Here is a 1,153,433-nt window from a genome sequence, read left to right as displayed (position 1 = left end):
AACAAAATGTACAAAGATTTATCATGTACCCCCTGCTCCCAAACATACATAATTTCCCCCCATTATTAACATATCCCCCCTAAAAGGTACATTTGTTATGATTTGAATCTACATTGACTCACATTATCACCTAAAGTTCACAGTTAAGGGTTCACTCATGGTGTTGTACATCCTATACTGACTAATGTGTTCTGGTTGATAGTTTTCTTTTTCCCTAGCACTTTGAATATCATTTCACTCCCTTCTAGCCTGCAAGGTTTCTGCTAAAAATGTTTTGAGGGTCTTATAGGGTTCTCTTGCATGTGACAAATCACTTTTTTCTTGCTGTTCTCAAAATTATCTTTTGACTTTTGTCAACTTGATTATAATTTGTCTCTGTGTGGATTTCTTTGGGTATATATTATTTATTGCCTTTTAGGCTTATTGGACCTGATATTTATTTTCTTCCCTAGATTTGGAAAGTTTTTAGCTTTTTTTTTTTTTTTTTTTGACAGAGTCTCACTGTGTTGCCATTCTGGAGTGCAGTGGCACAATCTCGGCTCACTGCAACCTGTGCCTCCTGGGTTCAAGTGATTCTCCTGCCTCAGACTCCTGAGTAGCTGGGACTACAGGCACATGCCACCACACCTGGCTAATTTTTGTATTTTTGCTAGAGACGGGGTTTCACCATGTTGGCCAGGATGGTCTCGATCTCTTGACCATGTGATCCACCCACCTTTGCCTCCCAAAGTGCTGGGATTAGCCATTTTTTAAATGGGCATTCAGGTCTTCTCTCTCTCTTCTCCTTCTGACTTCCATAATGCATATATTGGTCAGCATCTTCTAAAAGGAATTATGTACATGAAATTTGTTTCCTGAAAATTAGTTCTATTGATTAAAAATAGCTAAGAAGATATTTACATAAAAGATGAATATATAGAAGGAAGATCTGTGACTAATAAATTTTTTTCAGATGTAAGAATACCTATACATGATTACCTTTTATTGTTTTTCTGGGGGAAAGGTGAGCAAAGCATTATTACCCTAATTATATAAAGGGAACTTATAATTTAACAAGGAGTAGTCTTTTAGTAGTATAAAAATCAGAAATATATTAACAAGGAATTCGTGCACACATGTACACACAAACACAAAAAAAATACAATTTGAAAACAGAGGTAAAAAATGTTTAATCTCAATAGTAATCAAATAAACCCCAAATAAACAATAAAATATCATTGTGTATCAAAAAGTTGGCAAAGATTTAAAATAATATGAAGCTTTGCCATGGTTTTAGAAAATGGATATTTTTATACATTGCTAGTGGAACAGTGATTATATTATTTCGTGGACTCAATTTGGCATTATGCCTTAAAAGCCTTAATATATTTCTAACACCCTATAAACCTGAAATTTATTTATAGAAGTTTATTTTACTCAACCAGAAAAACTCACATATATGTGTATATATGTACATATACATGTTAATCACATATTGTCATTAACAGTGTACATTCAAAATAATATAAATATCTATCAATAAGATATAAAATATATTTATTATGTTACCAACTAACTGCTTCTTCCTTGGCTTTTCCTATTTAAGTTTGGGGGGATTTGCTCAGGTAAAAATGTGAAGTTATTCTTACTCCTTCTCCTTTTCTTGTCCTCCACATGTGGAAAATTCCAAGTCTATATCTTGATATCCCAGGCTGAGATCCTTTCTTTAGTAATGTACTTTAGGGAGACATTGTAGTTTAGTAAAAGAACTCTAAATTTTGTATTATCTGACTTCACTGATTACTAGCTCTCAGTAATTGAGCAATCTACTTGACTACTTTAGACCTCCCTTGTTAAATGTGTAAAATGGAGATGTTACGTATATCCTACCCACTTTGCAGAGTTGCTTTCTGGCTGAAACAAGGTAATGAACAGGAAAGTGCTTTCTATTCTGTACATGTGTCTTCACTTACTCTTGCTTCTGACTACACTCACTGAAAGCCAGAGCAGGAAGCCATGTGTTGGGGGAAGTCAGGGACCCCGAATGGAAGGACCGGCTGAAGCCATGGCAGAAGAACATAAACTGTGAAGATTTCATGGACATTTATTAGTTCCCCAAATTAATACTTTTATCATTTCTTACGCCTGTCTTTACTGCAATCTCGGAACATAAATTGTGAATATTTCATGGAAACTTATCACTTCCCCAGTCAATACTCTTGTGATTTCCTATGCCTGTCTTTACTTTAATCTCTTAACCTGTCATCTTCATAAGCTGAGGAGGATGCATGCCACCTCAGGACCCTGTGATGATTGCATCAACTGCACAAATTGTAGAGGATGTGTGTTTGAACAATATGAAATCTGGACACCTTGAAAAAAGAACAGGATAACAGCATTGTTCAGGGAAAAAGGGAGATAACCTTACACTCTGACTGCCAGTGAGTCAGGCAGAACAGATCCATATTTCTCTTCTTTCAAAAGCAAATAGGAGAAATATTGCTGAATTCTTTTTCTCAGCAAGGAACATCACTGAGAAAGAGAATGCACCCCTGAGGGTAGGCCTCTAAAATGGCTGCTTCGGGGGTGGCTGTCTTTTACGGTCAAAGACAAAGGGATGAAATAAGCCCCAGACTCCTGTAGCATTCCCAGGCTTATTAGGATGAGGAAATTCCCACCTAATAAATTTTGGTCAGACTGGTTGTCTGCTTTCAAACCCTGTCTCCTGATAAGATGTTATCAATGACAACGTGTGCCTGAAACTTCATTAGCAACTTTAATTTTACTCCATCCTGTGGTCCTGTGATCTCGTCCTGCCTCCATTTGCTGTGTGATATTTTATTACCTTGTGAAGCATATTTTATTACCTTGTGATCTCTGTGACCCACACCCTATTTGTACACTCACTCCCCTTTTGAGAATTGCTAATAAAAACTTGCTGGTTTTATGGCTCAAGGAGCATCACAGAACCTGCCGACATATGATGTGTCTCCTGGACACACAGCTTTAAAATTTCTCTCTTTTGTACTCTTTCCCTTTATTTCTCAGACCAGCTGATGCTTAGGGAAATAGAAAAGAACCCATGTTGAATATCAGAGGTGAATTTCCCCTGATAGCCATGAGCAGTACTGGGTGGTCTGTGCCACCATGAATTGCCTTGAGCCTTCTGTATTCTGTCAGGAATTGAGATTCACTTCCATGGTGGAGGAATTTTACAAGGGAAAGGGAGAAAAGATAAAATATAGAGAATAAACAAAGGACATAATGCATAACCTTATTTAAAATGATAAAATGTCTAAAGTCATTAAAGGGGTTAATAGCATCAGAAAAGTTAAAATAAGGAACATATATGACTGCATGTGTGTGCACAAATGGTGAGAGTCAGACATTGGCTCAGAGAGAAGAAATACAGAGCAGAGAGGCTGGATATAAATAACTTCATTTCAGATGCTCAACTATTATACTATAAAGAGTTCTCTTTTCAGGATTGCAGAATTTTCCAAATACTAAGTTTGTATTTTGGGTGATAGCCTTATTCCTTGAAAGTAGCATCAGAGAAACTTTTCTATAAGGAATAAAAACAAGAAAGAAGAAGCTGTATTTAATACACTTATTGACTTTCTGAAATAGTTAAAATAATACTCAGATTGTTTTCATTACTTGCATTTACTTCCTGTTGTAATATTTGAATTTGAACACATTTTGAGCCATCAGCTAAGACCTGCTCTTTAATGGCAATTGCAAGACATGTGGCCCTCTTTCTTTCTATTGGTGTATGCTATCTAGATAAAGTTTCCTTTGAGAAGTTTGGGAGTATTTTTTTTTTTTATGTTAACAGAATCTTCATTATCTTGTGAAACATTACATGCTATCATTAACTATCTACATTTTTCAAATTCAAAAGATATGGTCCAATGTGGTCAAGTGAATGAGTTAAGTAAATTTATGTAGCAAGAAAATCAATATACGAAAAAATTAAACTTCAGATGTATTGAATATACTGTGGTATTTGTCCAACTGGGTTTCCCTTAAGTCCATATTCCCATTTCACTAAGCTCAGCTAAAATGGAAGCTAGAAGTAAAAACACAATGTTGTTGTATAAATGTAGTTGTCACCCTGGCCTAACAAGTTTGATTAGCTCCATTAACAGGAATGCTCTGCAGGGTTCGTTAAATCAAAAACATAAAAAACCTTGATTTTCAACAAACTCTTAGTCCTAGCTGAGCCTGATAGCCAATTTGGAAATTGATTGTCCCAAGTAATTGGATTTACTCGGGCTACTATATCAGTGTCATATCTGAACTCTGCTTCTTTCTCTTCAGCTATGTGTAACAGACTTCCACTGCCTACTTCATTCTGTCTCAGTGGAATAATCTGAGTTTCCATTGACAGAACCATTTGGCAATGTGAAGTCATTAAAAGGCACTGAAAATAGCTAGTGGGATTCCTTTTTATTTTTGTTATTAGCTGTATTAATGAAAAGTTCACAAAGAAAAGAGGGAATAAAATATTTCTGCTCATAGTTAGTGCCATATTCTGATTCTGATATTGTTTATATTCTTTAAAAGTCAATGCTTTATGGGTTAATGCTCTTATTATAAAAGTCAAAAAGAACCAGATTGAATTAGTAGAAGCAGCATTGTCTATGTGTCCTTCTGAGGAAAATAGATTCCTGAGATTTTACAGGTCATAATCTCAGATTTATAAGTGATTTTTAAGAATCACCTTATCATAAAACTTCTCTTTGATTTATAAAGTTAATGCGATCCTTTCAAAGATTCAATTAGAGATATTTTCTTGGTCTTTCAGCATTTAGATTTCTCATCACATTACTGGCAATAAGAATAATAATAGAGGTTCCATAGGATTTCTGAATGGACAAAATTAAATGAATACATGTGAATCACCTCAATATTTTAAAAAAGTTTGCCCATTTATCACTGTCCCTTTTCCCCTGACATTGAACCAGTTCCCCATTGATGACAAAGCATCTTTTATACCATAAATCTATATTAATTTAAATTCTCAAAGCAGTCTTTATTGAACAGTGCTGTCAAAGACTTCTGAATAGTCCAAATAAATTCTATAGATTCTCCTATTTTATGAATAATGCTTATTTATTTATTAATTCACTTGTTTGTTTCTCTCTCTCTTCTTCCTTCCTTCTTTCATTCCTTCCAAGAATAATGGCAGATTAGTTAGACATGAGTATCCATTCTAAAAGCTTTATATGTCTTCCAAGTTCAATTGTTCCTGCTTTAAGTATTCATATTCACTAACATACTTCTTTATGATAGACACCATCAAACTGCCAGATAGGAGGACTTGTCTTATTTTAAGAAAACAGTTAGGCAAAATACAGTGAACTTGGCCCTATGCTATTCATGCTGAATGTAATAATCCAGAGGAGAGAAATAGAGTTGCTTATTGCTTTCCCTCAGTATTTTGTGTATTCTGAATATATCTGCTATTAAAACACAGATCTTTACTAATTTCTACCAGCTTGCTAAGTACCACAATCTCATCATGAGTCTGTGTGGCAGCAGTTTTATGAAGGTTCTTTGGCTTCTGTGACTTAGCTGATGATGTTTCCTTACCATTAATGTCCTTATTCTTTCTCTCTATCTATTGACCTCCTTCCTGATTTTAGAGGTGCAAGACAAATCTCTGTTCCTCCCAAGGACATTTCTGCCCACACAAGACTCAGGGAGTCTGCCTTTCCTCTGAATCCTTATGGCACTCACTATAACTATGCCCCTTCTTTACCAAGTGTCATTTACAGCCTTGCACTGTTCATGTCCTTCTCACAGTTTGAATTCATCATCTTCCATGCCAAATCATCCTTTGTTAAGGTTCCTATTATGGTGAGTGTCTTCATCATCTAAACAGGTGTTCAATCACAAATAGGGTCATTATCTGTGACTCTCCCTTCATACTTACCAACTACCTCCTTAACATGCAAATATGAAGTCCTGTACCATCTTAATATCTCTTTCTTCTACCTCTTCATGGCATATTCAACTCCTGAGCTTAGGGGATGATCATCTTCTTCCTGGATTACTGCTAGCTTTCTACAACTGGTCAGATTTGAAAATTGCTCACACTTAATCCATTCTCCCTCATGCAGTCAGAATGCATGCTAAAATGCAAATGTAACCTTTTCATGTTCCTGCTCAAAACTTTTCAATAGTTCTGAAATGCTTTTAAAATGAGGCAAAATTTTCCAGCAAGGCATACAAAATCCTTTATGATCTAGCCACTACTTAGCTATTCAGCTTTGTATATGGGAACTCTCCAGTTTATACCTTAAGCTCCTGGCACACTGAGCTGAACATACATATTGCCCATGTTAGTGAATGTACAATGGAAATTTTCTTGTTGTCTTAGAATTTCTGCTAAAGTTTGAAGGTGGTGATCAGTACTTACAACTTCTAAAGAGAGCTGATAAACATTTATAAAGACATTTCTAATAGCAAAATGGGTTTGTAACTATCATTTTCCATAATCCACCTCCAGCCTATACAACAGAAAATTAGAAATTGAAAAAAAAAAAAAACAGTTGATTGGAAATTAGGAGAATTGCTAGTGGTAAACGATGCTATGGCATTTCCCCTCTCTCTGTGGAAATCAGAGGGACCACATCCTCTTCCCCAAGTCATGTGAGGAGTCATCAGGAGTATTCGTCATAGAGATCAGAGGTGTCTAAAAGAGGGAAACCCCAAATCTTAAAACCTTGCTGGTTGTTCAGTGTACTATGGAGTTGCTGGCTTGGGCTCTGGAATGTACTGAAGCAGAGAATTGGATTCCTAGGGAAAAGATCCTTTGGGGACTAGAAACATAAGTGAACACAGAGCCTGGCAATTTTTATCCCCCATTGAATTTGAATGGCAGTAGGCTGATGGAAGTACTAATAAGAAGGCAACAAGGCAATAGTGGATAGAAGCACCATTGTTAGGGCAAGGTTGTGAGAATTTCCTATGGGCCAAGTGGATGGTGTGGAGGAGGGAACTAACTCCCGCAGAGGTGAGGGGGATCCAGTTGTATTCTCTCTATGAGAGTGTACATTCAGGGACAGGAGCTTGATGGGGTTTGCCAAATATTGGAGGCAGAGGAGGGAATTGTCTTCTTGAAACAAATACACTGCAGACATCTCTGGAGCAATCAGGGAGGTCTCTAAAGAATTCCCTAGTATTTCATGAAACAACAAGCATTTGAACATTCTCCATAAAGAGCATGCTGTCCAGCTGGAGTCAGCCAAGAGAGAACCACAAACATACTGGACAAATAAGACCTCTGTCCTCTGTCTTCTGAATCCTCTTCTTTTTATTCCTTACCTTGGGGAAGCTTGGAAGGATGGGGAAAAGATAGAATAGGAGAAATGAGAAAACCAACCAAGCTCCCTACCTACTGCAGGTCTGGGAGTCATGAGCTGGGGAGAAGAGGGAGATTGCAAATGAGGTGTGATTAATTCAGTTCTTCAATGAACTTTTATTGAGCATTTCTTTTACACCTGAAACAGTTTGAGACCAGATTAGACTAAATTTTGATTAGACTAAAATTTTGATTTGTGTGGCCTGTAATTTTTAATATCTGAAATTGAAACTATTTTTATAGCTGAAAATAACTGAAAAGTGATGGGTTTTGCCCATTATGGCAATAAGGGGCTAGAGTTTCTTGGTGAGCTCAATAAATTTTTACCATGCGTCATTACATGGGAGCATTTCCTTACTCTCATATGACTGATCAGTTCCTTTTCTATGAATTCTAAGGCCCTTCCTTTTCAAAATACTGTTTATTTCCTTCTAAATTGTAGGTTCCTTGAGTGCAGAAAATTCCTCTTATAAACCTTTCTGTCTGTAGTGTCTAGTATATATCCATGCATCATGGATACCCAGCACATAATTAAATGTAAGTAAGCAGATTAAGGGATGAGACCATGCTTTACACTTTGCATTGTTTTCTGTGGTGACTGAGTAACGTGTCATACTTAGGAATAAGTCTGTAAATGTCAGTGTTGTAGATCTAACCACTAGTTAGTGGTCCAGCTTTATATATTTATATAAACAGTGCTGCTGATGTGTGTTTTAGCTCCCTATAGGCACCAGATAGCTCACTATAGGCACCAGATACTTGATCATATAAGACAGAGTCCCAGTCCCTATAACTACTGGTGAGTTTCTTTATCTCTAAACTTTATGAAGATGACAAAAGGATTTTTTGAGAATGAGGGAACTTATACTCTGGAATAAAAACTATATGATTTTCTATAAACGTATTTTATGTCTAAATGTACGAGGGCTTTGAATCCTATACTTAGATATTTCTCAATAACAACAGTATATACCCAAGTTAACAGTTTCCTTACTGGTCTGTCCTCTTCCTTGATTTGTGCTGATGTTCACTTGTGTGCCTTCTGGGAATTACTGTCCTGCAGATTCTATACCGTAGGACAGTGATGCCAGAAGTTATTATATCACTTAGGAATAGGTATAGCCAAATATTACAGAAAACTTAAAATCATAGTTACTTAAATATAAAAACTGATGTTTATTTTTTTCTATTGCAAAAGAAATCCAGAGACAGAATAGTGCAAAGTGAATTTGGTAGCTCCATAGTCATCAGGGAGTCGGGCTTTTTCTCAGATTTAGCTTCTGCATCCCAGCATATGCTGCCATCTTCAAGGTCACCTCATAGTCTTAGTAGGTTATTGATCTTCCAGCTATCATGTCCAAGTCACAGACCACAGGAAGAAAAAAGGAAGGACAACAGTGACTTATAAAGAGGTATATAGCTTCAATCAGCCTTCCCAAGAGTCCCACCAAGTGTTTCTGCTTACATTTCATTGGCCACAATTTACCCACTTAGCAACTGTCTGCTCTAACAGAGGCTAGGAAATGCTGTCTTTTAGTTATAATTGGAGCTTATTGTTTACAAAAATGAAGATCAGTGGCAACTAGAGAATATAATCTCTGCCATGGCTGCGTTCTTGTACTATTTATCACTTTGTCTCTTATTTTACTCCATATTTCCCTTCAACACAAAATCTTTACATATTCATTTTTCACAAAATCCCACACTTCACTCCAATCTGCTCTGAAAATCCTGGCTGCCTGCTGTGTTTGTTCACAAATAAATCACTTTTGTATGTTTGCATGGCCTTGCTGCTCTCCATCTAACTTAAATGCTCAGTCCTGCATTTGCACTCTCACAGCCAGGAGCGTTCTCTCTGGAGGGCTGAGACCATGGGCAGGATTTTATTTTGTTCCTTCCAGTTAAAGTAGTCACTTTTGGGGGGTCAGAATATAAGCTGAAAATCAGGTCTGGCTTTGTGGCATTTTGATACTTCCTGGCCAAATGATGGGTGGGTAGAGGGTCTCACTTGTGCTCCGAGGTGTTACGCAGCTGGTACTCATTGGTATCGAGTGTTCTCCCTTGCTGCTTCTGTTTCCTAGGTGGGCCACCTTCTTCTTTGCTGATCTCTTCCTGGGACTTCCAGACACAGAGCCCTCAGTAGGAGCTGCTGCTTCCAAGAAGGTACATTGAGAAAGGCAAGTGCTTCATGTTCTACATGAATATCATATAATGCTCTATGAGGCTTTATGCAAAGATTTGGGTAACTATGGAATTACAGTGTAGATGGTGGAAGACGTAAACTATATGAAAAACAGTACTTTTCCATGGTCAAGAGAGAACCATTTGAGATGCTCCATCTTTCAGAGGGTGTCCTTCTTTGTTGCTCCTGCACATTGGGTTCTTTCTATGTGATAGCTACTTTTATTCTGTAGCCATAGGAACTCGTTTTACATGAAAAACTATTTCCATCCTGATTCTGCCAGTAGTTTAGTTCTCCAGGTTTGCATTACTAGAAGGATAACACTCAAGAGAGTTAGTTCATAGTCACTTATGATATTCCAATTTCCAAAGAAGGATCTAGAGTAGATATTCCACATTTCTCTTATTTTTCCTATAGGTTATTGGAGTACAGATGGTATTTGGGTACATGAGTAAGTTCTTTAGTGGTGGTTTCTGAGATTTTGGTGCACCCTCACTTAAGCAGTGTACACTATACCTAGTGTATAGTATTTTAATCCTCACCCCACTCCCACCCTTCTCCCCAAGTCCCCAAAGTCCACTGCATCATTCTTATGCCTTTGCATCCTCATAGCTTAACTCCCATATATCAGTGACAACATATGTTTGGTTTTCCATTCCTGAGTTACTTCACTTAGAATAATAGTCTGCAGTCTCATTCAGGTTGCTTCAAATGCCGTTAATTCAGTCCTCCCTATGGCTGAGTAGTATTCCACTGTATACATATGTACCCCAGTTTCTTTATCCACTTGTTGATTAATGGTGTTTGGGTTGGTTCCATGATTTTGCAGTTGTGAATTATGCTGTTATAAACGTGCGTGTGGAAGTATCTTTTTTGTATAATGACTTCTTTTCCTCTGGGTAGATATCTAGTAGTGGCATGGCTGGCTCAAATGGTAGTTCTAATTTAGTTATTTGAAAACTGTTTTCCATAGTAGCTGTACTAGTTTACATTCCCATCAGCTGTGTAAAAATGTTCCCTGATCACTTCATCCATGCCAACATCTGTTTTTTGATTATTTGATTATGGCCATTCTTGCAGGAGTAAGGTGGTATTGCATTGTGGTTTTGATTTGCATTTCCCTGATCATTAGTGATGCAGAACATTTTTCATAAGTTTGTTGGCCATTTGTATATCTTTTTTGGAAAATTGTCTATTCATGTCCTTAGCCCACTTTTTGATGGGACTGTTTGTTTTTTTCTTACTAATTTGTTTGAGTACACTGTAGATTCTAGATACTAGTCCTTTGTCAGATGTATAGATTGCGAACATCTTTTCTCACTCTGTGGGTTGTCTGTTTACTGTTCCTTTTGCCATATAAAAGCTCTTTGGTTTAATTAAGTTCAGCTATTTAGCTTGTTTTTATTACATTTGCGTTTGGGTTCTTGATCATGAAATCCTTGCCTAAGCCAATGTCTAGAAGGGTTTTTCCAATGCTATCTTCTAGAATTTTTATAGTTTCAGGTTTTAGATTTAAGTCCTTCATCCATTTTGAGTTGATTTTTGCATAAGGTGAGAGATGAGGATACAGTTTTATTCTCCTACGTATGGATAGCCAATTATCCCAGCATCATTTATTGAAAGGGGTGTCCTTTCCCCACTTTGTTTTTGTTTGCCTTCTCCAATGTCAGTTGGCTGTATTTGGGTTTATTTCTGGGTTCTCTATTCTGTCCTATTCATCTATGTGCCTATTTTTATACCAGCACCATGCTGTTTTGGTGACTATGGCCTTATATTATAGTTTGAACTCAGGTAGTGTGATGCCTCTAGATATTTTCTCTTTGCTTAGTCTTGCTTTGGCTATGCCATGTATTTTTTGGTTCCATATGAATTTTATCTTTTTTTTTTCTAATTCTGTGAAGAATAATGGTGGTATTTTGATGGGGATTGCATTGAAATTGTAGATTGCTTTTGGCAGTATGGTCATTTTCATAGTATTTGTTATACCCATCCATGGGCATGGGATGTTTTTCCATTTATTTGTGTCACCTAGATTTTATTTCAGCAGTAGTTTGTAGTTTTCCTTGTAGAGGTCTTTCACCTCATTGGTTAGGTATGTTCCTAAGTGTGTGTGTGTATGTGTGTATGTGTGTGTGTGTGTGTTATGCTATTGTAAAAGGGGTTGATTTTTTATTTGATTCTCTGCTTGTTTGCTGTTGGTGTATAGAAGACCTACTGATTTCTATACATTAATCTTGTATCAGGAAACTTTGCTGAATTCTGTTATCAGTTCTAGGAGCTTTCTAGAGGAGTCTTGAAGATTTTTGAGGTAAACAATCATATCGCCAGCAAACAGTGACAGTTTGTTCTTTGAAACCTATGAGAACAAAGACATATTGTACCAGAATCTTTGGGACACAGCTAAAGTAGTGTTTAAAGGAAAATTTACAGCACTAAATGCTCACAGGAAAAAGCAGGAGATATCTAAAATGGACACCCTAACATCAAAATTAAAAGAACTAGAGAAACAAGAGCAAAAAAATTCAAAAGCTAGCAGAAGACAAGAAATAACTAAGATCAGAGGAGAACTGAAGAAGATAGAGACACAAAAAACCCTTCAAAAAAAATCAATGAATCCTGGAACTGGTTTTTTGAAAATATTAACAAAATAGATAGATCACTAGCCAGACTAATGAAGAAGAAAAGAGAGAAGAATCATATAGACACAATAAAAATGATAAAGGGATATCCCCACTGATCCCACAGAAATACAAACTACCATCAGAAAATACTATAAACACCTCTACACAAATACACTAGAAACTCTAGAAGAAATGAATAAATTTCTAGACACATACACCCTCCCAAGACTAAAAAAGGAAGAAGTCGAATCCTTGAATAGACTAATAACAAGTTCTGAAATTGAGGCAGTAATTAATAGCCTACAAACCAAAAAAAGCCCAGGATCAGAGAGATTCAGTCAAATTCTACCAGAGGTACAAAGAGGAGCTGGTACCATTTCTTCTGAAACTATTCCAAACAATAGAAAAAGAGGAACTCCTCCCTAACTCATTTTATGAGGCCAGCATCATTCTGATACCAAAACCTGGCAGAGACACAACATAAAAAGAAAATTTCAGGCCAATATCCCTAATGAACATCGATGCAAAAATCCTCAACAAAATACTGGCAAACCGACTCCAGTGGCACATCATAAAGCTTATCCACCATGATCAAGTTGCCTTCATACCTGGGATGCAAGGCTAGTTCAACATGCACAAATCAATAAACATAATCCATCACGTAAACAGAACCAATGACAAAAACCAATGATTATCTCCAAATAGATACAGAAAAGCCCTTCAATAAAATTCAACACCCCTTCATGCTAAAAACTCTCAATAGACTAGGTATTGATGCAACGTATCTCAAAATAAGAAGAGCTATTTATGACGAACCCACAGCCAGTATCATACTGAATGGGCAAAAGCTGGAAGTGTTCCCTTTGAAAACTGGCACAAGACAAGGATGTCCTCTCTCACCACTCCTATTCAACATAGTATTGACTTCCTCTTTACCAATTTGGATGCCTTTTTTTCTTTCTCTTGTCTGATTACTCTGGCTAGGATTTCCAGTACTATGTTGAAGAGGAGTGATGATAGTAGGTTTCCTTGTCTTGTTCTAGTCCTCAGAGGGAATGCCTTCAACTTTTCCCCTTTCGGTATTTTGTTGGCTGTGGGTTTATCATAGATGGCTTTTATTACATTGAGGTATGTCCCTTGTATGCTGATTTTGCTGAGAGTTTTAAACATAAAGCAACAGTAGATTTTGTCAAATGCTTTTTCTGCATCTATTGAGATGATCATGAGATTTTTGTTTTTAATTCTCTTTATATGGTGTATCATGTTTATTGACTTGCATATGTTAAACCATCCCTGCATCCCTGGTGTGAAACTTGCTTGATCTTGGTGGATTATCTTTTGATATGCTGTTGGATTCAGTTAGCTATTATTTTGTTAGGGATTTTAGTGTCTGTGTTCATCAGGGATATTGGTCTGTAGTTTCCTTTTTTGGTAATGTCCTTTCCGGTTTTGGTATTAGGTTGATGCTGGCTTCATAGAATGAATTAAGAGGGTTCCCTCTTTATCTTGTGGAATAGTGTCAAAAGAATTGGTACCAATCTTTTTTGAATATCTGGTAGAATTCTGCTGTGAATCCATCTGGTCCTGGACTTTTTTTGGTTGGAAATTTTATTAACATTTCAGTCTCCCTGCTTGTTATTGGTCTGCTCAAGGTATCTAATTTTTCCTGATTTAAGCTAGGGCGGTTGTATTTTTCCAGGAATTTATCCATCTCTTTTAGGATTCCTAGTTTATGTGCATAAAGATTTTCACAGTAGCCTTGAATGATCTTTTTTATTTCAGTGATGTCAGTTGTAGTATCTTACGTTTCATGTCATAATGAGGTTGTTTGGAATTTCTCTCTTCTTGGTTAATTTTGCTAATGGTGACTCATGCCTGTAATCCCAGCAGTTTGGAAGGACAGGGCAGGTAGATCATGAGGTCAGGAGATCTAGACCATTCTGGCCAACATGGTGAAACTCCATCTCTACTAAAAACACAAAAATTAGCTGGGCGTGTGTGCTACTCAGGAGTCTGAGGCAGGAGAATTGCTTGAACCCGGGAGGCAGAGACTGCAGTGAGCTGAGATCGCATCACTGCACTCCAGACTGGGTGACAGAGTGAGACTCTGTATCAAAAAAAAAAAAAAAAAAAAGTGTATTCTACGGTTGTTGGATGAAATGTGCTGTGTACATCTGTTAAGTCATACACTGTTGGTAGGAATGTAAATTAGAACAACAGTCTATATATGGAAACTGAAGCTGTTGGTGCCAATAGAAAACAAGACCTTTGGGAAATCTTGACATTTATGAGATGTGTGGAAGATAAACTCATGTAAGTCATTGAAAACAAATGGTCTTTAGCACATATTTTTGTCATTCACACTATCTTTGAACACTTATTGCATAAATGGCAAGCTCTTAATGGTTTATTTCAATTTTTAAATTGTGGTAAAATACACATGACATGAAATTTACCATCCTAGCCACTTTTAGCTGTACGGTTTAGTGGTATTAAATACATTCATAATGTTTTGCAACCATCACCATCATCCATGTCCATAATTCTCCCTTCTTTTTGTCTTGTCAAACTGAAACCCTATGCCCATTAAGCAAAAAGTTCCTGTTTCACCTCCCCTGAAGCCCCTGGCAAGCACCATTTTACTTTTTGTTTCTCTGATTTTGTTTCTCTGATTAGGTACTATTGTAAGTACCTAAAATAAGTGGAGACATATAGTATTTGTCTTTTTGTGATAGGCTTATTTAGCATAATATCCTCAAGTTTCATCCATGTTGTAGCATATTGTAGAATTTTCTTTCTTTTAAAAGCTGAATAATATTCCATTGTGTGTGTGTGTGTGTGTGTGTGTCCATCTATATATCATATTTTGCTTATCCATCATCTGTTAATGGACACTTTGGGGTTGCTTTTACATTTTAGGTATTGTGAATACTGCTATGAACATGGGCAAGACTCTGCTTTTAATTCTTTAGGATGTATACATAAAAGTGGAATTGCTGTATCATATGGTAATTCTGTTTTTAATTTTTTGAGGGACCATCATATTGTTTTCTATGCTATTTTCCCATGGTTGTACCATTTTACACACAATGATTCCAGTTTCTTCACATCCTTGCCAACACTTGTTATTTTCTATCTTTTTGATAGTAGTCATTCTAATGGGAATGAGGTGATTACCTCATTGTGGTTTTGATTTGCATTTCCTAAACGATTAGTAATGTTGAACACCTTTTCAAGTACTTATTGGCCATTCATGTATCTTCTTTGAATAAATGACTATTTAACTCCTTTGTTTATTTATAAATTGTTTGTTTTTATGTTGAGTATTAGGAGTTCTTTATATACTCTGGAGACCAACTGTTTGTCGGCTATGATTTGCAAGTATTTTCTCTCATTCTGTGGGTTATCTTTTTACTTTTTTGATAATAAACTTTGATGCACAAATTTAAAACATTTTGAATGAAGTTTAATTTATCTAGTTTTGTTTGTTTTGTTGCCTGTGTCCTTTTTGTTACATCTAAGAAATATTTGCTAAATCCAGAGTTGTGAAGCTTTTGCCCTATGTTTTTTCCTTAAGAGTTTTATTGTTTTAAGTCTTGCATTTAGGTGTTTAATCCATTTGGGGTTAATTTTTGTGCAAGGTATTTGGTAAGAGTTCAACTTATACTCTTCCATATTAAAAAAGTATACTTCCAATCTCGCTATTTAACACTTGTTCTTCAATAGACAAGACAAGCTATCTTCTTGATAAAGCAAAAATATGAATTTATGTGTTTAGCTCAAATAGCCCACTCTCTCTGCCTTTCACCAGCTCCTTTTACTTTACAAATCTATCCTCAGCTGTCAGCCAAACCTCTGTTACTTGGCTTGTAAATCCCTCTTATGATTATTCTTTATGTCCTTAAAGATGTGCGATCTGCTTGCAATTTTTACTTTCTTATAAGTGGGAAATTTTTATAATCTTTACAAATGGAGTCATATTGGGCATAATCTAGATCCCTTCCAAATATTGTGTAGATCTAGCTATCTAGTTTGTTTTATGTTTTTTGGTTGTTGTCGCTCACATTTATAAATAAGTTTGTAAAAATTTCTAGTCATTTCTCTTAGCAAAATGACAAGAAGGAATCATTAGCTATATACAGCTAAAATAGATTGTCTTAATAGGAAATATCCAAGAAAGGAGCCAATTAAAGTATTAATCATGTCTTTGGACAAGACAATTGAGAGAAGATATACAGGAGGTGGAAATGGTTCAGTGCCGGAAAAAGCTCAAGGCTAGTAAGTGGAAAGTGGCACTTACTTTTGCTCCTAAATTTAATTCCATTGGATACTCCTGTGCAGAATTGTCCAGCAAACTGTCAGCCACGAACTTCATGCCTTCTCTCTCACTGTGTTTTGTTTGCTTTTTTAAATGATTAGCAGATGGAATGTTCAATTCACTGTAGAGCTAATATTACAGAAAACAATTGTCCAAAAAGTAGAGGACTCCCTTGAGCCCTAATAAGAAAGAAAAGATAAATAGCCAGGCTGCACACACATCCCAAGTTCTTTGGAATTGTGTTTATTAACAGAAACTGAAATATACAGAAGCAGTACCAAGAGTGTGTACCTCTGTTCCTCTTACACTTTAGAGCAACACATAGAGATCTGGCAACACCGGACATCCACTTCCATTAGAGGGAGCCTGGCTGTGTGGTTAGAAAGTTGCCAGCTTGGGGAAAATCAGATCCTGTGCTGGCTTAATCAAGGGCACAGTAAAGGATCAGTAGGTAGATCTTTGGCCCTGGTCCTGTTTTGCCACCTCAGCACCAGGTTAGGAGAGCGCCAGTCATTCCATAGGCCTGGTCAGGGGTGGCAACTCTGTGCATTGATGATTCATTGGTCTGATCCACCACCTCAGCATTCTATTGGGATGGATTGTCTTTAGCACTCAGTTCCAGTTATTTCTTTGTTGCTCTACAATTTTCTCTCTGAGCAGCCGACCTGTAAAATCAGGCTATGTATATCAATCAGCAACTTTCTTGGAGGGACAAATTAACTCTTCTCTTTATGACTCCTCTTACAATTTCTGTAAGTACTCAAGCAATTGTACAGCAGGGACTGAGAGAAAAGAATTCATGGAACATTGCAGTCCCTTCCTTGGGGTACGGAGGGTCATAGTAGGACTGCTTTACAACACAAGAGAGACTTGATTTTCAAGTAAATTTCATGCTGGTTTAAAGGATGCTTCTTTAATAAAGTGTTTGCATTTTTCACTTTGTAGCAGTAGCTCTTCAAGAGCCCCAGCTCTTAGTAAACCCATTTGCCTAGCACGTTAAAGTTTACATAGCTAAAATTAACAGGTGCTTACTAAGCTCTAGGCACACAACGGGGGCACTGCCATTGTGTTTTTGTTACAGATAAGAAATGAAGTCTCTGAAAAATTAGCTTACTCAAGGTAACGTTGCTAATAAAGTGGTTGAACTGCAATTCAAGGCCTGGTAGATATACCTGGACCTCAAGCTTGCTAAAACCATAGATTGTGAAAATACAAAGCCTCGCACCTAGAATTATGCTCATTTTCAGGAGACTTACATTGCAATGGCTTTTTAGCTCCTTCTGAATTCTTATAATATGTTATCGTATGTTGACCCAGATATGAAATTCATGTCTCTTTAATTTTACTCCAAATCATCCATAGAAAGCATGGATTTATTGAGGGCTGCACAGCAGAGTCTGAGGAGAAGTTTACGATACTGTGACACAGATGACTTAATTCTCAAAATAGGTGCTACCCATTTGAAAATATCCACCGTTTGCTTTGCCACTGATAACTTCTACCCATCTCAGCCTTTCTTGCTTTATTGGCCTCTCCTTTCTTCTCTTCCTTTCTCTCCTTTCTGTAACTCCCTTTAAGGAGCAGGGAAGCAAGCAAGAAAAACAACAAAACAACTTACCTTCTTTTTTATATTTTTTAAACCGAGCAACTTTTCTTTCTCTGAAGCTTTAGTGTCAAAGCCAAGACCCTCAATAGCTCACCTTGTATCTCAAGTACTTATGAGTGTATTCACCCACTTCCTTTCTTCCTCAAAAAGCAGTCACACGATGAGATGAATTCAAACATTCTTATGTCCATGATCAGTAGATGGAATACTCAATTAACCATAGAGTTTGAGAACTCATGCCCTACACCAAACCTCTCCTCTGCATGGACAGTGACCTTGTTCTGTCCCATCTAAAAGCCTTTCAGGATGGAAAATTCAGGAGGGAAATGAGGAAGAAACTGGGAAAGAGAAGAGAAGGGGAATGTATATAGAAGGGGTCTGTTTTTTATTCTTCATGTTTTGGGGGCTTGCTTTGCATGTGAACTTCTGAAATGCAAATTAAAGGTTTATTTTTTCTTAAAAATACCTGTCTTCTTTCACTACCTGTTAAACTCCTTCTCTCCACTTGTTTTTCTTTTACCTTAATTCAGATAATGACCTCAAAAACACAAAGAACAAAAATATTTGTGAAAGGAGGGGATTTGGGGATAGGAGAGCAGGAAATCTTTCCTTTAACCATCCTGTATGCTACAACTGATAGGACTATAAAATAAAAGTTTTCTTACATCTTTTTTGAGAGTAGAGGAGAATGAGTTGAAATGTCTAGTGCTCATATGTTGCCAATCTTTCTCTAAAGAAAAATAATTGTTTTAAGTACTAGAAAAAAAGGGTTCAGATTATTCTGTAAATCAAGGGCATTGTTTTGTAGGGCTGTACAGTCCCTTTCTTACTACTCATTAACTATTGTGGACCATGATCTGAGACTGTTAATGTCTGCAGATAAATTTGGTGTTATTGTAAGTTTATCCATGTTCACTTCTCACATTCAATTTATTTGTCAGTTTAGAAATGGGCTAATTTTGGTTTGATTTGGGCCCATTTCCTTTACAATGTGTTATTGTTGATACGCTAAAAATCTTTTTGAATGCCCTGTATCAGCAAATTCTGTTATTAAACCTAATTAGGTAATGAAGAATTTGTAATTCAGCAAATACGTTAAGTAATCATTACAATACATAAAACACAGATAACTGATTATCCCAGAAATATAGTTTTTGAAAACTAAATTTCAACTTAGTTTCTTTTTTTTTCCTCCTCCCCCCACCCTGCTCTCCCCCCACCCACCAAGATGGAGTTTTGCTCTGTCACCAGGCTGGAGTGCAGTGGCATGATCTCAGCTCACTGCAACCTCCAACTCCCGGGTTCAAGTGATTCTCCTGCCTCAGCCTCCTGAGTAACTGGGACTACAGGCACGCACCACTACATCCAGCTAATTTTTGTATATTTAGTAGAAATGGGGTTTCACCATGTTGGCAGAATGGTCTCGATCTCTTGACCTCATGATCCGCCTGCCTCGGCCTCCCAAAGTGCTGGGATTATAGGTGTGAGCCACTGTGCCCCGCCCTTAGTTTCCATAATAACAAATGGAGTGCTTACTATTATATCTACTATAGATCCTTAAGAGATAGTAAAATGTATCAACATTTCCCTTGCCCACAAGTCACTTATAGTGATGAGGGAAGCACAGAGTTTATCTCACCTGCATGCACACTGTTGCACAAAGATACTCTTACAGCATTGAGTCGTAAGACTTGAATGGTTTTGAGGGGAGATGATTTTGATCTGGGAAGATGAGTAGGGCTTGTTAGCAGAGATAACAAAATAGGTATAGTGGGTAGAGTGGTACAGTATAGAGGTGAGCAATTGAGGAGTATGCTTCAAAAATGGCTAGTAGTCAAGTATGGCTGGAGTATAATTATGCCAGGCTGGTAGAGGGAGATAGGCAGGAAAGGTAAACCAAGGCCTAATTGCAAGGTAATGAGGCTTTGAATACAATGCTAAATAGCTGGCACTTTATTCTGAAAGCCAATTTTTCACTGAATGCTGCTATTTGGTAGACCTTGACAATTTTCTCCAAAACATTATGGACAAACAAGTTTGGGAAATGTTGCATATTTCCTCCTCCCAGGCATTCATAGGACACAGTGGTACATTAAAGGGTAAAAAAGTCCTGCAGTAAAGACCCATTTTGTCATGTTTAACATGGTGTTTCTCAAATGTACTTAACCACAGAATCTTTGCTTCCAGAACTTTTATCAACATGTCAAGGGAAACTTGTGCTTCATAGAACATAGTGTGGGAAAAACTTCAGCCATTGCTGTAGGCAATGGATTAAAATAAAAAACATTTAAGTGAGTCAGTGGCATGATCAGATCTATACTTTAGGAAAGAAAAATATGTAAACTTTCTTTGATTCAGATTATTAATATATTTTGAGATGTTATAGCACATCGGAACCATCAAGAACAAAATTTTGTTTTGGATATATGCAGAAGTATGGATCACTAAATATTTCTGATTAATAGTATGAAGGATCATAGAATCAGTATCCCAATAAATGGGACTTCTCTGGAGGAGCTCACCCTATTCATGAGAAAATTAAATGCCTACCTATCACTGCCAAGTTGGTTTCTTTTTTAAGCTGACAATCAAATTTTCTGACATACTCATTAACCATAGACAACGGCACAACAGAATTTGCTTAAAGAAATGCAAACAGATCTCATTGTCCTTAAGAGAGAAGGTAACACAGAATAAAGAGGACATTCTGGCAGTTTTAAACAGATTTTCTTTTTCTGTACAGGACGATGTCTTTTTCTAGTGAATTGTACTGAGGTTTCTTTTTTGCATAAATCTTACTTTTGTAGTATATATTGTTTAGTTCTGGTCAAGATGGGGACATTCCTTAAAGTCTCATTTGAAACACATACAAATCTTGTTTTTTTGTTGTTTGGTTTAGAATGACTTCTATAAAATGTCGGATCAGGATATTATGATATCTAGTATTCTAATAATTACTACTTTAAAAATAAGGGCACTTCTATTGAGTAGCCCTCTATTTCAGTAAGTATTAAGAATTGTACATGATATTGGTAAAAAAGGGTGAACTAAAATTTAGCAATTACATATAGCAAGATCCTGAAATAACATGGTTATAACGTAATCATTTCCTAATTTCCAGTACTTACATTTTGAGGGATCCGTTGTGCCTTTTTACATGTTCTTTTGAGAAGGCTCTTTCCTTTATTCTTCCCATGGCTGGCTTTTTCCCCTTCCTCAAATATTTAAGAGCAGATAATCCACTTTGCTTGGGTGAGAATACTCACGAGCTGAATCCTCAAGGATAAGTAGGAATGTATCAAGGGTCAAAGGCGGGAAGGAGCAAAATGTCCTATGCTTAGAATGTCTTGTGTGTAGACAGGTGAGTTAAATATTAAATCAAGGAGGTAGGCAAGCATCAATCAGGGAGGATTTTGTATGTGATTCTATAGTGTTGGGAACAATAGGCTGCGGAAAGTGATTTGAATTTCACAAAGATTACTCTGATAGCAGTATGGAAGATTGCCGATGGGGGAGGGTGGGGTGAGACTAAAAGCAGGGGAAATTGTTAATATGTTACACTAATGTTATGAACAAGAGATTATAGGAAACTACAGCATAACAATAAAAGTGGAGAAAGTGGGATGGGGTGGCAGACAATATATATACAAATAATTTCACTCAGATAAATTTACAGGATGAATATGGGTATTAGTGGGAGAGAGTGGTAGACCAAAGAGATTATTTTCTAGTGTTATTGCTGATGTTATTTGTATTTTTGATATTATTCAAGAATTTAGTGACTGACTAGTCTATGATGCCATCACTCAAAGGAAGAAATGCAGAATGACTGAATTTTAGGGGAAGAATTTTCAACAGAGAGATGTAGTAAAACAATTTGAGCTTGAGGTGCTGTGAAAAATTGAGCTAGTGATGCTCAAAACATAGTCTTCCAATGCCTAGGGTCTCCAAAATCCTTTCAAGGGGTTTGTGAGGCCAAAAGCATATTTATAGTAATAAGGCATTATTGTCTTTTAACTGTGTTTATATTTGCACTAACAGTGGAAAAGCCATGGTGAGTAAAATTGCTCATGCCATAGCATGAATAAGGTCATAGCATGAATAAGGTGGCAAATGATGTGACTAGTTATTATTGTAGTCTTTACTGCTGTGCACTTACAGTTTAAAAATGCCCAGTTTCACTAAGCATGTATTTGATGAAGCAATAAAAATCATGAATTTCATTAAATTTTCACCCTTTAATGCATATCTTTTCATATTCCATTCGGTGATATAGGAAGTATGAGCACTGAGTTACGTATTTGTCTGGAGGAGAATCCCTTGTGTTTGAGTTACAAGCTTAATTGGCTACTTTTTTTTCATAGAGTATCATTTTTACATGAAAACTATTGTTATTCAGAATTGGGCTTTCGGCAGTTATATTGTTGAAAACCAATGAAGTGAGCTGACACATTGAGGAAACAAATATTTTCTGCTAATTGTAAAATTTCAGTTTTCAAGCATAAATTAGAATTTTTAAAAGCTTATATCTACCACCATGAGCTTGATGGCTTTTCAGTAATTGGAGGCTTTTCTGATGAGATTGGTGGTAATATTAAAAATATAGTTAGAATTATCATATCATAAAATGTGTTAACATTTAGAAGATCTGTATAACAAAATGAACCTATATTTTTAAATGATCGATCTATAAATTTACAAAATCAGATAAGATAGACCAATGGATTTTCAATTCACTGGTTATTTCATTAGCTCTGTCAAGTCTACTTATGACCTATCAGTGGAAGTCTTTATCTCTGATATTGTGTTTAAAATATTCCAACATTTCCATTTGATTTTTTTCTTAGTTTCCATATTTCTGATAAATTTTATGTATTTATACATGCTTTTTACCTTTTTATTTGATCCTTTAGCATATTGATTGCAGTTACTTTATAGTCCTTGTCTGATAGTTGCAATATCTGGGACATCAGACTTTGGGCTTCTTGTTTTACCTCTTTAAAATTATAGTAAAATATGCATTATGAAATCCACCTTCTTAACACATTTTTATAGTATGCAGTACAGTATTAATTAAAAGTACAATGTTGGACAGCAAATCTCTAGAACTTTTTATCTTGCATGACTAAAACTTCATACCCATTGAACAGCAACTTCCATTTTCCCCTCCCCTAGACACTTGCAAACACCATTCTACTCTCAGTTTCTATGAATTTAACTTCTTCAGATAACTCATAAGTGGAGTTATGCAGTATTTGTCCTTCTGACACTGTCTTATCCCACTTCTCATAATTTCCCCAAGGTTTACCCATGTCGTAACATATAATGAGATTTTCTTCTTTTCATGGGCAAACAAAATTGTATCTATATGCCACATTTTCTTTATCCTTTAACATCATTGGACATTTAGGATGGTTCTACTTCTTGGCTACTGTGAATAATGCTGCAATAAACATAGGAGTGCACAAGTTCAAGTTCCTGATTTCAATTCTTTTGGATAAATACTCAGAAGTGGCATTGCTGGATCATGTGGTAAATCTATTTTGAATTTTGAGAAACCTCCATACTGTTTTTCATGGTGGCTCTACCATTTTGTTTGCACTAAGAATGCACAGGGGTTCCAATTTCTTAACATCCTCACGAACTCTTGTCATTTTTCATTTTTTTTATATTGGCCATTCTAACATAGATGATATCTCATTGTGGTGATTTGCATTTCCCTGGCGATTAGTGATGTTGATCACTTTTTAATGTACCTGTAGGCCATTTAAATGTCTTTTTCTGAGAAATGTCTATTCCTTTGTCTATTTTAAAAATCAAGTTACATTTTTTTTGCTGTTAAGTTGTAAAAAATTCTTTATATAATGTGGATATTAATCCCTTATCAGATATATGGTTTGCAAATATTTTCTTCCAATCCATAGGTTACCTTTTCACTCTGTTGATTATTTCTTTTGCTATGTAAAAGCTTTTCAGTTTGGTGTGATCCACTTGTCAAGTGATTTTGTATGTGCTTTTGGTATATATCTAAGATGTCATTGCCAAGAGCAATGTCATAAAGCATTTTCTGTTTTTATTCTTGGAGTTTGCCAGTTTTGAGTCTTATGTTTAAATCTTTAACCCATTTTGACCTGATTTTTTAATGTATGGTGTAAGGTGAGGGTCCAATTTCATTCTTTTGGATATCCAGTTTTTCCAACACCATTTTTTGAAGATACCATTCTATCCCTATTGTGTATTCTTTCCATCTTTGTTGTAGATGAATTGACTGCACATAGCTGGCTTTGTTTCTGACCTCTTTATTTTGTTTTATTGGCCTGTATATCTGACTTTATGCCAGTATGATACCATACTGTTTTGATTACTATAGTTTTACAATATGTTTTAAAATCAGTGTGTAATGCCTCTGATTTTGATCTTTTTCTCTAAAATGGTTTTGGCTTATAGGGGTTCTTTGTGTTTCAAAATAAAATTTAAGTTTGTTTTGCTATTTCTGTAAAAAATGCCATTGGGATTTTGATAGTGATTGCATTGAATATGTGGATTGCTTTGGATAGTGCAGACATTTTAACAATATGTCTTCAAATTCATAAGCACTAGATATATTTCCATGTACTTGCACCTTAATTTTTTTCTTTTAAAAAATATTTTATTGAAACATAAAATTTTACATATTTATAGAGTACATGAAAGTATTTTTGACAGGCATACAGTGTGTATTTATCAACTTAGGGTACTTAGGATCAAATTTTCATTGTTTACTGTCTGTTTTGTAGCTATTTTGGTTTTTCTCTCTTGGTATCTTCCTTTGTATTTCCTTGATTTTTTTCATGCTTTGGTTCCTTTCTTATTTTCTTTGTGTTTATCATGGGACTTACATGAAACATACATACTTTGACAGTGTTTTTCTTTCTTTCTTTCTTTGAAATGAAGTCTCGCTCTGTCGCCAGGCTGGAGTGCAGTGGCATGATCTCGGCTCACTGCAACTTCCACCTCTCTGGTTCAAATGATTCTCCTGCCTCACCCTCCTGAATAGCTGGGAGTACAGGTGTGCGTCACCACGCCTAGCTAATTTTTGTATTTTTAGTAGAGATGGGGTTTCACCATGTTGGCCAGGATGGTCTTGATTTCTTGACCTTGTGATCCATCCGGCCTCACAAAGTGCTGGGATTACAGGCGTGAGCCACCGCACCCTGCTGACAGTATTTTTCTTTCAGAACTTTGAAAATATCATTTCACTCCTTGCCTGCAAGGTTTCTGCAGAGAAATCTGCTGATAGTCTTACAAAGCTTCCCTTGTTCACGTTGAGTTGCTTTTATGTTGTTGCTTTCACAATTCTTTTTCTCTTTAACTTTTGACCAGTTGATTATAATATGTCTCAGTGTGGACTTCTTTAGGTCCATCTTATTTGGGATTCATTGGGCTTCTTGAACATGGATGTCCATTTCTTTCCCAGAGTTGGGGAATTTGGGGTCATTATTTATTTAAATAAACTTTCTGCCCTTTTTTCTTACACTCTCATAATGCATATAGTAGTCTGTTTGGCTCTCTCATGAGTCTCTTAGCTTTTCTTTACAAATTTAAATTATTTTTTTCTTTTTACTCCTCTGACTGGATAATTTCAAGTGACGTGTCTTTGAATTTGCTATATCTTCTGCTTGGTCAAGTCTACTGTTGAACTAACTCCTTTAGCAAATTTTCAGTTTACTTATTGCATTCTTCAGCTCTAAAATTTCTGTTTTGTTCTTTTTACATTTTCTATCTCTTTGTTGAAATTCTCATTTTACTCATGCATTTTTTTTTCTGAGCTCATTGAGCATCTTTATGACAGTTATTTCTAGTGTTTTGTCAGGTAGTTCTTATTTCTTATTATGTTTCTTCAGGGTCAGTTTCTGGAGATTTATTTTCTTCTTTTGGGACATTTTCTCTGTGTGTTTTTTCCCCTATAACTTTGTAATGGTATTTATGCATATGAAAACAAGAGCCACCTTTCCCAGACTTTATGGACTTGTTTCATATAGGAAAAGAACTTTACCAATTACCCTGGCAAGAGATTCTGAGGCCTCTCAAACGTTTTCTATGTAGATGTCCTCCCTGGACTTGTGTGGAGATTCCTAATTGGAAAATTTTTCCAGTTCCTTTTTTGTAAAGTTCAGAATCACTTTTTTCCTTTGGCATTTGTCTGTTGTACCATGGTTCCTCTGAGGTAGCAGTGTGCTGCCTAGTTCTTTTCTGCTTTCAATGACACTGAGCATCTAGACAATGTCAGGTCCTATCCTTGTCTCAAGACAGCTGTGACAGAAACCAGTTCCTCAGTCAGCCCTCTGAAAAACTGCAATGTTGGATGCATGTTCTACCTTACTTTTTCTCCTCGAGAGAGAGACCACTGACATTTATTGGCCTCCTCCTTTGGAGTAACAGCAAAGCACCCATCTCTCTTTTGTTCTCAGAGGCCTTCTGCATTTGGAGCAGGTTCCCCAACCTTTTTTGGCACCAGGGACTAGTTTCATAGAAGATAATTTTTTCCACAGATTGAAGAGGGAATGGTGGGCCATGCGACCTAGATACCTCACATGCGCAGTTCACAATAGGGTTCATGCTTCTCTGAGAATCTAATGCTGTGGCTGATCTGACAGGAGATGGAGCTCAGGCAGTAACGCTCAGTTGCCCACTGCTCACCTGCTGCTGGGCAACCGGATTCCTAATAGGCCACGGACCAGTAGCAGTCCATGGCCAGTCCATGGCCTGGGAGTTTAGAGTATTCTGGGTCCTCTTATTGCTCCATGACAGGTGAGACAGAAGCCAGTCTCTTGGGCAGTCCTCCAGAGAAGTCAGAATGTTGTATTCACAGTCCAGCTTTCTCTTTCTGTCTCCAGGGAGAAGATGAGAAATGAGAATTTCCTCCCAATAATGTGGTGCTGTGGGGCGGGGAGGTTCTACGTTGTGAGGATGTCACACATTTTCCTGCTGGTTTTGATGTGGCTACTAAATAGTTTCATACACCTGCAATGCAGGAGCCTTTAAACTTCTGGATTCCTCACAAAAGAATTGGTCGTGTATGGTTGCTGAACCAGTGTCTTCAAGGGAAAAAGAAGGGTCTGGGGCTTTCTATTCACCACCTTGCTGATGCAACTTCATGTCTCTTTTTTTCCCCTTGTGTTTTGGTGTCTTAATATTATTTTCTATTAAATGTTTGGCGTTATGTATAGAACAGTAGAGACTGAAATAAGTAGTATAGACAGAGATAAATAAATGACATGTGACTGGAAATATGCATGTCATTTTGACCCAAGACTCTCAACATAAGGGTTGAATCAATTTATTTAGGAGTCGAGCTGGATTAGTGTTTGTCATTACCATTCTTATCTTCATAGCACCACAGGCTTTGAATTTCTGTAGTACCAGGTTGCTTTTCTTTTCAGCTTAGTGTGGAAGCTAGGGTGCTAATGGATTTTTCTCAGTATTTGTGCTTCACCTTCAGTTTTTAGACATCCCTGCATATCTGTACCACAGGAGGTTTCTCTCCATGCTCTTACTGGTTACACAGTACTAGACTTGTGGTGGTTATGATGAAGTTTCTGTTTTCCTAGTTCAGCTTCAGTCTTATCCAGGGTTTGCATACCTGGATCTTAGAGGTAGAGCTTTCTCAGCATTTGTGCCCCTCCTGTCTGTGACAACTAGCCACAGTCTTGGATCTGTGGTTCATATTGGCTAGGAGATTCCTCCCTGGACTCCAGCAGTGGCAGACCTCCACCTGGTATCCATATAGATTCCTGGAACCAGGAGGATTTCTGCCCTTCACCAGCAGAAAGGGCTTTTCTTTTTACTTTTCATCCAGATGCAATGAGTTGTTAACTGTGCTCTGGAACTTACATGATTGCTGCCCTATCTCCAGCTTAAGGCTTTAAAAAGCTTAGAAAAGAAGGGTCCAAGGACACAAGAAGGAACTTACATTTTCTCCCAGCAACGTCTGACCATACCCTACAGTCTTGCATCATTGAGGCTGATTGTTTTTCATCCCCTGCCTTGCTCCATGTTTTCTTGTAAGCACCCAGAGGAAAAGTCCAAGGAAAAGGGCTTACAAGTGAGGGCAAAGTTCCCAGGTGTTTCATACTGACATGCTAAACCACACTTAACTTTTAATAATTAAATAGTTGATTTCTTCCAATCCATGTGTTTAGTGGCCACCTCTTCTTCCCATCCTGTGCCACAGATAAGATACTTTGTGTATTCTGCCTCGGACGGACTAGTCTTTACTTGGAATTCAGCTTACTTGGCTGTCTTGTGAGACTAGCTATCTAATAGGATCAAAAAAGTTACCATTTGTAGTTTATCTGACCTTTTCTCATTATTAAGTTGAGAGTAACTTTCTCTCAAGTTTTCTACATTCTGAGATGAATAAATTTTAATGTAACAGATTGTGAAATGTTATTGATATGATTTCAGATGTCACATTGCAGTTTACCTTTATAAATTTACCCTCGTTTAATTTTGATATAGTATTGAAGAATATTAATTATATGAAATGGCTGTTCAAATACTTCTCCCTTTTCCAAACACTTATCTGTGTGAGGTTGAATTTTCTAAACGTATTTCAATCAAAACAACATATTACAACAAATTGAATTAAGAAGATATGGTAATCCATTTGTCTTCTATTAAGAAAATTTGCAAAAAAAGAAAGCAATACAATTCTTCTCACTGTTTTTATTCTGGAAAATACAGTTTTAAAAAATAAAAACATGTTATTTATGCTAGTATACAATAGATTCATTATTTTTTTGAATGATTTAATCTTGCTAAATATAATAAAATTAATATTTTAAGATAATTTTTTAAAAAAATTCTTCATTTTAATTCTCTATTATGAGAAATATGTACAGATACAATGCACATAAACAACAGCTCTTTGGGATTCTCAGTAATTCTTAAGAGTAAAAATAATTCCTGGGATGAAAATATTTAAGAACTACTGAGATAGATATGAGGCAGAGATATTGCTTAGAAGTCAATAACATGTGATTTGTAGAGAAGACTGTGGATATGGATAATATCCAGAGAAAGGTTATAGAATGAAAACAAAAGAGAACCAAAACTAGGCCCTTGAAAACTCCAATACTATGGCAGAGTGGAGAAAGAGAAACAAAGAATACCAGGAAGAATAATCAGGAGAATACAGTGTCATAGTGGTAAAAGGAGTAAAGTGGGAGAAGAAAGGGATGGATTAATTGTGTCTGTAAATGCCTTAGTGAGGGAAATATCCTTTGGATCCCCATTGTGACATATTTAGGGGATGGTGATGTCATAGGTAATAACTCCTTCCAACATCCTTTAAGCTATTGAATTCCTTCCCTTACACTAAACAATGAAGTTCTCACATCTTAGTTTCGTTTAATGTAGACCAGTGTTGAATCTATGTTTAGATGAACTAAGTGACCTGTAAGAAAACACTTTTTAGCCAATTGAATTAACACATTGAATCTAGATTTTTTATTCAGAGTACCCAGATCAATATATCTGTGTTCCCCAAACTCTGACATTTTAATGCACTAGATCCCAGGCAGTAAGACTTCATATTTTAAACATGCATGCCATGAGCTGGTTTTGTTTTTTTTTTCCACTGGCAATGAGATGATTTCTGTCTTTTAATCTAATTAGTTTACAGAATCAATTCCAGATCCTGTCTTTTGAGGCTTTGTTTCCCTAATATTAAATGCAAAAGCTATTCTCCCTAGCCCATGTTTGAAAGATTTTAGTATGTGTTAGTTTTAGGATAAGGAACTTGAGGCTGATACAGCTGTTGGAAGAGCTGGAGGAGCAAAGTCTGGGGAAGCTGCCACTGACAATCTTAGCATGAAGCATGGAAGTGAGTACTTCTCAAGATCTTACCAGGGACCTGCTCACAGCATCTGACTGAACCTGCCCCTGGAGAAGAATGACTTGTCCTTTCTTAAGTCTCAGTGAATGACAGATCTAATGGGGAACATGGAGGGAAGGGTGTTCAGGGAAATGCGGTTTCTAGCTTTCCCTCTGAAATGCAGAGAAAATTTTAGAAAAGAGTGGTGGTAATGTTGAGTTGGCCATAAATAGTTCAGCGCAGGGCCTGAAATACTGAGTCACAATGGGAGACCTAGTAAGGTTGGGAGCCTGAGAAGATGCAATGGGGTCAATAGTTAGAGATTGAAAGCAAGCAAAAATACTTGGGGAATATTAGAGCCTAAAGGCATGGCTACACATTAAGGTTCAAGCCAAGCAGAAGGTAAAACAAGTAATTATTGGCCAGGCAGGCCCTCCATGATATATTCTAGAGCTATCTTTCCATTGTTAGCTTCCTGATCTACCCCAAACACTGTGTTCAGATTTTCTTTTGTTCTTCCTAATGTGCAGCTTGTGTTTCCTGTGTTCTCTTCTGCCTGGGATGCTTTCCTTCCTCTTGTCTCATGGTAACCTCCATCTTACTGTTCTTAGATCTTAGCTCAGAAGACTTCTCCTCAGAGAGATATTCGTATACTACTGTATCTGAAGTGTTTCTATACCCAATCACAGTGCCTCAATTATTTCCTCCAGTGTTTTTAGCATGATGTATAATAGCCTTCTTTGCACTATTTGTTTAAATGAGTTTCTAATTAAACCTAAAACAAAAAAAAACCTTTAAGAAAGAAATTCATTAGGGTCATTTTTTGTTAGCAGGCCATTAGGAAAGCTATTTTAGTCCTGTGACTTTTCACTATCCAGCAAATCACGATATCTGGTGGCTGTTGTTCTCCTTATTAAACACAGATATCCATATAGATAAGCATAATCTTCCCTTTAACCAGACTTTTCCTTTCCTTCATTCATCCCTTATTGTGTTCTTAGTATTGAGCTTCAGTTAATTGCCATAATGTCTGCTATACTCAGGCATTATGGCAATGACTATGTGGTCAAAGTTCTTAAATTGCTAATTTGATTATTTGCTCGTCTCACAAATATTTACATATATCTACTAACTCTCTAAATTTTCCAGCACCCAGGTATCAATGGTATTGGATTGGCATGGCAATAAGATAATAGCTGCCATCTTCCTTTTATACCTCTGCCTATTAGACAACATTGGTAAGATTATAGCTTTGATATAATACTTCATTTTATTTACATCCCATTTTATGAAAACAGGCACAAATAAAAACAAAGGAAACTCTTAACCTTTAAATAGAAATCATTTCCTATTTATCATTATATATATTATACTGCTTAGGTTGGTGGGAATTTGGTTTACAACATTGTTAATGATGAAGGCAGAACTTTCATCTATGTTATAGTCCAGGAGTATAATGAGCTTTTATTATATGTATTTACTTTTAGAGACATTCAGTACATGATAAAGCTGATTCATGGAATACAAATTCTTCTTTTATAGAGACTAAATTCCTTTTTTTCCTTATTAGGTGGCGCTCTATAGATTATTTGCAGAATTGTGGTGTGTGTGTGTTTATGTGTATGTTTATGTTTATGTGCATGCACGCAGTATGATTTGAAAATCTCAATCTTGTTAGCTACCAACTCTCCTTTATTTTATTTTGCTTACCATCTCCATTTCTTCATCTAATCAGTCACCAAGCTCTACACATTCTGCTTTGCTAAGTCTCCCAGACAAATATTTCACATTTGCACCTCTAAAGTATTAACTCAAGCCTTCCCTAATGATGTATTTCTTGGATGATTGCAGTAGGTTTCAAACTTTCTTCCTTAATTTGTTTCTTTTCTTGGATTTGTGTCTGAACTCACTCCTTACCAGATGGGTAACCTGGGGTGAGTTACATAGTCTCTCTGAGATTGAGTTTGCACTTTGCAAAATGGGCACAATCATATGAGTTATTTATACTTGTTGTGAAGATTAAATTAGTTAATGTATGTAAACACTTAGCATATATTAACAGCATGGGGGAACCACCCCCATGATCCAATCACCTCCCAACAGGTCCCTCCCTTAAGACATGGAGTTTACAATTTGAAATGAGATTTGCGTGGGGACACAGAGCCAAACCGTATCAACGGTGTTTTATTTTAAAATATTAACTAATACCTAAGTATCACTAGATATTGAAGAAATAGAAACAATACAAAAGGAAATCACCAAGATAAAGAAAAATAGAAAGCTGAAACCAGGAAGAAGAACAAGTAACACAGGGAGCCGAGTTCTCAAAAAGTAGAAGAGGAAGAAAATGTTCCCTATAAAATGATCACTTCATCTCTTTCCACTTTCTCAAAGTGACCCTGCTGGAGTCAATAAAACTCCTCATTGCTCCTCAAATATGCTCTATGTTTACCTGTTACCATTTCCCCTTCTGCTTGTGAAATCCAACTCAGGCTTTAAGGTCCAGCTCAAATGCCCCCTAAACTTACAGCATTCACTGATGCTATTAATTGGAAGTAAATTTTCCCATCTCTGCACACTCCCAGAGGCATTCCTTGTCTTTGCCCTAGCCTATCCTTATCTTTGCTATTTCAAATGTCCCCTAAGTCATCAGCATACTCTCTTCTCCCAGAAAATTAGATGGTAACAGAGGGGTGCATTTAGAGCCTTCATCTTGAGATCCAGCAGACTGAATAAATAGATACCTTCTTTTGTTTAAGAGTAAAGAGGCTATACACTTCTAAGACATCATTCTTGCCTCACCTACCATACCAGACGTAGCAGCCAGTCAGCCTGTTGTCTAAAGATTTTTCTTTCCATGTTCAGTTTCACACAATACTTCACCTTTGTATCAAATAGTCTTTCAGCAGCTACTTAGGTTGCTTTCCATTCTCAGTCCTTAAACGATGCTGTATTTCTTCTTTGTTCCTGTTACTCCTATTTTGACCGAACTATGGGGTTGGTAATTAATTACCTATAGTAATGGTACCTTCTATTGCACTTTTTTGACTTTATAACAGAATTTCCATCTAAGAAAATAATGTGCTTAACGCTGAGCATATAGGTGAATCTTTAATACTGTTAGTGCCTTTTTCTTGCCTTTGAGCTGTGTAATTTTGTCCCAAGAGCTTACCTTTCTTCTGATTTCATGAATTCCTCTTTATTAGGACTAGCCTTTTTCTGTCTCTAGGTCTCATTCACTCCCATTATTCCCACCCACCCAGGAAATCTACACCAAACTTTGATAATAACAAATCTTCATACATAGCCTTTTTCATGTACCTGATATTCACCACATGCAGTCCCTATTTATGGGTAGGAATGACTTTTATTTTATAACTTCTATTTATTATAAACTTTTTGAGGATAGGAACAGTATATTAATCACCTTCACACCCTCCATGCCTTCCCTAGTGCTTTGCAAATAATAGGTGTTAAATAAATGTCTAAAGAATGAGTAGAATTGATTAGGATTATGGCTTGGATTTGAAGATATTCACTTTGTACAATATGGAATTGTGTAATATGTTGCCATTCTTTCCTTTGCTTTTTTCCCAGTTAAACACTTGGTTTTGAGCAACAGCTTTTCAATATAGATACACAGACTTTCAGAGCTGAGAGAGATTTCTCTGTGCCTCATCTTTCAAGCACCGGATAGAAAAAAAATCTGTGCCTGGAATGGTCAATTCATTTCTGCACCTTACATGCTCAGACTGAGGCAGGTGGTGACAAGCTGCCCTGGAAAGTTCACTGGGGCTATAAGACATTACGTAAGGAAAATATCAGGCAAGTTAAAGTCCTCTTCAAAGCCTGCAGACCCATGCCTAATGCAGATATTGCTTGTCCTTGCTGCTCCTCTAGTCAAGCTGTATGTGCTCAGTTTGGTAACACTGAGTACTTCTCTGAAGGGGCTGACATTGTCAATTTATCAGTTTTCAGAATAAAAATGTTTGAAGTTTATGCTGATTTTGCCTAGTTTTTCATCTCAGTCATGCTATCTGTACCAACAATAATAAAAACTAGTAAAGTGACTTACTGTTTTCATGCTGGCAAGGAAACAATTTTTTGATACTGCTTTCAGCTTAAAACAAAATTATGGACTAGTGTGCATGGGTTTTTCTCTTAATTTGGTTTTGTATTTTTTTTTCTAAAGATCTTTTACTTTCTGTGTGTGTGTGTGTGTGTGTGTGTGTGTGTGTGTGTGTAATCTTTACCTTTCTAAAGATTTTTGAGGATTTAGGGTTTGTAAGTATTTTGAATAGTTCCGTAACATACAAGTTAAGAATTGCATTCTTGGCCAGAAGCAGTGGCTCATACCTGTAATCCAAGCACTTTAGGAGGCCAAGGCATGTGGATCACCTGAGGTCAGGAGTTTGAGACTACCCTGGCCAATATGGTGAAACGCCGTCTCTACTAAAAATACAAAAAATTAGCCAGGCATGGTGGGGGGTGCCTGTGTTCCTAGCTACTTGGGAGACTGAGGCAGGAGAATTTCTTGAACCCAGTGGGCAGAGGTTGCGATTGCAGTTGCAGTGAGCCGTGATCATGCTATTACACTCCAGCCTGGGTGACAAAGTGACATTCCATCTCAAAAAATAAAAATAAAAAAAAAAGAATTGCATTCTTGACAGATATGAATTAGTAGGAAACTAGGTCATGTTTCTTTGAATTTATAATTAAAATCCTTTGTGTACTTGTATGTGCATGTACCAGTTTAAATCTGTGGGCCCTGTGTATATACCCAAGGAAAGGGGAACCTGTAAAAGAGAAAGAATAGGCATATTTGGAATCATAACAATGTAAATATTTAAGTGAATAGAAGACTTTTAAACCAAAGTGTTACATTATATCATATATTTTAGTTTAACATAGTACGAGGTTGAGAGGAAAAGACAGAGGTTATATAAAAAAAAGACTGCTCTCCAAAGAAATTGAGTGATCTGCCTGGGCACAGCCAGAGCTCTAAGTATTGAAATTGCTGTCACAAGAGTAAAATATTTTCTATTTTCACCTTTTAGGGGAATCCTAGTCAATATGTCTGCTCCCAAATCTTAGAACCTAGTATGAATTATCTAGCTGACATGTCAGCTTACAAAGTAGTGAGTGCAGTTAACTTTCATTAGGTGAGAGTGATGTTTGGGAAAAATAAATTTGCAGGAAAGCAGAAGAGACCTATGTTATCTACATATATTAATCAATATGGTTGTATTAGTCTGTTTTCACACTACTATAAAAACTACCTGAGACTGGGTAATTTATAAAGAAAAGGTCTAGGTAGAGCACAGTGGCTCACACCCGTAATCCCAGCACTTTGGGAGGCAAGGAGGGCGGATCACAAGGTCAGGAGTTTGAGACCAGTAGTTCGAGACCAGTCTGGTCAATATGGTGAAACCCTGTCTCTACTAAAAATACAAAAATTAGCCAGGCGTGGTGGTGGGCGCCTGTAGTCCCAGCTACTCAGGAGGCTGAGGCAGGAGAATTGCTTGAACCTGGGAGGTGGAGGTTGCAGTGAGCTGAGATCACACCACTGCACTCCAGCCTGGGAGACAAAGTGAGACTCTGTCTCTGCCCGCACCCCTCCAAAAAAAAAAAAAAAAAGATTTAATTGGCTCACAGTTCTGTATGGCTGAAGAGGCCTCAAGAAGCTTACAATCATGGTGGAAGGTGAAGGGAAAGCAAGGCATGTCTTACTTGGCAGCAGGAGAGAGCGAGCGAGCAAGGGGGAAATGCCACACTTTAAAACCATCAGCTCTCAATGAGAACTCACTATCATGAGAACAGCATGGGGGAAACCACCCCCCATGATCCAATCACCTCCCACCAGGTCCCTCCCTCAACACATGGAGATTACAATTTGAGATGACATTTGTGTGGGGACAGAGCCAAAACATATCAATGGTGTTTTATTTTAAAATATGAACCATACCTAGGTATCGCTAGATATTTAAGAAATACAACACAAAGGGCAATGACCAAGATAAAGAAAAGTAGAAAGCTGAAACCAGGAAGAAGCACAAATAACACAGGGAGTTGAAAACCAACCAACCAAAGACAAAGCTACTTCTTGAATTATAATTTATATCTTTAGAGATGTTTGTGATGCTGACATACCCATAAAGCCAAAACAATTTTGTAAAAAAGGATTAGAGACTAACAAAAAATGTGACTATGAAAAATCAATAGAAATTTTCAAAAATAAAATCAAGGTATTTTTCAGGAGATAAAGAAAAGATAGAAAATATAATAACAGGTTCCAGAGACAATAAGTATTAATCTGGGAAGTTTAACATGAATCTAAAAAGAGGAAACAGTAGAAGAGAAGAAATAAGAAATACAAGAATATTTGTTAAATTTGAGGAAAGACACATCTTTTCAGATCGAAAGTGTCTACCGAGGTCAATAAGATTGAATATATTTTAAAAACACAGATATATTTCTGTGACATTTCTCAACAAGAAGGATAAATAAAAATTAAAACTTCCAGGCATAAAAGCAAGTATATACTAAAAATAATAACCAGATTAACATCAGATCTTTTTTATCAATGATATAATATGCTGAAAGTTCTGATGGATTGATTTTGCGTCTAAAATTCAATACAGAGCCAAAAATCAAAGATAAGAGGATAATAAAAATGTTCCATGATGTAACAAATTCAGAAATTCTTTCTACTTTTAACTTTTCCTCAGGTACGGGCAGGAAGAAATTCAGTGTTATTCCAGGAGCAGGAAAAAAAGAAAAGAATTCTAAGAAAAGGGAAGAGTATGTAGGTAGTACCAGGAAACAAAGGAATTACTCTAGTATAATAAAAAGAAATCTCAGGATGACAGATGTATAGGCAATTTTAGAGTACAATCAGTCCAATTTAGAACAGGAAATCAGAAGCTTCCTTTAAGAATACCTTTCAAGGCTATGCATAGGGGCTCATGCCTGTAATCCCAGCACTCTATGAGGCCAAGGAGGGCAGATTGGTTGAGTCCAGGAGTTCGATATCAGCCTAGGTAACATAGCAAAACTCCATCTCTACTAAAAATACAGAAAATTAGCTGGGCATGGTGGCATGAACCTGTAGTCCCATCTACTCAGGAGGCTGAGGTGGGAGGATGGCTTGAGCCTGGGAACTAGAGGCTGCAGTGAGCCAAGATGGCAACACTGCACTCCAGCCTGAGCTACCAGAATGAGACCCAGTCTCCAAAACAAACAAACAAACAAACAAACCAAACCACCTTTCAGAAACTAGAATATAATATGCCCAATAGATAATGTGATTAAAAAACTGGAAGTTCTTAATAATATAGTGACTTTCTTACAGGTGAAGAGTAAATAGAAATTCTATTTAAAGAAACAAATATATAAGAAACTCATGGCCAAAATACGTAACAAATAAAAATTGTGGATGATTTGGGCACTTCAAGAAGTAAAAAGAAAAAGAATCCATTTAATCTTGATGCGTATAATGTCCTAATAGCAGTAGGGGCTTAGTGAATGTTATCTTTTCTATAGGTCTATCCAATTAATTAGTTTTATAATTAAGAGTAATTATATAATTATAATGATGTAAATGCTGTTTCTTGGTTTCAAATTTTACAAGTGAAGCACTGAAATTTTAATTATACTTCCAGAATAAGATGTAAATGTTGTAAACCTTGACCATGTAATTGATGATATAGCTGATGTGTCAGGAGGTACAGAGAAAGGATTATTGTAGTGGTGCATAGTAGGATGTTAACAAAAAGTAGCTAATATTGAAAGAGCAAGAAAAAATTGAAGTATGCAACTTTATAGGGTTAATTACTCAAAGAACTAAAAGTTAAAAATGTAATCGATATACCTAAGTAGTGAGAGGAAAGGGAGGAACACAGGAGCTATATATGGGAATTGATTCTTTCTTAGTAGGGTCAATAGTTATCATTACTGGTACATAGAAAAAGTAAATGGATAAAGTTGATAAACTAAGTGCGACGGTTAATTTTTTGTGTTGACTTGACTAGGCCATGCGATGTCCAAATACTTGGTCGAACATTATTCTGGGTGTTTCTGTGAGGGTGTCACTGGATGACATTAACATGTACATCTGTAGGCTGAGGAAAGCGGGTTGCTCTCCCTAATGTATCTAGGCATTATCCAATCAGTTAAAAGTCTAAATAGAACAAAAAGATTGACACTCCTCTGAGTAAAAGAGAATTCCTTCTACCCGATTGCTTTTGATTGGGACATTATCTTTTTTCTGCTTTGGACTCACTGAAACACTGGATAGTACTGGGTTTCGAGGGTACTGGCCTTAGACTGGAACTACACCATCAGCACTTCTGGGGCCCCAGCTTGCCAACTCTGCACATCTTGGGACTTGTCCGCCTTCATAATTGTATGAGCCAGTTCCCTGCAATAAATCTCTTTATATATATAGCCGATTGGCTCTTTCTCTGGGGAAGCCTGCTCAATACACCAAGGAATTTAGTTATAAACATATCCTTTAGAATTATGGTGATATCTGCAGAAGATGTAAAAACCAACATAACTTCTAAAGAATGAGACTCAGAGAAAAGGATTTGGGTGAAAAGACTTGATTTTTGTGCTATTATATTTCGTTATAAATATGTATTAGATTATAAAAATATTAAAATACAAACCTAAAGAAATATCTTTTAAATTATGAATTATATTTTATTCCTAGCTTTCTTGAAATGTTTTCTTTCAAAGTCTTAAAAAATATATCACATATATTGTGAAAGTGATAAAAACTTACAATTCAAAGTAGTAAACTTGAATTTATAAGGCATGTCATAATTAGATCTTATAACAAGCCTGGACAAGTAAGCATCTTTAAAGGTGTTAATTGTTCATCTATCACAAGCAAATTGACTATTCTGTAGTTGGAGACTGAGTTTGATTAAGTTACTTATGTTATTAAATTACATGGTATGAAAGTGCTATAAAGCAATGGCTATGTAGGGCTGGAAGGTTGCAAGATAGTTGAACCTAAGGCAATATGCTTTCAGACTTTTTGCTGTGTCATGAACTGCTATGAGTCATATTTAGCACAGTACTATAACAGATTTGAATAAAAGGCTCAGTATAAAACTATCTGGAAAAATATGAGTTAGCAATATATGAGTAAGCATCAGACTAGGTGCATGAATGGAAACTGAAAACCCATAAAAATGAGCAGTGGACTGTTGACATACATATTTCTGATGTGATACGTCTGTGATCAAGTCCAGAATGATTGTGTTTGACCTCCCAAAGATCATGGAAAAGCTGGGAGAACTAAATTCCTTGTGAATCTAGAAGTCTTTGAGCAATGGATTGCTGTTACTACCTGCCTCAAGCTATAATATCTAGTGGACAGACACAGTTACACAAATTGCAAATAATGTGGGGACTTCTCACTCACTTTAGGCACTCATGAACCACACAATGGATTTCAGTAAAAACAAACAAATGAACGAAACCTCAGGGGAATCTCAGTGCCATTTCAGCCTTAGGAAATTGAATTTATAAGCCATATATATGATTAGATCCTGTAACAAGCCTGAGCAAGAAAATTCCTCTAAAACAGTTAACTGTTCATCCTTCCAAAGTAAATGGACTATTCTGCAGTTGGAGACTGGTTTTGAATAAGTTGCTTCTCCTATTAAATCACATTGAATGCAAGTGCTATAAAGTCATGTTTATATGGGACTGGGAAAGGTGTGAAAATTGCTATAACAGTGAGAGAATACCTGTTAGAAATGTCCCACATAGACCTTAGTACTTGCTGTTTAGGAACATGCCAAGTTACACAGGAAAGATATTTTTTATGACCTTACCTTATATGCTGGACTCTGCCTGCCCTAAGCTTGCATCATCTCACCTTCCATCTCTCATGCATATAATCCATTTAGGACAAAGCAGACACCATCCAGTTTTCTTGCATCCAGCCACCATTCTATTAGCCATAATCCCAGAGAGTCAAGTGTTAGCAAACCCCAGGTGAGTTCAAAAACATTTTCCAGATGTTATTAAATCCCTTATAGCAAAAGACCATGAGATTTAGGGTAAAAAGACTATTACATGATAAACAGTTTAATTCAACAAGAAGATTTAACTATCCTATATATACATGCATCCAACATTGTAGTACACAGATTCATAAAACAAATACTTCTAGACCTACAAACAAACTTAGACAGCCAGACTAGATAATAACAGTGGGAGTCTTCAACATCCCATTGACAGTGTGAGACAGATTATTGAGAAAGAAAACTGACAAATTCTGAACTTAAATTCAACATATTGGAACTAATAGACATATACAGAATACTCCATCAACCACAGAATATACATTCTTATCTGCACATGGAACATACTCTAAGACCAACCACATGCTTGGCCACAAAGTAATCTCAATAAGTTTAAAAATTGAAATCATACCAATCACATGCTTGGACCACAGTAGAACAAAAATAGAAATCAATGCAAAGAAGATCTCTCAAATCAATACAAGTACATGGAAATTAAACAACTTGCTTCTGAATGACTTTTGAGTAAACAATGAAATTAAGGCAGAAATAAAAAATCTTTGAAATAAATGAAAAAAGGAACACAACATACCAAAATCTCTAGAATGCAGCAAAAAGAGTGTTAGAAGGAAAATTTATATTGCTAAATGCCTATTTCAAAAAGTTAGAAAGATCTTAAATTAATGATCTAACACCACACATAAGAACAAACAAATTCCAAAGCTAGCAGAAGAAAATAAGTAACTAAAATCACAGCAGAGCTGAAAGAAATTGAGACCCGAAAATCCATACAAAGAATTAATGAAACCAAATTTTGTTCTTGGAAAGGATGAACAAGATTGATGGACCACTAGCTAGATTAACAAGGAAAAAAAGATCCAAATAAACACAACTAGAAACAAGAAAAGTGACACTACAACTGATCCCACAGAAATAAAATAGATCCTCAGAGACTATAACGAATACCACTGTGCACATAAACTAGAAAATCTAGAGGAAATAAATTCCTAGAAACACACAACCTTTCAAGATTGAATCAGGAAGAAATTGAGACCCTGAACAGACTAATATTGAGTTCCTAAATTGAATCAGTTATAAAAAACCTACCAACCAAAAAAAGTCCTGGATCAGATGCATTCAAAGCCAAATTCTACCAGACATACAAAGAAGAGCTAGTATTGATTCTACTGAAACAATGCCAAAAAATTGAGGAGGAAGGACTCCTCCTTAACTCACTCTACAAATCAAGCATCACTCTGATACTAAAACCTGGTTAAGACACAAAAAAAGAAAACTGCAGGCCCATGGGAACAAAAAATGCAGGCCAATATTCCTGATCAATATAGACACAAACATTCTCAACAAAATACTAGCAAAGTGAATCCAGCAATGCTTCAAAAGTTAATTCACCATTATCATGATTATCAAATAGGCTTCATTCCTGAAATGCAAGTTTGGCTCCTCATGTACAAATCAGTAATTGTGATTCACCACATAAACAGAATTCAATAAAAAAACACAATAATCTCAATAGATGTGGATAAAGCTTTTGGTAAAATCCCACATCTCTTCATGATAAAAACCTCAATAAACTAAGAGTAGAAGAAATATGTTTCCAAATAATAACCATCTATGACAAACCCACAGCCACCATTATAGTGAACGGGCAAAACCTGGAAGTGTTCCCATTTAAAAAGGGAACAAAACAAGGATGCCTACTCTCACCACTTCTATTTAACATAGTACTGGAAGTTCTAGCCAGAGCAAGGCAAGAAAAAGAAATAAAAAGACATCCAAATAGGAAAAGAATTCAAACTCTCATCACTGATGGTGTAATTATGTCCCTAGAAAACCTAAGATTCCACCAAATGGCTCCTAACACTGATAAATGACTTCAGTAAAGTTTCAGGACACAAAACCAATGTACAAAATTCAGTATAATTTCTATACACCAATAATGTTCAAACTGAGGGCCAAATCAAGAATGCAATCCCATTTACAATAGCTGCAAAAAAAAAAAAAAAAAATCTAGGATTACATCTAACCAAGGAAGGGAAAGATCTTTGCAAACAGAACTACAAAACACTGCAGAAAGAAATCAAAGATGACACAAACAAATGGAAAAGCATTCCATGCTCATGGAGTGGAGGAATCAATATTATTAAAATGGCCATACTATCTAAAACCATTTATAGATTCAATGCCATTCCTATCAAACTACCAACATAATTTTTCACAGAATTAGAAAAATATATTCTAAAATTTGTGTGGGACTAATAAAGAGTCCAAATAGCCAAAGCAATCCTAAGCAAAAAGAACAAAGCTGGAGGCATTACATTTTTCAACTTCAAACTATACTATAAGAATATAGTAACCAAAACAGCATGGTATTGGTACAAAAACAGATACATAGACCAATGGGACAGAATAGAGAACCCAGAAATAAAGCCACACACCCACAGCAATCTAATCATCAACAAAACTGACAATAATCAAGGAGAAAGGACTCCCTTTTCAATAAATCGTGCTGGAAAAACTGGTTAGCCATATGCAAAAGGAGGAAATTGGACCTCTACCTTTCATCATATACAAAATTAACATGAATTAAAAATTTAAATATAAGGCTTCAAACTTACAGGAATGCTAGAAGAAAACCTAGGAAAAACGTTCTGGACATCAACCTTGGGTAAGAATTTATGACAAATTCCTCAAAAGCAATTGCAACAGAAACAGAAATTGACAAGTAGAACCTAGCTAAACTAAGGAACTTCTGCACAGCAAAAGGAGCTATCATCAGTGTAAACAGACAATCTATCAAATGGGGCAAAATATTCACAAACTATGCATCCAAAAGAGGTCTAATACCAAGAATCTATAAGAAACCCAAACAATTCAAAAGCAATAAACAAACAACTTCATTTGAAAATGGGCAAAAGACATGAACAGACATGTCTCAAAAGAAGATATACAAGTGGCCAACAATATAAAAACATGCTTAACTTCATTAATCATCAGAGGGATGCAAATCAAAAGACACAATGAGATACCACTCATACCAGTCAAAATGGCCAAAATGGCTATTACTAAAAAATAAATAAATAAATAAAAAAGATACTGATGAGGCTGCAGAGAAAATGAATATTTACACTGTTGGTGGGAATGTAAATGAGTTCAGCCACTGTAGAAAACAATTTGGAGATTTCTCAAATAAATCAGAAGTACCATTTGTCCCAGCAATTCCATTTCTGGGTACATGTCCAAAGAAAATAAATTGTTCTTTCCAAGGGACAAATGCACTTGTATGTGCATCACAGCACTGTTCATGATAACAAAGACATGGAATTAACCTAGGTGTCTATCAATGGTGGATTGGATAAAGGAAAATGGTACATATACACTATGGAATAGTATGTAGCCATGAAAAAGAATGAAATACTGTCCTTTGCAGCAACATAGTTACAGTTGAATGCCATTATCTTAAGCAAATTAATGCCGGAACAGAAAAGTAAATACTGCATGTTCTCACTGATAAGTGAAAGCTAAGCTTTGGGTACTGCTGGTCATAAAGATGGCCACAATAGACACCAGGGACTACTAGAGGCAGAGGGGAAGGAGGGGGCCAAGAATTGGAAAAACTATTGGATACTATGCCCCCTACCTGGGCGGAAGTTAATTCATGAGATTTAAGGAAAGAAGCCATCACTATAGCATAAAAGTGCAAGGTGAGTGAGCAAGTGTTGCTGTAGAAGCTGCAGCAAATTCTCTAGAGGATTGATTTAAGATAATTGGTGAAGGTGGCTACACCAAACGGATTTTCAATATAGACAAAACAACCTTTCGTTGGAAGAAGATGCCTTCTAGTACTTTTATTGATAGACAGGAAAAGTCAACACCTGCCTTCAAAGTTTCAAAGGAGAGGCTGAATCTCTCATTAGGGGTTAATGCACCCGGTAAATTTAAGTTGCAAACCAATGCTCATTTATCATTTTGAATTCTCATGCCCTTAAGAATTATGCCAAATTTACTCTGCCCATGCTCTATATATGAAACAAAAAAGCCTAAATTATAGCGTTTCTGTTTATAGCATGGTTTACTGAATATTTTAAGCCCACTGTTGAGACCTGCTCAGAAAAAAATTCTTTCTAAATATTACTGCTCATTGACAATTCACCTGGTCACTCAAAACCTCCCATGAAGATGTACAGGAGATAAATTTCTTTTTCATGCATGCTAACACAACATACATTCTTTATTCCATGGATCTAAGAGTAATTTTGACTTTCAAGTCTTAATTTTTAATATGTACCTTTTGTAATGTCATAGCTGCCATAGATAGTGATTCCTCTGATTGATCTGGGCAAAGTAAATTAAAAGCCTTCTGGAAAGGGTTCCTATTTTAGATACCACTAAGAACATCCATGATTAATAGGAAGAGGTCAAAGTATCATTAACAGAAGATTGGTTGATTTCAACCTTCATGGATGACTTTGATGGGCTTCAAAACTTCAGTGGAAGAAGTAACAACAGAGATGGCAAAAAGACCAAGTGAATTAGAATCAGAACTAGAATTAGAAGTGCAGCCTGAAGATGTGACTCAATTGTTACAATCTCATGATAAAACTTGAACAGATGAGAAGTTACTTTTTATAAATAAGCAAAGAAGTGGTTTTTGATGGAATAGACTCCTAATGAAGATGTTGTCAATATTGCTGAAATAACAAATAATTTAGAGTATTTTATAAAATCATGTCATTAACATTGTTGAAATAATAAGAATTTAGAATATTTTATAAATTTAGTCAATAAAGCAGTGGCAGGATTTGAGGGGACTGACTTTAGATTTGAAGGAAGGTCTACAGTGGGTACAATGCTTTCAAACAGCATCGCATGCTACAGAGAAATCTGCTGTGAAAGAGTCAGTTGATGTGACAAACTTCACTGTTGTCTCATTTTAAGAAATTGCCATAGACACCCCAACTTTCGACAGTCATCACCCTGATCAATCAGTATCCATCAACATGAGGCAATACCCTACACCAGCAAAAGGATTGTGACTTGCTGAAGGATCAGGTGATTGCTAGCATTTTTAATCAATAAAGTATTTTTAATTAAGGTATGGACATTGTTTCAGACATAATGCTATTGCACAGTGAATAGACTATAGTATAGTGTAAATATAGCTTTTATTGCACTGGGAAACCAAAAAACTTGTGACTCACTTTACAGTGATATTTGCTTTATCGTGATGGTCTGGAACTGAACCTGCAATATCTATAATCTATGCCTGCATCACTATTTTTTCCATATGGCTTTCACATGTTAGAAAAAAACAGAATATTTAAGAAATGAGAGTCAGTAGTGTGAAAGTTTTGTAAGTGGATCTGTTTGAGAAACCAATGTATTTTTTTTTTTTTTGATACTACAGTAGTTCTCCAGCAGACCCCCCAGTCACCTCCTCTTTCATTAACGATGTCTTCTCATCTAGGCTGAAGACATCCGTGACTCTCATGCTAACTCTAGGTGCCCAACTTCTCTGATACACTCTGAATTTTTCTCTTACCCACCAAATAAGTCTCTTTTCCTTTCTTCATCTTTTTAACCTTCTTTACTGGCATGCCATAGCCTGTCTTACTTTATTCATGGCAAGGGTACCCAGGCCTGAAATAAAAAATATTTCATTGACATCAGCTAATTATGTAATTCGTAGTAATTGTGCAATTCCTGGCAATCTATTAGTACCTACCTCTAAAACAGTGATTCCCAAACTTGAGTCCTGGAGTTACATGTAACCACAAAAGTAGCATTGTTCATTAAATAGCTATCTGTAATTCAGAGTCTTCCTCCGAAAGAGCACACTTTTCTATTATAAGATTGTACAGACTAAGTAAGGCATAATTTGGTTTTGGCTGCAGATATGTTAATTTTTGGGGTAACAGAAATTATCTCAGATAATTTATGGTGGATCAGAAACTTCCACTGTATGTATTTTGGGGATATAAATTTATTACATATTAACATTTAATCAATTATGTTTTTGCATAATATAATTAGGAGAATGCATTAATTATTACATGGTACAATTTGGTTTGGTACACACTATGTTTTAAAACATGGAGTTTGATATGAAGGGAATAGTAAAAAGTGAAAATGTGGTTAAATATTAAATAACAGTTTTCAAATATTGTAGAGACTGAAATGGAGCATACTGACAGATCTGTGGGATCTCTCAGCCTTATTTTAACCAAAGTAACTCCAAATGTGTCACTTTTACATGCAAAGGGAATGCATAGTGTTTGGAAACATAGAAATATATTTTTTTTACATATTTCTGATATTCTTGGGGACATTGTATTCATCTATGTTTCCAGACTTTGTCAACACCTGTGGTATAATGCTTCTGCATAAGCATTGACTAAACAGAGTACAATCTTCCCTTGGTATCCATTGGGGATGGTTCCAGGAACCCCCTAGAATACCAAAATCCACAGATGCTCAAGTCTCTTACAAAACATAGGGTAACATAGGGTAGTATTTGCATATAAGCTATATACATCGTCCTGTGTACTTAAAAATCTCTAGATTACTTATACTACCTAATACAATGTAAGTGCTATGTTAAAAAGTTGTTGGTTTGTATTGTTTTTTAATTTATATTTTTAATTGTTGTATTTTTTGTTTTTTTCCTGAATATATTTTAGAATGTGTGCTTGGTTGAGTTCACATATGTGCAACCTGCAGATAGGGAGGGCCGACTGTACTTAGAAGTTATAAAACATTGGAAACCACTTATTTGTCTTTGGCTCCCAGAAGCAAGATCAGTGTCTTTGGGTGTGGGCTTTACTCCTACATGTTCTTTACCTAAATGCTCATGGGCAGATGGTCTTGTGATGTCTCAATATCACTATGGTCAATTCCAGTTCAAAACTATAAGTGGATTTAAAGAAAAAGTGAAATGGTAAAAGTGGTTTATTATTTTGAAGAAAAGCTGTCTTTTCACAGAAGCCTGCTTTAGACAAAACAGAATCAGAGTTCATCAGATATTGATTGAGGAAACTAATCTCACTTGTTGAGAGCCAAACAATTACAGAGAGAATGTTCTGCCTCCACTTTATTCTAGAATAGGAGCTGAAATGTGAAAATGTAAAATAATTCCTTCTGTTCAAGGAACTTCTTGTATCTTTGTACAGTCTTGATGCCCTTGCTAAGATACTTCTATTTTTCTTCTTTTTCATTAACTAAGGGAGATGGCCTATTAATGTAAAACAAATATTTTGAAAAAAAATCACATTTCTTTATATAATATAAACACTGGAGAAACAATGTCACAGCTGAGTCTCCTTATATACCTGTTTTCTTTAATCAGGGCTCTTTGAAACAGTGGCTGTTTAATTAAACTTAACTCTAAGCTTATTTTAAAAATAGGAAATACTGCTTAAAAAGGAAGTACTAATGAAAACAAAAAGCCTCAAAATAACTGAACTGTAATTCCAAAGTACATAATCATTAACTATATATCACCTAGCAATATTTAAAAGTATTCTTTATTTCCTGTGTGAAAATAAAAATGTTGGTAGTCTTACATTTTTGTTTGTAAACTTTTTATTTTATTGATTTTATATTTACAGAGAAGTTGCAAAGACAGTTCAGAGAGTTCCATATACCCTTCTCCCAGTTGCCTCTAATGTTAATATATTACATAACTATGCTTCATTTGTCAAGATTAAGAGGTTAATATCATTATATAAATATTACTATGAACTAAACTGCAGTATTTCTTTGGATCACCACAATTTTACCACTAATGTCCTTTTTATTTTCCAGAATCTATCCAAAGATACTACACTGCAGTTAGTAGCTATGTTGCCTCAGTCTCCTCTTGTCTGTGACAGTTTTGTAATATTGTTTTTCATGACATTGACAGTTTTGCAGAATATTCAAGTGACCCTTGTTATCTTTGTTTTATGTAAACAAAGCTCATTGTAATTTATGATTCCTGGCTCATAACTCCCTTGGCCCTTTTTACAGCATTTTGTTATGATGTTGGGGTCCTTAGAGCTCAGAAACAGACCTTAGAAAACAGAATTTCTCTGACCATCTCCTGCCTTCTTCTCACAGGCTCCTTTTTCTTCCCAAGGAAGGACTCTAATGTTTCCCCATCTTTCCAAAAAGAAATTCTCTGACCTCTTTTGTCTGGTCATTATATAGGTCATAAGACCGCCATTTCAGAAAGGGTCCTGCCGCATATTCTAAAGGGAGAAATGCTGCACAGAGAAGCCAAGAAAAATCTGAACAGATGGACCTTGCTGGGTTTGAATCATACTCCTTTGTCCAATAACATTTCTACACCGCTGTCAATCATACCTATCCAATGAAGCCTTCATAAAAGGCCCAAGGGGGTTCAGAGAGCTTATGGATAGGTGAACATGTGGAGTTATTGGAGAGTGGTGAGTCCAGAGAGGGCATGGAAGTGCCATGCTCCTTCCCCCATGCCTCACCCTATGCATGATTTCATTTGTATCCTTTGTAATATCCTTTATAATAAACCAGTAAATGTATTTCTCTGAGTGCTGTGAGCTGCTCTAGCAAGTTCTGTGAGTTCTCCAAGGAGGAGATCATAGGAATCCTGATTTACAGCCTGTCAGTCAGAATCACAGGCAAAATCACCTTGAGGTTGCAATTGGCACCAGAAGTATGGGAGCAGTCTTAGAGATTGGACCTTCAACTTATGGAATTTGATGCTACATCCAGGTCGAGATGAATAAAAGGACACCCAGGTGGTGTCAGCCACAGAATTGCTTGCTTGGTGTGTGGAGTCATTTAGTCACAGAGGTCTTCTGTGTTGATCGTCATAGTGTGAGAGTAGAGGTAAAATTTCCCTCCCTTACTCAGAGCACAGTGTCTAACTGAATAGTTAAGATTCTGTAATGTTCTCTAGATGATGTTCTAAACTACAGATGTCAATTAATTCAGGCAAAAAGATTTCACACCCAAACAAAAGCAACTTAGTGGAGGATCTAAAGTGAGTATAAGGTGATCCATGAAATGCTGGGATACAAGTCAGAAGTTTTGTGTTTCATTGCTAAAAAGAAATGAGTTAATCTTGAGTATTCCTTGAGATACACTAAAATTTATCTCTTGTTACAAGAAAACTTGTCACCAGTTAACTAATTTAGAGATAAGAAGTGATGGGGAAGCACGTAGATCTTTAAGAATCTCTAATGAAATTTATGTATAATATTTTGTTGGTCTACAAGAATTTTATTTATCAGATATTCAAATACTTTTTTGGTGTTTTTAATTTTCAAGCACTTCTTTCTCCTTTTGTAGACATAAGTTCCTTTGTACTAACTAAGATCAATGTAGTTTTGTTTTGGGGTTTTGTTTGTTTGGCTTTTTTTTTTTTTTTTGATGTAAAAACACCAACAGTTGTGGCCATTATTTTATTCCCAGCTATGCACATTTTTTAAATTCTAAGAATGCTTATTTTCACAACTGTACAAAGAGTGGGAGACTGTCTTATGCTTAAGGTTATAAACCAAAGGAAATGTAATTCATAGAGAAAAAAAGCAGTCTCCTGAAACAAATAAAAATGATTTGACAATTGTTAAATTCCAGCCCCCAAAAATAGTAAATAAAAAAAACTGTAGAATGCTGTCAAAAGGAAATTGAAGAGATAAATTCCTGTTACTAATCAAAGGTAGTTGCTAATCAGTTTGAAATCATTCAGATATCTGCTGAGGCCTTAGGTGACTCCAGACAGCATAGCATTAAGGGAACATGTGGTAATATTCATGCATAGAACTGGTGTGTTTTTATGAATGGCTTCAACAAACTCTTTTGTGCATGGCCTATAGTTGGCATATTTATATTTCAATACAGACTTTAACATTTTTCTTTTTATTTCCTCAGTTAAAATGTCATTTGTTCACCAGAAATTGCTAAACTTCGCTTGTCAGGATAGGCCAGTCACCATGGACCACAAATGACATGCCAGACCGGAGCTTTAGCCAGTGACTCTTTCTTTCAAGAGGAAGTATTTAATAAAACATTGAGGATACCTAAGGTTTTAAGACTATCACTCTTTCATAAATTATAGTATCCAAAAGTATGACATTTTTTATGAAATCGAGCAGCGAGCAATTAGTTTCCTTCCCCATCCCCACTCAGTGAGAGATGGACAACAGTATAATTAACATGAAAACCAGCCATTGATTAAGACACACTGTATTGATAATAACGTGGCATTTTCCCTTGGCAAAGGCACTATCGATTTCCTTAATGGTATCAAGGATTGGGTAAAATAAATATCTGGGTCAAAGTCAGTCAATAGGTCATAATTCGTTCACATGCAATCCAGAGCAAGATTCAATTCAATTTACCATTAATCAGGAAACAAGAGTGTAATGATGTTGCATATACTAAAGATGAGTAAACTCATGTTTCATTTTTTCTTAATAATTGTCCTACAATGGGTAAATCTACTTTATATTTTCATAAAAAGATTAATAAAAAGAAACTTAGGAAATCGTGTCTTCAAATACAGTTATTTCAATGCCTTCAAGTCATTTTGTTTTCAATTCATTGAGTGCACATGTTCAATAACTTTGATTTTCTCCTTGTTCAAGTTTACTATTAAGGAGGGTTATTCACTCTTCTCTATGCATTCTTCATCCATTTTTTAGGTCAGGGTTTTATATTTACCCAGTGAATATCCATTTAAAAATTTTAACTTAATACCCACTATTATATCCTGAGATTTGGAGAGATGTAGATAGAGCAGGATTTAGTACTACTTAATCTACTCACTGAAGTTGGACAAGCACTGGGGTAGTTGATAACCTACAAAGATCACTGACTAGGAGATCAATTTGGCAAGATATGGGAATGTCCAAGGTTTTCAGGCATTTCTGGTTACAATCCAATTGGCAGCAAGGGAATTACATGAAGTAGTGTATTGTAACAACAGGATCCAGTTCAATCACAGAGAATTTTGTGGAAAGGGAGCTATGCTTACACTGAAGATGAGCTTAGTAGATGGTTATTTCTGGAATGTCTTTACCTGGATGTACCAGCCCCAGTAAGGGCAATTGATTCTATAATTGATTCTGTAAGGGGGAATCACGTGATCCACATGGGACGAGAAAAATGGGTGTGAAGGCTAGGAACCACTTTGAGTTTGGCTGCTATTGAGGAACATCAAGAATTTCTTCAATTCAGTTATTTGTATATCATAGACAGCTTCCATGTTATTATATACAAAGAATAAATAATAATGTTTTTCTATTTCGCAACTCATCATCCAGTGTTATTTAAGAAGAACCAAAGCCTCCTTTCTTGTTTCTTTTTGAACAGTTTTCACCTCAGTGCCAGCAAATTCTGTGTGGTATTTTTGCATATGCTCACTTCTTTTCATGTATCCCCCTCATAAATGAATTTTCTGGGCTTATTTTTACTATAAAGGCAGACTCAGCTTTCTCAATACACAGTGAGAGTAAAGTACTCTATTCTATGCAGCTGACCCTTATTCCAAATATTTCATAATCACTGTATAACAGTTACTTCAATTAATTCTCACATCATTCTGATGGCTATTATAATAAAGTATGTGTGCAAGTTATTTAAATATTAATAAAGAAAACCACAGTATCAAAAGAGAAGTTTCCAATTAATTTATTTTAAAGCATGTCAGCTTTTCTGGATTTTTCTCTTTTTATCACATTACATGGGAAGAATAATAGGAAAAGGCAGTTTCTCAAAAATGAAGTAGTCAAACTGGCACAATAATATTCAAAATTATCTAGAGTAATAGTGAGAGCAAATAGCTTCTACTGGTTGTAATTTACAAATTCCAATGCTTTAATATTAACAGCCATAAACTGTATATGGGATGAAGCCTTGTGAGGCCTTGAGGTTTGGAAAACATGTCATTCTTGCATTAATGTTCCCACTGACACTCTTAATGCTAAATTTAACTTCTTAATATATTAATGTATTTTCCTATTATACAATTTCCTATTTAAAAATTTGTGTGGTTTATTCTCTGTGTGTGTGTGCTTAAAGCTAATATAATTTGGATAAATCACCCCAAAATAAAATTTACCTGCCTAGTCTTCAGAATGAGTAATGTCAGGGATTTATTGACGTAGCTGCAGCCAAGGGGCCAAGATAGAAGGGTTTGTGAGGAAAGACATGAAATCTAGTGTTGGTGAATTTTAGCTGACCATATTCTTTACTGAAGGCTGTTCTCCAGGTTGCTTTCTAAGGCAAGGGCTGACTATCCACGTACTCCTTACTTTCACAGCTGCTCTGGTACACTCTGTCTCTTGTCATTTTTCTTCTTTTAAGTCTGATTACACAGTGATAATGTTTAATATAATAATATCATTACTTAATGATAATAGTCTGCTACCCATGCCTTTCTTTCTCTTTCTACAAAAGTACACCAAAGATGATTTTTTTTTACTTCTAATAAATTTTGGGAAACAAAGAATAAAAAATAGTTTAGATTGGAAGTTTTACATGTTTCATAAACTTTAAAATTTCTATAGATTATGATATTGTTTTTTCTGATTTGGTATTCATTAGAGTTAGGGTTTGTGTCTTCTACTTATACTCTTTTCAGGGAATAGCTTAGTAACTGCCCACATTCTTTCTGATTTTGCCTTAATTGGAGGCAATATCTTTGCTAGACCAAAAAATCTTTCTTCTGTCAGCCACACCTCAAACAAGGTGATAATACAATCAAGCTTTAAGGGCCAAATAAATTGGTGTTATTTTTACTTAAGTGAATGGTTTTCATTTCTGAGGCCTTGTGAAGTGATGAGTCTACTTAACTCATTGAAATATTCCTGTGGGAAATTGGTAGTATAATGACTGTGGTGAATCGCTCTTCTCTGTATCCATGCACCTTGGCATTGTGACCCTGCTGCCCCTCTATTCAAGAGGTAAGATTTACTTCTACACCTGTTGTAACTGGGGAGGCCTTGTGACTTGCTTTTACTAATAGAATGTGGTAGAAATGACATAGTTTAAATACTTAGAACTTAAGAGGTCTTGTGGCACCTATTCTTAACTTATTGGAGCCTTGAAACCACCATTCTGTGAGAAACCCAGCCAAGTCTATTGGAGGATGAGAAGCCAAATAGAAGAGAACTAGTTGACAGTGTGCACCAACTGCCAGACATGTTTAAGTTGAGCCGTCAGATGACTGTAGGTACATGAGTGATCCCAAGTAAGACTGAAAAAATTGCTCAAATTGACAACTTATAGGGCTGTGAGAATTAATATATCATTATTTTAAACTACTAAGTTTTGGAGTGTTTTTTACATAGCAGTAGATAACCAAAACAATGCCAAAGTAAAGAACTGTCAAGAGGAATGGCCCTCACCTGCAGAAAGCCCAAGACTGAGATGTAATGAAATTACTACTCCATAATTGTAAAATTTGTCTCATGTTTCCTTAAAAATTTATATAAAAGTCAGGAAACAACAGATGCTGGAGAAGATGTGGAGAAATAGGAATGCTTTTAAACTGTTGGTGGGAGCATAAATTAGTTCAACCATTATGGAAGACAGTGTGGCGATTCCTCAATGATCTAGAACCAGAAATACCATTTGACCCAGCAACTCCATTACTGAGTATATACCCAAAGGATTATAAAGCATTCTACTCTAAAGACACATTCACATGTATATTTATTGCAGCAGTGTTCACAATAGCAAAGACTTGGAACCAACCCAAATGCCCATCAATGATACTGGATAAAGAAAATCCAGCACATATACACCACGGAATACTACGCATCCATAAAAAAGGAAGAGTTCATGTCCTTTGCAGGGACATGGATGAACCTGGAAACCATCATTCTCAGCAAGCTAACACAGGAACAGAAAACCGAACATGAGAACACATGGACACAGGGAGTAAAACATCACACACCAGGGCCTGTCAGGGGGTGGGGGCCGGGGAGGGATAGCAGTAGGAGAAATACCTAATGTAGGTGACGGGTTGATGGGTACAGCAAACCACCATGGCACACGTATGTAACAAACCTGCACATTCTTCACATGTATCCCAGAAATTAAAGTATAATTAAAAAATTAAAAAATTAAAAAACAAAAAAATTGTGTGTGTATATATATGTATACATATATATACATATATATACACACACACATGTATATATACATATTTTTTTTCTGAGATGGAGTCTCGCTGTGTCACCCAGGCTAGGGTGCAGTAGCGTGATCTCTGCTCACTGCAAGCTCCGCCTCCTGGCTTCACATCATTCTGCCTCAGCCTCTGGAGTAGCTGGGACTAGAGGCACCTGCCACCATGCTTGGCTAATTTTTTGCATTTTTTAGTAGAGACAGGGTTTCACCATGTTAGCCAGGATGGTCTTGATCTCCTGATCTCGTGACCTGCCCGCCTTGGCCTCCCAAACTGCTAGGATTACAGGCATGAGCCACCACTCCCAGCCATAAAAAATTGTATAATTTTTATATGCATATGTTATTCCATCAGGTATTTATTTTTATAATCCAAATATATTTGCTATTTTGTATTCTGCTGATTGCTATTTCTATGTTTGTTTTGATCAGAAATACATTTTCTTACCATTAAATGCTCAAGCAAGATGTGTTTTATTTATCCTGTGGAAGCACAACCTCTGGCATATCACTCTGTACCCCAACTTGAATAGTAGTTTTTCTAACACATAGTTATTGAAATGTAAAGTGTTGAAAAATAAGGCAGTTTTAATTGTCCATCCCTTGTAGTTTTGCCTGAATGCTGTTTCTTTCATCATTTGTCATGAGCTCTTCTGCAGTTTCTCCTCTGTATCCTTGAAGAAGAATAAAAGTCATAGTTATCTGATTATAAGCAGTATTCATAAGAGACCCAAGTGAGAGCCTCTGGACTTGGTTTTGGTCAGTTCTCTACAGACCTAAGGTTTTGTTTTTTGTTGAGAAAAATGTGATCTGTTCATTTTTTTGTTGTTGTTGCTAGAAAAAAATTAGTGGTTGCCTGGCAACCAGTTGCCCATCAGCTTCCTAAAGCAGGAGAAGTTGCTAGGTAAATCATTTTACTTTTTTTTTTTTTTCCAGAAAAGACTGTACTTAACAGATTCTAGTGTCTGAAAAATTATCCTGGAAGCATCAGAAAGACAAAGAAAATAAGGAAATGACCTGATGTAACATTAAGTCAGTTTTGCTATAGTTCTGCTATTAAAATATGGGAATACTTCCATGTATTTCCATACATAGCTATTGGAAAATAGTCACTTCTTTGATCCAGATAGGTGTTTTCTGTCCCCAGCTATCTTATTTTCTCCCCTTGCCTCACCCATACCCTCTACATACAAAAGGCTAAAATCTGGAATTGCAGGTCTCTCCTCTAAGACTCTGCTTCAGCAATTCTGATTGTTAAACATCTTTAGTCTGACCCCTGGAAATGACTATGACTTATAGCTCAATTTAGTTTTCATCAAAGTAATTGGGAGAATGGATAAAACAAAGTATAAAATAATAAAAAGGGCATGAGAGTATGAATAAAAGGGCTTGTTGTGTTATAACTTTATGACTCACTAGCTCAGGGACATTGATCTTGTCCATCATGTCCACATCTGGATCATGAAGGAATTGAATTGTATAATCTCTAGAGCCATGGTCAGTGCTAAGTTTTAAAATAATTTTAGGTAATGATTTCCATCTTTCAAGTTAAATTACATCTTAACTTAGAAAACATATACTATTTAGATAACATATAACTTAAAATGCAATGCCCATAGGTGATAGAAAAGACAACAAAATAAGCAGAAGGACCCTGCTAGCAAAGGCTAACTATAAACCTTTGAGAGAAAATGGCAAAACTGGGCAGTAAGATAGAAATGAGAGTGTTACTTGTTGTAGATTGTTTAAATATTTTAGGCATGCAACTCTCAGGTGATTTTATAATTGGATTTATTAAGAACTTATAAAATTATAAACTTTATCAATAAGAGTTTAATCTGGGACTAGCATAGTAAATGGCTCTCTTCCAGAAGAGTAGCATATTGTATTCAATGGTTTTCACATCCTGATGAGCTTTAGAAACAAAAGAGTGTATCTTGCTCACTATAAATGTTTCTGTTTACATAAAGTAATAATTTACATAAGTCTCAATTTACATAAAGTAATAATGCTTAAATAAAGTTATATTTAAAAAGACAGGCTGGACATTAGCAAAAATGATAAACTAGGAAGCTCTATGTTTCCCCCATGGAAGCGTCAAGAAATACCCAGAAATTGGTTGATTCAATCTTAGAGGAGCTTGAGAAAATAGTCAAAAGTTCATAGCAACCAAATATATGTCCAGTGAAGAAAAAGCTGCCTTCAAAGTAGAATGAGATTTTGTGGAGTTTTTATTTTCACTTGCTCCATCTTCTCCTCAGTCCAGTGTGGTCTTGGTCTGAAGGAGGCAGCAGCCCAGCTCCCAGTTTTCTGCCTAGAATTGGAGGGAGCAGAGAAGATCTTATCTGCAACCTTTTCATCTTCCTGGGGACTTCCTGAAAGACTGGTGACTCTCTTCTTAACTCAGATCGCAATGGAGAAAAGCAGCAGCAATACTTGTTAAACTGCAGAAATACTACAGACTTACCAATGCCTGGGATAAGAGATTATAGGTGGAGATCATCCAGAACCCTGAGAAGAATCTAGGGTGAAGTTCTTTGGGAAATCAAGACAGTCAAAAGCAGCCATAGTGTGGGAAGTTGAGAAACTATATGTGACCCAAGATAAGAATGCATGGTCAGAAAAGACCTGAGAAAAATTTAGTCTTTCACCTGCGACTGATACCTAAGCTCAGAGCAAGACTAGCTGATAAATGAAGGACTTCCCTGGTATAGAGGCAGTCTGCCAAATCAGAGAAAGGTGGCTGTTTTTTCAAATGCCCTATTTTAAAAAACCATAAGGCATAAGGAAAAACAGAAAAACAGCCCACTCCAAGGAGCAAAATAAATAGGCAGAAACTGTCCCTAAGGAAGATATTGGACTTACTAGACAAAGACTTTAAAACATGTATCTTAAATATGCTCAAAGATGTAAAGGAAAACATGGACAAAAAAAATAGAAAATTCTGAAGCTGAAAAATAGAGCTTTATTAAAAAATTCACTAGAGGAATTCAACAGCAGATTTGAGCAGGGGAAAAAGAATCAGTGAACTTGAAAACAGCAATTGAAATCATCGAGTCTGAAAAATGAAATTTTTTAAAATGGAAAACAGTGAATGGAGCTTGGACACCATCAAAACTGACTAATGTATCTATTGTAGGAGTCACAGAATTAGAAGAGAGAAAGGAAAGAGATATTATTTGAAAAGATAATGGATGAAAACTTCCCAAATATTACAAAAACATGGATGTACAAATTTAAGAAGCTCAAAGCACTCCAAATAAGATAAATCCCAAAGGACCCAAACTGAAACACCTTATAATCAAACTATCAAAAGTCAAATATTTCAGTTCTTTTATGATGAATCACTTTTATTGATTTGCATACTTGTATCCCAGGAATAAAGCCTACTTGGTTGTGATGAATTCACTCTTTGATGTGCTGCTGGTTTTGGTTTGCTAGTATTTTGTTGAGAATTTTTGCATGTATGTTCATCAGGTAGATGGGCCTGTAGTTTTCTGTTTTCATTGTGTCTTTGCCAGATTTTAGTATCCGAGTGATGCTGGCTTCATGGAATGAGATAGGGAGGAGTCCTTCCTCCTTGATTTTTTGGAAGAGTTTCAGTAGAAGGGGTACCAGCTCTTCTTTGTACGTCAGGTAGAATCTGGCTGTGAATTCGTCTAGTCCAGGGCTTTTATTTGTTGCCTGGTTATTTTTATTACTGACTCAATTTCAGAACTCATTATTGGTCTGCTCAGGATCTCAGTTTCTTTCTGATTCAATCTTGGAAGCTATAAAGTCATTTGGTCATCTCAATAGATGCAGAAAAATCTTTTCATAAAATCCAGTATCCTTTCATGGTAAAAATCCTCAACAAACTAGGCACTGAAGAAATATATCTCAAAATAATAACAGTCATCTATAACAAACGCATAGCCAGAATTATACTGAATAGGCAAAAGCTGGAAGCATTCACTTTGAGAATTAAAACAAGACAAAGTTGCCCACTTTCACCACTACTTTTCAAAACAGTACTGGAAGCCCTAGCCAAAGCAATCGGGCATTCAAACAGGAAAAGATATAAGAGGCATTCAAATAGGAAAAGAAGAAGTAAAACTGTCTTCATTGATGATATGATTCTATACTTAGAAAACCTTAAAGCCTCCATTAAAAAGGGTCCTAGAATTGATAAATGACTTAAGGAAAGTTTCAGGACACAAAAGTAATGTATAAAAATAGTAGCATTTCTATACACCAATAGCATTCAATCCGAGAGCCAAATAAAGAGAGCAGTCCCATTTACAATAGCCACAAAAATAAAATACCTAGAAATACGTTTAACCAAGGAAGTGCAAGATCTCTACAAAGAGAAAACAAAACACTGCTATCAGAAATTATAGATGACACAAACAAATGGAATTCCATGCTTATGAAACAGAGGAATCAGTATTGATAAAATGGCCATACTGCCTAAAACCATCTACAGATTCAATGCTATTTCTATTAAACCACCAAAATCATTTTTCACGGAATTAGAAAATTATATTCTAAAATTCATATGGAACCAAATCAGAGCCTGAATAGCAAAAGCAATCCTAAACATAAAGAACAAAGCTGGAAGCATTATATTGCCCAACTTTGCACTATACTACAAGGCCACAGTAACCAAAGCAGCATAGTACTGGTACAAAAACAGACACACAGAACAATGGAACAGAAAGGAGAACCCAGAAATTAAATTCCACACCTACAACCAACTGATCTTTGACAAACTCAACCAAAAAAGCAATGAAGAGAGACTCTCTATTTAATAAATGGTGCTGGGATAACCAGCTTAGCCATATGCAAAAGTTAACTCAGAATGGATTTAAGGTTTAAATGTAAGGCTTCAAAATATAAGAATTCTGGAAGAAAACCTAGGAAACACCATTCTGGACATCAGCCTTGAAACAAATTTATTATGAATTCTTCCAAAGCAATTGCAACAAAAACAAAAATTGACAAGTGAGACCAAATTAAGCTGAGGAGCTTCTGCACAGCAAAAGAAACTGTCAACAGAGTAAACAGACAGCCTACAGAATTGGAGAAAATATTCACAAGCTATGCATTTGACACAGGTGTACTATCCAGAATCTATAAGGAACATACATAATTCAACAGCAAAAATAACTCCATTAAAAATGGGCAAATGACATGCATACTTCTCAAAGGAAGAAATACAAGTAGCCAAAAAAAAACAAAACAACAACAAAAAAAAAAAAACGAGAAAATGTTCATTATCACTAATAAAAAATGCAAATCAAAACCACAATGAGACATTATCTCACACCAGTCAGAATGGCTATTATTAAAATGTTAAGAAAAAGATATTGGTGAGGCTGCAGAGAAAAAGGAATATTTATACACTGCTGGTGGGAATGTAAATTAGTTCAGCCACTGTGGAATGTAGTTTGGAGATTTCTCAAATAACTAAAAATAGAACTACCATTTCACCCAGCAATCCCATTACTGGGTATATACCCAAAGGAAAATAAATCATTCTACCAAAGAGAAACATACACTCATATGTTCAGTGCAGCACTATTCATAACAACAAAGACACAGAATCAACCTAGGTGCCTATCAATGGTGAATTAGATAAAGAAAATGTAGTACATACACACCATGTAATACTATGAGCCATAAAAAAGAATAAAATAATGTCCTTTGCAGCAAAATGGGTTCAGCCAGAGACCACTATCCTAAGTGAATTAATGCAGAAATAGAAAACTAAATACTCTATATACCTACTTATAATGGGGAGCTAAGCAATGGTTACACATGGACATAAAGAGGGGAAAATAGATACTGGGGACCACTAGGAAAGCAGGAAGGGAAGGCGAAAAGAGCTGATAAACTACATATTGGGTACTACCTGGATGATGGGATTAGTCATACCCCAAAGCTCCATATCACATAATATTCATATGTAAGAAATATGTGCATCTATGCCTTGAATTTAAAATAATAGTGGCAATTTTTAAAAAGTCAAAGATTAAGAGAAAATTTTGAAAGTAGCAAGAGAGAAGTGTCATCAATTTTAAGGAATGCTCCATAAATTACAGTTTGAGCCTCCAAAATTCTTAGTTCAAAGTCTGAAATGCTCCCAAATCAGAAACTTTTTGATTGCCATTTTGCTCAAAGGAAATGCTAATTGGAGCAATTTGGATTTGGGATTTTAAAATTTTGGATACTTAACCAGGAAGTGTAATGCAAATATTCCAAAATAAAACATCAAAAATCTGAAACACTTCTCGTTTTAAACATTTTGGATAAGGGATATTCAACTTGCATCCATGAATTTCTCAGCAGAAACGTCGCAAACCAGTAGGGTGCATTGTATATTTAAAATGCTAAAAGAATAACTACCTATCAACTGAGAATTCTGTATCTGGCAAAAATGACCTTCAGAAATGAAGAAGAAATTAAGACATCCCAAGATCAAAGCTGAGGGAAATCATTGCCACTAGAGATACAAGAAACACTAAAGAGTCCTTCAGATTGGTGGAATTTATTTTATTTTATTTTGTATGTATATAAAATTAACTATTACACATATTTAACTGATTTATTTATTTAACTGATTCAATACTCTTTCTTATTATTGGTCTGTTCAGATTTTCTATTTCTTCATGATTCAGTCTTGATAGGTTGTATGTATCTAGGAATTCACCAATTTCTGCTAGGTTAACCAATTGCTTGGCATGTAATTTTCCATAATAACCTCTTGTGATCCTTTGTATTTTTGTGATATCAATTACAATGTCTCCTATTTCATTTACAATTTTATTTATTTGAGTCTATTCTCTTTTTTCCAGTTAATTTAGCTAAAGGTTTATCTATTTTGTTTATCTTTTTAAAAAACCAACTTAGTCTCACTGAGAGAGTCTTTCAGGTTGAAATTAAAGGATGTTATTAACTTGAAACCATACAAAGATATAAAGATCTCTAGTTAGGATGAATACACAGACCATATAAAAAACAGTTTTATTGTAATTTTGATTTATAATTCTACTTTTCATTTTCTACAGAATTCAAAAGACAAATGCATAAAAATAATTTTAAATCTGTTACTGTGCATCCAATACGTAAAGAGGTAATTTATGATATCAGTAATCTGGAGTGATGGCAACAGAGCTGTATAGGGGTAGAGTTTTTGTATGCCATTGAAGTTAAATTAGTATCAATTCAAATCATATTGTTTTAACTTTAGGGTGTTGTAGGTAGTGTGCTTGGTAATCACAAAGAAAATATATATAATATATACATAAAAGGCAATGAGTGAAGAATAAAAACTTGTCATGATTCCATGTATATGAGAAATCTAGAATAGTCAAATTTATCAAGACAGAAGGTAGAACAGTGGTGATCAGAGCCTGGGAGGAAAAGGCAACAGAATATTATTGTTTAATAGGTTCAGAGTTTCAATTTGGGATGACAAAGTTCTGGAGATGGATCGTGGTGAATGTAGCACAGCAATGTGAATGTACTTTAGCGCCACTGAATTGTGCACTCAAAATGGTTAAGATAGTAAATTTTATGTTATTTATATTTTACCACAACTTAAATAACAAAAACAGGCAAAAGACATGTAATTATGAAGAATATAAATTAAGAGCCATTATTTCTAGGACATATATCATAAATGCCACTGAGTTGAATATTTTGCATATAAATGACTCATTTACTCAATTCGGTAACTTCATCAAAGTAAACAGATAAGCAAATCAACGCTCAGAAAGTAAAATATTTTGCCTAAAAAAGAATACAAGGCAGTGAAAAAGACAGAATTTAAATTTTCATTGGTCTGAGTAAAAACTCATTTCCTCTAATTTCATAGAAAAGAGAAAGAAATTAAAGGGAGTATTCAGGAAAGTTATAATAAAATATGAAGTTAATATTTATTGGAATATGTATAGAAACAAAGTAACATCCTGTCATTAGAAATTCTGTGTTTTTATATGGAATAATTATTATGAAATATTCTAGTTTGTTTTCAAAAGTAAGAAAAATTATTTTAAAAATTGACTTTAGTGAAGGCAACTCTAATTCACTATTTGATTTTTAGGGAATTAATCTCCTTTTTACTCTGGCAGAAGATCTTAGATATTCACCCAAATACATGTTCTCTTCTTCCTGAGTTCACAGCTAGAGGATACTTTCCAGCCTCTTTGTGATTATGAGTTGTCATGTAAGTGAGTTCTGGCTACTGGATTGTGAAAAGTAATATGTATTCACCTGGCTTTTAAAATCATTCCACCAGTACCCTCCATCTCTTTTCCATTCTTTATTTTTTCCATTCCAGTCAAAAATAAAGATGACATCCTATGTGACCTTGGAAGCTGCCAAGATGGTGGAGCTGTGTCACAATACGTTCTTAAAACGATGAAGAATAAGAATGTCCTATTTTCTTGTTCACTTATCTAATATTGTTCATGATCAAGAAATACACTTCTATTGTATTCGAGTCAGTATAAATGCGTGGTCTTTTCTGAGTAGGAGTTAGCCTACTCTAACTTATAAAGTTATTATAATACCAGTAATAATTACTAGCTTGCTACCCATTATTAGGTTATATTCTGTCTTCTACTTATAATCAGTTAGAATGAGAAGGGTTGGGACATCAGCAAGATGGCAGAATAGGCACTTCCAGCATTCATCCCGCTTTGGAAACATCAGCTTGAATAACTATCTATGCCTGAAAATACCTTCACAAAAGCTAAGAAATTTAAGTGAGAGATTAAAGTACCTGAGTGGAGCACAGAAATAAGAAAAGACACTTTACAGAGCATGGAAGGAACGATTTCACCTTAGCCACATTACCCTTTCCCCACACCTGTGCAGCACAGCAGGGAGAGAAAACCCCTTTGTATGGGATAAGGAGAGTGAAACGAGTACCCAGCTTTGCCATTGACCCAAGCACCAGGTCAGTCTTAGTGATCCCTCACACCAGATCAGCCTCCATGGCCCCAAGCTCCACATTATCACCTGTGTACTCAGGTTCTGACCTTGCCTCAGACCCAGGCTAGACTTGCCTTAGTGCCAGGCTGACTCCCATGGATTTAAGCTATAGGTAACAACAAAGTTGAAAACACTGTAAACCAGATGGATCTAAAAGACATACACAGAACATTCCATCCAACAGCAGAATACACATTCTTCTCAAGCAACATGGAACATTCTTCAGGATCAATCACATGTAACATCACAAAACAAGTCTTAATACTTTAAAGAAGATCAAAATCATATAAAGTATCTGTTTCAGCCATAATCGGGTGAAACTAAAAATCAGTAACAGCAAGCAACTACAACGAAACTGAAAAACAAACAGTAACCCAAAACACCCCACAGACACACTGAAAATAAGCACCACAATCTGAAAAAGCATTGAGTTACAAAGGAGATCAAAATGGAATTTGAAAAGTATCTAGAGACAAATGAAAATGAAAACACAACATACCAAAAGTTAGGAGACGCAGCAAAAGCAGCACAAAGCAGGACATTTATAGTGATAAATCCCTACATTACAAAAGAAGATCTCAAACAACTTAATGTTATACCTCAAGGAACTAGAAAAAGTACAAAAGCCCAAAGCTAGCAGAAGGAAGGACATAATAAATGTCAGAGCAGGAATAAATGAAAAAGACACTAACAAAGCAATAGAAAAAATCAACAAAATTATGAGTCAGTACTTGAAAAGATAAAATAAACAAACCCATAACTACACTAAGTAAAAAAAGAGAAAATTCTCAAGTAAATAAAATCAGAAATAAAAGAGGAGACCTTACAACAGATGCCTCAGAAATAAAAAAGGATCATAAGGGACTATTAATCTTTCTAATAGTGTTGGGAAAACTGGGTATTTGCCTGCAAAAACTTAAAATTGGAACCTTATACACAAAAACAAACTTAAATGGATTAAAGACTTGAATATAAGACATGAAACTGTAAAACTTCTAGAAGAAAAAATAGAGAACATCTCCCTGATATTGGCCTTGGCAATAATTTTTTGAATGTTGCACCTAAAGGCCAGGCAACAAAAGTAAAAACAAACAAGCGAGACTACACCAAAGTAAAAAGCTTTAGCACAGCAAAGGAAACAATGAACAAAATGAAAAGACAACCTATAGATTAACAGAAAATATTTGCCAACCATATGTCTACATTATAAATATTCAAATATATAAGGAACTCATAGCTCAATAACACAAAACAAATAACCTAATTAAAAATATAAAGACACATGCACATGTATGCTTATTGCAACACTGTTTACAATAGCAAAGACTTGGAACCAGCCCGAATGCCCATCACTAATAGACTGGATAAAGAAAATGTGGCACATATACACCATGGAATAGTATGCAGCCATGAAAAGGATGAGCTCATGTCCTTTGCAGGGACATGGGTTAAGCTGGAAACCATCATTCTCAGCAAACTAACACAGAAATAGAAAACCAAACACTGCATGTTCTCACTCATAAGTGGGAGTTGAACAATGAGAACACATGGACACAGGGAGGGGAACATCACACACAGGGGCCTGTCAGGGGGTGGGGGTCTAGGGGAGGGATAGCGGTAGGAGAAATACCGAATGTAGATGACGGGTTGATGGGTGCAGCAAACCACCATGGCACATGTATACCTATGTAACAAACCTGCATGTTCTGCACGTGTATCCCAGAACTTAAAGTATAATTTTAAAAATAGGCAAAACACCTGAGTAGACTTTTTTTTTCCAAGGAAGACACATAAGTGATCAACAGGTAATATAAAAAGGTTCTCAACAGTCATTAGGAAGATGCAAATCAAAACCACAATAAGATATCATATTATACCTGTTAGGATGGCTGTTATCAAAAAGAGGTAAGAAGTGTTGATGAGAGTGTGAGAAAAGGGAACCTTTGCTCTCTGTTGGTGGGAATGTGAATTGGTACAACCAGAAAATGTCATGGATATTTCTTTAAAAATTAAGAATAGAACTACTATATGACCCAGCAAATCTTCTGCCGGGTATACACCCAAAGGGAATGATATCAGAACCTTGTAGAGATATCTACACTCCCATAGTCATTGCAGCATTATTTACAGTAATGAAGATGTGGAAACAACCTAAGAATCTATGATGGATTAATGAGCAAAGAATTGTGATCTCTCTCTCTCTCTCTTTCTCTCTCTCTCTCTCTCTCTCTCTCTCTCTCTCTCTCTCTCTGCTACAGATACACACACACACACACAGAGAAATATTTAGACTTAAAAAAGGAGATATTGTTATTTATAACAACATAGATAAACCTGGAAGACATTATGCTAAGTGAAATAAGGCAGAAACAGAGAGAAATATGCCATGTGATCTCACTTATATGTGGACTATATATTTCAAACCTGTAGAAACAGAGAGTAGATCAGTGGTTACCAGAAATGGGTAGGGGAGGAAATGGGAAGTGGGTAAAAGGGTACTGTAGTTATGTAGGAAATGTTAAGTCCAGAGATCTAACATCCAGTATGAGGACTATAATAATATGATATTATACAGCTGACCCTTGGACAACCCAGGTTTGAACTGTGCAGGTCCACTTATACATGGACTTTTTTCAAGCAAACACAGATTGAAAATTCAATTATTTGTGGGATGTGAAACATGCATACACCAAGGGGAAACTGTATAACGAAAATTTGCTAAGAGAGTAGATTTTATGTGCTTATATCACACAAAAAGAATGGGTAACTATGGAAGGTAATTGATGGTTTAGCTTGCTTAACTATAGTAATCATTTAACTGTGTAATATGTGTACCAAAATAGCATGTTGTACACCATATATATATTTTAATGTTAGAAAACAAACTAACCACAATGAGCTATTACCTCATACTTGTTAGGCTGGTTACTATCAGAGATAAAAGTTAAGTGTTGGCAAGGATGTAGAGAAAAGGGAACCTTTGTATACTGTTGATGGGAATGTAAATTGGCACAGCTATTATAGAAAACAGTATAGAAATTCATGAAAAATTAGAACTAGAACTACCATATGATCTAGCAATTCCACTTTTGAGTATTCAGTAACATGTCACATAACAATGGGACTATGTTCTGAGAAACGTGTCATTGGTGATTTTGTCATCATGTGAACATAATAAAGTGAACTCACACAAATCTAGGTGGTATAGCTTACTACACATCTAGGCTATATGGTATAGCCTACTGCTTCTAGGCTGCAAACCCACAAAGCATGTACTTAATACTATAGGCAATAGTAACACATTGGTTAGCATTTGTATATCTAAGCACACCTAAACATAGATACAATAAAAATATGGTATAAAAGATTTTTTAAAAATGGGGGCTGGGGACAGTGGCTCATACTTGTAGTACCAGTGCTTTGGGAGTCCAAGCTGGGAAAATCCTGAGGCAAGGAGTTCGAGACAACCTGGGCAATGGCAAGGTCCCAGCTCTACAAAACAAAACAAAAAATAAACAGAAAACCAAAACATAGCCAGGTGTGGTGGCACAGACCTGTAAGTCCCAGCTACTTGGGAGGCTGAGGTAGGTGAGTCACTTGAGCCCAGGAGTTTGAAGCCACAGTGAGCTATACTCATGCCACTGGCATTGCACTCCGGCCTGGGTGACAACGACTCTGTCTCTAAAATACATGAGAATACCTGAACTACAACTGTATGCCTTAATATGGATGGCTCTCACAGACATAATGTTAAGTAAGAGAAGCGAGACCCAAAACAATAGATACAGGTATCATATGTATGATTCCATATGTATGAAACACAAAAAGACACAAACAAATTCATGTTGTTAGAAGTCAGGAAGAGTGGCTTAGGGGTTAGGATAGTGACTGGCAGACTTCTGGATGCTGGTAGCACTCTGTTGATCCTGGTTACACATGTGTTCATTTTGTGAAAATTCACAGAGCTGGCACTTAGGCACATTTTTCTGTGTGTATACTAAACTTCAATAAAAATTTAAAAAGTTTAAAAATAAAAAATGTACACTTGTATAGGGCACTTACCATGAATGGAGTTTTCAGGACTGGAAGTTGCTGAGGGTGAGTCAGTGAGTGATGGTTGAATGTGAAGGCCTAGGACATTACTATATATTACTATAGACTATATAAACACTGTACACTTAAGTTACACTAAATTTATAACAAAATATTCTCCTTCAATAATAAATCAACCTTAGCTTAATGTAACTTTATCACTTTATAAACTTTTAAGTTCATTTAAAACTTCTTGACTTTCATAACAACACTTAGCTTAAAACACAAACACATTGTACTGTTGTACAAAAATATTCTTTATATCCTTATTCTATAAACATTTTTAATTTTTTGTTTACATTTTTTCTTTTTAAACTTTTGTTAAAAACTAGGAGACAAGTTCACACACTATCCCAGGCCTACACGGTGTCAGGATCATCAATATCACTGCCTTTCACCTCCACGTTTTGTCCCAGTGGAAGGTCTTCAGGGACAATAACTCACATGAGCTTTGTCTCCTATAAAACAATGCCTTCTTCTTCAATATGTCCTGAAGGACCTGCCTGAGGCTGCTGTACAGGTAACTAAAAAAAAATAAGTGGGGGTATACTGTAAAATAGCAATAAAAAGTATAGTAAAGAAATAAACCAATAGTTTAGCCATTTATTATCAAGACTTATGTACCATACATAATTGTATGTGCTATATTTTATATGACTGTCAGTGCAGTATGCTGTTTACACCAGTATCACCATAAACATGTGAGTAATGCATTGCACTGTAACATGACAATGGCTATGACATTAGGTGATAGGAATTTTTTACTCCATTATATTATAGGACCACTGTCATATATGTTGTGCATCATTGATTGAAACATCCTGTTGTGGTGCATGACTATATAACCAAAGGAAATGAAATCAGTATTTCCAACAGATATTTGCTCTCAAATGTTCATGCAGCATTATTCACAATAGCCAAGACACAGAAACAACCCAAAGGTTGATCGATAGATGAATAGGTAGAGAAAGTGTGACATACACACACACAGTGGAATACTATTTGGCCTTAAGAAAGGGAAAAATCCAGTCGTTAATGACAACATGACTAAACACAGAGGACATTATGCTAATTGAAATATTCTAGACAGAGGAAGACAAATACTGCATGATCTTATTTATATATAGGATCTAAAAACTTCGAATCCACAGATGCAGAGAGTAGAATGGTGTTTGCCAGGGACTAGGGTACAGAAAAAATTGAGAAATATGTCAATTTTACAATGAACACATTTGTCAAAACATCACATTGTACACCTTAAATATTGCTATGGTCTGAATGTTTGTGTCCCTTCCAAAATTCATGTGTTGAAACCCAGTCACCAATGTAATGTTATTCAGAGGTGTGTCTTTGGAAGCTGATTAGGAGTTAGTTTCCTTGTAAAAGATGTTTCAAAGGGCTGGTTTGCCCTCCCACTGCATGAAGACACATCTAGAAGGTGCTATGCATGAATCAGAAAATGTGTCCTCACCAGACACAGTCCTCTGGTGTCTTGATCTTGGGTTTCTTAGCCTCCAGAGCTGTGAAAATAGATTTCTGTTGTTTGTAGGCCACCCAGTCTATGGTACTTTGTTATAGCAGCCCAAACATACATATAAAGTTTTTGTCAGTTATACCTTAATAAAGCTGGCAAATAAAAGAACATCCTTCATTGGAATCTAAACATTAAAAATTAAATCTTTGATTAAAAAAAGAATAACAAGGTTTGGATATGATTGTCAGTGGAGACAATAAAATTCCTTTTTTTTTTGTATGAAGGTGATATAAAGGAAGATGAAAATGATAAAGGTAAACAAAAGACTAATATATAAAAGTCCATGAGATTGAATTTTTATTTATCTCGAATGTAACCACTAGTAGGTCAACTGTGTTTTATTTAACTATTTATCTAGTTCTTAACACCATTCTTTGGATTCAGTGGTCTTTAATAAATGTTTGAATGACTGAATGACAGAATAAACGAAAGAACCAGTTAACTTTTCATGGGACCTTGAACCAAGGGTTTAATCTAGTGTTACCACAGGTTCTTTGTTTTAAAAGTTACTGAAACACCTCAAAATGGTGGTGATTATAGTGAGAAAATATTATTCAAGTCCCTTTTTGAAAGCATTTTGTATACAGCTAAAAACCTTCTAAAGAAACACATTTAGAAATAGTAAATTGTATGTAATTATATTCATGCTTTTAAATTATAATATTATGTCCATCTGTCATCCTAATTCTGTATAAATATTTGATCTTATCTTACACTATCTTTTTTATAAGCTTGAATATTTCTTGTTGAAGAGATTAATGTGTTTTTCTTTACGATGACTTTAATATCTTTGTCTATCTAATAATTTGTAGTTGAATAGTTTAGATTATGTGTATCAATATACTTTGCATAAAAATTACAAATCAAGGTTGGTAAACAGTGAAACATCTAGTTTTACACAATGTTTATGGATAATAAAGTGAAACTGATTTACTTGTGTATGTTAAGTTCAGAAAGCATCTATCAAAATGTCATACTAGTTGTATTTCTGAATAGATATTTGGTTTTTTAGCGTTACTCAATTCTCTCATTGAAAGTTTTCACTGGATGCTGACAGATGCCTCATTTGCTGATCTATCACAAAGCAAAGAACGCTAGGATTATGAGATGATGAATTTCCTCCATTGTTTCATTGCTTTTCACTGAAAATAAATATTAGAAGTAAAAACCTATTACTTTGTGAAATTTTAAGAGTTATACCCTTTTAAAGAAATTATTATCTAAGGCAATAATGTGTGTATATATATGTGTGTGTATATATACATATATGTGTGTATATATGTGTGTGTATATATACATATATATGGCACAATGTGATGTTTCAACACATGTAAACTTGTGGAATAATTAAATCAAGTGAATTTGTATAACCGTCACCTCAAACATTTATCATTTTTTATGGAAAGAATATTTAAAATCTTCTTTTTGCTATTTTGAAGTATAGCAAAATTTTTTATTATTATTAACTATAGTCATGTGCAATTGAACAACAGAACTTATTCCTCCTATCTGACTGAAACTTGGCTATTGACCAACATCTCTTCTTTCTCTGTCCACCTCTCCACCTTCAGCCTCTGATAACCACCATCCTACTTTCTACTTCTGAGTTTGATGTTTTTAGATTCCACATTTAAGTGAGATCATATGGTATTTTTCTGTTTGTGCCTCGTTTATTTCATTTAACGTAATGTCCTCTAGGTTCATCCTTGTAGCCACAAATGACAGAATTTCTTGTTTGATGGAGGATGAATAGTATTGCATTGTAAATGTACACATTTTTAGAGTCCATTCATCCACCGATTAACACTTGGATTGTTTCTATATCTTGGCTATTGTGAATAATGTTGCAATGAACATGGGAGTGCAGATATCTCTTTAACATACTGAAATTAGTTCCTTTCAGTGTATACCCAGTAGTGAGGTTTCTGGATCATATAATAGCTCTATTTTTAGTTTTTTGAGGCAACTCCATACTTTTTTCCAAAATGGCTATACTAATTCACAATACCACCAACAGTGTGTGTTCCCTTTTCTCTACATCCTTGCCAACACTTGTTATCTTTCTTCTTTTTGATAAGAGTGTAACAGGTGTAAGATAGTATCTCACTGTGGTCGGTCTTTTTATTTTTGATACATTTGTGTCTTTATATTTACAGTGGTTTTGTATTTTTCATCACAGTAGTTTTCATCTCTAGAAGTTTGATTGAGTGGATTTTTATATCTTCCATGTCCCCAATTAATACAGTCAGTTCTTTCTCTAGTTTCTTGAACATATGGAATGCAGTTATAACAATTGTTTTGTTGTTCTCATCTACTGATCCTATCGTGTTTGTAATTTTTAGGTCAATTTCAACTGACTTTTTTGAGAATTATGGATGAAATTTACTACTGTACATGCTTGTTAATTTTTTATTGGATACCATACATTGCAAATTTTACCTTTTTGGGTGCTGGATATATCTGTATTTATAAAAGTATCATTGAGGTTTACTGTGGAACACAGTTTTGGTTACTTGCAAACAGTTTGGTTCTTTTGAGTCTTACTCTTAAGCTTTCTTATGTAGACTTAGAGCCATACTTATTCTAGGATTAATGTTCCCTAGCCTTAGGTAGATTCCTCATGTTCATGCTCCAATCAATACTTAGCTGATGATGTGAGGGGCACTCTCCTCAGACCTTAGTATCCCCCGTCTTTTGGCAGCTCTGTCCTCTCTTCTCCTCTCTGTGACCACTAACTGCCTTGGTCTGCCTGGATTCCTACCATTATCTTACCTGTAAGTCTCCCTGGTGTAAGTTCTCCCTCCCTGAATCATAGCCTATGAAACTCTCTTTAGGCACTAACCTGGGGCAATTGTAGGGCTCACTTTGTTCCCTGTCTCTTAGGAATCACTGTTTTTCACATATGTATCGAGAACTACCATATCATATACTTTGTCTATTTAAAGCTTTTTCAGAAAGGATGGTAAATCCATTCTCTGCTAATCTATTTCTTTTCCTAGAAAAGGAAGTTTCTTCTGATATTAGCAAAAATACTAGAATCATGTAATTTTGAGTAAAACATGTTGAAGAGGCCAAATATTTTAAAAGAGCTCAAATTTGGAGAGAGAAAACCCAAGTATTGGGGATCTGGGCTTTGTTGTCCCTGAAACCTTTGGCAAATATGCTCATGGGACAATGAGAGCCTAAAAAAGAGGTATCTCATTCAACCTAATTAGAAACCGACCTTTCAAAGTGACCTTAATGAAACATAAATCTGTTCATGCTATTTCTCTGTTTAAACCTCTTAAATGTCTCCTCATTATAAGTAAACGTAGACATGAGAGCGTGGAGAACGAGGAGGGATTCTTATTTATAATACGTGACTGAGAACAGGCTGGTTATACATGTGGTAGTCACTGTGGAAGGGCTTGGAGGATGATAGGAAATAAGCAGGAGATATTTGTGAGCGATATATCATAGGACTTGTCTAAAATTCCCAAATCACAAATACTTACAAAGTAATTAATTCAAAGATGGCTATATGAAAACAAAATAGCTACGTTTGAGAGCTCAGCAGTCAGAAGATCTGCCACAGTTTCAAACAAATTAAATTTGTGATTTATACAAATTACAAATCAGTGTATGGTAGACCTTCAGGGTAACTCTCCAATAGCTCAGAATAAGACAGTAAATTTACAAATGTCTCTATTCTATTATTTATTTAACAGAAAGATGAGTGTTAAGATCAAGTTCTAGAAGGATGACTAGGCTAACTTCTGAACAACTCTTACCTGAGATCATTGGACCCTTCCAATCACTTGAACTTCATGAGACTGATTATGAACTTACTTTTAAATTAGAAAAGTTTAAGCAGTAGACTATTTTTTTAATTGATGCATTATATTTGTACGTATTAATGGGGTACATGTGAGTATTTGCTACATGCATAGAATGTGTAATGATCAAGTCAGGGTATTTAGGATATTCATCACGTTGAGCACTGATCATTTCTTTGTGTTGGGAACAACTCAAATACTCTCCTCTAGCTATTTTGAAATGTAAAATATACTGTTGTTAGCTATAGTCATTCCACTCCACTATCAAACATGAGAACTTATTTCTTCTAATTGTATGTTTGTTCCCATTTACCTACCTCTTTATCATCCTTCTTCCCCCAACACTTTCCAGCCTCCAGTAATTGTCATTCTACTCTCTCTCAGCATGAAAACAAAACAAGTTTTGAGCTCCCACTTATGAGTAAGAACACAGAATTTGTGTCTTTCTTTGCCTGGCTTATTTCACTTACCACAACTTGAATTTCATCCATGTTGCTACAAATTACAATATTTTATTCATTTTTATTGCCTAATAGTATTCCATTGTGTATATATGCCACATTTTCTTTATCCATTCATCCACTGATGGACACTTAGGTTGATTCCATATCTTGGCTATTGTGAATAGCACTAATAAGCATGGATGTGAAGGACTCCCTTTCCCATACTGATTTCCTTTCCTTTGGATAAACAGCCAGTAGTGGGATTACTGGATATTATGGTAATCCTATTTTTAGTTTTTTGAGAAATGCCATGCTGTTTTTAATAATGGCTGGACTAATTTACATTCCCACCAACAGGGTTCTCTTTTTTGCACAGTTTTGCCAGCATGCTATTTTCTGTCTTTTTGATAATAGCCATTCTAACTGGGGTAAGATTCTATCTCTTGTGGTTTTGACTGCTGGGGTGATCAGTGGGGCTGGGATCCCCAAATAGGGGGCAGGAATTGGGGGACACAATTTGGGCTCTGGTGGGGGCCTGATACCATGCAGTAAGAGTCTGTCTTCAGGACCCTATGATGTTGTGCAAGGGTGCAGGCTGTGGTGAGGGGGCTGAGGCAATACCTAGGCTCCTGGGTGGGGGTGGCTAAAGGAGAGAACCTGTCCTCAGGGTACATGCAACTGTGTGCTTGCTCTGCTGCTAAGGACGGCATAGGGTTGCTGTCAGTGATAGCAGCCCGAGGCAGGTGGCTCTCAGACTCTGCAAAAAGCATGCTTTATCTCCTGTTGTCTCAGAGACAGCCTGGAAGGTGTGCAGCACTGCCTATTCTCTTGCATGTTGGACTGTGGGCTGGAGTGGGAATCCGACTGTACTGCTGGGTGCTACTGGCATCATTGAAGCCTTCCATGTGTATACAGGAGGACTTCAGTGGGGTCTCCAGGGACGTGGATATGAAGGGGCTGTGGACCCCAAGGCATTATGAAGTCTTGAAAGGGCCAGGCTTTCAAAATGGCATCATACTGCAGCTGCTTGGGTCTTTGGGGTGGGGAGTGGAACTCAATGTGAACTCTCTCTCAAGAATAATGCCTTCACTCGGATTCTGGGCAGCTGTCTATACTAGTCTTAGGGTGCATAATGATCGAGGGGCTCTCCTGTGACTGGGGTTGCAGGAATTTGTGATGGGAATGTGGACTGCTGGGGATCCCTCTTAACACTTTCTCCACATTGAGGGCCTCTCTGGGCTCCCAGACAATCCTAATCAGGCTGAGTGCCTCTCTTTCTTCTTTTTCAGTTCCGTAAGTGTTTCCTGTCACTTCTCTGCTGAATACCAGTGTTCTCTCCTAGAGGCTTTGTTCTAAGTGTGATTATTTACTAGCTCTTTGGTTCTTGTTTGTGTAGGAGATGTGTGCCCCATGCCTTTAGTCAGCCATCTTGAAGCCTCCTCCCAAAGGACTATTAATGGTTATAGATTATTTGCTTCTTGCAGAACATTGCACCAGGTGCTATAGGGCATTACAAAGAAGACAGAACCGTGGTCTTTTTTCAGCATTCTTTTCTATGGTCATGACTTGTAGACAGAATTTAGTGAAAAGGTTAATTTTTCACCATATGCCTAACCTTTTTTATAAAAAATTTATTTGCAGCATATTCTTTGACTCAGGCCAATGTAAACAAATAATTTTTATAGTGCTTTAGGCTATTAATATGAAAACATATTTGGCATTTAGAGTAATATTAGATTCTATGGTAAAGTTTGTCTCTATAAGGTGACAAATAGTGAATACTTGCATGTTGAAAATAAATATGCAAAGTTGACATGACAAACATGCTCAGAATATGCATTTTAAAATGTGATGAGGCAACTGCAGGATCGGTTTGTTCATCTTATTGTTGAAAAGCAAATTGACATTTCATGGGTATGATTTGTAGGTCAAAGGGAATCTACCAATATTGGGAGTTGGGAACGTCCCATATAAACATATCTTTTTTTGAGACTAAAATTTGTTACTAAGTGCAAATGGTGATTTCTCAGAGATGTGGGAAAATGTCAAACTTTACTAACATGATTCTTCATCTAATAAACACAATGTCTATTGCCTCTGAGATGTTAAAACCCTTATATTGATTTAGTGTTTAATGAAGGCTGATGCTCTGAGTCTAAAATGCCTCTAGAATATAAAATATAATAAGCATATAAAGCCCAAGTTACCGAATATAAAAAACACTTAGTCAAAGTGGGTCTGTGTTTTAATATAGGAACTTTTCATATTTAAGGAAAGAACATTGTTTTAAATTAGGAATGCCAATTGATGTATTTTTGGAATTCTTTTGGAGAATATTCTTGTGCTTTTTACCACATGTCCAATTCTCTTCTCTTGTGGTTTACATTTCAATAGCCTCTTCATTCTTAATCTGGCAGCTGCTAGGTTCCTGTTAATGAGTTCATTTGGATGCATATTCCTTTTTTAGTTAACATACTCCAAGCTTTACTCTCTGTGAAGTAAATCTTCTAATTTTGCTAACCTATATTGGTTGTTGGTGGTTGCTGATACCACTTCTTAAAATATGCCAACTGACAATTTTGGATTAATAAAAATTGATTTGCATGTGGGGACATTTTTCAGTCAGTGTTCTAGCAGCTCATATTTACAATTTTAAGATGGTGAGGGAATAATCTGTTGGGTTTCAGAAAAACTGTGCTTCATTGTAAGGCTTCCTTGTTAATATCAACAAGGCAGATTTTCAAATAGTTCATTAGCATCTCATCCAGAAGGCAGTTCTTTATTTAGGCAGCACCCTGCAAATGTCTGCTTAAATAGCTCTTTCCTTGCATCCAGGCTTAGCTAACTCCTACTCACGAAAGGACTCAGTTCAGGTACTATCTTGACCCTAGAGATTTCCTCACACTTATTCTCAGGGGCTCCTATACCACTCTCTAGTGTCTTCCTCTATACAACATGTTAACCTCTACTGTAATTATCTGTCTGACAGTTTTAACCTCTAGGAAGTGGATTCTCTGTGGACAATGTTATGTCTTTCTAGTCTAGGGTCCCTAAAACTTGGTACTGGTACAAATAAATAAATAAAAGTTTGTTGAATGAAGAATGACATGATTCTATAATTTTATAAGATTGTTAATATGCTTATTTCTTTTCAATATCTATAAATTGTATTTTGATTATTGAGTGTGTTTTAGCAGAGTTCATTGCCAGAAAACCTTTATAAAATGTTTTTTCTGGCTTCTGGTTAATCAATTATGGTCTTTATTTCACTACAATATGAAAATCTCTGAATGTTCAGAGTGCTACTTCTCAGCATTAATTCTGTAAAATTATTTCTGTAAGGTTTCAGTGTGTTCAAATGATCTTGAATGGTTTTCTGGGTCATAGAAGCTTTATCAAATAGAAATGACAACTTATAACTTAAGAGGTGCATTTTTAAACATAAAATTACATTATATAGATAGTATGGAACAGCTATTCCAAGTTATTGAATGCAAAACTCTAGATCTCATAATGGCCCATTAAATCAAACTAATTTGGTAAACCTGAACATTAGCAGAAAGGGAAGTGTCAATGCCTTCATTTCTAAAACTACTGGCTAAGATAAGTGCTGCTTATAACTCTGAAGGGCAAGGTAAGAACAGTAGTTGGTTACCTACTGTCTACCAGCACCTCACATATATCATTTTATTTAAACCTTACAATAAGTCCATTTTTATGAACTACTGTCTCAATTTTATGGGTGAAAAATTTGAGCATCATAGATATTATATTTCTTGTTCAATGTTACAGACTTAATCAGTAATAAAGACTGGATTTGAAATCAGATATGTCAGAATAATTGGTAATAGATTTGGTATAATAATGGCTCTCAGGACTTTAGCCATTGACCATTTTAATTTGTATTCTAAGGGTCTTTTTGATGACCGTGTAGATAAAGTTAATATATTGCTATTAAAGAGAGTTTACAGATACCATAAAGATTATAACTTTGTTACATATAAAATTTGATGTGTACAGGTTTGTAAAGAATAATTTATACATATATCTTTCACGTTCTTTCCCTTTCTTTTTTAAAAACAAGATGACTAACTTAAACACAGGTACTGCTTTTCCTGTGGTGCTTGCACTAGGGTAAACTAAGAGTCTAATTAAGTAGTTTCTTTTTTTTTCTCCACTAGAATTTATCAGGAGATATACAAAAATGTTTATACCATTCTTCCTTTGGTATAGCTAAATAATTGAAAGTAAGAGGTATCTAATCTGATAATGGATGTCTGCTGACATTTTGGAGGCTTTTAAAAAGAGGATGAAAAGTTACTAAATTACTAAATGACAAAGGAAAGTATCTTTCAATGACAGTCCTGAAGATTGCTAACAGTGCACATTTTGTTTCATTACGGAAAGCAGTTAACATTAACGCTGTATACGATAAATATTTTAAAAAGATGCCAAGTGAATGTAAATTAGCCACAACTATATAAAAATAAATATATTTCTCAAGTTACAGATGAAAAAACCAATATATTGGATCAACCCATGTTTCTACAATCTATTATGGCCTGTGGACAATGGGGGTTTGGGGGGTAGAGGATTGTCACAGGGTTGTCAGCCACCATTCTGCAATGATCATTGCAAGTAATGCACCAGTTTATTATGTCAAATAGAATAGGTAGACACAGTAGCATATATATATATATCTGTGTATGTATATGTGTGTGTGTATATATATCTGCGTGTGCGTGTGTGTATCACTATATATGTCTATATAATTACTATAATTTGTCTATATATAGATTATATATTGCTATACACCTATATATAGACATAGATAGTGATGTCTATCTATCTACATATAATTATTTTGATCTGAAGAGAGGAGCCCTACTAGCAGATTCATTCCTGAAGATTGACCTGGGACAAGCATTTCAGTGATAGAGTTGTGCTGCATCTTAAAATTTTTATTTAGTTTTCTCATAAAAATGTAACTTCTGCACATGACAACAACTTCCAAGAATATACAAAAAAAAATGCCAAAAAATAAATCTTTCTTTCCTCTTCATTCCTCACCTCTTAGTTCTATTCCTTAAAAGTAACACCATTACAATTTTTAGTCTCCTCCTGTTACGTATTTATTTTAAACTGGGGAATTTCCTGAATGCTCTGTAATGTATATTTCCCTGTGGAACACATTAAGTGCATTTTCTTTTTCTATCCTACACCTTTGGAATATATTTGGAATAAAAATTAAAGTTGCCAAGCAATTCTGTCATCACATGCTTAATATGATGTGTAAATTATTGGCATCTTTGCCCTCTGTGGCCCCGGCTGCTGAGAACTCCCATAATAGCAGCAGGATGAATGACAGGCCAGAACCAGTAGCTTGTGTTTAATTTTTAGTGAGCTAATATGAGAAAAATGAATAAATCTTTGTACTTAATGAAGACCCGGTATGCTTAACCGAGCATTATTTTACCTGTCTAACTGCCAGGTGATTCAAAAAGTAAATTTTACATATTTGTGTGTCTCCTTATATTGTTGTCATATATGTAAAATGATTAAGGGTCTCTCTCTTGTAAATGTAGAAAAATTCTCGTACTTAGGTTCCCTATGAAACATAAGTCTGTCTCTACCCTGCCTTTCTTTCTTTTCCTTCCCTTCCCTTCCCTTCCCTTCCCTTCCCCCTTCCCTTCCCCCTTCCCTTCCCCCTTCCCTTCCCCCTTCCCTTCCCCCTTCCCTTCCCCCTTCCCTTCCCCCTTCCCTTCCCCTTCCCTTCCCCCTTCCCTTCTTCCTTCCCTTCTTCCTTCCCTTTCCTTTCCTTCCCTTCCCTTCCCTTCCCTTTCCTTCCCTTCCCTTCCCTTCCCTTCCCTTTCCTTTCCTTCCCTTTCCTTTCCTTTCCTTTCCTTTCCTTTCCTTTCCTTTCCTTTCCTTTCCTTTCCTTTCCTTTCCTTTCCTTTCCTTTCCTTTTCTTTTCTTTTCTTTTGTTTTCTTTTCTTTTCTTTTCTTTTCTTTTCTTTTTTTTGAGACAGAGTCTCGCTCCGTCGCCCAGGCTGGAGCGCAGTGGCCGGTTCTCAGCTCACTGCAAGCTCCGCCTCCTGTCTACCCTGCTTTTCTAAGCCATCATGATCAGGTTGTATATTTTAACAAGAATGGTGTTTGACCTGCTATAAATTCTTATTTTTAAAAATAGCTTTATTGCGGTACAATTGACATGTCATAAACTACACATATGTAAAGTGCATCATTTGTTACATGTTGGCGTAGGTATACACTGGGATACCATCAACACAATCAATATAATGAACATACGTGTTACCCACCAAAGGTTTCTTCATGCCCCTTTGTCATGCCTGCCTCCTCCCCTGCCCGGCTTGTACCCAACCACTAATCTGTTTTCCTTCACTGTAAATTAGTTGGCATTTTCTAAAATTTTATGTAAGTGGAATCATATAGAGTGTACTCTTTTCTCTTCCGGCGTCTTTCACTCGGCACAGTTATTCTGAGATTCATTCACCTTGTTGCATGTATCGGTAGTTCATATCTTTTTATTGCTGAGTAGTAGTCCAATATTTAAATGCACTAAAATTTGCTTATTCATTCACTTGTTTAGGCATATTTGAGTCAGCTCCAGTTTGGGGCTCATACAAATAAAGCTTTTTTGAAAATTTTGTGTTCAAGTCTTTGTATGGATGTGAGCTTTTATTTTTGGGGGGGAGTAAATACCAAGGAAAAGGAAGGGTGAGTCATATGGTAGATGTGTATTTAATTTTTTAAGAGATTGCAAAACTGTTTCCCAAAGTGATTGTAACATTTTACATTCCCACCAACAGGGTATGAGGATTCTAGTTGCATTTCGTCTTGCTAACCTTTGATATGTCCAATGTTTTTAATTTTAATTATTGTAAAAGGTGTGTGGTGGTACTTTATTGGTTTTTTTTTCATTTTTATTCATTTTCATAATTTTCAATAGTTTTTTGGGGTACAGGTGGCTTTTGGTTACATGGATATGTTCTTTAGTGGTTATTTTCTGCGATTTTAGTGCACCTGTCACCCGAACGGTGTACACTGTACCCAATACGTAGTCTATTGTCTCTCGCTCCCTCCCAGCCTTTCCCCCATAGTCCCCAATATCCATTATTATCTTTCTTATGCATGTGTGTGCTCAAAGTTTAGCTCCCACTTACACATGAGAACGTATGATATTTGGTTTTCCATTTCTGAATTACTTCACTTAGAATAATGGCCTGTAGCTCCATTTATGTTGCTGCAAAAGACATTATTTCATCCCTTTTTATGGCTGAGTAGTATTCTATGTTGTATATATACCACATTTTCTTTATCCACTCACTGGTCAATGGGCACTTGGGTTAGTTCCATCTTTTTGCAGTTGCTCATTGTGGTGCTATAAACATATGTGTGCATGTATCTATTTCCTCATAATGACTTATTTTCCTTTTGGGAGATACCCAGTGGTGGGATTGCTGGATCACACGGTAGTTCTACTTTTAATTCTTTAAGGAATCTCCATACTGTTTTCCTTAGTGGTTGTACTAACTTATATTCCCACCAGCAGTGTCAAAGCATTCCATTCCCTTTTCACAACATCCATGCCAACATCTGTTGTTTTCTTGACTTTTTAATTATGGCCATTCTTTCAGGAGTAAGGTGGTATCTCATTACGGTTTTAATTTGCATTTCCCGGATGATGAGTTGAACATTTTTTGTATGTTTGATGGCTGTTTGCATATCTTCTTTTGAGAAATCTCTATTCAAGTCATTTTCTCACTTTTTTTTAAATTTATTTTTTATTATTATTATACTTTAAGTTCTAGGGTACATGTGCATAACGTGCAGGTTTGTTACATATGTATACTTGTGCCATGTTGCTGTGCTGCACCCATCAACTCGTCAGCACCTATCAACTCGTCATTTACATCAGGTATAACTCCCAGTGCAATCCCTCCCCCCTCCCCCCTCCCCATGATAGGCCCCAGTGTGTGATGTTCCCCTTCCCAAGTCCGAGTGATCTCGTTCAGTTCCCACCTATGAGTGAGAACATGCGGTGTTTGGTTTCCTGTTCTTGTGATAGTTTGCTAAGAATGATGGTTTCCAGCTGCATCCATGTCCCTACAAAGGACACAAACTCATCCTTTTTTATGGCTGCATAGTATTCCATGGTGTATATGTGCCACATTTTCTTAATCCAGTCTGTGACTGATGGACATTTGGGTTGATTCCAAGTCTTTGCTATTGTGAATAGTGCCGCAATAAACATACGTGTGCATGTGTCTTTATAGCAGCATGATTTATAATCCTTTGGGTATATCCCCAGTAACGGGATGGCTGGGTCATATGGTACATCTAGTTCTAGATCCTTGAGGAATCGCCATACTGTTTTCCATAATGGTTGAACTAGTTTACAATCCCACCAACAGTGTAAAAGTGTTCCTATTTCTCCACATCCTCTCCAGCACCTGTTGTTTCCTGACTTTTTAATGATTGCCATTCTAACTGGTGGGAGATGGTATCTCATTGTGGTTTTGATTTGCATTTCTCTGATGGCCAGTGATGATGAGCATTTTTTCATGTGTCTGTTGGCAGTATGAATGTCTTCTTTTGAGAAATGTCTGTTCATATCCTTTGCCCATTTTTTGATGGGGTTGTTTGTTTTTTTCTAGTAAATTTGTTTGAGTTCTTTGTAGGTTCTGGATATTAGCCCTTTTACCATAAAAACCCTAGAGGAAAACCTAGGTAGTACCATTCAGGACATAGGCATGGGCAAAGACTTCATATCTAAAACACCAAAAGTAATGGCAGCAAAAGCCAAAATTGACAAATGGGATCTAATTAAACTAAAGAGCTTCTGCACAGCAAAAGAAACTACCATCAGAGTGAACAGGCAACCTAGAGAATGGGAGAAAATTTTTGCAATCTACTCATTTTCCCACTTTTGATGGGATTATTTGTTTTTTTCTTGCTGATGAGTTCCTTGTAGATGCTGCATTCTAACTCTTTGTCTGATGCATAGAAAGTGAATATTTTCTCTCACTCTGTGGGTTGTCTGCTTACACTACCGATTATTTTATTTGCTGTGAAAATGCTTTTTAGTTAAATTAGGTCCTGTTTATTTATTTTTCTTTTTGTGAATATGGTTGTGGGGTCTTAGCCATGAATTATTTGCCTAAGCCAATATCCAGAAGAGCCTTTCTGATGTTATCATGTAGGATTTGTATGGTTTCATGTCTTAGGTATAAGTCTTTGATTCATCTTGAGTTGATTTTTGCATGAGATGAGAGATGAGGATCCAGTTTTATTATTCTACATGTGGCTTTCCAGTTATCCCAGAACCATTTATTGAATAGGGTGTTTTTCCCCACTTTATGTTTTTGTATGCTTTGTCAAATATCTGTTGGCTGTAAGTATTTAGCATTAATTCTGAGTTCTATATTCTATTCCATTTATCCATATGCCTATTTTTATACCAGTAGCAAGCTGTTTTGGTAACTATAGCCTTGGAGTATAATTTGAAGTCAGATAGAGTGATGTCTCCATATCTGTTGTTTTTGCTTAGCATTATTTTGGCTATGCAAGCTCTTTTTAGTTTCCATATGAGTTTTAGGATTGTTTTTTCTAGTTCTGTGAAGAATGATGGTGGCATTTTGATGGAAATTGCATTGAATTTTTAGATTGCATTTGGCAGAATGGTCATTTTCACATATTGATTCTTTCTAAGCATGGGCATGAGATGTGTTGTTTGTGTCCTCTGTGATTTCTTTCAGCAGTCCTTGTAGAGATTTTTCATCTCATTGGGTAAATGCATTCCTAAGTTTTTTTGTTTGTTTGTTTTGTGTTTTTTTTTTGTTTGTTTTTTGCAGCTGTTGTAAAAGGTATTGAATTATTTATTGATTCTCAATTTGGTTGTTGTTGGTGTATAGCAGTGCTATTAATTTGTGAACATTGATTTTTGCATCCTGAAACTAATGAATTAGTTTATCAAATCTAGGTGCTTTTTTGATGACTCTTTAGGGTTTTCTAGGTATATAATCATATCATTTATGAACAGTGACAGTTTGACTCCCTCTTTTCCAGTTTGGATGTGCTTTATTTCTTTCTCTTGTCTGATTTCTCTGATTAAGGCTTCCAGTACTACATTGAATACAAGTGGTGAAAGTGGGCATCCTTGTCATGTTCTAGTTCTCATGAGTAATGCTTTCAATTTTCCCCCATTTGGCATGATGTTGGCTGTGGGTTAGTCATATATAGCTATTATTACTTTGAAGTAAGTCCATTCTATGCTTATTTTGTTGAGGGTTTTACATCATAAAGAGATCCTGCATTTTATCAAATGCTTTTTATGTGTCTATTGAGATGATCTTATGGTTGGTTTTAATTCTGTTTATGTGATGTATCACATTTATTGACTTGCATATATTAAACTATCTCTGCATCCCTGGGATGAAACCTGTTTGATCACAATGTATTATCTTTTTAGTTTGCTGTTGAATTTGGTTAGCTAATATTTTCTTAGGATTTTTGCATTTATGTTCATCAGGGATATTGATCTGCAGTTTTCTTTTTCTGTTATGTCCATTCTTTGTTTCGGTATTGGGGTAATATTGGCTTCATATAATGATTTAGGGAGGATTTCCTCTTTCTCAATCTTTTGGAATAATTTCAGTAGGATTGGTATCAATTCTTCTTCTTCTTCTTCTTTTTTTTTTTTTTTTTTTTTTGATACAGAATTTCACTCTTGTTGTCCAGGCTGGAGTGCAATGGCACCATCTCGGTTCACTGCAACCTCCGCCTCCTGGGTTCAAGCGATTCTCTTGCTTCAGCCTCCCAAGTAGCTGGGATTACAGGCATGCACCACCACACCCAGCTAATTTTTTGTATTTTTAGTAGAGACAGGGTTTCTCCATGTTGGTCAGGCTGGTCTCGAACTCCCAACCTCAGGTGATTGGCCTGCCTTGGCCTCCCAAAGTGCTGAGATTACAGGCATGAACCACCATACCCAGCCAGTACCAATTATTCTTTGAATGTCTGATAGAATTCAGCTGTGAATCCATATGATTGGCAATTTTGCTGACAAGTTTTAAATATGGATTTGATCTCACTGCTTGTCATTGGTCTATTCAGAGTTTCTATTTCTTTCTAATTTAATCTAGGAGGATTGTATATTTCCAGGAACTTATCCATGTCCTCTACATTTTCTAGTTTGTGCATGTAGAGATATTCATAGTAGCTTTGAATGATCTTTAGTATCTCTGTGGTGTCAGTTGTAATGTCTCAAGTGTCATTTCTAATTGAGCTTATATTGATCTTCTACTTTTCTTGGCTAATCTCATTAATCATCTATCAATTTTGTTTATTCTTTCAAAGAACCAACTTTTTGTTTCATTTATCTTTTGTATATATGTATCAATTTCAGTTAGTTTTGCTCTGATCTTTGTTATTTCTTTTCTTCTGCTGGGTTTAGATTTGGTTTGTTCTTGTTTCTCTAGTTCATTGAGGTGAAATTAGATAGTCAATCTGTGAGTTTTCAGATTTTTCGATGTAGACATTTAACACTATTAACTTTCCTCTTAGCACTGCTTTTGCTGTAGTCCAGAGATTTTAATAAGTTGTGTCACTGTTATTCATTCCAAAGAATTTTCTAATTTCCATCTTGGTTTCATTGTTAACTCAAATATTTAAGAGGAGATTATTTAATTTCCATGTATTTGTATAGTTTTAAGGATTTCTTTTGGAGTTGATTTCTGGTTTTATTCCACTGTCCGGGAAGATACTTGATAGGATTTTGACTTTCTTAAATTTATTGAGACTTGTTTTGTGGCCTATTATATAAACTATCTTGCAGAATGTTTCATGTACTGATGAGAAGAATGTATATTCTATTGTTGTTGGGTAAAACATTTTGTAAATACCTGTTAATCCCATTTGTTCTAAGGTATAGTTTAAGTCCGTTGTTTCCTTGTTGATATTCTGTCTTGATGATCTGTCTAGTGCTATCAGTGGAGTATTGAAGAACCCCACTATTATTGTGTTGCCATCTATCACATTTCTCAGGTTTAGTAGTAATTGTTTAATAAACCTTGGATCTCCAGTGTTAGTTGCATATAAACTTAGGATAGACTAGTCTTTTTGTCATTATACAATGTCCTTCTTTGTCTTTTTTTACTATGGTTGCTTTAAAGTCTCTTTTGTTTAATATAAGAATAGCTATTCCTGCTTGCTTTTGATTTTCATTTGCATGGAGTATCTTTTTTCACCCCTTTATCTTGAGTTTATTTCAGTCCTTAGTGTTAAGTGTGTCTCCTGAAGACAGCAGATATTGGTTGGTGGTTTTTATTCATTCTGCCATTTTGCATCTTTTAAGTGAAGCTTTTAGGTCATTTACATTCTACATTAATGTTGAAATGTGAGGTACTATTCTAGTTATCATAATAGTTGTTACTTAGATACTCTGATGTTATTTTCATTGTAATATTGTTTTAAAGGACCTGTGAGATTTATGCTTTAAGGAGCTTCTATTTTGGTGTATTTTACTAGATTTGGAGCTTTTGTTTCAAGATTTTAGAACTCCTTTTAGCATTTCTTATAGTGCTGGTTTGATAGTGGCAAATTCCCTCAGCATTTGTTTGTCCGAAAAAGAATTTATCTTTCCTTCATTTATAAAACTTAGTTTTGCTGGATACAAAATTCTTGCCTGATAATTATTTTATCTGAGGAGGCTAAAGATAGGACCCAAATTCCTTCTTGTCTGTAATGTTTCTGCTGAGAAATCTGCTATTAGTCTGATAGGTTTTCCTATATAGGTTATCTGATGCTTTTGTCTTACATCTCTTAAAATTTTTTCCTTCATGTTGACTTTGGATAGCCTGATGACCATCTGCCTTAGTGATTATCTTTTTACATTGAATTTCCCAGGCATTCTTTGAACTTGTATTTGGATATGTAGATCTCTAGCAAGGCCAGGGAAGTTTTCTTCAATTATTTCCACAAATATGTTTTCCAAACTTTTAGACGACTCTTCTCCCTCAGGAACACCAATTACTCTTAGGTTTGACCGTCTTACATAATCTTATATTTCTTGGAGACTCTGTTCATTTCTTTTGATTCTCTCTTTCTTTATCTTTGTCTCATTTGGTTAATTCAAAAGCCTTGTGTTTGACTTCCAAAATTCTTTCTTCTACTTATTCTAGTTTATTGCTGAAACTTTCTGTTGCATTTTGTATTTCCCTAAGTGTGTCTTTTATTTCCAAAAGATCTGATTGGTTTTTCTCTATGATATCTCTCCAGAAAATTTTTCATTCATACTCTGGATTGCTTTTTAAATTTCTTTATGTTGGTGTATTAGTCCATTTTCATGCTGCTGATAAAGACATATGTGAGATGGGGAGAAAAATATGTTTAATGGACTCACAGTTGCACGTGGCTGGGGAAGCCTCACAATAATAGTGAAAGGTATTTCTTACATGGAGGTGGTAAGAAAGAACGAGACAGAAACAAAAGCAGATCAGATCTTGTGAGACTTATTCACTACCATGAGAACAATATGGGGGAAACCGTCCCCATGATTTAATTATCTCTCACTGAGTCCCACCCACAACACATGGGAATTATGGGAGTACAATTCAAGAGGAGATTTGGGTGTGGACACAGCCAAACCATATTATTCTGCCCCTGCCCCCATCCCCACAAATATCATGTCCTCACATTTCAAAACAAATCATGCCTCTCAACAGTCCCCCAAAGTCTTAATTCATTTCAGCATTAACTCAAAAGTCCACAGTCCACAGTCTCATCTGAGACAAGGCAAGTCCCTTCTGCCTATGAGCCTGTAAAATCAAAAGCAAGTTAGTTACTTCCTAGATACAATGGAGGTACAGGCATTGGATAAATATACCCATTCCAAATGGGAGAAATTGGCCAAAACAGAGTGAAAGGCCCCATGCAAGTCCAAAATCCAGCAAGGCAGTCAAATCTTAAAGCTCGAAAATGATCTCCTTTGGCGGCATGTCTCACATCCAGGTCATGCTGATGCAAATGGTAGGCTCCCACGGCCTTGGGCAGATCGTCCCTGTGACTTTGCAGAGTATACCCCCCTCCTGGCTTTCATGGATGGCATTGTCTGCAGCTTTTCCAGGTGCACATTGCAAGGTGTCAGTGGATCTACCATTCTGGGGTCTGGAGAACAGTGACCTTCTTCTCACAACTCCACTCAGCAGTGGCCCAGTAGCGACTCTCTGTGGAGGCTCCAACACCACATTTCCCTTCTGCACTACCCTAACAGAGGTTCTCCTTAAGGATCACACCCCTGCAGCAAAATTCTACCTGGGCATTCAGGCATTTCCATACATCCTCTGAAATCTAGGTGGAGGTTCCCAAACCTCAATTCTTGACTTCCATGCACCCAAAGGCTCAGCACCACATGGAAGCTGGGCCTTGCACCTTCTGAAGCTACAGCCTGAGCTATACCTTGGCTCCTTTTAGCCATGGATAGAGCAGCTGGGAAGCAGGGCACCAAGTCCTTAGGCTGCTCACAGAATGGGGACCCTGGGCCTGGCCCACAAAATAATATTTTCCTCCTAGGCCTCTGGGCCTGTGATGGGAGGGGCTGCTGCAAAGGTCTCTGACATACCCTGGAGACATTTTCCCCATTGGCTTGGCAATTAGCATTTGGCTTGTGACTTATGCAAATTTCTGCAGGTGGCTTAAATTTCTCTTCAGAAAAAATAGGCTTTTCTTTTCTATTGCATCATCGGGCTGCAAATTTTCTGAACTTTTGTGTTCTATTTCCCTTTTAAAACTGAATGCTTTTAACAACACCGAAGTCACCTCTTGAATGCCTTGTTGCTTAGAAATTTCTTCCACCAGATACCTTAAATCATCTTTCTCACAGTCAAAGTTCCACAAATCTCTAGGGCAGGGACAAAATGCTGCCAGTCTCTTTGCTAAAACATAGCAAAAGTCACCTTTGCTACAGTTCCCAACAAGTTTCTCATCTTCATCTGAGACCACCTTAGCCTGGACCTTATTTTTCATTTCACTATCAGCATTTTTGTCAAAGCCATTCAACAATTCTCTAGGAAGTTCCAAACTTTCTCACATTTTCCTGTCTTCTTCGGAGTCCTCCAAACTGTTCCAACCTCCACATATTACCCAGTTCCACAGTGGTGTCCACATTTTTGAATATCTTTACAGCAGTGACCCACTCTACTAGTACCAATTTACTGTATTAGTCCATTTTCACACTGCTGATAAAGACATATTTGAGACTGGATAATTTATAAAAAGTAAAGAAAAGAGGTTTAATGGACTTACAGTCCCATGTGGTTGGGGAGGCCTCAGAATCATGGAAGAAGATAAAGCATGTCTTACATGGTGGTGGGCAAGAGAGAATTAGAGACCCAAGCAAAAGAGGAAACCTCTTTTAAAACCAGCAGGTCTCATGAGACTTATTCAGTTCCATGAGAAAAGTATGGGGGAACTGCCCCTGTGATTCAATTATGTCCTACTGGTTTCCTTCCAAAACACATAGGAATTATGGGAGCTACAATTCAAGATGAGATTTGGGTGGGGACACAGTGAAACCGTATCATTCTGCAAAGCCCAATTCATTGATTATCTTATTGGATGCGTTTTTCATCCTAGACATGATAGCTTTCGTCATTACAAGTTTGATTTGCATGTTTTTTATATGTCTTATGTAGTTAGATTTTATGAATGAGAAAACTAAGGCACACAGAGGACATGAAACTTGCCTAACATTTCAGAACTATTAAGAAGTGAATGCCAGAATACAAATCTAGGTAACCCAGCCCCAGAGATTGCACTTTTAATTACTACTTGTCCCCTTCTCTTTAAGGCCATGTTATTATTTCATACTATTCTTTTCCAAAACATTTAGAACAATGCTCGACACATAAAAAGGTTATAACAATTGTTAATTACAGAATTGAATGCTGGCAAGCTGCGAAACTTTATCAAAATTGAAAATTCAATTCAGATGACAATTCTTTTTAAAATTTCCCTGATCTTTCCACAATTTGTCTTAAAAATTCTCCTAATCTCTTATCAGTAACACAAGGTAAAGTTCCTTCCTATGCATTTTTATCCATCTTGTTCTTAATTCTATAACAGCATTACAAAATTGTACAGCTGTATGTGTCTTTGAATGTTGAATTCAAATTAAATTGGATGATGGCTCAAGTAGTCAATAAAGTTTTAGGGCACAGACGACCTGGTACATGGTCAAAGGATGAGGTGTTTCTGGTTGCCAACAAAGAAAAAGCTCACCAGATGCCACCTGAAAGGACACATAACATGATTTTTAACCATAGGCAATGTGCCATGGATAGAAACTGGGCAATCTTCAAGGGCTACATTAGCACCCATGAGACTAGCAGAGTTGTTGTGTGTAGTGACAAACCTCAGGGAGTGGCATTCATATTGTAATTTATTTGAATAGTAACTTCCCAGAATTGTGGAGTCCACAGCCCTCACAATGATAGGCAGCTACCCAGTAAGTCTATCAGACGTATTGTAGAATAGGGTGATCTAAATTAAACCTGAGCTGGAGGCAAGGTGGCTGGAGGCAAGGAGGTTGATACGACTCCTCCCAGCAGAACCCCTGGAGATCTGGTTACCCCATGTTAAGCTCTACATATCTTTCATCCCTGCCAACCCCAACTGCTTCCTCCCTTCCTGTTCAGTCAAGTTTCCCTCTTTGAAACCTAGGGAATTTATATTCTGTCTTGAAGGCAGGAAATTTAACTCTAACTCATTGGATTTCTTTTCCCTGAGTTTCCTCACAGGCTAGGCTTTTGAAAGCATTTACATACTCTACAGCAATAAATCTTCCTTGAAGCTTGTATGTTACAAGATCATATTATTGCACAAATGGAGGGGAGAGTTAGAAACACTAGAAAAGGAAGAAAACATCCATTACTAATTCAAATCCATTAGTCTCCCAACTAGACTATGAGCTCCTTAATGGTAAAGAACGTGTTTTTATAAACAGAAGAAATGCATTTGAATACGATTCAGATTTGCTCAAGCTAAATTGTCAATTCTTTGTAGTTCTCATTTACGCTACCACCCCAGAGGAAATTGTGTTTTACTATTGTATTCTGCACAATTTTATCCTGAAAATGTGTTGTGTGCTTGACAGATAATTCACATCTGTGCTCCAGAGATTGTTTATTGTTGTTTATTTTATAAGATTACTATTTGTCTCCCTAATTTTAGGAACTGTTGTATTGATTTTCTCCTTTAACCCTGATTATAGCTTATAGCTATACTGAGTCCCACCAGAATTCATAGCTCTGAATTCTGAGAAGTGGGTAAAAGAGCCTTGCTCTTTACTATTAAATTGTCACACTTTTCTTGTGATAAAATTATCTGTTGCATATTTTCAGAGGTGTCTAGACAATTATATTTAAAATTCTACTGGAGAAGATTTAATGAAAATATTTATTTTACATTGTATGCTTGAATTTAGTTTGTATCTGAAATATAATTGAATGCAAATAATGTGTAAATTAAAATATGTAAAATTATAATTAGCAGCCATCATCTGCTGGCAATAGACACAAAGCAACACTTTAAAAAAATCTCATTTGAGCTTAGTATTTTCAGTAATTAGAACTGTGGATTCACATTCTAGAGTTTCAGTTGTATTACTTCATTTTGTGATTTGAGAGAACATTTCACTTCTGTTTTTTCTCTTTAAAATGAGAGAATTGGGTCAGCTGTAGGGGGTTGCTACTTTTCATAAATGTAAATGAAAGAAAAATTATTTGGCTAAAAAATAAAACAAATTTTATTAATTGTGTATTTTATCAGGAAATGAAATATTTGTGAGTATATGTAAGATTTCTTTTATTTCTCTTTTAATAAAGAGTTTCCTTTTTAAATTTAATTTCAGAGTATATAATAAAGTATTATCATAATGAAATTTTGAGACTGAATAAAATAAGTTTCTGAAATTGGTACATTTTGCCTCCCTACTAGTCTTCTAAACCACTTAATTGAAAATGTGATTTAGGGCCTCTTAATGTATTCCTTAAAACAAGATTTTTTCCACTGCAAATGGAAAAAAATAAACAAAGTTTTAAATCTAAAAATATTATTCCCCAGGCCCATTGTGTTGGAATGTATGATTTTCATCAGCTACTTTTCTCTTGGGAGTAGCCTTAGAAATGGTTTCTATTTTATTTAGAAAACAGCTTTCACACACACTGCCACCTGCTGATCTTTTTCTCTTGTATCTCACAGTAAGCCAATCATTTTTCACATTCTTGCCCAGCAATTTTAATCAATTTCTTATTCTCTAACAGCTAGACCTAATGAGCAGAGCAGCAAAACTATTGATCAACAAATGTTTTCTAAGGACTGGACATCAGTCAATAGAATTTGGCCCTCTCCAGGCCTCCTTCCTGATATTAAATTGTGAGTCGGAAAGACCAAATGTGGTCTGTGAATTCCAGAATGTACATCTACACTTTACTATCTCTAGGATTCCTTTGAGCTTGAAAACATCTTTTTTTCTCCATGGGATGTCAAAAGCAGAGTTTTTGCTGTTATTGTTTGGTTTTTAGATGTAGGTCATTTATTTCCACTAGAATCTTCTGAAGCCCATTCATGGGGATCATCTGACCCTGGAATTTACTGTTACTGAATACCATGTTGTTGATTCTGAAAAATTCGGTGGAATTTTTGAGAAAGTTGAGATATGATATTTTGGAGTATCCAGAAGTCTGTTGACTGTTTTGATAGTCCTGACTAGTCCTAGAAATAGTATATCAAGCAAGTATCCCCATTGTAATTAAATTTGGAGACCGAAGTTGAGCTAGAACTATACAGACTATAGTCTATATAGAACTATATAAACTAGCTTCCTTAGAAGTTAGTCCTTGATTTATAGAAGGTATAAACTTCAGAGAACTCATATAGAAAAATACAACAAAAATAAACATGTATACTCTTTATACCATAAGTGTCATAACTGTAATAAAACTGTAAGCCAAAATTTTCTAATAGCAATTTTCTAATAATTTCTAATTATTAATACAAACAATAATAGTATCTGTATAACAGTGGACAGTCTTATACAGATTTAGCAATATTTAGAAATACTGATGCAGGATTTTTTCTCCTTAGTTCAGCTAGGTCCAAGTTCTTATCTCATGAGCAGGAAGAATCAGTCATGTGAACCACAGAAAGTGGGTGGAGTAGGATTTATTAAGCAAATGGAAAACTCTCAGCAAAGAGAGAGGTCCTGAAAAGCAGTTTGCTGGTTGCCCCCTTCACAGTTCAATAGCCAGGCTTAAGGCATGAATTCCTGGTGAGTCCACCAACCTTTCCAGTGCACATGTGCCTCTTAGACTGAGTCACTCTATATTGATTTATTCCCCTTACTGCGCATGTGTTAAGGAATAGAATTTTCCACTGTGGGCACATGCAGGCAAGCCCCCTGTGCAAGTTCTCTTATCTGCACAAAACATCTGGTGTAAGCACTTATAGCTGGGTCAGATATTCTCCAGGGACCCTTCCCTTACTGTCTGCCTTAAAGCAAGCTGGCTAATCCCTTTAATTCCCCCCTCAGAAGTAGAGACCCCAACTGCTGTTGGGGAAAGTGGACAATGACCACTCTTAACTCCTTCCTGCTGACAGTGGGCACTGTTTTAGGAATGCAGCTATGCTTACCACCAACACCAGGGCACTGTTTTAGGAAAGTAGCAGTTAGGGCTCCTCCTGAGGTCAGTTTCAGTGTCTCCAGAAGGATGGCATGTCTATGTATGTTCCCATTTGCATCACCATTTGAAGTTTAAGTGAGAAGAAACAATTTGGCTTATTAGAAGACTTATGTCAAAACAAAACAAGGGGGTAAGAACAGCTCAAAAATCCCAAGACTGTGAACACACCCAGATAACTGGTGGCTATAGTTATGCCTGTTAACATTTGGGTGCATGGGTTTTGACTTTGGTTAGCCCCCTTGGCCTTCTTTTCCCAAAGAAACCTCTGGGTTATGGGCCCACACTCACTCTCATTACCTCGCAGGATTTGCAGGATAATTGGTCAGTATTAAAATATTGATCCAGATTTTCACATTACCCAACCCTTTTGTTTCTTCCAAGTTGCAGCCAGAGGTTGCTGGTTGATTCACAGGAATAAGCAGGGATAGTCTAAAATGTAGGCAAAAAATTAAAAACAACTAATGAGATTATAAATGAATAAGTATGTGATATGTTTTGAAACATAATTTTCCCCTCTCCAGTCATCTTTTTTGTCAAATACAAATCATGATGGGACTGAGTCATTTGCAAAATAAGCTTTAGTCTTATATTGGCCTGATTATTTTCATAAAGTGAGGCAAAGATAATTATTGTTTTACATAAGCTTTTAAATTGGCATTGATAGAAATCTGTTCCACAAGAAATCCCAGATAAGACATTTTGAATCTGAGCCCAGCCACAGGTTTGTATCTTCAAATACCCATGAGTTTGATAAATTCCTCTTTTCTTGAGGTCCCAAAAACAAGGGGCTCCTGGGCCTGTTAGAAAGTGACATTCTTTACTCACCACAGGTTAGGAACCCTGTACAGGAACTCTGTAGACACGGTATGAGGCCAATTTTATCAAGGGACTTTTATTGGCTCTGCATGTCAAGCTTGATTCCTTGAAGGGAGGCACATTCTTCCAGTGAAAGCCTTGCTAAAACAATGAGTTTCTCCAACTGTGTCTTGTTGCAAAAGAAAATGGATTCTTATTGCACTGATACAAATAATTGTATTGACATAAGCTAAGAATACTCACAAATAATTTCCAAATTCTGGAGAAGCCAGGCAGAGAGAAACAAATATGCTCCAAATCTTGTTCACAGTATATGACTTAATTATTAGACTATAAATAACTTAAAATAAATTTCCTTAACTTTGAAAGAAAAAGGATCAGCAACATTTTGAGGAAAAAGTTAAAAAGATTACTTCAGTTTTCAATTAGTTCAGACCATTCCATTAACTCTTGTTCTGCTTGATATTCATGAACATTTCAGCTCTTCATGATTCCTGTACATTGCCCTCTATTCCAATGTCATGATCTTCAAAAATATCAGAAACCTGCATTTAAGAGTACCTGTCAAAGTCCATAGCTGATTATAAATCATTTTCTGAAAAAGATCAAAGGAAGACAATTATCTGTGAATGACAGAATATTCAGGGTAGTCACAGCCAAAAACATGATTATTTCTGTGGTTTACAATAACTTAACATAACCTTAATTATAATTGGTAGTGTATACTGAGCCATTAGAGTTTTAGAAATTCCATATAATTTTAGAGATTAAACATTATTTTGACAATCTCATGTAAATAAACATGTCAGATAATCCTGTTTATCTCTCTTTTGGACACTCCAGGGACCCTCTGTAGCATCCAAAAGCCAGGGATCAGAAAAGACAATTTTTGAAGCTGAAGTTTGATTTAGGGAAGCCTATTAAACAGGTTAAAAATTCTAAACACTTGATATTATGAAATAGAATTCCAGATTACTAAAAGCTATTTATTTGGCCAAAATGATGACTCGAAAACTTTAAAATAAGGTAAAAACCTTTACTAATTAAGAGAGAAGGCTTAGCTTTCCAAACAATCTGTCTTTAACATTACATGAAACTCCTGTTCAAGAGAGAGAAAATCCAATTTCAACCTTGGATTAGTCTACTATTAAGGTCAACCACATTTTTTTTTTTTTTTTTTTTCAGGAAAGCTGAGGCAGGAGAATCACTTGAACCTGGGAGGTGGAGGTTGCAGTAAGCCAAGATCATGCCTGCAACTCCAGCCCAGGCAACATAACAAGACTCTGTCTCAAACAAAAAATTTTAAATGAAACTTTATGGATAATTCTATCCAATTATAACCAGTTTGACCATGAAGTGAGATTCTTAGAAACATTATATAACCCTTTATAAATTTATGTTAAAGAGCAGATCAGTATCTTAAAAAACACCTTGCTGCACTTATATTTCAATGCTGAGTTTACAGAAAAACTAATACCCTTTTGAATTTAGTTATTATGTTCACACACAGTTTCTTTTGCAAGATTAAGTTTTGCAAACCTTCCACCACTTGTTTAAGTCTTTGGCTTTATCTTATTTAATTTAAAAGAATCTTTTAACCCTCTAAGCTAGGCAAAAATCCACATTTACATGTCCTCTTGTAATCTTTTACCAAAATACAGATTTTACTTTCCTTACACACTTTGCATGTAAATCTATTTTCAGTAGTCTCAATTACATGTTATAATGGCAACCCTTAGCAATTTTTAATTTTAGTGTAAAACCTGGTAAGTTATTTTAATTATGTACTAGATTCAGGTAAGGTCCAACTCTTTCCAGCATATTTAAGGGTGTGGTTAATTCTATATGTCCCCAGACCTTACCAAATTGTAAAGCAGGCAGGTCAAATAGTTCTCAAAAGCCAAAGAAGCAGTTTATAACCTTGAAACATTTAGCAAACCTAGTATGTGACCCACATAATTTAGATGACATATTTACATTGTGAAAATATTTATATTTTCCCAATTATCTTTAAAACTGTTTTTATTTTTCAAAGATCAAAGTCACGTGAACTAAAAGGCTTTACAGCTTTTATTTTTCCTTCAAAAATATTTGATCTAAGTACTTTTTTTAGGCCAATAAATTAGAGATCCTTTAAAAATAACCATCACATGTATAACATATATGATTACACAGGCAGACATAAGAAGATCAAATAGTTGTAAGATTATTTATTTGCCAATCTCCTAATTGGATTATTAGCTTCAGGGTGGGGCCCTTCAAGAAGCAGGGTTGGGTAAGCAGGCCGTTTCCAGGGCCCTACAAACAAACATAGTTGGAAGACAAAAGCAGATTTTGAGAGGGATCTATCCACTTTTAATTCCTGGGGTTCCATCAAGGAAACAAGTTTTTTCCCGAAATGGGGTCTGTGGCACCTTCTCTGTCCCAAGGAGTCCCAGGCTATCAGATGTTATCTTAAGGCCTCTCATGCACGTATTAAGAGTGGCAAGACAAAATGAAGAAAAGTAATTCTGTTGACTGGGAAAAAAAAAAAAAAAAAAAAAAAAAAAAAACCTTTTCCAGAAAAACAAGATCCAAGAAGAGAACAATATAAAGACCTTTTAAATATATGTATAGCTTAGACATCAAGTTTTAATTAGGTTGAGTGCTGTTTAAGAAAATCCTTTCAAATTCATTGTTATTCAACCTTAGCCATGCCACATGGCCAATATTTCTGGCTTTTGAGCTTTATCAAAAGTAACCTCACAGGTGAAACCAACAAGTCTCAGCTAAGTCTATGACTTAACAGCAAGTGTACAAGGTACTTTCAAAGAGGTGGTAAGCAGCTTTTCCAAAATCCAGAATCTTTAAAGGTAGTTCAGAGAAAGGAAGATTTAAGAAAGGAAGCTATAAGTTGTTCATGCAGGGGAAGAGAATCAGCAAATGACAAAAGTAACACAGATATTAACCAAAAAGTACTCATTCTGTAAGCCAGAATTGAACCCAGGTCACCATTGTAAAATGGTAGAGACCAAAACAAAGTACTGCCATGTTGTTACAGGTTATGCTCCCAAAGACGTAAAACAAGATGGAGACCTGCAGCAAAGTTTGTTACTGACCAGTTTGCTGGGCTGGCTTGAATAGAGGGCTTATTAGTTTCTAGGGATACATTCTATCCTAAGGTACTCCTCTTTCTGATAGAAAGATAGAGAAATACAAATTCTTAGCACAAAGTATAATAGATTCACCACAGCTTAAGACTAGCCTCATAAATCCTTTATTTCATTAATTAAAATTTTACAAAGGATATAAACAGTGATTATATTATTCATTCAACTGATTTGCACAGGGAGAGGGAGACCAGAAGTCTGACTGGTAAGAACTTTTACACTTTTGCTGGCATGTCAGGCTTCTGCATTCCCTTCCCCTGAGTTCAATTTTAAGCCAAGTAGTTTAAGGTTTAAAGAAATTAACTTTTCCCAATATGGGTATGCAACTGAGGAGGAGTGTCCTGTGGTGCAGAGACACAATTACTCATCTGCAGAAGGAAAACGAGGAGAAAAAAGGTGTTTTATCCAAAGGAGTCCAAGGGGTTCATGAGGTATTTGAGAAAAATACAAACTGAAGGTGATTGGTTACCCATCTAGAAAGAGAGGAACATGGAATCCCTAGTTCCTTTATCTTCCTAGCAAATACCCAGAGTATGTGAGGGAGAGAACAAGAGGCGTCCCCCTTCTTTCTTCCATTTTATATCCCCAAGTCCTGGTGAATTCAGTAGGGTGCTTCCCATGGATGCCAACACAGCTTTCACCCATGTTAACAGTGAGGCCTAAGGGATTGGAATTATCCATATTTGCCCATGCAGTGCCTCTTCCCTGCTGTCAGTAACCTTTGAGTTCCTAGATCTTGTCTATGCCATGGATGCAAGTATAACCTTCATCCACGAAATGGGAGGACCTTACCAGTAGGAATTAGTCATGCTCACCTGCTTTGTGCCCCCATCTTCTGTTATTGCCTGCCTCTGCATCCCTTAGATCCAGTTTTCCCTCCTACAGTTTCAACCCAAAGCCTGGAATTGAGTTTGGGACAAAAGGGTGCCTCAGGGGGTAGACAAATTAATTTAGATTATGTCACAGATGGCTTTCACCAAATTTGCAGCCAGCAGCCCATGGGGTCACTCCTCCATTGCTTTCCTATAATAAGCAGAGTGTTAAAGTAGGAAACAAAACAAAACAAAACAAAACAAAAACCTCTCTCATAGAAAAGCTCCCTGTATTCACAGGGCTATGTGCTAACTCCTGGTATAGTGGAGAAAAGAGGAAAACAAAACAAAACAAAACAAAACAAAACAGAAAAACAGCTTAAGTGTGGGGAAGATGCCTGGGGGGAAAAAGCCTCTTGCTTTATGCAAATGGGATCCTCCAACAGGTAGAGAAACTCTTAATTGTTTTATTCTCTTCTTGGCTCGGCCAGGGAAGGAAAGCCTCTGTGGGCACATGGTGGGAGGGGATGGTGAGCAGGAAAAACTGGCCAGCTGGCTGCATGGAGCCTTTGGCCCCCAAGACAACCCTGGGGATGAGTAGTGGCTGTGTCTCATTCCTGCCCCATGTGGTCATTGGATGCAGCATATGCATGTGGCAGAGATGGCCATGCACCCCACCTGGGGGGTGGGGAGCCACTGCTCACCTGTCTGTCCTGCATGCATACCCATGGATGTTGGGGTGTGGGTGGGGGATGCCTTTAGGAACAGACGGAAATCACATTTTTCTGAATTGCATATCTGGTGACTGGGCCAAATGCTCATTCTACCTAGTAATATCTCTGCAGTTTGCAGCAACACTTTTAACATTATGAAAGAAGAGATAGGGCCGTTTTCAACCATGAAGAAAGGGAGGAAAAATTCATAGAAAAGTCTGAGGGCCTTGGCCAGCTTCAGAAAAAAGGTTGAGGATGAAAAGGCTCAGGGACGAAAGTGAAAGGTTTGGGGTCTGTATTTACTCACCCTCCAGGTATCTCCATATGGGCCACCAAAATAATGCAGGATTTCTACTCCTTAGTTAAGCTAGGTCCAAGTTCTTATCTCATGACCAGAAAGAATTAGGCATGCAGACCCCAGAGAATGGGTGGAGTAGAATTTATTAAGTGAAAGGAAAACTCAGCAAAGGGAGGGGAACTGAAAAGCAGGTTACCAGTTGTCCCCTTTATAATTCAATACCCAGGCTTACGGTGTGAGTTCCTGGTGGCTCCACCCCATCCTTCAAGTGTGCACGTGCGTCCTTAGACTGAGCTACTCCATATGGATTCATTTCTCTTCCTGCGCATGTGTTAAGGAACTGAATTTTCCACTTGGGGCATGTTTAGTCAAGCCCTTTGTGCAAGTTCTCTTATCTGCATAAAACACCTGGTATAAGTACTTTTGAAGTGGGTTGAAAGTTCTCCAGGGGCCCTTCCTTTACTGTTTGCCTAAAGCACGCTGGCTAACTCCTTTCAATACTGTTATTAATGCTGAATTCAATGTATTATTAACTGACTGGGTGCTATAAGCTAAAAATTATTTATTGGTAGTAAATGAAGTTCACATTGACATAATATATCATAATCTTACCTCTGCTTGAGGCTGATGTGGTAGAGTCATGCCATGTATTCCTCAAATCTCATTTCATTTCTTTCTTGGGCACATAGACAAATTGTATTTCTTAGCATTCCTTGCATTGGGAAGCATGAGCATATGATTGAGTTCTGACCAATGGAATGCAGGCAAAAATAAAATATGCCACCTACAGGCCTGAAACTTAAAAAGCTCTCTTGCCAGTTTTTATACTCTTCTTTCCCCATTCCCATAGCTCTTGAAGGGAGATTCAGTGGAAGACTTCAAGGCCACAGGGAATGGTGACCTTGGGAAAAAACCAAAAAACCAAAAAAACAAAAAAAAACTGTTTCCCTGAGTAACTGCATGGAGTAGAGCCCTGTCACACACCCCCAGTCCTCTGGCAAGCTGCTTATGAAGTGAATAAAAAATTAATCTGCATTTTATTAAGCCAAGAAGATTTTAGAACTGTTATTTATAGTAGTTAGGTTACCTTCAGTAATACAGTTGGTTCATAAATTTATCATTCTTCCTAAATATTATGCCTACCATTCAGAGATCAACTGTGGGCTTTGAATTCTAGGCTTAGCAAAAAATGACAATTTGGTTTTACCTTATTAGCCAACTATAGGATTTATTGTAGAAGGCTGAAGGGTTAACCTTAGCAGATTTTTGCCAGGCTATCTTTAATTTCAGAGGGTAAAGGAGATCAAATCCATTAGTGTCCTTTATCAGGGACAAAGGAAAGAAAAATAGTGTTGTAACTGTCACATATTGGCAATCCCTGGATGGGACAATTAAACCTCTTGAAGGCATTGATAAGACAGAACTGTGAGATAAGGCAGAACTGTGAGATAAGCCCTAGGATGCGGTCAAAGTTACTTTTCTTACAGTAATAATATAATTTACTATCACAACTGTATAATTACAAAGTAAATTCTAAATTTTAAGATCCAGAACTTGTTTTTGTTGAATGAATAAATGAATAAATAGAGATTCCCAGTGTTTGCCTGCTAAGAAAACCTTCTTTTAAAATTAGTAGTTTCCCTGGTGATCTAGTGGTTAGGATTCAGTGCTCTCTCATAAAATAAGTAGTAAAGAAAGATTACAAATTTACACATGGGTGTCAGCTTCATGATTATTTTTTGTGCTATCCATTGTTAGATTTTGAGCTCCATGAGGACAGAAATCTTTGTCTGTTTTGGTCCCACCCATATTCCCAGCACCTAGAAGAATGCCTGATACGTTGGAGGGACTTAATTAAATATTTGTTGATCAACAAATACAGTTTAAATTCACTTTATTCTGACTTTGATTTGTTTCTGGAAGCAAAGATCTTTCTATGGTGTGTTTATAGTTGACAGTACTTCCACGCTCAATACCACAGGTTTTGTAGGTAGGTTGTTTGTTTAATCAGCTAATTTATTCATATCAGAGAAAGATATCATTCTTAATGTGGAATGAACCCTAGAATCAAATTATACAGACCACCATTTGTGCTTCTTTATCTCTGAAGCATTTAGTTCTGTAAGCAAAAAAAAAAAAAAAAAAAAAAGACAATTTTGTATAATGGCATTACACAAAAGCATCACTGACCCTTCCTGGAAACATTTGCTTCTGAATTAAATAAATGATGTATACATAAATATAAACATACACACTATTAGAAAAGGATGTGGTTGTCCTTTGCTGTTATTCCATAGTTTTAAAAAAATTCTAAGCAGACATAAATCATGAAATTTTTTTCACACTGAAGAAAGCTCAATGCTAAAATCATCTGCAGGCCTGGCTTGATGGGTATGTACAATTGCCCTAGCCTTGGTTCATGTTCTTAAAAAAATCTCAATAATTTTTGTTCAATGGACCTCATGTTTTCAGTTTGCACTGCACTTGCAAATTAGGTAGCCGGTGCTGATCCTGTAGCACCTTCTAAAATAAACCTTACAGATAAGCAGGGCATTTCCTGTCACAGAACAGTTGCCCAATAACAAAAACAGATTTTTGAGTGAATAAATTGATAAATAAGAATGTTTTAATAGCATATCATAAAAACACAAACACTTGTATCTAACACTCAAGCAGAAGAGGCTCTTATTCAAATTAAGAAGTGGAGGCAGAAAGAGTGAGGGGTGAGAAAAGGGCACTCAAAAGTTCTTTTCTTTCCAAATCCTTAACAGCACAAAGTTGACCATAAGTTCATTGCCTATGAAGCCAAGTAAAAGAAAATAAACTCTTACTTGTAAAAGCAAATCAATATCTTTTAACTTTTGCTATTGTTAATGAATAGCTGCAATATACTCAAACACACTCAAGAGTTTATAAGACATTCCATTGAAAATCATTTTCTCTTATCAAATTTAGACAGGTTCTTTTAATTTGAATGAACACTACTTCTCTTGTGTAAAAAGTATATTATAAATTGTAATACTGTTATTTGAGGCTTTTATAGAATCTTATTTTCTGTGAAGCTTAACATTGGAAAAATATCATCTTCTTAACCTGCCTGATATTTGGCAACATATTGGCAGAAAATAAACTTGAAACTCAGGAAGGCTGGCATTAGATCAATAACAGGAATGAAAAGAAATCTCAGTCCAACCTCAGAAATTTAGATCTACCACGTAGATGTGTTGTTTTCAGCACAATATCATACTTGTTTTGTGCAAATTATAGTCATACCAAATAAGCTAAAAGTTAGCATATCATCATCAAGCAGCTTTTGCACAGCTACTGAGAATAGCACTGATTGAAGTGTCATAGATTTGCTTCGCTTGGGATGTAGTCTATTTGATGTCTATCCAGCCATGTTGAGAGACTAATAGTTCTGCAATTGCCTGCCTTTACCTCTGCATTCCTGACCATCTGCTGAGAGGAGTCAGGTAATGGATTTGGTCACATTTCAGGTCTATTATTTCTGCCTGGAATAGAAGTATTTTCTACAAAAGCAATAATGTCTGCATGTGTTTAGACATTAAGGTTAGATTTCATATTTAACTTCTTAGCAATTTGACTAAGGCCAAGAATCTGATGACTTTTCATACTAAAAGTATCTGATTACTGTGGGTAGATGCTAATTTATAAATTGTATTTTCACTAGAGAGATATCATTTCTTTTGGAAGAAATAAATGATCTCTTCAATCTCTGACTTGATGACTAATCTAATAGAAAGTTCCCAGTCCACTCTGCTACTGCCTTGATATTCTACTCTCAGAAAGTGACACTTTCAGATTAAGTTGAAATATTGGCTTGATGGCTGACAATTGCTACTAATTTCCATTTTAATGGAAAAAATTAACTAAAATAAGATATTCAATTTTGAAACTATATTTCCTTGGAAAAGGTTTGTCTCACTTGTTACAAATTAGAAGTTATTTGGCTGTCTGCTGTGCCTATACATTTTCTCTCTGAATGTTTTAAACAAAATTAATGAAATAAGAATGCTAAGTTTCTGATTTGTAATATACTTTAACAGAGTAATTAAACATAGATTTTTAATATGAGGTTTTTACTATTGTAAGAAATAAAAAAATCTCTTACACATCCAATTATCTTAAAATATTAATACACTTTTAATGTTTTATTTTTTAAAATACCTATATGTAGTTTTCCTCTTATTTCTTATTTATTATGCTATAGATTAATATTAAATATTACTTCAAATATGGAAGAGCAGTAAAAATAACTTTATTCTTACTTGAGTCTATTTTTATTGCTCTATAAATATATTTATTAATGGCATTTTTCTCTTCAGCAATTATAGAAGAATGTAATTTTTATCATGAACCCTGTATCAGAAACATAACAGAAAACAAATAGGACTTAGAATCCGAAAAGAAGGGCAATATGATGTTATATGAGATTCTGGAGAACTCCTACATTGAACTGAATATTCAGGCGCTCATCATGTAATGATGCAATAACATGTCCTTTCATGGGAACAAAGGGTAGTAAAAATAATATAGGACAATTATTCTTAAGCAAGGTCACCCAACATAACTCTTCCTTTCCCCATAATCTGCTTGCAAATATATGCTAAAGGATAACAAATAATAAGTAAAACCTTCTATGAAACTCCTTTTTTTAAGGAATCACACTAGTTTACTCTTTTGATAAGCATATTTCTCTAATTTATTTAGGGAGACATTATGTCCTTTGTCTGCAAAAACAATTAAAAAGAAACATATAATGTTATTTTACCAGGGGTCAAGTTCTAATTGGATTTTACTACAATAATAAATATAATTCATGGCCAGGCATGGTGATTGAGGCCTGTAATCCCAGCACTTTGGGAGGCTGAGGCAGGCAGATCACAAGGTCAGGAGATCAAGACCATTCTGGCCAACATGGTGAAACCCCATCTCTACTAAAAATACAAAAATTAGCTGGGAGTGGTGGCACTTGCCTGTAATCCCAGCTACTCAGGAGGCTGAGGAGGGAGAATCTCTTGAACCTGGGAGGCAGAGGTTGCAGTGAGCCAATATCCTACTACGGCACTCCAGCCTGGGGACAGAGCCAGACTCTGTTTCTCTCTCTCTCTCTCTCTATGTAATATGTATATATATGTAATATGTATATACACGTATATATGTAATATGTATATATACACACATATTTTCATTAAATTCATTTTCACCGAAGCCCTAAAATTGCATACCAGGGAAAAATCTAAAGACTAGATGTGTTCTTTTGTTTCCAAGAAGGAACTCTGGATTAAAAATTCCCCGGAGTAGCTCAGTTATAGTCAGGAAATCCCTTTCTTCTCATCCTGTCCTCAACCACCATGCTAGAAACATTAGCTTCAGGGTCCAGAGCCACTTGCTTCACTGAATATTTAAACATTTGGGCCAAAAGTTTTAAAAAGTGTTTATGATAACCAAATATTGTTTGAACTTTACACTTCATAGGAAATCAGCATATGTGACCACTTCACAAGTTCTATTTCTTGATTTACCTAAAATTTTTATTTTATGGCCGGTTACGGTGGCTCACGCCTGTAATCCCAGCACTTTGGGAAGCCAAGGCAGGTGGATCACGGCGTCAGGAGATCGAGACCATCCTGGCTAACAAGGTGAAACCTGTTTCTACTAAAAATACAAAAAATTACCCGGGCGTGGTGGTGGGCGCCTGTAGTCCCAGCTACTCGGAAGGCTGAGGCAGGAGAATGGCGTGAACCCAGGAGGGGGAGCTCGCAGTGAGCCAAGATCGCACCACTGCACTCCAGCCTGGGCGACAAGTAAGACTCCGTCTCAAAAAAAAAAAAAAAAAAAAAAAAATATATATATATATATATATATATGTGTGTATATATATATATAATTAATTTGCAAAATAAAATATGGAATCTTCCCTTCCCTTTGTACCTAGGAGGAGATGACATGGAGGTTGAGGATATGGGGTGGTGAGAGACGTTGAGGAACCTGCGGAGGCAAGGGCCCAGAGGAGGAAGTTGTGTAGAGATGGAGAGCTGTCATAACTCAGTGATACAACCCATACTACAGCACTCAGCAATGCAGTCTTTGACCAAATGTAATTCCCTCCATAAAATGTGAGATTTTACTGGGGTTTTTGGAGGAGGCATTCAGAGCACAGCACCCTTCTTTTCCACCTGGATTCTTAAAAAGTAGTTGAGAAATAAATAAAAAGTGGCAAATGGGGGGAAAATATTTTTTGTTTGTTTGTTTTCTACTAATAGGGGCCACACTGAGCATGTGGTTTTAGGTTTGGTAGCCAAATAAATTTGGCAATTCTGAAGCCCAGAATGGATTCGATTCCTTGGCCCAGTGAAAGAAGGACGGGACCATGGCAAACAAAGACCCAGAGGAGGGGTAGAAGTCATGGTGCTCAGGAGCAGCTTGCTCCCCAGATCAAGAAGAAATGATGCTCGCCATACATATTCTAGTTTATTCTCCCCAAATTTACTAATCACATCTTTACCTCTCACAGGACTATGTAAAGGGTGGAGAGAGGCTAGGCCTATGCTGAAGAATGATCCTTCCTCATGTCCACTCCAAGTGGGAAAACATTATTCCCCTCTAAAATTGATTTACAGGAAGCAGGAGCCAGGTCATAATGAACTTTCTATAATGTAGCAGAATTTAGCTTGTAAAGGAAAGGCAATGGGTACTCATTAAATAATTTTTTTAAGAATAGAGGTAAGAGAAACAGATTTAACTTTCAGAAAATTTATTCTGGAATGGTATGCTGTAGAGGATCAGTGGGAATGGGACTTGGGGAAGAGAACAGAGAATTAAAAACAAGAGGGTCATTTAGAAGATTCCCCTCATCTTAGCTAGGACTGTGAGAATCCCAATTAAGATAATTGCTAAAGGATTAAGAAAAGTATTCTGATTTGGGCATGTGCAGTGTAACTATAGGATCGTGGCAATCATCAAAAATCAACTCACACAATTCACGGATTTTCTGTAACCTGTGCACTGAGTCTTTTGCTGTAAATATAGATTGATATTAAAGTGTGACTATTACTAGGGTAGCTTCAGTTTCCTGAATAGAAATAGATAAAGATAAAAAATTATGCAGTGTGCCTCAGAGTATTGTATAAATTAGTAACAGAAAGGGACATAATAAAACACACTGATGTTGGAAATATTTTTAATCCTTGACAGTTACAGAGGATTGACACTTGAGTTGCCTGTGTTGTCACATCTTCCATCTGATGTGATTCTTAGGGTGACCTTTTTGAGTATAGACCCCATAGTTTAATTAATGCTTGTGATCACGACACCTGTCAGCAGACATTGATGAGACCCTCATAATGGACACACTAAATACATGCAAATTATTTCTTATTTGCAGAAAAAGCATTTCAAATGTCATATCTATCATTAAAACAGGTAGTTAGAGATTAAGACAAGATAGTCAGGTCCATTACTATTTATTTCCTAATACACAACTATAATTTTCATAAAAACAATCTATGTAAAAACTACAAAATACAGAAAAGAATGAAAACATAAAGAAGAAAATATAAAGAATTAAAAAAAAAACATGCTTACATTTCACAACAAAGGAATTACCAAAATTTGATAACATTTCAAACATCGTTCTATTCTTGTGTACAGATAGGTTTTAAAGGTATTTTTTTGAAAAATAAAGGCATTAGAATATACACTCAATTTATAAGCATTAAATTTAATTTTAATCCCATTTAACAGAAGTAAAATTCTCTGAAATTTAAAGTAATTGCTGAATTACCTGAAGCAAAAGACTTCAGATAAATGTTTTTCTAAAACAAGAGAAAGTGCTTACATTTTAATATGTCTCCCTAAAGCTAAATAAATGCATGAAGCTTAGAGCACTCTTTATTTATTTGTTCATTTACATTTAAATACGGGTTTCTACATTAGACTGTGCTATAAATGTGAATGAATTAATTGGCAGGTTCACAGTTTTGTCTACTTCCTTGCTTGGGATTATATGTATCCTGCCTTTTCTGCCAATCCCTTCTAATTTTTTAAATCCTTGTAGTTTTGCAACTTTTTCTAAATATATCTTAAAATTGTTCATTTTTTGTCAAATTTGTGTATCAAATATTCCAGGGATCTATTCTAACTTTGATAATTGTCTACTTTTTTATTGTTTGTACATGATGATCAATTTCAATCTTTCAGTTCCATGTTTTTTCCATATTTTTTCTTCTATATTTTTGAATTTTTCCCCATTCCATTTGTTTTGCTGTCTGCACTATGAACATCAATTATATATGAGATAACTCTTTTGCATATCTATCATTTTCTCAATAATTATTTTATTTTGTGTGACATTTTTATGCCTAGTTTTTTTTTGTCCATAGTTTCTTCTATTCTTTCTGAGCTCTTTCAGCTTGATATTTCATTTTAAAAGATATATTATGCTGTTTGAATTATTATTCATAATAATAGTGAATGATTTGTCTAAACTCTTCATTTCTGTATGAGTTTTTTTTCCTCTCTCTCACAGTCATTTTTGAAGTCTTATGCTTAAGCCCTACAATGATTCCTTTCTGTTTCTTTCTCATTTTTGATGAGACCAGTTATCTGCTGCAAAATAATGAAAAGACGTATGGAGGAAGCGGGTACTGAAGGGACTCATGCATTTAGACATGAGACTTTTGTGTTGTTCTTTTGACTAAAAAGAAGAATTTGGGAGCAGATTGCTACTGCAGGCTCCAGGAGACAGCTGAAAAACTGTGAGTGCCTAAAGTGTGAAAGGGGGGTCATCTACCCCTAAAGACACACCCTCATCTACCCCTGAACACACACCGTCACAAGATCCAGATCGCAGGAGGTGGATTTGACTTTACTTGGACCTGAGATAAATTTAGAGAGCCGGGCAAAATATAGAGGTAGAGGAAGCAGCGAGAAGGACCTTGTGGGCACTCTAGACCTCCAGGGAAGCCATTTCTTACTTTATCTCACAGGAGTCCTTGGGGAGGGCTGCCAATGGAATTGGGAAAAGAATAAATGCAAAGTTTCCTGGACAGAACCTGGGGGAGGAGGTGAACCGGGAGTGTAGACATGAGCACAAAAGCCATGGCAGGCAGAGAGGTACAAAACCTGAAAGTACTGCTTGCCTTCTCAATGAGGAGGCTTATAGCCTGGGGCAAGTTCTCAGCCCTGCTTACCTGCTGCCTGGAAATAAACTTGGTGCTGTTGGGGGCACACGCTGGGGTGAGACCGGCCTTTTGGGCTGCATGGGAGCTGGGTGAGGCCTGTAACTGCCAGCTTTCCCTCCACAGATTCTTAGTGGTTCTTGCTATATTGTACCACCTTTCCAGCAGCCCACTCTCACCTTTTCATTCCAGAAAGAAAAGGAAAATGTAGGATTGAGTATCTACTAATAGTGTGATAAAAAGGAAAAGTGGGATTTAGTGAGTATCTAGTCTGGGGTGGCAGATGTTCTGGGACATTTGCAAGCCACATGCAAAGATATTTTTCAGAGACATTCAGGCACTGGATCCATTTTCTATGCCAGTTAGCATTGCTAGTTCTGAGGTAGGTTCATGATGCAGGGGAATCTGACATACTTAAACAATTCCTTAAATAGAAGCATATAGATTATTCATGTTAATAATGAGATGTAAGCTTAAGTAGAAAAGAGCAGGCAAGTAGCAAGAATTCAGCATCTCTCCCAATCTTAGCAAGATCCTAACTGTACAGGAATGAAATAAGTATATAGAATCCAGGACAAGAGAAAAACTTTGTTTAAAATACTCTGCCTATTTCTGCTCTAGAAAGAGAGAGAGAGAAAAACGTGTGTATGCGTGGTGGGTGTGCGTGCATGTGTGTTGGTCTCTCCTTGTCGATTCATAACCCAACCTGCTTCACTGCACATAACACCTATTTAGCTATACACTGACTGATGTTTTTGTTGGCAAGTCTCCATGTTTTGTGTCCACTCTGCAAAACTCATAGGAAATATGATTTTACCATGTGTGGATTAACATATAGGTATTCAGAATGCAGGTAGATTCTTATTTCCAGAAGAAAACTTGACTATATTATCCAATTAATTATGACATGAATTCAATCAATTCATTAATTCAACATGTGCAGAATTCCTTCCCTCCACTTTATCCTGAGGGCTAGGATGAAGTAAAGCAAACACTGGAATAGCTGAGTTCAGATTTCTGTCACCTGACAGGGTATGACAAGAGCTACATGACTAAATTACCCTGTGTCTAAATCCCATATACACTGTGCAATTTAAACAGAAAATAGCCAACAGAACAAAATAACCATATTCACAGATGATAAGAAAATGTAATGTCTGCAACACAAAGTCTCTAGTACATGTAGTCATTTTAACTACTATACTCATGAGAAATAGCATATTGTATTTTGGGTTTAAAACAGAGCTTGTGAAAAGGGTACGTGTTACATTTATTTAAATCTGTGGCAGTAGAGTAAAGTACTCTTGGTTTTGTGGTTACTTTTATAAGCATTTCTATAAAATGACCCTTTCTGAATTTTTAACATAACAGGGATTGAAAGGGTGTGATACAAGGTAATAATGGAGAGGGAAAACTCTGTATGGAACAAAATCTGCTGTAAGGGGAACTTGCTGAATCAAAAGAGATGAAAGGCAATTATGAACAGAAAGGAACTAGAGTTAGATTACATTGTTAAGCTATGCACCAGATACTGAACTCAGTGTCTTCTAAGTTATTTCATTTAACCCTACAAAATGATGTAATTTGGGTATTATTATCCACATTTTCACAGAAGAGGAAATGGATTCAAAGAGTAGAGGTCACTTGTCCAAGTTCACACAGTAAGTGGCAGACAAGTTTTGAACTCATATTTTTACATGCTTTTTACAATGCATACTTGACTTAGTCTAACATATTGGGAATTTGAGGGCCATTCCTGCTATCTGTGAATTTCCTTTTATCCTCTCCATTGCTTCAAATTGTTTCATGATGCATCTAAAGAACCACACCCTTGATGAACATTTCTTTGATGTTCCCAGGCTCCAGTTCCCTGTTCCTTTTATGAATTCCTGCAGCAATCATTTACTCCATCACTTACACATCCTACATCATATGGTACCTGACTGACTAGTCAACATTTATACATGATTTATCTTCTTGATAAAATTATGCACCTGAGAGCAGAAACCATATCTTAAAAATCTTTGGGTTCCTCATTGTATAGGAGGGCAAAATCAATTTCTTCTTACCTACCAACTTGATTGCTGCCCAGGTTGCCATTTTGACAAACTAGTAAAGCCTGTTTCTTGTCTGAGTGAAAAACAACCCTTTGAGTGGTTAGCCATGGTACTGTGAGTGCCAACGTGGGATGAGAAGAACATAGGACAGAGGAGCAGCAGAAAATAAGAGCACTCTTACATGCATCGACTGAGTTATGCATGCATGTATTGCCATAGTATTTCAAACAGTACTTGGTATATTTTAGGTTTATATCTTTAATGAAACTAATGCAGATAAAGATAAATAATTTGTCTAAAGTTTACAATAAAATCATAAGCCATTAATTGATTTCTTTTGATTCAGATTAAACATGCAGAGGACATTAAGCTTTTTTCATTTTGTCCCAACAAACTCCTGTCCTCAAATAATCTCTGTGTTTTCCACTCTAGTGAGTAATGGGAAAAATTAATTAGCTGTCTAGTCCAGATGAAAGCTTAGTCCAATCTATATAGGGTTCATTTTCTCTTGATAAAAATGTTCAGTGTCTCTAACATTTTCCTGTTCCCTCTAACTTCTTTAAGGAGTTTGCATGAATAGAGAAGTGCAGAGTGTGTGGCACAGATTTCCTTGTGGGCGTGGCTATCCTCATGCCATTGGTGGAAATAGCTTCATGCTAATCCTCAGATATGTGCAACCTGTTGTCCACTATTCTACAAAATAATGGCTTTTGTGGACCTGCTCACTGTAAGCTCTACTGACCTCCTTTGCTGCAGTTTAGAGCCAGTGATTCATGATTCAGGCTTTTGGTTCTAGAGGCACTCATAGGAAGTATCAGCCATCTCTTTGCTACCAGTTCAGCCTACTTTCAGCTCTTGCTGGCTACAGACTCCTGAGACTGAGTCCTCTTCCACCTGGCCCCTCATTGACATGCCTACTTCCACATGTGCTGTTGGGATCCGCTTGCCCTTTGCAATGTCTCCTGACTTTTAGCTCAGAAAATGTAAATTTCAAGGTATTCGTCTGAGCAGTGGTCCCCTACCAACGTTAATGTGGGTAGTCTTCTCCCAAAGACCCAAACAAATACTACATGCAGAGCCCTATCCTTAGCAACCCCCCTAAATTCATGCCTCAGCAAGTTTAACCCTGACCAAAGCCCCAAAAGGAAATGGGAACACAGGTATCTACATATTCTGGTATTTTTTTCTCTCTCTACGCTTCTTCATGCAAATCCTAGGGCTAGCCTTTTGGGGGAGAAGGCCTGTCTTAGAAGGGGTCTCTTCATTACACTGTTGGGGAAAACTATATACAGAGTCCTTAAAAACTAGCTTTACTATGCTAAAGAAGGGAATAAGGGAATATCAACAGCCCTCTTTCAGGGCTATGGTAAGATCTGTAAGACTAATGTATGACACAATTTTCTTTTCATGTCAGATGCTGAATATTAACTGTGTCTTTCTTTTTGTATTCTATACTGTGAGCTCCTAATATAGTCACAGGCAATGTTTACTTTTTGGGAACTAGTGCAAATGTCTTATACTCAAAAAGGCAAAAGGGAAAAGCACAGTAATAGTTTTCAAACTGTATACCTATTATACATCAATGCCAGGAATATACAAAATTATTTGTGGTTGGTATACTCTGTTGATTAGAGGCCAAAGTCAACAGTCTGATACCCTAAGGGGCCAGTTTGTTTCAGTAATTTGTGTTTACAGGCTAAACTCTAACTTCAAGCAATTGTTCTATAATTGCTTGTTATAGTTATAAAAGGAAATAGACAAAATGGTATGGGTGAGTAATACAAATTTTCATCATGATTCAAAATCATGATTCTGAAATACATGCCCTCATGGTGTTCATCATCAGTGTTATCTTTGTAATATTTGATGGAACCAAATTAAATGCTGAAATTCTGAGCCAATAAAATAAAATGGCAATATTCATTTTTTATGGCATACTGGCCTTAGTTATCCTCTCCATTGCTAACTTAAGCCTACTGCTAAAATTATATAAAATTTTGCTGCATATATTCAAATAAATTAGGAGTTTTTTTTCTGGTTTTAATTCATGTACTATTTTTGAGGATGGAAAAAAACTGTGGTTAAATAAGCCCAATTAGATTTTTTTAATGAGCCAAAAGTACTTTCACCACTTTGTAAATAATATTTGAATTGTTAGAAAAACAAATAGGTAGCTCTTAAGGGATCCTAGTCATGTTCCTAAGTCTTGTCATTCGATCAACATGGTTTCGGATTCAGTGACTATCCAATTGATGAATGAATGTTTATTTATGGCTTCTTTCAAATAAGATGGCACATGTTGCCCCTCAATTAGAAAAAACACCCAGTGCTTTATTCATTCATGCAGTGTTTTATTCACTCTATCCAAAGAGTGCAGGATCAGACACTGTGCCTAACTTAATTGGTTTTAAACAACAACAAAAAGTAGGGCACTGAAATTCTACCTCTGACTATAATAAAGAACTTGCCCTCTCACAGTAAAAAAAAAAAAAAAAAAAAAAAAAAAAAGAAAACAAAAAACCCAGAAAGAGGGACAAAATATATTTTAAAACTATGATCAGATATTAGACAACAGGTGACACAGGACACTGATCCATACAGAAAGGGAAACAAGTAAAGTGGTTCCTAAAATCTTCCCAACTTTCTACTCAAGGTGCTATGCAGGCCATGGTGCAGGGAGGGGATCCAAAACAGAGCATGAATGTCTTGCTGAGTTAAGAAAACAAAGATCTGAGTGCAGTGAAGCTAGGTGGCTGGGTTGAAGGGCAAAGTTCTAGAAAAAAAAAAAAAAAAAAGCATTTGAGAGAAAAAGGTATAGGAATACACACAGGGGCCTTCTTCACTCTTTTGCTTAATGCAAATTCACAATATATAGGGTAGAACTCCACAAGCCTGGGCAAATCAACTGGGAGCTGAAATCTGAACAAGAGTTCGCATGGGGCTAGGAAACATTTGAGTTTTGAGTAGCCAAAAAGCAGAGTCCTCACTGGACACCCGAGCATTCAGCTGAAACTCCAGAAGGGATGTGCCATAAGAGTAGATCTTAACTAGGCATACATTAAAGGCTACTCTAAATCCCAAAGCCAGAATTAATACAGTAATAAAATCTTCACTATTTGGATAACGGTACACTAGAAGTCCAATTCCCACCAGTATGCAATATACCCAAGTAACATGTACATGTACCCCCTGAATCCAAAATAAAATAAAAAGAATTAATAAATAGCAATACCCAAACCAGACAATATAAAGATGAAAATTTCAGATTATGTCTTATAATCATAGATTATTTTAAAAATATATGCAATTTTTAAAATATATGCAAATAAAACTGTAATAATAAAAAGAATAAAATCATGACTAAGAGGTTAATTCCAGAAATGTAAAGTTAGGTTAGCATTGGTAAATCAATTGTTGTAATTCAATATATTAGCATGAAAAAAATATACATTGTAAAACAGGCAAACATGAATGACCAATAAGCGTCCGAAAATATGATCAATATGATTTACTATCAGAGAAATGCAAATTAAAAGCCCAATAAATTATCACTATATATTAGAAAGACAAGCATTAAAAATATTGATAACTGCAAATATCACGAAGACTATAGAACAACTGGAAGCCTCACAAATTGCTGAAAGTATAAAATGGTACAACTTCTTTAGAAAACAATTCATAGTTTCTCAAAAAAAAATTAAACACTTACCAGAACCAGATGATTTAGCAATTTCACTTCTATATTTTCACCCAGGAAAAATGAAACCATGTGTGTACACAGAAGTATACATGCACATACACAGTGGCTTTATTTAAAAGACTAAATTTGAAATAACCCAAGTACCCAAAAGTAGGTAAATGGGTAAACGAATTCTAGTATATCCGTAAAGTGAAATACTAGCTAACACTAAATAGGGACAAACTATTGTCATATGACATAGATGAATCTCAGAAACATTATGCTGAGTGAAAAAGCTACACAGGAAAAAGTATGAATTCTATGATTCCATTGAAAAGGAATTCTATAAAAATTTAATCCAATGTATAGTGATTATTTCTTAGTGGTTGCCGAGAGCCGAAGATAGGAGTGTGATTGAAAAGAAACATGAAAGAATGCTTTAGGGTGATACAAATGTTCTCTAAATTGATTTTCGTGGTGGTTACACAAATACATACATTTTAAACTGACCCAACTATGAACTTAAAATGAGTGCATTTTATTGTGCATGTAATTATGCCTTGAAAAATTTGATAAAAAAGGAGGAAAAAAAGGAATTCACTAATTACCTTTCCTGTTGCATTTTTCTAACTCATATTCTACATCCAAATCATGAGACAGTTACTCAACCTTCAATATGACACCCTGATAGTCTATAATTAATGGATGTCTACACATGGCACTATTATCCCAAAAAGGTAGTTTCTTTAAATCTTTGCTCTATAAACTCTAGCTATTCAGGTGACATCTTCTAAAAGGGTCACCATCTTCCAGATTGCTTTGGAACTGCTTTAAAATGATGACATAGGGATCATCAAATGAAAGAGGCAGATCAGAAAAGATCTAAGACTTAGCTATGTGCTCTGTTGCACAGCAATGGAGAAAAAATTACTTAGGATACAATCAAGGACAGTGATTTGCCATAAGTAAAATTCAGAAAAATGGAGACAGAATGAAAACATAACAAGTCTAATTCCCTACTCTTGAAATCAACGAAAACATAACTGCATCTTGGCAAAGAAGTCTGTGGGATTCATATTGATCATGGATTGCTAGAACCAAATGATGCAAGCAGAAGTCTCAGGTTTTTAGTACAACAGTCAGTAGGAAGGAGATGAATCATCATGTTTCTTGGGTTACAATTTTAAAAGATTTGACAAAGGTGGATAAATAGTACTTTCTCTTTTAAGGGGGGAATAAAACCCAAATGTTTTAAAGTTTAAAAAAGTAGATCATTTCCTTTGAATGTATCTGAACTTTTTCACTCAATATTAGTCTTTAAGTCAGAAAACTAGCAAAATCATTTTTCTTAGTATTGAGAAGAGGAAAAAAGTAAGTATTTGAAAAAATGGGTAAAAATCAACTCAAGTGATCTTTTTAAAAGGCAGTCTACAAAAATACCCTATAATTCTTTCTGGCAATTTAAATACGAAAAATACTTTACAAACATGGGTACCTTTAATGGCTGAGATACATTATAGGGAAAATACCAATTAATTCTCTACATCTAGAGTTTTTTTCCTAAAACATAAATTCTTATGTGATAAAAAACAAACAAACAAAACTTCTGTGGCATTCCCACTGCCTAAAGACGTTTCAAATTCCTTGGTATAGCAAAACATGTCCATTTGTACTCTTACCCCGTCCTATCTTACCAGACACAATTTCCATTACACCCCTAGACTCTCCTGCCCTAAAATCTAAACCAATCTTTATTTCACAAATAGCCAGTACTTTTTGTTTCCCCTATTGTTTGTACATATCCTTCCCTCTGTTCTTGACAAATGTCACTCTGTCAGGCCCAGCCCAACTGCGTCTCCGCTGTAACACCTGGATTTGGTCATCTGTGTTTTCACAAGACCTAGTATATATAGCTCATTTACAGTATGTATCTCAACACTTTTTTTTTTTTTTTTTTTTTTGAGGTGGAGTTTTGCTGTGTCACCCAGGCTGGAATGCAGTGGTGCGATCTCAGCTCACTGCAACCTCTGCCTCCCAAGTTCAAGCAATTCTCCTGCCTCAGCCTCCTGAGTTGCTGGGATTACAGGTGCATGCCAAGACGGACAGCTAGTTTTTGTATTTTTGGTAAAGACAGGGTTTTGCCATGTTGGTCAGGCTGGTCTTGAACTTGGCTTGGCCTCCCAAAGTGCTGGGATTAGGCATGAGCCACCATGCCCGGCACACAACACACTATTAATTTTGTATGCCAGTCTCCTTGATTGCACTAGAAGATATTTTTTTCCAGGGCCAGAGCTATATTCTATTAATTCTTGTTAGCTTGTTTCTTAGTTATTACATTTCCCATTCCTTGTAGGATCATTGTGAATAGTAGAAACACAATAAATGTCTACTGAATTGAATTTTATTGGTCTTCAGATTGTATTTGCTTTGTTTTGCGTGTTGGTAAAAATCTTTTGGTTTTGTTTCTTTTTCTTTTTTCTTTCTGATATCACTTATTCTTCTTGAGAGTAGGGTTCTAATAAAATATGCTTGATTCTTGGTGGAGTTATTTAGAGCTTCTGAGGAGAAAAAAAATTCTTTATTTGCGAAGTAGTAATAGAGAAGGTTAGATCATTACTGCTGTTGGAAAACTTCTCAAAGTACATGAACTTCTGAGAGACGGTCAATACAATTTAACACATATTATGTAAAAAATGCTAAGTGCACAAGGTATCCAATAGCTTTTCATTATGCTTCAGACTTGCTATACCAACTTCCCCCCGGATTCTATCTATATCTTTTTGAAAGATTATATTGATATTTTTATTGTTGATCAAAATAATTATAAATTCCAAAACTCTGAAGTGGAAATCACTACTCTAGAAATTCAAGACAGGATTTTATTTCAGAACTTCTTAAATCTACTTTTCACACTGTTATTGGATTGATTAGGATTCATTTTCTGAGATTAGTTCTCTATAAACCAAATAAGTCAATTTAGTTACTTAATTTAGCCATATAATCAGTTAAAAAATAATCAAATTAGATATTATCACTGTAAAATATCCTTGTCCCCAAACATACTCACTAGACATTAAATTATTCTTTAAGTTTCAAGTACATAAGCTGATGCCTCTAGGCCAAACTGAAAGCATCAGCACAGTACATGAAATCCTTCTGTGTCAGTTTCTTCCTACCAGTAATGATGAGACCTGGAGAGGAACTTTGTCCCAGAGGATGTAACTTAGTGATAAAGAGCAAAGTTGTAATACAAAAGTCACACCTGGCAATTTATATCCAAAGCTAGAGAAAAAATCTTTCCAACAGCACATGGAAGCCGCAGGTCATCACACTCAAGGCTGAGATTCTCGTGATTCTCTTTTATTTTAACAAATGCCTATATGGTACTAAATATGGGAAATACTCCAAGTGATTTACAAATATTAATTCATCTACTTCTCATACCAAAACCTGAGAGAGAGAGAGAGATTATTATTAGTTTTATTTTATTGATGGATGCAAGGCTAAGTTAGTTGCCCAAAGATTTGCAGCTAGTAAGTGACTGAACTAGGATTGGAATGAGAGCAGTCTAGCTCCATGGTCCTTGGTCCTAGTCTCTTTTCAACACTACCCTCCCATGGTTCCCAGAATTCTGGGAGCAAGTTTGAGGTATCTTGAGGACTTTTTCCACACTTCCCATGCGTGAGAAGAATTCAGTACCACTAAGACTGTATATCCAAGAGTTGGTGAGGAAGTCCCACTGTTGATGCTGCGAGGTTGCTACATCATCATGCAAGTATATCTATTTAAGTTAGAGCACATATTCGGCCCTACTCATTTCTGGTATATAAGAGTAACTTGTAAGATTACAGTGATAATTACAATCCCATGAAATTGACTCAAATACAATTGACTCTTTAAATTCCATTTCTAAGAATGTAGATGTGTCTTTTCTTAGTAAATTCTTAATCATTTTAAATTCACAGGTGTTTGAGCTATCACTGACCTCTACTTCTGACTTCAAATGACCTTTTACCTATTGAATATTAACACATACATTATTTAAAAACGATCTCTGTGCCTTACATGTATTATTTAATTTCCAAGAGTAGTTAGGAGATAAAATGTTCCTTAACTGCCACCTGTCCTAAAAATCAGCATGGGTTGCAGCCTTAAGCAGTTCACACATGTCTGAAATATGTAAATAGGTTTAATACAATAGAAGTGAAGCTGTGAGTGGATGAGAGAGGACTTGAGCTCTGTTTAATGGGGCTGGTCTTCACAAATGTAATCAGGAGTTTTTGTCTGAGTCTGGAAACTGAACTGTCCATATCTATAGGGAGACTTGTGAAGACACATGCCTTGCAACTTGTCTCTAACTTGGGTATTCAGACATTTCTAAAAATAGGTAAGCTCAATTTAGGTGATAATTTGCTGCTGTTAGTCTTTAAATTCCAAAAAAGGACTTCAGTGATCCAGTAAGTCTCTCAGATCTGGGGTGGGGGATTTAGGGTTTGGGTTCTGGGGGTCATCAGAAAGCTCAGGGCCTTCAGGAGAAAGCTTATTCCTGACTCCTGTAACTTCACCTTGTCTCAGAAATCGGTGGAAACACATGCGTATCCGTCCATTTTCACACTGCTGTAACGAAATACCTGAGACTGGGTAAGTTATAAAGATAAGAGGTTTAATTGACCTTAGCTCCACACGCTATACAGCAGGGGTCCCCAGCCACTGGGTTGTGGACCAGTACTGGTCCATGACCTGTTAGGAACCAGGGCACACAGCAGGAGGAGAGTTGTGGCAGATGAGGGAGCATTACCACCTGAGCTCTGCCTCCTCTTAGATCAGTGGTGGCATTAGATTCTCATAGAAGCGTGAACCCTATCATGAAAGGCACATGCTAGAGATCTAGGTTGTGCACTCTTTATGACACCATCCCTCCCACCTCCCCGCCACCTTCCTGGCATCCATCAAAAACATTTCCTCCAGGAAACTAGTCTCTGGTGCCTAAAAGGTTGGGGACTGCTGCTGTATAGGAAGCATGGCTGGGGAGGTCTCAGGAAACTTACAATCATGACAGAAGGCAAAGGAGAAATACGCACACCTTCACATGGCCTGAGACAGAGGAATACAGAGAGAGGGGAGTTGCTACACACTTTTAAACAACTAGATCTTGCCATAACTCACTCACTCACTATCATGAGAACAGCACCAAAGGGGAAATCTGCCCTCATGATCCAATCACCTCCCCTCAGGCTCCACCATTAACATTACGGATTACAATTTGACATGAGATTTGGGTGGGGACACAGATCCAAACCATGTCAACATGTAAATACATCTATGTTCTCTCAATTATTAAGAAGGGCTAAAAAGGAAGATTTGACTGAGGCCTAAAAATTATTTCCAACAATAATTATCTAAAATGGTATTACTTGTTGCCATGGCTCAGATATGGTTTATTTGGCCCCACCAAGTCTCAGGTTGAAATTTGATGCCCAGTGTTGGAGGTGGGCCTAATGGGAAGTTTTCGTGGAGATGCATCCATCATTAGTGGTTTGGTGCCATCCTCACAGTAAGGAATGTGTTCCTCCTCTATTAGTACATGCAAGAGTTCCTCCGAGACCTGGTTGTTAAAGAGAGTGTGGCACTTTACCCTGATCTCTCTTACTTCCACTCTCACCATGTGATCTTTGCACACACCAGCTCCCCTTCTTGCCTTCCACCATGAGTGGAAGCAGCCTGAGTTCTTCACCAGAAGCAGATGCTGATGCCATACTTCTTGTACAGCCTGTAGAACCATAAGCCAAATAAACCACTTTTCTTTATAAATTACCCAGACTTAGGTATTCCTTTACAGAAACATAAAAATGAACAAAGAGAATTGTCTAATAGCGTGAAGTGCTAAAAATGCATATAAATATAAATATACATGACAAATTGTATTGATGTGTGTGCATGGTATTAGAGTAAGCATTTTGGAAAAAAATGCGAATGGGAAACATTATATACTCTTAGGGAAAATGATGGTTATTCTCAAATAGAGGAAATACTATTATTGAGAGAAGAATTAGACCTAAGAGTGGAAATTAAGGAGAAATAAATCTCGTCGCTGTAAAGAACCTTCTAAAATATTGAACATAATTCCCTTATCTATACTTTTTCTCTGAGAAGTTTTCATCATTTCTATAACAGTTTTTCTTTTTATGATACATCTAATTAACCTTCTTGTTATTTCCTAATGCTTGAACATCCTGGAAACTAACTTGGCAATAAAAAAAAAGATGTTTCAATTTCTATAGTTAATACAAATGTATCGTAAATATGTAAGAACTGTTTCTGGTTAAAACAAATGTCTGATTAATTTTTTGGTGGTTTGTAAAATGGGTGTTCACTGAATTATTTAATTATTCTTTTTCTGAGAAAGTATAAAACAGCATATATCACAGGTGTTTAATAGGTTTTCATGACAAATAATGAAATAATGATGCCCTTCATTTCTTGTCTGCTACCATCAATGTAGGATTTTTATAAAATAAACAAAAACTATTCCTGCAATTGGTCCACTGAGAAAAGAAGCAAGAACGTCATATCTGTCAACAGCTAACTTTTCTTACCATTTTAGTATAATTGTGATACAATACACAAAATACACAAAAATGCATTATTACAGAAAACTAAACAGAAGTGGAAGTATTACCAAATTAGAGAAAACTTTTTAAAATAGCAAACAACATTCTTGATCTTCTCTCCAGCCCACTTGGGATACAGAAATCTCTTCTATGACATAGAAAAATGGGAAAACATCAGTGTGAAACACTGATTCGTGTTTTTCTTTTGTTTCTTAAGATGAAGTCTTCCTCTGTCACACAGGCTGGAATGCAGTGGTGCAATCATGGCTCACCGCAACCTCAACCTCCTAGGTCCAAGTGATCCTTCTGCCTCAGCCTCCCAAATACCTGGGACTACAGGCACACACCACCAGGATCACGCCAGGCAATTTTTTTTTTAAGAGACAAGATCTTGCTGTGTTGCCTGGCATGGTGTCGAACTCTTGGGGTTAAGTGATCTCCCCAACCGGGCCTTCCAAAGTGTTGAGATTACAGGGGTAAATTTTTTTTTTTTTTTTTTTTTAGGTGGAATTGTGTGGTTCCCTCCAAGTTAATATGTAAAAAAGACCATGAAGAAGACACACTGACAGTTCATGCATCTCAGTATGAGCCCCCAGGCCCTTGAGACTTGATCCAATCAAGCTCAGTGGGCACATTCTCTGTGACCTGAAAGATTAAGAACAGCCTTCAAGCATACCTGTCCTCACCTCATTTCTGTCCACGCAAGATGCATTAGTAAGCATCAAAACTTTTGTTTGCCATCAGACTTCCTATAGACTCTGAAAAGAATACCCCATTTGAAAGAGCAATATGTCAGGCTGCCATGCCGTGGCGCAGTTACTTGCATGTAATGAAACAGAGAACTTGATTATTTCAGTGGCATACTATTCACTGCTGCTCTTACCATGTTAACCATGAGTAAGTAGTTAGGTGAGGCACATGTAACAGCATTTAGGCCAATATTCCCTACATTTATTGAACATAAGCCATTTTTGACTCTCAGCACATGCTTTAACACAACTACTGTTCCATGAACAAAATTTTGACAAACTGTTTAGTCATTAAAGAAACACACACTTAAATCCACATATGTGCACACTCACATGCACACATACACACACACACCCCCCTCTCCAAATAGTATGAATAAACTACCTGATATGTGGGAGTCTAATGACATTTTAGGGACACATAAATCTTTCAAATAACAAATGCTAAATCATAAGGACAAGTGAGAACATTAGAATAAATATATGTCAAGTCCGCATAATAAATATTTGTCAGAATGGTATAAAATATTTATATTCCTTGAACTAGTAAGTCAGAGATCTTTCTTAAGAAAAAAAAAGTAAAATTCTAGCAAATATTTATGCCCCCCAACTTTTTATTGCAGTGTTATTTATAATACGAAAGTAGAGGCAACATAAATATCCAACAATAAAGAAATCAAATAAATTATGCTATATCTATTTATTCACATTGTAACTCAATGATTTAAAATTGTTTTCTATGAACATATAATATGTAAAGGTGTTTATGATATAATGTTTAGCAAAGAAAAAAAAAGCCAACAGAATCAAGAATTGCACAGGCAGAATAATCTCTTATACACATAGAAAAACGCTAAAAAGGCCAGGCATGGTTGCTCACACCTGTAATCCCAGCACTTTGGTAGGCCGAGACAGGTGGATGACCTGAGGTCAGGAGTTCAAGATCATCCTGTCCAACATGTTGAAACCCCGTCTCTACTAAAAATACAAAAATTAGCCAGGTATAGTGGTGGGTGCCTGTAATCCCAGCTACTCAGGTGGCTGAGATAGGAGAATCACTTGAATCCGGGAGGCGGAGGTTGCAGTGAGCAGAGATTGCATCATTGCACTCCAGCCTGGGTGACAAAAGCAAGACTACAACTCAAAAAAAAAAAAAAGAAAAAAGCTGAAAAGAAATATACCAAAATGTTGAAGTGTTTCTGAGAGTGAGATAATGGATGAATGTTATTTTCTTCCTTATATACTCTGGTATTTACAAAATTTTCCCTAACCCTAACACTATATTGCTGGCAAGCGTATTAACACATATTACTTTTATTAGGAGGAAACAAATGCAAATTTATCTTCCTTACAAAGCTGTCAGTAACAGTTTCCTGGAGAAGTCACTCTAGGCTTTTTATCCCATAACATACTACTTTTCTAATGACACTTTTCCAAAATTTAGTTGATAATTGTGGAAATGTAACAAAAGGAAGTTAAACAGAGGAACGTGACATCCCAAAGCACTTTTCTTTTCAAAGGCATTTTGATTGTCATGGCAACTCTATGGCACTGGACCATTCAGGAGGAGGAACTTTCACTCTAGAGCAGTGAAAGGCAAACAGGTCTTTCCCTCTTAGGATCTCTGGCTTCCTCTCACCCCCTTCAATATGTCAATCAAGTTCAGACAAACTTGATAAAACTGAAGCTAAGGCAGGCCATTATTAGTTTGTCTTCCCAGCCTGGGAAAGTTAGCCTCTCTGACAATTAAGAGCAATGTGTGTTGCTAGGCACTGAAGGTATCAGATGTGTGACTGCATTAACTCCAAGTTACATGTAGCTAGAAATCAAACTCTGGAATGCAGGAGGACTCATTGGAAGTGAAATCACTTTTCGCTCTGACTCTATGCAACAATTTGGATAAATATGCATTTATACATATTAGAACAATTTGGAAATATTTTGAGACATCCTCCAACTGCCGCTATTTCTTCTATCCAACCTTGCCATGAACTGTAATACTATTGTGTGATTGTGTGCATATGTTGAAATTAAGAGTTAAGAGCAACTTATGCTGGTTTACCAATTCCAAAAAAAAGTTTATTTAAACAACTATTTTAGGGTCTACTATGTGGACAACACTGCATAGAAGCAAGGAGACAGTAAAAAAGACATATGAACCATGGTTCACATTCACACGGTGGGATAGATAACCAAATTTTTCTTTTTATTATTATTATTGTTATTTATTCAATAGGTTTTTGGAGAACTGGTGGTGTTTGGTTACATGAGTAAGTTCTTTACTGATGATTTCTGAGATTTTGGTACACCCATCACTCAAGCAGTGTACACTGTACCAGATGTGTAGTCTTTTAACCCTCACTCCCTGCCGCCACCATTTCTCCCCAGTCCCCAAATTCCTTTGTGTGATTCTCATGCCTTTGTGTCCTCATAGTTTAGCCCCCACTTATGAATGAGGACATACAATGTTTGATTTTCTATTCCTGAGTTATTTCAGTTAGAATGATGGTTTTCAAATTTATCTAGCATGCTGTGATTGCCATTATTTCCTTCCTTTTTATGGCTGAGTAGTACTCTATGATACGCATATACCACATTATCTTCATCCATTCATGAATTGGTAGGCATTTGAGCTGGTTCCATATTTTTGCAATTGCAAATTGTGCTGCTATAAACATACATGTGAAAGTATCTTTTTTGTATAATTCTTTTCCTTTGGGTAGATACCTAGTAGTGGAATTGCTGGATCAAATTGTAGATCATTTTTAGTTTTTTAAGGAATCTCCACACTGTTTTCCATAGTGGTACTAGTTTTCATTCCTGCCAGCAGTGTAAAAGTGTTCCCTTTTCACCGCATCCATGCCAACATCTATTATTTTTTGATTCCTTGATTATGGCCACTCTTGGAGGAGGAAGGTGGTATCACATTGTGGTTTTCATTTGCATTTCCCTGATCATTAGTGATGTTGAGCATTTTTTCATGTGTTTGTTGGCCATTTGTATATCTTCTTTTGAGAAATGTCTATTTATGTCCTTAGCTCACTTTTTTATGGCATGATTTGTTTTTTGTTTTTTTTTTTTCTTTTTTTTTTCTTGCTGATTTGTTTGAGTTGCTTGTAGATTCTGGATGTTAGTCCTTTGTCAGATGTATCGATTGCAAAGATTTTCTCCCACTCTGTGGGTTGTCTATTTACTCTGCTGATTATTTCTTTTGCTGTGCAGAAGATTTTTCATTTAATTAAGTTCTGTCGATTTACCTTTGTTTCTGTTGTGCGTGTTTGTGGGTTCTTGGTCATGAAGTCTTTGCCTAAGCCAATCTCTAGAAGGTTTTTTCCAATGTTATCTTCTAGAATTGTTATGGTTTCAGGCCTTAGATTTAAGTCCTTGATCCATCTTGAGTTGATTTTTGTATAAGGTGAGAGATGAGGATCCAGTTACCTTCTCCTACATGTGGCTTGCCAATTATCCCAGCACTATTTGTTGAATAGGGTGTCCTTTCCCTACTTTACGTTTTGGTTTGCTTTGTTGAAGATCAGTTGGCTGTAAGCATTTGGCTTTATTTCTGTGTTCTCTATTCTGTTTCATCGGTCTATGTGCCAATTTTTATGCCAACACCATGCTGTTTTGGTGACTGTGGCCTTATAGTGTAACTTGAAGTTGGGTAATGTGATGCCTCCAGATTAATTATTTTTGCTTAGCATTGCTTTGGCTATGTGAGCTGTTTTTTGGTTCCACATGAACTTTAGGATTGCTTTTTTCTCCTTCTGTGAATAATGATAGTGGTATTTTTATGGAAATTGCAGTGAATTTGTAGATTGCTTTTGGCAGTATGGTCATTTTCACAATGCTGATCCTACTCATCCATGAGCATGGGATTTGTTTCCATTTGTTTGTGTCATCTATGATTTCTTTCAGCAGTGTTTTCTAATTTTCCTTGTAGAGGTCCTTCACCTCCTTGGTTAGGTATATTTTCAAGTTTTCTGTGTGTGTGTGTTTTTTTTTTTTTTTTTTTTTTTTGCAGTTATTGAAAAAGGGGTTGAGTTCTTGATTTGATTCTCAACTTGGTCGCTGTTAATGTATAGCAGAGCAACTAATTTGTGTACATTAATTTTGTATCCTGAAACTTTGCTGAATTCATGTATAAATTCTAGGAACTTTTTGATGAGTTTTAAGGGTTTTCTAGGTATACAATCATATCATCAGCAAACAGTGACAGTTTGACTTCCTTTTTGTCAATTTGGATGCCATTTTTTCTCATCTGATTGCTCTGGGTAGGACTTCCAGTTCTATGTTGAATAGATATGATGAGAGTGGACATCCTTGTCTTGTCCCATTTCTCAGGGGGAATGCTTTCAACTTTCACCATTCCATATAATGTTGGCTGTGGGTTTGTCATAAATGACTCAATTACCTTCAGGTATGTCCCTTCTATGCCAATTTTGCTGAGGGTTTTAATCATAAAGTGTTGCTGGATTTTGTCAAACGCTTTTTCTGCATCTATTGAGATGATCATATGATTTTTGTTTTTAATTCTTTTTTATGTGGTGTGTCAAATTCATTGACTTGCCTATGTTAAACCATCCCTACAACTCTGGTATGAAACCCACTCAATCATGGTGGATTATCTTTTTGATATGTTGTTGGATTCGGTTAACTAGTATTTTGTTAAGAAATTTTGAATCCATGCTTATCAGGGATATTAGTCTGTAGTTTTCTTTTTTGGTTATTTCCTTTCCTGGTTTTAATATTAGGTTGATATGGGCTTCATAGAATGATTTAGGGAGGACTCTCTCTTTCTCTATCTTGTGGAATAGTGTCAATAGGATTGGTACCAAATCGTCTTTGAATGTCTGATAGAACTCAGCTGTGAATCCATCTGGTCCTGGCTGAGCTTTTTGTTGTTGTTGTTGTTGTTTGTTTTTGCCTGTCAATGTTTTCTTTTTTTCTTTCTTTTTCTTTTTCTTTTTTTTTCTTTTCTTTTCTTTTTTTTTTTTTTTTTTTTTTTGTGTGTGTGTGTGTGTGTGTGCAGCTGCAAGATAGAGTGAAAACAGAGTTCCAATAAAATGGGAGGGGATCCAAAGGGGGTTGCTGTTTCCAGCTTGAATGCCTGGGTTTATATCCCGGTCATTGTCCCTCCCCCTGTGCTCTCAGATGATAGATGATTGGCTATTTCTTTACCTCCTGTTTTTGCCTAATTAGAATTTTAGTGAGCTCTCTTTACTACCTAATTGGTCGGGTGTGAGCAAAGTTGCAAGCCCTGTGTTTAAAGGAGGATGCAGTGACCTGCCCAGCTAGGCTTAGGGATTCTTAGTTGGCCTAGGAAACCCAGCCAGTCCTGTCTCTCAGTCCCCGCCTCTCAATAGGAAAACCCAAGTGCTGCTGGGAAGGTTGGCCGACGACTGCTCTAACTGCTTCCTGCTGAATTGGGATGTAGTAGGGGTTGTGCAGTTGCGATTTCCTCAGGAGGGGGGCCTTCGATGTCATCAACATTGGAGCATGGACTAGCATGCCAGTCCAGGGGTCCACAGTAGATCTTAGTCATGGACTGCATGGACTGCATTTGAAGAACGGTTTGTACGTTTACAGCTTCAATTCTGGAAGAGACAAACTCAACAAGGAGGTTAAAGATACAGGGATTGAAATGTATGGCCTGCAGTGCAGGGGATTATTTCTTTAGCACACTTCACAGGCTCTATCTGTTTGATAGTTTTGAAAAGGACTGGTCCAGTAAATAATAATTTGGCCATCTGATGGGTGCTATCAATGCCTAATTGAAAGGTTTGGTGAAAGGTTTTAAGTAATTTCCATTGGTTAGCTGCAGGCAAAAGTATTTTTCCTTCTTTGGTGGCTAGCCATCCTAAGGGAAGGAAACTATGTCTTCATGAGGTTCCCCATTCTATTTCTCCTGCTGAGCACTGAGCTTGGTTTCCTGGAGGGGATTACCCCATACTAGGGGTCCTTCTATAAGCATTTCTAATGGATGGTCCTGCCTTGCAGCTCTTTTGGCTTCAATATCCGCTTGGCAGTTCTCTTCTCTTTCCCTTTCATTTCCTTTCTGTTGACCCTGGCAGTATAAGACTGCCACATCTTTAGGTTTCTGTACAGCCAATAATAATCTCCTAATGGCTTCCTGATGTTTGATACGTGTTCCCTTAGAAGTTAGGAATTCCCTTTCTCTCCATATTGCTGCGTGGGCATGGAGGACGAGGTAAGCATACTTAGAGTCTATATATATATTTACCCTTTTTCCTTCTCCTAATTCTAGTGCCCGAGTGAAGGCTATTAGTTCTGTCAGCTGAGCACTAGTTCCTGGAGTGAGGGGATAACTTTCAAGTATTCCATTATCACTGACCACTGCATAGGCCACTTTTCGAAGTCCTTTTTCTACAAAGGAACTTCCATCAGTATACAAGTCAGGATCAGTCAAGGAAACCTCTAGAAGGTCCCCTTGAGTGGAGTAGGTTTGAGCAATCACCTGTTGACAGTTATGTTCTATCTTTTCTTTGCTGTCTGGAAGAAATGTGGCTGAGTTAAGAGTTGCACAAGTGCACGGTCACAGCACTGGCTCTTCAAGTAATGGAGACTGATATTTAAGCAAATGGTTGTCTGAGAACCACAAGTTTCCTTTAGCAGTGAGCATGCCGTTTACATCACGAGATGTCCACACAGTAAGATCTCTTCCCTGTATTATGTTAACTGCTTCAGATACTAAGACTGCTACTGCTGCCACTATCCATAAACAATGAGGACAGCCTCATTGTTTCCTACATCAGTTTCCTTATGCAGGTATACCACAGGTTGCAAACTGGTCCCTCAGACCTGTGTAAGTACTCCTAGAGCTATTCCTGTTTTTTCTGTGACATATAAAGAAAAGTCTTGCCCCACTGGCAAGCTTAACACTGGGGCTTGAGTGAGGGCCTTCTTTAGGGCCTGGAAAGCCGCTTCTGCTTCAAATGTACATCTTACTAAATTGGCATTGGCTTTCTGAGTTTCCTTAATTAGTGTATATAATGGCCTGACCATTTTGCCATACCTGGGAATCCATATTTGGCAGAAGCCTGCTATGCCAAGGAAAACCCTTCATTGTTCTAGGGTTTCTAAGTTTTGCTCTGGGCCTAAGGCGGACTTTTGAAGTTTTTTTCTAATGTCTGCAGCTGACTGATAAACTTATCCTTTAAGATTAGCTGGCCTTCAATAGAGTCAGGTGACAGAGAGGTGTGTCTCCTCAGTGCCTCCCTTAGTCTCTCCAGAAAAGCAGTAGGATTTTCTTCTTTTCCTTTTGTTATAGTGGACATCATTTAGTAATTTATAGGTTTCTTCCTAGTTTTCCTTAGTCCTTCTAGCATGTATGTTGTAAATGCCTGGGGCACCAATCTCCATTATTCTGATTCTTCATCCCAGTGAGGGTCTACACTGGGAACTGCCTGCTGGCCTGTGGGGAATTATTCTCTTTACTTTATTGTCATCCTATCATTGACCTGACTGAGATACGAGAGATCGCCAAACTCTCGGGCTGCAGTTATGGTGGCACTTCTCTCATTTGGGGTTAGTGTCTGATCTAGCAGTAACACTATATCTCTCCATGTCAGATCAAAGGATTATCTTAACCCTTGTAAAGCATCAATATAGCCATCAGGCTTATCTGAGAATTTACCTAGGTCTATTTTAATTTGCTTCAAGTCTGACAGGGAAAAAGGTACATACACTCTGACTGGGCTGAATTCTCCAGAATACATCTTAGGGGCATTTTTGCCTTGGGGGGAATGTTTCCCATCTCTTTGGAGGTCCCTTCATGGTCGCCAAAATGTTATCAGGGGGTCCTTGTTCTTAGAGCTCCCAAGAGGGTGGTGGGCTGCTTCCAAGGTGGTGGCAAGCCTCTTGTTCTCTGACCTGGGGTTCTTGGCCTCACAGATTCCAAGCAATGGAATCTTGGGCTATGCGGTGAGTGTTATAGCTCTATTCAGCTTGATTAGGATGAACCCTGGGCACTTAGCCTGTGCAGGAAGAATGGCAAGCCTCTAGCCCAATTGGGAGCGGCAATGGGCACTGCCTCGCTGGATCAGAAGTGCAGCAGATACCCTGTGGGATCCAGAGGTGTGGAAGTCAGCGGCGTGTCTGCGATGGTGGCAAACAGCAGTGGTAGACAGCAAGCGAAAGCTCAGTTCAAGTCATAACAAACACGGACCAGAAAAGTGTGCAGTTGCAAGATTTAATAGAGAGAAAACAGAGCTCCCATAAAATGGGAGGGGACCCAAAGGGGGTTGCCCTTTGCTGGCAATTTTTTCAATTACCATTTCAATATCATTGTGTGTTATTGGTCTGTTAAGAGTTTCTATTTCTTCCTGATTTAATCTGGGAAGTTTGTATATTTCCAGGAATTTATCCATCTCCTCTAGGTTTTCTAGTTTATGCGTGTAAGGGTATTCATAGTAGCTTTGAATAATCTTTTGTATTTCTGTGGTATCAGTTGTCGCATCTCCCATTTCTTTTCCAATTGAGCTTATTTGGATCTCTCTTCTTGTCTCACTAATGTTCTATCAATTTTATTTATCTTTTCAAACAACCAGATTTTCATTTCATTTATTATTTGTATTTTTTGTTGTTGTTTCAATTTCATTTAGTTCTGCTTTGATCTTGGTTATTTCCTTTCTTTTGCTGGGTTAGGGTTTGGTTAGGGTTCTCATTTCTCTAGTTCCTTGAGGTGCGACCTTAGATTGTCTATTTGTGCTCTTTCGGGCTTTTTGACATAGGCATTTAAGGCTATAAATTTTCCTCTGAGCATCACCTTTGCTGTATCCCAGAGGTTTTGACAGGCTGTGTCACTATTATCATTCAGTTCAAATAATTTTTAAATTTCCATCTTGATGTCACTCTTGGCTCAATGATTATTCAGGAGCAGCATATTTAATTTCCACGTATTTGCATGGTCTTCAGGTTTCCTTTTGGAGTTGATTTCAGATTTTATTCCACTGTGGTCTGAAAGAATACTTGATATAATTTTGATTTATTTAAATTTATCAAGACTTATTTTGTGACCTATTGTATGGTCTGTCTTGGAAAATGTTGCATGTGCTGAAGAATAGAATGTATATTCTGCAGTTGTTGGGTAGAATGTTCTATAAATATCTGATAAGTCCATTTGTTCTAGGGTATAGTTTAAGTCTATTGTTTCTTTGTTGACTTTCTGTCTTGACCTGTCTAGTGCTGTCAGTGGCATATTAAAGTCCCCCACTATTACTGTGTTGCATCTATCTCATTCCTTAGGTCTAGTAGTAATTGTTTCATTAATTTGGGACCTCCAGTGATAGGTAACTATATCTTTAGAATTGTGATATTTTCCTGTTGGAATAGTCTTTTTATCATTATATAATATTTCTTTTTGTCTTTTTTAACCACTGTTAAAGTTTGTTTTGTCTAAAATAGGAATAGCCACTCCTGCTTGCTTTTGGTGTCCATTTTCATGGAATATCTTTTTTCACCCCTTTACCTTAGGTTTATCTGAGTTCTTATGTGTTAGGTGAATCTCTTGACAGCAGATGTTTGGTGAATTATTATCCATTCTGCCATTCTGCATCTTTTAAATTGAGTATTTAGGCCATTTAATAATTCAATATTAGTATTGAGTTGTGGGGTGCAATTCTATTCATTGTGCTGTTTGTTGCCTGAATACCTTGTTTTTGTTTTCATTGTGTTATTTTTTTTATAGGTCCTGTGAGATTTACACTTTAAGAAGGTTCTGTTTTGTGTATTTTGAAGATTTGTTTCCAGATTTAGAGCTCCTTTTAGTGGTCCCTGCAGTGCTGTCTTGGTAGTGGCAAATTCAGCATTTGTTTGTTTGAAAAAGTATTTGTTTGTTCCTTCACTTGTGAGGCTTAGTTTCACTGAATACAAAATTCTTAGCTGGTAATTATTTTCTTTAAGGAGGATAATGATAGGACCCCAATCCCTTCTAACCTGTAGGGTTTCTGCTGATAAATCTGCTGTTAATCTGATAGGTTTCCCTCTTTATAGGTTACCTGATGCTTTTGCCTCACAGCTCTTAAGAGTCTGTCCTTCATCTTGATTTTGATAACCTAATGACTATGTGCCTAGGCAATGATCTTTCCACAATGAGTTTTTCAGGTGTTCTTTGAGCTGCTTTTATTTGGATATCTAGATCTCCAGCAAGGCCATGGACGTCTTCCTCGATTATTCCCTCAAATATGTTTTCGAAATTTTTAGATTTATCTTCTTCCCCAGGAACATCAATTGTTCTTAGGTTGGTTGTTTAAAATAACCCCAAACTTCTTGGAGACTTTGTTCATTTTTTAAAATTATTTTTTCTTTGTCTTTGTTGGAGCGGGGTAATTTGAAAGCCTTGTATTTGAGCTCTAAAGTTCTTTCTTCTACTTGTTTGATTCTATTCTGAGAATTTCCAGTGTATTTTGCATTTATCTAAGTGTGTCCTTCAACACAATTTCCAGAAGTTGTGTTTGTTTTTTTTATTTATGCTATCTATTTCTCTGGAGATTTTTCCATCCATATCCTGTAACATTTTTAAATTTCTTTAAGTTGGTATTCACCTTTCTCTGGTGCCTCCGTAAGTAGCTTAATCATTCATCTTCTGAATTCTTTTTCTGGCAATTCAGAGACTTCTTCTTGGTTTGGATCCATTGTTGGTGTGCTTGTGCTATTTTTGGGGGTGTTAAAGAATTTTGTTTTGTCATATTACCAGAATTGTTTTTCTGATTCTTTCTAATTTGGGCAGACTGTGTCAGAGGGAAGATCTGGGATTCAAGAGCTGATGTTTAGATGTTTTGGTCCCATGAGGTGCTCCCTTGATGTGCTGCCTTCCCCATTCCCATCAGGGATGGGGCTTCCTGAGAGCCACACTGCTGTAATTGTTATTTCTCTTCTGGATCTAGCCACCCAGCAAAGCTTCCGGGTTTCAGGCTGGTACTGTGGAGTGTCTGCAAAGAGTCCTGTGATGTGATCCGTCTTCAATTGTCTTGGCCATGGGTCCCAGCACCTGCTCTGGTGGAGGTAGCAGGGGAGTGAAGTGGACTCTACGAGGGTCCTTGGTTGTATCTTTGTTTAGTGTACTTGTTTTGTGTTTGTCGGTCTCCAGCCGGGAGATGGCACTTTCAAGACATCACCAGCTATGGTATTAGGGAGGATACGAGCTTGCCCTAGGGTCCCCTGGGTAAGTATTAGAGTTTCTTAGGAGACAGACAGGGTCACAGAACTCCCAAGAGATTATGTCCTTTGTCTTAACATTAATTGACAAACCACAAATAGTTAGGGTTCTGGTGGTTTAAGGTAAAATTGGAAAATATTGGTCTCTCGAATTTATGGGTACACAATTTTAGGGGTTTATGAAATCCCAAATTCAGGAAATTATTGCCCCGTAGTATACTATGACAAATGAATAAAAAGATCCAACAACATTTTAACTCATGTCTTACAGTAGCTTAAAGGCAACTGGGCAAATCTAGAATCAGCAGTTTCTCTCTCCTCTTAGTACAGAGCAAGCAAGATATTCTTTAAGTATTAAGATTTTTAATACTGGCCAGCAACGGTCACTGTGAGCTAGAGAATATGACGGAATGCAAATTAGATAACAGGTTAGACTTTGTTTATGTAAAAATCAAGATAGGCCATGGCTAACTCTATTTTCAGAAATTGTTTAGAAAGTTTACCTAGGGGATGTGAATGCTGGAGAGAGTTTTACAACAGTAATTAAGTGGTAGACTCAGATGCTATCTCTGACATGATTGGCTCATCAATCAACATGCATAGCATTTACTCAGAATTCTATCAGCTTTTATATTGCTTTTGATTTGCTTACTTCACTACGCATCCTCTGGTGTGTGACTCTTCCTTGTTATTTCCCAAGTGTGACAAACCTGGACATGCCCACTGGACATGACTGCCAGATAATCTATGATTTTCTATTTGGCACAGGCTGTGATTCTGAACTCCAGAGTCTCAAGTGAAAGTTACTTAACTTTTTTTTTCTCAAAGGCTATCATACACATCCAGACAACAATCACTTATTGCCTAGTTTCAAGGCCTTTACAAATAATGCAATTCAAGACTTCAGATATCATTTATCAAAATATTGCTTAGTTAAGTCTCCTGAGCTGGGGGCTTTAATAATGATGTCATTGGCCCCAGTGACAACCCTAGAAAAAAATACCCACGAGAGCTGTCTCTTAAGCAATTATTTGGCTTGATATTTTCTGTTCTTTAATGACTGATATCAGGTGGAACTTTTAGAGAGCTGGAGGTTTATGAAGCACAGTGGCTACATCTCAACGAATATAGCAACAAGAATGATAACTATGCTGTGTTTACTATGGACTATTGTATTTGCTAGTCACTAAATGCATTATATATTTTATTTCATGTAAACCTTATAAAGACACTATGAAGTAGCTGCTATTGTTACTATGATGTCTGTTTTACTTAACCTCTCTTATGCCTCAGGTTCCACTGGAGCAGATTTGTGATTGGTGGCCATTACATTTCTCAGCTACAATAAAACAAAACGTAAAAATGTTGTATATTATTTGCATGTTGTTTCAATTGTTTTGCCTCTACTTAACTTCATTCATTACCTACTAATAGATATTACACACTAAATATAGACTTTATTCAGAGGTTTTGTGAAGGACCTAACCTAATAAGAAAAAAACAGAAAACTTGAAGAAACAAGACTTTTGTAATGCAGAAACAAGTTACTCAATAGGCATATGTGTAGTTCTTCCATTATATAATAATCATCATCATTCCATGGTTTTGATGACCACATGGAGAATTTTCTCCACAGAATAAACATCTTGTTATTCATTAAAGACTTCTTCCATCCTCTTACATTTCAGTTCCATCACTTTTCTTTTAAATGAAATTTTATTACTTGGTATTGGATAAAAAAGAGTATTTCCTCCAAATTTTATACAATTTTTCCTAATTTAAGTTCTAAAATGTATTAAAATGTAGTAACACTTTATTGAAAATTTTTACTAAATTTCAACAAAATCATTAAAACCTGGAAAAGAAAAATGCTTCTGCTGTTAAAGCTCCTGCTGCTTCTCTTATTTTAAAAATTCAGACATCGTTTTCTCTAGATGGTATTTAGTTGAAGAGTGGATTTTGGAGTCCAGCTACTTTCATTTTACCTTGATTCACTTCTATTGGCTTCCAGAACACAGTGCCTTATGACCCAGGATTCTTCTTCCCCTTGATTTTGGGAAAGTGGCTTTCTTAATATATAATTATTAGATTTTTTTATTGACCACTAAAGATTGATGAATGCTATAGGTAAATTTAACCCAAATTGATTTTTAAAAAAGCAAGTTTAATTTTCTTGCTTCAAATAAGCTTTGTTTAACTTCAGTATTAGAAGAATTTTTAAAGTACAGGCATATCTTGAAGATACTGCAGGTTCAGTTCTAGACCACAGAAATAAAGTGAATATTACAATAAAACCAGTCTAACAAATTTTTTCATTTCTTGATGCACACAAAAGCTATGTTTACATTGTGCTATAGTCTAGTAAGTGTGCAATAGCATTATGTCTAAATAATGTTCATACCTTAATTTAAAAATACTTTATTGATAAAAATGCTAACAATCATCTGAGCCTTCAGTGAGTCATAATCTTTTTACTGGTGGAGGGGCTTCCTACAATGTTAGTGGCCGTTGACTGAGCAGGGTGGTGGTTGCTCAATGTTGGAGTGGCTGTGGCAATTTCTAACAATAAAATAACAATAATACGTGTCACACTGGTTTGACTCTTACACAAAAGATATCATGGAGGCATGAGTTGCTGTTTTACTCACATTGAAACTTCTTTCAAAATTAGTCGGTCTTCTCAAACTCTTGTGGCTACTTCATTTATCAACCATGCTTATGTAATATTCTAAATCCTTTGTTGACATTTCAGCAATGTTTGTAGCATCTTTACGAGCAGTAGATTCCATCTCAAGAAACCACTCTTTGCTCATCCGAAGAAGCAACTTCTCATCCATTCAAGCTTTATGAGCTTGTGGCAATTTGCCACATCTTCAGGCTTTATTTCAATTTCTAGTTTTCTTGCTATTTCCACCACATCTGTGGTGACTTCCTACACTGAATCTTTAAACCCTCAAAGTTATCCATTAGGGTTGGAATTGATTCTTTCCAATTTCCTGTTAATGCTGATATTTTGACCTCCTCCCATGATTCATGAATGTTTAATGGCATCTCAAATGGTAAATATTTTTTAGAAGGTTTTCAATTTACTTTGGCCACATTCACGAGAGGAATCACTATCTATGGCATCTATAACTTTAAAAATGTGTTTCTTAAATAGTAAGGCTTGAAAGTCAAAATTACTCCTTGATCCCTGGGCTACAGATTGGATATTGTGTTAGCAGGCATGAAAATAGCATCAATATTCTTGTACCTTTCCATCAGAGATTATGGGATACAGGGTGCATTTTCCATGAGCAGTCATATTTTGAAAGCATTCTTTCTTTTGAGCAGTAGATCTCAACACTGGGCTTAAAATATTCAGAAAATCATATTGTAAACAGACATGCTGTCATCCAGACTTATTGTTGCATTTCTAGAGCATAGGCAGAGTATATTTAGCATAATTCTTAAGGGTACTTGAATTTTCAGAATGGTAAATGAGCATTGGCTTCAACTTGAAGTCACCGGCTGCATTATCCAGTCCTTTGAAACCAGACACAGACTTTTCTCTAGTTATGATAGTTCTAGATGGCATCTTCCATTAGAAGGCTGTTTCATCTACATTGAAAATCTGTTGTGCAATGTAGCTACCTTCATCAATGATTGCATGATATCTTTTGGATAACTCAGCCACAGCTTATCCATCAGCATTTGTTGCTTCATCTTGCAATTTTATGTTCGGAGATGGCTTGTTTCTTTAAACCTCAGAAAACAACCTTTCTAGCTTTCAACTTTTCTTCTGCAGTTTCCTCGCCTCTCTCAGGTATCACAGAATTGAAAAGAATTAGGTCCTCATTGCGAATTAGGCTTTGATTTAAGAGAATATTGTGGCTAGTTTGATCTTCCATTCAGGCCACCAAAGCTTTCTCACTATCTACAATAAAGCTGTTTCACTCTTTTGTCATTCCTGTGAAATGAAGGAATTTAATTTCCTTCAAGAATTTTTAATTTCCTTCAATAACTTTTTCTTTGTATTCTCAGCTTGGCTAAATGGCACAAGATGCCTAGTTTTCAGCCTGTTGTGGCTTTGGATGTGACTTCTTCACTAAGCTGAATCAATTTCTAGTTTTTGATTTAAAGTGAGAGACGTGAGATTTTTTTCTTTCATTAAAACAGAGAAGATTGTGAAGCAGCATTGTTCATCTGGGGTAATTCAGAGGTTCATTGCCTCATGCCAAGGAAATCAAGGACGTGAATACATGTGGAGTGAGGTTAAGAGTGGAGGTTTAATTGGCCAAAGAGAGAGAAAAGAGAATAGCTGTCTCCCCTGCAGAGAGAGAGGGGCTCCGGAGTGGGTGTTCCAGTTTTGTGGTGAAGTGCACCAGGTTTTATAGACTGACTTGAGGAAGTGCTGTCTGATTTACATAGGGCCGAAAGGTTGGTTGGGCCAAGTGTGACGTTTACATAGCGTGCGAAGAAGCTGGCTACTCCACCCTTATCTTATTATGCAAATGGATTTTCTTCTTGGCTAGTGCCACGTTATCTGCTCCTTACTGCACAGGTGGTTGGCAACAAAAAGGGAAGATGGAGCCGTGATGTTGAACATGCCTAGCCCGTAGGTAGCCTTTTCTGATTGGCACAGCTGCCAGCATTCACCCGTGCAAGCTTCTAGCTTGCTTATCTATGTCTGCAGCATGCTTTTACAGGCTGCTCTTTGTTAGAAAAGAAATAATTTGGGGGCTGCTTTTCATTAAAAGGAAAACCTTACGGAGGACTTCTTTATCCTCACTATATGCCTAAATAATTTCTTTTTAACTCCGAAATCAAGTGCAGGATTATTAATAGGCCTACTATCAATATTGTTGTGTCTCAGGCAATAAGCAGGACTGAGGAGAGGAGAGAGTCAGAGGAATACCTGGTTGGTTAAGCAGTCAGAAGACAACATCATGGATTAAGTTCGCTGTCTTATATGGATGTGGTGTCTGGCACCCAAAACAATTACAATAGTAACATCAAAGATCTCTGATCACAGATCACCGTAAGGGGTGTAATAATAATGAAAAAGTTTGAACTATTGTGAGACTTCCCAAAATGTGACAAAGACATGAAGTGAGTGCATGCTGTTGGAAAAATGGTGCCAACAGGCTTATTTAATGCACAATTGCCAGAGACCTTCTGTTTGTAAAACAACACGCTATCTATGAATCACAATAAAGTGAGGCACAATAAAATGAGGTGTGACTGCAGTTAGGTGCTGGGTAAGTTATAACACTCCATTTCCTGCAACTTTATTCTGCCTAAATAGCAAAACATTTTAATTGTAGGCCTATAATTACCACCTTCTCCCTAGGGTAAACATTCCTGCCCAATTGCAAGAGAATAATCACTTTCAGCAGCTGAGTAGCCACAATGAACCAAAAGTGCTAATTCTACTTCAAAAGATGAACAATTTATTTCACTTTCATTAACAGTAACAGAGTCAAGAAACATAAGTTTCATTACACTAATTCAATAAGACTAGAGAATTGCTTAATATTATGCCATTTAATTGGTATGACTTGTCCCAGAACATAGTTCTCATTTAAGTCTTCATTTCAATCTGTCATATCTCTTCTTTCATCTCTTCTGGCAGTACTTGAAACCAAGTTAATTCTTCTAACTTGAACTATTGTACAAACAAAACTATTAACTCATTTAAGAAAAAACCATCCAGCAACAAAAGTTCCCTTATCCTGTAGTTGTCTGAAAAAAATGTCCATCCAGGGGCTATATATCCAAGCTCCTCTTGCATCTCTGTGGGTTTTAAGAGATTGGTTCTCATCAATGGAACCTGAGGAAGAATGAAATCTGCCACTTTCCCATTTTGATGGCTTGATGCATATGAGCACAACCAATATACCACTACCTTGAAAATCAGGTGTTGAAGATGGCAGAGACATGAGATTAAAAGAGTTTGAGTTCTGAACCAATGCTTCACAGAGAAAAATAAATCAGGAAAATACATTTTGGGTTTTGCGTGAGGGAGAAGGAAACTTCTATTGTTTTGACATTATAACTTTTAAAGTGAATTTTTATCTTTAGTTAGCTCCTACATTTGGATTGTGCTTTAGCTGAGATATCCAATTTAACATCCATAGTTACGGAGACCTCCCCAATGTTCTGACACACATACACATGGAAAAAATATTTACAGAGAAATGACTGTACCAGGCACTGAGGATATATGGAAAATAAATACTTTTTGAACTCAATGACAATGGACTGCCTTGTTCTCCAAATATCTTCGTCATGGTAAATTTCTCTTTTCCTGGCTTTTCATTCTTTTTTCTTTTCTGTCAACAGCAAATGTCTTCCAAGGCTCTGCCTTCTCATTCTCTAGAATGAATCTTTTTACTAAACTATTAACTGCTGTAAACAACTTCTTTATTATTATTATTATTATTATTATCATTATTATTATACTTTAAGTTCTAGGGTACATGTGCATAACGTGCAGGTTTGTTACATATGTATACTTGTGCCATGTTGATGTGCTGCACCCATCAACTCGTCAGCACCCATCAACTCGTCATTTACATCAGGTATAACTCCCAATGCAATCCCTCCCCCCTCCCCCTTCCCCATGATAGGCCCCGGTGTGTGATGTTCTCCTTCTCTAGTCCAAGTGATCTCATTGTTCAGTTCCCACCTATGAGTGAGAACATGCGGTGTTTGGTTTTCTGTTCTTGTGATAGTTTGCTAAGAATGATTGTTTCCAGCTGCATCCATGTCCCTACAAAGGACACAAACTCATCCTTTTTTATGGCTGCATAGGATTCCATGGTGTATATGTGCCACATTTTCTTAATCCAGTCTGTGACTGATGGACATTTGGGTTGATTCCAAGTCTTTGCTATTGTGAATAGTGCCGCAATAAACATACATGTGCATGTGTCTTTATAGCAGCATGATTTATAATCCTTTGGGTATATACCCAGTAATGGGATGGCTGGGTCATATGGTACATCTAGTTCTAGATCCTTGAGGAATCGCCATACTGTTTTCCATAATGGTTGAACTAGTTTACAATCCCACCAACAGTGTAAAAGTGTTCCTATTTCTCCACATCCTCTCCAGCACCTGGTGTTCCCTGACTTTTTAATGATCGCCATTCTAACTGGTGGGAGATGGTATCTCATTGTGGTTTTGATTTGCATTTCTCTGATGGCCAGTGATGATGAGCATTTTTTCATGTGTCTGTTGGCTGTATGAATGTCTTCTTTTGAGAAATGTCTGTTCATATCCTTTGCCCACTTTTTGATGGGGTTGTTTGTTTTTTTCTTGTAAATGTGTTTGAGTTCTTTGTAGGTTCTGGATATTAGCCCTTTGTCAGATGAGTAGATTGCAAAAATGTTCTCCCATTCTGTAGGTTGCCTGTTCACTCTGATGGTAGTTTCTTTTGCTGTGCAGAAGCTCTTTAGTTTAATGAGATCCCATTTGTGAATTTTGGCTTTTGCTGCCGTTGCTTTTGGTGTTTTAGACATGAAGTCTTTGCCCATGCCTATGTCCTGAATGGTATTACCTAGGTTTTCTTCTAGGGTTTTTATGGTATTAGGTCTAACATTTAAGTCTCTTATCCATCTTGAATTAATTTTCGTATAAGGAGTAAGGAAAGGATCCAGTTTCAGCTTTCTACTTATGGCTAGCCAATTTTCCCAGCACCATTTATTAAATAGGGAATCCTTTCCCCATTTCTTGTTTCTCTCAGGTTTGTCAAAGATCAGATGGCTGTAGATGTGTGGTATTATTTCTGAGGACTCTGTTCTGTTCCCTTGGTCTATATCTCTGTTTTGGTACCAGTACCATGCTGTTTTGGTTACAGTAGCCTTGTAGTATAGTTTGAAGTCAGGTAGCGTGATGCCTCCAGCTTTGTTCTTTTGACTTAGGATTGTCTTGGCAATGCGGGCTCTTTTTTGGTTCCATATGAACTTTAAAGCAGTTTTTTCCAATTCTGTGAAGAAACTCATTGGTAGCTTGATGGGGATGGCATTGAATCTATAAATTACCTTGGGCAGTATGGCCATTTTCACGATATTGATTCTTCCTATCCATGAGCATGGTATGTTCTTCCATTTGTTTGTGTCCTCTTTTATTTCACTGAGCAGTGGTTTGTAGTTCTCCTTGAAGAGGTCCTTTACATCCCTTGTAAGTTGGATTCCTAGGTATTTTATTCTCTTTGAAGCAATTGTGAATGGAAGTTCTTTCATGACTTGGCTCTCTGTTTGTCTGTTACTGGTGTATACGAATGCTTGTGATTATTGCACATTAATTTTGTATCCTGAGACTTTGCTGAAGTTGCTTATCAGCTTAAGGAGATTTTTGGGCTGAGACAATGGGGTTTTCTAAATATACAATCATGTCATCTGCAAAGAGGGACAATTTGACTTCTTCTTTTCCTAACTGAATACCCTTGATTTCTTTCTCTTGCCTGATTGCCCTAGCCAGAACTTCCAACACTATGGTGAATAGGAGTGGTGAGAGAGGGCATCCCTGTCTTGTGCCAGTTTTCAAAGGGAATTTTTCCAGTTTTTGCCCATTCAGTATGATATTGGCTGTGGGTTTGTCATAAATAGCTCTTATTATTTTGAGGTACGTTCCATCAATACCGAATTTATTGAGCGTTTTTAGCATGAAGGGTTGTTGAATTTTGTCAAAAGCCTTTTCTGCATCTATTGAGATAATCGTGTGGTTCTTGTCTTTGGTTCTGTTTATATGCTGGATTACGTTTATTGATTTGCGAATGTTGAACCAGCCTTGCATCCCAGGGATGAAGCCCACTTGATCATGGTGGATAAGCTTTTTGATGTGCTGCTGAATCCGGTTTGCCAGTATTTTATTGAGGATTTTTGCATCGATGTTCATCAGGGATATTGGTCTAAAATTCTCTTTTTTTTGTTGTGTCTCTACCAGGCTTTGGTATCAGGATGATGTTGGCCTCATCAAATGAGTTAGGGAGGATTCCCTCTTTTTCTATTGATTGGAATAGTTTCAGAAGGAATGGTACCAGCTCCTCCTTGTACCTCTGGTAGAATTCAGCTGTGAATCCGTATGGTCCTGGACTTTTTTTGGTTGGTAGGCTATTAATTATTGCCTCAATTTCAGAGCCTGCTATTGGTCTATTCAGAGATTCAACTTCTTCCTGGTTTAGTCTTGGAAGAGTGTAAGTGTCCAGGAAATTATCCATTTCTTCTAGATTTTCTAGTTTATTTGCGTAGAGATGTTTATAGTATTCTCTGATGGTAGTTTGTATTTCTGTGGGGTCGGTGGTGATATCCCCTTTATCATTTTTTATTGCGTCTATTTGATTCTTCTCTCTTTTCTTCTTTATTAGTCTTGCTAGCAGTCTGTCAATTTTATTGATCTTTTCAAAAAACCACCTCCTGGATTCATTGATTTTTTTGGAGGGTTTTTTTGTGTCTCTATCTCCTTCAGTTCTGCTCTGATCTTAGTTATTTCTTGCCTTCTGCTAGCTTTTGAATGTGTTTGCTCTTGCTTCTCTAGTCCTTTTAATTGTGATGTTAGAGTGTCAATTTTAGATCTTTCCTGCTTTCTCTTGTGGGCATTTAGTGCTATAAATTTCCCTCTACACACTGCTTTAAATGTGTCCCAGAGATTCTGGTATGTTGTATCTTTGTTCTCATTGGTTTCAAAGAACATCTTTATTTCTGCCTTCATTTCGTTATGTACCCAGTAGTCAATCAGGAGCAGGTTGTTCAGTTTCCATGTGAACAGCTTCTAAATCCATTTTTCTGTTCAGGACCTCTTAACTCTGTTCTAATTTTTCATTCCAGTTATTTACAGGACATCTTCACTTGAATGCCCACCATCATTAGCTTAGAGGCAGTATAGAATTATGAGTAATCACATAACAAATAGAAGTTGAAATTATGATTAAAGTTAAATTTTCTACAGTGCAACAACTATTAATTGAACAACCGCTAAACTAATTTTCTTGTTTCCATCAATTTTTTTTTTTCCTGAAAGGAAAGGCAGTGAATCTTAGTTGAAATGAACTTGTGTGCTTGTTTCACATAAATAAGGTAACAATGAACTCCTACATACCCTAAGAAGAGTTGCAGATACAGCAGTTTGAAGGCTTATAACCTTCATCTTTTATTTTGACATGAAAACTTCAAACACATTTTCACCAAGGAGACCTTTATAAAGTGTTTGCTGACCTAAATCTCTTTCCAAGTTTTTAATAGAACAAGGGCACAAGAAGCAAATATCTAAGCTTGAAAACAAGCATGTCGTACTTGTTGGAGGAGCTGATGACCTAGTTATCAGGAGTTCTATTTGTATGTGGGTTCCATAAGATTGAGAAGATTGTGTGAAAGAGAAGGACTGGACACACAGAAACCTGACAGCTATTGCCTCCACTGTCCCTGTGCTAAGTTTCCTAAGTGATCATATAGTAGGAGCCACCCCTTAAGTTGTGTAGCGGTGTCAGGACTACATTGATAGAAAACAGTCAAGTCACTCAAGTTTTGGGGGAATTCTAATTAGGAATCAATGAAGAGAGATAATTTTAGGTATAGCAATGAAGTATCACTCAAATTAATCTCTTGCTCAGACCCAGGGAATCAGTACCCAGATTCACACAGAGAGGCAAGGTGAGGCAAACTAAAAGAGTTCAATGAAAGTGGTATATAACTACAGGCATATTAGAAAAAGAGAGCACAGGCTTCCAGGTTTTACGGTTTTGTATATTGCATCCTCCAGCAAGTTGTTCTTTGGAGCATAGCAGAGGAGAAACTGGGACTATAGCAATGTCGATGTAACTGGAAGGCATATATGGATAGGAGATTTGGCAGCAAATTGAGAAGTAGGGGGTGGTGTTTAGGACAGGCTTAAAATGAGTTCTTCCAGAGTCTGTCTTCTGAGAAATTTTCTAGCTGCCTTTATAATGCTTGCCTGCCTGCCTTCCTTCCTTCCTTCCTTCCTTCCTTCCTTCCTTCCTTCCTTCCTTCATTCCTTCCTTCTTTCCTTGTAGGTGCCAGGCACTGTAGTAGGTATTAGCATTGCCTTTCAGGGACTTACAGTGTATTATGGAATTCAGAAATATAAATCACAAATTATAGAACAGCATGGAAAGTGTTATGACAAGTGTATTCATAGTCTGTCATGTAAATCCAGAGGCAAGGGATCTACCATGGATGGAGAAGTCTAGCAAAACTTCTTTGTAAGTAGGGACTACATTGACTCCTAAGGCCAAGAATATTAGATGAAAACTGGGTGTTCAAGAGCTATCCAGGCAAATATGCCAAATAAGTCTAATAATGACTAGAGTTGGAATGCCATGAATTAATAAAATATCTGTTTTTCTGTCACTGGAAAAAGACAACTGCTGCAGAGTTTGATTCATATTTCACTAATCACAAAACTATGGTCTTGCTAGTGCTTAAGAAAATGGATATGAAGTAGAGAAGTTAAATCCTTAGATTTGTCCAGAGCTGGGGTTTTTCACAGGCATTAACAATGGAAAGAGAATACATATAGAGAGACAGAGGGACAATGATAAAATCAGAGGATTTAGACTAAATAGAGAAGGAACAAAGTCAGAATCCTGTGAATTTATGATTTATTTTTACTACTTCCCTTCATCTAATAGAAAAAACAAGCCTTTTTTTTTCACTAAACATCAATTAAGTGATGATTATGTGTCAGAATAAGAGTTAGGACGTGAGGACACCAAAATGAATAAGAAATTGTTCCTTCCTCAAAAGGTACAATTTAGTGAAAGGAGACTTTAAAAAATTATTAAACTTTAATTTCTGGGATACATGTGCAGAATGTGCAGGTTTGTTACATAGGTATACACGTGCCATGGTGGTTTGCTGCACCCATCAACCCGTCATCTACGTTAGTTATTTCAAGGAGACATATATTTAAGCTGGAAGTCAGGAAGCTGGCACTCACCTCTCTTGGTTCTGATGAGGACACAAATTTCGTGACTGGGCTAGAGGAAGGGAAGACCGCAGGGGCGGAGACTGGCTAGGTAGAGCTCCTACCCTATGCTTTAACCTTTGAACTAGCTTCCCATTTGCTCACCTTCCCAACACTGTGATAGCTTTTGTTAACTGTGTTTGACCGATTAATCTGTTAACTTGCTTCTTTTAATTGAGAGTTCAATATAAAAAAATTATTTTTGAGAAACTTTAGATTTATGGAAAAATTACAAAGATAGTAAACAGAGGTTTCATAAACCCTTGACCCAAATTTCCCGATGTTAACATTGGACATAACCATGGCACATTTGTCAAAATGAAGACAATAATGTTGGTACAATATAGACTTTATTTGGATTCATCAGTTTTGCCACTAATGTCATTTTCTGTCCCAAGATCGAGGCAGGACGCCACTTTACATTAGTGGTCATGTCTCCTTAGTCTCCTCAAAGTGTGTTAGTTTCTTAGTCTCATCTTATTTTTCTTGCCCTTGACAGCTTGGTAAGAGTTGTAGGTGTGTTTCCATCATAATTTATGATTATCCATGCCTTTTTTCCCTGTTATTATCTTGGTATTGTAGAGGAAAGTGGGGGAAAGCTTCCTTTTTATCCTTTGAAGGCTTGCTGAAAATGACCTGACAAAAGGCAGATTAATAAAAGAAAAAGGCATACAAAATTTATTTAATGTGCAGAGGGTGAGAATTCATAGCACTGTGATTACCAACAACTTAATGGGATACAGATGCTTATTTACCCTGCACAGGGAATGAGGGAGATGGGGAACATTGGCAATTCTTTAGAGGGGTAATAAATGGTTATTAAGTAGAATAAATGGACTTAGAAGACAGAAAATAACTTGTAAGTGTTTCTCTTTGGAATCTGAATGATCCTGAGAGTCAGGCATTATCTTGTGAGAAAGTCCATTGAGGTGTGGTTGCATTCTTCAGTCTTCTTTCCTGTGAGAGACAATGAGATTTCAGGGAGGCAATAGAATGCAATTTTCTCTTTGGCTGGTCCAGTCTTAAGATAAATAAGGAGACTATCAGAGATAAGCCTCTTTCAGCATTTGCTGACCTTCACAGGCCATTAATTTTAAATTATCAGCATACCATGGTGTCTTGGGGTGAAATTCCCTGGGCTCCTTCAGTATAAGTTATAAGTAGGTTCAGTGTACATAACAGAAACTCCCTAATAACAGTTAACGGAAACATGCATAAAGGGTCAGCAGTTGTGAACTGATATGATTCTGTAGTTTTCAGAAACCCAGGCTTTTACTTTGGGTTTGCCTTTTCACCTTTAACACTGGCTTCTAACCCTCAAGGTCGCTGATTGTCTAAATTGCTTTTGGAGCCATAAGAAACAGGAAGGAGGAAGTAGCTACCTGTCCTGTCTTTTCCTGTCTTAAAGGGCTTTCCTGGAACTCCTACCTAACATGATTATAGCTCATTGGCCAGGACCAGGTCACATGGTCACATTGACTACAAGGGATACTGGGAAATACTATCTTTCAGCTGAGTTTCTAGCCACCCCAAACAAAATTGGGATTGTTTTTCTAAGGAAGTCGGGAAGGGACATTGCATGGGAAGTGAACAGAATATGTGTCATGCAGATAAGAGTAAGTAAGGAGATAACTAAATGATTTGGTCAATGTCTGCATGAAGAAACAAACAAAAAACAGCTATTTGGAAGCCCTGTTTAAGAAGGGGGATATTTACAGACTATTGTGATTCTGGGGGCTGAGAAAGACACTATTCTTGTTTTTATACCCCTAGAGCCTTTGATTGAACTCAAAAGCTCCTGTCTGCTTTTGTTTTCATTCAGAGTAGTAAATACCTTTGTTTCCCTTTATGAATAAGAGAATAGGGTGAGGGGCAAAAGAAATAGAAATTTTCTATCTATCTAAGTTTTTAAGATGTCAAGGATTTTCCTGACATTAGGAGAAACTTCCACCCTGTATGGCAAACACCTGTCAATGATGGCACTAGCAGGGAGGACCAGGGTGAATAAAATTCTAAGATTTGCAATGCTGGTTGTTAGGGTTACTTTCTCCAGCAGAACTACAAGGAATTAGAGAGAAGCTGAAGTTGCTTTAAAAAATAAGCTTCTTTGTCAGGTGGTTGCTAAGGCCTTGTCTCATTAAAGAAGAGGAAATAAGTGCCTTATGGGAGTTCCCATTTTCTTGTTGTTGACAAGAAAGAAACATACAGCCTTTCAGTGACAAATAAAAAGCTTTGCCTATTTAGGAGATTTTGACTAATTGTCCTTGAGGATAAAAGTGAGAACAGAAAGACCAATTTCTTAGAAAGAAATAAAGGCATCTGTGTTTAGGAATTAGTTTTTCAGTGTAACTGGTTGGTTTTGGCCACTGAGCTCATGAGATATAAACATGAGATGGTTTATTTTCTCCAAAATTGTTAAGAACAGTGTTCTACCAGAACCTTTTCCTCTGGGTGGCAGGCTCCCCAATGGCATCTTATTCTAACTACCATTTTCAGTTACATTTAACTATTAAAACAATCTTATCCTTGCTTTGAAATGTAATCCTGTTTATTTAAAATTGATATTTTATGTTTAATTTAAAATGCTTTCTAGCTTGAGCACAGGTGGACTTATGGTTCTAGTATCTTGCAGTGGAGGGGCCCTCTTATTCCCTATATACGAAATCTTTAGTTCGGGGGCAGGGAAGAGATAGAAGAAGATAATTTCTTATAAGACTGTGTATGTTGAGTTGACTGTCGGTGATAAGGTTTCTATCCCATTTTTCTCTGCTAACGATTTGTTAGTTCTTCCATTAGTTCCGGTTGGGGGGTTTCACCCCTAATAATTCTCTCTATGCTAAATCCTTTCATTCAGCTCCACTTTATTCCAGTCAGTTCATCACACAGCCTCTAGCTGCAGGACTCCCAATGCCCAGCAGGTGACCCATATGTAGGGTGACTGTACCTGAATTTGACTTTGCCAAGGAGACCACTGGGTCCATGGTGTCATCCATGCCAAATGGTGGTAGTGTTGACATTCCCCTGGAATCCCCATTTCTCACTTCCTCTCCTTGCTCATCGTTTGACTATGTCCCAGTAGCACTACTAATCTAAATTATGCCTTTAGATATCAGGAAAGTCCTTGAGGGATATATCACTGTGCCAGGTCTCAAACCTTGACTTTGGAGTGAAGGTTTTATTTCAGTCCTTGTTTGCAACCTCAGCTAGATGCTCCTGTGCATGACAGTCAGTCCTGAGTTTTGGTGCTCAGCCTGCTAGCCCAGTGGCTCAAGCTCAGCACTCTGAGATTCAAGATGATTCCTCTCACAGACAACGTACATTGGGTGATGACTGCGTATCAACAACCTTATAGTAAGGGATGTTGAATTTCTTGCGCCTGATGAGAGGAAAAGGCTGAAAGGAAGACTGGTGCTTCAAAAACTTTTTGTTATGCCTAAAGGCAATCTCCTCAGATCCTCATATGCTGTAAGTGGTAAACGTCTCCAAGCCAGTTGGCTTCCTTGGCTACTGAGAGCAGGGGAGTCATGTAACTTCTTTGAAGTTGTTTCCAGTTTAATGGTTCTCAACTGAGGGAAGTTTTGTCCCCCAGAGGACATTTGGCAATGTCTGGAGACATTTACATTTATGGTTGTCACAACTGACAGGGGTGCTACTGCCATCTACTGGGTAGACAGAGATGCTGCTAAACATCCTACAGTACATAGGACAGCCCCCACAAAGCAAAGAATTATGCAGCCCAAAATGTCAATGGTGCTGAGGTTGAGAAATTCTGCCCCAGAGTACTAACCACATTGGTCCTCACATTGCTAGGAGTTACAAAATGACCTTACGCCAATCTCTCACATCAAGGGACCAAGAGAGTTAATATTGCTCTTGACAAATCTTTGCCTCAATTTCTCCTACCACATGTAATGAAAGTAACTGTTGTGCTGACTTCATAGTACGGTGGTGAGAATAAAAGGTGATAATATATATGAATATGCTTTGAAAACATTTCAAAAAGCCATGAAACTCATCATTTCTGCCGTGTTGAGAGCTTTCTAGTGGACTAGAAAAGCATTCTACCTGACTATGGCTGAATTACTCTCTGCTTTATCCCCTTGCTTAACTGTAACATCAAACAATCCATCAAACAGTACAAATATGTCACTTGTCTAAACACGTGATAAGTTACGTAAATGCAAGAATTTCCTTGAAGTGATTGTCTTTGGTATTTATTTTTTCAAACATTCTATTACTTCCCTTGGCATCACTTTTTTGGTCCTTGTTAACATATTATATACAGCCATGAAAAAAAGTTAATCTAAACTCGAGCTAGTTTATGAACTAGTAGCACCATTCAAAATGCCATCATTTAAGTATGATCAAGAGTCTCAATGGGAGCTACATAATTTTGAACTTGATATAAATAAAATATACAAATTGACCTTGAGCATGCACAATTAATAGTCATTTAATCCAAACACATGTTAAAGAGAATTAAACATTATAGAAAAATCTAGGTGTACATATAAATGTTTTCGTAGTTTTCTCCACCAAAGCAGCACAGAATGCAATGCGAATGGGGCTCAGTGTAAATTTATTGTCAGTAGTTGGCCACTTACCAAAACCTTGTGTTACCTTTCTGTAGTGATTTTTTAGAAATCCAACTGCAAAATTTCATCTTAAGAATTTAGAAGGATCAACTAGAAAATACTAGTAAAATCATGCATCAAAAATAATGTATTTCAGATACAGAAGAGTATAATGGATGAAAGGCTTTTATTTTGCTTCTTTTGAAACACTGTTTAAAAGGGGCATACCAGAACTCTTCACAATAACGAAGACATGGAATCAACCTAGATGCCCATCAACAGTGGATTGGAAAAAGAAAATGTGGTACATATACACCATGGAATACTACACAGCATAAAAAAAGAATAAAATCATTTCCCTTGCAGCAACATGGGTACAGCTGGAAGCCATTATTCTAAATGAACTAATGCAGAAGCAGAGAACTAAATACCACATGACCTCACTTATAAGGAGCTAAACATTGTGTACTTATGGACATAAGGATGGCAACAATAGACACTGGGGACTACTAGAGTGGGGAGGGAGGGTTGAAGAAATAACTGTTGAGTACTCTGCTAGGTACCTGGGTGATGGGATCTGTTGTACTCTCAAGCTCAGCATCACACAATATACCATGGTTAAGAAGCCTGTACATGTGCTCCCTGAACCTAAAGTGAAAGTTGAAATTTAAAAAATAAAATAAAAAAGGAAAAGGGGTATACTTGTCTGGATTGTGTTAGGGTGTCATATACGGCTATATTTTGGCTGAGACATGCTAGTTCTGGAGAAAGATGTAGCATGAATGAAAGAAGATTCCCCACCTCCCACTTGAGGACTTCATTATCACACAGGACATGATCACACAGAAATTACACATCTGGAATTATCTGTGTTTCTCTGGAATTCTAGAAGGGATTCTTAAGCATACACCATTTCGCGCTCTCTGTTTCTCTCTCTCTCTCTGTTTCTCTCTCTCTCATTAAAGGGTGCTCTCTTTCCCTCATTAGCATCGTTATGCTTAAATACATCATTTCCTTTATTCTTAATGCTCTGTTATTTCATCTTCCTTGTGCTAAGCTCTCTACATTGTGCTTTACCATCCACACATTTGCTGAGTCTTGTTGCATAGAAACAAGGAGTACAAATGCCTGATACCACTATTCTTGACTTTTCCAGGGAAAGAAGAGCCAGCATTGCATGGCATATCTGGGGTACAGATGAGTGTAAGGGATGAAAATTTAATAAGGGTAAATATTCTGTGACTTATTCACCCACATTTATGTATCTGCTCTTCTGACAGCTCTTTTAGTAAAATAAATAACTTTTTTACACTCCTTCAAAATACTGCAGTTTGAATGGAGTAGGGTGTGATGGGGAAGAGGAGGCAATACACTGACTTGTAAATTTGTAAATTGTGACTTGAGCTCTTCTTCCTCCAGTGCACAGAATGCATGTTTCATCAATCAAAGTGAAGATATCCTTAATGGGCAAGTAATCAATCAAGCATTTTTGATCGCTAGGTTTGCTTTCTGGCAGTAGTGTAGTGGTGAAATGGTGTAGCAGAGCATTCCTAAACAATCACCAGAATTTAAACTGCTATTGAATCCAGATTGACAGATAGCATTACTGATGAAATTTAAGGACTCCTGCTCACCACAGCAGCTGACACGGCTTTGGCATGTGACTGCATTGTTGTGGATGATGCCCTGCTCACTTCTGGCCGTCACTGGGTGTTAAATAATACCAGACCCATCAAGTGCTTCTTATTTTTTACCCAGGGACATTTATAATTCTCTGCCTCATGTACTTTCTAATTCTTCATGCTCAATGGTGGGAATGAAAATTAATTACTCTGGGAATGTGAATGTTACTTTGACAAATCATTCCTATTCTGCTAAATAACGTTTGCATCAGTGAAACCAGGGCATCCCTGCACTCTGTTCTATTGTCCTGTTCCCCTACTTCTCTTATGCCCTAATATCTTTTTTGAAATGCCAAAAATGAAAAAGGGTAATTACCTTTTAATTTAAGTCTGGGATTTAGATGTGATTTACTTGAAACCCTTCCTAAGTATGGCATTTAAGTCTACTTGAAATCCCAATTTTCTATCTCTGTAGCTCAGCCAAAGATGTTGCTTTGATTTCTGATCTGCACATTCCTGGGAGTATGAGGTCTCACTTGTCTGAAAAAGAGAGATGTATGTTCATTTGAAGTTTCGGTTGACTTATAGTTCTTTTTTGACCTTTGCTACTAATAGCTGGCAGATAATAAAACCAGACATGTCAATCACTGTCCAGATTTTATAAACTATTGGCTGCTTCTTGAAGGATTGTGATGCCTATTTCATTGGTCTGTTGTACCATAGGAAAGGATTTATAGTGTCCAATAAATGAAAACCATGGCTAGCTAGCATCATCTAGATCTGTTGGTAATAAAGTCATTGCGATTAATTACTATCCATTAGCTAGAAATGAGAAGAAATCACACCAAGGAGAGACTCAAAGCATTTCAATCATTAGAATTATTTTGGCATTATCATATTTAATGCTCTGTAAAGAGGTTAGTTAACTAGTTTTTCTGATTTTTTAAAATTAAGCTGAACTCTTCTCCTTAATGATTTTTTCAAATTTTAAAACTTCCAGAGGAAGACTCTGCAACTTACTGCTCCTGAAACACAAGATGAACCCCTTTACCTTTGACCTCCACCCATCATATCCTGAAGATTGCTAGCTCTTCGCATACTGCCATTCTCCCTAGCACAATTCCTGCCATAGGTATTGGTGACCTCCACTCTGGACTCTCAGTTTCTTGAACTTCTCTCCTCCAATACACTTGTCCTACATTCTGCCTTAGGCACTCATTCTATTGTCTGTACCCTAGATCAGCAGTTCTCAAGAAGTAGTCCAATGTATCCTAGGTCTCCAAGATACTTTCAGGGGTCGAGGGGTAAAACCATTTTTATACTACTACCAATATGTTACTTACCTTTTTATTTTTATCGTCTCACATATGAACAGTGTTTTCCAGAGGTTACATGACCTGTATTGCCAGAACAGACTGACTACAGAAGCAGGTAGGATAATCCAGTTATCTTCTATTCAGCTACACGTTAAAGAGATATGCGAAAACATGAAAAAGTACCACTCCTCTCACTAATTTTTTTTTTCGTTTAGAAAGACATTGTTATCTTTCTTAAAATTGCTGTGTTACTATTTAATGGATTTATTATTTTAATGAATAAATATTTTTAACATTCTCAGTTTTGATTTCTAATGCAGTAAGTATCAACAGATATAATCTACATTAAAAAGATGTTTGCAATAATCTTTAAGACTGTAAAAGGGTCCAGAAACAAAAAGTTGGTAACTGGTGCCATTTACCAAATTTCTTAAATTGTCTGGAAAGATGAAACCTTCTTTTAATATTGTTTTTGTTGCTTTGTAATTTTTAATTCATCATAGATTGATGCCTTTGGAAAGTGAAATAAAAATAAGCTAGTAATAAAAATGTAGATCTAAAGAAATGTCAGCTCACTTATCAGATGCTTGGGTATCATGGCATTGTCAAATTGTTCTAAAGTTTTGTACTTGTTTAGTCCCCATTTTTGCAGTTATCTCATCATGCACCATTTTGAGCTTCGCAGACTGACTCTGTTTCATCATTGTACTTTGGGTAACACGGCTCTAGACCTTGTCATTGTCAGTGTTGGCCACTCTCCCATCAAAGCAACATACCGTGCTCTGACCACAACCTCCTGTCTTTTCAGTTCACTCCCTCTGGTATCTCAATTCCAAAAATCCTTCTGTTCTCACCAAGACCTTCAATCTGTTTCTCCAACATCTTTTGACTTTTCCTCAGTGCCCTCAGTTTCTTATTTCTCTCTGAAATTTCACAAGCACTTTTCAAATCTCAACTCTCAAATCTCAATTCTAGAATCTCAAATCTCAACTCTCAAATGTCTTGCCCATTTCTCACTTTCTTATAATCACAGCCCTGGTTAAATCCAACTCTACACTCATACCATGTCTGCCTTCATGCAGATGAATGTAGCTAGGAAAAAAATATCCACGGTCATTCCAATATGGCTTAGTTATACTCATGACAATAACTTCAAATGGGCCCTTAGTTCTGCCTATAGTGGGCAATGTTGTCTGGTGGTTATACTGTGATACCAAATAATCCCCAAAGTCTCAGTAGCAAATGCAATAAAGGTTTGTTTCTTATTTACTTTATGTGTGCTCTGTGGGTCAGCTTCAACTCTTTACTCTGGGACTTGGACTAACGGAGCAGCTTCTTCTGGGGGTTGTTGCTATTCTTATGGAAAGGAAATGAAGAGACAGCAGAACGACAGATATTTCTTAAATCTTGTCTTCCAGTGTAGTATATTCCTCTTCCACTTCTATTTCATTGACTAAAAAGTCACTTTATCAAGTCTAACATCAAGAGAATGGGAAACTTAATCTTCTTACAGCGACAAGCATGGTAAAGAGAAACCTCTAGCATGGGGCAGCGAATATTTTCATGTTAGCACAACCTAACACCCGGTCCAATACTACAATTTCTCACCCAATCGCTCTTCCATTCTTACAAGTGTGTAATGCTTTCTCCACTCCCCTAAACCTCATTCACCTCCTCTCTCATCCTTACCACTGTCGATGATGTTGCTTTAAATTCATGGAAAACATCAAAACAATCAAAAGAGAAAAGTCACATGCTCCCACCTACCCACCTACCTGCATTTGCGACCACATATGCTACCTTCCCTTAGATTCACTTTCCATATTCCTGCTTAGGGCTTCATTTGTCTCTGAAGTTATATCGTCTCTCACCTCCTTGAAGTAATTGCCGCAGCACCTCTTTTCTCACTTCTACATTGTCAGTTTCTGTCTTGTACTAAATCATTCCCATCAGTATGCCAAAATGTTATGTTTCCAATATAAGCAAAAAACCTTTCCTGACCTCATTCCACCTCATACTTCTCTACTTATATTTCTCGTTTTTGAAAAAGCTATTGATGCATTCTATCACTAAGTTCTCTCTTCCCATTCTCTCCCCAAACCACTCCCCTTATGAATGCTTCAATGGCCTCTATGTTGTTAAGGACAGTAGTTGATTCTCAGCCATCATATTCCTTCACCTTGTATTCCATATCAGCAGCATGGAAATAATTTCTCCACTTGCCATGCAGGATACTATTCTATCCTGGTCTTTCTTCAACCTCTCTGACTATTTCTTCTCAATCTTTGTGTGGTTTCCTCCCCATTTCTCTAACTCCTTCATGTTGGAATACTGGAAGAAAGAGTAACGGGCTTCCTTTTCTCTGTCTGTATTCTCTTCCTTGGTAAGCTCAGCTAGTCTTGACTTCAAGGAAATCTTACTTTTGCCATCTCTCAAGTTTATAACTTAAGCTTAGGCCCCTCCTGTGAACTACATACTGATAGATCCAATGCCTATTTTATACCCTCAATTGGATTTCTGTTTGGCATTTCTGACCCAATATGTTCTAAAATAATCTCAAACCTCTCTAAAACCTTCTCTTCTCATAGTCTTCCCCATCTCAGTAAGTTGGAATTCTATTTGTCCATGTTTCCAAATAAAAAACCTTGTGACTAGTATTGATTATCTTATTTCTTCCCCTCTGAATATCTGATCATCAGCACATTTAGGTAGCTATACCTTCAACACAAATAGAATAGTTGACTGCTTCCCACGAAATCCACTCTTACCACCAAAGTCCAAGTCACCATCTTCTTTCTTGTGGATCATTGCAATAGCCTCCTACTTAGTCTTCCTGTATGTGAAACTGCCCCATTCCATCTGTTTTCAGTAAAGTAACAAAAATGTCTTCCCATTTTCATAGTGAAAGCGAAGTTACTGCAATAACTGTAAGTGGAAGGATGATATATTTATTTTCTATACTTGGACACTTTTGGTGGTAAAAGGAGAACGGATAACATTTATCCTGAAATAATAGTCATAAAGCAGGATTTTCCTGGGAAAAGCGGGAAGGTATAGTAACCCATCAATAGGTTTCTACAGTAACTGTCCCTTATTTTTTCCTCTACCTTATTTACTTCTATATTTCCACTTTTACTTGAGTATCTTATTTATTGTCTGTCTCTCATATTAGAAGATTCATGAAGATAACTTTTTTTCTGTCTTTACACCACATATAGTGCCTAGAATGTGCTCAATAAATATTTGAATAAGTGATTTAGAGACATACTTCTAATAATTCAATTCAACAATTATTTACTATTTTTCAAGGCACATGTTTCATCAAGACCAAAAATAAGACATGCTTATGAGTTCCTCAAGGAATATGTAGACTAGTCAGGGGATATTTTGCCATTTTCCAATACAAAACTTTTACCAAGACATTTAAAAATTAAAAGTGTAGTTCTATCCATTCAAAAGAACTTATTGCACATCAGACATTGGAATGGTTATAAGATACAGGAGGTAACAAAGCACACATGGTCTCAATCCTGTGGAGTTTTAGACACTCATGGGAGAAGTAGACAGGTAAACACATCAATACTGTGCAGCATGCAACACCCCTGGAGTGGTCAAATGTTATAAGGCTGGGGTACTCAATGTGCCTCACTTGAAGTGGGAGATATCTCTGTATAGGTAGTTAGAGAATATTTACTGAGTCTTCACTGCAGCAGCCATTGGTCTGTGTGTGTTATCTATATTAGGTAATGAAATCCTTATATAATATCTATAAGGTAGGCACAATTATTATGTCCATTTTATAGAACTAAGCCACAGAAGTGTTAACAAAGTGGGCCAATTTATACAATTAGTAATGCATAGAGCTTGAATCTGAGCCATGGCAGGGCTGACCTCAGATCCTTTGCATATGACTATTAAGCTGTATTGGCTCATGAGAAGGTTTGTCTGAGACAATCCTAGTTTACACATGTCGCCCCCAAAAAATCTATTATTGTAACCTACGTTTACTCTGTCAAATGTCTCAGTTTGGATAAAAACCCATATGGCTCCCCTTCTTATAGGCCATGCAGCAGTAGATGGTTGAGGATGTGTAGTCTGCACACTTGATGGTTGAGGATGTGTAGTCTGCACACTTTCTGACCACCATTCATGTCGTATTCTAGAGAGGGTCCTTGTAGAGCAAATTTGCCTTCCCACCTGTAACTTGCCTTGTTTAGAATTAAATCATTTTAGTTTATATTAAGTATTGAAAATCAAAACTGAATATACAGTCTGTGCACACAAGATTTATGTTTTGTGCATATGTGTGTGTTTGTGTGTGCGTACATGCACATGTGTCTTTGGAGGAGCTCAAAGTGAGTAAGGAGCCAGGTAAATATGAGAGATGAACATCACCTTCATGATGTAGATGCTGCTGTAGCAACAAGAGATACCAGCAGTTAGCTGTCCATAAGATAGATCTGTGATCTCTAAATCTGGAGATTGCATACCCTGTCTGAAAAACATTGAGCATGGGCCACCAATATTTTCAAGTAAAAAACATGCATTTGAAAACATACACAGAATTAGAAATGAAAATGGATGTGTTGAAAATTAAATATAATTATTAGAAACTACTTTTTATTTGTCGTTTATTAATGGAATGATTATAGAGAACCCTTTCTTCTCACTAGTGTAATAATTTAATGTAAGCAAGGTGATGGAATAGCTCATTATTTTCAAACTCTTGGATTACAGTTTTTCATGTAGAGATTTGAGGATCAGGTTCACCGTATTTGGATACTTGTTTGTACTTTCTGTCACAGGTTAAAGAGATACTTCACAAAGATAACTGGATGCAAATAGAAGGAAGGCAGTGTTAGTTGTACTTACCAAATTGTGACTTTCATTTTCATTTCAGGTGCTAATCATGTAAATGTTTTAATTAAAGTTCGGCTAGTATGTTCTCTGATATTCATTATTAAATTTTCTTTTTAAATGATCATAAAAAAGAAACTTTATTCTTATATTTTCAAATGACTTAGAAGATATTGCATTTTTATATATTTAATAGATGAGTCCAAAACCTACTGCAACCCTTTGTTTGAAAGATTTATAAACAGGTTGGAAAATTCTTTTTACAAGTTTATTTTTTAAGTAAGTTTTTAACATTAGAATGGTTTTGGATTTACAGAAATGTTGTACAGATACTACAGAGAGTTCCCAATTAGCCCATATCATTTCTCCTATTGATCACATCTTACACTAATATGGACATTTCCCACACAGCTAACAAACCGATACATATTAACTATAGTCCATACTTCTTTCAGATTCCCCTAATTTTTTTGCCACCTCTCTCATTTTACACTATCCTGTTCCCAAATAGGACATTACATTTAATCCTCACATCTTTATGGGCTCTATAGACTGTGACAGTTTCTCACACTTTCCTAACTTTTGATGCCTTTCAAGTATTTTATAGACTCTTCTCAATTTCTTTTTCTTTCTTTTTTTTTTTTTTTTGTTGTTGTTTTTTTGAGAAGGAATCTGGCTCTGTCGCCCAGGCTGGAGTACAGTGGTGCGATCTCTGCTCACTACAACCTAGGCCTCCCAGGTTCACACTGTTCTCCTGCCTCAGCCTCCAGAGTAGCTGGGACTACAGGTGTCTGCCACCACACCCAGATGATTTTTTGTATTTTTAAGAGATGGAGTTTCACCGTGTTAGCCAGGATGGTCTCGATCTCCTGACCTTGTGATCCACCCACCTCGGCCTCCCAAAGTGCTGGGATTACAGACGTGAGACACCGCGCCCGGCCTCTTCTCAAGTTCTTAAAATGTACAGGTATGAGAGCTTTTATAGATGACCCAAACTACGTTGTATTGCTTTTTGTAACATGTATAAATATGGAAAGATTTCAAAGCAGTCATTTTTAACAGTTATCTTCTTAACACTTTAAAAATGCAGCTCATCTATTGTTCATTATTAAAACTTCACCTTTACATCACATGGACATATTTTGCATAGTTATTCCTTTTTAAAATTATTTGTTAGGTGGCATATTACCAAACGCCACATGTTCCAGGGAACAAGTCAGCAAATTTGAAACATATGTCTTCCTATAAAAGAAAAATGCACCACTCACCTTTAGTTCAACAAGTGTTTTAAAACTTTGACGCAGGATAACAGATGCATCCCTGGGTTGTGCAATAGATTCTCTTGCTCACTTCCCACATCATTACTGAGCTATTGTAAGGGCTCGATTATATTTTAAAAATCTTCTTAAAAATGAATTACATCAATGACTTCCAGCAGTACTTTGCATACTCCTAGCTTTGATTTTGCTGCAATAGCTTGCCTGTGAACAATGAAGTGAATAGAGTGAAAGTGTGTCGGTAATTTTTTCTCAAAATGTTTTCTGTATTCCTGTGAAAATAGTTGCTCCATTAATGTAGTAATGTAAATTTTGTGGGGAAAAAACATTAAAAAATTACAGAATGTCAACAACGTATCTTGTATAATACATCTTTATTTCTGTGGTGCACAAAAAATAGCTTCAAAGTATTTTATTTTTGAAATGGAATCTAGCAGGTACTATATGGTGTCATATTAGAAATATCTCTACTTTCATATAACTTTATAGAAAATATCTGACAATGTGTAGATTATTGTCCCAAGTTCTGGTTTCGTCAAATTTTTAGCTCTCTGTTTACTGTTTACTCACAGGGTGGGCATATTCCGTCTCTATGTTGTATGTGTTTCAGCTAATTTTTACCAAGGAGGAAAAAATAAAAGTTTCATAGATAGTATGTGGCTTTTATAATTTTTCTCACAGTCAGGAACCTTCAAAAGGCGATTTTATGTCTGCCATGAAATTGAGCTAATTTTGTAAAATTAAAGTGACTCTGAAACATGGCTAAAACATTTATGGAGCAGTACCTTCATGTTCTGAGTGCTTGGTTTTAATATGTCTTACTAATTGTGATGACTTCATACTATCATTAAAAAAATCTCAAGGCACACTATATAAGATGTATTATTAATGGTAGTAAATGTAAGTCCATATTTCAAATGAACTTCTTGATCATTTTAAACATTTTAGTCTACTTCTCATTAGGTATGATTATGTTATTATGGCAGTTTTCAGTGGCTGACACAGAGCTTATACAGAGCATGGGAGAAGGGTCAGCCTTTCCATTTCCCTATTCTCCTGGGCTTGTGCAATTGCTGTGTTTAATATGTGGGGTGTTTTGCCTTAAATTTTTTGATCCACTTGTCTATTCTGTGAAGACTAATTTGGTTAAAACTAAGTAATATGATCTATAAATCCACCTAACCGTATACATGCATACTGAAACATGTTTCAGCATTCTGGAAACAAGGTAATACTTTAGGGCCCTGCAGCAAGTTGAATGGCATTCCCCCTGCCCCCAAAGATATGTTCACCTGAACTTCAGATTGTGACCTTACTTAGAAAAGCTTATTTGTAGACGGAATTAAGATAAAGATCTTGAGATCATCATGGATTAGATGGGCCTTAAATCTAATGACAGATGTCTTATAAGAGACAGGAAAGAAGACAGAGAGACATAGGGAAGACGGCCATGGGAAGACAGAAGCAGAAATTCGGGTGATGTGTCCATAAGCCAAGGAACATCAAGAATGGCCAGTAGCCACCAGAAGCTGAAAGAGACAAAGGAAGAGTCTTCCTTGGAATCTTCAGAAGGAGTGTGGCCCTGCTGACATGTTGACTTTGGACTTCTAGCCTCCAGGACTGTGAAAGAATAAATTTCTGTGGTTGTAAGCCACCAAGTTTGTGATAATTTTTAATGACAGCCCTGGGAAACTAACACAGGCCCAATTGTCCCCTCTTTTGCCCTGTGACTCTTACTCTGCAACCTTCTCACTCTTCCCAGAGGGTACCTGAATACTGTAATACTGTACCTGACTGATGGCCACCTGACATGTGCTCTGAGCAAGGTAAGAGTTCCAACCTATGTATTAAATACCAATATCTAAATACATATTAAGAGAAGTCTTCATATTTTCCTCACACCCTAAGTGAGTGATCTTGCACAACACCTGGTGTGTAATCACCCCACTTTTAAAACCACCAGGGAGACGCTGCTAAAATTTCAAGATGTATCTGTTTGAGCCTTTCCTCAAAAGTCCTATCAGATAACATACTAAGGCCACACAGCAGCAAGTTGTTGTTCTTTGAAGAGATGAGAACAATAGGATGTGGGGAAAAACATGGGACCAAAACATGGTGTTTGCAGGATGTTGAGCAGGGGACATGGACACTTAAGTTAAAATCATGGCCCAGGATATGGCCTACCCTGTGTATACAAATCACTAACATAGCTCTTCAGCGCTACACAATCTAATCTTAATCAATTTGAAAAAAATGTTTCTACTTCTTTTCAGATATAATTATGTCATTACTGCATTTTATTTTATTTTTATTTTTTTCAGAGACAGGATCTCACTCTATTTCCTGGGCCAGAATGCCATGGTGTCATCATAGCTCAGTCTCAAACTCCTAGCCTCAAGCAATCCTCCCACCTCAGCCTCACAAATAGTTGAGATTACAGGCATAAGTCACTGTACCCAGTTCATTATTGTTTTAAATGATTGCAATAGTATCGAGTGCTTATTGTAAGATACAAATGATAATAAAGAAGAATGTAAGACCTATGATACTATAACTTGGTATATTTTCCTTCTCTTCCCAATGTGTTTATTTTTAAATGGAGATCAGTGTTTGTGTGTGTGTGTGTATTTATTTATATCTATTTTCTGCTCTTGTTCATTTATTATTTTGTAGTGAGAATATTAACATGGTTGGAAACTATGTTATGGACTGATCAGTGTCCTACTAAAATTCATATGTTGAAGTCCTAACCCTCAGTACCTCAGAATGTGACCCTTTTTTTCAATAATAGGGTCCTTACAGAGGTCATTAGTTAACATGAGATTATACTAGTGTAGGGTGAGCCCCTAATGCAATATGACTGGTGTTCTTACAAGAAGATAAAATGTGGACACGGATATGCACACAGGGAGAATGCCACATAAAAATGAAGACAGAGGTCAGGACGATGCTTCTGCAAGCTAAGGAATTCCAAAGATTGTCAGGAAACCACCAGAAACTAGGGGAAAGGCTTGGTACAGATGCCTTATTCTCTTTTACAGCCTCAGGAGGAACCAACTCTGGCAACACTTCACTGTGATTTCAGGCCTCAGCATTCAGAGACAATAAAGTTTTATTTAAACTATCCAGTTTGTGGCACTCTTATGATAACTTTAGCAAACTAAGGCCTGTGATGTGGTGGTTGTATGTATGGATAATAGTGCCAGGAGGCCTGGGTTCAAATCTCAGCTCTACTCCAACAAACTGTGTCATTTTGGGCATATTAACCTTTCTGTGTCTCAGTTAACGTATATAAAGGGAAATGGCAATGGTTCAGACCTCGTAGCGTTGTTATAAGAATTGAGTCCATAGATGCAAAACACTGAAATAGTACCTGACAGCTAGTGACCATTAAGTTGTTCTTATTTATTATTCTACAAAAACATGATTGAATATGATATTTTGTATATGACCTTTAACTTATTAATCATTCTCCATTTCTAAAAAATACTGTAAATATCACTGTGATGAACACAGTTGTAAACAGACATTTTTTCCATTAGACCAGATTCCTAGAAGTGCAATCTTAGGTCAAAGAGTATAGGTATTTTTAAATCTCAATATATGTTGAAAACTTCCTGCTTTCAACAGCTATATTTTAAAGGGATCTCCTCACTGTACCTTGACATCATTAGATACTACAATTAATTAACAACTTTTGCTTATTTCACAGAATTATCCAATGCATTTTTCTTTATTACTTACAATGGTAGTAAGACTGAACAAAATCTATTTTTTTTAATGCTGACAGTCAAGTGACATGTATTCAAATGCTGAAAAAGAAATTTGGTTATCATGAGAAACACAACAGAGCTTGTCTTTAGAGAGGAGTCAAAGATCTTTGAAAGTATTTACTCCAACCTACTCCTTTCTCCTATGAGAGGCTGGATTTCATCAACTCTTTGCTAATAGAACTTACTTTTCTTTTCAGTTTAATCACTGGTAGCCTGCAGAGCTCCTTCTTACTGTAGATAAATTCCTAAGATGATCTACAAATATTTTGAAGTGACACATTTTCCATTCACGGAGCAACAAAGGCAGGTGATTAGTACAAACTTGCAGAGGCTGAAATAACATTGCAGTTAGTAGGTCTTTGGGATAGGCGATGTGCCAGGACTTCTCAGGTGAAAAGAGGCTAAGAAAAGAGGTGGGGAGAAATGGGCTGGTGTGTAGAGTCTGCCAGGAGCAAAAGCATATTAATCAGTGCTTCTATGAATAACAACCTTCTAATATAGTATCACGGCTTAAAATCAACCATCTCACAGACAGTTTGTCTCAAAGCAATGCTTTGTCCTCAGTGCTAGTTTGCTGAGTAAAATTTGTCTTGAAAGGTACTGACTGGCTCACGCCTGCAATCCCAGCACTTTGGGAGGCCGAGGCGGGCGGATCACGAGGTCAGGAGATCAAGACCATCCTGGCTAACATGGTGAAACCCGTCTCAACTAAAAATACAAAAAATTAGCCGGGCTTGGTGGCGGGCGCCTGTAGTCCCAGCTACTCGGGAGGCTGAGGCAGGAGAATGGCGTGAACCCGGGAGGCAGAGCTTGCAGTGAGCGGAGATCATGCCCCTGCACTCCAGCCTGGGCGACAGAGCGAGACTCCGTCTCAAAAAAAAAAAAAAAAAGAGGTACTGACAATTCAGTGATAAAAGGAACTGTATTTTTTTCTACTCAGCAAACAATTAACTGAAATAAAAATTAAAGAAGTATCTTGTGAAGATTCTTGCCGCCATGAGGGGCTCTTGAGATTTTCCAGGAGATTCATCCCCTCAGAACCCAGGGTTGCAATTCCTACCCCATGAGGATGACATGAGCACTATCTCTTTTTTGTCCTTTAGCTGACCACTTGCTACACCCTTTCACACCCCCAAGATTCCCCGAAATCCTCCCCTCTTCCGAATTATTTTAGCCCTTTTGGATGGAGACCTTTCCAAAGTGTCTCCAGAAAAACTTCCTCTTGTCTGGTCCATGTGTGTATTCATTCACTTTCAGCCCCATGTTCAGCCAACATGCAGGTCACTCCCAGGACAGTACCCTCACCCTAGCTCACTCTAACATTCTCTTACACATACAAACACACACACACATGCTTCTCTCTCCCTCCTCTAACTTGGGCTGATCTAACTTTAGCATCTCATACTAGTCCTTAAGCTCTACAAACCCTAGAGTCATCTGTCAAGCTATCTGATGTGTTTCCTTAATGCACCTCTCAATTGGCTCAAGTACAGGGAAACACCTCCCCGTGGATGGAGGCGACTCCACAGCACTCTTCAAACTCCAAATGAATTTCAGCCTTTCTATAACTGGACATGAGTTATCTCTAATTCTTAACGAATAGGTTTTTACCATCTCTTAGCGCATACTTATAAGTTATGTAGCTGCTTTCTGAGGGATCTAGATATGGGTTTACTTTTACAGTGTTTCTCAGTCTTTGGAGCTGAAAGGAAATAAAGACAATCACATTTATTACTCTGTTAAAGCAAGAATTAAATTAAGGTATAGTAATATTTAATACATTGATAAAAATTCTAAATATATATAAACATATCTATATTTATTGAGGGTACATTCTCAGAAATGAGACTTTATCAAAAATTTTCAGCAACACACTGGTCTATAAAACCCTGTGGATATGTGTAAGACCAGATGTGAGAAGACTGTTATACTGAGTGGGCAGGATGTGTTGATGACCTACACAAGGGAGCAAAAATGCCTATGAAGAGGAAAGGACGACAAAATGTCCTGGACTTGGAGATCGATTAGATGCTGTTATGACTGGGTTGTATCCCCTGGCTCCAATTAATATGTTGAAGCCCTAACCTTTAGTACCTCATTGAGAAATACCTGTTTTGAGTACCTATATTGAGAAATAGAACCTTTAAAGAGGTAATGAAGTTAAAATGAGGCTGTTAGGGTGGGCACTGATCCCATGGGAGTAAGTTTTTCTAAGAAGAGAAGATTGGACCCCACAAGAGCCACTAAGGATGCATGTTGCATAGAGGAAAGGCCATGTGAGGACAGAGTGAAAGGTGGCTACTTCCAAGCCAAGGAGAGTCAGTCCTCAGGAGAAATCAAGCCTGCTGATACCTTGATCTTGGACTTCCAGTCTCTAGAACTATGAGAAAATAAATTTCTGTTGGCTAAGCCTCCCAATATATGTTGTTTGTTATGAGGCCCTGGAGAAGGTGCTTGGACATTGATTAATATAAGAATTGTATAGTGGCATCATATGTATGTATGACAGTCTTGTTAGGGAAATTCTTGCCTTCCCTTTCTCTGCTTATTTGTCTTCTATATCATTCACTTATCAGTCAAAGTTCAAATAAACTAATCCACAGTTCTATACTGATGGAAGATAAGGTCAGAATGTATTAAACATAGTATTTCAGAGCAAGTGTCTTTGAATCAGAAAAACCTGTTTGGATCCCAGCTATGCCATTTTGGGCAAGTTCTGTAACCAGTCTTGCAGACTGACTAAAACCAACCTACGATTCTTTGGTTAATGCTAATATCTTCCATTATATTAATTAACACAAAACCCTGGTTTTGTTCAGAGATAAAGATAATTGAAGAATTTCAAGTATCAGCTTCTGAACTGTGAATTTTGATTAGTCTCTCAAAATGCTGACTACATTTGGCATTTGTTTTCCCAATTGAATACTTCAGATGTTACTAATTACTTTAAGGAATAAAATAAAAGTAAATATCAGATATTTGCAGCAAGTCCTTGAATAATGTTGTTTATTTCAACAGTATAACGTTGATGAGAAAAAAAAATAGATCTCCAGCCAGGGCCACTGTCTGTGTGGAGTTTCCACGTCCTCCCCATGTCTGCATGGGTTTTCTCTGAGTACTCTAGTTTCCCTCCCACCATACCCTCAGAGATAGACATATTTGGTTAATTGCCATGTCTAAATGGTCCAGTCTGAGCAACTGTGTGTGTGTGTGTGTGTGTGTGTGTGTGTGTGTGTGTGTACACCCTGTAATGGGATGATGCGCTATCCAGGGTCAGTTCTCACCTTGTGCCCTAAGCTGCCAGGATAGGCTCTGGTCACCTGCAACCCTGCAATGGAATAAGCAGGTTGGAAATAAATGAATGAAGAGACATTACCGCCTAGTAAAAATTCGTAAAGTAGAGGATAATCTTACAGATGCACAACAATAAACAATGCAGTGTGAAAGCACTCAGAGACCTTCCATATTTGTTACTGTTTGGTTTTGAACTCATAGTGGAAGGAGGGACCCCTGATCATTTTCATTTTGCAAACACTTATTCCTTGATTAAACCCACCATCACCGATTCACCAAAAAATGAGTAAATAATTCTCTTATTCGTTTTCATTAATCTTTTATATGTAGATATAGTTCACATTTATTTCAATGTACAATGTTGGAAGTATGTTTAATCTTTATATAGAAGTTCACTGATGGTTTTGTGACCAGAAATATGCTGTACAAACTTAATTCTTGTTTATATCAATTAGCCTATGGTAAAATTGTTTTCATTATACATCATTTAGCTTAAAGTCTGTTTCCAAGAACCTATTGCCGTTAAGTGAGAACTTGCTGTATATCACAGTGTCTGTGCTGAAGAATTTTAAGATAAATGACAGATAATATAAAACTGTCTGAGTTCACTAGCCTGTTTTTAAAATGAAGTAATTTCAGCAAGGCCATATGCATAATGCAAAGATTAAGGTAAATCATGTCTGGAAAGCATTGAGCTCCATTTCTGGCCAACACTAGGAACTTAAAAGTAGTTATTTTCACTGAATAAGATGGCTCAACAAAGAAAATAGCCTACAAAGAAAATAGCCTCCATTTTGCTGCCAAACCAAAAACTAGTAAATTTGATGTGGAAATTTTCTGATTGGTTGCAAACATTTTGGTGACCTACATATTATATCAATTAGGTGGCCATATAGAACTGTCATCTTGCTCTGGTTTTACCAGGGGTGAGGGCTTGCCACATAGATTCTTTATTGTTGAATCTTTAAATATTTTATTAATCAATGATTTGTATAGCTTTTGTTATAATTCATCTTTTTTAATTCAGGGAAGCAATTTTCAAGTTTCAGCTATTTCTGCTAAGAAGTATGTCTCTATCAAAAAATGTCAGACGAATACTTTTATAGATTCAATTTCGAATTGTGGACAAAGTGCATATGAGTGTTTTGTCACTTTTGTGCAGCAAAACTGAGAGTTAAGAGAGAATTTGACATTTGACACAGTCCTGTGTCCACTGGACCAAGAGAGACTGGTTCAGGGTGTTAAATTCCATTTTACCCCTGAGGGCATATACAGTATAATTTAGGATATTGTTTGAACTCTGAACATACATTTTCGATTTGTTAAATTGCTTCTTTTCTCCTTCATCATTAACATTTGTTGATGTCTTGCCATATAAAACTGAAAAATTGGAAGAAAATACAGTGTAGTATAGTAAATTCGAGAAGACCTGTGCCTACTATAAGATAGCAATTATTTAAATGTAAACTCAGAAAGTCATTCAAAATGTGAACATTTGGGCGGCGTGATAATCCTCTCAATCTTTGGAAACATTCTAAGTGGACTAAGTTGAAAGAAGGGAACTGATACTATTACAACTTGATCTATAAACAATGATTGATGTTTCTCTTTTCCAAAACTGTAATTTAAGCAGGAAAACATGTTGCCTTAGCCATTGCCATATCCTTCAGAAATAAGAACAGCTGTTTTGCCAACAGTGTGGATTTCTTTTTCTACAGTGTTAGTAGCATTTTCTTTTCTAATTTTGAAAAGACCAGCTGTTCCGTTGTTTTGGGACTATTCCCATATGTTCTGAATGGGAAAAAATAAACGAAGCCAAACCAAAGACTTTTGACTTCATAAAAGAGACAAAGCTTTTCAAGACTTTCTCAACCAGAAGGTTTATAATTAGAGTATTAATTTCCTGGGGACAATTTTTGCTTCTTTGTGTAACTTAAAGGACAAAATTTTTTACCCTTTCTTTCATAAGACTTTGTTTTGTACTTAGAATTAATAGTCCAACAAGCCAAAAATAATTCCCAATGGTTGGCTGAAAAGCTAATTTGAGAGCCACTATAAATGTATTAAAATATGAATTATATGAATTAGTACTCAAAATCAGAATCTTACAGCCCATCAGAGAAATATGTAAATCTGCTTTACAAATGACTAATTTCATATTTGTATTTAAGCTCACAGGCACCGCTTTGGAGACATCTGTCTTATGAATACTAATATCTAGTCTATCTAAAGGAGAACAAACAGAAACTTATTTCCTAAGAAAGCCCTCCTGAGACACTGCATGGCCTACAACTTGTGAATCAGCTGGAAGAGTCTGGCACATAAATCAACCATGATTTCTCACGCCTATAGTGACATCTTCCATTAACCTGTAGAGTCTCTCGAGGTTATTTGTGGCAAGAGAGAAGTTGTAACCCCTTTTTTTTCAGTCCTGGACCATTTACAAAGTAGGCTGGGAAACGGATCCATGTGGGTGAACATGTGTCAGAACTTTCCAGGAGTGCTGGGACTGCAGGTGACCTCCCCACTTGGGAACTGCACATGATTTGGATCTAATGTGTGTTTTTAAAAATTGGATGAATGCTTAACCTAAACTTAAGGAGGAAACTTAGCACAGAAAAAATAGGTGATTTAGATGTTTTTATCAAGACAGTAGAAATGAAGGACTTCTGGTTTCTAGTTCTGACTCATAGTGTCCTCTGAGCTGTCATTTTTAACCTACAATGTTTCTGCATCCCCTCTATCTTTTGCAGACTTTCAACCTTCAAGAGTCATACTTTAATTTATATTGTTTGTGTTGTAAAAATAATAGGTATATGAAACACATGTAAAATACATACACATTCCTCTCCTTCTCTCCAGTATTTATATATGCACAGAGGAATTTTATTCACCATTGCTTTGCTTTGACTGTGTGAGAATCAACATCCAAGTGTAAAAGATCTGTTTATATAGTCAGATACATCACTTTAATCTGATTTAATTTGGGAAAACATATCTATTTGTAGACAGATATCTATTTATATTTATAGATAGATATCTATTTGTATCTATTTATAGATATCTGTTTTCTCTGGGTATGCTAGTTTCCTCCCACACCTTCAGAGGTGGGCATGTTTGGTTAATTGCAGTGTCTAAATGGTCCAGTCTGTGCAACTGTGAGTGTGTGTGAGTACACCATGTGATGGAATTAAATAATATAGTATAATGGTTAATGATATAATAATAAATAATAATGACATCAGATGACACAGAATACTATGTTACAGGTGCTAATGAATTGTAACATTTTATGTTGTCAGTAAACTTTCATAAGGGGTTTTTGTTTTGAGTTTTGCATAGATCAGGCGACTAGAGTCCAAACAGGTTATCTTGCTTAAGGTCACACAGCTAATGAGAGAGAAGCTAGTATTGGAAGCCTGCTTTGCTTAACTTCAAATCCAAAGTCTTTATTATTTTCATTGCATTATGCTGCTTTCTTGGCTAGGACCTAGGCAAGATGGGGAAGCACAATGGGGAGGGATATAGCATTTTTATTTCAAAGATGGTTAAGTTTTCAGTACAATGATTTTTTTCTTCATTTGTACATTCATATCTTTTAAATCTCCCTCCCTTCTACCACAGGTGTCTAATTCCTTTATGCTACCACAGGTCCTGCCATGTATAAAGTTATTAGTGGCCGGGCGCGGTGGCTCAAGCCTGTAATCCCAGCACTTTGGGAGGCCGAGATGGGCGGATCACAAGGTCAGGAGATCGAGACCATCCTGGCTAACACGGTGAAACCCCGTCTCTACTAAAAAAATACAAAAAACTAGCCAGGCGAGGTGGTGGGCGCCTGTAGTCCCAGCTACTCAGGAGGCTGAGGCAGGAGAATGTCGTAAACCCGGGAGGCGGAGCTTGCAGTGAGCTGAGATCCGGCCACTGCACTCCAGCCTGGGCGACAGAGCGAGACTGTCTCAAAAAATAATTAAATAAATAAATAAAGTTATTAGTTTGTTTTCTTTTTTTTTAAGATGGAAACATTTATGACAATTTTATAAGAATATAGGGAATGGGCAAGGCTTATGCAAATCAGTGAAGCATAAGTTTCAGAATTTTCATTATTGCTTTAGGTTTTAGGGGAATTGGATATTTGCATGAAACACTCTAAATATTATCTCTTGACTAATTCCCTTCATACAAGGATGAATGTGAGGGCATGGGCTCACCTGGAAAGCTGAAGCTAAACTATCATTCCTCACCACACCCACACACCCACTACCCCAATATCAGGCTGAAGCTTTGCTGAATCTGATTTCAGTTCAAGTCCCAGAAAGTCCTATGCTTGTAAGTATTTATATAGAGTACAAAGCATTGGTTTTATTGCAAATGCTCCTGAAAAGGTGATGTGAGTCAGAAGAATAAAAGGATGGTAGCACTGTGAGAATTAAGTGTTCTGGATGCAATGAGACCATTCTTTGGATAAATATGACATTTACAGCTTGTGTTTCCTATTAGGCCTTCTCACAGCTAGGCTTTCTCATAGCTTTGCTCTTTTTAAAAAGCAAAGTTGAGGCTACTTTGCTTTTTAAACATACTTCATATTCTTAGATAACTGGTTTCAGAACATAATCCAGTCTTATGGACTATGTGTGTATGTGTGCATATGTGTTTGTGTGATACATGTATTTGTATATGCATGTGCGTATATATGTATATGTCTCAGGGATAGGGCTTTTCCTCAGCCTACCAGAAATGTTACAATGTGTAAAACTGACATGCTATTATTCAATGGTGAAACAACCTGCATATTTTGTATGGGCTTTTACACCATTTAAGTAAAAATATTTTGTGTCTTTAAAAAAATTTTGAATTTATTTGAGAGTGAGAACTGGTAAAAAGTTGGAAATGGCCAACCGTGTCTCTTACACTAGACAGTGCCTATCATTAGCATGACTCCCAAATAAGTCATTATCTAAAGAAGTCCATATTATTAAAGGAAGTAGAAGTATATGTCAACAATTGTCAAGAGTTTGAGATTTTATTCTACTTACAACCTGACAAGTTATCTGCCACAGTTTTATGGATGCCCTAAGTTGTCTGGGGTTGCTATAACAAAATACCATAGACCAGGTGGCTTAAACAACAGAAATTTATTTATCACAGTTCTAAAGGCTGGGAAGTCCAAGATCACAGTACCAGTAGATTCAGTTCCTGGTGAGGGCCCACTTCTTAGTTTGCAGTTTGATGTCTCCTTGCTGTACCTTCACATAGTAGGGAGAGAAGGAGCTCTGGTCTCTTTGTCACCTTATATGGAAACTGTCTTAGTCAGTTTTGAGCTGCTATAACAGAATATCACAGATTGGGTAATTTATAATAAGCAGAAATTTATTGGCTCATGGTTCTGGAGACTGGGAAGTCTAAGGTTGAGGGATCAACAACTGGAGAGGGACTTCTTGCAGTCATCACATGGCAGAAGGACAGACAGAAAGAGTAAGAGATTGAATTCATAGCCTCAAGCCCTTTTATAATCAACATTAATTCATTAATGAGGGTGGATCTCTTATGACCTAAACACCTCCCGTTAGGCCCCACCTACCAATACTGTTGCATTGGAGGTGAACTTTCAAACACATGCTTTTTGGAGGACACATTCAAACTGTGAAAGGTGACTATCCTACCATGGCCGGGGGCACAAACATTCAGCCTATAGCATGTTGGTAGCATACACAAGTCTCTTGGGTTAGAGACAGAGCATAGTTTCATACTCAGTTTATTACACAGTTTATCACAGCCAAAATCTGTGACAGATAATTGACAAGTATGCCATTCCCTGAGTCTTAGTTCCCACAGGTAACATGAAGTGAGCCAGATGACACACCCACACACATAGGGGACTGAGTTACAAAAGAGGAATGCTGAATTTAGGGGCCAGGAATATTTTATAATGGGCAGTAAGCAAACATACCCTCTACTTTGGAGGAAAACTTTATCTCTATTTTCCAAGGCTGCTCACTATACAAAGATTCTTGAAAATATACTCTGTATCAAAAAGGAATAAGTGCCTATGCTTTTAAGACATGCAGCAATGCAAGAGACTGATGGAGAATTATCCCTCAATAGTTCATTTTCCTATTTTCCATTTCTCAACATTTATTTTTTCCCTTTCCACACTATCTCTCTGCACTTATGACCAAAAGCAACTGAGAATAAAATGTTCACTCTGTTATTTTAAGTCTTAATGATAAATTTGGAACAGCTTTACAGCTGACATGATAATTTGTACAGGAATGGGCCATTAAGGCTGTCAAAAACAATAATCATGCAAAAAACAGTCTTCTGGAAAAAGTTCTCCATTAGAACCAAGGTTTGAGGATCAAAGAGCAAAACCTGACTTGGTTAAAGTCTGACAAAGGTAGTCAGGAACTAGAGAACTTAGGGCTCAATTCCAGGAGAACATATTCAGAGTCAAGAGAGGTAGCTGAGCATCTGTAAGTGTGGCAGCTGTAACTCTAAAGTAAGGAACTGGATTATACAAAAAACTGCTTAAGGACTGACATCCTGGATATTTTCTGCCTGGCATTTCCCTGAGATCCATTTTTCCTCCTTTTGGCCTCTCTATCTGCCCTGATAAGTCTATCACTATGAACTTCATTTCCCAAGAATTTCTTGCCAGCTGACTTCCACTGGGAGGCACCGGTAGTGATTGAATGTGGGAAGAGAGAAAGGTAGGGAATTTCTTTCCCATGTTTTATTTGGGCCATGTTTCTGGAAGTGACCCCATTTCTTCATAAGAGCAGCTCTAGTTCCTATTAGATAGCTCCTCCCCTACAGCTTTAGTTGTCATTAGATTCCAGGGTTTCAAGACTACAGTGGTAATGGCTTCCCACTGTTGCTAGCGTTCAGGTGCCTCAAAACCCCTTACCCTTCTAGCCCTTCCTACACCTCTATATGTTCCTTGAATCTTTCAAGTCTTCTGAATCTTTTGAGTTGTATTCTGTCTCTTGCTGGGATTCTGACTGATATAGGTAAAAAAGTACAGAACCCTAGTCTCAAAGGACCTAAGATAATAAATGGTTACCGAGTGATTAATATGTGTTATTTTAAACCTTATAGCAACCTGATGAGGTAGAAATGATTACTAGCTCCATTAGACAAGTAAGAAAACTGGGACACAGAAATCTAGCAATTAGGGGAGCAGGAACTTAACCCCAAACATTTGGACTTTAGAGCCTTCGCCTTTTCTGTGATTATATTCTAATAAATACTCCCTTGTAAGACAGAGGCTTAGTCATTGCAATCGGAGGAGGAGGCAGGCATCCTTTCAGGAAGAATAAGGCAAGAGAAAAATTATAACTTCTGGTGTTCAGGATGAGTTTTTTGGCTTAAGACTGGTCCTGCAAGTAGGCCTAGATTGAATCACTTTTGAGGTTAAGACTTCCTAGCTATGGGAATTAAGAAATATGTGGGCAAGGAGTCAGGTGGTCTTTACAGTGTCTAGGTTTTAAGCTATAAAGTTGCTTTTTTTGTAAATGTATTTATTCAAGAATGCAAAAATTAACCATTGAATGCTGAGAGCATTTAGTACTATTTAAAACTACTTAGAGGGTCAACATATTTTGACAGTGAGTTGTACATTAGTAAAATGAACTGAATTGAGTCAAACAAAATGAGCAAAATAAATAGCGTGTACAGTTGGGAGGTTATCTGACTTTCAGATGTCTGGCATTATTAAGTTTCTGAAACAACAACACAAAAATAAGAAAAAGGCTAATATTTCAAAATATTTAACATGGCCCATAATATATTTAATATCGTTTAGTGATTAAACAGAAAGCAGTATCTCACTGACTTATAATCACAGAACTCAGTTCTCATTGACATCAATGCCTTGAAGCCCTGGAAAAATAATACGGTAAACAGTGAAAAGGTTGATGAAAGAATATTTTGAAATATCTGTAGGCTAGTTCATTTCAGAAAGACAACTGGATAGTCTCATTGCAAATACAACGTGGCCAGAAGACAGAAGAAAGTAATGAAATAGTTGTGAGAGACTGTGATGAGAAGTGACAGCCAGTAACAGAAATCCTCACTAGGGAGGAGGTGGAAGAAATACCAATGAGCTGAATCCAGCAGCCAGAGATCATCACTGTGTTGGCAGGATTACCTCAGCCTCCCTGACACTGCCCAGTGTCCTATTTAAGATGTTCCAACCAGCCCAGGATAGGAGCCTGTGGTTACTGGCAGCCTTGGCTCCCATCAAATCCTTCTATGTTAACTCCTTTAGGTAAAGGTAAAAAAAAAAATTCCACCTTGATTCTGCCCTTATAGTCCTAGAAGCTGCTCTGGGGGAAAAATAAAATTTAGAAAATGCTGCTCACCATTTCCTTCTCTTGTAGAGTCTCAGCAAGTATTTATATCCACCAAAGTATGAGATTCAAAAGTAAAAACATTTAATTTTGCTTAACCTAGTCTTTGAAGCTAATTTAACACTGGAGTCTTTTTATTTCGATCTCAAGAACAGTCTTTTGAAAATGCCGTCTCTGCAGAGCAGATACAGGCATATCAGGTAGTCATTTGGATTAATCAGAGTTGAGTGATATAAGGAGAGTTTAATAAAGGTGATATTTGTAAAAGTGTGGGCTAAACTTTAGTAAAAGAACAAGGGAGAGTGAGGTAGAGTCAGACCTCATTTTATTGTGGTTTATTTCATAGCACTTTGCAGATACTGCAGTTTTTGCAAATTAAAAGTTGTGGCAACCTTACATTGAAGAGTAAGTCTATTGATGCCAAAATTCCAACAGTGTATTCTCACTTTGTGTCTCTGTAACTCTCATAATATTTCAAACTTTTTCATTATTATTACATCTGTTATGGTGATTCGTGATCTGTGATCTTTGATTTTACCATTGTAATTTGGGGAGGGAAGCCACAAACCACCTCCATAGAAGACAGCAAACTTAATCGCTAAAAGTTGTGTGTGTGCTGACTGCTCCACTGACTGACCATTCAACAGTCTCTCTCCTTCTCCTCAGGCCTTCTTATTCCCTCAGTACAGCAATATTGAAATTAGACCAACTAATAATCCTGAAATATTCTCTAAGTGTTCAAGTAGAAGGAAAATTTGCATGTCTCTCATATGAAATCAAAAGTTAGAAATGACTAAGTTTAGTGAGAAAGGCACGTCAAAAGCCAAGATAAGCCAAGAACTATGACTCTTGCATCAAACAGTCAATTTGGGAATCCAGAGAAAATGTTCTTGAAGGAAATTAAAAGTGTAACTCCAGTGAACACACGAATGATAACAAGTTGAAACAGCCTTATTGCTGATAGGAAGATAGTTTTAGTGATCTAAATGAAAGATCAAACCAGCCACAACATTTTCTTAAACCAAAGCCCAATCCAAGGCAAGGCCCTCTCTTCAATTCTATGAAGGCTGAGATCAGGGAGGAAGCTGCAGAAAAAAATCTGGACAATAGCAGAGCTTGATTTATGGGGTTTAAGGAGAGAAGTTGTCTCCATAACATAAAAGTGCAAGGTGAAGCATAAAGTGTGTTGTAGAAGCTAAAACAAGTTATCCAGATCTAGCTACGATCATGGATGAAGGTGGTTATATAGACAACAGATTTTCAATGTAAATGAAACAGCTTTCTGTCAAAAGAATTTGCCATCTAGGACTTTCATAGCTAGAAAAGAGAAGTCAGCACTTTGCTTTGAAGCTTCAAAGAACCGGCTGACTCTCTTATTAGGGAAAAATGCAGCTGGTGACTTTAATTTGAAGCCAATGCTCATTTACCATTCCCAAATTCCCAGGGCCACTAAGAATTACACTAAATCTAATCTGTTCATTCTCTCTATATATAAAACAACCAAGTTAGAATGACAGCACATCTGTTTACAGCATGGCTTACTAAATATTGTAAGCCCACTGTTGAGACCTTCTGCTCAAAAAGAAAAATAATTTCTTTCAAAATATTGCTGCTCATTGACAATGCACCTGGTCACCTAAAAGTTCTAATGGATATATACAAGAAGATTGATGTTGTTTTCCTGCCTGCTAACACAGCATTCATCCCACAGCCCATGAATCAAGGAGTAATTTTGACTTTCAAGTCTTATTATATAAGAAATACATTTTTGTAGATTATAGCTGCCATACATGTGGTTCATCTGATAGATCTGGCCAAAAAAATCGAACATCTTTTGGAAAGGATTCACCATCCTAGATGCCATTAAAACAATTGCAATTCATGGCAGGGGGTCAAAATATCAATATTAACAGGAGATTGGAAGAAGTTTATTCTGACCCTCATGGATGACTTTGAAAGGTTCAATACTTCAGGGGAGGAAATATCTACAGATGTGGTATAAACAAGAAAAGGGCTAGAATTCAAATTGGAGACCGAAGATGTGACAGAATTATTGCAATCTTGTGATAAAACTTGAACAGATGAAGGGTTGCTTCTTATGGATGAGCAAAGAAAGATGAGATGAAATCTACTCCTGGTGAAGATGCTGGGAACATAGTTTAAGTGACAACAAAATATTTAGAATATTACATAAACTTAGTTGATAAGGCAGAGGCAAGGTTTAAGATAATTAATTTTGAAAGAAGTTCTGCTGTGGTTAAAATGCTATCAAACAGCATTGCATGATACAGAGAAATTTTTTTGTAGAAGGAAGAGTCAATTAGCATGGCAAATGTCACTGTTGTCTTATACTTAAAAATAGCCAAAGCCACCCCTGCCTTCAGCAGCCACCATCCTGATCAATGAGCAGCCATCAACATTGAGACAAGATTTCACCAGCAAAAAGATTACAGCTCTCTGATGATTCACATGATCTTTAGTATTTTTTGGCAATAAAATGTTTTTAATTAGGGTATGTACACTGCCTTTTTAGACATAATGCTATTGCACACTTAATAGACCACAGTACCATGTAAATATAAGTTTTATATGCACTAGGAAACCAAAAATTTTATGTGGTTTGCTTAATTGCAATATTCACTTAATTGAGGTGATCTGAAATGGAACCTGCAGTATCTCTGAGGTATGCTTATATCTGAGCAGTAATATCAGAGTCATTACTTCTCCAAGGCTATGACAACTGCAGTGAGAGAGGTGTATAAAGAGAGCTGGCTTCTGAAAAATGCAGCTCACCTGAGGTGACACAGCAGGGAGCAGAGAAGGAAATAAGTGTATGATCTTACTCTTCTCCCTCCCTTTGGTCCTGCTGTTGCCTCCACTCTATTCCAGTGGCTGCCTTGCTGGAGAGCAGAGGAGGCAAGGTAACTCCCAATGCAATCTATGTAGGGCAGTGTCCCAGGGTGGTGAAGGGTGGAGAGTGGCTGTGAGGGGCAGAGAAGATATTCAACACAACATCCTATATTTTCAAGTCAAAACTTCCTATGTCAAAAGCAAACAATCTGTGGAAGTAGTGTTATATTTTAAAAGATGATCACAGAGATTGGTATGCTTTGGATATTTATCCCCTCCAAATCTCATGTTGAAATATAATTGCCAGTGTTAGAGGTGGGGCCTGGTGGGAGGTGACTGGACCGTGGTGGTGGATCCCTCATGAATGGTTTAGTGCCATCCCCTTGGTGATAAGTGAGTTCTTGTTCAGTTAGTTCATGGGAGATCTGGCTGTTTAAAAGTGTGTGGCACCTACCCCTTCACCCTTCTGCTCCCACTCTTGCAGTGTGAAATGCCTCCTTCTCTTTCTGCCATGATTGTAAGCTTCCTAAGTCCCTCACCAGAAGCAGATGCTGGCACCATGCTTGTACTATCTGCTGAACCGTGAGCCAAACAAACATTATTATTATTATTATTATTATTTATTATTATTATTATTGTTAGAGATGGGGTCTTACTCTCTCACCTAGGCAGGAGCAGTGTGGCATGATTATGGCTAACTGCAGTCTCAAATTCCTGGGCTCAAGCAATCCTCCAGCCTCAGCCTCCCAAGTAGCTGGTATTGTAGGCCTGTGCCACCATGCCCAGCTAATTTTTTTCCTAGAGATGGGGGTCTCCCTTGTTGCTCAGGCTGGTCTTGAACTTGTGACCTCAAGCCATAAACCTCTTTCTTTATAAGTTACCTAAACTCAGATATGTCTTTATAGCAATTCAAGAACAATGTAACACAGAAACCTTCTCTGGACTCAAGGAACAGAGACATCTTGATGAATCAGTGTAATGTTATTCATACTTGCTGTGTAAAACAACTCAGAAAGGACAGTTCCTGGCAGACCTTGAATCAAATAAAGCTGTTGACTAGCTTTGTTCATCCATGAAGTGAAATGAGTCTCATGCTGTGTTGCATATGAGATCAGAAAATGTTGCTATCCTTGACTCACTGCTTGCTGAAAAGTATGCAAAAGTCACTTGCCTGAACTTGCAGAGCAAATCATGGCACTAGAATATAAAAATACAATGAGTGTACTTGATGCTATAGGCAAATATTTTGATAAAACTAATGGATCTATTGAGATACATAATGCATAATTACAGTTTGTCTTTCGAGTTGTAAAGCACATGTTTCATCATTTCAGGGAAGCAGTGATTTAGAGTCGTTAAACACAAGAATTTAGAGTCAGAAAGACTTGTGTCAGTCCTAACTCTCCTACTTACATAGGAGCCATCACCTGTAAGTTCACCAATTTCTGCAAGCAGTGGTTCCTTTACCTTTAAAGTGGGCATTGTCACTTTGTTTAAATTACAACCTAGTGATAATAGGAGCTAGTGTTTTCCAAGTTCTTATTTTATGCTAGACACAGTGCTGAGGACTTTGTGTGCATTTTACCAATAATCTTCACAATAAACCTAGCAAAGTTGCAATTATACTTCTAATTTTCAAATGTAGATGTTGAGTCACATGCCCAGGTTTCACTATTAAAATGTGTAAGCCCTTGATGTGTTGCCTGGTAATGATAAGAGCTCAGAAAAATATTAGCTACTGAAATTGTTTGTTACTATTATTGTTAATATTACTTGTCAGCCTCTACCCTAGAAATCAGAAGTAGAAAAAGTGCCTTTGGAATTAAGCAAATGTGGTTAGCTTGATCTCATACCTGTGAGAATATTATAGGCCCCCATTAAAATGGTAATTATTCTTTTTAAAATGTAATTGTTCTAAAATTTGGGAGATGTCATATATTTAGTTGTTTATGGTAATTTAACATATGAAGGGATAAGTTATCTATGTTTTTCTGATTTGTTCCCTAAATTTTATATCCTTAAAAGAGGAATATTTCAGTACTCACCTAGATTCCAGAGTAAAATAAACACTGTCAAAGTATTGACCTTTAAGATACAGGTTTTAAAGGTCTGAGAAAACACTGAAGATCATTTATTCATTTACTTAGCCATGCAGTTATTAAGCTACTGGTATGTTCTAGGTAGATCAGAGACTATGAAAACATATTACTGGTCATTGGTCTGTTATACAGAAACTCTATTTTAAGACTTACTGTGCTGCTGGCTCCTTTGTAGGTAAGCCCCTTAATAAAAAAGAGAACACACTGTTTATTCTAGAAGTTTCAGAATAGGTAAAAGTAAACTATGATGAAAAGCATGAAGAAATCTTCTGCAGTAGTTAAAATGTCCTGTGTCTGGATATAGGTGTGGGTAACACGCAGGACCTGCTACATAATCGGTAGGCCCATGCAAAATGAAAACATGGGACTGCCTGTTCAAAAGTTACTAAGAATTTCAAAGTGGCAATAGCAAAGCATTAAACCAAGAACAAGGTCCTACTACGCATGGGTCCCTTTGCAACTGCACAGGTCTTACATGCATGAAGCCAGGCATGGTCACGTGGTGGCATTTGTTAAGTCAATGAACTAAATCCTTCAGATCCATATGTAAATTATATCTCAATATTAAAAAGTTAAAATAGAGTAAAATGAAATATAAAATTAAGTGGAAGATTGGGAGTTGAGGTCTAGTTCTCAAGTAAACCATTGGTGCAAATTATTTATTCTTTATCAAACATTAATTGAATGACCCCCGCAGACAGGGATATGTGTCTGAGGTATATATGTATGTTATGTTTATGGTCTAGTCATAGCTCTTACACTCAAGGGGCTTACAATTGGAGGAGGTTTCTCTTTAAGCCCTGGTTTAAAAAATACTTTTGGCCAGCAGTGGTGGCTCACACCTGAAAAAAGGTTGGGCACAGTAGCTCATGCCTGTAATCCCAGCACTTTGGGAGGCCAAGGTGGGAGGATCACCTGAGGTCATGAGTTTGAGACCAGCTTGGCCAACATGGTGAAATGCCATCTCTACTAAAAATACAAAAAATTAGCTGTGTGTTGAGGCACACGCCTGTAATCTCAGCTACTAGGGAGGCTGAGGCAGGAGAATCACTTGAACTGGGGAGGCAGAGGTTGTAGTAAGCTGAGATTGTGCCACTGCATGCCAGCCTGGGTGACAGAGTGAGACTCCATCTCAAAAAAATAAAAATAAAAATAAATAACCCTTTTATTTCTGCTTATATACTTGGTCTGTGCTTTGATCTACTCCTCTTTCTTGCTACTCCTCAGTCAGACCTCAGCCATCCTGATATTACCTTGTTCCTCCACCAAAGCAGCAATTGCTTGGTCAGCGTTTCTGGGTTTTCAGCATCTGGCTGCAGTCCCGTATCCAAGAGATTGGTGTCCTTGTTTTACTCAGTCTCATCTGGCCAGGAGTCTGCTGTTTCCTGCTGTCACCTGGAACCTCATCTCCCTGCTGAGATTTTAAAATCATTTAATACTTCTAATACCACATTAAAACTTAGGTTGCATTTTCAATAATATATTTTATGTCTACAATTCTGTTAAAAGTCAAATATTAAGGATGACGTGGGAAAACCCAGCTTGCTTGTGTTTGTAAGGTATATCTTCTAGTAATGTCATTTGATGAAGAGGAATAACAACACATAGTCTTTATGACAATATACACCATCATAAATGAGATGTGGCTGAAATATGGGTGATAACATCTTCATTTAATTAACACTGGAAGCCAAGATTTCACCACTGTGCAATTCATCCATGTAACCAAAACCCACTTGTACCCCTAAAGCTAGTGAATAATAATAATAATAATAATAATAAATTGAACAAAAGGATAGTGAATTGAGGGTGACAAAGTGTCTACAAGAGGTACGTTTACTGCCAATGGCCATGGAAATGGATGCTGGCAATAACAGAGCGGGGAAGAGACAACCAGGAGTTCAGCCTGCCCTGGTGTCCTATGAATTCTCCATCACAGAGGGACCAACCAGAGGCTGAAGAGACAAACATTTTCTAAAAACAACATATAGAAAGTTTGACTTTTAAGTGGATGCTTGAAGTAAATAACTTTATCTTTTTCTCTAATCCAGAAGTTTAATTGGTTTATGATTTCTTGAGGAGCAAACCAATCATTTGGGGAAAAGTTATTTCATTCTTTTAATTCAACAACTGATTGTGCCCATGTATATATGTATATACACATAACCAAAGTTATTCGCCAGTTCTCAGTTACCTACAAGACAGCAGCCTTATTTTGAAATATACTACCTAATTTTCCATTTCCTCTTTCTGGACTCTCTTTTTCTATGAATACATTTTTACTAACTTTATGATATGTGGCCTTCAAGAAGATCATGGGCCCATTATTGAATTTGAACTAAGACAGTCAGCAAGTGTGAAAGTATTTGTTCAAAATGGATTCTTCCTCCATCATAGGCACTGTTTACATCAATTATCTATTTATCTTTTTTATATTCCTGTGCATATTGAACAATTCTTTCAAAAATACTCACATGATACTGTGTGAAAATAAAGTATTTATGGGATTACATACATATTCCACAGAAAGGGCAAAACATGATTCTGGAAATTATAATCTTGATTTCTTTCATTTTGTGTCATTTAGCTTCCCAGTCAAACTTTAGATTTTCAAAGAATTAGGTGGTGTCTTTTTAGCACTGTTTTTTTCCATAACAATGCTTACTGTCAAATGCCAAAAGTGCCTGAGGCAGTACTGAATTCAATACATTCTCATTAACTGAAGGACTAAGTCTGGAATTGATATTTTACAGGAACTGAGAAATTAAATTCATTTTGAGGTTTACAAGGTAAATGTTTTAAGATTAATAAATGCTAATTTTGCTTAAATTTTTTGAAAGCACACAGAAAAGTTAATTGAGATAATTGATTATTTCCACCCCTCTTAAGTATAGAGAAAATTCCAACTCTTATTGAATAAACTATAAGCTATTGTGCTTTTTTTCACTCTCAGAAGAATTTGAGTTAGATAGATCAGGAGATATTTGTGAGCACCTAAGTCTAAATGGTGAATTTCTGTTCACCTTCCAATACCTTGCATAGTACAGTATACTTTATAAATGATTGATAAATATCACCTGCCTGATGGGCCACCCTGTTGTTACTGTTCCTAATAATTGTTTGTTCTGTGAATATGGTTTCTTTGCAATTACTCTGCTGGCAAAGATAAACCATGAATGTTTAAAAGCCTTGTTTCAGAAATGGCTTTGTGATTTGGGATTGTTTAAAATAAAATTACTCCTTTTTAAATACAATACAAATATCTATAGGCCTCACTAGTTTGTAACAGTGTCCATCAGTTGAATCCAAATTTCACTGGCTAAAGTTTTGTACTATATTATCAGGCATTCCAGCCCTACAAAGTTCTACCCAGATATATCTGAGATTCTTCAGGGATATTTTCCATGTACCCCTAAATGAGTCCTGCTTTTTGCTGCTGCCTCCGTTGTCACTGCTGGAGGCCTGCTATGGCTAGTCTCAGCAACAGAGACACACAACCCATTGATTTAGGATTCAGTAGCACCACTGTCCTTGCTTCTACTCCCAGGTCGAGGGATCTTCAGTCACTGATACCATCTAACTGAAGGTACACATTTACTGCTGTGGATGCTAGGCAGGGCTATAACCGTTACCTCTACTGAACAGGACCCACTGCCAGAGAAGGCAGCCAGCCTGATGGTTCAGGTCATCAGTGCTCTCATCCTACCCAATTCTTCTGCTACAAAGTGGGCATGGGAATGGCATTCCTCCTGTAGAATATGTTTGGTTATGGAGATTCTTTAGCAAGGTAACTTAGACTCCTAGGCGTTAAGTAGTGGGATAGCTCCTTTAGTTAGCAAAAATGGCCCCTTTCTCTTTCTGGTTCGTCTAAACCAACCCAGAGGCTAGGTGGGAGAGATTACAGTATTAGTTGTGTATCTGAAACTACGTTTCCTTTCCAACTCTGTGTAAATTCTCCTCAACCTTCCTATATTTTTTCCTTGAGAATAAATCTCTCTCAAGCCCCTGCTGACTCTACTTGGAATTTGACTTCTATTAGTCAGTCTTTCCTGTGTCCTCAGTTTGCCAGATACATTTACATTTGATCACACTTCACACTTCAGAAGTTCCCTGGCATCTGTGTAAATCAATTACATATTGTGGGGGAGGGAAGTGTTTTGCAAAGGTGTCACATAACTAAACAATTCTACTCATAATTATGCACTACTGGGTTGACCTTTAGATGTGGAAAGATGTGAAAATGTGAGTGCATGTACTCTTTGATTCTTAGAATTTCTGGGTGTACAGAGGTAACTGAAAAGTTCCCTCACATGATCCTGATACAATTTTCTGTGATGATAGATAGAATGGAAGTGAAGGGGAAGGGTGGTACCTCTTGCCGCATGCACACTGTGCCGAAAAAGCACTATCACTAAAAGAATGTCTTATAAATCTCAAGTTGCAAAATAATGTCCCTGATTTAATTGTTCTTGGAGATTAAAGTAGGTTCAGCAGTATTCTCAGAATAGATATGAGGAATTTGAAGAGTAAGAGGCTGGGAAACTCTGCTGATGGTTTCTCTAGGGTTTTAGTTTATCCTGGTTTTATTATGCTCTCTATTCCAGCTCCTCTAAACATCATGGTTTAATTAAATTATATACTTTCTGAGATAATGTCTCAGGTGGGCTTTTATACTTTTCTCATTCTATAGTTTGGCATGATGACTTTTTTACCTCATTAAAAAAACATTTTTTTCTCATTTTACACAAAATAGTTGTAGCTATGTAGTCAAGTTTTATCTTAGCTCTATTGGTCAGCGAAAAATACCAGAATCAGCTCATAAGAGAAGAAGAGGCCAGAAGAGGCCACAGGAGATTGGGCTGTGACCTTCTGGAAGCATAAACATTCTTTAGAATATGCTGATAATGGACACATCTGGTGCTTGACTCTGTAGCAAAGCAAAACAAATTTGGATTTGTTAGTATCATATGGTAATTTACAAGGTCAATAACAGGTGAGGTGAAATCACAGAATTAGAGAAACTTAGAGCTGAAAGATCTTCTAAATCAGTGACTTTCCAACTGTGTTGGCAAAATCTACAATAAGAAATACATTTTCATGACTCAGTATCTACATAGGTATATCTAGAACAAAAATATACACAAAATACATACAAAATAAAAATTTATAGTTATTATAAACAAGAATGTTCTCGTTCTCTATTTGATTCTTGAATCACTATATTAATTTCATATTCCACATAGGTTTGTAAATAAAAATTAGAAATATTATTGTATATCAACTTGACCAGCCTCTCATTTTATAGAGTAATTGGATACCCCTAGCAATTAAGTGAATTTTACAACCTCTATGGCGAGTCAGGTCTGTAAAACCCAGATCTTCTGGTTCTTCTGGCAATGGTCTCTCCTCGACACCGGTGTATAATCAGTGTTCTAGGGCGTTAGTTTTTAATGTTTCTGTTGGACAATATACTTTATAAGGATTCTAATTTTAATTATATAGTAGTTTTAAAATTAATGGATATTGAATTTTTATTATTTAGATAACGATACATGCAAAATCTTTGGTTGTCATTCATATTTGATATCCAGGTAAACAGGGACCAGGCAAAATCTCAATGTGGGGAATGAAAATAGGAACTACCACTAAGAACTAAAATTTTGAGTTTCTCATCCTCCACGGCAGTCAGATTTTCTTGATTCTCAGTCAGGCCATTCCACAATGAGTCAAGGCCCTGCATGACCTCTAGAAGAATTAACTAGGAAATAGCTTTTACGTGAGTAGCAAAAGGCTTCCTGCTGGAAAGGGGCTTTGAGTATTCTTTACTCCCAACTGGTCTCTTATTAGGAGTAAATGCCAATCAGATAACCTTTCTTGTTTAAATGCTACTCTGACATTCTCCCTGCCCTCAATGCGTCAATTGTCTAGTATGTAGCATATATTTCAAATTGCTTTCCCAGTGATGAGTATTGAGTTGTAATGAACTCATGTGGTCCCATTTCAACCCAGTAGCACACACTACAGAACCAACGATTGACCAGTTGTTCTGCAAAGTATTGTCATCAGACCATCTGCATCAGACACTTGGTATACATATTAGAAATTCAGAATCCTGAGCCCTGCTACAGATAAACCAAACTGGACTCTCAGAGATAAGTCTGGGAATTCACATTATTTACAAGCTTTTCTTTTGTGCCTACTAACTGATGTTGTAAGTTCCATGTGGGCAGGTGCCATATCTGTTTTACTCATTGCTATGATTTGAAGGTACATGTATACCTTGTTTTATTGCACTTCACTTTGTTGCACTTCACAGATGTTGCATTGTTTTCTTTGCTTTTCTTTTCTTTTTCTTTTTTTTTTTTGTACAAACTGAAGGTTTGTAGCAACCCTGCATCAAGCAAGTCTTTTGGCGCTATTTTTTCATTTCATCAGCATGTGCTTACTTTGTGTCTCTGTGTCAGATGATCGTTAATATTGTTAGCAATAAAGTATTTTAAAATTAAGATATGTACATTGCTTTTTAGAAATAATGCTATTGCACACTTAATAGACTACAGTATAGTAAAAACTAACTTTTACATGCACCGGGAAATAAAAAAATTTTTGAGACTTATTTTATTGTCACATTCTCTTTATTGAGAATGAAGAAGCAGTCTGAACTGAACCTGCCATATCTCCAGTGCATGTCTGTATCTTCTCCAAAATTCAGGTGTTGCAACTTAAAGTCCAATGTGATTGTATTAAGAGGTAGAGCCTTTAAGGGGTGATTAAGTTATGAGGGTTCCTTCCCTTGAAACCAAGATGAAGGCCCTTATAAAAGGCTTTGCACAGTGTTGGGTTAGCTTGCCCTTTTGTTTCCCACCAAGTGAAGACACGGCATTCTGTCCCTCCAGAGGATGCAGCAATAAAGCACCATAATGGAAGCGGAGAGTGGCCCTCTTCAGACAACCAAACCCGCTAGCACCCTGATTGTGGACTTCTCAGCCTCCAGAACTGTGAGAAAATAAATCTCTGTTCTTAATAAATTATCCAATTTCAGGTATTTTGTTAGAGCAGCATAGACTAAGATACTCATTACCTCATCTCTAGTGACTAGCACACAGTAGATACTTAAGAATAATTTGTTGACCAAACACTCCACCTCCTACTTAATTATCTTTAATGTCTGAGGCAATTGATCAACCAACACTTCTGAAAAACTTAGAATGTATGGGATCTGTCCTTCAATCTTAAGAGAGTCATTTAATACCTCTATGCCTAGATTTGCCTATCTGATAAAATGGAGAAGATACTACTACCTAACCCATCTTTGATTATGAGACTGAAAGAGTTAATACATACAAAATGCTTAGAACAATGCCAAACAGTAAGAGCCTCAGTAAGCCATGTAGTTTTTGGTATGTGCCAGACACATTCTTGGATGTTATCTGTTCTATTACCCTATTAGATTACTTTCATAGTTGAGAAAACTAGGTTAGTGACATTTTTAGTGACTTGTCCAAGTCACCAGTACTTGTAAATGTGAGGCTGGATTCAAACCAGGTATGTGAGGATGTGAGGCTGGATTCAAACCCAGGTATCAGAGGAGCAAGCAGCCCAGTGCCTTTTACAAGACATCACTGCTGTCTCTCTCCCTTTCTCTCTAGTTCCCTTGCTACGTTGTTTGTATGAAAAGAATTTTGTTGTTTCCTAAACATTGACAGAATGTTATCAGGACTTGTCTTCCTATAGAACATAGGCCTACCTGTACCATTTATGAATTGCTATCTGATCATCACTGCCATGGTATGCAATGAAAGAAAGAAAATTCATACTCATTCCTTTAAATCAGAGTTTCTCCAATTGCAACAATATTGACATTTTGGGCTGGATAATTTTGTCATGGGGGCTGTCGTGTGCATGGCAGGACGTTTAACAGCATTCTTGCCCTCTGCTCACTGGATGCTATTAGCACCACCTGGCCTGTGTGACAACCAGACATGTCTCCAAATATTGCCAAATGTCTCTTGGGAAACAAAATCAGCCATGATTGAAATCCTGCTTTCACCAGTTCTACCTCATTCTGTCTCCCCCTTTTCAATCACCTCTACTTTGCTGTCTACTGTTGCCTCTTCTCTAGCTTCCCATTCAATCCCAGCACAGACAGAGGCTGTCCCTTTCAAAACAGATTTCTTCCTGGTGTCTGAATTGTACCACTAGAAGTTAAAGCATAGTTTTGAAAAGCCTGAAAACATGCAAATCTCTGGAAGAAATTACATGTAATCAATTATTATAATGATTTAATCTTATTGAATCACTTTTCTATGGAAAGTAGATGATCTGATAAACATGGGACATGATCATTTATATATATTTTTTTCCAACAGCACTTACTGCAATGTTTTATATATAGTACATACTTAAAAATAGTTATTGAATTAATGAATAGATTAATAAGTGGGTAGTTTAAAGAATTATAAGTGAAGACACTAAGAATAAACTGTTTTCAAAAAGAAGTGAAGGAAAGCATTGTTAAAAATAATTTTACTTTTTTAAACAAAAGACGACATCTGGATATGTTCAAATGAGTTAAAAATATATAAACCAGTAGAGAGGAAGATACTATAGATACAGAAAACAGTGATGTACTTGAAGGAGTCAGGTCCCAGAGAAAATATCAGAGTTGGATAAAGTTCCCAATCAGAAGAGTTACCTTTGCAAAGTTGTATTTTCGGTCCTTTTCCTCTTTTAGAACAAAAATTATCTGCATTTTGCAAATAAATGCAGATTCCAGAAGAAATGTCATGCATACCTTTCTCTATTTTATTTATGTATTTTAAGCTTGGAATGGCTTAAGTTTATTTATCCTCTTACACATGCCACTTGTAATTAAGGACTATTCAGCATCAGCCATCAACACCTACTATTTGTCTTAGATTTTTACCTGCAACTATTTTCAAAGGTTCTATTTGTAAATTACAGATTTCCCTTTAGAAAGGATACAACCTTAATTTGCAAAAATAGATTATGTGTAGTCTATAAAGCAAAATTCACTGGCTTGTGAATTTATGTTTTAGTTTTTAAATTCTGTTCATGAAAGTAAGTATATGTGGAATGGCTCCTGGTTTCTGTATTAGATGATGACATGTTGCATTGCAAACAAAAAAAAATAGCCCTTTGTTGGGTGGAAATCTGAAAATTTTGAAAGCTATTTATGCATTTGTCTGAGATCAGCTAAATTTAATCTGTTTGACAAGTTACAAATGACTTGTTTAATAGATCAACTGTATGAGATGAAATGCAAATTAGAAAATTATGAGTGCAGGGGTAAATCTTCTGTTCTTTGCCAATAAAAAAAAAATGGCTAAGCAGATTTTGATTTATACTTGCTGGACCAATTCAGGATGAGATTAATAATGCTAACAGCAAAAAAGGATAATCCTTTTTTGTTGCTGTTGTTTTTTAATTGACAAGGCATTGCTAGGGTGCAAGTGTAGCTTGAAAGTGGGTGCTGGGATGGTAGAAAAGGGAACCATTATTTTCCTACAGCTGCAGGATTGAAAGGGCTACAAAATATTAGTTTAGTGGCAAGGTGCAAACTGAATTGGAAGTGGCTACAGTGGCTGTGTCCACTCTTTTATGGAAGTACCTCAAGAATGCCACTCTGAAGTCTACTGCTGGCTACTTCCACCAATCCAGTCACATCTAATGGCTAGTTATTTGATCTGCAATGCATGGCTAATAATAGAATCTAATTTGTGGAATTTCTGCGAGTGTGACATAAGGTAACCCATGTAAAGACACAGTGCCTTAGAATAAGCACTTAGTAAATGTTAACTGTCATTATTTTTTCTTTTGATGATTAAAAGTAGAAAACAAGAAAAGTACAACCCATGCAATGGAAGGAAACTCAGAAATTATTTTTGGCTCTAATTTTATTTCAGAAAACCTGTCTTGATCAATCTCTGAGATTTAAAAATCAGCAAACAAATAAACAAAAAAATGAGTAGCAGCAACAACAGTGATTTAAAAGCTGAACGCTGAGACAGGGTACACCCCAACCACCTGCAAGCCAAGCTCTCTAATTGTAGGGGAATTTGTCTGCTGCAGGACTTCCTGTACTCCCAAAATGTATGTTCTAGGTTTGTCACTAGCTCTGAATCTCATTTATACCATGATTCCATTCCTTATACTTCAGAGCACTCTAGACAGGAATGGTCCTGTGACTAGAAGATGACATGGACAATTGTCTCTGGGACTAGACACAGCAACATGTGGGAGTGGTGAGAGAAGAGGAGGCACTAGGGGTGCATTCTGGGTGACTTATTATTTGATTTTTATTAGGAGCAGGAGCAGAAATATACTGGACTTGCATTATGTTCAAAGCTGAGCAACATCACACTTATTTGTCAATAAATAGGTGTTGTCATTAGAATAATGGAAGAAAGCCACCATTCAGGGGCTGACAATTCTGTTAGCCATTGTGGGCAAAGACCGAGCTGTGTTTCCAGAATTCTACCTTCTGGTTCTGAGTCCAGGCACAAGCCGGGTGATATTGGGAAATTCACAATCTCTCTGGACCTCAGCTGCCTCATCTGTAAAATAAATGCTTCTGACTAGATGGTCACTAAGATTCCTTTAAAGCCATAATCTGATTATTTGAATGAAAATAATCAGTACACAGGCACATGTAGAGGTAGAGTAGAAATGGGAAAAAGAAAGAAAATGTGAGTATCTAAAAATAATGGAGGGTATGGAGATGACAGAGAGAAAAACAGAAAGCAAGCAAAGGCAGGAACAGATCAGCAACAGGAAAGAATATAAGATAAAACAGGCAAATGGTGGAAAGAGATGTGGTAAACAAGCACTATAGCTATTTTGTTGGTCAATAGAAGAATTGATTTAAGAAAAATCAAGATTCTTGTACCACAAAATATCTTTCTTTAAAGGCTGCACAAATCTGTTAGCAAACCAGATGCTTGCTGTTAGAGGACAAGTTAAGAAATTGAGAGAATTTCAGTAGGAAATGTGGACACCGAGGAACAGAGGGAGGTTTAGGGTAGAGGGAGTGATGCCAAAGAAATGGGCAAAGAAATTAATAGTGAGGGATGAGGCATTCCTCCTCTCCTGCACAGCTTGGCTTATCGAAGGCTCTGTAGGTCCAGGGGCCCTTCTGTGTCAAATGTTTCCTACCTCTGCTATACGCAGTTCCTGCTACACAGATGCTTCTTGACTTATGAGGGGGTTATGACTCAGCAAGCCTATCATAAGGTGAAAATATCATCAAGTCAAAAATGCATTTAATACATCTAACCTACTAAACATCATAGCTGAGCCTACTTTAAACATGCTCAAAACACTTACATTAGTCTGCCATTGGGCAAATCATCTAAGAGAAAGTCTATTTTATAATAAAGTGTCAAATATATCATGTAATTTATTGAATACTGTACTTGAAGTAAAAAACAGAATGGGTGTATCGTACTCACCATTACTGTGCACAGCTGAAGGTACTATCATAAAGTCAAACAAATGTTAAGTTGAACCATCATAAGTCGGGGACTGTCTGTATCTACACGTGATGAAAAAAATGGAGGTTCTTTTCTCTGATATTTTTGACTCTGTGAATATAGCAAGTCTTCAAAATTTTGTTTATCCTAGTGGAGATCGGGATTCCTAGAAATCACTATCCAGGCATGCCATATTCAGATTTCAACTACAGTCTGCCTCAGCTGCTTTTAACTCAGGATTCTCAGGAAGAAAATGAAAGACACATATTTTGTATTTATGTCTGGATGTGCATCATAATGGATAAATCTGTTAATTAAGGGACTTTCAGTGAGGCAGGGTTTTATGGTTCCAAAAAAACTCTATGGAATATCCCGGCGGAAGTCTCTACATTATGCAACAACAGGAACTACAAAGAAACAAAGACAGTACCAAGTCCTCAGAAGGAATAAGACCAGTACTATTGAGCCAACGTTTATACAATATCAGAAATGATTGCTGAAAACCTTGCCTTCCTGTGAGGCGCAGGTGTCCGTGTTCCTGGACAGTTGCTGATGCTCATCATTCAAATGTACGAATTACAAACACCCTAACTTCTAGAATCTTAAGCAGTTTCTAGCATTTTTCATTTTTATTTTTATTTTTCTAATATATTCTAATACATTAGTTTTCATTAATCTATCGTGAAAATGTAGTCTTGCTTCAAATGGCATGCGTTAGAGAACTGGTCCACGTGTGAAGACCTGCAATGAGAATGACTATTCAGACATGGTTCAAGGTTACTTTCACATTCAATAACCACTAAACTGGACAACTGGTTAGGCAAAGGTTATCTAGCAGAGAAGATTACCAACGAGTGAACAGAATGCTCTGATACCTTCTACCTCCTCACAAAAGAGTATCCAGATTTCAGTGGTCAGTGCTGCTTGAATTAACGAGAGGTTTTCATTAGAAGGACTTCAGAACCTGGTTTTTAACACAGCACCATATCAGTACCCAAGGTCCTATCTGTACCATCTAAGCCTTAGATGCTTTGCTGTGCTACTGCTTCTATGTCTGTGATCTCTTTTTACTGATCACTTGTCAAAGTAAATTTCACCATGGTCTACTGTATGGTAATAGGCCTTAAAGATAGTTTTGTGAATTTCTGTAATATGTAATGTTGGCTGACTGGATGATATCTTAATGGTCCAGCTGACAAAGATGATTGCTTTTATCAACTCAATAGAAACTCTTATAAAAGTCAAAGTTATAATTTTATATTATTTGTCAATCACCTGAAAGATAATTAAGACATATTCCCTTTGAATTATATACCTCATTATAAAGATAGAAATGACTAGCAGGCACAAATCCATGTTTGTAGATGCCACCTATTGTCAAAGTTCCTAGAAATTGGGGCATCAAGGCAGGAAATTCACCTCTACTCCCAAGTACTCTAGAAGATGTCATAGCCACACCTACCAACAAACTATTCTGATAAATTATATTATTGTTCCCCAACTTCACTCTCACCCTGTACTTGGCAATACATTTACAGCCTTTGTATTACTTCCCAGTAGAGTAGGTGGGGTATACATCCTGCCCCACTGACTTCAGATTTGGTGATGAGCCTTAGTTTGGCTTATGAAATGTTAGCAGATGTCACATGAACTGAGGTTCCAAATGTGTGAGCATGGTTAGGTGTGGTTTCTTGTCCTTCTGCCATCTAGATGATAAGACTGTGCTTTTGGGAGCCACTAGATCCAAGACTAGAGGCATGCAGAGCTGACCTGAACCTGAACTTGACCCACAGCCTGAGGTAGACCTATCCTGGCCAACCTGCATACCACTGCCCTCCCCCCGCCCCCGAGAGAGAAATAAACGTCTGTTGTTGTGAGCTACTGAGATTTGAGGATTGTGTATTAGATGGCATTATCATACCAGAACTTTGGCCAGTATATCAGAACAACATTTTCTTTTCTAAATTCAGTTTTCAATGAGGTTTATAAGTTCTTCAATCCTTCTAATGAATGGACATATCTAAAGAGATGTGGGGAGGTTACCTCTGCCACATGTCAATAAACATCAAGGCTTTCTATTACTTTTGCACCAGCCTAATAAAATGAGCTTTAGAAAGAAAGCAGAAAACCTATTTGGTTTGCTCCTTCTTTTCCCTCACACACACAATTTTTTTTAATGGCATACTCGGTCCCAAGGTAAGACCTGACATATTGATTTGGAAATACAGTTGGATACTGCCGCTTTAGACACCTAAGTACTAAGAATGCAGAAATGTGGAGTAATAGTTTAAATCCCTCTTCAGGGTGTAAAAAGGACAATTTGGAGAGTTTCATGCAATTTCTCATCCTGGAATATCTTGTTGTTTCTGTGTTGTCTGCATCTCTCCAGCAGACATTTCTTACAACCTTTTTCTTTTTTTTTTTTTTTCAGACAGAGTCTCACTCTGTCTCCAGGCAAGAGTGCAGTGGCGCCATCTCAGCTCACTGAAAGCTCCATATCCCGAGTTCAAGTGATTCTCCTGCCTCAGCCTCCTGAGTAGCTGGGAATACAGGCACGCCCAGCTAATTTTTGTATTTTTAGTAGAGACGGGGTTTCACCACGTTTGTCAGGATGGTCTTGATCTCTTGACTTCGTGATCCGCCCGCCTCGGCCTCCCAAAGTGCTGGGATTACCCGTGTGAGCCACCGCGCCCGACCGTTGCAATAATTTTAACTATGGACATTGACAATTCCTGCCACTGGCTGGCTCAGCTCAATCCAGGTCTTGGAACAGCCCTGGCAAATACAGGCAGTAGGTTAACTACCCCCTACCTATGCCAGAAGATGGAGCTATAGAGTTAGCCATGTTTCAATCAGTCAATCAGTTTATGCTTCTTGCCACAACGCTGTCTTCCCATAAGCACCTTTCCAGCTGGCCTAACTCAGCTGATCCAGTGATTAAACTGTGTGTGTGGCTGAGCCTTCTGGTTTCTATATAGGATTTGACTACTTACCTACCCTGACACTGATCAGTTTCACTGGAACTCTGCTATCCTCCCTTACTTTTCACATCCTCTCCCCTCAGGGAACCAGATTCTTCTTCATACCTACAGATAGATACGGTTCACTCTGTATAAATTTAGCATCCCAGAAAGGACCCCATCCACCTGACTCTCGGCATCATCCCAAGATTGTGCGCGTGCATACACTGAGGTTCCTTGCATTTCAGAGCGGATCTCATCACACCTACAGTGAGTCTGTTGGCCACACATTTGGATATCCTACACTGTCCTATAAGGGAATCAGTCATATTGTATTAGGACCCACCCTCATGACCCTATCTTAACATAATTACTTCTTTAAAGACTTTATCTCCAAATACAGCCACATTCTGAGATACTAGGGGTTAGGGCCTTAATACATGAATTTTAGGAGGGCAAAATTCAGCCCCCTAACATTCAATTTTTCTAAATCAAAATAATTTTTAGTTTTAGAATTTGACTGAATCAGATTTATTTTGAAGCATTTTAGTTGAACTTCAAATACTGGTCATGGGACATGCGATGCTGAGAAAGGAAAGGGACCCTAATAGTCTATATTTCCAGTGATGGATGTCATCTCTTGCTTACTTATTTTGAAGAATTTGCAGGAATGTTTCAATTGGATTCTCATTTCATAGCAATAAGTAGGTGAAAATCATCTAGTAAGTAGTAAACCATGTGTAGTATTTCTTGCTAGGTAATTCAGAAATGGATGAAAAGGAAAGAGTGTGGTGATAAATGAAGTGTGACTGAACACAGGTCTCTTAGCAACAGCATTATTTAAGAGGGAATCAATCAAAAATTGGCGCTCTCTTCAGTCTTCTGACTGATCTCCAGATTATGAATGTGAGTCTTCAGGCCATGAATTCCCTTCTTAAATACCTCACCCTCTAACCTATACATTTATTCCATCGACATCTATTTCTCCGTACTTTCTTAAAATCTCAATCTTTAATATTTTCTTACATGCCTTGCTTTCTTATTCCCTTTTCCAAATTCTAAGACTTTTTCTCTTCCTTAACTCCCCTTATCTATTTTTATACATGATTTATACAATAGACTTTGCTGCATTAAAAATCTTCTCAACGTTCAGTGACCTAAACCAAAATCATTCATTTAGGTCATGAATCTGTGGGTGGAGGTGAATTTAGGCTGGGTTCAGTCGAGCAGTTCTTCTGGTCTCAGATGGGTTCACTCACAAACATCTGGTGGTTGGGTAGGGAAACTACATCCTTATCCCTTTTGCCTCAACTCATTACCATCTGGCCTAGGTTCCACCCTCCACCAATTTCACAGAAACAGATCCTACTAAGAATGCAATGACCTGCTTAATTGCTAAAACCAATGGAGTATTTTCAGATCTAATTTTGTTTGACTGTGCATGAACATTTGAAAATAATGATGGCCACTATCTTCTTGACTTACTTTTTCCATCTTGACTTCCAAGAGTTATTTTCTTCTCTAATTTTATCTTTTTAGTTTCCCCTCACTTATTCTATCTTTTCTCATCTCTTAAATTCTACTACTTGCCAGGGTACCATGCTCAGAATTTGTCTCAATCTATCCTGTCTCCCCAAGCAGTTGTATTTATTCCCATGGTGCCAATTGCCTGCTCTATTTCAGAAGCAGAGAGTTGAGAGTACAAAGCATAATGGAGGTTCTGTCATGAGGACTGATGGAAACACCATGCCTAAGATAGTTTACAGAACCATATTTTAAAAGGAAGGCAAGATGGAGAAGCTGAGGGAGGAAGTATGAAGGGGTCACTCTGAGAAAGAAAACCAAATGCAGATCTTGAACAAATGAGAATAGTGCATAGGATGAGAGAGGTCGGGATGAGAAGAGAGAGAATAGGCAAGCAGAGAAATGAGAGGGAGTGGAGACTCTAGCATGTGTGTGAATGACAGGGACAGGCATTGTTGCATATGGCGGGCACTTACAGAGTTGTTCTCTAGTGCAAGAAGGGTCAGTTTCACTTAAAAGGCAAGATATTTATTTGTGTAGAACAGAGTTATCAAGCATTAACTATAGTCCAGTATCTGTTCTAGACACTTGGCATATGGCAGTAAAAAAGAGAAAAACAAACTCTGTGTTATTATATAGCTTACAATGGCTAGGAGGATGAGGACAGACCATAAACAACATGATGAAAAAGTGAAAATATGTTAAAGATAACTACTATGGAAAAAAATAGTAAGAAAAAAATAGTAAAGGAAATCAAGATTACAAGAATGTGTTAAAATTTAAAGGATGATCAGTATTGCCTTATTAAGAAGGCAATATTTTAACAGAGTGATATGAAACACAGGACAGAGGGAAGAAGCAGTACAAATGTGTTAAGCCTAAGGGCCTTAAGAGTTTAGAAGATAAGGCCGGGTGCAGTGGCTCACACCTGTAATCCCAGCACTTTGGGAGGCTGAGACGGGTGGATCAGGAGTTCAAGATCAGCCTGATCAACATGGTGAAACCCTGTCTCTACTAAAAATACAAAAAATTAGCCGGGCGTGGTGGTGCGTGCCTAATCCCAGCTACTCAGGAGGCTGAGTAGGAGGCTGACGCAGGAGAATTTCTTGGACCCGGGAGGCAGAGGTTGCAGTGGGCCGAGATCACGCCACTGCACTCCAGTCTGGGTGACAGTGCAAGACTCCGTCTCAAAAAAAAAAAAAAAAAAAAAAAAGAGTTTAGAAGACAAAACTGCAGACAGTATCACAGGAGCCAGAGCTCCCATGCATAGCACAGGAAAGCGTCTGAAACCCCCCATGTACTCCAAAAAGATACAAAGTAAGCTGACAGTGGGCAGGTGTACCAGAGGAGAGCTTGAGGTTGGAAACAAGAGACCACAGCAGTGCACACAAATCAGCCTGAGGCCTGGGCAAAGCTAGGGATGCAAAGGCAGAGAGAATAGACTGTGACTACTGGTGCAGGTGAAGGCAAAGGCCAGCCAGCGCCCAGACAAAACCCTCCTTCACAGGGCCAGGATGACATGTAAGCCCTTTAGTAACTCATATTACCTTGAGGCAGTAAAGGGGTGGTGGACTGAATTTAATTATTCACCCCAGGAGACCAAAGTTTAAATGAAAGGGAAACAGTTATCTCAAATTGGAAACATTATGTTGGTTTGCATTTCCATTCCTGAACAGAAATAGCTCATAATCCACCTTAAATTTATTTTTAGACACATGAAAAATATACTTGACATGTGAATAGTGTATAGATAAAGAGAGGGGAAACCAAGGGCTAATTGAAAAAAAAAAAGTTATTTCAACTTTGAATGATTGAAGGCTACACATCAGCTTGTTAAAAATATAATATTCCTTCATCCATCTGCTATTTATTGAATATTTATTGGGTACCTCCAACATATAAACACTCTTAGATTCTAAGTGAATTGTGAAGCTTTGGAAGACCCTGTCTTCAAGGGGCCTATAATGTATATTATAAAAATTTTTGTTATTGGCAACCTATTAAATGGTCTTTGAAAATTTGAAGAAGGGCAGAGATAGATTTGAAGGTGAAAATTATTATTACTATTTTTGAACAGCTTTAGGCTTACAGAAAAAATTGAGTAAAAATTACAATTCCCATAACCCCCCTTAACAAACCCCCCATGTCTCCATTAGTAACATCTTGTATTGGCGCAGTACAGTTTTTAAAACTGATCAGCCAATATTAATACATTATGATGAATTAAAGCCAAAAGGTTTGGGTTTGGACAAATTTATAATGACTCATTATCCAGTATTACTGTATAATAGAGAGTAGTATAGCTGCCCTAAAAATCCTCTGTTCTCTACCTATTTACCCTTCCTTTCCCCTAACGCCTGGCAACTGCTGATCTCTTTACTGTCTTTACCTTTTTCAAAATGTCATATAGTTGGAATCACACAGTATGTAGCCTTTCTTTTCAGATTGGCTTTTTTCACTGAGCAATATGCCTTTAGGATTGCTTCATGGCTTTTTGTGACCTGATATCTCACTTCTTCTTATTCCTGAATAATATTCTAATATATGTATGTACCACAGTCTGTTTATCCATCAACCTGTTGAAAGACATATTGATTGATTTGACAATTATTTTTTAACTTAGTCTTTCTTCTGCTCTATAGCTGAATCTTACTGTTTTCTCATTTAAATTTGTTCATCCCATGTTCTAATTGGAAAATCACTGATATAATATTATATTAAAACTCATTTGATTGCAAGTGACAGAAACCCAAATTGAATTAATTTAAGCAAATTGCTTAATTTACTCCAAGGGTGCATGGAGTCTGAAGGCAGGAACAAGTCCCAGCCTTGGGAATAAGTGAAATTTACTCAGACATCGCATCTTGATTATGACAGTAGATTGCATATGTGTAGCTATTAATCATTTATCTACATATACAGTATAATGTATATATACACAAATGTATATAACAGATTCTTTTCAGATTGTCTTTTTTAACAATCTACTGCTTTAGGCAATGGGGAACAAAAAAACTGGTCTGATTTTCTCTTTTGGTACCAAATCCAGATTCCTTTGAAGACCCCCATAGACCCAGTCCTGGTGCCCTCCCTGGGCCAATGAACCATGCCATTGAAGCAGCATCAAGAGAAGATCACAGCCTGAGGCTGTGACCATGCAGGAGGGTTGGACGAGGTTGAGTGAATGGTACATGGTATGTGGTCAGAAGAAAATAATGCATCAAAACAACTATGAAGTTTTGTAAAGCAGAATTCATATTTTAAACATAAATTGACTAGAACTAAACAAAATAACAATATGGGAAAAGAACAAAGATACAAATAGCAAAGCATTTTAAGGATTGCTTTATTTTTTGCTTTTCTAGATTTTACAAAATTTTGTTGCTATTTATTTTCATCAGGAAATAATATATTATAATTAGATTCATTCTTAGGCATTAGAATTGTTTCTATTGCAGAAAGTAACTTTACTCAATGCATTTTTGAGATCAATAATTCAGAGCACCATGCTTGCTCTTTTTTTTAGCTTGCTACTGAAAACAGAAGGGTAATTAAGACAATCTATTTTCTCTGAACAAATTTAACTCCCTCCAGTATAAACACCTGCCTTGGTTTTCTTGCACTTAGTTTATGAACTTGTCATTACAGTCATTTTGGGATGAATGAAGCACAATAACAATAACTTGCTCATATGGCATCACAATTGATGAATAGCATTCGCTGGCTGATTGATTTAGCAGTTATGGGTAGAAGTATCAAAGAAAAAGAGTACAAATATGTTGTGGTTTTGTGTTTCAATACTGAATGTAATTAGACAGGAAGCAATGATGTAACAGTAACTAGTCATTTGCCATTATTCATCTATCAATTCAACCAGCATTTGCAGAGTGTTCACTATGAACAATTGTCACTGTCTGTGAGTCTTTTACCAGTTTGAACTCCCTGAGGAATTGTCCCTCTCATGTGTCATTTCTATCTTTGTATACTCAGTATATAATACTGTACTGGCTTCTGAGTAAGGATATAATGAGCAAGCATCGAGTTGACTCAAATTGGGTTGTCTGGTTCTGGCAAATGGGGGGTAACTAAAAAGTTCTTGGGTTAAGTAACCTCTGCCTAATAGGGCAGGAATTATTGGCAGCAAATAAGCAACATATTACAGCAATGTACTCCCTTTAACTGAGTTGCTACTATATGCTAAGTACTTTTATTTATAGCAATTTTGACCTCAACAACCCTGTGTGTGTGGAAGGGGGGACAGAAGAACCTTTTATTATTTTAGACTCAGAGGGTACATGTGCAGGTATTTTTTACATGTTTATATTGTGTAATATCGGGCTTTCGACTTCTGTTGAACTCATCACTTAAGCAGTAAATGTACTATTCAATAGGTAGTTTTTCAACTCTTGCCCCTCTCTCATTTTGGAGTCCTAGTGTCTATTGTTTCCATCATTTATGCCAATATGTACTCATTGTTTATCTCCCACTTATAAGGGAGAACATGCAGTGTTTGATTTTCTGTTTCTACATTAATTCACTTAGGATAATGGTCTCCAGCTGCATCCATATTGCTGCAAAGAACATTTTATTCTTTTTTTTATAGCTGTGTAGTATCCCATGATGTATATGTACCACATTTTCTTTTTCCAGTCCAGTGTTGATGGATACTCAGGTTGATTCCATGACTTTGGTATTGTGAATAGTGATTCAATAAACATAGGAATACAGGTATCTATTTGATAGAATGATTTCTTTTCCTTTGGGCAGATAGAAGTAAGATTGCTGGGTGAAATGATAGTTCTATTTTTAGTCCTTTGATACATCTTCATGCTGTTTTTTGTTTTTTGAGACAGGGTCTCACTTTGTCACCCAGGCTGGAATGCAGTGATGTGATCTCAACTCACTGCAACCTCTGCTTCCAGAGTTCAAGTGACTCTCTTGCCTCAGTCACCTGAGTAACTGGGACTACAAGCACATACTACCACGCCTGGCTAATTTTTATATTTTTTGGTAGAGATGGGGTTACACCATGTTAGCCAGACAGGTCTTAAACTCCTGTCCTCAAGTGATCCACCCGCCTCAGCCTCCCAAAGTGCTGGGATTACAGGTATGAGTCATCATGCCTGGCCTTCATACTGTTTTTCCACAAGGATTGAACCAATTTACATTCCCATCAATGGTGTATTAGTGTTCCCTTTTCTCTGCATCCTCACCGACATCTATTATTTTTTGACTTTTTAAATTATAGGTATTCTGACTGGTGTGAGATGAGATGGTATCTCATTTTGGTTTTGATTTGCATTTCTCTGACTAGTGATGTTATTCATGTTCTTTGACCACGTTTTTTATTTATTTATTTATTTTTTGTTTTTTTTTAAAGACAAGGTCTCACTGTGCCACCCAAGCTGACTGCAGTAGCACAATCATAGCTTACTGCAGTCTCAACCTCCTGGGTTCAAGAAATCCTCCCACCTCAGCCTCCTGAGTAGCTGTGACTACAGGCATGCACCACCACACCCAGCTAATTTTTAATTGTTTTGTGGAGATGGAGTCTCACTATATTTCCCAGGCTGGTCTTGAACTTGTTGGCTCAAGCCATTCTCCTGCCTCAGTGTCCCAAAATGCTGAGATTACAGGCATAAGCCACTGCACCAAGTCTGCAGGTTTTTGTTTTCTTTTCAACTTTCATTTTAGGTTCAGGGGCATGAGTACAGGTTTGTTATATAGGTAAATTTCATGTCATGGGGGTTTGGTGGACAGATTATTTCATCACCCAGGTAATAAGCATAGTACCTGACAGGTAGTTTTTCAGTCCTCACTCTCCTTCCACCCTCTACCCTCAAGTGGGCCCCATGTCTGTTTCCGTTTTTGTGTCCATGTATACTCAATGTTTAGCTCCTGCTTGTAAGTGAGAACATGAGGTATTTGGTTTTCTGTTTCTGCATTAGTTCACTTAGGATGATTCTGCCCACTTTTTAATGGGGTTATTTGTGTTTTTCTTGTTAAGTTTGTCAGATGCATAGTTTGCAAATATTTTCTACCCTTCTCTAGGTTGTCTCTTTACCCTGGTGATTCTTTTGCTATGCAGAAGCTCTTTAATTAAGTCCCATTTGTCAATTTTTATTTTTGGCTGTTGCTTTCGAGGTTTTAGTCATAAATTATTTGCCTACACTAATGTCCAGAAGAGTTTTTCCTGGGTTTTCTTGTAGGATTTTTATAGTTTGAGGTCTTACATTTAAGTCTTCAATGTATCTTGAGTTTACTTTTGTATGTGCTGAGAGGTAGGGATCTAGTTTCATTCTTCTGCATATGGATAGGCAGTTTTCCCAGCACCATTTATTGAATAGGGTGCCCTTTCCCCATTGTTTATTTTTGTCAACTTTGTTGAAGATCAGTTGGTTGTAGGTGTGTGGCTTTATTTCTGAGTAAGACTAAGAACATTTTAAATAACTTGTACAATGGTGCTAGCTAATAAATGTCATAACTTGGATTCAAAACCATGCTCTTTAAGAATTTGTGTTTACATGCACATGTATATTTATTGTGGCACTATTCACAATAGCAAAGACTTGGAACCAACCCAAATGTCCATCAATGACAGACTGGATTAAGAAAATGTGTCACATATACACCATGGAATACTATGCAGCCATAAAAAAGGATGAGTTTGTGTCCTTTGTAGGGACATGGATGCAGCTGGAAACCACCATTCTCAGCAAACTATCATAAGAACAGAAAACCAAACACCACATGTTCTCACTCACTCATAGGTGGGAATTGAACAATGAGATCACTTGGACACAGGAAGGGGAATATCACACACCAGGGCCTGTTGTGGGGTTGGGGGGGAGGGATAGCATTAGGAGATATACCTAATGTAAATGACGAGTTAATGGGTACAGCACACCAACTTGGCACATGGATACATACATAACAAACCTGCATGTTGTACACATGTACCCTAGAACATAAAGTAAAATTTTAAAAAAAAGAAAAAAAGAATTTGTGTTTAATTCATTACTGGCTCTTATGGTGAGCTTGGTTGGCTTATTTATGTTGTCTATATAAAGCAGCTCCCCTACCTTTGTATACTATCAGAAAAATAATACTATTGATTTTCAGTAATGCATTTGAATTATTTTTCTAGTTGGGATTATGAGACTCATTAAAATGTTCATGCTATCTCATTTGTGACCAATTGTAGACATTTCAATGTCAGGGCCAAGGGTTCCTTAATTAGCAACTTCTTTCTCTGTGTGACACTAAATAGCTCTATAGGGGTGGGGCCAATGACCTTGGCATTGTTAATGCTATGCCTTAGTCAACAGAGGTTTAGTACACTATAAACTCATTATTTCCTACAGCATCTCTTTAATTTGTATAACCATTAGCTTCTAGATTTTAGTAATCCTTCCTACTAGGAATTAGATTCTGAAAACTCACATGTCAAGAAAAGAAAGAGATATATTTTAATATTATACACAAATTAAATACTAAAGATACGTAGTTACTATATTTTTCTGTTGCCCAGGCTGGAGTGCAGTGGTGCGATCTTGGCTCACTGCAACGTTTGCCTCCCAGTCTTAAGTTATCCTCCCACCTCAGCCTCCTGAGTAGCTGGGACTGCAGGTGTGCACCACCAAGCCAGGTAATCTTTGTATTTTTTGTAGAGACAGGGTTCATCATGTTGGCCTTGAACTCCTGAGCTTGAGCCATCCACTTTCCTTGGCCTCCAAAAGTACTGGAGTTACAGGTGTGTACTGCATGTAAGGCGCCCAGCCCATATGCTATAGGAGTATGTGTACTCATATAGGAATATGTGCACAAGAGTACGCGTACTCCTATAGAAGCATATTTAGTCAGCAAAACAGTAACATTTTTAGAAATGTGATTTTGCAGTTAAGAAGAAGGGCATTCTTAACACAAGAAGGGCTTCAGATCAGTTAATTCTACAGACAACAAGAACCTGAGGCATCTGTGACAGATCATGCAGGATTTTAAACATCCTCTTTTGTCAAAATATCTCTTTATCACTCAATAATGTGATCACTAACAGGACTTGCTGTAGTGAATAATCTTTCCTTTTGTTCCTGCAATCACCATTATTCATTGACACACTATTTAGCAATGACAGATTTTTCTTAACAGAAAAGCCTGAAGCTAAATTTATCCCCAATCTATTGCCTCAAGTGTGTTGAAAATCAAAAGCTGAAATGAGGTGGTACGAGTTAAGAGAAAAAATGGGTATCCTTATAATTCAGCATCTTGGAAAATAAATATCTTCAGACATCAACCAATATCCCTTAAAATGACATTGACACAAAGCACCACTCAGTCTGCCAAATGAAAACCACATTTCTGGAATCCAGTATATAATTCATGATGTCAAGAGATTAAGTGTCATTTTCATTCTTGGAAAATTAAGATTACTTAGTATCTTAATTGTATCTGCTTTGGTAAACATTTTGAATTGTTGGATCTTTAACCTGACAGAGGCATTGCAATCCTAGTGTAATTACCAAATTGTATTGTGTAAATTCAAGTGCTGGGATGAGTCTGAAAAAAAATTTAATCTCCAGATTTTTATTAAAATTGGTATATCCATGTTAATGTTTGAGACAGTTTAAACATTTTCTAAAAGAGAATAGAAAAATTATTACAAGTTGAAGAATTTTTCTGAACCAAAATGAATGGAAATGAAGTTAAAGAAACAGCATCGTCCAAATAGCTGGAAATAAACTGTGGAAGTTTAATAAAGGGATACAACAACTCAATAAATACTCAATTTCCTTTACACTTATGTTTATATTCTTCTAGTCTTTAAAATGAAAAGTAAATACGTGAAGAGTTAGAAATGGCTAAATATATATTTCCCATATGTAAATACAACTGATTTTCATTTTAAAACAATCCTTTAATATATCCTCATATGATGCGTACATGTAAGAAGGACTCCATGTTTTATCACTTGGGGAATTTTTCAACAAAGAGACACTACAATCTTTGCCTCATCACTGTCTTGTACTAATGCCTTCTCAGTGCCCTTGATCATCATCGTTCTTCTCCCACCTTCCACCATGACTGTCCTTCAGTCCCCTTTCCAAGTGTTCCTGGCATCAGGGTTGAAATATTCTGTAGGCCAGGCTGAAAATTTGCTGAGGACATCCACTTAACTTTTCATAGATGGCAAGGTAGTGCCACCCTGAAGAGGGCTGAACATTAAGTAACTGCTCAAGAAATATTTGATTCCAATTACTGTTCCCTTACATAGGCATGGAAAGTCACTGCACACACTCACTAACCCTGTCTCCCAAATAAAAGCCAGATACCAGTGGGCAAGTGCCCATGTACTTTCTTAGATAATCCTGCAAACTGCAGCAAGTCAACATTGCTGTACATCCTCTGAGTGGGAGGAATCCAAAAATTTTTCATATGAAGCCTCAATTCATAAACATTTGTAATCTGAAGTATAAATATATTTATTGTTCATTCCTTCATTCAACAACCACACATTGAATGTTTCAGGTACAATAACCAATGCTGGGATCATAAAGACAAATCTTGAATAAAACATGTTTTCTTTCCATTAGGAGCCATCAGTCTAGGAAAATGTAAGACATTATCAAGGAAAGAAATCTCATATGTCACAGCCATTCTGGGATTAAATGCACCAAATTATTTATAGCCTTACTGTTAGGATTCTTTTGGGCTGTAGCTCCTTTACACGTGCTGATCTATGGGTCTTTGATTAATAAAAGCACTGAAGCAAAGGGAACCAGAGAGAATAACTTAAAGAGGAATTTCTAGGGAATATGCATTGTCGACAGACCCTTCTTTATCTGAGTCATTCACTTATTCAATAAATATTTTTTGAACACATTATGTGACAGACACTATTGAATTTACATAATCGTGAACTAGATAGACATGGTTTCTCTCATGGGGAAGTCAAGCAAAATAACAAAAACAAAATTCCCAAACAAAAATCCAAAGAGTAAGCAAAATATCGTACATAAACCCCCAAATTATGGGGAAGAAACCAAATAAAGGGCCTATATAGTAGCTTGAAAGCAAAATGAGGGAAGGTGTTTTTGCCTATTTCGTTCACTGGGTATATCTACAGAAGCAAGAATGGCGTTTGATACATGGGAGCTACCCAATAAGGATTTATTGAATAAATCTGGCAAATAACAGGAAGAGGCTGTATTAGTAAGAAGGTCTACATCAGTTTCCTATTACTTCTGTAACAAATTGCTAGAAACTTAGAGGCTTAATTAAAAGAACACAAACTCATTATCTTAGAGTTCTATTGTCAGAATTACAAAATGGGTCTCACTGAGCTAGAATCAAGGTGCCAGCAGCACTGCCTGTCTTCTCGAGGCCCTAGTGAAGGAGTAAACCACATTTACTTGCCTTTTCCTGCTTCCAAGCAACCACATTTCTTGACTACTGTCTTAAAGGATGTGGAGTCCTTCTTATGCTGCCATCTCTCTTGTTCTCTCTTCCATAGTGGTTTCTTTCTCTTCCTCTGTTAAGGACTCTTGTGATTGTACTGGGAACACCGGTGGAACACAGGATACTCTCCTTATTGAAAGTAAGCTGATGAGCAATCCGAATCTCTCTGCAGCTGTAATTCTCCTTTGCCACTTAACCAAATACATTCTCAAGTTCTGGAGATGAGGATGTAGATACCTAAGGGAGGTTATTATTCTACCCACCTCAGTTTTCTCTCTGCATAGTGATGTTAAGAAGCTAAGATCTGAAAGGTGGAAGACGCCAGTCATGTAACGGGTGTGTGTGTGCACATGCGTTGCCATACATAAGTGTGCACATACACTAGTAGTGAGACAGTGGTCGGCACAACAGAGGGGAGACAGCCCTGTAATATAGGCCATGGGAAGGAATCTAGATTCTACTCTAGGTACACTTGGAAGCAACTGTTTGGGTTTTGCGTGTGTGTGCGCTTTGTTGTTTTATTTTGTTTTTGAGACAGGGTCCCTGTCACCCAGGCTGAAGTGCAGTGGTGCAATGACAGGATCACAGCTCACTGCAACCTGGAACTCCTGGACTGAAATAATCCTCAGACTCGGCCTCCTGAGTAGCTGGGATTACAGGCGTGCACTACCACACTCTGCTAATTATTGGTTTTTAGTTTTTGTTTGTTTGGTAGAGATGGGAGTTCACCATGTGGTCCAGGCTGTTCTTGAACTTCTGGGCTCAAGTGATCCACCTGCCTCGACCTCCCACACATCTGGGATTGCAGACTTCAGCCACCATGCCAGTTGGAAACTGGTTTTAAGCAAGAAAATGGTCTGATTTATATTTTAATAGGGTTACTCCCAGGAGAAGTTGGAGGAAAAGAGATTACATAAAAAACAAAACAAAACAAAACAAAAAACAGATTTTTCTTTAACTGCAGGGACATGTGATATAGGGTTTATGAGGGACGAGAGCTGGGAGCAAGTTACAGACATGGCAGGGCTAAATAATTTGTTTGGGTCAGTCTGGGTAAGAGGTGACAATATGCTAGCAGCCCTCACTCTGGGCACCTCCTTGGCCTTGGCGTCCACTCTGGCAGTGCTTGAGGAGCCCTTCAGCCCACCACTGCACTGTGGGAGCCCCTCTCTGGGCTGGTTGAGGCCGCAGCCAGCTCCTTCTGGTTGCAGGGAGGTGTGAAGTGAGAGGCGTAGGCGGGAACCAGGGCTGCGCCCGGCACTCGCCCAGCATTCACAGGCCAGCGCCAGCTGTGGTACGCAGGCGTGGGCACAGGCTCCGCAGGCCCACACTCAGAGCAGCCAGTTGGGAGCCACCGGCCCAGGGCAGTGAGGGGCTTAGCACCAGGGCCAGCAGCTGCCAAGGCTGCACTGGGTACCCCAGCACTGCTGGCCCACGTGCAGTGCGTTAGAATTCTCGCCAGGCCTCAGCTGCCTCCCCATAGGGCAGGGGTCGGGATCTACAGCTCACCATGCCCAAACCTGGACCCTTGGCGGTGGGCTCCTGCTGCAGCCCCAGCCTCCCCGATGAGCACCGCCCCCTGCTCCATGGTGCCCGGCCCCATCAACTGCCCAAGGGCTGAGGAGTGCAGGCACAGGGCAGGGGACTGGCGGGCAAATCCGCCTGCAGCACTGGAGTGGGATCCACTGTGTGAAGCCAGCTGGGCTCCTGAGTCTAGTGGGGATTTGGAGAACCTTTATGTTTAGCCAAGGGATTGTAAACGCACCAATCAGCACCCTGTGTCTAGCTCAGGGTTTGTAAATACACCAATCAGTACTCTGTATCTAGCTAACCTAGTGGGGACTTGGAGAACTTTCCTGTCTAGCATGCTGTGTCTAGCTAAAGGATTGTAAATGCACCAATCAGCACTCTGTGTCTAGCTCAGGGTTTGTAAATACACCAATCAGTACTCTGTCTCTAGCTCAAGGTTTGTAAATACACCAATCACTACTCTGTGTCTAGCTAATCTAGTGGGGACTTGGAGAACTTTTATATCTGGCTAGAGGATTGTAAATGCATCAATCAGCACCCTGTCAAAACGGACCAATCAGCTCTCTGTAAAATAGACCAATCAGCTCTCTTTAAAATGGACCAATCAGCAGGATGTGGGTGGGGCAAGATAAGGGACAAAAAGCAGGCTGTCAGAGACCAGCCAGCCGCAATCTGATGGGGTCCGCTTCGAGATTGTGGAAGTTTTATTTTTTTTGCTCTTTACAATAAGTTTTGCTGCTGCTCACTCCTTGGGTCAACGCTGGGTTTAAGAGCTGTGATACTCACCGCGACAGTCTGCAGCTTCATCTCGGAAGCCCGCGAGACCACGAACCCACTGGGAAGAAGGAACAACTCTGGACACTTTCAAGAGCTATAACACTCACCGCGAAGATCTGCAGCATCATTTCTGCCAGTGAGACCACGAACCCACCAGAAGGAAGAAGCTCCAGCCACGTTTGAACGTCTGAAGGAACAAACTCCGGACACACCATCTGCAAGAACTGTAACACTTCACTGCGAGGGTCCGTGGCTTCATTCTTGAAGTCAGCGAGACCCAGAGCCCACCAATTTCGAACACATGGGTATCATTTTCCCTGTTAAATCGTAGATCTTGTAAACACAGTTGAGGATTTGAAGTGGGGTGGGGAAAGGAAGAGCCCCATGTAAGGGGCAGTTGTTTCCTCCGTAAACACATTCTTCACAGGTGAATCCTTTCCAGGTTCCAGTCTGCAGGCAACTAAATATTGATAGCGGGACCTGGATCTGGGTCTGTTCTTGGGTTATAGATTGCAAAGCAGGTAAGTGAGGAATTAGGTCATGAGAGTGAAGATTCCAGGATCTGAGAAGCTGATAACGTTGTGGCCATTTAGAAGTAGCCGTATTTCTCAAGTATATGATTTTTTGGAGTATGTGTTTCAAAGGCGGGTATGAGTCGGGAGAATTGAAATGAGAAAATGAGCCTTGAAGTTTCTATGTTAAGAACTGTTGTTTTTTTTTTTTTTTAAGCACAGAAAGAGGGAACCACATTTTGTTTCATTTTATTCAGGAACATTAGAAGAAAGGTTGGTGGGGGTGGCTTTTGTCATCACTTACTAATCATGACAGGGAGAAATCGTGGAGAACAGGGAGCAGTATCTCTGGTGTGTCCTGAGGTGTCTAGAGCAGCCCAGGCCGTGGGGTTGCTCAGTCGGTGCCAGAGCTCTAGGTGGCATCGGTATTTGTTTCATACATTTGAACTGTCATCATATTCATCCTGCATTGTTTATTAAAATGCCTGTAGGTAAAGCAGTTTATCAACGAGGGAGTACCTATGGTGCTCTGTGCTGTGTTGGCGATATTAAGGGGTTACTCATCAGACTGAGGATAAAGAGAAGCCCCCAATATCTTTTGTTATTAAGATACCCAAACTTGTTCACCACTCCAGGTGTGAACTGGGACAGGTTACTTGGCAGAATCTCAGCCACAAACAGCTGCTCATTTGGATAATGATTAAAATTTATAAACCATGTGCCATTTTTTGTTACACATTTTGGTAAGTCATTTTTTGAATATCTTACAAGTACATCCATTAGTAACAGATCAAAACTCTGAAAAGAACTTTTTATCTTAAAAGGAATATATTGTTTTGTATGTGTCAAAAGGAGATTAAGAATGTCTCTTGCACAGAGATATTAGGCATGGGATAACTAAAAGCAAAATATAAATAACAAAAATAAACACAAATAAGTGGAGGGATATGTCAGATGTTTGGTGTTGAGAGGTCCAAATAGCACACCAGTGTAAGAACCTGTAATTCTTCCCACTCTCTGAAGGTCTTTAAGTGCCACCACCAGTGGGACTCTGCTCTGTGTGACAGAGGAGTTAAGTGATTCATTTTCCTGATGTCCTCCTAGCTTCTCTCCAGTCATTCGTCGTTCTCAGAGGAAGATCAAAGGCAGAGAAATGCCGGGATTGTTTTAGGAGAGGGAACAAATCATTGGCCACAGCAGACAATGCACACAGCAGAGTTAGTTGGAATTTCTGTGGAAGGAACTGTTGAGAGCATGTATGTAGCACATGGTTAGGATCTGTAGATGGAGGGAAGAGAACTTTGGAGCAACTTGAACTTCTTTACACTGCCTAGGCCTATAGGGGATTAGAGAATGCAAGTAGAGAGAGGAGGACCAAATGTACCTTGGAATGTTTGGCTCAACTGACGATGGGCTGGAATTGGCAACAGATGAGCACATACTTTCTTTTTTACTTTCGTTGATCCATTTCCTTTTCTCTCAATATTTTTCTGTAATTTTTATTTTAAAATAAGCAGTACATTCCAATCTCAGTAATGCTTAGAGGCAAAGATAGAGACAATTTATTGTGGTTAAAAATAATGAACTTAATTGGGATTTTCATACAATTAAAGAAATAGAGAAATAATAGGTTAGTTGTGACTGCCAAGGAGGAAATTCTGCTTAGAAAAGTTTATGGGGGTAATAAAGACCTAAAAACAATAACATCCTTAGAATTCTCTCTCTCTAATCTTGCATGAAGGCAACTGATAGAATTATTTATTAAATCAACAGTATTTGAGTATCAGTCACTGGATTTGGTGCTATGTGTATAGTGAAAAAATGATACATGAGCCCACCTCTCACAGATGTCATTTCTTAACCTCAAGGAGAAGACTTGGCTCTGAAGTTTCATCTTACACAGAAGGGTTTCATTATGCCAACTTTGAGAACATATTGATTTTACTGACCCCAATAACTAATCATTCATGGTCTCACAATTATTATTAGAACTGGAAATGCCCTCATCCAGTGCAACTCAGAAACAATGTTAAATGAACATCCATGATTGTAGAGTAAATGTTCAATGCTTGCAGGTCATGGCAAAAAAAGTATTTATGTAAATGTGCTATGAAACTGGTGTATTTTTTACTTAAGAGATGTTTTTATTTTAGAACTATAGTTCAAAGCTTTTTAAGAATCTACCATTTTTACAGAAAGAAAGATCTCTTTTTTCAGCATTTTATTGATAATTGAAACAATAACATCTTTCGATGTGTAAGAATACATTAAAGAAACAATAATAAGACTACTGGCAAGATTTATAATTATATAAGTATATGCTAACTGGAAAAATTTTATGGTCTTACAAGAAAATTAAATTATGTATTCATTAATGCATTCAATAACTCTGATAAAGTACTGGACTATATACGAGGTAGTGAGAATCTACCAATGAAAAAACACAGTCCTTATCCTCAGGGAACTCACACACTAGTTGGAGTTAGATTTACAATGAAACAATTGCAGTATATAATACATGTCACAATAAAGATTTCATGGGATTTTCAAAGAAAGGGTCCAGATCCCAATTGAAGAGAAGGCTTTGCAGAAGAGGTGATGATAGATCTAAAACTTTTAAGAATAAGCAAACATTTACCTGCTAAATAATTAGGGGAAGAAGCCTCAGAGCAGAGATCACAGATTTGGGAAAGAGAATGAAATACTGGGAAATCAAGAATAATGTGCTAAATAGACAGAAAAGTACTCTTAGAGAGAGTGGTGGCCATAAGTCTAGAGAGAGAGAGGGACTGAGAGGGAGGGGCTTTATGTAACATGGCAGAGTTTTGATTTAATACTGGAGAAAACGTTCAAGCAAGGTATTGAGGAAAACCAACTTTCAAGTCAAAATGATCTTTCTGGTGGCAGAAAGAATGAATTGGACAGATTGGGAGAGTGTAAGTTAGTTTTCTATTGCTGCTGTAACAAACTTGTGGCTTAAAAAAACACAAATGTATTTTCTTTCAGTTCTTCAGGTCAGAGTCCTAAAATCAAAGTGTGGTCAGGATTACTTTCTGTCTGAAAGCTCTAGGGCAGAATTGAAATTGGTTCCTTGCTCCTTCCAGCTTCTAGATGCCAGCATTCCTTAACTTGTGGCCCCTTCTGCTATCCTCAAAGCCAGCAGCATGACATCTTCCAGTCACTCCCAATGTCTCTGACCCTTATGCTTGCTTCTTTTGAGGACCCACATGAATAATCCAGAATAAGGATTAAGATTCTTAATCACATCTGCAAAGTCCCTTTTTCCATTTCAGGTTCCAGAGATTAGGGCATGGACATCTTTAGGGGGACGATATTCTCTCCACTACAGAGTAGGAGGAGATAAATGAAATAGTGATATCATTTAGGATATCTCTAATCCAGGTTAGCAATTATAAGGACTTAAAGTCATGGCCAAGCAGTTTAACTCAGATATTTGTCTAAGAGAAGTAAAAACACATGTTCACAGAAAGACATGTACAAAAACACTTATAGCAGCTTTACTTATCATAGCTCCAAACTAAATCTAAGTGTCTGTCAGCAGGAGAATGGATAAATAATGGATGATATTTACATACAATGGAAAACCATCTAGCAATATAAAGGAATAAATTTCTAATACTCAGACCTCAAAAACATTATGCCAAATGAAACAAATCAAGAGAAATAAATACTATGTAGTTGCATTTGTTTGACGTTCTAGAATAGGTGAAACTAATCTATAGAGAGAAATATATGAACAGTGGTTGCCTCAGCATGAGGTCAAGGGTAAGATTACCCAGAAAGGGGCATGAGGGAACCTCATGGGATGATAGAAATCTTTCGATCTTGATTGGGTTAGAGATTACTCAGGGCGGCTGTGCATGGTGGCTCACACCTGTAATCCCAGCACTTTTGGAGGCCGAGGTGGGCGGATCATGAGGTCAAGAGATTGAGACCATCCTGGTCAACATGGTGAAACCCCATCTCTACTAAAAATATAAAAATTAGCTGGGGGTGGTGGTGTGTGTCTGTAATCCCAGCTATTCGGGAGGCTGAGGTAGGAGAATCACTTGAACCCAGGAGGCGGAGATTGCAGTGAGCAGAGATAGCACCACTGCACTCCAGCCTGGGCAACAGAGCGAGACTCCATCTCAAAAAAAAAAAAAAAAAGATTACTCAGGTGTTCACATATATCACATTCATCAAACTATACCCTCAGGAACTGAGAATTTTATTATTTATGATTTATACATCAATTAAATGTAAAAATGTATTTTAAAAATAAGATCACAGCAATAAGGACAAAAAGGACAAGAAGGATCAAGAGGTATTTTGAATCTAAAGTTGACAATAATTTTTGAGTCATTGAATGCTAGTGGAAGAATAAAGGAGAAAAAGAGACAGGGACAGGAAAATAGTAAAAATAAAAGGCATTTAAGAATTCATTTCTTATTTTTCTCTCTGTGCTTTAATTCACAGGATTAAATGTTAGTTATTAACCTCAGTTGGGAGCAGTGGCTGAGTTTAGATTTGTGGTGTAGAAGGTAGGACTGATAAGATTCAAGCTTATTGTTAAATGGAAAAAATATACATAATTAACACTAACTCTGCTGTTTTCCAGAACCAGTCTAGGAGGCAAATAAATTAAACAATTAGTGTGTTTATTTGGAACATGAACTGAAACTATTTCATGTACTTCCCAGGGCTTTTGCCTGCTGTGAACACCATCATGGGCATGAAAGCATTCAAAACCATTTGAAGAATATTCAATTCAGTAAAACAGCCAATTACTTGGAAACTACGTTATACCCAGTATCTTCACTTTAAAATAAATTGCTTTAGAGGATCTGAATAATTATTTTTGCCATATATATATTTTTTTCTTTTCTTTTCTTTTTTTTTTTCTGAGACGTTGTCTCACTCTGTCACCCAGGCTGGAGTGCAGCAGCTGCGATCTTGGCTCACTGCAAACTCCGCCTCCCGGGTTGACGCCATTCTCCCGCCTCAGCCTCCGGAGTAGCTGGGACTACAGGCGCCCGCCACCATGCCTGGCTAATTTTTTGTATTTTAGTAGAGATGGGGTTTCATCGTGTTGCCCAGGCTGGTTGCAAACTCCTGAGCTCAGGCAATCCACCCACCTCGGCCTCCCAAAGTGCTGGAATTACAGGAATGAGCCACCGCACTAGGCCAGAACTGTATTTCATATTAACAGACATCATCTGAATTTCTGTTATAATTCCATTGGTTGTCTAACTCCAACACTCATTCCTCTGCCCTCTCCTCTCCTCCGTTCAAGCTCCTTTTCTCCCCGTCTCTCTTTGTACGTGTTCTTAGCCGGTTCCCATGCTATCAATTCCCAGGTTTCTACCTACAGTCCAGACCCCTCCACCAAGCCTGAGACTTACATATCACATATTATCCAGAAACTTTAGCAATTCAGGAATTTGCAGGTTCTAGCTCAAGGAAACTATAACTGCTCCAATTATCAAGAGCCCAAGTTTCACAGGGAGAAAAGCTATACACACTGGGGCCAGTCAGGGTCGGGGAAGGGACAAGGGAGGGAGAGCCTCAGGATAAAGAACTAATGTATGTGGAGTTTAATACCTTGGTGATGGGTTGATGGGTGCAGCAAACCACCATGGCACATGTTTACCTATGTAACAAACATACATGTCTTTCACATGTATCGCAGAACTTAGAAAAAGAGGGTGGGCGCCATGGCTCACACCTGTAATCCCAACACTTTGGGAGGCCCAGGCGGGTGGATCATCTGAGGTCGGGAGTTGGAGACCAGCCTGGTCAACATGGAGGAACCCCATCTCTACTAAAAATACAAAATTAGCCGAGTGTGGTGGTGGGTGCCTGTAATCCCAGCTACTTGGGAGGCTGAGACAAGAGAATCGCTTGAACCCGGGAGGCTGAGGTTGCGGCAAGCAGAGGCTGCGGCAAGCAGAGATCGCACCATTGCACTCCAGCCTGTGCAAAAAGAGTGAAACTCCGTCTCAAAAAAACAAACAAGCAAAAAAGAATCGAAGTTTGTCTTCAAATTAAACAGAAATTCATGCCATTCAGTGAAAATGTCTGGGGCTTCTATTTGTATAATGCACTCCTATTTCTCCCTATCTTTTCATACCTCCTCCAGTAATTTTTTTGGAGGAAAGCTGGAGTCAAAATTTCTAACAAAAAATTGTTTTTCCCTTCTGACCAATAGAGCCTAGCTTCGAGCCCCTGATTTCCTAGCTGCCTACGTTTTATAATCAGTGTAACTACCCAGTCTTTATTTATGACCTAAGTCATTTACTATTTTAATTAATGAAATTTTATGTGTATCTGCACCCTGAGGCAACTTCAAGCAAGGGGTATAATTTCTGAGCCTTTGCAAAGTAAATTCATAAACAGAAAAGCCATTTTCAGCCAGGCTAATAAAAACACACTGATTTTAATTGACCATGAGCCATAGTGCAAGCTGAAGACCTTCATCATATCGACCTTGTGGAGTCTCTGGTGAAACAATTCAAACTAAGAGCCAAACAAAGTTTTATACAATTTTGTTGAATGTTGTAATTGAGTTCAGTCTTTTAAGCATGTGGAGACATGAATGTGGATTTATATGAAAGGAGTGAAACGTATACCTTGTGTATCCGTAGAGTTCCTCTGGTGCTTCCATGAGGAACCATGATTCCTGCATTAGTATTTTCACAAAGCCATTTGTAACAGGAAGAACCATGGCTTCTGTGAATTTTTCATCATAAACTGGAAGAAACAGTTCATTTTTTGGTGTCAGCTTTAGAGCCAACGATTTTGAGAACTCAGAAAGGAAAATTCCTTTGTGTCATGTTTTGAACTTTAACGGCAGAGTCTGGTTAAAATGGGTAAAAATGTTGAGAAGTTTTTAATTTCTCCCTACTTTTCTAAAATTTAAATGACATTTAATGTTTTATTAATAAGAAGGCAGTTAAGTTGCCCAGAGGTTAAGATTTATTGTTTCAAATATAATGTCACATGACTGGAGGCCTTATTATGCTGAGAACAAGGTAAAGACCGAGAAATGAGATGTTATCACTCAAAAGTAAACTCTCCTTTGAACTTGCAAAGAATTTCTGTTGTTGGCCTTCAGTCACGTACATGGTATGGAACTGGCACATTTCTTAACCTCTGTTTTCTTCACCTGTAAAACGAAATTAATAATAACAATAGCGCCTGCTTTATGGGGTTTTGGGGAAGATTAAATGAGATAAAACCAGTAAAATACTTGAAACTGAGTCTGACATGTGATAAGGGTCAAAAAAATGTTAGATTTATTCACATTTACAACTTCTCTTTAGTGTCCACTTTGAAACTAAAGATTCCTTAAAATAGTCTATTGCTAAGGGATATTGGCTTAGTTTTTTTCCTTTTATTTTTACTTGACACAACCATTGTACATATTTATGGAATACAGAGTGTTATTTTGATACATATATACAATGTGTAATGATCAAATCAGGGTAATTAGCATACCCATCACCTCAAACATTTACCATTTCTTTGTGTTGTGAGCATTCAGAGTCCTCTCTTCTAGTTTTTGGAAGATATATAATAAATTCTGTATCTGTAGCACTGTAGAGTGAATAGGGTTAATTTTCATACAATAAGTTTTAGGTGCAGCAAGCTACCATGGCACATGTTCATACAATAAGTTATAGGAAAATTAACCATATTCACCCTACAGTGCTACAGAACACCAAAACTCATTCCGCCTGCCTAGCTGTAGTTTTGTATTTGTTAACTAACCTCTCCTAATCCTCCCTTCTCTCTTAGCCTTCTCAGCCTATGTTACTTATAATTCTGTTCTCTACTTCTATGAACTCAAAATGTTTTTTTAGCTCCCACATATACATGAGAACATGTGGTATTTATCTTTCTGTGCCTGTCTTATTTCACTTAAGATAATTTCCTCTAGGCTCATCCATGTTGCCTCAAATGCAAGATTTCATTCTTTTTATGGCTGAGTCATATTCCATTGTGAATGTATACTGTATTTTCTTTTTCTGTTCAGCTATCGATGGATATTTGGGTTGATTTCATATGTGAACTATTGTGAATAGTGCTACAATAAACATAGGGGTAGGTATTCCTTTGATATACTTATTTTCTTTCCCTAGGATTAGTACCCAGTAGAGGAACTGATCATATGAATTGGTCATATGATAGCTGTATTTTTTAGTTTTTTGAGAAACCTCCATACTATTTTTTATAATGGGTGTACTAGTTTACATTCCTACCATGAGTGTATAAGAATCCCTTTTCCTCCATATCCTTGCCATCATTTGTTGTTTATTATTTTTTTGTTAGTAGCCATTCTAATTTGAGATGTGATAATATCTCATTGTGGTTTTGATTTGCATTTCTCTGATTAGTGATATTGAGAATTTTTTCATAAGTTTCTTGGCCATTTGTATGTCGAAAAATGTCTATTCAGTTTCTTTGCCCACTTCTAATTGAATTATTTGAGATTTTTGCTATTGAATTGTTTGAGATCCTTGTATATTCTGGATATTAGTCCCTTGTAGGATGAATAGTTCGCAAATATTTTCTCCCATTCTATGGGTCATATCTTCACTCTGTTGATTGTTTCCTTTGTTGTGCAGAAGCTTTTTAGTTTAATGTAGTCCCATGTGTCTAGGCAAAGATTTATGGCTAAGATTTCAAAAGCACAGGCAACAGAAACAAAAAGAGACAACTGATTTTTGACAAAGGCACCAAAAACACATCTAGGAGTGTATCGGTCAGTTCTCACACTGCTGATAAAGACATACCTGAGACTGGGAAATTTACAAAAGAAAGTGATTTATTGGACTTACAGTTCCATGTGACGGGGGAGGTCTCACAATCATGGCGGAAGGTGAAAGGCATGTCTCACATGGTGGCAGACAAAAGAAGAGAGCTTGTGCAGGGAAAACTCTCATTTTTGAAATCATCAGATCTTGTGAGATTCATTCACTGTTACGAGAACAGCTCAGGAAAGACCAGGCCCTGTAATTCCATCGTCTCCCACTGGATTCCTCCCATGACACGTAGGAATTGTGGGAGTTACAATTCAAGATGAGATTTGGTTGGGGACACAGCCAAACAATATCAGGGGGAAAGGACACCCTCTTCGATAAATGGTACTGGGAAAACCAGATATCCTTACGCAGAATGATGAAACTAGACCCCCTATCTCTTACCATATACAAAAATCCACTCAAAATGGATAAAAAACTTAAACACAAGACTCCAAACTATGAAACTACTAGAAGAAAACATCCTATCCAAGGTCTGCCATGCATCAAACAGGGTTATAGACCATGAGAATACAGCCTGAGTAAAGCCAATGAATCCTTGCCCCCATGGAGCTTTCCTTCTAGTGAATGAGATAGATAATAAATAAGTTACTATCTCGCATAGTTTCACGTAATAAGTGCTATGAAGACAAATAAGGCAAAGTAAAGAAGCAGGCATGTACACTGATATCCTAAAATAATTATTTTGGCATTCTCCTGACTCTCAAGCCAATATACATACTGAACTTGATGATGTCAATTAAAAAGTTTTCTCATGTACTTGTAACCAGTGAAGGCATTAGCCCCCAAGAAGATATAGTCTTATAGCATTATAGCAACTAAAGACTTTTTAAGTTGCCTTAGACTGACATTTGCTGCAATTCTGAAGCACAGAAGTCATGAGGAACATGCAATCATATTCTTTAAGATACTGTTTTCCAAGTCCAACTGACGCAGAGAGCAAAAATGAGTTAGCATGGAGTTGGAGATTTTGATCCAGTCTTCCCACTATCCTTTCTATAAAGGTGAAAATGACTTTTAAGAAAGCTACTTAGCCAAAGCTCAAAGCAGGGCTGTTTGTCTGTATTTGGGAGGCCTTAGTTTACAAGAAAGTGGGAGTGACTGTGTTTGGCAAAGTAGTAGAGAGAGAAAGGTCATCTTTCATCTCGATTGTGAGGACATATCACTTGGAAGGCCATCTCGGTACTCCTTGCAGGATCCCATATCAATCTTTTGAATCACATGTGGACTGAGATCTCAATGTGCTACCCAGCTGAGAGAAGATGGAATGGCCTTAAAACCTAAAGCAAATCAACAGACAACTAAAAAACTGAGATGATTTCTGTAGCCATGTCCTTGACAGAATAGAAAGTGGAGCAAGAAAAACACTTTGAGTTGCAGTTTTCTTTATTTTTTTTTCTACCGTGTACTTTTGCATTGTTAAAGTAAAATTATTCTATAGCAAATCACATACAAGGAACTTCTTGTGTAATTATTAACATTTACTTTCTAAAACTGTCAAAATTCACAGATTCAGCATTGTGAGACCAGGCTCGCTTATTCTAACAAATGGAAGATGCCCCTCTTGACAGTCACAACGTGGCAACAATAAAATAAGGTTTAATTTTAATTGTGTTGCAGCATAAAAGAGAGAGAGAGGGTTAAACATGTATAGACTTGTAAATATTTTTCCAATTTTTTGACATCTTAAATAATTTTACAAATATATCAATTTAATTCACTAATACAAGTTTTGTTTTTTTTTTTCAAAGAATATAGCTATAGTAATCCTCTCCCAGAAAGGAACATTTAAAAGGAGTTCCTTGAACGCATTGAATCTTTTTTCTCCTTGACAAGACCACTTTAGCTTGCAGAGAGGCATGATGAGTAGTGGTTATCAGCCTAGGTTGGTGCTATATTGTGGGTTTGAAACCATTCCACCCCTTAACAACAGTGAGACCATGGACAAATTTCTTAATGTCTCTGTGCTTCATTCTTTCCATATGCAAGATGGGGATAAAAATACCTACCTATAGGTTCTATAATAGAGTTGTTATAAAAATAATAAGAATTAGACAAAATATACCTAGAAAACTGATGAACAAGTTATTACTACAACTACTAATCATTATTATTAGCTTTATCAATCAAGTGGTATGACAGAGTGACCATTCTCCTGAAATCATAGGACTCAACAGTATAAAGAAAAGAAATCCAGAGACAAACATAAAGAAATCTAGTATATTATTAGCATTAATGAATAAAGACAATTTAGAGAAGGAATTTCATAAATCTTCGAGTGTTATTAAACATAAGGAATAATCACAAAGGGGCCAAAAGACCAATTAGGTTAGTATGTGACATTGGATGACTCTTTGGGAGAGACAAGCACACTTGTTTATTCCCAGCTTTCTCCTTGAGGTACAAGTAATTAACATATTTTGCACATACTGAATTCAGTACGTAAAAAAAACTTCTTGTGTTTGGCTTCAAATTGGCTTCTCCAATACCCTTAATCTTTATAATTTAGTAGCACTATTTAATTAATATTATTCCTTTGGAGACCTCCATTTTCTATTCTGTTTCTATTTCTAAATGTAGATGGAAATGTAGTTCTCTAAAGCCACATCTATTCAGATTTAAAGAGAAGGGGCTCAAAATTATTAAGTGAACACCTACTCTGATCAAGTTTGTTGCATGCACTTTACATAAATTAATTTTATTTAAGTGTTACAATAACGCCTGGACATGCTTATTATTATTTTTGGAATACTGGAAAATTAAGTAGCTTACTCAAGATCACTCAAATAGAAGACGATGGTCATTCTGTTGATTGACCCAAGTTGGTTGACTGTAAATGCAGTGCAACTTCAATTCAACAACAATTGTATTAAAAAAGCATGGATTTTTAGACTCAGAAACTCTTAGTTTGTTACCTACTGTGTTTCTTTGGCAAGTTACTTAAACTTTCTATCTTTACTTTTATATTCTATTAACTGAAACAAAGACCAGCCACCTACTTTAAAGGATTGTTATGGGGATTAAATGAGACAATAAATAGAAAATGCTTTAGAAACAGACAGAGTTAGTTTCAAATCCCTACTTTACCACTTAGCAAATTGGCCAAGTTATCTAAACTCTGTACCTACGTGTCTTGATCTGCAAAACTGGATGAATTGTGCCTGCTTTGAAAGGTATAGAGACAATAATGTATGTTTCAAATCCAAACACTAGACCACAAGCACTTAACTATAGTGGTGATTAGTATATTTTAATAATCTAAAACATGTAATACATGTAATTCTAAGGGCCCAATCCACTCATAACTCTGTATACTTTTTGAAAATGAAAATTTGCAAATGTAGGCACATTTCTGAACAGATGACAAAAATTAAAGTCTAAACTTCTCCCTGTATTTTGTATATAAATTGTCATACTAGTTTTTTTCAAAGTCTAAAGACTAAAAACCATAATTTACATATAATACTTCAATTAAACCCAGCAAATGGAAAGGATGATCTACTGTATTTGATAAAAGCTACTCATGCATCTTTCTCTAAGTAGAAAATAGAATATGAAACAGAAATGCTGGTGTTAGATTATCAGTTGTCTTTCAAATCCATTTATTCTCCTTTCTTTCCTTATTAGAGAAGTTTTAGCTGGGTGGCTTGGCACAACCATGTGACAATGTGCCTGCCAATGGGATATGAGCAAAAGTGAGTGTGTCCCTTCAGGTCTTGTCCTTAAAGCATGGTACTTGTACTCCATCTAACTCTCTCACCTGTACCCCCAGGTTTTGGTGACCATCACACCACACTTGGAAGCTTTGTACTAAGGACAGCAGAATTGTCACTCCAGTCCGGGTTCTTGGAAAGCCTTTTGGAGTGATGCTGTTCCACATTCCTGGATCACATATACTATTGCATTGAAGAGACCTAAAAATCTGTCATTTAAACTTTGGCATTGGAAATATCTTTGTTACAGCAGTTTAAACTTTATCCTAATATACACTTAAAGTCAAAATATGGGCAGTATAGGTTTGGCCAGCTATGCCTTTTTCTTTCTCTGAGAGGCGTGACTCCCATCAAAGAGAAACTTACAAAGAAGAAGAAATTATAATAGAAATAAAGCACAAACTTACTGAAGATAAGTTTAATTTACACTAACAAAGCTAAAATAAAGGCTTTTGTTGAATTCTTTAATAGTCTAAAATTTCTTCATGTGAACATGAAGATCTAAACATTGCTGTGAACAAGAAATGATACATGACTTTTCCATTACCGAAATGTGACTTTTATCTTAAATTATTTAGTCCAAGGTGGGTTTTAAGAGCATGATTCTGGTAATTTTCACTTCAGTGGCTGGGAGAACTTACAGGAAATGATTGAAGAAGTTACTTCCTTAAATGTTTTACAGATTTGAGACTTATCTTCTAAAAGATCGTGGCTATTTCAGCCTCTGGGAAAAAGTCTTTACTCAATAAGTGTTTTGAGAAAGAGTGAATAAGTGATGCAGTAGTGTTATCAACACAATAGTGACTACAGCATAGTCAGTGAATTCAATGAGGAGATAAAATTATACTTTCTACCCTAAAAAATATTTTTTAAAAATACTTTCCTTTTTTGCCATTCTTTTCCAAAATGATTCAAGAAATCTACTTCACAGTTTTTAAGACCAGTTGAGAACAATTTTGGGGCAAAATACATAATGAAATAAACAAATACATAGTCTAATATAACTCCGTGATCCCAAATAAGGATCTAAATCATGGGGACCTAGCAGTCTAATCAAAAACCACTGTGTGCCTTTCTGCCTAAGTCAACTGTGTGATACCTTCAATAGTGAGGGAGGTCACCAAGCAATAATATGCATATCCATAAGAGAAAGGAAACATGAAATATTAAGTTCTATTTCAAATCTGAAGTTTTTTTCAAAGAGCTACTCTAGAATTCCTCTTAAGAATCCATCACACAGGCAAATCTTTGAAGCAAATCTCTAATTTGATCAATTCATTGGCATGCAAATCATAATATTATCCAATCCTGCCTCCATATGGCCAGCTGCATCAAAAGCCACATGGCCCCAGCTCTGGGGATTGACTTGGAATCTGCAGTTCTCTGGTACAGTAAAGAAAATGCTGCCGAAACCAGAAAGTTGGGAATGGGAAATATCTGAGCCAAAGTGGGGGCTGCTTTCCCTCTTTGAGGCTACAGCAATTCACATTATGAGCTCACAGCATTATAAACCTAAGAAATGACTTCTAGATTTTGGTGGTTGCCAATGCAATGAACATCATGGTTATATTTCCTGGATGATTTTTTGTAGTGAGAACCTTGAGTTAGAACTGTTTCTCAGCATAATTGGTTTCCTTTATAATCCTGAAGAACCTGGTAGTAAGTATATCCTGAGAAGGAATCCACAGTCTTCACCACACTGCCAAGGAGCTCAAAGCATAAAAATATTTAACAAACTCTGATCTTAAGCACTGGGGACTAGTAGGTATTGGCTGAGGCTCAGCACTCCATTCGAGCATGTGCAAGATCAGAGAGGAATTCTACTTCTAGCAAGAAACCAGCCTTGCAAGAGGTAAATAAGACATTGAAGTGCAGTGTGCTCTTAGGCTTCAAGAGCTCAATTGAATACCTTCTTCTCTCTTTCTCTAACCAGCATATACATTCACTGTGGCTGGTAGACCACACTTAATTACACACCTAGCTTTAAAAGCATTCTTTTTCAATGCTGTGTGCAGTTGCTTACGCCTGTAATCCCAGTACTTTGAGAGGCAGAGGCGGGTGGATCACCTGAGGTCAGGAGTTCGAGACCAGACTGGCCAACATGATGAAACCCCATCTCTACTAAAAATACAAAAAATTATCTGGGAGTAGTAGTGAGTGCCTGTATTCCCAGCTACTCGGGAGGCTAAGGCAGGAGAATCGCTTGAACCTGGGAGGCAGAGGTTGCAGTGAGCCAAGATCAAGCCATTGCACTCCAGCCTGGGCAACAAGAGCAAAACTCTATATCAAAAAAAAAAAACATTGATTTTCCACACTGATATTCTCACCATTGACTTCTCAGTGATCAGTGAAAATGTCTCTATAAACTAAGCTTGATATAAATATATATATATAAGAAAGTATTATTTCACAGGAATAAAAGATCAAATTCTAATCTGTGACAATACGAATGAGATAAAATCTTTGTCAATTATTAGACATTCTTCCCTATTTTCCTGTTCTGAAAATTCAATGCTATTCTTGTGGGTTATATTGATGGGAACCCTTTTTAGGCTAAACAAACTCAACTACTGTGTTTTACAAACACTTAGGGAACAGCCAAACTTTGATTATCCTCTGCCAAAAACTTGGTCACTTCTAAACTCATTTATACTTGAAAAATAAATTTTCCTTACACATACTTAAATGGTTTATCCACCCCAAACCTGAAAACTCATTCAAAGCCAAATCTGTTTTATTTATTGATATATCTCAAAATATATGTGATATATTTTGTCTTCCGGTGGAATGCACAGTCCACATTCATATTTTTCCCTCTAAATACCAATTAAAATTCAGAACTTCTGGTGAAATGGAAGGAAGTCCAATGTGGCTGAGAAATTCTGGATTCAGATGTGGTTCTAGGACTCAGCAGCTGGAAAAATTGGCCATGTTACTTAATCTGGTGTTTCTCAACCTGGTGACAGATTAGAAACATCTAGAAGCTTTAAAACATGATTATACAGGACTCACCCTTCTCCTAGGCATGGTTTAAATAGTTTGGTATGGAATCTAGGCCCTTATAGCTCTTAAAAGCCTCTCTTGTAATGGTCAAGCAGGGTTGATAGAATCTGAGGCAGGGTTAATAACCCCTTCTGTGGGAGAAAAAAAAAAAATCGATTTTTTTGTGCCCTGGGGTCATTTTGAGAATCAGTGGAAATAATGCATTTTAACATTTAAAAATGTTAAAACACTATAAAGTTAATGATGATGAGGTAATATAACAGAAGACCAATAAGACCAAAAAACATTGCCTGATTTTCAGTTTCAGTTTACATAATGAGTAAAACCACTTTGAAATATTTAATGGGCAAAGGTTTATATTATCACTGTTATGGTTTTGTTACTTCATTGATTTGTCCAAGAAGTCTTGGCTTATTTATTATTTCTCACAGGATATGTGACAAAAATAATTTTTTAATATTGCTAATATAAAAGATTGTTTTATTATTTATTTAGACATGAAATGACTAGACAGAGCTTTATCCTAATTATGAAATTGGCATTTTTATTACCATGTAAATACTTTCTTTACTTGTGTATCTTAGATTTATTAAACAATTGGATAATCTTACTCAAGACTTACATGCTATTATTTTTGTTTTTGCTTTTCTTTTTCTTTTGAGATAGAGTCTTGTTCTGTAACCCAGGCTGGAGTGCAGTGGTGTGATCTCGGCTCACTGCAGATATTGCCTCCTGGCTTCAAGCGATTCTCCTGCCTCAGCCTCCTGAGTAGCTGGGATTACAGTTGCCTGCCACCATGCCTGGCTAATGTTTGTATTTTTAGTAGAGATGGGGTTTCACCATGTTGGCCAAACTGGTCTCAAACTCCTGACCTCAGGTGATCCTCCCACCTTGGCCTCCCAATGTGCTGGGATTTCAGGCATGAGTCACTGCACCCAGCCTGTTTTCACTTATTTTTAAGCAAGAACATGCATATCCTGTAGGTTACTGGCTCCCTATGATTGAGATGTCTTGGGTTGGATTCCCTAGAAGCAGAGCCTGAGATAGGGATTCAGATGTATGTGACTTATTGAAGGAGTGCTGCTAGGAGAAAGGGAGGAAGGAAAGTCAGCTTGGGCAGGGGAAGAAACTAAGCAAGGATGGAACCTCAGGAGAACTCCAGCTTTAATCTGGTCCCGCAGAAAGCGGGAGAGCACCGAATTTGTCCCACTTTGAGGCAAGGGGGCTGGGCTTTTGTACCCCTGTGACAGTCAGATTTGGGCTGAGGACAATCCTCTGGAAAAGAAGGGTGGTTGTAGCCCAGCCGCCAGACACTGCAGCTGGAGAGTGGGTACACTGGTGGAGAAAGGGATCTGGGAGAAGCACTGATGGCATTTAATTTAGGGACTGTTGCCCCCTTTAAAATATTGTCCTCCTCATTTGCCATTCCATGTTAATAGTTTCATTCCTTTGGTTACAATAAAAATGAGCCACGCCATAGGTTGACAACTATCAAAGGAGATAAGACAGATTTTTATTGAGCACCTACTAGCACGCAATATTCAGTCAGATGATGATGTGCTGATGTCCCATTATCATTCATCAGTATTTTCTCCTGTAATTCAAGAGGTACTTGAGTGAGAAGCATGTAGTAGTCTGAGAGAAAAAAAATGTAACATGGGTATTTCAAGAAAAGGAGTAATTTCGGAAGAGATAATATTATATACTTCTTGAGGACATGAAGCAAATGTTAAAAATTTTTGTGTATTCCCAGTGCAACATAAAAGCTATTCAGGAAATCTGTGGTAAACACATGAATTTGTAAATGGTACTGGAAAATAGAATGATTACAGAGAAGAACTGTAAACAGAATTTTATCTATTCACAATTTTTCCTAGAAGTCAAACCTGCTAAAAAAATTTAATAGTGGGGGCAGGGAACCAAAAGGCATGAATTATATTTAGACTTAATGAAACACAGAGGCTCCTATTAAATAAAAGAAACTCATATTACATGAGGACAATATATCTTTCAGGATAGCTTTCTTTTATTCAATGAAAGAGAGTCAGTGTTATCCTGAGGAATTTTTCTTGAAAGATGATTGATTTAATGCAATATTCTACAATTTACCAATCGTGTCAATATTCTTTGGATTCCTTCTCTGTTAACCAAAGTTAGAACTTTGTTGATTTGATAATCATAGTGGAAAACATTTGTTTATTTCCTTACATTCTTCCTAGGCAGAATGCCCATCAGATTTTCATCAGACTTGCAAACACACTCTTCTGGCATGGAACGTGATTTCATTAAATTGTGCTGAAACTTTCTTCCAGGGTCACACGAAACAAACTGCAGGTGTGAGTCAGGGTGTACGGACTCTCTCCTCCACTGCGGCCTGCATCTTTCTAAACTCTCATCAGCTGCTACCTGATCAAAGGCCTTCAGAAAGCCCTCCTTTTCCCTGTCATCCACAACTCCCTTTAACAATAAAGAATGCTGGTCTGCACATGGGAATACTGGTATTTTGATCTTTTTTCATCCTCGAACCTTAGTACCAGAAATATCACACATTTGCAAGAATAAACACACCCACTTACTTCACTTCCTCATCTTTACTATATTGCAGCTGTCTGAAACCTGTGATTTTCTCCTATGGCTCACTCAACTATTTGAGGTTTGCACTATTTTCTAGTCAAAATGCTAGCATATGTGCAAATGCAAATGTTTTATTAAAATTTAGTAAGATGCCAAGCAGCTGAATACATCTTGAGCTCGGAAATACAGATATAAATATGCTGGCCTTCATCTAGGAATAAAGCACTGTGATAAGCCAGGGTTCTCCTTTATGGGTGACAGATTTGTAGTAGTCTGTTTCTAGTCCCTACATAGATGTTTTGGGGCTCTTAGGAGGATGCTAGAACAGCTTGGATTGATGAGGTCTCTAGTCATGGAAGAGTATAAAGCTATTTCACTTAAGTGTAGTGCTGTTACCTACTAGTTTTCTATTTTTACCTTTACTGTCCGAAGTGGGAGATGAATTTGACATGCCAAACACTACCCCATGTGGGATATCCAGAGTGAAACAAAGTCTTGTCTGAGCAGCTGTAACTCCAGTACACTTTTAAACTCTATCCCTTTCTCCTTTTTTCTTTCTTTTTTTGGGGGGGGGTTGGGAGACAGGGTCTCACTCTGTCACCTAGACTGGAGTACAGTGGCATGATCTTGGCTCACAGCAACCTCTGCCTCCCAGGTTCAAGTGATTCTCCTGCCTGAGACTCCCTAGTAGCTGGGATTACAGGCATATGCCTCTACTGCCCAGCTAATTTTTGTATTTTTAGTTGAGACGGGGTTTCACCATGTTGACCAGGCTGGTCTTGAACTCCTGACCTCAAATTATCCACCTGCCTTGGCTCCCAAAGTGCTTGGATTACAGGCATGAGCCACAGCACCCAGCCAATTCTATACCTTTCTTTCTCACTAAAGAAGCAGATCACAATGAAAGACAAGGCAATTGGAAATCTTACAAAGAAGTATAATCTTGAATCCATTGTGATACTATTAATTTTAAAATGTTGCTTCTTTAATTGTTATAAGTACCACACAACCTGTGGTATATACTCTAATGCATCATAACTCGGCAGATGCTGAGACCAATACAACAGGCTACTTCTATGAAGTGGTCAAGGGTTTACTGCTGATTCCTAACCACAGTCACAAGAGGTAATGGAGTATCAGTGAGGACATGACTAGAGAGCATCTGAACTAGTTCTACCTGTGCAGACATGAATAAATCTTTCCAAGTTTTACTTCAACACCATGAGACCAGATTCGAAGATTTTCTAAAAATCTCTGAACAGATCTTAAAATCATGAATCTTAAATATGCAATAATCAACTAGTTATTCCTTAGTGACCAAAACTCTCTTTTTCATAAAAATACAGGCCTAGAGAGGTAAGGTCAGTGGGGATTCACACAGTGTTACTTGGTGAACACACGTTCTATGTCCAGTGCCCAGTGAGGAACTTTGCTTGGATTATGTCTAATTCTTTTGACAATTGGGAAGGGTAAATGACAATCTCATTTTACAGATGAAGGAACAGGTTTTAAAAGGTTAAGTGACTTAACCAGGTTCTCACATCAAGCTAGACATTGAATCCATCTGTCAAAAAACATATATTTTCAAGTACATCCCAGGTCTTGGCAGACAGTCTCCTCCTCTTTTGAGCCTGAAAAATTCCATGAGTATCCTAAATGTCCAAAATAGGCTACCTTAAGAACATGACTTAAAATGATGTGATTAAAAATGATGTGAACCGTTCAACCATATTATTGAGTGGAAGGCAGATAATATAACAAGTTGTCCTATAAATGTACATTTGTAGATAAATAAATGCATCACAATGTTCACACTGGTTGAGTTTAGGAGGTGGGATATCAGGTGAATTCCATTTTTCTTCTTTTTCTTTTTGGGAATTTCTAGTATTCTACAAGAACAACCGTGACCTTGGGAAAGTTGCTTAACCATGTTGAGTCTCAGTTTGCTCATATTTAATATCAGAATAGTAATGGAGCCTACCTTGGTTGTTGTGAAGGTTATGTGACAAAAATCTCAATCTGGTGCCTGGTTTGTTTTATGCATTAAATGTCAGTCACTTGGAGAAGAGGGAACTTTGTTTTAAAATGAGCTCCATTTTCTCTTTAATTGCTATATAATATGTATTTACTTTAAAAGTCAATTAAATTTAAAATAATGTTTAAATTCTTTGAGAGATTACCATCTTTCTGGAAGATAATTGCAGTCCTTGGGAGGTACAGACTAACCAAAGCTGGACCATAGCCTACTTTTATTGAGGCCAAGGCTTTAAGTAGTGATGTATTTAATGCCATATAATTAATACATAAAAGTTCAGAAGCTCCAGCTGGAGGCTAAACTGTGTTGTTTACCCTGTGATTTAGGTTACGTCTCTGCATGTCCAGGAGACTAGTAAAGACTACATCTCATGCATCTATTTGCCTGAAGGACTGTAGATTCTTTTTGGAAACCCCTGGGGGAACACTATAAAGACACTCCAGTTTGAAAAAAAGGAAATGAGCAGGTTTACAGGACAGGGTTGATTTTGAGGTGTTTTTACTATGCTTTGGCAAAGCAACTACAGTGTCTCACTGATCATAATTCAAGGGGGTATGGTCCAGAGACAGCTTTAGAGAAGGCTATGCAAATTTAACAAGACTATAAGGACTCTCCCTGAAGCAACAGTGTTCATGGATCACTGAGTCTGTGGGTCTGCTGGTTCAAAATATTTTGGAGAAGAAAATATGCTTTCTTGTTAGGTAAATTTCAGAACCAGCTAATGTGACCCCTAAGATCAAGAAGATGCTGTTAGAATCTCAGAGAATGTGTTAGATCAGCAACCCCTTTCCCTGGCTAACCTACCTGAAAAACAGAGTGCGGCGCAAATCCTCTGCTCATGTTTTAAATTTTCTCAGTGTCTTTATAGGATGAGCCCTGACAGATAGTTGAATGACTGCCCTTTGGACGGTGAATGCAGACAGCTGAGCAAAGGGCCTGGGAATTTTGCAATACGGATCAGATGACATTCTTATAACTTAATTATCTTGAGTTCTCTAACATTCTTTTATCTGTCAACATTACCATATTAAAATTTTATCATGCCTGAAATGTTTATTACTGCAGTCAAAATCACTCCAAGTTGCATTTTTCCCCCTCTCAAATATATTGCTATTTCACTAGATGGTTGCTTTTATTTTATCATCCATCATGATAAAAGCTGGCATAACCTCCAGCTCAAATGTTTACTACCAACGGATTAGCGTGTCTTACAGTGACACAACCACTCCATCGAATGCAATTCAGAGCCTCAGCAGGCTGGAAGCTGTGACTGCCAGCATACAGAAAGGAGAAATATAAATGGCTGTGATGCTCAAACAGTCAGTTGTCAGGGCCTTCCTGGTCCCAGTAAGAAAAGACATTTGCCATAAACATCACAGGGATGTATCATCCTTGTTTCATAAGCAAATTATGCACCTCCAGGTATGCCACTCTTTTACAATGGTCAGCATCTTTCAGAGGAGAGGTCCCAGTCTTCCTCTCCCTCCCTCATGTTCCTGGAAGGGCCTAATACCTTGAACATCTGCAGTGTGTCTCATTTTTATTCCTAAAGAGAGGAGATGTGTTAATAGCTATATAGAAAGAAAATTGTTTTCAGGAGGAGATGAGAACAGAGCAGGAAAACTGTAATGTCTTCCAGACCAGACCAACTTTTTGTCATTCAGGCAATGAGAACAGACATTTAGGATTAATGAGACAAGAGAGCTTTTCTCCACCTGCCCCCTCCCCTCCCGCCCAAATTTCTTATTCCCCTCTAGAGGCTGACTTCTTTTAATAACATGTCTTCATACTTGAATTCCCAAGCAAGAGACCCATCTTAATATTTTTAAAAGTGAGCTTTCTCTATCAATCGGCTTATCTCACAATTTCTGACATCTCTTCCATCTATGATAATTTTAGATTGCTTGAACTCTTTTTCTTCTCACGACTCTTTGTCCTCATTTGCAGCTATCTAAAATATCCTTCTTAATACCTAATACCTACATGAATTCTCCATTGTTGAAATGGGATTCTGAATCCACTTAGTTGTATAAATACCGTTCTACCTTCTTGACTGTCTGCAGAACCCAGTCATTTGAACCTGTTTACAAATCCCTTGTCTTTGTTTCTATTTTTTCTTGTCAAGTAAATTTCCCTTTGTTTTACAAGTTTCAACTCTTTGCTGACTTTGGAGAGAAAATATGTGCCTATCATTCAGATCCAACCTGCATCATTCATGGTTGTGAAGTTATTCTGATTTCACTGAGTTAGTCTCACTTTACTCACCTTGTTATGTTCTCTTGCTGACATTTTAAGGGATTTGGGGGTAGTTTTTTTCCTGGCTATTTTAAAGTTTTAAGTTCTTGCCTTCTACATGGGACCAAACCCTCATTCTTAAGAAGAGCCTTCTGTAATATTTTATGGTCACAGTAACTCACAAGGGTAGCTGATTCTACCACAGATCTTTGCTATTGCTAATAACTACACATCTTCATTTATCAGATACATATAGCTAGTCTGTCTTCCTCCACCTGAGAAAAAAAGAATCAGTGGGATCCCAAAGAATAACCTAACAACATGATCGTGCCACAGAATCTCCAGATACACAGTGTCTTCATCTTTCTATTTCTCCTTTGAAGTGGTTTTTGCCTTTTTTCCCTCTCATCCTTTAATTTTTTAAGACTTTTCTAAAATCTGTCCTTTTAGCAATCTTTTTTATTTTCTCCTTCCTTGATAATGTTATGTATATCTTTGGGGGCTATTTTTAGGATGTCTACATATATTTGGTGTCAGATGAAGAACTGTTTGACTGGAAATGTCAGTTGAAAGAATTAGCCAGGATTCTTCCGTAGAGAGACAGTATTATACTAGAACTCAGATGGGTTTTTGTTCTACACAAAACTGGCCTGCTCAACTCAAAGTTGAAGTGTATTAAGAAGTAACTTCGGGAAGGGCACAGTGGTTCATGCCTGTAATCCCAGCACTTTGGGAGGCTGAGAGGCAGGTGGATCACCTGAGGTCAGGAGTTTGTGACCAGCCTGACCAACATGGTGAAACCCTGTCTCGACTAAAAATACAAAAATTATCTGGGCATGGTGGCAAGTGCCACAAATCCCAAATACTCAGGAGGCTGAGGCAGGAGAATTGCTTGAACCCGGGAGGTGGAGGTTGCAGTGAGCCAAGATCGTGCCATTGCACTCCGGCCTGGGCAACAAGAGTGAAACTCCTTCTCAAAAAAAAAAAAAAAAAAAAAAGAAAGAAAGAAAGAAAGAAAAAGAAAAAAGAAGTAACTTCATAGTGAAATTGGCTATCAGAAATAAAATCATGCACTGAAAAGGGTTTAGAACCAAAAGGAACCTGAGTAGTCTAATTCTGTAATTTTAGGATGAGGAAGCCAAAGTGCAAAGGGGATGCTTGTCCAGGCTTACAAAAAAACAGGCGTAACAGATTGAACATTGCCCTGTTAGGTTTAAATGACCCCTTGTTTATTCAGTATTCATACGCTTAACATCAGATAATTTTCTGAATAGTTGGGGTTTATTTTTCCCTCGCTCGGTGCCCACTTTGTCCATTTTGAGGAAAGCTTTCTGACTTCTTGAAGGAAAATACTGGATTTTTTTTTCCCTTTGATACCTATGTTTGTAATATTACAAACATAAATTGCTATCTGGTACAGTAATACTATTCAGCATAGATTTTATTTTTTAGGCACAGCAATAAAATAAGGCCCTGAGCTTATGTGCCTTTTGCTTTTTATCTTCCTTACTAGGATTTCTCAAACTTTCTCTAATCTGCTTATCCCTCCTTCCTTTCCCTTTTCTCACATAGCTTGCTACTTCTAATCTTCTGTAGGTGGAGAAATAGTCAGGTAAATATTACATGTTAAATCATATTTACTAAGGTTCTTAGTGAGTGATCAGGAATGTAAATATAAGCTTTCATGCTAGAGTCGCCCCTTTTCTGTTTATCTTTGAAGTCTGGGCGATGATCTTGAGATCTCCAAGACAGTAGAAAATAAGGCATTTATCTCACCTAAACCTGCCAAGAGAGCATTTATATTAACCTATAGTGGTTAAAGGGGTCTCCTATCCATGCATTTTGAATAAATCCCCAAACTATTAGTGATATGGACAGGAGGCATGGAAAGACTGGGTAGAAGAGGGCCATCCCCAGTGAGGCCCACACCCTGAAGCCTGGGACTGTGGCCCAAAGTGAGAACATATATTGCTATTTTCCTGCTCAAATGTTGCTTTTTGGCACCCCCACCCTACTCCCTACTCCCATACCCATAAAATGGGTTCACTGGTAGAGGGGTGGCAGAGATGCAGAGCAGCTGAGTGGCAGAACAGAGCAGCAGAGGAGAGAAGAGAAGCAACTGGACGTCAGAGAGAAGCAGCTTGACTTCAGAGGGACGGCTTGATGGCGGGGCTTCGGAGAACAGTTTGGCTAGGGATGGACAAACTCCAGGGGGAGACCACCTCCCAACTCCATCTCCTTTCTAGCTCCCCATCCCACTGAGAGCCACTTTTACCGCTCAATAAAATCCTCCACATTCATCACCCTTCCATTCATTCATGCAACCTAATTCTTCCTAGATGCTGGACAAGAACTTGGGTACCAAGAGGGCAGCTGCAAAAGATTGTTACCCTGACCCTCCACTGAGCTGTTAAGCATTTAAGCCATCCATGGACAGCAAAGCTAAAATAATACACTGTAACACATGCCCTCTGGGGCTCTGGGGGTCATGGGTACCCGCCCCCCTCAGATGCTGCCATGGAGCCACATGGAGTTCTACTCCTGACAGTGCCCAGAAGCACTCGTCTTGGCTCCTGCACCCACCCACCTGTGTGCTCCCCCTTCCATGAGGGGTTGAGAGCTCTGGCCTGAGTAAATGAGGCAAACCTTTTGCAAGTCCCACGAAGGGGTGAAGGGGACTATACCGTTTCATTAGTATTCCTGTAGGCCTGGGAGAAAACTGAAATCCCACTCTTTCAAACATATTTTCATTTATAATTTTGGAGTGCCTCCTATGTTCTATTATTTTCCTCAGTCCAGTCAGCTGCTCCATTTAGAAAGGAATGGACAAAGTACACTCATTTGTGAGCCATTGGGTGAGGTGTGTTCATAACTCCTGCACCCTTGATTTAGGTGATGAACAAAGCACTTTCTCAGAGAGACTGGCTTCCGAGGCCTTCCCTTTGCTGAGCAGGTAAATGGAAATATTAGAGAATGGCTGACAGAACAGTAACACCACTGGGAAGATCTTTCTTGGTGAGTAATGAAGCACTATTCTTTCTCAATGTCAAGGTTCCCCAAGCAGGTTGAATCAGAGTGAATGCTTTCAATGATCCTTTTCACATCCTGGCTTTTCTCCTTAGAAATAAAAAGTTATATATATATATATATATATATATATATATATATATATATATATATATATGTGTGTGTGTGTGTGTGTGTGTGTGTGTGTGTGTGTATATATACACATATATACTCTATATGTGTGTGTATATACACATATAGAGTATATATGTGTGTATATACATATATACATATATAGACATATATATACACACAGTGATTGCTAAGCAAAGTCAAAAGGAGGAAGATGTGAGCCACAGTGGACTCAGAGGTGGTGAAGTATTAGTGGCATTAGTTCCAAAAGTTCAAAATAGCAACAGCACAGACAGAGCCCTCCTGAATCTGTAAATTCCAACCATCACAGAGAACTGAGTTTAGGAAACACATATCTTTTCCCTCACATCTCTCTGACTCAGTGTGTGCAAATATTCTCCTTCTCTGTTTACTCAGATATTAAAATGTTAATTTAAAAATGGAAGGTCACACTGGTTTTGATGTTAGTTTTTCTAAAGGAGAATCATGGTTTTTAATATCATTCCTTCCTTACATTGCACCTTTTTTTGTTATTAATTGGCATCAAGTGCTATGAGGTTCAGTGATTATCAAAATTCCTCATTTTATTAATTGTGTGTAGTATTTTTATCTGCTTATTTTGCCATTAATGTAGAAGTAACTTGGTTCTGTTTTGTTTTAATGTGATCAGTTGCTATCTTTGATGCCTGAACAATCACCAGCTGGATTAAAATACTGCATTTAGACACTGCTCCACACAGGCAACTGAAAGCACAGCCCAAGCCTTACATGCTCATCAATATGACTGATAGTGAAGAGAGCAAGTTATTGTGATATTTTCAACATGCATCACTTATAAACAATAACTACTGTTTCATTAATTTAAAACATACAAACCAAAATTCTTTGCCATCCTATTTGGTGGACTGTTTTTGGTATTTCCACAGATTTTGTCTTAGAATGAGTGATCTTATCTGTATTAAACATTTTTAAATACATGCTATGATATCAAGTAATGATCTTTGAAGTTTTCAGACTATTTGGGTCCCTAGTCATGGCATAAAATTATAGCAGAGAATTTCAGAGCCATCTTTTTAGGAAAAACAAAAGGCTTAGGCTTTTTAAGACATTATGAATCTATGTTTTTGACATAGAAGCTAAAAGAATTGTATGCTTTGCAGACTCCCCCACTAGTTTGGGCTCATTGAGAGTAATGTTGGTATCAGGAGTAGGAGCAGAGACATAGTCAAAATAAAAATAAGTGGGGATCAGAAGGTGAACAAATAATTTTCTATCATTAGCTGGTGAAGTTCTTGGGGAACTTGTCAGGCCTAACCTACAGCTAGTCTTTAGGAAACTATGACCACCGTGGAAAATAGGAAAATGACTAAGTTGTTGTTTGAAAACATATTAGTCACTAACAACTTTGTATTTATAGTTAAGATTTCACAAATGAAATTACTTCACTCAGCCGTATGACATTGTTTACTCTCTATTGGCTTTTGGCTTTCTCCTTGCTTCTCATTATTCAACTTTGATCCTCTATCTTTGCCAAATTCCCAGTAGTCTGACTTGCTCCACTATTATCTCAACCCTGCCCCAGCTCTCCAGCGTGAGTCTGTGTTATTAGTTCACCCATTCCTGGCTTCCTCACCATCTGACTTCTTGGCCTGGACTCCTGAACTCTGAACCTTGTATTCTTCCAAATGGCCTCCTTCCCCAAGAGGGAAGATGGTCTTAATTCCTAGAGAGAAAGTAAATGTTTGACTCTGGTCTTTCCTTTCTGCTTTCTTTTCTTCTAAGGGTCACCAGCTGGAATACTTAGTGACTCACTCCTACCTGCATTTCTGTGCTGCCGTGTTTTGGTCAAACTGCCCGCTGCGGTATGCATTAACTCTTCAGATCCTACGTATTTCACACCAGTGTCATAAGAGTTCTACACCCCTCTCTTCCATGAACAAGCTCTGCTACACTCATGCATGATCTCAGTCAGCCAACAAATTCATGTTGGAAAGCCAGTTAAGCACTTATAGCTGTGTGGAAGGCATTTGGGGGCTCACAGGACAAATATTAATATATTGATGTTGCTGGATTCAAGGGTACTTACTTTATTCTTGTTGAGACAAAAGTTAAATTTGTGTGAATGGACTTTCCTTTTTGTAAATAAACACACCCTGCACCACTCCAGCACATGAATAGAGAAAAGTTTCCAGAAGAAGTTCTCACAAAGAGACTACAATTTTGTCAGACTCTGACATTTTCTTAAAGTTGTCCTCTTGTCTATTGCTTCTACCACTTTATCCTATGTCATGTTTCATTTTCTCCAGGCCAAACATACAACAAAAATTCACTTCAGAACAGTACACATAGGTTTTTAATCTCAAAATGTGTTATTAAATAGTAGGTAAAATAAAACGTTAATGAACGATAACCACAACTCCTAGCATCTCACTGCCTAGTTTGTCAATGGCGGAATGGGAGAAAGGGCAGATAGGTTTTCAGGATATGTGCATGTCAAGGAGGTTGTAAGTAATGAATGACATTGGCTCAAGGCTAATTCTTGTTTTGCTTTTATAGGCCCTAGTGAGAAAACTAAAATTTTTCAATTCAAAGGACGCTAGCAAAAGGAAAAAAAAAAAAAAAAAAAAAAAAAAGACATAATCCAAGCTAAAATTCATTGTAGAGCCACCTTTACTAAATAATCTTCTTAGGCTGGAACTTGTGTGCAGCCACCTTTACTAGTCCCTTCTCCTCTGGCTTCCTACCTGCCTTTTGGCCATGTGGTAGTCCTTGCTGATTTCTAGCTTTCTGCAACCTATCAATGTGAACAACATTCTCCTTCAAAGTACAGACAACAACTGGTAAAATCAAGCCTTTTCCTATGTTAAGCCTTCCTAGCATATCTCAGGTACATAGGGAACTTCACTTCAAATTGCTCTTCAGAAGGTCTTGCCTAACTTTAGTTTTATATATAACTGATTTATATATGACAAGTATTAATTATTATAATACTTTATCACTTCCTGGATTAGGTTTCAGTCCTATCTCTCCAAAAACTTACCAAAAACATTTTTTTTGGATGAGTCTAGAATTCACCACAAAAATATGCAATATACAGTGTTAATGACTGTTTATTGAAGTCTACAGATGCAGATAATGATGCTGGAATATTGTGAAAGGTAGTCTAGCCTTCATTGGCATCCCTTTTATTGGCTATTCACAAAATCAGCAGCTACTAAGGCATTTCTTTTATAGGCTGCTTGATCATTATCCCCATCCTAGTCAAAAAATATCTCTGCCATAATGGTCTTCTACCCTCAAGGACTCAATCTCTAGCAAGTGTTTCTAGGCTAACACTGAGAGTTTCCGAATAAAAGTTGCGGAGAAAACTGTCCCTTTCTCAGTTCATGGCAGGGACTAGACATCAGTTCTGCCTGCTTGCTCCTCACTCCTACAATTCACATACCCCTTGGTGGTTTACCCTTTCTTGGTCCTTTGACTGCATGCACCTAGCTGCCTAGTCAACTTGTAAGCATCTCCTGGGTGCTTTTTGTTTGCATGGACTTTGAGCTTCTTGCTGCTGCCTGCTGTTGGATGTTTACCTACCTGAATTTGGACTCACTAGCTACCCACATTTCTTGTCCACGTGGAGACTGCTTCCTGCTCTGAAAGCCCTAGTCCTTGATCTACTGTTACTCATGAGTGAAGAGAGTAACTTGCTTTTCAGGAGATTAAATGTCAGAATTGTTTGTCTGCAATTACCGTATCCTCTCCAAGAGCATCCTTGTAAAATCCAGTCTCTTCTTAGTGTAGCTTCCTTGCTTCGGTTTTCTCTGTGGTACTTCAACAGGTTCATCATGTCAGTTTCAGACTTTATATGCCTATTTCAAAAATCTTGAAATGAGGTGTACTTTATTTTGGCATGAAAAGACTGATTGTCATTCAATAACTCACTATTGATTGGGTCATTATTGGTAATGAGGAGTAGTGCTTAAGAGTTTTCTGAAAAAACTGGAAATAAAGTACAGTGCAGTTGATATCCATGACAGCCAGGTCCCAATTTGGGAGAAGCTTGATGGCCATTTCTAAATCAATTTGGAGAAGTTGGAAGAGAATGTAGACTAGAGGAAAAAATACTGCAGTGGATATTAGACAGATACAGATCCCCATCCCAGAACTGTTGTTCACTCCCTAGGAAACTCTGGACATGTCATTTAATATGACATCTCTGAATTTCAGTTTCTTCTAAATTTCATACTATTAAGAATCAAGTGAAACAGTGTATATAAAGGGTGTAGCACAATACTTTGATAAAAGTAGGTCCTTAATAAATGCTAGTAACCCACGTCCTCTCCAATGAGATGCACCGTTCTTTACACTGCCATTGCTTTACACACACATTTGATTACATTAGCCTCTTAAACAGTTCAGTATCTTGGAATGAAGTAAACTTCTTAGCATGGCTGCAATATCTGATTTTACCCACTAAGGTTCCTAAGATACGATGGTGTACATGTTCAGGAGAGTATTTCCTTCTACCCGCTACGTAGCTTTAGCTTTTCGGAAGAACACTTTTTGTCTTTTAGTGTTGTCTCTACTGCCTATTTACAAGTTTAGGGTTGAATGGAGGTTTTCCATGTAGATGGTAGAATAAGGTCACATAATAACTGAGCAAAATCTTGAGCAGTTGGTCTATTCTTCTGCTGGACGGATAAAAGTTGGGGGCTGTAAAAAGAAGGCCATCACTAGATCTCAAAGGGAGGGCCCAAAAAGAATTCTCTGAACACACAGTGTACATTGTTTATTGGGATGGAGACTGCGCTATCAGTGTCCTCAGTTCCCATGCAGTTCCCGTGTGGGATGCTCCCTTAGTGCAGGCCTGGCCATCTCTAGATAATGACCTTGCCCAAGTCTGTGTGTTGCTCTAGTTCTCACCCCTTTCTCATTCTCTCTTGTACCACATCCCCTTTATCTGCTGTATTTCTCCGCATTGAGAAATTCTTTCCGGATCAGAATTAAAAGCTATCTCTAAATGACAAGTGATTGTTCCCCAGTCTATTGTCTATGTTTACTAGTCTTTTTTTTTTTTTTTTTTTTCTTTGAGATGGAGTTTTGTCTTGTTGCCCAGGCTGGAGTGCAGTGGCATGATCTCGGCTCACTGCAACCTCCGCCTTCCGGTTTCAAGTGATTCTCCTGCCTCAGCCTCCTGAGTAGCTGGGATTACAGGCGACTGCCACCACACCTGGCTAATTTTTGTATTTTTAGCAGAGACAAGGTTTTACTATGTTGACCAGGCTGGTCTCAAACTCCTGACCTCGTTATCCACCCACTTCGGCCTCCCAAAGTGTTGGGATTACAGGCGTGAGCCACCGTGTCCGGCCCTATGTTTACTAGACTTTCTATTACCATTGATGGTACAATCTCCATCCTAGTAAACAATATATCCTGTCATTCAGAGTCATAGGTTTTCGAACATATTTTTTGGTGGTAGTTGTTTCTTTTTTTCCCTGGACCACCCTCGACCTGATGCAAATGAACTCAAAGATTAAAGACACAGGAAGAATGGAACACGAGAAAAAAAGAATACATTGGTTAATATTTTGAGGACAATATTCCTCCATGTAAGTATAATTCTATCACACGGAAATGTTCTAGGGCCTATCCACCATTTGAACAGTATCTGTATGTGAAAATATTGTTAGGAAGGTATGACCAGCTGCTGTAGGGAACCACCAGGGGAGACTGCTTCCCATCATCCTATTCATAACCACTAAGCAATTGAACCAAGGATTCCTCCAGCTATGAGCTAGGCAGCTGAGAATCTGGAGCCACCTAGGGCAGTGCAAATCTTCAGATATCCTGCTCCATTCTGGGCTTGCTTCCTACCTTGTTTGCCTATTGTCTCTTGAGCTTTTCTTTGTATTTGGAACCACTAATAGCCCTTTCCTTTGAGCAAGGATTTATCTTCTTCCATGTTGACTGTGACTAAACAAAGTCTCTGCAGCTTTGGCTGTTATCTCCTGTCTCTGAAACTAGCCTATAGCTTCTTTTTAAGAAAAAAAAAATGGGGACAGACAAGGGAAAATCACTTTTCAGGTCTAATTCTGAAATTTGCCACTATTTGGTCTCAGGAAAGAATCTGTGCTTTAGTCTTAAATCATTGGAACTCACTTCTGAAATTAGACACTTGAGTTGAGAATTACATTCCTCACACAAGGATTTAGGCACATAACAGACTCCACTGACATGTGCCCTCATTTAGGAGAGAATATACAGTCAGTTTATATCAGGAAAGTCATCCTAGGCATTCTGTCCCAGAAGCCAGAGCAGGCATTCTGATGTGGAGACAGGGAGCCTCTGAGGGAGGCACAAAAAGGAGGAGAGAAGATAGGACAAGGCCTATGTAAGAGGGAACTGCCATCCCTTTTCCTCTGTCCTCAGCAACCCTTGCCTAGCTCTACAAATCTTACCATGAGTTATTTCTAGACTGTTGCTAAAACAGGGAAGACTGGTGGGGAGAAGATAAAATGGAAGAGTAGAGGAATTCCAGGGATGGGATGGGAAATTCAATCACCATTTCATTAGTTAGGTTTTGCATGAGTCAGTTGTATATATATTAGGAACTACCTGGAAGATTGGACAACATTTTGCACTCTTGAATAAGAGAACTGATACCTGAGTGAATTTGCCAGCTTCCTAAAGAACATCTTCCTAATTTTTGGGTTTGAAATCTCTGTCTTTCTCAGCATTTTCCACAAGTGTTCATACTGACTGTGTTAACCACTTTGGTGTTTATGGGATCAATGCTATTTTGGTTCTATAACGTCTTTTCTGGAGCCTCATGAAGGTCAAGGTCCCAGAGAGCATTTAGAGAATGAATGAAATGGTTATTTTCTATAAGTTAAGGTAGCAAGACTTTGTGGAAAATTTCCTGGGATTGAATGGTTGGAATAATAAGAGCCCCTATTTATCGAGTATGTTCCATGTGTCAGGCACTGTGCTTGCTTCTCAGTTCACATGTAATAATTCATTCTATGTTCAAAATAATCCCATGAGGTAGCATCATGACACCAATAACTGCCAGCTGCAGAAGACATCTATGAAATGAATGGGGAGACAGTGGGCGACATCTGAAAAGAAAATCTCTGGTGGGAAGAATGCCAATTAAAAAGAACAAGCCTGAATTCATTATTAGAATACCTACATGTAGAATAGGGTATATATACAAATATGCACATATGTGTGTGTGTGTGTGTATATATATATACACACACACACATATATATATATATATATATATATATATAGAGAGAGAGAGAGAGAGAGAGAGAGAGAGAGAGACAGACAGACAGACAGAGAGGTCGGGGGTGTTCAGCCAGCAAGTGAAAAATATAATTTGAAGAAACTGGTGCCAAACAACCAAAAAATAAGAACAAAAGACAAATCACCAGTGCACATCTCTAGATCTTATGGAATAGGTGGATCTGATTCCAATAGAAATTGGGAGTTTCTAGGAAGTTGATTAGCATTGATGACATTTTTGCAGTGTTTTATACCAGCGTCTTGGTCTCATCCTTTACAACTCCATTGAGTGGAGCAGATTCTGGTATGTGTAGTTTTCCAGGACTCATGAAATCATAATCTTAATAGTAATATCCAAATTGTGTTGTATATTGAACTTTGAGATTTGAGCACTTCTGTTTTTAAACAACCCTCAGTATCTGCAAAGGATGTAAAATGCCTGGCAGTTTTATGAATATATTATAAAGTACTTGAACCTCTGTGTTTATAATATGCAGACATCAATGTACACATTATTCATGCCATAGCCCTTGTGTGCTATGATATGAAGCTTGTGGTCAGGCAGGAGGGCAGTTGAAATCCTCTTGGAACATAAAATATTGAACGTTGCTAATGGACGACTAATTGATTAAAAGGGAAATGTGTTGATTTTAATAATGTAATTTGCTGAGTATCACTATAGAAATTTTTAAAAGAAAGAAAAAGGTTTAAATCTCTAAATCTGTGCTAAAAGAGCCAAGGTTAGGATAAGGGTGTAACATAGCTTGTTAGCATTGTTAAAAATAATGATCAAGTTAATTAAAATTGAATTATAGCGGAACCATCTAAACAGACTCATGACAACCATTATAATGAGTTCTATCAAAGGTGGCAATAGTGATTAAACTATTTGGAAACAAACTCAACAATTTTTATAAGAAATCAATAGTGCACACTTCTCTCATGTCCCCATTAGTAAAACTGTAGTAGCAGAATATTTAGACTATGGACTCTAAAAATTGCTGTGACCCTGACTGCTCTGCAGAGAATTCTGTAATGTATTAGTGCTGTGGATGCTATCAGAGAAGAGTTGTAGCCAACTGTAACCCACATCTGTCCTCCCTCCCTGCAGCACTCTTCCACCTTCGAAGCACAAGGGCAACACTGCAGGAGAGGGGAGGCCCTAAAGCAGAGGTTTCAGTCTTTTCCCACCTCTTGGGAACTCTTTTAATGTCAAAATATTTAAAAGTCCTTTCACATATAAGTAGTTGTATTTTTAGTATCCTATTGATGAATAAAAGATACATGACACAAAAACTGTGAAATCAGTAGTAATTTACATTTTATTACTTACAACTTCTACATACACACAAAGGGCAATTTTAGTGAGTTTTTGTTCAGACCTACAATGTTTTGGTTCTCAGACAAAGGCAGAGCTTCTGTGTTGTTCTTCCCTTTCCCTGTCACCCCAGGATAGGGCCATTAGTATAGGGAATTTGGAGGGGAAAAGCACAGGTCGCTTTCCACAAGGGCTGTCTCCTTGGGAATGTCTCCTTTGGAATGTCTACTTGGGCAAGTAGTTGAGAGACAGGAGAGTGGATTATTATGGTGTAGATGTCAACACATCTGACATCTACGTGCTGTTTCCATGAGAATGTTTTCTTATAACTTAATGCAAACTTTTATTTTATATTTGTATTTGCAATTGAAGTGCAGTAAAATTAAAAGAAGAATGAAGCTTGATTTTGATTTTCTTCCCCTGTATTCTGAGTATTGAGGTTTTAGGTAATGAATAATTAAAAGGCATTTCCTATGGTAAATAAACATTTATTGAGCTCGGAAATGACCAATGATGTTAGTAAACATCATTCAATGTGGATCACATATTGATCTTTTGATTGTAGCCTTTTAAATAAAGAATTCATTTTTTATGTTAAAGTCTCATGACTGCTCAAAACCTATACAAAGTTCTGATAAACACCCATAAGTTGACTTACTGAAGCACATTAGCAGTATAAGAAGTTATTACATAAATTTGTCACAGTTTCCTAGGTTGTTACAAAGCTATGTGTTCACAGACTATTAGTTTACATTTGAGAACAGTGTGCTTACCTTGCAAAAGTCAATTTTCAGTGGGGAATCCCTGTTAGTTATTAAATAAAAAATGCAATCATAGGCCACTAACCTACCTTGATGAAATGCAAATGCAAACTTTTACTATTAATGGGTTTATCTGTGTAGATTATATACAACGATAGTTCCTAGGAAATGTAACCAGTAAAAATCAACATGAGTATAACACAGTTTAATTAATAACATACTCACATTAACAATATTTAATTTTTGGCCTTTTGGACTTTATGTTTAGAGATTATTTTAAATAACCTCTGAATATGATAATCTTTTAAAAGAAACTGAACGTAGACAAGGTTAAATTTAGATAAGCATGTTAGTTCTACAGTTGGCATTTTTCATTATAAAGAACAACTGTATTATCACTGTATTTTTCTCTACATGTAAAAATTAACATAAATCCTTATTCTCAAAAATTTTAAATTAATAGATTCTTCATGTGCAAAATTTATTATTTAAATAGCCATTTGATTCTAAATATTTTTTAAAAATCCAATGGGGCACTCCTTATAAGGGGTTAATAAATCAATTTATACATTATAAGGAGCTTAACTATTTGATTTATAAAATTAATTTTATTAAGACCCAATGAAATTGAAGTGTTTACAACAATCCCCCCCCCCAAAACAAAGGAGAAGTAGAAAAAAATAAACACAACTTCTGAATCACTTCTAAGCCTACAAATTATATTTCTATATATCTTGTCACCTTTTGGCTGAAATAAGTGTGGCAATATAAGCAATTAAAACTCAGTGTTAAAAGTGTTTTTTTGTTGTTGTTGTGTTAGGCTTTCTTAGTGGAATGCTCAATCCGGAAATTATTTTAAGGTTTGTAAACCGATTTTTGGAAGATTTGATACTATCATTAGATTTCTGTCTTTACTGATAAAGAGTGTTTTTTTTTTTTTTTTTTAATTGCACAGTTCAAAACCAGAGATTCTGTGCAAGGGATGCCAAGAAAAACTCACATGGAAAATTTTCATATTAAATATGCCATCGTCTTCTGGTTTTCATAGTAATGTGTTGATAACTGAAACAACAAATGAGCAAAAATGTAAAATATGTCAAAATATCTTCACATACTGTTTAAAGTATTGGCTGGAGTCTGTCTAAAATAATGATATAACATTACCACATAAAAAGTAAGTCTTTTGTTTGCTGTGAAAATGATGCTAGTAACTTTCAGAGGCTAGATATTAGCCAAGAATAAATGTTCATATTGCAATATCATTTCTGCATTAACTTAGAGGAAAACAGAAAATTCACTTTAAATCATTTTTGTTCACTCATTCTAAATGATTGAATGTAAATTGCTTGAAAACACAAACAAATCTGAATTGACTTTGCATCTAGCACTGGGCCTCACATTTGGGAGGTATTACACACTTTTGTGTCTGTTGAAGGGAGGCATCCCTGTGTATGACAATCAGTTACTTTCTTGAATTTGCTCATTTCTCCCAATATGCTTCTGCTTTATGATATTACCATTATTGGGCTTAACTAATTCGTTGTGATAGTACTTGAGTATTGACAGCAGTTTAAGAACCTTAGACAGGAATATGGGAGAACTTTACATTAATAATGAATGTTTATGAACTGCTTATAAAGTCTAGGCTTTAGACTTTAAGCTCCGAGTCGCCAACTAGCAGGAATGATGGAAATCCCCAACCAATTAAGCTTTCTCTCACAGAGTACTGAGTAGCTTATGTCTTCTCCCTGGAAGTCATCACAGATCTCAGTGCTGCTGTCTGCTCCCTTACCTGGTGGCCCTCTCCTGCAGCAGGATTGAACCTGAAGGTACAGCTGGGATTGATCTTGCTGTATATGCTGACTTCTTCTGCAGATGCTGAGCACTGCCATGCCCCAACCCAGGTTAGAGAAGCTTTCTCTACATCGCTATTAAAATTATTTGGTTACCCAAAAGGTGGTCTCATTCTCTGTTCTTTGATTTTTCAATCCCTTTTCTTTCTTTCTTTTTTTTAAGAGACAAGGTCTCACTCTGTCACCCAGGCTGGAGTGCAGTAGTACAATCATAGCTCACTGCAGCCTCAAACTCTTGGCATTCCAGCGATCCTCCCACCTCAGTCTCCCAAGTAGTGGGGACTACAGCAACAAGCCACTACACTCAGCCACGGTTCCCTTTCTTGAATTTGGAATCATTTTCCCCCAGTTTGAGTCAGAGAACATTTGAATGGAATCATCTAATGTCCTATCCAAAATGATCATTTTTCTTTAAAATGCATCAGTGTCTTAGGCTGAAGTTCTGGTGTCTCCATTTCCAACTCTTGGGACTATTCCACATGATCATCATTTAGAAGCCTCTTTTACTCACCTGTCTATCCTTGAGTAAAGCACACAAGATTGAAGAAAGTTGTCCATTGAAGACATCAAGAAAAATTGCTCAGCATTTAGAAAGGCTACCATTTGCCCTCCCCAGCCTGAGCCCCAGTTGAGTCTCATCTTACAATCCAGCCTAAGCTCGCCATTCTTGCAAAGTAAGCCTTCACAAAGCTTGCTTGCTCTCATTTTCAAACACAAACTCGGGAAAAGAAAAGCAAAGAAAAGAAAAGAAAAGGAGAGGACAATAATTTTGTAGTCCTATTTTTGTCTGCTTAATAGCCCACATCTTGAACTTCCCTTTAATATTTATCTTCTTGGAATATCCTCCTAGTTTATTTTGAAAATCTTTCAAAAGTCCCATTTTTAAATTGATTTTCCAGGAAGTTTATGTTTGGTCATTTCTCAAATATTAAGGAACTAGTTATCCCCAACACTACTTCTTACATAATCAGCCTCAGCCTATCTTTACAATGTCTTAAAAAAACAAGCTTATAATTTCAAAAATTTTTTTAGTTTCACTTCAAGATCTTAGTTTTAAGATTTTGAATACTACACTCAGTATTGAGGGACTAACTTTCCAGTTATTGAATTATCTGAACCATTTACTATTCCACTTGCTGATACTCCCCTTGGCTTTTTGGCCAATTCACTGTCCATTAGCACCTCTCATAGACAGTGAGCACGAAGAAAAAAACAGTTAATTTTGCTATTGGTTGGTAACTTGAATAAAAGATCTGATAGTGTAGGACATTAAAATTAATACTTTAAGTGGGATTTAAAATTGGTCTGTAGGAGAACAACAATCTTCCTCCTCACAAAATAATGTAATAACAGTTATTTTCAAACACTTGGCCAATATAAGTGATATATGAAAGGGAAATTGTGCTGTCCCTATTTGCATAGGGAGATGCTGTTGTTGATACATCAGTGAAAAGAATCCAGACTTTGTACTTGAATAGCCTAAATTCAAATCTTTTCTCCATCGTTTATTAGCTTATGTGATTGTGAATAAGATATATACAATGTTTCTCTTTGTTCTCTCTTCTGCAAAGTGAAAATAAGGATAAATTTTTCATAGCTGCTACAATAAAGACTTCACATATGGGAAAGGCACATTAATAACTATAAGGAATATTCTTATTTTATCATTATCATTATTAATGTGTTTGGATTAGTTATATTGATTCATTTACACTCTCTTATCTAGTTTTTATGGAAGATAATTTAGTAAGCTGATGGTCCCGTCTGCACTCTATAACAATAAAACATTTTAGTCTTCTTGACAATCTAGTTGGTTTTAGATGACTTAAAACAATGACCTCAGCTCCAATTTTCTAGTTAGCAATCCAAACGTTGATCAAATCTAACATTTGATCAACAATGGGATCAGTTATGCCTAGTATCTGAGTTCTCTAACAGTTTTAACAGCTTAGATTTGTATCTCGACTGTGTATTCTTTTATCAGTGGGGTAAGAACGTACAATGAGGTAAATGTTCTCTTTAAATTTCAAATTATCTGAGATGAGATAAAGCAGGCAATGCAGAGAGGGAAAGAACAGAATTGATGCAAAAAAGTCCATTATTTAAAGAGCTTGGGATATGATGAAAATAGGAAGAAATGAAGATTTCCTAGACAGATGATAAGATTTGGAATATACATGACAATGCAATTAAAAACATGAATTATGAATGTAAAGAACTTATTGATAACTTGATTTCTATTATCCTGAGTATAAGGGAATAGGAAACCATTTTAAAAGTCACACATGTAACTTAGGAATACTATATAATGATTCCTGGGAGAAGAATGGTGTTATTTCAATGGCAGTATTTAATTTTCTAAAAAACTTAAAAGAGAAGATTCCAAAATGTGAATATTCTTGAAATCTACAAAATGGCATGTGTAGTCACAGTAAGCCCATTCTGTTGTTGCTCAGGTACAATTAGATTTCTAAATATTTTAAATGTCATTTAGTATTACACTAAGAGTTGAGCCCACAAGTGAACAGTTGCATGTCTGGAGAACTATTTCACTTTATGAGTATGCATATGTGATATTAAATGTTCCTGGGGTGTGTGTGTGTGTGTGTGCGTGCATGCACACACATATGCCTGTACTCATAAGCGAGTAGAGAAAGGATAGAGAATGTGTTGAGCTAAAATGTGAATGACTGCATATTAAAGGTTGTCTTAGAGAAATTGTGAGTCAACAAAGCACAAGGAAATTCTAGACTAGTAAGGGATTTAGAAATGACCAGAGTAGGTATAAAGCAGAAACTTTCTCTGGGAGCTGATTGGAGAAAATCTGCACATCATGGAAGGCAGAAATTAATTCTTTTTTCTTTTTCTTTCTTTTGAGACCGAGTCTCGTTCTGTCGCCTAGACTGGAGTGCAGTGGTGCAATCTCTGCCTCCCGGGTTCACGCCATTCTGTTGCCTCAGCCTCCCAAGCAGCTGGGACTACAGGTGCCCGCCACGACGCCTGGCTAATTTTTTGTATTTTTAGTAGACAGGGGGTTTCACCATGTTAGCCAGGATGGTCTCAACCTCTTGACCTTGTGATCCGCCTGTCTCGGCCTCCCAAAGTGCTGGGATTACAGGCATGAGCCACCATGCCGAGCCGAGATTAATTCTTTAACAGAATCCAGTAAATTCCTGAATTTAGGTTTAAACAGCATAAAAAGAAGCATTCTGAGACTGGGAGCAGTGGCTCACGCCTGTAAGCCCAGCACTTTGGGAGACTGAGACAGGAGGACGCTTGAGCCCAGAAGTTTGAGACCAGCCTGGGTAACTTGTAGAGACTTCATCTCTACAAAATAAATAAAAAATTAGGGCCGGGCACGGTGGCTCACGCCTGTAATCCCAGCACTTTGGGAGGCCAAGGCCGGCGGATCACGAGGTCAGGAGACTGAGACCATCCTGGTTAACAAGGTGAAACCCCGTCTCTACTAAAAACACAAAAATTAGCTGGGCGAGGTGGCAGGCGCCTGTAGTCCCAGCTACTCGAGAGACTGAGGCAGGAGAATGGCGTGAACCCGGGAGGCAGAGCCTGCAGTGAGCTGAGATCATGCCACTGCACTCCAGTCTGGGGGACAGAGCTAGACTCCGTCAAAAAAAAAAAAAAAAAATTAAGTAGGCTTTGTGATGCATGCCTGTGGTCCCAGCTACTCAGGAAGCTGAGTGGGGAGGATCCCTTGAGCCTGGGAGGTCGAGGCTGCATTGAACTGAGATGGAGCCATTGCACTTCAGCCCATGGGACACAGTGAGACACTGTCTCAAAAAGGAACATCTTGATTGGAAACCAAGGTTTGACTCTGGGCCCAGGCCAAAAGGATCTTGCTTTGGTTAATAATATGATCCAAATCGTTATACAAAATAGGCACATACACAGAGGTAAAAAACAATTGGATATACTGGACATATTCAAAATGTTATTACTTATCTCTAAGTAGGGAGATCATGGGCAATTTTAAATTTCTTCTTTTAAGATTCTCTGTAGCTTCCAAGTTTCATGAGTTGAGCTAATTAATTTTGTAATTAGACAAAAACCAATAGACAGTACTTTGAAAGTAAATTTAATCATTGATATTTTTGGAACCATCTACTTTGGGGGTCTGGTGGATGAGAGAGTGTGACCCAAAAATATGTGAATTCAAAGAAAGTGTGGTGATGGTTGATACCAGGCTCCTCTCAGGATCTGAATGGGCACATAATGTGCTTCATTTTTAAAGCTGTTGACTGTTAGAAGGCATGTGGTGGAATTATAGAGGCCATGGATGACCCATGGACACTGCAGATTTTTCTATCATGCTCTTTCTCTCCTTTGTTATCTTACTTACAGGCAGATTTAGCTGGATTGATCTTTCCCCACCATTTTAACAACAGTAGTACATCTTTCCCTGAGTCATGTGATCCAAAGTGTTGGAGAGGGTAGGCACGAAGCTCCCTTAATCTCTTTCCACCTTACGTAGCTCAGACAAAGCTGGACTTTGTAGAAAAGAAACTTCTACCAGGAAATAAAAAGAAAAAACAAGAACAGATGTTTAGAAACAGACATGCTTTAAAAGGCATAGCCTTCTATCTGAATCCTGAAATCAGATCTTGGCAAATCCCAGTACCCACACAAATTCTGCATTGTTGGTGAGAGCTTGTTGAAAATGTTAGGATTTTGGCAATTCTTGACTATTCAGTTTTGTTACTGTGTTTTTTGCCCTCTTAGGAATTTATGTTTTCTTAAAAGAAAACATAATTAAAAAGCTCCAGTATCTGATATTAATGGACAATTGGGTAATATGACAATGAATTACTCTATGCTAAGGTTTTCAAAGAATCTGACATGGAATCTGGTGAAAAACTTTGCAATTTTTAAGTTAGCGAAGTACATTAAAATACATTTTAGTCCATACTCATTTAATAGTAACATTTGAGCCATATACTTTAAATATTAGACAAAGTAATTGTAGAAACACTGGCTAAGCTTTCCCTAACTAAATTCCATTGAAAGAATGGCTTGATAGAATCAGTGTCCAGGGGGCTTTGTCTGTGGAGGGGGTTTCTTTCCTTGACTCTGGCAATACCAACACTCAAACAACTTGTCCAAATGTAGTATGTCCATTATCTTCCTTCTCTCCTCCTCCGCTTTCATTTCTAGATCTCTGGAATCCCCCTGGTCCTAGAGTATTATACATCCTCCCTGTAAATACTGAAGTCCTTCAAACTCTGCCTGCCATTATACTGACCTTTCATAGACTTTTTTCCTAAAGGTGTCTAGGACTTGAAGATCCTGGAAAGTTAGCCCTCACCCTTGAATCATTTCTGAGTTTTGTAGAGTTGGTTTGAGGCACACCTTTAACTCATAATTGAGGTTGACTGATAAAACTCAGCTTTAAGTAACCCTCTGGGCAAGTTCTGAGCAGGGGACTCAGGGAGTTGAATGTCGGACACCACCTCCCTGGAGTCTGTATCAGTCACATCAGCATTCTCTGACTAGAATCAGGTTTCAAGTGTCTTGTTCAAGAGTTTACTCTCTCCTTTAAAGATGCTACAATACATATAAGGGACGTCCCCTGGTCCCAATTAATCTACAATAAGAGTCGAATAGTATAGTCAGAGGCCAGAGAACACCACGCAGTTTCTAGTTCAGGTTGTATTCTCTTGTAACAGACTCCTTGCTGAGGGGCTTCTAGAAAAGGAATGCAATGGTCCATCTCTTTCTAAGTAGGAGGGGAAGAAGGCGTTTGTATTGGTGGATATAACTCCTTTCCTATCCTCTCAACTGTCTAATCCCCAAGTGACAATCATCCTCTCCTTCTGTTGTACTTTCTAGCTTAAGATAATCACATATATCACACACACCAATGAAGTACTATCAATTGGAAAGGGTGGAGACAGAACCAGAAGATGGGAAGGAAAAGGCCTTGAACATAGCGAGTGTGTGTGTTAGAGGTGTGTCTTAATCTTTTGGACTAGAGACTACCCAGTAACCACCCTGAGTTCAGTTTTGTATTACTTTGAGACTAAATTGCTGTGGTAATATTTGTTAGATCCTAAAATAAGTTATTGATGTGACAGTTTCCTTGGTTTTTTTAAATGTCCCAATCTTGAATCATAATTATTGGCACTTGTCTTCCTGAGGTGTTTGAGTCCATCAAATGTGTGCAAATTGCATTTGTGTTAATGTTATCATTTTCCAGCTTTCATCTGAAACTGCCCCTCAGCATTCACCTGCCGGGGTGTTGCTAGAACATGTAAGGCCATGTGGGTTGATGAAGGTCAATTATTCCCACCAATTAGATAATAAGTTACATTACTTCTATCTTAGGAATTCCATACATACTTTTTAAATGAAATATGAAACACAATTTTTTCCCCACACAAATTAATTTGATTCATTAAAGGGCTGAGAATTCTCCCGCCAGAAAATCAAGTTTATAGTAGGACCTCAGCATGGGAAGGGGTAGATTGGTTTCTCCAAGAACTTGGAGAAAGAGGATAAAAAGGAAAAACATATCAGAGTCCACTCAGCTTTTTATTTTTGGTGTTTCTAAAACTGAACATGTGCTCTTCTTCTATATCCTTCTCTCACTGGAGCTCCCTAGTGAGAACACCCCCATTATGTGTCTTCAGGATATCTGGTGATGATTTCTAAAAGATAGATTTTATTATTATTAGTAGTAGTAGTAATTGTTTGAGATGGGGTCTCACTCTGTCACCCAGTCTGGAGTGCAGTGGCACAATTATAGCTCATGGTAGCCTTGACCTCCTGGGCTCAAGAGATCTTCCCACTTCAGCCTCCCGAGTAGCTGGGACTACAGGCATGCGCTGCCACGCCGAACTTTTTTTTTTTTTTTAATTGTTTCGTAAAGACAGGAGTCTCATTATGTTGCCGATTTTGGTCTGAAACCCCTGGGCTCAAGTGATCCTCCTGCCTTGGCCTTCCAAAGTGCCACTGTAAGTGGCCTTCTAAAACAGAGATGTTTACAAAGCTTTTTGAAATAATTTTACTCAGCATGCCAGGTAACCACAACTGTAAGATCACAATTTGAAACAGACATTTTGGTGATGGTGGGAAGAGATGGCCTGCATCAAAACAATGTTTACTAGTTTGTCTTTTTGCCTCATATTGTGTAATTCCGAGAGTTCTTACACCACAGTAAGAAAGTAATTATACTTTGAACTTCTCTAAGGCTCTAACTAGAGGGCATCCATCTAAATGTGCATTTCCAGGAATACTGGTTTAATGGCCCAGGTAATTCTGATTGGAGAAATAAAATTTTAGCGAGACAGAGAGTTGGTAGAAGGAAGTAAAACCGGCGTGTGAGGTTTGGCCAATGAAATGCAGAGCTCCCTGAGGTCAGGAGACTTGTATTCACCAACCTTCTCGCGCCCACAGCCCCAGATCTGTGACCAACACATATCTATGATGCACTTGAAAGGAACGAGCAATGCCAGATGCGGAGGAACCAGGCAGGGAGCATTCTGTCGGTGGAGCCCGGCGGTGTAGCTCAGGCTCTCAGATAACCCAGGCGTTGGGAGGGCGGGGCTCCTGCCGGTCTCCCCTCTAGTGCGGCTCGAGTCCTGTGAAGCTACCAGTTGCCAAATGAAATCTGAAACCTCGGGCTGTATCTGAGGGTTGGCCCCACTCAGTTGTTCCAGCCTCTTGTACTGTATATTTACACATTCACACACAATCACCCTTTCTAACTTCTGGGACTCTTTGCGCAACTGCTAGGATTTCTCAAGTGCATGTGGCAACACAGCCCAGCTCCGGGTGGAAACCAGCAGGGCTCTGGAGGGGCTCGGAGACCAGGGGAGCTGTCAAGGCTGCGGCGGGGACCAGAAAGGAGCCTGGCGCGGGTGGCTGGGGGAATCCCCCCAACTTTCTACCGCAGGCGCAGCTCTCTCGGCCGTCAATTTCCTCCGAAACCCGCGCTGCGGAGCAGCCTAGTGCATGGGGTTCAACACTTCCCCTTGTTGTGGAAAGTAAAGGAGCCTCACTACCACCTTTTTTTCTTTGCATTTTCTTACTGCTGGTCCTGGGAGGCTTTTCCTTCGGAGCAGCAGCCAGTCCCGCGTCTGTCTTGAAGTCCCAGCAGGGTAGGTGATGCGGTCGTGAGGGAGTGCGCGGAGCCACCGCGGGAGGGACCGACGAGGCTGCCTGCGCCGGGGGAGGGGGCTGCTGGGGGCGGGGGCTGCTGGGGGCGGGGAGGGATAGCAGGAATCCCAAGCTGATGTAGCGTGCGTGTGTGTGTGTGTGTGTGCGCGCGTGTGTGTGTGTGTGTGCGCGCGCGCCGGGAGACAGCAAGCTGGTAGTATGTCCTGGCTTTAAAAATAGATGGAATTAATAAAAACCCTTTGCACAATTCAATTTCCTCTCGGTATCCATCCTCCCCTTCCCCCTGTTTGTTTCCTCTAGTATCTTATAGGAGTTCCCTATATAACAGGCACACAAAGATAGGTTTTAATATTAAACATATATATTTGTAAAAATATTTATTTTATAAGCATAAAATATGTTTTAAAAATATAAATATATATTTTATATATTAGAAATATATATTATAAAATATATACATATATTTGTAAACACAAAGCGTTAGGGAATATTTGGTGAATTTCAAGCCACTCAAAATATTTTGTCTAAATTTTTTTAAAAGTAACATTTAATGATAAACATGTAATGTGTTCTCGTTTTTAGAAAATACTTGACTGCATTTCTTTTATAAGTACCCAAATAGAAGGGAGATAACGTTACTCTGAATTCCTTAGATAGGTTTTCAATATCAACCAGTAACAGGGAGCCCAGACTTCTTTGTAGACTGTATCTCGTTTAATTCATTTGAATTAAACATTAACTCCAAGTAATTTCTGTTTCCAGCACATTTTACGTTACTCTTTTTTTAACCTTACACAGCATCATTGTTTCAGCTCTTTCTAAAAAGAGGAAATAAATAAATCGTGCTGAGCATTTGGAATATAAAAGTTGTTAAGGCTTTGCTTATCCATAAATAAAACAATATGTGTTGCTATGTCTACTAAGTAAGACAAATTCATTGGAATCCAGGGATATTTGCAGTAGAGTTTAAGAGCTTTACTCAGTTACTGAGTAGAAGATGTACAGACAGATTAAATACAAACAATCTGTCCCCAGTTCCAATTAGAGCTCCAAACCAATCCTTCAGGGCAAAAATGGATGATGCTATTGAACTGGGCATTGTAAAACAAAACACACAGAATGAATATATTAGAAAAAGCCAGAAAACAACAATAAAGTCACATCAGACTTGTGAAGATCTCACTCCCCCTTTTAAATTTCTTAATACTTCCTCTTCTCTGGGCATATTTCAACTTCTAAGAGAGCTCAGTAATAAAACTTACCCTTTTATCTTCCCTGACTGCCTGACCTTCAGGTAGCAAGTCCAGAAATCTGTTCTCTCTAGAGTCATTACTGAGTGGTCAGAGACTTCCCCTTTACATCTCGGAGGACAGAAGTATTGACAAAACTCTGAAATAAATAACATCCTACCATTCACAGGAGGTATATTCTTGGTGGAAGACCTTTAAGTGGGAATAAGGTATAAACTGAGTTTTTCAGATCTGGAATTTAGTTTGAGGTATGTGGAAGGAATATAAAAGAGGTATGGTACTAGGAAAAATCTGTAATTCTTTCTGCATGTGGAGGGGCTGTTGAAACTCGGACCGTCCTTGGCTTTCAACTATATTGCTTGGTTTTATTACTTCATCTCAGGGGGTTTGGATTTGAGATGAGGGTGGTTTCTCTGTAGTAGTCTTCTGCGCCTTACATACCGTGAATCTGAACTATTTTGAAAATATAAGCCTGATAGTAAGTGGGAAAGAAGTTATCTAGAAGAAAATCCACTGCAGAACAAATGACAATGCACTCTTCCAGACTAGAGCATAGATTTAAGTGTAAAAGTGTTTTTGGCTGAAATCCCCAGGGAAATCCTTTCAGCTTTTGCTGGAGATAGTAATGGCCAAAGCTCTGAGAGCTTTCACGGATCATGGTTTTATTTACTGTGTGATCTTGGACTCTCCAGGGTGAAGGGTAGGGAGGGGCAGGAAGGGTGAGGAATGTGCAACAGGTGGTGATGAGTAGTCTGAGTCTGATTATTTTGCTGTCTTAGCCAAAGCCCTGTTGGTGTTTACCAACAGTTCCTTTAATATTTTCACTGTGACCTACTGGCCCATTGACGAGTGTTTTCTTTCTGGCTCGATAAGAGTCTGGGTTGGTTTCTCAGGGCTGAATGCAGGCGGTGCTACTGTACAGTTCAGGCCATGCATTTGTTTCCTGTTCTTAGTGTGTGCGGTGCTGTAGCACTGTCTTAGTTGCTTGTAGTTATTTTCTTGTGAATATTCTGGCCAGGGTTCTTTTCCCATGAATTGAGCTATGTCATGCTGATTCCTTCTTTCTGCCATATTTCAGTTTCTGGTACAAATGGGTGCTTTGGAAAAACAAGATGGGGAAGGCAGGTAGAGCCTCAGTCTGGAGCCCAGTCACAAGGGACAGCCACCCAACTGGTTACATGTGGGTGTGGAGGAGGTTGGTAATAACAAGAGCCTGAGACATCTATTCTTCATTGATCACATTTTATAGAGGAAAAAGCAGAAGATATTTAAAATGGAACGATGCCTATTTGCTCTTAAAGCCATGGCTAAAGGACTAAGATCTCTCCCAGAAACAGAAAGATATTTAAAAATACAATTGTTAAATGGTCAGCTTAGCCATGAAGTTAATGTTCTTCATGCGAAGAGTGGGAGCCTCACATCGAGTCTCGCATTGGTAACCCGTCTGTCTTTGCTACACAAACTCAAACTTTACGAGGTTCTGATGGCTTCAGCAGCTAAGTACAAGCACATTTGGAAGTGGAGGGATTATTGTGATGAAGAATCAAAGAATATTCTGTTTTCAGTGGTTATTGTGTACATGTGTGCAAAAAAGCAGTATCTACACTCCATGGTGGCATTGCTACAATTAATCTTTACAAAGTCAGATCTAACTGTGTAAGTCTCTTTTTCTAAAACCTTTGTTGGATCCCAACGACTTACAATATTTAAACTCTCTAGTATAGCTTCTGAAAACTCTTCCAAGCGCTTTCTTTTTAGCTCCCCCTTCTGTATAAGGTCTCCTCAGTGTTCAGACTTCTGATCTCTGGTTCATGGATTCATTCTCCTGGAATGCCCTCTGCCTGAAAGTCCCTCTTGATTCTTGGTGGCTCACTTCCAGTGGAACTTCCTTTGGGAAAACTTACCCAATTCTATGAAGAATTAATCATTTCATCTTGTCTGCTTCTATAGCATTTTGAATATACTTTGAATAATTGTTGCAATAATTTTTTATGTATTTCCCTGTCCTCTCTCACAACTGCTGTGAGTTCCTCACTGGGTAAATTGGTGGTGGGGGAGCCACCCGAATCCAAGCCCCCAGCCCAGTATTTGAAACATAGTAGATATCTGTTAATGTTTCCCCAATAAATGGGCTAGTAAAGTCATAAATACATGAAATACTGGTATACTCCAACTTATGAAGATAGTTACATCCCAGAAGTCCATTTGAAAAATGTCTATTTGGTCTCAGAGTTCATTTTCCAAATATAACAATGCTACAAAACATAATTTACTTTTCAGACCAGCCCTCACATGCCTATTTAATCTCTATAATAGATGAAATATTGTGCTTTTGCATATCTAAAGCAAAAGCAAAACAAACAAAAACTACTGTGAAATCATCTTTTTCTTTTAGAAATCACAAAATACACTTGAGTTTAAAGAAAACAGAAACAATTATAATAGATATACATTTTCCACAATTGTTTTTTATATTGTACTATAAAATCTGTAATCTATGAAATCCCAGTGGGAGGTCCTGAATTTGGCTGTGAGGACTAATAATGAAGTTAAATTCGGAGATCCTGCTTATGGAATGGGCAATAGTCTTAATTAATCAAACAAAATAGAAACACTAATTTTGGCTATTTAATAATTATCTGGAGTGCTAGTGCTTGAGGGAAATCAAGTTTAATTAAAGGAGAATGTGGAACTGGATGGAGAAGAGGAAATTTAGAGGGACACCATCTTTCATGTTACTGTTTTCTTATTATATTGATTTTCTTTTCATCTCATTTGAGCACTGAGGCAAATCCAAAGTTTCCTCCTGAAAAAAAATTGTCTTTGTCTGTAGTTATTTTTGCTGACTAATATGTAGAAAGGGACTTACACACTGTTTAGACTAAAATACATATGGGTTTATTTTATTTTCAGAGCAATGTTACCTTTGTCATGTGCATACCTGCCAGTTGGCACGTGGATAATACATATTTTGATCAAGAATTCATACGTGTGGTTCAGGGTATAGCCAGGGATTGAAAGCGCAAATTCTTCCTTATTCAGCATCTCCGAAAAGCCTGGAACTACCATCACTGATATTTAAGAGTAGTAGTCCAGTTGCTAATTGCTCTATGTTTTCTAAACTCTCTATGTATATCAAACTACATAACCAGAAATGTACTTACTATAATCACATTAAAATACTTTTTTGTTAAAATGTCAAAATGTCTTTATTATACTATGCTTTAATATGATACCCCCCATTTTTTTAACTACTGAGAGCCAATATAAAAGAGATGAGCTGAAATGGAAAGAAATATCTTGGCACCTTGTGTTATGCATTTCAAATTCTTTATATAAGGATTTCCATGATAAATTCCTTTTTGCATTGACTGCTGGGAATTTTTAAAAGTATTTCTCTTCTGATTAACTACTGGGGTTTTTTCATTAGAAAAAGGACAGGCTAAAAATTCACCATGCTTCTCATTTTGACTTGTCACCCAAAAAGCTCCAAACTAAATTTGATGCTCAATTGTACGCTAGTCAAAGTTTTCGTATGACATGTTTCACATCATCTTAATGTAACTTTTAATACCCTTATGATACCCATAAGTGTACTAAGCTAATTAAGTTAAATCCATGATGAAAATAGATTGAATAGTTACATCACTTTTTTTTCTTGATGCAATTAAATATTTATAAATCTATATGGTATGGCTTTAGTGTTTTGGAACCAATCTTTTTTTTCTAAGTCATTTTTTGTAGTTCCTTGAAACATTCTCTGTAGTGCTTTTATACTCCCTGATAGATAAAATGACCTTTCTTCCAAATTCTACATTAAAAAAAAAAAAACTTAGAAAAAAAATCACGTTTTAGTAACTTTGAAAGTAGATACTAAGGTCAAACGTGAGTTCTTTTCAATATGTGTATCACAGATGTATAGAAGAATTCCCTTAGGGATATTGCTGAGAAATATAAGAGAAAACCTTTTGTTTTTTTTCTTACAAATTGAATCTATCAATAAATTGAGGCTGATGGAGCTGTAATTAGGGCTGTTTTCAAACCATCAAATTGAGCCTTCAAAAAACAAAGTAATTTTTCAAATTCTCCAAAGGGAGAATATAACTTTCATTTTGTCTTGAGTTTTTTTTCTCTCTCTTTGAATCTAAGACTCTCATAGTAATAATCATCCTAAAGAATTAAATATTTCCTCTACATACCAAGTATTTCATGAGATATTTTTACATACATTACTTCTGATTCTAGTAGTAATTAGAATTAGTAATTCTAGATGTAATCTATGTTATATTTAATCTAGATTTTTTATTACTATTGTATGGGTTTGTTTAGGTTCAAAGAGGTAAATAAAGTTACCCAAGGTAATGTAGACTTGAACATCAAAACCACATCTGCATAAGTCCAAATCCCTTGCCATATTTACTATGTCCCCTTCCTCGCAGTGCTTTTCACTTTTGAATTTTAGAATAATAAACTGCATATTTCATGGGTTTCGTCACCCTGATCTCAATATGATGAACTGGCCTTGGAGCTCTCTAGTAATAGTTCCTTTAAGTTACTAGTTTCTTGATGACAGCCATATTTTTAATGAAATGGCTTACGGAAGTTTCCATTTATATTTTAGATAACATAATTCTAGTGCTGATGAGTTGGGACCTGTGGGATGGGTTACCACTACCAAGGTTGGCTAGTGAGAAAAGAGGCTCCATCTACCATAGGCTAGTAACTGAATCAATCTATAGTGATTAGCCTAACCAGACTATTTTCTGGTGAGAAGTGAACAGGAAAGGTGTGGTTCACAGAGATCCAGTAATCTATATCCATTACTTCATTCCATGAAATGCGGACATAGGTCCTGGGAGCACTGTGAGCAACAGGTGGAGGCAAAGAGGAGGCAAGTGGTCCCCAGTTTAAGAATAGAGGCCCAGCTTGGGACAGCTGAAATAAAACAAAAAGGGATGATTTCTGTGGGGAGATAGCAACTGAGAAAAGAAGAAAAGTTGGGTTAGTAGTGTTAGTACTTACTGGGCACACAGAAGTAAAATGAGCTACAGAGAATGGGATTTCAAAGTCAGTCTTTCTCAGAGAAGGGGCATTTATTAGAGGAATTATTGGAGTGCATCTCACTCCTGTTTAAGGAGATACCTAGAGAAGAGAATTCTATAGCTACCTTGAAGAGTCATCTTCGATTGTTTCATTTTGTTGGAAATATCAGGTTTAAAATTTTCTTATATGGAGAAGCTTCCAGCAAGAAAAGATGATCCGGGGTAGTCAAAAGAGCCTGATGTTATCTTCTTGCAACCTAACTGTGTAAATCCAGGATTAGCCACACAAATACTACCTTCAGTGTCATTTTGGTTTTCACATCCCGTTATGGTATGTCATTGTGAAATGGTCAAGTGAAATGTTGATGATTTTATATAATGTCATATATGGGTTATACAGCAGATCTCTGCTTTCTCACATTTCTAAATAATTTGTTGATTAGAGACTTCATTTGTTGGTGACAACTTATGCTTTCATTGTGGAATAACTTTGTGGTACCTATAAGGTTAGGTAAGGTTGGTGGGTTCCAAGGAGGAGCTGGGGTCTTTATGCCTGGAGACAGGTAGAAGCCATGGGAACTGCCTCATGAGGAGGTCTGAGAACCCCTGCACAACAGGTCAAGCTACTGAGGGAGGATGAAAGGGGGAAGGGCAGAAGCAAGGTCACAGGATAACAAGTGCCAGAAGCCAAGAAATCAGGAGAAAAGGCAAATCCAGAGACAGTACCGGGAACTAAAAGCCAAGGGAAAGGGAAAGGAGACAATGTTTGATGTGGCAATTAAGAATGCCATTTCTATGTAAGAATAGATAACAATGATTGAAGCCTTACTATGTGCTAGTTTGGCCCTGTGCTTGTCCTAGGTTATCTCATTTAATCCTCACAGTTCCTACATGAGCCCTATGTCTCTTTTATAGATGGGAAAACCAAAACCTAGAGAGGCTTAGTAGCTCACCAAAAGTCACACACCCAGTACATGGTAGATCTGGGATTCAAATTAAAGTATCTTACTCCAAAAGAGCAACCTGTACTGTTATACTCTGGAATTAGACCTACATTCTAATCTGGCTCTGATATGCTTAAGCCCTGCAACCTTGGGGAGGTTGCATTCACCGATTTTAACTATAGTTTTCCTCTCCATATATATGGGCATTTAATGACACCTACTTCATAGTGTTAATATGAGTTCTTAATTTATGAAGTGAACAATGTATGAAAAGACTGGAGGGGTGTCTGGCACCTGATAAATATCAATACAAGTTAATAGTTATGATTAAATTCAGTGATTAACAGAGGGAATCATGAGCAGTATTTTCCAATTGTAGGTCTTAATCTAGCAGTGGTCATAAAATCAAATTACTGGATTATGACCAACATTTCTTTTTGAATGGAAAGGAATAGAATAAGACAGAATAGATGGAAAAAACTTAGTGTTCATTATATGTAGTAAAATTAGGCCAGGCACTGTGACTCACATCTATAATCCCAGCACTTTGGGAGGCTGAGGTGGGTGGATCACCTGAGGTCAACATGGTGAAACTCTGTCTCTAAGTACAAAAATTAGCCAGATGTGGTAGGGGGCACCTGTAATCCCAGCTACTCAGTAGTCTGAGGCAGGAGAATTGCTTGATCCCAGGAGGCAGAGGTTGCAGTGCGCCGAGATCGCACAACTGCACTCCAGCCTGGGCAACGAGGGTGAGACTCCATCTCAAAAATAAATAAATAAATAAATAAATAAAATAAAACATAAATAAATAAAAATTGTTTCATATGTTTTAATTTGTGTGTGTGTGTGTGTGTGTGTGTGTGCATTTCATACACTGGGTAGAAATGAAAAATGTGCTTCTGATTATTTATAACTGTCAAAAAATAAATATTTTTAAAAACCTTTAAGGGTGCAGTTCTCAAGTGTGGTACCGGGACCAGCAGCATCACTTCCACCTGTGAAATGCAAATTACCATGTCCCACCCAGGACCAGCCATTGCCTTAAATAAGGTCTCCAGGTGACTCTGATGTACACTAAAGCTTGAGGACCACTTATTATTGTGGCATTTGGAAATCATGAAAAAGCTAGATACTTAAGATACATCTAAATGCTTAAGAGTGATTAAAAGTACACATTGATATTGTATTGATTGAAGATCTTAACTGGCCACAGGATGCTGTCCAGTGTTTGTGTGACTTCGATTTTGTGTAGGTTTTTTCCCTATTTTCCTATGGCATCTACTCATTGTGCAGCTGGGTAAGTCCCACAGACTTAGTTTATATGTAAAAGGATGCAGACTAGCTAGATTCTGTACCTTCTTCTAGAACTATACATTCTTTGTATGTTGCCCCGAGCCCAGGCAATCTAAAGTATATTCAATTTGAAATATTTTAATGATAATAGTTCAGATGCCTAAATGGCTGTACAGTTAGAAATTATTAAAAACTCATAAAAGCAACACTGGATATTTTATTAATTGACATATTTATTTTGAAAAGCACAGGCAGATGGGAAATTGGCAATGGAGTTAATGCAGTAATAACACTGATGACAAAAATTTGATAAAAATAGAAATATAAATTTGTACACTGAGAATTTTTTTCCCTCAAAGAAAACAGTGAGTATATTTAAGGTATTTGATGATTGTACATCATTATTTAAAAGGGCAAGCAGATTATATTTTACTTACCCGCCTTTGTTCGTTGTGTGTAATGTCATTTACTGTTTCTGTTTCTGTTTTTCTTTGAGACATGGTCTCAGTTGCTGTCCAGGCTGGAGTGCAGTGGTGCCATCTCTGCTCACTGCAACTTCTAACTCCTGGGTTCAAGTGATTCTTCTGCCTTAGCCTCCCAAGTAGCTGGGACTATAGGCGCACTCGACCATGCCAGGCCGATTTTTGTATGTTTAGTGGAGATAGGGTTTCACCGTGTTGGCCAGGCTGGTCTCGAACTCCTGACCTCAAGTGATCTGCCTGCCTCAGCCTCCCAAAGTGCTAGGATTATAGACATGAGCCACCGGCCGTCATTTACTGTTGTATTTGGTTTATGGTTGGTAGACTGTATTTCCTTTAAGACTTAAAAGTATCCTATTTGAAAACACTGCATCCAGATTCGCTAGAAAAGACTTGAAGGTATTCTTTTTCATTTTTTTCCTTAAAAAAATATTGCCTTGGGGCCGGGCGCGGTGGCTCCTGCTTGTAAACCCAGCACTTTGGGAGTCTGAGGTGGGCGGATCACGAGGTCAGGATACTGAGATCATCCTGGCTAACACGGTGAAACCCCGTCTCTACTAAAAAAAAAATACAAAAAATTAGCCCGGCGTAGTGGTGGGCGCCTGTAGTCCCAGCTACTCGGGAGGCTGAGGTAGGAGAATGACGTGAACCCGGGAGGCGGAGCTTGCAGAGAGCCCAGATCGCACTGCTGCACTCCAGCCTGGGCGACACAGTGAGACTCCATCTCAAAAACAAAACAAACAAACAAACAAACAAACAAAATTGCCTTGGATATTTAAAAAGTAGGCTTTCAGTAGGTATGTATATTAACTGTATGTTTCGAAAGGTTCTCCTTTATTTTTTGTTTAAATAAATGCTATGGTTGGAGAAAAGTGAGATGGACATTGAGAAAAGATTTAGGAAGATGTGGACTCTAATCCTACCTCTGGTATTAATTAGTGCCTAAGAACTTAGGCAAATCACTTACTTTTTCTAGACTTCAGTCTCCTTACCTGTAAAATAAGAGGGTTAGAGTAAATTCTTTCTAAGGTTGTTCCAACATTGAAAAGTTTATGCTGCCAAATGGCAGTGTGCTCCTTTTGAAGATTTTTTTTTTTTTTCTTTTTTGAGACAGTTTCACTTTGTCACCGTGTCTGGAGTGTAGTGGTGATCTCGGCTCACTGGAACTTCTGCCTCCCCTGTTCAAATGATTCTCTTGCCTCAGCCTCCTGAGTAGCTGGTATTACAAGCATGAGTCACCATGCCTGACTACTTTTATTTTTGCATTTTCAGTAGAGATGGGGTTTCACCATGTTGGCCGGGCTGGTCTCCAACTCCTCACCTCAAGTGCTCTGTTCACGTCGGCCTCCCAAAGTGCTGGGATTACAGGCTACCGCACCCGGTCATTTAGAATAATTTTGATAAGACTGTGGCTATGTGTATGCATTTGGCAGGACTCTGAAAAATGGGTATTTGATTTTATAGAGGAGTGAGGATCTGGAAGGGATTTCTATAACCTGATAAAGTTTGGTGTGACCATTCCTTGACGGATTTCAGCTACCATTGGGCTAGTTTTCATCAGCTGTGGTTTTGGGGGGGATATGTGACACACTAACAAGGAGGAATTTGAAAATGTATGAGGGTGTTTTTTTTTTTTATCATGACAATTACTAGATGAAACTACTGGCATTTAATACAAGGGTCAAGATACCAAATGTCCTGCAATATGTGTGTGATGGCCCGTCACTACAATGAATCTTTCTTCCTCAAATATAAAAGATCTCCCCATTGAGAAACTGGCTAATTAAGTTAAAAGATTGAGTTTTAACTTCATATTTTGTAAAATCATTTGGGAAATTGGAAATAAAATCATACTTTCTGCCATTTCAGTAAAACAAATTCAAACAATATCTATTCTTAGATGACAACTGGTGTTTATGATGCATGAGAGAGAACAACCTCCAGCTTTCTGCACTATGTATTGACGACGCAGTAAGAAAAGCAGTGAAAATCTTGGCTCTGTTAGTACAGTGAGCAAATATAACTTAAGGACATACTAGTAATAGTTCCTTTAAATTACTAGTTTCTTGATGACAACCATATTTTTAATGAAGTGGCTTATGGAAATTTCCATTCAATGTAACTAAACATTTCTTGAGTTCAAATAAATGCTATGACAAAAGCATTGCATGCACAGATTTCACTCCCTGTGATAAGAAATGCTACTAGATTAACGGTGCTATACAATATACTGAGTACTTCCTGTCCCTTCTCTTGAACTGCATTTGTACTGGCCTCCTCCTGCATTTGTACTGGCTTTGTAAATTCTGGGTCAGGCTAAGGATAAAGCTCCTTCAGCAGGAGTGACTCATCCAGGGCCTTGTCAAGAACCTTTGTAACGTTTTCAAATTTAAGGTGAACTTTGCTTTGGAAACAAATTACAGGATCATTTTCTTAAAATTCATTTCCCTCTTTCATCTTACTTCTTGCATTTGTGAAGTCCTTGGTTTGCTTGGTTGCTGTGTATATTTTTTAAACTACTGCTTCTATTCAGCTGTGAGATACTATAGGTATGAAAGGTGTTGTATGGATAAAATTGTTGCCTAGCAAGCCAAAGCCACCTTGATATTTTCCACGAAAGAAACTCCTGCTCCCCGTGACATTTTTTGGTAAACCTGAGTCTTTCTGTTTTTTTTTTTTTTTTTTTTGAGACGGAGTCTTGCTCTGTCCCCCAGGCTGGAGTGCAGTGGCGCCATCTCGGCTCACTGCAAGCTCCGTCTCCCGGGTTCATGCCATTCTCCTGTCTCAGCCTCCCAAGTAGCTGGGACTATATGTGCCCACCACCACGCCTGGGTAATTTTTTGTATTTTTAGTAGAGACGGGGTTTCACCATATTACCCAGCATGGTCTCGATCTCCTGACCTCGTGATCCACCTTCCTCGGCCTCCCAAAGTGCTGGGATTGCAGGCCTGAGCCACCTTACCAGGCCGGTAAACCTGAGTCTTAACACCTCCACAGGAGAGGGGGAAAAGGGAGGTGTAATTTAAATGTATAACCTCACCTTTCCTGTACGTTTGGTGAAAGTTTAGATTAGAGGAGAAGAATAAAATTACAGAAATATAAATAAAAACTCTTTTGGATAATCTTTCATGTTCATTATCTAGCTAGGCCTCCACAATAGTCCAATAACAAATTATAATTTATTCTAAATGAAATATAGCATTGTAGGTCCTCTTAGAATAAATTCATAGGACTTCAGAACAAAAGCCTACTTAGAAAACAGCTATTACCATCTCTCCTCCAATCTTTCCATTGGAAAATGAGTCCAAAGTGACTGAGGTGATTTGCCCCAGGACACATGGTGAGGAACAAGCAGACCAGTCTCTTGAATTTTGGCAACTGGCCTGTTTCTCAGGAACCTTTCTCACCTGGGATTTTCTGAGAGCATTGAACCTAAATGCTCTCCTAAGACATCTGATACATATAATGAATTGCCTCTTCTGCTTTGCAGCTAGAAGGGTACTAGTTAAGTACCAACTTTGGCAAAATTGAGAAAAGAGTCACTAGTATGATTTTCTGTGTTCCATTTCTGTGTTTAGATGAGAAATTTTGGCTGAAAAAAGAGAAAGAGAATGTGTAATTAACATCTTTAAAAGCATTTTTATGGATCTTAGATTAACAACTAAAGGCAACTGAAAATTGTACCCTGTTGATATCAAGGTGTAACTTGTAACTTGTTTTTAGTTACAATTTAAAGCTAATTCGTTCTACATTCATTGTAATAATATTAATTATGTTTGAACCCATTTAATGTAAATTGAATATTCTCCACACTGTAGATTTTCAATTAATTCAGCCTTCAAACCACATCAGAATTGTTCATTATTTTATGCTCTTCATGTGCCTGAAAAACAACAAAAAAGTAAGTTTGATGGTGTCTAACACTTCAGAGGTTTCATGCAGAAAGTAAAAATAAAAACAAAAAATAACGGGTTAATCTCTTTAAGCACTGCCTTGACCAGTCAAATAATCATTGAAGGTGAGTGAGAGAATGGATGAGGAGAGAAAAAGATGATTCAGCTCATGGTGACTGCTGTGCAAATGCGAGAAACAGGGAGAGTTGTTTCTGTGCAGGGCTTTTATTTTCTCTGTTTGCGGTCCCATCCTTGACTGTTTAATTTGTGAAACATTCCAGGGAGTATCCTTAGCTTCTCTGACATGAGCATGAGACTAGGGCTTGACGACTCAGAAGGACTCCTTTCTAAAACAGGAGAGGTCAAATAGAGCAAGTTGGCCCTGCAGCTCATGGCTCAGCTGGGTGAGACAGACTCTTCATCTGGAGCGAGGTGAGCTCTTTGTGCATCTGAGCTGTGGGGTGCCAGAGGATGCTGCTCCACATACCTTTGCAGGAAGCTTTGAAAAATATAGGATGTGGTCTCAGAAACACTGGGTTACTTCTGTAGCTCGAAAGAAAGAATCCTAAATACTTAGATTTCCTTCCAACATTTGCTCATGGCTCAATGGTGTCCCTTCTGGGACTGTGCTTCTGATATATATTTCCAAGCAAGAATAGGACCCTAGTGTCTTGTGAGGGTTAGAACTTGTTTGTTTAGCAAATAACACTTGGACCAAATATAGAGCCATAATAATAGTGGCCTGTTTTTACTGCTGTTTTCTATTAGTTTGATGTAATGAAGATTTCCTTAATCTCTTAGAAATAGCCATTATGTAAAATAAAATTATATTGAACTATTTGATGGAAATGCCAAACAATTAGTGTATGACATCATTTACGAGCTGTATTATTAATGTGAAATGCTAGAATTATTCAGCAAGAGTAAATGACATGCAAAGGTCATATTGCCATGGTCCTGGAGAGGGCAGAAATGGGAGGGAGAGGGAGAATAAATATATATGTCATGTTAAGGTAGAATGTGATAAAATTACTGGTGATATTTTGTATTAGCCTGAGGTGTGCTGAATTACAGTTGGTGATGCTTTTTGTCAAGGTAGTCAGGGAACAGGCCTAGTGATTGTTTACAAGATTAGAGATTGATTCCTGATACCAATGTTGACCCATAAATTGTAGCTAGAACAATTAAAACTGTGTTTACAGTCTTGGAGGAAGTCAGCAGAGGCCTCTGGTTCATAGGAACCAGGTTATATTTTGCGTTAAATCTGAGCTTTGCTTTGAAATAAAGATATTAGATGTTTTTTCTTGAGTTGGTAGTTCTTTGCTTTGCAATTTCCTGGCATTCCATTGTTAAATTACAGACAATTCTCTTTAGAATTCATTCACACATGAACCAGTTTACCCCTGCTGAGAGACTGAATTTTATGCCATAATTGATTTTAATAAGAGGCAGGGAAGCATCATTATTGTCTGACCGTTAAGAGCTATAGTTAAACAGTCGAGTCATAGAACATTTGTTTGGGAGCTTTGGGGAAGGTTTTAATTAGCCCCAGCTCTTGTTAGAATGATGCATTTACCTCTTGCAGGTCTATGAATTTAGCACTTTTTGTTTGTGGTAAATTAGTGGCCACCAACTGGTATTTGATAGAATCAAAAAGATTTGTTTATTTTTCCCCAAAACAGAGCTTGTATGACCGGACATTATAAAAGCCTTGATATTTGTAGAATTTATTAATAAAAATTTTCCCCACAGGGACCACTCCATATAGTTCCCAAAATCTCAGATTTTTCTCATCTTCATATGTTTATTCCAACACAAATGCTTCTTTCTGCAAACTCCCATTTGCCTTTGCTTAATATAATAGATTTGTTTAGTTTTACACTCCTGTTAAGCAAGATCGAATCTTTTTTTCTACCTGCAATTGGTATTTATAAGTGTTCATACAAAACTTGTTACTTTAGGTTGATCGATTATTTTATTATCTTTTTTTGTCCCCTTGGAAGTTATGACAAAATGGTGCATAATACCGAATGTCTTGTAATTCATCACATAAAAATAATGCTTGCTTAGACTCATTTTAAGTTGATAACTTTTTCATAATTAATGATTGGTTTTAGTTCATAATTTTTTAGCTTATTGATGACTAAGTGGTACATTCTTCCATTTAAAGTAAGCCCTTAAGAAAATAATAGTTTTGTTCTCTCTCATTTCCTCTGCTAATTTTTGTGTTTAACTTTAAATACCAATTCAGAAATATGATTATAAAAATAAGTAACAGAAACTATTCCATTCTGGTATTAATTGCCAGTTACTGTTCTTGTACTTTTTCAGTTATTTTTATTAGTAAATCAGCTAGGCTCTATTTCAACTTAGACATTATCCAGAAATCACCTTGGGTCTGTTTAAAACACACACACACACACACACACACACACTCACAAACACACACGGCTGTGTGGAACGAGGCTGGAGGGAGCAATTATGCTGAGTAGGAGTCCCAAGAGGGGTTCTGTGTGCACTAGGTACTTCCTGGGGACTTGGAATGACGGTTTTTAATCTAGGTTGTTGCTCTGAATCTATACTTGTTTCTTAGTCCAAGGAAGGCTCTGGCCAGAGTACTGTCAACCAAGTGTCTTGTGACGAGAACCTCTAATGCCTCTGGGTGTCTGGAGTGCTATCTCATAGAATTAGCTTCAAGTTCCCTTAGAAGTTTCAGCTGCTTCATGTTCTGAATTCTAATGAATTTGAAACTATACTGAGCAGGTGACAGCTGTGAGTGAGGGACCACATCACCAACTTATTTACTTTTATTCTAATTCAAAGTGATAGGTCCATTACTTTTTGAAGTTGAATGTCTTGTTTCTATTCTTTTTCTAACCACTGTTTTGTCTTTTCTCTTTCTTCCATTTTGGTTCTTTTTATTTCCTCTCTCTCTTCCTTGCCATTCTCTCCTCCCTCCCATATTTCCTTACTCTTCCCTCCTCTCTTCTTCCCTCCCTTCCTTCCTTCTTCTGTTCTTTGCCTTTTCTCTTTATTACCCTAGAACCTTGTCATATCAGTTTCCTTTAAGGACCAAACTTTCTTATGATCTTTTTCTTCCTCTATTCCTTCTTCTTATTATTACTGGTCATGGTGTTTATTGGCCCTCATTCTTCTTCAGTTACACGTTTCTAGGATATGCTACACTGGTCAGTATCTTTGTTTCTTTTGGATTCCAAAGCCATGAACTAAATATTTCACTTTAATTGTTCAAAACTGCTTAACTGAACTGTTGTATAATTATTATTAGCTCCTCCTTTCTACTCCTATCCTCATAAAGCTTGAATAGAAATGTAAAACTAGATAAGCAGCTAGTTTGATAAATATTACTTTGATAATGGATTCAAAACAGCCTATATTTAAAGAGTCAGTCTGCTCTAACATTCAGTAACAGCGCCAGGTCCCTTAAAATATTTTTTTTAAGTGAGGATAATTGCCAAAGTAGGTAACATAGCTGAAAACATTTCATGATACAAATGATACTTATTGCTACTGAGATTTACTATCAAAGAGAGTCACTATTCAGTGTCACAGGACATTTCAAAATCCATATTTTACTTTTTAACTTTTTATTTCAAAATAATTTGAAACATAAAAAATTGCAAACTGTATTCCCATATAACCTTTTCTAAATGTTAGCATTTTAGAGTTATCAAACCAGAAAATTAACACTGATAAAATACTATTAACTAATCTATAGTTGTTATTCAAATTTCATCAATTATCCCACCAATGTCCTTTTTCTAGAGCAAGAGACAAACGGAAATTATATACAACATTTACCTGTCATGTCTCTTAGTTTCCTCCAGTCTGGGTAGTCTTTTCGTGTCTTACGAGATCTTGACACTTTTGAAGTCTAGTGACCAGGTATTTTGGAGAATGTCTCTCACTTTGTGTTTTGGTAATAAAAGTCAGGTTGTGCGTTTTTGGCAAGAGTACCATAGAATTAGTATTATCCCCTTCTCAGTGCATCATATCAGGAAGTGCATGATGTCAATTTGTCTAAATACTACTGATATTAACTCCAATTCTTCATTCCAGGCTGGCCAGGTTTCTCTACTGTAAAGTTGCTAGTTTACTTTCTGTAACTAATAAGCATTATGTGGAGAGATGCTATGTAAATGACCAGTTTTTTCTATCATACTTCCAGCTATGAATTTTGTACTCATTGATCATTCTTGCTGAAACAGTTGTCACTATGGTGTTTGCCAAATAGCGATTTTCGATCTTCATCATTCCTTCTACCATTATTAGTTAAAATTCTTCTACAAGAAAGTTTTTCCTTACCCACCACTTATTTACCTTCAGTTATTTATGTATATCAGTATGGACTCATGGGTATCTGTTTCGTTCTATGTGTTATACACCATTACAATTGATATTTATTTTGTTGCTCAAATTGTCCGCATTTGACCATTGGAAGCCCTTTAAGTTGGCTCCTGTGTCCTTCATATCACCATCATTTTTGAATATTCGTATTTTCTGGTACTACAAACAAAACGTTCATGCTCTTCTTGTACTCCATTTGATCCAGCCCATGAGTCAATGATTTTCTAAGGACACCAGATTTCTGTTATTAAAGAATGGAATTTAGAAACCAAAAATCTGGATTTACTTGTGCTCATTCGCAAAAGAATGTATCTCCTTTTTCCTACAGTCTATTTACTTAGTTGCTTAAATCTTCCATACACATAAAGTACTTTTAGAATTGTTAATCCATACCTCTGTGAAAAATATTTACTAACAAAAGTACAATATTTAGCCTTAGAAGATAGAGTCAAAATGCTTTGTTTCCAAAGTTACTTTTCTTCTCTTCCTCATCATGAAAGAGTTTTATGCTTTCACCTACAAAGAAAACTATGATGAGTTCATGTTGACCTGAATATTTACATACTTAAGTGAGTCGTCTACAAATCAAGGTTGTATTTTTTAATAGACTGATTTTGATACTTGCTTTGTTATTGAGATGAAAATGAAGCTTCATATTTCTATCATGTTTTCTTTTTTTTCTTTATTTCTTCTAAAAAAATGGTATGCATGTGCAGAACGTGCAGGTTTGTTGCATAGGTATACATGTACCATGGTGATTTGCTGCACCTGCTGACCCATCCTCTAAATTCCTTCCCCTCACATCCCATACCCCAACAGTGTGTGTTGTTCCCCTCTCTGTGTCCATGTGTTCTCATTGTTCAACACCCACTTATGAGTGAGAACATACAGGGTTTGGTTTTCTGTTCCTGTGTTGTATGTAACATTATTATACATTTTTTTTTTTTTTTACTCTTTTAATATCTTTAATATTGGCCAAGGCAGGTGGATCACGAGGTAAAGAGATCCAGAGCATCCTGGCCAACATGTTGAAACCCTGTCTCTACTGAAAATACAAAAATCAGCTAGGCATGGTGGCGCCTGTAGTCTCAGCTACTTGGAGGCTGAGGCAGGAGAATCGCTTGAACCCAGGAGGTGGAGGTTGCAGTGAGCTGAGATCGCGCCATTGCACTCCAGCCTGGTCACAGAGCGGGACTCCGTCTCAAAAAAAAAAAAAAAAAAAAAAAAAAAAGTCTTGTCATGTAGGAAGTAAAATAACAGAAAATAGCCTTCTTTCAAGTTTCTGTAACTGAGTAAAAGACAAAACTGCATGAAAAGTCTCAAGAAAAAGAGTGAACTGGCCGGGCGTGGTGGCTCATGCCTGTAATCCCAGCACTTTCGGAGGCCCAGGCGGGCAGATCACAATGTCAGGAGTTCCAGGCCAGTCTGGCCAACACAGTGAAACTCCGTCTCTACTAAAAATACAAAAAAAAAATTAGCCAGGTGTGGTGGTATGCGTCTGTAATCCCAGCTCAAGAGGCTGAGGCAGGAGAATGGCATGAACCCGGGAGGAAGAGGTTGCAGTGAACCGAGGTCCAGCCCAGGGGCTAGTGTGAGACTCCATCTCAAAAACAAAACAAAACAAAACAAAACCAAAACCAAACAAACAACAAAGAGTGACCTGAGCCAAAAATGACCCTCCACTTTTACAAACCATTTTGTCTTCCTGAAAGACATGACCTATAAATGACCGAGTATGAACAGTATCTTTACACTTCTTTCTTTCCTTGATTTGTTTCCGGGTTTCAGGTAAGAGGTAAAGGGTCAGAAGGAAGACAGCGGCTAGTAGATGCTGAAAAGGAGAGCAGTAGGCCAAGTCAAGTAAGTACAGAAGTACAGCATTTTTTTTTTGTTTTTTTATTTTTTTCTGAGACGGAGTCTGGCTCTGACCCCCAGGCTGGAATGCAGTGGTGCGACCTCGGCTCACTGCAAGCTCCGCCTCCCGGGTTCACGCGATTCTCCTGTCTCAGCCTCTAGCTGGGACTACAGGCGGCCTCCACCACGCCCGGCTAATTTTTTTGTATTTTTAGTAGGGACGGGGTTTCACCGTGTGAGCCAGGATGAGTCTCAATCTCCTGACCTCGTGATCCGCCCGTCTTGGCCTCCCAAAGTGCTGGGATTACAGGCATGAGCCACTGGGCCTGGCCCACAAAAAAATTATTATTATAAATCAGAAATTACAGGATATAGGGGAGATTGGTTAATAGTAGTGTGTCTATTTTTAACAATGTATCAGAATGTAATACTCTATAGCATGGCAGGCGTTAAAAGCTTTTTCTGATGCCTAGATAGAAGTAGACAGAGGCATGAGAATGATTCAGTGCTCAGCTGTTTCTCCTTAGCTGTAATTTATGACTGACAGCATTATTTCTCTTGGATAGTGAAAGAAAATTTTAATCTTTTTATAGTACCACATATTGTATAGAATTTGTTTGTGTCTAATTTTGACTCTGTAGCTCCCCAAACCCTAGAGAACATGTGAAGTAGTTAGCCTACTCTTATCCTTGTCATGAGATTTTCATCTTTTATCTTAAATAGAATAGCGAACTCTTTCTTTCAGTGAAGGACTTTTCCTCTATTAGTCACACTTAGTGGTTACAAAGTTCTCTTTTCTTTTATACAAATGCCAACATTTTTGTAACTTCTTGGCTTATGAAGAGTGCGTGTTTAGAGTTACCAGGAACCATGAAAGGGAAGATACCATTGGTGTTTATTTACTGAGATTTAATAGGAGAGTCATTAATATGGCATTTTCACCCTTTTCCTGCCGAAATCTGGGAGAGCTTTTGGTTGCATATGCCTTTCAGGCTTAGCATTTGTAAAACAGGAACAGCTTGTGACTTTTACCATAGGACAGGGCTTTCAGCAGAAATAGGTCTATCACAATTACTGTGAATATGTGCACAGGAATCCTTGCTATGGTGGGAATGTTTATTTGTTTACTTTTCATAACCAACAGCAAACAACCCTTCTCTTGAAGAAGTATATTTCTCCTCTGGATTTTGAGAAAATTTTAACCTTTTGCATGATGTATATAGATCACCTTTTGACCACAAATATATGTCACATCACATTGGACAGGTTTCAAATCACAACCATGAAGTTCAACAACATACTGATAAAAATGGCCATGCAACAATGTGAAGATTAACATGTAGCAAGATCCAGGGTATATTAAGTTGTAATAATAAAAAAGGCACAGCCTTAGGTGCCCCATAGTTCATGGTTTGCACCACATTTTCACACAAGTTTTGTAGATGTCTAACTACAGACACTAGCACACATACTTTGGTGACAAGTCAAAAACCTTTTGGGAAATTAATATTACCCAAATGTGTTTTGGTGAAAGTCTATCCTTCCTGAGAAAAGTCCTGCCAACAAAATGTAGAGAAATGAGTATGAAATTTAGGAATGAACATAAAAAGAAGTCATTTTGTGACATTTACAAGTGGACAAGGAAGGACGTCATTTTGGGCAAAGGGAACCCACATGCAAAACCGTGTTATGAGAATATTAGATATTTGGCAAATGTCCCAGAGTTTCATGTGAATTTGTACGCTGTTGATAAAGAGGAAGGAATGGAATCAGGAAATATGAAACGGTTAGAATGATTAAACTTGGTGACTAACAGAAGTAGTAAGGAAGAAAGGATTGGACATATCCTAACCAACGGAGCTTATTAGTCACAGATGTTGGTGAATAAATCCCACCATGCCCCATCTATTCCTGACAAGCGCAATCAAGGTACGAAATCATGTGCTTTGGTGAGACCTAGAGATAAGGTTTCATGTTTCAGTTCTGTCAAAATGCTCTGTGTAACACTGGGAAAACAACTGCTGTGAGCTTTAAATTCAGTATCTAGAAAATAATATTTATTTCTCAGAAATTTTGTAAAGATTAATTGTGAGAGAAGTCGCTTTGAAATAATTATGTAAATGCAAAATATGTTATCTTGTTGTCCACTGCTACTAATTGTTAACATTAAAAATGTATATCTGCAAAATCAGTTCTTCTATGTTAAATTAAGAAACTCAGCACCGGCCAGGCATAGTGGCTCCTGCCTGTAATCCCAGCACTTTGGGAGGCTGAGGTAGGTGGATCACCTGAGGTCAGGAGTTCAAGACCAGCCTGACCAACCTGGTAAAATCACCTTTGTACTAAAAATGCAAAACATGGTGGTACATGCCTGTAATCCTAGCTACATGGGAGAATGAGGCAGAAGAATTGCTTGAATCCGGGAGGCAGAGGTTGCAGTGAGCCAAGATCACGCCCATTACACTCCAGTCTAGGCGACAAGAGCAAAACTCAGTCTGGAAAAAAAAAAAAAAGAAAAAGAAGTGCAACATCATGTCCCTAATTTTTTAGTTATACTGTTGCAACAGCCTTTGAACACATGGCAGTTTTGCCAGGTTTGGGTCTCCCTCAGTGTTCAATTTCCTTCTCCATCTTTTAAGTTTCTATTCTAAATAAAATAAGAGGTAATTATGGTTGAGTTCCCTTTTCTCTTAAGTTGGCGAATAAAAAGTGTAGAGTCCTTTATGCAAGTAAAATAAATGCACAGGCTAATAGTTTATTTTCTTTTCTTTGGTAACAAGAACAAGGAGATTTTTGTGAGGAAACAAAATACTTGTTTGCGAAGAATTTGTGATACTGTGTCAAAGGTGACTAATATCTTGAATCTCATCCAGACACCTACTACAGGGGAATTAAGGACACAGTAAAATAATGGCCATCTTTTATACCTGGGTTGGCTCCTAACATCAAATTGTGATGTGGCTGTGTAGTAGTGGGCTGCGCTTGGCCACACTAGTTTTGTGTGTGCTTTCTTTGCTCCTTTAAGCCAACACTAGAGAGAAAGCAGACTGAATAGTTGTGTTGCTATCTTCTCTGTGACCTACTTACTTTGGTATTCTAAATTTTTCAATTATGTTAATGGAAAAAGGAAGAGAGCCCTAGAAGAGAGTGACCTGTGCCCTGTTTGTGAGCTCAGCCTCATGCCGAGCAGCCCTAACTCGCCACCCCAAATGGGGAAATCCATAAGCCTGTGTAGTTGTCTTAGCCACAAGGAAGTGAAGAGACCAAAGACAGTCTTTCTCTCCCAAAACCTAGAGAAGAATTAGAATTGTGGGGAATTGATCCCAGGAATCTACATTCTAACAGATTGCTCAAGTAAGCCTTCTCTACACTAAACTTCAAGAATATTTTTGAAAAATTTCACCATCTTTTATGATCCTTGTATTAGTAAATTAAATGTAGCCTTAATAATCAATAAGCACTTATCCACACTTATAAGAAAATGAAAGTTCCCTCTAAAAGCAAAGGAACAAATTAAGAACGTATTTTCAAATATCGTCATACATTTATTTTTTCTTTTATTTGCTTCAGACAACTTAGAATTTCACTATATAAACTAGTGCCATCCATGAGATCAGAGAAGAAACCTTACAGTTAAGCTCCTCACACTTATTCCACAGCTTATTCTTATTTATAATGAGCTTGTTGTTGTTTGCTTAGTAGTTATTACTAAGGGGTTATTACTTTCATTAGACCTTGCTTAGAATGTCTTCAAACTTAAATTATATATATTGTTTTAGAGTGAGAACATATACCAACATTTGAAAGAATATATAAATATGTATTTGGTAATGGCAACATTGCTAAAATAAATGTATGACCTTCTAAGTGACTGGTCTAAAAAGGGCATTGATGATAGGTTTAGTTCATATTGGAATTTCAAGCCTCTAGTTTTGTAAACAATCTTCCTATTTGATTTCAATGTTAATGAAATTCTCCACTTTAAAATCATTCAGAAGATAGCATATACTGTCACTAGCAAGCATTCACATGGCTTTAAGTGGGAGAGAAATACTAGACGAAAACTAGAAAGCCTTTATCGCCACTTCATTTCCTGTTTTCCACTTGTCTTTGGTGATGATTCAAGGTCTAAATATTTGAAGCTATGAAAAATTAAGAATATTCTCCAGAGGTTCAAATGAAGAGAGCTCCTACCTAGCCTGCAGCTTTGGTTGAGGCCAGGATTGGCTCCTAGAATATTAGCTACTATGACTATCTTTCATTATTACCTCTTAGAGAAGGGAACCATTAAACAACGAAGAACAAACCAGAATAAGACAAAGAAACAGTTGGCTTAAAGATGACTGCTGAAGAAGAAATGTGTATAGAGATTCATCTAGGTCTATGCTGTTCCCTGTGGTAGTCACAGCTAATGATCATATGCATTGAGGTTAGTACGAATGAGGAACAGAGCTTTTAATTTAAGTTTCTAACTTTAATTTTAATGAATGTATATTTAAGTTTAATAATTGGTACTATTTTTAATTGTTGGAAAAAAATTTAAGCTTTTTTGGGGAACAACTCACCTCTGGAGATCTACTTTTTAAACTGTAAATTTTATGAAGCCTAATACCAATTAAGTATTTGTGATAAAATTTAGCATCCAAATTGAGATGTACTGGAAATGTAAAATACACACTAGATTTTTAAGACATAGTATGAAAAAAACAATATAAAAATTTCCCTAATATTTTAAAGTATGTTTACATGTTGAAATGATATATTTTGAGTGTGTTGGGTTTAAAATATGTTATTAAGATTAATTTCACCCATTTCTTTTTACTTTTTTAATGTAGATACTAGAAAATTTTAAATGTGGTTTCTATTATATTCCTGTGGGACAGTAGTCATCCAGATGCTTATGAAAGCCCAGATTTCTATAGTGCTGGAAACCGAGAAGTCTGGTGTTCCCTGGTATTCATTTCAATGCCATGGCTCTACAAGGGAATAAATATGTATTAATCAGTGGTGAAATATATCCTTGGAAAATAATTTGAAAACTTTATTACTGAGAATACAGATTATTAACTAAATGGTAATAGTACTATCCTAATAAGTGCCAACTCATCAAAACAACTAGGGATATTCAGAGTGAGGACTGTATAAATGTTTACCAAAATGTTTTTCTTGTTCCAGATTTCCTTCTTATAACTTTTAAGGTAATTTATTTTAGTCAGGATTAACTAAGCAAAATATGTGGTTATAATTATATCACATGATGCATATAAATTAAGCAATAACTATGAATCATCTCAGATGTGGAATGTTCATGGCCTCAGAGTGGAATATGGGAACTCATAAGACTTTTTTATTATTATGATACTTTAAGTTCTAGGTATATGTGCACAACGTGCAGGTTTGTTACATAGGTATACATGTGCCATGTTGGTTTGCTGCACCCATCCACTCGTCATTTACATTAGGTATTTCTCCTAATGCTATCCCTCCCCCAGCCTCCCACCCCCACAGGCCCTGGTGTGTGATGTTCCCCACCCTGTGTCCAAGTGTTCTCATTGTTCAGTTCCCACCTATTAGTGAGAACATGTGGTGTTTGGTTTTCTCTCCTTGTGATAGTTTGCTGAGAATGATGGTCTTCAGCTTCATCCATGTTGCTGCAAAGATATGAACTCATCCTTTTTTATGTCTGCATAGTATTCCATGGTGTGTATTTACGACATTTTCTTAATCCAGTCTATCACTGATGGGCATTTGAGTTGGTTCCAAGTCTTTGCTATTGTGAATAGTGCCGCAATAAACATATGTGTGCATGTGTCATTATAGTAGCATGATTTATAATCCTTTGGATATATACCCAGTAATGGGATGGCTGGGTCAAATGGTATTGCTAGTTCTAGATCTTTGAGGAATCGCCACACTGTCTTCCACAATGGTTGAACTAATTTACACTCCCACCAACAGTGTAAATGCACTCATATTTCTCCACATACTCTGCAGCATCTGTTGTTTCCTGACTTTTTGATGATCACCATTCTAACTGGTGTGAGATGGTATCTCATTGTGGTTTTGATTTGCATTTCTGTGATGACCAGTGATGATGAGCATTTTTTCATGTGTCTATTGCCTGCATAAATATCTTCTTTTGAGAAGTGTCTGTTCATATTCTTTGCCCACTTTTTGATGGGGTTGCTTGTTTTTTTCTTGTAAATTTGTTTAGGTTCTTTGTAGAATTTGGATGTTAGCCCTTTGTCAGATGGGTAGAGTGCAAAACTTTTCTCCCATTCTGTAGGTTGCCTGTTCACTCTGATGGTAGTTTCTTTTGCCATGCAGAAGCTCTTTGTCTAATTAGATCTCATTTGTCTATTTTGGCTTTTGTTGCTATTGCTTTTGGTGTTTTAGTCATGAAGTCTTTGCCCATGTCTATGTCCTGAATGATATTGCCTAGGGTTTTTCTTCGGTTTTAGGTCTAACATTTAAGTCTTTAATCCATCTTGAATTAATTTTTGTGTAAGGTGTAAGGAAAGGATCCAGTTTCAGCTTTCTACATATGGCTAGCCAGTTTTCCCAGCACCATTTATTAAATAGGGAATCCTTTCCCCATTTCTTGTTTTTGTCAGGTGTGTCAAAGATCAGATGGTTGTAGATGTATGGTGTTATTTCTGAGGCCTCTGTTCTGTTCTATTGGTCTATATATCTGTTTTGGTGCCAATACCATGTTATTTTGGTTACAGTAGCCTTGTAGCATAGTTTGAAGTCAGATAGTGTGATGCTTCCACCTTTGTTCTTTTTGCTTAAGATTGTCCTGGCAATGCAGGCTCTTTTTTGGTTCCATATGAACTTTAAGGTAGTTTTTTCCAGTTCTGTGAAGAAAGTCATTGGTAGCTTGATGGGGATGGCATTGAATCTATAAATTACCTTGGGCAGTATGCCCATTTTCATGATATTAATTCTTCCTATCCATGAGCATGGAGTGTTCTTCCATTTGTTTGTGTCCTCTTTTATTTCTTTGGACAGTGGTTTGTAATTCTCCTTGAAGAGGTCCTTCACATCCCTTGTAAGTTGGATTCCTAGGTATTTTATTCTCTTTGTAGTAATTGTGAATAGGAATTCACTCATGATTTGGCTCTCTGTTTGTCTGTTATTGGTGTATAGGAATGCTTGTGATTTTTACACATAGATTTTGTACCCTGAGACGTTGCTGAAGTTCCTTATCAGCTTAAGGAGATTTTGGGCTTAGAAGATGGGGTTTTCTAAACATAGAATCATGTCATCTGCATACAGCGACAATTTGACTTCCTCTTTTCCTAATTGAATACCCCTTATTTCTTTATCTTGCCTGATTTTCCTGATCAGAACTTCCAACACTGTGTTGAATTGGAGTGGTGAGAGAGGCCATCCTTGTCTTGTGCCGATTTTCAAAGGGAATGCTTCAAATTTTTGCCCATTCAGTATGATATTGGCTTTGGGTTTGTCATAAGTAGCTCTTATTATTTTGAGATACTTCTCATCAATACCTAATTTATTGATAGTTTTAGCATGAAGTGCTGTTGAATTTTGTTGAAGGCCTTTTCTGTATCTATTGAGATAATCATGTGGTTTTTGTCATTGGTTCTGTTTATGTGATGGATTATGTTTATTGATTTGCATATGTTGAACCAGCCTTGCATCCCAGGGATGAAGCCGACTTGATTGTAGTGGATAAGCTTTTTGATGTTCTGCTGGATTCAGTTTGCCAGTTTTTTACTAAGGATTTTCGCATCAATGTTCATCAGGGATATTGGTCTAAAATTCTTTTGTTGTTGTGTCTTTGCCAGGCTTTGGTATCAGGATGATGTTGGCCTCATAAAATGAGTTAGGGAGGATTCCCTCTTTTTCTATTGATTGGAATAGTTTCAGAAGGAATGGTACCAGGTCCTCTTTGTACCTCTGGTAGAATTTGGCTATGAATCTGTCTGGTCCTGGACTTTTTTTGGTTGGTAGGCTATTAATTATTGCCTCAATTTCAGAGCCTGTTATTGGTCTATTCAGAGATTCAACTTCTTCCTGGTTTAGTCTTGGGAGGGTGTATATGTCCAGGAATTTATCAATTTCTTCTAGGTTTTCAAGTTTATTTGCATAGCGGTGTTTATAGTATTTTCTGATGGTAGTTTGTATTTCTGTGGGATCGGTGGTGATATGCCCTTTATCATTTTTTATTGCATCCATTTGATTCTTCTCTCTTTTCTTCTTTATTAGTCTTGCTAGTGGTCTATCAATTTTGTTGATCTTTTGAAAAACCAGCTCCTGAATTCATAGATTTTTTGAAGGGTTTTTTTTTGTGTGTCTCTATCTCCTTCAGTTCTGCTCTGATCTTAGTTATTTCTTGCCTTCTGCTAACTTTTGAATTTGTTTGCTCTTGCCTCTCTAATTCTTTTAATTGTGATGTTAGCGTGTTGATTTTAGATCTTTCCTGCTTTCTCATGTGAGCAGTTAGTGCTATAAATTTCCCTCTACACACTGCCTTAAATATGCCCCAGAGATTCTGGTACGTTGTGTCTTTGTTCTCATTGGTTTCAAAGAACATCTTTATTTCTGCTTTCATTTAGTTATTTACCCAGTAGCCATTCAGGATCAGGTTGTTCAGTTTCCACGTAGTTGTGCGGTTTTGAGTGAGTTTCTTAATCCTGAGTTATCTGATTGCACTGTGGTCTGAGAGACAGTTTCTTGTGATTTCTGTTCTTTTACATTTGCTGAGGAGTGCTTTACTTCCAATTATGTGGTCAGTTTTAGAATAAGTGTGATGTGGTGCTGAGAAGAATGTGTATTCTATTGATTTGGGGTGGAGAGTTCTGTAGATGTCTATTAGGTCTGCTTGGTACAGAGCTGAGTTCCAGTCCTGGATATCCTTGTTAACCTTCTGTCTCATTGCTCTAATATTGACAGTGGAGTGTTAAAGTCTCCCATTATTATTGTGTGGGAGTCTAAGTCTCTAAGGACTTGCTTTATGAATCTGGGTGCTCCTGTATTGGGTGCATATATATTTAAGATAGATAGCTCTTCTTGTTGAATTGATCCGTTTACCATTATGTAATGGCCTTCTTGGTTTCTTTTGATCTTTGTTGGTTTAAAGTCTGTTTTATCAGAGACTAGGATTGCAACCCCTGTTTTTTTTTTTTTTTTTGTTTTGTTTTGTTTTGTTTTTGGTTTCCATTTGCTTGGTAGATCTTCCTCCATCTCATTATTTTGAGCCTATGTGTGACACTGCATGTGAGATGGATCTTCTGAATACAGCACACGGATGGGTCTTGACTCTTTATCCTATTTACCTGTCAGTGTCTTTTAATTGGTGCATTCAGTCCATTTACATTTAAGGTGAATATTGTGATGTGTCTATCTGATCCTGTCATTATGATGTTAGCTGGTTATTTTGCCTGTTAATTGATGCGGTTTCTTCATAGCATTGATGGTCTTTACAATTTAGCATGTTTTTGCAGTGACTGGTACCAGTTGTTCCTTTCCATGTTTAGTGCTTCTTTCAGGAGCTCTTGTAAGGCAGGCCAGGTGGTGACAAAATCTCTCAGAATTTGCTTGTCTATAAAGGATTTTATTTCCCCGTCACTTATGAAGCTTAGTTTGGCTGGATATGAAATTCTGGGTTGAAAATTCTTTTCTTTAAGAATGTTGAATATCAGCCCCCACTCTCCTCTGGCTTGTAGGGTTTCTGCTGAGAGATCTGATGTTAGTCTGATGGGCTTCCCTTCATGAGTAACCAGACCTTTCTCTCTGGCCGCCCTTAACATTTTTTCCTTCATTTCAACCTTGGTGAATCTGACGATTATGTTTCTTAGGGTCGCTCTTCTTGAGGAGTATCTTTGTGGTGTTCTCTGTATTTCCTGAATTTGAATGTTGGCCTGCCTTGCTAGGTTGGGGAAGTTCTCCTGGATAATATTCTGAAGAGTGTTTTGCAACTTGGTTCCATTCTCCCTGTCACTTTCAGGTATGCCAATCAAATGTAGATGTAGTCTTTTCACATAGTCCCATATTTCTTGGAGGCCTTGTTTCTCTTTACTGTTTTTTCTCTAAACTTGTCTTCTCACTTTAGTTTATTAATTTGATCTTCAATCACTGATACACTTTCTTCCACTTGATCAAATTGGCTACTGAAGCTTGTGCATGCATCACAAAGTTCTCATGCCATGGTTTTCAGCTCCATCAGGTCATTTAAGGTCTTCTCTACACTGTTTGTTCTAGTTAGCCCTTTGTCAGGCCTTCTTTCAAGGTTTTTAGCTTCTGCTTGTGATGGGTTAGAATATGCTCCTTTAGCTGAGAGAAGATTGTTATTACCGATCTTCTAAAGCCTAGTTCTGTTAACCCGTCAAAGTCATTCTCCATCCAACTTTGTTCCATTGCTGGCAAGGAGCTGCAATCCTTTGGAGGAGAAGAGGCACTCTGGTTTTTAGAATTTTCAGCTTTTTGCCCTGGTTTCTCCCTATCTTTGTGGTTTTATCTACCTTTGGTCTTAGATATTGGTACCTACAGATAAGGTTTTGGTGTAGATGTCCTTTTCATTGATGTTGATTCTATTCTGTTTGTTCATTTTCTGCCTAGCAGACAGGTCCCTCAGCTGCAGGTCTGTTGGAGTTTGCTGGAGGTCCACTCCAGACCCTGTTTGCCTGAGTATCACCAGTGGAGACTGCAGAACAGCAAATATTGCATAAAAGCAAAGTTTTCTGCCTGATCCTTCCTCTGGAACTTTATCTCAGAGGGGCACCCACTTGTATGAGGTGTCAGTTGGCCCCTACTGGGAGGTGTCTCCCAGTTAGGATACACGAGGATCAGGGACCCACTGGGGGAGGCAGTCTGTCCGTTCTCAGAGCTCAAACGCTGTGCTGGAAGAACTACTGCTTTCTTCAGAGCTGTCAGACAGGGACATTTACGTCTGCAGAAGTTTCTGCTGCCTTTTGTTCAGCTATGGCCTGCCCACAAAGGTGGAGTCTATAGACACAGTACACCTTGCTGAGCTGTGGTGGGCTCCGCCCAGTTTGAGCTTCCTGGCCACTTTTTTTTACCTACTCAAGCCTCAGCAATGGCAGATGCTTCTCCTCCAACCAGGCTGCAGCCTTGCAGGTTGATCTCATACTGCTGTGCTAGCAATGAGCAAGGTTCCGTGGGTTTGGGACCCACCAAGCCAGGCACGGGAGAAGATCTTCTGGTCTGCCAGTTGTGAAGGCCATGGGAAAAGCACATTATTTGGGCAGAAGTGTCCCATTTTTCCAGGTATGGTCTGTCACGGCTTCCCTTGGCTAGGAAAGGGAAATCCTCCAACCCCTTGCACTTCCCGGGTGAGGCAATGCCCCACCCTGCTTCGGCTTGCCCTCTGTGGGCTGCACCCACTGTCCAACCAGTCCCAGTGAGATGAACCGGGTACCTTAGTTGGAAATGAAGAAATCACCCGTCTTCTGCATCAGTCATGCTGGGAGCTTCAGACTGGAGCTGTTCCTATTCAGCTATCTTGGAATGGGATCCAAGCCTTTTTTTTTTTTTTTTTTTTTAACCCATATGGAACTTAGAAATGTGATAAAATAGGTAAAACAAACGGTTAGAAAACTGGATATATAAACAGCACATTTAATAAAAGACTAATTTGGTAGATTCTAATTGTTCAGGAAATTAATGGAAAGCTAAATCAATATGAACTGAGATTTTAAAATGAAGCTGTACAGCAGAAGTGGGACTTGAGCTTGGATGGTTGAATTTGCATGAACTGAGGGAGAATGCTTCCAGAGATCTGCATATAGACACATTGGACCTTCTGTTGGATCACTGATCACTTTCCTCTATTTACTTGTCTTTTAAAAATATTTTATTATTTTATTTTATTTTTTTTAGAGACAGGGTTTTACTCTGTCACCGAAGCTGAAGTGCAGTGGTGTGATCATGGCTCACTGCAGTCTTAACATACTGGGCACAAGTGATCCTCCTGTCTCAGCCTCTTGAATAGCTAGAACTATAGGTGTGCACTATTATTTACCTTTTTATTTACTGGTATGTGGTCTCTTTGAGGACAATGATTCTGTTTGTTTCATCTTATCCATCTCAAAGCTTTTGGTGCCTAGCTTATGGTAGCTATTTTGTGTGTATTTGTGAATGTCATCAGTGATAAGTGTCTGTGTAAATAACTGACAACATTTCCATCAGCAGAAAGAGAATAAGCAATGAAATGGTGATGAGCATGAGTGTTATAAGTTGTGGGTAGCAAAAGACCCTCTATGGCTGGATAGTTCTGTTTTCTGACCTAAAAATAGTGAAAATGACTCCTCACTTCTTCACCGGGTTATGGAAGGTGTTTGCATGGTAAGTGAAAGGACTTGATAAAATATAAGGGACTATGTAAATCCAAGATTTCATTATTACCTGTAGGGACAGGTTCTTATTCATCTTTGTAATTATTGCCTTGAATAGAAGTGATATTCAATAAATAGTTATTTAATAAATAAATCAACAAATGAATGGGCATTTCCTACCCTTGTCACCTTCTTTGTTTTTCTCCCTGATAGACAGTCATTCTTATTAGAAAAGTATCTAAAATATTATTAAATAAACTTAGATGAGAAGCTTTGATGTCTTTTCTTATGAATAAAGTTGATGTGCATAAATCCATGGACATTTTTATATCTCTTTTGCATTTTCAGCACCATATTTTTTTTTCTAATTCTTAGGTAATTAACAGATTCAGATTTTTGAAGTTTCCAGATATATGACCTCAGGATTGAATTTTTCCTCTGGAGAGAAAACATATCTCAATTGAAATATACCTTACATTGCTCTTGTAGTTTTTCCAATGTAAAGCAGATAGAGAAAACATAAAAACATTTTCTGAAATACTGATTCAAAAATACACTAAGGAAATAATTTGGGGGAAATGAGGGCAAGATTTTTATTAGGGAAGATACTGCATTATTTTATGCTAATTTTCAACTTTTAAAAATACTAACTTTAACAAGGGAAGATACCACCTGAAAATAAAAATTTGCAGAATTGAGTGGGTTATTTTGAAAGTTACAGGAGTGATCTTCCGTTCCTAAATTATAGCTTTAAATGAAGTGTTTCTCTGCCTGATGCCTAAGCATTTGACCTAAGGCAAAAAGACTGAGTTTTGTCATCTCCAGCCAAAAGAGAAACACAATACAGATCTTAAAGATAGAACTCCAGCACCCTGTCTCTAAGCTCTGATAAATCTTGTGTAATATTTTTCCCTTCCATTCCCATGCTATCGCCTTTCCCCACACTCTTGCCATTTGATGCCTGGACTATTGGTGTTTTGCACAAAGGTTTCATCTATTTGCATATCTTAATAAACCACAGCTTTCATCATCTTTCTCCCCTCTCCACGGATCTCCCCTCTCCACGGATCCCCTGTCCTCTTGCTGTGACTTGACAGCCAAACTGGCCGGGTCAGCCTGATTTCTCCATATGTTCTAACCCATAGTCCCAGTCTTCCTATTGTCCTCCCACATTCCAAGGTCTCTCTTATCTCTAGGCCTTTCCCTCTGTGACATTTCCTCCTCTCTCCCTGTGTGAGTCTTGCTTGTCGGGTCTGGTTCCTTCTGCCCTTCCATGAAGCCTTCCCTCAGTCCGTTTCTGCATAAACTATCACTGCATTGTCTGAAGTTTTAGAGAACTTTCTAGCTATGCAATAGCTTATAAAATTCTAATTTTTAGTATTATCTTTTATGCATGGGTCTTAACTGGAAATGTCTTAAGTGAATTTAAGAATTCTAAAATACAAGGAAAAGGGATGGCTAGATTATTAAAAAACACATTTGAAAATGTGTGTCATGTGTTACGAAAACAAAATTCTTAGTATATTAAATATATAAATATTTTTCTAGCACAGAAAGTTGAAATGATACCTAATGAACAGTTTCTCTCTACAGAACTCTTTCTTTATTCTTGTGTTTTGAAATGCTCATCTGCTATAACCTGGTAGCATGTTTATTTTTGTTTATTTTTATTTATTTATTTATTTATTTATTTGAGACAGAGTCTCACTCTGTTGCCCAGGCTGGAGTGCAGTGGCGCAATCTCTGCTCACTGCAAGCTCCACCTCCCGGGTTCACACCATTCTCCTGCCTCAGCCTCCTGAGTAGCTGGGACTCAGGCACCCACCACCACATTCGGCTGATTTTTTGGTATTTTTAGTAGAGACGGGGTTTCACTGTGTTAGCCAGGATGGGCTCGATCTCCTGACCTCATGATCTGCCCGCCTCTGCCTCCCAAAGTACTGGGATTACAGGCATGAGCCATCGCGCCCGGCCTGTTCTTGAAGCACAATGAAGATCTGGTCTGGCATCTGTTCTTTTAATGCTCCTGACTTTCATTTTATTTATTTATGATGCTTTTCCTGGTTTGATTATATTAAAGAATGATTTTACTTTCTTTGAACCCAGAAGCTTTTCATGTGATGTTTAATTATGTTCACATTTATATTTATAATATGTAATATATACTTATAAGTGGAATATATTACATTTAAAATGCCCCTTTTGTATTATGGACTGCTGTGATTGTGTTTATTACTAGGAAGTCCTGCTCCTAATAAATACAATATTTGAACAGCACAAAAATAGAGTGGTGGCAAGATGCGCCTCCATATGGATGGCCCTTGATCTTTACTATCCAGAAATGTTTCTCAAAGATCAAGCCAAACCACATTTGGCTCTTGGCACTAAAGAACTTGGACTTTGATAGTGATCAAGTATTGCATGTGATGTGGCGGCTCTTAAAAGGGACTCTTCAAAATAAAGTGATGGTAATATACACTGCTCTTTTGTTTCAGAGTAAAGACTTTGCCAAGATGAGAAAAATAAAAAATGAGAGTTTTATAAGAGTATTTTCCTCCGTTGGGTTTTTGACCAGATACTTATCACTGTGAAAGTGCCATGGAATGTGCCTTATTTCATTCTGTGTCAGCTGGCACTAAGACCCTGAGGAAAATATTTGCTATGCATGCCAGTGAACAGAAAGACCAAATTTCCCACCTTCACACATATTCAGCATATTTTCTCTCCTAATGTACCACTCCCTTTTTCTTTCACTCCTTCTTTTCCCCCTCTCTCCCTCTCCTTTTCTCCCTCTCTCTACCCCTTTTCCTTCTTCCCTTCTTTTTCCTTCTCTCCCTCCCCTCTCCCCCTTACTCTTCCAACCCCTTTCCCTCTCTTGCCTTCCTTTTTATCTCTTTTCTTCTCCTTCTTCCCTCCCCTCTCTCTCCCTTGTCTCCCTGTCTTCCCCTCCCTCCCCTGTCCTTCCCAGGTTTTCCAGGAGCCTCCACTTCTCTGTCCAGGCTCATTTTTTCCCCCACTGCTCTATGTACCCTGCTTTTCCTCTGTGGTCATTTATTTCCTTATCACCTTCATGGCAATAGGTCTTCAATACATTCCTCTTCCCCCTCCCCCTCCCACCCCCTCCCCCTCCTTCCCCCTCCCTCCTCCTCTCCCTCCCTCCTCCTCTCCCTCCCTCCTCCCTCCTCCTCCTCCTCCTCCTCCTCCTCCTCCTCCTCCTCCTCCTCCTCCTCCTCCTCCTCCTCCTCCTCCTCCTCCTCCTCCTCCTCCTCCTCCTCCTCCTTCTTCTTCTTCTTCTTCTTCTTCTTCTTCTTCTTCTTCTTCTTCTTCTTCTTCTTCTTCCTCTTCTCTCTCTCTCTCTCTCTCTTCCTCTGAGTCTCTATTCTCACTGCCATTTCTTTCTTTGGAAAGGAGAATCCATGACTCTGCTCTGATAAAATGCTGGCTGCATAGTAACGGTATATGATGTAAACTTGTCTTGTTTACCCACCCTAGTATTAGTCTGTTTCTTCTAAAGGAGTTCTTGTAGTATGGTAATTCAAATAAAGCCATCTGACAGCCACCCAGAAAATACAAAGAATCCTTTCTGAAGATGATAATTGCTTCAGAATAAATATTGGTTATTCCAGTAATTCAAAAGGATAGAATTAAGCTATTTTAGAAAACATTTTAAAATAATTACAAAAATTGTGCTTACCACAGCTGAGGCAGAAAATAAGAATTCTGATTTTTTAAAAATCTGTCTTCTGGAGATATTTGTGTAAGTTGGAATCTAATAAAATTGAAAAATTATATATCTTCTATGTGTAATTAAATGTTTCTTTAATGATCTAGGAAAGACTTTCAACTGATGTGCCCTCCAAAGGCTTTGGAGTTAGGCACTACATTAGTTTTCCAGGGTTGCTGTATCAAAGTACCACAAACTGGGTGGTTTTAAACAAAAGAAATTCACTGTCTTTTTATTTTATTTTATTTTATTATTTTATTTTATTGAGATGGAATTTTGCTCTTGCTGCCCAGCTGGAGTGCAATGGCATGATCTCGGCTCACTGCAACCTCTTCCTCAGGGGATCAAGCAATTCTCCTGACTCAGCCTCCCAAGTAGCTCGGATTACAGGCATGTGCCACCATGCCTGGCTAATTTTTTTGTATTTTTAGTAGAGACGGAGTTTCTCAACGTTGGTCAGGTTGGTCTCAGACTCCCGACCTCAGGTAATCCACCCACCTTAGTCTCCCAAAGTGCTGGGATTATAGGCGTGAGCCACCACACCCGGCCAAAATTCACTGTCTAATGGTTTTGGAGGTTAGATGTGCAGAATCAAAGTGTCAGGAGGGCCATGCTCCCTCTGAAGCCTGTAGGGGAATCCTTCCTTTCCTCTTCCTAGTTTCTGGTGGTTTGCTGGAAATCCTTGACTTGCAACTGTATAACTCTAATCTTCATCAGAACATGATGCTTTCCCTGTGCGTCTCTTTGCCATCACACAGCCTTCTGCTTACGAGGACATCAGTCATGTTGCATTAGAGGCCATTCTTCTCCCTTATGGCATCCTCTTAACTATGTTTGCCACAAACCTGTTTCCCAAATAAGGCCACATTCTGAGGTAGTGAGGGTGAGGACCTCACTGTATCTTTTTTCGAGGGCGTACAATTCAACCCATGCCCCATTCTGAGTTCAAGTCTCATTTCCTCCACGAAGTAACTATGTGACCTTTGTCAAATTACTTATCCCCACTGAGCCTCAACTGTAATGTAGGTAATTCTAGTTCTCACCTCATAATGCTGTGAGGATTAAATGAGGTAATGCGTAGGAAAATGCCTGGCACATAGTAAGCACAAGTATAGATTAGCCGTTTGTTTAGTCATTATTATTTAGGTGGTTATTTTTATTGCCGCTCTAGTTAGACACCCCAGCTTAGTACCTGGCTTAGTGTAGTTGCACATTAGATATTAAATTTCAGTCACTCAGGGCCGTTATAATTTGTGCACTGTAGATGTTGAAAATGCTCTCAGAGAGTACTCAACTATGATTGAGGTTACTATATTTTATTAGAAGTTTACCAGCTGTATGCCAAGAAATACTGAATTTACCAGGCCTTTTGGGAAATTTAGGGGCTCCCTAGAATAACTCAGAGCTGTGAGTCATGGATAATAAGTGGAATTGATATTTATAGAGCCAGAATCCTGGTCAAATTTCTCCATAACTTGTCACAAAAATGTTTTCTAAGCTCATTTAATTTACATGTAACAAACACAAATTTAGGATACTTAGTATTATCTGATAATGACAAGGCATTCTTTGATACTTGAGAAATGGAGACACAGAAAGGTTAAATTATTTCCCATTGTTAAAAAGAAGTTCAAGTGAATTCCAGGCAAATTAAACTCAGTACTCCTACCAATTATTCACACCACAGAGGACAGAGAACCCTAAAAGGATTTGAGTGTGTTCTCCAGAGTAGGTGTGTGGTCTCTTTTGACAAATGTGCTTGGCCATGGGAGACATGCCCTCTCCGTTAGATTAATTGACATTTGTTTGTGCCTCGAGAATCTCAGGTGCTCCATCTGTGGCACAACTGTCATTTCTTTGGCTAAACGCACAGAAGGATAGCAATAATAGCTGCTGGACATCCAATTATCCACAGAAATATCTCCATCAGGAGGCGATTCCAATGGGGAATTTACCATCTACTGCCAAAAGAGAGTTGGGGAAGAAGTTTGTTTGGTACAGTCACCTCAGCAGTGGCGGCCAGACCTTCAGTGGACACCTGGGGTGAGGAAGAAACAGAATCCAGAATTCCTGAGCCCCATTTCAGGCACTGGAGGAGACAGAAATCCTTTCGCTTTTGTTGCCATGTTTGTCCACATGGGGATTCCTGTTTCAGTGTCCTTTTTGGCACCTGGGAGCACTAGTACTCCATTACCTAACGGTTAACCATAATTTTTATCCCACTTAAAAAAAATGAGAAATTTAGGAAGAAATATTTTCTTTGTGTGTAATTTTCAGTTCTCCTGTGTCCTGCTGCCTAAACACTCTCCACTTAGAACGGTTGCCTTTTTTTTTTTAATCTTCCTTGCTTTTTAAAAACTTTATTTATTTATTTATTTATTTATTTATTTGAGGCGGAGTCTTGCTCTGTCCCCCAGGCGGGAGTGCAGTGGCGCGATCTCCGCTCACTGCAAGCTCCGCCTCCCGGGTTCACGCCATTCTCCTGCCTCAGCCTCCCGAGTAGCTGGGGCTACAGGAGCCCACCACCACGCCTGGCTAATTTTTTGTATTTTTAGTAGAGACGGGGGTTTCACCATATTAGCCAGGATGGTCTCGATCTCCTGACCTCCTGATCCACCTGCCTCGGCCTCCCAAAGTGCTGGGATTACAGGCGTGAGCCACTGTGCCGGGCCGCTTCCTTGCATTTTTAAATGACCTGGTCTCTTGGTCAGGATTCTTTGACTACTAAAAACAGAAAACAAATTTGAAATAGTTTTAACACCAAGAGAAATTTATTAGCTCATGTGAGCAAACTATGGGAAGGATTGGCAGGTAGCTTAATTGTCCATTGTATCTGATACTGCGAAAAGTTTTCTTATGTACTTCTTTGTAGTTTCTCTACGATTTCTTTTTCCCTTGTGATGAATTCTCTTCTCCACTCTTCAGATTGCCTGGTTCTGGTTTGCCTGTAGTTTTGTTTTTTGTCCCAGGGGTTTTATCTAAGTCACAGTTGCAGTATTTTCACTTGCTCTACTTGAGGACTGTCATGACAGGCGTCCTAATGTGTGTATGTTGTCATTACCTGCAGTTTGTTCTCTTATGAAAAGTCTGCATTCCTATTTTCTGTCCCTGGAAATTATCTCCTCGTCAATCCTTTTGAAAGTCTTTGTGGAATGACCCCCTTTAAAGATAATTCCTGAAACTTTTATTTTATGATGAAGCAAATTTTTCTTTTTTAGTGTAGCCTGGGGGCTACAACCCTAGGCTCCATCTTTCTATTCTAAGGATGATTCGTCTAAGGATGAATTAGATCTGAAGAATATTCTACATACTCTCTCAGAAGATCCCCAGTAGGATGGTGTCCCAGCTGCCCAGAGCAGTCCCCCTCTCCGTGAGCACCTTTCGTTGGCATTATTTCTTCCCTATCTGGCTTCATTGCACACCTTCTCTGTGGATCCTTGAATCATTTCTGCCAAAACTACTTTCACTTTCCTGTAATTATGTTTCCTTCTAGTACTTTTATGACCTTATTTATACACAGTGTATAATTTTTCCTTTTTGCGTGTTAATTATTTGTTACATATTGCTTACATTTTGTATATTTAATGAATAATCATATCCCCAGCAGTTCTATTATATATAATACATGTCCCACTGGAGAAAAGGCGCCACAGAGATTTATTCTCATGTCCTAACCACTTGCAGACCCAGTAGCTCTTTGAATCAGGAGTGGCAGAGTGAAAAGGTTTAGTAGTGGAGGGGAAGGGAGCCACCTTTGTTCTGACTTTCCAAGAAGCCCTTGATGAAGCTTATCTGAAGTCCATCCAGGGATCTATTCATCATAAACTTCCACTTGTCCCACTTGCCCAACTGGATCATGTGTTGCCTTTGCAATAAGATATAGAAATTACTCTAAATTTTTTTAAAAAAAAGTGATATTGTCTCTCTTGGTACAGAGGCTTCCAAGAGCATACCCTGAGACAAGGATTAAAGTCAAAGTAGTTTTGGCAGAAGGGATTCAAGGATCCATAGAGAAGACACGCAGAAGCCAGCTAGGGAAGGAATAACGCTGGTGAAAGGTGTTTACGGAGCGGGGGACTGCTCTGGGCAGCTGGGACAGCGTCCTGCTGGGAATCTTCTGAGAGAGTAGGTAGATTATTCTTCAGATCTAATTCATCCTTAGGTGAATCATCCTTAGAATAAAAAGCTGGAGCCTGTGGCTGTAGCTCCCAGAAATTTCAGTCACCCTGCATGCATGGGCAAAGCATGTTTCTGTAATCTGAGAATTCCTCCAAGCAGAGAAACATTTTTGTTTTCATTCTTTTGGATTTAACTTTATTTGCTGAATGATATGTCATTTACATGGGATAAAAGTAAAAACCGTATAAAAGGGGTATATGCAGAGAAGTCTCCCTTCTATCTATAACTTCTCCATCCTATACCCACTCTATGCAGGTAATCATTGTTTTCTTTTTTTGGCATGGGGGGAGGTTTGGGTTGTGCAAAATAAACAACACCCACTCTATACAGGTGATCATTGTTTTTGGGATAGAGTTTTGGTTGTACAACATAAACCAGGACATATATATATATATTGCATTGTGTGATGTATCCTAGTTTTCTTCTGCCAGTCTCCTATGGATGGGCATTTATGCTACTTTCATATATTACTAGTACAAAATAATGGCAGAATTAATCATGAACGTATGTTGTTGTATAATTTTAGAGGTGAATCTTTAAGGTAAAATATCAGAAGTGTCATTGCTTAGTCAAAGGATAAATGCATGTAGTTTCTGTCAATATTGACATATTCTTTTTTTTTTTTTTTTTTTTTTTTTTTAATTTATTTATTATTATTATACTTTAAGTTGTAGGGTACATGTGCATAACGTGCAGTTTTGTTACATATGTATACTTGTGCCATGTTGCTGTGCTGCACCCATCAACTCGTCATTTACATCAGGTATAACTCCCAATGCAATCCCTCCCCCCTCCCCCCTCCCCATGATAGGCCCCGGTGTGTGATGTTCCCCTTCCTGAGTCCGAGTGATCTCATTGTTCAGTTCCCACCTATGAGTGAGAACATGCGGTGTTTGGTTTTCTGTTCTTGTGATAGTTTGCTAAGAATGATGGATTCCAGCTGCATCCAAGTCCCTACAAAGGAGTCAAACTCATCCTTTTTTATGGCTGCATAGTATTCCATGGTGTATATGTGCCACATTTTCTTAATCCAATCTGTCACTGATGGACATTCTTAACTCTAGGGTTATACAATATTGTACTTCCCCATCAATACATAACAGTGTTTCTGCTCAGCCCTGCCAATAGAGTATGCTGTCAAACTTGAACATTTTTGCCTATCTCATATGTGTACAGCAGGTCCTGGAATAACATCCTTTTTTACAAGGCTAATGAGAAAAAAAAAAAAAAATTCCCAGCCAGAGCCATTGTCTATGTGAGGTTTGTGTGCTCTTCCCAGGTCTACTGGTTTTCTCCAGATACTCTGGTTTCCTCCAGCACCCCAGGTATGTGCACATTAGGTGAATGGGCATGTTGACACGGTCCCAGTCTGAATGAGTGTGGGTGTGTGAGTGCGCCTGTGAAGGAAGGTCTCTTATCCAGGGCTAGTCCCTTCCTTGAGTGCTGAGCTGTCTGGATAAGCTCTGGCCACTTGCATCCCTGAACTAGAATAATTGAGTAAATAATTATCTCACTTGCTTTTATCAATATTTCTTAAATGTATGTCTAACTCATATTTATTTCAATGTTTTTTGTGACCAGAAATATGCCATAGAAATTCAACTCTTATCTGTATCAATTAACCTACAGTAAAATTGGTTTTAGTGTATGTTGTTTCACTTAAAGTTGCAGTTTCTAAAAACTTATGGAAGATGTTAAGTGAGGACTTCCTGTAGTCATGATGTTAATTTCTCTTATTCTGAGAATTTCATATTTTCTTATGTTTAAGGGCCAAGAAATTTGTATGTATTTTTTTAAAAAACTTCATATTTCATCTTTTTTTCTGTTGCGATTTTGTGGGAGTTTTTTCCTTCATTTTATAAGAGCTTTTATGTATTAAAGTGTTAAAGATTTAATCTTATGTTTGGGATATATGTTGCAGGTATTTTCTTCGTCGTTAGTCTTTTGACTTTTCTTTAGCGATACAGGAGTTTCTGCCTCCCTGCCTCCAACTTTTAATTTTATGGTATGCAATTTGTTGGTCTTTCCTTGGATCTGGATTATAAGTCATAGTTGTAAGGGCTTTCCTGTAATTATGTCTCCTAGTAGTTTTATGATTTTATTTTTTTAAATTTAGATATATAATTCATTTGTAGTTTACTCTGGTATGTAGTATGAGATATGGATCCACTTTTATGTTTTCCCAAATACCTTCCCGGTTTCCCCAACCTCAGCTTTCCATCTCTCCTTTTCCTTCAGTGAGTTGAGCCGACACTTTTGTCATGTAACAAGTTTCCACAGTACTTGGTCCATTTCTGGATTTTCTCTTTTGTTCTATTGGTCTATCTGCCTATACCTGTGTCAGTGGCTCACTGTTTTAAACATACAAATTTCACAGTACATTTAAATCTGTGTATAGGGCAGTGTTAGCTCATTCACTACCACAATTATATGTGAGTTAATAAAACATAATTCTCTTCACCTATCCCTTATTTTTAAACAAATAGCTCCCTCCATTTTAAACAAATAGCCCCCCCTTATTTTAAGGAAATAGAATTATCATATTTTTTCCAAACACTATAAAATTGTGGACATTTTTATGACTCCTTGCCAAAAATAGTGATTGCCAAATTGTTTTAAAAAATGGAGCAACTGATATAACAGTTTTCACAAAATTTAAAAATTTAAAATATTTTTAAAATTTAAATTTCAAAAATTATTAATAGCCAAAAAGCTAACCAGTTTACATTTCTTTAGTTGTTCAAAAGATTACATGTTTTCTTATATGCTTGTTAACTAGTTTCTTCTTTTATGACTTGCTTTTCATGTTGCCTTGACGTTTTAGTGTTTTCTTATTAATTTATATGAACGTGCATATAAAAATACCAATCCTCCATCAATCATGCTTACTGCAATGCTTACCCGGTGTATTAAATATTTAATGTTATTTGTACATTTTGTTGACAGGCTAATATTTTGACTTTTAGGTTGAAAAACTCTGACTCTGCTTTTATTATTTCATTAGGCGTTTCTAAAATTATTTCTCACTTAGAGGGTCGATACATAATTTTATGTGAATACATAATATTTCTTTAAAACATAAGAAGAATTCTAAATTACCTAGTGATCTAATGTAGGTTTGCAGCAGTAAATTAGAAGGCAGAGGGGGTGTCACAAGCAAGCACACTGACAGCTTTAAGAAGTGACATCTAGTGAAAGGACAAGAGACTTTCTAAAAATATCACATGGAAATCCTCAAAGTTACAGCAATCTAAGGCCATTGAAGTTAGGACAGACGAAACTCAAAGTTCTCAAAACTAATATCCATAAAGCAATTGCAGAGTTATTATGAAAATATTAAATGACAATCAGTATATCATGAGGCAGAAGCAAAATAATATGTAAGGTGTTTTTAGAGGCATTTCCAACTCAGATAATTAAATATGAAAACGAATTGGTGCTTAGAGGCATAAAATCCTTAGCTAACTAGGAAAATTGACTATGAAGAATGATTTGTTCCCAGGGGTTTTCTAGTTAGATGACATTTTATAAAAATTATTTATTTCTTTTTTTAAAAAAATATTTATTTATATTTTCGTGCGTTATTTGGGGTTCAGGTAGTATTTGTTTACAAGAGTAAGGTCTTTAGTGGTGATTTGTGAGATTTTGGTGCACCCATCACCCAAGCAGTGTATACTGCACCATATTTGTAGTCTTTTATCCCCCATCCCCCTCCCAATCTCCCCCCCCAAGTCTCCAAAGTTTATTGTATTATTCTTATGCCTTTGCATCCTCATAGCTTAGCTCCCACATATCAGTGAGAACATACGATGTTTGGTTTTCCATTCCTGAGTTACTTCACTTAGAATAATAGTCACCAATCTCATCCAGGTCACTGCAAATACTGTTAATTCATTCCTTTTCATGGCTGTGTAGTATTGCATCATCTATATTTACCACAGTTTCTTTATCCACTCATTGATTGATGGACATTTGGGTTGGTTCCACAATTTTGCTATTGTGAATTGTGCTGCTATAAACATGTGTGTGCAAGTATGTTTTTAGAATAATGACTTATTTTCCTCTGGGTAGATACCCAGTAGTGGGATTGCTGGATCAAATGGTAGTTCTACTTTTAGTTTATTAAGGAATTTCCACACTATTTTCCATAGCAGCGGCACTAGTTTACATTCCCACCAGCAGTGTAGACGTGTTCCCTGTTCACCACATCCACGCCAACATACAAATGGCTAACAAACATATGAAAAAAATGCTCAACATCACTAATGATCATGGAAATGCAAATCATATCCACAATGCGATACCACCTTACTCCTGCAAGAATAGCCATAATCAAAAAATCAAAAAACAGTAGATGTTATTTATTTTCTGTGGCTTCCTAGATTACAGTGACCTTGGGAATAATGATCATGTTTTATTCCTCAATTCCTCTTTGGTGCCACACATTAATAGATACTGAATATCATCCAGGTACCATTGCTTTATATATTTACTTTTTAACCCACTTATTATACCACTATCTAAGTGAAGAAACTGAGGCTCACAGAGGTTAAACTCCTTCCCAAAGTTGATTTTGAACCCAGGACTACCTGGTTGTCTCCACATAGCTAATCTCCTCATGAGTCCTGAGTCTAGTGTCATGCGTAGACTCAGCTCATTGTTTACCAAGTAAGCCAGCAATTAAATAACCTATTATTAATTATTATTAATGAGAGCTTGAAAGTGGGGGAGATCATTTATGATTTTATTGGAAAGACAGGTTTTATACACATAAAATTAGATCTCAACAAAATTATAAAGTACACTATGTTAATTGATTTTCTCAGACCAACTGAGTTAGCCTTGAAGCCCTTACAAAGCAGCAATTCGATTTTTCTAGAATCTGAAAATATTTGTTTCTGAAGGGAATAAAACTCGTGTCAGCTTGCTGTAGGATTAAGGCACCATGCCATGTGTTAAATGGTCCTCTAGTTCTCCCTCTACTGAAATCTTCACCGGGACTGGCTCCTTCTTAATCTTTTTCATTATAAAAGAGAAACATCAAAGAAAGCTCTTTGTCTTCAAGGCCATCCCTACTGTGGTGTGGATATCTCGTGTGTCCCTGCATCATTTTCCATATGCCATCTTGCAAAAATATTACTGTGCAGATGAGGTTTTCGAAGTCACTTTTGTACTTGTCTTATCCCTTATTCCTCTTACCTTTTGTTTTTACTTTAGTGACTATTTAAAAACATACTTACCTAGCAAAATGAAGCAATTTGTACACCTTTTAAAAAATAATTGATGAATTGTTGTTTCAGAAACATCCTTGGCTTCCTTTCTCATCATAAACCAGCTATACATGAAAAATAGTGTGTATAAAAGAGGTTTTAATGTCCATATATGGTGTGGGAAGGCATATAAGATTTATGCTGCTTTATGATGCAAAAGTGTAAAGGTTGTCGGGGAGTTTTCAAATGGCCCATACATCCAAGTGCCCAGGTGTTGGGGAGAGCTGCAGGTAAGTCGTGAGAGACACTGATGGACATCACAGACTACGATTCCATTTTCTCCATGGAACACAGAAAATGCCACAACTGAGGTATATTATCTAACTCTTCTGACTTCATCTAATGTAGGAGATCTCTTAAAGAAGATATTGGGCATATGACATGTTTCCTCTAAGATTACCAGTCCTGTCGTGTGGCCCTCAGTAATGCCTAATGTAGTACCAATAACTCAGTGCATATTCAATCAATAATAAATATTTACAAATGTGGGCAATGATGAGGGGAAGGAAGCTTCCTAACTATCTCTCTGCATTCTACCTTCTTACTTATGCTACAATAAGTCCTTGTATTTTCTTGTACCTGTAATTTATTGACCCTTAATTTGGCTGCCATCTATGCAGAGCACGGTTCTACCAGTGCTGATTCAGAGGATATTCACTTGAACATATACAGTGCATGATGCAGAGAGTCTTGAGGATGCTGACATGAATTAGCATTTATTGGACTTTGATGGGTGAATATGTGAAAAAGAGGATTTTCTACTAAAAAGAATGATTTGACCAATGAAGACAGAGAGGCACAGTATGGTGTACTGAAGAAACACTGAGGTAGATGAGAATCACTGAAATGGAGAGTATATTGGAGGAGTAAGAAAGAGATTGGGGGGGATGTGAGAGCAGAGAAGTTGACTGAAAAAGTCTATGCCAAATTTATAGTTTAGAAGTTATTTTGTATACATCAGGGATTCAACTAAAGTTTTCAGGCTGGGCAGTGACATGATCAGAGCTTTTTTTCAGCAGAGTAGCTCATGCAAGTCATAGGATGAATTGGAGGCACAAGCCTCATTCAATGATACCCAGTTAAATGGTCTTTTTCCCAAACCCTTTACTAATGGCCCCAATACACTGACTCTTGAAATAGCATGTTATTTCACTGATAAGCAACAATGCTATTATTCCATCTTCTGGGCGGATGAACTGCTCATCCATCCCCCATCCCAGCACTAACCTTGGAAGTCTTCTAATGTTGTTGAAAGGAGGCACTGAAAGTTACATAGTGACTAAGAGTGGAAATCAGGAGAATAGAAGGCAAGGTGCTGCCAGATGATCTTAAGAGCCACTTGAAAAAGTGGTATATATATTACACCATATCATCTATCCCCCTCCCTTTTTATCGCCTCCATCCGGTCATTGCCACACTCATCCACTTCCACTGTAGTTCACATCTTTCTGTTCTCATTCCCAAGGCAGCCCAGACAGCCCTCCAACTAGAAACTTTGCAACAACACCTCACCATTGTCATCACAGCTAATCCCCAGCCTGCGTGCTGTGACATTTCCCACCTTTGAGTCACTTCTCTCCTTTTAGCATCCCTACATACTGCTGAGTCTAGTGTAGTCTATTTAGTAAATCACAACTTACTTTGATGTTAATTTTAACTAGTTTTTATCTGTTTAAAATTCTGGTACAAGCATAGTACATATTCTTTCCGAGTCTCACAGTCTCATAGGAAACTTCACAGGAACTACCTTGCTAGAGATATTTCTACCCATTGAAGAGGCTAATATAGTTATTTATTGTTGACAATCAAGAGCACTAACCATAGTTAACGATAAGCAGGTATGTTAGAAAGAATTTCAGTGGAAAAGCTAAAGATCAAATTATTAAGATCTCATTCTTTAAATTTTTTAAAATGCTTGTTGCCTGTTTTGTAGAATTTCTGAGAAATTTTAAAAAACAGGAAGTAATATATATTGCAATGTGAAACAGTTTTGATTTTCAGTTGTTTCCATTTGGATTCTAGAAAAATAAAGCTTTTGGTAAATGTTCCATTAAAAATTCATTAAAACAAATAGAAAAATGCAAGACCATCTATTTTCCTGGTACTTGAGTGTAGGTAAGCCTGGAAAATAAAATAAAGATGTTTTATTGAACTTTGGTTTATTCAAGACCATTGTGAAGACAAATATACTTTAAATGAACACATTAATAAAATAAACAAATTTCACAAATTTAGTCTAGCCCAACCACACATCCCAAAGTTTTTTGTTTTGCTTTGTTTTTGATTTTTAACTTAGGTGATACTCAGCTGGTGAAACAGCGTACATAATTGCTACAAATAATTATTTTCATAACATACTCCCCACACATTGTACAATAAGTACTGGTGTTAGTAGTGGTTGTAGTAGCAGTAGCAGAAGTGAAAGCAATGGTGATGATAGATATAAGCAAAGTGTTGTTATTGCTAATTTTACTATCCAACCATCACCATTTGTTAGGCTTCTTATTTGGTCAGATATTTTGCTGGGTACCTATAAAGCATTATCTATAAATATCACAACTATCTAACTAGGTTGTTAGTCCTATCCCAACTTTTCCAAAGTAGAGAGTGATGCTCAAAGAGTTTAAGTAATTTACCTCATGTTTTATATTTCATAACTGATAGAGCCAAGATTTGAACTCAGATATCTGGCTGTAAAACTCCTGCCTGTTTTGCTATCACGTACTGCGATGTTATCCTGTCTCAGTTTATCCACATGATGTAAAGTAAGTGAACTGTACAATAACATGATTTCCTCCCACATCAAGGCCTGCTTAGAGGTATGTAGAACTATAGTCCCTCACTTTGACTTTGTTTTTTTTGCCTTTTCCCCTGTTAATTCAAACAATTCCTTTTTGTCTGGTGTGTGTATGTAAATAGCTTGCTTATCACATGACCACATGCCAGACTGGCTGGTCATTCAGCTCTTTGGTGGCTGACACACTCCCAGGTGGCTCTGCCAGTCTTTGACGTGGTAGAGTGGTATCCCACAAATTCAGATAATGTTAGCTATTTGCTGCTGGGAACAAAAAACCCATACAGAAATGGAGACCACATTCTTTTGTCAGATAATAAGGAAGGCTTCCACTATTTAAGGATGCTTACTACATGTCTAGTACTTTCCCTTGTGTCACCTAATTTTATCATAACACTAAAATGAAAAGAATATATTGTCACTTAAATTTTCTTTTGATGAGAACTGAAGTACTTCAGTAGTGTACATGACTCTTAGATTTCCTATTTTAAAGAGTAACTTGCAGTTATAGCTTGCAAACATCTATGACTCAGAGCACCTCCTTATTTCCATCTATTGGTAAGTCTCTTTTTTATTTTTTATTTTTTATTATTATTATACTTTAAGTTCTAGGGTACATGTGCATAACGTGCAGGTTTGTTACATATGTATACTTGTGCCATGTTGGTGTGCTGCACCCATCAACTCGTCAGCACCCATCAACTCATCATTTATATCAGGTATAACTCCCAATGCAATCCCTCCCCCCTCCCCCCTCCCCATGATAGGCCCCGGTGTGTGACGTCCCCCTTCCCGAGTCCAAGTGATCTCATTGTTCAGTTCCCACCTATGAGTGAGAACATGCGGTGTTTGGTTTTCTGTTCTTGTGATATTTTGCTAAGAATGATGGTTTCCAGCTGCATCCATGTCCCTACAAAGGACACAAACTCATCCTTTTTTATGCCTGCATAGTATTCCATGGTGTATATGTGCCAGATTTTCTTAATCCAGTCTGTCACTGATGGACATTTGGGTTGATTCCAAGTCTTTGCTATTGTGAATAGTGCCACAATAAACATACGTGTGCATGTGTCTTTATAGCAGCATGATTTATAATCCTTTGGGTATATACCCAGTAATGGGATGGCTGGGTCATATGGTACTTCTAGTTCTAGATCCTTGAGGAATTGCCATACTGTTTTCCATAATGGTTGAACTAGTTTACAATCCCACCAACAGTGTAAAAGTGTTCCTATTTCTCCACATCCTCTCCAGCACCTGGTGTTTCCTGACTTTTGAATGATAGCCATTCTAACTGGTGTGAGATGGTATCTCATTGTGGTTTTGATTTGCATTTCTCTGATGGCCAGTGATGATGAGCATTTTTTCATGTGTCTGTTGGCTGTATGAATGTCTTCTTTTGAGAAATGTCTGTTCATATCCTTTGCCCACTTTTTGATGGGGTTGTTTGTTTTTTTCTTGTAAATGTGTTTGAGTTCTTTGTAGGTTCTGGATATTAGCCCTTTGTCAGATGAGTAGATTGCAAAAATGTTCTCCCATTCTGTAGGTTGCCTGTTCACTCTGATGGTAGTTTCTTTTGCTGTGCAGAAGCTTTTTAGTTTAATGAGATCCCATTTGTGAATTTTGGCTTTTGCTGTCGTTGCTTTTGGTGTTTTAGACATGAAGTCTTTGCCCATGCCTATGTCCTGAATGGTACTACCTAGGTTTTCCTCTAGGGTTTTCATGGTATTAGGTCTAACATTTAAGTCTCTAATCCACTTTGAATTAATTTTCATATAAGGAGTAAGGAAAGGATCCAGTTTCAGCTTTCTACTTATGGCTAGCCAATTTTCCCAGCACCATTTATTAAATAGGGAATCCTTTCCCCATTTCTTGTTTCTCTCAGTTTTGTCAAAGATCAGATGGCTGTAGATGTGTGGTATTATTTCTGAGGACTCTGTTCTGGTCCGTTGGTCTGTATCTCTGTTTTGGTACCAGTACCATGCTGTTTTGGTTACCGTAGCCTTGTAGTATAGTTTGAAGTCAGGTAGCGTGATGCCTCCAGCTTTGTTCTTTTGACTTATGATTGTCTTGGAGATGTGGGCTCTTTTTTGGTTCCATATGAACTTTAAAGCAGTTTTTTCCAATTCTGTGAAGAAACTCATTGGTAGCTTGATGGGGATGGCATTGAATCTATAAATAACCTTGGGCAAGTCTCAAAGAACGTAGATCAATTTTAGATAGGATTTGATCAAAGTATAATAAGGATAATGGCTCTGGAGAAGAGAAACATAAGCACTCGTTAAAGAAATATAAATGGTTATTATTTGTACAGTTGTCAGACAAATTAGCATAAATGAGACTTTTCCTAATGACTCTCAACTTTAGTTATTCCTTTGCTTTCTTTAAGTTTATAAGCAAATATGGCCCAAGACTACTTAGTGGAGTCACAAATTGCTCTGTAGACATTGCATGTTTACAGGAACATGTTAAATTTCTAAGTGTACACATCACCTATAATATGTAAATATAGTTAGCAACAGGGTCACTTAGCTTACAAATAAATGCCGTATAGACAAGTTGTAAGGAAGAAAGATTATTTTTCTACCTTGTGGAGGAAAGTTCCTTGGTAAAAATAAAAGACAAAATATTAAAAGAATAGATTCTATTGGCTTCTTTACAACAGAGTTAAAATTTTGTAGGAAACAGGCAAAAAACACATTTCTTGCTGACTCTAAAATCTTGACATGATTATACTGTGATGGGATTAATCCTTACATGAGTTGGTCATTTTCATATAGAGGTGGTGGTGCGCAGCCCAATTGTGTATCCATGGTGTACATTTGCATATCTAGATAGTGTTTGGGAGACTGAATAATTTTGCACCTATTGCTCACAGGCTCATTTGCAGATAGCAATATTCTCTACATGTAACAGAGTTTTCAGTGTGTGATTCACCTATGTCCATATTACCTGGAGAATTCTGCTACAGAGTTCTGATACCCCTCCTCCAACCCCACCGTTCTGTACCACTGAGTCAGAACTTGGGCTAATTTTTTTACCAAATTCTTCAGGTGTCCTTAAGCATTCAATATTTAATAACCATATTCTTGGTATAACTACTTTTTAAAATATTCCTTCTACTATTGATCTATAACTTATATGCACCGAGTACACATTATGTAAAATTTCTACCACTTAATTGTTAGGAATTGACTGAAATAAAGTTGATATCACAGAACTACAGAGATAATAATAGTAACAGTTATCACATATTAAACATGTGAACGTATGATGACCCATGGCCATTCAAGATCTCTGATTCTCACACAGCCCTGCATGATTGATGAGGTTATTCCCATTTTACATTTGGGGAGATAGGTTAGAGAGGATAAGTAACTTGCATAAAGCCACACAGCAAGAGATGCAGTTAGGATTTAAATCCAAATGTGTCTTAGTCCAAAGCCTATACCGGAATCACTCTGGCAGTGACCCTTAGTTAATTTGCAGCCCATGTTGAAAACAGGAGCAGAGGATGGGATCGATTTCATATCTCCCCTCTGTGTCCATCGGGTGCCTCTGTGCAGTGAGCAACCTGAATTACTTTAACTGGTGGCCTAGATGATGCTTTCAGTGTGCAAATTCTCAGGCTCTATAATATAGAACTAATATCTTATAAAAATATAAAACATATTAGACAGCAGACTAAAACCCAATAAATGGAAGAGGGATGAAGGGAGGGGAAAGCTAGGAGATGTCTTATGGATTTGCCCCAACATTATTGATTTGTTTTGACTACCTTTGGGTTCTTGTAAGATGGCTTTACACTCTTATTTTGTGATGGAGGATGCTTATATGATCTCTTAACCTTTTAGCTAGAGTCTAACATAGTTTAGTTGGGTTTCATCTACATCTATATTGTATCAACCATCTTATTAATATCCAAACTGTATCTTTGATACCAAATTGCAGTATTATTGATATGATATTCTAAACCTAATTGGGCTTTTCTGTATAGCTATATTTTTGCTAATAGTTTCACATGCCATGTGCTTATGTGTTGTCAGCATTTTTTTTTTAACTGTAGCTCATGTTTGTGGCTCCTGCTATGCATTTACATCCTTTTCACACCTTTTCTAGCTCTACTTTTACAAATTTTTACTTTATTTGATTCAGAATTCCTTTTTGCATTCTTTAAGCTCTCCACTAGGACTCATCACTGAAAACTAGGAGAGTTTAAACCATCACATTAAAAAAAAAAAAAAGTTAGTTTATGCAGTTCTGATGAATTTTCTAAAAAAAAAAGTCAGCATAGGAAGACACTAATTTTTCAGACAAAAGCCATGGCTAAATCTTCAGAACATCATGCTATTTGAGGCAAGAACATTTTATAAATTAGCCTTGCAATTATTGAGCACTCACTGTGTGTCATCTACTGTACTAGATCTCTTGCATATTTGTAGCTCATTAAGTTTAATCACCACAGTCAATCTTTTGGAGACTGCATTCCAGAAGAAGAGATGATATGGCATGGCTGTCTCATTACATACCTGTCACAAATCCTAGAAAAGAGCGTCCTAGTAAATATTTTATTACTAGTGTTTCAGCCATGGATGTTGCCTACAAAATGAGCCACAATGTAGAGTTCTTGAAGACTTGTAGTGAATGTTCTCCTCGTTGCTATTTTCTTAGAAGGTCACCTTTTACTTTGTTCTCACCCTTTATGTCAGAAACATAGCATTATATATCTTTAGAGGCTTTTTACACCCCCAAGGGCATGTTCTCAGAGCTGTATATTTTTTAATTCTGTTTTTCCATTTCGCTCCTTTAAAACTGAGATAATGGACCTAATAAATTCAGTTTGTCCAGATACCTGTATTAATAAACACTAACTTGACTGGACAGAGCATGAAATATGTTTTAAAGACTTATTTTTGTCCAGGCATGGTGACTCACACCTGTAATCCTAGGACTTTAGGAGGCCAAGGTGGGTGGATGACCTGAGCCCAGGTGTTCGAGACTAGCCTGAGCAACATGGTGAAACCCCATCTCTACAAAAATTATCTGGGCATGGTAGTGTGCACCTGTAGTCCCGGCTACTCAGGAGGCTGTGTGGCAGGAAGGCTTGACCCCAGGAGGTTGAGACTGCAGTAAGCTGTGTTTGTGTCTCTGTACTCAAGCCAGGGCGACAGAGCAAGACCCTGTAAAAAAAAAAAAAAAAAAAAAAGGAAGAAACAGATTTTTTTTTTTACACTTCAATAGAGCTTTCTTAAATTCAGATTATAAGATAAAAAGTAGTCGCTTGCAGAAAACTAAGTGATTTTAGTTGTTATATACTAACGGTATGGGGCCTATCTCAAAGCTGCTATTGAAGACCACGGGGTTTCTGCCTGTATTAAGGGAGAAGGATAGTTCATAGGATCATTTTCCCTACTTATATAATGATAAATAGTTGTTACTGTTGTTACTATTTATCGAACTAACTTTTATCCCATCTCTTTCTTGGATGTAGGATTCTGCTGGAGATTGCTTTAGTTTAAAGCCACTGAAATTCTGAAAGCAAATACATCTTCAATTATTGAATACCTGAGTATCAGTGATAAATTTATGAATATCTTATAGAGAATACATACATGAGGAAAACATTATATCATCTCCAAAAAGAAATAGCGTTCAGCTTTTTAATAATAGATGCATACATATAATGCAGTCCTATTGTGTTGTATTAATATTTTACTTTTAGGAATATTACACATGATCTGTACATTTGTTACGTAACTTATTTCTTATGAGCGCAAACAAAACCTTTTTTTCGATCTTAAAGTTTACTCACTGCTTTGTTTATCGTGGATCAGCAGTATCCTGCACACTTGATTCTCTCAGAACATGTGTAATAGGTCAGTGTAATGTGTATAGGCACTTTAAGCTCCAGAGAAAAGTGTGATGGAAATACCAAGTTACATTATTCTAGGGAAAGTTGAAGAGGGAATAGTTCAAGGGACAATGCTGTCTTTTCTGAGGCTGTATCTCATTAATATTGCATTATAATTTAGAATAAAATGTAATATTGCATTTCTTACATTCAGTATAACTCTAGTGTGTTTTCACGACCTCTTCATAAGCTTAATGCATGATTTTTATTTGATTATCAGACTGTTTTTGATGTCATTTATGTCAAACACATAGATAGAGTAGGGTATATGATGATAAATGGCATATTTTCTGTTTCAGAAGATAGTCACGCGTATTAATAATTGAAAGGCAAAACTGAAAGTTTTGAGCCATATTATTTTTATATAAGAGTTACAGAAATTTAGATACAATGAGATCACTATCAACCTAGGGAAGCTATTCCTCTTACTGTCTCTCTATTCCCATTCACTTAGCAACCTTATCTTGCATGTGGAAATTTTTACCTGAGTGTGTTGAACTGTTTCACGCATCTCTTCTTTTATACCTTAGTTCTCTTCCTCTATATGTTCAAGGGAGGACAACTTAATGTTTTGTTTTTATTTTTGTTTTTTGTATACTCATTCTCATCCTGTTTCCCAAGCATCATTTTGAACATAGAAATACTGCCTCTCAAACCTGGCAAGTCTTGCTTTCCTTCTGTATTTTAAATGACTCTTGACGTTTCACCTCATGTGCAGAATCTCCTCATTTGATCCAAGAGGTAGGTATGGATTTTTCTGCCACTCAACATTGATAACAAACAATTAATTTCTTCCTCTGATTTCCTGAGACTTATATTCGATGTTTGATTAGTACATTTTATGTGTCAGGAACATAAGTGAGTATGGAGTGAATTTTTCAAACACTGACAAAGGAGACAGGCATATAAACAATAGATTACAAAATGACATAGTGAGTGCTACCATAGCAGTGTTATGTTTGTGCTGCATTGTAAAGACAATGAATGGAACACCTAACACTGGGAGAGCTGAAGAGTAAGACTGAAATAAAAAGGGAAGAGAATCACTGAAAGAGAAGACCAATCCATACAAAGAGGCATGGAAAAAGATAGAGATTGGGTCAGATTGTAGCAGACACTGTGTTCCACACCATATCCGTTGGGTTTATACATGATAATAACACATTGTACTTAATACAGGGCTGCATAGAAGGCAAGAAAGAAATATTAGCTATGATTGCTAAAAATATTATTGCTTATTTTCAATCATAATAGCCCAATAAGAAATCAGGAGCCACTGGAGTTTTTTAAGAAGAAAAATTATGAGTAGGCATGTACAGAAAAAATATTTCTGATGTTAGCGTAGAATATGGATTGGAGGGAGAAAAACGGGGATGGAAGATCAGATGGCAATTGTAACAACAATATAGGAAAGATGTAATTCGGTTCTGAAGGCAGGTGTGAGAATTAACCTTTCTGTATCTCAGTTTCCTCATCTGTAAATATGGGGATTAGAATAGCATCTAATTTATTGGATTGACATGAGGATTAAGTGAGTTAATATTTCAAAGTTCTTATAACAGTTCCTTGCACTAATAAGCACTATGTGTTGTTAAGTTCAAACGGATTAATATTGCATGTCTGTCTTTTGCATATACATGAATCCTAGATTATTATAATTGGACATGAACTATCTCAATGTCATGTCCTCTTCATAGGCAGTAACAAAGAACTACTTGTTTCTGTTGATTATAATTATGATAATATTTCATTGATGCTTGTCTATTCAATACTATCAATGATAGAGGTCAGTGTTGGTGTCTGAGACAAATATGTAATATTATCTTGACTAGTCTTGAGCTGATCATGTTTACTGGTAGCAAAATCCTTCTCATGTATATCCAGTAATAGTCATTGTGGTACATCAGAGTACAAATAATTTGAAGGTATGTGCACATATAGTAAAAACTAATTTTGTTGTTGTCATCAGGGATTCTATTGAACTTGAATTTGTTCCCAGAAAGAATCTATGACTATTCTAGGCTCACCAGTCATAAATCAAATTATAGCTTTTGACAAGTACTTTGTGATAATGTTGTGGCATGCTACTCCTCAGTCAGATTAAATAAAGCACCTGTTCTTTATAAATGAATTTTGCCAAATTTTGGACTATGAAAATACTGGCTTAACTTGGTCTAACATTCTAATTTTCAATGTAAGATTATTGCTGATTAAGAATAAAATATTGCTGAAACCTGTCGGAGAACCTACTGAAGTTCAACTGACCAGAAATTCTTTGCATCAGCCTTTCTTTGGCTTTTCAACACCATTTAGACATTCTGAATAAAAGTTTCTCAATCTCAGCATTACTGATATTTTTGGCAGATCATTCTTTGTTGTTGGAACCAAACTGTTGGGTATTGCAGGATGTTGAACAACATCCTTAGCCTCTACTCACTAGATGCCAGTAGAAACTCCCTTCCCAGTGTGACAACCAAAAATATCTTCAGATATTGCCAAATGTCCCCTGGGGAGTGGGAGGTATGACAAAATCACTCCTAATTGAACCATTATTCTAAATGGTGATTAACAGACCATAAAAATATGTCATGCTCCTGAGTTGTGTATCCCATTTGAATGGTCAGCAAAACCTGATGTGACACCTGGTTGACTATGAGCCCAATCCCTTTATTTCTGTATTCAACCATGTAAATATTGTGCTACTTTTTAAAAAATAATCTCTTTTCATTTTATTTCTTTTGAGAGTTGGTTAAGTCCATTCCTTTTTTATTCATAATGTCAGATACTAGAGTGGCATTCAATTAATATTTATGAGATTTACGAATATATGGAAAAAATGGAGCTCACTCTCAGGTATATATATCTATGGTGAAAGTATTACTTTTCAATTCTTTTACAAAACAGTTGTGCTCTTAATTAAAAAAAATTGAAGTCCCATATACTCCTCCAAACCTGGTCAACAAGTAAATATTTTCAAGCTACTTTTCATTTTTGTTTTAAAAATAGGAGACTAGTGGGTATAAAATAGTAAAAGAGCATTAGGTGAGAAACCTATGAGGTCACAAATGTATACTTCATTTTCCAGATGAATGAGAATCATGATAAACTGTTAATTCACCCACATAGAGTGGTACTACCTTATCATCAGAACTTCCCCTGTGTGGATATTTGGTCTTGACTGTTTCACTGCGATATTTAGCTATTGCAAGAGTATTTTCTTCACCTCTTTCACTGGTTCAAAGGGCTTCTTACTTTGGAGGTCTTCAAGAACAGCATGCCTCAGTGCTCTCTACTGTATGTTTTTAATACCCTCATTTTTCAAGACAAAGGTATTCAGAAAGCATTTGTAGACTGTTTTTCCAATAAACAAATAATTCACTGGGAAATATTATATTTATATATTTAATGCTTGCCTTTCTAATTGTTCCATATGTAATATTTCAGTGCCCAAGTGGATTATAAACTTTATAACCGGAAATTATGTCTCACATTTTTCAATATTCCTTAGTGCAAGAGTAGAGCCAGGAATCACTCAGCATATCCAGTTTTTTCTGTCTGAATAGTATTGTTTTATGCATTTAATTATTCAAGAATCCCTAGGAAATTCATTCTCAGAATAAAGACAGAGAGTAGGCACTTAACACATTTTGTCCAAAGAAATCACTAATAAGTATATAAATGTTAGGCTTTAGGTTTTTCATTTGCAGAATGTACAGGGACTGTTTTCCATAATCAAGGGACTATGAGATTTGAAGAATTGCCCTTATGCAGTTTAGTACTATTAAGTAATTTTCTAGAAACACAAATGACATAAGCCAGATGGCTGATTTTCTGTTTTTGTGTGTGTGCATAAAATCATGTTTTCCTTTCTTATGGTATGTGTTAAGTGTAGCTATGGGACTTTGTCTGTCAGTTCTTTGAATCGGGGCCCACTAGTCCAGCAATTGGCCTGACCTACAGGGTCGTGAATATCGGACCAAGAGAAAAGATAAAAATGAAGATTCAACAAAAGAAATGTACATCAACTTATGGGAGAGGACATTATTGTTGCCAAGATACATTGATGGTCTATTTTGTTCACTGCTCTGTCCTCAACACTTAGAACAGTGTCTGGAGTATAGGAAACCCTCCATGAATATTTATTTAATGAAGGAATAAGTGAGCGATATAGAAAAATGAGTTATCTAATCACAGGACTTTGACATATTGAGTGTGTGGAAGGGATGAGGAGTGTATTCCTACTCACAAATAACTTTCTAGGAACAACCTTATTTTCAGTTTCTCCAAACCATTCTGACTTACGGCTGATCATTGTAGGAAAACAAAAGCGTTTAAATACCTAGTGTTTTATTACTGGCCTTGCAACTTATTTTTGTTTTATTAAATCCTTAATACTGATATTTTAGTGATCTGTGCTTTAAATGTAAAGTAACTATGCAGAGTTTATCACTTTGTATTTTCATTTAATTCCCATATTAATGGTTTATTTTTGCTCTCGCGGCAATCCTATTAAATGGGTTTTCACTTCCTCCCTTGATAACTGAAGAAACAAAAGCTAAGTGAGCAAAAGTGTACAAGATGACTTATATAAGCTAAGAAAGACCAGCCCTGGGACTTCACCTCCAGGCTTCATATTTCAAAGTCCATCATCTTTTCACAGCATATTATATCAATGATCAATTCCCATGGGTCTGTGTTTTATTTTTACATATTTATTACTGACTAATACCTAGTAGAGTCCTAAGCCTTACGGGGCTCCTCAGGGTAAACTGTCTATAGAGTACATTTGAAGGTAAGATAAAACTTATGAATAGTAGATAGTGATACAAACAAATGCAAAGCACAAATGTTTATCAAGTTTTAGCAACAACTCAGTCATGTGCAGTGACTGTGAAGATAATGAATGCTGTTGTTCTCAGGAACCAGTTTTAAAGTCGTAGTGTGACATAAACTGTGATCTAAAAATTCAGAAGTATGCAGTAGGACATTTCATTTGTTCCTGTTTTGTCTCTTTGTGATTGATGGTGTTTTACTTAGACTCCTGGTGGGAAAATAGAATCACTCTAGATGGCTTAAATGTAGTGACTTTAAGGAATGAATTCCTTATCAGGACAGAGAAAAGCAGAGAATGATCCTATGGGAGTGAGGGCTGTGGATGGCGAATGGAGAATAATTAACACAAATACTCATAGTGAGAATTGTATAATTAATTTCTGAACATTATTTTTAATCTCTGTAATTATGTCTCTGTCTATATAATGCTCTTCAGATAAGGAGTACATGGTACAATTGGAGATTAAAATAGGTATTGTACAGCCATCATTCTTTTTCAACAATTTGACCATACAGAATTTAGTCTCCCCATGTAAGATTATATAATATTTGATACCAAGTATTATGTTTTGTGATCTTTGAAAGAGGAAACCACAAATGTTATGATCATACTGTGAACATTCGAGCAGTTATCATCTGACAATAGTTATTTTTACCAGTTTATTATTTACTATGCACATTCTGCCATTTCATGATCTTGCAGCATGAAATTTGTGACCATTCTAATCCTGTCACTGCTAGGAAGTCACAGCAAATCCTTAGTGTATAAACTGCTTTTATACTGTCCGCTGCTTTTTGTCAGTGATGGAAAACTTCTGAGTTCCTTAGTTCATTCTATTCACTGATCAATGGCAGCTCTCAATAGGCAAAAGCCAATTCTGTCAACAAACTGTGCTGACTTGGGAGAAGAAACCTGTCCGCTAAGGCCATGGGGTGACACCTGGAACAAAGTCACCGTGAAGGACATGGCTGTTAGTTTTACTTTCAACATATGAGAGGTCATAAAAGCCTAAATAGAATGTTGTAGGGGACATTCTGAAATACAGTATATAGTGGGAATATTTGGTGGAGAGTTTAAAAAGACAAGTGGCTACTCATTGTGTAGTCTGCAGGCTTATTGTGATAAACCTCAAGGGAAATGTTTCCAATCAATTGAAAAACCTCTGTATAAACTTTGGGACATCATCTTGAAGGAGGGGACAGTTTTAACTTTCTGCAATTGTTGTTAATTTTGTCCATAAAGAAATCTCCTAGTTTTCAAGCTAGATAAGTATACTTTAGTGAAATGCATCCAATATTTTTTAGACATTTGCCTTTTTATTATTTTTACTTTTGATCTTAAACTTACATTATTCTATCAGTCAAATTATATTGTCTTTATAGTCTGTTTTATTTGGTATGTATTCAGCAATCAAAGTATGGATGAAAATACTGTATAATGTGAACTCTCTCATATTCCATGCCTTTGGGAATGTGGTTTAAAGTGTTTCATTAGCTTTAGAGGCTGAAGCATTCTGCATGCTTTATAGCATACAGCAAGGGGTGTTCTCCCTCACAACTTGGAATGTAACTTTGGATTATAGGGTACTCTTTATATAATCTGAAATATATCTTTCAGTCTCTGTGTCAGTTGGCAAACACAGAAAAAAAAAGATGCTACCACTAACATTTTTGTTATTGTGAATACGATTATTATACAATTATATATTTTTGTAATTGTCAAATTTGTATATATTCAAATGTAATAAGAACCCGACTAAATATATTAAAATATATTATGGTAATCACTAATTTAAAACTCCTAGAAAGATGCTAACAAAGTAGCCTATGTTAAGTCATTCTCTTCTAAAAGATGACTTATAGGAACATTATAAGTTTATCTTCTAAAAGATGACTTATAGGAACATTATAAGTTTATCCCCCAGGATAACATTGATCTTAGCTGAATCTGCGCATGAGAGCTCAGTAGTTAGGGAATAAGAAATCCACAAGTCCTGGATGAGGAAATGAGTAGCGTAATGATCAGATGCCTATGGGCCCAGTCTAGAGAAACTGGTGAAGCAGCTACACTAGAAGGGAGGATATCACAGAGGAGATGCCTAAGTTTATATCTCTATCTGTATCTATTCCTCTCTATTATCAGCTATAAAAATGAGAAGTATTCCCAGTAAGGAAAGGCAAGTTTTCAGTAACTTGAAAAAGATCTCAAAGAAATAAAGAAAAGTGGAGGGGGGAGGGATTGCATTGGGAGTTATACCTGATGTAAATGACGAGTTGATGGGTGCAGCACACCAACATGGCACAAGTATACATATGTAACAAACCTGCACGTTATGCACATGTACCCTACAACTTAAAGTATAATAATAATAAATAAATTTTTTTAAAAAAAGAAAAGAAACAACATTTCGTTTTAATGAAAAAAAAAAAAAGACATAAAAGTAAGGATTATTGAGTGCTGTCTGTTCCTTTGACATGTGATCCACTCTGTTCCTGCAAAGCACATGACAATGAGCAAGTTTGGTTTTACTAACTGAAAGATTGTAAATAACTTCTGTACGACTTCAGGAGGAAGGTAGAAAGTGGCTGGGCTGGGATTCTCACAAGATCTCCCCTCTCACCGCCTCCTCCAGCAGAAGTAATGTGGTGGCAATAACCAATGGAGCCTGTGAGTGACAGGTTTGCCTGGCCACAGTGAGGCTGTTGGCCTGTTGGTTGGGGGAGAAGGTGGTTGGAGAAGATGAAGTGGGGTGGAAATAAGCGTGGGTTAAAAGAAGGAAAAATTGATAGAGAGTCTTAGAACTCAGGAGCAGCTGAGTGAAATATGAAATAGGGTATAGCAAGCTAGTCCCCATATTGTCATATTGTCCTAATTCTTACCTGTGCATAATATTATTTGTTCAAAGCCTCTAGTTGCCTATTTCAGACAGATGCTTCATCATCAGGATATTCCTTATGACTTATCTAACCTAATGGAAGTCACTAACAGTGGGCTCAAGGCAGTCGGTGAAAGTGACTGAATGGGTGAATATGCTTGCTCTATCTCCAATTCAAAACACACCTGGCTAAGGTCCACTGGGCTTCTGTTGACCATATTTACAGTAAAAAAATTAACCTATAACCTTCCTAAAACTGTGTATTTAATTAAGTGGGCTTGAATGTCCCTCAAGATAAAGAGTTGAAGTATATGAAACATACATAGTCCAACTCAAACTCTAAATATGTTATTTCCTTGATTCAAATGTAAAAGTTCAGTTTTAGATACTGATAGATTTTCCAATGCACAAAGATGCATTTTTGTACCCCCACTTATTTCTTTATAGTTTTAATAGAAAGTAAATAAATTACACCTTTTTGTTAAAGAAAAGAAAGTTTCTTAAAAAGCTGGAGTGAAAGTGGTCATTATGCCTGAAATTACTCCTCACTATTTCAAGCTAGACACAAAGTGTCCTACTTATATATTAAGACCATACATTCAATTGGATAATATACAACTACGAATTGAAATGTGGGAATCAGATATGTATGGTAAAAATTGAAGAATGTAGAAGCTGGCAGTTACGATATTATTGGCAGTACACAAATTAAAGTTATGAAGGGCTCAGGGAGGTCTAGAGATAGAAAAGGTACCCAGGTCATCCTATTTGACGATTCTGGTGATGAATAAAACAAAGGCACCCATAAAAACTCAGAAGAAGGGATGTGATTTGGTTATGGTGAATAATCATTTCCAAAGCAAATGTTGTCCCATCTGAATCACATAGCCCTTCCTATTGTCCATCAAATTCTTCTCAACCTTCTTTCTCTCTTATGCACCCTAACAAAGAGACTAAGGTGGAGTTTACAGAAGCTTCTACAACATGGTTTTATTGTATATAGATGTGTATTATGCCTATGAATATGTCTCCCCCTTATGCAGTTTTAGAAACCGGCATTCCTAGGTTATGGCTTTATTTTCTTCACTGTTGATGTTTTTGGAAGAGTAAACTTGCTAGTTCATACTCATTAGTCACTATTTTTTCATTTCTCTTTCAATTCTCTGAAGCTCTTCTGAACGTCAAAAACACGAGGGCTCCATTTTAGTATCCCTAGTTGGTGATTGCCTGTGTCTTGTGACATTTATTGTGACAGGTATACCATGACTTCGTTTACATCACTGGTGTCTAATTTCCACCTGTGTTCCATTCATTCAACAAATTTGACAGCAGTATTTATTGACTGCCTTTTATGTGTTAGACGCTGTTGCAATTGAGTGATATAATCACAATCCTTACTCCAATACAAAAAAAAAAAAAAAAAAAAGGACATACAAATTACTCTCAGAGAGCCTAGGATCGACTTACATGACTAGACACTAATAAAGAACCACACAAATGAATGTAAAACTATATTTGTGGCAAGTGCCACAAAAGAGAAGAATGTGGTGCTATGAGCACTAAACCCTTCTTCTTAGGGAGGTCAAAAACCACTTCTGTGGGGAAGGTAATGTTTCAGCCTTGTTTGCTTCTCAGTTATTTGATAAACTTGTGAATCACTTTATCACCTATAAATGATTTTCTTTTCAGATGACTATTGGAATAGCAAGTAATATATACTATTTTTACCATCTTTACCACTTGTCTTTGACTTTGTTTTCAAGTCTTTTCCAAAAAGCTTATACACTTTTTTATCATTCACTCAACCTCTAATTAATACGTCTACCTAATTTTAATAAATGGCTGTTTGAGTGATTTAACTGGTAAACAAAAGGTATAGAGGCTTTTGATCAGAATGGAAGCAGTGTTCAGATGCCAAAAATTACAGGGATTTTGCTAAATAAGTAATAGCATATATGACAAGCAGTATTTATAATAGATACATTTTATGAACTTAATTATACATCTTACAGGAAGATAGAGAAAAGTGAGGAAGAATTGCCTTTTGCTAAAACTCTCGATATAAAGCATTCTGCATGCTTTATAGCATACAGCAAGGGGTGTTCTCCCTCACAACTTGGAATGTAACTTTGGATTATAGGGTACTCTTTATATAATCTGAAATATATCTTTCAGTCTCTGTGTCAGTTGCCAAACACAGAAAAAAAAAGATGCTACCACTAACATTTTTGTTATTGTGAATACGATTATTATACAATTATATATTTTTGTAATTGTCAAATTTGTATATATTCAAATGTAATAAGAACCGATAAGTTCTCATCAGGTAAGTTAGGTGATTTGAAGAATGGTAACTTTGTGTGTGAGAGTATTTATAGATATGTAGCAATAAAAGCATATCAACATTTTAGGTCATAGGTGATTTTATACAGTGCTTTATCAAAGACCAATATTCAAAGACACAACAATTTATTGCATTTCTACTGTGGACAGTATGGGAGACCTTGGTATTCCAAGCACATGTTGTGAGAAAAATCCTCATTATTTTTCTCAATTTATTCAAGAGAATATTAAATCAGAGAAAGAAAATCATCATTACTGAGGACTATACTATGTTAGATGCTCTACATTCTACTGGTGATTTTTTTCCATAGTCTCCTTATCATTCACATTTCAATCAATGGAAAAACACCTATTGAGCACCTGCTTTATGTTCAATTCTGGGCTGTACATGAGGGGATTATAAGACACAGTTCTTGACCTTGGGAAGTTTTCCATCTGGTTGGTAAGATAAGGCTTAGACCTAAGACACAATTAGAGAAAAACACATTGACTATTGATGCAAGGTCTCTCCTCTTGTGATCAGCCATTTGTACTCCAACATTCTTTCTTTTCCTTTTTAAATTATTGACTGTAGTCCCAGGTGGAAGGTCTATATTTTGAGCAGTAGAAATGCAGGATTCTAGTATGATAGAATGTTAGCAAAAACAATGCAGCTGTAAAAATCCGTATAAAGCTAGCAGATTCCTGTAGGGAAAAATAATTTCTTCTTGCTAAATTTTGAAAATGTTCTCTAGGGTAAGGTATGTTCTCATACCAAAAAAAGAGTTTTGCTTATTTGAGTTTTAAATTTTTCTTTTGCCTGTTGGCATTTGAAATTATAGAAAACTTTCTTGAGGATTGGAATGAATTCCTGGCGTCACTAAGTAAGCTTTGCTACAAACTGCAATGCTATCTGCCAATTAGTGGCCAGCATATCACTAAGAGAAAATATTTTAATTATTGCAGATTGCCCCTAGAGACTGATTTACGTTTTGGGAATTCGAAAGCTTAAACTCAGTCATTCAAATGTATTCAGAGAAAGCCCAGATTTGGTGTGTACAAGTCACTGAACATACTCTCAACCTTTCACTTGTATTGTGGTGTCAGAGTTTTTCTGACTTTGATGGAAAGCTACTTCTTTAAAGGTACAGATATGTATACCTAGCCTGAAATATGCCTTGATAATTTAGGGAAGATGTACAGTTAGTGAACAAATTTAGCAATCCAAGAAAAAAAAAAACAATCATTGGTACCACTTTGGGAGAAAGGCACTTATGCTTTACCCTGGTAATCATTAATAATTAGGGAAAGTTAACCAAATAACATCTTCATAGGTTTCTCCTTTCTAGGATTTTGAGGTATGAAGTGAGATAAGAAATGGGGTAATTTGAACACTCAAATCTGAAATATTTGCTCAATAGTTTTATTATCAGGGCTCAAGAAAGGAAGCAGAAAATTATTACTTCCTTTGTGCAAATAAACCTGCCTATAAAAGACTCTTAAATGAACAATGTATTTTGAGTTTACCATAGTTATATGTAGATTATTTTTATTTTACTATTTTGACCTTATATTAGGTTAAATTATATGACATTGCAATTTTTGCATGTAAAACTCTATCATATAATGGCAATTTGGTGGGGTTCAACCTCATCAGTAAATGGTGGGGGAAAGGCAACTATACTTACTATGATGTGCAATGGCCTCCAAGTACCCCTCTGTAAGATACAGGATGGTTAGTAAAGCCCCATCCACTGAACTGTGTATTCTCTACTGGTATAATTGTGTCTCCACGCACCTATTTGATTTGTAATTGAACTACTACCTAAAAATATTTTGAACTCTCTTATGACTCATTGACTTTGAGAATTCTATCAAAAAAGAGTAAATATTTGATTTTATATTTGAGGGTATAAACATGTTATAGTTACCATGACAATAAAAAAGACTTTTGAGATCTTGGTATCAGTATAGAGATGTGTATACCTATTCAGTTATTGGAAATAATCAAACTCAACAAATTTTGATTTCTATCAGTCATTAGTAGCTTCTGAGCTTATAATAGAAAGTTGATTTTATTATACAATGATAAAGGACCAATATTGTAAATATTGGCACTCCAATTTACTTTATATTACTAATGACCTCTGGGTCCTGATGGATTTTGCAAAGAATTCTGTTTCCACTTTTCTGCTAATGTATATTTAATCAATACTGTCATTGAATTCATAGACAATTGTGGGAATGTGTAAATGGTAAATATATTATGGAATATGAGAGTTTTTTTTACACAATGAGAAAGTCTCTACTCCCGAATATAGAGCTTTACACAGTCTCTAAGTTCTGAACCAAAACGATTTGGTTTATCTATATAGCAAAGCTACAAACACAAAGCTACAAGATGGTATTTTTGTAAGGAATTAAGATAAAATGGTTTCCTATATGTTCCATTTAGCAAATGAAAGAATTGCTTTCCTTCTTTCCAGGTCTTTATTAGAGAAATAAAAGGTAACATAAAGAAATGTATGAGTAAGGCAAATTTTTTAAACTTGCAATTTTTTTGTACTAAGCTGACAAATCATTTTACTGCTTAATTTAGATCCACTGTCTTACTTTTTCAAGTTAAGGGAATTCTTTAACTCACATTAAAATGTTGTTTGAAGAAATAAATGGCCACAACCTATAAAACAAATTAGAGAAATAATATCAAAGTACATACTAAGAAGAAAGTGTTTGAAATTCTGTTACTATAGAAAATAAACTTGTCAATTTTTCTCTTTAGGCTTTGCTAGGCTAAATTACCATCTAGTAGATACGAGATAGTTTTACCAAATGTAAATTGCTTAAGTGAAAGGAAAATTGAAAAAAGCCTTTGCAACTTTCACATCTGAAACACTTTTTCTGATGTCTTTATTCTGAAGATTAGAAAAGTATTATGTTTCTAAAGGAGTGACAGAACTAGGTTTATAATATGGTAATAATGACTTTTAAAATAACCTTACTTTCTAGCACTTTGGGAGGCTGAGGTGGGCGGATCACCTGAGGTCAGGAGTTTGCCACCAGCCTGCCAACATTGTGAGCCCGTCTCTACAAAAATTAGCTGGGTGTGTTGGCGGGCGCCAGTAGTCCCAGCGATTCGGGAGGATGAGGTAGGAGAATTGCTTTAACCTGGGAGGCAGAGGTTGCAGTGAGCGGAGATTGTGCCACTACACTCCAGCCTGGGCAATGGAGCAAGATTCTGTCTAAAAATAAATAAATAAATAAATAAAAATAAAAACAAACACCTTATTTTTACTAGCATGAATTTTTATTTTTAAACCACTCATCACATTATTAAAATTAATCTACATCAAAATAATTTAGAGTTTAGAGGATTTATTTTTAAAAATAAAAATTTGTTATGGCTCCTTGAAATATCATATCGATATTTATAAATAAACACCAACAAAAATTTTAAAAAGCTAATGTAATGGTATTTCAAATCAATATTCAGTAAGGAAGAATACCCAGAGGCCTATTTTAAATGTTGCCAATAATTCAGTGTGACAAATCTTTATGATGCACCTACTAAGAATACTCAGTTGGCTAATTTCTTCTCAGTAGTTAGCAAGATAGATGAATACAATAAAATCCTTGCCCTCGAGGTGATACCAGTCTAGAATTTATAAACAGCTATAAGCAGCATATGTTTCTATCAATTTTATTGGAGCATAGTTTACTACAACATATATATACGTAATTTACATACAATTTATACATTTAAGTGTACAGTTTGATGCGTTTTGACAAATATACCCTTGTAACAATCACCTCGTACAAAATATAAAATATTTTCTTCATGCCAGAAATTTTCTTTGTATTTATAATCACATCTGGCTCCACGTAATAACTCTTCTGATTTTTTTCCCCACCATAGCCTAGTGTTGCCTATTTCAGAATGCTATATGAATGAAAATATATAGTTATTAGCAAACAATTCTCCATGAGTCTTACAAAATTCTGCTTGTCTTGTGAGAAGAGGCACTGCTTTTGCTCAGAAGTATTTTTTTACAGGTGTTTGTATAGTAAACAGCCTTGGAAGCTAAAGATGTCTTACTCCTTACAAAAGGGAAGGTTTGTTACTGTGCAGTTTGCTAAAGGTAATGTGTCCCTCTGGGGCAAAGCTCAGGCAGGCTTAATATCTATTATAATAGATTTAGGTTCCCAAAACTGTAGCTTTTTCGCTTGTAACACAATCCAGTATTTGTGCAGGTGTGGTACTTTCGCCAATCCTATAGCTGTGAATAATAAAGTCCTCTGTTTTTGACCCAGGAGTCTTGTGTCTTGTGCCAGCATCCATGAACTTTAGTAGTTGCACATTGGATAAAATCCCAGATCCTTTACAATTCTTGGCAACAATATATATATTTTTTGTGCCTAGCTTCTTTAGCTTAACATAATGTTTTTGAAAATAATCTATATTGTTTCAAAAACTAGTAATTAGTTCCTTTTCATTGCTGAATTGTACCAATTGCATGATTATATCATAGTTTATTCATTCAATTCTTGATAGATATTTGGGTTGATAACAGGCTAGAAGTCAAGATCAGCACACTTCCTAAGTAGTAATTATATCATGTAACCACTGAAACAATAGAGATTCTTATAAAATGCCATTAAAAAGCAGAAGACAGAGTGATTAATTATGCAGAAGAAAACTTCACAGATGGGTTGACGTTTGAGTTAGAACTCAAACAATGAGCTTTTATTCTTCACAATAGTGTGGAAGGTCAGACCTAGTATACTATTAGAAATAAATTAGAATTTTACCCAGATTTCTAGAGTTAGAGTTTTATATATGTATTCCTATGCATAAGTATTTTAAAATATTGCTTCTCCTTCAAAAAGCTTAAGGGAGTTATGCTTTATTTGAAAGTAAAGAGGTGATCCTTCCATGAGCATCTTAAAACATTTAACTCATTCTTCATCAGGTCATCAGCATGTGTCAGTCACCAGTGGCTCAATAAAATTTTGAGATGTTAGTGGGGTGCAGTCCACTCTCCCCATGCTTAATTTAATGAATAATTCATTAATTTAATTAATATGGCTTATGTATGCTTTCCTAATCTTGTGTAGAATATAAGTAAGAATATCTTTGGGAAATGCTGCTACTTTTATTGCTATACAACCTATAATTGCAGTAAGCGTACTTGTTTGTTATCTGTAGCTTCAGAGTGAGTTTTTTGAATCTCTGGTCCACCTCGCAAGCAGAAAGCTGTCCTGCAGAGCGTGCGATGTCGGAATTCTCTCGCAGCTACTGCCTAGGGCATGCTCCCGTCTTTCTCCTCTCAGTCCCCTTGCCACAGGCCAGCCCTGTTTCTGATGACTCTGTTGGTGGTAGGAAATCTATTTCTGTGCAGTTTGACTAATCAGAATGCATGAATCTATGCCTTTCATATGTATGCTTTTCAGATAAAATCTTTGAATAAAATGGTCTCCCTTAGGGACAGTCGTGCATAGAGCTAACTATATGTTCAATATTAAAGGGAGAAATAAAACAAAAGAAATAAAGTTGGTATAGCTGGGAAAGGGGAAATGATGATGGAATCTGGGTTATTTAGCATTCTGTGAATAAAACTAATACCAATCAATTTTATAGTATTACAAGATTCTGAATGGCTTCTGAATATTAAATCAAGCCTGAATTGTGTTTATGATAGTGTTAATAATATGATTATTTTTTCTAATTAGTTGGAAACTGGATACTTGTTTATGTTATGTAAGATGACATCTCTAGGCTTTATATTTGATTGATCTAAATGTTACATTCCATAGCCATGTTGGGAAGCAGAATTTTTTTCCTATAATCCTTAAAATATGTTTTATTTTTCTTTTCACTTGAAGGTTGTGATTTAAGTTAGTAGTAGTTAGTAGTAGTTTTAGTAGTAGTCGTGGTAGAAGTAGTAGTTAGTAGCAGTTCATAGTAGTTTCATCATTCATAGAAAGCTAAATAACCCAGATTCAATCATCATCCTCCTTGTCCCAACTATACCGACAGTTGATGACGTAATTTTTCCTGTTGCCACAGCCAAAACATTCCTTTACTCTACCCTCCTCATTCCCTCCATGCTAACCAGCTTTGTCCTCCTCCCACTGCGAGCCCTTTGCCTCTCATCTGAATGATGACTTCATTGTCTTCCCAGTTTCAGAGCCTGTAAGGGGCCCACCTGTCAGTACTACTGCCAGGCTGATACTTCTCAATATGTAAATTTTTGTAAATGACCATTAATTTAATGTCTCCATTTTATGTTTAAATTCTTGAAATTCTAAAGTATCACTAGAAAAAGCAAATACTATTAGAGTATTTCCTCAATGATTCGTTACTTTTGTCTTACACATTTTTGTAACTATGTTAAGCTGTAATCTATTAAATATTCAAGTGCCTACTTTCTGTTTAATTATTCCTTTATTCATTTCTTTACATTTTGGAAATCCTAGTTAGTATAAGGTACTGGACTGTATAAGCTGATGATCTAAATGTGAAGTGGTATTGTTCAATACGAACAAAAGGAAGGGAAAAACTTCAGCATCTAGATAAAAAAATGTGCATTCATATTCTTTCTCAGATACTTGCTGGGTTTATGCCTTGAGAAAGTTACTTTAGCCTCTTGGATCCTATATATAGCAGGGACATCAGCTCTAATTTTAAGGGCTTTTTCAGGAGTATTTGGAGTTTATGTGAAGCCATTTATATACACACATACATATATATATATATATGTAATTTTTTTTGCATGACAATGAGTCAGACATGTTAAAATATGATGGATTCCAGTTAGTTCTCACTATTGTTACGACTCCCTGCCTTTCATCTTAATCAGATAATTCTACTGGCATTTAAAAGCATCTTTTCTTAACAGTTGTTCAGCTTTTCTTTTTTTCCCCAGTCCAGGTCTCATGAAAGTTGAGCTTGGGATTTGCATGAGTAACTCACTAGCATCTAGGGAGGCCTGACTGCGCTACACAGGTGACTGCGGATTGTGTCACACAGACTGAATGAACACTCACTAGCCATGCTATCATGAAATTCTTAGGACTTATACCCTTGTACTTTCCCGACTAAAATGATCCAGGGCTCTACAGTTTATTTTTTATTTTTTATTTTTTTTTCGAGATGGAGTTTTACTTGTTGCCCAGGCTGTAGTGCAATGGTGCAATCTCTGCTCACTGCAACCTCCGCCTCCTGGATTCAAGCAATTCACCTGCCTCAGCCTTCTAAGTAGCTGGGATTACAGGCACCCACGACCATGCCAGGCTAATTTTTGTATTTTTAGTAGACTTGGGATTTCGCCAAGTTGGCCAGGTTGGTCGCAAACTCCTGACCTCAGGTGATCCACCCGCCTTAGCCCCCAAAAGTGCTGGGATTACAGGTATGAGCCACTGTGCCCGGCCCAGTTTCCCTTTTTTAAAGGCAGAAGGCACTATGTCACCTTCACTGCTAATTTTCTCTTCATGAAGGACCTAGTGCATGAGCCTTATTCTTTCCCCTTGGGCTGAGACTATCAGGTATGCTGCAGCGGGGCTGTGCTTCATTTGCTGCTTCCTGCAAAGGATGAGCAAAAAACAGCTTCTGAGCTCTTTCACCTGACTGCTTCCAAGCTGCTGAAGGAGAAAGAGCGAAGTCAATGTGGCAGAAAGTTCACGTGGAAGGATGTGCCAAGTCTCAGCACTTTAAATGTAAAAACTCAAAATGAAATATATATGCATAAATATCAAGATGAGAAAATATTAGTGATAGATCTGGAACATGAGGCTAGGCGTATACAACATGTATATGATATGTATTAATATATGGGTCAAAATCCAAGTATCAAATTTTGGCAAAAACATAAATAGTTTTATAACAAAGCCTACTTTTTCTCATGGAATTTTTGAATGTCTGGGGCTATTCTACACTAGAAATTACATTTTCATAATATTTGAGAGGCAATATGAAGTAGTAGTTAAGAATATAATCTCTGTAGCCATGCTACCTAGGTTCAGATGTCTGATTGTTTTAAAATGGCCACTTACTGGCAATAGCACTGTAGGCACCTTTTTGTGCCTTAGTTTCCCTGCCTATAACATGGAAAGAATAATAGTACATACTTCATAGGGTTACTATGATAGTTAAATGAGTTTACACACATGTATATGCATAAGCATATACACACATGTATTTACATATGCACACCACTTAGAACAGTGAGCGTATGGTAAATGCTATATTATTTATTAAATAAATAAAAATCGTGTTTCTAACTGAAAGCAAAGAGAACTACATATACAGATGCAGTGGTAGTTAATGTTTTCTAAACTGAGGCATGAAATTAAAAAGAAAAAGATAAGATGCTAAAATGGCATAGTAATTAAATAAAGAGAATTGAGAATAGAAAAACACTTCTACTCTACTTACTGCCCTTTTACCTCTATGAGTTTTAACTGTAACTGAACTAGAAAATCTGTCCTACTAATCATATTACCTGTAGAAGCACAATGCTGTTAAAAGATCATTTCTAATAATTACAACATTTTAGAATTAAGAGAAATCTTAGATGTCAAATAGTTGATTCAGCCTCTTTATTTGGGGGCTCAAAGCACTAAGGCCAAGAAAATTCAGTGACTTTCTCAAGATCAAGTTAATTCCAAAGGCATGTTTGCTATCTTCTAGCATAGTACCCTTTCAATTATAATAGCACTACTTGAAACCTATTGGTGGTAGTCTAAAGAACATAATTTGCATCTCATTAGTATCTTCTTACAGGAAGCCATGTGTGTTGTTTGTTTTTACTTATTATTTTCACATACTTTTGCACTTATAAAAAAGTTAGAGGAATAGTACTAGGAACTTCTGAACACCTTTCAACTAGATATATCAATTATTTACATTCTTTTTCATATGCTTTATTATTCTATTAATATATCTCTATGTATTTATTTTTTTTCTGAAGTGTTTGAAAGTAATTTGGAAGCATCTCATCCCTTTACCCATAAATTCTTGAGTTTGTATTTCCAAAGAACAAGTACAATCGCTGTCATAACTGCAGTTATGAAATGATCAAAAAAAGAAAATTTTACATGAATGCAATATTATCTATTCCACAGTTCATATTCAAATTTCATCTATTTGCCCTATATTGTCTCCTTTCTCTATTTGTTTTCTGGCTGAAGATCCAAGCCCAAATCAAGCATTGAGATTAGTTGTCCTGTCTCTTTAGTGTACTTTAGTGTACTGTACCTGGGACAGTTCCTCACCTTTCTTTGTCTTTCTTGACCTTGAGAGTTTTGAAAACACGGCTAGATATTTTGTATTATGTCCCTCAATTTTATTTGTGTGTTCATCCATAATTGGATTCAGAATATATGTTTTTGGCAAGAATACTACAGAAGTGATGTTGTGTTCTCAGCGCATGATTTCAGGAGGCACATGACAGTGTATTCAATACTGGCAATGTAATTTTTTTTTTCAGACAGAATCTCACTCTGTCACCTGGACTGGAGAGTAGTGGTGTGATCATGAGTCACTGCAGCCTCGACCTCCCAGGATCAGATGATTTTCATACCTCAGCCTCTTGAGTAGCTGAGACTACAGGCACGCACCACCATGCCCAGCTAAATTTTGTAATTTTGTGGAGTTGGGTTTTCGTCATGTTTCCCCAGGCTGGTCTCAAATACCTGAGCTCAAGCAACCTGCCCGCCTCAGCCTGCCAAAGTGCTGGGTTTACAGGCTTGAGCCACTGTGCCTGGCTGACAATGTAAACTTTGATTACTGTATCTGCCAGGTTTCTCCACAGTAAAACTACTGTTTCGCCCTTTCCAAATAATAATTAATTTGTAAGAAGAAACTTTGACACTATTTAAGTATCTTTTTTTTCCATCAAACTTCTACCTACTAGTTTTTGCATCCATCGTTACTTTGTAATTACATTAATTCCTTTCAAACTGAATAATTGACATTCTGCTGAAAGGAGCTTTCCCATGTCTCTGATTTATTTATTTGTTTATTTATGATATCAGTGGGATTCAGGTATTCTTGTTTTATTCTATGCCTATAATCCATTATATCCATCAATATTTAAATACTATTATTATTTATTCAGATGCTCAAATTTTCCCAGATTTATCCATTTAAAGCCACTTAATATTAGTTTTTGTGCCTTTTGATATCTCCCCATCATTGTTGAGGATTTCCTTACTTTCTGGCACATGTTATTCTAGGCTCATTGTGTATTTTCCTTGTCCACACCCTGGAATCAGCCTTTCGTCCACATAGCTTTGCTTCCATTGAGAAGTGAATGGCATTTAGAGTCAAGATCTGGACACTAGGTGTACTCATTGGTACTGATATGTTAATACTTCTAGGCCCTATCAGCAAGAAGCATTAGTGAATATATGTTGGTTTTTATTTCTATATCTATGTGTCTATCTTTGAAAAACCATGAGTTCATACAGATACCTTTGATTCCAGTCTCAAACTACAGGATGCATTCTGGTGTCCCTGTTTTCTCATTTGTAACTCTTTTCCAAAAGTGAGAAACCTAGCTTCACATTCGTTATATTCAATATATGTGTCTGTTTGCTCAACTTGGAATACAAGAAAGCAATTTCAGAATTGCTAACCTATACCACAGCAAAAAAAGCAAATCTACTAACTAGCATTCAACTTTTTAACAGCTTTTTAGAATAAAATTTACTAGAGCAAAATAATTCATGCACAGATCTCAAGTGCATAGTTGGTGAAATTAGACAAATGTCTAGACCCATGTTTCTCCTGTCTCATCAAGATGTAAAACATTTCCATCACCTTAGTCCCTTGTGCTGCTTTCCAGTCAGTATATATTCCTCAAGAGTAGCTAGTTTCCCGATTTCTATCACTATAGGCTAGTTTTGCCTCATCTAGAACTGCATATTAATGGAATCATGCAGTGACTCTTCTGTATCTGGCTTCTTTCACTCATTATAATGACTTGGATTTATGCATGCTGTTATATGTATATATCTTACAGTTTGTTTCTTTTGGTTGCTAAAAGAAACCAAGCCATGCTCTTTGTTTCTCTGTTCTACCTTGATAGGTAGCATTTGAGTTCCAGTTTGTGGCTAATATAAATAAAACTACAATGAACAGTTTCATGTAAATCTTGAGAACAGGAGGATTTCATTTCTCTTGGTTAAACGTCTGAATTGGAATCACTAAGTCATAAGTACAGGTATATTTAATTTTATAAGAACTTGCCAAACACTTTGTTAAAGTGGTTGCACCATTTACACTTTCACCAGCAATATATGAAAATTCTAGTTATTTCATCAACATTTGGTATTGTCAGTCTTTTTAAAATTTAACCATTCAAATGGGCATGTAATGATATCTGATTGTGTTTATAATGTGCATTTCTCTAATATCTAATGATGCTGGGACTTTTTCATGAGATTATTGGGCATTTCTGTATGTTCCTTTGTGAAGTGCCTATTTGAATCTTTTCTCATTCTCTTAATTAGATTGAGTTGTAGGAGTCATTTATATATTATGGATATAAGTTTTTTGACAGATATATGCTTTGCAAATATTTTCTGACAGTCTGTGGTTTGCCTATACACTGTTTTCCTTTTTAACTTTTATTTCAGGTTCATGTGGAAATGCGCAGGTGTGTTATATAGGTAAATTGTATGTTGCAGGAGTTTGGTGTACAGATTATTTCTCTACCCCAGGTAATAAGCACAGTGCTCGACAGGTGGTTTTTTAATTCTTATACTGCTCCCTCTCTCTACCCTCCAGTAGGCCCTGGCGTCTCTCGCTCCCTTCTTTGTGCCAATGTGTACTCAATGTTTAGCTCCCACGTATAAGTGAGAACATGTGGTATTTGGTTTTCTGTTCCTGTGTCAGTTCTCTTAGCATAATGGTCTCCAGCTCTATCTATGTTGTCGCAAAGGACATTATCTCATTTTTTATGGCTACATAGTATTCCATAGTACATATGTACCACATTTTCTCTATCCAGTCTAACATCGATTGGCACTTAGGCTGATTCCACATCTTTGCTATTGTGAATAATGCAGTGATGAACATACATATGCATGTGTTTTTATGGTAAAATGATTTATGTTCCTTTGGGTATATACTCAGTAATGGATTGCTGCATTGAGTAGTAATTCTGCTTTGAGTTCTTTGAAAAATCACCAAACTGCTTTTCACAATGACTGAATTAATTTACATACCCACCATATATATGGTATAAGGGAAGGGTCCAGTTTCAATCTTCTGCATATGGCTAGCCAGTAATCCCAGCAGCATTTATTGAATAGGGAATTCTTTCCCCATTGCTTGTTTTTGTCAACTTTCTGGAAGATCAGATGGTTGCAGGTGTGTGGCATTATTTTTGGGCTCTCTATTCTGCTCCACTAGTCTGTGTATCTGTTTTTGTAACAATATCATGCTGTTTGGTTACTGTAGGCTTGGAGTATAATGTAAAGCTGGGTAACATAATGCCTCCAGCTTTGTTCTTTTTGCTTAAGGTTGGGTTGTCTTGGCTATTAAATCTCTTATTTGGTTCAACTTGAGTTTTAAAAGTTTTTTTTCCTAGTTCTGTGATGAATGCCATTGGTAGTTTGATAGGAATAGCATTGAATCTGTAAATTGCTTTCGGCAGTATGTCCATTATTGGTTCCAATATTGATTCTGGGATTCTTCAATATGTCAATATTGGTACCAATATTGATTCTTCTTATCCCTGAGCATGGAATGTTTTTCCACTTATTTCTGTCATTTCTCATGTCTTTGAGTGGTGTTTTATAATTCTTGTTATGGAGATATTTCACCTTCCTTGTTAGCTGTATTTCTAGGTATTTTATTCTTTTTGTGGCTGTTGTAAATGGGATTGCAGTCTTGATTTGGCTCTCAGCTTAAATGTTGTTGTATAGGAATGCTACTGAATTTTGTGCCCTGAAACTTTGCTGAAGTTGTTTATTAGATTAAGGAATTTTGGGGCTGATACAATGAGATTTTCTAGGAATAGAATCATATCATCTGCAAACATCAATACTTTGATGTCCTCTCTTACTATCCAGATGCTTTTATTTCTTTCTTTTGCCTGATTTCTCTGACCAAGATTTCCATTACTGTGTTGAATAGGAGTGGTGAAAGAGGACATCCTTGTCTTATGCTGGCTTTCAAGGGGAATGCTTCTAGCTTTTGTCCATTCAGTATGATGTTTGTTGTGGGTTTGTCATAGATGGCCTTTATTATTTTAAAGTATGTTTGTTCAATACCTAGTTTGTTGAGGGTTTTAACCTGAAGTGATGTTGAATTTTATCAAAAGCCTTTTCTGAATCTATTGAGATATATGTGGTTTTTGTTTTTAGTTATGCTTACATGATGGATCACATTTATTGATTTGCATACATTGAACCAAACTTGCATCCCAGGGATAAAGCCTACTTGATCATGGTGGATTAGCTGTTCAATGTGCTGCTGGATTCAGTTGGCTAGTATTCTGTTGAGGAATTTTGCATCTATGTTCATCAAGGATATCAGCCTGACATTTTCTTTTTTGTTGTTGTTGTTGTACATCTCCCAGGTTTTGGTATCAGAATGATGCTGGCCTCATAGAGTGAGTTGCAGAGGAGTTCCTTCTCCTCAATTTTTTGGAATAGTTTCAATAGGAATGGTAACAGCTCTTCTTTATACATCTGGTAGAATTTGGCTGTGGTCCTGGGGTCTTTCTTATTTGTAGCCTTTTTATTACTGATTCAATTTTGGAATTCATTATTGGTCTGTTCAGGGATTCAATTTCTTCCTAGTTCAATCTTGGGAGGTTGTATGTTTTCAGGAATTTGTCCATTTCTTGTAGGTTTTTAAGTTTGTGTGCACAGAATTTTGTATAGTAGTCTCTGAGGGTTTTTTTGTATTTCTGTGGTGCATTGGTCATGTCGCCTTTGTCATTTCTTATTGTGCTTATCTGAACCTTCTTTCTTTTATCCTTTATTATGCTAGCTAATGGTCTATCTTATTTATTATTTTAAAAAACTCATGGATTCATTGATCTTTATCTTTTGTATGTTTTTTTTTTTCAGTCTTGATTTCCTTAAGTTCAGCTCCAATTTTGGTTATTTCATGTCTTCTGGTAGCTTTTGGGTTGGTTTGCTCTTGTTTCTCTAGTTCCCCTAGGTGATGATGTCAGGTTGTTAATTTGAGATCTTTCAGACTTTTCGATGTGGGCATTTAGCACTATAAACTTTCCTTTTAACACTGCTTTAGCTATTTCCTAGAAATTCTGGCATGTTGTATCTTTGTTCTCATTAGAGTCAAGGAATTTCATGATTTTTGCCTTAATTTCATTGATTAGCCAAAGGTCATTCAGGAGCAAGTTGTTGAAATTCCATGTAATTATATGGTTTTGAGTGATTTTCTTAGTATTGATTTATATTTTTATTGAGCTGTGATCCAAGAGAATGGTTGATATGATTTCAAATTTTTTGAATTTGTTGAGGATTGTTTTATGTTCAATTATGTGGTTGATTGTAGAGTATGTACCATGTTGTGATGAGAAGAATGTATATTCTGTTGTTTTTGAGTGGAGAGTTCTGTAGATTTCTGTAAGGTCCATTTGGTCAAGTGTTGAGTTCAAGTCCTGAATATTTTTGTTAATTTTGTGCCTCTGTGATCTGTCTAATACCATCAGTGGGGTATTGAAGTCTCCCATGATTATTGTGTAGAAATCTTACTCTCTTTGTAGGTCTCTAAGAACTTTCTCTGTGAGTCATGGTGCTCCTTTGTCAAGTGTATATATATTTAGAATAGTCAGGTCTTGTTGAATTGAATACTTTACTATTATGTCAGTCCCTTCTTTGTCTTTTTAAAAAATCTTTGTTGGTTTAAAGTCTGTTTTACTAAAATTAGGATAGCAACCATTGCTTTTTTCTGTTTTTCATTTGCTTGGTAGATTTTTCTCTATCCCTTTACTTTGAGCCTATGGATGTCACTGCATGTGAGATGAGTCTCTTGAAGACAGCATATAATTGGGTCTTGCTTCTTTATCCAGCTTGCTACTCTGTGCCTTTTAACTGCGGACATTGAGCCTATTTACATTCAACATTAATAATGATATTTGGAGATTCGATCCTGTCATGGTGATGGTGGATGGTTATTATGCAGACTTGTTTTTGTGGTTACCTTATATTCTCAATGGTCAGTTTACTTAAGTGTGTTTTTGTAGTGGTGCATAACATTCTTTCTTTTCCATATTTAGCACTCCTTACAGAACCTTTTGTAAGGCATGTCCAGGTGTAATGGATTCCATCACCATTTGCTAGTCTTCTCCTTTGCTTGTAATGCTTATTTGGCTAAATATAAAATATTGGCTGCAAATTCTTTTCTTTAAAAATGCTGAATATAAGCCTTCAATCTATTCTGGTTTGTGGAGTTTCTGCTGAAAGGTTTGCTGTTAGTTTGATGGGTTTCACTTTTTCGGTCACTTATGCCTTCTCTCTAACTGCCTTTAACATTTTTTTCTTTCATTTTGACCTGGAAGACTCTGATGATTCTGTATCTTGAGGATGGTCTTCTGGTGTAATATCTCATAGAAATTCTCTGCATTTCCTGATTTTGAACATTGGCATCTCTAGCGAGGTTAGGGAAGTTTTCATGGATAATATCGTAAAGTACGTTTTCCAAATTGCCTGCTCTCTCCTCATAGCTTTCAAGGACACGAGTGAATTATATATTTGGTCTCTTTACATAATCCCGTATTTCTCAGAGGTTTTGTTCATTCATTTTTATTCTTTATTTTTTATTTTTGTTTGAGTTAGTTTAGAAAACCAGTCTTTCAGCTCTGAGATTTTTCCTCAGCTTGATTTATTCTGCTGTTAATGCTTGTGATTGCATTATGAAATTATTGTAGTGTGTTTTTCAGCTCTATCAGATCAATTTGGTTCTTTCTTTCTTTTTTTTTTTTTTTTTTTTTTAGATGGAGTCTCACTCTGTCACCCAGGCTGGAGTGTTTGGAGTGCAGTGGTATGATCTTGGCTCACTACAACCTCTGTCTCCTGGGTTCATGCCATTCTCCTGCCTCAGCCTCCCAAGTAGCTGGGACTACAGGTGCCCATGCCCAGCTAATTTTTTTTTTTTTTTTGTATTTTTAGTAGAGAGAGGGGTTTCACTGTGTTAGCCAGTATGTTCTCAATCTCCTGACCTCGTGATCTGCCCACCTCGGCCTCCCAAAGTGCTGGGATTACAGGCGTGAGTCACCACACCTGGCCGGTTGTTTCTTATAATGGCCATTTTGTCTATCTGCTCCTGTATCATATTTTAATGTAATCCTTGGAGATTGGATTTTGACTTTCTCCTGAATCTTGATGCTTTTCATTCCTATCCATATTCTGATTTGTATTTCTGTCATTTCAGCCTTTTCATTCTGGTTAAGAATCCTTGCTGGAGAACTAGTGCAGTTGTTGAGGAAAGCAGACAGTCCGGCTTTTTGAGTTGCCAGAGTTCTTGTGCTGGTTCTTTCTCATCTGTGTGGGGTGATTCAATGCAGCTGCCACACCCCACCATGTGCTGTACTTTGAGTTCAGTCAGTTGACTTCTTTTCAGGATGTTTTCAGAGGGCTGAGGCTTTGTTCAGGAACTTTATTTGTGGCTGAGTTCTTGTCCTTGGTTTCACAGTGTGGGCAGGAGGTGGCATATATTAGCAAAGTATTTTTGTTGTTGAAGTTTGGGTTGTGATCGAGTAGATGGTGCTTAAGCATAATGGCCAGTAGGTAAGCTGTTGCTTAGCCATTTCACTCCTTTGTATTTCCTCATGACTGCAATATACTCCCTCTTAGTGCCTCTCAGTGCTGTAAGAGTGTAGGATCCTCTCCCACTCAAGTCTTGGCTGTAGCTCTTGGCTTGAAACTTCTTGGCTGCACACTGCAGCCCTGGGGTGATCTCAGGCTTTATGTTCCTTTGTAGCTGAGAGGCAGCAGAAGAAGGGACCTTGCCATGGGTAGAGACATGTGGAAGAGGGCCTTTCACTTGTCTCTCAGGGCTCCATCTCAGAAAAAAGCAGAGCCACTCCCAGTTGGGGTGGGGTAGCTGCACTGTGGACTCAATCCAGGGGGTCCTGCCTGTTGATGAGCAGAGAGGCCAGGCAGCTCATGGGGGAAACTGACTGGCTTCTTCTTTTTAGGACAGCAGTGGCTTGCTGGAGGTGTGGTTAAATCACTCAGAGTCTTTGCTCCTTTTCCAATCTGAGGGCACTAAGGACAGTACCACTGCAGTGGCAGTGGCAGAGGGGCTTTTGGTTTCCTCTGGGAGCTTCATCTCAAGAGAAACACAAAGCCACTGCTACTGGGAATGTTCAGCTCATGGGTGGGGGTGACTGCAACTGCTGGCCCAAGCTTGGGGCCCCACTTGGTAAAGAGTGGGGGATTGAGGACTCACAGAAAAGAGAGCCTGAGCTCCTCTCTGTATAATAACTGTGGTGTGCTAGAAGTATGAGTGAAACCCTCAGGTTCTTTATTTCTTCCCCAGACTGAGGGCATCAGGTGCAGTGGGGCTGTTGCTTGCCTCTGGGATCACCTCCCCAGGGAAGCACAGAGCCATTAGCAATGGGAATGCTCAGTTGGGGGTGGAGGAACTGTTCAGTGGTCTTGAGCCAAGGACCCTGTCTGGTGAAGAGTGGGGTGTGGGAACTCGCTGGAGAGACTGGGCTCCTCTTCATATGAAGGCTGCAGCTTGCTGGAGGTTTCAGCATAGCAACCAGGCCCTTTGTTCCTTCCCCAGGCCAAGGAGAGTCAGGACAGTATCACTGCAATGCAATGTCATACATGCTGTGGGTTGTCTCTAGGATTTCCTCCTCAGAGAAATGCAGAGCCACCACTGACTAAAGTGTTCAGGTGGGGGCAGGTTAATCGTATTGGGGGCCCAGGTCAACAGGCACTGCCGAGTTAGAAGGGTAGGGTAGGTGGGGACCCATGTGGAAAACAGTCTGGCTGCTTTTCTGTAAGGTGGCTGCACTGTGCTGGGCATCTACATAGGTCCCCAACCACTACACTCCCTCCTGAGCCTGAGGACAATATGAGCAAGGGCTGCAGGACAGAAAAAATGGTGCCCTGCCTCCTTCTAGGAGACCTATCCCCAGGAAAGTGCAGAGCTGCTACCATTCTGAGAGCCCAGACGGGGGTCACTGAAGTCCCAGGTTTGGAGGCCCTGCCCGGTGAGGAGTAGCAGAGGTGGAGACCTACATGGAACACGGTCTTCTTCCTTTTCCATAAGGTGCTCTGCTGGAGGTCTGGGAGAGTCCCCAATCACTGCACACCCTCTGGAGCCTGAGAACAACAGGAGGGTGGATTGTAGAGAAGCAAAAACGGCAGGCTACCTCTCCCTCTGGGAGCTCTGTCCCAGGGAAGTGCAGAGCTGCTCCCTGCCCAAGAACTCAGGTGGGGCTGGAGTGGCCTCACCAGCACCCTAGGCCAATGGGCCTTCTCTTGCAAGATGCAGTGGAGGCAAGGCTTGCAGTCCATCACTGCTCAGCTCTGTGGATTTGGTTCCTTTCCTGCAGGCAGGTGAGGGAGACTGGCCTTCCCCATTGCTGAACCTGCAGCCACTGGTGCCAGGGTGCCCGAGGATCCAAGGCTCCCAGGACTCCATGTGCACCTGAATGGGGCTGTGCCCAGACTCCCATGTAGCTCTCTGTGTTGGTCTGGATACCCCAGCAGGGGAGTTTGCTGGGATCTCCTGAGCAGAAGTGGCAGAAGTGTGGGTCCCTGAGGACTCTCACTTACTGTTTCCCCAGTGTGGTGACTCCCCTGGCTCTGTGCCACTCCAGGTGGGCAGTTTTCCTGTCTTACTCTTCTCTGTTTTCTGTGAGTCATACTGTTTCCCTGATGAATCCCAATGTGTTCACCTGGGATGTTGCGGTTGAAGAGCTAGTGTCCACCCATCACTCTTTATTCTCTCCGTGAGAGCAGTGCACACTGGCTGCTGCTAGTCAGCCATCTTGGCCTCCATGTAGCAATATTTCTGTAATCATTTCCTAGCTGCCAGGTATCCTGGCATTTTCCCTGTGGATCTCCCAATTCCTCTGGTTGCAGAAGACTACATTTTCTTAGTGACGTCTTTTGTTGAGCACACATTTTTTATCTTTAATGAAGTCTGCATTATAATTTTTTATGTTATTACTTTCTTTGTTCTTTCTAAGCAAATCACTCCCTTTCCTCAGGTTACAAATTTATTTGGGTTCTCTCTCCATTCCTTTCTCACATCAGCTCGTCTCTGCATAGCTTCATTTTACAAATGGCTTTGCTAAAAAGGAAGATGAATGCCGCCAACCTCAGATGCTCATCCTTTCAGTGTCTTCCCTATCCTGAGGGAAGACTCTATTTGGCACTGTCTGAGTCACATGTCCATTTCCTGGGCCAGTCCCTGTTGCTAGGGAGCTCAAGTTCTATGAGTAACTAAGTTCAAGCCCATCTCTTTAGCAAAGGGATGGTGGCACCAACGAGAACAACATAGCATGAGGAAGAAGGGAGTCCTCAGAGACAGGCTTTTGGATACTTCAAATAACATATGTGCCACCAAACTTCTTAATTTAAATTTTTTTTTTATGTAGAAGATTTATTTTTCTTTCTCTAAACTGCTGGTTAAATGTATTCAGGTACAGTAAAGTTAGATTTCTATTTAACATATCTAAAACTAAAGTGTGAAATAATCAGATATTTTGAAGTGCTAAAATATGTTCAAATTATATGTGAATAGCAGTACTTCATCAAAGATCACAGTTTAACACATCAAAGTCTACCATAATGTGAATGATGCTATTATTTTCACTTGACAAAAATTTTTCCCTACCTTCCTCAGATTCTAATAAAAAAAAAAAAAGTCGTATTGTCCATACCTCCATATAATAAACCACTGGGAGAGCAACTGTGGCTTAGTGATTAGGACAAGATTTATATACTTAGAAAGCCTAGTCATTTTGCTGTGCTTTAGAGCAAGCCTGATGATGCTCCACCCACAGGATTAATTGACAAAAATGAGTGGTCTTTATTGGAAATCATTAAGTACCTTGGGGCTTTCATTTGAAGGAGAAAATTGGAGAGTTCATTGAAGACAAATGACTATCTCCATCAAAGTTACCCACTTGTAAAGTATTTTCTTTGAAGTGTAGTTGAATAAAAAGCTGGCCCCACTGAGGGGCTTGAAATGATAATGCAATCGACAACATTTGATTCTCCTAGGTCAGACTCACTAAAGGAACCTGATATTAAAAGTAGTGTTTCAGGAAAGCTTTCATCTTAGCTTAAAAATTATGGGCATCAGGGAAAGTGCTGGAGGGGTCTATAAATTATAGGCACAGAGGTTATTTCCCCATAATGAGGAAAGGACCCAGCTGACTTTCTCAGTATCACACGGGCTATAGCTTTCCTCTCCCAGTTCTCTCTGCTATGTGCATAAAGCTCTCCTTCATGACTGCTGTTGCTCTCCCATACCTTAGGTGCTATAATCCCATTACTTTTCCGATTTAGGTGTGGAAAACCTCTTTTAAAAATTAATGAATGAGTTAATTTTAATTGACAAACATTATATACATTGGTCATGTACAACATCATGTTTGGAAATACACATACATTCTGGAATGGCTAAATTGAACAAATTGACATAAACATTACCTCACATCCTTATTTTTTGTGATGAGAACATTTGAGATCTACTCTTAGCAATTTTCAAGAAAACAATACATTGTTATAGTCATGTTATACAATAGACCTTTTAAACATTTCCTCCTGTCTAATTGTCATTTTGTATATTTTGACCAACATCTTCACAACCCTTCTGGGCCTCCCCAATTTTTTTTTCTTTGTGACAGTTTTTCAAAACAAAATAATATTAATAAACTATGGGTGAGGGAGTAGAGTACACACAAAAGCTTAAAAATTGAGATGTTTATAACGTCATGTTTCTGATCCTATTTTGAAGGATCTAGTCACAGATTCAATTAATAAATATAAAATAAGAGACATCCAACTCCTTTTCATCTTTCCTGCTTCAGGCTTGTTTTCTTTGTTTCTCTGTGGCCATATGATGAAATGATAGTTGCCATCTTCAAGCTTTCCATTAAAATAAGTTGAATTTCTCATCGTTTCCTGTTTCAAATGTCATTGCTTTTGGAGGAGCACCGGAGTTTCCATTTGATATTTGAGGGATATCTTCAGTTCTTAGTTTGTTTACAGAATTGAATTAACAAAGAGTCTTTCTTACCTTTCCGTATATATGATTAATTGGTTGTGACTTCCTAGAGCGCTGGATTGAGATGGCATCTGGGGGTGAATATAGGTGATTAATTAATAATGTCTGCCTTGGGCTTGACAAGCAGCAGTTCTTTCTTAATCCCCATCAATAGTAAAGTATATCTTTTGATTTGATTTCTGTTTTTACTCAGGTTATCACCATGGGGAATTCCAATGGTTGTCTTTTTTATTTGTCCTTCAGATATCACTGTGGTGGTGAAGGGCAGTTCTAAGTATATATTAAAGTATTATACATATATTAAAATTAATATATATCTGATTTTTTCTCTAGTTGAATTAAAACCATCTTAAGAGGGAAAAGATTCTCTCTACAATGTATGAGGCATTCAATAGACCACAAAAACTAAATTCTTAGGAGAAAGTTCCTTTTTTATGGTTCATTTCAGTAAGTCATTTTGATTTCTTAGCAAATTAATATGGAAACATTGAAGCTTAAAATATAACATGTAGATTGATGTTCCTGATCAATCCCAACATACACATCATTTTTTGCTATTGTCTATTCTCTTGATGTCTGAACAATTTAATCAAACAACAGGATTTTGTAGTGTTTCTTCAGGAAAATAACTGCATACGTTCCCCCAGGTATGCCCTTCTGGTGACTATTTTTGACTTTGTATTCGTGGCTGTTTTGCTTCATTTAATTCCCATTGTTCTTTTCATGCTTATACTTTTCATTTTCAAGAAGAAATGTTTCTTTGTTTTTAACTCAAATCATGATTAAGACTAGCATCCAGTGAGACAAATGGCAATCCACTTGACTCAATTGTTTTTGGTGTTCAGTTTAGCTTTAAGCCACTAAATTTGGGTTAGGTTTAAATGACAGAATTTGGCATGATGTCCTTGCATTTGTGTCTAGTAATGGCAAATGTTTTATGATTTTTTTGTACAGTACTAGGAATTTTTGAGGGTTTTGGTGTCAATATTAATATAAACCCCGAAGACTGACTGAAACACAAAGATGGATTGAAGCATTCATTCATTTATTCATCAGTTTGCCATTTATTTAACAATTATTTGAGCATTCACTATATTCTGGTTCATCTGGTGGGTTCCAGGGAGTCTGTTGTGGTGTAGAACACTGAGAAGTAATAAAAACATGGTCTATATGTGATAAGGGTCATGTCCAGGATGGTATCATGCAAGGGGAACTTTCAGAGTGGAGTGGGGGTGGCACCAGGGAAGCCTTTGTGGAATACCTGAAGGATAAATAGAAGTTAACCATGATGTCCAGGCAGTGGGAAAACCCACATGTGAAAGTGCTAAGCCCTTCCAGCTACTTTAAGAAATTCAATTGCTTCCCATAAACATATTTAGGTTCCTGGAATTTATATCAGTGCTAAAACAATCTCTATAACATCCTTTGTTATTTTGGACCTGGACGACTGATTCCCTTGTAGGCACCACATTTTGATTTATTCTTCAAGAAAAAGATGGTATGGTGGAGAGTGAGGGGACAGAAACGGAACTGAGAAAACTCATCTGTTTTCTTTAGTTAGCAGTTACTTTTTTCCCCCTTACTGTAAGTCACTAAGATCTAATTATTTAAATATTTTTCCGTTATGTACTTTTTGGTAAATGCATATGTTTGCAAAACCTTCTATAGGTCCTTCTCTGTATCCTTGCTCTTGTATGAATCTTTAGCTATCTGGTATATTTTTAAACCATTTTGTAGTTTTATGCTTTTTGGTAGTTTTATGCCTTAGGAGGTGTTCATGCATTTGACACAGAACTGTGTATTTAATGGCCACTCTCTGCTACCTCTGCTCAATACACTGGTTAAAAGGCCTCCATCCTCAAGGTGCTCTTGTGCCAAAGGGGAGACAGAGAAATGACAAGGAAAACCGAATACAAAAGGAATTCTTGTGTGCTGTGGAAAAAATAAAATAAGGAAATATGATAGAATATGGCGAGGGATGAGGGATGCTTCTAGTAAGGGAGCCCGAGGGGGGCATCTATAATAAGGCAACGTTTGAACTGAGAATTGAATGGTGATAAATTAGCCATCCAAAGATGTGAGGGAAACATTCAAGGAAAGGTAGGCAGGGATTGTTTGGGGCTGTATAGGTTGTGACAAATAATTTGGATTTAACTCTGAGTGGAAATGTTTAATTATTAGATAGTTTTAGAATGGTGGTAACATGACTTGATTCGCTTTCTAAAGAAAATGGTAATGCTATGGAAAGAATCCATCATATCAGTGTGCTAGGAATGAAATCAGTGTTTAGATTAAATAGAAGGCTATGATAGTAATCAAGGAAAGTGATATGATGGGTCTGGATTTGCACAGTGTCTTGTACACAGTAGGCACTCCATGAGTTCTAAAAGTATTGCTCGTTCTCAGTACACTTAGTTTTATGTGAATTTGTGTGCATGTGTGTGTGTGCGTGTGTCTGTCTCTGTGTATGAACAAGATTTTATTCAAGGTTGAGCCACATAGCTATATAATTTTATGTCTGACACAGGGTAGAACATGGAGATTTAAACTTGTGATGGAAATGAAAATGTTCGTCCTTGACTCTTGCCCCTTCTCTCTACCACCGCCTGTGCTTCCATCTTCCACTTGCATTCCTCCCTTTTATACTTGTACTCCCTAATAGTATCCTTGTACCACACTCTTACTTTCAGCCAACCATCCATAAACTAGGAGGTGGTACTGACAAATTCATCCTCATTGTGTTCTTGGCTTCCCCAGACCTGAGATGCAGAGTATCAGGAATGGCATGATGAGACGAGGAAAGTGGGCAGAAATTGAAGGCAACAATAGGCTTTGCCACATTTGGCAAGAAAGAAAGACATTAAGTTCAATGTTGAACTACTATTGTTACCATGGGTGAAGATAGGAAGAGAAGTGAGGGTGACAAAAGTTGAAGCATCTGCAGCTTGGAAGAGTCTAAGGCCAGATTTCCTACAGCAGAGCTCGAGGTGAGAATTACTGCTGAAGTAATTTATTATGGAGTGCTCTCAGGAGAAGGGAAGTGAGGGAAGCAGGATGGGGCAGGGGAATCAAGTTCAGTATAAACTGGCTTTGACCTAATCTCATGCAGAAGCTCTGGAGCACAGACTGAAACACAAAGTTAGTTCCCTATGAGGCAAGAAGACTGCCTTTGTTACTCCCTTTCTAGTTAGTCATTGGCTAAGGTTTCTGGTGACCAGCCAACGTGCAGACCCTGTGGTGGAGTGGGTACAATGGCAGGTATCTTATTCTTCTCAGGCTTACATAGCAAGATACCACAGACTGAGTGGCTTAAACAAGAGAAGTTTATTTCTAACAGTTCTGGAGGCAGGGAAGTCTAAGATCAAGGTGCTTGTAAGGTGGGTTTTGTTCTGAAGCCTCTTTTCTTGGCTTGTAGGTGACCACCGTACTGCTGTGTGCTCACATGAGCTCTTCTTTGTGTGGGTGCAGAAAAAGAGACCACAAATTCTCTGGTGTCTCTTCTTATAAGGGCACTAATCCCATTGGATCAGCACCCCATCCTCATGACCTCATCAAATCCTAATCACCTCCCAAGGGCCCTATATCCAAATACCATCACACTGAGTGTTGGGACTTCGACATACGAATTAGGAGGGCACAAAACATTCAGTCCATAACAACAAGAAAGAGGATTCTCTGTGGGGCACTAACTTCTGCTATAGGTAGTGAGGGTTAGGAGAGATGGCATTTATTGCATCCGGGGAAAATCTAAATGGAATTGGAAAATGGACAAAGGAGAGATTTGGTAGGATTCAACTTTCACATTCAACATTCACAGCTGAGCCAAAGTAGAGAGCTGAACACGTTAAATCAAGTAAGGGGTGACTGACTTACATGAAAAATATGCTTGCTACATCATTTTATCCTGAAATTATTTAAATATTTAGGATACTAAAAGAGTTCCAGCTTCTAAATCAGGTACACAGTTACAGTTATTGAGGAAATGTTCTGAGAAATAATAAAAATAAATCTATCACTTCACTGGTTGACTTTAATAATAGCACAATCAGGTTTTTTATTGAACACTGGATGGCAACACTCTTTTATGTACTTTGCTTCATCAAAGAATGTCAGATCTGCAGGCATATGCTTACATGGCTTCCAGAGCCATGGCACTGAGTATTTAAAAAATGAGAAAAGAGTATCAATAAATATTTTGTCTTTAAAGATTTTGTTCTCTAGAGCAGTGGTCTACAACCTTTTTAACACCAGGGACCAGTTTAATGGGGCGAAGGGGAGATGGTTTGGGGATGAAACTGTTCCACTTCAGATCATTAGACATTAGTTAGATTCTCATAAGGAGTGCACAACCTAGATCCCCTGCTGGGCAGCTCACAATAGGGTTTGAGCTCCTATGAGAATCTAATGCCACTGCTGATCTGACAGGAGATGAGGCTCAGGCAGTAATGCTCGCTTGCCTACAGCTCACCTCCTGTGTGGCCCAATTCCTTACCGGCCATGGACTGGTACTGGTCTGCAGCCCAGGGGGTTGGGGACTCCTGCTCTAGACAGAACATACATAGTATATATATATACCCACACCCACCATACACCCATACATACACACACCCATACACATATGTGCACTTTCATGTATGCCTGTAAACACATGCACATACCATCTAATTCCTTTTGTAAGTTTTTGTAGTGTGAACAGTTATGCATAGAAAGGGTGTGTCTAGTATGTAGACATATAGCTCAATACAATGTCCTGCCACTTGACAAACCAGCCTATTGGCAATACCTATAAAATAAACTATTTTGTTTAAAATAAGAAAAAGTAGAATTTAGGTAAATATTGGTTCTCTGTAGTTATATACTGCATACCGTGGAATCACATCTTAAAAATGATTTATGTTCTAAAGTCAGTGCAAATGGTGACAATTGAGAGTGATCAAAATTTCTTCTTAAAGTCCCACAAATCTCTCATAGGTTGTAATATTTTACCAACATTGCCAGTTTTGTTTTGTTTTCTTCCCCCAGCAATAGGACAGATCACTGTGTCTTTGACTGATTGAGGGGACATGAGGTATGAAATCATGTGCACTCAAATTCTGAGAACACATTTATACAGTGAAATACCCCACCAGATGCCAAGGAAACTGATATTGATTGAAAGCATGGAGATGTATTTGTTCCCCTTCACCCTCGCCATGGGAGCATGCATTCATTGAGTGGATGCATTGTGGTGGAATTGCCTGTGTTTTCTAAGTTGCTCCCTCTCCCTTTTTCCTTTTCTCTAGCTCTCTCCTACTAGCTCATTCTCTCATGTTTGCTGAACATGTATAGTAAGGTATTGTAATCAAATACATTGCAACTCTGTGATATATGGCATCCTCTTTATTTACATCCTTGTTTATATGCATGCTTATATATTCTTTGTTGAAGTCACACAGCTACATATCTATGTGTGTACTGTTTGATTCTTAGAAGAGTTTGTTAGGAGCATGAGTTTCATCTCTGATTGCACCATGTTATACTGTTGTGTTCTTGGCCCATCTGGTTGCAAAAGAAAACCATACAAACAGATGTAGAAACCAGTTTCCTCCTCTGGAAAACAATTCAAAAGCTACAAGCCCATCAAATGCTGAGAACTGTCTAGCTATGGCATGGTACAGTAGCCATCATTAAGGTTTTTATCTTAAGATTGATACAGACACAGGTTAATTTCTCAGTTCTGTTTTTGTTTTAGCTTGGAATAACTGTTTATTTAGATGAGTACTTTGTTCATCATTATGTTGGTTTTCTAACCAAGGCGATAGTTCTATTTTGTAATCTCACATACCACCCAGCTACCATGGCCTGACTTCAGTGAAAGTATTTTCCCAGCAGAGATTCAGTGAAATCAGTGAAATTTGAGTGAATAAACTGTACTTAGTGTTAAACCACAATTGGTTATGCGTATTTCTTGCCAAAACTAAAAGGTATAAATTTTGAATGTTTTTTTCATAAGGACAGTTTCAGGTTCTTTCAAGTGTAATGATTTTGACATTGTGTTTAAGAAGAATTTTCATGCTAATTGAAGTCTCCTATGTAAAAGGAAAAAGTCAAGTTCTTAACGTACACAGTTTTCTTTAAGGCATTAAATGCAATGAAAAAGAACCTTCTAGAATATTCTTTGTAGAGATTATGTTGTGATTATTGCAGAGCTCCATCTGTAGATTCAACAGATTTATTGAGTACCAGGTAAGCACTATTAAAGGCATTGGGTATGCTTAGTAAGGAAAGCCATGTCCTTGACTTCATGAAGCATATGGTCTCCTGGCGGGGCAATAGACAATAAAGAACTAAATAAATAGCAATTTAGAGAAGTATCAGGGAGACAAAGGACACAGTTCAGTGACAGAGAATAAAAAGAGGTGACCTAATTCACAGGGTGATTAGTGAAGGTTTTTTGGAAGAGAGATTTTAAGCCAAAACTTAGATAAAAAGGAGTTGAGCATGAAAACAGCTCAAGGCAGTTTTGTAGGCAGAAAGCAGCAAGGCATAAAGAAGCTTGGGTGTTTCCAGAACTGAAAGGAAATAAGAGTGGTTAAGTATGTATGTGTCTGGTATGGGGAGGGATGGGGAGAAGGTGGCATGAAATTAGGTTAGAGAGGTAAACAGGTGCCAGATGATTCAGAGCCTTATTGGCCATGGTAAGACTCTGGATTTTGAAATAAGTACAGTGGGAAGCCAACAGCATTTTCAAATGCTGAGAGTCCTTATCTGATTTGAATTTTTAAAAGCTCACTTTGGCTGCGTTTTGGAGAATGAAATATGTGTGAGCATGTACCTGTGTGTTTGTGTTTATGGCTAAAAATGGAAGCAGTGAGACTCCTCGGAAGGCTATTAGAATCATCTCCTCAAAAGATAATAGTGGACTGCACCATAAGGTGGCAATAGAGATGAAGCCAAAAGGAAGGATTTGAACTATTTTTAGAGGCATTCTGAATTTACTGATTGATTTGATATCCGGGGTGAGGAAGAGTCAGGAGTCAAATGATTAGTTTTCTATATACTTATCTTTGAAACTGGGTGTACCATGGTGTCATTTACTAAGGTCAGGTTTGGGGGAAGATCACATTTCAGAGGGAGATCATGTTCACTTTCAGACACTTAGCATGAAACCTATTGCAAAATTGATTACTTCATCAAACATTGATTGAGCTTCACTGCATGCCAGACATTCTACTGAGTAGTAAGGATATCTGATGTCCCTACACTTATGGAATTACAGAGATGATAGATTTCAGAGTGCTAGAAGAGACCATAGTTGGAAATAATCCAGTCCAGCATCCTCATTTTAAAGATGAAGTGTAGAATTTTAATCATTTTATTTTTCCAGAAATATTAAGACCTCTGTAAAAATTGTGGTTATTTTAGTAAAACTTAATTTTCCTCATCCAACAATAGTTGTGGCATTTTTTTCCCTTAGGAGTATAAGTCTGTTTTCATTTCTGTTTTAATGAATTGTTATAATTAGTCTTCAGTTAGCATTAGTAAAGCATTCTGATGCATTCTGAAATCATAAAAGTATATGCATTTTAGTCAGTTCAGTGGGCAATATAGTCATTGACTTCAGTCAGACTTATAAACAATATATGCAAAAGGAATCAGAAACCATGTTCTAGTGTACACACATTTCTCACTAAGGCATTAATGTACACAAAAGGGAAATTATCTACTTGTATTTTTTATGTTATCAATGGTAGGTTGCTAATAACCTTGAAGCATGTTAGAGGGAATTTTTCAAACTTAATAGAAAGCATGAATTTGAGAGGAAAGAAAAAAATACATAAGGGCCCTAAATAATTTGTTGTGCAATGAATTCTAGATTTGTGTGTGCATGTTTGTGGGGTGCGTGTGTGTGTGTGTGTTGGAATGTTTGTTTTAAGGTCCCATTTAACTTTATAAGTTAAGGTGTTTGGTCAAAGAATAAGTAGGCAGTGATGAAACAGCAAGTTGTGTAGATTTAAAGTTTAAATACCAGGAGATGAAAAAGATTATTTAGGGTGGTCTAACTAAGCATACTTACTATCTAAATTACAGCATTAATTGTTCATTTAGAATGGAGTTCTTGGCTCGTCATAGTAGGTCAGATACTGTGAAGGAAAGGAGATGAAAGTTCCTGCCCTGCGGGCATAGCCAATTGGAAGCATCAGGTATGGTCCAGTCTGCACACACATGGGCACACACCTGAGGGGAGAATGTTTTCTCCAATAAGTGGTTATGGTCATGGAATGCCCCATAGGGCAAAGGAGGTGTCCAGATGTATTGTAGAGACAGGGGCCTTTTTTTTAAGAAAGGAAAAAAGTGCATATTGAATGAGACAGATAATAGTCAAGTGACTTCCTTGAAGTTTAAAAGTAGTTTAAGAGGTGAAGATTAAGGTAAGCATAGTGATAGATTGAAATATATGCCAATGAAAGAGGCAAATCTTCTGCAAAGATGGTTGAAGTTATTAAAATAGGTAATTAGAACGAAGGTTCTGCTTCATCCCTGCAACAGGAATGGCAGGACTAAATTGAGAGAACTTGAATCACAATAATGGAAGAATTGACCCTGAGACTTCAAGGAAGAAACATAAATGACCAAGGACTGACAATAGAAACTTCATGGAATTTATAAGTAGAAATGTATACATGCAAATTGATTAAAAAATTAGCGGTGAATATAAAGATCAGACAGAAAGACAGCTTGTCTTCCAGAATCAATCAGAAATGATAAAACAGGGACTTTGTTTATATGCCTGGACAGGAATAATTTATGCTTTATCAGATAATCATTATATTTATAACCTCATCAGAGACACAAGAGATAGAGAGGGCTTCCCAATTCCTGAATAAATGTTTAGAAATAAACATTAGCAAGAATTTGGAAGAAGCTTTCAGAACAGGAAAATCTCTTTTAACCACTTGTGCCTGGCTCCCCTAGAATGTCCACCTTCTCTGTTTTTACTGGGGCAGTTTTAGCATCTCAGCTGTTGGTTAATATTTTTCCAATGAAGAACTCATTTTCTTGCTTATGTGTAGGTAGTATGGCCTTATACTACTTCACACATAATCTTAAAATATTCCTCATCATGTCACATACTGGAAGACACCACACCCTCCTGAAGCTTCAGAATGGCTGTAGGGGAAAGGAAAAAACTATAGGAAAAACAGGCAAAAGCAGGTACTTCGTTTTTTTTGTTTTGTTTTGTTTTGTTTTTGGTTTCCTCTTAAAGTTTTTCAGCTGTACGAATCCCTGACCAGCCAAAGAAATTTTCGAGGGAATAATCTGGGAAACAGAGGGTAGAAACATCTTGAGATATGTTCCCCTATGTAAGACAAATGTTTTCCATTAAAGTTTTCTAAATAGTCTCTTGAAATGGGGACACACGTCAGGCTAGCTCTTGCCCAGGTAAACCTAAGCCTGCAGGGGCCTGCCCTAGGCTCTGCCCAACAGACACAGAGGCCATAATCTTGAGAGTTATGTTTTAGTTTGTTTTTAGAAATTCCTTCTTCACACATTACCTCTAGAACTTTCTCATTTTTCAGTTCTTCTTAGGTTATTTTTAGAAATTCTTTCTTCACACATTACCTCTAGAACTTTCTCATTTTTCAGTTCTACTTAGGGACAAAGAGCAACCACTCAGCTGCTGAATTCATTTAAGAAGGCAGGACGGCAAAACAAGCTCTCTGCATGTTTCCTCTGGGCATATTGTTGCCAGGTCTGTGGTTTGTGTCTAGAAATTTGACCAATGAGTTGAGGAACATTTTTCACCCCTTTTCCCACTCCTTTCCTCTTCCCTTTTCCTTCCCTTCACTTCTCTTGCTCTCTCTCTCTCTCTTTCTCTCCCTCTTTCTTTCTCTCTTTCCTTCTCTCTTTCTCTCTCTTTCTTTTCTTTTCTTTCTCTCCTCTCCCTCTCTTTCTTTTCTTTCTTCTCTCCTCTCCCTCTTTCTTTTTCTTTCTTTCTTTTTTTTTTTTCCTGGAGAAGAGTGGTTTAAAAGGGAGTTGAATATAACAGAGCACCTCATTATTTTCCTTTCTTTCTGTTTGCTAACTAGGAAAGTCCATAAGCTTGATAATGGAGGAGAACAATGACGCCACGGAGAACCCCCAACAAGGCCAAGGGCGGCAGAATGCCATCAAGTGTGGGTGGCTGAGGAAGCAAGGAGGCTTTGTCAAGACTTGGCATACTCGCTGGTTTGTGCTCAAGGGGGATCAGCTCTACTATTTCAAAGATGAAGATGAAACCAAGCCCTTGGTGAGTAGGAGAAAATGTAAAGCATTAAGGGCCTAAGAAAGCCAAGAAATAGAGGGATTTGCTGGAAACTGATTGGGACTGAGACCACCCAAAGTCCCCTGGTCTCCTTCAGTTCATTGTCATCTTTCACCCTTTTACCCATTGTTTGCTTTGAGTTGGAGATAATAAATTTGCTAATTCAGGCCAAGAGGCAAATTATACTTGTCTAATATTAATTTCAGTTTTTACCAGAGGAGAATGTCTCAGTTCCTCTGGCAAACTTAGTTCATGAGAAAATTTTAATAGACATCTGCTAAAAGATATATTGTAGCCAAAACATCTTTCTTTTTCTCAGGAGTAAATGGAAAGCACAGGTTTGAAGGAAGAACTGTAGGCACAACTTTCAGTAATTTCTGAGACATTTTCAGTATCAATTCTCAGAGGCTTCCCTGCATACTTTAACTTACATTAAATATGGATGTGGTGCTGAACCAAATGACATTGATGCATTCAACCAGCATACATAATATACCCATTCCTCTGTGAATAGTCTCTCTGTTGCTCTGTAGTTCCTTAGTGGTTCTTTATTTGCTTATTTACTTATTTTCTCAACCAAAAGTCTCAAGACTGCAATGAGAGAGAAGAATCATCTTCACCTGCATTTCTGTAGTTGCAACAGTTTTCTCAGATTGATCATGGCTTATCAGTTGATGAGAGGATATGCAAACTAAGGCATCACTTCTGTGTGTTTTTCATCTACATCTATAGGATACATACATGAGAGAAGAATCATTTTAGATTCATTTATATAAACAACCCTAACAGTATGTTCTTGAGGCTATTTCCTCTTGTGTTAAAGTTAAGGAACTTAATTAAGAATTTGAACCAGGTCTCTGCTTTAGTATTTTAAATTCCTAAGGCATTATAATTTCATGATGTTCTTATTCCTCTAATTGAATTCCCTAAAAATAGCAATAAAAATACATGCTGCAAACCTTGGTCATTTTTTTGAAATTGCTACTACTTTTTAGGCATTTACCAGAGCTGGACATCAGGCTAAAAGTTTACATATATTATCTTATGAAATATTTAAAATAATCCTATGAGGTAGGTATTATTAACCCTATTTATGCATGAACACCAAGGTTTATGTGTAATGCAGATTACCCAAAGTCAAACAAACAGTAGTTTAATAATTTGTCTCAAGTAAGTCTGAGTTCATATGGCTTTAGCCCAAGACATTATAAGTAAATTTAGAGGGTCCCATATTGGTTTCATGACACTTATAGTACTTTCCGTATCTGTTATTTCATCTGTTATTGCAACCCGGTGGGGAATATGGGGACTATTTTTACAGAGGAGGAAACTGTGACTTAGAGATATGAAGTGATGTAATCAAGATCATATAATCATTCAAAGATCAGAAGCAAATTGATGGAGTCTTCTGTCTCCTATCTTACCCTCCATGGTTCTTTTCTAATTGCACCTTGTTTTATAATTATCTAATAATCAGATTAAGGTATTACCTTGAATATAAAATTATTTTTACCAAACTCAGAGAAAGGAATCAGGTTAATGTGAAAAGACAGAATTTAAGGGGTCCAGTGTGGGGACTTCGTTATGGAGGAGCACAGTGAATACCGTCTGTGAGAAAATACATAGAGGGCCATATCCCAGGCAATATGATAATATCCTTTTTGAATAATTTAGGGCAGAATTCCTCAAACTAGAGTTCATGTGCACATTCTCTGACATTTGCACATTCTCAAATTTGAGAAACATGGACCACAGGCTTGGATCCACTCTATCATGACTAGTTAGATTGATTAAAAAATTGGAAATATAACTTTTAAAATGTAAAAACTCCAGATTAATTCAAATGAAAATCTACTCAAAATGAAAATTACATTAATTCATAGTATTTCCAAGATAAATAATATTTTTATATTAGCATGTTACTAGTATTACTAGTATTTGTAGACTTACTGTAAATAAAATTAACAAAATAGACTTGTATTGACCAAAAAGTACTAATTCTTTTACAAACCAAACATAGACCATCACCATCCCCTCTAAAAAAGTTTTTAAATTTTTCATTCTATATATTATTTGTTAAAGATTTGTGATTAATAAAGAAGTTAAAATGTAGCATAAATAACTTTATTTTTATTTATTTATTTATTTATTTATTTATTTATTTTGAGACAGAGTCTCACTCTGTAGCCCAGGCTGGAGCGCGGTGGTGCGATCTCAGCTCACTGCAACCTCCGCCTCCCGAGTTCAAGTGATTCTCCTGTCTCAGGCCCCCAAGTAGCTGGGACTACATGAGTGTGCCACCATACTCAGCTAATTTTTTTGTATTTTTAGTAGAGACAGGGGTTTCACCATGTTGGCCATGCTGGTCTTGAAAGTGCTAGGATTACAGGCGTGAGTCACTGCGCCCAGCCTTGGGATAAATAACTTTGAATTATCTTTTTTAACTAACTTCCATACAATTCAAGCACTGATAATTTTAACATTGAGCTTTTTAATGTTTTGCCCTGATGTTTAAACACATGCATACAAATTCAGATTAAGAACTGACAATTTCTATATCAGAGGGAACTTTGTAATATGCAAACATTCTATGTTGTTCTATGAATGGGCTAATTTCTTCCCTTAAAATAGACCAAGTGAGGGTAGATGCCTGGCACATGGTAACTGTTAATAGCATATTTTTGAATGTGTTAATGAGTCAATGGAATGTATCTAGGGCCATGCAGCAGCAGGGCCAGGACTAAGGTACCGTGAGTAATATTGACTGTTTTCAACTCCATCTATCAAAATCATACTATTTAAAACAACAAAGTTTAAGCCACATTAAATAAGCCCTGCAGTGATATATTGTAAAATATATTTAAAAGAATCAGAACATCTAAATGGAGAATAATTGAGCACCTTGAAAAATGTTGAAAGAGGAAAAAAATTTGTCTTAAACCTGTCATTCTGTAGTTGTGGGTTTATGATTGCATGTATGTAGTTGTGTGTATATCTGTGTGTAACAGCCAAAAGGACGTTATTAATGAGTGACAGATGAAGAACTAGGAGTCACTTTCTTGCTCCTACATGCAGTGCTTCTTCTGCTTCATCCTTGCCTTCTCATTAGTCCTCAACTTTTCTTTACCTTTGCTTTTAGTCAGAGGTATTTCTTGTTTTTTTCTTTTCACTTCAATGCTTCCAACATAAGAATGCCCTTGGCCTTCATGTATTTTGATGAGGGCTATTTCAATAATATGGAGAAAATATCATGAGTAAAGTTTCAAAAATTCATCCTTTTAAACATTCCTAACCAGCTGGAAAGATTCAATAAACTTAACTTGCTTTTTGTTTTTTTTTTACTTTCTTAGAAGGCACTTTTTTAAAAAAATTAATTTATTATTATTATTATACTTTAAGTTCTAGGGTACATGTGCATAACGTGCAGGTTTGTTACATATGTATACTTGTGCCATGTTGCTGTGCTGCACCCATCAACTCGTCAGCACCCATCAACTCGTCATTTACATCAGGTATAACTCCCAATGCAATCCCTCCCCCTTCCCCCCTCCCCATGATAGGCTCCGGTGTGTGATGTTCCCCTTCCCGAGTCCAAGTGATCTCATTGTTCAGTTCCCACCTATGAGTGAGAACACGCGGTGTTTGGTTTTCTGTTCTTGCGATAGTTTGCTGAGAATGATGGTTTCCAGCTGCATCCATGTCCCTACAAAGGACACAAACTCATTCTTTTTTATGGCTGCATAGTATTCCATGGTGTATATGTGCCAGATTTTCTTAATCCAATCTGTCACTGATGGACATTTGGGTTGATTCCAAGTCTTTGCTATTGTGAATAGCACCGCAATAAACATACGTGTGCATGTGTCTTTATAGCAGCATGATTTATAATCCTTTGGGTATATACCCAGTAATGGGATGGCTGGGTCATATGGTACATCTAGTTCTAGATCCTTGCGGAATTGCCATACTGTTTTCCATATTAATTCAAGATGGATTAGAGACTTAAATGTTAGACCTAATACCATAAAAACCCTAGAGGAAAACCTAGGTAGTACCATTCAGGACATAGGCATGGGCAAAGACTTCATGTCTAAAACACCAAAAGCAATGGCAGCAAAAGCCAAAATTGACAAATGGGATCTCGTTAAACTAAAGAGCTTCTGCACAGCAAAAGAAACTACCATCAGAGTGAACAGGCAACCTACAGAATGGGAGAACATTTTTGCAATCTACTCATCTGACAAAGGGCTAATATCCAGAACCTACAAAGAACTCAAACACATTTACAAGAAAAAAACAAACAACCCCATCAAAAAGTGGGCAAAGGATATGAACAGACATTTCTCAAAAGAAGACATTCATACAGCCAACAGACACATGAAAAAATGCTCATCATCACTGGCCATCAGAGAAATGCAAATCAAAACCACAATGAGATACCATCTCCCACCAGTTAGAATGGCGATCATTAAAAAGTCAGGGAACACCAGGTGCTGGAGAGGATGTGGAGAAATAGGAACACTTTTACACTGTTGGTGGGATTGTAAACTAGTTCAACCATTATAGAAGGCACTTCTAAAATGAGAGTAAAAAACCCTTGAAATTTATGTCCTCCTTGTCCTTGGTTTAAGTTCTCAATTTATTATAATAAATTTTCACTGAGTTGTTTTACTCAATAAAAAGAGTCAAATCAAACTCCATCATTATCCTTATTATGAAAAACTGCTCATCTGTTGAGGGAAAGTAAAATTATAATCATAACAGGCTACCCTGAAAATGCTGAATGCTATGAATACATGGGTACAATTAGTAGCAAGGAGTGAATGAGGACTGTCTAGAGGGCTTGGGAAAGGCTGCATAAGGCAAGAGGTGACCCTGACCTGGGATTTGAAGGTCGATGTGAGTTTTACAGGTAGATAAATTGGGGAAAGGAATTCAGAGCAGAGGAAAGACATGGAGTTGTAAAATAGGTATCTATAGCTAGCTCCATATTGCAAGGGTGAATATATGGCAAGAATGCAGTTAGAGAGAAACAGGGGACCCCGATGGAAAAGGGATTCCTTAGTAGGCAATGAGAAGCTATTTCCAGAGCACCTGTGATGCTCAAACTACACAACTATGTTAATCTCAGAAAGGAATCATGACAGTTGTTTCCTAATACATTGAAAACTTAAGTTAATAAATAAGAGTTTCTCAATTAGATTTTCCTTACATCTCTGTCTTCAATTTTTATTGCTATGAGAACACACGATATCTGATTTAGTGCATTTTGTACTTAAATATTTGAACTTACTATGAATGTTTCATGTTCTTATTCAACTTGCACTTTGCCTTCCAAATATTCAACAACCTGCACAAATTTGAGAACTTAGAAAGTTTCACTGCCACTTTTCTTATATTTTCTTTTTGAGCAGAAGGCAAAGGTACCTCAAGGCTATCCTCTCTCTGGAGACGGCACCTGATTTGTAAACAGTGACTTTCCAGCACTTAGCCAACAGTACCTGGCAATATATGAGAGACTTACCTCATAATATAGCTATTTAATATTTAATATAAATCAAACTAAACATCCTCAGTATCTTGTAATTTTTTAATAGAAAAAAAGCAGCTTTAGTTCATCTAGGACAAAACTGTCTCCAGAATCCATTATCTACAAGTATTTGCACTTATATAGATTTTATTCAGAGCATATTTTAAAAATAAAGTTGATTTTGATTGTTTCTATAAAAACAGGAAGGTGATGCATGTAGGCCATTTTTGAAAGTACATTAATACATCTATAATTATTGTCACTCACAGGCCACTACTATAAACATTTTATAGTGCTGAATTTTTCCAGTTTTTAAAGTAATATCTTTTCTATTTTAATTTATCTTACAAATTTCATTATATTTACATGCAGAGGAAAAACTGTAAGATCATATTGTACAGAAGAATCTATAAAAAAGAATCTTCCCCCTACACCGCACACCCCCAAGGACTTTGGATATCTATTAGAAAGGGCTTAAAACACATGTGAACTGAATTCATGACAATATCTGTTCTTGCATGCTTCATTAATCATGACAAATGACCATGGCCTTGTCAATACAATAACATGGGGGGAGCAGCCGAGTCAGAGATGAAGTATGATTATAGTTATCTTAAAAATAAGGAAATCGTGCAGGTTTTGTTAAGTGAATCCAGTGATAAATTTTCCTAATGACTTTTTTATTTGCCTATTAAATAGAAGTAAAATTCCTATTTTACTTCTATTATGTAGCATATTACTACTTAAATAAAAGCTAAGGCTCAAGCTTGGCCATACTAGAGAAAGCCTCTGACATAGGCTTGTGCTAGAGTTTGACACAGCGGGGCATCGATTTTCAGAAGCCAGTCTGAAACTCCTGATAAAATGACTAAAATCCAAACAGGCACCAACCCAATTAATCTGGTCTAGACTTTCTACAACAGATTGATCCAATTATGTGAGGAAGGTTTTTTCTGTACATGATGAAGATGATACTATATTAGATCACAGTGGATTTTCTTAACTTAGAGAACAAAGTGATTTTGAGTGAATTATAACCTGAGGGTTGACCTCTAAATGTGCAAGGATTGACTGCTGATTTAAGAGTAAGCTCTCATTTTATATTTAATCAAACTCGTGTGTTAATGAAATCCAGAAATCTCTAAGACAATTGCTGTCCTGTTAACATTTATGAAGCCAAAGCCTCGATGAAGTATTTAAAATAATACTAGAAGCATTGAAACTTAGATATCATCCTCAAATTTAAAACTAACTTTCTGGGTAGCATCTGAGTCTTTTGGTGTTGAAAATGACACTAAGATGGTACAATGCATCATCATAAATTCTTAAGAACTCTTAGCACTTTCCTAGAAATTATTATATAAAGTTATAGAAAGTATTATTTATATAAAATATTATTTTATTCCACTGTTATTTAAAATTTTATTGCTTTCCTCCTCTACACAGCAATATAGGAATAACTCTTTTAAGAGTAAAGACATAGAATGCAGAATAAAATTATTCGAATTGAATCTTAGCTCGTACAGTTACTAATTTGGATACATTGGGCAAATGAATTAGCTGGTATAAGCTTCAATTTACTAATCTGTATATGAGATTATGATAGTAAATAACTCATTATATTATTTTGGGGATTAAATAAGACATTTTATGTATCTGATTTTGGAAAGCATTGGTACATGGTAAGCATGAAAGCAACATTAGTATTTTTATAAATTAGTATGAGAAAAATAGAATTTATTGTTTAAGATATTAATACTACTCATTCATTTGATTTATTTAAGTGAACACATATTTATAGATTTCTGATGTACCTACAGGTATTATTCTAGATTCTAGCAAATATATATATATATATTTATATTTATAAAATGTATATATTTATAATATATAATAGGAAAACTGTATATTTATATAAATAGATCCCTCAAAATAAGGATTTAGAAAGAAGCAGCTCAGGTGAAAGTCCAAAATGATTCTAGGTAAGTAATGAAAGTTTACTTCAAACAACTATTTAGAAACCTAGGCTGCCAGTGATTTTGCAATTTTAACTTTTGGCTTCCAAATTCACCATGGGGATATAAAATAGAGTATTGCCTAAAAGGATCGAATGGACCAGGCATGGTAGTGGCCCTTGCCACTTCTGTTCACATTTGGTTAAATGGTACTGAGTCACATGAGCACATCTAACTGCAAAGGAGGCTGGACATGGCGCCTAGATTGATCCTGGGAGCAGAGGAGCGTGACAGTGAGAATTCTGCTATAAGTGACTAAAGTAATACCAGGCATTTGTGAAGAAGGAGTTACATTCCAGTGGATATTAGGCATAATTATAGTTATTATACAATGTAATAAGTATTTTAATAAAGATAAAATAGGGAACCATTGGAAGTCATAGGAGGAACCCCTACCACCACTTCAAAGTTCAGAGAGAACTTCTCAAAGGAATAATTTAACCTGAGAATTGAAGGATGGTATCTGTAGCTGCTGGAGTGGTATTTATGGCAAAGAAAAGGTGTAGGCCATGGCACTTTGGTAAATTGTTAGAAATCGATAATGGTCAAGTATTCCCATACCTAAGAAAGAGGACAAGAAGAGAGAGAGATTTGGAGAAGAAAGCAGAGGCAAGTTTGTTGCAAGTTTGTTAAGAGTCCAGGAAGCAGTGGTAAATATCTCAGATTTTATCTTGAGACCTTACATTTTCCCTGCCTTTATATGCCCATTTTTCTTGGTTTATTAGACTTAAAGCTAAACAGTTAAAATAGAACTCATTCTATATACAGTTCACTGTGAAGGAATCCAACATGCCTGCCTATCCAAAAAGGCCTTCCATGACAGTCCTGCAACTCCTATAATTGACTATTTTATATTATTATATAATCCCTGGAAAAATTATGAAAAGCAACTATGCTATAGATAAATACTTGACCTGCCATCATTCCATTAGCATGTAAGTAGGAATTACAGGAATACTTCTTAGGTCGCTTTTGACTGTAAGAGGAAGAACTAAGAAAATCTGTCGCTGCTGGAGAGGGCACCTGAGATGGAAAAACACAAAGGATATCTTGCACAAAAGGAGATTGATGGGCAGAGGGATCACAGCATGTGAGACCATTTTCATGCTCATAATTTTCTCCAGAATTAATTTGTCTGGTATAGGCACTTCCCTGGGAAGCAGTTGAGTTCACTTGTTTTTTGTGCAGTTTCTAGAATCAGATTGCCTGGGTTCAGTCTAGACTCACTGCTAGCTATAGGGCTTGGCTAAGTTCATAAAATTCATTATTCTCATTTGTAAAATATACATCATAAAATACCTATCTCAGAATAGTTGCTAACAATACATGAAATAATGTTTCTAGAACGCTTACACAGTACCTGGCCATATATAAAGCAGTTAATAAATAATAACTATTGATGTTACTATCATCATCATCATTTCTACCACCTTTGTCCATCAGGATATATTAACACAGCAGTTTAGAAACTAAGATCTATAATATATACTTTATTAATTGTATAATGAATGGAATAATAGATGATCAGCCCATGTAAGATTTACAAGGAGGTGCTTTTCATTGGTCATGCTAACTTCAGAGCAGAAAATAACTTGTTTTCACTTGTCACCTATGCTGTCAAACATTGAACTTACATGGAAAGATTTCAGAACAATACTATCCTTTGTAGTACGCCTTTTCTCTTTGTTTAAATTACTTTTTTGGGCTCCTTCAAAGTTTATCAAAATGGTTATGATGACAGCCAAGGAGACTTGAAGAATTCTCTTTGCAAAACCGGCTACCCCAGAGAGAGGCAGCACTGGTTTTCTGGTTTCTCAGCACCAGTTTGAAGGGACAACTACTGGAGTTGAATCCCTTCAGTTCTATTCTCACATTCACTCTTATTAACTGAAGGCTTTTCTATTTATGATGCAATTCAATATATGGAACCAGGTGGTCCGTATTCAGACTATCTCATGTACACAAACTCAGGAAAATTTCCATTATACCAATTAGAGAAGAAACTTTAGGGGAAAAAACCAAATGAGTAAAGATATAATTTGAATATTTACATTTTTGGTGTTTACAGCAATGTGTTTTAAAAACCTATTTTTTTGCCCTTGATATATTAAATATTTCATAGCCATTTGTTACTTGTTCTCTTCAGGTTTTTTTTCTTTTATTTTTGCTGTTCAATTTTTGTGTCTTCTCTTCTTTAGCTTTATCTTGCCTAAATCCAGCTGCTTCTCATTTTTTAGAGCTATCACCATATGTTCATTCATTTGGTGACTATTTATCAGTTATAAACTCTGAATTACAATTTTAGAATGTTGAGATCACTTTTTATGTACAAGGAAGCTACCAGGATACAAGATTTATTGTTCTCACTTTCTGAAATTTGGCTTTTCTTCTTTTAGCATAATGTTTTCCAGGTTCATTCATGTTGTAACATGCTATCAGTACTTTATTTCTTGTTTTGTTGAAAAAATATTCCATTGTATTAATATAACAGTTTTTTAATCCATTTGTCGGTTGATGGACATATGGGTTGTTTACACTTTTTAGTTATTATAAATAATGCTGCTCTGAATATTCATTTACAAGTGTTCGTGTAGCCATAGGTTTTCATTTCTCTTGAGTATACACCTAGGAGTGGAATGACTGGATCATATGGTAACTGTATGTTTAACCTTTTGAGGAACTATGTTGATGATTTTTATTCAATTTCAATCTAATTTAAAACTCAAGCCTCAAACTTGATTTAAATCTCATCTGTGTCCCTTCACACCCTGTGTGTGTGTTTATGTGTGTGTGTGAAAGACAGAGAGAGAGAGAGAGAGAGAGACTGAGGCAGAGAAACTGTGGGCTGGATAATCCTTCCTTGTCTTTGAAGTCTCTGTTACTGCGAACTGGTGAGAACAGGTGAACAAAGACGAACGAATCTCTGTCTAACAGCCCTTTGATGTTGGCGGACTACATGTCCATACTGGTTGCTTATGCGTTTCTGGCTAATTTGTTGCTGTTGATGACCGTCTCGACTTCCCAGGTTCCTGATGTTGTCTTCACCTTTCAGCTCTCAGAATTGGCAGTACACCCCACAGCTTCTTGCTGAAGTCCCATCACCTGGGGACCCACTTTTCATTATTTCACATGAACTCACTGGAAATGCATACATGGTTGCCATGACAAATATGATGTTGCAGGCCCCTCCACATGGCCCCCAAATTTTCTTTGCTCTACACATTTTTTCCAATTCTTTTGTCTATTACTCAAGGATAAGTGCAAAGCAGCCTCAGCACGTAATAAACTGAGGGGCGAACTCCCAGTCTCTCCAGTCGCCAGTGACTGCTGGAGTTTTATCTTCCTTGACTCAAGGGTGTTATGGACTCCCCTTTCAGATGTTTTGCCTGTAGCAGGAAGCGGAGGACAGATAGTGGTTCTGGCCACAGTGATCGCGTCTAACTGGGTTTGATTCTGTTCTGTTGTTCTGTTGTCTCATAGAAGAGTAAGGCACTTAGTACCTCTTCATTTCAGTTTTTAGATTCCAGAAACCTGTCAGAGACAATAGAATAATTCCTATTTAACATCTCATTACAAAAACCCATGTTATACTCTTATATATTTGAAACTACCTCTTATAAATCAAATGTACATACTTTTTATTCTCCCAGATAAGTGGAACTAATATTTTCTCATCAATGAATTATTCCACAATTGTAAAAATCCTTCCTGTTTCTGACTTATGATTATTAACTTGAAATAATATTCTATTCTGCTTATGAACCAGGTACCTTGCCATATACACAAATATGCTTTTAATATTTTAAAATATTAAAGTATTAAAATAGAGCATAAGCATTACATATATTTTAACTTATGATAAATTATTTCTCTTCTGACTTATTGTTTATGTTTGTGTCATGGTGATTAGAAAAGATTAGTAGAATCAATTCTATTTATTAGCAGAATCCTTAACTCATCTTTGTGAACCTGACTTTCTACTTAAACTTGTTTTTCTAGATATGGCATTACAGATGCTTACATAATATGTAATTCTTCACTCATGTTTAGAAATAAAATAGTACAGATAAACTTATTCTACTTTGTGGCCAATCTTGAGAACATTTAAGGTAAAGAATTGAATCTATGGGTAAGAGCTCACTGACTTAGATATGAATTGTAAATGCCATAGTACTGGCCTTGCTTGAAGGATGCGCTGATTATTTGAATAAACCAAAGTAGCTCTAACTTAACTGTTTTTTTTTGTTTTTGTTTTTGTTTTAACATTCATAACCTTCTCCAGGGGAGGGAGAAAACATTAGCAGTAAGATTCTAATACAACTTTTGGACAGCTTTTCAGTGCTAAATTTCTGTCTATTTTGAAACGTTTTCTAGTTTATTTTTAAATGCCAATATTTAATAGTTACATTTTCTCTAGATTTTAAAGGAGATTTTCTACCTGTCAATTTTTGTTTTATACATATATAAAATGCATGTGGTGGTAAATAAGCTAAAGGTACTTTTGGATTATGGACTTTATTCTTCTATTAATGAGTTACGTTACCTTGTATTAGTCCCTTCTTTCTGTACTTCCTTTATCAAATGAAGAGATGAGCTGATGGCTTCAGAGTTGCTATTCAATCCCAGGTTTCTAGAAGTTTTGTGTAGCCCCACAAAAGTTCCTGCTTTTAAAAAACCAAGTTATCATAATTCCTTCAATGAGCTAATACTTTGTTTCCCAAATCATTGAATTTGCCTATGAAATTTGCATTGCAATATCCAAAGATATTTTGGAAATGAGACAGTCTGCCTTTAGAGTATCCTACGGAAAAATGAGCAGTAATTCCATTTTCAGCCTGTGAGAAGATGTGTAAATATTCTGTTTTCTATCTTAGACTGAATTTTGAATATTGAAGTAAATATCTTGAAGCCAGTTTTAGTCATTACCACAAATAGTGACACTATGGCTTATCTAAAATATATAGTGTTTTCAAAAATGCCTCTTTAAGGAATCATCATTTTACATGCAATTTTGATAAATACAGTGTTTATTTAAAATGTTGTCTCTGTTTTTGATTCTTTAAACTGCTTGAGAATATTTTAAAGATATGGACAATCAGACTGTCCCATTTGAAGCCCTTTCCATCCAAAATTATGAGATGCAAAACTCATGAGATAGAAAATTGACTGGATTTTTAAAACATTAGACTGTAGTTTACTGCTTGAAATTGTATCGTTAATTCATTTTTCAATGAATTATAGGTACAAAGGAATGCCTACAGAGACTGTAACACTCTTTATGTCAATATCCAAAAAGTTTACAATGGGATTGATTTAAATGTCAGCTACTTCAATCTTTCAACTCTTACTAATCATACATCTTAGTATTACTCAGGGAGAAAAACCTGCAAAACATTTATGGATCTCAGGTAATGGTCTGAACTGAAAAGTTTCAACATATTTTCACTAAGCTCTTTTAAGTATATAATTTAATTTTATCTTAGAAATAATAATTTAAGAAGCATTATTTGTTATCTTTCCAAGTTTATATGTCTCTGATTATTTTATGTGGCTGGTTGGAAACTACTCTTTTGTTTCTGACCTGTTGTTTCCTTTAATATTCTGGATTGAGAAACAGGAGTTGTACAATGCTCCTCCGGGGCCTTACGTTATGTGGCATTCCACACAGTTGATACTCTTGTAACTTTCTTATTTTGATGCCTGTCTAAAAATTTGACATGTTCTGATTTTTTCTTGTAAAATGCATTAACAATACTACTGAACTCAGAAATTAAAACAACAACTAATTTTCCTGTTTTAGAGTATAACTAACTCAAACTATTCCTCATTTTCAAATATTTTCTTAGAGTGACAATTAAAGATGGTTTAATGAAGATGCATTTTAATATGTAACCCTTCACTCTACTGTGGCTTTCCAGGAAGATGAAAAAGGGTAAATGTTTATTATGAACTGTTATGTCCTATGTGTTCAGTACTCTATTTATATTATTGTTCCTTTAATTCTCACAACACTTTATTCATTAGATGTTTTTTAATAGATCAAGAGCCTGAACTTCAGAAGGATTAAAAAAATCTGTATCCCAAGGCTAGCAATTGGCAAAACCAGGCATACAGTGAAAAATATATGTATAAGAAGAAGTCCAAGAAGGAAAAACATAAATGTTCTGTAGATATGGGCAGGATCCAAACTAGTGGCAAAATGTGTTTTTAGTAGATTTATTTATCAGAGAGAAAAAAGAAGGAATTTCATACCTACTTTAATAAATAAGAATACAGCTTGTCATATCCCTGCTGAGGAACCCTATCCTCTTTGAAATGATGACAATTTAGAGGCATCCTGGGGGTTCTAGTAGTTATGTTAATACCCCTTAAGCTTTGTTTAGAGGTCCTAGGAGAAGGGATATTGGCCTTCTATAGACCATGCTTGGCTGTTTAAGAAGTATACTGAAAGATTGTGTATGCAAGATGAATTGTAGAGCTAAAACTCATCTACTTATATCTAATCCTCTTTTTTTTTTTTGCAATAATACATGAAATAACCTCTTTTAGCTCTATAGGCATTTGCAGGTGGTTCCCACTTTTATTTATTTCACATTACACCACTCTGATCCATCAATGCCATGCAATATAAACCTGAGTTTTGTTTCTACGTGCCTTTATAAACTCATATAATGAAAAAGATTGGTTAACAAAAGCAGATGTATTCCTTCTGTTTTTGACACAAGACAAAAGTGAGACAGAGCAGTGGCTGATGATTGTGACTAAATTATTGTACATAAAATGGAAATGGCTAATCAGCAAATGTGCCGTGGACTGTCTTCTTGGGCATGGGACAGAGAACTGAGAAGAGTGTGGCTATCAAACCTGCCTCTGCCACTCACCACTCATTTTTGTGGATTCCTGTTGAATCCACCTCTGGTGTTTTAAGTCCTAGAGAGAAACCTGGAGGAATCTGTGGCAGAGGTACTCTTCTTAACTCTATTTCCATTTAAGGGTTATAACAAAACGGCTATGGGACTTGAACCTCTGCTGATGTGATGATGTTGAAGAATACATTTTGGACATTTCTGACAAAGAATAAAATAAGTTTTATGATTTCATGGAATTGAGTAGATGGAAGATGTTCATTCTCACTTTCATTTCCCTTATTCCATCTCCAATAAAAGGAAAGTCTGCTTTGATAGGTTAGGCCTCAGAGCTTTTTCACTAGTCACTGTTCTACTGGTGGCTTACAGTAATGTATTAAAAGTCCAGTCTGGAGCATGCTGACACATTAGTCTCTTTTTCCTACCTTTGGTTCCCCAGGGACTACTATCCAGAAGGGAGAAGTGCCAATTATCTCTTTATCCTTTGCATCTAGTTGGTTAGTGGTCACATGTATAAAATACTTGATCCAGATCCTCCATTGGAGCAACAATTTCTGACCCCTAGAATCCCTCTAATTTTCTAGTCTTTTTTTGTATATCAGCATCTCCCTTGATTTTAACTATTTTTCTCCATTCTCTCTCTCAGAAACTGATTGCAGGAGTATTTGCCCCACTCTGGGAAGATCAAGTGGATGCCTCTTGTTATCGCTCTTTCTTTTTTTCCCTCTCTCTTTCTTGTTCTTGCTCATATTCTTTTAGCCAATTGCTGGGGTGAGATATTACATCCCAGTGGAGTGGTAAGAATGGAGACTTGGATTTGGGATTTGGGTTGAAATAGAGTAAGAAAGATTCTGTATTCAAGACCACATACACTTACCACACATAGGGAAAAGGAATCTTTATTCACACTTAATTATCAGAGATCTATAAAGCAGCTTTGGCCCAAAGCCTGCATCAATAATAAAGTGTTTGGAAGCTTGTTTTACTACCTGTGAATACAGTTTCATGGTGACATGTGATTGGTTGAACAAGAGACTCAGATATTCAATCATAATACTATTTTGGTGTTAATGACAATCCCTATATCTCAAACAGAATGAAGCTTGAATATCTGCCATGTTACATCTATCATTTGATAGAAAAGGAAGCTGAGGGTCAGAGAAGACTATAATTTGTATAGAGGGATTCTTAGGCTTACCATTGAGAATTGGGCCGGACATGGCAGCTCATGCCCGTAATCCCAGCACTTTGGGAGGCTGAGGCGGGTGGATCACAAGGTCAGGAGTTTGAGACCAGCCTGGCCAATATGGTGAAACCCTGTCTGCACTAAAAGTACAAAAATTAGCTGGGCATGGTGGCACGTGCCTGTAGTCCCAGCTACTTGGGAGGCTGAGGCCCGAGAATCGCTTGAACCTGGGAGACGGGATGTTGCGGTGAACCAAGACTGTGCCACTGTACTCCAGCCTGGGCAATGAAGCGAGACTCCCTCTCAAAAAAAATAAAATAAATAAAAATAAAGTTGAGAATTGCTTAATTCACATAATACCTTAAAATTGCTTATATTTTTAGCAGAGTTTCAAATCTAGGTCTTCTGCTATAAGCACTAAAACTAAGGAATAGGCCACAATCCAATATGTCTTCTTTTCTCAAAATGGGAGATTGATGAATTCTTTATTGGAATTTTAAGAAGTACTCATAGAAATTTTCGTATCTATGTTACTATTATGTAGTCAAACAGTGCCTTGTGTTATTAATAGTCATGTTTAGTCTGTCTTTCTAATCACATTGACCCCAGATGGTATTCCTTAGTTGACCCAACACAACAGAGGTAAATTAATACAGAAAAATGTTACATTCTCATAAAGAGAAGGCCAAATGATGTCACCATACAGTACTGTCTGAACAAAAGTTCCCCAGTAGTTGGAGTAGAGATAAGTTGTGGCTTCAATTGCCCCTGTGCTGTAATAATTAGTAGTTATTTAATGTTGTGTGTGATTATCCTTTTTAAAGAAAAAAAGCATCATCTAGCAGATCACATGAATATTGATTTTAACATGTAATGATATTTAAATTTTATTAGCTTTTTAGTTTGTTCAGTATAGGCTTGTGAATTTGGGTTGGGGGGTTTATGTTGATATATTATTTATTACCATAAAAATACTTAACTTGACTTTTACAGCCAGTGAGTTTTTTTTCTTTAGAAGTATACACATTAGTCAAATTGACAAATGGTGATCTAATCATGCAGTATTTTCATAAATGAAATAAGTGCAGTTCCATCAATCCCTTGGACTTGATAGAATAGGACTCTTGGCTTCCTTTCCTCTTCATTCCTCCCATCCTTCTTTCCTTCTGCATTTATTCATGAATAGATTTATGCATGTAATATATGCCAGGTATGCTTGATCTAAAACAAGTCACTGCTCTTGTGAAGCTCGATTATAATGGTGGAGACAGCCATTTAACAAGTAAGGAAAGTAACATACTATGAGGAAAATAGAGAGCTAGACAGATAATACTGGTGCAGTGGTGGTCATGATAGTAGGGCCTACTTAGAAAGGAAGGGAAGGTCACATTTAAATTTAAATCTGAAGAAGAAAGAAGACTGTCATGCAAACAGAAGAAGGAAGGATATGCTGGGCTGAGAGGATAACATGCAGAGGGAAAATAGGCCTGTGTGCTGGTAACTTCATCACCAAGGGATTTCTCAGTAATCCCTTCCTTTATCTTGAACACACTGTCAGCCTCACCAAGAGGCAGAGTTGCTTTTCTTGATCAGCCAGTCACTAAATGCTATGCATGCACATGATTGGGTTCTTCACAGAAGCCTCCTGTTGCTTTTTAATTGATGATGTTTTGTGCTTGCTAAGTGCCTCTTGCTGCCTTTTAATGTAATAGTTTTCATTTGTTGTTTTAAGAGAAAATAAAAGCATGTTTCATGCCTTTCTACCCTTCCATGATTCCCTTCTTCGTTCTCTGCCCAGCCTGAAGGATGGGGGTGGAAATTAGTGTCTTTCTCTTGTGAATTCTCAGAGTCCTGTAAATATCTGTTTGATAGCACTTTTCATGTAAGATTACTATTAACGCTCCCATCTTATTGTGACCCCTTGAGCCCAGGGACCCTTTCATATAGGGCAGTGTCTGCACACAGTATGCACTCAGTTAATGTCTGTTGACTGAAGAAGTACCATAAATTCATTTTGGACGTGGGCATTTGATTCTTTAAAGTGCAATGATGATAAGAAATTCACTATGGAAAAGTATACATCAGTTGACTTCTACTTTGGTTTCTGAGATAGTTTTAAATGAATAATTAAGAGCTTAAAATAAACTAAATTTTTATTTCATTTATAAGATTTCAACAATTTTAGTATTTTCTTATCAATACGAAGTTTCTAATGTGCATAGGAAGGAGTATGAAGACAGTTATTGTTGACGACTTTGTACCCTGAATACTAAACCACTCTTTCTGACCCATGAAGTTTCTAATTTAATGTTGAACTGATTTGAAATCGGGAAATATAAAAAGTTGGCTTCTCTCTAAAGGCCATCAGATGATATTCTCAGAGGTAAATTACCTGCAAGGTGAAACTTGTAGGTGATGACAACTTTGTAAAATAAATTGCATTGGGCCTCAGAGATGTGAGCATATAATGAATAGAGATCTGTAAACTTCACTACCTCCTTATAGTTTTGCAGAGTGAAGCTTCTGTGGGTATTTGCATGTAGGTGAATTATGTCTGATAACAAACAGAATTGTGACCTGGCCGATGTCAGAGTCCTAGCAGTGGATTTTAGTCCTAACTCTGCCACCTAAAGCCTGGCCAGTTAATGACTCTGGATCCTCATTTTCTCATCTTAAAACAATAGAAGATTGCATTGGATTGACACCTAATATTTCTTTTAGCTTGAACCTTTGAAAGTCCTTGAAATGTACATTTTATTCATATTTCATTCATTCTTTTAGCCTTTTAACAAAACAAAAACAAACAAAAAACACAGCATGCCAGAGGATAGGAGATGGTAGGACTGATCAACTTGACTAGGGACAGGAATTTTTATTTGTTACAATTAATATTTGAATAAGTTCTTTTTATCATGTAATCATGGTAGTGACCATTTTGGGACCATGCCTGAAAACTTACTACATGATGAGTCTGGTTCCTGCTATTATCTTCTACATCTCTGGCCAGAGATACATTTTTCATTTCCTTTGCTTCCCAATATCAAACTATCCTTTGAGTCCTGTCTTTTGAGACTAATAATTCCTCTTGGGATATAGCTAGAGACATCTCTTTGGCTGGAGCATCTACCATTAAGTCAAAATACTTTGATAAACATATGCAGTACATACTAATCCTATGTGTTAAAGAATGCTTTCAAAATAGATTCAAGAGTTTAAAAATAAAATATGGATCTTTATTTTACAAAATAATTCCTTTTTAATTATAAGTCTGGAAGTTAGATCTGGTATTTTTCAAAGCCATTGCTGCACATTGCAGATTTTCATACCATCCACATGTTTGTTTGACTAATTATTATGATGTGCATTCACGCTAATTCAGATTATCCCTCTTCTAGAAGAAAAGGAAATTTTTCTTAGAGCAACACTTAATGTGTAATCACAAGACAGTGAATTGGTAACACAAAGATGCTAATGTTTAGCAAATTATTGTTTAATGTAAATTAAATTTTAATTTGTTTGGAATGAGAAAACTTTCTTCCTTCCTTCCGTCCTTCCTTCTTACCTTCCTCCTACCTCCCTCCATCCCTCCCACCCTTTCTTCCTTCCTTCTTTCCTTCCCTTCCTTTCCTTTTTTTCTGCCTTTCTTCTTTCCTCTTTTTCTTATTTTATTTTATTTTACTTTTTGAGATGGAGTCTCGCTCTGTTGCCCAGGCTGGAATACAGTGGTGAGATCTCGGCTTATTGCAACATTTGCCTCCTGGGTTCAAGCAATTCTCCTGCCCCAGCATCCCGAGTAGCTGGAACTACAAGTGCATGCCACCATGCTCAGTTAATTTTTGTATTTTTAGTAGAGACGGCATTTCACCATGTTGGCCAGGCTGGTCTGGAACTCCTGACCTCAGGTGATCTACCCACCTCGACCTCCCAAAGTGCTGGGTTTGCAGGTGTGAGCCACCACGCCCAGCCCTTTCCTTCTTTTTCTAATTAAATAAACACTCATTGAGTAAATTTTGTCTGCCATGGTTTTCCTCCAAAAGAACATACTTTATAGTAAAACTAATTTTACTACTGGAAACTTCCTAAAACTTTCATCAAAATTATTATTGTACTTTTAAATGGACTGAAATATATGTTTATTTAAAATTTAACTTAAGAATCTTCACTTTTTAAAAGAAATTTGTCATGACTTTTAAAAATATGTACAGAAAAAAATAAAGAGTAGTCAAATATAAATGAAAACTATCAGTCTTAGTTTTCGTATTTGCAAAATTAAAGGCTGGACAAAAATTATTTATAATGCCTTTCCCATGCAGCACTAACCTGTAAAATCTGCTGGGTTTTTTTATTTTTTATTTTCTTAGATGGAGTTTTACTCTTGTAGCCCAGGCTGGAGTGCGATGGCACAATTTCAGCTCACTGCAACCTCTGCCTCCCAGGTTCAAGCAATTCTCCTGCCTCAGGCACCCGAGTATCTGGGATTACAGGCATATGCCACCATGCCTGGCTAATTGTATTTTTAGTAGAGACGGGGCTTCACCACATTGGCCAGGCTGCTCTGGAACTTTTGATCTCAGGTGATCCACCCGCCTCAGCCTCCCAAAGTGCAGGGATTACAGGCGTGAGCCACTGTGCCTAACTAGATTTGCCTTTTTAACAGATTTTTTGCAGGGTTAGGGGATTGGTAATCACATATCTATCAATGCTCATCTACTTTCCACTTTTATCAAAAACACACATTTCTATCACATTTAGTTTGGAATTAGGGAGTGAGTCTGGGAAACAAGAATAGCAAAGTGTAATACTGCAGTGCTCAGCTCTAATGTCAACGTACTCTTGTGTTAGACTTAGTCATTAGTTACAAGTCACAGTCATTGGTTACAAGTCACAAGTCATTAGTCACAAGTCACATAAATTCACAAGTCATTAGTTAAAATATTAGCTTGAGAAAGATTTACTTTTTATAAATTGCAGTGGCTCAAGATCATCCCTGTAATACTCACGTGCACTCTGACATTTTCTTCATTGCAAGGGAAAAGGAGGGAAGCGCATCTAGAGTTTTGGGAAGTGAGTATAAATCAAAACTATGTCAAAGGATTCTTGTGAGGATTAAATGAGCTGCTACATATGAAGCACTTAGCATGGTACCTGCCATACAGAAAATATGCTGTAAATGTTTGTTAATAGTATTACTATACCACAGCCAACCAACCACACTCCCCACACCACCAAAATAACAAATTGTTATTATTATTAGGCATACTACCAATTATGTGTATCATGGCAGCAGGGAAAGTACTTTTGAAAACCTCTGGCTCTATAATCTGACCCGTGACCTTGGGCTGGATTTGTCAGATGTGACTCCCACTGTTCCGTCCCTCTTAAAGCAGACTAGCCTATTTTGTCCTAGCACTCCTTCCCCACTGGTCTGACAAAGAACTTTGTTTTTTCTAACTTTTAATTTTTGTGGGTGCATAGTAGAAATATAGATTTATAGGGCATGAGCTATTTTGATACAAGTATACAATGTGTAATAATTATTACATCAGCGTAAATGGCGTATCCATCACCTCAAGAATTTAGCCGTCTTTGTGTTACAAACAATCTAATTATACTCTTTTAGTTATTTTAAAATTTACAGTTAACTGATTATTGACAATAGTCACCCTCTTGTTTTATCAAATACTATATACCTTATTCATTCTATCGGACTATATTTTTGGACACATTAACCATCTCCACTTGCCTGACTCCAACCCTCCCCAGCCTCTAGTAATCAGTAATTCTACTGTCTATCTCCATGAGTGCAATTGTTTTAATTTTTAACTCCCACACATAAGAGAGAACATGCAAGAAAAGTTTGTGTTTCCGTTCCTGGCTTATTTCACTTAACATAATGAACTCCAGTTCCATCCATGTTGCTCCAAATGAAAGGATGTCATTCTCTTTAAAGGCTGAATAGTACTCCATTGTGTACCACATTTTCTTTATCTATTCAACTGTTGATGGGCACTTAGGTTCCTTCCAGTTCTTGGCTATTGTGAACAGTGCAATAAACATGGGGGTGCAGATATCTCCTTGATATACTGTATACCTAGCAATGGGATTGATGGATCATATAGTGGCTTTATTTCTAGTTTTTTAGGAACCTCCAAACTCTTCTCCATAGTGGTTGTACTAATTTACATTCCCATCAACAGTGTATGAGGGTTCCTTTTGCTCCACATTCTCACCACCATTTGTTATTGCCTGTCTTTTGGATAAAAACCATTTTATCTGGTGAGATGATATCTCATTGCAGTTTTGATTTGTTCTTCTCTGAAGATCAGTGATGTTGAGCACATTTTCATATAACTGTCAGCCATTTGTATGTCTTTTTTTTTTTTTTTTTTTTTTTTTTTTTTTTTGAGACGGAGTCTCGCTCTGTCGCCCAGGCTGGAGTGCAGTGGCGCAATCTTGGGTCACTGTAAGCTCCGCCTCCCGGGCTCACGCCATTCTCCTGCCTCAGCCTGCGGAGTAGATGGGACTGCAGGCACCCGCCACCAAGCCCGGCTAATTTTTTGGTATTTTTCATAGAGACGAGGTTTCACCATGTTAGCCAGGATGGTCTCAATTTCCTGACCTCTTGATCCACCTGCCTTGGCCTCCCAAAGTGCTGGGATTACAGGCGTGAGCCACAGCGCCCGGCCTGTATGTCTTCTTTTGGGAAATGCCTATTCAGAATTTTTTGGTCTGCATTTTAATTGGATTATTAGATTCTTCTCTATTGAGTTATTTGAGCTCCTTATATATTCTGGTTATTAATCCCTTGACAGATGAGTGGTTTGCAAATATTTCCCCCCATTCGGTGGGTTGTCTCTTCACTTTGTTGATTGTATTCTCTGCTGTGCAGAAGCCTTTTAACTTGATGTGACCCCGTTTGTCCATTGTTGTTTTGGTTGCCTATCCTTGTGGGATAGTAATCAAGAATTCCCTGCCCAGTCCAATGTCCCAGAGAGTTTCCCGAATACTTTTAGTAGTTTCATAGTTTGAGGTCTTAGACTTAAATCTTTAATCCATTTTGATTTGATTTGTATATGGCGAGATATGGGGGTCCAGTTTCATTATTTTGCATACGAATATCCAGTTTTCCCAGACGATTTATTGAAGAAACTGTCCTTTCTATAATGTATGTTCTTGACACCTTTGTCAAAAATGAGCTCACTGTTGATGTGTGGATTAATTTATGGGTTCTTTATTCTGTTACACTAGTCTATATGTCTGGTTTTATGCCAGTACTATGCACTTTTAGTTACAATAGCTTTGTGGTATAATTTGAAGTCAGGTTATGCGATTCTTCCAGTTTTGTTCTTTGTGCTCAGAATAGCTTTGTCTATTCTGGGTCTTTTGTGATTCTATATAAATTTGGGGATTGATTTTTCTGTTTCTGTGAAGAATGTCATTGGTATTTTGATAGGGATTGCATTTAATCTGTAGATTGCTTTGTGTAGTAAGGACATTTTAGCAATTTTGATTCTTCCATTCCATGAATATGGGATATCTTTCCTTTTTTTAATGTCCTCTTTCATTTCTTTCATCAGTCTTTTATAGTTTTTATTGTAGAAATCTTTCACTTTTTTGCTTAATTCATAGGTATTTTATTTATAACTATTGTAAATAGGCTCAGTTTATTGATTTATTTCTCTGATTTTTCACTATTGGTATACAGAAACAGTACTGATTTTTGTTTGTTGATTTTGTGTCCTGCGCCTTTACTGAATTTATTAGTTCTAATAGTTTTTTGGTGGAGTCTTTGTTTCTCCAAACATAAGAGCATATCATCTATAAACAAGGATAATTTGACTTCTTCTTTCCAATTTGGTCGCCCCTTATTTCTTTCTCTTGTCTGATTGCTATAGCTAGGACTTCCAGAACTTTGAAATCCTTCACAACATAGCACTCTATTTGACTACAAAAACTTGGTCAAAGTTAGAATGAGAGATGATACCTATCTGCCATCATAACATTATGTTCAATAGCCATTGAATTGCCTTCTAATTAGTATAAAAGGAAGGGAATCTTACTTTTCTGTCCATCTCTTTTGAATCGAAGAATAAAAACACTAAGAGTGCCTCAGAAAGCAATAGTGACTTATTCTTTGTACATTATGTGGCACAAGGAGTCTTTTGTAGCCCCACAAAAATCCCCTACATTATTTTGCTAGCTCATTCACAATTGTCTTTAAATTTAAAAACAAAAATAAATAAAATATTGTTTAAAATTTATCTAACTACATATTAGGTGAAAAAGAGACTAGACAAAACTCAATTTTTTTTTGTAACAGTCTTGCTCTTTTCCCTTCACCATATTGCTATTCTACATCCATGCTCACCCCAGCCTACTTTCCCTTTTCTCCCAGGCTTAGATGAATAATGTAACCTATGAATTGGACAGACTTTTCACAATGTGAGAACTTCCCTGTAATCCAATAACTCAGTATATATTGAACCAATAATCCAATCATGGCAAGAGAACAACCTTTTTCTCAGGTAATGGAACATATCAGGCATTGGAAAATTCCTTTCCATGCAAAGACCCAATAGAAGTTCCCATTGGAAATGAATATCTTTTGGCAGACCAAGGGTACATTCTGTTTGTTTTTTGCACTCAGTTCATTTTGTTCCTAGAAAGTGATAACATAAAGCACTCAACTATAAACAAGTCAGGTGGTATTTATAGTTATCTGGTAGGCATGAGGCAAAGTGGCAAACTTCCTCTAAAGAACCAAGCCAAGCTTACCTATGTTGAAACTCATGGTTTAATTTCTCACTGAACCTCAGTGTGTAGCATTTGCTCATAAATGCAAAATATCCCTACTGAATTACAAAATCAGTTCCTTCTTTTCCTTTGAGAATTATGTTACAGACGTTAGAAAGCATAATGGAAAGATGCTGTTAGATAACCAAGATGGGTGAAGAAATACAAACAAGACTTATGAGAGAAGTATAAGATAAGAAGGGGGAAAATGAAAGTAAGCTTCCCAGGATGATTTCAGGGAGACTGACATAATGACCAAAAGATCCCAAAGGTAGGCGTAGCGTGTGAATTATATGAATTATATAAACTATATTCACTTCCCAAGGAGTCTGATAACTAATGTTAGGTATAGTTATTACCACATGACTGGCTCTATTTGATTGGTCTTACTACAGTAATTAGCAAAATGTTAGGGTTGACTTTGTAATGATGATCTAAAAGATAACATAAAAGGTCCCTTGGTCTGATTTATTGCTAAGAACTAACTCTGCTTCAATCTCCAGCTCCTCTCTGCATGCCAGTGCCTAGGATGTACGTAGTTACATTCATCAGGGAGCTGATGGCATGTCTCTTAAAAGGAAATATTTTGCACATGAAAAAAATTTTTCTTACCTATCTATTATCGTCACTGGTAACCCAGCAAAGCTTTTTGGTATAAACATAATGGAATATGACAAGTAGAAACCAAATAATGCTTGGAAATGTGCTTTAGTTTTCTTTGAAGGAAATAGCAATGCCATTTTATGAGTCCAGTTTTATCTCAAGGATTTCTACATGCTTTGCTGTCTTTTATGCTTTGGGGAATGGAGCCAGAATTGTGCCAGCACTGAAGGTCAAACATGAAGTAGAGAGTGGGCAGCCAAAGAGATCAGCAGTCAAGGTCTGAGCTTTATAATATAGCTGTTGTTCAAAAACAACTCATGTGTGACATTTCCCAGTTTTTGCTTTGTGTGCCATAAAAAGTGTTGTTGTTCCAGTGATGTTTGTATAAATGCTGGACGAGGTAAGAGAAGAGAAAAGAGATGGAGCCTTCTCAGGGGTTCAAGGAATTCTTTTATGGTTTAGCTTGAGATGCCAGTGGTTATGAGAAGGCAGTTAAAATCCTGTATGTGTTTTCTTCCCATAATCTTAGTTGTCTCCCAGTTATAAGACCAGCTTTTCTGAAACACAAAATGGCAAATCCAAGGGACTGAAATCCTGCATACCCTTCTGAAATACAAATGGAATAATATTTATATGTAAAACAGTTCAACATAATATCAATAATTTTCCTTAGGTGTTCTAAAAAAGAAGCTATTACATCATTTAATAACTAGATATTTTTTACTACACAATTAGGAGTATGGGATCCAATTTCAAGTTTACCATTACTGTTTCTCAGTGGTATTCAAAATGCCCATATTTTGTTTCATTATTTAACTAGATATCATAATATTTTAAGTCCAAATATATTTTTAAATAAAATTACTTTAAAAACATATAAATCCATCATTTATTAAAAAAAAGAAGATATCCACATTAAGGGAACAATAAGTAACAGATTCATGCAGTGTACTCAGCCTGCCACTGAAAAATGCTGTTTCTTCAAAAGCAAACATTTCAGTTTTCATTATTGTCCTTAGTATTTCAACATATACTTTCTGTAGATATGTGTTACTTTCATGGATAAATTACATGTTAGAAATCAAGCTTAGAAAGTATTCTTTAACCAATCTTAAGACATAAGGTTTGATTTTATTGGTATGAATTGGTTGTCAGGAACATAAAAGATAAATTTATTGATTTTGCTTTCTTCATTTATAGGAAACTAAACAAAGTCTCCTCTTTTCCATCAAATATCACCCATACCTTTCCACTGTGTCTGAAGGCTGACAACTAAATGCTTATTTCGAGTTATGTGGTTACTTGAGAAAACCAGGTCCTTATTGGAGAAGAGCAAAGTGATGCCTAGAGGGATGGATGGGGAAGTGGGGTAGGAATTTCTGAAAAGGGCTAGGGGCAAGGTGCAAAAAAAGAACATTACCTCTCCCTCAAGTCTGTCTGTGTTTGGGACCTTTTTTTAAAATATATATATATTCTTTTATTATACTATATGTTCTAGAGTACCTTTATCCTCAGTCATATGGCTACTGGAAAGATCTTAGAATCTATTTTGCATAGAATCTCTTTGAAAATATAACATTTATACTCCTTTAGGGCAGCAACTATGTTTTTTTTTTTTTTTTTTTTTTTTTTTTTGCTGAGTAGACACTGGTGTTTGGGAGACATTAAATAAATGTTTGCTTAATGAGAATGTTACATATTTAAATACGTGGTAATTTTATTATCGCCATTATCATAAATACCTTGATATTTCCATTTGGAATGGTTGCTTCAACAGGTTGAAAAGTGGAGAATCTTAAAGAGTATGTGAAATTAACTTTCAGAATACTCTGTCAGTTGAGCCTAGAGTAAGTCCGATGTAACAGATGTAATTAAACGAGCGAATTTCCCAGTTAAAATATCAGTGAAGATATCTGAAGACTTGCAAATCTGAAATGACAACATGCAATGGTAATGTTACAATTCAGATGACACATTTTCAAATGCACCTTTCAGCCTTCACTTTAACTTGGAGAATTATTTCAAACTATTCTAAGGGATGGATACGTTAAAGTTTAGTATATCATAAGAAGACTTATTATTCATTATGCAGCCACACTATAAAGCAAAAAAAATAGAAACATCATGACTTCTCAAAAGATGAACTTGATATCTTCTTTTGAATTTTAGAAACTCATTTAATTCTTTTTAAAAGAAGTAAAATTTTAGTTGTCTTCCCTTTAATTAATAAATAGATTCAAGGCCTGGAAATATGAAGAGTTCAAATAGTCCAAATATGTTGCTATTCTCATATTTTATGGTTACATCCCATTCTAATTACTCATTATATTTAGATATACCAGATTTATGATGATTAATTTACATTTCTCTTAACACCCTCTTTCATTTTATTTATGAAAACGAAGGCTTAAATGGGTAAATTTCTCTTCCCAAATCACAATAATGTTGTGTGGCAGAGCTGAAAGTGCGTGTGTGTTTGTGAACTTTTTACTCTTTCTTAGTAGCTGATCATTGCACGATGATTCCTTGAGAATTCTGGATCTTGAAATTATTATTTGAAAATAATAAAATGAATAGGATAAATAAAGGAATTGAATAGTAGTGTTGGATCTCATATAGTGTTAATGATGACCCAAAATAATAATCCTATTTGGTTATATGATCCTAGAACTTATTAGGAACTTGGATATTAATATTTGAAGGAATTTTAGAAATCACTGTTTTGTTTTTGTTTTTATTTTTTACAATATTCCTCAAGTCAAATAAGTAATAGCAGACTGAAAAAAACTATCTAACTCAAGTTGCCTAATAGAAATACAGTGCAAGTCATAACTTTGAGCCCTATATTAAATTTTCCAGGAGCCTAATTAAGAATAAAATAAATAGTTAAAATTAATTGTATTCATATATTTTACTTAATGGAATATATCTCAAATAATAATTTTAATATGTTATTAATATAAAACTATTAATAATATATTTTACATTTACTTTTTGTACTGACTTCAAAATCTATGTGTATTTTACACTTAAAGCACATTTGAATTCAACGAGCCACATTTCAAGTACTCAATAACCACTTGTGGCTAGTGGCTACCTCTTTGAACAACACAGGTCTAAATAGTTTGCTCTGATACAGCAGTGAGGGAGAGGAGGGGTTAGAAGGAGTTAATTAGCAGCTTACTGTGGAGAGATGCTTAGAAGAAGGAGTTGGCATGGGGTATTAAAACATGTGAAAGGCTGACACTTCATTGCATAAATGAGGACAGTGGGGTGCAGAGGTATTGAGCAGCCTGCCTAAGAGGCCAGAACTATAGAAGTGGCCGACCTGGAAACAGAGCTCAGTTCATCTTGTAATTTCAGTCCTTTTTCCGTTATACTATATGTCTTCTCTGGGATAATAAAAATCAGTAACTAATGTTAGGAAAATCATCCTTCTACATAAAGGCTCCATAGAGTAGAAGCCTCTTTACTTTATAGGAATATTCATGATTATTGGAAGAAAAACCTCTATTTGATTTGTTTACCCAGGTGACTTCCTTTTGATAGATGTGTTATGTTAATAACCACACTTCGGTGTTGATGTAACAGCATGGCACCTCATGATTTTACTGAATGAAAACATTTCCCCTGAGAAATACACATGGATTACTATTAAACTAAATTGTTATTTTTTGGTATTACGTGTAACGCAAATTCTAAATATAAAATTTAAGTGTAAGTGAAAGTGACTCTACTATTTATAGTTAGTATTTCATAATATCTCCTTAATAAATTCTATAATTACAGAAATTATAGATGTTTTGCATATTGTGGACTGCAAAAGTAACTTTTTTAAAACAAAATAAATTTATTTGTTCATTCACATAACCTGTGTTTAAACCTAAATGTATGCTAAATAACTTGTTTCATAACAAGAGTAAAATTAGGATAAGGTAGCATGCTTTCAGCCTCATAGAGCTAACATTTTATTTGGGAAAACCAGTAATAAATAACTAAAAATGAATAATATAGTTATAAACCATGTTAAGTGTTATAAAGAGAAATAAAATTATGTGCTGAAATCGACAATTAAAAGATGGGTTGGCAAATTTCCTCTAGGTAGAGAGATCCAGAGTGAGAGAAGGGAACAGTAGATGCAAAGACGCCGGGGTAGCAAAGAGCTTAGTGGGTTATGGGCACTGAAAGGAGGTCAGTTTGGCTGAAGCAGATTAACTGCAGTGGGAAGGGTTGGAGAAGAGTCTGTGGCTAGAGGCAGGGGCCAGGTAATTCAGATGCTTGTTAAGGATATGTTTCTTTTCCCAGCATGTAATGGAAAAACCTATTGAAGAGTTTTAAGAAAGGGAGTGACATGATCTGAGTTATGTTTAAATAATTCACTGTGCACATTGTGGAGAGAATGGATTTCAGTAGAGCATGAAAGGAGCAGGAATACTAGTTATGAAAGCCATTGTGTTCTCCACGTGAGGAGAGGGAGATGGGGCATTCACCTTTCAAAGAAAAAGATCTAGAAGACACAGCACATTCAAATTTTTCTATAGAATAAAGTTTGTATTAACGTGCCTTAGAGAAATCATATATCTTCCATTGGAAGGCTAAAAGCCCACAAAATATTTTAGTTCACACATGGCAAAGTATTTTCATACTCCAGGAATTTCTGTGCTAAGCTACTCACTTGAAGAACTTGTGCTGCTTCTCTTTCATGATGTGGTTTTCATAAATATGCTTTTCATGCAAGGAATATGTAATATGCTACAGTTATTCAACTCTTATAGCAACTCCCACGAAGACAAAACAAAACAAAAAATTCCCAGGGCAATGTATTCAAATTGATGCATGCCTTGAAAAACCTTTTTAGTTTTGCATTTTTCATTGAAAGAATGTAAAAATGCGTGCTCAAATTAGACTTTCTTTTCCAGAAAGCTCATTGGCAAGTGATGGCTAAAATGGATGAATATGATCTTAGAGTGGCTTTTACAGCACAAAAGAATATACTCATTTTTGTCAAAACACTGCAGTATTTTAATGACTTGTTACATATTTTTACTTTATTCATTTTTGATTAATTCTTCTTAACATTCTAAAGAGGCTTTTATTTCATTCTTTTGTTTCATTCACCAGTCTGTATTTTTAATTTATTGCATTGCTTTCCATTTGTCAACTGGAATGTAACTACCATGGAAGTGAAATTATAACTGTTCTGTGCAAGGTTGTAATCTTAGGAACTTAGAGGTCTTTCTGTGTAATAGGTGTTCAATAAATATTTGTTAAATAAGAAAATGAATGAATGAATGAATGAATGAACACCTGGAAATAACTGTGGTATTTGGAATACATCAAAAGCCGTGTAGTAGAGAACTATTTTCCTGGTATTATATGCAGCAACTTCTTCTTCTTCCCTTTAATTCACTTTATATTAAAATAGGGTTTTTCAACTCAGCACTATTGAAATTAGAGACTGGGCAATTATTTGCTGTTGGTGTGTCCTGTGCATTGTAGGGTGTCTGGCAGCATCCCTGGCTTCTACACAGTAGATGCTTGGCAACCCCCAAGTTGTAACAACCAAAAATCTCTCCAGATGTTGCCAAATTCTCCCAGTTGAGAACCACTGTATTAAATATTTTCACAGCATGCAATTAATGTTGTTAAAAATACCTAGATTCTGGGCTATTGTATACTGAATTTTGGCATTTTACTCTATGTAATGTTTCATTCGAATATTTTAAATTCATTAAATATATTATAGTATATTTTATCAAGTAGGTAAACATAAATGGAAATAACTTTTCCCTGTGATGATTTTTCCACTTGGAAAAGCTATTTCGAGCATTCGCAGGTCCTCCAAAACTATTTTCAATAAGACTCTCCTTTGCTAGACGCAAAATATTAGCATATGAATCCAATTTCCTGCAATGGAAGCCTAGAAATTTCCTAGGAGGCAAAACTGGTTCAACTGAAGTCATTATGCAGAACTATTACTTGCATAGGAAAAAGGAAAGAGAGCAGAGATTAGTTAACAACCCACAAAGGCCCAGTATTTTTCTAGGACTTAGGGAAGATGGCCAGAGACTTTCTGTGTGATAGAGCTTTTAGGGAGATGTTTACATTGCTATTTCAGAATTTTATCTTTTTTATTGATCAAAGGAAACCATACTATGTAGATAAAACTCTGCATGGAACATGAAAAAGAAAGCAGTATGTGAAGGGAAAAATTTGTCATATCTCACATAATTTCCCAAGCTAGATCTGATAATCAAAGCTAATGACCACTCAGATTGCAATTAATCTCAGCATTCTGATGAAAATGCAAAAATTTAAGAGCAGATTTGGGTGGCAATTGAAAGAAGGTTATTTCAAAGCTCATAGAGTGATTATTCACTCCTCCACCAACTATTTTGTTGTACCCAGACAAGTGTGCTGATTGGATAAATCAATAAAGCACAATTCTGTTTTTGGGAGGAAGCTGTAGAGATATCATTGGTGCTCCATAGACCCATTTTCACAATAAAAGTGTAATGATTTTGATATTCCCTCCTCTTCACCTATTGCAACACCACTTTTTAAACTCAGGTAATGCGTATATTAGTCTATATTCAAATTATTTTATTAATCTGATTCCAAATTAAGAGATTAAGAATGACAGGAAATAGAATAGTGATGGATACATAAGTCCAGAATTATGTAATGTATTGTCTCATACTTAATTCTCAGTGGTTTTAATTCAGCTGAGTTGGAGAATCAAACAGAGGCCTATCTCTTCTTGCTACGGCAATTTCTGAATGTTTTTCTCTTGGTGTCCTATTCTAAATTCCTCAGTTCTTGAAGAAAAGTGAGTTTGGATTTTAGAGAAAAATCTTGCAATGTGCATTTTAAAGTGACACTGAGAGATTTATTTTTGATTAATCATTATCACCTCACTGCATTAACTTGCTCTATTTTAATGTCTAATATGTTAGGGATTATTTTATATTTCAAGTTAATAAAAATGCACCCTCAGTAACATGAGCAAAGTGCTGCTTTTTCAAATGTACCAGCCAATTTATTTTGTTCCACCTTTTGGTACTGTGAGGAAACAAACTGCTCAATCATAGTAAGCAAATTAATATGTTTCATTTTTAGAAGAAAATAAGGTTAGATTTTTACATAATTAACATAGCCTTTTGTCCTCTATTAATTTGGGGGATAAGAAAATCACATAATAAATTGTCTTTGGCAAAAGTTATTTATTTAAAGTGCTGACTATTTAGAAGCATATGGAGGCGGTTGACCACCTCGAAAATTCACCTGTAGTGGGACTGTTCTTCTTTTTCCTATCTGCTGCTGACAGTTGCAGCTTAGCTGTGACTCGCTTACCATCCTTGATACCTCCCTCCATATAAGAGCTTACTAACTTTATTATTTAATGACATTATAGGTAAAAAAAAGTGTTTGTTAGGTTTTTCAAAGCATCCTTATGAAGATAATTTAAATACTTAATGTCCTTATTTTTAATACATAGACATTAGGTGTGTTTTGGAATAAGAAAAGAAAACTAGTTAAGGCCTAATTTAACGGCATCAGAATGTTCCCAGGCTTCTCACTTCTCAGCTGACAGTCAAACTGAAACCAAAATTGTCATCAGTAGTACAATGTAGGTGACATATATTAGAAAACTTGATGTAAATAGAGCAGAATATTTATTTATTCATTCATTCTCTCATTTCATATTTCAGTTTCTCATATGTTTCTGGTACTGTGCTAAGTGCTAGTGATACATTTATGAGATTGCATTAATGGTTCATTAATGTGTCTGCACAGAGTCAGGTAATTAGGTTACTGAAGAATGATGGACTAGGCTCTGTGAATCAATTAAGCATTGATATGTTTTATCTTCAAAGTTTTTATTAGTTTTTATAAGTTTTTATTAGTACAGCAGCATATCTTATTATTTGACTAAGTTGCTGCCTGGTAATGAGCAAAAAGGATACTCATTCACCTTCCTCAGTATTTTGAGAATTGTTAAAAATGTGGTATGCGTGTTTGCAAGTCCTGGAAAGGTAGGTCAGTAATTATCATGTCTTTCGGGCAGAATGCAGTCTGTAGAACAAGATGTTGCCCTAGACTACAAAAACTGATGACGTCAAAACTGGACTGGAATTTGAGATTTCCTGTTTTTGAGTAACAGGCTTACATAACTCATTAGGCTTGAATGAAATGCTTTGAACTGTGGTGACTAGATGTTCCCCTCTGCATGTCGAAGTGAGAAGTGCCTCCTTGATCTATTGCTGATCCTGCCTGCTGTAGAAATCTCCAGCTGTCCAATATTTGGAAGAAAACTATGACTATATCTTTAAGAAAATCTAAATGAGACAAATCACTAAAGAATTATCCATGCTCAATAAACATATGAAAAATCCCTTTATTAAATAGTAAATAAACTTGAAATTACATGATTGAACTTAACCTTGGTAACCAGCCATAGGGCACTTGGTGAGATAAATTCTATTTGTTTACTGAAACACTAAACAGCAGTCATTAAAATGTTGTTCTACATGAATAACTAATAAGGAAAAATGTTCATGATGTCTGTAGTTTAAAAGGTATATGTATCATCTCACTTTAGAATTTTCATTTTTTTGAGATGGGGTCTCACTCTGTCACCCAGGCTGAAGTGCAGTGGCATGATCCCAGCTCACTGTAACCCCCACCTCCTGCGTTCAAGCTATTCTCCTGCCTCAACCTACCAAGTTGCTCGGATTACAGGTGTGCACCACCACACCCAGCTAATTTTTTGTATTTTTAGTAGAAACGGGGTTTCACCATGTTGGTCAGGCTGGTCTCGAACTCCTGATCTGCCCACCTTGGCCTCCCTAAGTGCTGGGATTACAGGCGTGAGCCACAGCACCAGGCCTCACTTTAGGATTTTAATTGTATTTAGATCTATGGCTATGAACATTTACATATACCCACAAAGAACCAAAGCTTTACAGAGAATGTATTCACTCTAAAGTGTTAGCGGTGCTTAATTATGTATATTAGAATATAAGTAATTTTTCTTTTTTGTGTCTAGATTTTTTATGTTTTTTGTAATGAACACATTATTTTTGTCATAAAGTTACAGAAAATGAGAGATGACTTTTGTCCTTCAAATTGGAAAATTTAGTTTTAATCATAATATATTGACATAGCTTTAGGGAAATATATATAGTTAGAGTTTAATCTAATATACGTTTTCCAGATGGGAGGTCCACAGTGTACCTCAAAACTGGAGTGTCTGTTCTCTTTGACCTAGAAATTCCACAAAAGGGGATTTATTCTAAGGAAATAACCAGAGAGGGATACAAATATGTTCTTACATGATGTTAACATGATTTTGTTTATAAATAAATAGGAATAATAAAATATCTTCATATATGGGAATGATTAAATAGATTATCTTGCATTCATACAACAAGAGCTATTATGCAGTCCTTTAAACTTCTGTAAGAATGCTCAATGAAAAGGAAAATGCTTATGAGTCATTGTTACATTTTTAAAAAAGCTGGTACTATACATTGTGTACAGTAAACTCTCACCTATTTAAAATATACACATGTGTATCGTGGAAATGAAAAGATATACAGGGGAATGTTTATAGATTTTTTTCTGTTCAATGAGATTACATATAGGAGATTTAAATTTTCTTCTGTATGTTTTTCTGTGCATTTCTAAATTTCTACAAAGAATATGTATTGTTTAGCAACAACAAAAAATACATCTCAGTCTGAAAAGGTTACAGGGAACAGTAGGGTTGGAGTTGTGTACAGTAATCAGTGTTTATGGAGATTGCGATGAATTCCTGCAATAATTATACTTATTTATAGTAGCTGACCTTTTCTGATTCTCTTGGGAACCCCTCAGGAGCCATCTTCATCTCCCTTCTTCTCACTGGAGTTATTTCAAAGACTTTCCACAAGTGGAAAATCACAACATTTATGTCGTGGGTGGTATTCTCAGTTATTCAGATTCAGATGCAAAAAAATGTTTTGAGTACCTACTATGTGCCAAACACCTTACGAAATATCTTCAGTCTTTGGGGCATCAGACCTCAAAGGGGCACTCAGGATTTCCATAGATAAAGGATAAGATAGGCAGGGCACAGTGGCTCATGCCTGTAATCCCAGCACTTTGGAAGGCCAAGGTAGGTGGATCATGAGGTCAGGAGATAGAGGCCATCCTGGCTAACACGGTGAAACCCTGTCTCTACTAAAAATACACAAAAAATTAGCCAGACGTGGTGGCAGGCGCCTGTAGTCCCAGCTACTTGGGAGGCTGAGGCAGGAGAATGCGTGAACCCAAGAGGAGGTGCTTGCAGTGAGCCGAGATCGGGCCACTGCACTGCGGCCTGGGTGACAGAGCGAGACTCTGTCTCAAAAAAAAAAAAAAAAAAAAAAAAAAGGAAAAGAAAAAGTATGAGATAAAGATTTTTTAATATCAAAATATAGTCTAGAATCTACTACCAATTAGCTTTGTAACTTACTTGAACAAGTTACATTCTTCTGAGCCCTTTTCACTCATTTATTCAATATTTATTCATTCAGCAAATATTAGCTAAGTATGAACTGACAGGCACTATTCCAAGCCCCAGGGATAGACCAGTGAACAACACAAAGCCACTCTTCTCACTGTAGTGAAGTGAGACTGACATTATATAAATACATAAATGTGTAATGTTCTAGATAGAGTTAAGTGCTATGGTGAAAACTTAAACCAGCAAGGGAATAAGAAGGGCTGGAGGGCAGGGAAGAAAATAATTGCTGTTTTATGAAGAATTGCCAGAGAAAGACTGATTAGACGACATTTAAGAAAAGACTTGAAGAGTATGAGAAACAATAATAATACAGACCTTACTTCCTTCATGGATTGCTAGAACTTTATGAAAGGGCTTTGCAAATGTGGAAGGATATCTGCAGTTCTCCAAAGTTTGATTTGTCTTTGTTGAGAGAGGGCCTGAGTTTACTTCTCTCCATCTAAAGACATTCTCCCTTTGGAGATGGAGTAGGTGTTATCAATAGAAACGCATGGATGAGAATAACAGTCTGTCTCAGGGCCAGAATAGTCAGATGATTTCCATTCTGCCTAAATTGGATTAATGAGATATAGAGATCAACATTCGCTATAGAGAGCTGTCTATTCTGCATCAAATGTCCTTTAAGTTTCTTTTATTTTAGCCACAAACATTTTCCAAAATACTAAGAATTGGCAAAAAGGAAAAAAAAAAAAGAAAGAAAAGAAAAAGAGAGAAAGAAAACAAACCACAATCTTACATTTCGCTGGTATCAGGTCACAAGTTGTCACTAAAAAAATATCATGCAGGAATCATCTCCATACCCCTTCTCTAATATCATTAATACATTTCATTCATTTGAATCTCTCCCAGATACTTCTCTGTGCATTTAGTTATATTTACATACATCACAGCTACCCTGGGGTGAATTTTAAATCATAAGGAAGGAAATGTTTCTGAAAACTGTCAAGCATTATTTTCGATACTTCCTCATTTAGCCCAGGTGTTAGAGCCATAGCTATGCTGTGCCAAGTTTCTCAGGGTTTAGCCCTCGGTCTTGGGCTTTCCCTCAGGTGTTGATGGGGCTCAAGTGAGACAGAATATGAAAGTGCATGATGCTTGGTGCTGGCCGCAGACCAACCAAAATCTCTGGGTCTTGGTGTTTATACAGGTGTGCCTCTTACTGTCTGTGGGTCTGCAGTTATAAAATAGAAGCCACAAAATGTGCCAGAGGTAGGGGAAAGCTAAGGAGGAAATGAAAATTTCTAAACTCTTTAAAGATTTCTTCTATTTAAGACCCTTCTTTGTCTTTAACATAAATTCTAATATGTTGTTTATAATGAATGAGCAGAAAGTGGCTTGTTCAAGTGCATGCTCAAAAATATGCATTGAATTGAAAAAGGAAGGAAGAAAGGAGAGAAAAGAGGAAAAGAATAAAACAGGGAGACAAGGGACTGTTGTAATATATAAGACTTTCAGACATAAATAAGGTATACTAATATGGAATTTTTTAAGGATCTAATTACCTAATGCATCTCTATTTTTGTCAATAAAGACAACAAGTTGAATTTTTTAATTTTTTTTAAATTTTTTATTATACTTTAAGTTCTAGGATACATGTGTACAATGTGCAGGTTTGTTACATATGTATACATGTGCCATGTTGGTATGATGCACCCATTAACTCGTCATTTACGTCAGGTATTTCTCCTAATGCTATCCCACCTCTCTCCTCCCACCCCATGACAGGCCCTGGTGTGTGATGTTCCCCACCCTGTGTCCAAGTGTTCTCATTGTTAATTCCTACCTATGAGTGAGAACATGCAGTGTTTGGTTTTCTGTCTTTGCCATAGTTTGCTCAGAATGATGGTGTCCAGCTTCAACCATGTCCCTACAAGGACATGAACTCATCCATTTTTATGGCTGCATGGTATTCCATGGTGTATATGTGCCACATTTCTTAATCCAGTCTATCATTGATGGACATTTGGGTTGGTTCCAAGTCTTTGCTACTGTGAACAGTGCTGCAATAAATATACATGTGCATGTGTCTTCATAGCAGCATGATTTATAATCAACAAGTTGAATGTTAACCATTAGGGCAACCAGCCAAACAGTTTCCATGCTGACCACTACTTCCTTGTGGTACACTGACATTATAAATATAGCCTAGTCTCTGTGAGACTTTATTGTATTTATTACTTACATATAAACAAATGAACAATAGTGTTCATTTCTGTGGCCCTTTGCTTCATATAGTACCTGGTTGATAGTACTCAATGTTTTTTTTTGTTTGTTTGGTTGTTTTTTTGTTTTGTTTTGTTTTGTTTTTTTGAGATGGAGACTCACTCTGTCACCAGTCTGGAGTACAGTGGCAGGATCTCTGCTCACTGCAACCTCCACTTCCCTGCCTCCCTGGTTCAAGCAATTCCCCTGCCTCAGACTCCCGAGTAGCAGGGATTACAGGCACACACCACCATGCCCAGCTAATTTTTTTTTTGTATTTTTAGTAGAGACAGGCTTTCAACTGGTCAGACTGGTCTTGAACTCCTGACCTCAGGCAATCTGCCCGCCTCAGCCTCCCAAAGTGTTGGGATTACAGGCATAAGCCACCGCCCCCAGCCAGTACTCAATGTTTTTAAATATGAATTTAAAACCGAATTTGAATTTAAAATAAAAATTAAACCTGAGGACTTTCTTTAGTTAGAGAGATGGCACAGGCTGCTTAGGTTTGAATCTCGGCCCTCTACCTACTCCCTGTATGACCTGCAACTTCTTAACCTTTTTGTGACTCTGATTCCTCATCTGTAAAACAAGAGTAAGAATATTACCTCTAGCAAAGGATGGTTGTGATGATTCAATACATTATGTTTCTAAAATGCTTAGCATCTAGTAAGTGTTAGGATAAATTTGCTATTATCTAATTAGGATTGAATAAATATACTCTGAAATGGGACCCCTATACAATTCTCTATTTTGCTAAACGTAAACTGAACAATAGAAGTAGAATATATTGGGTATTGCCATCAACTGAGTTTTGTCTTCATTGAGAAATTAGTGAACATCATTAGCCAGGAGGAGCAATAGTGCTGTTTCTGTTTTATTCTGGAATGTATGCCTCCATTACACTGTCCTCATCCAATTGATCCTCCTTTGTGTGCCCCCAGAATATTCTTGGATAGGAGTGTTACTTTGTTTCAGAAGTGAGTTTTTAATCACTTCTTTTGAAAATGTTTCAGTTTCACTATCAGTTGAGTATTTGCTGATTTTTAAGACAATTTTATTTTCCTTTAATATGTTTTACATAATACATACAACATTTTTATTAATTGATCTGGAATGACTTCAGTTCTTTTCTAACACAAGGGCTTCTTTGTTTTTTGTGCCTTCTCTGCTGTTCCCATTATCACAATTGGGAAGACAACTCCATGCATTCCCTTCATGACTAAGTTAGATTTTTTTTATAGTTTTAGATCATTTTTTAATTGACACACCATAATTGCACATATTAATGGGACACAGTGTGATGTTTTAATGGATATGTACATTGTATAATGATCAAATCAGCAGGGTAGCTTGCATATCCATCATGTCAAGCATTTATCATTTCTTTGTTGTAAAAATGTTCAAAATTCTCTCTCATAGTTACTTTGAAATATACAATGAAATACTTTGAAGACCTGAAAAAGAGATCCTTACTGCTTAGCATTATGGCACTTCCAGTTTAAATGCTATTAAACTGCACCTCATTAGCTTACCCTATTTTTAACTATTGTCCAACTGATATTTCTAGATTATGTGATGATTGGGCTTAGACAATTTAATGAACTTGTTTATTTGTGTGAGGTCCCTGAGGGTGTAGACTAAGTCTGAGCCAACTTCTTATTGCTCAGGTCTAGCGGAGCATTTGGCATTAGTATGTTGAAATGAAGAGGTAATGTAGAAATCCGTGGTATGAAGCACGTATTCCTTAGAAAGCACCCTTATTGAGCCAAATGAATACATTTTAATGGATTTGATTCAGAATCACCAACAGAAATAGACAAAATGCAAAGGGTCTGAAATGAGTGAAGCTGAGTTGAAAATATATCAGAAATTATCTCAAGGTGGTTTCTAGCCTCGTGGGGAAAAAGTGTCATACTTATTTCTGACTTGTGGTGATTTTTGCATCATGGTGAACAAGTGTTCCTAGTTTCAAAGGTCTTGTGTTTGCTAGTAACTCAAAAAGTTTCCATTCATGTTCTCCAAGAGCCTTTTACTGCCTCTTCATTGTCTTTACAGGCCTCCTACAGTAGTGTCTCAATTTTGGTGGCTCTTACATTTTTGCTGGAAGAGTTAGGCTGCATTATGGTTAAAAGCATAATCTTGAAGTAAGTTAGACCTGGATTTGTCCAGGCTCTTGGTGTGGTTTTCTACAGACATGAAAGAAATAAAGAAAAACTACCTTTTGGTATCAATTTGTTCATCTAAAAATCATGAGCATAATAGAAGAGAGGATGTTTACTGTTAAAGAAAATTGGAAATAGAAAAACATGAATCCATTTTGAAAGAGAACCTGATTTCATGGTAAATAATAAAAAATAAGTTTAATTAGGATTTTTATCTTAAAAATATAGAGTTATACAAATAACTATTTCATCTGATATGAAAGAAGTTATAATTGCAAGTATGTGCTACTGCTACATGTGAAACTGGGAAGCATCTTGGAAGGGGATCTAATGTTATAGTTTAGTGGATGAGTGAATATTTTATATTATAAAAAAAGCCTTTGCTTCCGAATGTGACCTTGTAAATGTTGGGAGTTGAACAATAAACTTCCAAATAAATAGACCAACCTGAAGTTATTGTGTGGATAAACTAATATGCATGGAACACCTTTGTCATAGTGTTGGATCAATGACAGGCACTGCATAATATTAAATCATGTATCTCCACTGGATCCCATGACAATTATCCACTTAAGAAAAATGACAGCTTTGTCAAAGATCAGATGGCTGTAGATGTGTGGTATTATTTCTGAGGACTCTGTTCTGTTCCATTGGTCTATATCTCTGTTTTGGTACCAGTACCATGCTGTTTTGGTTACTGTAGCCTTGTAGTATAGTTTGAAGTCAGGTAGCGTGATGCCTCCAGGTTTGTTCTTTTGACTTAGGATTGTCTTGGAGATGCGGGCTCTTTTTTGGTTCCATATGAACTTTAAAACAGTTTTTTCCAATTCTGTGAAGAAACTCATTGGTAGCTTGATGGGGATGGCATTGAATCTATAAATTACCTTGGGCAGTATGGCCATTTTCACAATATTGATTCTTCCTATCCATGACCATGGTATGTTCTTCCATTTGTTTGTGTCCTCTTTTATTTCACTGGGCAGTGGTTTGTAGTTCTCCTTGAAGAGGTCCTTTACATCCCTTGTAAGTTGGATTCCTAGGTATTTGATTCTCTTTGAAGCAATTGTGAATGGAAGTTCATTCCTGATTTGGCTCTCTGTTTGTCTGTTACTGGTGTGTAAGAATGCTTGTGATTTTTGCACATTAATTTTGTATCCTGAGACTCTGCTGAAGTTGCTTATCAGCTTAAGGAGATTTTGGGCTGAGACAATGGGGTTTTCTAAATATACAATCATGTCATCTGCAAACAGGGACAATTTGACAAACCTGAGAGAAACAAGAAATGGGGAAAGGATTCCCTAGTTAATAAATGGTGCTGGGAAAATTGGGTAGCCATAAGTAGAAAGCTGAAACTGGATCCTTTCCTTACTCCTTATACGAAAATTAATTCAAGATGGATTAGAGACTTAAATGTTAGACCTAATACCATAAAAATCCTAGAGGAAAACCTAGGTAGTACCATTCAGGACATAGGCATGGGCAAAGACTTCATGTCTAAAACACCAAAAGCAACGGCAGCAAAAGCCAAAATTGACAAATGGGATCTCATTAAACTAAAGAGCTTCTGCACAGCAAAAGAAACTACCATCAGAGTGAACAGGCAACCTACAGAATGGGAGAACATTTTTGCAATCTACTCATCTGACAAAGGGCTAATATCCAGAACCTACAAAGAACTCAAACACATTTACAAGAAAAAAACAAACAACCCCATCAAAAAGTGGGCAAAGGATATGAACAGACATTTCTCAAAAGAAGACATTCATACAGCCAACAGACACATGAAAAAATGCTCATCATCACTGGCCATCAGAGAAATACAAATCAAAACCACAATGAGATACCATCTCACACCAGTTAGAATGGCGATCATTAAAAAGTCAGGAAACAACAGGTGCTGGAGAGGATGTGGAGAAATAGGAACACTTTTACACTGTTGGTGGGATTGTAAACTAGTTCAACCATTATGGAAAACAGTATGGCAATTCCTCAAGGATCTAGAACTAGATGTACCATATGACCCAGCCATCCCATTACTGGGTATATACCCAAAGGATTATAAATTATGCTGCTATAAAGACACATGCACACGTATGTTTATTGCAGCACCATTCACAATAGCAAAGACTTGGAATCAACCCAAATGTCCATCAGTGACAGATTGGATTAAGAAAATGTGGCACATATACACCATGGAATACTATGCAGCCATCAAAAAGGATGAGTTTGAGTCCTTTGTAGGGACTTGGATGCAGCTGGAATCCATCATTCTTAGCAAACTATCACAAGAACAGAAAACCAAACACCGCATGTTCTCACTCATAGGTGGGAAGTGAACAATGAGATCACTCGGACTCAGGAAGGGGAACATCACACACCGGGGCCTATCATGGGGAGGGGGGAGGGGGGAGGGATTGCATTGGGAGTTATACCTGATGTAAATGACGAGTTGATGGGTGCAGCACAGCAACATGGCACAAGTATACATATATAACAAACCTGAACGTTATGCACATGTACCCTACAACTTAAAGTATAATAATAATAAATAAATTAAAAAAAAAAAGAAAAGAAAAATGACAGCTTTAAAAAAGTGTCTGAATTTTTTAGGGCTTTAGAAATTGTGTTTAGCACTTTCTGTTTTTAAAAAAATTTCAGCTTATGGAAAAGTTTGGATTTATTAGTCAACGCTACAAAAATCACTAACTCTTTAGCTGCACTGTCTGACAGTAGTCCCTGTCCCCACCACTTCCCCTCCATCCATGATCCTGATCCCTTCCTTTCATGAGGCAAATGATTCAGGTACATAAGCCTTTGTTAGAAAACATGGAGAAAGACTGGAAATTAAGATGATCCTTTGAATCTATGGCAAACGTCTGATGAAAATATGTACTGCTTACTTGTTGAAACTTGATGAACTAGGCAAGAAAAATCTGAGTACATCTTGCTTGTTTTTAAACTCTAACCTGTCTTTCTGTGGCAAACACATTGTTTCTTTCTTCATTCAGATATTTAATTATAACCCCCTACTTGACCTGTGCTTTTCTCCAGGTTCTGTATAGTACGGGTGGGTATGTTGTAACTGATTGCATACACTGGCAAGGAAGGAATCCTTTAAAAATAACTGGTGCAAATTATTAGGGTAATATTTCTTCTTTGGTGGTTAGTCAGGCAAATATGTGGATAAATTGGGTTCTCTTTCATTACATTACACACACACACACTTAAGACCAGTGTATAGCAAAAGCATCCAAGTAGCAAAATGCATAATTTCATATTTAAATATTATCTTATTCTTCACCCATGAATAACCAGTCTAAAGCTGTATACTAAAAGGAATGCTTTTTGTTTCCATTTAAAATTATTTTTAGTTTTTATTATGAAATGTTTCAAAAACTCAGAAGAATAAACCAATTTAGAAGATAGAGGATACCCATATACCCACCACTCACATTTAATGAATTAACATTTTGCCATATTTTTCATACAGTATTTTTATAAAGAAATAAAATGTTACAGATACACAGATAATAGCTAAAGCCCTAAGCCCTATTGTTTCCATTCCTTTTGTTGTTGTTGTTGTTGTTTTTGGCAATCTCACTGTGTTGTTGCCCAGGCTGCTGGTGCAGTGGTAGAATCATGACTCACTGCAGCCACAACCTCCTGGACTCAAGCAATTGGCCCATCTCAGCTTCCCGAGCAGCTGGGACCACAGATGCACTACCATGCCCAGCTAATTTTTGTATTTTTTGTAGAAGCAGGGTTTTGCCATGTTGCCCAGGCTGGTCTTGAACTCTGGGGCTCAGGCAATCTGCCCACCTCAACCTCCCAAAGTGCTGGGATTACATGTGTGAGCCACCGCTCTCAGTCTCCCTTCCTTTTTAAGTTACAGTTTACTATTCTGAAGTTGGTATGTGCAAATGTATAACTTTGCACAGATTTGCATATATGTATATCCATAAACAACTCAACACTAAGCTTATGCTTTAAAAGTTTAATAGATATCACAGTTTATGACTTCTTTTGTTGTTTGCTTTCATCATTCAGCATTATATTTTTGAATTTTATCCATGTTGATTAATTTAGGATGTAGTTCATTCATTTTAACTGCTATGTAATATTCCATTGCATGAAACCTGCCTTGTTATAAAGGAAAGTCTTAAATTTATTAAATGCCTCCTAGGTGTCAGACATTATTATATATACACATATGTACATCATATATATGCTTTGATTTTTGCCTGCAGGTTATCCATTAATTTGATGTTTTGCTGACTGGCAATGCTAAGAATGAGAAACAATTTTATTTTCCTGCACAGCAAAGCCCAACATTTCTGGGATCGCCATATGTCCTCTAAATTCTGTTTGCAGACCAGTCAGTTCTTTGCTGGGTTTGTCCATTTCTTGGGGAATCTTACCAAACACCTAGCAGAAACCTACTCATATTTTTAATATACTAGCCAGAAACTTGCTTGCCTGAGTTTAGAAGTTTATTAAGTGTATTTTCTATCTCCAGATTATCACAGGCAGCATTTTTTTTAACCATACGTATTGCTAATACATTAAATGGATATTCATTTTTCTAGCCTCCTAGAAAGGAGCTTCATGGTCACCACCTGATCCCAAAGCCAGTGATACATATATTAGGTTTTTGGCATAGTAGTACCTCAAGTCTCAGTACCAGTTCTCAGAACTAGTTATCCTCAGTGTTTTTCTTGTGAGAAATTGAGGAGATACCCATTTGGAGCAAAAGGGAATGAAGACAGAAAAGACAAATGGGCCAAGCTTAGAATAAGAAGTCTGAATTTTCATTTTCTTTTTATTGTGTTTTTAAGCATGCAATCCTTTTCTTTAGAAAACTTTATGGGCAAAAAATAATGATCAAATTGACACAAATTAGTACATGAAGAACTCTGTCATCACTGTTCATAAAATAGTCTCCAAGAAGAAAATAGAAATTAATCTTATGCCCCGAAATGTCTTCTTTATTCCACTGAAATAGAGTGATAGAAACTATGGAGATGGCATCTCATCTCTATCATTTACTAGTTGTATGACATTGGGCATCTGTGTAATTTCTCTGGGCTCAGTTTCTTTATTTGTACAATAGGGGAAATGATACCTACTTCTTGAAGTTATTGTGAGAATTAAATTGTAATAAATATTTATATATATTTAGTGCTTAGTAGGGAAAGAAGTCAGAGATTGCATCTAGAGGAATTGTCTTGGGTATTCACGTGTACCTCCCATACAGAAAAGAACATAATTTCCCACTTATTATAATAGCTGCTTTAAGGTCTACATTTGTTGACTCTTAAAATTTTTTATGAATATTTGTTGTTAGAATTTAGAGTCTGAAAGAAAGCTATTGAAAAAATATTTTAATTATTGATCATATTTCCTATCGTTGATTAGGTTGGATCTAAATGGGTCTGGTGAACCCAGCCTAATGATTTTAGCCATCTTAATTAGTAATCAGTTGGAATGAATAAATGATTTATATAATGGCCCGGGGTGAATTTTCAATGCCTTAAAAATACTTAAATATCACATTAATTCCCTTTGATAATATCATGTATTAGGATATTAATCATCCTATATAACCCTGACATTATTAAAATTGCTCATAGATCCTGTGATTAAACTAGGCCATCAGAGTCACATGAATATTTATTCATAAATTGTCCTCCTTCCTCATCATTACGTTGTTTTTATTGAAATGTAATTTGACTTGGTTTCATGTGCCTTGTCACTGTATTTAATATAAATATAATGTCTGTGACATTACAGTTTTTCTCAAGATGACCCACAGAAGAAATTTCTCTTCAATTTCATTTTAAAAGGATGTGTTTTTCCTTTACATCAGGTGTATATTTGCTGTATAAATACAATAAATTTTCCAAACATTTATTTCTTGATTTGAGTTGAACACAGAAGATTTTGTGCATGCAATTTGTATACTAACTTCCTTCCATCTTCCTTTTTGTTTCTCTACCCTACTTTTCTTTCACCTAAGATTTATTATATATATTGTATTTATTTTACTTTGCTATATTCTTTATCTGTAAGTCATGTCTTAGTTTAAACCCTTCCTAAAACAACAAAAGATAAAATTAATTTTATCAGTGATTAAAGTCATTGAGAGAATTCACTGATATTCAGCTATAATGAATTTAATTTAATAAGCTTACCTGTGCAGAAATAAATAAGTCTCACCAGGCTACCATTTTGTAAGGGTTGCTGCTCACCTGGTTTATATGTCCTGTGTGCCAGAATGTTTTCCACAATTCTCAGTTGACTTGAGACATGTATAGTAGCTCATATATCTTTAAAATTACTGGATGTTGTTTATGGTAAGAAAAATATTAATTGAGAATATATAACCCTATGTTATATCATTAATTATGTTGTAATCAGGAAATTATTAAGCAAATATAAGCTCACAGACAGCAGACCAGTGGTTATACAGATTGTAGTATGATTTCTGAATCCTTCCCACAAGGGATAAGTGAAAATCTTAGTTTAAGAAACCTAGTTTTCAATCAACAAACATTTTTAACTCATGTAAACATGGGGGAAGTGGGTGTAAACTGCAAAAGCCTGTGGTCACTAGGGTATTGTTTATATTATTTATGCTGAAAAAATAATTAGTATTGAGTCTATTCCAAGACAGCATCTTTGGCTGGTTTTGAACAAAGGCCGGCTTGTTTGTGTATTTATATTTCTCTGATGCTGGAAGAGGGCATATTTTAATTATATGCCTCAAAGCAGATCAGACACTGGAGACCTTAGAGTTTTAATAAGCACAAGCTGCTACCTTTATGGGAAGAGAAACCTTTATGCCTTTTCCACATCATTGGTTTCTTCATTTCATTTCCAGCCTGAAAACCAAAGGCATAAAACTATATTAATCCAGCAGCTGAGAGGCATATTTGAAATAAAAGATTTGAAGTTATCTGAGCAATAGCTTTCCTGGAATTTCCAAGTAGTTAATATTGTGATGAGAATGACTGACAGGCAGTTAAGTCTACAAAGAATTTGTCAATTATAGCTTTACTAAAATTATTTTTTTTCAGTGTCTGACATTTGAAGGAAAACATTAATTTTAATAATTTATGATGATCTTACGACTCTCCTATTTATAATATTTTAGACACTTCTAGTATTTAAAGCCTTCCAATATTCTAATATTATCTTGTTTGCCTTCATTTTGTATAAACTATAAGGTGTAGAAAAATAGAGGTTACACAAGGTATTATTTTTATTTATGTGTATGTGTATTTTTATTTCTTATTCCTAGTTTTACAAAGTCTCTCTCCTTCGCCTATTTGTATTTTTGCTTTATTTTATTTATTTTTATTTTTTTTGAGATGGAGTCTCACTCTGTCACTCAGGCTGCAGTGCAGTGGCACGATCTCAGCTGACTGGAACCTCTGCCTCCCAGGTTCAAACGATTCTTGTGCGTCAGCCTCCTGAGTAGCTGGGATTACAAGGGTGCACCACCACGCTTGACTAATTTTTGTATTTTTAGTAGAAATGGGGTTTCACCATGTTGGCCAGGCTGGTCTTGAACTCCTGACCTTGAGTGATCTGCCCACCTTGGCCTCCCAAAGTCCTGGGAGTACAGATGTGAGCCACCATGTCCAGCGGCTTCCTTTTAGAAACAGTTTTTTCTCTAAATCTCAGATTATAAGAAATAAACCTTTGCATTTATTTACATAACCAAAGAGTAGTAGGAAAGCATAACAGTTTTGTATCTATATATTTAATATAGATATATTAAATATACATACTTGTATAGCTTTGTGGTAAAAAAATATTTAAATGTTAAATATATCTATAATTCATAAATATGTATATGGATTGCAGATATGTTGAATATATCTATATATTTATATTTAAATACCTATATATTATATCTATATTATATACAGATATATTGATATACTTAACATTTTTAGGTGGAATTATAATGTTCAAAAGAGTGTACATTGAAATATGTCCTTCCTACTCCTTAGTCAGCCATCAGTTGCCCTCCCAGCAAAAATACCTGTTACTACTTACTTTTGTATCCTTCCAGAGATGTTCAATGCACACACAATCATGCACATATATTGTTTCTCTTTGTTATAAAGAAGCTACACACTATATATTTCATTCTTTAGTTTGTTTTTATTTCCAGTAAAAAATGTTTTGAATTTGTATATAGTTATTGATGGCGACATGCAGTTATATACCAATTTAATTAGCCTCTATTCATGGGCATTTAGATTTCCAATCTTCTGTTACTCTTTGATTAGCCCCTATTGATGGGCATTTAGATTTCCAATATTCTGCTACTACAAATGATATTTATGCAAAATGTTGTACATATATAACATATCAGTGAGATAAATTCCTGAGAGTGGAAAATAAATTTTAATTATGGTAGATATTTGTAAATTGTTTCCTATGGAAATTTTATCAATTTACACTGCCACTGGCAATGTATAAGAGTATCTTTTTTGCTTCCAGTTTTATTGATGTATGGTTGACAAATAAAAATTGTATATATTATACTTAAGGTGTACAATGTGATCTTTTGATATCTGTATACACTGTGAAATGACTACCACTACATCCATCACCTCACATAGACTTTGTGTGTGTATATGTGGTGAGAACATTTAAGATCTCCTCTCTGCAAATTTCAAATGTGTAATACATTATTATTTACTATAGTATCCATGCTGTACGTTAAATCTCCGGGACTTATTCATCCTGCCTTAGTGAAACTTTGTACCCATTGACCAACATCTCCCCATTTCCTGTGTCACCCAGCCCCTGGCAATCACCCTTCTATTCTCTACTTCTGTGACTTCAACGTCTTTGGATTTTTCACATATAGATGAGATCATGTAGTATTGTGTTACTGTTCCTAGAGTATTTCACTTAGGGTCAGGTTCATTCTTGTTGTGGCAAATTACATTATTTCTCTCTTTTTAAAGGCTGGGTAATACTGCATTGTATATATTTACTACATTTTCTTTATTCATTCATCTGTTGATGGTCACAAGTTGATTCCATATCCTGGCTATTGTGAATAATGCTGCAGTGAACATGAGAGTGCAGATATTTATTCGAGATTACTCATTTCATTTCCATTGGATATGTACCCCAAAGTGAGTTGCTGGATCATACAGTAGTTCTAATTTTTAGTTTTTTGAGGAACCCCCATACTGTTTCCCATAATGGCTGTAATTTACATTCTCACCAACAGTGTGTAAGTGTTCCTTTTTCTTCACATCCTCGCCAACACTAGTAATTTTCTGTCTTTTTGATAAAAGCCATTCTAACAGGGGTGAGATGATATCTCATTGTGGCTTTAATTTGCATTTCCCTGATAATCAGTGATGTTGAGCACCTTTCATATATTTGTTGGCCATTTTGTTTGTCTTCCTATGTGAAATGTCTATTTGAGTTTTTACCCACTTTTAATGGAGTAATTTGTTTTCTTTCTGTGAGTTGTTTGAATTTTTATGTTTTTGATATTAACACCTTATCAGTTATATAGTTTACAAATATTTTCTCCCATTCTGTAGATTGTCTTGTTGATTGTTTCCTTTGCAGTGCAGAAGCTTTTTGATTTGATGTAATCACATTTGTCTATTTTAGCTTCCATTGCCTGTGCTTTTGGGATCATATCTAAAAAGTTTTTGTCAAACCAATGTCATGGAGCTTTTCCCCTATGTTTTCTTCTAGTAGTTTTACAGTTTCAGGTCTTCCATTTAAGCCTTTAATCATTTTGAGTTAATTTTTGTATATAGTGTAAGATGCGAGTATGATTAAATTCCTCTGCTTTCAGATATCTGCTTTTCCAAAAAACATTTATTTAAGAGACTGTCCTTTTCCCATTGTGTATGCTTGGCATCTTTGTCAAATACCAATTGACTATAAATGCATCCATTTATTTCTGGGCTCCCTATTTTGTTCCATTGGTCTATATGTCTGTTTTTATGCTGATACCATGCTGTTTTGATTGCTCTATATTTGTAGTTTATTTTGTGATTAGGTAGTATGCTACCTCTAGCTTCGTTCTTTTTGCTCAAGATTGCTTTGGCTATTTGGGGTCTTTCATTATTCCTTATAAATTTTAGGATTTTTTTTTTTCTATTTCTGTAAAAACATAGTCGTTGAAATTTTGATAGGAATTGCTTTGGCTCTGTGGATTGCTTTGGTAGTAAGGACATTTAATTCTGCCAATCCACACAGAATATCTTTCCATTTATTCATGTCATCTTCAACTTATTTCATCAGTGTTTTATAGTTTTCAGGATACAGATATTTCACCTCCTTGATTAAATTTATTCCTAAGTATTTTTTATGCAATTGTAAATGGGATTGCTTCCTTGATTTCTTTTTTCTGGTAATTTATCGTTAGTGTATAGAAACACTATTGATTTTTGTAGGTTGATTTTGTATCCTGCAACTTACTAAATTCATTTATTAATTGTAATACCTAATTTGTTGAGAGTTTTTATTATCATGAAGTGATCTTAATTTTTTTCAAATGTCTTCTCTGCATCTATTGAAGTGATCATATAATTTTAATACTTCATTTTGTTAATGTGTGTATTACATTTATTGTTTTGCATATTTCAGACCATCCTTGCATGCCAGGTAGAAATTCCACTTGACCTGATGTATGATCTTTTTAATGTACTATTGAACTTCACTTAATAGTACTTTGTTTTGAATTTTTGCATCTATGTTCATCAGGAATATTGGATTTTTATTCTTTACATGTATCCTTTTCTGGCTTTGTTATCAGGATAAATATGGCCTCATAATATGATTTTGGAAGTACTGTCTCCTCTTCAATTTTTTTGAAAGAGTTTCAGGATTGGCATTAGTTTGTCTTTAAACGTTTGATAGAATTTTGCAGTGAAGCCATCAGGTCCTGGGATTTTCTTTAATGGAAGACTCTCTTACTGATTCAGTCTCTTTACTCATTATTGATCTGTTCAGATTTTCTGTTTCTTCATGATTCAGTCTTGGTAGGTTCTATGTTTCTGGCAATTCATCCATTTCTTCTAGGTTATCCATTTTTTTTATGTATAATTGTTCATAGTTGTCTTTTATGATCCTTTGTAGTTCTGTGGTTTCAGTTGTAATGTATTTTCTTTTATTTATACCTTTGAGTGTTTGCCCTTTTTTCTCAATCAAATCTTTCTAGCTGAAGATTTGTCAATTTTGCTGATTTTTCATTGATCTTTTCTACTTTTTTCTTATCTCTATTTCATTTATTTCTTTTTAATAACAGCCATTTTGACTGATGGGAGATGGTATCTCATTGTAGTTTTAATTAACATTTCTCTGATGATTAATAACACTGAGCATTTTTCATATGTTTTTCATATGTTTCTTGGTCACTTGTATGTTTTCTTTTGAGAAATGTCCATGTCTTTTGCCTACTTTTTAATGGAGTTATATTTTTCTTGTTGATTTATTTAAGTTTCTTATAGATTATGGATATTAGTCCTTTATCAGATGTGTAGTTTGCAAATATTTTCTCCCATTCTGTAGGTTATCTTTCTACTCTGTTGACAGTTTATTCTGCTGTGCAGGAGCTCTTTAGTTGAATTAGGTTCTAATTGTCAATTTTCATTTTTGTTGCATTTGCTTTTCAGGACTTAGTCATAAATTCTTTGCCTAGGCCAATGTCCAAAAGAGTTTTTCCTAGGTTTTCTTTAAGGATTTTTATAATTTAAGGTCTTACATTTTAGTCATTAATCAATCTTGAGTTAATTTTTGTATATTGTTAGATATAGGAGTCCAGTTTCATTTGTAGGTGGTTATTGCTCCTTGCTTAGAACTTTTTTTGCTGTATCCCGTAAATTTTGGTTTGTTGTTTCTCCTTTTTTGTCTTAAGATATTTTTAAATTTCCATTTTAATTTCTTCTTTGACTATTGATTTTTCAGGAGCATGTTGTTTAGTTTTTCTGTATCTGAATTTTCTGAAATTCCTCCTGTTATTGGTTTCTAATTTCATATTATCGCAGTTGGAAAACATACTTGATATGATTTCAGTCTTCTTAAATTTGTTGTCTCAATTTGTGGGCTAATGTATTCTATTATGGATAATGTTCCATGCATGCTTGAAAAAAAAATGTGTTGGTATTGGATGGAAGGAATACGGCTACTGTTGGATGAAATATTCTATATCTATCTGATAGGTTCATTTTATCTGTAGTGTTTTTCACATCCACTGTTTCCTTACTGATTTTCAGTCTGTATAATCTGCCCGTTATTGATAGTGGGGTACTGAAATCCTCTGTGATTATTGAATGGCTGTCTATTTATCTCTTCAGTTCTCTTACCATTTGCTTTATTTATTTAGGTGCTCTGATGTTGGCTTTACATATATTTACAATTATTATGTAATAATTATAAATTATTGTCTTCCTTGTCTCTCTGACAGTTTTTGAGTTACATTCTATCTTATCTAATGTAAGTATAGACACTTCTGCTCTCTTTTAATACATCTGCATGAAATATCTTTTCCGTCTTTAATTTTGATCTATATATGTCTTTAAAATAAAAGTGAGTTTCTTATAGGCAGAGTATGCTTGGATGTTGTTATTTTTCCGTTCAGTTATTCTGTGTATTTTGAATGGAGAATTTAATTCATTTATGTTTGAATTTATTATTAATAGGTAATTTTAAAGTTTTTCCACTTTATAACTCCTTTGTTCCTTTCTTGCTTGCTGACTTCCTTTGTGATGCGATGATTCTTTTTGTAGTGGTACGTTTTGATTCCGTTGTCTTTATCTTTTGTGATACACTGCAGGTTTTTTCTTTGTGGTTACCACAAGGCTTACAAAGAACCTCTTATAATTATAACAGTCTATTGTTAGCTTATAACAAGGGAACTTCAACCACATACAAAAATCTTTATACTTTAATTTCTCCTCCCCTCATGTAGAATGTTATTGGTATCACAGTTTATATCTTTAATATATTGTGTATCCATTAACAAATTAGGTAGCTATACTTAATACTTTTGACTTTCAACATTTACACTAAAATCAAGTTATTTTCATACCATCTTTATAATAATAGAGTTCTGAATTTAACTGTATTCATAAATTCATAGTGAGTTTTATACTTACATATGTTTTCACATTGTTAGCATCATTTTGTTTCAACTTGAAGAACTTCCTTTAGCATTTCTTGTGAGACTGGTCTAGTAAAAATTAACTTCCATAGTTTTTATTTGTGTGGGAAATTATGTCTCTCCTTTGTTTCTGATGGACAGCCTTGACAGGTATCTTATTCTTGGTCAGCAGTTTTTTTTCTTTGAGCAGTTTGACCATATCATCCTATTCTTTCTTAGCCTGCAATGGTTCTGCTGAGAAATCATCTGATCAAGTTTCCTTGAATGTGATGAGTTACTTCTCTCTTGCTGCTTTCCAAATTCTATCTTTGTCTTTGACTTTTAAGAATTTGATTATAGTGTGTCTCAGTGAATATCTCTTTATATTTAATCTATTAGGTGTTGTTTGTACTTCATGTATCTGAATGTTAATCTACCTTGACAAATTTGGAGTTTTCTATCTATTTATTCAAATGAGCTTTCTCACCCTTTTTCTTCCTCTGATCCTTCTTTGATTCCCATAATGTATACTTTGGTTCCACTGATAGTGATTCGTAAGTCTCATAGGCTTTCTTCTCTCTTTTTTATTCTTTACTCTTCTTTCTTTCTTTCTTTTTCTGCTGACTAATTTTAAATGGCCTGTTCTTGAGCTTGCTAGTTATTTATTCTTCTTGACTGAGTCTGCTGTTGAATATTTCTATAGAATTATTCAGTTCAGATATTGGAGTTTTCAGCCATAGAATATCTGTTTGGTCCTTCTTTGTGATTTCTATTCTTTGTTGATGTTCTCATTTTGTTCATATGTTGTTTTCCTGGTATCATTTAGTTGTCTATTTTTTCTCCTGTAGCTCACTGAGGTTCTTTAAGACTATTTTTTGAATTCTTTATCAGACAACTTGTAGATTTCCATTTCTTTAGGGTTGGTGACTGTTGCTTCATTTTGTTCTTTTGATGCTGTCACATTTCTATGATTATTCATGATCCTTGTGGCTATTCATTGGTGTGTGCACATTTGAAGTAGTAGTACCTCCTGTAGTCTTTACAGATTGGCTTTAGCAGGATAAACCTTTACTAGTCAGCTCATCCAGAGATACTGAGCAGGCCAACTGTTGGGGTCTATGACGGGCTTGCAGCTGGAGTCTTCAAATGGGCTGGCATGGAGCCTAGGTCTGCAGAGGGATGCCTAGAGACTGTGTCCACAGGAGCCAATCAGCAAGCTAAGTTCATGGGTGCCAATCATAAGAGTATCTTTTTTTAATACCCCATCTAACATTGTACAGTATCTAACTTTTTGATTTTTGGTAATCTGGTGCAAGAATAATTTAAAATATTTTATTTGCTTTTTCTATTATAGACAGAATTAAGTGTCTTTTTCTATGTTTCTATGCTGGGTTTCCTTTTCTAAAGAATGTTAGCCCATACTTTTAGATTTATAGGAGCTTTTGATATATTAAATAGTTAGTCTTTGTCTGTGACACATACTGCTAATATTTTCCCCAGTTGTTCTTTAACAGTGCTTATACTATTCGCTGCCATACACACACATATATATACACACACATACAAGTGTATACACACACACATACACACACACATATATAGAGAGAGAGAAAGAGAAAAAGATGTGTATGGTTCAGTTTATAGAGTTGAAATTGTCTGGGTTCTGCATCATACTTTGGAAGGTCTTCCATACTCTGAGATAATTAAAACACCTTGCTCTTAGTTTCTTTTAGTACGTTCGTTTTCTTTTTTCACTTTTGCTTTTGATCCATCATGCATTTATCTTGGTATAAAGCATGAGGTATAGATCCTTGTTTTAGCTGCATGATGATATTTCTGATTAATATTTAGAATTAGCTTGTCCAGGTGGAAAAAAATCTATTACACATTTTATTGGAAATAAATTAAAATTCTAGATTAATTTAGTAGAAATTAATATCTTCATAGTTTAGGTATTCCAATCAAGAAATGATATATCTCAGACTCTTTTGGAATCTAGAAATAATGGTTTAATTTTTTTTTCAAATAGATCTTCCTCACTTTATTTTAAATTTACGGTGGGTATTCGTCAGTTTTGTTGCAATTTCATGGGGGAAGGGTCTTTTTTTCTTAATCATAAGTTCAAAGTATTTGCTATCTAATTCTTTAGAGAAATTTTTGCCAACACCTACTCAGTGCTGTTGGTTGTTTATATATATAAACATATATATATATATGCTATTAATTTTTATAATTTTTTTTTACTCAGCTGCCTTAATATAGTCTCCTTTCATTTTTTACAAGTTTTCCATTGGTCCCCTTGAATATTAATGGTAATCAATCATATCTGCTCATAATTTTACCTTTCTAATGTAATTAGTACTAGCTAACTGATGAAATATACACCAAATCTCAGTGGCTTACAAAAAAAAAGTTTTACTTTACAGTATAGTTCAATGCAATATGATAGGATGAGAGGCCTCTTCTCAAGGAAAAATTCAGGGACATAGGCTTCTTTTGTCTCCTATTTTCATCATCTTGGGACAGAGGTTGTCAAACTTTTTTCTGTATAGGACTAGATACTGAATATTTTTAAGCTTTGCCCAGCATAGTCTTTACTGCAACTACGAGCCATTGTAATTCAAAAGCAATCAAAAACAATATGCCAGTGAATAAGCATAGCTATCGATATGGTTTGGCTGTATCCACATCCCGATCCCGTCTTGGGTTGTATCTCCCATAATTCCCATTGTTGTGGGAGGACTTGGTGGGAGATAGTTGAATCATGGTGGCAGTTTCCCCCATGCTGTTCTCATGGTAGTGAATAGGTCTCATGAGAGCTGATGGTTTTATGGGGAGAAAGCCCTTTCTCTTGGCTTTCACTCTCTCTTTGCCTGCCACCATCCATGTAAGATGTGACCTGCTCCTCTTTGCCTTCTACCGTGAGACTTCCCCAGCCACGTAGAACTTTAAGTCCAATTAATTCTCTTTGTTTTGTAAATTGCCCAGTATTGTGTATGTCTTTACAGCAGTGTGAAAACAGACTAATACAGCTCTGTGCAATAAAACCTAATTTACAACAATAGGCAGTGGGTTGGCCCATGAGCCATAGTTTGCCAATTCTTGTTCTATGGCCTCAGCCTTCTCCACTCGATCCTCTGTATCCATATGGCATGTGTGGGAAAAAGGAACTAGGATAACTTTGAATATTTTTAATAGACAGACTTCAAATTAGTGTACCTCACTTCTGCTCTCATTCTACTTGTGGAACTCAGTTATATGGCCCTGCCTATTGGAAATTTTGTTTATATATGTGCTCAAGAAAAGTAAAAAATAGATATGGTCATCTAGCTAGTTTTCTGCTACACTTATGCTTGACAACCTTGAGATTATTTCTTTTGTAGAATTGTATTGGCTATCATTGCTAGAAAGTGTGAACCAATAAGGGTGATAGTGAACATTGTTCTATGGTTCCTGATGTTAATTACCTTCTAAAATTTGTTATTAATTTTGATGATTAATTTTAAGACTAAGATAGATGTATTTTATCTTGTTGTGGAAGAATTTGTATTCTTGTATTTTTATTCCAAAACTTATTTGTATTGCTATTATTTACCACAGGCCCTGTTTTGGTAAAGCTATAAGCTAAGAACAGTTTGTGTATTTTTAGACAGTTGTGAAAAAAAAAGAAGAATGTCGAACAAGGACTAAATGTGTCCCATAAGTTCAAAATATTTGCTATCTAAATATTTAGAGAAAATTTTTGACAACACCATCTCAGTGCCACACAAATTACAATCTATACACCAGCAGAATTAGTATTACTTAGAACTTCAACACTATTAACACTTTGGGTCACATAATTCTTTGTTGTGGGGGGGCTGTTGTGTGCATTGTAGGATGTTTAACAACATATTTGGCCTCTGCAAATTAGATGCTATTAGCACTCTCCCACACAGAATGCAGTTGCTACAATAAAAAATGTCTCCAATCATTGACAAATGTCCCCTGATGGGCAACATTGCCACTTGTTGAGAACTACTGCTCTAGAAACTAGTTTGAAATACAAATTTATGGCCTCATCCCAGACCTATGAATCATAATTTCTGGAGTTGGGATCATTTGTCTGTATCTTAAGCTCTTTAGATGATTCTTATTTACACTAAAATTTGAAAACAACTGCTCCAGAATAATTTCAAGAACATTGGAATCATCTGTTCCTTGAAGGCTTAGTAGAATTCCCTGTATAACCAGAAGGTGCTCTGTCTAGGGTAGCATTCTGAAAACATTCTTTATGTTTTTATAAATTGAGTGGTTTAGATTTTCTATCTTTTCTGGTGATATTTAATAAATTATATTATCTAGAGTATTAATCACTTAATTTAGGTATAGAAATGTATTTTTATAGAGAGAACTAAGTAATTTCTTGTGAATCTTTTCATTTTGACTTTAGCTAATGCTTTATTATTTTACTGCTGTTTTAATAGTGATTTCTAATAGTTTCATTTTTTCATTTTTCTAAATTTATTTATTCCATCTTATATTTTTATTAATTCCTCAATTTGGCTTTCCCTGGGTACTTGTGTTATTTTTAAAATGCTTATATGTATTTGTTAATTTTAACTTAGTGAGCTTAATGTAGCTATTTAAGGTTGTATTATCCTTCTAGTCTCTGTTCAGTATCTCCCATGAGTTATGCTGGGTAATGATTTTAATACTAATATTTTTCTATATTTTCTAAAATTTTAAGTTTTCATTTCATCCTTGAAACATGAATTTTTTAAAAAAGAAATTGGGAATCTGAAAATGCTGTGAGAGCATATAGTAGCATGTTCAACACTGACAGTTTGTTTATGCTGGGATTTGTATACGGGGTAAGATTCATCCAGTTATAAGGCTGAATTATATTAGGAGGGACCAGAAATTCAGATAAGGTTGTATAACTCTATGTTGGAATAAGCTATTGATTGATGACTAAATAAATCTTTTTGTATATTAAACAAACAAACAAAAAGAAACCTGAATTTTTGAAGAGAAAGTTAATTTATATGTTTGATTTTTAACTTCCTATTCCTTGGCTCTTTTTAACTCATTTTCTTGTAAATTTCTAGTTTTATCACATGGTTTTCCAAAAATACTGTCCATGCTGATTCTACTCTTTTGAAATATATTTCGGTTTCATGTAGTTGATTTTTGAAGGTTTAAGTCTATATCTATCGTGAGTTCAGCATATAACTGAGTTCCATTTTATTTTCTCATTTGTTAGTTTAAAAAATATTTAATAGTTGAGTTTAGCCCATTTACAATATATTGATATGATTGATGTGAGAAGTCTTTCATGTTCTTTTATGTTATGCTTTAAGTTTATGTAGAATAGTTTCTTTCAATGTTTTGCTCTTTGCACTTGTGTTTCTTTTATTTTGTGTGTACTTTTTCTGATAAGATAAAAAAGTTTCACTTGAGTAGATATCTTTAAGCTATAAATTTATATATAATTCTTAATTCTCTATGTTTTACAATATCTGTTTACTATTTAAAAGAGGCAATGATTATGTTAACATATTTATCTCACTACCTTTCTTTTTCCACACTCAATGTAGTTGATAACATTATGTTTCTTAATATATACATCAATGTTGTTAAATAAATGGAAACTTCTCCAATTAGTCTTTGGATGATATAGTTTTTCAACTAGCTGTAAGAAAAAAGTAATTTCACATTTTAAAACCTTTCCAGCCTTTTCTCTTTATTTCAATGTCTATTTTATTAGCATTTTCAGAATGTATAACATTTATAAAAAATTATACAACCTTAATCCCCACATATGTTTTAGTTAAATAGATTCAATGTTCACTTCTTATTATTTTGCTATAGATTTCCTATTCTTTCCCCTGTTACAAAATTATTACTCAGTTTACTTTTTCAACTTGAGATCATAGCAATATTCCTTGGTTTTGCTTGTTCAAACAAAAGTGTCTATTGAACAACAGTTTGGGTGAGTGAAAAAATTTTGTGTCACATTTTATGCCTGAGGTCTTTGTCACCATGCATTCTGCTATCATCTAATGTTGAATATTGTGATAGAGAAAACTGAGGTCAGACTGATTTTTATCCTCTTAAAAATGATTTGATCTTTTTACCTAGGTATTCAAAATATTTTTCTTTACAAATACTCTAATGTAACTAGGATACATCTATGTGTGAAATAGTTCTGAGTGTATCTTTTGTATCCATAGATCCAATTCTTCCTTTATTTATGAAAAGTTTCCATGAACTTATATTTTAACATTTTGTTTGTTCCTTTGATTTCCATATTTATTATTTTACAGATCATTTAACTCTTTCTAATTTGTTTTTATCTGGTGTATTCATTTTTTTCTTCTACTCTTTTTCTGAACTTTATTACCTCATGATTCATCTATTTTTGTTTTCTTACCATTTGTTCTCTCATCTCTATATAGCCTCAAACCCATATAAAAACTTGGCTTATATTACTGTTTAAAATAATGAAAAAATATGTATTGATAGACAACTAGCAGCTTCTGCCGTAAGTAAAATCTGACCTTCTTTTTCTCATCCTAAGTTATGTGTCATGTAACTGGAGAACTGCGAACATGTGTTGCCCCAACCTTTCTTTTCTTTTATTGGTAAAAGAATAGAGAGAGATGCTTGGGGCAGTAGGCATTTTTTTTTTTTATTTTATTGGGGAAAGGCCTCAGAACTCCATTTCATTGGATTTTATATAATAACAAGAACCTAAGGTAGCTTAAACATAACTGTTAAAGGTAATATAAAAGAAAAACATCCCTGTAGACTCATTGTGTTTTCAGCCTTTTATATCATATATATATATATATATATATATATATATATATATATATATATATACACAATGGTGATTTAGAATTTGATTTTCAGTTAAGAAGTGTGCAGTCTAGCTGCTGAGTCTGCATTAATTAATAGCAAATTAATGTCTAACAGCAGTGTCCAATAAAATGTTTGCCTCTCCAAGCTCCATTTTGCTTTGCAATTGCAATTATTGCTATATGTTTCTTCACACATAAAGGTGTCATTTATAGATTTATATGTAAATTTTTTAAAATAACAGGAATCAAAATTATATTTTGTTTTCCCTAATGAGATAACAGATGTTCTAGGATGCTAATTACCCCAGGAACAGTATTATTTACTTAGACTATCAGGCTCATTGATTTTTTTTTTCTTTTTGGTTTTGTTCCAATGGATAACATTATTTTTTCTTTTATATGTATGCTTGGCTCAAGGGAAACATAATAACATTGTTGTCTAGCACCTACTGTTTTTAGCTTTTAGTGAAACCTGGCTATTAAAATGCTTAGTGTATATGTACTTATAGTGTTACTAGACTGTCCACATGAAAATCTTGGCACCGCTCATATTAGCACTTCATCTGAATGGCTATGTTTTCCTTTGCTCTTCTCACTAGCTGGCATTTTTTTTTTTTGGCTGTCTCTCTGACTCTCTTGCCCTCTTGATGTGTATCTTATGGGTTATTTGTCAATCTGATTGTCAATCACGCATGGGATGGCATGTGTTTTGTATGGCATTTTGCTTTCTTGAATTGTTTCAGAATGTTTAGAAAGTTACCCAGTACAAATGATTTTTGACAAATTAGCATATAGTCTGCTCTTTCCTCATCAAGTATTTATGTGGTATCTTCCATTAGTATAGATCTGTGCTGCCATGTATTTAAATTGGGCAATTTCTTTTAACTCTAGGCATCTGCAAGGTCCTAAAATTTTAATGAAGATTACTCCTTGAACTGACCTGTCAAATTTATTTTGCTATATGTAAAATACACAATTTCTTGCCAAGAAAGTTCTTCTAGCAGAGTGATATTTACAATCATTAAATATCTTACCTTTTTACCTTACACCCAGAAGGTGAGTGAGAAGCCCACCCACCAAGATCCAGGAAAATTAAAATTCATTTTGAGATTAAGACTTTAGCTTTTATTCACTTTTAATTAACTATTGTAAATTAATAGTTCAAAAGACGTACTTTTAGGATAAGTATAGCTCTTACATGCTTCCTAAAATATTTCAGGAGCCTGATTTCTCCTCTCCAAAGTTTAGTTCTGGGTTTTGCAGATTGGCTCTGTAACCAGCTTCTTCTGAGAGTGGAACCCTGTGAGTCATATAATTTTCTTTTCCCAAGGAAATTTTTCTTTGATTTTTGTCATTGATAAGTCTTTAGTTGTGTCCACAGCCACGTTCTGCAGGAACACTCCCCCTTCAGGAGATATTGATTACTGTTTTCACAATTCTTCCTACGTAAATGACTTGACGTTACACTTGCAATTATGCAACTGATGTTTCGCATGTAGTAATTAGCAGTCTCATTCAACTAAAGGATAAAAAAATCTCACAAATTATTTAGTCCCCTTTCAATCAATGAATATTACATATTGATGCATATAATATGCAAAAGTGAAATAAAAAGATAACTTGTCTCAGTATTAAAAGTTTTGCTTCCAGAATTTATGAGCTCTATATACTTAATATTCCATAGTTACTCAATTCAGTAAATTTGTTCTGCCTCCGTTATAGCTAATATTCCTTCATTACTCTATTTTTAATCTCAGCCTGGAGGAAAATTAAGATCATGATAATAACAAACATAGGAGTCCTCTGGCTCAGCTTTCTCTCAATTTTCAGGAACTTACACATTTTCAAATATATCCAAATCCTGGTGGCCATTTTCAGAAGATGTCTACTGTATATTGAATGAGTTATTCTCTTTTGCTCCCAAATAGTAACTGTCAGTTTCTTCCACTCTTGCATTCCTCTTTGCTTCCTCTCTGACATTTCATTCTTACAGGTGCACAAATAAAACACTGTTGTTCATTCTTGCATAAGCAAAAATATCACTTGTGATATCCAGCAGTGTTGGATTGGACCTCTGTTCCTAAGTTACTGCCATCTTTGATGAAACTACCACTGATGCCAGTTCATTTAAGTTTTATTCTTTTCCATTGCTGCCTTTGCCCTATGTCTCAGATTTCAATGCATGGACCAAAAGACCTTTCCAGTAATAAACTCTTGAGATGCTTATAACTATTACCACCCTTTGATGCTTTTCTACTTTCCTTAAAAAGAATATTCTCTTTTCCTATGATTAATTATTTCTCATTTCTCATTTTTTCCTTATCCTTCAAATAAACATATCCACACCTTATTCATCCTCAAGGCCTAGCCAGACATTCCTGAATTCTTAGATGTATACATCTTCAGATCAGGTGAGGAACCCCATCTGTACTTAGTTATAAAGGAACACGTCAAATCATCCTTGATTGTCAGCTATTTGTTTCTGCTACCAAGACCAATATATGATTTTTATTTCATAAAGATTTTTCATAGTGAGTATAAAAACTACTTTGTTATTAATGTCCTTCGGAATCACCAGTTCTTCCTCCCTTTCTGCATTCTGAGTTCAAAACTTTGTTGGGGAAAATGGAGAAACATGAAGACTTTACCAGCCAAAAAGCATGGTGCCAAACCATTGATGTGTACCTGCCATAGTTACCCATTTCTTTTTTAATCAGGAAAGACCTCACTAACACATTAATCCCCAACCTCTCCATTATCTGGTGATCTAGTTTGTGAATGAAGATGTTCAAAGGTGTTGATTGCTTTTTAGTTTTTGTTACAGGTCTCTCATTTGTTGCACCATACCAAGATTTCCAGACCAATGGCTTGTTCTTATTGTCTCTATTATTTATAGCTTACTTTCTCTTCATTTCACTGAGAAATGCCTTCAAATTCTGTCGAATTCCCTGAAATTCTATGAAGTCTATAGATTTTTCTTAACTTATTCTCCTGATATTTTTTGCATCTGAAAGAAACCAAAGTACTTAGTTAACTGCTACACTACAAGGTGAAGTGGCCTTTATTTCATATCCCAGAAAGAATCCAAAGCAGGTAGTTTGATTGTACAAAGGATTTTAATTTTGCTTTAAATCTATTTTTTTTAATTTTTTTAAAAAATCTTACCAACGGAGTTTCTAGGACCATATCTATTTTGTATCTTTTCATAGGTACCAATAATATAGCTGTTTAAGACAAGAGCTCTCTAAAAATTTTGTTTTAAACATAGCCAATTATTTACTCTATAAGTGAACTAACTCACATTATCAAAATTTCCCTACGCATTTCCTTTTAAGTACGTTCCATAACTTTGTCTTGCCTTATTCTCCTTGATTTCCTGCATAATGTGATATGATTGACCTTCACTCTTCCTTCTTTAGACTCCACAATATTGCACTTTCCTTGTTTTTTTTTTAATGCATCATCTCTCTTTATTGCCTTCTCAGATTTCTTTCCTATCTTTGAGTATTTCCCAAAGCGTTAGTTATTGACTTTACATTTCTTCTCTTCAGATGTTTTCTTACAGTAAATTAGTAATATAAGCTTCACTCACAGATAATATCTGAAGTCTCAACCTTATGGGTGTTCTAGTTGCAGTGTCCTCTGACACTTGAGTGGTCTACTGTTGGTTTGAATTCAAAGTGCCAAACCTCAAGTCATCATGTATCTTCTTGCTCAGCAGACATTAGTTATTTAAACTCTCTGTGTTTCAGCTTCCTCATCTGTAAAATGGAAACATTAATAGTACCTATCTCATAGACTTGTTGGGAATATTACACACACACACACACATACACACACACACACACACTCTCAGTGCTAGCCATCACTGTTACTCCTTGACACTACGTTGCTAATTAAATTAGACTGTACTTATCCTCGCCCTCTGAAAATGTGGTGGAAATACCACAATTTGGAATTATTATCAATCCAAATTCATCAGCCTTGTGACCCATTTCAAGTCTGAATTTCTCCACGAAATCTCACCTGACAAGTTCAAGGCCAATTAATTTCTCTTTTTTAATGCCAGTTTTTGCATTAGTCATGTACAGTAACTTGATACGTATTTTTCTCCAAACCAAACTGTAGGCTCTTAGTGGCATGAATTTGCACTCCTGCTGTCTTACCCTCAGTGTTTTGCTATCTATAGACATGATAAGCACTTAGTAGATAATTTTTCAAAGGAAGGAGTGAGCTTGTGTTCTTAGAATGTCCCCAAAGGTGTTGCATTCATGGATATATAATCATTTTCCTGCATAGATAGATGTGTAAGAAATATTAAATCTAGAGCCAAGTGCAACTGAATAAAATTAATTAAATACATGTGTGGCATAGATTGCCAGTGTTACCTACAAGTACATGCATTTTTCATTTACTCTTAAGGGTGTAATTGTGAACTGATGCATACTCATAAGGTGTCTGAAACTGGGATAGGTTGCCCTGGATCATCTTCCTGGGTAGCGTAGCTATAACTAAAATCATAGTTCAGATCCACTAACAAAAAAGCTGACATGAGGCAAGGTTGTTAATAGTCCAAAGATTTTTCATATCAAATTTTTGGTCTCTATAATCCCAAATTTTGACAACAAATAAAGGGTGTAGTGGAGAACATGAAGAATAGGTGTTTTAAGTTTATTGACATATATTTAGGTATTCACTCAACTGCACTGTTTTTTGAACATATATGTACCTTCTAAGTATTCCTCAATAATAGATTACAACATCTAAATGTATGTTATCAATAGCCATACATTGTAACCACTGACCACACGGGGCTAACTGAGCACTTGAAATGTGTCTGCATAGTCCAAATTTAGACATGTTGTATATTGGTAAAAGATACTTGATTTCAAAAACTTCATACAAAACAGGAATGTAAAAATCCCATTAATATTTTCAATACATAATGATGTTGAAATAAAAATGTTTTGAATCTATTAGATTAAATAAAATGTATTATTAAAATTAATTTCGCTTTTTTTACTCTTATTGATGCAGCTACTAGATAATTTTAAATTACATATTTGGCTCACATCAGTATTTCTCTTATATAGGCTAAATTAAATCAAAGAGATACTTGAGGTTTTTATTTTTAAAAGGAACAGGTATTAACACAGGAGATAATTGCACAGAACTAGGCCTGTGGTTTGCATTCCTATTCCTAGGCTTTATTCAAAATCTACTTTCCCTTTGCCTTGTCTCCTGAGCAGAAGCTTCTGCTATGCCACAAACCATCTCAGTCATACCACATTCTCGTCCCAGTCTGTATCCTTAGTAATCAGCACCAGGGCAGGCCAGGAATGTGGCAAAGCCTTGTAATAACTTGTCTCATCTCCACCTCCATCTTACCTATCATGATGGTCTTGTATGTTCATGACTGTACCTCAGCCCTGATTTAAGAATTGCTGTGATGATTTTGCTAGAGAAATAATTTTGTGCTAGTCTTCAAATACTTTATTTAGATCCAAATACCACATTTAATGATACTTAATAGACTTGTACATGTTATATGATACAACTTTCTCTAAGTAAGATTCTGCCTGACTTAGTGGTTTTAGTTCAGCTGTTCCAATGAATTTAGAGACAAGCCTTTTGCAATTTAATATTCTTCTTGCTTAACACCTTTGGCATCACTTGAAAAACTAAAGGGATACATTCTTCCACTGACATGTGACTTCTCCAAAACTGTCCAATGGTTATGGGAAGAGAGATTCTAGGACTGATAGCAACTTATTTTAAACCTAAAGGAAACCCTCTTCCTGTCCATTGTAATAACAGGACTGTATGTTCTTGCCTTTTTTCCTTTCCTCTCTAATAGTAACGTCAACTTTGATTTTGTGTGTGTGGATGTGTGTGGATGCCCACAGTATGTGGGGCAGCTTATCAGGCTGGATCAGTGAGAACGAAGAGTCTCCAGAAGCTTGTTTCAGTTTACACTTAATTAGCAGAGTATACTATCATGGGTAGATATGGGATATCCTCTGCCCATTTACTCTTTACTACTGAACACCCTCTTCTTCAAATAAAACTTCCAAGATAAATAATTCTCTTAAGGAGATACTAGTGAGCAAAACATACTGGAGAATTAAAGCCAAGAACCTAATGCTCTTGGTTTACTTCTTTAGGTATTAACTTAGTCACTGACATAATCTCCTGGTGCTAACTTTCAGAATCTTATTACCACTGTTTACAGAGGCCTTCTGTTATTTTGCATGGGCCTGGAGCTGACAAATGGAGGTCGAGTACATTTTAGATAGTTGCTGCTAATGTTTATCTAAAGAAATGTACATCTCTTTTATGATACAGTAGTGTGCATTTCTATTCTTGTTTCTTATTCCCCAAATTGTCCTCAGATTGCCCAAAAGAAGAGAATGTAGCCCATGGAATTGAGAATCAGATATGACCACTATTTCTTTAATCATACTCTTAGATATAACTTCTCACTCAGCAGCTTTGATACAGATTAACTACTAATAGTTCAGTGTTATTATCTACTTCAGTAATTTTTTGTATTATTATCTATTTCAATAAATTTTAGAATCTCAATGCATTTTTTTAGCCTCTGTTCATGTAGAAAGTGTTATCCTGAGTATTACATTTATAAAAATTCATCTAGGGGCTATTGAAGCAAAGGCACCCAGTCTAAATCTCAGGCAAAGAAAAGAGGAAGAATAGGATTTGGATCTCTTTGTACCCTGTCCAGTGTTCATTAAGCCTAAATAGATAACACATTCTCAAAGTTGGCTCTAAGATGTTTACATGTGGGAAAAAATAATTGCTGAATGTCCTTTGAATCAATGAATAATCAATAACATTAAAAAGATTCTATGATTTATTATTGTTTTACTTCTTTGCACAAAATAGTTATTTATTTAAAAGCAAGTCATATTAAATATCTGTATCTATTTATTGGAGGGAATAACTGGTAAAAAAAAAAAAAAGGAGTGTGGAAAGTTTGCCTTTTTTTCATTAAGTACTCCTAAAATTATGAAAGATTTTCTAAGATTCAGCTTCTAGTACAGTTTTGTCACAGCTTCAAGGCAAAAGGTAAGACTAGGCTAATATGCCATGATGGGAGGTTGAAAGAAGTGAGAAATATTGTTCAGTCCTTTAATAAATAATACAATGGCAAATTCCTGTGTGTTATAAATAAAGCAATTCCTGTGTGTTAACCATGTCTTCTTATTGTCTGTATCCTGATGCTTTGACATTAAGGGCCTTGTGAATCTTGGAGCTATTGCCTCTTCCTCCTCTCTGAGTTAGCTAATCCCTGAAGACAGAAATGGACTGGCCCTGGAGCATGTTTTTCAAATACAAATAATCCATTCCAGAGCCCACACCCTCAACAACCTCCTTTATCAGATGCTTATACTATGAGTCCATTAGCAACCTGCCTTATCACTCCAGGGCCAGGTACCAGACAACCATTAATAGGAGATCTCCAATGTCCTGTAACCCACTGAAAGTATTCAAACGAGCCAATTCTAAACCTACTTACCTTGTCCCTCTCATTTCTTCCTGTGAAAATCATAATAAAGACTTTCACCCACCTTTCCACCTGCTCTCTCCATCCCATTCCCTTTGCCTCCTGACCAACCCTGGTCTTCCCTATGTGGCCCCTTGTGGTGTGGCATGCCCCCCATTCTGGGATCTGTGGTATAACAATCTGTCTTTCCAATGGCAGTCATCATCTTATCTGTTGGCCTTGCCATACCTAAATAATACCTACATTTTAAAACATGCTACTTTAATATTTTAATATTGACTGTAAGAGTTTTCATGACACTTTAGAGTTTATTAAACAAACATATTATTGAAACTCTACCAGGTCTAAGAATACCCTAGGTTTCATATTGCTTTTCAAAATCAACAGGTCAGCCTTTGCCCTCAAAGGATTTATAATCTGGTTGTGACCATTTCTTCAACTGAATAAAAGGGTAACAACTATTTAATATGTAATTATCTCCTCTTGTTACACTCGCTACCTCTTTAAGTGCATTTGTGTCTTTGCATTTGCATAAATATAGTCAGGATTTGATTATTTGGCACAAACAAAAGCCACATAATAACTTATGTTTATTGAAGGATAATTCAAAAAATATTTATATTGATAAAATTATAAAACAATTTTTGGCTCCTATACTTGGACACAAGATAAATCAGGAATGCAACACTCAAGCAAATACAGAATTCATTTGACAAATCCAAACTCAGAGAAATTTAATTAAGCTATTAATTAAAATAACTAAAAGAAATTTACTTAAGTTATTAAAGAAATAACTAAAATAACTGAATAAATTTCTTAAGTTATTAAAGAAATTTAATAACTTGCTCTGGAGGCATCTTCTTTTCTTGTCTCTACAGCATCTCACGCTATCACTCGGGCTAGAGTGCAGTAGAACAATAATAGCTCATTGTGGCCTCAAACTCCTGGTATCAAATGATCCTTCCAGCTCAGCCTTGTGCATAGTGGGACTCAGGTGTGCAACACCATTCTTGGCCTGAATGTTTCACTTTTTTCTACATCATTCTTTTGCATATGAATGCAAAAGATGAGCTATTTTAGCTTTACATTCTGTATTGGTTTGCTAAGGTTGCCATAACAAAGTACCACAGACAGGGTAGTTTAAACAGCAGAAATTAATTTCCTCCCAGTACTGAAGGTGAGAAATCTGAGATCAAGGTATTGTCAGGGTTGATTATTTCTGAGAGCTGCAGGGGAAAATCTGTTCTACACCTCTTTCCTTGCCTTGTGCATGGCCGTCTTCTCTCTGAGTCTTCATAATGTTTTCCCTCTGAGTCTGTGTCCAGATTTCCTCTAGAATCACCCTGAATTAGGGCCTACCCTAATGACTTTGCAATACCTTAATCCATTGGTTTCAAGGTGGGGTTCCCACAAATCTCTCTTTGGATTTGATTAATTTGCTAAACCATCTAGGGAAACTCAGGGAAGCATGTTTACTGGTTTATTAGAAAGGATATTAGAGGGGGCGGAGCAAGATGGCCGAATAGGAACAGCTCCAGTCTCCAACTCCCAGCGCGAGGGACACAGAAGACCAGTGATTTCTGCATTTTCAACTGAGGTACTGGGTTCATCTCACTGGGGAGTGCCGGATGATCGGTGCTGGTCAGCTGCTGCAGCCCGACCAGCGAGAGCTTAAGCAGGGCGAGGCATTGCCTCACCTGGGAAGTGCAAGGGGGAAGGGAATCCCTTTTCCTAGCCAGGGGAACTGAGACACACAACACCTGGAAAATTGGGTAACTCCCACCCCAATACTGCGCTTTAAGCAAACAGGCACACCAGGAGATCATATCCCACACCTGGCCGGGAGGGTCCCACACCCACGGAGCCTCCCTCATTGCTAGCACAGCAGTCTGTGATCTACCGGCAAGGCAGCAGCGAGGCTGGGGGAGGGGCGCCCGCCATTGCTGAGGCTTAAGTAGGTAAACAAAGCTGCTGGGAAGCTCGAACTGGGTGGAGCTCACAGCAGCTCAAGGAAACCTGCCTGTCTCTGTAGACTCCACCTCTGGGGACAGGGCAATAACAAACACAGCCGAAACCTCTGCAGACGCAAACGACTCTGTCTGACAGCTTTGAAGAGAGCAGTGGATCTCCCAACACGGAGGTTGAGATCTGAGAAGGGACAGACTCCCTGCTCAAGTGGGTCCCTGACCCCTGAGTAGCCTAACTGGGAGACATCCCCCCCTAGGGGCAGTCTGACACCCCACACCTCACAGGGTGGAGTACACCCCTGAGAGGAAGCTTCCAAAGCAAGAATCAGACAGGTACACACGCTGTTCAGAAATATTCTATCTTCTGCAGCCTCTGCTGCTGATACCCAGGCAAACAGGATCTGGAGTGGACCTCAAGCAATCTCCAACAGACCTACAGCTGAGGGTCCTGACTGTTAGAAGGAAAACTATCAAACAGGAAGGACACCTACACCAAAACCCCATCAGTACATCACCATCATCAAAGACCAGAGGCAGATAAAACCACAAAGATGGGGAAAAAGCAGGGCAGAAAAGCTGGAAATTCAAAAAATAAGAGCGCATCTCCCCCGGCAAAGGAGCGCAGCTCATCGCCAGCAACGGATCAAAGCTGGACGGAGAATGACTTTGACGAGATGAGAGAAGAAGGCTTCAGTCCATCAAATTTCTCAGAGCTAAAGGAGGAATTACGTACCCAGTGCAAAGAAACTAAAAATCTTGAAAAAAAAGTGGAAGAATTGATGGCTAGAGTAATTAATGCAGAGAAGGTCCTAAACGAAATGAAAGAGATGAAAACCATGACACGAGAAATGCGTGACAAATGCACAAGCTTCAGTAACCGACTCGATCAACTGGAAGAAAGAGTATCTGCAATTGAGGATCAAATGAATGAAATGAAGCGAGAAGAGAAACCAAAAGAAAAAAGAAGAAAAAGAAATGAACAAAGCCTGCAAGAAGTATGGGATTATGTAAAAAGACCAAATCTACGTCGGATTGGGGTGCCTGAAAGTGAGGGGGAAAATGGAACCAAGTTGGAAAACACTCTTCAGGATATCATCCAGGAGAACTTCCCCAACCTAGTAGGGCAGGCCAACATTCAAATCCAGGAAATACAGAGAACGCCACAAAGATACTCCTCGAGAAGAGCAACTCCAAGACACATAATTGCCAGATTCACCAAAGTTGAAATGAAGGAAAAAAATCTTAAGGGCAGCCAGAGAGAAAGGTCGGGTTACCCACAAAGGGAAGCCCATCAGACTAACAGCGGGTCTCTCGGCAGAAACTCTCCAAGCCAGAAGAGAGTGGGGGCCAATATTCAACATTCTTAAAGAAAAGAAGTTTCAACCCAGAATTTCATATCCAGCCAAACTAAGTTTCATAAGTGAAGGAGAAATAAAATCCTTTACAGATAAGCAAATGCTTAGAGATTTTGTCACCACTAGGCCTGCCTTACAAGAGACCCTGAAGGAAGCACTAAACATGGAAAGGAACAACCGGTACCAGCCATTGCAAAAACATGCCAAAATGTAAAGACCATCGAGGCTAGGAAGAAACTGCATCAACTAACGAGCAAAATAACCAGTTAATATCATAATGGCAGGATCAAGTTCACACATAACAATCTTAACCTTAAATGTAAATGGACTAAATGCTCCAATTAAAAGACACAGACTGGCAAACTGGATAAAGAGTCAAGACCCATCAGTCTGCTGTATTCAGGAGACCCATCTCACACGCAGAGGCATACATAGGCTCAAAATAAAGGGATGGAGGAAGATTTACCAAGCAAATGGAGAACAAAAAAAAGCGGGGGTTGCAATACTAGTCTCTGATAAAACAGACTTTAAACCATCAAAGATCAAAAGAGACAAAGAAGGCCATTACATAATGGTTAAGGGATCAATTCAACAGGAGCACCCAATACAGGAGCACCCAGATTCATAATATATATATATATATGATATGCACCCAATACAGGAGCACCCAGATTCATAAAGCAAGTCCTTAGAGACTTACAAAGAGACTTAGACTCCCATACAATAATAATGGGAGACTTCAACACTCCACTGTCAACATTAGACAGATCAACGAGACAGAAAGTTAACAAGGATATCCAGGAATTGAACTCATCTCTGCAGCAAGCAGACCTAATAGACATCTATAGAACTCTCCACCCCAAATCAACAGAATATACATTCTTCTCAGCACCACATTGTACTTACTCCAAAATCGACCACGTAATTGGAAGTAAAGCACTCCTCAGCAAATGTACAAGAAGAGAAATTATAACAAACTGTCTCTCAGACCACAGTGCAATCAAACTAGAACTCAGGACTAAGAAACTCAATCAAAACCGCTCAACTACATGGAAACTGAACAACCTGCTCCTGAATGACTACTGGGTACATCACGAAATGAAGGCAGAAATAAAGATGTTCTTTGAAACCAATGAGAACAAAGATACAACATACCAGAATCTCTGGGACACATTTAAAGCAGTGTGTAGAGGGAAATTTATAGCACTAAATGCCCACAAGAGAAAGCAGGAAAGATCTAAAATTGACACTCTAACATCGCAATTAAAAGAACTAGAGAAGCAAGAGCAAACACATTCAAAAGGTAGCAGAAGGCAAGAAATAACTAAGATCAGAGCAGAACTGAAGGAGATAGAGACACAAAAAACCCTCCAAAAAATCAATGAATCCAGGAGTTGGTTTTTTGAAACGATCAACAAAATTGACAGACCACTAGCAAGACTAATAAAGAAGAAAAGAGAGAAGAATCAAATCGACGCAATTAAAAATGATAAAGGGGATATCACCACCGACCCCACAGAAATACAAACTACCATCAGAGAATACTATAAACACCTCTACGCAAATAAACTGGAAAATCTAGAAGAAATGGATAATTTCCTGGACACTTACACTCTTCCAAGACTAAACCAGGAAGAAGTTGAATCCCTGAATAGACCAATAGCAGGCTCTGAAATTGAGGCAATAATTAATAGCCTACCAACCAAAAAAAGTCCAGGACCAGATGGATTCACAGCTGAATTCTACCAGAGATACAAGGAGGAGTTGGTACCATTCCTTCTGAAACTATTCCAATCAATAGAAAAAGAGGGAATCCTCCCTAACTCATTTTATGAGGCCAACATCATCCTGATACCAAAGCCTGGCAGAGACACAACAAAAAAAGAGAATTTTAGACCAATATCCCTGATGAACATCGATGCAAAAATCCTCAATAAAATACTGGCAAACCGGATTCAGCAACACATCAAAAAGCTTATCCACCATGATCAAGTGGGCTTCATCCCTGGGATGCAAGGCTGGTTCAACATTCGCAAATCAATAAACATAATCCAGCATATAAACAGAACCAAAGACAAGAACCACATGATTATCTCAATAGATGCAGAAAAGGCTTTTGACAAAATTCAACAGCCCTTCATGCTAAAAACGCTCAATAAATTCGGTATTGATGGAACGTACCTCAAAATAATAAGAGCTATTTATGACAAACCCACAGCCAATATCATACTGAATGGGCAAAAACTGGAAAAATTCCCTTTGAAAACTGGCACAAGACAGGGATGCCCTCTCTCACCACTCCTATTCACCATAGTGTTGGAAGTTCTGGCTAGGGCAATCAGGCAAGAGAAAGAAATCAAGGGTATTCAGTTAGGAAAAGAAGAAGTCAAACTATCCCTGTTTGCAGATGACATGATTGTATATTTAGAAAACCCCATTGTCTCAGCCCAAAATCTCCTTAAGCTGATAAGCAACTTCATCAAAGTCTCAGGATACAAAATTAATGTGCAAAAATCACAAGCATTCTTATACACCAGTAACAGACAAACAGAGAGCCAAATCAGGAATGAACTTCCATTCACAATTGCTTCAAAGAGAATCAAATACCTAGGAATCCAACTTAAAAGGGATGTAAAGGACCTCTTCAAGGAGAACTACAAACCACTGCTCAGTGAAATAAAAGAGGACACAAACAAATGGAAGAACATACCATGCTCAGGGATAGGAAGAATCAATATCGTGAAAATGGCCATACTGCCCAAGGTAATTTATAGATTCAATGCCATCCCCATCAAGCTACCAATGAGTTTCTTCACAGAATTGGAAAAAACTGCTTTAAAGTTCATATGGAACCAAAAAAGAGCCCGCATCTCCAAGACAATCCTAAGTCAAAAGAACAAAGCTGGAGGCATCACGCTACCTGACTTCAAACTATACTACAAGGCTACAGTAACCAAAACAGCATGGTACTGGTACCAAAACAGAGATATAGACCAATGGAACAGAACAGAGTCCTCAGAAATAATACCACACATCTACAGCCATCTGATCTTTGACAAACCTGAGAGAAACAAGAAATGGGGAAAGGATTCCCTATTTAATAAATGGTGCTGGGAAAATTGGCTAGCCATAAGTAGAAAGCTGAAACTGGATCCTTTCCTTACTCCTTATACGAAAATTAATTCAAGATGGATTAGAGACTTAAATGTTAGACCTAATACCATAAAAATCCTAGAGGAAAACCTAGGTAGTACCATTCAGGACATAGGCATGGGCAAAGACTTCATGTCTAAAACACCAAAAGCAACGGCAGCAAAAGCCAAAATTGACAAATGGGATCTCATTAAACTAAAGAGCTTCTGCACAGCAAAAGAAACTACCATCAGAGTGAACAGGCAACCTACAGAATGGGAGAACATGTTTGCAATCTACTCATCTGACAAAGGGCTAATATCCAGAACCTACAAAGAACTCAAACACATTTACAAGAAAAAAACAAACAACCCCATCAAAAAGTGGGCAAAGGATATGAACAGACATTTCTCAAAAGAAGACATTCATACAGCCAACAGACACATGAAAAAATGCTCATCATCACTGGCCATCAGAGAAATGCAAATCAAAACCACAATGAGATACCATCTCCCACCAGTTAGAATGGCGATCATTAAAAAGTCAGGAAACACCAGGTGCTGGAGAGGATGTGGAGAAATAGGAACACTTTTACACTGTTGGTGGGATTGTAAACTAGTTCAACCATTATGGAAAACAGTATGGCAATTCCTCAAGGATCTAGAACTAGATGTACCATATGACCCAGCCATCCCATTACTGGGTATATACCCAAAGGATTATAAATTATGCTGCTATAAAGACACATGCACACGTATGTTTATTGCAGCACCATTCACAATAGCAAAGACTTGGAATCAACCCAAATGTCCATCAGTGACAGATTGGATTAAGAAAATGTGGCACATATACACCATGGAATACTATGCAGCCATCAAAAAGGATGAGTTTGTGTCCTTTGTAGGGACATGGATGCAGCTGGAAACCATCATTCTTAGCAAACTATCACAAGAACAGAAAACCAAACACCGCATGTTCTCACTCATAGGTGGGAAGTGAACAATGAGATCACTCGGACTCAGGAAGGGGAACATCACACACCGGGGCCTATCATGGGGAGGGGGGAGGGGGGAGGGATTGCATTGGGAGTTATACCTGATGTAAATGACGAGTTGATGAGTGCAGCACACCAACATGGCACAAGTATACATATGTAACAAACCTGCACGTTATGCACATGTACCCTACAACTTAAAGTATAATAATAATAAATAAATTTTAAAAAAAAGGATATTAGAAAGGATACAGATAAAGACATACACAGGGTGAGCTATGGGGGAAGGGATATGAAGCTTCCACACCCTCCCTGGCACATTCAACCCTCCAGGAGCCTCCATGAGTTCAGCTATCCAGAAGCTATAGGGACCCCGTCCTCTTGGGCCTTTTATGGAGACTTCATTAGAGAGGCATGATTGATAACCATGTAGAAATTTGATTGGACAAAAAGGGTATGATGTAATACTAATAGACTGGGAAAACCCAGCAAGGCCTGTCCATTGAGATTCTTCTTGACGTCTCTGTGCAGCCTTCCTTCATCATAGGTGTGGGGTAGGGCTCTTTCCTAAATGAGGGTCTTGTGACTTACAATCAGATAAGGCAGGCTGTAGAATTTCTTTACAGCCAGCTCCCAAGACAGAAAAACAGGGGAAGACTCCAGCCTCGGAAAGAAAAAGAGCAGGTTAAAGGAGGACAGGAGAAGTTTAGACAGGTTCTGTTTTCCAAGGCCTGTTTTTAAGGCCTAAAATGCCTCAACATCATAACAAGGGCTGTAGAATCATGGATGAAAACCAATAGGTAGATACATAAATATATATATTACAATCTCACACACCAGAATGTACATTTCCAGTCCATCTCTTACTCCTAGACTTCCAGACTTACTCAACTTCTTTCAAATGTCTACTGAGTGACTATTAGATGTCTCAAGCTCAGCATGCTCCAAACTTCCTCTCATCCCAAACCCGCTTGATCCATAGCCTTCCTCACCTTTTTAAATGCAGTTTCATCTTTCTTATTCAGACCAAAAACTTGAGAGTCACGCTTGAGTCTTCTTTCTCTCATATCTCACAATAGCTCACATTCATTTGATTAAAATGAAAACCTTGCAGGCTTCACTTTCAAAATATATCCAAAACTTTAACACTTCTTTTTTTTTTTCTTGTTTTTAATTTTTATTTTAAGTACTGGGATACATGTGCAGAACGTGCGGGTTTGTTACATAGGTATACATGTGCCATGGTGGTTTGCTGTACCCGTCATCTAGGTTTTAAGCCCCCCTACATTAGGTATGTGTCCTAATGCTTTTCATCCCCTTGCCTCCACCCCCCAACAGGCCCCAGGTGTGTGATGTTCCCCTCCCTGTGTGTTCTCATTGTTCAACTCTCACTTATGAGTGAGAACATGCGGTGTTTAGTTTTCTGTTCCAGTGTTTGCTGAGGATGATGGCTTCCTGCTTCATCCATGTCCCTGCAAAGGACATGAACTCATCCTTTTCTATGGCTACATAGTATTCCATGGTGTGTATGTGCCACATTTTCTTTATCCAGTCTATTACTGATGGGCATTTGGGTTGGTTCCAAGTCTTTGCTATTGTAAATAGTGCTGCAATAAACATACGTGCACATGTGTCTTTATAGTAGAATGATTTATAATCCTTTGGGTATATACGCAGTAATGAGATTGCTGGGTCAAACCCTTCTGCTGCTACCACCCTTGAGAGTGTCTGAGTCACTATCATTTCTTACCTAGATTACTTCAAAAGTCCTTCGCTCATCTCCCTGCTTCTGTTCTTGTCCCACAAAAGTCCATTTTTAACATAATGGACAGAATGATTCTTGTAAAACTTAAGTCAGATCACGTCACTGCTTTGCTGAGAACCCTGCAATAGTCCCGTCATTCTCAGAACAGAAGCCGAAGAGTCCCTGCAGTGGCCTTCAAGGCACTTCACTTTCTGGCTCCACGTATCTCTCTGACTGTGACTCCTGTGTCTCCCTCCCTTGATGGCTCTCCTCAGCCGTGTATCAAAACCCTAGTCATAATCCCACTTGGGGACTTTGCAGTAGTTCTCATCTTCCTCAAATGCCTTTCCTCCAGGTGGCTCCAAGGTTAACTCTTTTTCCTTCATTTCGTTTTTGTGCACATGTCACTTTCTTAAGGAAAATGACATTTATTAGGATCTCACCACTAAAACTGCAAACTGGACTCTCCTCCATCTTCAAATATCCCTTAACCTGGTTCTACTTTTCTTTTTTATTTTCTGTTTTTTTTTCTGTGTTTTGTTCATAGTACTTATCACCTTCTAGCATACTATAAAATTCACTTTTATTATGCACATTATTTACTATTTCTCCCACAGGGGGAATAAAATAAAACACTTTGGATGTGTTTTTTTTTTTTTTTTCCAGTCAGGGGAGTGCAAGTTTACAAGAAGAGAAATCTTTGTTTTATTCCCCAAAAGAGTATCTGTTTGATATTGGTTTTCAGCAAAAATTTCCTGAAGGAATAGACAAGTGAATGAATCAATCAGTGGAAACTCTCATTGTTATTTATAGGGGCATATGCAAAGTGTCACTGACAGCTGTGTGTTTGAGTCTCCCAAGTTAAGTCCAGGGAAGATTAGCCTGAAGTCTGATTTAATTACCTTTAATTGTGTTATTATTAAGTGTTTAGACTGGAAGACTGTCTAAGTGAAAGATGATGCCTTTGACTTCATTTTTGGTGAAGAGTTTAGTCTTTTTAAAGTCCATGCAATCATACAGTATGGTTTTGAGCAAGGGCTCTGGAGCCATTGTTCTTAGGTCAAAAAGAGATCAATTTCTTACTAGTTATGTGAAGGGCAAGTGACTTAAACTTTGCTGTTTCAGTTGAAACTAAGAGTACTTAACGTTGAAACTAAGAGTGCTTACCCGACATATTGTGAAGAAGAAATGGGCAAAGAGCTTAGAATGGAGCTTGGCACATAAGAACTGCTGGATAATGATCAGATATTAGCATGATTAGTACCTTGGAGGGAGGTAGCTTTGTTTCATGAAAAGAACACCACATTGGTTTTAAGACTGAGATCTAAGTCTGTCTTTATTACTAATTAGTTGCATGGAATTGAGCAAGTCATTTAATGACTCTGCTTTTATTTGAAAGTAAAAGAGTATAATACTCTATTACATCTAAGACCTCTTCTTGCTCTAAAAGTCTATAATCCTCTTATAATGATGATGATTGCGTGTTTCTTAAAGGGCTATTTATCAAATACATATGTAATTTCTACAGAAAATTTATTCTTTAGATAAGATAAAGATAACTAAACTGATAGAGTGCATCATGTTAATCTTTATTTGATATTAAAATAATTACTGAGATTACAAAGATAAGATGGAGCTTCAAGAAATACTAATTAATGATAATGACATGTACGTGTGGAATCTCATAAACAGTGTAAGCTTTTAAATAATATATACAAATACTTATTCTTGCCATTTTGTAGTTTACTTTTCTGAACTGTTTCAAGAAACAGTGTAGTCATTTGTGTAGTATTCATTTTAGTTATATGACAATTATATATAGATGTTGCAAGATCTGGTAAAATCTCATTAAATTGTCATAGTTCAGTCTGACGGATATGTGCTTCTAAACTGTAGATGATGGCAAGAGAAACGAGTAACTCATTTTCTACACTTTTTGTCAAGACTGGGCTTCATGATTAGAGTCTGAACATGCTCTGTTACTTTAAAAAAAAATGACTATTGGAAGCAAAAGAGTAGCCTAGATAATAAAATTACATTTCAACATTTTCTCTTGGATAAATTCTGGTTATAATCAGTGGACATCTGTTCATTTTTAAACTTTAGTGTTTGTTTACTTTGAGTTTGTAGCTTAAGATAAAAATTCCAGACAGTTTAATAACAAAGAATAAGTTTGTCATTTAAAACAAATGCCTTAATCAAAATTTCCATATAACAAAGTTATTTTCACGCTCTGATTATTGGCACATTTAATTCAAACACCATTTCACAGAGTAAATTTTCAGGATAAATTGGACTTCATCATGATGGTTTGGTAATAGAATTTGGTCCTAGATCTCTTTTCTTTTCTTCAGGCTCTGATTTTTTAAAAATCTTGATTGGATGCATTGCTTATATTATTGCTTTATAACTAAAAATGAGAGAATCTGCATGATAATCAAGAGGAACAGCAGAGAACAGTTTTTGGTTAGAAAGAAACTATACCATAGATAGAACAATATGAAGAGATATCTTATCTTTGTACTAGGTCATCTTCTCTGAGCATGAATATAGTATTTGTGTAAGGTAAAATCAACTTTTTAAAATAAGGCACATATGCTGCATGGCACTGGGAAATGGACATCAAACCTGCGTGTCCATCTTGTGCCGAATGTCCTTGCTTAGTAAATTTCATTTTAACTGTGAAAAACAAGCACATATTGGAAGGAAAACTGACTTCCAAAAAGCATTTATCATAAAAAATGTTTTTCTATAGTGTGCATTTAGAGAACTTCCAGAAGAGACTGATAATCCAGGAGAGAGCTTATGAAGAATGTACATATATGATAGCTTTTAAATGGTTTTCCAATTACCAGCCTAATTCTATGGTGATTTCAAAATATACCATGAATCAATATCACAGAATAATGTCTTAATGTTTGATTGTTGATACAATATGTATCAAATCATAGATGTTAGTTCTATTTCATTATACAAATATTTTCAAAGACTGCCATTTAGTTTATGCAAAGTCATTAAGTGTGAAAAATGACATACTGCAATTATCTACCTTTTGTTGAAAATTTAACTACAAAATAACAAGAGCGTTTGTATATGTTATTTAAAGCTTACATTGTGAGATACCATGCACATATGTCATTATCATTTATTGTTATTTCTTGAAGCTCCATATCATCTTTGTAGCCTCAACAATTATTTTAACATCAAATAAAGATTAAGAATGAATTATATTAACTAAGTCATCTCTAATTTACCTAGAAAATACATTTCCTATAAAAATTATATATGCATTTGATAAATGACCCGTTAAAGAAATATGCCGTCATCATCATTATAAAAGAATTACAGGCTTTTAGAGCAAAAAGAAGTGTTAAATGTAATGTGGTATTACTCTTTTGTCTTCAAATAAAATCAATTAATTAAATGACTTTCTCAATCCCGTTGCATCTAATTAGTTCAATTTCCCATTCTTTTTGATAATATAAATTTGGAAGAAGTCTATACTATTATTTTCTACATTAGTTCAACTTAGAGCCACAATCTATATTCCTTTTTAGTTCAAAAGTCATTTTTCAAAGATGCACTACCTTAGGATTACATTGTATTCATAGACTCTCATTGTATAAATTATATCCAGTTAACTATATTTATTTAACTAGTTTATGATTTTTAAATATCGTGACTTTTTAAAAACTCTAATTTATTTGCCTTCTACGTGTACTAGGTTAGTTTCTGCAAAAATATAAGGGAACCAAGTATTGTGATCTGGCCATAGTGCTGTTCAGAGGCTAGTTGGAAAATTGAGGGTGCTTGCTGTATTTTTGAAAGTGTACTCCTTAATATGTGATTTGATTTTAATTCAACCAACATTTGTTCAGAATATACTATTAGTAAAGCCTTGTATTCACATTTATGTGGTATGTAATCATGAAAAAGACATTGACTCTGCCATATAAATATTCATAACTTAGAAGAGGAGATATACATGAAAATCTGATAAGTCAAGCAACTAAGTTGAGAATGTAAGAATAGTAGAGATTAATTCTAACTAGAATTGAGGAATTGGGAAGAAATCATGTGATAGTATCATAAAAGCTAAGAGCTAAATTTGAAGGACATTTTCTAGTAGCTGAAATGGGGAGATATGCAATGTAGTTAGGCCCAAGGTTGGTTTGCATGGGAAGAAATTGAATTTGATTATAATTATTATTAGTAGTAGTAGTCATCGTCATAGTTGTAGTCATAGTCATATTTTATGAAGGGTATTTACTTTGCATAATTCTATAATTAATTATTGAGACACATTTTGTGAAAACAAAGAGAAATCAATCATAGCAAAATAGCAAATTGGGAAAAATTGTCTAACATTCCTCTGCCTTTCCTTCTGGTGTTCTTTTGCTTGGTTTGGTGTCCTGAGACATTTGCCTGTGGTGATCTACCCCCATGGTCACCATGCTGTAGTAATAAGTGTGCAAGTTTGAAAATCAGATGACCTGGCCTGGAGTCCTAACTCTACCCCTAACAAGTGAGTGATGTGGAACAAGTTACTCTAACACTTACTTGTTGTATCATTATTTTCACATATAAAATCAATACGAAATTATACTCTCCTCAAAGAATAAATTACAATAATGAGTGTAGAATTGACTTTTCATCTTAACAATTCTACAGTAGTTAATCAGGAGGGTGCTGTCCCCTTTGGCAGTGGTGCTGGCATGATAATGAAGCACCGAGTATTCAAATGTCAAACATCAGTGGTCTTTGCTGGAACATCATCTTCTTAGTGAACATTATAAGACCAGTCTTTTAAAAATTGGAACCGTCTCCCTGTAACCATACCCTATGTCCATTTTTGCTTTATTTTTTCCTTGGAACTTATTACCATCTGTTGTACTAAACATTTTACTATTCATTTTGTGTCTGTTTTCCCTAACTAGAATGTAACCTTTATGTGGAAAGGTATTTTTTTCTAGAGTTATTGCTGTATCAGCATCCTTAGAAAAGTTGCCATAGTTTGGAAAATTTTTATTGAGGAAGTACACAAATGTGTCTAAGTAAGTCAGCTAATAAAGTTAGATAAATACAGTTCATGCTGACTTATTCACACCTGTTGTAGGAAATGTGTATGCCCTTACAGATTATCTGTAGAACCAAATCTTGACTCAATTATCTAAAGGTAGAAACTCCTGATCCTATGCCAGGTTGGAGTGGGGGCTAGGTAGTTTTCATCAGTTATATCTTATAGAAGTCCTGACAAGATGTCCTGAGATGAGGTACTTTTTTCTCTTTGCTACTCCAACATCTTACTGAATAATGCATATTATTCTTAGGTACTCAATTATAGCTACAACAATTAGTTTACTATATTTTGCACTGAGTTTGAGGTGCATATGTATATCATTACTTAAAACTAGTTTGAAAACAAATCAAAAGATTCACAGAGATAAAAAGAATTGTGATACATGTTCATTGAGAATACAGATGATAGGGATACTTACATATAAATTATACACTGGCATTTTGAAAATAGATACATGAACTGCACCCCACCCAACACCCATGACAGAACAGACGACTCTAAAGCAATCGAGTCAAAGATGTAATATTGCCATTTATTATCATAAATCATAAACCAAATATGTCATAGAAGTAGAAACTGTTATTTCCTCTGAGTTTTTAATAGGAAGATTTAGGTCAGGAGATAGCTTTTGATTTATGTCAAATAAAATAAAAAATGTCTCCGTTTGTAAAATTCCTGCTCGTCTATTATCTTTTAATTGTTTCGTTTCAAAAATAGCTTTATTTTTCTTTCTGGAAATGTGATCACACTCCCTTGCCTACTGGAACTTAATTATTATGTCCTTGAGGAGCTTCCCAGTGTCGGCCATTCAATTTCCCTATATAAAGCACAGTACTCCTAGTTAAATATCCTAAAATAGAACATTTTAAAAATTTGCATTTAACAACATTGCCAAACAGAAATTAACCTTCCTGAAAGGAGTTTAGAACTATGTCACATATGTGCATTCAGAACTTTGGGTTAAATTGCATTTGTAAATATGTGTGTGTGTGTTTATATTCTGTTTCTGAGAGCAAAATGCTACAGATGGCTACAAATGAACTAAGTATTTGGCAGATATCTTGGAAAGGCCTTTCTGTTTGATGCACTTTAATTTCACAGTATTTACCAAACATTTAATCTGTGACTGGCACTCTGCATACAGAGCAATTCCCCAGCACAAAATGGCTTCAGTTCAGTAGCGATTCTCTGTTCTTGACTGTCATTTCGCATGTCTTAATCAGCATATTAAATCAGGCATTGTGTTTTTAAAGACACTATTCTATTTAATATTTGTTAACAGTCCTGTGGGGATTTTTATATCCATCTTAGTGCTGAGGAAACAATGTCGGGGTGTTCAATATTTAAATGAAATTCTCACAGCTATAAATGGCACAACCAGAACTGAAACCCAGGCATTCTTAACTATTCCCCTACACCACAGCCCCTTTCATTAACAGCTTGATATTCTTCTTTGCATTTAATGTATTATAAAGTATTTGTTTGCCACTGGATAAACAGATTGATTTAATTCCTCATTAGAAAGTCCTTGACTCATTTAATGATCTGTCAGTATGTCCGATCCATAGAGTTGGCTGTTGGGACTTACTCTCAAAATTTGATGTCTTCTAACTGTGAAACTAGACCAGTCCAATAAAATCAAAACAAATTTCATGATGGAGTCTTCATCTTTCTTCATTCATTCACATTCACTGGAGAAGCAATAAAGTAACCGTGGACTATATCTTGGCACTGTGTGATGCCTTGCATATATTCAGTAGCTGCAACATTGTTATTTAATAATGTTCTTGTATTTTTTGATATGCATTTGGCTTCATATGACTTTAATTATTAGACACTATTTTCCTCTTTTTACAGGCAAGAAAATTATTGAGGCTTAGAGATATCAAGGTAGTCATAAGGTCATATGGGTAGCAATGGAGAAATAAGGACAAAAGCCTAGAGTTTCTGCATCCAAATCCTGAATTCCTTGCACTAGACCAACTCCCATTTCTGACTTAAAGGAAGTACATTGTATTTTTCCAATATATAATGTACATTTAAGAAGTACATTCCATAAATGCTGTCCAGCAGTGATTTCAGAACTACCTAGCATGTATTCCTTTCAAAGGTAGTGCCATGAAAGATGTTACTACCAATGAAGCAAAAGTTATCATAGATTTTAGAAGTGAGAAGCCAGGTCTTAGGCAAAACTTTAGAAAAAAAGTCCAACGATTTTTACACAAAATTATCCAAAGACAAGATTATTGCCTGAAATGAGTTATTATCAACTATTTCATTCTTTCAATATTGAATGTGTATGTAACATTGTTGTAAACAGAAGACTGCTTGAGTTTGAGCCCTAGATTCATCACTAGCCTAATGAACTTGGCCAACAACGTCTCTGAGCTTCCAGTTTTTTTAAATCTGTAAAATGAGGATAACGAAAATACCTGTCTTATTGTCAATTTGTCTAATCATCATATCACTTAATGAGTTACTATGCATCAAAAACTTAGAACAGTTTCTGATTCCTGTAGTAAGCCCTATATAAACCCTTGCCATTATTATATTTGAATAATATAATAATTATTATTAATACTATGTAGAATGCATTATGCAAATATAAAAATGAATAAGCAGTAGTCCCTATACTCTATATATTTACAGGCTAGCTAAGGAGGTAAGCTGTGTGTCAGAGAAGACTACAGGAAGGATATAGGATTCAAACTGAATATGAGTACTGAGAATATTAAGGGAACCTGTGAAAGTATTGATCCTGAAGGAGGTCATTTCTGCTAACAGACACACATACTCCTAGGAAAGCCTCTTTATTCAAGTGCAAATTGGGCATTAGCAATTAGTCTTGAAGCAATTAATTGCCTTTAAAAATCTGCAAAAGAAATATAAGGTCCCAGGATAACCGAGTTCTTTGGACTGAGTTTAGATTGGGTGGCTATGGACAACCTGAAGGATACGCGGAAGTTGGCCTTGAAGAAGGGTCTGCGTGGGAAAATGTACCGGGTGGAAGCAACAGCGTATGCAAAGGCCTGAGGTGAAAACAAGTTCAGTGACGTTGGAGCTTAGTGAACAAGACGGGGGAGAGACAGGAGAGGAGAGCAGAGACAGGCCTGAGATCATGTAGGGGTTGTATGTCTCTGGAAGAAGTTTGGGTATGTTCTAAATGTAATGGAAAGATATTAAAGAGTTTTAAGCAAATAAGTGGCTTGATGTTGTATAGCATAGATTTTGGAGTGTTGTAAGGAAAAGATCAATAAGGAGACTAGTTCATCAGTCAAGGGATGGAAAATGTGAATAGATTTATGAATTATTTTTGTAGGAGGAATGGCAGGACCTACTGATGGTTTGGATTGGAGATGAGACATGAAGGACACACAGGAATTAGAGAAACTCCCAGGTTTTTCCCAAGTTTTTCCTTTGCTGTACCACCTGAATGGAAAATTCATTCCATATGAAATTCAGTTTACTTACTAATAATTATAAATATAATATTTAATAATTTTAAAAGTAATTTTTAAAAATTCCTCATAATTACTAATGTTTTATTATTAATACTCACTTCTAGTCTTTATCCAAACTGTGAACATAGTAACATGTTGAGTTTTTCCTCTTTTTGTCTAATAATAGGTCATAAGTGCTCTTAAATTATTTGCATCTGTATAATTTTATAATCTGTTGACTGCCTGCATACATATTCCTTCAAGGTCATATATTTAATTAAATTAATGATTTCCTGTTATTAGACATGTCATTAAGATTAATGAAAAACTATCATTTACTAAAGTGAGTCTGATTTTATTTAAATGGTTTTTATCTTTCAAAATTAGATACAGTAAGAACAGATGGGCTTAGAATTATAAAAATTATTCAAAAAGTTTTGATAGTGAACAATTTAAAGTCTTTCTCAGAAAATTCATTTCTTAGCACAGCTTATATTTTGATAATTTTAAAATAGTGATGAAAATGATCTATTGTTTTGTTTGCCTACTTCAACACACATATTTTAGTGTTACAGCGAAGCATGACTTTATGCTGCATGCTTACAATACAAAATATTGATGCCAAATATTCATATTAGAGATTTTTAAAGTTCTCTACATTTATTTCACGTTTAACAATAAGATAATGGGTGATTAGATGATTTTGACTTCTGTATTTTGTGATGCCATAAGTGAAGTGACACTTCAGCAAAAGTGATAATAATTTTCGTAAATAATATATTAGTGATTAGGAATATTTCTACTCTCTTATTGTCCCACAATGTTACATTACTGCCTCCGCCTATGAAATGGAGTACAATTCAGAAGATGAAATTCTCTTTGTTAATGAAATTTTCATGATAATTCAATCCATCATTAGAATATAAGTTCGGGCTTTCAAGATCATTAAGACTAGCATTGACAATTTGTGTGTGACTTATGCCTAGAGTTCTGACCAAGACAAACATTTTTAAAAGGTTAGCAAAATTGACTTGTTCTCATATCTGCAGCATTTAATAATGATGAAAATGGAGAAATTTTAAGCTTTGTATTAAGAAGTGCCTAAATCGTCTACAGCCAGTTCTTACAGACATGAGAGATAATTTTCCTTTCCTCTAATCAATGATATAATACAAGTGAAAGAGAGGAGTGGAAATAAGATGCACAAATTTTTGAGGGATGCAGAAACTGTGAATTAAGGGTTGGCAAGTTGGGGTGGTATGTGATGTGCTTCCATGACAGAGGCAATTGTTACACTAGCAGCCAGTCTGTCTAGGCTGGTTGAGTAAAGAAGAAACTTAAAAATCCAAATATTTATATGATTATTGTACAAAAGATTTTCTGAGTGTTTTGTTTGTTTGTTTTAGAGTTGGGCATAATGGTTTTCTTTCTTACTACTTTTTGTTTCAGTGTTGACTTTCCTTGAATTTGTGTTTTTCTTCAACATGTTAAGAACTCTTGAGGCACATTTATATGTATTAGTAAATGTATGTTAATAAAATGCTTTTTTTCTTAAAAAAATTCATATTGATGAACCTGGACTTTCAAGACGCGGCTAAATTATGCCCAAAACAGGGAACAGTCAGATACAATTTTCAACCATAAATGATAATATACAATGAAAAATTACTATGATCTTGGGGATCTTCTATTACACAAAAACTGAATAAAACAAGAATGTATCATTGTTCTAGCTGGCAAGGTTATTTTGTATTTTCTGAATATGAATAATGTTAGAGTCATTGGAAAACTCTCTAGACTAATTTCTGGTAATTTGGTAAAAGGGCCTAAAGAAGTCTTTATTGTATTATGCAGTAGAGAAAAAGTGAACCATGATGAAAACAGCATAAGTAAATTGTAGATGCTCTAGATGTGCACTGTTCAGTATAGTAATCATTTACCAAATGTGATTATGTTAATGTAAATTATTTAATTAATTTATATATTTACTTGAGAAGGAGGCTTACTTTGCCGCCCAGGCCGGGGTGCAGTGTCATGATCTCAGCTCTCTGCAATCTCCGCCTCCCAGATTCAAGTGGTTCTCCTTTCTCAGCCTCCCGAGTAACTGGGGTTAGAGGTGGCTGTCACTCTCCCCAGCTAATTTTTGTATTGTTTTGTATTTTTTGTTTGTTTGTTTTTTAGCAGAGAGGGGGTTTCACCATGTTGGCCAGACTGGTCTCTTAACTCCTTACCTCAAGTGACCCATCCATCTCAGCCTCCCAAAGTGCTGGAATTACAATTGTAAACTAATTTAAATTAAATTAAGAATTCAGTTCTCCAGTTACACTAGCCACGTTTCAGATGCTCAATATGCTGAATAGCCACATGTGCCCAGTGGCTAATATACTGGGCAGCACAAATTAAAGAATATTTCCATCATGGAAGAATGTTCTATTGAACTCTACTGCTCTAAATATACCATGTACATGGCCTCTCATTTCTTATTTTATTTATTTTTTATTATTATTACTATAGAGGTAGACATAGCATTTTTGGTACTAGAGTATGTTTCACAAAAATATACTAGTCATTTAAACACACTGTGTTAGTCTCCTATAACTGCCATTACAAAATGCTACAGACTGGGTGGCTTAAGCAACAGAAATTTATTTCCCATAGTTGTGGATGCTGGAAGTTGAAAATCAAGGTGCTGGCAGAGTTGGGTTCCTCTGAGGCCTCTCACCTTGGCTTGCAGATGGTTGCCTTCTCACTGTGTTCTCACCAGGCCTTTCCTCTTTGTGTACAGCCTGGCATCTCTTCTTCTAAGAACACAGTCCATTTGGATTTTGGCCCTACCCTTATGACCCTATGCAACCTTAAATGCCTCCTTAAAAGTTCTATCTGCAAATATAGTCACATTGGGAGTTAAGGTTTCAACATGAATTTTGGGGGCGAAATTTAGTTCATAACACATACTTTTTTATGAGTAGTTAGAAGAATCCTACAATGTAGATTTTATATCCTGTTTTACGTATGAGAAAGCCATGACCCCAGTGAAAAGATCAGTAGTTGTTAGAGATGAGATTCAAACCCAGGCCTCTCTCATGCTACATACCATGACCTTTCTTATACACAGACTTCTAATATACATGGATTCATGAATAAAAACAAATATTTTAATCTACATTTTGAAATTGAAAATCTGAAACTATTTGTGTCACTGATGGAAGCCTGTATCCTACAGAATGGAAGTGGGAAGATTGAGAAGCAATTGGCTACAGCTCCTTATCCTAGTTACTAACATTTTAAAAGTGAATGTTGTTATATAGTCAGATTTATAACATTCATATTATATAACATGATATAAATGTGTACATGTGTATGTGTGTACTTTGTATGCTTCTTAGAAATAGGAACAGGACTGGCAGACACAAGTTTTGGATATTAGAAAAATTTACATACACTATAACTCATACAAAGTAAGTAGTGAATAAATTGAATATATACAGAATTAGCTACAGTTTTATAAGACATTCTGTTTTTAATTGTTTTCCTCCCTTATAGTGGCATAAAAGAATTTGTAAATTAAAATTCCTTTTCTTAGAAATTTTTAAATATTAGATGTTTTTCACTAATGATGAAATATAGCTTATTTGGGTATCTTTTTAAACCTTATTTGGATATCTAACATTTTTTGCTACAGCACAGTATTCCAACTGGATTAGTTAGTCACATTGCAAGAGCCAATTACATTTGAGCATAGGACGATAAATGCCCTCAAAATTACATAACTGTTTTACATGATATTTACCCTGGAATCTGATAAACATTTAACTAGATGTATTATGCAATCATATTAATTTAGTACTATTATTGAATAATGTTCTTTAGGGACTTGCTACTGAAAAATAATTTTATACAAAAAGAACTGAATAGGAATTTTAATTCTTATTCATTTAATATTTGGTTTAATAGCTGCCAGAGAAAATACTTATGTAAAACTCTCAATCGTGGACATCAGAGCTTTAAAATGGAAGTTTGGGGCCAGGCACAGTGGCTCATGCCTGTAACCCCAGCACTTTGGGAAGCCAAAGCTGGTGGATCACTTGAGGCCAGGAGTTCAAGACCAGACTGGCCAACATGGTGAAACTCCGTCTCTACTAAAAATACAAAAATTAACCAGTGTGATGGCACATGCCTGCTACTCAGAAGGCTGAGATGGGAGAATAGCTTGAACCTGAAATGCAGAGGTTGCACTGAGTCGAAGTTGCAGCACTACACTCTAGCCTGGGTGACAGAGTGAGACTCCATGTATATATATATTATTGACTCCGTGTGTGTATATATATTTATATAATATTATATTATATATAATATATTATATAATATATTATATTTATTTTTATAATATATTATATAATATATATAACATATTATATATTATATGTATTATATGTGTTATGTTATATTTATATATTATATATATTTATTATATATATGAAGTTTGGTTAGACTGTGCCTTGAAAGAGTAAGTATATTGTACACTTGAATAAAATATGTAAAGTTTTCTATGAGAATAAAATAAAGCAGTTTCATTCAGCAACTGATAAGTCACCTTTTTATTGGGTTGCTTCCAATAGAATTAATATGCTGTTTCCTTAACTGACAAATAAATTAAAGTTGCAAATTGCAACTTTAAAATTTGCCTACAGCTATTGCAACTTGCATGGCCACTTATCATGCTATATTCTTGGATCAAAGTATATTTTGTAAATTATTTACTTTTAGTAACAGAAGGTGGTAGCCATAAACACAGAACTATTTAGTTTTCTTTAGAGACAATTTAAAATGTATTTAAAAACACTGGCTTCTATAAAATGAAAAGATAAAACAATTTGTGGAACCACTGAATTTGAAATTAAAATTTGACAATGCAAATAACATTTTATGAAAGTGAGATTCGTATTTTACCAACATTAAGCTGAAATGTTTCAGCTTAAAAGTATTTTGACACATGTAAGAGCAGAAAGACAAAGTAATGTAATTTTAATTCTAATATGATAGACAGGACTTTAGAATCAATTAGTGTATCTTATATGAGTGATTTAATAAAGCTTTGTTTGTTTGGTTTTTGAGACAGAGTCTCACTCTGTCACCAGACTGGAATACAGTGGCGCAATCTTGGCTTACTGCAAACTCCGCCTCCTGAGTTCAAGTGATTCTCCTGCCTCAGTCTCCCAAGTAGCTGGGATTACAAGTGTGCACCACCATGACCAGCTAATTTTTATATTTTTTGGTAGAGACAGGGTTTTACCATGTTGGCCAGGATGGTCTCGATCTCCTGACCTCGTGATCCGCCCGCCTCGGCCTCTCAAAGTGCTAGGGTTACAGGAGTGAGCCACCACGCGGGGCCAATAAAGCTTATTTTTAAGTACTCAGCTTTAAAAAAAAAATGCAAGCATGATAATAATGATTTTTGGCCATTTTTAACCATGGCTAACATGGGTCACACTGTAGTGGCTTTACTAACAGTGTTGTTTAACAAACTTTGCTCCTTTCAGAGTTCCTTGAAACTATTCTTGGCTGGGGTATAAGCTGCCTTAAAAAAAAGTTTACAGCAAATTATGTAGAATAGTGAAAAATGGAGTCAAAATCAAAAAGTAAATAAATTATAAAAATGTAACATTGCAATGGTGTTTTGGAACAATTTTCTATTGACTAAAACAAGGAAATAATTTTTGTCTCCTTTTTTTTAATTCTCATTGTTTTCAAACATAAGAATTGATGGATTTTGTTTTCTGCTTAGCCTAATTATTTTATTTTTTCTGGGCTATAAATTTCTTCATCTCCCCAAACCTTAACTTTTGTGGCTGTACAATTGGGAGAAGAATTTCTTGGAACTTATTCAGAATTATGTTTTAATAATGTGCTATCTGCCAAGCACACTGAAACCTTTGGATGAAAGGTAATGTATTCTAAATGGTCTACTTTGTTCTTTTAGTTTCATAAGATTTAAGAAGGATTTTTTTTTTTTCAAATACAAGATAAAAATTTTCTTCCTCTTTTAACCCTTCTCAGAATTAGCTGAAATTAACCAAAAATCTTTAAAATCTAGCCAGCAATGACACTTTACTGTGTTTCTAAAGGAATAGAGAGGGAAAATGGTCAAAACAGAGTAGTTTCTAGAAAACTTTGGGTCAGCTTGCTGTCCCATGGAGACAGAGTATTAGGCAAATTAATAACTTTGTCCTTCATGCACTTTTGCAAGGGAATAAGATTTTCATTTGGTTGGCAAAGTGCAAACATCGCCGGGGTAGATGATAACTACAAAGTAAAAATTTTATGAAATGCCACAACTCCAATTATTATTATTATTTTGAGACAGAGTCTCGCTCTGTCAGCCAGGCTGGAGTGCAGCGGCACCATCTCAGCTCACTGCAAACTCTGCCTCCCGGGTTCAAGCGATTTTTTCACCTCAGCCTCCCGAAACCTGGGGCCACGGCTGCGTGCCACCATGCCTAGCTGATTTTTGCATTTTTAGTGGAAATGAAATTTCGCCATGTTGGCCAGCCTGGTCTCAAATTCCTGGCTTCAAGTGATCCGCCCACCTGGGCTTCCCAAAGTGCTGGGATTACAGGAGTCAGCCATTGTGCCCGGCCTCCAGTTATTTAATTATTCTTCATTTACAATTGCATTCTTATTGGTCAATTTGTTAAGCCTTTTTTTCAGTCTGACAAAAGAAGGAACAAACTCTTTTTCTCTCCATTAATGTTGAGTAAAATGTCTATGAACTACATTTGCAATAATTAGAAGAGCTAAAATCGTCACAGTTGGGACCCTGGGATCTGCCTCCCCACTTCCTTTTTTCTCTGTAATCAATGCAAAATTATTCAATTTAAAGGAACATGTAGCAGATAATTTTGGAAATTTATTACTTGAGACCCTGAGACAAACTTTTTTCATAAAAACCATTTAAAAGAGCTTCTCAGAATTTTTTTAACCTTTTGCTAAAAAAATTGCTCTAGTACAATGTGCTGTTTTTAACCTTGTTGTTCGTGGAACGAAGTAGAAACATTTCCATAAATATTTGATCTCCAACTTCTTATACTGAAATTCTGCTCTGACTGTAGGATTAAATACACAGTAAGCACTCAATAAATACTTGCTTTGCATTCATCATCTGAATGTGAAAGTATCTTTTATGTGGGGCTGAATTAGGTCTAGCCAACATTTAGACTAATTTTACCATGACTGTCTTGATAGTAATTAATATTAGCATGTTTTCACACAGTGCAGTCATGAATATGGACCATGGGGAATTACTCAAGCCATTTTTTCTCACTTCTAGAGAAATTTATAATGTGTTGATAGTCTGTCTGGCTGGTGTGTTGGGAATAGTATGTACATGGCCAAAGGTGGGAGCAAGGAGACAGGCTAGGGGTCCTTGGAATAATCCAGGATTTGAATCAAGCAGCTTGGGTCTAGGTGAGAGCAGCAGAGATATAAGAAGTGCTTGTATTTTCAGTATGTTCTGAAGCAAAGCCGATAGGATTTGCAAAGAGATTTATGTGGGATGTGAGCGAGAGAGCCAAGTTTGTAGTAACTCTGAGACAGTGCCTCTTAACTGGAGGTGATTTTTCTCTCCCAGGAATATTTGACAATGTCTGGAGACAGTGTCTGGCTGTCACAGTTGGGGAAGATACCACAGATATCTCGTGGGTAGAAGCCGGGGTGCTGTTAAATATCCTATGAAGCATACAGTGCTGTTCTCTACAACAAAGAATTGTCTGATGTTGCTGAAGTCTGAACCAAGGTTTTTGGCCTGAACAGAGGAAAGAATGATGCTACCAGTAACAGAATGAGGATGCTGCTAGTGCAGTATAGTTTGCAAAAAGGAAACCAAGAGTTCTGTCGTTTTGAAGTGCCTATCAGATTTTTAAGGCCAATGTCAAATGTTACAATATCATAAAGTAAAAATAAGATTAAAGTTTATCTGTTGTTAAATTAATGTTTAAATAATTCCTTTAGAAATTAAATTTCTAAATTTAATTTCTAAAATGGAAATTGTATCTCAGAATATTCCTGTGTTATCTACAAGGCCTAACATAGGTTCTGGTATTTCAACATATAAAAAAATATGAATATAGCGGCCATATTAATGTTCTCCTCCCTAGTTCTATTACACTATTTGAAATGATGTAATTTTACTCTTGGAAATAGAAAATTATCTCCCTTCATTTTGATGAACACATTATATAATTAAAGTACACATAAGGGTTATAATTACTATGTTTCCTAATATATTATAGTTCTTTCATCTCTTCACTCAGTCTGGTTTTTATGAAGAGCACATTTTCAGGGTAGAAGAATGACTCAGTAATGTGAAAAAGGGGAGATGATGTGAAGTCTTTCTTTTTTTCATTCCTCCCCTATTTTGGATCTAAGGATAGTACCACACACCTCCCCAAGAAGCATTTCTGGTAACTTAGAATATCCTTATGAAACTGTCTCTAAAAAGATAATAGGTTTCTTTCTATTAGTTCTCTGAAATAGCTTCCTTTAGTCTAGAGTGCTTGCAGCTGAACAAGCAGCTACCAGGGCAGTAGGACTTGCTGCTAGAGGGAGTTGCCCTTATACTTCTGATCCAAGCTCGGGTGGGTTATGTGGAAAAAACGGAACGTGATTAACTTCACATCTGAAAGTCTTTTAACTTTGCAGTTGAGTGTCTTCAACTGAATTTCTTAATTAACTTTTAAGTTATGACTGTCTCTTATTCCCTCCTTACATACATTGAAGGAGCCAATCAGTAAATACCTAAGTCCTGCCTGCCAGCCATGAAGCAAGGAAAATGTACTTGCTAATGATTGAATTAATTCTCACACTTTAGTTAATATTGCTCAATATTTCTTGGATTTTATTTCCAAAATGACTTTCTTTTTTTCCTGAAATACTGTTTTAAAAGTAGCTTTAAATTGTATCCTCCATGTAAGTGTAACAAAACAGTCAGAGTAATTTATTCACAGCTACTTGTTTCAATAATGCAGATGTTCAGGGCTACAGTAGTCAAATAGTGAGACTCAGGGAAGGGAGAGGACTTGGCTGAATTAATTTAAAAGAAAATCTGGCTGGGTGCAGTGGATCACACCTGTAATCCCAGCACTTTGGGAGGCTGAGGTGGGTGAATCACAAGGTCAGGAGATCGAGACCATCCTGGACAACATGGTGAAACCCCATCTGTACTAAAAATACAGAAATTAGCTGGGCATAGTGGCACATGCCTGTAATCCCAGCTACTCGGGAGGCTGAGGCAGGAGAATCCCTTGACCCAGGGAGTTGGAGGTTGCAGTGAGCTGAGATAGTGCCACAGCACTCTAGCCTGGTGACAGAGCGAGACTGTCTCAAAAAAAAAAAAAAAAAAAAAAAAAAAAAAAAATCTGTAGATGGGGATTCTTTAGAGAACTGCTGGTAGACATAACCTTTTGTTATTTTTAGAGTTTCAATTTGTAGCCCATTTGGTATTTCGAGAGTTTCAGTTCATCTTCACTTATACCACTTTTGTTAAAACTTCAGAAACAGAAATAGCTATAGGCAAATGCTATGAAGCATGTGTCTTCCTTTTCTTGTTTCTTACTAAGATATCTAAATTCAGACATTTGACCAGAAACATTGCAAAGATGATTGATATGTGTTACAAACCTAGAAAAGTCATTAGGAACATACTCAGATTTTGCTATAAGCATGTTTTGTTATAAAAGTGATGTGGGTGATTTTCCTTCTGCAATTGAATGAAGTGAGTGGTTACTGTCAGAATATAAAATACAGATTGTGAATGGTTAATAATCAGCCAAGAAAAAAAAAGTAGCGCAGTTAACTGAAATTACATAATTGGAGAATGAATCTGAGAAACTATGGAAGGAGCAGGGCAACCCAATTTCCAGCATTCTTTTGGTTTATCTTTTTCTCTGGGTTGTGAAAACAAAATACTTCATAGACTCAATTCTATTATAGCTTGTTTACTGTCAAGTCATCATATGGTCCTCAATTATTTTGTTACTCCAGGCTTGTAAATTTTCAAAAACTATAAGGTATGTGAAAGTTTGATTTAAGTTAACCAATGTATAGGTTCTGCCTAACTTTTTTGTTTATCCTCTGTTCTTCCCTAATGTTCATAAGTTGTTTTACTGAGCAGTTAGCTAAATGAATATTTGTGTTTTTCTGTATCCAATGTCATAAAGAATTAAAGGTTTCATGAAAGCCAAATAAAAATCTACTGGATAGAAGAGTTTCTTAAATTACCCACTGACTTGTCTGATTCTCTTGAGGTTTACAATTGTTTAATTGCTGTTTTTTTCTCATTGATGTCAAGAAACAAGGAAAAGGAAATACACTTAAATTGAGGGTAAAGAGTCTGGTGACAGCTAAAAATTATTTATGGAAAGGGTAAATAAACAAATACGATGTTTTGCTTAAGTGGTCGAGTAATATAAACCCTAAAAGTCTTGTAAATATAGAAAAGTTAGACATCTCAAGGCTTATTTAAATGCTATTTGAGATTATCTCTTGTTATCCCCTTCAGTTTAGTGGCACTTTTTGATAGCCTGAAAAACAAGAAACAGAAGAAGTCAGTGTATAATGAGTTCCTTATTAAACTACACTTGCCCTGACTTCTATTCAGTGTTTTAGTTGGTTTACTCTAATACTATGTTCATACAATTTCAGCAGACTTATAATTCGTAATTTTCTTTGTTGTCATGTTAAGGACAATTAAAGCAAAACAGAAAATACTAAACAGCTTTATTTCATTCATTCATCTATCTATTCAACAACTAGAAATTGAGAATTTACCGTGTGCAGGCACTTAGCTAGTTGCAGGGGCTACTAGGAGAATAAAATAAATTCTATCCACAAGGATCTGTTGGTAAAAATGAAAGAGAGCGAAGGGTGCTGATACACAATTAGAGTACATTTTCAAAGTGTTATATAAATACTGACAAGTATAGGTTACTATAGTAGCACAGAGAAGAGGCTAGTGGCATCTTAGTAGAAGAAGTAACCTTTACTCTGGGATCAAAAGATGAGAGGGAGTTAGGCAGAGAGGGAGAGAAGATGCGACTGTGTTTGAAAAGAGCCTGGGGTTTTTAACATCTTACTCTGAGTTTGAGAGGGGAAGCTTAGGAGATAAAGGGGTATGGAGGGGGTTCTTCATGATGGGCCTCATGATCCAATCCATGTTAAAGAGTTGGAACTTGACCCAGACAACAATGAGGGATCATGGAGGAGTTTTAAGTTGTAAACTAAAATGTTGGATATGTACTTTAGAGGGATTGCTCTGGCTCTAGCTTTGGAGAAAAGAAAGGAGATGGAAAGATAAGACTAAGGAAGGTCAGTTACAAACCTGGTGAAGTAACAAAGACAGGGGAGTCTGAACTAAGACAAATGTTGAAAGTGGGTAGATTTAGGTGCTAGGTTCAGTGATAGAATTTCTAATATTCTCATTTTGTGCCTTTGTGTGTGTGTATGTGTGACCCTCTGAGTTGCTATCTCATCACTAAGTGACAGAAATTGCTCTAGTATCTTTGGGGTCGCAGCTTTTAGCATAGTGACCACACTATTCATTGTTGGGTAGACAAAACTCAGAATGCTGAGCTCTCAGAATTCACCTTTTATACTGGTGTCCATGCAGAAATTGCCTCAAAATTCAATCTTCACTCCTGAGGCAAGTTGTCTAGAGAAACAACAAGATGTTATGTAATTGAGGAAGTTTGATACTTATTTGACTTTGTGCTACCCTACAAACCTGATTTAGGTTTCAGGGTCATACTTTCAACACACTGTGGCAACATACCTGGGCAAAAACTCATAACACACATTGTTTGATGAATGGAGGATAGCAGCAGCTCAATAGGCCCATTCTAATATTTCTGGTGCAGTCACAATTTACAATAGTCTAGACATCACATAAGGAAGAGGAAGTCTGGAAGCAAAGTACAGAGATAGTGTTTGATGGCAGGAAGTGCTGTTAAAAAGAAGAAATGGCCCATAAAGAGGTACATATGTTTGTATGTATGTAGGTGTGCACACACATATGTAGACACAAAAATATGCTTACATGTATATTAAAAATCTGAATTAAAAGGTAAAAGAGTAGACTGCATTGACCCTGTACTTTCAAATATATATGATATATATATTTATATATGATATATATATTTATATCTATATATGATATATATATTTATATATATGTGAAGCATCAGAAGTTTTAATCTAATATTATAGTGTAATGAACTCTTCTATATATGATAATGATAGGAAAATAATTTAGTGAATAATTTAGTGAATCTTCTAAAAAGAAAAGTACAATAAAAGATGTAGGTATTTGCAGCAGTTCAGAAAAAATAAACCCAGCATATTGGTGACTAAATTATCCACTTGGGTAGGAACATGTGTCAACACCTCTATTGGGGTTTTAGTGCAGGTCCCCAGAGCACTGATCCTCAGAAGGAGACTAGAAAAGTGGGAGGAGGAGAGAAGGGGTGTGAACTATAGAAAGGAATTTTTGTTCAGTTGGGAAGGGGTGGCCGCAAACCTTATTTTACCCCAGGAATATTTTTTCCTACTTCAATAATATTTAACTCAGCCATTTTCCTGTCCAATAAACTGCCAAGCTTGTTTGGCTGCATAAATAAGCTGAACATGGACCACGGTGCCTGATGGTGCCAACAAAGACAGAAAAGGAGATTAGGATGTGAGAAAAATTCTCTTAGGTTGCCTACTTCATATCCTCTCAACCTTCAGGGTAGGATAGAGTGATACTGTTTGCCATTTATTTGACATAAGTTAGAATTACAGCTTGCCCATAGTGTTTGGAGCTGTGAAATCTTAATAAGTGCTATGTTAGCCAATTCAAATAAAGCCACTCTTGAATCACCAATACTGAAAACAGAGAAGAAAGGTCTAGGGCATTTCAATTAATACGTTCTCAATCTCCTACATAATTTATATTCTGAATCCAATCAACTGAACAGTTGAGAACTTGAGCTCACTTTTTTCTGTCCTCTATCTTCCCTTTGTGTCCCTTTTCTTGGAGAATGGTGTCACCACACCAGAAAGGAGGGAGGGGGTATAGTTTTAGTTCATTAATTATTTGTGACTGAATTACTATTATTTATCTCAAACTCTCTTGCCTTGCCTCTTGCCATCCTTTAACTTAGGACTACATTCGTTCTTGTTGGAAAGTTTGCATTGCCTTTAAGCCATTCCCTGTGCTTAGATCATTTGCAAAATTTTCTTCACATTATCCACAAAAGGATCAACTATTAGTCAAGCTGATCATGGGTTTCCCATGTTTAGAATACTTCAGTGGTCCCTATGAGCCTCAGGCAGTTCTTAAACAGGGACATGTACCATGAATGTTTAAGAAAATGTATATAAAAGTCTCTACCCAAGACCTACCACATTGGAGTGTCTTGGATCGGGGTCTGAGTGTGTGTTTGAAAAAAGGATTCGTAGGTCATTCTAATGGTCACACTCAATTGAACACAACTGACCTACAAGCTAAAATCTAAATTACTTTGTATGACATATAAAACCCTATGTTATTGGGCCCCTTTCTTGAATATTCTTAGATGGCACCTTGTATTTTTGCTTCATCAATACTGAACTCTGTTTAGTTTGCAAAACATGATTTTTTTTAATGCTTCGGTGCCTTTGCACTTGCCTTCCCTCGATTCATCCACCTGCAGAAAGCCTAACTATCTTTCTAGCTTTGCTTTCTCTAAGCCTTTCTGCACTTCTTAGCAAGCATTATATGATATTTTTTTCCCTGTGTTTCCTCTATATTTTAACCATAGGTCCATTATAATAATTATCATATATTTGTTGGCATCTTTCCTCCTAAGAAATCAAATGGATATTTAGATTTTTATATTCCAGTGACTTGGGTCAAAGTATGTAGTGAAATAAATATTTGTCAAATGAAAATGCAAGTAAAGTAAAAGATGTGTGGATGAACAGAAGTGATTCAACAAAGCTTGTGGATGAGGAAGACAGGAGGTATATATAAAGAGATGTTTTAGCTGTAGACTTTTGTGTTGGAGCTATGAGCACAGGCCTTCCATTTCTGTTAAGAATATGCTTCTTTTTCTTCTGGAACCTCCAAAAATACTTTTTATGTGCCCAGTATATTTATGTGATTGAGAGCAGAGCTTTCTGTAGAACTTTCCTTACACTGACTTCTGAAGCTAGGAAATTATAGTTGAAGGGTAGAATTGCCTATAAAAATGGATACCTCCTAATAATGCTTCTACTAAAAAGAAGAATGTGCTACAAATATACTATTGGACACATGCAGAACTATTCCTAAGAACAGGCACTGAGAAACCTCAAAGGCCCAGGGTCTGAAGTAAGTAGGTGCTTTTCTTTCCGTTTGCGGAGCTGAGTTCACAACCTTCAATACATTCCATCGTTTGGGGCCCCAAGGTTTTGAGTGAAATGTTAACCCAAGAAAAAAAGAATGAGTTTAATGTGAACACAACACAGTTTTCTGTTCCCAAGGAGGAAACAGGCTCAGAGAACGTTTTGCTTACCAGGAATCATTCTGTTGAGTTTTATGTGTGTAAATGAATCAGAAACCATATGGATTAAATTTATCTTAAAAATACTTAGCCTTGTACATAAAGAAAAAAGAACATGAAGAGAAAATCTGAGTTGAGTTGGAATGAACTAGGGAGAGGCGATGTTTAATTAAGCCATGTTGTGGCCAGATGAGGCCCTTTCAATTCCTGCCTATAAACCACTCTTGTTTATGAATTACTTTTAATTTCTGCTTCCTTTTAGTCGAGATTTCCTTTCAGAGTGAGCAAGTAGTTTCTCAACTCTCAGACTTCCTAACTTTGTTTCAGTTAAGGCATAGCATACACACAGATGTCACAATGAAGACACCAGTAAGAATGATTATATTTCAGTATCCTGCTCTTACCATCCCTCCCATCCCACCATTGGTTGGAGTTGCACAGGCTGATCTTGGCAGTTGAGTTAAGGCAGAATCTTCCCATTACCGGCGTGATTATTACTCTTTATCAGCAGGCAAAGCTTGGCTACTCATCTGTTTTAGCACAAACGAAAAAGAGAGGTATTCCTGGTTCCAGCTGGGCTCTGGTGGTACAGGAAGAAGCTGGTTGTGTGGATTTCTCCATGGTGGGGAAACATTTGATGCTAAGTATCAATCCGGATGAGGACTGGAGAAAAAACTTTATTTGAAAAAACTTGGAAAGGAGAAATGGGAAATGTTGAATTCTTGCATTCTCAAAGGCTAGCTGCCCTTCTTCTTATAATTAAATATCTCCCCTGCTGAGTGCTTATTTTCTTTATGTCTGTTAATTTGATGTTCTGCAACCATAGTGGTGTAATAGCACACTATCTTTAACAATACGTTGAATATATGCAACTCTTTCTCTGCGGGTGCTGGATTTCTTGTAGTTATTCAACTTAGTTCTCTTTTCTGAACTTGGAAGAATGTGATAGATGGCTTTGATAGATCGAGCTGGAGAGAAGGCTTTTCCTTAATAAGGTAAGCATGAGCTTGCACAAAGAAAATGTTCAGTCTATAGCAGCTGTGCTACCCTCTTGCCCTTCCTTTTGTTCAACTGCAGTTCCCTTTAGTGGCTCGGATTCAAAGATTCTCTATTGCAGCTCTGCACTTGGGCTGTCCTTACTTGGGACAGCTCTTTATCTTCCTTTATAATTGTACAGAAAGCTTTCAAGGTGTCCCCACTCACCTACATGCAGGTTGCTTTTAAAAGGTGCACAGAGTTTATTGTATAATACTTAAATTTTGATACTCTTCCATACTCACTTGACTGAATTTTATGATATCTTTCAACCACTCCATGGTTTGGAAAATATGAAATCTCTGTGAACTCTCTTTTCTTTCTCTGATTCTCAGTCAGTGTTTCTCTCTGTCCTTTCCTTTATGCCTTCTGTTCTATTCTGTGCATGCAGTTTTCAAGATGTGAGTGAAAGAGAAAGCGAGAAGAAAAGAGTCTCAAATTTAGACCTGGAGAGCTAGAAAAGAGCTTGGAGATCATTTTAATACAGAATCACTCAAGGGAAAGTCATCCTCTCAATGCTTAGATCTCCCCACTGGTGAAATACTGGGGAGATCTAAGCATTGAGAGGATGACTTTCCTTTGAGTTATTCTGAAAGTTGATGGCTAAATTCTGGCTAGTGTACTTAATCACTTAAAGTTAGAGTCTTTTTTCTTATAACTGCCATATTTTTAGAACCCCAAAATCTGGTTCCTTTGTCTGGCAAAGCACTTTTTCTGAAACCTGTGAATTTGCCTACAAAGGTTTGTAAAATCCCATTTTCTTGCATAGCTTGTATTTAATGGAAATAATAACATTACAAGAAACCTGCACTGGTAGAAAATCTGGAATAATGTGCCATTAATAATGCACAGATTCTCATGATGTCTTACGCTAGCCTGGGCTCTCAACTTACCCAACAAGATAGTGGCATCTGGGACTAAACCCCAGGGTACCGGTTCAGGCAGTGGTTCCCAATCTTTAGCATTCATCAGAACCACCTGGAGGGCTGATTCAGTAGATCTGGGGTGGACCCAACAATTTTCCTTTCCAACAGTTTTCCTGGATGCTGTTGATGCTGCAGGATCAGTGATCACACTTTAAGAACCACTGCCACAGCAGAAATAATGGTGTTTATTTCTCTCCTGCCAGCCTAGTTAAAAAGGAAAAATGTAGGCAAATTCAAGCAGTGTTGCTGAACAGTCCTCTTACTCTCAAACTCAGACTGTTTATCTTCCCTGTCAAAGATGCACTCATCTTTTAGGGAGATTATATGAATTGTTTTATTTTATTATCTACCCCAAAATAATACAAAATCTTTTTGATATATGGTGGAAACATCAATCTTTAAATCAATAAATCACCCTTTATACTTTCATAAATGCATGTATAACTTATCTAAGTCAATTTGCCTTTGCAGTTGCCACAGCATGCTTACCATCACATAGTTAGTAAGCAGAGAGATAGCAAGGATTAGAACTCAGTCATTTTGACTCCAAGTCCTATGTCCTTTGGATATAAGATTAATTGTGAAAATCAGTGAGTTAATGGCACCTTTCATTGTCATGTAAGGATGTGCCAATCTGTGTAATGTTGTTATGCAGGATATACCAGGATTAACCTTGTAAACCTTGAACTAATTATTCACATTTCATGACTCCTATAACATCTTGAATTGACCTGATGGATTTGCCTGAGGTAAGCTTTTTGTTACTATTTGTCTGAGAGTTCCTTATGGATTATGGGGACAAAAACAAAGCTCAAAATAGCCACAAACAAATGTACGTCTAGCCAATTAGAGTTGCACAGATCTCGTCACAAGCATGGAACAGCTGTAACAATTTGTAATCAGAGGGTTCCACTGAAAACTTGTCATGGAGCTTATTCTTGAGCAGTATTTCGAAGAAAGATAACTGATCTGGTTTACAATATAGGAGGAGAGGACACCTCTGGTGAGGAAAACACAAGCAAGTAAAGATTGGTAAACATTGTCCTTTGGCAGGAGTGAAAACCTAAAGGCTGAATGTAGCAAAAAGGGGAGGCCAATTATGTAAATAAGAAGCCAGTTGAAAAAAACCAAGAGACATGTGTCCCTGAGATACTTAGCTAAGACAATACTGAACATAATCAGGGTTTCCCCCATGGAAATCAGGCAAGAGTCCAAATAAGAAATGCACGATGTATCATCTGCCCTTTTTAGAGCTCTCTGAATGTTTTCTATGGGAAAGTATGCTTCCAAGGAGATTCAGCATGTATTCTGCAGCTGTGGGAAGTGGCATTAGCAGGACAGAATAAAAAGAAATCTAGTAGAATGGCAGAATGGTTAATGTGCATAAAGCCCTGGATACTCCAGTGGCCAAAAGAACCTGGAAAGTTCTGTGAGACACTGGATTTTAGGGTAACAATTTATGGATAACCTTCTAGCAAAAGATTTCCTGTAACATTTAAAGTTGGTGAGACCTGCCTTCCCAAGATGGTGGACACTGCCAGTAGAAAGTCCCAGCTCCTGGAAAAGTGATTACATTGAGTCTATGGAGTCATTCCAACCATGTAAGGTCACCACGGTGACTGAAGTGTGTGCACTTTGCTTTGCTTGACATTATGTTGAGCTTCAGTTGGCTTGTGGCTCATCTCATTTGACAAAGCAAAGCTGCCTTATTGTTTGAACATTCCTCTGATGTTTACATGATCCTATCCACTCAAAGTCATCAAGCAGGATGATTCCAGCCAATGCTGTTCGTATGTAATTATGTTTGCTTTGAAATGCATATCTGACTCCTGCCCTGGACCTCAGCAACTGAAGTGACATCCTGTATACAGATACCCTATTTTATAGGGTCTCCCACTGTGAGGTAAAATTTCCCTGGAAGATACCAAAATTAAAATGGAGAAGAAATGAAAAGCATTTCCTAAGTTATAAATAATTGATAATGATGATAAAATTGATGGTAAATTTTCATTGCATAATTTGATTGATATGGCATTTATCATAGCAGCCTTGAACAGAATGCTCTTGCGAACATGATAATTTATCTCACTGAGTCTGTTTCTGCACAAATATTTTAAAATGAAAGGCGTAATAAATCTGTCCATAGAATACACACACTGGGCTGCCAAACCTGCCACCTGTTTAAGCTTTTAATGAACAGTCCTGCTTGCAACAAAAAGCCATATCATATTAATGCTGACATTTTTCTTTGCTGCTGCTGTGCATATTCCACGGACTCAGATCATTTTGCAAAATCCTCTAAACGGGGCAAACTCTGATTTTTTTTCATTAGAATTTAACAACTGTTAAGCAAGCTCCCCCAAAAATTGTATTTACATCTGCAGCTCAGTTGGGGCTTGGGGTTTGGGTTTAGAGGTGGAGTTGGTAGTGTTGGGTAAGTGGAGGGTCCAAACTCTAATAAAGTGGGAAAAGAATGCTGGACAAGGAGTTAAGGAACCTAAATGTTTGTCTTGTTTCTCCTATTGTTACCATTGGTCTTTTTGCCTCCCAAGAACCTGTTGTAGGTATTCACAGTGCACATTTTAGGTCTGGAGTTGGGAAGAGCAAGGAAAAGAGTTATGAAAAGATCAGTGTAGTGCCTGAGGGGGCAAAGCAGTACCCATTCATCTTTTGAAAGACTTGCAGAGAAAAAGAGAGCAATGTTAGCTCATTCCCTAAATATACCGCACTTTAATTCTGTCAAAAGAAGTAGTTGTTTTGAAGTACAATAGCATGGTAAGGAAAGGATTCCCGTATTTCCTCTTCCAGTGTCATGAAAAGAAACAGGTGACAGCAGGACTTGAGAGGTTGCAGCACATGAAACAAGCAAGCAGAGCCACTGCCTTCCTGAGGCTACCAGAAGGGAGATTCCAGTCACACAGGGTGGAAGAACCCAACGGGGGCAGAGCAGAGCACTCACTTTGGTGGAAAACGATTTCGTACAGGCTTTTATACAAGAAGCATTACTCTTGAGCAACATGGATATCCTCTGAATCAAGTAGCTTTGATTAAATAAAGGTCATTAGCAACAGACACACGTGCAAGCCATTGCTTTTCCTTTTGCTCTGCTCTTCTCTCTTTATCCTCCTCATAACATCTTAATGAGCTTTTAATTCTCCATTTATATGTTATGTATATGTACAGAAATTTATCTTGTGGTCCTGACCTTGGCAGGCAACCCACATTTTACGTGCACATTCATGGGTGGAAAGGATTCAAGTTTGGTAGCCAACCTAGTAAGGCATACAGCTGGTACCTCCCCGCTGTCCCTTAGAGTGACAGTCAGGGAACAATGGGCTTAATTAGCCTATTTCATATTCAGAATATATTTCCAGATAGCCTTTGGACCTGGCAGACCATCAAGGATATACTCATTCCTGCTGCTACTGCTGCTGTTAATGATGATGTGAGTTTTTAACCATGAACAGTTATGAGTCCTCTGATAACATTTCAGTGGTAAAATTCCTTTGATCTTTTCGTTTATTTTAATAGTGATTCTGTAAAAGGAATAAAGTCCAGGTTTGCTGGCCAAAAACAAGTGATGTCATGTGTATACATAGTCTGTTTAGGTCAGAGATACACTTAACATCAAATGTCAGAAAAATGAACACCAGCCAACTATTTGTTGGTATTAGGTATTAACTTTCCATCTTGTAGGCTCTTGTTTCTCACTAATTTTAATGTGTTAATTAATTTACTAGTTTATCAATTTTTAAAGGGCTGTTTCAGCCTGAACAACATTGCAAGACCCTATCTCTATACAAAATTAGCCAGACATGGGGCCGTGTGCCTGTAGTCCCAGTTACTGGGAAAACTGAGGCAAGACCATCGCTTGAGCCCAGGAGTTGGAGGTTGTAGTGAGCTGTGATTGCACTACTGCACTCCAGCCTGGGCTACAGAGTGAGGCTCTGTCAAAAAAAAAAAGAAAAAAAATGTTTAAAGGGCTATTTCTGGCTGCCACGATCACTCATGCCTGAATTCCAACACTTTGGGAAGCTGACGCAGGAGGATAACATTAGACCAGGAATTCAGGACCGCTCTGGGCACCATAGCAAGACCCCCATCTCTACAAAAAGTAAAAAAATTAGCATAGCATAGTGGTGACCTGCCTGTAGTCCCAGCTACTCAGGAGGCTGAGACAGGAGGATCGTTTGAGCCCAGGAGTTTGAGGCTGCACTGAGCTATGATTGTGCCACTGCACTCCAGCCTAGGTGACAGATCAAGAATCTGTCCCTAAAACAAACAAACAAAAGGGCTATTTTCTTCTGAAAAACAGTATCGAAGTTCAACACAATCAAGAATTCTGGGTTCAATGCCCAAATTTGTTTTCATTTATAGTACTTTCAAAAAGAATTTAAAGAGATTACATAATGAAAGACACAAGCAAAACATTAAAACAAGAGCCAAATAATAAAGGCATTTGGAGAAGTACGATTAATACCAGGAAGCTTCTGATTGTTCAGACTGTAATTCTAGACTGTCAGGTTGAAAAAGTGAACTGTAAAGTCAGTATCAATGTATCAGACTACAAACAGTACAAAATAAAGTATAACTACATTTTTATATAGCTCATATTCATCTGAATTTCAAATTCCTATTCTGACTGACAATAAAAACATGACTCAAACAATTCTTAGTCATTTTTAGATTTACAATCAGTTGAAACAGGATCTTTCCTTTCTTGTCTTCAAAATGGACATTTCATTATAGGAAGTACAAGGCTATAGCATCCAGAGAGGTATCCGATCCATGCTGGCAATGTAGGGGCCAAGGGAAAATTTCCCTTTATCCTCTGAAGCTTTGCTAAAAGAAATCCACTGCAAAAGGCAGATTAACAGGAGAAAAGATACTCAAATTTATTGACAGGTTCAGGAGTCATACAAAATATAAGAACTCAAAGAAAGGCAAGATGGTTGACACTTCTATACCATCTTGAGGTTACAGAAAGAATAGGGGAGCTTAGAGCATGGCCAGACAAGTGATGGGAGAGGAAGAAGAGGAGAAACCTGGCTAGCAAAGGTGGTTTTGTGGTGTAGATGAAAGCTTGCAGGTAGCAGCCCTCAGAGAGAATAGATGGTGAATATTTCTCTCAGATCTTTAAAGGTTCAGACTCTCAGTTAATCTTTCCTAGACCTGGACAAGGGGGTCTTCAGAGAAAGCTTGTTTGCATCTTTTGTTTACTTCACTTTATTTCTCTACAGATGCAAATCTGCCCCACAAAAGACAGATTTGCAGGGCTACTTCTGTTTGGGCCCTCTGAACAGCCATCTCAAAATGTATCGAGGAAGTGTACTTTGGGGTGAAATATTTTGGTTTCCTTTGGCATCCACTGTGATGAACATCATTTCTTCAGAGAAGCCACCTCTGCATACTTGTATGTGTTAAGATGATGTCCCTAGTTTTACTGGTCTCTGGCCCTCAGTCCATTAATTTTTTGTCTTATGCACCCACACACCACACACTTTCTACTCACAGCTAATTCCAGTGTCCTCCTTTGAGGCACATGAAGATTTGACTGCTCTTCATCTTCCCCGGAATCCTATACTCTGCAGGTACTACACTATGTTGGGATGGAGTGGGAAATGCTGCCACTTGTCTTCGTGACGTGTTAACCTGAGGAGACTAAGCTCAAGGGTGGCTGGATACAGGCATTTTCCTCTGAGAGTCTCGATAGAGTCTGTCTCTTGCTTCTCTCCTTTAATTCTCCTCACCCATTACAGTTCAAAATTACATTCTTTTGAAAAACCAATTGAAAGTGGAAATAAAGGGTAGATAAGAGGAAATATATTGGTTCTACCTAACTGGACTTTCTATCATATTTTTAGTCTGAAGCTTTTAGAGATTGCCATTAATTTGATTTTTTTCCTCTCTGCTTCTACCTCCCTTCGAGGAGATGAGAAGATTCTTCTAGAGCCAAAACGTAACATGGTCTTGAGACAGTAAGGAAGCCCAAGAAAAGTGCATCATCAACACCACAGTTGATATCATCCAATCACAGTCATCTCTAATAGTATGAATCTGATTGGCATGAGAAGTACCAGGGAACTTTCTGGCCTCTGTGTAAATTGTCCCATTGATAGGAAACTACCAAATTCCAGAGGTTTACCTTTATATCCTTGAACAACTCTCATTTCAAAACAAAACTAAATTTAATTTAACTGAAACTGAAAAGTATAAGAAAGGTTTTTATAAAACCCTGCCTACCCAGTGCATAATCAACCTTTCATTGAATGCCATCCTGCTAAAGAAAACTGCAGATGTGAAAACAACTTGTAAAATTGAAACCACTTAATACTGAGAGCCAAAAAAAGTATCAAAGAAGTTTCACTTATCTTCTCTTATTTAAATTTTGATGATATTAAACTGTGAGATCACAGACCCAGGAGTTATATCTTCTTCATTCCAACTTATAGTATCCTTTTCATATTATGTACTCACATAGCACCTGTAGTGTGTGAGATAATGCTGTCTTTACATGTCTCAGAGTAAAATTGGTATTTAGAGGACTCAAGTGACTAATCCAGGGTCTCACAGGTATTAAGTGGCAGAAATGAAATAAAAATGAAAATATTCTGAAAGCAAGCCCATGTACCTGGATGTCTTTGCATTATTCCCCATTTTAATGGATATAGCACTCTATATATCATGAGTTAAGACCTATATTTTGTGTATCACAGGCTTCCTGAAGCTTAACAGTCCCCTCTAACAAGAATGAAAAATCTCAGTGATGAGCCTTTTTTTTAAATATTTTCCTGATTATTTCCTAAAGTGACGAATTTATAGAGAGAATTCTTAGAACACATATGTTTAAAGGATAGTCCTGGCATCCAGAAGTGTGTCTTGAGGATACATCTGAGCGTTTATACTGTAGAATGTTCTCAAAATTCAACAGAGCCTTAAAACATAAAGAAAAACTCCCAGTATAATTTGAAGACTTGAAACTAAAATGGTGTTTTAACTCATCAAGTCTTGCTTTCTGAACATGTCTTTTCTCAATTTTTTTTGTGAGACAGTAGGATTAAATAAGAATTGTCTATTGCATTATAAGAAACCAACCAGCCCAGCTGACTCCAGCATGAGCAACTTGACAATCCTATGACTCAAGTCTAATTTGAGGTCCCAAATAAACAGAGATTTCTGGTTTTGTTTCAGATGCCAGTAATTTTTCTCCTTGTTCCTTCATCCAAGAAGCACCACGAGCCTAACCACACAATGAACAGCATTTGATACAATTAAACATGATGTAAGTTCAAGAAAGCCTTTGCTAACTCATGTGACATTCAACTCTCCACTTCCCTCCCAGGGCTCCTTCCTGTTTAGCACAGTGGAGCCAGTGCTGGCTGGTCAATAGGAGATAGCAGCCGCATTGAGTTCTCTGAATCCATCTGGAAATCACAAGATCACCGCAGGAGAGTACCCGATTTTTCTAGGAAAGAGGCCAAAATATTTATACGTATGCAACTTTATATATAATGATTCAGAATAATCTATGTATTCAGATCCTGCATGCGAAACACAACAGGTAACAATTCTTCATGGAGGATCCTCTACAGGATCTTCATGGAGAAAACTGACCTGGCTAAGTTGGAGAGAAGTCATACCTTTTACTTAGCTCTTCATGTCACTTTCAATTCAATAATCCAATGCCTTTTTGTAAAGGGTAGGGACAAATAAAATAAATATCACAGGCTAAAATGTATTGAGCACTTAGTATTTGGGTTCTATTCAAAATAATTTATATGGAGCATACATTTAATCCTTAAAATACTCCTAGAATGTAGATGCTACTATTATCCTCATTTTACAGATGAAGAAACAAGGGCAAGGTTAAGACATTTGCCCAAGATCAGGACCTAGTTAGAGCATAATTTAAATCAGTCCATCTGACTCAAGTCTGGGCTCCTAAACACTGTGTTATATTCTCCGCTAATGGAGGATCCGTTTCTGGAAGCATTGACCGAGCTCAGCTGGACAGTGTCCTTTAAGTGTTAGTGTCAGTAATCCACTGTCATTGCATTAAAAGCGAAGATGTAAAGAAACCATAAGCCACAGATAGAACAGAATTCTTGATTATTTATATTGTGTGATTTTACAAGTATGCCAACAGAGTGCTCTAATTTGAAAATAGTATGCTACTTTGCTTTATTACCAGAAAACAATTAAAGAATCGTATTTGAATGAGAATAGCCAGTGGTTTGTGTTGTTTCAGACTTGTGCATTTTTACAAAGCAGCAACAGTCAGGCTTCCATGTAGCCCTATAGAATTACCCAAGAGAAATCAAAGGCAGCCATCCTGACTCTTCCAGCTCCATGGCCTTCTCATATGGCCACATGCAGACCAAACAGCATTGTTCTGGGAGCCAGCAAGAAGAGAGATGATATGGAAATGCAGAATCATCAGTTTCGCCTCCAGAGAGATAATTCAAATAATTGCCTCCAAGGAATGCAAAAGATCATAAAGTTGAATAATCAAGAGCAAAATATTCTTGCCACTTTATGCGGTTCTTTGAACCTTGCTTGCAAAGCATATTGCAAGCTTCTCCTCTTGACAGACACTCAGAAGCAGACACTATGAAAACTGCATTAATTAGCTTAAGAGTATTGGACTCTCTGTAAAGGATACAATGTAGAGGGAACTTTCTTTGGAGAAGTAGAATTATTCCTGTGTCTCACTAAGGTAGCCAATATACCTCGTGTGTCTTCAATGTATTATGCACTTTCAAAGACACATAGTATGTCTTTCCTCATGAATCTCCCATACCAAAAATTATCTTTCTTTTGACTTTGCCTGGTACATTATAAGAAATGAGGGAAAATTATAGATTTCCATACCTATACTGATCCTGAGATTAGGGTTCCAAGCATGAACTGAGGTAAACCTTCTATTCCTCACCTCCCTCAGTGTGTGTGTGCGTGTGTATGGCTGGGGTTGGGCGGAGGGGGATAGAAGGAAGCTGGTAAAAAAGTGGCAATGAGATTTAATAAGTATTGATAATAACAAAAACACAGCCGTTCTTATAAATATGAAAAACAGGGTTTGTTGAGGAGCGTGGTAGGGAAGGGGAATGTATTATTTCTATTATCAACCTTTCCATCTGTCAGCACAGGCTTACATAAATTTTCTCACACGTTGTAATGGTGTGGTATGATTAAATTCTATCCTAGCCCCTGAAGGGGAGCACAGCTATTGATACAGAGAAAACTGCTCTTAAAAGCCCCACTTTGTATATGGGTCTATAAACAGACCATAAACTTTGAATTGTTTGATTGCTCATTTAACTCTTAACTCACCTAGTTATTTAAAAAAGTATTTGAACTAATTTATGATAAAAACATGCCTTCCATTAGATTAGCTGCCCTTGATTATTTTAATGTATTTTGAGGTTGTAATACTTGGTGATTTTAAAACATATTAGATTTTTATTATTTATTTTATTGTGATAACAGACACATAACATGAGATCTACCCTCTTAAATTTAAAAATATATCATACATTGTTATACAGCAGATAAAGCTGTACAAAAACTTTCTTATCTTGCATGACTAAAACTTATACTCATTGAATAGCAACTTGCCATTCCTTCCCCAACCTCCAACCCCCAGCTTCTGGCAACTATCTCTCTACCTCTGCTTCTCTGAGTTTGACTATTTTTGATACTTCCTATTAGTGGAAATAATGCAGTGTTGTCCTCTGTGACTGGCTTGTTTAACTTAGCATAGTGTCCTCCAGGTTGATTTATATTGTAGTATCTAACAGAATTTCCTTTCAGGTTGAGTGATATTCCATTGTATATATATACTGCATTTTCTTAATTCTTATGTTGATGGACATTTAGGTTGTTTCTACCTCTTGGCTATTGTGAATAGCACTGCAATAAACATATTGCTTCAAGATTCTACTTTCAATTATTTGAGATAAGTACCCAGAAGTGGGATCATTGAATTATACAGCAGTTCTGTTTTTAATCTTTCAAGGAAGCTACAAACTGTTTCCTATAATGGCTTCCATTTTACACTTCCACCAACAGTGCACAAGAGTTCCATTTTCTCCACATCTTTGCCAATACTTGTTATTTTCTGTTTTATAAATTACTATTTTTATAATGCTCATCCTAATGAATTATGAGGTGATATTTCATTGTGGTTTTGATTTCTATTTCTCTGATGATTAATGATGAAACATATTACATTTTAATTTTTTAATTTTGATTTCTTCCAGAGAAAAAATGCTATATGGTATAATATCTATACATTGCTGCTCCTGAGTCATTCATTCTTTGAAATAAGAAATGGCCTGTGCTTAAAACTGAATAGCCCTCTCAGTCTGCTTCCTGTGATGTAGAAGGTTGAGAATTATAGGTCTCATTTCATTTTGTGCTGTCACCATCTGTTTCAGTCCAAGCTGATAATTTCTTTTAAAATTTTGTGGATCTCCAGTGTATCATATTATAAATCTACCCTATCAAACAAAAGCTATACCCATGTTTCTTTCAGAGAGAGGCTCTTCTGTACACTTGATTGAGAGTCAGGGTGCTATAGAACAATGCCCTTAAGCTTCTTGAAAGCCTTTTTATTTAGCTGTTAGTGTCTAATAAAGGCAAATCCTTAAGATTCTTAGTGCCTTTTCTAATTGTGAGAGAGAGACTGAGAGTCATGTCCTTGAGATTCTCACAAGCTCTACTGGGCATACCCTTAAAACTTTCTGAGGTCTCAATAAAGTGTCCTACAGTAACACTCTGTAGATGTTTACTGCTTAACCAGCAGTGTTTTGGATATGCTATTTGCCCAGAGGCAATTTTGTATTTTGTGATCTTTTGTTTTCTGGAGAAATTAGGAATAAGATAATGGTTTCATTATTAGATTCAGTAAGTCTTGCCTCCTTCATATTTTCTCTAAATTTTTCTTTATAGCAGTTTTTTAAGCTTATCTTTTTCTACCCAAACATTCTTATATTCAGATAAAAGAAACCAGTTGCTACTTTTTTAATGTTCTGCTAAAAATCTTAGCCAAATCCACCAGTTCATTAGGTATATTTTTCAACCTTATCACTCCTGCCTTGCTGCCAAACACTAATCATTGAGATTACCTTTCCTCTGGCCTCTAATTTCCTTGCAGTCTTTCATGCCCTCAACAGAAGGCTCCACAAAGTGCTTCTGGCTTCTGCCTACCTCCTGGTCCCAAAATCAATGCTATATATTTTAGGTTTTTGTTGCAATAGCAGGTACTGCTTTATGTTTCTGTTATGTATCGGTGCATAGCAAACTATCCCAAAACTCAGAGGCTTAAAACAACAACCATTGTATTACATTTCACAATTTTATAGGTCAGAAATTTGTACAAAGTTTGACAGGACAATTTCTCTACTCCAATTGGCAGTAGCTGAGGTAACAGGGTGGATTGGTAGTGGATTCACAGGAGAATGGGCTGGTCTTAGAGGATCCAAGAGAGCTTCAATCACATGTCTGGCACTTTGGTGCAGGCAGCTATGCTTGGTATTAATTGCTGTTTGGAGTACCTACATAAGGGTTCTCTAGCATGACTGTCTCAGGGTAGTTGGTAGTTTTCCCTGGAGGATCAGCTCTCTCAGAGAAGGTCCCAAAAGACTGGCCTGGGCACAGAAATTGTCACAGATTCAAAGCAATCACAAAGCCTACTTATTTTTAAAGGTAAAGTCAAGTACCCAACTCTTAATGGAAAGAGTGTCAGAGAATTGGCACACATATTTAATATGTCACATGATACTATAAGGAAAAATAAGCCAATATGAAAATAAAGGAAATGGAGCAAGTATTTACTAGAGAAAATGGCACCTAGAGTTTAGAATGTAAAAGCTTATTTCCTTTATATACGTAGTGTGTGAAGTGAGTATCCTGTATTACAAAACATTCTCAAGAACTTTATTTGTATTCTTTCCAGGGTAAATCATGACAAAGAGGTATTTAACAGGAAAACTAAGTCTCAGGTGACTTGTATTAATGAGACTTTTAATGAAATATTCCAAATTAAATTCTGGAGAGGTATATATAGTATTGAATAGGTTGTTCCAAAATGCTTGCAATAATATTTATGTCCTACAGGGCTGTGTGTGTAGTAGAGATGCTCTCTCTTTGTGAAGAAGGCCCTGCATATATTAAACAAGTCCCTAAGTTCAAATGCTCATTGAAAAAGGAAAGTATAACTTGTGAAATACAAATACACCTGTGAAACATGAACACATTTATTCCTTAGCATTATTAATCAAAAGCCTTCATTAGAGGAAAAAAAGTACTTTTAAAAAATTGTAAGATCTTTAGCCACAATTATTACATTGTATTAGTAAATTAGTCTTCTCTGCTTTTAAGTTTGATCAATAACTATGGTCATTACAAATATTTTCAGAAAGGCTTTCATTAGAAACTGAGTAAAGGAGCCCTTGCCCAATGTGGTAATGTTACCATTAACTGCTTCGCATCCCTACCAGGTGTCGCCCCTTGTCAATATTGACATGGGATGGAGGGGGGAAGAAAACGTACCTGTATCAACTTCAAGAAAAATTGCCCAACCTCTAATTAGATAATGGTGATGATGATGATGATGATGATGATGATGATGATGGATGGATGGATGGATAGACAGATAATTTTAATTAAAATTTTTGTTGAGGGAGAAATTAGAAGTTGTGAAGATACTTAGTTTGGGAAACAGATAAGACTGAGGTGGTACTTGGTTTATTTATCTGTTTATTTATACATAGGGTTGAATTGTCTTTTTTACAATTTCAGCTTTTAGTTTAGATACAGGGGGTACATGTGCAGGTTTGCTCCACGGGTATATTACATGATGCTGGGGTTTGAGGCATGGATCCCATCACCCAGGTAATAACCATAGTACACAATAGGTAGTTGTTAAATCCACAGCCCCTACTCTTTCCCCGCTTTAGTAGTTCACATTGTCCATTGTTCCCATGTATTTGTCCACCTGTGCTCAATATTTATAAGTGGGAATATGTGGTATTTATTTTTTCTCTTCCTGTATTAATTCACTCGGGATTTTGGACACCAGCTACATTCATATTGCTGCAAAGGAAATGATTTTGTTCTTTCTGGCTATGTTGTATTCTGTGGTGTATATGTACCATATATTCTTTATCCAATTCATCATTAATGGACACCTAGATTTATTCCATGTCTTTGTATTGTGAACAGCGATGAACATGCAATTGCATGTGAGTGTTGTTTTTTTTTTTTTTTCTTTCTTTTTTCAGTAGAGTTATTTCTTTTCCTTTAGGTATATACCCAGTAATGGAACTCCTGGGTCAAATGGTAGTTCTATCTTTTTTTTTTTTAAGACAGAGTTTTGCTCTTATTGCCCAGGCTGGAGTGCAGTGATACGATACCGGCTAACTGCAACCTCCACCTCCCAGGTTCCAGCAATTCTCCTGCTTCAGCCTCCCAAGTAGTTGGGATTACAGGTGCCTGACACCATGCCCAGCTAATTTTTTGTATTTTTAGTAGAGATGGGGTTTCACCATGTTGGCCAGGTTGGTCTTGAACTCCTGACTTCAGATGATCCGCCTGCCTCCGCCTCCCAAAGTGCTGGAATTACAGGCATGAGCCACTGTACCTGGCCAATAGTTCTATTTTAAGTTCTTTGAGAGATCTCCAAACTCCTTTCGACAGTAGTTGAAGTAATTTACATTTGCACCAACAATGTGTAAGTGTTCCCTTCTCTCCACAGCCTCGTGAGCGTCTGTTATTTTTTGACTTTTTAGTAATAGCCATTCTGACTGGTGTGAGATAACATCTTGTGGTTTTGATTTGCATTTCTCTGATGATTAGTGATAATGAGCATTTTTTCATGTTTGTTGGCCACTTATATGTCTTCTTTTAGAAGCTGCTTTTCACATTCTTTGCCCATTTTTTTAAATGGGATTATTTGTTTTCTGTGTGTTGATTTGTTTGAGTTCCTTACAGATTCTGGATATTACTCCTTTGTCAGATGCATGCTTTGTGACTATTTTCTCCCATTCAGTAAAGTGTCTGTTTACTCTGTTGATAGTTTCTTTTGGTGTGCAGAGGGTCTTTCATTTAATTAGATCCTACTTGTCAATTTTTGTTTCTGTTGTCATTGCTTTTGAGGACTTAGCCAAAAATTATTTGCTAAGGCCAAGGCTAATGTCAAGAAGAGTATTTTCTAGGTTTTCTTTTAGGATTTTTATAGATTGAGATCTTACATTTAAATCTTTAATCTATTTTGAGTTAATATTTTTTAGGTGAGAGGAAGGGGTCCAGTTTCAGTCTTCTACATATGGTTAGTCAGTTACTGAATAGTGTGTCCTTTCTCCATTGATTGTTTTTGTGACCTTGTTGAAGATCATGTTATTGTAGGTGTGCAGCTTTATTTCTGAGTGTTCTATGCTGTTCCATTGGTCTATGTGTCTGTTTTTGTACCAGAACCATGCTTTTTTGGTTACTGTAGCTTTACAGTACAGTTTGAAGTTGGGTAGTGTGATGCCTTTGGCTTTGTTACTTTTACTTAGGATTGCTTTGGCTATTTGGACTCTTTTTTGGTTCCATATAAATTTTAGAATAGATTTTTTCTAATTCTGTGAAAAATAACATTGGTAGTTTGATACGAAATGCACTGAATCTGTAGATCGCTTTGGTCAGTATGGCCATTTGAATGATAATGATGCTTCCAATCCATCACCATGGTTTATTTTTTCATTTATTCATGTCATATGTGATTTCATTTAGCAGTGTTTTGTAGTTCTCTTTGTAGAGATCTTTCACCTCCTTGGTTAGCTATATTACTAGGCATTTCATTTTATTTGTGGCTATGTAAATGGGATTGCATTCTTGATTTGACGCTCAGCCTGGATGTTATTGCTGGATAGAAATGCTAGTGATGTTTTTTTTGTTTTTATTTTTTATTTTTTTTTGAAACAGAGTCTTGCTCTGTCACCAGGCTGCAGTGCAGTGGTGCAATCTCAGCTCACTACAATCTCCACTTCCTGGGTTCAAGTGATTATTGGGCCTTAGCCTCCCAAGTATCTGGGACTACAGGTGCACACCACCACATCTGGCTACATTTTTGTATTTTTTTAGCAAAAACGAGGTTTTGCCATGTTGCCCAGGCTAGTCTCAAACTTCTGAGCTCAAGTGATTTGCCCTTCTCAGCCTCCGAAAGTGCCAGGATTACAGATGTGAGCCACCGTGCCCAGCTGCTACTGATTTTAGTACATTGATGATGTATCCTGAAACTTTACTAAAGTCATTTATTAGTTCTAGGAGGCTTTTGTCAGAGTCTTTAAGGTTTATAGGTATAGAATCACACAGTCCACAAAGAGAGATAGTTTGACTTCATCTTTTCCTATCTGGATACCTTTTATTTCTTTCTTTTGCCTGAGTAGTCTGTTTAGGACTTATAGTACTATGTTGAATAGGAATGGTGAGAATGGTCATCTCTGTCTTGTTCCAGTTCTCAGGGGGAATGGTTCCAGCTTTTGTCCATTCAGTACAATGTTGACCATGAGTTTGTCATAAATAACTTTTACTATTTTGAGGTGTTCCTTCAGTGCCTAGTTTGTAGAGAGTTTTTATCATGAAGGGATGTTGTTTTTTTTTTTTTTTTTTTTTGGAAGTTTTCTCTGTTTATTTAGATGATTATATGGTTTTAAAAATTCTGTTTATGTGGTAAATCACATTTATTGATTTGTTTATGTTGAACCAGTCTTTGTTGAGGATTTGTGCATTGATATTCATCAGAGATATGGCCTGAAATTTTCTTTTTTTATTGTGTCTGCCAGGTTTTGGTATTGGGCTGATTCCAGCTCATAGAATGAGTTAGGGAGGAATCCCTCCTCCTTGATATTTGTGAATAGTTTCGGTAGGATTGGTACTAGTTCTTTCTTGTATGCCTGGTAGAATTCAGCTGTGACTTCAGGGTCCAGGGCTTTTTGTGTATGTGTTGGTATATTTTTTATTACAGATTCAATTTCAGAACTTGATGTTGGTCTATTTGGGTTTCCATTTCTTCCTCATTCAACTTTGGAAGATTGTGTGTTTCCAGGAATTTATCCCTTTCATTTAGATATTCTAAAGTGTGCATAGATTGGCCCATAGTAGTCTTTGAGGATCTGTTTTATTTCTATAGAGTTAGTTGTAACGTCATCTTTGTCATTTCTAATTTTGTTTGGATGTTCTCCCCCCTACTCTTTTTTTTTTTCTCTCTCTCTTAATCTAGCTAGTGGTCTATCAATCTTGTTTTTTTCTTTCACAGAACCAACTCTTGGTTTCATTGATCTTTTGTATGGACTTTTGCATCTCAGTTTTGCTCAGTTCTTCTCTAATTTTAGTTATTTCTTTTCTTCTAATAGCTTTGGGATTGGATGTTCTTTTGTTGTTGTTATTCTGGTTCTTTTAGGTGCAAGGTAAGGTTGCTAATTTGAGATCTTTCTACCTTGCTGGTGAAGGTGTTTGGTGCCATAAATTGTCCTCTTAATGCAGTTTTCATTGCATCCCAGAGATTTTGGTAAGTTGCATCTCTATTTTCATTAGCTTCAAATAATTTTTTGGTTTATGCCTTAATTTTGATGTTCACCCAGGAGTTATTCAGGAGCAAGTTGTTTACTTTCCATGTAATTGTGTAGTTTTGAGATATCTTCTTGATTTTGATTTCTATATTTGTTGTACTATAGCCTGAGAGTATGCTTGGTATGATTTTGATTTTTTAAAAATTGTGTTGAGACTTTCTTTATGACCAAGCATTTGATCAGTCGTAGAATATCTTCCATATGCAGATGAGAAGAATGTATATTCTATGGTTGTTGAGTGTAGTGTTCTGTAGATTTCTTATTAAGTCCAATTGGTAAAGTGCCAAGTTTAAGTCTAAAATGTCTTTGTTAGGTTGCTGCCACAATGATCTATCTAATGATATCAGTAGGGTGTCGAAGTCTCCCACTATTATTGTGTGACTGTCTATGTCTTTTCATAGGTCAAGAAGGATTTGTTTTATTAATCTTGGTGCTCCAATGTTGGGTGCAGATATATTTAAGATAGTTAAATCTTATTGGATTATACCCTTTATCATTATGCGATGCCCTTCTTTGTCCTTCTTAATTGTTATGGGTTTATAGTCTGTTTCATCTGATATAAGAATAGTGACCCTTGCTTTTTTTGTTTTCCATTGGCATGATACATCTTTCTCCATCCCTTTACTTTAAGTGTGTGGGTGTCATTACATATAGGGTGAATCTTTTGAAGACAGAAAATGGTTGGGTGCTATCTTTTTTATCCAGTTTGCCACTTTGTGCCTTTTAAGTGGGGCGTTTTGGCCATTTACTTTCAGGGTTAGTATTTATATGTAAAGTTTTGATCCTGTCATCATGTTCTTAGCTGGTTGATTGTACAGTTGTTGCATTATACTGTCTGCGGGCTATGTACTTAAGTGTGTTTGTGTGGTAGCAGGTGCTGTTCTATTGATTCCACATTTATCATTCTCTTAAGGACTTCTTGTAAGGCTAGTCTAGTTGAAATGAATTCCCTCAGGATTTGCTTGTCTGAAAAGGATTTAGTTCTGCTTCCCTTATGAAGCTTAGTTTGGTGGGATATAAATTCTTGGTTGAAATTTCTTTTCTTTAAGGATGCTGAAAATGGACCCCCAATCTCTTTTGGCTTGTAAAGTTTTTGATGAAGAGTCCATGGCTAGCCTGATAGGGTTCCCTCTATATCTGATCTGACCCTTCTTTCTACTGCCTTTAAGATTTTTTTATTTGACATTGAGCTTAGGGAATCTGATGACTGTGTGCCTTGGGAATGGTCATCTTGTATAGTATCTAGCCTGTGTTTTCTGAATTTCTTGAATTTGCAACCACTCTAACAAGATTAGGGAAATTTTTGTGCACTATATCCTCAAATATATTTTCCAAATTGCTTATTCTCTGTCCTTCTCTCTCAGGAATGCCAATGAGCCATAGATTTCCTCCTTTTATATAACTCCATATTTCTCAGAAGTTTTGTTCATTTAAAATTTTTTTTTTTCTTTATTTTCGTCTGAGTTGATTCAAAGAACCAGTCTTCGGGCTCTGAGATTCTTTCTACAGGTTGATCTATTCTGCTGATAATATTTTGATTGTGTTATGAAATTCTTGTGAATTTTCAGCTCCAAAGTTTAGTGTGGGTCTTTCTTAAAACAGCTATTTCATCTTGCAACTCTTGGATTATTTTACTGGATTTTTTGGATTGGTTTTCAACTTTCTTCTGAATGTCAGTATCTTCCTTACCATCCAGATTCTAAACTCTGTGTCTGTCATTTCAGTCATTTTACTCTTTCAGAATGGTTAAGAACTATTGCCAGAGAGCTAGTGGAATCATTTGGAAGTGAGGGGACACTCTTGCTTTTTGAATTGTCAGAGTTCTGGTGCTGATTCTTTCTCACCTGGGAGGGTTAGTGTTTCTTTAACTGTGGCAAGATTGAATGTAGTCAATTGTATTCATTTCTGGATATTTTCAGGTGGCCAACCCCTCTGCACAGGGTCTTTATTTGTGGCTGAATTCTTGCCCATTGTTTCACAGGGGAATATATCAGCAAAGTATTTTTGGTGTTGTAGCTTGGGCTGTGATCCAGTAGATGGTAATTAAGAGTAATGGCCAGTAAATAGGCTCAAACTTGGCAGCTGGGCTGCTCCTTTTTACTTCCTCACATTTATAGCTCTGCTTTTCAGTGCCGGGGGTAGAGAAGTGACCCCCATTTCCATGTCCACGCCTGGGCCTTGGGGGAGCACCCTTCAATCACTAGCACTGCATCAACATTTCTTTTGTTAGGTGTTCTGGGCTGCAGGGCTTCCCTGGGCAGAGGCTACAGCAAAGAAATAGGCCACATCCTTTCCCAACTGGCCTGGTAAAGGAGTCATGCCTCACTCTCCTGCCATCCCACAGGCCCCCATGCCTCACCGCCTCAGTCTCTGAGACCGTGGGCTCCTCCCCTGCTCAAGTGTCAGCCACACATCTCAGCTGGGCAGTCTCAAGCTGCATGCTACAGCCTTGGGGCACAGGGACCTGCTGGTGGCTCCATCCTGTATACCCTGGGTTGGGCATCAGGTGTGCTGGGCCATAGTGCTCCCAGGAGTGCTGGTGTGCTGGGCCATCCTGCTCCCAGGCCACCAGAAACATATTCAGGTGGAGCAAAACACCAGCCTGGGCAACAACAGATGCTCCATGAACACACTCCTGTTGAGTAGCCAGGCAAGGGCCCTGGGATAGGCTGGCGAGCAGGAGGGACTGCAGAACAGATATGCCCTAGTCCCACAGGGAAGCTGGCCCCACTTTCTCCTGGCCTGGCATCTAGCTGGGGCTAGAGATTCTTAGAGAGAGATGGAAAGCCCAGGGGCCATGGATGCCTATGGCTGCCAGGTGCATCAAGGCCCCTGGCTCCATGCCTGCTGAAGCCCTGTCTCCGCCTACTCTCCAGGCAGATTTGCCTCCCAACTCAAATGTATATGGGGTGCTTGGGGTGCCCTGTGGCTAGAATCCCAGAGGACCATGGTGAGAGTCATACAGTTCCTTCACCCACTCCTTCCCCAGGTGCCTTTCAGGCCCAGGAACTAGCCCTAGCATTTGAGCACCCCACGGATGGTTCACAGCTTCCTACCTCTTCAGCTTCAGTGTCCGCATTGCATCTCCATCTACTCCTAGCATTTTCTCTATGAAAATCTATTCAAATTATGTTGGTTTACTCAAAATTTTGGTCTTTCTGGTGGGAGCAGCACTTTTTTGTACATCTAGTCCACCATCTTGTCCCTCCTCTTCGACTCTTCTTTAATTTCAGAGAAACTACAGGATTGTTCAAGTGGGAAAGAACCACTGTGTGTTAAGGCAGGAGAAACTTGTAAATCAACCAGGTGGTGCTGGAAGAACACGGGATTAGGAATCAGTCTGCCAGTGGCATATATCAAAAACTTATTCATCAACCAAACATAAGCTCCAGTGGAGTAGGACCTTTATCTGTCTTATTCACCATGGTATGCCAGGCATCTAGAGCAGCACAATCACTTTTTGAATGAATGGATCAAAGCTTTAGTATTGTTATTAACAATTATTAATAGTACTAGTAGCATTAATTTTTATAATCTCTAAACGACTAGAAAATGTTTCTATTGTTTGCAAACATGGTGGAAAAAAGGCTTCTCATCCTTGAAGACACTGTCCCTGACTTTCCCTCAGCCTCTCACTCTCTCTCTGTGTGTGTGTGTGTGTGTGTGTGTGTGTGTGTTTTACATAACAAATGTATACATGCATACATATATTTATTTATACATAACTGTGTTTTTTCAGGTTAAGTTTTGGCTACAAAGAAAGAGTGTGTTGGGCAAGTATATTAAAGAGTTTCCTTTCCTAATCATATAAATGGATCTTCATCTTGATATTGTTTTTTAGTTATGACTCTTGTCTTAAATAAAACTTCTCAAATAACAAGTCAGCCCCACATGTCATACCTGAGTTATCAGTTTCATACAAGATATTAATGGTAATAACTAAATGTAAGTGCAACTGTTAGCTCAGTTAGGACAACAACAATTAAAGTGGAGGTAAAATGATATGCATAGCACTCCAAGGCATATTTTAGGCAAAATCTTCAGGTTTTTATTTGGGATTTTAGTAGAAGAATTAAAATCCCCAGACTTCATCTCAACTGGAAGATCTTAATATGGTATATGCATATTTTAGCTTATCTATTCTGAATTATTTCTGTGAAAAGTAAAGCAAAATAATGGTTTGGTTCCTGCATTTAGCCATCTCTACATAAAAAATTAAGTGATGCTGACTTAATTTTAGATAGCTTAACTTACAGGTATGTAAGTTCTCTGCTACTTTCTAAAAACCATGGTTCATATTCGCATAGATCATGGCATGTGCCCAATAAAGACAGGGTTTGCCTTCACCTAACATGTTTGTCTATTACACGGGTGTGGGGAAGGTTTAGCTAACTCCTGGTTCATTTAGCTCAGTGAAAGAGGTTAAAAATAAAAATATATTCCATCATAATAAGAATGCTCAATCATATCATAGATGTAAAAAAAATTCTTGTGTGGGGTCTCTTTGTAAACTAGCAACCTTCTATTTTGAGCTGACAACCCCATTGTCATAGCAAATGTGATTATCAATGAAGAATTTGTACTCAATTTGATTGTCACTGACCCTGAAATATTGAGATTAATATGTTAAAAGTCTGAAGCTAAATAAATCACACCTACATCACTTGCTGAATTATAACAGCAGGAAGTCAAATAAATTAGAGATGAATGTTTTCAAATTAACTACTATGAGTTAATATTCATTAGAGTAAATTCATTTAATTTCCTCTTAATCAGTTGAATTTGAATAAAAGCAAATTAATTAGTGTAATATACTATGCAGTGTTTACTACTTCCTATCTCCCATCCTCAGTACGTATGGTACCCAACAGCAAATACAATTCCATAATTTATTTTCCTAAAGGAAATATATTGACAATGTTGCAAATAATTTAAGGCAGCCAGAGGTATGAGCAGATTCCTTTCATCTATGTTTAGCCATACACAGATAAATGAGAATATCGTATTTCGTAGATAGACTAACTTTTCCATGATTTTAATCTTTCAGAATATATGAACTAGGTTGGGAGTGCTGGGTCTCATTTAGGATCCAACAGCTTTTATTTTTATTAAAAGTGAATTCTAAAATGTCCTATTTTTAAATTCCTAAAATTAAATACATATTGAATGTATTTATTTCTTCCTGCTTCATCATCAGCTTTTACTAGTGATTTATTAGGATCCAACAGCTTTTATTTTTATTAAAAGTGAGTTGTAAAATGCCCTATTTTTAAATTCCTAAAAGTAAATACATATTGAATATATTTATTTCTTCCTGCTTCACCATCAGCTTTTATTAGTGTCTAACATTCAGATTGGTAACTTGAATAATGGGAAGAAAAGATATTTACACAATATTTTACCATCAGAATAAGGAAAAGGTAGATATTTATTTGGGAAATATACAATCCTATCTAGAATTCAATAAGCAGAATGATTTACCTGAGTCATTTCAGCTTCGTGGATTGTTTCCTTCCTTTTGTTAGTGTATTTCCATTTTCATTTTTAATGCCTGTAATGCTTTTGTATTATTTTAATATAAGTTGAATGCCCTGTTATACATCTTAAGTTTTACATCAAATGGCAATTTAGTTTGCTGAAGATGTCTGACTGACATAACATTCTTTCTACTTAACTCACAACGGGATTGTGCTTATTGTGAATAAAAGTACCCAACTAATCATGTTCATAGCTAAATCTGGGGCGGCACTTTCAACTGAGTAGAGGGAGAAGATGCCAGAGTTCCTTGCACTCTTATATGAAAGGACACCATGCAGAAATGGTGAGATAAATGGAACATTGATCAACTGGTTGAGGATGGCCCCATCTTTTCAGTGGAAAAAGAGGCATTGAAAGGGATGAATAATGACAGAAGCTTTTTTCCTAGTAGGATGCATATGGAGTGATAGTGGGATCTAATCGAGAGCAATAACATCGGAGGATAATGAATGTGCCACAGTTGAAACTATAAGAAAAATCCCCTTTTAGTTGTAGAAAATTGTTGGACCAATGGTCAGCTAGTGAGGAAAGGGTCTCATAGTTTTGTGTTGTTTTCCAATGCGTTTAGTCAACTGGCATGCATTTATGCTGTCAACAAAATTATTTATGTTATTATATATAGAGAGAATTACTTTGTCCTTAGCACTGGACTACATTCTAAAGAAGTTATAAAGAATAATGTAATGCTGTTTTGATACACAAGGAACTTATCTAGTTGTGCACAGAAAATATGTATGCATAAAACCAGTGAACATACTTAGAATAACATAACATACTGCTGGCAGTAAGCTCAGCTGTGTAGCAGATAGTGGATAGGGTAGTATAATTCTATTAATGTGTTCTAGAAGAGAGGTTAACATACTAAATGAAATGGAAGTCAAGTGGGCTGTTTCTGAGAACAAGAGTGAAGAAGGTAGAGGCTGAACTTTTAGAAAATAGAACACACTGGGAATAAGAAAAGCACAGGAAATGGAAATGGATGTCCCTGTGTGAGGTGGAGGAGGGGAGACAAGCAGGAAAAGGAAGGCTGCCTTGACCAGAGGTGAAGGGAGGTGTCAGAGAACCATTAAAATTAAAGTTAGGGAAACCCAATTCGAAAAAGTTACAAAAACTTGATAGAAATACTGAGTCCATTTTCATTTTATGTTCATTGTTTTAATCTTGGAATATTTTCTTAGTCAAACATATACTATTATTTGTAAAGCAAGATTAAGCAATAAGTGTGTGTTTGAAGGGAGTGTGAGTGAGGAAGGGAGAAGTGGGAAGGAAGACTAGCCAGCAGTATCTACTTACACAAGCACTCACTAAAACTTTGTTAAGGCTTTGCCCATTGTGACAATTTATGACAAAATTAAATTAGTTCAGGTATACAGATATTTCACCATTGTTATCAGTTTGGAGCTTGGCTTCTTACCAGAGCAGCTTCATTTTTAGTCATTTGATGGACTGCTGGACCCATGGAAGATTGGGAGGGTTTCTGTGACTGTCTGCCTGGGGAGGAAAGAGTGGGAGCTGGGGGACTAAGTGTAAGTAAACTGTACAAATGTATCTATAGAATATAGAAAGTGGACAGACCCAGAAATTCTTCAGAGGGATCATTAACATGATTTTGTGGGATTCATTGAATGTTAAATGCCTCAACATTTGGGAGGTGCTATAAATTATATTTGAACATGGCACTTCTCTATATAACACCTTTCCTGGCTTTGTTCGCTCACATTTGTAATGTTTCAACACTTAACATTGTAATGGTCTCTGAGTGTGTTCCTGCTGCCTTAGCAAAAAATCATAGTCCAGGTGACTCAAACAACAGACTTTTATTTTCTCACAGTTCTGGAAGCTAAAAGTCTGAAACCAGGGTGCCAACATGGTTGGGTTCTGGTGAGGGCTTCTTCCTGGCTTCCACACAGCACGTTCATAGTTTGTCCTCCCATGACAAATAGAGACATAGCAAGGACACTCTTTGATACAGTTTGGATATTTGTCCTCACCCAAATCTCATGTTAAGTTGTAATCCCCAATGCTGGAGGTGGGGCTGGGCGGGAAGTGTTTGGGTCATGAGGGTAGGTTCCTCATGGCTGGTGCTGTCTTTGTGATAGCGAGTTCTACTGTGATCTGGTCATTGAAATGTGTGTGGTACCACCACCCCCGACTTGCTCCTCCTTTTACCATGTGACATGCCTGTTCCCCTTTTGCCTTCTGCCATGATTGTAAGCTTCCTGAGGCCTCCACAGAAGCAGATGCTGGCATTATGCTCCCTGTATAGCCTGCAGAACCATGAGCCAATTGAACCTATTTTCTTAAAAATTACCCAGTCTCAAGTATTTCTTTATAGCACTGCAAGAATAAGGGCTGTAATCCCATCATGAAGGTCACACCCGTATGACCTTATCTAAAAGTACCTCCTAAAGACTCCATCTCCAATTACCATTACTTTGGGGATTACGACTTCAACATATGAATTCTGGGGAGACACAAATATTCAGCCTATAAGTGGATATTTTTGGTTGCATCCTTGTCCCATCTATTATTTGCTTTTTCCCTTTCAAACATGATCCTTTGATGAATATAGAGAAAGATTTGAATCAGAGACTACAGCAGTATATGTTATTTTATTATTGGCACCTCCTTGTTAATCTTCTTCCTAGATATGCAGAAGGAAATCAAACTGACAAGTGTCCATTAAAAATTTTCATTTTTCAAACTGGGCAGTGGCTCACGCCTGTAATCCCAACACTATGGGAGGCTGAGGTGGAAGGATCACTTGAGCCCAGGCGTTTGAGACCAGCCTGGTCGATGTAATGATATCCTGTCTCTACAAAAAATAATTTTTCAAAAAAGTTAGCCAGATGTGGTGGTGCATGCCTGTAGTCTCAGCTAGTTGGGAGGCTGATGTGGGAGCATCACTTGAACCTGGGAGGTCGAGGCTGCAGTAAGCTATGATCATGCCACTGCACTCCAGCCTAGGCAACAGAGCAAGACCCTGTCTCACTAATTTTTTTTTAATTTACTTTTCAGAAAGATATCCTGACCACCCTATTTAATACTGTTAACCAACACCCTCCCCGCCCTGCTATAACTCCTGACTTCACTTCCTCTACTGTTTTTTCTTTTCCCAATAGTCATTATCATCTTCTAAGATAGTATATAATGTATTCATTTTGTGTATTGTTTATTGTCTGTCTCCCATTAAGTATACGATCCACTAGGACTGATATCTTTATTTCGTTCACTGATATATCCAAAGTACCTAGAATAGTGCCTGGTCCATAGTAGGCATTTAATATGTATTATTGAGTGAATAAAAGCACAGCTACAAAGTTATCTATAGGAAAATGTTACATTTATCCATTAAAAATTAATAATATTAAGGAAACACTATGTTAAACAAACTAAATTGAGATTTTAAAGCTCATACTTCGCAGTGATTTTTACTTTCCTGAGGAGATCACACAGTAGAGGTAATAAGTAACCAATACATCTGTTTTGAAGATAGAGCCAGGCCGGGCGTGGTGCCTCACACCTGTAATCCCAGCAGTTTGGGAGGCAGAGGTGGGTAGATCACCTGAGGTCAGGAGTTTGAGACTAGCCTGGCCAACCTAAAAATATAAAAATTAGCTGGGTGTAAGGATAGGTGCCTTACCTATCCAGCTACCGGGGAGGCTGAGGCAGGGAGAATTGCTTGAACCCGGGAGGCATAAGTTGCAGTGAACCAAGATCATGCCACTGCACGCCTCCCTGGGGAAAAGAGTGAGATTCTGTCTCAAAAAAAAAAAAGAAGGAGAAGGAGAAGGAAAAGGAGAAGGAGAAGGAGAAGGAGAAAGGAGGAAGGAAGAGAGAGGAAGGAAGAAGGAGGAAGGAAGAAGAAGCCAAAAGGAGTTGCTAATGCACCTGACATGGTGTAAAAGAGGAAGGTCAAAGGCAACTTCAAGATTTTTGGCTGCATACCCTGAAAGATATTTTTTTTTTTGCCATCAATGGAGATGGGAAGGATTACAGGGGGAGCAGGCTGATGGTGGTAATGGTGGTTGGGAAGGTGGCGGTTAAAGAGCTTAGTTCTGTTTGTGTCCACTTAATGTTGTGTGTTAGATATCCAAGTAGAGAAAGAGCAGTATATATAAATAACAAATCAAGGTTAGAAGTCTGAGCTTGAAACGTAAACTTATACTGAGTCCACTAAAAAGACCCTTTTATTTTTAAGAGTTTGATGTAAAGTAGACATGGTGAATGTAAGATATCACTAGAGAAAAAAATGGAAAATCACTCTATTTTTTAAATGTATCTGGTATACTTTCCTTTTTATAATATCTTCCAGCAGGCAAAACAAAAATAAAATATTTCCCTTTGTTTGTTTCATGCTGTTGTATTTTTTAGGTAGACATAATTTGCAATATTTATTCCTTGAGAAATTTTTCTCCTTGGAAATTCATGAATTAAGATGATCTTGAATTGGAAGAAATATTTCATTATAAGAAATAAAATGAATAACTTTTGGGTATTTCATTAGTTTCTCTGTCATAATAATTACATGATTTTTAAAGAAAAGTTTTATAGAAAAGGAGATGCAATAGTGACCACTTGCTATTATCTCTCCCTCCATCAACTACTTGTATTTCTTCTTGCGTATGGCCACACTAGATTAAAACACATTTTATCTTCTTAATCGCACTATCTGTTTATTATATTCCTTGCCTCATAGCCTTTTGTTTTGTTTTAGTTTTTTATTTCAATAATTTTTGCATACAGGAGGGTTTTGGTTACATGGGTAAGTTCTTTAGTGGTGACTGCTGTGATTTTAGTGCACCCATCACCTGAACACTGTACACTGTGCCCAATATGTAGTCTTTTTTCCCTCACCCCTCTCCCATCTTTTCCCACCCTGAGTCCCCAATGTCATCTTGTTTTGTTTTCGTTGTCAATTTTGTTGTTTGCATCTTTTCAAAAAAAAACTATACCTTATGCATCTTAAGATGGCAATTGTTTCACAGTGATTGCATCCTACTGTAAAATAAATACATCAATCAATGAAGAATTTGGGACAGCTGTCACAAATACAAAAGCCTGTCCTGATATTTCATGTCTTATCTGGTCAGATTTTGGTTGATTGAAATTTTTTCTTTTTACAATTCAGAATTTCTTGGGTGGTCCTGACAGATGTTCAGGAACACAGTAAGCTCTTACATTAGCACAAAGTATAGAGTTAGTGACATGAAGATTCATATATAGATATGTGTGTACTATGTGTGTTTGTATAATACAATAGAGGCTCCAGCTTAATGGAAACATATGGTAAATGGATTTAATAAAAATTCTTTTTTGAATGCTGATTATCCAAACCATCTGCAATGTGGTCAGATCATACTTCCTTCATGTCTTGTTTGAGAGAACAAAATAACCAGAGATTTGGACTCAGTTCCTGAGTCTAAGGAAGACTGTCCAAAAGTCCATCAACCCATGGTACATATTTTTCTTCTGAAAGGTTGTTTCATCTCCCCTGCATTCCAGTCAGCCTGTGAATGTGTGTCTCTCTTTTTCCTTTCTCTCTAGTTATAAGATGTATGTATATAATATATACACCGACACATGTAATAAAGCTTCTCTCTTTATGACTCTAGCATATGTAAATATATAGACAAAGGAAGAGAAGTAACTTAAAAGGGGAAGTACATTCTATTATGTTTTGGTGAAAAGGCAGAACAAAACAGAGAAGTGAAACAAGTTTTCAAAAAATATCTACTTTTCTTCTTCTGCCTAGAGAAACAGATGTACATTGTATTTATACAGATGCAACGTTCTTAAAATTAGAATAATGCATACCTTGAAATGATTGTTTTAGGTTATTAGCAGCATAGCAAACATATCAATTTAATTAATAATTAACATTTTTGACAGCTATTTTATAAAATTTATTTCTTAAATGTATTTTTGAAATCTTTTCATATACATTAACATATGTTCATATTTTGTAGTCTCTAAAGTATTATAAAATACACACTTGAAACAATAAAAAATTAGTCTCCAATTTGATAAACTTTTTTACACAAATTGTCAATAAGTTATTCAATGAAATACAAGAAACAAAAATATAAATGTTGTCTTCTGTTTCGCATTTGTTTACCCTGGGGTTTGTGAGTTTTGATGTCCTGTGATGAGGTTGTCTGCAGAATATATGACTAGATTGTCAAGATTTAAATGCATATTTAATTTACAGCATCATTTGTACTCAGTTTTGAATATTTCACTTCAGCTTTCATTATTGTGAAAATGTAGATGATGCTTAGTTTTACATGACTTTGGTTGTTGTATGTGTATATTGAAGCTCTAGTATCTACAGTCCCCCAGCTTCATTAACAACCTGCAAGTAAGCATAAACAGAAATTTTAACTTGTTATAAATGACCCATGAAGAGGTCTGAGAAATACAAAATATACTCAGAACAGTGACAGGGAAGGCTCTTTGTGGCCAGCTATGATGGACAGAGGTGGGCAGAGGTGGAGGTCAGAAGTGAGACCACCACCGAGAAGCATGTGAAAGGAGAATTTACTTAGGGGAAAGAATAGAGAAGAGAAGCCCACTTATTGGGAGGGTGAAGGGGAAAAATGAATATAAAAGAAACTAAGGATCCTACCAAGATTATGACTGAAACAAGTGGGTCATTGTTGATAAAAATGAGACTATGAAAGAAGTAAATTTTATCCTTTAAGTCAGTGGAAATAGAATAATTACAAGTTGCCTGGTCACCAAGACCATAGACATATAAGAAATTCATTCACATGGTTTTATTCATTTATTAAACTTCTCATTCTACACATATTTTTAGTACGTGTCATGTGAGAGACACTACTGTTTTCTCTGCATTGAGTGTGGTAGATGTTCAGGGTAGGTGAGATGAGATGACAGATGGTCCTAGACACCCAGTAAGGATGAAGTACTGTTTTGCGTTGACTTGGCTGGTAGCAGTGGGCAACCCTCTTGTATGTTCTGAATGTTTGTAGTTAGTGTCCCCTACTACATTCACACATCGAAATACCCCCAAGATAATGATATGAGAAGGTGGGAACTTGGGGGAGTTGATGACATCATGAGGGTAGTGCCCTCAAGAATGAGATTTGTGTCCTTATAAAAGAGCCCCCAGAGAGATCCTTGCCCTTTCTCCCATGTGAGGTAACAGCAAAAAGACTGCCATCTAGAAAGCTGACCCTGACTAGACACCAAATCTGCTGGCACCTTGATATTGGACTTCTCAACCTCCAGAACTGTGAGAAAGACATTTATCTTTTTTACAAGTCATTCAGTCTGTGGTATGTTGTTATAGCAACCCAAATAGACTAAGGCACTTTCCGACACCCCAGAGCATCAACAACACTGCATTTTAAAAGTCAGGTTTATTGAGGTATAATTTACATACAGTTATGTAATCACTACCACAATCATGCTATAGGACTGTTTTGCTACCCCCCAAAAAAATCCCCTATGCCCCTTCATAGTCAACCCCTCCCCCACCCTCAGCCCCTGGTAATGACTGGTATATTTTCTGTCCCTGCAGTTTTATCTTTGCCAGAACGTTTATATTATGTAATCTATAACATGTAACCTTTGAGCCTGTCATCTTTCATTGAACATAATGCACCTGAAATTCTTTCATGCTGTTGTGCGTTACCAGTAGTTACTTTTCAATACAGAGCAGTAGTCAATTCAATTGTATGGATATATCACAGTTTTTTTGTCCAGTCACCTGCCGAAAAATATTTAGGTTGTACCCCATTTGTCAGATTTATTAGTAGATCCACTATGGACATTTGCATACACGTTTTTAATGCTGCACTTCAGTATATCTTCTTTCTACCGTTGTAGCTTCCAGCCTTTTAGTCAAAGAAACCATTTCTTCTTCAACTTCAGGTTTCTAAAAATGCTTAGGAGAATGTGTTGAAGTGTTAGCTTCAAACCCCTTATTTATGAGTTAAAATTTATTGACCATGATGAGAAAATTATTTTATAAGATGGTTTTGGAATGGAGGCCATCGAAAAATAAAAGAAAATATGGTAGTGATAGGAGAAGTTGGGCAGTATCTAAATGTAGCTTTTGCCAAAGGACCTTCACGAAGTACTGAATGTATTATCCATTTACAGTATATAAGCCAATGTGCTGTGACCTGTAGAGGGATTAAAAACTATGACACCCAGTTCTTGGTCTTCATTTATTTAAAAATATTTTGAACAACTTTAAGTAATATGTGGCATCATATGGCATATATTTCTCTTTGTTCATTACAAAGGAAACCCCGAGGACAAGATCTACATTTTGTTTTTGTTAACTTATATTTTGTTCTTTGTTTTTAAGTACTATATCCTCAATAACTTATCAGCAGATAGTAGGGCTTATTAAAGATTTTTGAATGTATTAGCAACCAGATAGAATTTTTTTTAAATGAAAAGTGAGAAAACATCATAAGGTACTTTGATTGACCAAGGGTCAATAAGTTTTAAAAGTTTGGAGTGGATAAATCTAAGTAGAATGGAATCACTTAGGAAAGTAGAAAAGATAAGAGTTTCCTTTAGATTTTGTTGCTTTTTGTGATTAATATACCTATTCTTCACATTTAAACCATAGTTCAGTTAATGTCAGACCAAATCAAATGTAAGACATACCATCATTTTAGGTGTTACTAAGAATAATAACACACTATAATTTGAATTATGATCTACTATTGTCTATAAGATGTATCCCAAATTAAAAAATATAAAATGAGAAAATACAAATTAAAAGTTAATGAAATATGAGATTTTTACTAAGTTTAAGATATATTTAAAAATTCTTTGTAAAGTATTAAAATTTACACAAATGACAGATACTAAACTTTAAAATTTAATTTTTTGACTCAAACCAGCAAGAAAATTTAAACAAGATGTACAAATATACATATAAAAATAAGACACATACATATTTAAGTTCAATAATTACTTGAATGAATACAGTATCACTTGCATGTGTGTAAATATTCCTGTGGAAAGTGACTAGACACTGACTGTGAGCAACAACAATGTCATCAGAACACCTGTAGAGTTAGCAAAATTTCAGAACCTTTTGATTGAATTCCATTGTGTAGATAGGGAAGGTTATAGTCCAACATTTTTAGAAATGAGCATTTTTTCGTGTGCTCACCACATGCAGGCATTGTGTTCAGCTATCAACGGTCATGAGTTAATTACTAGTATTATTTATATTTTATAGATGAAGAGAATGAGGCACAGAGAGGGTCAGGAACTTGCTCAAAGTTTTACCTAACAAGGAAGAAAGTTTCTATGTGAAAAAACACAGTTTGACTCCAGAATTCATGTTTTTATTCTCTCTTCTGTGGCTTCTCATGTTGGGCACTGTTTCAGAGCACCATGCTGTAACAGTTACAGTGACAAATAAGCATGGATTTAGATGGAATATCTGGGTCATGAGGGGTCTGGAGGTTAATTTTTCTTAACAGATGAATAAAATATCAAGAGGGGAAAGGAAGACAATGTAGGCATGGCAGGTGTCTTTAAAGATGTCAAGAACCAGAGGATATTCTCAGCCAATGGTTGCAGGGGAGAGGGCACAGATATTCACAAGAGCCAGATTTCAGCTGGGTATGAAGTAGAACTTCAAAAAGATCGAGGTGACCACTATGAAGAGATCTTCCTCCAGCTAGTTGAAGACAGAATTCAGGCATTGGTAGGAGGATGAACTGAGTAACTAAACTACTTTATGTGATGTGTAGATGTAAAATTGTTAGAGAAATTCTTTTTGAAATTCTTTTTTTTTTTTTTTTGGATGGACTTCCAATCTGTTAAATACTACATCCATTCGATCACTGGATATGCCATATTTTAAAGTAATTTAATAAAAATATATTTTGCTTGATTATTAAATAAAAATGCTTAATATACTGTGAAAACTACTAGTTAAGAAGAACTGATAACATAAAATTTCAACTTGCTTACTAAAACTCATCTGTTGTAATAAGAAATTTTAATATAGAGTCCACTTTTATATCAACATTTTTCTATAACTAACCATCATTAATATAGTTTAAAAATCTAGTGAAACAGATTTCCACTAGACACAAAACACATTTCCCTGAAACACATGCTTTTCAAAAAGATGTTCTTTTTGTTTTTGTTTTTGTTTTGAGACGGAGTCTCACTCTGTCATCCAGACTGGAGTGCAGTGGTGTGATCTCAACTCACTACAAGCTCCGCCTCCTGGGTTCAAGCGGTTCTCCTGCCTCAGCCTCCTGAGTAGCTGGGGTTATATGCAGCGACCACCACGCCTGTCTAATTTTTGTATTTTTAGCAGAGTTGGGATTTCACCATGCTGGTCAGACTGGTCTCACACTCCTGACCTCGTGATCCGCCCGCCTCGGCCTCCCAAAGTGCTGGGATTACAGGCGTGAGCCACTGCACCCAGCCAAAAAGATGTATTTTTGAGATATATTAAATGAACACCTTATTTTATTTATAGGGGTTTTTGCTGTTGTTTTGAGACAGGGTCTTGCTCTGTCACCCAGCTAAAGTGCAGTGGTGTGATCATAGCTCACTGTAGCCTTGAACTCCTGGGTTAAAGTTATCCTCCTGCCTCAACCTCCTGAGTAACTAGAGCTATAGGAGCATATTACCAAGCCTGGTTAATTTTAAAAAATTTTTCGTAGAGACAGAGTCTTGCTATATTGCCCTTGCTGTTACCTCCTGGGGCCAAAAAATCCTCCCACCTTGCCCTCCCAAACTGATTGATAGGATTACAGGCATCAGCCACCATACCCAGCCTTTATAGTATTTTAAATTCAGATTTCTTTGCTAATATCACTGCTATACACTCATGCAAGGAAATATTTTTACCAGATTTTGTGGGTAAAGAGAATGCTGATATATAGATGATCTGTTTGTGCTTTTTTTCCCCCTCACCAGAGAAATGTTTGAACTCTTCCTTGTGCTTCTTGAATTAGTATTTTGTTTTGATGGAGATAAGAACCATTAACTTTTATTTTCACCACATCTAGCAAAATATTTCCAATAATATGCACCATTGATACTTTGGTGGTTATAATAATCATAAAATACAAGCTGATTTTAAATTCAGACTTTAGATCCTCAGAAACTTCTGGATAAACACATAGGTAATAACATGTAGGGATCCCTTATAGATTTTTTTATTTTTTGTTAGAAATAGAAATAGTTGAAAAGAGTTTCTGCCCTTTGGACATATGTGCAGGACCCAATATGTGCTATTTTCTTGAAAAAAGGAATGGACCACTAATGAACATTATTAACGTTGGACCGTTTATTGTCCTAGGCAAAAATTAGGTCACTGATGTCTCTGGCACAAGAATGAAAGTTGATTACCTCAACCTGGAATGAAAAGGAGACCAGCATGACTATTGCATCTTGAGTTCTGAGTATTCACAAAGCAGCTGGTTTAGGTCATAAATTACTTGTTAATTGTATATTTCTTTTTTAGAAAAGAAAGGAAATAATAGGCTTCTTATTTTCCAATCTCCACCTGCCTGTCATTGGTAGGTGGCATAATGATCTGAGAGAGCTGAGGAAATTGCTGTTCAGAACTTGGACTAGTTCTAGGTCAGAGGATTGCTGGTCTTCATTTCCTAATTTGCCAAAGAAAATCTCCCTGCAAAATGAACCTGAAAACTCACAGACACATCAAATACTTTCTTGTTCAGGCCTTGTTTATTCTTCAGCATATATTACTGTCAGTAATATATGTATATTTGTGATCACTTTTCAATATGTATGGTAATATTAGACCATAAATATAAATAATAATAATAGATGTTTATGGAGTATGAAAACTCTGTTCTAGTAATTACCAAATTAGTTACCAAACACGACTTAAAAGAAAAATGATGTTAATATAATGGCTGTTATTTACTAATCCCTAACCATGTATCAGCACTATGCTATGCACTTCACATCTATTACTTTATTTAAACCTCAAAACAGCCCTCTGTGTTAGACTGGTTTTTTTTAAAGGTCCATTTACTAATGAGAAAACAGAGGTACAGATATTTATAACAATTTTCCCAAAGTCATATATTTAGGACATGGAAGTTGGAATTTAAAATGAATTTGTCAGAATCTCAAGCCTATCCTCTTATCCACTTTACTGTCTTCCCCTACTAAAAAATAACCCTGATGAATGCATATCTTACTCACCTTCCTGCTCTATTCCATCACTGTGCAATTCAGTTGGAAAGGACAGCTGATGTCAAGTCAGAGGGCGCATTCTGTTGGCATCCCCTTCCTGACAACCCCACCAAGGGGATTTTTAGATCATATTTAAATTCTTCTGATAAAACAGAGCTCAAATCACCTAAGAAAGCAATTTTACCTTCATATCTATTATCATTTGACAGATTCTCCTGGGAGAATAAAAGAACAAAATAAAACTATATTTTCTCTTGAGTCTTACAGTTTACAAATTTCACATGCCTTATTTAATCTCCAAGTTATCCTCTATGTTCGTTTAAGTATGCATTGTTAAAATTATCCCTATTTTACACATACTGAAACTCTCCAAAAAATTAGGTGGCTTCATTTAATCAGCCATTCAGTAAACTTTTTTCTGTGCCTTCTATATTCCCAGTACCCTTTAAACTATTGAGGATAGATAAATACATATAATGTAGGTCTATTCTTGAGGTCTTTATAAAGCATGGCATTTTAGGGCTACATACCATTAGCACTATCCTTCTACCTTTCTTAGTAGTTGTCAGAACTCAGTCACATGATCTCACCTAATGCAAAGGTGCCTGGGAAGTAAAATTTTGCTGGTTGCCCAGGAGAGAAATGAAATGGTTATATGCATATAGTATCTCCTCTGCTTCACTTAAAATTTAATAATTATGAATATTATAACAGGTTACAAGATACAATATCATATTATTATCTCCACAGATAAAAATAATAATAATAAAATGTAACACCCATTCCTGATATTAAAATGAAAACAAAACAATTCTTAGTAAATTAGGAATAGAGAGGAACCCCTTGAAAATGTTAAAGAGCACAGTATCTTGTAAAAAAAACTTCCAGTCATCATTGTAACCAGTGATGACATATTAAAAGCATCCATTTTAATACTAGGGCTAAGTTAAGAACATTTACTATTATCACTTCAGTTTAACATTTTATTAATGACCCCTTGTCAGCACACAAATAAAGAAATCTCCTTCACCTGATATACAACTTCAGCAAAGTTTCAGGATACAAAATGTACAAAAATCACTACAATTCCTGTATACCAACAATCAAGCCACAAACCAAATCAGGAACACAGTCCCTTTCACAATTGCCCCTAAAAGAATAAAGTACCTAGGAATACAGCTAGCCAGGGAAGTGAAAGATCTCTACAAGGAGAACTACAAACCACTGCTCAGAAAAATCAGAGATGATACAAACAAATGGAAAAACATTCCATGCTCATTGATAGGAAGAACTAATATCATTAAAATGGCCATACTTCCCAAATCAATTTATAGATTCAAAGCTTTTTCTATCAAGTTACCAATGGCGTTCTTCTCCGAACTAGAAAAAAATATTTAAACATTTATATGGAACTAAAAAAAAACAGCCCAAATAGCCAAGGCAGTCCTAAGCAAAAAGAACAAAGCTGGAGGCGTCACACTATCCAACTTCAAATTATACTACCAAAATAGCACAGTACTGGTACAAAAACAGACAGATAGACCAATGGGACAGAATAGAACCCAGAAATAAGGTTGCACACGTACAACCATCTGATTTTCAACAAAGCTGACAAAAACAGGCAGTGGGGAAATAACTGGCTAGCCATATGCAGGAGATTGAAACTGGACCCTTTCCTTATAACATATACAAAAATCAACTCAAAATGGATCAAATGTAAAACCCCAAACTGTAAAAACCCTGGAAGACAACCTAGGCAATATCATTCTGGACATAAGAACAGGCAAATGTTTCATGACAAAGACACCAAAACCAACAAAAGCAAAAATTGACAAATGGGATCTAATTAAACTAAACAGTTTCTGCACAGCAAAAGAAACTATCAACAGAGTAAAGAGAAGACTTACAGAATGGGAGAAAAATTTGCAAACTATGCATCTGACAAAGGTCCAACATCTAGCATCTATAAGGAACTTCAAAAAATTTACAACAAAAAACAAGCCCCATTCGAATGTGGACAAAGGGCATGACCACTTTTCAAAGGAAGACACACATGCAGCAAAAAAGCATATGAAAAAAGAGTTCAACATCACTGATCATTAGAGAAATGCAAATCAAAATCACAGTGGGACACCGTCTCATACCAGTCAGAATTGCTGTTATTAAAACATCAAAAAATAACAGTTGCTGACGAGGTTGCTGAGAAAAAGGAATGCTTATACGCTCTTGGTGGGACAGAACTACCATTTGACCCAGCAATCCTATTACTGTGTATGTACCCAAAGGAAGATTAATCATTCTGCCATAAAGACAATATACGTGTATGTTCATTGAAACACTATTCACAATAGCAAAGACCTAAATACTCATGTAGATTAAATAAAGAACATGTGGTACACATATACCATGGAATGCTATGCAGCTATAAAAGAAGAACAAGATCATGTCCTTTAGCAGTACATGGATGGAGCTGGAGATCATTATCCTTAGAAAACTAATGCAGGAACAGAAAACCAAATATCAGATGTTCTCACTTAAAAGTGGGAGCTAAATGATGAGAACACATGGACACATAGAGGGGAACAACAGACACTGAGGCCTATTGGAGGGTAGAGGGTGGAAGGAGGGAGAGGAGTGGGAAAAATAACTATTGGGTACTAGGCTTAGTACCTGGGTGACAAAATAATCTATATAACAAACCCCCATGACAAACCCAGACATGTACCCCTGAACTTAAAACTTAAAAAAAAAAAAATCAACCATATAGAAAAAGTATTAACGTTTTTGTGAAATACATTTTTTCTCTGCATATTACTTTTATATTTTATTGTAATCTATGAATAGATAAAATATTATCTTCGTTTAAAAATGAAAACTGTATTAAAAGTTTACATCAAATTGATTTTTAAAAAATCAAATTCAGAATGTCAAAAGCATCTGTGTGATTAAGTTCTAAATTGCTTTCTTCCTGCTGAGACATTGTTCTCCCTATGAAACTTTCTAAATTTAAGATTCAAATATGTGGAAAATTATTAACCTGGCTATAAAACAATTTTACTTGGTGGTTAAAAAATTAGCAAGGTCATTATACGCAGCATATCAGGTTATTCTGGTACTCCAGACTTAAAGATTGCATAGTTTCTTCCAAAGCTAATCCTAAGTCCTTTCCACTTCATTTTTTAAACACACAGATGGTTTATTAGTTAATTAAAACAAGATCTCAAATGAGGCTATTTTATCATCAATTTTCTGGTCCACAGATAATGGCGTATTGGGCCCTTCTCTTTAGAGTCCTAGAGTTTCCCATAGTAAATATGGTACAGCTATGACTAGTTTTCGCTCTTCACATTTCTGTTTCGTAATGAGACACAAACTTCGAAACCCTACCTATTCTTTTTCTTTTTGTCTATTGCCGTAGACTTTGCTTCAGACATGTGTCATTTACCACCCCCTGAAGAGTTCATATTTCTTTTCCTAGTTGAGAAATAATAAGAGTTGTAAAATGACATTTAGTAACTGAATTCAGTTTCTTACCACAGATATTCTGCCTTGGGGTTCCAAGGACATTAACGTGCCATTGGTTTAACAGTTTCCTCCTATTAAACAGAGGAGAGGGTGGCGTGAGAAAGGATTTTCTTTGGTTACCACCTCTCTGAATGCCTTGCACACTCTGAATTCTCCCCAAAACTGATTGGTTAATTAAAAGTTAGGACTATTTGCCAGTATTTAAGGATTTAGGGTAGACTCATTTAAAAACCCCAGCTGTTTACAGGCTCCTTTCTAGGTCATTGGAAGTGTTGTCGCCACCTCTTTTGTATTAGTTTCCCTTGGCTGTTGTAGCAGATTGTCACAAATTTGGTGGATTTAAACAAAAGACATTTATGGACTGTCTTCTGAGGGTTTGGGGGGAAATCTGTTCCTTTTCATTTCCAGCTTCTGGTGACTGTCAGCAATCCTTGGATTGTGGCTGTGTCATACCCATCTCCACCTCCATGTTCATGTAGCCTCTCCTCTGTGTGTGAACCAAATCTCCCTGTTTCTCTTATAGGGACACTTTCTACTAGATTTAGGGCCCACCCAGACAATCCTGGATAATCTCTCTGTCATGCTCTTTAATCACATGTACAAAGGCCCTCTTTTCTAATAAAGTAACATTTCCAGGTTTCAGGGATTAGGACCTGACATCTTTGGGTGGCCATTATTCAGTAAGTGATATATATTTACACAATTTCTAGGACTGCCTTCCACAGTCCTTACTGCAAGGCAGAAACCTAGGTTTAAGGTTCCCAAATGCCCTTGTGCAACCCTGCCATCTCCTGTCATTTTTATTTGCTTTTAAAATATATTTCTAGGCTGGGCATGGTGGCTTGCACCTGTAATCCCAGCACTTGAAGAGTATGAGATGGGCAGATCGTTTGAGCTTAGGAGTTCGAGACCAGCCTGGACATCATGGCAAAACCCCATCTCCACAAAAAATAAAAAAATTAGCCAGGCATGGTGGCATGCACCTGGAGTCCCGGGAGTCCCAGCTCCTCAGGAGGCTAAGACGGGAAGTGGCTTGAGCCTGGGAGTCTGAAGTTGCAGTGAGCTGTGATTTCACCACTGTACTCCAGCCTGGATGACAGAGTCAGACCCTACCTCAAACAAATAAGTTCATGAATTAATAAAAACATATTTCTATGTTTTTCTTAGTGCACAAGTAATATGTAGTCATTATTTAAAAACAAAATTTAAATAGAAAAATTTAGCAAAATAAAAATCATCTATAACCTGACTATCCAAAAATAACCTATATTAACAGTTTCATTTTTTTCTAAGCATGTTGGCATTTTCAATGTCCTACATCTATGTTTGATGAATAAATGAATAAGTGAAGGAGTCATTAAATCACAGGACGTCTCCCTTCACAGATGATCTGGTTAAGGAAGTGGAGCTTGGACTCCTCAAGATCAATTGTGTCTCTGACTTTATCAGCTGCATGCTCCTCAACTTACTGGTGCTTTACCATTCCTTCTGTAAGATGACAATAGTTCTGGCACACAGTAAACCTCTGTAGATGTTACTTATTACAATTCAGGGTGGGAAAAGGCACTCCAAGTGGAGGAACTTGGAATGGAAATTGTTGGCGGGTAGTTTTGTGTCAACATTTGCATTAGTTTTTGTCTCAATTAAAATTTTTTGAAAATAACAAAGAGCACCTCAAGAAAGGTAGTGGGATGTTCCAGAGAATGTCTCTATTCTCCAATGAATCAAAACATGTTAAAAAACAGAAGTGACCCCAGGGTAGCTAGACTGGTGATGGCTATGCTCCCAAGAAGAATGGCCATGCAGGAAAACTCTATCTGAGAAGAAATTCATGTTCCTGTGTTCTGTCCAGTGTGGAGATTTACATGGGGTAAAGGATCCTTGCCTAAAAAAGAAAGGGTTAAATGTTTTAAAATGAGTTATATCAGGAACACTCAAAATACTACATATATTTTTCTCTATCAAAATTAATGCACTCCTGTTAGTCTCCTAGGATCTGAATACCTGTAATATTAAATAATATAATGAAAATGCTTTAAAATTAAATGAGCCCAGAATGATAATGCTTCTCAAGTGTAGATCTGCAGTTTACAATATAAAACAGCAAGATGAGACATCTGTATAAATAATTGGTTTCTATTTATTTGCTAATTATAAAATAGTCTCATACAATTATGTGTGTCATTTTTAATTTAAATAATGATTTGGAAATATTACATGTTTTCCTTGCTTTTGTGTTTTTATTAACTGAGAATATTGTACATTCTACAGTGTGTACACCTTTATTGGTAGTATGCTATAGTTTTCTATAAGGAAATTTATAACAATGCTTAGGTCAGTGTTCCCCCCAAAAAATTATGCATCAGAATTACTAGGGTAGATTCCAAAATGGTTACCAATTTGCAAGTCTTCCCATCTCTTTTCTTCCCTTGGCAGTACCCCAGGAATCTATGTAACTAATTTCAGAGGCTAAGAAGAAACTTGAGAACTATTTATAAAACTTCCCCAAACTGCTTTAATAGCAGTCATTGATTAGAAAGAGGAACATAAATTGGTTTAACAGCTAAAGGTAAATCCTTAAAGCAGTTTGCATTTATTCCATTACTTTTTATTCACACAAATATGTGTTAAGAATTTATCATGCCAGAGTCTGCCTGTTGTTCCCTGAGCTTTATTTTTCTCATTTATAAAAAGAGAAATACCTATGTTACAGAGTAATTTGGTGAATCAATGACATAAATTACCTGCAAAGTGTTTAGCAAAGTAATAGTCAAGAAATATCACTAATCATCCTTGTCAACATCAAATGCTATAGTATTTATTATTAGATTGCTAATTAGAGGTTTGTTTTACTAACCAGTCTAGCCTTGCAAACATGATAGTAAAAACTGACTTCAAAGTTTCTAGTTAGTTTATCTCTCTGTTTACTCACCTAGGTAATAATACCAGCAGATATATATTGAAACTTTACTACAATCATTTCATTATTTGGGGATTAGCAAAATATGGGCCCCAAATAGCTTAAAGGTCTGGTATATTAGATTTTTAAATATTAAAATAATAAATACTGTGTACCAAGCATTTTTCTACAAACTTCGCATGTATTAGCTAACAATGATGCCATGAAGTAGGATCTATTTTTATCCCGTTTTACGGATGAAGAACCTGAGGAAGGGCAAGAAATATTTTGCCTGAAGTCGTGTGACTAAAAGGTATTATGGGAACCTGAACCTAGGTAGTTTGACTCTAGAATAGATTTACTTAATCACAAAATTTATTGTTATCAGGAAATTATTATATAGTCAGAACAGTTATGGTTATAATTTAATATTTTTCATAAGTGTACAGTATCCTGTTTTCTTTTCATAACAGGGCCTTAATATGTAATATCTTTTTTTCAATTTTCTGCCTTCCCTGAGTAATTTTTGGATATAGGAGTGCAAAGACTTTATTGGCCTTTCTCGCCTTTATGTTCTCTGTGCCAGGGACAGGGCCTGGGACTTGCTACATGTTGTTTAATTAATGTTAATATTTATTTAATAAGTGAATGAAATTACTTGCTATAAAGAAAAAAATTGAACCAACATATTGTTTTAATAAAACCTGTTGAATAATATTTATTTCATCTTGATCTCACTTTCAAACCTCTGTCTAATCTTATTAAAAATAGACATATATTTTCAAGCTGAGATTTTTCTAGTTCATTGTGATGCTCATAGTCATTGTTTATGCTGGAAAAAAATCTCAAGATTGTGCTTATTAAACTAACAGAGCTATTGCACATGCATGTTTTTTTCCAATCCAAATTCTAAAGAATAAGATCCCTGTGTCTATTTTCAACAGCATCTAGCCTTACCCCAATCTTATGTGGTTTTGGCTTAGTGATCTGGTATTAACTAGATATGAGCTTTCTTTTTAATAGTAATTTTAGCTGACAGCAAACTACTAGTATGGTTATGAATTATGTCGCTTTTGCCAACTCTTAGCTGTCAAACTATAAAAGATTTTGTTTATCATATTTCATTTTAAAGTTGTAAAGTTTCGTTATAAAAGGAATATTTCTTATCAGGAATAAAAATATGTATAATTCCGTTTTGAATGTGCTGGTTAATTATTGTCACGAAATTATTGCCATATGTGCTGAACTCTTATCAAAAAGGTTACATTTCCTTGTTGTACTTGAGCCTCTTCTCTCTGATCATCCAAAGTTTGCCATGAGCCATATTGAACATCAGCGATGACATGCCCTTACTTAGAAAACTCAAGACACTTGCACCCTGGTTCTTTTGTCACTCAGTATTCCAGCAAGTAATTGATAGCTTTATCCCAAAAGGGATAATTGAAGAGCGTGTGATTAAAAAAAATTTTTTTACCAAGTGTTGGAAAGGCTAATGAAAACCAATGGATGGGTAAAACACCCTGAGGTGAAAAACAGAGAGGAACCTCTGACCACTCTTAGCTCTACTGGAATTTGGGGAAGCCTGTGACTTTAAGATTTACCCCAATACAAGTAGGACCATGTTGCAACTAGCATGGAAGGAAACAGGTGAATAAATATCTTGACCTGTCTCTTTTGTGCTCTTCTGACATCCCGATGTAGCCTCTCTAACGCAACCTGAAGCCAGAGATCAGGAGAGCTTGGTTTATAGAATTTACGGAGATTAATCTCTTAGAGCATGGAATAGAGTGAGGAGTGGATAGAATATCTGGGGGAACAAACAGAGAATATCCATCATATCTACTAAGAGAGAATTTTAAAATATCACATGGTTTTGACTCAAGTGCATGGGCTGTATGGAGCTTAAATATTCCTAATTCCCATTTCTAACATGGGAAATATTCTTCTAGATACAGAGAAAAATTGAAGTCATCTTTTACTCTTCCTTCTTTGTTTCCTGCTTAAGCTATGGCTAGTTTCTATACATGTTTCTTAACAATATATAATAATGCATCTGTAATGCAAATGTATGCCATTTCTACTGCCAACACCTTTCCTGACCTTACCCCCTTATGTCAAATTAGTTGCTTTATGATAACAAACTTTTAAGAGTGTGGTATCATTAAATCTCCATCTGCTTTGCTCAAGAACCTACCCTGGCTCTCAGCTGCTACAGATATCAAGTGTAACATCCTCTGCCTAGGCTTAGAATTTCTACAACACATCCTCAGCACATGTAACCAACAATCTTCACTTCCTAATTATTCCTCCACATGGGTCTTTTGCTTATTCTAATGTACTCTGCACATATGGTTCTAATTTCTGCTTTGGTTGATGTTATTTCCTCTACTTTGAAAGATTACCCCTTGGCCACTAAATCTTAAAACCCTATCTTCCTCTTGAAACCATTTCCTTTATATACTGTTTCCTAACTAATCAGCCTGCCCTTATGACACTCTCTTCTTAAACTTTTATTATATTTACTTGATTTTCTAAATAGTGTCACACTCATTTGTTTTAAAATTATGTACTGTGTTATTCTTATACTGAGAGTACTTGTATTTCTTTCACACACTTCACAGCACCTGAGATATTTAAAGAAATAATATCTGAGACATGGTAGTCTGTCAACATATTACTTTTTGAGTTAGATTGGGCACCTGAGTTGTACTTGTTTATTAGTTCGTTGCTTCTTTGGTTAATTTAGAGCAGCTATGGAAGAATTGACCAACTCACACAAACAAGCAGTACATACTTTTTAATGGCTAATTTCTCTCTTAGGTATTTGCCCTAAAGGAATACATTAGGGAAAAGCTCAAAGACTTAGCTTCATGGATGTTCTTCGTGTTCTTTATAACATAAAATGTTCCTTATAAGACAAAAATTATAAACATATTACAGCAGTAGAGGACATAAAAGTATGTATACTCAAGCAAGTACTATAGAATTCAGCTTTTTAAAATGCTGTAGATGACTACATTTGGCATAATAACAATACATGACTTTTAAGTTTTGAAGCAGATAATAAATATCTTTTTATTTTGATTACTGTTTTGTGAAAATTGCTCTGTATGTTTATACACACATGCACAAATAAATAAAAGTATGGGAGAATTTATATGGTGTTAACATTGTTTATCTGTAGTGGGTAAATTAGACATTTTTGTTTGTTTACCTGTGTTTTCAACACTGTAAACATTGCTAAACGCTTTGAAAATAACTATCACAATTAAGACATTTCCCTTAGTTATGGACTTTACAGAATGGACTCTATACAATGTGATCAAGTTAACAATTGCGGTTAAAGGACTTTATTTTATTTACTGAATGACTTAGTAAATTAACCACAGTAAATGTTTGTCAGTTACAGCATATCTTGCCCTAAACCTTGTCTGTTGATATTTAAACTACTATTTTTATGTTATAATTTGTTTGAAAAACTTGTCAAAATATAAAATTTATATAATGTCAAATAAGAAAATGTTAATAAAAATTTCAGCCAGAAGTAGCTGTTTCACATGTACAAAAAAGACAACAAAGTATAGCATCACTTGGAGTTTTTAAATTACCAAATGTGATAGCTTAAGATTTCATGGAGGTAGCATTTATGCCAGAGTGTTGCTTGAATTCAACTTATATGGCACAAGTACAATTCAAGATCTTAAGTAGAGCTTGAAGATATAGAATTAAACAGGAGCTATACATACACACACAAACACACATGTGGATAAAATGAATATTAGATGCTATGTTCTAAAACTGAGATAAATCACAAAATGAATTACTTTGCAAAGTCATTTCAGTAAGTAGAATAAATTCTTAATTGAAACAATTATTTTTACACATTATGTAGAAACCATATAGATTAAATTTATGTAATAAAAGGTCTTTATTAAATGAGTATCTTCAAAGTATTTAGCAATTTTTAAAAATTGGGTCAAAGATAGGGAAACAAAATGGGAAATGGGATCTATAGGCCAGAGAAAACTAGACATGATAAAAAAAAAAAAAAGCAGGAAAATGTACTTCCTAGAGAAGAACAAAGGCAATTCCTCCAACACCTCACCTTGTAAGGCATGGAGGGAGAGGGATCCTTTAACGTACGATTTCTTGGGTTTTGGTTGGAGAGTGCTATGCTTTATCAGTCTAAGCCCAGAAAGAGAGAAATGGCTGAGGACTATAATTTTCTGTGCCAAACCAAGTAGGTTGAAAATTGAGTAAAATACTACTTTAGCTAAACAGTACTATTTTTTGAGCTGGGAAAAATGGACAATATGATACAGTGGACAAGAGCATGGGCTTTTGAGTTCAGCACACTTAGTTTTTAACACTGGCTTCATTATGTTAACAGTTTCCATTCACTCAACAATACACATTTTTAGACATTAACTATATGCCAGGTAAAATGCTTAGCATTGGTAGTAAATTAGGGAGCAAAACACATATTATTTTTCCCTTACAGTTTAATGAGGGAGATGGACTTCAATCAATTCATCTTACAAATAACATAACTACATACAATGGTAAATCAGTCCAGGAAAAATTCAAGAATCCATGCAAGTATATTTTAAATGTAGGCAATCTTTTTTTTTTTTTTTTTTTTTTTTTTCGAGACAGAGTCTCGCTCTGTCACCCAAGCTGGAGTGCAGTGGCTGGATCTCAGCTCACTGCAAGCTCCACCTCCCGGGTTCACGCCATTCTCCTGCCTCAGCCTCCCGAGTAGCTGGGACTACAGACGCCCTCCACCTCGCCCGGCTAGTTTTTTGTATTTTTTTAGTAGAGACGGGGTTTCACCATGTTAGCCAGGATGGTCTCAATCTCCTGACCTTGTGATCCGCCCGTCTCGGCCTCCCAAAGTGCTGGGATTACAGGCTTGAGCCACCGCGCCCGGCCGGCAATCTTAAAAATAGTATAAAATTACCAGGGAGAGAATGTTGTCCTAGGGTAGATGGGAGCATGCTGCCATTTATAGAAGGGTAGTTTCTGGATGATAGAAAGCCATAGAAAGCAAAAAAGTTTAAGAGCAGAAACATTAACTCAGAGATGTGGGTGGAGCCAGACCACCTCGACCTTTTTCCTAAAGCAAATGAAAGCCGTGGAAGATTTTTAAGCAGGAAAGTAGCAACATCAAAGTGGTTTTTTTTTTTTTTTTTTTTTTTTTTTTTTTTTTTTTTTTCTGAGACGGAATCTCGCTCTGTCGCTCTGTCGCTCTGTCGCCCAGGCTGGAGGGCAGTGGCGAGATCTCGGCTCACTGCAAGCTCCGCCTCCCGGCTTCACGCCCTTCTCCTGCCTCAGCCTCCAAAGTAGCTGGGGCTACACGCGCCTGCCAGCCACTACGCCAGGCTAATTTTTTGTATTTTTTAGTAGAGACGGGGTTTCACCGTGTTAGCCAGGATGGTCTCGGCCTCCCAAAGTGCTGGGATTACAGGCGTGAGCCACCGTGCCTGGCCAAAGTTTTATTTCTAAAAACACTCCAGGTGCAATAAGAAAAATAAAAATGGATTGAAAGATGTTAGAATATTGTGGAGAATTCAGTGAAGGGGCATTTGAAAATTCAAGACGAGAGATAATAGTTGCCTGAAATTAGAGAGTGGTAGTAGTAGAGATACATAGTAGAGATAATGATTTATACATTTCTGGCTTTTGCAACTGAATAGAAGAGGGTGTCAGTCACTGAGCTGGGGGATACATAATGAGAGCCAGATTTACTCGCATTTTAATTTGACTAAGTTAAGTTTGATATGACTTTGAAATACCCAAGTGGAAATGTCAAATAAGCTTTTGAATGTATCTGAAGCTCAACGTGTCCTAGGTTAGAAATATTACTCTGATATTCATTGGCTTACAGTTGGTTATTGAAGTCATAGGCATGGATGAGATAGCCTGGAGAAAGAGAGTACTAGAGTCAGAAGAGAAGAAATTATTGGATAAATCTTTTTAAAAACTCTAATATTTAAAGGTCAATTAGAGTCAGCAAAAGAGATTCAGACAACAGAGAAATTAGGGAAAAACCTAGAGAAAACCAAGAAACGAGGAAAGAAGGTGCTTCAGGGAAAAAGTGGTCAATAGTGATGAACACTACTGGAAAGTCAAGTCACTGAAAAGTGAACATTATCAAACATGTAGGTTGTGAGAGTCATGTAAGTGGAATGCTGGGTGCATCAACCAGGCTGCAGTGGATACAGTGAGGAAATAGATTCAGTATAGACAATAGGCAAAGAAAAAGAAATAGAATGATAGCAGGAAGTCAAAAGTAATTTTTTTAAATGGCACGGAATTTTAAATATATCTCAGCACTGAATGAAATGATCCACTAAAGAGAGAAATATAAAGATAGAGAAAGGATAGCTGGGCGTGGTGGCTCATGCCTGTAATCTCAGCACTTTGGGAAGCCAAGGCGGGTGGATCACCTGAGGTCAGGAGTTCAAGACTAGCCTGGCCAACATGTTGAAACCCCGTCTCTACTAAAAATACAAAATTTAGCTGGGTGTGGTGGTGGGTGCCTGTAATCCCAGCTACTTAGGAGGCTGAGGCAGTGGAATTGCTTGAACCCAGGGGGCGGAGGTTGCAGTGAGCTGAGATTGCGCCATTACACTCCCACCTGGGTGACAAGAGCAAAACTCCATTTCAAAAAACAAACAAAAAAAAAAAAAAAAGAGAGAGAGAGAGAGAAAAGAGAAGAGTGAAGAGATAAGAGAAGGCTTATCACAACTTTGTCTAAGTCTCCCTTGTTTTCACAGCTATAAAATGGGGAAAAGAATAACTACATCGTAAGATTATACTAACAATTAAATAATATGGTGTGGGTAGAATGCTTGGCAAAATTTCTGGCACACAGAATGTGTTTAATAAATTGGTACTTAAGATGAATCTAGCAGCTAACAGATATATTAGTCTTATACATATTAGATGCTCAACAAGTGTTCGTTAAATCTGGAGTGAATATTATTCTGGCACATAATTTTTGATTATTTGAAATATAAGAGTCTGATGCATCTTACTGTATTACTGGGTTATAGATACACCTTGGATATTCACTGATTATAATGATGATATATAATGTTTGCTATCCGATGATGTTGATGTGTTGAGTATTTGTGTTCACAGGGTGCTATTTTTCTGTCTGGAAATAAAGTTTTTGAGCATCCCTGCAATGAAGAGAACCCAGGGAAGTTCCTTTTTGAAGTAGTTCCAGGTAAGATATTTTCCTAGTCTGATTAAATTATTGTCATCCTGTGTTGGTAAAGGTGAAGATAGGTCAGACAGGTTTCTTTCTTTTTTGAATCATGACTGAGAACCTTAATTTGAGGTTTGGTTAGTGTTGACACAGATAATAACTGCAGGTTTATATACTAGTACAAATGAATGCACTCACACACACATACTCTGACCATGTAACTACTGGATTTTCCTTTGTCCATGAGACTCCATAGTTGACCACAAGTCATGACACAGTATTTGTTCAGGACTCTTGAAGTGAATTTGATTTTATAGTGCTCTTGTGATATGAAATTTGACAAGGTGTTAGAGGTTGAATGCTTTGCCCAGCAGAGTCACTGACATATTTCCTCACAAAATTGCATCTTAAAGGAGATTTTGCTAAAAGCAAAGCAAAATAAAACAAAACAAAAACTCTTACTCCTTAATACTTGTAATACTGACCAAGTATTACAGTTCTGTACCTCAGCTTTGCTCCCAACCAGCCACTTCCACGTGTTTCGCTGGTAAAGCTGAAGACAGCTCTGCCAAGACATCAAATCCTGCAGTTAAACTTTTGAAACATCCGTTCGTTTTTCCTAGTCATCTGTATTCATTTCTCTTAGTGTATCTGATCTTCACTAAAATCTTTGACTCACCCAGCAGCAATTCCTCCAAGGCCGTGATACCTACCTTTTTGATCAGTTCTTCAACCTTTCCTTGTCCCTCAATGTAAGAAAAAGGGAGGTAGGAATCTGGTTTTTATAGTATTGGCTCCAGCTGACCCAGTTTATGTAATATTGATATTGATTTGATCACGGTCTAGGGTTGGTGGGAATTTATTTGGGTAAGTAATATGGAGTTCTTATCAATAACGCTACCACAAAGCAGTCAATAAAATGTCTTTTTCCCATATTTATAAATGCTGGGAATCTAAAATGGAAAGGCGTATTTTCCCCTCGATGAAAACAGCTGTAGCACTAAGTTCATCTGGCTCATGATGGAATCCATGACTAAATGTTAATTAATGCCGCTGAAGTGCAGAAAGGTTAGTCAGATGCAATGTGTTATTTGTTTCCCTCCAGGGAGAACATATTGTAAGAAACCTGAATCTTATTTGCCTTATTAAAATCCTTTTATTCTTACTTCTTAGTGGAATACCCTGTATAGAACCAGATTCCAGATGTTACAAAGTCTTTGAAGTATCAGTAGAGGAAATTTCTTTTCCGATTTATTCTCAGACAATAGCTCATGTTGGCTTTTAAATCAGCATGGTATTGAACTGATGGTTGACTCTTTATCTCCAGTAATGCTAGAGGTCTACTTTTCCATTCAGTCTGCTAGCTGCAAGTTTCATCTTTTGGTGAAGAACTTCTCAAGTAATATAGATGGATATTTTCAATACTGTTTTAGAGAGAGCCATGTCTTCAAGACCAGGAAGTAATGGATAAAACCTCTTCTCCAACATTGCTATTCTAAATCATCCGTTTCACATGCAGTGCGTATGACATAATGGCTTTTGAAGAACAAAGCCTAAGAAGTTTAAGACTGTGTAATATGGAATCTGAAGGTTGTCCTTTCAAAAAAATTATAGGAAATTCAAGCTTGCTTCTGTAATTATGGAGATAAATATAGTATGCAACTAGATCATTTGAAAAGATGCTTCCTGAATTATTAATACAGTATGTAATAGCTGCTAAATTAGGTTTTATAATTCTAAATCATCTTATGGAGTGTGAAGAGAAGTGTTCCAAATGTGTCTTTGAAGACAGAGCTGGAAACACAAAGCACTACATTGAGAATCCAGTGTCTGTGCCATTCATCCTGGTCACCGGGGCTTTGTTGGTGTGCCTTTGACATCAGGATGGCGTTTCCAGGCAAACGCTTCTGTACTTCTGTGATAACATGGGATCTGCATCAGATTACTTTCATCAATATTTGCATTATTGGGGTTATTCAGGGGTAGCATAACAATTAATTTATCTTTGCAAATGGGAATGAGAAGATAATATTTTTCAGTTTTTCAGTTGTGTAATTGTTTAACATGATAATTTGGGATGTTACAACAGAGTGTTTTTATTTGTCGGAATGCATAGGAGGCAGCAAGGATTGCAGAAATGTGGTTGGTAACGTGTATAGAACCCTCGGCAGGCTGTGGGCCTACCTGGCAGAAGATCCTCATAAAGCATATTTATTCTAGATTGGCTTTCTCTATAAAATTATTTCAATTGCCACTTCTGAAAATCTGTTATAAAGATGATGCTTACAAACCCAACAAGTGTCTGTCTTTATGGATAGCTAACTCAAGTCTAACTATTCTGAGTTTATCAGTGAGTAGGAGGAGATTACATGTTTTAACATATTTTAATCTCATCTGCCCGTAATGATTTCCAACAGAACTCACAAAAGTCTCTAGCAAGCTCTTTGCCATTATTCTAGCACTACATGCATACATACACATTTGTGTGTGTGTTACGAATATAGTTTATCCATATGTGCGCTGTATGTCTTGATAATTTTCCCATACGTATCTATATATATGTAGAAATTTTTATTTTGTTTTATTTTTGCTTTTGCTTTATACTGAAATATCCTATGAAACCAAGCAAAATCATATAAAAATAATAAAACACAAGAATTTTCAATAAAATTGAGTGTCTCAGGTCTTTGTGTATTACTTACTTATATTTGCTTACAAACTATATTTGTATGCATATTTTAGGCTTTTGTAAAACCCTATCTGAAAATAAATCCACTGTGTTTTAGGGTTGATTTCCTATAGATTCATTATCCTATGAAATGAATTATCTCTCTGAATAATGCCATGAGTTACAGATTTTTCGCTCCAAATTTGTCCTATTTCTCTACTTGTTATTCAAAGGGATATCAGCCAAATTGGCAAATTTGAAGTCTTCTCTGTCAGACATGCCAAATTTTAGACTGAAGTGAACTTCTATGGCCAAAGTCCAAACTTTTGGGAAATGTGGTTGAGAAGGAAAGATTGGCAAATCTTTAACGAACGGTTCTTGAAGAAAGAACTTGCAGTTGGTTTCTGCTTCTCTAAATGTGTTCTAGTTGAGTTTTCCTTGAAATGTTTTAAAAAATAAAGAGTAATTATTGGAATAATGATGTAATAGCTTTCTTAGGAGAGAAGTTTCTCAGAGAAAAAAATAAAATGACAAAGAGACAAGAAATTGGCAAAATAAGACAAAGGAGGACTATATGTACCTTCATATATTTAGAAACCACATCTTTCTTGCTTATTACTGTATACCGAACACCTGGGAATAGCATAATATAACACATGGTGCTAAACAAATATTTATTGAAGTGCATATATTTACCAGGCTTATGGAGAAATCTCAATCATATGAAACTGCCCCCACTCTGCTATGCTGAACTATTTCCTGTTGCATAAGACCTTTTCTCCCCTGTTGCAGCAAAGACCTCTTTGTCACTCTAGTGGCTAAAGTGGAGAGAAACTCCTTACATACTTCCTTTCCTACTTTTCTGCCTTCCTTTCTGATGATGAGACCTAGAGATGGATGGAAGAAGGTAGAGATCTTCCTACACAGTTGATATTGCTGACTGATCATTGACTGATCATTACAGACATTCCTCTCTAAAGGCTGAATCTTTCACAGGTGCATGTGTGGATTTTTCAGGGTCTCTGGAATTAGAAATCCACTTCACATGCTAGTATTCTCCCAGCATTGGGATTGTCCTGTTGGATGGGATACAGCAAAAGGGCTCAAAGGCCAGCTGCTTGCTTTGTGTTTATTCAGCAACTAGGAAACTCATGTACCCTGGCCTGCAATGTAAGGGAAATGCAGGCTGTTCCACTGTTGCTGCCTCCTTTGTCTTGTCATTTTCTCCACGGGTTATCAGCTTCAGTGCCCAGCAAGGTCAGTGACTTGCCAAGCTTCAGAGGCCATCATGAGTCCTTGACTTAGAGAAGGAGTGGGTCACTGTTCTAACACACATCAAAATTTACCAGCAATACTCTTGTTCCGATAGTTGGGAGAATTCCTAGTCCTCCCCCTCAAAAAACAGTGTTGATTTTGAAAACTGCTTTCTCCAAGTAGCACTTCCTCATTTCTAGTTTCTCCTTCAAAGCAGTCAAGGCCATTTGGGTTCTCAGAAATGCAATGCTTTCTCTCAGTAAACCTGGCAGAGAAGTGGCTAGGCACAATTTCCATTGGTCTTTTCAACTTAGAATGTGGGGTTTTAGCCTCTTTTGGGGAGCAGGGGGTGGGACTTAGCTGCAATTCCAGGATAATGGGGATAAAATGTTTTATTTACATCTATCTATGATCTTAGATTGGATTCCAGGAAACACACGCTGATGGAGAATGACATTAGATTGTCATGGGAAAGGTTCTGTGAAGATACTTTTTCTGTGAGGAAGTGAGGAAAGCAGGATGTGACAGGAGCACCTGCCCTGCAATGCCATAGCAACTGAGGTCTTAGCTGATCCAGTGGGGTCCCCTGAGACTGTGATCCCTCTCAAGATTTCTTCAAACTGAGGGGCTGGGGCTTTGTTTCCTGGTGCCAGCTAGTCATTGATTGGGAGCAGGGAGACAGATAAACTTGGGTGAAGCTGTTTCCTGCTCCATTGTAGAACAATTCCCATGAGAATCTTTGTGCCTTCAGCAACCAATATACCAGTCTTTGGGATCTAGACAGAATACTACAGTATCCATTATAATGTCTGTAGCCTTGTCAGTATCTAGACGTCTGAATTCCAGGGAATGTTCCAGGCTGTTCGCATATATCGCTTTATTTAATCCTTACTACAACTCAATAAGGCAGGTAATATCAGTATCTTTATTCTACAAATGACAGATGTGAGGCACAGAGAAGTAATTTGATCCAGGTTAGAAAGCTAACACTAGGCTGGGTGCGGTGGCTCATGTCTATAATCCCAGAATTTTGGGAGGCTGAGGCGGGTGGATCACCTGAGCTCGAGACTTGGACACCAGCCTGACCAACATGAAGAAACCCCGTCTCTACTAAAAATACAAAATTAGCCGGGCGTGGTGGTGTGTGCCTGTAATCCCAGCTACTCAGGAGGCTGAGGCAGGAGAATCGCTTGAACCTGGCAGGCGGAGGTTGTTGTGAGCAGAGATCTTGCCATTGCACTCCAGCCTGGGTGACAGAGTAAGACTCCATCTCAATAAATAAAATAAAATAAAAAAGGTCTGGAGTCTATTTTCTAAAATATGAGCATGTGAAGTTATTTTTTGAACTGGAATGGATACACTGGTATCTTTCTAGACTCATTCATTAAGAATGAGAATTTTGGCACTTGATAAGGTAGGCATTTTGGTTTTTTAGCAGCTATTTATAATACAATATATAATACAAATAGGCACTAGACAGAGATGCCCACTTACAGTTCTTTTGAAAGCATGTTCTAAGGCCACAACAATCCCACCATGAAAAAGTGGGGAGAAACAGACATTTTCCTGCAGTGATCTTCCTTATTATGAATAAAGGTAACAAAGGTGGATTCTACGGATGGAGTGCTCTCTTATAGACAACTGTTACGCTCTAGGATCCAATTCTCTTTCATTACCGAGCACACATTGCTGAAATTGTTCAGCTTCTGCAAAAACTCCCCTCATATACTGGCCAAGTTATCACTCACTGTCTAACAACCAACCAAGACACCTGATATTAATCATAGGCTGGGACTCAGTCCACCGACCAAGCAAAGATTCATCATGTCTTTCAAGGGCAATTGTCAATATTCCAGACCCTAAAAGGCCCATCTGACCCAGAGCCTAAAATCAATAATAACTAAAACTAGGAGGTATACTTTCCTCTGCCTTCCTCCAGGTAAAGAAAAGAAGAGGTGAACACAAAAGTAGCCACAACTGTACTAATTATTTCCAATACCCTCAGACAATTACATGTTACTTTCGTACATTTCAATTTTTAAAAACTTTCCATTCTAATTATTTTTCCAGAAGGATTTCTTAGGAGATAGGTGAAAAGTTAGAGGACATGGGTGCCTAAAGAATCTAATAAATGCATTGATCCTTTTGCAAAAAAAAAAAAAAAAGGCACATACCTACCAAAACTGCACACACTTTTGAGGGCTTCAGAGATTCCCTAAAATGCAATCATTGACTGTAGGTTAAGAATAATCGTTTATACTGGGGACCAAATACTTTATTATCTCTATCTCTCTCACTCTTTATCTATCTCTATTTTAACTAATGTGTCTATGTTCCTATGCATTTATCTATGTATATGTATGCATAAACCATTATTTATAATTATCTGGTATACCAATCAGTTTTAGACTTTTACCTCTCTGATTCAGTTGTTCTTTCTCCTGTTTCTATGATTGTGTAACTCCACAGACCTATTTTGCACATTTGCAAAATAACTTTTCCTGGATGGAACATTTCATAGGTCTGGAGGCTGTAAAATTTTTAATTTAGTAAAACTTCAACCTACTTAGATGGTTACTGCAGCTGTGTTACATAATAGGCCAGCTGAGAAATAAATAGTTATGAGATAGATTCATGGATGTCTCTTTGAAAGAAAAAGTTTGGCCAATTTTTGAGTTTTTGGGATAATAATGTAACAACAGCAATAAAAGTTTACCATACATGTCTGCATTTGTGACTCCTTCTGGGTTGAATAAATAATGTCATTGGCTACATTAAGTTGCTATCATTTGAAAATGTAAGCCAATATTTGACATATACTTTATATGAAAATGTAGGAATATTTTAATTGTGTTGTAGCATAAAGTTTGGTCATTTTCTTGTTCACCAGTTAAATATGCTGCTTAGGCATTTAATGTTACAACACTCGCTTATCTTAACTTTTTTTCCTTTTTGTGTTCTGTAAGTTAAAATCCATGCAATTACATTTGTTACCCTAAAGCAGTTGTGACAATCTCTTTTTTTGTCTGCCTAAGTCTGTAGGCAGCCCTGAAGCTTGTATATATTTTTTTTTTGGCTTAGTTTTAATATGTGCAAATCATTTAGAGAATGTGAGTAGGAGTTGCTTATGGTATGAAAACATAATTCTATATACACAAGTAACTCTACATGAACTAAATAAAGGCATTGGTGAAAACAGCATGTATTAACTAACTACTATGTGTTCTTTTACTTAAAAAAAAATTTTTGAGATTTTTGTTTCAAAATTCCCTTCCTACTTAAAATACATTAGAATATACACTTGAAAGAAACTATTAACATGGTACAAAGAACCATGTTAAAAAATGATTTAAATGTTTTTAATCCTTTGAAATTCTGGCGAATGTCATTTCGACCAACAGACATTTGGGGCATTTAGGAACTGATGGACAGCGTGATCATATGATCCTCTCCTGTGAAGTGTCCCTATGAGGAGTGTTCTCTCACAGTGTTGTTAGATGTGTTGATCCAGTCACCATCACTATTTGCTAGACCAGGGGCCAGCAAGCCTTTTCTGGAAAGATCCAGAGAGTAAATATTTTAGGCTTTTGTGACCATAAGGTTTCCACTACCATTGTTCAACTCTGCCATGGTAACATGACCAAATGGATGTGGCTGTATGTCAATAAAGGTTATTTATGGACACTGAAATGTGAATTGTATGTACTTCACAAATATCAGAAATATTATTCTTTTTTTTTCCAACCACTTAAAAATGTTAAAAATAAACAGTGAACCAGATTTGGCCCGTGGGCATAGTTTGCTGACCCCTGGACTAGATAAAAAAAGCAAACCTATGAAAAGGAAGCTGAAATACTGATATAAATCACTAATCCCCACTGGTGCCACCAGAGCCAGAATTAGAACTCTGAGACAGCCTGTCTCCCCAGGCCATGGCATTACCCATTGCCTCAAAATCATGATTCAGGAACTATTTGCCAATATTTTTATGTCGAAGTTCCATCTCTGAATAATATCTATTCTTTAAATCACGTTGAACTTTAAAAGTGTTAGTGACCAAACTGAAATATTCTCTTTTAAACACTGTCTCAGTTCATTTGGGATTCTAGATTCTGACCAGAACTGAAATCTCTTATGTGACTTTACAAATACCATTAATAGGAGATGGGATTTGCCTAGCATGAAAAACATTTCCCGTATTTTGTTCAGTCCACACAAATTCAGGGAACTATTTACAAATATTCTGAGATGGAAGCAATTCTGGCAAGATCAAAAAAGCTTGAAGTGTCTTCTAAGTTTTCCTTTATATTGATGTACATTAGCTGTTTTGTTTTGTTTTGTTTTGTTTTTTGAGACAGGGTCTTACTCTGTCACCCAGGCTGGAGTGCAGTGGTGCAATCACGGCTCACTGCAGCCTCAACCTCTCCTGGGCTCAAGTGATCCTCCTGCCTCAGCCTCCCGAGTAGTAGCTGGGACCACAAGTTCACATCACCATGCTCGGCTAATTTTTTTGTTTTTGTAGAGATGAGGTCTTACTATGTTGCCCAGGCTGGTCTCAAACTCCTGAGTACAAGCAGTCCTCCTGCCTCAGCCTCCCAAAGTGCTGGGATTATAGGCGTGAGCCACCCCACCCAGCTTGCGTTAGTATCTTAACCCTCTAAGTATCTCACAGAAAATAACAATACATTATTTGTGAGTAAAACAAACCTAAGCTTATCTTCTTAGAGGGGTAGTTTATTTCCTTACCACCCATTTATTAACATCTCCCGGCCCCAAACTCACCGGTTTTCTTTTACCATCAGTATAAGAAATGCTCCCATAATACTCATATTTAATGTTTACTGAAATATGTGTCAGGCCCTGTACTGATATATGTCAGGCATTATATACAATAACTCATGTAATATAACTACACACACACACACACACACACAGAGAGAGAGAGAGAGAGAGAGAGAGGGCCTGGGCATATATATATATATATATGAATGTGAATATATATATGAATGTGAATATATATAGGTATATATAGGTAAAGATATACCTACCACAAATGGGATTATGAGAAAAAAATATATATATATATAAATAAATGTAAAACAGTCGTACAAATTCACATTTTTGACAAGTGCTAAAGCCAGGCTTCACACCCATCTGAGCCCACAAAACCACCACATGTTACAACTTTCTTATACCAATAAGAATATGGATAGGTTTATTATCTACCCCACACTGATGCCAAATATCTAAGAATTAAGAGAAATAAGGATGACAAGAAGAAATGGGGTTATGGGTTTAAGAGTCAGTATACTCGGCACTTCATTCCTCTCTCCTCCATACTCACAGTCCTTGCATCGTCTGTGTTCTCTTCCTTCCCTATTAGATTGGAAGCTCTTGAGAAGAGACACCATCTATCCCTACTGCCTAGCAGAGTGCTGTCATGTAGTATATGCTTAATGCATGTTTGTTGAATTAATGAATAAATGAGACTGCAGTTTTATCATCTATGGATTGATCACATTGGATTAGTCAAAATTAGAGTTGTCTAGGTCTGAGTTATTTAACTTGATTATTGACCTTTTACCCAGTGCCTCCTGAGACTAGATCTTAGAGAAGTTCATTAACTTCTCAGATTCTACACTATTTTAAAAGTAGACAACATTATAGCTAGATAGTAGGAAAAAATTCTAGTGTTCTATACTACTGTAGGGTGACCATAGTTTGCAATAATGTATTATAGTGTCAAATAGCCAGATGGAGGATATTGGATGTTCCAAACACAAAGTAATGATAAATATTTGAGATGGTGGATATGCAAATTATCCTGATTAACCGCTATTATATATATTTTACAACATCAGTAACTACCCCATAAATATGTACAATTATTATGTGTCAATTTTTTAAATAAAAGAGAGTAGTACTCTCCTCATCCTTGAGTCCTTCATTAATACACCAATAGTGTCTTTCATTACTCTGAAAACAGAAACATTTATAAAGAAGTTGTTGCTGAAATAAATGTGATCTTTCCCATTGTTCTTTGTGACATGGCTTTAATTATGCATTCTCAGGCCATTTGTGTTCACCTGCTTCTTTTATCCAATAATTGAAAAGGGCTTTGCAATCTGATCATGCTATGAAAATAGCAAAGTACTAAACAAATGTTGGCTGCTGTTATTACAAAGAGTTTGTCCAGGCAGGTCTGTGGTAGGACTTCTTTGAGCCACAGAACGAGTGTGTTTGGGTGACTCGATGGCCACTGGAGAGAACAACCAATAGGTTAGGAATGATGTCAGAATGAGAAAGGGGAATCATACTTCATAGGAAAAGAAATAGATGAGGAAAAGGAAAATGAGTGTGCAGCAGAACAGCTGCTGATAATTAAGAGTGAGAGATAAGCTTGTAGCCAGCAGAGCAATGGCATATCACTGAGACCTGTGCCAACTCTCAGGGAACCAAGGAAGGTTTTTTCTTTTCTTTTTTAATAGAAAACTGAGATGAAGTGGTCCTGAATGTTTCAAAAGATAAAACCTCAAGGACCATCTGCAGGCCAATAATGCATCCCTGAGACTGTCAGGCTTCCTGGCTTTAAAATGGACCTTATCTTTATTTGCCTATTCATTTGTGGGTTCATTTAGGCCATGCTAATCAAATACTTATATTTCAAACATAGGATTAATAAGCAAAAATTCAAACTTTTTTTTTTTTTTGAGACGGAGTTTCACTCTTGTTGCCCAGACTGGAGTGCAATGGCGTGATCTTGGCTCACCACAACCTCTGCCTCCCGGGTTCAAGTGATTCTCCTACCTCAACCTCCCGAGTAGCTGGGATTACAGGCATGTGCCACCATGCCTGACTAATTTTGTATTTTTTTTTTTTTAGTAGAGTATTTATTTTTCTCCATGTTGGTCAGGCTGGTCTCGAACTCCCAACCTCAGATGATGCACCCGCCTTGGCTGCCCAAAGTGCTGGAATTACAGGCATGAGCCACCGTGCCTAACCTCAAACTTCTGTATTACATTTAAATTGCATCAACCAGCTATGATCTTATAGGCCTCACCAACTTTTTTTGTTTGTTTTTGTTTGTTTGTTTGGTTGGTTTTCTGAGACAGAGTCTCGCTCTGTCACCCAGGCTGGAGTGCAGTGGCACGATCACTGCTCACTTTAAGCTCCGTCTCCCGGGTTCATGCCATTCTCCTGCCTCAGCCTCCCAAGTAGCTGGGACTACAGGCGCCCGCCACGACACCCGGCTAATTTTTTATTAGCAGACACAGGGTCTCACCATGTTAGCCAGGGTGGTCTCGATCTCCTGACCTTGTGATCCGCCCGCCTCATGATCCACCCGCCTCGGCCTCCCAAAGTGCTGTGATGACAGGCGTGAGCCACCGTGCCCAGCCTAAGCCTCACCAACTTTGTAGGACAGTCCCTACACTGTTAATATGAAGGGGCAATGGTTTAAGGACTCTCTGGTCGCATATGGAAAGTTTCTCTATGAACTTCTGCTTCATCAGCACTGTTTTTAAAATAAAATTTTCTGTGCCTTTCACAAGAAAGGGGAGTGAGTAGAAAGAATCTTTAGTGTGTTTATTGGCTGTCTAGGGTTTCCACAACAAGTACTACAGCTGGGTGACATAAGCAACAGCAATGTATTTTCTCAGAATTCTAGAGGCTAGAAGTTCAAGCTCAAGGTGTCAGCTGGGTTGGTTTCTTCTGAGGCCTCTCTCCTTGGATCATCTCTTTCTCCCTGTGTCTTCACACGGTCTTCCCTCAGTGCCCTTCTGTGTCCTAATTTCTTCTTCTTGTAAGGACATCAGTTATATAGGATTAGGGCAACCCTCATCAGCTCATTTTAAAGTAATTACCTCTTTACAGACCCTGTCTCCAAATGGGGTCACATTCTGAGGTATTGGGGGTTCAGAGCTCCTTGTCTGTATTTTGGGGAAACACAAGTAAGCCCATATCAGAATAAAAAAGGAAATGAGACTTTACTGTTCTTCTAAAGGCTTCTCTATTTTAGGGGACAAACTTGCCCTCATGTTTCTGACTGACTGCTGGAGCTCCACCCTACTCCTCAAAGAAGCAGAAATCCAGACCTTGCTATATGTTCACCACACTATAATCCAGAACTCTACTTATTCCTTCCACAAATATTTAAAAAGCTGAGTGATTTAGCAACCAAAGCATTAACTAAAAACACAGGAAATAAAAATGAAGGCTGTCCAGGGAAAGAACAAATATTGTATATCTAGCTATTTTCCTGAAAATTGACCTTGGATTTAAAACTCTCCTTAATTTTACTCTTAGCGTTTTGTTGTTTTGCTTTTATCACTTTGCCCAAAGGATATAGATTAGACATCTAGCCTTAGTGCTGTTGTTATTGTCTTTATTTGTCTATTTTTTTTTAAGTGAAGGCTAATTTTATTTGAGGACAAACTTCTCTCTAAAAGTGGTACACTAATGCTTTAAATACTACTGTCATGCGTCTAGACAGAGGCAGAAAGCCAAAGGCAGCACTTGATACATCTTACCCAGTTGTCCAAGCTTTCTGTAGTGAATTACCAACTTGTCATTTAGGACACACAGGAGCAAGGGGTGTCAAGACAGGCAATTAAGGCTTCTGGAAAACGATTAGTGCAGGGGCATGATATAATTCAGGGATTTTTTTTTTTTTTCAACAATCACATTGTCCTTCTCATGACTCATTATTTCTGATGTGTCACTTGCTTACCGGAATCACAGTGGAGATAATGACAGAACTGTGCTTAGGGGCTATTTGGCTCTAATCTCTGGGCTGTGATTTGTCATAATGGGTTCTTTGATTGAAAGACAAGTAACTCATTCCACTTCAGATATAATTGATGCAAATCAGTTATTATTTAAGTAGTTGGTTTGTTTTGCATTTTATTTTTGATCATCCTGTCTCCCACACATAGCCTTCCTTACCGCCAACTTAATTTAATGGATATTCCCCTAATTTCCTAATACCAAGTATACAAAATTACTACAGAGTAACTGCCCCCTTTCCTTCCTAAATCCAGTTTTTCATCTGTCTTTGAATTCCTTCCACTCCCACCTTTTCAGGAACCATAATCTATTGATTGTACTGTTTTTTATCTTGTTATATAACTTTGGCTCCTATAGTGTATTCTCATAGGATTACAGATGTGAGTACATTGATATTTTTATTTAAAAAGCAAATTAGTCTCATGCATACTAAAGTTTTAAAAATATGAACATACAATCATGCTATTAGTTCTCTGCATTAAAAAAATAATAATAATCTCTTAACCACACTTCTCCCATCACCCAGCACCTCATGTGTTTTGCTTCTTTTTGCAACAAAACTATACCACACTCATTCCAATTTCTATCTTTGTTCAAATCAACTTTTGTCCCCTCATTCCACCAGATTTTTTCTTACTAATGATATTGATGACAGCTGATTTTTCTTTATCCATTGATTTCATTTTAATCCTCATAATAATTGCCCACTCAGAATCATTTGACCCAGTTGATTACTCCTTTTTTCTGGGTACACATTCTTCATTTGGCTTTTAGGACACTAACTTTCCTACTTTCCATCCTACTCTATTATCCCTGTGTCTTAGTCACCATTACTTGTTTCTCTTCTTCTCCCTTACCTCATCATGGCAGAGGGCCCTTGGACTCAGTCTTGGTCCTCTTTGTCCTGGAGCATTGCCATATTCTATTAGCTTGTCTTCAGACTCTAGTCTTCCCCCACTCTATTCTCTCCCATTCACTGTAGCCAGAGTGATATTTTTAATAGACTTAATTTTTAGAGAAGTTTTAGGTTTATAAAGCATTACATTAAAAAGTACATAGAGCTCCCATATACAGTGATTTTTTTAAATATTCAAGTCTGATCAAGTCACCTCCTATTAAAAAAAAAAAAATCTATCACAGTCTACAGGGCTATATCCTGTAACTACCCCTGATGTATTTTATTTTTCTCTCTTGCTCTCTGAACTCTACCATGTTGACTTTCTTTGAGTTTCTCAAATGTGCAGTGCATCACACTAGCCACAGAACCTTTATATATGCTGTTCCCTGTTTTTAGAATGGCTCCGCCTCATCATTCCAAGATTCATAAGATAACTACTACTCATCTCTCAAATGGTACGTCAATTGCTGCTTCTTTAGAAAAGAAACTTGATCCTCCCTTATATTCAAAGGATGTCTTAACCCACTTTGAAGGCCCATGATCTGTACTTCTTGCCATTTTTCTTATATAAATAATGTCTGTCTCTCACTCAAGAAGGTAAGTTCCATGAGAGCTAGAACTTTGTTTTGCTCATCATCTTATGTCTAGTGTACAGCAAACTGCCTGACATGTCATAACCATTTGTAAATATTTGTTGAACAAAAGAAGGAAGGAAGGAAGGAAGGAAGGAAGGAAGGAAGGAAGGAAGGAAGGAAGGAAGGAAGGAAGGAAGGCAGACACAGGAAGTTAGTGTAATGTAGAAATGGGTAGCTTCTGGGGTTACTAATCGGAAATCCTTGAGTGCTACACTGATTCTGTGATTCAATTCGGACTCAAAGTTTGGTTAAGTTAATCAAACATTTAGTAAGAATCAGCAATGAGCAAGATACTATGTGCCAAATTTTCATCATCAAGAAACTATTGTTTATCATTCCAATAAACATCCCGTAGAGGTGGAATTCCATTGAACACTCTAGGAAACGCTGATCAAGTCCATTTTAGAAGCAATCGAGCACTTACAAAACTAGTAAGTAGGTAGAGGAGAAGAGATTTTTGTTTCTGCTGTATCTCTTGGGCAATTTCTCTAATTCTTGTGGCATCCACTTCCTCAACAGTTAAGTGAATGTTACACTGTGGAACTAACAGATGGGACAATGTATGTGAATGTCTGTAAACTAGTGTCACCCAAATGAGGATGGTGATCTGTGTAAATTAGTATAAACTATCCCACTAGTCTACCATCATATGTGTCTAACTTGTCCTAAACTCACCTTTCTTTAATGAAACCTCATTATTTCTAAAGTGTTCAAATTCAATGATATGTTTAGTAACATCTTCTCTGTCATCTTTCCCCTACTTGATGTGTGAAATTCAATTGATGTGAAGGTACTCAATGGAAAAAGAATGAGATGATCTGTGTGCTGGTGCAAAAATATGGTTTTGTTTGTTTGTTTGTTTGTTTTTTGCATGATGGTATAACCTTCCTTCTTTAAATGCTGGAAGTCCAGACCTGAGTCATAAGTGACCCCTTTCCCCAGTGCATATGAACTGGTGCCCAAATGAAAAATTCACTTATTCTGTTCAGCCCTTTGCTAACCTGTAGACTCTAGTGGATTTCATTTCTGCTTCCTTTGACATGAATATCTCCTGTACTTCCTTGAAGCCAGCAGTGCCATTTCATTAGCAGCCTGAAACACAAAGCCTCAAAGCCATTACTATACTACTGATGTGATGACTCTTAATGGAACTAATTGTGCATGGGGAACTCTAGGCAGCAAACTGGTTGTGGGCTCAGTCTAATGGTCACTGACTTAATTACACAGAAGGAGCCAAGCACAATGGCTCAGTATGTTAATTGTGGCTGAAAATATCATCTCCATGCAAAGTGCAATATTGTCATGTTCTTGCTGCTCAAAATAATTGGGAGCAACAAGGAGATGATAATATTGCACTTTTTCAACTATTTGAACACTGGAGCTGTTACATGTACTCACTTTCATGGCATTTGCAAATTTGCTCTTTCTTTCAGGTCACTTATTGGAAAATACGAAAAGGATAGAATCCTAACACCAACCCATAATGTAAATAAATTGTATTGAAAGGGTCAATGTAAAGGGATTATAGTGAAAGGAAGGAAGCTGGCTCATACTTAGCAACATTCTACTTAGCTGTCTTTCCACTCTTCCATATTCTCTTTGATTATATTAGTATTAAATTTTCTTGATTTTGTCAGTATAAGTAGGAATACCACTGTCATTTCTAGTGTGCTTGGTTTATGTAGGCTGGAGTACAGTGGTATGATCTCGGCTCACTGCAACCTCCACCTCCCAGGTTCAAGCGATTCTCATGCCTCAGCCTCCCGAGTAGCTGAGATTAAAGGTGCCTGCCACCATGCCTGGCTAATTTTTGTATTTCTAGTAGAGACAGAGTTTCACCATGTTGGCCAGGCTGGTCTCGAACTCCTGACCTCAGGTGATCCACCCACCTCGGCCTCCCAGAGTGCATCTATCTTTTTTATTATGGCCACCCTAGTGGATAGGAAGTGGTATCTCATTGTGGTTTATTTGCATTTCCTTAATGCTAATTAATATTGACTATCTTTTCATGTGCCTTTGACCATTTGCATATATCTGCTTTGGAGAAATGTCTTTTCAAAACCTAGTTTTCATTTGGATTTTTTTTTTCTATTATTATTATTGTTAGGTTGTAAGAGTTCTTTATATATTCTGGGTACAAACCTCTTGTCGGATATAAGACCTATGAATATTTTCTCCTATCCCATGAGTTGTTCTTTTACTTTACTGATGGTGTCCTTGAACCACGGAATTTTTTAATTTTGATAAAATCCAATGTATCTCTTTTGTCTTTGATCACCTTCTGTCATGTCTAAGCAGGCTTTGCCTACATCAAGGTCCTGAAGGGTTATCCCCATGTTTTCTTTTAAGAGTTTTATAATTTAGCTCTTACACTTATGTCTATTATTCACTTTGAATTAATTTTTTGTGTATGGTATAAGAAAGGAATCTAACTTCATTTTTTGCATGTAGATTGTCTAGTTTTTCCAGCACCATTTGTTGAACACAGTATTTTTTTTTCCCCATTGGATTGTCTTGGTATCATTTTCATTTTTAAAATTATGAGTTTTTCTCTCTCTGGTTGAGTCAGCTGCAGATGGCATAAGACCAGACATGTTTCTTAAAAAGTCTCATTCTTTAATTTTCAATAATTCTCTTGTCTGCCGCCTGCTGTCTATTTTAGCCGGAGGGAGGATCCCCAAGTTCTAGCCTGAGAACATCATGGATTGCCTTTTGATGTTATTAAAACCTTGAAAATAAAAGAAGCGTTTAGAGACCATGCCACACCTGACTCCTCTGTTGACTGATTTTCTTGCCATGGCCTTGCCCCTTTCCTAGCTTCAGGCCAGGACTGCTTGGGCTCCCCCACCCAGCTCTCTTCTTGCTTGCCTCCCTCTCCCCTGCCTCCCTGGTGCAGTAGGCTTTGTAATTTGAGTCTAGTCAGAACTCTTCTATGCATTTCCATCTTCAGGTTGTCAATATGCATTTAACTGACCGAAAAGCTTCGGACTTGCCATAAGTCAGGGCATTATCCTTGCATCCTCTCTGTTTCTCACACTTGACATCCAGTCATCAACCAGTTGTGCTGATTCTGCTTCCAAAATATATCTCTGCTCAGTTTTCTTCTATCTCCTGTTTCTTCATTGTCATGTATACCAAATCATCTTTCCGTCAGATTTGTGCACTTAATCCTTCTAGAGCCCATTTTCTTCCAAATTCCAGAAAGATCATTTTAAAATATGCTAACTGGTTGTGTAAAGCCTTCAAAAGCTTCCCATCACACTCTCCATATAGTGAAAACTCCAAGTTCAGTCTTATAGCCTACAGGATCCCATCCCCCATCGCCCTTTGCTCCCATGCTCCAGCCACACAGACTTGCCACACAGTTCACGAATGTCTGAAGATTTTTCAGATCGAAGGCCTTTCATGCATGCTGGACCCCCTCCTTATAGACTACATGCCTTTGGGTTTTGTTTTGTTCGTTTGTTTGGCTATTATCATTCAAACCTCTATTTAAATGCTTTCTTCGCAGAGGCGAACTTCTATTGAAAGTACCTACCCCCGATCTGGGATATTCTTTTTGTTGTTGTTGTTGTGTTTTTTTCTTTTTTGGAGAGTGGGGGTTGTTTGTCTGTTTGTTTATTTTTGAGACAGAGTCTTCCTCTGTCACCCAGACTGGAGTGCTGGAGTCCAGTGATCTCGGCTCATTGCAACCTCCCCATCCTGGGTTCAGGCAATTCTCCTGCCTTAGCCTCCTGAGTAGCCTGGATTATAGGTGCCCACCACCATGCTTTGCTAATTTTTGTATTTTTGGTAGAGATGGGGTTTCACCATGTTGGCCAGGCTGCTCTCGAACTCCTGACCTCAAGTGATCTGCCTGCTTCCACCTCCCAAAGTGCTGGGATTATAGGGGGTGAGTCACCTCACCCAGCCGATGTTCTTTATTAGTCATCTTTTTCATATCTATTACAGAGCTTTCTATTCTGAATTTAATAGTTTGTTTAGCTGCCTTTTACCTGTTTTTTATTTACCATTTATTTACTGTGTGCTTGCTTGTGGTTGGCACTCAATAAAAATGAATAAAATATGAGGACTATTATATTTCTTATCATCATTTCTCTTCTTGTCCTTCTTTCCTTCATGTGAGTGGAAGATGATGTCCTTCTTTGCATATTTTTGTAACACATGGCTTATTTTACCATGAAACAAGCTCCTAGAAGCTCCTCCTTGCCATCATCCTCACTTCAGAGAATATTTAACAATATATTGTTGTCTTATAGATGCATCTCAATAGTCCTACACTATCCCAGAAACACAGATTCCCTGTGCTTAAAAGAGTAGTAATGAAAGCTAACTTTTTTGAGTATTCATTCTGTTCATTATTATATTCTTTAATTTAACAATGCTCGTATTATTTAATTTGATTTAACAATGCTATGAGTTAAGGACATTATTCTCTTCATTTTACAAAGAAATTGAAGCTTCAAGTTAAAGTAACTTGCCCTAGGTCACCGGCCAGTGAAATAGCAAACACAGGGTCCCTTTCACATAATCATTTAGCTGTTCTTTCAGAAAAATCTTAAAAAGCTCGACACTTAGAGGAGATTTTCCTCCCTTCAGCACCAGAGAGGTGGTTGTTTCCCATTAGGCACAAGAGAGAAGAAAAAGATAACAGAAAACAATATTAAGATCATCCTAGAGATGGGGCTAGAATGGCTTTTGCTGTTAGGAAAAGGATGGGAACATCCTATAGATGGTGCTATCTTATTAAATTACCCAGAAGTAAAGAAAAGGGGGGGGGTTTAAAAAAATAAATAAATAAATAGGGTTTTTGTTTTCATTTTCAGAAATATCTCTGAATACAAATCATTTTACAGCAATATCATTATATGTGTTAAACTTCCAGCTCTGAGTATGACTTCTGCATTTTTATTTTTATTTTTAGATTCAGTTTTGTTCACTTGGGCATGTGTACGGCTTGGGGACAGGCAGGAATGCCAAAAAGCTGGTAGATGATGGCAACTGTGATGAGCAGAACTCACTGCCTCAGTTACCTGAATGTGGGCCATTTTCTTTCCCTGGAGTTGGAGGGAGGGCAACCATGTTGAAACTGGCTGAAAGGTGAGAGAGAAACTGAATTCGTTTCAGGGCCTAGTGAAATTTTAGTGCATAATTTTATAAAATCACAGCTCCATTCCATGAATAGAGGAGAGAAAAAGATTATTAGGCAAATATTTGTTTTACAGACACTGGTAATTTTTTTTCATGTTTCATGTTGTAGTTGCATGTTACTAGAGCATCTGACACTATTCTATGTGGTATGATTATGTAGTTCAAAGACCAAAACCAAATAAAAAGATCTACTCTTTAAAAACTCTCTTTTCCAGTGAGGAGATTATGGAAAAAGTGACAGTGATTAAAAGTCTATGTTCTATTTGCCAGAGTCGGGGAGGGAGTGGAAAGGCGGGCAGACTGGGATAGACCAGCCACAAAGGAGCTGGAACATTCACCCAGGCCAATGGCCATGTGACTTGTAGAAGGTCTGTGGGGAAGACACCATCTGCTGCTGTTTGGCAGGATTTGGCCACCGGGGCACAGAGTGAGCAATTGTCCTCAACCTCAGAGGCAGAGGCTGGCAGCTGGCCAAAAGTCTGCTTTCTCCCAGAAGAGATAGGCAGTCACTGGACTGAGATATTGATGATGTCTCGCTCTTATCATGCAACCTGGAGAGCGGGAGAAAATGAGGGAGCACAGAAGAGAGGAGAAGGAGGAGGAAAATAAGCAAAGGAATACTAATTTATTCAGCCTGTCTATCCAGCTAAGCTTGAGCTTGATTTTGCTCACTACTTGAATGGAACATGCAACCTGAATTTCTGAATAACAAAATTAGCAAATTACTGTTTAAGTGTTTGAGAAAAAAAAGTGAAAAGTGTGTGCACTACATGTATAGATGTATAGACTGATATAGATATATATTGAATTGGTTAATCGAATGTCTGCATCAGATAAGAAGGTGTTAGGTCAATTTTCATAATAATACCATGAAAATAGGTTATTTGATTAAATCAAATTAACAGATGTGGAAACTGAGGTTTGTGACATGTTTCAATCCCTGATTTTTGTGACTCCAAAGTATGTGCTGTTATTTAATGTTTATGTGTTCTCTATTATGAATTATTTTCAAGTTTTTTAAATATCACTAGCTAGCCTGTACATTTCTTAGGAGGCGAAAACAATTGTCTTAAATTGTTATATTTTAGTGCCATTTTGCACATAGGTTATAAGCAACAGATAATTTCTGTAATCTTTAGCATATCGATTTAACTTGTTAAAATTTAGATATTTTGAAATTTCACACAGGACACCTAAATTATGTAAAATTGTATAAACCTCATGGTTTATAGGGGGCCTGGAGATGGAAGTTCTGAAACATTGTTGCCTTTATACAGAATTAGTGCATTATCAGGGATTCCAGATCTCAGTTAAAATTAGAGAATCTGAATCTCTAGGCAATGATAAATGTTTTTGAAATTCATATTCACCAGAAAGAAATTGAAAGCAAAGGGAAGACAGTGTTGTCAAATTATCATATAATTCAGCTAAAAAAAAAATCATCATGCACTGCCTTTAAGAAGATATTTAGGGGAATAAAAGAGGTCTGGGACCTTGGAGGTGAAACTGAGAGAAAGACAAAGGGACTTCAGATCAAGCATTTGAAAGAACCAGTGAGGGGACCAGATGTGGTGACTCACTCCTGTAATCCCAGCACTTTGGGGAGCCAAGGCGAGATCCCATCTCAAAAAAAAAAAAAAAAAAAAAATGGCTGAGCATGTTAGTCCCAGATGCTTGGGAGGACAAGGCAGGAGGATCACTTGAACCCAGAAGGCTGAACCAGCAGTGAGCCATGATTGTACCACTGTACTCTAGCCTAGGTGACAGAGTGAGATCCTGTCTCAAAAACAAAACAAAAGAAAACAAACAGAAAAGAAAGAGTCGATGAAACAAAACCCACAGAGAAGAGAAGCGGAACTGTTGTACCGGAGGAACAGTTCTGAAATCTTTTTTTTTTTTTTTTCTTTTGCGATAAGACGCACAGACCAAATAAGACTGACTGCAAGTTAGCACAAGAGTGCAATGACTCTAATGTCATCCTGGCTCCCTCATTCAAGGAAACATGCCAAAACTTAAGTAAAAATAAACTTAAATCAACTTTAATTATAAATAAGCAAATCTCTTACAAATGACACTACTTTATCATTAATTAGCAACTATTAAGTTGTAGCATATAACACAGCAGTATGGTATCAAGACTGATAACTAACAGATTATTTAATTCCTAGCATCTTTTCAAGTTCTCAAATCCCAAGATTTGCCTATGGTTGCTACTAAGAGCTACGGAATTGTTGTTTGGTAGGTGATTTTCTTTTTTTTTTTTTTCTTATTTATTTATTTATTTATTTATTTATTTATTTATTATACTTTAAGTTGTAGGGTACATGTGCATAACGTGCAGGTTTGTTACATATGTATACTTGTGCCATGTTGCTGTGCTGCATTGGGAGTTATACCTGATGTAAATGACGAGTTGATGGTAGGTGATTTTCATCCTCCATATTAAAACACACACACACACACACATTCTTTTTAAGGAATTCATCCATTTGTAGATGCATCTGTTTCCAGTGTGTTTGTTTTGATTATCACATATGAATTCAGCTTTGTCCAAATATTTGTAGAAAAACATGGAAGCCATTTTCTACTTGAAAAGTGCTTTTCATTTTGTAAGACCCCAGAGTACTTTACTTGTAATACCACAATTCAAACATATTTGGCATTAAGCTTCAGTCCTGGAGAGGCAAAGAGTCTGGCTTATGTTCCTTGGAATGGTTATTTGCTTGATTTTGAATCCCCTAGTCCCAGAATCTATGAATTTTTAGGATTCTGTTTTTAATCTCAGTCACATACTCACTCTACATGTGTGAGAAAGGTATAAGACCCAAGTCACAAAATAAGTGAATAGAATTTCCTAAATGAGAGCACAAAATTAGTACTCTTGGAGCAGAAATTCAAGGAGAATGGGTCTTTAGCATATTGATATTGGTTGTTAAATGCTACCCCAGTATTTAAGGAGAGAGGAAAGACACGCGCGCGCGCACACACATACACACACACACACACACACAGAGAGAGGTTGAGCTAGGAAGCAGATGACTGAACTCTCTCCTAAACCCTCCATCCTCCACCCCTAACCCCTCTATCCTTCACCCTCCACATGTTAGAGGCAAACCAACAAGTTACTTGTAGCTATGACAATCCTGACTGACAGGACTCCAGAACAACTTGTAACAAAAGAGCCTTGAATCATCTTTCATATTGGTTTGGGATATTTTTCATTATGTATTGCTGCTTTTTCAAATGGTTCTTTAGTCTTTTAAAAATACATCTTTCCTCATGCATGCCATTTGTTTGTTAAGTCCCTATTTCAGAGAATTCTTAATAGGTTTTCCAGTCATTAGAGGGAATTAGCCAGGTGGTACAGAATATCATATGCCAGCCTCCATTACACAGCTAGACAAGTCTAAATGTGCCCTCCATTTTCAGAAGCCTTCTTTAATCCAGTCCCAATGCTCTCCACTATTAATTCCAAACAATTTTTAAATACGAGTGTGAGGTTAGAGAAAGGTGCTTTCATCCTTAAAGTGGTTGTCATTGTCAGATATCAGTAAATTTGTGCCCAGGAAAACGTGAAAAGGAGAGAAGCTTGTAAATTTAACCAGTGGCTGGGCATGATGACTCATGCCTATAATCCCAGTACTTCAAGAGACCGAGGCAGAAGAATCACTTAAGACCAGGAATTTGAGACCAGCCTGGGCAAGATGACGAGAGACCCCAGTAACTACTATACACACACACACACACACACACACACACACGCACTAGTTTTATATATACACATATATAATATGTATATATGTATATATAATATATAGTGGTATATATACATTTATGTGTATATAATACATAGTAGTATATATACATATACAATATAAAGTCATATATGTATATATACGTGTGTATATGTATTATATAGTAGTATATGTATTATATATACATATATACATATATGTGGATACATAATATATATTACTATATATACATATTTTATATATATATATATATATATATAAAAGCTGGGCATGGTGCTGTGTGCCTGTGGTTCCCAGTTACTCAGGAGGCTGAGGCAAGAGAATCCCTTCAGTCCAGGAGTTCAAGGCTGCAATGAGCTGTGCTCACACAACTGTACTCCACCCTGGGTGACAGAGTGAGACCTTATCTCTAAAAAAAAAACACCTAAAAAAGTACATCCCGTGTACCTGCTTTCTTATTACACAGTATGAAAGACATAAAAAGTGAATAAAACATAGCCCTTGAACTTGTGAATAATCTCATAATAATCTAATTGAATACAGAGTACCAAACTAAGTGTAATACATAGAAGAATGTTCTTCATGCTAAACAAAGTCCTGGAGAAGTTTGTTGGAGGGAAAATTTCTATCAGGTGGCAAGAATCTATATGTTTCCAAGTTCTGCAGTTTATTCTAATGCCTAGCCTGGCTCTGCAGTATGAGGCTAGGTACTATGATTCCAAAACCCAGTCCCTTCCCCTGTAGCCTGACAGTCCAGTTGGCTAAGAAAATAGGCATGTCAGCAATTGAACGCATTTACTGTTAAAGGCAATTTGATGTAAATTAAAGTCAAGTCAGGGGTAGGTTTTTATTTGTTTTGTTTTGTTCTCATATAATTCTGTAGATTTCCTAGGAGTGGTGAAGGAGGAGGTAGTGAACACAGTAATAGAGATACCTGCTTTTTTCACTGTGTACTTTTCCCAAGTGGGAAAGAAAGGGCAAGCTAGGGAATCAGGGCTAAATTCCTCCTCAGCGACATGATACCCAGTTTCCAGGAATGGATAGGCAGGATTGGGAATCTGCCTCCTTGTTAAGAATCATTTAGTGTTGCAAATATTAAAACTGTGCTATGCAGCCCTTTTTCTTCTGAGTATCTGACTGATTTTTCATGAGTTCTCATGCTCCTCATTTTCTATTTTTCTACAAACTTATCCATCCTGTAAGCCCAGCTCCTCCACCAGCAAACCTTAAAATAACCAATGCCAAAAATACTTAATTTCAAGAGAAGCATTTTTCTTATACTAGTTCTTGTATTTGTTATATTTCCTTTGTATAATTTCAATTTTTTTGTTTGTTTGTTTGTTTACATTCATGTCATACCCTAACCTCTATTGTGATTTCCTTGGAGGCAGGGGCTGTATTTTGTGCCTCCATGTGTCTTTTAACCACATGCCTGAACAGGAGAGGCACTCAGGTTGTTTGATTGGCTTGTTTGTTTTGTTTTGTTTTGTTTTGTTTTGTTTTGTTTAGATGGAATCTTGCACTATCGCCCAGGCTGTAGTGCAGCGGTGCAATCTCGGCTCACTGCAACCTTCACCTCCCAGGTTCGAGTGATTCTCCTTGCCTCAGCCTCCCAAGTAGCTGGGATTACAGGTGACTGCCACCATGCCTGGCTAATTATTTTTCTATTTTTAGTAGAGACGAGGTTTCACTATGTTGACTAGGCTGGGCTAGTACTCCTGACCTCGTGATCTGCCCGTCTCGGCCTCCCAAAGCGCTGGGATTACAGGAGTGAGCCACCGCACCCAGCCTGATTGGCCTGTTTTAATGGGAAACCTTTTATATAGGACTTCAGGGACCTTATTTGTATATAACTAAACCGTGACTGGGACATCATTGCCAGTTAGTACAAATGCTTATGAGAGTAGCTGCTTCTTTCCTTCTTTTAAAACCATTATAAACAACGCTAGAAACATTTTTTTTCTACTTTTAAGGAAATGCCTGGAGCAACATGAGCAAAGCTCACTTTTAAAATAAGCTCTTTCATTTTTTGCTTTTTAAATCTCCTATTATCAGTTTATGTTTCGCTTATGTTTTAAAATGTGATCATATTAAAATATCTTTAGAGTAGAAAGTATCTTATATAGCTTTTGAAAAAAAAATCCGTTTTAGAGAGGTAATTTTGTTAGATATCTTTTGTATTTTCTTTAGCAAAAAAAAGCACCAAACACAAATAAAAACAAAATAGAACCACCTACAATATGGCATTAAAATAGCTGAAAATTGAATATCTGTTATTTACCTTTAGATTCTGAAATAGAATAATTTGTAATTTTTAAAATATATTTTAAAGTCATTAAGGACAGAACCTAAATCATTAGGACAGAACGTTCTATAAAAATGGTGCTGTGAATAAGTAAAGAAGATTTGGAGGAGACAACGTTTTAAAATTTTGTGAGTGACTTTAAAAATAAGAGCGATAAACCAGGTATCCTTTAAAACCAATTAGACTTTTAATCTAGCAGCTTTTGTCTATCTGTTCATGCCTAGGTTGTTTGGTGTGTGGACATAGTTTTTTAGTCTACAGATACAAAATACACTGCAATACTGCCCTCTACAGGTTCCCTGTAAGACAGGCACTTGTCTTCAAGTTTGCAAATGGCTAGTTTTAAATGAACCCTAATCTAGAAGAGGAAAGACTTCAAGTGCTTTTGGCTTTGATGTCTTTAACACCAGTGAGCAACCTGGGCCATCCCCTACCTCTATGCATGTTGACCACCTACTCCAAACAAATTACACAATCGTCCTTGTTTCTCCGAGCATATGGTATTAACGGCTCTTAAAAGATTTTTACTCTGCGGTCCAGTAGAAATCCATAACTCCCTTTCTCATACATATGCCATGCTGGGGTTAAGAAAATATTCTGATAGTTAAATATACAAAATCTGGTGAATTTGTTCAAGATTGAAAGCAGCGATACTGCTTAATAGTCACATCTTTTATTTATAGTACAGAAAGTAATTTTAGATTAAACTCAGTTGTTCCTGCTAACAAAAACTTAAACTTAGAAACAATATATGATCCAGACAAAATTAATGGCCAAGTATTTGGAAGTTTAAATAAAAGGGGAATATTTTTGAATTGTAGATGTATGAGAGAGACAGTAAGAACCTGATATATGCTGTAATATATGCAAGCTTTGAAAAAAGATTTACATAAAAATAAAAACGCCAAGATAAAAAAAAATATGTTTTCTCTCCCACGTATGATTCAGAAAGACAGTATTTCCTGTGCATAAGAGCAAAATCAGAATGGGTTCAAGCCTCATTGTTGTTCCATACTGTGGAACTGTGGCAGGTACTCAAATAAAACTTGCCACAAAGCCTCAGGATCAGCCTGAACACTTTACTTGACAGTCTGTGACACAGTGTTTCCCTCCAGCTCTTGTCCTCATGTATCCTGGCACATGTGCATCATTGTCTCTCCTGGCACACCTGTCTCTCCTTCAACGTGGCAGAATACGGTCACCAACAGCTCTAAAGATGTTATACCTCTAGTCACACAGACATACTGGATGGCTTCTTCTTAGCTCTTATGCCAAATTTCTGGGAACAGGAATCCAGCCCAACATGAAATTGAGCATGAAGTGCTCTATTGTGACTAATCAGCTATGGTATCAGGATAGGGACTTGCAGAAGACACATAGATCTAATATGTCGTCTTTTTGTCTTTGCTGAAGATAGATTCTAGGAGTTCCTTCAACTCCTGCTCTACAAGCAGTCTCCAGTTTACTAAGCTTTACATTCAAATAGTTGCTTCTTAGTTGTTGATTGGAATTCAGAAAACATTTCCTGTGCCAACTATGTTATTCCATATTGTTATGTCCTTAGGAGAGTCTCACTCCATTGCGAACAAAAAAAAAAATTAAAAAGCTAGACTACTATGTGTCTGAAAAATTATTACCAGTTGATATAGAAGTCATGTAAACCACCCACCAAAGATTTTTCAAGACTGCTCTATTCTCGATCTTGTCAGATTGTGAAACTAGGCATTCCTCTTTATTGTTTGAAAACTATAACCCCCATAAATACAGTTTTTGTTGTTGTTGTTGTTGTTGTTTGTTTTGTTTTTTGAGATGGAGTTTCACTCTTGTTGCCCAGGCTGCAATGCAATGGTGCAATCTTGGCTCACTGCAACCACCCAGATTCAAGCGATTCTCCTCCCTCAGCCCCCCAAGTAGCTGGGATTACAGTTATCTGCCACTTTGCCTGGCTAGCTTTTTGTATTTTTAGTAGGGACAGGGTTTCCCCATGTTGGTCAGGCTGGTCTTGAACTCCTGACCTCAGGTGATTCACCCACCTCGGCCTCCCAAAGTGCTGGGATTACAGGTGCGAGCCACCATGCCCGGCCTCCACAAATACGGTTTTAACCATAGGTTGTAGTGTTAGTTTTAAAGAATAGTGAGTTCAGAACTTCCTCTCTGTGGTCTCAGCAGCAGCAGCAACCCTCTCTCTTAGTCATGCATCCATCCATGACTGCATGCAAACAGACATCCATCCACCTGCCCCTCACATACTGTACCTGGCACTGTTCTAGACTCTAGGGAAATACTATTAAACATGATGAAATGTCAACTCTTCCAGAATTTATTTTTTGGTAGGAGAAAATTTTAAAATAAGCAAATACATAAATAACTGTCAGTTAATGTGTAAGTGTCAGTTAGTGATAAGTGCTATGTTTTTCTTTGAGTAAAATAAACCAGGGGATTGTGATACGGAGCGATTTGGGAGTCTATTTGGATAGTGAGATCAGAGATTTCTAAACGCCTGTTCAGCAGCTATGGTTCTATAGCCAGGACAAGGGACTCCAGCAGGGAGCATTAGGAACCTGGGAGATTGGGAGGGTCAGGATGACTTATTATCTTGCCCCATGACAGATACTTCTTAATCCCAGAATGGCTTTATCTCACCCTTTTTCTAGAGCCAAGGGGATTAACATGGGTCTTTTCATTTCATTTCATTTTTTTTTTTTTTTTTTGAGACAGAGTCTCTCTCTGTGACCCAGGCTGGAGTGCAATGGCACAATCTCGGCTCACTGCAGCCTCCGCCTCCCATACTCAAGCAATTCTCTTGCCTCAGTCTCCCGAGTAGCTGGGATTACAGACACACACCACCTCACCCAGCTAATGTTTGTATTTTTAGTAGAGACAGGGTTTCACCATGTTGCCCAGACTGGTCTTGAACTCCTGACCTCAGGTGATCCACCCACCTCAGCCTCCCAAAGGGCTGGGATTACAGATGTGAGCCACTAGGCCCAGCCCCTTTCATTCCTTTCTATCTGTAGTCATTGTTTTTCCACTAAGAAATGTTCCTCTTCTCTGTTTCACTGTAGGGCAGAAGTCTCAGAGATCTCTCTTCTCTTCTACATAGTTTTGTTGTGGCTATCAGAGTGTTTTCTTTGCCTATCGTAATAATTTTTAAAATACTATACAAAGAGTAAAAAAAAAAAAATTAAATGCCACAAAAGAATACACATAAAAATGAGTTTTTCCTGAGTTATTGCCTTCAAATAATCAATCTCTCTGCCCAGATTTATAGACATATATGTGTGTACAAATTATTTATCTGCTTATTTATAAATCAATATGATTCATATATGTGCATTCACTTGTCAATTTATAGAATATATTGTTCTTGTTATGCATCTTGTTTTTCATTTAATTGATTTTAGATATCTTTTTACGTTGGCGAATATAATTTACTTATTCTTTTTAATAGCTGCATAGTATTCCATTTCATGGGTGCAAAATAATTAGATTTTTTAATCTAGCTCTTAATAGGCATTTAGGCATTATGCAGTCTTTGTTATTAGAAAAAAACCCTGCAATATCTTATAAATGTATGTTGATATGCTAGCTGACTCAAATATTATGAGTGTGTATATTAAATTTATGTATTAGGATGACCATAAGAAATTCTGGGGTTTATAGGCCAAAATCAGTCAAAATTGGCAGTGTTATATGGTTTAACCTAAGATACATTGCCAAATTCCTTTCCAACGCTCTCAGCCCAATTTTGTTTATTGGTTTGTTTTTAATTTCTAACAGCTGTTGAAACAGACAAGTAAATATCTTGGATGCTAAGCTCTGCTGGATAAAATAAGAAAACAGTATGGATTGTAAGCACTACAAAAGCACAGTTTCCTGTTAACTAAATCCACATTTCCCTTCAGGATTATTCCCAGGAAACTGCCTTCCCAATCCCTCAAGTTTTGGTGAAAGCACCATTATAGGAATTAGGTAGTTGAATAGGGGAGAGGAAGAATATGGACCTGGACTCCCAGTGGGCTCTAGAATGACATTAGGTAAGTCATTTAATCTCTCCAGTTTGATTCAAATAATGAATACAGATACTACCTTAAAAAATACACGAGACAATGCCTATGGCACTGCCTAGCACAGTATTAAGCACTGAATTCTAACTTGAATAAATCAAACTTCCCTCCCTCTCCCTTCCTCCCTTGCTGCTGTGCTCTGAATATTCAAACTATGGGGATGTGGCAAGAAAGAGTGTGCCACTCCTGGCCACATGCTTGTGTAGCCATACAAGCATTAACATGCATCTGGAACCCATTTCTGCCCTGAAGATATAAGCATTGAGCCGTTTCAGTCATCCAACAGGTGCTCACTCTGCCTTACAGGTGAGTGTATGGAGAATGTCCTCAAAGTCTGGCATCTGGATGAGCCATAATTCAGGCCCATTTGGTGTGTGCAGTTACTGGGGAGCCCAGTGGATAAGAACAGCTTGTGTCAGTATTACCGTCTGCCACTTGCAAAACATTCTGTGCCCACTAGGAAGCATCACTTCCCTTTTTCAAACTCTTCACTCAGAACATGTCACCAGAGAGAATCCCCCAGCTCCATGAAGCACACATTCTTGCCTCAGTGTTAGTTATCTTTGCGGAATGCCTTTGTGGTTATTTTCTCATTAAATTAAAACAAAAACAAAAACAAAAACAAAAACTCAAATGCTGTTCCATATTCTGATGTGGGTCTTAGTAAATGTTAATCAATCAGTATTAAATATTAAGGCACAGCACTCTTTTTACAAATGAGAAAAGCGACAATGTGCTTACATGTTTTGGAATAGTGAAGGGAGCACCACAGGAGCTGGAAAGAGACAGGCCTGAGTTTAAAACCTGACATTGGTACTTAATACCATCATTTCTGTCAGCAAATTGCTTCACTTCACTGACCATCAGATTTCCTCTCTGTAAAATTGTGCTAATAACACTCATTAAAAATGCTGGGTTGGATTTCTTGTGTGTTACAAGAGAAGATAGATGTAATGTGCCTAACACCTTGCTTGGCACAAAGGAGGTCCTAAATAAGCGTTAACTTTAATTTATGATTCTCTATATTGATCTGGCACTAGAGATACTTACTTCTGAATACTACCAGAATTTCATTATTGTAGAGGATTTGTATTGCCAGGGAATATTTTTCACAGCACTGATTAAAATATTATTTTCAGGAGTAGGAACTGAACTTTTATTCAGTTATCTGGTTGATGTTTAATTTGGGAGAAGTTTTTCGATGGATATAAGAGGATGTGAGAGTGAAGAGATAAGGTATCTTCTGACACCTTCTTGTGACTGGTGTAAAAGAAAAGAAAGAATGTGTCTTTTTGAAGCTATTGTTATACTGATTAGAAAGCCCATTTGAGAATGAAAACTATGGATCTAAATTGTATGGAGATGTTCTAATGGTAGGAAGTTTGTAAGGTTTTTTTTTCCTTCCTTCTATTTTTCTTCTTTTTCTGGGTTATGGGCATAGTAGACTTGGTACCATTAGAAATGTCACTCCTTTCTTAGGAATTAAGCCTATACAGAGGAGGAAACTCAAATACATATATTTATAATTTTCAGACAGTTAGGTAGTCCTTCTTTAAGACTTTCATTTCAAAGCCTCATGTACACATCAAACTATAATAAGACCTGCCTTTACGTTGTTTGCTAAAAAGTCTCTCTCTTAACGTGAGGGTATCATCCTAGCCTTTGAACTAGCACATGTTTCACAGAGTAATATTTGGAAGTCAACATTTCAGTAGAGCAAATTATGCGCCCCACACATGAGTCTTTCTGCACTGGCTAATGGCTTCCTCAAATCCTTTTCTGTTAAATTGGTTTTGAAAGGAGGAATGCTCCCTTTTCTGGCCTCTTTGCAGATCAGCAATCATTCTTCTGTTTTGCAATAGTTTTTTTCTAGAACTGTGCTTATTAAGCAATGGCTTTCATTGAATTTTTTATTGATATATCATAATTGTGCATATTTTGGGGGTACATGGGATATTTCAATATCTATATATAATGTGTTATGATCAAATCAGGGAAATCAGGAGAACCATCATTTCCAACATTTATCTTTTCTTTGTATTAGAAACATTACAATTATTCTGTTCTGGCTATTTTGTAATATACAATAAATTGTTGTTAGCTATAATTTTTCTGTTGCCCACTATTGAATACTAGAACTTATTTTTTCTATCTAACTCTGTTTTTGTACCCCTTAACCAACTTCTCTTCATCCGCCTCTCCCTACTTTCCTTCCTGGCCTCTGGTAACCACCCAGCCTCTGGGAACCTCCTGATCCCTGGTAGAGATCCACTTCTTTGGCTTCCACATATGAGTGAAAACAAGTGATATTTGTCTTTCTGTGCCTGGCTCATTTGGCTTAACATAATGACCTCCAGTTCCATTCATGTTGCTGTAAATGACAGGATTTCATTCTTTTTCATGGCTGAATAATATTCCATTGTGTACAGATATCACATTTTCTTTATGCATTGATTTGCTGTGACTCCATATCTTGGCTATTGAGAATAGTGCTGCAGTAAACATGGAAGTGCAGATGTTTTTTCAAAGTACCAAACTTTCAAGTAGTAACTCCCATTGACAATACACAGCAGATTTTTCTCATGCGTTGTCCTTACGAGAATAACTTTAGTGATGTTTAAGTTCTCAGAATCTTCTCTTGAAATGCACAGATTGAAACAGTCCTCAGAGAAGAGATAAAGATACACACGACAGACAACACAATTTTAAAGGTCCTACTTACAATTCTGGGAATTCATGGAGAATTCAATACTTCTTATTTGGATAGACACAGAATTTTAAATTCCAGTGAGTGAGGAATGTCTAAGTTTGACTCTTGACAATTTATAAGGACCAGGAAGAGCAATTGGTAAAAGGTTTGAACGTCTGCCCAATACTACAAGCAGTCAGAAATACTGGAAAGGACATGAACTTAGATCAGAAGAACTGAATTTAGTCCTGGCTGAAACTGTCATTATCATGCGACACTGAGCAAGTCCCTTAATTTTTTGGTTCCTCTGTTTACAAGTTTATAAAATAGGGATGATTATTTATTTACTGTCTACCTCCCCAGGTTGTTACAAAATCAGATTAGGGGAAGCATGTGAAAGATCTCTGTAGCTCTAAAGTGCTATTCAGATGCAAGGCCTCGGTATGGATTGCCTCTACAAGTTCTGCAAGCTTTCTGAGGATAAAGAGTGTGTCTGTGTCACAAATCCTGTATTAGGCCCTGAAAGAAATAAGTGAAGGAACCTGTTGCATAAATTTGGACAGAAAAATACTGGGAAGTGATTCTTCCGTTTCAATTTTCTGTGAGGTTACTTGACATTTTTTCTCGAATCATAAAATGTAACTCTTTTTCCTTATTTACCATCCCAATGTACTTATGGGGACAATTCTCCCTTCATGCTAACTAATTTGCCTACATGCTCTAGGTGAAGGTCTATTGTAGAGGAGAAGTCCATTCCTTATCTCAGTGAAATGTATTTCTAAGTGTGCATGAGGTTAGACACCAGAATTTAGACACCCCTACACTTGTAGAAAATAGATGGCAGGTAAGGAGGTGCTCATCTCCAGCACATGAGTGTCACAACACATCAAATAACAGTCACACACTGATTTCACAACCCCAAATTCTTCAATGACTGAAGAGCAAGTTTTCTTCCTTAATTTTATTGGAAAGTGAAAAAATTTCCTCAGCTGTTACCACTGCTTCAGCTACTGACCTAAGGATGGGGGGAATCTTATTCTATGCGAAGCTTCTATTTTATTTTTTATTGATTCATTTTTTTAGACAGAGTCTTGCTCTGTCGCCCGCGCTGGAATGCAATGGCACGATCTTGGCTCACTGCAACCTCTACCTCCCAGCTTCAAGCAATTCTCCTGCCTGAGCCTCCCGAGTAGCTGGGATTACAGGTGTCCACCACTATGCCTGGCTAATTTTTGTATTTTTAGTAGAGACGGGGTTTCACTATGTTAGTCAGGCTGGTCTCGAACTCCCGACCTCAGGTGATCAGCCTGCCTGGGCCTCTCAAAGTGCTGTGATTACAGGCATGAGCCACCGCGCCTGGTCTGGGAAGTTTCTATTCTTTTATACCAATTGTGATTGGTAACATCAGGCTGAGCATTGTTCACGTCCCCCTTTAGCAAAAGATAAGCTTCTAAGAAATGCAATAATATTTAAGATTACAATAGATGATACAATATATTGATTATCAATGTATTGTAATATATGTATCATTAATGATGTATCGATGTATGTGTTGATATATCAATACATTGAGGATACATATATTACAATAGATTACAACAGATGATACAATACATTCATACCCATTTGATTGTTTCTTAATAGTTAATAGAGGAGCTGATTAAACTAAATGTTCCACACACATACAAAATAATTGCAAGTAAGTAAGCTGTTCTATATATTTAATCAAGAAAAATACATTTTTAGGAACTGGACGTTATGATCTATGCCTGACTTATAAAAATCAGAGCTTCAACATTTGACACCTGACTTCAAAATGCTGAAATTCCTGATCTCAAAACTTTTTATCATAATATACTTTTAGGGCATTAGTAACTAGTACTCTCTTCTATTTATTACAAAAGGACTTTCAGAATCTAGTTCTTCATTTCCAAAAGGTATAATAATCAGAGTTTCATAGTAAAAAATGAGAAGCTTTAAAAATATAAGTCTGGATGCTAAGCAAGTTCATCTCTGTATCTTTTTTCTTAAAATGACTTGAAACATTTCAGTGACTTCAATGCCTTTGAGTCTTGATACTGTTCAGAGAAAAATTCTCGTAAGTCACACCTAAGACAGTGTCAAACCTTTGCCATCATTTGTGTGTTGTTTGCCTCTCTGGCAAGGTGTTTTGGCTCCTGGAGTTTGGTGTGTTTTGCTGACCCCTGGGGCTCAGGAGCTGGTTTATTGATGTGCAGTATAACTCCAAAGCCCCCTGTTGACCAAGGGAATTTGAATTAAGACTAGGATAGTGGAAGCCCTTGGCTGGACTGGCTCTAATCCTACAGCAATAGTCAAAGAACAAATTTATCTCTGGGTATTATTATTGGAGACCCGAGTAATCTTAACTGTGTTTCAAAGCTGTTTTTTCATCTTTATTTTTGTTTTCTGACTAGAGTAGCACAGTTTCTGGTTTCTGAAGCCCAGTGTTTCTCTAGAGGCCAGATAATCTTTCTGAGGCTGGAGTAAGTCAATTGTAGCACATTTGGGCCAGGTCATCTCTGTCTTTGTCTTTACCAAAGTCTACTTTCATCCTGATTGGAACACTGAGGGATATACCAGACACTCACTAGAGGGCAGCAAGGGGTCAGTGCAACCAATTCTTTTTTTTTTTTAATTATACTTCAAGTTCTAGGGTGCATGTGCGCAACGTGCAGGTTTGTTACATATGTATATGTGTGCCATGTTGGTTTGCTGCACCCATTAACTTGTCATTTACAATAGGTATTTTTCCTAATGCTATCCCTCCCCCCTCCCCCTCCCCCCCACCCCATGACAAGCCCCAGTGTGTGATGTTTCCCGCCCTGTGTCCAAGTGTTCTCATTGTTCAATTCCCACCTATAAGTGAGAACATGCGGTGTTTGGTTTTCTCTCCTTGCGATAGTTTGCTCAGAATGATGGTTTCCAGATTCATCCATGTCCCTACAAAGGACATGAACTCATCCTTTTTTATGTCTGCATAGTATTCCATGGTGTATATGTGCCACATTTTCTTAATCCAGTCTATCATTGATGGACATTTGGGTTGGTTCCAAGTCTTTGCTATTGTGAATAGTGCCACAATAAACATACGTGTGCATGTGTCTTTATAGCAGCGTGATTTATAATCCTTTGGGTATATATCCAGTAATGGGATGGCTGGGTCAAATGGTATTTCTAGTTAGAGATCCTTGAGGAATCGCCACACTGTCTTCCACAATGATTGAACTAGTTTACAGTCCCACCAACAGTGTAAAAGTGTTCCTATTTCTCCACATCCTCTCCAGCACCTGTTGTTTCCTAACTTTTTAATGATCACCATTCTAACTGGTATGAGATGGTATCTCATTGTGGTTTTGATTTGCATGTCTCTGATGGCCAGTGATGATGAGCATTTTTTCATGTGTCTGTTGGCTAATGCAACCAATTCTTTAGGAAATTTCTGTGCTATATTATGTGCTTTGAAAGACAAAGGAAAAAAAAAGCCTAATGGTTTTAAAAGTGTATTCCCTACTACTTCTGTCAAAAATACTATGGCATCAGTGATCTATGCATGTAAGAACGTGTGTTTCACCAAAACTGGAATAAAAGACAAATATAACCTCACTAGTACAATGAGAGGAGACTGTCAATGCTAAGGAATGTAACAGTTATCTTCCTGGAGATAGCCATGTACCTACAAGTGTAAGGGTCCTCAAAGGGAGCCTATCGTGTGTGCCCATGAGAGGAATCAAGCCACCTGTGAGTGGATGTTGAGAGAGAAGGCCTAAAGACCAGCAGTGAGAAATGAGGGATAGTGATGCAACCTCTCTAGTAAGCAGGGGTGACTTGTAGACAATAGATGGCAGGTAAGGAGGTGCTCAACTCCAGCTCATGAGGAGTTGAAGTCCCCCAGCTCCTTATAGATTGCATGTTTGCAGGGAAGACTGTCACTCTCATTACCCTCTGATATTGTCTCCTAAGGAAATTTGGGCAAGGGGTTGTGAGCATGTTGCTTTGCGGTTTTATGCTATGAGAGATGAGCCTGGCACCTCATTGCACATGGCACATTGGAGGAAGGAAAGTGGGAAGATAGACAAGAGGAAGGACTTGGTAAGACATCACAAGGAGGAACAACTTGGTGGAAGGTGGCAAGGACAAGATGAAGACAAAAGGGAAGAGTGGTTCAAATATTCATGTGCCACACAGTGAGCATCAAAGGCATAGAGACCAAAGTCTTTGGAAGAGGAGAACATTAAGAACTGTTAAGGAAAATTATGTGTGAGTCACCCCAGGACCATTCCAAAGAAAAGAGAGGCTTAGCGTTCAGAAGTTGATATAGTTTTGCTGATGAGGTTTGAATAGGAAAACTACATTTTTATCCTTTTTATTGTTACCTTACTTCTTTGAATGTATCTCACAGGACAGCATGAACTGTACAATTTAGCTTGCAATTTACAGAAAAAAAATTGCACTTTAATTCCCAAATTTGACTATCAGATGTTCAATAAGGACAAATATAAAATACCATTGTAGAATCTTGCTTTTATTCCCAATACTGCTGGAAAAATATTAATCTCAATTTTAGTTTTTCCCTGTGTATCATCTGGGGACCCTTGCATTCGAATCACAAACAGTGAAATCATACAATAATAACTTTAGGAGAAAGAATTTAATAACGACCATAGGAGAAAGATATAACCAAATGTTAGAAGAACATAAAGAAGGGAGAAATTACTTTTTGCCAGAAGAAGCAGAAAAGACTTAATGGAGAAAATGGCACCTGAACCAGACCTCAAAATATAGATAGGACTTTTACCAACAAAGTTGTGAAAATATGTTAGCAAAAAGGAATGGAATAATTAATCAATACTACCTTGACTAGAGAAGGAGGACTGATGGCTGTAATACTGGCAAGGAGATTGAACTCAGATTATAAAAGGCTTTATGGAGAGTGTTAGGGGGGTTGAAATTTACTCAGCAATCACTTTGGTAGGTATCCACACCAAGTCGCATGATCAGAGTTGCACTTAAGGATAGTTTCTCTGTCTATAGGACTGAGGCTGAGATTGGAGGCAAGGGTATGTTAGAAAGGAGGCGAAATTGTCCAGGTCTGGGGAAATTAGGCTATGTAAAAGGACAGTGGCAGTGGGAATGGAAAGAAGGGTGATACATGAAACAGACACGAAAGGGGGAACAAGTTGATTGTTAGCTTGAAACTATCAACAAGCTTTATCAATTCTTGGAATGAAACAGAAGTTCTCTCTTCAAAAAACCTTGTGTGTTGCAACCACTTAGGATGTGAACAAAGACAATTCATCTCCATTTTCAAGACTCAGTAGTCAACTCAGAGATAGAGACAAGAAGACTTAAATCTGAGAGGAAAACGTGTCTCATTAACTCACAGTTCCAAAATGTTACAGATAGCTGTGGGGTTTTGGTTTCATTTGGTAAAAATCAAACAAACTTTCTTCCTTATTTTTTCTGAAAAAAAAAATCAGTTTTACTAAATGACATGTTAAAATGTTTAATTCCATTTATTCTTTAATTTAAACAACACAAAGTTATTTCAATGAGACATCTGATTTTAATCCCAAATAGTAAAAAACAAAACCTAAACATTGGCCTAACTGAAATGAAGTCTAGTTTAACTGGTTCAGGATTACATTATTTTAATATTCCATAATACTGCTAAAATATTATTCAGTGTTCACTGTATGCTGATTAACCTGAGATCTATAGTAATATTTACATATCAAGGTTTTGAAAAAGTTTTATGACTGACCAAGTCATGACTTTTGGTTTTATACTCCTTAATTGTAAATGTTTCAACCATATGAAATGTCATCCTTTTTTACTGCAATGGAATTTTACATGCCACATTTAAGAAACAGAATTTTCTACATGAGTCTTTCTTGAACTGTAGCATTAAGTTTCCCATATGGCAACAGAAATGACATTTTATTTCTGCTATTTGAGTAATCTGTTTCCAAACAGGAAAAGTGGGGAATAGGACCAAAAAGTCTATGACACTTACCTTTGGAGCAGGACTTGAGCCAATTAAACCATTGCCATATGATGTTGTTTGGACTATAATTGCTATCATAATGAGATGCAGGAAGAACAGACGGCCTGAAGCCAAAAAACAGAAGACCTGGAGCCAAAAGGCCCGGAGCTTGGAAGAGTTCAAGTCCTATCACTTTAGCCCCGTTCTAACATATTGCATTCAGGAGACATTTGACTTGCCCCACGTAGTTAACAAATTGAACAGCCCAACTGTGTCTCATGTATGTTTTCTGCTTTCCAATCTTGACAGATGCATATGTGTTATGTTCCAATGGTTCTCTGAAAACTATTTCTTAACTACCTGCCACGGCTGGTTTTCAGTCACATGTCAGCCCTACTAGAGCTTATCAATAATTTAAAACAAAAATATGGAAAACAGTAATGAGACCTCTGCAGTCATTGTATTGTCGGGCAGGAAAAATGAAGACATGATAATGAGGAAAACATTAGTCTGATTATTACAGGAGGGAGATGTTCTCAATCTTTTGTGGTGGTGTATCAGCCACAATTACCTCCCCAGTAGTGCTTCAGGTCACAAACAGCTTGGAGATAGCTGGAGTTCTTCCTAATTCGATTCTCTCTTGTTATTTCATGTTTTATCACAGTTAAAGAAATATGCACCCAAAATCTCATCAGTGCAGCCAAGATATTTCTAGAGATATTTCTCCAGGCCTTGTGATGTCTTCTCTTTAGTTTCACTATGGACTCAGTGGCTAAGAACGCTCTCCTCTCCCAGTCTCATCTCTTAGCATTCACTTGCATCCACCTAAAAGAGTCCACTGGAGTACATGGGAATCTTTACTGGTCTTTGGTTTATGTGAGTGAATTCTCCTGTTGGTTCCTCCAAGCTGGAAGGAGCGATCAAGAGAAGGGGAAAGATAAAACTGAATGGAAGTGGTTAAAGGGAAACCAATGAGAAATCCATTTGGAAATCTGACTAGATTGGTGAAGACTTTTTTATTTTAAGAGAAAATAATGTGATTCTGATGTGTGGGTTGAATGAAGAATGAATGCAGTATGAGAACAGGTTGGAGACTCAAATTAATCAAAAAGATGCCTAACATATATGTTATACGTTCTCTGGGAGATGTAATGAAGGTGAATTTCAGAAGCAGTGGATATCTCAAGGTACAGGCAGCTGAGGTGATGTCTTTTTACCTCAGCACTACAAAGGTTTTAACCTTCTGGATGCTGGATGCTCTTTTCCTGAGAAAAGCACAGCTTTCAGTGAACCAGCAAATGGTTTTAAGGTGTTTGCAGAGAGAAGGAAGACTGAGTCCATAGTAACGGCTATATTATGATCAACAGTGCTATTTTGTTTCTTCCCCAAAGTTCCTGTTTATGTCTCACAGCCTTTATATTGACTTTTTAAGAACTCAGCCAGTTGGCCAGTGGCCATGGTAAAATTGCACCACCAGCAAGTATAAATACATCCCAACAGAGGATACATCTTCAGTATTCTACTTAAACTCAGTTTTCCATTTGAAGTGTCATGTGGTTATGGGTGAATAGAGAACATTATTTAAGAAAGAATGATTTGTTCAAAATAGTGTCCAAATACTAACCTACATTACGGAGCAACCACCGTATCATTAAGAAATTTCATTCGCTTTTATTTTTAAAAACCTGTAACATGATACATCATTTACACATTAATATTTAACTCTCTGAACATTTGGCTCATGTACAGAAAACCATAGGATACTTTTTCTTTGAGAATGAGAAGGAAAGAAAGGACAGCGATTGAAGGAGAATCCAGGCGAGGGAAAACACATCCCTGCTGCTAGCCTTCCCATTTGCTCCACCTACTCTATACCAAACCTAGTTAACATAAACTAACAATTATTATAATTAACAAAACTGTGTTGTTTTACAGGTGACTGTGCTTAGCAATTTGTGTATTTTCGCTGAATCATTCTTTAAAACAAATGTGTGAGAAAGTGATCTCTATCTGAAAAAATAGGAAATTGAGGGGAAACAGTGTTTAAAAACTTTGCCCAAGGTCACACAGGCCATGAGTGAATGAGCCGGGATTCTTCCAGGTCTGTCTGACTCCAAACCCCAAGTTCTGGCCAGAAGCTCCTCCGACGGCTGACCCACCAGGAAATAATTTTCTATTACACTTATGTAAAGAATTCTCTCATGTGCCTAAAAGGAAGAGATTTACTCTATACAGTTGGTTTAACTAGAATAACTGTGAAGATCAACAAGCTTAGAAATGCTTTTTTCTTTCTTTTAACAAAAGAAAAACAACACGACAGGATATAAAACAAAGAATCTATGATTTTGTTTTCAAATGCACATTTTAAATTTCGTGACATAATAGCTTAAGTCTTCTTTTGGACTATTGATTTTCCTATTATTATGAAATGTGACATGTGATGCTAAATCATACATATATACATACATATATATTTGAAAATCTACTTCCTTATAGATCTTACATTTTTAAAACGTAAAACATTTCTAAAAGCACCATTTTACCATTTTTTGCATCTTCCATACATTATATTAGTATTTTGGATATATACCCACTGCCAGATTCTTATATTTTATAGTTGCAGGAAGCTAATATTCCGAGTGGAGTAATTTGGTGTTGTTACTTAACTCTGAAAAAGCGTGAAATATAGCAATCATTTGTGATAAATCACTGACTTTCTGCTAAGGTGACTAGGCCATTATTTTCTTATATTAGGCAAAAAACCAAATGCAGCAATCCAGAATTGTATCCCATTTAATGTTATTTGCAAGAATGATTAACCAGGATGCCAGGGGCACTTACATGAACAGCTGTTTCTTATATTTTCCAAGTAATAAAACCTCTTAGTTTAGCATCTAATGGCATCTTCCATCTTGCAGGGAAGCCATTAGATCCACCCTGGTGCCACTGGAATAATTGAGGTTCCCTAGGGAGAGAACACCTACCAACAACAAGAGGCAAGGGATAGGGTAGATTGAGAATGAGACCTGGATTGGAAGTTCAGAATGAAACTACCAGCCAGTAAGAAAGTAGAGGGGCCCAGAGCCTTCAGAGGCAAAGGGAGGTGTCCAGAATTACTTATTCATTTATTTTTTGGTTTGTTTGTTTCTTTATTCATTTATTTCTTTATTTTGAAAGGTGAAAATCTTTCAAATACTTCTCCCAAAGTATTACTAATAATTCATGTATTTCTTTATTTTGAAGAGTGAACATGTTTCAAATACCTTACCAAAATAATAATGATGGAGTAACAGTCTTGAGTTTTCAGAAGTATATGATGTACTAATAAATACCATCTAAGCAATCACAAATGCATGCTTTCTTACCAGGCATACAAGAGCTAGAGTCCTTCACACTAAAGGCTTTTACAAAATGCAAAAGCAGCAATAAACAGAATTGATATTTACATTAACATTGTACATAAAATCCAAAAGTCAACATCCTATATTTTTAATATCAGTGTACATATCACACTTCATTTTTAATGTTAATTTTACATCTCTCCCCAAAAATGTAAGATCTGTAAGGAAGTAGATTTTCAAATATATATGTATGTATATGTATATAATTTAGCATCACATGTCATGCTGAATACACAGGAGTTAACTGACAACACTGAGAGTTTCTTGAAGAATTTATTGATGGTTTCTTTTTACCGCCAAAAAATCTCTAAGCCAAATTTTCTTTTCTCCAATTTTTCTTTAATTTTTACCTCTTCCTACTCAATTTCAAATTTATTATCATAAAGAGAGATGTTGAAGGGATCTGCTTATCTATCTACTGTAGTGTGAGGGCGCTTCTGTGGCAACATTTTACTGTTGTTCTTCGCTGCTCTCATCAATGCATTAAAAGGAAGGGGATTCTACACAGAAATACTTAAACAATCAATAAAACGCATTCCTAAGCAATAATGATGTGATGGAGTCACTGCAATTTGATTAGTGGCCTTTTCATTCTTCGTAGAGACAACCTTTACTGATATCATTAACCAGACGAAACACAGGTTTGATGCAGCTCTTTTAACCACTGAGCTTGGTATTGATTGAGAAGCAAGATCTGAGATTTTGTTAGTGTTGAGCTGTTTACAGAAACTGGAGGTCCATTCCTCCCCTTTTCTTCAGGCCCCAGAGTAATTGGTTTTTTTTTACCAGCAGTGAATACAGAGGAGAAACCAAGGACATTTTCTGACTTTTGTTTCTATGAACAAAAGCTATTTGGGTGAGGGATCACTTTCTGAATGCTCACAAGGAGAGAGGCATTCTATATTAATATTTTTGGTATGGCATAAGTAGATCTCCTCTTCTGTTATTGTAATTCTCAAAGATCTCTCATTATACAACTACTTATTAGCATTTGCACTTCAGAAAGTTTGTACTAATTCTGCCTGTGTTTATGTTTAAACAAACCAGTAATGCTTGTTCCTTGCCCCTTGAAAGGCATATGTTATCATAGAGAAGATCTAAAGATTTTTACCTTATCTAGACATTTTGGCCCAAATGGCTGATTAAGTTTGAGGTTTGTCTATATCTGCTTCCACGCAATAGAAGAGGAACATTTGTTAGGCCTTTTAAGTGAATGATTTAGCATAAGAATCACACTTTACATTTTAATTCCTGAAACTAATGTTTAAATGAAAGTAAACTCTTCAACTGAATACACTATACATGCTAGAAAAAAAGCTGTGTTTGGTGAAAGGTAGCTATTGCATAAAACTGTATGTTTTAACTTAGTATGGTGAGCCTGACTTGAAAATAATTTTATGGTGTGGGAATTGGATTGTGTAATGAGTAGAATATTAGAGCACACCTGCGAGTGGCATTAAACTGTTTTTGTTTTAACTGATTCATAGACTAAGCTTAGAGCATGTAGGTGTGATCTATGGATTCAAGATAAATAATTAATGTTTACCCAATAAGCACTAAGAAAAATGAGTTGAAAGATTCACTAAGGTCCATGTAATAAAAAGATTTTGGGGACAATATGGAAAAATAATTAGGCATGAAAAGGGTTTATATATTTTCTTACATCTCTAAGCATCGTAGTAGTTTAAATAGAGAGTTGTCGGCATATACTACTCTTTACAAGCTTCTGGTATATTAAGAAATAATATAATTAGATAAAAAATTACTACTTACTTGAAGTTTCAGAGGGATAAAAGTAACAAAATAAGCATGGAAAGTAATGGCAATAGTAAGAATGGATATAAGTGTTTATCATGAAAATTGAAACTATACTCTCTAATTCTAGGTTTAAAAGACAGAGACCAGCTTTTCATACGAAAAGTACATTGATAAAAATCAGTGATAACCACTTTCTTTTAAAACACAAGATCTCACATACAGCACAGTTCTTTGGTTATAAAAGCTGACAGCAGAGCAAAAATAAATTTACACTCAAATGCATAGTTGTTTTTTGCTTTGGGGTCTTGTTAGATTTTTTGTAAATTTTTTTTGCCAGCAGGAATTTATTTTATTTTCACCCTTATGAATTATGGGGTACAAATTTTGAAACTGTTTATCCATTGCACTTAATCATTAGTCAGATTTCTTGTACTTCACAATCTCTTTTCAGCCTAAAGTAACATCAACAAGGTGATACAAAATCAAAATATTTAGAGCCCAGGGAGGAAAAGTCATCAAAATCTTGTCCCTATTTCCTAATCCTGAATATTGTGATTGAACCATTCTTCTATATATAAATAAAGGAAGTACAGATGGGGTACAGGGACTGGCAATCAATAAACTGACACACAGAAAAAGAAAACATAGAGAAGGAAACAATCATAACAATATTAAAAGAAGAGTCGAGAATTTTCTGCACTTATATAGAGGTCTTGCAACTTAACACATGAAAATAATTCCTTGCTCTTCAGCTGCCATACCACTTCTAGGTTTTTAAAATTGAACTACTCTTTTTTGGTTATTAGTGTCCAGATCTTTGCCATTCACTAGCAGCAACACTTGGGAACTTATTAAAAATTCAAATTCTTGGATCTCTACCCTGGAGCCAGAATCAGAATCTGCATGTTTAAGCAGATTCCCAGGTGATTCCTATGCATGTTAAAGACTAATATGACCCCGCATCTATTGGCAGAATATGCACTTGTTCCTTGGAGACTAAAGACAGTGAACAATGAAACAGCATGTAAAAAAACAGATGAAAAATCTTCTGAGGTGAAAGCATAAATAGGAGGAAATACAAAATTCCCCTTTTATGCCAAGTGCTTCCCACTTGAGAATAAATCACTAAGGTCATTTAACCACAAACTACACTGGGTTTACCTGCCTTTCACGGCTTCTCAAAGTCAAACAAACACTCTCACAATTTTAATGTTTAACAAATACAGTCATGCACTGCATAACAATGTTTTGGTTAACAACAAACTACATATATGATACTCTTCCCATAAGATTATAATACCATATTTTTACTATGTCTTTTCAATATTTAGATATGTTTGGATACACAGTATTTACCATTGTGTTACAACTGCCTACAGTATTCAGCACAGTGCTATACAGGTTTGTAGCCTGGAAGTAATAGATTATACCACATAGCCCAGGTGTGTAGTAGGCAATACTATCTAAGTTTGTGTAAGTATACTCCGCAACATTCACACAACGTAAAGTTGCCTAATTGCATTTATCATAATGCATCCCCATTGTTAAGCAGTGTATGACCATAGTTGTAAATGATGTGTGTTTATTCTTCCTAGCTGAAGTCTTCAGGTAATAATATTTTAATGTTTTGATTATGAGTAAACTTAAATGTCTCTCCAGATTGCACTGCTGCCAACTGACCATTTTTATATAGATATGTCCTTTTTAGGTGTAGTTTGTTATGAATGTATTATGTCACCATCATACACATATATACACACAAGAGAGACATACATACACCTCACACATTCACATGTGAATGCTTCATCACCTTTATTATATACCCTAAAATTACAACATGCTTTATGGAATTGCCGTGGAAGAGGAAGAGGGGTTGTCTGTATGAGTCATACACACTGGAAACTTGAACAGAGCATCCCAACAACAACAACAAAAGCAAACTGAGTACCTGGGAGGGATGAAAAATAAAAATGATACCTGTTCTCTGGCATATAGATTACCCCAAAGGGGAAAATGATTAAAGAGAAAAGAAACAATGTTTTAAATTTTCAGTAGCATATTTTAGTCATGGTAGAACAAAATATTTTCTAGCTGATGTTAACAGGTGTCATGTATTATTGCAGCGAGAAAGGCTCTTAGCAAACTATAACATTCTTGGTCAGAGTTAAACTCTGTTACCCTTGTTTTTATCTGCCAAATGATCCGATGTGTGAACTGGGGAATAGAGTGCATGTTTGTATATATAATGCTACAATGCTTACACTATTAAATTCTGTTTATAGCTTGGCCTTTGGAAATGGCTGTTGGGGAAAGGAATTGCTCTAAACTTGAAAATCTTGAGGCATTCTGAAAGATAAACAGTGTTTTACCAAGGTGGGAAAGGTGTCAAAGAGACTTGCCCTTACAGTCTCAAAAAAATAGACTGTTTAGATGCAGCTGCTGTGTTAACCATGAGAAAAGAGAAATAAATTGGCATGACAATTTGCAAACAAGTTATAACAAAATGTTAGCAATAAAAATAAAATAATTAAAAAGAAAGATGAGAGCAAATGAAAACAGGATGGCACATATAGTTTGATTTTTTTAATCCAAAATCTGAAGATTGGATTTAAAAAAATGAAAATCAAAAGTCATCCACAAGTACCCAATTGTATAAGGACTTAAGGAAACCATAAAATCAGTGTTTATGAGCTCAAAGAGTGATAATACAGCAGGAAAAGAATGCTTCTTCTGAGTTGAGCAGGCAAAGTAAAATCCGAAAAATGCCTTGTCAAATCTAAAATAATCAAGTATGATAGCCGGGTGCGGTGGCTCATGCCTGTAATTCCAGCACTTTGAAAGGCTGAGGCAGGCGGATTACGAGGTCAGGAGTTTGAGGCCAGCCGACCAACATAATGAAACCTGTCTCTACTAAAAATACAAAAATTAGCCGGGCGTGGTGGCGCACCCCTGTAATCCCAGCTACTCAGGAGGTTGAGGCAGGAGAATTGCTTGAACCCAGGAGGCAGAGATTGCAGTGAGCCGAGATTGTGCCACTGCACTCCAGCACGGGTGACAGAGTGAGACTCTAACTGGAAAAAAAAAAAAAAGTGATAGAAACAACTAAAGATTAGATCACCTGTGTAGGGGAGAAAAACTTCCTCCTCTATCCTTTTAGGGTCTCCTGCTGGACCTAAAAATTAAACTGACATCAAACATATTAACATCTCTTAGTCTCAGATAAGGTAAATTCAACAAAGATACTGGGATTAATAGACCCTACAAATGTTGATTGGAATGATGACAGAGACACTATAGAGTCTAATTTATGATGAAGGATGAGGATCTTTTTATTGCCAAATGGTCAAATAGTGATGATGAAAAATATAATATTCATATTAGAAATATTCATATTAGAAATAGTCATCCTGATGAAAAAACAGTGATTAAAAGACATTCAAAAAAGCGATGATTGAATACTTGATAAAAGGAGGAATGGATATGAGGGAAGTCAATTCACATGTGGTTATTTCCTAGCAGTTTCTCCCAGATTAATGAGATTAGGGTCATTGGTGTGATTCATCCATTCATTCAAATCAGTAAACATATATTAGGTACTCATTTTGCTGAGCATCTTGACTCTTAGTAATGTATCATTGCACTTGTTTTTCTTAACCTCCTGATAAGTTTTACAGTTAAATCTGAGGGTTTAAGGATGGAGATTTTTTTGATGGGAAGAGAAGACACATTTATTGTTTTGCTTGTTTCTTTGTTTTTAAATGTCAACAGGCCGGGTGTGGTGGCTCACGCCTGTAATCCCAGCACTTTAGGAGGCCAAGGCGGGTGGATCACCTGAGGTTGGGAGTTAGAGACCAGCGTGACCAACATGGAGAAACACCATCTCTGCTAAAAATACAAAATTAGCTGGGCGTGGTGGTGCACGCCTGTAATCCCAGCTACTTAGAAGGTTGAGGCAGGAGAATTGCTTGAACCCAGGAGGTGGAGGTTATGGTGAGTGGAGATCACACCATTGCACTCCAGCCTGGACAACAAGAGCAACATTCCATCTCAAATAAATAAATAAATAAATAAATAATGTCAACAAATTTAATCAATATGGCAAGAATTGGAAAAAAGATAATATTTTCTTTCCAAAAACCCATTTGTGGATATACATATGTGTGTATAAGTGTGTGTATATATATATATATATGGATAGATATTGATAGCTTGATATCTCAATGGATACACAGTAAATTGTTAGTAGTGGTTAATCCTTTTTTTTCTTTCTTTCCTTTTTTCTTGTTTTTTAGACAGAGTCTCACTCTGTCACTGGGCTGGAGTGCAGTGGCGCTGATCTCAGCTCACTGCAACCTCTGCCTCCCGGGTTCAAGCGATTCTCCTGCCTCAGCCTCCTGAGTAGCTGGGATCACAGGCGCCCACCACTATGCCCAGCTAATTTTTTGTATTTTTAGTAGAGACGGGGTTTCATCATGTTTGCAAGGCTGGTCTTGAACTCTTGACCTCATGATTTGCCCACCTTGGCCCCCCAAAGTGGTGGGATTACAGGCATGAGCTACTGCGCCTGGCCAGTAGTGGTTAATCCTTAAGAATAGTATTGGTGAGGGTAGAGAAGGTAGGAACTTTAAATTTTACATATACTTATAACTTTAAATATACATATACTTATATATTGGGGTTGGCCAATACCCCAGCACTGATGGGCAATTTATTTTCCGAACCACATTTGTTTGTCTAGGAACTTGTCAAAGAATACAGACCAATGAAGGGCCTCCTCTATTCATTTCCAGCATTCTACCTTATAAATGTGGATTCACTCTTATTGTAAAAATGACAGTGTAGAGGAGCATCTTTACACTTCCGGGAGAAATCTTCTTCTGTATAAACTCAAGAATCTTAATCCTCAGTGTGTTTGGGAGCCCGGGTAAGCTTAATATTTAAAAATTATTCAGCACAGTGTGGTATCGCATTTTATATCTAATGCTTTCTCCCCTAAGAAAATTCTAATAGTCCTCCTATTATTCACAAAATAAATGTCTCCCTACTTCCTAGGTTTGTTTTCTTGGGAGTCTTGGAAATCATTATTGTTGTTACCATTACAGTTGTTTTCTCAATAACTGCCTGTTTTAATTTCTTTAGAATACAACAGATATCCTCTCAATCCTCCAAGATAAATAAACCTTAAGCAAATTTAAAACATATGGGAGATAATTATCTCAGACAATAGTCAAATTTCACATCTGAAAGAACCTTAAGAATAATCTTACTAAATCCCCTTATTTTATATAGGAGAAAACAAAGTCTCCGTAAAGTGAAATGTTTTGGCCAAGGTCAAACAGCTACTTGCTGACAGAACCAAGTTTGGAGACCTAATTAATTTTTACTGATCTCTCCTGTCTGTACCTGGGAATGTTTGCTTTACACACTGTGCCCGTCCTCCCATTGGCCTAACCCAGTAAGGAAACTTGCCATTTAAGAACGTGCTCACCTCAGAGGAATGTTGCAGGGGTGGGACAGGAGAGTAAACTGAGATTTGATTTAGTCGGATGCTCATTAATATTGACTTACTAATGGTTACATTGAACACAATGAAGAAATAAAGCCTGTGCTTATTTTTTAAATAATCAAAATAGCTTGGGGGCCCCCTATTTCATAGCCACGGTGTTTGCAAATATGTTCTTTTATATGGGAGAGTACACACTGTATATCTGTGTATTAGACTTCTTTAGAGAAACAAAACCAAAAGGAGACATATACATATATAGAAGGAGATTTCCTATGAGGGATTGGCTCACACTATTATGGTGGCTAAGACCTTCCATGAACTTCTGTAGGCTAAAAGCCCAGGAAACCTAGTGGTGTAGTTCCAGTCTAAGCCTAAAGGCCTGAGAACCAGAGGACCCAATGGTGTAAATTCCAGTCTGAGTCTGAGGGCCTGAGAACCAGTTGTACCAATGTCTGAGAGAAGGAGAAAATAAATAAATAAATTCTTCCTCTGCCTGTTGTTCGTGTCCTCAGCAGACTGCATTATGCCCACTCAAACAGGTGAGGGCCATCTTCTTTACTCAGTCTCCTAAGTCGAAGGCTAATGACTTCCGGAAACACAGTCACAGACACAATCAGAAATAATGTTTTACCAGCTATCTGAGCATCACTAAACCCAGTCAAGTTTACACATAAAATTAACCATCACAGCCCATTATCTGTGAATGTCTTCTAAAAGAGAAGCCTCATCATTTTGCATTGTTCTATACCCTTTTTTTTTTTTTTTTTTTTTTTTGAGATGGAGTCTCACTCTGTTGCCCGGGCTTGAGTACAGTGGCACAATCTCAACTCACTGCAACCTCTGCCTCCCGGGTTAAAGCGATTCTCCTGCCTCAGCCTCCCGAGTAGATGGGACTACGGGTGAGCAGCTAATTTTATATTTTTAGTAGAGACAGGGTTTCACTATGTTGACCAGGCTGGTCTTGAACTCTTGACCTCAAGTGATCCGCCCACCTCAGCCTCCCAAAATGCTGGGATTAGAGATGTGAGCCACTGTGCCTGGTTTTTCTATGCCATTTTTAAATAAAAATAAACTGTGGCACTAAAATAATAAAATATTACAAATAGTTTATTAATCTGGCCTTTATTATTGACTATTGAGCAATGTGTCCAAATTGTGTAAGAATCTCCTGACTCAGGAGCTAGTTGCTGTAAGACCTATGACTTCATTCTTGATACTATCATCATCTTTAGGTCAGTATTAATTCCAACTTCATAGGTAGGGTGACATGTGTCCAGGTTTGCCTGTAAGAGTCTTGAATTTTATTTGCAATCTCATTGTCGTTAACAGCAGTGCCTCCTCTTACTCTTAGAGTTAAGGTTTAGACAGTAAGTATAGGGTCATCCATAGGGGGTATAAAATATGTTAGAGAAGGAATTTTCCTATTCCAACTTTAAAACAAATCTCAGCATTTTCTCTTGTTTGAGCTGTATCTGCCCCTTTCTGTATTCAATGTCTTAGTTTTACTTCCTGCCTTCCTAGATTCATTGAAACTCCATATTTGATTTGATGGAACTAGGGTATCTGCCAAATTGACTTTCATTCTGGTTTCCACTGGCTGTCCTAGTATAGTGTGTGAATAAGTCTTCCAGGCGTAAAGACAATTAGATTATCAAGAGGAAGCTGATGAAGGATTTGTACTTTGCAAAGTAGCTAAATATGTAGTTCCATAGAAACCATGCAAATACAATTGTTTATGTATAGAATCTCATATTTGGACATGCTGATGCCTAGGAAACCTAATTTTCTGCCCATGAAATTTACTAAGATATTGCCAAATTATACTCCAAACAATGTCTTTGAGTCTAGTCACCCAATGTCCAAGTTTTAAAAATGTCCGAAATGTATGCTGCCCTTACAGAGACAGGCAGTTTAGTGTAAAGTATACACGCCTCATAGACAGATGAATGTGATTTTAAATTGTGCAATCACTCTTTTCAGTTATATGCCTCAGTTTCCTCATCTGCAAATAGAGAGAATGTATGAAAAATGTCTTTTACATAATCAATTCTTATAAAATACTTGTTTCATCCAGTTCTAACATTAATATATTTTTCTGTAATTATTTTATGGAGATATTGGGAGTAAGTTTGCCTTCTAACATCTCTCTACCTGTAGTAATTTTAAAATAAACTTTAGGGCCATCTCTCTCTCTGTCCTTCCTGCCTAATTTCAGACTTCCACAGTGTATTACTTAGACATAGAAATGTCATAGTCCTTTAGACAACCTGTCCCTGAATTTTCTCTTCACTTAGCATTCTAAAACCACAATATCCCTTATTTAAAATCCTTCAATAGATACCCATTTCCTTGAGGATAAAAACCAAACTCCTAGGCCGGGCGTGATGGCTCACGCCTGTAATCCCAACACTTGGGAGGCTGAGGCCAGTGGACCACCTGAGGTCAGGAGTTTGGGACCAGCCTGGCCAACATGGTGAAACCCCGTCTCTATGAAAAGTACAAAAATTAGCTGGGCGCGGTGGCAGGCACCTGTAATCCTAGCTACTCAGGAGGCTAAGGCAGGAGAATCGCTTGAAACCAGGAAGCAGAGGTTGCAGTGAGCCAGGATCGCACCAGCTTGGACAACAAGTGAGACTCTGACTCAAGAAAAAAAAAAAAAAAAAAAACAAACAAACCCCTGAGCCTGACTTTTGCCTGTCTTCCTTTCCGCATACTTTATCTATCAGTCTTGGTTTTTCATTCCACATGCCAGCTCTATAGAACTACTTGAAGTGACCCAAGTGTACCCTATCTCCTGCCTGGAATGTTAATCCTCTCTTTCTTCATTCAAATTGTATTTTGGTTTTATCTCCTCAAGGCAGCCTTCCTTGGTTACTTCCTGTCTTAATTCCCTGCTGCTTCCAGGCTCCCATGTGAAGCAGTGCTTACCTCCACAATAGTCTAAATGTCTCCCACCTCCAAAAACAAAGGTTTCTGAGGCAGGAGTTAGTTTTCTTTGTACCCAAGCATTTGGTACATTATATGGCCTCAACAAATATAGGCACGTCAATAAATTCAAGGAAGAAGAAAGGAATTTTTACTTTATTTTCCTGGGGAAATTTGTATTCTGAATAAGAAATGTTATCATCAATGAGATAACAAGAAATTATTACAAAAACTTCATAAGCTAGCACAAGGTCTTGTCCACAGAGGCAATTAATAAATATTTTAGCTTTGATCCATTGATGAAATAAATGCCATTTATATACATAGATTAATGTATAGTCAATACAATAGAAAAATATAGCACTTTTTGTTTTAATGACTTTAAATGGAATTATTTGCCTCTGAGTGACACCAATGCTCAGGCAAGAAATTCCCTCTCCCTGGTTGTCCCAGGAGGAGGGCTATCATGGCACTTAGGGAAAACTATTCTCTTCCTAACAAAGAATCACCCTCTCCCACTCTTGCCATCACATGACCACCTCTCTGATGTGGCCGTACTTGAAGTGTGGTGAGTCAGTCACATTATCCCACAACGTGTCTGAGCCCCAGGACCCAGAGAGGCTGACTCACTAGAATAGGTAATTAGTAAGCAGTAGGACATGAGACAGGAGAGGAAATCTAATTTACAGTTCACTGGAGGGCTCTGAAAGAGTGTGCAGCAGAGCTTAGATGGGAGATTAAATTATCTGTGAGCTCACCTCTCCAAAATTATTTGGTCTCCCTCCTTTTCATTTAGAAAACATATGTTGCAAGTGCAAAGATTTAGCCTTTGCTCCTGAAGAGTTGGCAGGTGAGGGCATCTTGTTAAAACCACCTGGAAAGGATAGAATTAGCTCTAGGCTATCTACTGTTTCAATAAGAGAAATTACCACAGAATTCAGGAAATGAAAGAGATTTCTGGAAGCTCTTAGGACCTCTAGTAAATGTAATCACATATCTAGTTAGGTACATATATCCACGGATGATATTTTGGCAAGTCAAGATATTAGCTGGCGTTTGTGTTAATACAATTCGAAAGGTTACAGGTATCTTATGTAGATACAACTATTTAGGACCCAGCTGGGGCTCTTTCCTCATTTCCTGTCATTCCTAGCTGCTGGAGCCAAGGGGAGATTTGCAGTGTTAAGTCAATTACAGAAGTCGATTAGATTTTGCCTTCATGTTTATGGACTTACGTTAAATGTTTGTTGACAAAAGAATAGTAGCTCATGCAGAAAGTATAATTAATTCATTAAAGAAATGGTTATCAAATGCCTGTTTTATTCTAGATACTGTTCTGAACATTAAGAGTAATGTGGTTCAAAAACCTAAATCTTAGGTTTCTAATCCTATTTATATATCGTGATATCTTTCTGATCTGATAAAACTTACTCTAGAGGAGACATAGCAAACATAGTTCAACTGACTACTAAAATGGATAGTAAGTAAGGAAGAACAAAAGATCATTTCAGATATAGAAAGTGCTATGAAAGAAAATTAAAATGGGGAAATGGGATGGAGGGTATATGTGGTTGGGAGGATGCTTAACCAGAATGGTCAGGAAATCTTTTTTTCTGAGGAGGTGGCATTTGGTAGCATCATCCTGAATGATGAGAAGGAGATCATTCTGCGAAAATATAAGGGAGGAGCATCCCACACAGATGTGATAGCAGGTTAGGAAATTCAGTAGATGTATTAATCCATTTTTATGCTGCTGATAAAGACTTACCCAAGACTGGGTAAATTTATAAAGAAAAAGAGGTTTAATGGGCTCACAGTTCCATTGGCTGAGGAGGCCTCACAACCATGAGGGAAGGTTAAAGTCACATCTTACATGGCAGCAGGCAAGATAGAATGAGAACCAAGTGAAAGGGGTTTCCCCGTATAAAACCATCAGATCTCGTGAGACTTGTTCACTACCATGAGAACAGTATAGGGGAAACTGTCCCCATGATTCAATTATCTCCCACCAGGCCCCTCCCACAACACCTAGGAATTATGGGAGCTACAATTCAAGATGAGATTTGGTTGGGGACACAGCCAAACCATATCAGCAGGAAAGATTAACTGAAGCTAAATCATGTAGTACATAGGATGCCATGGTTAGGCATTTGTATTTATACTGAGGGCAATGGGAGATTGTGATAGGGCTGAAGCAGGGGAATTATGGGAAATCACTGGACAATGAAAAGCAAGAGAACAATGGAAAACCAATGGAAGGAATGAAGGAGAATAATCATGGGAAATTGTTCAACAGCAAAGCAGGGGAATGATGGGAAAGATGAGAAATCATGGGTACAAGGAGGGGAATGATGATTCTGATTCTCTGAGGAGAATGAACTGTGAGAGGTATACACATGTGCTGGAATTGGTTTAAGAGAGTTGATGCTTGAGATTTTTATGTGTGTCAGTTTCTGTTAAGAACTTCCATGCATGAAATCTGCCCCCAAGCATAGAATTTTAGAATCTAGTAGCTGTTCATGTAGTCACTACTCTTCACTGCATCACCAAAGAACTCTCTGGGATTTCTTAGTAAAAGCCGCCTTCTAGTGTTACTATAAACCTGAAAACTGAGAGGAGGAGATCAAGAGTTAGAGAATTCCGACTGCCTTCCCTATGTTAATATAGCCTGCCCTGGAGTTCACCTCTGCTGGAAGTATTTCTCCCATCAGTGAAATTCAACACCACAGGGCAAATCTTCAAAATACAGTGACTATTCCCCACTAAACTACACTAGTATTCTGAAATTCAGAGCATTCCCAGAGTAGGGCAACCTGGAGTGCGTCCAAGGACCCCAAATAGAGCAGAACACCAGTTTTAAAAATGGTTGCAAAAATGTTATGCCGTTTTAGATTGTATTGGATCACATATTGACAGCACATAATTCCCTTCCAATGGGTAGAGATGAGCCATGCCGTGAATTTCGAAGTAGCTTTGAAGGCCAATTTCCTATTGCTTTCACTGGTCACCAAAATTGCTAGTTCCTTCTTTGTTTAGCCTATTTTAGGAGACTTTGGTTCTTGAATTCAATACCCATAATCTATTGTCTATGGCTCAGCCCACTCCTGTTCTAAACAATCTGTTTGTCCGTGACTTCTCTTCACTCTTTCCTTCCTTCCTGCAGCCACTTAACCCTCTGAATCACCTTGACTCATTCCATGTAAAACTCTATGTCTCCTCAAGGCCTACTACCTTTCAAGGTCTTACTCATATTTCCTTCCTGTTCTTTCTAACGGACTAAAGGTAAAACCGTCAACATCAAAAGTAAAGCTTAAGAAGTAAGAGGAAAATATGGAATATTTTTAGCAAATGCAGGTAATATGTATCAATGTGTCCAACTCTTGTCACATTTGACATATTAATGTTGCTTAACCCTTGCATAGGGCCGAAATAGACATAATCAAAAGAGACTAAAAGGAAAATAGGATGCTGTCATTGTGTCAAAAACCATGAAATATGGTTTTCCAAAATTTCTTTCTCAACATTTATGTTTTGAATATCAGTTGCTTATTTGTCAGCATTAGAAAAGTGCTATCATACCCATTATTTTCTCAACATTTTGGAAAATGTGTTCCAGAAAATCTAATTGTCATTTTAAATATTAATTACACTTTTATAATTATTTGGTCATAAGCATACTGCTTTCTGCCAAAGAACAGGGCAAGAGTAGATGCCTTAAAAGTAGATGAGAAATATTAAAACCAAACAGTGTATTTCTGAGTTAAAGAATGGGTGGCAATTTGAAAATAGGCCTTGAATGATCTGAGCATTTCTCATTGTGTCTTAGAATTACAAAGTATAAAGTAGATTTTGCTTTAAAATTTAAGGAGCCAGATCAAATGGAAAGATTAATAGTGGCCAGAGTGATTTCAATGTGGCCCACCTCATATTTTGGTTTACTTGACCTGGGCAGGATGTTTTAAGGTTAGAGCAACCCAATCGATAGGATATAAATAAATTGAGGACACGTGTTTGAAGTGTGAGAATGAATAAAGAAATCGTTAGAGAGAATTGACCTTACTTCCCATGCAAACCCTTTGATTTTATTTGAAAATTCCATACTTTTCTAAGGAAATTATTGCTTGTCTGTTACACTATTTCACGTGGGAGGGATGAGATAGATCTTACTTATATTTATATTCAATAAATATTTGTTAAATAAGTGAATGAATGAATACATTTCAAAAAGGTAATTTTAAAAATTATTATAATAAGCACATCACTCCTTCAGTTAGAGAAAAATAATTTATTCACCAATAAATAGGAAATACATGAAAGACATCAAAGAAAATCATTATGTTATTACTCTGTTTTATTTAGCAAAGTATACAATCAATAATAATCAAAACCAAATGTGTGTATTCAAAAAATCTTGACAGATTGAAAGTGGGGATTTGCGATAAAAGTAAATGTGTGTCTAGTTTAAGAGCCATAGAGTAGTATCGCTGATACTAGGTAGAACACTTACTCTGCCACCTGTCACAGCACTATGCCTTACTAAAGCAGTACTCTGTAAGGACTAATAGATGTTAGCATCCCCTGAAACATGGCAACTCCTGAATTGTAAACATATTCTGGACAATCAGCAAAGGAAAAGATTATTTCCCAATATAAAAAGAAATTGGAGGTTATAGGGAAAGTGTCAATATTAAGGATTTTAAATCCAAAGGAAATGTTTTCTCTGAGATAGTTCTCACATCCTAATTGTGTTACTGCTCCCTGTCAATTCCTTTGCTTATTATACAAGGATATAGAGAAAAAGGTAAACCATTTCCCCTCAGGTATGTTAGTGTAGTGGAAAGAGCATTGAAGCAGGAGTTGTGAAACCTGGTTATCTGTTAACTGTGGCACTAACTAGGCATGTGAGTGACCTTATACAAATCATATTTTTCTCTAGGTTTCACTTCCCTTATCTACAAAATGAGGGCACTGGGCTAAATTATATTTAAGGCCCTGATGAGCTTTCTATGATTCCTGTTTCTTATTTTGTTTTGTTTTGTTTCTAAATGCTCAAATACTACATTATTTAAGGTATATTTCCTTGTAGGTTTTTTTTCCCCTCTCTGTCTCTTTCTTCAATATATGGGATGGGAGGATACTGACTAAGTCTGAGAAGGAGGAGAAAGAAAATTAGCTACAGGAAGAGTTTATATCCCCCTCTACAAGAAAACTTAAATATAGCTACCACTGCTTTGAAAGGAATGGTTTGTGTCCAAACAGCGTTTTCCAGACAAGCTCTGTACATTTTTGCCAAAAGAATTAACTTTAAACTGAAGGCAGTGGACAGTTAAACAAGAGTCGGCACTGGGAACAGCTGTGCGTAGATCAGACCAGTGACTTATAAGGTACTGTTTTTACTCATTTAAATCTTCAGGGTTCATTTGTTTTGGGGACAAGTATTCTGCGGTCATTTGACCTTTTTTTCCTCCCTCTTCACCTCTATTTTGAGAGAAAATATACTCTTGAAAATATTTTAGCTTTTTAAGTGTATTATTTTGTGACTGTTGATATTTGAAACTACTCGGATTTTGCTTTGTTTTGTTAGTGTTTTCAGGAACCAGATGATTGTTGGTGTTGTTTTATTTTAAAACTTAGTTTAGGTTTGTTTCTTTGTTGTATCTTGTCATGTGTGGTTTTTGTGTTTTATTGCTTGTGTTGGATAAAGAGGAATACACTTTAGCATTACAGAATGTACAGAATGTTCTTGACTGAGCAGGAGGGGGAGGTTAATGAATCTTCAGCTTGAAATATAGAACTAATATGGAGCCAATCAGACAAGAGAACCTGGGTAGGGCAGTCTAGTCACTTTAACTGATTCAGTCAAGGCTCACTAAACTCATCACAGCTTGGTAGATCTGACCTGGGAAACACAGTTATTTTGATGTGGGGTTTTGCTTCCAGTTTGCTTCTATACATAGCTGTTAATTTTAATTCTTCCTTCTCTTTATTCATTTTTTTAAAAAAAATTCTAATAAGTCTACTTTTCTTTTTTTTTAATAAAGCTTATCTTAGTGTAAGCTCATTCACCTTAATGGAGCAACATTTCTAAGAAGAGTGACATTTTCAAAAAGATTTCAAGTCACTGAGCCATGGAGGGGCTTCCAGAGCAGAAGGGGAATAGCCCAATGTGACACAGAAGAAAATCCCTGTGTACCCTAGCATTCCAGGTGTCACTCTTTCCCCAAGGCCCTGGCTAGCTAGTATATAATATTTGCTGCTGGCCAATAAAACAACAGTGGAGAACATTAAGGGGTTCAATATATGTGAATTTTCCATAAAGTGAAGTTTAAAAAGTAAACTTTTACCACTGAAAACTTGAAAAGCTTTTGAAAGAATTTAGCCACTTGTGGATCGTTCTCTTTCTGAGATCCACTATGTGTTTTAAGCTCTCTCTGGAGGGGACTAAATGCAATTTAATGTTGCCTTAATTTCTCAGTATTACTCATGGATACATATTATAGAATTTTTCTATAATGCAGTAATACATTGCATGGTGTATAAGGCTATTAACTCTTCGATCAAAAGGTCACATAATCACTGTTTTTTTTTTTAATTCTTGTATTATTTTTATAGGACTTTTTTTTCCCTCCTGTGTCCACCTTCCATATGGAAGAGTGACTTCTTTACTTATTGGTGTAGACAGTTTGCATATCTCTAATAACTCCCTTCAACTTCAACCACCTCTTCATGATTATTATTTTGCACTGGGAGCAAGAACACCAGAAAATAAACAAGTTTATAAAAAATTATGGATAGAATAAGAGGCAATAACTTTATCTGAGGGTGCAAGAGATTCTCTTTTGAGAAATGTGCATGTGCCAAAGGACATATACATGGTGACATCTATTTTGGGTGCTCAGGAGACATTTGGCTTGTGTCCAAGTTCTTAGTTGTGTTCTGTAGTAGAGGTTGCCATGGAAGTAGTTCTGGAATAAGTAATGTGTTACTGCATCTTATACAGAAAGTGCCGTTTGTTTTTCTTTTTATAAAGTTACCGGAGGTATGTGTCAAGGAATCGGTGACTAGACAAATCCCAAGGGGCATACCTAATATTAATCAAGCACTAAGTATTTTATTTTAGTCCGATTCACAATCACGCTGCTCACATGCACGCATAGCGGGAAAACAGCATAATAATGCTTGTAGGAAAGGGTTAGAGAAAAGGAAAAAAATATTCATCTTCTAGCTTATTCAATTCTTTTGTGTGGAGATTATGCTTAAGAAAAAAAATAAATAAGGCAAGATTTATTTTCTCAGTGATTTTTCTGATTTCTTGAACTGCATTCTAAATTACAAGTTCTTTTAAGCTGAAAAACACTACAAGGCAATTTTATAAACCATGTACAATGAATTAGTAGCACAATATATGACAATATGTGTTTTCTTCTAATATTTTTATATTGTGCATTTTAGAGCAAAACGAATCACTGGTTTTTCAATGCTCTTGAAAATGATAGTAGTCACTTTTATTAATCTCACTCTACAAAAGAAAAAAAAACTGGATATATTACACACATATATTAAGCTATAAGCTGAGTCCAGGGCAATTCTAAGTTTCAACTTTAATTGGATTCCTTGGCTAAATACTTGATCATTTAACTTTATTTGGAATCACATTGTGAAGAATTTTGTATTAGAAGCTCATTTTTGTTTAATTTTTTAAAAAATACAAGTTTCACCTAGTCATTGTAGAAATTTTTCCTAAGTGTTAAAGCATCAGATGGTGTATATGACAAACTTTTCTGTTTGAAATGATGAATTAGAGACTGCCTTTTGTCTGCAACAACAAATTTGGGATATGCATATGTTTGCTAACTTTGTCTAAAACAATTGTCTAGGCCGGACACAGTAACTCACGCCTCTAATCCCAGCACTTTGGGAGGCCTAGATAGATGGATCACTTGAGGTCAGGAGTTCGAGAGCAGCCTGGCCAACATGGTGAAACCACATCTCTACTAAAAAAAAATAGAAAAATTAGCCAGGCATGGTGGTACGTGACTACAATCCCAGCTACCTGGGAGGCTGAAGCAGGAGAATCACTGGAACCTGGGAGGCGGAGGTTGCAGTGAGCCGAGATCACGCCACTGCACTCCAATCTGGGCAACAGAGTGAGTCTCTGTCTCAAAAAAAATAAATAAATAAATAAATAAAAAGAAAAGGAAGGAAGGAAAGAAAGAGAAAAGAAAAAAACAATTGTCTAGAAATTGTGCTTATTTTTGCTTCCTACCTTCAGTTAGGTGGTATGACTTATTTTAAAATGAAATGTTATTCCAATTGAAACACCACTCTTTTATATTGAAAATATACTATGTTAAGTCAGTTCAGTGAAGCTTTTCCTCACTTGACTGAGTCTTTCATTTTAATTGAAATTTAATTTTCAAGTTCATACCTAAATAGGAAATTTGACATACTAGGGAATATGTGTTTTAAATTTAGAACTTTAGTACCACAAGACCTAAATTTAAAATTCCTGAAATGTCAGTGTCATTATGAATACACGCTTAGGAAGACTTCAATTTAGAAAGATACTTTTTTAAACCTGGGAAAGGAAACAACCATTTAAATGAATTAATGCATGTTAGCATTCACTGGTAACACCTTATAAGGGTCCTTCTTAACACAACCTTATGAGAATTCTCCAGAAGTGTCAGAATTCAGCCCCTTTTAAATTATAATTCAGTGAACAAGATTTATGGTTCGCAAAGAGCTGTCAAGCTTAGTGCTGTAGGTTGTGGACAGGGAAGAGAAGGTATTGAGATTTCTGAAGTTGTTGAACAGAGAAAGAGATAAATGCTTTGTTCTTTGAAAAATCCACATTTAGTTCATTTTCAATTACAACCTCCCAGGGAAAAAAGATACTCAAACTGACTCAAGTATATTCCTATATATTGGCCTTTGTTTAAGATATTAAATTGGAGCTTCTGGACAGTTTAAGAGGTGGTATGAATCCAAGGTTCTTTTTGTGTTACTACATCTTAGTTATGCAATAAATGTTTGTTGAATGACTATTACTCTCAAACCTTAATTTAAAAGGACATTGACAAATAAAATGATGCTAAAACTGCTATGTTTTATTTCATATTTGATTATTGGAGTATTTATTACTTAGTGTACTGCTGAATCATGCTAAAACATGAACAGTTCATTAAGCAAAGCCATTCAATAAATTATGAAATTACTGTTAGTAAACAGTAATTTGGAACTGTAAATTGCCAGGAGAAAAAGCATCAGGCATCTACAGTCGATAATAATTCGGAAAGTGGAATTGGGGTACAAGAAGGTCTCAACTGTTATTCTATACACGACCCCCCTTTTCTTTGATTTTGTTTCTTTTGCTGTAAGTATTGTGGAAATTGTTTGTTTTATATCAATCAGAACACTTTGAAAAATAATTTTACTGTTGTATATTCTTCCATTCTATGGTTATTCTGTACATAATAGAAGATGACTCCCATTGTTGGGGACCTACATTGCTTCAGTGTCTTCTGCGGTGAATAAAATTAGGATAAGCTTTCTTTTATGTATGAATTTGCTCATTTGATTATTTCAGAACTGAAATGACTTGGAAATTAGTGAGTCCTGATCACTTTTTTTTTTTTAAGAGTAAGAGAACTAAGTCCTGAAATATTACTCATCTAGAACCTTGGCTTCCAAGCTTTCAGTCTAATATTTGTATCTAGCCAGAAGTAATGACTGGTGACAAATACATAAAGGGGCAGGAAGCAAAAGCATAATTTCCTTCTGTCTGAGTAAGAGGTCAATCATGTACCCCATTCTCTGAAAATCCCCAGGGAATGGAAGGGTTCTCATACTAAAGAAAACAGTCATGATTCCATGCCAGATTTTATTCTCAAGGAGTGATAAACATATGATAGCTATGGGAACATTTTAAAATAGCTGTCATTTTGTTAATGAGTATTTGCTAAAGTATTTCCTGGGCCACTGGTGTTTATGGAACTTTTAAACAAAATATTTATGAAGATGGAACCAGGACTTGCTTCATAAATTATGTCCTTTTACTTGCACCTTTGCTTTTCCTCACTGCACAACGATGTTCAGGCCTCTGCTACACGAAACGAACAAACAAATCTTCAGCCTTTTCAACCATGCTCTTTCTTCCTGGTGCCAAGAAAAAATTATATTTTTTGTTTCTTCTCCCTCTAATTCGATTACCCTTTGCACTTTGGCATTATTTCTACCACAATATTGAAATGACCCTCTCAGAGGTTGCTCATGATGGCTGAATTAACAGTTAAATTCAACAGCTTTTTATCCCTGTCTTCACCTTCTGTTCTTTCTGCCATCTATGCTGTTTACCCTCATGCTCTTCTTGAAATAGTTCTGTCTTTTGATATCGGAGATCTTGTACTAGCCTATGGCTCTGCCCCTCTCCTATGCTTTTTTTTTTTTTCTTCCCTCTTGTTGGAGGGCTCCTGTTTTCTTCCCACCTTCTTGGTTTCAGTGTCTGTGTTTATTTTGTTTTCTCCCTTAGTCTTTCTTCCTTGGAAAATTTCATATAGGCCTATGGCTTCATCTTAAAGCCCATTGTAGATATCTGATCCGCAAGGCCTCTTTCACCCTTTGAAGTTATAACAAAGGTCCTCTTCCTCCAGATGCACAATGCTCGCATCAGGATCTTCAGTTTGGCAGCAAATTGAGCTGGATTTCAGCCCCTGCTCAGCCTGCACAACCTCAGGCAGTTGCCCTGCTGGTCAGGGCTTCCTATTTATTCAGTGCTGTCTATGGTATTCCAGTGATTCAAACTCCACGTCTTTCCCTCAGTGAAATCAGCCTTCCATCTTTCATCTCCTCCATCACTTTTTATACAACCAGGTGTCAATTCGAATTTTAGAAACCATTTTCTTGACATTTTTCCTTTGTATTTCCATGGCCACATTCTTGCTCAGAATTTAATTCCCTCTTGTGAGCCTACTGTCCCTGCCCCAATCCTTTTCTACTACAATCTATCCTCTATACATTTGGCAATTTGAAGATGATTATATATTTCTATCTATCTATCTATCTATCTATCTATCTATCTATCTATCTATCTATCTTACTTTCCTATCTAGATATAGATACATAAATGTAGATAAATATATTTATACCCCCCCCCCGACTTTTCAATGAGTCCTTAGCAGATGGACAGGAGTAGAAGCTGTAAAGTTGAATTTCAGAATTTGAGGTCCAGCTTTGGTGCATTTACATGTGTCATCCTATGTGTTATTCAGTTTCAGAGTGTCAATAATGAATAACCTATGTCAAAACCTTCTATGTGCCGGCTACAGTGCTCTGAGCATTTCCCATATATTGTTCATTCAGCACTCAAAAGAAAACATTTTATTCTATTTATACTAGACATTATAAAAATGGAATCCAAATTATCTTAAAGAGACTGCTTTATTCTCTAAGTTCAATTTGGATTTCGAAGAAGTCTACAGTAAAGTTAAATTCAGATAATACCAATGGTCTTGGCCTGATTGCAAGTGGTGGTAAAACAAAGGTAAGTGAGTACTATATTTTATTTTGAGATAAAATCATCTCCCTGTTCTGTTTTTTGTTGTTGTTGTTTTGTTTTTTAAGAAAGGGCAGGAAGAAAAGTAAACTGAGGTTTTTTTTTTCTTTTCAACAATTACAAACTACATAAGGCAAATAAACACTTTCCTTTGTTCAATGTTTATATGTGGTTTTCTTTATTTATTCTTAGTGTAACAAAACAAGCAACTGGAGTATCCAGAAACTTATCCCAGGTTTTTTGACACCAGGCTGCCTCATTTGCCAGAATACTGTCCTTTCTTTGAATTTAAGAATCCATCAGTGCCGTTGTCAAATTTAAGTGGAAATACTTCAAAGTAATGACTAAGGGTCTTCAGACATGTGCCAGGAATATTATTTTGCTATAACTGCTACCCTAGAGTCATAAATTAATTTTCCAGAGTGACACCTGCTTGTCACTTTGGGAAGATAAAGTGACCATCATTTCTTATACCCAGGATGGGTTTTTGGAAGGTTATTGTTAGTGTCTCTTCTAATGCTTCTCTCAGAGACCACTACTACCTTTATTTCTGTAAGAGGACTTAGGCTTGTTGTTAGCATCTATGGCTTATTTCATTTCTTTAGTTAACTCATTAATTACTTATGAGTCATACAATTGGGAAGTTGGATGGGAACTTAATGATCTTCTAATTAACCCCCACATATTTCTCTAATGACCAAAACTGTCCAAACTAAGTTAAGTGATTTATCAATAATCAAACAGCAACTCTAGAATGTGTTTCCTCTGTAAGAACCTGCAGCCATACTGGCAACTTCTTGCAGTATTAATTCCATTGCAAAGTCTCAAACCTGCAGCAGAAATAAACCTGAGCCTTCTCTTCCTTTCTTCATCTTTGGCTGTCAGCAGGAATAACATCTTAGAAATCCATCCTCTTTCATTCATAGGAGCTGCGTTTTAGTAGGGGAAGCCTTCCATACAATGTTTTCTTGACTTTGAACTTCTGTAGCTCCTGAAATGGGAATTAGTGGCATACATAACAAATAAAATATTTATGAATCACCCCCAAAGCGCAGCTCCCTATGCTCCACAGTATTCTCTGAAGTAAAGCAAATCTTTGTGTCAGAGATATGCATTCCAAAAAGTGTTAACATGATATTATGGAAGTTTTATAATATGAAATACTGTATCTCTTATGAACACACACACACACACACACACACACACACACACACACACACACAGATATCGGGGGAAATTGTTTGGGACAACAAACCTGATTAGAGTAAATGTTGAAAGTTTCCCTTCTTCCTTTCCCTCAGGCTTGTCACCAACTCTGCCCACTTTCTCATATACATGGCTGGCTTCATCATTTCTGTACTTTCTCACCTTTGTGTGGTCTGCCACATGCAGGTGGTTTTTCAGCCCAGAGAAGTTTTCCTAGGTCTTGTCTTTCTGGAATCATTACTTCTGAATCACTTTCCTTTACTTCATCCCTCCTCTTTCAAAACTTTGCTGTGATTTTCAGCACTTCACATTTTGACTTCTTACTGACCAGTCCATTTAAGCTTACCTGGACTGTAAGCTATTTGAGGTCAGGGGCTTTGTCTTACGTATTTGTCTGAGCATGGTGTTTCACCCACAGATCCCAAGTTTTGGGGTCCAGTGTCGCTCTGGTCTTGTTACAAATGTACACATATCCTCTGTGAGGATGTGCTGACGGATTGCCCGGCCTGTCGCAGTGGACATTTAATTAGATGACTGGAAAGTAAAAAGACACCAACAAGAGGATATGAGCTTGCTTTTCTTCCCTTTTGGTAAAATATTCCAGGGTTTTGCTCTCCCTATATTTCATTTGTTATCTGCTCAGATTTCATAATAAAGCAGATGACCATTCAGGTGACTCATTCAACTTCGTTTATCTTATATTCTTCACCATTTGGTTGGAGTTTCAGCAGTTGCTTCACATGATAGGGACTTAGACTCAATGCTGGCATTTGAGAGATATTTTGAGATGATAACTCGTGGTCTACCTCCTTGCATTTGGCTTTGCTCCAATCCCATTTATTTTGTGACAAATATTGCCTAAGAAAAGGGATAATTTAAAAAAAAAAAGTGTTTTGGATTTTTTGTTTGCAACAGCTTTTGAGTTTCAAAAATCTAACTCCATAAGTCCTCAGGGTTCAAATTTTAAATTATAATGACAACAACGAAATAAAACAGATTTATTTATCCTACCACTAAGAGCAAATAATGCAGATATGAAAAATTCTCAAGGTAATGGAGCCAAAGGCAGAATCAGAGGAGATACAAAGAAACATCAGGTTCTTGAGTGGTGGCAGGATTCTAAGTGCTCCAAGTTCTGCCACTCCATGCTGGGTACTCCCTGAACTGAGTACATGGGGCACAGAACTGAAAATCCAGATTGCACTGGAAAAATCTAAGAGCAAAGGAACCTGTGGGTCACTTTCCATGTAAGGTGCATGAATCACATTTTAGTGCCCTGCATAGTGCCAGGTCATTTGAAAAGTATATGTAAGCAGATGTGTCCAAAACAGCCTCCCAGGTTAACCACATGCCCTAAATGCAGCCAAGAAGGGAAGAGAAGGAGTGGTGAGAGAGACAAATCCAGAGAAGCCTAAACCTAGCCACAGGGTCTGTGGACTTAAGCCTAGGAACAGATATGGATGAGGAAGCCAGCATATCAGATGCCTATGTGTGCAGGAGGTGATAACCACAGACCATATTCCCCCTCATCCCCACCCAGGACATGTAACTCTGTCTGTTCCTGACATCAAATGATACAGAGAAAGTAAATTAATCAAAATTAAGTTTCAGCCACCTGGCAATATTAAAAAAACAAGGAAGTTATATCTTATACACCTGGTTTTATAGACTAACATCTATTCCTTCTACATAAATTATATTTTAAACTTAAACCAATTATTTTTAGCTATCTATTTTGCTATTAAAAATTTTGGTTGTTAATAATGGTTTATAATCTTATCAAAAGTGTAAAATATACTTTTTTCGTTGAAGCTGGAGGGATTTCAAAGCTTGAAATACAAAGTGTAGGATTTGACTTGGTTAGGTCTTGACCATAGAGGTGAGAGGATTAGGGAATAATAAAGTAATCCTACAGGAGAATCTCCACTTAGACAGCTTAATAAAACTTGAGATTTTAGTTTATATTTCATCCAAATTCTGGTCTCTAAGGATCACAAACTTTTATTATCTTTCCACTCCTTACCAGTGTTATCTTAAGTGACACAAAGCAAATGCAGAAATTTTCATAAATCACTCAAAGGATTGTTGCTTGGCTGAAAGTGCCTTATAAACTGAGCCCATACTGGTTATGACTGATCTTTACCCAAGTTCTTAAAGTACAGCTAAGATTCCCAGAAAGTAACACCTGTTCTAAGATATGGCTCCATAGAGATCAAGTACAAAAAGGAAAATGACTTCTGTTTCTCGAGGATATGGCGTAATAAGAAATACATACTTGGCCTTTGTTCCTTGCTCCTGGGACACAGCTTTCAAAACCCATGGAATCTCTAGAGTGATGAGAGTGCCTTTTGTGTGCTAATGACGTGACTTGTGGCTGGGGCCCCTAGATAGCTCCAGTGCAGGGTCTGGTCTCCAGAAACACCAAGGCGCAATTAGAAGGTTGGAACTTTTAGTCCCAACACTCAACCTCCAGAGAGGGGAGAGGGGCTGAAGGCTGAGTTACTTACCCCTGGTCAATAACTTCATTAATCATGCCTATGTAATGGAAATTCTATTTAAAAAGAAATAAAAGAGAGTATTTTGAAGAGTGTCTGTGTTGGTGAACACATCAAGATTCAAAGAGATGTGGGCCCATAAATGACATAGAAACTCTACAGAGAATCAAAGAAAAGGCAATACTAAACAGATCAGGCAGACTTTTTCTTTTTCTTTTTTTTTTTTTTTTTTTTAAAGAAGGTAATCAGTCAGCAGATTGGCTGAAATTCAGGGATAAAACTCTTCCTAAGAGTGAAATGGCAAGAAAGACGCAGGCTCATTGAGTATTGGTCATTAGATAGGAACAGAGACACCAAAAAAAGCAAAAATTCAACTTATAATAGAACCAACATCTGATGCTACAGATTATGAAGCAAAACCGAGTTGGCAGTCAGAGCCAAGTGGTAGTGCAGAAAAGTGTATTATAAGTATTGCAAACCTATACAGAATGTCAGGTATTCTCCAGGGCTATCCTGTTCTGGACTTTTAACATTCATGGTAAACTACCACAAGGTCTTAAAGGAATGGAGAATTTGGTGCCAACCATTCCAGTACATTCACTGTAGAAACTGTTGCTGGAGATTATGATTGCCTTCTCCCTGAGAGACAATGTTAAGGATATACTAGAATCTTCTTGAGAAGTCCTACTCATCAACCATCATCAGTATTTCTCTTCTAAGACTATTGGATGTTTGCATCTCCTGGCTTTAAGATCTAAGTAAGAATGTTTCCTTAGTCATTGCCTAAGTTTCTGGACTGTCTTCCAATGTCCTGATTTTACATATCCTCTTCTCTTTTCTTCTCTCAATAAACCTGTGTACATTACAATTTTTTTATTAGATGCAGAAATCACTCAAATAAATTAAAATGCAAATTTCTAGGCCCCATGTCCAAAGTATCTGATTTAGCTAATCTGATATGGGGCCCCAGAATATGCATTTTAACAGAAACTCCAGGTGATTATGGCTCAGGTGGTCCATGGACCACACTTTGGAAAGCACTGCTTTAAGTCATCTAAATGCCTTGGGAAATTTGACAGTTTACTAGCCGTATTATACCTCTCGGACTGTCTCTTGTGTCCCATGTAGCACACAAGTCATTCTTTTTCACACCATATCTCTATTTCAAGCTCTGAAAATGGTTCCAATAGCTGTATCTTGCACCAAAACATTGAGAATTTTAGGTTCCAATTTATAATTCAAGATACAATCAATCTTGAAAACAATCATTTGGCTGTCTTTAGTTTTATTGTCTCTATGATTTTAAGGGAAACTTATTTTATTGAAATTTATAATCATTCTGAGATATGAAAATGGTTTCAATTTATACCTGAAATACAAGATTATATCCTTTTGCTCTCCCCAGAATGAAAAATCTCTCCTTCACATTTATTAGAGAACTGTTCTTTCAATCACAAGCATAAAGACAGACTCTTGGTAGGAGTTTAAAAGGACTATTTGGGATATTTACAGTGTCTCTTTAGAACTGGAAGCTGGACAACAAGTAGTCATCACATATGGGAAAGATTTACATTGCCTGAGTGGGCTCAAGTTTGATGTAGTATAAATGGTATTTTCAAATGCTCCGTTCTCCAGATTTTCCATGGCTACAGTATATGCTCTTGTCTCTACTGAGAAATATGCTAGCCTAGGGAATATGGAATAAGCATTCTTCCAGGCAGTGTAGTCATAGCCTTTTGTTTTCAGCCAAGTTTAGTATGACTGTTTCACATATGATTTTTCTCTTCATGAACTACATTGGAAAAAAATTAAAACCTGGTCTAAAAATAAATATATCAGGATTTTACCCATTAATCAGTAAACATTTGTTGTCATTAAGGTCTGTAAGAACTAAATAGTAGGCTTATGCAGCAGATTGAGAATCCAGTGCTGGTCAAAACCTGTTGTGTCCTTCCCCTTTTTAACCCAACAAAGAAATAAAGCATGATAGAAAGGAAAGAACTCCATTAAATGGTGTATAAGGGCAGCTGCCTGAAAAAGCAGGTGTGGTTAGAACTAAATGTCCATATTGTGGTGGGCATCTGTATAGGCCTTTTATATTTTTGTTTTTCAGAATGGATTTATCATCAATGTGTTCAGTGTTATAAATTCTTCTATAACATATTCAGATTGAGCAAGAAGGCATATTTAAGGGCAAAGATAAGAGGTACAAATGTAAAATATTGCTCTCTACTAAGTAATTAAGATTTGAAAAGTGACACCAGGAAATAAATTATATGTGTTAAAATACTGAGATAGTTATGAAAAGTGTTCACCAAATATTTCTACCTCTCTGCTCTCCAGGCACAAAAGAGAGTTATATCAATTATATCTCTTCCCTCCTTTAAAGTTAGTCACAGCCAGGTAATTTGCTTTGACCAATGAAAAATGAACAGAAGTGATATGACCCACTTCCATGTAGAAGTTTGAGGTGCCACGATTGGGGTCATCGTGTGCCCTTCCCATGGCTATGGGATCATGGAAGCACATATTGAGGTGCTTGAGTGACTATGATGAGCTAAGGACTCTGCTGACCCACATTGGACTAGTGTAAGTCAGAAATAATCTTTGTTATAGAACTACTTGTTAGTGCAGCATAATTTAGCCTATCTTGACTAGTACAAATGCAGACATGGAGGCAAAAATTTTCAAATGTTTTGATAGAAAATGGGTATTTCCCAGGTAAAGGTGGAGGTGGTCAGTAATGTCCAATTGTGCATTGGGTATCCTTTAATGGCGCTCAAGAGCCAGCCTAATGAAAAGAACCGTGATTTTTAGTTCAATTATGTGGTCAGGTGTGAGCTACAAGGAAGTAAAAATGATACTGAAACATTTGTGTAGAGAGCAGAAATATACAACAAAACTGTCAATGATGACATTTGAATATTGAAAATGGGAACAAATGGGATGGCAATTCTAATTTTTCCTAACAATCAGCCTTTTTTTTAAAATGAGCTTGAAGCAATTTTGTAATCAATAATACAAATACAGGAAAATACAACATCATACTCCAATAAAAATCTAAACCTTTGATAGTTTTTAAATCTGTATTTCAAATAAAACATGATTGTCAGGATTAAGAGAATTTGGAATATACTAGTTCTGAAGAAACATCCTAAAACCAAGGCCAAGGAAGAAAAATGGAGTATCCCATGTTACCAATATAAAAGCCAAGCCACACATGGTCTACTCATAGCACAGACTGCTTTAAAGAAACAATGGCTCAGTAAGAATAAATATTTTATTTAATCCAATGAAATTTCTTGGACTGTATTAGAGTATGTTACAATTCTGAATTTATTGCAATAGCTCTTAAAATTTTTTCATTTCTTGCGTTTGTCCCAGTAGCTTATCTGAACCCTCAAAAAAAAAAAAAAAAAAAAAAGTTTCCCTGAAATCCAGCCTATGGACTCTCCTTTTCCTTTCTTAAAAAAATTTTTTCTTACTTCAAGCAGCTTCTCTCCTTGATTGTCTCCGCTGTCTCTACACACATTTTCTCAGTTTGGCTTTATTTTCTCAGGAAATATCTGATCCCAAAGATCTGGTACAGTTCCTGTTTTAGAAATCTGAGATCATCAAGTTGATTTATTGTAGTACAGTTTGAAGCTCTGTCAGATCTTATTGTCATGCACCACTGAAGAACATCAACAAATTGCACCCATCAACTAATACTTGGACTTGTCTTAACTCCCTGTCATTATTTAATTAAGCTCAAAGATGTCACTGTTTGCAGAGAATCCATTGTTTTTCAGTACTGAAGAAATTCTTGTTGAAATAGGGTAATATTTTTTCTGGCATCATAAATTGAAGACAATAAGATAAATAGAGAGTTGACAGATACAAGAGAAGCAAAGTTAGTTTCCAGTTATATAACACCAATAAATTTTTTAAATGAAATTTTGTGTTAGCAGGAGGCCATAAATGTTACAGCACACACCATTCGCTACCCTCTACTTGTAGAAACATGAAGTAGCACAGAATTTATTGGCTTTAGGTTTGTCTAAATAGTAAGCTTAATGCACATATTTGAGTCTGAAGTAACTCTAAAATGTATATTTCGAAAACCTCCAGGGATAATTCAAATTGCTCATTTACGACAAGCTTTGGTGATAAAGAATCCTTAAAGAAACAGAGTTAAGCACGTCTTTTGCCTCTAGATCTTAAAAGATTTTTTCTTAGAGATGTATGCTTTGATTTCTGGCCATGGTTTTGAAATAGTGGGGCTGTTAAGTTACTGATTTCCTAAAACATAGCCTGGAAGAAATGAAAACAGGGCTAGTAGAAATTTCAAACCTTATTTCCCACAGAATATTCAAAGGATAGGATAATCCTGCCTGTTTTAGTTCTATTTATGGCATCTGGCAAACTCTGTCATCACATTTTATTTTTAAACAAGCCTTAAAAGTTTTAAAATTATGACCCTCATTTTGTGTATACTCTTTTTTTAAATCTCAGATAAAATATGTGAGGGGATGAGATTAGACTATTTCCTGTCACAAAAATAGAATGTTCTTGTATGTACATAGAAAAGAAAATATGAGTAGTCCCTAAGTGTGTTTTCCTTCATACTTATCCACTGCTCATGACATACCACATGTTGCCAAAGACACACACACAAGAAGCAGTGCCTTCTTTTTGATAATTTGTGATTCATTGCAAGCATAATATAAGAAAAGGAAACAGCAAAATTCTGGGGATATAAACAGGACAATTTTTAAGAGAATTTACTGAGGCATCACCTGAGAAGTAAGTTTTGTGATTTATTTAAGAGTATGAAGCAATGACTAAGAAGAGTTGTCATATAACTTGCTGTTTTCTTTAGGGAACAGTATTTCTCATGCTCAGAGGAAATGGCTTAATCTAACAATCCAAATATATTAATATATCATAGAGAGGGGATAAAACTATACATTCTGGAACTTTGAGGGACAAAATCCTTTGTAATATATCTTTATTTTCAACAGAAGTGTCTGTTTTCTATTACCATTTCTGCTGTTTGTAAGAGTTGTTTCAGACAACCGAATGGGGGCTGTGTAAGGCCATTATAATGCAGTTTACATCTGCCTAGAGGATATCTGAATTCCATTGAAATACTAAAGTGGTAGAGTGAAACAGAGATGTTATATGCCACTGAAGATTATTTTTCTAAAGTTTTCAGAACACTTTTTGTAATATTATAAAGCCAGTGACATGATCAATGAAGTGTAGAAAGGGAGAAAGAATAATCCCCAAATATAATTGTGTACAATGCTTTTTAAATATCCTTTCATCTTCAAAGTGTTACTGCATATTCTTTTTTCTTTTTTTCTTTTTTTTTTTTTTTTGAGACAGCGTCTTACCCTGTGCCCCACACTGGAGTGCAGTGGCATGATCTCGGCTCACTGCAACCTCCATTTCCTGGGTTCAAGAAATTCTCCTCCCTCAGCCTCCCAAGTGGCCAAGATTACAGGCATGCACCACCACACCTGGCTAATGTTTGTATTTTCAGTAGAGACGGGGTTTCGCCATGTTGGCCAGGCTGGTCTTGAACTCCTGACCTCGTGATCCACCCACCTCTGCCTCGCAAAGTGCTAGGATTACAGGTGACAGCCACTGCACCCAACCTGCAAATTCTTTTATTTAAACATTATCTTCAATATGTTTTACAAAATTTCAAGTATGTGACTTTTGAATGAGTAACACTGAGCCTGCACCCATGTAAGCACTCTCTTTTCATCTGCACTGGTTGGTGTGATATTGTTCTGCAACTGATGAAATAAAGATCCATGTACCTCTTGGGTTATCCCCCTTAAACAACAGTTTGAGAAGTATAGTGACTGGGGAAAAGGAACAATGTTATATCAGCCAGAGATCCTTTTCAGAGTTTGTAGATAATCTCCAGTGCCAAGGAAGTCCCTCCAGGAAAACGGAAGAATGTTACCCCTCATCACCATATTTCTTCCATTCCACGTTACAGTATTTCCTGTTTCAACACTTTAGAAACTGGCATCTGTCTCAGAATTGATGCGTGCATGGATATAGAAATTTATACAAAGTTTATACATAGGAATTAATGTTATTCCAGAGGCAAGAAAATATAGTAATCTAATGGCCTTTTCTTCATCATTCTTTCTCTGTTGGCTCTATTTTCTATTCCCTTCCTTTTTCTCCCTCTGGAAGGCAATATGGTGTATTGGTTGTCGATTCCAGCATGTTAGAGTTGACACCCTGCTTGTATGGGTTTTTGTCAATTGTTCTTTAAGTTTTAAAATATTATTTATCTGACTTTAGTGTCAAATTCTACCTAGAATATTTCTTCTTATCATTTTAATTATTTGGAAATTTGTAGATAAGTGACAATTATTAAATACTCATATCCAAATTATGGGAGTCCTTCCTGTATTTTGGCAATTGGAATCTGGAACAAGACTACTTATTTGTATGTTATTTTCTCACTTGAAGAGTATCTTTGAGAGACCTTACAGATTTTGTTATTTTGTACTTTTAACATGAAGACACAATTTATGTCTCTTCCTCAAATAGGTGATATATTTTCAGTTAATGTAATATGGTATAAAAATAAGCTAAGAGCAAAGACAAAGTAATAAAAACACAAAGCCAAAACTAAAAGTAACTTGTGGTATTTCTTTGCTTAAGGACACACAGCTTATTGTACTTGCATCTTATTAATACATTAAATCTTCCCTCACTCATTCACACATGTTCATCTTGGATAGTCTCTGGATCAAATATAGGTACATTAACTGCTTAATGTTTACTTGATTACATTGATTCACCATCACAGAGTTCCCAGAATTCCCTGGAAGAAAGGCTGTTCCCTGGATATGGTAATGTATGCTGCATGAAACATGTCCCTCATAATATTAGGTTGGTGCACAAGTAATCACAGTTTTTGCCATTAAAAATAATAGTAAAAACCATGATTACTTTTGCACAAACCTATACATTCTTGTATCAAAGTTGTGAAATTTACCCAGTTTACTTTTATACCTACTACTACTACACACACACACGTATATATACAATCTAGAGCAAATTCTAAGTTATCATTATAATATTATTCCTAAGTAGCTGAGAAAAAGTTTGCTAGAATTTGAATTTGTGTTAACAGTGTTTGAATATCAAGTCTATCTTTAAAAAAATATACTTATGGGGCTTTCTAAAATAATTTTCTCTATATTAGCCTTCCTATTAATTTAATGCATCTCAGTTGTATCAGAACTTTTCTAGTTCTGGTTACAAAAACTCAACTCAAGCCAACATCAGCAAAAAAAAAATGGAATTTATTAGATCATAAAATTGAGAGGTCCAAGGGAAGCTCAGCCTTCAGGCATAGCGTATCAATCTGGGTCCAATCAGGAGACAGAAACCACATAGTAATTTGAACAGGGACAGTTTAATATAAAGAATGATCAACTATTACAGGGAATTAGAGTATGTAGGATTGGCTAATAAGAAGTAAAAAGAACTCTAAAGAATATAAGAATAGCAGATCTGAGGAGCAGCCACTACTCCTGTCGGGGGAATTGAGCACCCAAGGAAAAGCTTATACCCGAGGCTGAGGTCTAGAGCTCTTTGGAGACGTTATGGCCTTTACTCACTAGACATCACGGCGGTGCTGTGCCCATAGAATTTTCTGCAAGTCCTCCTTCATTTCATGGTTGAAATTAGCCCTCCAGAGTGCCAGAAAAATTCTTGGCGAGGTATCTCACTAGAGGAATTTGCTACGAAACTGCTTTGTGAGGAGGGACTGCAGAAGCTGGGCACTGAGAAAGATGTGTGCACTGGAGGGACTGGGTGCTAGAGAAGCTGCCTGTGCTGCAGGAGCCTGCAGAGCCAGCATACAGGCTCCAGGAAGCAAAATCCCATTTTCTTCTGCAGTGTCTCTCTATTGCCCTCTACTGATGATAGAGTTTAGCGTGGTACCAGCTGGCAAAGGAAAACAATTTATTTATTTATTTATTTATTTTTTTATTTATTATTTTTTTTTAGATGGAGTCTCGCTCTGTCTCCCAGGCTGGAGTGCAGTGGCGCGATCTCACCTCACTGCAAGCTCCACCTCCCGGGTTTACGCCATTCTCCTGCCTCAGCCGCCCCAGTAGCTGGGACTACAGGCGTCTGCCACCACGCCCGGCTAGTTTTTTTTGTATTTTTAGTAGAGACGGGGTTTCACCATGTTAGCTAGGATAGTCTCCATCTCCTGACCTCGTGAGCCGCCCGCCTCGGCCTCCCAAAGTGCTGGGATTACAGGCGTGAGCCACCGCGCCCGCCTGACAAAGGAAAAATTTTTAAAGGAACCATATCCATTTTCACAGAGCAGGCAAAAGGATTAATTTATAGCTAAGGTGGTCAGATCTAAATATTCAAATGATGTTAGCAGGATTTGCTTTTTCTCCATTTCTCAGCATTGCTTTCTTCTGGGTAGTTTCATTCTAGGCTGGCTGCCTCCATATTATGGTATGAATAATTCAGCAGAACAAAGTTTCTCTTCTTGTCAATTGTCACAAAAATCCCACAAGTTAGTTTGTTGACTCTAATTAGCCTGACTTGTGCCACATGGCATCCCCAAAGCCAGAAGATGTGTTATTATTTTTGACCTCATTAGATATTAGATATTATGCTTTCCCAACCCTGCCTTCCTCAGAATGCCATTATCAGACTAAAGTAATTATTTCAGAGGGGAAGAGAGGGGGGCAAAACAACCTTGAATAAATAGAGGCACAATATCTGAAGAGCAAAACTGCAGAATTTATTGCATGCCTTAAATGCCTTACATCCTGTTGGGCTTTATTTTTAAAGTCATTTTTACAAAGTTCTAGATCATAAAGGGAAATTAAAGCCATCTAGCTTAGTCAAATCTCTTGAGTTTACTGCTAAAAAAAGAGATTCAATGTTTATGGTTTCAAACCTAGGATTTCTGAATCCAAAAGTTGCAAGATATAACTTTATTTTTTTTTAATGATGAGGGGCCCCATCTACTTAACTAAACATATTCCCTCAGCAATAGTGGTACACCTGTGTCATCTGATATAACTCAACAATTTGGATGGAGCCCAAAGGCATTATGCTCAGTGAAAAGCATATCTCAAATGGCAACCTACAGCATGATTACATTTTATATAAAATTCTTAGAAATTGCAGAATTATAGTGATGGAGAACTGAGCTGTGAGTGCCAAGAATTGGGACTGGGGAAAGAGTGTGAATATAAAGGAGCAAGAAGGAGCTTTTTGGAGTGATCAAACAGTTGTGTATCCTGATTATCATAGTAGTTTCACATATCAATATGTATGACAAAATTCCACAGGACTGTACACCTCCCCACAATGCAAAAAACATGAGTGCATGTAAAAACTTGCAAAACTCCAATAATATCTGAGTTTAGTTAATAGTATTGTGCAAGTGTTAATTATGTAACACTGGTTTTGCTCACTTTACTATAGTTTCCAGAGATGTTATCTGTAGGGAAAGCTACAGAAGTTACAGAATAAATTTTTTTACTACTTTTGCAACTTCTAAATAAGGGTAAAATTATTTCAAAATAAAGTTGGCAAAAGTGATAGTTAAAAATTATAGCAAATTGAGGGTGGATTTCTGGTGAGAATCAGGAAACAAAGTTCTTTTTCATTTTTTGATTTTTTCATAGCAAACAAAAAAGTATCAATAATTAGCTTGGATATAGAAGAAATAAAATGGGTGCTTACACTATTCTAAAAATGAAAGATATTTTAATAATGTTAGGCTTTAAAAACAATGAAAACAATTACAAAAAATGCTTGCAAATAAAGAGGACAGAAAAGTGGAAAATTAGCATGAACCACCCTATAGAACTGAATTAGAGTCAGAGATATTAACATGGAATAATTTTTAAAAATATATACTGAGAACTGTGTACATGAATTAGCATACATGCATATGTTTCATAGCTGTATACACTGAGAGAGGCTATAAAGTGTGAGGCCCCAGTAACAAAGAGCACACTTAATGCTCAGATTTTGGTTTCTAAACATCATCTTTCAAAAAACAATAACTAGAATGCCTTGGAGACTTCATTGATTCCAGGGTTGGTGCAGAGAATCTGGGACACCTTGTGTACCAGATTTTAAGGATTTGCTTAAAAAAAAAAAAAAAAAAAGTGGCATATTGAAAAAGCATACTAACCAACCTGAAAGAGCGTCTAATGGTCAAAGTGGGAATAATCTGAGCAAGGAAAGAAAGACAGTATTGGATTATAACCTGAGGACTATGATAAAATTCCATGAGTCTATACTAGTAGAAATAAGTTACTGAAAAATTATAAATGAGGTAGAAGTGAAAATTCTTTCTTATAGAAAATTCCAATTCACAAATATCCAAATAATAAGGAATATATAAATCACTCTGAAAATAACAATTGCTACAGGAAAATCTATCTATGAATGCTAAAATTGGTGGGCATAATTTGAAGTAGAACCAGTAAATTTGCATAGCCTCCAAGTATCTCCTTTCAAATATGTAATAACTATAAAGAGAAAAATATAGCTTTTAATGCAGAATCCTGGTAGCATTACTTAGCCAAGTGATCACAGTTAATACTACCGGTAATATATTGACATCATGTGCCTCTTGAGTGACCCACTGAGAGGGCATATCCTCTCTGTGTCATCATTTCTAATAATGTGTAACCTCAATCTGATGATGAGAAAACATCGGACAAACTCAAATTCAGGGGCAGTCTACAAAATCACAGACTAGTCATCTTCAAAAATGTCAAAGTCATAAATGATAAAGAAAGACAGGAATTGTCACAGATTGGAGAAGACTAAAGAGACATAAAAACTAAATGCAACATGAGATCTTCAATTGGATCCAGGAACATGACAAGTAAAAAGCTGGTGAAAGCAGAGTAATCTCTGTAGTATAGTTATAATACTGTACCAAAATTAATTGCTTAATTTTGATAATTGTATCAAGGATATGTGAGATATTAACACAAGATAAAGCTGGGTGAAGAGTATACAGGAACTCTATTGTATTACCTTTGCAACTCTTCTCTAAGTCTAAAATTATTTCAGAATTTAAAAAGTTTAAAGAGAAAAAAGTTCCCCAGGTTATTGTGACAGTGAATTGGGCTTGAGAATCACTGTGTTGGTGATTGGTGACAGTTTCCTCCAGCTCTTTGCTCTTGTACCAGAGAGTAGAATTGCTCAGATAGAGCAAAGAAGAAAGTAGGTCCCAGGCTGAATGAAAGAGGGCCCCAATGGTAAAATAACAACATCTTAAACCATTGCAGGACATAGGGTAGGAATTAAGAAGAAGAACAGGGGGAGGAAAAGGAGGAAGAAGAGGAGAGAGGGGGAAGAGAAGGAAGAGGAAGAAGAAAAGGGAGAGAAGGAAAGGAGAAAGAGAAAGAAGAAAAAAAAGAGGAGGAGGAGGAAAATATGTTCAAAGAAACTGTTCTGAATAAAACTTAATTATTAGAATACAAATCTTATTTCATTAAGCAATATCAAAAGGCTGGAACAATTTCTGCTGCCCAGCTGAAACAGCCTACACTGAAACAATACTTATAACCATATGGCACTCCGTTAAATGTTGGAATTTTAAAAATGTTAATGTTTGCCTTATATATTATTCAATAACATTTTAGCACAGGTAGATTATTTCCTAGATATTCATAAGATAAATATATGCAGCTTGCATACTATTTCCAGTTGAAAATTCTCAATAAGAGAAAAAGATCATTCATATTAAGAAATCATTCAAACTAAAGTGTCCTTTTTAAGTTAAATACATAAAACCACAAAACTTTTTAAATTAAATACATAAAAACACAAGGCTTTGGTACAGCTCTAAGATGAACACAATGTATGCCTCAAATGTGAACTATGGATGGTTATGTCTCAGTTATTAAGTCATTTTAAACTATCTATAGTTTTTTTTTCTTTTTTTTTTTTGTTCACGTATAGCAATTTTAAAGTGCATTAAAAATAACAGTGTAGGCCGGGCTCAGTGGTTCACGCCTGTAATCCCAGCATTTTGGGAGGCCGAGGCGGGCAGATCATGAGGTCAGTAGATCGAGACCACGGTGAAACCCCATCTCTACTAAAACTCCAAAAAAAAAAAAAAAAAATTAGCTGGGCGTGGTAGTGGGCACCTGTAGTCCCAGCTACTCTGGAGGCTGAGGCAGGAGAATGGCATGAACCCAGGAGGCAGAACTTGCAGTGAGTTGAGATCGCGCCACTGCAGTCCAGCCTGGGTGACAGCGAGACTCTGTCACAAAAAAACAAACAAGCAAACAAAAAAACAGTCTAATTAGGTGATAAATTTGCTAAACCTATATCGTACTCTTTATTCAGATCCACCTATTATAATGCCCACCAGATTAGTAGATGGGTCTGTGGCACACAAATAATGCTTTAAGTTGGATGATTAGGAAATACTAAATGAAAAATATTCCTAACTGTATTTCAAGTGTGGTCGAAGTCTAAATTAGGTAAAAACCTGGGAAAAGTTATCAAGTCTTGCTGTACTTAAACATTATATAACATTTTTCATATAGTTGTAATATGATATAAGGCTTCTCTTCCATATGATAGGTCAGTTGCTCTGCTACAGGAATTTTCTTTCCAAGTAAAGGTTGAAATATGTATATTTACAGCGTCATCCCTTGGGCATATGTATAGATGGTGTCTTATGAGATTCCCTAAGTAAAATAGGAGTAACTGAAGTGGATTGCTGAGACTGTTACATTTCTCTGTCCTGTAGAAATCATATATAAATGTTCCCTATAGATCAAACCATGTGCTTGTGTGGGCAGCAGCTACTTATTCAAACAAAAGACTGCTTGTGTTCCCCCTTGGGAAGTGAGCCGGCCATCTCAGGCAGGCATTCCTTCCCTGGCAATATGTTATCCAGACATGGTGAGCCCATTATTAGTGCATCCATGTATTATAGGTATATATACATTATTCAAGCTCAAGAGAATGATGGAGAAGACCAGAGCTCTAGCACCATTTTTATTTGGGCTGGATTACTTTCATTAGTAAAATGTTATTTCTCCATGAAATTAAGATACATACAAAGCCAAATGCCATTTGAAAGATGACTTGGTGAACCTGGACTCTGAAGAATGCACCATGTATGTAATGAGTTTTTAGTAATTGAACTAAGCTATTTTATAATAAAGTGAACGTCACGGAAGATGGAAATAAATAAAATTCATTAACTAGGGCCCCTTCGTTGAAAATGTTTGGATAAGAATTAATAACACTGGCTTCTTGATTTCCCAATGTGACCACCAGTTGCTATGTAGAGCTAATCAAATTACTTAACCTCCCAAAATCTTGTATCCAACTCCAAAGGTTATTGTGATGATTAAGATAATATTTATAGGCCCCACCTATATAAAAATTTCTCAATGAAGATAGCACCCTCCATATTCACTGCCTACTTCTATTTTAATGCCAGAAAGAGTTTTGAGCTATGAAATGACTCATGTCTGCCTAACTGTGCTGCACTGAAAACAGAACACTTGTGAGTTCAACTTAAGAACTGGGCTCAAGAGCTGAACTAGTACATGTCCAGAGAAGGAGATAATTTATAATGATGGATAAAGAAAAATAAAACTTGCCGGACATGTTGGCTCACGCCTGTAATCCCAGCACTTTGGGAGGCCGAGGTGGGCGGATCACCTGAGGTCGGGAGTTCCATACCAGCCTGACCCACATGGAGAAACCCCCTCTCTCCTAAAAATACAAAATTAGCCAGATGTGATAGTGCATGCCTATAATCCCAGCTACTCGGGAGGCTGAGGCGGGAGAATCGCTGGAACCCACGAGGTGGAGGTTGTGGTAAGCCAAGACTACACCATTGCACTCCAGCCTGAGCAACAAGAGCGAAACTGTCTCAAAAAGAAACAAACAAACAAGAAACCAAAACTTTAGTTATATTGGAAAAGAATTGAGACTATCGGATTTAAAGTAGTTAATACCCAGTTTGAAAATAATTTGTATGGTAAGTCGAGGTAGTTTCAGGCAACACATTGGAATAAAAAGGATAAAGGGGTCGTGAGTTAGATGGACTTGCTTTGCCATTTCCAACTCTTTAGCACAGCCTGAGGAAGTCATTTAATATCCATGAATTTCTGTTTTCACATTTGCTAAACAATAATAATTATAAAAATAATTGATGAAGCTAAAAACAAATGATATATTAAGGTATATAAATTGTCTGGCACACAGTAGGAGTTCAACATGTAGTCCTTAACACTATACTTTGTGAACTTCAGAATACCAAAATATTACATTGGGTCTGACTTTTGTGCCTTACTGAGGCCCATGTGGGAGCACAAAGACAGTCATAGTCACCTCCTATACCAATTGAGGTTTCAGTGTATTACAGTTTTCTGAATCTTAGAAAATATATTGCTGTGGAAGTGTGCTTAGTGCTAGTAATATTGTCCTTAACTAAATTAGAGTTTAATTCATGTGCTGTCTAAGAAGGATCCCTTCCAGGGCGTCTTCCCTATTACTGGAATGAAGAGGAAGAAGGGACAGCATAACACTTTCATGCCTACAGCTTGAGAACAATTTTTGTATCTTCATCATGATGCTCATTTTACTATTCCTTTCTTTACCTCTTCGTATTTGTAACTATTTCCTTCTGTTTTGTGGGCTTCAAGGTTAATTTGCCTCAAAATCTTTTAAAATATTGAGAATCTTTTGTTTCTAAAATTTATAGCCATAATATCCCTTGTGCCATTTGCCCAGGTTAATTAGTTAGGGGACAATTCACACCCTCTTTTCCGTGTGATTTACAGGGCAGTTCACACTTTTTTTCTGTGTGATCCCTACTGTGGGATTTACAGAATATGGCTTTGCAAACAGTGTGCCATGGATCTTTGCATATTTTTATTAGAGTCAGAGCCTCCTAATGGTTCCGAAATATGTTTCACTTCATTTCCAATCCCAGGAAGATTGGAATTTTTATATTTTTTTATAAATAGACAAATTCTTTTTTTTTCTTTCTTTTTTTTTTCCTCGAGATGGAGTCTTGCTCTGTCACCCAGGCTGGAGTTCATTGGCACAATCTTGGGTCACTGCACCCTCCACCTCCTGGGTTCAAGCGATACTCCTGCTTCAGCCTCCCGAGTAGCTGGGATTACAGGTGTGTGGCTAATCTTTTGTATTGACAAATTATTTAAATAGTATTTTATAGAATGGGATTTTAGATACAATTAGATTTAGGAAAATCTCCAAAATTTTGTACAACTCATTACAATAAGCATTATAATAAGCATTGTAATAAAAAAGGTTGGACCAACTAGAGGTCTAATTGTCATTTGACCCAATAACTTAGTGAATGATATTGTGATTCTTTGCAGCAGCTCTTCTTCATCTTTACAACAGGTACTGTACTTGTATCATCAGTAGTTGCAATAGTTACAATAAATATATACTAAAATATATACTATGTAAATTTAGATATAAAATGCTACATAAAACAAGATTTTTATGAATCATTAAAATATACATTATTAACTGAACGGAGGTCATTTTCTTCTCTTTAAGAGAGCTAGGTAATACTACCAAACAGTATATAAATGAACATGGCTTAAAGAAAATACAGTGGAGCAGGCAGCTCAGAAACATAAATCCAATTACTAAGTCAGATAAGAATTTTGTCATCATTTTACAGTATATCACAAACTGATGACTTTCTGAGAGACCTCAATCAATTAATTTTTAAAAGATGTTGCATTTGTACAGGGCTTTGCATTTTTCAAAATATTTTATTTTATTTGAATGTAAGCTTTCTATTCTAACCTTTTCCTGGGTTTTTCTCTTGAAGACATTAGTTCTACATTCAGAATGCTGTACATTCTGAAACTGTCAAAGAACAGACAATATTCCAGTATACACAAAACTTCCCATCTGCAATTTTTAGTTCAATGATCCATGGAGGTTTGGAGGTGGAATAAGGTAGCCACCTTAGCTTTTGTTGTTTTTTGTGTTAATCAATGGCTTCTATTTCTTTTTCCTTTAATCTCTAGTTATATTAGGTACCATCTTAGTTGCAGATACATGCCGACAAAACAAGAACAAAGGTATGAGATAAAAGTTTATTTGAGCTACAAGTTTATAGCAGATACGAATGCAAGTTGATTAGGCAGCCTGTGGTGAGACTTGTAGGAAGAGTCTCATAAATATATATCATCTTGATACTTTCGTCTTTGAAACTGTGCTAGAGTGCCTTCATTACTGATTATTCGTTTCAAAGTTGATGACTTTGACCAATAATCTCGCTGTTTCCTGCCTCCCAACACCACCCCTTCCCCTTGCCTCCTTTCGAAAAGTACTAAAGGCAAAGGTGATATTTAGGTCCTCTAAGAGTCAGTGTGGGTGAAAATGAAATACTTCTTCAGAGCACAGTCAGGATGATTACCCAGATGCTTTGATAAATTTACCGACATCTGTTATAGAGTCATTTCTACTGCACAAATCTGCCATTAACAAATAGTAAGGACTTTAATTAACTGAACATACCAAGGAGTGATACTCTGATAAAATGGCACCATCTGGAAAGAAAGATGTAAAATTTTCTCCTCAGCTGTGTTGATTGGGAATTATATTAAAATGTCTTGATCACAAATGATTCCCCTGCTGTTGCAGGGTTCTTTATTAGTAGCACAGTAGCAAAGGCTTTATGGCTTGAAATACTTTGCTCAGGTGTGCCACAGCATTAAAATGTAAATTTTCTGAGCTTCGGATTTTTTCCTTTGGCCTTTCTTTAATGCCCCATTAGTGCTCATTAACTTTTCCTGCTCCACAAAGAATGATGTTGATCAACTTTGAGCTTCAAGAAGAGGTCAGCCAGAACCTAGCAGTGCCTAAACCCTTGACTATTGTTCTTAACAAGCCTATTTGGAAAGTTAACGTAAATCAAGATCGTCTCTCTAGAACAATGCACATGTGTACGTAATCACAGAATTTTGGATACGATTTCAGGGCCTCCTAGACTCTCAGGAGGCATGCATCGCAGGTTAAGTATCTCTTCTTCAGACATACTTGTTTGTCTCTCTCATACATACAGCATTACATTCCTTTTAGCAGCCTAACCCATTCAGCTGCTTCATTTGACCAGATTTTCAAAGTTTTTCAGGAAGCATGAACTTTGAGTTTAGAAAACTAAACTTGTTCCAATTTGGTTCAGTCTGATGGTTCCCAAGTGAGTATTTTTACCCCTGACCTCAAAGAGGGATAAATTAAATCAGTTGCAAGTCGTTAAGTATTGGCTTCCACTGATCTAAGGTCTAAAAGAGAAGAAGGGATGCTTGAACTGGATTCTAAGGGGAGGTACATCTAGAGGACTCTATCACAGGCTTCTGAGCAAGGAAGCAACGCTTGCTACCATTTAAGTTCACAGAAGATTAGTTAGTATAACTAATTGTTGAAAATATGTATAATTGTTGAAAATATGCTGTTTGGCAATAATGCATGACCATCATGAATTACATAGCCTAAAATTACATATTCTACTTCTAAAGGCATTTGAGAGAAGGTTTTAGAAAACACTCTGCACATAATAGAAGAACATGACACCCTCCAGTGGGTAGCAATTGTTCCCTATGTCAGTCATATTTTTTTAATTGGGGGCTGGATTGGGAACTCAAGAGGAGAATGTTGCTATATAATCCACTGTGATCTGAAAAAAAAACATGCACAAAAATGGTAGGTAAGAAATAAAGATTTTCACCAGCTCAATTGTTGAATAATTATTGTTTTCATAAGTTCACTTGGGTAATCTCTAGTTCCAATTTTCCATTTCTAAGATGAGAATACTAATGTGACTCAGAAATTAGGTAATTAAGAGAAAGCTTATGACTGCCCCAAAATATGTAGCTTTTGCTACATATGACTTTTTCCCAGATTTATTTACATCAGTCTGAATAAAGCCTTGCATTTTTCAAGTGGTAGAAAAAACATACGTAATACACTTTTTAACTTAACAAAATAACCATATTATGCTCTTCTAAAATAACTGTATTTACCTTTTTAACCAAATCAAAGGCACTCAATGTCACAAAGATGTTTTCAGCTCACGCTAGGGTCTTCAAGTCAGAGAGCATTTGTAAAATTGTATATTTTTAACAGTATAATTTTTTTCTTTTTTGTTGTTTTTTTAATTATGCTTTAAGTTCTGAGATACATGTGCGGAACATGCAGGTTTGTTATAGGTATACACTTGCCATGGTGGTTTGCTGCACCCATCAACCCGTCATCTACTTTAGGCATTTCTCCTAATGCTATCCCTCCCTAACCCCCCACCCCCAACAGGCCCTGGTGTGTGATGTTCCCCTCCCTGTGTCCATATGTTCTCATTGTTCGACTCCCACTTACGAGTGAGAACATGCGGTGTTTGATTTTCTGTTCTTGTGTTAGTTTGCTGAGAATGATGGTTTTAGTATAATTTTTATCCCACTCCTGATACAATGCCAAACAACCTATTGTTTTTCTAATTATCTTAAATCAAACTCTGAAATTCAAGTCACCAGGATGTTGAATAAATAAAGCTTCAATCATACCCATTATTGTCTTTCCTTGCCTTATTTGTCCACCCCTCCCTGGGACTAGGGTTGTATTAAAATTTCATGGAGAGGATTCTCAGATCTTCAACTCACACTGGCTGAAATGATTAATGTCCAAGCCACATACTGCTCTGATGACGGATGGTTTTGTTGCCTCCATGCCAAGATCACTAGGGTATTTGGGCCTACATCCAACCTTGGAGCCCAGAGGTGCAGGGGCTGACCTCAGAATTGTACCAAGCCACCATTCTCCACGTCCTGTAACCTCCCAGGGGTTCTTCAAGCACCACTATTTCAAGGTCCTGGCAAAGCTTCCATGACTTGCTAGTCTTGGAGAGTATGTTTTCTTACCCTGAGGCCAGCAACTTTGGTCTGTATCCCTCAAGGCACTTCTTTTTATTTTTGTCTCCCCCTCTCTCCCAAACAAATTCACCCTCCCTGAGCCTTTATAAACACAATGTTGAGATATCTTTCTTGAGAGTTTTTTTTCTTACTAACTCACTCTAATACATATTTTTATTTGCTTGCTCTGACAGTTTTACATAGTTGTCTGTTGCTTCTTGTAATGAAAGAGACCAGATGTTTCAGCATTCTCATTTTATTTTCCTCCCAATTAAAAAAAAAAAAAAAAAAAAAAAAGGCTTTTTATTTCATTGTGACCCTTTTGAGAAAATTCTGTAGCAGACATCAATATAAAGCAAAATTCTCAATGTTAAGTCCTAGGGGTTATAAGCAGGCATTTTCAGACATTGGCATTCTAACGTAGTATCTATCTAGACAGGTGTTAACTTTCAACTCTCAGCAGCATTGCTTTGTAAATTATCATCCTTTCAACTGCTCTAAACACTCTGCCACTTTAACTTTTTTTTTTTTGGTTCATTGTAAATCCTTCATTTGTTTGCACCTTATTCTTTTCAATATTCCTTCACTTGCTTTAGGCACATGTGTTTTGAGTTTCTTCAGTTAAGAAATAATTATGCTATCAGTTGCCGGTGTTCCTTAGCCTGTCCCAGGAAGGAGTGGTCTGCAAGGTGGATTTCCAGACATTCTACAGGATTACCTCCACTCTGTCTCCTCTCTGTCTGTATTCTTAATATTGTAAGCCAAAAAACTATCAGAGAGAAGGAAGATCAAGAGAGGTTATCCAGAGTCTAGAATTAAAGAAAGTTGGTCCTGATGTTTCAGGTCCTTCTCAGTCCTGTCTTGAGATTTTTGATGGATTGCTTTCATTCCTGTTCTGCCATCTCAGTGTCTATATTGAAGTGATTGTCTGCTTTAATTATAAAAGAAAGTAACCCAAAAGGAATAGCAACTAAGTAAAACAGCATAAAAAAAAAAGCAACAACAAAAAAGTTTTCTTTGATGAGAGAAGGTGGGTAATTTAAAAGATTAATCTATCAGCAGAAAACAAGCTCTGTGTTACATATGAACTGGGGACTATGTCTTCCTAGAAGTTATAAAAAGGATCATTACAGAATTGTTTACACAATTCCTCCCACCTTTCATCCAATGTAAAGTAAGTAGCTGTCATAACCATTGCATAGAAAATCATTACTCACACCCTGTTAAAGTTTTAGGTAAACAAAGGGAGATACCAGCCTCACGGTCAACTGGTCTAGGACAGAAGGGCTTTCTATGAATACAAACACAAACAAGATCAAAGACATTTTTTTCTCTAGTCATCACTATAAACATTGATTGACATATAGCTAGCCACCATTGTCAACATTCTTAACATTTGGGGGGTTTTATATTAGGTACTGAAAGGAGTTCAAGTTAAAAAGCAAGTGAATTCTTCCATTTAAATAGATGGAGAATATATTATTGTATAAAATTAAGAAAAGAAATGTACATATCCATCTGGTTATATAGAGATTCATATTTCAAGATGTTAATGGCAGAGTCAGTAAATGAATTATTCATGTGGTTAATCAAGTAAATATTCAAATAAGAGAGAGAGAATTACCTTGTTCCATTCAAGGCATAGACACTTCCAAAATGTTATAATGTAACTGAATATATTAATGCCTATAAAAGTTTATTTGACATTCCTTAGCACCCACTCTTTTTTTCAGATATAGAACTTACTTCAGGACTTTCAGTGCTTTGTTATAACATCCTTTATTGTTTTGTAAAATTTCTGGCTCACGGAGCATTCCAGTGAGGCAACCTCAGAAGATAAATAAGCCCCTCAATGTGGACATGATGAGGCTTTTCAGATTGGAGGAGCCATGCATGGTGGAAGGGCATTAGCCATGCAGGCTGAGGGGGAGATGTCTGGGACAGACTGCAAGAAGCAGGAAATATGTGTGCCTAATTAAGGAATTTCTCCTTCTGTCATTTCCCTATGTTCTACTGCTAGCATGGAAATATAAACTGGGATCTTCCAAAGGTGTATTTGAAAGCACATGGTCTTTGGAGTCAAATCCTGATTTGTAACTTGCCTGGCATGTAATGGAGGGCAAGTCACTTAAAATTTTTTGAGACTCAATTTCCTCATTTGTAACATATTATAAAATCATAAAATGGGATAAAATGAGAGTCTATCTTTCAAGACTGTTGAGAGGATAATAAAAATGTATTCAAAGTCCTCGGAATGTGACCAATGCTTAATAAATGCTAGATGTTACCAAGCTTTCTTTTTAAAAATTTCAGCCTTGCCTTTGATGTAAGCCAATTACCAACTTTGTTAGACAGTATCTTCATCTTTAATTTTCAGCTCAAAATAGCTATGTAACTTTGAGAAATGTCCTTAACCTTTATATGATTCTATTTCTTCACATGTGAAATAACAGGAATAATATCCTGAGTAAGGGTAGTGCTCTGCAAGGCCATGTTCTAATAGGATGCTGTCCATTTTGTCCTTGATTGCAATTAAAGCAAAGTACAGGCATATGCATCAACGTGCTTCGTAGTGCAGCATAGTGAAGTTGTCAGATGCGTGGATTCTGGGGCCAGACAACCTATACTACTACTCACAGTTCATCCACTTAACATGGCTGAATGATCTTGGGTAGGTCATTTAGCTGTTTTATGCCTCAGTTTCTTACTTTTCTAGACTTCCTTTATACCATTTAATTTTCCAGTGGCATTATACAGAAAATCTTTTGTCTTCAAATGTCTCATCTATTCTAGTGGTACTGTACTTCACATGTAATAAATAGTTTTAATAAAAACCTTAAATTGTTTTACCACAACTTAGCTAAACATCAGCATTTTATCCTCTGAACCAAATCAAATAAAAAAATGTTTCTTCAGTGTCACTTCTTTTTGTAGAGCAAATTATTATAACACATGTTCACCAGAAATTTGGGACATTGTCACAAATAATTTATTAATGTTATTAATTTTATTAAAACATAGACAATAGTATGAAGGCAACATGTCCATTAATCAAAACACCCTCAATATTTACCTGATAGTTTTACTTTTCATGAGTGAACCTGATGGCTCATGACCTGTAACGCCTATACAAACATTTCCACATTTATGAAAGGTTCGGAAGAGCTCTCTTGCAATGTTAAGGCTCAACTATAGTTAACAGAAAAAAATGTAATTCTATCAATATTTTTAACTTAATGACAAGATAGGGATTTGAACTACATGACTACTAGCACCTTTTCTAATGCCAAGAGCCAATGATTTCTGTGTGTCTCTTGAGAAGTTTATTTTTAAATGGCAGCATTTGAAATGACCTCTAGAGATGTAACTAATGTGAGTCTAAAGGTTTTGTCTTAAGATGTTGAATTGCTATAAAGTATTTTAAATACAAAGATTAAAATGATGCAAATTTTAAAGCTTCCCTTCTCTTTAGTAAATGTTTGCTCACTATTCCTCACCCTAGGTATGAGTTCACTCCAGAACTTGGATCCAGTTGCTAGTGAATATGGATGGAAAGAGAGTTCTAGTCTAGGGTAGTGAGCTGCACGACCCAGGAGAAACTTAACATGCAAGGAGAGCTCACAGTTACCTCCCACCTCCACTGCCGCTTACATTCATGATACTTCATCTCTATGATACAATTTCTAAGTAGGTTTCACCCTGAAGTTTTATTTTTTTATGACATTACTTAAATGTTTATCATTATATCCCACTGATAATGGAGCACAAATAGAAAAATTTTATAATGAAGATATAATCCCAACTCAGAGTAATTATTTACAGTTTGGAGAAAGTCTTCACATATTTTGTTATTATGTGAATAAGTTCACAATCATCAGGAAGATGCAGAGAAAAATCAAAACACATGTTACATCCAAAATTGATTTTAGCATCTTTTTAAAATAAAGTCATACTGCTCTTCTGTGCTTAATATATATGTATAAAGAAATAAACGCTGGTGACATAATTAGTTTTTTCTACCTTTATAATAAATGTGTTTTTGGCTGGGCGTGATAGTTCAGGCCTGTAATCCCAGCAGGTTGGGAGGCAGAGGTGGGCGGATCACCTAAGGTCAGGAGTTTGAGACCAGCCTGACCCATATGGTGAAACCCCATCTCTACTAAAAATACAATAATTAGCTGGGCATGGTGGTGCATGCCTGTAGTCCTGGCTACTCGGGAGACTGAGACAGGAGAATTGCTTGAACTCGGGAGGCAGAGGTTGCAGTGAACCGAGATCTTGCCACTGCACTCTAGCCTGGGCAACAGAGTGAGACTCCATCTCAATAAATAAATAAATAAATAAATAAATAAATAAATAAATAAATAAAATGTGTTTTCTGATAATAAGTATTGGAGCTCCAAGTAAGTGAGAACCTGTCACTTTTCCAAAAAATTATTTTCATATCTGTTTCATAGCATGATTACTGGATAATAACTAATTAAAATATTATTGCTTATAAGGTACATTTCAAACACAGGTTTATGGGGGTTTTAATAACTATGACAGTGATATCTTGAGCTTTTAAGATTATTTTTATACCATCCATTAATTTCCAAAGAGAGAAACTAATTCACACTCCATTCAGAATCTAGATTAAATCTAACCCAACATTTGAAACTCTAACCCAGAGTTTTTTCCCTTAAAAAAAAAAAAAAATCTCCTGTGTTAAGGAAACCACTCCCAGTCTTAACAATAAAACCCAGATTCCGCAGGTTGTCAATAATAGGAAAGTCCCACATGAGACTCATAGCTCCAATTCTCTTTCCCTGAGTTCCTTGAGAGTTCCTTTCAGGAGATATGTTTCCATTAGCTGTTTGTTTTCATCATCACAATTACTTCACAGGGTTTTTTGCTTTCATAATTGATCAATACAGCTTTCCTGATTATAGCCAATAGAACACCTGATACAAGGATGGATTCTTCAAAAGACCCAGGGAAAGCAAAGGATAACAACAAGGAACTGAATCATCTGGCCGTGAAATAACCACCTACTCTCCAGGGTCACCTGCCTCAATTACACCGTGGCCCCATTTCTTCCTCAGTGTGGTTGAGGACCTATCTTAGAACCTGTTACCTAGGAGACTCTTCTAACACTTTCACATCCCCCAAAGCTTAGACATATGTCTGTGAGCCAGAACAGAGTTTCATTTTGCATCCCTTGAGAGCCTTCTTCTGAGTTTATTTTCTTTTTCAAGGAGGTATCTTATTCCAGGATGAAGGAAGTACCTCGTTCCAAGATGAATTAGGAGCATGACTATTTCTGATCACTGCATGACAATCAGAAATAGTCTTACTCTTTATGAAGACCACAACAGAGTAGTAACTACCTTAGTACACCTCAGTGCACCCAGCAGTCACATCGGAGGTATGCACAGGAACAACAGGGAAGCAGTTCATTTGAATTTCTCCATAAACTGATTTACTTTGATTATCTAAACCAATGGAGCTATAATAGTGGGGGGTGGAGGGAAAAGGCCTAACTACCTGCGTAGGAATCATGAGACAAAACTTCGTAATAAAATAAAACAATAACCAAATGGAGAATCTTGTTGTGTTTTCTAGGCCTGACTCAGATGGTCAACATCTATGCGAATTTGGATAAGGGACATTTTGTCTGATGGTGACAGTGTCCTCAGTTGTAAAATTCCTACAGTCTTTTTCATATCTATGAGTTACAGTATAATTCTTCAAAGTGAAAACTGCCTAAATAATTATAAGTCCTACTTGATGGGGATCTCACATATCCCTTTTTTGTTACTTATGAAAAAATAATTTTATTTGAGTTTTATATTTTCTTCCCCCCACTGACAGCTTTATTGAGCTATAATTGACAAAGAAAGATTGTCTAGATTTATGGCATAAAACCTGATGTTTTGATATTGTAGATATTGTGAAATGATTACCACACTCAAGCTAATTAATATATCCATCAACTTAGTTTTATATATATATTTGTAGTAAGAAAATGTATTAGTCCATTTTCACGCTGCTGATAAAGACATACCTGAGACTGGGCAATTTACAAAAGAAAAAGCTTTACTGACAGTTTCACATGGCTGGAGAGGCCTCACAATTATAGCAGAAGGCGAAAGGCATGTCTCAAATGGCAGTGGCAAGAGAGAGAGTGTGAGCTAAGTGAAACAGGTTTCCCCTTATCAAACTATCAGATATCGTGAGACTTATTCACTACCATGAGAACAGCATGGGGGAAACCACCCCCATGTTCTAACCATCTCCCACCAGGTTCCTCCCACAACATGCGGGAATTATGGGAATACAATTCAAGATGAGATTTGGACACAGAGCCAAACCATATCATTCCACCCCTGAACCCTCCCGAATCTCATGTCCTCATATTTCAAAACCAATCATGCCTTTCCAAAATTCCCCCAAAGTCTTAACTCATTTCAGCATTAACTCAAGAGTCCACAGTCCAAAGTCTCATCTGAGACAAGGCAAGTGTCTTCCACCTATAAGCCTGTAAAATCAAAAGCAAGTTAGTTACTTCCTAGATACAATGCGGGTACAGTAATTGGGTAAATACAGCCGATCCAAGTGGAAGGAATTGGCCGAAACAAAGGGACTAGAGACCCCATGCAAGTCCAAAATCCAGCAGGGCAGTCAAATCTTAAAGTTCCAAAATGATCTCCTTTGACTTCATGTCTTATATCCAGGGCATGCTGATATAAGAGGTAGGATCCCAGGGTCTTAGGCAGCTCCACCCATATGGCTTTGCAGGGTACAGCCTCCTTTCCGGCTGCTTTCACAAGCTGGTGTTGAGTGTCTATGGCTTTTCCAGGCGAATGGTGCAAGCTGTTGGTGGATCTACCATTCTGGGGTCTGGAAGCCAGTGGCCCTCTTCTCATAGCTCCACTAGGTGGTACCCCAGTAGCGACTCTGTGTGGGGGCTCCAACCCCACATTTCCCTTCCATACTGCCCTAGCAGAGGTTCTCCATGAGAGCCCTGCCCCTGCAACAAACTTCTGCCTGGGCATCCAGGCATTTCCATACATCTTCTGAAATCTAGGAAGAGGTTCCCAAACCCCAGTTCTTGACTTCTGTGCACTCGCAAGCTCAACACCACGTGGAAACTGCTAAGGCTTGAGGCTTGTACCCTCTGAAGCCACGGCCCGAGCTATACTTTGGCCCCTTTCAGCCATAGCTAGAGCAGCTGGGACCAAGGGTACCAAGTTCCTGGGCTGCACACAGCACAGGGACCCTGGACCCAGCCCACAAATCTATTTTCTCCCAGGCCTCCAGGACTGTGATGGGAGGGGCTGCCATGAAGACCTCTAACATAACCTGGAGACATTTTCCCCATTTTGGGGGGAAATAACATTTGGCTTCTCATTACCTATGCGAATTTCTGCATCTTGAATTTCTCCTCAGAAAATTAGTTTTTCTTTTCTATCACATCGTCAGGCTGTAAATCTTCTGAACTTTTATGCTCTACTTTCCTTAAAAAACTGAATGCCTTTAACAGCACCCAAGTCACATCTTGAATGCTTTGCTGCTTAGAAATTTATTCTGCCAAATACCCTAAATCATCTCTCTCGAGTTCAAACTTCCACAAATCTCTAGGGCAGGGGCAAAATGCCACCAGTCTCTTTGCTAAAGCATAGCAAGAATCACCTTTGCTCCAGCTCCCAACAAGTTCCTCATCTTCATCTGAGACCACCTCAACCTGGACCTCATTGTCCATATGACTATCAGGCTTTTGGCTAAAGCCATTCAACAAATCTCTAGGAAGTTCAAAACTTTTCCACATTTTCCTGTCTTCTTCTGAGCCCTCCAAACTGTTCCAACCTCTGCCTGTTACCCAGTTCCAAAGTCACTTCCACATTTTCGGGTATCTTTTCAGCCATACCCCACTCTACTGTTACAACTTACTGTATTAGTCTATTTTCCCACTGCTGATAAAGACATACCTGAGACTAGACAATTTACAAAAGAAAGAGGTTTATTGGACTTACAGCTTCACGTGGCTGGGGAGGCCTCACAATCACGGTGGAAGGTAGAAGGCATGTCTCACATAGCGGCAGCAAGAGCGAATGAGAGCCAAGTAAAACAGGTTTCCCTTATTAAACCATCAGATCTTGTGAGACTTGTTCACTACCACGGGAACAGCATGGAGGAAACCACCACCACAATCCAACTATCTCCACCAGGTTCCTCCCACAATACATGGGAATTATGGGAGTACAATTCAAGATGAGATTTAGGTGGAGACACAGAGCCAAACCATATCAGAACATTTAAGATCTACTTTCGTAGCACATTTCAAGTACACAATAGAGTGTTTTCAGTATAGTCATCAAGCTGTACATTAGGTCTCCAGAACATATTCATCCTGCCTAACTGAAACTTTGTGCTCTTTGACCGACATCTCACAATGTCTGCTGCTCCCCAGCTCCTGGCAACCACCATTCTATTCTCTGTTTCTATGAGTTTGATTCCACATATAATTGAGATCATGCAGTATCTTCCTTTCTGTGCCTGGCTTATTTTACTTAGCATAATGTCCCCAAGTTTTATTCATGTTTTCACATATGACAAAATTTCCTTCTTTTTTAAGGCTAATTTTTCAACGTTATATATACAATAAAGTTTCCTCAAGAAAGAAAACTTTTTTTGATGTTTTACCTAGTTTCTATTCCTTTGGGATCTTTTTCTTTCAAAATTAAAGCAAATAATTACAATTGTATGGTCATTTGGTATACATATATGTATAACACATTTTCTGTATCCATCAGTAGACACTGAGGTTGATTTTATATCTTGGCTATTGTAAATAATGCTGCAATAAATATGGGAGTGTGCATTTCCATTCCAGACACTGATTTCATTTAATTGGATATATACCGGAAGCAAGATTGCTGGGTCAAATGGTAATTCTATTTTTAATTTTTTAAAAACTTCCATACTGTTTTCTGTCATGGCTGCACCAATTTACATTCCAACCCATGGTACAAAGGGTTATTTTTCTCAGCATCCTCCCTAACACTTGTTATTTTTTGTCTTTTTGATATTAGCCATTCTAATAGGTGTGAAGTAACAGATAACTCATTGTGGTTTTGATTTACATTTCTTTGATGATTAGTGATGTTGACTATCTTTTCAGATATCTGTTGGCCATTTGTATATCTTCCTTTGAGAAGTGCCTATTCAAGTAGTCCTTTTGTCCATTTTTAAAATTGGGTCATTTGTTTTCTCTTTATTAAGTTGAGTCCCTTATATATTTTGTTCATTAACTCCTTATCAAATGTTTGCAAATTTTTCTCCCGTTCTGTAGATTGTCTCTTCAGTCTGTTGATTGTTTCCTTTGCTACAGGGAAACTTTTTAATTTGACGTAATTCCATTTATCTATTTTGTTTTTGTCAGCTGTGCTTTCTAAGGAGTGATATCCAAAAAAAATTATTGCCTAGACCAATGCCAAAATGCTTTTTTCATGTATTTTCTTCTAGTAGTTTTACAGTTTATGTTTAAGTCTATAATCCATTTCAAGTAGTTTTTGTGTATGATGTGAGTTAAGGGTCCAATTTCATTTTTCTACATATGGATATCCATATTTTTGTGTCCATCATATCCTTAAATGAGAAGTAAGTACTGGGTGCAAATTAGGAGAAGACATCATACAATTTGTGAAACCTTACTGAATTATGTATTTGATAAATAATAAAAAGTGGAACTTTTCCCACATAATTCATTTTATTAGGACAAAGAGTTTGACATCTGATTGCATTATGAAAATTAAGTGTAAAAAGTACAGTGAAAGTAATCCTTTCTATGTAAAGACTTTTACTGGGGTATTTAATACAAAATGTTGGTGTTGTATCCCAGATCCTGTGGTCTAGGTTAGGATCTGTCCCAGTTGTCACTGCTTTGTTTTGATGAAATTCTTAAAGTTAGCATAATCTGTATCTGGTATTCCAACCATCTTAACTTTTAAAATACAAGTCCCTATCACTATTTATATTTGATCTAATAAAATGTTATAATATTGGCCACTTACTAGAAGATACTGATATCACCATAGAGTGATATTGAGTTTTCCCAAGTCTTATTTCATAAACCAAGGCCTTTTTTAAAATAAAGATTATTTAATTTAGAATAAAGCTTGGCACATGGAAAATATGCAAATGGTTTAAATGACATTATATCAAGAAGTTTCAACTTTGGCATAAATATGTATGGCAGAGAAGAACAAAAAAGGAATGACACAAAATAATCAAGTAGAATGAATGCAGAAATACAATAATCTCTCTAATAATACAGATAAGGAAACCCCCAGGTGAGTTCACACTGGCTTCACCTGGTTCCACAAAGACCAGTTTATAGACCAGAGGTTCTCTAGGACTGAGCCCTATCTGGGACTCCTGCCCACATGCAAGGGTTGAAATCAACTCCTCAGAGGCCTGTCCACCCGCACCACAGAACATACTTAAAATTGTCTCTCTAGCTCATGCAAAACCATCACACAAGCTAATATTAAAAATACTTATACCCACTCAGTCACTGGTCTATAATTAGTGTTTTTTATTCAGAAATGTGGTGAAGAAGGCAAAGCATTTGACTTCTGAGGTCAAATAGATTCTCTTCATTCTCTTGACCATTTTAGCGTAATTTGAGACCATGTAAATTAAGAAAGAAATGTTCACTACCACAGCAGAGAGTGATTGATTGATCAGCAAAAGGGCTTCAATTAGGTGTCACCTGGTCCTTTTAAATGTGTCCCTCTGCTTGTGATATTGCTGACCACAACAGTCAGGACTTTAGTGAGAAGTTGAAAACTTGTTTTAGATAATATATATTTTCACTGGAGAGAACAAGGGCTCCACTTTCAAATTTATTCTCTACACTGGGTTCTCTTCCTTCCCAGTGAAATAATCCTCTTTTATTATCTATATCCAGTTAACATTTATTGATTCCCTGTTGTGAGTAGATATGTCTGTTGCATCTGCTATTGCCTGTGACCACTTCCCCATTCTTTTTTTTTTTTTTTTTTTTTTTTTGAGACGGAGTCTCGCTCTGTCGCCCAGGCTGGAGTGCAGTGGCCGGATCTCAACTCACTGCAAGCTCCGCCTTCCGGGTTCACGCCATTCTCTTGCCTCAGCCTTCCGAATAGCTGGGACTACAGGCGCCCGCCCCTTTTAGTAGAGACGGAGTTTCACCGTGTTAGCCAGGATGGTCTCGATCTCCTGACCTCGTGATCCGCCCGTCTTGGCCTCCCAAAGTGCTGGTATTACAGGCTTGAGCCACCGCGCCCGGCCTACACTTCTTCATTCTTTGTCTTTGCTTCTCTCCCAAGATGTTACAGCGACAGTCTTCACAACAGATTGCCATTATATTGTTTTGTTCTGTTTTAAACAGAAATGTTATGGGGCTTATGGAGGGAGGTACTTTTCAAAAGATACAACTTTTTTGAGAGCCATAGGTTAGCCAGTTTGAAAAGTTGTGCAGCTGCAAAAGCTGTATGGAAACGCCTACAAATTAAATTTTTACACATCCTTCCTCTATCCTTTGCTTTACGAATAAATATTGGCATATGCTGATGGCCATATGCCTTTATATTGTGTTATTACTTAGAATTGCCTGGCAGTAAAACTCATGGAGTTCATTTAAAAATCAGTGTAATGCCAAATTTATAAAATTTAGTGCAGACTGTCATATAATGACAACTCTTTAGATTCTCAGTTTACATGTCATTTCCACATCCAATATCTGATTGCCATCTCATTTGACAGTTAAGAAAATAGAAACAGAGAGAGGAAAGTGATTTACCCAAGGTTGCTCAGTTGGGGAAATGGCTGGATCTGGCTGACTCACATTCCAGTAATTTTTCCACCTTTGTTGCTGATTCTTGGTGGTAGTTAGGTTTTCCTTGCTTTTCTAATTCTCTTTGTTGAAATGTGCAATGGTAGTAAAAAAGAAAAATGAGTAAAGAAAAAATGTATTTAATACAAATTTATTTATTAACATACCGTAAGAAAGCTCTTCTATACTGCAGATTTATATTTTTGAAAAATAGACTGGCCAGGCGTGGTGGCTCGTGCCTGTAATCCCAGCACTTTGGGAGGCCAAGGCGGGCAGATCATCTGAGGTCAGGAGTTCGAGACCAGCCTGGCCAACATGGTGAAACCCCATCTCTACTTAAAATACAAAAAATTAGCTGGGCATAGTGGCACGCACCTGTAATCCAAGCTACTCAGGAGGCTGAGGCAGGAGAATCGCTTAAACCCAGGAGGCAGAGGTTTCAGTGAGCTGAGATCGTGCCAGACTGGGGGACAAGAGCAAGACTTTGTCTTAAAAAAAAAAATAAAAGAAAGAAAAGTAAAAGAAAAATAGACTAGCTTTTTTGTTTGTTTTGTTTTGTTTTGTTTTTTGAGGCGGAGTGTCACTCTGACCCCAGGCTGGAGTGCAATGGCATGATCTCGGCTCACTGCAACCTCTGCCTCCCAGGTTCAAGTGATTCTTCTGCCTCAGCCTCCCAAGTAGTTGGGATTACAGGCACCTGCCACCACACCCAGCTGATTTTTGTATTTTTAGTAGAGACGGGGTTTCACCATGTTGGCCAGTATGGTCTCGATCTCCTGACCTCATGATCTGCCCGCCTTGGCCTCCCAAGTGCTGGGATTATAGGCATGAGCCGCTGCACCCGGCCCAAAATAGACTAGCTTTCTTATTTTTTACACAATATGTTTTATTATAGACTTTAATAACTAAAATTCTGCCTTGTGTTTGAATATTATTTTTTAGCATAACCTTTAAACATAAAGAAAATTCTGCATAAGAAAGCAAGTTTACATGTGATTACAAACTTGTTTTCACTGTTTTAATGTATTCTGTGTTTTCTAGTTTAAATAATATGGAAATTATGTGGGCATATTGAGCAGTAAGTATTAAAATAACAACTTTAAAATTACTCTTAAAACTATAGCATGTAGGCCAAGTATAGTGGCTCACACCTGTAATCCCAGAACTTTGGGAGGCTGAGGCAGGTGGATCACCTGATGTCAAGAGTTCGAGACCAGCCTGGCCAACATGGTGAAACCTAATCTCTACTAAAAAATACAAAAATTTCCTAGACATGGTGGCAGGTGCCTGTAATCACAGCTACTTGAGAGCCTGAGGCAGAAGAATTGCTTGAACCCGGGAGGCGGAGGTCGCAGTGAGCTGAGATCATGCCATTGCACTCCAGCCTGGCTGACAGAGTGAAACTCTGTCTCAAATAAATAAATAAATAAAAAGTAAATATAGCATGTAAAATATGAATAATAGAGAATCCAGAAAAAATGTCACACACCTACAACCATCTAATCTTTGACACAGTCAACAAAAACAAGCAATGGGGAAAGGACTCTCTATCAATAAATGGTAATGGGATAACTGGCTAGCCATATGCAGGGATTGAAACTGAACTCCTTCCTTACGCTATATACAAAAATCAACTCAAAATGGATTAAAGACTTAAATTTTAAACCTAAAACTATACCATCCCTGAAACACAAGCTAGGAAATACCATTCTGGATATAGGACCTCACCAAGATTTCATGACAAAGATGCCAAAGCAATTGCAACAAAACCCAAAAATTGCCCAATGGAATCTAATTAAACTAAAGGACTTCTGCATGGGAAAATAAACTGTCACCAGAGTAAACAGACCACCTGCAGAATGGGTAAAAATATTTGCAAACTATACATTCAAAAAGAGTTGAATATCCAGAATCTGTATGAAACTCAAATCAACAAGTAAAAAACAGCAACAACATTAAAAAGTGGGCAAACACATGAACAGACATTTTTCAAAAGAAGACATATACATGGCCAATAAGTATATGAAAAAAATGCTCAATATCACTACTCATTAGAGAAATGCAAATCAAATCTACAATGAGATACTATCTCACACCAGTCAGAATGGCTACTACTAAAAAGTAAAAAAATAACAGATGTTGGCAAGGTTGTGGAGAAAAGCGAACTCTGATACACTGCTGATGGGGAATGTAGATTAGTTCAGCCATCGATACGGTTTGGATCTATGTCCAGACCAAGTGTTATGTCAAATTGTAATCCCCAGTGTTTCAGGCGGGGCCTGGTGGGAAGTGATTGGATCATGTGGGCAGATTTTCCTCTTGCTGCTGTTCTTGTGATAGTGAGTGAGTTCTTGTGAGATCTAGTCATTCTAAAGTGTGAGGCACCTTCTCACCCCTCTATCTTGCTTTTGCTGTGACCATGTAAGACATGGCTGCTTCCCCTTAGCCTTCCAACATGACTTTTTCATTTGGCATTTTTTCAAAGAACTCAAAAGTAGAATTGCCATTAGCCCTGGCAATTCCATTATTGGGTATGTACCCAAAGGAATATAAATTGTTCTATTATAAAGATACATGCATGCATATGTTCATCACAGCACCATTCACAATAGCATAGATATGGAATCAACCTAAATGCCTATCAGCAGTAGACTGGAGAAAATGTGATACATATATGCTGTGGAATACTATGCAATTGTGAAAAAGAGCAGGATCACATCCTTTGCAGCAACATGGATGGAGCTGGAGGCCATTATCCTTAGCAAACTAAGACAGGACAGAAAACCAAATACCACATGCTCTCACTTATAAGTGAGAGCTAAACATTGAGTACATATGGACACAAAGAAGGGAACAACAGGCACTAGGCCCTACTTGAGGATGAAAGGAGGGAGCAGGGTGAGGATGTAACTAACTACTAGGTTTTATACTTATTACTTAGATGGTGAAATAATCTGTACACCAAGCCCCCATGAGATGTGATTTACCTATACAACAAATGCATATGTACCCCTGAATCTAAAGTAAAAGTTAAAATATACGTATTTGCTCAATAATAATAATTTTAAAAGAAACTGAAATACAGTGACACTGAGGAGTTTGGCCAACACTCACCACGATGAATTGTTCTTCAACTTTTGAGAGACAAAGAAGAATAGACTTTTTGATCTACTGATTCATTTTTCTAGAAATTTGTTCTAATAGATCTTAAAAAAGAAATCTGTAGAAAACTTTGTAGTAGCATAAAAGTATAATTTTACTAACAAAACTGGAAACAAATATGTGCTTTCAAATAAAGTTTAAGTAAGCAGTATCATATTAATTCAAAAAATATTATGCAAGCATTGAAAATAACAATATATAAATATTTTATTTTACAGTTTACCTACTGTTTTATATCTCATTTAAAGATTGGAGATATAAGTATAAATGCTTATAAAATATTCTAAGTGAAATAATAAATCAAAAATTTATAGTAAAAATGCTTATAAAATATTCTAAGTAAAATAATCAAAAATGTATATATGTACTATGACTACAACCACATAAAGCTCTACACATGAAAAATATTGGAATAGACATATGTATACATTTATATTTGTATGCAGATAAATAGGCATACTGTACAGGTGATGAACCTGTAGATATAATTTTCTTTAATATTAAGATCTTTTTTTCTTTTCTTTTTTTTTTTGGAAACGGAGTTTCTCTCTTGTTACCCAGGCTGGAGTGCAATGGTGCAATCTCGGCTCACCGCAACCTCCGCCTCCCAGGTTCAAGCAAGTTTCCCGCCTCCGTCTCCCGTGTAGCTGGATTACAGGCATGCAGTACCACGCCCAGCTAATTTTGTATTGTTAGTAGAGACGGGGTTTTGCCATGTTGAGGCAGGTCTCAAACTCCTGACCTCAGGTAATCTGCCTGCCTCGGCCTTCCAGAGTGCTGGGATTACAGGCATGAGCCACCCTGCCCAGCCAATATTAAGATCTTTAAGTTTAAATAGAAACTTGTTTTCATAGTAAATTCCTAAATTTTGAACAGATATGATCATTACCTTGAGTAGATTAAAGTTGAAAAAGTTGTCTTTTTAATGATAAAATATAATCCATAAAACAAATATTTTACTCTTATTATTATGATTATTCTGAGATAGGGTCTTGCTCTGTTTCCCAGGCTGGAGTGCAGTGGCATAGTCATAGCTCACTGCAGCCTCAAACTCCTGGGCTCAAGTGATCCCCCTGCCTCAGTCTTTTGGGTAGCCTCTAGACTGCAAGCACATGGCATCATGCCTGTTTAATTTTTAAAAAATATTTTGTAGAAAAAATATCTCACTATATTACCCATGCCCATGCCAGTCTTGAACTATTGGCCTCAAATGATCCTCCTGCTTTATCCTCTTAAAGTGATGGGATTACATGCATGAGTCACCATGCCCAGCCTATTATTTTTATATGAAGGCATAAATTATTAATTTTTAATTACTTTTTAAATCAACCAAGATGAGATTTAGAATAATATCAGATCATTACATAAAAATATAATTTAAGTGTATTCAAACTTTATTCGACTTCCAAAAGTAACTTGAATGATAACACTATTCCAGTTAAAGAGTAGGAATAATGCAAACCTATGCATTATTTTGGTTACAGGCCAAACCGAAGATAAAACATATGTAAAAGTATTTACTGTTTTTCTTAAGAGAGTTTATTGGTGATTGTTGTTTTGAAAAATATTACGTGTTTATATTTTTGAGCCTCTAGCTCAATAGTATCTGAGGAGCATAGTGAACTTCCAATTTCATTTCTGTTGACTTTCTAGTTAAAGAATAAATCTCTTTCCTTTGAAACATAGCCTTGTTCAGTGGATGGAGCATTTTCTCCATATATGCATGTTAGGAAAATTTGCTTCAATTTAAAAAGGAAACACATAGCTATGACTTAAGTATTAAAAAGTGAAATGTTCAATTAATGTAGATTTGGTCTTTCTGTTTTTACAGTCCCTCAAATGTTATTTCAACAAACCAACAAATAAGTAGCAGATAAATGAATTTTAGGGGGAATCCAAATATTCTGACTCGGCTTAAGACTTCTGTACTGAAGACTCTGTTCCCAAGATTTACATTGAGGACCCAAGTCTGCCATTTAATTAACAGGCTGATGTTTGTTTATTTTTTGTAATGCTGAATTATTTACCAGCTGTCTCCTGGTTATGTCAGAAAGATGTAAAGAATGAAAACAAAAATACAAATAAGACACAGGTAACATCAGCCATGTAATCTCTCCCCATGCACCCTGCTCACCTCCAAACCAATCTATGTTATTATTACAGAGGAGATCTCTCTGAAATATGCGTTCATGCAATATAATATTTTAGAAGACAATACATTTTCTTGATCATACATGTGTTGTTAGTTCACCATTTCCTTTTAAGAAATAAGCAGTTACCCCCAGACAATGATTATACGTTCATGAATGTATGTCATGCTGTTTATATTTACACCATATCTATTCTCTTTATATTTGAATTTATATGCACTTGCTCCTGCACACACATACACATACCTGCCATATTCCCTGTATCACTTTTTTATATTTTAAAAATCAGTGAAGTCCAAAGTACACTATATTTTCTTTATATTATAGTACAGCAGCATCTAGAATTTTGTTATGTGTACCCATGAATATTTTTAATGCCGATGATGAGAGTAATGGTAATAACATGTCTGAAAACTGAAATTTTTTTCACTTGCAGTGATTATAAGCATGACAAATTAACTTTGTCAAAAAAAATTCAAAAATATTTTTATTATGAACTAGAGAGTTACCATTTTCTCTTTTCTCTTTCTTTCTTTCTTTCTTTCTTTCTTTCTTTCTTTCTTTCTTTCTTTCTTTCTTTTTTTCTCTTTCTTTCCCCTTCCTTCCTTCCTTCCTTCCTTCCTTCCTTCCTTCCTTCCTTCCTTCCTTCCTTCCTTCCTTCTTTCACTACATTGTAGTAATGGTCATTGAAGAACATTTAGAAAATGCTAAAAGATCAGGAAGAAAATAAAACTGCTGTAATTTCACTACCTAGAGATAAAAAATATTAACATTGTAGTGCATATTTTCAGATTTTTCTATATATTGAATATTTATTACAAAATTCAGATCACATTGTACCCACTATTTTCTAATATGCCTTACTCAGTAATGTATCATAAAATATCTTATGAAAATCCTAGCACAGTCCTCTAATTTCAGTGTGATTGCATCATGACATATGGATATACATTTAGTCTTTTAAGAACTAGGGGCATTGACACTAATGCTTTTGAAGGTTTTTCCTTCAAGGATTCAGTTGGTGGAAACAGGAGCACCCATGTTCCCATGTGTCCCAGGCTTACTGAAGGAACCTCACATGCAGTGTTTTGATGGAACAGCAGCTGACACTGTTATTACTCATCTCAGGCAGCTGGGTGACTGATGGCCTTTGCTGGCCATGAGCCACCTGACTAAAATGGTTTATACTTTAGGTGTGTGTGTTTGGGGAGGGGGTACAATTATAGTACAAGGCTATATTTTTACAAAGATTTCAAATATGTTCAATGACCTTGTTTGTACATCTTAAAGCTTTAAGGGCCCAGGAATTCCTTCTCCAGAGTTCACAAAGGGATAATCTTCAGGTTCCTCCCTTCCTTCCTTCCTCCCTCCCTCCCTCCCCTCCCTCCTCCCCTCCCCTCCCTCCCTCCCTCCCCTCCCTCCTCCCCTCCACCCTCCCCTCCCTTACCCTCCCCTCCCCTCCCCTCCTCTCCCCTCCTCTCCCCTCCCCTCCCCTTCCCTTCCCTTCCCTTCTCTTCCCTTCCCTTCCCTTCCCTTCCCTTTCATTCTTCTTTTTCTTTTTCTGAAACCACTTGAATGTATTTAGGAAATTTTGAATGAAAGCAAGACATTGGTTCTTTATATTTTAAGATAGAAAAGGCATTAAGAAGTACATCTTTCCCATCTAGAAAAATATTACCATCGAGCAAAAAAACACAATTATATTTAGAAATACAGCAAATTATACTGCTCAGAAAGTGTTTAATTTCATGGTTTTAACTCTATACCTGTGCCACATTTTCTAGAATAGGTTAAGAGGTCTCACACAGATTATCTTTAAACATCCACATAAGATGGCATAAGATGGTTGCTAAAAGCTTTCACATTTTGGATTACTTTCATTTTTATGCCTAAATGACTTTCAGTGTTTCGACAGTATTTGCTCTTCACAGCTTATAAGTATTATCATTTGGAGTTGTTTCTAAGGCCTAAATAAAAAAGCCAAATGGAAGGGAGTGGCAGGGGAAATGTGTTAGAAAAATACTTGTCTTCATTAGTAGACACAACTAGAAACAACCCCATCTAATTCATCCATGAACCCAGTTCTACCCTAAGTGGAAAGACTACAAGGATTTCAGGCCAGACCTTCATGAGTATCTGTGTGAAATGAAACACTGCCTCTAGGAAACACCAGGCAGGTAGCATGAACCAAATAGAAAACCAAAACATCTTATTTATACTCCTCACTGATTGCAAATGTTGACCGATTCTTCTGGATGCTTTCTTCTTCATACTTATAAACTTCAGTGCAAGTATCTTTTCCATATATGATTCTAAGATCGGGATCTTAAAATCCAAGAGAAAAAAAAAATGGAGGTTCAGAGACAAAGGGAGGAAGCAATGTGCTCTTATTTTCTGCCGTGTTAATTACACTAGGGCAATACTAGCAGTAGTGTTTGAGTAACTAAATACCCAGCCAGGTTGGTGGCTCATGCCTGTAATCCCAGCACTTTGGGAAGCCAAGATGGTTGGATCACCTCAGGTCAGGAGTTCAAGACCAGTCTTGGCAACATGGAGAAACCCTGTCTCTACTAAAAATATAAAAATCAGCCAGGTGTGGTGGCATGTTCCTGTAATCCCAGCTAATAGGGAGGCTAAGGTAAGAGAATAGCTTGAACCTGGGAGGCGGAGGTTACAGTGAGCCAAGATCATGCCACTGCACTCCAGCCTGGGCAACAGAGCAAGATTTCGTCTCAAAAAAAAAAAAAAAAAAAAAAAGAAAGAAAGAAAAATAAAGAAAAGAAATAACTTAGTGGGACAGTATAATAATTTGAAGAAAGTGCCTAAAACTCTGTTTCCACTTTTATTGTTTTTCAATTGAGATATCTGAATAATTGAAAACTGACTTCAGATACGATTTAAACATTTCTCTTACAGCTGGGAATGACACTTACTTAAAGGGTAGAACAGAGACACGTACATGTAGCCCTGCAGTTCAGACTCTGCCTCTAGCTTTCCAATAAAATTGGTTGAAAGAACCTGCCAATTGATTAACATCCTCAAACCCAGGAGACTGAAAATTATGGCTACTATACTATATTCCACACTACAGTTGAAAAAAAAGTCTTCTGCGACATCGAAGTTCAAGAGATTGCCTTGTTTCCTTAAGAGCATTGTTAAAGGTCTGATAATTTAAGAAAATTAAGATAAAATAATGCATTATGTGTATGTTAGAAAAACCAGAGTAATAGTCTACTATACAGAAAGACTTCTGAACTTGCTTCTTCAATTGAAAAACAAGCAGGACCCAAGTTAAAAAATAAGTATTGGCACTAGTAATAAAAATTGATTTTTCCTTTCTGCATCCTGCAATGAATTCATTGTTAAAAAAAAATCAAAACTCATTTTTTAAAAAATCTCTGGACTCTTTGTAAAAGTTAACTTGCCTAGTCTTTTCTGAGTGACTTGTATTCTTGCCTTCTCTATTCTCACTGTATAAAAACCACACTTTATTTCCTTTCTTTTTCTGAGAAAGCTGTAAGCTAACTAATTTACTCAGACTATGGAACTCTAGACCACGCAGATCTTGATGGTAATTCTAACTTCACCACTGACCTTTAACAATGTACAGGCTAATTATGATTATCTGTAAAATAAGAATAACAGGTATCTCCTAGGATTATTATGAGAACTGAGATAATATACCTAAAGTTCCCAGCTCCCAGCCCTGTGTATCTCATAAGACAGGTGGCCACATTTTTAGTTCCTTTCTTGTTCTCCACCTGTCTCCCTCCCCTGATCCCCGCCCCCCTCCACAACTTAACCTCTAAAAAATGCATACGTAATTGTAGGGAAATTAGCATGAATGCCCAGATGCATTTGTTATTGAATTAACTCAGCAGTGAACTTGGCATTCCATAGCTAACCTTTCCCCTTCATTAATCCTCTTCTCCAGCCCCCTCAGACACAGGAGTACAACAGGACGCCAGGCGAACTATGTAACCAACCATGCATGTGAGCATTTTCTACCAGAATTTCGACTAGTCTTGTTCTGCCTCAAACACTAGACGGGGCTCATGCTGCTCACAATTAACTGACTCTGGCCATGTGGTGGCTGCCCTCAAGATCTACCACAAAGAGAACAGCAGTTCAATAAAATCTCGAACTCTATTTATAGGCCACTTGAAACAAGCAGTTTCCTTGAAGCCCAAGAAGCCCTCCTTGAGAATGCAGCAAGTAATTTACTAGCCCCAGTACTCACTGGGGAAATAAGAGGGCCGAAATGCAGCAAGTGCATTTTTTCAAGTACTGCACATATAGAAAGCATTTTGTCCTACACTCTGTCCCATTTTACCCTCATATTACCAACCAAGGAAGTAGACAAAACAGGCACTAGTAACAAATCCCTGTTTTATAGATTACAAAACTGATGCCTAGGAGGTTAAATTGCTAATGAACAGTGGTGATTGGACAAGGAGGCTAAAAAAAAGTCTAAAGGGTGAGAATAATCTCTTGCTCATGCAATCAATCTACAATTCAGTAAGTCATTATTTACCTATTAAAAATATATACAACTAAGAAGAAATGTTTCGTAAGGCACTTGCAAGATTAAAAATTGTTCCCTCTCCACTTCTAAGAAAATCAAAATATGAGAAATAAAAACTTAGAGAGACTCTACAGGGAAACATTTATTAACATGTTTGCTTCTATTTATAATATATACATTCAGAGTGATTATATTTTTGGCAAGAAATGCCTTCTTAAAGACCCTCAAAATTAAAATGTGCGTAATCGAGGCTAATTTTGAAAAAGATGATAGGAATTTTTATGAGAAATTTAAATTGATTCTGTCAGTCAGCTCTGAAATAAATATATCTTTACTATTTTTTTAATATGGGAGTTTGCATAATTCCAGTATGTATGCAAAACACAAGACATTTTAATATGAGTTTATGGGCCAGAAATCATTTTGCTCTTAGAATTAATTTGATTTCGGCAAATACTCTGATTTTCTAACATACTTCTTTAAGCCCTGTTACCTGGAAACCTGAAAAAAATAAACAACTTTTTGGCTTGAGAGGGATGTCTGGGCAATTAGAATAGCTACACGGAAGTCTGCACGTGTGTGTGTGTGTGTGTGTGTGTGTGTGTGTGTGTGTGTGTGTGTGTGTTTAGAGAGAGAGAGAGAGAGATTATTGCTTAAACAATGCCCCTAGGTTGGTTGCTTGGCTTGGTGCCATTTGGGATTCTCAGATTTTATTGTCCCAGCTCTGATTTACAGAGTTCAGAATCTCGAAAGGCAAGGCGTCTGGAGTTTAGGGTCTTTCCACGACAGCCCCTCCTCTTCCCTGTACACTCCTTTTGCTTGTGGTCACCTTGTGGTGACCTTTCAGGACTCAGCGTTTTTACCTGAGCTCAGTAGCTGGGGAGCCCACTAGTGCTGGGGAGCAAGCCGTGGTTTCCATTCCTGGGTGATGGAGTCATGGGAGAAACTGCAGTGAGCAAGCACAGTAGGACCTGAGTTGGGCTCGAATGTGCTTTAAGCGGCTCAGGACAGAGCAGCTGCTCTGTCTCCCAGCTTGCAAGTGCAGCCTGCATTTGTCACTGACCACTGAAGTGTATGTTTGTGCAAGGTGAGAGCTGGGTGCTTTGTTCTTAATTTGGAGACAAATTGCCAGGTATTGTTGTTGATTGTGTTTAATAATTTGGGGATATTTATATCACCACCAATTCAGGACCTAGACTGTGTGCGGTTTTATTTATACCCTTGTTTTCCGTCATGATCCATTCAGCTCTCCACCGTGTCTACATTGTGGCAACAGACTGGATATAGTGCTGTTCTTCCACGCTGAAATGTGATCATTATAGTGCAGTGTTTCTTGGATTCTTTCTTTAATCGCTGCTGCCACATGATGTATCTGTTCATATACAGAATTCCAGTGCTAATTTGAAGGCATATAAAAACTGCTTCCGATAAAAATCTAAATTGCTATATTTGTTTAGTGCTTGCTGTGGTGTATTCTTTGCTTTACCCATTTTAGTGGTTGAAACTTTGAGAGAGTAGAGTGCCTTAGGATTTGATCTGATGACAAAAGCAGTGGGAGTTTTCTGTGTAATTGCTTGTCAAAATGAAAACTTCTACTTGGCCATTTGTGTGTGTCTGCGTATGTTATTTTATTTATTTTTTTTAAAAAAAGAGCCAAAAGAAAACCAAATAATATGTGCTATCTTTTGATGTACTTACAATTAACTTAATCAACCTATACAGCTTTTGTTATCAGCATATTTGAATTTTGTAGCCTTACAGGACAATACAACTGCAATGTGAGCTTGTAAAAGTACATGGGAACACAGAGTATTACTCACTATGAGTCTGTTACAATAGGAATTAAAATCATGCTCTTGGGTTAGCAGACCTTAATGGTGGGTCAGTTTTGTATGTTGGCTACTTAAGTGAACCCATAAACTATATAAAGGAGATACTTTTTAAATATCTAAATAAATATACAGGAGGTTTATATTCCTGAGACTCATATTTGAGAAAAGGGGGAAGTATAGGAATTTGGTACTGCGTAAGTAGAAGAAGAAAAAGAATATCAGATTTTAAAATGAAAAAGAAGACAATACATTAAAATGAGGAATAATTATGAGGGAATACCAAAAAATTACTCTAACTGCTCAAATTTTTATGTCTAATGAAAGAACAATAGCATACTTAAAAAATTTAGAGTCAGCAGAAATGAAGCCAAGAACAAGAATTCTTAATAAAACATGTCAACCTGTGGAATGTACTTGTCAGTTTTAATTAATTTGAATTCTGTTGCTGAGATTAATAAAATGAGAAGGAAAAAAGGAAATTTAAAATTTTTATTTAAAATTTATCTCTATTTTGATAGACTTTAAAAACTAATGAAGTAAAATAAATTTTATTAAAAGGCAATGAACATTAAAATTATTCAAAACAATTAACAAAGAACATATAATATCAAAATTATCTGTCCCACTTTTAAAGTATGTCAGTTTTGAAAGAAGATTCTAATACTGTAAACTAGATCGTCACCTGTTCCTACATGCATGTGGAATGCCAAGTTCTGAGACACTCTCTTCATGGTTTCTTGCTTTCAGACTCTATATAAGAGCACTGTGGTATGCTGAGCAGAAACACCTGACTCTAACACTGTAATGCTTTCTATGCGAGTTAAGAAAAAGTTTCATTTCACAGATGTGGAACTTGCGGTGTACAAAGAATTGATGATTGGTGTTTCTATATGGGAACCTGTACTATGTTGGCTTTTCATGATCTAAAATTTGGCTGCTTCTTGAAAAGAGTTTAACATGACTGTCACCATGACTGAAAAGATGTACAGGAAGGCCTCATATAACTGTTTTATCAACACAAGAGAATTCATCCCTCTATGAGGACTACAGTCTTCTATGTTCAAATGTGGCATCCATGTGAACCCATGGTCAGCTTCTATGTTGAAATGCTGGAAAATTAGTCACCTATTTGATGAATAATAATCAGTGTATACAACCAAGAAAAGCCTTTAATAGTGTCTGTGTTTATTCTTTAGATAACTAGCTTACCTCAACATGCAAAGAGGTTTAAAAAGGTTTAGAGATTATAGGTATTGACCTCAGAGCACATGCCAGTCTGTTCAAACACATTTACTTCTATGCAATTAAGTTCTCCTAGATAAGGGGAAAGATTACCCTTTATTTATATATTTGATAAATATCTCTAATTTTCTAAAATGTTTAAACTCCCTAACACACTGTGTCCTTACTTTCTTCCTTTTTTCAGCTTTACACTTTTATTCTAGACTTTAAACTCACTAAGTTCTTCATTTGATGAACCTTCTTTCTTTTGACCTACACTCAATTTCTACACCTTGGACAAGGAAGCAGTTTTGATGTATACTTTGGGACTAGGGAAAATCCTACCTCTCTTGAAATTAAGAGGTTACTGCCCAGTGTCTGAGCAGAAAATGGGAGGGTGAGTGGGAAAGAATGAGATTAGTGGCTACCAGGCAGCAAGAACCACTGTGTCCATTGTGCCTAGCATTTCTGCTATTCATACTTTTTTAATCCATCTAGTCTGTTGCTAGGCTTGGGAACCTATGTCAACAATGTTTATACATGCCAACATAGTTACACTTCTACAAAGGCCTTTGGTAAACTGACACTAAATATGACTTTTAGCATATGGGAGTTGCTTACAGCATTATCTGTCATTTGCATGTCTCTTTACCTTAGCCACTAAGTTCTGTTTTGCCTACTAACTCTTCCCAAAGCAGTATAGATTCAGATAATATAATGGGCACTCACACAACTTTTAACTACTATTACTTCTAGATTCCTTAAATTAGGCCTTGGTTGTTTGGAGAGAAGAAACCTGGAGAGCAGGGTATGTGATGTGATGATTCCTCTGGTAGATTAGTCCTCTGAGACCACAGTGTTCTGACAGTCACTGGGCTCCGCAGTGGACCGCTGGCTGTAAGGACTTGGCAGATGGAGTAGGAGCAGATGGCAGCAGGTGATTCTCTGTTGGAAACAAGGAATATAAACATTTTCTGCAAGTCTGCTCAAGAGCCCTGCCTCATTTATCTCAAATGCAGTGTGTCTTCTAAGGAAATAGAATGAATACAGCCTGGTTGCTGGAATAGGACCGTCTGTCATTCTTGGCCCCTGCCACAGGAGGTACCCACTAAAGTCATTATATTGATACATATATAATTCCTGCTATTTAAACATTTAAGTTATTTCTATTATACTAGGGAAGGCCTCAAATCAGATTCTAATGTCTACCTATGTTCCCCTCAATAGCCACCTATCACCATAAATAATAAATAATTTTTTAAAACACTGATGACCAATACAATGTAAACTCTTTACACATTAAAAGCCCCCAAATTCTTATCAATATGTGATTCAAATAATCTGTAAGACAAAGTAATTACAACTTCCAAATATTTCTAATGGGCAAGGAACCATCAGTAGAAAGTTATTGCAAAGTTTCCTATTTATAGGCATATTTGCCCTTAAGGGAATTTTCAAGAACACTACTCCAATATACTAAAATCAATAAAAAGAGAGACTTTTACATTTTAATATTTTTAAAGATCAGCATGCTTTAAATATTTTTATGATAAAGTGTAAAACCAACTGGAGTGTGTTCCTTCTCCAACTCTTATTGTTGTACAATGGGCTTTCATTTGACTGACAACTTATCAGAACACACTAATGTGTTCAGAGGGATTATTTTGTGGCCATAGAGAAATGTCTCCACCTGGTGCAGTGGCTCACACCTGTAACCCCAGCATTTTCGGAGGCCAGGGTGGGAGGATCACTTGAGCCCAGGAGTTCAAGACCAGGCTAGCCAACATAGTAAAACTCAGTCTCTACTAAAAATACAAAAATTAGCGGGACATGGTGGCATGTGCCTGTAGTCCTGGGTACTCGGGAGGCTGAGGTGTGATAATCACCTGAGTCCGGGAAGTCAAGGCTGCAGTGAGCTGACATCACACCCCTGCAGTCCAGCTTGGGCAACAGAGTGAGACTCTATCTAAAAATAATAAATAAATAAATAAATAAATAAACGGTCTCCTTTTCCTGCTAAGTCTGTGTAAGAACTGTATTTTTAAACATAGGTTTCATTATTATTCAGGAATGGTGAGGCCCATAGATTAGGAGGCGATTGTTATTGAAAAGATAGTTTGTCACTCTCAAGCTCCCAAGGAGAGAGGGGCAGACCACATGCGGGGGCCATACAAGGAAGCACCAGGGTCAGTCAGGGGCAGAGGGAGCCAAAGGAAAACAGCAGTGACAGCCTTTTGTGTTTTCCATGGGCAGGAACAAATAAGGCACGGTGAGTAGGCTCGGGATTGGCTAGTTTTTATAATTTTGGTGGCCTCAGCGGTGTAGGGGTTGTCTCTAGTTGTCTAATACCTGACCCTGGAGTGATTCGAGCAGAAGGATAGTGGCCCAGAGCATGAGAGCCTGATAGAGGAGGTGTTGAGGTATGGGGTCTGGATTCGTTGGTTTGCATGTGAAAACGTACTGCCAGGTGAGTCTTTTACTATTACAGGCATTGGGTAGCCCTGGAAGGGGCAGTCTCTTCAGGCCCACAAGGCCTCAGATGACAAATCATCAGAAATACAAAAATAAAAAGGCACGATTAATGCAGATTAACACACCAAACAGGTATAGACTTAGTATCATTTTGCCCTGTGCGGTGTTCAGTGGGTTAGTCCATTGTGGACAACCCTCTCTTAACACCAAATGTACCCCACTAACTTAGGCAGAACTTTAAAACGGTGGGGGAAGGATGAATGAGTCAATAAGAAGTAGATACAGCCATTTAGAAAAAAAAGTGCCACCAAAATAAATTCTAAAATGGTAGAAGGTTTAGGTGTAAAGTATGAAATTATCAGCATACTAGAAGGCTTTGGTGTGCTTACATGCACAGGAGAGATGCTATCACTACCATGCCACTGAGTTGTCCTGGGCAGGGGTGGAAATAGTGTCCTGCTGCTTGAGGGGTACCTGGGCATGGCAGCAGTCGTGGCACTTACCATAGCAGAATAGAGACGTCCCAGGCGGGCCTTTCTCATACCATCTACCCCAGTGTTCTCTGTGTGTTTCAGGCTCCCAGGCTTCAGAGAGGAAGGAAAGCAAAGAAGGTATAAATGTAAATCACTAATTTATTTTATAATTCCAAATTGATGCCTGTGCTTTATGCTGGGGCCAGACGAGTGTTAGGAAAATATTGTAGACTGATTTCTTGTTCTTAACTGTCCTGATTCCTAAATCTGACACTTGATCAGACCTCAAAGTGCCATCGCTCTCTCTGGTATCTGCAGATTCCTGATCTGTGACTTCCATTGGTGTGACAGTGGAATGACACACTGTCAGCTATGTGCTGGCCCTTTGAAGTTGCTATCGGAATAGACTGAAATGATTCAAAAAACTAAACTATCTATCAAGAGGTATGTGCTTGGTGGGGAGGAGACGGCTTCAGTTGGAAAGGTTTTTCTTTAGGTCTATAGATTCTTTTTTCTATTTTACTTCCTGTTCCTCTAGTTAATTTCTTTATCCTGCAATTCCTCCCCTCCCCTGACCTCCTGTACTGTTTCACACCATCCTCTGACCTGGGTCGGGGGAGGGGGGCGACACTTGTGTCATTCACGCTAAGTTTCTCAGACTGGCAGGCTGTTTAGAGGAATGTGCAGTGTTCTAGCAACAGATTAAGGCAAATCCACAGAACTTCAAAAGCCTGAAGGCATTGAAAAAGTGCAAAGGACTACCCAGTTATATTTGGAATTTCTGCCTTTCAGATTTGTATTAGCTAAGAAACCCAGAAAAGTTTTTCAACTGTTAAAATGTAGTATTAATAGAAACTTGGAAAGTACAATCGGTTTTCTAAACCAGTCATGAACAATCTAGTCAAGGTGCTGAGAATGAAGGCCAAATATGTCTTTCAAGTAAGGTATTTATAAGCTCACTAGAAGCCACACAAAAGTGATTTTAACTGTCAGATATATCTTACATTAGTTAAAAATGCAGGCACTGGGATCAGTTAGATCTGCTTTGAAATCCATGAGCAAGTTGGGAAGGTTATTTAACTTTTGTAACCCTCAGTTCTCACATATGTAATATTAGCATAAATCACATATTATGAAGTTTAACTGAGAAAATATGTATGGATGGATTTGTCTACGGTAGAAGAAATAATCAAAAAGCTACTCTGTGAATGGAGATATTTTAGCAAATAGGACTATCATGATTTGGTGGAGGAGTGAATTTTTTTTCTAGATCAAGAGGTAGAAAAAGTTAGGGGAAACTTATCGGCAAAAATAAAAAGAACTAATGGGAGATACAATAGGATAAATTTGATCATCACAGAATGAAGATCTCATTATCATTGTGACCTTCTTCCATGGGACCTAACACAATCTGTTCCTCATAGCAGGTCCTTTTTTATGTTAAATAAATGAATGGATAAAAGAAAGAAAGAGACACTAAGAGTAGTCATGAAGGAAAATAAGGAATTGCATAAAATAATATTTAAAAACACCTCCAAGACGTCCTAGCTCAAGTACACTGTGTTGGTCAGATATATCTATAATACTTCACCCATCTCGCCACTTGCCCCTGAAAGTGGGACAGAAAACTAACAAGAATAGTTCTATTGATTACCCCATGTATTTGTTATAACATCCCATAAGGAGGATAAAGTGAGAAGCCAGTGTTCTTTGGACACACCAAGGAATGACACACCTGTCAAAGCAGAGAATATCTGTGATGTCCGCGTGGTTTCTGGTAGAAGTCAAAGGGCGAACAGAGAGCCCAAACTGAAAAGATCATTAATCTTAAAGAAATGCCAAGATGGGATGAGGTCCTCAATCTACAGTTGCTTTTACTATTTGGGAAGGGACAAATATTTATAGTCCTTTGCTCTATAGAATGTCTTGTTTCCCCAAGCCTTGCCCGTTAAATGCCAATAACTCCTCCATTTATGCGAAAACCCAAACACTCCTGCACTTTTCAAATACCTCCAAGGGAGTGGTTCCCAAGCAAAAAATACTGAGAGTATAAAAAGTAGATTGAAGCATATTTAGAAGTGTAATGACTAAGTATCAAAATAGAAAAACTTCACTCCTTGGCTTTCATGGATCTCATAAGCATATATTTTACTCTTTTGAAGTTGAAGCAAATACCTTGTTAGTAGCTTGTCATTTTTCTACGAAGTGTGTTTGAATCATGTTTGCTGTGGGTCTGATTTGTAGAGACCCATCACTTAGCTAGTGAATGAGATTAGCATACCTCATTCTTGCCTACGCCCTTTCAAATAAATTTATGTGGGTTTGTTTTTCTCTTCTTGTATTCATTGCAAACCTAATAACTCTCACAAGGTGATTTTTTTTAAAAAAGAAAGGTTTGTTTCATTGTGGAAAAATGGTTCTAAAAAGGAAAGCAATTTTTAGGACTGCTAATGAGGTGTGAAGGATGTGAAACGATAGAGTGTGATAGTGATTTGTATTTGTTTTTTGTTGTTGTTGTTTTGTTTTTTGAGATGGAGTCTTGCTCTGTTGCCCAGGCTGGAGTACAGTAGCACGATCTCGGCACACTGCAACCTCCGCCTTCCAGATTCAAACGATTCTCCTGCCTCAGTCTCTCCAGCAGCTGGGATTACAGGCGCACGCCACCACACCCGGCTAATTTTTGTAGTGTTAGTAGAAACAGGGTTTCACCATGTTGGCCAGGCTGATCTGGAACTCCTGGTCTCAAGTGATCCGGCCGCCTTGGCTTCCCAAGTGCTGGGATTACAGGCATGAGCCACCACACCAGGCAGATCCTGATCTGTAGATCAGAGCAGTTTTGGATAAATTATGGAATTCAGACTTGGCAGTGTTGGCAATCTATGACAGCATGTCATTATTGACACCTGAAATGACAGTAGGAGCAATGCAGGCTTTGGTCCTCAGAAACATGACCTCCATCTTTTGTTGTTACCTTATCTGTGTAAGCGATGTTGTGTTCACAGTCCTCGGGTTGTGTTAAGTTTTTTGGTACACCAAACATTTCTGTCTGTGTCAGAGAGTAGGAGAATGAAGTGTCAGGGAAATGTCCTTGATAACAGTACCTGTATTACTTTCCCAAAACTGCTGTAACAAAGTTTCACAAATGGGTGATTTAAACAACAAAAATTTCCTATCTCACAGTTCTGGAAGGCATAAGTCTAAGATCAAGGTGTTAGCAAGTTGATGCTGCCTCTGAAGCAACTAGAGAAGGGTCTGTTCTTGGTCTCTCTCCTAGCTTCTGATAGACTTGGGCATTTCTTAGCTTTTAGATGGCTGTCTTCCTACGTTTCTCAACATCCCCTTCCCTCTGTGCATATCTATCACTGCGTCCAAATTTCCCCTTTTTATGAGGGCACTAGTCATATTGGATTAGGGACTACCTTGTTGACCTGTAAAGAGTCTATTTCCAAATATGACCACATTCTGAGATACTGGGAATTAGGGCTTCAACATATCTTTCCTGAGGAACATAATTCAACCCCTAGCATTGGCTCAGAAGAAATACTAGTAATGGAAGAACCCAAGAAAATTCAGAGTCCAGGACTGGCCTCAGTATTATATTGCCTCCATGCTATTCGAAGTGTGGTCAGTGACTAGCAGCATCAGTATCCTGTCAGCGCTGGTAGGAAATGCAGAGTCTCAAGCCTCTCCTAGACCTCCCGCATCAGAGTCTTTATTTTAACCTAGATCCCCAGATGTTTTGTTTGTACATTAAAGTTTCAGAAGAGCTGTTCCAACTCAGAAAGTAGAAGCCCAATTCTCAAATGCCAAAAAGGGGGGTGGGAAATGACTGTGTTGATGTGCAGGGACTCCCTAAATATGTGCACATAGCAAGTATGGGTCATCATTCTAGCCCAGCTGTGACATATTTATTCCTAAAGGTAATATTTATCTCTGCAAGTTTTAAGAGTTAAGTGTCGATGACTATTTATTCCCTTGCTATAGAGCATCCCTTAGGAGTGAACTCAGAAGATCATCATGCAGAGATAGCTCAAATTCTTTTTTCCTACACTTGCTTTGCTTCTGTAAGTTGTTTCTTTTCTGCCAGCCTGCTCTATAATTTGAGTCAGCCTAGCTAGCTGGGTCATACAATCTAATTCTGAAATAAGGCCTATCAAGGAATAACACTTTCCCCAGTAATGGGGAAAAGGTACTTGAATTTCTAATATCATTATTTAAGTGATTGAAAATGTGAACTCTTGCTTCACTGACTTCTGCCTCTCCTGCCCCAAGGTCTTTGCATGTCCCTAAAAATGTAATTCAGGTGGAAGTTGTGGTTGTGGAGTCTATGTTACATGAAGACAAATGGAAAGAGAAAAAACAAAAAACAAACAAAAAAAAACAAGCAGCGGAATTAAACTTTGTCCTGGAGTCATCTTGCGCAAATGCTTATAATAGCAAGGGAACAAATGCAGCTTCCCTAGAGGACTCTGAGGTCGCAGTTCTCATGGGGGTGGTGACTTGAAATGACAAGTGGTTATTCACAGAAGTAAAATATGTTCAGGAGGAGCCTGCTCCCCTCAACTCCAGAGTGTCAGCAAGCACACCATATGGACTGTATTCCAATCCCAATAAAACTGCCATGCTGCGGGTAATGTTGCAGGGAAATTTCCCTACGTGGGAATGAATCTTTGTAACTGAAAATTAGAGAACTTCAACGTTTTTATCATCTTCTCTCAAGACCTATAGTTTAGGTTCCTAGATAAGTATTATATTTCTGCTCTGCTGGCTTTATCTATATGCTAAGTAGTAAAACAAAACCAAACCTTGAAAATGTCCTCCCAGCATCATTTAACTGACTTGATCATCCTTTCTGCTAACATTCTTTATTGGCTTCAAATAATGTCTGGAAAAAATAGTGAACGTGTGTTATTACTAAGTGCAAGCCACTCTCCTAAGTGTCTACATTACTTATACACTTTTAATTCTCACAACAATGCTATAAGCAACAGATGGGAAATTGTATGGATGAGGAAGTTGAGACACAGGTTAAATCGTGACATCGACTAGTGGCAGGGTCAGAATTCAAATCTGATTCCACAGCCTGTAAACGTGACTACTGTGGATACTGCCTCTCAAGAGAGACATGTAATCATTCTGAATATATCTTTAAAAGGCCAAAATAACTACTGCAAAATGTGCTTTTAAAATCTTTTTTATTGCATAGCCAATTATTATTACAGATTTGCGTCCCTCCCCACTTTTGTTGCTGAAACTGTATCCTTCCTTAAATGACACATTTTAGGGACATTTTCTTCAAGATATAAACAAAATACAATTATTTTCACACCTTCCCTCCCCCACTAAGTCCATCCCTCCCTCCCCCAAGCTAACTTTGCCAAACACCTGCTCTGTTCTTCATTTGCATGCAGGGTCCACCTTGGAGCTTTTCTGCTCTTCCTCTCCTTGTTTCTTCCTCCAACTGCACTGAGCCCCTCATCTTGATTTGTTGTCATTATGCTGATCAATATTAGTTCTAACAAAAAATCATAGCTCAGTTGCCACAACCTGAGCATTGTTCATGGCATTTTCATGAGCAACGAATTATCTTAGATGACATCTAATAAATGTTTGACACCTGCTTAATTCCAAAGGGAAGGGGAAACACAACAATTACAATGAACTAAAAATGGTGGCTATTCTCATTACTTTTGGCAATGGTAATAAAACAGAGAAGACTCAATAATAATAACTGTATAAATTATTTTAAACATTAAAACGTAATTTGTAAGTACATATGGCTTAACATAGTCCTTGCTCCAAAGTACCTTTCTGACAGAAGGTGTATATGCTGAGTATATGCTCATTTAAATTTGGATTTCAGAGGATAGAGACTTTCTAGTGCTCCTTATTCTCATCTTTGTTAACACTGATCATCCAGAGTTGAATTCTTAATAATAGTGTTTATGTTCACATAGAACTTCTTTATCAGTTCAGATAAAGCTTTCAACCTGACTATGTCTGGTCATAATTCTAACTTTTCTTTTTTCTTTTTTTGAGATGGCGTCTTGCTCTGTTGCCAGGTTGGAGCGCAGTGGCATGATCTCGGCTCACTGCAACCTCCGCCTCCTGGGTTCAAGTGATTCTCCTGCCTCAGCCTCCTGAGTAGCTGGGACTCCAGGCACGCGTCACCACGCCCAGCTAATTTTTGTATTTGTATTAGAGACGGCTTTTCACCATGTTGGCCAGGATGGTCTCCATCTCCTGACCTCGTGATCCACCTGCCTCAGCCTCCCAAAGTGCTGGGTTACAGGAATTCTAGTATTTTTTAAGAATAAAATCATTTCACTCTGATGACCAAGCAAATGAAACACAAGTGCTTTTAACTGGAGTTAACTTAGAAACTACCAAGTGTCTTTTTTCTTGTTGTTGAGACAGAGTTTCACTCTGTAACCCAGGCTGGAGTGCAGTGGTGCAACCTTGGCTCACTGCAACCTCTGCCTCCCGGGTTCAAGTGGTTCTCCTGCCTCAGCCTCCTGAGTCACTGGGATTACAGGCATGTGCCACGACACTTGGCTATTTTTTGGGTTTTTTTGGGTTTTTTTTTTTTGTATTTTTTTGTATTTTCAGTAGAGACAGGGTTTCACTATATTAGTCAGGCTGGTCTCGAACTCCTGACCTCATGATCCGCCCGCCTCGGCCTCCCAAAGTGCCGGGATTACAGGCGTGAGCCACCACACCTGGCCCTAAGTTCGTTTTTTAAGAAACGCAGTGGTCTATATTTGGTTGAAGACAATGGAACAAAACAAAACATAACAAAACATGTGACAGAATAAGCTTAAGTAAATTTTGATTTAAAAATTAATTAAGAAAACTTGTGCCAAGTTCACAATTACTTTAGGGGCATAAGGAATCATTTTTCCTGGACTGCATTTTACATCCTGCCTTTAAGCCCCGGGCTAGTCTAAATAACAGCTATGAAGAAGAGATAAGCTTCAGAGCGTACACTGCGCCCAGGAGCCACAGAAGGTCTGATGAACCGTGTGGTCTTGTGAGCCCAGCATTTTGGCTGGCCTGTCCCACTCTATACGTGCCATGTCTCCTTCCATATTAATTGTTTTGTATAATTTGTCTCTCCCTCATAACTGCTGTGGATCAGGGTTTTGTTTAGTTAGCAGGATTGGTTCTCATAGCTTTGGTTCTGTATTTTAAAGGGAAGCCCGTGAAGTGTGAATACTTTTAGAGATAAAGACTCTACCTGTGATGGATCAACATTGTTGAAATACAGCTTCTATAAATCAAAATTTAATTAATTTTATTTAGTATTGTGACACAGCTTGTTGGTAATCAACCTTAAGCTGTCTTAAAGTTGCCACCTGATCAACAGGAGATCATCTATGGATAAAGGGTACAAGCGGATAGAGATGTATCAATTATGCAATTAGACAGCTCTTACTAATTTATCAAACATGAAACTGCTGATCATTTTAGGTATCTTATTTGAATTTAGTCTCTTCTTTTTGGATTTGGTCACTAAAGTGTTATAAACACCATATAAATGGAAACATTGAAGTAGGCACCATAGTACCTATTAGAGAAACTATAGAGAATGTTATTTTGTTTTACTTACCTCAGTTCCATTTTAGACCTACCTATTATTATTTTTTAAATGGAATCCAGAAAAACTGCTCAGTAGGCTATTTCCATTTAGTTGCATTTGTACTTTTTCAGAATCTCTTTTTATATTTATATTTTGTTTACTTATTGGGCATTTTGCTTTCAGGTCATATTGTGAAGTGAGAAAGCTTACATTCATTATTCTCATTCAAGTGTAGAGCTCAAGAATACTGATTGCAAATTATATAAAATGTGTTAAGCGGAACTTTCTTTACTATCCAGAGCCAGCAGAGCACAGTACTGAAGAGCCCAGATTCAGTATCTAAGCTGTGTTGATTGTAGTTCCAACTCCATTCTAAATTTATCTTAGATAAGTCATCTAATCTTTTCAATTTCCTTATCTATGAAATGGGAATTATAGAACTTAACTTATAGTGTAATAGTGAGAATTACTTAGAATAGTTTCTGGCTTAAATAAGCCCAATATGTGTATTAGAGATTACTGTTATCATTATATTTTACTATAGCAGTAGTTTTACTTATTTGTTTATTTATTTTCATTTGTTTTTAGTGGAATCTTTCTTCAAATGATATTGTACAAAGATGTCCAATATTCATAAAGCAGATAAAATCCAATTTTGCTTGGTTGAAATAATGGTGAGAATTGCTGTTTCCAGCCTCACCCAAGTGCACCTGTGTATAAAACACATTCATGGAGCACATTTTGTTTGGCAGAGTTATACAGACCTAGGCATCAACAGGATGTTCTTTGGTGGTCTACAAAATTCATCAGAGAAGTTTAGATTCAGCAAGTAGTTTTGAAAATTAAATAATAACAATAATAAATAATATAGTTTACACTATGTACCAGCCACTGTTCTAAGCATTCACGCACAAGCCCTACTTGACCCTTTCCCCTTTGGTAAAAGGGACCAAAAAGAGCAGAAATGTGCCTCTCAAATGGTTGAATATCTTAGGTGTAATTAAGAAGGTATTGCCTGTTGAATTTGTATCCTATATGTACTGTACTTGAGTGATATAAAAGGGGATAAATATTTCCCTATCAAGAGGAAATTTCAGGGTTCTATTTTGAAATACAGCATAGCTAATACAATCCAGGTGTTCAGTAATGTATTCTTTGCCCCCTCAGCTGAATGGGAAGTAGTAGACGGGAGTTTAAGGCCTTTATTCACTTTACATGCAAATCCTACTCTCTGTCTCAATCATTTCTATGAGTTTGGAGTGCAGGCACAGGAGTCAAAACACTGGATTCAAATCCTAACTCTGCCACTTTCTGCCTGGGTGATTCTGGACCAGTTTACTTCACCTTTGTTTCTTAGTGGTCCCATCTACAGATTGGAGGGAGCAGTATTATGTGTATCATAGTACCGTGGTCAGAACTAAACAGTGTAAAACATTTTTATTGTTGTTATTACAAGACAATAAATGAAGTCTTCCAGGTCCATGAAATATACAAAACATTACAGAAGTGCCACTTTACCTCAATCTGGACTCATAAAATGAGGAGCAATGAAGAAAACAACTTAATTATTCCATGGTCATGAATTCAGCTTATTGAGAGAACTGGCAGGGCACATTAGACACACGTCAGCTGTGGCAAAAATTAGTCAACATTGTTTGTAGAAAGCCTGTGATGTCTGCATTACCAGCTGTCTGGAAAAAGGAGAACATAACTTCCTTTTTTCTGCTTAATGTGGTCTGCCAGCCAGCTGGCACTAGGGGAAGAGGAAGGGAGCTCTTGTTTATTGAACGTCTACTGTGGGCCAAATGCATCTTGTAAGTTGTCTCATTTGATCCTCCCACTTTGATGGTGGGGTGGTATCAATAACCCTGATTAACACATGGGAGATTGAGACAGCGAGGTCAATTAACCCAGCCAAGAACCTACCAGTAGTAAACGAGATTCTGACTCGAAGGTCAGTCAGGCCATGCTATTTACTCCTATTGATAATGCTACAGATACTCTCCAATGACCAGTTGGAGTTAGCAGTAAAAAACTAAATATTTCATAAGTTATTTTACATATTATTTTGTAGAAAATGCAAGCTTCATTTCAATTTTCATGATTGCTTTTATATTTTTAAAGGATTAGATTGATGGTACAGTAATATTTTCTATTTAGGTTAATACTACCATTAAAATGCCACATTGTTAGACAGTTCTCTTATTGTTTCTGTATGTCCCATAACGTAAAAATAGATTAACAGAATGGAAAACTGGATCATGAGTCAGGAGGTCTGCATTCTAGCTCTAAGTTCTTTCATTATCTGTGATTTACAGATAAGGAAAAATTAAGCAGCTGGTAAGTGGCAGAGCTACTATCCAAACTCAAGATACAAATAGCAGGAGAGGTAAAGGCAACTCATAATAAGAATAATTTGATAAATTCATGATTTTGGACTTCAAATTTTTAATAATTAAGTAATTTACATAATGTATCACAAATATAAATTTGTATAAATGCATGAGTAGACGTTTTATAGAAAGTTTGCTTATCCAAATGTTGATTGTCAGGAATCAACATATTTTGTGGGTGATTTTCTTAATTAATACAGGGAAAAATTTCTTTAAAATGTTTTACCATTGGGAAAAATATAATTTCATCAAACTAAAGAGTACTATGATAGTTAAGCCACCTATTTATTTACAGAAAAACAAACAAAAATTAGAAAACCTGTTGGAAATTTAAGCCATAGACTATGTAATGTAATATTTAAGACCATTGACTATGTTGTTCTTTCCACAATATATTATAGATGTTGACATTGATACAAAATATATGTTGAACTATATGCGGTTTTCTTTACAGCTAAATGTATAAAATTTTATCACTGAGTTATATTTCATTAAGTGCAGAGTAATTAAGTAGAATGTGTTACACAAAAAACCCTAAAACATAATTGATAACATATTTTTTAAAGTTTTAATTGCTTATGAAAATGTAACAATTGATTCTAATTTAGTTCCCTCATGTAAAGATTGAATGAGATAACATAAATCAAATGTAAACACCTCCCTGAAATACATTATTCAATGTCTTTATTAGTATTGTTAATAAATTGTTATTATACATCATGATATGCTAGGGAAGTTTTATAAAATAGATTTAGGAATTAAAGAGGAAGAAAACATAATGAGCTAACACTGACACAAGAGAGTAAAGAGATATATACTCTCCAGTAGGATCCATTAGCGGAGGGCCAGGTTCCTGGCTGAACTGTTTGTTATAGCATCTCTAGCACACAGCTCTGTAGCCCACATATTGTAAGGATTAATAAATATTTAATGAGCGAATACATAAACTTTTCCCCTAAACAAAACTGTTAATTTAGGCCACTTTGTGATGATGTTCTGAGATTACAGAATTAAATAAAAACATCTTTAGTCTTCTATTCCACAGAGTTAGCAGTTGTTAGTAACAATTCACACATACATACAAACACACGCATACACACAACATAAACCCGGTGTCTTAGGAACTTAAAAAATGGTCAAGATTTGTATCTGTATTTACCTGGAGGAGTAGATAATGAATACTTTGCACCTTTTCTAATAATGATTTGGATGTGTCCCATATAAATTGCAATGGGAGTTGAACTTTGTTTTAAATAATTTGCTTGGTGATCAAAGTCAAGCAAATTTGTATTGGTATAATGAAATTGTTGCTGTATCTCATAATTCTCTTGTTGTTATTGCTGTTTTAGTTCATTTTGTTGTCCAATTATAATATATGTAAATGATGATAGCCATGGTGAATCTTAGGGGAGATAGGGCTATTGTAGATGTAGGTGTGTGGGGGATGATGAATTGGACATTGGAATAGGGTTGGAACCAATGGCCAATTTATCTCTGTAAATGTCATGTTGCATGGCACCAGTTTAACAGAAAGATATCATTGACTGAGAGATTGGAAAATACTAGTCTGTTATCACTTCTACCTGCATTTTTTAATACTTTATAGGATTTGTCACTCCAATTTTAACCTTGAAGCAGTAGAGAAGTACACATTACCATGGACAATATGTTTTTTCTTTCTTTTGCAAGTCAAAAGTATTGAATTGTGTCTGGACAATAAAGGAAGCTATTTTAATCTTCCTGGAAATTTATCTTTCTTACTCATGATAATTTTCAGTCATAATTATGATTTTACCCAATCTGTGTAAAAATTTTATCATACATACAATAATTTTATTATACACACAAATTTGAAAAACAACTTTGTGGTATGTCTTTACTTACAACAGTCATAGAGGTTGTTGCTATTGTTCTATTTTAAAGATTGGAAAATTGAGGCCAATGGAGATTAAGCCACTTGTTCAAAGTTACATAGCTAGTAAGTTCCAGTGTCCCATCCTAACTGAAGTCTTACTCCCAAACTATAGGTACATTAATGTATCTATTAATATAAATCATTAGTGTATATTTGTTAATATAAGTTAGAATTTACATACACTATGTGTATTTGCCTTCCCAGAATTTTTCCTGCCTTTTATATTCCCTCGTCTTTCCCTTTTTGCTTACACACACTTAAGACATAGCAGTGCCCCTAATCACTACCTATCTGAAAGAGGCAGAAGTAATCGACACAACTGTGTAAGAGAAGTTAATAATATATTCTGATTATGGATTGGAAACTCCTGTCTATGTTAATAGAGCTAAAAATAAAGTAAAATAATCATAGCTACCATTGGTGGGTATTGGGAGGATTACACTAGAATGCATTTTTTAATCTAAATAGAAAAAATTTCAAAGATACTAGGAAAGCTTATTTAGCTGCTAAGAGGATGTTTAAATTAAAAAATATAATTTTTTTCTTTTTCTTTTTTTTTTTTTTTTTTTTTTTTTTTTGAGAAAGAGTTTTGCTCTGTTGCCCAGGCTGGAGTGCAATGGCACGATCTCGGCTCACTGCAACTTCCACCTCCCAGGTTTAAATGATTCTCCTGCCTCAGCCTCCCAAGTAGCTGGGATTACAGGAGCCCACCACCAAACCTGACTAATATTTGTGTTTTTATTAGAGATGGGGTTTCACCATGTTGACCAGGCTGGTCTTAGACTCCTGACCTCAGGTGATCCCCCTGCCTCGGCCTCCCAAAGTGCTAGGATTACAGGAGTGATCCACTGCACCTGGCCTCAAAAATATAATTTTAAAAAATCTTTCCACTTATGATTTTGTTTTCATGGGTTATTACTTACATGTCTAAAAGCCACACACATAAAAACGTTGTCTTCCCACAATCACTTTGTCTCCACCCCAATCTGCTTTCTATGAGGTAAGGGACTTGGAAACAGTGGTCTACTTTCATACTTCAGGGGTTTTTTTTATTATTATTATTGACACTTTTTGTTGAGAGATATTACTTTAATATCTTACCTATTGCTATTGCAGTAAAATAAGTCAAACATTACAGCATAAATCACCTACTATCAATCATTAGGATTAGGGAAGTGTTTTTCTGAAGTCAACACTTTAAATATCTGTTGGAAAAAACTATAAAACAATTAATTCTCACTTAATGGTGATGGGGTCATTCTCAGACATTGCATGGTGGTTATTAACCAACTTTCATTTTACCTTTTTATCTTGGATAAAGATAACTTGTCAGGATTCCAATACTGTTTTCATCAGTATGCCATGAATATCTGAGAAAAATTGATTTCTAGCCTTTTAACTGGGAAAAAAGCAATAAGGAAACAGATTTACACAGTTTGTTTTCTGACTTATAGTTAAATAGTATGTTACCCTTCGGTTATGGGACCACCTTTAGACTTATTCATTACTTATGTGTCAGGGTGAGATATCAGAGAAAAATTTACAATAATGTTACTGCCATCTTGTAACTCAACTCATACAAAGACTAGAATATAATTCAGCCAAAATAATCTGAATTGATATGTTCTTCTGAGAGATCTTGAGTGCCAACTGGTTCTATAAACAAAAGGGGGCAGTGTGAGGGTATAGACCTTTATGAACTATGTTGGGAATTTCTGGACATTAGATTTCTCCTAAAACTTTCTGGAATACATGCACAAATTCAAATCAGTAAATTTTTATAATAATACTTCAATATCTAGATTCTACCATTCACTTGATGATCTGCAATGAATTTCTAATAAGAAGATTTAAAGTGTCACTTGGTTTTTTTAACTACTAGAAATTTTGCTTGATTCATTTTTTTTCATGCATTTAACAAATATTTGTTGATTTGCATTGTGTGATAATACTATTCTGAGTTGTAGGAATACAGCAGTGTATTAAACTGATAAAATCCGTGCCCTCAATAATCTTACATGCTAGACACAGAAGATATTTAAGAATGGTATAATGTATGTATTAATGATGCTTAATAAAGTAAATATAAAGTATGCCACGCAGTGAGGATCATAAAGATAGCTATAGCAGAATAAAGGACGTAAAAAAGAATGGGTGGAGGAAGGTGCTCTTTTATGCAAACGGTCAAACTTCTTGGAGGTGAATTTTCAGCAAAAGAGCAAAGGCCTAAGGAAGGCTGCTGTGTAATGAGCTTTCCAGGCAGAAGACACTGCAAATATCAAGGTTTAGATGTGGGACTATACCTGTCCTATTTGAGGAACTGCAAGGTGATCAGTTTGGCTAGAACTGTGGGGAGCAGGTCGGGTCAAAGATTAGGGCACATATATAGTCATCACTGGCCAAATAAATGATTATCTGCCCACAGCATTAGAGATTAGAGATTAGGATGTGGTGGTATTTGGAGGGTAACACTGCCCTCCAAATATAATCACCCATCCCTAAGTTGTGAGTTGAGTTTAATGCATGCCAGTGCTGCAGAAGAACAATGCTCATTTTTCAGATGAAGAAAATCCATAAAAAGAAAATGCATTAAAAAAAAGGAATCTAGGCATGTACTGTGCAGGATTACACAGTTAATAAATAGGAGAGATAGTCATCTAATCTGTTTTCTAGAACTTTTCTCCCCCTTTCACCACACCATCTAAGAAAGTCATTGGTAGCTTGATGGGGATGGCATTGGCCAAATTGTATATTTACATGCATGACTTTAAATGAATAGTATTTTCTTTATTATACTTTAAGTTCTAGGGTACATGTGCACAACATGCAGATTTGTTACATATGCATACATGTGTCATGTTGATGTGCTGCATGCATTAACTCCTCATTTACATTAGGTAAATCTCCTAATGCTATCCCTCCCCCCTACCCCCACCCCACGACAGGCCTCAGTATGTGATGTTCCCCTTCCTGTGTTCAAGTGTTCTCATTGTTCAATTCCCACCTATGAGTGAGAACATGCGGTGTTTGGTTTTCTGTCCTTGTGATAGTTTGCTAAGAGTGATGGTTTCCAGCTGCATCCATGTTCCTACAAAGGACATGAACTCATCCTTTTTTATGGCTGCATAGTATTCCATGGTGTATATGTACCATATTTTCTCAATTCAGTCTATCACTGATGGACATTTGGGTTGGTTCCAAGTCTTTGCTATTGTGAATAGTGCCGCAGTAAACATACGTGTGTGTGTGTGTGTGTCTTTATAGCAGCATGATTTATAATCCTTTGGGTATATACCCAGTAATGTGATGACTGGGTCAAATGGTATTTCTAGTTCTAGATCCTTGAGGAATTGCCACACTGTCTTCCACAATGGTTGAACTAGTTTACACTCCCACCAACAGTGTAAAAGTATTCCTATGTCTCCACATCCTCTCCAGCACCTGTTGTTTTCTGACTTTTTAATGATCGCCATTCTAACTGGTATGAAATGCTACTTCATTGTGGTTTTGATTTGCATTTCTCTAATGGCCAGTGATGATGAGCATTTTTTCATGTGTCTGTTGGCTGCATAAATGTCTTCTTTGGAGAAGTATCTGTTCATATCCTTTGCCCACTTTTTGATGGGGTTGTTTTTCTTGTAAATTTGTTTAATTTCTTTGTAGATTCTGGATATTAACCCTTTGTCAGATGGGTAGATTTTCTTCCATCCTGTAGGCTGCCTGTTCACTCTGATGGCAGTTTCTTTTGCCGTGTAGAAGCTCTTTAGTTTAATTAGATCCAATTTGTCTATTTTGAGTTTTGCTGCCATTGCTTTTGGTGTTTTAGTCATGAAGTGCTTGCCATGCCTATGTCCTGAATGGTGTTGCCTAGGTTTTTTTCTAGGGTTTTTATGGTCTTAGGTATAACATTTAAGTCTGTAATCCATCTTGAATTAATTTTTGTATAAGGTGTAAGGAAGGGATCCAGATTCAGCTTTCTACATAATGGCTAGCCAGTTTGCACAGCACCATTTATTAAATAGGGAATCCTTTCCTCATTTCTTGTTTTTGTCAGGTTTGTCAAAGATCAGATGGTTGTAGACGTGTGGTGTTATTTCTGAGGCCTCTGTTCTGTTCCATTGGTCTATATATCTGTTTTGGTACCAGTACCATGCTGTTTTGGTTACTGTGGCCTTGTAGTATAGTTTGAAGTCAGGTAGCATGATGACTCCAGCTTTGTTCTTTTTGCTTAGGACTGTCTTGGCAATGTGGGCTCTTTTTTTGATTCCATATGAACTTTAAAGTAGTTTTTTCCAATTCTGTGAAGAAAGTCATTGGTAGCTTGATGGGGATGGCATTGGCTTTATAAATTACCTTGGGGCATTATGGCCATTTTCACAATAATGATTCCTCCTATCCATGAGCATGGAATGTTCTTCCATTTGTTTGTGTCCTCTCTTATTTCATTGAACAGTGTGAAGATGTCCTTCACATCCCTTGTAAGTTGGATTCCTAGGTATTTTATTCTCTTTGTAGCAATTGTGAATGGGGTTCACTCATGATTTGACTCTCTGTTTGTCTGTTATTGGTATATAGGAATGCTTGTGATTTTTGCATATTGATTTTATATCCTGAGACTTTGCTGAAGTTGCTTATCAGCTTAAGATTTTGTGCTGAGATGATGGGGTTTTCTAAATATACAATCATATTATCTGCAAACAAAGACAATTTGGCTTCCTCTTTTACTAATTGAATACCCTTTATTTCTTTCTCTTGCCTGATTGCCCTGGCCAGAACTTCCAACACTATGTTGAATAGGAGTGGTGAGAGAGGGCATCCCTGTCTTGTGCCAGTTTTCAAAGGGAATTTTTCCAGTTTTTGCCCATTCAGTATGATATTGGCTGTGGGTTTGTCATAAATACCTCTTATTATTTTGAGATACGTTCCATCAATACCTAGTTTATTGAGAGTTTTTAGCATGAAGTGCTGTTGAATTTTATTGAAGGCTTTTTCTGCAGCTATTGAGATAATCATATGTTTTTTTCTTTGGTTCTGTTTATGTGATGGATTACATTTATTGATTTGCATATGTTGAACCAGCCTTGCATCCCAGGGGTGAAGCCAACTTGATCTTGGTGGATAAACTTTTTGATGTGCTGCTGGATTCAGTTTTCTAGTATTTTATTGAGGATTTTTTCATTGATGTTCATCGGGGATATTGATCTAAAATTCTCTTTTTTTCCTGTTTCTCTGCCAGCCTTTGGTATCAGGATGATGCTGGCCTCATAAAATGAGTTAGGGAGGATTCTCTCTTTTTTATTGATTGGAATAGTTTCAGAAGGAATGGTACCAGCTTCTGTTTGTACCGCTGGTAGAATTCGGCTGTGAATCCATCTGTCCTGGACCTTTTTTGGTTGGTAGGCTATTAATTTCAGAACCTGTTATTCGTCTCTTCAGGGATTCAACTTCTTCCTGGTTTAGACTTGGGAGGGTGTATTTGTCCAGGAATTTATCCATTTCTTCTAGATTTTCTACTTTATTTGCATAGAGGTGTTTATAATATTCTCTGATAGTAGTTTATATTTCTGTGGGATCCACTGATGTTATCCCCTTTATCATTTTTCATTGCATTTATTTGATTCTTCTCTCTTTTCTTCTTTATTAGTCTTGCTAGCAGTCTATCAATTTTGTTGATCTTTTCAAAAAACCAGCTCCTGGATTCATTGATTTCCGAAGGGTTTTTTGTGTGTCTGTCTCCTTCAGTTCTGCTCTGGTCTTAGTTGTTTCTTGCTTTCTGCTAACTTTTGAATGTGTTTGCTCTTGCTTCTCTAGTTCTTTTAATTGCGATGTTAGGGTGTAAATTTTAGATCTTTCCTGCTTTCTCTTGTGGGCATTTAGTGCTATAAATTTCCCTCTACACACTGCTTTAAATGTGTCCCAGAGATCCTGGTATGTTGTGTCTTTGCTCTCATTGGTTTCAAAGAACATCTTTATTTCTGCCTTCATTTCATTATTTACCCAGTGGTCATTCATGAGCAGGTTGTTTAGTTTCCATATATTTGTGCAGTTTTTAGTGAGTTTCTTAATCTGAGTTCTGGTTTGATTGCACTGTGGTCTGAGAAACAGTTTGTTGTGATTTCTGTTCTTTTACATTTGCTGAGGAGTGCTTTACTTCCAACTATGTTGTCAATTTTGGAAGAAGTACAATGTGGTGCTGAGAAGAATGTATATTCTGTTGATTTGGGGTGGAGAGTTCTGTAGACATCTATTAGGTCTGCTTGGTGCAGAGCCAAGTTCAAATCCTGGATATCCTTGTTAACCTTCCGTCTCGTTGATCTGTCTAATATTGACAGTGGGGTGTTAAAGCATCCCATTAATATTGTGTGGGAGTATAAGTCTCTTTGTAGGTCTCTAAGGACTTGCTTTATGAATCTGGGTGCTCCTGTATTGGTGAGTATATATTTAGGATAATTAGCACTTCTTGTTGAACTGATCCCTTTACCATTGTGCAATGGCCTTCTTTGTCTCTTTTGATCTTTTTGGTGTAAAGTCTGTTTTATCAGAGACTACGATGGCAATCCCTGCTGTTTTTGCTTTCCATTTGCTTGGTAGATCTTCCTCCATCCCTTTATTTTGAGCCTATGTGTGTCTTTGCACATGAGATCTGTCTCCTGAATACAGCACACTGATGGGTCTCGACTCTTTTTCCAATTTGTCAGTCTGTGTCTTTTAATTGGGGCATTTAGCCCATTTACATTTAAGGTTAATATTGTTATGTGTGAATTTAATCCTGTCATTATGATATTAGCTGGTTGTTTTCCCTGTTACTTGATGCCATTTCTTCCTAGCATCAATGGTGTTTACAATTTGGCATGTTTTTGCTGGTACCAGTTGTTGCTTTCCATGTTTAGTGCTTCCTTCAGGAGCTCTTGTAAGGCAGGCCTGGTGGTGACAAAATCTCTCAGCATTTGCTTGTCTGTAAAGGATTTTCTTCCTCCTTCAATTATGAAGCTTAGTTTGGCCAGATATGAAATTCTGGGTTGAAAAATCTTTTCTTTGAGAATGTTGAATATTGGCCCTCACTCCCTTCTGACTTATAGAGTTTCTGCTGAGAGATCTGCTCTTAGTCTGATGGGCTTCCCTTTGTGGGTATCCTGACCTTTCTCTCTGACTGCCCTCAACATTTTTTCCTTCATTTCAATCTTGGTGAATCTGAAAATTATGCGTCTTGGGCTTGCTTTTCTCTAGGAGTATCTTTGTAGTGTTCTCTATATTTCCTCAATGTGAATGTTGGCCTGCCTTGCTAGGTTGGGGAAGTTCTCCTGGATAATATCCTGAAGAGTGTTTCCCAGCTTGGTTCCATTCTCCCTGTCACTTTCAGGTACACCAATCTGACATAAATTTGGTATTTTCAGATATTCCCATATTTCCTGGATGCTTTGTTCATTTCATTTCACTCTTTTTCTCTAAACTTCTCTTCTTGCTCATTTCATTAATTTGATCTTCAATCCTTGATACCCTTTCTTCCACTTGATTGAATCAGTTACTGAAGATTGTGCATGCATCACGTAGTTCTTGTGTCATGGTTTTCAGCTCCTTCAGGTCATTTAAGGTCTTCTCTACACTGTTTATTCTAGTTAGCCATTTGTCTAATCTTTTTTCAAGGTTTTTAGCTTCCTTGCAATGGGTTCCAACATCCTCCTTTAGCTCAGAGAAGTTTGTTACTACAACCTCTGAAGCCTACTTCTGTCAACTCATCAAAGTCATTCTCCATCCAGCCTTGTTCCCTTGCTGGCGAGTAGCTGTGATCCTTTGGAGGAGAAGAGGTGCTCTGGTTTTTAGAATTTTCAGCTTTTCTGCTCTGGTTTCTTCCCATCTTTGTGGTTTTATCTACCTTTGGTCTTTGATGCTGGTGACCTACAGATGGGTTTTTGGTGTGGATGTCCTTTTGGTTGATGTTGATGCTATTCTTTTCTGTTTGTTAGTTTTCCTTCTAACAGTCAGGTCCCTCAGCTGCAGGTCTGTTGGAGTTTGCTAGAGGTCCACTCCAGCCCGTTTGCCTGGGTATCACCAGTGGAGGCTGCAGAACAGCAAATATTGCTGCCTGATCCTTCCCCTGGAAGCGTTGTCCCAGAGGGGCACCCAGCTGCATGAGGTGTCAGTCGGCCCCTACTGGGAGGTGCCTCCCTGTTAGTCTACACGGGGGTCAGGGACCCACTTGAGGAGACAGTCTATCTGTTCTCAGAGCTCAAACACCATGCTGGGAGAACCACTGCTCTCTTCAGAACTGTCAGACAGGGATATTTAAGTCGGCAGAAGTTTCTGCTGCCTTTTGTTCAGCTATGCCCTACCCCCAAAGATGGAGTCTACAGAGGTAGGCAGGCCTGGTTGACCCGAGGTGGGCTCCACCCAATTCGAGCTTCCCGGCTGCTTTGTTTACCTACTCAAGCCTCAGCAATGGTGGACGCCCCTCCCCCAGGCAAACTGCTGCTTCACAGTTCAATCTCAGACTGCTGCACTAGCAATGAGCAAGATTCTGTGGGTGTGGGGCCCACTGAGCCAGGCACATGATATAATCTCCTGGTGTGCCATTTGCTAAGACCATTGGAAAAGCACAATATTTTGGTGGCAATGTCCTGATTTTCTGGGGTAGAGTCTGTCATGGCTTCCCTTGGCTAAGAAAGGGAAATCTTCTCACCCCTTGCTCTTCCCAGGTGAGGTGATGCCCTGCCCTGCTTTAGCTCACCTTCTCTGGGCTGCAGCCACTGTCCAACCAGTCCCAATGAGATGAACCAGGTACTTTAGTTGGAAATGCAGACATCACCCACCTTGGGCATCTATCAGGCTGGGAGTTGCAGACTGGAGCTCTTCCTATTCGGCCATCTTGGAACAGACCCAGATGAATAGTATTAAAAGAAAAACCTGGCCATGCATAGTGACTCACACCTCTAATCCCAGCACTTCGGGAATCCGAGGTGGGCAGATCACAAGGTCAAGAGATTGAGATCATCCTGGCCAACATGGTGAAACCTCATCTCTACTAAAAGTACAACACTTAGCTGGGCATTGTGGCACACACCTGTAATGCCAGCTACTTGGGAGGCTGAGGCAGGAGAATCACTTGAACCTGGGAGGCGGAGGTTGCAGTGAACCGAGATTACACCACTGCACTCCAGCCTGGCAACAGAGCGAGAATCTGTCAAAAACAAAAAACAAACAAACAAACAAACAAACAAAAAACACAATTAGCCAGGTGTGGTGGTGCATGCCTGAAATCTCAGCTACTCAGGAAGCTGAGGCAGGAGAATCACCTGAATCTGGGAGGCTGAGGTGGAAATGAGCCAAGACCACACCATTGCACTCCAGCATGGGTGAAAAGAGTGAGACTCCGTCTCAAAAAGAAAAAAAAAAAAAAGGGAAACTTGCAACTTTGACTGCTACAAAAATTCTATTCATATAACATAAATCTCAGAGGCAATATATAATAATCAGCTTTTTAAATAGTTGAAAAATAGCATTTTGAACTTATGAAATTTAAATATGAGAAAATTAATTTCCTTCAGTGAACTGAAGACTTATAGACAATATTTAGGTTCAAGAGCCTTTTCAGATAATGGGGCAATTTTATTTTTCGCCATAGTAAAGTCACTGAAATAAAATGATAATGAGTAACATCCTAAGACTAGCATATTGTCAATTTGTTTTGTGAAAATGTATTTCTTCCTTTTAAACTACTTGACATTTCCTACCTACTTTATTTGTAAATTGAAACTGATATTAAACATTATCTCCAAATCTCAAAACTCCTTTTGGAAAGTTCCAAAATTTTATAAACCCATCCCTTTCTTGCTCTTTTCATTTTTCTCTTTTTCTTTAATGCAGAAAGCCCAGAAGACTCCTAACTTGGTGACCGTGTTTCTTACATCAGGCTATGTCTAAAATGGAACTGGGGTTCATTTGGAGCCAGGGAGTGAGCTCAGACATCTTGTGTGCCCTTAATCCCTGGAATACTGCCACTTGAAATGGTATTTTCAGGGATGACTTCACATTATAGGAAATAGATACTCAACCATGCTTGTCATTTGTCCCAGCACCTAACAGACAGAATTTCCAAAGGAAAGCAACAACAAAAATACTTGATAACTCTAAAATTCTGAAGTTGTCCAAAGAATAAGGGGCCATTTACAGGACTTTGATGCTCTTCAAGGTTCTAACTTTATGTTAACTTGCTTTTGTTATTATAGAAGTACCAGGTGACCAGGAGTCATCTACTTTGTTTGACCTGCAATTTCATGCTACCACCATCGCTCTTGAAGATTGCAGTTAATAATGTAGTATCAGTAGAGAGTATTCAATTTTGAAAAATAGTTTTCTATGCATTATTTCAGCTAATAGTCACAATAACCTTGTGAGTTGGTATTATATTAACGGCCCAATATGCTTAGACACTGTGTATACATGAGAAAGTCAGAGACCCTGAGCAAAAGGCAAAACTAAATCTTCAAACTCTATATCCAAGGTTTTCATCTCTAAACCGTATAAAGCCTAAATCAGAAAAGTTGGAACTAAACGAAAGTGGGATACATAGGAAAAAGTGGAGAGTGAAAGTGATCAAATACAGAACCAGAATGTCTAGTCTTAATTTCACAGAAAGTCTGTACATAAAGACTCTGATGGCTGGGTGTGGTGGCTCACCCCTGTAATCCCAGCACTTTGGAAGGCCGAGGTGGGTGGATCACCTGAGGTCAGGAGTTTGGGACCAGCCTGACCAACATGGTGAAACTCTGTCTCTACTAAAATACAAAAATTATCTGGGCGTGGTGGCAGGCGTCTGTAATCCCAGCTACTTGGGAGGCTGAGGCAGGAGAATGGCTTAAACCCAGGAGGTGGAGGTTGCAGTGATCTGAGATCACACCATTCCATTCCAGCCCTGGCAACAAGAGCAAAAAAAAAAAAAAAAAAAAAGTGACACTCCCATGTTTTCATTCTGTTTAGAAAAGCAGGATGCTGAGAAGTCCTTCATACTCTCATCTGGCTTTAGAGAGCTGACCACTGGATATGATACATTATGCCCCATATAAAATCAATTGTAATTGATTTTTAATAATTTTAATTGATGGAATTTGAACTATTATGACTAAAACTACTGTGAACATTCATGTACAGGATGAGTAATTTTCTAAGTATATGTTTAATTTTAAAAGAAATGGGCTAGCTGTTTTTCAAATTATTTGTACCATTTTAAATTCCCACCAGCATGTTTAAGATTTCCAGTTGCTTCATATTCTTGCCATCATTTGATATTATCAACCTTTCTTGTAATTTTAGCTGTTCTAGTGGGTGCATGGTGCTATTTCATTGTAGTTTGAATTCGCATTTCTCTGATGACTAATGATCTTGGGTATCTATTTATGTACTTTTGGGCCATTCACCCATATCATCTACTTGAAAAATTGTATGTACAGAATGATCTCATTTTATTAAAACATTATGTATATAAACATATAGATCTGAAAGGACATACACTAACAACATTTGATATTTTCTGTTAGTTTTTTAGTTTTTCTTGTCACCATTTTCTTACTTTTTACAATGAACATATTATATTTTTTTAATAATAAAGGAATTTTTAAAAGGAAATTACTTTTTATTTTTGGAGACAGAGTCTCTCTCTGTTGTCCAGGCTGGAGTTCAATGGCATGACCTGGGCTCACTGCAACCTCCACCTCCCGGGTTCAAGCGATTCTCCCATCTCAGCCTTCCAAGTAGCTGAGATTATAGGCATGCACCATCACACCCAGCTAATTTTTGTATTTTTAGTAGGGATAGAGTTTCACCATGTTGGTAAGGCTAGTCTCGAGCACCTGACCTCATGTGATCTACTCACCTTGGCCTCCTAAAGTGCTAGGATTACAGGCATGAGCTGCTGTGCCCAGCTGGAAATTACTTAAAATAAGAAGGGAAAGGACCCTTCTAGTTTTTCTATTCAAAACCTGTCCTTAGTGGTAAGTTCTCTTAACATTTTAGTATAGTTTACTATGACTACTTTTAGTAACACATATTTCAACAAAAATATGACCTTATACTGTTTTTGGCAACTGGCTTTTTTTTTTTATACTTAACATCTCATAAATATCTCATGAATGTAGATACATCAAAATGTATTTATTGTTGCCTCATTAATGGATACATAGATTGTTTCCATTTTTGTTGTTGCTGCCATCATAAGCAATTATTCAATAATAATTCTGGAATAATTTGTTATGCATTTGTACCTGGCTGTGTTCCAGACATTGAGGATACAGGATTCACCAAAGCAAAGTCTCTGATCTTCTGAGCAAGGTAATGAACCAAACTATTGGCAAGAACAAAATTCCTTAGTGTTTCAAGATGGTAAGGAAAGCAGAACAAAGGTTCTTTCATAAATATTTATTCACACTTTATAAACTACAAGAGAAAAACCTTGTCATGCATACAAAAGTAAATACGTAATGTAGTAAATAAAATTCCTAGATAAAGAGTATCCACATATGCTGCTTTCTGAAAATACAAGAAAGCATCACATACATACCATTTTTCACTGATAGTTGATTAAGAAAGTGTGGGTTATCAATTCAAATTATCATCAAGATCAATTATTATGTATATGTTTTGGTTTCCCCCAACCAATTTATTTTTCCTCATAATGCTTTTATTTCCATTTGGAAATTATCTTTATGCAGTTTTGGTGGTCGGGAAATTCCTACTACATGGGGGTAGGGATATTTTAGGTTACACTTTTTCTTAAAGAAGCAAAAGCCAGTAGATCCTTACTCCCTCAGACTGATAGAGACAGAAAATAGGCACGCGAATTTATTTTCACGAATTTTATACTCTCTTCGGTTGTAATATATACAATATTAAGAGAAATAGTTGGAAGCTACACAACTCAACTGGTTGCAGAGGGGGCAATAGATGCAGGTTAGTGAGCATGGTAGACTGCTTACCATGCCTCTGGATTCCTGCTTTTTATGTTTATCTAATATTTTTTCTGGCCCTCTGAAGCTGAAGGTTTCTATTAATTCTGAGTCCATGATGTATTCTAATAATTCTTCTTTTACCTAAGTTTTCCATTTTTTAACCCCTTTTGCTTGTAATTAAGTACTTTAAGTGGAACAAATATTTCTTTTAAACTTTTCTTTAATACCTACCACAAAATAAGTTCTTCATCACCATAAGAGTTGTGAGAAAAAAATATAGAATAAATAGAACGGACATAGGCCTTCCTTCAATTAGTTGTTCATTCACGTAACACTCAAGAAATGTTTATTTAACGCCAGTTGTATATGAAGCACTCCACTAAGCTTAGAGGTGTGAGGGAAACAACTCTGACATTTGTGAAACAAACAAAGCAAGAGGGAACATTAGCTGATGCTCAGAGCGCCTGACCACATGGTAGATGCTAATGAACACGCAGTGTTTTATTTGGTTGGCATTCTGTCACTATTCGTTTAAATCATTTTGTTGTACATAGTAGTGTTTTCCATCAGTTCATTTTTAGAATTTCTCACTTTTTCAATAATAAGATACTAGTAAATGGTGCCCAGAGGTAATGTGATGTATTTGCTCCTTCCCCCCATTCACAGCAATAGCATTTGCCTGAAAATGAGTAAATGCTTTGTGCAACTAAGTTGCATCCTGCACATGGTATTCAATAAATTAAAACATAATGCTCTATGCAAATATTAAAGAAAACATTATCTGATATGTTATGGCATTAAATAAAGCATTTAATGCTGGCAAGTTCGCTTTGCCTCTGTGGACAAGATGATTCTAAGAAGCAATGTCATGTAAGATATGAAATTAACCAAGTTGAGAGGAAAAGGAAAGGGAATGGATGCATTCCAGACAGAGGAAAGTGATCTGTACAAACAAAAGTGATAATGTGTCTGGAGGATCTAGGAGGACCTGAAAGATTTTATTTTACCTGGAGAGATTGAAAAGGTATATCTGGTAGTAATAAAAATAAAAATAAATGAATCTTGAGAGGTACATAGATGCCAGTAATTGAAGCATCTTTCACATCAACTTCAGTAGTATGGTACTCAGAAAAAAAAAAAAAAAAAAAAAAAAAAAAAAGCCTGACCCTCAGGTACATATAAGCAATCCATATAATCTGTATGATGCACATCCTCCTGCTATTATCTGCTTTTGGGTCTTAGGCAAAGGCCTTTCCCACTTTCACACGTTGCTACAGGTTGTCGATAGTCATTAAAACATGGTTTGACCTGGGAAAAGGCCACTGGGGAAAAAACGTGAAGGATGGAGGTTTGACACCCACTTCAGTGCACTCACACATATACACACATACACACATACATAGCCACATGCATACACACAGACACACACACAGACACACACACAATAGACGTGCTTGGGCTGTATGCCCTCCTTGAGAACAGCTTGGTTTCATTCACTACAGAATCAGTTTCTCAGTCATAAGCTAACAAGACTTAGACATTTTTTTAGATGTCCTTTAGGAATTATTTCATAACTTCTTGATATCAGAACCTTAAATAAATTTACTTAAATAATGTTCACTTATGGAGCAAAGATAGAAAATGGTAATAGAGTAATTTCAGCAGATAAAAATAAAGTCCCAAATGAATATCAACATATTTTAGTAATAAGCAGCAATCTTTTAAATATACAATGAACTTTGCAGACAGCTGTTGAAATATTCTCTATAACTAAGCCGCATATTTCTTCTCTTCATTATTTTAATGTGATATATAGGTCTGAGTGTCTCTATAAGCCCATGCTAATAGCTAGTGTTTTTGTGACAAGTGAAGTTTTAGGGTCCTCAATACTGTCAGATATTTAGGTACATGGACTATTTTTATTAATTTATTCTTCCAGCTGGCTGTAGTCTGGAATTTTAACTTCCAGTTTCACTTAGGAGCTGAAGCCTACTAATGAGACAGCCTTTGCAGCAGGTGGGAAGAGACAGAAACAAATGACAGCCTTTCCTTTTGAGCACCCCTAGTTATCTTTTAGTCTCCAGGGTAGTGCTTGTTCTTTACCACTATTTCACAATGGCTAACCCAAGCTTTAGAGCTTACAATTTAAAAAAAAATTCAAGCATTTTTCCGATATTAACAGAGCAAAGCTTTCTGATAAAGGATTGTGCCCTAAGCAGCCTTAATATTTAATGCTGGTATCATACTGACCTGAGGATGAACAATAAATTATAAAAACATGCAGAAGCTCATGACCAATGAATCAGAACAATTGATTTTCTTTTTAAACATGAGCTTGCCATGGGAAGCATTTTAATATGGCAGAAACAGGGCCAGGAAGCTTATATTTAGAATCAATTAGGCATGGAAGATGAATTACAGGGTAAGGTACTATTTATGGAGAATGTAAAAAGCAAATGTGTAGAGAGATGGGGGAATCAGGGTGACTTGTTGAAATATGGTGCTCCATGAGGGCTCACTCATATATGAGTCAGAGAAAACAAGGAAGATGCCAAGAAGGAACTGCAGTTTACAAAGATAGTCTCTCCAAAGACCAAATGCTAAATACACATGATATTTCTGTGACCTCTCTTCATTACGGTTTAATATTAAACCTATCAGCCCCTTTAGGATCCATATGGCAGAATCACCAGCCTAGTAGTCTGGAAGGACAAGAGGCTTTTATCGCATGTGTCTTTGTGAAACCCAAGGCTAACTTAGAATAGATGACTTCACTTTGAATGAAGCATCAATTACTAAAAGAAAGTAGGCATTAAAAATAACTGAAATTCCTGAGGATAGGACGACCATGAAGTGATGAATGATTAGGAGTGAATTTAATAGTGTACCCTAGGTGCAATACAAAATAATTTGTCCATTACCAGGAGAATGAAGGTGCATTAGGGAAGGCAATTGCTGTCATCCATCTTATCTATTCATTAGTTATTAAAATGATTCATCATAGTCACTTTTCCTACTCATCATATTTTGTGAGCAGGTTGTTTATTAATATTATTAAATATTTTCTTACTGATATTTTGAATAAAATGCTTTGGGAGGAATGCATTATGTTTAATACTGGCTTTCTCAGATCATTTAAACCAGTATTTAATATCTATCTTCTCCTTTTAGATTTTCTTGGTTCCTTATAAGAACATAGATGATTATTCTATGTGCACGCGCACACACACACTCTCAAACATAATCCTCCCACTTCACTAGATTAAATGGTTTCCTTTTATACATGGTAAAACCAGGACACAAAAAGGAAAGAATTGCCTATAGCCAGATACTGTTTCAAAAACACATGAACAAAAATGCCAAAATTAAACATAAAACAACTACTAACCTGCCTTGTCATTCAGCTAGCTCTGGCTGGTGATTATATTTTTCCTATCACTGGTTTAGTTTGTGTACTTTTACAATATTTACATTCTGGTGATCATCCTCTTCCATTATACCATGAGGCGGAACAGTGAAAGATTAAATACTGTGCTGTGTGAGCTGCCTAAGATATGTTATTGTGCATGTTTCCTTAGTCAAAGCATACATTTTGTAGATGTTAATCTTATCCTTCATCATTTCCTATTGCTATGCTGGAACTTCTTTGGCACAGCAATCATCAGTTTTGCCCTAATGTCCTCCACTATTGCTTTGTAAATTAGTACCTGTCATTCCAGAGGAAACAAAGCATGAAGCAAGACATACGTGTTGTGCACTGCTTAGGCATGTTGCCAATGTATACAGTTAAGGAGGAAAAGGGGTATAAATGACATTTACCTAATTATTCACCCTTATTTCTTTCCTTGCCATCTCAGGCACCAAATATTTTTGATGTTTTCTTTTGATAATGTTACTTTATTCTTTTTTTTCCTCTGTACTCTGTGACCACGATCTCAGCCCAAACATTCATCCATTCACACCATGATTACTGAAGCAATGTCTGAAAGATCCACACGTAAGCCTAGGGTTTTCCCTACTTCCAAACATTATACATGCGCAGTCACAGTTGTTTTAACAATATATTTCTTAAACACAACACCTCCCACTGCACATCTTTACTCAGTTGCCCTTGATAGTTCCCTAAACTTAAATCAACAAAATCATAAGCTTGAATATAGAAGTTCTCTGAATCTGGCCCTTATTTCTTTCATGTTTTTTCTTTAAGTTGCAGCCAAGTTTAGTATTCATTATTCCACAATTAGGTCAGCCCATCATTCTAAGTACCTTGGGTGCCTTTCCCCCTCTCGCATTCTCTAAGTCCTCCTTCTCCTTGAATACTCAGAGTTTCAGCTCTTCCATTAGGGCTGATTAAATAAAAACTTCAACCAAATTAAATTTAAAGGATTTTAATTAAGCAATGAATGATTCGTGAATCGGCAGTCCCAGAATCACAGCAGATTCACAGAGACTCCAGCACAGCCACATGGTGGAAGAAGATTTATAGGCAAAAAAAAAAAAAAAAAAAAAAAGGGAAATGATGTACAGAAATTGGCAATGAGGTACAGAAGCAGCTGGGTTGGTTACAGGTTGGCGTTTGCCTTATTTGAACACACTTTGAACACTTAGCACTCTTTCAGTGATTGAAGTATGGCCGCTGGGATTGGCTAAGACTCAGTTATTGTTATAGGCACATACTCCTAAATTAGGTTTCCAAGCTTGTCTGACCATTAAGCTGTGTTACAATTCATCCACAAGGACTCAAATATGGAAGTATGGAGTCCTTCTCAGGCCATATTTAGTTTGCTTTAACAGGGCTCACCCCCTGTTCTGAATTCCTGCCCCAGCCTTCTCCCTTGATATGCAGATTCAAATATCCAACTCATGGTCAGCATCTCAAACTTGGCCTATCCAAAAGGCAACTCTGTGTGCACTCCCTCCCACTACCAGTTCCTTTTGCTTTCTTCCCTGTCTCAGTAAATGGCAACACCATCCAGTATTTGATGGAATCTCATATTTTCCTCATTTCTCACATTCAGTTCATTCATAAGTCTTGTGAGTGCTACTCCCCAAATATATTTCACTTCTTTCTACTTTTCTTTATGTTTATTGCTATTACCATGGCACAAACCACTAGCACTAGTATTGCAACAGTCTCCTGAAATGTCTCTCTCTCATTCAGACAGATTCTCCACAAATCTGCCATTAAAACAGGCAACTAAATAAGCAAACATAAATCAGATCCTGTTCCTCCACTGCTTGGAGCTGTCTGCACTCCTCATGATGGCATATAGAGGTAGCATGATGACATCTATCTCTAATCTCATCTTGGGCCACTCTCCCTGTGACATATCATTCTAGCCACATTGGCCTTCTAGTGATTCCTACACTACAAAACCATGAGAATTTTTTTTTTTTTTTTAACTTAGGCACCTTCACTCAGAGCTACATCTCCTTTCCACAGGCCTATTTTTCTTGGCAGGCTAGCTCCTTTACTTTCAGGTACCAGTTTAAAACTCAGAGAAGCCTTTGTTAACCACCCTAAATAATGCAGGCTACCACACCATTATTTTCTATCACAGAACCCGATTTATTTCCTTCATAGCACTTACCACAATCTCTAATTATACGGTCATTTAATTACTTGATATTATAATCTTTTTTAAAAAATCATGTCACGATCACTAGAATGTCAGCTCAGTGAAGTCAAAGTCAAGGTCTACTTGTTTATCTTTGTATTTCCAGCACTTAGCGTTCTGCCTGGCAGTCAGAGCTGCTCAGTGAGGGTTAAATTAACGGGTTGTACTTTTTGGGCACAGGTTATCTTCTCTTAGGGTGATTACTTTTCATTGTTTGGAGTTTGTCTTACATTATTTCCCAATGCCTAGAAAAGTACCCTACATATACTTCGACAACAGTAACTTTTTTATAGTGTTAATTAAAGGGGAACCTTGAATTGTCAAATTGAGTGTATTCAGTGAGCTTGTGAAGTGGTATAAACCCGGCGTTTGTTGTCACATGCCAGGAAAATTTAGAACTTTGACACACACGAGGAGTTTAGGAGTGGAGTTTTAATAGGTAGAAGAGAAAGAGAAACAGCTTCCTCGGTAGAGGAGGGTGTCTCTAAGTGGAAAAAGACCGGCTGGTGGCAAATGCCCCAAGTTTTATTGTCCAGTTTGAGGAAGTGGTGTCTGATTTACATAGGATTCATAGATCGGTTCAATCAGGCATGACATTTACATAGAGAGGAGGAAAAGACTGGTCGCCCCATCTTAATCTTCTTATGCAAATGGACTTTCCAGTTGATTGGAGCCATCTTGTCTGCTCCTTACCATACACATGACTGGCAGAGAAGGGGAGATGGAGCTGCCATTTTGAAAATGTCTAGTCCTTAGATCCTGCCGGCATTCACCGGTGGAAGCTCCCAGCTCTCAGGCTGCTCTTTGTTAGAAAATGATTTAGGGCTGCTTTTCATTAAAAAGAAAAGACTCATCAAGGACTCCCATGCCCTTGCTATCTGCCTAAGGAATTCCTTCTTAACTCCTATATCACTTGGGGGCTTGGGGGTACATTTCTTAGGAAACGGCTTATGATTTTTTCAATAATAATCTGAATGGTGGTCAGAAACTTTGAATAAAATTTTAGTATAGCCCTGCCAAAGAAAACAGTATCAGTGATGTTAAGAGGATTGAATTAACTGTGTAAAATTTGGTACAGATTTATCTTGAATTCCGCATCTTCTAAGACATCCAGAATTACTCTCCTTTTGTTTGGCAAAGGTATCTGTGTATGAAAAGACCTGATGCCAAAGTTATGATAGACAAGCAATTATCTGACGTTGCAGGAAAGTCAGATTTTTTTTTATTTTTATTTTTTTTAATGAATAGACAGAATATAAGCTTAGGGAGTGGGTGAGGCAGGAAATGTAAATGATAGGACGGGAAGCAAGGATGCATGTTCAGACCCACTTCCATGAGCCAGGCCCATCTGCAATGAATAAGAGCAGTAAGTAGTATATACAGAAATACAGACCAGTTAGGGAGAGGGAATTTATGCAGTTTTTGTATTTGTTTGATTTTTCTTTTTTATATGTTAGAGAAATAGAGGAGCTGTGGCTGAGGCTTTTCACTAAAATGTCTTAAAAATAAATAAATTATAATACCATCTTCAGAATGTGAATACATTTGAAATGAATAAACTCTGTCATTGTGAGAGAATAAGTTCCGTGTGTCTCATTGATCTCCCTTCTTCATGTGGTGTCATGGCCCTGTAAGCAAAAGGACCTAATTATAATCCAACACTCTTTAGGAGGCCCTTGCAGATTTCCTGTGACTTAGATGTAGAAATGACTTGATGGAGTTTCCTCATTCCTCTTGGAGAACATTTTCTTCTGTTGTCTTTTTCGTTGGATGTGTTTCAGAAAAATACCTATTTATCTCTTTGCAATATTGTTCTGCTTCATTTTATAAATAAAAAATACTTTTTTAGCTACTTCTTGATTTTCTAGGTTAATGATGATTGTGGCCAAATTAAATCCTAAAATTTTGTGAGTTGGCAGATGAGGTAAAAATCAATTGTTCTTGGCTGGCTAATTCCTTTTCTTTCAGGTCGTAGTTTAAAACTCAGAGAAACCTTTGTTAACCACCCTAAATAATGCAGGCTACCATGCCATTATTTTCTATCACAGAACCCTATTTATTATTAATAATAAATAATAATAAATAATTTAGTAGTATAAACAAATAAATAATTTAAATAAATAATAAACAATAAATAATTTTATTATTTATAAATCAAGAATAATAAATAATTATTGTAAAATAATTATATAAATAAATAATTTTAATAAAAATAAAATCACACACTATAATTACGGAATGTATATTTTATTTATGTTTTTCAGAATTGCAATAAAGTGTAATTTATTTTGGAAGTAAGTATGGAATATTGAAATCAAGCTGTATAAATAGGAAGAATTATTCATTTCAATTAAGGATTATTTATATTAATAAAGACTTACAGTTGGATTCTTTTATAGAAGGCCTCTGTAATATGTTCAAGTATGACATCATTTTTTTAAAGTTAGCTGAATTCTTTATTACTTATATTTATCTACAACTTATTCCCTGTATAGTTCTAAAGATTTTAGGCAATTTATATTGAAAAACAAGATGAAAGAAAAAACGAAAGACAGTTAAAAAGAGCAGAAGAATGAATTTAGTTGCTGGAAATACCTATCTTGCAAACTGCTTAATGCTTTCTGAGAATATTAATATTTTTTCCCACTCAATGAATGAGATTGTCTGAGATTCTCACAACAATCCCTTATTGGCTCTATTTAATGGTTCACACTACATTAATCAGATGCAATATTGATTTGATAAATAAATACATATTTTACATTTCAGTATACGGTGTTGTAGTAGAGACAGAAAATGTAACTGAGGCACAAAGCTGTTTTATCACTTGTCTAAACATATTCAACCTCTCAGTGACAAAGACAGAGCTACTTTCTTCAGAAACCTAGAATAACTTCTCATGAATCAGAAGTTCATCTCTAACCGATGGCAGGTTGTGTCTGGAGACTTCTGACTTAAAAAAAAAAAAAAAAAGGAAAAAGAAAAACCTTAAAGGGGCATTTCGTTGGCTTACCCTGCCTGCTGACAAGCAATCTCTTCATGAGTTTTTGGCATTTTTTTGTTTTGTTTTGTTTTTTGTTTCCCCCACATGAACAAGCTCACCTTTCATTCTTACACATTTAGAAAGACTCCTTGCAGAGATCTTTTGCTGCTGGTTTTCAAGTCTATTTTCAAGAGAATAAAAGATTAGCAGATTTGAATGTTGTTTTTATGCTCAAACCAAGAGTTTGAGAAATTCCAGTACTTGCTGAGCTGTTCTGTTCACCTCTCCTGATGCACTGCTCACCACTCATCCTTTTCTCTGCTCTGGTAGGCAGATCTGTGAGGATCACACCCACACTTCCCTTGCCCTTTTGGTGGAATTGGCCATGGAGACCTAACTAAGGCATCAGATAGAGGAAAGAGAATTACGTTACAGTGCCTGTTCCCAAGACTCCCTCACTATGGTTGGAGGAAAAGGAAATCAATTCTAGTTGGCCGCATCCTGGAGGATGGTGTGACTTCATAGTGACAAACCTGGGGTATTACCCTGGTGGTTTCTTTACTGCCTGCCCATGCTTTTGTGGAAAGTCTTTTCATCAAACCCCTCATGAGTTATCACAGATTAATTTGCTAGGGTTCTAATATATACACAGCATATGAGTGGTTCTGTATGTACTCTATATGAATTTTAGTCAGAAAAATGTCCTTAAATCTGGACTTTTCAGCATACTAGACAGGAGTGTTTGAACAAATCACTTCACCTTTATTTTTAAAATGGAATCCAGAGCACTTGATTCAGAGGACTAACCAGGAGGATTAAATGAAATGATTTATGTTTATGTAAAGCACCTGGCACTTAGCAGCAATTTTAATATTTTTTAAATGTTAATGCTGATTGAAGAGCAGTGTTTTCTTCTAAATGTCATAGCTATTTATATGTTGTATGTAATCTTTAACATGTGGAAGTGTAATATGGATCTTACTGTCATGGATTCTAGTGCATTTACACTCAAAGTCAGAATTAAGAGAACATCATATTTATTCTCATTAGCCAAATAACTAATGCTGAAAATATTTGAGTTTACAGTCAGCCAGGGATCAGAGATGGTGACAAAATTCTAGTTAGTCTGGCAAAAAGCAATAATAAACATATGATTTAATTTTTTTCTTTTTATTTTTAGCTGGGACATCCTCTTTTTCTCAAAATAGCACACATTGTTTGGCTTGCTTCATAAATTAGTCAGTGATTCTTTTTTGAGAGGAAAAAAGTAGAAATATAATAGTACCCAGAAATATCAGCTCCCCTTCCTTTTTAGAATCCTATTTTTATACCCACCTCTCAATTCTGAGTGCTATTAACAGACAATAATAATCTAGATGATAAAAATTCCATATTTAATTTCTTTATAGGACTTTTAGATCATCTAGATTATTTTTGCCTGATAATTATATATATAAAATGAGTATATAATTATATGGATAGCTGTATATACATTTATATATAACATATATATAAAAACATATATAATATGTGTGTGTGTGTTTATATATACACGAAACAAAAAATATCGGAGACAGGTCTCAATCAATTTAGAAGTTTGGTTTTCCAAGGTGAAGGATCATGACCTGTGACACAGCCTCAGGAAGTCCTGTGAACATGTGCTCAAAGTGATTGGGTTACAGCTTGATTTTATACACTTTAGGGAAACAAAATACATCAATCAATACCTGTGGGGTATACATTAGTTCAGCCTGGAGAGGCAGAACATCTGGAAGCAGGGGCTTCCAGATCATAGGTGGATTCATATATTTTTCTAATTGACAGTCAGTTGAAAGAGTTAAGTCTAAAGACCTGAAATCAATAGAAAGGAGTGTCTGGGTTAAGGTAAGGGTTGTGGAAGCCAGTGTTTGTATTACGTAGATGAAGTCTCGTAGGTGGCCCCGCTAAAAGTCAATAGATGGCAGATGTTTTCTATTCAGACCTTTAAAAGCTGCTACACTCTCTGCTTGTTTCTTCAGAATCAGGAAAAAATCTGGCAAGGGAAGAGGATTCTCTACAGAATGCAAATTTCCCCACAAGAGACAGCTTTGCAGGGCCATTTCTCCCAGTAGATGAAGCTGGAACACTTTGAGTAACAAAACAAAGTATTGGTCTATACTCTGAACTATAAAATAAATATTTATGAGTGGATATTATACCCTAAATACAATGTGGTATCCCAGATGGGATCCTGGAGCAGAAAAGGATTAGGTGAAAACTAAGAAAGTCTGAGGAAAGTCCATCGAGTATGGACTTTAGTTAATAATAATAACGTTCATGTAATACTCATGTAATGTGTTAATAGGGAAAACAGGGTGTAGTAATCTAGGCACTCTCTACACTATCTTTGCAATTTTTCTATAAACCTAAAATTATTCTAAAATAAAAGTTTAAAAAGAAAATCAACCATAATCCCCTCACTTTAAAAGATGTTGTACCTACTCATTTCTAGTCGTCTTTCAAATGTTGCCAGGGTACCTTCTCTTTTTTCTTTTTGATTAATTAATTTGTATTTTTCATTGATCTATCGTAGTTGCGTATATTTTGTATATGACAAATCTATCATACTTGTATGTATTTTTATATGATATATCTATCATACTTGTGTATCTTTTGATCCATGTACAACTATGAGAAACACCCCTGTTTCAATACCAACTACTTCCTGCTGCCTAAAAATAATCCCTTGCCAATGCAATTGGCCCCTCCCAATCTCTTCTTTCTTCAGGTGTATCAGTATTACATTTGTCAGCAAATAAGAGAACACTTGCCCGTAATGTTGAAAATAATTGAGGGTTTCTATTTCTGATGTAACAAGAAGCGCAGAGGTAGATTAACAGTGCTTCAGTATTCTAAGATTTTCCTAGTCTTTCCCCCTTGAACAACGAAGGGCTGCTGCAGCTTCAGAGCAGGGAAAGAGGACAAAAGGGAGCAAGTCACATCTTTCTGCTTTTCACTACCCCCATGTAGCGGTTGGCCTGTGTCTGATTGTCGAGAATCTTGCAAAGTGGCAGCAAAGAGGCCCTGCCTTTCCAGTTTATAGAAGAGCGCCAGGAGGAAGTGGGAGGTTGGGAATGGTTGTTGATGCATCCAGCCCTCAGTGTCTGTCACTCTAAGAATATCATACTCCTATGCAATTTTTATCATTCTTGGCAGGGGACTCTGATTGTTGGAGACTTGAATTAGCTCTGACTCTTAGGCATTGTTAAAAGCTGATGCTTCCCGCATTTGACTGGTGTCTTCTATGATCATCTAACTCTCTCTAAATTACCACGACCCTGTTTGGAGGGGCTGGGGGAGAGAGGAACCATTAAGCTGGACAATTCACTGAAAGTTTCACTATTTTGACACCTACCTAATAAACAGAATAAGGGAGCACTTTTTTTTTTCCCCCACACCAAATTGGAGCAAAGGAATAGCTTTCATTTTCCCATGAATTTCCTGAATCATTTTGTTTTTCTTTTATAGATTAACAAAATCACCTTGTTAAAGGCACTGATTGTATTGAACATGTGTGTTAACTCTGTTTTCTGAAGCAAAGTTGAGGCATAGATCAGAGAAACAGGAAAATTGCATTAAAATTCCACGGCACCCTGTTTAATTAGAATTCTTCAGAACAGCCCTGGAGGTCAGCTTATTATACATATGGCTTGAAGGTGAGGAGCTTGGGCTATGCATCCACACTGCCTCAAATTGAATCCCTACCCTACCAGTACTGTGACTTTGTGCCTTTGACTAGTGTCTCAACATTTCTGTGTCTTAATTTTATCATCTGTAAAATAGTGTATGGATTAATTGAGTTAATGCATGTAAAGCTTTTTTAAAAAGTGTCTGACACATAGAAATCACTTAATAAATTTGAACTATTATTATCATTAGCAGTTATGTCATATCACAGGAGAACAATAAAAGTGCTCTATTTATATTATCATATACTATATATACTTGACATTTTTTCTCTTTTCCTAACTTTAAATGTTGCCAACCAATTGTGTCTAGAAATATGAAAACACTTCCTGTCCTATTGGTAATTCTTTTCACATGTACATGTCTATACTTTCTTTCAAAGACGAAATGTAAGTAGCAGAACTCATTCATTAGATATGGCTGTAAAGCAGATGAACCTCAATTGTTAATTTTGCTTTCCAGGAAGAAATGTAAGCTCAGTGTACTCTGCTGACCTTTCATCATTTATCTGCGAAAGCTCTGATTTGTGTACCTGGCTGTGTATGACAGCTTTATGGTACATGTTGTCTCAACACTTATGAGTTAACCTTTTCAACATTCAATTCCATTAGTTAGTGGAGGCCTTTCTTTTCTACTAACTCATCTATTTAGGGGTAATATGAACATATGAGTGCTTGGAGATGCAGGTATTTTTTTATATGGGGACAGTTTTCTATAGGTCTTACCTAGTGTTCTGAGTATAATATATAAAACCCACTTTTGCTGTATAATAATATTTAATTATTGAATGAGGGTTGTAGGTTCCTTTCCTTTGATTTTAGGTGTGTACAGAGGAAAAAATGTTCAGAAATATCAAGAAGGGGAGGTTGGGATAGGCAAGGAAAGAATAATACCTCCTTTGTTTTACAAGTGGCAATGTACTCCGTTTAATGTTTACTGTTTCATGAGTTTACTTCAAGTTTCCTTGTACCGAATGTTACCTCTAAATGGTACAATTGTATTTCTGTTTGCTGACCAGGGTGATGTTGAAATAAGAGGAGGAATTATCAAATAGATATGAGATTAGACTTGGTATTTCCATTTATTCTGTCTTTTGAATAAAGGTCTCTTAATTCCTGGTAGGGAGAAAGGGTATTGATTTTCTCATCTGTTCTAAGGAATGTGTATAACTCTATTATACAGTCTCAGGGTTTTAACCCCTACAATTGTTTTACATTACTCCCTAGGGGTAGAGGGCTTTAGGTTTTGAAGGACCTAAAGTTCATGTAATTTAGGAGTCTTATTTAGGAGAAATAATACAAAATTATGAATAAAAAATCAACTACTGCTTTAGAATAAAGAAGAATTTCACAACAAATTAATAATTTATGAAAGCTGGCAAATACAAACATCAAAAAGATGCAGAAATATAACAATTTGTTATTTATGAAAAGCCCAATACACCTTCTTTTCTACCTTAGTTGATTGCATACTTGTTGATAAACTCTTTGACAACTGTTTTGTAATATCACTTTCTGCGGAAAGAATGAAAAGGTAAATCAACCTTTCCTTAAACTACATACACATATTCCACTAAACCTAAGCTAAATATATACCTAATACAACTTCCCCTTATTTGGATACCAAAATGCCACAGCCACTCCTGCTTACCTGACCCAAGGGAAAGTGTGATGGTTGGTAAATTGGAATGGAAAGAGGGTTCTTAATAAACTGTGGCCTAAATGTATGACCACATGAGCATGTTGACGTAGCCCCTGCAGAGCACATTGATGTAGCCCCTGCAGAACCTTGGAAGAGGCCCATGCAACTGAGGGGCCTTGAAGCTTAAGCTCCATTTGTTTCATAATTAATTCTCCTCTCAGGGACAAAGCAGTGATGCACATTGACCCATCCTCCCACCAACAAAGAAACATAAATTATATTATCTATGGGTTATATTATCTCTCAAAGACCTCTAGTTATTGGATGACATTAATATGCTAAGATAAGGATAAGAAGAAATGATTTTCATTAAAAAAATAACTATTGCCAATATTTTAAAACACTTATTTGCCTTTAAACTAGAGGTTTAACCAAGATCTAGTGTGCACCATATATTAAGTCCCATTTATCATTGTACCCACGGTAAGAACTATAAAAATATTTGTGAATTATTTACTCAAAATTTCAAACAGGCTGAATGCATGTTTGTTTTCATCTAGCAAGTTATATTTTGATTACAGCCTAGTGACCTTGGACTTACAAAACTCTTTATCTTTCACAAATGCATTTGAATTTCATTAAGTCTTATATCTTATATCTACATTAGAGAGACCAAATCAATCAATGCATTGATATAGAAATAGAAATCACTGAGTCTTAAAACACTTTTTTTTTTTTTTTTTTTTTTTTTTTGATTGAGACAAAGTCTCACTCTATCCCTCAGGCTGGAGTGCAGTCGCATGATCTTGGCTCACTGCACCCTCTGCCTCCCGGGTTCAAGAGATTCTTGTGCCTCAGCCTCCCGAGTAGCTGGGATTACAGGCACCCACCACCACGCCCAGCTAATTTTTGTATTTTAGTAGAGATGGAGTTTCACCATGTTGGCCAGGCGGGTCTCAAACTCCTGACCTCAGGTGATCCATCCACCTTGGCCTCCCAAAGTGCTGGGATTATAGGCGTAAGCCACTGCACTCAGCCTTGTTTTTTGTTGTTGTTGTTGTTGTTTTTGTTTGTTTGTTTGTTTTAGACAGGGTCTCACTCTGTCACAAAGCTTGGAGTACAGTTATGCAATCTCAGCTCACTGCAACCTCTGCCTCCCAGGTTCAAGCAATTCTTATGCCTCAGCCACGCAAATAGCTGGGATTACAAGCATACACCACCATGCCCAGCTAACTTTTGTATTTTTTTGTAGAGATGGAGTCTCACCATGTTGCCCAGGCTGGTCTCGAACTCCTGAGCTCAAAGCAATCCACCCGCCTCAGCCTCCCGAAGTGCTGAGATTACAGGCGTGAACCAGTGCACCCAGCAAAACATTTGTTCAACTAAAATGAATCCATTGCAATTGAACTATAAAGAAAAGAATAAATCATTAATGGTTTGTTTTGATTGGGAAACCATCATTAGCCATAAGATTGCTGACACTCTAGACTTTGAAGAATCCTGTCACTGGCATCAGTGTTAGCTACAAAAAGGCTGCGGTGTGTGATTGTTAGCTATCCTCAACAGAAAGCCTACTCCTTACTGGCAGCATGAGGGAGTCTAGAATATGGACTTGCAAGTTAGAGCAAATTTCTAATTCTGGCCCAGCTACTTGCTAACTGTGTTCATGTTGGGTGAATAAAGCAACGTTTTCTAGCTTTAGCTTCCTCTCTGTAAATGGGAATATGTACCTTGTAGGATAGCTGTAATGATAATTCAGAGAAATAAAGTACCTGACTCTCCTTCTGACACATTATGGTCACTTGATAAATGTTAATTTTCTTAATTTTTTTTCTTGCTTTTCTCCCTATTTCCTTTCCAAGTGAGCACACATCTTTAGTCATAAATCAATTTTTGTCATTCAGCAAATACTGGAAATTATCTACCGTGTACCAGGACTCTTGCCCAGTGCAGAGGATTTGCAAGGCTGAATAAGACATGGTGCTCCATAGCAGGAGCTCATACAGTAGTAGAGGCAGAACCATCTAGCTAGAGCATAATGTGACAAATATTGCCATGGGGTGTTCAGAATGTTCAGAATGGTCAACCCCATTTTTGTCTGCTGCATGACCGAGGTCTGTCTAGCTTTTCTTTCCAAGCATCCCATTTCAGGAGACATCATTTCATGCATTTCTATTTCAGTATACCCATCTTATGTTTCTCTTATGTGACCTGTTGAGAGTTCCTCACTTTAATTCACCACACTGAAGCTGATGTCTGCTTCTATTCTCTGCTCTCCACTCAGGATAATAGAGATCAGAGTAGTGGCTTCAAAACATTTTTGATTGTGCTCCCTCTGTATGAATAAAATAAAATTTGACCATGCAGTTAATTGTAAATATATTTGCTTACCTACTTTTACTAATGTATTTTTCATTATAAAACATGCAGAAAAACATAATTTTTAAGATTGGATGATTAAATTAGGCACTTCTGCTGTTACACTATATATGGATTCCTTTAAAAAAAAATCTATATCTTACAAAGTGGCCTAATAAAAATATTGAGGCTTAGGTTTTCCCATAGAATAAATTAAAAATCACCCAAAACCTAGAGCAGTTTAAAAACAGAACACAAACAAGAATGATAACAATCCGTACAAATATTGGAAGCACAGTGAAATTTTAGTGGGCGTTGTCACCTAGCGTAACCATCAGTCAGTCCTTTGCAGCTTTGAAACTTGGGCTCATACCTTCCCTTTTGAGATGGAGGTCTCAAAGAGTACTTGCTTCTAATTGATACCATTTTCATCAAAAGTAAGAGAATCTTATTCCAGATGTAGACTTCCGCATTAATCCATTGTTTTAAATGAGAGGGGGCGTGTCTTCGCAGTTTCTAGAACTGCACTTGCAGCTTAATCTGTTGAAAACTTAGCAGTTCTTAAAATTCCTTAATAAACCACTACTGGAAAAAGGTACATCTGTAGATTTTCAGGTTCATTGTTAAGGTTTTCAAACATTATTAAGGCTTTCTCTTTAATTGTGGGAAAGCTCATCCCTGATTGCTTCAAAACGTTAGTACTCTGGGGAAAGTCATGTGAATAATTGCTGTGTCATACTGATATCATTCCCCTGTTTAACGATTACTAGATGAGGAAGTTTGTGCTTAAGAAACATGTAGCAGAAGATATTGTGTTTTTAAAAAATTGTATTTGTGAATAATAGATAAATCCTTAAGAGGTTATATAAATTTTACATAATTTATATATAAAAATATACATATATATATTTTCTTGGTTGGGGGGAACAGAATACAGAATATTGCTCTGTCGCCCAGGCTGCAGTGCGATGGTGAAATCTCAGCTCAGTGCAACCTCTGCATCCCGGGTTCAAGCGATTCTCCTGCCTCAGCCTCCCAAGTAGCTGGGACTACAGGCTTGCGCCACCATGCCCAGCTAATTTTTGTATTTTTAGTAGAGATGGGGTTTCACTATGTTGGCCAGGCTGGTCTCAAACTTCTGATCTCAGGTGATCCACCGGCCTCAGCCTCCCAAAGTGCTGGGATTACAGGCTTGAGCCACTGCACTCAGCTGGAATAGATATATTTAATACATGGCATTATTTTACAAAATCTTTTATAAAACTGATTATTTTAGTGACCATTAAAATGGAGATAAGTTATCTCACAAAGGCAGAATATACATGCTGTACAATGGACACACACTCGGGGCAATGTCTATCAACAAAACCAGCCCCTATCCATATATGTTTCAAATAAGTTTGTTACATTTTTAGTTTTGGTTTAAGTCTTGTCAGACCTGATTAGAATGTTTATCTTGTAATTTATCTAATGAGATTGGCTTGTGCTTGAATTGTCAGCATTGTCTTAATCTTTAGTTTGTTGGAAAGAAACTTGAAGCCATCTGTCCATATTGTGAGGGCTAGTTTCTTAAAATTGAATGCTATAACCCATTACTGAGTCAGCTGCCCACAAACTACAATATATCCAATAAGCTCAAAGCTCAAATACAGCTGTGCGATCTCTGCTCTCAATCCCTTTACCTTATGAAACTCTTCCTCTTCCCTCAAGGGTCTCTGTCCTCAGTAAGCAAGGCTTGACCATCTGACATATGCACTAAGTTTAGGTGCCAGGGTCAATCACATTTTAAACATCAATAATATTAGATATCTTTCTCCTGTAAGAATAATATAAAATCAGGCTATAATATTTTCTTCCAGCACCCAGTGACTCTTAGGCTCTCTGGTGGGCACATAGAGACCATGGGCTCTAAATGTGACGGAGCACATGTAACATCAGTGGTGCTGACCATTAACCAGCGTGTAAGGTGTCCCAAGTAATGCTCTTGTTTTACCGCTCTAAATAAGCATAGTTGATAGAAGTTCTTTGGCACTACCTTAAAAAGTAGCTGCACGTTTGCAGGTGGTCTGACCGTACCATTATTCACTGAACTTTCTTTTTTATTTATTAAAAAAAAAAAATACAGACTGAAACTGACCTGTTTTTGATATTGACATACTTTTTAAACTACTACATTATCATTAGGTTCAGTTTCCAAGTAAATTGTCAGTTATAGATATTATTTATTCCAGTTAGAGAGCCATCTCTATCTCTATGTATCTATCTAACTATCATCTATCTTTTTGTTTTCTTATAGCTGTGTTACAAAATGGGGTAGCTCTTTAAAAATGTTTTTAGTCTTTTGTAGTCCGTTAGCCTGAGGTAGTTTTTTGTTGTTTTGTTCGATTTTCATTTGCATTGTGTATATTTTATTCAATGCAGGGTAGTATAGAAAAGCAAAAATGAATAATGGGTATAGTTATTTATTTTGAAACATTACATTGAAATAACAATTTAAGAATGTAATAGCACAAGACTAGATGCAGCAGCTCACGCCTGTAATCCCAGTACTTTGGGTGACCCAGGCAAGTGGATTGTTTGGGCCCAGGAGTTTGAGACCAGCCTGGGCAACATTGCAAAACCCCATCTCTACAAAAACTACAAAAATTAGCTGAGTGCAGTGGCACACACTTGTGGTCCCAGCTACTTAGGAGGCCGAGGTGGGAGAATCTTTTGAGCCCAGGAATTCAAGACTGCAGTAAGCCATAATCACACCTAGCCTGGGCAACAGTGCAAGGCACGCTCTTAATTAAAAAACAACAAAAAAGAAGAATATAATAGAACTTTTCAGCCTATCTAAAATATAATGAATTTAAGGACAGGCAAACTATTCTAAAAGTTTTGTGTTTAATAAAGACCTATACTAGTGTTTTATAAACTGTTTAAGAAAACTTACTAAACTTGTCCAGTCATTCAGAGTTTAATTCATTTATGTTTACTACTTAAAAAAAACTGGGTCCATGATTGCAAAACAAGATAATATACAAAATATACAGTGCCGGGAATTGATAATTACATTATTAAATATCAACTTAGTCCATACCTCAGGGTTCTGTATTCTTTAGTTGATATTAAAATGGTTTAAGAAGTAGATCGACTTTTTGTAATCACTTAAAATGGAACATCAAATAGTTTCATAATGAAAGATAGAATACCTTTATCTTCATAATATCTAACTGAATTATTCCTGAATCTAATAAGTCTATTTCAAGTGATTGCAACTACTGAAACAAGCTGATTTTGTTTCTTTTAATGTTTAATTATGCATAGATAGGTAGAAAAACAGAGAGATAGATTAGATAGATTAGATGATAGATGATGATGATAGATATGTATATGTGTTTTTGATTATGTAAATTTTTTTAAAGATCATTTTGAATTATTGTGAGTTGAGAGTGGAATATAATTCAAGGAAATGGTATGAATACTCCTTAATAAAGATTTCAGTAAGGCTATGTATCCAATTGTTTTCAGGAATGTAGTCACTGCAGTAGTGCAGTTCACATTTGTGTACACTATGGAATGTCTAGCCAGCCAATTTTTTAATGTTACAAGTAATATCAATTGTTATTGTTTCCATCATCTTTTAAGATAGAGAAGAAAAATTCTTTGTTAAGACCCCTGTTGATAAACAATAATAAGTTAGCATTAATTAATAGATGAAAGTCGTCCAAGCTCAAATAACATTTTCTGCCAATCTTGAAGTGACATTGAATTATATATATATATATAAAATATTCTACATTCATAGCTTTTATATCATATATTGGAATAAGATACACAGACCTTGACATTTCTGATGTTGTATAATCCATTTGTTTCTATATAAAAGTCCCCAAAGTATTTGTTATCATAGAGGATCTTGCTATTCTTGAAGCTCCTCCAGTTATGTCCATTAAGAGATTAATAGGACAGCAATTTTTAAGTTTGTTTCCTGTCTGCAGTATAACATTTATCTTACATTATGATCATTTTCTCCACAACCTTGAATTTTTCTCTTTTGGCCAAGCTTTGTGATTTAAGATATCACCTTAGTGAAAGCTTTGAAGGAACTGTATAAAAAGTGGAATGAAAAATTGACACGGCAGTCAGTCTCCACTGAGCAATTCAACCAAGTACACTGCCAAACGTTTCAATGACTGTGGAAATACTACAAAGGATGGCTGCTGAAGAGGGGAGTTGAAATTTTGTTTTGAGAATGAACATTAAGAAATAGAAAACTTCTATGTATTTCACAGGAACATACTATATGAATTAATCCAGAAAGTGTTTTATTTGGCTTTTTTTGCCTGAAATTTCACTATCATGATCTTGTCGTATGCAGTTTTAGTCAGCAAAATTGTTACATTACATGAATAATGGACATCACTCTGGTGATTTTTTTGCATTAAATACAAGGTGAGGCAGTTTATTTCTACACGACACATTAAATATCTTTATATGTCCTGGAGATTTACTATGATCACCATCTAACTGCCCTATGTAAATGTAACAAGTGATAATGACTTAGAAAAACTGTTACTTTACAGATCATATTAAATGAATTATGCTTTTTTATCTTGTGAATCTGAATCATGCAAAATAAAATATTTTCAAATATGAATATTAATTATGATTGTAATAACAATTTTTAAAATGACATAAAATTGTATTTGTGCTAAGGACATTAACCAAAATTGCAGAAGATCATAAATCATTAAATAATTTGTTAGGACATCAAGTTTATGCACTAGTCCTCCCTTCTCTGTGGTGGATACCTTTTAAACCCCGAGAAACTGCATTTAATACCAGGCCCTACATATCAGTGGTCCTCAAACTTTTTGGCACCAGGGACCAGTGCCTTGAATGGAAGACGGTTTTTTCATAGACTGGGGGGAGAGGCAAGGGAGGGATGCAGAACAGTTTCCAAGGCATTAGATTCTCATAAGGAGCAGGCAACCTGGATTCCTCCCATGCGCAGTTCACAGTAGGGTTTGCACTCCTATGAGAATCTAATACTGCGGTAATGCTCACTGGCCTGCTGTGCAGCCTGGTTCCTAACAGGCACGGATCAGTATCAGGATGTTGGATGAGGACCCCCTGCTATATATATACTGTTTTTTCCTATACATACATACCTATGATAGAGTTTGATTTCTAAATTAGGCACAATAGCAGGTTAACAATAAATGATAATAAAATAGAACAATTATAACAAAATACTGTAATAAAAGTTATGTGAATGTGCCTCTCTTTTAAAATATCTCACTGTACTGTATTCACCCTTAGGATGTAAGATGATACAATGCCTACATGATAAGATGAAGTGAGGTGAATGGCACAGGCATTACAAGATAGCTTTAGGCTACTGTTGACCTTCTATATTCCTGAGTCTGTGTAATCATCCCTTACTTGCAGTAAGCCTCTGGGTGTCACTTGTTTCAGGGGATCCCTTGCTGGTATCTTCCTATGGGCTCAAAGCTTTCTGGTTGCAGTCTTCCACCCACACATTCAATGGCTTTTCTGCCTTAACTAAGCATTTATCATGAATGCATAACTTTTTGATGTGGCCTTAACCTTTGCAGTTTGAGGTACAACAGCAAAACTAGCACAAACTTCCTTTTCCTTCTTCACAAATTCACAGGTGGAAGACTCATTCCTACTGCAGATGTTAGCAACCTCTGCATACCTTCTTTTTTCTTTCCTTACTAAGTCATGAATGTTCACGTATCCACCTAAAGATTTATGGCTTCTTTTTGGCATATCCGAATTGCCAGCATCACTACTCTTGCAGTTTAGGGCCATTATTAAGTAAAATAAGGGTTACTTGAACACAGGCACTGTGATACCAAAACAATCTATCTGCTAACAAAGATGCCTACTAAGTGACTGACAGGCAGGTAGTGTATACAGCATGGATACACTGGGCAAAAGGATGAGTCGCACCCTGGGTGGAATGGAGCAAGACAGCAGGATTTCATCATGCTACTTAGAACCATGGCAATTTAAAACTGATGAATTATTTACCTGTGGAATTTTTCATTTAATATTTGTATATCATGGTGGATAAAGGGGGACTACTGTATGTGTGTAATTTAATTTATTTTATAATCATTAACATTGCCAAGATGTATATTCATTATTTTTTAAAAAAATACAGTTGAGGAAGAATAGATTGTACAGGGTTCCTTTAAAAAAAAATTTAACAATTTTTTTAAATTTATTTTTAAAAAATTTTAAAATTTCTTTTTAAAAAAGAAATTTCTTTTAAAATTCTAATATCATATTGATATTTAGTAAAGGAAAATGCCCAAAGAAACATTTTATATGTTGAAATTTGGAATTTGATGGGGGAAATAAAAATCAGAAGATTCAATTTCAGGGATTGTATTCAATGAAGTTCTTAGTTAAGAGTTCTTACTAGATTGTCTTTCCAATTTTTGGGGGGGGGAGTTGGGGGGCGGTGCGTTAAAATAAAGAATCCAGAGGCTTCAGAACTAGATATATTTGAGTTCCAAATCTGTGTCTATTATATGTTAGGTATGTGAACTTGGGGAAAACATTAAGTTTGTTGATTCTCAGTTTCCTCTTCTTTAAAATTTGCAAATATTATCAGTATCGTATGGTTATGATGAGAATTAGATGATGTAACCTATGCAAAATTTTTGTCTCTAGTGGGCACTTAATCAATGGTATTTTTCTTCCTTTTTCCATTCTATGACTCTGGAATGGAAAAAGTTCATTCTAGAACCCTCCTGATAATTAAGATTATATCATCAGAAATTAGGAAATCTGACTTCCGGTTCTGCTATTAGCCTGTTCCAGGAATTTGGTCAGTTCATTAAACCCTTTTTATTCCCTAGTTTTTGATTTACAAAATGAAGAGCATGGACACAATAAGCTTTGTGGTTCCTCTATATTCTATTTTGTATTCCAGCTGACCAACAGCTTAGAGAGTCCATCAAGGTCCATGGTCCATGTGGCCAAGAGATTCAAGAAGTTTTAGCAAAAGTTTTCAAAGGAGAATAGGGAGGTTCTCATAGGGGGCTAGAATGCAACAACAGAGAATATAAAGGGACAATGCTGGCATCGATGTATAACTATCTAAACCCCAGTGACTGGACTGAGATTTTAGAGTAAAACTAGAGTCTCTAGCAAGAACCAAACAGGAAATGAAGCAGAATTTGCCCAGAGCCAATTAGAGATGATAGTGTTGGGAGAGACACAACTTGGGACTGCTTAGTACTCAATTTACTACACTGGAGCTACCATCTGGGAAAGGAAGAAAGAACTTGCTGGACTGATCCAGACTGTTGAGGACATTGAGGATATTTAAATGGTCCCTATCCTGTGTTTCAGTGGCCTGCATCAAGCAAATCAGCAGGGATGCTTCTGGGGAACAATGGGATTTGAAAACAAGGCAGGGAGGGGAACTGTCACCTCTCCTCTTCCAAGCTTACCAGCAAGTAGGAGGGCTGGCAGAAGTTTGCATATAATGAAGAATTTGGAAAGGATCACTAGAAATTTGCAAGAAGAGGGACTTCAAAAGATGGAAGGGACACCTGGTTGAAGGGCTTGTGATCAGGGTTTGTAGAGATAGGGAGAATGTTAATAGGTTTTTGTGGTTTTTAACCATGGCTGAATATTTGAATCAACTGTATCACCTGGGTTGCTTATAAAATATTTTATGGAATGGTTCCTCTCCTTTCTTGATGATTCTGGTATGCAACCTAGGCTGAAAATGCACTGTGATAAGAGACTGTTCCAACTAGTAGGAATGCCAGGAGGAAAGACCCAAAGGGAATGAACAGACTTATTCAGGGACCAGACAGTCATCCAGTTCTGCGTGTGCAGGGGGTAGGGTACATGTGCTGGGAGGTTACATTGGGGGAAGGAAAATAATACATCATTACATAAACAAAGAGGGCCAATGGCAAAGCCTTGACAAACTAGCTAAACTAGGAGAAAATGAAAAACCCAAGACAGTATAGGGTCTAGGAGCCGAAGATGGTGAGAGTTTCTGGAGAAATGATATGGTTACATAATGAAATATCCAAACACACAGACAGATGTTAGCAGAACGTAACACAAATTAAGAAGCCAGACAAACCATATTTTTTCCTTCATTTGGGTCTTATATGATTACCAAGCAGAGTGTAGTTGCTTGTTCTACTTTCCTTGCATGTTGACCTATAGTTTTTCATGCATGCTTAAGGAAAAGCACACTAGTCCTCGACTTCTTTATAAAGTAGAGATTTAAACCGAGAACAACAACAACAAAATCATCCACTTAAAACTCCCAGAGTGTTTTGAGGGCAAGTGTATGAAAACTCTCTGTGTAGAATCTGGTCTCACAAAAAGGAAAAAGCTCTTATATTTTGTGCAGGAATATGTAAGTTAAATTGTAATTGATGATAACACAAAACTTAATACCCATTTCATTAAATTAACACTCTCAACTGCTCCAATCATTAGTTGGTGAATTGGCAATTCCAGTTTATTTTATATAACTTTTTTTTTTCAAATAATTTTGGCTCAGAAGTTCTCCAACAAATCTATTTTAGGCACTGTGTGATCTTAGAATATTCCAGTCCGCTTAAACAAGATGCTGAAAAGTTAATGAGGGGAAGAAACTTTTGCCTACTTTGACTTTAAAGACCAATGGGACAGTAAACCACTTCAAAGCCTGTCTTTTAATCTTCTCATTGTTGAGCCCTTTGTTGTGAGGGGACAAGGGGGTGTGATTTTTATCCCTGTAATCAGTTTCTGTCAAGACTAGCTTTCTAAACATTTGTTAAGGGGGAGTTACAGAGGTATTATGTGTGGTCACTGGTCTCTCACTCTTAGCTGATGAAGGAAGAGGTGAGTGTGAAGACAACAAGCCTCCATTCTGGGTTAGCTTTCCTCTGGGGGTCTATAAACTAATCTCCGTGCAACCCCTATCCCACTTCCTACAAACACTCCTATAATAAAGGAAGATTGAATTGGAAACTATCAAGTTGTGGAATGTTTGACTTTCTTCTAGAAAATATGGAAGGTAAATTCATTGATTTTTTTTCTCCTAGAAATATTTGGCAGCTTTGATAAAGAAATCTTGGGGTTGGATTTGAGAGTTTTGAGTACAGAAATTGTTGCTTCAAGTAAAATTGTTATTTTAAAGTTTTATTATTTCAGTTTACTGTCTGATCTGCCTCACCCACAAATTATAGGTATAAACATAATCTCTAAAATGTGCCACCTTTTACACAGTTATATATGGTAAAAATGGGTTTGGAAAATTTTTAATGATGTAGGTGCTTTATGTCTGTCAAGAAATACAAAGAAACTGCAAGAGTGGTCTGAAGTTACCATGTAGAAGCAAATATGGAAAAAAGTACTTTTCTTATTGAAGGCATACATCCTTTCTTCAGCATTTAGATTTATTCATTATTAGCTAATGTATTTTAGGAGGGCATTTTAGGATTTAGTTTCTTTTTTGGTATATATTAGATTCATTATGCTTCCTTTGTGTGAAGTTTAATATTTCTATATGTGGTCTTGATTATAGTATTTTGAGTGCTATAAAACTCCCCTAGGCTTTTAGTTTAGAATCCACATAGACAGCCTAATTTAGGCTTATATTTGCTTCTGGAAACTTGGTGTCTATTATAGGTTTTAAAATATATGTTTTTAATTGTGCTTTTCAACTAAAAGCCAGTTTTACAAATTCTAATTCATAGTACATTATCTATAGAAACTCATGAATACCTTGTAGCTGTTACCTGGTTTGGGGGTTTTATTAACTATCTCAGATAATAAAATTAGGTGTTTTTAGAATCTTCAGGGTCATCTTTTTGAAAGGTTATAAGTGTTTCTGAAAGTTAAAAATTTGAAGTATAACGAAACCATTCTTGGATCATAGACTATATGTCTTAGACTTACAATAATAATACCATGAACTTTTAATACCTATTTATATATTTTAAAATTATTTCTAGGAAATTGGGGAAATAATAGTTCTCGGAGTTCCATGTATTTCCAAATATTTGATAATGGCTCATGGTAAATGACATGGAAAACTAAAATGGTATGTTGTTATGGCTAGTAGAATGGTCATTTCTCTTAATATCTGAACTTTTTAATTTAATTGTTTAAAGCTAGAGTTAGATGTGGTAGATTATGTTGGTTGATACTTTATTTATTATCTTTTATAACTATGGAGCCAAAATTTTGGATTAGTTATGCACTGTCTAGAATAGGAATCCCACATAGAGAAATTTGAAATGCAGTGTCATCATCAATGTCCTTGTTACACCTGTTCAATAAAGATAAATATTAATTAAAGCCACAACATTACTATTCTAATGCTATAAAGAATTTTGAAACATCTCATGAAATTTCAAAACACCTTGAGGGGAATTTATCTTTAATTTGGAAATGATTGAACTCAGAAGTAATTCATTATCTGAGGGCCCAAGATAATCTTTAACAAACCATGTGTTTAGCAAAAGTTTAATGATTGTCAACGACCATTATCTGACAACATAATTTATTTACTGTAATGTGATAAACTTCACAGGACAATTATATAATCATACAACAATGTTACCATGTGAAATACAAAATGTGGGTTGAGTTACTTACTTGATTTAAGTGCAACAGTGAGCTGCCTCATGGGTAGAGCATACTTTTCTTTTTCAGTTATCGCCCTGCCTCCAGATTAACATTCTCATGTCATGTAAAGGTGAGCACTTAATAGATGAACAGTTAGTACACCAGAAGGTGGTCCTGAAAGTACTAAGCTGTATCATCATAGACCAGGCTTGTGTGTTGCTTATGGAATCACTGCTAAAATAAACACTTGAGTTGAGGCCACCCAAACTTATTGAGAGAAAGGGAATGATAGCCATTTAGTGTTTATTGTCTAAATGGCACTTAAAAACTGACACATATTCCTAGAGCTTTGAAAGTATTAACTGAATAGTTTTTTTGCTTTCAAATAAGTGAATACATTAAACAATGAAATGATGTCATAAAGCATCCAAAATACTGATGCTAGATCATATCCATTTCCCCCCTAAGATTTTCAAATAGTTTAAATTAACCCCTATACTCACACTGATATGAAAATAATAGCTCATTTATGTTTTGATATAAGACAATGTTTAAACAAGGATGACTCACATGGGCAATATATTTATTCTATGAGTAGAATTTATTGTTGATCATTACAGAGACAAGAACAGATTTTATTATATATAAGCTGTTCAATTTTTCTCTTGCCTTGATCTCATTATCACTCAGATAATGATCGCATTGACTAGCTTTGGTACCATTTTTAAGAGATTTACCTAAATAGTTATGATATGGCAAATGTAATTTTTGAAATAACAAGAACATACACTGGTACCAATATTCAAGAAATATTTGTATCATCTATATGTATGAAAAGAACTAGAAGAAGACAAAAGAGTAAAACCTGATTTATTTACCATCATGATGATTATATAATAATTGTTTTTCATTAATATTGCCAAAGGTTTATATAAGACATCATAATTTTAAAAGGAATCCTCTAACATTTAATTAAAAGATTCTTTGCTTATTAGAGTATTAAAATTTATAATCTAAAGCCCTCAAAAATTTCTTCTGATCCAAGGTTAATTAATTATATTTAAAATATGTCTATTGAGAATTATTAATCAAAGGAGAGGTATGCCAAATTTTGATAAAGTTTAATGACATCAAATGAAAATCTATCCTTAAAATAGTGCGTAAAAGAGCAAGAGACTGAGACAGAGATGCAACAAATATCTTCCTGCTCTATGGATTGGGAGACTGTCTCCAGAAACACCAGGACATAACAATATAACCTATGTCTATATGCTTACAGTTGTAAACATTTTACAACATTAAAACATTTAAAACATTACTTTAAGAACTTTTTGAAAAAGATGCTAAATTATCATAACATAACAATGTTTCTCCATGGAAGTTTCTCCTTTTACCTCTGTCATTACCTTGGTTATTTCAAGTTCCTAAAGCTGATGCTTCAGTGAATTTTGATCTGAAGTACTAAAGAATCTAAAGATGCTCTGTTCTTATGTACTTATGTCATGTATCTATGACAAGTGGGTCATAGGTAAGATACCTTTATCAAAATGTTTTTGTAATTGTTTACCTTTTTTCCCTAATTGGCTATATTTTATCAAAAAGAATAGAAAATGAAATATTTATTACCACTTATGTTGTTGACAAATATCGAAGCTGGCATTTTCTGACGAGAGAACATCCTGGGTCATAGATAAATCAATGTTTTCCCTGGATTGCCTATGACCAGGAAAAATAAATCAATCTTACCTATGACCTCAGAAATTCAAATGAGGCCTCATTTGAATTTCTTTGTCATGTTTTGGTAACTCTCGATTTAAGAAAATTCTATCTGTGCTGGGCACGGTGGCTTATGCTTGTAAGCACTTTGGGAGGCCAAGGTGGGTGGATCAGGAGGTCAGGAGTTTGAGATCAGCCTGGCCAACATGGGGAAACCCCATTTCTACTAAATATACAAAAATTTAGCCAGACGTGGTGACACATACCTGTAATCCAGCTACTTGGGAGGCTGAGACAGGGGAATCGCTTCAACCTGGGAGGCAGAGGTTGCAGTGAGCCGAGATCACACCACTGCACTCTAACCTGGGTGACAAAGCAAGACTTTGTCTCAAGAAAAAAAAAAAGGAAAGAAAGAAAATTCTATCTGTACAAGAGTGATGTTTATAAGCTTCAGATGCATTTTTATAGCATTGAGTTCATTGCTCTGAGCAGTAATTATTACATTAGTCAAAAAAGTTTAAACTTTTTTTTTTTAATACTGAGGTATCTTTTTTATTTACACCATTTCAGACACCAAATTGTTTTTCTTTTGTAAAAAACAAAATTTAGTTTTCAGTTCAGGGTTACATGTGCAGGTTTGTTACATAGGTAAACGTCTGTCATGGGGGGTTGTTGTACAGATTACTTCAACAGCCAGTTATTAACCCTAATACCCATTACTTTTTTTTCCAGATCCTCTCCCACCTCCCACCCTCCACCCTCTGATAGGCACCAGTGTGTTGTTCCCCTTTATGTGTGCATGTGTTCTCATTATTTAGCTCCCACTTATGAATAAGAACATATGGTATTTGGTTTTCTGTTCTTGTGTTACTTTGCTAAGGATAATGGCCTCCAGCTCCATTCATGTCCCTGCAAAGGACATGATCTTGTTCATTTTTATGGCTGCATAGTATTCCATAGTGTATATGTATTACATTTTCTTTATCTAGTCTATTATTTGATGGGCATTTAGCTTGATTCCATGTCTTCGCTATTCTGAATACTGTTGCAGTAAACATACACATGCATGTGTCTTTATAAAAGAATGATTTAAACTTATTGGGTATTTGTTTCAAGAGAATGAATATCCCACACCATTTACCTAAGAAAATGCCAGATTTTAAATTAAACTAAGTGTAAATTCTATATGGACATGGGTTAAGTATAACAGAGCTTAGCTTCCCATTCCTGCTGAGAAAATGTTTACATTGGTAGTATCCTGAAAGATGGAGAGAGAGGCAGAATTCCTTATTTACTACATGTGTCACCTGTTAGTAAATGCAGATAAATTATAAATTTATAAGCTATCCTAATAAGTGAAATTGTAATTAATATTTACAGATTAAATAACGTATTTAGGGAGCAGTCTCAATAAATATGAGCTGTTATTATTTCCTTTTTAATGTAAGACCTCATGGAATTAAAGCAGAAATAAAACACCTTTTATTCCATAGTCTATGAGGCTTAGTTTCATATAATAGTATACAAGGCGATTCTATATTTGAAATGTCAGAAAACTTTCATATTCGTACATCTTTTTTCCACGACTATTTAGCTGCTTGTTTACTAATGTGTACAGAGCAAAATGGATGGAATGCCAGGGGAGAACTCCAACTATCTCACTGGTTAAAGTACCAAACATTAATTCTCCTGAAATTCACACAGCAACGGAAATGGTCTCTTCTATAAATAATGCCCTGCTTCCTGGTATTTCTATCATTTACAGCTGATAGTAGCAAGACCAACCATAGCACATTATTTCTTAATCCCCCCTAAATGCCTTATCGATACATAAATCCTCTGAGTCCTGGCAGAATCTTTTATTGACCCTCCAAGACTTTTATTGCCATCTCTTTCTTTTTTTATTGCCTCTTTTCCCTCCTCCTCCTTCTATACCTAAATCCATGATCTGAAAAAGGAGTTACAATTTTTGTTTTTTAGTAAATGATGTATATATAGTTTCCTTCCCATCATGCTGTCAGAGTTGTGGGAAAGCAAAGATTCCCTGTTATGAAAAGTCAACCTAAGAAAATGAATCACTGAACTGATGAAAGGTCGGTTGAGGACAATCAGCGCCTTTCCTCTTAGCTATCAGTTAACAATGACACCTAATCCTCAGCATTTACTGAGTGAAGAATACAGATCGTTAACTATTTTATTGCTAATACTTTCATCCCTGTAGACTTCCGGGCCCCGGACTTTCTGTTCACTCTTCTCTTTATCTTTCTCTTCTTCCTTTCATCTTGGTCATCACACAAACCCTTAGTGAATTCCTATTGTGGCAGAAAATTTGGTAGTGGCTCAGGATACAAGGATGACTGCATCATTTTAAGAAACTAACAGCCTGGTAGGAGAGATAGATAAGCAAAGAATCATAATACTCTGTGAATATGGGTGGTGATAGAAGCGTGAACAAACATAACCACAAAGTGAAAAATCAATTCAGCCTGGCTGGTATCTTGAAGAAAACACCACAGAAAGTGAAAATCTCAACCTCAGTCTTAAAGTTTGAATAGAAATTTTACAAGGAAATAAAGAGGTGCAGGAGGGAACATGTAAGCAAAAGCATGTTCAGGCAATGGCAGTTAGAATAATCTATCTAGAAAATCAGGGTGAGAAGATGAGGTTGGCTTTGATAATGGGACCGGAAATGTGTTAGAAGCTAGACTGTTAAGGGCTTTGCACACCACTGCAACTGGGGACCTTATCCTCTCTGAGAATGAATTGTTATCAAGGATTTTTAAGCAGAAGAGTTAGTAAATTTAATCTATGACAGTAGCACATAAAATCCATTAAGATGGGGATCTTGTTTCATTCACTTCGAAAGCCCTAAAACAGAGTAGGCACCAATAAGTATTGGTTTAACAAGTGTCTGTAAGTCTAGGGATCGCCTAAAACCAATGTAACAGTGAAACTGCTGATGGACCATATCAGAGACAGGGTAACCATGAAAAAGCGACAGTAGTGATCAGGGTGAAAGATAACGATAACCTGAAGCAGGCAGTGGAAGTCAGCATGGTAGAGATGTAAACTGGACAGAGATTTTGGAAGTATTGCTAATGTGACTAAATGACTGAGTAGGTCTAGGACCTAAGGGGGATGTTATGCTGCAGTGGGACGAGAGTGACTTTCAAACAAGATTTCAGGAAGGTGAGAGAAAAATGCAGGTTTGTGGGTCAAAATGGTGATCCTTATTTGGGAATATTCTGTGTTTAAAGTTAATATAGTACATCTGGATGGCAAAAGAGAGAAGAGAGGGAGATGTCAAATTAGAAACCTTCACACCAGGGTTAATGACCAAGCTTACAGGAGCAAATGAGATTCCTCAGAAAGAGGCTCACACAAGAGGGTCACTATTTATAGGGAAGGTAGAAGACATACCAAAAGGATAGGATGAGGAAAAAACAGCCAGAGAAGCAGAAGTAAGGATGGATCCAAGCAAAAGGTGTATAGTCCACTCTCTCTTGTCCTCTATGGCTTAATCCTTCTGTTGCTGTTGTTCTTTGAAGGCACAAGATCATCCAGATCAGACATGATTGATAGTGAACATTTTATTTTCCTTTATCAACTCTAAGCAAAGTTGAATCACTAAGGAATTTAATAACAGCTGATGAGCAAACCCTACATTATTCGTTAAAATATTTAGCAGGATGAGGATGCAAAGGCATAAAAATGATATAATGGACTTTGGGAGCCGGGTGTGGTGGCTCATGCCTCTAATCCCAGCATTTTGGGAGACCAAGGTGGGTGGATCACTTTGAGCTCAGGACTTAGAGGCCAGCCGGGGTGACGTGGCGAAAGCCTGTCTCTATTAAAAATACCACAATTAGCCGGGCGTGGTGCCGCATGCCTGTAGTCCCAGTTACTCAGGAGGCTGAGGCAGGAGAATATCTTGCACCCGGGAGGCAGAGGTTGCAGTGAGCAGAGATCATGCCACTGTACTCCAGCCTGGGCAACAGAGTGAGACTCCCTCTCAAAAAACAAACAAACAAACAAACAGGACTTTGGGGACTCACGAGGGAAGATCGGGAGGGAATAAGAGGTAAGGACTATGTAATGCGTACAGTGTACACTGCTCGGGTGATTGGTACACTAAAATCTCAGACATCAGCAGTGAAGAACTTATCCATGTAACCAGAAACCACCGATACCCCCAAAAAACTATTAAAATAAAACTAATATATTTAGCATGCAGAAGAAACAGAATTGCTAAAGGAATAAAAATAAAGGACATAGTTTACTTACTACTTCCAGCTTCTCTAGCTCACCATGGGAAGTTTTAAACTGATGAGTTTAGAACCAGAACTGGCCGAGTCTATGGAAACTTATCTACGCTATGGCCAGTTATTCACATTAAAGTCATTTATCCCAAAGTAGATCACCTGGGCTTCAGCTAGCAGGACACTCATGGAAGAAACTCATAAAGAAACATGGAATTCATTCTATGCACTCTGAGCAGCTAGATTTCTCATCTTTTGTGCTTGTTTTCCTGAGGGAAAAAAATATATATCTTTTTTGGAGAAAGTTTCTATTTTTTTGCAACTATTGATGTTTCATGGTCTACATTAACAATGTTTTAGGGCAAAATTCATATTTCTTATTTTGAATATCCTGACAAAAATTCAGTCTGACTTTTTTCTGTGCCCTTTTTGAAATTAGAGGTGATTCTAGGCACAAATGTCTAGTGTATCGATGAAGGGTGTTTTGTGAGGATTTTACAGTACTTACACATAGAAGACTATGGAGCAAAAAGCCAGCTTCAGTGCTATTAGTGGTAGACAGTTTACATGTTATTTCTCAGTGTTTTGTTTCTAGGCTGCCTACCTGATAATATGCAAATGTAATGCCAGATCTCAAAACCTGTCTGAGAGATTTATAGGTCATTTCTCTGTTTCAGAGGTTGTTTATAGATCTCACTGTCTGTAGTGATCAATTACGTTAACTCCATGGTAGAAGGCACTTCACCATAAAGTTAATGGCTTCAGTGACTAAATGCATAAGAATAATTACTTTATTGAAACAAAAACACCAGAACAGAAAGAACCACCAGTCCTAAGTAAACAGATATTTGTTGATATCAAGAATTGCTAATCAAACAGAAAATTTGGTGGAATATTTAAACTCAATTTCTATGTTTTAATGAAAGGATGCAGTTGCAACAGAAGTAGACGATGTAGCTTAACTTTTTGATTTTAGGAAGCCAACATTATTTTGCAATCTCTCCAGTTAATATTACTTTTATGTTTACTATTAGTTTTTAAGTAGCTCCGTATTACTATATTATCTTAAAAGATATGTCTTCTTCCTCAGTCTTGAAGAAACTGCCATTTATTTCTCCTGAGGCCATATCCTACCAACAAAACAATACTTCTCTTGTTTTAACCCTTTCCTCTAATCCCATGCTGGGAATCCTAACCTCCTTAAGTCTCTTCTTATAGTGTTGTCGTAGAATTTCTTTGTAGAAGTGGTTAATGTGTAGAATATACTGTATTTAGAAGAGGGTGCTGGATTCTTCTTCTTGAAGTTTCACTTGCATAGCAAGCACTGTACATTTATTTAATTGCTCGTTTATTTGGGAGAGATAGAGCTAAATCTATAACCAAGACACTTAGCCCTTTTACTGCTTCCCTTTTCTACTGATGCTCAGAGGCCATAGCAGTGTTTCATGCTTGCATTTCAATTGTCCCCTCAACTCCCAATATTGCAATAGTCATTCCTTCTGTTTTGGGAGCCTCTGTTGAATGTCCCATAAAAGTGATATTCTGTCTCATTTCTCTATTTGAATACAGATTCGTTTGGCTTGCTGCTCAAGACGTTCTGTTATTTTCATAACCTATCATGCTCCCATAGTAGAGCAAATATTTACACCCCGTGAGCACTGGCTATGAAGTGTCAGTCTCTGAACTCTCAAAATTTTACAGGGAGTTTAGTTTAAAAATCTCTTTTAGACTTCATCCTGTCTTTATTGCAACTTTTTCACCTTGGGCATTGCATGTGCACCATACTGAGAACTTTATGAGTGAAAGGTACTGCCCACTACGACCCATGGGCCTCCTTTCTTTGTCAGCAGTTAGCCATTCCCATGAACAGACTTGAATGTCCCACTGTCTCTTCCCATGGGATGAGTTATTGGAAGGCTATGAAGGGATGCATCAGATCATTCCCAGCCTGGCCCTGCTCTCTGCCTCAATGTTGGTGTGAACACTGATCTGTTGTCAAGCGGAAGCACCAACTACCTCAAGGAAATATTAAATCAAAAGATAAATGTGAAGGAAAAATCACTCCACAGTCTGCACACAAATAGATTTTGTTTTGCTTGTTCACTTGTTTATCTACTTTAAAAAAATATATGAATGTACTGAATTTCCTTCACTCATGTGTGATCCCAACAGATTATCTGGTTCAGTCACCTGTTGATAGGAAAATGTTAAGGCATTATTTATTATTGTTATTATTATTATTACTACTAATTTCTAAAAAGGAAGCAACTGACTTTCTGATACAAGTCATAATTTAGAAGTATTCAGATATCTAAAGAAACGGAGACAAAAAGTTCACAGAGAATTAAAAGAGCTATGAAGCCAGCTGAACACTGAAGCCAGCAGTTTTACAGTTCTGTCTCCCCGTGGCTCTCATGTTGCTGCCCCTTCTTACTCTTTTATTTCTTTCTCCCCACCTTGTTCTTTCTCATTTGTCTTCCTTTTTCTTTATTTATGACATTTTCCCATTGCTTATTGCATCTTCCCAGGTATTTCCAATTTTCCTTCTTTTATTTTTCAGTGGATGGGCAGTCAAATTTTAGCATTATCGGATAAGGGAGGGAAGGAAGGAAGCAAGCAAGGGGGGACATAAAGTGGTGGGTGTGTGCACACAAACGTGTGACTGTGTCCATTGTGAGTTGAGTGGGAGGTAAGGATGGAGCTGGGATACATGTTTCCTGTATAGAAATTTACCTGTAAAAAAATTTTTTTTTTTTTTGGTTAGGATATTTTTGTGGGGAGGGGAGACTTTGAAAGGTCACTAAATGAAACTGTCTCCAAAAGTACTAAATTGCTACTAGCTCCTTTGGCATGCCTTCTTATTAACTATTATTACTTTATTATTATTATTATTAAGCCAACTCTTACAATTCTTGTTGGAAAAACAGCCAATAGAAAAGAGAACCATCTCCATCTCACACATGGAGAAGGTAAGCTGAAAGGCGTTTCAGCAACTTCCTTGTGGAATGTGACTGCTAGACAACAGTGTTTTCTTCCTCTCCCTTAGCATAGATCACTAGCAGCTCCATGCCTAAACTAGGGTACATACAGGCTCTTAGACACATATTTATATCCATACTCTTCATTGATTAAAGAGCAAGATGACTGTCTCAGGCTGAAACTGATGAGATGCCTTAGTCTAGGATACATTTATTTTAAGATCAAAACAGGCATTTGATAAATCATTTAAAAAGAAGGATGTCAGGCTGTGAGCATGAATAAAGACTGATGCACTTTCAAACAGCATTTAAGCGGGATAGTTGAATAGCTGGCAGCACTGGGATCTTGTTGGTTTGCCATTCCTCTTAAGAAAATAAAAACATCCCCAAATCAGTTAGTGATTCCAATACGAGTTATTGGGATTTAATATCGGCATACATTATTATTATTATTATTATTATTATTAGAGAAGGAGTTTCGCTCTTGTTGCCCAGGTTGGACTGCAGTGGCATGGTCCCAGCTCACTGCAACCTCTGCCTCCCGGGTTAAAGCAATTCTCCTGCCTCAGTCTCCCAAGTAGCTGGGATTACAGGTGTCCACCACCATGCCTGGCTAATTTTTATATGTTTAGTAGAGATTCACCATGTTGGCCAGACTGGTCTCGAACTCCTGACCTCAGGTGATCCGCCCGCCTCGGTCTCCCAAAGTGCTGGGATTACAGGCCCCGCCTGTGTATACATTTTTTAATGACTAAAGATATAACTATGTCAAATTTTGCACTTAAAAAAATTAATCAGATGCCTTTTCTGGGAATTTTTAAAGCACAAGCTAATGAGTAATGTCTTCAAAGTAAAAACTATTTTAGTTTTGGGAAATCTGTATTTTGTGAAGAAAAAATATTTGAGGGGAATAAAAGGATCTACATTACATAGATAGCTTGAAATGCATTTAAAGAAGGCAAATTTAAAAAGAACAAAACCCTATGGGCAACCAAAATAGAAATTTAGCTCCCTTGCAAACAAGGTCAGTTAATTAGTAAATGACTTTGTGCTACAAACAATGTTCAGTAGTGCCTTTTAGATCCTAGTGTTGCTTTACCCACACATTTCCAGAGGTCACTAATTCTTTTCTTTAGTTTCATATGAATATTTTCATTACTTAGAAACAGAATCACCAAGGAAAAATAAGGTAGATACATTATATTTAATAGGCAATGGGTGTTAAGATAGAATTCAGTGATAATGAAGTGAGACTGATATAATGCAGCAAAAATTACAAGCTCTGGAGGCAAAATATACTTTGAGATATCATCTGGTCAACTCCCAAGTAATATTAAATGTAAACCAAACAGTAAATTTGTAAGTGTAGCTTCTTTCCAGTGCTGTTCAAAACCCCCAAACAACCTTGAACTTCAGTATCTCCATCAGTGTTATATAATAGCATTTAAAAGTAATTCAGGATGAGCCCAGTGGCTCACCTCTGTTATCCCAACACTTTGGGAAGAAAAGGCAGGGAATGACTTGAGCCTAAGAGTTTAAAACCAGCCTGGGCAATGTGGGGAGAGACCTTGTCTCAATAAAAAATGAAAAGTAATTCATATTCATTAAGATAATATAAAATGTGATGAATCTCAGATAATAAAGCTATTCACAGAATAAGATTATATGGAGTAATATCTACTATGTTCTACAACATTAAGATGACTAATATAACAAAGAAACCAGAGGAACAAAAATAATTTGTATATTATGCTGTCAACCTGTGGTGCAAAGTAAAATTGAAGTAATCAGAAAGTATAATAATGTATCTATAACAGATATCTGACTATGTCTACCTGCTAATCTATATATTTGCATATTAATATTATCAGTATCAATGTTATCAATTATCAATATTATTATTCTATCAGTATATGTTCTCCCCATCACTATTCAGGGTGAATCTGATAGTGTCAGTGTTGGCCAATCATTTCAGCTGACAGCTTGTGAAGGGATGGAGTATGTGGCAAGCACAAATAGTATGTATGTATTTACAGGAAAAACTAAATAAGGTACAGAATTTAAAGTTGCCTTATCCTATAGGTCATTTTTAATACCTATACTTTTTTTTAATAACTATACTTTTCTCAGATAGAAGAGCATTCTTTTTTCTTTCTTTCTTTCTTTTTTTTTTTTTTTTTTTTTTTTTTTGAGATGGAGTTGTGCTCTTGTTGCCCAGGCTGGAGTGCAACGGCACGACCTTGGCCCACTGCAACCTCTGCCTCCCGGGTACAAGTGATTCTCCTTCCTCTGCCTCCTAAGTAACTGGGATTACAGGCACATGCCACCATGCCCAGCTAATTTTTTTTTGTATTTTTAGTAGAGACGGGGTTTCATCATGTTGGCCAGGCTGGTCTCGAACTCCTGACTTCTGGTGATCCACCTGCCTCAGCCTCCCAAAGTACAGAGATTACAGGGGTGAGCCACTACCCCCAGCCAGGAAGAGCGTTCTTTGCACCACAAGGGCAAGGGATTCTCCTGGAAATCAGAAATGTTGAAACTGGGCTTCCAGGGCTGGTGGTTTTGCATTGAACAAAATCAGTCTTCCAAGTTCCACTCATGTTTGAACTCCACACTGTTGACTGTCCTCTTGCAATAGCAGAAAAGGATGTGTTCTTTTAGAAGGATAAACTGGTATAACGTCATGACCACACAACTGAAGCTGTCTTATTCACCATATCCAGACTGGCATATGTTCAATTTACTGGTCCACTTAAAAATTTTAGTTAAAGTGAGAAACTGTGAAGTGATACATACATAATATAGATATTTTATATCAATTTGAAACATTTAATTATATATGCACTGGCCAATTTTGATGTGAGACCAAGCTCTTTTCTTTAACTAGGGATTGAATGATTGGTGTTCTCTTCACTTCACTCATACTTTCTATTCTGTTTGGTACTAGAAATATATTAGAAAATAATAAGAAAAACAAATGATTTACCCAATCTGAGTTGCAGACTAACCAGAGACCTGCCTTATTTTAACTTGCTGTCACTCCCTTCTATTAAAGGAGAAGTAGCAAGAAAGTTATGGTGATTTGTTTCTTGTTAGGATTCATTATGAAAGCCCAAGGGAGAAACAAACAACAACAACAACAACAAAAAAAAAAACTCTGACAAAACCATAAGAAATGTCATCTCTCACATTCCAATTACCTACCACTTAGTAGACCAGTAGGACATTTGATGTTGGGTGTTCAGAATTTTACATGGTATTTTAGAATCTTAAATATAACAACATATTGAAAACTTGAGTAGGATCAATAATATATGTTAGGCTATAGTTTGTGGGAGGTACATTTTATTTACTCAGAACTTGAGATCATACATGGGAAGTTGCTAAGTGACATAACTTACCAATTGCTTCACCCTCTTTATTGTAATACTTCCCCTCCAAGAATGTTCAACTTGCAGTCTGTTGGCAATCTATCTGCCGCTTTTTTTTTTTTTTTTTTTTTTTTTTACTTTAAGTTCTGGGATACATGTGCTGAACGTGCAGGTTTGTTGCATAGATATATATGTGTCATGGCGGTTTGCTGCACCTATCAACCCATCATCAAGTTTTTAAGCCCCGTATGCATTAGGTATTTGCTCTAATGCTCTCCCTCCCCTTGTGCCCCACCCCCCAACAGGCCCTGGTGTGTGATGTTCTCCTTCCTGTGTCAATGTGTTCTCATTGTTCAACTCCCACTTATGAGTGAGAACATGCGGTGTTTGATTTTCTGTTCCTGTGTGAGTTTGCTGAGAATGATGGTTTCCAGCTTCATCCATATCCCTGCAAAGGACATGAACTCATTCTTTTTTTATGGCTGCATATCTTCCACACTTTAAATAGTATTTGGGTGATAGTGACTGAACCCTTTTCTTCAGGGCAAATTTAATATGTCCCACCACCATTGTGGTAGATACCCCTGAAGATGTTTAAAATCTCTGTAAAGATCAGATAGGGCACAGAGTTAACAACTATAGCCTAAAGATCTGTGGCATTTAAAGATTGTATTTTCTTTCCCGAGAAGTTTGTTCCCAAATGGTCGTATTGAGTGGATCCAGTGCCTTTACACTTCTCCATTCCATTGCAAATTGATACAACACCATAGTTCCCTGTTTCAAATAACCTTCCAGCTTTTAAGTGACCACTCATATTTAAGGTTGGCTGAGAGAAGAAAATAAAACCTCCATGGTCTGGTAATCATGGCCTGTCATTTGTGACATGTTCCCCTTGGGCTGGATCACACATCTGTTTTTTGCTTTTTGTATTTTGTTTTTTTGAACTGGAGTCTCACTCTGTTGCCCAGGCTGGAGTGCAATGGTGTGATAGCTCACTGCAACCTCCGCCTCCCGGGTTCAAGTGACTCCCAAGTAGCTGGGATTACAAGTGCCCACCACCACGCTCGGCTAATTTTTGTATTTTTATTAGGGATGAGTTTTCACCATGTTGGCCAGGCTGGTCTCGAACTCCTGACCTCAGGTGATCCGCCTACCTTGGCCTCCCAAAGTGCTGGGATTACAGGCATGAGCCACTGTGCCCAGCCACAAGATGTGACCAGAGTTTTGAAATTCAGTGAAAACTTGTAAGTTACTAGTTGAAGTTAACCTCAGGTTTGGTGAAGGTATTAACTATTCTGTTATGTATCCTGATTTGCTTTTTGTATTTTTCTCCAACAAACAGATTATTTTCATGTATGTTTTAAGAATAATCAACTGAGAATGGAATTGGAAAATATTTCTGCTTCTGAATTATTGTCTAGATCAAAAGCACCATGTTGAGTTTTTTCTTAAATGAGAAATTTTATACACTTCTGTAGTCCATATTAGGAAGGGAACGAGGTCAAAGAATTTTTCTACTTAACTGAACACTTTGATCTTTGGTCAAAAATATCTAAAATCTAAAAACATTTTCTGATAAATACTAGACCTGGGGCAACACTAAGATCACTGGTTCATGTTAGATTTGATTTTACTGCAGCTTAGCTATTGCACTCTAAAGCTGAGCTTTTAGTTTTTTTGTTTGTATTAAAAATCTTATAGCTTGTTCACCCAAGAGCTCTTACATTATTATATGGCAGTTGTATTTTGATATGTTTTTCTCAGAATCTAATGACACTAATGGTTTAGTTTAAAATCTATAAAAATTATACTAAATTAACCATATAAAAATATACTTCACATTTCCATTAGCAGCATAAAGCTGCCACAATGTACAACTCTAAAACTGTTTACAGTTTAAAGCATTCTTTATACAAAAAAAAAAAACAAGGATATTTAAAACACTAAAATTACCTTAGAGCTTTAAAAAATATATAATTTTCTAGGCTGTGTCCTTAGAGATTCTGATTCACTTGATCTGAATTGGACCCAGGCACCCCAATTGTTTAAAATCTTCCCTCAGATAATTTTTATGTGCACTGCAGACATCAGTGTCATATGGTGACTGGCATGAAAATCAACATTTCCCAAAGTATATTCCATAAAGCACAAGTTTCTTAAGATGATTTGCAAAGAAAAGTTTCATACGGAAATATATAAGGGAGTCTCTGTATATTGTCCTTTCTTGAGTTTTAACATTTCTAAATATGAAGACTTTGGGAAGTCCTGCAGAGAGGGGGAAAAAAAAAGAAACTGTTTATCTTGTGTCAACCTATGGTTTTTCACATGTATTTCATTCTGGATGATTTTTGATCAGGCGCAATCTCTAGTTAGGCCATGAAGCCTATTTTTCCAAGAATGTTGTATTAGGCCATTCTTGCATTGCTGGAAGAAATACCTGAGACTGGATAATTTATAAGAAAAGAGATTTAATTGGCTCATGATCCTGCAGGCTATACAGAAAGCATAGCAGCATCTGCTTCTAAGGAGGCCTCAGGGAGCTTTTACTCATGGCAGAAAGTGAACCAGGAGCAGGCAGTTTACATGGTGAAAGCAGGAGTGAGGGGGTGGGGCGATGGAGTGGAAGGTGCAACACACTTTTAAATAACTACATTTTTTTTTTTTGAGAACTCACTATCATGGTAACAGCACCAAGTTGTCAGATATCTGCCCCCATTATTGAAACACTTCCCACGCAGGTCCCACCTCCAACATTGGGGATTGCAATTCAGGATGTGATCTCGGCAGAGACAAATATACAAACTATATCAAACGTCTTTGAGAAATGTTACTAAATGAAATTTGACAAGATTTAAAGTGTTACTCACATTACTACCAATTTTTAATGCAATATGCCTTTGAGAATGTGCAACATTCAAAACTGAAAATTATTTTTTGGTGAATAATAATTTGTATTACCTGTGAATGAAATATTTGTATTACCTAATATGGTATCCAGAAATGAAATACCAAGGATTTACCAAATTTTTTTGTTTTTTTATTGGATGAAATAATTAGAAAGAAAGCGAAAATATGCAAAACAAATGATTTGTTACAGTTACTTAAGTGGCAATTTATATGAAGCTAAACTACTAAAAGTGCTCTTGTTCAGGCATTATTAAATATCTGCTGAATTAAAATTTGCAAGTAAATGCATTTTGTTGGTGAATGATCTTTTTCATATCACAAAACCCGAAAACAGACTGGTATAAAAAACAAATTACAAATGCGATTGTTGCCTTTAATTGTAGAATGAAACCTAACGTCATGCTCAGGGGACAAAAGACTTTACAAGATTGGTTACTTGGTATTTAATTTAATTTAATATGCTCAAAGCAATTTGAATTACATTTAATTTGCTTTTTTCTTCCATTACAAAAAAAAAAAAAAAAAAACTAGAGAAGTCTGGATATAGAGGTACAGATAGGGTCAAAATCTAAGAAAGGATGCCTTTCCACTGTATTGGAAATGTTATTTTTCTAAAGGCAAAGTATTATTTGTTTTACATTACTGAAAAGAGGAGAAAGAAGGGTGCGAGGTGATTTACTAACCAGCATTTTTTCAGGTCATATGGGCCAGCCACTAAGCTAGGCATATTATATACATTATCCCATTTAAGCACAAGAGATTGTTTTCAAATCTTCTTATACTTTCAGAAAAGACAATCTGTTTTTTGACATGAAAAAATTGTGATAATAAACTCTTACATACTATATCAATGTTCACACCATATACTCACTTCCCCATGTTTCTTACTTCATTCATCCTTTCTTCTCTTGTTCCTATTTTTCCTTCCTTTTTGGAAAACAGCACTGTGCAATTCGCTCAGTAAGTTTCCCTGAAAATGTCTGCAAGTGAATGAAGAACCATGCTTCCACAAGCTCTGTGTGGAAAGAGAATTTCCTTGCATTTGTTTTCCATTGAGCATCAGTCTTCTCCCTAAGCTTCTGTTGCACATTAATTTATTGTTGCACCTTACTCCTAAATGCATATGAAGAGCACTTTACCTTAAATGATAATAAATTGCATAGTAGGACTGTCAGAAGCAGTCAGTTTCTCCCACCCCCATATTTAATGATGCAAGGCAAAAAAAGCCTTATATGCTTGGTTTCAAGTATGTGGATGATCTCAAATTGTGCACTTGGGTTACTTTTCATAGTTGTTTCACCTTGGTTTGTTCGTGGCACTGTCACCTGGGTACCAATTAGAACACTGGACATCTGCCAAGAAGGAGCTGAAATAAAACCATCAGCTCATTTTTTCTTGGCACCAAGGTCACTGCTAAGCTGTATTTAACCTGGAGCTGGAGGCTAACAACATTGTTTAGTGAAGGAGCAGTAAAATGCAGGTGTCTTATAATAAAGAGAGAATATGCAGACATTTATTAAAAGTTTTCACTCTTCTCATGGAAAAGAGTAAAAACCTATGATAAATATTTCAGAATTATGGCAACCACTGTAGCATACAAAGTACACATTGTAGATTTTTCCAGCATAATTAAACCCACCACTCACATTAGGAAGCTGCTTATAACACTCTGTTGTTCCTTATAGTCAAATAAACGGGGTCACCCATGTCATATGGCTGGAGATGGTGTGCTTACTTGGCGGAAATGGGGTTGAAAAAGAAGGTACTAGTTAGGGTTGATAATATTCAAATGAAAAAGGCCAGGATCAGTCATGGTGATACTGGAGCTTAAAGCAAAAGAAAAAATCAGTAATAGTGATTCCATCTTAATTCTGATATTTTGCTCATTATGAATTTTCTGTGATAACTTGTTTTTAACATTATAAAAATATTATTTATCTTGATTACCGAGTATTTTGGTGCTATTGAATTTTGTACTATCCTAGCTTTAGCTTTACAAGCTAACATAAACTAAGAACAAAAGATGCCTGAAAATTATAGTGAAACAAAAATCACTATATTGACCCATATTTCACATAAATAAATAATAGATCTCCAAATTTCATCATTACTAGCTTTTAAGATTTTTTTAAATAATCATAAGATTTGGCAATGTAGTTATTAGCATCATGGAAGTCAGTAATAGGTTGACTTATGAACAAAATTACATGAAGAGAGGGATGAAAGACAAAAAGAAGAGATCTTTTTATATTTAAACAGGAGCTCATATCTTAGGCAGATTCCTCTCACTTGTTAGTTCACTCTATTTGTAAATCAGGGAGACATTTTCATTATTTCTATTTTAAAGAAGGGAAAAAGTTTAAATTCTGGCAGAAGGGAAGACATTAGTAAAAATGGAGACTGACTATGGAAGGAACTAATTGATTCATTTCATCTTCGTTAGAAGCAAAATGAAGGGAAAAATAATCTGATTTACATGAAATCTTGCTTGTTCAGACATCTAGCTATGAAATAAGGACTCAGCCTCAGCTGAACTCTGAGCTCCCATATCAGAGTTTCAAATGCTGTTTCCCCCTTTGTAGTTGTTAATATGTTCCTAGTGTTAGTATGTTTTTAGGTTCCAAGAAAAGGGAAAGCCCTCCTGTGGTCACCTTACCATTTGGCTTTCCTGTAACTGCCAACTTAAGAATAAATAGCCAAACAGATCTAGTTCATTTTATTTAAAATTTTATATTTATTAAAATGTTCAAATATATTTATCTCATCTGAATCACTTTACAAAACCTAAGGAGACATATCCACAGGAAAAGACGTATTGTCTTGACATTTATCAGGGATTATGCACTTCATCCTCTTTTTGAAATTGATTTCTTGAATGACTTCAACATGACACATTTTCTCTTTTGGGTTAGCTCCTCTGCAAATGAATTGTTGGCTGATACATAATTACCAGCAAAGGTGCACACATGTGTGAGCATCTGTGTGTATGTGTGTACATATGTGCTTATATGTATATGTGTGTATGTGTAAGTGTTTTACTTACCCAGAATGACCTTGCTTATATTGGAATTAGAAATTGGAGATTTATATGCTTGTTTATTCCCTCATTAGACAGTAGATTACTTATGGATAAGAATTGTGTCTTAATTACCATTGTATCCATGGCTGTTCATTAGTTGGGTGCCTGCCAATATAGTGTTGTTTAAGATGAACTGATCCCAAAAATGATGCCTTGCTGCTACTCTCCCTGTATTGCGGATCCTCTAATAGTGGAGAGTTACTTGCAAGCAGTGAGCCTGGAAAAAGGTGGCAATATACAAGAAGAGCAAAATAAGAATCGGAAAAAGGGGCAAAAGAGAATTCTTTTGGCAACCCTCTCAGAGCTTGGACGTAAGCTGGAGGAAGTTCAGAGCACGTGGAAACCAACTCAACTTGAAAAAGCTACACTGCAGAAGAGACACTTGAGCTAGGTCTTCAAGCACATAATCCTCACATGTGCTCATATTCCTCTCCCCATCTACACCATCATCTCGACTTTGGGACTATTTATCAAAACACTTTTCAAATTCCCCTGCTTTCAAAACATCCTCCCTGATAACATAAGTCAATATTTATTTTCTGTTTTCTTAGCAGATGATACTTCTGACCTCTGTATCATAAATAATTACACCTGACTCTGCTCAGTTCATGTCTTCTTTGTCATCTTCCTCATTTCATGGTTTGTCTCCTTAATAAGATCACAGGGTCCTGGTGGATAGAAAATATATATTCTTTCTGTACTCATCACAGTGCCTTGGCAGTCTTGAAAGTATATAAAATTTAAGAAGGTGTAGCATTAAACTAGTTGTAAGTTATTATGTTTTTCCTTTGCACTGAAGTTGCTAGATATTTAGGCTTCTAGGAATGAGGAGAATGTTGTAATTAAAAAGGTACATTTATGTCATTTATGCAAATTTAACTGTATCAGAGTCCCAACTGAAAAAGATGACACACTCAACAAAGGGGGCTTCTCTCCAAAGGGATTACTTACTAAAGTGTAATAATAATGGTTCTAATAATAGTGAAGGAGTTTTTCCAGTCTAAGAGACAATGGTAGAACTCTGAATAAGAGTTCCCTGTAGAAAAGTCTTCTGAAGAGTAGTGAGTTTTGGTCAAAATACAGAGCCAGCCGCAGACAATCCCAGAGCAAGGGAGTCAGGGAAGTAAATACAGATAGTATCAAGAACTGTTTACCTAACAAAAAGCTTTCTCAGATATAAAAGAAAGAGAGAGAGAGAGAGAGGAAGAAAGAAATAAAGAAAGAAAGAAAGAAAGAAAGAAAGAAAGAAAGAAAGAAAGAAAGAAAGAAAGAAAGAGAAAGAGAAAGAAAGAAAGAAAGAAAGAGAGAGAGAGAGAGAGAAAGAGAGAGAGAGAGAAAGAAAGAAGAGAAAGAGAAAGAAAGAAAGAAAGAAAGAGAGAAAGAAAGAAAGAAAGAAAGAAAGAGAGAGAGAGAAAGAGAGAGAGAGAAAGAAAGAAAGAAAGAAAGAAAGAAAGAAAGAAAGAAAGAAAGAAAGAAGAGAAAGAGAAAGAAAGAAAGAAAGAAAGAAAGAAAGAAAGAAAGAAAGAAAGAAAGAAAGAAAGAAAGAAAGAAAGAAAGAAAGAAAGAAAGAAAGCCACCCTTAATGGAAACAAATTAGTTTTAATGCTCAGGATGTTGTAAACCATCAAGGGTCATCCCTACCTGAGTTTCAATATGCTTTAGGTCTAGCTAGTGGACATGTTAAAGAATAATAAGTAATGAATGGAGCCAAATAATTCCAATTCACTAATCATTTAGCCAAGAAATATCTTGGGTTTTACTTAATTCAGCTTAACTGACTATACTTCCAGGTCTGATTTTGAAGTTAAAGGTTTAAATCTTGCTTCCTTGAGGTATTCTGAGTGGGCTTAGGGTTTTTCATTATCTAAAATACTGAACCTGCTAACTTTGAGGTGTTTGCAGAGTGTACCATAGAGAAACACAGTGACCTTGATTTAAACTTGCTTTCAACTACAAACTTCCGTAAATAACTGGATTTATATGGGTTTTCTTTTTTTTTTTTTTAATTTGTGGTGTGTGTATCTATGTGTGTAAACACGTTCCTCCCCATCAGATAAGATTAAGAAAGATTGCACATATCTATTCCCTCTTTGGTGGCTTTTCTTACATTATATTTAACCAAATATTCTATCACGTCTTACTGGGTAATAAGAATCTTATCCAAGGAATGTTGCCTTTAGTTTAGCAATATGCCTGTCGAATTGTCAATCCGTATTCGGAGTTTAGCCAAATTTAGGTTGGTAATTACATATGAATCAAAGAAGATGCCTCCAAACAGCGACTGGTTTACCGACTTCTAATACTGCTACATAAATCCATGGGTGTTCATTAAGTGTTAATTAATGATTGAATGCTAGGTTGAATTGACTTGTGGATTCTGACTGATTACTCTTTAATTTAAAATTATGAAATGCACAGCATCAATCTATCAGCAGGAAAGATCAAATTTTAATTTAGTGAGGGTGTCTAGAAAATTGTAGAGCTATAAGAATTCAAATAATTAGTTATTTGTACTAGATATGAAAGATCATGTTACAAGATCCTTGGGGTGTCGCTTTTCTGGCCTGAAACCTCTGGCTGGTGGCACCTTTGCCTGAGTTGCTCAGGCCCGCTGGGCTTTTTCCTCCTACTTGGCCTGGCAGGCTGCACTCAGCTGACTGGCCTGGATCCCACGCCTGCCAAGGGAGAGTCAGACATGGAGTGTGTGAGTGAGCGTGGGGTCCGGCCACTGCATGGTCAGACACACTGGCTGCTGCAGCGGGACCAGCAGCTCCAGCTGCCGGCACAGGTACTGGCTCTTAGCAAGGCTGCAGCTGGACCAGGTGCACTGCAAGCAACTTCTCTGGCTGGCACCGGCGAACGCAGTGGTGCCCAGAAGCTTGAAAACACCAGGCACCACAGGACCCCAAAAAGGCAGTCACAGCAGTGGCCTGGGGAGCTCCCAAGTCTGAGCTCCCCGAGGGACCACAGTTCTTTTCTCCTCTTTGCCTGCAACGTGGAAAGCTAAGGGGTATGTTTCAGCCCTGTGTTGTAGCTCTTTTAGCTCTGCCATTCAGCAGGTTCCAAGTTCTTGTCCTGCGACCAAGAACTCAGACAAGTGGAGGGCGAGCAAAATGAAGAGGAGCTTTGTTGAGCAACAGAGCAGCTCACAATAGACGCACAGCAGGTAGCTCCTTTCCACAGTCAGGGTGTCCCAACGAGTGTTCAGCTCCTAGCAGAGAGGAGAACCTGGAGTGGGAAGCTCCTCTCAGCAGACAGGTCGTCCCGTCATGTCGGCAGTTCTCAGAAGAGCGGAGTCCCTGGAGTGTGTTGCTCCTCTCTGCAGCTGTTCGCACTACAACTCCTGCTATCAGCAGAGAGAGGAGCTCCTCTCTGCAGGCAGGTCATCCCATCATCTGCTCAGCTCTGACTGAGCCCAGGGGTTTCATGGGCCTCAGAGGGTTGGAAGTGTACGCAACTGGTCCATGAGCTGCCATGAGCAGCCCAGAAAAGGCTTCACAAGTTCCCACTCCTGTCCCTCGGTGAGACTGGCAACCTGGCCCCCAGCCTTCCGGTCATCCCTGGCTTGAAGGTGGGGCCTCACCCAGGACCCGCGCCCTTCGGTCCAGGAATCTGTCTGCCTCCCGCTGCCTTTCATGGTACCCTGCTCCACCCTGACTTTGCTCTGAGATCGGAGTGGACACAGGCAGCAGGGAGAAGCCAGGCAGCAGGGAGAAGCCAGGCAGCGGGGGCAGGCATTTCCGAGCCTGTGAGGGCAGGAGGGCCTTCCCGGGTCCTCAAGAGTGCAGCAATGCCTGTGTCTGCAGCTGCAGTTTGGATGGCTGCAGCTGCACCCAGGAGAGCGGGGCTCCTGCCTGCTCCACGGAGCAAGAGGCCTGGGTCTGCAGCCTGGTTTGGGTGGCTGCGGTGAAACCTGGGGAGCTCCCGCCCTAACTCGAATGGGGTGGGGCTTCCACTTGTCCCAGGCTTCACTTGTCCCTGGCTCCTGCCGGCTTGTGCAGCTCTGGCAGCGCCTCCCTGCTACAACACACATGATGGCAGTGGCAGGCTGTCTGGAGCGGCCACTGCCATCAATAATACATAACCAAAAAAAAAAACAAAAAAAATTAAAACAATGAAAAAGTCCTGGCAATATTTTCTAGACGCTTCAGCTTGCCTTTCTCTTTAATTTTAAAGTTTTCATTTCTAATCAGTTTTCTCAATTTTATGTAAAAAATGGGCGACTTTTAAAAGTTTTACCGTATTTATTGATAAGTGGATATTTATGAGAATATTGAAGACCTTGTGCCTTATTTTGCTAAGGACAGTCACCATTTTTTAAGGTTTGGGAACTCATTGCCGACTATTTTGAGAGGTGGAAACGAGTTGCTGAAATGGTTTAAGATTTTTCAGCTTCGTGATGATTCTCTAAATTATTCTCATTTGTTGTCATTTTTAAACATAAGACTACAACAGTACGGTTTTAGCCACCTGCAAATGATTATTGGAAGTCACAGTTTTAAGGAGGAAATTCAGATTTTTATCCACTTAATATTACCTACAATTAGTATACAAGCATTTGTATTAAGAAGCAGATACAGGTTAACATTCTTTATAGGAACTTCTGTGTCTACAGTCAGTTTGGAAATAACCTGTGGCCTTCTGGCCTCCACTCCTTTTGTAGGGTCTTAAAATACTTGTAATTGGAATGGGTGAGACCCATCAGAATTAAGTGAGACCCCCTAATTCTAGACATAGATTTAAGAATTAACAGGGTGAACATTATTTTCAATATATGTTAAAAGAAGAGTTTACTTGATGAAATCATAGTTGATTTGAAATATGTTTATATCAAATGAGTTAAGAAAATATCCCCAAGTATCCTTAGGTGTGGAAGTGATAATGGTCCTGAAATACTAATATTTTTCTCCATACTAGGTATTTGAAACATTATACAAATGTTGTGCGTTCTATGAAGCAGCATGCCTTTATCTGAATGGCGGAGTTTGAATTCCAGTCCCATAAGACAAATTTCACATCCTGCTCTCCCACATGTATACACTGGAGCTCACAAAATCCAGAAAATTCAGACATAAACTGTGGGAAACAAAGCACAATGGACAGTTAAGCTGTTTTGATTACAAGCCAATTGTAATTGCTTAAGATAAAAAAATTTAAGCCCAAATCAGAGTTTTTCTTATTTTTACACTACTGCAATAATCACTAGTTGTCATTCATTGGGTGGAATAATTTAGTTTTGTGCTATCTATCATAGTTTTTTATTTGAAAATATCAGTTCTTTTGTGTATACCCAAACACATTCTCTAAAATTGCTGCTATGTAAAATTGGGTAATTAGCATCCATAGCAATTAACACTAAGAGACACTGTGTGAAGAAAGTTGTTCCAGATAAATAAAGTTGCCAATGATCTCTTATTCAGTAAATATTGAAACTTGTTTAAAAATAAAAATAGTAAAATTTAACTTTGAAAATGATTTGAGTTTAACCACCTTCCTTCCTTATTTTGCCCCCAGGTAGAGTTGTAAAGAAACCTGCTCAATGCTATTTTACTTTCTTTCAATGATTCTTTTCTAGATGTTTTCTGTGTTTTTAAAGTAACATACTTTGGGGTGAAATCAATTACATGGATTGTTAAACCTTATTAAAGATCCTGAGAAGAGTGAGAATTTTTTTGCATAGCTTTAAAAAAACTATGGATGAATCTTTAAACCTCATCTCTCCTAAATTATCAGTTTTTCCCTCTCCAATGAGTAATTCCCATGAACATATAAACATTCTTTAATATTTCTCATTTTAAACCTCCTTGTACCACAACTCACCCATCCAGCCATTGCTGCCCCTATTTCTCTACTCCTTAATACATTAAAATGCCTGAAAGATTTGTTTGGACTGGCCCTTTCTGTTTGTTTCCCTCCATAATCTTATGAACACATTCCAGGCAGAATTTCATTTGTGCTGATCTGGTAGATTGAAACAGCTCTTGCAAGGTTGTTCAAAAAACTTCCTCATTCCCTAATCCAGTTATCTACATGTTGCCTAATCTAATGACCTCCATTTTCCCTAATCTAGTAGTCTATATTCACACACTTTTCATCTTATTTACTTCTCAATAGCATCTGACTTGTTGATTGTCATTTTCATTTAGCCTCTCTTGTTTCCTTTTTTAGCTTACTAAATTTTCTTCAACATAGCTACAGTATTATCTGGGGACCTCATTAGGTCCCTGTCTTTAAATATCATCTCATTGGTGACTTCCAAATGTATGCCTTTGGTCTAGACCTCTCCCCTAAACTCCTGCCTTTGTTTTATTCACTGCTGTATCCTCAGAACTAGAATAGTGACTGGCATAACAACAGGTGTTCAATAAATGTATTGAATAAGTGAATGAATGCTCTGCTTTACCTCCTAGGTTTCTTGTAAAAACCAAGTGAATCAAAGGATATGAAAGTAATTTGTAAACTGTAGATCACCCAGCAACTGTCATCTGATATTATGAGTCTTGCAGATTTGTAATATTAATAAACAATAAAATGAGTAAGATCTGAGGGAATTTTAAAAATGGATTTGAACATTTTAATCCAGATTTCAAAAGTGGCATGTCTCTCTGAATTCAATGTCCTATTTAACTCATCAAACTCTGGGCATCAGGGAAAGAGGTATAATTAATCTGTATTCCAATGCAAAGAGAAATACCTTAATGTTTGCTTTGATATAAGTATGGTATCTTTAATGCATGAGGCTCAGTAATTTGCCAGACTCAGTTATCTCAACTTGAATGACATGTCCTTGCAGAACTAGTTGCAGGGTTAATCATTTACAATGCAAATAGGCAATTAGGTAAGTTATATGATCCATAGCTTTAAAGCTTAGTACTTTCTGGCTGAGTGGCTGTCACTGAAAGAATAAGACATGAATACAAGCTAATAAGATGAGTGTGGCTGAAATACATGAATTCAAAAATTTATAGCCTCTACCTGCTATAGCGAATTATCTTACAAGAGTAGTGGTTCTTAATCTTTCTGATGCATCAGAATCACCCAGCAGGCATCTTAAAAGCACAGATTGCAGGAGCCCATTGACAGTTTTGTTCAGTTAGTGTGGAATGAGGTCCAAGAATTCCCATTTCTAACAAGTTTCCAGGTACTGCCAAGGTTATTTGCTGTCATCTTAGACATACGGACTGAAGTTTTCATCACAGTTTGAGTAACCCTGCAATAGAGGGTTTATCACCATGTTTACAGGGAGTATAAAGTTCAATATAATTTCACATTTATTCCTCTATATGAAGAATCTTTGTCCCTTTATCAACATAATTGAGACCTTCTTGTTTTTAACTTTCATGACCATTAGGAATTCCTATACTTCTCACCAATTTTCCTCAGTATTCAAGTCAACCATACTGTTAGGGGACATCCGGACAGAATATGCCTTTAGTTTTAGGTTCATTTTTAAGTCAACAAACTCCCTGTCTTGCTCCTAAAGAAGTGGTATTCCATTTGCTACATGTTGTGGATTATTGCATCAGGGTTTGCTTTCTCTTGTAATTCTAGTCTGTATCAGCATTGGTGGAGTAACACTGATCTGAATATAAATACCATCTCTCATAGCAGCCTTCCTCCTATGTCAATCAGATACTTTGAATTCACGCATCTCCCAACCTATACTAAACTAAATTAGAAGAGGACATAAATTCTAGATACTTTGGCTCTGCCAAGAAAATGTTCTACCTTTATTTCTTGGAAGATTCTATCAGAAGAATGTAATTACATGCTGTGAAGGAAGTAACTAGAGTCTGAACCTCTGACAAAAGTGAAAGTCAGAATATACTGTTGGACTTAAATTGAGATCCTGTTAACTTCCCAGTGCAATCTGGGAAACAATTATTCAAAACATAATAAATTATATCATTCTTTGACATGCTCAGCACAAATAGCACACTTTCGAAGGAGTAAGTCCAAGAAATGTGAAAGATAGTGAAATATAAACTTAGCCTATTTGAGATTTTAAGTTTCATGAATCACTGAAAAATAAATGTACCACAATTATACTTTTTTTAAAACATGACCAAAATAAAAGTCAATATTTACTTGAAAGAGAAATCAGTCATCACTTTCTTATTTATTTAGTTATTTACACTTTAAGTTCTGGGATACATGTGCAGAACGTGCAGGTTTGTTACATAGGTAAACACATGCCATGGTGGTGTGCTGCACCCATTAACCTGTCATCTACATTAGGTATTTCTCCTAATGCTATCCCTCCTCTAACCCCTCATGCCCCAACAGTCCCCAGTGTGTGATGTTCCCCTCCCTGTATTCATGTTCTCATTGTTCAACTTCCACTTATGAGTGAGAACATGTGGTGTTTGATTTTCTATTCCTTTGTTAGTTTGCTGAGAATGATGTTCCAGCTTCATCTAGGTCCCTGCAAAGCACATGAACTCATCCTTTTTATGGGTGCATAGTATTCCATGGTGTATATGTGCCACATTTTCTTAATCTAGTCTATCATTGATGGGCATTTGGGTTGGTTCCAAGTCTTTCCTATTGTGAATAGTACTGCAATAAACATACGTGTGCATGTGTCTTTATAGTAAAATGATTTATAATCCTTTGGGTATATACCCAGTAATGGGGTTGCTGGGTCAAATGGCATTTCTGGTTCTAGATCCTGGAGGAATTGCCACATTGTCTTCCACAATGGTTGAACTAATTTACACTCCCACCAACAGTGTAAAATTATTCCTATTTCTCTACATCCTCTCCAGCATCTGTTGTTTCCTGACTTTTAATGATCGCCATTCTAACTGGTGTGAGATGATATCTCATTGCAGTTTTGATTTGCATTTCTCTAATGACCAGTGATGATGATCGTTTTTCATATGTTTGTTGGCTGCATAAATGTCTTCTTTTGAGCAGTGTCTGTTCATGTCCTTTGCTCACTTTTTGATAGTTTTTTTTTTCTTGTAAGTTTATTTACGTTCCTTGTAGTTTCTAGATATTAGCCCTTCATCAGATGGATAGATTGCAAAAATTGTCTCCCATTCTGTAGGCTGCCTGTTCACTCTGATGATAGGTTCTTCTGCTGTGCAGAAACTCTTTAGTTTAATTAGATCCCATTTGTCAATTTTTGCATTTGTTGCCATTGCTTTTGTTGTTTTATTCAGGAAGCCTACCTATATACTGAATGATATTGCCTAGGTTTTCTTCCAGGGTTTTTATGGTTTTAGGTCTTATGTTTAAGTCTTTAATCCATCTTGAGTTAATTTTTGTATAAGGTGTAAGAAAGGGGTCTGGTTTCAGTTTTCTGCATATGGCTAACCAGTTTTACCAACACAATTTATTAAATAGGGAATCCTTTGCCCATTGCTTGTTTTTGTCAAGTTTGCCAAAGATCAGATGGTTGTAGATGTGAGGCATTATTTCTGAGGCCTCTGTTTTGTTCCATTGGTCTATACATCTGTTTGGTACCAGTACCATGCTGTTTTGGTTGCTGTAGCCTTGTAGTATAGTTTGAAGTCAGGTAGTGTGATGTTTCCAGCTTTGTTCTTTTTTCTTAGGATTGTCTTGGCTATATGAGCTCTTTTTTGGGTCCATATGAAATTCAAAGTAGTTTTTTTCTAATTCTGTGCAAAAAGTCAATAGTAGCTTGATGGGGATAGCATTGAGTCTGTAAATTACTTTGGAAAGTGTGGCCATTTTCACGATACCGATGCTTCCTATCCATGAGCATGGAATGTTTTTTCCATTTGTTGTGTCCTCTCTTAATTCCTTGAGCAGTGGTTTGTAGTTCTCCTTGAAGAGGTCCTTCACATCCCTTGTTAAGTTGGATTCTTAGGTATTTTATTCTCTTTGTAGAAATTGTGAATGGGAGTTCACCCATGATTTGGCTCTCTGTTTGTTTATTATTGATGTATAGGAATGCTTGTGATTTTTTTTACATTGATTTTGCATCCTGAGACTTTGCTGAAGTTGCTTATCAGCTTAAAGAGATTTTGGGCTGAGGCAATCAGGTTTTCTAAATATACAATCATGTCATCTGCAAACAGAGGTAATTTGACTTCCTCTTTTCCTATTTGAATGCCCTTTATTTCTTTCTCTGCCTTTTGCCTGATTACCCTAGCCAGAACTTCCAATACTATGTTGAATAGAAGTGGTGAGAGAGGGCATCCTTGTCTTGTGCTGGTTTTCAGAGGGAATGCTTCCAGCTTTTTCCCATTCAGTATGATATTGGCTGTGCGCCTGTCATAAATAGCTCTTATTATTTTGAGCTATGTTCCATCAATACCTAGTGTATTGAGAGTTTTTAGCATGAAGGGGTGTTGAATTTTATTGAAGGCCTTTTCTGCATCCATTGAGATAATCATGTGGTTTTTGTCATTGATTCTGTTTATGTGATGGGTTATGTTTATTGATTTGCATATGTTGAACCAGCCTTGCATCCCAGGGATGAAGCCAACTTGATTGTGGTGGATAAGCTTTTTGATGTGCTACTGGATTCAGTTTGCCAGTATTTTGTTGAGGATTTTCACATCAATGTTCATCAGGGATATTGGCCTGAAATTTTGTGTATGTGGGTGTGTGTGTCTCTGCCAGGTTTTGGTAACAAGATGATGCTTGTCTCATAAAAAGTTAGGGAGGAGTCCCTCTTTTTCTGTTGTTTGGAATAGTTGCAGAAGGAAGGGTACCAGCTCCTCTTTGTACCTGTGGTATAATTTGACTGTGAGTCTGTCTGGTCCTGGGCTTTTTTTTGGTTGGTAGGCTATTAATTACTACCTCAATTTCAAAACTTGTTATTGATCTATTCAGGGATTTGACTTCTTTCTGGCTTAGTCTTGGGAGGGTGTATGTGTCCATACAAATGAATGTTTATTCATTTCTTCCAGATTTTCTAGTTTATTGCATAAAGGTGTTTATAGTATTCTCTGATGGTAGTTTGTATTTCTATGGGGTCAGTGGTGATATCCCCTTTATCATTTTTTATTGTGTCTATTTGATTCTTCTTTCTTTTCTTCTTTGTTAGTCTGGGAGCAGTCTATCTATTTTGTTGATCTTTTCAAAGAAACAACTCCTGGATTCATTGATTTTTTGAAGGGTTTTTCATGTTTCTATCTCGTTCCGTTCTGCTCTGATCTTAGTTATCTCCTGTCTTTTGCTGGCTTTTGAATTTGTTTGCCCTTTCTTCTCTAGTTCTTTTCATTGTGATGTTAGGATGTTGATTTTAGATGATTCCCACTTTCTCCTGTGGGCATTTGGTGTTATAAATTTCCCTCTAAACACTACTTTATCTATGTCCCAGAGATTCTGGTATATTTTGTCTTTGTTCTCATTGGTTTGAAAGAACTTATTTATTTCTGCCTTAATTTTATTATGTACTCAGTAGCCATTCAGGAGCAAGTTGTTCAGTTTCCATGTAGTTGTATGGTTTTGAGTGAGTTTCTTAATCCCGAATTCTAATTTGATTGCACTGTGTTCTGGGAGACTGTTATGATTTATGTTCTTTTGCACTTGCTGAGGAGTGTTTGACTTCCAGTTATGTGGTTGATTTTAAAATAAGTGTGATGTGGTGCTGAGAAGAATGTATATTCTGTTTATTTGGAGTGGAGAGTTCTGTAGATGTGTATTAGGTCCGCTTGGTCCAGAGCTGAGTTCAAGTCCTGAATATCCTTGTTAATTTTCTGTCTCGTTGATCTGTCTAATATTCACAGTGGGGTGTTAACGTCTCCCACTATTATTGTGTGGCAGTCTAAGTCTCTTTGTAGGTCTCTGAAAACTTGCTTTATGAATCTAGGTGCTCCTGTATTGAATGCATATATATTTATGATAGTTAGCTCTTCTTGTTGCATTGATCCCTTTACCATTATGTAATGCCCTGCTTTTTCTTTTTTGATCTTTGTTGGTTTAAAGTCTGTTTAATTTGAGACTAGGATTGCAACTACTTCCTTTTGCTTTCCACTTGCTTGTTAAATATTCCTCCATCCCTTTGTTTTGAGCCTATGTGTATCTTTGCACATGAGATGGGTCTCCTGAATACAACACACCAATGGGTCTTGATTCTATCCAATTTGCCAGTCTGTGTCTTTTAATTGTGGCATTTAGCCCATTTAGATTTAAGTTTAATATTGTTATGTGTGAATTTGATCCTGCCATTATGATGCTAGCTGGTTATTTTGCCCATCAATTGATGCGGTTTCTTCATAGAGTCAATGGTCTTTACAATTTGGTATGTTTTTGCAGTGGCTGGTACCAGTTTTTCCTTTCCATAGTTAGTGCTTCCTTCAGAAGCTCTTGTAATATAGGCCTGGTGGTGACAAAATCTCTCAGCATTTGCTTGTCTGTAAAGGATTTTATTTCTCCTTCGCTTATGAAGCGATTCTCTTGCCTTGGCCTCCCAAAGTTCTGGAATTACAGGCATGAGCCACCATGGCTGGCTCAATACTTTTGTGTGTGTGTGTATGTGTGTGTGTGTGAGACTGAGTCTCACTCTGTCACCTAGGCTGGAGTGCAGTGGCATGATGTCGGCTCACTGCAACCTCCACCTTCTGGGTTCAAGTGATTCTCATGCCTCAGCCTCCTGAGTAGCTGGGATTACAGGCATGTGCCAACACATCCGGCTAATTTTTATATTTTCAGTAGAGACAGGGTTTCACCATGTTGTTCAGGCTGGTCTCAAACTTCTAACCCCAAATGATCCACCCACCTTGGCCTCCCAAAGTGCTGGGATTACAGGCATAAACCACCATGCCCAGCCCTGAGCCACTGTGCCCAGCACTATACTTTTTATATGCATGTATTTGTGTTTTCAGTTTGAGCAAGGCAGAATTTTTACTTACTGTTCCCATTTTAGACATTTTCACAGTAAAGTTTGAGGAAAGGCAAGTCAGTAGTAATTTGTAGAATGTAGAATTTTTAAGTCAATTCTTTATATATCTATAACCAAAGAGACAGACTCTCAACAAATCATTTCCAAATTTAATTTTTAGAAACTTATTATAATTAATAAATACCAATCAATTTATAATTGGTTAATAAGTATTCATTTATAGCTACTTTGAACTTAAACATAAACTAGCTGCGTATTATAGAATAATTTCTTCTTACAAACAGATTATGACCTAGTAGGGGATATAAGAAATATGTAAAACAGTATTATAGTATGTACTGAGGAAATCAAAATGTAGAATTAATTTTATAACAATTGAAGATAACATTTAGTAATGTGTTTGTTGTGTGGTACCGACTACAAATGAAATGATAATTACTGTCACTGGGACCTTAATTAATTCTGATTTTTTGATTTACAGATTTTTAAATATTCAAATATATTATTGTAGACAAATACATTTTGTCAACTTTTCCATTGACAAAATGCATTGAAATTTTACCATGCTGATATTTTTGAAATTACCCTTGGGGAAGAAATACGTGTAAAAAAAATCACTTAACAAATCATACCAAAACTCTTCAATTTTCAGGTAGTAAAATCTCTATATATGAAAAAGTTAAATACAATATTGAATGTGAGGACAATTTGTTCTCCAGCTTTATTTTGTGAATCGTGTGCTATTTTATGATTTTTGTTGTTATTTATTAAGAAGTGGCAGTATCCATAGATGCCTGTAATTTGTTGCTTGTGCTCCACATAACTCTGCTTGTTTTTCAAGTATCGATCACCATAAAAGGGAAGAAATATTTTTTCTCTCAGTAATTTCCCACTGATATACTTCAGAATTTACTTTTATTCTTGCAATTTATCACTAGAGTTCCACTACGAATAAAGTCCCAGACTAAGTTTGGGGAAAGTAATACTTAATACTTAAAAAAAAAAATAAGATCTTATAGCTGTATGATTGAAAATTATTAACTCTATTTAGAAGATTAAAATATTTTTCTATAGTCTATAATAAAATGGATAGCACAATAGTCTAGTTTGCAACTGATTTGCAGTTGGGAATGAGGAAACAGTTCACCCTTGAAGTTATAAGAGCATTTTTTTATATTGATTTCTTTACCCTACCTTTTAATTTTTGATTATGCATTTCTTAGTCTATTAAATTCATTAAGCTTTTCTTAATCTAACTTTAATTTTTATAAAAGTTGATCATGTCAAGCATCTATTTAAGAGGACCTATTTTATTTTTAAGAAAGAAAAATTTATGTCAAATCCAAATATATAGAATATCTCAATAAAATGTACAAATACCTTCAATTAGATATAAACAAGTAAAATTGAATGATGTGGTCAACTTAGTTAACAAAATCATAAATGCTTGATGTGTTAACAGCAACACTAAAGCATTGCTACCAACAAGAGTTAACATCTAAAAGTTGTATACTACTTTCTGACATGTGTTCTTTAAAATGTGAACAAATCTAGTGTCATTTAAAGTAGTATTATTTAAAAGATTACAACTGCATAAGATACTTATGTCCATGCAGAAATGAAGAAAGTAGAATGTATGCTGGTTAACATAATATGAATATAATGTGATATAATACACACACATATTACATATGGATTGAAGACTGGGAAACTCTCACCATTCCAGTGATAATTAGATCTCAACATTGCTTTTTAAAATTTCACCTCTTGAAAGAATTTTTTATTCGAAATGGTTAAATGGATCATTAAGTCTCATAAAGGGCTAAGGAAGAGAGTGAATCTTGAGCCACATGATTGAAAGTCAAAATTCCGAGTTTATTCATTTATCAAATCATATCTTTGGTAGGTTATTTTTAAGCCCCTTCACTTGCAAGGTAGTGCCAGGCTCTTAGAACCGAGGGGTTATGCATTAGAACAGATGGCACTTTCAGTTAGAAATCACCTATTTTTAGTACAGAGTATGTAGTTCATATCTATAGAAATTATATCTATATAATTGTTTAGTCACACCTTTAGTAATAAGTCTATATTTACACGAAGAATCATACAAAATGTTTTTCTAAATCATGCCCCACCCCTTGCTATTAAAATGAGGAATGAAGATCTAGATCCATAGATGAAATTCACAGATGGGATTTTGTATCTGTGATTGGCAGTCTAAATGAGATTCAGCGTCAGACATGCAGCACCATTGGCAGAGATAAAGCATCAAATGAAAAGTCAGGGGATAATGGCCAGTTGTGCATATCATTATTTTTCTTCTGCTTTCAGGCAGATACACACTGTAGCGGCTGCCACTCACTCTAATTACTAGGCCTGGAGTGACACAGCAGGATATTGCTCTGTGAATTGCTAAGCATCCTTCAGGCAAAGACAATAATTACAATATTCTGATTTCAAAATGATAATATTTTGGGCTCAATACTGTGATATAAGAGGATCAGAATACAAAATTAATTTTTAGAACTGCACTATGCCAAATGAAGCATCTTTTTATTGTGCCATTTAGTTACTTCTACCACTTATATGTCATACAGCCAAGTATATGCATATTAATGTACGGTATATTTACATGTGCAGTATGTAATTTTAATGTGTATTGGTGTGCATATGTGTATCAAGAAAAATAACGCTTTTAGACTATCCCCGTTACTATTGACTAATTGTTCTCACTTATTAGATGTAATATCTCTGGGATCGATTTATTTACTTTTTGCATAGGTAAGGGTGAGAGATAATTAAATGACATAAATTTAATATTTACAACGTTTCTACTTTTGCCTAACATAGTGCTAGTATTTTTATGTACTTTATTTTGTTGAATTCTCACAAAAATTGACTAAGTATGTGTAATGATTTATAAAGCATAATCAAGATGACTGAGTTTCAGACTCCTTCCTTATACCATACACAAAAATTAACTCCCGAGGGATTAAAGACTTAAATGTAAAACTCAAAACTGTGAAAACCCTCGAAGACAACCTAGGCAATACCATTCAGGACATAGGCACAGGTGAAGATTTCATGATGAAAATGCCAAAAGCAATTGCAAGGAAAGCAAATATTGACAAATGGGATCTAATTAAACCAAAGAGCTTCTGCACAGCAAAGGAAACTACCAACAGAGTGAACAGACAGCCTACAGAATGGGAAAAAATTTTTGCATGCATCTGACAAAGTTCCAATATCCAGCATCTATGAGGAAATTAAACGATTCACAAGAAAAACACAACCCCATTAAAAAGTGGTCAAAGGACATGAACAGACACTTTTCAAAAGAAGACATACATGTGGCAAACAATCATATGAAAAAAAGCTCAAAACCACTGATCATTAGAGAAATGCAAATCAAAACCATAGTAAGATGCCTTCCCACACCAGTCAGAATGGCTATTATTAAAAATTCAAAAATAATAACAAATGCTGGCAAGGTTGTGGAGAAACAGGAACACTTATACACTGTTGGTGGGCGTATAAATTAGTTCAACCACATCAAAGACAGTGTGTTGATTCCTCAAAGACCTAAAGACAGAAATACCATCTCACTGAGCAATCCCATTACTGGGTGTATACCCAAAGCAATATAAAGCAGTCTATTATGAAGATACATGCACACATATGTCCATTTCAACATTATTCACAATAGTGAAGACACAGAATCAACCCAAATGTCCATCAAATGACAGACTGGATAAAGAAAATGTGTTACATATACACCACAAAACACTATATAGCCATTAAAAAAAGAACAAGATCATGTTCTTTGCAGGGACATGAATGGAGCCGGAGGCTATTATCCTTAGCAAACTACCACAGGAACAGAAAACCAAACACTGTGTGATCTCACTTATAAGTGGGAGCTTAATAATGAGAACACATGGGCAAATAGAGGGGAACAACACACACTGACTGGGGCCTGTCAGAGGGTGGAGGGTGGAAGGATGGAGAAAATCAGGAAAAATAATGGGTACTAGGCTTAATACCTGGATGATGGAATAATCTCTACAACAAATCCCCATGACACAAGTTTATCTGTGTAACAAACCTGAACATGTATCCCTGAACTTAAAATCAAAATGTTTTTTAAAAAAAAGATCACTGAGTTTCCAGAAGTTAAATAACTCCCTGGAAGTCAAACAGCTAATATAAGATAAAACTGTGATTCTAGGTGGGTTTTCTTTGCCTTCTAAATCTATGATTTTTCAGATACAAGTTGTTTAAAGCAGGGGACCCCAACCCCTGGGCCACACAGCAGGAGGTGAGCCAAGGGCAAGTGAGCGTTACCGCCTGAGTTACCCCTCCTGTCAGATCAGTGGCAGCGTTAGATTCTCATAGGAGCAAACCCTATTATGAACTGCTCCTGAGAGGGATCTAGGCTGCCCGCTCCTTATGAGAATCGAACTAACACCTGATGATCTAAGGTGGAGCAGTTTCATTCCGAAACCATCCCCACCACCAGCCCATTTGTGGAAACAATGTCTTCCGCAAAACCGGGTCCCTGGTGCCAAAAAGGTTGGGGATCGCTGATGATCGACCTAGAGTGGAACTAGACATGTAAAAGAATCACGGTTTCCCTAGTAGTGAGATGTTTGCTATAATATGAAGAGGCTAGTTTTGTTTATTCAAAAGATTTGTCAACATTAGGAAACCTATTTGATATATTTTTTGAGCCCTTCCTCTGTTCCCATTTAGTTGTATTAAAATGTAATGCACCAATACTGGCTGTTCAACTGGTTGGCTTAAAATTACCACACTTCTCTGACTTTTCACCTGTTTCAAAAATTTATATCAATGCTAGAATAGTTGTCCTTCTCAACCTACAGCATTCATATAGAATTTAGAGGTCACAAACTCTAATGCCTGTAACTTTCAGAACTATGTGTGAACCATATTGAGTGTGAAATAACAGAGAGTGTGGTGCCTGTTGTAAACTGGAGCCTGCAAGTTCCTTGTGAAAGGATTTAGATCCACTTACAAACAAACAACATCTTAACCAAACAAAACACTCAGATATGAATTAATTCAACCCAAGGGATCAAGTATACAACACTGCATGAAAATTAAATGTTGATAGATATTTGAGTACCTTAGAAGTTAGTATATTAACATATTATCAGGATCCCGTTAAATACTATTCTATTTCTTTAATTATTCCTTCTGTGAGCACCACTATTTTCAAAGACAGTGAAGGGGTGCAGGCTCTGATACTTGTCTTCAGAAATACTCCTTTAAACATAAAAGGTATAACGAAACCATGCCTCAAGACCTGTTTCAAGGTCAAATATGGTTATCCCTGTTTTGTAAGTGGGAAAATTAACTCACTGGGGAAACTTAAATGCGCTATAAAAGATTTCTAAGAAATTCAATTACATGCTTTGGAAGTCTAGCACTTCAAAGTTGATATTAGAGATTATAAAGGTTTTAAAGTTCATGAGTTGTTCTTTGGGGAAAAATACTAGAGAAACCATCAAGGTTTTGCTGAGGCACTGCCAGAGTTTCCTAAAGCTCACCCTCAGGTGCGAGAGCCATCGGGGGTGTTGATCTGGCCTTTGTGTCTGTCCAGGCATGTCTTCTTCCCTGCCTCCTCTTCGTTTGCCTTCCTGAAGTTGTGATCTCAGGGGATGAGGTTCCTCTTCCAGAACAGAGGCATAAAGAAGAACCTCTGGGTCAAAGTTGTTGCATGTGGCTCTTTACTCTTTCCTGTAACTTCCATATCCAATCACGATGTCCTGGTGGCCTCTGTGTGTGTGCACTATGCAGAGCTCAGACTGTTTCATGCTTGCTTCAAATGAAAGGCCAAGCTCTGTGGACCACTTTTCCGTCTTCTCTGTCTTTCATTTTGTTTTTGCTATTTCTCCCTGTTCAGCAGCTTCGAGTGAATAGATTGGATTATGAACTGATGCAGACCTATGGGTTGTTGCTAGGACAAAAAAACCCCAGGCTTTGTTTAGAAAATGACATTTGTTCTCCAGCTTTCTCCTGAAAACATAAGAGTCTCTCCTTTTTAAAATTTTTCTTTCCACTCAGAAACCATTGTAAATATTTCAATTCATTGGGTAGAACTTAGTACGGGCTGTCTTAGGCACAGTCTTTGTTTCAGGGGTTCCTCTGTAGGCTGATGATGAGGAATCTCTGGATGCAACCTCAGCTGCATGTGTTACTGTGTTTTCACAGGAGGCGATCGAGATCGGATGACAGCAAATCATGAGAGCTACCTCCTCATGGCAAGCACCCAGAATGATATGGAAGACTGGGTGAAGTCCATCCGCCGAGTCATATGGGGACCTTTTGGAGGAGGTGAGTGTACTTTAAAATCATGGAAAAATAGAAAGGTAGACCAAACCTGTTCATCCCTTTCCCCCAGCGAATGCTACTATTAGCTCCTGTATTCAAGGGGGTGAATGTTAAAATAAATTGTAAATTGTTCAACATTATTTTTAGACAAAAATCCTGCAGGTTTAATTTAGATCATGTATCATTAATGACGAACCTTCTTCTGTGAATATGTTAAATGATTAAAAAAAATTTTTTAGTGGTTTTTTTTTTAGTTTTGCATTTTCCCATGTTACCAACAATACACAGTTATGGGACTCACACTGTAAAACTAGATTAGTTAAGAACAGCTAGACATGAAGTGAGAAATTTATGACTACTGGTTCTGGAAGATACCCCAGCCCCCAAATGCTCAATAGTATCAAAGAGGAATGCCACAACTTTTGATAATAATCTGATGATTATTCGAGTAAAAACATGCTTCAGATCAGTTAAGTGTTTGTAAATTTGAAAGTAAGTTTTTAAAAGGTTTGAGTTAACATCGGATTGAGAATGCACCATGTCAAGAATAAGCTAAAAAGATGCTATGAATAGAATTAAACAAAGGAAGAAAAGATTAAAGATGTGATCTTGGTATGCCAAAAAATAGAAAATATAATCATATAAACAGAAAACTTATCTAATGAAAATGAGCAAATGGACCAAAAAAAAGCACAAAATTATTTATCTACAACCACAGTATATTTCCAAGAACATAATGCCTAATTTTTATACGGTGATATAGTTAAAAATAAATTGTATTAGGTCAAATTTACACTTTATAAACAATTACCATCCTCATATTTATTTTCCATTCTTGTGTATATTGTCAGCACCCTGAATTGAGACAGTGATTTTTTTATCTCTAAACATATCAGATGTTTCTTTGACTGACTGACCATTTTATATTTTAAAATAACTTCAGAAGTTTAGTTTTAAAAGTTGGTAAGTTAAAGTTAAAATAGTAAAGATTCATTGAAAACATGATATTTTACTAGATTAATGGCACGTGTTTGTAAAGTGTCTATGTTTTTTTTTCTGCATGCTAATACAGCATTTTTATTAAAAAAAAGTTGCACTTGTAATAATTTCTTTTTTTTTAAATTTATTTATTATTATTATACTTTAAGTTGTAGGGTACATGTGCATAACGTGCAGGTTTGTTACATATGTATACTTGTGCCATGTTGCTGTGCTGCACCCATCAACTCGTCATTTACATCAGGTATAACTCCCAATGCAATCCCTCCCCCCTCCCCCCTCCCCATGATAGGCCCCGGTGTGTGATGTTCCCCTTCCTGAGTCCGAGTGATCTCATTGTTCAGTTCCCACCTATGAGTGAGAACATGCGCTGTTTGGTTTTCTGTTCTTGTGATAGTTTGCTAAGAATGATGGATTCCAGCTGCATCCAAGTCCCTACAAAGGACTCAAACTCATCCTTTTTTATGGCTGCATAGTATTCCATGGTGTATTTGTGCCACATTTTCTTAATCCAGTCTGTCACTGATGGACATTTGGGTTGATTCCAAGTCTTTGCTATTGTGAATAGTGCTGCAATAAACATACGTGTGTATGTGTCTTTATAGCAGCATAATTTATAATCCTTTGGGTATATACCCAGTAATGGGATGGCTGGGTCATATGGTACTTCTAGTTCTAGATCCTTGAGGAATCGCCATACTGTTTTCCATAATGGTTGAACTAGTTTACAATCCCACCAACAGTGTAAAAGTGTTCCTATTTCTCCACATCCTCTCCAGCACCTGTTGTTTCCTGACTTTTGAATGATTGCCATTCTAACTGGTGTGAGATGGTATCTCATTGTGGTTTTGATTTGCATGTCTCTGATGGCCAGTGATGATGAGCATTTTTTCATGTGTCTGTTGGCTGTATGAATGTCTTCTTTTGAGAAATGTCTGTTCATATCCTTTGCCCACTTTTTGATGGGGTTGTTTGTTTTTTTCTTGTAAATTTGTTTGAGTTCTTTGTAGGTTCTGGATATTAGCCCTTTGTCAGATGAGTAGATTGCAAAAATTTTCTCCCATTCTGTAGGTTGCCTGTTCACTCTGATGGTAGTTTCTTTTGCTGTGCAGAAGCTCTTTAGTTTAATGAGATCCCATTTGTCAATTTTGGCTTTTGCTGCCGTTGCTTTTGGTGTTTTAGACATGAAGTCTTTGCCCATGCCTATGTCCTGAATGGTACTACCTAGGTTTTCCTCTAGGATTTTTATGGTATTAGGTCTAACATTTAAGTCTCTAATCCATCTTGAATTAATTTTCGTATAAGGAGTAAGGAAAGGATCCAGTTTCAGCTTTCTACTTATGGCTAGCCAATTTTCCCAGCACCATTTATTAAATAGGGAATCCTTTCCCCATTTCTTGTTTCTCTCAGGTTTGTCAAAGATCAGATGGCTGTAGATGTGTGGTATTATTTCTGAGGACTCTGTTCTGTTCCATTGGTCTATATCTCTGTTTTGGTACCAGTACCATGCTGTTTTGGTTACTGTAGCCTTGTAGTATAGTTTGAAGTCAGGTAGCGGGATGCCTCCAGCTTTGTTCTTTTGACTTAGGATTGTCTTGGAGATGAGGGCTCTTTTTTGGTTCCATATGAACTTTAAAGCAGTTTTTTCCAATTCTGTGAAGAAACTCATTGGTAGCTTGATGGGGATGGCATTGAATCTATAAATTACCTTGGGCAGTATGGCCATTTTCATGATATTGATTCTTCCTATTCATGAGCATGGTATGTTCTTCCATTTGTTTATGTCCTCTTTTATTTCACTGAGCAGTGGTTTGTAGTTCTCCTTGAAGAGGTCCTTTACATCCCTTGTAAGTTGGATTCCTAGGTATTTGATTCTCTTTGAAGCAATTGTGAATGGAAGTTCATTCCTGATTTGGCTCTCTGTTTGTCTGTTACTGGTGTATAAGAATGCTTATGATTTTTGCACATTAATTTTGTATCCTGAGACTTTGCTGAAGTTGCTTATCAGCTTAAGGAGATTTTGGGCTGAGACAATGGGGTTTTCTAAATATACAATCATGTCATCTGCAAACAGGGACAATTTGACTTCTTCTTTTCCTAACTGAATACCCTTGATTTCTTTCTCTTGCCTGATTGCCCTAGCCAGAACTTCCAACACTATGGTGAATAGGAGTGGTGAGAGAGGGAATCCCTGTCTTGTGCCAGTTTTCAAAGGGAATTTTTCCAGTTTTTGCCCATTCAGTATGATATTGGCTGTGGGTTTGTCATAAATAGCTCTTATTATTTTGAGGTACATTCCATCAATACCGAATTTATTGAGTGTTTTTAGCATGAAGGGCTGTTGAATTTTGTCAAAAGCCTTTTCTGCATCTATTGAGATAATCATGTGGTTCTTGTCTTTGGTTCTGTTTATATGCTGGATTATGTTTATTGATTTGTGAATGTTGAACCAGCCTTGCATCCCAGGGATGAAGCCCACTTGATCATGGTGGATAAGCTTTTTGATGTGCTGCTGAATCCGGTTTGCCAGTATTTTATTGAGGATTTTTGCATCGATGTTCATCAGGGATATTGGTCTAAAATTCTCTTTTTTTGTTGTGTCTCTGCCAGGGTTTGGTATCAGGATGATGTTGGCCTCATCAAATGAGTTAGGGAGGATTCCCTCTTTTTCTATTGATTGGAATAGTTTCAGAAGGAATGGTACCAACTCCTCCTTGTACCTCTGGTAGAATTCAGCTGTGAATCCATCTGGTCCTGGACTTTTTTTGGTTGGTAGGCTATTAATTGTTGCCTCAATTTCAGAGCCTGCTATTGGTCTCTTCAGGGATTCAACTTCTTCCTGGTTTAGTCTTGGAAGAGTGTAAGTGTCCAGGAAATTATCCATTTCTTCTAAATTTTCCAGTTTATTTGCGTAGAGGTGTTTATAGTATTCTCTGATGGTAGTTTGTATTTCTGTGGGGTCGGTGGTGATATCCCCTTTATCATTTTTTATTGCATCAATTTGATTCTTCTCTCTTTTCTTCTTTATTAGTCTGGCTAGTGGTCTGTCAATTTTGTTGATCTTTTCAAAAAACCAACTCCTGGATTCATTGATTTTTTGGAGGGTTTTTTGTGTCTCTATCTCCTTCAGTTCTGCTCTGATCTTAGTTATTTCTTGCCTTCTGCTAGCTTTCGAATGTGTTTGCTCTTGCTTCTCTAGTTCTTTTAATTGCGATGTTAGAGTGTCAATTTTAGATCTTTCCAGCTTTCTCTTGTGGGCATTTAGTGCTATAAATTTCCCTCTACACACTGCTTTAAATGTGTCCCAGAGATTCTGGTATGTTGTATCTTTGTTCTCATTGGTTTCAAAGAACATCTTTATTTCTGCCTTCATTTCGTTATGTACCCAGTAGTCATTCAGGAGCAGGTTGTTCAGTTTCCATGTAGTTGAGCGGTTTTGATTGAGTTTCTTAGTCCTGAGTTCTAGTTTGATTGCACTGTGGTCTGAGAGACAGTTTGTTATAATTTCTGTTCTTGTACATTTGCTGAGGAGTGCTTTACTTCCAATTACATGGTCGATTTTGGAGTAAGTACGATGTGGTGCTGAGAAGAATGTATATTCTGTTGATTTGGGGTGGAGAGTTCTATAGATGTCTATTAGGTCTGCTTGCTGCAGAGATGAGTTCAATTCCTGGATATCCTTGTTAACTTTCTGTCTCGTTGATCTGTCTAATGTTGACAGTGGAGTGTTGAAGTCTCCCATTATTATTGTATGGGAGTCTAAGTCTCTTTGTAAGTCTCTAAGGACTTGCTTTATGAATCTGGGTGCTCCTGTATTGGGTGCATATATATTTAGGATAGTTAGCTCTTCCTGTTGAATTGATCCCTTTACCATTATGTAATGGCCTTCTTTGTCTCTTTTGATCTTTGATGGTTTAAAGTCTGTTTTATCAGAGACTAGTATTGCAACCCCTGCTTTTTTTTATTCTCCATTTGCTTGGTAAATCTTCCTCCATCCCTTTATTTTGAGCCTATGTATGTCTCTGCGTGTGAGATGGGTCTCCTGAATACAGCAGACTGATGGGTCTTGACTCTTTATCCAGTTTGCCAGTCTGTGTCTTTTAATTGGAGCATTTAGTCCATTTACATTTATGGTTAAGATTGTTATGTGTGAACTTGATCCTGCCATTATGATATTAACTGGTTATTTTGCTCGTTAGTTGATGCAGTTTCTTCCTAGCCTCGATGGTCTTTACATTTTGGCATGTTTTTGCAATGGCTGGTACCGGTTGTTCCTTTCCATGTTTAGTGCTTCCTTCAGGGTCTCTTGTAAGGCAGGCCTAGTGGTGACAAAATCTCTAAGCATTTCCTTATCTGTAAAGGATTTTATTTCTCCTTCACTTATGAAACTTAGTTTGGCTGGATATGAAATTCTGGGTTGAAAATTCTTTTCTTTAAGAATGTTGAATATTGGCCCCCACTCTCTTCTGGCTTGTAGAGTTTCTGCCGAGAGATCTGCTGTTAGTCTGATGGGCTTCCCTTTGTGGGTAACCCGACCTTTCTCTCTGGCTGCCCTTAAGATTTTTTCCTTCATTTCAACTTTGGTGAATCTGGCAATTATATGTCTTGGAGTTGCTCTTCTCGAGGAGTATCTTTGTGGCGTTCTCTGTATTTCCTGGATTTGAATGTTGGCCTGGCCTACTAGGTTGGGGAAGTTCTCCTGGATGATATCCTGAAGAGTGTTTTCCAACTTGGTTCCATTTTCCCCCTCACTTTCAGGCACCCCAATCAGACGTAGATTTGGTCTTTTTACATAATCCCATACTTCTTGCAGGCTTTGTTCATTTCTTTTTCTTCTTTTTTCTTTTGGTTTCTCTTCTCGCTTCATTTCATTCATTTGATCCTCAATCGCTGATACTCTTTCTTCCAGTTGATCGAGTCGGTTACTGAAGCTTGTGCATTTGTCATGTATTTCTCGTGTCATGGTTTTCATCTCTTTCATTTCGTTTAGGACCTTCTCTGCATTAATTACTCTAGCCATCAATTCTTCCACTTTTTTTTCAAGATTTTTAGTTTCTTTGCGCTGGGTACGTAATTCCTCCTTTAGCTCTGAGAAATTTGATGGACTGAAGCCTTCTTCTCTCATCTCGTCAAAGTCATTCTCCGTCCAGCTTTAATCCGTTGCTGGCGATGAGCTGCGCTCCTTTGCCGGGGGAGATGCGCTCTTATTTTTTGAATTTCCAGCTTTTCTGCCCTGCTTTTTCCCCATCTTTGTGGTTTTATCTGCCTCTGGTCTTTGATGATGGTGATGTACTGATGGGGTTTTGGTGTAGGTGTCCTTCCTGTTTGATAGTTTTCCTTCTAACAGTCAGGACCCTCAGCTGTAGGTCTGTTGGAGATTGCTTGAGGTCCACTCCAGACCCTGTTTGCCTGGGTATCAGCAGCAGAGGCTGCAGAAGATAGAATATTTCTGAACAGCGAGTGTACCTGTCTGATTCGTGCTTTGGAAGCTTCCTCTCAGGGGTGTACTCCTCTCTGTGAGGTGTGGGGTGTCAGACTGCCCCTAGGGGGGGTTGTCTCCCAGTTAGGCTACTCAGGGGTCAGGGACCCACTTGAGCAGGGAGTCTGTCCCTTCTCAGATCTCAACCTCCGTGTTGGGAGATCCACTGCTCTCTTCAAAGCTGTCAGACAGAGTCGTTTGCGTCTGTAGAAGTGTCTGCTGCGTTTGTTTAGTTTACTGTGCCCTGTCCCCAGAGGTGGAGTCTACAGAGACAGGCAGGTTTCCTTGAGCTGCTGTGAGCTCCACCCAGTTCGAGCTTCCCAGCAGCTTTGTTTACCTACTTAAGCCTCAGCAATGGCGGGCGCCCCTCCCCCAGCCTCGCTGCTGCCTTGCCGGTAGATCACAGACTGCTGTGCTAGCAATGAGGGAGGCTCCGTGGGTGTGGGACCCTCCCGGCCAGGTGTGGGATATGATCTCCTGGTGTGCCTGTTTGCTTAAAGTGCAGTATTGGGGTGGCAGTTACCCGATTTTCCAGGTGTTGTGTGTCTCAGTTCCCCTGGCTAGGAAAAGGGACTCCCTTCCCCCTTGCGCTTCCCAGGTGAGGCAATGCCTCACCCTGCTTCAGCTCTCACTGGTCGGGCTGCAGCAGCTGACCAGCACCGATCGTCCGGCACTCCCCAGTGAGATGAACCCAGTACCTCAGTTGAAAATGCAGAAATCACCGGTCTTCTGTGTCACTCGCGCTGGGAGTTGGAGACTGGAGCTGCTCCTATTCGGCCATCTTGCTCCGCCCCCCCCCGCCAAGTGTCTATGTTTTAACAGTATCTTCTGTTAGGGAAAGGGAAGGTTCCTAACCAGGATGACCATTCATTCCAATTTCCTTAGTAAGAGCGGTTTACAACTTTTGTCCCAGGCTAATTACTGATCTTGCTACCTTTCACTCCCATGGTGTTCAAGTTTGGATGACAACACATATGGTTACCTTATTCATAACCCAAAATGGCTAGCAAGTCACTATGTAAAATACTTGAAAACACCAGCTGAATCCCCACTCCAGTACCTTAGCAGAGGATTCCTCATAGTTATGCAGTAAGGAGTTCCCCTTTATCCATGGTTTCAGTGGCCACTGGTCAACTGCAGTCTGAAAATATTAAATGGAAAATTCCAGAAATAAACAATTCATAAGATTTAAGTCGCACATTGTTTTTAGTAGCATGATGCAATCTCATGCTGTCCTTCCCAGGATGTGAATCGTCCAATTGTTCAGTACATTCACGCTGCACACACTACCTGCTGCCCATTAGTAGCCATCTCAGTGATCAAATCGACTGTCACAGTATCACAGTGCTTGTGTTCAAGAAAACTTTGTTTTACCTAATAACTGACCCGAAGTGCAAGAGTAGCTAATATTGGCAATTTGGATATGCCTGCCTGCCTGCCTGCCTTTCTTCCTTCCTTCCTTTCTTCCTTCCTTCCTTTCCTCCCTCCCTCCTTCCTTCTTTCCTTCCTTCCTTCCTTCCTTCTTTCCTCCTCCTTCCCTTCTTACCTCCCTTCCTTCCTTGTTTATTTTTATATTGGGTTTCTGTTCAATTGTTTTTGAGGCAATTTTTATGAAAGTGTCTAGTCCAGAATCTGAGATCTGAGGAGAGTGATAATTCATTAATAGTGATTTTGTTTTTCTTTTTTTTTTTTTTTTTTTTTTTTTTTTTTGAGATGAAGTCTCCTTCTGTTGCCCATGCTGGAGTGCAATGGCACAATCTCAGTTCACTGCAACCTCTGCCTCCCTGGTCCCAGTGATTTTCCTGCCTCAGCCTCCCCAGTAGCTGATATTACAGTCGCCTGCCACCACACCCAGCTAATTTTTTTGTATTTTTAGTGGCGATGGGGTTTCACCATGTTGACCAGGCTGGTCTCAACCTCCTGACCTTAGGTAACGCACCCGCCTCAGCCTCCCAGAGTGCTGGGATTACAGGTCTGAGCCATCGCGCCCAGCCCAATAGTTCTTGTAGCTCTGATTGCTTAGCTACTGATTGTTAGCTCTGATTGTTAGCTACTACTAAAATCAGATCTTTCCCGTATATTTCTGCCTCCTAATGAAAAGAGTTGATTCAGAGACCCAGCAAGGCAATAAGAATACTATTTGTTAATAATCCTTACGATGAACAATTGGCATGTAGGCAGACAGAGGTTAATTAAGAGGTAACGTGTTCTTGCTTAGCCACAGACCAAGTGCACAATCTTGGATGTGTAGTTTTACTTCCCTTACCTTTGGTTTTACTCACTTGTGAAATAAGAAAATTAGAAGAAAAAAATGCTTTCACTTCCCAGCTCCAAAATCCTGTGATTACAGGAGTTCTTTGTAGATCAGTGCTCAGGTCAGCGGATTTTTCTGTTGGCTGAAGTGCTTGAAGGGCAGCACTGTTTCTCTTGGTGGTGCTGAATTACACTTTGTGATTCTTTATTTTCTTAGCAGTGTGCTGTGACACAGAAGGTAAAATACCATTTGAACAACAGGGCAGAACTAAATAATAATAATCCTTTCAATGACAAAAGATTACCTACATGGTCATGCTAGTCAGAGTAATGATGTTTTTAATGGAAGAACCTTTTTAACACTCCTCATGGTCTTGTAAAGCTTCTGCCGAATGTCTGGGAAGGAACACAGTGGCCTTGGGGGTCAGCTGGGGTTAAGGCACTAACATCCAAATCAGTTCATGGAACAGCCAAGTGGATGAATGATTAACCCAGCAAGTAAATTGTTCAGTGAGTAGGACTGAGAGGCTTGGTGGACATGGGGGCTGGGGTGCAGAAGGTATGTGCAAGAGCATGGACGAATGTTGAAAACAGAATTGGTTTGCAAACTATGCCTGGAGAAATATATATGTGTGTGTAAATAAACCCACACAAATACGTGTTGATGTGTTTGCAGCTTTACCCACAGACTCTTTGCCACTGGACTTTAAATACTTTTCTGTTTTAGGGACATACACATACACATGCATAAATACGTTTTCAGGGTATGCATGTTAAATCAGTGCTCACAAATGAATTCACTTACAAATGATTTGGAAAAAAAAGTAAAACTTGTATGGGAAGAGAATAAATGCAGGTATGAAGGGGCAAAAAGTTTACCCCCTGGGGGTTGGTTTGGTGCCCTGTGATTTCTGGAGGGGCTGAGCCAGCCAGCTGTAAAAGTGTTACACAAGACAAGAGCTGGGAAGTCAACACAAAGTCAAAAGAAAAAGAAAGGGGTTCACACCGCAGCGTGGCATTCTCCCTCCTCCCCTCATCCTGTTGTGACTGCACCTGCTGCATGTGACCGGCGGGCACTGGAAGCAGCCGCAGCCACACAGCCTTGGTGAGGAGCCACCGCAGCCCTGCCAGCTCCCTCCCAGCTCTCATTGAGAAAAGGGGAGACGGAGCAGGAGGAGGGGGAGGAGACGCTCCCTGCAAAGCTGCCTCCCCCTGCAGATCCAAGGAGCCTCTTGGAATGGGCACTCGACTGTTCTGACGTGGTGATTCCCTCAGGAGTTTGAAGACAGAAAGGAAAGGGGAGAAGCCTGCAGAGAGCATCAAAGGATGAGGGGTGCTATAAAAGGAGCAGGGGAGTCCTTTGAAAGAAATCTATCATGCACTGAAATGCTTTCTGGAGAAGGTGCCATTATTTTCCTCCCCTCTTGCTCAGATGAAAGGAGCCAGCAAGGACAGTCCTGAAATTTTCCTCAGGGGCCTTTTTGTCATTGTTCCTCTTTCCTCTTGCACAGGGCTATTTGCTGACCTTTCCAGAGGAATCTCAGTCCAGCTGAGAAGACAGTTCTTAATAAAAACAAAAAAATACAAAAACCAATTCCTGCTGTTTGAATGAGAATGGTAGCTTGCTTGCTGCAGTTCTTTTCCTGTGACATTTTGGAATGTCTGCAGAAACTTTAAAAAAAAAAAAAAAAAAAACCCTTAAAAACTCCCTGGATTAGGCAAGAGAAAAGGAAGTATTTTTGCTAAAAAGGAATAAATGAGAGGTGGTAATTTATCCCTAAGCCAGGACCTGGATGATCAAAACCTTCAAGTTTTAGGAATCAGCACTTCAAAAATAACAAATAAACAAGCATGAGGAGTGACTGTGGGGTTTCGCTCAGAGGCAGGTTTTAAAGGAAGCCAAAACCGGGTTCAGAACTTCGGGCCTGTATGATGCCTGAAGACCGGAATTCTGGGGGGTGCCCCGCTGGTGCCTTAGCCTCAACTCCTTTCATCCCTAAAACTACGTACAGAAGAATCAAACGGTGTTTTAGTTTTCGGAAAGGTAGGTAGATGATATGATCATGTCCTTTTTATAAATACAAATAATATTCATATTCTCTTAGGTTTTAAGGTCTGTTTATGCTCAGATAAAATGGGAGTTTGGAAACCAAGAGCTTAGGACTGTACAAGAGTGATTTGTGTGTGTGTCCTTGCTTGTCTATACTTATTTTCTGAGGTTCATTTAAATCTGTGTATTATTGTCGGTGAATAGGTGGGGTAGGTGGGGCTTAAAGAATAGTGATCCTATGGGGATCACCTTGACTGACAGGGTCCTAAGCAAGCTGGGCTGACCGTCCTCAGAGGAGGGACCAGAGTGATCTTGGGCCCTTCCTACACCCGAATCAAGCAACCACGTTCTGACCCCTCAAAACAGAGCCCTCGCAAATCCCTGTGCTGTGTTCCCGTCACCTTGGTTTTGATTCTGGCTGCCTGTGCTTGCCTCACCTCCCCTGTTGAGAAAAATTTGATAATAGAATTATCCGGTTTTGATTCTGGCTGCCTGTGCTTGCCTCACCTCCTCTGTTGAGAAAAATTTGATAATCGAATTATCCGGGCTGACCCATTTTCAAGAGGCTTTCAACCATATTGATGAATATTTGCTGGGAATAGGAGTCACCCTGACTTTTCAAATATATTGCAAGGCGGCACTGGGAGAGGGCAAAGATAAGAACTATCAGGAACAGGGGTAGGAACATAGAACAACTTAAGATCAATAAAAGAAACGAAGACATTTCTGAATTGACTTATTTTAGGGGAATTAGAGAATATAAAATAGGTAAAATAAAATGTTTTCAGGAAAGGCTTATGGATCAAAATATTTAAAAACATCTTTTTGCTTTAAGATGAGGATAATTAAGTGGAATGGCTGTTTAAATAGAAACTAAGTAATTATAATGTTAATGACATGTACAGTAAGCTAATAATTTAGTGAGGCCCTGAATTGAATGACATCTAAGGTTGTTTTTCTCCCTCACACCCTTTTTTTGATTTGCCACTCATTAGTTAATCTTCCCTACTTAGTAACTAACAAAAAGTAAAACAAAAACAAGAAAAATCAAAATTACAAAATATGGTGGAAACTTTTTTTTTAAGGAAACTATTGTTCCTGCAGAGTGTTTTCCTTTGCGTACCTAAGACATGGCAACAATCACTGTCATATATTATCAGCAAGGAATTCAGGTGTTAATTTACATTCCTATGTCATCCTCAAAGATAATTAAATGAGAGATGCATGTCTCATATTTTTATAGGTCTACAGGGATTTTCTGAATACCATAGGATTGCATCATTGATAGAGAAATTAACAATGACAGAAATGTTTAAAGGCTCAGGGACTAATTGCTTAAAAGATAGTTTCCTCTTCTAGTTCCCCAGCCCATCAGAAACTAAACTGGTTCTATCCAAACACAACTTTTCGGGGTTACTGCTGTTCATTTGTAACATGAGACATTTGGAGGATTATTAATGTATCTTTAAATGACTTTTTTTTTTTTTTTTTTTTTTTTGGCTTTTGCCACCTTTCCGTCTCCCATAGAATCCGTGTGAACACACTGCTGTTCCCGATGCCTTCCTCCCTTTCTCCTTAAATACCAAGCGGGGAAGGCAGTGCCTGGGAACAACATTCCCATGGACTGGCAAATGGCCAACACCGAGTAGGGCACAGCTTCCATCTATCCTCTCCTGGGGGGCTATTTTTAAAGGCTGTCCTTTTCTCTGCAAAGCCTTAGCAGTTTGGGGAATGTCCAGCATTTGAACCAGGATGAAGAGTTTTTTTATTTACAAAGCTGTATTCTGCTTTCTGTCGAAAGGAGAAAGGAGAGGAGGTGCAGGAAGCATTCAGCGGTTTTACGCTTCCTTTCCATTCTCTGGAGCCCGCTGCATTCCAGGCTCTCTCTGTTCAAGGGCTGCGTGCCCACAGTTCTGCAGTGGGGCCCTGGGAGCACAGGCGCTCAGCTGCTGCAGCCCCAGCCCGCCGCCACCTTGCTCTGCTGCACTCATCACTCAGGGCAGCAGCAGCGTGACGCACAGGGGTTTTACATCTTTATTGAAGGTCTGACCTTGAAAAGAATGAACTCGTCTCTCAATTCTGGGTTCCTAAAACCATGCCACCTTGAGAAGAGTGTGTCCTTTTGTGCTTTCTTTAATTTCCTGGGTACTCAAGTGTTTCAAGAAGTGGCCTGGGTTTCTGCGTTCCTCTCCCAAACCTGTCCGAGAGAATCAGTTTAAGTCATTTTAAGGAACACAACAAGGAGAATGTTTGAAGCCAGGAAAAATGCCCAGAGGTTAAAAAAAAAAAAAAAAATGTTGACGTGGCTACTTTTCCTGATCCACATGTAAAACATGTTTTGTTTTGTTTTTTCTTTTTTCTTTTTTTTTTTTTTTTTTACTGTTGTCAAAAGTAGGCCAACAGCAGAGGAGACATGCTGCATTTCTAGCGGTTTTAGAAATGCTGTCAGGATAAAGTGTGGAGTTGAGTAAAAGTTTCCAGAGGCCTGGTTACATTAGAGCTTGCATGTTGTACAAGCTGAAACTCACCTCTCAGAGCACCTTTCTCTTCCAGACCTCTTCTGTTCTTTGCTACCCTTTCATCTCTCACTCTTTCGGTACTAATTAAGGTCACTGAAAATGATTTCCCAGTGGTTTGAAAAATCCAGGAACCAAGAAACATCTATTAGGCAGGAAAGTGGGGATTGTAGTGCTTTGAATTTATGTTCCGTTGAGATAAAGATTATAAGTGAATTTTTTACCCTGTTGATTTTGAAACTACAATTTTTCTTTCCCTCTATAACAAGACTATTGGCAGTATAACCAATCCTTTGATTACCTGGGAATGTATAACACCAGGGTCTGAGCACTTGGGTCTAGTCATAAGAGGCTAGATTCCTTGATTGTTGTGATCCCAGGATGCTAAATTAGATTTTTAAAGTCCGACTCTATCTTGATTTTTTCATGAACTGCTCCTTTCTTGGAGATAAGTGATCATCAGGTCCTCAGTGGCTTTTCCTACACAGCAAACGCTTGGTGATCATGTACCATTTTTTCTTCTTTACGTCCTTCCAGCTCCGTTTCCATTTCCATCACCTTCACTCTTTGTGCCTTTATTGCTCCATGTATACAACTTACTTTAACCTAGTGGCTTTTCAAGACAGCATTCATCCTCACCTCTGTGCACCCCCAGCACTCTTCACAAATTCCTACAACACACAGGCCATCTTGTGAAGCATTTCCCTATCTGTATTTCTAGAACCGTGCTGTCAAGCAACTTTCCACAGCTCAAAAGATTTTTATGATCCCCTATTGCTCACAGGAGGAAATCCTATTTCAAGTAACTATAAAGGCCCTCCGACAAATTCTGATAATCCCCTGGAGTATAAGCCCCCTAATTCCCCAGACTGTTTCATCCTTTCTCCTAAACACATGTCCTACACCACTTCTTCATGTTTCTTCACTTTGTTTCCTCCGCTGTGATGGTTTCTTCCCCATTGTCTGTCCCAACTTTATGCTGTCTTCAAGGCATCACTGGATCTAATTTCTTCAGCAAGCTTTCTCTGTTTAACAATTATATGCTCCTAACTCTATAGCTCTTATGTTTTATTTTATTTGTATTTATTTGTTTGTTTGTTTTGAGATGGAGTCTCATTCTGTCATCAAGGCTGGAGTGCAGAGGTGCAGTCTCAGTTCACTGCAACCTTCACCTCCTGGATTCAAGTGATTCTCCTAGCTCAGCCTCCTGAGTGCTGGGATTACAGGCACCCACCACCATACCCAGCTAATTTTTGTATTTTTAGTAGAGATGGGATTTCATCACATTGGCCAGATTGGTCTCAAACTCCTGACCTCAAGTAATCCTCCCACCTTGGCCTCCCAAAGTGCTGGGATTATAGGCGCAAGCCACTGCACCCAGCCTACAGCTCTTATATTTTACATATGCTGATTATTGGCCACTGTATCCTCATAGCCACTTTGAGGTGCTTTATACACATTTGTAGTATACACACATGCACACACACACATATTTATTCCCAAAGTGGAGAATGGCAATAGATCTGTTCAATCAGGGATTCAAGATTGATTATAAACCAGTGAAGTACAGTGTTACTATCTATCTATTCCCACGAGTCCATAGGCAATAGAATGTCTTTACAGTGGTGGTGGACAAGACCAACATCCTCTTTAAAATGTATTGTACGTTATATATGTTATAATCACATTTATGAAAATGGATTTGTCCAACAAAATACCACTATCCAAATCTATATAATTTTAAAACATGTATAAAGGACTAGCTCATTAATTCATATATCGATGTTTTATGGAGCCTCTACCAAGTGGTGCTGGGAATGAGAAGGTAAACAAACAGGTTGTCTCAAATCTATGAATTCACAGACTCCTTGGGAATAACAAAACATAAATAATTACTTTGTGATAAGCAATACACCAAATTAGCTATTAAGTTGGAGGTGCCCCTGAACAAAAGGCTGACCACAGGCTCCTGTGGAAACCCAGTGATTCACATAAACTAAAGGAAATCAGGTTTGGTCTTTGAAAGTTACAAAAAGACATTTTCTCCTATGTGATACTAAGATAATGGTGAGAATGCCTTGGAAAAATTATGTTTGAATTAAATTAATATAACATAGTGAAAAATGAAAGACTTTTAGAATCATATGGAGCTGTGTTTGTATCCCAAATCTGCCACTTTCTAGATGTGTGACCTCAGACAGGTCACCTACCATCTTCAAGTCTGTTTCCCTGTTTGTAGAAAAGGGACCCCCTTGTAGGATGTCTGTGAATACCAAATAAAGAAATACATGCGGCCGGGCGCGGTGGCTCAAGCCTGTAATCCCAGCACTTTGGGAGGCCGAGACGGGCGGATCACGAGGTCAGGAGATCAAGACCATCCTGGCTAACACGGTGAAACCCCCTCTCTACTAAAAAATACAAAAAACTAGCCAGGCGAGGTGGCCGGCGCCTGTAGTCCCAGCTACTCGGGAGGCTGAGGCAGGAGAATGGCGTGAACCCGGGAGGCGGAGCTTGCAGTGAGCCGAGATCCGGCCACTGCACTCCAGTCTGGGCGACAGAGCGAGACTCCGCCTCAAAAAAAAAAAAAAAAAAAGAAAGAAAGAAAGAAATACATGCAACTTGCCTGACTTGGAACCTAGTATCTATAATTACTCCACTGGTCAAAGACCTAGTCCACTGGGTCGCTATGTACACCTTCTAACACTTTCTTAATCTTTCCTGGCCTTTATTGTTTTCCTTCCTTCCCCTCTCTGACCTTGAAAAGGGTAAAGGTTCTACCAACATTCACTGGTTATGATAGACCTTGAGCTCCTTGGAGTAAAGGCTTTCTATCTATATAATATTTTGTGGCTACTTAGAAAGTTGGTGACAGAGTGAAGTAAGCTTTGCCTGTCTTTCTTAGTTCTGTACTAAAATAGATGTATTTTACTTTGATTTGCCCATTTACTATGGGTGAATATTCATTTTAATGGAAAATTCTTGCCATCCTGGTGATACCAGGATTTATCCTGCTAGCAGAGTTGCAGTAAGCAGAGGATAAGTCAAGGCAAATTCCCATTGTGGCTGAGTATGTGATCTATAGACAAGAAAGGATAAGGAACCCAAAATTAATGGCACAACTCAAGAATTATCAATGAGTTTCATTTGACATTGAAATTATTCATTTATTTTCTATTATTGGGGAGGTAAAGTGTTTTGTTTCCATGCATGCATTTATTCCATAAATGTTTATGGGGCATCTGTGTGTCACCCATCTTGATAAGTTCCAGGGACATAAACAAAAGGCCTTGACTATGGTAAAATAGAATTAAAGCTTTGGAGTCCTTTACACCTGGGACCAATCCCAGTGTGGTCCTTGTGTCTGTGGCACCTTGCCTAAACCTCTCCGAAGCTCATAGGATAGATATACAGTATGTAACTGCTTTCTTATACTTAATAAATGTAAAACAATTATTTCATTATAATAAATGTAAAAGTAAACTCCTCTTTTTACTAGTCCAGCACAGGTTAGGCATCTAAATAAATAATTTCCATGCAGAATGTTAAGGAATAAAGAAACATATCAAGCTTTGTGTCTAGGGTAGGGGATGAGGCAATGGAATGTCAGTAAAGACTTGACACAGGAGATGTATGAGTTGACTCTTACAGGATAAGGTTTCCTACGCTGACTTACAAAGGCAGGACCTACCTTCTAGAAGGAGGCATGAAGACATGACAAGCAATACATAGTTCAGCATAGTTTGAGAGCGTATTATTTGTGAGGAAGCAAAAGAAATGAGAGTGGAGATGTCACAGTGCCTGGCACACAGTGGATATCACCTAAACATTGTTGACTGAATGGAAGATGAAGAGGCTGAGATCAGCTTGTGGGGACTTTATTTCATAAAAAGGAATGTGGTTGCAAAGACAGGCTGGTGGACACCATTGGAAGAGGTGAAGCAGAAGAGTGGCATGATCCAATTGAAATATTATGAAGTCCACCATGGCAGCACTTGGCTGGCTTGGGAACTCTGCTCTTCAAAAAATCATAGGAGAAATACTGAATATCTAACCTAATGCAGTGGTAAGGAGCTTGGAGGCGATCAGCATGGTGATTAAATGAGTAGCTTGAAGGAAAGAGGAATGTAGGTGGATTCTCAGATGGCACTTCAATGTTTTAGGGGAATAGCTTGTATGTACTGATAACCAAAATTAGGATTAAAAGACACAGAACAGGTTTTTAAAAAGAGATGACTTATTCAGCTTTAGAAATTTTGAGTTTGAAAATGTTTGAGCTATCCCTATTGAGAGTTCTACTGGGCACCCAGAAATCCAATGCTGGAAATTATAGCAATAGCCCAAATTGAGATACAAACCTGAAAATAATTAATATGTAGTGAAATTAAGTGGAGTCTAGTAGAGTAACTGTATCGGGTTAAGTAAAAACGGAGCTGAGGACAGAACCCAGATAACTATTAAAGAGTGTAGTAGTTAGCATAGTCAAGAAAGAGACTGAGAAGGGCATTGAGAGGCAAAAATCATGTAACATGTGAAGTGTCAGGAAGAAGAAGGAGACTGACAGTTTTAAAGGGAGTGAGACAAGAAGTAATACAAAGAACAAATTTGGCTGTCAATGATTTGGCAATTAGGAAGTTATTGGTGACCGTGGAAAAAGCCATTTTATTGTTATAACTGGGTCAGATATCAAATTGCAAAAGTTAGAAAGTGGATAGAAAATGATGAAAAGGAGACAGAGTCACATACTTCACTGGGAATTGAGGAGCAAAGAGAATATGTAGTTACAGGGCACAGAGTCGAAGAAGGTTTAGATTCATCTTTGCTTATTTCTTTTCAGGAAGAATGAAATATGAATGTATTTATAGCATCACAGTCACTCACTTCACAGGCAGCCTCTAGCTATTGGCTCTATAAATTACATGTAAAGGGAGACCCTCTCAAACCCTGAAGGCTGTGGCGGTTTCTCTCTTGCTTGTTCCACTGGAAACAACCACCTACCAGTATAATAAATTCACCTGTGTGATTTACTTTCTCAATCCAGTGAAAAGTCACATCCTGGGTGATGTTTTATGACATATCAATGTACTTTCACATGGAGGAGAGGTAGGCATGATATTCATCACCGCCCACAAATACTGGGGACGGTTTTGTCAGAGTGTGTGAAAACTTGCTGGGAGTTTAAGTGGACATAGCTGGAACTGTTCGCGTGACCCACATCCCAGGGAGTATTGTTAATAATCTACTAGTCACTGTGTCCTTTCTTCATGCTGTTAGCTGGGGGTAGCACATGACCTTTGTGCTTTTGTGTTAATTTTAAAATTTGAAGTTTCACTGCTCCCTCAAGAAAATTTTTAAATAAATCTGTTTTTTTTAAATGATTTTTTCCCATCAATAGCTTTCCTCCCAAGGAACATTCTTATGCAGAAGGGCAACCTACATCTACCATTTTAAGCCAGAAATATTTGGCACACTCTATTTCCAGTGCTACAGAATGGGGAGTATACGTCTATTAAAATTCTTTACTCATTCTTTGCAAGACCAGTTCTACAGCAGAAAACTCATTTTCCGACAGGAATTTTAAACCATATATACATGTTGTCTACATGCTTTAAAACTTTTTTACATATTATACTGCTATATTAAAGGCATCAGCTTTTTAAAAAGGAAATTGCTTTGGGGGACATCATGCTCATTGAAGCTCCAGAGTATTTTCCTTCTTTTTTTTTTCCTGACCTCCCCCAACTCCCAATTTACATTTTCTCAGCACAAATCATTGATCCTAATGTGATGGGAGGAATTGAGGTCAGAAAGCTAATAAATGGCAGGTGTCTTCCTCCATTGCTGTTTTCAGCCATTGTGCATACTACACAGTATTGTGTAATAGACACTGAGTGGCTCTGATATCCCACTGCCTCAAACAAGCCTTAGCTCCACCATTTACTGCTGTGTGACATTTGGCAAGTTACTTGACCTTTCTGTACTTCAAGCTCCTCCTCCTTAAAGTGCAAGGAATGGTGGTGCCTGCCTCACAAGGTGTTATGAATTTTAAATGAGAGAAATGCAGGTAAACTGCTTGTAACGTGCCTGGCATATGTAAGTACAGCTTAGCTATTATCACTTTTTAAAAGCACAAAAAAGGTACATGGTTTTACTCGGTTGTAGAATGTACTAATATTTTTAATTACTAGAAAATGAGGACTCACGATTGTGATTAAATACATAGGAAAAGGACTGATATTCAGGAATGAGCAAAGATTTTAAAGCTAAATAAATCTGAATGTGGACTTCCATTCTGCCACTTGGTGCTCTGTAACTAACCTTAGACAGATTGTTTCATCTCTCTGAGCCCAAATTTTCCGAGTGAAAAAGAGAGAATGATAGTTACCTTACATGTTTCTTATAAAGATGAGAGAATATTGTGAGGGACTCAGAGTATAATAAATACTTAATGAATTTAAGTTTCTTGCTATAGTTTTAAATTCTTATTTTATTATAAAGGCAAACCTGCATGCACAAGAAAGTAAAAAGGAAACCAAATACACGTCTAAAGCAAAACACCCCTTTCTTTATTGCTTCCTTGAGTTGTTGGGAAAAGAAAAAAAATCCTGAAAGCTTTAAGAAAAGAATGTTTGACTGTTTTTCATTACTGTATAAACCCGAATTTTGGAAGTTTTGTTCATGTTTGTAGCACACAGAGTCATTGAATTGCAACATCTTTAGTAGATTTTCTGTTGGATTTGGAGAGAACCCTTAGGTAATATATTTATCAATCGAAAGCAAAAATCCAAAGTAAAAAAAAAAAAAAACACACATACATAAAATTTATTTCCAAATGTCAACATATTATTTTCTTAAATGATCTGTAAGTCTTCTAAAAGGCTATTTACTTAATTTTGGCAGGATATAGTTCAAACAGTAGAGGCAAATAAGCATGACGTTTGTTTTCAAAGCTCTCCACAGGAAGGGTCTATATTCTCCAACATAGCCAATTTGTAAACCTTATTATTAAAACACTAGAATATCTCCAAAAATTGTTATTACCATTGAATGGATTAGAATTTTGTTTTGCTGAAGGAATAGAAAACTGGCTTAAACGCACATCAGCTTGTTTTTCTCACATTAAAAGCTATCTGGACAAAGGTGCGGCCAGTATTGGATCAGTAGTTCAATAAATTCAGCCTCAGCATATCTGTTAATCTTTTAGCCTTTCCCTTGTGATTGTTGCCTGATGGACAAAAGATGACTATAACAAGAGCCTGTATCATGCCCAAGTTGAAGACAGGCAAAAGGAGTGATTGACAATTACAAATGCTTTTCCTTTTCATCAAGAAGAGCAAGTCTTCCTAAAGGCTACAAGAAGACTTATTGACCAGGACTGTGGCACGTGACCACCCCTCTGCAAGGGAAGTGGAAGAAGTATTTAATTGTCTAGCTTCTATAATGGAAATGTCAAGGGAGAAGGGGATGTCAGTGTCTGTTGGAGTTGGTGAATAATGTTTGATACACGATTATCAAGGAACTATTTGTTCTAAAGTCTACAAACCAAGCTAACTAGACCTGTTGTCTGCTCTAATCTTTACTGCCCTTAGAAAACACTATTTCTAATTCTGCTTTATATGCTTGAATATTGACAATAATGTTACTCAACATTATTTCCTAAATGGAATATATGTATTTCATTAGTGCTAAATTTTATACTAGTTGTAGAATAGTTGTGTTTCCTGTTATCGTTTCTACCTGAGCTAAGAATATTTTCTTTGGTAACAATTCTTTATTGCTTGAAATGTGACAGTTTTGCACTAATGAATCCATAAAGACATTATGTTACAGGTGGGGGGGCAAAGCATCTGTTGGTATGATCTAATCCTTAACCTAATGGCTGTTAAATAGTTCCCCACACATTCTGAAGTCTTACCTAATTTCAACATGCACCACTTACTTTTCTTCCCCTTTTATGAAACTCCTTAGACCATTACAATAATTTCATGACATTCATTCCATCTGGGAACATTGGAGTCACATTTGCTTTGGCTGTTTTCCCCCCCTTTCTCATAGGTTGATAATTTTTACCAAGCTACTACCTAATATTAATATATTTCAAAAATATAATCTCTTAATTAGTGAAGTCCTGAGGATGAAATAGTGACTGTTTTTGGCTCAGGTGTATACACCAAGGAATGTATGGTTTGTAGGTATTGCAAAATCATTAATAAATCTAACTAAAACTTGGCCTGCTTTTTACTGCCACCATGTACTGCCAATTCTAAACAATGTACTTGATAAAATTCCCTACCTGTTAGGGCAAGTCACTATGAGCCCACCTCTCCACTTTTAGTATGCTCTGCTTTGTTAATTTCAATTTTTCACTTTCAAATAAGTTAATAGTTTAAGACATGCAAACAGTGTCTGAAATATTTTGTATGGGAGAAAATTCAGGGTTTCTTTTCCTGGTTTTATCACCTTGATTACAGTCATGGCATCACAACTTGAGTAAAAACAAAAGGGGAAAAAAGAAATAGGATTTAAGTGTAAATTGGACATAAATATAAAACTGTAATAAAGGTAGAATTTGACTATTTTCTGCAGCATATTTCTGCTTTTAAGCTATTGAATACCATTTCTTTCCTAAAAGGAAAAAAAAAAAAATGAAAACCCCAAACTCAAGTTACATTTATTACAGTTTTTCTTATTTCAAAATGGATATCTCAAACTCTGTATTTCTGTTTTGGTTTTGGGCTAAATATAGAATACAAGAAAGGGGCAGCACAAGGTAAATTCATACCATTTGAGGAATTGTATATAATGAATTTGATTGTATAATAATGTGAAATACTGAATGTTAAGTGCTTGCTAGCATTCCAATCTTTGTTTTTCTGTTATATTGAATTAAAACAACAACAACAACAACAACAAAGTGGGAAGAGATAAATTTTTCAAGTTCACTGTAATCCTTTACTTTTTTAGGCATTTTTGGACAGAAACTGGAGGATACTGTTCGTTATGAGAAGAGATACGGAAACCGTCTGGCTCCGATGTTGGTGGAGCAGTGCGTGGACTTTATCCGACAAAGGGGGCTGAAAGAAGAGGGTCTCTTTCGACTGCCAGGTCAGGCTAATCTTGTTAAGGAGCTCCAAGATGCCTTTGACTGTGGGGAGAAGCCATCATTTGACAGGTAGAGTCACAATTTTACTAACCATCTTCACTGAGAAGTTCAGACTGAATTGACAGGATGCGGTGAGCTGAGGAGGCATAACCTTGATTGATGTGTGTCAACAGTTTGCAACATAGATTATTTGCCTGCAGGAGTTTGCATTGTTTCTATTAAATTACAAAGTCAAAAATTTGGCACCTTAGATATCTTTCTCTTCCATACTTTCCATCTTAAAACATTCTTTTTTGTTCTTTTTCTTTGGTACTAAAGTAAAACTGTATTAAACTTTTGCACTGGAAAAAGTGAACTTATAAAATAGAATTCTTCTCGTTTAATTTTTTTAAATTCTTTCCATTAAGGAACAATAAAAGTATTATGAGTAGAGATTGAAATATTTGCAATGTAATTTAAAATGAGTATTTCAATAATAACAAAAGCATTATATTTTTAAATATATAACTCTACTTTAATCTAGAATAGTTTTACAGGGAAACAAGGAGAAGTACAGCATGGTGAAAATAAAAGAATAATGGCAGCCCAGAAAAGAAAATATAAAGCATTTCTAACTCCACAAATTAAGAGTTAATCCTGGCTAATATTTTGTGAATTATCTTCTTCTCTTTACTTTTTAAACGCTTAGTAGAAAAAGTAAAATTCCATCATAATATTATCAACATTATATACCAAAAATGTTTCCATATTAATAGCTGAAAAATACCCACTTATTCTAATATATTTTAACTTAACATTTTATCATTAACAAATTCTGTGTCTTTTTAAATATCTAATATTTCACTCTACAGGTATATTATTCACAACTATTTCAATATTGTTGGACATTTACATTATGACATTTTCATTATTATAAGTACTATTGTAGTGGATATACATTTCCATAAATACTTTCTATTTTTGAATTACTTAGGATAAATTCTCAGCATTGGAATTTTTGGATAAGAGTAATCCTGATACTTGAAAATTAAAAATATCCTACTGTCTTAGTCCATTCAGGCTGTCATAACAAAATATCATAAACGGAGTGGTTTATAAACAAAATTTATTTCTGAAAATTCTGGATTCTGAAAATTCACAGTCAAGGCACTGGCAAATCCGTGTCTGATGAGAACTTGATATCAGTTCATAGATGGTACCTTTTCACTGTGCCCTCAGATGGTGGAAAGTACAGGGCAGCTCTCTCTGGGGCCTCTTTTTTTAAATTTTATTAGACTTTAAGTTCTGGGATACACTTGCAGAACATGCAGGTTTGTTACATAGGTATACACGTGCTGTGGTGTTTGCTGCACCCATCAACCTGTCATCTACACTGGGTATTTCTCCTAATGTTATCCCTCCCCTTGCCCCTGCACCCCCCAACAGGCCCTGGTGTGTGATGTTCCCCTCCCTGTGTCCATGTGTTCTCATTGCACAATCCCACTTATGAGTGAGAACATGCAGTGTTTGGTTTTCTGTTCCTGTGTTAGTTTGCTGAGAATGACGGTTTCCAGCTTCATCCATGTCGCTGCAAAGGACATGGACTCATCCTTTTTTGTGGCTGCATAGTATTCCATGGTGTACATGTGCCACATTTTCTTAATCCAGTCTATCATTGATGGGCATTTGGGTTAGTTCCAAGTCTATGCAATTGTGAACAGTGCTGCAATAAACATACGTGTGCATGTCTTTATAGGAGAATGATTTATAATGCTTTAGGTATATACCCAGTAATGGGATTGCTGGGTCAAATAGTATTTCTGGTTCTAGATCTTTGAGGAATCATCACACGGTCTTCCACAATGGTTGAACTAATTTACATACCCACCAACAGTGTAAAAGTGTTCCTATTTCTCTGCATCCTCTCCAGCACCTGTTGTTTCCTGACTTTTTAATGATCGTCATTCTAACTGGCATGAGATGGTATCTCCTTGTGGTTTTGATTTGCATTTCTTTAATGACCAGTGATGATGAGCTTTTTTTCATAAGTTTGTTGGCCACATAAATGTCTTCTTTTGAGAAGTGTCTGTTCATTTCCTTCACCCACTTTTTGATGGGATTGTTTGTATTTTTCTTGTAAATTTGTTTAAGTTCCTTGTAGATTCTGGATATTAGCCCTTTGTGAGATGGATAGATTGCAAAAATTTTCCCCCATTCTGTAGGTTGCCTGTTCACTCTGATGATAGTTTCTTTTGCTGTGCAGAAGCTCTTTAGTTTAATTAGATCCCATTTGTCAAATTTGGGTTTTGTTGCCATTGCTCTGGTGTTTTAGTCATGAAGTCTTTGTCTGAGGCCTCTTTTTAAAAAAATGTCTAAACACAAATTCAATGAGTTGTAGACATAAACCGAACTTGTGACTGTGGGTAATAACAAAGCACAGTTTAGTTATAATTATGAAAATCATGAAATCAGAATGCAAAAGAAAGCCTTTATAAAGATGAACTTTATGAATGATGACATGAATATCATCATTAAAGATGGCTTAGTTTTCTTTTTTTCTTTTTTTTCTTTCTTTCTTTTTTTTTTTTTTTTTTTGAGATGGAGTTTCGCTCTTGTTGCCCAGGCTAGAGTGCAATGGCACGATCTTGGCTCACCACAACCTCCACCTCCTGGATTCAAGCAATTCTCCTGCAATTCTCCTGCCTCAGCCTCCTGAGTAACTGGGATTACAGGCATGTGCCAACATGCCTGGCTAATTTTGTATTTTTAGTAGAGACGGGGTTTCTCCATGTTGGTCAGGCTGGTCTTGAACTGCCGAGCTCAGGTGATCCACCCCACTCAGCCTCCCAAAGTGCTGGGATTACAGGCCTGAGCCACCATGCCTGACCTTTTTCTTTTTTTGAAACAGAGTCTTGCTCTGTCGCCACACACTGGAGTGCAATAGCATGATCTCAGCTCACTGCAACCTCCACCTCACTGGTTCAAGCCATTCTCCTGCCTCAGCCTCCCGAGTAGCTGGGATTATAGGCATGTGCCACCATGCCTGGCCATTTTTTGTATTTTTTTTTGTTGAGATGGGGTTTCACCATGTTGGCCAGGCTGGTCTCAAGGCCTAGGTTTCTATATGTCTCAAGGTCTGCTTTGTATTTAGAATAAATAGTGCAACGAGTGTAAATAACAAACAAAAGCATTACATATGAAAAGGGCTGGGCACAGTGGCTCGTGCCTGTAATCCCAGCATTTGGGGAGGCTGTGGTGGGAGGATCACGAGGTCAGGAGTTCGAAACCAGCCTGGCCAACATGGTGAAACCTTGTCTCTACTAAAAATACCAAAATTAGTCAGGTGTGATAGCAGGCGCCTGTAATCCCAGCTTCTCAGGAAGCTGAGGCAGGAGAAACTCTTGAACCTGGGAGCCAGAGGTTGCAGTGAGCCGAAATCAGGCCACTGCACTCCAGCCTGGGCAACAGGGCAAGACTCCATCTAAAAAAAAAAAAAAAAATTATAGATGAAAAGAAACATTTTTAAAATTACTGGAGACCTTAATATTTAAAATAAACTTATAATTTGTCCTTTTCCTTTATAAAGTAAAAAATAATTTACTATTCTGTGTTAGTCTGTTTTCATGCTGCTGACAAAGACATACCTGAGACTAGGTAATTTATATAGGATAAAGGTTTAATTAATAACGTACAGTTCCACGTGGCTGGGGAGGCCTCACAATCATGGCAGAAGGCAAGGAGGATCAAGTCGCATCTTATGTGGACGTTGGCAGGCAAAAAGAGGAGCTTATGCAAGGAAAACTCTTGTTTTTAAAACCATCAGATCTTGTGAGACTCATTCACTATCATGAGAACAGCCTGGGAAAGACCTGCCCCATGATTCAATCACCTCCCACCAGGGTCCTCCCATGACACATGGGAATTGTGGGAATTACAATTCAAGATGAGATCTGAGACACAGCCAAACCATATCATATTCCTTCATTTTTGAGGTTTTATTTTTATTTATTTATTTTATTTTATTTTTATTATTATAAATATATGTCTTCTGTTTTACTTTTTTCAATTTTTATTTTAGAATTGCATGCAGGTTTGTTACAAAGGTATACTGTATGATGCTGAGGTTTGGAGCATGAATGAATCCGTAACCCAAGTAGTGAGCATAGTATGCCAATAGGTAGTTTATTTCAACCCTTAGTGCCCTCTCTCCTACTCCTCTCTTGTATTCCCCAGTATCTGTTGTTCCCATTTTTATGTCCATGTTTACCCAATGTTTAGTTCCCACTTATAAGGGAGAACATGGGGTATTTGGTTTTCTGTTTCTTCATTAGTTCACTTAGTTTAATGGTTTCCAGCTGCATCTATGTTGCAGCAGAAGACATTATTTCATTCTTTTTGATGGCTGCATAGTATTCCATGGTATATATGTACCACTTTTGCTTTATCCAGTCCACCATTGATGGGCACTTGGGTTGATTTCGTGTCTTTACTATTGTGAACAGCACTGAAAGGAACACATTGGTGTATGTGTCTTTTTGGTAAAATAATTTATTTTCCTTTGGATGTGTACCTACTAGTGGGACTGCTGGGTGGAATAGTAAGTTCAGCTATCACTTCCTTGAGAAATCTCCAAATTGCTCTCCACAGTGGCTGAACTGATTTACATTCCCATTAACTGATTAAGTGTTCCCTTTTCTCCTTGGACTCACCAACATCTGTTTTTTGTTTTTTGTTTTTTGTTTTTTGTTTTTGGCTTTTTAACAAAAGCTGATTACTGTGAGATGATATTTCATTGTGGTTTTGATTTATATTTCTCTGATTGGTGATGATGAGCATTTTTTCATATGTTAGTTGGCATCTTGTATGTCTTCTTTTAAGAAGTGTCTGTTCATGTCCTTTGCCCCTTTTTTTAATGGTTTATTTGGTTTTTGTTTTTTGGTATTTTTGTTGTTTTGTTTTGTTTTTGTTTATTTTGCTTGTTGATTTGTTTAAGTTCCTTATAGATTCTGGATATTAGACCTTTGACAGATGCACAGTTTGTGAATATTTTATCCCTTTCTGTAGGTTGTCTATTTACTCCCTTGATAGTTTCTTTTGCTGTGTAGAAGTTCTCTAGTTTAATTAGGTCTCATTTGTCAATTATTTTTGTTGCAATTGCTTTTGAAGACTTGGCCATACATTTTTTGCCAAGGTCTGGGACATCTTTTATAAGAGCATTAATCCTATTCATGAAGGCAGAGCCTTGATCACCTCCCAAAGGCTCTACCTCCTAATATAATCACAGTGGTGATCAAGTGTCAACATATGAATTTGGGGAAACACAAGCATTCAGACCATAGTACATGCTAAGTGTTGTTTCTCTGTGAAAGTGTAGAATTAGTACACGGATAGACACATGGTGAGTATACAAACTGTTGTAGTCTTTGTAAAGCAATTTGATAATATATTTCAGGAGCATTCATGCAGGCAATTCCAATCCCAGAAAAAGATGAGATATGTAGAGCAAACGTAAGTGCAAAGTTGTTTATTACAAATAGTGTAGCAATAAAAACTGAACACCAATTTATTATCTCCCTGTGAGTGTGGTTATCAAATAATGGTGCATTCATATAAGAAAATATTACACAGTTTTAACATTTTAGGACAATTGCAATTACATAATGATAAATGGAAAAATAAAACAGGATCAATTAATTGATTAAAGCCCTGTCTTTTACAAAGAGTATTACAAATAGTTTACAAGGATTCATAAATTTACTGTGAGAGAAAAAATATAGGTGGAGGTACAGAAATGAATTCAGAACAAGGATCACAGAACAAATTTCAAGACTGTAAATACACTTTTTGCTGAGGAGCCACATCTCTTATTCTATACTTTAAAAAGAAAATCGGATCAATAGTTATATAGGTCAGTGCCATCCACAGCATACAAACAATGACTTATGCAGGAGAAATGTTCATTTTTAGTGCCAAAATTAGCAAGAAATATGTCAGTAGGATCTCATAATAGAATATTGTGTAATGGGATAAGCAACATCCTCTACAAAGAACTTCATGAGACAATAATGAGTTTCAGTGCCCTCTTTTAATATTTATATATGGCTAATTATATGACATTGACATTATTGCAAAACATATTTATTAAAATTGTTTTTCCATGGGCATTTATAATTTGGTTCTTATAGCAGATTTTTTGCTAATGTAGGGGAATTGAGAAATATTTTCTATATTTTAGGATACTTGTAAGAACAGATGTGCCCCGTGAGCAGTTATCTCCAAATCAAGTTCTTGATAACCATTGGCTGACAATAAAAAATATCGTCCAAAGTTTATAAAATGTGACCCTACTTATCCCTTTATAAAATGTATGCATTTTTGCATAAAACACACCAATGTATAAACAGACTGAAGAAATCATTAAAAAAGATTTCTATTGCCAAAAGACTCTATGAGGTGCTGGGTCTTTCAGAAGTCTTAACAGGAGTGTTATACTCACACCCATCATTTGACTTTTTCCTTTAAGCTATGTTTTCCTGTCAGCACCCTTGATTTCCTATGGCCATTTCCTACATTGAGACTCTTTGACCAGTTAGAGATACTGTCTGTCTTAGGGCTGACGGAGTTTCTCAAAATTCTACAAAATGAAACAGTCTCTTTTTTAGGTCACGTTGCTCTTGCACTTACCTTAACATATGCACAAATAAAAGAAGCCAATTAATACATTCAGCATTTGGCCTGAAAACCTCCTTAGCCAGGGCCACAAGTTCACCAGGAATGTTCTCTATGTTCCAAGTTACTGCAGTCGATAGTCTTGTTAATTTTTCCAGCACTGTTTAATAAGCATTTACCTTTCTCTAGCCTCTAACAGCAATTATTTTCACTGTTCGCCAAGCTCTTAGTAATAGTTTCCTCACTGGCTGTGCAGACTCTGCCTGGTTCCAGTGCCAATACCCAAACCATATTTTAGGTTTTTGTTGCAGCAGCACCCAATTTCTAGTACCAATGACTGTTTGAGGTATCTATTGCTTCATACCAAACCAATCCAAATGTTTTTAGTTTAAAACAACTTTTTCAGATTCTGCACGTGGGCAATGCTCGGCAGAAAGGCTCTGTCTCTGTTCCACTTGGTATTGGATGCTGCAATTTAGGGCAGCTACCGTATCCTAGAGAGCTTTACTGACAAAACAGGTGCCTAAGTTGGGTTGGGTAGAATAGCCGATGGCTGATTGAGTCTCTTGCTTTCTCTTCTCAGTCTTGTATCCTTCAGGGCTCCTCCCTATAGCTGATGGTTGAAACTCTTTACACCGTGGCTCAGGACTGAAAGATAGTAAGGGTGGAAGCTACAAGACCTTTAAGGGGTAGGCCCAGAACTGATGCAATGTCACATCCACTGCATACGCTTCGTCAATGGCAAATCACGAGACCAAATCAGCTTAAAAAGGAGAGAAAGCTGACTCTACTTCTTGATAGAAATAATGTTATGGATATATAAGGATGAGAGAAATTATCAACAGTCACCTTTGTGAACAATCTACCTTATTCATTCATTCGACAAATAATTTAGGAATGTTAACTATGTCTTAGACACTGTTCTAGATGAAAGAGACAAGGTGCATTCTCTTCTGGGATTTGCATTATGAGTCATAGGCAGATAAACAATAAACAGCAAATATATAAATAATTTTGAAAAGTAATGAGGGTGACATGCTAATATGCTAGTGAGTAAAGTGGTGGAGATACCCCGTCTCCTTCCTGAGGACCTAACATTTGAGCTGGGACTTGAATGACAAGAGGCCTGTTTACCTACCCTATGGTGGAGGTATAACAGGCATGTTGCAGGTAGAGGAAAAGCAAGTGCGAAGTCCTAGAGACAGGAACAGCTTAGCTTGCTTGAAGAACATAAAGAAGGCCATTGGTGGGCCAGACGTAGTGGCTTATGCCTGTAATCCCAGCACTTTGGGAGGCCGAAGTGGGAGGATCCCTTAAGGCTAGGAGTTCCAGACCTGACTGGACAATAAAGTGAGACTGTCTCTACAATAAAAAATCAAATTAAAAAATTAGCTGTCTGTGGTGGTGCACACCAGTAATTCTAGCAACTTAGGAGGCTGAGGCAGGAGGATCACTTGAGCCCAGGAGTTTGAGGCTGCAATGAGTTATGATCATACTGCTGGCACTTTAGCCTGGATGGCAGAGCAAGACCCTGTCTCTAAAAAATTTTTTTAAAAATTAAATATAAAAGAAAGGAGGTCACTATGACAGGAATGCAGTGAGTGATGATGAATAGTGTCCACAGAGGTTGATTCTGTATGGCCTGGCAGATTATAATAATTTCTTTTTCTTTTACTTTTTCTTTTCTTTTTTTAAAAAAATTTTTAATTTTTAAATTTTTTTAATTTTAATTTTTATTTTTTTGACAGAGTCTCCCTCTATCACCCAGAATGGAGTGCAGTGGCACAATCTCAGCTCACTGCAACCTCTGTCTCCTGGGTTCAAGCGATTCTCCTGCCTCAGCCTCCCAAGTGACTGAGATTACAGGTGCATGCCACCACACCTGGCTAATTTTTTATTTGTTTTAGTAGAGACAGGGATTCTCCATGTTGGCTAGGCTGGTCTCAAACTCCTGACCTCAGGTGATCCACCCGCCTCAGCCTCCCAAAGTGTTGGGATTACAGGCGTGAACCACCACACCTGGCCTATAACAAGAAATTTAGTTCTTATTCTAAGTGAAATGGAAATCTGTTAAAATATTTTTAGCAAGTAAATGAAATAATTTTATTTACATGTTAAAAAGGTCACTCTGGCAACTGAAATATCCTTTTGATAAACTGTCAAGCTTGAATCCCTTTGTCTCCAGTGGCAGATATGCAAATTCCTGGATTCTGGTGATTAGAAGAAGGAGTTCCCAGATCCATGAATGGTGAGGTAATAAGAAGAGAGTAACATATTTGTGGCAAAATGTAATTGTGAGCTACATGGGGAGGGGAAAGAAAATCCATAATTTCCCAGAGGATGGTGAGGTTATTTTCAGAAACTTGTCCAAGCAGAATGTTCTGCCCCTATGTGGCTTTATAAAGTTAATTGGCTGCTTGATATTTCACATGGTCAAGTCCTAGCTCAGCTTTAGTCATTGGGATGTGGAGACAAACTGCCAGGGAACGTTCTTTAGTTCAAGTTTATCTCACCCGGGTTCTTTAATCCTTCCCCTATTGTTTTCGATGTTTTGTACCTATCCGCCCTCTTCTGAAGAGCATCTGTATTCTTAAATATGCCTGTGGTTTTGAAGCTATGGATTTGTCTGGGGTCCATAGCCTCAAAATGATAAAAATACAGACTGTGCATAATGTTTTGAATAGACATTAAGTTGTAAATACAGAAATGTTTCCTTGTGAAACATTTTAAAGAGTAAGAATGAATGAATATTTTCCCTGTTTATTCTAATAATGCTTATTTCTCACCAAAGAGTCAATAGGATTCAGGTTTTGTCTCTATTTGTTAAAATATATTTATTAAAACCTAGAAAGAAGTTCCCACGGGTATTCTGCAAAGATAATCTCTAGTCACTGACATTGTATGTCTAATGGTAAGTGCTGAAATTTAATTTTTAAAGTGAACTTTAAAAATAACGTTTTAAAATATCATAAAGTTATTAAGTTTAATTTGAATATTATTTAATTTAATACCATAAAGTTATTAAGTTTAATCTGAATGTTATTAAAGTTATATTTTGATTATAACATTTTATGTACAATTTAGAATATGGAAGAATACAAGAAGGAAATGCGAATATTTTAAAATTCAACACTCCATAGAGCTCTTACTATACATAGCAGATAAATAAATAGATAAGCAGAGATTTAGATGTGTCAAAATTCAACTATGTATAAAAGGTATTGGAATCATACACCTTTTACATCTTTTCTCCTTCACATTAAATCATGGACATTTTCCCATGTCATTAAGTAGTTTTCACTGTGTGTGATCTTAAGGACTATATAATGTGTGATCTTAAGGACCATATAATAATTCATCGTATCAGTGCATTGATTTCTTTAATTCTGGCCCTTTTGTTTTCAATGTTTTGCACATATCTGTCCTCAGCTAAAGAGCATATATTCATACATCTGCCTATGGTTTGGAAGCTATGGATCTATTTGGGATTTGGAAGATAATGTTTCACCTTTGAATGGGAAGAAAACACTTTGTCCTGTGTGAGGGAAAAAAGAAAAGATGGTGTGAGAAAAAGACATTTGAAATTCATATGCTGTGGGAATTTACAGTAGTTGTGAGTGCATGGATGAGCCTTTATTAAGCCATGGACTTTCTGCTCTTCTTTAATTATATTGTATGCTCTTTTTTCCAGTTCTGAAGTTCAAGTTTGAGACTTTGATATAGGCATGACTCATTGTTCCTACAGTTATGACATATTCCCACATACTCCTTGGGCAGTGAATTTTGTGAGAAAGGGCATTCTCATTGACCTGAAAGAAGTTGTATTCTTTCAATTCCTGTCAACTGTAAAAGCAAACAAACAAAAGAAAACAGATATCATAGTTTCTAACCATTCTTGTCTTTATTCTTTCTATTTAGGAAGGGTAACAAATTAAAACATAACTTTTTATATTAAACTTCCAAGTTTTGAGGGGACAACAATGAAATCTAGAATGTGTAAAATCAAATTAGATACTGAATGTTATTTTGTTACCAAAGTCCTCCAGATGGTATCAGCTGTTCAAGAAGACACATTTTGGAAGCGTTGGGAAGGTAGGGTCAAGAATGGCAGTGTGGTCACCATCCTAGCACTAACTGCTGGGCAACAGAATAACTATGCTCTTACAACACAGTGTTCAGGAGCAAGGACAGAGGCTTCACGAAGCCAGGAATTTTATACATTCTGTCCAAGAATCCTGAAAACAACTGCTGTCGGAGGTACCCCAGCTGCCCACCCACGTACTGAGTTCACACTTCCCTTGTCCCTCCTTCTCCTATTCTCCCCTTGCACTTATTTTTCAAACTTCTTTTGGTGACTAAATAAACTGCAAGTCCACAGAGATAAAATGAAAAAAGAAAAGCCTAAAATTTAGGAGACAGAAAAGCCAGACATACTTTAATTTAATCCTCTGGGAAGGAATTTAGGTCTGGGGATTACTGAACTGAGTTATGAAAAAGTGAACTTGAAAGTGGGGAGCACTACAGACATAGTAGAGATTCTCCAGTATTAGTATGTGTAAGAATGACTTTGAGAAATATCTTAAGATTCAGATGCCCAGACCCCACTTTGCTCTCATTCTGATTTAAATGGTTGGAGAATGCCTAGGAATCTGCATTGTAAATAAATCCACAGGTGATTTTTTTTTTTTTAATCTGCCTGTGCTGCCCAGGGGCAGGAACCATGTCCTCCTAGTCATGGACTTATCCTCTGCACCCAGTACAGAGGCTGGCAGAGAGCAGGCACTAGGTCAGGGCAGAGGGAGACTCATAGGCACTAGTGCAATTATTATAAGCATAAAGATGTTGAAATGAGGAGAGTGTCCAATGTGAAGGGGGGAATGAGATCTGGATTCCAAGGGAAGACAGGAGTATGTGTGGTAAGGAGAAGGAAATAAGCCCGTTCCCCAGGGCAAAAAGCTGGGGCCAGTGAAGCGACAGAGATCACTCTGACTGAGAGTTGGTTACAGAGATCAGAGGAAAGGAAGAGGAGACAGTGGAGGGCTGTGAAATCTGGCCTGTCCAGTCTAGACTCTTGTTTTTGACAGAGCATATGTGCACTTTGCGATCAGAGATTGGGAAACCCATTTGACCACCACTGCATTAAAACAAATGAGCAGCCCCAAATATATCAAGAAAAAAAGATGTTTTGTTTGGGGCAGAAAAATCCATCATCTGCTGCGGCAAATTAAAACACAGGAGGTAGTTAGTAGATAAAATGTTCATTCTTTAAGGAAGAATAATAACTTTAACAATAATAACCTACCTTGTGCTGGATACTATCCTGATTATTTCATTTAATCCTCAACTTCCTGAAGGTTCTATCTAAGATTACTCTGTTTATTCCCTTCAAAGCATTTGATCGCCTTTAGTAGTTATCTTTTTCATTTCTTTACTGCTTATCATCTGCCTTGCCCATGGCAATTTAAACTCCTTGAGGGCAGGATCCTTACCTATCCTGATGCTACACCCCTCTCTGAGCACAACACCAGGCGTATAGTATGCACCAAATATTTATCAAGAGAATATCCTAATACCTACATGTTTTACAAATGAAGATCTTTGCTCATGCTCGCTTCTGCAACACATATACTAAAATTGGAAGATCCTTGCTCATTTTAATTTGTTCTACCCTAGTATTTAAAATGTTTGAGTGTTTGTGCTGAGGCAGTGCTACACATTCTCATGGCTTTGCTGCTGCTGTTCCAGTAGTAGAAGGGCTGCTCTCAGCCCAGAGCCCAGATCTCTTTCTAAACAGCAGAACCTGCCCCTTTTCTGTTTTAAAATCCAAGTCCCTATACATGACTATTTGAATAATCCCATGCTCCCTTCGCCCACCCCGCCACCCTCTGCATGTGCACCTTTCTCTTCGGGAGAGCTTAACAAATTCACCCAACTCCCCTTCCTTGTGGAGTTTTCCATGATCCCTGTAATATTTTCCTTGGATTGCCATAAAAAAGCATTGCAAACTGGGTAGCTGAAAACAACAACAACAACAACAACAAAAAAAAAAAAAAAAAAAAAAAAAAAAAAAACCAGTAACTTATCTCATATTTCTGGAAGCTGAAAATCCAAATCAAGATGTCAGCAGAGCCATGCTCTCTCTGAAGGATTTAGGGAAGTATCTGTTTCATGCCTTTCTCTTAACTTCTGATATTTGCCAACAACCCTTGTTGTTCCTTAGCTTGTAGCTACATAACTCCAACCTCTGTCCCCATTTCCACATGGCATTCGTCTCCCCAGGTAATTCTTATATGCACGTTCCTAAAACCATAACTTGGGAAATACCAGCTGGACTATCAGCTGCAGGAGTGTATAGTAAATGATATTGATCATTAGAATTGATGTAACTCTGTTTGTTATATATGAAATGGGAAAAGGGTAGCAGCAGAATCAACATCACACCATTACTGGGAGCAACATATAAGTTCTGACAGAGCTAAGCAAGCCATACGCTATTGTGAGATAAACTATTTTCTGGGGTATAGAGTTGATGTGTAAAATACATGATTTCCTTCCTGCTGAATAGGGCCTGAAGTTTCAAGACAGCCTGAAAGGTACACTCCTCCCTTTTTACACTTTAATCCATGCAAAAACTCAAACTCTGAAGGTTTCAGTAGCAAACTGTACAGTTATAGAGCATCAATATCATAGTGTAAATAAAAGATCTAAGGGCAGGGCTTAATGGAAGACAGTGGAGAAAGCAAGTGGTAGCTTGAGGGCATGTGAACCAGTAAAAGGGAGGAATTTACATTCTTAAAGAGTTGGAAAAGCAAAGAAGTGACTCCCAGGAATTTGCCTAAGGCAAGCCCTGTGTGTGTAGATGGTGAACAAGCTACCTATTTTCAGCACACTAAATGATTTTCTGAAGTCAAGGAGAGGGGCTAGCCCCTAAAGTCCTGAATAGCTGTTTACTTATAGTAATTCTTAATGTTCCTATTTTTTAGTATTTCTCAAACTTCTCTCATTCACATACTACCCTCTTTACCGTGGTAGCGGGGAGGTGGGGACAGGATCCTTGCTCCCAGAGTTCCCAAGATGGTGGTGGACCAATTCCAAGATGGCGGCAAGCCTTGTGTTCTTTGACCTGGGGTTCTTGGCCTCACCGATTCCAAAGAATGGAATCTTGGGCCCTGCGGTGAGTGTTATAGCTCTATTAGAAGCCGTGGGTCACGGAAGAGAACCGTGGAATCCAGTGACTAGTGTTCAGCTTAATTAGGAGGAACCCGGGCACTTAGCCAATGCAGGAACAAGGGCAAGCCTTAGCGCGACTGGGAGCAGCAATGGGCGCGTCGACTGGATCAGCAGCACAGTGGACACCCTAGCGGGATGGAAGTCAGCGGTGGGTCTGCGACCCCGGCAAACAGCAGTGGTGGATGGTGAGCGAAAGCTCACCTCCAACGGTAACAAATGGGGACCAGAAGAAAGTGCAGTTGCAAGATTTAATAGAGTGAAAGCAGAGCTCCCATACAAAGGGAAGGGACCCAAACAGGGTAGCCATTGCTGACTCCAATGCCCGGGGTTATATCCCTATCATTGTCCCTCCCCCTGTGCTCTCAGGCGATAGATGATTGGCTATTTCTTTACCTCCTGTTTTTGCCTAATTAGTATTTTAGTGAGCTCTCTTTACTACCTGACTGGTCAGGTGTGAGCTAAGTTGCAAGCCCGGTGTTTAAAGGTGGATGCGGTCACCTTCCCAGCTAGGCTTAGGGATTCTTAGTCAGCCTAGGAAATTCAGCTAGTCCTGTCTCTCACCCTCATGCTTTTAGCCATTTCCGTATAATGCCTGTGCTAGGTTGATTGATATTTTTCTTTAAATGTATTCCAGTTTTCTTTATCAGTTTTGTGGTAAAAGGGAATTTATATATTACTGTTCTTTGAAAACCAGCACTACTTGCATAAACACAAGGTCAATGTAACATAACCACAATGACAACAAGAACATGTTATTAAATGTCCCTGGATATGGCTGCTTTCTCTAGATGCTGACCCTAAGGCCCTCTGTTGATTTGATGAAAATGGAGATTGGCATGTGCTGGTACCATTTTAACATGCCTCTTTTTCCCAAACGATGCTTCCTCTTTGATGTAATCAGGAGAATTGAAAGAGAATGAAGAAAGAATTGGTGTTTCTGCTAAGTTATTTCATGTCAATATCCTGTTTCTGGGGCACCTTGCATTACTTGGAATAACCCACACTTTGGGAAATATAGTCAGGTCACCTTTGCTAACACTGGGAGGCCTCTTTCCGCTTGGCTTCTTCTCTAATTTGAACAAAGAGTAACTCACAAGAGTTCCATGAAACTGCTTTGTAAACACACCAAGGTCTGAAAAATAACAGGCTTTAAGGAAAAATATCTCATATGTGAGAAATACCTCCATGAATGGGTATTAACTAAATATTTTATGTGGGACAGGGTGTAAACTAAAAATCTGTCATGTTGCATCGTGTTTTACTCTGTGATATAGCTAAAAAGCCCATGCATCTAGAATTGGGAGTATGAGCTTTGCTTTCCTTTCAATTTATCTTTGCAGAATTTCGGCTCACTTCCACTGAAACCCAATGGGTTATAAATAAAAGTGCCCAATTAACCAAGAGGTTTTCCAGCATTTGGCATATCTATCAGTTGGTGTTTGTCTACTTATTTGCAAGAACGTAGTGTAGAAGTTAAAAGTTCAGGCTTCCGTGACAGAAAGATGTGGGACTAAATCTGCCACTTACTACCCATGTTAATGAAACAAAACTGGTTACCTAACTTCTCAAAACTAATTTCGTCATATAAAATAGAAACCATAATGTCTAATCTCACAGGGTTGTTGTATTCATTCACTTAAACATAAAACAAAACGGAACAAAAATACCTGGAATATGTAAGTGAAATTGCACAGGCCCTGGCATGCTATAGGCACTTTTTATTGTCATTTTAAGTATGATGATGGGGATAATGAAGGCATATGGTTTTAAAATATTTGATTTTCTGATTCTTTTGATAATTCATGTTAAGGAAATGGTTACAAAGTCTCTAAGGAATTAATAGTAATGTTCTGGGAATATCAGTTTAGGGTTGAGATAAACATCTGTGCTATCATGGGAACACACATTTACATACCCAAGAGGACATCACTGTGGATATTCATTGAAAACTGTGTTCATAAAGTAAAACACATAGAACTAGAAGATGAACTCAAAGAAGGTAGAGGATTTTGTGAACCTTAATTATCTTTTTTATCTCTAATGTCTGATATAGTGTAGGCATTCGAAAATAGAATAATGTCTGATATAATGTGGGCAGTCAATAAATATTCAAAGAATAAGTCAATACTAGGAGTATATTTTGAAAGTCATTGTTGAATGAAAAAATGCCCGTATTTCTGCTATCTCAGGAAGTAGAAAACTCAAGTGCTTGTTTCTATAGATTACAATTTAGGAAGCTTGAAAATTATCATGCTGAAAAATAATTTCTAAACTTCTGTTGGAATTTAACTTTTGTCAAGTAAGGCAAAATGCCTGCCTGGGTCAGTGTACAAAGTCATAGTCCCATTTATGAATGGGTTCAAAATTTCATAAAAAGCCACAGTTCGAAGTCAGGACCAGTACCTTTATTTGTTTTCTGCTCCTGCAATGTTGTCGTGAATATCGATGCACTATACTTCCAAAGTAAACTAGATTTTGATTTATAACAAAGCAATAATAACAAAAACCAAACCAGAATAAAACAAAAAAACTTGCCTCTTCTCAATTAAATTTGTTTCATCACTCTTTCTTTCCTCACTCTGACCCCTCTTACAAAGTAGTCCAAACAGAAAACACTAATGTAAGAAACATCTGACGTGTAGTGACAAAGGATCCCTTCTAGCAAAGCTCACGACTGCGTTTTAATGTGAGAGCCACAGGAAAGACATAACTGGATTCTTTTAAAGCTTTTTATGTGTTCCCCTTGATTTATACATACATATGTATAGGTATGGTATCGTCCAGTCCAATACACTAAGAATACTTCCATGTTGGAATAAAAGATTGTTGAAGTATTCAGAGAAGGGACAAGTTTTGTGTGAACTTGAATGATTTTGGCAATAACTTGTTGACTCAACTGGATATACCAGAAAATCTTTTTAATTTCCCTGTTACAATATGAGTTAGAGATTCAGCTGTGTAAAAACTAGGCCTCTAGTTACTCATCTCTTGCATGAAGCACAAGGATTTGTTTACTTTATTTATTTTTATTGGAAGAAAATATGTTTTCTAGAAAAGAATATGTATGTTTTTCATTGTTTATCCCTGAATTAGATAATCATAATTTTCTTGTAGTGAATATGGCAGGAAATGAGTGACATGCAATAAGGTCATTGTTGGGGACACATTAATACGTTACTTTCTAGCCTTCATTAGCTGGAAAATTATTTGCGATGTTTGGCTATATTTTATTTTTTATTTTAAAATGGAAATATTAAAGTATATATAATATTGCTTTTAAATGCTGTTAGAGAATATACACACACACACGCACACATGCGCGCACACACACACACACATTTAAGCATAAATGTACCCCTCAGCATGAAAACACCAATAATGCTTCTCTTGGGAAGTCCTTGGTTACATAATCTAAAGTCTCTCCAATTATAAGAAAAATTGTTGAATGTATTATGAAGATTACATTTCCTTTGTTTCTTCTGAAACTCCATCTGCAGAGCTTAGTGAAGGGAAAAAGATGTAGGCACGCAAAATACAATGGCGAAGTAACTAAATACAGCCAAAACTTCTCTATTTTTGCTATGCCAAGTTCATTAACATTTTGCCAAAACTTTTAAGACCATATGAAACTGAAATTACAACCCATTGCACTTCAAGTCCTAGGTTCAACTGAAGCAAGAAAGTGCTGTGTGATGAAGTCTCAGGCATATATTAATACATTTACTAATAATGAAAAGACAGGAAATTGGAACAGCCATGTAAACTCTCAATGAAAAAATACTATGAAGGGTTTGTGTATCAGGAATCAAAGGTTAGGAAAATAGTGTGCCCCAGCTTAGCAAAAAATCAAAACTCATTATCTATAGAATCTAATTAGATTACTGCATCATTATAGTGCACCTAGAGATTGTGCATTATTTCATTGACTTCTTTATATTTCTGAGTCATTCCTGGGATAAATGTGAGGTGAGCAAGAAGTTCACCTCTCTCAAACTAGTCGTGTAACCTATTGTATGGTGGATAGTATAGTATATAGTATAGGTGCTATTTGTTAAATATAACATTAAAATTTCTACAAACGTGTTTTCTTGTTGTATCTCTTACAGTAAGTAGGTTATATCCACCTGAAAATAGGCCACCTGACTTGGCAATATCTACCAATCTTTTAAATCATTCTTGCATTCCCTAGTATATATGTTATACTTTGTGAATTTAGAAAGTCATGTTCCACAGAGCAGTCAGAGAAGAAGTTAATGTGTGGATACTACTTCATTATGACTCCCAATCTAAATCTAGAATGCCTGTGTTTATTAAAAGTCTTAAGCAAACTAATTACTTTGTCCACTGGTAACTACAGATACTCTGTAGGACCTCAAGGCTTTAGCTTTCTCCTGGGACAAATATAGACAAATGCAATGAAGATCCACTGACACTGAGAAGAGAACAACATCCCACAGGAGATTTGATTGATTTTCTTCATACCATAAAACTGTTTGGATATGTTTACAATAATTCTACAATGAACAAAATATATATGTATCTGTATGTATGTACATTTATGTGTGTAATATGTGTATGTACACACATTTACAATAGAATCTCTGTAGTTTGCAAACAAACTATCATATCTTTATCATTGTTTATTTCAAATGTCAATACTTGTTCTAAATAATTATATAGATCATTGATACGACTAGGATCTTAGTTTAATAGAAAAGTCTTTGTGGGCTCGTTGACTTTAGATTTAATCGCTTTGGGAGAAAATTAATGAGTTACTTTGTAATTTTGAGAAATATTAGTGTCATTGCAGTATGAGATGTATTGTGTGCATTTGAATGTTACTTCTAAGCTAAATTTGGATATAAGATTGAATCTTGGGTCTAAAATCAGTAAAGCTAGAGGGACATATTGAGTCATCTTAATAGCTGTGTTGATTTATTTTATAACTGACAGCATTTAAGGTTTTAATTAGGTTTTGTGCTTGTTGCAGCTGAATGCATATGTTGTACAAAGTAGCCTGTTTAAAAGAGTTTCATACTGATGTAATTATTATTTTAAGGAAACTTTTCTGAATGTTCTACATCAAGCCTTGTAAGTGTCTCAATCCTGCTAACTTTTCTTTTTTGGTTAAAACACCTTGGTACTGTAATAGAAAATGTCAGAATTTATTTTTATTCTTTAGTCTAAATTTTTAATTTACATAGGCACATTAGAATATGTCTAATTCTAAAGTGAATTGATTCTCTCAAACATTAATTCAAACTAAATGACAACAACTCTAATGACTACTTTATAAAATAAGTGTGTGTTTTTTGTGGCATACATATTTGTTTATTTATGCTTAAACAATTGCCCTTTGCATTCAAATCATATTCAAAAGCTATACAACAATTCATTTTGTTTGTTATTTATATTTAGTACTGATGTTTACCACTTACATGTGTTTTTTAAAGGAGTTAGAGGTAGGAGGACAGTCTTGATATCGGGAAAACCAGTTAATATGGTATTGTGTTAGTGGAGGTGAGTAATACAAACTAGAACTTAAGCAGTGTCAGTAAGAATGCCAAAGAAGGCATGGATTCATAAGCTATTATGTCAGAATATATATGAACCAGGCATTTGTATTTTTTTTTTAACTTCCCAGGTAATTCCAACATACTGTTCAGTCAGAGAATCACCAATTGCTGTCAGATTTAGGTCTTGGGAACAGTCAAATTCAGTTTGACTTCTAGGTTTCTTGCTCGTTTGTGTAAATGGTGATGCCATTCATTGTGGAAAAAAAAAATCCTAAAGAGGAACAATTTTACACAAGGGGAGATTTTTCTGTTGTTGCCAGTCAATTTTGTTCACGTGAAGTTCAAATATGTATGAAACATCTAAGAATTCAGTGGAAAGGTCTGATACAGAGATAGATATTATGTAGTCATGTAGCAAAGTGATAGTGGAACTCATGGATTAATCCAAAGAGTGTGCAGGTCATCCAGGAAAACACCACCACTTAGAGGCCAGCAGAGGAAGAGCTAACTAATAAGGAATGGTGTTCAGAGAAGAGGCAAGGAGGTGGAAGGCAAAGGCAAGTAAGGTGTCAAAGAAACATTGAAATAGAGACTTACTCATGGGAAATATTAGTCAGAAATAGAAAATGAATAAATATCCATAATTTTTTTCAGTTAGGGAGTTAGCTACTTTCTTTTTGAGGAGTCTATTGTTTAGAAGCACCAAACTCAGCTTGCTCAAAGTAATCTCTGTCTTACAGCTATACTACAAGGAGTTTTATATTTATTTGTTTATTATTATCTTATATATGTAAAGAGAGTGATTTGTGTACACGTGTGTGTGTGTGTACTCACATGCACGTGTTTGCACATATGGGATCTTGGAGTGAATGTACATTAAACAGTCAAATATTATTTTTACATGATAATCTAGCATTGAAAGGGAGAAGTCTCTACACACATGCCTCTATACACAGTAGTAATTCTAGAGGGAGGAAAGAAAAGATCGATGTGACAGTTTGGTAAAGCTGGGCACTATATTAGTTTGTTTTCATGCTGCTGATAAAGACATACCTGAGACTGCGCAATTTATGAAAGAAAGAGGTTTCATGGAGAACTCACAGTTCCATATGGCTGGGGAAGCCTCACAATCATGGCAGAAGGCAAGGAGGAGCAAGTCACATCTTACGTGGATGGCAGCAGGCAAAGAGAGAGCTTGTGCAGGCAGACTCCCCATTTTTAAAACCGTCAGATCTCATGAGACCCATTCACTATCATGAGAACAGCACAGGAAAGACCCACCCCCATGATTTGATCATCTCCCACTGAGTCCTTCCCACAACATGCGGGAATTATAAGAGCTACAAGATGAGATTTGGGTGGGGACACAGGGCCAAACCATATCAGGCACTATGTCCCCACCAACATTCTTTCCACCACGTCTTCCACTGGGGAATACTGGAGAGACAAATACGTAACTAGTAGGCTCCCACGGATGCTAGAAGTGTCCAGATTTAAACTGGTGACCATTACACATTGGAACTGCCTCCTTTCGTTGGAGTTTTCCACTCCAAATCCATGTTCTGTATCAGTGTTCCTCAATATTGGCTGCATAAGAGAATAAAATATCAATGCCAAAGCTTTAACCCAGATCAACTATACCAGAATGTATAAAACCTAGTCAACAATTATTAGAAAACGTTTTCAGTTAATTCCAGTGTGCAGCCAAGGTTGTGAATCTTTGTGTTCTGTATCACATTGGTTTATCTGACAGTATTTCTATAAATTTACATTAACTGAAAGCATGTTTCTGTTTTTGCAATAACATTTCATTACCTAGTACTCTGACAGTACCATAAACAGTTTTATAGACAAGCTCACCAAAAGTAGACTTGGGGGTTGTTTTAGTCAATTTAAACTGTCGTAATAAAATACTGTAGACTGGTAGCTTAAACAACAGAAACTTCTTATTTCACAGTTCCAGAAATTGGAAATCTAAGATCAGGGTGTTAATATGGTTGTGCTCTGGTGAAGGCTGTCTTCTTGGCTTGCAGATAACTGTCTTCTGACTGGATTCTTGGACAAGGGGAGAGAGAAAGAGCAAGCTCTTTAGTGTCTCATTTTATAAAAGCCCTAATCCCATCAGGCCAAGGCCCCACCCTCATGAACTCATCAAACCCTAATTACCTCTCAGAGCTGTAACTCCAAGTACCATTGCATTAGAAGTTAGGGCTTCGATGTACAAAGAGGATACGTGGATATTCAGCCCATAGCAGGTATCATGCAGTTCTCTGCCATCAGCAGCTTTAAACCAGGAGAATTCTACTGGGACAAGCACTAGTTCAATGTAGTCCAGCACTTAGCCTGGAGGTGAAACAGTCCTTTGGTTTTGTATATAATTCAGTGGTGACATTTATGTAGCTGTGCAATAAGCCATGACAGGTTTAACCAGATTCTAGTTTCACTGCTGAAAAGTGCATCAGTTTTGACAGATACATAAAAAAATAAGTTCGAACAGAACCAGACTTTTTAAAGAGATGTTGAATTTAGTCTGGAGCTGCTTAGTATCTTTGGAATTGCTTTCCTGTGTCTTGGTGAACTCAGCAGGCAAAGCAGAGTATTGCTTAAGCAAGACCATTTGGTGGTAGCATTCATGTTGGAAGTACTGCCAAATGCTTTCAGTCTCATGGATGTTCTCCCTGGAGGCTGATGGATATGACATTATTATTTTTTAATTCTAAGCGAATTTTAGATCATCCCATTGTGCTTGTTGCAGATAAGTTCACAATATCTTTAATAACTTCCTGTGTAGGTGCATTGCAAATTCATTCTATTCAGTTAAACCAAGGAATTATACTGTATTCTCTGCATAGTATTCAGAGTGAAAAATTCCCATTTCTAATTTTGAGACTTAAATGTTACAAGGTTTTGTCTATGTAATATTATACTTGTAATTATGGTGGCATTTGGATTTATCAGTGTGTGTAAGTATGTTTATGAGGAAAGGAGGAATGGGGATGGATGATGAGCAAGGAGGGATTCTTGTCAGACTCCTTTATCCTTGTTCAGATTAATAAGAGGCCTATATTGCACCTAGATGCTAAGCAGGACAGATAATTTCCAGGAAATATAAAGAACATTCTTCAGATCACATACTTGGCAGGAACTCAGCAGTTAGAATATACAGAAGTGTTATGAAGTAGAGAAAAATGAGGCATGGTATGGAAAAGTGAGAAATATAAACTCAAAGGAAGAAAAAAGGGTCTATGTTGTTCATTTATTTTTCACCTACCATGTAGCATGAGACTGTGCACATCACAGGTGTTCAGAAACTGTTTGGTGAATAAATGAGTGATCCCAGAAGGATCGAAGTAGACCAATGAGAATACAAAATTAGGTCAATCATAGGAAGCCTCATGGAATTCTCCCTTTAAGTTTGTAAAAAAAAGCAATAACCAGGAGGAAACAGGATTCAGACATAAAGTCCAAGTACAATATAAGATGCGAACCAAACCTATATGTTGCTCAATTAAGGGACATATGCTACAAAGCTCCTCCTGGTCTGATAGCTCTTTCACTCAGATCTTTGGGCCTATCTTGTACTGCCTTTTTCCTACCTCTGGATATAACGTGCTTGATTACATATCTTACCTTCTGAAAAGGCTCTACTACCAGCTGAGTGAAAGGGACTTGAGTCTGTATAATGACTTTATATTAGCAAATAGTTTTGAACTTCTACCGTTAAAAGACAGAATTACAACAAATCTAGTTTTGCAGATCTTCATTGACTTATTTTGTGGTTCTAGAATCTAGCAGCAGTTTGGGACAAAATGGTTTGGAATGTTCCACCCTACCACATGTGCAGGTTATATTTACAGGACGAGAAAAAGAAGTAACCTACGGAAAACAGAAGCAAGGTACAGAGACAGCCCCATTACATGGTTTACATCTCATACATGGTTTGAACAGCTGCCTGTGATTGACTGAAACTCAGCTGTTTGTTCCTCATTAGGTTTTCACTTTGTTTCTGGTACTGAGTTAGGTTGCAATTAGGAACCTGTAGGGAGGACTCCTTGGGCGAATTTCAGTTTTATTTAACATACCAGAGAGCATGACTGTAAAGCACCTCGTATCTCAGTGATTAGCCAAAAATAATTTTTGTCTGTGCAGTTTCCTGTTGAAGTACCCCAAATGGGGTTAATAGCAGAACCTACTCATTGGCCTTCAGTGAGGCCTGATATGTGCAGATGTGTTGTTGTTATTAGGTGAAACATTTTTATTATCCATTGTACATAGACCTTTGCCACAATGCAGTCACTTCACTTCACTTTGGTGAAGACTGAGGGGTATTTCTCTGAGATAAATATGACACTTTCTTTTAGGTACATTGGGCAATTAGTAAATAATATTGATATCTAATTAATTGGTTGCACATATTGAAGTAGATATTAATTTGGCAAAGTAGTGGATTTTCAATAGGAGATAGAAGGCTAGAGAGTGAGATTGACAGGGTTGCTATTTTGTAGACTGAACATACAAAGATATTTTTCAGAGAAACACCAGACTTCCCCATTGTAATGGGTAGCCTACTGACAATTAGGGCATGTGACTGAGAACCTCTTGAGGTGAATCAGAACTGGAAAAATATGTTAGATTCTGTCCAGAAATGATTATTTTCTTCAGTGAGAAAGGACAAAGCAAAAATGAAAACTCTAGAAAAATGCTGAGGTCTCTATTTCTACAGGGAAGCCTAAGTTTAATCAAGCCAAAGAAAGAGAGTCATCAATTTTTAAATTTTAGCCTTTAAGCAAAAGTTAATAAACTTTGTTAATAAATATATATATATATAATTGTTCATTTTTTTCTTCCTTTCTATATAATTAGCTGTGTTCATATATACTATAATGTTAGAAAGCTCCTGTAATGTATCACTTCTGGGAAGAAATAAAATAATCATCCCATTCCACCTTTTACCATGATTCATGTCTCAAATACTTCTATTCTTGGAACATTACTGCAGCTTTGGCGCTAAGAAAATTGCTGGTAGAGGAAGAATGATTCTATGGCCCTTCATCCTTCACAATTTTTACACCATCCCATTGTCTAACTTTGCAATCTCGCCATCTAGTGTTCAAAGGTTCTCAATACCATAGTTTATAAAATGCTTCACTTCATTAAAAGCAAAACAGTAGAGTAAGTGCTAAGGAAGTTCCCTTAAAAACAGTGTGTTTGGGAACAGTCAATGTAATAAATAGATCATCAATGAAACTTTAAAGCAGATTTCTTGTTAAATATGTTTCTTGTTTATCATTATTGTCTCATTTATAGTATTTATTTATAACTATTTGATACCTTCTGTTTATATAGTCATGAAATTGTGTATAACATACTCTGTATATTGAAAAATATACTTATTTATTTTATATTTTATTTTAATATTCTTCTATATTTGTACTACCTGTAACTAACAAAATTGTCATTGACTCTGAAGGCAAACAAATCTGAGTCATGACAGTAGATTGGGTTAGAGTGGAATCAAAAGGAAATAGTTTATTGGAATATTTGACTGCTATGCCTATCCTGCCCCAGGCTGCGTTTTTTTTTTTACTACTAATGACTGTCCCTTCGAGGGGTAGATATAGCAAGAAAAACACAGAAGGCTTTGATGCACATGAAATACGGTGGCTTGTCAGAAAACAAACAAAAATACTATTGTCTTCCTTGTCTTACCATTGAGACTATTTTAGGTATGTCTTTTTTAAATGATTTTTTTGGAATTTAGTTTTAGGAATTAATAGTTGATTGCAGTTTTCAAGATGTCCTGGAAACATGATTTCTATTTTCATTACAAGGTTTTAAGATAACCTCTTCTGCAGTATTTATCAGTTCAGAATTTTAGAAAGAAAAATATATATTTATTTAATTATCAAGAAGATACAATTAACTAGTTAAAACAAGCCCTTTCAGATAACCTCCATCATTTTAACATCTATAAAACAGTTGACAATATGCCTGTTCTGAGAGACTCCAATGTCAAAATGGAAAACCTCAGCCCTTACCCTGAAGGAGGCAAAGTCCTATGGTCCATGAGGTTGCTGCCTACTGCACAGACCTTACCTGTTTCCATTCTGGGCTCTGACCTTCTTAGCCTTTGTCAATTCTGCAAGGACAGGAGACTTCCTCCCACTTTAGGCTGTTTTTCTCCCTTGCTTTGATCAGAAATGCCTTCTTCTGTCCTTAGACACCCTTGAGATCTTGGCTCAAACATCATTTTCTCAGAGAAGCCCTCGAAATCCTGTCTTGTTATTAGATGGTATGCAATAATTTTCCATATTTCTACTCACCTTATTTTGTAATCACATACTTGTCTTATTATCAGCTTAATATCTGCTGTCTTGACTAGACTACAAGTCGTGAGCAGGCTGGAATAATACCTTTTTTATTTAAACCCCTGGGGTCCTAGGCCTTGTGTTTTCTATAATGTCCATTAGGAGTAGATGTGCAGCTGATGAAATCAACCCATGGGATTTCACGGGTTTGAAACTGAGAACTGAGAAGCCCATTGTCTCAGCTCATATAATTTCGTAAAGTGGGCTCTGCTTCCATGCTGCCACTGGGATAAGAGAATATTCACTGAGGCAGGAAACCCCACTGCCTGCATCCCAACTCCTCAGAGCACACCTCTCTGGGGACATGTCACTTCCTGCAGCACAGCTTGGGAGTGAGGTAAATAATTCCCTGGATTGTTCGCTACCACTCTTCCCGGTTCACAGGAATCAACTCTCCTTTCACACTTTTGCTTATTCTCCCCGGAGATACAAAAAACAAAACGACTTCGCCCACACAAATAAAAACTCTATTCTTCCTGTCTTTGCTATCATCCATCTTCATGGATTAACAGGAAATATAAGATACAGAAGACAAAATATAAATTAATATTTTAGTAAGTTATTTAGTAAGTTATCTTGCCACTCACACTCAGCAGAGGATACAAATAAATTATTCAAGTTATGTAAAGGACATTAAGTTTTTATTATTTATTTTCATAGCATTTCTCTTCTTTTCTAGAACACTCTAAGGATTCCCAGCTATCTTAGAATATTAGACAAACAATTATGCTTAGAATCAATCATTTTCAAAATGAGCTCTGTTAAAAATGTATAGCATGTCACACTAAGCTTCGAGTATCTATAGGCAAACACCAACACTTTCTCAAAAATGAGTTCAACATTTTGAGAGATGAGTGGGAATTTAGTAATTCATTTTTATATTGAATACACACATATACTCATCTATAGATTTGGTATTTTTTGTAAATTTTATTACAATATATTTTATTTCAGATCTAATATATTCTCATTGTTTTCTTAACACCTTTGCTCACTATCAAATACACACAAAGAAAAATGCTTGAATGTTCAAACCACAGAGGATTCTTTAATTTTTTTTTATTTTTATGGGTACGTAGTCGGTGTGTATATTTATGGGGTACATGAGATATTGTGATACAGGCGTATAATGTGTAATAATCACATCAGGGTAAATGGGCTATGTATCATCTCAAACATTCATCATATCTTTCTGTTATAAACATTCTAATTATACTGTTTTAGTTATTTTTAAATGTACAATAAATTATTGTTGACTGCAGTCACCCTGTTTTGCTATCAAATACTAGATCTTATACATTCTACCTTGCTATATTTTGTACCCATTAACCATCCCCACTCCCACCCCACCCACCCACACACACATACACTTATCCCTCCCAGCCTCTGGTAACCATCATTCCACCTTTACACTGAGGATTCTGTAGATCTTTCTAGGCCTTCTTCTCCCCACCTAATACACATCACATAAATGAGTGCTCTCTGAAAACTGGGTTGATTCATTCCATTGCCAACTTGGATGGAATTCTAACTCTTGGACTCTTGAAAAAAATAAATAGAATGGTATGAAGTTTACTCCAAAGAATATCTTCACACTTCTATCTCCACAGCAACACAGATGTACACACGGTGGCATCACTTCTTAAGCTGTACCTCCGAGAACTTCCAGAACCAGTTATTCCTTATGCGAAGTATGAAGATTTTTTGTCATGTGCCAAACTGCTCAGCAAGGAAGAGGAAGTGGTAAGTTGATGCATTTGTTTCCAAATAAGCTTTCGTTTGGAATTTTTATGTGTGTTCTTAGTCTTAAATCTGTAAATTTCCATTGCCCTATCCCAGTGTTATTCTCCACTATCCTTTGCATTGACCTCACACACACTGAGACTTTCCAAATACAGCTCAAGTACCATTTCTGATCCCCTCTCTGATCAAAAAAAGAAATATAGCTGAATAAATTAAATCAGCACGGCATGCCACTTTATTTCCCTAAATGGTAAATGCAATGCTATGTCAGGCCACACATCACACACAAAAAAGTGACTGCTGTGTCTCATAATCTTTTAATTGTGTGAACACAAACCACTTCAAACAGTGGCTTGTATACAAAAAATCCTACCTACTGTTTCTTTAAACGGATTTGGTAAGGTATAATTTTTATGCTATACAATTGCCCATTTAAAATGTATAATTCAGTGTTTTTTAGTATATTCTCAGAGTTGTGCAACTCTGAGATATTATGTTATCACCAAAATCTAATTTCAGAATATTTGCAATATTTTTATTGCCTCAAAATAAACCTCATACCCTCCCTTAATTCTGCTTTTTCCCCAGTTCTTGGCAACTACTAATCTATTTTCTGTCCCTAAAGATTTGCCTATTCTGGACATTCCTTATAAATGGAGTCATTCAATGTTTTTGTGTGTGTGTGTGTGTGTGTGCACGATTGGCTTCTTTCACTGTTTTCAAAGTTTACTCATTTTGTGCCACTTATCAGTATATCATTCATTTTAATTCTAAACAATGTTCCATTATTCATCCATTCATTGGACAGACCTGTGGGTGTTTTGTTTTTTTTTTTTTTTCATTATTTGGCTATTATGAATAATGTTGTTGTGAACATCCATGTACAAATTTTGGCATGGACCTATGTTTTTATTTCTCTTAAGTGTATACCTAGAAGGTAGAATTATTGGGCCATATGTAACTCTGTGTTTTTCAAAAGGCCTCCAGCATTTTACATTCCCATCAGCAATGAGTGCAGATTCTGATTTCTTCAAATCTTTGCCATCGCTTGTTACCTGTCTTTTTTATCCTAGCCATCCTAACATGAGTAAAGTCGTCTCATTGAAGGTTGAATGACATTTCCCTGATGGCTAATGATGCTGAACATCTTTTCATATACTTATTGGATATTAGTATATTTTCTTTGGAGAAATATCTATTCCAATTATTTCCCCATTTTCAATTGGGTTATTTGCCTTATTATTAATAGTATTGAGTTGTAAGAGTTTATATAGTTTAGATATATGTCCCTTATAAATATGATTTTTAAGTATTTTCTCACATTCTGTGCATTGTCTCTTCATTTTATTGATGGTGTCCTTTGAAACACAAAAGTTGTACATTTTGATGAAGTCAAATTTATCTATTTTTAATCATTTGTGGTTTTGTGTCATATCTAAGAAGACTTTGCTTAATACAAGGTCACAAAGAGTTACTCCTATATTTTCTTCTAAGTATTCTATAGCCTCAGCTTTTACATTTAGAACTATGATTCACTTTGAGTTCATTTTTGTTTTTGGTGTGAGGAAAGGAACAAACTTAATTCTTCTTCGTGTGGATATACAATTGTCCCACCACCATTTGTAAAACACTATTCTTTACCCCATTAGATGTTTTGGCACTCATGTCAAAAACTGCTGCCTATATATATATAGAGAGAGAGAGAGATGGATTCTCACTCTGTCACCCAGGCTGGAGTGCAGTGGCGCGATCTCAGCTCACTGCAAGCTCCGCCTCCTGGGTTCGCCATTCTCCTGCCTCAGCCTCCCAAGTAGCTGGGACTATAGGTGCCTGCCACAACTCCCAGCTAAATTTTTTTTTTTTTTTTTTTTTTTGTATTTTTAGTAGAGATGGGGTTTCACCGTGTTAGCCAGCATGGTCTTGATGTCCTGACCTCATGATCGGCCCACCTCAGCCTCCCAAAGTGCTGAGATTACAGGCGAGAGCCACCGCACCCGGCCTAACTGCTGCCTGTTTTTATAAATGCAGTTTTATTCCATTTGTTAAATAATATTGTCTGTGGCTGCTTTTGCACTACAACAGAAGAGTTGAGTGGTTGCAAACAGAGACCATTTGTCCCATAAAGCCTCAAATATTTACTATCTGGACCTTTATGGGCAGAAGAAGAAAGCAAATTACATTATCCATTGGCTTTTCTGGTATCATTTACATTTTAGGGGAAGTCATACAATGAGAAGAACCATATAAATTAGTCCCTTGTGAAATTTCCAGAAAGATCACGTTTTTCAATTATCCTCCCTCCCCAAATGATGTATCCTAAACCTGACCAGCTCTGAAAGACTTTCGTCAGTAGATGTGTTTATCTATGATCTACACATGCTAAAACTGGGAAGGATGCTCACTACATAGTTTACTTTTCTTCAAATAATATTATTAATAAATGAGCTTATCTTCTCTTTTCAGTCAATTGCGAACAAATGTTAAAAATGATAAATAGCTTTACTTGAATCTGTTTCTCCACAAATAGTACTTATGGAGATATTTTAAATGCTGGTACATATTTGAAAACATTTCTAAAATATTCACTGTGATAGTGGTAAGTGCTCGGGACAAGATCTTTCACTGATAACATATGAAACTAATTTTTTTAAAAAATTATATGGCCATTTCCACTTGCTTTAATTCTAAGGTGAACATGTAGAAAGATAACATTTATTTTCTTCTTTGTACTCAGGGTGTTAAGGAATTAGCAAAGCAGGTGAAGAGTTTGCCAGTGGTAAATTACAACCTCCTCAAGTATATTTGCAGGTAAGAACTGTCCTAACGACGAATGTAAACAACACAAGACATATTTAGCCTGATCCTAATTTGTGTTTGACAATGAATAAAATCACTCAACTACTTTGAGCCCTAGTGTTGGCCTCTGTAAAATTAAAAGGTTGGACAAGGTGATCTCAAAGGCTTCTTTGAGCATTAAATTGCTTGATTTTGAAATTTAATGTTTCTGAAGTTTCTCTTGCCTCTACACACTAAAGATTTGTTGTTCTGAACATCAATCAAGTTGTTTGTACTGTTTCAGGAGTGGCGTTGTTTAGGAAAAGAAGCATGCCACCTTGGCATGAGAAAGATCTGCATGGGAGCCAAGATTGTGCCATTGACTAGTTGCCTGTCTTTATGCAATTCTCTTATTCTTTCTGAGTCTCAGGGTCCTAATAGGTAAAATGGTAATTAAAACATGTATTTCACATAGTTGTTTTAAAAATTGAATTATAGTTTAAGTGATTAATATATAGTAAGCATTCAATAAATGTTATTTTCTTTCCACTTCTTTCCTATCTCAGGTTTCATCAAAAAGACGTTTGTAACTGAATTCTGTTAGAAAAGTAATTGTGCCTGAAAAATGTACCTCTCAATGTATAACTCAAGGCCTCAAATGGGATATGCCATGTATGTGCCCCTGTTTAGGGAACCAAATATGCAAAATTGAAACAGTATAAATTTAAATAGAGAGTGATGATTGGCACAAGTCACTGCAGGGTGTCTTACATGATAGCTTCCCAGTCCATTTTAAAATAAAATTCAAAGTTTTAATTGAGTGCAGTGCAGCATTTATGTATGTGTTTGGTGTTATGATTAGGTAAGTGTTCAAGGGACTAGGAACTATGAAGTCTAAGACTAATATCAGACATTTTGATGTTAATTGTCAATGTAACTGAGTAGAAATTCCAAATCCTCCCACAATAAGTTCCTCTAGTGATGGTTATACTTAGAAGCAAACAGGACCTTGGGTTCCAGAATTTGAAATAGCAGGAAATTATGCCACTGATAGCTTAGATTTATTAATATGGAAGCTTATAATCCAAAGATTTTGAACTAATTCAAGTTATTCTAGTGGGTGAGACAGAGATTACATTCTCCTTAAGTAAAAGGGATGAAAAAGTTTATTTGGAACCATATTGTAAGTCTTTATCTCCACAATAGAAATGCCTAACCTTGCTTGAAAGATTAAGCAGATTTTTAATTTCAGGTATTTTAAATAAGAAATGCTAGTTTGACTTTTAGCCTTCAGTGTTACTGTAGTTTAGGCTGTATCACAGTAGTGAATGTGTGGAAATAGGCACCTTTTTAAAGAGTCTTGATATAGTAGTTAAGGGTATGGCCTCTGGTGTCACATCCTCTGGTGGGTTCAAATCTTAGCTTTCCCCCTTACTAACTCTGTCTTTGGAGAAGATTCCCCCCTCTGGTACCACATGACTCTCATCTGTAAAACAGAGACAGTAATGGTACCTACCTCAGAGAGATGCTTTGAGAATTTAATAAATTAGCACCATGACTGACACATACTAGTACTATATAAATATGTTATTTTAATTGTTCATTATTTCCTCTTTATCTCATCAGTACAATTAGCAAGCCATGAAATTATAGAAACTCTTGTATAAATGAAGAGGAGGTGAGGAATGAAGAATTGCTGAAAGATTATGAAAACAATCTCTCCTACTATTTCATGCCTCTTACTTTTTAGCACCTAATAAATAGAAACAGTTTGCATTTGCAATGTTTTATATAATTAGAACTGTGTTTTAATTTCTACTGTATTTTATGTTTCTCTCTCTCTCTCTCTTTTTGTTCCCGAGACAGAGTTTCACTCTTGCCCCCCAGGCTGGAGTGCAATGGTGTAATCTTGGCTCACTGCAACCTGCACCTCCCAAATTCAAGCGATTCTCCTGCTTCAGCCTCTCAAGTAGCTGGGATTACAGGCGCCCGCCACTGTGCCGAGCTAGATTTTTTATTTTTTTTAATTAGAAATGGGGTTTCACCATGTGTTGGCCAGGCTGGTCTCGAACTCCTGACCTCAAGTGATCCACCTGCCTTGGCCTCCCAAAGTGCTGGGATTACAGGTGTGAGCCACCATGCCCGGCCTGTATTTTATCTCATTTCTTAATATACTATAATTTTGAAGCTCACAAATTACTCCACAAAGAGGGTTAATTCCTCTTCTCTAAAATAAGGCATCCTACCAGCTGATCTTATCTACAGTCCTCTAATTGAATATAGATACAAATTATTACTTTATTAAGGGATTAGAAGGGAATCAACATTGTTGACTCTCAAGTCCCTGTTAGTATTGTTCAAACACACCTGTTCCTTTGATTGACAGAGGAAATCAAAGCAGGCCAGGCCAAGACAGATAGTTGATATGATACATAAAGTTTGATCCTTCTTAATTTGCAATATGTTTGAGTGAGAGATGTGTGAACATCCAAATAATTCTGTCTCCATAGTCATCTTTGAACATACTTTAGTTTGTAAATTTTCTAATGATTGATTTTTCTTCCACTGGCAAATTTGATCCCATTGTGTTTCGATCATATGCTTATACGCCGTAGGTTCTTGGATGAAGTACAGTCCTACTCGGGAGTTAACAAAATGAGTGTGCAGAACTTGGCAACTGTCTTTGGTCCTAACATCCTGCGCCCCAAAGTGGAAGATCCTTTGACTATCATGGAGGGTAAGTAAATGATTGTCTTACACCCTCATCAAAAGAAGCAGCAATTATCTCTTCATTGGCCAGAATCTACTCCCCTTTGAGCAAACCAAGGTAATAAATGAATACATGGCAACTCCATTTATTAACTGAAGTTCTTTAAACATAAAATCTTCCTTTGAAGAGTCAGGTATTTTTTGTTTGTGTTTACTAAATATAAAATGTATTAAATGCCTCTTCATTAGCCTTACAAGAATAAATGAAACCTTCATAAATCATACATAAAGTATTCAAGAACTGAAAAAAACTACCTCACTTTGTGAGTTCAATACAATTTTCAGAAAATTCAAAAAGTTATTATTTTCAGTTAATATACATTTTTCTTAATTTTGATTTTATTTGACTGACTTAAAGAGGGAAAAATTTTTTTTATAAGACAATGCTGCTTGTCTATTTGTAGGTTAAAACATGAAGGAATTTTTGTTATTCAAATTACAAAGTGTCTCAATTATTTTCAACAATGAACTGCACTTTGTTTTTTTCTAGCAGGCCTAGGTGCTCTGTGTCATTAATAGCACCATTGTTTGCTGCAAACTGGACTAATTTATGATTTCAGAACTTAATAGGAAAAAGGGAAAGGGAAACAATGATTATTTTTAGATTCACTCTGGGTTTATTTAGTCTATAATAAAATGTCCCCCTCAGTTGCCTGGATTTTACTACCTGATACTGTTCCTTTCCTTAAAATTCCAATGTTTTCATTTCTTTCGATCTTGTGTGTGAGAAAAAAAGCTTTTGCATGTCTGCCTAACATCACTTCAGTTTAATTTCCTTTGTTAAACACCAAGGGCAATATAAGTTGAACATCAGATTTTTGGCAATGAGATAGTTCAGAAAACTTAATTTCTACCTGAAGAGTCTAGCAGACATTAGAAAATATGAAATCTGAAGCTGCAAGAAGCTTGGAGATACATTGGTCCATTGTTTTTTGAAATCTTTATTATAAATTAAAATACATGCAATACATAAAACCACCACCACACACACACCCGCACACACACACAAACATACTCACATACTCACATCTTAATGAATTATATAAAACAAGTACTCTAGAAATAGCTATCTAGTTAAAAAAATAGAACTTTCCCTGGCATCCCCAAAACTCTTCCTGTGTCCTGACCCAATCCCAGCGTCTGTCATCCTAATATCCAGACTTTTATAGCAATTTCTGTGTGTTTCTTTGTAGTTTTATCACCCAAATGGACTTCCCAGATATTACATTTAAGTTTCCTATTCCTTTACTTGATAGCTTTTAAGAATTTTTTAATATACAGCATCCCCTATAACTTGCCATTTGAAAAATCATGTTATTTCACTTGTAGAGTTTCCCATAGTCTGGATTTGTTGATTCATGGATTTGTTGATTCATGGTGCAGTGTAATATATTAATAGTTCTCTGCTCTCTGCATTTTCTACAAGTTAGGACCTGGATAAAATCCATGTTTTATCTTCTTGGCATGACCTTTGATTGTGTTGTGCCCTTTAATCGGGAGACACATAATGTCACTTTATCTCTCTTTTTGTGAACTTAACAAAATTCCTAAAACTATTAATTCGCTGGAAGCTGAAATGCTGATATTGTAATTATGTGTCTTTTTCAACTCATTACTGTGGTAAAACACACGTAACATAAAATGTATCATCTTAACCATTTCAAGTTCACAGTTCAGCAACATTCAGTACCTTTACATTGTCTTGCAACCATCAACACGATCTGTCTCCAGAGCTGTTTTTATGTTACAAAACTGAAATTCCCTACCCATTAAACAAGAACTCCCCTTTCTCTCTCCCCCAGGCCCTGGCAACTACCCTTCTGCTTTCAGTTTCTATGAATTTGTCTACTCTCGGTACCTCATATACTTGTTATCATAGTGTATTTGTCTTGTTTTGACTGGTTTATTTCACTTAGCATAATGTCCTCAAGGTTCACCCATATGGCAGTATTTTAATTTTTAAGTTAATAATTGGAACACTTTTAGAAAATTTCTTCTCATCTACTACTTAGGAACCCAATGGTAACTTTAAAAGGCAAGATAAATACTGCTTGAGTCTTTCCCTTTACTTACCAGTTTTTAAAGCACATGAACAGATTTTTTAACTCCTTTAAAAGTGAGTGTTATTTTCTTTGTCTTCCCAGTATACATATTATTGTGAATATTTTTAAAATATCATTATAAGGTCATGTATTAAAATCAATTTGCTTGGTCAATACATTGTAATTACTGTCCTTCATTGAATCTCAAATTTTCCCATCTTTGGCCAGTGGAAGCATCTTCAAGTTGTCTTCTTAGTTCTTTTGACATGGCCTTCCTAGTTTGGGGTGGTAGCTATTTTTCTTTTTAGTATGACAGGATTTCTTAGGCTCATATATTTTATACCTCAAACCTGGAATCAGTCAATTTCCAAAAAACTCCTGACTTCTTTTAGTGGGGAAATGATATTTCAAGGCAAACTAGATGCTTAGTGCCAGTGGTGCTCGTTGCTACTGGCTTGGTCATTGTTTCTAGACATTTTAGTTGGCAGAGCTAGTAGATATGAATGCACACTACACATGTACATATTACATGCATAATAAACATATATACATATTTACCTATTAAAGAAATAGTGCCTCACAAGTTCACATTAGTTACAATTCAAAATTGTAACTACAGGGTTTTTATTTATTCATTTCTCTTTACAGTTTTATTCCCTTTCTTCCAAGGAATCTTGGTTTGCAAAGACACTGAGGATAACAGAATTAGAACATCTCATAATTAATAATTTGCTCTATAACTCATCACACACAGTAGTCTCAGAATAACAATACCAACACCAGTGACGTTACTGCAAAATTCTTTACATGTGCTCTTTTAATCCTCCTTTTATTCTTTTAATATTTATACTATATGCTGTTAGAATATATACCCATTATACACTATACCCTCTCCATTTTAGTCCTCATTTAATCTTTGGTGATATGTATATAAATCTATCCACTTAATGTTCACTACTGGTCCTTGTATTGATGTCTTTCCAGCCTAGAGATTCTCAAAATGTAGTACTCAGATAACTGGGGGCCCCAGAGATGCATTCAGGAGGTCCATGGGCTCAAATATATTTTCATAATAATATGAAGATGCTGTTGCCCTTTCACTGTGTTGACATTTGCACAAGTGGTGCTAAAGCAGTGACGGCTACAGCAGCTGACACTTTAGTATGAATCAAGGCAGTGCCACCAAACCCCACTAGCACCATATTCTTCATCACCACGCATTTACAGTAAGGAATAAAATGCCAATTTTACTTAAGAATGTTCTTGCTGAACAGTAAAAACTATTAATTGCATTAAATAATCAACCTTGAGAACACATTTCTTTAATATTAGGGTGGAGAGACGGCTGTCTGTACAAAGCACTTCTGCATACTGCTTCTAAAAGTAACAGAATGATCAGCTCAAGGGGAAGCATTTGTGTGATATTTGAGCAGCACTAACTGCTTTTTCTTGAAACTCCATTTTTATTTGAAAGAACAACTGACAAACTACAGTTATTCAGACTAGAGCATTTAGCAGACACATTCTCAAAAATGAACTAAACATTTCACTTCAAGAAATACAGCTGTCAGTGTGTTGCCATTGACAAAATTTAAACTTGCATGTGAAAAATTTGCATTTAAAACCTTGAGCTTGACAGCTTCCTAAATTCCTAAGCGCTTTTCTCGTGAGATTAGTGTTGATATTAACAAATACATCTTGGATACTATAGAAATACGTGTGTAAGAATTTGGAGGATTAGCGTAACTCAGTGAATTTTCCAAATGGCATGTTGTCACAACGCCGTGCGTGTGAAGGATCCATTCAGGTTAACTTTTCTGACTTCACAGAGCTCAATCTCTTTTTTCACATCTTATTAAAAAATATGGCATCTTGCTTCCTGAGATATCCTGGCTTTATTGCCTTCTTGATTTTTGTTGCTCTTTCTTCCTGTTCTTTCATTTCTGTTGTCCTAGTCCTTCTCAATTTTCACCTCTCTCCTAGCAGTATCCCCTCCTTGCAAAATGCTGTCTGCAAGGGAGTCCTGGCTGGTCAGTGTGGAGAGATCTTAGGGGCTGGATGTCTGACTCCTTCAGACCTTGCCACTGGCCACCTCTTGGACTAGGTACAATCCCTCCCAATTTTAGCCTCTCTTCTTAAATTAACTCTTTGCATTTTCCAGTGAATATCTATGCGGCGCTTTGGGGATATTGTATTTCCAGGCCCATCAGAGTCCCCATTGCTCCTCTCTCCTTCCCTCTACAGAGACACTGACATCATGCAGGCCTTGTGGAAATGAGGATTTGTCTCCACCAACATATATTTGGGGATTTGGGGAGATACCCTGTCAGCTAGTGTTTTGGAAATGTTGCCCATGAGTTTTGGCTTTGCTATCCAGTTGCTCTGTTTTTATTTGAGGATTTCAGGAGCTCCAATACTGTGCTACCTTCATCTTCCTAGAAGTCAGTGTTTTTGTTGTTGTTATTCTTTAAACTCTTGTTGCGTATCTTGTTATTTGAGGAGAAATCTTTTAAAAATTGCGTAGTGCCTCCTTTGTGGGTAAGAAACCTGATACCCAATGAGAAAAGTAAATTCTCTAAATACACCAATAATTGTGTAAGGGATAGGTGCACAAGTAGACAAATAAGTTTCTTTGTTTCTTTTTCTTTAAGTACAGGAAAAAATGGAGAAGCAAGATAATCCCATCTGTTATCATAATTTGTTGGGGGTCACGGGGAGGTCTCCATTCCCTGGGAGTGTAGTTGTTTCATTTTACCCAGGATCAATCAGGCCCCAGAAGAAACCAGCTCACAGCAACCAAACTTTCAGGAGACCTCACTGAGCACATAAACCACCTAGCCACATCCTGGCCCAGTCTTCAGCATGAGTCAGTATTTAAAGAAAAAGTGTTCTTGCATCCAAAAATAATTAAAAACAAGTTAGAGGTTTATTGTGTCTCTAGAGAAAATACTAAATCTGACTGCATTCTTAATGCATAGAAAGTTGTTTTTTGGTGTTTTTTTTTTAACTTTTTAAAAATTCTATTTTAAGTTCTGGGGTACATGTGCAGGATGTGCAGGTTTGTTACATAGGTATGTGTGCCATGGTGATTTGTGAGCCTGTCAACCCATCACCTAGGTATTAAACCCAGCATCCATTAACTATATTTCCTGATGCTTTCCCTCCCCACCTTCCCCCAACAAACACCAGTGTGTGTTGTTCCCCTTCGTATGTCCATATGTTCACATTGTTCAGCTCCCACTTGTGAGTGAGAACATGTGGTGGTTGGTTTTCTGTTCCTGCATTAGTTTGCTGAGTATAATGGCTTCCAGCTCCATCCATGTCCCTGCAAAGGACATGATCTTGTTTCTTCTTATGGCATGGCTGCAAAATATTCCATGGTGTATATGTACCACATTTTCTTTATACAGTCTGTCATTGATGGACATTTGGGTTGATTCCATGTCTTTGCTTTTGTGAATAGTGCTGCAATGAACATATGTGTGCATGTATCTTTATAACAGAATTATTTATATTCCTTTGAGTATATACCCAGTAAGGGGATTGCTGGATCAAATGGTATTTCTGGTTCTAGATCTTTGAGGAATCACCACACGGTCTTCCACAATGGTTGAACTAATTTACATTCCCAACAACAGCATAAAAGTGTTCCTATTTCTCTGCATCCTTGCCAGCATCTATTGTTTCTTGACTTTTTAATAAACACCATTCTGACTGACATGAGATGGCATCTCATTGGAACTTAAACAAATTTACAAGAAAAAAACCAAAACCAACCCCATTAAAAGTGGGCAAAAAGACATGAACAGACACTTCTCAAAAGAAGACATTTATGCAGCCAACAAACTTACTTCAAAAAAACTCATCATCACTGATCATTAGAGAAATGCAAATCAAAACTACAATAAGAAAGTTGTTTTAAAGTACTCTGTTATTGTCTGCCCTGCTCTCAAAACTCTCCCAAATCCATTCCAGGCAGTGTCTCTCAAAACTCTCCCAAATCCACCCATGCAAGGTCTCTTGTCTTCCTCTGCCCTTCCTCATTCTCTGAATCTACTCATTTTCTTACTTCCACAAATAAGTTTCTCCTCTTTTCTTATTCATTCTCCTGATTTATATAAAATTAGACTTGGATGCCATATCTGAGGGTAGAATTAACTTTTCACAATAATAATCTTTTAAAATATATTTTAATTAATCATTCAATAAATATTCATTAAGCAACTACTTTATGCAATACTCACCAGTAAGCCTGGGAATGCAAAGATGAATAAGGAAAAGTTTTGCCCTACAGGAACTTATAGCCTTGCCTAGTTGCAGATTTGAACCGCTAAACATTCAAGTATAGTATGAAAAATGTTATATACAGGATATGTCAAAGGGCTATGAGATCAAAAAGTAGGAAATTATGGTATTTTTCTTAGAGGTCAGGGGAACCATCACAGATGGGACATTTAAACAGTTATTCTACCAGAAAAAGATATAAAGATTGGTAAGAGAGTGAGTATCTTAGTCCACTGGGGTCACTGTAACAGAACACCATAGACTGGGTAGCTTGTAAAGAACAGAAATGTATTACTCACAGTTCTGAAGTCTGGGAAGTCCAAGATTGAGGCGCCAGCAGATAGGTATCTGGTGAGAACCCATTTCCTGGTTCACATACAGCTGTTTATTTGCTGTGTCCTCACATAGCTGAAGGGGTGGAGGAACTCTCTGAGAGCTCTTTTAGGCGGGTACTAATCTTATTTATGAGGGCTCCTCACCCCCGTGACCTAGTTATCTCCCAAAGGCCTTACCTCCTAATATCATCACACTGGGGGTTAGGATTTCAAAATATGAATTTGGTTGGGGACACAAACATTCAGTGTTTAGGAGTAAGAAAGATCACAGTGCATCCAAGTGAAAAATTTGGTAAGGTCAATGATATCAGGGCATATAGGGAAGACTGGTGAAAGAATGGCTGGAAAGACTTTTCACAATATTTTCAAGGCCTTATAGACCATTCTGCATTCAGGAATCTTTGATAACTATTGAGCAAGAGCATGTTGAGATTGGATTTTTTGTTTTAGAAAAGCAATTCCTTTCTATTTTCAAGATGTAGTCTAGCTCTGTCACTCAGGCTGGAGTGCAGTGGCACGATCTCAGACACTGCAACCTCCACCTCCCAGGTTCATGCGATCCTCCTGCCTTAGCCTCCTGAGTAGCCAGGTTTACAGGCACCCACCACCACACCTGTTTAATTTTTGTATTTTTAGTAAAGATGAGGTTTCACCATGTTGGCCAGGCTGGTCTCAAACTCCTGACCTCAGGTGATCCACCCACCTTGGTCTCCCAAAATGCTGGGATTAGAGGCATGAACCACCATGCCCAGCCAGAATAGTAACTCTTATACCCAAAGGAATATAAACATCCTATTATAAAGACACATGTATGTGTATGTTCATTGCAGCACTATTCACAATAGCAAGGATGTGGAATCAACCTAAATGCCCATCAATGATAGTCTGGGTAAAGAAAATGTGGGACATGTACACCATGGAATACTGTGTAGCCATACAAATAAACAAGATTATGTCCTTTGCAGGGACATGGATAGAGCTGGAGGCCATTATCCTTAGCAAATTAACATAGGAACAGAAAACCAAATACCTCATGTTCTCACTTATAGGTGGGTGCTAAAGGATGAGAACACATGGACAGAGGAAGGGGAACAACACACACTGGGGCCTATTGGAGGGCGGATGATGGGAAGAGGGAGAGGATCAGGAGAAATAACTGACGGGTACTAGGCTTAATACCTGGGCAATGAAATAATCTGTGCAACAAACCCTCATGACACAAGTTTACTTGTGTAACAAACCTGCACTTATACCCCGAATTAAAATAAAAGTTTTAAAAAGGAAAAGTAACTCTGGTAGCTCTGGGGATTGGCTGAAGAAGAGAGGTAGTGATCAGACTGCAGACAGGCATTATCTCTCACAGGCTCTGACTTCTGAGATCAAATTTGTATTTGTGCTCATGCCTCCTAGTCATTTGCTGTGCATTTTATACATGCACAATTACAATTCAACCAAATATGCTCTACAGCTGAAGTAACCCCTGAGATACAATAGGTGTTTGCAGCATTAGCCTGATCTGAGTGAGTGTGATCCAAATGAGATGGTTTTATCTCCCAAAAGTGCTTTTATTCTTCTTTCAACAGTAGGCCGGAGTAAAAACTGCACAGGTTGGAAAATGAACCTTACATATTTACTAACCCATAATAGTTATTTCTATTTTCTTTTCTTATTTTGCTAGATGTTTAAGTGAATGAAGCTCATTATTCTTGGCTATTAACATACTATTTGCAGTCAACTGACATGAATTCTATTGAAAAACATGGAGACTGCTTTATTTTTAAAAATACTCTCTTTTAAAATTATCTTTTACTTGAAAAATTCTCTATACATTCCTTGCCATTACTCTCCTTCTTGCTACCATTCAAATATTGATGTAGCCGTTAATGATATCCTTGCTATATAAGCATATCCATATCTATATAACAGATACGTGCTTTCAAGGAAACCTTTAGAATGTTTTTTCACCAGTATTTAAAACTACTGACAAATAATATTGCATTCTGCTTCTTGTCTCGATGAAGGAATAGAGATTGTTCAAATTAAACAACTAGAAAACCAGAAAACTGTATGAAGCAGCAGTTTTTAGACACTGAACAATGGGCAATACATGCCTATGATTCATAAGAGAAGGAAAACCAATGAGCGGAACCCAGTTATTGCCTCAGATTACTACTGGGAGGCAGTTTTCACATTGTATCACAGGAAAGAAAAATGCACACAAAGTCCAGGTATTGCTGAGCTGAAGAGAGTAAGATCAGACAATGAGAGGCCCAAGGGAGCTAGAATTTGGGGGAGTAGAAAACAGAGAAGAGAGAACTAGACATAGAGCATCCAGAAATCTACAGAGGGTAGATGAGAACTGATTTATGTTTGCATGAGAGGACACTACAGAAGACTTGAGGGAATTTGCCAGAGATCCATAGTCTGAACAATTTCTGGGCCTCAAAGTAGGCTTGAAATAATTTGTCTTTCCCACAGAAAGAGTGCAAAGTCCTGATAATGAGGCATTGTGTAGAATTCTCATAAAGGTATTACCTTAGTGGTAAGACTTAAATTATGGATTAGACCTCACAAATTTTAAAGCAACTTTTAAATGATCCAATGGGAGCACAGGGAGGAAGGGAAGGATGAATACCAGGAGCATAAGGAATTTTTAGGACAGTGAAACTATTCGGTATGATGCTGGAATGACGGGTACATGACGTTATGTATTTGTCAAAACTCATAGAACATACAACACAAAAAGTGATCCCTAATGTAAACTATGAATTTTAGTTAATGATAATGTATCAATATGGGCTCATCAAGTGTATCAAATATACCACATTAATGCTAGATGTTAATAAAAGGGGAAACTGTGTTTAAAAAGGTGGTGGAGAGGAGGTATATAGGAACCCTCTGTACTTTCTTCTCAATTTTTCTGTGCACCTAAAACTGCTCTAAAAATTAAAGCCCATTAACATATAATAAATATGATTCAGCTGATCCCCAGATGCTTCACTCTGTGCCAGAACGAAGTCCAACACATCTAGAATATATATATTTTTTCAAAACTCAGTCACCAACCGTATAAAGCCCTCAGTGTTTTCCATACAATTAAAAACTACAAGGCATGCAAAGAGTCATAAAAATATGAGCTGGTTAACCAGGACATAAAATAGCTAATAGAAAAAGACCCAAATGTGATTGAGTCATTTCTGATAGCAGACAAGGATATTATTATATTCTATAAATATGTTCAAGAAGGTAAAGCAAAATGTAACATGACAAAGAGATAAATCAAATATATTTTTAAAGTTCAAGTAGAATTTCTAAGGATGAAAATTATTACTTAAGTGAATATTACACTTGAGATTAATAGCAAGTTAGGAGAAAACTTACAAAGAATAAATTCATAGTTATAAAAACTTTGTCTTTATAAGAGAAACTATCACGAAGCACAGAGGAAAAATACTCATTTTTTTCACAGAATTGATGAAAATTACAAACACAAAGAACACAGAAGCTCAGAATTAATGTAAAGGGAGCCACACAAAAGCACATCCTAAACTGCTGAGAACCACTTTAAGAGAAAAGCTTACGAGCAGACTGAGGAACTGAGGACACATTACACACAGAAGAACAAAGAGAAATGTTGCGGAAGATTTCTTGTTAGAAATTATATAACTAAAAGACATGGATCAAAACCTTTAAAGTACTGAAAAAAATCTATTAACCTAGATTTCTATGTCCAGTGGATATATTTAAATATTTTTCAAATATAAAAAGGAGCTAAGGGCATTTTGAGAGAAAGAAAATAAATCTGTGAGTAAATTCATCACTGACGGTCTTGCACTATAAGAAATGTTAAATGGTTGTTGTGGCAGAAGGAATATGAATCCAGATAGACACATATGCACACAGATGAATGAAGAGTACTACACAGGAATAATATGTGAGTTAATATAAAATAATATTTTTCTTATTAATCTCATTAAAAGATAACCTATTGCATAAAGCAAAATGAAGATAATGTAATGTGGGACACATAATATATACAGAAGTGAAATGTATGATAATGACAGAATAAAACACAGAAAATGGAAGCAAACAGATGAAAGTGGACTAGTGTAAGGCTTTTAATCTGTACGCAAAGTGTTGCAATATTATTTAAAGGTAGACCATAATAAATTAAATATGAATATTATAAACATAGAACAACCACTAAAAATAAAATGAAGTATTAGCTAATAAGCCAACAATAAAGATAAAATGGAATGTTATATAATAATTAACATTTTTTAAAGTACTTGAAAAAAATAAAAGAGGAGCGATTATCAGATGCAACAAGTAGAAAAAAATACCATGAAGACAGAATTAAACCCAACCATATCAATAATTACATTAAATCTTAATGCCTTATATATTCCAGTCTAAAGGCAGAGAAAAATAAAAATTCAACACCCTACTCTATACTGTATACACATCATTTAAAATATAAATATACAGGTATGTTTAAAAACTAAATGAAAAGAAAAAATCGTACCAAGTTTGTGTGATGCAAATAAAGTAGTGCTTAGAGGAAAATTCATAAAATTATGGACTATGTCAGAAAGAATAAAGACCTAAAATTAATTATCTAAGTTTCCTTTTCAGGGAGCTGCAAAAAGAAGAGCTAATTTAAACCAGAGAAAACAGAGGCAAGGAGTAATAAAGATAAGAACAAAAATCAATAAAATAGAGAGAGAACAAAAACAATCTAGAAAACCAGTGAAACCAAGAGCTGGTTTGTTAAAAAGATCATTAAAATTGGTAAACTGCTCATTGTACTGATCAGAAAAGAAAAAACAAAGTTACATTACCTATATCAGGTTTAACAGAAGTGACCTACCAAAGATCTTACAGATGTTAAAATAACCATAAGGGACTATTATGAACAACTTTTTGCCAAGAAATTTGTCAATGGAGGTGAAATGTTCAAGTTCCTTAAAAGATACAAACCAAAGCTCACTCAAGATTAGAAAGAAAGAAAGAAACTGAGACTAGTAAAGCAATTGAATTTGTAATTAAAAACATTCCCACAAAAACAAAAACACCTCTAACTTAAATTTACTGGTGAATTCTAACAAACATATAAAGAAGAAATTATGTTAATTGTGTACAGACTTTTTCAGAAAAAAAGAGGTAGAGGGAATTCTTGCCAGCTACTTTTATGAGGCCAATGTTGCTCTGATATCAAAACAGATAAAGACATTACAAGAAAAGAGAAATACAGAATAATATCCCTCATGAATATAGACATATGAATCCTAAACAAAACCTTACTGGATTGACTTCACCATATAAAAAGGATAATAAATCAGCACCAGTGGGGTTTATCCCAGGAAGATAGGTTGGTTAGCCATATAAAATCAATCAATGTAATTCACTGTATTAATACACCACTTTAAGATACAAAAAAAAACATCGTGGATGCAGATAAAAAAATTTTAAAGTTTCTCAAATTAACAAAGGTTATCTCAGAAAAATGTAGTTAAAATACCATAGTTAATGATAAAAGACCAAGTACTTTTCCTCTAAGATCAGGTTTAAGGTAAGTTTACCTTATCACACCACTTCCATTGTACTGGAAATCTTAGCCAGTAATAATAAATAAAAGGTATAAAATTGGAAAGGAATATGTAAAACAGTCAACATGAACAGTCAACATGAACTTCTATGTAGAAAATTCTATGTAATTGTCAAATAAAACTAATATAACTAATATGCAAATATGTAAAGATCACATAATGCAAAGTCAATTTATAAAACTTTATTTCTATATACTACATTGGACAAGTAGAAATTGAAATAAAAATTATTATTTAGAACAACACTCATAAATTTAAAATATTTAGGCAGAAATTTAAGAAAGCATGTATAAGACACACTCTGAAAACTACTAAACATTAACAAACAAATAAGAACTACATAAATGGGGAAATATACCCTGCTCATGTATTAGAATACTCAATATTATTAAGCTATTAATTTTTCCAAAATTGACCTATAGTTTCAATATAATTGTCACAAAAATATTCCACCAGAATTTTTATTTGTAGAGATTGACAATCTGATTATAAGTTTTACAGGGAAGTAAAAGCTATCTAGAATAGCCCAAACAATTTGAAAGGAAATAACAGAGTTGAATATACACAACTTGATTTCAAGACTTAGTATAAAGCCACACATAATTAAAAGTATGGTATTGATATAAAGATGGACACACAGATCAATGAAATAGAACAGATAGTCCAGAAATATGTGTAGTCATTTGATTTTTGATCAATATACCATGGTATTTCAATGGAAAGGGGATGGTCATTTCCCCAAATGATGCTGGAACAATTTCATAGCCCTAAAAAATATAAATAAATTACCTCAATCCTTACCTCACATCACATACAAAAAACTTGTAATGGATCACAGACCCTAATGTAGGAGTTAAAAGTATAAGATATATAGAAGAAAATATTTTTAAAGACATCTTATGACCTTGTGCTAGTCAACACTTAGGACACAAAAGGCTCTAACTATAAAAATATTTTTTTAAAAAATTATTTAGTAAGTTGGACTTTGTCAACATTGACACTTTTCAAAAAGTCAAGCCTTTTTGGAAGTGGGGACTACATTTGCAAGTTGCATATCTGATAAATAACTTGTTTTAAGAATATGTAAAGAACTCATGCAAAACAAGACAGTCAACTCAATGAAAAAAAAATGGCAAAAGATTTGAAATATACACATCATCAAAGAAGATACACAAATAGCAAATAATACACAGAAGGATGCTCAGCGTCTTTAGTCATTAGAAAAACTAAAATGTAAACCATAATAAGATGCCTCTACACATTTCTTACCAAGTGTAAAGTTAAGACTGAAAATATACCAACTTTGGCTGGTAGAAATACAAAATGTTAGAGCCAATTCACAAAAGAATTAGGTAGGTTCTTATTAACTTAAATATGCAGTAACCATAAAACCCAGCAGAGTCATGTGCTAAACGTTTACCCAAGGAAAAAGAAAACATATGTTCACCCAAGACTTGGAGTCAAATGTTCATGTCGACTTTATTCATATTAGCCCCAAACTGAAAACAGGCCAATTCTCCATCAACTAGTGAATAGATAAATTGTGGCACATCTACAGCAAGTAATACTATTTGACAATAAAAAAAACGAACTGCTACATGTAACAACACAAATAAATGTCATAATTATTATACTAAGTGGAAAATACCTAGATATGAAAGTCTACATACTGTATTATTCCATTTATATGAAATTGTAAAAAAGGCAAAACTATAGAGACAGAAAGCGTATAAAGGATGCTATGAGCCAGAGTTAGGGGGAGGGAACTGACTCCAAAGAGGCTTAAGTGTCACTTTTCTATATCATGATTAGGTGGTATTTTCAGGAGTATATACATTTGTCAAAAATCATCAGGTATCTTACAGATATCTTCAAACATGCAAAATGACACATGTACAAAGTTATTCATTGCAAAAAATACAAATTGAAACTATATTGCACAGAATACTGTCATTTGCATGTATTTTTGCATTTATATATTATATTTAAAGTCCCTAGGTTTTTAAAAGAAAAATGAAATTTTTAGCCAATGCTTATGATGGAAAGTGCCAATTATGTGGTATTTAGAGTCAACCTGGATAAAATTATATGGTTCAGGGAAGAATTGCTGGATCGTGTAGCACCGTGGAACTCCAGAATCTGCTTGGACTCTTCAGAATGGGCTGGTGATTATAACCACTCTGACCTCATTGTCTGGGCTTCATGTTCCTCACTGGTATTCTAAGAAGAAAATGACAGCAAATCAAAAGGAAAAAATGATAGTGTGTTTAGTGGTACACATATCATCATTACTACCGTGTTACTCTGTCCTGAACGGCTATAAAAATTCTAAGAAAGTCCCTTTACAAGGGGCTATGGCCATTTATTGTCCCAGAGACTAGATGGAATCAAAGCTTCCCAAGATACAAAAGAGACTTCTAAATATCTAGGGACCTGACACTCATACTCCATAATTGTGGCAAGTACACTTTGACATGGCTGTTCACTGACTCATCATGGACGCCTTAGGGATGTTGCTCTTCAATTAATTACATGCGCCCACAGAGTTCATAGCTATGACGGGAAGCAGTGATACTTCAAATGTTAACATTCCAATGATAGGAAAAAGGCCCATTTTCCCAAAATACTAGACAGGGTCATATATAATGGAAACTGCAAACTTCTAAAAGTGTGTCTGCATATGGGCAAATAGTAAAATAGCATTGAATACACAATGTCTTCAAGCACAGTACACAAGTTTGACAGTGTTATTCTAACTGCTCTAAAATCCTTTTTATCAGATCCATGGCTAACATGCATGGAAAATATGATGACAAATTCGTAGATTACTAAAAGAGAAAAGAAGGCTGTGTAATACAGCGAATTGTTACTTTCAGTCTTTTTTCACAATTCTGTAATGATTGATGGTAATTCAATAGATATTTATCTTTATCTAGTTTTATCTTTAAAACTATCCCAAGTTTACTTATTACTGCTACAGTTTTAAATTGCAGTAGATGAAATATACTAGGACAAATGCATAATTTGGAATAAGACTAAATATTACATTTCGCCCTAATCACATCGTCTCTGTGCCCTGAGCAAATAGCTTAACCTCTCTGACCCTCAATTTTCTCATCTGAAAAAAAAAAAAAAAAAAAAAATGAATCCTATCTTTCGGACTTCCAAGAAATTTAATTTGGAAGATATAAGGGAAATATTTGCATCTACTACAGTTTTCTCAAACTGTAATGCACCCAGGAATCACCTCAGGATTCTGATTCAGAAGCTCTGCATTGGGTGCTGAAATTTTCAAGCTTCCAGATGATCCCAGCGCTACTATTCTATTATTGCTGATGTTATCTGGAAGCTGGTTTATAATGCAAAATCTCATGTTCCACCCTATGCCTACTGAATTTCAATCTTCCTTGTAACAGGATCTCCAGGTAATTTTTATGAACTTCAAAATCTGAATAACATTGATGTAGCAGTAGATCTTGCTTATTGCTGATATGCAGTCTAAAATATTAATAAGTTTTTAATCATCGCAGGAAAAGTGTGTAGAATATAAATGAATACAATATGATTTTTCCTATTCAAAATCTGATTTTGAATTATATTTCCCAGGTGTCACCAGAAGCTAAAAAGTGGTCTTGCCCCAGGTCAGGTTTCTACTCCCTGACAACCTCTCAATTAGCTGCTGTTTTAATGAAATTCTGCATTGTCAAAAGCCTTTTTTCATCATTTTCTTCACCAAATCTCAAGTTTTAAGTATTTTATATAGAAACTATATTTACTAACTAATATCCAACCCTGCTCTGCCCATTCCAGTGGCTGCCAGATGGCTGGTTTTCTTTGTGATTGTGGGCTGTTGGTTTTCAAGGAGAGGAGGGTAAGATTAGAGCAAGTTAAAATGCCACAGACCTTGCTGCTCTTACTGACATTCCGCCATTTTTCTTAAGTAAACACTCTCCAGATTGCATCAAGCCATTAGTTAATTTACAGGATTCCAAAATAGTTGATTCTGGAAATTTTTGCTAGTTGCTTATATGGGGAAGAGGATTTTTGGAGGTCTTCACTACACCATTCTGGCTGATGTCACTTAAAATGCCCTAAAGCTTTTGAATGGCAAACAAACGTCTTATGGATTTCATTATCTTGATACATTAGAGAAACCATGCATCCACCCTGATTGTATCGGGTTCCATTTACAGATACCACTAAAGTATCTTGATAGTTTGAGGCAATTATTAGTTGAGAGGTCACAGTGACCTCCTCTTAAGAAATATTTCTCAGAATTAAATGTCAAATTTGTAATAAATATTGTATTATGATTAAGAGCCCAGGTTTTTAATGATTAACTGTGGGATCAAGCCCTGGGTCTGGTCCTTAACATGTAACCTTAATCAAGTTACTGAACCTTTATAATACAGTGATAATAACAATATATATGTATAGATTTGTTTCAAAATTCAATTAAATTACAAGAGCAAAGTGCTTGACACAGTTCATGGCACAGAGTAAATGCTCAAGTTCTTTTAGCTTCTATTGCTGTTATCATAGTTAAAAATATGGTTTGGTACTGCTGAATTTTCACTTGAATATGTTTCTTTAAGAGTCACATTGAAATAGAAATAAATAAAAACTGTCTCACTCATGCTACTTTATGTTCTATGCAATTATAGGCACCGTGGTGGTCCAGCAGTTGATGTCAATGATGATTAGCAAACATGATTGCCTCTTTCCCAAAGATGCAGAACTACAAAGCAAACCCCAAGATGGAGTGAGCAACAACAACAATGAAATTCAAAAGAAAGCCACCACGGGGCAGTTACAGAACAAGGAGAACAATAACACCAAGAACAGCCCTGGTAGGCAGTGCTCCTGGGACAAGTCTGAGTCTCCCCAGAGAAGCAGCATGGACAATGGATCCCCCACAGCTCTATCAGGCAGCAAAACCAACAGCCCAAGGAACAGCGTTCACAAGCTAGATGTGTCTAGAAGCCCCCCTCTCATGGTCAAAAAGAACCCAGCCTTTAATAAGGGTAGTGGGATAGTTACCAATGGGTCCTTCAGCAGCAGTAATGCAGAAGGTCTTGAGAAAGCGCAAACCACCCCCAATGGAAGCCTACAGTCTAGAAGGACCTCTTCACTGAAGGGATCTGGTACCAAAATGGGCACGCACAGTGTACAGAATGGAACGGTGCGCATGGGCATTTTGAACAGCGACACACACGGGAACCCTGCAAATGGACGAAACATGAGCTGGCTGCCAAATGGCTATGTGACCCTGAGGGATAACAAGCAGAAAGAACAAGCTGGAGAGTCAGGCCAGCACAACAGACTGTCCACCTACGATAACGTCCATCAACAGTTCTCCATGATGAACCTTGATGACAAGCAGAGCATCGACAGCGCCACCTGGTCCACTTCCTCCTGTGAAATCTCCCTCCCTGAGAACTCCAACTCCTGTCGCTCTTCCACCACCACCTGTCCAGAGCAAGACTTTTATGGGGGGAACTTTGAGGACCCTGTTTTGGATGGGCCCCCACAGGAAGACCTTTCCCACCCCAGGGACTATGAAAGCAAAAGTGACCATAGGAGTGTGGGAGGTCGAAGTAGTCGTGCCACCAGCAGCAGTGACAACAGTGAGACATTTGTTGGTAACAGCAGCAGCAACCACAGTGCACTGCACAGTTTAGTTTCCAGCCTGAAACAGGAAATGACCAAACAGAAGATAGAGTATGAGTCCAGGATAAAGAGGTGAGGAAAATCTGGAGGTCGTAACTACCAGAGAGGGTTCAGTAGCCTCCTACTGTGGGATGGGATCACACTGAGGGTGACATATGCTGGCTCCAAAGTCAAACAAACCCAAGTTCACTCCACCATTTATGAGCTTTGTGACTTTGTGCAAGTTAGCTTCATCTCTGTGAGCTTTGATTCCCTAATGTAAACAATTTAAATACTAGTAGTATCTACCTCAAAAGCACATAAGAAGTGACTGAATATTTTCCTGGTACAGAATAGGCTCAAAAATATCATCTTTGATTATTATTAAATAGATAGATTTGCATTAGAGGGTTGGAAGGAGAGGGGCTGTGAGGAGATGGACAGAGCGTTAGGAGGCTGTTAGTTTTCACTAACAAGAGAAGGATGAAACTAGGGTAAAAATAAAAGTAGAAGTAAATAAACCTCCATGTTTATTCTTTCAATCATTGAATGTTGAGAGAGTGACTTCTATCTGCCAGTCTATGTTCCAGACCCTGAGGATTCAGATGAGCTCAGAGAGGCCATAAGAGCCAGGTGACAGAGGATTGACAGGCTCATTTTCAGCCTTTGACTTTTACTCTGAGATAGAAATCCATGGAGATTTTTGAGAAGAGGGGTGACGTGAAGTGTGTTCACATGAACATTGGAAGACTGAGCCTAAATGAGGAAGAAAAACTACGATTTATAAAGAGGCAATTATGCTAAAACCTAATTATATCAATGTGCATCTTCTCATAAAGTGATCAAAGTAGGAGTAGCTATTCTAGCAGTCTTAGTCCCAGTTTCAGGCTGTGTGATTTGGGCAACCCTTCCTCCATGGTGTGCTAGGATCCTCAGTCAGTTGTTATGGTGGCTTTAATTTACCTTAGCATGTTTCCTATTCATTTATCAGTTATCAGACAAAAAGATAACATACTTTCAGAAGCTATGGCAAAATAAATACTAAAAAATAGTACTTATAAATGAGATTGAAAAATTACTTCCATGGAAAGTATTCTTTTGGTAAATTTCACCGAGTGGAGTTCTGGTTTGAATTTTTCTATACAATGCAGAATGACAGGAGATTTAAATAAAAATATAGGGTCATCATCTTAAAGGGTTACTATTCTTTCTGAATGTAGTTTTTGGAACCACTATGTATTGGAATTCTGAATTACTGCTAATCCATGATGATAAATTAGCATTTCACACTGGGAAGCTTATATTTTGAGGCAAGGGGTCACACCTTAAATGTAGGAGAAAAAGAAAAAAGTTATCATTATGAATTTGCTGATGGATACATTCATTTCTGAGGATGTTGCCGATGCATATTTGTTCTGAGATCTATGGTATATTTCAGAAATTTTGATAAGCTGATAGAACCTCCCAATAGAGGTCATCTCAATGGGCCATTTCACTGTCACATTCTTACCCTCGTGACAGGTCAAGGGAGAGGTCTGCAGTAGGGTAGGGTGGGGGACCGCTCGTGGCCTAGCCATGAAATTATAGAAAGTTAACTGTTCTGGCTAAATTTTGATCATTTCTGTTTAGAGTTATTCATTTTTCTTTAAATTCCTTTGTAACTTTACCCCACAAGCATTGAAGGTGGATGGATGGATAGATAGGTAGGTAGATGGATAGACAGATGATAGATGATTGATAATATTTTACTTTGTTTAATTATCAATGAGATATATGTTAAATTCCTTTATAGCTTTACCCCACAGGTATTAAGGGTGGATGGATGGATGGATAGATGGATAGATAGTAGGTAAATAAATAGGAGGTAGGTAGACAGATAGATAATATTTTAATTATCAATCAATGAGATATATGGTTTTTAGTTTTGAAAGATGTGTTCTTTTTCCCTCTCCAAATTGGTTTCTTTTTCTTTCTTTTCTTTCTTTCTTTTTTCTTTTTTCTTTTTTCTTTTATTTATTTATTTATTTATTTATTTATTTAGAGACAGAGTCTCACTCTGTAGCCCAGGCTGGAGAGTGCTATGATGCAGTCTTGGCTCACTGCAACCTCTGCCTCCCAGGTTGAAGTGATTCTCCTGACTCAGCCTCCTGAGTAGCTAGGATTACAGATGTGTGCCACCATGCCTGGCTAATTTTTTTTTTCCTTGTGGAGATGGGGGTTACACCATGTTGGCTGGGCTTGTCTTGAGCTCTTGACCTCAAATGATCCACCCACCTCAGCCTCCCAAAGGGCTGGGATTACAGGCGTGAACCACTGTACTCAGCCAATTTCTAACTTAATTTTCTTAGAAAATATTGTATTGTGATCAGAGACGTTCATCTGAATGATATTAATCATTTGGTCTATTAAACTATTCCCTTATTACTGGATTGGGATTCTATATATGACCAAGAGCTCAAGTCTGTTAATCAGGCTATTCAAAGCTTCTACATTTCTCCTCATTTTTATCAGCTAGATCTATAATTTTTGAGAAAGATATTTAAAAATTTCTTAGCAGTATTCTGAGTTTATCAGTTTCTTTTTATAACTTCGTCATATTTTATATTGAACAATTTGAGACTACTACTAGGTGCATGGAAGTTTAGAGTTATTCATACCTCCCTGAAGAATTGATCCTTTTATCATTCATTAGTGCTTATTTTTCATTATAATAATGCTTTTTACCTTAAAGTCCGTTTTTTTCTGATATTAATATTGTCATACCATCTTCCTTTGATTAGTAACTTCCTGATATGTCTTTTCCCTTATTTAACTTTCAAACTTTGTTTCATCACTTGATCTAACAACTTACATCTTTACAATTCTGGAATTTTTTTTCATCATCTTTTTGTCTATTTCATCTCCCCACCTTCTCAATTTTCTCTTTCCAGAACCCTTATTAAGATATGTTTGACCTTGTTAATCTGTCCTCCTTCTTTGTTAACTTCTTTTTCCCCATATTAAATTTCTATAATTATCATTTTTGAGGCATTCTAGGTAACTTTTCTCAGACCTGGTTTGTAGCTTACTAATACTCTGATGTGCTAATTCCATTCTGATACTTCCCCAGGCCCATGATTAGAGATTTTGTAGTCTCTTCTTCATAAAAACAGTTGATGTTCCAAGCTCTCAGTTAAATTACTTGTAGTTTTCTGCCTGCTTAATACTGGAGGCCTCATCTTCTGTCCTCATGTGAAAAAGGATATCCTAGCCCCAAGCTCTGTGGCCTCTATCCAAGACTAATAGCCCTCGTGTGCTTCTACTTGTTGTTCTATATTTCAGTTTCTTCCTTGGTTCTGATACCTGGAGCCGCTCTTTTATTTTAACCTTGATTATGTATTTTTAAAATATATTTCTTAAAAATTTTCCAGCACTTTTAAATGTTTACGTTGGGAGGAATTTCTTCTGTATTCAACTTAGTCCTTTTCATTCCTGGAAGTTTCACACAAGCACCTGATACATGCAAATGTGTCAATATATTGTTTTGTAACGGTTGTCTTTCTCAGTATTTCAACTTCAAGTTCTTCCAACATTTTGGCTCTAAAATAGCTTTGGAAAGCAAAGAGAATACATTGTAGAATAATTCTGAGTGGCAACCAGCATAGTACCAAATTTTCAGGTAAAAATATGGTCATATGTTTAAAATAGCCTTCTAAATGATGTAAGATTACAAAATATGAAGTATTATATTTTTAAAATTCTAGTTGCTTACAAAGAGAAGGAAGATTAATTTTTAAATGTTCTTATTATCTGGGTGAAATATGAACACGTGGGGATCAAATTTTTCAAAGTAGAAATATAATTGAGATTTTAATTTTAAAATTGTTATTAAAATAATCAGATTTCTGAGAGCTACACGTGCATTAATCTTTCAAATTTCGCTGGCTTGGTAAATTTGAATGAGTCCCACAGGACTTTTGCTCAGAACAGGAGAAATTAAAAAGTCAGCCATGACCAAAATACACCTCTTTTGAATAATGTATGTGTAAGATTTGGATCCTAGTGGTTATGGAGAAAACAGTCTCTGTTTTTAAAGACGTTACTGTGAATTCTACAATTATCCAAAAGCTATTAATACAGCTGTACAAAACAACTATCAATTTATACAGATATAAACTACCTATGTCCTAAGCTATATTAATAACTTGGGAAGCAGTGAGAATTGGGGATAGCAAGGAATGGGCTTTATTTTTACAAAATATAAGATGCAGTGCTTATTTAACACGTGTGATCTTTACCTCTCGTATCAATGTAAGCTCACTACTCTGGGTACTCTTTTACAAGATGGGACTCTATATGCTTCCAAAAACCCCATTCTTAGCGGTGAACTTAACCAACAATGACATTTTCCTGTCACTATTTTTCCTTTTATAGAAAGCAAATGTTATGGCCCCCTGTTTTGTTTTGTTTTGTTTTGTTTTTTCAACTTTATCAGACTTCCCCGCTGCATTTAGTATAGTCAAGTTTACAATTTAACGTCCAGGAAGCTTTCTGTCTCTTCTCTCCAGCATGTGTCACTCGTTTCTCTGTGCTGGCATTCACTTATTTTCTATTAAATGACAGCTGCTTACAAGAGAGGCCTTGGGACTAATTACTAAACTGACAGTAAATCGTCTTAGCAAATAGTAAAATAATAAAACAAAATTACATCTTTTAAATCATTGAAAGGGCTTTATTCCAATTTCCTAAGCATCATAGAGTTTAGAAAATATTTGTATGCCTCTTGCATTTCAAGTGAATAAAATCACTTTATCTCTTACTCTTGCCTCCCCGCCCGCCCCCCTCCCACCCCCACCCCCACATCCTCTGTAGCTTAGAACAGCGAAACTTGACTTTGGAAACAGAAATGATGAGCCTCCATGATGAACTGGATCAGGAGAGGAAAAAGTTCACAATGATAGAAATAAAAATGCGAAATGCCGAGCGAGCAAAAGAAGATGCTGAGAAAAGAAATGACATGCTACAGAAAGAAATGGAGCAGTTTTTTTCCACATTTGGAGAACTGACAGTGGAACCCAGGAGAACCGAGAGAGGAAACACAATATGGATCCAGTGAGCCTGCTTTCGCCTGCCGTCTCCAATGGCTCTGGCAAGGACTCCAGGGATTCTGGTGGGATATGACTTAGAACCAGGTGGCTGGTCACCTGGATGTACAGAAGTCTAACTGGTGAAGGACTATCATTTACAGACATTAACCATCCATATCTGCAATGTGTACCAAAGTTATGTCATGCCCCATAATGCTACTGTCAAGTGTTACAACTGGATATGTGTATATAGAGTAGTTTTTCAAAAGTCAACTAAAAATGAGAAGCATATTTCAAGAATTATTTTATTGCAAGTCTTGTATTTAAAATGTTAAATCAATATGTTGTTGCAATTTAGCTTGCTTTCAAGCTTCACCCCTTGCACTTAACATAAGCTATTTTTGGCATTGTGTTATCATCAGCTTATTTTATAGATCAATATTTTTATTTCCCTTTTTGCTGAGGAAATGAAGATAAGCAAAAATATAAATATATATATATAAAAATATATGAGTTATTAAAATCAGAAGAATACTTCGTGGCTGTGCTGTTTGTGCCAATAGACTTTGTCATGACCAAAAAGAGAAATGTAAATACTTTTTTTATAAAAATACAGTCGAATCACCAGGAACCTTTGAGCTGCTTTTAAAATTCTTCCCCTGGCATCACTCAGTTTTGCCTTTGCCAGACGATTTGACATAGGAACTTTGAGACTCCATGAGAAAGTCCCTTTCTGAGGCCCACTGTCTACCTTGCCAGATCCTTGGTGTGCATCACCAATGCAGGATGCTCCTTAGAGAAGAAAAAAATGGTAAACAATGGCGTTTAACCATTCAGGCTTTGAATTACTCTGTCATTCTGGACTAAATCTCTTTAACTGCTGGATAGCTGTAGAGGAATTCTTCCTGCTACTTAGGAATTGGGAAACAATGCTTGCTAAACCATGCCCACGTGAGCACCTGTCTCCCACTCAAACCTCTCCCACCTCCCAACAATGGCACTTTAGAATACCAGCAGTGAAATGGTATTACTGTTTCCCTCTGAGTGAAACTGCTAGAGTATGTGTCATGTAGTGACATTTTTTTCTCACTCAGGCTATTGCCATCTGGGATTCTCTCCCTACTACAGTTGGCAAAGTTGGTTTGCAGCAAGAAGCTGGTGGGAGGGGGCCAGGGTGCAGGAGGAGAAGAAGAAAAGTTTGGAAGGAACAAACTGTTTTGCTTCTAATTTTGACAGTATCAGTGTTTCCTGTTGAAAATATACAATAATTTTAAAAGATGAATGCCTAAAGTTCCAATTTTGGCAAATATGGGAACCTCAGCAATGCTAATTTTCTAGAAAAACTCAGGGCTCTTTGGAGCTAGAGTTTTGGGAGAACAGTTCTTCACAATAAGACAATGGTTTTGAGAAGCCAGGCAAATAATCTTTCTCATAGTAGAACAGAAAGTTACAAAAGTCAAAATAAGAAATAAAGACTGCATACTCGAGTTTATGGGGTTTGCGTTGTTTGAAGGTTGAATGCTTGCATGTGCTTATTTATTTTCAAGAGGGAAAGTGGTCTGTACTGTTGTCATCCTTGCCACTGTCTTGCTTTTATTTTTACCCTCCCACTGAGCAAGTGTCTGTGGTCCTATGGTATCAACCAGTACCTTTATAGCAATAACTTCTTTAATTCCCTTTTCTCTGTCTTTCAATTATTTAACCAGTTACTTCCACCTGGAAACACGATAGGAAATTCAAACTCAAAATGTGAAAATTGATCTTAATAACTCTCCCTTCATATCTTTTCACCTATTTCTAGTCCTTATCATAGTTGATAAAAACTTCAGACTCATCCAGAAAGCTATATGATGTACTAGTAAAACACAAAGATATTCATTCAAACTGCTTGGATTCCAGTGGTCTACAATTTGCCAGCTGTTACTACTGAACCTTCCATGCATAACTTATTTTTCCTCTGTGCAATTGGAATAATAAAAATAATACTCCCATAGAGTTGTTATGTGGTCTTAATGAGATAGCTTGGGTTAGGCTGAGCACAGCTGCTAGTAAAATACAAAAAGGACTCCATAAATGTTAACTCATATTTTTTCCTTTTCTTTCTTTTTTTTTTTTTTTTTTTTGAGACAGTCTCACTCTCTCATTCTATCACCCAGTCTTGAGTGCAGTGGTGTGATCATGGTTCACTGCAGCCTTGACCTCCCTAGGCTCAGGTGATCCTCCCACCTCATCCTCCCAAGTAGCTGGAACTACAGGCATATGCCACCATGCCCAGCTAATTTTTGTATTTTTTTGTAGAGACAGGGTTTCACCATATTGCCCAGGCTGGTCTCAAATGCCTGGGCTGAAGCTATCTGCCCCACTCAGCCTCCCAAAAGTTATGCAGGATGCATGGCAATGACGGGTCACTTAATTTGTCTGGGACTACAAGCGCGAGCCACCGCGCCCAGCCAACTCATATTTTTCTTTTCTACCTCATTCTTCACTCATAAATTTGCTCACCAGCTAGTCTGTTCCACTCATCTTTGCCTTTTTAATCTGCTCTCTTTAACCACTTTTCCCTTACCTTTTGATGAAGGCATCCTACCCAGCGCCTTTTGTTCCAGCATCTCTCCTGGACTTTTGTCCTTTGCAGGTTACCTTTTTGAAATTATTCGTTTGACCAAAGCTTGATCTTGCTAATTACATATGATGACTGTCACTTGCCCAGGACAAAGCCCTTCACATAGTGTAAAAGGCCCTACCTCCAGTTTCATTCTTGTCTCCTACCACTTCACACCGCACCTGCCATACCATTTCATGCCTCTAGAACTTTCCACTTGCTATTGCTGTGTCCTTCTTGATGCCTTCCTTCTAGCTGGCACACTCCAAACATCCTTTAAGAGCCAAATCAATGTCAGTTTCCTCATGAAGCTTCCCAGAATCTCAAAGCAGTGTTAGTTGCTTTTTGTGCCCCAATTTGCATATATATCTTTCTGTCTTTCCCACATTGGATTATTTTCTTCACCAAATAATAAACAATTTAGGAGGGTGAGTGGTGAAGTGGAAATAACAGAAAATTGGGAGCCATTCAAACCTAAATCTGCCTCTCAACATGCCTTATGCAAGATACGTGGCAATACCATGTAACTTGACTTGTCTGATCTCATCTACAAGCTGGAGATAATAACGCCAACAAAGTAGGGATGTTGCCGTGGTTAATGGTGGTATGTAATATGCTTATCCCAGTGCCTGTCACTTTGCTCCATTGATAACTCCATTGATAACTCCATTGATAAATGGAGCTTCGTAAGAGGCCAGGATTGTATCTTCTTGCTCTTAAATCCCTTCATGCCTTATGCCAAAGAGACTGCCAGCACAGTGAGTTTGCAGTAATTTTTGGGAATGCAATGCACACAAACACACACATATGTTATGTGGCCTGTAATATTTGAGGGATGATATTGTCAATTTTAATTGTCAATTTCAGTGATGATGGCACTAATCAATGGATACCACGAGCAGCATGTTCATCTGGATTTCCATTAGTTAAACAAAAAGCCTAGACAATATTAATTGTAATTAACATAAGAATAAATTGGAAATCAATAAGGATACAAAGTAGTTAGGTAATATCAAGATTTCATTTGCTGCAGCCTGTATGTGCCTCTTAAAACTATTTAGGTAATTAAAATGAATCTTAAGTTATAAACTCAGGATAAAGGATTTGCTTGCAGATGTGGAGCCTACTGTGTTAGCATCGCTATTCAAACTAGATGTCTGGGTATCCTTTGGAGAACATTTAAGACCGAATTACCTATGATGTCAGTTCCGCTGAAACATGATTTTACATGTAACATTATGAAATGACTAAAAACTCTAAGTAGAGTTTAAGTAATTATTCCCATTGATTCTCAAGCTGGGATGTCCTTCAAAAAATCATTCCCAGGCTGGGTAGTTTATATTATTGATATAATTACAACATCTTGAGGATTCAGGAGAGCATTAAAGAATGTGATGCTTTCCACAAACCCCAGTGTTCCTTACACTGCAGAGCTGCACTCTGATTAGAGTACCACATGCATGAGTTTTGGAATCTAAGACCAGGGTTCAAACCCCGCTCTGCCACCTCATAGCTTTATGAACTTAAGTTATGTAATATATATAAGCCTAAATTTGTTTTTTTTTTTTCTGGAAGTAGGGTTAATAGTTCCTCCCTTATCATATTTTTATGAGGAATGTAGTACAGTAGATGAAGGGATTAGCAGAGTGCCTGGGACATGGTAAATGCTCACTAAATAGAAACTATCAGCCCTCAAATTATTTCTATTGAAAGAGTGTTTCAGCTTCTAAGGAACATAGCAAGGCTCTGGCCTCAGGGATTTGACCAGCAGTAAAAGTATCATGGTCACCAGCACAGGATATAATTATATCTTGGTCTCAGAGACTCTTAAGTTCATCTGTTCCCAGATAATCTACCAGGGATTGATGGCAAGGAAAGTAACCCAAACCACTCTTTCTTTCTGAGATGGTGCAATTACATCCATGATCTGAAAATCATGTCTAAACAACTACGTATAACTGTCCTTCATCAACTCTATGCATGTCTACACTGAAGATGATGTTGGGTGTTAAAGGTGTCGGATAAAATACAATGAATGTTTCTAAGGGCTATGATGACTAAACTGAGTGCTATGAACTAGGTCCTCCTGGGTACATAAATTTAGTTATTGTCACGTTATATGATGTGCTATAGAAGAAACTAAAGAGACCATAAAGGTGAAGCTGAGGAGAGCACTGCAGAGCCATGACTTTGGTGTGAGTCCTGAAAGACGAGTAGGAAGTCATGAGACAGAGCTGCAGTTTCTGTAAGGGGCCTTCCTAGCCTATGGAACAGCATGGCAAATGTGCCTTCATGGCAGACCCTAGGGAGTCTTTTCAATAAAATAAGCATGACCTACCCAGTTCATGCCATCAAGATGGCATTGTGCATAACACTTTAGCAGCACACCATGAGACCTGAAAACACTTAGTACCCACGTGGCTTCTACTCTCTTATTCAAAGAAAGCATCCAGAGCTGGAAACATTTTGCCTTGTTTGAACTCACAAACTACAGGAAAGGAGTGCTGGAACTGTGGGTCCCAAAGGTCTGTTTCATTATTCTCTTAGTAGTCTTCTTAACTGCACAAGTGGGGAATGAGTTGCAAGTTAGAACTGCCCAGCTTAAGGGCATCTTGCTCTGAAGTGACTTGGAGAACTAACAGTTCCCCAGGCAGCTAAAATCTACTGAAACTACTGTAGATCTTTGAGTAAAAAGTTTAGCTGATGAAAAGTGTGGTTTTTAAAGCACCATTTGTGGCTCAGGTCCAGGGCTGAATGATACTCTTTATTTATGAACTTCTGTATAGCTGCTGTCTGTATGGCCTCTTGAGGGATAAGCCACAGTGAGGCAGCCTTTTCTTAAGTAGAAAGTAAGGGCAACAGGAGAACACTGAATTGTTAAGGGGCAAACCAAACTGGCATCATTTTCTTTGAGCAAAACTGTCTCTTACCTCTGTGGGAGGCCCTGATCATCCCACCCGTTCTTGTGAATAGAGGACGTCCATCCCAGCGCTCTCTTCTCCACACTCCCATTCCCTGTTCCCTGCCCCCTCATGATTCACTAGATTAATTATGCACCACACTGAAGTGATCCCCAGGGTCATGCCATCTTGCTCTCATCGCTGGTTACCTGTTGCCAAAATAGTCCAAGTTCCCATGCCATTTTTCCTTCATCTATTTGCTTATCCCCATATTGCCCAGTGTATTCTCTCATTTGCTTCTATCTCCAATGCGTTCCCCCTGCCTAAGACTTTTCCATTATCCCCTCTAGATCTTACAGCTGTCATCACCTATGTCCTCTTCTCTGAATAATGGTTGCCTCCTGAAGACGCCACTTTCCCTGCAGACCTCTCTCTCAAGCCCAGCTGTTTTCCTCTCCTGCAACCTGCATATTATTGGCCTGAAGGGGAAACAGACCTTGCTTTGCTATTTGCAGCTACTTTCAGACCTTTGATCCTTCTTCCTCTCTAATGACCTTCTTACAAGCACATCTCTCCTTATCATTGACTGAATATTCTAGCACCTAACCCATTCACCCTCCCCACTCATACTCCATTCACCATCTTGGCCATTCAGTTCCTTGATGACTTTTGAAAATCTTGTTCTGCCACTGCCTGAACATCAGCCACCACACTCATGGTTATACCACGTACTGTGTCATGACTAATTGCGGGCATCGCCAACAGTTCCATTTCAAGCATGCCACGCTGTGGTCATCTCTTCTTCTCTCTCTAGTCACTACCCTTACTTAGCACCATCACTCCAACTTGGTAAGTTTTCACTGACTGTCATCCCCCATTTCATTACTCTCCTCCTTGACCGGCTTAGCTTCTGTGGTTCCTTGTCATGATTATTCTCTTGCCCCCATGCCCAAATCCCATTATCTACTCACCCAGCACTGTGCTACTCATTTGAGAATTAAAAATAAACAAAATGCAACTCTATAAAACTAAAACTAGTCTTTTCTTACTCTTAACCTGTGCCTAAAAGAACTAAACATGACTGTAGGACAAAAGACCACCATGTTGACCTGTGTTCCTTTGTATTTATATAACGATGGCTCACATGGTTTTCATTACTGTCCAGTAACTTATTTTCACAGTTTCCAAGGTCAATTTCACACTTCTCAAACTTCCATAAACTCTTCTCTTCATTCTCAACTGACAATCTTACTTCTATTTTTACTGAGACAAAAAAACCACAAGAGTACGTACTTATGCCCATCACATCACCATATTCCCAAAATACCTGCCTCTGTGCACACCACCTCACCTCCTGCTACAATTACTGTGCAGGACCAGTGCCTCTGCCCATGTACTGGAGCCCATCCCTCCAGCCTTTGCAAGCATGTTACTCTATCAAATAAATACCCCTTTCTCTTTTGCATTATCAATTTTGCTATTTCTGTCTTGGCCCCACCAACACTATTACCCATGCTATATTAGCTTCTAAAAAATTATCTCAATCTCACATTTATCTCCAACTTTTACATCATTCTTCTGCTGTACTTTGTTAAAAAAATATTCTGAATTTTCTGTATCCATTTCTACTTCTTCACTTCACATGTCCTCTTGAACTCACTCGAGTTACTCTTTTCTTGCTCAAGACTGCATAGAAACTGCTCTCATTGGGGTCATCAATGACCTTCAAACAGATTTAGTCCAACTGTGAATCTTCAGTTCCCATTTTACTCAGCTTCTCAGTAACACTCCTCTCCTGCCCATTCCCTCACTTTTGAAACACCTTCTTTACTTGGTTTCCAGGACAGCACACTCCTGGTTTTCCCTCTACCTCACTGAACATTCTGGAATACCCTCCTGTTTTCTGATGTCTGTACGTGGGAGTGAGAGGCATTTCTATCTTTGGTTTTCTCTTCTTTAACTGTGCTGTCTTTCAGTGGGCTCCTACAGATTCATGGCTTTTAATAATATTTATAAGCTGATTTTTCTCAGATTTCTGTTTCAGCTCAACCTCTTCCTTTAACTCCAGCTTACAAGACGCTCCTGCTACTCCACTTGGATTTTTGTTGTTGTTGTTGTTGTTGTTGCAGTGTTGTTTTGTTTTGTTTTGAGACAGAGTCTCACTCTGTCACTGAGGCTGGAGTGCAGTGGTTCGATATCGGTTCACTGCAACCCCTGCCTCTCGGATTCAAACGATTCTCCTGCCTCAGCCTCCGAGTAACTGGGACTACAGGTGCCCACCACCACGCCCGGCTAATTTTTTGTATTTTTAGTAAAGACGGGGTTTCACCATGTTAACCAGGATAGTCTCGATCTCCTGACCCCATGATCCGCCTGCCTGGGCCTCCCAAAGTGCTGGGATTACAGGCGTGAGCCACCGTGCCCGGCCTCCACTGGGACATCTAATAAACATCTCCAACTGACATTCCAAAAACAAACATGATTTTCTCCCCAGTGTTCTTCTAACCCATGGTTCACCATCTCTGTCAACTGTACTATCATTTACTTCATGGTTTAGGTAAAAAAAAATCTAGAGTCATTTCTGATCTCTTTCTTTCATATCACAATATCAATCTACCAGCAAATCATGTCAGCTCTGCCTTCACAATAGGTCCAGAATTCAAATCCTTCTCAGCATCTCCGTTTCCTAGTCTAAGCCCTATCATGTCTTCCTGGATTAATGTTTTATCCTACAATGGATTTTTTGTTCCCATTCTAATCTTTCTTCCTGAGATTCCTCTTTACTCAGTAGCCAAAGGAATCCTTTTAAAAAGAAAATTTAGCTTATATCATTTCCTTTCTCGGATCTAACCACCATTTCCCATATTTAGAATAAAATCTCAAGATCTTGCCATGATCTGACCCCTGCTTCTCTCTCCAATTTCATTTACAATCCCACTTTCTCTTGTTCATTCTGCTTTATCCACAAGACTCTTTGCCTCTCCTCGTGTATATAAGCAAGCTCTGCTTCCAGAGCCTGCCCTTGCTTTCTCTTCAGAGTCTGAAACGCCCTTCTCCATGTCAATAACTCACTGTCTCACTTTAATCAGGTCTGTGAGCACTTATCACCTCTTCTGAGAGACTTGCCTTGACCATTGTCTAAAATAGCATCCCTTTCACACCTTATTTAAGTTGCTTTGTGGTCTTCGTACTTACCTCTGACTTCTCCACTAGAATGCAGACCAAGTGAAGGCAGATTTGCTGACTTCCTCACAGCTATGTGTACCTAGCACAGTCCTTGGATGATTGATGTGCTTGATAAATAAATATTTGTTGCATGAATGAATGAGTGAATATTTACAGCTCTATGTCAAATTTCTGGTTCAGATGTTCAGGGATGTCCTCAGTTAGGAAAAAAAAAATATATGACCAAATTCTGCTTTAAGTTATTTTAGGGTTCCAACAGTCACCCAGAGACTGAACAGACTCCAAAGATTTGGCTTCATATAAGAAGCTTCAGTACCCATTGTGATACCATTTGCTAATTTGGAGACTGTGAGGCTGAAAGTACAAGCCCCACACTCAGTCAGCATCCAGGTCCAATAGCTCTCAAAGGAACCATATATCAAAGCAAATTTTCTGCAATGCAGAAAAGAACATCCATGCATTTTAAAAATAAATTTTAAATTTTAAATAATTTTTAAAAGTAGTTTCATCTCTTATAATGTAATGGAAAATATTCAAAGTCCTCTTATGCTGATTCATGAAGTATACTGATATAATTAGACAAAATGAGACCATTGAAAGAGGCAGACTCCTTGTTTCATTGCTTTAAGCAAATAATAAAAATGGACTCATGCAAGTCACACCACTAATTTAAATACATATGTAAAAAGATAGTAAATAAACGAAATAAAAATATTTGCTTTAGTTTTTTTAAACAAAGATTTATTAACTGAATTTTTTAGGTTAAGGACCATGCAATATATATCTCCTACACCGAAGTGTCCAAGAAATGTTTTTGAAATAAATTAATGAACTGCTTTAGAATGTCGCTCAGAAATTAAGCTAGAAATTCAGAGCAGTATTCTTAGGGCTTGATTTACACCAAATCCAAGTTTGCAATATATTAACATTGAAGGAATAGGCCATCGCTTTCTGAAAACCTTCCTTTTATAAAAGAAATACTTTAATATTATGAATCCTCTTGGTGCATGTAAAATATTATTTGCATTATAAAAATTGATTTTTTGGTATAATTGTTCATAGACAATATTTTCACCAGGATGTGTTCACAAGTGTTAATGGAAGGCAAATTATGTGTGGGACACTCTTCTAGGGAATACGTGAGGGGTTTTTAAGATGGATAACATTTTGTACCTGCTTTTGAGTTGCAAATGATCTGGACTCTTGTCTAAACACTGCAGACAAGATCAGGTGAAGAACATTACTAGAAGTTCAGTGAAGAAATAAAGCCAAGTACTCCATGAAGTGAAATTTGAATTCCTTAAATTCCCTAAAATTATTTTATGTTGGGTTTTATACCAGGATAGGAAAGCCTTTAAAAGAAAGAAATATTTGACATAAGGTAGAAAATTTCAAAGGAGTGTTTGACTTGTTGATGGATGTGTCATCACATTTCATGTGTCTGAGAAATATAAATTTCTACAGCACATTTTTAGTGCCTTAAACAGACTACAATGATCTAAATGGTTGAGCAGTTGAAATTTAGTCTGGAACTGGGACAGATGACTTGCCACATAGAGTGGTTCCCAACATAAAGTGATCTGTGATGGTGGGACTTTCAGTGTGTTTCACTATTAGCATATGTCATCCAAGTATGCCTTTCAACATCCGTGGAGAAAAGATATGTTACAAATACGAAACATCACCGTGATGAATTGGCAATGTCAAAAACCTCTGCCTTGGCTGTGACCCAGTGTTGTTATTGGCAAGCAGATTCATCCTTCTAGGTTGGTTGCTCCAAAAGAAATCTTCAAGAAAAGCGAGTCCAAGACCCTTTTTTCTTCTTACTGTGAACTTGGTCAAAAATACCAAATGTTCAGTAACCATTTATGGTATCAGGAATGCACCAATAACTCCTTCTGACTCTTTATGAGCAATAATCTTGTGGAATGCAATTTCCCTTCTTATTACTGTGGGTATTTTTAGGTATCTTTGCTGGACTTCTTTAAAAGAGAGTAAGGATTTGTGATTTAAACTGGGATAGATGCTGTTGCAGAGATAACAAAAGGCTGTTGCTTTCTCTCTTCCAACAGGATCTAGGTAAAAGGATAAATGTGATAACTCAAAATAATGTGTATGTTTATCTTCCAGGCTTTCTAATAGTTAATTGGTCAAATAAAATATTATTTACAGAATAGAAGGGCCACTCTTCAACATTGTTCAGACACTGCAAAGCAAACTAATGCAAGTGCAGTGACCTCTTCATCCAACTACAAAACAACATATATTTTTAATTCTCCAGGGAGTTTGAGATAGTAAAGTTGGATATCATGTAGATAAACAAAGGCTTTTGCCTTTTCTCTTGGAAAATAGTTAAAATGAATAGGAATCTGATAATTAATCTAGGAAATTTAACCCTGCTCTACTTACCTAATGCCCCCCAAAAGATGATCTTTTTTTTCTTCATTGATTTTATACCTTAAAAAGAAATTACTGAATTGCGGATATCCAACTAGTATCTGCAGACAGAAATGAAGGTCATTTTTAGGAGAAACCAGTGTCAAATGAAAACACAGATTTCTACATGGTCATATTCATATCACACACTCTTGACCCAAGGTGAGTAAGTAGGTCATTCCTTATTTCTTATTTATTCCCTGGCACAATCAGACCACACTACAAGTTTCTTTTACCAGTTGCCAAAATGAAAACATGAGACCCTTCAGAGCTACTGTCGGTACATGCAACTCAAGACAACGAGCAGCATCACAACCATTGTCAACAGGAAACTCCAACAATGTCGGGGTTTGGATTTGGTTTTATGTTGAGAGAAGCAGGTTTTCTCTGATTTTAATGATCCATAAGAAACAGAAATCACAATAGATAGACTCCATATTACCTAAAAAGAGCCAAAAGAAGCAAAAGTTCTCCCCCAATTCATCCTCTTGTTCCACAGACATTTTGAAAATAAAGGAAGAGAAAATAGAAAGGGAAGAGTGTGAGAAAGAACACAGAAATGACGTGAATGATTTTAAATCCTTATTAAGCATCACTGAGGTTGCATTTTACCCATTAGGCTGACTGAATTTAGTCCTCACCGCTCAGACCTTGCAAAGAAACTGAACGTACATGGTTTTGCCTTCCAGGGTTGATCTAGAATTGTAAGGGTGCATGTGAATATGGGTATGCATGTGTGTGTGCTTCAAGTCCATTTTATAAACACTGACAAAGGACAATTCTCATCATTGGTAATAGTCTTTGGAGTCCAATCATGCAGAAAAACAGGCAGGTGCAAGTTAGGTCTCATTGCAAGATGGACATGGCAAGGTGAACAGATACTCCTAGATAAGGATTGGGAGATTTGTGTCCATTAGAATATACTGGCCATTGGTCCCACATAAATAAAGTTACATATACAAGATTCTATATATAAACAGAGGCCCCTCACTTCAGTTTGGCTGACCAAAGAAACAGGTCAAAGTGAACCATTTTCAGATAGTTAAAGGACTCAGTGCCAAAAGAAATAACAAAATCTTATCCTCTAATCACAAAGAAAATAGCTAAAATAACTATTTACATTGTAACTTTTTTGTTGCTTTTACAGACAGGAGTTTCCTTGCTTGGTTTAATGATATCTATGGAAAACGTTGAACTCTTATAATTAAAATGTGCGTGGGGGATTGTGAGTGGGGAGTCAGGTTCTTGTTTGGATGCAAAGTGGCTGGGATCAAAAATTTCTAAAGCAGTTTTACTCCTCTTTCTGAGCTGTAGAAGATATATTTTTCAGCAAAGCTGGCTAATAACACACCTTACAGAGCATAATGCACTTAAGATGTGGCTGTTCATATGTTAAGAGATTCAAATCGAAATAGATTTTGTATAATTTAGGTTTTGCAATGAATATTGAAAATTTTTTAAAAAATCAGGTTTTCTTATTTTTTTCCTTGACAGGACATAAAAGCTTTTATGTATTTTTATCTATTTTTTACTAGTTCCATTTGCTAAGGCCAACTTTTGGTTTTACCAGTCAGCTACTATCAGTGTCTTTACCTAATATTTTTCTGATAACAGATTGAAAAACTATCGAGCTTCTTGGCCCTGAATTAAATAGCTTACTCCAGTTGGTGGGAATTGGCCAGTCTCTGGCCCAACTGTGGGGTACATTCCTACAAAACCCAGTCATCAGATTCTTGAAGATGAAAGATTATTATCAGTTTTTGTTCCACAAGAAGAAATTCCGGTGTAAGGCTAGAGTATTCCTATTTAAAATTGAACACACTGACCCATAAAACACATATAAAAATAGTAAAGACATATTAATAGTAAAGTGGTGGTGGTTTTGCCAAACTCTTGCAGCAGCTTAATTCTCCCTGCGCATGAATACACAGCCATCCTTCCTACAAAACACTGCAAAAGATTTTATTAACAATCACTGCCAGCCAACTGCCCTAAAGAAGGGACGGAAGGTTAGGCTCCTCAGAGTGCCAACTTCATGTTCCAAAATGAGCCCCAACCCCGGGTAGGACCATCACTTTTTTCAGGAATATTATCCAGGTGACTTGACACTTGCCTACCTGAAAAGTGGGGATGTTCTTGGGAAATAACAGGTGACTAAGAAATATTTGGGGTGTGTGTGTATGTGTGTGTGTGTGTGTGTGTGTGTGTGTGTGTTAACAAGACAGATAAGTGAATGCAGAACATACTATATTCTGTGAATGTGATAATATCATCACCTCCTAGAGATATTATAGGAAAGCAGACCTAGTGGGAAAAGGACTGGGGGGCTTTTACAGTGGTGATTCTCTTTGTTGTTTCATCATCTACCTTGATTTAATCACCTAATAAAATTGATCTTGCAAAAATACTGGGGGCCAAATCCTTACCTCTATTTGTAAATGATACTTATATTTGAGGAATTTGTTCCATTTTTCTCTTGTCCATAAGGGAAATCTGGCTAAAGCTAATCAGCTCCCAAGAGCCATGCACAGAAGACCTAAGACTAACTGAGCTTTGGGAAGGTACTAACAGCGGGGAAGGGGCCCTGTCTAGTTCTTGCCTGGTTTAATCTGAGGGGCAAATTCACCATTTCTGCATATGCGAGAGATAGCCTGTCAAGCACTTTGAAGATGCTGGCTGGAGACTTCCTTCTGTGTTGTGATGTCATCTTGGGGCTGATGAAATTCCCCTTGAGACTCTCTTTAAAGCAGCTTCCTGCTCTCTGCACTTAATCCCACGTGGCAAGGAGGGGGAAGGCCACAGATATATCAAGAGAAAAGTACAGAGAAAGAAAATGAGTAAAGAATTAGAGATACAGAGAGGAGAAGTGTTTTGGTCTTTTTGTTTGTTTGTTTGTTTTTGGGAAAAAAAACAGAATAGGACTGAAAGAAAAGAGAGGGAGCTCATGTGACTGAGGAGGCATTTTTAACAATCAGGTTTTCTGCAATATTAACCCAAAAATGGTAGCAAAATAGAGAAAATGGGCCATTTTTATTCCAGGGGGCAAGCTGCACAAAGGAATGTTCTTCTCTTTATTTTGAGCAAATGATCGCATGTACTGAATCTGTGTGAAACAATCTCAGAATGGCAGCACCGCTGGCATGGCGATGGTGCAGGTGGGTGCAGTTCCCTGTGGACTCTATTGCTTGAAGAGAGAAAGTAAGTTCCCTATTATTATATTTAAGGCAGTTTTCAGAGCACTGGCATTCTTGTTTGCTCTGTTTTGGGGGTATTCTATTCACCAGTCAGTTCACACTCATCAACCATCCACTTCCTGTCTTTCACTTCTTCAGGTGAAATATCACCACTTTGGTGAGCACCAACATGGTCAGAGTGCAAATAACTGTGATGGATACTTCGAAGTGAATAAGAAGGGAAGCCTGAACCAATTATTGCTGAGATCACCTTGGTATTGCCTTGTATGTAACCAAGATGTTTCACAGTGCCTCCTTAAGTGCTCAGGAAAGCACTTTCATTTAATTTAAGCTAAATTCAGGAGATTTTGCTAAACATTGACATTAATGCTTCATGGCTTTTAAGACAAACTCATATTGCTAGAACTATTTGGCAGCAGTAAATTTATGGGCAGAGTTATTGCTCTTACATCTACTGCAGTACAAAACTCAGATGATCAGCCCTTCTTCGATTGCTCATACTTATGAAAATAAATAAATAAACATGAAACATTAGCCACATTAAAGAGTCGGGGAAACTCCTGAGGAATAACAATGTCTCTGGAGATGTTTTAAAATGCTAACCTGAGACTCACACTGTGCTTTGGGGGTTTTATTCTTATTGATTTTTTTTTTTTAATTTCAGAAGAGGAAAGTGATATTATTTCTCAAAACAAAACTTTGGTAGAGTATGAACCAGGGAAGCAGCCCACACATGGAAAACACAATCCACAACCTGAAAGCAGTATAGGCAGGCTCATTTTTTTGTTGAAGGAATTCACACGGAGGCAATTCTGCTCAGTTCCAGAGAGAGATTCTTATCATCAAAAGCACACGCAATAACCTTGCTTCACCACCTGCCACTTTCTCCAGTGGCCTCTTGTTGTGACCAGTAATTGAGAAATGGCAAATGGGAATAGGGCCAAATCTCTAAAATAGGGATACCAGTGTGTCTTAGTATCTGGGTAATAACCTCCTTTTAGTCTTAGTCCACAACGCACACTACTCTCCAGTCTCTCCTACTCTTCACTGTCACAGAAAAGTCTCTCAGCTTTTATTCACACCTGCCTCCTAAAGGTCAAACCATTTCGTGCCTGAAAACTACTACCCACTCCCCCCACACTTTACATAAGTATCACATATGTTCTTTCTACAAATTGGTATACAGGTGCCATTTAATCCAGTCAAATTTGGAAGCTACATCTTCAAGGGTCTGAGAGAGCTCGCTCCCCCCATTTATTCCCCCTTTACATGTTTTCTTATAAGACATACAGTTTAATTAATTAACAAACTAAACAGCTTATATACTGGCAATATATTACAGATGGGTTTATGTCAGAGTAATAGATCACATGAAATGGACCATGTGGTACCCCAGTGCATGATGTCTTGGTAGAGCCCTGAGGACACTGACAGTAGCATCTCTAAGTAAGTAGTGCTGTATGAATACAGACACATGCGGATCTGTATCTACATCCATCTGACTAGGCCAAGGAGCAGGTAGATGCAAGATAGAGACACACACATGCTGGATGGGGCCACTGCACACCTTGTCATGCCATTTAAAAGGGCAGTTACAGGTTGCTGGTTTTGCAGCCATTAAAATTACACTTTATGGAAAAGGCTTCTCTAATTGTGTCTGATTTGCTTTCTGTAGTAAGCATCATTGGAAGAAGACCAAAGCAAGAGCAACTAGAAGTTAAATATACATTTGAGCTCAGCTGCAATACAGAACTCTGGGGAAGAAGCAGGCTGAAAGATTGATTTAATTTTAGGCTTGGATTCCCTCCCTTGCTGCTTTCTTGATGTTGTGTGTCTGCATTTGTAAGTGTGCGTGAGTGTCTGTGTATGTGTGTGTGTTCCATCACATCATCTCCTGAAGAACGCTGGGTTTCGCAGGCAGGCGGCTAGTCACCTGCAACAACCCAGGGGTCCTGCCGAAGCTTCCAGGCTGCTGTCAGTGTCAGATGCCAGGGTCTGGTCGGTGGACATGGAGGAGATGTCATTGACAGACGAGGATGGAGGGAGACTCTCACTGCTGTTCACTGCTGCACCTGTGCTAAGAAAATGAAGACCAACATGACTCAATCTAGAACCAGACTCATGTCAATGCCATTCAGGATTCAGGGATGGGCAAATACAATAGGGGATGTCCAGTCCATCAATCACTTGGCAAGCCTTTATACAGCAGCTGACACAGGGGAACATATTAAATGGTGACAATCAAGACATAGCAATAAAAAGTCCCTTGTCACAAGTTATTCACAGGCTAGTGCAGTAGTTATCAAACCTCACTCTATATTTGAAATCACCTGCAACACTTTCTATAAAAAAAACACTAATATCTGGTTACACTGCCTCCCCTGCTCCCACTGCACTGCATATATTTTAATATAATTGGCCTTGGGTGAGGCCAAGGCATTTGCTTTTTTTTTTTTTTTTTTTTTTTTTTGAGACGGAATCTCGCTCTGTCACCCAGGCTGGAATGCAGTGGCGCGATCTTGGCTCACTGCAACCTCCGCCTCCTAGGTTCAAGCGATCCTCCTGCCTCAGCCTCCCAAGTAGCTAGGACTACAGGCACACGCCACCATGCCCAGCTAATTTTTGTACTTTTAGTAGACACGGGGTTTCACCATGTTGGCCAGAATGGTCTCGATCTCTTGACCTCGTGATCTGCCCACCTTGGCCTCCCAAAGAGCTAGGATTACAGGTGTGAGCCACTGTACCCGGCTGGCATTTGCATTTTAAAAAATCTCCTCAGAGACTGTATTCAGTTAAGCATTGAAAACCTCTGGCTTATGGAGGAAACAAATAAACAAAACCCCTTAATAGAGTCATCTGAGCCTGGTTATTTTTAACGCAGGGAGCTTTTAAAACAAACGCATGCAAGTGTCCTATCCAAGAAATAGGGGCTGAAGTGAAGTTCAGAAATCCGAATTACTTAGGGACCACATCTCTAGAGAATGGAAGGTATATAAAGTAAATACTATTATGTCATCATTAATGACATCAAACTTAAAATGCATATAGAAAAGCCAGTAGGACATAAGTAGGACTGTTGATGAAAGTTACACACACACAAAAATATATATATATAGGAGAAGGCTTAGCACACCTTTTGCTTATGAGCTTACTCTCCAGCAGGCTTGCTTACTTGGAATCTCCAAATAAGAACTCTGAATTACTAACTTAGATTAATTTGAAAAAAATTATTTACGTGTTATGTGGGACTATAAGGTTGAAACTCTGAGAAGAAACTTGCCCATGGCAATCACTCAGTAAAGGAGAGCTGAGTTGCCAGTAGCTTTGAGATCAACAGAAGAAAGATGAACCAAAGGCATTGTGCAATATAATTAAACCAGAGCGCCCTGGAAACAATCCATTTACTTTTTTTCCTTGTATATTTTTTATACACCTAAGCAATGTGAGTGGTAACATACTTGCTTTGTGAAATAGCTCACTATTAAAAATCTGTAGTATAATCCCCTAATCAAATAAGAGATGAAGAATTCTCACCAAAATTATATCTGATTTGAGCAAATATAGTGTGCAAGATCTATCTGGTGAAAAATAATAAATCCAAAGTCAGTTATAATAGTGTTATCACATAGACCTAATAAATCAGAAAGACAAAATAAAACTAAGTTAAGGTAGGGGAGGGGTTAACATAATCTTCTTTCTTCCTGGAGTAGACATTTCTTGCCTGTGAAAAAAGTGTGATGAAAATGTGTCAGTTATCTAGAGAGGACACAAACACCTAAACTAAGACAGCTCACCTGTATCATCCATATATTTTCACACTGTATCTGTTGACTATAAATATATTGATGTATTCTATGGGAAATGTGAAAAAGATATAGGAAATAAAGATAATGATATGCACCGATCTTCAAATAAATGGTAAGAACTATTAAACTTTTCATATAATTCTTTGTGGTCATTCTTTTTGCCTGGAAGTTTCCCTGGTTGTGATCCTTTAATATGTATTTTTTTGGGATCCTGATATTCTTATATACAGAAAAGTTTATGAATTTTTCATGTTCTTTAAACTCCTAAAAATACCCATCCTTTCTGATCTTAAATGTCTCTAGAAAAGGTTTTTAAAGTCCTCTTGTTATTGTCTTTCTGTAAATAATTACTCTCACTATCAGGACGATGTATAATGTAAAGTTAAAATATTCCATAATATTCCAACTTTGAATGGCTTCAATTTATTCCAACTCTACTTAATTATATCCCCTATAGCTATGATACAGAGCTGGGTCATTTCCCCTCATGATAAGATTTTATCTCCTAGCAGACAGCCCTTGGTTCCCTTACATTGCCCAAATGCCGTGCTCTGTTTTTCCCCCCCTGATTCTGGATTAAATTATACCAACAGCCTTCCTATTCTTTCATAAATTGCTAATAATTTAGTGTCACTATGATGGACTCCTCAGAATTCTCCTCCATTTATCCACATCCTTATTAAAAGGTAGAGATTAAAACTGGACACAGACCTCTATTATAAAGGCCTGATCAATTGTGAGCCCAGCAGAGGGAAATTGCTTTTTTTTTTTTTTTTTTTTTTTTTTTTTTTTCTATTTGTCTCCTGGATGATATATCCCTAGACCATGGATGTCTTTCAAATCATGGTGCTACAGCTTAATTTAGTTTTGACTTGAGGTATAAAATGATGTTCATATATTTTTTGTAACAGCCTTATTAAGATATAATCCACATATATAATTAAGAAATTTAATTTTTATGATTCAGTGTTTAGTATATTCACGACATTGTGCAGCCATCACCACAATCCACTTTGCAGCATTTCATCATCCCTGAAGAAAACCCTGCACTCCATCCCTCACCTACCCTCTAGCTCTAGGCAATGACTAATATACTTTTTGCCTCTATAAAATAGCCTGTTCTGAACATTTCATGTAAATGGAAACATACCATATGTGATCATTTATGACTGGCCACTTTCACATAGCAGAATGTTTTTAAGGTTTATCCATGCTGTGACATGTATCTGTATTTCATATCTTTGTATGGCTGCATAATATTCCATTGTATGGATACATCACATTTTGTTTATTTATTAGTTGATAGGCATTTGATGGATATTTAGGTTGGTTCAACTTTTGGCTATTATGAATAATGCTGTTATGAACATTCATGCACGGTTTTGTATGGGCATGTGTTCATTTCTCTTGGGCATGTACCTATAAGTGGAATTGCTGGGACATAGAGTAATTCTAGGTTTAACACTTGAGGAACTGAGAAACTGTTTTCTAAAGTGGGTGCACCATTTTACATTACTACCAGCGGTGTATGAGGATTCCAATTTCTCTACATCCTCACCAATACTTATTATCTGTCTTTTTATCTATCTAGCCATCCTAGTGTGCATGAAATGGTATATCATTGTGGTTTGATTTGCATTTGCCTGATGGCTAATGATGTTGAATATATTTTTCATGTGCTTGTCAGCCATTAGTATATCTTCTTTGGAGAAAGTTTACTCAGCTCCTTTGGCCATTTTTTAATTGCTTTATTTTCTTTTTATTATTGAGTCGTAAGCTCCTTCCTTCCTTACCTTCCTTCCTTCCTTCTTTTTTTTAAAAATTATTATTATTTCTTTAAATACAGGGTCTCACTCAGTCACCCAGCCTTCAGCACAGTGGCATGGTCATGGTTCACTGTATCCTCTAACTCCAGGGCTCAGGCAATTCTCCTGCCTCAGCCTCCCAAGTAGCTAGCACTACAGGCACATACCACCACACCTGGGTAATTTTTTAAAAAAGGTGTTTTTTTTTTTGTAGAAACAGGAGCTTGCCATGTTGCCCAGGCTGGTCTCAAGCTCCTGGCCTCAAGTGATCTTCCGATTTCTGTCTCCCAAAATGCTGAGTCTACAGGCATGAGCCACTGTGACAGGCCTGTAAGAGCTCTTTAAATAATCTGGGTATAAGTTACTTAATCAGATATATATTTTCAAATGTTTTTCCTCTATGCTATGGTTTGTCTTTCCATTTTCTTGAAAGTGTCTTTTGAAGCATAAATGTTTTTAATTTTTATGAAATTGGATTTATCTATCTTTTATCACTTGTGTTTTCGTGTCATATCTAGAAAACCATTTTCTAACCCAAGATTATAAAAATTTACTCCTGTGTTTTTGCCTAAGAGTTTTATAATTTTAGACCTTATACTTAAGCCTATGATTCATTTTTAGCTCATTTTTGTATATGATATGAGGCAGGGGTCCACCTTCATTCTTTTGCATGAATCATTCTTATCCAATCATCCCAGCAACATTTATTGAAAAGGCTCGTCTCTGTCTATGTCTTGCCATCCTTTTCAAAAATCAATTGGTCATAAATGTAGGTATTTATTCCTGGATTCTCAATTTGATTCCCTTGATCTATTTGTGCATCTTCATGCAAGTAGCATTCTGTCTTGGATATTGTAGCTTTGTAGTAAGTTTTGAAATCAGAACATGTAAATCTCCCAGCTGTGTTGTTTTTCAAGGTTATTTTGGATATTCTGCATCCTTTGCATTTCCACATAAATTTTAAGAATGGCTTGTCAATTTCTGCAAAAAAGACAGCTATGATTTTGATAGGTATTGGCTTAATCTGTACATCAATATGGGGAGCATCTGTCATCACCTTGACAATATTAAATCTTCTAATCCATGAACAATGAAATGTCTTTCCAGTTATTAGGTCTCTTTAATTTCTTTCAACAATGTTCTGTAGTTTTCAGAGTACAAAGCTTGCACTTCTTTTGCTAAATTTATTCCTAAATATATATTTCTTGATGCTATTCTAAATGGAAATGTTTTATGTTCATTGCTAATGTGTAGAAATACAATTATACTTAGGACTTATTTGAATAAGAAGTTTCAGTGTCAGGGGATTGGATATTAAAAACAGATCAAATGAATATATATATATATATAAAATGAATGTTGTAATTAACCAGAATGCCAGTAGAACCAGGAGGATTTTTGATAGCATGCTTTATTTATGAGAAAATAACCAGCTTGAAAGTTTTAAAATAAAATTGTGGCATAATACAAACCAAAAAGTATTTTTAAATATATTTAATAATAATCTTGGTCTTCTCTTGAGATAGGCTTTTTCCCCTATCCTGGCTGGAGTTGATTATGGAGACACGTTCTTATTGTCACAGTGAAAGTTCAGTAATGATTCAAATAAGGGTGAGATAAGGCTTAGCTGAAATAAGGCTCCCTTATAGGAAAACAATTTGATGTTTACAAATAAATACAAACCCACTACAATGGCAGCTAGAGAAATTAAACAAAGAGCACTGAGGAAATTTCCCCAGCAGCAAAACACAAATTTATATCTATGAATAATATTGAATGAATGTGGCAAAAGTCAGAGTAGCTTTTAATAAGCTCTTTATAAATAGGGGATCATGCTGCAGGCTATGCTTATAAAACACACAGCACTCCTACTGCACTTATTTTCAAAATCAGCATATTTTCAGCACACTTCTGGAATATTCTGAATGTTATGCCATACCAGTCAGTCCTTTATTATATGTAGTTTTGTTATAGATTACCTCAAGTATATATTTCCCCTGCTTCTTTTTACTTCTTTCATTATACTTCTTTGTTTCTCCTGTCTTCCAGTGTCTACTGCTGAGTAGTAGCACAGAGTAAGTACTCGAGTCAACAAAACAGTATTGAGTATCTTTTATGTGTACTCTTCTAGACAGGTTCTGTGAGGAAAAGCAAGTTCCTTCTTGCTTTCGAACTAGTGAAACTGTTAAGCTATTTGTGGCCAAAGGAAATCATTTTGTTGCAGTTGTCTTTCTTCTCCTTTTGTTCATCAGCTGGTTCTCTCTAATTCCTATCTTCTGTGTTGGAATGGCCCTGCCCTCCAGTTTATCAATGTTGAATGCAAATTATAATTAGTGTTCAACTACTCAAAGTTCAGAATCTATCAAAGTCTTTATCAGCTGTATTTCTAGGGTTCCATAGACTATTGCTTCTGATTTTATATGGCACCAATTCATTAAGAGAGGTCGTCAGTACTTCAGTTGTAAAAATTCCCATGACATCTGCTTGTTTCATGGGAATGGTTCCTTGCTATACAGTGTGATGGTGGGAGAAAAATGTGCACTGTCTATGGTGTGCTGGAGCTGGCTTTCAGTGGCTTCTTAGAACCAATTATTAACATCTCTTTCCAACTCTGCACCCATTGATGTTACATTGTTGCTTAAAATTGGTCACAGTGAGAATATTTATACCACAGAAATTGTTAAGTACTACTCGTCGATTCTGTTTTTAAATATAGTTGTTAAGTGTTAATCTTAAGTGCTACTCCTCAATTATTTTTTTAAATATAGTTGTTAAATGTTAACCAGTCCACCACTATTACAGGAAAACTATTTGCTTCTGTATGTCTCCCTCTATTACACTATAATAAATGCCTCCTTGCCTGCAGCCACTTCTGGCTTTACTGGATGATCCATTCAAGTCTATTTTCATGTAGGCAATAAACAGGCCTTGTAAAACATAAACCCAAAACAAATATAAGGGACAAGACATGGTACTTGGCTTTAAGCTGTTAAATTGCTGCCAAGCAGTTTGCGAAAATATCTTAAACAGAATTGAACTGAATTGAATCTGATCATAGTGTTCAGTTGTCCAATGTGATAAATATCTCTTCTTTCTTTATTACTTAAGAGAAAACAGTAGAGATACACATTTTCAAAAATGTTTTGCCATCAATAAAGCATTACAAATTTTTGTCAATAAAAATGGCATTAAAAGGAACCGAAAATGCCAATAGGGTTGCAAACGAGGAATATTAGCTACCTTCAACTTTACCTAAAAAATCAAATTTCATAGAAAGAAGTAACGTATGCTAAAGAAAATTTCTCAGCTAGGAGTTATTTAACCAAAAAACATTGTTATGGTGGAAAATGTTGTTCCACTTTTTTTTTTAAAGGAAATGATTTTCCTGATACCCCCCACTGCCAACAACAGCAAAAAATGTATAGTAGACACAGAACGAGAAAAAGCCCAAGAATGAAAAAAATAGTGCCTTTTTTATCTACATGATCTTGAGCCACAATTTGTCTGGGCCTGAGATTTTTAAATAAAAAGTAAATAAAATTAATGGACTAGATTAGTGACCCTAAGACATATTCCCATGGTGGGGAATGTGGTCCACATTGGGGAGGAAACAGTTGCATATTTAAATCACCCAGAAGCTTTATCTTTGACTTAGAGATTTTGGAAAATCTCTGCCCATCCTGATGTTCAGCATCCTTATCTTAGTGAGTCACTGTTAGTTTTGGGAGCTTTACTTCTCAGGTGGAAGAGGGCTGGTGAACAAACTGAGCATTGGTGAATCAGATGCTCTCCTATTGTTCTAGCTCTAACATCCTATAACAAATGCTTTTAGAAGAAAATTAATTTCTATTCATGGACTGCCAGTCCCTCAACAATTGTTACAGATCAATTCAGCAAGCAAGCAGCTATGCCATCCTTGAAAATAAATTACTATGCAAGTGAAATCAGATAACAGAAGGGAGTACAATTATTTATTTAGAAATGTATCTGAAGTTTAAATTTATCTCTTATTGACATACAACAATTCCATCAATAAATTTAAAACCTATAAATTATTCTGCAAATGCACATTTAACTTCCTATTTACATTTGAAAAGCATCACATAACATGAGTGTCAATATTAGAAGCATTTGGCCCCTGAGATACTGCTTTAACTTATTCCCTTGCTGCAGAATTCCCAGTATTGTCATGACTGAATACTAACAGAGTCTGTATTATAAAAATACTTTACCCTAGCTATTTTCAAAATAAAATATGCTACATGAACATTAATGAAAAAAAAGCTGAATATAATGAACAATGCAAAAAAGCTGACTTTTCAAACTTTTTTTAGTAATTGCTTTTTCTTTCCAGCGTGGTTTATTACACACACAAAAACGCACACACACAGTGGTGTGCCAATAAAAATTTAACAATTGGCTCTGCAGGGGGCAACAAAAACACCCTGATTTGTAGGGTCTGCCAATTTTCATGTTGTAAATCCTCCGTGGCTGATTTCATGCTGACAACACACCAACAATAAATGCATAGTTGGAAAGAGAGGTACAGAATTGGCCATCATGAGCTGGTAGAGTCAGCGCCAGCACATGGCTGCCCCAGAGCCTCTCCATCATGCACATAAATACATCATACAGAAATGCATCGTATAAAGTGTAGTATACATATAATTTCTCACAAAAGAGAAAGTCATACTACGTGACTTATAACGAAGTCATGAATATTGTTCCTAGATTGAATCCACAATCATTTGAACTATAAATTCGTTAAGCCAGTCAACTATAGTTTAGGGCAATAATTTTTAATTGTTAAGGTAGTTGGAATGGTTAAAAAGTGGCTTAGCCTTCTCACTCAAGTAGAGTATAAGTTGCACATTTTAGAATTAATCACTAACACACTAAGCAGGCCTGCAAAAAAATATGAATATGTATTTCCCAAAATGAATAAATCAGATACCTGAAAACTGCAAACCTTTATGTGCAGCATGAAAAAATGCCAATAGCAAGAATTTATATACTTGATGCTTGGCCTGTTTATCTTCATGGAGATTAATAGAGCGAATAAATATTTATAATAATGGTGTTAGAACATGCTGAATAGTACACTGTATTAAAGTTACATGATCTTGTCTTGAATTTTGTGTTTGGAATAGTACCAAGAAATATTCTGAGGGAGAAATTGAGTGGCAATTTTCAAATTCATAAATATTTATTGAGCTACTACTGTGTGCAAGGCACAGCACCCAGGCACTACATGGGACACAAAGATAAATGCATACAGTCTTCTCAATGAAATTACAATCAATAAAGGATGTAAGACAAGAGGTCAAATATTTAACATACAGCAACTAGTAGGATCTATAGAAAGGAAAGATCCTATTCTTTGGGAAGATATAAAAAGTCTTTTGGGGTAAGGTGGTATGAAAAGGAAATGAAGTAATGATAACTTGAACTGAAGATGAATAGAATAGGTTCTACTAAAATTTGTCCCAGCCCAGCCTAAGGTGCTAGGTCACCCGTGGCTAAATTCTGTTATTTCTGCTGCTTAATGAGTACATGACAATATGTTCTGGTCATCATAGGAATTCTTAAAACAAGGAATCGTTCTGCCTCAGCAGGTGGCATCTTGAGGCTTTTGGATTCTGTCTTCTAGTTTTTTAATGAGCAACAGGCCGAACACGCGGATGAGTGTGAAGCAGCTTCTGTGGACTGTGTCAATCTGTACGCTAGGGTGAATGAGTAGAGATGGCAGTGTGGAAAACAACTCCAGTGACTCCCTTAACCTTCTTTGAGGAAAGGAAAAACTTTGGATAAAACTGAGTATTTTTTCAAGTCCCACTGGTGAGAAAAGCATGTCATAACCGAATTGCATCTGTTTGGGTATCATATTAGTTTGGGGTGTAAATTAGTTATTCAAAGAGTAGTATCTGTATGAATAATTGATTAATTATTTCATCCTACATCTTTTTTCCTAAAATAACTTAGGAAAACAACACCCTAATCAGTTTTTCTCAAAACTAGGCATTTGTAGCCCATATTTTTGCTAGCAGGAGTTGAATGTAGTTTTTTAAAGCTGAAAAAAAAACCATCACCTTTTCTAAAACTCTTTATAGTGAGAGCATAGGTCTTAGGAAAAAACATATTAGCATTAATAAGTAAATTGTCTCAAGTCGTACTAAAGCACATTACTAGGATCAGTAAAAAATACATATGTACAATTGTGTGTTAGATTCCGTAGCTAGCAAACAAAAAATTTTCCAAGCTGACTTTAACTGGAGTCCACCTTGGTAGATGTTTCAACTATTGTCACATCAACCTTGAGAAGAGTTCAAACACTAAGAATGAATGAGGGAAGAGGTTGTGGCTGAAAGGATTCCTGATCTCCACATTGACTTGACGGTCAAAAGGGCATTATGGCTCTGAATTTTGATGAGGCGCATTTACCCTTTAGCCCATGTTAACATTTTCTTCAGGATTCATTACTATCTTAAAATGATTGATGAAAAAGTTTTTGTGCTGGATCATTACAATCAGAATAATCAGAATGAATGCCACACTGAATATCAAAAGAAATAAAACTAAAATCATTATAAGGAAACAACCATGTGATATTTTTCCATCTGCTCTTCAAGCAATGTTATTTGTTGCAACCCCTACGAAAAGGTCAAGAAATTACACAAGTACTAGTTTATTGGTTATTCACAGAGAGTGAGTACCTGAAGGAGAAGGCTGTCCTTTTACTACGCCATTTTTAGTCTTCTCTTCTGAGTTCATTACTTCCTTGTAGATAAGTTCTGTAAGAAACAGTTAGCTGTGTTATTATAGAAAACAAATTTCTCCTTCATCCACAGGGAAATTCATTACTTAATGGCAAATAATACTGTTTTGATAAGGTTGAGTAAATTAAAAATCAATTGAGATTCCTTTACTGCTCTATTTCTATTTCTATATTGCCTTGTAATTAGCAGAGAGCTTGGCACAAATAGGTATCCAATAAAGCAGCTGAAGAAATCAATGCATGAAAATTTATTTCTACGTACATGAAACATACTATTTATTTCTCTCTATATATACACTATTTATTTCTACATACATTTCTACATAAATAACATTTATTTCTACATACATGAAACAAGAAACACACGTTTTACTTGTTTTCTGAATTCTTTGGGGTAACCACTAATACATTCAAGCTTCATCTAGTAACAATTTTTATGGCTTTGAACATCCATTTTTCTTTTATACTCACTTCCTATGAAATGCACATATTCTCATGACTTTAAATTTTTACCAATCTTTACAACTTCCATCTCTTACTGCATCTGTTTTTTTTTCCACACTCATATCTTGGACTTGTAAATCTAAACTTGCCAAAAACCAAACACATTTAAAAATTTGGTTCATTTACTCTCAGACTGGCATCCATTTTTGGCTTTCTGAATGCTGGAGTTAAATTGGAGAGTTGCAGTTCTGTTTACTTTGTCCCTTTTAGCTAAAAATCATTCAGCTCTACTCATTCTTGCTTTGCAATGGCTTATAATCTGTATAATCATCACCTTTTACAGGTACTTCTTTCTCCCAATTTCTCACAATTTAGTCCATGTCCTCAAATGATGGTTATATCCTATCACCCACCTATTCATGAGCTCCTAAGGAGTGTCTTCCTGTCCTTACTTGGATGAAAGCAAGCCTTTTTCATCTATACCCAGCATCTTTTTTCACTTGATCTGCTTTATGTATATGTTCATTTTTCCATATTCACCAACATGACCCTGGAATCTCTTGACCACTAAAGATACTCTTTAGTATCTTTCAAAATTTTTTTATTTTCTTTTTTATTTTACATATATATAGAGAGAGACAGAGACTTTCTCTGTCACCCAGGCTTGAGTACAATGGCACAATCATGGCTCACTGCAGCCTCAACTTCCTGGATTCAAGTGATCCTCCCACCTCAGTCTCCTGAGTAGGTGGGACTACAGGTGTGTGCCACTATGCCCGGCTAATTTTTGTATGTTTCTGGTAGAGTCAGGGTCTCCCTATGTTGTCTAGGTTGGTTCTGAACTCCCGGGCTTAAGTGATCCCCCAGCCTCAGCCTCCCAAACTGCTGGGATTACAGGTGTGAGTCATCACTCCTGGCCCTGTTTAGTATCTTTGTAACATTTTCTGCTTATTCCTATCCTTTTTTTTCCTCTTAATCCTTTATCTGATCTTTTCTAAATATTTTTCTTTTCCTAATTTACACTTATTAATTCCTGCAAGGTAACTCAAATGTTCCTTCCCTTCAGCTCTTCCCATTTTGATCTGATCATTTGTTACAATCTGCATTTGACTTTCCCATATTTTTCTATTCTGTAGTGATTCAGATTAGTTTAACAATTCTTTTTAAGTCAATTGTTTTTCTGCTTTATTTTACTCTGAGTATAATCTTAAAAATGCAGTATGTGTTTGGAAAAGTTTTGCTGAAAAATGAATTAATGCATTCATTCATTCTAATTTTTATGTTAAAGAAAAAAATAGGCTACTTAGATACACATATTTTCTATTTAAATTCTCAAGTCTTATCAGTCCAATGAGTAAACTCATATATTAACTATCTTTTATTTTCTAAAGTCTAATACCATCTCAGAATTAATTTTAATTTCATGTTTCATATGATGATTTTATGTACAAACATAGAAAGTTTTATTCTGGAATTCTGAGCTAAAGCTTGCCCCCCACCATGACAAACACTGACAATCAGTACCATTTTAAAAGGTATCAGTGGTAAATGCCTTTCATTCTTGAGCAAATACAACATTGCTTTTGGCATAAAAAGACAAATGAAGTTTTAGGAGCTTTAAAAATGGTCTAAGACAATAGCAATCAGCAAATCATCTTTTAGTAAATTGTTTTTACAAGCAAAGCTTTAGTGATACTTTCTGAGTTCGATAAAATAAAAAGTATACATTTTTAAGTAGTAGAGTTACCTTTCCATTCTTCGATTGTGTGTTCTCTTTCATCCAACTGCTTGTCATATATCTGAGGTGGAGGCTGCCGAATAAAAACACATAATAATCTTTGTGCAATAATGTAAACACGACTAAACTCTTACAATGCATGAGAATACCTTGCACTCATTTATTTTGGTGATTGGAACCGTATATAAATTACGAAGTAATTACAGTAGTTCAGAAGTTAAAATTTTCCCGTAAACTTATGGGGGATTCATTCATATTGCAATATTTGCTGATTGTTGCAATATTTGCAGCAGAACCCAAATCCTGAGAGCTCACTTTCTGACATCTTCTGATTTAGAAACCACGCCTAAGCAATTAATGACTGGTCTTTTAAAAAGCAGACAAAACACTTGATTACAATGGCCCAGAAGCTTCATTCTCCTTCATTCACTTGCCTTAGAAGAGAACCATGCTAAAATCCTTCTAGGCTAGTAAGATTGTGTTCTATTTTTAGACCTTCCCTGAAGAAAAGTTTATAATATTTCTCAACAGACCATAGTACTAGTCCTCAATACAAAAAAAAAAAAAATTGAGACCAAATCAACCTTTTTATTTTTCATGAAATATCATAGAATACGTGTTTCTATTGCTATGTGCCCTATACTTAAACGATTTTAAGCTTTTTGTTTATTTTAACCTGAAGAAACTGCCAGTTGACTGTAGAGGTGGGTCACCTTGAATCCCTGAATGGCCCTTGGTTAGTCCTCTCCAGTAGAAATGATGCGATAGGGCCTTCAGTCTGACTTACAGAGCCAGCATTTCTCTTCCCATGTGGAGTTCAAATGTGGAAAAGGAGGGATTTTCACAAACCTATGTGCCTACCAGGAAGTAGAATCTCAAATAAATTCTCTGACCTCTTCTTCCTGATATTTAGACTTTAGGAGATCTATCATGGTGGCTAGGGTAGCTCCAATTCAGGCCAAGTGACATGGAAAGAAAAAAAATAAAAAGGCTCTTGGAAAACTAACTCACCATGGGGTAGAGAAAGACAAGGCTGAGGGGCTACACTGGTTGGAACCAGACTGAGCGCAAAGAAGAGCTATCAAGTTTTGGCTGCCCCGTCCAATACTCCAAAAGCAATAGTTTTTGTGAAAAACTAAAAGAGTCACTCAATAAGAGTGATGCAAGCCCTTTAGGACACAGACCTTTCGAAAATGGCTATTATAGTAAGGAAAGCGCTGGACATGATTTTCAGAGACAGCTTCTGGCTTCTGTGAGAGCTTTTTGGCTCATAAGCAGCACCCTGGGGCTAAAGTGACCCTTCTCTAATTCATGCAAAATCTCTGGTAGCTTGAATCATGACAGACACAAATATTCACTCTAGCCCTGGCATGCTGGGGCCTCACATCCTGCAAAGTATCTGGCTATGAAAATAGAAGACTTGGCACAACTGTGGTGAAGTAACTTAGCATAATACTGAGGTATTGAGAAATAACTACTCACGGAGCCAGACATTGTTTTAGCACGTTTGACTGTTACTGGGGCAGAAGCCTGTAAACCTCACCTACTGCAATTCAGAAGTGGCTGGCTGAGCAGCTCTCAGCAGCTGTCAGCACTGACAACTGAGCAAAACGAGACTCTCACACCACCCCAGACAATAGTAAGAACACAACACATTGACCATATATAGGTGACAGGACTGGGATAGTCAGGCACTGCTCTCAGGACCTGACTGAGGTAGAACCTTCCACCTCTATCAAGAACTCTCAAATAATAGAAACATTCTGACTTAGTGAGTGAATGAGTAAAATGAAGTTATTTTTGAAAAATTGTGAAACCATTACCTAAGGAAGCTACCACAAAGCCAAGTCTGGTTTTGTGAAGACGCTTTGCCAAGTGGTAAATTTCCGCCTTTGCCTCTTCCTGAGCATGTGTAATGCTGTGGTTAGGCCCCCATCCAAGTGGCCTTGTCCAGGACCCCTGCAGGACTCAGTGTACGTAAGCTCTCAGAGCCCCCAGAGCCCTCTGAGCTGTTGGCACCTCCTTCTTCTTCTAACAATAGATCCAGCTCATGATCCTGCCTGGCTGGCTTCTCCATGCAGTGGATTTTTCCATTCAAGTTTTAAAATTGAACATGGCTCAAGAGTACAGTTCCTGCCAAAGTTCATAAATGCCATTTTCTTTTTGCAACAAAGCTATTTTGAAGAGGTTTCCCTAGGAGCCTCAGTGTACAGCTGTTGCTGATATAAAAAGCACAAAGTACACAGACGCTAATCACAAACCAACTGCAAGAGAGAAAGCAAAGTGCTGAGTTCAAGATTTTTCCTTTCAACAAACCAAGAGGGCTGCTTTAAACACACTTGAATTTATAGTATTTGTTCGACGGCCTCTGCAAATTTACTACATATTCAGATTTTTGTTTGTTTTTTAAAGAGGAAATGCAAATGTCACCTCCAGTAAAAGGGCACATGCACATACAGGTGTCTTCTATGTGACAATATAAAAGAATAATTGACCAATAATCCAAAGAGAGCAATGTTACAACACACACACATAAGTGTTTGGCAGCAATCATCAGGATGAGATAGTCCAAAACATTCCCTGCCTCCTTCTGCTAAAGAGAAGTTGGTATTTGAGCACTCGCTTATGCTCTTTCCCCACCTTATTTAATAGGAATTATTCTCTTGTTAAGTGACAGTGTAAATAAAAAATAAATGAGGAGTGCGGATAAAGAAAAATGCCCCGGAGATGTCTGTTGACAGAGTATTTTAGGAGAGTTTAGCAGATAAGAATAATTTGATATGTGAGAAATGAAGGATAAGAGGAAGTTAAGGATAGTATATGGAGAGTTATCAGAGCCTTTGACTTTCACCCTTTGAATATTTTTTCAAAAGACTGTAAACATCTTTCCTAATATTTTGGCGGATTTGAACTTTACTTCCTTGGTTGAAATTACTGCAAAAATTGAAACACAAATTTATATGGATTGCATAAGCAATAACTTAAAATGGATTAGACATATTTCTATTGATGGTTAATTTTATATGAATTTATATTGGTGGTCAATTATATGAATTTTATACTGATGAAACATGTCCAAATTGTTTCAATTAAATGAGGAAGAAACACAAACAAGTACATGGTCACTGTGAATTAATAAATAGTAGAATTTATTGGTTTCTTTATTAAATGTATTCATTCAGTAAAGGTCTGGACACCTAACACATGGCAGACTATATAAAAAACTGAGATTTCAAAACTGAATAGTGTGATTGCTGACCACAAGGAGTTCACAATTTACTGGGGTAAGACTGATGCAAAACAGATCGTTAGCACACAACATGATAAATGATAGAAACATGTATATGGTCTAAGGGAACAGAGTGGAGACATCCTAACAAAGCCTGGATTTTATTTCCTGGAGTAAGTGATGCTTATTCCGTGAGCAAAAGATGTGTGGGAGGTTGTCAAGATAAAAGAAGGAGGACAAAAGGTGACTCTATGCCAAAAGCACATTATAAGCCAAGTCACAGTATGTAGAAAACAGAATAAGGGTGGTGGTGGTGGTGGTGGTAGTGGTGGTGGTGGTGCATGTGCTTCTCTGTGTGTACATGCATGCCAAGAAAACAAGAAGGAATTTTGTCACAGTAAAATAAAACATGTGGTGAGAAGTGACAAGATATAAGAGCTGTACCTAGAGAAGCAGAAGGGTCAGACAAAGGGTGAATCAAGGATGATCCAGGGGGCCAGGCACTGTGGCTCATGCCTGTAATCCCAGCACTTTGGGAGGCCGAGGTGGGTGGATTATTTGAAGTCAGGAGTTCGAGACCAACCTGGCCAACATGGTGAAACCTCACCTCTACTAAAGATACAAAAATTAGCTGGGCATGGTGGCAGGCACCTGCAATCCCAGCTACTCAGGAGGCTGAGGCAGAAGAATCACTTGAACCCGGGAGGTGAAGGTTGCAGTGAGCCGAGATTGTGCCACTACAGTCCAGCCTGGGTGACAGAGTGAGACTCTGTCTCAAAAAAAAAAAAAAAAAAAAAAAAAAAAAAAAAAAAAAATCCAGGGTATCATGATATGGAAGAAAGAAGAGAAATCACTGAAGAGTTTGTAAGAGAATGGCCCAGTCACAACTGTAAGCAGGGAGAAGAGGTAGGGAGCCATTGCATGATCTATAAAAAATATTAAAAGTTCTGACTGTGGTAAAAAAAAAAAAAATGAGGGTGAATGAAAAATACAGATTCAGGTATAATTAATAAATATTAATAAATAAAGTTGGTAGAATTTGGTTTTTGACTGAACGCATGTGATGGGAGAGAAGAATATGAGTCCCCAGCTTCTAAGCTGAGTACCCAGGAAGATGATCGTGTTGGTGAAGCCATGTAAAGAAATCGAGAATGGAAAAGTGGAAATGAGATTGGTAGAGAGGTGAGCCTAAGCACTATGTGAACAGAGATGTTGATTTGAAAGTTAAGTATATAATCTGAAGTTCAGAGGAATGCTGTTGAATAGAGATGTATAGATTTGAGACTACCAGCAAGAGATGTTTGTTGAAACTATGACAGTGGATGAGGTCACCCAGGGAAGATATGTGGATATAGAGAGTAAATGGTCAAATCAAGGTTTAAAGATTGGACAAAGAAAGATAAGTTCACAAAGGAAAAAGAGAACAGCTAGAGAAATACATGAAAAATGAGAATATTGCAATGTTATAGAAGTCAAGCGAGTAGAATTTCACAAAAAGTAAGTAATTGGTTGTTTCTTGCAAATGAAGCACATAAAGATTTTGACTCTCAGGGCACCAGCAATGCATGATAGAAAGCAAGCCTCTGAACCCTTTGAAAGCTTTCCAAACTTTAAATTGCTATCACCCCCAGAAAGATCCAGATAGATCTTCAGTGGAGAACATTAATATGAGACATCACCTAAACAATTGAAAAAAATGTAGAAAAAGATTTTCAACACCAATATATAACTAAAAGGAAAGAAACTATAGAACAATTGTGACACTAGAAAAAGTATAATGATCTCAGATCTACTCTCCCAAGTCTCTTTGAGAACTTAAAAGAAAAACACTGTCCTCTATCTAGTTAAAGAAAACCACTTTTTTTTTTTTTTCTGAGAAACCACCATATCTTAAGCTGTCCTTATATATACCCTAATAATCCTCAGAGTCAGGAAACTAAGATTCAAAGAAATTTTAAAAAATATATCATGAAGTCATATAGCTAATTAATGATGAAAGTTTTATTAAAAACAAATTTAAAGAGTAACCCAGAGCAAGTGTCAATACTGTTGAATCTAAAATAAAGGCTAACAAAACGATATTTAAAGTGAACATCTTTGTAAAACAAGAAATAGAAACATAAGCCAATAGGGTGACCATATTTCCCAGTTTGTACAAAATAGTTCCACTTTATGCTTATTGTCCTTGTAATTATTAGTAGCCCTTACCCCCTTCTCTCCTTTAAGTGTTGTGGTTTGGAGGATAAATATGTGGACGCTCTACATAGCAATGTTGTGACATGCCATATTAGAGATCTAAGGTATACAGTAATTTGAGGACACAGAAAACAACTGAATTGCAATGTTTTTCTAACACTGAGGTTTCAACAATTGCAGATGTACCTTTTGCTTCTCTGAGACAGCACGTCAGCATTTCCTTCCATTTTCTCTATTTTTAGGAATGTAAAATTCAGTTATAAAATATGGCTGTTGGCAGATAGTACAGACAAGAGTAGAATTCTACATAATAAATCTATAGTGGAAAACTGTGGATTCTGCGGGCATTCTATGGAGTTCTTGCTGTTGGACATGACTTTTTACTAAAGAGATCTCTTTAACAAGTACCTGTTCAATTCCTAATTGATCTTTTGAAGGTAAAAGTTGCTCTTTCTGCCTGTAATCCCAGCACTTTGGGAGGCCAAGGTGGGCAGATCACGAAGTCAGGAGATCGAGACCATCCTGGCTAACATGGTGAAACCCTGTCTCTACTACAAGTATAAAAAATTAGCTGGGCGCTGTGGTAGGCACCTGTATTCCCAGCTACTTGGGAGATTGAGGCAGGAGAATGGCATTAACCTGGGAGGCAAAGCTTGCAGTGAGCCAAGATCACAGCACTGTACTCCAGCCTGGGTGACTCCACCTCAAAAAAAAAAAAAAAAAGTTGCTCTTTCTTGTGACTTCATTCATTTTATCCCATATATACAAGTAATATTCATGAGTAAAATGTGTGATTTTATTTTTTACTGAATTTTTGAGATAATTCTTTTTTCAACAGCATTATAGGATATTAGTGGTAAAAGAAAGTTCAGAGATTATCCAATGCCATCCTTATTCAATTTTCAAATGAGAATATAGAAACTGAGAAAGCATAAGTGATTTGCCCAGAATCACAGAGTTAATTAGTGACAGATGAATACATTTATGGTCTCTTATGGGAAAAGACAGAATAATGGGATTCCTATGGGTAGAAGAAACAGAAACATTAAACTGGATAATTTGACACCTGTAAAAGATATTCATTAAAGACAAATTTGAGCCTGCCAATTTTCTGTCAGTCTACACATACAGCTAGAGCTGGCAACTATCATACAAGCAATCAACACTTATATTCTTAAACACTTTTTGTCAAAGTATCATGAACATCAAAGACCTCTAAACACATGAATCTCTAAAGAGATAAAAACCAGATATGAGAAATCTAAGTCGTACAAAGTTGTTCCTTTGATTCATCTTTGAGCCCTGAACTGACACTTTTCCCTACCACTCATGGTCTGAACCATATGACAATCATCAAGTTGTTGGTGTTTGTCTGCTTTGTCCTAATTAAGGATCTCCCTGTGCTCTGCTGCCTTGTTTAAAATGTCAATGAAAGCTTTAAATAGCACTGTCTCTCGGTGTGTGCATTCACTATTAATTCAACATCTGGATCAAAGTGCATGATATTGTATCTTATTGAAATATGCTTTGTTTTTTTCTTATTAAGCTTGGCAGTTTGATGATTGTCAAAAGATGCATGGTTTATTAAAAGGCTTTAAGCAAGAAGGGTATAAGTACAAAATTAGATAGAACAGGAAATCCATTGAGGAAATATGCAACATTTTGATTTCATATTTCCTTGAATCTACACATATAGAATAAGCTTTCTAATTTTTTTTTTCTTAATTTGATGACTAGGACTTCTTAAATTTTCACCTTTTAATTAGAAAATAAAAATTTTGGTAAAATGAGTCTGTGTAGCATTAAATGATATGTACTTTCATGGTTTTATTTGGCTAATGGCACAGTTTAGCATGTTCAATTTTTCTCTAAAACCTTATATTCTCTGTAGGACCAACAGCAGTTCATTACCCCAAAATGGAGCTCAGTATTTGTTACACAAACAGTCTTACCAACAATCAGCCAAAATAATGAAAATATTATTGCAATGTGCACAATTATCAAGAGAATTGATTAGATATAATTAATTCCTATGATTTCTCAGTAATGTGACCTTACTATGCATTAAGCCAGTGACCTGGTTTCCAATTACCAAAAATTTCATTGCCTTCTAAAAGTAGATATATGGCATTTTGTGATGTACTATCAGTTGATTATTTAAAATTGCTTCAGCAAGTTTCAGGAACTATGTCTGTGTTCTTAAACAGAAATTAGATAATATACTACTACAGATGAAATAAATGCCTTTTAAAAGTGTGAGTTGAGGAGATATCAGCAAGATGATAAAATAAGGCTCTCCAGTGCTCCCTCTCCCACAGAAACATCAAGTTGAACAACTATCCACACACAAAAATACCTTCACAAAAGTGAAGGAAACCAGGTGAGAGGTTTCAGCACCTGGATATAGCACAGAAATAAGAAAAGATGCATTGCAGAGAGAGGAAGGACAGTTTCACATTACCTGCTTCACTCTTCCCCCAGCACCAGACAGCACAACATGGAGACAGATACTCTCCACATGATGGAAGGAGAAGGAAGTGAGCGTCAGACTTTGCCTTGGACCCCAACACTGGGCCTGCCACAGTAAAACCCAGCACCAAAGAGGCCCTCACAGCCCTAGACACCAAGCTAGTACTTGTGAACTGAGCTTCCACACCTTTCCCGGCACTGATCAGGAGCTTGTAGCCCTAGATTCAAGGTCTATACAGCAGACTCAGTCTCTGGACCACTCTACTGTCAGGTCTACCTTAGCACCCCAGCCTCTGGAACTTCTCCAGCCCTGGGCTGTCCCCTATAATCCTGGACATTAGATCCATCCCAGTAACTGACTATTTCCTGCAGACTCAGACTCAAAGCCCATCCCAGAGCCAAGTAGGCCCCTGTGGACCCAAGGATAAGGCCAACCTCTGCAGATGTAGGCAAATATTTGCAGATATAGGCATTAGGTCTGCCCTTGTGTACCCAGACTTCTGGCCCATCCATGTGGACTTAATCAATAGGTCCACACTTGTGGATATAGACTTAGGCTCAACCCTATAGACCCACCCACTTGCTGACTCAGGCACCCAGACACCCAGCCAACCTGCCTGAGGATTCCAACAGCAGGCCTACCCTTAGACCACACCAAATGGCATGCACAGGATCTATGGAAAGGCTGACTGATAAAGAGTTTTCCCAGACAAAGCCAGTCTGCAAAGACTGGAATAAGCCCTGACTTCTTCAGATGCACAGATATCAATGTAAGGAAATAAGAAACATGAAAAGCTGAGGTGACATAAACCACCAAAAAAATACAAAAATCTCCCAATGGCTGACTCAAGAGAAATGGAAATATATAAACTAAGAGACAAAAAATTCAAAATAATTGTTAAGGAAGCTCAACAAGCTTCAAAAAAATTACAGGGAAACAATGTAATAAAATCAGGAAAACAGTAAATAAAACAAATTTAACAGAGAGATTGAAATTATTTTTCAAAGACAAACAGAAATCCTATTGCTGAATATAATGAATGAAAAGAAAAATGCAATAGTAGGATTGATCAAGAAGAAGAAAGAACTTGTAGGCTTGAAGACCAGTTATTTAAAAACATGTGGTCAGAAGAGAAAAAATGAAAACAAATAGAGAAAGTTTAAGTGATTTATGGGAGAGCATCAAAAGAGCACATTTTTGAGTTCAAGAAGAGACAGAAAAGGGGTAGGAAGCATGTTTCAGGAAATAGTAGCACAAGGTTTTTCAAATCTCTGGAAAGATATATTCAGGTAGAGGAAAGTTAAAGGTCTCTAATCAGATTCAATTCAAACAAGATTACACCAAGACATATCATAAAGAAATCAACAAAAATCAAAGACAAAGAAAGGATCTTGAAGGCACCAAGAGAAAAGAAGCAAATAACATTTAAGGGAGTGTTCCTATCAAGCTAGCAGATTTTTCAACAGAAACCTTACAGGCCAGGAGTGTATGGGACAATATAATCAAAATGCTAAAATTAAAAAAAACTATCAATCAGGAATACTGTACCCCACAAAGTTGTCCTTCAGAAAAGGAGAGATAAGGTCTTTCCAAAATAAAAGTTGAGGGAGTTCATCACCACCAGACCTGTGTCACAAGAAATGCTTAAGAGAGTTCTTCAGGCTAAAAGAAAAGCATTCTAATTAGTGACACAAAAACGTGTGAAAGTGTAAAACTCACTTATAAAGGTAAGTACACAGTCAAACTCAGAACACCCTAATACTGTAATGGTGGTATATAATTCTCCTATATCTTCACCATGAAGATGAAAAAGAAAAAAACTATTAAGAATAATAATAGCTACAATGATGTGTTAAGGCATCTACAACCACCTGATCTTCGACAAACCTGACAAAAACAAGCAATGGGGAAACAATTCCCTATTTAATAAATGATGCTGGAAAAACTGGCCAACCATATACAGAAAACTGAAACTGGACCCCTTCCTTACACCTTATACAAAAATTAACTCAAGATAGATTAAAGACTTAAATGTAAGACCTCAAACCATAAAAACCCCAGAAGAAAACCTAGGCAATACCATTCAGGACACAGGCATGGGCAAAGACTTCATGACTAAAACACCAAAAGTAATTGCAACAAAAGAAAAATTGACAAATGGGATCTAATTAAACTAAAGAACCTCTGCACAGCAAAAGAAACTATCACCTGAGTGAACAGACATCTTACAGAAAGGGAGAAATTTTTTGCAATCTACTCATTTGACAAAGGTCTAATATCCAGAATCTACCAGGAACTTAAATTTACAAGAAGAAAACAAACAACCCCATCAAAAGGGGGCGAAGGACATGAACAGACACTTCTCAAAAGAAGACATTTATGCAACTAACAAACATATGAAAAAAAGCTCATCATCACTGGTCATTAGCGAAGTGCAGATCAAAACCACAGTGAGATACCATCTCATACCAGTCAGAATGGCAATTATTAAAAAGTCAGGAAATAACAGATGTTGGCGAGGCTGTGGAGAAATAGGAATGCTTTTACACTGTTGCCGGGAGTGTAAATTAGTTCAACCATTGTGGAAGACAGTGTAGTGATTCCTCAAAGATCTGGAACCAGAAATAGCATTTGAACCGGCAATCCCAGTACTGGGTATATATCCAAAGGATTATAAATCATTCTATTATAAAGACACATGCACATGTATGTTTATTGCAGCACTGTTCACAATAGCAAAACTTGCAACCAACGCACATGCTCATCAGTGATAGACTGGATAAAAAAATCAGTGATAGACTGGATAAAGAAAATGTGGCACATATGCACCATGGAATACTATGCAGCAATAAAAAAGAATGAGTTCATGTCCTTTACAGGGATATGGATGAAGCTGGAAGCCATCATCCTCCGCAAACTAACAACTAGCACAGGAACCGAAAACCAAACACCGCATGTTCTCACTCATAAGTGAGAACTGAACAATGAGAACACATGGATACAGGAAGGGGAACATCCTACACCAGGGTCTGTCAGAGGGTTGGGGGCAAGGGGAGGGAGAGCATTTGGACCAATACCTAATGCATGTGGGGCTTAAAACCTAGAAGCTGGGTTGATAGATGCAGCAAACCACCATAGCACATGTTTACCTATGCAACAAAACTGCACGTTATGCACATGTATCCCAGAACTTTAAAATGAAAAAAAAAATGTGTTAAGGGATACACAATACAAAAATATGTTAATTGTGACATCAAAAATTTCAAATGTGAGAGGAATGGTGGAGTAAAAGTATAGTTTTGTTTTAAATGCAAGCAAAAAGTTATTATCAGCTTAAAGTAGCTTGTTATAACTATAAGATGTTTTTGTAATCCTCATGGTAACCACAAAGTAAAAATTTATGGTAGAGACGCAAAAGATACAAAGTAAGGAATCAAAGAGAAAATCATTTTATCCGGAAAAAAAGACAGTAAGAGAGGAAGAAAGGAACAAAGAACCTACAAAACAATCAAAAAACAATGAGCTAAATGGCAGTATTAAGTCCTTACCTATCAATACTTACCTTGAATGCAAATTGATTAAATTTTCCAGTCACCTTGGATGTGAAGGGGGCTGAGGGAATAGAAAGAAAGATTCCAAGGTACCTCATTATCCAGATGAAAACCTGGATAGAAAGTAGTGCCATGAATTGGAAGGAGAAGGAGAAGGCATAGATTTGGTGTGGAGAGGAGGTATGGCCAGTTTAATATTTAACATGTTGATTTTGCAATGCCAATTTCAATTCCAGTGACCATTAGATTTATACCTCTGGAACTCAGGCCAACTCTGAGACAATGTGTAGATTTGAGACATTTATGATAATTACAATTAAGGCTGTGGTGGAAGATAAGACTCCCAGAGACAAAAGAAATTAGGGCTATAAAGAAAAAATTTCTGGGATGCACAATTCTAAGGGAAGAGAGAACAACTCACACTGAGCAATGGAGGCTGCAGGAGAATAGGTGTGCTGCCACCACAGAAATTAACATGCAGGGGTGCAGGAAGGAGGGTACTGTCAGCTTATTCAAATGGGCAAATACATGAGATACCCATTTTTTTGGACTTGGCACCTAAGAGGCCACTGGTGAATTTAGAGAAAGCACTGTCAATGTTTGAAAAGTGAACTGGAGTAACTGTGAGTAAACAAAGACTAACGTTTTACAGAGACTTGGCTATAAAGCTGGAAGACATACTTGCATTGTTAAAGGTAGAAGTGTAGTTAAAAATAAAGGTGGGTTTTGATTCTTTGTTCTTTGAAATGAAAGAGACTAGAATATGTTTATTTGTAAGAAGTAATTGCCACTGTAAACTGAAACATAGGACACACAGAGACAAGGAAGAGACCCACATGAAGAAAATAAAGGCTATATAAATAAAAGAGTATGGTATTCTGGGTTTTCCTGGATCTTCTGTAAATGACTCTATCACAGGATTATCATGTTTTCTTCTCAACGTCTTCATCGTTCTACTACCATTCGTAGCAAGTGGATTTTCATATATTATCTCATTTAGTCTTTGTGACAAACCTCCTATTCCAAGTATGCAACTGAGGCACACAAAGATTTAAAAATCTATGAGTTAGTAGCCATATTTTAAGCCAAATCTAACTGAATGCAAAGTCTGTGTTCTTTGCATTTTTCCACCAAAGGCTTATAGTTCCTACTAATTCAACCTATTGAAATATATTTTAACGTTTTATTAGGCAAACAAAGCAACAGAGAACAGCAGGGAAAAAGGCAATGTTTATCTCTCTAGCTGACGAGGCTCTCGAAATGCTGTTAATCAAGATTCTAAATACAAATTTCCATGTCCACTCAGGAGCGAGAATGTGCAATATATTGTGATGCTGCCACCTTGTGGCAAGAAAAAATGAAAACATTAAGTAAGAGGTGCTTTGTGCGTGTGTGTTCATCATTTTCACCAAATTGCACTAGTCTATGGTTCAACTATGGCTGCAATTGAAATCATCTGGGAGTTTTAAAAATACTGCTGCCTAGATCCCACCTCAGATATTCTGATTTAATTGTTCTGGGGTGAGGCGTTGGTGTCAGGACACTTTTAAAACATCCCAAATGATTCTAATGTACAGCAAAGATCTCTTTACAGTAGAAAAGCAAGTCTTGTCATTTGCCTAATTATGTTTCATTTGTATAGATGCAAAAGAAAACATTCTAGAGAAAGTAGGTGATTTTCTCTCAGTCTTTAATGACATCTAGTTCTTAGTAGAATACAATGATTCTGGAGAGATATACCATGCTATGGTTTTAAAGAACAGGACAAAGAAATTTGTGAATTGTAATCAAAGTGGACACAAGATTTGTGTCTCATAATCAAATGTGGTTTGTAGACTAAAGTGGGCAGGAAGAATCTCTGAGCCTCATAATGCGTCACAGGTTTTCCGAAAGGAACAATGGAAAGAGCACTGAACTTGAAGCACCATTGACTCTGGCACTAGTAAGACGAGTGATCTTGGGCAAGTCACTTCATTTGCAATGAAAGATTTTCATCTACTGCTTTATTCAAGAGAGAACTACTTTCAAATGTTGAACAAATATCATACCAGGTAATTCAACAAAACTCTCTTAAGTACTTGCAATGCACAAAGCATGGAATTATAACGTGTTATATATGGAAAGCACTAATGTTGCTTAGAGACATCATAGCACTAGGTGACCAGAGGAACCTTTGAAAGCTAGTAATGTGAATTTTAATTATGATGTGAACTGAGTGTAATTAGAAAGCTTAATTACATAATGCTCCAGTGGTTTGGCAAAGCAGTTGAATTCAGTTTTCTCTATTTTTCATTCTATTCTGTAGTTTTCTCAGATGGTAGGTCACTAATTTATTAGCTCTACACCATCAAAAAGTGCAATCATGTCTTGAAAATGAAATTTCTCTTTCCTGCTCCTTGGCAATTACAATTTTCTATGGTTCTTTAACTGAAAAGGCTCAGTAATTGCACCACCAATCACCCAGTGCCCTGGTCATGAATCTTTCTTTCTTCATTCATTCATTTAACACTTACTTATTAACCCACTACTATATGCTATTAGTCATCTTTGAATTCCACCTCCCTTAAATTCCAAATTTAATTATTTACAATTCATGTCGATTATTAGCTTCTAAACATCTCTTGAATATTCTACCCATGTCTATAGTAATTTAGATTACTACAGATCTATCCCCCTGCCTTCTGGCTCCCTTTTCTCAACTCCAGTCCCACACTGCGGACAGGGTGGCCCTTTGAAACTTCAAATCTGCTAATGCTATTGTCCCACTTTCTAGTGAATGGCTTCCCTTCACCCTAGGATAGTGTCCGTGGTCCATGACAATGCTTGGGAACTCCTTCCTTATCTGGTCCCTGCTTACCAACCCAAACTAATTTCTCACCCTTCTCCATTAAGTCACTCAGAAAGCTTTGCAATTCTCTCCACCCTCTCTTGACGCTGGGATTTTTGCATATACCCTTTCTTCTGCTTGTCTTTCTTCACTTGGATAATTCCTCTTTTGGCCCTTCATGTTCCTGTTTGAAAATTAATCACTCCAAGCAGCCTTCTCTAACCCACATTACTGAGTTATTTATATGTGTTTCCAATGTACAATAAGCTTAAAATTTGGAATATGTATCAACATTTACTTATTTATCTTCTCTCTAGACTATGGGACAAAGAATTGAGGACAAAGATTGTGTCTTTGTTCACCAGTCTAGCACAGTATATAGTACATAGTAGACATTCAACAAGTATGAACCATTGGTGAAGAACAATTACTGCATTCAAAAATCTACTATATATTAACTTGGAAAAATTGGCCAAGTAAAGAGATGAAATAAATTATGACATGTCTGACATTATTCAAATAATTTTTTAAAAAGTAGATTCCAGCTTTTGATATGCACATATTAGCCACACAATCATAGGCAATGTGCTTAACATCCATTAACATCCTGAGCTTCAGTGTCTTCAATTCAAAACGCAGATACATTCATTCCGCAAATATTGATTATATGACTACCAAGGGCCAGACAGTGTTCTAGGTCGCTGGGATAGAGCAGTGCCCCAAAGAGTCACTGTCTCTCTCTTTATGCATCTTAAATTCTACTTGATGAGACAGATAATAAAAAGAGATATATAACGTCAAACAGTGACACATAGAAAAAAAGGATTAAGAGGCTAGAGTGTAACAGAGTATACTATTCTATTTTTTCTTTTCTTTTTAATTTTTTTTAGCTTCTTCTTTTTGTTTTGTTTTACTTTTTAAATTATTGTATTACTTTTACAAACCCTTGTGTCGAGGGCTGACTTTCACTAGATCACAGCAAGGGAGCCGCGCTGCTGCGTAGGAAACCCCGACCCAGAAGCAGGTCGTCTACTTATGTTTTACTGCCAGGTTACCCACGAATGTGTGCTGCATGACGGGCAAGGGGGAGGCCAAAGAGTACTATTCTACATACGGTGGTCATAAAAGGCTTCTTTGAGAAGGTAACATCTGAGCAGAGATTTGAATGAAGTAAAGGAGGGAGCAGTGTGAATATCTGGAGGAAGAATGTACCAGGTAGAAGGAAACACAATACAAAGACCCTAAAGGGGGAGCTTGCTTGGTGCGGTAAGGAAACCGCAAGGATGCCATATACTGGAGCAGAGTGGAAAAAGGAAGCCTAAAGGTGACATCAGAAAACTAGGCAGGAGCCAGACTAAGTAGAGCAATGTTTTCCAAACTGCAGTCATGAAAACAAATTGGTGGCTCATCACCAGCACCATTTAATGTAAACAAGAAGAGTAAAGTGAGATAGAAAATATCAGTGTATGGTTTTTCTTTTGTGTGTGTGTATATGTGTGTGCACATGCATGTGCACTTGTACATGCACGCTGGGTTGCAACGTAAAACACCCTTCTTACTATGGGTTATGATAAAATTTGAAACAACACTGTGGTAGGGCCTTGCAAGCCATGATAAGTACTTTGAGTTTTATTATAAATATGATAAGAAGGCATTGGAAGGTGTTAGCTGAGGAATTATATGAATGTGACCTGTTTTATATTTTAAAAGGAAAATTCTAGGCATTCTGCAGAATGGACCACAAGGGACAAGAATGGTGCTGAGAAATAAGTCCCAGATTATTACGTGGTCCAGCGTAGAAATGATGTTTGCGTAGATGAAGGGATGAGAAGTGGTCTGAGCCAGGGGATATTTAGAAGGTAAGTTCAGTTAAGAGTTGTTGAGGATAGTCATCATTTTCTAGAGTTTTTTGACGCTTAAATAAGATTGGATATCAGAAAGGGTTTTATAAACACTGGAGAAGTGCTCAGCACAGTACAGTTGAGTTCAATTCAAATGGCATTTACTGACCATAACTACGCACCTGCCACTACTCTCACTGTTTTGTCTGCACTCGGTAGATAAAACTGAATTTCTGCTCACAAGGAACTTTACAGCAGTAGAGTTGTGGAAGATAGACATAAAAATGAATTATTGCTGCATAATGCGTAATATGATAATGGCATATGGAAGGTTCTAAAGAAAATGAGTTAACTTAAAATTCCGAGAAGCAACAGCTTTTGTTGCAAGCCTTTCTTTTCATAGGCAAAAGATCACATTAGCCCCAAGGATATTCCGTAGGACAAATATGAGCTCAAAATGAACTAGAAAATAGTTCTAGGTGAAAAATAAACACATTGAACACAGATATTGCTGAGTTAGTCTATTAAAGCCACATGTCATTTGCACTTCTGCCCTACAGTCACAAAACAAAAGCAAATGAACAAGGGAAAAAGGATCTTCAGCCCTTCTACATCAGTAACATGAACCAATAAGGAGTCATCCTGGAGACATTAACCACAGAAAACCACACTCTTCCAGTTAGCATCAATGAATAGCCCCAGGATACAAATCCACAGTGAACGAAGAAACATAGCTACAGAATTAGAAACATTATTAAGGAAAATTGATCTGAGTATACTTCACTAATGTTAGAGGGATAATATTATATTTTAGGTTGAAATTTAATAATTTTTTTCAATTCCAAAGTGTTTATGAATTTTAAAATATACATACTTTTTGTTACAAATCTTTATTTTTCCCCTTCCTACCACTAATCTCTGTGAAAAAGTTTAGAACACGACATAAAGTTTCTAGGTTAATGAAGTCTTTCTTTCTTTTTTTTTTTTTTTTTTTTTTTGAGACCAAGTCTCACTCTGTTGCCCAGGCTGGAGTGCAGTGGCATGATCTCCGCTCACTGCAACCTCCACCCCCCTGGTTCAAGTGATTCTCGTGCCTCAGCCTCCCAAGTAGCTGGGATTACAGGTATGTGCCACCACACCCAGCTAATTTTTGTATTTTTAGTAGGGGCGGGGTTTCACCACGTTGGCCAGGCTGGTCTCGAACTCCTGACCTCAGGTGATCCACCCACCTCAACCTCCCAAAGTGCTGGGATTACAGGCATGAGCCACCACACCCGGCCAATGAAGTCTTTCAATCAAGCATAAAGACTTCTGCTAATCTAGTAAAAACTGTCCCTTCTACCTACATGGATTCCATACATTTGCCAATTATACAAGAAAGCATTTGTGTACCACATTTACATATGAGATGTTTATCAGAAAGAAAGTGGCAAATAATATTATTGTAAATTCATTTTAATTCTAAATTTTCTAAATACATAAATTATTAATACCACCTTTATGAAGAAAAGTGGACTTTGTAAAGGATACTGTGACATAATGAAATGAGTATCGGTTGAGAATGTAGGGCTTTAATTGTGGGTCTGTGTAAAATCATTTTAAAATTATTTAAAATGGATGTACTAACACCTGGAGGTAGTGATAGGGGTTCTTTTGGCTGGGGCAATGAATAAAAGGAGCATGGGTTGAAAGGTTAAATAAAGTAGTCAATGTGAGAATTATTGAAACATTGTATTAATTCTTCTAATATTTCTGAGAACCCACTGTGTTCTAGGAACGCATAGTTACATAGATGAGGTAATGAATGAGACAAATTCTTTATCTTCCAGTTGCGCCAAGAGCAGTAATTTCTAAGGTATGTGTGGTGGGGAAAGGGTACTCTGAGGAGAGGGAGATAGGGAACAGAATCACTTGAGAGTGAGGATTTATTTCCAAGTAATTAACGTGCCCACAAGAATCTGCCATACCCCACATCAAGAATCATTGCTTTAATATAGATTGATGAGTTTATGACGTTAATGAGTTGGTGACTGTCTCTCAAGTATGTTGGGGAACAAAAAAGGTTGAGAAACAAACACAATCATAAAGAACTATATTCTAATATAAGACATTACCATTGCTCCTACTTTTTAATGTATTACCAGTGCTCCTACTTTTTAATGTATTACATACATTATTAAATAATACTTTTTAATGTATTTAATAAATACATCTCATGGTGGATTTTCTTAAAACAGAGCTTGCCTTTTCATTAAGTAATTACTCTAAGGAGTAATTTTAAAAGAAAATAAGTCCAACTGAGCTTTTGTGTTAACATGACAGGAACTGATAACATTTCCATTTCTCTTATGTCATATAGACTAAAACTGTTTGGTTTAAAATAGTTCAATTACTTCCATAAGCTTTAAAAAAACCCTCTTTAATAACATCCTATGTTTTCAAAGTTAATTGGGTACTTTCACATATTTTTTCCCTTTAAAATATTATTAGACAGGACGTTTCATGGGTAAAGATTACTGATACAATTATGCCACCATCTCTAAATGTCATTCTTTCTTCATCTCCATTGCCATTGAAGTCCATTTTGTCGTCTTTTATCTCAACTACTTCACTAGCTTCCTAAATAATCTTTCAACTATATCATCACTTCATCAGTAGAAAGAATGATCTACCTAAAACATGAATCCCATTATGTTACTCCCTGATTAAAATCCCTACAGCTGTTCCCCCAAGCCTGCAGCTTGCGCACCCTCTGGGAATGACTTAAAGGGTGTTTCCTGATCAGGGCCCTGCTTCCATTTCCAGCTGCATTTCTCACCACTCCCTTCTCTGCTCACAGTGAATTAACTCATAGTTCCCCAGGTGTGTCCTGATTCGTCTTCTCTTCTGGCCGTTGACCAGGCTGCTTCCTTCATCTACCAGATTCTACTCTTCCACCTCCATTTCACTTGGCTAACTCTTGCCTATCCTTTTGGTCCCACCCGAGACTTTTCTTCCTCCTGAAAACCTCCTATGGTTGCTATAGAATGAGTTATACCTTATTCCTTTGGCACTAGTACTATGGTTATAATATCTTATTTACTTATCTATCAACTCTACTACAAACTACTAAATAACAGGAACTATGTCTTTTTATTATTAGAATTAGTGAATCCTCAATGGCAGTGTACACTTCAAGCTTAACAAAAGTTTAAGTGAATGAATGTGGTGGACCTGTCCAAGGTATGATGAGACCTTGAGTCCATGTCCTCTAATTGTTGACCCACAGAGGTTTCCATTGTGTTCTACTATCTCCCAGTGCCATGACCTTGGTCTCCACACTCTATAACTCTTGGTCCTCTCCCATTGTCTGTCTACAGCCCTTTGCTTTGGGAAAGCTAGATTATGTAAGGCCATATTTTAAATTAATAATTGCAAGCCAAGTTTTTTGCTTGGATTTAAGCTTAGCCTTCCATTCTTGGGGGAGCTATTCATTACTTAAGAAAGTCTACCTGTGACTATGCATGTAAGAACTCTGGCTAGGAATAAACTATTGTTCATGATTAAACAGGAATGGTGCAAGAAGCATGAGCAGGCCTAGCTCAGATAAAAAAGTAGTAACAGATTGCTGTACTATGAAAACAGCATTCTGGCATATATATCATGAAAGAAAGTCACCAAAAGTTCTTAACGCTCACTTAGTCCAAAACAACACACATCTTAGGTAAGAAATTTTCAGAAAAAGTGCTTGAGGCTTAGCTAATTAGCTAATTATCTCTCACTTTTTACAGAGGAACATAAGAGGAAGTCAGCTTTCAAAACGCACCTAAAGATAGAAATCAGATTCTCCCTGGAATTAGAAATTGTGGGGAGCATCTTTTGGTTGTCGATTAAACATATATATATATTTTTTACAAACAATACATTCTATTCTCTTTCACAAGATATTGTGGGCCATTATTCTACAAACAACCCTCTGAGTCGCATATGAAACCTGCAGCAAGTTATGGCAGTGGTGTGTATCACTCTTACAATCGCCCTGCCATTAGAAAGGGACATAATTTTATTATAGCACATACTCTGGGAAAGACCATAAACTTTTAATATACTTGTAAAAAGGGAGTGTAACCTTTTCAATATTCTGTCTCATCTATTCTACCTTCTCCTCACATATAACGAATGCCCTAGGGCCTAAGTCATGGATCTACACTTGGGAAGAAAAATGTTGAGATTCAGCCTTTTCCCTGAATCTGAAGGTTACCATGATTTAGCACCCAAGAATAGTTTCTGCCTATCCTTTTTCCGGTTCTTTTTGCAACTCTTCAACTTCCAGGCTTGTGGTCTATGTAGAGTTGTGATGACATTCTGACTTCATGTCTATAGTTTTCATTTAGAGATTTTAAAATGTCAGCATAAACATACTACAGCATTTAAAGCTGTGTTCACATCACCGCACATATTCATTTTCAGCATCATTAATGATTATACTTTCTGATTATTTTGCTTTCTCTCCTAGATTGTCAAACTTCTTAGTTTACTTGCTAATATTGATAGCATCACCAACTCTAAGCATGACTCTCAAACAAGATATTTGGTTAATTTTTTTGTGTTTTTGTTGTTCATTTGTTCGTCTCACCTTTTAGTTGCAATGCACAACATAACCACCTTCTTAGATAATGGACAAAGAAACAAACAAAAATCTTTGGAGACACAATTGGCAGAGGAAAATAAATATTGCAAACAAGTGAGTCTTTGGAAAAACAAAGTGGAAACAAAGTATGAGGAAAGCTGGGTCTGTCATTCTTATGAAATCTGTATTATTCATTGAAGAATAATGCAACGCTAAAGCTATAAGCCACGTGTCAACTGAACCCCTGAAAGCCTCACAGCATGAGAAAAGAACTAGCTACTTGAAGAGTAGACAGTTGCTGTTAATTTCTATTTCTTGAAAACAATACCTTTTTAAAGTTGTCTGGGACCACAAGAAACTGTTTTTATAATGTTAATAGTTTTTTTATCTCACAATAATAAAAATTGAAAGCATAATATTTTATATTTATCAGTTACTTCTGCCTCCACCACTTTCCTTAAAAAAGCAGGACCTTTACAGATGAAAGAAAATTTTAAAACAAATTTTTAAATTACCCAAAGAGAATAAACTATTTCCTAAAAAGTGTATTAAACCTTTTTGTTATGTCTATAAATGATAATCTAATCTAAGAGTAAATCATCAGCATTTTTGCAGTCCCCTCCCGCCACCCACTGAAAACTTTCTTTACTAGATTCATGATTTTCAAAATTTTAAGAATTAAATTTGAAGTAAAAGGAACTCCAAAGATCTGAAAAAGCCTGTGAGCTGGATGTCCAGAAAGATGTAAATACATCATTATAGGTAGAAAATTTGGGGGTGTTTTTCAAAAGCCCCCAGAAGTTCCTCTAAGGAACGCTTAGGGGTCATAAGAAAACTCAGTGCTAGGTAGTGAGCTCTTAAGGGCAGAGAAATGCCCTCCTGTGTGCATCTCTAGATCTGGTACAGTGTCAGCATTCATAGGGGTGCTATGAACATTTGTTATGTTGAATCGTGGAGGATGAGTACGTGTATACTTGGGCGTTGTTGTTGCTGTTGTTTGAGACAGAGTCTTCCTCTGTCACTTAGGCTGGAGTGCAGTGGTGCAATCTCAGTTCACTGCAAACTCCACCTCCCAGATTTAAGCCATTCTCCCACCACAGCCTCCCAAGTAGCTGGTGTAAGCCACTATGCCTGGCTAATTTTTGTATTTTTAGTAGAGACGGGATTTCGCCATGTTGCCTAGGCTGGTCTCAAACTCCTGAGTTCAAGGGATCCACCCGCCTTGGCCTATCAAAGTGCTGGGATTACAAGCTTGAGCCACAGTGCCTGGCGGGTATTTTTTTTTTTTTCTTAAAGAAGAATATAGTATTTAAAAGTTCATCATGCAATTCAACCTCATTGATTTTGAGAGCAAAGGAGCAAAGAAAAATGTGTCAAATAGCAAATCTACTACTTAAAGTAAACCTTTAGGAACTTAAGCAGGGCTGCTCACCAAATAATTCTGCTGGGTACAGAACTGATGTGACCCTTAAATTACAGAGTTGATGTATCATAATTAATATCCAGGCCTTGCAGAAAACAATATTACCTCTGCAGAGCATACCATTTTCTTTACTGATAAAAGTTCTTTACTGAAAACACAATGATATGAGGATGGGTAGGAGTGCCTTAGAGCTGTCCTTGAACATATATACACAGTGGTTAAGAGGAGATTCTTTGATGACTGACAAAAATTTCAAGTCTAGTTTGATTGTTTTAACAACATTACAGGTAGGCAAACAAGGCAGGAATGCAAATTACCAAAGTTATGTTTCCTAGAGATACACCAGTTTTGTAGCCTCTACTTATCTTGAGGCAAAGCTGTCTGACAGAGATTCTCTGTTCTGACCTACTCCTATTCTTTTCTCTTTTTTATTCTTCCTCTTACTATAAAATTTGGTAAATTATAGTTGACAGAACATCTCATAAGTTCCCACCCTGACTTCTTTGCTTATCTCGTAGAGGGAACGCTAAAAAAGAAAAAATATACTTTTTTCTCCCACAGTTTATGGATTACATCCTAGGCAGATGACATATTGGATAACCTCTTTTTTCCAGGATGAAACATATTACAAAAATAAAATACACTCTCACAAACGCCCACCACCTTGAGATAAATAGGTGGATCTCACAATATCTCAGACATCACCTAGGAGAGAAGAAATAAAATCAAGTATTTGGAAGAACCTGACAGAATACATTAGCCATAACTCAGCCTTTCAGAGAGCAACAGGTGTGGGATGTTCTAGAAAAAGAATTTCTGTTCCCTTCCCCCTTTTTATAAAGTATTCTCTCTCAATGATCCCTTCAAAAGATTAACAGCAATAGCACTCATGGTCTAAAGTGCTCAAGATAAAACATGAAAACAAAAACCAAAGCATGTATTCTACTAGACAACAAAAACATGTCTCTCCTGAGAATGAATATTTCAACCATTCCAGCTTTTCACACCTGAGAATCTTGGATTCAGTGGATTCTGAATAGCCCAATGAATTAAAATTAAGATGGGCCGGGCGCGGTGGCTCAAGCCTGTAATCCCAGCACTTTGGGAGGCCGAGACGGGCGGATCACGAGGTCAGGAGATCGAGACCATCCTGGCTAACACGGTGAAACCCCGTCTCTACTAAAAAAATACAAAAAACTAGCCGGGCGAGGTGGCGGGCGCCTGTAGTCCCGGCTACTCGGGAGGCTGAGGCAGGAGAATGGCGTAAAAACCCGGGAGGCGGAGCTTGCAGTGAGCTGAGATCCGGCCACTGCACTCCAGCCTGGGCGACACAGCGAGACTCCGTCTCAAAAAAAAAAATAAAATAAAAAATAAAAAATAAAATAAAATTAAGATGAACCTTTCTCTTCAGTAATAGAATTTGCTAAAATTAGAGACAAATGAATTAGTGTTTCAGTGAAATACATATTTCTATTATAAGTCATATAGGGAGTGGGGTTCCTAAAAGCAGGTGGCTAACTCTATCTACAACAAACATTTTGACAAGCTCCCACCAACATAATACATGGCATCAAAACAATCCGAAGGCAATTCAAATGATATCTTCACGTTAAGCAGCTGAGGCACTGGGCAAGCAAAATCTAATGAAGCTATATTTTCTCTGGAAGGCAATTAGTAAATTGCTCATATTTTGCTGCTGAAAGAATACATCAGCATGAACAGATGGAAATTTAGAATTCCACAAATGGAATTAGAGACATTGATTTAACTTTCACCAAGCAAATGAAAACCACAAAATATGAATTGCTCTTTCTATAATTAAGCACATAATTAGAGTGCATCAAATTCATATCCATTGTAGCTCATGTTTCTTCCTCCTCATTTCTAAATTTATATACATTCTGAGTCTAACAAACCTACTTAGAGTTCAACTCCACACTGAAAGAGTCTTCTATGACAGATAGATGGTACTAAACTATTTCTCAAATTAAGCGTGCCATGGGTCACACTAACTTTTTCACAGCATGACACGTGCTGCAATAATAATAAGAAATCCTAAGACTCAAAGAGGTAGTCCTTGTGTCAGAACAGATGGAGAGAACAGCTGAGGGAGGAATTCAGCCAGTTTATTAACTCCATGTGAGTAGAACAAATCATATTTAAAAGAATTCATAAGGACAGTTGGTCTGAAAAACAGAATTTAAATGATGGCAATTTTAGAATGGAGAAAAGAGAATCATGATGTGTCACAGTACAACATCACTCAGTTACCTCTTTGTCTTTCTATTTCCAGGAAACAAAAGGTCACCAGTGACCTGCACACAGATTATAGACCAAACTGGTGATAGGCACTTGGGAAATACTTGGACTGATTGTCAAATTTAAAATATACAACAAATACTATAACATATTATGGAAATAAAATCACTAACATGCTAAACATTCCAGATACTTGAAATTACTCACATTGTTAATTATTCTTTTCCTCATTCTAGGATATAGTTTGTCTTACTTGTGAAAATATTTAGGGGAACTTAGATAAAATTTTTGTTTGATATTCCTAAAATGCTAGAAATAACCTGAGAAATCTTTTTGAGAATAAGTCCTTTATGAAAACTTCCAAAGAGATCTTTCCTGAGAAAACTCAATGGATGTGCCTTATCAAGTATAGTAATATGTTTTGTTTATAAGCTTTCCAAATTGAAATCCAAAGTAATAAGCATGTTCCAAAAAATCTAAAGAAGTAAAAATGGGGAAACTTACTAAAAGTGCACGCACATCTATAGCATCAAGAAATAAACTAGTAGTGAAATCCAAGGTCATATTCAGCGTGATAGGCACTGTGGATCTTTTCTATTAATAAAAAGCAACAGAGGCTTTTTCTACCCGTGAAATTTTTTTTAAAAAGTTTTCTTATTATTTTAGTGAAATGGAGATTTTCCTTCTTAATAAAAATTTTCAAATTTCTACCAAAAAATCCTTAAGTAACTCAAGTGTTGCACTTTATGCTTAATGAAATATTTGATAGGTATTTTCTGCCACTTGAGAGTTGCTATTAAATTTTATATAATAAATTTCACTTGCAAACTGACTTTCTTCTCAGGCAAACCAAAGGACAGCAAACAAAAATAATGCCTATTAACTATTTTAAGTACATGAAGGCATCCTGTGGGGAAAATCAGGAAACAAAAACAGTAGTTTCAGAATTTCAGATGGATTAGTTATTCAGAAATTGTCTTGAGGACATGCCCTAACCTTTTGGTATCACTCATCAAAGGAAGATGTGACTCACAAAGACTTTAAGCCCCTTTCCTCCCAATGGGAGATACAGTCTGTACAGAGAGCTGTTTGCATTTATAACTCCTTTAAATCATCTCTTCCAGATACTTCAGGTTTAACTCACAGTGCTACACTCAGACTAACCAATTTAATAAAAGGATTATAAAATATTTGAAGCAAACTTACGTATATTTTATTCAATGGTTTATCTCCAAACAGTAGATATCTACTGATGAACTATTTGAACATTAGATGCATCAAATTCATATTCATTGTAGCTCTTAATTTTCTTTATCATTCCTAAGTTTATATATACTGAGTCTAGCAAAGTATATTGCTTCTAGTTATAATCAAATATATTTATAAGCCTATTCTTCACCATGTTGTTTCAGGAATTTGTTATGGATTCAAGAGAATTCAGTAAAAGACAACTGGCTAAACTACAGTTAATAAAGGTAGAAACAATGCAAACGAGAACTCATTCATGGAGTAGATTTAATAGAGCAAGTAACACAGGATATTCATAATCAAATGATATTAGCTTTTACAGTGAAAACGTATTTGAGAGAATTAAAAGTCAGTGGTAATAAGGAATGAGAATAACTCCTTCCCATAATCTTCAATCATGTGAACTATGTTTGAAGGCTTCAGATGGTCAATACATTTATATGTAAATCTTTAAACTACAAATTAAATATTTTTATTTAGTTGCTATAGTAAATAGAAAGATTTAATTCATAGTTTAAAGATTGTACACTTTTATGTTTAGTGTAGCAACTTTAGGATTCTTTGGTTTTCAGTAATAATCTATGCATTTGGGTTACCAAACTTGGTCAGCTTGGTCAGGACTTTTTTGTTTGTTTGTTTGTTTGTTTGTTTGTTTATTCATTCATTTTAAGACGGTCTCACTCTGTTTCCCAGGCTGGAGTGCAGTGCTGCGATCTCGGCTCACCGCAACCTCCATCTCCTGGGTTCAAGAGATTCCCCTGCCTCAGCCTTCCCAGTAGCTGGCACTACAGGCGGCTAATTTTTATATTTTGAGTAGAGACAGGGTTTCACCATGTTAGCAAGGCTCAGACTCCTGATCTCAACTGATCTGCCCGCCTTGGCCTCCCAAAGTGCTGGGATTACAGGCGTGAGCCACCGCGCCCAGCAGGATATTGTTTTATATTCAGTCAAAAAATAGTTTAAAAATCATAGCTAAAAGTAGATAAGCATAACTTGTTAATTATGATTCAAAGCAGTTGATGCACATCTGGTTGAAGATTAGCAGATTCTCACTGCAATTTAGTTATAACTGATTAACATTTCAAGGGACATAGGATTTCAGATTCTACAGTCAGGAAATCATACACTAAACAAGTTAAATAATCAAGTAAGGTAGACAACTCATATTTGGAGGAGTTGATTTTGTTTCTTCAGGAGATGATAAGTTATCAAAGATTCCCATTCAATAAAAATTGCTATTAACTATTGGAAACCTACCAAGAACAATAAAGGCAGGGACCTGTTGTTTTTTTCATTGTTTATTTAAAAATTCAATGCTGAATCACCATCATCTAGGTCAGTGTGGAACACAAAGTGTGGGCTCAGTCAATATTTATAGAATAAGTGAATAAATACTAAACTGTTAACAAATAGTCAAAGCTTATGTGAATAACTCTGTTGGATAAAAAAGAGAAGAGGGTAAGAAGTGAAGAAGAGACAAAAAAGGAAGAAATAAAAAAGAGGTGAGTGAGAAGAAAGTGACAAGGTCTTTCCTAGTGATAAAGGTCGTTCCTATGGCAGCAAAAGAGTAGATTTATAGCAACCTAAAAGAAAACAGATGGCTGAATCCTTTCGCTCCCCTCATGTACATGTGGTCCAACATTGTCTCAACAAGACTGTAGCCCTACAACCAACAATTGAAAGAGTGACATGAACATATAAAAGGAAGGAAGTGCACACGTTCAGTGGAAACCCTAATGAGAAATACTCTTCTGCCAAGACTATCAGGTTGGTATAGTGCCTGTGATTTCTTGGCAAGAAATCATGAAATACTTCAAGAAATTAGATAGTTATTAGGGGGCTGCTTACTTCACTTTACGAGGGGAGGTCCCTGAGCACCTCTTCTAACATCTAAACTTTTCTTCTCTCCAGAGGAATTGTGCTCCGTTCCCTGGTTACTTCTGTTTTACTTAGGGATTTCAGAATTGTGAATAAGGAAAGAATGACCTGGTAAGTGCCAGCCCTGGACACATTGGCCCACAGATGCTGTCCTCCCCCTTTCTTTAGTTGCTCTTTTTCTCAGGGGACTGGACTGTATTAGGCCATATTTCCCAGGTTTGTCTGTCAGCTGCCTTCAGTCTGGTCTCAGCCAACAGGAGGGAGATACCACCAGGAGACAGAGGGGATAATCTAGGCCATTTCTCCCCATCCTTTTCTCCAGAAGCAGCTGTATCTTATCTGTGTCTGTGACTAGCTCCCGCTGGACAGGCCATTACTACCTGGGTTCCAGTAAACCACCCCCTAGCCCTCAGGTTGGTAGTGGCTTCCCATTTTTGCTTATCTCTGTGTTGGTCCAAGAGTGTCTGCTTTTGACTTCTGCATTGCAATATGAGAACATCCTTATCTTTGACACCTTTAAACGCCCCTTAGGGTTTCATCTACTTAGCTCTCTGATCTTAGACCACAAGTCTCTCCTGACTGCCCAGCTGGTCTTGACTGCCTGGCCTACATATCTGCATCAGCTCTCTCTCTGGAATGCCCAGATCAAGCTATGGAACCTGTTCTACTTTGACCACAGGCTTCTGATTCCCTTCTCTCTTTTTTCCAATCCCATCTAGCTCTGTTCTATTCACCTCATCATTGTTGTTGGTCCTATAACTGCTCAAAGTTGGAAAGTTGCTACTCTGAATGCTGATGTTTGCTGAACTGCAGGACAAAACCACTCTATAATGATCTCTAAATTCCCACTTCAGATTTACCTTGAATAGATGTTAGGCTAATAGGCATAAGCAATATCAAAGTTTACATGTTTGTGTCACAAGAAGATTAAAAATAATCTATATTTCCTGCATGGTTGGTCATCCCTTGCATGCATCCTCTTTGGTAATATCCAGTAAGATATAATGGCAGACAAGAAGATGGATAAAATCATGTCAGATAGTAACTCTGCTCACAGGGCATGAAATCTATGATTGTCTTGTAATAAAATAGCTTAATATAGCCAAGTTAACTTGTTTCTATAAATTCTTTCACTGTAGGCAAAAATAACATAATCCCTAAAGTAGTGAACTAGTAAATAATAATATCAATTAAGCATTTAAGACCCTCTTAATCACTTTACATTATAAGCAAACAGTAAATGTGTAATAGTGTTGACTATTCTGGGTTCATGTTTCTTAAGTGTTTATTTTAATTGAACTTCAGCACTAATACATGTAAGTGTTACTCTGTTTCCCAGGTTATACTCTCACTGGGAATCTGAAGATCAGGTTGTTTAATTCAGGATCTGTATCGGTAGATTAAATTCCCACCCAACCCTGTCCCAATTCCCAAATTAATCTTGAGTTAGGTAAAAAATAACAAGCAAGCTCAGCACTGGTCCTGTTTACCAAATCATCTTCCAGCCAAACTGGTTGAATTAATTATATCTTTTCTCTTAGTCTAGTTGAGGATGTCATGTGTCCTTAGACTTCCAAACAAAACATGTCCACTCTTTCTGTGGTCTCCATTATAGCTGGAGTACCATTTCCAGGCCTCATTTACAGCATTCTCTTCTGGAACTTTCATTTGGCTGCCACACAGAAAGTCCTATGTTTCCTGCCAGCTGTCCTCTGGGTTCTCAAGTACCCCAGGTTCACCTACTAGAGAAAAGAATTTCAAAATGCCAGTGGCCCAAGCAGCTCTACCTGCCTCTCTGCCCTGATTCCCAGAGTAAGGTTTCAGCCATTAAGAACTGTTCTCTCTGAAACAGAGCCTTCAACACAATGGTCTATCTGGTTGATCACCACTGGCCATGAAGCTTAGCCCCAGTGCCTGTCCCATCTTAGGGGATGGTTTCAAGTCTAGCTCCTTCCTTTTAGTCAAGAATTGAGGAATCATGAAGGGTTCTCTGACTCCATATGTTTGTATTAAGCTTCTTCATAATGATTTATTTGAGTTTTGATGTATTTGGTTTTGGCTGAACTCACATCTCCCTCTCCTGCTCCCTCTCCCTATGCCCTTGCAAGGAACAAGAACTACAAAATGGAGCCTTTTGTAAGGCTGTTGCACTCAGGAGCTTTCTTTAAGTGCTCTGAAATTTCTGGCAGAAATAAAACTCTTTTTAAAAATAGTTACAGCTTATGTTCCTCATAAATCCCCTTCTTCTGTGCCCTGAGAAATAGTTAATCAACTCTTACTTAGCTTGGAGTTCACCCAGATGCTCCCTAAGGGTTCTCTGTAGCCCCATTCTCAGAGGTGAAGCCACCACTGGATCCTAGCAGGGTGCCTAAACTCAATAATCTGATAAGAGATAAGGCAACAAAGCTTCATAAACATTGTGTTTTCTTCCAACAGGGCACAAGGAAGATATTAAACCGAGTTCCCCCAAACAATCCCAAAAATCTACTTTTCCCAAAGTAAAGATAATGATAATCAGGATCTGTGGACTCTATAATGTGTCTTTATTTTGGTTTAAACTAATGACATTAGATTCTCTTCAACCTGGCAAAGAAGAGGTAGGTATACATTAAACAAAAGAAAAAGAAAAAAAATGGACCTAAAATCATGTGGGAACTAGATCATCATCACCATTATTCGAAAAAGAAAGGTTGTGGAATATTTCTGCAATTTCTTGGCCAGCTGGTCTTTTTCACCAGACGCATATATCTTTTTCAAATATCAAAAGGTAGTAAAGCTATGCATGTAAAAGTCATAATAGTGATAGTAATTATAAGTATTATAAGGGTAAGAATAATTTATATGATTCTTACTGACTGCCAAGCACTTGCTAAGCACTTCATGCACATTAACTCTTCAAAATCTCAGAATGCTATGCTGTACATATGATAAGAAGGGAGAACTTTCTTAGTTTAGAAAACTGAATTGCAGAAAGGTTAAGAAACTTGATTAAAGCAAATTAGTAATGGGCAGAACAGAAATTTAAACCTAACTCATCTTTCATACCTATGAAGATGCAAATAACTCAACCAAGTACATTTGTGTATAATATATTTGCCCTCTTGATGAATACTGAACCATAGTTAGAGCACCTTCTACTTGTTTCATGCAAAAGCATTGACATTATATGTGACTTGTGTGTTCTACTTTGAAACCACACTTTTTTACTCTAAACATTATTTGAATAAGAACTTGCTAATAATTTGAGCAGTTATTTCAAAATATTTATGTACTATTACTACATAGATGAATTACTCCAGCTTAGCATCCAATTTTTAAAATTTTCAAACTCATGTGTGCATGACTAATTTCACCTTTTAGAATTATGACAACATTCATTCATATGCTCTTCTCTTTTGATTTTTGTACTTTGGTAGTTTTGGAAACATGATAAGATAGCTCGTAGTATAACTAATAGCTTCGTACACATAGCATATCTATACTCCTTCCACTTTTCCTCTAAACATCACCTTATCACAGTTTGTTCTTTATCCCCTGTCCACTTGCCATTATTTCCATCCAATGAAACTTATTTTTCTTCTCTCTCACCTTTGAATTTCCTTCCCTCCCTACCAGCATGAGAGTTACTTGAAAGCTCTTTGATCAGAATAAAAATTCCAATTATTTGATTCTTCCATTTATTTGGATTATAAAGACATACAGGGGTATATTTTGCAAAACAGTCTTGTCATCCTTGGCAGAAGATATGTCACTCTATTATAGCTTTGCCACGTGTCCATAGAGAAAGGTCATCTTATTTTAAACACATGTTCATATGCAACATGTGTAACAGAGATGTGAATTCTAAGGACACTGCAGAAAGCATAGCTGACTAGAGATTCTAGCACCTTCAGGATGTGTCTCCTCTTAGTTGTGACCACTGTAATGCACTTCATAAAGTAATAAATTGTTCTTGCCCTAGGATCAGGATTCCCATCTCTTCACTACAACATGTCTAGATGGAAGACATGGTTGCCCTTGTAAAATCAGTGATCCCAGTCTAGATGTCAAATACTTGCTTGTTCTGTGTATTAACTGACTTCTTTTCCTGGACCCGCAGGCTCTATCAGATCCTTCCCCTAAAATTCATACATCCCGCCTTGTGGCTATCCATGCCCCAGCATGTCAATGTCAAAGTAGTTAAGAAAAAGGCTCCAACTATTTTAGTATCTTAAATTTTATCTTTTCATTCTACAAAGAATTTTTTAATAAAAAGTTAAAATTTAAAACAAATTGATACTATTCAGTAAAATGTTGTTATAGATTCCAAGCAACTATCTCTTTTATAGGCAACATAATTACAAGTGAATTACAAATGCAGACTTTATGACTCTAATTAAACTCTAGGCCACAACCCATAAAAAAAAGAGTATACACATTAAGTTAGGTGTAAGAAAAAATAAATATGAATAAATATGCCACATAATGAGGCATAAGTTAATATGCCTCAAAATAAATGAGGAGAAACAATTTCAGATAATACATATATTTATGTAAAATTTTTATCAACATAACCTAAAATACTTTCTTTAATTTCATCAGAGATAAAATTTTTATACTTAATTTTCATATACATATACATCATACTTTCTCTCACTTACTTCATTACTTCATTCTACCCCAAGAACATCTTTGCAAGTATTTCCCAAGTGTGAGAGACTGGAGGAGGTTCTATATTTTGGTTGTAAGAATATATATTAATTTTTAGAACATTATAATTAAACTCAGAAATATTTAATTGTAGGGATTTTATTTCTTACGAATCAAATAAAATGACTAAAAATTAACTTGAGGCAAAAAGAAATTTCAACATCATTGTAAAACTAATTAAGAGAGCAGATCTTTAAAAAAAAAAAATGTAGCCGGGCGCGGTGGCTCACGCCTGTAATCCCAGCACTCTGGGAGGCCGAGGCGGGCGGATCACGAGGTCAGGAGATCAAGATCATCCTGGCTAACACGGTGAAACCCCGTCTCTATTAAAAATACAAAAAAGCCGGGCGAGGTGGTGGGCGCCTGTAGTCCCAGCTACTCGGGAGGCTGAGGCAGGAGAATGGCGTGAACCCGGAAGGCGGAGCTTGCAGTGAGCCGAGATAGCGCCACAGCACTCCAGCCTGGGCGACAGAGCGAGACTAGGTCTCAAAAAAAAAAAAAAAAAAAAATGTAGTACATGATGGTTACACCTCGGTTTCCACACTTGGGAGACTCATTAACCACGTAAGTGTTTTCCCCGAAGTTTGTAAATGCTTAAAGATTGGGTTACATTATGAAAAGGACCTGTTGAATATTGTGTCTGTAAGGTTCAATTCTACCTAGTCCTCACTGCCATCTTTCATATCTTCTCTAGTGAAGAATGAAGAAATGAGAATTATGTGTTTGAATCTAGCACCTCTGATGTGGAAAAACACATGGTGAAGCAGAGGAAAGAAAACTGAAGGAAAGTGAAAATATCCTCAGGAATACCTTGGGGGAAACAAACAGCATTTCAAATGAAAGATTAAGAACAAATTCAAACAAATGGATTTGAAGGTATTATGTAAAAGAAAATGAGATTATTTAGCACAGGTACTCTAAGAATTTGAGAAGTTCCTCATGTTTATGGGAGAAGGTAACATGGCTGATAGGAACATTTAAAGGTGGTACAGAAAGGAAATTCTCATCAGGAGGCCTATAGAACACACATGGGCAACAGCAAGCCCCCCTTGCCCTGCCTGGATCCATACAGAGGAAAGGAGAGGTAAAGATGAAAGAAAGAGGTTGAATAGAAGATATTAAATGCTTGAAAAATAATTTTAAAATAGTTACACTTCTGAGAAGATTTTCCATGTCTGGGTATAAGACACGGAGATACATCATACTGATCAACCTGAAGTAATCTACTTACTGAAATACCCACTTCTAGTTTATCTAGTTCACGCAAGGTTTCACAAAGCCACCAATGGTCTTATAAAAGCTTTCTAATTGAAATAGTCTTAAGTATCACATTTTACTAGTGGCAGGTATCTTCAAAAAAAATACAAGCTAAGCAACTTGTCCTCTGTTATTTCCTACCACTAAGTTTGCATTAGAAGAGGCTGGCAGTCAAATACACAAGAAGAACCACAAGTGTTGGCAATTTAACAGAAACAAATGGTAGTGTGTCATGGACCCCTAAGGCTTGTTGGACTAAATCATACCCTCTTCTAGTAAGTCCTGAAAAGTATTTAAAACATATGTTGAAGAAAATAGCTTTTAGAGGGGCAGATAACAGACGTTGGACTTAGAAATTATAAAAATCCATTGTGCATTCTTTTGGCTTCTAGTTGTACTCAGTGTTTTGCGATGAGCTATGATTTGTTTGTGGAAGTAAAGTAAAGGCAGCCTATCTTACCGCCTCCACTTCAGCTGGGTCATACCAGACGTTGATGTAGGGATGCTGTAAGGCGTCATCCACTGATATTCTTTTTGCTGGGTCAATCACTAGCATCTTTGACAACAAGTCCCTGGCTTGGCTGGCTGAAACAATAAATGAGAGAAACAACTAGTAAGATTTTGATTTCAGTAAGGAAATTTGTTGGACAGAGAGGAAATTAAGAAAATAAAGTATGGGATAGTATCTTCCTTCCAAACATCAGGTAAATCCCTTGATGTGATGGAAAAGAAAATGCATTTTACACCTGTTTCTTTGGGTCTCTAAGCCTAAGGCCTCTAAGCCTGAGGCTCTCCAAGGGTTATAACACTTTGAGTATATAATTATTCACTCAAACTTCTAAGTAAAATGTATCAACCTGCAGAGTTTATATAAGCAAAATCATCTTCTTTGGTAACCTGTATGAATATGGGATAAACAGCACAAAGAGCACAGAGTGCAAATGCATGATATTCAACAAATGTCTGGGCAGCTGTTTGAAGTTAATCAACACATGTGCCTTTATATTCTCATTCATACAATGGAATTATCAGGATTTTAGTATACAAATTGACTTAAGAGTTGGTATCATACAAATTTCTTTTCTTTTTCTTTTTGTTTGTTTGTTTGTTTGTTTATGTATTTTTGAGACAGGGTATCCCTCTGTTGCCAGGCTGGAGTGCAGTGGAATGATCACAGCTCACTGCAGCCTGTAACTCCTGGGCTCAAAGGATCCTCCCATCTCAGCTTCCTGAGTAACTGGAACTACAGGCATGCACCACCATGCCCGGCTATTTTTTCTTATTTTTTGTAAAGATAAGGTCTCCCTACATTGCCCAAGCTGATCTCGAGCTCTGGGCTCAAAGGATCCTCCCACCTCAGCCTCCCAAAATGCTGGGATTAAAGGAATGAGCCACTGCTCCCAGCCACAAATTTCTTATATACATAAAAACAACCAAAGAATTGATGTGATAGAAAAAAAACTATTCAATTACTGAATTTTATTTTAACATTCTGTAATCATCAGGTATTTTTAATCAATGGAATTAAATAAATGGAAGTCATGACTTGATGAAATCCAGCAGCTAAAGACTGAAGCCAGTCTAATGCTACACCAGACACTAATGAAAAACTCTATATTATGTAAATGCTATCATAATTAATTTTATGGTTGTGGGCAGTAACAGTTATAAAATTATATGGTGATAGCATATTTATTTAATAACATTATTAAAAGACACATTAATTTTAACCTCTAAAAACATGTACATTTTTTATTATTATACTTTAAGTTCTGGGATGCATGTGCACAACGTGCACATAGTTATACATAGGTATACACGTTACATAGGTATACACGTGCCATGGTGGTTTGCTGCACCCATCAACCTGTCATCTACATTAGGTATTTCTCCTAATACTATCCCTCCCCCAGGCTTTTACAAAAAGTTTTAACAGAAATGAATATCTCAAATCAATATTGTTACTTAACTGATTTGAAAGTTGAATGGTGAAAATATTCAGTTTATTCTAAATATATGGTAAAACATCAAATTAAAGAGAACAAAATTTAAATGGATTTTTCAAAAAATCAACATAGATGACTGTGGATATGTATCAATTTTTATTTAATCAGTTTTTCAGATTAAGACAATTTGACTAATTCTACAAATTTGAAAATTACATAAAATATAAAAATCAGGAAATAATATCTAACCCCACTAGTTAGAGGCAATGACTGTGATTATTGGCATATTTTTTCTAGTGCTGTTCATGTATTTTTCACATATTAACCATACTACAGTTAAAATGTAGTAATTAATTTTTTACCTGTAGGTATTTTTAGTAATTACATGAATAAATATATCTTTTAATTTTCTGAACAAATATGAAAAATCACTAGTTAAATCAACCTTGAGAACTTTTTATTTCTATTATCCATTTTTCTGGGAAACTCAATCCTAGAAACTTATTATCATTACTTTCAAATTAAAACTCTGAACTGCACAAGAACAACAAAAATACAGAAATACTTATACATTCATTCAATATTTAATTTTTCTCATTGCCAATGGCCTCCTAATAGCCTAACAGGGCTGTGTTTATTTATTCATTGCTTTAAAGATCTCTTTAATTTGTAACTGATTTTATATCCAAATTCATGTACCATTCTCATGGATTCTCTCATCAAATCTATCCATTTTTCTGCTCTTAGAAAGGGCTGGGGTTAGTCGGGTGTGGTGGTGGCACTTTGGGAGGCTGAGGCAGGCAGATCACGAGGTCAGGAGATGGAGACCATCCTGGCTACCACGGTGAAACCCCATCTCTACTAAAAATACAAAAATTAGCTGGGCTTGGTGGCGGGCGCCTGTAGTCCCAGCTACTCGGGAGGCTGAGGCAGGAGAATGCAGTGAACCCGGGAGGCGGAGCTGGCAGTGAGCTTAGATAGCTCAGCCGGGGCAACAGAGAGAGACTCTGTCTCAAAAAGAAAAAAAGAAAAGAAAGGACTGGGGTTAGAATGGGCTATTCATGAATAGGGTCATGAACTATACCAATACCAAATCATCTTGCTAAGAAACAATAATCGATACTATTTTTAGGAAACAATATGGAAAAATGTTTCAATGCTTTATCTTTCATTCTATCATTTGAAAGCAAATGTGTTATGCTCTTTTCCAAACACAGTAGAATACATTATTCTCTTTGGTTATTTGTATATTAAGATTATTTATAGATTTTCAATTTTATATTTAAAATTAAAATCAATAATCGAATATGCAAACTAGTTTATCATTTACAAAAATAATTGCAGAAATTCAAATTGATTTAAAAAGTAAACTCAAGAAAATTGGAATTACCTTATGAAGTATATCTTAATAGCCTTTTTATTGTGATTTCATACAGTAGTTTAATGAGAACTTTGTTGTCTCTGTATTGCTGCAAGTGTCTTCAAAAGAAGGGATTACTTTTGCTTGATATCTCAATAGTATTACAAAGACATGATTTCTATAAGATCTTTAATTGGAGTATTAGCTCTTTTTCAATCTGGATATAGGCAGTGTTGATCTTATCAGCAGTAGATTTAGAAATAATTTAGTCCATTGTCAGTAAGAGAGTCTATAGAGGCAATTGAAGGAAGAAATCCAACTGTGTAATATGTGTCAAGAGCACAGAAACAGTGTTGCACATTTAAAACCCATTAGATAAAAGTTTAGAGGATATGAAAACATCCTGGAAAACAGTGGCACCACATTTTAGCTTCCTCATCTCGTTTAAGTCTTCCTTAGCTATACACATTAAGTTTGTAAGTTAAGTCTGCAGATAATTAATTGTCCACATAACATTTAGGGCTAAATTTAAAAAGCATGTATCTTAAGTTTTTCTTTTTTGATAATTTACAGGTACATTTTTAAATTATTATTTTATTATATTTAACAGTTACTGAGCATCCACAGTGAGCCAGGCACTGCTCTAAGTGTTTGACAAATTATTAAGTCAATTAATCCTCCCAACAGCCCTATAAGGTGGGTTTTCTCTACGTTCATTTGTTAAAACAAGGAAAGAAAAATTAGGTAACTTGCTCAGGGTCACACAGATTTTAAGGCATGGGGCAAATTTGAAACGAGGCAGGGGGAAGACAGTCAGATTTATTTCAAAATAAGATTTTTAGGAGTGTTCTAAATTATAAGAATTTGAGTATTATTTATATTACACTTTATGCATTGCCAAATTTATTCCATGTCTCCAAATTAGACTGAGGCATTATTAAGTCAATTCTGTTGGTGAAGATATTTGTTACTCAAGTATATTAACTGCCAACAACATGACAGAAAAAAACGACTTATTAATGGAAGTGTTTATACTGAATAAAAATATGTACGTAAAATCTCATTTGCTATTTTAAAATGAAAAAATTTAAGCACTCCATAAATTATAGAAAAAGAAGTTCAGACACCTGCATCTCCAAGATTTTACAACTAAACCTTGCATTGAAAATATTTTCCAGGCAATAAAAAGGATTGGAACAATGATTTCAATGTATATTATGTTGGTTTTTTAGAGTTATATCTCAAAAAATAATTTTAAGATTCTATGTAACCCCCCGTGAAATACTTAGGGCACACCATTGTCACACATTTTATTCAATAACTTCTCTCTGAATATCCAGACAGTTCTTTTTTTTTTTTTTTTTTTTTTGAGACGGAGTCTCCTCACTCTATCGCCAGGTTGGAGTGCAGTTGTGCGATCTCGGCTCACTGCAACCTCTGCCTCCCAGGTTCAAGCGACTCTCCTGCGTCAGCCTCCCGAGTAGCTGGGACTACAGGTGCACGCTACCACCTCCAGCTAATTTTTTTGTATTTTTAGGAGAGACAGGGTTTCACCATGTTGGCCAGGATGGTCTGTCTCGATCTCCTGACCTCTTGATCCGCCCGCCTTGGCCTTCCGAAGTGCTGGGATTACAGGCTTGAGCCACCGCGCCCCGCCCTGAATATCCAGACAATTCTAAAATCCGTGGCTACTCCCCTTTGTAGGAACGATCTTCCAAGAAATATCTTTCTTTAACTTGAGGTTGTGCCAATTAAAGAATTGATCGATGTTTTAGGTGATGTGTTATGCTAATTGTTCTGATTTGACCATTATACCTCCATACACGTTTCAAAATAACCCCTATATCCCACAAAAATGTACTATTATCATGTGTCAACTAAAAATAAAAGGAAAGAAAGAGAAAGAGAGAGAGGTCTCTATACCGTGTGCTTGTTTGACCCGTCACCCTCATAGTCGTCCTCAAGTCATTCCTGAAGGGCATACCTTTGAGTTTATTGTGCTCGGAGTCCGCTGGGAAGAGGGAATCTGGGAAGAGCTTGGGGAAGGTGAGTCCCGCATACTTGGGCCGATTCTCCACATAGTTTCTTACTGTGGGTTGCAATTTCTTCATGAATTCTGGACATGGTGTTCCTAGTTGTTCAATTACCTTATTCCACTGGTCAATATCTGAGAATTGAACAGTTAAGGGAAAAAAGAAGTGCAGACCACTAGCCTTTCAACAATTGGGAGACTAATGCTTCTCAAAGTCCTGAACAGTCATTAATTAATGCAACTAGAGTTTTAATAAGCAACAAAGAATGAAAATATAAAAGCAGATATGTCAGGCTATGAGTCTTCTTGAAATTTTAAATTCACTTTTGAAACTTATATACTTGCTAGGCTGGAACAAATCAGGCTATTTCGGTATGTCACTTCCTTTTTCTATCTAAAAATATGGACTGCCCACATTGCCAGGTAGAGTCTTCTGAACCTTTACTGGTTCAGGGTACTGCCCAATTCATGAATCATTTGTTTGCTCAAATAAATTATGCTAAACTTAAAAAAAAAAAAGAAACTTATATACTTTTGGAAAACTAGCAATTATTTAACAAAATAAGATATCATGAAATAGTCTTTAGGGTGTACAGATAAAAAGTCATTCAAATAACAAGATGAATCTCATATTCTGCAGATTAACTTCTATATAATCGTGTGTTTTAGAACATCATAGTGACATTTTTATTCTGAAGTTACCTCAAACATTTATATTTTTAAAATGATAAGTACACAAATATTTTAGATTACATTCATTTACATTTTCTTAAACTACCTTTAAGATATTTTTTCTTCTCTAAAAATCTGGAATTTTTTTCTATGCATTATGCATGTCAATATAACTTTTATAGTAAAACAACTCATTAGTTCTTTGTCAAATTCCTAAAAATCATATTTATTAAACAAAGAAGCCACCAATTTCATACCTATTGTTTTACTGCTGACATCACGGAATATTGTTTTCAATGAAATAAGAGGGTGAACAGAGGAATGTTCAATTTAAAACAACAGATTTCTGTCCAAGTACATTCAAGTTTAGAAAGTACATTAAGCATGGTGAATACCACAGAAAAAATATTACCTCTCTATGAAAATTAATACCCTTTTAAATTGGAACTAGCTCTTTTGGCAGACATACTCAATGACTGAGATTCTATTTTTCATCTGTCATTAATATTCAATATATCAGAGCCTCGATAATGATAAACACCATCTACTCTGAAGAACCAACTGGAAACGACTGATTCAAACAGATTTCCTCACATGTGTCAGTGAGTAATAGAGACCTTGGAAATTCCCCCTAAATCCAGTACGGCAAGCAGTATTCTCTCCTACATTGCTTATTCTTCTACAACTCTGTTCTTCGGTGTTAAGTTAGTTAATTCATTTCCACTAAGGTAAGGTGTGACAGTTAAGGGACTCTTACCATAATACTTAGTTGAAGTTTGTCAAATCTTTACTCCTAGCTATTCAAGAGGTTTGGACTGAAGATTGTCAGTCCTGATTAAAGATAAACTTAACTGTATTTAACAAAAATAAATATGTAATACAAACACAGTAGATAGGAGATTGAACAAAGATAAATCAAACTAATGTGCAAATTCTCTTCTTCCTCCCTATAATCTGGCTGAATAAAACTTAAATTACTACATATCCTCTCAGTTATTGGAATAAAAAATATATAACTATGGACTATCAAGATATGAAATGAATGTGGGAAAAACAATAATACTCCTTTATAAAGCAGCAGCAATCATTAAACAAGAACATGCTTGGATAGAAGCTCATCTAATTATCATGTACATGAGAAAATACAGTGGCAATTCAGAATCCCTAGAAATAACGAAACTAAAACATTATATAAGGTTAGAGTTACAAATTACTCTTAGACAAGAGCCTGTGTTAATACTATGGATACAGGTAAGCTGTAAGTACTTAGACATATTTAAATAGAATACATTAGTGTAGTTAAATAAAACCTAAGTGCTTGTCATTATAAATTATGAAGAGACATTTTTTAACGATTAGGTTAGCATGCCCTACCAAGTTATCATTTCATCATTGGTCAAACTTCCTCAAAATTCTAACCACTTGATGTCAAGCTTAAAATAGAGGCAAAGAAGATGTCAGGTTTTCTATAAATAAGTCATTTAACAAAGTCGGCAAAATAATCCCAATACAGTATTATATCCTAATTACATTTGCTAGAATTATAAAGATACACTGTAAAGAATTGCTTTTAAAGAAGTATTCCCAAACAACAAAAAAATTGATAATTTATATTAAAGTTTAAGAAGAATCAGATATTCTGGAATTTGTTAAATAAGAATTGTTAAAATGTTGCTTTTAATAAATCATAATTAGAGTCTAGAGACACAGTGCTCTTTCCTACTTAGGTTGCTTTTAAATGAAACACTGTTGTGATTCTTGATGCAATGGTTTACAAGGTGGCAAGAATCTTTATCATTGTCAATGAAATAGTTAAATGTTCATATTGCAAATCTGAGTTACAGTGATCTTTAAAAGTCTGTGTCTTTATTTTAACCAGTCCATTTCAAGATTTTTCTTCCCATAAACATATGTGTGTGTGTATCTACATATGGTAAGTACTTGTTTTCAGTTGTTCATAGAATATGAACATGAACAACTATGCCCAATTTAGTTGAGCACATAATTTTTCTTTATAATAATAATTAACCTAACATAAGGCAAGACTGGAAGTCGTACCTCCTGTTTCCATGTTTAGTGCTTGTTTCAAGTATTCCATTAAGAAAAAAGAGTAAATTTGGAATTGATATGGTAAAAAATTGCTTTAATTTGGCCATAAAATTAACGGTGTGTTTCATCACAAGCAATTCCCTTAAAGAATGTTTCTGAAGCCCCTTCCTTAGTCTATCAGGCTGACATATTCCTGTAAAACAATAAATTTTATTAATATTTTATATAGAAAATAAGGTGATCTTTTAAATGGGAAAACAGATTTCCACAATGATTACATTTTTAAAATACACAAAATATTAACTATATTTTATGATTATGTATTAATTGTTAACATGGTAAATATGTTTTTAAAGAATGACCAAAACCATTTTTGTAGAATAATTTATTTGCTTTAGAATACCCATAAATGACCATTTTTATACCACATAGAGTGAGGATTTACAGATCTTAGCCCTGTGAAGTTATCAGAAAAGCAATAAGTATATTTGTTTTTATATTTTTGATGTACTGTTTTAGAAATTATCACCCTTAACATAAATTATGAAATGTATTGAATACAAATGGAAAAATGGCATTTAATAAGAATTATTTGACAGTAAATCACCGGATATAAGTCTAAATTGACTACATAAAAGTAGAGTTATATTGCAAGAAGTTCAATTTTATAAGTAGGGCATGATGCCAAGATAATGTACAAATGTGATAATTACTAAGGTCTTCAATAAATACTATTATAATAGGAGAATAAAACAAAGTAAATATGAATAGCAAAAATTAGTATCTGAAATCCTAAGATTGAAAATTTTTCCAATTAATATTATCAATTAGCTATTAACCTACGTTTCAAGCACTTCTCTTACTTTAGCTTCCTTTGTTAGGGAACTTTCTAAAACAATAATGCCTTAAACATAATGTATGAAAAGGTCAATTTTTGGGCCTCTCATTTGCACAGGCCCCTTTTAAGACTAATCCTTTTCTGCGTATTGTGGGCATAATTATGAACATAATTTGTGCCATCCATATTTAAGCCTTCAGAACTTACGAAGTGGAATCATAAGGAACTATTTAATGGCCTCATCCAACTGTCTCCTTTGAATGACTATATCTTCTGTTTATGTTTTTTTCTATCATTGATTGCTTTTTGTTACTATGAATGTGATTTCCAGAGCTGACAACTCATAGTTTCTGACTTGCTTTCTGCTCTGCTCTAGGCCTTATATCAATACTTTGTGCAGAAATGTTCTGACTTCTCTTTGCAATTTAAAGAACATCTCTTTGCAATTTATCTCTAAATTCTTAGCTGTGTTCCTAAAGACAATATTGCCTAATAGCAATGTAGGTATAGAATAGTTCCAGGAGAGGCTTTTATCATGCACGCCAACAGCTCTTTAGGCACAATGTTGAGTAAGCTTGTGTGGCTTTATATTAGCTCGGTAGGAAAGACTTCTGTGATCAATTAGTAATGTCTGCAACAGATGCACAATAAGGAAACTGAAGCACATGTGCCATGTGTTAGGTGTCATTACATTAAACTGTGTTTCCCAAACTCAAATACTCATAACGTAGGGAACTTATAAAAACACATATCCCTCCTTCCTACTCATCTACAAGATTCTGAGTCCACAGGTCTGGGCTGATATCATAAAAAACATCAGTGGTAATTGTAATCAAGGATGGGATTATATTTTGAGAAATGCTCACGTAGAATATACGAAAAAGTCTCTTGTGAGTTACTAAGTCTAGATGTTCTAAGAGTAAAATACTAACATGTTTCAGTTTTATGACACAAATTAGAATAGGATCAAATTCACCAAAAGATTATTCCACACCTGTTTGTTACTGAAAACTTGGGGGTCAATCACCTGAGAATACTCGGAGAAAGAAAAGTGCTAATCTTTACTTCTTTGACCCATGTAATTTTCCTGCAAAGGCCATGGGAAGTTATAGTAAGTGGTACACGTAGGCTCCCAGGAGTGGGAGAAGAATTCTGCCCCTCATCATCTGTGGGAGAACTGAAATTGTATGCTGCTATTACCTGGGGAGTACTACCCATGGAAAGTTCTAATTATAGTTCTTTGTGATTAAATTTGTTAAAAGAATTTTTTTCTAAAAACATTTACAAAGAAATACATATATATACACACACACACACACAAACATATGATAGAGTTCTGAATCTAGATTTTCATGGTTATGTTTCAAATTGTTTTGTTTCTTTAAAAATGTTTTTAGGGGCAGGCACAGAGGCTTATGCCTGTAATCCCAGCACTTTGGGAGGCCAAGGCAGGAGGATCACCTGAGGCTAGGAGTTTAAGACCAGCCTGACCAACATAGAGAAACCCCTTCTCTACTAAAAATACAAAGTTAGCTGGGCATGGTGGTGCATGCTTGTAATCCCAGCTACTCAGGAGTCTGAGGCAAGAGAATCACTTGAACCCATGAGGCACAGGTTGCGGTGAGCAGAGGTAGCGCCATTGCACTCCAGCCTGGGCAACAATAGAGAAACTCTGTCCTCCCTCCCCCCCAAAAAAGAAAAAGAGAAACATTTTTAGGGTATTTTATATTTAAAAATGTTCTTTTCCTCTCAAAAGTCCTTGTCAGATTCTGGTAACAGGATATATGAATAAGTGAGTTGCAATTGTTCATTGCAACTAACATCTGTTTTAATTATAAATGAGCATAGGAAGAGGAATTATAAGCCAAAACATGAAGCTAGCAAATTAAGTAAAAGGCTATTTGTATACTGGTCCTAGCATATTGCTAGTGTTACAATATGGGACATGGAATATCCAAGGCTAATGTTTGAAGCATGATATAAATCTAATCAGTATTATAATCTATCTTTACTTGCAAATCAAAAAATGGAGAGACATGTAACATATAAGCAAATCCAATATATATTAATATGTGTTACAAAGGCAGAATTTTCATTAAGCTATTGAAGGTTAATCTTTGGGGTGTTTCATTTGCACAGGCCTCTTACAAGACTAATTTTTTATTTTAATTTTATTTTTTGTAAATAGCCCCCACCTTCAGTTGTATGATATTCTGACCTCAAAAATTTTGGATTTGATTTTCTCAGCATGGGATAGTATTTTGAAAATGGGAAGAGGCCTTGGAGATCATGTAATTTGGCATCTCTATTTTAAAGCCGAAACATATTAAAGTCCTTTTAAATTTGGTAAATAATTATAAACAAAGAAGCTAATACAAACAGCCTACACTAACAGAAATATAGAATCTACTTAAGAGAAATTTAAGGACACTGTAGAAATTTAAGGACACTGTACTCTGTTCTGTAAGACCAAATCGAGAAAGTTACTTTCATTTCTGTATATAACACTACATACAACGGAAGTTAAGAAGAGGCAATCAAGCTTATATGAAGTCAAGAAAACCTGCCACTTGAAAAGATTTTGATATTTAAACTTAAAAAGGAAGATAGAAGTAATCCCTGCCCCCATCCTAGCATTTTGGTTTCTCTTATTCTGTAGCTATTATCACCTTCATCTAGTACCCTGCACTTTTTAATGTAAATATCATGGTAATAAGAATTTTTGTCTGTTTTATTCACTAATATATCTCTGGAGACAAAAAGTACTCAGTACATAGTAGGTGCTCAAAAATATTTAAGTTATAAATGAATGTCTATTTTATGTCCAATCAGAGTTTTGTACAGACATAATATAAAGAATGGAAAAAATAAAATATTCAAATAAACGATAGGTGAGAAAATCCAGTAATTGAAGAAAGGTTGGAATCTAGGAAACAATGACACTCAAGGAAGATAAATAACAATAAATCTATGCTAGGTGCAATGGCTCACTCCTGTAATCCCAGCACTTTGGGAGGCCAAGGCAGGTGGATCACGAGGTCAGGAGATCGAGACCATCCTGGCTAACACGATGAAGCCCCATCTCTACTAAAAATACAAAAGATTAGCTGGCCGTGGTGGCGGGCACCTGTGGTTCCAGCTACTCGGGAGGCTGAGACAGGAGAATGGCGTGAACCTGGGAAGCGGAGCATGCAGTGAGCCAAGATCATGCCATTGCACTCCAGCCTGGGCGACAGAGCAAGACTCCAACTCAAAAAAGGAAAAAAAAAAAAAAAAAAAAAAAGAAAGAAAGAAAGAAAAGAAAAAGAAATAAAAAAAAGAAATCCATGCCTAGTCTCATAGTAGAGAAACAGCAGATAATCAAAGACCAAGAAAAAAAATCCCAAATGAAGGAAAATGACAGATTATCTCCTAAAATGACTATTACACTGACAACTGATTATTCACCAGCAATACTGTAAACAAAAAGCAAGTAGAATAATATCTTTCAAATGCCAAAAACAAAATAAATTTCAATGTAAAATTCTATATCTAACCAAACTATCTTTCAGGTAAGAGAACCTCGATTAAAAATAAGAGTTTTATTATCAAAGACTCCACTAAAGATACTTCCAAAATACGTACTTTGGGAGAAAAAAAATAATCATCTCAAAATAAAAGGTCAAAATGTAAGAACTAGTGGTAAGCCAAAAAAAGGGGCAATCATAAGGGTGAATCTAAACAAACACCTTTATTTGAAAAAAAATAATATTGTCAATTTATGAGCCTAAAAAGAAAACTGAAATACTGAACATCAATAGTGTATTTAAGTCAGGACAACAACTATCTAAATGAACATGTGCCAAGATCCTTTTATGTTCAGAAGAAAAATTAAAAGAATCATCTTAATTAAAATAGCATTTTATACAAAATTGAACTTTAAATACAACTCCAAAATAAATACCAATAGGGATCTTTTTTAAAAAGTTAATAAGCCAATTCTAAAATCTTAATAGAAGAGCAATGGTGCATTAAGAGTCAAGATAATTCTGAAGATGACAAAAAACAAAGGGTATTTACCCTACCTGATCTAAGTGCACAGCATACATTTATATTCATTAAGAAAGGGTGTTCATCGTGCAGAGATACACAAACCAGTGGAACAGAATATACAGCCCAGGACTTGACACTTCCCCACCAAATATGTGGAAACTTATTAGAGAGACAGAATTATAGATCTGTGAAGAAAGAGTAAGTTAGTCAAAAAATGAAACTGGAATAAAGTGGGTCCTTCTTTCACACATACACAAAAAAATCCATTCCATGTGGACTAATGGTTTAAATGTAAGAGACTAAACTTTAAAATATTTGCAGTAATGTTATAGCACAAGATAGTTTTATATAAGGATTCTTAAGACATAAAACATATAAATTACAGGAAAAAACAGATTGCCAACTTCTAAAATTACTATAAAATAAAATGGGAAAATAATCTAAATACAAGAAGATATTTGTAACACATAAAACTGACAAAAAAATAGGTGCCAAGTTATATAAGGAATGTCTACTAATCAACAGAAAATAAAAGCACAATAGAAAAAAATGTGTTCATTCTTTGTTTTATAAAAAAGATATTTTACCAAGGGAAAATACTAGTGGCCAATGAACATAGGAAAAGATCCTTAGCGTCCCTTGTAGACAAGGAAATGTAAATTAAACCTCCAGTGAAATAGTATTTTATATCCAAGGGACTGGTAACGAATTTAAAAATAAATATGACAATAGCAAAACTTGATGAGGATGTGAAGCAGACAGCTACGTATATAAACTGTTACTCTAGAAATCAATTTGATGTTACATGGTAAAGTTTAAAATGTGTACATCTATGACCCCAGGTATTTATTATTAAGAAAACCTTGCACATGTGCTCTTATAAGCATATATTCATATACCATGGTTTATTAAAGGAAAAAAAATACAATCTGTATATATTCCAAAGTTTACTTATAGGGTAATGGGTTAGTTATAGATACTCACAGACTGAAATACTATTCAGCAATGAAAATGAGTTAACTATGTTCAGTCCATGAACATGAATAAATCTAAAAACTATGTTAACTTTTTTAAAAAGCAAGCCACAAGATAACGATGACAGTATGGTATGTAAAATACATAAAACTCAACCATAGATTGCTTAAGGGTAAATATGCATATAGTAAAAACATAAGGAAAGTCGCAGAGATGCTAAAAACAAATATTTAGAATTGTGGCTAACTCTGTGGAAAAGGAAGTTTGTCGTTGGTGTGGAGCACATAAAAGTATTTGAAAGTATTGATAATGTTCTATTTTTTAACTTGAGTGGTAGCATATGTGTGTCTATTTATTAATCTTGTTCAAAAGCTATGCATTTAATATTAACTCACTTAATATAAAATATTTTATAATTTCTTAAGTAAAAATATCAGCTATGATAAAATTCATTACATCTCCCCCCCCCCCAAATTATCCCAACAGTTAAATTTTGATTCATTTGTAGAGCATTGAAAACACATTTGATTGAATAAAATTCAATTAACATATATATAGGAGTTCAGTCAGGATGTTGGGAAAATTGTAAGAAAAAGTTATAGGGAAAGATGCAAACCTTCTTCGAAGGCTGGGAGGTTTTGCAAAAGCTTCAGAGGAGAAATGGCTGAAGGCAGCCAAATTCTGTTACCCAGAGCCTGAGGGCAAAGGGTAGATAACACGGAAATGTAAAGGAACTTATCTAGATACGTTGGTTTACTTATGTCTCCAGAAACCAACCTTTGACCATTCCTGCACAGGACTACTCTCTACTCAGGGGGTTGGCAATGTTAATTACTCACAAATTGTGTTTGCTCCAAGCCTTTGTCATTAAATCTGTACTAAATAAATGCAAGTGTAACCAGCTTATGGGGGCTGCACTCTGGGTTGCACTGCACTCTCATTGGTGGTGCTAAGGAGTGCAGTCCCCCTAGCCACACTGTCAGGCAAAATACCTGTGTCAGAGTACTTTTGTCATCCGTCACTCAGCCAGAGTCTGTAGGACAGACTTGGCACATATATTTAAAATATCTACTAAAAGCAATGTGTTAAACTTTTTTAGGCCCAAAAGATAAAAGACATAATACCTTTTTAACATTTTAAGTTTTGTTATTGAGTTAGTTCATATACTAAGAAGACATGTGTCTGGGGAGGCAGAGCAGGATGACAAAATAGAAGGCTCCACCAATCATTCCCCCTGAAAGGATCCCAATTTAACAACTACCTTTACCAAAAACACCTTCATAAGGACCAAAAATCAGATGACCACTCACAGTATCTGGTTTTAACTCCATATTGCTGAAAGAGGCACCGAAGAGGCAGGAGAAACTGTCTTTAATTGCCAGTACCACCCCTTCCCATCCCCCAGCAGCAATTCTGTGTGCTGGGGAGAGGGAGAGCACAGCATTTGTGAGGACATGAACTCAGTGCTGCCCTTGTTATATCGGAAAGTGAAAATAAACCAAATTCAGTTGACAACTGCCCATGGAAGGACCATTTAAACCAGCCCTAGCCAGAGGGGAATCGCCAACCCCAGCAGTCAGAACTTGAGCTCCCACAAACCTTACCACTGCAGGTGAAACTTCTCTGGGCTGAGAATAAACTTGAAAGGCAGTAGGGTCACTAGGACTGCAACTCCTAGGAGAGTCCTAGTGCTGAACTGGGCCCAGAGTCAATGGACTTTTGGGGCATGTGACCTACTGAGACACCAGCCAGGGCAGCTAAGGGAGTGCTGGCATACCCCCACCTCTACCCCTATGGTGCATAGCTCATGGCTCCAAAAGAGACCTCTTTCATCCACATGAGGAGAGGAGAGGGAAGAGTGAAAAGAACTTTGCCTTGCATTTTGTATATCAGCTCAACCACAGTAGGCGAGGGTACCAATCAGAGTTGTGAGACCTCCTTCCAGGCCCCAGTTCCCAGATGACATTTCTAGACACACCCTAGGACAGAAAGGAACCCATTGTCTTAAAGGGAAAGACCCAGTCGTATCAGGATTCATCACCTGCTAACTGAAGAGTCCTTGGGCCCTGAATAACCAGCAGCAATACCCCAGTACTATATTGAGGGTCTTGGGTAAAACTCTGAGACTTGCTGGCCTCAGGTGAGACTCAGCACATTCCCAGTTGTGGTGACTATGGGGCGAGACAAAAAAGCAGAGGGAAAGTAAAGGGAACTTTGTCTTATACCTTAGGTACCAGCTTGGCCACAATGTGGGTAGAGCACCAAGCAGGCTCTTGAGGTACCAATTTCAGGATTTGGCTCTTGGATGGCATTTCTGGACCATTCAACTTGGAAAAGAAGAAGTCAAATTATTCTTGTTTGCATATGATATAATGTTATGTTTGCAAAAACAGACTCCATCAAAAAACTATTCAAATTGATAAATTCACTAAAGTCACAGGATACAAAATCAACATAAAAAATCAGTAGCATTTCTGTATGACAGCAGTGAACAATCTGAAGGAGAAATCAAAAGAGTAATCCCATTTACAATATCTACAAATAAAATAAAATACCTAAGAAATAACTTAAGCGAACAAGTGAAAGATCTCTACAATAAAAACTATAAAACACTGATGAAAAGAAATTGAATAGGAAACAAAAAAAAAATGGAAAGATATTACATATTAATGGATTGGAAAAATGAATATTGCTGAAATGTCCATACTACCCAAAGCAATCTACAGATCCAATGCAGTCCCTATCAAAATACAATGGCATTCTTCACAGATAAAAAACACAATCCTAAAGTTTATATGGAACCACAAAAGACCCAGAACAGTCAAAGCTATCCTAAGCAAAAAGAACAAATTGGAGGAAATCACATTACCTGACTTCACACTATACTACACAACTATAGTAACCAAACAGCATGATACTGGCATAAAAACAGACACATAGATCAATAGAACAGAAGATAGAACCCAGAAACAAATCCACACACCTACAGTGAACTCATTTTCAACAAAGGTGCCAAGAACATACACTGGGGAAAAGACAGTCCCTTCAATAAATGGTGTGGAAAAACTGGATATCCATATGCAGAAGAATAAAACCAGATCCCTATCTCTCACCAATACAAAAATACAAATCAAAATGGATTAAAGACATAAATATAAGACTTCAAATTATCAATCTTCTATAAGTAATCATTGGGGAAATTTTCTAGGACATTGGTCTGGGCAGAAATTTATGGAGTAATACCTCCCAAACACAAGCAACCACAGCAAAAATGGACAAATGGGATCATAGCAAACTAAAAACTTCTGCACAGCAAATAAAATAATCAACAAAGTGAAGAGACAACCTACAGAATGAGAGAAAATATTTACAAACTACTCATCTGACAAGGAATTAATAACCAGAATATATAAGGAGCTCAAACGACTCTATAGGAAAAAAATCTAATAATCTGATTTAAAATGGGCAAAATATTTAAAAAGACATTTCTCAGAAGAAGATATGCAAATGACAAACAGGCATATGAAAAAGTGCTCAACATCACTGATCATCAGAGAAATGCAAATCAAAACTACAATGAGATATCATCTAACCCCAATTAAAATAACTTACATCCAAAGACAGGCAACAACAAATGCTGGCAAAGATGTAGAGAAAAGGGAACCCTTGTACACTCCTGGAAGTGTAAATTCATGTAATAACTAGGGGAACAGTTCTGTGGTTCCTCAAAAAAACTAAAAATAGAGCTACAATATGATCTGGCAATCCCACTGCTGGGTATATACACAAAAGAAAGGAAATCAGTATATTGAAGAGATACCTGCACTCACATATTTGTTGCAGCACTGTTCACAATAGCCAAGACTTGGAAGCAACCTAAGCATCCATCAAGAGATGAATGCATAAAGAAAATGTGATACATTTAAAAATGTTAAGTGAAATAAGCAAAGCACAGAAAGACAAACACCACATGTTCTCATTTACAAGTGGGAGCTGAACAATGATAACACATGGACACAGGGAGGGGAATAATACACACTGGGGCCTGTCAGGGAAGGCAGGTGGGTGGAGGGAGAGCATTAGGAAAAATAGCTAATGCATGCTGGGCTTAATACCTAGGCAATGAGTTGATAGGTGCAGCAAACCACCATGGTCCACGTTTACCTATGTAACAAACCTGCATATCCTGCACATGTGCCCTGGAACTTAAAACGAAAATTAAAATTAATTTTAAAAATCAAAACAATTGAACTTATCGAGATAGAGTAGAAGGATGGTTACCAGAGGCTGGAAAGGATAGCAGAGGAGGTGGTGGATGGGGATGGTTAATGGCTAAAATAAAAAGTTAGAAAGAATTAATAAGATCTAGTATTTGGTAGCACAACAGGGTGACTATAGTAAATAATAATTTAATTGTACATTTTAAAATAACTAAAAGAGTATAACTGAATTGTTTGTAACACAAAGGATAAATACTTGAGGGAGTGGATATTCCATCTTCCATGATATGATTATGCATTGCATCCCTGTATCAAAACATCTCATGTGTCCCATAAATATATATACCTATTATGTACCCAGAAAAATTAAAAATAAAAAAAAGATTTGCAGAGCTCATATTCCAAGAGCTTTTAGAAATCATTGTTTTGAGAGTGCTTTTATATAAATGAGGATATACTGGTTAAAAATAACTCTTTATAATGTATTATATAGGTGTATATTATACATATGGCATATATCCAGCTCTATTTTAATGTCTCTATTTAACTAATAGATTTAGGTATAATTTTATTGTCTTTTCAGATAACTTATTTCTAATAACAGTATTTTTTACATCAGTAATGTCTTACATGTTGAGGTTAATTGTTTGATATTCAGTGTTCATAATTTGTTTGCTTTAAAAAGACTGATTTAAAACTTGACCCAACATGTTTGAAATAATTAAGAGACCACAGCCCACAATCAGAAGACATACTTTAGAAAATGATTCTTATTCGTCCTCCAAGAAATTTACAAATATGTCCCCATAAAAGAGCTCCATAAAGGACTTCATTTCCAAATATCAAGGGCATTGAACGGGATACTGCCACATTACCAGAACCCTAAAGCATTGTTTACAAGGAATTTTGACACCCAAGTTAAAAAATGATACACAAGCAACTTTTCCCACGAACTATTCTAAAAAATGTTAAATTGTATTTGGTAATTCAGTTGTAGAAATCTGTTTTAATTTTTCTTCATAGAAGCATAACAAAGGTCATAAAAACATTCATTTTAATTTACAGATGGCAAATATTCATTTCAGTCACCAATTATTCAACCACAATGAACTTCTGGAAAAGCAAGAGGTTAACAAATTGAATCTATTTTCATCAAATTATCTAAAATCAGCCAAACTTAAAGACAATTTCATATTCACGCCCAAAGGCCAACACAAGTTTATAATTCATTGGGAATAAAAGAAGTCCTGTTTTTTAAAATTCCTCCTGATTTTTAAGAAATCTGAAGGAATTCAATTTTTATGAAGTCAGCATAGGTTCAAATAGCATTAACATTGATGTGGTAAATTATAGATGTCATTTAATAAAATGTATATTTAGAAGACAAAACAGCAATTTAGACAGAAAGACTTCTTAAAATGTGTGTCAAATAGAAGATTAGAAAAAAAGTTTTTAGTAAGAATAATCAGAAGTAAAAACAGTGTAACTTTATTTTTAACTAAAGTATTTTAAGTTCTTTCTTCCAACAAAAATTGAGTGCCTAATTCAATCATTTCTAGAACTGTTTCTTTTAATATGTAGAGAGAATATATGTATGAAACCATATATATATTTATATATGTATATATATGTAAAACCAGATATAAATATTAATCCTCGATTTTGTATCTTACATTGTAGGCATTTGATTAAAAATTGTAATGTAGGTATTAGAAACAATGCAAATGGCTAATCATAATATGGTATGGGTGCACTATATTAGGAATTAGATTTAGTCTAATTACACATTAAAACCCCATTATTATAGGCTCAATTTTATTTTTGAAGTATGTTATTAAAGCAGAGGTTTTACCTTTAGTAGGACGAAGACATAAAACTTTCGTAAGTGACTAAGTGTACAGGGATATTTAACTAACTAAAGGAGTAACTTATTTTTAAGCTAGGACCCATGATACATCCATATACAAATCACTAATCACACACTATTCATATATATTTAATACTGCAGAACCTCTGGAATCTCTTTGTTTGTTTGTTTGTTTGTTTGGAGACAGGGTCTCATTCTGTTGCCTAGGCTGCAGTGCAGCGGCATGATCGCTGCTCACTGCAGCTTTGACCTTGGGGATCAAGCTATCCTCACGGCTAGTTTCTTTGTTGCTGGGACTACAGGTACTGCCACCATGTCTGGCTAAATTTTTTGTTTTTGTTTTTGTAGAGAGAGGGGTCTTGCTCTGTTGCCCAGGCTGGTCTCAAACTCCTGGGCTCAACTGATCCTTCTACTTCAGCCTCCCAAAGTGTTGGGGTTACAGGCATGAGCTACCACATCTAGCCTTGATCTTTACTTGTTAATTATTTGCTGCTTAAGAGAGAATCACTTTTACTTATTCAAGTGATTTCAATGTAGTTCTTCAGATATTTTATATAACTGTTGTTAATTAATGAGGTTTTAAGTATTGCACTTGTTAATAATATGCAGAAAATAAGAGAAGGAATTGGAGCTATTATTCCCATAAATGGAGTGAATGAGAAAAGTAATTTTAGAAAAAGTTGATCAATTTTAAATGAAATTCACATCCATGCTTTCTAAATATATGTCAAAATAAACCAATTAGTATTTGTGGAGGAACATGAATCTGATAAAAATTTCCATGCCAAATGAATATTTCTCATTATATCAAAGTATAAATCTTCAGTCTTAGAACTGAAAGACTTTGTTATTTATTATCTAGCTATGAATATATCTTAATTTTGAAACATCTACAACAGCAAAAAGAAGGAAGAATAGTACTCAAAGTTATTAGTTTGATAGAACTGATTTAAGGCAGACCTTTTGATATCAGATTGATTCTTTCATATTTATTACTGTATTATCCACATAAGATCTTACTAGGAGACCAAGTTACTCTGCCATAATGCCAGCTTGTAAATATTTGACATTGAGTCTCGCAGAAACTCTCTAAGGACAGTGAACAAATACCATAAGCAGTATTGCATTTGAGACAAAAGGGAATTAATTGAGAGTGACACCCATAGATACCACTGGCTGCTAAGAAGGATACGATCAGTGCCAGGAAACAGCACTGCACCTTTTATCATTTCTCCCATGATGCACCCTACTGACCACATGTCAACTGAAAACAAAAATGAAATGAAGATAAACAAGAACACAGGAATAGAACAACAAATAAATGAAAACACTGGGCTACTCATGCCATAGAGCAATAGTCTGACTTTTCACTGACTGGATGAGAGGCCAGTGGCATGATCATTAGTATTTTAAATGGTGAAAAGGGGAGAACATAGGCTGTCAAGGCCCTTTTCTGTCATATGACTGAAATAACGATGCTACCCAATGCTACCTAATGTAGAATAATATTACTTTGCAATTATAACTCAATGATTAATTTAGGTTTTGATTTAAAAGGTCTAATTTGCATTCATCTACTAGAATCCTACTGATTTTTATCATAAATTATTCCAGATAGTGTTAATATGCAGATCAGTTTCTTTTTTACTCTTGTATACATATTTGAAAAAAAGAAAAAAGCTGAGCTGCCAGTAACCTCAAAAGAGTTTCTTTTATAAAACACATTTACCCTTATTTATAAATGCAGTTCCAGAAGTGAAAAGCCAGTTTAAGAATGAATGTTTCAGAATATGTTGTCTTAGTTTCATTGACTCCCATCAAAGGAGCATGTTTCTCAGCAGGAAGCCTTGTCTTATTCTTATAAACACGGTTGCCTTATAATGATAAGAAACGCTGGCTTTCAAAATGGGATGGTTCAATGTGAAATAAACAACATGACTAAAGAGCTGATACTTCTTCTGAGACTGTAAATCAAAAGAAACCTGGAATTCAAGGTGAAAGTATAATGGTCTCTCTGTTATTGCCAGGTATCATCCAGAATTTAAAACCAGGAAGCCAGGACAGAGTGCACACAGGGAGGGGCAAAATGGGGAAGGGTGAAGCAAGAAAGTGAACTCTCTCTCTTGAACCATACTTGGTTACTCACTTGTTCTACTTAAAAGTCAGAAAGAGAGGGCATTCTTGTGGGGGGAAAATAAACAAGAAGAATTAGGGATGCTGAGGGGGAGCAAATAGGGAAAGGCATTAAGATAGCAGCACGATATAATTTTGCTCCACTTACTTTTCAAATTACATCTTGTAATTTGGCAGTGACCTTAAAGAGATCCTCATGAGATTCATTCCAATGTGAAAATCTCACTCGGGTTAAACTCAAAGTTTCCATTGTTTGATTTAACACCTAAACAAAGTGATCACTGCAAAGAAATGGTTATGGCTTTGAAGGTGATAAGCATACCCAAAGAAGCAAATATGTTTTGCTTCCAGTTCAGGAAAGCAACTGACATGCAGAAATATCAGGGAAAGATAGAGCAAACAGTTGTGCATCCCTTTATTATTAACGTGTTTGTCATTTCAAGTAATATCTGTCTCACAACAGGTTGGTATTGAGAAATCTTTGATTAAAGGAAAAAAACTGAAAACATATTTATTTTTAAATTCCAAGTATTCCTATCATACTGTCCGAAGAGACCAGTTTGACTAAATTGCTATTTATGGTGTATCTATATTTTATAGATATTGTGGAAGAGATATACAAAAAATATTGAGATAAAAAAACTCAATATGTGGTGTTTTCTCTTGCCTGTCTCCATTCAAACGTTTGGAAAAAATGGTTTCTGCCATTAACGTGTCTGGGATTTAGGAAACATCTATTTCTATTTCTTATTTAGTATAAAATAGTTTTTTACAATATCTCTGGCAGATATATTCATCTTTTTCTGCTAGAGAACCAACTCTATTATTTTCCAACTATGTGACTTTGGCCAGGTTACTTCTCTCTAAACCTCAATTTTGTCCTCTAAAATATTGATGATAAAGCTGTATTTATTATGCAGAGTTTTATAAAAGACTTGGAAAAGTTATGTCTGGTAAAGATCCTTGCACAATTGCCTGATACATAGCAAGTCCCCAATAAATATTATTTATGTATCAAATCATCATCTATTAAATAATATATTAAAATTATATCTGGGAATTAAATATCTTTGGGAAAGGTTTATTTTAAATTTACATAATTATATTATATATTTCCATCTATAATAAAGAAATCTTTCCAATGGAGGAAACACCACTCACTAGGCAATCTATTTTATTGTTGAAATCACTTGGAAAGGCATCCTACATATTGAATCACATTGACCCTATGGAACTTCTCTTCATTAGGTAAACAGGAATTGTCATGTTTCCTCATCCAAATAATAACCTTAAAATATGTAACTATAACCTATAATCCCTAACCATTCCTCCATTCCTCTCCTAAAACTGGACAATTTTATCTTTCGGGCTAAAATCCCTTGATTTTTTTGTTTTGTTTTGTTTTTCTGTTCTTCACATGCCTTTAAACAACAGCAAAAACAATAACAACAGATGGCCTACCTGAAATTCCGGTCTCTATGTTGTTTTAGCTCCAAACTAATTCTATATAGTTGTTAATTTTTTTTTCTTTTTTTTTTTTTTTTTTGAGCCAGAGTCTGGCTCTGTCACCAGACTGGAGTGCAGTGGCAAGGTCTTGGCTCACTGCAACCTCTGCCTCCTGGGTTCAAGCGATTCTCCTGCCTCAGCCTCCTGAGTAACTGTGATTACAGGCACATGCTGCCATGCCCAGTTAATTTTTGTATTTTTAGTAGAGACAGGTTTTCACCATGTTAGCCAGGATGGTCTCGATCTCCTGACCTTGTGATCCACCCACCTCAGCCTCCCAAAGTACTGGGATTACAGGCATGAGCCACCGCACCTGGCCCAGTTGTTGATTTAATAACTGGTATTAATAACTGGTATGTCTCACAGTTCTCTTTTTGGTGTGGGGGATCTGGGAGATATTCCAATGTAAAAGAAGAACATTTATTTAAAATATATCTTCATGGGCAGAACTCAAAATAGATTTAATAGATCACAAAACTTTTGCATAAAAATAATGCAGAGATATAGGCTCTAGATCTGAGATTCTGAAGTACATATTGAATTTCATTTTCTTTATTTTAATATATCTTTCTGAGTGATAATATCCTGGAAATCTTTCTAATTCTCATTTTAACTTTACTCACCATTCACTATACCTAGAGAATATTTATATCTATGTTACCAAAGTGCTAAGCCTTGTGCCTAGAAATGATAAGCTCTGTTATCTTGAATTACAAAGATTGAATATATGCACATAAATTTATATAGATTTTTATGTACTCAAGACAGGATTATGGCTCAAGATAAACTCACTGTACCAAACTTCATGCATTTGCCATCCCCACTAACAGAAAATATATAATAAAAGAATTTGACACCAACTCTTATTGAACAGGAAGATGGTAGTGGTAAGTCTTCCCTCTACTAATATCTCTATATTAGGATGCATAAACATACTAATACAATATGTATTTGAATATATTAGTGATATATATATATTGCTAATCAAGTTAATAATAGATTATTTTATGAAATTGTCAGATATTACAATGAATAGGGACTGTGCATAGACCTTAGATGTAATTAGCAAATTCAATCACTGTTGGAAACTGAATTTTTATGCTTTCTGAGACAATCCGATACAGCATTTGGATCTCTATAAGAGTTCTGTACACTAATGCTGCCAAGGTAGAATTCTGGTGGCTTTTAAAATTCTGATTCATCACATTCTTCCATCATCATTCTATCATTCCCATAGGCAGAAGGCAGATTCACTTGCAATTGTAACACTCAGATACTGAGTCACTTTCCTTAGAAGAAATGTTGAGTAAGTTTTGGTGTTACCAAAATATGGTTAATTTTCAGAGTGAAGACCTCTGAACATCTCATGTCATATTATTTGTCAGAAATTAGCTTATACTAAATTATCTTTTTCCTACTTCTAACCAAGAGACAGAAATGATATAATGTAAGCCCTGGAAGTTAAATCTAAATAAATAAAGAACTATATTGCTACTTCCATACTCCGTCTAATAGCTTAGATCATGATCCACGATTAAATAATTTTTGGACTATGTGAGCTTCTATCCTGGAAAATGTTTCCTCTCTAGGGGATTATGTAATTCTTCTGTCACAATTTCTGAGACTTCTCCTTAACACACCTAAGTATATTTTCATTTAGTGTAGAATTTAGACAAATTTTCTTTCAATGAATGACTCAACACACAATAGCATGAAGAATTAATATAGTTTTCTAAAATCAGAACATTTCTTTGAAAATTATTTGTTATAATTTTATAAAAATTGTAAGTTACAAAGTTATCAGTTATAAAGTTAGAGCATTTCTTTTAAAATTAGTTAACTAAGTCTTAAATTTAGTTATTTAACAAAAGGACCTTGTATTAAACTTCAGTTCAAAGATAGAATTCTAAAAGACTACTGACATACATAAACATAAATAAGCAACAATTCACAAAACTTAACGCTAAATATTGTAATGCCAAGAAATCAGAAAAAGACTTTCTCCTTGATTCTACCTATTAAACTTGCTTTTATTTCTTTACAACCTCGGAATCTCCAGCTTCCATTCTGGTGAATCCTGTCTTGAATTTTCATAAAATAATAATAAAAGAGAAAAGCAGCAGGCACACTAGTGGTCAAAATGTATTCTTTTAAATAAATTCAAATAAATAATAATTTTATTTTTAAATATATGTTTATAATTATGTGCAATTTGTTTAGAGATGTGAAAGAATGCCTACTAAATTTTTTCATCCTAACTTTATTTAAAGCCATAAATTTTATATTGTTTGAAATAACCCTGTATTGTCTTAATTCTAAGAAACAGAGTTAGACTGTATAGTAAGTTGTTAGTTGCAAAAGTTTATTAGCAATTAAGCACTATCATTTCAAAGAGGTAAGAAGAATTTAAAAGTATCTCTGTGCTAGATGGATATAACAATCTGTAACCACAAATTTTTGTTCATTTTATTTTGATCCTTCCTAATGTTCATATTCAAACTTTAAAAAGATATAGCATTCAGTTAATTTGAGGATGTTTTTCTTATTTCTTCAAATATATTTTTGGAAAACCATTTACCTGTTCCTTAATAACTTGGCTCCCTGGCAAGGTTATGTGTATATCTCTTTCATTCTAATTGCAATTTCTTGTTCTTCAGAGGGAAAGGCAAGAGGAGCTATTTTAGCAGTTCAGCTGTTAGCTTTGGATATAATATACTTGAGGTCTAGAATTTTCAAATGTGTGCAGCATGCCTGTCTTTAATTTTATATCCAGAGAATATTGGCCAAGAACTTAGATAAAGGAACATCACAGGGTTTGCTCAAAGAAGGTGCTATCATTTGAAGTAGAATGGAAAAAATAAGGTTGAAGAATGTATCTAAAAGAAGCAGGTTTGAGGAAAGGACTCAAGAAAATTCTACTGGGACAATAGGAGTCTTTGATAATCAACAAGATGGCATGCCCTGGTTGGGGTTTGGGATGGTAGAGGCAGTCAATGACTGGATAGTTCTTAGAAAAAACTTCTAAGGAAGCATTGTAAAACTGCTTTCCCGTAAATTTTATTGAAAGGAACAAAATCTGAGTGAAGCTAAAGTCATTGATTTCTTTTATCTGTTCTTTGGACTACATAAAAAAATTGACTTGGCATATTTACTACTCTCTAACTTGAAAGTCAGCATGGGTTTAAGAATGTTTAAAGAATGTTTAGTAAGACATTTAAATATGAATGTGCATTATAATGTTGTTCAAATAAACTACACTGTAAAAATATATGCTATGAAATGTTTTAATCATAAAACTATAGTGAAAATTAAGTATATGATAGTGTATGTATAACTAAGAAATACTTTACACAAGAAAAATAAGTATTAAGAAGTGATCCTCTGGATATTAAAATAATTAGCAAACTAATAGGTAGAAAAGCAAATATGTATTGTTTATTTTGTTCAATTTTGTTTATTTTGCCAACATTCTAATTTAGTAACCAAGACAATTCCCTGTGATATCATCTAGATCATATCAACCACCAAGAAACCCCCACAATGTTTCTCAAAATGCAAAGATAGTTTGAATGTGGGAAAGTAGTTAAACTTCAGTCATCAATGACAATTTCATGAGATTCTCTGATTCATCAAGACATTTTAACTATTTTTGCTTAGGGTTCAAGTTTAAAAGTTCTGTGAAGAGAGAAGAAAAATGTTGATTATTATGATAGCATTATCACATCATTTTTCAGCCTCAAAGTAATTTAATATAAATTACTCTGAATAATTCCAGGTGAAAGACATGTGAACCTCTGATTGCTTTTTGAAATTTCTGCAGAATCTTGGAAGAGATCAAGGTATCAATTAGCATATACTTAGCTTTGCTATTTCTTCTAATAAATGTTAGAGTAATTTCAACATGCTTAAAATTGTGTAATTCTTCTGCCGATAAATAACTTGAATCAGCCCTCAGCCTTGTGTCTGATAGTCACAGTTTGAGAGGTTATCTGACTGCTCAGTTGTTGCTAGGAAGCCCTGTGCATAAAATGATAATAATTTCACTTAAAGATTAATAAAACAATTCCACTCAAAACTGACAAAGCACATTATTTAACTGAAATTTCTATAGGTTTATTTTTTTAAATATAACCATAACTTTAAACATTAAGTTATAATTTTAATTATAGGTAAAAGGGGCTAAGAAATCCAAATGGAAACATTTTCAAAAAGGAAACATTTTTTTCTAACCTATTTCATTGGAAAATACCTACTGATTTTTCAGTAAAATTTAACTTAAGCAAAAGGCTTTCCATTGTAGATGTCTTTATGCAATTTTTTTTAACTTCTAGGTCCACTTGCAGGGTCATTATCACATATGGCACTAGGCTATTAAAGACTGCTGGCTGTGCTATGTAATCATCATCTTGAGATAAAGAAATACAGACATTATATAATGAATGAAAACCTTTATTATAATCTACATTATTTGTATTAGAGATTATTTTAATGTCTAGGTTCATACATATCAAGGATATAAATGTTATGTATTAATTTCCACACAAATAATTTCAGCTCCAAAAATTTTTCTAAAACAAACTAGGATAAAAAGCGGGGGTGGGGGGCGGCTTCCAAGAGAAAAATTTTTAAAAGAAAATAGAATTATCAATGTGGTGCTATTTTTTGTTTGTTTTTCTGAAGGGTTAGATTGAGTTTAAAACTTTTTACTTTTTTTCTTTTTTATTGGCTTTTAAATTTAATACTGTCAAAATAGAAGAAAAGCAATCCTCATAAACGCCTGAAGAGCTAAATAAGATCTCAAAGGACAACCTCGCTATGTGAAATCAAGTGACATGTAACAAAATGTCACATGAAAATGAGAAATCCTGGCTTTTCGCTTTCCACTGACAAGTACATTAAAGAGATATGGCCGTGCAATTCACTCTGAGTATTGATTGAGAGGTTCCTTCTTTGTCTAAAATGTATTATATACCAAAGGCAAAAGCATGAAGAGAGTAATTCCTACTTTTGAATAAAGTCAGCACATTTAAATATGAATGTGCATTATAATTTGTTCAAATAAACTATACTAGGCATATAATTAATCCCCAAACTATAGATAAGTAATTTAAAATGAAATAAATTTTCCTAAGTAGCCATATAAAATCTAATGGTGAAAATAATACTTCACACTAAATATAGGAAAGGAACATGGAGCAAACAGAGATTCAAGACCTTGAGATTCGTTATAAATAAATGGTTGCCATGCAGTTTTCTTATCTTCTAGACCAGCACTGTCTAATAGAAAAATGACAGTCACAAATGCCAATCACATATGTAGTTTTAAGTTTAATGTCCACATTCAAAAGAATAAAAACCAGGTGAGTTTAATTTTAACAACATATATCTTTAATCCAATATATTCAAAATGCCATCACCTCAACATAATCTATATAAGATTATTAATAATATATTTTACATGCTTTTAAAAATATCTTCAAAATCTGGTATGCATTTTACATATAAAACATATTTTAATTTAGACTAGTTATAATTTCAAGTGCTGAATAACCGCATGTGGCTAGTGGCTACCAACTAGACAGTGCAGTTCTAGAATATGTCATTACTCTTATATTACTAGTGGAATTTCGAGACTATCTCATTAATATCCAGCAGAATGAATAAATGTCTACCTAAATACAAGCTTATTATGGTACCCACTTCTTGTTGAGTCATTTTTTTGTTTGTTTTTGGTTTTCGCTTTTGGACTTTTTAAATACCTAAATAAAAAAATCATAACATTTCTTACATAATAAAAGGATTCCTTAATAAAATTTTCTTATCAATCCAATAGAATAGTTAATAGAGTTATGGGTCACATGGTTATTGCCAATTTCCAAAACATCCATATGTAATAAATACACTAAATTCAATCCTGTATTGTAGTTGTTAAAGTTGTCAATTGTGGTTGTACTTAGATTTGCACTAGTATATGTAGTAAGGTATTTTTGTATTTTTAAAAATATATTCTACTATTATATGTAAACTTTATTGTCTATATATTACAAACACAAATCTGTACCTTTACTAGAGAGTTAACTTATGGCCATTTAAGAAATGTATCAGTCCATTTGATAATCCCAAATCATAGATAGCTCTACAGGAAAATTTCTGATGGACTCTATTGCAGGACTCAGTAGTAGAACTTAAATCAAAATTGCTTTATGAAATTATAAATTTAATTGGGAAAACAAGTATGTATGTCTATGTCACATCTCCAAGTCAGGTGAGGGAAGTCTACATTAAACTCACCTGACCACCAGCAACTTGAACAATAATTACAATTTTTAAATGCAGAAGTTCATGTTTTGAGGAGGATATGATATATTGACCTGTTAAAGACTTGATTTAGTGTCAAGAGTAGTTTAAATCAATGAAGCCATAGACAGAAGCTTAGAATGTCAGCAAGGAGAGCAACTTTTATGCCTAAATATTGTAGAAGCACAAAATAGTTTTAGAAAGGAGATGGAAAATGACTCGCAAATAGTGACTTATTTTTCTCGTTATAAAGGTAAATATATTTTAATCATTTGGGATCTGGTGGCCTCTGTTATTAAAGGAAAATAGCATTACTATTTTTAGTTGCAGGCAAGAAAGTAATTTTAGAAGAAAAAAGCCTATTGAAGTTTAATGAAAAGAAATCATTGTGGTAGGTAGTCTTCAGTACTGGTCAGATTATAGAAATCATCACTTTTTTATTACAATAACACCACTTACCCAACTTTTTGCTTCTATCTTTACTCTCCTGGTAAAATCATTATGTGTTTAAAAGGGAGAGAGAACAAAACAGGTAAAGCTGTAGCAAAAGGTACAAGGATACAGTCCCTTCCTGGAAAGAGGATTTTGTGGCGAACCATTTCTCCCATAATGCATCCCACAGACCATATATCCACTAGAACAGGAGAGAGAGGGTAGTGAAGAAAAGGGAGGAAAGTAAAGTTAACTAAGATAATTGACTTCTGAAGGAGGAGGAAAAAGAACAGTTTGATTAAAAGTACAATTTTCACCTCCCACCAAAAGTTGGCCAAAAGGTGAATTAAAACCAACACTACGCTATTACATAAACGGTGTCTAGTATTAGAACTCAAATTAATGTTTAAAAAACCATTACTTTGTGGATTCTGGACATTGCCTCTCAGTAGTGCCACAAAATGGTGACATTGGTAACAGAGAAAAGCAATAGCTAAACCAAAAGTATCTCCATGGCAGGTGACAGCTAAAAGCCACCAAAGGGTTTTCTGTGTCATTTTCTGGATGCAGAGAAAACGATATTAACTTGTAGAGGTGGCTATTTTCACTTTCTCTTCTATTCAGTTACAGAGAATAGGGCAACAAGAGGCCACCTTTTTTTCAGGGGGCCAGGGGCAGGGACAAAACAAGATAAATTCAACCAAATCCAAGAAACCAGGAAGTAACTGGAACCATGGTTTAGAGGCAAAAGAATTGCAATTCCTGGTATTTGGGACTTAGCTTTTCCTTCAGAAGTTTATTCTTGTAAATAAACATCAGTTTTAGTTTCCATTCGAAATATTTCAAGAAAAAGGACATATGATGAATTAGCACATGTATAAAGGAGTCATCTGGAAGGAAAGTGAAAAAAGTATTAAATGTGTTAAAAATTGTTACGTACATATATTTATTTCCAAATTGTCAAACTTGTTAGGAAAACATGCTTTGCCTTCTCTTACCAATCTTTATCCCTTTCCAACTTGTTTTTTATTATGGACAAAGGGAACTTTTGGGCAGAATCATTTGGCTGAATTGTTCCGTGGGGAAGGAAGGCGGGGCTAGGTGCAGGGGACAGCAGGGCATGCCTGAAGTGGGAGCAAGCAGGTTTTTCTGCATGATAACCTTCCACCCGTTGGTGGGGAGGGCAGCACCAGGGTGCCAGGCAGGCCTCCTCCATGGACTTAGAGAAGTCGAAAACCTAAGGCAGCGACTTGCAATTCTTTCTAGTGAGGAAAGGGAAAGGGATTTTAATATCAGCTATTTGCAGTGCCAAGATCTGAAAAGCCCGAATAGACAAATTCAGATCCTCTCCCCCACCCCAGTCTCCTGTACATTCTTGATTCTTGACTTTGTTTCTCCTTTGACTTTTTAAAAATAACTTGTGAAGAAAGTATAAAAATGTCCTCTTTTCTGAATGAATTAGATGTGGCATTGCCTAGTGAGGAGGACTAGATTCATCTCTTCTGAGTCAAAAGGTGCCAGAACTCTGACATTGCCCACCAGGGTGAAGCTGACCTTCGTTAAGAGGTGACTTTTTAACTTCCTCTGTATAAATGCATACATATATTATCTGTCTTCTAATCTAAGAGTATACAAAGAAGTTTCTGCAAACTTCAGTGGCCAGGGAATTTTCACAAAAGTACCCTGTAGCACCTGAACATAAAAATACCCTGATTATTTTTATAGAACTTATTAAAATAGACTGCTAAAACTAAATAGAATAGAATAGAAAATAAATATTTAAGATACATTGAATACATCTACAATCCTAATTTAAAACTATTTTAATTCCTAAGTATATTGAATATGTTTTTCAATATGGTGCATTATTTGTAAGATATAGTCTCATCAAAATAATACATTGCAATGCTTTCTAATAGATATTTAATAAATCCTTAGTTTTAATCAACAACACTCAATTGTAATACATTTTTAAGATTCCTTCCACAGCCTTCATTTCATTTTAAAGTGTTCATGAATATTAGATTTTCTTTAGGAAAGCAGTAGTGTCAAATTTGACATTTTCCTTTTTTATGATTTTTGGAATATATAAGAATTTATTAGGCAATTGCTACTCTAAATATTTCTTACAGAGCAACTTAAATTATTACAGAAATTCTTATTCAATTTAAATAATTTGGATTATTTCAAAGTTGTCTGTGAAGATTTTCACTCCCAGGATTTGTGTCACATTTTTGCTTGTCTTTTTCTAGAAATACAGCCATCAGTCTGAGATACGACATAAAAGCCAAATGGCTAAATGCGGTAGATTCCTTCCTGCTTTCACACTCATGCTCAGCTGAGCTGCAACCCAAATAGCAATTTTTCTCAATATCTAGGCACGTGTGCTAATCAGCATCCACTTGACTGTTTAATCAGACTCCATTTACAATTCTTTTTCACTATTAACATTTAGTGCTCTTCTAGCAAAGCTGACTTGTCAATAACATCCTTCACATTTTTAATGAGTGTTTCTTACCAGTAGTATTAAAAAAAAAAAAAAAAAAAAAAAAAAAAAAAAAAAAAAAAAAAAAAACACCCTGAATATGCTATCTGGCAGCCCTACCTTATAAAAGCATGTACATGAAAGAGAACATTCCCCTTGGCTATCTACAACATGCACCCATTTTATTCACGGTTTTGATGCTGCTCTCCAGAAGCATCCCTACCGTTCTCCTTGTAGCCCATCCCCAGGATGACCTCCGGGGCTCTGTAATAACGTGTCACCACATATGGAGTCATCATGAAGCTTGTGCCTGCTGTCCTGGCCAGTCCAAAGTCCAGGATTTTCAATGTGCAATCAGACTTGACTACAATGTTACTTGGTTTTAAATCCTAACAATAAGGATAAGGGAAAAAATTAAAAGCCAGTATCAAGTGAAACATGTTATTTCCATTGACTCAATCAACATAGCAATCTTGCAGTAGCACTGATGAGGTCCCCCTGACCTACAGAGCCCTAAACAAGGCAAATGATTACTGCTACAAATAAGTTAACTGTTAGTTTTTGGATTAAAAAAAATCTTCAGAAGGTTTTTTAATCCCAGAAAAAAATTGTATTATCATTTTCACAATTTACACTGATCTTGGGATGAGGTTTTAGAAAAAAAAAATGTATCATTGATTGTCTTCTGTTACATTTCTCCTTAGGACAACATAAATCTTTCAACATATATATCATTTCTAGGCCTGACAGAAGAACAGATCAGGGCAGCTGTCTTTATGCTGCCAGAAACAAACTATGGAAATGAATTGTCTTATTTCAGTTGCACATATGACTTCTGCCAATCAAGGAGCTGAAAGCATGAGGCTTCTAAGAAGCTGCACCTCAATGAGCCAAAAACATAACATTGAATAAACTCAACTACTAGAATTTCCTTCTACAATTAGTGAACTAGGTGCCAATTCCAATATCAAAGAAATGAGGAAGTATATTATATTTGACCAATGCCCCCTGTATAAAGAAAACAATCTACAGTTACTCTTCCTCTTCTCTTAAAGCATTTGAAATGTAATCCTAGAGAAGGTGTTCTTACCCTGTGAATAATTCCAGCAGAGTGGAGGTGCTTAATGCCACACAGCATTTGGTACAGCAGGTAAGACATTCGCTCGTGGTCTAATTCCATCTGAATCACTTGACATAAGTTGGCATCCATCAGTTCCATTACTAAGTAACTAGAAGGGTAAATCCACAATGTTAGTTCCAGGTCACGAGATCTATGAAGTCCTTTCAGTTAGTCAGAATTCTCTCCTAACTCTGTAAGTCTTCTGAACTTCTTAGCTCTGCCTTTGACTGAATCAAGACTATGAGAATTTCCAGGTATTGCATGTGTGTTAGCTATACAAACCCTACCACAAGGTTGCTAGTAGAAAAAGTATTTATTAGTGTGTGGTTTGTTTCCATAGAGTTTTTAACCTTAATTTTGCCTTCACTTTCCCCTGTATACCCTCAACTCTTTTGTGAGTATTATAATTTTAAATAAGAAAAAAATTCAGAACAGCTTCTTCCTAAATTCAATGTATCTGTGTTAAGGACAAGGTACTAGGGAATCACTTCCTCTCCTCCATCTGTTGTCATTACTGGGTAGACGTTGCACAAAATCAATGACACTACAAAGATCGAAAGAATAAAGATAATTTTCATGTCCCTTTTATTACTATTTCTTTTTATTTGTTTGTTTGTTTTGAGATGGAGTCTCGCTCCGTCGCCCAGGCTGGAGTACAGTGGTGCGATCTCGGCTCACTGCAACCTCCGTCTCCCAGGTTCAAGCAATTCTCCTGCCTCAGCCTCCTAAGTAGCTGGGTCTACAGGTGCACACCACCACACCTGGCTAATTTTTGTATTTTCAGTAGAGGCGGGGGTTTCACCATGCTGGCCAGGATGGTCTCGATCTCCTGACCTCGTGATCCATCTGCCTTGGCCTCCCAAAGTGCTGGGATTATAGGCGTGAGCCAGCATGCCTAGCCTTATTACTATTTCTTCAGGTAAATTAACTCATTGTAGAAAGTTCATGGAATCTATTAATAATCATAAATACATAAGCCTTTCCTGAGTGACCAAGAGTATGGAACAACAGAGCATATAAAGCCACAAGGTCAAAAGGAGGCAGAATGTCTTTCCACACACAAACAGAATCTTCTTGACCTATCACTGGACCCCTTTCATTTGACCCCACCTCTTACCTCTCTTTGATCAGTACAAGGGATTTCAACTGTGTGTGTGTGTGTGTGTGTGTGTGTGTGTGTGTGTGTGTGTGTTATTCCCTTGGGCTATCTAAGTGCTGTGCTCTCCCTTCCTTTATGAGTTTTGTTACTTACACATCTTGGAACTCCTCCAGCGTTTTCTGGGGTGTGAAGACATTTAATAAACTAATAATCTGAAAGAGAGCGGAAGGGACAGAGGAAAAGAGAGAAAGAAAAAAGAGAGAGAATGTATTATTTTTAAATTTTATTTCAACTCAAAGTCACTCACTAATGCTATGGTGGAAATGGAGAAGTTGGAAAAATTTCTAGAGCTGTCTCACAGGACACAGAAAAGTATACTCAGAAAGAACAGATGATCTGTCTTCAGGTTAATAATGCAGCTAAAAAGCTCAATTCTTGGGCAGAAGAAAGAATCAGAGAGATGCATAATTGTTACACTGCTTTCAAGTGTGATTCCTCGTGGCAGAATATGGGCCTTTGGGGGATTAAACAAAAAAGGAAGAAATGCGGTGTGAGAAGAGAGGTGGCAGTAAAACACTGTGCGAAACATAGCAAGGGGATACTTCTCCTCCAGATGAACAAAGTCGTATTCTACTTCATGACTTTTTTGTATTGTTACTTTATATTTTTTTACTTCTACCTCACCCTCAAATATTAAACTAATGCTCCAATAATATGTGTGGGGAAAGGTGCATTCTAGATGATATCAATGATGAATTTAGTAGAAAATTATTTAAAAGTTTTCTGCATTCAGTTAGAAGCTTTTTGTTTTCTGCTTTATTTTATATATTAGCTAGTAAAGAAATCTACCTTCTAGCATAAGCAAATTTTGTAAAAACCCCTTGTCACATTTCCAAATAGAGTTCATAGATCAATAACTCAAAATGTTCTTCCAGCTAAATATTTGGTACTAACGTGCCAGCAGGAAATGAATATAAAAATATACAGATACAAATCTTATACTCACAAGACAGTTGCAACTATTTTATAAAAAATAGATAAGTACAAGGTCAAGATTTAAGCAGCTTCAAAGCATCAATCAATGAATTTCAGTAAACTCTATAAATGATATAAAGACATATGGAGTAATAAACATAAAATGAAATTAAACACCTGAGAAATTGACTCAATTCTATGGAATGTTTTATGTCTCATGTAGTTTTAACTTATTGAGAAATTGTTGACAAAAAATAATCATAGTACCATCCAATATTTTCTAGTATACATATATATGGCAATGGTTGTCATATAGTTTTTTAAAAAATCATCTTTTCTAAAGCAACCTTTCAGTGTGAAATATTCATATAGAAATAAAATTGTTTTAAAATTATCTTTAAAACTTGTGATTAAAGTGCCATGTTATTCTGTATACTCAGTGCTAGTGAGTGTTGAAAACTGCCTATGAAGTACATCTTTCACTGTAACATCTACAGTGGCTCTGTTTCTCTAGGACTTTATCAATCTCATAAAGTAATTTATTTCATTTTGATATTTGTTCAAACAAAAACATTAGCGATTGTGTATAGAGCACACATTACACCCACACAAACATTCACATGAACACTCCTTAACAGTGGATAAATGCTAACCCAGATCAACTAGTGAACAAATAATCCAGATAATCTAAGAAATCTAGAAAATAGCATTACAATTTTAAATAAATCAAGTTTTATTGTTTTAAAAGGTAATTTATCAAGATCTATTCCCTACTGTATGTTCTTATTTTCCCTTTTCCTATGACCTTGTTTTATCACTTTTCACCCTTCGAGAAGTTCTCCTCTAGCCTTCCTTTGCTGTCTTATAAATTCTAATTCCTAGCAAGAGCCAATTTTAAAAATGCCTCTGTAGAAGGAGATTATCACAGCTATAAAGTTTCCATTTTAATTCAACAGTTTCCAGACAGGAATCTCAGTTCTTTTATTCCAGCATCTTCAGACACACGGATGTAAATCCGTGTTTGTCAGGCCCCACTAGTTCCTAGAATTGAATATTTATATTCTTTTTTTAAAATAACAATTTTAATCTAATTTTCAGTTGATAATAAATACAGAAAACAGGCGACCAAACTAACACCATAAAGAAGTATTTTCTAAATAGATTTTCTTCGTATTATTAAAGATTTAATGAGATTACTTTACTCTTCCTTTTCTTTCCACACTATTAACAGAGTTCTTATTAATGTGGAATTTACATTTGGTTGTAGTGGATTTCCTCTTCATAAAAAGTTCCAGAAATGTGTTTCTGCAGACTTCTGCATACATACATACACACATAAAAGGAAGGTAGCAGGTGGGGTGCTATTTATAAATTATCACTGCAATCTGGAACTCTTTTTTAGGCTTCATAAATATAAGTCTCCAAAATTTCAGTCAAGAACGGGAAGTATTATTCTCTCAAACTGACCAAGCAAGTGGGCATTTCTCCACATTGTATTGCCTTACAGGGTCTGGCATGAGGATGAGGGAAATATAAATACATGTATGGAAAACTTTCCATACATTTGATTCATTGCTTATATCCATCCATTTTCCATTGCCAATGTTATGCTCCATCCTCCTTGGCATAACAGAATACATTGCATTGATCATGTGGCTAATCTTGCACTTACCTTTATTTAACATACTGAAAGAACAAATTAGTATATAACTCTTCATAGGAACCATCCTTTCTATCATTTCTATATTCCTTTCTAGAAGTCTCATGTTTGTTGCATGGCTATATTAGATATGGGTGTGCAGTTCATAAAATTTTAATTTCTTGGTGAGGCCTTTGCTGCTTGGCCTATTTAAATGGGTAACCCTATCCCACCACACACTCACCAGTATTTTTAAATCTTCCTTGTTTGCTTTGCCTTACTTAATAGCACTTATCATCCCCTGACATTTTACACATTGACCTGTCTTATTGTGGATCGCCTTGCTCTTGCCAATAAAGCATGAGCTTCACCTGGGCAGGGATTTGTCTGTTTTCTTCACCATCTAGATCTGTGCCTGGCACATTTTATTCATTCAACACATATACGTCAAGTGACTGAATTAAAAAGTCATCAGGGTAGAGGAATAGAGGAAAAGAGAAATACTGTCATGGGGCCCAGATCTGCATATTTGCATTTCAAGTATCTTTCAACTTAATACTAATACATTTGTGTCTTCTCAGTGCTACTTGTAGATGGCGAGCATTATGGACAAGATACCTGGTTTATAAAACCACGCTGGTAATGTGTTCTGTGTAATTTTCATACATAAGAACTTTGTAGAGATAACTCTACAAAGGTATTCTACAACCTTAGAATGATTTTACTTGTAATAAAATTATTTTTTTATTTTTAAGAAAATAACATTTTATTTATAATTTATTATGTATTTATATGTAAAATATATTCAATGTATTTATTATAATTTATTTATTAATAAAAGTTTTCATTAAAATAATGAATTCTCTCCTATTTATCTTTACTAGGAACAAGTGGAGCACAGAATGAATTCTAGAGGTCTTGGCCTGTGATTGAAGGAGCTTAGATTCTGAAGTAAAGAAAGTCCTTTAATGGTCTACCCAGCTGAGTTCTGATGAGAAAAAGCTCTTGATCCCATTCTCAAGTGCTTTGCAAATATGTACTTGCATACTTGCCCATCCCTGAAAAAAATAAGATGCCAACACACAGTGGATTCACTGAACAATTAGAGGCCACCACCAGACTACAGCTGAAACTAAAAGGAGATAATATGAATAAAACTCAACTGTTAACAATTAAATCTAACTTATAAATTGAAATTAAACCTAAATTATAAAGAAATATAGCATGGTGCTTTGTAGGTTTTTTTTTTTTGTTTTTGTTTTTTTTCCTGGCTTTTGGCTTTGCTTGTCTTGTTTCTTTTTTGGAAAGCATGAAGCTCTCAATTTGGAGCAAGATAACCAAATATGGTAAATTTTCTAACTAGGGAAATATTTATAAAATTCAGCACTTCCACATCATATGGTTTTTAGGTGATTTTTAAGCAGAAAGCTACCACGAGGACAATGAAATTGAATGCAGCATATTGGCAGGATAAACAACCTTAAGAGGCAGGAATTGCAAAGTAAAGAAAGCCTTTCTTACTCAAGTACAGACACATTTTCTTTTTCCAATCTCACAAACTCCCACCGCCAGAATTTTCAAAATAACAAAACTCACGTTTTTATGGTTCACACACTTCATGAGGACCAGCTCCCGGTACGCTCTCTTGGCATGGGTTTGGTTCTGAAAGGGTCTGCTGAGCTTCTTAATGGCCACATTTCTGTCAAGGACAGCATCATACGCGGCACTGTAGAGATCCAAGAGCAACTCAGAATTAAGAGCAAAAGATTCCTTAGAACTCTTGCCTACTTGACTAAGGACACAGGTAAAGAAAATGCTATTTTGGAATCTTACTCAGATTTTGTATACTCTGGTCACATGCCAATCAGGCTGTAAGTAAAGATATAAGTGACTTGTATAAGAATATTCTACATGCTAGAAGGATGAAGAAGAGTTGAAGGAAGTGAAGGAGAAGGGAGAAACAGGAGAAGGGGAGAAGGAGAAGAGGGCAAAGGAGAAGAAAAAGATCTTGCCAAGAATATAGAATATAATTGCCTCAGTAAGTTGGTGGAATAAGAAGTAAGACAGACATTCAAATTTCCCACTAGTCATGAGACTATAGCAAGTCATTTAATCCCTCTGAGCTTGAATTTCTCATCTGTTAATATATGATATTTAATTTTTTATAGCTATAAAACTTCATTGTTCTTTGGTTGTTTTAAATCAACATTTTTTTCTATACCCATTCACAAGAACCAGGTGTTTTGTTTGTTTGTTACTGTTTTCTAGAAACAGAGTCTTGCTATATTCCCCCGGCTGGTCTTGAACTCCTGAGCTCAAGCTATCTTCCTGCCGCAGTCTGTTTAGTAGCTGTGACTACAGCCACATACTATGGCACCCAACTAAGAACCAATTTTTAAGGTGTGATGTTAATTGCCATAAAAGCACTTGTGGGCTGATGATCAAAGTGTACTCTCATTAACAACAACAAAGCTCAAAATAAGAAATGCAATCAGGAAATTTTAGAAACATAAATAACTGCATTTAAATACGAAGACAAAAATAAATGCTATTCATATGTGAAGCTTTCACACCGAGAATGAACATTTACAATGCTTTGAAAATAGGGGTGCTTTTACACTGTTGCTTTGAAAAAGCAATCTAAATATTTGGTGCTATTTCTCTCATATGTAGAATACATAAGTTTAGAGATCAAAGGAGAAAGTGAGAGAGGCTCTTTTTGCCATTATACCTAATGATGCACTCACAAAATATGTAACCCATCCCTGAAACTTTGAGTTCTGCTGGGTTTTATCTTAGTTGTCAGGAGGAAATGCAAAACCAGAATCCACTACAACTGATCTACTAAATTAGAAGTAACATTGACCACTGAAAGCTCACGCCACAGAACTCGGAGCCAGAAACGGAATTGCTATACCATAAGAAAATGACAGATTCACAGAATAAGGTTGAAAAAAGTCTTAGAGTTCACCGGGTCCATACTTCCATTTAACACTCATTCCTCTCTAAACTACGTCCATGAAAACTTTCACCAGTCTCTGTTTGCCCATCTCCAAAAACATGGAAATCATTGTATCTAAGCAGCTCTTTCTATTGTTGGGCAGCTTTGAGAATAGAAATGCCATCACTCTGATAAACAGTTATCTTTCTGCGGTTTCCACTGACTACTGTTAGTCCTGCCTTCCAGGGCAACTCAAAATAAAACATTTCCTTTCCATTATTAACCATAATATATGAAATCTATTAAAAGGCTGCACACAATGCCTGGCCTAGAGTAAACACTCAGTAACTCTTAGCTTTTAGCATTTTTCCCCTAAGTCTTTTCTTTCTTAAATTAAATATTACCAGTCCCCTACCATCACTTGTCAGATGTGGTTTCAAGTCCCATCACTATCTGGTCAGTTTCCTCTGAATAAACTCCAGTGTGTCAATATGCTCTGAAAATGCGGACCCTGTGCTAAATAAACATTGCTACTCTGGGTATAGAGTGTTACTGAAGATTAGGGTAGAGCTAGTAACTCTTTCATTCATTCCTTTGCTCATTCATTCAACAAACCTGTTCTGACATAGTTAAAACAGCTAAGTCTGTCCTGGAATTCTTTAATAATGACATTCCACACTATTTTTTCTTTCACTTTTTAAGCTATTTTATTTTATTTAAAGTTCCTGGGTACATGTGCAGAATGTGCAGGTTTGTTACATAGGTAAATGTGTGACATGGTGGTTTGCTGCACCTATCAACCCATCACCTAAGTATTAAGCCCATCATGCATTAGCTATTTTTCCTGATGCTCTCCCTCCTCTGCTTCCTGGCCCCAACGGGCCCCAGTGTGTGTGATTCCCTTCCCTGTATCCATGTTTTCTCATTTTTCAGCTCCCCCTTAGAAGTGAGAACATGCAGTGTTTGGTTTTCTGTTCCTGCATTAGTTTGTTGAGGATAATGGCTTCCAGTTCCATCCATGTCCCTGCAAAGTACAGATGTCATTCCTTTTTATGACTGCATAGTATTTCATGGTGTATATGTACCACATTTTCTTTATCCAGTCTATCACTGATGGGCATTTGGGTTGATTCCATGTCTTTGCTCCTGTGAACAGTGCTGCGATGAACATATGCGTGCATGTATCTTTATAACAGAATTATTTATATTCCTTTGGGTATATACCCAGTAATAGAATTGCTGGGTCAAATGATATTTAGGTTCTAGGTCTTCGAGGAATGCCACACTGTCTTCCACAATGGGTGAACTAATTTACATTCCCACCAACGGTGTAAAAGCATCCCTATCTGCAGCCTTGCCAGCAAATGTTGTTTCTTGACTTTTTAATAATCACCATTGTGAATGATGCAAAATGGTATCTCATTGTGGTTTTGATTTGCATTTCTCTGATAACCAGTAACGTTGAGCTTTTTTTCATGTTTGTTGGCCACATAAATGTCTTCTTTTGAGAAGTGTCTGTTCATGTCTTTTGCTCTCTTTTTATGGGGCTGGTTTTTTTCTTGTACATTTGTTTAAATTTCTTGTAGACTCTGGATATTAGACCCTTGTCAGATGGATAGATTGCAAAAGTTTTTCCCATTCTGTAGGTTGTCTGTTCAGTCTGATGATAGTTTCTTTTGCTGTCCAGAAACTCTTTAGTTTAATTAGATCCCATTTGTCTTTTTATGCTTTTGTTGCAATTGTTTTTGCCATTTTCATCAGGAAATCTTTGCCCATGCCTATATCCTGAATGGCATTGGCTAGATTTTCTTCTAGGGTTTTTATAGTTTGGGGTTTTATATTTACGTCTTTAATCCATCTTGACTTAATTTCTGTATAAGACATAAAGAAGAGGTCCAGTTTCAATTTTCTGCATATGGCTAGTCAGTTTTCCCAGCACCATTTATTAAATAGGGAACGCTTTCCCCATTGCTTGTTTTTGTCATATTTGTCAAAGATCAGATGGTTGTAAATGTGCAGTCTTATCTCTCAGTTCTCTATTCTGTTCCATTGGTCTATGTTTCTTTATTCATCTTTTTTTTTTTTTTGGACTAGTACCATGCTGTTTTGGTTATTGTAGCCTTGCAGTATAGTTTGAAGTCAGATAGGGTGATGCCTCCAGCTTTCTTCTTTTTGCTTAGGATTGTCTTGGCTATTGGGCTCTTTCTTGTTCCAAATGATTTTGTAAATAGTTTTTACTAATTCTGTGAAGAATGTCAATGGTAGTTTAATGGGAATTGCATTAAATCTATAAATTACTTTGGGCAGTATGGCCATTTTCACAATATTGGTTCTTCCTATTCATGAGCATGGAATGTCTTTTCATTTGTTTATGTCCTGATTTCCTTGAGCAGTAGTTTGTAGTTCTCTTTAAAGAGGTCCTTTATATCCCTTGTTAGCTGTATTCCTAGGTATTTTATTCTCTCTGTAGCAATTGTGAATGGGAGTTCATTTATGATTTGGCTCTCTGCTTGTCTGTTGGTGTATAGAAATGTTTGTGACTTTTTCAGATTAAATTTGTATCCTGAAACCTTGCTAAAGTCACTTATCAGCTTAAGGAGCTTTTGGGCTGAGATTATGGTGTTTTCTAGATATAGGATCATGTCATCTGCAAACAAAGACAATTTGATTTCCTCTCTTCCTATTTGAATACCCTCTGTATTTCTTTCTCTTGCCTGATTGTCCTGGCCAGAATTTCCTTTACTATGTTTAATAGGAATGGAGAGAGAGGGGATCCTTGTCTTGTGTTGGTTTTCAGGGGGAGTGCTTCCAGCTTTTGCCCATTCAATATGATAGTGGCTGTGGGTCTGCTGTAAATGGCTCTTATTATTTTGAGGTATGCTCCTTCAATACTTAGTTTATTGAGAGTTTTAACATGAAGTGATGTTAAATTTTATCAAAAGACTTTTCTGCATCTGTTGAAATAATCATGTGGTTTTTGTCTTTAGTTCTGTTTGATGTGATGAACTGCATTTATTGATTTGAGTATGTTAAACCAGCCCTGCATCTCGGGGATGAAGCCAACTTGATTGTGGTGGATAAGCTTTTTTATGTGCTGCTGGATTCAGTTTGCCAGTATCTTATTGAGGATTTTTGCATCAATTTTAATCTGGGATATTTGCCTGAAGTTTTCCTTTTTTGTTGTTATATCTCTGCCAGCTTTTGGTATCAGGATAATGCTGGTCTCATAAAATGAGTTAGGAAGGAGTCCCACCTTTTCAATTGTTTGGACTAATTTCAGAAGAAATAGTACCAGCTCCTCTTTGCCCCTCTGGTAGAATTCAGCTGTAAATCCATCTGGGCTTTTGTTTGGTTGGTAGGCTATTTATTATTGCCTCAATTTTAGAACTTGTTATTGGTCTATTCAGGGATTCAGCTTCTTCCTGGTTCAGTCTGGGGAGGGTGTATGTGTCCAAGAGTTTATCCATTTCTTCTAGATTTCCTAGTTTGTGTAGAGGTGTTTATAGTATTCTCTGATGGTAGTTTGTATTTCTGTGGGGTGATAACCCCTTTATCATTTTTTATTGTATCTATTTGATTATTCTCCCTTTTCTTCATTATTAATCTAGTTAGTGGTCTAGTTTATTAAAATTTTTTTAAAAAAAAACAGCTCCTGATTCATTGATTTTTTTTTTTGAAGGATTTTTCATGTCTCTCTCTCCTTCAGTTCTGCTCTGAGCTTGGTTATTTCTTGTCTTCTGCTAGCTTTGGGGTTTGTTTGCTCTTAGTTCTCTACTTCCTTTAGTTGTGATGTTGGGGTGTCAATTTGAGATCTTCCTAGCTTTTTTAAGTGGGCACTTAGAGCTATAAATTTTCCGCTTGACACTGCTTTAGTTGCATCCCAGAGGTTCTGGTATGTTGTCTCCTTGTTCCCATTGGTTTCAAATAATTGCTTGATTTCTCCCTTAATTTCATTATTTACCCAGGAGTCATTCAGGAGCATATTGTTCAACTTTCTCGTAGTCGTGTGGTTTTGAGTGAGTTTCTTAATCTTGAGTTCTAATTTGATTGTGCTGTGGTCTGAACGACTGTCTGTTATGATTTCAGTTATTTTGCATTTGCTTAGGAGTGTTTTATTTGTAATTACGCTATCAATTTTAGGGTAAGTGCCATGTGGCATTGAGAAGAATGTATATTCTGTTGTTTTTGGGGTGGAAAGTTCTGTAGCTATCTATCAGATCCACTTGATCCAGAGCTGAGTTCAAGCCCTGAATATCTTTGTTAATTTTTTGTCTCGATGATCTGTCTAATATTGACAGTGGAGTGTTAAAGTTTCCCACTATTATTGTGTGGGAGTCCAAGTCTCTTTGAAAGTCTCCAAGAACTTCTTTTACGAAACTGTGTGCTCCTGTATTGGATGTATATATATTTAGGAGAGTTAGCTCTTGTTGAATTGAACCCTTACCATTATGTAATGCCCTTTTTTTTTTTTTTAAATCTTTGTTGGTTTTAAAGTCTGTTTTTCAGGAACCAGAATTGCAACCCCTGCCTTTTTCTGCTTTCCATTTGCTTGATAAATTTTCCTCTATCCCTTTATTTTGAGCCTATGTGTGTCTGTGCACAGATATTGGTCTCTTGAATATAGCAGACTGTTAGGTCTTGTCTTTTTATCCAGCTTGCCATTCTGTCTTTTAATTAGGGCATTTAGCCTATTTACATTTAAAGTTAATATTGTTATGTGTAAATTTGATCCTGTCATCATGATGCTGACTGGTTATTTTGCAGGCTTGTGAATATACTTGCTTCATACTGTCATTGGTCTCTGTACTCCAGCATGTTTTTGTAGTGGCTGGAAATGGTTTTTCCTTTCATATTTAGTGTTTCCTTCAGGAGCTCTTGTAAGGCAGCCCTGGTGGTGACAAATTCCCTCAGCATTTGCTTGTCTGTAAAGGATTTTATTTCTCCTTCATTTATGAAGGTTAGTGTGGCTGGATATGAAATTCTGGGTTGGAAACTCCTTTCTTTAAGAATGTTGCATATTGGCCTCCAATCTCTTCAGACTTGTAGGGTTTCTGCTGAGGGGTCTGTTGTTAGTCTGATGGCTGTCCCTTTGTAGATGACCTGGCCTTTCTCTTTGGCTGCTCTTAACATTTTTTCCTTCATTTTGGCCTTGGAGAATTTGATTACGTGTCTTGGAGTTAATCTTCTCATGGAGTATCTCACCGGGGTTCTTTGGATTTCCTGAATGTGAATGTTGGTCTGTCTTACTAGGTTGGAGAGGTTCTCCTGGATGGTATTTTGAAGTATGTTTTCCAACTTGCTTCCATTCTCCCCAACTCTTTCAGATGCTCCAATCAGTCATATGTTCGGTCTTTATACATAATCCCATAGTTCTCAGAGGTTTTGTTCATTCCTTTTCATTCTTTTTTCTCTAACCTTGCCTGAATGTCTTATTTCAGCAAGATAGTCTTCAGGCTCTGAGATCCTTTCCTCTACTTGGTCTATTTGGCTATTGATACTTGTGGTTGAATTGTGAAGTTCTTGTGTTGTGTTTTTCAGCTCCATCAGGTCATTTATGTTCCTCTCTAAACTGGTTATTCTGGTTAATAGCTCCTGTAATGTTTTATCATGGTTCTTAGCTTCTTTGCATTGGGTTAGAACATATTCCTTTAGCTCAGCAAAGTTCATTATTACCCACCTTTTGAAGACTACTTCTGTCAGTTCATCCATTGCAGTCTTACCCCAGTTCTGTGCCCCCACTGGAGAGGTGCTGCAATCATTTGGAGGAGAAGAGGCACTCTGGCTTTTTGAGTTTTCAGCATATTTGCATTGATTCTTTCATATCTTCATGGATTTTTCTACCTTTGATTTTTCAGGCTGCTGACCTTTGGATGGGGTTTTTGTGGGGTCTTTTGTTGATTTGTTGCTTTCTGTTTATTTTTCTTTTAATGGTATGGCCGAACTTCCATAGGGCTGCTGTGGTTTACTGGGGGACCACTCCAGACCCAGTTCAGCTGGGTCCCTCCTGCTCTTGGAGGTATCACCAGCAGAGGCTGCTGAACAGCAAAGATGGCTGCCTGCTCCTTCCTCTGGAAGCTCCATCCCAGAGGGGCACCAAGCTGATGCTGGCCAGAACACTCCTGTATGAGATGTCTGGCAACCCCTGTTGGGAGGTCTCACCCAGTCAGGAGGCACAAGATCAGGGACCTGTTTAAAGAAGCAGTCTGGCTGCCCCTTGGCTGAGCAGGTTGGGCCGTGCTGGGGAGAATCCCCCTCATCTGGACTGCCAGTAGGTGGGAAAGACTAGGTCCCCCAAACTGTGAGACTCTGGCCACCCCTCCCCTCAGGGGCTCCTTCCCAGGGATATCAGAGTCCTGTCTGAAAACCCCTGGCTGGAGTTGCTACAATTCCTGCAGGGAGGCCCTGCTCAGTGAGGAGGGATAGATCCAGGCTCCACCTAAAGAAGCTCCACCTAAAGAACGATCTGCCACAGCCACTGTGATGTGCTAAGGGGAATTCCTCTCAGTTCAAACCACCCGGTCTCCCTGACACCAGCAGGGCAAAATGGCCAACTGGAGTTGCAGTGACGGTGAATGGCCACCCCTTCCCCAGGAACTCGGTTGTCTTAGGCATTGTCCAGCCTGCCGCCACTGGTTGCAACCCAAGCAGTTGGCACAGCTCTGTGCCTGGAACCAAGGGCCCTCGTGATGTGGGCTCACAAGGGGATCTTCTGATCCACAGGATGCATAGATCCATGGAAAAAGCATGGTTTCCCAGATGGGTCAGCACAGTCACTCACCGCCTCTCTTGGCTGGGTGTGGGTGATGAAGCAGGATTCACTCACTGTTTTCATTCTTCTCAGTGGGAGCTGCTGACTGGAACTGCTTCTATTTTTTTTTTTTTTTTTTTTTTTTTTCCGAACAGAGTTCTGCTCTTGTTGCCCAGAATGGAGTCCAATGGCACAATCTTGGCTCACCACAGCCTCCGTCTCTTGGGTTCAAGTGATTCTCCTGCCTCAACCTCCTGAGTAACTGGGATTACAGTCATGCGCCACCATGCCTGGCTAATTTTGTATTTTTAGTAGAGACAAGGTTTCTCCATGTTGGACAAGCTGGTCTCAAACTCCCGACCTCAAGTAATCTGACCGCCTCAGCTTCCCAAAGTGCTGGGATTACAGGTATGAGCCACCACACCTGGCCTGGAGCTGCTTCTAATTGGCCATCTTGGCTCCTCTCCCTCCGTCCACCCTATTGACTCACAGTGAGCCTATGTTAATTTAAAATACTGTCTCTTAAAAATCTTGTGCTGCTCTTACACTAATACGTCAGCACTGGTGTTTCTGTGCTTGTGCTTGTTCTTTTTCACCTACCAATGGCAGCACAAAGAGTCAAGTGGTCATGTATCTTATAGGTAACATATAAGGGCAACAGTGGATTTGGAAACACAGGAACTAAACTTACTTTCTAAAGTTAAGTCATTGTATTGGCAGAAAATTGATCCATCACCTCAAAGACAAGGACTAAATCTTAAGCCAAAATTAACTTAGCTGAAACTATTAAAATATCAAAAGAAAGAATGGCAATCAGTCATGAAGGCATATGAGGGAGTTGAAGAGGCAAACTCTGGCACTGCTTGGCCAAATAAGAAAGTACCTTTTTTATTATTAGGTAGGTCCAGACATCCTGTCAGCCAAGCAGATGGACACATTCATATTGTGATTGTCAGAAACTACAGCCAGTTTGCATTCTGATCAAAGTCTCCTTGGGCTGATTCTATCCTCTACAGTCAACATTATACTAATCAAAACTTATTCAGAATATGTGTATAAGAATATTATCTATATTTGGTCAGCCTCACTGTTACATCTTTCATAATTAAAAAAAAAATTTGGCATCTGGTTTTGTATGTGAGATGGTAGTGAGGATTGTCAATGTGAGTTTGAGTCCCTGAGATATTGACCAGATCATGCAAGACAGTGGGCCATCCCCCTATCTCATATGGAAAAACGGAGAAAATGCCACCCTCTGGGATTTCTTGGCAAGCAAAAAAACTAGACAGTTCTCCTGGAAACGCTGTGGCATTCTCCCTCTGTCTGGTACTTCCTCCTCGAAGCAATTTTAGGTATGAATGTCAGCCCTCCTGCTTACTAAATGTGATCAAGTTATTTACACTTTCTGACATTAGTTTCCTCATACTTAAAATGAAGAGAATAACAACTTGACAAGCTTGTTGTAACAAGTAAAAGAGTTAATAACGTATAGATAATGCCTCACTTAGAGTGAGCACTGAGTAAATGATGGCTATTACTATTTTTAAAATCAGTGTTCTTCCCAGATTCATTATGTCATGTAGGACAGGATAAAGCATGAATTCCTAGAGCATAGGCAACAATTGGACACATATCTGCTAACCAGTAGTTGTTTAGTCTTTCTGCTAATTACAAATACATTCAACTGTACCACCACCATGACCACATTTTTCAAGTATGTCCCATGACATCATAAAATATATCTTCCAAAAAGACAAAAAGCTTTGTTAAATTTTGAATACATTATAAGCTGGGCACAGTGGCATGTGCCTGTAGTCCCAGTTACCCAGAAAGCTGAGGCAGGAGGATTGCTTGAGCCCAAGAGTTCAAGACCAGCATGGGCAACATAGTGAGACCACCCCATATCAATAAAAATAATAAATACATACATCCATATATACACTGTAGCCATACAGTTGTCTAGCTTACCACTTTAATAAACTATCTGTATGATATGTTTTTAACAAACCCCCTATTCCCAATGATCACTACACACTACACCCTGTCTTAACGGTTCACAGGGTATCATTTCTTTTTTTTTTTTTTTTTTTTTTGAGACGGAGTCTCGCTCTGTCACCCAGGCTGGAGTGCAGTGGCCGGATCTCAGCTCACTGCAAGCTCTGCCTCCCGGGTTTACGCCTTTCTCCTGCCTCAGCCTCCCGAGTAGCTGGGACTACAGGCGCCCGCCACCTTGCCCGGCTAGTTTTTTGTATTTTTTAGTAGAGACGGGGTTTCACCGTGTTAGCCAGGATGGTCTCGATCTCCTGACCTCGTGATCTGCCCGTCTCGACCTCCCAAAGTGCTGGGATTACAGGCTTGAGCCACCGTGCCTGGCCCACAGGGTATCATTTCTAACCAACACAAGAAACAGTGTCGAGTTCACGAGGTGTCTCTTATAAGCTATCCCTTCCTCTAAAGAAATAAGAACTTTTGCCTATCTTGAATTGTGTGGATACTGTGGTTTGGTTTACTGAACTTCCTATGACTCTTTTATGTCATACCTTCCTATATTAAAGATACTTCAGAGTTAAGTGTACAATTCCCAGAAGTTTTTGCAGCTAGCACTCTGGATTCCAGTAAGATCCTGCAGATGCACCTATGAGCGATTTGTAAGGCAGAAGTGAGGATGATCAGCATCTTCTGACATGTCTTGTTTGAGAAGCAAGGTCTTGTGGAGATGTGAGGTTTTCTTCTGAAGCAGTAATTCATGTCATTCTCCAGATTCCTGGTTAAGAGGAGGAGTGGCCCCAATGAACTCCAGGTTCCATTCCCTTGTTCACAGCATAATAGAGTAGCCATGGCAACAGTAAGTGCATAGTTCCAGTTCTATGATTTCCTAATCTCAGCTTTGATAGTTTGTTCTGGAAATCTGATGGTTCTAGGATACTCTCAGAGGTGGAAGCTCCCTGGTGATTCAGCTCTTGGGTGTCTGGGAGTCATTCAAGGTAGCCCAGAGTACAGCCCACTTCTCCAGGCCTTCCTGTAATTTTACAGACACCCATTTACAGCATTCAATCTCTGTCTGCTTAAAATGCTGCTGTCTTCCTCCGTGAACCTTGGCTGACACTTCAATCTTCCCCATTTTCTGTAATTCCTCAGTGATTACTGGCAGAAGTTTAGCAAATACATCTGCAAATTGGCATCATTGATGCTGTACAGTCACAAATTCATGTCTGAAAGTTTTCTATTACTCTTGAGTCATCTATTTTTTCCAAGAATCTTGGTCTGTGGAATCTTACTTTTTTTCTTTCAGCATTTTTTTCTTTCTGCTATCTTTATGTAGGTAAAAATGGAGATAAGTCTTTATGAAGATTTTTCCAACAATTCTCCAGCCACACTGCTGAAGATTATCCAGCAACTTCTTGGCATACAGTACCAACACACCTCCGCTTCTACCAGGTTTATTCCTAAAAGAGTGATAGAGCTTTCTGCTGTTATACTCCTGTCATTTAATTCAGTTTGATGATGCTATGAAGCTATGTTTACCTCCTTGTATGTATTTATATAAATACACATACACACACACACACACACACACACACACATACACACATCTCTGAACGCAAATCTTGTTCACAATATATTTATCAGGTATTTTTTTCTTCTGACAATTGCAGACAACCCCTTACACAAATATTCTTCTTCCTAAGTCATAATCATTTATTTGACAATTTTTCTTGTTCCTCTTTCCCTTTACATTTAAAATGTTTGTAATCATATTAAATATTCATGGGGGAAATCCCTAAGCATTATTGTAGCATCTTAAACATCTTAAATAATAGCCTGGCAAATCAAATTCTTTAATAAGAATCACGTTTTTGAACCTGCCAAATTCACTTCTGCCTTGGGATTCTGCAATTGTTCCTCCTGCCTGGAATGCTCTTCTTGCATCTTCACTTGGCTAACCCCATTTGTGATTCAGATTTCAGCCCAAATATTTTCTCCTCAGAGAGGCTTTCTTTAGTTTTCCCATCAAAAGTCAACAGTTGATTTTTTGGTTAATTATTTTGTCATTGAATGGTTTGGCTGTACAAGTTTGGTTATATTTTTGGGAATACTTTCGATTACAAGTAACATAATTCTGAATAATAATAAATTAAGTAATAAAGATATCCATTATATCATATAACAAAGTATAAAAGTAGGCTTATCTAGGTTTCAGGATGCACTGTGATTTTTGAGGACCCTAAGCACTTTTGTCTTCTGATTTTCTGCAAATTGGTTCTCAGCATGTTGGGAATAAAAAGCCAATAGGGCCGGGAGAGGTGGCTCCTACCTGTAATCCCAGCACTTTGGGAGGCCGAGGCAGATCACGAGGTCAGGAGTTCGAGATAAGCCTGGCCAACATGGTGAAACCCCATCTCTACTAAAAATACAAAAATTAGCCAGGCGTGGTGGCACGCACCTGTAGTCCCAGCTACTTGGAGGCTGAGGCAGGAGAATTGCTGGAATCCGGCAGGCGGAGGTTGCAGTGAGCCACTGCATTCTAGCCTGGGAGACAGAGCAAGACTCCATCTCAAAAAAAAAAAAAAGAAAAAAAGCCAATAATAGGAAAACTCTATTAATGTATCCAATGTATCCAAGGGCAGTGGTGTACGTGCTGTGATGCATGAAGATTCAGGAATAAAGGGCTTATTATGCCAGATGCGAGGTATGCTGCCAGCAGATAGCCTCTCAGCTCTTAGCCCCCTTTGAGGATGACCTCAACTGAAGAAAGCTGCCTAACCTAGCCTACACACTCTTCATAGGTAGCCTTCATTCAATGACTGATGAACATGGGGTTATAAAAGCCTGGTCACTTTACCCCAATTCAGTACAGTTGCTAAGGCTCATTACCTCTTCAGAACTACCAATAGGGTCAGCAGAGGCATCTATTGAGATTGTATTGCAGCTGAACTTCTGCCTCTATTTTCTTTTTCCATAGGTGTTGGCCCCCAAAATACTTCCTAATAAATCTCCTGCATGAAATCGCCATCTCAAAGTGTGCTTTCTGGGGAATGCAGTGTTTGGTAAACAGTAACTCATGGCTAAATACAGCAATATGCTCTGGAGTTCACCTGGATACTTCTCTAGACAAAAGGCAGGTCCAGTTATGGATAAACATCACTAGACATCAAGAAAAGCTCAACATCAAGAAAAGCCATTTCACCTATGTAACCAACTAACCTAGATGACCAAGCCTAGTTACAGAGTTTTCATTCGAAATCACTTTGTGCTTGATAGACACTGAATTGAAGAAAACACAGCAAGTGGGTCTCACAGCCAATCCCTCAAAGACAGTATCAAAAGCAGCAACTCCTTAAAACACTAGAAACTGAACTTTACAATCCATCAGCAGACTAAAGACGGGGAAGACCACACAAAGATTATTCACCTTAATCAAAAACATGGGACCAGCTCAGTAGCTCATCATCACAGAAAATAGATGAATGAAAACAAAATGGCTTCTCTAGACACAAGGCAATTTCTGAAAATAGGGATGGTGACACTGGAGAAAAAACTGAAGACTCTTGGAGAAAAAATAACTTCATCACAATAAAATAGTAGGTGATGGAATGCACACAGACTGTCTCAATTTCTCTTCTTTGATCTTTGTGACAAATTGTCTCGTGCCCATTCTGCTCCTTTACTGACCATTCAATAGACCATTCATATATTTATCTAGCCCATGTTTTAGTCTACAAAATTCACAAAGCTGCCAGGCTGCCAATTGATAGGATAAGCTGAAAATTTGGGAAATTAGACTGGCCAGCCCTGCTATAAGGCATATAGGGAACAGTCAGACAGCCTTGCTACAGTGATTTTGCCATTTGCTGTGCAGTATAAATCTATAATTATTTACTTTTTAGTGTTTAGTAAATATTTTCTAACTTTGCAATAAAACCCTTCCAACAGAAATAAATTAATAAAATTAAAACTGCATATTTAATTAAAGTACTATATACTAGATTTCTATTTCTTATATTTTCTTGGTCACAACCAGATGAAAACCAGAAAAAGTCATCCTAAAGGACCATCAGCATCTATTTGAAAGTTATTAATTATTGTAAGAAGACTGTGCCTACATACAATGATTTAACACATGCAGCTATGTCTTAGTCTATTTGGACTGCTATAGCAAAACATCTGAGAATGGGCAGCTTATAAACAGCAGACATCTGTTTCTCATGATTCTGGAGTCTGGGAAGTACAAGATCAAGACACAGCCACATTTGGTGACTGGTGAGGGCTTGTTCCTCATAGAAGGCACCATCTTGTTGTGTTCTTACAAGGCAGAGGAGATAACTAGCTCTTTGGGATCTCTTTTATAAGGGCACAAATATCATTCATGAAAGCAAATCCTCATGACCTAATCACCTCCCTAAGATGCCACTTTCTAACAATATCACATTGGAGATTAAGTTTCAATATATGAATTTTGGGGAGACACAAAAGATACATTTACAGATTACTCTGAATCATAACTTTTCATTTAGATCAAATGACTGTTCTTCTAAATTAATTTTGCTTATTTTCATTTTTGTGAGGATTACAAAATATATTCTTAATTGACAAAAATTGTATATATTTGTGGTATAAACCATCATGTTTTTATATATGTATACACTGCAGAACTGCTAACTCAAGCTAATTAACATATACATTACCTCTCATACTCAGATTTTTGGTGTGTTGAGAACACTTAAATCTCCCTAAGTAATTTGTAAGTATACAATATATTCTTATTAACTGTAGTCATTATGTTGTACAATAGATCTCTTGAACTTATTCCTCCTATCAAACTGTCTAATTTTGTGTGCTTTGACAAACATCTCTCCAGTCTCCCCTGCTTTTGGCTTCCAGCCCCTGGTAACCACCATTCTAGTCTCTACTTCTCTAAACTTTATATCTTAACATAAGCTCCATCAAGTTCAAGATACTTTTGTAAGCAACAATCCAGCCATTTAGTTTAGAACTCAGGGCCTTGGGAATTTAATCATGTTAATGCAGTCTTTTTTTTGTGGGGGGGCATTATTAACTGAGAAAAATGGGTGCCTTTAAACATTTTCTAAAATTAGAAAATAAAAGAAGTCACAAGGAGCCAAATGAGGACTGTAAGGTGGATGCCTAAAATTGCCCTTGTTTGCTGACAGGAATGAGCAGGATCATTGTCATGGTAGAAAAAGACTTTCTGGTGAAGTTTCCCAGCCATTTATCTGCTAATACTTTGGCTAACTATCTCAAAACACTCTCATAATAAGCAGATAGTATCATCTTTTGGCTCTCCAGAAAGTCAACAAGCAAAATTCCTTGAGCATCCCCAAAAACTGTTACCATGACCTTTGCTTTTGACCAGTTCACTTTTGCTTAACTAGACCACTTCCACCTCTTAGTAGCCATTGCTGTGATTGTACTTTGTCTTCAGGATCATATTGGTAAAGCTGTGTTTCAACTCCTGTTACAATTCTTTGAAGAAATGCTTCAGGGTCTTGATCCCACTTGTTTAAGATTTCCATTGAAACTTCTGCTCTCTCTTGTTTGCAACTGTTCTGGGAGCAACAGTTTTGGCACCCATTGAGTGGAAAGTTTGCTCAACTTTAATTTTTCAGTCAGAATTGTGTAAGCTGACACAGTTGAGATGCTTATGGTGTTGGCTTTTGTTTCGGTTATTAATTGTCAGTCCTCTACAATTAGGGACTAAATAAGATTAATTTTTTCCTTGAAAATTGATGTGGGTGGTCTGCCTCTGTGGGCTTCATCTTCAACATTGTTTCATTGTCCATTTGTAAACTCCTGATTTCTTTGGAGCATCATCCCCATAACTTTGTAAAGCATCAATCATGTCTTCATTTTTCTACCTAAGTTTCACTATAAATTTGGTGTTTTTTCTTGCTTCAGGTTTTACAGAATTTATGTGGTTCTGATAGGTGCTCTTTTGAAACTGATGTCTTATTCTTTTTAATGCCTCAAATTAGATCCTGTTCATATCCATTATAACAAGGTACTACAAGTTTATTCTAGTGCAAAATACATGAAATCCATGCATAACTTTTTCATAATACACACTTTCCATGACTTTTTGAAGGCCCCTCGTGTAACTGAGGTCATACGGTATTTGTCTTTCTGTGTCTAGTTTATTTTCCCTAACATAAAGTCCGCCAGGTTTATCCATGTTATCACAAATAACAGGGGTTTCTTCTTTTTAAAGTCTGATTATTACCTGATTGTGTATATATACCATATTTTTCTTATTCATTCATCTGTTGATGAACACTTAGATTGATTCTCTTTCCTGGCTATTGTGAATAGTGCTGCATTGAATATGGGAGTGTAGCTATCTCTTTGACATACTGACTTCATTTCCTTAGGATTTATATCCAGAAGTAGGATTGCTGGATCATATGGAAGTTGTAGTTTTAGTTTTTTGAGGAACTGTATATTGTTTTCCATAATGGCTGTATTAATCATGTGAAGATTTTTTCAAGACCTTGCCCACATCAACATTGCTACAATTCCACTGGTCAAAGCAAGTGACATAACCAAGAGTCAGCATGAGAGGGCACTACCGAAAAGCATGGATATAGGAAGACGTAAGAGATTGGATTGCAATCAATATGCATTCCATTATTTATCACTATGATTTTCATTTAATTCTGCAAATAAATTACCAGCAAGTTCCATAATAACCTTCTTCCACATCTACTTACTTTTAGGTCATGTCAGTCAGAATAAAACAATGTAAGAATGACAGAGAGCATGCTGTTCATTCTATTCAACTCCCAAGTTCTTAAATATATGTACCATAAGTTAAACAACAGTTGTTAATGTGCTCCCTCTATTAGCAGAAAATAATTTTATTAACATTTAAGTTATGGCTACTTTATTTCATTTTATCATATGCCTCAAACATAAAATTAATATACTTCAATACTAGTTTGATTTTTTAATCCAATTCAATTATTCAAAATAAAGCTATGGAAGGTCATTCTATCAAAGTTTAAAATCTGACAACAGTGTAAAAACTATCATAGTTTTAGTTAAAATGTTGGCATTGAAGATAGATTACTTATTTTTTCAGTGATAACACACAAAGAAATTTTTGCTGAACATAATTACACTAAAAACAGTATTCTTACCACAATAAGAAATCTATGGAGTAGAAATGGACTCTGAATTTGTTGTGGTGCAAATATAATTCACACTGGGTCCAAATAAATTGCAATATTCTACAAATCAAAATAGAAGACAAATGTGACAAGATTTTTAAATATTTTTATAATTAGAATCACTTTCTTACAAAATTTTGGAGACAAAGCTGATATTGAATTTAAAAAAATAAAAACACTTTAATATGGCAATCAGCATATTTTCTTGGCATTTCTAATGCTTATGATCGAAAAATAACTTTTCATAAATAAGTCCTCTAAACTTTGGGTGCTTTTTTTTTTGCAAAATTACTTGGAAATGTTTAATCATAGTATTTCATAACTGGAGCATCCCAAAATTCAGCTCTTGAAACTTTTAAGGAATAGCTATTATTATAAACAAAACTTGCAACTTGAAGCCCACAAGAATGTGCTGAAATGGACTAAGGCAAGAAATTAACTGAACACATCAAATGAAATAATGCATTCTCAAAGAGAGGATAAGATTTAATTTTGAAATTCCATAATTATATTTTAGAATATCTTAATTTGTAAGAACAGTCTTTCGATAAAGTTCTGAATTTTATGATCTTTTTATATTCTATGTGGGACCTGGTGTAATTTCTAATTTCCAAACATTTATATTCTGTGCAGGATTGAAATATGATTTTAAAGACCTATAATTTTTCAGCATCTAAATTTGGCAAACCATTAAAAAAGCCATAAATTCAGGCAATCTATTTGACAAGTATGGTATTATGAAATTATTTCTTGGATAACGGAACTCTAAATGAAGGGGGGAAAACTCAGTGTCTGTGAAAAACCTTGAACTCAAACACTTTTACATTACAATTCAAAAATACATTCGAATTAAGAATATTTTCAATTAACAAAAAGAGTATTTTCAATTTAGCAAAATTTGTTCTTAACAGACACCTAAGCCCCTTTTGAGGACATTTTTCAATTAAAAATATTGTTATATATATATTAAATGTGTCAATATTTCAAATTAACCATAACAAGCAATTTTTAAGATTCCCAGAAGTTTCATTAAAACTTAAGAATAGGCCGGGCGCGGTGGCTCAAGCCTGTAATCCCAGCACTTTGGGAGGCCGAGACGGGAGGATCACGAGGTCAGGAGATCGAGACCATCCTGGCTAGCACAGTGAAACCCCGTCTCTACTAAAAAATACAAAAAACTAGCCGGGCGAGGTGGTGGGCGCCTGTAGTCCCAGCTACTCGGGAGGCTGAGGCAGGAGAATGGCGTAGACCCGGGAGGCGGAGCTTGCAGTGAGCTGAGATCCGGCCACTGCACTCCAGCCTGGGCGACAGAGCGAGACTCCGTCTCCAAAAAAAAAAAAATAAATAATAAAATAAAAATAAAAAATAAAAATAAAAACTTAAGAATAATAAATTCATATTAAAAAGTTGACTTCAGAAAAATATCAGAAATTTCAGCAGATTAATATACATGAGATGTACCAAGAGTAATTATTTTTCTCATTGAACAACATTTAGGAAATTCATATAAGTTATGAAATATTAACTGTATTTTTATTTTCATTTTTTAAAATGTTTGTTTGAAACAATTTCTAATAACATTTTTATGACCATCAATATAATATCCTTTAGCATGTATTTTCATTGACAAAATATTCCCTATTAGATGTAAGTGATATGCTCTCCTGCTGCTCAAGGGCAATGTGCTTCTGGTTGAAGAGGCTTTTACATGTCACTCCCCCAAGACAAAAGAGTCAGAACCAAGGAACTGCTCTTCCAGGGTTACTGCTACATTCCTACCTTTGGTCATTTCGTGGCAATAAAATTTAAAGTATGATTTATGTTTAGTTATTTTATCTGAACAAGATTCTTCTTATAAATCCACATGACAACTTGGATGAGCATCAGTGTCTGGAAGATGTTGGAGTAAGCTAAGGAGCGAAAGAGTTCATTGAGTATATTATGTTAACTTTATTTGTGCGAGAAGCCCAACAGCGACACAGTGACTCTCAAAGTGGCCTTGTAGTAAAGAACGTGCTATGTCTAAAATTAATGACCTAAAGACATTAAGATGCCTTCTTTGGCTCACACATTGGTATTATTTCTTGAGGCCTGTAAAATTGATGAGCTTCATTAAGTGACCCATAGGAATTAGAAATGATTCCTACATGCAGGACATATAATTATGATAGAAATAAACTTCATTGCCCAGCCCATGGGCCTACTTTTCCTTCCTTAAAGCCTGCCCCAGCACAGTGTCTCTGACTTTATGACTGTCCTCCACTAGTCTGACAACTGATGCAGCACTGCCAACTATGCATGACTCCTAACATCTCTTGCCTCTGGAAAATGTATTTAACAAAGGAAGGAAGCCCTGGACTTCCTTCCTTTGTTACTGCTCTATCCCTCTTTGTCTACTCTTTATCTTTTCTTGTTTTACTTCCCATACTCAATCGCTATCCAGGCTGACATTTATAAATTGTATTCTACTTTTGTAGCAGTTTATTTGTACCATTATTATGATATACTTGTCATCTATTATATTTTATAACATTTTTGTCATGCTCAAAGTTGTGCTACTTAATGGCTGAAATCCTGAGGGACTTAGCTCTGTATCCCCTCCATGTTTGTTGCATGAAATTATATTCACTATTGCCAAATGTTTATTTGCAAAGCATTAAATATGTTAGAAAAAGGGCACTGGATAAAATAAAGGACAAAAGTTCAAGTAATCTAAGCAAGCATATATTAATTTAATGCTGTGTTACTCAAGATGCCAAGATTTTACCTCGAGCTAAGATATTTTTCCCAAAGGTCCTAACATACTGTATTGTATATAACTGTATAAGTACACATATTTATATATACAACTAAATACCTCTAATTGGATGTCTTAGAAATATCTTAAAATTAGTATGCCCCAAACTGATTTCTCTTTAACCTTAAATCACTCGCCTCCAATCTATTGTTCAAATACCCATTTGTTCAAGATGGGAAGTCATTTTTATTTTCCTCATTCTGATTTCCCCATATCCAATCCATAAAGAAGGCCTATTTGTACCTCCAGTGTATATTTTCAAATTGATCAACTTCACTCTAACTCTATTTCCATCACCATGTGTTACACCAGAAACTGCCTCTTATATGGTCTCTGCATTAACCCTTGCTTTTCTCCAATCCATACCTCATCATCCTCATAAAATCTCATCTAAATTAGACTATCTCTGCACATTATTTTGTGTTTGAGAATCCTGCTTGTTGTATTTAAGGCAATGTTATGTCTTAAGTAACACAACATCAGTAAAATAACTAATAGAATTCACCTCATAAAGTTGTTAGGAGAATTGAGTTAGCTTAATTATAAAACAAAAAAAAAGCATCCTACTACTTGACTGTAAGCCCCACAAGGGCAGGGACCACATCTGTATTGCTCACTTTTGCATTGAGAGCATAGTACAGTGTCTGGCATATAGTTAGCCTTAAATAAACAATTGTTACACAAGTAAACTAATTGATGATTGATGTACTCCTAACAGCAGAGGAGAGTGAATATATAGTCCTTAGATTTTTATGAACATGACTCAAATAGGGTTTAAATATTTTTCATACTTTAAAATTCTGTAAAAATGTGTATTTTAATTCCATATATATGGAATTAAATATGTATATAATTAGGATATGTTTGTTTTAATATAAAATCTCATTTCCCCATCACACGTCATCTTCTCCTAAAATTTGGATTTCAGGAAGGCTTGCCATGTTGTCTCCTGTGGCTTTGACTACTCCTGGCTCATTGTACCTGCAACCTCCTTGCCTGGCCCTCACCATGAGGCACAAAGACTCCAGTCTGAAAAGTGTGAGATTAACAAATAGACTCTGTTCTTTTTACCAAAATTTTTATTATATAGTTTATTCTATATAATGGCAGTGTAACTGCATTTTCTTCCACCAGTAAATGTTTTCCAAATATCAAATAATTTACTGCATTCATTTTAGCAGAGATGAACTAAACTTACCCTCACATTGATCGCTATCAATGTGAAACTTAGGGAAGCCTAAAATGTAAAGACCAGATATAATTGTTGACTCTAGGTTTTAAAAAACTACATGTAGGAATTTTTTATTTTATTGTAGTGTTACTCAAATAATCTTAGGCATTTGAATTAGATTTATTTCAGTAAGTTTTATTATTATATATAGCACAGGCTGTCATTAGCTTAGACTAGAAAAACCATGGGTTTCTAAGTTTTATGCATCCAATAGTCCTATAAGATAGGTACTTCTGTTGGTCAAGTGACAAAATCAAGACTTAATAATAATGAATAATATTTTTTTAATTCTAAGCACTTTTGCTCCCAACATTTGTTTCTAAAGTTCTTAATACTTTACATACATGAGTAACTTGAGTCTCACTAAAACCATATGAAATAAGTATTACTATTGATGTGGTTTGTCTGTGTCCCCACCCAAATCTCACCCTGAATTGTAATTTCCATAATCCCCACGTGTCCTGGGAGGGACCAGGTGGAGGTAATTTAATCGTGGGGTGGTTCCCCCCATCTTGTTATCATGATAGTGAGTTAGTTCTCATGAGATCTGATGGTTTTATAAGGGGCTTCCCACTTTGCTGGGCTCTCATTCTTCTCCTTTCTGCCACCATGTGAAAAAGGACATGTTTTCTTCACCTTCTGCCATGATTGTAATTTTCCTGAGGCCTCCCCAGCCATCGTGAGCTGTGAGCCAATTAAATCTCTTTCCTTTGTAAAGTTACCAAGTCTTGGGTATGACTTTTTTAACAGTATGAGAACGGACTAATAAAATCATAATCTTGTTGTAGTCCGTTTTACTATGTTTGCAATTTTTCCAGAAGTTTGAAATTATTTAGAAATAAGAAGTAAATATTTTATTATAAATATATAGGAGCACAACACATTTTGGAAAATTTAAGATATAACTGACATCACTTGCTGTGATGCATGACAACTATTAATTTTCCTTTGGTTTTCTAAGGTTATTAGAATTTTCAACATTTTAAACTTATTATTAAAGCAAAAGCTAAAAATATTTGCCAGCTATTCCACTAAGATGGCAGTATCATTCTTATTATAATGAATAATGTAAACAAGAAAATTCCTATATGCCTTTCTGATTCTAATTTTACAGTTAATTTGTTCATTTATTCACTTGGTCAACAAAGACTTAAATAATATTTATTTAGGTAATTGAAAGAGTTGATGATAGAAAAATAATTTCATGTTAATAACTAGAAGTTAGACTTACTTTCTGGACAGATATTAACATTAATTTGCTGTATTTTTACAGATATTTGACAAACAAGTAGAGATAAGGAAACTGAGTCCCATGGTGGTTAAATAATGTGCTCACAAAACAATTAGTGCATGGTAGAATTTTCTTCTATTGAAACTTTATATAAGCATCCTTGTGCTTGTAAAAGAAACAAAAATTGAGCTTCCAGACAATACTAAAAGCCAAAAGCATAAAAAAGTCACGAAATTATTTTTGATAAGACCAATGTGTTTGAGAAACGTGGTAAAACCAGATAAAAGGCTAATACACTCTGCAATTGTTAGTTGGTTTTTGTTTGTTTTAAATAAACATGAAGATTGTCCAGACAAGATTTGGTCCATATAGTAGTCTTCTCACATAACCTATTAATATTTATCTAAGTGTTTTAAACCAAGATTGAAGATTGGCACTTTGAGACTACATATTGGGATTTCTTTGCACAATTATCTAAAAAGTATCACACCAATCAAATACGAGTATTGATTTTACTCCTAAATGCATGTCCTGCTCTTGTACTCTCTACCTTTTTCCTGTTGGTTGGTGTCATTAGCAACCAACTTACTGACCCCAAATGGATTTCCTGACCAGCTGGTTTTAACCGCCCTCCCCAATGCAACATGCTTTTGTGGTTTTGTGTGTGCTCAGTTTGGGAACAAGAGGCAGCAAATACTAATAAGCTCAAAAATAGAGATAGAAAAGAGATTTATCTATGCACTCTTTTGTGATGCAGCTTAAGTTTGGAGGTAGGTCAGAATCTGCAAGACTCACTTTAACAATTACAAAAATTCTCTTCTCACCAATATTCTGTGCTATTGGCAAAAATGAAAACGTGTGTATGAATGTGTGCACATGCATAGATTCAATGACTGCTGCATACGTGAAGCCATTTGAATACTTACGTTCTGTGTCCTCTGGGATTACAAAAATAATATCTCTTTTTCTTTTGACTAAGTGCTACAGGGAAATGAAATTCTATCGTAGCATTTCTTTTTATTTGAGCTGAAACTCACTTTTGACAATTAAGTTCATTTCAAGTTGTTGTGAACTATCTTTTCATTCATTCAACAACAATTTACTGATCTTCTAGCATGTATCCTTTTTTACCTATTGGATATTTTTATTTAGATGATATAAAAAACTTCATATGAGATTAAATTTAAATGTTAATAAACCATGTCGTGTGTTATAGAGTCAAGCAAAAACTTGCTGATCAAGCAAAGCAGAAGTTTCTTGTACTCAAAGAACTATACCATATTGAAGAATAAAATAGATTCAAATTAAACAAATAATTAGGTCAAAAGGAGAAAATACTAGATGCTGATAGAAGGATCTTGTTTTAAGGAAATATAGAGAATGACAAAGAGAATAATTGCTAGATAAATGTTCTTGAGGTAACCAAATGAAATGTGATCCAGTCGCAAGTGCAAGATTGGCTTACATAGGATAAAACACTTTGTGCATAGCATTAGCAGGGAAGGTAGATTAAAGGGATTCAGATGTTAGTCCATGGTAAATGTGGTGGGAGAGAAGAGCTTATGGATATTCATTTCTGAAAGACTTTAGTTTTGCTGTGAAATGGGAAGCAAGAGTTTCAGGGAAGAGACAGGATGGGGAAGAAGATGTTGGGCTTTTGAGGAAGAGGTGAAGGAATGAAATTGTCACTTAGGGCAGTAGGAATGTAAATGGGCTGGAGATCCTGATCAGTGATAAAGGTTCAGTCATTCCTGTTGTTATTAAATTTATAAGAGACCATACAATCTGAATGGGTTTCTCCAGGCTTGTTCATAGATTTTAGTGCTGAGGAGCTGGACTGAACAGTTATTTCAGTTTTGCCAAGAAGAAAGAGGGGAAGATAGTGAAAGCTTATAAATGGAATAGATCATAATATAAGGCATAAGATCTAAGCAGTATAAGGAGGGAAATGGGTACCTGAGGGTAGTCAGGGACAGATAAATTATGGTAGATTGTAGACTGTATATCCTAGTGTGGTTGGAGAATTACTGAAAATAAGGTGCTAATATCAAATCAAATGTTTCACTTTTTCTAGAAACAACAAATTTCAAGGAATTGAGATGGCTGACTGACTTTCATTTTGATAGATGAAAAACATGCACAAACAAGACTTAGTGGGTGTTTTTGCCTGTTTTGTTTTTATTATCTAGCTAACAGGCATACAGGTAATTTAAGTGTTTAAGAGGAGTAGAGAAAATAATAAACATGAAGAATTATCACTGCAGAATGTGGGATTGAACTTGAGGATTTAATAAAACCCAAACTGCATTTCGAGACTAATATATCAGTTCTGAAAAGCACAGTTAGGAATGGACCTATTTAGCTAGGGATTTATCCTGGCATCTGGACTAATTGCTGTACTTTTACAACAAGAACTATAATTCTCCCCCCGTTTTTTCATAAACTACAGCTTTATTACAGTTTCAAGATAGAAAATAAAAAGAAAAAAAAAGAGGCTCCACGACTCTATGATTGAATTACTGGCAGTATGTTGTGCCAAGAACGCAATTAGTCAATTGTTTCAGCATAAATCCTGTTTATAGGCCAGTAAGTAATATAAAATGTTAACATTAAAAAGTGTTCTTCTTTACACTAAATATTTTAAAATCATGTTATTTATGAGATGATGCAAATAGCATTTTATATGGATGAGCTAACATGGACTATCAAAATGCTACATTTACATTATGAAATAGGACTCTGAAACACTGAGAAAACACAGCCAAAATGTTTAATAAAAGCCACGAAATAAATTGCAATGTGCCAGATCAGAAAAGATTATCAAATATGAACTTAAAGGAATATGAAACTGGAACTTAACTTTAAGGGTTATCTCATCTCTTTTCTGCTTCTGGTCAGTGGCTGATATACTGCTGGTCCTAGTCCATAAAGTCTAAATGAGTTAATAAAGTTCTCAATGAGTTAATAACTTACTTATTTAATTATTCATACATATATGAAACTTGGATATAATTCTTTGTTCAGAAAGGTCTCAATGAGTTAATAACCTAGTTCATAAAGGTCTTGATATGTTAGTAACTTAATTATTTTATCATTGATACATGTATGAAACTTGGAAATAATTCTTCAGTAACTTTGTTACTGATGTATGTTGAGTTAAAAAATTGAGTATTGTAGTAGTTATTCCTCTAATGATTTTATATTGCCCTTTATCGACCGTTGAAAAGAAAACTCAAACTGAACACATTTTTTTGTATTGGGAAATGCGTATAACCAAATATATTTAACTTATTGAAGAATAACAGGTTACGTGCCTTTGAAACTATACATTGACTATGATAGTCATAAAAATGCATTTTTAAGGCTAAGTCCAATTGATTTTTGTCATGAAGTTCAATAAAAATGTACCTGTAATATTTTCTGATCTTAAGTTCTACTCCAATTCCTTTAACTTATAAATAATATAAGGCAAGGGTCCCCAACTGGGCCATACCGTAGGAGGTGAGCTGTGGGTGAGCAAGCAAAGCTTCAACTGTATTTACAGCCATTCTCCATCACTCATATTACCACCTGAGCTCTGTCCCCTGTGAAATCATCACCAGCATTAGATTCTCATAGGAGCATGCACCCTATTGTGAACTGCACATATGAGGGATCTAGGTTGCACACTCCTTATGAGGATCTAATATCTGATAATGTGTCACTGTCTCCCATAACCCCAGATGGGACCATCTTGCTGCAGGAAAACAAGCTCAGGGCTCCCACTGATTCTACATTATGATGAGTTGTATAATTATGTCATTATATATTACAATGCAATAATGATAGAAATAAAGTGCATAATAAATGTAATGTGCTTGAATCATCCCAAAACCACCCCCCAAGCCCCAGGTCCATGGAAAAATTATGGTCCACGAAATTGATCCCTGGTGCCAAAAAGATTGGAGACCGCTAATATAATATTTAATAGAGCAAGTCATACGCTGTTTCCATTTAAATTTTCACTGTCTCTTTACATTCCAGCTTTCCTTTCATCAAATGGCCATTGTATCTGGCAGAATTAGAGTGGCTACAGATGTTCTGACATTTGTCTAAGGGGAAATCAAGTTGGGAATACATTTGTTTGGTACAGTGGATTATTATATGTTTCACAGTCACTTACGCACTTAAATTATTGCAATTTTTTGCAATGTGGATATGATTTCTAACAATACTGCTACCGGTGGGCCTGCCTACCTGGTGCCCAGTCTTATGACAGGAAGGAGCAGGGCCAGAAGTTATACAACAATATGAAGAGTCCCTGATAATACAAGTACATTGTATGTAGGTATTGATGGAGAAACAAAGTTTGAAATGTACAAAGGTAGAAAGTAATCTGTAGACTTTTTCAAATATGATAGCCTATATATAAAAGAAACTAGGGAAGGTTTTCCTCAAATTTGACAATTCTAAACATGTATATGACATTATCAGTAATGAATTGTGAAATTGAAAAAAATATTTTGCAAACTATCAATAACAAAAGATATGTTTTAATTGATCATAGTAGGGAAGATACTGAATTTCTATTTTCTCTACAGATAATGATATTACAAAATCATCTTCATGTGGAGACATATTAAAAGAGTATGCAGCCAAAAATATATAGTAAAAGGAGTATGATATCAGAGAGCTGAAAACTAAAGTATTTTTTTAGATTTTATGATTCTGTGGTATTTATCAGCTTTTTCTACAATTTGTGATTTGTTGTAATGTATTTATTCTAGGTAAATAATTGACTTTCATTCTGAATTTTGTATTTGTGATTTTCCTTAAAGAGGGAGCTCCAAAATTTTATAAGCTTAATGTGCAATCATAATACGAATTTTCCTGTCTGTAACATAAAAATTTGTAATGCCTACAGCCAAAACAGTCTACAGGGCATGACCAAGAGCTAGAACTAAACTACTTGACCTTTCTCAAAGAAATGTGTCTACAGTTTTATGTTTAGAGGAGAATTTGAACTCTAAAAAGCTCTTTTTGTGGGTATTAACATGTATGAATCTAGCACACTTAGCCAGAACTTTTGGCTCAGACTTTGGGTGTTGAGCCAGACATCTTGCTGGTAGCTCCAACTGAGATGAAGTCAGTCCTTACTGACCATGTGGTAAATAAGTTGAGGAGATAACCCATTCCAAATCTGAACATCAAGCTACCTCCGACACATTGTGGCTAGAGATTCTTTGCTTAAAAGTATTGGTAGTTCATAAATAATGATTCTGACATAATGAAAAAATATGTAATCTTAGAAAGGGATGAAAATTTAAGATTTCATTTAATCCAACATTCCACCAAATGAAGAAATTCTATGTAAAGTACAATATTCCTAAGAAATGTTCATCTGACCATCTTTTGCATGAAAACTATCCGTCACCAATTGCTTACACCTTCACAAGGAAGACAACCCATGAGGAACAGCTTTCACTCTGATAACATTCTTTTCTTACATTGAGCCAAAATCCAAGTCCTATTCATTCTGTGAATGTGCTCTGGAGTCAAGCTAAGTGTACTCATTTATTGACACTTGTGACTTCAAATATTTGAAGATACCTTTCATCTCCCTGAAGAGCCAATCTCTCTCCAAATTAAGTATCTGTAACTCTAATTTCATTAACCATTTCCTTCCTATGTATATTTTCAAGGAAAGTAGAAGTGTGATAACTACCTTATGTATTTATTATAGACCTCTAATTTAACCAGCCAGAGAAATTGAAAATTTATCTGAGAAATTGAAAATGTCTAACTCAAACTCCATTAATAGCAATTAATAAACAGATTTTGCAAAACTGCATTAAAGTCTCCACCCCTGCCCTCTATTTCATTATCATATTGCCACACACCACACATACTTTTTCCAGTCTGTTACTTCTACTTGATGTGTAAGCCAATAACAACATTCAACTATTTCAAAATTTCCAATTCATAAGAAGTTAGGAAAAAGAAAAAATATTAATTTTAGTGGTAAAAATTACATATTATCTTTGTCATTCAAATTAAAGGAAATTTATGTATGCATTCTTATTCCAACCAGCTACAATTTACACGTACATGTGTATGCACAGACAGGTGTGCACAAATACACACACACACACACACACACACACATATGCACACAGCTATTGGCTGCTAGAGACTTAGTAATTACTTCCTAGGCTCCCAAGCTCAGTTTCTTACCAGATGCACAATAAATACTTTGCAAGGTGTCAAAAGCACTGTGTTTGTCAACAGCAATTTTCAAAAAGGCAGGAAATGCAAATTGTGCATTTCTCTAAATAGCAAATACTCTACATATTAAGACGGAATTTTTAGCTAATTTTTAGCTAAAATTTCAAGACTGAAATTTTAATTGAATTTTTAGCTACATATCAAGACTGAATTTTTAGCTAATCATTGAACCAATACCCAATACCCTCATTTTATTTGGACATGAGTAAATTAAGGCCTAAAAAGACAATTAACTTGTTAAAAGTCATCCAGCTTATTTGTGACTTAGATTCTAAAAGGCCTTGTACCATGTTCTAAAGAGTTCACTTGCACCGCAACATACAAGTCAAGCTCAGAATGATTTGTTACCTTACAGAAAGGATAGAGTTTACAAAAACATGATACTGGTATCTTACAAAAAATATTAAAATGATAGTTCTATAGTGAACATGAGATAGTTAACCGCTGAACAAGACACAAAGAGATACAGCAAATGCCTCAAATGACCCAAGATAGCCCCCTGAGCTTTTTTAACCTGAGGAAATTGTGTCATGAAGTCCACATCTTTATTCAGTGTAGGGGAGTATTCCGTCTTCAGTTTCTACACCACTGGTACTTTACTCTTTCTAGCCAGAAGAAGTTTAAGATACCATTCTCTTATAGCAAAGAATATCAGTTACAACATGCAAGAAAGAGAAATTAACATTGTGCTATAGCATTACAACAGAAAGAAAAGTCATTCCCGGGATAACAATGGTATAGGCCTGGATATTTTACAGAGTCTATGGGAGAAAATAAAGCTCTGTAGAATTTATTGATAGAGAATATACTTTAAAAAATGCACACTGAGCAAATATATAGGCTAAATCTAAAATGTAGCCTATAAGTGTCTTTATATGCTAAAGGCTAGAATTTTACGTTATTGATATGAATGATAGTCCTTTCTTAGTCCATTTTATGTTGCTATAATAGAACACCTGAGACTGGGTAATTGAAAAGAAGTTTATTTAGCTCATGGTTCTGCAGGCTGAGAAGTTCCAGGGCCTCTCCCTGGCCTGTGGCAAGGGTTTTTGTGCTGTGTCACTACATGGCAGAGACCATCAAAGGGAAAGTGAACACGATGTTCAAAGAGGAGGAAACCTGAGGGGTCTCCTGGCTTTATAACAACCCACTTTCTTGGGAAATAATCCATTCCTGCAAGAACTAATTCAATCTCTCAAGAGCAAAAATTCACTCACTACTACAGGAACTGCACCAAGACGTTAATGAGGGATCCACCACCAAAACCTAAACACTTCCCATTAGGCCCCCCATCCCAACAACCACACACCAGGGATCAAATTTCAACGTGAGTTTTGGTGGGGAAAAGAAAAGAAACAACATATTCAAACCACAGCAAATACCTACCTCAGAGAGGTATGCTAATGTTTATGCATCAGTAGGGTTTGCTAAATGAAGAAAACTGGAGCTGGGTTAATGGGCAAGCCTTGGAAGTTAAAGAATGAATAAAGAGAGACTGCGAGAGAGACACGTGTTTTATTTCAAAACAGGTGAAATCCAGAGCCATCCATTTATATTCTAAAGGATTCATTCATCATTCATTCATTCAGTGAAGGTGTTTTTTTTGTTTTTTGTTTTTTGTTTTTTGTTTGTTTGTTTGTTTTTTCCCAGTATCTCTTATGTTCAAGACACTGTGATAGGTCTTGGAAAAACAGGGTGAGGGAGACAAACAGGGTGATTGCATCATTCTAGCAAGACACTAGTTCATTCATTTGTCATATAAATTATGTTATATTGTTTTATTTCTTGAGAAGCTATTGGCTCTAATCCATATAATGCAACTGGCTGGGACAAAATTTAGAAGGATCAAGAAATAAAACCCACACTGACTTGAAGCAAAGCCCATTCGTCGAAGTCAGATGAATAAGGACAGAGACTGAATATCAGTTACCAGAAATGGAAGATTTGCTATTTCAGAGTCTAATGGTCTCCCAAGGTCCATCCTCTCCCTCCTCATGGTTATAAGAACCTCCCTAGTTTTACATAGACACATGGCATTCAGTTAACTATGTATTTCCCAGCTTTCCTTACAGTTAGATTAGGTTCAAGACAATGGGTGAGGGCAGAAGGGAAATATTCAATTTATAGGTCATATCTGTATTAGTCCATTCTCATGAGACTGGGTAATTTATAAAGGAAAGAGGTTTAATTGACTCGCAGTTCCACATTGTTGGGGAGGTCTCAGGAAACTTATGATCATGGCAGAAGGCAAATGAGAAGCAGGCACATTCTTCATAGGGTGGCAGGACGGAGTGAGTGCAAGCAGAGGAAATGCCAGATGCTTATAAAACCATCAGATCTCCTGAGACTTAATCACTATCACAAGAACAGCATGGGGGAAAACGTCACCATGATCCAATTACCTCCATCTGGTCCCACCCTTGACATGTGGGGATTATGGGGATTATAATTCAAGATGAGACTTTGGGTGGAGACACAGCTAAACCATATCAATATCCTTATAGAAAGACAGCTTGCTCTCCACTTGCTTTTCTTCTCTTTCCATAAATTGGAATGTGACCCTAGTGGCTTTGTTCGTGTGGGCGGAACAACACTGTCAGGATTCCTTTGTTTCTGTGAAACAGAATTGTCCTATTCCCTGGAACTACGCAGGAACTCAGAATTCAGGGGAGTGTTCAAGAGAGAAGTGTTCAAGTCACTGTACTATGTGTCTCTTTGTTAGAACATCTCAAAGTATATTCTAATATAGATATCCACAACCAGCTTCTATTTACTAGATCAAAACTTGGAAAGAGAGTGAGGATCATGTCTGCTTTTGCTCATGACATTAGCTGAAGCAACCAACACAGTATCTGGAACATATTAAGTGCTTCATTAAAATGTATTAAATGGAATGGGATATGATGAAATGTGGTTCCCAATCTCAAGGAAATCATTGCATATGAGGAAATAGACAAGAAATAAATAATGACTTTCTTTTACAACATCTTATTTATGCACATTCTTTCAATTCTCCAGATATATTATATTTTATACGAAAAAAATTCTCACATTGGCAAAAGCTAAAATTCCTCTGGCATGCTTTTGGATAACCAAAGAGAAGAGTTATCAGATCCTAAGCTTGTTAGAGAATAAGGGTGAAAACAGCATAGTTTCAATGAATCATATTGTTTGTGATATTATTGTGTTACAAACTAAATTGCTAAATACTTTTTGAATGCATACAAGAGGAGTTAGCACTACTCTTGTGAAAAGGTACCACATTACTAATATCTTTTTTGGGGTGTGTTTAAGGGGGTAATTTTGATTTCTGCACACTTAAAAAGTATGTGTATATAGCCACCGCACATGCACTTAAAAATTGATTTAAGTAAAACATTAAAAGATTTTGTGTTACAGTTAAGTAGGGGTTGCTAAAAACAATTGTTTTTGTAATACAGTTATTTTAAGAGATTTTTAAATAGAAATTTTACAACATTATTTGAATCCAGAAATATTGTTAATTTATAAGACTGGAATTGTACATTATTAATGTAAATAACAATACCTACATCACAGAGATATTTTAATGTTATGCATTGTCAGGGCACTTTGAGCAAATAAAGCAAGAATCTGGTTAAAGGGCAAGTCTTGGAGGTTAAAGAGTGTAGAGAGACCTCCAGAGAAAATTTCGTTTTCATTTCAAAGTGGGTGAAACCCAGAGCCATATATTTCCATTCCAAATGACTGTAAAATAGGGACTTTCTCTTTCTCCTCCCAGAGAATACTTACTTTAGGAAAATTAGATCTCATCCTCTCTCTCCCTCTCTCTCTCTTTTTCTCTCTCTCTCTCTCTCTCTCTCTTTCCTTCTCTCTTCCTAGCAAGGTGGCAGCTGTATAGAAGGCCTTATATAAACTCTGAGATTCATAATTTCTTCCTGATAATGCAAAAATCCCTTTGCATGTATAGGATACTATCTGTCTTTTATAATACTGCACCAAATGGGAAGAAGGAGATATGGGTAACTGATACAATTATTGCCTTGAGTAGTAATACTCTGCCACTGATCCAGAAACTCCATGTTTGCTTTCAGGACAAAAATAAAGGAATATAAATGTTAAAAATTTATAATGAGCTGTTAAATAACTACAACTCTATGAACACAATTGGATAAATTTGCAATTTATATAATTGGACATAGTAGCTAAGTCTAAGTTTCTATCCCCTACCTGGTAATATGTTTACCAAAAAACAAACAAACAAACAAATAAGATATCAATGATAAAGCACTTCTACCATTGAGTTTTATCCTCCTTAAAGTACAAAGAAGCAGAAAAGTGGCAATTTTACAAAAATTACTCTAGGTCCAGTGATCTTTTCTAGTATTCTTTCTACTTTTCCTTTCAATTGCTTTTTCCTGTGTAGCACAAGGGTCAAAAGACTTCTTGGTCCATTCAAATTTCTATCTCTATTTGATGGTTTTAGAAAATTAGTGATGAAATTTTGTACAGCATACCAAACATACTTTATTGTAAACAAAAATAGTATTTCTCAATGTTTCTGTTTCACAAAGAATTACAGCTTCTTTTCAAAGCTACTTCCATATGTATCACCCTGCTTCCTCCGAAATTGTTGTCTAACAATTATGATTTTTCTTTCTGGTCTCTTCAGTCTCTCCATTTCTCTCTGGGAGTCTCTCAGCTGCCCGCTTGATGTTCCTACATCTCTCTGTGTGTGTGTTCTCTCTTCCTCTCCCTCGCTGTGTATCTGTCATCTATTTCTCTCTTTCTTGCTATTTCTGAATATCTTTCTTCTTCTGTCTCTCTGTCTCATTCTCCTCTTTTACTCTATCTCAGAACCTCTCTTTCTGTTTTTCTCTCCACACGCCCTACTGGTAACATCCAGCATTTCTTCTCTAATAAACACACTTTCCTGCCATTTAAAACAATATGTAGACCTTCCTTTATCTTTGAGGTCACAAGTTATTAACACCCAAGAGCTCTTCTTTGCACCACTAATTTCACAGAAAAGGAGTCCGTCTAAGAACTGGGAAAATATAGTTGAAAAACTAAGATGTAAACCTTGAAGAGGAGAGTACCAAATTACCAAATCAAATAAGATGGAGACCAGAGACTATTTGCTGCATTTAGCATTGTGGTTAGTTTACTGGTAATTTAGCAAGAGCAGTTTCAGCAGAGTAGAGTGCATAGAAATGGATCCCAGTGAGCTGAGAGTGAATAACAGATGTAGAAGGAAAATCAGAACTTTAACCACAGTATTTATTAAGTGCGTACTCCACTGGGAACTATGTTAGAATTAGAAATTCAACTGAAGGCAAGCTTGACAGTCTTCCTTATGGAGCTTACAGTCTAGTGGGAAATGAGACAATGTAAGGAGACAATGTAAGAATAATGTGATGATGCTAACAACCCTGTGAAAATACAAGGTTATGTAGAAGCTGGTCAGAGGGGTACTGGCACTGGATTTAGGAGGATGATAGACATTTCAGAGAGGGCAAAGACTACAAAATCCTAATCTTCTTCCTTTTCTTGGGCACACAGCTCAACTAGATGACATTTCCAGCCTCCTGTGCAGTGAGGTTGTGGCTACTTAACCAAGTTCTAGTAGGTGGAATGTGAGCAAAAGGGAAACGCACCACTTCCAGGCCTGGCCCACAGAAGTGGCTCCGTATTTCTGGCTGTTTGGAGCCCTTACACGTTACAAGAAGAATATGCCAGAGCTTTCATCAGTCTCTTTCCTCAGCTCACTGAATAGAACAGAAATCTTTCCCTTATCTACTCCCACCTCCACCTGATAAATGAGAAGAACACTTCTATTATGTTTGAGCTTCTATCATTTTCTGTTGGTCAGTTTTCACAGCAGCCAAAATTATCCTAACCAATGTATATGAACTGAAGGATGTGAAGAAACTAGCCCAAGAAAACCGATGGCATTTATGTATTACGTTGATCTCTTGATTAGATGGCAGGATCTTTGATCCTTTCCATTCAACTTTATATCACTATGACACAGCGCAGTTTCTGAGTCAGTAACTCAATAAATATCTACTGAAGGAAAGTGCATTTATGAGCTATCTTAGTATTTTTTATTTTGTTTTGATTAATATATTTTTCCTTTTTTTTTTTTTTTTTTTTTTTTTGAAACAGCGTCTCGCTCTGTCTGCCAGGCTGGAGTACAGTAGCACAATCATGGCTCACTGCAACCTCCGCCTCCCGGACACAAGGGATCCTCCCACCTCAGCCACAGGAGTCACTGACACCACAGGCACATGCCACCATGCTCGGCTAATTTTTGTTTTTGTTGATGGAGATGGGGTTTTGCCATGTTTCCCAGGCTGGTCTCAAACTCCTTCAGGCTCAAGCGATCTGCCTGCCTCAGTCTCCCAAATGTCTTTTTCCTTTATTTCAGTTTACAAACAATGAATCTAGACAACCATCATCATTTGCATTTTTTTTCATTTCTTCATTCTCCTTTAAATCTAGTAATACTCCTCACGTGCAAGGCAATAATAAATATACCTCCAATACTGAGTTTAGCTGTATCAATGACATTCATGTCTTATTTCCCAAACTTATGATACTAATGTTATACATTATGTAAGGATACCATAAATATTAATTTATAGTGACTATATTATCTCTCTTACATCAACACCAAAATGTGAAAGAATACTTTAGTACATTTGTATCAGGTCCTTAGATTGTACTCTTTAATGATTCTTTTAAAATTTGCCATATATCTGTGATATTTAATATTATCAAATCAGATTTAAATTGGTATAGTATTTAACAAATGATTTGAAAAATCAATTTTCATATTACTAACTCATTCTTCAGATTAGCCAAAGGCATAATTTAGAGAAACTTAGACTTATTCTAATTATTGAATTGATGTTTGCATACAACAATATCTATATCCTACAGCTGATGCTAGCCTCTGTTATTAGTACATTTTATGATTTGACGTATTACTCCTGAAATTAGTAGGTCATACTATTTATCTGATACATAGTATATACACATTCAAATGTACACATTACAGTACTGATAAATTTAATAGTTAACATTAAAGGTGTTTCCATTATGCAACAAGCACTTTTTGAAATCTTCAGACTATAAGGATGAAAAAGTCAGAATCCTTGTCCCAAGGAGGTCATCATCTAGCAGCAGACACAGATTTTAATAGCAATAAAAATACAAAGGGTTCCCAAAGAGATATAAGTATAACATGTCATAATAATGCAGACGAGAGGGCAATAACTTTTGCTGAGCAGTAGAAAAGGTGACTTAAGACTTTGCAGAAAAGGTGACCCAATAACTGAAATGTGAAGATGAGTAGCAATTTCCCAGGGATTCCCAGGGAAAATGGCAAGCATGTCAAGAGCATTCAGGTGAAAGAAAATAACTTCATATAAATACCCAAAGCATAAAAGTGGCCAGCACATTTGAGAATAATGACTAGTATGCCCTTCCAAAATATTTGAATTTTATTGTGTAAGCAACTTTACCCATAAGCAGAATGGAAGATGGACTAGGAGAGGAAGAGATAAGGAGGGGAAAGGGACATCAGTTAACTATCCATGATGATAGCCCAGTGGGGTATGATGAAGACCTGGAAAATGCAGTCGAAATGGAGGGAAGGGATGTTTCAGAAATAGAAACAATTAGACTCAATCTGGAAAGAGAAAGAAGGAAACCATGACTCCGTAATTTTTAACCGAGGCAACTGAAGGAATAGCAATCCTCAAATAAGGAATACATCATGAAGGGCAAGTTTGAGTAGATGATCATAAAATTATATTGAGCATGCTGAATTTGAGATATCTGTGGAGGAATCTGAAGGAGATAAGAGTACAGAAATAATTCATGGACCAAGAGCTTAGAAGTATAGCCGAAAGACAGAAGACATCAGGCATTGAACTGTGAAAAATGCAAGCCCAAAGGAGGAAGAACACTTTTAAAATACAAATATTTGAAGGATAGAGATAGATGATCAATAAAAGGGTTAGATAATGATTGACCATAGAGGTAGGAGGGCACCAGGAAACAGTTGGTTTCAACCTAGTCTAATAGCACTAACACTCACCCACCAGCCAATAATATTCATGACATTTGTGCTAGATTCATTCCATTGCTCCCAAATTTCTCCCACTTAGATCCAGTTCTGGCCTGGTTCTTGGCTTTTGCCTTCCTTCTCTCATTTAGCATCTCATTCTCGTTAGGCTTGAAAATTAGTACCTGTCTTTCTGGCTGCTTTTGCCCTGGCCACCAATTCAAATCTTGGCCTCAGTAGCTTTGGATTGGATTTATTTATTTATTTTTATTTTTTTGATGGAGTTTCGTTCTTTCGCCCAGGCTGGAGTGAAGTGCCATAATCTCGGCTCACTGCAGTCTCCGCCCCCCAGGTTCAAGTGATTCTCCTGCCTCAGCCCTCCGAGTAGCTGGGATTTTAGGCACCCACCACCACGCCTGGCTAATTTTTGTGTTTTTTAGTAGATACAGGTTTTGCCATGTTAGCCAGGCTGGTCTTGAATGCCTGACCTCAGGTGATCCACCCGCCTTGGCCTGCCAAAGTGCTAGGATTACAGGCGTGAGTCACCGCACCCAGCCTGGATTGGATTATTTTACTGGCATTCTGAACATTGAACTAGAAAAGACAGTTCCCTAATCAAACCAACATCTTAGAACCTGGCCATAACCCAGGCCAGCTACAATAACGAAAACTAACAGGCATTGACTTCTAAGTAAATCCAGGCACTGTATTAACTAATTTAGTTTGCTTTAACAGAAATTCTATACATACATATTTATTTCTTCCTGCCCCATCTTCAGATAAAGTTCCTGAGATCCTACACAGGTAAGAGGGAGCCAGGATCTCAGAGTCTGCACTCTAACCACGGCCTTACGCAGCCCTCTATATGCTGGCCAGTCCATCCTATTCCAAACAAGCCACAGATTTTTTAAATTCTTAGCTTAAAATTCAAAAGAATATAGAATTCAAGAAGAATTGGATATTTAACATTTCCAGATATTAGAGAAAAGTAAAAAATGGGAGCCAAAGAATTCATAATTGCAAAGATGTGGAACCAATCTAAGTGCCCATTGACTGATGGGTAGATAAAGAAAATGTGGTATATACACCATGGAATACCACTCAGCCATTAAAAGGAAAGAAATGTCTTTTGCAGCAACTTCAATGGAGCTGAAGGCCATTATTCTAAGGGAAGGAACATAGGAATGTTAAACCAAATACTGTATGTTCTTACTTAAAAGTGGAAGCTAAGCTGTGAGTACACAAAGGCATACAGAGTGACATAATGGACTTTGGAGACTCAGGAGAAAAAGGGTAGGAGGGGGTCCAGGGATAAAAAGCTACACGTTAGGTAAAATGTACACTACTTGGGTGATGGGTGCACTAAAATCTCAGAATTCACCACTATATATTTCATCCATATAACACAAAAACCCACTTGTACTTCACAAGCCATTGAAATAAAAATAATAATAATAAAATGAGAGCTGAAAAAGAAGCCAATGGATTAGCCACTTAGGAGGTTGATGGTTGCCTTCCCAGAGCATCCTCCTCCACAGGGGTAATGGTGATAGAATTGGAACTGCTTGTAAAATGAGAACTGAAAAGGTATGTGGAGGCATTAACTTCAGACTATCAAGAAGTGTGATGATAAGGGAAGGAGAGAAAGAGGGGTTGTTTGAGAGGTAGGCACGTTCTAAATAACTTTTTTGTAGATGAGAATTTGGTGAGAGGTCGTCCATAGGCAGGGGAGAAGAAGCATCAGTCAATGCAAGACTGACAAAAACTAATAGGTCCTAACGGGTGGAGATGGAATCAAGAACACAGGTGGGAGGCCAGCCTGATGGTACTCCTCATGAAGGAACTAACTGGGCAAGGAAGACAGGAGATGACAAAGGTTAGGAGGTTGAAGGAGAAATTAAGAGTTTACATGCCTGAGTCCATCTGTTTTCTCGGAGAAGTAGGAGGTAAGACCTTCTGTAAAGAATGCTGCTGGTGAAGTGGAATTGGGAGCTTTCATGAAAGCTGTAAAAGGATTGTAACAGCCGCCTTGGGAAATGGCTAGGGAGCTGACGAGACGTATATGCAAAATGGTTGCTGAGCAGGAACAAGGGCCCAGCTGAGGATGAAGCTCATAAACTTATAATGGAGGAAATCAGTGTGATTATATCATTCCTCCAGCTGGGCTCAGCCTTCCAGCAGGAGCAGAGAAAACAGCCACTTGGGCTGATCTGGATGAGAGTTTGGAAAACAAAGCTGCAGAGGACGAGGAGGTGAGAAAATAAAGAGCATCTGAGAGTGTCTGAAATCACTCTTCACGGTTCCTGGCTAGACAGGGAAAAAGTTAATCCAGCAGGAGTGTGACAGTCTCAGAGAACAGGGAGGCCTTGAAAGAGAGATGTCCACAAAAAGATGTAGGGAGGGAAAAAGGATGAGAGAAGCAGGGTCACTGAAGAGGAGGGATAATGTTAACATGACAACAATTTGGCTTCTAATTTTCCTCTGCTCCCTGATTATTTCCATTTTCTTCAGGTGTCTTAAATCATCATGCCAGTGAATTATTTAACATCCTAGATGTATTAGATCTTCTGTACACTAATTATTTTCCAACTTATATTTTTGCTAGTTAAACTGAGTTTCTGTCAGGGTCACTTCAAATCTAAAGTTCATTCGTTCAATATTTGCTGCTAATCCATCTGGTGTGGATTTGAGGAAAAGCAGCTCCTCAAGGCAGAGGTGATCATGTATCAGGGTCCACGGGTAGAGCCCAGGCTGGAGTTCAGCCCATACAAGTCCCTCATCTTGGTGCTCTTGTGCAGGGTGCACACTTCCCATCCATATTCTGATGTCCTTGGTGAACCCAAAGGAAAACTTCAAAAAATATATTTGGAGTTGCATCTCCCTGGATTGAGAGTGAAATCTTGATTTTATGAATGGACATATTAAAATCTGTGAAAAATGTTTTCAATGATAAAAAATAAAGAAGAATAGAAATGAAGAAGAGCATAGCACAAGAACCCTAAGGTACGTGTATTTAAATAAAAGAAACTCCACGTCAAATGAAGTGACTAAGTGCCTTCCCTGATGATAATTTAGACTCTCCCGTCATACACAGAAGCTTAAAATGCAATGGCTCAATGCTGGATTCATAACTTTGGACATGTAAAGTGAAACTTACTTGACAAGGTCAAATATTTTAAGTAAATTTAAATCCCATCACAGGAGAGGCAGAGAGCACACAGAGGGAATGATAGGGCTGTCACTCCATCTTCCAAACTAAAAACCCACAAAGGGAATGATAGGGCTGTCACTCCATCTTCCAAACTAAAAGATGTCTTCCTTTGTCCTCAGCCCCCACATTCAAATCCATGATTAGCAAGACAGCTCAGACTCTATAAACAGAAAGTGATGCTGTAACAGGCCAGAAGCATGACTTAGTAGAGAGAAGGGCCAACTACCTTCCCTCTGAGCTTTATAAAAAGCTCCTCTAAGCCTTGGTATTTTTAGTTACAAAATTTATAACACACACCTACTATCTTTAAAAAAAAACAAAAACAAACAAACAAAAAAACAAAGCCACCTTATCTACAGATGGAAGGTCTCTTAGATCAGTAAATGAGAATGCTTCCATTTGAGGGAATCTGAGGGACAGCCATCGCCATCTGTTATTTAGCACAATTTAATTTAACTGATCAAACTGCCTCCTTTCTGTCAGGAATTTTGGCTTTTCCAAGATGCACTGGATGGTGATGGATTAACTTGTTAGATATTTATATTTGGGCTATAGGTTACTTTTTAACATAACCATGGATACACTTTAATCCTAACAATCAGGATTAATCTGAAAAAATAGCATATGGACTAAAACTGACTTTACTTTGGCATTGAAAATATCCACTGATGCCCTAAAAGACAAGTTCTAAAAAAAAATGAGAACCAGCATCACTTAACTACTTAATCTTTAGGATGGAAGTTGAAACTGAAAAATAAATAATGTATTTACTAATTATTTCTTCTAATAGGGACATTAGCATTTATATCAACAAATGATTTACAGAAAAGACTCAGTGATCTGTAAGTGAATAATTATCTATGGAAATTTAAATGACTATTTTTCAAATCTGCCAAGAAAAGTGCTTCCAGGCTACAAACTCTTGCGGTCAGTTTTTACTACAGGGATGTAAGTTAATTACAAATTAACTGAAGAATGACAGAATTCAGAATAAATGTCCACAATACATTCCAAAGCCAAATATAATTTTTAAGATTATGAATTACCAACCACTTCAGCATTAGTTATCACATCAACAATTAAATATGTATACATAAGGACACATACATACTTTATGGCTGACACATAGAAATCTGGATATTACATATACGTATAATTGTTTTTTTCCTGTAAATATACTGCCATCAAACTTCTACACATTGCTTTTCAAAATACCACATTTTCTTGGTAAAGGAAAAAAAAATGACATTTACCTGTCTTATTGATCAATTGAGAAATATGGTAAATAAATATTTGCGGCCTGTATTATGAAAAGAGGCCTAGGAGAACAGCAAAATGTGGAAGAATACAGTGTCGAATTCTGTCCTATTCCACTGGGCCATCACCACTTTAAACCTGCTGCACGTATAAAAGACAGTATTTGAAACTCAATATTCCTTATTTCAGGGAGGTTGCAATTAAGGGTCTGAAATTTTTAAATTAACGGAAAATGCCAGGGATGAAGAATATGACCGACATTCCAGATGTACATGAGAGGATAATCATTTCCACTGGTCAGGGGCTAAATGGAAATGTGTGATTAAATCTGCGTCATTTAGCGTAATGGCTCATTAGAAACTCTTAAGAGAAACGTGCCACAAGAGCTTGAGTGATGTTTGCAGAAACAAAATAAAATCATCTGGGGTCCATTGATCAAGTCTCTTTTGTGTTACTGAGGAAGCGTGATGCTTTGGAAAACCCTCTGGATGATCTTACCCATCTCTCTTCATGTCACCAACCTCATAACCATAAAATGCTCCCATCCATATTCTGTGCTTAAAGATGGTTAGCTGGGCCTGTGAAATCGTGTTGTGGATTTAAAAACTAATGTTTACAACTAACATATTGTAAATAATATTAGTTAACTGAAGCCCTGGATGAAAGATAGGAGGAAAAAAGTTGAAATGCTTCTTTGCCAGCCTCCATGATGGGGTATTAGTAAAGTTATTTTATTAAATCCCATGTTCTTAACTGTAATATGTATATAATATACAAAATGTGATGACGAAGCAACCGTTACAATCAGTTATTTTCCTAGGTTACATGTACTGACCTTTACAATTTTCCATTGCTAAGAAAAAGTATCACAAGCCCACCTTTCTTGAATGTACTAAAAGTCACGACAATTTCAGATTTATAAAGCAATTTTATGTAGCTAGCTTGTTTTGTACTCTCTTGAGCCCTATGAGATAATATTATCTCCATTTTACAGATAAGTAAACCTAGATTCTGAAAGACTGAAAGTTAAAAACTATCACTGATAAACCACAATGGGAAAAAAATTATTTGTTGGACATAAGTTTATTTGTAACTATAATTACTACAGATGATAATATAAGGTATCTCAAAGTACCGGCAATTGAATCTATAATATTTAAATATGCACATTTTTAACAGAATCCTGAGAACTTACTTCATCAATTTTTGTCCTAATTTTTATCAGCAAGAAATATATATTAAATGCCTTTCTGTCATGCACCCTAACATGGCCAAGTTTTAATCACTTTTGTTCTGGTGCATATTTACCAACCCCTTAGGGAAGATGTTCCCAACCTTTTCCAATCATTTTGGGGAAGGATGTTATTAGTTCAAGGGTGATTAAATCAGAGTGCAGATGGAGTAAATCAAATTCATCATCAAAATGGAAAAAGCTGCTAAACACATCAGAGTAAATAGTGTCTTTTTTTTTTTAATGAAAATGAGCACATTAAAAAGGGGGAACTTTTTTTCAAAGAAGACTATGTGAAAACCCGAGGTTCTGCTGAACATGCCTGGCAATTTATATCTTAAATTGTTTATCTGCATAGTCTTGTTACTGTAGATCACTTATTGAAGGACATTCACCAGAAATGGTTTTTCAAATTTTTGTGCAAAACAAAAAGATATATATCCTAATGTATCATATATATATATTTAAAATAACATATATGACACATAACCAATAAAGATAAACTAACCCACTGGATTAATATGTATGCATATATAATATATAATAATCGTATATTGGTATTATGTATTCATTACAGTAGTACCCCCTTATCTGAAGCAGATACATTCAAGACCCCCAGCAGATGTCTGAAACTGGATAATAGCGAACTCTATATATACTATGTTTTTTCCTACACATATATGCCTATGATAAAGTTTAATTTATAAAGTAAGCATAGTAGGGGATTGACAAGAATAATAAATAGAACAACTGCAATAACATACTGTTCAAATTTCAAAAATAGAAGATTCATTCTTTCTGAAGACATTAGGAATCTCAGCATAAGATTTTTGTTCTTTCCTCATTAAGTTGAGAACTTTGACATTTTAACTTAAAGGAAGCACTTTACCGCATCCAAATTGCCTGCATCACTACTTTTGTATTTGGGAGCCATTATTAATTAAAATAAGAATAATTTGAACACAAGCGCTGCAATATTGCAACAGTTGCTCTGATAACTGAGACTGCCACTAAGTGACTAAGAAGTGTATCATAGACAGCCTGGATATGCTACACAAACGGATGGTTCACATCCCCAGAAGGATGGGATGAGATAGAGTGAGACAGGGCAAGATTTCAGAATGGTGTACAATTTAAAACTTACAAAGTGTTTCTGGAATTTTCCATTTAATAATTTCATATCCTATTTGATCATGTGTAACTGAAACCACAGAAAGCTAAACCACAAATATGGGGGGACTACTGTATGTACACATATATGTGGATATATCTTCCATTTAAGATAAACTAATCCATTGGATTATTTCCAGGGCATCTTATAACTATGATTATTTCAACTTTAATTAAATGCCATTCTCTAGCTCTAAGTGGAATTTTTTTAAAGGTCAGTTAACAAAAAATGTATCATCTTATTTTTAAATAATTTTCATTGCACAGATATTTTATAATTCTATGATTTTATCTGTATTAATCTTACAGTTTGCTGTAAATATCCTGCCTAACATCACCTTGTGAAATTGAATTGTGACAACTTACAAGCTGATGGTGTGTAACACCACCAAGAAAGAAATAGTATGGCTTCACTTCCTTTCATTTAAAACTACACAATGAGCTCTTTTCAGTTAAAGGGCAGACCAACCTTGGCAAGTCATCTCTGCTAAACTTAGTTGTTAACTTTTGCCGCCACTTTGGCTGTCCATTTGAATCATCTTTAGAGAGAGAAATGAGAAAGTGTTCCTTGGCTTAGCAAGAAACAGCAGGATGGATGTGAATGAAGACAATGAAACCCCTACTGTTGATTTCTTTGCACACTTGTTTTTGTTCTGGAGTTGGTAACAGAAAAAAACACTAATGAGACCCTCTTCTGACAATTGGAAAAATGTTCTGAAATGATTTGCTCTTCTGGATCCTGACCACTGTTGCTAAAAACTCATCTTACAGATTATTCTACAATTCCCCACCTACGCAGCTGTAGAAAACTTCTCAGCTCACACAGTGAAGCAGAAAAATTCTCATTCCTTCTGCCTCAACAGATAATCTTTTCTTTCCCTCAAAGGCAGAAGGAAAATTTTCATTTTTCCCAAATATTTCATATCAACTTTTGTTTAATTGTGCTCAACATTGACATTTTTGACCTATCATCCATGATAAATGAAATATAGTATAGTAATAATTTCTTTTGAAGATATTTTAGTATTACCTTTTTCCCCATGCTGATAAGTAAGAAATAAAACAGTCTAAAGAGGGGGAAAAGATTGTAAGAACCCAATAACAAGTTTAAGGTAACCAGAACAGTAAAAATGAGACTCCATTTCAACCAAGTTAGGAGGATGGAGATTCTGTGACATAATAGGTATCCACATGCCAATACTTATGCTTGAAAAGCAGAATTTCGGTCCCTGGAGCAAGATGGCTGATTAGGAGCAGCTCCAGTCTCCAGCTCCCAGAGTGAGCAACACAGAGGACAGGTGATTTCTGCATTTTCAACCGAGGTACCGGGTTCATCTCACTGGTGAGTGCCAGACAATCGGTGCTGGTCAGCTGCTGCAGCCCGACCAGCGAGAGCTGAAGGAGGGCAAGCCATTGCCTCACCTGGGAAGTGCAATGGGGAAGGGAATCCCTTTTCCTAGCCAAAGGAAACGGAGATACACAACACCTGGAAAATCAGGTAACTCCCACCCTAATTCTGCGCTTTACCAAGGATCTTAGTAAATGGCACACGAGGAGATTATATCCCACATCTGGAAAGGAGGGTCCCACACCCAGAGAGCCTCCCTCATTCTTAGCACAACAGTCTGAGATCTGACTGCAAGGCAGCAGCAAGGCTGGGGGAGGGGCGCCCACCATTGCTGAGGCTTAAGTAGGTAAATAAAGCTGCCAGGAAACTCGAACTGGGTGAAGCTCACCGCAGCTCAAGGGGACCTGCCTGTCTCTGTAGACTCCACCTCTGGGGACAGGGCTAAACAAAAAGTAGCAGAAACCTCTGCAGATGTAAATGACCCTGTCTGACAGCTTTGAAGAGAGCAGTGGATCTCCCAGCACAGAGGTTGAGATGTGAGAACAGACAGACTGCCTGCTCAAGTGGGTCCCTGAGCCCTGAGTAGCCTAACTGGGAGACATCCCCCACTAGGTGCAGACCGACACCTCACACCTCACATGGCAGGGTACACCCCTGAGACGAAGCTTCCAGAGCAAGAATCAGACAGCAACACTCGCTGTGCAGCAATATTCTATCTTCTGCAGCCTCTGCTGCTGATACCCAGGCAAACAGGGTCTAGAGTGGACCTCAAGCAATCTCCAACAGACCTACAGCTAAGGGTCCTGACTGTTAGAAGGAAAACTAACAAACAGAAAGGACACTCACACCAAAACCCCATCAGTTCATCACTGTTATCAAAGACAAAATGCAGATAAAACCACAAAGATGGAGAAAAAGCAGGGCAGAAAAGCTGGAAATTCGAAAAATCAGAGTGCATCTCCCCCTCCAAAGGAATGCAGCTCATCGCCAGCAACGGATCAAAGCTGGACGGAGAATGACCTTGACGAGTTGAGAGAAGAAGTCTTCAGTCAATCAAACTTCTCAGAGCTAAAGGAAGAACTACGTACATAGCGCGAAGAAACTAAAAATCTTGAAAAAAGAATGGAAGAATGGATAACTAGAACAATCAATACAGAGAAGGCCATAAACGAACTGACAGAGATAAAAACCATGACACGAGAAATACATGACAAATGCAGAAGCTTCAGTAACTGACTCGATCAACTGGAAGAAAGAGTATCAAAGATTGAAGATCAAATGAATGAGACGAAGCGAGAAGAGAAGTCTAGAGAAAAAAGAGGAAAAAGAAATGAACAAAGCCTCCAAGAAATATGGGATTATATGAAAAGACCAAATCTACAACTGATTGGTGTGCCTGAAAGTGAGGGGGGAAATGGAACCAAGTTGGAAAACACTCTTCAGGATATCATCCAGGAGAACTTCCCCCACCTAGTAAGGCAGGCCAACATTCAAATTCAGGAAATACAGAGAATGCCACAAAGATACTCCTCAAGAAGAGCAACTCCAAGGCATATAATTGTCAGATGCACAAAAGTTGAAATGAAGGAAAAAATGTTAAGGGCAGCCAGAGAGAAAGGTCAGGTTACCCACAAAGAGAAGCCCATCAGACTAACAGCAGATCTCTCGGCAGAAACTCTACAAGTCAGAAGAGAGTGGGGGCCAACATTCAACATTCAAAATTTTTAAAGAAAAGAATTTTCAACCCAGAATTTCATATCCAGCCAAACTAAGTTTCACAAGTGAAGGAGAAATAAAATCCTTTACAGATAAGCAAATGCTTAGAGATTTTGTCAATACCAGGACTGCCCTACAAGAGACCCTGAAGGAAGCACTAAACATAGAAAGGAACAACCGGTACCAGCCATTGCAAAAACATGCCAAAATTTAAAACCATCGATGCTAGAAAAAAACTGCATCAACTAATGAGCAAAATAACCAGCTAATATTACAATGACAGGATCAAGTTCATACATAACAATATTAACCTTACATGTAAATGGACTAAATGGCCCAATTAAAAGACACAGACTGGCAAATTGGATAAAGAGTCAAGACCCATCAGTTTGCTGTATTCAGGAGACCCATCTCACATGCAGAGACACACATAGGCTCAAAAAAAGGGATGGAGGAAGATCTACCAAACAAATGGAGAACAAAAAAAAGCAGGGGTTGCGATCCTAGTCTCTGATAAAACAGACTTTAAACCATCAAAGATCAAAAGAGACAAAGAAGGCCATTACATAATGGTAAAGGGATCAATTCAACAGGAAGAGCTAACTATCCTAAATATATATGCACCCAATACAGGAGCACCCAGATACATACAGTAAGTCCTTAGAGACTTAAAAAGAGGTTTAGACTCCCATACAATAATAATGGGAGACTTCAACACCCCACTGTCAACATTAGACAGATCAATGAGACAGAAAGTTAACAAGGATATCCAGGAATTGAACTCAACTCTGCACCCAGCAGACCTAATAGACATCCACAGAACTCTCCACCCCAAATCAACAGAATATACAATCTTCTTAGCACCACATCCCATTTATTCCAAAATTGACCACATAATTGGATGTAAAGCACTCCTCAGCAAATGTAAAAGAACAGAAATTATAACAAACTGTCTCTCAGACCACAGTGCAATCAAACTAGAACTCAGGACTAAGAAACTCAATGAAAACCGCACAACTACATGGAAACTGAACAACCTGCTCCTGAATGAGTACTGGGTACATAACGAAATGAAGGCAGAAATAAAGATGTTCTTTGAAACCAATGAGAACAAAGATACTACATACCAGAATCTCTGGGACACAAATACCTACGAAACCAGCTTACAAGGGATGTAAAGGACCTCTTCAAGGTGAACTACAAACCACTGCTTGACTAAATAAAAGAGGATACAAACAAATGGAAGAACATTCCATGCTCATGGATAGGAAGAATCAATATTGTGAAAATGGCCATACAGCCCAAGGTAGTTTATAGATTCAATGCCATCCCCATCAAGCTATCAATGACTTTCTTCACAGAACTGGAAAAAACTGCTTTAAAGTTCATATGGAACCAAAAAAGAGCTGGCATTGCCAAGACAATCCTAGGTCAAAAGAATAAAGCTGGAGGCATCACACTACCTGACTTCAAACTATGCTACAAGGCTACAGTAACCAAAACCGCATGGTACTGGCACCAAAACAGAGATATAGACCAATGGAACAGAACAGAGCCCTCAGAAATAATACCACACATCTACAGCCATCTGATCTTTGACAAACCTGAGAAAAACAAGAAATGGGAGAATTCCCTATTTAATAAATGGTGCTGGGAAAATTGGCTAGCCATAAGTAGAAAGCTGAAACTGAATCCTTTCCTTACTCCTTATACGAAAATTAATTCAAGATGGATTAGAGACTTAATTGTTAAACCTAATACCATAAAAACCCTAGAAGAAAACCTAGGTAATACCATTCAGGACATAGGCATGGGCAAGGACTTCATGTCTAAAACACCAAAAGCAACAGCAACAAAAGCCAAAATTGACAAATGGGATCTAATTAAACTAAAGAGCTTCTGCACAGCAAAAGAAACTACCATCAGAGTGAACAGGCAACCTACAGAATGGGAGAACATTTTTGCAATCTACTCATCTGACAAAGGGCTAATATCCAGAAACTACAAAGAACTCAAACAAATTTACAAGAAAAAACAAACAACCCCATCAAAAAGTGGGCAAAGGATATGAACAGACATTTCTCAAAAATAGACATTCATACAGCCAACAGACACATGAAAAAATGCTCGTCTTCACTGGCCATCAGAGAAATGCAAATCAAAACCACAATGAGATATCATCTCACACCAGTTAGAATGGCAATCATTCAAAAGTCAGGAAACAACAGGTGTTGGAGAGGATGTGGAGAAATAGGAACACTTTTACACTGTTGGTGGGATTGTACACTAGTTCAACCATTATGGAAAACAGTATGGCGATTCCTCAAGGATCTAGAACTAGAAGTACCATATGACCCAGCCATCCCATTACTGAGTATATACCCAAAGAATTATAAATCATGCTGCTATAAAGACACATGAACACATATGTTCATTGCAGCACTATTCACAATAGCAAAGACTTGGAATCAACCCAAATGTCTATGAGTGACAGACTGGATTAAGAAAATGTGGCACATATACACCATGGAATACTATGCAGCCATAAAAAAGATGAGTTCACGTCCTTTGTAGGGACATGGATGCAGCTGGAACCCATCATTCTCAGTAAACTATCGCAAGAACAGAAAACCAAACACCACATGTTCTCACTCACAGGTGGAAACTGAACAATGAGATCACTTGGACTTGGGAAGGGGAACATCACACACCGGGGCCTGTTATGGGGAGGGAGGATGGGGGAGGGATTGCATTGGGAGTTATAACTGATGTAAATGACGAGTTAATGGGTGCTGTCGAGTTGATGGGTGCAGCACACCAACATGGCACAAGTATACATATGTAACAAACCTGCACATTATGCACATGTACCCTAGAACTTAAAGTATAATAATAATAATAAAGCAGAATTTCTCTTGCATATACATGCAAAATTACTTGTGGTGACACATGGACAAAAATGATGATATTTGTTTTGTAATTTTTTCCTCCATGTTTTATTTCTACTCCAAAGATAGTAAGGCAAAATAAATTAATGATATGTTTCAGTTTGTCTGTCCATCAGAGATCTCAGATATTCCCAGTTTCCTGTTTCAACCAGTCACTATACTCAGGATTGCATGGAACATTCAAGATATTATGCAATCTGACAGTTGTGCACATAGAAAAGGTCTGTGGATTTCAGAAGCATGTCTGGGAATGGATGCATTTGATGTAAGAGAGGTAGATGAGCTTACAGTTGACAAACGCAATATAAAAAATTTTGCAGTTACTATATCTAAGGCCAAAGGTAATTTCTACCCTATGGAAAGGAGAAATCGAGGCCCAAAATTCCTATAAAACATACTACAAAGTTATTAGAAAATGTTCAAATCTTCTGTGATAATCTGTTAACTTCCTGAGCAAAATGCTGCTTTGGATCTATTTTTGAGTCGTTAATGGTCTATCAGTTTTCTTTCACTGACAGTACTTCCTTCACTGCCACAAATCTGTGGCAGACCTATTCAAAGGAAAATGAAACTATCCCAACGAATATTTGAGCATCTGGACTGAGAATCTTAGGAAAACTTTCTCATGTTACTATACTACAATTTTCCACCAAGGAAAGATAGCCAGAAACTGCTCTTTTCTCCTGCCACTGGTAAATTTAGGAGAGTTACAGCAATTGTCTTAATATTAGAATCTTTACTATAACATGTGTATTAGTATTGCTAGCATAGCAAATCACCATAAACTTATCCATTTAAACACAAATTTTAAAACATTTAAAATATTTTAAATTTTAAACCTCTTTTTCTTTTTTTTTTTTAACCACAACTGCAAGGAATTGAAATCTAACAATAATTCATATGAACAGCAAAATAGATTCTCCTCCAGCACCTCCAGAAAGGAACCCAGCCTCCCACCGTCTTGATTTTAGCCCCACTGGGCTAAAATGAAACCTGTGTAGGACTTCTGACCTACAGAACTGTAAGATCAGCAAGAAAGTGGCTAAGTTGATGGTGATTTGCTGTAAATTCATCTCATCCCTTAAAAGTGTTTTTGTTTTTAAATGGACATTATGAATGTAGCAGTAACAAACAAATATATTGTATAAATAAATATCCTTTATAAATAAATATACATATATAAATATACATATTCAGGGTACATGTCCTGAATTTTTACTTAACTGTGTGAGCCATCAGAAAGATTAAAAATTATTTCACTAGTAAGTTTATATTAAATACATTTCGTTGTGACATTACAAATTAAAACTGTGTAAAAGAAATGCTTGACAATTAACCTGATATTAAATTTGCAAGAGTCTTAGGTAAATCAGATCTAGATTTGTCGTAATTTTAATTAGCTACTCAAAAATGTCATAAAAGAACAGTTACTAAGAAGTCCAGAACCTTCCCATTTTGAAAACATGAGGCAAACATTTTTAAAATGCTACTTTTTCTAAATAGGAAACTCAGTTTCAAACACTGAATTTGAAAAGTCACAGAAACATTTGAAATAGCTTTTATTCCTCTCTAGCATGTAAGGAGTTTTATTTGATGTTATCTTAAGACATGTCCCCTCATTTCTTGCTGTGCAACAAATAAAACAAGAAATACAGTAGCAACTGCTAGAAATCTCTGGTTCTCTTTATTCCTTTATGATTCTTGTGGAATATTTTTTTTTCTGTGACCAAAAAACATGTCACAAGCCAAGTTGTATATATTGTTAGCAAGTGGGTAATAAACATAATGCTTATAATGTTATTTTTTTGTTCAGTAGGATTATTTTCCCCTCCCAAATTATGCTATTTATTTTGGGGGTTTTGTTTATTTGTGTATTTGTGTCTAGTAGTTGCACACAGTATGTTGCATTTAAAAATACAGCAAATCCATTCCACTTACCAAACTATGCCCTGAGCCCCAGAGCCAATAGGCTTTAGATTCTGGTAGCGCTTGAGAACTGTGAAGGTTGAGTCTCCCACTTCCACACTGTAGAATTGGTTGTCAACTTTGCTTTTGCTCATGTTGTAATGTTTGGCAATATATGACACATCCACTTGTTTATCGAATCCCTGTCAAAAAGAAGAACAGCAAAATCATGAGGCAAGTGAACAGGCAGAATGATAATGAGATGTACAGAAACTGGTTCTTTTAGTGATTACTAACACTTAGCCATCTATCATCTAGTTCATGAAGTTCACATAGAAAAAAAGCATGTATCAGTCCATGCAAGATTACCTGGAGTAAAAGAGCTTAGGAAAAAAATGCAAAGAAATTGGTTTTTTTTTCAACATTAAAACTATTTATAATAGACTAATCTTAGATTTGATTCACATAATCTTTTCTAAAGTATATCATAAAGACATTCATTTATAGAATAAACATCTCTATCTACTGAACATGCATTGGTCTCAGAGGTTATATTAGCTCCTTCAGGATTCAAGTACATAAGACAAAGATGATCACTGGTCATCCATTATACCAGTCACATGAGGACAGATAAAGATTGTATCTACAATCCTTTCTCAGAAAGAACTAAGATACAAACTTATGCAACGTTTTAATTATTTTAATTGGGTAAACTTGAATTAAACAGTCTTGACTTCATTTGTCCTCATTAATATCACAAGTGCTATTGTTCTGAATTAAGCATAGCAAAATTTTTGTTCGAATTAACATTATTCTAAAATACCACATGACACTTTACTTTTTGGAAGCTTAGATTTTAAATATCTTAATTTTTGCATTTTTTGTTTATTTTTGAGAGAGGTTCATCTATCAATTATATTTAGTAATCGAAGAGTCTGTCTTTAAAATTTTGAACCATAATACATATGTTGAATATAAATATCCATTACCTGTGATTATTTATCCACGAACGATCTTATATTGTATTTATGACATAAATAGTAAGAATTCTACAGCTAGAAGGGACCTCACAGAACATCATCTGGTCCACTCCTGTGGCACACACTGGTGGATGCCTTCCCAGTAGTCAACCCTTCTTGCTGATTTTGTTCAGGTTTTAAGCACCCACATTTTCTGTGGGATCCTCCCCAATTGTTTAACTGAAAATTAAACAATCTATGCCAGTGGTTCTCATCAAAGATGGTTTTGACCGATTTGGGGCATTTAGATTTGTGGGCAGGTTTTTAAATGCCACAATAAGGGGAGAGGTACGGGTTAGATTGATTTGGTTTGTCAAAGAATGCTGGTTGTCCTACAAGAAGTGAGACGTGAGACATTCCCATGCAATGAATAATTTCTCACATACCTCACAACTTGTGAGTGTCCTGCCAAAGCTTTAATTAGTGAAAAATCTGCCTATAATGTTTTGAGTCCAGAATCTAAACCAAAGACTTTTTGTGTAATTTTAACATACATGAACTTTTCCGAAAATCGCATTCTGATACAATTTGAAAGATTTAACTCTTAGGCTCTGAACCTCTGGATTGATAATAAAACTATTTTTCCTGGAAAGTTCTGGCATTTCATTTCTAAATAAAAACTTGAAATAGAAGTACTATCTAATTTTCCCCATATTCCCTTAGAAAGAGACCCAAGCAGCATCAGTGATGTAAATGAGGAGAATACAGTGGAGCCCATGGGAACACGGGTGGCAAAACCTACAAATCCAGTGCTAGGATCATGAGACCCCCAGATAGCTGAGACAGGCTCGAGAGTAGAATACGTGTGACAGGCACCAACCTATGATTGCATTGGCTATGATGGCAGCATTCACTGCAAATGCACCAAGACCCCAAAGAATAGAATGGACTTAGAGAACTTAGGTTGCTTGGACAGGAAACCAAAAATTCAAGTGATCTGCAAATGCAATAATAAAAGGTCTGAAATCAAGAAAGCAGTTTGTGGAGCACGGGATAGGGAATTAAATAAGACTATTAAAAATCAGGACATTGCAAGCCTATTCAAGGAGACAACAACAGGGTTTAGAATTTAGACAATGGGTGTGGACAGTGGCAGAAACAAGAACATTAGTCTTTAAACAATCCTTGATTTCAGCCACAGTACCAGGAACTGCTCTCCACACCATGGTCCATTTCTACTCTAGACTTTTTGGCATATAAGTAGAACAGCCTGAATAAAGCCCTGCTTTTTTTCCTGGCTAAGAAAGGTTAAAAAGCAACTGGAGCTAGAATATAAAATGAATTCATCTGTCAAGTTTAACTTGGGATGAAGTGCCTAACTTGCCATTTGTCATGTTCTGACCCTTCTTTATATCTTTTAATATTCAGCTTCTGACCACACACAAAATCTTTAGCACACACTAGCCTCATCAAACCTAGATAGTATATCTCCCCTTCCCTTACTTATTCCCTTCACTTTGGAAGTGTGGCTTTCTCAACTGTATTGCATGTATAAACTAATCACTGGCAATGAACTTTGTGTTCTGGACTCCTGACTTAATGCTGTATTGTGGCACAGCCCTGTGCCTTTGGACTTCACTGTGGCTTTTCTAGCTATGGTCTCAGTCAATATATCATAGTTGATTCAACTTGTTGTCTCTCCTCTTCCAACATTTCCATGTATAATCAAATAAACCAAAGAAGCTTAACAATTCATGTCACTTATCTTTAAGGTTTACTCTAAGAGCTACCCTATTTAATATTTAGAACTGTTTAATCCAACAAACACTGATTATATACATATTATTTGTCAAATGCTAGGTTTGGCACTCAAACTATAACCAAAAAAAGATAAGGTTCAGTCTAGAATGAAGACAATCAAATAAGAAAGTAGTTAAAGTATGGATAATATATTCTACAGTAGAATAAAAGAAGGTGCTAGAAGCAAACAGAAACCAACAAGCAGAAAAGGGCTCTTTCTATATAATAGAAATAAAATAATATTTATTCTGGAATAGAGTATTGCAATGGCAGTATATGTGCCACAGTAAACTATGTGTGTATTCCGGGAGTTAAAGGAAGACAGAGGTTTTCAAAGGAAAAATGAGGATGATTATCTATTTTGAGATAATTATCCTTGGCTACAAGGATCAATAACAAAGGTAATGCCAGTCCAAAGTGGGACAGGCAGTTGCTGGGCAGATGGCTTTGCAGAAATATTTTTTTCATAAGGTTGTGATGGTCTTGGTGCAAACTTGTGGGTTTTTCAGCCCTTTCTGATAGTTTTCACCAGGTATTTACGTATGTGAACCCTTCTGTTTATGGCCTTCCTCTGCTCTATTTGTCCTGGTTTTTTCCTTTCTTTCTTTTTTTAACACAAGTGACTCCATTTGGATTCTGACAACTTTCACAGTAGCAACTAACCACCTGCACTCATTCATTACCATTAATTCATTCACCTACCATGTATCAAGCAACTACTAGATGCCAAGTTACAGGTATAAAGTTGGCAATGTTTGAGGGGGACTTGATCTTTGTTTTCCCCAACTAAAACTATCCCTGAACCTCCCTTTTCACTGGTTCTCAGATATGAGTGTGCATCTCAACCACCTGGGGATGCACATTGGAGAAGCAGGGCTTGATAAAATACAAGTCATTGGCATAACATTCTGGAGATTTGGATTCAAGTAGAAATCAACCAATTAAAAATCATCATTACAAGGTTTGTGAATTCACACACACACAAATATATAATTTCCTTTCAAGTTTCTTCTTTATGCCCCACTTTGAATTAAACTTCAGGTAAAATTTGGAAGTTAAGGAAGATGTTCATGAAAGCATCTCAAATAATTGGTAAAAGTCTATTTTAATTACTAGTTTAAGCAGTAAGACATGGACAAAATAGCATAGGAAATTTTCTTAGATTGATGTCATAACCAAAAATTTGATAGCAAATATGATGTGTTAAAGAGCTTCCCCCAGATCCCATCTGTGCCCCAAGCTTACAAATCTAAATTGAGTTTTGAAAGGTTCCGAGCATATTTAATAGACTATATTTCATCCTTCAGCTTCTATATAGTCTTCCTTGTCATGACTATAAAGTTCAAATACAATTTTTTCTTTATAAAATGTGCCCATGAAAATATTCCATTAAGCACATTACAGAAAAATATTATCAGTGCTAAAAATTACTTTTCTCTAGTTATACATTTTAGTATTTCCTGAGTTCAAGTCATAGAATAAAACAGCTGATTATTTGAACCTACAAAGAAAAAAATATCCTGTTGAGAAGGCATGATTGGTCTAGAGCAGAGATTCTGAACTTTTAACATGGATTAGGATGAGCTAGGGGGCTGATAAAATGCGAAGTTTCTGATTCAGTAATACTAGAATAAGGCCAAGAATCTGTATTTCTAACAAGTTTCATATTTTGAGAATCACTGTTTTAGACAATAGTAGATATAAAAGATGCCACCATTCAAAGAGGAATAATTAAAGAGTCAAAAACTGGAAGCAATGCAGATCAACAAGTAAACAAAGGATGTGGAAGTTAAAAACAATGGCATAAAACACTCTCCGTGGTATCAGCACCTGAGTGCTCATCATCCATTCAATTGCTAGCCTATAGCCATAGAATTTTGCAAAGGAAAATGTCCCTTATTATTGATCTTCTCCTGCAGGTGTCCAAAGCTTTGATTGCACTTTAATAGCCTGTATTTCAGAAGCACTCCCTCCTCATTTCCACTTGTGAATGACTGTCCTACGTTTCTGATAGTCAGTTCCTGAGTGGGAAACATTGGAGTTTAAGAATTTTTGGAGGTTAAGCTTTCTTTGTTTCTTTTGAATGATATAGCTGAAAATAGCACTGAGCCTGGATCAGTTCTGCACTTAATAGCTGTGAAACCTTGGGCAAACCATTTTATTCTTTCATGCATTATTTATATTCTGCATGGTTCCATAAAGGATTTGTGTAGCTCACGGTAAAAGACAGAGAAACAATAAAACCATTAAATCCAGTTTTAAAAACAAATGTCAAACAAAGCCAGCTAGGAGATGACAGTTTTACCGGAAGACTTAAGTTATGAATATCTATTGCCTTGAGCACAAAAGTTAGTGTCACACTTCTGGAACACCAAAGGAAAAAAAATAATAACAACAAAACCACAGTGAGTGGCAGGTTTTGATTCATTCATCTCATAAAATATATAATACCGATTCATAGGAAAGATAAAATTCTTCAGCTAAACTTCAGGAAGAATATATTCAATAGTTTCTTCATATAAAAAACCTGGAATCAAACAACAGGCAGTAGGTAAGATATTTTTAGTGAAAGTCACAGAAATATGTGCCATATGACTTGTATGATATTAACTCTCAATAACGCAAGGGAAAAAGAAAGTTGAACCAGTATTATTGCTTACCTACTACAGATGTACTCTGTATTATGTTAAACATGTTAGAGCGAACACTCAAAACAGATGAAGAAAGTGGCATACACAGCTGTTAATTAATTGACTCAAAATCTCAGAACTACTAATTGGTGGTACCAATAAATATGAATTAAAGTTTGTCTGACTTCAAAACCAGTTCTCTTCTTTCTGTAAGCTAAACCATGTACTAGTTTAGCTAAAATAATTAAGAATAGTGATGTGGTTTTCTTATAATAAAGTGTGCCTCAGGAATAAAGCTAAGAAAATCAAGAGAAATGAATGAATATCCTCCTTCATAAATTCATTTATCAATTGTTTCAGCCTAGAGTTTAAGCTTAACATGAAATAATTCAAAGTTGAAGTAGACAATCTTGTGTGGTGATGGAAAGCTGGATATTCACAGATGCCAAGAAATTTAAAGGGCCTGATTCTATTCATTTGTTAAATATTGAGCACCTACTGTGTGTCAGGCACTATTAAAGGTAACATGGGCATAAAATTAATCTATCTCAATAGGATAGCCAAGAAATATTAACCACAAAGTGCACTTGCAGATAATTAGCCAGTCAATCTGCTGGATATTTTTTTAGTATGGTCATTTGAATACTGAAAACCACTTGCCTAAAGTCATGATCCTGCTTTTGACACAAATGATATTGAGCTATCCACTCTCATAGTTATGACCAGCAGATTGAGTTGCTTCATGATACCACTCCAACATTGTTGTATAAAGTCAGCTGAAATAATGCCTGATGTTCTGGGTTTTTTTGTGGCAAAAAGGCATGTGCTTAATCTATTTTAAATATATATCAAATTATTTACATATGAGATTTGTTTGTTTATTTCTTTTTAGAAACAGGGTCTTGCTCTGTCACCCAGCCTGGAATGCAGTGGCACAATCAAGGCTTGCTGCAGCCTTGAACTCCTGGGCTCAAGCAATCCCCCCACCTCAGTCTTCTGAGAGCTGATACTATAGGGACATGCCACCACTCCCAGATTTTTTGTTTTGTTTTGTTTTGTTTGTTTTTTTTGTTTTAGAGATGAGGTCTTACTATGTTGCCCAGGCTGGTCTTGAACTCCTGGCCTCAAACAATTCTCCTGCCTCAGCCTCCCAAAGTGCTGCTATTACAGTTGTTAGCCACAGCACCTGACCTTACATATGAGTTTTAAAGGGGAAGATTTGAGACAATACTTAGTGATATTTAGGATTAAATTTTGTTCTCTCAAGAGCACATTTCCTCACCCTGTTCCTTGAAGTATTACTCTCAACAGAGGGTTACATCCTGGAATTAATTTCACTTTTACATTAGTTAGTTGGCCCAGAGATGGTTATTCTATGAAATCAATGAATTATAAAAAATCAATAAAGCAGCAAAAATTTTAAGACTTAAATTATGTTTGATAATTATTTTCAATTATCTTGGAAAGCATATAACAGTAATCAATAGTAGAGCTGGTATGGTTTCTGCCTGCCTGTTCTTTATGCATGAAGGAGAGAGACTAATACTGCTTGAATACCTATTAGGCACCAAGCTAGTATTAGTAACAGGCAATGTGCTAGATGTCTAACAAATTATTTCATGTAAGAATTAGCATTCTATTTTCAACAAATAAGAAACTTTAGACTGAGAACTTTAGCCAAGGGTAAAAATGCAGCTTCTCATCTATCCAGTTTAAAATCCTGACTGTGAGACCTTGGACAAGTTCTTTATAATATTAGCCCTTGTTTCTTTAGTTGTAGAATGAGGGTGATAATCTACTTTTGATTAGTGGAAAGGTTAAATAAGATAATCTATGTAAGCTCTAAACATGGCATAAGGTTATAGGAACCTCTCCAAGTGTATTATTTTTAATATAATTATTACCATTGTTATAATTATCATTATTATTGAGAAGTTTGACAACATTTAAGACCCATAGTTAGCAGTTTTAGGATATTTATAACAAAAGTTGGCCTAGCTCCTCAGCCACAGTGCCATCTGAAAGCACTATGATACTCCTATAAAATCCACAAAGAACCAACAGAGTTCCGAATTACAGGATAACAAGATATTTTTTATTTTGTTTTCATTTGTGGTAGAGACAGTGCTCCATGAATATCCATGTGCCCCTCTCCACTTTCCAGCCTCCCTTGCAGTTGCAGTTGGTGTCATGTGACTATATACAGAAATGCCAGCTGTCACCTAAACAGAGAGTCCTTCAAAAAGTGATGTGCTCACAACTAAAAGAACTAGAGAAGCAAGAGCAAACAAATCCAAAAAGTAGCAGAAAACAAGAAATAACTAAGATCAGAGCAGAACAGAAAAAGAGACAAAAAAAAAAAAACCCTTCATAAATCAATGAATCCAGGAGCTGTTTTTTGAAAAAAATTAATGAAATAAATAGACTGCTAGTTAGACTAATAAAGAAGAAAAGAGAAAAGAATCAAATAGACACAAGAAAAAAGTGATAAAGGGTTATCACCACTGATCTCACAGAAATACAAACTAACATCAGAGAATATTATAAACACCTCTATACAAATATACTAGAAAATCTAGAAGAAATGGATAAATTCCTGGACACAAACACCCTTCCAAGACTAAACCAGGAAGAAATCAAATCCTAGAATAGACCGATAACAAGTTCTGAAAGTGAGGCAGTAATTAGTAGCCTAACAACCAACAAAGAGCCCAGGACAAGACAGATTCACAGCTAAATTATACCAGAGGTACAAAGAGGATCCCTTATCATTCCTTCTGAAATTATTCCAAACAATTGAAAAGGAGGGACTTCCCCACAACTCACTTTATGAGGCCAGCATCATCCTGATACCAAAATCTGGCAGAGACACAATAAAAACAGAAAACTTAAGACCAATATCTGATGAACATCGATGAAAAAATACTCAATAAAGTACTGGCAAACCTAATCCAGCAGCACATCAAAAATCTTATCCTACACAATCAAGTTAGCTTCATCCCTGGGACGCAAGGGTGGTTCAACATACGCAAATCAATAAATGTAATCCATCACATAAACATACCCAATGACAAAAACCACATGATTATTTCAATAGATGCAGAAAAGGCCTTTGATAAAATTCAAGATCCCTTCATGTTAAAAACTATCAATAAACTATGTATTGACATAACATATCTCAAAAAAACAAGAGCTATATATGACAAACCCACAACCAATATCCCACAACCCACAACTGAATGGGCAAAAGCTGGAAGCATTCCCCTTGAAAACTGACACAAGATAAGGATGCCCTCTATCACCACTCCTATTCAACGTAGTAATGGAATTTCTGACCAGGGCAATCAGGCAAAAGAAAGAAAGAAAGCGTATTTATTTTTTATTTTTTTTGCTTTTATTTCATTTTATTTTTTTATTATACTTAAATTCTAGAGTACATGTGCACAACGTGCAGGTTTGTTATATATGTATACATGTGCCATGTTGGTGTACTGCACCCATCAACTCATCAGCAGCCATCAACTCATCATTTACATCAGGTATAACTCCCAATGCCATCCCTCCCCCCTCACCCCTCCCCACAATAGACCCCAGTGTGTGATATTACCCTTCCCATGTCCAGGTGATCTCATTGTTCAATTCCCACCTATGAGTGAGAACATGTGGTGTTTGGTTTTCTGTTCTTGCAATAGTTTGCTGAGAATGATAGTTTCCAGCTGCATCCATGTCCCTACAAAGGACACAAACTCATCCTTTTTTATGGCTGCATAGTATTCCATGGTGTATATGTGCCACATTTTCTTAATCTAGTCTGTCACTGATAGACATTTGGGTTGATTCCAAGTCTTTGCTATTGTGAATAGTGCCGCAATAAACATACGTGTGCATGTGTCTTTACAGCAGCATGATTTATAATCCTTTGGGTATATACCCAGTAATGGGATGGCTGGGTCATATGGTATTTCTAGTTGTAGATCCTTGAGGAATCACCATACTGTTTTCCATAATGGTTGAACTAGTTTACAATCCCACCAACAGTGTAAAAGTGTTCCTATTTCTCTACATCCTCTCCAGCACCTGTTGTTTCCTGACTTTTGAATGATTGCCATTCTAACTGGCGTGAGATGGTATCTCATTGTGGTTTTGATTGGCATTTCTCTGATGGCCAGTGATGACGAGCATTTTTTCACGTATCTGTTGGCTGTATGAATGTCTTGTTTTGAGAAATGTCTGTTTATATCCTTTGCCCACTTTTTGATGGGGTTGTTTTTTTCTTGTAAATTTGTTTGAGTTCTTTGTAGTTTCTGGATATTAGCCCTTTGTCAGATGAGTAGATTGCAAAAATGTTCTCCCATTCTGTAGGTTGCCTGTTCACTCTGATGGTAGTTTCTTTTGCTGTGCAGAAGCTCTTTAGTTTAATTAGATCCCATTTGTCAATTTTGGCTTTTGTTGCTGTTGCTTTTGGTGTTTTAGACATGAAGTCCTTGCCCATGCCTATGTCCTGAATGGTATTACCTAGGTTTTCTTCTAGGGTTTTTATGGTGTTAGGTCTAACATTTAAGTCTCTAATCCATCTTGAATTAATTTTTGTATAAGGAGTAAGGAAAGGATCTAGTTTCAGCTTTCTACTCATGGCTAGCCAATTTTCCCGGCACCATTTATTAGTTTAAATAGGAAGAAATTTAAATAGGAGAAACATTTTTCAATCTATTCATCTGACAAAGGTCTAATATCCCGAATTTAAAAGGAACTTAAACGAATTTACAAGGGAAAAACAACTCCATCAAAAGTGGCCGAAGGACATGAACAGACACTTCTCAAAGAAGACATTTATGCAGCCAACAAACATGAAAAAAATCTCAACATCACTGATTATTAGAGAAATGCATATCAAAACCACAATGAGATACCATCTCACAGTAGTCAGAATGGCAATTAATTAAAAGTCAAGAAACAATAGATGCTGGCGAGGCTGCAGAGATATAAGAACACTTTTACACTGTTGGTGGGAATGTAAATTACTTCAACCACTGTGGAAGACAGTGTGGTAATTCCTCAAGGCTCTAGAATCAGAAACACCATTTGACCCAGCAATCCCATTACTGGGTATAAACCTAAAGGAATATAAATTATTCCACTATAAAGGTACTTGCACACATATGTTTATTGCAGTACTATTTACAATAGCAAATACATAGAACAAACGCAAATGCCCATTAATAATAGACTGGATAAAGAAAATGTGGCACATATACACCATGTGATACTATGCAGCCATAAAAAGGAATGAGATCATATCGTTTGCAGGCACATGGATGAAGCTGGAAGCCATCATCCTCAGCAAACTAACATAGGAACAGTCAACCAAACACTGCATATTCTCACTCATAAGTGGGAGCTGAAAAATGAGAGCACATGAACACAGGGAGGGGAACAACACACACCGGGACCTGTCAGGAGGGTGGTGGAAGGGAGCACATCAGCACAAATAGCTAATGCATGTGGGGCTTAATACCTAGGTGAGAGGTTGATAGGTGCAGGAAATCACCATGGCACATGTTTACCTATGTAACAAACCTGCACGTTCTGCAAATGTATCCCAGAGCCTAAAATTAAATTATTTTTTTTTTAAAGGTGATGTGCCTCCTCAACACATCTCTTTCCACAGCGGTGTTTCAGTTCGTACATCACAAGATGACTGAAACTTAAACTCCTGAGTCACCAAATAGAGGACAACCCTTGTTCACCTGAAATGGAATTTGAATGATAGGAAATAAACTTTTGATCTGATACATCACTGAGATTTGGAGTCTATCTATTACTACTGCAGTATGTTTTTCATTCTATAAATATTTATTTTGGTCATAAAATGTGCCAAGAACTATCCTAGACACTGAGAATGCAAAGCTCCTGACCTCATAGAGCTTAATATTAAATTGTCCCTTAGAGGATCAAACTTTTCCAAGTTATAGGCTTCATTATCACAATGATCTAAACTACTAAACTAATCACACTGATTCTACACCTTTTGATCTACACATTCACAATCTGTCTGCAATAAAGAAAAAGACATACAAAATCAGAAATAATAAGTGTTATTACATAATCAAAGACAGGACAAATTTTCCAGGGTAGTAACAGTCAGTACATTTTATTTAAAAAATCTTTTTCAGAGTGGGAGTAAGAGGTTAATATTTCATCATAAGGAAAGTAAAAATGACATTTGGGAATCAAAATGGTTAAAATGAATTATCTGGATTTTACCAACTCATCTCTAAAATATGTCTTTATATTTTTAGAAAAGAGAATTAGAGATTTTCTTTTTTTATTATTATTATACTTTAAGTTCTAAGGCACATGTACACAACGTGCAGGTTTGTTACATATGTATACATGTGCCATGTTGGTGTGCTGCACCCATTAACTCGTCATTGACATTAGGTATATCTCCTAATGCTATCCCTCCCCCATACCCCCACTCCATGACAGGCCCTGGCGTGTGATGTTCCCTGCCCTGTGACCAAGTATTCTCATTGTCCAATTCCCACCTATGAGTGAGAACATGTGGTGTTTGGTTTTCTGTCCTTGCAATAGTTTGCTGAGAATGATGGTTTCCAGCTTCATCCATGTCCCTACAAAGGACATGAACTCATCTTTTTATGGCTGCATAGTATTCCATGGTATATATGTGCCATATTTTCTTAATCCAGTCTATCACTAATGGACATTTGGGTTGGTTCCAAGTCTTTGCTATTGTGAATAGTGCTGCAATAAACATACGTGTGCATGTGTCTTCATAGCAGCATGATTTATAATCCTTTGGGTATATACCCAGTAATTGGATGGCTTGGTCAAATGGTATTTCTAGTTCTAGATCCTTGAGGAATTGCCACACTGTCTTCCACAATGGTTGAACTAGTTTACAGTCCCACCAACAGTGTAAAAGTGTTCCTATTTCTCCATATCCTCTCCAGCACCTGTTCTTTCCTGACTTTTTAATGATCACCATTCTAACTGGTGTGAGATGGTATCTCATTGTAGTTTTGACTTACATTTCTCTGATGGCCAGTGATGATAAACATTTTTTCATGTGTCTGCTGGCTGCATAAATGTCTTCTTTTGAGAAGTGTTTGTTCATACCCTTCACCCACTTTTTGATGGGGTTGTTTGTTTTTTTCTTGTAAATTTGTTTGAGTTCTTTGTAGATTCTGAATATTAGCCCTTTGTGAGATGAGTGGGCTTCATCCGTGTGATGAAAGGCTGGTTCAACATATGCACATCAATAAATGTAATCCAGCATATAAACAGAACCAAAGACAAAAACCACATGATTATCTCCACAGATGCAGAAAAGGCCTTTGACAAAATTCAACAGCCCTTCATGCTAAAAACTCTCAATAAATTCGATACTGATGGAACGTATCTCAAAATAATAAGAGCTATTTATGACGAACTCACAGCCAATATCATACTGAGTGGGCAAAAACTGGAAGCATTCCCGTTGAAAACTGACACAAGACGGGAATGCCCTCTCTCACCACTCATATCCAACATAATGTTGGAAGTTCTAGCCAGGGCAATCAGGCAGGAGAAAGAAATAAAGGGTATTCAATTAGGAAAACAGGAAGTCAAATTGTCCCTGTTTGCAGATAACATGATTATATATTTCGAAAACCCCATCATCTCAGCCCAAAATCTCCTTAAGCTGATAAGCAACTTCAGAAAAGTCTCAGGATACAAAATCAATGTGGAAAAATCACAAGCATACTTACACACCAATAACAGACACAGAGCCAAATCATGAGTGAACTCCCATTCACAATTGCTTCAAAGAGAATAAAATACCTAGGAATCCAACTTACAAGGGATGTAAAGGACCTCTTCAAGGTGAACTACAAACCACTGCTCAGTGAAATAAAAGAGGACACAAGCAAATGGAAGAACATACCATGCTCATGGATAGGAAGAATCAATATTGTGAAAATGGTCATACTGCCCAAGGTAATTTATAGATTCAATGCCATCACCATCAAGCTACCAATGACTTCCTTCACAGAATTGGAAAAAACTACTTCAAAGTTCATATGGAACCAAAAAAGAGCCCGCATTGCCAAGACAATCCTAAGTCAAAAGAACAAAGCTGGAGGCATCATGTTACCTGACTTCAAACTATGCTACAAGGCTACAGTAACCAAAACAGCATGGTACTGGTACCAAAACAGAGATACAGACCAACGGAACAGAACAGAGTCCTCAGAAATAATACTACACATCTACAACCATCTGATCTTTGACAAACCTGAGAAAAACAAGAAATGGGGAAAGGATTCCCTATTTAATAAATGGTGCTGGGAAAATTGGCTAGCCATGAGTAGAAAGCTGAAACTGGATTCTTTCCTTACTCCTTATACGAAAATTAATTCAAGATGGATTAGAGACTTAATTGTTAGACCTAATACCATAAAAACCCTAGAAGAAAACGTAGGCAATGCCATTTAGGACACAGGCATGGGTAAAGACTTCATGTCTAAAACACCAAAAGCAATGGCAACAAAACCCAAAATTGACAAATGGGACCCAATTAAACTAAAGAGCTTCTGCTCAGCAAAAGAAACTACCATAAGAGTGAACAGGCAACCTACAGAATGGGAGAGAATTAGAGATTTTCAAATGCTGCATTAAAGAATCTGAAACACTAAAGCCATGTTTTCATTCACACAGCAAAGAATATTATTCTTAAACCCTGTGTGACACGATATGGCTTGGATCTGTGTCTCTACGCAAATCTCCTGTGGAATTGTAATCCCCAATGTTGGAGGTAGGGCCTGGTGGGAGATGATTGGATCATGGGGGTAGTTTCTCATGGTTTAACACCATTCCCTTTAGTGCTATATCATCTCAATAGTGAGTTCTCATGAGATCTGGTTGTTTAAAAGGGTGTAACACCTCCCTCCTCTCTCTCTTCCTCCTGCTCCTGCCATGTAAGACGTGCCTATTTCCCCTTCACCTTCCACCATGAGTATAAGTTTCCTGAGGCCACTCCAGAAGCCATGCAGATGCTTCCATGCTTCCTGTACAGCCTGCAGTACTGTGAACCAATTAAACTTCTCTTATTTATAAATTACCTAGTCTCAGGTATTTATTTAAAGTGATGCAAGAATGGACTAATACATGAAGCTTATCCTTATCATTCCCTCATCTGCACAATTATAAAAGAATTTAATTAGTACCTCACTTTAATAGTTCCACATTCTCCATGATCTTGTTTTTCATCTTTTTGAATATGTACTTTTGTAGTTGCCTTGACCTTTATTGGAATGAGTTAGATATGTGCATAACCAAATAAACATTCACTTACAGAGAAGATGAACAAAAGAGGAATTTAATGATACACTCCAGATTAGAATTGGTTTTAGAACTAAGAATCAAAGTGGACATTCTTCTTAAGCTACTGAAAAATGCAGCCTATGGTTATCATGCATCACACCTTCAAATAATAACTGTGCAGATAAGCAAACAGTATCACTTGAAATGTATTTCCAAAGTCTCCTATCAGGATAATGATAGAATTAAAATAGTGTATTTAAGAAGTTAGTTGATTACCTAAGAACATAATTTAGACAAGAATGCAATCCAAAAGTTGATGCTTCTCTTGCAGAGCACAATTACAAATTAATCATACACTGAAAATCACAAATAGTTCTGGAATTTTTTTTAACATAACTTCTGTATTTTGAAAAATGTAACCAATAACTGCATTTACTCTGAATAATACCTCAACAATAATTAAACTCATAACATCAAATTACACTTAAATTTGGGTTAAATCAATTCAAAAAGAAGTCAAAATCTGACCTTTTTGTGCTTCAAGAAAATAAAGCGCATTTTCACAATGAACCAATACAGAAAAACTAATTATCACGGAACTGAACTTCAAATTTTCTGTTAAACTTGAGCAGCATAACTAAGGGTATTCATTAACTATAATAACTACTTAATAAATCTTCAGAAAAAAACTGCTGAGCATATAAAACAGAAACACAGCACTAAATTTACACTTTTGAAATTTGTTATAACTGTGTTCACCTGTGGATACCCAGAAAAAACTATTGTCAAGCAACATGAATCATCCATCCATAAAAACAGGTAGACTGTTACCATGACAGTATAGAAATCTCTGTGATTTATTTCAACATACAAGATATATCACATTTTTATAATAACGTTTACCTTATCTTTGTTTAATAATTTACTCACAGTCATTCAAACAAAAGCATATACATTGTGATTTTAGAAAATTAGTGCAAAATTAAATGTTACATATTAAAACAGATGTAGAAGAAAGTTACAGTCAGGTTTCCTTAAATAATACATAAGAAATAACACCCACTAAAAGGAGAAGTAAAAATTTCTCTTTCTCCATTACATGAAAAACTAAAATAGTTTTTTTAAAAAGGGATATATAGGTTCGTATCTCAAAACCACAGCCATTTATTTATGAAACACCAGTGCCTTCAACTACATCCATGGTTCAACCTGCTGTTCCCCTTAAGCCATATTTTTATCAAGTGAAGAATTTAAATTGAGATTTTTGGAGGTTCAGGCAGTCCTTCCAAAAACCTAAACCATACAAATCATGACATTTGTTTCACAGATCACCTAAAATGGTTTACAGTTTACCTGTTACATTATGCAGGTTTTTCCTTTGCCCTGCTCTGCCAAAACATCTTTTTCTTTGATAGTCTACTTCTCATGTTGTTGTAGAAGTCTTTATTCCATCTAGGATGGCCATCCAATGAAGTATAAAATTTTTAATTGGATATTTTCAGAGTCTTTGAAACAGAAACATCATAGACCCATCAAATGAAATGAGCAAAACAAGTTACTTTGAATTCAAAATGCCTTCAAATCAAGAGAGCTGTTTTTAAAAACTCATATAATTCTGGAACCAAGTTTAATGATGTTTTTTAAATGCTCTAGATGCTAGTAATCTGAACATATCATTTAAAATCAAACCACTCCATGGATACTCCAGACACTTCTTTTCATAAATTCCCTTGTTTACTAGTTCCCATGTTTAAAAACAGCTCTTAAAGGTTACTGTACCCTGTAAAACATTAGCAAATTATCCTGAAATTTCCAAAGATTGAAAAACACTGTGCCAAAAAATAATAGTAAATCAAGTGATCAGTAATTTTGCTAAAGGGTAGATATTATTACATATACACACATAGTGCTTTTATTATCCAGAGGAATAAAATATATTTTAATTAACCAATGAAGTCATCTAATAATATTTCATATTTATTTAAAAGACATTGCTCTAACTAAAAAAAAAAAAAGGCTACATGTTTAATCTTGGCTATCATATCTTACAACGTAAAATGCCAAAAAAAGTAAGAGTTGTTTTTAACTGAAGACTAATTTTGACACTAACAACTCCACATTAAGACTGCTATTTTTTTCATATCTCCAGTAGTATTCTGGACCTTAAATACCACCACCATATTTTGGAATTTGCGTAAAAACCTTTTTCCCCCTACTGGTCCATAAACATCTTAGGCTCCTTTGCATTTAATCATAGTTTTTTTGTTCTCAGTTAAATGTAGTTTAAGTGGTATTATAAAGATAAAATAAGGTAAAACCTTAATAAATTTTTCACACACAGTAAGTATTCAATAAGTAGTGAGGGGTTTTGGTTGGTTGGATGTTTGGTGACTCATTATTGCTTATCCCTGAGGTCTTGAACTATAAGGAGTAGAGTTTTTTTTTTTTTTTTTAAGTTTATGAGCCTAACCACTCCCTATCATGATTGAGAGTAAACAGCATGTTTTTTAGGGGAGTAACCACATCATGCTGTATCTCTAGTTTCTAATCCACAAATTACAAGTACATATTATAAGTACTCAGTAAGATGTCTTGCAACAAAGGCCATTTATGATAAACCCATAGCTAACATCATACTGAATAGGGAAAACCTTAAAGCTTTTCCTCTAAGAAGTGGAACAAGACAGCCCACTCTTTCCAGTATTATTCAACATAGTACTGGAAGAACTAGTCAAAGCAATTAGACATAAGAAATAAGTAAAGGGCATCCAAAGTGGAAAGGAAGAAGTCAAATTGTCCCTGTTTGCAGATGACATAATCTCATATATAGAAAAACCTAAAGACTCTACTAAAAAACCCTTAGAACTAACAAACAAATTCAGTAAAATTGCAGAATGCGAAATCAACAAACAAAAATCAGTAGCATTTCTACACACGAACAACAAACTAGCTAAAAAAGAAATCAAGAAGTTTGCTGGGTGTGGTGGCTCATGCTTATAATCACAGCACTTTGGGAGGCCAAGGTGGGCACATCACGAGGTCAGGAGATTGAGAACATCTTGGCTAACATGATGAAACCCTGTCTCTACTAAAAATACAAAAAATTAGCCTGGCGTGGTGGTCAGTGCCTGTAGTCTCAGCTACTCGGGAGGCTGAGGCAGGAGAATCACTTGAACCCAGGAGGTGGAGGTTGCAGTGAGCTAAGATCACACCACTGCACTCCAGCCTGGGCAAAAGAGTGACTCCATCTCAAAAAAATGAAAAAAGAAGGAAAAGAAATCAAGAAGTCAATTCCATTTACACAATAGTACACAAGAAATAAAATACCTAGGAATAAATTTAACCAAGGAAGTGAAAGACTTATACAAGGAAAACTATAAAACACTGATTAAAGAAATTGAAAAGGATACAAATGAAAAGATATCTCATGCTTATGGATCAGAAGAATTAATATTGTTAAATGACCATACTAACCAAAGCAACCTACATATCCAATGTAACGCCTACCAAAATACCAATGACATTCTTCCCAGGAAAAAAAAAATCCAAATTTGTATGGAACCACAAAAGGCCCCAAATAGACAAAGCAATCCTGAACAAAAAGAACAAAGTTAAAGGTATTACACCACCGGACTTCAAAATATACTACAAGGCTATAGTAACCAAAACAGCATGGCACTGGCATAAAAACAGACTCATAGACCAACAGAACAGATTAGAAAACCCACAAATTAATTCACATATCTACAGCCAACTGCCTTTTGACAAAGCTACCAAGAACATACATTGGGGAAGGGAAACCCTCTTCAATATATGATGCTAAATGGTTATGCATATGAAGAAGAATGAAACTAAACCTTTATCTCTCACAATAAACAAAATACAACTCAAGACAGATTAAATACTTAAATGTAAGACCTGAAATTATAAACCTACTAGAAGAAGACATAGGGAATATGCTTTGGGACATTGTTCTGGGCAAAGATTTTATGAAAATAAGACCTCAAAAGCAGAGGCAACAAAACAAAACAAAAATGGATTGTATCAAACTATAAAGCTTTTGCACAGCAAAGGAAACAATCAACAAAGTGAAAATACAACCTACAGAATGGGAGAAAATATTTTCAAACTATTCATTCCAAAGGGAATTAATATCTTAAATATACAAGGAGCTCAAATATCTCAACAACAACAACAAAATCTGGATTATAAATAGACAAATGATCTAAACAGACATGTTTCAAAAGAAGACATACAAATGGCCAACAAATATATGAAAAGATCACTCAACATCACTAATCATCAGGGAACTACAAATCAACACCACATTGATGTGTTATCCTACTCCAGTTAGAATGACTATTATAAAAAGGACAAAAAATAATAAATGTTGGTGAGAATGTGGAGAAAAGGAAGCTCTTATACACTGTTGGTGGGAATGTAAACTAGTACAACCACTATGGAGAACAGTATATAGGTTCTTCAGAAAACTTCAAAAAACTACAGGTAGAACTACCATATGATCCAGCATACACACCACTACTGGGTGTTCATAAAAAAAAAAAAAAAAAAAAAAAAATTATATCAAAGAGACATCTGCAGCCCCATGTTTATTGCACTATTCATAATAGCCAAGACATGGAATCAACCTTAGGTGTCCAACAGCAGATGACTAGATAAAGCAAATTAGGTATATACACTCAATGGAATAAAAGAGAAAAGAAATCCTGTCATTCTCAGCACCAGTTCCATTCTCAGCACCACGAATGGAACTGGAAGACATTATGTTAAGTGAAATAAGATAAGAATAGGAAGTTAAACACCACATGTTCTCATTCATATATGGAAACTAAAAAAAAGTTGATCTCATAGAGGTAAAAAGTAGACCAGAGGGTACTGGAGACTGAGATGGGTAAGGGTTGGGAGGAAAAAAGAGATTTGTTAAAGGGTATAAAATTACAACTAGACAGGAAGAATATAATATGGTGTTCTATAGCACTGTAGGGTGACTATAGTTTACATTATAAATTTCAAATAGTTAGAAGGAGGATATTGAATGTTCCCAACACAAAGAAATGATAAATGTTTGAGATGATGGATATGCTAATTATTCCCATGTGATTACTATACACTATATATCAAAACATCACTATGTACCTCCATAAACATGTAGGATTGTTATGTGTCAATTTTTTTAAGTGAATTAAGTTAAATTTTTAAATGGGAGGGATATTAAACTAATAAACTAGAAAAATTACCAAAATCTCTTAAAAATATGTGTTGAAACAATGAATGGTAAAACCAATAATCAATCAGTCAATGAGTAGATAAGGAGCCACAAGGAGTTTTCGTGTCATAAGAAAAAGGAAGACCAATCTTAGCTCAGTCCCTTTTACTTCTAGTGATACTTAAATTTATGATTTGTTGATTAATTAATTCATACCCTCTGTGTCACAGGCTTTCTCAAAATCAGGAAATAATTTAAAATTATTCATAACTAAATCATCAGTAAATGTTTACAGAGGACAGTAAGTTGATAAATGTTAGATAAATGTTAGGTAAACACTGATTTATGATTAGGAAAATAATGAAAACATAATTAAATCTATTAATATATAATTGTAGGATATGAGGATGTTGAAAAATTGATTTGATTTTGAAAAGCAAGCAAACACATTTCTACTTAGGAAATGGTGTTTTTCTGCTGGGTTTTCATTTTCCCTCTTTCACTGAATATTTTCTGGAGTAAGATAAACTTCTGGGCCTGGGAGTTAGGGAGAAAGATGCCCTGGTCCTGACCCTGTGATAGTACCATTGAGTGGGGAAAACAAATCTATAAACTTAGTAGTAATGCACAAAGAATGCAGTAAGTGCTGTAGACACCGGTGAGTGTGTAGGAGTTGGGAGGCCACAACACATATTATTTCTCTGTGAATATATCTCCTGGTTAAAATCCTGAATAATCTGTTCAGTACAACAAAGTTCCAAAAAGAACACTTTCATGAGTTTTTTTAAATTTATAGAGTGAAATGTAACACTTCTGTAGCTCTGTTCAATTGAGAAAAGAGAGCTAAGACTACTTACCTATTTCTCAGGAGAATCAAGAATTTTGCACTTTATATTCCCTGTAGGTTTATATTTTTGTAATTATTGAATTAATACCAGTGCAAACTAAAGATTATTCTTTTATTGTCTAACATTACAATGAAAAATTTCCCCCGAGACTATAACAAGAAACCTCTTGCCTTCAAAAGCTACTTTGCTGGGTTAAAAAAAAATAGTAAGAGTAACTTTTTTAAAAAAGTCAGTGAATCCCATATTCTTCAAATAATTCAGTTAAGAATTACGGTTAAAACTATTATAGATAATGTACATATTTTCTGCTGACAAATACTATTCAGCCATTTTATTTTCCATATTTCTCTGATTTCTTACAGACAATAGTGAAAAACTTAGAAATATGACATAATTGAAAACCCCATGGACTAAGGCTCAAGAGACTGAAATTCTGGACACAGTTAATCATTAATTAATTATTGACAAGTTTTTTAAGGTCTTTGAGTATTGTCTCTTGGGCAAAAAGTTGAGAGTAGCCTCAGCCAAGCTGGTGATAAGCTTAAACACCATAGTACATAAAGGATCTGTGAGATGCCCCAGGAAATGAGAAGCTTCCACAGAGCATAGTTTAAATAAAACCTCTATAGATCATTCTGCCTCTAAAAATAAATACACTATTTTCTTTCAATTGCTAGAGAAGTGAATGAGGCACAGAGCTACAGGAAAAATAAAAATAAATGTTATTATCAAAGAAAATTCTACACGGGAAGTAAATAAAATGTCCAGTCACAAATGGAAATATTCTGCTTACTATGTTATTTCTAGATTTTTAAAAAATATTATATGCATGCATATTTTCTATATATTAAAAGCTCATAGTAAGCAAGAAAATCCAGAGTCATTAAGAAAGTTCCTGCTTCACTTCTTTGTATTCCTTTGCTTTAAAAGAACTTCCATTAAAAATAAACATTCTGTATCTGCGCCCAGATGTAGAAAGTTGAACTGAAAAATAATTACAACCTACACAAAGACTTTCTGTATTTTAAAAAATGGCTGAAGGTTTAAGGTTATATTCATTGATATTGTTTTTGAGGTTCAGATTTAAACTGGAAATATGTAAAACATTAATTTAGTTTTTTGGTTTTGGTTGGTATGTTTTTTAAGTGTTAATGGCATGTAAATGGCTAGGATAATGAAGGCTAAGGAAATAGCTCACAGTCATACAGCTTGCAAGTGGTAAGGCCCAGATATTTAACCTAAAAATTCAGGCCTACTCATTTTCCACCACACCAGGATCACTGTTGCAACTGATTACATAAACAAAACATGTATAATTCATTTACTCATTATGCAAATGTCTGATAAGAGCCTACTGATATGGTTTGGATATTTGTCCCCTTCAAATCTCATGTTAAAATGTAATCCCCAGTGCTGGAGGTGGGGCCTGGTGGGAGGTGTTTGGGTTGTGGCTTGGTCCTGTCCTCACTATAGTGAGTTGTTGTGAGATCTGGTTGCTTAGAAGTGTGTGGAACCTTCCTCACTTTTTCTCTTGCTCCCACTCTGGCCTTGTGAGATGCCTGCTCCTCCTTTGCTTTCTACTGTAATTGTGAGCTTCCTGAGTCCCTCACCAGAAGCAGATGCCAGCACCACATTTCTTGTACTGTCTGCAGAACCACGAGTCAGTTAAACCTCTTTTCTTTATAAATTACCCAGCCTTAAGTATTTCTTTATAGCATCACAAGAACTGCCTAATACACTGACCCTGTGTCAGATACTACTGTGAGTGTTGCAGTACAGCAGTGAACAGGAGACAAAATTCCAATGGTGTGATGGTAAATGTTCAACAACTGGCTGTGGAGGAGGAAAAATGGGAAGGGGACATATTTGTAGTATTTGCACATTTCTGTAACATAAATACTCCGATCATGACAGATTTTAAGTTACCAACTTGGCATCATTAAACTTTGAGTTGGAAAATTGTGCATATTCAGCTCTTGTGAGCCTCTGTGAAATGGCCCCAGCAAGACACTGAAAAAAATCTGGTTCATGTGCAAAATGCATTCCAGTGGAGAGAGGGAAGCAAAATTCCAGACCAGCAACATAAATAGAACATTAGATACTGATGTGTTACGGAGGCAGGGAAGTTGGGTATGCAGTCAGGTGGTTAGGACAATTTGAAATAGGGTTATCAGGAAGGATTTCCTTAAAAATGACATTTGAGCGAAGCTGTGAAGATGGTTAAAGAGTGGTCCAAGTGGATAACAGAAGAATATTTTAGGATAGAGGTTTCTAGGGGGCTAGATAATAAAGCCTTGGGGATTTATTATAAGGATTTACTATAAGGATTTTGCTGAGTGAGATGGGAAGACATTGAAAGGTCTTTCTCTTTTGTTTTAGTTTTAGTCAAGGAGTGACACGATCTCACTTATATTTTTCAAAGACAATTCTTTCTAATGTTTAAGAGTAAACCGCTTGGGGGTGGGCAAAAGTAGAAGCTCTTACAATAATTTAAGCAAGAGATAAGGGTATCTTGGATCAGGGTGGTAGTGGAAAAATAGTGAGAATCTGTGAGATTCCAGTTAGGTTTTAATTAATTACAGAGTCAACAGAATTTGCTGATGGCTTGAATATGGAATGTGACCCAAAAGATGATTCCAAGGATTTTATTATAACTGGAAGGGTGGAGTTATCAGTTACTGAGCTAGAGTAGACAATGGGAAGAGTAATTTTAGAGGATAGATGAGATGTTGCTTTGGAATGCGTACAGTCTGATATGCCTATTTGACATCTAAGTGGAGATGTAGAACAGACAGTTGAATATGAGTCCAGTTCCAGGAAAATGTTTGGGTTGGAGATAAAACTGTGTGATATTCAAGATAATGATAATATTTAAAGCACTGGGACTCAGTGGGAGCTCCAGAGAGTGAGTGTAAATTTATTTAAAATTTAATCATCTATTTAACAAACACATGTTCCAGTACTGCTCTCAGTGCTTTGCAAGTATAAACTCATTCAATTCTCATACCAAGCCTAAAATGTAGGCATTATTATTTCCTCCTTTTACAAATAAAGAAACTGAAGCACTAGAGATCAAGTAACTTGCCCAAGGTCACAAGCAAATGGCTGGTAAGTGATAGAAATGGAATTTTTAACCAAGGCTGTTTAGCACTGGAGTTATTATTAGAGAAGTTGTCTAATGGCCTGAGGCTTCAGGAACTGCAACAATTACAGTTTAGGGAGATGAGAGAGATCAGTAAATCTCATTCATAGCAGGTAACACATTTTACTTTGTCATAGAAAATCTATACTCAAGGAAAGTAGATACAGTAAGTATAGAGTATATGCAAAAACTATGTTTTGTTCCCCTTTATGCTTTTCTATATTTTCTATAATAAATATTAATTCTAGAATCAGGAAAAATTGCATTAAAATAAAGCAAAGGAGTTATTTTAAAAATCTTGTTTCAAAATGCATGTCAGTCTCTATTTACAACACAGCTCAAAGAGAAGGTGCAATGATAATCACTGCTGAAAAACTTAAGGGAAGCTCTCTGCTTAAGTATGAATAAGGTTAACATATAATTTATTGTCCAAACTAGAACAATTCTTAAGAGTAAAAGAGAGTACTATCAATTATATATGACAACAAGGTTAAGTTAGAACTGTTTTAAACATACTTGAAATATATGTAGGTGCCCTAGGGAGACTTCTCCTTAAAAATAGGGTTCGCATGAATACAAAGAAGTCAACTCTTATCTAGTCCATGCACACTACCAAACGTTGTTGCCACCTTCTTACTTTCCCTTCTAGGTTAAGTACACCGTTATTTGTCATTATTGTTGGTTAACATTTTTACTATTATAAGTACTGGTTAGATATAATAGGCATCACAAAACAAACTGAGTACCACCTGTATATTATTATAGTGGGTTTAGAGATACTCTATTTGAGGCCAATCAGTTGTTATGATGAGAAATACTACAGTAGTCTCCCCTTATATTCAAAGAATACATTTTAAGACCCCCTAGTGGATGCCTGAAACCACGGATAGCACTGAACCCTATACATATACACCTACGATAAAGTTTAATTTATAAGTTAGGCACAGTAAGATATTAACAACAATAACTAATAAAAAAATAGAACAATTAAGTAAAATAAAGGTTACTTGAACAAGAGCACTGTGATACCACAACAGTCAATCTGATAACAGAGATGGCTGTTAAGTAATTCACTGGCAGGTGGCATTATATAGACATGCTGCACAACCTAAGTGGGATGGAGCAAGATGGCACAAGATTTCTTCACACTACTCAGAACAGCATGCAATCTAAAACTCATGAGTTCTTATTTCTGGAATTTTCAATTTAATATTTTGAGGACCACAGTTAACAGTGGGTGACTGAAACTGTGGAAATCGAAACCACAGATAAGGGGGGACAACTGTACAGAATGAAGTCATTTTTATGGTTAAAGTCCCATTTTAAGGATTTGAAAAGAAATATTAAAATCTTGAAGTATAAATATAATCAAAGAATAAATCACTTTACAATAAAACTTGAAAAAAATACCTTTATTCCCATTCTAACTTAAATGAATTAGAAACAACACACCTATTCACTTCCATTTCCTAAACTACTTTTTTTTTTTAATTATACTTTAAGTTCTGGGATACATGCGCAGAACATGCGGGTTGTTACATAGGTATACACGTGCCATGGTGGTTTGCTGCACTTATCAACCCATCATCTACATTAAGTGTTTCTCCTAATTCTATCCCTCCCTTAGCCCCCCACCTACCAACATGCCCTGGTGTGTGATGTTCCCCTCCCTGTGTTCATGTGTTCTCAGTGTTCAATTCCCACATGTGAGTGAGAACATGGGGTGTTTGGTTTTCTGTTCCCGTGTTAGTTTGCTGAGAACGATGGTTTCCAACTTCATCCACGTTGCTGCAAAGGACATGAACTCATCTTTTTTATGGCTGCATAGTATTCCATAGTGTGTATGTGCCACATTTTCTTTATACAGTCTATTACTGATGGGCATTTGGTTTGGTTGCAAGTCTTTGCTATTGTGAAAAGTGCTGCTATAAACATACCTGTGCATAGGTCTTTATAATGGAATGATTTATAACCCTTTGGATATATACCCAGTAATGGGATTTCTGGGTCAAATGGTGTTTCTGGTCCTAAATGACTACTGGGCAAATTAAGGCAGAAATAAATAAGTTATTTGAAATCAAGGAGAACAAAGACACAATATACCAGAATCTCTGGGAGACAGCTAAAGCCATGGTTAAAGGGAAATTTATAGCACTAAATGCCCTCAGGAGAAAGTGAAGAAGATCTAAAATCGACACCCTAACATCATAATTAAAATAACTAGAGAAGCAAGAGTAAACAAATTCAAAAGATAGCAGAGGACAATAACTAACTAAGGTCAGAGCAAAACTGAAGGATAGATACACAAAAAACCCTTCAAAAAATCAATTAATCCAGGAGCTGGTTTTTTGAAAAGGTTAACAAAATAGAACAAAATTTTTCCCTTGCTGGTGAGGAGTTGTGATCCTTTGGAGCAGAAGAGGCATTCTGGTTTTTGGAGTTTTCAGCCTTTTTGTGCTGGTTTTTCCTCATCTTCGTGGATTTATCTACCTTTGGTCTTTGATGCTGGTTACCTTCAGATGGGATTTTTCTGTGAATGTCCTTTTTGCTGATGTTGATGCTATTCCTTTCTGTTTGTTAGTTTTCCATCTAACAGGCCCCTCTGCTGGAGTTTGCTGGAGGTCCAGTCCAGATCCTGTTTGCCTGAGTATTGCCAGGAGAGTGCAGAACAGCAAAGATTGTGCCTGTTCCTTCCTCTGGAAGGTTTTTTCAGAGGGGCACCCGCCAGATGCCAGCCAGAGCTCTCCTGTATGAGGCGTCTGTCCACCCGTGCTGGGAGGTGTGGGGTTAGGGACCCACTTGAGGAGATAGTCTGTCCCTTAGCAGAGCTTGATTGCTGTGCTGGGAGATCTGCTGCGCTCCTCAGAGCCGGCAGGCAGGGATGTTTAAGTCTGCAGAAGCTGTGCCCACAGCTACCCCTTCGCCAGGTACTCCATCCCAGGAAGATGGGAGTTTCATCTATAAGTCCCTGACTGAGGCTGCTGCCTTTTGTTCAGAGATGCCCTGCCCAGAGAGGCGGAATCTAGAGACAGTCTGGCTACAGCGGCTTTGCTGAGCTGCAGTGGCCTCCGCCTGGTTCGAACTTTCTGGCGGTTTTGTTTACACTGTGAGGGGAAAACCACCTACCCAAGCCTCAGTAATGGTAGACGCCCCTCCCCCCACCAAGCCTGAGCATCCCAGGTGGACTTCAGACTGCTGTGCTGTCAGTGAGAATTTTCAAGCCAGTGGATCTTAGCTTGCTGGGCTCCATGGGAGTGGGATCCGCTGAGCTAGACCACTTGGCCCCCTGGCTTCAGCCCCCTTTCCAGGGGAGTAAATGGTTCTGTCTCACTGGTGTTCCAGGCACCAGTAGGGTACAAAAAAAATCTCTTGTAGCTAGCTTGGTGTCTGCCCAAATGGCTGCCCCGTTTTGTGCTTGAAACCCAGGACCCCTGTGGTGTAGACATCTGAGGGAATCTGCAGGTTGCGAAGACCATGGAAAAAGCATAACATCTGGGTCAGAGTGCACCCTTCCTCATGGCACAGTCCTTCATGGCTTCCCTTGACTAGGGGAGGGAGTTCCCTGACCCCTTGCGCTTCCTGGGTGAGGTGACGCCCCACCCTGCTTCAGTTCGCCCTCTGTGGGCTGCACCCACTGTGTAACCAGTCCCAGCGAGATTACAGAAGTTGTCTAATGGTACCTCAGGTGGAAATGCAGAAATCATTCATCTTCTGCATTGATCTCGCTGGGAGCTGCAGACTGGAGCTGTTTCTATTTGGCCATCTTGCCAGCTCCCAATCCTAAACTACTTTTAATATGATATAAATACTGACTTTGGTGTGGAATGTATGCACATGGTATGTCAAAGTGGAAATACAAGGGAATATATACTGTACCTTGTTTTACCTGTAAGGAACACACACCTGACAAAAGGCAATTTTCACATCCAATGTTGGTTCACTGCAGTAGTATAAGAAATGGAGGCTCATAAATACCTAGAGGAAAAAGAAATAGAACATAAATTTTCAAATCATTTATTTTTCATTACATAACAATATAGATTTTGGCATAATTTGAGCTATATGCAAAGTATCATGCACAACATATCTCCAACATAATCCTTATCTTGACCCATACTATACCTTTCACAAACTGTATTTAATAATGAAATAAGGTTAAAAGGTCTTATCTTTTATAATGATCAATTCCATCACACTCATAAAGATTAGATATAAGAAAGGTGACATACCTAATAATTTAAAGGGAAATACATCCTGTTATAAAGCATTTTCAGTTCTTAACATTTAATTAACAAAAAAAAAAACTCTCAAACATATGCTGAACAGGATATATGTACTTACTGTAGAATAAAAGCACTATTAAATAAAATATAATTTATAGTAGAATTCTATATAGGACTTGGAGTAATTACATTAGAGCTTAAAGTACCAGTATAGATAAATTTTTCTTTTTTTTATTATTATTATACTTTAAGTTCCAGGGTACATGTGCACAATGTGTAGGTTTGTTACATATGTATATTTGTGCTATGCTGGTGTGCTGCACCTATCAACTCGTCAGCACCCATCAACTCATCAATTACATCAGGTATAACTCACAATGCCATCCCTCCCCCCATCCCCTCCCCGTAATAGGCACCAGAGTGTGATGTTCCCCTTCCCGAGTCCAAGTGATCTCGTTGTTCAGTTCCCACATATGAGTGAGAACATGCAGTGTTTGGTTTTCTGTTGTTGTGATAGTTTGCTGAGAATGATGGTTTCCAGCTGCTTCCATGTCCCTACAAAGGACACGAACTCATCCTTTTTTATGGCTGCATAGTATTCCATGGTGTATATGTGCCACATTTTCTTAATCCAGTCTGTCACTGATAGACATTTGGGTTGATTCCAAGTCTTTGCAATTGTGAATAGTGTCGCAGTGAACATACGTGTGCATGTGTCTTTATAGCAGCATGATCTATAATCCTTTGGGTATATACCCAGTAATGGGATGGCTGGGTCATATGGTACTTCTAGTTCTAGATCCTTGAGGAATCGCCATACTGTTTTCCATAATGGTTGAACTAGTTTACAATCCCACCAACAGTGTAAAAGTGTTCCTATTTCTCCACATCCTCTCCAGCACCTGTTGTTTCCTGACTTTTGAATGATTGCCATTCTAACTGGTGTGAGATGGTATCTCATTGTGGTTTTGATTTGCATTTCTCTGATGGCCAGTGATGATGAGCATTTTTTCATGTGTCTGTTGGTTGTATGCCTGTCTTCTTTTGAGAAATGTCTGTTCATATCCTTTGCCCACTTTTTGATGGGGTTGTTTGTTTTTTCTTGTAAATTTGTTTGAGTTCTTTGTAGGTTCTGGATATTAGTCCTTTGTCAGATGAGTAGATTGCAAAAATTTTCTCCCATTCTGCAGGTTGCCTGTTCACTCTGATGGTAGTTTCTTTTGCTGTGCAGAAGCTCTTTAGTTTAATTAGATACCATTTGTCAATTTTGGCTTTTGTTGCCATTGCTTTTGGTGTTTTAGACATGAAGTCCTTGCCCATGCCTATGTCCTGAATGGTATTGCCTAGGTTTTCTTCTAGGGTTTTTATAGTTTTACGTCTAACATTTAAGTCTCTAATCCATCTTGAATTAATTTTTGTATAAGGAGTAAGGAAAGGATCCAGTTTCAACTTTCTACTTATGGCTAGCCAATTTTCCTAGCACCATTTATTAAATAGGGAATCCTTTCCCCATTTCTTGTTTTTCTCAGGTTTGTCAAAGATCAGATGGCTGTAGATGTGTGGTATTGGTTCTGAGGACTCTGTTCTGTTCCATTGGTCTATATCTCTGTTTTAGTACCAGTACCGTGTGGTTTTGGTTACTGTAGCCTTGTAGTATAGTTTGAAGTCGGGTAGCGTGATGCCTCCAGCTTTGTTCTTTTGACTTAGGATTGTCTTGGAGATGCGGGCTCTTTTTTGGTTCCATATGAACTTTAAAGCAGTTTTTTCCAATTCTGTGAAGAAACTTATTGGTAGCTTGATGGTGATGGCATTGAATCTATAAATTACCTTGGGCTGTATGGCCATTTCCACGATATTGATTCTTCCTATCCATGAGCATGGTATGTTCTTCCATTTGCTTGTGTCCTCTTTTATTTCACTGAGCGGTGGTTTGTAGTTTTCCTTGCAGAGGTCCTTTACATCCCTTGTAAGTTGGATTCCTAGGTATTTTATTCTCTTTGAAGCAATTGTGAATGGAAGTTCATTCATGACTTGGCTCTCTGTTTGTCTGTTACTGGTGTATAAGAATGCTTGTGATTTTTCCACATTAATTTTGTATCCTGAGACTTTTCTGAAGTTGCTTATCAGTTTAAGGAGATTTTGGGCTGAGATGATGGGGTTTTCTAAATATACAATCATGTCATCTGCAAATAGGGACAATTTGACTTTTTCTTTTCCTAACTGAATACCCTTTATTTCTTTCTCTTGCCTGATTGCCCTAGCCAGAACTTCTAACACTATGTTGAATAGGAGTGGAGAGAGAGGGCATCCCTGTCTTGGGCCAGTTTTCAAAGTTTTTGCCCATTCAGTATGAAATTCGTTGTAGGTTTGTCAAAAATAGGTCTTATTGTTTTGAGATACGTTCCATCAATACCTAGTTTATTGAGAGTTTTTAGCATGAAGGGCTGTTGAATTTTGTCAAAGGCCTTTTCTGCATCTATTGAGATAATCATGTGGTTTTTGTCTTTGGTACTGTTTATATGCTGGATTACATTTATTGATTTGCATATTTTGAACCAGCCTTGCATCCCAGGGATGAAGCCCACTTGATCATGGTGGGTAAGCTTTTTGATGTGCTGCTGCATTCGGTTTGCCAGTATTTATTAAGGATTTTTGCATCGATGTTCATCAGGGATATTGGTCTAAAATTCTCTTTTTTTGTTGCATCTCTGCCAGGCTTTGGTATCAGGATGATGTTGGCCTCATAAAATGAGTGATGGAGTATTCCCTCTTTTTCTATTGATTGGAATAGTTTCAGAAGGAATGGTACCAACCCCTCCTTTTACCTCTGGTAGAATTCAGCTGTGAATCCGTCTGGTCCTGGACTTTTTTTGGTTGGTAGGCTATTAATAATTGCCTCAATTTCAGAGCCTGCTATTGGTCTATTCAGGGATTCAACTTCTTCCTAGTTTAGTCTTGGGAGTGTGTAAGTGTCCAGGAAATTATCCATTTCTTCTAGGTTTTCTAGTTTATTTGCATAGAGGGGTTTATAGTATTCTCTGTGGTAGTTTGTATTTCTGTGGAGTTGGTGGTGATATCCCCTTTATCATTTTTTATTGAATCTATTTGATTCTTCTCTCTTTTCTTCCTTATTAGTCTTGCTAGCAGTCTATCAATTTTGGTGATCTTTTCAAAAAAACCAGCTCCTGGATTGATTGATGTTTTGGAGGGCTTTTTGTGTCTCTATCTCCTTCAGTTCTGCTCTGATCTTAGTTATTTCTTGCCTTCTGCTAGCTTTCGAATGTGTTTGCTCTTGCTTCTCTAGTTCTTTTAATTGTGATGTTAGAGTGTCAATTTTAGATCTTTCCAGCTTTCTCTTGTGGGCATTTAGTGCTATAAATTTCCCTCTACACACTGCTTTAAATGTGTCCCAGAGATTCTGGTATGTTGTATCTTTGTTCTCATTAGTTTCAAAGAACATCTTTATTTCTGCCTTCATTTCGTTATGTACCCAGTAGTCATTCAGGAGCAGGTTGTTCAGTTTCCATGTAGTTGAGCGGTTTTGATTGAGTTTCTTAGTCTTGAGTTCTAGTTTGATTGCACTGTGGTCTGAGAGACAGTTTGTTATAATTTCTGTTCTTGTACATTTGCTGAGGAATGCTTTACTTCCAACTATGTGGTCAATTTTCGAATAAACGCGATGTGGTGCTGAGAAGAATGTATATTCTGTTGATTTGGGGTCGAGAGTTCTGTAGATGTCTATTAGGTCTGCTTGGTGCAGAGTTGAGTTCAATTCCTGGATATCCTTGTTAACTTTCTGTCTCATTGATCTGTCTAATGTTGACAGTGGGGTGTTGAAGTCTCCCATTATTATTGTATGGGAGTCTAAGTCTCTTTGTAAGTCTCTAAGGACTTGCTGTATGTATCTGGGTGCTCCTGTATTGGGTGCATATATATTTAGGATGGTTAGCTCTTCCTGTTGAATTGATCCCTTTACCATTATGTAATGGCCTTCTTTGTTTCTTTTGATCTTTGATGGTTTAAAGTCTGTTTTATCAGAGATGAGGATTGCAATTCCTGCTTTTTTTGTTCTCCATTTGCTTGGTAGATCTTCCTCCATCCCTTTATTTTGAGCCTATGTGTGTCTCTGCATGTGAGATGGGTCTCCTGAATACAGCACACTGATGGGTCTTGACTCTTTATCCAGTTTGTCAGTCTGTGTCTTTTAATTGGGCCATTTAGTCCATTTACATTTAAGGTTAATATTGCTATGTGTGAACTTGATCCTGTCATTATGATATTAGCAGGATTATTTTGCTCGTTAGTTGATGCAGTTTCTTCCTAGCATCGATGGTCTTTACATTTTGGCATGTTTTTGCAATGGCTGGTACTGGTTCTTCCTTTCCATGTTCAGGATCTCTTGTATGGCAGGCTTGGTGGTGACAAAATCTCTAAGCATTTGCTTTTCTGTAAAGGATTTTATTTCTCCTTCACTTATGAAACTTAGTTTGGCTGGATATGAAATTCTGGGTTGAAAATTCTTTTCTTTAAGAATGTTGAATATTGGCCCCTACTCTCTTCTGGCTTGTAGAGTTTCTGCCGAGAGATCTGCTGTTAGTCTGATGGGCTTCCCTTTGTGTGTTACACGACCTTTCTCTCTGGCTACCCTTAACAGTTTTTCCTTCATTTCAACTTTGGTGAATCTGACAATTATGTGCCTTGGAGTTGCTCTTCTCGAGGAGTATCTTTGTGGCATTCTCTGATTATTCTAGTTATCCATTCTTCCATTCTTTTTTCAAGATTTTTAGCTTCTTTGCACTGGGTACGTAATTCCTCCTTTAGCTCTGAGAAGTTTGATGGACTGAAGCCTTCTTCTCTCATCTCGTCAAAGTCATTCTCTGTCCAGCTTTGATCCGTTGCTGGCGATGAGCTGCGTTCCTTTGGAGGGGGAGATGCACTCTGATTTTTCGAATTTCCAGCTTTTCTGCCCTGCTTTTTCCCCATCTTTGTGGTTTTATCTGCCTTTGGTCTTTGATAACGGTGACGTACTCATGGTGTTTTGGTGTGGGTGTCCTTTCTGTTTGTTAGTTTTCTGTCTAACAGTCAGGACCCTCAGCTATAAGTCTGTTGGAGATTGCTTGAGGTCCACTCCAGACCCTGTTTGCCTGGGTACCAGCAGCGGAGGCTGCAGAAAATAGAATATTGCTGAACAGCAAGTGTTGCTGTCTGATTCTTGCTCTTGAAGCTTCGTCTCAGGGGTGTACCCTGCCATGTGAGGTGTGAGGTGTCGGTCTGCACCTAATGGGGAATGTCTCCCAGTTAGGCTACTCAGGGGTCACAGACCAACTTGAGCAGGCAGTGTGTCTGTTCTCAGATCTCAGCCTCCGTGTTGGGAGATCCACTGGTCTCTTCAAAGCTGTCAGACAGGGTCGTTTGCATCTGCAGAGGTTTCTGCTGCTTTTTGTTTAGCTGTGCCCTGTCCCCAGAGGTGGAGTCTACAGAGACAGGCAGGCCCCCTTGAGCTGCTGTGGGCTCCACCCAGTTTAAGCTTCCCAGCGGCTTTGTTTACCTACTTAAGCCTCAGCAATAGCGGGTGCCCCTCCCCCAGCCTTGCTGCTGCCTTGCAGTTAGATCTCAGACTGCTGTGCTAGCAATAAGGGAGGCTCCATGGGTATGGGACCCTTCTGGCCAGGTGTGGGATATAATCTCCTAGTGTGCCATTTGCTAAGACCCTTGGTAAAGCGCAGTATTGGGGTGGGAGTTACCCGATTTTCCAGGTGTTGTGTGTCTCAGTTCCCCTGGCTAGGAAAAGGGATTCCCTTCCCCCTTGTGCTTCCCAGGTGAGGCAATGCCTCTCCCTGCTTCAGCTCTCGCTGGTCAAGCTGCACCAGCTGACCAGCAGTGAAAGTCCGGCACTCCCTAGTGAAATTAACCTGGTGCCTCAGTTGAAAATGCAGAAATCACCCATCTTCTATGTCACTCGTGCTGGGAGCTGGAGACTGGTGCTGTTCCTATTTGGCCTTCTTGCTCCACCCCGATGGAACCAAAAAAGAGCCCGCATTGCCAAGACAATCATAAGTCAAAAGAACAAAGCTGGAGGCATCACGCTACCTGACTTCAAACTATACTACAAGGCTACAGTAACCAAAACCACACGGTACTGGTACCAAAACAGAGATATAGACCAATGGAACAGAACAGAGTCCTCAGAACCAATACCACACATCTACAGCCATCTGATCTTTGACAAACCTGAGAAAAACAAGAAATGGGGAAAGGATTCCCTATTTAATAAATGGTGCTAGGAAAATTGGCTAGCCATAAGTAGAAAGTTGAAACTGGATCCTTTCCTTACTCCTTATACAAAAATTAATTCAAGATGGATTAGAGACTTAAATGTTAGACGTAAAACTATAAAAACCCTAGAAGAAAACCTAGGCAATACCATTCAGGACATAGGCATGGGCAAGGACTTCATGTCTAAAACACCAAAAGCAACGGCAACAAAAACCAAAATTGACAAATGGTATCTAATTAAACTAAAGAGCTTCTGCACAGCAAAAGAAACTACCATCAGAGTGAACAGGCAACCTGCAGAATGGGAGAAAATTTTTGCAATCTACTCATCTGACAAAGGACTAATATCCAGAACCTACAAAGAACTCAAACAAATTTACAAGAAAAAAACAAACAACCCCATCAAAAAGTGGGCAAAGGATATGAACAGACATTTCTCAAAAGAAGACAGGCATACAACCAACAGACACATGAAAAAATGCTCATCATCACTGGCCATCAGAGAAATGCAAATCAAAACCACAATGAGATACCATCTCACACCAGTTAGAATGGCAATCATTCAAAAGTCAGGAAACAACAGGTGCTGGAGAGGATGTGGAGAAATAGGAACACTTTTACACTGTTGGTGGGATTGTAAACTAGTTCAACCATTATGGAAAACAGTATGGCGATTCCTCAAGGATCTAGAACTAGAAGTACCATATGACCCAGCCATCCCATTACTGGGTATATACCCAAAGGATTATAGATCATGCTGCTATAAAGACACATGCACATGTATGTTCATTGCAACACTATTCACAATTGCAAAGACTTGGAATCAACCCAAATGTCCATCAGTGACAGACTGGATTAAGAAAATGTGGCACATATACACCATGGAATACTATGCAGCCATAAAAAAGGATGAGTTCGTGTCCTTTGTAGGGACATGGAAGCAGCTGGAAACCATCATTCTCAGCAAACTATCACAACAACAGAAAACCAAACACTGCATGTTCTCACTCATATGTGGGAACTGAACAACGAGATCACCTGGACTCGGGAAGGGGAACATCACACACCGGGGCCTATTACGGGGAGGGGATAGGGGGGAGGGATGGCACTGGGAGTTATACCTGATGTAAATGATGAGTTGATGGGTGCAGCACACCAACATGGCACAAGTATACATATGTAACAAACCTGCACATTGTGCACATGTACCCTAGAAGTTAAAGTATAATAATTTAAAAAAAGGAAAAAAAAAGAGAAAAAAATTTTAAAAATAATATATGGTTATTGTTGAAACTTAAAAAAAAAAAAAATCTCTCACTGTGATGTTGAATTTTTCAGTTTTCTTTTGTAGTCTTATAATTGTGTTAATATTTGCTTTACACTTTTTGAGGTAACGCTAAGTGCATGTAAGTCCAAGACTGTTACATTTTCTTGGGGTGTTTCTCTTTTGTCAGTAAGTAATGACTATTGTAATTCTTAATAATACTTTTTGCCTTAAAGATTATTTTGTTAATATAAGATACTGGCTCTCTTTGGTTTAAGTATTTTTTATGTGGTGGGGATATCTATCCCTTACTACTTAAATATCTCTTTCAACTGCTCTGTGTTATGGGTTAGTCACAATAGCTTATAGCTGAATTTTTTTTCTTTAATTCTATTTAATGTAATAGTCATTGACTTCTGATTTTTATTGCTTTCACTGCCTTTTGGGTTTTACGGTTATTATAGAATTGTTTGTTTTGACTTCTTGTTGCACTCCATCTCAGCAGTTCTGACTTTCCAAAATCATGGAAAGAACAGTTTTTTATAATTAAAAAAAATATAACTGGGAGTGCTACAATCTCAGATCAGCTCACATAGACTACAACTTGTGTAACCCATTGCCATTTCCCAGTCTATAATTTAAGCCATGCATAGTGTCTACTGTTTAGTAAAAAGAAAAAGAATTGGGAAATTACTGCAATATGATTTCTTAACAAAAGTAATCTCATCGGAATTGAAAGAAGGAAAGAAACAATGACAATAAGTTGTCTGCAGTGCGCCAGAAGTGCTTAAACATGGCCGCATTTCCAAAACTGAAGTTGTCACCATTCCGAGGTTCCTGTTTTGTTTCCATTCAGGTTCCACACATTATTTCTCATATTTGTGTGCTGTCTATGTCGATGCTTACCATATTACTGAATCATTATAGTACTGGAAATAATTTGCTGTACTAGCTATCTTGTTTGGTGTCCCTTTCTCTCGTTGGTGATAACTCTAATGTTAATTAATTTTCTTCCTACTGGTTGCAAATCATACTATTTTGTGCCACCAAAATTAAAGAATTTTACTTCTATCTTGTTATATGAACAGTATTTTAAGAAACATCTAAGTTTCAGATGTAAAACTATGGAGGTATTATTTATAAGAAATTAGATATTATTTTAGAAAGTATTTTATGCATTTATATACTTATGGTTGGAGACATTAAATTAGTCTGGCCTTTCTATTGAGGTTAACGGTATACTTCTGGTTCTTTGTTGGTCAGCACGCTCTAAATCAAGAGGTTGGCAAACTTTTTCTGTAAAGGCCAAGTAGTAAATTTCTTAGGCTTTATAGCTCATACATTTCCTCCCACGATTACTCAGTTTTGCCACTGTAACGTGAAAGCAGCCATTGACAATTTATAAACTAATGGATGGCTGTGTTCCGATACAATTTTATTTATTAAAACAGGTGATGAATTGAATTTGGCTGATGGACCATAACTTGCTGCCTCCTGCTCTAAATGATGGCACGTCTACCTAAGAATTTGACAATATCTTAAAGTGAGCATATGCACAGTTCTTATTAGAAAATTAAATTTAATTCTATTTTCTATTGCAGCCCTTGAGAAGATAATTGCTTGTTTCAAGACATATTTTTCATCTCGTCTTTTGCATATTATAGGGAGAATCCTTTTGAACATGGAAGAGACAAAGTGTGTCTATGAGGGCTTGCAAGCATATGTATGATACAAGAACACAAAGTCCTTTTTAATTAACAATGACTTTGTGTTCTTGTATCATACATATGCTTTCAGGCTGTTATAAAAGTCATTTATAGTAAATCTGCTATGTAACAAATACAAAAATTACTTATAAGTAATAACATTGTATACTGACTGAACTTAGAAACAGTTGGATCTTTTTTTTTTTTTTTTAATAATTAGTAGTTCATGGTTCTTCCTTGTATATATTGCATTTCAGTGACAAACCATGGAATCCTGGAGCTGCCCAGAACAATTTGATTTTTCTATTTGTGAAGCTTCTTAAACCTCCTGTGGTTTAGTTGACACATCTCATATACACAAGAATTTAAACATTGATCTAAGCTGTGAAAACACATCATAGTTACATTATCTTACAGCAGCTGCTGTGCACCAATTCAACCTAATAAAATCTCTAGTGTATCTCATTCATGCAATTTGGCCTATTGCTTTGTTTGGAGTATCCAGTAATTCCTACAGACATATAATAAAGAGAAACTCAGTATAGTGTATAGCATAGCAAGAAATGCACATACGGGGCTTTTCCCAGAAGAACAACTAGTGATTGAAAGCACTAGACTCCCTAAATTAGCTTCTCCTTCTCTTTCAAGCTATTTACAGGTCGTATATTGCACCAATATATTGTCACTAATTTCACTTTAGCATAATATTGAGATACCACCTTGACCATTTGTGTTGTTTCTATGCAATGGGCCAAATGCTCTCTGCCATGCTACCAGGGAAAACAATTAGCAAACACATTTTTTGTAATTTGCTGGGACTGTCATAGTAAACATTCTTTATCTTTTAAGGTGTCTTAGTAGAGCAAGAAGGTTATGCAGTGACTTCGTAACTTTTTCAGCTATGGTGTTACACTGGAGTCTTTGTAATGCAAACTAGGAAAGGTCAGAACGCTTGCTTTTCATAGTAAGATCATTCATTCATTAAAAATTAAAACACATTGTTTGTTTCGGGGCGGGGATGCTGGATGTTATTATTTCCCACATGCCCACTTCAGCAGTACAGAACTGAAACGTCCTTGCTGGGTAGCATTTCTGAAGTCACTGTGCTTGGATTCTTTCTTTCATATTTCCACTACTGCAAACTCCTTGCTCCTAATTTGTTAGCATCAAATGTATCGCAAATTCACAGGTTTCAATATGAGGAGATAATTTAAAAATGTAGATTTGTACTTTTAAAATTGGGTTCTTCTTTCATTCAATAAACATTTTCTCGATATTATCTATATACCAACAATAGTGGTAGGCCCTGGGGTTGTGAAGATTAATAAAACAAAGTCATTTTCCTTGAGAAGGTCTTAAATAGAAAGTAAAAGACATATAAATGAATGGTTACAATATTATATGATATTCACAACAAAAGTAATGAACAAAGTGCTGTGAGAAGACTGAGGGAAATTCGAAGAGTGACTGGAAGACTTCCCTGTTTCATGCATGCTACAAGACAGTGAACAACAATGAAACAATGTATTTTTAATGCTGAAAATGAAGTTTGAAAATAGAAATAAAATAAAAATACCATTTAAAATAATATCAAAACCCATGAATGCTTACAAATAAACCTTAAAGAAGTGTATAAGAACTGTACACCTTTATACTATGTGAGTAAATATAAAGTAACTTTTTAGTAATTTCTTTCAAATATAATTGCCTCTTTAAAACACAACTAATAGCAATGTTTTATGAGGCCTAATATGTGTATAAGTAAAATATGTAACATCAATAGCTCAAAGGATTGTAGAGGAAAATGGTAGTATACTATTATAAGTTTCTTAAACTATATGTGAAGCAGAATATTATTTGAAGCTAGATTATTATAAATTAAAAATGCGGGGTGTTAACTCTAGAATAACCACTAAAAAAAGAAAAAGACAATTTAAAGCTTCACAAAGAAAATATAGGAGAATATCTCCGTGAACCTGAGGGTAGGCACAAATCCAAAAACAAGCTAATCATAAAAGGAAAATAAATGAAAAAATAAATTCATAAAATTAAAAATACTACTAATTTAAAAATAACATTAATAAGCTGAATATGCAAGCTGAAGGCTGAGAGAAAATATTCGTAATGCATGTCTCTAATAGAAGACTTTTTTCTGGAATAGATAAAGCATTTCTATAATTTGTAATATAAAGATAAAGCCTTCTCCCCACCTACGGTCCACTATCCATTGAGCAAAAGACTTGGAAAAGCACTTCACCAAGGAAGATAAATAAATGGCCAATAAACACATAAAAATTTCCCAAAATTATAAGTCTTCATTATATTTTTTAAACACTCACTAAAATGATTAAAATTTAGAAAACTGATGACATCAAATGTTGGCAGGGATGTGAAGCAACTGAATTTTCGTACGTTGCTGCAGGAGATTGAAAATGGTTCTGGCAGCTTTTAAAAAGTTAAACATATTCCTTCAACCTAAGTGTCTATCAACAGATGAATGGATAAAGAAACTGTGGTACATATATATACACAATGGAATATTGTTAAGCTGTAAAAGAGAATGAGATCCTGTCATTTACAACATGGACAGAACTGGAGGACTTTATGTGAAGGGAAATAAGCCAAGCATGAAAAGACAAATGTTCTCACTCATATGTGGGAACTAAAGAAATTGATCTCATGGAGATAGAGAATAGAATGATGATTACCAAAGGCTGGGAAGGGTGGTGCAGAGGAAGGAGTTAAGAGGGAATAATTAATGGGTACAGAAATACAATTAGATAGAAGCAATACGATTTAGTGTTCAGTAGGATGAGTCTAGTTGACAATAATTTATTGTATATTTTAACATAACTAAAACAGTGGAATTAGAATGTTCCCAACCCAAAGAAATGATAAATGCTTCAAGTGATGGATATCTCAATTACGCTGATTTAGTCATTACACATGGTATGCTTGTATTAAAATTTCACATGTACCCCATAAATATGTGTAGCTGTCATGTATCCATAAAAATTAGAAATTAAAAAATTACACATAATACTATCCCCACAATTCAAGAATTTCTTCTCTAGGTATTTTCCCTAAGAGAAATGAAAACATGCAAAAAGACACATTCATAAATGATCATAGTAGCATTATCATAATATCCAAAAAATAGAAACATCTCAACTGACCAAATGCAGAATCAATTAACAAACTATGGTACAGCAATAAATAGGGACAATTACTGATAAATACAGTAACATGGATGAATACTAAAGACATTTTGCTGAGCAAAAAGAGCCCAACAAAACAGAGTACATAACTGTGTAATTTCATTTACATTAGTTCTAGGAGAAGAACTAATTTATAATGAAAGAAGTTAGAACACTGTTTGGAGGGTGAGGAGTATTTTCCAAAAAAGGCACATGGGGTTTTCAGACTATCCTCTGTTTGTTGGAATGTGTGTTTCAGGGATATATGCATTTTTCAAAATTCATCCTCCTGTACGCTTAAGAATTGTTCATTTTGCTCTGTAAATTAGACTTGAATCAAAACTATTTTCTTAAAAAATTAAAAGATTAACAAAATAGTGGCTACTGTCTGGCAAAAATTATACATAAAATCCCTGGACATGCAATTAAATAACCTCACATATTAAAATTTAAAGAGTAAATTGCTCCTTTTGTTTTGTTTTTTACTTACTGATTATATTTAGTATTTTTTTCCTATAGAGAATTTATTTTCAAATATAACAGAAAACCTAAAATGGGAAAAGTTCTAGAATTTATTAATTCAGTAGTTTAATGGTTCCTTTCATCTTCCTGCTTTACAAACCTCACCTTTTCTCCTCAAGAGTATTTCCTATTAGTGGCTATTATGAGTGTTTGGCACATCATACCAAATGTGCATACACATCCATGCATACACAACAAGGCCCAGCAGAAGACGGAAGGACCACTCATTCCTTGTATCACTTGACCTTTTTTCTGTAAAATATTTCAGACATATCCAATAGTATATGTTTCACAGTTTAAATAATGTTTGATATGTTTCATAGGGTTTAAGTAATGTAATAAACGTGTGTGAACCCCACTGCCCAGTTTCAAGAAGTAGGCATAGCTAATGTCTTTGAAGCTCCCTGCATGCCCCTTCCCAGTGGCATTTCTCATCTTCCCAGGATAATTGTCTCAAATCTTGGATTTTGCATTTTTTATTCCTTTGCTTTTAAAAAACAGTTTTATTATACTAAAGCAATATTCTTAAATCAGATATTGTTTAGTTGTGCATATTTTCAAAATTTCATAAATGGATTAAGTATAACATAACAAAAAAGAGATGCTGTCATATTTGATACTTGTTTCACTATTCAAGTATTTCATGGCTATATGGTATTCCACCAAAGGAAAATACCACAATTTATTTATCCATTGTTCTTTCTATGAATATTTGTTTTTTTTCCAGGTTCATTTTTATTATTTATTGTGCTATTATAAAAATATTCTAATGAACTTTCTTGTATGTGTATACTGGTAGAAAAACATAAGAGTTTCTCTAGGAATATGTGTAGATGTGGAATTATTGTGTTTTAGGCTATGCACAAGTTTACTAAATAATGGCATTTTCCCTCTAAATTTAGTTGTTCCAATTGCCACACCTATTAGTAATGTATAAATATTCTCATCAACCTCCTTTCAAATACTGAATATGTATTATACTCTTCAGTTTTTGACAATTTGAAGGATATAAAATAGTATCTCAATATGATTTTAAGGTACACATATATTCGTGAGCCCTTGTATATTTCTTTTTTCATAAAATTCTTCAACTTTGGGGGTTTTATTTATATATTGGTCCTTTGTCTTTTCTTCTTGATTTTTAAGGAACTTTTTTTACATTCTGGATACATTTTTCACTGTTTATATGCATTTTGGTTTTATTTCAAACTTGTGGACTACTTTTTATACTAATTATCACATAGTTTAATAAATATTGTTAATTTTAATATAGATTATTTTATTAATATATTTTTCAAAGCTTAGCATATATATTATTTATGATTTATTTCACAGAAACATTCAACCATATTTTCTTCTATATTATTTAAAGTTTGGCCTTTCCTGAAGTTTCTGATCTGTCTGGAATTATTTTTTGTGTACAACGTGAGGTAGGGATTGCCAAGAACGCTGGATAGTCTGGGATACTATCTTACTTGCAAGTTCACAAGTTAGCCTTTGACAGTTTTATGGATATTGGCAGAAGATACAAGACTCCTGGGTCAGATATGAGGGTCTTTATTACTCAAAGCAATGGCAGCAGTTAGACCGTCAGAACTCATATCAGTTCCTCGGGCCCCAGTTCCCATAGGGTGATATGACATTCAGGTGACTCCAGTACAAACAGTTGCATTATTGAAGAGAAACCTCAAGCTAAGGGAACCCAAATCTTTTGTAATGGGCAGTAAACATGCCTGACCTTTGCCCCAGAGAGCCCCATAGTCATTAGATCTACCCTGTTCTCCAGAAGGAAACACTATCTCTATCTTTCAAGGCTGTCTGCTATATAATCATCCTTAGCAAGATGGTCTGGAACAAACTAGTGTTTCTGTTTGCAAAACATGTGGAAATATGAGAGGGCCATAGAGAATTGCCTTCCAACAGGAATCTACTTCTCCCCATCCCCATATAATGACCAATTGGGGTGGATCAGCATGATTTAATGCATAGTTTCTTCTTTCCTCAGATGTCTGCAGTGCATACCTTGACATAATCAGGTTCCCATGTATGTCTATGTCTGTTCTGGGCTCTGTATTCTATTAATTCATAGTCTATCATGGCATCAATGCAACATATTTTTACTTATTACACCTTTATAATAGTTCTTGATCTCTGGCAGAACACTTCCCAAGGCAAACAGCCACTTGTTCTTCTTCAGGACTATCTTATCTATTCTTATCCTTTCAGTCTTCCTTAAATTTAGAAAACCTGCAGAAGTTCCAATGCAAAACATTTTTCCTTGCATTTCAGACCTTCCTTCCCGGATTATTTTGCTTCCTCCTAAAGTTTATTGAAAACTTCCTATAGTAAGCTCTATGCAGGTCTCCAGTATGACTTCCCACTATACATAGGTGTAAATCTTGTTTCCTGTACTCTGCCTACTACCTTTTAAGAACTGAAGTTCTGAGTGGCTGGCAAGATGGCTGGCAAATTGTCTCTGTTTGCAGATGACATGATTTTATATTTAGAAAACCCATTGTCTCAGCCCAAAATCTCCTTAAGCTGATAAGCAACTTCAGCAAAGTCTCAGGATGCAAAATCAATGTGCAAAAATCACAAGCATTCCTATACACCAACAGTAGACAAACAGAGAGCCAAATCATGAGTGAACTCCCATTCACAATTGCTACGAAGAGAACAAAATACCTAGGAAAACAACTTACAAGGGATGTGAAAGACCTTGAAGAGCAAGAACTACAAACCACTGCTCAGGAAATGAGAGAAGACACAAACAAATGGAAAAACATTCCATGCTCATGGTTAGGAAGAATCAATATTGTGAAAATGGCCATACTGCCCAAAGTAATTTATAGATCAATGCTTTCCTCATCAAGCTACCATTGACTTTCTTCACAGAATTAGAAAAAAGTACTTTAAATTTCATATGGAAACGAAAAAGAGCCTGTATAGCCAAGGCAATCCTAAGCAAACAGAACAAAGCTGGAGGCATCACGCTACCAGATTTCAAACTATACTACAAGGCTACAGTAACAAAAACAGCATGGTGTTGGTACCAAAACAAATATATTGACCATGGAACAGAACAGAGACCTCAGAAATAATGCCACATATCTACAATCAGACGATCTTCGACAAACCTGACAAAAACAAACCATGGGGAGAGGATTCCCTATTTAATAAATGGTGTTGGGAAAACTAGCTAGCCATATGCAGAAAACTGAAACTGGACCCCTTCCTTACAACTTATACAAAAATTAACTCAAGATGGATTACAGACTTAAACATAAGACCTAAAACCATAAAATCCCTAGGAGAAAACCTAGGTAATACCATTCAGGACATAGGCATGGGCAAATATTTCATGACTGAAACACCAAAAGCAATGGCAACAAAAGCCAAAATTGACAAATGGGATCTAATTAAAGAGTTTCTGCACAGCAAAAGAAACTATCACCAAAGTGAAACAGGCAACCTACAGAATGGGAGAAAATTTTTGCAATGTATTCATCTGACAAAGGGCTAATATCCAGAATCTACAAGGAACTCAAACAAATTTAAAACAAAAGAGCAAACAACCCCATCAAAAAGTGGGTGAAGGATAAGAACAGACACTTCTCAAAAGAAGACATTTATGCAGTCAACAAACATACGAAAAAAAAGCTCATCATCACTGGTCATTAGAGAAATGCAAATCAAAACCACAATGAGATAACATCTCATGTCAGTTTTAATGGCGACCCTTAAAAAGTCAGGAAACAAAGATGCTGGAGAGGATGTGGAGAAATAGGAATGCTTTTACAATATTGGTGGGAGTGTAAATAAGTTCAACCATTGTGGAAGACAGTGTGGCAATTCCTCAAGGATCTAGAACCAGAAATACCATTTGATCCAGCAATCCCATTACTGGGTATATATCCAAAGGATTATAAATCATTCTACTATAAGGACACATGCACGTGTATGTTTATTGCAGCACTGTTCACAATAGCAAAGACTTGCAACCAACCCACATGCTCATCAGTGATAGACTGGATAAAGAAAATGTGGCACATATACACCATGCAATACTATGCATCCATAAAGAGGATGAGTTCATGTCCTTTGCAGGGCTATGGATGAAGCTGGAAACCATCATTCTCAGCAAACTAACACGGGAACCAAAAGCCAAACACTGCATGTTCTCACTCATAAGTGGGAGATGAACAATGAGAACACATGGACAGAGGGAGGGGAACATCACACACAGGAGCCTGTCAGGGTGGGGGCCACCTGACAAGGAAGGGATAGCATTCAGAGAAATACCTAATGTAGATGATGAGTTGATGGGTGCAGCAAACCACCAGGGCACGTGTATGCCTATGTAACAAACCTGCACGTTCTGCACATGTATCCCAGAACTTAAAGTATAATAAAAAATAAAAATAAAAAAAGAAGTAAAGTTCCAGTCATCAGACATCAGCAGATGGTCTGTGACAAACAGTGATCTCAGCTCATTTACTTCTCTGCATGTATCCTTTCACATTGTTTTCAACTTCTCAGAACTTTTCATGCTTTTATTTTTGACAACTCAGCTCTGAATTCTGAAAGATATTTTATGTATTTTATGTTAACATCTTTAGAGATTTTGCACTGATAGTGATTTTCAGGACATCTTATCAATCCTTGCCAGAAACCGAAGTCACATATTGATAGTGTTTAAATAGTGCATTTTGAACACAGTAAACATTCAACAAAATGTGTTTAATTGAACTGAAAAGAATTTATTTGGGTTTCTCTGATGTTGCTGTGTCATTCTCAAATAACTCAGTACCTAATTAGGCATTACTACCATTAGATGACTTTGCCTCTTCTTAAAACTTTGCAAACTTACAGAATATTTTGAACATACAGAAAATGATATAATGGAATTTTTGTACTTCCCACCAAGATTAAACTTATGTTAACATGGTGTCCAATACACGTTTTACCCCACAATTATACATACTTAAAAGCAATATATAATCATTTTTGCATATTTTGTAATTTCAAAATGTTCCACAAATATAGTATATTCTTTATATTTGTTACAAACTGCCTTTCATCTCAGTCAATATCATGTCTGAAAAATTTATCTATCTCAGCCCAAAATCTCCTTAAGCTGATAAGCAACTTCAGAAAAGTCTCAGGATACAAAATTAATGTGCAAAAATCACAAGCATTCTTATACACCAGTAACAGACAGACAGAGAGCCAAATCATGAATGAACTTCCATTCACAATTGCTTCAAAGAGAATAAAATACCTAGGAATCCAACTTACAAGGGATGTAAAGGACCTCTTCAAGGAAAACTACAAACCACTGCTTAGAGAAATAAAAGAGGACACAAACAAATGGAAGAACATACCATGCTCATGGATAGGAAGAATCAATATCGTGAAAATGGCCATACTGCCCAAGGTAATTTACAGATTCAATGCCATCCCCATCAAGCTACCAATGAGTTTCTTCACAGAATTGGAGAGATTTTAATACATCTTCCTCAGTAATTGATAAATCAAGCGTAAAAAAATCTTAAGGACAGTATAGAAAAGTATAACTATCTCTTGCTTTTTATACAAACTGTTATAAAACAACAAAAAAGTGAGAAATTCTCCTACTAATTTGTTGAGGTTCATAAACTATCATACAAAGATAATATAAGACAAAAAAATTATAGTACAATCTTATGAACACACAGGTGAAAAATTTAAAAAATTATCAACCAAAATTATATGTTAGGAAAAAAATACACAAAACCAAGTACAGTTTATCCAAAGTATGCAAGCATGTGGCAAATTGAGAATATCTAATAATATAATTCAATATATTTAACTCATTAAAAGAGAAAAATCCTTGTCCTATTCAAAGATAGAGAAAATAATTTGATACCACTTCAAATCTATTCATGGTTAAAACACACAAATACATTTCGCCAACTAGAAAAAAGGACATTTTTCATAACTGGGTAAGAGCTATCTATCAAAAGCAACAAATATCATATTTAATGATGAAAACAAGAAAAAGGGACATTGCCTCTCAGGTTTAATAAAATATAAAGATGTCTGCTATCCTTGTTTCTATTCAATAGTACCCTGGAAATTAAATGAAATTTTTAAAATTGGCATACGAATTGAAAAAAACAAACTGCTCTCCACTGAAGACAACGGGATTGTTTAGATAGACATGGCAATAGCAACCACCAATTATTTTAACCAATAAAATAATTAAATAGAATTTCTGGAGATAAATCAATAGTTTCTGATAATACCTAATGTTGGCAATTTTATAGGGAAATACAAAGATTAATACAATAGTTAGTATATAAGATTCTAATTGCTTGTTCCTATACAACAATATTAAAGAACAAATTGACAATAATTGGTAACGTTGAAGCCATGTAAACTAAACAAATCAATGATTCCCCTTCTATGTATCTATACTGAGAAACTTGACACAAAATGCAAGCAGGGATCATGTTCATTATTTCTCAGTTTTTAATAGTAAAAAAGTCAACAAAACTAACAACTACCATGAGAGAAATTTATTCATGAAGGAACAAGACTTGAAGTGAATAAACTGGATCTAAATGTAACAATATGGATACATTTCTAAAGCAATGTTTAAGAAGCACATGAAAATGACAGCACTGATGTATTCACATATATAAAATTTAAAGCACTGTTAATGAATAAAAGGTGAAGTAGGAAGCACCAGAAACCTGCCTCCCTACCTAGACAACAATTGCACTGACAGAATCTGCATGAGGTAACTATTTTGGAACTCTGGAGTCTGTTGAAGGCTCACAATTTCTAGGCTAATCCTCAGTATGAAGAAAGCCCATGCCAATCAAAAACAAAACAAAACAAAAGTTAAAAACAGCAAACTTTAGGATAGAAGGAGAATCTGATTTCCATAGTTATCATATTAGTAGATTCAAATTTTCAGTTTTCACATTGGTGAAAAAAATTGAAGAGAACACAGTAAAATGGAAAAATAGTCCATGTTTATGGATTGGAGGAGTCAATATTGTTAAAATGTCTACACCCTACTCAACGTAATTTACAGATTTGATTCATTCCCTATCAAAGTACCAATGACATTCTTCATAGAAACAGGAAAAACAGTCCTAAAATGTATATGGAACCACAAAATACCCAGAGGAGCCAAAACTGTCCTGAGCAAAAAGAGCAAATCTGGAGGAATCACATTACCTGACTTCAAATTATATTACAGAGCTATAGTAACCAAAGCAGTATGGTACTGGCATAAAAATAGACACACAGACCAATGGAACAGAAGAGAGAACCCAGAAACAAATCCATACATCTACAGTGAACTCATTTTCAACAAAGCTGCCAAGAACATACATTGGGGAAAGGACAGTCTCTTCAACAAATGGTGCTGAGAAAACTAGATATCTATATGCAGAAGAATAAAGCTAGACCCTAATCTCTCACAATAAGCAAAATTCAAATCAAAATGGATTACAGTCTTAAATGTAAGACCTCAAACTATAAAACTTCTATAAGAAAACTTTGGTGAAACTCTCCAGGACATTCAACTGGGCAAATATTTCTTGAGGAATACCCCACAAACACAGGCAACCAAAGCAAAAATGGACAAATAGGATAACAAGTGAAAAACTTCTCCACAGCAAAGGAAACAGTCAATGAAGTGAAGAGATAACCCATAGAATGGGAGAAAGTATTTGCAAACTATCCACCTAACAAAAGTATTAATAAGACAATATATAAGGAGCTCAAACAACTCTATAAGAAAAAATTGAAAAATCTGATTAAATAATAATTCAATGTTCAATAATATAATACATTTAAAGATAACCAAAAGTATTTATAATTGCATTATTTGTGACACAAAGGATAAATGCTTAAGGTGATGGATACCCTATTTACCACGATGTAATTTTTATGCATTGTATGCCTTTATCAAATATCTCATGCACACCTATATCTCATGTACTCACAAAAAATAAAAATTTAAAACAAATTATGTTGTTTTCAACAAAAGTCACAAGTCATACCAAAAAAAAGGAAAGTATAGCTCAGTCAAAGAAAAAAATAGACAGAAAACGATCCCTGAGAAAGGTCAGATGGCAAAACTATTAGACAAAGACTTTAAAACAACTCTCTCAAAGATGCTCAAAGAACTGAAGGAAGGCCAGCGCGGTGGCTCAAGCCTGTAATCCCAGCACTTTGGGAGGCCGAGACGGGTGGATCACGAGGTCAGAAGATCAGGACCATCCTGGCTAACACAGTGAAACCCCATCTCTACTAAAAAATACAAAAAACTAGCTGGGCGTGGTGGCAGGCGCCTGTAGTCCCAGCTACTCCGGAGGCTGAGGCAGGAGAATGGCGTGAACCCAGGAGGCGGAGCTTGCAGTGAGCTGAGAACGCGCCACTGCACTCCAGCCTGGGTGACAGAGCAAGACTCCGTCTCAACAACAAAAAAAAAAAAAAAAAAAAAAGAACTGAGGGAAGACATGGAAAAAGTCAAGAAAATAACATATGAACAATAAAAATATTAATAAAGAGAAATCCTAAAAAGGAAAAAAAAAAAGAAATTCTAGAGCTGAAAAGTACAAGTGAAGTGAAAAAAAAAAAAAAAAAATCATGAGACAAATTCCAAGGAAGATTTGAGCTGCAGAGTAAAGAATCGATGAACTTGACGACAGAACAATAAAAATTATTGATTCTGAAGAACAGAAAGACTGAGAAGAGTAAACAAAGCCTAAACAACCTATGGAATACCATTAAGTGAACGAACTCATACACTGTGGAGTTTCAAAAGAAGAGGAGACAGAGAGAGTGGTAGAAAGATTATATAAATGAATAACTGCCAGAACTTCCCAAGTCTGATGAAAGATATAAACACCTAAGAAGATCAACAAATGCCAAGTTGGATGAATCAAAAAGACCCCATGCTGAAACACATTAAAATTAAACTGTTGAAAGACAAAGACAGAGAGAATATTGAAAGCAGTGAGAAAGAAGTGATTCAGCACATACAAGAGATTCTTAGTAAGATTATTATTAGATTTCTAATCAGAAACTTTGGAGGGCAGAAGGGAGTAGGCTAATATATTCAAAGTGCTAAAAGAAAAAAAGTGTCAACCAAGAATCTAATGTCTAACCAAAATGTCTTTCAAAAGTAGGAAAGAAATTAAGACATTTCCAGAGAAACAAAAGCTGCAAGAGTTCACTACCACTAGACCTGCTTTGCAAGAAATGCTAAATAAAGTCATTCGGGTTAAAATGAAAGGATACTCAAAGCCATGTGAGGAAATAAAAACTCAGTAAAGGAAAATATATAGATGATTATAAAAGTTAGTTTTAGTGCAACAATGGTTTGTAATTCTACTCTTTGCTTTCTACATAATTTAAGAGGCTAATGTACTGAGAACTGCTTGTTTTTGGACACACACAGTGTAAACGTAATTTATAACATCAATAACTAAATAAAGGGATTAAGGACAAAACTAGAAAAAAGCAGAGTTTTGTATGTTATTGAAGTTAAGTTGCTATAAAGTCGAATTGGTGTGCTACAACTTTAACATGTTAAATGTAATCCCCATGCTAGACACAGACACAAAAATAGTTATAGAACCTACACAAAAGAAAATCAGAAGGGAATTAAAATGTTTCCGTACAAATGAAAGAAAGAAAGAAAGAAAGAAAGAAAGAAAGAAAGAAAGAAAGAAAGAAAGAAAGAAAGAAAGAAAGAGAAAGAAAGACAGACAGTAATGTAGGAAATTAGGGGAAAAAAGCTCTGAGGCATAGAGAAAGCAATTACCAAAATGCCAGAGTTTCCTCCTTCTCAGTAATTGCTTTAAATGTAAGTAGATTAAATTATTCTATCAAAAGACAGATGGGCAGAATGGATATTTTTTTTAAAAAATCATCCAAATATATGCTATCTATAAGTGATTCACTTTAGATCCAAAGACAGAAATAGACTGAAAGTCAGAGGATGGAAAAATATATTTTGTGCATCTAGCACATTGGGAGGATCTCTTCAGGTCAGGAGTTCAAGACCAGCCTGGGCAACATATCAAGACCTTGTCTGTACTATATATATATATTTGTTAAACTAAATTAAATGGACAAACTCCTAGAAACACAAAACCTACTACTACAGACTCAATTTAGAAAACCATAAAATCTGAATAGACCTGTAACTAGCAAGGAAATTAAATTATATATATATATATAAAATTAGCTGGGTATGGTGGTGCACACCTGTATTCCTAGCTACTCAGGAGGCTGAGGCAGGAGGATCACTTGAGCCAGGAGTTCAAGCCTGCAATGGGCCATTATTATACCACTGCACTCCAGCCTGGGCAACAAAGTGAGACCTTGTCTTGAAAACAAACTAAAAAGGATATTCTATGCAAATAGTAACCACAAGAGAACAGGGATGGTTATACTAATATCAGACATAGTAACTTTAAAACAAAAAAATTTACAAGAGACAAACAGGGCACTGTATTAATAAAGCATTCAATATAAAAGAAGATATAACAATTATAAACATTTATTCACCTAATAATAGACCACCAAAATATAGGAAGCAAAAATTCACAAAATTGGAAGGAGAAATTGACAGATCTACCATAGTAGTTGGAGACTTCAACACCCTATTCCAAATAGTAAATATAACAACCACACAAATACAAAGTATATGTAAATAGAGAACTTGAACAGCACAATAAATGAACAATAGCTAACAGATATATATAGAACCATCTTCCCCAAAACAAAAAAGTACACATTATTCTCAAGTGCACATGGGACATACTCCAGAATAGGCCATATGTTGGTCCAAGATGTAATACACATATCTTCTCTGGTCACAATAGAATGAAGTTAGAAACCAATAACAGAGAAAAACTTAAAAATTCAGAAATTTGTAGAAATTAATAAAAACACTTTTAGACAACCAATGGATCAAATAAGAAATCATACGAGAAATTATAAAATACTAGGAGATAAATTAAAATGAAAATACAACATAACAAAACCTATAAGCCACTGCAAAAGCAATGCTAAGGGAGAAATTTAGAGCTGCAGATGCTTACAATACAAAAGAGAGAAAGATCTTGAATAACGACCTAATTTTACAACTTAAGGAACTAGAAAAAGAAGAACATATTAAACTCGAACCTGGCAGATGGAAGAAAATAACAAAGATTTGAGCAGACACCAACAAAATAGAGAATAGGAAAGCAATAAAGGAAACTGTCAAAACCAAAAGTTTGTTTTTTAAAAAGATAAACAAAATTGACAATCTTTAGCTGGATTTACTAAGATAAAGAGAGAGGACTCAAATTGCCGAAATCAGAAATGAAAGTGGATATATGAGTGGGGACAGTACTATAAATTCTAACAAAAGGAATAGGACAATACGAGATTACTATGATTAATTGTATGCCAACAAATTTGTAAAACTAAATGAAATGGACAAACTCCTAGAAACACAAAACCTACTACTACAGACTCAATTTAGAAAACCACAAAATCTGAATAGACCTGTAACTAGCAAGGAAATTAGATCAATAATCAAAAATATCCTGGCAAAGAAAAAGCCCTGGACCTAATGGCTTCACTGGTAAATTCTACCATTCTACCGTACCAAGAAGAACTAACTCCAATTATTTTCAAACTTTCCCTAAAAATTGAATAGAAGTAAACACTTCCAGACTCATTCTATGAGACCAACATTGCCCTGAAACAAAAGCCAGACAAAGATACCACAAGAATTTAAAACTGTAGGCCAGTATCCCTGTGAATATTGATGGAAAAATCCTCAACAAAATATTGACAAACTCTTAGCAACAAAATACTAGCAACACATTAAAAGGATTATATACTATGACCAAGTGAGATTTATTGCTAGAATGCAAGGATGGTTCAACATACAAAAATCAATCAATGTGGTATATACATCTCATTAATAGAATGAATAAAAACATTATGTGATTATTTTAATTGATGCAGAAAAAGCATTTGACAAAATTCAACACCCTTTTGTGATTTAAAAAAACACTCAACAAACTAAAAATAGAAGGAAACTATCTCAACATAATAAGAACCATATATGAAAAACTCATCATGAACATCATATTCAATCGTGAAGGAGCAAAAGATATTTGTCTAACATCAGGAACAAGGTAAGGATGTTCACTTTTACCCCTTCTCTTCAACAAATTTCTGGAAGTTTCAGCCAGAGCAATTAGGGAAAAAAACAGGAAAGACGGAAATAAAGAAAGGACATCCAAATTTGAAAGGAATAAGTACAATTATCTTTGTTCACAGATAATGTTTTACTACATAGAAAACCCTTAAGATTCCTAAAAGAAAACAAACAAACAAACAAACAAAAAAAAAAAACCTGTTAGAACTGATAAACAGATTCAGCAAAGCATCAGGATACAAAGTTAACACATAAAAATCAATTGCATTTCTATATGCTAACAATGAACAATCTGAAAAGGAAATTATAAAAACATTTCAAATTATAATAGCATCACAAAGAATGAAATACTTAAGGATTGACTTAACCAAGAAGGTAAAAGACTTGTACAATGAAAACTAAAGAAAAAAATACTGAAATGTATTTTTAAAAGGCATAAAAAATAGAAAGACATCTCATGTTCATAGACTGGATGTCTTAATATTAAGATGTCAATACTAGCCAATGCTATATGCAAACTCAATGCAATCCTTATCAGAATCACATTGATTTTTGCAAAAACAAACAAATCCACCCTAAAATTCATATGAAGTCTCAAGGAACCTTAAGTAGCCAAAACAATCTTGAAAAAAGAACAAAACAGAAGGACCCACACTTCCTGATTTCAAAACCTACCACAAAGCTACAAAACTGTATGGTACTAGCATAAAGACTGATGTACAGACCACTGAAATAGAATAGGACCCCTAGAAATAAACCTTGGCATAAACAGTCAATTAATTTTCAACCAGGATGCCAAGACCATTCAATGGTGAAAGGACAGCCTTTTCAACAAACAGTACTGGGAAAACTGTATATCCACATGCAAACAAATGAAGTTGTACCCTTACCTAACACCAAATGCAAAAGTTAACTAATAATGGATTAAAGATTTAAACGTAAGAGCAAAAAATGATCAAACTATTATAAGAAAACACAGAACAAATCTTCACAATATTGAATTGTCAATTATTTCATGGATATAACACGAAAGACACAGGCAACAAAAGCAAAACTAGACAAATTGGAACTTCATAAAAATTAAAAACTTGTACATCAAAGGATACTGTCAATAGAGTGAAAAGGCAACCTATGGAGTGAGAGAAAATATTTTCAAATAATATGGATAAAAAGAGATTCAAATCCAAAATATGTAGAAACTAACACTAAATAATTTTTTTTAAATATTCAAGTTGGCTGGGTGCAGTGGCTCATGCCTGTAATCCCAGCACTTTTGGGAGGCCAAGGAGGGTGGATCTTGAGGTCAGGAGATCAAGACCATGATCGCCAACATGGTGAAACCCCGTCTCTAATAAAAATACAAAAAATTAGCTAGTCATGGTGGTGCTCACTTGTAGTTCCAGCTACTCAGGAGACTGAGGCAGGAGAACCGCTTGAACCCGGGAGGCGGAGGTTGCAGTGAGCTGAGATTGTGCCACTGCACTCCAGCCTGGGCGACAGAGTGAGACTCTGTCTCAAAAAGAAAAGCCATTCAAGTACTCAAGTTACCACCTCACATCCATTGGGATGGCTATTATTTTAAAAAATAAAATAAAAAATCAAACAAACAAAACTACAGAAAATATCAAGTTTTGTTTAGGATGTGGAGAAATTTGAAACCTTGTGCACTATTGGTGAAAATGAAAATTAGTAGAGCCACCATGGAAAACAGCACAGCAGTACCTTAAAAAATCAAAAATAGAATTACCATATAATCCAGCAATTCCATGCCTGGTTATATGCCCAAAAGAATTGAAAGCAGGGTCTCAAAGAGGTATTTGTACACCTGTCTTCATAGCAGCATTATTCACAATAGCTAAAACATGGAAGCAATTCAAGTGTCCATCCAGGGATGAATGGATTAGCAAAATGTGCTATATATGTACAATGGAAAAGTATTCATCCTTAAAAATGAAGGAAATTCCGACATGCTATTGTTGGTGATAGTTGCACATGATCAATGTACTTAATACTACTCAATTGTACAATTAAAAATGGTGAAGATGGCAAATTTTGTTCTGTGTATTTTGCCACAACAGAAAAAGTTGAAAGAAAAACAATGTAATTAAGATTTAAATAGCAATGCCATACCTAAGAACTTATACTAAAGAAGTAATCAAATATCTATATTTTAATCCATAAGATTAATCCATAAGAATGTTTACCACAGCATTATTTATAATAAAATAATAGAAACACTAAATGTTCAATAAAAAGGAAATGATGAAGTAATTACTGTTAGAAATAGAACATAATTCCACTTAGTTATTTATAAATCATGACACGGATACATGTTCATAACATATTGTAAAGTGGAAAAAATTGGTAACAAAAGAATATTATAATACGTCCCCAATCTTTTAAAACAAATATAGATACAAATATAGTGTTAGAAGATATAGATAGAAATATGCACATTAATAACTCTGTGCTTTTATGTATGTTTGTTTCATAATGAAAAATGCATATTTTTAATAAGGTGAACTATTACAGCATGAGAAAGAATAACAGATTCATATATTTTGAACTGAAGGAAAACATAGTAAACACCTCAGCAACTTATTTTTGCAGAGAAACCAGAGGTCTAAATGGTAAATGGTTAGGAAACTTTCAAAATTTATACGTCTCATCCATGAGGCAATAAGGAGTCACATCTAAATGCCCAAATGCTATGCATTAAACACAGATTACATTTCTCACTAAAATTTGGCCAGCAAACACTTGAAACATCTTAAAAATTGCCTCTTAGGAATTGATTTTTTCTCCACTGGTTGTTCCTAAAATTCATGTATTTGGGGCCTGAACCTAGACACAAGTATTTCATTTATTCTTCTAAAACATTCTGTACAGAATTATATTAATATAGAGAAACAAGATTTTTTTCTGTCATCCTTATAATTTGTAAAATCAATAAACTATTCTTAAATTAGTTCAACAGATACTACCAGTTCAGGTTTCACTAAGAATCACAAAAACCATTTACACAGGTGAAGTATCCAAACCATTATTTTTTGCCTAGTTATATCTTTTCCTTCAACATTTCTCAATGCATTTTGTCATTATACCCATTAAGTGGCATACAACTCAGCTCCTTGGTTATTCCAAGAAACTCTGTATACCACCACCACAGCCATCACCTGACACACAGAATACTCAGCATGTAACATCCTTGTATTCTCCACATCATTGCTAGGTTTGTATATGTACACATGTGAATTATACATGGTTTTTTTTCTAAATAGTTACTGGAAAGAAAAGATGGTATTATTTTCCTTAATGATTCCTCATTAATAAGATACATATTTGTAAAGCATAAAACACATTATCTCCTATATGGTAAATGCTATATATGTGCTCATATATATATAATTTGATAGATAAGTAAATAACAGTTCACATCACAGAAGATAAATACATATTGACTACAAGTCTCAAATTAAAAATAAAAATGGAATGTTGTCCACAAGATCATTTTGATTTTTATTTAGAATTACTTATAAAGAGAAGTAGAATTATTTGTATGTATAGTCATGTTTAATATTAACCTCATTTTTAAAAGAAAATTTATTCCAATTCTCATCATGCTGATTCAATGAATAATTCTATAAATATTTAACAGTATCTATTCTGAGTGAGGCACTATACTGAGGACTTCATGAACAAAAATGAACAACTCAAAAATAAAAAGCCAAAATTAGTGCCTTTAAGGAATTCCCATTAGATTAAAATATTGTACATACATATAGGCTTATTATTTATTTATTTATTTTGAAATGGAGTCTTGCTCTGTCACCCAGGCTGGAGTGCAATGGCGCAATCTCGGCTCACTGTAAGTAACCTCTGCCTCCAGGGTTCAAGTGATTCTCCTGCCTCAGCTTCCTGAGGCGCCCGCCACCACACCTGGCTAATTTTTTCTATTTTTAGTAGAGACAGGGTTTCACTGTGTTAGCCAGGATGGTCTCCATCTCCCGACCTCGTGATCCGCACACCGTGGCCTCCCAAAGTGCTGGGATTACAGGTGTGAGCCACCTGCTCAGCCTAGACTTATTTTTAAATCTTAAAAGTTCAACATTTTAAATTTTTGTAAGGATGGCCTTTCAAAATATGTTTATTATAACACATATGGGCATAATAATAAGCCATAAGAAAAAAAATAACACTTTGGGCAATTAATTTAAAAGGCAAAATGAAATCTTAATTCCTCTGAACAAGTAGTAGTATTGCTTTAATTATACATCCTCAAAATAAGTAGGTCAATAGGGGCTATTAATTAGGTGAAATGTCAACTTGAATCCTGGAGAGGTGCTGAACTTACATGAAGAAATCCATCCCTTAAGTGATGTGGAAAAATCTAAAGATATAATGAGCAGATTAAATTCAGAGGTCACTCTATCTCCCAGTCACTTAGCAACTGATTTGTAGTGAAGAAGGCAAGAGGGAAATGATTTGTAAAAATAATTAACCATATACTAAATAGTAGAGATAAGTGAAAAGGAGATTGGAAATGGAAGCAGCTTTACCCAGGGCTTCCAGCCAGCTCTTCTTTTAGGGAGGAATTCATCATGACACAAAAGCCCCAGACACAATGTTTACTTCCCTTCCTTTTATCCATACATCTCTCTGACTTCCCCACTTTCCTGTTTCTATTGATAGACTTCATGAGCACACATGTAAACCTAAACTCTTTCTCTTTGTCACCATAGTTTTCTTTGTCTTTCTTTTTTCCCAAACAGAGATTAACAGAGAGAGAGAGAGAGAGAGAGAGAGAGAGAGAGAGATTTCCATGGTTTTGGGGGCAGATTTCTCAGACTTGCCCCTTTCTGGAGGCATAATTAGCACACATCCTCTCTTGCACAACCAAACTCTTTTAAATTCCAAAGTAAAGCACATTACTACAAACTTGAGTCACAAGTACAAACACTCATTTCATTTAGCAGCATAAAGATTTTTGTTTGGTTTTTCTAATTGGCCAGTACTATGTAAAATACAGGAAGAAAAGGAGGATATCTGGGATATTTTCCTAGTAAACTCAAATCACAATCCAATGCTTCAAGCAGAATAAGCCATAAATTCTCACAATGTCAATGTTTTCTTAATTTATTATTTTAGCCCACTTGCAATGGATATTTGAAAATAATATTTCTTATAAGAATAACATTATTTCTGGAAATATGGAAATACATCTCTTATTGTTTTGAAATAATTAAAAAGGATGTCAAGTAACCCCTAACCTCTTAGAGGAAGGTCATTTATTTAATGATAAGGTCATTATTTAATGATGATAACATAAATTAGTAGACAACTTTGAAGACTTTAAAATAATTCAGTCTTTTATAAGAAAAATATTTTATATTTTTCAGGTATAATATCAATATACTTATATTCAAGTGGCTTTAATATCTGTTAACATAAACCAAAGCAAGTTATAGGTTATAGGCTGGTAAGAAGAGAACAACCATCTATTGAAAACTGTCTACAGACAAGTGCTTTGTATAAATTATTTGCTTTAATATTTTCTTTTCTAGAAATGTGTATACAAATTACAATATATTACTTAATCTTACAACATAAAACTGCACACACTTTTGCAAAGCATATGTTTACACATTTTATCCACATCCAATTTAAGTAAGTTATGATACATTGAGTTGCATTTACTATTTTAAGATAGCAATTATAAAACCTATTATAGGAAAAAACTGTATAAACAAAGGCATCTTAATATGGCCCAAAACTAAATAAAATGTTAAGCTATATAATATTGGTTTGCTTTAATTTCATCTGTGACATTTTATGATTGGTTGGAATGTCACAACAACAAAAATTAAGTCCAAATAAAGCACTAAATGGCTGGCCTATATGGAGCCATCACTTACCACGTATGAGAGTTACTCATGCCAAACGCGTCATCCAGAGTAAAAAAAAAAAAACAAAAAAAAAAAACAAGGTTGACAATATACTAATTTGACCTCTGCATATTGTGAATTGAGTAATCTGTAATGTTGGAAAACATAAGACTAGTGTAGGAATAATATGGAGATTGGATGGAGGCAGGAAAGTAGGGGCAAAGATGCCAGAAGCATCTCTTCCTTAAATTCTATTTAGTCCTAAATAATTTAAGAATTTAAATGAAAAGAGAAGCATATTTTCCATATTTACACACATATATGATTAACTGGCTAATATTTAGAAGGAAATATACATTTTTACATTGAACTTCACTTGTGTTTAGAGTTAGAAAAGCAAGTTCAAAATTTTACAAGTAATTTTTAACAGTAAACAGAATAATATTTTAGGTTTCTTCTAATGACGTGCAGCCTAATATATTTATATGGCATTTCTATCTAGCATTTTAGCATTTGGATCAAGGCAAAGGGCAAACGTCTCTTTTTTGTTTATTTTATCTCATTTTCTTCTATCCCAAACTCTAGGCTGCCTATAACCTTTAAATATGTTCAGTAGATTCAGTTATGTCTTAATTGTCAAACAACATAAGGGTCTTTTGAAGGAATGTTTTAACTAATGACAGAGAATTATTATTTTTATTTTCTATATCATTTTCCTGTCCAATGAACATGTTTGGGTAAGTTCTCCCTTTCCCTAGCTTAAACTGTCACTTAGGCTAGTCCACTGAGCTAGCCCACAGAGTCTCCTGAATAGAAGGGGGCTGGGAAATGCCAATCAGTCAGGGACAGACAGACACCCAAGGAGAGGTTTAGAAATGAAAATTCAGTGTGAAGCTAGAAAGACAAAATGGAGAAGTGATCACAGGCTAGGACCAAACTAAACAGAAGCAAGGAGGTGCAAATCCTGAGCAATCGCCTCAAGAACAGTGCCATCCAGCATGCCATTGGCTTTTACAGGTCAATGGCTTGACAGGAGTAATTCAAAATGTGACAGTAAAAAGCCACATTGGGTGGCTACTCTGCTAATTTATCTTATGCAGCAAACAAGGCAGTGTAAAAATTGCAGTAACCAAGCAAATTTATAGATAATAAAGGAGGTTTCGATATGGTTTGATACGGTTTGGATCTGTGTCCCCACCCAAATCTCATAGTCAAGTGTATTTTTGGGTTTTGTTTTTTGTAAAAACAGGGTCTCGCTCTGTCACCCAGGCGGGAGTTCAGCGGGGTGATCACAGGTCACTGCAGGCTTGACCTCCCGGACTCAAGAGATTCTCCCACCTCAGCCTCCCAAGTAGCTGGGACTAAAGATGCACACCACCACACCTGGCTGATTTTTGTTTTTTTGTAGAGACAGGGTTTCGTCATGTTTCCCAGGCTGGTCTCAAACTCCTGGGTTCAAGGGATCCACCCGCCTCAGCCTCTCAAAGTGCTTACAGGTGTAAGCCACTGAGCACAGCATCTCATGTTTAATCGTAATCCCTAGTGTTGGAGGTGGAACCTGGTGAGAGGTGATTGGAACAGCGGGGGTGGAATTCTCATGAATGGGTTAGCACCATACCCTCAGCATTGTTCTTGTAATACTGAATGAGTTCTTGTGAGATCTAGTTGTTTAAAAGTGTATAGCACCTCCCCTTCACTCTCTTGCTCCTGCTCCAGCCATGTAAGACATGCCAGCTTCCCCTTCAACTTCTGCCACAATTGGAAGTTTCCTGAGGCCTCCCCAGAAGCTACACAGATGCCAGAATCATGCTTCCTGTACAGCCTGTGAAACTGTGAGCCAATTAAACCTCTTAATTAATTACTCAGTCTCAGGTATTTCTTTATAGCAGTGAACAAACAGACTAATATTACACATTCTTCATTTATAGAGGATGATGCTGTATAACACTCAAATCCTCTCTTCTAAACCATGGCACCCATTTCTCCAAATGCCAGGAGTTTTGCTTGCTGACAGCACACAGCTGAGCCGTTTCCTAAAAATGGTCCTCTGCTAAAAGGAGATTCCTTGCCCAAGGTTACCTCTCTTCCCCAAAGACTGTGCAGTGCAAGGTACAAAGCCCTCACACCACCTCCACACTTTGCCTTAACTTGGGGCATCACCATAGGGTCATTGCAACTTCACAGATACCCGTGGGATCAGCTGAGGTCTCTGTTGTAACTGCATGGTGCCCAAGCAAAGCCTAAGACTTCATAATACAGTACAGCTTGTATTTATAGCCTTTGCAGACCAGTTAAAAATAGAAATAAACCTGTCTTTGTGAAGAATCCCAAAATAGATGGAAAGCAGTACCCAGCCTCTTCCTACTGAAGCGGAAGTCCATTTTGTTCTTGACTGGTCCTCCAGGCCTCCAGAAGATCTATGCACCCCCTAATGCATGTTTACACACAATGTTTGAAGGCAACCTCCGAACTTCATCCAACCTTCTCCAGGAGCACAGGAATTTCATCACACTGATGACATCTTCCTCTAAGGAGAGTCAGTTCACACACTTATTCAGGACATGCAAACACTCACAAATGAGTTCACAAAGAGAAAATGTGCCATTGCCCACACACAGTACAAGGCCTCATTGCCTTGGTTAAATTCCTAAAAATTATTTAGCAAGTCAAGAATCACTCCATCCCTGACACTGTCAAGAAACAGCCATTGACCCTCAACACCCACAAGCTCAACATCTTTTAAACCTTGTGGATTCTGGAGGCAACATATTCCACATTGCAAATTTTACTTTTTACCATTTTAAACTTACTTTTTACCAAATTTAAAATTTTACCATTTAGGGTGTTACATATCAGCTCCTCTTTAATGAGGCCCCCTTTTACAAAAGAAGGCCCTAGAATCAGCCCAAATTTGCAGTACAACTGGCATTCACACTAGTGCCTCCCTCCCCCAAGACTTCTTCACTTTAGAAACCTCCTCTCATGTCTCCTGGAATATCTGGATCACCTATAATGGCCCTAACTTGCCCATGGACTCTGTGATGAGTCCTGTGAACATTGTCCTGTTCGATACCATACTACACACCATTAGAACAGCATTCTTGGCTGCATTCGGTGCTCTCCTGAGGACAGAGGCTCTCACAGGGCTTAAGCCCTCAACTCCCCATACCCACCTGCACATCATGCTTTCGGTCATGAAAACAGCACCTGGAAAGCTCAGCACTACCACTGAGGCTTCCTTGCTACAGATAGAGACAAACCTGGCAAATTCCACCTGCAGGAGGCAGTAGCCTCCTCTAGCCCTAAATCTCACCCGTCCCTCTTCCTCCTCTGCACCACATCTGGGCAAACTAATAAGAAAGCCCAGATGCTCCCTCCTCTGGTGCCAACAGGAAGTTCAAATCGCACAAGCCCTGGCCCATACATAAAAGAACTCTCGCTTTGCCCCCACCCCCTAACCACAGTAAAATCCCAAGCCAGTCTCTTTTCCCTGCTTTTCATGTCACTCTTGGACCTGCTGAGAAACATACCCTCCTCTCCCCAGAAAGCCTCATTATGTAAATAATTAGCCTTCCATACCCTCTTGTGGCATGTGTGGCATCATCAATCTTTACACCTGAACCAAATTTGTGGGAGGGATGTCTATCCTTCCTCTGGATGGTGACTTAGACACACCCCAGTTTTTGTGTAAACCTTTTTTGAGCTTAGTTGCCATTCTTTATGATCCAAAATATCATGGAGTTGGAACCCTACCTCAGTTCTGATTATCTGAGAGCACTGAACAAATGAAAAATTTTCAATGTTTTCATGTAAAAAGTATTTATTTAATGTATACTACGGGCCTGGAATTCTGCTAGACACTAAGAATACAGAGGAGTCATCAGTCTAATGGGAAAGACAGATATTAATACCATTTTAAGAAATGTAAATTTTCAACTGTGACAAACGCCAGGGAAGAAAAGTATATCATTATGTTATATGAACCTATCAATTCTAATGGAATCAGTCCTAGACAGTGAGAAATATTAAGGCAGTGATATATTGGCTGAAAGCTTAAGAATGAGTAGAAGTGCACTAGGTAAAAAGGGAAGGGAACAGAATTCCAGGTGGAGGGACTAGCGAAGATACAATGGCAGAGGAATCATAGAGAATGTGAGGGACTGAAAATCAGAGCAACCATTGAAGGGCTTTGTGCAAAGCATGACTTTATCAGATTTGTGTTTGAATGATTACATCGAGTCAGTATGAAGAATGAATTAGGCCGGGCGCGGTGGCTCAAGCCTGTAATCCCAGCACTTTGGGAGGCCGAGACGGGCGGATCACGAGGTCAGGAGATCGAGACCATCCTGGCTAACACAGTGAAACCCCGTCTCTACTAAAAAATACAAAAAAACCTAGCCGGGTGAGGTGGCGGGCGCCGGTAATCCCAGCTACTCGGGAGGCTGAGTCGCGAGAATGGCGTGAACCCGGGAGGCGGAGCTTGCAGTGAGCTGAGATCCGGCCACTGCACTCCAGCCTGGGTGACAGAGCCAGACTCCGTCTCAAAAAAAAAAAAAAAAAAAAAAAAGAATGAATTAAAGAGGATAGATATATTAATGATCAAATACCAATAACCCAATATCAATGCTATTGATGTAATTCACAAGCATATGTATCCCTTCCCTTTCTTTGCCCCCCAAATTTAAGATAACAGAATCAATGCACAAGATTTGATAAATCTGAGTTTGTGTTCTCCCTCAAAATTAGAAAATAAGGTCAGAGAATCTCATCTTCTGAAATGGAAGTCTAAAAATATTATCCAAAATGAATGAGACTAGCCTTATTATTCATTTACAGAAATAACATCTTAAATACAATTATCTATTGCAATGAAAATTAAATCTCATTTATTTTGTAGTAATCTAAAATTTATAGACAGCAGATGTTTAGTTGGCCTAAAGGAACCTTGAAGTTAACTGTTCTCAATTAGTGTGTAAATTTAACTGCTAAAGTAATTTAATACCCTAGGGGAAAACATAATGTTAATACTCATGCAAGAATCCAAATAGGTCAATATATTTGTTTTCTGTGCAGAAAAGAGTTAACCGCAGGCCTGAGGCTGTTATCCCGGGAAATCCCTGCTTGGAAGTTTGACCCTGAGCTGGAGTATAGAAACTTGGAGGTGGAGAGGGTTTTTACCAATGTCAGAACCGATGAGAGTGCCATCACTGTTTGTATTAACAATGTGGTTTATGCTGAATGCCTGCTTTCGTCCTGAAAGTCTCAAATTTTGGTACATCCCAGACACAGGGTGCCTACATGACTAGCCACCAATAAATCCTTGGGCTGTGAGATTTCAGTGAGCCTCCCTGGTAGACATGTAGTCGCAATCTGTTCCTGTAGGAAATGGGCAAGTCCTGCATGACTCTACCGAGAGAAGACTCTTGAAAGCTTGTGTGTGGTTCCCTTTGAATTTCACCCCCTGGGCCATTTTCTTTTGTTAGTTCACTTTGTATCCTTTCACTATAACAAATCATAACTGTGAATGTAACTTTATATTTTGAGTTACCTGAGTCCTCCTAGCAAATCATCAAACTTAGTGGTGGTCTTTGGGACCCACCCCTCAACATATTTTCCATATTTTATAGGTAACATAACGAGAGAGTGAATATATCATGTATTGCTATTTTAAAAGCTTTATGCTCAACAGGCATTAATAAAACATTAACATATTATTTACCTAGATGCATTTAAGAGTAATAGGGAATATTTCCAAAAGGCAATGTATTATTGGTGCCACTGATACAAGCTTCGATATTAACTTTCTCTCTAATACGTTCTCCGTAAATGTTTTCTAAGCCTATCTCCCCTAATAGATACATAGATTTAGATATATGTATACATATAGATATGGACATGGACAGGCACATTCACATACATTTAGAAAAAGAAAGTAGATACAGAGCGGGATGTTTAGCAACAGTTTTCTGAAACAATATATACAGAAAAACCTTTTGATTATGACAGCATATAGGATAATACAAATGGTCTTCATATACAGTAATCATATATGGAGTTTCATTTTTAAAAAGTTAGAAATGTTTTTCCTTGCATAGGGATTTCTGGCTTTCAGCATCTGCTGACACACTTTGTTCTCATTGAAGTGGGCTTGGCAGGCATGATTTTATAGAACATAAATCTAAGTGTGTGAGGGGCTCACAGGACAACTAAGCGGCAAGCTTCTGAACTGTCACTTGGGTATCTAAATAGGCTCGGCTTACTCTCCATTTAAAGCCAGACTTTACCAGGTTTCAAGTGGAAAGTTATACTTCAAGATCATAGTGCATTTTAAAATCCTTAGATGATGCTAAATACAATGGGACACAGAAAAAATAGAGGAAAAACTTAGCATATTACCAATGGCAGGTTAAAAGATCACTAATTTCAGTGGGCAATATCATAGTACATTATGCCAGAGTTTAAAGATATTTCAAAATTCCTTTGTAGCACATAGGTTAGTATAGTAACCAGCATTAAACCTTGAATATATTTTCCCTCTGAGGGATTTTAATTGGACATTTTAAATTGCATATTATTTTCATCAGTTTCTGAGTAATTTACCCAACAATGCAAGATTCCAAGAGGAAGTCATCACCTTAATTTCTCCTCAAGAATTTTAAAGACAGTTCCAGAAAATAAGAAATGACAGATGTGTCTGGAATTTAATTTCTATTCCATGTTAGGACAGTGTACTAAAAGATTCTATGTTCTATATTACAAACAGGTCTGAAAGCCATTTCCAGTGAGAATGAATTCCTGAAGAGTCTGACATAGCTGTCCCTGAGCATTTGCCAATATCATTTCAAACGATTATAGGTCCTCCATGTGAGACATGTTATACTCCCAAAGCAATGCAAATCTAATTTACCTAACTTCACTTGGTAACATATTTTCATTGGATTTGATGAATTGCTTTTTCTGATTTTTTGAAAAAATACGGTTTTTTGTCCAATAATAACATATCGTGAACATCACAATTTGTCTCGTCGGTCATGGTAATGTAGAGACCTTGATGAATCAGAAATAAGAAGGGTTCTCTCACACTACTCCTCACATACTTGTTCTCCTAGAGGTGACAAAGTGTAAATATCTACTTTGCAGAATATAAAGATGTTTAGAAAAAAAGACGCATAGATGGTATTATTGCTGGATCTCTAAGAATATTTTCTCACCTGTCAGCAACATCAATTACAAGATAGGGTCTGTCCTAAAGGACATTTAGACCAGCCTTGAAGATTATGTATGGCCAAACTAAAACTCTTCAGAGATACTTAAAAAAAAAAAATGGCATTACTCACACAGGGACCAAAAAATATATACCATAAGCAATATTAATATGGGATCTGCCCACATTACTTAAAATCAAGTTTCTTTGTCCTGTCCCTACTTGCCTCTCTATCCCTGTTTCTTTCCTGTCCTTACCTCACATTTTGTTTTAATTCTAAATTACTTATGATGTCTGTTCTAAAAGTGTACTTAGGGTTTGTTTTAATCAGATATAAGATATGCTGGCACAGAAATGACTGTCATGAAGGAAGACGTCCATACTCACAGATCCCTAGAAATAGTAGGCACTGCACACCACACAGGGCTATGTGGGGAAAAACCAGGGTGGGTCAGGAGGTGAGAGGAGAGAGAAGAGAGCATGGCCCAAATCCTCATTGCCCTTTTATTGAAAAGAAATGGGAATGGCATGGTAGGTACACTGAGTAAGCTTAGGATTGGATAGCTTGAATAATTTTGTAGGACTCTGGGCTATAGGAACTGTCCCTCACTGTCTGATACCTGGTCCTGGGGTGATTGAGGGCAGGAATCTAATAGGTTGGTGTGTAGGACAGTTTGATAAAGGAAATGGTTAGAAGCACGGGCTCTGCATTGTTTGGCATGTGTGTTTATGAAAAGTGTACTTGCAGGAGGGTCATTTGCTATCTTTAGGAATTAGCTAGCTCCGGGAAGGGCAATCTCTCCAGGATCAAGGCCCCAGATGCCAGAGAATCAAGGTCACAGAAAAAACAGTAAATGTCATGTATCACAATACCATGTTCTTTTTTCCTTCCCCCTTTCTCCTGCAGCTTCCTCTATCTGAAATCCTTCTCCCATATACTTCTACGTTTTAACTTATTTTTATATTTTACAGCTCAGTTGAGTTATAAATTCATCTCAGAAGCCTTGTCAGATCACTCTTGCTAGACCTAGACTGGGAAATTGCCACTCCAGGGTGTTCACAAGATATTGTAAGCATAATTCTATCACCCTTTGTATCTTATTTATAAGTGTATCTTCTAAGTCTTAATTATAAATGTCTGTTACCCACCATACAATGAACTTCTTCAGGAAAGAAATATCTGATCCATGTTTGTATCCCCACACTTCACATAGTAGGCATTAAATAAATATTTGTTGAACAAATGAAGACAGATTCCCAGGTGAGCTATGGTTTCTCTCAGCCTAGCTTAATGTTTTATTTTGAGTCCTTCATGAGCAACAATAACTATAAAATATAGTTTAAGTATATTTAAGTATATTTCAACTACACTAATTTCATTAAATAACAAGACTATGCATAGTTCAAAATGCAGCAACATTCACTTATAGTTCTACAGGTCTCTAAATGTACTGTCTTTCAGAGAGAGCAAGAATGAAAAGTTTAAACAAATACTTCATATATTGAAATTTTCAACCTTCATTATGAGTTTTCAAGGCAACTAAAAGTTGCCTAGCAATACTCTGTTGAAATTTTGTTAAGTTTAAACATAAAATCCTAATTAAATACCAATGGGAAGAGCAAAGTTAATTGCAGGGTCCACGTGAAGTTTAATTTTTTTCACACTCCCACATTCCCAAATACAACAATCATGTACTGTTAAAATATTTTACTGCCCACACTCACAAATACATCAATTACATGCCAGTAAAATATTATCAATGAGCTGAAATTTTGCTATAATAAAATAATAAAGTAGCCACAGTGAAAAGATTATATGGCAGCAATATGTGTCGGGTCATTAAGATGAATCTATATTATGCCTACACCTGAAAAAGGAATTCCTATTACATTAGTAAATGTTAATCAAGTTTCAATCACATGGAAATAACTTACAAACCCTACAAGTATCCAGACTCTCTTTTTTCTAGTACCTGTCCCTATCTAAAAACTACTCACTTTATAGTAGAATAAACTGATATGGCCAGTGTTGTGAAGGAAATTAACACTCTTAATGGTTAACTAAAAATGCAGGAAAACAACTAGCTTTTTTCCTTGTATGCATGATTGAAAATATTAAATATATAGGAACTTTCTCATTTTTTACTCTCTAACTACTTAGGATTTTATTTTTTGAAAAAAAGTATATGCATGTGTATTTTTCAAATTAAAATTAAAATGACATGTTTAGGCCAGGCACGGTGGCTCACGCCTATAACCAAGGCACTTTGTGAAGCTGAGGAGAGAGGACTACTTGAGGCCATGAGTTCAATACCACCCCGGGCAACAGAGTGCGACTCTTTCTCTACAAAAAAATTTAAAAATTAGCTGGGTATGATGGTATGCACCTGTGGTTCCAGCTACACAGGAGGCTGAGGCAGGAGGATTACTTGAGCCCAGGAGGTCGAGACTGCTGTGAGCCATGTTCATACCGCTGCACTCTAGTGTGGGCAACAGAGTGAGATCCTGTCTCAAAATACAATAAAATATAACGATATGTTCATAGAACACTCTCGAGTTGTCAGATCTGAAAATAACCAATCATGGTTTAGATAAAAAGGCACTTCCCCGTTTTTATCTTTAAGTGATTTTGGAAAAGGTAAATTTATACAGTTTGGTTGATTAAAAAATATATTTCCCGGCCAGGTGCAGTGGCTCATGCCTGTAATCCCAGCACTTTGGGAGACCGAGGCGGGCAGATCACGAGGTCCGGAGATTGAGACCATCCTGGCTAACACAGTGAAACCCCGTCTCTACTAAAAATACAAAAAATTAGCGGAGCGTGGTGGCAGGGGCCTGTAGTTCCAGCTACTCAGGAGGCTGAGGTGGGAGAATGGCCTGAACCCGGGAGACGGAGCTTGCAGTGAGCTGAGATCACACCACTGCATTCCATCCTGGGCCACAGTGCAAGACTCGGTCTTAAATATATATATATATACACCCAATATATATAGTTCCCTATATATATTTCCCTATATATATAGTTCCCTATATATATATGTATATTTCCCATTGAGTTCTGTGTTTCATTTTAAAGGCTATTAACTTCATCTTTAAGTGGGAAATTAAGCATGTGAACTGCCAGTGTATGAATTCCCATATGACTTTAAATTGTACCACTCAAAGAAAACAACATATAACACATAAAGAAAGGTTTGGCATATCCCTCACTGAGGGAATGTTCAAAAGAGTGTGACGTGCCTACACGTATCCTACTGTTTTCTATTAATTTTAAAAATAGATTATCTCTTCTAATTTTACCTCGGAAATATATTTTTGTAACTATTCTGCTTACACGGAAAAAACTACGAGGATAAATTTCTGGAATTATTGATCTGTATCACTCATCAACCTAATACTTAACTAAATATATAAAAATTATTGTTACCTCTATGCTAATGAAATTGTACTTGTACAAGTTCACTTATTAATTTCCTTGGTATAGAACTAATTTATAAATTATTTCTTTAAAACTACCCTTGATTTATTCCCCTTTATTTCCATGCAATTTAAGTTTTAGCAAAATATTACTACTTCAATGTTTTTAATCTCAAAATATCATATAACGACATCTGGTCAACATTTAATCATCTAGTTTTATAGTAATTATAAAGTCTCTGCCCTTTTAAATACTTGCTTCGTCTGCTTTTTGTTTTATTCATGACCTTTTTTTATCTGCTTAGACAGGAATGGCAGTTTAACAGTTGTGGGAAGAACGGTCTAAAAATCTAGACCCAGGATAACTGGAAAAGGGATGCTGAAGGAATATCTAATTTTAGGTCCATTTGAACATTTTATCAGAAAATATGAATTGATAAGCATTAGAATCTTCAGCCAAGACCAATGCTAACAAGAAAGTGAAAATGCGAGAAGAGGATTTTTAATCTTATGAATTAATTGGTTATTAAAATAATTTCTGTGGCATGTCCTATAACTGCATTGTAGATATTTAAAATGAGTTATTCATTATTACCTCTAAAGAGCTTTTACCAGTTGTGTAGAAGTATAATTACCAGAAAAAATACATATAATCTTTGGGTCATACTTACACTAAAAAAATTATTTGTTTTTTATTTGAAATTCACCTTTAACTGTGCATCCTGCATTTTTATTTGTCAAATTTGGTAACCTATATAGAAGTACAATTATAGGGGCAGGGCAAAGTGACTCATGCCTATAATCCCAGCACTTTGGGAGGTTGAGGCGGGTGGATCATGAGGTCAAGAGATCAAGACCATCCTGGCCAACATGATGAAACCCGATCTCTACTAAAAAAATAAAAATTAAAAAAAAAATACAAAAATTAGCCAGGTGTGGTGGTGGGTGCCTGTAGTCCCAGCTACTCGGGAGGCTGAGACAGGAGAATCGCTTGAACCTGGGACACAGAGGTTGCAGTGAGCTGATATCACGCCACTGCACTCCAGCCTGGTGACAGAGCGAGACTCCGTCTCAAATAAATAAATAAATAAATAAATAAAAAAGAAAAAAAGTACAATTTTAGGGACAGTAATTCATTTTTCCCTCACATTTGGATTAAAGAAAAATCTTGATCTTTAATGTTGCAAAAATATACGTTCTTAGACAGGACCAATTACATAATGTGCAGAGCCTTATGTAAAATGAAAATGCAGGACCCTTTTGAACTATTATTATTTCAAGATGGCAACAGTAGAGCATTAACCCAAATGCCCATGAAGCCAGGGCTATTCTTAAAAATGTAGAATCCTAGACATTAGGTTATATATAAATCAAGCACCTTTATATTACAGAGGAACATAGATGTGTTCATTTGAACTGTAATTGGTCTATACCAGGGGTCACCAAACCTTGTCTGTAAAGAATCACACAGTCAATACTTTAGACTTTGAAAGCCATGGGTTTCTAACACAACTATTCAACTGTGCCACCATAGCATGAAAATAGCAAGAGACAATACATAATCAAAGGAGAATGGGCTGTATTCCAATAAAACTTTATTTACAAAAACAGCTGGTAGACCAAATTTGACCCATATAGTTTGCTGACCCTGGTGTATACTACAAACATAAGCAAAATGACCAGTTAAGTTTATTTAGATTCTACGTAGATGCAACCACCAAGGTAGAAATTTAGCAAGGGAGTTACAATTGTTTCCCTGGGACATTAAAACATCTTTGCAAAAATGTACAATAGAATCAATTTTTTATGTATGTATTTTTCTGTTTAAACCAAATTCAAACATTCAGTTCAATCAAACCACTGCCCCACTCTTCTAGATCCTTTAAGAATATCTCCCAGGGAATACCTAGTAAGACATGAAATCTAGGTTCCCTTTCTCTTCCTCTTCTATTCAATTTTTCTTAACTTCTGTATGCTTTGTTGCTGGTAATAAAACGCTAGAGTCAAGGGCAAGAGCATGAAGGAAGGTATGGAGGTGTGGCTGTCATGATCTGTGCTGGAGTGAAGACTGCACGACAGGCCACGCAGGGTGGAAGGGGCGACTGCTTGTGTCTGCAAGCCTCCAAGACCTTCTTGGTGTTCCAAGAGTTTTCGTGTAATATAAGCTTTTTGATAAAATATATGAAGCAGTGACTATTTCCATTTCAAAGATGAGATCCAAAGAGTTTAAATGTCTTTCCCAGGGTCATATGTCAGAAACAAATAAGCTCTTGGCCTCACAGAAGGTGCAAAAAGTAGAATCATAACCACTCTCTTTGCTTATAGTCAAATATAGACCAAAAAAATCAAAATAAAGACCCAAAGATCAAAAACATACATTTATCTAGTTTGGGTTATACAGAAATCCATCTACATAATATAAGTATTCAATGAAGTCAGAATAAATGATGGCTGTATGAGGCCTACTTACAAAAATAATTGGAAACCACAGTATGGAGAAAAGCTAGTTTAAAAACAATCAAGTGAAAAATATAAACTCTCTGACTGACTGCCACAAAGACTCAGCTAAATGGGCTTTTCTCAACTCTTTTGCTTCTCCCCAGGCATCAACCTCCCTCCCCAAGGAGCTTCCTTTGAGAGCTAACCCAGTGGTGCCAAGCAAGTGCTTGGCAATCTTTCCTTTAAAATATGTGGTGTTATCCAAGCAGCTCAGATAGGCTAGATTTCTCCTGACCAACATTTTGGTGACGGATTTCCAAGGTAATCCATAGCCTGCGAGTGTGAGCAGAAGTAGAAAGATACCACCTAGGACAGCAGACTGGGAGGAGGTGCTTCTCACTCATTTGAGTCAGCACCTATCTTCACTAGGCACCTTGCAGAGCAACAGCAGATTTGTATAACCATTTTGCTTTGCTCTAATTTTCCAAACTTGCCAATCTTTGTGGTAGTCATTACAGGAATCCAAAAAAGATGCTTAGAATTCCAGGATATGGTAATGTGTCTCCCAAGGTGTGTGTGCCTTCCTTCTGAGTTGTGCATTCCAACATGACACTGATTCTAGATAGGACTCGCAGTGAGAGGAAAAGGAAAAGGATTATTGGCAAAGGCCTTTTCTTCAAACCAAGAAGAATGTGTAAAATGAGGGGCTTATCAACCATAATGTGTATCAAAGTGAAGCTGCCTGAGGCGATGAAAAGAAAATTAAACTTTAAGTCAGTGGCTCTAGACTCAGATACAGATTTCAGAATGGATTAGCTGAAACCTTGATCTTAATCTCACTTCCATTTCCTTATATGCAAGATACAACAATAACAATAAAAACAACATCTCCTTTTGAGGTTGATATACAGCATCATAGAGACAAAAAAAAATTAATGTAAAGATTCTGATATGTATTGTATATTTAATAAATAGTACTTTTTGTTATCATCTGCTGAGTAATAAATAATTATATTTTGTCTCATAAAAATGTATGCCAAAATTCAGAATAGATTATACTCAAAATTCTGAGTTAGGCCGGGCATGGTGGCTCAAGCCTGTAATCCCAGCACTTTGGGAGGCTGAGACGGGCGGATCACAAGGTCAGGAGATCGAGACCATCCTGGCTAACACAGTGAAACCCCGTCTCTACCAAAAAATACGAAAAGCTAGCCGGGCGAGGTGGCGGGCGCCTGTAGTCCCAGCTACTCGGGAGGCTGAGGCAGGAGAATGGCGTGAACCCGGGAGACGGAGCTTGCAGTGAGCTGAGATCCGGCCACTGCACTCCAGCCTGGGAGACAGAGCGAGACTTGTCTCAAAAAAAAAAAAAAAAAAAAAAAAAAAAAAAAAAATTCTGAGTTAAAGTTGATGTAATTAATATCATAATACTACTTATTAAAATATAAACAGTTTCTGTTCTATTTCCTTATTAGGTATTTGGTTTTCACTTTAACTTCCTTACGATGATATCTCAGGTACTTTTATCTAATCCATGAATACCTAGGGCAAATTCTTCAATAGTAAATACTATATTAAAATAAATGTCTTATTTTCTGACAAATGACAAATGTATTAACAAGTAAGATAATTTGTTTTCTTCTCCAAGCATCTGAATAATAAATCAACTTTTCCTGTCTAAAATCACCATCTTCATTTAAAATCACCATCTTCAATTTTCTCATTCATATGGATTTTTATTTAAAGACCCCAGAGTTAATCCTTCAGTTCTCAAAGTTTTTAATAATACAGAAACACTATATTTTAAATTCAGGGGAAACTTACAATATTAGACTTAAATCAACAATCTCTAAGACCCTTTCAGGAAATACATCTCTTTGTAAGGAAAGTTTTCTTCCATTTTATTCACTTGATAAAGTAAACAGATATTCTCACACATTTTCTAAAATACATGCAGTAACCAATTAGGAGAAAAGAGAAGAGGTTTAGAAAATCATACCGGATCATCTCTCCTTTACCCCTTCATGCTACATTCATTTTCTAGATTATTAGATAAATTGTATTATTTGTATAATTTAAATTAATAATATAGAAACTTCAAGCATCACATCTGTGTTTTTTGCACAAATTAACTCATACATCACAGAAACAAGTCCTAGATTCATACATTGAGGTGAACTGAGGAACTGAATATCTCCTTGTTTTCCAAATGAAGGAATGGAGGCCCCTAAAGAGAGAACTTTTATGAGTCCCACACATTCCTATCCTAATTCTTACTCAATCAAAAGGGAGATTCAGTTTTTATTCAGAATTCTTAATTCTTACCAAAAAGTGTGCTTTGTCTGCACATACTCCCGGGTGTTAGAAGTCAAGCTTTCTCTAGAAGAGAGAGAGGACAAAGAGGGCTTGTGGGGTGCCCATAAAGTGCTATCTCCAGATCTGGGTGCTGGTTCATCATACAGGTGTGCTCACCTTGTGAAAATCCATCAGGCTGCAAGCTTACACTTTGTGCTCTTTCCTGTATACATATTATATGTCAATGAAATTTAATCAGATGCTTTCAAACTTTCTGTTCTGTGATAATTGACATATATCACATTATAGCAGAAAGTCACTCATCTTTTACTGAGCACCTCCTACTTGCCAAGCATTGTACTGCTAATGTAAAGACAAATGAGGTTAAAATCGAAGCCCTCAAACATCACAGAAAAGCAAATAGTTACAATACTGTGAACAAAGTGATGACAGCTGAACAGAAAAGGACCTATGGGGACCCAGTGCCTGAGTCAATTGCAGTAGAGATGAACAGCGTGCTAAGAAGCTTCAAAAAATTAACACATTTGATTCATGTCTTGTATTAGTTGTGCATTGCTCCTATGATAAATTACCGCAAACTTAGTAGCTTCAAACAATATAAATGGATTATCTCACAGTTTCTGGGGTCGGAAGTCCAAAATCAGTCTCACTGGGCTAAAGTCAAGGGGATGGCAGGGATTGTTTCTCTTGGAAGCTCTAAGGGAGAAGCTGTTTGCTTGTCTTTCTCAGATTCTAACGTCTCCTGCATTTCTGGTACGTGGCCCCTTACTCCATCTTCAAAGCCAAAAGTGTAAAATCTGCAACACTCTCTCTCTCGCTGACCTCTGTTTTTGTCTTCACGTCTCCTTCTGTTGATCCTGACCCTCCTACCTCCCTCTTATAATGACCCTTGTGATTATATTGGACCCACTTAAGACAATCCAGGATAATACCCCCAGCCAAGTTTCTTAATTTAATCACTTCTGCAAAGTCTCTTTTTATCACATAAGATAACATATTCAGAGGTTCCAGGAATTAGGACATGGAAATTGGGAGGAGGGTGAGGAAGACATTATTCAGTCTACCACATGTCCTTAAAGATGTTAGCTAACTGGACAAGAGACAAATGATATGACTGGAAGAAGGAATCAGACTTCTGAATCCTACGCTTTGGTAAATCTGGATAGAAACGTAGGCCAGATTATAAAGTCATTATTAATGCCAAGTTAAGAAGACTGTTCCAAAACGAGCCACAGTAGGATCTTAAGAAGAGTGATATGATCTCATGTGTATTTTTTCAAGTTATATTTTGACAAAAATGTATTAGCTAGAATTAGAGGGATTCAGAAGACTAAAAGAGACACGAAGGTATCAAGCTATTGTGATGATTCAAGGAGAGAGTCTGAACTAAACAAATAGTTTGGAGATGGAAAAGGAGGTCCTGGTTGAAGAGGGACTTAGCAAGAATCTGGTGAGACAAGGATGTGAGTAAAAGCAGGGGAAAAGGTGAATGATGAATAATGGCATCATCAACTAAAATTTCTTCAGGAAAAGGAGGAAACTAGAGGTGGAAGATAATAGGTTCTTTGTTTCTTCTAAAAAATAAAAAATGGGATACATGTGCAGAATGTGCAGGTTTGTTACACAGGTATACATGTGCCATGGTAGCTTGCTGCACCTGTTGACCCATCCTCTAAGTTCCCTCCCCTCGACCCCCAATCCCCCAACAGGCCATAGTGTGTGTCATTCCCCTCTATGTGTCCATGTGTTCTCCATGATCAGCTCCCACTTATGAGTGAGAACACAGGTCTGTTCCTGTGTTAGTTTGCTGAGGATAATGGCTTCCAGCTTCATCCATGTCCCTGCAAAGGACATGATCTCATTCCCTTTTATGGCTACATAGTATTCCATGGAGAATATGTACCACATTTATCCAGTCTATTATTGATGGGCACTTGGGTTTGTTCCATGTCTGTGCTATTATAAATAGTGCTGCAATAAACATATGTGTGCATGTGTCTTTATAGTAGAATGATTTATATTCCTTTGGGTATATACCCAGTAATGGGATTGCTGGGTCAAATGGTATTTCTGGTTCTAGATCCTTAAGGAATCTCCATACTGTCTTCCACAATGGTTGAATCAATTTACATTCCCACCAACAGTGTAAAAGTGTTGCTATTTCTCCATAGCCTCGCCATCATCTATTGTTTCCTGACTGTTTAATAATCGCCATTCTGACTGGTGTGAGATGGGGTCTTCTTTGATTCCATATGAATTTTAAAATAGTTTTTTCTAATTCTGTGAAAAATGTCAAAGGTAGTTTGATGGGAATAGCATTGGACCTATAAATTACTTTGGGCAGTATGGCCATTTTCACGATATTGATTCTTCCTTTCCATGAGGATGGAATGTTTTTCCTCTGTTTGTATCCTCTCTTATTTCCTTGAGCAGTGGTTTGCAGTTCTCCTTGAAGAGGTCCTCCACATCCCTTGTAAGTTGGATTCCTAGGTATTTTATTCTCTTTGTAGTGATTGTGAATGGGAGTTCATTCATGATTTGACTCTCTGCTTGCCTATTGTTGGTGTAAAGGAATGCTTGTGATTTTTGCACATTGATTTTGTATCCTGAGATTTTGCTGAAATTGCATATCACTTCAAGAAGTTTTTGGGCTGAGATGATGGGATTTTCTAAATATAAAATCATGTCATCTGCAAACAGAGACAACTTGACTTCCTCTCTTCCTATTTTAATATCCTTTATTTATTTCTCTTTCCAGATTGCCCTGGTCAGAACTTCAAATACTATGTTGAATAGGAGTAGTGACAGAGGGCATCCTTGTCTTATACCAGTTTCAAAGGGAATCCTTCCAACTTTTGCACATTTAGTATGATATTGGCTATGGTTTTGTCATAAATAGCTCTTATTATTTTGAGACATGTTCTCAATAAACTAGATATCTAGTTTATTGAGAGTTTTTAACATGAAGGGATGTTGAATTTTGTCAAAGGCCTTTTCTGCATCTACTGAGATAATCTTGTGGTTTTTGTCTTTGGTTCTGTTTATGTGATGGATTACGTGTATTGATCTGCATATGTTGAACCAGCCTTGCATCCCAGCGCTGAAGCAGATTTGATTATGGTGGATAAGCTTTTTATGTGCTGCTGGATTCAGTTTGCCACTATTTTATTGAGGATTTTTACATCTATGTTCCTCAGGGATATTGGCCTGAAGTTTTTTTGTCATTGTGGTGTCTTTTACAGGTTTTGGTATCAGGATGATGCTGGCTTCATAAAATGAGTTAGGGAAGAGTCCTTCCTTTGCAATTGTTTGGAATAGTTTCAGAAGAAATTGTACCATCTCCTCTTTGTATTTCTGATAGAATTTAGCTGTGAATCCGTCTGGTCCTGGGCTTTTTTTTTTGATTGCTGGGCTATTAATTACTGCCGCAATTTCAGAGCTTGTTATTGGTCTATTCAGAGATTCGGCTTCTTACTGGTTTAGTCTTGGGAGTGGGTACGTGTCCAAGAATTTATCTGTTTCTTCTAGATTTTCTAGTTTATTTGCATAGCGGTGTTTATAGTATTCTCTGATGCTAGTTTGTATTTCTACGGGGTCAGTGGTGATATCCCCTTTATCATTTTTTTTGTGTCTATTTGGTCTTTCTCTCTCTTCTTGTTTATTAGTCTAGCCAGCAGTCTATTTGGTTAATTTTTTCAAAAACACAGATCCTGGATTCATTGAGTTTTTAGAGGGTTTTTTGTCTCTATCTTCTTCAGTTCTTCTCTGATGTTAGTTATTTATTGTCTTCCACTAGCTTTTGGATTAGTTGCTCTTGCCTCTCTAGCTCTTTTAATTGTGATGTTAGGGTGTCGATTTGAGATCTTTAGATGTGGGCATTTAGTGCTATAAATTTCCTTAACACTGCTTTAGCTGTTACGCTGTCTCTTTGCTCTCATTGGTTTCAAAGAACTTCTTGATTTCTGCCTTAATTTTATTATTTATCCAGGAGTCATTCAGGAGCAGATTGTTAAATTTCCATGAAATTGTGTGGTTTTGAGTGAGTTTCTTAATCCTGAGTTCTAATTTGATTGCACTGTGGTCTGAGAGACTGTTTGCTATGATTTTACTTCTTTTGCACTTGCCGAGGAGTGTTTTACTTCCAATTATGTTGTCAATTTTAGAATAAGTGTCATGTGACAGTGAGAAGAATGTATATTCTGTTGATGTGGGTTAGAGAGCTCTGTAGATATCTACTTGGGCCATCTGGTCTAGAACTGAGTTCAAGTCGCGAATATCCTTGTTAATTTTCTGTCTCATCGATCTGTCTAATACTGACAATGGGGTGTTAACATCTCCCACTATTATTGTGTGGGAGTCGAAGTCTCTTTGTAGGTCTCTTGAGAACTTGTTTTATGATTCTGGGTGCTCCTGTATTGGGTGCATGTATATTTACAATAGTTAGCTCCTCTTGTTTAATTGTTCCCTTTACCATTATGTAATGACCTTCTTTGTCTTTTTGGATCTTTGTTGGTTTAAAGTCTGTTTTGTCAGAGACTAGGAATGCAACTCCTGTCTTTTTTTTTTCTTTCCATTTGTTTGCTAAAGATTCCTCCATCCCTTCATTTTGAGCCTGTGTGTGCCTTTGCACATAAGTTGGGTCTCCTAAATACAGCAAACTGATGGGTCTTGACTCCTCGTCCAATTTGCCAGTCTGTGTCTTTTAATTGGGACATTTAGCCTATTTACATTTAAGGTTAATATTGTTATGCATGAATTTGATACTGTCATTATGATGCTATTTGGTTATTTTGCCCACTAATTGATGCGGTTTCTTCACAGTGTCATTGGTCTTTATATTTTGGTGTGTTTTTGCAGTGACTTGTCCTGGTTTTTCCTTTTCATATTTAGTGTTTCTTTTAGAAACTCTTGCAGGGCAGGCCTGGTGGTAACGAAATCCCTCAGCATTTTCTTGTCTGGAAAGGATTTTATTTCTCCATTGCTTATGAAGCTTAGTTTGGCTGGATATGAAATTCTGGGTTGAAAATTCTTTTTTTTTTTTTTTTTTTTTTTTTTTTTTTTTTCCCTGAGACGGAGTCTTGCTCTGTCGCCCAGGCTGGAGTGCAATGGCACGATCTTGGCTCACTGCAAGTTCCGCCTCCCGGGTTCACGCCACTCTCCTGCATCAGCCTCCCGAGTAGCTGGGACTATAGGCGCCGGCCACAACGCCCGGCTAATTTTTTTGTATTTTTAGTAGAGATGGGGTTTCACTGTGTTGGCTAAGATGGTCTCAATCTCCTGACCTCATGATCTGCTCGCCTCAGCCTCCCAAAATGCCTGGATTACAGGCGTGAGCCACCATGCCCGGTCAAAAATTCTTTAAGAATGTTGAATATTTGTCCCCAATATCGTCTGGCTTGTAGAGTTTCTGCTGAGAGGTCCACTGTTAGCCTGATGGGCTTCCCTTTGTAGGTTATCTGACCTTTCTCTCTGGCTGCGCTTAACAGTTTTTCCTTCATTTCAACCTTGGAGAATCTGATGATTATGTGTCTTGAGTTGATCTTCTTGTGGGGTATGTTAATGGTGTTTGCTGAACTTGCATGTTGGTCTGTCTTGCTAGGTTGGGGACGTTCTCCTGAATAATATCCTGAAGTGTGTTTTCCAGCTTGTTTCCATTCTCCCCGTCTCCTTCTGGTACCCCAATCAATTGTAGCTTCGGTCTTTTTATAAAGTCCCCTATTTCTTGGAAGCTTTGTTCATTCCTTTCATTCTTTTTCTCTATTCTTGTCTGCATGTCTTATTTCAGTAAGGTGGTCCTCACACTCTGATATCCTTTCTTCCACTTGGTCGATTCAGCTGTTGATACTTGCGTATGCATCATGAAGTTCCCCTGATGTGTTTTTCAACTCCAGCTGGTTGTTTATGTTCCTCTCTAAACTGGTTATTCTAGCTAGCAATTCCTCTAACCTTTTATCAAAGTTCTTAGCTTCTTTGCATGGGTTAGAATATGCTCCTTCAGCTCAGCATAGTTTTTCATTACCCATCTTCTGAAGCCTACTTCTGTCAATTCATCCATCTGGTCCTCTGTCTAGTTCTGCGCCTTTGAAGGACAGATGTTGCGATCATTTGGAGAGGAAGAGGCATTCTGGCCTTTTGGGTTTTCAGCATTTTGTTGTTGTTGTTCATTCTTTCTCATCTTCATGAGTTTGTCTAGTTTTGGTCCTTGAAGCTGCTACCCTTGGATGGGGTTTTTGTGGGGGCCTTTGTTGTTGTTGTTGTTGTTGATGATGTTGTTATTGTCACTTTCTGCTTGTTTGTTTTTCTTTCAATAGTCAGGTTCCTCTTCTATAGGGCTCCTGCAGTTTGCTGGGGGTTCACTTCAGGCCCTATTCATCTGATTTGTTCCCGTGCCTGGAGATGTCACTCAAGGAGGCTGGAGAACAGCAAAGATGGGTGCCTGCTTCTTCTTCTGGGACCTCTGACCTCGAGAGGCACCAACCTGATGCCAGTAGAATCGCTCCCGTATAGGGTGTCTGACAACTTCTGTTGGGGGGTCTCACCCAGTTGGGTGGCACGGGGAGCAGGACCCATTTAATGAAGCACTTTGTCCCTTGGTGGAGAGGGTGTGCTTTGCTGGGGGAAACCCCCCACTTGTCTGGGCTGCCCGGATGCCTCAGAACTACCAGGAGGAGAGGATAAGTCTGCTGCAAATTCTGCGGCCGCCTCTTCCGCTAGGGGCTTAGGCCCGGGGAGATCCAAATTCTGTCCCTGAGCCTCTGGTTGGAATTATTGAAGATCCTGCAGGCAAGACCTGCCCACTGAGGAAGGATGGGTCAGGGTTAGACCTGAAAAGCCACTCTAGCCGTTGACTGCCACAGCCTGTGTGTTGGGCTGTGGGGACAAATCTTGGGACCAAGCCGTCCAGCCTCCCTGGTTCCAACAGCGGAGAAGTGCAGCTTGGAGCTATAGAAGTGTGTGCCGCTCTTCCCCTGCCCAGGGAGCTTAGCTTATTAGGCAGTTGTGAGTCCCAGTGCTGGCTGTTGCCCCTCCCGGAAGGAGCTCAAACGCTTAGACAACAGGCAGTGGCAGGTGCTGGATTCCCCCCCACGCCCAGGAAGTTCGATAGACTTAAGCAGATTCCAGCTGAGGAATCCGTGCTTTCTGGAGTTGGGAAGCTAGGCCTTGGTGGCCTGGGTTTGCGAGTGGGATCTTCCAATCAATGAGTGGCACAGTTGCGTGGGAAAAGCAGTTTCCCCAGCTGGGTAGCGCGGCTCACTCACTGCCTCCCTTGGGAAGGGAAGGATCCCCTTCCCCCTATGGTTCTTCCTTCTCTCCGTGGCTCACGCCAGACTTCCAGTCAATTTTGATGAGACAGCCTGGATACCTTGGTTGCCAGTGAAGGATTCATACGCTTATTATGTTTTTTTTCCATGGGAGCCTCCGAACTCAGCTGTTTCTAGTAGGCTATCTTGACCCCGCCCAGATGATGGGTTTTATTTTGGATACATCAGATGTTGAGTCTGAGGTGCCTAGAAGCCTTAATTGTGGAGATACTTAGTCATTAATCACACACATTGGTTTATTCTACTACACATGACTACCAGAGGAATCTTGTTAAAACGCCAGATTGTGTCTCTTTCCTGGTCAAAACCACAAATGGGTTCAGTCTCATTCTGAGTGAAATGCAAAGCCCTCACAATGGCCTGATAGGTTTTATAATCTAGCGACCTGTCTGAACTTGTTCTCTCCTCTTCCTCAACTCACTCATTCCACTCTAGCCAGGCTTGCACACAGCCTCTGATAAAGGCATGCTCCCACTTCTGGATCTTGAACATGCTCTTTCCTCAGCCTGAACTTCTCTTCTCCCAGATTCCCATGTGCTTCCTGCCCCGACTTGCTTCAGGGCTTAATCATATTTTCAGCGGTGTCTTCCTTGACCTCCCTATTTAAAACTTCTCCCCATCTCTTACCCCTCCCCCAATCCTAGTAGTGTGAATCTCTCTTTCCTTCTTTAGTTTGTCCATAGCTAGCACTGTTCTCTGTAAAGGTACAATCAACTTTATTTGTTTGTTTATTCGTGCTGAGCTCCTCCCCACCCACTAGAATGTAAGTTTCATGACTATACATGACTACCAGAGGAACCTTGTTAAAACGTCAGATTATGACTCTTTACTAGTCAAAACCACAAATGGCTCCAGTTTCATTTTGAGTAACACTAAGTGGCACACAATAGCAACTCAATAAATACTTGCTCCATGATTAGTGCTGGAGCACAGGAAAGAAGCTCAAATGGAAGCACTGATTCAAGAGTCACATAAGCAGAGGCTGACATTGGCACATCCACAGTGCTGCAAAGGCATATACACCTTTCTAGATGTTTTTATAGCTCTTAGGTTACAACTAAAGAAGTATAAAACAGGAGGAGAGAGGAAGTCTGTAGGAAAAAGAAAAAGCAGTGTTTAGGTACTTATGAAAACACTCGAAAAAAAAAAACCATTTTGTACCTCATAATTTGTGAAATTATACCTTATTCATACAAGATCATTTTTGATTAATAATAACATGAAAACAAAGAATTAACTAAATTTTACAAAATTTATGCAACAGTAAAGATATGAAAGGTAAAGTTTCTTGCATTTGAGATGCCTGCAATTTTTAAAATAGATTTTAAAATATATAACTGCTCATTAATACTTACTTGATCTTATGTCTCTACTTAATGATGCATCAAATGAAGGGCCAGTTCTAGTGTTTCAGTTCAAAATAGTTCTTAATAATAGCATCCTTCAGCATGAATAAGTGAACTGCCAGCTGAGAAGCCACCCTAATAAAAACATGCTCCTGTAGGAATTGTAAAGTGGCTTATGATGCTTCCAGTGAACATCAGAGAGGGCCCATAAAGGATAGCATAAAGTGTGTACGTGCATTTTGTGATTCCTAGAAGACATGTTGGTAAGGCCATAAAATGTTAGCAACCAATTTAAAAAGCAGCTCTAGGCTAGATAATCAAAGGGCTGAGCTTCTTATTAAGTATTCTCACATTTTTTATTTTGAATTGCATGATGTGATCTCTTTTAGTCTGAGAAATTTTCCTTTTAAAACTCTACTGTGAAATTTGGAAGGCTCTAGATTGCTTCCCCATCCTTCAGCATTGACACAATATTTCCTATGTTACACTTTGCGGTATCTAACATTTGGGAATTTTATCCAATATGTGGTCTAGATATGCATTTTTCTCCTTCTTATAAACATTAATATAGCTATCTCCAGGAAATCTGCTCAACATTCTATTTCATTTCATACATCTAACATTTTGAGCTAGTATTTGTAACCATGTTCCTGGAAAATATGACTAAGTCATATTCAGTACCTGGGTAGCCTGTCTCTTTTAGTCCTGTACACGTCATAACACTAACTATAAGAGCTCTTTAGACAGTTTATATTCGAGTGCTTTGAAAATACTGATTTGCTGAGCCCAACTGTATACACGGTTCTATATCACAAATTACAAAACACACACTAGCACAAGTACCAATTTCATTTTTTTTTTTTTTTTTCTGAGACAGGCTCTCACTCTGTTGCCCAGACTGGAGTTCAATGATGCGATCACAGCTCGCTGCAGCCTCTGCCTTCCAGGCTCAAGTGATCCTCCCACTTCAGCCTCCTGAGTAGCTGGGACTACAAGTGCATGCCATCACACCTATTGATTAATTTTTAGTTAACATTAATTTTAAAATTTTTAACAGAGATAAGGTCTCATGATATTGCCCAGGCTGGTCTCAAACTCCTGGGCTCAAGCCATCCTCCTGTGTTGGCCCCACAAAGCAGTGGGATTTTAGGTATAAGCCACTGTGGCAGGCCCACAGTGCCAATTCTTAATAAGGAGAACATATCTCTATCTTTAGTTATTTAGGCATTGTGGGTCCACCACTCAAGAGGAATGTTACATGGGCCAGTAAAACAATATTTGAGTGAAGTTAAAAATCATTGCCTCTAAAACCAGTTCTGCCACCAACTGTACAATTTGGGGAAAGTTTACTTAGTTCCTTCTGGTTTAGTTTTCTGACATGCAAAATGAAAGGGTAAAGTAGATGATGTTTGAGAATCTAATAAAATATATTACTCTAAATTATTTTTAAATATTTTATCTGTAATTGGTTTATATGGCCATCAGGTTGGCATAATAAACACTCTCAGAATAAACAGGCAAATAATGTTTCTTACTTTCCAGACATGATTAATAGACAGTTAATCATATGCTTTTCTATGCTATTATCCTTCCATTTATCTTTTCATTTAAAAATTGAAACTCATCATTACAAAGTAATAAACATTCAAAAATAAATTAAATAACCTTAAAAGTCAAGATGCTGGGCTGAGCACGGTGGCGCACGCCTGTTATCCCAGCACTTTGGGAGGCCGAGGCAGACAGATCACGAGGTCAGGAGATCGAGACCATCCTGGCTAACACAGTGAAACCCTGTCTCTACTAAAAATACAAAAAATTAGCCGAGCGTGGTGGTGGGCGCCTGTAGTTCCAGCTACTCAGGAGGCTGAGGCAGGAGAATGGCGTGAACCCGGGAGACGGAGTTTGCAGTGAGCTGAGATTGCCCCACTGCATTCCATCCTGGGCCACAGTGTGAGACTCAGTCTTAATATATATTCCCTATATATATATTTCCAATATATATATTTCCCTATATATATATTTCCAATATATATATTTCCCTATATGTATATTTCCAATATATATATTTCCCTATATGTATATTTCCAATATATGTATTTCCCTATATGTATATTTCCAATATATGTATTTCCCTATATATATATTTCCAATATATATATTTCCCTATATATATTTCCAATATATATATTTCCCTATATATATATTTCCAATATATATATTTCCCTATATATATATTTCCAATATATATATTTCCCTATATATATATTTCCAATATATATATTTCCCTATATATATATTTCCAATATATATATTTCCCTATATATATATATTTCCTATATATATATTTCCCTATATATATATTTCCATATATATATATATGTATATTTCCCATTGAGTTCTGTGTTGAATCTTTACTGCTGAGTCATTTCCTCTCCAGGAGATTCATTCATTGGACAAAGATTTATTGAGCACTTACTCTGTCTGAGGCATCATTAGGCCATGATTTAGTGAGATAAATGAGTTACAGCCCCTGCTCTCATAGAATTAAAGTCTAGAAGGGAGAAAGATATATAAATCAACAAATTACCGTAATAGGTAATGATGCTATAATAGATAAACACTGTGTGTGTGGTCTTGTGTCTGTGTGTATGTGTTGTGTAGGTGATCTGAGAATACAGAAAATGGAATTTCTAAGATGTTTTGGAGGACTTGATGAATGCTTCACAGAAGAGGTGACATTTTATTTGCATCTTGAAAGATGACTAGGAGTTTTACAATAGAGAAAAGACATTCTAGGGACTGGGAAAAACATGGTCAGCAGCACTGAACTATGGAAGTGTTGGGAGTGTTGGTTAATGGTGAAAAGTTCCAAGTGATAACATCCTACAAAAAATTAAGAAAAGAGACAATTTCCAGGATGTCAGGTTTGGCCAATCCCAAAGGTTCTTCTAATTTTCTGTTGTCATATATCAAGTAGCTTGATACTTTTCTGCCCCTCAGCCAACATTATCTTGGTAGGGCTAACAGAGCTAAATAAAGAGTCAAAGCTGTGTTTCTTTGGTTTTTGCATTTCTCCATCTCAGGCCAGAAGCAAAAAGCGCAAAAGTACTTAATCGCCATATGGTGTTTATGAGATCCTGATTTTTGTGAAACCCTGTGGTTACTTTTGACAGCCATATAATTTCTCAGTGTGTCATTGGTTTTTTTCTAATTTTTTAAAGCTTGTGTTTCACAATCAGTTTAGAGAGATTATTTGAAAATTGCTGGTTGTTTAAATTAAAATGTTAAATTAATTTGTTAACATCTTTGTGTAAAGCTAGCTCACAACCTCATGTGAGATACAAACTGTATTCTAACCAACAGTCAAGAAAACTTATCAAGATAACTCAGTAATTAGTTTTTTAAAAATCTCAATTCATCATTCAACATTTAAACAATATACCTTTACTAAGTACCTACCATATGCATATTATAGGCACTGGGAATTTTATGAGAAGGCAACCTAGAAGTTAGTAGACATTAAATGATGAAATAGTTAAATCTCAAATGGTTACAGCCAGAAAAGTTTTTTTATGATACCACAAGGAAGTTTTCTAGAACTCATGCTTCATCAGAGAAGAACCTTTCTCAAGTCAGACTCCACAGAGCAACTTTTCTACCCACCTAAACTGAGAATCGGGATATACGATCTCCTTCTAACACAACGCAGGGTTAACCAGAAAAATTTACTCCTGTAGACTGAGGCAAAGAGAAACAGATTGAAAACCCCAAAGAGCGGTAATATAATTATTTCTATAATAAAGAGCTGCTCAACTGCTATCTTATTAAATATTTCAAAGGAGAACAAACCATATATCTCAGTATTGTAATGGTGAGAATATAGATATGCTATCAATAAAGGCACTATTGGAAATCTAAGTTCTGAACAAATTCAGAAATATTTAGAAGACTCTGAAATCGTTTTTAAAAATATAATTTAGCACAGAAAAATGTAGAACTAATCTAAATCAGCAAACCAAAATAATAAAGGAGAAGAAATCTAAATAGGCCCAAGTAAATTCCCTTGGTCATATCAACCTCTGGCTTCTGTCAGTTACCTAGTGAGGAGAAACTAATGGCTAAAACCAGAATTTTATTATACATGCATACATGCATACACACACACACACACACACACACACACACACACACATACACCATATGCTTTCAGATGCATATAATGAAACCTAACAGTGGCTAAAATAAATAGGAGCTCATTTTTATTACTTCAAAAGACATCTGGAGGTGGGTGGCTGCTGGCATTGGTTTAGTGGCTCAGTTATGTAAGGCCAGTGTCTATGATTCTTCTGTGCAGATTCCTTCATCATCACAAGGCAGTTGCTGTAATTCTAAGCATCACATCCCCATTAGCTGCTAAAACAAGTAGGGGTAGACCTGTGCCCACCAAATTGTCCTGTTAATTTAGAAAGTGACATTTTCTCAGATGTTGTCCCAGCAGACTTCCACTTGGGTAGAACTATGTCACCCCTTTCTGCAAAGGAAGTTGGAAAGAGAACTTTAAAAAATCTTTCCAGCCTCTATCATGCAAGAAGGCCGGAGAAAATACGGTTTGGAAGTGACTTGGGGTCAGTCAGAACCAGGTCTACCTGCACATACCACCTACAGTAATGATCAGTACATGGGATATAGTTTTTTCGTCCAGATAGTGGGTTTGACCACTGCCAACAAAAGGTGAATAAATTTTTATTGTATCGAATCCCATATTAAATAGTCTTTTCAAATATTTTGAAAATATACTTCTAGGCCAGGTGGGTCCCCTAATGACAACTGCAGTCAAGATGCTTATACCTATGAGAGCAAACCAAAGAAACTTCATAATTATACAATGATACCAAAACAAACCTCATTTCTGACTACAGAGCCTGCATTTGATAGAACCATCATGAGAATGTGAAATAAAAATGCAAAGTCATTGAACTACAAAAAGCCTCATGTCTAAAAAGAGGGAAATCATATGAAGTGAGGATGGACACAAGTGCCCAAAAATAGAGTATCTAGAAATAATATCTGATGACTATGTGTCATACTTTGCCTTTGTCTAAAAGAGGATGATGGACTAAAAAACATTTTAAGGTCTTGTCATAGTGAATAGTCCAGCTAGACTCATAGGAATGCTGATCTTTACAAACTTTTCAGAAAGTTTATGGTATTCAAGGAACTATGATCATCAATTAAATAAATCTGTTTGTCTTGGGCAAGAAAGGGTTTTGAAATGAACGTTTCTCTTCAGTAATCACAGAGGCAAGTGACTGGTTTTAAAGTAGTCCTTATACTGTATTTGTGGTCATCTTAAGTACTCATTCAGAGGTCTTAAAACATCCCAGACAGACTTACTCTATTCTATTTTAAACAACATTAACAGAAGGCAATTCTACATCCTCAAGTTAAGCATCTCATAAAAATAGCTCTTATTCCCGCTGAACTATGCTTCTGCTATTAATATTTACTGAAAGCCTAGAGAATTTTGGAGTGAAAAAAAATTTTAGAAGGAGGCAACATCTATCCAACTTTGAAGCAAGGAATCAATGTATCTCTGAAAATTTAATTAAATTATGTCTCAATTTCATAGAGGAGTCATCTAACATTCCCTGACTCTCTTTAAACTTATTTATTATGGAATCAAGAAAATGGCAAAGAAAGTTAAAAAAAAGTAAATCCCACAGTTTCTGAAAATCTAGTCATGTTGTAAAGAAGTCATGGACAATGCTTCCTGGGACCTTAACAATGTACTACTGTCAAGGAAACACGTTCTCAAAGTGCCAAATTTATTAATTTCACCAATGGTCATGAGCCACAACACAGCCAGGGGACATGACAGATTGACTCTAGGAGAAAACCATTATTTTTCCTCTGTGGCCAATGTTGTAACAGTTGAAATCATAGCTGGGATAAAGTAAGCTCAATCATGCAGTTAAAGTGTTGCTTTGAACCAACTGGCCAATAATTTTCTCACTGAAATAAAAACTCAGGGAGCAACCCAGAGAAGTGAAGGAATTGTCCAACACAAAAGATATTTGTTCCCACATTAGAAGCCTAAAACAATACTGATTCTTAAAATCACTGAGGAAACATTGCAATCTCCATTCTCAATGTCAAATAGGACATCTCCTTTTAAAGGCTTATAAAAATTGGGGTTTTTGTAAGTATTTTCAGAAATACCAAAACGCTTGCTCTGATCACACTTATTTTTCAACAGAAGATAGCTAACATCCAAATGCAGTTCCTTTATGAAGCTGTAACATAAGAGTGACATGACCAAGGTAACCAATCTGCTTAATCAGAGTAACATATTCCCAGAATTCTATTTTCTGAAGAAAAATAATGATAAAGATATTCTGATTTAATTTTTTTAAAAAAGAAGAGACTGAATTGCAAACATGGTAGGATCGAGGGTAGGGGGGTAAAGAGCAGGAAAATGGAGAAGCCCTCCTGGCTGAGTGTTGCCTGGGATTTTGCTACTCATCCAGTTTACCAACAGCAGTTCACGTTGGGTTCTAAAATAAACTCACCTGCTCTTTTTAATGTGCTGTATAGAGTTTTCAGAAATGTATATCCCTGTGTTAATGAATAAAAAGCATGAATGGAATTTGATATGAAGTTTTTCTGTGTGTGACATCTCTCTCTCTGACTCTCACTCTTCTTCATCAATGCACCATGACCTATTAAGACAGGCCACTAAGTCAGAGGAAGACATCTCAAGAGGAAGAGCTGCGTTCCTTTCTGAAGGCATATATGCTGTCCTGATATAGTGCATCTGCTCTTCAGTCTGCCCGTAAGCAGTGCTAGACTGGAGACTTTGGAGACCACACCATATATCTAACTCAAACTACAATCTTATTTTGAATGTCAAATTTGGTATCTATATTGAATGTTTTCTTTTTAAAAAAATTCAAGGTTCTGTTTAACTTTTTTCAATTGCTAAATTCTAGAAAAGTTTATCAAAAGCAAATTTTATTTTTCTGGGGGATGGGATGGGAGGGTTCCCTCTGCTTTGCCAAGACCCTAAACATAAATTAAAATTGTCCTCTGAAATAATTCAGCACTACCTTGATATTTAGTAATGGTATTTGTCTCATCTCAGATATCTGTTTGTTTTAATTTTTACCCCAATAGAATGTAGGTTCCTTAAGAATGGAGAATATATTTTACCTATTTATTCACAGCATCAAATGGTTCCTGGTGTGTGCTTAGTACCTAAAATACAATGGAAGAAGGGAAAAAAAGAATAGAGAAACCAAATGGAAAGGAAGGCGAGCAGGTGTCAGACAGGTACAGTATTACTGAATGAAGCAATTACAGGCACCAGACAAGTTTCTATATTTAGGAACCTCATTTACCGCAAGCACACCAGAATCGAGATAATTCTCCATCTTTACCCACAAGTAATTTTTATTGTATTTTGTATATTATAACATTGTCTGTAGCTTTTGTCTCTATAATCCACCAATCTCATACTTGGCTGAACTAGTGCTTTCATCCCAGTGCATGATGAATGTGTCAGTAGCTTACTCATCCTCTCCAGAGAATAGTGGAACTATATCCTTAAAATTGGCCTACTCATTTTAATTGCCCACAGTCAAAACCTACAGAGTTATAGCTACAATGAGAAAATTATAGCTATACAGTTGTTTTATAAAAGTTTCTACTCCTTAAATTCTCCTGTTTTAAAATTGACCAAAATTACCAACATTTGTTTCTGTTTTGCTTATTCTGAGACCTGAGAGTTCCATTAAAATTAGAAAAAAAAAAATTCAGACCTTCATAGGAATAAGATATATATCTCAAAAAGAGCAAATATTTATATTTATTTAGTAAGTACCTAGACTTTTTTTCTGAGCAAATAGCCACATTATAGGTAAACTAAAATCATACTTATTTTTATTTTTAGTTTTTGTCAGTGATTTGAAACTCAACACACTTCTTTCCAAATATCTGAACTTTATGTATTATACTCCATTTTTAATGGTTGCATTAGGTCTTTTATAACAGATAACTGGCCACGCTATCTCAATTCCTCTGTCTTTCCTTCAAATGTTATTTCTTATTGTGTCATGTTAAAGAAAATAGAGAAGATACATGACACTAGCAAGAATATATCTCCAACCAAAAATGACCAACAAGTTGGTATTTTTATTAATCCCCTAATATTAACTTACTTTATTTGTAATTTGCTCTCATCCAAAAAGAACAGTTGAAAGAAGCAAAAGTCCGTTTAATTAAGGTACCAGCTTAGCTTGGGTTGGGTTACGGTAAATTGGTAAATATAATACACTGTAGCTTAATTTGCTAATAAAAAGGATAAATACTGAATCCATGTACCATATCCACTCACAGTAAATTTCCTAGGCAGTCTTCTTGAGTCTAGCAGAATGTCTTAAATGTTGCTAGATGTTCCTTTGGGGCTCATGTGATCCATTTATTGCCTCCCTTTTTTCTTCCTCATTTTTATCTTCCACTGATGCAACAATAACTTCATACCTGGTTCACAGTCTCACTCTTCATCACTTCCTTCAAACTCAGAGAAGTCAGTCCTCACGTGGTTGACCAGTTTGACAATGGTGCCTCACACTCTTTGTCCTCAATTCTATTTATTACCCACCTCCACTTGACTTCAGGCATCCACAATTTAGCTTTCTATTACCTAGAACGATTCCATTTTTTAAGTCTTAAACTCCAAGTTCAAATTTGTTGAACCACATCCTCTTATATCAGTTCCTCACACACATTCCATGTCCTTTTCCCTTTAATCTCTCCATTTGTTCCCAATTCATCAGTCCATTCCTATTTATTCTCTTTTCTACAACTAATCCAAGTGTCATTCTGAATATACTCTTGCAGACTCCCTTAACTCATTCTCCTGATCAATTCATCATATGCATCAGGCAAAACTTCAGACCTGGATCAATTCGCTGTCTATTCATTCTTCTTCTATGCCTAGACTGATGGGACCTACTAGAGAAAAGTCACAATGCTCAATCATGAAGATGAATGATATGAAAAATTCATGAAAAAAGGATTCCGGCTTCAAGTGAACTCTGAAAATTGGTCTGCAGTCCTGGTCATCTCCTTATTCTTTGTCCCACAGAGTCCACATGAAGTCATTGCAGGATCTCTACTGTCATTACCTACCTTATCATTTTTAACAAATCACCTTAACTCCTTACTTCATAGACGAAAGTCATCATTTGCCTCTTCCCATCACTACATTGTGTATAACTAACTCAACCTTTTCTTATTCATTTTTTTCCAAGTGGCGGAGCTCGTTCTCCATTTATGTACTATTCTCTCTTCCTCATTTTCCTTGTTCTCAGGTGCCTCCTCTTGTAAGTTAACATCCTCCTATCAACTCCTGGGTTTTAAACCCCTTCCGTGCTTTCTGTGCTGGCTTACTCCCTCTTTATCTAAAATTATGTTCAAAATCTTTATGTATTCATGTCCCCTCTGGATACCACACTGTTTTTTCCTTTTCCTTTCACAGTTACATTGGTAGGAAGAATAGTGCATGCTTGCTGTCTTTTCTTCCTCACCATAAATTTATGCCTCTATCCAATGCAATCTGCCCTTTATACCACTCCATGCCACCAAATCTTTGCTTTTGTCTAGGTCAGTGTTGACTCCAAACTTCAAAAACCCAAATGGAAATTTTCAATTCATATCTTACCTAATCCTTCTGAAAAATATAGACAAGTGCATCATTTTTGGTATTATTTATATCTCTCTCCCTTAACCTCATTCAAGTCTTTGCCAAAATGCCACCTTCTTTGTGAGACTTACCTAACCAGACTGTTACTTAAAATTGCAGCACTGACTCCTGCACTCCCAGTCGCTCTTACATTGCTTTATTATATTTTTATTGTACTTCACATCTTCTAACAAAATGTATAATTTACTTATTTATTTCTGTCTCATTTCAGTAGCATATAAGCTAATTTGCTGTTTTCACTAATGTATCTCAACATTTTATATAAAGTAATAAAAAAATTTGTCAGAAGAATGGATCTCTTGGTTTCCAGGACAACAGTCTCTCTGGGCTTTTCTACTGACTCTTGAATTTTTCTTTCTCAGTCTCCTTTGCAGCTTCTGCTACATATCCCTTAACTTCTAATGTTCCCCAAGTTTCCTCCCATAGGCTGTTTCTTCTTATTTCTCCCTGAGACATCTCAGCTGCTGTCATGGTTGAAACTATCTTCTTAATGTTAGCTACTGAAATATCTATATTTCCATTCCAAATCTTTCCCCTAAATCCCAAATCCATATATCTAATGTCTTCCTAAACATCTACATTTAGAGGTCCCACAGACAACACTAACACAAAATATTCAGACTCTCTTCCAACCTACCATAGGCTTCACTCACATGATTGTAACCTAGATTTATATTTATGTCTTCTGTAAAGTACTATTTCTAAGTTAAATAAGATATTTTAACTACCAACTCTGTATAGAGGTAAAAATGATACTGTGAATGTGAAAATGAATCTATGCTTTATGCATCCAGGAAGCATTCAAACCATATTGAGAGATTTATATTTCCAATAGTGGGAAACTGGGGTATTTATGATAGATAAAATAAAGCCTTGCTTTCATATCTTAGTGATGCTTTTTCTATAATTTTGAATAATCAGGTAATTAGTGACTTGGTACACTAAATTTTCTGTAATAAATATATAAAGACATAATTTTACAACATTACCCTCCAAGCCATTTGCATCTACAAATGAAAACCATCAGCTGTCGGCTATTATCCAATAAATTTAACCAAGATGATCACAGTTCAGAGATAAACCATACATTTATAATTAAACAATATTATCTCCAAATGTCAGAAGAAGTATAACATGGGCAAAATCTGCATCATTCTAAATAAAAGTTAAATAAATATTACATATACAATGGAGTTTGATGCAAATAACACTAAAGTTGAAAACCGACAACCTGGATTCAAATTTCTCTTTTACTACTCATTAATTGTTGGGCTTCAAGTAAGTTAATAATAGCCATTCACTCTTCTAAGAGTTTTACATTTTACAATTCTCACAATAACCCTATACAACAAGCACTATCATTTTCCTCAATTTCCAGGTGAAAACACTGAGTAGCCTAGAAGTAAAGTATTTTACCCAAGATCACTCAGTCTTATTTTGGACCCTGGCTGCTTGATTCTAGAGCTTCTCTGTTCAATGTCACATCATGTTTTGAGGATTTCCATTTGTAAAATACGAGTTTCATCTCCAAAATAGGGTTTTAATTAAAATAGCACATGAAAGTATTTTGTAAATGTTAAATCACTGTCAAATGCAACATATGGAATTATCAGTCTAATAAATTGGTAAACTTCAAACAATGGTTTCTTTCTTTATTTGGGATTTGTACTGCATCACTCCCTAAATAAATTTGAGAATCTACTTTCTTGTAGTGGATTCTGTGAAGTGAATTTCATCTTTGAGTCTTAAGAACTATTCTACAAGGACCTTGAAGATAACATTAAAAGTTCACTGAAGTTCAGGAGAGAGTTCTAAGGCATCCGGACAAGTAATTTCCATAGTAGCTCCCTGTAGAAAAATGTACTACAAATCAAAGCTGTCTGCATTCTCTAATGATCAAAGAGTCACTTTTCACATATCTTTATTAAAACAAAACATGTGACTGGCTTTCTATAGAAAATAAAATTATAGGGAAGTCAGATTTTAATAGCATTTAAAAACACAGTTAGTCCTGTAAGAAATATTTTATCCCAAATTTCAATCCACTATAATATGAATTATAGTTACATTCTTTCATTTATTCATTCATTTCTTCAACTAACTTTACTGAGTATTTACTATGCAAGACATTGTATTGTATGCTGTGGATGCAATGGTGAAATAAACATCAGTTTTGTCCTCAGAGGATTTACTGTCCAGTGGGGAGAAATTTTTACTAAAAAAGTACAACACAACATAGTAAGAAAAGTATAGCGTCCTATAAGAAGACAAACAAGACGCAATTAACCTTTGAGATATTTGATACATATTTCAATGGCCATGCTAATCCATTTTTCATGACACAGAAAATACACCATCTTTGTAATGTTTTAGTGCCTTGCAAACTAAATATTAAGATATCAGCTCATTCCAAGGCCTACCTTAATACAGAAGTAGATCCAGCAACTTGTCCTTCATGATATAATAGTTTCAATAATAATCCATCACAAATTGTTGACCACCTCTTCGGATGATACTGTTGGGTCACTTTGACAATTTAAAATCACTTTCTGGTGCAAAGTGGAATATAGGTTTTCTTTTTTGTAACAGGAGCTGAATTTGTCTGTAGATGTGCCAAACCCTACCCAAGTTAGGAACTTTAATTCACTGCCTTTTTAGGCCTTTCTCTAGTTCTGCTTCAACAAATCACTAATTAGAAGCATAATGTGTGTGGGAAAGGGTTAACAAAATATTTTCCCTTTCTCCCTTAGAATTTGATCTTCAATTCACTTTCTAGATCTGTTCCCTTGACAACCTGAAAAAGGAAGTATGTCAAATATGCTAATAGGCAGGATTGCTTAGGGTAAAAATAATCTGATTGGCTAATTGCATGTGGAGTGGGAAAAATTATAAATAAATGATAAATACCTGAGAGGGATACTATAGCTTTAGACTTTTGTAACTGGACATGCCTTTTTCAGAGCCATAGAAGCGCTGCCTATGGAGTTGTTACAAGAGATATTGGTTCCTGCGGGACATGAGGTTTTTAAACCAGGGGAATTTTCATAGCTGCTCTGAGAATCATTCTTTCATACCAAAGAGAAACCAAAGAGTATAGCTCTTGTGCTGCAGTATAGACTTCATCATGCACTGCCGTGAGAGCTAGTTCCATGGAAGAGTAATAACTGACATTGCTCTGCTGGGCAACTAAGGTTCTTGTCCCATATGCTTCTAAGCAAATTTGATGCCACGTGTAATTTATGATAATCTTGTGAGTCTAATTACTTAATATAACTGCTATGATTTGTTGCGCTATGATTTGTTTTGAATTGCTATGAATGTGTCCTCCAAAATTCCTGTGTTGAAAACTTAATTTTCAATGCAACACAGTTGAGAGGCGGGACCTTTAAGAGGAGATAAGCTCACTATAGCAGAAGTGGGTCAGCTATCACAGGAGTGGGTTTCCTCCCCCTCCCCTCTCTCATGCACATACAGCCTTTTGCCCTTTTGCCTTCAGCCAGGGGATGACACAAAAAGTAGGCTCTCACCAGATATGGATCCCTCGACCTTGGATTTCCCAGGCTCCAGTACTATAAAAAATATAATAAATCTCTGTTCTTTATAAATTACCCAGTCTCATGTACCCTGTTGTAGCAGCACAAAGCAGATTAAGAACCTAAAAAGGCCCCCTGGCCCCACCTTCAGAGTTTAGGGCAAAGTAATGGCAGATAATAGAATAATACATAAGTAATTAATAAGCATGTCAGGAGGTTCCTGGTTGCCTTTGTAACAAGCCTCATGCCTAGGCTCCTAGTGTGTACTGAACCTAGTGCGATAACCATATGCTTAACATATAGTAGAACTGAAGAATGTTTTGTTGATGAAATTAATTAATTAATTAATTAATGACTCTAACCAATACAGTGGAAAAAGGAAGCTAGAGCTTCAGCTCTCAAGTCTCATTTGATCCTAGCTATTCAGTTGCCCCAGCTCTGCCCTATGCTTGATTCTGAATCAAGTTTCTTGATTCTCTGCTTAACATCTTGTGCTAACTTCCACTTGCACCTCCAGATCTCCTCTCCAACTTTCTCCAGTCTACTCTGTGTCCAGGAGGCTGGGCAGCATGGAACTTATCAACAGACTACCTTGCCCTCCAGCTTCCTGTCATACCAACAAAGGCCACAATAAGTTATTGAATGGAGGGTAGGACAGGAGTTGAAGTATTTATTCCTCCAGCTCCCTACCTGTGTGGTGAATCGGGGGGCTGTGAAGGTCACAGCTTCTGTGATACGGCCCTCTCCACACTAGCTATCATCTCCAGGTTTCAGCTCCAGGTTTCAGGAACCACTGTCTCTCACCACTTCAGGTGTATGAGTGGTAATAGCTTCTTGTTGTTACTTTCCTCAGGAGATCACATTGTCCCTTGTTATTTCTCTGTATCCTGTCCACATGTTTAAATTAGTTCCTTTACTAGATATTCCTCAAATTGCCAAATGTAAGCATGCTGTTTCTTTAAGGACCTCAACTGAAATACCTTTTCGTTAGGTATTTTTCAAATCTCTTGGAATATATTTTCCTTTTACTAATGAGTCTACTTGGTTCAACCACCAGCCATGACCCACCATCGGTGCTCCTGTTTCTCCTAGAAGTATAATGATAAATACTATTTTTCCTGGTCGAATCTAGCTGGAATCACCTTTAACCCTTGCTGTTTCCTCATTGCCCTCCCTCCAACAAGACCTTGCTTTACTTTCCCTGGCCCAAACTAACTGTCCATCACTTATAGCCACTGCCCCTTATATACTGGCATGACAAATAGGGATTAATTTTTGTTTTGGAGACATAGCAGGATATAGTTGAAAGAACAAAGCCTTTAAGTCTGGCTTGATGAGGGTTTGAATTTCAATTCAGCCACTTTACTGGTGCCTGAGTAAGTTCACAAAACTCTCTGAGCCTCCATTTCTTCTGCAAATTAGGAAGAACAAGACCTATCTTTACCTGTGAGGTTTTTTGATAGACACCAAAAATATGTATTGATATTTGGCACACAATATGTGCTGAAAAAATAGTGGTAGACATATTATTATTGATAACATCATTGTAACCCAAACACATTCCAACCAAGCAATCATTTCCAAAGGTCCATTCAGCTAAATAGAGAGGCATTAAAATTCTCTTTAGCTGCAAAAATCTCCCATTGCTAATTTCTGTCATATGAATTCACAATAGCAAATTATCACCATTATTGGTTATAGTTGTTGCTTAAGTAGAAAATATTTTCTTGTTTCTAGTTACTGCGAATATAAAGAGCAGAAAAGTTATATGTCCCAGAATTTTATTATTTTATTTCTTGCTTATATTAAAATGTGTTTTAATTTTGATATCTGACGTTAAGACGAAAATGTGATATTAATTCCATTCTGTCCCCTATCAATGCAAGATACTATGACAGCATTCATAGTGTATACTTTTCCTTTAACATTAAAGTTATTTTTTTGTAAAGTTGCCAAGATATCTGGCACAGTTGCCATTCCAAATTAAGAATATGGTCTTTCAAAGTGCAAACATTCACAGAGTTAAAAAAACCTTCGGAGGCAAATGAATTTCACACCACCTAAGAACAAGAAGAGACATGATACTTCTGTTTAACTTCTCAGCGTGCATTAGACTAATCTTTAAATAGCCCCACTAACTGAATCAGCCTTATAGACTGAATAGTTGGTAGGTTGTGAGTTGCAATTTTTAAGGCTGCTAGAAAAGACTTCTTAAGTCTTCTTCCTTTCTAGTCCTCCACAATGAACTCTGAAGCTCCTTTGACAATAAAGAATGAAGCCTGTCATCTTCTAATTAGAAATAAGTTTAAAATGAACAGTCATTAAACTTAATTTATAGTGAGATTTGTTTCTGTTTTTTCCTGATTCTGATAAAGGACTACACCAGGCAGGAAACTGAATGGTTGGGAAAGACAAGACTGGAAACCCTGAAGACAAACCTCTTCAAATTCACATTTGTGCCTAATGCTAACCTTGCACCCAACTCTTCGTGATTTAAACAGAATTCATTAATATGTTTCTTTCTGCTAAACTATATCCCCTTCTCTAGGTTTTTGATGGCCCTGAAATTTTTTATTTTTTTACTTTTTTTTTATTCATTTTTATTTTTATTTTTATTTTTGTGGCATAGTCTCACTCTGTTGCTCAGGCTGGAGTGCAGTGGAGCCATCTTGGCTCACTGCAACCTCTGCCTCCCAGATTCAAGTGATTCACCGGCCTCAGCCTCCCAAGTAGCTGGGATTACAGGCGTGTGCTATGACACCCAGCTAATTTTTGTATTTTTAGTAGAGACAGTGTTTCACCATGTTGGCCAGGATGGTCTCGATCTCTTGACCTCATGACCCACCTGCCTCGGCCTCCCAGTGACCCCGGAATTTATATGGGGATCCTGAGTCTTTTCAGAAACATTCCTTTGCCCAACAGCCTTAAAAGGTATTACAATATGGGCCGGGCACGGTGGCTCATGCTTATAATCCCAGCACTTTGGGAGGCAGGTGTATCACTTGAGGTCAGGAGTTTGAGATGAGCCTGACCAACATGGCAAAACCCCATCTCTACTAAAAACACAAAATTTAGCCAGGCATGGTGGCAGGCACCTGCAACCCCAGCTACTCGGGAGGCTGAGGCAGGAAAATCACTTAAACTCAGCAGGCAGAGGTTACAGTGAGCCGTGATCATGCCACTGCACTCCAGCCGGGGTGACTGATGGAGAGCGAGTCTCCATCACAAAAAAGAAAAAGAAAAAAAAGTATTATGATATGGATTCACTATTAAACCCCAAAGTGACCTGCCAAGCTATGGAATCTATCTGAGTAACAATTTATATAACTTGGCTTTGGTGAAAGAGAAAGGAAAGGGTTTTTCATTTTGTTTTGTTTCGGGCACTAAAGAAAAGAGAAAGATGTAAAGGAAAATGCTCAGGGTCCCATTTAACCCCTTAGGATATTTGAAGCACAAATTGAGAGCCACATTAGGTGTAGAAGCTGCAGAATCTACTTGTAGTAAGTTTTTTTCTGAAGTCCTGCCCACAAGCAGTGCTATTTCAATGTCAAAGTGACAGCATGCCACCCATTGTTGAGTTGGGGTTCATTACCCGCTTTTGCATGAATCCTAGGCCTGCTCTGACCTTGAGGATTAACGACTTTCCAAGCAGCAAGGAAAAATACCTTTAACACAGACATCAGCATTTTCACATCTAACAATATAGTTACCTTATAAACAGACATATGGGTATGGGAAAGGTGGTATCAAAAAGGAAGAACTGGCAGAAATGTGGTAAACTTGTTTGGCAGATAAATTCAAAAGAACATGTGAGGAACTTTGTGAAATTTCTCTGAGGTGCTTACTAGGTGTAAGAAACAACAGGGGAAGAGAAGAGGAATATCTGGTAAATGGAGGCTGGAGTTCAGCTTCAACAAGTTAAATTCCTGCGAGCTCCCAAGATATGTGAAATGAGTCAATCACAGTCAGTAAGATTTGGTTTTCTGGAGTCACAGGCCCTGGTTTCGAATATTTGCCTACTACTTAATAAGCTGTGTGACCTTGGCATACAGCAAGTTATTGAACAATCAGTACTTCCCTCTCCTCATCTGTACTAATAGTCTCTACCTCACAATATTGCTGTGAGGTTTGAAGGGTTACTGCATGCAAAACAGAGTAGTAACTAGCAATAATGACAAACATTTGAGTGTTATAATTTGGTCCCATTTGTACAAATTGGCTGGGATGTCAGCATCTTCTAAGCCAAACAGGTATTTCCTACTTTCTCTATCACTACTTTCTCTATCACTACAAGAGTAGCAATTGGTACACATCATAAAAATATCCATTCAACTCATGTAAAAATAAATAAATAACAGAAGAAACTTATTTGATACTTGATTGAGAAGTATGCATCAATAATATCTTGGTGGATCATAAATGAACCAGGATTTTGAGAAGCTTTATTATGTTTGCAACTCTGAAATTCACTTAATCCTCTTAAGCTTTGAATTTATTACTAAATCTACATCTATACAACCATCTCAACCACCAGACTGAGACAGTACAAGATATTAAAAATAAAACAACATATCAAGTAGTGTTATACAATAATATTACATATTTTCTGCAAAATTACATTTATATTATATATAGATATATATTTATGTATTTTCTTTTGGTGGTATGGATGTGTATTGGTGGTATAGATATGTATTTATGTATTTGCTTTTAAATTAGAGTCCAGATTTATTTCAGGAGCCAAGCTGTATGAATCATTTTGGTCTCCAGCACAAGCTTCTATGCTGACTGATTAGATGAAACTAATTAACAGGTGTGTAATTCAAATGTAAACGACATGCAATCATTTGAAAATGAATTAATGGCTACAAAATAAACACTGTCCTGAACAGAAAAGTTCACAGAAGTTACTATTTTAGCATAGATTTCCCACAAATGTTTCCATTTGATTATGGAAAAAAAAAATTGCCTTCCTTCAGGTTTGTAAATAGATAGCCAAAAGAAAGTTTCTAACAAAGCGTCAGAATCAGAAGCCATATAAATGTAGTTATTTCCATTTTATCCTTGTCCTTCTAAGCAGTAACTCCAGCTGTCCCAAGGCTTTCATGCTCTATGTACTCCTGTAAGCTACTCTGTCCCCTCAAGTACAAGATCAGCCACTTGGAGGTCTAGAAATACTACTTGCTTTGAGACCTACAGGACCAAATCCCTCTATCCCAAATCCTCCATTGGCTTCTCACCCTGAGTAAAAGGCAAATTGCTCACAATGGCCTATAACATCTTAAATGATCTGTTTCCTGCCTCTCCTGGCCTCATCTGCTGCCATTCTCCTTATCCCCAGTTCATTTACGTTGACCTCTTTGCAGTTCCCAGTAAGCCAAACACACACCCACTTCATGATTTTTGCACTTGCTTTTCACTCTGACTGGGACATACACCATCTTCCCACTGTCTTTACTGTGACATCTTGATTCCAACCTTTATCATATTTTACCTGAATTCTGGCAAGAGGCTCCTAGTTGCTTTCTATCTCAAGTCTTACTGTCCACACAGCAACCAAATGACAATTCTAAACCATAACTCAGAGCATATCACTTCCCCGCCTCCCTGGTTTCCTACTGCAACTGGAATAAAACCTAAATCACAGGCTCTGCCTTGATGGCGTTTCAACTGCCCCTCAGGTCTCATGGCCCTGCCTTTATCACAGGCTCTGCCTTGATGGCATTTCAACTGCCCCTCAGGTCTCACAGCCCTCGGTCCTCACACTGCCCTTCCTTCTCTCTCTTGAACATGTAAAACTCATCTCCACCTCAGTTTATTTGCATTTGATGTGATTTCATTTTCAAATACTTTCCCCAGATTTTCATATGGCTGCCTTCTCACCATTCAAGTCTTAACTGAAGTGTGGTTTCCTCCCAGAGGTCTTCCTTGACAGTTCTAACTAAAATTACTGGCCCAGTCTTGTCACTTTCTTGCATGTTACTCCATTTTTAAATGCATCATAGCATGTATCAGTATGTGAACGAATGAATAACTGAAAGAATAAATTACAAAAATTGTCTCCTCCACTCTCTCAGCAGTAAAATATATACTTCTTGAGAAATGTGACTACTTCTGTGTTGTTCTCCATTACATTCCTAGTGTCTAGAATAGTGCCCACTACATGGTATTACATATATGGTAATGATTTGTTGACTGACTTCATAACGTCTACTAACATTTTCTTGAATGACTAAAATGCATCTTTCTGGGCTCAAAATATCGAGGCTATATGAAGGTGAAAGTAATAAATATCAGTACCATGAGATTAAAAGATAAGTAAATGAATGATTGCCTGCAATGTGATATTCTCAGTGCTCCTCTCCACACTTCATAAACACAAGCTACATAAATAATTTGAACCTACTGGTCTATTAGAATGAGCTATTAGGCTGTGTAGTGAGTACATTGCCCTGTCATTATGACATATGCCTAAACTCCTTAATGTTTTTGGTTCCTGTCATTTTGACAAATTCAAATTTCTCTTTACAAGACTCACTGCTTCAGATCTCTTCTTCCAGTTAATTCAAATTGCATCTTCTAAGATCTTCCCTTTTTATCACCATGACTACCTAACCACACTCCTTAAGTTCTTCCTCTGGCTTCCTTAGTCTTAATAATTCAATTCGGAAAGTGCTTGAGTGCCTACAAGAATGCAGAGTCTGTACATCTTGTCTCAGCCCTCAAGGCCCTGCATGTTTATGCCTACTCTCTTGCCTCTATCCAGCCCCCTTCGTTTATTAATTCACATTATTTTTTCTCCCTTTGTCTACTCCCACTTGGAGAGCATTTCCACTTCAAACACTGCAGCACCCTATTCCCACCTGCCCTGGCAAACCCAGACTTAGTCCATTTAAAAATGATTTCCTAGATAACAAATTACAGATTGTAAGAAAGCAATTAAACCTCATCCTAACACAAAATTTCTTGTAACTATGACAAGTAATTCAATATTTGGTGTCAGTCCTTAAGAAAAAATATAATAGCAAGGTTCCTGTATAACAGTAGTAAACATACTTAATAAGAAAGTTTTGATTAAAAGATATTTGTGCAGTGAGCAGGCATGTTATCCCTGAGACTGTTTTCCTGTGAATTGTATATTATAGTTCAAACATTCTGAAATGTATTTTGAAGATATTACATCTACTTAATCTACTTATAACAAAAAGTTTTCTATTTTAAATAAAAAATAGAAATATTATGATTAAATATCTTAAATTTTTCAAGAAACATTTTTCAAAAAAATTAAAGTATTTTGAAAGCATTTCACAATTTAACTTATGCTAGCAACCATTTAAGCACAGAAATTGAATGGAAAATTCTATTATGTTGTAATTCAAACTAGAAATTTGGGATCTTACTGTTCAAAAGTTGCTCAGCATTCTAACTCATGAAATAAAGAGATTAGTTGGACTTATAAGACTCAACATTTTAGTAAATTTCTTGGGAGGTAATTTTCATTTACTCTTTACCTAAAACAGGACACAGTGAAGAAAAATTAGCAATGAATGAAAAAAAAATGTGTACTATTTTTTTAAATTTCCTTCCCAAGTACAAAACAAAGAGAAAAAAAATGAATAAATACTATATCTAAATGTGGAGAACACTGTTGTAAATTTTACAGTCTCAATCAAAATTTTAGTAAGGCAAAGCACTATCATGGTCTAACTATAATTTTTTAATCCAAGTAAAATTGACATAAAGTGAAACACACAGTCCTTAAGTGATGATTTCTGATACCTACATACACCTTGTAACCACAACCTGAATAAAAATGTAGAATATCCCAGATGTTAACCCAGAAAGTTCCCAAGTATCCATTCTAGGCCATCCCCACACCTCCTAAGCAACCACTATTCTGAATTCTATCACCATAGATTAGTTTTACCTGTTCTTGCATTTCATAAAATGGAATCATGCCATGAGTACTCTTTTGTGCCTGGATGATTTTTCTCAGAATGATGTTTTTGAGATTCATGCATGTTGCAGATTGCCTTAAAGGTAGATGTAATCTTTCTTTTACTAATTGTTAGTATTTCTCTAAATGAATATACTATAGTTTGTTTATTCACTTCTTGTTGAAATTTGGAGTTATTTTCAGTTTGGAAAAATTATAAATAAAGTTGCTATGAACATTTATGTACAAATCTTTTTGTGGACATATACTTTCATTTATCTCGGTTCATAACTAGTTAGGAGTAAAATTACTGGAGCAGAGGTAGATAAATGTTAATTTAATAATAAACTACCAAACTGCTTTTCCAAGAGGTTGTATCATTTTATCCTCCTCTTGGCAGTATTTGAGAGCTCCGGTTGCTCCACATCATCATCAACATTTAATATGGTCAGTTTTTGGCCGGGCGCGGTGGCTCAAGCCTGTAATCCCAGCACTTTGGGAGGCCGAGACGGGTGGATCACGAGGTCAGAAGATCGAGACCATCCTGGCTAACATGGTGAAACCCCGTCTCTACTTAAAAAATACAAAAAAATTAGCCGGGCGCGGTGGCGGGCGCCTGTAGTCCCAGCTACTCGGGAGGCTGAGGCAGGAGAATGGCGGGAACCCGGGAGGCGGAGCTTGCAGTGAGCCGAGATCGCGCCACTGCACTCCAGCCCGGGCGACAGAGCGAGACTCCGTCTCAAAAAAAAAAAAAAAAAAAAAAATTTAATATGGTCAGTTTTTTCATTTAGACATTCTAGTGAGTGTGATATTGTATTTCATTGTGGTTTTAATTTGCATTTCTCTGATGACTAACAATGTTGGTCCGTTTTTGAGTGCATATTGGCCTTTTCTATATCTTCCTTTGTAAAGTATCTCTTCAAATCCTGTGCCCCATTTCTTAAACTGGTTTGTTTGTCATTATTGATTCAGACATATTTTATTTTATTTTCTATCAGCAAATTCAGTTTTTTTATTTTAAGAAAACTTTCTTTTAGTATATAATTTTTTCAACTTTTATTTTAGATTCAGAGTATACATATGGAGGTTTATTACCTGGGTATATTCTGTGATGCTAAGGTTTGGGGTACAAATGATCCTGTCACTCAGGTAGTGAGCATGGTACCTGTATTAGTCCATTCTCACGCTGCTAATAAAGACATATCCAAAACTGGGTAATTTATTATATAAGGGAAAGAGGTTTACTGACTCAGTGCTGCAGGGCTTGGGAGGCCTCAGGAATCTTACAATTATGGCGGAAGAGGAAACAAACACATCCTTCTTCAAATGGCAGCAGCAAAGAGAAGTTCTAAGCAAAAGGGGGAAAAGTCCCTTATAAAACTGTGAAATCTCATAAGAACTCACTCACTATCATAAGAACAGCAGCATGGGGGTCACTGCCCTCCACGATTCAATTACCTCCCACTGGGTCCCTCCCATGACACGTGGAGATTATGAGAACTACAATTTAAGATGAGATTAGGGTGAGGACACAGCCAAACCATATCAGTACCCAACAGTTAATTTTCAACCCTTGCCCCCTTCTCTCCCTCCCACTTTTAGTAGTGCCCAGTGTCTATTGTGACCATCTTTATGTCCTTGAGTACCTAATGTTTAGCTCCCACTTTTAAGTGAGTACATGGGGTATTTGGTTTTCTGTTCCTGCATTAATTCACTCAGGATAATGGCCTTCAGCTGCATCCATGTTGCTGCAAAGGACACGATTTCATTCTTTTTTATGACCACATAGTAGCTTAGGAATATTTTTAATGTATTCTGAAAACAAGTCCTTTGTCAGATTCTGTATTATGCATACCTTCTCCCAGCATGTGGTTTACCTTTGCATCTTTCCAGCACTATTTCTTGATAAGCACACCCCTTAAATGTTGATGAAGACTGATGTACCATATTTTTCTCCTTTATAATTAATTCCTGTCTAAAAAGTTTATGCCTATCTCAAGGTAAAAAAAAAAAAAAGGTATTATTTTTTCTAAATGTTTTATGATTTTAGCTTATATATTTAAGTCTATGATGCATCTCAAATTAACTTTTATATGGTATAAAGTAGAGGTTAAGGTTTTTTCATACATTTACACTGTTTTAAGATTTTTGCTGAAAAACATAAAAACACTAGATACCTAAGATCAGCACTTAAAAATCAATTCTCTTCATTTACACTTTGCCAGCCTTTTTATTGTTGTTGTTGTTGTTGTTTAACGTAACTCTTGTCTGTGTAAGAATAGCCCAAACAGAAGTAGGCTAAAAATGGTTCATAGGTTTAGGGAGGGAAAATCACATGACATTTGTCTGTAACCAAATTTCACCTTTTCCAGGAGATTTGCTGGTAGCCCAAGCCATAGGAGGTCTCATAGGAAGACCTCACACACCCTGGAGTCTGCATGCATGATGAGCTAATTACATCATCTGCTGCTCTTGTAAAATACACTAGGCTAGGCAAATAATTTGATCTTCTATCCAGACATCCACTTTAGCAGTCATCTGCAAATGTACAGCTGCCCATTCCGCATGGCAAGTCTATGGCACAGATATCAGCCTTCTTTTTAATAAATATACCACAATGCTATTTTGCAGCACTTTTTAAAATGCTACAAAATAAAATAAGGAAAAACAAAGGTGATAACGTTTAATTATGGAATCTCACTATTTTACCAATTTTTTTCGAAATCTGCAATTTCTTTTTAATATAGGGTACACATCAGCATTCTTGCTTTAGGAAAATCACGAAGTCTGATGTAATAAAAAGAAAATAAAGGCTGTGTGAGAGAAGAATTTTATCTTGCCCAAAGCAAAAGCCTAACAAAAGAAAGGCAATGATTCCGACCAGTTAACAAAGCCAAGAGAAAAGCCACACCTAATTAGCTAAATCCAAAAATCCTCAAAATGGTTCATACCCCCTCCTTCTCTAAAATCCTGTAAATAAAATCAACTGGGAAATAATAGTAAACATGTTTCATATTAACATGGATATCAACTAGCTCATGGCCTCACAGAAGTCAATAAAGTATTTTAGGAGAAACCAATACAAAATTTTGCAGTGGTGCCTATTATCTCCAGAGAATGTATTTACCACCAAGAGCCACTCAGTCTAACTTACCATAATACATAAAAACAGCCTGGTAGCATCTAGGTCTGCTTTTTTATTCCGCTTCTCTAATTATCAAACAGCCTTACTGATTAAATTCAATGAGCAGTAGGCACAATTTTTGATTTGTCTACTGTGCCACTGCTTTCCATTAATACTCCTCCCTCACACTCCTTTCTATTAAAATAACTTAGGGGGTCAAGTGTTGATGCTTTTCCTTATAGTTATGAGTTGCAATTTATGTTTAAGAGGCTTTGTGTCTTACATATTAAAGAACATTAGAAAACTTCAGCATTCTAAGCATGATGAATCTCTAAGTTTCAAATTAGAAAAGCTAGCATTTAGAGAGCTACTAGTTTTACTGATTTTTAACACAATGTGATATTCTCATCTTGAATCAATACTATGAAAATTCTTGCTTGAAAAATAGTTCACTTAAAATGGATTTTATTGATTTAGCTATTAAAGGGTGAAATATATTTCACAAGAATTATAAGTTAGAAAAGTAAGGGGAAAACACTAGTCTTCATAAAACTGAATTTGTCTTAAGCTGAAAATGTTTAAGTTATAATAATCTGAGTTTTAGCTGGAGATAAATCTATTAATATCTCCCAAGACTTTCATATAAATTAACTTTCTGAGTAATAAGATGTTAATGGCATACGAAAATATCTTTACCTTTACCACACTGGATTTTGATACAACGTTATTCTAAAGTATTTCAGAATAAGGAGCTAATTTATCATTTGTGTGACTTTTTTTCCAGGAAATCCAAATATCTGATTCAAAGTGATACAGACAAAGAAATAAAATTCAGCAACCAGAAATAATTTAAAGTAATTCTAATTCCTAGGTGCATCTCTTGGAAAATGTTAAAAGATATCCAATGTATAATCTTTTTTTTCCCATTCCAATTGATTGCCAATTTTTCCCACACCTCAGCTTTCTCGCCTCTCACTTTCAACCCTTTCCCCTAAACCTCCTTTCCTATCTTCCTTGTCTCCTGATGGGACTTTACTTTCTTTTCCCTCTTCCTTTCTATCCTCTGCTCTTCTCTTTTTTTCTCAAGATAAAATCTCCATGCATTTATCCATCCTTAATTCTATTGTTCTGCCTCTAAAGATGATGCCAATCTGCATGGTAAACTGGTTAGGCAGAGGAACAGAGGAAAGCATGTCTCCTCACACATTAATAATTTCTGTCCCTGTTTACACACATATCACCTCTCTTCAAGAAGTCTCAAGATATTTTAAGGTACTCATAATTCCAGTCACCTCACAGCTAACAGTTACCTGTCAATCAGACTTGACAGAAAGACTGAGGTTAAGCAATTTTCTCAATTAAATCGAAGATAACAAGGAATTTGGCTTAGGGCTCTGTCTCCCAAATTAAAACATTTTCCCAGTGAAAACAAAGCCTCTCTAAGGCTTTACACGTACAAGCACACTTACTCATCTTCAGAACCTCATTCACCGGCATGAATAAACTGTCTTCACTACCGAAATAAAGGATCTTGATTAAAATAAAGAAAATTAAGCCAGTGACAATGACTTTGTGCAGTCATTAAATGTATAACATGCATGAGTTTATTCACAAGATAAATATGCAATTCTGTTCATGATGGGCTCTTAAAAGAATTCTTCCAGTTATATTTTATACTGCCTAATACATAAGCAAAAATGTGAAAAACACTGTCTCAACATCTACTTAGGAAAAAAAACTGTAGCTAATGTTGTGTAAAATGCAAGGTCACTAGACGTTTCCTTGCTACAATGTAAAGAAGGTCTCAACTCAAAATAACCTATATAATTTTTCAGATTAGATAAAAGTAAAAACTATGACAAGGAAATGATGTAGTACACTTCTAGGAATGACCCCAGATACTTAATTCTACATGGTTCACACCAGGAACATTAACATAAAATCATATTTTATCAATGTGGAAGACCCAAAAGACAGCAAATGTCAGAGAAAGTTTCACCAGCCTATAAAAAATGAGTGTAGCGTTACATCTGTCCCAGCCTAACGATCCTAAAGTCAAATATGATTTTATTAGGTTGGTGCAAACATAATTTTTGTTTTTGCTATTACTTTTCATGGCCAAATAAAATCACGATTACTTTTACACCAACCTACTACTACCAGAAAATATGTATGAAAATAGAAGCATACAACCAATAATATGTGTTCTAGTTTCCGAAGTGTAAAGATATGTCCATTTTGAGTTTTAGTTTAAAAACCACCTCCTTCAGGAAGCTTCCCATAATAAAGCTAAAGCATTGTTCCATCTTATTTAATCTCAATGTTTCCAGCACTTTATTTATATTTGATTTGGTATTTAAATATTGCTGGCAGTCAATGCCTATTTTACGTCTTTAAAGTCGTGCAAATCTATAAGGCTGCATATGAATAGCAGCCATGTCTCCCTAAACTTTGTAAATTCTTATATTAATAGTAGAATCCACAAGTTGTTTAATAAGTATTTTAACACTGAAAACATACTTTTGATCTTCACTGTCCTGAAACATTTTTAACACTAACTCTGAAAATTGTAAATATTTCCATTAGAAATTCTGTGGCCTAGATTGTTAGTTTTCTGTTTCTGTTTTGTTGGGTTTATTTATTTAATTCATATTTATATTGTTTCTTTTCTCCATGAATCTGTGCTCTTCTACTTCCTCAAGATTATCACACCATGTTTCTATATTTTCCTAATACCTAACTTTACTATCATGGCCCCTAACCACTAACTGTTTCAAATTAATTTCACTCTTTTCGAACCTTATGCCCTTTACCACTAAATTTCACTTCTCAGAAAACCCTTCCATCTCATCACTCACAGAGAAAATAGAATCCATCTGTACTAGCCCACCATATCTATAGTTTAAACTGCTATAATAAAGAGGCCCTAAAACCCAGTGTTTAAAAAAAAGATACATGCTTGTTTGCTTCTGACAGAACAGTGCAAAGATAGATAAGCAGTCACTGGGAAGATTATCAAAATTAGATACATTTCTAGCTACCTGTTTGGACAGTCCAAAAATTCACAAGTCAACCTTGACTCCTCTTTCTCCTTCCTTGCCCACCCATCAACATGTTAATCATTAATTACCAATATATCCTCTGCATTGCTAAAGATAATATATACTGTGTTTTTTACTGATTGAAGCACTTCATGTGTATTGACTCCTTTTTTCCTCATGACAACCTTGAGTGTCTGGTTCTATCATTATCACCAATTTAGAAATGAGATACTGAAGCCTAGAAATGCTAATAAACAACCCTGCATCACGATGCTAGTTAAGTTGCAGCACCAGGATTTGGACTCAAAGTCTGTCTATGAGTCTATGTATGCTCTTAACTCTTAACCATTGCTATAAACTGCTTCATTATCTATAACTTCAACATCTCTGCAAGTTGCTCAAATCTCACCAATAGAGTTGAGACCGCATCATCTCTTTCCTGTTTGAAGAGTGTCCTCTCACTTGTCTCTAAGCCTCTACTCTCTCCTCTCCAACCAGAAATATGCTGGATCCTGCTCATATCAGCTCTCTAGCACCAACTGTGACCATCTTTTGTTTTTTTTTTTTTTTTTGAGACAGAGTCTGGCTCTGTTGCCAGGCTAGAGTGCAGTGGTGCAATCCTGGCTCACTGCAACCTCCAACTCCCTGGTTCAAGTGATTCTCCTGCCTCAGTCTCCCGAGTAGCTGGGATTACAGGCATGTGCCACCATGCCCAGCTAAATTTTGTATTTTTAGTAGAGATGGGGTTTCACCATGTTGGCCAGGATGGTCTCGATCTCCTGACCTCGTGATCCGTCCGCCTTGGTCTCCCAAAGTGCTGGGATTACAGGCATGAGCCACCACACCCGGCCGACCATCTCTTTTCATCTTCACATTCAGCAACATCTTATTGGTAGCTTTAAACCACTATGGTGGACATATTCACACCACAAAAATGGGCAAACACCACAAATCAGGGTGTTGTTTTTTTGGTCTCCCCAAAGAGGTAGTTTTTAAACAGTTGCTAGCATACCACTCTGAAATCCATTCTTCACAGACCTGTCAGAAATTGTCTTAATCCACACAGCTAATTTTGACCATGTGATGGACTTTTCAAACCTTGTAAATCTGGGCTAGTTGTCTTTTTTATGTATTCTTGGAAGGCCTTGAACCTCCTCATCCCATCATGCTGTATCACAATAGCCTGTTACTTGTTTTTATTCCCTCCTTAGATTGTTTAAGGATAGTGAATATTTCTTTCATTGTATCCCTAGCACCTAAAACAATGCCTGACACATAGTTAGAGCTTAACATATTTGTTGAGTAAATGAATGAAATAACAAATAAAAAATGTATTCCCCAATACTTGTCAATCCTCACACCACTCCTATTAAGCAATATCCTCATTACTTTGTATTCCTCGGTTTATGAACCATACGTTACAGAACCTTACAGATTATAGTTAATCTACCAGAATCCCCAATCATACTTTTAAAAAGTCAGCAATAACGTTGACTAGGCTCCTAAATATTAGAAATAACTACCCTCATCGAAGTCACTGAAAATGCTTTTTTGCATTTTATTTGCTCATATTGTACAAAGTTTGGCTTGGAATAGAATTGCAGCTTCAGCTTTCACCTTATAAAATCTTCTGGGAAAGAAAGTAGTTTTTGACAGCTAGTTTCTGTAGCTGGAGAAATGCCACACAAAAAAATCTGAATATGCTGCTATTCCTTAAAATAAAACATTCTTTCTCTTTCATGTAATTAGTGTTGCTTTAGAAGCATTATTTTCACAGATGCGTAGAGCATAATTAATGCAATGTACAAGTCCCATCTCTAACTAGAATTTTGACATAATCTATTCCCAAATTCTATCTCCTAAGAAACTTAATAAAAGTTCAATATTTATATTTATATAAATTATACACATATATACACACACACAACAGCGCTTTGTTTGACATAGCTTATAACAGCATCTTAGAGCCTCTTTCTTCAAGTGGTGGGACTTTGACAAACTTTATTTTACTTCATATTCAAATTACTTTATTTGTCAACCTCTATTTTAATTTATCAGTGAAGTGTATCAGTGAAGGGCATATTATTCAAATATTAAATAATTCAATATCTATTCAAATATTAAATAATTTTTCAAAACAAAAATGTACTTGTTATCTACTGTGTGCCTGACCCTGTTTTAAGTATTGAAAAAACAGAAATGAAAATGTTGTAGAAAATTCCTCCCCTCAGGGAGCTTACATTCTAGTGAAGGAGAAAGATAGTAAACATATGAACAAATAAACCACTTTCAGAGAGTAGTAAACATTATAACAAAAATAAAAACAGGGTGATGGAGTGGCAAGGGTTGCCAGGTCAGGGAGTGGACAGAGTATGGTGGGCTATTTTCAACAGGATAATCAGACAAAGTTGATCTGAAAGGATGGTCTATTCTAATGAGAAAAAGATAGCTAAGCATGTAGTAGAAGCAAAAGTATTCTAGGTATAGAGAACAGCAAACTCAAACAGCCTGAGATAGGAAGATAGTAGGTTTGAATGACAGAAAGAATGTCAGTAATGAAAGGAGAGACATAATTTTAAATCACATAGTCTCCCACCATATTGAATTCTATTTTCTTTAAGAAAATACATACTCATAATTTGAACCATCAGCTCATCAAGCTACCACCATGAACTCCTTGTGTGCAGAGTTGGGAGAAGATGCACAGTGACACACCATTATGTAGTATCTCAACAATACAGATACCACAGAAGTAAACAACTCAAGAGCATCAACAAAATGATAACAATAGTAACATGTAAGAAAAAAATGAGCAAGTGATCAGTCTTGAGTTTTGTTATCTTTCTTTTAATAGTATTTATTTAATTGTGGATTTATATGATTTAATGTTTAATAATAGCTGTATTTAACAACTGATTGACAAAACTATTTAGAATTTGACAACTGGTTCTTTCGAGGTGGTACAAGCCATCTCCAGCACACCATTGCTGCATGCTTTCTCTGAATGAGGCTCTTTAATCTGCCCAGAAACCAAAAAGCACAAAAAGTGTCTACAAAAACATTTAATTTTGCCTTTTGCTCCCTGCTGCCTAATGGCTTCTCTCCTACTTCCCTATTACCCACCAGGGAGGGAAAAAAATAAAAGGAAATAGTGGTTTGTAGACATCATCTATGGCATATCCTAGGAAGAAAACTGAGTTCTTTTTATTTTTGTGATTTCTAATATAGTAATGTTAAAATTAAAATCCAGGGCTCCAGGGTTCCATGTTAGCACTTAGCAGTGATTAAATCCAATAAAATTGTTTAAAAGCTAATATAACAAGCTTAAATTTGATGCTTGGATTACTTTTTAAAATGCCTAAGTGTTTACATAAAAACTAATGCTTACGTGACTAGATGGTTAAGAAGACAGTAACTTTTTTTAACTGTTAAGTTATATTTGCAAGCAAAGTATACAGAATAAGATGCTTAATAACCAGTGTCACTTGTTTCTAGTTGATAAATCTAAAAGCATTGCCAGGATGGTGGCACACCAAACATTGGCTTATGGTGGGTATGTAATTGTATTATTTTCCTACCCTTAGCCACATCTCCACTATCAACCATCTAACTTTAATTTTGTTAACAAATGGTTTACCAAACATTAATAATCTATGCTATCTGTTGAAGGCCTGGAGTAGATGTTACCACTTATTTCAAAGGAAAAAAAAAAAAACAAACAAACATGGAATACTACTGCCAAGGATGTAAAAAATTAAGGATAAATTTCATATATATATCACAAAGTATAACATCATGATGTTTTTAAATATGTACTTCAGTTATAAGTAAAACAAACAAATTACAAAAGAGGATGGGCTTACACAGGGACAATTGCTAAAGGGTCTTCTATGACAATAGTTTGTCTACATCACTATTTTGGCATGTTTTACTCATACCAAAAGACAGACATACAATCTTACATATGCAAAATTGTTTCACATAAAGCCTAGGCTAATAGCCAAATTGGCCTGAAGGTCTTACTAACAAATGTAGCTTTCAAAAACAACAAAAGAAATGGCCTGGATACCCATCAACTAGACAGAATTGATTCTAATTCACTAACTCCCTAGTGTCCTAGTACATTTTGTATTAGAATAAGGATTGCCTTTGGCCATGGAGTCTACTCCAAAATATGGACATAGTGGAGCACTCATCTTCCCCTTAGCTTGTTATACATCATATAGAACATTTAGTTATGTGTAGTTTAAGGAAATATGTTCTGAATCACAGTAAGTGATTGAAAGGCAAAAGGAGTCATGTCTAGTTCAGGGATCTATATGAGTTGAAGGTTCTGAAATACAGCAAAACCCACTAGTAAAAAAATGAATAAAATTTACTAAATATTGGAAATGTTAAATCAACTGAAGTTTCAAACAAGAAGCATTAACTTAGCAATCTTTTAAAAACTAAAAAGAAATGATAAAAGAATAAACATGTAGTCACCTTAACTGAGTGATCACTGTTAACATCACTAGTAATATGACATATCAATGTTATGTACTCCCTGATAGCATACACAGAAAAAGTCCTTCCCCCAAATTCATAATCTCAATCAATCATAAGAAAACAATAAGACAAGTCCAAATGGAAGGATGATTTGCAAAATACCTGACCAAACTTTAAAAGTCACAAGAGACAAAGAAAGACAAAGGACTTATTACCATAGATTGGAGGGGATTAAGGACATGGTAAATAAACACAATGTGGGATTCTGGATCGAATCTTGAAAGAGAGAGAGGACATTGGTGGAAAAATATGTAAAAGTGCATCATTTGTTAATAGTAATATCTCAATGTTCATTTCTTTCTTTGGCTCTCTGTACCATGGTTATGTAAAGTCTTAACCTTTGGGGAAGCTGGGTGTAGACCATGTATGGGAACTGTTCATACTATCTTTGTAAATTTTCTGTAAGTCTAATATTATCACAAAATTAAGTTTTGAAAGTACACACAATATATGGAGAAAAACAGAAATGTGCACATTTTATTGTCATACAAAACATTTGATTGCTGCCTTATTGATTTGTTGTCTTCTCTTTGGTATCTTTTTTTCTTTTCTTTTTTTATCTTCTAAGCCTCTGATCACTTACCTTAGTCGAGGTTGAGCAGATAGAGAAGTATGCACATCCTGCAGCCTGAGAGCCTGGCTTCAGATTCTATTTCTACCATTTACTGTGTGATTTGGGACAATTAAATTAACTTTCAGTGCCCAGTCTCTTTATGGTACAAACAGGAAGAATAATATCTGCCACACAGAGTTGGTGTAAAAATAAATGAGTTAATATATGCAAAGCATATGGTAGAGCAGTGTGTGCCCAGTGTGAGTACCATTTGACAGAAACACCAGAATAGTTGAAGGCAGAGTAATGTCTTTTACTTCAGAAACAAAGTGGGACAGCTGTTTCCCTCCCTTGAATCTCTTGCTTCAATGAAGCTGACATTACTGGAGGGTGGCTCAACTAATCAAACACTCCTGATTGGAATTTTGATTCCTGAAAGGATAATGAGTGAAGGGGCAAATTAGCAGAATCAAGGAAGCAGAAAATTCCTCACTCCAGCATTCGAGCCACACTCCCCGCAAGTGGAAATCAGACTGTGCACTTCTCTGCCTACCTTTTTTGTTTCCTGCCCATCTTCCAACCCTGGATTTCCAGTGCTCCTGCAGCTCTGTGAGCCGTCATATGCTCTTCCAACAAATCTCTTTATTGCTTAAGTTAATAAATTAACTCAAAATGGACTAAAGACTTAAATGTAAGACTTCAAACTATAAAAATCCTAGAAGAAACCCTAGGAAATACCTTTCTTGACATCAGCCTTGGCAAACAATGTGTGGCTAAGTCCTCAAAAGCGTTGTAACAAAAATAAAAATTGACAAGTGGGACCTAATGAAAGAGCTGCAGAAGCAAAAGAAACTATCAACAGAGTAAACAGACAGCTTACAAAAGCAGAGAAAATTCACAAACTATGCATTTGACAAAGGTCCAGAATCTCTCAAGAATTTAAACAAACTAACAAGTGAAAAACAAACAACTCCATGAAAAAGTGGGCAAAGGACATGAACAGAGACTTCTCCAAAGAAGACATATAAGTGGCCAACAAACATAAGAAAAAAATGCTCCCCATCACTAATCATCAGAGAAATGCAAATCAAAACCACAGTGAGATACCATCTCATGCCAGTCAGAATGGCTATTACTAAAAAGCCAAGAAATAACAGATGCGGGCAAGGCTGCAAAGAAAAGGGAACTCTTACACCCCATTGGAGGCAATGTAAATTAGTTCAGTCAATATGGAAAGCAGCTTGGAGATTTCTCAAAAAACTAAAGATAGAACAACCATTTAACCTAGTAATCCCATTACTGGGTATATACCCAGAGGAAAACAAATCTTTCTACCAAAAACACATATATACTCGTATGTTTGCTACAGTACTATTCACAACAGCAAGGACATGGAATTAACTTAGGTGACCATCAACAGTGGATTGGCTAAAGAAAATGTGGCGTACATATACCATGGAATACTATAAAGCCATAAAAAAAAGAACAAAATCGTGTCCTTTGCAGCAACGTAGATGCAACCAGAGGCCATTATCCTAAGTGAATTAACACAGAAACAGAAAACCAAATACTTTATGTTCTCACTTACCAGTGGGAGCTAAACACGGGATACACATGGACATAGAGATGGGAACAACAGACACTGAGGACTACTAGGGGAAGGAGGAAAAGGGAGGCAAGGATTGGAAAACTACCTGTAGAGTACAATGCTCACTACCTGGGTAACAGGTTCATTCATACCCCAAACCTCAGCATATACAATATACCCTGTGACAAACCTGCACATGAACCCCCTGAATCTAAAATAAAAGTTGAAAAACAAAAATATAAATAATAAATAAACAAATACATAAATAAATAAAATGTCGGTTTCTGTTATTTGCAACTAACCACAACCATGCTGTGTTTATCCTAATACCAATATCCCATGACCCAGTTTCTAAAGTCTCAGAGGGTCAGGTGCTCAGGCCTGTAATCCCAGCACTTTAGGAGGCAGGCAGATCACCTGAGGTTAGGAGTTTGAGACCAGCCAGGTCAACATGGTGAAACCCCATCTCTACTGAAAGTACAAAAAATTAACTGGGTGTGGTGGTGTACACCTGTAATGCCACCTACTTGGGAGACTAAGGCAGGAGAATAGTTTGTACCCGGGAGGCGGAGGTTGCAGTGAGCCGAGATCGCGTCACTGCACTCTAGCCTGGGTGACAGAGCAAGACTTCCTCGAAATAAAATAAAATAAAATAAAATAAAATAAAATAAAATAAAATAAAATAAAATCTCAGAAGAGCAGTGTCCCTAAGGCTTGCTCCTGAAAATGTGGTTCACAGACCACTCTTTGAACAGGAATGAAGCTTGTTGAGCTGGTGTTTGAGACAATAAGCTAAAGGGAAAGGAAATTCCACTGGAATGTTAGCTCCTTAAGGAAGAGCACACAGTCTTTCAAGGCATGTCCCATTTGCCCAGAACACAAGTTTTTGCTAGTCTCGGGATTGACAGTCAACAAAGGTTGATGTCTATTATTCGTGGAGACTTAATTGACTGTTATAATATTAAAACTATTAAAATAAAAAGTAAAATTAAAAAATAAATAAATAAATAAAACTATTGATTGGACTGATGCAAAAAAAAAAAATGGCCCATAGTTTGGGTTTGTCTTTAAGACAACCCATTGCAAATCAAACACTGGAATTTCAATCTGTGATTTTTAATGGATGACTTTTAATAAGACTTTTATATTAGATAAAGGTCATGGCTATCTTTGTGTTTCACAACTGGGAAAATTTTAAGAAGACGGAATAATTATTGAAGGGACTAGATTAAAATGTAAATGCTACATTACTTATGTGACAGACAAGAACGCTGGAGAAATTTATTGGCCTTTCAAGAAAAACACTTAATTAAAGACTTAGATGATCTGATTATAGAGATAAGTTGTTGCTCAGGCTTATATTGGGTAAGATTTCATAAGAAACTACAAAACAATATTCAAATAGCGAATCATTTGAATGCACAAGCAGAAATCTCCACAATGTTTTGTGAATGTAATGTGTAATGGACAATGTTTATGCATGGCTAATCAAGAATTCAGAATTCTAATGGAAAATCATACCATTGTTATGGTATTAAAGGTTATTCCCACAGGCAAATATTGTGTTTCATTTTTTAATTCATCCTATTGTAATTCTGATAATTGCTTGTTTCGTAACTGTATTATGGACTTGCTGGATATTTAGTCAACTGCAAATCAGCCAGAAAAAGTAGAAACGCCAATGGAGATCATTTAAAAAATTATACTGCAACTATGAAATAGTAACAGAAAAGGAAACCTGTAAAGATAAATACCGATTTTGGAGGAAAACAAACATTTAATTTAAAATTTTCCCTGGTGCCAAGAGGGGAAAGAGTATTGTCCCCGCCCTCCCTTAGGAAACTTGAAGTTTTAAATGCTTTATCTGTCTCTCTGAGGCGGTTATAAATCTTTTTTAAAAGCTTACTAAGCCTCTTGCTAGTTCTGCATCCTAGGAATGTATTTCCTGAGGCGTCAGAGGCATTTCTTTGAAATGGGAACATCCAAGAGGATGGAAGTCCCCTTGTTTCCCTATCTCTATGGAATCGAAGCCTAGGAACATGCTCCGTGATGCAAGTTCCTGCTTATCATTAAGATACAAGAGGTTTTATTTCATATTTTGGTAAAGACAGTGAAGTGAACATGCATGTAATAGGTTGCATCTGCTTGGCTGTATAGAAGAGAGAGATTTCATTTCCCCTTTGTCATCTCCTTAGCAGATCGTCTGTAATGTACGTCACAGTCTGATTTAATGCTTATTCAATAAAAACACTATTTTGTTCTTTTCTACATTTTTATAAAAAGGATTCACCGGTTTAGCAGGAGATTTTATTTGTAATTATATTTCCTTAACCCAGCTTAGTAGTAATGGGGTATAATGGGTATAATTCCTATAGAAGCTAATTACCCTCTCTCTGAATAAGCCCTGGCCCAGTTCTGGAAAGCCATGTAGAATATGTCACTCAACACAAGAAGACTGAATAAAACAAAACTCATCTGGAAAACCATGTAGAATATGTCCTTTGACACAAGAAGATTAAATAAAACAAAGCTGATCAAGATAAGCTACCAGCAGTGCTGGGCAGCAAAGACACAAAACTTCTAACTAGTGTGTTCTTTTAATGTTAATTCAGCAGCACTCCAATACTAAAATAGGGCACATGGGAGAAATGTAATTTCAACACACAAGAGAACAGTGTCCTTACAACATGATAAGACACGATGAACTCCAAACACTTTGAAGGATTTATAATCTGGTAAAATAAACTTCCCAGAAGGCTGCAGCTGTGCCAACGTTAACTCATTTTTTACAGCATTTGGTAAAGTGCTGAGAACACTTTCAATGGTCCAGGTGATGATGCTGACAAAAGAGAGTATTCATCAGGTTTGACTGCCTGGATTACATGGTTTTATAAAATGGACTAAGAAGTGTATTCATGATGCTTTGTAAAGCTAAAAAGCCCTTTGATGGTTACTTGCAGTGCAGGTTATCAATGTAAGACATTTTCATGTCTGCTTTTCTATTCTTGTATACGAAGTGTGTGAAATGAAGAATATCTCCTACACTGTGATCTATAGAACACCAGTGTCCCATGAGATGTTATCTGTGCTCCATGTGGGAAAAGGGGAGGTTTCAAGTCAAATAAACCTGAGAATATTCTTGAAGTTTTACAATCTAGGTTAGCATATTAAAGGTTATGAGAAGCCTCATAATAAAGACACCCAATTAATCAGCACCTCACAAATTATTTGAGCACAAATCCTCCTCCTTTCTCTTTTCAACCATTTAATAATAATAGTTACTATTTATTGAGCATTTACTATGTATCAGACAGTTTCATATATCCTTTCACACGTAATGCAATACTTACTGAATCCTCACAAAAACTATATAAGGAACATACTATTGTTATTATCTCCATTTTACAAATAAAAAAACAAAGGCTTAGAAGAGTTAAGTAATTTGCCCAAGGACACAAAGCTGTGGTAGAGAAAGAGCTTGCATCTGGCAAGCCTGACTCTAGAGGCTCCATTCTGCTGCCTCTCCTTCCTCAGCAGAGAGCTGCGCATGCTCAGTCCATTCCTTGCCTGGGAAAGTTGATTCATTTCAGTTGTTTTCATTTATTCCTCTGAATGACTTCCATTCTGTGGTTGGTTGGAGTTATGTTCCCTGATTTTCATAGCTATCAGCTTCTATGTCATCATTTCATTGCCCTTTCTCCCTGTATTTTGGAAATACTTCTTCCACAGAGCTCTGTGCCTCAGTTTCCTTGTCTGTAGAAAAGGAATAATACTACTGGCCTCATAGGTTATTACGTTTATTATAAACAAGACATAAAGTGAAAAGTCCTTTGTACAGCAGCTTGCACAAGAACCCAGTAAATATTAATGATGATGACAAGGATTGTTACCAGAATTATTGATGCTGTTGTCATCACTGATTCTGTCTCGACAGAGAGTCAGTCTTTTCATGGATATAGAAAACACTGTTCTGATAAGAGTTGGGTAACAGCATCTGAGTGCCTAAAAATGCAGTACATATATAGTAGGAGGATTATGAATCCCTTGTGAGTAGGTATAGATCTTTAATTCTGTCAAGGGCTTGGAGTGAGAAAAGAATAAAAAGTCTGCATTGCTACTCTCAGAAAAGCAGGATTTTTCTTTTTGTCCATGAGGACTATCCATTGCCTTTTTCAATCTTATTTACATGGCCTTTCAATGAATGAAAAATCCTTGTAACCTAGCAGAAGTAAATAAGCAATCCTCATTTTCATTCCTATTGTGGTTTTTCATATTTTCCTGTTTTTACATTTAAGGCGGAAGGTGGGAGTAAATGCAGTACAGTAGACCAGTAACGTGCTAATTTTAACCAAAATCATGGAATCTTGCTTTTAAAGACCATTCTTCAGCAAAATTTACATATTCTAAATAAAACTTTTTTTTTTTTTTTTGAGATGGAGTCTTGTTCTGTTGCCCAGGCTGGAGTCCAGTGGTGCAATCTCGACTCACCGCAACCTCTGCCTCCGGGTTCAAGCAATTCTCTGCCTCAGCCTCCTGAGTAGCTGGGATTACAGGTGCACACCACCACGCCCGGCTAATTTTTGTATTTTTAGTAGAGACGGGGTTTCACCATGTTGGTCAGGCTGGTCTCGAACTCCTGACCTCGTGATCCACCCACCTCGGCCTCCCAAAGTGCTGGGATTACAGGCGTGAGCCACCATGCCTGGCCTCTAAAAATATTTCTAAGATGCCTTTCTAGTTCTTTACTTACAACTCAGATAGATTTACCTCTATGAACAGAGCAATTATATGAGTGTAGTGTCATTTCATTCATGAATTTTAAAGAAGCCTAGCATCTGTATAGTTACCATATTAATCAGCAGTCTCCAGAGAAACAGAATCAATAGGATATATAAACAAGGAGATTTATTATAGGAATTGGCTCACACAATTTATGAAAGCCAAAAAGTCCCATGATCTGCCTTCTGCAAAACCGGTGGTATAATTCAGTCCAAGCCCAGAGGTCTGAGAACCAGGGAAGCCAATGGCATGAGTCCCAATCCAACTCCAAAAACTGGAGAACCAGGAGCTCCAATGTCTGAGGGCAGAAGAGGATGGATATCCGAGCTCAAACAGAAACAAATTCCGCCTTCTTCTGCATTTGTGTTCCAATCATGCCCTCAACAGATTGGATGACTCTCACCCACCTTAGTGAGGGCAATACTCTTTACTTGGTCCACCAATTCAAATGCCACTTTCTTCCAGAAACACCCTCACAGACATACTCAGAAACAGCATTTTACTAGCTATCTGGGCATCCCTTAGCCTAATTAAGTGGACACAGAAAATTAAACATCACAGTTACATGTGTTTTTAAAGAACTGTGTAGACCAATAAATCAAATAAACTATTTGCAATCCTTGGCCTAGAGAGCAATGGATTATCACTGGATACCTTCCTACTCTTTGGATCTGAAACCTGGAACATCATTGGATTTCTAGCCTAGAGCAGTGTCCCTGAACAAAGGCTTTGGGGAGGCAATCTTTTAGAAACTACCACCTTATTCTCATAGAGATTCTGTCATTTCTCTCTCCCATCACTACCCAGAGAACCAGTGTTACCGAATAGTAATGATAATAATAATTACAAGTAACATTTTTAGCACTTGCTCTGTGCCAGACACTGTTCTAAGCACTTTATATTATTAACTCATTTAATCTCATCCTTATGGCAACCAGATGATATAGGTTCTATTATTATCCTCATTTTACAGATGAGGAAACTGAGGCAGAGAGAAGTGAGGAAGCGTGTCCAAGGTTAAAGAGCTAAAAGGGGCAGAGCTAGTAAATGGCAGAGCAGAGATCCACTCCAGGCAGCTTGACTCTACAGTTCCTGCCTTGAATCACAAGACTGTGCGAAGTGAGGGCAGTGTGCAATCCTCAAGTACTTCAGGAATGAGAAGACGGGGAAGGTTGGCATCATCTCTGGAGCCTGAACACATCCATCTCCCCGCCTAATAGTAGCCTCAGTCTGAATAACCCTGTTAGTTAGTTGATGATGTTTCTCAGTGTCAGTCAAGCCTCGCAGAAGAGAAGTTTCAGGCTGAACCAACAGGATTTTGAAAACTTGTATGTAGAGAGCATGTTTGAGCCTGTTTGGGAAAATGCTGGCACCGTTAACAGGAATTGAATATCAGATCTCTCTGCCTTCAGGGACCTTAAGCTATATTGCAGAAAAACCAGAGTATAAACATGCCATTTCAGTTCAATGAGGAAAACAGAATGATTTGCTTGAGGTGTTATAAGTGGAAAAAGGAGGAACGTTTACCCAGCTGGGTAAGGAAAGAGGATCATGAAAAAAGGCTTAAAATAACAAAATCCATTATCTTGGATCATAAACCAATAAATCTACTAGCATTTTACCTTTATAAACAATCCACAAAATCTTTTTTAATATGTTGTATCTGTTTGCCATTGTTAAATAAAAACACTGCAATTCTATGGGAGGTGATTCTAGTTTTCAGTTTTCTAAGTACTTATTAATTATGAACTATTTCTATCAAATAATCTACTCACAAAGTTTTTGTTCTTTGTTTTATTTTTGCCAAAACTGCACCATATAAACCTGACTTATGCTCTAAATACATTCTTGCTCTTTTCTGTATGGTGATCTTAAGAATATTCATCACAAGGTAGGAAACACAGCTGCCATTGTATTAGGAAAGAAATAGTCATGAGTAATGCTTTAACACACATTTCAAAGTATCAGTGGTTCTAAAAAGCTCAAGAGGGTTGTGACTTTTATTGTCCCTATATGTTCTAAGCATAATGCAATTTTCATTGTTAAAATGCTTACATTAAAATTACTCCCAATAATCCATAGATTACACACTACTACATAAATCTATTTAAATTGCTACTAAAGAAAACCCAGTCACTACCAGAAATAATTCAAGTTAGGATAACGTTCAATAATGCTGGTGGTATCTGGAGTCAAGATACAGCTTAGAATTTGTCTAAAAGTCTGATCTAATGTTTCTGCACTGTTAATATTCTTGTCATAAAAGTGTGACTCACTGACTGGGACCACTGAGGCTTCTAAATATATGGAAAGAAAATCTATATGTGAAAACGAGTAGAATTAAGACATTACCTAGATAGAGTCTTCTGAGGTTACAACCGGCGAAGTGATGACCAAGATCAAATAAATTGAGTAACATACGGAAAATGGTATGGTGGAGAAAGAATCAGACTGCAATCAGGTATCCTAATGCTACTTCTGACTTTGTCATCACCTGGGAAAATAGCACCACCTCTCTGGCCCTCAGCTTCATCATGGGTAAAACAAGGCATTTGACTAGATGATCACTAATGTTGAACTCTATGAAATCTAAGATGCTCTAATGTTATCTTAAACTCTTAGCATTTTTTAGCCATAAAAACCATAATCTAAACTTTCAGATGCTTCCTGAATGTCACTTAACTATTTTCTAAACCAGAAATGGGCTGTATTGTATCCAGAGCAAGGTAGTTGATGATCATGATGCCTCTAGCCTAACGCATTGGGGAAACACCAGAGGTTCCTTAAATTGCCTCTTTAGGGAAGGAGGAGTCCAAGTAATTGTTAATTTCATCAAGTGTCATTTTATGAAACACATCTACGTATCCAAGTCTTTTACGAGCACCGGAAAATCGAACATTAATGTTAAATCTTTCTCCTCCAGAGACTCATAGTCACTTGAGTCAGAAAAATAACCTCTCGTTAGATAGAATTTTAAGTGCTATGATATGTTTTTAAATAGGGAGTGTATGAAGCTCAAAAGAGAGATCTTGATTCATTCATTCTACAAACAATTATCAAGAACTCAATATATGCCAGGCACCATTCTAACAAACAGGATGAATACAGCAGTGAAAAATAAAAGTTAAAAAAAATATCCTGCCCGAGATAGGCAACGGAAAGACAAACAAAGAACAAAATAAATATGGCCGGGCGCAGTGGCTCACGCCTGTAATACTAGTACTTTGTAAGGCTGAGGCGAGCAGATCACCAGGTCAGGAGTTTGAGACCAGCCTGGCCAACATGGTGAAACCTCGTCTCTACTAAAAATACAAAAATTAGCGGGCGTGGTGGCAGGCACCTGTAATCCCAGCTACTCAGGAGGCTGAGGCAGAGAATTGCTTGAATCCGGGAGGCAGAGGTTGCAGTGAGCTGAGATTGTGCCATTGCACTCCAGCCTGGGTGACAGAGCAAGACTTCATCTCAAAAAAAAAAACAAAAAATAAATATAAATATACACTATACTTTTATGTGGTGAGGAAGACTATCAAGAAAGATGAAATAGAACAAGGGACTATACATTGGTAGAGAATTATATTTAGATAGAATAGTCAGAGATGGTCTCTGCTTTACCTGACATTTGGGCAGAGACATGGATAAAGTAAAGGAGCATTTAGGATATCCAAGGCAGAGAGAATACCTAGAGAAAAGGCCCTAAGGCAGGAGCTGCTTTGATGGGTGTGCAAAGTTCCAGGGAAGGTTATGTCTTGAGATGAGGTGGGAAAGGTAGCCAGGGGCTAGATTATATAGGCTTTTGTTGGACATGGTAAGGAGGCAGGGTTTGCTTCTGAAGGATGCAAAGCAACAGGAGAGTTTTGAGCAGAAGAATGATATGATCAAATTTTTATTTTTAAAAGACCATGCTAGATACCATATGGAAAATGAAGAGGCAGAGAGCCACAGTTAAGCAGGGCGGAAATTAGGAGACAGTTTCTATATTTATGTTAATATGCACAAATATTTTCAGTTATAGCATTACAGTATGGGATATGTTATATGATAAGTTATGTTTCTATATTTATATTTATAATTATGTAAATCACATGTATAGCATAATGTTGTTATATAATCATATGCCATGTTTCTATAGTCCAAAAATATTATATTAATATTATATGTACATGTTATAATGCATTTTATAATTGTATAATAATGCTATATCTATTATATTTATTGTTGTTTACTTTTATATTCTTAGAAAAAGATGGTGATGGTTTGGAGTAGGAACGTAGCTGTAGAAGGAGAAATACTCATTTGAGGTAAATATTTTGAAGTTAGACCCAACAGGATTTGCCAATGAATTTTCTGTGGGATGGGAGAGCAAAAGAGGGCTCATGGAGGAATTCTAAGTTTTAGCTTGAGCAACTATGTGAATAATGATGCCATTTCCTGGTGTGGAGAAGAATAAGGTGAAGCATGTGTTGGTAGTGAGGCTAAGACTTGATTTTGGACATATTAAATTTAAGATGAGTATTTTGACTGTATAGATGAAATGGTAAGTGAGCAACTGGATATACAGATCCAGATTTCAGAGAAGTCAAGGTTGGAAATACAAATTTAAGTGTGTTTGGCCACAGGATAGGATGAGCTGAACAGGGAGGAGAGTGAGAAAAAACGAATTATGATGCCTGAGCTCTAGAATTCTCCAACATTTGAAAATCAAGAGAAGGAGAAACCAGTGAAGGAGCTATGAGCAAAAGAAGAGGAAAGCTGAAGAGTGGCCCTGTGGTAGCAGAGTGATCTACTGTGACAAGAGCTGCTAAGAAGGACAAATAATATGAGAATTGAGAACTGACCACTGGATTCAACACGTTCTTCCTTCTTCCAAGAATGCTGTTTCAGGTGTCCATATAGATGGCAACCTCTCTTTCTTCAGGTCCTTACTCTAAATTACCTACTTGGTAATACTGGCAATGGTCAATCTATCAAAAAGCCAATCCTCTCTTCCAGTTACCTGTATCCCCTTTCCCCGCTGTATTCATTCTCCTTAACTCTTTATCATTATGTAATAAATTAGGTGTTTTGCTTATTTATCTTGCTTATTATCTATTTTCCTAATTAGAATATAAAATCCATAAAGAAAGGGTTTTGGGTCTCTTTTATTCATTGTGATTTCATCGGTACTTAGAATGACACCTGACTCCTGGCTAGCACTCAGCACTCAATAAATACTGATTGAAAACATGAATTGATGAATAAACAAAGCCACCATTTACTATATTAGATGTAGCAGCCTTACAAAGACCTTTTTCTTTTCGTTTTTTAATCAAAGCTTACCTCTGGCCATAGATTCATCTTCCTCTAGTGAAAAGCTAATATGTAAAAGGAAGCAGATACTTGCATATATCTTTAAAATGTTGAGACTAGCCTGCTAAAAAGCTACCAGACATTTTTTAAACCATTGTTTTAGACTTTTATGATGCAAGAATATATAAGGCAGGGTCAACATTCTCAAGGAACGCTCAGTCTGGTGGTGACTGAAGACTTGTAAATAGAAAAGATATAATACAGCACGGTACGTGCAATTATACGCAAGACCACTGGAGGCCTAATCAAGTGAGTAGATAACCAGACAGGTGGAGAACCAGGTCAGACTTCACCTGTGTATGACAGCGAAAACATCAGAAAACTTCTGAACAAATTGAGTCATCTGTTCACTAAATATTTATTGATCATTAGCACCATATTCAGCACTGATGATACAATAAGCAAAAGAAACACAACCTCTACTTTTATGGAATTCAATCTAGCTTGGTAATCTACATTGTGTAATACCAGTACAGCGCTTCAGAAGAGCAGCTGTTGAAATGTTTTACAGGTCTTGAGTCGGCCAGTGCCTGGTAGCTGTGCTACACATCACATCAGCCTACCCTGAGGCAACTATACAATGTTCTAATAAATGCTTCTTAGGGAAAAGACCCAAGCATGCCCTGTCTCCGGTCTAGTGGTTACTGAAAAAGTACGAGGTTTTATTTAAGCAAAGTAGTCAATGGAGCTATACACATTTTTTTTTAAAGAAATCCATACAGCTTTGGCATTTCAAACTGAGACATGGCACTAAAAAGCTAGATGCTACTGATGGAAAAAAATGTAAATCATACCATAGCATAAATTTCTAGTTTTTTTAGATAATTCATTTCTAAGCACTGTCTATTTCCTAGATAATTTACATTGCATTGATATTTGCTAACTTCCAAACTGAAGGGATTCCAAGGAACTAAATGCCCTTTGATTAAAAGAGGTTAAGGAAAAAAAAGACTCATTTTGCATGTGCTAATGCTATACATTCCTATAAAATGAAATATTTGGGAGTCAAGTATAAACTAATTTGTGAATAGTCATGTAACTTTTTCTGGATAATTTCATAAATTTTTGTACTTACAGTAGAAGGCAATTCCAGGCAATCATAATGATTCCCTCAAGAAAAAGGACCATTACATTGGACTTTCTCTCACATCTTTCTGAGCCAGTGTTATTTCACTCAGTGAGCCCATGGAGACAGAAACTTACTTAGATTTTATAGCATTGCTGATTCTGAAGAGTATTTATAGGAAGTTCACCAATTTATCAAGAACCCTGCAAGGTTTTCAATATTTTTCTAGTTATTAGAGTAAGAATACTTTTTAAAAATAGTATCTGGTATTCTATTTCCATAAAAAGTTAAGAGGAACATCTAGAAATGTGTGCAACTGAGTGATGTCCAGAAAAATATAATGTATTGATTTCAGTGGCTGTTAACAAAATATAATACTTCTCTCTATATCTCTAGCACAGATTCTTAAGATGATGAAGCATAATCCTCATTTCCTTCTGTCAACAACATGTAGGAAGAAAAAACATTTGGGTAACTGAGTAAGGAAATTCCTGGGATCAACTGTATCTGTGATATAGAAATAATAGCTGTGGGCTGGGCACCCTTTAATCCCAACATTTTGGGAGCCCAAGGTGGGAGGACAGTTTGAGGTCAGAAGTTTGAGACAAGCCTGGGCAACTTAGCAAGACCCTGTCTCTACAAAAAATAAAAATAAAAAATTAACTGGGCGTGATAGTGTCTGCCTATAGTCCTAACTACTCAGAACGCTGAGAGAGGAGTATCGTTTGAGGCCAGGAGTTTGAAGTTGCAGTAGCTATGATTGCACTACTGCCCTCCAGCCTGGACAACAGAAGGAGACTAAACAGTTTTAGACCTGTGTCTAAAACAAAACAAAACAAAGAAATAATAAATGTGTTTTGAAAAGTGCCTACAAGTCAAAGGGTGAGGACAGCTTTGGCCAAGGAGATGATTTTGAGTATGTGAGGGCCAATTAAACCACTTCAGAGAAAGCAGTGGTGGTCTGTGGTCTCATAACTATTTTTGCATAACTCTTTATTGTTTCTGTGTCCAGGCCATCAGGCTACACCCCTCCTCTTATGAGAAAGGTACAAATGCATAAAATTAAGTCGCCATGAGATGTTTTGTCAGGAACACTACTAGCAGAGTACTCATCTACCCTAAATGTTTTTCTCTCCACATCTACAAATACAACTATGTCTATAGTGTAAACACATCACGTTAAATAAAATTCACTGAGTCTTCAGAGCAATCTAACATTTATTTTACATCCTCTGTTTAAGAAGGCAATAAAAGTGTGGATGTAGTCATATAAAAAAATAATAATAACGTTCCAAAATGTCCCCTGGAGTTTCAAACTTTGAGGTACATGAAAAAATCAAATGTATAGAATTATTAACTCCTTGTGAGTTCCAGGTAGCTTAGGTATTCACAGTACTTTGAAGAAATAATTTAAAGAATGTCCTCTAATAATTATGAAAAGGAAGAGAAGACTGCCTTAAGCCTGTATCTATTTGGTCAGGTCTACTTAGTCTGCTGGGTTGAAATCAGAGCACAGAGCACTTCTTTAGAAAGGGTTTAACTTGCATCCCATGTCTGATGTGGCAGCATTACTAGTAACCCTGCTTATACCCCCTTGACTTTCACCTCTGCACTAGGAAGGCTGCTTACTGTCAACATCTGAGAATCTCTCTGTGTTAGGCCATTCTTGCATTGTTATATAGAAATACCCAAGACTGGGTAATTTATAAGAAAAGAGGTTTAATTGGCTCACGGTTCTGCAGCTTGTACAGGGAGCATAGCACTAGCTTCTGCTTCTGCTTCAGGGGAGACCTCAGGAAACTTACAATCATAGCGGAGGGCAAAGGGGGAGCAGGCGTTTCACATGGCAGGAGCGGGAGCAACAGAGCGCACAGGAGGTGCCACACACTTTTAAATGACCAGATCTCAAAACAACTGACTCACTCTCAAGAGGACAGCACCAAGAGGATAGTGCTAATCCATTCACGAGAAATCCGCCTCTATCCAAATACCCCCCGCCAGGCCCCACCTCCAACATAGAGGACTACATTTCAACATGGGATTCCGAGGGGACATATATCCAAACTATACCGCTCTGCCCAAGGACTTTTCTCTGACCACAGGGAACATGTGCAACCAGCATGCAGGACAACCCAGAAGTGCGGAGTTAACACCCACAGAAGCAACTCAGCAAATGCTGGCTGATGTGTCCACAGATGTACACCCAGTTTCTTTCCTCATCAATGTGATTAGCTCCGAGGTGTGCTGTATAGGAGCTCCCAGAGTTCCTTGGCAGGACTGGGCCCTAGGGTATATCTGGTGAGTGAGTTGATAATGTGCCATTTAGTGTCTTCTTTCCCTTCCCTCTCTCACTTCCCCACTCTTCCACCCATGTTTCCTGGGATCACCTCCCAAATGAATTGCCCTGCACTTAAATCCTTGCCCCTAGGTTTACTCTGAGATAACCCAATTTGAAACTCATGGGCAAAATTTTTGTTTCCATGGTATATTGGTTTTTAAGCGTGGGCCTGAGTTTACCTATAAATATAAATAGGTTAAGTTGTGAAAGGCTTTTTATTAGTTTGGCAATCAAAAGTTCTACAAGAAACCTCTGTTTCTACCCATGAGGGATTAATAGCCCAGAGAATTGCCCTCCTACTGTGAAAAAGAAAAAAAAAAAAAAAAACTACAGCAATAAGTATTTTCTGACATTGGACAACAGCCAGAGCAAAATTGTGTTCTTTGAACGAATGAAAACAAATTATCCTTATACTTTCTCCAAATTGTTGCCTGGAGGCAGCTCTAAAGTCCTAGGATAGGAAAAGCCTAACAGAACTCAGTGGTCTCATGGTCTCAGCAAGGTGAGGAGAGGAGAGACCAGGGAGGCTGAGGCAGCCAGAATTCGCAGGGCAGAGTACGAGAAAGGACACAGCCTGAAGAGAAAGAGCTCCGGAAACCTGGATAGAAACCCCTTCGAGGCTTTGGCTGAGTACTGATCAGCAGAGACCTGGTTTCAAACCCCACTAGGCTTTGGAAAGAACCTCCTGAAGCAATTTGCAGGGCTCAACCAGGCTAGATAGAGTTTGTCATCTCACCAGCCAAAGCGGAAAAACTGGTGATCCAGGGAACTTGCTAGAGGCCTCAGAAGGGTATCACCTGTGTGGTACAGCTAAATAAGGCCTACATCAAAGCCTGCTCTGCACCTGCCAAAATAAAGCATAAAAGCAGATTTGAAAATGTCAGCACGATCCAAAGCGGTTTAATTATGTGTTAGGACAAAGCCCAACACTCATATCCTCCTGACTTTCACTTCCATATTATGAAGGAACAAAACAACACAGTGTTTGTTGTTTAACCCCCTCAGGCCCCAGGCCCTCTGCCTGGAGGATACTCTCCCAGATCTCTATTTTACTTGCTCCCTCACCTCCTCAGGGGTGTACTCAAATGTCCCCTTTTCAGCGAAGCCCTCCTTGACCACCCATTTAAACTTGTATTCTCCTCCCTATTCCTTAACCTCCTTCCCAACTTTATTTTCCTGCGTAGAATTTTATCATCATCTAACTTGCTCTACAGTTTACGGATGTAATTTTTTGGTCAGCATCCCTTCCCTACATTATAACCCCCATGAAGGCAGGGGTTTTTGTTCCGTGTTATCTCATCAACATCTAGAGCAATTCCTAGCACATAATAAATGCTTAACAATCATCTGCTGAATAAACATTTTAGAAAAATAACTGCAGCTCCAATGTGTACTGTCTACTATGATACAAAAAAAATAAAAACATGGTTTATAAAAATATGTCACAGCATTTATTATGGTATCTTCTAGTTTCATACATGTATTTATATGTGAATATATATAATATATAAATATATATATATTTTACATATATATATATTTATTCTATTTCCCTTCCCCTTTTCTCTCTTACTAATATCCCAAGGGCTATTTTTTCCCTCACATGCTCAAAGCAGAAAACAAAGCAAAGACTCAAAGACCCTAGCAGAGGCCAGGCACGGTGGCTCACGCCTGTAATCCCAGCACTTTGGGAGGTCAAGGCAAGTGGATTACCTGAGGTCAGGAGTTCGAGACGAACCTGGCCAACATGGTGAAACCCTGTCTCTACTAAAAATACAAAAATTAGCCAGCCTTGGTGGCGGGCATCTGTAAAACCTGGGAGGCGGAGGTTCCAGTGAACTGAGATCATGCCACTCCAGCCTGGGCAACAGAGTAAGACTCTGAGAAAGGAAAGGAAAGGAAAAGGAAAAGGAAAGAGACAGACAGACAGACAGACAGAAAGAAAGAAAGAAAGAAAGAAAGAAAGAAAGAAAGAAAGAAAGAAAGAAAGAAAGAGAAAGAGAGAAAGAGAGGGAAGGAGGGAGGGAGGGAGAGAGGGAAGGAAGGAAGGAAGGAAGGAAGGAAGGAAGGAAGGAAGGAAGGAAGGAAGGAAGGAAGGAAGGAAGGAAGGAAGGAAGGAAGAACTGATTTGGGTGCAATGCAAACTGTGTTTTTGGTTTTTTTTTTCTTCTTCCTGAAGACTGGTTAAGACTGGATTTGTGGGAAAGAGGAGAAAATTCAGCCATGACTAACAAAAAAGGAGGAAGGGTTGAGGCCTCAGAAGTGGGAGGATAGAACAGAAGTTCCCTTCTGAGGGAGCACCCAGGAGATGAAAGGAACCAATCCTGGGTGGTCCTGAACCAGGCTTATCAACCCCTGACAGACAAATGGAGAACTTCTGTGATGATGGGACATGAAAAAATATTTCACTCTTTTGATAAAATGGAACCACCAGATAGATAGAAGTAAGAATATTTCTGTTAGACGAAATGTTTTTAAAAATATGTATGTAGGAAAAAGTATAAAACAGTATTGACTGGCAAATATAGAACTGGAATGTAAATATAAATTTCTTTGCCCTGAATAATTTAAGTGGCATGATAAAACTCACGCCACAGTTGGGTAAGAGAAGGAACCTAATCCACTCTAAAAAGAAGAAAAGCACAGCAAAATTCTCATTAGAGTTAGAATTCTTAATAGTTCCTATCTACTATTTAATTTAATCATAGTTAATGATGATAATTTCTTATATTTTATGCATCTGATGACCCTAAATGTGCATTTCTCATGATTCCTTAAAACAATTTTTGTAAATTCTATTCCTAGGAACTTCTGCTTTCAGAAAAATCAATGTCTTCTATTCTTTGTATTGGAGGAGATCCATCTGTTCACCTGCTAAGCAGTGGTTATCAAACTTCAGCGTGCATCAGAATCCTCTGGAAGGGTTAGAAAGGGACTGCCTGGCCTGCCCTCAGAGGTTCTGACTGGTAGGTCTGGTGTAGGACCTGAAAATTAGCATTTCTAACAAATTCCTAGGTGAGGCTAGTACTGCTGGCCAGGACCACCCTCTAAGAACCACTGACACTTAACATTGGGGATGTATTTTCAAGAATTTCACACCATCTTTCATGTTAATTGAATGTTGTTAATTGAATTTTTTTGTTTTTAAATCTGGTTAGTAATTTGTTAGTTTTACAGTTACATAAAAACTATAAGCATAAAGATGTTATATACAGTGTTTGTTTGTTTTGTTTTATTTTGTTTTTTGAGATGGAGTCTCACTCTGTCGCCCAGGCTGGAGTGCGGTGGTGCAATCTCGGCTCACTGCAACCCCTGCTTCCTGGGTTCAAGCAATTCTCCTGCCTTCAGCCTCCCAAGTAGCTGAGATTACAGGTGCCTGCCACCAAGGGGGGCTAATTTTTGTATTTTTAGTAGAGACAGGGTTTCACCATGTTGGCCAGGCTGGTCTTGAACTCCTGACCTCGTGATCCGTCTGCCTCGGCCTCCCAAAGTGCTGGGACTACAGGTGTGGGCCACCGCGCCCGGTCCATATAGAGTTTTATGTCTGTACCCAGTTAAATAATTTTACAATAAAAATGATTATTAATGAGAATTTTTTCCTATAATTGGCTCCAAATACAGTATTCAATGTTATTACCCAGACGATTTTTCCAATCTTTACTCTTTACTTTTTTCCCTATATCTCAGCAAGAGTGATAGATGTAAAACATAAATCTGGTCATGTCATTTACCTCTGGTATCCTTTTCACTGACTCCTTCTCTGTGTCCAGATAAATACTAAGTTTCCTAAGATGGCATAGAAGATCTCTCATGACCGGCCCCTGCTTATTTCTCCAGGTTCATGGCTGACATCTCCTCACCTCCACTCCTTTTATCCCACAGTATCTTGGAACACTCGTGCTTCTCTGTGTTTCCATTTGCATCAGAGCCTTTGTCTGTGTGGTCCTATCTGCCCAAACTGCTGCTCCACTTACCTCATTTGACCTGCTTGATTCTATGTTTTCTCTAAGACTCTTGGATGTCCATTACTCTCAAGTCTCTGCTAACCCCCTGTGGTCCTCTCTATGTACCTCCAAAGCAATCCAGATTACCCAGTCCAATACTCATCACACTCTACTTCAATTTCCTATTTTCTTGTTTGTGTTCCCCAATAGTTTGTAGAAATTTCCAGATAAGGGGCTATGACAATATTAATTATTGAATTCCTCCCCAAATCCTGGCATACAAAAGATACTACTAAACTTTTAAAAAAAATAAGAATGACATTCAATAATTGAGTAAATAGGTCTGAAGTTTCTATTATTTTTAAATAAACAAAGCTACTCTCATATTAACCACACCTGTACCCTCCTCTAGCCATCAGGAAGGCTAGAGTACTGAGCTTCAGGAAACCACTGAAGCCAGTTCCTGATGATGCCCTCACTCTTTGCAGACAATGCTACAAGCACTTGAACTAACAACTCCTCCACTTGTCTCCTGCTCAGAAGCTCCATGAAGGCAGACTGTCTCTCACAGTATCTCAGTGCCAGGCACATAGCAGCCACTCAATATTGGTTGTCTATCTTATATTTTGCCATTAGTGTGTAATCAGAGTTAATTCAGACAGTCAGTGGATATTTGCTCCTGAATTCTTGGTGACTGGCCCAGATATAACTTTTACCAGTCCATAACTGTCTTCTATTATTTTTGTTCTTCTTCTTCCTTGTACTCAAATTCCAAAAACTTAAAGCAGATCATGAGCACAGTGGTTTTGATTCAGTTCTCTGTAGAGAACCAGGTAGGAAAGCTGGGAAATGGTTTGGAAAAAATTGAGGACAGAAAAAGTAGAGAGCTTCCTGCTTCTTTTATTTCCCCGATGAAGCTGACATTAATAGTCGGTGCTAATGTAACCTCTAAACTTCTTTTTATAAGAAAAGAAACCTGAAGGGCTTGCCTATTATTGGAATACTTGTGAGATAGAACCTTCTTGATATGTGTCTAAAACTTGAACCAATTTAGTGGTACAATAAATAGTGATTAGACTAAAATAAGGAAATTTTGTTTTTCAGAATAAAGGCAGTAAAAATAATGCCTTGTTTTGCAACTTTAAGTATGTGAATATTCATGAAAGCAAACTTTTAAAATAAACTTTAAATAAAAATTAAAAGGAAAAGAGATTACAGACTTGATTTTTGGCAACATATATTTAACTCATCTCGTTACACTGTGCTATGGTCTGAATGTCTATGTCAACCCAAAATTCACATGCTGAAATCCTAAGCCCCATAGTGATGATGCTTTTTCAGAGCTAGGGCCATGAGGGCAGATTCTTCATGAACGGGAATTAATGCCCTTATAACAGAGTCTGGAGAGAGATCCCTTCTTCCTTCATCAGGTGAGGTTACAGCAAAAACATGCCTGTCTAGGAAACGAGACCACGCCAGAGGTGGAATTTGCCTGTACCTTGATTTTGGACTTCCCAGCCTACAAAACTGTGAGAAATAAATTTCTGTTATGTATAAGCCACCCAGTCTATAGCAGTTTGTTATAGAGGCCCAGACATACTAAGATATTTTGTACATTTATTATCCAAATTTCCTTTCTCTTGATGAATCAAGACTAGTCACCTAAAGGCAAAGACTAGAAATTACTGTGTTATGCTATTTACAAAGAAAGCATCTGGGAAAAAAGATTTAATTATTGTATTTGAGAGCAGAAACGCTTCCCATAATCACTGTTTATGAATTTGCTAAACTAGAATATTATATGGTAAACCGTATTTACATCTTTTAAGAGAGACAATAATACATTTCTTATTTTTATTTTTTTTGCTTTCTTTTTTTTTTTTTTTTTTGAGATAGAGTCTCCCTCTGTCTCCCAGGCTGGCGTCCAGTGGTGCAACCTCCACTTACTGCAACCTCCGCCTCCCAGGTTCAAGAGATTCTCCTGCCTCAGCCTCCTGAGTAGCTGGGTTTGCAGGTGTGCACCACCACACCTGGCTAATTTTAGTATTTTTAGTAGAGACAGGGTTTCGCCATGTTGTCCAGGCTGGTCTCGAACTCCTGACCTCAAGTGATCTGCCCGCCGTGGCCTCCCAAAGTGCAGGAATTACAGGTGTGAGCCACCGCGCCTAGCCTAATACATTTCTTATAAGACGTTCCGAGGATTCATTAGTTTATATTCGTAAAGAGCTTTAAAAGTGAAATGCTTCCTTCCCTTCTTTAAGTGTCACTGAAATCATTAACAAGTGATGATCAGTATTCCCTTCTTAATGTCTTAGAAAAGCCTAACTATCCAATGCTGTGCAATTACCTTTTTCATGTCAGAATTCAAAATTTGAGCCCCATATTCATGCATTAAAATGCTCACTTATTGTTTTAAAATACCTATAATATCATTTAGATCAATTTGAGGTTTTCAAAGAAAAAAAAAATGCCAGTTCTTAGAATGATATTATTAAGACTGTCAAGTCACATTTGCTTTATAGAATTTGATGTAATACACAAATACCCAACTTAAAATTCCTGATCCATGAAAAGGTTTTAGAACAATACAAAATATTTATTATTTATAGAGCAGCTTCCACATTCCATGTGCTATATTTGTAGAGCATTCCTTGCATGTCTCTCTTAAAAGCAATGGGATCATTAAGATTGATTATTCCTGGAACTTGATTTGCATATTTGCTTTTCCACTCTCTGGAATGTGGAGCTACTGGCAAGATAACTATGTACCTATAAGTTCAGACACTGATAGCAAAGACTGAGTCTCTCTCTCTCTCTCTCTCTCTTCATGACAGCATCTTGACATTCTGAGGAAGAAAGATCAAATTGGTAAAGTATTAAAAAAAAAAAAAAAAAAAAAAAACAAGCTAAGCCTAAGTGGGGACAGAGGGAACAGTTCCAAACAGGAGACAAAGAGGGCATAGGGCATGATTCTGACAGGTTTTGAGCAAGTGTCATAAAAGAGCTGAACTTCTTAACCATGGACATTTTGTGCTGAAACAGTCTTTGTTGTGGGGGCTCTCCCATGCATTGTAGGATGGTTCACAGTATTCCTGGCCTCTGCCCACTAGAGGCTGGTAGCACTCTCTGCCAAGCAAAAATGGCTCCAGATATTGCCAAATCCCCAGTGGGGGGAGTTGGGCAGGGGCGGGGCAGACAAAATTTTCCCCAGTTGAGAACCAGGGCTGGTATTTGGCACAAGGAAAAGGAACATTGGAAATGTCTTCCTAAAACTACTACTGGAGAAGGCTGTCTTCTTCACAGTGAAAGTTCTGCGGGGGATGGCCAAGCCAAGAGTTAGAAATGGCAAAAGATGCCACCAAAAGCTATTATTAATGGATCCACTAGCTAGAAAAAAATAAATGATGAGAAGAGCCACCTTTGAGCAGTGTCTGCTGAAAACAAACACTCGGAGCCGCCACAGCCATATGTAACTGTCAACTGAAGCTCCAGGTCATATACTTAGCAGTAAGCTGTTATCCTCTTTAATGAAGGGAAGAGTCTAATTGACTTCTTCCAGGAAATTTGATGGGCTTAAATACCAGAAACTACTTGCTGAGGATTCATTGAGTTTCATTTAATTCATTATATATTTATTGAGCACTCAATATGTGCCAAGCTCTGTGCTAGCTGTCAGAAATACAGTGATGAAAACGTCTACCCTCAAGGAACTTATGCTGCAGAGAGAAACAGAATCATAACAAGTCTGGTCCTCAAATGTCTGGTATAGGGTATGATCCAGTCCCAGTTCTCCACACTGATAACCACGACACAACCAGAACTTTAAAAAAATCACAGTATTCCTCTTCTTTAAATAGCAAAAACTGCTTAGCTTTTTTCTCTATTCGAAGGCTTTAATTTTTTTCTCTCATTTTAAATTTCTCAGTCATTTCACTGCCATCTCAGGCAGCTGCTTTTTCTCCATCTCAGAGCAATCAATATATGAACATTTTTAAAAGCAAAAAAAAAAAAATCCAGTTGCAATTTTATTTTTCTGCTGGCATACATGTGCACAATCTTTTGAATTTACATGATGATGCTAACCAGCCGAAGTCAGCAAGCCTTTGTGAAAAAGCAGTTGATTCAATGATGACAGCTGTGCTGTCATTTCTTATTTAGGCCCAGCTGCCTAATAATAGCAAGGTAACATTATTAATAAATTACTAGCATAGCTAATTAGAGAATGTACAATCTAATTACATATAGTTTTAAATTCACTACAGGCAAAATGCTCACTACTTTTCCACATATGATTCACAGTCCCATCTTCAGTGGCATTGAACCACAGCCTTTGTAGACTACTCATTAGTATTCAGGATAAGAAACAATTGCTTGGAACAGGAAACACAGAAGCCAGACATTTGGCAACATCACACAGAGTTCACTGCTGAAGTCAACTGGCGAAGCGACGCTGGACTGACAGAAACTGGCCTCTGTTGCCATGGAAACAGCAGTGAACTGTGTTGGTAAATAGTTTGAGTTCTCTCACCTGCCGGGGCATAAATTCAAAATTTACTGCTGATTTTTAAGTCTACTATTTGTAAGTGGCCTATTTAGGGAGTAAATACTGGAAATCATTCTTTGCTTCAGAAAAATCATCCAAACCTTTGCAAAAACATCTGAGTCTTAAGGTATCCAAACACAATTAAAAGTAATTGTGCAGAATACCTGACAAAAGCCAGTCTATCTATTCATTCTAATGGCTGCCTATTTTGCCAAAAACTAGTTCCTAAAAGTATATAAATAAAATAAAAATAAAAATGGTAAGGAAGTGGAGGTAATACTAATCCCCAAGAAAAAGACTTTTCCAAATTCACAGTGAGGATTCATGCCACTGCTTAATTTTATTTCAAGTGACATTTATTTTAAATTTCCCCCGTCCTCACTCATAGCAAAATGAGCCAAGTCAGGCTGCCTCCTGTCCACGTTAGACTCAAACATCCCGTTACGGGAATTCCTCTGTCTGGATAATTACAATCATTATTACCCCTAAATTATAAATGCATAAAGTATGACAGAAGAAAAATGTCTTGACTGCAGCAGTTCAGGAAAACAGCCACAGTACAAGCCTCTAATTCTCAGCTCTCTTAATCCACATGTCTCCTAGGTCATTCTGGCTTCATTAAGCTTCTTCCTTCAACTCTTTTCTATTTCATGCTAAATTATATTTTTCCATAAAGTCTACAAGTGAAAATGTCATTTTGGTTTTTGCTCTAAGAAACCAATTCTCCCTTATCAACAACTGCTAAAATAGTCCCATTACCCTTTTCTGTGACTTCTACTTTCGTTCATCAATAAGCATTTACCAAGTAAACCTCTGTAAGTCATGTGCTATATGCTTGGCAAAGGAAGAAGTGATATAAAGATGAAAAAAAATGTTTTCTGCTTTTAAAGATGTAGTCTAGCAGGAAAACTAGAAAGAGATGATAGATAGATAGATAGATAGATAGATAGATAGATAGATAGATGATAGACAGACAGATAACAATTTGATAAACACAGTAGAGAAAGTAGACTAAAAGTACAATGGGAACACTGTGAAGAAAAAGCTAATTTTGCTTAGGGAAATAGAGAATGTCACACTGAGAAGGTGGTGTTTTCACCATATCTCAAAGGAGTTTTCTATGTGGTAGTTAGAAAAGGCAGGTACTGAAAAATATTTTTCAAAAAGTTGAAAACGTTGCTCTCATTCACATATAAAATGAACACGTGTCAAATATTTTATCTGACTTACAGAGATTTATAACCTCTACTGGACAAAATTCATTTGCATTAGTATTCATGTTGCATTAGTGTATTCGTATGAACAAAAACCATTTGTATTGCTACAGATAAGAATCATCTTCACTGCTATCAGTTTTCTACAACTTAACTTCTACCACTACCAAATCACAGAATAGTCCAGTCGATAGAAAGTCAATCAACTCCACACATACGTATGGAATCAACAGGCCCCACAGGATCTTCTAGATAGCACCCAGTCGTCTTTTTAGTCAATTTCCAAGTCTTGAATAGTTTTTTCTGGCAGAAGAAATAGGCATTCCAGATTTGGGGGAAAATACATTAAAAACAAAGAGATCTGGAAAAGTAAGTATTTGGAAATGACTAAAAATGAGGCAGTAGGAGGAAAGGAAAGTGAATAAAGTCACGGAAAGAAGTTAAGTTGACACGGGAATGGGAATTTGGGGCCAAATTGTGAAAGATTTCATGTGCCATGCAAGCATATAGACTGTCCAAAAACAGTGGGAAGCCACTGAAGAATTTTAAACCTTCAAATGTCAAGTTAAAAGATGTTTTTTGTTTCCTCACCCTTAATGCTTAATCTATTCAAATCTGCATTGTCTACCATTGTGGCTTGTTTTGGAGTATTTCTTAATTTAACATTAAATTTCTTTCTGTTTGTTTTCTAGACTGTAAAAATGTCTCCATTTCTGATATGTTTTTTTCACTTATTCAAAGCCCTTAATTCCTCTAGTCCTCTTGGTTATCTCATGACGTACTTAACATGTTGCTATTCTTTTTTCAAATGTAAGTTACACACTTAACTTGTGAAAATCCAATAGCCCTAATTTCCACTCAAGGGCATAGCTGAGAGACCACTTATTTTTTAGGGACAGTGTTGTCTAAATTAAAAATATATGGTACTTCTTGATTATTTAGTATTGTGTACCTATATTACACCTGAAGAACATTAATATTTATTTTACTGAGCCTTTTTTCAAATATTTTTTAAAATTCTAACCCATTGTTGATACACATTTTATTTATAATAATGTGATATATAATATATATTACTTATGTTGTATCCCTGTTAGTTTCATATCAAGCAAAGACTTTCATCCATAAATGCTAACCTAGTAAAGAATCATGTAGACTTTGGAAAATTAAAGCAATTCTCACTGTATTGTTTTAAGATTATTCCTCTGAGAAAGCTTATGTTTCCATTATGTCAGACTTAGAATCATTTTCAATAACTAAATGATAGTCATGTACTAGAATTAAAACTATTAAAAATCAAAGAAAAGGTAATCCTGAAATATAGTGGTATGGCGGAACAGATATTTCGTTTTTCTAAGTTTTAATAAAAACAAAATCAAGGCCGGGCGCAGTGGCTCATGCCTGTAATCCCAGCACTTTGGGAGGTTAAGGTGGGGGGATCACCTGAGATCAGGAGTTCGAGACCAGCATATAGCCAACATGGCAAAACCCCGTCTCTACTAAAAATACAAAAATTAGCCGAGCATGGTGGCCAGCACCTGTAATCCCTGCTACTCAGAAGGCTGAGGCAGGAGAATCACCTGAACCCGGGAGGCAGAGGTTCCAATGAGCTGAGATCGCACCACTGCACTACAGCCCGGGTGACAAGAGTCAGACTCCATCTCAAAAAGAAAAAAAAAAAAAAATCAAAACAGACAATCACTTTCTTTTTAAGACAAGCAGGAGTCTATTGTAATACACAGTTTTTTAATCAAGGAAATGGAATCAATTGTCAATGCTTAATATTATCACAATTTAAAATCATACAACTGGCAAATAAAGAAACAGATAATTTGTTTGATATTATTGGGACTTTATTTTATATGCACTAATACAGGAATTACCCAACTTTTTACCAAGATGCTCTTAAAAATAATTGAGGACCCAAAAGAGCTTCTATTTATGATCATTATATCTATCAGATTTACTGTATCAGAAATTAAGCTAAAAAATGTTTAAATATTAATGTAAGTAACCACAATAAACCCATTAAATATTAGCAAAATTAATGTATGTTTTTTAAAAACTACATGTTTTAAAATGTGTGAGAAGAGTGGCAGTGTTTTATATTTTTGCAAATCTATTTAATATCTTCCTTAATAGAGGATAGCTAGATTCTCATTCAATCTATTGTGATATCACATATCATGTGGCCTCTGGAAAAATTTACTTTACATTTCTGAAAGGATGAGCATGAAAAAGGTAAATAGTATTTTTGCAGTATTATGAAAATATTTTTTGCCTTGCACATTTCTTGCAAGTATCTCAGAGACTTCCAGGGGTCCCCAAATCATACTTCGCAAACAACTGCACTAATGTATTCACTCGAAACTACTTTGAGGGAATATGTCCATAAGCAAATCAGTTGCATCAGTTTGAGAATTCCGAAGACATTATCTTACATTAGTCTTAAAACGGTAATTACAGTGTAGTATGCCCAGAAATATTATAGAAAACAAAATACACACTATAATACATTATAATTTTCTCCTTCAATATAACAAAATGAAAAATAGATTTCCTTAGAGGGAGAATCAAAGAAAAATGTGGCATATATTTGCTGTTCGTTTGGGATAATTTCAGCAATTAAAAACAGATTGAACTCTAACATTTTTCTCACATAGCCTTTACCCATTAGATGAAAATCTTGCCATGAAGGCCACGAGCACTAACGCTGCAGTAATAATTACTCTCTCTGTGTGCCCACATTTATATGTAGTCTCTGTGGAGGGAAATATCTCCCTTTGAATTCTGGGTATTTTTACATGGCTGAGATAAGCTTACAGTCTATAATTCAAGCACGGGTCTAGTGACTTTCTAAGTCTGGGCAGTCATTCAAATTGTAAACCATGTAGCATAAGAAGAGCCAGATGAGTAAATGAAGCATAGCTAGGGTGATATCCTGGGGGAAAAAAGAAGCAAAACTCAAAGTCTTCTTCTGACTCACGGTGGCATAAATTGAGATTCCAGTTCTCTGAGCTACATTTTCAGAAAAGGTGGTTTCTGGTCCTTTACTTAGAAAATAAATATGTCTTTACATAGTCTACCTTGTAATAGAAGAACTCCATGGGCTCACATTACAGTTTCAGGTGAGTTTTTAATATGCTAAAGGCAGATCTTAGAGCCTGTCTGATTTGTACCCGAGAGGTACCTAGAGTGATGAAAGTTCAATTCCATTCAACTGGCCTAATACTTTTTACAAGTGACTCATACAAGTATGCATGAGTGTGGGAACTAGGGAGTTGAACCAGTGTTATAAAATGTGATGTTGATTATAACACAGGAAACTTTAAGAGAAGTGCAAAGGGCTATAGAAATTCATAAAGAAAAGAGAATGCTTTAAGTTGGAGAAAGAAGAAGGAGTTAGTGGTGTGAGACAGACATACCCAGGCAAATAAGATTTTAAAAGGTAGAAATGGGAACCAAGGTTATCCCAGGGGAAATAAATAGCTTTAAAAGAATGCAAAGACAGAAAACAGAAACATACGACTCACATTCAGGAAACTGTGAAGAGTCTAGTTTGGTTGGGACATAGACTTTTCGGGCAAACAGGGAATGTTAATAGGGAATAGTAGAGTGGTGGAATATTGTCAAGGTCCTTCATTTCCAGGCTGAGAAGTCTGTAGTTAATTCTAAGGTGAAAGGGAATCATTAAAGATTTTATTAGTAGTCTCAGAGTCTTGCATCAGATGGATTTAGAGAAAAGAGCAGTAGGACAACAGCACGCAGCCGTTATCTAAGTCAAGGCAAGAAGCAATGAATGGGTCCTGAGCTACAGCTCCAGCTGCAGAATTATAGAGGCAAGAAACATTTTCCAAGACAAAACTATAAAGTGAACCAACAGGTGAATATAACAATTAACAGAGAAAGGCCTGCAGAAAGTGACTCCAATTCTGATACTAGTCCATTAGGGAAATTATGATATCATTCATATTAATAGGGAAGTACAAAAAAAGAGAATTGTTTGGGAGAAGGAAAATGGTTATTGAACATGTTAAATTTCAGAATAGAGGTTAAGTGAGCATTTGAAAGTAGAGAGTAGGGGCTGAGACTCCTCTACTTGTGATCTTTGTACATATCTTTATACCTTAAACTTCCAAAGGGGTGGGAGATAAGAAAGAGCTTCTTATCTAATTGAAAAAGAGATTGATTTTTATCATTTCATTTTCTTGCGAAGAATGAAACATCTGGCATTATCCTATATTTCTGCTATAGCTTAAAATGAGTACAGTCTTCCTACAAGCTGCCACTTTTCTTTGCTGAATCGCTGTCTTGAAGATCAGAAAGAGGAAAAAGAAAAGGGGAAAACATAAACTTGTAAGAGGACATGATAATTGAAAATCGCTATGCCTCTATTTTTAGATAAATTCCTGCAGGCCATCCCCCCTTTTACAAGTGAGAATGTGTCTCATGACATGATTTAGTTAAATTATAAATAGCCCATTTAGATGCATCTATCCAAGAATAATACCCACAAACTACTTACCTGATGAATCGGCGGGCTTTTAACTTAGTTTAGAATAGACTGGGACAATGACGCATCTATTCTCTGACCCAGAAGAAAGATTCCCAAAGCTACCTGGGATTTGAAAGAAAGTATACCATTTAAAAATAAATGACCATCTACCTTTTCTGCTAAATTTGCTAATATGAACTGGCATAAGATTGAAGTTATTAAAGCTAACTATTTTGATATTTAAATTGTACTCAGTAAACTTCATTTCATTTCATAATACTAAAAACTCTCAATATGGTGATGAATGAGTTAACATATAAAAAGTCCTCAGAATAGCTCCTGGCAGATAGTCAGGTGCTATGTAAATACTGCTATCATCATCGTTATTATCACACTCATCAATAACTGAAAACTTGAGACACTGAAATTTCTTCCATGCATAAAACTGAAAAAAGTGTGAGTGTGTGTATATGTACACACATTTTATATCCTACAATCCTTACATTAAAATGGAAAAAATAAATCATTTTAAATGCAGTCTTATGGGACGGTATTCTTTGCTGGCACTGACATCTGGCCCCTGTTTTGGTTTTTTTGTTATTTATTTTGTAACTTGCCTCCTTATTTAAAAGCTCTACTGCATACTATATAAGTGAAATAAAAAATAATTGAGGCTGTAATGCAGTCCCACATTCCCCACTGATGCTGCTCAGTGTGAATATCTCCACCTCTCCATTGCTGGGGCAGGCAAACCATGGTCAGATACACAGAACAGATGAACTCTGGCATGCAGGTCTTCTTGACCCCTCTGTGCACAAGCACTGCATCAATATAATAAAGGAAGGAGGCATATGCTCAGGAACTAAAGACCAAGGGCTACATTGCCTTCAGCCTCCTGCAGCCTGCATTCAACAGTCTACACCGTAATTGCATTAAGGAGATGCTTCCAGCAATACTGAAGTAATCAGAAAATCAACAACTGGGGCTTTTTCCATTTCTGGCTATAACCTAGAAATCATTTGTGGTGGTTAAAAGTATGCCCCCAGAGCCAAATAGTCTCAGTTCAATTCCAGCACTGCTACCAAGGTGTGCGATCTTGGGCAAGTTACTGACCTCCCTCTTCCTCAGTGACAATTTCACAAAATGGACATAATAAAGGGATATTCTCCATTGAACCGTCAAGAAGAATCACAGTTAAGACATGGCAAGAAGTTAAAGCAGTGCCCGGCATGTAGCAAGTGCTTAATAATGCAACTTAAGCTTGCAACAGTATGTGCCAGGCCACATCCAGGCCTAAAGATTAAGCACTGCACCACTATCCTTTGAACTGTTTGAGCCTGTGAAAGGAAAATATCTCCGGCCCCCAAAATCACTAGGGAAAACTCAAGCTGGAAACTGCTTAAGGCAAACCTGTCTCCCATTCTATTCAAAGTTATCCCTCTGCTCACTGAGATACATGCTTTATCTAATTGCCTCCTTTGGAAAGGCTAATCAGAAACTCAAAATAATGCAACATTTATGTCTCACCTATCTGTGACCTGGAAGCTCCTCCCCCTCTTCTAGTCTTCCTGCCTTGCTTCAGGATGTCCCACCTTTCCAGACGGAACCAAAGTACTTCTTACATGTACTGATTCACATCTCATGTCTCCCTAAAATGTATAGAACCAAGCTGTGCCCCGACCACCTTGGGCACATGTCGGGATTTCCTGAGGCTGTGTCACAGGCCCATCCTAAACCTTGGCAAAATAAACTTTCTAAATTAACTGAGACCTATCTCTGATTTTCTGGGTTCACAAGTCATATGTTAGTAACATCATTCTAAGCGAATTTGCAATGCCCTCTATTTTGGCTTTTATTCGAAAATACAGAGAATATATTTCTTGAATATGGGTCATCCATTTTTATACCAAGTAATATACAACTGAATGACTTGATGAAATGTGAAGGTTTCTGATCAATGTGCATAGTACATTGGCTTTACCACCAGTAACTTTCTTATAAGCAACATAAATATGATATTACTATTGTGAAAATACCAGTATATAATATCAAGGGAGAAGTTGATTCTAAAATTGCTGGCAGCCTTGAAACCTATTGAAATGCTTTACATGCCTAAACTTGAGTCTTATTTTTAATATATAGTTCACTTCCTTGAGACACTATTTATGATGGCTTGCTCTCTGTTATTTTTTTCCTAATTTCTTACTGTGTGATTTAGTGGTTTTTCTTCTCAAGGAAGATTCTTTATTCCTTTCTTGCTGTGGAATGTTTTTCATGATGGCAATTTTAATTATTTACTCCACATCTCCTACTGTGGCATAGGTCAGAACACTAGAACATTACTTTTAAGATGGGCCATTATATAAGTTTCCTGTAAGAGTCCAAGGTCAAAGTCAGACCCACAGGTACACAATATTAAGACACCAAATCCCAAGCACTATATGATTACACAGTTTTAAGTTACACACACACCCCCCCCAACACCCACACACACACAACAGAGTTAACCATGTGGGCTGTGCATATTTGTCCTGAAAAACAAACATCTAAGCTAATATGCAAACAAATGTAACACATACTGCTTGGATAGCATAAATGTATTAATATCAACAAAAATGACTCAACATTAACAAAGAAGCTTAAAAGATAAAATATTGAGGAGAAAGTTATAAACCACAAATCCTAGGCTCTCGTCTTATTATTCATTAGTTTTAGAGATAATCCAAGGTAAATCTTTACCTCTTCTGTGATTCTCAGTTTTTCCATCATGACTGTATAATTCTTAATGGCACTGATCTTACATTATAGGATACCTTTAGGATAGTTCTTGTTTGGAATTTGAGGACCTCTACCTTCAACATTGTCACTAAGAAAAATAATTTTTATTATCTTGTGGAGAGCAAATAAGACTTTAAAGGACTGTAACTGCATTTAATTACATTTTGTCAGCAAATGATGACAACTTCTAACTCTCTCTTTGCAGAAATGGTCTACGTATTTAGTAGTTTCTACCCCAAGTATGATGGTAGAAATGGTGAGACTCTTTATTCCTAGGTGTGTTGCCTGCTTCTGGTTACAGAGATTTGGTTATGTCAAAGGCAAGCCCTCTGTCACATGCCTCTCTAAAAAGAGAGTCACACTGGTCCCAGGATCCAGAACCCTTGGGGACTACTGAAGAATTCCACTTTCAGGCAAAAGGTAGGAACTGTGAAGATACTGTCTGGGTGTTAAAATCACTGTATTTCATAAGAAACAAAAAGAAAGATCAATCCTTTGATCAGACTCTATCTCTTGTTCTTCTACACCTTCTGTTTTATTATTTTGTAAAAGAATCAAAATAGCCAAGAAAGGGAAAGCATCCCAAAATGGGGCAGACTCAAAAAAATATTATTTTGTATACATCCTTATGCTATCTGACCATGATTTCTTCTGGAATTAACAATGACAAAACTAATAAACTCACAAGTCAGTACTATGTGCATTCTGTACTAATAAATATATATGGACATAGAATTGGAAGTTTGAGACCATTGTTCAATCTAACTGAGGCATCCTTCTTTCATCCTGACGCTGGTTATCCAGCTTAAACACTTCTAGTGACAAGCAGCTTGTGACCACATGAAACAATTTCTTCTATTTTTGGACAGAACTAATGGTTTTAAATGCTGTTCTTTATATTAAACTAACATGGACATCACTAGCAATTCTATTTAGTCATCATAGTAAGTGCCTTTTTGGATCCCACACACCATATTCTAATTTTTGTTACATGTGACTAGTTGAGTATTTTCGTATGTGGAAACTAGTCACATGTAACAAAAATTAGAATATGGTGTGTGGGATCCAAAAAGGCACTTACTATGATGACTAAATTCCACATACGAAAATACTCATAGTGTCCTTCCAACTGCTCCTTATTCACCATACATACAAAGCAACTTATTGGAAATATTTCTGAAACTTGCTGGACTTCTGGTTGAAAGGTGAATAGCAAGTGTATTACATTGTATCTGAAATACTATCTGAAAATTAGAATTCAAACTCACAATAAATTTAAGGTTTTTCACATAGTCCAACTCACTACAATTCTCTCAGAGTTAATGATTTAGGTGAAACAATGTAAAGAGGGACTGTAGGATATTAAGTGATATCTAACAGAGATCATTTCCCAAATTCAGGTTACAGTGGTTCGTGGCTTAGCTGGAATTCAGGGAACTCCACTAGAAGTGTTTTGTAATCAGAAGAATCCAGCATCAGACAGAAAATTGATTTGTCAGTCTTATACTTAAAAACTTAATAGTGGAGAAATAGTATTGGGTTGTCTATGTTCAATTTTAGAGCAATTTCCTGGCATCAGTGTAAGGAACACAAAGCTATGTGTACTTCTGGCGTTGATATTATTTAAGCTGGTATTCTAAGTTTATGAGCATAAATTCTTTATTTTATTTTTGCAAGTATATATATGTGTATGCACATATAGATAAATATGTAGGCATATACATACATGAACATAAATATGTAGGCATACACATACATATGTATAAATACATGAATACATATATATACACTTGCATAGATAGATAGATAGATAGATAGATAGATAGATAGATAGATAGATAGATAGACAGATAGATATACTTTTTTCAATTGATTTATGGCAAAGATGCCACTGCAGTGTAGTGAGGAATGTGACGGTTCTGCGTCCATTGAATCTGCATTTGAAAAACAAAATAATATGAACTCTAATCTTTCCTTTGACACCACACATAATGGATCACAGACCCAAGTGCAAATGCTTAAAAAGCATCTAGAAAATAAATAAGGGAATTATGTCTTTGAGATAGGCAAATATTTCTTCAAAAGAACACACATAAAAGCAATAACCAAAAAATAAAAGGTTGATATATTGAGCCTCATTAAAATTAAAAATCTCTTGCTGGTCAAAAGCCTCTGTTAAGAAAGTATAAAGACCAGACATGGAAAGATGTTGAAATCTACCTATTCAACAGAGGACTTATAAAGAACTATAATATCAGGAAGAAAAAACAACTCAGTTTTTTAAAAGTGGGCAAGATAGTAGAATAAGCACTTCACAAAAGAAGACATCCAAGTGGCCAAAAAGCAGATTAAAATATTCTCAACATTGTTTGTCATTAGGAAAATTCAGTTTAAGACCACAATAAGATATCTATACAACCAGAATAACAACTAACATTTCTAAAACTGACAATAATACCAAGTAGCAACTGCAGCAACTGAACTCAGAAACATTTCCGGTAGGAATACAAATTGTCACAATAACTTTGGAACACTGTATAGCAGTATCTTCCAAAGCTAAACATACAGGGATCCAATGATCTAGCACTTCCATCCCAGATGTATACACAAGTACATATGTTCACCAAAAGTCAAGTGCAAGAATGTTCAAAAGAGCCAAAACTAGAAGCAACACATATGTTTATCAACAGTAGAGACCACAAAATATATTTGGATATATTCATACAAGGAATCCTACAAGCAATGCAAAAGATCAGACTACAGCCACAAAAAACAGCATGGATGGACTTTACAGACATAATGCTGAGTGAAAAGCAGAAACAAAAACAGTATTTACTATATAATGCCATTTATATCAAGTTCAGAATAGGCAAAACTAACTTAGAATGACAGACGTCAGAAGAGCCATTGCCTTTGGAAGGTATTGACTGGACGGAAGCCCAAAGGAGCCTTCCAGGCTCCTGGAAATACTCTAGATCTTGACCATTTGGTGGATAGATAGATGATATGGTTTCTCTCTGTGTCCCCACCAAAATCTCATATTGAATTGTACTCCCATAATTCCCACGTGTTGTGGGAGGGACCCGCTGGGAGATAATTTGAATCATGGGGGCAGTTTTTCCCATACTGTTCTCATGCTAGTGAATAAGTCTCACAAGATCTGATGGTTTTATTAGAGATTTCCGCTTTTGCATCTTCTTCATTTTCTCTTGCTGCTGCCATGTAAGAAGTGCCTTTCACCTCCCACCATGATTCTGAGCCCTCCCCAGCCATGTGGAGCTTTAGGTCCAATTAAACCTCTTTTTCTTCCCAGTCTTGGGTATGTCTTTATCAGCAGCATGAAAATGGACTAATCCAATAGGTATATACATGTGTGAAAATTTATCACACTGTACATTTAAGATACATGACCTTACTGCATATAACTCAATAGAAATAGAAGTTGTTGTTTTCTGATTACAAAGAGAATATATGCAAGGAAAATACTTAGATATACAACATTAAAAAAAATCAACCATAATACCATCTAGAGTGATAAGGGAATATATTGATATGCGTAACAAATTTAAGACCATATTACACACCCAATCTTCTATTTCTTTCCTCTTAAAATGAAAGCTTTGTGTCATAAAATTTTCTATGTTTTAATGTCTACAAAGTATTCCAACACATAGAATTATTTTTAACCTATCCCTTATTAATGAACATTTTAAATGTTTTTAATGTTTAAAATACTTGTTAAAAATTCTAATGCTTATATATTTTGCTATTATACATTACAGTAGATGAATATCCCTACATAGTCTTTGATGACACACATAAAATGCATTTGAGAGGATAGAACTGGAGGTCATTATGTTATGTGAAATAAGTCAGGCACAGAAAGACAAACATCACATGTTCTTATTTATTTATGGGATCTAAAAATCAAAACAATTGAACTCATGGAGATAAGAGTAGAAGGATGGTTACCAGAGGGTGGAAGGTGTAGTAGGGGGTGGGGGGCATGGGGGGAGTGGTTAATGTAATAGGTACAAAAATTAGTTAGAAAAAAATGAATAAGACCTAGCATTTGAAAGCACAGCAGGCTGACTACAGTCAATAATAATTTAATTGTACATTTTAAAATAACTAAAAGAGTTATTGGATTGTTTGTAACACAAAGAATAAATGCTTCAGTAGATGGATGCCCCATTTTCCATGATGTGATTATTATGCATTACATGCCTGTATCAAAATATCTCAGGCACCCCATAAATATATACACCTACTATGTACCTACAAAAAAATTAAAAAATTAAAAAATATTTAAATGCATTTCAGAAATGAAAATACTAAACCCAACAATGTAAACATTTTCTAGAGGACTTAAGATGTAGTATATTGTCAAATTACCCTCAAGAATATAGTACCATAATAGTTTTTGCCTGTTAATTTTATTTATGTGTATGTACATGATTGTTTTCTAATTCAAATAACCAAAATTATATAACCTTGGCAAAGTAGTACATTTTTAATGCTGACACAGACATATCAACATGAAAAATGATGTATACAGAAGTCACTCAACTTCAAATGTAGATTATATTAACTTTTCTTCAAGTAGACTTATTGAAAAAGTATTTAATACTTCTGAGACATATATAGAAATACAAAATAAAGTATTACTTTCTTCCCCGAAAGCAGTAAAAGGTTATATACTTAAGACTCTTTTCTTCTGTGCAAGTAAGTCTCTATACCTACTCTTAAATGGGATTTGTCTATAAATTTTTTTTGAAAGGACATCACTGCTAGAGTGGTATCCTCACTAGAAATGCCTCTTTAACAAACATTGGTGCTACTCCCTAATGCTGATGTTATACTGAAATTTTCATTCCTCCAGAATTGATGCAAATCATATCAAACACTACACCATACAACAAAGAAAAAGCGATAACAAAGGGAAGTATATTAGCATAGCAAATACTTAGCAATACATGACTTACTGCATACACCAAAAATAATATTCACATCTGAAAAAACATTGCAGTGAGTTAAAGCCTAGCATTTATATATATTTTTTTCATTCTAAAGCAAAATGGACCAAACAACTTAAAACCAACTTTTTCTTAAGGAAAGAGAGAGAGTATTGACATATAAACATAAATCTGAATTGGTCATATGACTAATAATATCTATGTACAAATTATCCTTTCCAGGGATATCTCACAGTAAATTCAATAAAATACAATTTCAATGTATGTCTCTGACTCCCTGTCACACATGCATATACATATGCACAGAAAAACACTACGTATTTAATGTACAGGTGAATTTGCAATTATTTCTCATTGGTCGAAATAAGACAGAAAAGCAAAGCATTTCACTTTTATTAAGATGAACAATAATTTATAAGGTGATATGATTTTCATCTCAGGAAAGAAAATGGTCATTGACTAAGAAAGCAGTCGTGGCAGACAGAGATTGGTCCAGGGGCTGCAAATTCAAGTGCCCACAGGGACTACACAGGTATCGTAGATGCATGAGGAAGCTGAGCTGAATCCTGGCAACCTACAAAACACGAGCCATCCTAACAGCATTAGCCGCAGTCAGTTGTTGCCATAGTAGAAATGCCCACCTTATGCTTCAGATTTTATCATTTTTCATGAGAAGGAATTTTTTAACGCTGGATTTTAAAAAGCTTCTAATTAATACTTAAATTTGTTGAACCATGTGCGAGCCTTATTAAACATGGACTCATCCCAAAGTAAATCAGTTTGCAATCTCTATCTAGTCCATAAAGGAGAAATAATCTGCCCAAAATCACACAGTAGGGCATTGGCACATCCAAAAGAGGTTTGTCCCTCCAAGAGGTGTGCCCATCCCCACCACCCAGTTTGCTGCATTCTCTGACAAAGTTGTATTCCAAAACCACATTTTGTCACATGTTCTCTGGGGTACCACTATGAATCTGGGCTATTACGGTTTTCCTTTTCTATTAGAATCTCCCTCCTAATCTCAATCATAAAAACTCCAATTAGATCAGCCTCCCATGCATCTGAGGTTCCTTCTCACATTTGTACTTTCGTTCAGGTTCTTCTCCCTCCCTGGAAGATGCCCATTACTCCGCCCTCCTTTGTCCTGCCCACCTCTCAGGGCCAGACTTAAATACTGTATTTCTAGGAAGATTTCTTTGAAGCTCACAATGAAGTCTTCTTTCTTTGAAATACTACTGCTCTTCTAATCAGTACAGTGCCATATTATCTATTGATTATGCTTTCTGTTTTATAGTATTTATATACCCAAATCTACTATAAATTCCTTTAGAGTTCAAACTCTGTCTTTTCCTTCTCTCACACTACCTACATTCTAACACATTACTAATTCTAACATATTAATTCTAACATTTTACTAAGCAGGTGCTAAATACTCAAGAAATAGTCTTAACTGGTTGACCTCATACCTCTTCCAGGATGGATAAGGATGCCATAAATAATCCTGGAAATTATTTGCCATGCTATTTTAGCATCTCTATTAGTTTCTGAGGGCTGCCATAACAAAGTACTGCAAGCTTGCTGTGAAACAATGGACATTTATTCTCTCACAGTCCTGGAGGCTATAAGTCAGAAATCAGGCTATTGGCAGGACCATGCTCTCTCTGAAGGCTCTAGAAGAGCTCCATTTCTTGCTTCTTCTTGCTTCTTGTGGTTTCCAGCAGTCCTTGGAGTTCTCTGCCTTGTAGCTGGACCACTCCAGTCTCTGCCTCTGTCTCCCCATTGCCTTCTCCCAATGTGTCTTTGTCTCTGTGTCCAAATTTCCCTCTTTTCATAAGGACACCAATTATATTGGATTTAGGGGCCCTCTCAAATCCAGTAGGACCTCATCTTAACCTGATTACATCTCCAAAGACCATCTCTCCAAAATAAAATTAAAATCACATCCATAGTTTTCTCGTGGACATAAATTTTGAGGGGACAGTATTCCATTTTATATAGCAGCTAACCTATTCAGGGTTGATTTTACGTAGAATTCAAAATAGCAGTAACCACTGGAGAATAAACAATATTCTAAAATAAATATACTGAGCTTTTGTTGCCTACATTTTTTAAAGGAGTATCATAATTTGGGGTATTTGGAGAAATCCACTCATAACAAAACTAAAAAAAAATCTAGAGAAAGTTCAAAATTATAAAATATTGGCAGATTTTAGGCTGTATTGCCCCATGCATCTTAGAGTATCTATAGATTTAAACACTTCAGTCATCCATAAGAAGCCCCACTGAGAAAGCTAAACAAGATAATAAGGAGAAATAATCTGCCCAAAGTCACAAAGTGGAAAAAGAAGAAGAGATGACAGAAAGATTTTGTCCCCCATTTCCTTGCATCACTTGAAGAGTTTCTCTGATCTTGTCTGACAGTTATTATATCTATTACTGTGCCTATGGTAGCACTTACATAAATCAAGAAAATAGATCTAAGGCCGGGCGCGGTGGCTCAAGCCTGTAATCCCAGCACTTTGGGAGGCCAAGACGGGCGGATCACGAGGTCAGGAGATCGAGAGACCATTCCGGCTAACACGGTGAAACCCCGTCTCTACTAAAAAATACAAAAAAACTAGCCGGGCGAGGTGGCGGGCGCCTGTAGTCCCAGCTACTCGGGAGGCTGAGGCAGGAGAATGGCGTAAACCCGGGAGGCGGAGCTTGCAGTGAGCTGAGATCCGGCCACTGCACTCCAGCCTGGGTGACAGAGCAAGACTCCGTCTCAAAAAAAAAAAAAAAAAAAAAAAAGAAAATAGATCTAGCCTCCAGCCACCAGAAGTTTGCAATTTACAGATGTTTACATAAATTAATAATTTATATTAGGCTGGCAGTATGATACATTGGAAATATCCCTAAGTATATTCGTCACAGCCCTGCCATTACTAATTGCAGGACCTGAGCAGGTTGCATAACCTCTCTCCATAGCACTTCTTCACTTGAAAGTTAAAGTGGGACAGGCTAGATTATCTCTGAAGTCCCTTCCAACTCTAAGTGGAAAGGCGGAACATCTACATTTACTGAACCTCTTTGTTGGAGGGTATCTCAAGAAGTTAAATAGAAGAAGGGACCAACACTCATTCTTCAGTTCACGGTTTCAGCAGACTAGAATAGCATTTCAATACATCACTTCCACAGAAACAGGGTGAGTAAAACTTTGGCTGCAGAATGGAAAATCTATTGATAAAAGAAGACAAGTGAGGGGGACCCAGGAGGTGAGAACTAGGGAATGCAAGAGAATATGGGAAGTAGGCAGGCAAATTAACTGAGAAGGGTAAAGGGAGAAGCCATGCCAGGACCAGAAGTTAAGAAGAATAGAACAGGAATTAGAGAGAGAGACTGCTGAAAATTCATTTCAGAGTCCAAAGACTGAAAACATTCCTCACCTAGCGAGGATGGAGACATGTATTTCTCCATTTCAGAAAATTCACGCAAAATAACCAGAATAAATACTCTTGAATAAGGGATGGAACTTCCTAAGTCATTCCATGGTAAAAATTTGAAGCAGTGCAACCACACGCTATCATGAGAAAGTCAGCCCCTATTGGTGCCCTTAGCCACTTCCTTTCACTCCTCTCTGATTTTCAGCCTCAGCTGCAGTGGACAGTTCCAAATAAGCTCAGACATGACTTCTTTTGGCAGCATCCTGACTCCAGGAGGCACTATACCTCTTTCTTCTTTATGGCTGGGGCCTTCTCAACTCCAACTAAACCTGCTCAGCCCTTAAACAAGCCCGTTCTGAAGTACTAGAAGAGTTAATATCCCCAGGGGCAATATTCAATCAATGAGGGATGGCAGCTAATGCTCCCAAGTGCTTCTGCCTCAAGTCCTTATAGAGACAACCCTGGGATACCTAATTTGCCTTCAGAAAGTCTTGATCAATCAAGCCCTACTGCCCAAGGCAGAAACATCTTCCTCTATCTCACTTTCCACTCTCCTCTTCACTCCAGCCCCTCTGAAGTGACTTCCAAAATATACTACTTACACCCAAGTCCTTCTCAGTCTCTGTTGCAGACTCAGATGTTTCAAAACGTTGCCTCATTAGAGAAAGCTCTTGAAAGTAATGAGAAGTAGTCAAACTTTAAGAGCAATGGGGTATTTGCAGGCATGAAACCTGGAGTCTAGCTCTGTTACTAAGTTGCTGTATGACCTTAGACAAGCCAGCTAACTCATCCAATCTGTGATTTTTAAATGCAGCGATCAGACTAGATATCTTAGGTTTTTCCAGTTAACATAGCCTTTAATTTGAAAATATATCTCCCAATCTATAGTTCAGAAATTACGAGACCAAAGAGAGAAGGTTCCACTGCACCTAGATTGTTGGGATGTAATTGCAACTACAGTCTACCATAGTTCAAAACCTTCATGAGAGCCTGCAGTGATAGAACTTGATTCACATTTTTAGCAGTGAGACTTATTTCTATTCCAGGTTCTCAAATACTCTAATAACCAAATCAAATAGAATATCTACACTTTTTATGAAAAAGAATGGTATCAGTGACTTAGAACTTTGGATAATAACAAATCTATATGAGTGGGTCTACCAAATATCCTAAATAAATTGTAAACCTGTTTTGTAACTCCAAGACAGATATATACTGCTCTCATTTGTAACATACCTCCTTTTATATTTTTTAATTTTTTTTTTTTAAACAGAGACAGGATGTCACTATGTTGCCCAGGCTGGTCTCACACTCTTGGCCTCAAGCAATCTTCTCTCCTCAGCCTCCCAAAGTGCTGGGGTTACAAGAATAAGCTGCCACACCCAACCTATATCTCCTTTTTAAATAGAAAAATTGAGTTCTATAAAATAAAATCAGATTAATTTTAAATGCCACTGTAATCAAATATTCCTAATTCCATAAAATCATGTCTTAATTCATAACTAAAATATAGCCCCAAATTAATGTCCATGTTTAAGCAGCACAGTAGCATGTTTTGAGTCATGAGAAATTATTTAAGGAACAACTTCTGACAACATTGTTTACAAATCAGAAAAACAGCAGAAAAATTTGTATTTGTTTGTCCTTGGCATTTCTTCTCTGCATCAGCTTCTCACTTCACAGGAGACTACATCCCTTACACGTGAAACATTTTAGAACACAATCTAGTCAGCTAGCATACATTCTGCAGAGATTCTATTTATAGAACTCAGAGAATAAGGCAGCACAAAAAAAGGAGATGTGCAGTTACGAACATCTAACATAAATTAACTGGTGAGGAGGAAGCAGCCCAACCTAAAGGATGCCTATTAAAACGTCTAAGATCCTTCTCAAGTCTGACCTCTTTGAAGAACTCAAAAAGAAAGAAGCAACAGTAACTTGGAGGCACTCCTGTGGCCAAATTCAATTTCAATTCTACCTTTGTTTATATGACTAAGTGCCCAGTTCTGAGACTTGGCAGCAATAGCAGAGGTTTGCTATTTGTTTCAGATGGTTTTTTACCAAGCAAGGATTATCTCCCATGCTACTACTGCATCTTATTACTGACCTGCCCTTGGGCCCATGGAAACCCCATTCTCTTTCCTGGGGTTTTTAAAGCTAATAAATGTGGCTTATATGCTCATCAAAGTCATTCCATATTTGAAATATTTATGCCAGGAAATAGAAAAGTATTATTTTTCAGATCTCAGGGAAGAAAATCATCCATTTTAAAAATTAGCATTAGGCCAGGTGCAGAGATTCACACTTATAATCCCAGGACTTTGGGAAGTCAAGGCGGGGGGATCACCTGAGGTCAGAAGTTCAAGGCCAGCCTGGCCAACATAGTGAAATCCCATCTCTACTAAAAATACAAAAATTAGCTGGGTGTGGTGGCATGCGCCTATAGTCCTAGCTACTCTGGAGCTGAGGCAGGAGAATCACTTGAACCTGGGAGGCAGAGGTTGCAGTGAGCCGAGGTTGCTCCACTGCACTCCAGCCTGGGTGCCTGGGTGACAGAGGGCGCCTCCGTCTCAAAAATAAATAAAAATTAGCATTTATCATCACACATTCACACATGCTGGAAAGGAAGTGCTGGTAATGAAAGGTAAGCATTTTCTTTGCTCTCTTCCTTATAGTCCCTTTGAAGCAAGATCTATGTCATCTCGAAGTCTCCAAATGTGGTCACATTTTATTTGTATTGTTAATTCATGGCAGGTAAGGCAAGGCACAGATCTTACATTAATTAGAAATGGTGTTTGCCAATCTGTGCCAGGCATTGAGCTAAGTGTTTTATGTAGGTAATCACATTTAAACCTCACCAAATCATGTTGAGCATCTTAAAGAACTAACCCGTTCAAGGTCATACAAAAAGCTAGTGTCAGAATCAATGTTTAAACCAGGTCTATCAGATTCAAAATCATAATCACTCCTACAGCAGTCTATCTAAAACCTGGAAATTCCAGAGATGACTGTAATTAGAAAAGAATTAAACTCAAGATATACAAAGTTCCCAGTCATAGTCTCTGTGACTTTAGTGCTGAGAAAGAAGATTCAATATAATAATAGCATGATCGATAATTATTTTGCTATTTTATTCAACAGTATATTACTTATTAGGCACACAACTCAAAAGTTAATTTCAGAATAATTAAGAGTTGAACCACTAAAGAAAACATACATTGAGAAAATTTGTGTGAAAATAATATTTTAATCTAAAGAGAAAAAATCTACTTATAAGAAATTCAAGTGGGGTATCACAGGACTATTTCTTTGCCATCATTAGAATACAGGATTAGACTAATAATTCTCTGGTACTAACCAAATCTAAATAGTATAATAAAACTGAAATAACCAAATCTAAACAGTATAATAAAACTCTACAGCTTCTTTTTGAGGTGGAAAGTTCCCAGCAAAGGTTTTAGAGAAGCAACATCAACATCAGAGTTTAAGAGAAGGGCATTTTATACATTATAAGAGCTAGTTTAGGCCGGCCGCGCTGGCTCACGTCTGTAATCCCAACACTTTGGGAGGCAATGGCAGGTGGATCACCTGCAGTCAGGAGTTTGAAACCAGCCTGACCAACCTGGAGAAAGCCCCTCTCTACTAAAAAAAAAAAAAAAAAAAAAAAAAAAAAATTCCAAATTAGCCAGGCATGGTGGCGCATGCCTGTAGTCCCAGCTACTTGGGAGGCGGAGGCAGGAGAATCATTTGAACCCAGGAAGTGGAGGTTGCAGTAAGCCGAGATCGCACCATTGCACTCCAACCTGGGCAACAAGAGCAAGGGAAACTCCACCTCAAAAAGAAATAAAAAATAAAAAAAAGATCTGTAATCTGTTTTCAGGTCCCTTATACTACTTTTGATAGTTACTAGAAGGAGGTGTCCAATAAAAACAGTGACAGATAAGCAGAGGTATGATTAGAGCTGAGAAAATATTAATCGTATCATTCATTCAGTCTCATCTCTCCTTCCTCTGAGAAATTATTTTCTGTTCATTTTGCTCACATAATAATCAGATAAATTATTATGTCAAAAAGAATATCTTCTATCTCTATAATCATGAGAAACTCACATTATCCATAAAATCCATTGAATAAATTCTATCATAAAGAGCATTATTAATGAACTTGTTTCCCCCTGATTTCTTAGTTCTCTATCCAGGAATTCTTCACTATGAATTCTATGAATTCCTTGCCTCTACTTACAATCTAGGTACCTTCTAAAATACTATCTTTATACACACACACACACAGACACATATACACGTAGTCTATAAAACCTGCTCTTCACAGCAAAACTTGTCCATTTCAATATTTTTCTTTTAGTTTACAGTCTGAACAAGCTCTCAGACTTGAGCCATTGCACTTTGTGCATATTGACTTCTAAATTGCCTACTGTTTCAGACAAGGACTTTTACACAAAGGAAATAGAGATTTCAATTTAGTTTCTAATTTCCAACTCTCTCTCCATTATATATTTAATTTAATCTTCTTCTATACCTATGAGCTTCCAACTAAAGCTGCAACTTGTACTGGAAAATACTCATTTAAAAAAATACAAAAAATTAGCCGGGCACGGAGGCCGGCGCCTGTAGTCCCAGCTACTCGGGAGGCTGAGGCCGGAGAAAGGCGTGAACACAGGAGGCGGAGCTTGCAGTGAGCCGAGATTGCGCCACTGCACTCCAGCCTGCGTGACAGAGTGAGACTCCATCTCAAAAAAATAAAATAAAATAAATAAATAAATAAATAAATAAATAAATAAATAAAGCACTCTACACCAATAATTAAGTAACCAGGATTTCACAGATCACAGAGGAAGAAAAGAGTACAGTAATATAGAAACAATAATAATAAGGGTTAGTACTTACTGACTTTACTGGGTGCCCAGGCACTTTTACATGAAGTAATTAATTCACAAAACAATCCTATAAGGAAGGTCACTACTATTATCTCCATTTAAAAGAAAAAGAAATTGAAGCAGAGTAGCCTTCAAAAGTTATTCAACCAGTAATTAGTGGAGTCAATATTTAAACCCAGTTTAGCTCTAAAGCCAGTTTGCTTAACCACCATACTACACTGCCTTTGAAATTTCATTTAGTGAATTAACATCATCAACAAATATATTACTAAATACAGTCCTATTTATGAGTGTTTATTATAAAAATGCATGAGCTTAGACCTAGGAATTAATAGATGTCAAAAAGGTATGACTGTATCTGAATTTTAAAATAAAAATTACATTAGAACATTCCTATTTTTGTTGCAGTTTCAATGTAAAGCAGTTCTTAAGTAAAAACAATTTGGAATAGAATATTACCCCTTAATTCATGTCACCATAATTATTTCCTTAAACAATGCTAAAATGACTTAGAATAGTAATACCTATTTGTTAGTATCAAATAAGATAAATTATACACAAAGAAAATAATATTTAAACGCTTATAAAGCAAAAACTCTAAGCATAATTTAATCATTTGTCAACTAACTTACACTGAGCACTCACTGTGTTCATGCAGCACGTCAGAGGACCAGCAAGAAGAAAACAGCCTTACCCTTGAGAACTTCTCAGTCAAAGGGAAGTAGACATTTCAAAATTACCAAATGTTAAGGGCTATAATAAAGGTATGTTGTAGAGCTACTGGGACCAAGAAAATACAGCAATGTTTTTGTTGGGTGTGGAAAACTCCAGGAAGACCTTCACAAAGGCAGCGACATTGCAAAATGTATGTGCCTTACCCAGTCAGAGGCTGGGGTTAACAAGTATAGAACATTCCAGTCAAAAGGAAATACATGAAAGAACATGGCCTGTGTGGGGAATAAGCAGGGTCTTGGGTTCACAGGGACAGGAGATGAGCCTGGCAAGACTATGTGACTTGACTACTGTGCTTTAAAATGCCGGCTTTGCGTAAGTACCTACTGGATGCATGTAAGCAAGGAGGAGACATGGTCTAATCTATTCTAGAAAATTTGCTCTGATTTCAGTGTGTCTGATGACTCACACTGTGGGGAGACCCAATAGGGAAGGAATTGCAATGGCTTCCCTGAGAGATGGTAAAGGACTGAGCCAGGGCAGCAGTGGTGTAGAGGAGATTTGATAGTGACATGGTTTGCCATAGCTTCTCCCAACTCCCCCTAAATGCTGAAAAAGAATGTCTTACAGACTGCTGAGTAATAGCCCAAATTCCTTTAAAGTAATATACCCTTGGAGTCATATGTAGTCCGGATATATTAGCTTTTTAAGATGAAATAGCTGAAAATCTACAAGTCCATATCTCTTTTCACTATTGGGAAACAAATTAAGCTATAACAAATAACAGAACTAAAAGTCTAGCATTCAGTAGGGAGATAAAATTGCTAATGAAAAATGGAGCACACAGTTTATGCTAACAATTGTATAAATATGTCCAGTGGTACAGAAAATACACACAATTACTTGATTTTAAATCTATACTGTGTAAGTATTTAACAGTCTTGTTCCTTGTTATATTACTTTCAGCATTCTTAAATCAACTTTAAGAACTCTTTGTATCTATGCAGTAGGAATGCATGTAATATACAAGGACTGTAAGTCTTTTTATTTTTTTTGTAGGTAATCCATCTTGCTCTGTTGCCCCTTGTTCTGTTGCCCAGACTGGAGTACAGTGGTGTGATCATGGCTCACTGCAGCCTCGACCTCCCAGGCTCAAGCAATCCTCCCACATCAGCCTCCAGAGTAGCTGTGACTACAGGCATGTGCCATCACACCCAGCTAACTTTTTTTTTTTTTTTTGATAGAGACAGGACTCACTATATTGCCCATGCTGGTCTCGAACTCCAGGAAATCCCGCTGCCTTACCCTCCCAAAGTGCCAGGATTGTAGGCATAAGCCACTGTCCCCAGCCTAAAGTCAAATACTTCATTAAATTTTACAAATCTTGGAGACTTTGAATATTCCAAGTGAAGTTTACCAAACAGGGATACCTTCAATTTTTTTTAGCACAGATTATCTCACCCCCCAAAAAATTATCTCACTTTTATCTCATTTTTTTAAAACTATGAATTTTTTCTTCAGTCAGAGCCAGCATGCCACAGTAAAATGTCTGTCTTGTCCTAGCTGACACTTTCCCCTGAATTACTTTCAGCGCTATTTTCTTCTTTTTTTTTTTTTTGCAAATGTTTAAACATTTATAATTTTCACTCTTGTATCGAACACAGGTCTTTGAAAGACAACATTATTTCAATATCCTACGTAATGCTTATTTAATTAAGTAGTGTGCTACTATACATTCTAAATATTATTTGTGATTGGGCGTGGCGTAGTGGCTCACGCCTATAATCCCAGCACTTTGGGAGGCCCAGGCGGGTAGATCACCTGAGGTCAGGAGTTTGAGACCAGCCTGAACCACCCTGTGAAATCCCATCTCTACTAAAAATTAAAAAAAAATAAAAAAATAAAAATTAGCTGGGCATGGTGGTGGGCACCTGTAATCCCAGCTACTTGGGAGGCTGAGGCAGGAGAATTGCCTAAACCCAGGAGGTGGAAGTTGCAGTGAGCCAAGATCACACCACCGTACACCAGCCTGGACGACAGAGTGAGACTCTGGCTCAATAATAATAATAGTTTGTTATAAAATCTTGCTATGGTTTGAATGCATTCTCCAAACTTCAGGTGTTGCCAGTGTGATAGTAATAAAAGGTGAGGCCTTACAGAAGTGAGTAGGCCATGGGGACTCCTTCCTCATGAATGAGATTACAGCCCTTATAAAACGGGTTTTCTTAAACAAATTTACAAGAAAGAAACAAACAACCCCATCAAAAAATGGGCAAAGGATACGAACAGACACTTCTCAAAAGAAGACATTTATGCAGCCAACAAACATGAAAAAAGGCTCACCATCACTGGCCATCAGAGAAATGTAAATCAAAACTATAATGAAATACCATCTCTTGCCAGTCAGAATGTAGATTATTAAAAAGTCAGGAAACAATAGATGCTGGCGAGGCTGTGGAGAAATAGGAATGCTTTTACACTGTTGGTGGGAATGTAAATTAGTTCAACCATTGTGGAAGACAGTGTGGCGATTCCTCAAGGATCTAGAACCAGAAATACCATGTGACCCAGCAATCTAATTACTGGGCATATATCCAAAGGAATATAAATCATTCTACTATAAAGACACATGCACATGTATGTTTACTGCAGCACTATTTACAATAGTAAAGACTTGAAACAAACCTAAATGCCCATCAATGATAGACTGGACAAAGAAAATGTGGCACATATACACCATGGAATACTATGCAGCCATAACAAAGGATGAGTTCATGTCCTTTGCAGAGACATGGATGAAGCTGGAAACCATCATCCTCAGCAAACTAACACAGGAACAGAAAACCAAACACCGCATGTTCTCACTCATAAGTGGGAGCTGAACAATGAGAATACATGGACACAGGGAGGGGAACATCACACATGGGGCCTGTCGGGGGAGGAGCAAAGGGAACCAAGGGAAGGAGAGCATTAACACAAATACTAACGCACGACAGGGCTTCAAACCTAGATGATGGGTTGATAGGTGCAGCAAACCACCATGGCACATGTATACCTATGTAACAAACCTACACGTTCAGCACACATATCCTGGAACTTAAAGTAAAATAAAAATAAAAACAAAAAAGAGGCTTCCTACAGTATTCAGCTAGCTTACCCTTCTACCTTCTATGTGAGGACTCAGCAAGAAGGCCCTCACCAGACCTCAACTGCTGGTACCTTGTTCTTGGACCTCCCCACCTCCAGAACTGTGAGAAAATAAACCTCTGTGCTTTATAAGTTATCTGGTCTGTGGTATTCTGTTATAGAAGCACAAAATAGACTAAGGCAAACATCATTATTTATTTAAAGTTTATGAAATGTTGTAAACTCTATTGGTACGGTAACCTTCTCCACGAATGTGTTAAATATATTTAAGCACATCTCAGTCAGCTGGTTAATTGGTTTTTAATTCACTGATCACTTGGTTCTACCTTTTTTTATATTTTTATTATTACAGAGATTAAAACTACATTTAATCTAGACACACTAAATTGTGTTGCTACATTACAATTTTATTTAAGGAAGCAACCATCATTGTGTTTTAAGAAGTAAGATATGTGCCGCCTTTACTCTCTGCAGCCTTTTACTAAGGGCAAGGTCTTGCACTTGGTCCAAGCCAGCAGCAATGAGAGATCCCAGTTTGGGGCTTATGACAGTGTGACTTTCCTCTGCCTGTTCTTATCACCTTGTTCTCCACTGTGCCATCTGCCATATACCTATGCAGAGATCCAGAGTTACAATTTGCCTTTCTTCCGCTAGGCTTACTGAATAACCTTATCCTCTAGTCTCCACAGATAACCTCATTTCTACCTTCCAAAAATGAAATCAATTAGTCAATGTATCTCTTTTTGAGAAAACCCATCATATCTTAAGAAAGTCTCTTATTATATTATTTTCAAATGCAGTTATACCTAATGTTACAAATATCACAAGCAATGAAGCCAATAATAGTTAAATCTCACTGGGATAAAGATGGGCAGAGGCATATATTCTCCAGACTTTTAATTTAGTAGAATTTTATGTACCTAATTCAGGAAAGTTCAGTTGGTGGGCCAGCAAAGAGAATACACAGGAATGTGTGGCTGTATGTGAGTGTGTGTACATGTGTGTCTGCATCCCTGAAAATGAGAATCTGCATGTGTAAGAAGTCACACAGAGGTGTATTGTGCTGTGTCCGTTCAGAATGATCATGTGTTTCTATTGGAACTAATTTATACAGTGCTTATTTTCAATTTTTTTGTGTGTCTAAGTACAAGTTCATAAATAGTTCAGAAGCCTGCTAGTTTTATGAACTTCTCAACCTAATAGGATTTACCAAGTGAATCAAAGCAGATGCAAGCAGCAGGCTTTCAACACAAATTTTATCTTTGTCATTACGTTGCCCTCTCTGCTCTCCCACACCTAAGGGAAGCTCTGGTACAGACTAAGATAAACTATAGGGATGATATGGTTTGGCTGTGTCTCCACCCAAATCTCATCTTGAATTGTATTTCCCATAATCCCCACATGTCATGAGAGGGACCCAGTGGGAGGTAATTGAATCATGGGGGCGGTTACCCCCATGCTGCTATTCTCATGATGGTGAGTGAGTTCTCATGAGATCTGATGGTTTTATAAGGGGCTTTTCCCTCTTTGCTCAGCACTTCCCCTTCCTACCATCATGGGAAGAAGGATGTGTTTACTTCCCCTTCTGCCACGATTGTAAGTCTACTGAGGCCTCCTCAGCCATGTGGAACTGTGAGTCAATTAAACCTCTTTCCTTTATAAATTATCCAGCCTTGGGCAGTTCTTTATAGGAGCATGAGAACTGATTAATACAAGGGACCACTGCTAAGGCGTTTTCATTAGTATAGGTTAATTTGACATAGTCATAATGGGGAATTCGTGTTTTACATTTATTTTTAAATTCTTAAGTTAATTAAAATGTGTTCAACATACTTGTTGGTGTTCTTTCTGGATACAAAAAGATTGTGTGTAAATACTTTATCCTTTTCGTCTTCATCTTAGAATTATAGCACAATAGCTAGCATGTAACAGATAATAAATATTTGTTGAATGAATAATGATTTGAAATAAAAATATCAGTGAGAAAACATAAATGTTGACAAGTAGCTCAAGGCTGTTGGGATAACCTGAGCTAGAGTGCAGGTCATAACTACCCGTCTTTATAAGGAAGCTAAAAAGGGAAATATGAGGACAGTGAGAAGAACAATGACTTTCTCTCTCAAGCTTAACTTAAACCACCAAGAAAGTTCTTAAAGCCAAAGCCTTTCTCAGACTCTCACCAAAGCATAAGAGTCAGAAAAAATGGTCATTTTCAAAGGAGTAGAAAATTCTGTACAAAGTAAACAACAGCTGAAGCAGGAAAGGAACATACGTTTTCTCACTTAGTGGCACACAGGCAAAACAGAACATAGGACCAGCTTGGTTATTTTCTTTGAATACAGGAAATTTCCAAAACATGATATATAGCCATGTTCAAGTATGAGTATAATGACAGAGTTCCCTCTGCACCCTTTCATCAGCCTATAAATTCAACAGCAGAGTCTTGTCAGAATAGGACCAAACTGGAAAAACCACGTCTGTTTATCTCTCTCAGAAAAGATGCTAACCTTAGGATGTGAGTGGTACACCACGAGAGCACAAGGTGTTCCTTCTCTCTCAAAGTCAGTCCCCGAACTGAAAAGAAAAATGTTCTCAGTTGGCGTCCCTGCCCTGTTTTTCATCCAACAAAGAATATGCACTGTGAATTTTCTCAAGCAAAAACTCACTGAATTATTTTAACAGGGGCAGACTCAAGCACTTTTTATTAAAAGTAATAAATCAATCACGAAATTAACTTCATGAAATATGTTTTATAGGTAATGTGAACAAATGTACAATGTGACCAATGATTCAACAAGTATAATTATCTACAAGGCCTGTTTCGAAGGAAAAAAAGCTGTACCAAATTGATGCTTTAGCTGTTTTTGCTTATACCTTTGCTGTGTTTGTAACTAAATTTCATTTAATCATTAACTATATCTTTCTGTCATTAATTCCCGTTCCATTTTTAATGACTAAGTGGGATTCTGGAGTGATTAGCAGATAATCTCACACTCTTTCATGAATATGTGCATTTAGCCATAATAGCAAGGCTCCATTTATGGTACACATTTTCTTTCAAATAATATGCAAATATACTGCAAATGTTTCAACACACACAAACTAGAAGTACAACAAAATTAAGATATTAAAACAATAAATTACATTTAAATGCATATTACATTTAAATAAGTTTAATAAAACTTTAAATAAACTTGTTTTAAATAACACTTTACCTTAAATGAAACTTTACATTTAAATGCATCATTTTTTAATCATTCTCCTTCATTGGGAAGTTATTTTTTTTAATTATTCTAAAAAGTTTTAAAATCTCATCAAACACATGCTGTGGATTTAGGATTGGGAAGAAAAAAATGTGCAGAATCACAACATTTTAACATTCAATGTAAAAGTGTTCTCAGTAACCTCAGCTCTCAGTAATAGAAAAAGGAAAGAATATCACCCATGAAATTACACAGAATTTTAGAGGATACATTTCAGTCCACCTTTGTATGGAGGCACCACTTGTGGTTTGACACAGCATAGTTCCACTGTGACATTTGTCACATTTTCCTGAGCCCTACCTTCCCACAGAGAAAAAGGCCATTTCATGCTGTAACCTTCCACAAAATCTTTCAGAAAAGCTTTTTAATAATTTGGAAGTTATAACAGAGATGGTGATCCAACCAACCTAGACAAAAGCCTACGGTCAAAATTAAACCTGACTGAAATTACAAGGAAAAGTCCTGGGTGAAAGCACTCCATTTATGGCTGATTAAAATTTATAATGTATTTGTTCCCAAGATTCTCAAGAGAGAAGTCACAAATCTATTTGTTTCTGGCCATAGGTTTTGCATCCAAATATAAGACTGGTGACTGAGAGGTAATGGTAGTCAACTAATTATGGTATGGCTATGGAGTTTTGTTTGTTTGTTTGTTTCTGTATATTTTTAGAGACAGGATCTTCAGGATCTTGCTTTTTTACACAGGCTGCCCTCAAACTCCTGGGCACAATGGATCCTTTTACTTCTGCCTTCCAAGTAGCAGAGACTACAGGCACACGCCACTGCACCCAGCTGCACAGATTTTTTAAAAAACCAACAAATTCTATAATGTACAACCAAGTATTACTTTATAAATATGTTAGGCCATACCTGCTTTCATCTAGAAAATAATTGCTAGAATAAGATAAATGGGTCAGTCAATACTCTCAGATAATATAACAGGAGAGTTCTGATAGGCATCAAACCAATTTCACTCCTCTCATAAAGAACCCCTCTTTGCTCTGCCCCGAAATCAAATCCTTTCCGTGACATTTTTCCCGTCCTGAGGAGTTGAGAATTCTCCTAGTCCTATCTCCTCACCTTCCCAGACAAAGTTCTACACAGCGTCATCTACACTTACTGTCTTCTTGATGCTCATCTCCCAGGAGGTCCTCAGCCTACTGCCGTCTGCCTTCTCAGGCTGTCACGACAGCAAACATGTTCTCATAAATGGTAAATGTCACTAAACCTAAGGGACAACTTTCAGCCTTAACCTTCCTTGGCCTCTAAGCAACGACAAGGCTTATAACTCCCTCTCTTCCTAGAGTTTCTGGACAGTGCACTCCCATGGTTTCCAGTAGAATATACAGAAAAAGCCCACAATCTCTGAAGCTAGAATGCCTGGTTTTAAATCAGCCCTACCATATATTGGTTGGTGACAGTCTCAAAGTTACTTAACCTTTCTGGGGCTCACATATTTTTCATCTGTAAAATCAGGGACCAACCTCTCAAGAATATTAAAATGATCTAATATATGTAAAAACATGTAATACAGTGCCTGGCACATAGTAAGTATCATATATGTTTTAACTTTTACCATTATTATTATTATTATTTTTAATGCTCCTTCTCTGGTCACTTCTTCTTTGTTGGTATTTGTCAAGGTTTGTTCCTAGAATCTCTCTTTGCCCCATTATCCTTCTATTTAGTGATGAGGACTGACCATAACCTCCAGCCCATTCCTATTTCTTGAACTTTAAACACATATATGCAACTGCCTGCTGGGTATTTCAAATTCAACATGTCCACAGATGAATTCATCTTCTCCCTTCCAAGCCTGTTCCTCCTCAGTGTTCTCTTTCTCTAAAATTACAACCACCTCCCACACAGGCATCCAAGCCAGAAAGCACGAATCATGCCTCACTGTCATTCCCCTCATCTTCCAAATGCAAACAAGTCCTGCAGATCCTACCTACCTCCTTACTGTTTTTGAGAACATCCCTTCCTCCTCTAACTGTGTCAGTCTAGTCTAGGTCACCACTATGTCTCTCCTGGATCACCATATACCTTCACTGTCAGCCTTATCTTTCCCTAAACATTTTCCACATGGCAAAGAGAGCACGCTTCAAATGCTCAAATCTGCTTGTGTTTCTGACTCCACTTAAAAGTCTTCCATGTCATAACTAATATGGTCCACAGAGCTCTTCATAATGTAATCTGGCCCTGCATACTTCTTAAGCCTCATTTATTATGCCTCTCCCTCTTGCATAACTTTCACCTCTTCAAATCTCTGTCCCCACTGGACCTTCACATACATATGCTGTTTCCTCAGCCTGGAACTTTTTCCATCTCACAAACCTCCCCACTTCATCTGACTATTCCTGTCCAAACATGTTTCCTCAAGGAGACTTCCTCTGACACCCACAGTATATTCAGTACCCTACGCTCATAAAAAATCCCTGCAGTCTCTTAATAATATTGTTTTCTTACAATTTATTCAAATATTGAAAGTTAGCATGCAAATAAATAATTGGAAACTGTGATACATACTATGAAGGAAAACATCTGTTTCCCTCACCAGACTATAATCTCTTAAGGACAAGACCTTTTCTGAACTCAATGCCTACAATAATAGTCTTTCACATGTACGTTATATATATTTATATATAAATCTGTAGAAGAAGAGGAATATCATTAATGCCAACAGGAAAATACATAATGGAAAAGAAAGAGAAAGACAGCATCATTGCCTATCAGAACTCACCTGTTATATTATCTGGGAGAATTGACTGTCAACACCCATCTCCACACACCAACCTTGCACCTCCAGTTTCATCTCCATAACTTGAACGAAATGAAAGGTGATCTATGAAATAGCTGCGATAATCCCTGATACATGTTTTGAATTGGTCAAGAAATATTAACAATTTGTTGTACATGTTACATTGCAGTAGACATCAAACTCTATTCAAACTAAAAGACCTCAAAGATTGTAGAAGCTAAAGGCAAATGCCATTACATGAAACAAGTACAATAAATTGGTATACAAACAATATGTGAAAAATAAATTTTTAAATTTAAAATCTGTCTGTAATGATTCTGCCTTAGAATCCCAGGTAATAAAAGATAACCAGATAAGATTGCTAAATAGAAATGGCAGACTAAAAATATGTTGGGTTTTTTTTTTATATTTTTGCTCTTTATCTTCTTGCTCTTCCTCTCTCACCCCTTTTTCTTCTTCTCTTACTCCATTCTTTCTCCCTCTTTCTCCTCATCCCCTGCAGTAAATAATATACTACTGTATTAGTTTGTTTTCACACTGCTATAAAGACGTACCTAAGGCTGGGTAATTGATAAAGAAAAGAGGTTTAATGGACTTACAGTTCCACATGGCTGGGGAGGCCTCAGGAAACTTACAATCATGGTAGAAGGTGAAGTGGAAGCAAGGACCTTCTTCACATGGAGGCAAGAGAGAGAAGTGCATGCACGGGAAATGCCAGACGCTTATAAAACCATCAGATCTTGTGAGAACTCACTCACTACCATGAGAACAGCATGGGAGAAACTGCCTCCATGAGCCAATCACCTCCCTCCCTTGACACGTGGGGATTACAGGTCCTTCCCTCCAGATGTGGGGACTACAATTGGAGATGAGATTTGGGTAGGGACACAGAGCCCAACTACAGCAACTACATGATTCATATAATGTCAGAGATATCCCCCTGACTGGAGATTTGTCAAGGAAATCAAAGTAGAATCAAAAGATTTTTAAATATAAAAATAACATTATAATTTTTGTTAAAATCAAATAGTAAATGGATAAACAAGGAAATGTCAGACAATAATCTTGAGAAAACAAATAGAACATGAAATTACTTCTATAAATTAATGTCAGATAATTGCTAAGAGCAGAATCAATTTTATGGAAGAGGGATAACACAAAATGTTTCAAATTGTTTTCTTTTAAATTGGTGGTACGGGTATTTTGGGAAAGATAAACCATTATAACTAACTCTAGAACTTGGTCTTAGCTATTTGAGACCTCGTCTTAAGCAGAATTACATGTTTTAACTTAAGCCTGAAAACCCCACTTTTTCTTGTAAGAACTTATTTGGAGCTTCTGTCAAGTAATTGGGGCTACCCACAGACTACTGAACAGAGGACAATTTTATCCAGGAATTCCTTCCACTTTTATCAAATAACAGCTTTGGAAGGGACAAACAAGGAATCATCAAGAGGGGGAGAATACAAGCCTACGACATCATATCAAACAAGGTCTTTGCTCAATGACATGCCAGGGAGGTCTTCCCTCATCTCTCTATCTGAAACTGAAATCCTCCACTACACTCCCTATTCCATATTTCTGCTCAACATTCTCCTTGACTATTCCTACCATCTAATATACAAAATATTTCATTTATTCATCCAGTTTGTTTTCTGTCTCCTTCCACCAAAATATAAGCTCCACAACATCAGGAATGATTTTTTTTCTTTTTTTTTTTTGTGACGGAGTCTCACATTGTTGCCCAGGCTGGAGTGCAGTGGTGCGATCTTGGCTCACTGCAAGCTCCACCTCCCGGGTTCACACCATTCTCCTGCCTCAGGCTCCCGAGTAGCTGGGACTACAGGTGCCCAACACCACACCCAGCTAATTTTTTGTATTTTTAGTAGAGACACAGTTTCACCGTATTAGCCAGAATGGTCTCAATCTCCTGACCTCGTGATCTGCCCACCTTGGCCTCTCAAAGTGCTGGGATTACAGGTGTGAGCCACCATGCCCAGCCAGGAATGATTTTTTAATCTATCATATCCACTACTGTATTCCCACAGCTAGAACAGGACCTGACACATAGTAAATGCTCAATAAATATTTGTTGAATGAATAAATAAAATAAAATCTATTCTTGGAATCAATATGGTAACTGACAGTGCATTTCACATTACCTTTACCTCTACATGGCTCAGTTTAATGTAGCTAGAAGTCTTGCCATAGATTAAATTTAAAAATGATTTTCTGCACTAATGATAAGAGTTCAATAGTCACCTTGATCAACAAGGAAGTGCTAATCACATATGAGTCAATTCAGATTAACTCCCCAGAAATTACTCTGTATCCACATTTACATGAGTGAATGTCCAGAAGAAAGTATATAGTAAGTTCCTTTGTTTGGAGAATCATAAAGGAGAAACTGCCTCACACCAGAAATGAAATGGGGAAATAGAAAGTGGTGAGAATTCTGGGTCCTCAAAATGGTAGACATCTGCACCCACCATGATCAGATAATCCAGAGCAAGCTTGCAGCCTACAAGGAGGGACCATGGCAAATAGTCCTTGTATCAGTGCCTGGATCAAGAGCTGGAGTAGAGGACGCAATTAATCTGCCATTGCCATTCCACATACAGTAAAGAAAATGTTGCTTGCTAATTCCCTGGGGAATCCAAGAACTGACGTGCTAAGGCCAACTGAACATCCCCCAGAATTCCCTACCTAGCGCTCAAGGTTCCATTGATTTGCCCAAATAGATGTCAAATATCCAGTACTATCAGACTGGTCAGTTTTTCCTTATCAGATATGCTCTTACAATATACATTTGCCATTTTTCAGTTAATTGCTCAAATTCCAATTTCCTCCAATCCAATCCATCTACTTTCCTTAAGATGTAATGGCAAGACATCTTCCTCTCTGCCTCCCTTGACTAAACTAATTCCATACTGCTCTTCTTCTCAGATTTCCTGTGGAAATTATAAAAATAATATCTTAGATTTGCAGAGAAGTTGAGAATCTACAGAGCTCATTCATGGTAGTGTCCCCCCAGTTCCCCTCCCACCCACACACACTTTCTTTCTGTGTCCTAACCAAAAATCTTAGAGTGCCTTGACCGTTTTGTGACCCGGCCAGCTGTAGGTTTTTCCCAGCAGGCTTGAACCCAAACTGGGGCTTTGAACATTCCTAAGCACTAATAAAGGCATCTAGGTCATTGCCCAAAATACTCAAAGAAACTGGCTGTAGCCCTGAGCTGAATTTCTGAAACCCTAATATAAACTCCCTACCCTTACCCGCTTCTGCAGACAAACCTATGTAGAACACCCCTTTCGTCTTGTCTATCTTGAGGACTGCTGCAGCGCTCTGTAAGTTACCCTAATAAATGTTTTGGACTGATCCCCCTGGCATTTGGGCTTCTTTCTTTGGAATCCCAACTGGCCCCATCTCAGGACAGTTTGGGGCATGCTCTTGTGGGGACTCCCCTGCTCTGGGGGTGAGTCCAGCTTCAGGTTCTGTATTCACATACTTACTTAGATAAATAAACAGCAGAGTACTATTTTATAGACACATGTGTTTCTTGTACCTGCAAGCCCTATAGCCTCTCCACAGCTTGCTCTTCCCAATCCTAGTAGGGTTCACCCAGGAGTACACATGTTAATGAGGAAATAAAATTAGTTTATTATATTGAAAACTACTCCCAGGGCATTTGTCTTGATAACAGCTGAGTTTATTTTGTTATTTCAGTGATGAAAGTGCTTGCTAATGATCCAAAGCAAACCAATCTTTTTCAAAGTTTTTAGTGTTTAGTGTTAACAACAAAATGTAATGCTTAGTGTTAACAACAAAATTCCCTACCTGACACAGTATTAAAATGTTTTACATTCAATTTTCTCAAAGACTCAGGTATGTGCTACATGCCCATTTTGCAGATTAAAAACAACAACAACAACAACAACAACAAACTAAGTCTTAAAAATGCTAACTAATTTGCCCATATAAGCAGATTGAGAATCCGAATCTGCTCTGTATGACTTGAAGGCAGAAGCCCTTAGGCAACACACTCCACAGTCAGGCACTATTCTGTTACACGCAGTGTACTGTCAGGGCTGCAGGACAACAGGAAGTCATCTCAGGTATCACCAGGGACATTCAGGGTATAGAGCAAATGTGTACAACTGCCTGGGGCCTCAGGCAGATCCATGCAGTGACTAAGGGAGGCAACAGGAAAGGGAAGAAGAGGCTGAAGCTAAATAAGACTGGAAATATTCAAATAAACCATGCTCCCACCTCATCCTCAAGATAAAAAGAGCTTTTCTTGGGGAAAAAGGACGGAAGGCTTCACTTCCACACACACCGCTGAGGTTCCAAGTGTTTAAGAGATTGTCTTACCTTCTTTTCTTCTTCAGTGCTACCTACCAATCTTCCTTTTAACCAGATTTATCTGACCATATGAATAGATTCAGGGTTTGAAAAAGGTCAGGACACAGTGAGCGCCTCAGTCATTAGCCTAACAGTCTAATTTTCTTTTCCAAATATTATATTCAACTTTTTTATTTACTGTCATAGAGCATAACGGATAAATGCACAGACTTTGTTTTGCCATTCACTCACTGTGGGACCTTGGAAATGTTGCTTAACCTCTCCGTGCCTCAATTTACTCATCTGTAAAATAGGGATAACAATGGCACCTATCTCTTTGGAGATACTGTGAGGAATAAATGAGATAGTATATGTAATGTACTTGAGATATTGCCTGACCCAAAATAAGCTCTCCATAAGTATTTGCTGTTATAATTATTATATAAGTAATGTGTCATAAGGATTATAAAAAATGATAGCTAATATTCAATGAACAATGATGCTAAGTGCTCCCCTTTTATTTCTCATGTAAACCCTGGAAGGTAGACATTCTTACTGTATCAATTTTACATGAAACAGAGGCCCAGAAATGTGAATCCACAAATTACCCAGGCAACAAATGATAGAGTTAGAACTCAAGCCTACCAGTCTATTCCAGAATCAAGCTCTTAACTACTATATTATTTCAAGTAGGTAATGATACTTGCTAAAAGATACTAAAGTTTTTCTCTGTGCCAGGCATAGCTGCAATAGCTTTACAACTCTTTCCTCAATTAATTATCACAACTGCCTTATGGAATGGATGCTTTTATTGTTTTCAATATACAAAGGAGAAAACTGAGGGACCAGGCATTACACAACTTGGCCAAGACCACATATTGTATTAGTTCGTTTTCACTCTGCTATAAAGAACTACCAAAGACCAGATAATTTATGAAGAAAAGAGGTTTAATTGATTCACAGTTCATCAGGCTGCATAGAAGCATGGCTGGGAGGCCTCAGGAAACTTCCAGTCATGGCAGAAGGTGAAGGGGAAGCAAGTTCACCTTACCATGGCAGAGCAGGAGAGAGCGAACAAGGAGGGAAGTGCCACAGTTTTAAACCATCAGATCTCATGAGAACTCACTCACTATCATAAAAACAGGATAGGGGAAATCCACCCCCATGATCCAATCACCTCCCACCAGGTCCCTCCCCTGACACTTGGGGATTACAATTCATCATGAGATTTGGGTGGGGACACAGAGCCAAACCATATCACACATCTCGTATGTGACTAAGGTAAGTGTACCCCATACGAAGAAGTAAACAAAGCAGAGGTGCTAAATTTTCATCTCTGTGACCTAATACCAGATAGAAGATAACAATTTTCAAAAAGGAAACTCCCTTCTGGTATGTTCATCTGAACAGTTTCTAAGCCAGTGTGACTCAGAGAAAGACTCAATACTGGAATCATAAAAGAAGAAACTGATTAAATGCTAATATATTTGGTTTTACCTTACTACTCAATCGTTTTCTGCCTCTAGTAGCAGCCATTTTCAATAGTCATTTTTAATGTCCTATACCATTTGAATAGAATATAATTCACTATTAGCAAATATGGACCAACTTTTCACATGAAACAAGACCATTGGTTTCATTCGGTTCATGACCCAAGGAAATTATGGACAACACAGGTAGAGATGGTGGCTGAGTATTCATTCTATGTAACTATGACACAAAGGAGAATCTGCCAATGATATATTTGGTCAAAACCCACAGGAATTTACAGTCATGACTTAACAATACTAATGGATAACAATTGATAAGGTGTGAAAAAGGATCATACACTAGCCCAATATACTCTTGAAGTCTTTGTGCAAATTAGAAAGATGCGCTTTGTGCTGCCATAAAGACATATGCACATGCATGTTCACTGCGGCACTATTCACAAGACCAAAGACTTGGAACCAACCCAGATGTCCATCAATGATAGACTGGATTAACAAAATGCGGCACATATACACCATGGAATACTATGCAGCCATAAAAAAGGATGAGTTCATGTCCTTTGTAGGGACATGGATGAAGCCGGAAACCATCATTCTCAGCAAACTATCGCAAGGACAAAAAACCAAACACCGCATGTTCTCACTCATAGGTGGGAATTGAACAGTGAGAACACTTGGACACAGGAAGGGGAACATCACACACCGGGGCCTGTCATGGGGTGGGGGCGGGGGTAGAGAGGGATAGCATTAGGAGATATACCTAATGTAAATGACAAGTTAACGGGTACAGCACACCAACATGGCACATGTATACATATATAACAAACTTGCACATTGTGTACATGTACCCTAGAACTTAAAGTATAATAAAAAATAAAAAAAAAAAGAAAGAAAGATGAGCTTTGGTTTGGTGAGCATAACACAAACTTGACTGTAGCTTCAGCACTCTAAACCAAGGGCTTGGTGTATGTTCCAAACAGATCTTGATGAATCTGAGATAATATGGGAAGGTACTTTTAGAAGTCTTGAGAGACATGATCAGTAGCAAAATCAGAAACATACTGATATAGATCTTGAGACGAGAATAAATACATGGGTCAAAAAGGAAAATGGCAAGCAAATTTTCTTTACAGGACAATTGTGTGGGAGGATGGCAATGTGTCATAGGAAATAATACTTGTCAATGTTTAGGACAAACTTATTAGATCCCTTATATTTATATCAGAATTAAGTACTTGACTTGCTGGACAAAAAGCACAAGAGGAATATATGAAAGAGCAATGAAAAAATTTAAGATTTTTGTGGATTTTTTAGAATGCTACTGTAGGTAATAAAAAGGTTGTGATCAATTACGTTATCACAAATTAACTACTAGAAGACAAATAATTAATTAACAAGGAATGGTAAAGAACCCCAATTAGGAAAAGAGAAGACATGATGACAATGGTAATAAAAATGGACCAAAAAAGAAAAAAAAAAAAAAAAACCTGGCAGTTACTGAGCACCTAATGCTATGAGCTTTACCTTCATTACCTTCACAATAACCTTATGGGAAACACCATTATTAGTACCATTTTACAGATGAGGAAACTGAAGTGTAAGAGGTTATGTGACTTAACCAGGATCTCATGTAAAGTAATAGAACTTGGATTTACACCCAGGCAGTTTAACTCTGGAGTTTACCTGCTTGACCAACAGACTATACAGTCATGAGTTAAACTGACAAAAATAGCCAAAATTGACAAGAACATTGATGCAGGTAACTAGGCACATCAAATGTTGTCCCACCTCCATTTGCATGGGGAAAAGTCAGAATGATGATGTTCCTGATAGCGATGGAATACGTGACCAGAATAGAGTGACAGAAATAAGAAGATACAATGAAATTCAAATACTGTTAAAATGACTTCTCTACTAACCAGGATAATAGCTTACAATAAGGAAGACTTAGAACAAACAAAATGGAATGAACCTCCATGCCTGGCTTCATCTTGCCTCTGGAATTGACTGAGAACAAGTTTGCTGTGTAGGCATTTCATGGTAATGACTTTACTATTATTAACAATGACAATAGTTCCAGGCAGTATTTCATATTTACATAGCAGCCTTCAACATAGGAGCAAAAGTACCTGGCAAACATTCTCATTTTTATTATTGATGCCTTAGATTAATAAAGTGCCTTTCTGTCAAAGAGCTCATTAATCCTTACACAGACTCCTGTGACACAAATAGGCAAGCAATCCATTTCTACATTTTACATATGGAGAAACCAAAGCTCAAGGACCTGTGCATAATTGTTTAGCAAGATTGTAGCTGAGCCTAGAATGAAATCATAAAGAACCCAGTGTTTTCCTGCCTTTGAGTGAAACTCTATCTTATTTACAGCTTCTTACTCCAAATTATCTGAGACACTGGGGCCTTCTTTAACAACTAGACCCTCCCACTCAGATTTTTACTGCCTCTTGTTCAAGCTGGATTCCCTCTCTCTCCTTCCTTTTAACTGCTCATCCTGCCTCTCTTATCCCTCTTCTTCAAACCAACATTACTGCCAGAATCATTTTCTTAAATCTGTTTAGAGAAAAAGGAGAGGTTCTTCATCATCTATGGAAACAGACCCCAAATTCCTTCACAGATCATTCAAGGCCTCCCTCAGCCTCAGTCTGGCCCCAATCTATTTTCCTAGCCATGTCTCTGATACCATGTCCCCTATGCGTAAGTCATGCAAACCTAAACTTCTGAACTCCAAACCCACCCTGCTCCTTGATCATTCTGTTCCTTCTTCCAGAAATTACCTTTCCACCTCCAGCACTATCACAATATGCTCACATTTCCGCCCCAGTGCTGTCTTCCTCATGAAGCCCTCCTGACTTACCATCTGGACAGGAATGCTTCCTCCAGCTCCTCCATGTTTAGTCTTATTTGTAGCACTCATCACATTTTACCTAGGACTACAGTGACTTATGATAGTACATCTCTCGTTAGAACATTCTGTCACTGAGATTCCCAGAGTCAGGTCCCATGTCAGATTTTGTGACAGGTAATGGGTGAAAATGAGAAACATCCCTGCTTTTGTGAGGCTTACAGTCTAGCAGCCTTCTTCATTTATGGTACCTTATCTAAATGGCAAAACACTATTTTCTCAAGGGTGTTACATAATAGTGCCAGGCTAGATGCATAAAAGAGACATTTATTCATTACATACAACAGATACTTTTTAGGAGTGGTTCTTAAAGTATAGTACACAGACCTCTGCGGGTCCCCAAGACCTTTTCATGTGGCCCCCAAATTAGTCAAAACTAATTCCAAATAAAATGAAGACATGGTTCAACATTGTCACTCTCATACTCTCACAAGCGTATGGTAGAGTCTTCCAAAGGTGACTCGATGTGTGGTATAACAAAAAATTGAAAGAATAGGTAGATAAGAGAATTCAGCTGCTTTCTGTTAAAGCAGTCATTAAACAGATTGGCAAAACGGTAAAACAACGCCACTTTGTCACTAAAGTATTTTCATTTCTTAAAAGTAGTTTTCATAAACAGATAACATTATTTATGTTAACATGTAATGGGTTCACAATCATTCATTTTTAAATAAATTACATACATATTTTAAATTTTATATTTTAATTTATAAAATGGTAAATGCCAGTGGCTATAACAGAAATTCTTTAGGTTTCTCAATACCTTTCAAGAATATAAAGGGATCATGAGACTAAACCATTTGAAATTACTGCCTGAGGGCAGTGGGCTCCTGTCTCTCTGCAGAGCCTCATTTGAGAATGCCTGAGTAGAAGTTGAGTTTAGAGACAGGGTCTTGCTCTGTCACCCAGGCTGGAGCGCTTAGCACAATCACTACAGCCTCAACCTCCAGGGCTCTAGAAATTCTACCCTTCAGCTTCCTGAGTAGCGAGGACTATAGGCACACGTCACCACTCTCAGCTAACTGTTTTATTTTTCGTAGAGTCAGTGTCTTGCTATATTGCCAGGCTGGTCTCAAACTCCTGGGCTAGAGCAATCCTGCCTCAGCCTCCCAAAGTGCTGGGATTACAAACGTGAGCTACCATGCCTGCTCTCAACTTCTATCAAAGAAACTATCCTATGTGTGAGATTTATTCACAAGATTTTCTCCTTTCTCTCCCCACCCCCAAAGCCCCCTAGTTTAATAGTGAGCTGCTTGGGAACAGAGACTAAGTCAAACTTATCTTTGTTTCTGCAGCACCTGGTACAGAGTAAACAGTCAGTAAATATTTGTGGGAGGGAGGGAGGGAGGGGGGAAGGGAGGGAATGTGAGGGGAGGGAGCAAGAAACTGTGTGATATTTATTCTTCCAAGACTCTACCACAGTAATCTGCCCATTGAAAATGTCTGTTAACTTCATGTAAATGTGTTTGTATTGATATCATATCTAAAGTGACCAAGGCTTCAATAGTTTCACCTGGTATGTTAGAAAATCCCAGTAGAGTTTAGAAATCATTATTTCTAAAGGCAAATTTTAAAAGATTTCTCTCATAAGTAAATTAATAAACAAGTCTTTGTGCACATTAGTCTTTCAATAGCAAAGGATAATTTTGGGATAAAGAATGATGCAAACTTGGAAAATTGATATGGTCAGTTTGGCTGGCTATGCATAAACTACCTATCTTCCTTATGGATAGTACATCTTTAATAACTAAAAGTGACTTCCTATATCTAAAATATCTTACTTCTTGATCTAGAGTAAATAAAAATGGGCAGAATTAAGCTTAAGACAACAAAAGGGGGAAAGTTAAAGCAAAACTGTGCATTGGCAAGTCCCTCTCTGAGAGCTTTCTGAGCCCTCTCTCCCCCTCCTAGCTGCTTTGCATCCTCATGGAGTTCTTCACCAGCCAAGGCTTCCCTCATCAAGGTACCCCACTTGAATGTGACCTCCTAGGTATTAGCTCATTCTTTAATTCAATCTGTGTGCAACTTAATCCACGTAATTTTTACAATTGAAGAAATTTAGACATCATCTATTACAACTCTCTCATATACAGTTGAAGTTCAGCTTTGTCTTATCTTGAAATTATTTTTCGCTATTGAAGGACTAGTGTGCACAAATATTTGTGCATTGATTACTAATGAGAGAAATCTTTTAAAATTCGCCTTTAGAAATCAGGATTTCTAAACTGTACTGAAATTTTCCAACATACCCGGTGAAACTATTAGTGCCTTAGTCACTTTAGAAATTAAGACTTACCCAAGGGAATATTAATTCAGGACATAGCTGGGATAAAAATCTAGCATTAAGTCCTCTTCCTTTTCCAGAAACTATTTGACTAAATCTCCTAAACTCAAACAAATACTCTGGTCTAGACCTTTCCTGATTCCATCTCCATATAAAAATTTTTCCTATATATTCCTTCAGTGTCCTGCTATTTTAATGCACCATATTTATTCAAATGTGGTTAGTACCTATGATCCAAAATCATTATGACTAATTCACACCTTAATTCAAGTTAGTTTATCAGGTTAGCAAGCCAATCAATTTGCCTCATAACATTTCTATTTGAATAGGAATGGTTGAAGTCTTCAACTAAAAGAACAAGTGGAAATTTTATACATGATATCGGGTTCAGAAACAGAGATACATGAAAATCAGAATGTGTTTTGGTTTCTTACATTTTAACACAGAGTCAGACATCTATACAAAGGACCAAAATTACAATAATTGCAATGAATGAGAGTTTATTGCCTGTGATGTTTCACTTTGTTAACCTAAACCCTGGTTGACAACAGGATAGTCAAACAAATACATGACATGATACACAGGTGTCACGAGCTATCTTCAGGGAATTGACTCCAGGACCACCCCTGAGGATACCAAAATCCAATGATGCTCAAACCCCTTGTATAAAATGGTAGTATCTGCATATAATTTACACACATCCTCCCATATACTTTGCCAGCTCCGGATTACTTATGGTACCTGATACAATGTAAATGCTATGTAAATAATTATTATACTGTATTATTTATAACAAGGGAAAAATGTCTGTCTGTGTTCAGTACAGACACAACCATCATAGGCCTAACTACATTTTCAAACCATGGTTGGTTAAATCTGTGGATGTGAAACTGCAGACACAGAGGGCTGACTATATTAGTCTGAAACTCACAAAAGATGACATACAGTCATCCCTTGATATATCCAGGACCTCAGGTCTCTAACCAAATCCATACATACTCAAGTCCAACAATCAGCCTTGTAGGAAAAGTCAGCCCTCCTTATCTGGAGGTTTCACATCCCAAGAATACTGCATTTTTAATCCAAGTTTGTTTGAAAAAAAAAATGTGCAAGTGGACCCACACAGTTTAAACACAGGTGTATAGCTTAAATTGTTTCCTACCCACTTTTTCATGTAGTTTTTGCTTAATATATTTTATTCAATCTTTTTGGCAGGTAATGAGTACAATATTATATATGTACTCGTGTGTGTGTGCACACACATATGTCTTAATGTAGAAGAGTATCTTTATTAAGATGTGTGTGTGTATATCTATATCTATCTATATATATATATCTTAATAAACTAAACACCAAAGCAGAATTACATTCATTCTTAAGGTTTATAAGTGACTTTCTGAAAGCAATACTATCAAGATTGTTCACAAATTCGACAGAGCTTAAAAGTCAGTCTCAGGATTTAAAGTACTAACAAACCACCTGGGTTTGTTACAAAACTACAAATAGAAAGAAAACTTTAAATTTATGGTATCTACAATGCAAATAATAAATTATCACATAAGATGAATGCTGTTAAACTATACACTAAATTTTTCAAGTGTTAACCTGAATAGGTTTGTTATGCTAACCAATTTTTCATTAAAATCTCATACTTTGATTTTAATAGTAGTTCCTCTGATACTGGTTATCAAAACACAGATAATTCTTTATGAAGAACCTCACATTTTGCAGATGCTTACTCAGTCTTCAAATAAACTCCAGGAAAACCCCGATTTCTAAGAGAAAGTGTTGAATTTGTACTCCTGATCTGGCATCAAATTACTTGGGAACTCTCAAACAGTGACAGCCCCAAATGCATCTGCCTAAGAGACATAGCTACATGTTCTACCAATCAGCGGAGAAAAAATGTTTGTAAAAATTTTATACAATACTAGAGTGTCTTAGTCCATTCAGGCTGCTATAAACAAAATGCCATAAACTTGGCAGCTTATAAACAACAGAAATTTATTTCTCACAGTTCTGGAGGCTGGTAAGTCCAAGATACAAACAGACCCAGTGTCTGGTGAGGTTTCGCTTTCTGGGTCATAGACAGCGCATTTTTCCTGTATCCTCACATGGTAGAAAATACTAGCTAACTCTCTGGGGTCTCTTTTATAAGGACACTAATCCCAATCACCTCTGTTTTCATGACCTAATCACCTCCCAAAGGCCCCATCTGCTAATACCATCTCCTTGGGGTTAGGACTTCAACATTAGTATTTGGAGGGAACACAAAATTCAGACCATAGTCTAGAGCTACTTATATTGGTTTTACCAGGTTAAATACTCCTAAAGATTTAATTTCCCATCTTGGTAACTGTTGCAGCCATTGAGAAGCAAGACAGAACAGCACCACAGAATTAAACATCTCTGAATATTCTCTTATTCATCTCATTTGTAAGATATTTGATTCCACAAACTTGTTATGCTAATTTCTATTTCTTTTCACTTTGATTATGTTACTGTTACTATTCCTTGGAATTCTTATCCATATACTTACCTGGAATTCAAACTATATCAATATTTTAAGGCTCTATTTGGGTCCAATTTTCATCTTTAACACTACAAAGAATACAGCACAGTAATAAAAAGCATAGGCTCCAGAGTCAGAATCATGCACCACTAGCTGCATGACCTGGGGCACATTACTAAATCGTCTGTGCCTTGTCTTCATCTTTTGTAAAGTAGGAATGTTCAGCAGTATTGCTGTCAGGCTCAAGTGAACTAGGACATGCAAAGCACTATGAACAGTGCTTGGCATGAAGTAGTCACTCGATAAATGTTATCCACTATTGTACTTCTTTATTATAACCCCCATTCTTCCTGTACTTCTCTGAACAGCTATAGATTCATAAGTAATAAGGACCTTAGATCTTATAGTCATTCAGTTCAATCTCCCACACAAAGTAGTATCATCTTTAAAAAGCTCTTCATAATTGGTCAACCATGAAGATGGTTAAATACTTGCAGTGATGAAAACTTTACTACTTTTCAAAAAGCATAGGCTCAAACAGTTCTTATAATAAAAAAAATTTATGTGCAGTACTTTCTTTCTACCCATTCGTCTCTGAGTTCTGCCTTCAGTACAACCGAAAAACAATCCTGCATCATCTAACCTCTTTCATATGAAAGCCCTTAAATATTGAAGGCAGTTGCTTAGTAAGTCGCACTCTCTAGCACTGCCGTCCTCTGCCTCGATCTTTTCTCTTCATTTCTCTTCTCTGGGCAAAACACTATAATTTCTTCTGTCTGTCCACAACAAGATATGTTTTCTATATCTTCACCATCCTCAACACAATCTTCAGGATGCACTTCATTTTATGAAAGTCATTCCTAACAGAGGGCACTAAGAGCTGCACAGAATATTCCAAGCAGGTTCTGAATAGTAAAAATGACAGTATAACAGTTTGTTTAGGAAAGTAAGGCAAATTTTGGAAAAATTTACTTAATAACAACCATCAAAAAACAATGCTGTTAAATGAGCAAGTAAGTTAAATTTTTCTTTTGAGACATTGGCAAATAACATAGGCTATTACCCTAACCTATTTAAATCAGATTGTGGACTCTCTGCCAGGCTGCCTTCCAGATTGTATCCAGAGACAGAATTTGTGGTGTCTTTATGTAATCTGCTTTTATCTCTATGGAAGTCTCTTTAGCTATGTGTTTTTTTCTTCATGTGTCTGTCTTTGTCCTGCTTCTGTTTCTTTCTGTATGTCAATCTCTTTCTCATTCTTCTTTCTTTTGTCAATCATTCAATAAATATTTATTCAGTGCCCATCAAGTGTCAGGCACTGTATTAGGTATAAGAAGTTCAAAGACAAGTCATGCTCAAAATACCCCCTGGCTAAGGTGGGAGGCAAAGCAGACACAGACAGATAATAAACAGATAATAAGATACTATGGTAATACAGTGAGGTAGATAATGCACAGGTTACTGTGAGAGCACCACGAATGATTGAATGCTGGATGAAAGGGATCTGAGAGGTTTCCAGGAGGAGATAGAATCTTATGAAATCTGAAGTGATTCTAAACAGTACTTTCAAACTTTAACATGTATTTAAATTCCCCAGGAATCTTGTGAAAATGCAGATTCTTAATCAGTGTATCTGTCTGAGTAGTAAGACCTCAGATGCTGCATTTCTATCAGGCTCCAGGAGATGTCCATGCTGCTAGCCCCCAGACCATCACAGGGTCACAGACATCTTAAAGGATGGAAAGGAGTAAGTAAGGGCTGTGCAGAGTGAATGCGGGCAGTATAAACAGCATGAAGTAAATCACAGAGGTAGAAAACACCTGAGTATATGTGATGAGACTGAAGCACACTGGTGTTTCCAGGCAATTTAAAAGGTCATGAGTGTCTAAACTGGGAATGGATGGGAGTATGACATATCATTGTGTGTGTGTGTGTGTGTGTGTGTGTGTGTGTGTGTGAGAGAGAGAGAGAGAGAGAGAGAGAGAGAGAGAGAGAGAGAGAGAGAGAGAGAGACAGTCTCACTCTGTCGCACAGGCTGTAGTACAGTGGCGTGATCTTGGCTCACTGCAACCTCTGCCTCCCAGGTTCAAGCGATTCTCCTGCCTCATCCTCCTAAGTAGCTAGGATTACAGGTGCCCACCACCATGCCGAGATAATTTTTGTATTCTTTTTTTGTTGTTGTTTTTGAGATGGAGTCTCACTCTATCGCCCAGGCTGGAGTGCAGTGGCACGATCGCGGTTCACTGCAACATCTGCCTTCCAGGTTCAAGTGATTCTCCTGCCTCAGCCTCCCGAGTAGCTGGGACTACAGGCGCCCACCATCATGCCCGGCTAATTTTTTGTATTTTTAGTAGAGATGGGTTTTCACTGTGTTAGCCAGGATGGTCTTGAACTCCTGACCTCATGATCTGCCTACCTCGGCCACCCAAAATACTGGGATTACAGGCGTTGAGCCACCACACCCGGCCAATTTCTGTATTTTTAGTAGAGACAGGGTTTCACCATGTTGGCCAGGCTGGTCTCAAACTCCTGACCTCAGGTGATCGACCAGCCTTGACCTCCCGAAGTGCTGGGATTACAAAGGCTTGAGCCGCCCGCCCGGCCAGGAGTGTGGCATGTCTTAAGGAAAAGGGAAGTTATTACATGGATGACAGAGTATATCAAAAATTCTTTAAGTAGGGCAGTTATATGGTAACAACTGCAAATCAAATAACAAGTCTAGTGTCTACACTGGTAGAATAATGGACAAGAAGATAGTATGCTAGGCTACTTAAATAAACCTGCTAAAGATGATGAGGAGGATCTAAATTACGGCAGTAACAACAGATTTAGATGAAAACAGACTGGTCTGAGAAATGGTTAGGAAATAGAATAGGTTAATTGTGTCATCACTTGTTAATTTAAAAATCAGGTGGTTGTTATTCCTTTGCATTTTTTTGCAGGCATCGTATCTATTCTTAATCTTAGTAACATGTGATCTTAGTAACATGTGATCTTGGACAAGCCACTTACCCTCTTTTAGCAGTTACTTCCGTATCTTTAAAAAAAAATGTGAAGATTTGACCCAAATGAACAGTGTCGTTGCTTTAAACCCTAAAATTTATGAGCCTGTGAACTAAATTCGTCTCATTGACTTGTAGATTCATAAAATGTATTCATAGAACCTACTATAATATCTGGACTTTATAAAATATATTCTTAGTATCTACCACAATACCTGTATTATATATATATATATATATATATATATATATACATGTACACATAATACATATATGAAAATGTATTGTATAATATATGTACAATAGATGACAATATATTACAGTACTAGTCATACAACGTGTGTGTGTGTGTGTATATACACATACAATATTATATGACTAATACTGAATCTACCTAGCTGACAGGTATTAAAACTTGAGACTTTTAAAATCCTTCCTCTTCTTTGCCCACCACATTCATTACCAAGTCCAGTGGTTTGTTACATGTGCCCTACTGGCAATTCTTTGGTTTATGCACTTATTTTTTTAACTGGATTCCTGCAATAGCACCTTAAATGTTCTCCCCGGTTCCATTCAAATCCCCTTGCAAACTCTCTCTGAGAAGGTAAAGAATTCTGGAGTCAGAAAGACTTGGACTTGAATGCTAAGTCCACTGTTCCTTAACTATGTGATTGTCAGCAAGTGATTTAACCTCTTTACACCTTGGTTTCCTTACCTCTAAATTATAGGGATACTAGGAAGATGAACTGTTCGTAAAGTACTTACTATAGTGACTATTCCACAGTGGGAACTCAATAAGTGTTAGTTATCATTTTGAAAGACACATCTCAAAAAGATTAGAGCAGGTACTTCACAAAAGATGAAAATCAAATTACCAAAAAAAAAAAAAAATGGAAAGATGCTCTTCTTCATTAGTAATCAGCAAAAGGCAAATTAATACTTGTAAGAGTACAATTATGTATCTCCCTGATTAGCAAAATTTAAGAACTTGTAAATCAAGTGTTGGTGAGGATGTAGAATTTCTCATATACTGCTGCTGGGAATGTAAATTGATGCAACTGATTGGGGAAAATATTTTGGAATTATTTAGTAAAATTAAAGGCGCACATACCCAAAAACTCAGCAGTTCCTTCCCTTGATATTTATCCTAGAGAAGGGTAAATATCAGAATCTATGAGAACTAATATATATAAACATAAAAATGATATTATATTTATGTTTATACTAGCATTAAGTAAAATATATTTAATCCAAATGTTCAACAACAATAGACTAGATAAGTAAATATTGGCATATTAATATGGTAGAATACTATACAACAATTTACATGAATAAACTACATGCATGAACATGAAAGAATCTCACAATGTTAGCAAAATAATCAGGCAATTGAGAGTATACATGCTATAATTCCAAATACATGGAGCTGAAGCATAGGCAGAACTAAGATTCATAGCCTAGAGATGCACAGAGAGATGGAAAACCTACAAAGAAAAACAAGGTAATGTGTATGACAAAAGGTGGGATAGTAGCTAGCGGTTACCTCTGGTGGGGAAGGAAAAGTATATGATCCGAAAGGGACACATAGGGGTTTGCTGGGAGTCTATTACATCAAGTTTGATTTATTTGTTTGATTTGTTTTATGTTGTTTGATTTATTTACATTATGTTTGATTTATAATTATTCTTTAACCTGTATTTGTTTTATACACTCTTCTATGTGTATGGTATATTTCACAATTAAAAAATAAACTGATTATGTCAGACTCCTACTTAAAATCTTTCAAAAGCTCTTCACTTTGAAACAAAATCCAAACTCCTTAATTTTGTCTAAGAGATCCTTCATGGCACATGTCTTGTATCCCTCTTCAACTTTATCTCTACCACTACCATTTCTGCTTCAGCATAGTAAATGACACCTAGTATCCCCACACAATCATGCTCTCTCAGGCTTCCGGGTCTGTTAAAAAAATGTTCCCACTGTGCACCGCATCCTCCCTTCCTCTGGCTATCCTTTCACTGTGCTTAATAGTCCACTAAAAGATCCCTTCCTCTGGGAAGGCTTCCTTGACTAATCTCTACCACATCTGTGTTAGAGTCTCCTCTGATGCACTTCCTTTGGCACTCTAGACTTACCCATGTAATAGCACTTTATGAGTGCCACACTCTTTAGAACACAACTACCCCCATTAATAAGCACATTTTATTATAAGTACCACACTCTTTAGACTGAAGGCTCCTTTAAAGCAGGGACTGTCTTTTATCTACCCCAAAAGCTAAACATGCTACGGAAATCACAGATTCTCAATAAGAGTTTGATTAATGAATTAATATTCAGAATGGAAAGAACATAGTATGCTTTCTACATCACTGGGAGTAACACATACTATATTAGGTTCCATCATATAAAATTGTCCTAAAATTGTATTTTAGGTCAAAAATGGTTTGTTATTGGCAATTTTATATAATTATTTATAACACTCATTGAATACATGTTAATTAAGTGCAGTATAGTGATGGCTATTAGATCTACTTTCTCAATGTAATGGTAGACAGATGGTTTTTTATGAATTGTTTTATAAAATCACTATATGAAATAACTCTAGGATTAATTTCATCAGTCTTCCACAATTATAGGTTATGCACAGGGCAGCCTACCTATCTAGAGTTATATAAGCCACCAGGCAAATGAAAGAAAGATATTGATCACTAGCTCAAAATAGCTTCTTTTGGAGTTTTATAAGCACCACAGTCATACTCTAGTTCTCAAAGATGTTATCTGACAGATTAGAACTCGTTCATCTCTGCTGCAATCTATTGATTATTGACTTTGGTGACTATGAAGCAGCAAGTATTTGATTTAAAAGGACATTCTACCTGTGTGTGCTGATATTTTTATAAATTAATAAGTTTTTAAAGTCATTCCAACTAGGCAGAGCAACTGGATCTATTTTTAATATTGTTTTGTTAAGCAAAAGGATTTGTAGGTTAAAATGCCCATGAATTGAGTTTTATAAAACTGTGATTTCTCTTCTAGTATTTCAGAAGAGCTAAACGGTGTGTGTGTCTGTGCGTCTGTGTGTGTGTGTGTTTTCCTGAAAGAAACTGAAAACCATAATTTAGCTCAGAACCAATTTTTCTACTAAAGGAGATGAATCTGTAAAATATAGTACAATGTTGCAAGTAATAAAAGTCACTTAAAAATAATGGTACCCAGCTGTTACTCTGCCACATGAAAATGTTAATTGCAGGTATCATCCATGGTGGTAGTATTACAGTGTTATATGCTGCACTCATGCACCTCAAGAATTTTCACTACTGTATGTGGTGTTAGTAGTACCACACCAACTGTTACACTTCTGTTCTATTGATTTTCACTTCTGTAGTTGAAATTATTTGGAGCAGTATTTCTCCAGATCCATATACCAAACCATATGCAATATTTAAATTGGCTATATAGATCACAGTTTTCATACTAAGGAATATTTTTAAATTGGCAACTCACCACAGCTTGTATGGGTTCTCATCTATAGGAAACGAGTCTAATTCAACAGCTTCTTGTATGAGTTGCCATAGTGAAGATCTGAGATGGGCCTGCCGTTGGTGTTTCTCACACTAGCCTGAAAACAAAGCCGAAAAACAGACGAGTTTGATTTTAAGATTTAAATGGGAATTTCACCTGTATTTAGAAAACCAAAAAGCTGACATCAAAGACAACTGGTTACTGTGTGGGTGAGTGCAGGCAGAGGAAAGAAAACATCTCAAGATAGTTATCTCCATTCATAATTTATTGCAAGCACAAGAACTTTGATGTTATAATACCAGAACAACTATTTTAATATCTGAGCATAAACTAAATTAGTAATTCTTATTTCAGTTGATATAATTGGTCTTGTGATATGAATTTGGTTTTCTAATACAAGGCACCCCACTCATCATCAACTGGGACAGCTCCACTGTTACATATATTTACTTATTCTGCTTTTCATAAAAGATTTCATTGGAACAATGGTGACATAGGTACCAATAAAGGAGGAGAATTTTGAAAACCTCTGAAGTATGCAAAAGAAAGTAAACCTAAGCTGGAGCTAGTCTGAAGAGACCTGTATTTATGTTCTTCTAGTTACAAACCTACTTTTTCACCATTATAGCCTGTTACTTCCCAACATTATATTAAAGAAGATTCTTCAGAATATGTGACATTCTACCCAATGTCAAACCATAAATTTTTATTTCTAGTTTGGAAAATATGGTGATCATACCCAAAATAGGCCTCTTCTTTACCCCAACTAAGAGTCTCTTTCCTGCCCAGGTGCTTACAATTACTCCTAGGACTACCACCCTCTCACTATCCCACGACCTCACCCCGACACCCCAGTGTGGCCCCATTGTCACCTACCACCACTTCAGAGGAGGTGAATTCCTTTCTCCTATGAATTTCTATTGCACTCATTGTCAAAACACTAATATGATCCCTCGATTTTACACCATCTTTATTGTTATTTAGCCTCATCTTCCCAAATGGCAGAAACTGTGTTACAGTTTCCCAATTTTTTTCTACCATGGCACTTAGCAGAGAACTCAGTACATGAGAGAGATTCATTCAATGAATATTTGGTGTGTCCCTATTGTGTGCCAAATAGACAAGGTCAGTCCCTGATGGGGATTAAACCTTAGTAGAGAATACAGGTAATACAAGAATAGGCAATTACTATCTTATATAAGTGCTGTGATGGAGCTTCCACCTACAAACACCGAATAAACATTGCCAAATAAACAGACCTAACCTAAGAGCTTCACTTCAGTATCAGTGCTTTCAGATCCTATTTCCAATGTATAAGAAGAGGACAATTGCTTTAAGCAATCCATTTTCAGAAAGTACACAGGGTACCCAGGCAGGTTAACACAGACAAACAGGAGTCAGTTTTATTTCTATGAAGACAAGTCACTAAGATGAATTTCTAGAACTTTAAAGTCACTGCTGTTTTTGTTTTTGTTTTTCTTTACACACACACACACACACACGTACAAACACAAGGTAGTGAAAATCCTGTTTATTACTGTGTAGGTCACTGCAACTTCCCAATTGCCCTATAGGGAAGCTTTGCCTTAAACCTGCACACCACGCAGGGTTTCAGAGCAGCTGTGGTTAGGGATGCTTCTCAGGAGACTGTATTCATTTCTTTTTCCACTGAAAACTTTAATTTCCATTCCTACGAGCATTATTTCCATAAGCCTCAAGGGTTTTGCGTCTCATAGTCACCAGAGATAAGAACTGTAAGGAAAGCCATAGTGGCTTGTTATGGATCCAAAACATCAAATAAACTAGAAAATCATTTACTAGAAGTAATATATGTGTGAGGTCTACTTTTTAAACCTAAAATGTTTCTATTTAGTGATTTTCAATATTACCTGATATCTCCTCTTAAGAGTTTCTACCAAGATTCACAATAAGAAATAAACCCTATTAAATACAGAAAACAAAAGGTACATAAAACACAGTTTTTGTATTTTCCCCTTCTCTGCCTTGACTGGCTCATGAGGATAAAATGTACTCAAACTGAAAAACCTTGAGTCAAAACCTTACAATTTCGCTACGCAAACACGTACGTGTAGGTGAATTTGTGAAAAGATGGGCTCGAATTCTAAGTTACATTTTTTAAACAATCAATATGCAGCATGATCTTTTTATCTGAATCAGCAGTACAGTGTCTCATCTCAGACTTATGTAATGCAATAAATACATCCAATATGCCAAAGAAGCAAATGTACTCTGCTCTTCTTTACCAGTAAGCGTCTCCCCAACTAGTCTACAGGCCCAACTTTTTCCACAAGTCCTTGGTCCTCAGAAGAAGGTGTAATAATAGATGCATGTGTGGTAGGAGGAAGGCACTCAGCAGTCCTGCAGCAAATAGAGCATTGTACTCCATTCTTGTCACTACTGGACACTTCCGTGCCTCTTTCTGCATGATTGTTGCAATGTCCAACCAAAAGCTTAAAAGAGACTGTAAGAGGAAATAGAAAGGGCAATGAAGAAAGAATTTAAGACAACAATGTGTTTGCTTCTCATTCTAACTGAAGGCAGTCTCTCTTGCTCCGAGTCCTTTATTCTGATAAGAAACCAAGCAATCACTCGATGTGAACACAACAATTCCACTGAAAGTCCTTTGGCTACAAATGTGACCTGAGGCCAGAACTAGAGCATGAAGAGAGAACATCTATCCCCACATTTCACAAACAAGTAAACATCCAATTTGTCTTTAGCTTTTAGTATCAGTATAAAAAGAATTTATAACTAGGCTTACATCCAAAGAAACAGATTCATTTACATGAAACCACAATAAAACCTTAAAAATATATTTATGCCTTTAAAGATGGGAGGTTTTTTTTAGATTACTTAGGTTGGGCAAATTTGTTTTGCTTATGATATTCCTGTAGGATATACTAAGAAGGAAAATCTTATTAATTTTCCTATAAATTTAAAATATTTACATTTTATAGCATTGACAATTTCTCAGTTCATTCTAACCTTAAAATATATAGACCATGCACTATGAGACCATTAAATACTAATAGCTGCAGACATACCAGACAATGACAGCAAAAACACACTCAGCCCCTCTGGGATCTGTTCATAAACATCCCCTTCCAGCATGGCAAACACACTCCTCTCAACAGCAGATGCTGTTCTGGGGCGAGCAGGAAGGAAGCTGGAGGCAGCTGATTTTCCCACTCTACATGTAATTTCTTACTGCCTCATTTATCCAGAATCTTTTTACTGAAACTGTGAGGATTTTTTAAGAACAGGAGCCCCTCAAATTAAAGACACTTTGCAACAGCAGAGGAATGACATGCATATGAGGAAACATGAAGACTCTCTGATATTTAAGGTCATACCACCTTTGTCATCTGATTTTCTAGTCCCATTGTAGGGGAGAGAAAACCCAGCTTGCTCTACATAATAAAATAAGCTAATCCAATACTTTATGTCAATTTTAAGAGTGTGATCAAGGTAGAGAGGGGCATACATACCAGAGGCAGCCAAACTGCTACATCCAAAGCATCCAACCCCTAAAATCTAATGGTTCTGAAGTGGAGTCAGAAGCTTGTGATATATTTATATATTTATTTGTTATATATTCATAACATATATGCTCACCTAAAGTAGAAAATTCACAGAAGCTTCTCTGAGAGAAATGTTCCTGACTGCAACCATTTTAAATATGTTGATAAGCATTCTGTGAGATCTTCCAGGGTCTGACAACTAACAGATTAGGGATAGAAGGAGATATCGGATGTTGTACTGGCAATGCCTGGTGCATTTACACTCATTTTCCTTCCACCTGAACTGTGGCCTGTCCCATATGACTTGGCCTGCTTCCTTGCAGTTTGTTCATAAAAGTTATCATCAACATGGCCAGAAGCAGGCAGAGCTGCTGTACAGACACTGTCAGGCTCTGCACCAAAGGCAGCCCATGTAAACAACCTTGTGATGGCTTCAGAGCCTACTGCTGTGGGATAAGCCATTCTTTTTCTGTGGCTAAATTGCAGTACATTGGGAAATTATCTGTTTAAGGGAGTAAAAGCAGAGACTAGGTCTCTAGATTTAAATGTGGGGGGAGGGTGAGAAAAATACATGGATAGATAGTTTTCTTGTAATATCTGTAGCCTGATTTACTTACAGATAATCCAGTAAATTACATTTCTTTTGTTGAAGACACAAACACGTAGATCCTAATAAATATACTGCCATACTTATTTCTGATTTTTTTTTTCAAAAGAGCTCTGACATTTGTAGGGGACACAGTATCCCAGCACAGAATACCTGGGAACCTTGCCATGAAAAAAGAAAGCTGCCTGCTGTGACTAGGAGATCACTTTCTTAAAGGGACCCGTTACCTATTTGACTGCAGTGCCGATGTTTCCTCTTATCTCTAACCTGACCCCTGTTCTGTGTTCCTCTCCCCAGCTCAGATTTAGCCTGGAGTTGCTCTGCAAGAGTAACGCCAATAGTTTTACACCTACTATATATATAAATACTATTCCTTAGTAAAATACATCTTAAAATATTTAAGTTATACTTCTCACAAAAGTAGACATAAATACATACTAAAAGACATTATTTTTAATGTTTTATGGAACCCATCACATTTTTCAGATATGGGACTAAGGTCAGCACTTCTAACAAGCACAGCTGTTTGGTGTTTTTTTTTTTTCTTTTTCTCTCTCTCTCTCCGTGTGCGTGTGTGTGCGTGTGTGTGTGTGTGTGCGCGCTTCTCTCTCTCTCTCCCTTCCCTTCTGTAGCCCTGCATTGGTCTAAAAACCCCTGGTCACAATAAGAATGCTCCCTCCCTCCCTCTGCTACCCCTCACTCCAAACAGAAAGGTTTCAACACGCCCAAGTCTGGGAAGAGATGTTCTGCACAGAGGGAAAAGCTGGTGGCTTCTTGCCTCAAAGCTAGTTCACTTGATTAACCTGCTTTCCACCCATCTCTCTCGTCTCTTCCATACTCCCTCTCCCGCCCCATCAAGAGCAATCAACAGACATTACCCCACCCTCCAAAAACAGGTTAGAACCCAGAACGAGCAAAGAGCCACCTACCATTCCGTGCCTGAGAACTACGATCCTGATCCGGCAGTGTTTGCCCCAGAAATCCTCCCTACTTGTTTTTCATTAACCACATTCCAGACTGTAATATGGAAGAGATTCTTTGGAGATAGGGAGATTGTTTAAAATTAACGACGGACAGGTGATTTCCAAGAAAACCCAATCTGAAACTCACTCAAGCCCCTAGGAATCGAGGGGTGAGGACAAAAAAGGAAATTTGTAAAAATGAAAAAAGAAAAGAAAAAGGTAAGCATATAGCAAGCACCACCCACCCCCATAAAAATAAAAAGTGAAGGGGAGGTTAAAGAAAAAAGAAGAAGAGTGGCTTGCTGAATCACCCTCTTTCACTGCCTGGAAACCATTGTGCAGCGTGATGCTGCCTGTACCATTGTGGAACCTACCAGAGGAGACGGACAGAGGGCTTGGGGAATGGGGTTGCTATGGCAACTGAAAGGAGCACACATGACGTCAAAGCCCAGAGAAGTCTAGGGAGGGGGATGAGGGGGAAACAGAAAGAGGAAAAGTCTATGTGCAGCTACAGCTACTGTGTTTTCCGGTTAAATGAGGACCAGGCAAATGTAAAGGAATAAGGTTCGTCGGCAGCCAACATCAGCAACTACGACATCAAGGCAGCCAGCCTGCACAACCTGAAGAAAAGATCCGTTGGATGCAGCTCTGGCCCTTTGCACAGCAGCACCGAGGAACAAATACCAGCAGGGCAAAACGCCACTGGAAATGCAGTTAACCTCTGCTTTTCAACTATCTCCTGCAATATGTCTAAACGTCAACCAAGTAAGAGATGGTAATAAACACAGAGGAGAAGGAGGTATTTGAGTGTCGCCTGAACCCCGAGGTCATCTGCACGGCACTATTCCTCTTCTCTGTTTCCTTGTTTTTGTAAAATTCCTGAATAAATATCCACTAAACCAAACTCAATAGACTAATACTTAGGTTGCAATCTGAGTGTACAAAGAAAATACTGATTAATTTGAGTTAACACATCAAATTAATACTGATTAATTTCAGTTCTTTTTTTTTTTTAATTGCAGATAATTTCCTAGAGAACTGATGCAAATTGTACTGTTACTATTTAGGGTAAATATCGCAATTTTATTTAAGTAATTTGCTCTGCCTTTAACTGTTATAGGGTATTTTTAAAGTCTCCAAACAGTTTTACTATCCACAAATAATAGTTTCCTGGAATGACAACAGCTAACTACTTGCACTATAAAAAAAATTAGGTTTACCAAATTTGTTTTACCTTTTTTATGTAAGAAAAATTTTCAATACAAATTTTGCTTTAACCAACTCCAGCCTTTGGACTTGTCAAATCATGTAATCTAATTCAATTCCTTTTTTGCTTACACTCCTTGAAGGTGGGTTTCTGGTTATTGCTACCAAGTAGTACTGAGTTGTACATGATTCCACATTATGTTTTAGATCTAGCATCCTTATATGAATATGAACCTTCTTCCATATGTTACCAGAAAGATACAACACGCAACAGATGCAAACTCAGCAGTCACTGTAGACACTGAAACACATCATAAAGCTGTAAGAAACGCATAAGGTTTTGCTGTCTTTGTTGTTGCTGCTGCTGTTTTATTTGGGAAGAAAATTTAGAAAAAGAAAGGCTTGAGTGAGTTGTATGTCATTGTAGTTCATTGGATAAGAGTTTGGATGTCCCTTTACTCTAATTTCAGTTTCAAGAAGAATCAATCAAGACTACCTTCTAGTCTTCTCAAAGGGCCTACCTGCAAGATAACTATCTCATGCAAAAATACGAATTGATAGCCAATTTATAACACAAAATAACTGGCATTCTGGCTTTTGAGGTATTGTATACTAAGTTTGCTTATCAAAAGTCAATTCCCCAATCCCACGGAAATTAAATCAGTATGTCGAAGAGATGTCTGCACTCCCATTTTTATTGCAGCACTATTCTAATAGTCATGGAAACAACTTAAGTGTTTCAACAGATAAATGGATATATATTATGTATCTCTCTCTCTCTCACACACACACACACACACACACACAGAAATACTATTCAGCCCTATAAAAACAGGAAATTCTGTCATTTGCAACAACATAGATGAACCTAGAGGACATTATGCTAAGTGAAATAAGCCAGGCACAGCGAGACGAATACCATATAATCTCACTTATATGTGAAATTTTAAAAAGGACAAACTTGTAAAAATAGAAAGTAGAATGGTGGTTACCAGTGGCTGGAGGACAGAAAGGTGGACGGGGAAAAGGGGGACATTGGTTAATAGGTATAAAGTTTCAGTTAGAGAGGAGAACTAAGCTCTGGTGTTCTATTGCACAGCACAGTGACTATAGTTAATAATAAGGTTGCCTATTTCGAAATAGCTAAAAGAGAGGGTTTCAAGTGTTCTCACTACAAGGAAATGATAAATATTTGAGGTGACAGATAATGAGCCTGATTTGATCATACTACAATGTATACATGTATCAAAACATCACATTGTAACCCATAAATATAAACAATTATTCTAAATTACAAATAAAATAAAACAATTTTTTAAAAGTCAATGCCCAGTAATGTAACATCAATGAGGAAAAAATGAACTCCATCTCTTATCTTACATTGTAAACACAAATATTTATTCAAGATGAATTGTACACCTCAACATAAAAGCTAAAATATATGACACTATTAAAATATAATATAGCTTTTTTAAAAGATGGCTTTCTTACCTTGCAGTAGGCAAAAATTTCTTAGGATACACAAAGCTCTTACCATAATAGAAAGAAAAAAAAAAAGAGAGACTTCATCAAAATTAAAAGCTTCCACTTATCCTAAGTCACCATTAAGAAAATGAATAGACAAGCCACAGTCTAGATGATACATATATCTGAATACTCTTGATAGCTGAAAATATTCTGATACACACAATTCCTAGATTATAGAAAACATCTCCTACAATTCAACAATAAACACGAACAAACAACTTTGTTTAACGGGCAAAAGACTTGGACAGGCATTTGAGAAAGGAAAATTTACAAATGGCCAATAAACATATGAAAAAGTATTATATATCATTAGTCAGCAGAAATATACAAATTAAATCCAAAATGAGATACCATTTCATGCCCACAAAAATGACTAAAATTAAAAAGACTAACATCATCAAATATTGACAAGGATATGGAAAACCAGAACTCTCCTACATATATTGGTAGGATTACAAAATATTAAAATCACCTTGGGAAATTTTGGTAATTTTTATAATTATAAACCTACACCTAACATATGACTCAACACTTCTAAGGATTCATCCAAGACAATGGAAATCTACGTCCTCCAAAAAAAAAGTTGGACATAAATGTTTATGCCAAGCTTTGCTTGTAATAAGCAAAAGCAGGAACAACTCCAAATGTATCAACAACAGAGCAGATAATTACGATATACAGTCAGCCCTCCATGTTCATGGGTTCCACATCTGTAGATTCAAAAACTGAAGATCAAAAATATTAGGGGAAAAAGAATAAAAAGAACTACAGAGATAAATAAACACAAATAGAAGTACACTATAACAACTGCTTATATTACACTTACTTTGTACTAGGTATTATAAATAATTTAGAGATGAGTTAAAATAATAGGAGGATGGAACACCATGCCATTTTATATAAGGGATTTGAACATCCACTGCTTTTGGTATGGAGGGGTTGTTCCTGGAACCAGTCCCCCTGAGAGTACTGAGGGACAACTGTATTTGCCTAATAGAATATTACTCAGCAATTAAAAAGAATGGCAACCAGGAACAGGTTAATACCAATCATTTTCATCCATTAGGTGTTAGTTTCTTTTTTTAAGCTTTTTGAAAATTTATTTATTTTTATTGTTATTTTTATTGACAATCATAATTGTATATATTTATGGAGTATGTTGTGATATTTTGATATAAGTATACAATGTGGAGTAATTAAATCAAATGAATTAACATAACTGTCACCTCACATCATTTTTGTGGTGAGACATTTGAAATTTACTCTCTTAGTTATTCTAAGATATACAGTACATTATTATTGACTATAGTCACTCTGCTGTACAACAGATCTCAAAATTTATTTCTCCCGTCTCACTAAAATTTTAGTTAACTAAAATTTTGGTTAGCTAAAACTCTTTTTTTTTTTTGAGACACGGTCTCGCTCTGTTGCCCAGGCTAGAGTACAGTGGTGCAAACACAGCTCACTGCACCTTTGACCTCCTGGCCTCAAGGGGTCCTCCTGCCTCAGCCTCCTGAGTAGCTGCGACTACAGGTACCTGCCACTCCACCTGGCTAATTTTTTATTTTTAGTAGAGATGAGGTCTAAGTCTGTTGCTCAGGCTGATCTTGAATTCCTGAACTCATGTGATCCTCTCGCCTTGGCCTCCCAAAGTGCTAGGATTACAGAGAGGTGTGAGCCACCTCACCAGGCTTGAAATTCCTTTTTTATTTTTTTTTATTGGTGGTTGTTGTTGTTGTTGTTTTAGGCTTTTTTTTTTTTTTTTTTTTTTTGAGACAGGATCTCACTCTATCACCCAGGCTGGAGTGCAGTGGTGCAATCTCTGTTCACTGCAGCCTCAACCTCCCAGGCTCAAGAGATTCTCCCACCTTAGCCTCCTGAGTAGCTGGGACCATAGGTGCTTGTCACCATGCCCAGCTAATTTTTTTGTATTTTTGGTAGAGACGGGGTTTCACTATGTTGCCCAGGGTAGTCTTGAACTCCTGAGCTCAAGTGATCCACCCACCTTGACCTCCCAAAGTGCTGAGATTACAGGCACGAGCCACTGCTCCAGGTTCATTGAAACGCTTTTGAAGTATTTTCCAAAGATGTTGATTCTTGGCATTAGTTACAAAGAGTGATAGATTCCAACCTTGCACATATATTTTGGTGTGGATCTTACTAAACAGCGTTTTAATTCTCAACATACTCATTTCAATTATATTTATGTTATTCAAATAATCTTTTAAGTCTATTCTATACATTTCAGGAAAATTACTTTTCTAAAAATTGATTATGCAATACAAGTTAGTTTTTTAAAAAAAATCAGTAGCTGAATAGTTCCTATTCCGAGTTGGATAAAACCAAAACTCTTGGTCAGGTGCAGTGGCTCACACCTGTAATCTCAGCACTTTGGGAGGCTAAGACAGGTGGATCGCTGGAAGTCAAAATTTCCAGACCAGCTGGCCAACATGCTGAAACCCTGTCTCTACTGAAAATACAAACATTAGTCCAGTGCGATGGCACATGCTTGTAATCCCAGCTACTTGGGAGGCTGAGGTGGAAGGATTGCTTGAACCTGGGAGGCAGAGGTTGCCATGAGCCAAGATCACACCACTGCACTCCACCCTGGGCAACAGAGCAAGACCCTGTCTCAGAAAACAAACAAACAAACGAACAAAAAAACACTGTTTAAGGCCCTCAATCCTCAATCAGACAATTCTACTATATTTCTCTCTTGCCATTTCTCAATCCAACACAATATGTTTGAGAGCCCTCCCCACCAAATAAATGTTTTCAATGAAAAGAGAAAGAAAAAAGAACAGATACATATTGGGATTATTATGTTTGTCAGGCACTGCGTTTATACGTATTCATACTCACCATATAAACTCCCATAAAAGTATCCACTTACTTTCATTTGGCACTTACCATACTGTATTTTGCATTACTGCAACTTCGTGAATATGTAACATCTCACCTTGGCCGGGCTCACTGGCTCAGGCTTGTAATCCCAGCACTTTGGGAGGCCGAGGCGGGTGGATCACTTGAGGTAAGGAGTTCAAGACCAGCCTGGCCAACATGGTGAAGCCTTGTCTCTACTAAAAATACAAAAATTAGCTGGGTGTGGTGGCACTTGCCTGTAGTCCCAGCTACCTGGGAGGGTGAGACAGGAGAATCGCTTGAACTGGGGAGATGGAGGTTGCAGTGAACCAAGACTGCACCATTGCACTCCAGCCTGGGCAACAGAGTGAGACTCTGTCTCAAAAAAAAAAAAAAAAAAAAAAAAAAAAAAAAAAAAAAAAACACCTTGTACTTGACTGTGACTTAATCCTCTTTATTTCTCATTAACTGTCCTGAAAGTTCCTTTTCCATGTATAGCATATCATCTTATACGTGGTAGGTGATCAGTAAACATTTATGGTTAATTATAATTATCTGCAGTTTACAATTCTTTTTTACAGTTATCAAAACTTTTTATTTAAAATATTATTATTATGTTGTGATATACACAATATTAAAGCAGGTAACCTCTGTTACAATATTACATATTTCAACTTTGTATTTAGGTCTAAAAACACTTTAAACTGCTTCAAACTCTTTTTCAAAGTGCTTTCAAATAAAACCATATGTAATACAGAAGTCTGACTTGTATCTTGAATCTTACCAATTCTTTTTTTTTGTTTTTTTATTTTTTTTTATTTTTTTATTTTTTTATTATTATACTTTAAGTTCTAGGGTACATGTGCATAACGAATCTTATCAATTCTATCAATCATAAGAGTTTCTGAAGGAGGAGTCTTAAATAAATAAGTCAATGTAAGTTCTTATTTTCAAAAGCATGCAATTGTATTCAGTATCTTTTATATGCAAATCTATTTATTTAACAGCACGTGGGTAGTCTGAGGTAGGACTAAAGATGTCTAGGAATATCTCTTGCTCTCCAATCAAGGAGATCTTTCTTACCTTATTAATACAAACTTTAGAATATTACATTTTCAGAATAAACTACTGAAACATGCAACAATATAGATGAATCTCAAAACATGCTGAATGAGAAATAAGACAGAAAAGAGTATATACTATATATATCTGTCTACATGAAGTTTCAGAACAGACGAAACTATTCTATGGAGATAGGAATCAGAGCTGTGATTGCCAGTGACAGGAGGAGGAAAACAGTCAAGGACTATGTTGACAGCAAGAGGGAAATTCCTATAGTGATGAGAAGGTCCAACATCTTGATAGAGATGTGAGTTATATGGGTATATGCATTCATCAAAACTCCTCAGAGTGTAACTCTTAAGATCTGTGCATTTCACTCTATGTAAATTAAACTGCCATTAAAAAATTTTTAAGTAAATTTCCTTTTGGGAAAAATGATGAGCCAATAAATTAGGGTTCCTAAACCTGAATATCTAGTCCCATACCCTGAATCTTGATTTTTCAGACCCAAGCAGCCCCAGCAATAGGAAAGGCCAGACTGAGAGTCACCAGGATGTTAAGAGACCTAACCCTCAGAGGTGAGGCAGACAATTGATGGAGGTTTACACAGCAATCAACAGATGAGAATTCAGACCCTTAAAAAACAGGTTTTCAGAAAAGCATGGCAGTAAGCAGATTCCTGGGTTCAGCTGCAGGGACTAATTCAGTGCTGGGACTCAGATGCAGAAGGAAATGAAGGTGCTGAAGAATACTTTCTGAATCCAATTCTCAAGTGGATTAAGGGGGTAGCAGTGAAACCAACTAATGCCCTAAGGTCTCTTGTCAAAAGTGGTCCCGGAGTAGGGCGACCAACTTGTCTCTATTTGCCAGGTACTTCTCAGGTTCTAGCAGGCGCTTCTCATGTTCTAACACTTAAAGTCCTACATCATAGGAAATCTCTAAATCCCAGGCAAACTGGGGAAGCTGGCCACCCTTTCCCATAATCTAGAATAGACTTGACCTCTCAGATGGAAGTTGAGAGATAGCAACTGTGAAAGAATGAGCTGCAAAAGAAAGAAGTCATGAGTTTCTTAAAAGAGTGATGTCATTAAAGAAGTGTCACCTAGCTATACTTTCAACAATTGATTATTATGCCATGAATTAGGGTGGTAGCAAGGGGATGCAAAGGGTTTGATAAAAAGCAAGGAAAATTATGGAACCTAAATCAATAGAACATGCTGACGGATGGAATATGAGGGGATGGTGGAGGGTCCACGTTTACTCTTTGAGTACCATGTTCCTATCATTTCACAGAATGCCTTCTCTCAGAGAGTCAGTCATGTATCTTTCATGATACTATTAGAATATAAGATTTCCCCAAGTATATTCTACTTGGGGAACACTGGCTCTTTGCAAAAACTATTCTACAGTTTAAAAGTTTCAGAAATGCTGCATACAATAGCTGCCCCTTGGAAAGCCATGTTTTATTACATGTACTACAGTCTATGGAAACCTACCCTCAAAGGCCAAGGAAGCTGAGAGGCCAAAGAAAAAGGCTAATAAATCCAGTTTCTCAGAAAGAAACATTTAATCCCCATACCCTCACGTGAGAAAGTATTCTTATATAGTAATTTTTTCTTGTTGTTGTTGTTGCTGTTTTGTTTTGTCTTTGTTTTTGTTTTGGTGAAACATGTGCAGCTAGTCCCGTCTCAGACTCTCTTGCAAAACTTGTGACCACTGGGGAAGTTAGATAAACGTTTTTATGAGGGATTTTTTCTATGCTATAGGCATTGTTTCTTGACCTTGCTTCAGGAAAACAGTATCCAGTAGCCAAACATCAGTCATCATTGGCTACTATCCAGTAGCCAAACCAAGTCATCTTGGTTTTGGTTTAAGATGGCATTACTGTTGCCAAGTGACAGGGTGTTTTCTATATTACATTAATAAATTAAAGGTGCTGAGAAGCCCTAAGGAAAAGAAAACTATTTAAATTTCTCAAAATTACTTCTCAAATGCAGTTTTTAATTAATATATTTCATCATGCTATTGGGATGGGAAACACAGAGCCCATAACTTACCATAATCATAATGAGTAGCACTGGTGCGAATTTAAAACACTAACACTTCCTAATAAGAGTAAATCTTCTGACCTTTAAACTTCACGTAAGGGAAGGGATCTACCTTCCAATTACTTTTCATTTTAACTTATAGACTTTATTTGTAGGGCAGCTTCAGGTTTACAGAAAAATTGATCGGAAAAATATAGAGAATTCCCATATACCCTGCTCCCTCCCCACAGTTTCTCCTATTATTAATATCTTGCATTCATGTGGTACATTTGTTACAATTGATGAACCAATAACGATACATTATTAACTAAAATCCATAGTTTACATTAGGGTTCGTTCTTCGTGTTGTACAGTTCTATGGGTTTTGACAAATGTATAGCATCATGTTGCAATCACTTTTAATTTTTTTCTTGCTCAGGAGTCAATTTTACATTCAGAAAACAATTGTGTTCACATCAAACAAAAGTAGATAAATTGGTCTCCTGAAAGTTTTTCCTAGTGGACACAGCACTACTGTTAGAATTCAATGGTACTTTGAACCAACTGTTATTAAGCTTATAAAAGTACTGGTTTGCTTTTGCTTTTGTTTTGGACTGGCAACCTCCCACAACCAGCAAAATTATGTCCCTTTGTGGTTAAACATACTTTGATTCCAAATACAAAATATCTGCAGCAATAAAAACAGTTCCACACAACTTTTCAGTATCCTAATAGCATTTTTTTTTAAAGTCTGAATGCACTTCACAAATGATAATGGGGGGAGGGAAGGTTTATTGTAAAATAATATCAAAGAAGATTAAGCCTCCACCTCAGGTAGCAGCAGCTTAAAAAATCTAATTAGTGTATGTGTCTTTTGAACAATGATGCTAATAGAAAACGCCCTTTGCTTAGATCCCAGCAGAAGCTGGTGTGTGAGATAAAGAAAGTTATTCTTGCCAGACATCCTCAGGTTTATTCACATTTCAATCCATACACATCTGTAGCAATTCCAATTTCCCTTATCCCAGAAGCATGAAAAAAGCATGAAGATACCATGGATTACATTTGAGTTTCGTCTGAAAATTCAACTTCCCACTCTGCAGCAATTCCTTCAACCTTTAATAGGGCTATTCTCACCTCCCACTGTAATTTGTCAGCATGGTGCTCAGAAGGCGGTCACTGAGGTAGGCTAAGAAGCAAAATATGAGCCAAAAATTGTGTAATTAAATTAAAGTTTAGTAATTTTTTTATAAACAGTTCTGCCATCACTACTTGCTAAAAATTTCTAATATTAAAGAGCTCATTTTCAAACATTTATATGAGAAGACTTTTTCAATCACCTAACTAGTTGGTGAATTCTGGGTCTGTCTAATCAAACAATAGTATAAGTAATAGTAATACAGGATGATCATATACAAACACTTAAAAGAGTAATAATCAGAATTAATACGAATTTGGTGTATTTAGTCTTACATTTTTAAGCCAAATACTTACCAGCAAAAATTTGTATGTGCAGCTTATGTCTGGTCTAAAAATCTGCTGGATTTTCAAATCATTAACAAAAAATATTTTCTTAGATTATCCTAAACATGCTATTTCACCTATATTGCAATGTTACATTCAACAAGGAAACAGGAAGATAAAAATCTGATCTTGAAAATTGTGCAAATTCATGAAAATAGAGCAATGATACTAGTAATTAAATTCAACATATGCCTTATATGAGTGCAAGATAATTTAAAATTTTTTGAGATAATGCACAAATACTTTCAAAGCTTACTGGAAATATGCATAGGCCAGTCTGTGTGACCTGAGCAGATCACATGACCTCTTCATGTACCAATTTAGGCATTGACATAATAGGGATAATAATATTCACTTCACAGACTTTTTATGAGAAACAAATTAGATAATGTATGTGACAGTGCCTAGCACAACCCTTAGCACATGATAGTCACTCAATAGATATGGAACATTCTGATTGCAGTGAGAGATGTAACCCACACTTAGATTAAAATTTCCTGGCAAAGTTGTAAGCTATGAACATTGTCCAATGGCCCAGAGGCATTCATTTTCTGTTGTTTGATAATGTTCTTAAAGTACATATTCAAAAGGAGATGCAGTTCATCATATGCTACTTGGCAGCGCTGAAGCAGCACTATAGAACTAATAATAAACTTGAAGAAATTTGAGCCTACCTGCCAGTCTACACCTGAGATACTATTCAGGACACGAGTGATTCTTACTGGAAATTTCCCAAATAAAATTCAGGTATTTGGTCAGCAAATATTCAGAGATATAGTCTTTCACAAGAAATATATAACAAAAATTTTTTTAAATAATTAAGCAAAAACAGTGTCACTGTTAGAGCTGTGTGACATTCTTTTCATTTAATTAAAATTAATCCAACCAGCAAATCACTGAGTAGCATATCAGTATAAAACTCTATGCTAGAGATTAGAAAAAGAAATCTGAGAAATGGTCCCCATCAAAAGGAATTTGTGATCTTATTGTTAGACTGGACCACTTGAAAGAAAAAAAAATCTATAAATGAATCCCTACATGCCGAATAAAAAAAAAATGAAGTCTCCATTTTGAAAAGGAAAATCTTCAACACAGTCATGCAAGTAGAAAATACGGATCTCAAATCCTGTATTTACCTTGGGAAGCAGCATAGTCAAATAAAAATGGGAACTTTACTCTCAGTTCCACTGTGACCATGACTACCCATGAGATGTTGGGCAGATAGTGGCTCTCTCGATATGTTTCTTCGTCTACAATGTATCAGGTCTAAATAACATGATAATTATGGTTCTGTAACAAAATGGAAAAGAGAGTCTTCAGATGACTCAACGAATAGAATTTAGACAGAGATTTCATAAGAATAGACTTAACAATGACGGAAAACATATCTTGTTTGGATGAGAGTAAAGAGAACACTTTCCTAGTTAAAACAAGTAGGAAAGCAGTGGAATATCTTCAACTAGATTGACTTCTATGTAAAATTCACAAACCAAACATTTACATTGCAAATGAAAACGTAAGGCAACGAAAATAGGATTCACTGCTAAAGTTAGTTCTGGCTTTTTGAGTCATTTAGTAAATATTACCTTATGATAAGTCATAGCCACTATCATTTTTATCATTATCATCACAAAGGTCATCATTAATATCATCTTTTTTTAGCTATTATCTATTGAAAACATCCTCTGTGCCATCACTAGCTGATGATTTACAGACATTTGCTCTAGTCACACAGCATTTCTTCATCATTATCTCTAACATCTATCAACCATCCACAGTGTGCCTGGGCCCACGTTACAATAAAATCCTCACTACTATATCATAAGGTAGGTAGAGTTATTGTCCTTATTTTATATACAAGAAAACTGAGACTTAGAGAGAGTTTAAGTCATTTGTTCAGGATCACAAATGACTGCCATGAGTCAGTATTGACATCTGTGCATATCTAACTGAAATTTCTACTTTCAGAGAGGTTAAGAAAACAAACGCGAGTGAACTCAGTGATAAGGTGGCAAGATGGCTGAATAGGAACAGCTCCGGTTGCAGCTCCCAGTGAGATCAATACAGAAGGTGGCTGATTTCCGCATTTCCAACTGAGGTACATGGCTCATCTCATTAGGATTGGTTACACAGTGGGTGCAGCCCACGAAGGGCAAACGGAAGCAGGGTGGGGCATCGTCTCACTCGGGAAGCACAAAGGGCCGGAGAACTCTTTCTGAGAGCCAAGAGAAGCCATAAGAGACCATGCCATGAGGAGTGATGCATTCCAGCACAGATACTACGCATTTCCCAGTCTTCGCAACCCACAGACCAGGAGATTCCCTCGGGTGCCTATGCCACAAGGGCCCTGGGTTTCAAGCACAAAGCTGGGCGGCCATTTGGACAGACACCAAGCTAGCTGCAGGAGTTTTTCTTTCATACCCCAGTGGTGCCTGGAATGACAGTGAGACAGAACCATTCACTCTCCTGGAAAGGGGGCTGAAGCCAGGGACCCAAGTGGTCTAGCTCAGGGGATCCCACCGGCATGGAGCCCAGAAAGCTAAGATCCACTGGCTTGAAATTCTCGCTGCCAGCACAGCAGTCTGAAGTAGACCTGGGATGCTAGAGTTTGATGAAGGGAGGGGTGTCCACCATTACTGAGGCTTGAGTAGGCAGTTTTTCCCTCACAGTGTAAACAAAGCCACCAGGAAGTTTGAACTGGGTGAAGTTCGAACAGCTCAGCAAAGCCAGACAGCCTCTCTAGATTCCTCCTCTCTGGGCAGGGCATCTCTGAAAGAAATGCAGCAGCCACAGTCAGGGGCTTGTAGATAAAACTCCCATCTCCCTGGGACAGAGCACCTGGGGGAAGGGGCGGCTGTGGGCACAGCTTCAGCAGACATAAACGTTCCTGCCTGCAGGTTCTGAAGAGAGCCTCAGATCTCCCAGCACAGCACTCCAGCTCTGCTAAGAAGCAGACTGCCTCCTCAAGTGGATCCCTGAACCCCATGCCTCCTGACTGGGAAACACCTCCCAGCAGGGTTGACAATCACCTCATACAGGAGAGCTCTGGATGGCACCTGGCAGGTTCCACTCTGGGAGGAAGCTTTCCAGAGGAAGGAACACAGGTAGCAACCTTTGCAGTTCAACAGGTAGCAACCTTTGCGGTTCAAAAGCCTCCACTGGTGATACCCAGGCAAACAGGGCCTGGAGTGGACCTCCAGCAAACTCCAGCAGACCTGCAGCAGAGGGGCCTGGCTGTTAGAAGGAAAACTAACAAACAGAAAGGAATAGCATCAACATCAACATAAAGGATGTCCAGACACAGAAACTCCATCTGAAAGTCACCAACATCAAAGACCAAAGGGAGATAAATCCACAAAGATGAGGAAAAACCAGCACGAAAAGGCTGAAAATTCCAAAAACCAGAATGCCTCTTCTCCTCCAAAGGATCATAACTCCTCACCAGCAAGGGAACAAAACGGGACGGAGAATGAGTTTGACGAATTGACAGAAGTAGGCTTCAGAAGGTGGGTAATAACAAACTCCTCCTAGATAAGGGAGCTTGTTCTAACCCAAGGCAAGGAAGTTAAGAACCTTGAAAAAACATTAAGCAAATTCCTAACTACAATAACCAGTTTAGAGAAAAATATAAATGACCTGATGGAGCTGAAAAACACAGCACAAGAACTTCCTGAAGCATACATAAGTATCAATAGCTGAATCAATCAAGCGGAAGACAGGATATCAGAGATTGAACATCAACTTAATGAAATAAAGTGTGAAGACAAGATTATAGAAAAAAGAATGAAAAGGAATGAATAGAGCCTCCAAGAAATATGGGACTATGTGAAAACACCAAACATACGTTTGATTGGTGTACCTGAAACTGACGGGGAGAACGGAACCAAGTTGGAAAACACTCTTCAGGATATTACCCAGGAGAATTTCCCCAGCAAGACAGGCCAGCATTCAAATTCAGGAAATACAGACAACACCACAAAGATACTCCTCAAGAAGAGCAACCCCAAGATACATAATCGTCAGATTCAGCATGGTTGAAATGAAGGATAAAACGTTAAGGGCAGCCAAAGAGGAAGGTCAGATTACCCACAAAGGGAAGCCCATCAGACTAACAGCAATCTCTCTGCAGAAACCCTACAAGCCAGAAGAGAGTAGGGCCAATATTCAACATTCTTAGAGAAAATAATTTTCAACTCAGAATCTCATATCCAGCCAAACTAAGCTTCATAAGTGGATAAATAAAATCCTTTACAGACAAGCAAATGCCAAGAGATTTTGTTACCACCAGGCCTGCCTCACAAGAGTTTCTGAAGGAAGCACTAAATGTGGAAAGGAACAACTGGTACCAGCCACTGCTAAAACATATCAAATTGTAAAGACCATCAACACTATGAAGAAACTGCATCAATTAACGGGCAAAGTTACAAGCTAGCATCATAATGACAGGATCAAATTCACACATAACAATATTAACCTTAAATGTAAGTGGGTTAAATGCCCCAATTAAAAGACACAGACTGGCAAATTGGATAAAGAGTCAAGACCCATCAGTGTGTTGTATTCAGGAGACCCATTTCACATGCAAAGACATACATAGGCTCAAAATAAAGGGAGGGAAGAATATTTACCATGCAAATGGAAAGAAAAAAAGATATATGCACCCAATACAGGAGCACCCAGATTCATAAAGCAAGTTCTTAGAGACCTACAAAGAGACTTAGATTCCCACACAATAACAGTGGGAGACTTTAACACCCGACTTTCAATATTAGACAGATCAACGAGACAGAAGGTTAACAAGGATATTCAGGACTTGAACTCAGCTCTGGACTAAGCGGACCTAATAGACATCTACAGAACTCTCCACCCCCAAGTCGACAGAATATACATTCTTCTCAGCACCACATGATACTTATTCTAAAACTGACCACATAATTGTAAGTAAAACAATCCTCAGCAAATGCAAAAGAATGGAAATCATAACAAACAGTCTCTCAGATGACAGTGCAATCAAATTAGAACTCAGGATTAAGAAACTCACCCGAGGGCAGGCGTGGTGGCTCATGCCAGTAATCCCAGCACTTTGGGAGGCTGAGGCAGGCAGATCACGAGGTCAGGAGATCGAGACCATCTTAGTCAACATGGTGAAACCCTGTCTCTACTAAAATACAAAAAATTAGCTGGGCGTGGTGGTGCATGCCTGTAATTCCAGCTACTTGGGAGGTTGAGGCAGGGGAATCTCTTGAACCTGGAAGACACAGGTTGCAGTTGTAATGAGCTGAGATCATGCCACTGCACTCCAGACTGGCGACAGAGTAAGATTCCATCTAAAAAAAAAAAAGAAAAGAAAGAAAAAAAGAAAGAAAGGAAGAAACTCACTCAAAACTGCACAACTACATGGAAACTGAACAACCTGCTCCTGAATGACGACTGGGTAAATAACAAAATTAAGGCAGAAATAAATAAGTTCTTCGAAACCAACGAGAATGAAGACACAACATACCAGAATCTCTGGGACACAGCTAAAGCAGTGTTTAGAGGGAAATTTATAGCACTAAATGCCCACATCAGAAGGTGCAAAAGATCTAAAACCAACACCCTAACATCACAATTAAAAGAACTAGAGAAGCAAGAACAAACAAATTCAAAAGGTAGTGGAAGACAAGAAATAACTGACTACTTTAAATTTCACATGGAACCAAAAAAGAGCTAGTATAGCCAAGACAATCCTAAGCAAAAAGAACAATGCTGAAGGCATCACACTACCTGACTTCAAACTATATTACAAGGCTACAGTAAACCAAACAGTATGGTACTGGTACCAAAACAGATATATAGACCAATGGAACAGAACAGAGGCCTCAGAAATAATGCCACACATCTACAACCAAGTTTTGACAAACCTCACAAAAACAAGCAAAGGGGAAAGGATTCCCTGCTTAATAAATGGTGTTGGGAAAACTGGCTAGTCACATGCGAAAAACTGAAACTAGACCCCTTCCTTACACCTTATACAAAAATTAGCTCAAGGTGGATTAAAGACTTAAACATAAGACCTAAAACCATAAAAACCTTAAAAGAAAACCTAGGCAATACCCTTCAGGACATAGACATGGACAAAGACTTCATGACTAGAACACCAAAAGCAATGGCAACAAAAGCCAAAATTGACAAATGGGATCTAATTAAACAAAGAGCTTCTGCAAAGCAAAATAAACTATCATCAGAGTGAACAGGCAACCTACAGAATGGGAGACAATTTTTGCAATCTATCCATCTGACAAAGGACTAATATCCAGAATCTACAAGGAACTTAAACAAATTTACAAGAAAAAACAACCCCATCAAAAATTGGGTGAAAGATATGAACAGATACTTCTCAAAAGACATTTATGCAGCCAACAAACATATGACAAAAAGCTCATCATCACTGGTCATTAGAGAAATGCAGATCAAAACCACAATAAGATACTGTCTCAAGCCACTTAGAATGGTGATCATTAAAAAGTCAAGAAACAACAGATGCTGGAGAGGATGTGGAGAAATAGGAATGCTTTTACACTGTAGACAGGAGTGTAAATTAGTTCAACCATTGTGGAAGACAGTGTGGCAATTCCTCAAGGATCTAGAACCAGAAATACCATTTGACCTAGCAATCCCATTATTGAGTATATATCCAAAGGATTATAAATCATTCTACTATAAAGACATATGCACACGTATGTTTATTGCAGCACTATTCACAATAGCAAAGACTTGGAACCAACGCAAATGCCCATCAATAATAGACTGGATAAAGAAAATGTGGCACATACACACCATGGAATACTATGCAGCCATAAAAAAGGATGAGCTCATGTCCTTTGCAGGGACATGGATGAAGCTGAAAACCATCATTCTCAGCAAACTAACACAGGAACAGAAAACTAAACACCACATGTTCTCACCCATAAGTGGGAGTTGAACAATGAGAATACGTGGACACAGGGAGGAGAACATCACACACCAGGGCCTGTTAGGGGTCGGGGGCTAGGGGAGAGAGAGCATTGGGAGAAATACCTAATGTAGATGATGGGTTGATGGGTGCAGCAAACCTCCATGGCACATGTATACTTATATAACAAATCTGCACATTCTGCACATGCATCCCAGAACTTAAAGCATAATTAAAAAAAAAAAAAAAAAAAAAAAAAAAAGATGTATCCCTCATTAGAAAGTCTTTGCACACACTCAGAATGGGAGCACTAAATGACTGTCCAATCATTATTGTCCTGTGTGGAGCCTATGGAAAATTGGCAGTCAGAGCAGCTATGACCTTGTAAGCTGAAGCAGAGAAATCCCCAAAAAGAAAAGGCAGAAGAAGCCCTTCAAGGATGTGGCATACACAGCTTTTTAAAAATGTGACATGACTGTGAACTACTGAGAAATAGCAGCTAATAGAACACCTGATGTTCCTCTATAAGGAATATGACTGCTCTTTTTTGAGCACATGCTTTTTAGGCCAACTGTAAATTTAAGAGACAAATTCTCAGTCTCTTCAAATAGCTACAGTCCCTAAACTGAAAACCCAATTCATATACACAATGTAGAAGGAATATTGGTAGTCTTTTCAAATACTGATGTACACTTTGATTGAAGACGTCATCTATAGAAATGAAATACAACGATATTATGAATGCATGTGTACATGCACAAACAAGCACATGTGTTCATCCAGTCATCAAATACTCATTGAATTCATCTGCTCTACCTGATCAAGACAAAAATGTGTTCAGATATTGTTTCTGCTCTTTCATGGAGCTCAATGATTTCTAGACCCAGACATGAATGATTATAATGTGAGGGTTTTTTTTAATTGCTAAATCATTATGGTGATCGGAATAAAGCAATGAACACTTGGAAAAAAGAGATTATTTCTATCTGGGGTGATCAGAGTGCTCAGAAATGTGTGCACACACACACATACACACACATATCATAGTCAGCAATATATTTTGTGAGAAATGTCTAGGAATACAAAAGGAACCAGCCAGTGGTAATGAAGTCACTGTTAACCAAAGATCTACAACACAAATAGAAAAATGAGTCAAGTTACTCACTACCACAAGTAACACCAAGAACTTGCAACAGCTTGCAGTGATGAATTTGGGATAGACAAACCAAAAGTGAAGTTCAACTACCAAAAGTTATCAAAATTAAATGAAGGGCCAGGTGCAGTGGCTCACACCTGTAATCCCAGCACTTTGGGGTGCGAAGGCGGACAGATAGCTTGAGCCTGGGAGTACAAGACAAGTCTGGACAACATGAAAAAAACTCTTCTCTACAAAAAATACAAATATTAACTGGGCATGGTGGCATGCACCTGTGGTCCCAGCTACTTGGGAGGTAGGGATGAGAGACTCAATTGAGCCCAGGAGGTCAAGGCTGTAGTGAGCCATGAGCATTCCACTGCACTCCAGCTGGGGTGACAGAGGGAGGTCCGCTCTAAAAAAAAAATTAAATGGAAAGAAGATTCTGTTTCCAATAAATCTAACAGTCCAATAGAAAACACTCTCTCAATTGATAAAGCAAGTACCTCCTTCCCTTATGTGTGAACCTCATACAACTTTCTGTAATGAACTCTGTGAACTCATTGTTATTCTAATGAAGTGGACATGACAAATTAATTCTCTCAGTTCCACAAGTTTAACACTAAATAACTGCGTGTCTACTAGGTGCCAAGCATTGTGCTATGGTCTTTAACATTTATTTACCTATTCTGGGTATTATCCCATTCTACCATTAAATATTATTCACACTCAGTTTGTAGGAAAAATTGAGATATGCCAACTCAAACTTCAGCAATCTTTCAATAACATCACTTGCTTCTAACATAAAGGAAGTTATTCCATTTTTCCCCTTATGAGATCATCTCAAGTCTTATCTTTGAGCTTAGTAAGGTACTACTAAATAATAAACAGCACTTACCTTTCTTCTCCCCACTTAAAAGCTTGTCAGAATATACTCCAGAATAGCAAAAACAAAACATAGCAAGCCTAAGTCCTTATTTTAGCTAAGTGAATAACATGCTGGTAATTCTGATTTTTAATAGATGGAAATGTAGACATTATGAAATGAAGGCCAAAGACTGAGTAAACACTGTAAAACCCATAAAAAGTTTCCTAAAGTCTGGAGACTCCAATTCACTATATTAAGACATCACAAGAAAGAAACTGTGAATTATAGACGGTTCAAAATTTACGTCAAAATAACACATTTAAGTTGGTTGTTGAATAAAGGTTATGGCCTCCACTTAGACTGAGAGCTTGCTGAAATCACATCTCAGACATAACATCCTCTCTAATAGTTAACATTGTGCTTGCTAGAAAAATAGGAAGAAATCATATTTATTAAAAACGTTTATAATTAATCATATCCATTCCATGATAGTTGCCTAAGTTTTTCTAGCATTAGACATGAGAAACAACCATTCACTTTCCCAAAGCTAAATCGAGTCTCTTAAATAAATATTTTGAAGAAGAACACGTTCTGCCACATCTTTTGAAAATAAAGAAAATAATTCAAATTCAATTTAACCTATTTCTACGTTCCTATACGAAACCACTAAAGAGAAATTTATTCCAGTCTGAATTTTGCAACCACAGAAGACAAACTCCTGTGGGGAAGTCTCCGAGTGGATCCCTCCTGGCCCTTGTTGGGCATCTCTACTCTATAGTAGCCCATCAGAGTCAGTGTGAAGCACAATGGCTTTATAAGCAGGCAGCCATTTCCAAGGCTGAGTGTGCAACATGTCATTCATAAGTAAAGCCCTCGGGCTCATCCAAATTCTACAGCAGCCAGTCACTCCCTGTGAGGTCGCTATCTTAAGGAGATTAAAGAAGTCTTTCATGAAGTCTTGCCACTTCTTAAGACTGTCATTGTCTCATCAGATTAATACTAGCTCTCTGATTTAAGAGACATCCAGATTCTCTGTGGTTTAAGGCAATTCTTTTGCAGGAATCTCTGAGGACAGGTGGCCACAGCTGTAGCAGCTTCTAGTAGAGCTCTATTGCCCAACTACCAGAAGACCTGGACTTCCAGAAGAAAAGGTGATTCTCATGATTCTCCCAAGTCCTGCAGAGAAGCTGACCTGGCAATGATAATGGCACTTCTACTGTGCCTCTGCAGTCAAGAGTTTCCCAGTCCAGCTGCAGGCCTTGGTGAAGCAGGAGAAGAGCCAAAAGGGCTGGATAATCTCAAATCCTACTTGGAGTGGGGAATATCTCCCTCATTAGAGTGTAAGTTTCATGAGAGCAGGAACCTTTCTATTTATGTCTATATCCACCACACCTAGAATAGTTCATAGTAAAACTTCAATGCATTTTTGTTGAATCAAAGAATACTGAATGAATCGGTGAATCACTAAAGTAGTCAAGTACGAACAACATTAGGAATAAACATTTTTAAGTCTCTCAGCTTCTGCTCTTCCTCTTCTATATCTATTCTCAGAGCATCTGTATTAGTCAGGGTTCTCTAGAGGGACAGAACGGAATAGATAGATAGATAGATAGATAGATAGATAGATAGATAGATAGATAGATAGATAGATAGACAGACAGACAGACAGATAAAAGGGGAGTTTATTAAGTATTAACTCACATGATCACAAGGTCCCACAATAGGCCATCTGCAGGCTGAGGAGCAAGGACAGCCAGTCCGAGTTCCAAAACTGAAGAACTCGGAGTCCGATGTTCACAGGCAGGAAGCATCCAGCACAAGAGAAAGATGTAGGCTGGAAGGCTAGGCCAGTCTCTCCTTTCACATTTTTCTGCCTGCTTATATTCTAGCTGCTCTGGCAGCTGATTAGATTGTGCCCACCCAGATTAAGAGTGGGTCTGCCTTTACCAGCCCACTAACACAAATGTTAATCTCCTTTGGCAATACCCTCACAGACACACCCTGGATCAATACTTTGTATCCTTCAATCCAATCAAGTTGATGGTGAGTAGTAACCATCACAGAAGCCATGTGATAACTTATATTACATCACGTCTCTTCCCTATGTAATATCCCACAATGGCTGACAACACACTGGGAATAAAATGCAAATTCCTTCTCATAGCCTGCCAGGCCCCACATGCTCCAACTCCTAGCTCCTTCTCTGACCTCATTCATTCCCTACCTTTCTCTCCCTCACTGGCCTCTTTGTCGTTTCTCAAACAAGTCAAGAATGCTTCCACCTCGTGCCTTTTGCACTTGCTGTTTCTCCTGTCTGCAATTCTCTTCCTTAATGTGTGCATCATTCACACTTCAGTTCATTTGGAACTCACTGAACTCTGGAGAGGACTTTTTGACAAGCCTGTCTAAAATAGTACCCCACATCACCTCTATCCCTTACTCACTGGCTGTTTTTCTTTACAGCAATTACTCTCTTCTGACATATTAAATGTTGACGTGTTCATTTTCTGTCTCCCCCTCTAAAATGTGTGAGGATGAGGATGATGTTTTGTTTATCAGTGGATCCTCAGCACTTGGGCAAATGCCTGACATGTAATAGGAGTATATTATGTAAAAATTTGGTGAATGACTGAATGCAACAATCTTTCAAATTTGCTCTGACATCCTTGAAAACTCTACAAAGTGAAGATATCATTCAGTCACTGAACAGTTATCTGGTACTGCTTTTGTACCTGTCACTGGATAGGCCTTGGGATAGGCACAGGAGACAGTCACATAAATCCCTCATGGACCCAGCCCTCAAGAAGACTAGAGCAGGCTTTAAACATGTTCTATGAATTGCCACAGGCAATATGCAAACTGTAAAGAGAAATAAGGAGGAAACAGTTCTACCTGCGGGTGGGAAAGGCTTCATGGAAGAATTGAAATGTAGGCCTGAAAGAACTTTCCATAAGGAAGTGGTGGCGTATGCTCAAGGGAGCATGGAATAGTCTGGTGGGGTAAAGTGAGGAAATGTAGGTAAGTATGGTCACAGCACAAAAGCACAGGGCTTCAAGAGCAGCAGTGCATGTGTGGTGAGAGCTGAGGCTTCATGGGAAAGTGAGAAACTGATTATTGTTTATTTCCCATGTTAAGGATGTGGAACTTTATTCTGCAGCCCGATGAAACCTCCTTGAGGCCTGGCCTAGCAGGATCATTACTACTTTAAGGTCTGAAAGGGATGAAACATCCATATCCATCTGTGTGCATCACAACTTTACTACCAGCATTTCTATATTGTAGATATCATTTTGCATGTGAATAATGCCTAAAAGGGAACACAAAAACAGGAAAATAATTTGATTCACTGGGAATTGGAGCTTTAGGGGTTTTCTTATTGTTACTTCACTTCCTTTCTGTTGGGAATAGTTCCCCAAAATCTGGCCATAAACTGGTCCCAAAACTGGTCATAAACAAAATCTCTGCAGCACTGTGGCATGTTTGTGATGGCCATGATGCCCACACTGGAAGTTTGTAGGTTTACCGGAATGAGGGCAAGGAACACCTGGCCCACCCAGGACGGAAAACCGCTTAAAGGCATTCTTAAACCACAAACAATAGCATGAGCCATCTGTACCTTAAGGAGGTGCTCCTGCTGCAGATAACTAGCCAGAGCCCATCACTTTATTTCGGCCCATTCCTTTGTTTCCCGTAAGGAATACTTTTAGTTAATCTATAATCTATAGAAACAATGCTTATCACTGGCTTGCTGTCAATAAATACATGGGTAAATCTCTGTTTGAGGCTCTCAGCTCTGAAGGCTTTGAGACCCCTGATTTCCCACTCCACATATCAATATTTGTGTCTTTAATTCCTCCAGCCCCGCTGGGTGAGGGTCTCCCTGACCAAGCTGGTCTCAGCACTTTTCATTTCCTATGAAAACCTGGTTTTCAGCCAGGCGTGGTGGCTCACTCCTGTAATCCCAGCACTTTTGGGAGGCTGAGGAAGGTGGATCACCTGAAGTCAGAAGTTTGAGACCAGCCTGGCCAAAGAGGGTGAAACCCCCTCTAAAAAAATTAGCCAGGCATGGTGGCGGGTGCCTGTAATCCCAGCTACTCAGGAGGCTGAGGCAGGAGAATCACTTGAATCTGGGAGGCAGAGGTTGCGGTGGGCTGAGATCGCACCATTGCACTCCGGCCTGGGCAACAAGAGTGAAACTCTGTCTAAAAAAGCAAAAACAACAACAAAACTGGTTTTCTCAGCCTCTGTCATATGTTGGACTATGGTCTCCAGGTTTACAGTTGCATCCCTCTTTGTAGGTCTGATTTCCCTGGCATCAGCACTCCTCTGGAGACACAGTTTCACAATTATTTGTTGACTTTGCTTGTAGTAATTAAGCCCTAAATTCTGCCTTTGCACAAGTCTTAACACAGTGAATAGGTCAATTATAGATAAGGACTGCCACTGACAAACATGCTTTTCTGACCATTTTAGCCCTGAGCTTCAGGCCTTCTGGTTATCAGTTTTCCAATCACCAACCTTCAGGGCATTCATCTAGTCTACTTGCTTTCAATGATTTAAATAAAATTCTTTTTCCTTTTCCTCAAAACAATCTCACGTCCAGGATATAAAGTCTGTAAAGAGTCCTCAAGAGTCCAGGATATAAAATCTGTAAAGCAATGTTTTATATCCTCAAGAGTCCAGGATATAAAATCTGTAAAGCAATGTTTTATTAACGATAAATACATTATGCATGTTTAAATTTGTACCATTCTTTTATAGTGAAAGTGAAGAATGAGCACAATGTGGCTATTTTGATGAGCCACACATTTTCAATCCTGACTTACGGGTGACAGTTGTGGTTCTGTCATTCCCAGAATAAAATTTGTTTCTGTATTTTTTGTTAGAAAGCATTAAAAAAAAAAAAAAAACGAACTGGATCCAGTTCATACATCCTGCGTTTAAAAAAGAAAGAGAGAGAGAGACCAAAGCAGATCTAAAAACTGTCTAATAGATGCCTCATTTGTAACAACCCTCAGTAGGTTGAGGTTGCAAACTCATTGTTCTAGACTCTAGAGTCAGGAGCCAAACCCAGTTCAGTTCACAGAGCATGTGTTTTCATTAGTGTCACTGTTTAACAGTTGAAAGATTTCATTTAAGAATCTGGAGATCTGTCTTTCATCTTAAGAATCTGAGGATCTGGCAGTACTGGGGCCACATTCCAACCTAGTAACTGCTTTAGGCCTGAAAGAAGCTGTTTGCCGTTTCCAGATGGCCTTACACATGCATGCCTCCTCTTCACTACCCTCCTGGCCTTGTAACATGGAAGGTTGTGTTTCCCTAACTACATGCCCAAAGGCAATGGGAGACACTTTTTTGCCTTCTCTCTGGCTCCATCAACCCTAATCCAAACCACCATCAGGCTCTCCATGGACTGCTGAGGTAACCTCCTGGCTGCTCTCCCCGTGCAGGTCCCAGGCATATTTACCCTCAGATCCATCCTTGCCCTTCACTGACTCCTGGGACCTGCATTTTCAGACACTCATGTTAGCTGTCTCTCAACTGGCTTCTTCCAATGGAAGGCACTGCAGGATCTTGGAAGGCAGAAAAAAGGAAGAAGCCAAGGTATTCATGTCCCTGCCTCTCTGCCTTATGTAGTGTCTCTGGCTGGAGCAGCCTGTCTCCCCGGCTCCGCTCGTGGAGTCCTCACACAGGCTGTGTCTTCTGCCAGAACACACTTGCGTCACTCAGGGTCCCAACAAGAAACAGATGGCATAGTTTAAAACGATAATTCGAGGTGCATTTATTTACAGAGGGACGGTTTATAAACGTGGGTATAGAGGAATCACAGTGGATAGTGCTCAACACTCCTAGACTCAACACGGAGTGAGTCCAGAAGAGTCATCCATTTTGTGAGGAGGGGGCATGTTCAGGCAAGAGATGCAGTCAACTGAGGCTAACTCTATGGGGAAGGAATGGGTGAATAAAACCCCTGACATTGTTTTTCCTCCCTCCTCAGGGTTTCTCTACAGTGGCACTATTGACATTTGGGCCCAATAATTCCTTGTATTGGAACAGGGCTACCCTGAGCACTGTAGAATGTTCAGCAAGAAACATCCTGGCCTCTGCCAGCTAGATGCCTCCCAGTTATGACAATGAAAAATGTCAAATGTCCCTGGGGTGCAAAACAACTCCTAGGTGAAGACCACTGAGATACAATCACCTGCTATAGTCCATTTAGGTCAGCCTCTGAGCAGAGAGACAAGAGACGAATGGAGGGAGGTGGAAAGTGGATTTGGAGAGGCACAACTCCTTACCCCACACTGACCTGGCATTGACCCCACACTCAATCTTCAGATCTGAGGATTACCTGGAACCTTCTCAGAGTGCCCTTGCCTGGCCAGCCACACCACTTGTTAAATTAAGCTTTTACTTATTATTCTAATTGTACCCTATTGTTTTCCCTCAGACCTTATGACAGATTGTGATTATCTATTTTATGCATCGGTTTATCTTTAATAGCTCTCTCACCTGTGGACCTAAAACCATTTCAGGATATGGGCTGTGACTGCTTGTTCACCTAGACGCTAGCCCAGTGCCTGGCATAAAGTCAGAGCACAATAAACACATGGTGTGTAACTAAACTATGAATGAATGTATTCACTTCCAGAAACTATGGCAGTATATAGTCTTTGGGTTATTATCCAAAGATGGTCATAGATTTCTTTGAGAGTATGATCCCTTTGATTCCCATCCTGCACCTCACATTCCTGTCATGGTGATTCTCCTGCTCAGTAATGTTAGAGAACCTCTGTTTTTCTATTTCTCAGTAGTGTCAGAGAACCAATGTTT

General features: G+C 36.8%; 2 protein-coding genes and 4 long non-coding RNA genes across 26 annotated transcripts; 4 read left to right on the top strand and 2 right to left on the bottom strand.

The window, feature by feature from the left end:
• The first annotated feature begins 157,063 nt into the window (after positions 1–157,063).
• LOC139362190 (uncharacterized) lies at positions 157,064–160,768 on the top strand. Its single transcript, XR_011620574.1, has 3 exons — positions 157,064–157,332; positions 159,054–159,468; positions 159,964–160,768. It is a non-coding gene; the product is annotated as an uncharacterized lncRNA (long non-coding RNA).
• Positions 160,769–251,991: 91,223 nt separating this feature from the next.
• LOC105479670 (Rho GTPase activating protein 24) lies at positions 251,992–783,852 on the top strand. 7 transcript variants are annotated; one of them, XM_071092609.1, is made up of 11 exons: positions 273,510–275,677; positions 346,346–346,451; positions 346,789–346,988; positions 496,556–496,643; positions 699,449–699,571; positions 721,827–722,034; positions 749,338–749,470; positions 752,205–752,278; positions 754,861–754,982; positions 771,949–773,026; positions 777,785–783,852. In XM_071092609.1, the coding sequence occupies exons 2-11, from the start codon at positions 346,424–346,426 to the stop codon at positions 778,026–778,028; spliced, it is 2,298 nt and encodes a 765-aa protein (XP_070948710.1). In that variant the 5' UTR covers positions 273,510–275,677; positions 346,346–346,423; the 3' UTR covers positions 778,029–783,852. The 7 variants fall into 7 exon arrangements, with proteins under 7 accessions (XP_070948711.1, XP_070948709.1, XP_070948712.1 ...); XM_071092610.1 differs by lacking the exons at positions 273,510–275,677; positions 346,346–346,451 and adding an exon at positions 251,992–252,106; XM_071092608.1 differs by lacking the exons at positions 273,510–275,677; positions 346,346–346,451 and adding an exon at positions 271,513–273,177.
• On the bottom strand, positions 369,052–383,434 carry LOC139362110 (uncharacterized). Of its 3 annotated transcripts, none has more exons than XR_011620452.1 (4): positions 383,282–383,434; positions 382,861–383,093; positions 373,739–373,925; positions 369,052–372,602 (listed from the first exon to the last, which is right to left on the bottom strand). It is a non-coding gene; the product is annotated as an uncharacterized lncRNA (long non-coding RNA). The 3 variants fall into 3 exon arrangements; XR_011620453.1 differs by having other exon boundaries at positions 369,052–372,553; XR_011620451.1 differs by having other exon boundaries at positions 369,052–373,925.
• A 5,438-nt stretch (positions 783,853–789,290) lies between the features above and the next one.
• LOC105479668 (mitogen-activated protein kinase 10) lies at positions 789,291–1,127,789 on the bottom strand. 13 transcript variants are annotated; one of them, XM_011737775.3, is made up of 16 exons: positions 1,127,425–1,127,789; positions 1,122,329–1,122,443; positions 1,102,258–1,102,337; positions 1,076,393–1,076,485; positions 959,112–959,183; positions 931,309–931,478; positions 879,636–879,765; positions 875,579–875,637; positions 874,297–874,435; positions 873,430–873,595; positions 870,852–870,923; positions 845,653–845,835; positions 840,823–840,947; positions 806,895–806,958; positions 804,642–804,719; positions 789,291–794,389 (listed from the first exon to the last, which is right to left on the bottom strand). In XM_011737775.3, exons 5-16 carry the CDS (start codon positions 959,175–959,177, stop codon positions 794,247–794,249), a joined length of 1,395 nt encoding a protein of 464 aa, XP_011736077.1. In that variant the 5' UTR covers positions 959,178–959,183; positions 1,076,393–1,076,485; positions 1,102,258–1,102,337; positions 1,122,329–1,122,443; positions 1,127,425–1,127,789; the 3' UTR covers positions 789,291–794,246. The 13 variants fall into 13 exon arrangements, with proteins under 13 accessions (XP_011736077.1, XP_011736078.1, XP_024647959.1 ...); XM_011737776.3 differs by lacking the exon at positions 1,076,393–1,076,485; XM_024792191.2 differs by lacking the exon at positions 1,102,258–1,102,337.
• Positions 864,750–874,334, top strand: LOC112426317 (uncharacterized). Its single transcript, XR_003017590.2, has 4 exons — positions 864,750–864,879; positions 867,768–867,831; positions 872,184–872,287; positions 874,262–874,334. It is a non-coding gene; the product is annotated as an uncharacterized lncRNA (long non-coding RNA).
• A 123-nt stretch (positions 1,127,790–1,127,912) lies between the features above and the next one.
• On the top strand, positions 1,127,913–1,129,364 carry LOC139362111 (uncharacterized). Its single transcript, XR_011620454.1, has 3 exons — positions 1,127,913–1,128,222; positions 1,128,480–1,128,525; positions 1,129,134–1,129,364. It is a non-coding gene; the product is annotated as an uncharacterized lncRNA (long non-coding RNA).
• Positions 1,129,365–1,153,433: the final 24,069 nt, after the last annotated feature.

Source organism: Macaca nemestrina, chromosome 3 (genome assembly GCF_043159975.1).
Source record: "Macaca nemestrina isolate mMacNem1 chromosome 3, mMacNem.hap1, whole genome shotgun sequence".
Lineage (NCBI taxonomy): Eukaryota > Metazoa > Chordata > Mammalia > Primates > Cercopithecidae > Macaca > Macaca nemestrina.
Note: the sequence above shows the minus strand (reverse complement) of the source record. Positions and strands in the feature narration are given on the sequence as shown.

Coding starts and splice junctions, on each gene's coding strand:
- LOC105479668 (XM_011737775.3), bottom strand. CDS start 959,177: ATGAGCCTCCATTTCTTATACTACTGCAGTGAACCAACATTGGATGTG. Junction 875,638..879,635: donor AGTGTGTGAACCATAAAAAC/GTGAGTTTTGTT, acceptor GCTCTCTTTCAG/ATTATTAGTTTATTAAATGT. Junction 840,948..845,652: donor CGAGCACAATAAACTCAAAG/GTATGCCCTTCA, acceptor TTATTGTTTCAG/CCAGCCAAGCCAGGGACTTG.
- LOC105479670 (XM_071092608.1), top strand. CDS start 273,123: ATGTTGGTGAATAAATCCCACCATGCCCCATCTATTCCTGACAAGCGC. Junction 752,279..754,860: donor CTCCTCAAGTATATTTGCAG/GTAAGAACTGTC, acceptor TATACGCCGTAG/GTTCTTGGATGAAGTACAGT. Junction 773,027..777,784: donor TATGAGTCCAGGATAAAGAG/GTGAGGAAAATC, acceptor CATCCTCTGTAG/CTTAGAACAGCGAAACTTGA.